At 44.9% G+C, this 1,060,395-nt stretch overlaps 1 protein-coding gene across 1 annotated transcript; it reads right to left on the bottom strand.

Annotated features, from left to right (window-relative positions):
- Positions 1 to 139,451: 139,451 nt before the first annotated feature.
- On the bottom strand, positions 139,452 to 752,478 carry CACNB4 (calcium voltage-gated channel auxiliary subunit beta 4). Its single transcript, XM_069225181.1, has 13 exons — positions 752,149 to 752,478; positions 560,904 to 561,023; positions 505,602 to 505,724; positions 443,107 to 443,237; positions 377,379 to 377,455; positions 312,320 to 312,339; positions 312,147 to 312,227; positions 298,171 to 298,229; positions 289,860 to 289,969; positions 286,888 to 287,039; positions 218,827 to 218,922; positions 199,041 to 199,226; positions 139,452 to 140,145 (listed from the first exon to the last, which is right to left on the bottom strand). The coding sequence occupies exons 1-13, from the start codon at positions 752,191 to 752,193 to the stop codon at positions 139,885 to 139,887; spliced, it is 1,461 nt and encodes a 486-aa protein (XP_069081282.1). The 5' UTR covers positions 752,194 to 752,478; the 3' UTR covers positions 139,452 to 139,884.
- Between the last annotated feature and the right edge of the window lie 307,917 nt (positions 752,479 to 1,060,395).

Here is a 1,060,395-nt window from a genome sequence, read left to right as displayed (position 1 = left end):
AACTTTTACGCTACCGAAATCAGGATAAGGCTTTACAAAAAGCCGCTACCGTGGCCCTTGATACAAGGCGGTCCAAAGGACCTAGAAAGTCAGTAGTTGTAATGAGCATCAAAAAGGTGAAAGAGCGTAGTTTAAACAATACATATATTAAAGCGAAATGCTTAACAATACTGCACATAGAAAACGACAATAATTAGTTATTTGCTTAACGTGCATTTGAATTATGACTATGATAGACTGAACTAATGACAATAAAGAGTAAACTTGTTTGTGATATGATTAATCAAGCTTATATTAGTATTTACCATATTGCATTGAAAATCTTATAGGCCTTAAGTTAGCGTGAGCTAAAGATTTAGCCGTGTAACTCTCATATTAAAGCATATTTTCTGTTTTTCCAGTGTGCTGACTCGCAAAGGGCCATGACCCAGCATTTTTTCTTTTCTTTGTTTCATGTAACAATAATGGTTTTCTTCCCATCCGCATAGTAGCTGTTTTGCAATGGACTTTATACAGTTTGCAACAAAAGTAAAAGTATTCAAGGACATTTGACCATGGAAAAGAGAACTTTTGACCTGAGAAACGTGCCAAGGCGATGACACCCTCCGGATGTGCCACCTCCGAAGACGTCAATTATGGAGACCAATCAAAGTGTTATAAATTATCGTGGGGTGACAATTTGGATTACCTAATGTATAATTTGATAGGTTGAAGATAGTGGGGTATACCAAATATCCAATAGAATTTTGGGGGAAGGTATTGTGAAAAAGGGATAAAAACTCATGACACAGGAGGGTCATTAGAACTAGGTAGGGAATGATATTGATTGCATCCAGAAACTCTGTCACTCTGTTTGGTGATTTGAGATTTAAACAAACATCCTCATCCATAGACTGCCCTTTACACTTTTCCTCCTTATGAGGGAAGTGTCCCCTGTCCCTTTAGTCAAAGTAGATTGACGGCGATCTAACTGATGTCCTGAAGACGAAGATTGATCCTGTATGCTGATTTATTCAGAGGAGGGTAATTATGACAATGCTATTGTAATTTGTCTGTTTGCTTTTCCTTTCTAGGTACCAACTGCTGTATTTTTTTGAATAGAGACCTTAGTTAGATGTTTTCTAAATTGGTGTTCAAAATTGTTTTGCATGAAGTCCAACATGCTGATGCTAATCAGTGGTTAGGCTAGGTGATCACCCTCACTGACACAAACAGACGAGACTGACATTATGCGATGCTGAACTGAGACGTATATGATATTCTATGTACTCTGATCTATGTTTATCTTATGTTGGTGCTTTTATGTTTGTGATCTTTGCATTATCAAAGTCTTATCACAGCTGCCATATCGTGACTTTGCTCTTTTGCTTCTTGGTTTTGAGATTGACACTTCTACTATTAGATTGTAATCAATAGGGAATAAAATTCACAAAATTCTAGTAAGGTGTGGTTATTCATGACTGAAAGGTCATGGTTGCGCCGACAGTTTAATCAATGTCTTTATCCAAAGTAAAGTATATTCTGGTGATAAATATTGATAACGTCATTGATATATTGCTTGACATATTGATCAGTTATCTCGTCCTGCGATGTCTGACCACTGGGTCAAAAGATTCATCGGCCTAAAACGAGTCCTAATGTGTATAAAATTGACATAAAGGGACGCGTTAACAGTTCTGGTAGCAGAGCGACGGTTTGGCCCTTGAGGGCCCCAGAACAGAGAATTATTGTTTAATTTGTTTTTCTGTGATAATGCAAATTGGAGGTATAATGGGTTTCTAAGTTCACCATGACTTTCCTGGGATCTCGGAGCCTGCCTAAATAAGTTGGGAATGTTCTTGGCGCCATAATGTATGTGGTTAGGGTTTTTGCGCTTGCTTAGCTTATGCCTTTTGCAGAAGATTGTGAAGATTGTGTGTATTTAGGCCAAACTAAGTGTTGTTTAGTAGGAGTGGGTGTACTCCGCAGTATGATAGTAGGGAAGTCGGCGTACTTCATGTGAGTGTAGCGCTTAATGCTCAAAAAAATTATCCACGTGGTTGGTTGTTGTGTACGGACCTGTCGAGGTCTAAGACTCCGGAGTATGAAGAAAATATGGTTTATGTTGTAATCTGTGCAGTTTAATAGGTCAATCGGGTGCGGTTGACAAGTCAAGTCTGAGTCATAATGCATGTATGAAAACCTTTGATGGAGATTTGGTGACTTCTAAAGTGCACTAGAATAAGCCACTGACAAGTCAAGAGTAGGATTTGTGGGTCGAATTCTGCTTGCGTATGCAGGAACTTATAAGGTGAAAGTAGCGGCCGAGGCTTCAAGTGAAATCTTTGTAAAGTTCTGAAGCAAATGTGTTACCCTTCCTGTAGTAAACCAGCAGATTTGTGTTGTCATTTAAGGTGCTCGCAATAATTGCATTAGTTTGTGTGAGATTGTATAGGTTCAGTGAGGAGCGGACGAGCCGCAAGACTTTGTCAGCTGCAGTGTGTGTGAGTGTGACGTCAGTGGTGCTGCGCTGAGATAGGTCAGTTGTCGAGAGGGGTCGCGCACGGATTGGCTGCCGTCCGTGAGAGGCAATAGGTTGAGAAAGGCGGATGAAGAATGTCCTGGGAACTAAGTCACTTCTGATTAAATACAAAACTAAGTGAATCACAAACATGAATTTCGTTAAAGCATTCAAGAGTGCTCTAAAGGGAGACGTATATATTGTTGCAACCGATGGGGAGCCCACACCACCTGAAGGTACTCCAGCTTATATAGTCATGGAAGAGAAAGGTGTTGCGCCTTGCTTGTGGATGAAACAATGGCGTAAATTAACAGAGAAAGAGGGATGTCTAGCGTTCCCAGAACATGGGACGTTTAATCCAAAGGTACTGGAAAATTTGAGGTGGATGTTAAGTACACAGAAACCACCAGCGAGACCAGCTCAGTATGAGGCTTTCGCAATTTGGGACTTGGTGGCTCTTAAACATATATAACACAAGTATACTGTTCCAAAAGTGTCTGCCTGCGCAAGTGTTTACGGGCGAGTGATGTCTTTAGGAGTACCCTCAAGCATCAATTTTGACGCTAGGCATCATCATCGGGCTAACTCCTCGCCGGACCGGCACTGCAATGTCCGACGGGCCACCACTCAGACGGTGGTGGCTCTTTAACCGAAGATGGTGTTACTGATCAAATAAAATCAGTAGAGTGTGATAATGTAAGGTGGAGAAAGGAGAGTAAGGGGTGTATTAAAAATGGCTCTGGACACCAAATGTCTTTAATACTGTATATAGGAGACAGGCCAAGATTAAAAATGAAACTAGGAGTCCACAGGGGAGTAATGTACCCTATACTCCTAACATAAAGTGAGGAAAGAAGGAGAAATACTCGATCCTAGCACTGGGAGGTTGACATGTTTCACGCCTGAACGGTCTAAAAAAGATCCAGTGGCGTTTCTTCAGGACCTTAAAAAACAACTTCTCCTTGAAAACAGATAACAATAAGTGCTGGAGGGTCACTTACAGTATATGGACTAAATAGTCACAGTCAGTCATCTATTGGGTCGCCCATCCCATTTCGAGATAAGGCATCATGAGGACGCTCAAACCTCCGACCAGAGAAGGAACCATTCTGTGCGGTCTCTGATCCGTTATGCACCTACCCTTGGGCGCGTCCTCGGGAACATAGACAAGAAAGGTTTCAGAGAAGACTGAGGAGGGCAGAAAAATCTTATGCAGAGGCTAGGTGGGATAATGAGAACAAAATGTGGAGTCGGGGAATTGTAGATGGTTTGAAATTGTTCCCAGCAATAGCACAGGGAGAAGAGACACAGGGAAAGAAAGCCTCTTGTAAAACAGATAGTGGGGGTCATTCCGACCCCGGCGGGCGGCGGGCGCCGCCCGCCAGAAGACCGCACCACGGTCAAATGACGCGCAGCGGTCATTCTGACTTTCCCGCTGGGCGGGCGGGCGACCGCCAAAAGGCCGCCCGCCCGCCCAGCGGGAAAGCCCCAGCAACGATGAAGCCGGCTCCGAATGGAGCCGGCGGAGTTGCTGGTGTGCGACGGGTGCAGTGGCACCCGTCGCGATTTTCAGTGTCTGCTAGGCAGACACTGAAAATCATTATGGGGCCCTGTTAGGGGGCCCCACGACACCCGTTCCCGCCATCCTGTTCCTGGCGGTAACCAGGATGGCGGGAAGGGGGTCGGAATCCCCATGGCGGTGCTGCGAGCAGTGCCGCCATGGAGGATTCTTTTGGGCAGGGGTAAACCGGCGGGAAACCGCCGGTTGCCCTTTTCTGACCGCGGCTTTTCTCGCTGCGGTCAGAATTGCCCATGAAGCACCGCCAGCCTGTTGGCGGTGCTTCCGCGGCACTCTGCCCTGGCGGTTTTCAACCGCCAGGGTCAGAATGACCGCCAAAGACTCGAACAAATCTAAAGAGAATAAAAGATCTTGGGAAGAGGAAGATGATTCAGACGACGAGGAATTTATGGACAGATTATTACATGATTGTCCGCCACCATATGCGGTGAGCGACAGTGCTCCAAGTACTAGCTTGGATCCTGGGAACCAGACGCAGGAAAAGGGAGTTACTGATACAGCACAGACTAGCGATACAGCTTTGATACAGAATGGTGTCAGTGTACCCACTGCACCAGACATACCGATACAGTTGCAGCCTCCACCGCAGATACAGAGAATCTACCTCGACGTCCCAGTGCTTGAGACAACTACAAATTTGATAGTGCCGCCAGACCCGATATACACAAAGCCAAAGTTAATACAGATTGAATCAACTCCGAAATTAATATCTCAACCACAACCACAGCTGATACCAGGGTACAACCCTGTAGCAGGTCCACCATTAGTACCTGTTCCGGGTACATTGGAACAGACCTATGGAGTTGCTGCTCCAAGAAGCTTGGGTCCGGGTCAGACACCTGCCGCCATATCGTTACCCATTACTGTCGGTCCACCAGTGCCATTGTATGCACAGGGTAAAACGGGTGTGTGTGATCAGGGAGTAATGACTCAGGAGGCAATAAGAGGAGGGTCTATGGGAACTCCACAGATAATGGCCCCCCGGAGAACAAGTAATTGAACAGCCTAGGCCCTTAATGGGCCTTAGTCCGGTAGGAGCACCCCTCAAAGCAATGCGCCAAGCAGGTTTGGGAGTTCTAACTCCGCAAACCATGAGTACGAATAACTCACATTCCCCAATGATGCATGCAGGGAACATTTCACTGCAGGGTTTTACAGTTCAACAGTTAAATGAATGGTTAGAAAAAACCTATACTTCACAGAAGACTGCAGTGGTTACAGTCGAACCAGAGAAAGAAAAACAAGATGAATACCTGAACTTTGTACGACTAGGGGCGGAAGCTGCCGAGTTAGTAGAAGGGACAATGGGAGTAAATAGATGGGAGTCATACACAGAGGCAGAATTGAGATACTTATGCCCCAAGATTACTAAAGAAGTAGGTAAAGTGCATCAAAGATTATCAAACCTGGCAGACAAATACAATATCGATATCGGAAACACTAAACATTTGAAAAGAAGTTACAGATTAGATTTTGACTCAAAGGATTTTGAGCACATGAGATCTGCAGGAATGAAGGCACATTTGAGAGAACTGTTGCAAAGCGCACAAATTTGGGGTGCACTGGAGAAATAGGAAGGCAAAGAAAAGAGACAAGGGAAAAGGTGACAGCCCAGGGTCTAATCAAGCCAAGACCTCGCCTGATTTGGAATCGGTAAAAATATTACCTATGAGAGAGACAGCTGGTGGTGTCTTAGTTCATGTGCCTTGGACTGGAGGAGACATCCTATCCTTTACTAATGATTATCCCAGATTGAGAGAGAAACCGATCGAGTGGTATCAACAAACAGATAGGTTTGTGAAACTTGCAAAGTGTCTCTGGGAAGATTTGAACACCTTGTTTGAGATCATTGTTCCGCCTGATTTGTGGCTCGAGTGCAAGAGAGGGGTAGATTGGCCGACAAAGGAGCCGGCAAGAGATAAGGTGACCGGGGCACCTTCTGAAAGGTGATGAAGTATTATCATAAGGTGATTGAGTTTTTGAAACAAAAGGTGTCGCCGAAGGTGGCTGATTGGCAGAAAATCGACCGGACCTCTCAAGAGGTCAAATAGTCAATACATGCTTATTACGAGATTGTTAAAAGCGTTTAAGCATTACAGTGGTACTGAGACTATTGAACCAAAAGACATTAACCACCTTGTATTCAGATTCGTTGAAGGATTGAGACCAGAGGTTAGCCAAATGATTAAGAATCATTTAATTTGTTGGCAAGCTAAACCGATTGATGAGGTGTTGCAGTATGCAAAATACTGTAGTGATGAGATAGAGTTGAAGCAGAAAAAGTTGAAGGAAAATGTGATGGTGATGCAGATAAGGGCTGCACAGGCTGGAATACAGGGAAATGGAGTTCAACAGATGATACAGCAACAACCGCAAATGAATGGTGTGTTTCAGACACAGCCAAGAGGACGAGGCAGAGGGTTTGTAAACCGCGGTTCAGATTTGAATACAGTTGTAATTCAAAAGGACATTCAAGGGGCGAAAAAGATGTCACCATGTCACGCGTGCGGGGGCGTGGGACACTGGAAACGGGAGTGTGCGAATATGGTGCAGGATGGTGCAGTTCAGCAGAGCACTAATGTTGGTACATTACAAAATTCACAAGGTTCGAAAATGAGACATCAAAACCCAAATTTTCAGAACAATTTGGTACAAATGCAAGGGGTACAGCCCATGCAGCAGATGCAAATGCCGCGTTTTCAGTCAATACAAATGCAACCAGTGCAGCAGCAGATCCCTATGGTGCCTAGACAGCAAATGCAATTACCAATGGCTCCGATGGGACAGCAACAGGTGATGCTTCCTCAGCAGGTCACAGGCCAGGTAACGAATCAAAATAATACTGTGCAACAATTCCCATTACGAGGCGAAAATGGCATGAATGAGGAGTGGTCAGATGATAGCTCAGACAGTGAGGAGTGCAGGCTTGCAGCATCCTCAGAGGTGGATCAAAGAGGCCCATATGTAGAAGGAAAGGTAATGGGCTACAAGGTTTCCTTCCTGGTCGATACAGGAGCTACACGTTCCACAGTTAGAAGTGCAGAAGTTCCAAGATTGCCTCTCTCAGGGCGTACCATACGAGTGGTTGGAGTAGCGAATCAGTATCTGACTAACCTGATTACAGATCCAGTGCAAGTTGAGATTGGCAACTTCCACGGGCTACATAGATTTGTTGTCTGTGATTCAAGTCCGGTATCTCTACTGGGAAGGGACTTACTGTGCAAGACAAAATGCTCAATTAACTGTTCCAATGATGGAATTGAAGTACAGACAAATAGCGATGACGAGGGAGATGAAAGTCAATTTTTAGAGGAAGAAACAGGGACAAATGAAGACTACCCTCTGATTACTCTATTCCCACTGCATACCTTGATCGATCTGCCTGTCGAACTGCAAGGGACAGTAACAGAGAAAGTGTGGGACTTGACCGGGAAAGAAGTAGGACTAATAAAAGGGGTGGAACCAGTCAAAGTCCAGATAAAACCGAATGCAGTGTTCCCACAAGTGCCACAATGCCACATGACCCAAGATGTCCTTATCGAAGTGTCACAAATAATTGCAGACTTTCTCAGACAGGGAGTTCTGAAAGAAGTCTTGAGCAGTCCATGTAACTCTCCCATAATGGGTTTAAAGAAGCCCTGTGGAAAAGTTCAAAGTGTGCAAGACTTGAGAAAAATAAACAAAATTGTGATAAAATGTTGCCCTGTGGTACCCAATCCAGCAGTAATAATGTTCCAGGTCCCCTGTGATGCTGAATGGTTTACCATAGTAGACCTATCACAAGCCTTCTTTTCAATACCTCTTCATGAGGACAGCCAATTTTTGTTCAGTTTCAAATTTCTGGATAAGGTGTACAGTTGGTGCAGAATTCCTCAGGGGTTTTCTGAATCACCGTCCATCTTCAATCAGATATTGAATAAGGATTTGGAGCCACTAGTGCTGCCTTTCAATTCAACTCTTGTGCAGTACATTGATGACTTGCTAATCTCGTCCAAAACAAGGGACAGTTGCAAATACAACACCATTGCATTATTAAATCATCTGGGGAAAAATGGACACAAGGTGTCACCCAGAAAATTACAATATTGTCAGAAGATAGTGAAATACTTAGGACATTTGATTGAAAAAGGGTCCAGGAGAATATCAAAGGAAAGAATAACAGCTGTTTTGCAAATGACTCCCCCAACGACAAAAAGAGATGTCAGAATGTTTTTGGGAATGGTGGGCTACTGTCGCCAGTGGATACCCAACTTCTCAATCATTTTGAAGCCATTGATAAAACTGACAGGTAAAGAAATCAAGGATGAGCCATATACTATAAGCTTGTCAAAAGAAGAGCTTGAGTCATTTATGGAGTTAAGAGAATGTATGTGCAGGGCACCAGCACTAGGAATGCCAGACTACGAGAAACCTTTCCTGTTGTTTTGTAATGAACGTGATGCTTGTTCTTTGTCTGTCTTAACACAGGTCCACGGAGATGCAAATCGCCCTGTAGCATATTTTTCAGCTACCTTGGACCCTGTCGCAGCAGCCTTACCGGGTTGTTTGCGTGCAGTTTCAGCAGTTGGTCAGAGCCTTTTACAATGTGAAGGCATAGTCATGGGATACCCTCTAACAGTAATGGTTCCACATTCAGTTAAAATTCTGTTAACTCGAACTAAGACTCAGCACATGACAAATGCACGTCTTACTAGGTATGAGACGATCATACTGGGGTCACCAAATGTCACCCTTAAGAGATGCACTGTACTGAACCCGGCAACTTTACTTCCTAATGAAAATACTGAAATCAAAGATGGGGAAGAATTTGAACATGATTGTGTTGAGGTGACTGATCTGTGTACCAAACCTCGTCCAGACATACAGGGCACCCAGTTAAAAGAAAATGATTGCATTATGTTTGTCAATGGGTCCTGTCTAAGAGATTCTGCAGGAACACTGAGAGCTGGCTATGTGGTATGTACCATAGCTGGTATTGTTGAAGCCTCCTGGCTTGGAAAAGTGTTTTCTGCGCAAGTGGCAGAATTGATTGCTCTTACAAAGGCATGCCACGCAGCTGTGAATTTGAAAGTCACTATCTATACTGACAGCAGATATGGATTCGGAATTGTACATCATTTTGGCCAACTTTGGTCACACAGAGGTTTTATGACCTCATCTGGTTCTCCTGTGAAAAATGGTGAACAAATAAAGGATTTGTTACATGCAATTCAGTTACCTCTTGAAATTGCCGTGGTGAAATGCAGTGCTCACTTTAGATCGCAAGACTTTGTGTCCATGGGAAACAGCTATGCAGATCAAGTCGCAAGATTTTGCCCATTGAACTGTATATCGTTCAAGGAGCAATGGGAATTGTTACCACAAACTGAAAATGACACATGTTTAAACTTAGCATTACGGGTAGTTAACACATTAGACAAACTAAAAACATTACAAAGCCGTGCAAGCAAGGAAGAAAAACGCTCTTGGCAAAGAATGCAATATGTACAGAGAGCTGATGATTTATGGGTTTCAGAGGAAGGGAAATTAGTCTTGCCAAACAGTCTTCTGTCACAATTTACCAGGCTCTATCATGGGCAGGCTCACCTGGGAAGAGATGCCATGATCAGGTCATTCAAAATTGATTGGTTTAATCCAAAATTCAGACATGCCGCAGAAATTACCTGCCACAGGTGCATCATCTGTCAACAGATGAATGCCGGAAAAGGAACCATGGTAATTTTGAGCCACATTGGGAGAGCTGGAGGTCCGTTCCACAAAATGCAAATGGACTTCATTGAAATGCCTGTTTGTGGAGGACTGAAGTACGTGTTGGTGGTTGTGTGTGTTTTCAGTCGCTGGATTGAGGCATATCCCACACGTAGAAATGACAGCCTTACAGTCGCAAAACTACTACTTAGGGAACTGATACCAAGATTCGGGTTTCCGGTTTCTATAGAATCGGGTAGGGGTAGACACTTCGACAATGAGGTGATTAAACTCCTGTGTGCCGCACTTAACATTGAACAAAAGCTGCATTGTAGCTATCGCCCCGAAGCATCAGGACTAGTAGAGCAAATGAACGGTACTTTGAAATCGAGATTGGCAAAAATGTGCGCAGCAACTAACATGAAGTGGCCAGATGCCTTGCCTCTAGTGCTGATGTCAATGAGAAACACCCCAGACAAGAAAACGGGACTATCCCCCCATGAAATCCTCATGGGCAGAGCTATGAGATTACCAGCAGTACCTGCAAATACACTAGTGAATATTACAGATGATATGGTATTGGATTACTGCAAAGGTTTGGCTGATGTGATTCGCTCTTTCTCTCACCAGGTGGAAGCTAACATGTTGCCACCGATCGGCGATCCAGGCCACTCTCTACAAGCCGGTGACTCGGTGGTTGTCAAGAAGCACGTGAGAAAATTGTGTCTAGAACCACATTCGAAAGGACCATATCAAGTAATATTGACGACTACTACTGCTGTAAAGTGTGCCGGGGTTCCCAACTGGATACATGCCAGTCATACAAAAAGCATAACGTGTCCTGTTGAAGAGGAACTTGAAGTTTCCGGCACAATAACTTTAGAAAGAGAAGTCTCAGGGCCAGAGAACAGTCAAGAAGAAACTGAGACTACCGGAGAGCCCACTGAGAACAGACTTGTCCCTCAAACAGTCAATGAGTTCGAGAGAGGTGACAGAGTGCCTATCTCAGAAGAGGCGGCAGGAGAACTAAGTCAAGGAGAGGTTCTCCCAGAAGTAGACGGATACGGGTTAGAGCTCGAACCCGGCACAGAACCGGAAGAAGAAGAAGAAGGAGAAATTGTAGAGAGGAAACAGAACGTATCAGAGTCTCCTGAACCAGCTGCAGGTCCGTCAAGAGAAAACACCATATCACAAGAGGAGGGTGCTGTCCAGCGTCCTGAAGGAACACATCGAGAAAAGACACAGAGGCGACAATTGGCTAGATAAGCCACCCTTCAAGATAAGAGACGTATCAAATGACACAATAATAGAAGAGAACGATACTTCTCGAGTGGATGATCTGAGTGAAGGAGAACAACAGGGTGAGCGAAGGTTAAAAAGAAAAAGAATCGCGAACAGAAGATATACAGGTCCTGAATGGGCGTATGCTACAACTTCTGAATGGCAACAAGAATTCCTAGCATTTTGCTTTGATCGAGAAGTACCAGGCCAATACTACAGTACCTGAACGAATCTGGGAAAAGCTTGGTTAAATTCTGAAAATTTTGAAAACTGAAAAGAGACATTATAACCTACTGGAAGTGACACGAAAAACTGGATTGACTTTAAATCTGATTACGACAAGCTGCTAACCTGATTTTACAAAAGAGGTCCTGGAGTGAGTGAAGACGCTGTGATACGCAGAAGAAAAAAAAAAAAGAGAGAAAAGGAGTTTTATCCTCAAGTTGATTGTTGATCTGCTATTCTGATTCTATACAAACATGGCTTACAATAGAAATAGTAGCAAGGGAAGTAAGGTGTGTGGTTGGTTAGGTCTGATAATAGGTGTTGTGTGTGCAGTGATAATTGTGGGAGTGATTGTGGGAATGCCATGGATAGAGAAAGAAACTATTAACGCTACTTCAAAACCTGAAACTACCACACTAACACCGTGGGAGAGATTTGAGCAAGATGCAAGACACATGCATGAGGGAACTAATGCAAAAGGGGAACTTTCTACTAATGTTTTTTATCGCTTACTAAATGAGTATGTGGAAACTATGGATGCGAAAGATTGTTATGTATGTACTGAAATTCCTTCGTCTGTGCAGGAGGGAGTTACATATCATAGCCTCCCTCTTACTTATGGAATTAGTTGCAGCTTGCTACTAACAAGATTCTATAATCAAGAGCATGTGCAATATTTTTATTCAAATTTGGATGTTGTGTTTTCCTTTGTGCCTGTGATTGAATTTCTAAATAAATTAGCGAAAGAACATGATATAAAAATAGTTAGAGGATTCTTTGAGCCAACGCTTACATTTGGAACTGCTTATGCACACCGCAATAATTTGACTTGCTTACTGTTGCGTGTAGAGAAAAGCTTTTTAGATCACACAGATGATAGATGCAAAGCATTGAAAGAAAGATTAGAAAAAGGATTAGAGAAACGTACATACGCAAATGATTATGCTTACACTGCAATCAAGACACAAGGCAAACTAGCTATAGATGCATTACACGTAGGTAGACTTTGTATATATAGGCCAAAATCTGAGCAGGACAATTTGTTTGTAGGAACGAGTGAGTGAAGGCACGTGTTTTTGTTTCAGAGTAAATGGACCTTTATGCTGAATGGACAAGATCCAGCGATCCCTGGGATCTATTACATCTGTGGGCTAAATGCTTATTACCGTCTCCCTAAGGGATGGTATGGGACATGTTATTTGGGGATAGTATTCCCAAAGATTTACCAAATTGATGACTTAAAACAAATACCTAAGACGTCTGAATTACAACATCCCAGACAAAAACGAGAATCAGTGGCAGCTGTCATTGGTGATATATTTGGAGCAATAATCCCATCAGTAGGGGTTATCTTGAATTCTATGAAAATTCAAAAGTTGTCTACTATAGTGGATAACACGTTGACAAACTTTACAGGGGCTATACTCCTGATGGATACTGAACTTGCTGCAGAAAGAGCTATGACTCTTCAAAATTGGCTTGCTTTAGACATTCTTTTAGCTAAGAGTGGAGGTGTCTGCAAGATGCTCAATGAGTGTCATTGTTGTTCATTCATTCCAGATAACAGTAAAAAGATTAGAAGTATGCTTAATAACCTGACAAGAGATAGTACAGATTTGAAGGATTTGAAAGAACTTGGTGTTTGGGAGAAATTTGGACAGGGAATTGCCCGAGTTGGGAGCTGGTTTACAAACATTTGGAATGGGGTACTTGCAAAAATGTTGATGGGTTTATTAATTGTTCTGGTTTGTCTATTAGGATTATGGGGGGGCATGCAAAATTAATGACAAAATAAAGAGAAATTGGACTAAAAGAGCCAGGAGAAACTAAGAAAGTGAAAGAGAGAAAATGTTCAACGAAATATGGGAAAGCTCACATAAAGGGCAAGATGTTGAAATGCGCATTATGCGCTAGGTGAAAAATTTTAAATGAAAGGTCAAAGGGAAAGGTTTGTGTGATGACGAGGAGGGACTGAGAGAGCGTAGTTTAAACAATACATATATTAAAGCGAAATGCTTAACAATACTGCACTAAGAAAACAACAATAATTAGTTATTTGCTTAACGTGCATTTGAATTATGACTATGATAGACTGAACTAATGACAATAAAGAGTAAACTTGTTTGTGATATGATTAATCAAGCTTATATTAGTATTTACGATATTGCATTGAAAATCTTATAGGCCTTAAGTTAGCGTGAGCTAAAAATTTAGCCGTGTAACTCTCATATTAAAGCATATTTTCTATTTTTCCATTGCGCTGACTCGCAAAGGGCCATGACCCAGCATTTGTTCTTTTCTTCGTTTCATGTAACAATGGTTTTCTTCCCATCCGCATATTAGCTGTTTTGCAATGGACTTAATACAGTTTGCAACAAAAGTAAAAGTATTCAAGGACATTCGACCATGGAAAAGAGAACTTTTGACCTGAGAAACGTGCCAAGGCGATGACACCCTCCGGATGTGCCACCTCCGAAGACGTCAATTATGGAGACCAATCAAAGTGTTATAAATTATCGTGGGATGACAATTTGGATTACCTAATGTATAATTTGATAGGTTGAAGATAGTGGGGTATACCAAATATCCAATAGAAGTTTGGGGGAAGGTATTGCGAAAAAGGCATAAAAACTCATGACAAAGGAGGGTCATTAGAACTAGGTAGGGAATGATATTGATTGCATCCAGAAACTCTGTCACTCTGTTTGGTGATTTGAGACTTAAACAAACATCCTCATCCATAGACTTCCCTTTACACTTTTCCTCCTTATGAGGGAAGTGTCCCCTGTCCCTTTAGACGAAGTAGATTGACAGCGATCTAACTGATGTCCTGAAGACAAAGACTGATCCTGTATGCTGACTTATTCCGAGGAGGGTAATTATGACAATGCTATTGTAATTTGTCTGTTTGCTTTTCCTTTCTAGGTACCAACTGCTGTATTTTTTTTAATAGAGACCTTAGTTAGATGTTTTCTAAATTGGTGTTCAAAATTGTTTTGCATGAAGTCCAACATGCTGATGCTAATCAGTGGTTAGGCTAGGTGATCACCCTGACTGACACAAACAGACGAGACTGACATTATGTTATGCTGAACTGAAACGTATATGATATTCTATGTACTCTGATCTATGTTTATCTTATGTTGGTGCTTTTATGTTTGTGATCTTTGCATTATCAAAGTTTTATCACAGCTGCCATATCGTGACTTTGCTCTTTTGCTTCTTGGTTTTGAGATTGACACTTCTACTATTAGATTGTAATCAATAGGGAATAAAATTGACAAAATTCTAATAAGGTGTGGTTATTCATGACTGAAAGGTCATGGTTGTGCCAACAGTTTATTCAATGTCTTTATCCAAAGTAAAGTATATTGTGGTGATAAATATTGATAACGTCATTGATATATTGCTTGACATATTGATCAGTTATCTCGTCCTGCGGTGTCTCACCACTTGGTCAAAAGATTCATCGGCCTAAAACGAGTCCTAATGTGTATAAAATTGACATAAAGGGACACGTTAACAAAGGCATACATGCTGCAGCGTCCCCCCAGCCCTGCAGCATGCAAATGAACACACCACCCAAAGAGCTCTATAACAGAAGCCTTTATTCCTCAGCACATGATCACACACTGCACTCTGATTAGGTCATAAGTGTTAATAAACACACCCAAAACCTCCCAGCAAGTTACTTAATTTCTCTGTGAAGTCCCCCAGACCTTCAAGGGTTCTAGTGCATATAGTCTCCCAAGTCAAAAAGGAAGATCATTCTAGAGTCATGGGATGACTTCAGCTGGGCTATTCCCAGTGCTTAATTTGTGCTTGTTGATTCCGGTGCTGAGCACCAGCACTTATTTGTGAGGGCCAGGGCTTATTCTTATGCTAGATCAATAAACGGAGGGATGGGGAGGAATTATGGTCCAGTGTATAGCCTCCCAATAGATATGCTAATAAAGATAATACACTGTTCCAGCTAGAAAAAGAAAGGATACTCAAGAGGGGTCCTAATTTTTAGGAGCAAAAAACCTCACACACCCAAAAGGGTGTCATGCTTCATCATCGGAGTTGCTCCTCGTCAGACCGGCGCTGCAATGTTTGACGGGCACCACCCCAAATGGGGGGGCTCTTTACCGGAGATCTTATCAGTGATGATGCCACAACCCTAAATGTGAGTGTAAAGGAAGGAGATCAAAGGTAGGGGTTTAAAATTGACTCTCTAAACCTAAAGTGAATAATATTTTTATTAGTCCAAACAGGGGTCAGAGGCCAAGATTAAAAATAGTCACAAGAGTGAAACAGAGGTAATGGTCAATCATTCTATAACGAAAAAGAAAAGAGGGTGGGGAACTTCCAAGCCATCCCTCATAAGGGTCAACATGTTTCGCGTCTCTTGTGGCCCATATGGGTCCAGTGACGCTTCTTCAGGACCAGTTGACTATATGTATCTCCTATTCATAAAAAACGTGGATAACTACACCCTGAAATTGTCAGAACAAACGTATCCAATCACTTACACTAGTATGGGAAGGATCTATTATTCCTAACTGTCGCCCGTCCCCATTAGGGAGCGCGCTACATGGGACCACTCGGACCAGTAGTCAGGCGCAAAACTACTTTGTTGTTGGTGCTCCTGAAAGCGGGTAACCTACCCAGGTCCTTGTCTCCCGAATGAATTATGCCTCAAGCATTTGCTGCGAGCAAAAGACACATATGTGAAAGACGGAAGAAGGAAAAACTAAAAAGCGTCACAAAGGGAGAAAGAAAGTTGCAGGATGAGCTGAAGGTGCAGGGGTGGCTGTAAATGGATTGAAGCGGCCTGAGATGGCTTCAGAATTACACTGCCTTGGTATTAGGTGCTGGCAAATTTAATTACAGCAGCCTCGTGTTTAATAGAAGGCTTTGAGCATCGGGACCTCTTAATTTACAAATTAAGCACTGGCTATTCCTGTAAGTCATCCCAAGCCATCCTGAAGTATGTGTATAGGGTGAAATCTTTAAATGAGATGATTCCAAAGTCATCACAAAAACTACTCCAGGATGGTGTCCTGATTACTTCAATTGAAAATGTGTGATGATCTCGTACTACTCCAGAAATACTAATTGACAACTTCAATTATTCCAGGATGACAATGTCACCATTACTGTGGATAACTACTGGATGTTTTCCTGACATCTTCAGAATGATTGTGGATTACTCCAGTATGATTTTATGACAACTTCAGAATGAGTGTGGAAGTGGATTACTCCAGTATGATTTTATGACAACTTCAGAATGAGTGTGGATTACTCCAGTATGATTTTATGACAACTTCAGAATGAGTGTGGATTACTCAAGGATGATTTCAGGGCAATATCAGGATTACTATGGATCACTCATGGATGATTTCTTAACATCTTCAGAATGAGTGTGGATTACACCAGAATTATTTTACAACAGTTTCATAATGAGTGTGAATTACTTTTAGAGGGGTTCATGACTACTGCAGGATGAACGGAGGTTACAGTTAATATACACAAGGAGAGTGGGGAAAACACACTATGGTACATCCCCTAATCAACGCATAACAACCAAGATTACCCAGTGGAATTATTTAGAAATACTCCCTATCCATAGTAACCAAGAGTATCTACTGGGTGGGTACTCTAGGTTGTTATGAATGGGGAGTAATTCTGAATGATTCCATAAAATGTTTTGGATGCTTGTGGATCACTCCTAAATGTTTAAATAGTGACTTAGGGTTGGATAATTTCTTTTAGAATCTGTGACGCAAGTACATTCTCAGAATGACATTTCTCCAATCCAGAATTCATCAAGTCTAATTTAAAAACACAAATTTGAAATTAAATACTTGGGAGAAACACAACGTCCCTGTAAAAAAGAAAACTGTTTGGGTTTAAAACTTGTTTCTTCTTTAAACAAGGTGGAGAGTGATATGAAAATGAATTTGTGAGGAAAGTAGTTGTTAGCAAGTTCGCCAAAATGCATTTCATGGCATCCTTGATAACATTACCCCATACTCACTGTGTATTGTCTTCATTTGAGCTAAACAACATTACTCTAAGTTTTGATATGGTGGCCTGTGGCAATATACTGAACAATGTATTGGCTGAAAATAAAATTAATCTGAAATGACTTGACACTGTTAGCTTTTATTTAGCCAAAGCCTCAAAGAGACATGGGTCACTGTACAAGATAACATTAAAAGTAAGCAAAAAGAATATTAAAAAGTCAACAAAACAAGCAACTTTGTTGTGTGCTTCCAGAGTCTGAGTATTTTGTCCTCTTTTGAAATTGCAGATCATTAATTCAAGATTCCTTCTCGTAGGTCAGTTGTTGAGAGGTAGCCAGCTTGCACGGAGATGTCATCACATTCTAAAAAGAGAACAAAAGCATACGTTAGTGTACTTTCTTCAACCAAGTTACTTTAGGTTTTCTTTTAGACTGGCTGCTTTCCTAAATCACTGGATCCACCTCCAGCATAAAGGGTGCCTTAAGAGATGTTTTTAATCCTCCTTTGTTTATGGTGCTTGTTTCAAAGGTGCACATGTGAAATTCGGACATTGTTCAGATGGAAGGTGAAGAATGAAAGTGTCCCTTTCTGGACTGTAGGAGCAAAGAGGCAAGTTAGATTCAGAATATCAGTCCCAGAGTTTTAATATAACATAATGATAGAAAATCCTATTTTTTTTTCCTCAACAGACGAGGGAATCTGAATCTGTGGTTTCAATCTCTGCCATACATTGACACCATAGTTTGACAGCATAGTGTCTTTACACATTGCCCCTCTAATATACAGGATAAATTACAGATGTACAAAGGTTGAAAGCAGCAAGTGCCCTCAAGATGGATATTGGAGGGAGCTCTATTGAACTATACTTGCAGCATGTCTATCTGAAAAGAAAAAAAATGAGTTAAGAGATTTCCATAGCGACCAGTACAGGTCTGTAGGAAAGTACCCTCTTTTTGGCATGGTTACCCCCCCTTTTTGCCTGCTGTCAGAATGTTTTGCCTGTGTGCACTGGGATTCTGCTAACTAGGACCCCAGTGATTGTGTTCTCTCCCTTTAAATTTGGTTGCTTGGGCCATAAGCATCTCACATTAGGCACACTGGTGCCCCCTTATAAGTGAAAACACACAAAAAGGAGTACGGGTTTCTTCTATTGCGACGAGGGGCAGACCTCTAGTGCACCAGTTGTGCCCCAGGTTCCTCGTGGTCCTCTAATGGAGGAGGGGTATCAGTGTGAGGTGGGACAGCAGTGGGTCTGGAGAACAGGGGGGAATTTCCTTTACGGACTAGGTGGTCTCACACACTATATAGTGTCATGCTTCATCATATGACCACCTAGCCCCACCCAGGTAGGACAGTGCCACCTGGGCGGACTCAACCTCACTGTTAAAAGAACAGGAGGGAGTGCGTAAATCAATTCTAGGTCTGGAAAGATCGGGATCCAGCTAATCTAGGGAATAAAAACACCTAAACAGATACCTGTGTGAGTATTTTAATAGTAGGGTCTGTTTGTGTGATTAAAAACGAAGATTGGGACACCTCTGTGAGAGCAAGGACTCACAGGGTCACCTATCTAAAGAGTGAAAGCCGACATGTTTCTACCATCAGTAGTGAGCTTTGGAAGGTCTCGGGGCATTCATCAGGGCAAAGGATCCCTAAGACTCACGCTAGGAGTATAAGAAAACACTGTCCGGTAGTTAACAGTTTAAGAAAAGGAAACAAAAGAGGGGGGCCTACCTTACCAAGGAACTACCTGGAGGGGGCACTATCCCTAGAGGCTAATGGCCGCTGGTATCCAAGAGAGGGAGTGTCCCCTAATAGTCAGACATGCATCAAAGAGGGCGCTCGCTGTGCGCATATACCGTCCTCTCCCTGGACCCCTTATAAGTCCCTAGTATATGGAACCTACGGCATTGGGGCACTAGGGGTTCCCCATTGGCTGCAGCATGTATTATGCCACCTATGCGAGCCCATTTAAAATGTGTCTACAGGCCTGTCATTGCAGCCTGCGTGAAAAGGTGCATGCACCCTTTCACTTTAGGTCACTACACCAGGTCGCTATAAGTCACCCCTATGGTAGGCCCTGCTAGCCCAGAAGGCAAGGTGCAGGTACCTGTGTGGGAGGGCACCCCTGCCTGAGCAGAGGTGCCCCCACAATCTCCAGCTTCTTTTTCCTGGACTTCGTGAATGTGGGGACGGCATTTTACGCGTGTACTTGACACAGGTCAAGCTACATAATGGTAACTCTGAACCTGGGCATGTTTGGCATCAAACATGTCGGAATCATACCCCAATACTGTTGCCAGTATTGGTTGTATGATTCCATGCACTCTGGGGGCTCCTTAGAGAACCCCCAGCATTGCTCCTAACAGTTTGCATGGTTCTTGCAGGCAGCCCGCACTGCTGCCATCCTACAGACAGGTTTCTGCCCTCCTGTTGCTTGACCACCTCAAGCCCAGGAAGACAGAACAAAGGTTTTCCTTTGGGAGAGGGAGGCAACACCCTCTCCCTATGGAAATAGTTGTTACATGGCTTGGGAGGAGTAGCCTCCCCAAGCCACTGGTATGCTTTGAAGGGCACATTTGGTGCCCTCCTTGCAGAAAACCAGTCCACCCCAGTTCAGGGACCTAAACCCTCTGCTCTGGTGCAAAACTGGACAATGGAAAGGGGAGTAACCACTATCCTGTCCATCACCACCCCATGTGTAGTGCCCAGAGCTTTTCCAGGTGACCACTTGATTATGCCATCTTGAATCCAAGGTGGACAGAGGCCTCTGGGCGCATCTGAGTGGCAAGGTCAGGCAGGTGACATCACAGCCCCCTCCTGATAGGTGGTCACCCTGCTAGGTGACCAATCGCCCTTCCTGGGCTATTTAGGGACTCCCTCCCGGGTGGGTCCTTAGATTTGACATGCAAGACTCCAGTAGGACTCCTCTCCATTGTTTACTTCAACTTCTGGCCACCGGAACTGCAACTGGACTCCACAGGAACATACAATCTGCAGCTACAGCGACGACTCTGCTCTGCAACATCGTTTCTCTGGCTCCAACTGCAACATTTTCCTGGCTGTGCATCCTCTGAGGGCGACTAGTCTTCAATCTGCACAAGAAGCAAGAAGGAATCTCCCTTGGAGTGAAGAAGTCATTCCCCTGCATCCGCAGACACCAACTGCAACGACGACCGGCTGTGTGGGTCTCCTCTCATCCTGAGGTGCATGGATCTGGCATCACGGGTGGAGGTCTGGAGTGGTCCCCTTGGTCCTCTCTGCCAGCTGTCCAGCTTTGGAGACAGTAGGCCCTTGCCTCTCCATACAGGACAGTACCTCTGTGCACCTCGTCTCTTGCAGCTACCAACGCTTGTTGGCATCTCCTCCGAGGGATCTTCAGGCTCTGTGTAGCCCCAGCACTCTTCCCTGCAATGCACCGCCCTCTGCGTGCTTCTCCAACGACGTGGGACTCCTTTCCGAGTGTGCTGCGTAGGCCTCACTGCAACTCTTGTTGCTTGTGGGTCATCTGTGGGGGCTGCCTCCTCTTCTTCAGACTCTCCTGGTCGCTGAGGGTCACCTGGGACTCCCTTCTGTGGGTTGGGTCCTCCTGGATCTTTCTGGTTCCAAGGCAGCTCCACTTTTCTTCATTCATGACATTTGCCTTTGACAGGGCTTGCTGGTGCTTTTTCAAAACCACAGACCGACTGCAGTTCTTCATCCAGCGTGGGACGTAGACTGCATCACTCAGGAGCTCTTCAGCTGCCCCAGTGCTGCATTGCTGACCATCTTCGCCTCATCGTCGACCAGATCCTGCATCCACTTACGGGTGGGTAGTGGCTCCTGCCACGACTGGACACTCCAATGTGAACTGAACTTGGTCCCCTTCTTTTCCACGGCTTCCTCTTCCAGGATCCACCTGTGGTTTCTTGCAGTCTTGTCTGGGTCTTGCAATATCCTTCTCTGAAGTCCTTTTGTTGGGTTGGGGAAAAAAACTGTTATTTACCTCTTTTCTTCTGGTCGCTGGGGGGCACTCTGGTAATTACCTTTGGGATTTCCTAGTTCCTCCAGCTCCCCTCGACCAATTCCACCTCCTTAGGTGGGACCCAACTTTCGCATCCCACTTTTTTAGTATATGGTTTGGTCACGCAGGCCTTCAATATCGCCTAATGCTTTTCATTGTTTTCTATTGCTTTGTATGGCAATTTCGGATTGCTACTGTACATATAATAGTGTGTTTACTTACCTCCTATTGTAGTATTTCCTATTAAGTATTTGTGTCACTAAAATAAAGTACTTTTATTTCTATAACACTGTGTGGTTCTTTCATGTGTGTAAGTGTTGTGTGACTATAAGTGGTATTGCATAAGCTTTGCATGTCTCCTAGATAAGCCTTGGCTGCTCATCCACAGCTACCTCTAGAGAGCCTAACTTCCTAGACACTGACTACACTTCACTAATAGGGGATACCTGGTAGAAGGTGATAATACCATAGGTACTTACCACACACCAGGCCAGCTTCCTACATTGACGACCTACAAGCAAGTGTTTAGACCACCGCTGAATGTCCAAAGTAGAGCTGGAAGCACTGTGTGCTCTCCGTGCTGTCACCAAGACTTCTAGTTTAAGTCCTGTATGGCTTGCCTATTTGGGTAGAAGTGACTCTAGGAGTGGAAAGGCAATACAAATCATTAAAAGAACCATCCTGCAATAATATGACCTGCTAGGAGACTACTTAAGCCTAAAGGTTTTATCACTCAAGATAAATGTTTAATGTCCATTACGTTTTTACATAATTTACAGCTTTGACCTCAATGTTAGTTATCAGAAGGGTAATTAAGTTAACTTAAATATCTTACCAAATGAAGAATCCATTTTCAGTTGATCCTTGTCCAATACTCACCTCAGCACACAATCATTTGAAAATTAATAGGGCCCAATAAAACCTTCACCAGCTGCAGCATCTCAACCTGAGGATAACAATAGGAAGCATTATTATACATGACATCATATCTACATGCTTTGAAAAAAAGGTCTCATTTCTAGATGGCTATTTGACATTTATAAGCACCAAGTCTAATAGTGAAAAACACTGGTGAGTTAGTGCCAGAAATTCACAGTGGCCATGTCAAAAACTCCAATATGAATTTCTTTTTGCAGGGAATTTAGAATGTTTGTCAAAGCACCTTGCTGTCTGCATATGCAAAGATTGGGTATCATGCAATGGATGCCTAGTTGCCAAGGAATATTGCTGTTATTTGAGGGTCAGCATGTCAGCAATGTGGGCAATAGTCACTTACACTTCCCACTCATGCAATCACAGAACATCAAATGTTTTTCTAACATACCCTCTACTGCTGCCAGACGCCAAATGGTGCTCCAGGCTGCTATGCTTCTCCCTCACATAGACAGCTGCAGCTCCCCAGTCAATACTCCTGGGAGAAGTGGACGGGAGTACTTTGGGCAGACTGCAGCAGGAGCCAACTGGGAGTGATTGACACTGCCTAGGGGAGGGTTTCAAACAGAAAAGCATGGGAAGCAGCAAGCACAAGAGAGCATGAGCAGGTGGCCATCGGTGTGCCTGGGCAGCTGGATGTTGCAAAGGTGAGAGTCCTTGTTATGTGAAAAATGTAAGTGTGGATACAAAAGCATGAGTGACTCCACTCCTGTGTAAATGTTTGCCAACATTTTCTGATAGGAACATCGGGAAGAATGAAGTAAATAAGAATGCTAGCAGCTGAGGGATGGTATGAATCAACATCCACAAATATTTTATGGATTCATCCATTTAAACTCAATACTTGGTATCAGAACTTTCTACGTAGACACTTCTACTCTCTCTACCCTTCCAACCCTACCACCTTCAAACGTTAGCAGAAGAAAAGACAGGGTTAAAGACTAAGTAGTGTTTGAGAGATTGAGGCTGCCAGGGAGTCTGGATGGTTCTGTCAGGTTTCCTTGGCCTTGATTATTTATTTAGTTGTGCCTCTTTATATTATCCAAGCTTAGGGTAAGACCAAAGACAGAGCTGATGGCAGAGGATATAGTTGGAGGAGGGATAGGAACTGGGAGAGAGAAGAACAGTGAAAATAGTGGGTCAGATGGATGTTTCTTTTGGGATGTAGCATTGGAATGAGAGAAGCTTGGCCAGGGTTTTTGTGGATGGGCCCAAGCTTTTCAGCTACGCCCTTCTTCCAAGATGTATTTGGAGCTGTTTTTGAGAGAAATGTGAGGAAGCCCTTTCAGGTAGGGGCTGAGAAGCTGGATCCCCTGGTGAGTGGCTCTTGATGGTTGCACCTCCCCATGTACAAACATGAACTGTGTCTAGAGAACAAAAGTATGTGAAGCAAAATTTTACTACCACTTATGCGGAAGTTGAACAACAGCACATACCTCATGAATCAAAGTCTTGTGAGATACAGGCAGACAAGGGGACAGGTTTGTGGAGAAAATATCCCCTGCAAGGTATTTTCTACTTGAACCAGTCCCATACAGAACAGATTTGCCCACACTTTAGCACTGTGAAATTCACATTATTTTGTATAACTTGAAATTTGCTAATTCCCCAAGTATTATGAAAATGTTGGTAAAGCCTAGGCATATGTTTGTTGTAGTGCTGGGAGAAGTTCTAATAGGGAAGCTAGGTCACTATCATCTGGTTTGAGGATGAAGAGGGTGCTGGGGACTCCGGCTTTGTAGCACTGAATGGAATACAGATGTAAGGATCGTTTCGGACCGTTAGTGGGTCTCGCTGCAGAGAACCCAATCTAAATATACACTGTAGCCATTCTCAGTTGGGGCACTTTTCTTTTCAATCCTCTGCCATTGCCAGCATTTTCCTTGGATTACCTTGATGTGGAATCTGTGGATTTTTTTAATGCTAATTGCCATAGCAGCTGGATCAAAATGCTCTCCATTCCAGTATTGCATACAGATTTAATGTCAAATAGTACTAGAAACTCTATCAATCTGAACACATTAGGTTAATGTGCCTGCTGCAAATAGCCTTCTGAACATTCAAATTAGGGTTTGTACTCTGTCATATTTAATTCAGGCTTTCACCTACCCATTCTAGATGAAATTTGGAACCTTTATATTTAATAATTCTTGCATAGTGAGTGAAAGAGCTTACAGTATATTTTGGAGAAAAAAATGCCAAGAATTATGGTGGGCAGAAAAAACATGGTAACTGTCCATATAGCTACAAATATTTTTAGACAGTTTCACATAGAGCAAACTCGACCAGAAAGAACTGGAGTGGTTTACATGAGCACCAGTTACAATACACAAGGTCACATTCATTTCTATTTTAGGCATGGGCAGATTATGTGATTTGCCCAGAATCACAGGATGCTGAGCCAGCAACAGGACTCCAACCTGGTTCAGGTTTGAGTCGGCAGCTCTGACCAGAACTCCACATAATTCACTCCCCATTCACCATTAAAATACCTCCCCTGAAGCACACCAAAAAATGAAGTAGAGAAATGCATTTTAAAAAAACAAAGTAAAACTAGAAAAAACGATCATTTATAAACAATTTTAGTTCTCCGATGCATTTTTACTAAGTCAGCTATTTAATATCCAAGCCCACAAAGACACTGCAAATAAACTGAGCAACAAAAATCACACAATCGTGATGAACATAAACCTTTAACAGGACATTTCAGAAAGCCGAGATAGCTTTTGCTTCAAAACACACAAACAAACATTGTTTCTTATTAGGCACATTTGACTGGTTTGATACGAACCTGCAAACTGCAAGAAAGTAATGCCCCGGTCCATACCTGCTACCTGTTGCCAGCATTCCAATGACTAGCTGCTGAATAAATCTGTCTATATGGGAAGGGAAGTCTTGAAGCTGGTATAAGTAACCACAGAGACTGGGGAAAACACCATAATCCCCTTTTTCGTGGACATAAACAGCTTCCTCGCCATCGGTTTTTCCAAACTGCACAGTTGAGTGACGTAGCTTCTGGCAACACCATAAGTGCTTGGAGACCTACAAAGCATTTAGGGCCTCATTCTGACCCTGGCGGACGGCGGAGGCCGTCCGCCAGGGTACCGCCGCTGAATGACCGCACCGCGGTCAAAAGACCGCGGCGGCCATTCAGACATTTCCTCTGGGCCGGCGGGCGCTCTCCAAAGGAGCGCCCGCCGGCCCAGAGGAAATGCCCCTGCAACGAGGACGCCGGCTCAGAATTGAGCCGGCGTAGTTGCAGGGGTGCGACGGGTGCAGTTGCACCCGTCGCGTATTTCAGTGTCTGCTTAGCAGACACTGAAATACTTTTCGGGGCCCTCTTACGGGGGCCCCTGCTGTGCCCATGCCGTGGGCATGGGCACGGCAGGGGCCCCCAGGGGCCCCGCGGCACCCCCTACCGCCATCCTGTTCCTGGCAGGCGAACCGCCAGGAACAGGATGGCGGTAGGGGGTGTCAGAATCCCCCATGGCGGCGCAGCAAGCTGCGCCGCCATGGGGGATTCTAAGGGCAGCGGTAAACCGGCGGGAGACCGCCGGTTTGCCTCTTCTGACCGCGGCCGAACCGCCGCGGTCAGAATGCCCTGCGGGGCACCGCCGGCCTGTCGGCGGTGCTCCCGCCGACCCTGGCCCCGGCGGTCTTAGACTGACCCCCTTAGTTTCTTCAAGTTGTATGGAGTGCAAACTCTGTTCGAGGGCATGATTGGAGTGGTTTACATGAGCCCCAGAATTACTTTACACAAGGTCCAATTTTATGTTTGTAGTTAAAGAGCAGGGGACAGTGATTTGCTCAGAACCACAGTATGTTGAGCTGACACCGGGCCTCTGCCCGTTTACAATACCCTCTCTTTTTACAGCTCAGCTTGAATAGAAGTTAATTGTTTAGGGCGTTCCCAAATGCACTGCTTCGATCTATTCATGCAGCACAGTGGACGTTAAAGAGCTGTGAGAGGCTGAGGAGACCTTAAGCCAGAGGCCAGCAGTGCTTACTTTCTTCTGGACTTTATCACAGCATTTGGGGTGGGGAGGAGTTTGGGTTAAAAATAATATAGTACATCTAAATGAAGCTTTAGTTTACAGAATTTACCTCCAGCAATACACAGTGCCACAATGTTAATTCTATATTAAGGGGGTCATTTCAGCCTCGGCGGTCTTTTCACAAGACCGCTGAGGGACCGCAGTGCAGAAGACCGCCAGTGGTGGCAGTTTTCCGCTCGGCGTATTATGACTGCTGGCAGCCCTCTGTCCTTTTCCGGATGGAGAGCCGCCAGCAGCCATACTGGCCGGCAGCGGGGAAGTGGAGGTTGCTCCACCTCCACCGCCGCGGCAACAGAACACCGACCACCGGGTCACGTTCCGTGAATCGGCGTGGCGGTGTTCTGTTGACGGTGTGCTGGCGGCAGAGCAGCCCCCATGGATCCTGTCCCCTCCCGGAAGATCAACAAACAAGGTAAGTTGATCGTCCGTTAGGGGAGGTGATGGGGGGTGTAGTGTGATGTGTGGGTGCATGGGGGTGTGCATGTGAGTATGTAGAGGGGGTGTGTGAGTGCGTGTATGCATGCAGGGGTGTAGTGTGAATGAAAATGTGTGCGTGTCTGTCTGTATGTATCTATGTATGGATGTGTGCGTGTATGTCTGAATGAGGATGTGCGTGTATGACTGTGTGTGTGTGTCTGTTGACATGTCTGTTTGTGTGTGTGCGGGAATGTGTGTTGGTGGTGTCTGCATGCGTGTCGGGTGTGTGTCTGTGTTGTGATGTCAGGGGTAGGGGTGGGGAGGGGGGGTCCTGCCACCTTTGGGGATAGCAGGGGGGTGGGGGGTGTTGGAGACGGACTCAGGGGAGGGGGTGGGGGGTGGCGGAGACCCCTATCAGTGCCAGGGAAGGAATTTCCTGGCACTGATAGTGCTTACCGCCATGGATTCCATGGCGGTTCCAAACCCCATGAACTCCATGGCGGTAAGCCGAGTCATGATACTGCCGGCGGTCTTGTGACGGCCGCCGGGCTGGAGACACAAGTCTCCAGCCCAGCGGTCGTCTCCGCCATGGCGGTCTGATCGGAGAAGTGGCGGATGACCATGGCGGTAACCGCCATGGGCATAATTCCAAATTTTTTACGCCAGACTGTTGGTGGTAAAACCGCCAATTCTCCGTCAACCGCCAGGGTCGTAATGACCCTCTAAGTGTGAAAAAATGGTGTGAGCATTATCTTTTTTCGTTTTATGCTTACACAATGCAAATAATGGCCATTACAAATCCATGTGCATTTCTTGCCTACTCTGCTTCACCGAAACACAGTTAAAACATTAGCCAGTCCTTTTTTTATAATTTGCTGGCTGGACCTATGGTTTAATATTTGCCACTTGAAAACCAAGACTACATGTCCTACAGTACAACCACATCAGACAGTGAGCTATTAATGTGTGGCATCGCATTAGTTCTTTCTTTGGCTATAAGCTATTTCTGAAAGGGCAGAGTTTGTGAAATTCATGTCTTTCCTATCTTTAACTGGTACCAATGACAGTAAGTCTGTTTTGGCTTACTTAATTGGCCACAAGCAGGTTGCACTTTAAACCATTTGACAGGCTTCAGGCACCTGCTGCATCAATGTTTGTGCCCAGTAATAATCAAGGCATTTTAACACTAGCAACACAACTCCTAGGGTTAATGAGCTTGCTGGGGAGAGCTGGATTTTGTCTAGTTTCAGTTTTGATTCTTCAAAATGTAGCATGGAACTACAAAGATGAAGCATGCAGAAGACACATTTGTATTTTATGTGGCTAGTTCTGTTCAGTGGGTTACTGCTTTTGTCACAGAAATACTTTTGTTACTTGCAGATCAAAAACTGCAATACTTCTAATATAGCACAATGAGCTATAAACTGGCACCAAAAAGCAGCATGAAAACATAGAAAACTAGGGGCTCGTTAGCTCTGCCATAACTTCATTGTTTTATGTTAAGGCAGCGCTAGAGTGGCATTTTCCCCATGCCATATTTACAAAGTGGCGCAATGCATGCATTTCTCTACTTTGTAAACCCTTGCGCCAGACATAATGTATGCAAGGGGGGCGTTCCCCCACTAGAGGGCCCAAAAAAATGGCACAAGGAAATCTAAGAGATTTCCTTGCACCATTGATTTAGGCACGTTTAATGCCTGCTCAGAGCAGGTGTTAAAAGGGGGCTTCCCTTATTTATAATGGGCCCCTATGTACTCTGCTGGAGTAGCTCCAAAATTTTGGCGCTACTCCTGCAGAGTACATCAATAGCGTAAAAACAAATGGCGCTGTTGCCCCCGAGCCTGCACCATGGTGCGCTGTATGTTACATGCAGTGCACACATGGATGTGGTAGGGGGTGCTAAGGGGTGCAAGGAAAGTGGCGCTTCACTAGGTGTGGCATCACTTTTCTTAAATTTGCCAATAGTTTTTTCTTCAATCTTTTGTTATTCCAAGGTTACTAAGAAGGGTTTCTTCAGGTAGTAGTAAAGTCTTAGTAGTAAATTAGCCCCAAACACTGTGTTAAGTTTTAAGTTCTGACTTTCTATTTTTCCAGACATAGTACTCTTAACATATAGGGGCTCATTCCGAGTCCGGCGGGTGGCGGGCGCCGCCGGGCGGAAACCGCCTAAAGACCGCATCGCAGTCAAATGACCGCGGGGGTCATTTTGACTTTCCCGCTGGGCCGGCGGGCGATCTCCAGAAGATCGCCCGCCGGCCCAGCGGGAAAGCCCCTGCAACGAGGAAGCCGGCTCCGAATGGAGCCGGCGGAGTTGCAGGGGTACGACGGGTGCAATAGCACCCGTCGCGATTTTCACTGTCTGCATAGCAGACAGTGAAAATCATGGTGGGGCCCTGTTAGGGGGCCCCTGCACTGCCCATGCCAGTGGCATGGGCAGTGCAGGGGCCCCCAGGAGCCCCACGACACCCGTTCCCACCATTCTGTTCCTGGCGGGTTTTACCGCCAGGAACAGGCTGGCGGTAAGGGGGTCGGAATCCCCATGGCGGCGCTGCAAGCAGCGCCGCCATGGAGGATTCCCTGGGCCAGGGGAAAACCGGCGGGAAACCGCCGGTTCCCCTTTTCTGACCGCGGCGTTAAAGCCCTGGAAGCACCGCCAGCCTGTTGGCGGTGCTTCCGTTGCCCTCCACCCTGGCGGTTTCAAACCGCCAGGGTCGGAATGAGGGCCATAATGCCTACCAGTATGGATGGTGTGTGACTCCTACACTTTGAAACCGTCATACAGCTGCATCTGTCATTTTAAAGTATATACATATCTCTTACATAAAAGTGTTGAACTAAATCAAAAACCTGCTTCCAAATTATATGTTTTCTTAAGCACTTGTGAAGGTATAATCTGAATGCTCTCGTTTTCCTCTGTTCCATTGGTATCTAGGTGTTAGGCTCTAGAAAGACCCCAACCAAGATGAGACTTCAGCAAAAAAAGAGGGCTGATGGCATTTTAGGTGAGGGCTTTGTGTGGCGCCTAGCCTGATTTGCTTTATTAATATTGAATGTTGAGCATATTAAGATTTTAATTGTTTATTTTAACAATTATAATAAATAAGAATGATTTATAAGTAGCAAAAGCCAGCAAAAATACTAACCTCTGACTTAATTTACACGTTATCTGATGTATATCAGATTCTGATCAATAGATATTACATGAAGTAATTGAGCAATAATCAGCAAATGCTCCAAAAACACTAAAACGGTTACATTTTAAAACAAAACTGAAAAAAATGGCAAACTTGCTCTTGAAATAATCAGTAAATCATCCACAAACATTAGTAAACACTTTCATCTTTTTGAATGCAAACGATCCTTGTGAAGTAATCAGATACCAGTTTTGAAATCATCCTCAAATCATCAAGAGCAAACTCATCTCCTGAAGTCATCAGACACTAATTTTCAAGTCCTCCTCAATTCACCAGGAACAACCTCCTCTAGAGGAATCATCAGGTACTCATTTTCATGTCATTCTCAAATCATTGGGCACACGTTTCTAAGCTTTGCTGGTGACTTCAAGAGCTTGATGATGTCTGATGATGTAAAAATGACTTCTAATGTAGTTGGATGATCATCCAATGACTCTGGGATGGCTTCTAAAGTAATCCTGTTTGATCTGGGCTCACAACACTACATCTCCCCCTTTGTTAAATAAAAAAAGTATAAACAACAGTTAAATTATATTTCTTCAATAAGTTGTCAAGGCACTCACACTAGCCGGCCAGATCGAGTAGAATGAGGTAGTTGGGATGCACTCTGGTTGTGCACCAATGGCACAGGTTCTGATGCTGAACTGTTAGGCGGGATTGTCTCATTCATAATTGCAGAGCTGCCGAACATCAAGATTGGTGCTTAAAGTGTGAAGAGTCACATGTGATGGACTTTGCAGGACATCCTTTGCACATCACCACCCTCAGACAGTCAACAGCAGGGTGCAAATCGAGGGTATATGCATTTAGACAGCGTCTATCCACTATAGTCACAGGGTAGATGCCATCTACCCTGCCAACAGTTTTGTCCCCACAGAAATATGCAAAACATGTCCTAGTATAATTTTCAGACACCGGGACACATTCAGCAGCGCCTGCACATTGTGTGCTTTTTGTTGCGAGCAGCAACATGCCGGCGGAGGAGGGACTTATCAGATTCCTGCTGGTCCCATAGCAAAGGTGGAAGTTAAGGGGCCATCAGGCCTCCTTTTGTTGAAGTATGCTGGCTTGGAGCTATCAGGAGCCTCACATTTAAATGGGATGGAGGGGAAACAAAGGCACACAGCTTATCTCTTCACAGGTAACTAGAGGAAAGACATGCTTTTGACTTTGTTTAGTTCAGTCCCTGTAAGAATATCAGATATATTGGTCTGTACTAGTATTTACACAAATAACAGTTTTAATACCACTATTTTGTTTATTTCTTTTATAGCACCATAGCATTACTCATCCCAATGCAGGGTGTCAAAGCACTTTACATCACACATACATATTATACATTGACACTAAATATATATGTCAATCAATGTACAGCATGTGTTACATAAGAAAGTGAGGATTACAAGGTATAGGGGCCACGTCCTTCATGGCTCACTGTGCTATATTTGAAGGATTACAATTTATGAACTGCAAGTAACAAAAGGATCTTTGTGTTAAAAGCATTGACCCGCTTACCCAGTTCTATAAAATAAAAATCTGTTCTTCATGTGTTACATAATGTGCTATGCAGGAGTGTACGAGGATGGTTGTTATAGAGACCAGACTGCGCGGGTTTTCCTTATTTTAGAAGGTTTGATTTATTTGGTTGAATGGGTTCTATATAGAAACCAGTCTTATATGAAAGTTTTAGGTCTGATAGGTTGTTGCGTCTTCTCCTTCTGGATGACAGCTCGCGTCCGCTTCCTCTTCTCTCTCTCTCAGGACCTCGCGGGAAGCGTGTGGAAAAAGAAGAATATAGCACTGGTAAGTGTAGGGTTGGGGTTTCGTTGTTTTTCTTCCCTCTCTTTCCTTCACTAAGTATCTTTCTCCTGTCTTTTCCTCTTTATTCCCTTATTCTTCCCTGGTTCTCTTTTGGGTCTGTTCTGTTCCTGTCCTTGTTGTCTTTTCCTTCCTTTCTTATGGTTTTCCAGTTTTTCCCATTGGGTCTGTTCTCTGGGTTCACATATACATATATACCTCTCTTCGCTGTTTTTCTCCTTCTCGCTCTCCCGTCTGTCTTCTTTTCTTCCCAGTGATCCCCGTGTCGTGCCCCCCTTTTGTTTTCCCTTCCTCCCAGTGCTCCCCGTGCCGTTCCCTTTTGTTGTCCCTTTCCTGCCCTTTTCCGTACCTCCCGCCTCCCGCCCGGTTCCCCTTGTCCCGCACCCCGTACCTGGAGAGGCCACGCTTCTCCTGAAGCGTGGCGGCTCTTTCGTTCAGCTCCCCGGGGTCAGCGGCTGTCTTCCAGGGTTTCTGGCGGTTACGATTCCGGCGGCATTCCGTTCCTCAACGAGGCGGCGTCTTCTTTGGTTGTCTCGGCGTCTGTTGTGTCCACGAACTCCGGTGCCTCCCAGCTCCTATTCCCGGCGTCCTCTCCCGGAAGGGAAGGAAGCCGTCTTTTAAATCCCCTCAGCTTCCGCGGTGGTGTGAGGCATCCAATGCCAGCGCTGTGATCTTGGGCCAACTCCGGTGCAACCAAGGCAGAGTCAGCACAAGTCTGGGAAGAGTGTGGGTCGGAATGGAAAGACCCATCACAAGGAGACATATTAAACCTCTATGCTACTTTGATTCAAAACCGGGACTAGTAAAACACAGATCTCTCCAGAAAATATGTGAACCTTCAGAGTTATCTTACCATTACTATTATTATAATTCCCAGCGATTTAGATGACTCACAAAGATCTTTGCAGCAAGTACCTTAACCCCATAAGATATTTTAATTTTTAAAATGCAGACTTTGCAACCAGTTAAGCAGAAAAGATTTACTGCCACGTTTCTCCTTGTTGACAATTTCTTTTTGGCAAAGTTTAAAAAAATAAATGTAAAAGTTGAAGTCTAGATTTTCTGTCAGGGTTGTGTCACGTTTTTGGCACAACCCTGACGCAAAATCTAATTTGTTTAATAATGTAATGCACGCAAATGTACTTATGCTAGACCTTCTAAACATATGTGGAGGTCATAAAATCTGTTGTCACTTCTTGTGATGTTAGTTCCTTAGAGGTCACTGGTTGTGTTGCCTCTCCCTGTGAATTCTAGTACAATATCACACATCGTGATGTCACACTCCATGATGTCATGCACCATGATGTCACTTGCATACAGCTTTACTTGGTTAGTCCCCCCACTTCAGCTTTTAGGGCTTGTGCCCTGATCAACCGCAAATGGACTGTCTGTTTTCCGCTTTTCTTTCTGCTTGAACAGGACCCAGCCACCTTAATCGAAGACTGTTTCCTGAGCCCTTTGACACAGACGGCATATGTTTTCACTTTGCAGTTTTGAGAAGTGTCTGTTACACAAACATTGTCCGCATTTAAAGGTTGGTCTGCTGTCCACTGTGGCAGTTTATTTCCAATGGCTTTCTCAAACATCAAGGTGACAAGACTCTCACCAGTTATGGAGTAAGGAGTTGAACAATAAGCACAGAGGGCTTGACACAGGGCTTGGTTCAGCTCAACCCCCTCCATCGATGTTCATTGAATTACACATTTGAAGGTTCCCATGAGTCGTTCCACAATGCCATTGGCTTGGGGCCAAAGAGTGTAGTGTCCTACCCAGCCTGGTACCCACTGAATGACTAGGCCACACATGGAGCGGTTAATCACATGTCTTTATTGCTCTGTGTACACCTATGAACTCCAACATTCTAGACCAAGCTTTCATTACATTCTATTCTAGTGATTATGTCACATTGATACTGAGTCCTTGGGGAGCCAGAAAGGTTCTGTTTCAAATCATGCAAGACACTACACGAAAATGTAATTGTTTTTTTTAGAAAATCATTAGACATATCTAATTATCCACTCATAGAAACACTATACAACTATGCCTCTTCAATTAATCTTCTTTTTGCTTTGACCATTTGACCCAATCTGGTTACTGGAAGCTGTATACTGTCATTTTCAATGCCAGAAATTGCTAAACATGTTAAGGAATTAGCAACAGTCACTGAGTTTTCAGAATCAGTCTTTCTGTCACCATCATCGTCAGTGCACAACTTGAATAAACAACTTGTACGGATGGAGTTGTCTTAGAATCAATTTTTTTTCCTCTAATTACTTTAAAAAACAAATGTCAAACAGTTCTGAAGAAAACGTCTTTACTTTTTGTAATAGACTCCAACAAGATGTTGGCCTCATAGCACCTGCCGTTCTTTAAACAAAAGTATTGTGCCCTAACCTTGAATATTCTGTCTTTTCTTTTTATTTCAGGAACTGACGTCAGGAGGACACTGAGCGGGGGGGAAGATGGAATTCCAAGCAGAAGCTGCTCTCAGGACAAAATGCTGCAGTTGAACGAAGAATGCCATCTCAGAACCAAGGTAAGCCTTTACCTTAAATGCAGGGAACCAGTACAAACAGACGAGCAGCTTGATGAACTCTGTAGTGAGCTGATGGGAGAATGAGAACATGGGCCTCCAGGAGAGCCGGAGGAGAGAGAAGAACTCTCTCTTGAATGTGTAAAACCAAGAAATGAGTGGTGGTTTCAACATGCTATTTATAGTCCTGTCCCTTTTCAGAAAGACATATGTTTGCATTGCTCAACGGTGCCTGCAGACACATGGATAATTACTGGCACAGAACAGTTAATTAAATTAATGGTCCACAGGCCCAAATATAATGGCATGCACGAGGATAATTACAGAAACACCTGGCATAAAACAACTGTTAGTACACACCTAGTAAAACACAAGGCTAACAGTGCTTTTTACAAATACAAGGCTAACAATTCTCTTCAAGACTTGTGTATTTATTAACATCATGCATAGAAAGACATAAGAGCTGGCCCTGTGGTTTATAGACTAGCAGCAAAGGAACTGGGAAATAACACTTGACCTAAGGTGTATGAGCCAGAGGAAGGGCGAAATGGCTTATGATATGGTATTCATATGAACATATGATGCATGCAATTGTGCAGGAATTTGTGGTCATGACATATCTCATTATGAGGTCTATTGAGGTAACTTGGTTGTCATTGCTCTCCCTAATGTCAAAATTGCAGGACTTTCATCTGTGGTCGAGTAGGGTGTCGAACGATAAGCTTGTAAAGTCAAATTTAATACTGTTTTTAAACTGAGCTTCTTAAGAGTTTCATGCTGTATTGCTTTCTTTCGTGTACTCTTAAAATGCTCAACAAGTCAATTGGCCTGTGGACATGTGGGTGTGATCTTTTGATGCTTTATGTTCAGATGCACCAGAAGGTCTCCAAATTCTTTACTGTTGAAGGGTGGACCATTGCCAGACTTTACACTGGCTATTATGCCCCATGTTGCAAAGATGCTATCAAGGTTTGCCATTTCTCGCTCATGTGTGGCAGATGATTGATCTTCAACCAAAAGAATACATGAATATTCATCTACAATCACCACTAAATGATGACTATTATCAAGTGGACCAAAGAAATCTATGGCTATTCTCCCCAAGGCATGTGTAGGGAATTCTGACATGTTTAGGATAGGTTGAGTAACTTTGGATGACAGGCAATTGTATATGTGACAGGCTTTGAGCTCCTTTTCAACTCTTTCATCTAAGTATGGAAACCAAACTAGGTCTTGAAGAGCTCTCTTTGTAGCAACAATACCACAATGTCCTTTGTGAGCCACTTCGATCACCTTTTGTTGTAGACTCTCCGGAATCAGGATCCATGCAGTATAACTCCTTCCTGAGTTACGAACAATTCATCCTTAACAAATTTATATTTTTGATATTCACCATCATTGCTGAGAGGTAGAATGTTTTATTTCACGAATGATGTGTGATTATGTGTTTTAACTTCAGCAGGTCACTGTATTGACTCGTGGCTGTGACAATCTGGGTAATGACACAGCAGCTGGTGAACTGGACTTGACAATGAAATTGATGCAGGCCTCGGTTATCTTGGATGGAGTGCCATGACCTTGGATAGGGACTCTTGAAAAGTAGTCAGCAGAATTTTGATCATTTCCAGGTTGATGCCCAATAGTGTAATCATACTCTTGTAGTTATGGTCCCCATCATTCAATTTGAGGAAGAATCTTGACTTTTGTATTGCTGAAGATGGAAGCAAAGCTTGATGATCAGTCATCAGCATAAAAGGCTTTCCTTACAGGAATACATGGAAATGTTCACAAGTCCATACTACAGCAAACATTCCTTCACAGACTGTGAGTAAGCACATTCTGTTTGAGGCAAACTTCTACTAGCATAGGCCACAATATGTTGTCTAGCATTTGGGTGTCCCATATGCTGTGCAAGTGTAGCACCTTACACGACTGAGCTAGCATCGACCACAATCGCTTTATGGAGCTCTGGATTGAAGTACATAATATCCGTAGGATTTCGGATGGCTTGTTTGATTCTCTTGAAACTTTTTTTCACGTTCATGTGGCCATTTAAAGGAAAGCATTTTTTTTGTTAACTCTCTCAATGGAGTACTAACAGTGGCAAAGTCTTTTGTGTATCTTGAATAATAACTTGCCATTCCAAGAAAAGTGGATCAATGAAATCTTCATGTGGGGGTTCAGCATTTGCTCAACATTTTGTGGGGATTCAGCATATGTCAAAGCTTGTACCTTTGCAGGATCAGGTGTCATGCCCCTATCAGAAAAGCTATGGTGAAAGAATTTCAGTTTTGTCTTGTTGAACCTACACTTGTCTGCATTCAAAGTAAAACCTGCATCACTGAATAATTGGCATGCATGTGTGAGGGCTCTATTGTGCTCCTTCTGTGTAGTTCAAAAACGAATATGTCATCACTGTAGTTAAATGCATTCACAACAGGTTGTATGATGCATTGTATGATATCTTGGAAATGCTCTGCAGCCGATGACACACCAAAGTTAAGTCTCTTGTATCTAAGCACACCAGCATGTGTAGAAATGTTTGTGATATATCTGCAGCTTTCTTCAAGTTTTATCTTATGATAATCTTTATTCAAATTAAGCTGAGAAAAGACCTGGGCACCATTCAAGTTGCGTTATCATGTCTGCAATGTGCCGTCCTGGATAGCGTTCTTGTTCAGTTGCTTTGTTCACTTGGTGCACATCAGCGCATATGTGCACAGCTCCTTCATGGTCCTTTTTAGGCACTACTACTACTATGGAAGAAACCCATGGTGTTGGACCAGCAAGTAATGATTCAAGTTCTTTTTCAACAGCTTCTTGTAAATGAAAAGCAACTCATCTATGTTTCTGAGCAACAGGATGGACATCCTCATTGATATGCAGTTTTACTTTCATAGTCTAACTTTCTTAAACAATGAAACAATTAAGGTAATTGATTTACTATTTAATGAGGAGCATTTATGTTGTAACCCACCGAAATCAGTTGCTTGTCAGCAGCTGTGTTGAAACTAAGCAAGCAGGCACTTGGTGCTGTTCTTTGAAGTAAATGGATCGGTGCTTGTACTTTTGTTTCTTATGTTTTACAGTCGCTACAAATGAACACTTATTCTTCATGGGCATCACTGTGGCCCAAGTGTACACTTTAGTCTTTGTCGGCGCAAGCCACGGTAACGAAAACAGTTCATTGTTCTTTTCTTCAGGAATTATATTTATCAATGCACTGCTATTGATAATTAAAGGTAATGAACATCCATTTATTTTCAAAGTAATGTTAGGACAGTGTTTGTATGATTTTGCTGCTTTGCCATGTCGACTTTTTTTTCACTGATATTTTTCTTCTTGTGTGATCAGTCCGACATGTGAACGTTCTTCTGAGGGAAGCATTTTCATGGCACAATCACTTTCTTCACTTTAACTTAATATTGAGAAGGAAGAACTGGTTGATGATGATTTAGCATCTATATGCCTCAACTGCTGTTGCCACTTGGCCTTCTGGGTGCACATCTAATGTTGCTTTAGGAACGTTTGCCTGGTGGGCGTGCATAGAACGTTGCTTCTGGAACGTTCTGGTGGCTATTTTTTCTTTGCGCTGTGATGCCCTTACTTTTTCCTTCAATCTGCACATCATCACAAAGTAGTCTCTTTATCACAGCCTTTGCATATCTGACCAATGGCGGGACACTTTCCTTTGTGGGAAAAAATGCGAATCCGCATCTGAAACACAACTTTTTGCGTGCAGACATCACTTTGTGTCCTTCAGTATTTTGTTTTGAATTACTTTTCACACTCATGACCGACTCACTCTGGGTATCTCTGGCCTCCATGTCAGCAGCTGGTCTTTCAGCATGGTCCTCAGCTCAGGCAGCCATCAACACTCGCTCCAGACTTAGAGTTTCTCTCAGCGTTCTTCGTCTGAATAAATTGGGCAAGCATCCATCGATCACTCTAAGCCGCATGGCTTCTTCATCATTAAATTAATTGAGCTTACAGTGTTTGATTTGTGTGTTGAGTTTTTACACAAATTCATTGATTGTTTCACCAACTCTTCGATGTTCTTGACTGAAAACATATCATTCATAATCAACGTTATTTGGTAATCTTCCTGTTATCTGTCTCTTCAAGTGGATCAATTAAATCTTCAATAGTCTTTATCCAGGCAGTCCATCCATCACCAATATTTTTCATTTTTGGCGGTGGTGGTGGTTCTAGGAAAGCAGCAGCATTTTAGACCAGTGCGGAACTTACTGATGTTGAGAGTAGCGTGCTCCCAGACACTGTAGAATGATCATTTTTGTGCAAGCCTTTTTTCACAGTCTTTTGATGTATAAGACCCATGATCATCTTTAATGTTAGTTGGACTGGTACCCTCTTCTTAGCTGCCATCTTTTAAATTTCACAAATCCAATGGTTGCTTTCAACTCTTTGCTCTCAAAAGAAATCTAAAGTCGTTCTGAGCACCACTCAGCAGCTCGATGAGCAACTGCTTCGGGTATGGACAGCTCTGTAAGCACAACCAAGAGCAATTCTTCTTGAGCCACTTCGTTAGCTAAGCTTTGTAAACCTGTTTGAATCCACCTTCAATCAATTAATCAGAATTAATAAAGCATGTCAAATCACCCGTGAGGGTCTCAAGGTGCTGGAGTTGCTAGCTGCTTCGCTGTGCTTTGTACATTCAATCAGACTTGTCTTGAGTCCTCGGGCGATACAGTGTTCCTGAGGTGCAGTGGAAGGTTGTTCCAGGCTTTGGCCACCAGGTGAGAGAAGGAGCATCCTCTGTTGTTGGATCAGTGGATCTGGGTGTGGTGTGTGCGAAGACAAGGGAGGCGGATCGCAGGTGTCTGGTCAGTTGGTTGAAGGTCATTCGTTTGTTGAAGTATGCTGGTCCTTTGTTGTGGAGGCCTTTATATGTGTGGGTCAGCATCTTGAACTGTCATCTCTTCTGGATCGGAAGCCAGTGTAGCTTCTAGAGGTGCGGGGTGATGTGAGTCCGTCTGCAGAGGTCAAGTATGAGCCTTGATGCTGAATTTTGTATGTTCTGTTGTCTCTTCAGGAGGCATGCAGTGATTCCTATGTAAAGAGTGGTTTCTGTAGTCCATCCTGCTGGTGGCAAGGGTTTCAGTGGCAGTCCTTTTGGTGTTGATTGGGAGCCACCTGGAGCATGCATAGGGTGTGGATTCAGGCAGACAAGACTGCTTTTACCTGCATATATGACTGCGCTGCCTGCATAGATAACTTGCTGTCCAAGATAATGCTGAGGTTGTGGTCTGTTGGGGTGTGGGAAAGGCGGTGTTCAGCAGGCCACCAAGTGTCGTTCCATGGTGAGGTGTTGTTCTCAAACATGAAGACTTCTATCTTGTCCATGTTGAGCTTGAGACAATTGTCCTTCATACAGTTGATGACGTTCATCTTAAATTTGTGGAAGGTGGTTCTGGTGGTGGAGGGGTCTTCTGACAGCGAGAGTATGAGCTGAGTGTTGCTACATTAGGAGATGATGTTGAGTCCGTGAGTCCTGACGGTGTTGATTATGTACGTGTTGAAAAAGGTGGGGCTGAGGGTCAATCCTTGTGGGACTCTGTAGATGATCTTTTTGTGTTCCGAGATGAATGGTGGGAGACAGATTCTCTGGGTTCTTCCGGTGAGGTATGAGGCTATCCATTTGAGGGCGTCTCCCTGGATTCCGATTTGGTGTAGTGTGTTTGTCTAGACAGGTCCTGGAGGATGAGGGCTGCTGTTCTGCCGTGGTCTGGGAGGGCCCTGATGTTGTCGGTGGCTGCAATCAGGATTTTCTTGGTGCTGTGGTCGGTTCGGGATAAAGAGGGGTCCAGGAGGTTGTAGTGTTCCAAGTGTTTGGTGATTTGCTGGTTGATTGCCTTTTCAAGAACCGTCACCGGAAATGGGAGCAGGGATATGGGCCGGTAGTTTTTCAGATCTGCTGGGTCAGCAGATGGTTTCGTTGTGAGGGGCCTCACTTCAGGATGTTTCCAGTCCTCAAAGACAGAGGCCGTGGTGATTGAGGTGATCAGGACTTTCTTGGGCTCATCACCAATCGTCTTGCTACCGAGATTGAAGATGTGTTCGGGACATGAGTCTGTGGGGGCTCCCAAGTGTACGAAATTCATGATGGAGATTGTGGCTTGAGTTGTGAGAGGGTCCCAACAGGTGCGCAGGTGTTCGGGTTTTGTGTTCGTGGGTGTGGGTAGGCTGATGCTATTGGGAGGGGGAAGAGGTTGGGGTTTGAAGTTCTCGTAAATGGCTGATATCTTGTTGTGGAAGAAGTCTGCCAGGATGTCACTCTGATCTTGATGTCGGGTGATGTCGTATCCGGTGACTGTGGGGTTGGAGAACTCCTTCATGATGGTGAAGAGCTCCTTGTTGTGGTTTGTGCTGACTTCTATGCGGTTGGCTAGAGCATTCTTTGTTGTTTCTCTCAGGAGCGGGTGGTACTGGTTGAGTGCTGTTTTGAAAGTGGTATGGTCTTCTGTCTGTTCACAAGTACGCTGCTTCCTTTCTAGTTGCTGGCAGTTGCGTTTGGAGTATTTCAGCTCCCTGGCTCTTCTGGCTGGTAGTTTGGGTTTGGCTTGCTTGGCATTGGTGATTGTGGCGGCACATTCTGTGATCCACTGGGAGAAGTTCTTCACAGTATGTTCTGGATCAGGTGATGTGTCTGGGAGGTGGGTGTTGAGTGCGTTGTTCCTCTGGTCTTCTGATACCTTTTTCATGTTTCTGTGTGTGGAGCTGGGGGGCGTGGTGCAGGTGTCGGTAGATCCTGAGATGGTCAAGTGGACACTGTAGTGAGCTGTGAGACGTGGCTGTACTTGACTCAGGAAGTAAAAATGAGGTAGAGCATGTGTTCTGTGATGTGGGTTGGGTCGGTGACGAGTTGTTGGAGAACAATGTTGCTCAGGCTTTCCAGGAGGTCGGTTGAGTTGGTGTCATCAGGGTTGTTGAGTTAGAAGTTAAGATCTCCTAGAAAGATTAGTGCTCAGAGTTGACGGCAATCAGGGTGATGAGGTCAGGGATGGCGTTGTAGAAGCTTGGGCGTGGTCCTGGTGATCTGTATGCAAGGGTGTCTCTGATTGTGTTTTTTCCATCTGTGTGAAGTTCGAAATTGAATTGCTTCATTATCAGGGTTGGATCGTCTTGGGAGGTTTTGCAGCGAATGGTGTCCTTGTAAATGATGGCAATTTCACCTCCATGTTTGGTGATTTGGTCCTGGCATGTTATCTTGCAGCCTTCTGATGTGGCTATGTCTGACGTGGAGGCGGGATTCAGCCAGCTCTGTGTGAGGAAGATGACATCCAGGGTGATGGATGAGATCATGTCCCAAATCTCTGTGGTGTGTTTCCTGAGTGATTGTGCGTTGAGTAGAATGCACTAGAGTTGTGCCGTGGCGGTCTCAGCTGGCGTGAAGGGCACAGTTGTGTTTGTGGTGTCTCTGGCATTGTTGGGTGCTTCAGTGTTGCAGGTGAAGGTGGCAATGCTGGCCGGAGATGGTCTTCTGGTGGTGCGTGGAGATGTGCTGCAGCAATTGTCGATGCGCCCAGGGTCCGTGGCTTGGAGGTCTGCGGCGGTGTAGCTGCACGAGGTGGAAGAACCAGGGTTGCTGGTGTTGGGTACAGTTCAGGCGCTGACAGGTGCAGATGGACTTGCCTTTGGTGCACCAGCAGCACGGCAGCACTGTGGGCGCCGTTAAGTAGGTCCTGGGAGGAGGAAGGGGCGCTGGCAGGCGGTCAGCGGGGCTAGGCAGGAGGTGGGAAAACGAGCAGCAGGTGGGAGCTGCAAATGAGGAAAAAACAAGGAAAAGTAGTAAAAGCGGGGGAAAACAAGGAGCAAACAGTGAAAAACAGGGGGAAAAACTGAAGAAAGCGCTCATAAAATGGGGGACAAGGAAGAAGAAAGCAGTAAAAATTGAGGGAAAAGTAGGAGAAAGCACTCAGAAAACGGGGGAAAGGAAGGAGAATGCGGTAAAAATTAGGAAAAAGCAGAAGAAAGCACTCAGAAATGTGGGAAAGGAAGGCGCAAGAAGTAAAAAATGAGGGAAAAGCAGGAGAAAGCACTCAGAAAATGTGGAAAAGGAAGGAAAAGCAGTGAAAAATTAGGAAGCAGGAGAAAGCACTCAGAAAACAGGGGAAGGAAGGAGAAAGCACTCAAAAATGAGGTAAAAGCAGAAGAAAGCACTCCGAAAATGGAGAGGAAGGAGAGCGATGCAGCAGCACAGGGGAACTGGACCTGGGACCAGTGTTAAGACTCCATACAATGTATAACTTTATTCTGTGTGGCAGCGCAGTACCTCTTTGTAGGATCTTGGTCATAGTTTCTTGCTGCGTAGACTTTTCTGTGAAGCTCTCTTTCCATTTACACGCTTCACACCAGCTGGAGTTGCGCTTTGACTCCACACATAGCAACTCTGCACTTCGATGAAGGCCCTTGTGGCACCGACGAGCAGTTTGCTTTGACCATGGCAAACTCTCTAGGAGAGCACTTTCTTCTTCGCATTACTTATCCCCCTTTCATCACCAGTTATAGCATCCTTCCCAGTCTGGTGCTGACTGAATGACTAAGCCACACACAGAGCTGATAATCGCAAATCTTTATTCTTCTTTGTGTATCTGTGAACCCCAGCATTCTAAACCAAGCTTTCATTAGATTCACTTCTACTGATTGCGTCACACTGATACTGAGGCCTCGGGGAGCCAGAAAGGTTACATTCTAAGTCATGCAAGACACTTCACAGAGGTGTACTTTTTTGATGCTTGACATTTAGTTTGACTAGAAACTCCTTGAATTCTACCAAAGGGAAGAGTGATTACTCATCAATGATTCCCTTGAGATGATGTCTGTTTCCTAAGGGCCCAAAGAAATCAAATGCAACTCTTTCTCATACCTGTGCAGGAAGGTGAGACATTGTCAATGAATGCTGCGTCACTTTAACGTAGTGGTCTTCAAACTTTGTAATGCTGCACCACCTGTGAAAAAAAAATAATTAGGCCCCTTCCAGAATTTTTCACTAAATATTCTATTAAATTTGCAATGTTGAAATATGTTTAGACTTATTTAAACATTGCAGTTAAGTTCCATTTCCTTTAAAAATGCAATTAAACACACAATTGCCAAACATACTTTCTGGTAAGCAGTCCTTACTAACGTGAAAAAGTATCCACAGTGTGAGTATTAGAAATGGGGGTGAAGGTTTTGAAGAATATTTGGAGTCCCTTCACTTTTGACTTCTCCCAGCTATGATATATATGACAAAAGATGTTAGTGGTGGCCCATTGCAGAACGGTTTGCTGAAGATAATTTTTTTCTCCTTAAAACAAGGGGGTCTTATCAGCAAAAGCTTCTTTTGGCCAGAGCCTGGTGTGTCCCCCTCCAGATTACTTGAGGCCTCCCTAGGTGGGGGCCCAACCCCCCCAGTTTGAAGACCCTCTTTAAGGAAAAGGCAGTTGAAACGATGGCGCTTTTTTAGTTCCTTCTCAACTCAATTTTGTTTTTAATGGTTTTACATGTGTATTTTTCACCAATTTTTAGCATATTACATTCTGTGTGTCTTTACATATCAACTCTTTTGTCTTTAAACTGTCTCGTTCAGTATGTCATATATGGTGGACTACGTGCATTATCGCGTTGGCGTTTTCAAGTTTTTATGTCTCATCGAACATTATTCTTAACTACCAACTATTGACCATTAATCAGACATCTTGGTGTTGAGGATACATTTTCTATCGCTGCATTCTTGACTGTTATCAATTATTATACATTATTGATGTATGTGAGAGAAAATTTCTGGGGGGTGGGAGCGTTTCGTCGATTTTAGTATGTATTTAGTGATTATTATCTTATGGGTATCATTGGGAATGCTCCTCATCGTGTTCATCTTTATCCAACGATGTGAATTTTTCAACTAATTCATCACATTCCTGAGCTATTGGGTATTTCCTCTGTCCTGCATTTTCTTCTCTTCTAAGGGCAACGCCTTTTGCTTTACCCCATTCTATTACTTACGCCCTCCATTGGCTCACCGTGGGTGCTGTCATGGCTTTCCATCTCCTAGTCAGTAGGCTTTTAGCCAATAGGAGTGCTAGGTTTATCCATCTAGGGGGAACTTTCTTTTTTTGGAGACGCAGGAGCATTCCCAGTATACATGTCTCCATTTTACAGTATAAAGTCTTCCCTGCTAGTGTATTTAGGGAGTTCGTTATATTTTCCCAGTATTCAGAGATGGCATGGCAGTTCCAGAGGATGTGTGTGAGTCCCACTTCCTCCTCTCTGCATCTAGGGCACGTTGAGGGCAGTTCTGGGTATAAGATATGTAGTCTGTGTGGAGTAAAATATGCTCTGTGGAGTATAGCATATTGAATGAATTTAAATCTTGTATTGTAGGATATTTGGCTTGGGTAGTTTAGTATGTTAGTCCACTCCTCTTCTGATATCTCTCTTCCTACATCTGTTTCCCATTAGATTTTTAATTCCATCAGAGGTTTAGATAGGTGAGGTTTCAGTCCTTTATACAGCCATTTGACCATATGTGTCCCTTGGCCATTGGTATATATGGAGTGTACCAGTGCGTGTGTAGGTGGTTCTGTGTTATTCGGGGCCCGGTATTTAGTGACGTAATGTATAATACTAGCATGTAGGAGGAAAAGTGAGGTTGATAGGTTGTGTTCATGGATGTAGTCAGTGTGTGTTAGTAAACGATGGTCTTTAAACAAAGCACCTGTGAACTCTACGCCTTCCTGTGCCCATTTTTGTAGTTGTGCAGGGGTTAGATTACCTATGGTTACTGGTAATCCCAACAGTGGGATATTGGGAGAATAGGGGATCGTGCCAGAGGTGTATCGAAGTGCCAGTTGCCAATATTGAAGTGCTATTTTCAACAAGAGAGGGGTGTGTCCTTGAATCAGGGTTCCGGGGCATAACAAGGAGTGCAGATTACCCCTGTCTAGCATCTGTTGATTGTAGTTTATTTCTTGTAGGTTTCGGCCGCTAAGCCAGCACGCCAGCCATTGGAGTTGCCCAGCTATGCAGTAAGCCTTAAAGTCTGGTGCGTTCATCCCTCCCTGTTCTACCGGCAACTGTAATTTGGCCAGGCCTATTCTGCGTCGTCCTTTCCCCCTTAGTTCCTCTCCTTAGTTCCAGCAACATAGAGTTGAGTAGTTTAAAATATGATTCTGGAACTTTCACTGGTAGGTTGGTGAAGTAGTATAGTAGGTGGGGTAGTGCCACCATTTTGGCTAGTGCCAACCTTCCCGCAATTGATATTGGCAACGTAATCCAGAATTGGATCTGTGTTTTAAGTGAGGAGAGGGCTCTTTTCAGGAGGTCTTCTGGAGTGCGATATATTTGAATCCCAAGATATCAGAAAGTGTCCGTTGCAACTTGTAGTTGGTGATCTCCAAATGGTAACGTGCTGTCTCTATGTGGCTCATAGAATGAGAAAGCTATGGATTTGTTATAGTTTATTGCCAGTCCAGACAGGGGCATTAATTCTTCAAATATATAGGCTGCTTTGTTAGGGTTTTGGTTCAGATCTTTAATATATAATATAATATTGTCTGCGTATAATGAAACTACGTGTTGTGCATGATCTATTTCAATGCCCCATGTTTCGCCCTCTTGTCTTAATAACTGTGCCAGTGGTTCTATGGCTAAGACAAATAGTAAGGGGGATAAAGGGCAGCGCCTTGTGCCTCTATGTACCGAATAAGTGTCTGATATATTTTGTCCTGTACGTGCTCTGGCTGTTGGTGCTGCACATAGTAGGTTGACCCATTTAATATAGTCCGGTGGAACCTGAAACTTCTTTAGTACCTTTATCATGTATTCCCAGCTAAGTGAGTCGAAGGCCTGGCGGAGGTCTAACGAGAGGCATCCTGCGTATGGGAGCTTCCCCCTTGCCGCATCCATTACCTGGTATAATCTACGCACATTCAAGGAGGTGTTCCTGGTTGGTACAAAACCGCACTGGTCCGTGTGTATAAGATTGGCTATGTGTGGTAGGAGCCTTTGTGCTAGGATTTTTGCTAGGATTTTATATTCCATGTTTTGTAAGGATAGTGGGCTATACGATGACATATCCGTTGCGTCTTTACCCGGTTTCAGTAGGGACGTCACTAGTGCTTGCCCCGTTGTGTCTGGTAGTCTTCCTATCTCTAAGGATGCTTGATATAATCGCTCTAAGTGTGGGGTGAGCTGTGTGTTGAATAGTGAGTAAAATTCTGCTGGTAGACCGTCTGTACCTGGCGTTTTATTGTGTGCCATATTTTTTATAGTTTCCTTGATCTCTCCTTGTGTAATTTGAGCTCCTACTATCTGCCCGTCCTCTGTGTTAAGTGTTGGAAGTTTCATCCTAGCCAGGAAAGAGTCAATTTTTCCCTCTTCTACTGGGGGCGGGCGGAGTATAAAGCCATGTAATAATCTTTAAAGGCCGTATTAATGTCCAATTGGGTAGTTATATCACCATGTTGTATTATCCTGATATGTAGTATGGGAGTGGGGGCTATTTCTTCTCTTATTAGTCGTGCTAGGAGTGGTCCTGCCCTATCACCTTCTCTGTGCATTCTTTCCTTATATCTAATATGATCGAATTTTCAGAGTTTTTCTACCAGGCGGGCGTTTTCAGATCTGAGACCCTGCAGTGCTGTAGTGTTGGTGAGGTTAATGATCGATTCTTTCTCAAGGATACCCAGCTTTTCTTCTGCCTGTGTCAGTTCACTCACCAGAGTTTTTCGTACTCCCGTCACTGCTCCTATTATAACCCCTTGTATAACCACCTTGAATGCTTCCCATTCTATTAGTGGGGAGGAAGCTGTGTCTGTATTGTTATGGAAAAAGGTCTTGATTGTCTGCGCTAGTTCCTCTCGTAGGGCAGTGTCTTCTAACATTATGGGAGTAAACGCCATGTTGAATAGGTGTGGATGTTCGTCCCCATTTCATTGTCACTTCTAAAGGGTTATGGTCTGATAGTGTCTTCGCAAGGTAAGTGGTATTGATCATGTGCGTCTGCAGTGCCTCAGTGCAGACAATCCGATCCAATCTCATGTGTACTTTGTGAGGGTGGGAATAGAGGGAATATTCCTTCATGTTCATGTTTCTTGCCCGCCCTACATCTGCTAGGGACCATCCCTGTAGCCATCTCTTTAGTGCATCTGCTTGTCTCCGTGCATTTGTTCCTGACATTGGACGGGTGTTCCAGTCCATGATAACATCTAACACCGCATTAAAGTCTCCCCCAATTACCCAGGGTATATGTGCCCAGAGTGTTAGCACTCTGGATAGGCGTTCTAGAAAGGAGTCTTGGCCAGTATTTGGTGCGTATATGCTGCCCAGCACCACTGGTTTCCCATCTAAGTTACCCTTCATTAAAACAAATCTACCTTCCACATCAATCTTAGTATCTACCACTTCTAAGGGCACACCAGCTCTTATCCACACAGCTGTTCCTCGTGCAAATGCCGAGTATGAGGTGTGGAAGATCTGGCCTCGCCATTTTTTACGAAGTTTTACCGCTTCATGTGCAGTAAGATGAGTTTCTTGTAAATAAACAATATGTGCTTTGCGGCGATTTAATTGTGCAAGGATTCTGTGTCTTTTTTGGATAGCTCCCATCCCCCTCACATTCCAAGTGACAATATTATATTCACGTTGTGTATGCATATTTGAGTTTGGTTCTGTACATTCGCATTCGCTTATGGCCCCATGTTAGTCTATAGTTTCTGCAGGGTAGTGTATCTGGCGGAGATGTCTGTCTTAATAGCAAATAAACATACTTATGCTCTAATAGAAATACCAGGCAAAGCCTAAACTTGCTTTGCCAAACAATTACGTAATACATAACTTAGGTGCTACAACGAAGCAGCCAATTCGTGCTGGAAGGGGCCTACGCAATGGGGCGTGGATCAAGAATATGTCCCACTGCCAGCTGGTTTGTTAGTGATAATGTGAGAGAAAAAAATTAAACGTGTGTCAAGGAGCTCTACCAACCGGGCCCGCCACAATTATTATAGGGGGGGCGGCAGGGGGGTCAACCAGAAAACATAATAGATATTTCTGAATTTTATTATGGGGTTACATCTGCTAAAAGTCTCTAGCTAGTTGTGGAGTAATGTCTGGGAATAGAGCCATGCTCCCCTCTGAGTCTGATGCCGCTATGCTATCTATTGAAGAAGCAGTTCTGCAGGGAGAGGAGTTCATCTCCCGCAGGGAGCCAGCAGTTTGTAATGCCTTGTTTTGTCCCTCCAGGGCTTGACGCAGTGTTGAGCCTGTTCTTTTCCGCGACGTTTGGGCTTTATTCCATTTGTCTCTACGACGTTGCAGAGGTTGTCCTGCGTGGTGGCCGTTGTTCTGTTCCACCGCCCGTGAGTATGGGAATTTTTCGTCGAGCCAGGTACTCACCAGGTCAGGCGAGTCAAAGAAGTGCGTTTTTTGGTTATGTGTGATGCGGAGTTTTGCTGGGAATAGTAGTGCATATTTTATCTCCATTTTGCATAGTCTTTGTTTTATTATTTGAAAGGATGCTCTGCGTTTCTGGACTGCCAGGGTATAGTCTGAATACAGTGAGATCCTGGCATTGTCTATTATAATGGGATCTAATTCTCTTGCAACCTGTAAGGCGACGTCTCTATCTCTATAGTTCAATATTCATGCTATTACAGGTCTTGCTGGGGCTCTGGTATGGGTTTTCTGCCAGGGATACGGTGTGCTCTCTCCACCACAAAGTGAATCGACAGTTTGTCTTTGGCTATGGATTGTAGCCATGTCTCAATGTATTGTGTGGGGTTGTTTCCTTCTTTGCCTTCGGGGAGCCTAATTATGTGTATTTTATTGCGCCGAGAACGCCCCTCTGCGTCTTCAATCCTTTCCTGCAGGGCTTCCATCTGTTGCTGGAGCTTCACAATGGCATTTTTATTGTCGTGTGTTGGGAGGATATCTGCCACTGTTGATTTTGTTTGTTTTAACCTGTCTGAGAGTTTTGCTTGGTCATCTTTCATTATATTCATGTCCGTTGTGATCATATCTAATCTGTTCTCTACGGCTTGTCGAGAGTCTCTAATTTCTTTTAGTAAGGTGTCCAGCTTATCCATATTCTCTTTCACCTGGGGCATTGGATTCTGACTCCGGGGAGTTGGGGTCACACCGTCCTCCATTGTTTTGCCCTTGGCGCGGCCCATTACCGAACTTCCCTGTAATGTTCTTTTGTCTTACACCTCAGGTCGGATTTTCATACGTTCATTCCTGGCAAGCTCTCGGGTCTTATTGTTTTTATAGCATTTGATCTGGTTGCCAGGATCTTATTTCCTCTTCGCAGAGTATAATAAGGGGGAGGTCTTGGGAATGGCTTCACGCTTTATTTCTTTCGTGTGTACTGTAGTAGCACTTGTTCCTACTCAATCTAGTTTTTCACCCTTCCCCTCGCGCCACCACTGACCGTCTCAGCGGTCGTCTGTATTCTCCGACTGGGGAGTTTCCCTGTGTCCGGTCCTCCGCCTAGTGGAGCGCTGTTGTCATGCCCCCGAATGTAACCGCAACAAGGCCCAGGTTCTAGCTCAGCTCAAAGCAGTTTCTCAGCGCCAGACCGTCTTCTCTCAGTTCTGCGGTTGTAAATGCTGCAGGGCTTTCGGTGTGGTGTGCAATGTTGTCGGGGCTTTCAAGGGCAGGGGGGGAGGGCCGCCGGCGGTCCGATCGACAAGCAGGTCTGTTATTCGGTTGATTTTCCGCCCTCGGCCTCTCCCACTCACCGCTTCTCTGCCATGTCAGTCCATGTGTCTCGTCCCTAGGCCTATTCCGTTCACCGCATCCGTAAGTGCTGTGGGCCCTCTCGTGCGCTGCAGTCCGGTTCCCAGCGCAATCACGGGCAGGGAAGGGTCCCGGGCCGCAGGGTCGGGTCCTATTGTTTTTATAGCATTTAATCAGGTTGTCAGAATCTTAATTCCACTTCGCAGAGTATAGCAGGGGGGAGGGGGAGGTCTTGGGAACGGTTTTGTGAGTTATTTATTTCGCGTGCACTGTAGTAACATTTGTTATCACGCAATCTAGTTCTTCACCCCTCCCTTTGCGCCATCTCCGACCGTCTCAGTGGTCACCTGTACTCTCCAACTGTTGGATGTTGTCGCCATGCTCCTCAAATGAAACCGCAGCAAGGCCCAGGTTCCAACCCAGACCAAAGCGCCTCCTCAGCACTAGAGCATTTTCTCTTAGTTCTGCAGTTGTAAATGGCGCGGGCCTTTCGGTGTGATGTGCACGGTTGCCAGAGTTTTCAAGGGTGGGGGGAGGAAGGACGCCGGCGGTCAGATTGACAAGCAGGTCTGTTATTCGGTTGGTTTTCCGCCCTCGGCCGCATCCTCGCCCCCCCTCACTCACCGCTTCTCTGCCATGTCAGTCCACGTGCCTCGCCCCCAGGCCTTTTCCGTTCTTCGCATCCATAGGTGTTGCGGGACTCCTTGCGTGCCGCCGCCCAGCTCCCAATGTGACCGCGGGCAGGGAGGGCCCGAGCCGCTGGGTCGGCACCCTGGCCGCGCCAGACCGGTCCGGCCCCAGATCGCACCCCCAGTCACCACCACTCAGCGCCTCTCGGCCGCAGCTGGTCCCGTCATCGCACGGCTTAGCTCGTCTTGTACAGGCCCATTCAGCTTTCTTCTTATTTGTTCGTGTTCCGACCTCTTTGGGGGCCCTGGATTGCACCTTCTGACTCTCGACGCCTCCTCCGAAGCAGCGTTTGGGCTCTGGTCGCCCCCCGCCCCCGATATGTGTCGGAATGCAGTTTTACGGCGGGCCCGGTCGGGAGCTCCTTCCTTCTCAACTCACTTGTCTAGGTGTGGGTACCAAACGTGGGGGGTCATTACAACATTGGCGTTAAAAGGCGCTTACCGCCGTGCAGAAGACCGCCAATACACCGCCGCGGCTGCGGAATTCCGCCACAGTTATTATGACACACATCTCGGAATCCGCCGAAAATCAGACACCCCCAGAAGTCCGCCACACCAAAGGTCAGTGTTAAACTGGCGAAAACAAAACCTCCACCTCCACACCAACAGAAACACACCCATGCTATTACGACCCACGAATCCACGTGGTGTTCTTTCAACCGCGGTATTCCATTGGCGGTACACACCGCTGCGCTCAAAATACACACACATCTCCAAAACACTGCCACATTGGACAATTCCAAATACACACACCTGATACACATACACACACCACTCCCACACACCCAACGCAATATAAAACACCCACCCACATCACCCACAAACACCTACGACCCAAAATTAGTCACGAAGGCCAGAGAGACAGCACAGATTAGACAATCCCACCACACAGAGGCACACAATACCATCACCCACACAACATCCACGCACAAAACACCACACACCACTACACATCACCACACTCATCAACAAATACACCACCCCACACATCACCCACACCACCCCATGTTACGGCAAAGACACCCCAGGTTTTCTGAGGAGGAGCTCAGGGTCATGGTGGAGGAAATCCTAAAGGGTAGAGCCACAGCTATTTGGCTCACAGGTGCAGCACACATCCATAGCCAGGAAGATGGAGCTATGGCGCAGAATAGTGGACAGGGTCAACGCTGTGGGACACCATCCAAGCAATCGGGAGGACATCAGGAAGAGGTGGAACGACCTACAGGGGAAGGTGCGTTCAGCGGTCTCCAGGCACAGCATCGCGGTTCAGCGGACTGGCGGCGGACCCCCACCTCCTCCCCCACAACTAACAACATGGGAGGAGCAAGTCTTGACCATCATGCATCCAGAGGGCCTCGGAGGAGTCGGTGGACGAATGGACACTGGTAAGTCAATTCTTAACTTTCATATCCCCCACCCTACCTGCATGCTATCACACACCCCCACCCTCACCCCCTCCCCTATCACTCCAGCTCCTCACTAATGTACTAATAACACAAACCACCCATCCCAACACCAAGCCCTGCATGACACAACTAAGCATGGACACCCATCACTAAAGCATGCTCACTGCACATACCCAAAACACCCCCCCTAACCATCATCACCCAACCCCCACACAGGAATGCTTGCACTGGGGTACACGGTGAGCCACCAATTGCACACCATGACACACACACATGCAATAATCATGCCCTTATGCCCCTGCAGGATCACGAAGGACCGTCACCACCCCGGAGGGTCCAGACAACTCCACTCCACCCACAGAAGACCTCGGGACAGTCGGTTCCCCTTGCACAGGCACAGCCCAACACTGACCTTCCACCCTCTGGTAACACCAGCACAGCATCCACCCAGCGGGCCCAAATCTCTGTACCCAGGACAGGTCAATCAGTGGTGTGTCCACCACTACAGGGTACCCAGGGTAACCCACCACCCCAACAACAACAGGGACCTGGGGGCAGTGGTAGTGGGCACACGGTCCAGGGGACGGAGGCCCAGGAACACAGGGGAACTGGGAGGGCTGCTGTGCGACAGGGGGCGGACAGGCCAAGGGAACCCACTCTCCACGAGCATACCACCGCTCCCAGGAGACGATGGCGACGGTCCTTGTCAAGTTTCAGGAGACCCAGCACCTGCAGGAGGACCAGTATTTGGGGTTCAGGGAGGAGTTCAGGACCATCAGCTCTGCCTTGGGCACCATCGTAGGGGGGCTGAAGGACATACAGCAGACCTTCAGTGGCACCGTGGCACTCCAAGGGGCCCCTGACACTAGCCCGGACGATGAAATGCCCACCACCTCCGCCGGCTCTAGTGGACAGGACGCCCCACCACAGGACCACCACACCAGCACCCCACCCCCTGCAGACGGACAAGCACCACGCAAGCGGGCCCTGAGATCCAGGAACAGGACAGAGCAAGATGGCAAGACCCCCGCCAGGAAATGAGACCACCCTGATTGTCCTCCCACTGTCCCACTTTGTTACCCTGTCCATACTTAAACTGCCCCAGCTCCACTTCCTATGCCCATATGGGCAGTGCACCTGTGAGACTAATAGACTGGACTCTGCCATGGACATTCCTCCACCATCACCCCTCACCATTTTACCACCCCCCCTCCAATATTTAGCACTTCAATAAACACCCTTGAACCACAAAACAATCTGGAGTCAGTCTGTGATTTTGAAATTGTGTATTAGCTATGACAGTGTCAAAATGCGTTTCTACTTGTACAGGCAACATACCTATGTCACACATCACAAGTCCTTGAAGGATGCATGCAGATGACACACGTTGGTAACCACACCTGTGAAACCGTAATGGAAAGGAACAACTCAATTACCAAATAATGCTATGAAATTACACACAGGATAGAGGAAGACGTGTGACAGTGAATGTAATGGTAAAAAAGAAAATGTTCTCACCTGTGTGTCACTGGAAATATTGCTGTATGACTGACTCTCTGTTGTCGTTGTCTTCTTCCCCAGCTTCCTCCTCATCACCGTCCACAGGCTCCACAGCTGGCACAACACCGTCATCTGGACCATCCTCCTGCAGAAAAGGCACCTGGCGTCGCAATGCAAGATTGTGAAGCATCGAGCAGGCGATGATGATCTGGGACACCTTCTTCGGTGAGTAGAATAGGGAACCACCTGTCATGTGGAGGCACCTGAACCTGGCCTTGAGGAGGCCGAAGGTGCTTTCGATCACCCGCCTAGTCCGCCCATGGGCCTCATTGTACCGTTCCTCTGCCCTGGTCCTGGGATTCCTCACTGGGGTCAATAGCCACGACAGGTTGGGGTAACCAGAGTCCCCTAATAGCCACACACGGTGCCTCTGGAGTTGACCTATCATGTCAGGGATGCTGCTATTCCGCAGGATGTAGGCATCATGCACTGAGCCAGGGAACATAGCATTAACCTGGGAGATGTACTGGTCTGCCAAACATACCATCTGTACATTCATCGAATGATAACTCTTCCTGTTCCTGTACACCTGTTCACTCCTGTGGGGGGGGGGGACCAGAGCTACATGGGTCCCATCAATAGCACCTATGATGTTTGGTATATGTCCAAGGGCATAGAAGTCACCTTTCACTGTAGCCAAATCTTCCGCCTCAGGGAAAATGATGTATCTCCTTACGTGTTTCAGCAGGGCAGACAATACTCTGGATAGCACGTTGGAAAACATAGGCTGGGACATCCCTGATGTCATGGCCACTGTCGTCTGAAAAGAGCCACTTGCAAGGAAATGGAGCACTGACAGCACCTGCACGTCAGGGGGGATTCCAGTGGGATGGCGGATCGGTGACATCAGGTCTGGCTCCAACTGGGTACATAGTTCCTGGATTGTGGCACGGTCAAACCGGTAGGTGACGATTAAATGTCGCTCCTCCATTGTCAACAGGTCCACCAGCGGTCGGTACACCGGAGGATTCCGCCATCTTCTCAAATGTCCCAGCTGACGGCGCCTAGGAAGGACAACAGCGACGACCGAGTCCATTTTTTTCAAGGTATGTACCCACAGCTACACAGAACAGGACACCAAACACAAAACCCTTCCTGTATGTGGGTTGAGTGTAGGCCTAGCTATGGGTGACGCAGAAGTAAATGAAGCCATGTGGGCCCCTGAAATGGCGGCTGCCTGACCTCTACACTAGGACAATGGGATTGTGGGGTAACTGCGTTGCCGTTGCACACCGTTGCAGTAGGCATCGTAGACCGCGGCGCAATGCTGCATTGGTTAACATCGGACCCTATGGGTCCCAGGAGCCACTGAACAAGTGCGCCGGTGGTGATGATACGCACCGCCGCGGACGTCACCGCCGCAGACGTCACTGCCATTTTCTATCTGTTCAATCACTAGATACCTGATCTTTGACAGGAGAGGACCTACACTGCAAGTTCTGCTGTGACCTCGGTCTAGAAGCGACGATGACTGCTGCGTCTGGGGAAAGGGCCTCTGCCTTCATTGCTCAGGAGTTGGAGAAACTAGTAGACAGGGTCCTCCCCCAGTACACGCTACTCTACGGTCCTCCAGACCAACAGGTAAGTACACAGGGAGCACGTTGTATGGGCTAGGCCTGGGTGGAGAGGGCTGTTTGTAAGAGGGAAGGGGGCAGAGTTCAGGGAACATGAATGCATGTGCCACATGGCAAGGGTAGGGAGGGGGGACACTTACATCGACGGTGCAGTTGGTAATGACTTCTCTTCTTCCCTTGTGCATGTCATGTAGGTCAGCGCCCACCGGAAGAAGGACATTTGGCGTGCCATCGCCAAGGAAGTCCGGACCCTGGGGGCCCACCAGAGACGGGGCACCCACTGCCGGAAAAGATGGGAGGACATTCGCCGCTGCAGCAAGAAGACGGCGGAGGCTCAGCTGGGGATGGCCTCCCAACGTGGGAGGGGTGCCCGTCGCACCATGACCCCCCTGATGTTCCGGATCCTGGCGGTGGCCTACCCTGAGTTGGATGGGCGCTTGAGGGCATCACAGCAGACACAAGGGGGTGAGTACAACCTCATTCTGCGGACTTCGCACGCAGTGGAGGGGTGTGGGTGGGGGAGGAGGCCTGTGGGTGTACCTAGGCCAGGCAGAAATACGTAGATTAGGCCCCTCAGTAATGCAGGCCATGTGGCACTCTACCCCACTGCAGTAGAGTGCCAAGTACAGGTATAGATGCCCCTGTGGCATTCATGTGTACAGATGTCCACCATAGCCATGTAGGCCAGATCCCAGAAATTGCATCTGCAGATGCCAGGAGCACGGCGTAGTGCAGGGTGCAGCTGTGTCTGTATTGTCTGCCAACGGTAGCGGTATGCCATGTACTCAACCTGTCTTTCTTCTGTCTCCCCCCCCCCCCCCTTTTTGTGCTTTCCCTGTTCTTTTGTGCATCAGCATCATCAGGCAGAGGTACAGTGGCACCGGAGCACGAGGGAGCTGCATCCCACATGGCCATGGAGGGCCACACCACGGACTCAGAATGCACCAGTGGGACAGAGGGCGAGGGGAGCTTCACGTCAGCCACCGGATCACCAACCAGCGACACGGAGTCGTCCGCCGATGGGAGCTCCCTTGTGGTGGCGGCACCATCTGTGCGCCCCACTTCTACAGGTACAGCCGCCACCTCCCCTACCAGCACCGCCCTCCCAGCAGCCCCTCAGCGTTCGCCCCGTGCCCGCTCACCCAGGAGGGTGGGCATCACCTTCGCCCCAGGCACCTCAGGCCCTGCCCCAGTCACCCCTGCTGCCCTCAGTGAGGAGGCCATTGACCTCCTCAGGTCACTCACTGTTGGGCAGTCTACCATTGTGAATGCCATCCAGGGTGTAGAAAGAGAGTTGCAACACGGTAATGCATTCCTGGAGGGCATTCATTCTGGTCAGGCTGCCCTTCAGCGAACCATGCAATCTCTGGCCTCAGCACTGATGGCAGCCATTGTCCCTGTGTCTAGCCTCCCCCCTCCAACCTCCTCCACCCAGACCCAATCCCCTGTACCCCAGCCCATCCCAAGCACACCTACAGACGAGCATGCACACACGTCAACACACAAGGGAAGCTCTGGCAAACTAAGGGGGTCATTCTAAGTCTGGCGGGCGGCGGAGGCCACCCGCCAGACTTTCCCCCTCCAAAATACCGCTCCGCGGTCGCAAGACCGCTGAGGGTATTTTGGCTTTTGCACTGGGCTGGCGGGCGACAGCCAAAAGGCAGCCTGCCAGCCCAGTGCAAAAACCCTTCCCGCGAGGGCGCCGGCTCAGAATTGAGCCGGCGGAGTGGGAAGGTGCGACGGGTGCAGTTGCACCCGTCGCGAATTTCACTGTCTGCAATGCAGACAGTGAAATTCAAAGTGGGGCCCGCTTACGGGGGCCCCTGCATGGGCACTGCAGGGGCCCCAAGGGGCCCCACGACACCCCATACCGCCATCCTGTTCCTGGCGGGCGAACCGCCAGGAACAGGATGGCGGTATGGGGTGTCTGAATCCCCATGGCGGCGCAGCGAGCTGCGCCGCCATGGAGGATTCAGAAGGGCAGCGGAAAACCGGCGGGAGACTGCCGGTTTTCCTCTTCTGACCGCGGCTGAACCGCCGCGGTCAGAATGCCCTGCGGGGCACCGCCAGCCTGTTGGCGGTGCTCCCGCCGACCCTGGCCCCGGCGGTCTAGTACCGCCGGGGTCAGAATCACCCCCATAGGCACCACACAACCACACAGGCACACACACAAGCATCACACACATGCAGCCACACCAACACCCACTGCCTCCACTGTGTCCCCCTCCTCGTCGTCTGCCTCCTCCCTCCCAGTGTCGTCTACACTCTCACCTGCATGCACTACATCTACAGGCACCAGTATCGCACCAGAACACCCAGCACCACAACCCGCTCACCTGCACTCACCACCTCCACTCCCATTTACATGTCCCCTGTGTCCTCTCCCAGTGTGTCTGTGACGGCCCCACCCAAAGTACCCAAACGTGGGCACCCACGCACCCAACATCAATCCACCTCACGACAGCCTCCAGTACCTGCACCTGCACCCAAAACACCTAAAGTGACACGTCCTACAACCACCTCCTCTTCCTCCACTCCCAGACCCCCTCCAACTACCCATCCCAGTGTTCGTCAGAAACTGTCCCTCTGCAAAGTTGACCTTTTTGCCCCCACCCCCCTCCAATTCATCAGTCCCGTCGTAGCGCCTCAGCCAAAAAGCCTCCAGTACCAGTGGTGCCTGTTCAAGGTGTGTGGAGTGCACCAGGAGGGCCCAAGTATCGTCAGTGGTCAGGAGACCACCGCCACCACCGGAGTCAGTGCCCAGGAGGGCCCAAGTATCGTCACTGGTCAGGCGACCACCGCCACCGGAGTCAGTGCCCAGGAGGGCCCAAGTATCGTCACTGGTCAGGAGACCACCGCCACCGCCGGAGTCAGTGCCAAGGAGGGCCCCGGCTGCCACAGCCCCGCTGGGAAATGAGGGAACGTCATGCCACACACCAATGCCCAGTCCAGAGAACGTCATGCCACACACCAATGCCCAGTCCAGAGAACGTCATGCCACACACCAATGCCCAGTCCAGAACCGCCATGGCAAAGCACCGCTGAATAGGGCATGCACCGGGAAAGAATGAAAAGGCCGCCACATCACGCATCGTTATCCCATGTGCAGCTGGGACAGTGACGGGACAGGAACTGTCACAGGGAGACTAATCCAGTCTGGGCACCAGTCCCCCTCCAGAACCAATGGAGGCTGTTATCTACTTGCGAAACTGTGGCTTTGCACTCCCCAGGATGGTCCAGTGGGCAACCCACCCACTGTAGAGACTTGAGAAACTGTGGCTTTGCACTCCCCAGGATGGTCCAGTGGGCCAGCCACCCACTGTAGAGACTTGTGAGACTGTGGCTTTGCACTCCCCAGGAGAAAGCAGTGGGCAAGCCACCCACTGTAGAGACTTGTGAGACTGTGGCTTTGCACTCCCCAGGATGGTACAGTGGGCAAGCCACCCACTGTAGTGACTTGTGAGACTGTGGCTTTGCACTCCCCAGGATAAAGCAGTGGGCAAGCCACCCACTATAGAGACTTGTGAGACTGTGGCTTTGCACTCCCCAGGATGGTACAGTGGGTAAGCCACCCACTGTAGTGACTTGTGAGACTGTGGCTTTGCACTCCCCAGGATAAAGCACAGGGCAAGCCACCCACCTTAGAGACTTGTGAGACTGTGGCTTTGCACTCCCCAGGATACATCAATGGGCATGGAGCCCCGTCGTGGATCTGGCTTTGCACTCATCCGGCTGAGGTGCCCCCCCTTCCCTCCCCCCTGAGGTGCCTGTTGTATTTCTATCTGATGCCCCGGCAGTGTTCTCTCCGTTTGTGGACAGGTATCTTTTGTGGGCCTCGCCCATGCATTTTTGGACTAGTGGTGCACGGACATTGATATGTGCATATCTGCACTACTTCTCGTAATGTATATACTTTTGACTGATTTTATAATATATCTGTATATTTTTGAGACATGTATATTGATACATTACAATGTTTGAACTGATTTCGTTTTGTCTTTGCATTCTTCCGGGGGGGTTGTGGGTTGTTACTGAGATTTTTGTGAATGCATTGGTGTGTGTGTGTTGTAATATGCGAGGGTGGGGGTGGGGGTGTTGCGTGTGTGTCCCCCTAACTTTTGCCTCCCCTATGTCGTAGGTGCAGTACTCACCGTTGTCTTTGCCGGCGCCGGCGTTGCTCTTCGTAGATGAGTAGGAATACAAGGGCCGGTAGGATTTGTAATTACGGATCCATGGAGTCCTCCTTCCTCGTGGGATGTGTTCAGGTGAGCGTTTTCCCATTGCAGAAACTGTTTCCGCCATGTTTTTATCCACGGTGAATCCGCCCCGGAAAAGGTGGCGGATTAGCAAGTTGTGATACTATGGGCGGTACATTGTCTTTCGCCTGTCTGTTGGCTGTGACCGCCGCGCTGCTTGTCTGTGCCGCCGTGGCGGGCGGTGTGTTAAAGTGGCTGTCTTTGTTGGCGGTTTCCGCCAGGGTCATATTTTCCTTTTTTTGTCCGCCGGCCTGTTGGCGGTATTACCGCACCTTTAACACCATCCGCCAGAGTTGTAATGACCACCTTGGTCTCTTAGGGCTCTGGTGGTGGCTACAATGCCACAATTTCCTTAATGGGCTGTACACATCACCTTCCTTTGTCACAGTCAGTCCATACCGGACATTTTTTAATTTTTGAAATTCAACATTGTCAGCAAAAGGGTATGACTGAGTTGAAATGATGTCTTTGAGGATAACCATCTTCTTATCGGCATTACTAGCAGCAACAATCTTTTCAATGGATTGGGCTGCTAGTGTGCTGGCCCTCACTATGAAATTAATGTACTCCTCAGTCATTTTGGATGATGAACTGTGTCTATGTAGTTGTATTCATGAAAAGTAATCAGCAGGGTTCTGATCTTTACCCAGCCCGGCTTGCACAGTCATACTTTTGCAGTCGCAACCCCCATCTCTCAATGTGAGAGGGCATCTTGGCTTTCAGGTTTCCAAAAATAGTGAGCAGCGCTTTTGGTCTGTAATGATAGTGAAATGTTTTCCCTATAGAAACACATGAAAATGTTCACAGTCGCACACTACAGACGGACTCTCCTTCTCTGGGTGAGAATAAGCACGTTCTGTGCCAGACTGGCTTTGTCTGGCCTAGGGCACAATGTGCTTCTGAGCTTTTGGATGACCATTATGTTGAGCAAGGATTGCCCCCCACATCACTGGCCTCGCATCCACTGTGATCTGAATATGTAACTTGGGGTCAAAATAGATCATCTTCGTTGCATTTTCAATTGCATGCTTTATTCTTTTGAAGCTTTGATCACATTCACCAAACCACTGGAAAGAGTCATTTCGCTTAGTCTAGTCTCTAAATGGGGCACTCACTGTAGCAAAGTCATACATGTATCTTGAGCAATAACTGACCGTGCCTAACAAGGATCGCAGCATGGTGACATCTTGTGTTGGCAAGTAGCTGACAGTGCATGCACTTTATCTAGGTTATTCCCCCATCAGAGAATATGTGCCCAAAGACTTTAAATTTGGTCTTGAATGACTCTTGACTTCACAACAGCTTAGAAGCAGCCTACGCGTATACCTTCATGTTTGACGGATTGAGATATAGCACAGGAGACAGGCTATTGAACGTCTCCACTGACATGATGTTAATCGATGCACCACTGTCTATGATAAAGGTTATGGGGCAACCTTTGACTTTTATTGTCATCTTGGGCAGTGTCCAAATGAATTTGGTTGTTTTACATGATGGTTTGCCTTTATCTTTTGTTCTTACTTGCAAGCAGACAAACCTATATGTGCCTGTTGTTCCTTGGTCGACACCATCATTGCACATCCATCTTCTTCACTGGCGCCTTATAATGATGTTGAAGAACCTTTGTAGGATGAGCTTGATGACAATCAACTTTGTCTGGTTTCTACATGTTGTAACTGATGTTACTTTTTGGCCTTGTGGGTGTGGTGAGAATGTTTCTGGAACCTCCTGGTGTCCATTTTCCGTTCTCCCTGTGGCATATTTAGTTTCTCTTACACTTTGCAAACTGTTATGAAGTGGTTGTCTTTCCCGCAACCTTTGCACGTCTGTCCTATGGCTGGACATTTACCTTCATGGGGAAATGAAAACCCACATTGGGAACACAACATTTTATTCTTTGAAGATGTCCACTTATGTACATCTACCTTGTACGTATGCATGCTTTTCATGATCAACGCTGATTCAGTTTTCGCTGTTCCAGCTTCCATATCAGCAGCTTTTCGGTCTGCACTTTCATCGACTCTTGCAGCCAATGGTACGTTTTTTAAGCTGTGCATCTCTCTTAACAAGCACCTTCTGAAGGAGTTTGAAAGACAGCCATCAATGACTAAGGCGTGTAACTCTTCATCACTGAATTCACTAAACTTACAGTGTTTAATAAGCACACCAAGTCTTTGAACAAACTTATCCATCATTTCACCAGCTTGCAATCTTGCTTGATTGAGAGTGTACCTTTCATAATTGACATTTGACATCAGATTGAACTTGGTACTCAATGCTACTTTGATCTGACAATACAATATTGTATCCGTCTGCTGGAGTTTTTTCAGTAGTTCTTTTACTCCATCACTGACAAGGTTCTTTAAATACTTAATGATTTTCATATCATCTACATCTTCAAGGTCACCTATGAAGTCACAGAACGTCTCGATCCATATGAAAATCTAGCACCAATATTCTGCTTCTTGATGGTGTTGAATGTCGGTGGTGGTTTCAGAAACACAGTTGCATCGTACTTTGCACTCTTTTCTGCTACAGTTGAGAGCATGTACTGTTCAGATGGCTGACGCTGTTCGCCTAGACCTGTATTTCTGCAAGCACTGGCCGTGCGCTCACACTTGTGTCATCATACCTGATCTGAGGTTGTAGATCATTGTTTTTGTTCTCGACTGTGGGTAATGGTTCAGTTTCTTGCACAACTTTGTTGCATTTCGCTTTTGCATCGTACCTGGTTGTCATTGCCTTTAGCATTTTGCTTTGTATCAATGATGGCTCTGTGTTATAATGTTTCTCAGTATCTCTTCTTTCTGCATTGCCAAAGGATTCTGGTGGACTTTTCAAATGCTCTCCTTCAAGGGCCTTTGACTTCTATGAGGGACGTTTGTGGGCTGGAGCGGGGCTTCAAGTCTACACACACCAACTGCTTCACAGCAATTTGAGTGTATATGGCACGCATGAGCAGTTTGCTGTATTTTTGCACACTTTCAGGGAGAGCAGTCTTGTTTTTATGGGGCATGTATTCCTTACTCGTCGTCAGTTGCAGCGTCCTCCCCAATCCAGAAGCATGCAAGTGAGCACACCACACATGAAGCTCTAGAACAGACGTCTTTAATCCTCAGCATACGATAAGATACTGCACTTTGATTACGTCATAACCTTTAATAACCACACCTTAACACCTCCAAGCAAGTTACATAATTTCTCTGGTGAATCCACCCAGAACACCAGGGCTCCTAGCGCACATAGTCTCACAACACTACACTTGCCAACATTTTAGAAGAGTATAGTGGGAGATTTTAAAAATATAATCAGGAGAATTTATTTCCCCCATTTACTGCTATTGCAGGAGAGGCAATTTCAGACAGGAGCCAGACAAAATGAAGCCAATTTTGGCCCCAGAAATCGTGAGTGTCCCTCCTGAATCAGGTCTATTGGCATGTATGGAAAGGTGCCATTTCCAATTATGGTGGCCAAATCTCCATTATCTTTTCCTGGGACACTTTGCACTTGTGGAGATGCTTTGCAGGCCTAGAGATATCAGAAGTCGTTTGTTAAGACGCAGGGATACTTATACCTTCGGTTGTAATCATTAAATAACCCATGCCTCTGGTCGTATGGATCTTTATTTGTCGACAAGGAGAATTTATAAGAAGCAATCACCTACATGAAATCTTCATAAACAAACAAATCCATTTAAGGCTTGATAATAGTTAATAAAGGTAATTTGTGTGAGTTAAAGGGTTTTATTAAAAATTCAATAACTTTTGATTGTTTATTCAGTAATTATCAATATTTTGGTCATCATCATTACAAAATCAAATAATCTATTAGTCGGTAATTCAAAACAAAGTAAAATACCAAATTAGTAAATATTACAAATAAAATAGCGATAATACCCCAAGGGTGTTCCATAAAGGAATTTCTCTAATCTAAACTAATCATCAGAATGGCAATTTCTTAATTAAGCTAAGGTAAAAGTGTCAGTTGAGGACACTGCAATCTATCTTTCATTGTTTTATTTGTAAATATTCACCTCTTGTCACCTTGCATAAGCACTTTCTTCAACACTATTTCACATTATGGAGCAACCATTGTATTTTGAAATTACTGTACATAGTACGGAATATAAATACATGTAATGTTTTTGCATTTATACATGGCTCTGGTGTTATTCTTTTCTTTTTGCCATTAGATAGGGTATGAGTAATTGGTTTGCTCTTTGAGAAATTGGTTCCATTTGTGCAAATATATTATCTGTTTGTTTCGTTGGGACCACTTTGTTGTCTGTACCCAGTAGTTACAAGTCAATCACTTAGAGCAGAAGCTCATTTGCCTAATGTTCTTCACACATTAGTTGCCTCTACAGTTTCTAATTCGGGTTTTGGGTCAGAAATGTTCTTTGCATATTCTTCTTTCATCTTACTCTCATCGGGAATATACAAACAACAGTGTTGAGCCTTTATCATCTTATAGACTCTGCCTTTTTCTGGCAGCAATATGTCTAAAGCTAATCAATTTTGTAAGACCACTGAACTAATAGCTACTAATTCTGTGTTAACTGGTTATGAAGCACCAGATGTATTAGTGGATAACTTATCTACCACTGTAGAGAGCTTTCTGATTTTCTCGTCACTTAGATCTATTCCTAGTGGGGGAATAATTGCCCCAAAAATATCTCCCATTAATTGTGTCCCATCTGTGATACTGAATCTATGTCTGGGAGAAGGAGTCATTGTTAGAGCATCTATGCTATTAACATGATACGTTTTAGGGTATTAGGGTATAATAAAGCTAAGTAACACCCTCCCAATCAGCAGGTAACTGGAAAAATGCATCTTGCCAACAAATGAAATATACTTCAGGAATAACTGCTCCGCCCCTGTTGATATTTGAACAGGCCCTCCAAGAACCAAAAATGTGTGGTCCCAGCTAGTTACCACAGTGTGTATTTTTCAAAACTGATTTCTCCTTTTACAGACACATAGACTTCCTTTCAGTTGGCTACCTAATTTTAATTTTGGATATATCAGTTTCTTTTTATATTTGTATTCCTTCTTCTTCCAAACATTCTTCAACACATCTTTTTTTTTATTAGCCTCGTGACACATATGAATTCCCCTTTCCTCTAATGCTAGGATAAATTTATTTTCTGATAGCCTCATTAAACATGTCAGATTTTTGTTCATATGCTTTAACCGAGTCTATCTTTGTAGGGAATCTAAAGAAATACCAAGCTACTTCCATATCTTTAGCTTGTGGATGAGGGTTCATTCTTTTCTGAAGGAGAACTTTGGAAAGTATCATGTCATGATTAGAAAAATAATATTCAAAGCTTTCCTATCATTAAACAAATAAAGCAATATACTATGTGTAACTGCATATGAAAATGGAATTTGATGGTATGTTACATCCTCACCAGCTGAAGAAGTTAAGTGTGCACAAAAATAGCAGTCTTTAGCACCTAAAGCTTGTATGTATTCCCAAACTAATCTAGAATAAACATTTGATGTGAAATATCTTTTGAAGCATCTGTGAATGAAGCTTTTAATTTTCTTTCATCTAATGCATGTGTTGTTGATATAGGTGCAGGTGTAGACCTAAGAGTTTCTGTCTCTAGGATAAAACTCATACCAACTAAAAGAACTACAAGCACTAACATAACAACTATTTGTGTAACAGCTATTACTATTCCATGCTTAACCCTGGTAGGGAAGCACATTTGTTCACAGTCAGACCTTTAGTAGAATGTTGAAGCAGGCAGATTTGATATTCGTCGTTGACTTCTAATTGTGCAACTTGAGCAAAACCTTCAATGGTTAATTTGCAGTTCATTTATTCAGGTTAAATACAATAGTCAGGGCTACTGGAATTATGCAATGGTGCAGCAATGGTGATTTTCGTATAATGGTAGATTTACCTATTCTGCCATCCATCACCTGCTACATAATTTGCAGATTTTAACAAAAAAAAAAATTCTAGCTCAAACGGTTCAAAAGTTACTATAAACACAGGGATACTTGTTGCCATGCAGTGGAAGGCCCTTTGTAAAGGCTGAAAGGTCACCTTTCTGTAGATTATTGCTATATGTAGCTGTCAAATTGGTATTAATGAAGTGCAACTAATGCCCAGGCAGCGTTAACAAGTTTTAAAGTCACAGAATAATAAAGTAATAATATCACAAAATATGCCACATAATGCTGCATAATTTACCTTTTCTTGCTGCATAATTTACTTAACCCTACCACCTAACTTGGCCCTTTCCTGCCGTATAGTTCCATTGGCCCTAACAATAGTCTTCGTGAGGCATCCCTAGCCCAACCCAATCTTCTTCTAAGTATGTTAACCCTCCTTCTCTACTGCAACCTTCGGCCTAGGGAATTCTTCTTAATTATTTTTGTTTGTTTTCATTAGAAAATGATTGTTATGTTTGTTTATCACAGTCTTTATAGTTCAATGTAGGTACAGTTCATTATTTTAAAATCAGATATCACTGAACTGAATCAACTAGGTATCAGTTGTCAAGTCTTGCTTACGTATTGTCTCAAGGGTTTGAATCAAATGCTGTTTTACTGTGGCATGCCACAGAGGTTCTATTGGTTCCGATCTCAGTTCATAGAGATCTTGGTCCATTGCATATTTTGCATTCTCTGTGTAGTAGGTCCACTCGGTGCTGAATACCTACAGCAAGGTACTCTCTCTCTTTTGGATATTCTTGGTGTTTGATGATCTTTTTCTGTTTCACTTATATCACTAGATTCAATTTCTTCAATGATGGTTTGTGGTATTCTTTCAACCAACACACTAGATTTTAATTGTCTCCTACTACTTGACCATCCTCCTCTCAGTTGTAGTCTTTCCTTCCTCACACTTGTTCCTTCCTCAGGATCATCCAGTGGTTCTGGTGGCAACCTAATTGATTCCCTACTTTCAGTCCTCAAGCCTTCATCTTCAGGGGATACTTCCACATCACTTTGTGAAATTTCAGGGACTTGGACAGGCGAGGAAGTCTGTTGAATGTCACTCCCCTCTGGTCCTTCAGGATGTATGGAAACAAGAGGTCTCAGACTTGGCTCAAAGTTACTACTTCATCTAGCAGACATTTCACTATCTGGGTGTGAGATTCATGTTCCCAAGTGGGTATCCAGCGCATTTCACAGCAGTGTTAGTGATCAGAATCACCTGGAAGGGTCTTTTCCACCTTGGCTCCAGGCAGGACTTTCTAACATGTTTTTTAACAAGGACTCAGCTGCCGGAGTGAAGGCCATGACACTGCTCCTGACTTGGAGTGGTAGTGACAGCTCTAACCTGGTGAGAAACCGACTGCACCACATCAGCTAACCCCTTGCAGTGGTTGAGAATCATGACATCTATGATATTTACTAGTTAATTTGCAGGCACAGCAGTAAGTTGCATAGCACGTCTCATGAGTACTTATGTGGCGATAATCCTGTTCTTCTGTTGTGGTGCTTCAGAGACTCATCAATACTAAACACAAAGCATCTGACCATTTCAAAGAAGTGGGTACACAGACTTTGGCCAAACGTGATTTCAACTTCCTTTTAAGCTGCTCAACTATACCAAGAGCTTCCGGACGGCAGCTACAATACAGTCTCCGTTCCACTTGAAGAGACACACACAGTATTTTAAGGACCTCGTTGTTAAAGTGGGTCCCTTGGTCTCACTCCAGAGAAACCGGAAATCCAGACCTTGGTATGAGTTCTTGTGACAGCAGTTTGGCTACAGTGAGACTGTAATTTCTCCATATTGGGTAGGTTTCCACCCACCAGGAGAAAATGCACACTATAAACAGGATGTATCTCAGCCCCATACAAGCAAGCATTTTGATAAAATCCAACTGCATCTAGTTAAAGGGTCCTCCAGATTTTCTTATGTGGCTCAATGTTACAGGGGTTCTCTTCCCTATATTCATCTGCTTATATGTTACAAATCCATGGCAAAGTTCTTCAGCTATAATGCTGAATTGAGAATTAGACCAGTTCTGCCTGAATAATCCCACCGTTGCATACCTTCCAATGTGTGCAGGGCCATGAAAATGTCTAGTCATGGGAAATAGCAGACTATCTGGTAACCCAGGACTTCCATCAGCTGAAATCCAAGTGACATTTGCATTTTAAACACAACCTGCTTTGATCCGGTATTGCTGTTTTTTCTCTCAAACTTCTTCCTGTAATTTCTTGATTTCCTCCCATGTACCAGCTGTTGATAACAACAATGAAAAGGTGGTTTCCTCATCAGAAATATTTGTATATTCCTTGTTAAATGTGCATGCCACAGTTGCTCAATATTGAGCAACTTCGTTGGCATATCTTTTTCCAATAGTCATATAATCATTTCCACTCCTGTGGACTGTGTGTTTAACTACTGCAATTTTTTGTGGCAGTTCTAATGCTTCCAAAAATCTCATGAAATAGTCCCCATTCCGGATTGGGAATCCGTATGAAGTCATGAATCCCCTGTGTGTCCACAACTCAACTGTCTAGAATCATGGACCATACCAAAACCAAACTATCTGTAAATATATTCACTCGAAATTGTGCTAAAAGATAGGAGGCTCATGTAAGGGTGATCAATTCCGCTGCATTCGCAGAGGTAACACCCCAAAGCCAGGAGGTTTCCACCACTACTTGAACTGTACAAACAGCATAAGCTGCTCTCAAAGTCACCTTAGTGTCTCTCAAACATGAGCTGTCTACATAGATTACATAGTCAAGCTCATGAAAGAGTTAATTCTTAATGTCGGGTCTTGGCTTGGTGCATGGATCCATAACATTGAGACAGTCATGCTCGGCCTCTTCCCCATCAATTTCATTTTCATGCAATGGTAACAATGTAGTGAGATTGGGAGTTTGACATCTTTTTAACACACCATTCTGTACAGCAAGAATCAATTGTTCATATTTTGTATGCCTGCTGTTTGTCAAATATTGGGTCTTGGTACGAATGACCAAAATCTCAACAGAATGAGACACCACCACTGTAAGAGGATGTCCCATAACTAAGCCTTTGCTTCTCCCAATACTGACACAAACCACTGCAACTGCTGTCAGGGAGCCGGCAGTCCGGTGGCAAAAGGTTGAAGAGTAGTTGAAAAATATGCCACAGGTCTTTGAGAGTTTCCTTGCAATTGAGGAAGCACTGAGAGAGCACAGCCCTCCCTCTGACTGTAAAACAATATTAACATTTTACTGTAATCAAGCATACCTATTGCTGGGGCATGACAGAGACTTTCATTCAGCTCTTGGAAAATGTTTAAGCAGTCTTTGTCCCAGGGAAGTGGATGAGGAACATCCTTGTGCATTAGCCTCAGTAAATGATTGGCCACTAGGGAAAGGTTGGATATCCACTGCCTACAGTAGCCAACCATTCTCAAAATCATTCTGGCCTCTGTGTATTTTGGCTCATTTCAAAATTGCTGTGATTCTCTCTTGTGATGCATTTCTCATTCCCTTTTCACAGAGACTTCTGCAATATAGGACCTCTTTGTGACAGCATTGCAAAATGCTCGGGAACACTTTGGCCCTTATTATGACATCGGCGGTAAGTGCCGCTTAGTGCCATGCTGGCTGTCGTGAACATACTGCGGCGGTATACCGCTACGCGTATTATGACACACACATAGAAGTCCGCCACTATACAGACACACACACAAGTCCGCCAGCCCAAAGGGCAGTGATAAAATGGCAGTTCCAAAACCCACACCGTTACACCAACAGAAATACGCCCACAGCATTATGACACACGAATCACCGCGGCAGACATTCAACCGCCGTAAACCATTGGCGGTATAGACCGCCGCACTCAAAATACACACACACTAAAAATACAACACCACATTGGACAATTCAAACTACACACAACTGACACACGTACACACACCTCAGCCACACACCCACACCACTATAGAACACACATACACACTACCCACAACCTTTTATGGAAAAAAAAGGACAACTGAGAGAGAGACAAGCCAGGAGCACCCACTGAATCAGAGCCACAGCACACCATCACCCATACACCATCCACGCACCTCACAGCACACACCCCAACACATCACCCCACACACCCTCACACACACCACTCACACTACACCCATGGCACCACAAAGACACCCCAGGTTCTCAGAGGAGGAGCTTAGGGTCATGGTGGAGGAAATCATCCACGTAGAGCCACAGCTATTCGAACCACAGGTGCAGCAGACGTCCATTACTAGAAAGATGGAGCTATGGCAGAGAGCCATGGACAGGGTCAACGCCGTGGGACAGCACCCCAGAACAAGGGATGACATCAGGAAGAGGTGGAACGACCTACGGAGGAAGGTGCGTTTCGTGGTTGCAAGACACCAGATAGCTGTACAGAGGACTGGCGGTGGACCCCCACCTCCTCCCTCACAACTAACAACATGGGAGGAGCAAGTCTTGGCGATCATGCATCCTGAGGGCCTGGCAGGAGTAGCAGGAGGACTGGACTCTGGTAAGTCAAATCTTTACTACTTTATCCCCCCTATCTGCATTCTATCACAAACCCCTACCCGCACCATCATCCCTATCACTCCACCACCTCACATATACCCCACCAATGCAACCCACTCATCCCAATACCAAGCCCTGCAAGCCACTCCAATGCATGGACCCCCATCACAGACCTGCATGGACACCCATCACCACAGCATGCACACTAGTGACAATCACTTAGCCAACCAAATCACAAATCACACAAGCCAAAGCTGCCTTGCTAATAACAATCATAGAGGGAAATACCCATGCACAAGATGGCGCACGCAGAAACAATAACTCTGCATTTACATCTCCACAGGACCCCCACACAACGTCACTGGAGAGGAGGTGCCAGCCACATCCAGTCCCCCCAGAAGAGGCCCACAGTGATGACAGCAGCTCTGCAAGCCTGGATCAGGATCACCAGCCTGGCCCATCAGGGACCTCTGGACAGTCGGTGACCCAGACACATTCCCAAAACACCACAGAGCCTCCCCCCTCAGGAAACACCAGCACAGCACCCACCCAGCGGGCCAATCCCTCTGTCCCCAGGACACGTCAATCAGCAGTGTGTCCACCACTACAGGGACCCCAGGCAACTCCACAAACACATGACGATCATGGACCTGGGGTCAGTGGCAGTGGGCACACAGTTCAGGGGACAGAGGCACAGGACAACAGGGAAGCTGGAAGGACTGCTGTGCGACAGGGGCAGGACATGCCCAGGGAACTAACTCTCCACAATGCACTTTCAGGGATCCTTGGAGCATACCACCATTCCCAGGAGACCATGGGCCAGATACTGGCCAAGTTGCAGGAGACCCAGCGGCTGCAGGAGGGACAGTACCTAGGGATCAGGGAGGACCTGAGAGACATCCACACCACCGTGGCCACCGATGCAGGGGTGCTGGCAGACAAGGCCAACACCATGAGGGAGGCAGTGGCACACCAACGGGCACTAGCCACACCGAATAACAGCCCTCCACGTCTGCCGACACTAGTGGACAGGAGACCCTGCCACAGGAACATCAGCCTACCAGCACCCCTCCCCCTGCAGAAGGAGAACCGCCACGCAAAAGGTCCCTGCGATCCAGTCAGAAGCCAGAGAACATTGCCAAGACCCCGCCAGGAAATAAGACTCCCCTGAATGTCACCCTTGTGTCCCACTCTGTCACCCTGTCCACCTTGAACTGACATTGCTCCACTTCCTATGCCCCCTTGGACAATGCATCTGTGATACCAATAGAGTGGACTCTATCCTGGACATTTGTCCACCATCGACACAGCCCATTGCAATACCACCTACACTTATTATCACAGAAATAAACACCCTTGGAACTAATACAAGTATTGAGTCTGTCAATTGTTTGAAATATGTATTAGTTTAACAAGCTGTAAACATTGCAGTTCAAATGTACAATTATATTTACATAGGTATCACCTGTAGTGAGCAGCAGTAAAACACCAGGAGCCAGAGTGGGCCACAGATATCTGAAAATAGAGATGCCAAGGGGTACAGTAAGTGGCCATAGACATAGGGAAATCATGCTGCCATGTACAATGTCCAACACAAAACTGCAATGGAAGGTGAAGTTACAGTGTCTTACTTGTGTGTCACTGGAAGTACTGTTGAATTATAGTAGTTCTGTTGTCCACATCCTCTTCCTCTTCCTCCTCTTCGTTACTGTCCACAGGCTCCACCACTGCCACACGACCATCTCTAGGCTCATCCTCCTGCAGAAAAGGCACCGGCGTCTCAAGGCCAGGTTGACCAACATGCAGCATGCAACGATGATCTTGCACACCTTCTTGGGTGAGTAGTAAAGGGATCCACCTGTCAGATGGAGGCACCGGAACCTGGCCTTCAGGAGGCCTAAGGTTTTCTCAATTATCCTTCTGGTTCGCCCATGTGCCTCATTGTAATGTTTCTCTGCCCTTGTCCTGGCATTCCTCACTGGGGTCAGTAGCCACGAGAGGTTGGGGTAACCAGAGTCACCTGCAAATATCGAGGGACAACTGTTAGACACACATCAACCCTATGGGACAACCCCATACCCAGACACCAACATATACTCCCACTGTGTCTGTGACCCCTCCTCCCAAAGTACACAAACGCAGGCACTCAGACACCCAACAGCCATCCACCTCACAACAGCATCCAGCCCATGCACTTGCACCCAAACACAGCAAACAGCACCTCCTACAACCACTCCCTCTTCCTCCACTCCCAAACCTTCACCATCTTCCCTCCCCAGTGTCCCTAAGAAGCTTTTCCTCGCCACCATTCACCTATTCCCTGACCCTCCCCCCCGTCCTTCACTTCCGAACAGGGTGGCCAGAACCCAGCCTAGCACCTCAGCCGCCCAGTCCACGGCCACTGTAGTTTCTGTAGCTACTGCAGGTGTGAGAGGCTCCAAGGAGGCACCCGTCAGACCAGCCAGTGTGCCTGCACCCCTTGCCAAGAGCAAGAAGAGGCCGCCACCTAGCAAGGGCAAGAAGGGGACACCAGCCAGCAAGGAGAAGGAGGCACCACTAGCCAGCAAGGGGAAGGAGGCACTACCAGCCAGCAAGGGTAGGAATGGAACACCAGCTGGCAGAAGCGAGGAGACACCACCATCTGCCAAGGGAAGGGAGGGGCACACAACACCATCCATGGCACTGCAGCAGTCCGAGGCTGCAGGGGAAGGGCATGAGCCTCCTCCACCACTGACAGCACCACCACCTGCACCGCGGCCAGCACCGCCACCTGCACCACCAACAGCACCACTGCCAGCAGCAGCAGCCCCAGTGGGCAGCCGTCCGAGGCTGCCGGGGAAGGGCTGGAGCCTCCCCCCACCACTGACAGCACCGCCACCTGCACCACGGCCAGCACTGCCACCTGACCCGCCGCTAGCACCACCACCTACGCCGCCAGCAGCACCACTGCCAGCAGCAGCAGCCCCAGTGGTTGTCGAGACGGGCCACTCACCTGAAAAGCAGGATGTCAGCATGGGCAATAGTATGCCCCCGACCTAGTGGAACACCTCTCGGCATTTCCTGGTGGACACAGAAACCCCATCAGGTGTCCCAAAAGGAAAGGGGGAGTGGGAGAGAAAGAGACAAAACACTGCCATGTCTTGCCGGTCCAGCCAGGCACCCTGTATCTTCGGGGGCAGGTCATTGTTGACAGAGTGATAGTAGAGTTAGGGCACTCAACCTCCTTGAAACTGAATCTCTGTTTCTGATATGGGCACAGGAGTGGTAGAAGAACACTGGGATGCTCAAGCACTTTTCTTGGATAATAATAACTGTTGGCACAATTACTAACACTGCATTACCAAAAACCCAAACTGAGTACCATAACAATAAACACTGCGACACTAGAGCTGGCTTCACAGAGGTTCACTGTTGCACACTACAATTAGAACTGTGGTTGCACTTATCATGCACAAAAAAGACAAACAAGGGCATTAAGTATATCACATATAACTTTCCTACATGCATAGGGTTAAACTAAAAGGAACAAAAACAATCCAAGAAATACAAATGTCTACTCTGGGTTTAAACAGTTAGGGTGGCACGGTTTGGTTTGGTTTCACTGTGTGTGTGAAAAACCCTTCAAAAGCAAATTCCTCTAACCTGAAGCTCAGGCATGAATGACACAATTTAAATCCAAGAGTTATTCTATTAGAGAAAGAAAAGTCACGTAAATGCTCTTTTAAAAAAGCACTGTCACTTTTTCTAGTACTTGAGCTCAAGCAGATTTCCTGAAGCACATTTAGGCAAGTAACTACAATAATAATGTAGAATGTTCAGAAGTGCATTTGTCTCTTCAAGATAAGCACTCTGACAAAATACGAGGTCTGAAATACACCAGCTGTTCTAGGAAAGCGCGGTGCTCGAAGAACAAACTCCCTGGAGAATACTTGTCACCTAGCTGCAGTCTTTTCCGGAGTGCTGGAGGAATGCCTGGTGTCAGCTGGTACAGGAACGAAGAAAATAATTGCCTCAAAAGTGAATACGAGGATGACAGCAGGGGCTGGACTGCCAAATCAGATGCTGAGATCAGGCAGCAAAACAAAGCCAAGCAGGGAGGCATGGTTCACTCTGCTATTTATAGACAATCAGGAAAGCAGTTGAGTTTCGACATGTGGATGGGTCACCACACCCAATTTGAAGCACATGTCTACACCACACCCAATTAGAAGCACATGTCTCCAGCTGCTCATATTAGCAAACAAGCATTGGTAAAACAAGCATTGATAAAACCATTTGTGTAACACAGCACATTGGCCCTCATTACAACCTAGTTGGTAAATGCCGCCTATCGCCGTTCTGACAGCCGCCAGCATACCGTGACCGCAGCGGTATACTGCTACGGGTATAATGGCCCACACTGAGAAATCTGCCACTATACAGAAACCCACACAAGTCCGCTAGACCAAAGGTCAGTGATAAACTTGCGGTACCAAAACCCACACCGTTACGCCAATAGAAATACACCCACAATATCAGGACCCATGAATCATCGCAGCAGTCTTTCAACCGCGGCAGTCTTTCAACCACGGTAAACCATTGGCGGTACACACCGCCACGCTCAAAATACACACACACTAACAAAACTACACCACATTGGACAATTCAAACTACACAAACCTGACACACATACACACACCACACCCACACCCCCACACCACTATAAAACACACACCCACATTACCCACAACCCTTTCAATGAAAAAAAAAAGATTGCAAACACGGAGAGAGACAAGCCAGGAGCACCCACTCAATCTGAGCCACAAAACACCATCACCCATATACCATCCACGCACCTCACAGCACACACCACAACACATCACCCCACATATCTTCACACATACCACTCACACCACATCCATGGTACCCTAAAGACACCCCAGGTTTTCAGAGGAGGAGCTAAGGGTCATGGTGGAGGAAATCATCCGGGTAGAGCCACAGCTATTCGGATCACAGGGACAGCACCCCAGAACAAGGGATGACATCAGAAAGAGGTGGAACGACCTATGGGGGAAGGTGTGTTCCGTGGTTGCAAGATACCAGGTAGCCGTACAGAGGACTTGCGGTGTACCCCCACCTCCTTCCCCACAACTAACAACATGGGTGGAGCAAGTCTTGGCAATAATGCATTCTGAGGGCCTCACAAGAGAAGCAGGAGGACTGGAATCTGGTAAGTCAAATCTTTACTACTATATCCCCCACCCTACCTGCATGCCATCACAAACTACTCCCCCTACCCTCACACCCATCACTCCACCACCTCATATATACCCCACTATCACAACCCACCCATCCCAATACCAAGTCCTGCATGCAACACCAATGCATGGACACCCATCACTAAAGCATGCCCATTAGAGAGAATCACCTAGCCCACAAAATCACCATACACACAAGGCAAAGCTGACAGGGCAATCACAACCATACAGGGAAACACACCCATGCACAAGTTGGCACACGCAGATACAATACCACTGCATTTTCATCCCCACAGGACCCCCACTCAACGTCACCGGAGAGGAGGTGCCACCAACATCCATTCCCCCCACAGAAGAGGCCCACAGTGATGTCAGCAGCTCTGCATGCCTGGATCACGATGACCAACCTGGCCCATCAGGGAACTCTGGACAGTCGGTTACCCTGCCACAGACCCATACCACCACAGACCCTTCCCCCTCAGGAAACACCAGCATAGCACCTACCTAGTGGGCCTATACCACTGTCCCCAGGACATGTCAATCAGCAGTGTGTCCACCACTACAGGGACCCCAGGCAACCCCACAAACCCAAGAAAATCAGGGACCTGGTTCAGTGGCAGTGGGCACACTGTTCAGGGGACATAGGCACAGGACAACAGGGAAGCTGGGAGGACTGCTGTGTGACAGGTGGAGGACAGGCCCACGGAACCCACTCTCCATGAGACACTTGGAGGGATCCTGGGAGCATACCAACATTCCCAGCAGACCTTGGGCCAGATACTGGCCAAGTTGCAGGAGACCCAGCGGCTGCAGGAGGGATAGTACCTGGGGATCAGGGAGGACCTTAAACACATCCACACCATCCTGGTCACCATTGCAGGGGTGCTGGCAGACATGGCCAACACCATGAGGGAGGCAGTGGAACAACAACAGGCCCCTGACACTAGCCACAGCGATGAACAGCCCTCCACCTCCGCCGGCGCTAGTGGACAGGAGGCCCCGCCTCAGAAACAACAGGCCTCCAGCACCCCAACCCCTGCAGAAGGAGAACCACCCTGCAAACGGTCCCTGCGATCCAGGCAGAAACCCTGTCCTTGTGTTCATTAGCATCATCTGGCGGAGGAGCAAAGGCACCGGCAACGGAGGGAGCTGCATCCCACATGGGCCTGGAGGCCAAATCCAGCAAGGGTGAGGACACCAGTGGGATGGAGAGCATGGGAAGCACCACGACGGAGACAGGAGGGGACACTACAGACAGTGACCCCTGCTCCCTAGCAGTGGCAGACACCTCTGTGCCCACCCCAACAACAGGTACAGCCGCCACCCCGCCTACCAGCACCGCCCTCCCAGCAACCCCTCAGCATGTTTCCCGTGCCCGCTCACCCAGGAGGGTGGGCATCTCCTTCGCCCCAGGCACCTCAGGCCCTGCCTCAGTCAGCCCTGCTGCCCTCAGTGAGGAGGCTATTGGCCTCCTGAGATCCCTCACTGTTAGGCAGTCAACCATTGTGAATGCTATCCAGGGTGTCGAGAGGCATTTGCAACAAACAAATGCATACCCGGAGGGCATTCACTCTGGCGTAGCGGTCCAACAGAGAGCATTTCAGGCTCTGGCCTCTGCACTGATGCCAGCCATTGTCCCTGTCTCTAGCCTCCCCCCTCCAACTTCCTTTACCAAGTCCCAATCCCCTCAACTCCAGCCTATCCCAAGCACACCTTCAGACCAGCATTCACCCAAATCAACACACAGAAGTGGGCAGGCAAACACAAGCACCACACTTCTTCTCACAGGCACTCACACAAGCACCACCCCCATGCAGACACATAAACATCCACTGCTCCACTGTGTCCCCCTCCTCCTCCTCGTCCACCTCCCTCCCAGTAGCGTCTCCACTCACGCCTGCATGCACTACATCCTCATCCACTACCTCCATCACCAGCACGCCCCTCACTACACACCCCTCACTGGCAGTCACCACCCCCACTTCCATGCACACATCCCCTGTGTCCTCTCCCAGTGTGTCTGTGACCCCTCCTCCCAAATTACACAAACGCAAGCACACACCCACCCAACAGACATCTACCTCACAACAGCATTCAGTTCATGCACCTGCACCCAAATACAGCTGACTGACACCTCCTACAACCACTCCCTCTTCCTCCACTCCCAAACCTTCACCCTCTTCCTGCCCCAATGTCCCTACAGAGCTCTTCCTGGCAAACATTGACCTCTTTCCTACCCCCCCAGTCCTTCCCCTCGGGCCAGGGTGTCCAAAACCCAGCCCAGAACCTCAGCCACCAAGTCAACGTCCGCTGTGGTTATTGCAGCTGTCAGAGGCTCAAAGGGGGCACCCGTCAGACCAGCCAGTGTGCCACCAACCCCTGCCAAGGCAAAGACCATTCCGCCACCTGGCAAGGTGACGAAGGGGACAGCATTCAGCAAGGGGAAGGAGCCACAACCACCCAGCAAGGCCACCTCAAAGATTCCAGCTTCCAGACCAAAGGTGACACCAGCATCTGCCAAGGGCAGGAAGGGGCACAAAGCACCAGCCAAGGCACTTCAGCTGTCCGAGCCTGCAGGTGAAGGCCTGGTGGCTACCAGCACAACCGCCAGCACCGCCACCTGCACCGCGGCCAGCACCGCCACCTGCACTGCCGCAAGCACTGCCACCTGCACTGCCACCTGCACCACCGCAAGCACCACTACTGTCAGCAGCAGCAGCCCCAGTGGGCAGCCGTCTGAGGCTGCAGGAGAAGGGCTGGAGCCTCCCCCCACCACTGGCAGCATCGGGACCTGCACCGCAGGCAGCACCGCCACCTGCTCCGCCGCAAGCACCGCCATCTGCACCGCTGACAGTAGCACTACTGCCAGCAGCAGCAGCCCCAGAGGGCAGCCGTCCGAGGCTGCAGGAGAAGGGCTGGAGCCTTCCCCCCACCACTGGCAGCACCCCCACCAGCACTGGCACTACCACCCCTGTGCAGCTGTAGCCGCCAGCGGATGGACTGTAGCCCTGCCTCCATGGACTATCATGCATTCTGGTTACCGCAAGTCCTATGGCTCTGACACACAGGTGAGGGACTGTGACCTGGCACCCCCCAAGTGCTGCATCACTGGGCACAAAGCCCCCTCCTGAACCAGTGAGGAAAGGCCTCCACTCACCCTATCATTGGCAGGATTGAGCAAACTGGGCACAAAGCCCCCTCCAGAACCAGTGGAGAAAGGCATCCACTCAACCTATCCTTGGCAGGATGACGCAGACTGGGCACAAAGCTCAAGGATGACGCAGACTGGGCACAAAGCTCCCTCCAGAACCAGTGGAGAAAGGCATCCTTTCACCCTATCCTTGGCAGGATGAAGCTCACTGGGCACAAAGCCCCCTCCAGAACCAGTGGGGAAGCCACCCACTTGAGAGACTTTAGAGACTGTGGCTTTGCACTCCCCAGGACCAAGCAGTAGGCAAAGCACCCACTTGAGAGACTTGAGAGACTGTGGCTTTGCACTCCCCAGGACCAAGCAGTGGGCAAACCACCCACTTGAGAGACTTGAGAGACTGTGGCTTTGCACTCCCCAGGACCAAGCAGTGGGCAACCCACCCACTTGAGGGACTTGAGAGACTGTGGCTTTGCACTCCCCAGGACCAAGCAGTGGGCAACCCACCCACTTGAGAGACTTGAGAGACTGTGGCTTTGCACTCCCCAGGACCAAGCAGTGGGCAAACCACCGATTTGAGAGACTTGAGAAACTGTGGCCTTGCACTCCCCAGGACATTGCTGTGGGCATGGAGCCCCCTCAAGGAGCAGTGGCATTGCCCCATCTTCCGGCTGATGTGCCCCTCCTTCCCTGTCCCCCTGAGGTGCCTGTGTGTTTTCGACCTGATGCCCCTGCAGTGTTCTCTCCGCATTGAGGCAGGAGTCAAGTGTGGGCTTGGCCGATATGTTTTGGCCCAGTGGGCCACAGACATTTTGAGTGGACATTGTCCCGACTTTGGTACATATTGTATATTTTTTAAATACTGTATTTGAAATCTTCACGTATTTCTGACTATTTCTAATATAACACTAATTTGACTCAATTCATTTTGTCCTTGCGTTATTCCAGAGGATTACAGGGTGCATATATAATGTTGTTGCATGTGTTTGTGTGTATGGTGTTGGGGGTGAGGGTGGGAGTGGGGGTGTTGCGTGTTGCGTGTGTCACTCTCTTTTTCCTCCCCCTCCCCTATGTGCTAGGTGCAGTACTCACCGTGGTCGTAGCCGCCGCCGTTGATACTCCAGGTATATGAGAAGGTACACCAGCATGGGGAGGACCTGCAGCTCGGGCTCCATGGCGTCCTGGTTCTTCCTTGAGTGTCGAGAGGTGAGTGGTTTCCCTTCTGTGTACTGTTTCCGCCATGCTTTTGATGGCATTGGTACCGCCCCAGAAAAGCTGGCGAATGGGCGGGTTGTAATGGGGTGGACGGTACATTGTCTTCCGCCTGGCTGTTTGCGGTTCCCACTGCGGTGTTTGTTGCTACCGCCGTGGCAGTCAGTGTGCTAGCGTGGCTCTATGTGTTGGTGGTTTCCGCCGTGGTCCTGATTCCATTTTTGTTACCGCCGGCCTATTGGCGGTATTACCGCCGCTTTAACACCGACCCCCAGGGTTGTAATGAGGGCCATTATGTTTACTTAGAAACATGAAGGTTTAACCAAGAACAGAAATATGATTTAACCCTAATCCCTGAGGATGATGACAGATAACGCAGGAGGCACCCTGGGGATTCCTGACAGTCCTCTCCACCAAGGACCCTCTCAAAGGGCGGGGCTTGGAAGGGTGCAGGAGATGGAATTTTTAGTAAGACGTGGAGCATGAACTGTGGATGCGGGTTCCCGGGAATTGTCCTCTGGCCAATAGCCTTTCCAAGCCAATAAATAGTGTAGAACATCACGGACGTGCCTGGAGTCAAGAATTTTGGCCACATCAAATTCCCATTTTACGGAGGAGGTGGTGGGGCATCGCGGGTATCAGTGGAATAGGGACGGAGTAAAGACACATGGAACACGGGGTGTACCTTGAAATCATCTGCCAATGACAGTTCTACTACCACAGGATTGATGATTCAGGCAATAGGAAAGGGGCCTAGAAATCGGGGTTTAATTTTCTGGATCTTGCAAGATGGAGATTTTTTTATGAGAGCCACACCTGATCTCCTATCTGATAAGAAGAAGCAGGTCTCCTTCTTTTGTCTGCTTGTTTTTTTACTTGGTAGAGTTTTAAATGGTGCTGTACTTGTTTTTGAATTTCCTGTAACTCTTTATGGTGTTTCTGTACCGATGGGACTCTTGTGGATGTTTGGGACCCAGTTTTAGGTAGCATTCTTGGGTGCAGACCAAACAAACAGTAAAATGGGGATACTCCTGTAGCCATATGGACAATGCTGTTATATACAAATTCAACAAGAGGTAAAGCCTTACCCCACTCAGTAGACCATGTGTCAATGTAACATCTCAGGATTTGTTCCAGTGATTGGTTGGCACGTTCCGTCTACCCATCCGTTTGTGGAATATATGCAGAGGACGTCCATACCGACAGAGGAACAGAAGCTACACCAAAACTATGCTATAAATTGGGGAGCCGCGATCGGAAACAATTGTGGTGGGCAACCCATGAAGCCGTACAATGTGTTGGACAAACAAATCAGAGAGCTTGGAAGCCGTAGGGAGGCATTTTAATGGAACAAAATGAGCCATTTTAGTTAGGTAATCTACAACCACCCATATGACAGTGTGTCCATTGGAAACATGGAGATCAAAAATAAAATCCATACTTATGGTATGCCATGGGGCCACCGGAATTGGCATGGGAAGTGACAATCCTGTGGCTGGAGTATGTGGGGTTTTAGCCCGAACAAAGGTAGAACAAGTCTGGATGTAGCTTCTGACATGTTGCACAAGTGTGGGCCACCAAAACCATCTTTGACAGAGATCTAACATCTTTTTCTCACCCGGGTGACCTGCGAGGACAGAATCATGTCCCCAATGTAACACTGTGGGGGTGATTCCGACCCTGGCGGTCATGGACCGCCAGGGCCGGGGTTGGAGGAAGCACCGCCAACAGGCTGGCGGTGCTTCCGTGGGCATTCTGCGTGGGTTTCCCGCTGCCCCAGGGAATCCTCCATGGCGGCGCTGCTTGCAGCACCGCCATGGGGATTCCGACCCCCTTACCGCCATCCTGTTCCTGGTGGTTTTCACCGCCAGGAACAGGATGGCGGTAATGGGTGTCATGGGGCCCCCTAACAGGGCCCCACATTGATTTTCAGTGTCTGCCTAGCAGACACTGAAAATTGCGACGGGTGTAACTGCACCCGTCGCACACCAGCAGCTCCGCCGGCTCCATTCGGAGCCGGCTTCCTCGTTGCTGGTGCTTTCCCACTGGGCGGGCGGCCTTTTGGCGGTCGCCCGCCCGCCCAGCGGGAAAGTCAGAATTACCGCGGCGGTCATTTGACCGCGCAGCGGTATTCTGGCGGGGGAACTTTGGCGGGCGGCCTCTGCCACCCGCCGAAGTTAGAATGACCCCCCCGTATCCTGTAATTCTTTGGTAGGGACGTACAACTGATCAGCATCGTATCGTAAACCCTCTTTTTCATACACATTAGTTGGATAGGGAACCTTGTGTTGGGCTACCCGTATTTTCTCAAGGAACTCTCGGGACGTGCTCACAGCCACAATTTTTCTGGGGATATAATGCTTCTGACCTGTTCTAGCGCAACATCAGAGGAGAAACCCATCCTAGACAACGTGTCTGCCTTTTGTTGAGTAGTACCGGGCCTATAGGTGATTACGAAGTCAAACCCGTTAAAGAATAGAAGCCAGTATAATTGACAAGGTGTCAGGGGCTTGGTCGCTTGTAAAAACTGTAAATTATGATGATCTGTGTAAATAGTTACGGTGTGTCTAGCTCCTAGTAGGTGGTGACGTCATTTCTGGAAGGCAAGCTTAATGGCCAGAAGTTCCCGCTCCGCCACCGTAGCAATTTCTTTGAGAAGTAAGCTACTGGATGGAAATGTCCAGACTCAGGATCTCGCTGGGACAAGACACCACCCACTGCCATTTGGGAAGCGTCTGCTTCCATGAAAAATGGCTGAGCCGGGTCGGGATGATGGAGAATGGGTGCTTCAGTGAATATGTTTTTAAGATGTTGGAAGGCTTTCTCAGCTTCTGCATCCCAGAGGAACTTAACCTCCTTTCGTAAGAGACGAGTTATGGGAGATACCACAGTAGAAAAGTGGGGTATAAATCTCCGATAAAAATTTGCGAAGCCCAAAAACCTTTGACTTCCTTGATGGATCTTGGGGCTACCCAATTCAGGATGGCCTGTACCTTGGACCTATCCATGGAAATTCCATTGGGAGTGATCATATATCCCAGGAATTCCATAGCTTTAGCATGAAAAACAATTTTTTCCAGCTTAGCGAAGAGATGATGCTCACAAAGCCGTTGTAAAACCACTCTTACATGCCCTGTATGTTCCTCAGTGGAAGACGAATAGATCAAAATGTCATCTATGTATACCACTACACAGATTTCCAGAAACTCCTGCAGCGCTTCATTGATAAAAAATTGAAATGCTGCAGGAGCGTTACACAACCCGAAGGGCATCACTGTGTACACAAAGAGTGACTCGGATCAAGTGGTAGGCGCCCCGGAGGTCAAGTTTAGTATAAATGGTCGACTGACGTACCTGATCTAAAACTACCGGATCAACAGAAGTGGATACCGATTTTTTATGGTCACTTTGTTCACTGTGCGATAATCTCTACAGGTGCGCAGCTCACGATTCTTCTTGGGCACGAAGAAAAAAGACGACGATACTGGTGACGTTGAATGATGAATGAAACCCTTAGCCAATAGATCATCCAGGTAGTCTTGCAGGTATCGATTCTCAGGCTCAGAAAGAGCATACACCCTACTACATGGTAGCATTGCCCCTGGAATCAAGTCTATACGACAACTGTATGACCTATGTTGCGGCAGCTGGGTGGCCTTCTGTTCACTAAAGACATCATGGAAGTCTTTATACGGTGCAGGAATGGCCAGTGTGTCGTCCGGCTTGATAGCCGTACTATGTGTGGACCCACAATGCAAGGGTGTCACTAGTAATGGTTTGTCTTGGTAACAGGAGTGCCAGCTATGTTTAGAGTCTAATGTCACTGTCATTGCTTCCCAGTCAATTTTGGGATTGTGTAACTGAAGCCAGGGTATTCCCAAAATGGCTCCAAATACTGGGGTATCTATGAGGTCAAACTGAATTTGTTCTGTATGGTTGTTTGCACAAAGCATGGACAAGGGTTTTGTTTGATAAACGATAAGCCCGGTGGAGAATTCTGACTGGTTCAGGGACGTCTTTTCTGGCAGTCGTAATATTTAGGGTTTTAGCCAAACCCAAGTCTAAAACGTTTCTGGAAGCCCTAGAGTCAAGCAATATGGGAATTACCTTACGGACCTTAGGGGACAACACTAATGTCACAATAAGAGTTAGATGTCAAGGTACTAGACTGGTGGTATTAGCCAGAAGATGTAAGACCATATTGAAAGGAGCGCTTAATAAAATGGTTGCAGAAGTTATCGAGCCAGTTAGTTTACCGCCTGGTCAGGAAGAGAGAATTCAGGCCATGTTACCGCTCCGATGGCTTCCTTTGGAGCAGTAGGCTTGTTAGGACATTACCAAGCAAAATGCCCTTCCTTACCGCAGTATAAACACAGTTTCAATTTTTTCCTACGTGATTTCTCTTCCTTAGATAGTGGGCCCACACACTACCAAATTTGCAGGGGCTCAAGTGTATCATGAGTGGGAATGGTGGACTCCTTTTTCTCAGTTTTGAGCACCACTAAGCGTGTGTCACCCCAGAATTTTTCTCCTTTACGTTCACCCAAGCAGTGATCCAATCGTACCACCAAGTCAATGAACTCGGGACACTCCATAGGAGGTTCCACAATTTGGGATAGAACATCCTTGAGATCGCCCCGAAGGCCACGATAGAAGAGGGAGGTCATCTTCTCCTCAAGCCACTCAGTCTCTGCCACCAACCAATTGAAAGAGGTGATATAGGACAGTAGATCCTTGATTCCCTGGTGCAAATTCAGCAACTCATTGTCACTGGCTTGCACGAAGAGGCGTTTGGCAAACAGTTTCCGCAAGGCTTTCTTGAACCAATTGAAATCATACAGTATAGGGTAATTGCGCTCCACCAGCGGAATAGACCAATTAGCTGCATTGCCTCCCAAATAAGAGATAATAAAAGCTACCTTTGTAGCATCGTTGGGGAATGCTGCTGCCCGACACAAAAACTGTAGCTGGCACTGGTTAAGAAAAATGTTGAACTTGGCACCATCTCCAAAAAAACTTTCTGGAGGAGCTAGGGGCACAGGGGTTGGTGTTGTGACCATTACCTGCATGAGTTGTGTGGTGGAAGTCGTTGGGCCTGAATTGGGTCTAGGAACATGATTAGACAGGTCAAACCGAGGGGCCTGTAGTACTGGAGATCTTTGTTTTATTTTGACTCCTCCCCAGGGGGTGTCTTGTGGTTTATACCTCTGTAGTTTAGTGTGCAACTCCAGGTTCTCTTGCTTTAAGGAAAGAACTTTCTTCTGTAATCCCGCTAGGGCCCTGGGTAAATCTAATAAAGATGGAGAATCCTGATCAGTTGGTAAAGCCTGTGCTAAACCTTTGAAAATACCCATTGAGGAATCCATCATCCAGACAGCTCTGTTTGATGTGGCCTGCTTTATGTCGAGACAGGGCCACTATCCTGAAAAGCAAGATGTCTGCAGGGGCGATGGTATGCCCCGACCTCCTGGAACACCTCTCAGCACTTCCTGGTGGACACAGAAACCCCGGCAGGTGACCAAAAAGGAAAGTGGGAGCAGAAGAGAAAGAGAGAAAACACTGCCACGTCCAGCCAGGCACCCTGTATTTTCGGGGGGGCAGGTTGTTGTTGACAGAGTGATAGTAGAGTTAGTGCACTCAACTTCCTTGAAACTGAATCTCTCTTTCTGATATGGGCACGGGAGCGGTAGAAGAACACCAGGATGCTCCAGCACTTTTCTTGGATAATAATAACTGTTGGCACAATTACTAACACTGCATTACCAAAACCCCAAACTGAGTACCATAACAATAAGTACTGCAACACTAGGGCTGGCTTCACAGAGATTCACTGTTGCACATTACAATTAGAACTGTGGTTGCACTTATCATGAACAAGAAATACACACAAAAGCATTAATAATTTCACGTATAACTTTCCTGCATGCATAGGGTTAAACTAAAAGTAACCAAAACAATCCAAGAAATACAAATGTCCAATCTGGGTATAAACAGCTAGGGTGGCACAGTTTTGTTTGGTTTCACTGTGTGTGTGAAAAACCCTTCAAAAGCAAATTCCTCAAACCTGAAGCACAGGCATGAATGACACAATTTAAATCCAAGAGTTATGCTATTTGAGATAGAAAAGTCACGTAAATTCTCTTTTAACATTGCACTGTCACTTTTTGTAGTAGGTGAGCTCAAGCAGATTTCCTGAAGCATATTTAGGCAGGTAACTACAGTAATAATGTAGAATGTTCAGAAATGCATTTGTCTCTTCAAGATAAGCACTCTGCCAAAATACGAGGTCTGAAATACTCCAGCTATTCTAGGAAAGAGCAGTGCTCAAAGAACAACTTCCTGGAGAATACTTGTCACTTAGCTGCAGTCTTTTCCGGAGTGCTGGAGGAATGCCTGGTGTCAGCTGGTACAGGAACGAAGAAAAGAATTGCCTCAAAAGTCCTGAATACGAGAATGACAGCAGGGGCAGCAAAGCAGGGAGGCATGCTTCACTCTGCTATTTATAGTCAATCAGGAAAGCAGTTGAGTTTCCACATGTGGATGAGTCACCACACCCAATTAGAAGGACATGTCTACACCACACCCAATTAGAAGCACATGTCTACAGCTGCTCACATTAGCAAACAAGCATTGGTAAAACAAGCATTGATAAAACCAATAACAGAGATATGATTTAACCCTAATCCCTGGGGATGCTGACAGATAACGCAGGAGGCACCTTGGGGATTCCTGACAATGGGCAGCCGTCCGAGGCTTCACAGGGAGGCCTGGAGCCTTCCACCTCTACTGACAGCACCACCACGTGCACTGCAACTGACATCCACTGAGCAGCCGTCACCGCCGTGTGCTGTGTGTAGTCGTGACTACATGGGCTGCAGTGCATCCTGGCCCCTACAACACCTGTAGGTGTGACACCCAGGTTAGAGACTGTGACCTTGCACCATCCAGGATGAAGCACACTGGGCACAAGTCCCTCTCCAGAACCAGTAGAGAAGCCATCCACTCCAGAGACTGTGGCTTTGCACTCCCCAGGACCATGAAGTGTGCAAACCACCCACTAGAGAGACTGTGGCCTTGCACTTCCCAGGACCAAGCAGTGGGCAAACCACCCACTAGAGAGACTGTGGCCTTACACTCCCCAGGACATCGGAGAGGGCATGTGGCCCCCTCCAGGAGCAGTGGCATTGTACCATCTTCCATCTGAGGTGCCCACCCATTCCCCGTCCTTCTGAGGTGCCTGTGTGTTTTCGACCTGATACCCCTGCAGTGTTCTCTCCGTATTGAGGCAGGAGTCAAGTGTGGCCTTGGCCTATGTTTTTATGGCCCTGTGGGCCACGGACATTTTGGAGTGGGCATTGTCCCTCCTTTTGTATATATTGTACATACTGTTTATTGATATAAGGATGTATTTATCTTAAATTGTACTTTTACACTAATTTTACTCCATTCCTTTTGTCCTTGTGTTATTCCTGAGGGTTACAGGGTGTATATGTAATGTTGTTGCATCTGTTTGTGTGTATGGTGTTGGGGTTGAGGGTGGGGGTGGGGTGGTGCGTGTTGCGTTTGTGTATTACTCTCTTTTTCCTTCCCCCTCCCTTGTGTGCTAGGTGCAATACTCACCATAGTCGTCTTCGCCGGTGTTCGTGTTCCTGGTGTATGAGGAGGTACACCAGCTTTGGAAAAATGTGCAGTTCCGGCTCCATGGTGTCGTGGTTCTTCCTTGAGTGTCGAGAGGTGAGTCGTTTCCCTTCAGTGTACTGTCTCTGCCGTGCTTTTGATGGCGTTGGTAATCATGCTCTAACTCTTTAGCTTCTTTAGTGTCTGTATTGATATTTAACCAATCAAAATCCCTTGCTGGAACTTTTTCCTTCAGAAAGACAATCACTTAATCGTACTTTGTCATTACAATAGGTGAGAATGCAAGGGTATGCACATCATTTAGAAGGTCTGCACGTGGCCATTGCACAGCTATCTTACATTCAGCCCTTAAATCACTTGGTACCACAGTCCCGAAGAAAGTGTTCAAATCTAGCTACAGAACTATTGACATTTTCATAAACCTGTCAATTTGTGATCCCACTGGGCAGGATTATCTCTCAATTTTGGAAAGTTGTTTTCAAATGTTGCAAGATCACCTCTGCTCCATGGTAGATAAACATTCCATCCACTTTGTATCTCCCGCTTAGGGAAAGTTAGAGCCCCATCTACATCTGGGACCCTGGTGGTGGCTTACCATTTATCTTTGTATTATCTAATTGTTTCTTTTTCTTTCCTTGTTTCTTTGCCCTCTTGCTGTCTAATCTGTCAAAATTGCGCTCTGTTTCTGAATGTACTTCACCAATTCAGCAATGTGCAATCTCATTCCTGAGGATCCCCTAGTCACAATTGCTTCATCATCTTACTGTATCCTAAATTTTTCTGTAACGGAATACTCTTGGTGAGGTCTACCTCATAATTATCTGCAGATTCTGTCAAATTATTGTGTGTGACAGATGCTCGTCTTGTGATTGCCTTATTCTGGTATATCAGCTCATTCTCCTGATACTGATCCAAATGTGAAATATACAAACATCCCCAAATAATCTCTTTCTTGACTAGTAGATGGTCTCTCTGTATTTCTTGTTCCTTTAGTTTTAGTGGTTTCCTCTAACCATGGGGGAAACATATCTTCACAAATTGTCCTGTGTCTCTGTGCAATAAGTGTTGTAAAACCAATTCTTCTCCCCTCTTTCAATGATTGAACATTCTGTAATGGAGTTCAGGCAACAATTTGTGAGTTTTGATATGTAGGGACAAACCCTGTTGTGATTACTTCTCCTACACCTCTGGAACAACAGGATTTGGAGCAATATTAATTGGTGCAAGTGCAACAGGAATAGCTAATGTCTGAGATGACATAACCTGTGACACTGGTGCAGGAACAGTTGCAATAGAATCTGTAATACCTGGAACACTTACTGCACTGGCTGATTCAGGAGGTGCAGCTGTACTCAAGAGTGTTGGAAATGTTCCCCCAATCTGAACTATATTTGGGTCAACAGTGGCTGTAGCAACTGTACTACTAGTGGTTGTAACACTTTCCTAACCTGATGTTAGAGCTGCATATTGTGGTGGATGTGAGGACAACAAAGCATCTAATATCTCATCCCTCCGAATAACTATCAGTATTAGTGTTCCTTGTGGTCTCATCATCTTAATTTCCCTTGTTTCTATTCTTTTTAGGCTTTTCGGTCATTATTGATTGGTACATTCTAGCTCCCACAACTACACATTTCCTCCACTTCTGTTGTTCTTTGTCCCATTTAGCATCAGCATAATTACGCACTACTCTATTTGCTGTATTCCGGTACATTTCCTTCTCTATGGTATGAGCTGCTTTTTCCCATACATTTAATGCTTCATACTGTGTGGGTCTAGGAGGCAGATTCATCTCATACAGTTTTCTCCTAAAATTTTAAATCTTTAAATCAAAAGTACTATATTTTGGAAACCTTAATGCTCCTTCCCCCACACTTTCATCCATTTGTGAAGGCACTTCCTCCCCTCATAAACCACCTTTTCCACCAGCATGCACCAGTCCATATTAGTTTTCCAGTCTTTAGGTTGTGGTGGTGTCTCAGCCCCAACCAGAGCCGAACAATATTGCAGTTCACCACCATCAGTCCTAGGGTGACCCGAGTACGATCCATGCAGCTCAAATCAGACACATCCCCATATATAAAGTAGACACCACTTAAAATCAAGTTCCATATTCGGTCTACACACACCATTAATGCAACTAATCACTGCAGTACAGGGCAGCTTCACAAGATGTGGAGGAAGGAGCCTATCTGGCCACAGCATCTACAACACTGATTGTAAACTACTGTGCCCATTTTAACCAACATGGTGTACAAAACATAGGCCCTGTGCAGGATTTTTATCTGCACTAACCGGAATCTGGAGCGTATAGCCACTTCTCAAGGGGAAGCTTCTGCTTCCTGCCATTTATCATCATCTTATTTTTTGGTAGGTGAGTGAAATCACTCTGCGGGGCATGTAAGTGTCAAGGAGTATATCCTCCAGGGGGGAAGCCTCTGGAAGCACTTCACCCATTGGGAGTGCAGTCAGCAATGCATGTCGGATTTGTAAGTAGCAGTGATATTCAGATGGCGCCAGCTGATATTCTGTTTTTAAGTTTTGGAAAGAGGGAACTCCCTCCTGTTCCCAAAGATCTCCCACTTTAGACAGGCCTATTAAATCCCACTTAGCGAAACCCGGCTGCGCACCACTAGTTCCAGAGATGATAGTGTCCCAGAGAATGGTAGCCTGGGTGATCTTACCAGTCCATCCCATTGCTTTGAGTGTTGTGTGCCACGTTTTCAGTGTCACAGCTGTAGGGCCTTGGAAGACTGTAGGGCTCGCTGATATCCCCCGGGGTGCATGTCTCGTTTATCCATTTGGTAAGCTGGTTCAGTTGGTGGGAGGCACATTCAGTAGTAGACCACTGTTAGTTGGTGGCCCAGTAGTATTTCCGGATGTCTGGAAGGGCGATGCCTCCATCATACCAGGATTGTGTCAATTTTGGGTAGGCAGTGTGGGGCAAAGCCCCCTTCCAAAGCAGCAATCTCACCTCATGTTCTATTTCTGTGAAATAGGAGTCTGGGACCAAGTAAAGGGTACTGTGTAATGCATACAGGAAGTAAGGGAAAGTCGTACTTTTAAAGAGAACTGCTCAGCAGTGAGAGAGGCAATGCCCTCCAATGCTGGACATCCTGTTTAAGACATGTGAGCGGTGGAGCGAGGTTGCGAACATAGAACTGATTGGAATCAGCCGTGACATAGATCGCCAAATATATGAAACCCTGTCAAACCACCCTGGCCTCACAATTCAGAGGTAGCCATGGCACCTCTCATAGAGAATGAATATTAAATATTTGTTCCAAATGATAGTGTAGTCAGAATAGGTACTGAATTGGGTGAGTATGTGCATGTCCCTGTCTAGGTTTAATGTTGGATCAGATATGTACAGCAAAATGTCATCCGCGTAAAGGGAAATTCTATCCTCCCAGTCCTCTGTCCACCTAATTCTGCAAAACAAGGGATCCTGTTGGATTCAAGCATCCAGTGGTTCTAGATTGAGAGCAAATAATAAAGGGGGGAGTGGACAACCCTGACGGGTGCCATGCCGGAGGTGAAATATGTGGAACAGACCTCTGTTAAGTGCAATTTGGGACAATGGTTCAGTACATAGGAGCTTAACCCAGCTCAGAAAGTGCGGGCCAAATCCCAGCTTGTGTAGCACCTCAAAAACACATGGCCATTCCACAGTATCTAAGGCCATCCTAGCGTCTAAAGAGAGCACTAAGGCATCCTCCTGCAGGGACCCAACCTGTCAGGAACCCATGGAGGTGTCATAAATTACAAGCCATGCTTCTTCTTGGCATTAAGCCGGATTGATCGGGGTCGATGAGGGTCATGATTATCTGCAATAGACAAGTAGCCAGAAATTTAGCTAAAATTTTGACCTCCGGATTTAATAATGAGATAGCCCTATATGAAGCACAATCATCCTCTGGTCGGCCGGCCTTATGTGTGACAACTATACTAGCTAATCGTTGATCTTCTGGAAGTACACCCGATTCATGACTTTCCTCATACATTTTAAGCAGATAAGGGGCGATTTTGAGTGTCGTAAGTTTGTAAAGTTCGATGGGGATCCCACTGGGGCCTGTCACGTTCTCAGAGTTTAAATCCTTATTGCCTTAACTATTTCCTCCCCCGACAAGTAAGCCTCAAGGTTTTCTCTGTCATCACTGGACAGTCTGGGGAGTCTTATTTCAGCCAGTAATTCCCGCGGGTCGGCTGCTGTAGCAGTGGTGACTGATGAATACAAGCAGGTGTAATAGTTAGAAAAAACTGTCGCTTGTCTACTTCGCACCCGCTCACCAGTGTCGGTCTGTACCTCTATTACCCAGCAGTTCAAACTTTTGCAGGCTAGGAGTTTTCCGGCTCTGTCTTCAACCTTGTAGAGGTGGTGTAGTGTTGCGTGATGGCTGATCTTAGCGGCATTGAGGGCTATGTCTCCATATTCCCTTTGTTTTAGGCTTAATTATGCTGGGTGTCTCCATCTGACTGGTCAACAAGCTTGTCCTCTAGGGTTTTTATTTTGTGCTACAATGTTGCTAGTCATGCCCTCTTGTCTTTTATATGGTCCTCAATCAGTGAGAGGCCTTGCCCCCCTTTTTATTGTTTTATATGCTTCCTAGAGGGTAGTCCCTGAGTCCACTGATCCCCCTTTTCCCTCTAAGTGGCGCTCTGTGGTTACACTTATATTCTCTTTTATTTGGGGTATCCTGAGCTACCAAGGATTTAGCATTATGCTGCGTCTGGGCGACTGACCCAGGAGACCATAAACTGCCCACACTGGTGAGTGGTCTGAAATTCCTCTGGCTAAGTGACAAGTTTCAGTGAAGTGGGAGGTAAAGTGTGCGAGTCTGAAGACATGATCAATATGGGAGAGACTCCCATGTGCCCCGTAGTGGAACGTAAATTGTTTTGTTAGTGGGCTATGGTAACGCCAGATATCCAACAGTCCCAGGGCTGACAAACAGTCTGCTAGTGTGTGCTGGGAGGTCCCTGTGGGTCTCAGGGGTAGATGACCCATTTGGTCATCTAGTGCTAAATTAAAGTCCCCCCTCCCATCAATAATATGCCTTCCGCTCAGTTCTGGGAATGTACAGTCATGGAGCTGTGGAGAAACATAAACTGACATTATGTTGTCTGGTCTGTCTCCCCACAATCCAGCTATCGTGTAGAACCATTGTGCGTTTGTATTTATCCCAAAGCCCATTAACATTCCAGGAGAGCGTTTTGATAGACATGTCTGTCAGCATTTGGCCATTTGTATCTCTGGATCTGTTGTGGGCTATCTAGATAACCCATCTTGGACAGATTATGGCTACTGGGGGTGAGTGTCTCACTTGGGTGTAGGTGTCAACATCAGGGCAGTGCAAGCTCCACGGGCGACAAAAATGCAAAAACCCAACAGTTTCAAGCTAACAAAATTTATGCATTGTGATGATATGACGTTGTTTAACCTTTTGCATTGCAGAGTTTAACCTTAAAGACTTATGTTCAGCATGCATATAAATACTGTTCACATGCTGCTGTAGGTTTCCAGACTGTGTAAGGGTCTGGTCCCCTTCCATGGCCTTCTAGAAGCTTTCCCTGCAGCATGCCTGGGTGTGGTTTGTGGGCTGGGCCAAGACTCTAAATAAGGGAGCCAGCCCAGCTCCTCGTGCTCACTATTCAGAGGTCCCGGAGCAGAGCAGCAGCAACTTTCTGAGCTCCTGTTCCAGTGGCCTACTTTGATCTCCCAGGCCTCTGCCCCTCATTTACATTGGTGATCCTTAATCAGGGCGGTAAGACGGAGGTTGGGCTGGGCCCCCGACCCCGTTATCGAGGACGCTCGAGTTCTTGGGCCTAATTCTTGCATGATTAACTATTTTAACTCTTGCGCGTGTGAATGTGCGATTGGGCGTTTCGTGGCATTTGCTTGCTGATATTCAAATCGGCAAGACGCGCTATTCATGTTCTTGTGATTTAACCCTTGATATTCATTGTGCGCTACCATTCCTTGACAGTTACATGGTGGCATTCGAATCGGCAAGACGCACAATTCATGTTCTTGTGATTTAACCCTTGATATTCATTGTGCGCTACCATTCCTTGACAGTTACATTGTGGCATTCGAATCGGCAAGACGTGCGATTCATGTTCTTGTGATTTAACCCATGATGTTCATTGTGCGCTACCATTCCTTGGCAGTTACATGGTGGCATTCGAATCGGCAAGACGCGCGATTCATGTTCTTGTGATTTAACCCTTGATGTTCATTGTGCGCTACCATTCCTTGATAGTTTCATGGTGGCATTCGAATCGGCAAGACGCGCGATTCATGTTCTTGTGATTTAACCCTTGATATTCATTGTGGGCTACCATTCCTTGACAGTTACATGGTGGCATTCGAATCGGCAAGACGCGTGATTCATGTTCTTGTGATTTAACCCTTGATATTCATGGTGCGCCACCAATCCTGGGCAGTTACATGGTGCCATTCGAATCGGCAAGACGCGCAATTCTTTCCTCATGCTTAATTCATGTTATTTATTGGGTGCTACCATTCCTTGGCAGTTACATGGTAGCATTCGAATTGGCAAGACACGCAATTCTTTCATCGTGCTTAATTCATGTTATTCATTGTGCGCTTCCATTCTAAAGCATTTACTTGGAAGTTTTTGAGTTGACAAGTCGCGTGATTTATTCCTCGAATCTACGTTGTGTTATTCATTGTGCACAATCATTCTATGGTGTTTACTATCTATGTGAAAATCTGCAAAGTGCACAAATTCATTTTCCGACAATTTGAGAAAACAACAAGGCCAGAGTTCTAGATGTAATGTGGTGTGTTCCTAATATGTTTTCTCAAAAATGATTCATATGATGGTTTAGAAATTATTCAGGTTATTTTCTGATTCTCATGCAAAAGAAAGTACTTGAATTTGAAAGTTTCATTTAACCATTTCTTGATTCCCTCACAGGTATCCAGTCATCTTGAAGCCTAGTCATGTTAAGTCTATGTTTAGGTTGTTCATGTTTTCAGAATGACGATGCTTAGAGTCATTACCTAGTACTGATTTCTTGTGATGTAATTTTTATACTGTGCGTTTTAACTTTTGCTTCCTACAGGTCTCCTTCCCAGCTGTTCCCTTCCTAATCCCCTTTTCCCCACTTGGACTCTCTTAGGCTCTGTGACAAATCTAATAAGAGTATTGGAGCTGTCTTGTGGTGGAAGTGTTGGGAACGTGCACAGACCCCGGGGATCTGGTGACTCTGACAGTAGGTAAGTGATCATTTGCAGTGTGTTGTTGCATTGCTGACAATTTAGGTATAGTGCAAACACAACAATAAGAACCCCTCCCTGCTTTGCTGCATGGCAAACATAGAACTGACCACCCCCGACTCTGTAGAGTGCTTGTGACCCCAACACATTACATCAACAATAGGTGGCTATTACCAACATCCAGCCTGCATCCACCTGTTGATCCTCAAAGAATCGTGAAATATTACTGCGATTGCGTTTTGGTTACTGTCCCCTCTTCATATCTGAGTCATTTACACTGCGTTCGGAGAAGGATTGGGCCTTCCTTGCAGTTGTAGCATAGTGCAGCCTCATGTAGACACAGGGTAGCATCCCGGCAAGGGGTGATGCTCCTCAAGCCTCCATCCACCAGAGCCCTTGTTGTGTCATCTCAGGATCTCGACTTTGGTGAAGTGGAATGCTGTCTTGTCAAAGCTTCCAGTTTCTTTGGTGCTTCAGACTGGTCCACCTCTCACCATTTCCATCCCACTCAGGTCCTTGATCTAGGGCCACCCAATAGCCTCCAGCTATCTAGCCACACCCAAGCATCTTCAGCCCTTTCAAAGGACTAGGTCTTTCCCTCCTTTACGACCCTCAGCTTTGCTAGGAAAGACATTGAGTATTTCATTTCTCGCTCCCTCAAAGCTCTCTTGATTATTATGAAACTAGTTGTACCTTCAACGTAAAATCTGGGAAGAAGGCTATGACTGAGTTTTCAAAGGTGAGTGTTGGAGCAGTGCGCACCATCTGTTAAATGACATCTCGGTCACAGTAGTTGAAAATTCGAGCTATAATGGGTGGAGGGGCCCTTCCGGCCATTGGCTGAAGTTTTTTAAGGATGAATAGGTCGACCATTGGACCCTCAAATCTCTCCGGGACCCCTATAATCCGCAAGATATTGTGTCTGGATCGGCCCTCAAAGTCTTCCATCTAGTCCTCGAGCACCCATGTGGCTGCCCTCAATTCAGGGTTGCGTTTTCAGTCTGGAGGGTGGTGACAGTACCCTTAACATCTGTCTATTGGTCTCCCATGTTGCAGAGATCACGTTTGATCAATGTGACTTCAGTGGATACAGAGTCGATTTTGCTTTCTACAGATGTGCGCACTCCTGTGAACGCTGTCATAATGTCTAGAAGTGTGAAGGATCCCTCTTCCGCAGAGGGCTGTGTTGTGGGTGGCGGCAGTGTGCTGTCTCACGCGTTGTCAGTGGTCTTTTTGGGTCACGCACATTTTTCCAGCTTAGTTTGGTGGGTGGGGTGGGCTCTGTTGCCACCCATCATCATTGCCTATGTTAATGGCCATTCGGAGCACTGGTGCGCAGTGTTCAGTATTAGTAGCCATGAGGGACGATCTCCAGTACTCCCCTCCGCCCACCTCTGGAGAACGTAAAAACCACTCTGCGGCGTATCGAATGTCCTAGTAAGCTCTGATTTTTTCCACCTACAACCAACCTCTGCTTCAGCGGCAGGTCCATGTGTTCACTTTCACAATTGGCCCATGCACACACCTCTGTCTTTTCTGATTGATTGTCAGCCCACTGGTCTCTGGCATAAGCAGTCGTGGCCCTACCACATATGAGAAAGGCCTGATCACCAGCAGCCACAGCGGGGCCCCCACTGCAACTGTGAAAGGGTCCCTCAGGAGCCCAGTGGTTCTATTCGTGCTGTGTTCCTTGTTACGAGCTGCTCAACAGCAGTGGCGGTGCCGAGTGCTGCAACCCACATTGATAGTGTAGTGATTTATCATCAAGGACGCACTGATTCTCTGGGGTCACCCCAACAGGCTTGTCTTAATGGTGTGAGGTGGTGGGTCTTAGATTTTGCCTCTTATGAAATGGAGTCGGGCTCCCTCAGTTAATTTCCCTCACTACCACAGTAACCCCCACACTTGGCCCACTCCAATTAATGTAATTCCCCATATACGTTTATGAACAAATTCACAACAGCCGAGTGTGTTTGTATTACATTGTGGGAATACTGGGCCGCAGTTTTATTACATACATAGACTCTTGCGACACAACCTTTGACCTCATAACGCACATTGCTCAGTCATAAATCAAAAATGACAAGGCCATAAATTAATACAATGTCATAAATCATTCTGAGTGCCACACATTGCGTAAGTTATGATTGTAAACCGTAATTTGGAGGCAGGTCATAAATCACTGTTGATAGGTCATACATAAATCATTTCTCCAGGATCATAACTTTGCTGCATGACATCTCTGCTATAAATCAATCAAGTCCTTGTCATTTGCTTGTCATGATTCTGACACCTATTGTTATTGAGGCCATCCTCCATGCTGCTTTATGGGGTCATCCATTTTTTGTTGGTTCTTTACTCTGACCGTGAAGAGGGTAGCCTCTTAGTGCTGTTAGGCTCAACTTGCTACCTTGTCTGTCCATTTTGTGCCCTGCCAACTGGCGGGTCTGGGCCGCGAGTGCCGTGCTCCGCTTACTCCCCCATCGGCCTCCTTACCCTGCCGTAAGGCATCCCCAGGTAAGTAGCCTTTCTACGGCCCACCGCCCACCGGTGTGCCTCCTTTACCAACCGACGTGCCCCTTTTACCGCCGTCCGCTGGCCCTCTCAGCCCTGCGATAATGCTGCTGTTCCGGTGTGGGTGCGTGGGTCTTGCAATCCTGCGTGCTGTCCCTCGTGGCCCACAAAGTAATTTCTGCTGGGGCAGCAGAATCTTTTTAGTCCACCCTCCAAGCTGAGGGCGGGGCGGTGTCTCCCCATTGGAGGGTTTGTATGTTTCCTTGCCCTTGCTGGGTCCCCATTGGCCCTATGTCCTTGGGGGCTCCTCCCTCTCCCTTGAGGGGGATGCCGGATGTCTTTTGTTAGTTTGCCGCTGAGGCAGCTTGCTTGGAATTGTAATTTCCGGGTCCCTGGTGGCGGTTAATGCTACGGCCTCTGATGCCCCCTGCGGGGGTGTCCTCTGCTAATCAGCGTGAGATGGATGTGCCACCTCCTCCCACCACATGGGGCCTGCCACAGTCCTGCCCCTTGGGGACCTTTCAGTTCTGCCCACCCCAGATTCCGGGTGCAGTTGTGTTGGCATGCACTCGCCTTACTTGTTTCTTGTGCCACATTGTAAATGGTTCTCCGCTCTCCCGCAAGTGGCCGGGCCTTCACGTCACACTCCTGCTGGGGCTCGGCGGTTCGTCGAGCCTCCGCGGCACATGTGTGGCATTCACTGGCTGGGTCTGCTCTTTCTGATGGTATCACAATGTAAGCAGGACACTCCCCAGCCTTGTTGACAGGTCGCACAGCGTTCGTTTCTCATGCCCCTGAAACAACTGCACTCACTCGAGGCTGCGGCTGTTCCGCACTGCACATGCCCCCCCAACTTTCTCATCCCTGGGGTCTCGTAGGGTCTTTGTCGGCAGATTTTACGACTCCCCAGGTGTTGCTGCCTTTTTTAAGATGGCTCAACCACACCGGGGATCGGATTATGTTGCGGATGTTTGAGGATCGGCATGGTTGGTCGCAGGAGCCACCTGAGGCAATGGTCATCTTTTCCGGTGGTTGTCCACGCCCTCTCAAAACACTTATATTTTTAATTTTGAATGAATACACCAAGCCTATTTGGTGGGCCCAATCAGTGGCCTTGGTCTGGCACTTCTCACAGGACTACCAGATAATGACAAAGGTGAGTTATACTTCTCTAGGCCATTTTCTAATACAATGCTCATTTAATGTAGAACCCATGACTTACACGCATACATGCTCAAATATAAACAGTCAAAAATACTTTGAGTGAGACTTTCTATGTTGAAATTCTCTTGAAACTAAGATTAAGGTATCTGTCCCTCACATAGGCCCTCATTACGACTCTGGCGGGCGGCGGAGGCCGCCCGCCAGAATTCCGCCCTCCGTAATACCGCTCCGCGGTCAGAAGACCGCGGAGGGTATTATGAGTTTTTCCCTGGGCTGGCGGGCGGTCTCCAAAAGACCGCCCGCCAGCCCAGGGAAAAACTCCCTTCCCACGAGGATGCCGGCTCATAATAGAGCCGGCGGAGTGGGAAGGTGCGACGGGTGCATTTGCACCCGTCGCGTATTTCACTGTCTGCCAAGCAGACAGTGAAATACTTGTAGGGGCCCTCTTACGGGGGCCCCTGCAGTGCCCATGCCATTGGCATGGGCACTGCAGGGGCCCCCAGGGGCCCCGCGACTCCCCCTCCCGCCATCCGGTTCCCGGCGGGAGAACCGCCAGGAACTGGATGGCGGGAGGGGGAGTCGGAATCCCCAAGCCGGCGCAGCAAGCTGCGCCGGCTTGGAGGATTCCTGGGGGCAGCGGGAAACTGGCGGGAAACCGGCGGGAGACCGCCGGTTTCCCTTTACTGACCGCGGCTAAGCCGCCGCGGTCAGAATGCCCCGCGGGGCACCGCCGGCCTGTCGGCGGTGCTCCCGCGTGCCGCGGCCCTGGCGGTTCTATACCGCCAGGGTCGTAATGAGGGCCATAGTCTGTTACTCACCTTTTTTTTATTTTTTTATTTTTTTATTGTTTTATTCAGTTAAGCACAAACCAAAGAAACATACATTAATTCAGCAGAGCTCCCGACGAGTGGATAAGGATATGTGAGAGTCTTTACACATCATATAACTACAGTGGTATCCCATGTCTCAAATATGACTCCGCCGGTGTCTCTCACCATCTGCCAATGTCCAGGGGTCCGTTCCAAAAACAGGAAATCAAAGAAAAAAGCCCTCCATATCGGAGGAATACAACATTCCGCCATCCCGTAGAAGGGAAACGACAGAAACACCCATTTATATTAATCAACCACCATCGAACAGGGAGAACTGCAACAAGGTGCCAATTGCAAAAAACCTCTTAGAACAGGCAGGTGGAGGACACAGCCACATCACGCAGGGCTATCGCACATCAAGGTAACTCGCATGTCTCGGGGGGGGATTGAAACGCTCAGGTAGGGGACGTCAGTCACACAGCGCTCACAGTCTGCATAGCCAGGTATTCATTTAAAGGGCTCCAAATATCTTTGGGACGAGATCTCTCTGGCATGAGTTCCCAGAATACTAACAGCTGGTCATGGCAAAAAGCCGCATCTCGTAGCCAGTCCGATCTGCGCGGAGCTCTCCCTCTGCCCCAACACATCGCTACTCTTCGCTTGGCCAGCAGCATGAGCAGGCCTACTAAACGTCTATGCGGGCTCTGCACCTCGTCCATATATCCCAACAGCGCTAACTTAGGAGAGAGGGGTATTTCCTCCCCTATCATTTCAACAATCGCCCATCGTACCTCCTCCCAAAACTTATATACTTCCACACACTCCCATGCCAGATGTAAGAAGCCCGCGTCCGGAGCACCGCAGCGGGCGCAGCGTGTGTCCGCTAGCAGTCCCATGGAGTGTAGCTTCCTAGGCGTATAATATATTCGGTGCAGAAACTTGAAGTGCAGCAAGCGCAGTCTATAATTCGGGGACAATGTCCTCATATGAGCACAACAGCTGCGCCACATCGCTTCCGGGATAGGCTCCCCCATATCTCTCTCTCATGCAGCCCGAGCGGGCATCTCGAAGCCACCGTCCTGCTCCTGCACAGCATTATACAATTTGGTTATCAGCCTGGAGGGGAATCTCGCGCTACAGAGTGCCTCCAAAGCCCGAAACTCAGAGGGAGCGTCCGGCTCTTCAAAGAACCGATCCCGCAGCAAAGCACGGACGCGGAGAGCACAAAAGTGCTGCAACGTAGTGCCATTACAGTTCGAGAGTGCGTCAGGAACATCCAACAGCCGGCCATCCACCACCCAGTCTCCCAGCACCAGCAAGTCAGCGTCTCGTAGAAACCCGCGCACCCCTCCATCCCGAAACATCTGACCATCCGCCACCGCCATAACAGGCAGCGATGGCGCAAAGGGAGCCGACACCCCAGCCCGCCGCATCAGCTCTTTCCATGCTCCCGCAGTGCAGGAGACCGAGTCTATATCTCTAGAACGGGGGAGAACCCGCCCGCCGAGCGCACATACCAGGCCGTCAGGCCAGACAGAATCACTCTCCGGTGCAAGGTGTGGCATATAACGGATCGGATTCAACCAATAATACGCGAAATGTGCTTGAGCACTATGATAATATAACTCCAGGTCTGGGGCTGCCAATCCGCCTCGCTCAAATGGCAGCGTCAGTTTCTCCCAAGCGATGCGGGGTTGACGCCCCGCCCACGCCAGCCGCACTAACGCGGATCTCAGGCGCCGGAAATAAGCTTTGGTAAGTGGCAGGGGGAGATTCACGAATAAATACAAAAATTTAGGGAGTACCACCATCTTAGCAATAGCAATGCGTCCAGTCAGCGAGAGGGGCAGGGCTCTCCAGGCCTCCACCTTACCCTCTAGCCATGTCATCGCTGTCCCGTAGTTAGCAAGCCGAAGCGTTTCCGCGTCGCGGCATAGATGTATGCCTAAATAGCGCACTGGCCCATCTGCCCAGACCAAAGGGTATCGCGAGTCGAATCTCTCTACACTAGGGGTTAGTGGCAGGATCATTGATTTTGACCAATTAATAGTGACCCCAGAAAAGTTCCCAAAGTGAACAATTTCATCTAATAAGATATCTAGATTTTGCCCGGGATTGCGCACATATATCGCGATATCATCTGCATATAAAGATATCAAGACAGGGCGTTGCCGGAATTGTAGGCCGCTATTGCTGTATTTCTGTCGCAGTCCTGCCGCCAGTGGCTCCATAGCAGGCGCGAAAAGAAGCGGAGACAGCGGGCAACCCTGTCGTGTACCCCGCGAGACCAGGAATGGGGCTGAAATACCCCCGTTAAGGCGCAACCTGGCAGTAGGCAGAGTGTACAGCAGCCTGATCCAATTCACAAAACGTGCGCTGAGGCCCACTCGGTTCAGAAGCGCAAACATATATTCCCAGGCCAGAGAATCAAAGGCCTTAGCCGCATCGAGAAACACTGCAGCCACATCATCGTCTGTCTCTAGTGATCCCAGCACCGCAAAGAAGGTGCGCAGATTGTGGCTCGTGGATCTCCCGGGAATAAAGCCAGATTGATCTGGAAGCACCATTCTAGAGAGTAGTGGCTGTAGTCGGGTCGCTATCATTTTTGCAAGAATCTTATTATCAATGTTTATCATGGAGAGTGGGCGATACGAATCGCATCGCGTCGGGTCTTTCCCAGGCTTCAAGATAGCTATTATTAAAGCCTCCCGGAGGGAGGTCGGGAGGGAGCCCGTCACCAGGGACTCTTCATACACCTCCAGCAAATAGGGGGCAAGGATGTCCCAATATTCTTTATAAAAGGCAGGGGTTAAACCATCAGTGCCAGGGGACTTATCCCCAGGTAGGCTTTGGATCGCTGCCACCACCTCCTCTACTGTGAACGGCGTATCCAAATACATCCTATGTGCCTCTTCAAACCATACTAACGCAATGTTCTCAAAGTACTCCTTCATATCTGCTTCCCTAAGACCCTCCGGAGGCGCATATAGCTGCAAGTAAAATTTAGTAAATACCTGCATCACGCCTCCCGTTCCAGTTACCCTGCCGCCCTCGGTGTCTATCACCTCAGTAACGTAATTGCTGGCCCAGGGGCTGCGCAATAACCCCGCAAGTGTCCTCCCGGCTCTCTCACCTTCGCCATACCTACGAGCCCGCGCATATCTCCCAAGAAAGCAAGCCTCTCTAAGAGAGGCCTCTTCATACAGTGACACCTCTTGTCTGATTTCGGCAAGCACCTCGTTTGACCATGTCGCCTCAAGTCGCCGCTCCAGGTCCTCAAGCCTCCTTTCAATATCAGCCATCTCCCGTCTTAAAGCCTTCACTATCCCATGCTGCTTTGCCATACACACCCCACGAATCACCACTTTAAATGCTTCCCATACCGTGCCAGGGGAGTCCACCGACCCTCGGTTCTCCTAAAAAAATAACCTAGTAGCCTCTCGTACCTCCGCTCGGAAGGTGTCGTCCCGGAGAGCACCGCTGGGCAGCCGCCACATCACCATCGGTTGTATCTCACTAGGCATCGCCAGGTCTAATAGCACCGGTGAGTGGTCTGACAGCGTACGGGGGAGATGGTTAATTGCTCTAGTCCAGGCCTCCAAGTCTCTAGTACCCAGCTATCGATCAATACGGGACCAGCTGCTATGGAAGTAATTCAGGCAGGTGCCCTCCCGCACTCCTGTGTGTCTCTGCCTCCACAAATCTACCAGTGCGCCACTATCCATTACTGCTGCCAATGATCTTGCTGCAGAAACGTGTTGCATCCTGGCCACACTCTCCCGGTCCAGCCACGCATCTAACACAACATTAAAATCACCACCCCAGATCACAGCCCCAGCTCCCAGCGACTCTATTTGGCGCCATACCTCCAAGAAAAATTCTGGGTCGTCCACATTTGGCCCATATACTGCCACTAGCCAGCAAGCCCTGTCTAATAACACTCCGCTCAGTATTACATATCTACCATTGGGGTCAGTAATAATTTCGCGCGTACGCCACTGCAGCCCCTTACGGATGATGATTGCAACCCCACGAGCGTAGCTAGAGTATGCCGAATGGTGAGCCTCACCAACCCAGCCAGCCTTCAGCCTACCAACTGTAGATGCCATCAAATGGGTTTCTTGGAGCATACAAATATCAATGCCATGACGTTTAACATAAGCCATCACCAGCCGGGTTTTTCGATTATCATTAAGTCCCCGCGCATTCCATGTCAAGCATCTCACAGTAGAAGAAAAGTCATCCCCCATCTAGAACCTCAATCATGCAGCTCCGCACATGGACACAGCCCTCCACCTGCCAAAAACTAAACAGAAAAGGAACCAGGATCATTTCCCAATTCGCCCCATCCTCCCGCCACCCACCCAGGCCCCCCAACGGACCCTAGTAGTGTCCCATCCAACCATCCCTAAAGTCCAAACTGTAGGCATGTAACAGAAAAAAATCGGAATCATCCGTGGGGGCAGAGGCCTGCCATACAACTCTCCACCCAGAAGGTCTAGGGGAGAGGGGCCACGGGCAAGCATCAGCTATACATCAGGGGCAGATCGCGGAGCGGGCCCACACGCCCCCACAGTTCCAAAAGCAACGAAGTTCCAAACCTAACATTTAATCATTGTCACTGAGTGGGGAGTCTTCGGGGCTCACCTCCCCGGGCGCCCCAGTCCCCCGCTGCCTAGGCAATCGTCTTATAAACTTATTCGCCTGCTTTGGATCCGAGAAATATAGCACTTTGCCTTCATGTCGCACCCTCAATTTAGCTGGGTATAACAGGGCAAATCCGATTCCAGCCTGGCTGAGCAAACGCTTTATCGGCAAGAAAGCCCGCCTCTGAGCTTGTACACCTGGGGTATAATCGGGAAAGAAGTTAATTTCAGAGTTCTTATACATTAGAGGGCTTTTCTCCCTAGCTAGCCGGAGCACAGTATCTCGGTCCCTGTAATTCAATAGTCGTGCAATGATTGGGTGCGGAGGAGTGCCAGGCGGAGGTCGAGGGCCCAAGGATCGATGTGCCCTCTCAATCACCAACAGCCGAGAGAGCTCTCCAGCGAACAGCTCTTGTAGCATGTTCTCGACGAAGTCTTCCATGCGACCCATATCTGTTGCCTCCGGCAGCCCCACGATGCGAATGTTATTGCGTCGGGACCGGGCCTCCAGGTCCTCATTTTTGTTTCTTATCACCTCCAGGAGACGCTCCATCTGCGCAATCTGTTCTCTATCGCCACTGCGAGCATCCTCTATCTCAGATGTGCGAGTCTCCAGAGTTTCAAACCTAGCATCGTGATCATCCACCCGGGCTCTAATGCGGTCAAGCCGCTCCGTTACATGATCCAGCTTAGCGTTTATCCCCGCCAAGCTGGATTTGAGTTCCATGAACATGGCTCTCACAGACATCTCTGGGGACCCCTCCTCGGCGTCTGCATCTCCGGACCGGGAGGCGGAAGTGGCGCCACGTTTTTCTCCTCCAGAGAAGGAGAGTTTAGCCTGTCGCTTGTCTGCCTTGCCCATCTTGCAGTATTACCCCTGTAGTGGAACTAGCCCGGTCCAAGTGTACCTAACCAAGACTGCAAGTCTCTGTCGCTGGAAAAAAACACCTGGCCAGCTGTTTCGTTTACCTCACCAAGCTACCAGGCGGCCTCCTGGCGCACCCAGCGATCTCCTCCTCTCCCAAGTCAATCCATTTCTATATGTGGGTTCCATTAGCTCCACCGGCATCAGGGGGGCTCGACACAGCACAGGGGAGATGGGGGGAGGGTGGGTCAGCCGGCCACCAGATTACAAATCCAGGATGGTTAAGCTCCACGGGCCGGAGGGGGCCTCAGGAGCACAGCGCTGTGCCAGCCAGGGCCTCCGACCCCCGCCCCAGTCCCAATCCGCCCCTTACCTGGTTCTGTGCTACCAGCGCAGTGCAGGATTTCAGATGCGGTCCGCAGGGCGTCAGAAAAGTTTGTGTGCAGGCAGCCTGGGCAATATCCGAGGTCTCCAGCCGAGTCCCTCAGCAGGTCCAGAATTCAGGCCTACGCTCCATCCAGTCTCGGCGCTCTCAGCGCGCGCTCGGTATGCGCTTATTATCGACCGGGGCCCCGAGCTCTCCCGCCGGGGGCCCGGGAATCAGGATGCTCTGAGGGAGGCTCCGTCCGAGGGGCGGGAGCGATCCGCGAGGTCGGGCCCCCAGCCGCAGCGCGCACCAGGAGCCGATCATCAAGAAAAAAAAGGGGGAGGGGGGAGCCGCGGTCCGACACGACCGCCGATCAGGCTCCCCCGAAGTCCCTTGTACTCCCGTCCTCTCACCCCTCGGTCGGGGGGAGCTGCCACAGCCCCCACTCTCCCCGCGCACACCGCGGGAGCCGGCGCGCGCGGAGAACAGCCGGCGCCAGGCCTCTTGGCGTTCCTCCACCTCCCGGGCCCCGGCAGAAGCCAAACCCGGCTCAAACAGCGCCGTCAGAGTCCTCGGGGGGAAGCTCCAGGGGTCCGCTCCCTCTCCGCCACACTTAGGATGGATTATATCGGATAAATTGCCCGGCCCCGGCAGAGCCTCACAGAGTGACGGCCATCTTGCCCGGTGGCCAAGCCACGCCCCCCTGTTACTCACCTTGGTGTTCTGCAGCATTCTGGCCAGCTAAGCACAGTGCACGTGTAACAATAAACAATTGTACCATTTACGTTGCTGATCTACTTAGGGCAGTGACCTGACAGTGATAGAGGTGCTTGTGTTGAAATAAAATGTAGCATAAATGCACAATTCAGCCAATAAAAAGGACAAGGAGGTTAAAAATAGTCCTGGCCCTGCTGATATGTTCCCTTCAGCTTACACTGCTAGGTGCCTCTTCAATTCTGCCACACAACAAGGCAAGTGCTCAACATGCTTAACAATAGCTAAATCACCACTCCAAGAAGGTGCATCTTTGAACCACTATTCTTTACTTGTCTTGCATCACAAAATAAATTGATCTCTGATCATTTCTTCCAATATTGCCCCAAATGTATATGGGGCTGCCAGTTTTCTGAGAGCAGTGATGTATCCTCCACCGATGTTTCTTGTCCCTGAACACATTTGCTAAAATCATGCTGACCTGTTTGGTACTTATACTACATAGATAATGTGCAACTGTTTTGTAGGCATGGTGATATTTATTTAAACCATTTGCTTTAATTAGATGTGAGTCAGGGAGATTTTCCAATACCTCCTGCCTCTTTGCCCCAAGACTATCAATAGAGCCAATTACCTTTCCACCCACAAGTTAGCACCACATAATTTTAGAAACATTTTTGCATTGGCCTATTTAATGCAGGTTCAATAGAGTGAGAGAGAAGACATGGGAGGAATAATGTTCTGAATTTCTGCTTCCAGATCTTCTTGCTCCATTTGCAGAAAGAAAAAGAATAAGTTCAGCAGCAGTCTAAAATTTGGGACTGATACTGCATGGGAAAAGAACAGTGCTGCAGGCACTGCACAAAAGCACTCTTCATTTCAGTTTGAAAGAGTGGTATAATTAGTCTTTGCAAATCACAACAAAATGTCAAACTGTATGACAGGCAACTATTTAAAAAACAAATTTGTTTGCAGTAAAACGTTTAGTATATAGGAGGATTCCTTTGATGCCACACCATGTATATCAGAAAACAAATGAAGAGATCACCTGTCAATGTTTGTAAATATAAGTCAGTGCTTTGGAAATATATAGTCATTACCTGGGCAGATGGTCTGTTTGCTGTAATGGCACAACAAAACACTAAAGTGCTCAACATCCACTCCAACACAGATAATAACATGTAATAGCAGCCTTCAAAACAGTAACTGAGGTTGTGTTGAGGTCCAGATGTTCCACCAACATCAACAGCTCGTCACCAGTGTAAAATGGTAATGCCATATAACACATGGTAAGTAGGAAGCCTTTTGTATTAGAACTCACCACCCAACCCTCACGGAGTAACTGACAATCATGGAAATATCAGTAGTGAACTCACTGAGGTTCCAAATGAAGAACCAAAACTGTTCATGGTGTTTACCTGATGTTCAAAGTGGGTGGCCAGTGTGTCCACCAGCATTGTAAAGATGTAAAGTGATCTTGGGATCAGTAATGTAAAAAATATTTCATACGTCTACTCCCTCACAAAATGAAGCAGTATAGAACTAATGGCAGTGCCGTTTGTGAGCTTCATTGCCTTCCGATAATTATGAAGTCTTGCCTGCATCAGCTTTCACTTCAGGGCGTTGGTCACCAGTGAGAAAAGGGAACAAAACAGCAAGCACACATTTGCCAATGGAGCACAGAAGATCCCAGATTTTTTAGAGACTCTGTGGCCAAAAGCAGCTTCAGTACCTGCAAACATGACCAAACAGTAGAGCAGTTGTACAAGGCATGGCAGAACTGGCACCTTAGCGGACTCTCACCCCTTTAAAATGCATTAACAGAACCTCCCTCTCTATGCAAGTAGCATATGTTTGTAACACTCTCCTAGCAGAGATACGACACATTCAAAGCTACCTGTATTTGAGGAAGGCAGTGAAGACGTGATTATTCCCAAAATGATGGAGGTTCACCCAGCCACCAAATAGAACGATTTACCATTACTAAGAGGAATGTTCAACCCAGCATCACACCAACCAGAAACTGGAACTAGTTGGCCCAAGGGCTGCAGCCAGTGCCACCCCTCACTCTCCTGCACTCCACTCCACACATCCTATCTGTATATAGTAACACAGTATAAGCAAGCACTGTTATTCACACGCAACAGGTGAACACCCATCTCCATCCATTACACTAGCAACGTTATAAGACTAACCATTCTATCACTCCTTTCGCTTCAGTATCCACCAAGGCACAGTGCCAAATCTACAATAGGAGCTCAACTCTGGTCATAGCACACAACATCAAAAAAACTTCCTCCATAGGCCACACCAGAGACCCGTACTCTTCCATCTAAGTATTACCACGGAGTAGCACGCTAACATTCTGAAAATACTCTGAGGCATCTCATAAAGAATAGGACACACTATGTAATAGCAAGTATGATACCATACAATACAGCGTCAATGCTAGATGTGAGGTGGGGACTACTCTGATCATGGACAAAGGGCAGGTGTCAGGGAATGCAGTAAAGAGTGGTCAAGGAATGATCTGACACTCATACCCTGTCTGTGGTTTACTGAACATGCACAGTAGTTTCTTTTAATGAATTACAGAGCCATAGCTGGTGCTACAAGTACTTGTAGTTCTCATCATTGAGTTGAGTGCTACTCTCTATAAGGACACCGTGCTACACCCAATCACTTGACATACATGGCATTTGGATCAAATAAAGTTATCCATTAACTAAACACTGTCCCTTTTGTGATTTTATTTCACTGGGGGAAATATCTATCCTAGTTTTATCCAAAACAACTGTGTGAAATTGATAGAAGGTCAGGATAATGCAAGGTCAACAAGCAAAAGGATAAGATCCAAGCTATGAAATAGTTTGCATATTACAGCTTCCCTGTGTCTGGCACAGGTGGATTAGAGAGGAGCACACTACCCTAGGGAGTTGCAGTTGGAGTTGCAGTAAGTGCAGTGAAAAGATACTACTTATTATCTCAGAACTACAGTACTTCTTGTCTTGCTCATTCTAATTCCTTTCTGTGGTGGAGGCAGATCCAGCTGAGTTCTATTGCAAATGTGTCCTTGTGAGGCTCCTGCATTGCCATATCTTCCAGGGCAGGGAGGCGTGATACTCAGGAAACCTCCCTGTGAACTGGGGGAGAATGGTGTAGCTTGTGATTGAGCCAGGCAGCATAGCCTCAGGGGAGGTCTAAGAGCATGCCCCTACAGGCATGCCAGGCGACAAATGGGGTGCCTGCTTGAGGAGCAGGCAAATAATAAGGAGGGTGTGATGGAGAAACCATTAGGACTGAAATCAGGAGTGGCAAGGACTCTTTAAAGAAAGCATAGGGAGAATCTGCAGGAGTTGGTTGCTGAAGCTGACTCCAGAGAAGCCTATTAGTGAGTGGGCCTGTGTCACGAAGCAGATGGAGAAAGAGGACTCAGATGGAATACTGTGGTACAGGGTGTGTTGCCCGCACACCTCACTGAGTGGCTGCCTGCACACTAACCTCTTGGGGCATGGGGTTACATAGAGCTTCCTACGGAGTATAAACTGACCCTTGAATGGAAATGGCCCCCAAAGAGCACAAGATGATGCCAGACAAAGAAATTTTGTAGCTACAGGACACTATATAAGTCATAGACAGGAAGCAGAGAAGATGGGGAAACAGCAGAGACTCAAGAGATTGATGGTGCACGTACTGAGTCCTCATTTTAGTGGCACTACGAGATCTTCAACCAATAACAGCAGGTATTATAAGCAAGGTGGCATCAGTTGATACCACATTGACATCCATGCAGAAAAGGTTAACAAAACCCATGGAGGCGGTGCAGGGAGTGATGGCATGTGTCTCCCGGGTGGCAATGTCTTCCCAAGAGTTGGAGTTGGCCAAAGAACCCCAGAATAGCTTTAAACACTGTGAGATTCCTGTACTACTATGTATGTAAGTATACCTGTAATGTCTAGAAGACAAAATAAGGGCTGCACATGTCTGTGTGCCGAGAGTTCTTGGAAGCGTCTACACGGAGAAGGCCCTTGTGGCTTCAGTTCCAAGATTGTTGACAAGCTGCTGACAGAGGTGCTCTCCTTACAGGTGATGGTTCATAAGGTGTTTAGACTTGCAACTACGGGCTCAAAGGGGTCTTGGAAGTTTGAGGGACTATAATTGCAGAACTTGACAGTCCGACAAAGAAAGAGACAGCGAGTGAGACCTAATGCAAGGTCAACAAAAAAGGGGTGACATGCCAATCTGGGAACAAAAATCCTGAGCTTCCTGGCCCTCAGTGTTCACTGAATCAGCTACTTTCAGAAAGCAATTAATCCATCGGAAAATCAGAGACTCTAACTGGCACCCTGTGAAGTTAAAGGTCTTCCACAAGGCCTCTCACTATGTTTTTATGAAGGTTGAGGCCGCTGAGGCCTTCCTTACAGACAGACGGTAGTGAGCAAGCAGAGCCTCCTGGGCGTTGGCTTCAAATTTTGCAACTCTGAATTTAGTGTTCATCTCCATTTCCATAGTTTAGCTAGGCCCGATGTAAACACTCCCCTGTAGGTCACTGGGGGGAATTAATTTTTCCCTATGAAGGTACTGATGTAGCGTAGCTCTTATAATCAAAATTAACATGAAATGTTTATGAACTAATGCATAATAATGCTGCATAGAAAATATTTTAATGTGTTTTACTAAACGTGAGACTGAAATGTGTCCACGAGGAGTGGCCACCAATATATACAGGGACTAATTAAATTGACTAAAAATGAGTTATTAATGCATTAATGTATGCTTTTGAATTAGTATTAAGAGCTATATGTTAAGACTTTGCTAATTCATTCATTAGGCCTTAGCATGAGTCGGGCCTAGCTGCCAGGTTTCATATTAAATGTGTTTTTCTAACGTGCAGTGTGCTGACTTGCTCAAGGACATGTAATCGTATTTTTCCAGAAGCTAGAATATGAGTGTAACTGTAGTAGACCCGTTCTCATGAAATTCGACTTGCTCAAAGAAACATTCTTGCTGTAAGCAACAGTGTAGACTCGTTACAGGTACAAGGTCGGCTAAAACCAGTATAGACAATGGACCTACTGACTGGGGATGCGAGAGGACCACGAGAAGATGAAATCATACTGGACATTCTACCCGTTGGAGACGTCAATCACTAGAACCAATAAACTACTTGAGAACTGTTATGAGGTGACAATTTGGATGGTACCACTGGAAACTCATTGGATGGAGTTAGTGGGGTGCCAACCCTACCCAATTAGGAATTAGTGGACTGTAGTAGGACTGTGGCCTAGAGACTTTGCTGTTTGGTTCTTCAAACCATCCTCACCCTTATCTTGCCCGTTCTATACTTCTCCTTATGAGGGAAGTGTCCCTACTTACCCCGTCTTGCTGAACTTTGCTGTGTTTCCTGGCTGATGGCAAATCAACTTATGTCCTGAGGACAAAGACTGACTCTGTATGCTGACCCATTATGGAGGGTAATTATATAATGATGACATTGTAATTTTCTGCTTGCCTTTCCTTTCTAGGTACCAACTCCTTCTTTTGACAGAGACCACAGATAGATGTTTTCCAAATTTGTGTTGCTAAATTGTTTTGCATGAAGCCCAACATGCCAATGCTAATTCGAGATTAGTTAAGGGGTTCACTAAAACAGACGCAAATAGACAAATGACTGAATCCATGCTTTGTTGAATAATGCGCTAATGATACTCTGCTAAGGGTAACCTATGTTGACGTTGTGTTATGTTCTAATGTTCGTGATTTTTGCCTTGATGAAATCTTATTCGAGTTGCTGATGTGTCTCATGGTTTTGAGATTAATAAATTTACTAGTAGAATTGTAATCAACAGGGAATAAACTTCATAAAAATTGCACTAAGCTAGTGTGGTTATTCATGACTGAAAGGTCATGGTGGTTTCCGAGTTTTATTAATGTTATTAATTAATCTAATTGATTTGTTATGGTGACTATTGATTACGTTATTGACTTATTGATTGACATGTTGATCAGTTATCTCGTCTTAAGGTGTCTTCAATCAGGGTCAAAAGATTCATCGGCCTAAAACGAGTCCCAGAGTGAGTAAATGACCTAGTAAGGGACGTGTTAGCAGTACTTAGCGACATACTTTTAGTCCAATAGGTTAAGTACTCAGGCCCATATTTATACTAAAAAACGGTGCAAACTTGCAAAATCCAATTGTATTTTGCAAGTTTGCACCGTTTTTGCGTCAAAAAGCGGTGCAAATGCGTCGCTAAAAAAATATAAATATGGGCCTCAGTGCTGTACATTGTTGGCAAACAGGGTATCATAATCAGGTTCCGTCAGTAGATGGTTGATATCCCTTTATTTATTTGTTGAAGTCCCTTTGCTGGTCATCTTGGTTGTAAGCAGAACAACTGAGTTGGAACACACAATACAATATTTAATCCTAAATCCTTTCAATAGATGGAGGTTGTTCTTTTCATACATAATGTGGACAGTGGCTGTCTTCCCAAAGCTGCTTTTATGCCCAGCACAAGCAGGCTCAGGATACAAAATGTAGTAAGTCTGTTGCAATTTGTGTCCATTGAATTGCTTTGTTCTCATCTTTAAAACCTTTATAGAGTGAATCTGGGTTTATAAAATGTATCCACCCCCTTGTGCTTCCTTATTATGCTTTCATTGGGAAGCATTTAGTAAGATAGATGAGGTCTCCCATGGGGGTGCACTGACGATTAAGCCTGGGGCTTCCAGTGTTCCACCTGTTTCCTTCCTTTGCTTAAACACCTCAAAATAGCGTGTGTCCTTTGATTCTCGTGATTCACAGTGAGGTATGCAGTAACCCAGCTGAGCATGCATCTTCATTGTATAAGTGCTGTATGCCCATTTGCATGGCTTTAAGACCCTATTTCTACCATCCATACCACTGGCTGCTTGTCAGGGAGTCTTAGGGGATAGACAGCTCTGTTAGCAGCTGCTGTGTGGCTTCCTGAGCCTTGGTATCTGTTCTTTCTGTCTCTCCTACCCACTGCTAGTTTGCGTGAACCATCCCATTTGACATAGATGCAGTACGTTCCCCATCTCAGTAATTCCATTTGCCATTACACCAAATGGCCAGGTGCCTGGCACTGCGGGCAAGCAGGTACCAATCTCTGGTGTAACACACTGATTCACCTCTCCCACATCCATTAGTGTAATGCTGTTTCCAACGTCTACCTTGCACATGGGGTCTCCCCCCAGTGACTGCACTTGTAACTCCCACTTAGAAAAGGGTTGCCACCTCTTCCACTTTCACTTCCTTCAGCTCAAGATCCAATATTAGGTTCAATTTGAAGTAGTTACTATACTCGGGACATAAAATCAGCTATGAGGAAACTAAACAAACATTTGAAGGGTAAAATATCCTATTGAATGACACGGGCTCTGAAAACATCCACCTTACCACGATGGCAGATATAAAAGATTGCTTCTTATGAAAGATACATTTTTCGTCTCTCTCAATTTACAGTTCCCCAGACATGGCCTCAGATCGGTATCTGCTATCTTGAATCGGATGTTAGTGAATGTAATTTTCTAGTCTCTAAAATAAACATTTAAAAGAATTAGCATCATCCAACACTCCCTGTACATATTACAGCTCTGCTTCCCAAATCAATTTTTCGGGCTCAGGAACCATAATATTCCTAATTTAAAGCCCTCGAAAATGAAGCTATCAGGAGGCTGGAGTATTTCCCCCTGATTTGCACGGTTTGGAGCCCACACTCTTGAACTTTGGTGAGTCCTCCCTCGCTCCTCCTATTACGTAAGCCTGATTTCTTTGTAGATTCCTTGTAGAGGGACTGACTGCCCAGAACAGTGATGCACCCTCTTGGGTCAGCAACTGGGTGACATGGCAACAGTCCTAAAAGGATACTAGAAGAGTGGATCTGCATAAAAACAGTGAGATCCCCTGGTGCAGTCTCTCGCAGGATGGCATACATGTACTGACTGCAGTCGAGAGCAGTGGGTTTGGTTTTGTCTGATGTTGGAAAACAGACGACGTTGCTTTGTTGAATATTACAGGGGCTGAAGGCGTATGTAACTGGGTCTTGCTAGTCCTTGCTAGCTGAATTCCTAGGTCTAGGAATTTTACCTCAACAGAAAAACACGCTGGCCCATCCTCCCTAACATCACCGATCTAGGCACAAAATATGGGTCGGATTTTCTATCTTAAGACAATAGTGATTCTGCATTAGACTCAGGAGACTCACGTAGAGCCTAAAGCTGTGTAAAGAAAGAGTTTATATGTGATTCGCTAGGAACAATATAGCCTTCTGCTTTAAAAGAAAGGTTCATAGGATTTCGACAAGTCCATCCATAAAAAGTGCATCGCGGTGCAAAATCTACAAGCATTTTCTAAACTAGCAACAGACATGAAGTTTTGCAAGAGGTGATGAAATGAACAACCTCCAGGTTGGGAGAGTAAAAATTGTGCCTCACTATCACTTTACCCAATGACGATGCACTCAACAGAGGAAATCATTCTTAGGTGTATGGAAAATCTTGCAAGAAAAATGTATTCTACGTTCTTTCCAGCCAAAGTAAGATGTGAGATGACATTATGCCTTTTAGTGTGGGCTGTGGTTGGTTGGCTAGGATATATACATATTGATTTATGATCGAGGTGTGTGATTGATTGTATCATCCTGTTCAAAAGACAAATCCTGTTTATTTACCATGTTCCTAAGTGCCACAGAAAAGAAGGGAAAGCAGATAAAGAGGACAATTTCTCCTGGGCTTTGGGTTGTTAGGGGCCTAGCACTTTCTTGGACTGTGTTGAAACCAGGCAGTGCCTGCTGTACCTACAGAAATGCACCTGATATGGATGGAAGTGTCATGTTAGGTAATGCTGAGTTCAGTTCTACTTGATTTACGTCAACAGTTGTCCGCACAAAGAGACAGTGACGAATATGTAAATTATAAGTTTGTGTCTGAGAGTGGTGGCAGGGATTTCTGCATTTCAAACATCACAAAACACACCTCCCTGGTGAAGATGGACTCATAGGAGAGTGAGCATGACTTGTGTGAAAGTTGTCACATGGAAAAAGTGCAGAATGAATATCACTGTTAAGAGGTAGCAAAGTAGGTGATTTATGTAGATGAAACACAGGCTGCTGAAAGATCCAATTACTAATTGAAGAACTGATGAATGAAAAGCCTTTTCCATTTGACTTGTCCTTCTATTTGGATATAGTATGTAGAATTAAATGTAAATATATTCATTTCACGTATTACCTGGCATTGATTGAATGATAATATGATCTCTGCCTCGCCTTTCTCCTCATCTTGTCCCTTATGAATATTTAAATTTAACAAAAATGAAAGTAAGTTTGCATTGTTCGCTGAATGAAATATGGGTACTAATGGGTAATATATCACTAAGTTGATTACGTGTATTCAAATTGTATATAGAGAGATCAGAAATGTATGGCTCAAATCCATTTGATGCATTTAAGAAAATATAATTATTTTTGTATGATAAGATTATCGTTTTTTTAATTGTGGGTAATTAATTTATTGTAGTTTTGAAGAAGGTATAGGTTGGAATGGAATACGTTGGCTGGGCTGAAGTATTGTTTTTTAAACCAAGAACAATAAAGGATCATGGTTATTACTGAATGGTGGTAGTTGTGTATTATGGATCATGAATGATAAAAAATGGACTAAGAAAGTGGTACTTACTCCTACAACAATAGTATACAAAAGACTTTGAGGAATCTTGAAGCTATTTGTGGGGCGCCTCTCTCTTTGGGATAATAATGGTCATGTTTTGCTTTGCATCACATGAAGAAGAGTTGTAGGCATGTAATCTTAGAGATGAGAGCATAAATTAGGATAATACACACAGTTAGTGGGAATGTGGTGAATTTATCCATAGCTGTCTTTATAAATCAACATATATAATATATATCTATCTGTATCCAGATATATGTATGAGGTCCACAAAGGTTCCGTCCTGTTCTTTTACAGGTACATTAGGAGAACATATAAACCCAGGCTGAGGAGGGTATATAATTGTAACCCAGTCTTTAGAGTTTAAACTAAATGTGCAAATAATAGTTAAAGTTTGTCTTCAATCACACTCGACTTCAGAATACTTCTCTGTAATCCAAAATGCACATAGTACAATCCTTTAGGAAGAGGTAGGGCTTAACAAGTGAAATCCCTCATCCCTGCAGTGAGGTCCTGGCTTTAGCAACATTGCAGCATGATTGTGTTGTAAATACACTGTGCACTATGAGGAAGTTATATTTGAACATCAAAGATGGGCTCATAGTTGTTATAGCCTCACCCGCTGCTGAGACCAATAAGCCCACTGCTTGTACAGAGATTAAAGTGGTGTTTCTATTTATTGCATTATATTTATCAGTCCCTTCCTGTTCTACAGCTATGTCAGCTTCGCAAACTCCACAAACAATTGTCTATGATGTACACCCAAGAGAACCACTGAAGGTTCCAAAAGAGAGTCTAGTCGGGTATTTACAACTCTCTTTCCCCTTCTCTGCATTCCTCTTACGGACAGGAAGGACTTTTTCCTGTCAGCACAAAGACACCCAGATGGCAGGATTTTTTGGTACATCCAAGAACTCAGAACCTGATAGTTTGCTGGGCCACCAAATGGAACAATCTGAAAACCCCATTCAGGAAATGGCAAGTGCCATTACTAAAATTACAAGGAATTGGAAACCAATAGACAGGAACTTGAATTTCTACTCACTCATATCAACCAAATTACGCCAAGTTCCTCATCGTCCATGCATGCCTCTTTGCATAGATCAAATTCGCCTCTTAGAGCTAGCACAGGTTCCAAAAGTAATGTGTTGGTGGAAATGCAAGTAAGGAAGCTCTCACAAGGGCCACACCATTAATTTTGAACCAAGGTCAGATAGTTAAGCAGTTAGGGTCAGTTCTTGACTGAATTTACAGCAATCTTTGGAAAATGAAATTTCAGCCTACTGGCCCAAATGTGTCTACTCAGCTCAAGAAAGGTAATCAATACCTAGTGAGCTGCATTAGTCAATATCAACAATTAGTGGTAGAATCTGGGTGAGTAGATGACTCTGATGTTGCAACCTTTTATCATGGGAGGATTTAAAATATGCCCTATTATTTTGGTTGGTTGATCTACAACATCCACTGCATTAATAGGTATAACTTTACAGGTAAGCACCCATATGAGGTACAGATTGGCTGAGAAGGAAAATATCAAAGAAGAAGGTGGGTCACCAAGATAGTAGACACTACTGAGACTGCTAGTTTACAAGATGAACCAATGCAAATTCTATTTTGCGGTGGAGAAGAATATTCTTACAGCCAAAGAAAGATTCTAGGAGGCAAAAGTGGCATACCAGCTCCTTAGTGGGAATTCACAGTTGTATTTAGTACACGAAGAGCATATTTGTTACCCCCTCACCGGTAGTATGACTGCAGAGAATGCATAACTCTGCACAGCAGAAGCTATCCCCCTCATCATCAAGATAGATGAGATTCTATGTCAATAGCTCAATGAAAATTTACAGAACAGAGTTATTTGTCACTCGAAAACCCCAGCCGCAGCAACCATAGTCTTCATTGGTAAAGCAAATGGTGCATTCTGCCTATGCATTGATTACTGGGCATTGAACACTATCACAGACAGAAATAAATAACCCTTACTTCTTATATCTGTATTTCTGGATAACTTAAAGAATGCAAAGATTTGCAAGAAGCTAGCTCTATAAGAAACTTATAACTTAGTCAGAATACATGAAGATGATAAATGGAACATGGCATTTAATACTCACTAAGGCCACATTTAATACTCATAAAAGGAGGAGGGGTGACCAAATAACCTGTTGTGTGCTTGGGCATCAATATATACTACAGTAAAAGGCCAACAAGGGGATGATGTACACCAGAATTTACACAGTGATTTATATATCATTTGTATGCCTAGGAAAATGACATGTGGAATTATTCTGCGGATTAATCCATTGGATTCCTCTGGCAGAAGTAGTTTACAGTAACTCTGGATTCATCTTTGGACAATCTTTTTTTATTGTTCATGTGGGTACCATCCAGATTTATTACTCTCACTTACTACTGCATTTCCTATCCCTTTAGCCACAACTCTGTTACAGAGCCTACACACTACTGACAAAGCAGCCTATGAAAACCTCCAGCAAGCAAAGCCAGCTTACTTGTGCTTCACACATAACACTGCCGACCAGCTCTTGGGTATGATGGGTTAAGGATCTGGCTTTTTAGTGGCGTACTAGTATTTGCCAATTCTTGGATGCCATACAAAATCACACCTACATTTTTAAGGCCTTTTTCTGTTCCAAAAAGGTGGTTATCTCAGCAGTACAATTGTCCTTGCCTCTCTATTGGCAGATTCATCTGTTTTCCTACATCCCAGAGTTAGAATCTGCAGTAACAGATACCACTAGTCTGTCTCCATTCATTATGGCCAATGGAACACCTCAATATGGAGTGAAAGAGGTTACTGACTCATCCATCCACAGAGGTCAATTGCAGTATTTGGTGTCTTTGAAGGGGCTTGACATATCAAAAATGTCTTCCTTTCTGGTTAAAAGGTTTTACAGGCACATTTACTGAAACACTTTCCTAACCGCAGCTCCCAAGGGTGCATTTATGGAGAAGGGCACTCTCAGGAACAGCACTCAACCTACTCTGTGGGGGATGAAGTAGATGAGTCAGTGGAAACCTAGATGATTCAGAACACTAGGCTAATAAGTGCATAGTCCTCCACTACTCACTTCCATGGATGGAGGTCAGTTTCACATCTTTGGTGGCAGAGTCCTACATAAGTTGTAACAGGACTTTTGCATCTTGCCTGGCAAACAGATGTTACTTGCGTTGGCCCTTCACTTATGCATGGCTTCCACCCACACTTCGTAACCTCATCTTTGTTGTTTACCTCATATTTAGTTCCTTCATTGTTCCCAGTATTTTGGCTCTTATTAGTCCATTGTTCTGTGGTACTGTTCTTTTTTCCCCCTTGTTTACTCTTCATAGCTGGACCAATTTGTTGTCAGCACTATCCTACGGTGGTCAGCACAGGATGTGCCTTACCTCCAAGCAAAATGTGTCGGTCCTACCTTCACTTCTGACTTGACGGATTGGGGAGAAAAGGAGTGAAAACTCACATTTTGTCCCCATTCCACTGCTGTTTCCAGATGGACATGGCTGGACAGCACCCTCCATCGCTGCTGCCACTGGACCACAGATAAAGCACAACCCCGTCACTGTACACAAAGGTAGGGAACCCGCATTAGCTGTATACGTTTGGGGGAGGTCACTACACATGAGCTCGGGACCACTGAAGACATATGCATGTCACAGTAATTTTTACAATTACTATGACGGGCATATGTCAGGGATACAAGTGGGTCAGGCATTGATAGGAACATACTGGTACTCAACATATATTGCACACATACAAACTGTCATTTTGGTGTCAGTATTCATTTCCAAATGAATGTTGGCACCACAATGACGGGGCAGTCACACCTGTCAACTGTGTCCATGTGTGCAAAGTGCAAGGGGACCGGTACCTGTCATACTGTGTTTCGAGATGTGTGTGCATGATTCAGTATGTGTTTGTGTGTGTGCGATGTGATCGGTTGGCTGAAGTGGTGGGAGCTGGAGTGGGTGATGTGGATGTGAGTGTATGTGTGCCACTTGCATATTGCATTGGTGTTGTAGATGTTGTGTTGTGTGTTCTGTTGCTGCATGGAACATTCAAGTGAGTGTTTTGTTTGGTGGTCGTTGTCATGATTTATGTAGTTGTGATGTTGAGTGAGTGTGTATGAGTTTGTAGTTGTGTAGGATGTTGTGGTTGTGTCGTGTGTGGGTGCAGTGTCAATAGTGGGTGTACTGTCATGGATGTAAGTCAAAGTGTGTTTGCGACATGTACGTGTTGTGTAGTGGTGGAATGACAATGGATAATGGTGTGTATCTGTTGTGCTGTATTGTGTGTGATGCAGGCTGACACATATGACTAAGGCACAGTGTGTGTGCATGTGTGTGTGACTTACCTCTATTCCATAGCCATTGTCCAATGTCCATTGGGTCACACAATGTCCTCCCTCCATCAGCAAACCTCCGCAAGTACACCACCTGCAGGACTGTAACACTCTAAATATGCAGGTGGAACACCGTTGACTTGACAGTCTTCTCGGGTCTGCCACAGCAGCAGTTTGACAGTAACACCACCAAGATTGAAATCAAGTCCACAGTCACTTCCCTCAAAGTAAATCATATCAGCTTTAACTCTTTCTATGACATGTTATTGGCAACAAAAATATTGTGATTGCAAATATCCCAAAAATATTGAGGGCACAAATATTTACTTCATACATACTTGCTATGTAAAGTACAAAAATATTGATTACAAAAACATAGTGGGCCAAAAAATCATCATTAACACAGTAAGTATATCTAGTTTAAAATAGTTAACCTGAGATTAACTTTAAAATATTATATTAACTTAAAAATATTACATTTAAACAATATATACACATATAATATTTAAAACATTTAAATACATTTTATGACTTAAACAATAAACTAAAAATATGTACTCTAAATTAGATGTAAAAAATAATAAACATTGTGGAAATACCTAAAATTATTAAATAAACATGAATAATAAATAACAAAAATTCTACTAATATAGAATACTTAAAAAATATGCTAAGATGCATAGTAAAATAAGCATATACAATCAAATTATTAAAATAACATAATAAGTTAACAAAACTAATATAAAAAAATGAAAGCATTATACCCAATCTATTCTTTTTTATATAAAATATCTGTTTCCATTTATGTGTTTATGCTTATTATAGACACCCTATCATCACAGCTAAGCTATAATACTAAAATGGCTTCATTTTTACACCCATTGACCTATAACCTCTTTGCAGATAAGGAGCTTATATACTTTGTATCTCCTGTAACCTTCCTTCTCATCTTTGACTTTCATGTGTCTTTCATGCCTTGTACCACTAAGAAGTATTAGCACCATTATATTTTCTCAGCATCTATTCTGAGCCTGCCAGAGGCTATAGCTTACCTCTAATTTCTAACCACTTATTCCTTAGGTGCACTTTCCTTTGTAAAAACAAGTTCAAGACAATCAAAAAAACGTGTTTTGTCTGTGTGCTGTCAGGAAATGTGCAATGTCTTGTATTGAACTACTCCCTAAAATACTCTGGTTGCTGGCCATGAGCCCCACTGACCGGCTACCTGATGCACTTTTACTGCAACCCATAGGTTAACTCCCACATTTGCTGCATAAGAACTGAAGACCATGTCAATCACATGCTTTCATCTCTAGGCAATTTAAGTCCCCATATCACTTACATTGAAAATGTTGCTTCATCTTTTTTGCCAATTCATCTTTTCAATCAAATTTCTTCTTGAGCATTGTGAAATGATATTGCTTCATACGATGCTCTTATAAGACCCATTTTGGGTCGCCTGACCCTTCTTCAGGGGTATTTGTGGAACACACCGTAGTGTCTTACTTCAAGAAAAGTAAAACTTTCTGTTCACGGAAGCTTGTCTGCCTCAGGGGCAATGGCAATGCTTTGGGTTTTATAAGTGCATCTGTGCTGAGCTAGAAGTTGTTGTAGCAGGTGCGGTGATGTCTTTGAGCATACCTGTGGAGCAGATCCCTTGTTGAGTGCTGCTAATGTTGCATTTTGGGTGTGGGGTGCCTGATTCTTTGTCTTAGGTGTCCAGTGGCACCTGGAGAGCCAAAGCACAGTTGGGGGGGTCTGGCCCTGTTTTTTGCCACTTACCTGGCCTCCTACATATCCTGCAGGAGGTATCTGGAGCCCACCCCCTTAGACAGTCATTAATATGTTAAAAACAAGCAGCCTACTTGGATGACAGAATGGAAGATGCAGAGGAAAGACCCCGCAGTAATAATCTTAGATTTGTGGGATTCCTGGAGAAAGCAGCGGGCCAATCTGCTGAACTGTCCCTCGAAGATTGGATTACAACAGTCCTCATGCCAAAGAGATGCCAAGTTTTTTCCGATTGAATGAGTGCACAGGGCCTTGGCTCCCCTTCACGGCCTGAGGCTCCACCCAGAGCAATCACTGCTCATCTGTTCAACTTCCATGCCAGAGACGCTATCCTGAAAACCACTTGCATCTAGGCCACTTGCTGGTCAATGGCCACCCTATCTTAATCCTCCCAGACTACACGTACAGGGTTCAGGAGCATAGGTGAACTTTTTTTGTCCGTGAAGAGACAGCTTTGGGACCTCAACATGAAATATAGTCTTATGTTACCATCAAAGGTCAGGGTCCAGAATGAAGGAAAACCCCTCTTCCTTGTTTACAGTAGGGTCAGCGAGTGAGTGGCTGGAATCAATGGGACATCACTCCCCACAGGACTTGTCCCAGACTGGCTCGTCTCAACGACCATCACAGGATCAGTTGGTGCGTCCTATGTGCCGCCGACGGCACTGGAAGAGCCTCGAGAATGGCAAGAGGCCAGGGAAGATAGTTGTCTGCTCCATTGGTACCCTGCAAGACACGGAGGTGGTACTTGACTCGTTGGATGATTCTGAGGAGGGCCAGACGTCATGGGACCCGGAGGTGACAGACTTGACCCCGATCTGAGACTTTTAGGCAACTTCCCCCCATGGGGGGGGGCGGTTTCCTGCGACAGTAACACTGTTGCACCTGATGGCCCATGTTGCACTATATAGGGTCGCTGCTGAGAGTCACCTAAGTTCAATTTGCTTTTTTGATTTGAAACTACAAATGTGTTACATTGTCTGCCATTTACTCTATAGAAATGTTTATGTTATTTACAATTGCTACTCTTTTTTAAACTTGATTCTTTTCAGGTTGACAGGAGCACCTCCTCTTTTTAAGAGGCTTGAGTGTTTTGACCTTGCACCCTTTCTGCAGTACTACCCTCTAGCGAAGCAGTGGTTCAAGGTGGGAGGCAGGGAAGGAATTGTTGTTTTTATCTTGTTTTTCTATTGACAACCTAGGGGTGGTAAGGGGCAGCATATGATGACTCTCCTCTTGCCTATGTTTAGAGGGGCTGGAGGTGGTGACAATGCCCAGGGGGAGGGGAGAGTTGCAGGACTGTTTTGATGTTCAGGTTCAAATTTAAAAGGCGATGTTTAGTCTGCTCTTGTACAACTTGTCCCTGGGAATGGTAGTCTTCCACACCAGATGCCCTGGATATGACCCTGTGAATGTGTGGTGTTGGGAGAGAAGTGGGCATGCCATTTTTATGGTATGGCTGAAACAGTGACAAAATTGTTGACATGGAAAGTTGGAGAACCTGCCCACTTTGAAAAAACGCAGACGCATCTTTACTTACTTGAAACGATACAAGATCTCCAAAGGATTTCTCCAGGACACCCATGTTTATGTGGGGTGATGCATTCCTAGTCTGCGAAGGAGATGCCGAGGACATGTATACACTACCTCCTACTCGGGTTATGCCGTGGGGGTGCTCATTTGGGTGGTCCCAGGAGTTCCATTCGGCTATAAGACTTTGTGCCTGACCCTGAGGGACATTATGTTATTTTGCTTGGGACCCGGGATGGTTGAGAGATCTGTTTTATTAATGTATACGCCCCAAATATTGATTCTCTAGAATTCTTCCCTGAGGTCCGGTGAGCGGCATCTCCCTGTTTGAGTGTCGCCATAGTACTTGCTTGTGATTGCATTCACACTTTGAGTAGGGATCTGGACCGGGAGCCCCTGAGGGAGAACACTAATCCCTGGCCCCTTCGAGATGTGCTGTGTGAACTCAATTTATGCAATGTTTGGCGGGAACACCATCCAACACAGCAACTGTTCTCCTATTTTACCCCTGCGTCTGGCACATTTAGACACTTGGACTACTGCGTTCTCTCACCTGAGGAGACAACTCTGGTTTTGGACACTGTATACCTGGCCTGATAACTCTTGGACCATTCCTTGGTCTTGGTCTGTGTTGGGGATGGGCCCAGCCAGCCGGCAATCCCTCTTTGGTGTCTGCAAGGTGAGGCACTCACTGATCCCCCTTTTGTGACAACAGTTGCTGACGCCCTGACAAATTAATTTACAGACAACTGGGGACTGATGAGTAGTAGAGCCACATATTGGGAGGTGATGAAGGTAATCTTGAGGTGGGTATGTATTGAGACGTCCTATGGGGTATGCCGACAGTTGGAGCGTGATATCGGGCATCAGGAAAAACAACTTGAGAAAACTGGCGTGCAGTTATGACAGAACTGCTGGACGCTTGGTGTCGGCTTGAGAAGCATATATATAAGGCGTATAAACTGTGGTTCCATATGGAAGGAGACAAGATGAGGGTGATGCTGGCCCAATTCATCCGGAGGGAGTCGCCAGTATCTCCCATCCTAACCATGTGCACTAGGACGGGGTGGGTGGTTCGCACACAGAGGGCAATCAATGGAGTGTTTAGTGATCATCACAGGGAGGCTTACATCGAGCGGCTGTGCCCCTCGCCTGATGACCTGTCAGATTTTCTTGACTGACATGTTGCTTCCATCACTTGCATCGGGGCCATAGATGGCCCGCTTATAAGAGAAGGGATCATTGCTTCCATCAGACGTTTTAGAACTACAAAAATGCAAGACAGTGATGGCCTGTGGAATTCTACCAGAGGTTTGCAGCTGTGATGGCTGCTCGATTCCTGAAGGTATATTAGGTGGGCCGAAGCTTGGTGGTTCTACCAGCCTCCATGCCTAGGTGGTGGTGATTTCAAATCGGGGAAGGGATCCGTAGCTTCCCTCCGCATATCAACCAATAGGCCTTTTAAATATTGACATGAAAATTCTTAGTGGGGTGCTTGCAGCACGCCTGCTCCCTCATTTGCACCCCTTAATACACCAAGATCAATCGGGTTTTATTCTGAAACGCAACACCCTTCACAATTTGAGATGCTTGGCTCATGTTTATTATACCTTGAAGCTTGTGGCTGATGAGTATGCTCTAACATTTCTGGACATAGAATAGGCATTTGACTCTCTCAATTGGTTATATTTATGGGGTGTTCTTTGGAAGATGGGCCTCAACCTCAGATTTATTAGCTGGGTTTGTCTCCTTTATTCTGAACCACACACCAGGATTCGCCCAGGTGGAGTGGTGTCAGAGCCCTTTTCCCTTGATTAGGAGCACCCGAGATGGATGCCCTCACTCACCACTTCTGTTTTTCATTATCATGGAGCTTCTAGCGGAGACTTTGCACTGGGCAATGGGCACTTGGAGGATGTAAATGGGAGACGCTAATCATGTGGTCTCCCTTTAAGCGATGATGCTTTGGTGTATTTGCGGCAACCAGTTTATTCAGTACCCATTTTACTTAATGTTATGCAGGTTTTTGGTGATGTATCTAGTTTGCAAATAAACCTGAACAAATACAAACTTTTCCTACTGGAGGCACTGGTGGGGGTTCCTGCAAATGAGCAGCTGGAGGTGGGCATTCCTTGGTTGTTGACTAATATCTGTTACGAAGAGCTCCATCTGATGCATACAGCCTCTACATACCTGGCATGCAACGAGGACAGATTGGTGGATGGCCTCCGAGCTTCTATCAGATTTTTAGAAGGAACTACCCCGTCCCTTTTAGGCAGGATAGCCATTGTAAAAATGATTGTCCTGCCACGATGTCTATACATTCCACAGGGCACCTTAGACACTATTTCCAAACACTACTTTTGCATTCTTGATGGCTTGATTGGGACCCCCTGCGGGGTAATGGATGTAAATGTATGAAGCTTGTCACACTGAGGAGGCCGTGGGGACATAGGCGACTTTAGGTTCCGCATCTGGAGTTATATTATATGGCAGCCAAACTACAACATGCCATCCACTGGCTGGACCTAGATGATAAGTGGGAGAAGAGTCTTCTGGCACATGTGAGGGAAGGCCCGTTGCCAGTTCTCCTCATGGTGGGTTCAAGGGTGCCTTCCTCCTTTTCATATGTTATTCAGCAAGTGGTGGGGTGTGGGAGGGGGCAGTCCGCAGAGTTCTTCGGTGGGCGCCATATGCCCCAGATATGCCTTTGTGGGTGCTACAGCTCTTTTTGTACATTGCCAGCTCCATATCAGTGAGGAAATGGAGAGACAGAGATTTTGAGCTTATTGGTGACCTTTATCCTGGTGGGTGTTTCATTACGAGGGAGGAGGCTGTGGAGTCCTTCTCTCTAGGCTTGGGTCAATTCCTCCAATATATCAAAATCTTTACCACAGCACGGGAGGTGTGGCTGTCCTTCCCTGATGAGCCGCCTCGGTTTTGTATGTTGACCGTGCTGCTAGATATGGCCCGGGGACGTTGGTTGGCTTCCCACCTATATAGGGCTCTTAGGGATGATTTATCGCTGATTACGCTACCTGTTCAGGCCAGATGGGAGACCAAGATTGGGGAACCCCTGTCAGCCAAAACCTGCTTGAAAATTTATGATCGGGGTTAAGACAATCAGCTTTAATATACGGTTTAAACTTATACATTATAATTTTTATACATCAGACATACATCACCCCCCAGACGTTGCACGGTATATACTATTCTTGCTCAGCAAGCTGCCCGCAGTGCGAAGCCCCAGCGGCCGACTTCTTCCACATGGTTGGTATTGTCAGTCTCTGTCATCCTACTGGCAAAGGTGGTTTCAAACCTCAATAGAGCCACAGGGTGGGATGTGCCAATGGAGGTCCATCAGATATTACTACGCTTGCTCCCCTCCCCTTCGAAGATGGAACTGAACAGGAAATGTATTTTTCTTGTGCTGGTACTGGCAAAAAGATGCATAGCGATAGCTGGGCTTGGTCTGACTGCCCCCACATATATGGCATGGTTAAAAGATATTTCTGAGCGCGCAGTTGTGGAAGAGGTGAGGATGAGGCATGTCTGCCCTCAAGAGTTGGATGCGGCTGGAGCTGAGACTTTGTAATGGATTGCTTGTGCTCTGGGCGGTGGTGGGATGGGACTGGGTGATCCCTGGAGAGCGGGCTGGTCTGGCATGGGCTATAAATACCTAGGTGGGGGGCACTTTCTGCTGCATGTTCTGCAGGGATTTAGTGCGAGAGCAGGTGGGGGTGGTGGGGGTATGTTATTATGTTTATATTGGACGTAGGATACCATGACAATGCGGTTTCTTCTAGCATACTTAACTGCTAGCACTGCTTGTATACCAACCAAAGTTTGCGTGCATGACGATGTTGGGTCAATTTGGGCCTCAGTTTGCCATGGATGACAACATGACATTATGCTGACCATGAGATTTTCTTTTCTCACTGCAATTTTCTAACGTGATAGCTCTATAAACCAATAAAGCTTGTTTTGAAAAAAAAAGTTAATTAAAAAAAATTGATATGCAAGCTACAGTAGCCATATGCTTTACGACAACCCCCAACATCACTAAATCCCTAGGCACAGCCCCAGGTATCAAGAATCAAACCTAAAGGCTAACAAATAACCCGAAATAACCTAAAGGCAAACAAATAACCTGAAATAACCAGGTATAATAAAAAATGCCTAGACACAGCTGCCGCCTTAACAACAACGCTCACGACTGCAAGGAACTCTTCTGCATCGTGAAGGAACTCTCCAACCCCAACGCCAACGTCAACAACGTCTCTCCATCCCAGAAACTCTGCGACGATCTCTCCACCTTCTTCTACCAGAAAATCGCAGCCATCCACGACAGCTTCAACACCTCACCTCCTCCAGACCCCACCCCCAACAACTCCTCCCACGCCATCCGCATCACCACCTGGACCCAAGTAGACGACGCCGACACCCTAAAGACCATGAACTCCATCCACTCAGGATCTCCCTCTGACCCCTGCCCACATCACGTTTTCAACAAAGCCGACGTCACCATCGCCCCCAAACTCCGTAAGATCATCAACCTTTCCTTCAACACCGCTACCTTCCCGGACTGCTGGAAGCATGCAGAAATCCAACCCCTCCTCAAGAAACCTAAGGCTGACCTCAACGATCTCAAAAACTTCCGACCGATCTCCCTTCTCCTTTTCCCAGCGAAAGTCATCGAGAAGATCGTCAACGCACAGCTCGCCCACTACCTAGAAGACAACTCCATCCTAGACCCCTCCCAATCTGGTTTCAGACGAAACCACAGCACAGAGACTGCACTCCTCGCCGCCACAGATGACATCAGACAACAAATGGATAACGGCGAAACCTCAGCCCTCATCCTCCTAGACCTCTCCGCTGCCTTCGACACGGTCTGCCACCGCACCCTACTAAATCGCCTCCACGAAGCCGGTATCCAAGACAAAGCCCTCAACTGGATCTTCTCTTTTCTCTCTGGCAGAACCCAGAGAGTCCGACTCTCACCCTTCCGCAATGAAGCCACCAACCTCATCTGCGGGTCCGCCATGGCTCCTCACTAAGCCCAACGCTGTTCAACGTCTACATGGCCCCCCTCGCACAACTGGCCCGCCAGCACAACCTCAGCATCCTCTCCTACGCCGACGACACCCAGCTCGTCCTCTCCCTCACCAAAGATCCTCTCACCGCCAAAGCCAACCTCCACGAGGGACTGAAATCCATCGCCGAGTGGATGAGCAACAGCCGCCTGAAACTTAACTCCGACAAGACGGAAGTCCTCATCCTCGGGCGCACCCCCTCGGCCTGGAACGACTCTTGGTGGCCCATCGCCCTGGGCCCCCCTCCCACCCCAGCCAGCCACGCACGAAACCTCGGATTCATCCTCGACTCCGCTCTCACCATGTCCAAACAGGTCAACGCAGTCGCCTCTTCCTGTTTTAACACCCTCCGCATGCTCCGCAGGATCTTCAAGTGGATTCCAACAGGAACCAGAAAGACGGTGACCCAAGCCCTTGTCAGTAGCAGACTCGACTATGGCAACGCACTCTACACTGGCATCCCAACAAAAGACATCAAATGACTCCAACGCATCCAGAACGCATCCGCCAGCCTGATCCTCGACATACCCCGCCGATGTCACATCTCCCCCCACCTGAAGGACCTCCACTGGCTCCCCGTGGACAAGAGGATCACCTTTAAACTCCTCACCCACACACACAAGGCACTACATGACACCGGACCCACCTACCTGAACACCAGACTCAACTTCTACGTTCCCTCACGCCAACTACGCTCTGCCAACCTTGCCCTCGCCATCGTCCCCCGAATCCAGCGCAAGACCTCTGGCGGCAAATCCTTCTCCTACCTCGCCGCCAAGACCTGGAACTCACTCCCGACCTCACTACGCCAGACCCAGGACCTCCTCACCTTCAGGAGACTCCTCAAGACATGGCTCTTCGAACGATAGCATCTACCCCCTACCCCTCCCCCCCCTAGCACCTTGAAACCCTAACGGGTACATAGCACGCTTTATAAATTTAATGATTGATTGATTGATTGATTGCATGTGTCTATCCACAGCTCTGAGTGTGCACGCATTACTTCAAATGACCATTCACAGCCCTACATATCCTGTCAGTTCTTCAACCAACAATCATTTATAGCTTATGCAGCAGTTGCCATGTTTCCATCACAGACCAGGCAGTGGTGCAAGCACTCATAATAGGCCCTAGGCAAGGCCTAGTCTATTGGGCACAGCACACATTTTTTTAAAACCTTGAATTCCTCCACTTCCATTTCACAAATCACAGGGATAAAAACATGCACAAACAGACGTATGCTTGTGATGCACAGGGCAAGCCTTGCAGAGGCGAGCAATAATCATGTTCAGTTCAAAATGAGCCACAAATGAATTTGAGGAAACCTTCAATTCCTATGTCCTTGATGGCACTCAGTGCGGAGATTTCTCAATCCTCATGTATGTTTTCTTTTGCCCTACAAAAGGGTCAATATATGCTGGATGAAAAAGTCTAGGCAGGTATCTGGAGGGAGTGTTGTGGAGGCGAATACAGGCTTACAAGCCTGGGATTTAGAGAGAGTGGTTCCATGAGCTACTGAACAATTGATTTTGAGTCAATTTGAAGCAAGCTTCGCCAAGCCCTTACACAGTAAATAATGAATAAATAATTTGTTGTAATCTCTCTGCAAGACTGGTCTTTCCAGTGCTTGAAGGCTTTCCCCAGGCTAAATCAGCATAGTTTTGCAACCATTTTCATGAAATAGATTTGTCATTCGTATGTGGCATGCAGTTCTAGTCTAGTTCTCTAATGTTCCTTTTCCATGTTGTGCTTACTTACACTCCAGTGGCAGAATTACAGCTTGTATTGTGTCTGACGCACTAAGATCCTTTTGAGTGTTGCTGAGAGTGATGGATGGTAAGGATCAGCAGTGTGAATTGTTTGTGGTGCTCACTGGAATGAGAAAAGCCTCCTTGGTTTGATGCCGAGCTACTGGTGCAACGTAATATCTTGTTTGACACAAATGGTTTATTCTTAGACATACAATTTTGTCTGGCAGACTCGAAGAAGATGGTTGAGAGCTTTACCTTTCGGCTTCTTATCCATAGCGATGGTGTTCAGGCTATAGAGTCTCTAACCATAGGTCCTCATCCTCCTATAATCTGTCAAATAATACCACGTTCATCCTGCTTTCTTACTGGCTGGGCTCTTTTCATGTCTTGTGTAGGCTCACCAGCATCCCGATAAACCAAGCCAACAACCTATGCAACAAGTTTCTTTTTCTTGGCTTCATGCTCTCATAACGTTTTGCCTATTAGAGCTTCCATGTGATTTGTGGGGATCATCTGCCAATCTTTGAGAGAAAAATGAGGGATGTTCTTTTGTGTCCTCATTACTCCAGTTCACCATCACTAGGCTGGTGGTGGTCTAATACAACAGCGAGTTACATAAAGGTCCTTCCATTTAGTGCTTCTGCAATATATGCTGACAATCACTTCTTGTAGAGGTATATGCTGCCAGGTTTGTGAGACCATGTCATCCTCACAAGACGTACAGACGGACACAAAGCAGGGAACTTTTACTATGTGTGGCCATTTTCCAGCTCCCCGCGTATGGCCTCTTGGTAACTCTTCAACATATATTTGCAGGCTATGACTAAAGTTGACCAGAACTGGATAAGCCAAAAGCTTTGGCAAGCTGCTGGGATGCTTAATATGATTCTCATCAGCTCAAAGAAAATACACTATTGGTGTGAACTACTGCAAGTTGGAAACTGTTTAAAACACACGAAAGAAGGAAACATTGATAAGGCATAAAGGAAGTAAAGAAATAAATCATTGACAAAGTACAGTATTGGACCACTGTCCCTGGCGCCAAAGTGGACTTCTTTTTAGGCAGATGTTCACACAGAAATGTCATCAATCAAAGTAAGAGAGCCGAGGAATAAAGTGGGCTGACCGATTGCACATTTTGATGGGTGAAAGCAAAATGTGCATGACAGTTTAGAAGACCCATGGATACTGAGTCAAAAAACCTGTATTTATGTTTTTGCTAGTCATAGTTGTTGCTAGAGAAGCTACAGAGGGTTTTGTTTTCCCACTTGTTTCCAACCACCACATTCAGTCCTCTTTCATCCACTGCCACACCACAAGACCACTCATTGGCTCTCCTGATGATTGCCACTTTACGTATCAATGACTACACAAGACCCACGTCAATGTATGATGGCTGTAAATACCGCCAGAATTAAACACACGCTTGGAAATGTTTCCTTTTATTGTAGAAAACAAAAATATTTTAATGCAGTTTGTTTTCACATCTAAAGTCCATAAAACAAATTCATAGAAATCAGGATACTGTTTGCATGCAGTCTGCATTTTCTCTTTTTTAAACGTTTCTGTTCACAAAAATAACAACACATTTTATTTTCCTTCAAAGCCACTAAAGCAGAGGGAGAGCAAAACATGCAACACTGTACACATTTGCATAGTATTTGTTACCCAACATGCCTTGTAGAATGCTACACATATCTATAGAGTAAAAAAAAGGAAAGTGATAAATTAGCAAAAAACAAAATACAAATGTGTACTATTTTGGTTCAGTAAAGGCAGTGCTTTCCCACCTTTTCATCTGTGGCTTGGTCATTGACTATCTGTTGAAACAACAAGGGCCATAAATTGTCAATTTGAATGATTTGTTTTCTCGCATTAGCTTGCAGCATGTATTTTAGTGTGTTATAATATGAAACTTTTGTATTAATAAACATTTTATCACTCCATCTTACCTTTTATAGTCTCTAAATATTAAGACACAGTTTACAAACCATTTACCTTTAAGAGCTCTAGCATATTTTTGAAACGGAACTTCAGTGGCCTGGCAGACTTTGGGCAATACAACATTTCACATTCTGCAGAAGTCCATGCCATAATGTTACACAGGAGCACTAGCGAGCAGCTCGCCTACATTCAAAAATCCTTTTATGGACAACATTTGACTAACTACAATATATTATCAATGCTTTTCTATACTAGACAATCATGAAATAGGCGTAGTGCTGCATGGAAAAACCACAACGAGGCACAATTTGCAATATTTTGAAATGGTTTGTGTGAAAAAGCAGATACAAAGTCAACCAAATGAACAACACATTCATCTATCCGAAAAATCAGTGACAATCTAATAGTTGACTAACCTTGTGCTGTTCAAAATGTGCTTTTTCCCCCATGAGCCATATTTTCTCAGTGCCAAAATATAAATCTTATCTTTAGTGCTATACAATATAACCTCTACCTACAATATTTATTATCTGAATGCTAAGACAGGCTACAAGTTATCAAGGGTATGGGTTATTGACAAATGCGTGCCTTTGTAAACAACGCCTGAAAACATTTCTCAAAAGGCAATAACAGGCAGGCTGTATCAAAAACACTTTAAAACGAATGAATGAACACTTTACACTTTTAATGCCAGCACCGAAAGAACAAGCCTCCAACAAGAAAACCCAAGGAAAAGAATAATGCATTCAAATGCAGCTTGCACCACAGGCTGTGCCCCCCCCCCCCCCCCCCCAAAGAGAAAAAAAATATATTGATTTACGTTTTGATGTTAATCACTAAGGCTTTACCTGAATTTTTATGTTTTACTACCTGCCTTCACCCCCTAAAAACTTTTATTAAACTATAATTAAGCTGTTTGATTTAATAATTGTATCAGCAAGAGCAAATCTTTCGAGTCAGAAAATATGGGCGCTTCTCCATGGTGCGTGATGTTGTTTTGCATCTCACCTCACCTTAGGTGACTGCGGAGATTATTTATCAAATGCACTTTAGGGCATTAACGTGAAACTATGTCTGAGTTTTTAAATTGTGTAAGACTTGCAAATCCGGAGACAACGCCGATCTGAAACCAAGGAGAGTATTTCCATTAAGGCTACATGAAAACCTTTTTGCTGAAATTAATTTGCGAACTGACAACAAAACAGACCGACATGAAATGTAATCTGCACGTCATGGCAACTTCCCTGTGGAGTAGACACCGATTCGTAAAGAAGCTGCAAACATTCCTCCAACATTTCGATAGATCAAGGCTCACAGCTAACTTCCAATGTACAAAGGAATGGCCATGACCATTAGCTTTTGGCCTTGTTGTCCCTAGCTTGAGGATGACGAGCACTGACGAGCAAGTAACCAAGATGATTTGGAAACATATCTCATTTGTAAACACAGCTAATGTTAGAGTCAGTAAAAAACATAGGCCCATATTTATACTTTTTTAGTGCCACATCTGCGTAATTTTTTTTACGCAAAAGCGGTGCAAACTTACAAAATACAATTGTATTTTGGAAGTTTGCGCCGCTTTTGCGACAAAAAGTTGGCGTAAATGCGGCACTAAAAAAGTATAAATATGGGCCATAGTTTCACATAGCTCAAGGAGCATGGCAAGTAAACAAAAGAGATTTGACAGATGCACCCATAATCACAGCAACTACGTTGACATGTATTTTGTGCCATCCACCACAGATACGCATATCAAGTGGAGATACTGAGCCAAAATGTATAGGTCTTTTGAATTGTATGTCCTCCTAGCCAATGCATTTACTAGCCGGTCTCAGGAATACCAAACCTTTGAACGTACAGTGAACGGCTTGTGTATAGCAGTGCTAAGCCCAATCATAACACTTGCTAAAGATTTTAAAAGGTACATTATTGCACTGCATCTGCAAGGCATGAAGGGCTGCTTTAGCCTCACCATCTAATTTGACGCTCATCAGCACTAGAACAGCAATAGGCTCCACCCAGGATGGCTGTCTTTTGACATGCTACTTTTATATAGTAGCCTTAACGTGAAGAGAGGTCTGTATGTGCAATTGGTAAAAGCAATTGTATTTTTCTGGAAGGACGTGTAAGCTGTGCGTGTGTCCCAGGCATATTTTATGTAGCACAGGATGTGGGCTGGATACCTTGCATGGGCACAAGATTCTCACTGTACTTGAAACTCTTTCTTGGTAATTTCATACCCTAAGCCCGAAAAATCAAATGTGATGATGGCTACCCCAGTTAAGCATATGGGTTGTCTAAAGTATATGTGTTGTGACACTGATCTGCATGTTGGTAATAATACTGATTGTACTTTTTGTCTTAATGATAATTCTGTTGTCAGCATGTGCATATTGTTGGTGTCTCATTGTTTCAACCATACATTTGTGGGAAAGTCCTATCAGAACCTTCATCTTCTATTATGATCAAGGAAATTTCATTTGTTTTGCAGCATTCACTGTCCTCCATGTCGCCTCAATCCTGTGTGCATGCATGTATGGACTGCGTGAATGGTGTACTGCAACTGATTCTTAAGATGTCTGCCATGGTGCCCTCAATCCTGTGACATTCAGATGGCCCCTTTCAGGCCCTTTTTGGTTGCCTTTGTGTGTGTTTGCTCTGTGTATAGGGGAAGAAGCAGTCACAGCATTGTGCTTGCACCCATTTTCAGCTGTGCCTGTAAGGTTTGCAGTGTTCATATTGTTAATGAGAGTGCGCTGGTGAGAGGTTCTCCTCAAGGTAGCCACCTTCAGTTTCTGCTGGGTATGGTGATTTGACAAGTGTTACACTGCATTCCTCTTGCTGAGTCACTTATTGTTTCCCATTTGCTTTGGTAGCGTGGATCTTGCCATCTACGTTAGTGGGGACAACATAAAGACTGACGTTAGCTTAATTAAATAATTGAAAAACTGACACTACTTTTGATTTATACAATTAGAATCATACTGTTTCAAGATGAAACTTTGACAGTGGCCTTATACTATGCTATGGGTCTGTGGCATGCAAGCATGGGGCATTTATGCACAACAGGCACCCATTGTCTTCAAGAGAAATACCATCACTAAATTACATTTTAGAGATTTGACATAAGATAAGAACACGCTTTTGGAAGACAGAAAGATAATCCCAAACAAAGGAAAAGAAAACGAAATGAGCCTTGATACCTATTTAGAGGGAAACTGATAATTTTAAATTCATGTCTACAGAACTTAAAGGAAAGGAGATGTTCCTAATGACAAGCATGGATACATAATATGAGGTTTGCTCCATATTGGCCACCAAAATATTAAAATGCAGACTCACACAATCTGCCAATTACAATTCTAAGGTAAATTAATTACCAAAGGTATAAGAAACAGAAACAGACCAAATGGAGAAATGGCAACGCTTGAAACACAAAATGGGGGATTCAGGACCAGGAAATACCATACCAAAACAACCCATGGATCCAGAAGCAAAAACCACTCTGGTAAGGGAAGAGTAGAGACAGTTCCCATGCAAGCATCGGGAGTTGTACTCCCAGTACAAAACACACCAAAGAAGCAAGGAGAATTTAAATGTATGATGCACAGCAAGAATCCTGTGATATCAAGCAATTTGATGGTGGCACAGAAAGAGCAGACCATTGTACTGGGAGCCACATATTTTGCAAGTAGCACTTTGAAAGGGCGCTGAGAATCAAAAGAATGGATTTAAGAGAACTTCCACAGCAAAGGATATATCTTTTTATGTACAAGATGTGCTAAAAGGTTGAGTGTGTTCCAGGCTGGGACATAAAAAGCTGTGTCCCAAGAATTTCACTTAATAATAGGCATGACTCAATTTTGTCAAAATGCTCGTATAACAATAATGATAATAATGTCTTTTAGAAGCTGTTCAGTGTGTTTAAGAAGTATCTATGTATGTATGTATGTGGTATTTGCATAGTGTGGAACTAGCCGAAAGGCAGTAAGTGGTAAGATAACGGATGAAGATTAGCCAGTTGGGGATGACAGCAGTGGCCAGCTGCAAAGCAATGTATCAGTTATGCACTGCTGAATAACACCCTTTAACAATACTCTCAACATCTCTCCAGTGGCACAAATGTTTAATAGGCTGTAGATCAAATCGTTTGGCAATTCTCTGCAGCCTAGAACTTTTAAGACTTTATTGTCCAATGCACCTCTTAAAAAATCTAAAGAACATTCAACAAAGACAAAATAAATTGTCATTGGACATAAGTACACAAGACCAGATCAGCTTATATTTCAATTGCATCACCACGTCTCATTGTGGGATTGAAATATGTGCTTTTCAAGGGCACTGTAAAGTTAGAATGTACTGAGTAGTTTTGAATTTAATTTCAAGACCTGCAAACATAACCCTGATTTAGAATATAAAACTCTAAAAAAAGCATAAGAACAAAGTTACCACGGTTTTGTGATTGTCACAGCCCATATTATTCTTAATCAAAAGACTTTCTCGTCTTGAAGCAGATAAAGCTTCCAAAGACCCACATCACTTAATATACATCTCTAAATAGCGTTCTAATATCTGAATTCCAGCAACACTAATCTAATGACTCATAAATGCCCAGTAAAATGTTGATACTTTAAAATAATGGATATTACTTAAACCTTTTGTCTGAATATGTTGACTTCATAATTTTACATCAAATCATTGTGATAAAGAATTACAATTGTAATGGCTAACACTGTACACTTAAAGAGACCTATGGTATGAAAATGATTCATGGGCATCCCGTTGCTGGCTTTGCCCCGAGTAATGCAAAAGTTATAAACAATCATGCATCTGTGCTAAGTAAAATAAAGAATTAACTAAAAGTGTGAAGAAAAGTTATGTATGATAACCACTGATCCCAATAAAATTCATTTGCATCAGTGTTTGAAATATTCAGTTTTGGGTTGTTAAAGAGATAAACATTGAACTTCTTGCAAAAAATCCCTAAGTATTATCTCTGAAAATAGTATAAAGGCAAACTAAAAAAACATGCAAAAATAAAGAAAACATTTTAATGTTTTCTGCAATAAAATACACACATACATGTGATTCAACAGTTAGCCCCTTGTAAAATGGTGTAGAAGAACACTAAACAACATTGTCATTGGCACAGAATGCAATTTGTGCACTTCTTACAGAATAAAACGTATGGTCTAAAATTGTTCTCTTTTCTAGCATGGCATGGAAGACTTAAAAACAAGGCTTCAAAGGGCTACAATAGAAATCACATTTTTGCATTTCAAATGATAAAGCAGCAATGTTATTTTCTAGAAATATATACATACTTTTTTTGCAGCCATAAAAGATTTAGGGCCAAATGTAGGAAAGCTTTTTCCCATAGACACAGAATGGGTAAAATCCTTTGGTACATCTGGCCCTTAGTTTCCAAGCATTTAAGAATGACCCAATCGCTAATTCTGCTACAGAAGTAGAAATGAAGGGCAAAAACCTCTCTATTCTATTTTTATACTGTACTTTGTAGTGCATCCTTTGCAATCAATAATTAATGTACGCAAAAGAACCCTTGAAAGGGAACATGAAATGCTTCACTCAGTGCTTTCTTTCTCATGCAAATATGTGGCCTGTACATATCATTAACCCTGGTAAAACTACCATAGAGTGTAGAACTGTGCTATCGCATACATAAAGGTACTGTCAGGCTTAGCCATTTACCACTTAACTAATGTTCAGGCTTGGGCAAACACTGTAATTGACATGGTATGCTCTCTATTTGTCATTTGTTGAAAAGTGTCTCCTTTTAAATAAATAGTGAAATAGAAGGCTTATTTGGGTGTTGACAGACAGAATTGCTAGTGCTGCACCCATTTTCTGGAAACACACACTGAAAAAGATTTGGCTATCTTACAATAATACAATACTGGCTACTGTCACCATCAAGAAACTAAGCAGGCAGACTTGAACATATCTCTCCATATACCTACTTTGTAATGTGGGCTATGAAAACTTTAGGGCCTGATTTAATTCTTAGCGGACGGGTTACTCCGTCACAACAGTGACTGAGTTCCCGCTTACCAAAATATAAATCCCATTATATCCTATGGGATTTATATTTTGGCTGACGGGAAATCCGTCACCATTTGGACAGAGTAACCTATTCTCCAATATCTAAATCAGGCCCTTACTTATGATAGGAAACATGGTTTAATATCACATGCTTTAAAGGCAGACAGGTCAGTAGGCTTTTGAGAAAAAACACAAGCATATATTCACATCATTTTCAGAAAATGCAGTGTTTGATGTAAATACAACAGTAGCTGATTTTTGTAATGCATATTTTATGTTGGAATACTGAAGAAAAATTCTATAAATAATCATGCTCATTTTGATTCTCTGATTGTATGCACCCAGGGGCTATGCAACGGTTAGGGATTCTTTAATTGGCCCAGTGTAACACTTCCTGAATAACATACGGTATCAAACAACTAAATAATGAATCTAAAAAAAGTTTTTAAAAAAGTCAAGTTTAAGTAATGCAGATGATTGTTTTTTAATATGGTCGTTTGTGTGATATTTTGTGAATCTTTCGACAAGTTCACTCATATGATAGCTGCAGTTTCAAAACCCATATAACTGTGGTGTAGTGGCTTCCTTGCTGGGCCTGTCTTTCAGCCAACCCACGGACAGCTTTGTGAATTATATTAATGGTAACTATATTTGTGCACAATCAACTAAGTCAACTTTGTGTCATTTCACTAGAACATTTTTTACACATGCTAATCATGAAATCCTGAATGCAACTACAGGATATCCTCTGTGAGGTAAAATGAAAGTAAAGCCACTCAATTATGCAGGCAGCACGTTATAGAAAAAATAAAAACAAGTGCAACGTAGATCTAAAGGTGCGAGAAAAAACTTCACATTCTCATTGTCTTATATCACCCTACTGTCTAAGTGTTTCCCCTTACAGTGCACGGAAAGGTGTGCGGCAGATGGTCTTGTTGTCCACTGCAAAGGTATGCATTCTGCATGCTTCAAATATGCAGGAACAGAGGAGGAATGCTGCTCTCTAGATACAGCTGTCACTTACCAAGAGACCTACAACTGGCCAATTTGAATTAAGCTTTAATTACAGGATGCATTGTGCGTTCTGAAAATTAAAGTATGATGTTGTTTGAAACCTGTGTGGCAAACGGTCAGGACGCAGCTTTAATCCCAAATTCCGAGTGCCACATTTGTAGCTCCAGATGTAGTATCTTATATCGAGTCCACAATGTCAAAGACAACAAAAATGTTTGCCAGTCCCATCAGATGCGTCCAGCAACCGTGCCCAGTGTGGTGAACTAGGAAAATTAAAACAATTTCATTCGCCACCTCATCTTTATCACATACATGATTAACTTTCCTATTTACTCAGAGAACACCCGATTCCTTCTGACTGCAACAGAGGTCCATGTCGACACGGGTGACAATTAAAAGCATATTGGCAAATGCGCAAACATAATGTGCTTTACTATGACCGTCATACCAGAACATTTTTACTTCAGTGACAGAGTACTGTGTAACTGTGTCATCCCTTTCACAATATTTGGCACCATCCACGTCCCACATTTGGTAAGTTTGAAAAAAACATTCCAGAACTAGTATTGTACAGTGAAACCTACATATCTTTAACTTAAATTTAGCTTTTCAGCAAATATCAAATACTTATCTTTTTATTAAATTTGTTGGTTTATATCAATATTATAATTGTATTTATTCTTCGTAATTCTATTGTTATATTTTTTCAAGTGATTGCAACATGCTCGAGTAGACTTTCCAGTCAATTAACCCAAATTCCAACAGGAATTGGCTTATAAATTGGTTCCAACTGGAACTGTTTATTTGGAATTTCCAGCACTGGAAATTGTATTTTTACTGTATCTTTGCCTTGATACGTACCTTAAATTACATATTTAATCCTCTAATATATAATGAAGGAAACAAGCTCCTGGGGTGATGAAAATGCTGCACTACAAGAACTATAGACTGGGCAAAATGAATTTTCACCTAAATATATGTGGGAATGAAATAAATTTCTTTCCATGTTTTGCATCAAGCATTGGTGTGTGAGCACAGTACAACTGTGGTACACTTGGCAAAATAACGTGATGTGTTCATCTTAGCTATGTTTTGGCAATTTGTTTAGTGATGAATGCTATCTTCCTTGGATTCCTAAAATCAAAGCCTGTGTCTGGAGTCATGGCTGTAGCCGCCAGGCGATCCCCGGTTCCTATGAGGTTTGTAAGTGTCCTGGTAGGAGTCAGAGTACTCTTCTTCCACCAGAGGGTAATGATCTCGGCTGTGCTGGGAACTGGAAGACAAGCGATTCCTGCTCTTCCGAGCTCTTTCGTTGTGATAGTTTTCATCAGCTGTCATCAGGCTTCTTCTTTCAATTGGCGAGTTCTCCGTTGAGTGGTTACTGTGCCTCATGCGTTGACTCTGTACAGATCAAAACGATAGATTAGTTCTAGGTATTTGACTTTCATCACATACAAGGATTAATTCCTAGCTCTTTGAACGTTTGCATCCTTTCTTTTAATTTAAAGAAAATAAGCTTTCAATAAAAGCAAAGGACTACCTGTTTGTCATCATCTTAAAGCACCAGAGTATATAAAGAACAGCATTTTTACTGAGAGTCTAGTAGTTTATCACCATGGAAAAGCAGAGCTGCAGTAATTTACTATTACTTAAAATCAGGGATGGAGGAGTTTCCTGTAACCAAACTACAGGCCAACAGTACTGGAAATACTCTATAGTCTGCCATGCACTTCATTTACACCAAGCAGTGTAGCGGAGCGAGGCATTGCTATCGTTCAGACAATGCTGCATATAAGGGAGACTCACCACTGCATCTTAGAGATCCTAGAGAGACCAATCAGTGGCCACAGAAACTCCACCGAAAGATACACCAGATAAACAGAGCTCTACTTCTGAGCAGTGTCCACCCTTCCACAGCTGGCACCCTGATATCAATTTTGCATGAGATGCCAGGGGTGGGAGGCAATAGGCATCATATGTAGAGGGTATGTCATAAAAATTATGCCTGCATTCACAGCAGTTGTGATGGGCATTGTATTCCACTGGCAGGAGCCACCATCGATCAGTGCCAGGCAATGTGTAATGTTATTTATGTATAACACACACGTGATGCCCAGCTGCTGGGCAGTACAGATGGCCCATGTCTGCACTGAAGGCCTGGAAGACTACCTTAAAATTGAATTATAGCACTAACCATTTACGATACTGTGAAATCAACTCTTCAGGTTAGCACTATGCTGGCAAGCTGCCGTCACTCTTGGTACCAGGTCAACATTTTATTAGGATGGAGTCTGAACTCCATCCCTGGCCTCTGAGATGACCAGACGGGATATGTGATGCTATGTGCAATCACTTGATGGATTTGGGTTCTAGTGAATCTAATCTGCCAATAAAACTCCTTACGGCCACATAACATTCCATGGGATGTTGATTTACCACCCCATACCACTACTTGACAAAAACATTTACAACATATTTCTCTCTGACAGACTACATCTCCAAATACCAACCACTGAGTTAACAAGTTCTGTCATATTATAGCAGGGCAGATGTTTCTTTGTCATTAAAGCTGACACGTCACTGTTTAGGGATTCTCATTTTACACCCTTAAAAACTTTGGCCTCCTCTTACCAATATGAATGAAACTCAGAAGAAAATTGCATTTAGAATGTAACCTTCAGTGTCACAAATTTGGGGCATATTATCCAAAGGGATTAAATGTTATATGAGTAGTCCATTTTCATAACTTTTCCAAATAACACAAAGATCACCTTAGCAGGGGCGGCTGCTTCACAATGGTGAAGCAGCGTCACCCTCCTAGCTAAGCCAGCAGGTGAAAAATAGAACAATAGATTACTATTGTTTTATTTTTCAGCTGCTGGCTCAGCCAGCAGCATGTGCAGGGAGGGGCAGGCGCACTTAAGTGCGCAAGTGCGTTTGACCTGCCATCTAATGCCACCTAATGCCTGGGTGGCACAGCCCGGTTGGAGAAACTGCACAGACTCCCATGCAGTGCCTGAGTGGCAGACCAAGATGCTCAGACCAATCCCAGTGCTGCTCTCATTCTAGGTTTAGCACGAGAGCAGCAACAGGATTGCATGGGGAGCCTGTGCTGGTGTCCCAGGAACTGCTGGGACACCAACACCATTGAGAGGGAACAGGAGAGAGGCAGCTGGATGTGGTTTACACAGCTGGGTTAGAGAAACTGTACAGACTCCCATGCAGTGTCTGAGTGGCAGACCAAGATGCTCAGACCAATCCTGGTGCTGCTCTCATGCTAGGTTTAGCATGACAGCAGTGACAGGATTGCATGGGGAGCCTGTGCTGGTGTCCCAAGGACTGCTGGGACACCAACACCATTGCGAGGGAACAGGGGAGAGGCAGCCGACGTCGAGGAGGTACTTAAAAAAAAATATATATTTTATTTCACCTCCACCCACTCCCGCCCCTCTCCTTGAGATTTGCGATGGCTGCCGCTGCACCCTAGGAAAGTTCTGTTACAAAAAACAAAACAAAAATTTAAAGTTTGTTTGCCTGCACAGTTTTGAACTATTGATCTATTAAGCAAAAAACGTGACCAGTGGACTTAAACCAGTGTTGCATATGGTTGTAAATAGTGGCGACACAGAAATTCAGGAACGAATGAAATTGAATATTCATGCATATGCGCTGAAAGGTGGTGTATTTTTAAAACAACACAAATGTTTGCAAACGTCACTAGCTCGAAACACTCTAAACAGTAGCACCAGGGGACAAAGCCCACACACACCCTGGCATACCCCACTCTCACACCTATGACAGACAAAGCAGGTCACCAGTTAAACTGGTTACAAACATCAACCATAGTCGAATGTTACCATACATCAAACAAGCCACACCACCAAATTTGGGATGGATGAAGCACACGTCACAAGCTACAAATTAAGATGTAGTCAAAAATCAAACATACGCCAGCCACAACAAACAAAAAGCATCAACAAATTTGGTGTGGGTTAAGCTTGTTTCCTGGCAGGTCCAACATCCACGTCTACCACATCCATTTGCAGATCACATGTTCTTTCATGTTCTGAAGTCAGACATACTTCTACATGTGTGAAACCCAAATGAAACAGACAGCAGGTCAAGGCGTATTTTAAAAACCAAAAAAAAAGCTGAGTTTTGGGAACTGCGATCTAAACAAATCATGTAATATCATGTTTCCACATAGAGTGCCTGATTCACAAAGATAACTTACACTTTTGAGTACATTTACATCATGGAGTAAGTTTATTACTTTCATTATTCATAAATACTGAGTGTAAACTTCCTACAAAAATGTAAATTACATGTCACCACAATCAGAGTGCCGCAATTGGCTTACTCTTATGTAAGTCCCCCCTAAATCCCACCCTGACAGTTTCATAACCACTCTTACTCCTCCCTTATCCGTTTTCCCACCCACATTTACTACTAAAATGTATACTTAAGTATAGGGGGACTTCGCAGTGATGGTGGCGAACTCCACACATATACGTTGAGGTAATGTGGAGGCATAAAATTTTGTACACGGTTTGTGAATTGTACGTTTTGTAAGTCAAGTTCATATTGCCACCCCTGCGAAAGAGACAATTAAATGTAGCAACATTCTCTCTGAAGCCTGGTACCTAAAGCCGCCATCTTCCGTATGTGAGTGCAGAAAATATATTTTAATCTTCCAAAACTGCATCTCATTTAGAGCTAATGTATTTTAAAATATACTTTAAACACACTTCAAACCGTTTCAAATATGTTTATTGCCTTCACTGACTTGTTGTAAAAAATAAAACAATGGAAAGGGAATCTTGAGTTTTCAGCAGGTTATCTGCAAATGGTATGTCACTGCTTGTCTGTAAAATTAAGTGCACAACCAGAGGCTTTTCTGAAGTATCTCTTAGTACAAATTAATATTCTAAAATTCTATCTTCATCTGGTGCGTAGGCCCAGTCCCCCACCCATTTACTTCGACTAGTTCTCCGTCCAGTCTAGGCCCCTTCGGACCTGGCCTTGTGCCTCGAGGCTCCCGCCTCGCTCTCTCTGCATCCCCCTCTCCAGTCGCGGCCGGTAATTTTAAGAGGGGGGAAGGGCGGTGGTAGGCTACGCATGGACACAGACAGCTCACTCACACCCATTCATTCACACAGGCACACACACCCATTCACAACACTCAACAACAAATACACATACATTCATACACACACGCCCAGACCAAACATAAAAAATAAATTAAACTCACCTCAGCAGCTCCAACAAGGAAGCCTCAAAGATCCTGGGAGGGTTGGGACTGTTGACTCCCTCACTGGCTAATCTAAGGTCAGCCAATGAGGGAAGGCAGCAGTCCCAACTCGTCACAGAGTGGGATGGGGTCAGTGAGACTGCTGACCCCACCCCACTCTGTGACGAGGTATCACTGATTGATACTCTGCCCTGGGCGCTCCAGGGCTTAAAACTGAAGCACCCAGGTCCGAAGCAGTAGGTGGCGTTCCCCTTTGTCATAAGAGGAAGGGCCTCGGGGCTCCTTTGCTAGGCAGAAGAGGTCACACCCACAGGGTTATGACTTCTTCAGTCCAATAAAGTTCAGCTCAAGCAGCCAGGAGCCTGCCCATTTAGCGCATGTCCAACTCCTGGCTGCCTCCCGTGAACCAGAAGAGTCTATGTCAGACTGACTTTTGTTCAGCCTGACATACTCTTCACGTCAGGAAAAAGGTAGGGAAGACGTGGCCCCTGAGCCCGTAAGGACGGGCTGCCGCTGCACCTCTCTCTCGCCCTCTCTGCCACATTCTCTCTCATTCTTGTTTTCTGCTCCCTTCCACTTTTGAGGCCTGTTAGTGTCTCTCTATTTTGCACCTTTTTGTGTTTTTCTGCTCTCTTTCACCTCTTACCACCATGTTGGGCCCTTCTCTCTTGGTGCCTTTTCTCTCTTTTGCGTCCCTTTTGTGCTTCTGCTCACTTTTACTACTTTTTTCCACTTTGCGCCCCTCTCTTTTTGGTGTCATTCTCACTTTCTGACCTGTTGCCATTTCTGTGCAGCCTTTTCTTTGTGTGTTTTGCTCTTTTGTGCTTCCTTTCTTTTTGTGCTGTTTTTCCAGTTCTTTCATCCGGTTCTGGAGCTTCAGTCCCCCTTCCCTCTCCTGTGCTTTTTTCCCCCTTTCAACCTCCCCTTGCTCCTTAACTGCTCCTCCAGCGTCACCTTCCCGCCTCATCTTCCTGCTTCTTCTAGCCCCACCTACAGCCCCTGGGGCACCTCCCCTCTTAGGACTTACTTAATGGCAGCCGCTGCGCAACCGTGTAGTAGGCACACTAAAGACAAGCCTGTCTATGCCTGGATCGTGCCCAGAACTAGGAAACCGGGTCCAATCAGCCCCCACCACTAATCTGCAGCAATCTTTCAATCCAGCTCGTCAAGCCTCTCGCTGCCTGCAGCGTCACACCCCACACCTCAGTATCACCTGCATCCACTCCACTTCACCTTCAGCAGCATACCTTCACACGCCACCTCCCCCTCCCCATGTACCAACACCTTCACCACTCACTTGGGCAAACATCTTACAACACACCATACCAGCACCTCAACAACCACTCACATGTATGCTTCTCAAAACCTGCTTGTTCAGCAGGCATGCCAACGAAATCTCGGATCTCCTCAGCAACAGCACAATGAACCTCCTGTTCCTCACGGAAACCTGACTCAATTCTGTGTCAGCTCCTGAAATCTCCATGGCCATCCCAGCAGGCTACAAGATAGCACAATAAGACTGCCTTCACAAACCAGGAGGAGAACTCACAGTCATCTACAAGGACACCATCAAAAGCACCACATCCACAGACACTAACACCCCATTCATGGAACACATGCACTTCTGCCTACAAACAGCTTCACCATGAAAGGAACACTTGTATATATCGACCACCTGGATCACGAACCAGTTTTAGCAAACTCATTACAGGCTTCATTGTACAATTCACTATATTTTCCGAAGACTTTATACAACTCTGCAACTTCAATTTCCATGTTGAGAAGTCTACAGACACCTGCTCCACTGACTTCCATGAACAACATTGGACTCACACAGCTTGACACAGACCCTACACACGCTGCAGGACAAACCTTTGTTCCAATCTTTGCCACCAACAATATCACGTACTGTGCTGACTCATCACTCCCATGGACCGACCACTCCATCATACGCTTTCAAATCACCATGCTGCTAGTCAACGTATCCACCAGCATCAAACTACCCAGCTGGAGGTGGAACAAAATATCAGAGGCTGACTGGCTTAAACCCTCAAAACGGACCAGCCCAACACCACCAAAAACCTAGGCAAGGACCTCACCATTTTCAACAAATGGATCAAGAACTGTGCAGACTCACTTCCGCCTATCAAAAACAACTGACAAAGAAGAACCAACAAACAAGCCAGCTGGTATACAGATGACTTCCAGGAATCCAAATGCTACTGCAAACAGCTAGAAAGAATATGGAGATTCAACCACGATGCTGACGCAAGAACCACCTAAAAGACTGCACTCCAGTGCTACCACTAACTCCTGAGACACATTAAAAGAAGGACACTATCCAAATGTATAAAGGCAAGCTGCAAGGAGATCTTCTTGATCGTCAAAGAATTTATCAACCCAAGGCTGCAGTCAACACCATAACACCATCATAGGAACCTCTGCGACAAATTATCGAACTTTTTCCACAGCAAAACTGGAAAAACCTACGAAAAAGTTCAAACAACAATCTGACCTTGAAGATCTCATTGCCAACCTGACCACTTCCAATCAAGACAAACACTTGACTATATAGAAAGCAATCAGCAAAGAAGACACCACTGAAATCATGAAAACATTTCACTCATGGGCCCCAGTGGACCCATGCTTCCACTACATCATCAACATGGGAGGACCACTGATCAGCAATATCTTCACCCCCATCTTCAATGCCTCCATCAAATCTGTCACCTTCCCAGATGACTGGAAACATGTAGCAGTCAACACTTTCCTAAAGAAATCTTCGGCTGAGCCGATCAAGCTGAGCAACTTTTGATCCATCTCTCTCCTCCTAATTACCACCCACAGGGAATGAGAAGGTCATTGTTGCAAATTGAGCCTCTGGTTGGCAGAGGTATGCACTCTGTCCAAGTAGGGACCACAGTCATAGGCATGGTAAATTATACTACCTAAATTAATCTGCGCTCACCATCTGGTAGCTTGACACAGAGTGGGCTGGCTTAACTTAAGAAGCAATGTGTAAAGTATTTGTCAATACACTTAAAATACAGTAACACAATGAAGACACCACAAAAAGACTCTGCACCAGTTTATAACAAAAGAGAACATTTATCTAAGTAAAACTTGACCACAACAACAAAAATCCAATTAGTAGAAGTCAAAATATGAATGTTTAAAGATTAAGGGGGTCATTCCAACATTGGCAGGCGGCTACCGCAGCCCGCCAAGCTGTAAACGCCGTGCGGCCGCCAATGCGGCCGCACTCCCGCGGCGCCCATTTGGACATCCCCGCTGGTCTGGCGGGCGGAAACCAAGTTTCCGCCCGCCGGCCCAGCGGGGTTGTGGGCCGCAACATGGGAGCTGGCTCCAAATGGAGCCGGTGGTGTTGCGGCCGTGCGACGGGTGCAGTTGCACCCGTCGCGCTTTTCACTGTCGGCATAGCAGACAGTGAAAAGCCGCATGGGGCCCTGTCAGGGGGCCCCTGCACTGCCCATGCCAGTGGCATTGGCAGTGCAGGGGCCCCACGACTCCCCGTACTGCCAGCCTTTTCCTGGCGGTTCAGACCGGCAGAAAAAGGCTGGTGGTTGGGGACTCGTAATCCCCTGGGCAGCGCTGCTAGCAGCGCTGCCCTGGCGGATTACAACCGCCGGGGCCATTGTGGTGGAAAACTGCTGGCCCCGGCGGTGTGACCGCGGTGCTACCGCAGCGGTCGTAATATGCCAGGAAGCACCGCCAGCCTGTTGGCAGTGCTTCCGTCGAAACAGCCCTGGCGGTCTTGGACTGCCAGGGTTGTAATGACCCCCTAAATGTGAAATAGTGCTTAGAAGTCACTAGTGGTCAGAGGTTACTTGAGGTAACGAGGGACCAATGCAAATCCAAAGTTCAGACCAACTGCGATGAAGGTTAGGCCGGCTACAAAACCCGCACAGGGTCTGCTGAAACAGTACCTTTGATGGAGTAAAGCGTTAAGGACATGATGAGTCTGTATTTTCCATGCAGTCGGATCACTGCGTCATTGTAGGCTCCGGTGAAGTAAATGAGATTTGGTGTTGTTGAGCCACACAGAGTGTCATCGTCGAGACACGGAGGCTGTGAATCTGCTGTGGTTGAGCAGCCTCGGCATCAAAGGAGCAATGCAGCTAAATTTTACACACACTTGAGGCAATGTGTCGGTTATTGCAGGAATCAGCTACAGGAACCACTTCTGAGGCCCAGGACTGGAGAGGGGGACCTCAGGCAAGAGTAGGACTCACAGATGGCAGAGTCCAGCAGCACCAGGAGAGTTGCAAGCAGTCTTTGATGTCCCTGAGACTGCAGAAGAACAGGGGCAAGCCAGCAAGCCCTTGGAGGCACTCTGGGTCAGCAAGATGGATCCAGCCCTGTCCTCAGCAGAGCAGAAATCAGCAGGCAGCAAGGCAGCTCAACAATACAGAGAAGGAGTTCCTTGGAACAGTCAGTCCAGGGAGAGTTTCAATCCTTACAGCACAGCAGTCTTTACTCCAGCAGAGTTCTTCCATAGGCCAGTAGTGATCTGATTTCAAGGGGTGGGCAGAGACCCAGTACGTATACCCAAAAGTGCCTTTGATGTGGGGATGACTTCAGAGTATTCCTCCGAAGTGCCCAGGGCCCCCTTTCACTCCAGTCTTGGCTCCAGATTAACAGTTAGGGGTAATCCGCCCTTTGTGTGGGGCTCAGGCCACTACCCTTTGAAGTGTAAGTGTGAGCCCTTTCCACCCTCTCTGCCCAGGAAGATCTATCAGTATGCAGATGAATGCAGATGCAGTTAAGTGTCCTGTGTTGTACGTTTCTGGAGGGAATGCACAAATGTAGCCGTCACCCAGTCCAGACCAGACCAGACATGCATTGGAGATAGGTTGTCAGGCACACAGAGCAGTGAGAGCAGACATATGCCCACTTTCTAAAAGTGGCATTTCTAAAATAGTAATAATAAATCTGACTTTACCAGTAAAGGGGATTTGTCATTACCATACTAATGATATGAAACTTGATGCAGCAAATCCTTTCTGATCAGTAATTATAACTTACAAGTAAATTTAGGAATTCCCCATGCTGGCCTATGAGAGGAACAGGCCTCACAGTAGTGACAAACAACTTTGGGAATTTGTTTATCACCAGGACATGAAAAACCTAAAAGTACATGTCCTGCCTTTTACTTACATGGCACCCTGCCATCTGGGCTACTTAGAGCCTATCTTAGGGGTGACTTATATGTAGGAAAAGGGGAGTTTAAGGTTTGGCAAGAGGTTTTAAATGCCAAGTCAAAGTGGCAGTGAAACTGCACACACAGGCTCTGCAGTGGCAGGCCTGAGACATGTTTAAGGACTACTGAAGTGGGTGGCACAATCAGCGCTGCAGGCCCGATAGTAGCATTTAATTTACAGGCCGTGGGTATAGGGTATACAACTTTACAAGGGATTTATAAGTGTATTAACTATGCCAATTGTGGATACACCAATGTTACCATGTTTAGGGGAGAAGCACATGCACTTTAGCACTGGTTCCTGAGAGTCCCAAGGCTAGAAAAACGATACAGTGAAAAAATGGGAGATGAAAGACAAAAAGTCTGGGGTAAGACCACCCTAAGGAGGCCAGGTCTAACAGTCAACAACAAACAACTCACCAACAACCTCGAACTCCATGACTTACTAGATCACTCCCAAATGGGTTTTCAAAGAAAGTTACATGACACAGCTCGCCAACATCTTCAGATCACATGACATTTCCAACATATACTACGCTGATGTCACCCAACTCATCCAATCTCTGACAGACAAGTCCACTACCACCAGAACCAACTTCTCTGACTACATAATAAGTGTAGCAGTCTGGGTGAAAGGAAACTACCTGAAACTCAACTCCTGCAAGATAGACATGCTGATTTTCTGGAACAAGAATTCTCCCTAAGACTCCACCTGGTGGGCATCAGAGCTCAGTCCGAGACCCACACCAACCAACCATGCATGAAACTTGAGAATCATTCTAGATGACATGCATAACATGACAGCACAGAACAATGTGGTCAGTTGCTCCTGCTTCCAAATGCTCAGAAAGATTTTCAAGTGGCTACCCCGGAACACCAGAGGCACCATCATGCAAGTCTTCATCACACGAAGACTAGTATACGGCAACAAACTCTACTGGGATCTCCAACCATCTCCTCCACCGACTCTAGATCACCCAGAATGCCACAGTGAGACTCATCCTTGACCTCCTATGCAGATGCACATTGCACTGTATCTCAGGGTGCTCCACTGGCTCCCCACACATAAACTCTATCAATTCAAACTCCTCACACATGCATACAAGGCACTGCTCAACATCAGACCAACATTCCGTACCAACCGCCTTCATTTCCACAAACCCACCAGAGACAACAGACCTGTGCTCTGTCTCAAACCCCACCCCACCCCTCTCCACTCCAACACGGATCCACAAAAGCTGAACAGGAGGTCTAGAATTTTTCTATTTCACACCCAAGACCAGGAACAATCTCCTTTTACACATCAGAGTCTCATCTCAGTTCTTGAATTCTGCAAGAACGTGAAGGCCCAGCTCTTCGACTAATTCCTCGGTGATGACACCCATCACCCTCAGTCCTATACCTACACACCCTGTCCCAGCACCTCGATACCCTCCTTGGTGGTTAGCAGCATTAAACAAATCAACATAACATAACATAAGAAAGGTAATGTAAAAAATCAAAAAGGCATTACAAAGGAATACATGAATTTAGTATCCATTTCTGGTGAAAATGAAAGCGCCACTGACAGCAAGGTATTAAAAATGGGAAACGTGACATAGGTATTTTTCTTCCCATCCATACATTTTTTCAAATAAAACATTACAGATGCCGTTTGCCCTTGGATTCCTTGTAATTACTCAAAATGTAAATTCATTATTTGCACCCACCTGCTACAACACCACATAACAGTGTAATCCACCTTAATTTAAAAAAGATACGTTGTAATCTATCTGAGGTTCTCTGGTTGTCGACAATCACTTTTATACACAAAGGGGAGTAGCGTTTTTTAATCTACATGTGATAATAAGGGATGATAAATTACAGGTGTCTTTTTAAACTACACCTTCAAGTTTCATACCTGCAACCCAAGCTGTCATCACTATTGCATTAATAAACTATAATGAATTACGTGAGGGTAAATTAAACTGTACAGAGCCCAGGGATTATATTCATTCCGCTGATGATATGTTGAGCTTCAGAAGAACAGACTACTCACAAGAAACCCGAAAAGAAACAGAGCAAGTTGATGCTTAAGACATGCATGAACTTGTAACATCAGAGAATATAATACAAGAGAGCATAAACAAGATAGAGAAGAAATACACTATCTAACAAGGGTTTCTCGACAACGTAATTAAACTAGCATTTGTTGTCTGTTCTTATTTTGAAACAATAGGTTTAATCTATTGTTAAAATAAAATATCTTTCTTCAAAGGTGAAATTTTAAAGAAGAAAGTTACCAGTATTATTAGTAAACCATGTACTTTATAGGCTTCGTGGCTACCTGAAAAACTATTATTTTGTTGTGGTGACTGTTTTGTGCTTTAAAAAATTTAAAGAAGTATGTGGAAATAATGAAAGAAAAATCACAACTAGAACATTCGTCAACTGTAAGACCTCCTACATGGTGTATACACTACAATGTCCCTGTGGCTTATTTGAGGTTAACTGTACTAACAGGCAACTAAAAATTAGAATTACATATTGGTACAATAAGAAGGAATTAAATAAAATACCCTTATTACACTATGAAGAATATGTTTCCTCTTTACTTAAACTGCTAGGCATTTGTTCCCAAACATCAATGTGAGAGGTGGGAATTGGAACTGAAGTTATGCAAATTAGAATCTACAATTAAGATACATGTGGTGACAATATGACCCAAATATTTAAATCTGCATAAAGGCTTGTCATACTTTCTGAAATAACTATGCTCGGTTTAATCTGTAGAAAGACCAAATATGATAATTAACTTGTTTTAGTGGAAGAATATGCTAAAAGAACATAAATGTTGAATGCATTCCACACTGAATCTTGCAGAATGAAATTGTGCTCTTTACCTAGGTATTAGTACAATTTATTTTATTCATTTAGGATTAGTTCCCATTGTGTAATATGCTGTTTGTGGCTTTAATATGGACATAAGCTTGTGATAAATAATTGTGTTAATGATAAGGTAGCTTATAGAGCAGTCGAATACCTGTAGGTGTTTTGGCGCTAGCTCTGCTGTACCGGTGGAGAGAGGCCTCACAGTATGTTAAACAGACAGGTTTTCAGGGCTTTCCGAAAGCCCAAAAGGCCAGGCTTGGCTTTTATATCGAGAGGCAGGGAATTCCAAGCTTAAGTGGCCCCAATCGAAAAGCTCCTTCCTCCCTAAGAAGTTCTGTTGAATCTGGGGATGACAACATTTTTGGACATCACTGACCATAAGGTCCTTGCTGGAATATACCAGTTGAAACAGGTCTTCAGAAAATGAGGGCCCAAACCATGCAGCGCTTAGTAGGTGATGCATAAGGTTCTGAAGGTGATTGTCTGTCTGGGACCCAGTGTAGTTCCCTTATGGCCTTTTAAGCCGAATTAAATTTGAAAATGTTCTGCAGTAATCGTGCTGCTGCATTCTGTATCGTTTGTAAGTTGTTTAGTCACTGCTGTTGCATATTTAAGTAAAAGCTGTTACAGTAGTCTAATTCCACAAGAACAAGAGAAGTGACAACCATTTTCTGTAGGTCAGATGGGATGTAGGGAAGAATTTTTTAAATAATTTTTAAGGAGTGAAAGGCAGACGAGATGACCGAATTAACATGGTCAGAAAATGTCAGTTTGTCAATTAGAACTCTCAGATTCCATGCTTCCTTGACCGGGATAAGGACCTAATTTTTGTGGCCACCAAGACGGGGCCCAAAAGGAAGTCTGATTATGAAATAACAGAACCTCTGTCTTCCCGTAATTTAATTTCAGACGGTTATTGTTCATCCATCCACTGACAGCCAACATGCAGTCATGAAACCTGAACCCGTTGCTATTATTGCTGCCAGGGAGATGACAATTTGAGTGTTGTCATCCTTCCACCCCCTCTACCTGGAGTGACTCCTGGTGGTCCTCAGCCCTCAGAACCTGCCCATTCCACACCCACTGACCATGCATGCAACCTCAGCATCATCCTCGACTCCTACATTTCAAGAACTGCCAAATCAATGCCATTTCATCCTCCTGTTTCCACACGCTCCTACTGCTCTGAAAGATTTTCAAATGGATCCCCATTGAGTCCAGGAGAACAGTTATCTAGGCACTCGTCAGCAGCAAGCTAGACTACGGCAACGCACTCTATGCTGGCACCACCCATAAACTCCAAAAGAAAATCTAGAGAATCCAGACGCCTCAGCCAGACTGACTAATCATGGACACCCCCCACTGTAGCCACATCACCACTCACCTGAGAGACCTTCACTGGCTCCTGATCAACAAAATAATCACCTTCAAGCTCCTCATGCAGGCCTACAAGGCCCTCCATGGCATCAGGCCCGGGTACCTCAACTGCCGCCCATCAGACACCTCCGCTCCGCCGAACTGGCCCTGGTCACCACTCCAAGGATCCGCAAGAACTCAACCAGAGGTTGATCCTTTTCTTACCTCGCTGCACAGACCTGGAACGCTCTTCCACTACATCTCAGGCAAATACCCTCAATGCCTCAATTCAAGAAGAACCTCAAGACCTAGCTATTTGACTGAACTGCAACTGCCCTCTCCTAGCGCCCTGAGACCCTGATGGGTAATTAGCCACATTATACAAGAACATTGATTGACTGATTGATTGGTCTGCGTAGGATGTAAGAGAAAAGCCAAAGGACCTTATTAGATCAGCAAAGGGGGGGACATAAACAATAAACAAGATCAGTCTGAGCGAGGACCCTTGAAGGACCCCGCATGGAAAGGAAAAGGAATGAGATGCAAATTCACCTAAAGCTACTGATTGTTCATGACCAAGGAGGAAGGAGCTTAGCAAATCCAGCACTGTTCCATTAATTCAAAACTGAGAGAGATGCTCCATCAGCAGCCAATGATTAACCGTATTGAACGCTGCTGATAGGTCAGGTTCCTCCTTGGTCAAGTGAAAGTCGTATTTCCTCACATAGCTTTGATAAGTGCTGTCTCTGTACTATGTCTGGATCTGAATCCAAACTGTGTTGGATCCAGAAGAAGAATGTGTTAGAAGTATTTGGCTAATTGTTTATCCACAATATTTTCCACTGTTTTAGCAGGCATGTGTAATCTTGAAAAAGGCGGGTAACTATTGGGATCCAAGTCATTGAGGTTGGGTTTTTTATTAGAGGGAGTAGCAAGGCCCCTTCCCCTGGGTAGGGAAGTAGCCAACCTTGAACATGTGTTTAAAGATTTCAGTAAGCTTGGATGCAATTGTGTCTGTGACATTCTGACCGCGGCGGTCGCCGCCCGCCAAGCGGTTCCCGCCGGAAGACCGCGGCGGCCATTCCGGCTTTCCCGCTGGGCCGGCGGGCGACCGCCAGAAGACCGCCGGCCGGCCCAGCGGGACAGCCCCTTCAACAATGAAGCCGGCTCGGAATGGAGCCGGCGGAGTTGAAGGGGTGCGACGGGTGCAGTGGCACCCGTCGCGATTTTCACTGTCTGCACAGCAGACAGTGAAAATCTTTGTGGGGCCCTGTTAGGGGGCCCCTGCACTGCCCATGCCAGTGGCATGGGCAGTGCAGGGGCCCCCAGGGGCCCCACGGCACCCGTTCCCGCCATCCTGGTTCTGGCGGTGGACACCGCCAGAAACAGGCTGGCGGGTAGGTGTTCGGAATCCCCATGGCGGTGCTGCAAGCAGCACCGCCATGGCGGATTCCCTGGGCCAGCGGGAAACCGGCGGGAAACCGCCGGCTCCCCTTTTCTGACCGCGGCTTTACTGCCGCGGTCAGAATCGCCCAGGAAGCACCGCCAGCCTGTTGGCGGTGCTTCCGCCGCCCTCCGCCATGGCGGTCATGGACCACCAAGGTCAGAATGACCCCCTAAGTTATCAACTCTGGGGGGGCACGGATTGTTTGGGGATCCAGACTTAGTGGACTTGAGAAGTCACCTACCTCTTCTTTTGAGGGAGGAATAAGGTTTGACAAGGAGTTCTTCTTAGAACAGATGAGCAGAGTCCGTCTCTCCTTTAGGTGGAGGGAGAATGCTGGTGGAGAACCTGTTATAAACTTCTTCCACTTTGCGTTGAAACAAATCTGCTAAGGTGTTGCAGACGTCTTGGGTCTTACCTGCCATTTTATTAGTTGGGAGAGCTGTCAATTTAACTACTGCTTGAAATAATTATTTAGTGGAGTTGTTTGCAGATTCGATCTTTTGTGTCAAAAAGGAGGCTTTTAATTTAAAAATCATAATTTTGTACTACGCCAGACATTCCTTGTATTTTATTTTCTCTACGTCATTGTAGTCTTCCCTCCAAATTCTTTCCTGCCTCCTGCAGTTTTGTTTAAGCTTTCTAAGATCCTCTGAGTACCAGGGCTCTGAAAGTTTGCCTCTCTGGGGTTTAACTACCCTCGCTGGTGCCAGCGTGTTGACAGCAGCATTCAGCCAGTTGGAATAGTTCGAGATGAATTTATCAATATCATTGGAGCACTTTGGGAGGGATTCCTTGAGAGCTAATCTAAATAAGTTGGGTTGAATTTTATGCAATGTACGAGTGAAAAGTGTGGGGTTTGAATCTCTACTCATTTAGTCTGGTTGTTTGCAGGTGACCTCGAATAAAACAGTCTTAGAGACAGACCAAGTTAGCGGTAAAATCCTTATATTGGTTAGGGAGTTGTTATTAGTGAAGATCCAATCCAGGATATGTCCGGCTTGATGAGCGGACTCAGTAACTCTCTGTGAGCAAGCGCTGCGGTATTCGATATCTGTATAAGGTGAAAATTAAAGTGCCCTAGTACTGTATAATCATTGGAGTGAATATTTGCCTCCAACAGTTTGCTGATATTCTGGTTGAGCGTCATTCTCTGGCTAGGAGGGCGATATAATAAGAGTTCTTTAACCCCTTCTGTGCCACGGACGTAGTGGTTACGTCCTGCGGCACAGTGCTGCTGTGCCGAGGACGTAACCACTACGTCCTCGGCACACAGCCCAGAGGGAGCGCTCTCGCTCCCTCTGTGTGCTTCCCCCCACCCCCCCAAAGTCAGGGATGGAAGGGGAAGCCCTTCCCCTTCCACCCCCGACCCCCCCACCCCCCCATAATGACGTCAGCGCGCGATCGCGCGCTGACTTCATTATGGGGATATCGCCGCACAGGAGGCCATTTGCTTCCTGTGCGGCGTGGAGTGAAGAGGTGAATTCCTCTTCCCGGTGGGTGGGGGGTTTGGTCTAAAGAGGCACCGGGGGAAAGGAAAGGAAAGGCTTTTCCTTTCCCCCGGTGTCTCTTTGAGCATTCCTGCTGCCCGATCGCATTGCGATCGGGCAGCAGGAATGCCCACTAGACACCAGGGATTTCTTTTTTTGTTTACTTTCTTGTTTCTTGTTGGCGGGGAGCGGCCCCTTGGGCAAGGGTCGCTCCCCTTTGGGGGCAGATTGGCTACTTTTTAGCCAGATCTGCCCCCAATGGGGGCAGAAAACACTAGATCACCAGGGATATATATTTTTATGTGCATTTATGTGTGGGGGGGTGCCCCCTTGGGCAAGGGGCGCCCCCCCCAAGGGGGCAGAGAACTGTTGGCCTTTTCTGCCCCCCTTGGGGGCAGATCGGCCTATTTTTTTTAGGTCCATCTGCCCCCAAGGGGGGCAGAAGCCACTTAGGCACCAGGGATTGTGTGTGTAGTTGATGGGGGGGCGCCCCCTTGGGCAAGTGTCGCTCCCCTTTGGGGGGCATGTCTTTTAGGGCCATTTCTGCCCCCCTTGAGGGCAGATTGGCTACTTTTTAGCCAGATCTGCCCCCAAGGGGGGCAGAAAACACTAGATCACCAGGGTTTTTTATTTTTATGTGTATTTATGTGGGGGGGGTGCCCCCTTGGGCAAGGGGCGCCCCCCCCCCAAGGGGGCAGAGAACTGTTGGCCTTTTCTGCCCCCCTTGGGTGCAAATCGGCCTATTTTTTTTAGGTCCATCTGCCCCCAAGGGGGGCAGAAGCCACTTAGGCACCAGGGATTGTGTGTGTAGTGGATGGAGGGGCATCCCCTTGGGCAAGGGTCGCTCCCCTTTGGGGGGCATGTCTTTTAGGGCCATTTCTGCCCCCCTTGAGGGCAGATCAGCCTATTATTTTTAGGCTGATCTGCCCCAAGGGGGGCAGAAACCACTAGAACGCCAGGGATTTTTTTTTATGTGTTTATTTTTGTTGGGGGGCGTCCCTTTGGGCACGGGGCGCCCCCCCAAGGGGGGCATTGACCTGTTGGCCCTTTCTGCCCCCCCTGGGGGCAGATGGGCCTATTTTTGTAGGCCCACCTGCCCCCAAGGGGGGCTGAAGCCACTTAGACACCAGGGATAGTGTGTGTGTGTGTTAGTGGATGGGGGGGGCCTTGGGCAAGGGTCGCCCCCCACTTTGGGGGCACATGTACCCAGGCCATTTCTGCACCCCTTGGAGACAGATCAGCCTATTATTTTTAGGCTGGTCTGCCCCCAAGGGGGGCAGAAACCACTAGAACGCCAGTTTTTTTAAAAAATTTGTTTATTTTTGTGGGGGGGCATTGACCTGTTGGCCATTTCTACACCCCCTGGGGGCAGATGGGCCTATTTTGTTAGGCCCACCTGCCCCCAAGGGGGGCAGAAGCCACTTAGACACCAGGGATAGTGTGTGTGTGTTAGTGGATGGGGGGGCCTTGGGCAAGGGTCGCCCCCCACTTTGGGGGCACATGTACCCAGGCCATTTCTGCACCCCTTGGAGACAGATCAGTCTATTATTTTTAGGCTGGTCTGCCCCCAACGGCAGAAACCACTAGAACGCCAGGGATTTTATTTTTTTTGTTTATTTTTGTGGGGGGGCGTCCCCTTGGTCACGGGGTGCCCGCCCAAGGGGGGCATTGACCTGTGGGCCATTTCTACACCCCCTGGGGGCAGATGGGCCTATTTTCTTAGGCCCACCTGCCCCCAAGGGGGGCAGAAGCCACTTAGACACCAGGGATAGTGTGTGTGTGTGTGTGTGTGTTAGTGGATGGGGGGGGGCCTTGGGCAAGGGACGCCCCCCACTTTGGGGGCACATGTACCCAGGCCATTTCTGCACCCCTTGGAGACAGATCAGCCTATTATTTTTAGGCTGGTCTGCCCCCAAGGGGGGCAGAAACCACTAGAACGCCAGGGATTTTTTTTTATTTGTTTATTTTTGTGGGGGGGCGTCCCCTTGGTCACGGGGTGCCCCCCCAAGGGGGGCATTGACCTGTTGGCCATTTCTACACCCCCTGGGGGCAGATGGGCCTATTTTCTTAGGCCCACCTGCCCCCAAGGGGGGCAGAAGCCACTTAGGCACCAGGGATAGTGTTGTGTGTGTTTTTTTGTTTTTTTGTTTGTTTGAGGGCTGTCCCCTTTGGCAAGGGTCGCTCTCCATGGGGACACACTACTAAAGGTATTTTCTGGCTTCCTTGGGGCAGACAGGCCTATTTTTTTAGTAGGCCCATCTGCCCCTATGGCAGAATCCACTTAGGCACCAATTTCTAAATGTTTGATGGTGGGGTGTTTGTCAACTGAAGAAGTCTTTGCATTTGTGATAAAAAATGTTTTCCTCCTTTTTTGTTCTAGTTCAAAGCTTTTGCTTTATTTGCTGTGGCTCCTTGCGGTTTTGGCGGTGGTTGACCTGCAGTTTGCACAGTTGCATGTTTTAGGTAAGTAAAAACAATTTACTCCAAAGGAGTATTGTTGCCATGCATGAATGACATGTTTGTAGGGGGTGTACTAAATGCAGGATTGTGTGTGAAATTGTCCTTAGGTTTGTGCACAATGATATTTGTTTTGTCTTATTTCTAATTTGCCTTTCTTTCTTTATTTTTAGTGGGATATCATTGGTGATTGCTGTGTAGTTGCTGGTGAATCAAGCTTTTTCAGGCAAGTGAGCGGTATAGTTTTTGAGTTTATAACTCTTACTAACAAAGCTACACTTTGTTACTTGTCTTACACAGTGCTGGTTGTTGGTGGTGAATTTGTCCAGTTAATTTTAGCAGGAGAGATCATGGCTAGCCGCAGGATGACCGCTCAGCAGGTGGTTGGTATGGTTTTTGAGTCACAGTCTGATCATGACTATGAGACGGACTCTGCATCTGAGGCAGAGGAGGAAGTCAGAGATTCTGGCAGTGATGTTTCTGTTGGAGGGGAATCTTCTGATGATGAAGCCACACTCAGTGCAGATGAAGGGCCTGTTTTAGAGGAGGACATTGATGTGCCAATAGTGCAGCAACCTGGGGCCGAAAGGTTTTCCGTTATAAGACCTGATGTCTGGGTTGCCCCAAACATGGAGCAGCCAGAGTTGCCTGCCTTTACTGGTCTCCCGGGGTGTAACGCCAATACAGAGTACTTTATGCCTATCAATTTCTTTGAGTTATTCATGGATGATATGTTTTTGGAAGAGATTGTTGAGCAGACTAATTTGTATGCGGAGCAGCATTTGAGGGACAACGCTGCTAGACTTAGGCCACACTCTAGAGCTGCCCAGTGGATTCCCACAAATTTGGAGGAGTTAAAAAAGTTTTTGGGTTTGACTTTTTTGATGGGGTTGATAAGGAAGCCGTCACTGGCTTCTTATTGGTCTACTAGTCCCTTGATGGCAACAGCTATATTTCCAGCGACCATGAGTCGTAATCGTATTTGCTTCTTCTTAGGATGCTGCATTTTGTTGACAATGCATTAGCCTTGCCACGAGATCACCCAGATTCTGACCGTCTTTTTAAGATTAGGCCTGTCCTTGATCATTTTGTAGATCGGTTTTCGGAGGTCTATGTTCCAGGCAAAGAGTTAAGTGTGGACGAGTCTTTGGTCCTCTTCAAGGGTCGTTTGGTTTTTAGGCAGTACATTCCTAGCAAAAGGGCACGATATGGAATTAAATTGTATATGCTGTCTGAAAGTAGGACAGGATATGTGTATAGTTTCCGTGTGTACACTGGTAGGGATTCCAATATTGACCCCCCTGGTTGTCCTCCCACTTTTGGAGTTACTGAGAAAATTGTGTGGGATCTTGGTAGACGACTGTTCAATAAAGGTCACCATTTGTATGTAGATAACTTCTACACTGGTGTGCAATTGATCAAGGAATTGTTTAGAGTGGACACAGTTGCTTGTGGCACAATCCGTTCTAACCGGAAAGGCTATCCAAGGGAGCTTGTCTGTAAAAAACTTGAGAGAGGACAGTGCTGTGCCTTGCGGAACGAGGAGCTGCTAGCTTTGAAATTTTCAGACAAGAGGGATGTCTACATGCTAAGTACCATCCATGATGAGAGTACTTCCCCTGTGACTGTTTGGGGCCAGGTTGCTGAAGTGCGCAAACCTGTGTGCATTTTAGATTATAATAAGCACATGGGAGGTGTAGATAGAGTTGACCAGAGGTTGGAACCTTATACTGCTATTCGTAAGTCTTATGTTTGGTATAAGAAGTTAGCACTTCACCTCTTCCACTTAGCAACCTTCAATGCTTTTATTGTGTTTAGGGATAGGTCTCCAGAGTCAAAGATGACATTTGTGAAATTTCAGGAGTCAGTCATAGAGAGCCTTATTGTAGTGGAACAGGCCAGAGTTCCTAGAGAAGCAGTGGTGGAGGATGTGGCTAGATTGAAAGATCGCCACTTTGCTGAGCACATTCCTCCCACACCCAAAAAAGACTTTCCAGCTAAGAAATGTAGAGTGTGTTTTCGAAGAGGTATCCGGAGGGAGACTTGAATGTACTGCCCAGATTGTCCTTCAAAGCCTGGGCTGTGTGTCGGTGCTTGTTTTAAGAATTACCACACCCAGAAGAATTTCTGGGAACAACCATGAGTGTAAACTCATGTCTGTTTTGTATTTTCTTGTGTTTAGTTTCATGGTTAGCATTTCTGTCATGTTCTTAGTTAGAGCTTTTGTGTTTGTAGTTTTGTAATTCTTTCTACTTAGTTAGGGGTTCCTCTGTTAAAAAAAAAAAAAAAAAATGATGCCATTGTGTGTGGAGTGGGGCTTGGCTGAGAGTGTACATATTGACTTGCTGTTGGCTACTGCAACACACTGCCAGCCAAACACCAGTCCACACACTCCCATCAGCTGGTGTGATTGTTGTATCAGGCATGTGGGCGTATGTAAGTGATGGGCCCTTGAGTGGCGCTGTCTGTCGATGTGAGTGTTGTAATGTGCTGGGCCCGTGGCTGGCGGTGTGAATGGCCTTGTGTGTGTCATGTATGAAAGTTGTGTGAATGGACTGTAAAGCGGTTGGTGCCTTGTCGCGGCTTTTCAGCTCACGAGCTGTGAGTCATTGGTTCAGTTTTTTGCCTTTCAGTTACTAACAGTGCATTTCATTTTTGTGAAAGCTCTTGTTAGTAAAATTTGATCTACTGAACCATCACTCACCTTCGTGCCAAATCCAACCAGTATGTGTGGTAAAAATGACAAAACCTGCTCCGCTGTAATCAGGCCTCGCAGCACACCTGTGACACGCTAGGTGCCTCAGGTGGGACCCCGATGATTAAGCATGCCACCAACTTGGCTGGTGGGTGAGGGGTCTTTTTCACATAACCTAAGTGTGTTTCTTTTCAAAATTTTAGTGTTTGGCACATCACGGACGTATGTGGGCACATCAAAATGATATATTACAAAACTACCTGTGTTTGGGGGGGAGAGGGCACCTATGTTTTTGGTCCTGTGTGCGGCCTTCATCTAGGGAAACCTACCAAACCCAGACATTTTTTTAAACTAGACACCCCAAGGAGTCCAGGGAGGTGTGGCTTGCGTGGATCCCCCAACATTTTCTTACCCAGAGTCCTCTGTAAACCTCAAAATGTGCTTAAAAAAGCATATTTTCCTTACTTTTCTTCGTAGGATCACCACTCCAGCACAAAATTCCTACTCCCCAGTGTTCCCCTCAGTCTCCCAAGTAAAATGACACCTCACTTATTTGGGTCCCCAAAGCAGAGTCAGTCTAAAGATGTATAAAAGAATATGTCCTTATAAACTTGCTGTGCTATCCCCTCTATCTCTACAAGTTTTGGGCCTTATTCTGTTGCAGGCACCTGGCCCACCCACACAAGTGAGGTATCATTTTTATCGGGAGACTTGGGGGAACGCTGGGTGGAAGGAAATTTGTGGCTCCACTCAGATTCCAGAACTTTCTGTCACCGAAATGTGTGGAAAATATGTTTTTTTTAGACAGAATTTGAGGTTTGCAAAGGATTCTGGGTAACAGAACCTGGTCAGAGCCCCGCAAGTCACCCCATCTTGGATTCCCCTAGGTCTCTAGTTTTCAAAAATGCACAGGTTTGGTAGGTTTCCCTAGGTGCCGGCTGAGCTAGAGGCCAAAACCTACAGGTAGGCACTGTTTTCAATGAAAAAATGTGATGTGTCCACGTTGCGTTTTGGGGTGTCTCCTGTTGCGGGCGCTAGGCCTACCCACACAAGTGAGGTATCATTTTTATCGGGAGACGTGGAGGAACGCTGGGTGGAAGGAAATTTGTGGCTCCACTCAGATTCTAGAACTTTCTGTCACCGAAATGTGTGGAAAATGCGTTTTTTAGACAGAATTTGAGGTTTGCAATGGATTCTGGGTAACAGAACCTGGTCCGAGCCACACAAGTCACCCCATCTTGGATTCCCCTAGGTCTCTAGTTTTCAGAAATGCACAGGTTTGGTAGGTTTCCCCAGGTGGCGGCTGAGCTACAGGCCGAAATCTACAGGTAGGCACTTTGCAAAAAACACCTCTGTTTTCCTTCAAAAATTTGGCTGTGTCTACGTTGCGCTTTGGGGCGTTTCCTGTCGCGGGCGGTAGGCCTACCCACACAAGTGAGGTATCATTTTTATCGGGAGACGTGGGGGAACGCTGGGTGGAAGGAAATTCGTGGCTCCTCTCAGATTCCAGAACTTTCTGCCACAGAAATGTGAGGAACATGTGTTTTTTTAGCCAAATTTTGAGGTTTGCACAGGATTCTGGGTAACAGAACCTGGTCCGAGCCACACAAGTCACCCCATCTTGGATTCCCCTAGGTCTCTAGTTTTCAGAAATGCACAGGTTTGGTAGGTTTCCCTAGGTGGCGGCTGAGCTACAAGCCAAAATCTACAGGTAGGCACTTTGAAAAAAACACCTCTGTTTTCCTTCACAAATTTGGATGTGTCCACGTTGCGCTTTGGGGCGTTTTCTGTCGCGGGCGCTAGGCCTACCCACACAAGTGAGGTATCATTTTTATCGGGAGACGTGGGGGAACGCTGGGTGGAAGGAAATTCGTGGCTCCTCTCAGATTCCAGAACTTTCTGCCACAGAAATGTTAGGAACATGTGTTTTTTTAGCCAAATTTTGAGGTTTGCAAAGGATTCTGGGTAACAGAACCTGGTCCGAGCCACACAAGTCACCCCATCTTGGATTCCCCTAGGTCTCTAGTTTTCAGAAATGCACAGGTTTGGTAGGTTTCCCTAGGTGGCGGCTGAGCTACAAGCCAAAATCTACAGGTAGGCACTTTGCAAAACACACCTCTGTTTTCCTTCACAAATTTGGATGTGTCCACGTTGCGCTTTGGGGCGTTTCCTGTCGCGGCGCTAGGCCTACCCACACAAGTGAGGTATCATTTTTATCGGGAGACGTGGGGGAACGCTGGGTGGAAGGAAATTCGTGGCTCCTCTCAGATTCCAGAACTTTCTGCCACAGAAATGTGAGGAACATGTGTTTTTTTAGCCAAATTTTGAGGTTTGCAATGGATTCTGGGTAACAGAACCTGGTCCGAGCCACACAAGTCACCCCATCTTGGATTCCCCTACGTCTCTAGTTTTCAGAAATGCACAGGTTTGGTAGGTTTCCCTAGGTGGCGGCTGACTACAGGCCAAAATCTACAGGTAGGCACTTTGCAAAAAACACCTCTGTTTTCCTTCACAAATTTGGATGTGTCCACGTTGCGCTTTGGGGCGTTTCCTGTCGCGGGCTCTAGGCCTACCCACACAAGTGAGGTATCATTTTTATCGGGAGACGTGGGGGAACGCTGGGTGGAAGGAAATTCGTGGCTCCTCTCAGATTCCAGAACTTTCTGCCACAGAAATGTGAGGAACATGTGTTTTTTTAGCCAAATTTTGAGGTTTGCAAAGGATTCTGGGTTACAGAACCTGGTCCGAGCCACACAAGTCACCCCATCTTGGATTCCCCTAGGTCTCTAGTTTTCAGAAATGCACAGGTTTGGTAGGTTTCCCTAGGTGGCGGCTGAGCTACAAGCCAAAATCTACAGGTAGGCACTTTGCAAAAAACACCTCTGTTTTCCTTCAAAAATTTGGCTGTGTCTACGTTGCGCTTTGGGGCGTTTCCTGTCGCGGGCGCTAGGCCTACCCACACAAGTGAGGTATCATTTTTATCGGGAGACGTGGGGGAACGCTGGGTGGAAGGAAATTCGTGGCTCCTCTCAGATTCCAGAACTTTCTGCCGCAGAAATGTGAGGAACATGTTTTTTTTAGCCAAATTTTGAGGTTTGCAAAGGATTCTGGGTAACAGAACCTGGTCCGAGCCACACAAGTCACCCCATCTTGGATTCCCCTAGGTCTCTAGTTTTCAGAAATGCACAGGTTTGGTAGGTTACCCTAGGTGGCGGCTGAGCTACAAGCCAAAATCTACAGGTAGGCACTTTGCAAAAAACACCTCTGTTTTCCTTCAAAAATTTGGCTGTGTCTACGTTGCGCTTTGGGGCGTTTCCTGTCGCGGGCGCTAGGCCTACCCACACAAGTGAGGTATCATTTTTATCGGGAGACGTGGGGGAACGCTGGGTGGAAGGAAATTCGTGGCTCCTCTCAGATTCCAGAACTTTCTGCCACAGAAATGTGAGGAACATGTGTTTTTTTAGCCAAATTTTGAGGTTTGCAAAGGATTCTGGGTTACAGAACCTGGTCCGAGCCACACAAGTCACCCCATCTTGGATTCCCCTAGGTCTCTAGTTTTCAGAAATGCACAGGTTTGGTAGGTTTCCCTAGGTGGCGGCTGAGCTACAAGCCAAAATCTACAGGTAGGCACTTTGCAAAAAACACCTCTGTTTTCCTTCAAAAATTTGGCTGTGTCTACGTTGCGCTTTGGGGCGTTTCCTGTCGCGGGCGCTAGGCCTACCCACACAAGTGAGGTATCATTTTTATCGGGAGACGTGGGGGAACGCTGGGTGGAAGGAAATTCGTGGCTCCTCTCAGATTCCAGAACTTTCTGCCACAGAAATGTGAGGAACATGTTTTTTTTAGCCAAATTTTGAGGTTTGCAAAGGATTCTGGGTAACAGAACCTGGTCCGAGCCACACAAGTCACCCCATCTTGGATTCCCCTAGGTCTCTAGTTTTCAGAAATGCACAGATTTGGTAGGTTACCCTAGGTGGCGGCTGAGCTACAAGCCAAAATCTACAGGTAGGCACTTTGCAAAAAACACCTCTGTTTTCCTTCAAAAATGTTGGCTGTGTCTACGTTGCGCTTTGGGGCGTTTCCTGTCGCGGGCGCTAGGCCTACCCACACAAGTGAGGTATCATTTTTATCGGGAGACGTGGGGGAACGCTGGGTGGAAGGAAATTCGTGGCTCCTCTCAGATTCCAGAACTTTCTGCCACAGAAATGTGAGGAACATGTGTTTTTTTAGCCAAATTTTGAGGTTTGCACAGGATTCTGGGTAACAGAACCTGGTCCGAGCCACACAAGTCACCCCATCTTGGATTCCCCTAGGTCTCTAGTTTTCAGAAATGCACAGGTTTGGTAGGTTTCCCTAGGTGGCGGCTGAGCTACAAGCCAAAATCTACAGGTAGGCACTTTGAAAAAAACACCTCTGTTTTCCTTCACAAATTTGGATGTGTCCACGTTGCGCTTTGGGGCGTTTTCTGTCGCGGGCGCTAGGCCTACCCACACAAGTGAGGTATCATTTTTATCGGGAGACGTGGGGGAACGCTGGGTGGAAGGAAATTCGTGGCTCCTCTCAGATTCCAGAACTTTCTGCCACAGAAATGTTAGGAACATGTGTTTTTTTAGCCAAATTTTGAGGTTTGCAAAGGATTCTGGGTAACAGAACCTGGTCCGAGCCACACAAGTCACCCCATCATGGATTCCCCTAGGTCTCTAGTTTTCAGAAATGCACAGGTTTGGTAGGTTTCCCTAGGTGGCGGCTGAGCTACAAGCCAAAATCTACAGGTAGGCACTTTGCAAAAAACACCTCTGTTTTCCTTCAAAAATTTGGCTGTGTCTACGTTGCGCTTTGGGGCGTTTCCTGTCGCGGGCGCTAGGCCTACCCACACAAGTGAGGTATCATTTTTATCGGGAGACGTGGGGGAACGCTGGGTGGAAGGAAATTCGTGGCTCCTCTCAGATTCCAGAACTTTCTGCCACAGAAATGTGAGGAACATGTTTTTTTTAGCCAAATTTTGAGGTTTGCAAAGGATTCTGGGTAACAGAACCTGGTCCAAGCCACACAAGTCACCCCATCTTGGATTCCCCTAGGTCTCTAGTTTTCAGAAATGCACAGGTTTGGTAGGTTACCCTAGGTGGCGGCTGAGCTACAAGCCAAAATCTACAGGTAGGCACTTTGCAAAAAACACCTCTGTTTTCCTTCAAAAATTTGGCTGTGTCTACGTTGCGCTTTGGGGCGTTTCCTGTCGCGGGCGCTAGGCCTACCCACACAAGTGAGGTATAATTTTTATCGGGAGACGTGGGGGAACGCTGGGTGGAAGGAAATTCGTGGCTCCTCTCAGATTCCAGAACTTTCTGCCACAGAAATGTGAGGAACATGTGTTTTTTTAGCCAAATTTTGAGGTTTGCAAAGGATTCTGGGTTACAGAACCTGGTCCGAGCCACACAAGTCACCCCATCTTGGATTCCCCTAGGTCTCTAGTTTTCAGAAATGCACAGGTTTGGTAGGTTTCCCTAGGTGGCGGCTGAGCTACAAGCCAAAATCTACAGGTAGGCACTTTGCAAAAAACACCTCTGTTTTCCTTCAAAAATTTGGCTGTGTCTATGTTGCGCTTTGGGGCGTTTCCTGTCGCGGGCGCTAGGCCTACCCACACAAGTGAGGTATCATTTTTATCGGGAGACGTGGGGGAACGCTGGGTGGAAGGAAATTCGTGGCTCCTCTCAGATTCCAGAACTTTCTGCCACAGAAATGTGAGGAACATGTGTTTTTTTAGCCAAATTTTGAGGTTTGCAAAGGATTCTGGGTTACAGAACCTGGTCCGAGCCACACAAGTCACCCCATCTTGGATTCCCCTAGGTCTCTAGTTTTCAGAAATGCACAGGTTTGGTAGGTTTCCCTAGGTGGCGGCTGAGCTACAAGCCAAAATCTACAGGTAGGCACTTTGCAAAAAACACCTCTGTTTTCCTTCAAAAATTTGGCTGTGTCTACGTTGCGCTTTGGGGCGTTTCCTGTCGCGGGCGCTAGGCCTACCCACACAAGTGAGGTATCATTTTTATCGGGAGACGTGGGGGAACGCTGGGTGGAAGGAAATTCGTGGCTCCTCTCAGATTCCAGAACTTTCTGCCACAGAAATGTGAGGAACATGTGTTTTTTTAGCCAAATTTTGAGGTTTGCAAAGGATTCTGGGTTACAGAACCTGGTCCGAGCCACACAAGTCACCCCATCTTGGATTCCCCTAGGTCTCTAGTTTTCAGAAATGCACAGGTTTGGTAGGTTTCCCTAGGTGGCGGCTGAGCTACAAGCCAAAATCTACAGGTAGGCACTTTGCAAAAAACACCTCTGTTTTCCTTCAAAAATTTGGCTGTGTCTACGTTGCGCTTTGGGGCGTTTCCTGTCGCGGGCGCTAGGCCTACCCACACAAGTGAGGTATCATTTTTATCGGGAGACGTGGGGGAACGCTGGGTGGAAGGAAATTCGTGGCTCCTCTCAGATTCCAGAACTTTCTGCCACAGAAATGTGAGGAACATGTGTTTTTTTAGCCAAATTTTGAGGTTTGCAAAGGATTCTGGGTTACAGAACCTGGTCCGAGCCACACAAGTCACCCCATCTTGGATTCCCCTAGGTCTCTAGTTTTCAGAAATGCACAGGTTTGGTAGGTTTCCCTAGGTGGCGGCTGAGCTACAAGCCAAAATCTACAGGTAGGCACTTTGCAAAAAACACCTCTGTTTTCCTTCAAAAATTTGGCTGTGTCTACGTTGCGCTTTGGGGCGTTTCCTGTCGCGGGCGCTAGGCCTACCCACACAAGTGAGGTATCATTTTTATCGGGAGACGTGGGGGAACGCTGGGTGGAAGGAAATTCGTGGCTCCTCTCAGATTCCAGAACTTTCTGCCACAGAAATGTGAGGAACATGTGTTTTTTTAGCCAAATTTTGAGGTTTGCAAAGGATTCTGGGTTACAGAACCTGGTCCGAGCCACACAAGTCACCCCATCTTGGATTCCCCTAGGTCTCTAGTTTTCAGAAATGCACAGGTTTGGTAGGTTTCCCTAGGTGGCGGCTGAGCTACAAGCCAAAATCTACAGGTAGGCACTTTGCAAAAAACACCTCTGTTTTCCTTCAAAAATTTGGCTGTGTCTACGTTGCGCTTTGGGGCGTTTCCTGTCGCGGGCGCTAGGCCTACCCACACAAGTGAGGTATCATTTTTATCGGGAGACGTGGGGGAACGCTGGGTGGAAGGAAATTCGTGGCTCCTCTCAGATTCCAGAACTTTCTGCCACAGAAATGTGAGGAACATGTGTTTTTTTAGCCAAATTTTGAGGTTTGCAAAGGATTCTGGGTTACAGAACCTGGTCCGAGCCACACAAGTCACCCCATCTTGGATTCCCCTAGGTCTCTAGTTTTCAGAAATGCACAGGTTTGGTAGGTTTCCCTAGGTGGCGGCTGAGCTACAAGCCAAAATCTACAGGTAGGCACTTTGCAAAAAACACCTCTGTTTTCCTTCAAAAATTTGGCTGTGTCTACGTTGCGCTTTGGGGCGTTTCCTGTCGCGGGCGCTAGGCCTACCCACACAAGTGAGGTATCATTTTTATCGGGAGACGTGGGGGAACGCTGGGTGGAAGGAAATTCGTGGCTCCTCTCAGATTCCAGAACTTTCTGCCACAGAAATGTGAGGAACATGTGTTTTTTTAGCCAAATTTTGAGGTTTGCAAAGGATTCTGGGTTACAGAACCTGGTCCGAGCCACACAAGTCACCCCATCTTGGATTCCCCTAGGTCTCTAGTTTTCAGAAATGCACAGGTTTGGTAGGTTTCCCTAGGTGGCGGCTGAGCTACAAGCCAAAATCTACAGGTAGGCACTTTGCAAAAAACACCTCTGTTTTCCTTCAAAAATTTGGCTGTGTCTACGTTGCGCTTTGGGGCGTTTCCTGTCGCGGGCGCTAGGCCTACCCACACAAGTGAGGTATCATTTTTATCGGGAGACGTGGGGGAACGCTGGGTGGAAGGAAATTCGTGGCTCCTCTCAGATTCCAGAACTTTCTGCCACAGAAATGTGAGGAACATGTGTTTTTTTAGCCAAATTTTGAGGTTTGCAAAGTATTCTGGGTAACAGAACCTGGTCCGAGCCACACAAGTCACCCCATCTTGGATTCCCCTACGTCTCTAGTTTTCAGAAATGCACAGGTTTGGTAGGTTTCCCTAGGTGGCGGCTGAGCTACAAGCCAAAATCTACAGGTAGGCACTTTGCAAAAAACACCTCTGTTTTCCTTCACAAATTTGGATGTGTCCACGTTGCGCTTTGGGGTGTTTTCTGTCGCTGGCGCTAAGCCTACCCACACAAGTGAGGTATCATTTTTATCGGGAGACGTGGGGGAACGCTGGGTGGAAGGAAATTTGTGGCTCCTCTCAGATTCCAGAACTTTCTGCCACAGAAATGTTAGGAACATGTGTTTTTTTAGCCAAATTTTGAGGTTTGCAAAGGATTCTGGGTAACAGAACCTGGTCCGAGCCACACAAGTCACCCCATCTTGGATTCCCCTAGGTCTCTAGTTTTCAGAAATGCACAGGTTTGGTAGGTTTCCCTAGGTGGCGGCTGAGCTACAAGCCAAAATCTACAGGTAGGCACTTTGCAAAACACACCTCTGTTTTCCTTCACAAATTTGGATGTGTCCACGTTGCGCTTTGGGGCGTTTCCTGTCGCGGGCGCTAGGCCTACCCACACAAGTGAGGTATCATTTTTATCGGGAGACGTGGGGGAACGCTGGGTGGAAGGAAATTCGTGGCTCCTCTCAGATTCCAGAATTTTCTGCCACAGAAATGTGAGGAACATGTGTTTTTTTAGCCAAATTTTGAGGTTTGCAATGGATTCTGGGTAACAGAACCTGGTCCGAGCCACACAAGTCACCCCATCTTGGATTCCCCTACGTCTCTAGTTTTCAGAAATGCACAGGTTTGGTAGGTTTCCCTAGGTGGCGGCTGACTACAGGCCAAAATCTACAGGTAGGCACTTTGCAAAAAACACCTCTGTTTTCCTTCAAAAATTTGGCTGTGCCTATGTTGCGCTTTGGGGCGTTTCCTGTCGCGGGCGCTAGGCCTACCCACACAAGTGAGGTATCATTTTTATCGGGAGACGTGGGGGAACGCTGGGTGGAAGGAAATTCGTGGCTCCTCTCAGATTCCAGAACTTTCTGCCACAGAAATGTGAGGAACATGTTTTTTTTAGCCAAATTTTGAGGTTTGCAAAGGATTCTGGGTAACAGAACCTGGTCCGAGCCACACAAGTCACCCCATCTTGGATTCCCCTAGGTCTCTAGTTTTCAGAAATGCACAGATTTGGTAGGTTACCCTAGGTGGCGGCTGAGCTACAAGCCAAAATCTACAGGTAGGCACTTTGCAAAAAACACCTCTGTTTTCCTTCAAAAATTTTGGCTGTGTCTACGTTGCGCTTTGGGGCGTTTCCTGTCGCGGGCGCTAGGCCTACCCACACAAGTGAGGTATCATTTTTATCGGGAGACGTGGGGGAACGCTGGGTGGAAGGAAATTCGTGGCTCCTCTCAGATTCCAGAACTTTCTGCCACAGAAATGTGAGGAACATGTGTTTTTTTAGCCAAATTTTGAGGTTTGCACAGGATTCTGGGTAACAGAACCTGGTCCGAGCCACACAAGTCACCCCATCTTGGATTCCCCTAGGTCTCTAGTTTTCAGAAATGCACAGGTTTGGTAGGTTTCCCTAGGTGGCGGCTGAGCTACAAGCCAAAATCTACAGGTAGGCACTTTGAAAAAAACACCTCTGTTTTCCTTCACAAATTTGGATGTGTCCACGTTGCGCTTTGGGGCGTTTCCTGTCGCGGGCGCTAGGCCTACCCACACAAGTGAGGTATCATTTTTATCGGGAGACGTGGGGGAACGCTGGGTGGAAGGAAATTCGTGGCTCCTCTCAGATTCCAGAACTTTCTGCCACAGAAATGTTAGGAACATGTGTTTTTTTAGCCAAATTTTGAGTTTTGCAAAGGATTCTGGGTAACAGAACCTGGTCCGAGCCACACAAGTCACCCCATCATGGATTCCCCTAGGTCTCTAGTTTTCAGAAATGCACAGGTTTGGTAGGTTTCCCTAGGTGGCGGCTGAGCTACAAGCCAAAATCTACAGGTAGGCACTTTGCAAAAAACACCTCTGTTTTCCTTCAAAAATTTGGCTGTGTCTACGTTGCGCTTTGGGGCGTTTCCTGTCGCGGGCGCTAGGCCTACCCACACAAGTGAGGTATCATTTTTATCGGGAGACGTGGGGGAACGCTGGGTGGAAGGAAATTCGTGGCTCCTCTCAGATTCCAGAACTTTCTGCCACAGAAATGTGAGGAACATGTTTTTTTTAGCCAAATTTTGAGGTTTGCAAAGGATTCTGGGTAACAGAACCTGGTCCGAGCCACACAAGTCACCCCATCTTGGATTCCCCTAGGTCTCTAGTTTTCAGAAATGCACAGGTTTGGTAGGTTACCCTAGGTGGCGGCTGAGCTACAAGCCAAAATCTACAGGTAGGAACTTTGCAAAAAACACCTCTGTTTTCCTTCAAAAATTTGGCTGTGTCTACGTTGCGCTTTGGGGCGTTTCCTGTCGCGGGCGCTAGGCCTACCCACACAAGTGAGGTATCATTTTTATCGGGAGACGTGGGGGAACGCTGGGTGGAAGGAAATTCGTGGCTCCTCTCAGATTCCAGAACTTTCTGCCACAGAAATGTGAGGAACATGTGTTTTTTTAGCCAAATTTTGAGGTTTGCAAAGGATTCTGGGTTACAGAACCTGGTCCGAGCCACACAAGTCACCCCATCTTGGATTCCCCTAGGTATCTAGTTTTCAGAAATGCACAGGTTTGGTAGGTTTCCCTAGGTGGCGGCTGAGCTACAAGCCAAAATCTACAGGTAGGCACTTTGCAAAAAACACCTCTGTTTTCCTTCAAAAATTTGGCTGTGTCTATGTTGCGCTTTGGGGCGTTTCCTGTCGCGGGCGCTAGGCCTACCCACACAAGTGAGGTATCATTTTTATCGGGAGACGTGGGGGAACGCTGGGTGGAAGGAAATTTGTGGCTCCTCTCAGATTCCAAAACTTTCTGCCACAGAAATGTGAGGAACATGTGTTTTTTTAGCCAAATTTTGAGGTTTGCAATGGATTCTGGGTAACAGAACCTGGTCCGAGCCACACAAGTCACCCCATCTTGGATTCCCCTAGGTCTCTAGTTTTCAGAATGCACAGGTTTGGTAGGTTTCCCTACGTGGCGGCTGAGCTACAGGCCAAAATCTACAGGTAGGCACTTTGCAAAAAACATCTCTGTTTTCCTTCAAAAATTTGGCTGTGTCTACGTTGCGCTTTGGGGCGTTTCCTGTCGCGGGCGCTAGGCCTACCCACACAAGTGAGGTATCATTTTTATCAGGAGACGTGGGGGAACGCTGGGTGGAAGGAAATTCGTGGCTCCTCTCAGATTCCAGAACTTTCTGCCACAGAAATGTGAGGAACATGTGTTTTTTTAGCCAAATTTTGAGGTTTGCAAAGGATTCTGGGTTACAGAACCTGGTCCGAGCCACACAAGTCACCCCATCTTGGATTCCCCTAGGTCTCTAGTTTTCAGAAATGCACAGGTTTGGTAGGTTTCCCTAGGTGGCGGCTGAGCTACAAGCCAAAATCTACAGGTAGGCACTTTGCAAAAAACACCTCTGTTTTCCTTCAAAAATTTGGCTGTGTCTACGTTGCGCTTTGGGGCGTTTCCTGTCGCGGGCGCTAGGCCTACCCACACAAGTGAGGTATCATTTTTATCGGGAGACGTGGGGGAACGCTGGGTGGAAGGAAATTCGTGGCTCCTCTCAGATTCCAGAACTTTCTGCCACAGAAATGTGAGGAACATGTGTTTTTTTAGCCAAATTTTGAGGTTTGCAAAGTATTCTGGGTAACAGAACCTGGTCCGAGCCACACAAGTCACCCCATCTTGGATTCCCCTACGTCTCTAGTTTTCAGAAATGCACAGGTTTGGTAGGTTTCCCTAGGTGGCGGCTGAGCTACAAGCCAAAATCTACAGGTAGGCACTTTGCAAAAAACACCTCTGTTTTCCTTCACAAATTTGGATGTGTCCACGTTGCGCTTTGGGGTGTTTTCTGTCGCTGGCGCTAAGCCTACCCACACAAGTGAGGTATCATTTTTATCGGGAGACGTGGGGGAACGCTGGGTGGAAGGAAATTTGTGGCTCCTCTCAGATTCCAGAACTTTCTGCCACAGAAATGTTAGGAACATGTGTTTTTTTAGCCAAATTTTGAGGTTTGCAAAGGATTCTGGGTAACAGAACCTGGTCCGAGCCACACAAGTCACCCCATCTTGGATTCCCCTAGGTCTCTAGTTTTCAGAAATGCACAGGTTTGGTAGGTTTCCCTAGGTGGCGGCTGAGCTACAAGCCAAAATCTACAGGTAGGCACTTTGCAAAACACACCTCTGTTTTCCTTCACAAATTTGGATGTGTCCACGTTGCGCTTTGGGGCGTTTCCTGTCGCGGGCGCTAGGCCTACCCACACAAGGGAGGTATCATTTTTATCGGGAGACGTGGGGGAACGCTGGGTGGAAGGAAATTCGTGGCTCCTCTCAGATTCCAGAACTTCTGCCACAGAAATGTGAGGAACATGTGTTTTTTTAGCCAAATTTTGAGGTTTGCAATGGATTCTGGGTAACAGAACCTGGTCCGAGCCACACAAGTCACCCCATCTTGGATTCCCCTACGTCTCTAGTTTTCAGAAATGCACAGGTTTGGTAGGTTTCCCTAGGTGGCGGCTGACTACAGGCCAAAATCTACAGGTAGGCACTTTGCAAAAAACACCTCTGTTTTCCTTCAAAAATTTGGCTGTGCCTATGTTGCGCTTTGGGGCGTTTCCTGTCGCGGGCGCTAGGCCTACCCACACAAGTGAGGTATCATTTTTATCGGGAGACGTGGGGGAACGCTGGGTGGAAGGAAATTCGTGGCTCCTCTCAGATTTCAGAACTTTCTGCCACAGAAATGTGAGGAACATGTGTTTTTTTAGCCAAATTTTGAGTTTTGCAAAGGATTCTGGGTAACAGAACCTGGTCCGAGCCACACAAGTCACCCCATCTTGGATTCCCCTAGGTCTCTAGTTTTCAGAAATGCACAGGTTTGGTAGGTTTCCCTAGGTGGCGGCTGAGCTACAAGCCAAAATCTACAGGTAGGCACTTTGCAAAAAACACCTCTGTTTTCCTTCACAAATTTGGATGTGTCCACGTTGCGCTTTGGGGCGTTTCCTGTCGCGGGCTCTAGGTCTACCCACACAAGTGAGGTATCATTTTTATCGGGAGACGTGGGGGAACGCTGGGTGGAAGGAAATTCGTGGCTCCTCTCAGATTCCAGAACTTTCTGCCACAGAAATGTGAGGAACATGTGTTTTTTTAGCCAAATTTTGAGGTTTGCAAAGGATTCTGGGTTACAGAACCTGGCCCGAGCCACACAAGTCACCCCATCTTGGATTCCCCTAGGTCTCTAGTTTTCAGAAATGCACAGGTTTGGTAGGTTTCCCTAGGTGGCGGCTGAGCTACAAGCCAAAATCTACAGGTAGGCACTTTGCAAAAAACACCTCTGTTTTCCTTAAAAAATTTGGCTGTGTCTACGTTGCGCTTTGGGGCGTTTCCTGTCGCGGGCGCTAGGCCTACCCACACAAGTGAGGTATCATTTTTATCGGGAGACGTGGGGGAACGCTGGGTGGAAGGAAATTCGTGGCTCCTCTCAGATTCCAGGACTTTCTGCCACAGAAATGTGAGGAACATGTTTTTTTTAGCCAAATTTTGAGGTTTGCAAAGGATTCTGGGTAACAGAACCTGGTCCGAGCCACACAAGTCACCCCATCTTGGATTCCCCTAGGTCTCTAGTTTTCAGAAATGCACAGGTTTGGTAGGTTACCCTAGGTGGCGGCTGAGCTACAAGCCAAAATCTACAGGTAGGCACTTTGCAAAAAACACCTCTGTTTTCCTTCAAAAATTTGGCTGTGTCTACGTTGCGCTTTGGGGCGTTTCCTGTCACGGGCGCTAGGCCTACCCACACAAGTGAGGTATCATTTTTATCGGGAGACGTGGGGGAACGCTGGGTGGAAGGAAATTCGTGGCTCCTCACAGATTCCAGAACTTTCTGCCACAGAAATGTGAGGAACATGTTTTTTTTAGCCAAATTTTGAGTTTTGCAAAGGATTCTGGGTAACAGAACCTGGTCCGAGCCACACAAGTCACCCCATCTTGGATTCCCCTAGGTCTCTAGTTTTCAGAAATGCACAGGTTTGGTAGGTTACCCTAGGTGGCGGCTGAGCTACAAGCCAAAATCTACAGGTAGGCACTTTGCAAAAAACACCTCTGTTTTCCTTCAAAAATTTGGCTGTGTCTACGTTGCGCTTTGGGGCGTTTCCTGTCGCGGGCGCTAGGCCTACCCACACAAGTGAGGTATCATTTTTATCGGGAGACGTGGGGGACCGCTGGGTGGAAGGAAATTCGTGGCTCCTCTCAGATTCCAGAACTTTCTGCCACAGAAATGTGAGGAACATGTGTTTTTTTAGCCAAATTTTGAGGTTTGCAAAGGATTCTGGGTTACAGAACCTGGCCCGAGCCACACAAGTCACCCCATCTTGGATTCCCCTAGGTCTCTAGTTGTCAGAAATGCACAGGTTTGGTAGGTTTCCCTAGGTGGCGGCTGAGCTACAAGCCAAAATCTACAGGTAGGCACTTTGCAAAAAACACCTCTGTTTTCCTTCAAAAATTTGGCTGTGTCTACGTTGCGCTTTGGGGCGTTTCCTGTCGCGGGCGCTAGGCCTACCCACACAAGTGAGGTATCATTTTTATCGGGAGACGTGGGGGAACGCTGGGTGGAAGGAAATTCGTGGCTCCTCTCAGATTCCAGAACTTTCTGCCACAGAAATGTGAGGAACATGTTTTTTTTAGCCAAATTTTGAGGTTTGCAAAGGATTCTGGGTAACAGAACCTGGTCCGAGCCACACAAGTCACCCCATCTTGGATTCCCCTAGGTCTCTAGTTTTCAGAAATGCACAGGTTTGGTAGGTTACCCTAGGTGGCGGCTGAGCTACAAGCCAAAATCTACAGGTAGGCACTTTGCAAAAAACACCTCTGTTTTCCTTCAAAAATTTGGCTGTGTCTACGTTGCGCTTTGGGGCGTTTCCTGTCGCGGGCGCTAGGCCTACCCACACAAGTGAGGTATCATTTTTATCGGGAGACGTGGGGGAACGCTGGGTGGAAGGAAATTCGTGGCTCCTCTCAGATTCTAGAACTTTCTGCCACAGAAATGTGAGGAACATGTGTTTTTTTAGCCAAATTTTGAGGTTTGCAAAGGATTCTGGGTTACAGAACCTGGTCCGAGCCACACAAGTCACCCCATCTTGGATTCCCCTAGGTCTCTAGTTTTCAGAAATGCACAGGTTTGGTAGGTTTCCCTAGGTGGCGGCTGAGCTACAAGCCAAAATCTACAGGTAGGCACTTTGCAAAAAACACCTCTGTTTTCCTTCAAAAATTTGGCTGTGTCTACGTTGCGCTTTGGGGCGTTTCCTGTCGCGGGCGCTAGGCCTACCCACACAAGTGAGGTATCATTTTTATCGGGAGACGTGGGGGAACGCTGGGTGGAAGGAAATTCGTGGCTCCTCTCAGATTCCAGAACTTTCTGCCACAGAAATGTGAGGAACATGTTTTTTTTAGCCAAATTTTGAGGTTTGCAAAGGATTCTGGGTAACAGAACCTGGTCCGAGCCACACAAGTCACCCCATCTTGGATTCCCCTAGGTCTCTAGTTTTCAGAAATGAACAGGTTTGGTAGGTTTCCCTAGGTGGCGGCTGAGCTACAAGCCAAAATCTACGGGTAGGCACTTTGCAAAAAACACCTCTGTTTTCCTTCAAAAATTTGGCTGTGTCTACGTTGCGCTTTGGGGCGTTTCCTGTCGCGGGCGCTAGGCCTACCCACACAAGTGAGGTATCATTTTTATCGGGAGACGTGGGGGAACGCTGGGTGGAAGGAAATTCGTGGCTCCTCTCAGATTCCAGAACTTTCTGCCACAGAAATGTGAGGAACATGTGTTTTTTTAGCCAAATTTTGAGGTTTGCAATGGATTCTGGGTAAAAGAACCTGGTCCGAGCCACACAAGTCACCCCATCTTGGATTCCCCTACGTCTCTAGTTTTCAGAAATGCACAGGTTTGGTAGGTTTCCCTAGGTGGCGGCTGACTACAGGCCAAAATCTACAGGTAGGCACTTTGCAAAAAACACCTCTGTTTTCCTTCACAAATTTGGATGTGTCCACGTTGCGCTTTGGGGCGTTTCCTGTCGCGGGCTCTAGGCCTACCCACACAAGTGAGGTATCATTTTTATCGGGAGACGTGGGGGAACGCTGGGTGGAAGGAAATTCGTTGCTCCTCTCAGATTCCAGAACTTTCTGCCACAGAAATGTGAGGAACATGTGTTTTTTTAGCCAAATTTTGAGGTTTGCAAAGGATTCTGGGTTACAGAACCTGGCCCGAGCCACACAAGTCACCCCATCTTGGATTCCCCTAGGTCTCTAGTTTTCAGAAATGCACAGGTTTGGTAGGTTTCCCTAGGTGGCGGCTGAGCTACAAGCCAAAATCTACAGGTAGGCACTTTGCAAAAAACACCTCTGTTTTCCTTAAAAAATTTGGCTGTGTCTACGTTGCGCTTTGGGGCGTTTCCTGTCGCGGGCGCTAGGCCTACCCACACAAGTGAGGTATCATTTTTATCGGGAGACGTGGGGGAACGCTGGGTGGAAGGAAATTCGTGGCTCCTCTCAGATTCCAGAACTTTCTGCCACAGAAATGTGAGGAACATGTTTTTTTTAGCCAAATTTTGAGGTTTGCAAAGGATTCTGGGTAACAGAACCTGGTCCGAGCCACACAAGTCACCCCATCTTGGATTCCCCTAGGTCTCTAGTTTTCAGAAATGCACAGGTTTGGTAGGTTACCCTAGGTGGCGGCTGAGCTACAAGCCAAAATCTACAGGTAGGCACTTTGCAAAAAACACCTCTGTTTTCCTTCAAAAATTTGGCTGTGTCTACGTTGCGCTTTGGGGCGTTTCCTGTCGCGGGCGCTAGGCCTACCCACACAAGTGAGGTATCATTTTTATCGGGAGACGTGGGGGAACGCTGGGTGGAAGGAAATTCGTGGCTCCTCACAGATTCCAGAACTTTCTGCCACAGAAATGTGAGGAACATGTTTTTTTTAGCCAAATTTTGAGTTTTGCAAAGGATTCTGGGTAACAGAACCTGGTCCGAGCCACACAAGTCACCCCATCTTGGATTCCCCTAGGTCTCTAGTTTTCAGAAATGCACAGGTTTGGTAGGTTACCCTAGGTGGCGGCTGAGCTACAAGCCAAAATCTACAGGTAGGCACTTTGCAAAAAACACCTCTGTTTTCCTTCAAAAATTTGGCTGTGTCTACGTTGCGCTTTGGGGCGTTTCCTGTCGCGGGCGCTAGGCCTACCCACACAAGTGAGGTATCATTTTTATCGGGAGACGTGGGGGAACGCTGGGTGGAAGGAAATTCGTGGCTCCTCTCAGATTCCAGAACTTTCTGCCACAGAAATGTGAGGAACATGTGTTTTTTTAGCCAAATTTTGAGGTTTGCAAAGGATTCTGGGTTACAGAACCTGGCCCGAGCCACACAAGTCACCCCATCTTGGATTCCCCTAGGTCTCTAGTTGTCAGAAATGCACAGGTTTGGTAGGTTTCCCTAGGTGGCGGCTGAGCTACAAGCCAAAATCTACAGGTAGGCACTTTGCAAAAAACACCTCTGTTTTCCTTCAAAAATTTGGCTGTGTCTACGTTGCGCTTTGGGGCGTTTCCTGTCGCGGGCGCTAGGCCTACCCACACAAGTGAGGTATCATTTTTATCGGGAGACGTGGGGGAACGCTGGGTGGAAGGAAATTCGTGGCTCCTCTCAGATTCCAGAACTTTCTGCCACAGAAATGTGAGGAACATGTTTTTTTTAGCCAAATTTTGAGGTTTGCAAAGGATTCTGGGTAACAGAACCTGGTCCGAGCCACACAAGTCACCCCATCTTGGATTCCCCTAGGTCTCTAGTTTTCAGAAATGAACAGGTTTGGTAGGTTTCCCTAGGTGGCGGCTGAGCTACAAGCCAAAATCTACGGGTAGGCACTTTGCAAAAAACACCTCTGTTTTCCTTCAAAAATTTGGCTGTGTCTACGTTGCGCTTTGGGGCGTTTCCTGTCGCGGGCGCTAGGCCTACCCACACAAGTGAGGTATCATTTTTATCGGGAGACGTGGGGGAACGCTGGGTGGAAGGAAATTCGTGGCTCCTCTCAGATTCCAGAACTTTCTGCCACAGAAATGTGAGGAACATGTGTTTTTTTAGCCAAATTTTGAGGTTTGCACAGGATTCTGGGTAACAGAACCTGGTCCGAGCCACACAAGTCACCCAATCTTGGATTCCCCTAGGTCTCTAGTTTTCAGAAATGCACAGGTTTGGTAGGTTTCCCTAGGTGGCGGCTGAGCTACAAGCCAAAATCTACAGGTAGGCACTTTGCAAAAAACACCTCTGTTTTCCTTCACAAATTTGGATGTGTCCACGTTGCGCTTTGGGGCGTTTTCTGTTGCGGGCGCTAGGCCTACCCACACAAGTGAGGTATCATTTTTATCGGGAGACGTGGGGGAACGCTGGGTGGAAGGAAATTCGTGGCTCCTCTCAGATTCTAGAACTTTCTGCCACAGAAATGTTAGGAACATGTGTTTTTTTAGCCAAATTTTGAGGTTTGCAAAGGATTCTGGGTAACAGAACCTGGTCCGAGCCACACAAGTCACCCCATCTTGGATTCCCCTAGGTCTCTAGTTTACAGAAATGAACAGGTTTGGTAGGTTTCCCTAGGTGGCGGCTGAGCTACAAGCCAAAATCTACAGGTAGGCACTTTGCAAAAAACACCTCTGTTTTCCTTCAAAAATTTGGCTGTGTCTACGTTGCGCTTTGGGGCGTTTCCTGTCGCGGGCGCTAGGCCTACCCACACAAGTGAGGTATCATTTTTATCGGGAGACGTGGGGGAACGCTGGGTGGAAGGAAATTCGTGGCTCCTCACAGATTCCAGAACTTTCTGCCACAGAAATGTGAGGAACATGTTTTTTTTAGCCAAATTTTGAGTTTTGCAAAGGATTCTGGGTAACAGAACCTGGTCCGAGCCACACAAGTCACCCCATCTTGGATTCCCCTAGGTCTCTAGTTTTCAGAAATGCACAGGTTTGGTAGGTTACCCTAGGTGGCGGCTGAGCTACAAGCCAAAATCTACAGGTAGGCACTTTGCAAAAAACACCTCTGTTTTCCTTCAAAAATTTGGCTGTGTCTACGTTGCGCTTTGGGGCGTTTCCTGTCGCGGGCGCTAGGCCTACCCACACAAGTGAGGTATCATTTTTATCGGGAGACGTGGGGGAACGCTGGGTGGAAGGAAATTCGTGGCTCCTCTCAGATTCCAGAACTTTCTGCCACAGAAATGTGAGGAACATGTGTTTTTTTAGCCAAATTTTGAGGTTTGCAAAGGATTCTGGGTTACAGAACCTGGTCCGAGCCACACAAGTCACCCCATCTTGGATTCCCCTAGGTCTCTAGTTTTCAGAAATGCACAGGTTTGGTAGGTTTCCCTAGGTGGCGGCTGAGCTACAAGCCAAAATCTACAGGTAGGCACTTTGCAAAAAACACCTCTGTTTTCCTTCAAAAATTTGGCTGTGTCTACGTTGCGCTTTGGGGCGTTTCCTGTCGCGGGCGCTAGGCCTACCCACACAAGTGAGGTATCATTTTTATCGGGAGACGTGGGGGAACGCTGGGTGGAAGGAAATTCGTGGCTCCTCTCAGATTCCAGAACTTTCTGCCACAGAAATGTGAGGAACATGTTTTTTTTAGCCAAATTTTGAGGTTTGCAAAGGATTCTGGGTAACAGAACCTGGTCCGAGCCACACAAGTCACCCCATCTTGGATTCCCCTAGGTCTCTAGTTTTCAGAAATGCACAGGTTTGGTAGGTTACCCTAGGTGGCGGCTGAGCAACAAGCCAAAATCTACAGGTAGGCACTTTGCAAAAAACACCTCTGTTTTCCTTCAAAAATTTGGCTGTGTCTACGTTGCGCTTTGGGGCGTTTCCTGTCGCGGGCGCTAGGCCTACCCACACAAGTGAGGTATCATTTTTATCGGGAGACGTGGGGGAACGCTGGGTGGAAGGAAATTCGTGGCTCCTCTCAGATTCCAGAACTTTCTGCCACAGAAATATGAGGAACATGTGTTTTTTTAGCCAAATTTTGAGGTTTGCAAAGGATTCTGGGTTACAGAACCTGGTCCGAGCCACACAAGTCACCCCATCTTGGATTCCCCTAGGTCTCTAGTTTTCAGAAATGCACAGGTTTGGTAGGTTTCTCTAGGTGGCGGCTGAGCTACAAGCCAAAATCTACAGGTAGGCACTTTGCAAAAAACACCTCTGTTTTCCTTCAAAAATGTGGCTGTGTCTACGTTGCGCTTTGGGGCGTTTCCTGTCGCGGGCGCTAGGCCTACCCACACAAGTGAGGTATCATTTTTATCGGGAGACGTGGGGGAACGCTGGGTGGAAGGAAATTCGTGGCTCCTCTCAGATTCCAGAACTTTCTGCCACAGAAATGTGAGGAACATGTTTTTTTTAGCCAAATTTTGAGGTTTGCAAAGGATTCTGGGTAACAGAACCTGGTCCGAGCCACACATGTCACCCCATCTTGGATTCCCCTAGGTCTCTAGTTTTCAGAAATGCACAGATTTGGTAGGTTACCCTAGGTGGCGGCTGAGCTACAAGCCAAAATCTACAGGTAGGCACTTTGCAAAAAACACCTCTGTTTTCCTTCAAAAATGTGGCTGTGTCTACGTTGCGCTTTGGGGCGTTTCCTGTCGCGGGCGCTAGGCCTACCCACACAAGTGAGGTATCATTTTTATCGGGAGACGTGGGGGAACGCTGGGTGGAAGGAAATTCGTGGCTCCTCTCAGATTCCAGAACTTTCTGCCACAGAAATGTGAGGAACATGTGTTTTTTTAGCCAAATTTTGAGGTTTGCACAGGATTCTGGGTAACAGAACCTGGTCCGAGCCACACAAGTCACCCCATCTTGGATTCCCCTAGGTCTCTAGTTTTCAGAAATGCACAGGTTTGGTAGGTTTCCCTAGGTGGCGGCTGAGCTACAAGCCAAAATCTACAGGTAGGCACTTTGCAAAAAACACCTCTGTTTTCCTTCACAAATTTGGATGTGTCCATGTTGCGCTTTGGGGCGTTTTCTGTCGCGGGCGCTAGGCCTACCCACACAAGTGAGGTATCATTTTTATCGGGAGACGTGGGGGAACGCTGGGTGGAAGGAAATTCGTGGCTCCTCTCAGATTCCAGAACTTTCTGCCACAGAAATGTTAGGAACGTGTTTTTTTAGCCAAATTTTGAGGTTTGCAAAGGATTCTGGGTAACAGAACCTGGTCCGAGCCACACAAGTCACCCCATCTTGGATTCCCCTAGGTCTCTAGTTTTCAGAAATGCACAGGTTTGGTAGGTTTCCCTAGGTGGCGGCTGAGCTACAAGCCAAAATCTACAGGTAGGCACTTTGCAAAAAACACCTCTGTTTTCCTTCAAAAATTTGGCTGTGTCTACGTTGCGCTTTGGGGCGTTTCCTGTCGCGGGCGCTAGGCCTACCCACACAAGTGAGGTATCATTTTTATCGGGAGACGTGGGGGAACGCTGGGTTGAAGGAAATTCGTGGCTCCTCTCAGATTCCAGAACTTTCTGCCACAGAAATGTGAGGAACATGTGTTTTTTTAGCCAAATTTTGAGGTTTGCAAAGGATTCTGGGTTACAGAACCTGGCCCGAGCCACACAAGTCACCCCATCTTGGATTCCCCTAGGTCTCTAGTTTTCAGAAATGCACAGGTTTGGTAGGTTTCCCTAGGTGGCGGCTGAGCTACAAGCCAAAATCTACAGGTAGGCACTTTGCAAAAAACAGCTCTGTTTTCTGTGATGTGTCCACGTTGTGTTTTGGGGCATATCCTGTCGCGGGCGCTAGGCCTACCCACACAAGTGAGGTATCATTTTTATCGGGAGACTTGGGGGAACATAGAATAGCAAAACAAGTGTTATTGCCCCTTGTCTTTCTCTACATTTTTTCCTTCCAAATGTAAAACAGTGTGTAAAAAAGACATCTGTTTGAGAAATGCCCTGTAATTCACATGCTAGTATGGGCACCCCGGAATTCAGAGATGTGAAAATAACCACTGCTTCTCAACACCTTATCTTGTGCCCATTTTGGAAATACAAAGGTTTTCTTGATAGCTATTTTTTACTCTTTATATTTCAGCAAATGAATTGCTGTATACCCGGCATAGATTGAAAACCCACTGCAGGGTGCAGGTCATTTATTGGCTCTGGGGACCTAGAGTTCTTTATGAACCTATAAGCCCTATATATCCCCGCAACCAGAAGAGTCCAGCAGACGTAACGGTATATTGCTTTCGAAAATCTGATATTGCTGGAAAAAGTTACAGAGTAAAACGTAGAGAAAAATTGATGTTTTTTTCACCTCAATTTCAATATTTTTCTTTTTCAGTTGTTATTTTCTGTAGGAAACCCTTGTAGGATCTACACAAATTACCCCTTGCTGAATTCAGATTTTTGTCTACTTTTCAAAAATGTTGCGGTTTCTGGGATCCAGCGTTGGTTTCATGCCCATTTCTGTCACTGACTGGAAGGAGGCTGAAAGCACAAAAAATCCTAAAAATGGGGTATGTCCCAGTAAAATGCCAAAATTGTGATGAAAAATTGGGTTTTCTGATTCAAGTCTGCCTGTTCCTGAATGCTGGGAAGCTGGTGATTTTATCACCGCAAACCCTTTGTTGATGCCCTTTTCAGGGAAAAAACCACAAGCCTTCTTCTGCAGCCCATTTTTCAATTTTTTTTAAAAAAAAACGAAATTTTCACTGTTTTTTGGCTAATTTCTTGGCCTCCTTCTGGGGAACCCACAAAGTCTGGGTACCTCTAGAATCCCTAGGATGTTGGAAAAAAAGGACGCAAATTTGGCGTGGGTAGCTTATGTGAACAAAAAGTTATGAGGGCCTAAGCGCAAACTGCTCCAAATAGCCAAAAAAAGGCTCGGCACAGGAGGGGGAAAAGGCCTGGCAGCGAAGGGGTTAAAATACTGTGTTTTAGACAGTTAAATGGAAAAGGCAGCATCTTCACCCAATTATGATTGCACTAGATCAAAAATAGCTGGAAGTACATCCTTATAAATAACAGCAAGTCAATCTCCCCGCTTAATAAGTCTGTCTAGTCTACAGATGGTATATCCCTCAGGTATAGCATTTACAAATCCAGGCCCGATGTAAGATCTGCCCATGTTTCTGTTATAAACACCAGCGTAGGTTTATCAATTATCATAAATTTATTATATTGAGTATGTATTAAAGGACTTACAATACAGATCTTCTTAATAGATTAATTTTCTCCTTGACCATCTGCTATCAGAATATTTGAGGCACTAAAGGAAATTTAGTCCTAACCCTTAACATTAACTATCTTAAACAGCTGTGCTCAGTTTGAAATTTGTAGTAAGGATTTTTATCGGTGCTTGCATAATCACTTAAGTATTCACCTTGACGAAGCCTATGGGTGCAGGTGAAACACTAGTGGACTATTGACGTTTGCCAAAATGAATGATTTTTAAAGATCTTTGCCCTTCTTGCCCTTTGTGGATGGAAAGATGAAAAATAAAATATGGTTGTAACTTTGCACATCTGGACTGCCAGCTTAATCACTTTTTTAAACACTGGATTCCTCACTGATATAAAGAAATACATAACACATCGACAGCTGTAACTTTCTAGTTTCTGACATACGAGAATGTGACCCCATGAAAAAACTATTAACGTGGGTCTGACTGTTTAAAAAAGAAACCTAAATATGTTCGGAAATCTGAATACCACTTATTCATCCAGAATGGAATCGTAACACGGATTAGTGTGCAGCTGCAGAAATAGTGATATACACATGGAGAGGTTGTCCAAAGAAGTTTGATAATGTATTGGTTGCCTGGATAAAAACCATGGACTAGGAGCTGGATGAAGTTGATATTCTAGCTACAATATTTCTATAGCACACTATTTCTGTGCTCAGTTGTCTGACATAAAACTACCATAGAGTATCACTTCAGGTTGGGACAGCTCCAAATGATCACAGTGTAGTGGCGAGACAACTTCTGCACAAGACCAAGATTCCCATTTGTTGAAAGCTCTCACTGGCTCTCTGTTGTTAGAAGAACTTTAAAAATACTCTGCATAATCACATAATGCAATAGACAGAAAGGGATTGATAGTTCTGCAAATTAAGATCCACAAATACTGCCAGAAAAGAATACTGCAGTCTAAACTGGCCCTCTAATTAACCATACTAACTTACAAGAAAGAAAATACAATTTACAGCATCGCCTTCTTTGTCTAAGCTGCTAAACTATGGATCTTAGGGCCAGATGTAGGAAGAAAACATTTTGCGAGTTGCAAATTGCGAGTACTAGCGACTCGCAATTTGCACCTCGCAAAATGTTATGCAGAAAGGTGTCTCAGACACCTTCTGCGACTCGCTATGGGGTCGCAAAGAGCCACCTCATGAATATTCATGAGGTGGGTCGCAGTTTGCGACCCCATAGCGAGTCTAGGCACTCACGGGGATGGTGGCCTGCTGGAGACAGCAGACCACCATGTCCGTGACTGCTTTTCAATAAAGCAGTTTTTTTTTTCTCTTTGCAGCCTGTTTTCCTTAAAGGAAAACGAGCTGCAAAAAGAAAAATTACCGAAACCTTTTAGTTTCGTTTTTTTTAAGAGTAGGCAGTGGTCCATAGGACCACTGCCTGCTCTGAAAAAATTATTTTTTTTGCATTCACAAAGGGGAAGGGGTCCCATGGGGACCCCTTCCCGTTTGCAAATGAGTTACCATCCACTTCAAGTGGATGGGAACTGCGAGTTGATTTGCGACCGCTTTCGCGGTCACAAATCAACTCTACATCGCGATGCGGTCGCAAATAGGAAGAGAAAACCCCTTCCTATTTGCGAGTCGGAATCACATTTTGCGAGTCGGTACCGATTCGCAAAATGTGATTCTGCATCGCGTAAGGGCTTTTGCGCCTCACAAACAGTGTTTTTTGCCGTTTGCGAGGCGCAAAAGCCTTCCTACATCTGGCCCTTACTTCCAGCAATAAGAGTAACTTATAAACACCTAGAGGTCCATAAGATGGTGAAGGTCTGTCTATTTCCTACCTGACTCCACAAAACAGTTGAGACCAGTATCACTCAATTACTCACCAGCATTTTAGGAATCATGGAACCACGTTGAGCATATTCAAAATATTAAACCTCCACAACGAAGACCAAAAAATATTGTTACAGCACTGCACTGACAGGACAGGAGACTCCTTAACCCCATTCTCTATGACAACTGAAATAACGTCCATGAACCAACGATAAGCACAGGTGAATACCAAAATGGCAGTCCGTCATGCGTCAGAAAGTAAAGCTGTTTGATACCAATAAAATAAATGAAAGCCATCCAAAAAATTACAAAATCATTATTACACAACCTTTTACAGCCTTCGTATCAATGTTAACCTGAAAGAATGCTCATGAACTATAAAATAAACACTTGTGTATTTTCCTCCCTAAATCATGACAGGCATAGTAAGCACAATGTAAACATGTATTCCATACTATAGTCAAAGTACTGTCATACTCTGGACTATAGGGAAAATTGTTAGAACATACTATAACAACTCATGAGCATAACAATAGGCTGAGCAGCCACACCATGTCAGATGCATTCATAAACAACGCCCAAAAAGAATTGCAGAATTCCATCAAATTTTAGTGTCATTCCAGATACGTAATTAAGATACTTAATAAAGCAATTATAGAATTTCTAACCTACTCGTCAACATACTCACTCAGCCTCTCATACACATCTCCTTTGCACTTTTCAATGGTGATGACTAAGTTAGGCTATCCTACACAGGACACCCATTCTCTCCGTTGTATCCCAAATTATCTGGAACAGAGTTGGTAACTCTCTTAGCTCCAGAACTGTGTTGCAATAGTTAGCATTGCTCCTATGCGGTGGACACTGTTGTCGGAGCATCAGTTATCTGTGCGCTGTTCAGGTCTGGCACTGTTCCCCAGCTGAAGGGGTGCCTAGCGATGGCATCTCTGGTAGACTATCTACTTGGTCATTGACTTGGTCCCTCCATAGTTGGTTGAATGTAAGATTTTTTTCTGCAAGGCTGTCACATAGTAGTGATGCTAATGAAGTGGGAACATGCAGGGGTGCTAATGGGGTCTGCAGTCCTATTTTCCTGAACCCATGGTAATTCCAGTTCCCAAAGAGATAGGTGAAGCCTGCAGTGGCCTAGAGGGCACCAGGTTCAAAATCCATGCCTAAAATGGGAAATAACATCCTGCCAGTGGACCAAAGTTTGGTTCTCCCCTTCTCAGTTAATTGTTATCCAATAAACCTAAATGGCATTTAATTATCTTTAAAAAACTTTTTTTTAAACTAGCTGATTAGAGCAATGCTTTGCCTGCTAATAGGAAAGGTAAGTAGTCTTGCTACAGTCAATGTTATCAGCTTCATCACTCACTACTCTTCACTCTCTCTTGCGGACATCCTTCCTTTTTTTTACTATATGCAACCTGGTTTGCTGTGCACAAGCATCCAAGCCCAAATTAAGATCTCCATCTGAGTCAAGCCTACTTATTGCTTATCGACTAGTTATATGGAGGAAACTCCTTATACATCCAGTTGGCCCTTTTGCTCTGCTTACTTTAAATTTACTAAAGCCCCAAAACACCCCTTGTATTCATTTTCGTTTCTGATCATATCGCATACTTGACTCTCATAACTGAATCACACTCCCACTAGATCTCAGAAAAACCCTATCTTGTAGCATTCAAGACTGGTATGAAGACCCATCTCATTTAGCAGTAGACCACTGAACACATTTGAAACCAAAACAATCTCCCTCTTCCATCCAATCTATTTAGTTTTTTTTTATTGTTGTAATCACTTGCCACAGGGAGAAGAGTGATTTTGGAGCTTTATCACTGTGTGGGAAGTCTTCTTACTCTCCCCGTGGCACTGCTGATCCCATTGCTCATAACACAAGTCCCATGATTAATTTCCTTGTGTGCCTCAGATTCCAGCTAAGACATACTGTCCTTCCTTAAGGTTACACAGGCAAAACGCAGCAAGTGTAAACAAGGTTGCACCCAGCCACAGTCAAATGAAGCCCAGACCAAAAGCAAAGTCATCTGTGCCTTTCCAAGCCAAGGCTTCCTGCCTATGGGCTCACATCACTGCTATGCAAAGATCATACGTTCTGTGAAAAACAATATAGTTCTTCTGAAGCAAAAACATTCAAAGTTTCTTTCTAGCTTTCAAACGTGGGAACCTATGAGCTGCTAGATGGCCTGATTGGAGCTTTGGATGTCACACAGGGAGTTCCACCACTCATTTCTAGCAATACCACTACCTACTGGTGCTGTTGAGTAAAAAAATAATCATATTATTTTGAATATTAATGATGATTTGGCCATTGAGCAGAATGTTTGTGTGTGTCCAGTCAGAATTACATTATTAGAGAAATGTATTAAGGCAGTGAACTTTATCCTAGAGGAACTTCAGATATTGAAAGAGTGGCTAAAGTCAGGGATGTGGAATGCCCAGGATATGATGTCTGGGGTCAAGGGCAACAAGGTTTCATGTTTATTTTGTCCTTGGGAACAAGCAAGCCCCCTGCAGCACAAACCCTTTGGCTGCTTTACAGAGAAGGGAACTGTCTGCAGTTGAGGTAATATGTGTGCCCATATGTTAATGCTGTTCAAACTTGTATTTATGGTTCATTAACAAAAAGCCTTCATTATTAGGGTGAGCACTGTAAATAAATGTTTTAAGGTCAAATTGCACTACTGACAGTGGTGCCAGTAAAAGAGAGAAAAAAAAAGTGTGCACACGTTTGAAAAGTGTAACAATATGAAGCTAAGTATAATGCTCCCAGAATGTTCTCTGATTTGATGCAAATGTTTGCAGAAGCTTGTAAGCAACAGTGATGATTCTTTGCTTTCAAAATAAAATGTTCAGGAAAAAAATGGAAAAAGAACATTTCGCTACTACGAAATTTTAGGTGCTATTTTTTCGAAGCATCATTTAGTAAAATAGAATGATGCATGCTGGTATTTCCCAAAAAATATTCCTAATGGAAAATCAATGTAACTATTTTCAACAAGATTATGGGATGCATTAAAATAAACAAGCACTGGCAAAGCCAACCGATCCAACATTTTTTGTGATTTTTTGGTTTTTGTCAATGCATGTCTTGTTTTGACATGGCTTTTGTAACACTTTAGTGTTGTGGGAGTTACCAGGCACTCACCATTGTAACAAAAACTGTCAAAAAGAAAAAAAGGTTTTGGTCTCAAAAAGCACACATTGCCATCAGTGGCATATCAAGGGCCTCGCAGCCTCCTTCCAGGGGGCCCTGACAGCACACCACCTGCCCTGAGTGAGTCTGGAGGGCCCCCCCTCCGTGTTCTTTGTAGGGAAACTCCCTCCAGTTTCGTTACGCCACTGATTGCCACAGTAGTTCCTGCCACTGAACAAAATTCATTCTGTGTCAATATGCTCCTTGTGGAAGAGCAGAATGCGATCACTCACAGTAAAGCCAGCCGATAGAGGGAGAAACAGAAGTTTAATAAAACCAAAATCTCTTTGTTAACGCCAGACCTAATTAGGACCAAATTGTTAACGAAAGTCACAAAAATGCACCATTGGTAGATGTCTTTGAATTAGTGCCTTCCATGAATTCACAAGAACTTACAGACGTAGACCAGGAAATGGTACTCCTAGAAAATATTTGTAAACTGTATTTAGCACAAGCAAATAGGCATGTGTAGATTTTCTCATGTGAAAATCTATTGAGCGTTTACAAGTTCCCTCTTACCCTCCAACTACTTTTTTCTCAACCCTGGAAGAACCTCTACTCCTGCCATTGTCAGGAGTACATTTCCAACCTATCTCATTATGGGAAACGATTAGAGAAGAGCTGGTGAAAATCCTTAAAACACTCATGTTAGTAGGTTTGCAGACTTAAAGGCATTCCAGCCCTGGAACTATTGTTTACTGTTTCCTCCAACCCCAGTATGTAGATCTGTGGAAAGGTGGCAAAATAAGGAAATTGCTATAGTAGGGATTGAAATTGTAAATATTCAAGTCCTACTATAGAAGTAGCCTGGCATAATCAGAGAGGCTACTATTAGAGTTCTTACATAATGAGATTGCTGCCATAATTTAGTGCCACACTACATGGCACCAAATGGACAAGTAATTTTTTTACTGGACAAGTAAATTTAGGAAGCAACCTGTTCCATGGACAAGTAGATATTTTGTTAGATTTCACACTCCTGAACGTGTTAACCAATGGGAGCACAAATCAAACATTGTATCTCTTGTGCTCGAATTCCGAGTACTGGAGAGTGTAGACCCTTTAAATTTTGAAACCAGAGACAAGAATGGTCTGTGAGATAGGAGAGTAAGGAATAGAAACAGACTGTCCCATTCTAATAATTTTAGCAATGTAATTAACTGCTTCAACCTAAGTTTTCAGGATATATTGTTGAGGATGTTACTTATTCTAGTGTGGTCACTAAAATTGTAAATACTAGAGTCAAAAAGCATCGGGCCAAATTTAGTTTTGCACTCAAAGGGTCTCTAAACCTGTATCCACTAGGTCTCTCCCAACATTGGGGAGGTTTAAGTTTTAGAAATTAGGGTGGGTGGAAAAAGTACAGCAGGGGATGAATCCTCAAGAAGCAGAGGAGAACAACTGAAATTTGGTAAAACAAAGAAAGAATGAATGGAATCTAACTGTGGTGGGGCAGTTGACTATGACTTATCTTTAGGCTCAGAAAGTGATGATTGACACTTTGATACTTCAGTAACAATGACAGCATTAGAAAGGGGAGCGTCTGTAAAGACTGCGAGACAAATAAATGCCATTTGAATGATTAACAATTATTATCCTGAAATATAGTGGGCTTCATATGCAAAATGGAGGACATTGTGGGATGTGGAATCTACTTGATATTTTTTACTTCCAGAAGACCTAGGGGGGTCATTTTGACCCTGGCGGTACGTGACCGCCAGGGCTAAAATGACAGAAGCACCGCCAACAGGCTGGCGGGGCTTCCTGGCCTATTACAACCGCGGCGGAAGCGCCGCGGTCGCACATCCGGGGCCGGCGGTATTCCGCCACATTTGCCCCGGCGGTGATAATCCGCCTGGGCAGCGCTGCCCAGGGGATTACGAGTCCCCTTTCCGCCAGCCTTTTCCTGGCTGTTTGAACCGCCAGGAAAAGGCTGGCAGAAAGGGGAGTCGCTGGGCCCCTGGGGGCCCCCGCACTGCCCATGACACGGGCATGGGCAATGCAGGGCCCCCCTGACAGGGCCCAATGGAGCTTTTCACTGTCTGCATAGCAGACAGCGAAAAGCGCGACGGGTGCAACTGCACCCATCGCACAGCCGCAACACCGCCAGCTCCATTTGAAGCTGGCTCCTGTGTTGCGGCCGCCGGCCCAGCGGGGATCTCCAAATGGCCGCGGCGGGGGTGCGGCCGCACGGCGGTCAGATCTTGGCGGGCGGCTACAGCCACCCGCCAAGGTCATAATGAGGGCCCTAGTCTATATTCAAATGACAAACCCACATTATGTATAATTTGAAAAAATATCTAGTAAACAATCTATTCATAGGATGAAGGGTGCTATCTCTTATTAGTAAAAGCAGAAATAAGTAATAACTGTACTCTGTACTTGATTAATTGTAAGCCTGGACGGAGTTTGTGGAATTCTGCTACACAGAACTCTGCGAAGTGCCGAAAAACTCCACTGTGCTACGTGGAGTTCCGCGAGCGATGGAGTTTGGATTAGGTGTGCTGTTCACGCTGATTTTCAGCGCCAGGAGTTTCTCCTGAGCTGTAAAATCAGGGTGAACGGCATCACACGGAGCGCCAGAGGGCACTAAGTTCTTTCTGCCACTCGAGCAGATTTTCTACTCAAGCGGCAGCTTCCTCAATGCGAGTGACAGCTTCGTCATCACAAGCGGTTGTGGCCTACAGCTCGCAATCAGAAATCTCGCTCGCCAACTTAGTTATTTCTCCCGCTGGTGTTCGCCAACTTAATGTTGGGGAGCATGAGAAAAAGCTCTGCGCAGAGTGAGGAAAACTCTGCAAACTCCACAGGCGGAGTGGAATTCTTCACCCACCCCTAATTTATTTCAATTACCTCAGTTAGAATACCTCACCCCCACACAAAAGAACCTATCAATAAATGGGGCATACAATAATAATCAGAGGGGATTTTAATGCCAAATGAAGGTCTTTATAACTGGATAACTGGGTTATCAGGAAATCATTTGGGAGGATGAGGCATGACTAATACAGGGTGCTAAAACTAATAACCACAAAACAGATGTTATGAATAACTCCTGAGCATTAATGAAGGTTGTTAAATGAGCAGTCAGCCCAAGGTAAGGAAAGGGGTTAAAAGATCTTTTGCCAGTCAACTGGAGATGACCAAAGGGTATGGGCCGATTTATAATTTGGCAGACAAGGGTCTATCACTCGGGGTGATGAAGTAATTTGCTCCTCTGTCACCTTGAGTTCACCTCTGCCTACAATATTAGAATATGACTGCCAAGCTGGCAGTTATTTCTTAAAGTATTGTCAGGAACTTCTGTCATGGCAGTTACAGTCAATGCTTTTTATATATATATGTATTTTTTTTAATGTATTGTTCATGCTGCACATAACAACAAAAGAAAACAAAAGAAAGTAAAGCCATTGCCACACTACAAAACTGAGGAAAGGTACAATTAGGAATTTCGTGCACCCCAGAAGTACAAATGAGTACAATATGTCACAGCCCAATGTGATTTTCACTGGGTTATTCAGCGTAGTGAGCAAATACGCAGTAAAAGGGGACCAAATATCTTTGGGCTGCGATGTTGCCAGACACATCTCAGGATATAGGTCCAATTGTTCCTTGCAATAAGTCGTATCCTTGTGGGTCCCAGACGTTTGCTACAGCACTTCACAACTCTCCTCTTGGCCAGTAGAAGTGCCACTGTAGTGAGTCTGCGCATTGTGGGTTACAAGTCTTTCACCAGTCCTAGAAGACAGATATGCGGCTGACAGGGCACAAGCTCCAATACCATAGCCGAGAAAGCCTCGGCGGTAGGGTGTGCAGAGGGTTTCGTAAGGAGGGGGTTGATCTCGCCGTGTTTCCAGTCATCAGGGAAGGCGGCTGCAGCTAGTGAGCAGTTGATGGTGAGGCGGAGCATGGGGGCAATGGTGTCTGAGGCTCTGTTGAAAATGTGGTGGCATGGGTCCGTGGGGGCCCCGGAGTGTATGGCTCTCATTGTTCACAGTGTATCTTCGGTGGTAAGGGGGGTCCAGGTGGTGATTGTTGGTTTGTTGGTGTCAGGTAGAGGGGGTTCTGTGCGTAGGTTTTCCTTGCTGAAACTGTCGTAGATGGTCTTGATTTTGTGATGAAAGTAGGTGTTGAGTTTGTTACAGAGGTCCTGTGAGGGTGGGATGTACGTTGTTTCACTGTTGGGTTGGGCGAACTCCTTGATGATACTGAAGAGTTCCTTGCTATTGTGTGTGTGTGAGGAGATTCTATTTTGTATAGTTTTTTTTGGTGTTTCTGATGAGTTTGTGGTGTTTGGTGGTGGCGGCTCTGAAGTTGCTATGGGCTTCTGTGGATTTGGTGTTTCTCCAGAATTTTTCAAGTGCGTCTAGATTCCCAGAGTTTAGGGGTGAACCAGCTGGCTTTCTTTGCATGGGTGCTGTTGTTCTTTTGAGGGGTCTATGGTGTTGGCACAGTCGGCGATCCATTTGTGGAAAGTACATTCTGCAGTGTTTGGGTTGTCATTGTGTGCGATGGTGGGGGCGGCAATGGCAAAGGCGGCGGTGAGCTGATCGTCTGTTATTCATGTCCAGTTTCTATGAGATGGTTGGTGTTGGGGTCGGATGACGGTGGGTGTGTTGAAGGTGAAATGGATGCATCGGTGGTCTGTCCATGGGAGTTCTGTGGTGTGACTGAAGGTAGCAGAGGTTCCTGTGGTGAAGATGGGATCGAGGGTGTGTCCTGCTGAGTGTGTTGGCTCCATCACGATCTGTCAGAGTCCTATGTTGTGGAGGTTGTCTAGGAGGGATGCAGTGTTGGGGTCTTGTAGATTTTCGAGGTGGAAGTTGAGGTCTTCCAGTAGGGTGTAGTTGGTGGCTGTGATGGCTTGTGCGGAGATGCAGTCCGTGATGGAGTCAGCAAAGGGTGTACGTGGTCCGGGAGGGCGGTAGATGAGTGTTCCCCTGATGGTGGATGTCGGGCTGGTGTGCAGCTTGAAGTGGAGGTGTGCCATTAGGTTTGTGGATTCTTCTGAGTTTTCGGAGTGTGTGTTCAGGCGGAGGTTGGACTTGTGGACGATGGCGATTCCACCATCCCCAGGGGTATGGATTTCATCAGTCTTTGGGTGTCCTCTTTGGTGATGGGGGTCCAGGAGTTCAGTATCTGGTGAGGTGCTAGGTCCGTTGTGGTGAGCGGTGCTGGCGGGTTTTGGTTCCTGAAGCCTTTATAGATGTCCTGGATTTTACGGTGAATGAAAGTGGTGATGTCATTGCAGAGATCTTGGGAGTTTCTGACATGGACGGATGTCATCCTAGTCAGCAGAATTTCTGCTAGGAGAGTGACTAAACTTGTTTGCCTTCCTCTTCTATTTTGTATAGGTTGTTTTTAAGCTCCACATTGATCATCATTGTGTGCTTCCACACTGGGTTTTACTACTTTCAGATTCTGCCCAGGGTTTGTGTGAGAACCTCTCCTCTTAAAGAGGCAGGGAGTGTCTGATGGTGAATTAAAGAGGCATGAGCCTGAATTAAGTCTAAGCAGTCTTGGTATTCAAATTTCATTCATTTAAAAAAAAAAAAATATGCGGGTACCGTGTCACGCCCTTAGTACCGACACTCAAGCTTCAATCTCCATGGTACTGCAGTACCATGCAAGCTTCTCTGAAGGCGACTTGCATTGTATCAGGCTATCAAGGTTAACAAGCTTGAAAGGAGGCACTAAAAATGTTATTTTTATTTTTTGGTCCCTTAAGCCCCCCGCCACCCTTCACAAGTGCTGTGTGTTCAGATTGTGACTGTACATCATATAACATGTTTTGTTCTAAACAAATTCAGGTTACTGGGTCAGATTGCCTGATCCCTGTAATGGTGGCCGCTAATCGGATTGCTCAGTACCACAGATATACCTAACTGTTATCCCCTTCATGACCGCCCCAAACACCTTTCCAATCTGAAATGTTTGGGAAACAGTGAACAGATTTACACTAAATAACAAAAAGCACACTTTCTGAGAAAATTTCTAACGTCTGCCAAATTTGCTGTAATTGGGTTAAGCTATTTATTCCATATCAGAGAGAAAAATGTCCTATGGCAATTAATATGGGAAATCTACACTTTGGGACACCACTTTTTTCTTGGCTTGTCCACCAGTTTACAGTACCACAATATAGATCTGTGAAAGAAGACTATCCTCTACTAATGCAAGATGTCTATTCAAATGTATCAGTTGTTCACATTTATAAATATATGATTCATTAATGCAATGTTCGGAGGAGCCCTATAAGCAAATGTAGTGAGCTGTGAGTACAGCTTGCACCAATGGAAGAAGTTCTAGTATAACATTTTGTACACGTTTGCAAAATTCAAAACAGTCTAAGGCTATGTATGATGCTCCCTGAATGCATGCAAATACAAACAAAAGTAAGAAAGCAAGATTTCTGATTGTTCGTTTTTAAAATAAAATATGAAAAAACTATTTGCAACTTTAATTCCATCTCTTGAACTATCGCTTCCCACCTACTTCCAGCCTCTGCTTGTAGGTTTGGGGAAAGGCTGCCAAATCAGGACCTTGCTAGAATCGAATACCCATAAAATATGAACCCTAAAATAATCAGAGATTCTACTATCTGAGGTCTGATATAATGAGAACACTGCCATAATTTATCACCTCACTACTTGGCACCAAAAGGCACAAGTGTATTTTTTACAAGACAAGTAGCTTTCTGAAGCATATCGTTCCTTGGACAAGCAGACAGATTGCACAATTTCACACCCCTGTTGGTCACCACTTTATGGATCACCCCAAGCCTTTCCAGGAAGGAGGTGAGGTGGGTGAACGTTTCGCTTTTCAAAAATGTCAGCAGATTTTTTAAACAACGCCAAAGTTATTACAAAAACAAAAAAGACTCTTCCTTTGGAAAGTTTTACCTAAGTATAGCCACTGTCTTCCATTCATTCAATGCAACTGTGACAGAGTATCCTCACCTCCAAGAATGTGGTCTGCCGGCCACATTTAAATGTGGGTGGAATTTTTGATTAATCGTGGTGGAGACTACTCTGTCTCCACTGTGATTAACCCCCTATAATGGCCCTGAGGAGCAAGGGCCGTTGGAAAAATGACTACATCTCTTCCTACCTAATTTGAATGGACGGACGTAGTCATTTTTTACTGTTCCTTACCACCAGGTAAAACCTGGCTCTAAAGAACAGTAAAAAAATAATGTTGCCCCATCATGGGAGAACCCCACTATTGTGAGGGGAGCATTATTTTCTTTCTTTACAAGGAGAAAATCTTGTTTCTTGATTTTCTTTTCGAAAAGAAGAAAAGGTTACTGTTTGTTACAGGGCTCTGCCCTTCCTATGCAGCTCGTAACAAACAGACCAGAACAACCATTGAAACCACAACTATATTTGACCCTATTCTAACAGAACCATATTAGTAAAAACATGTGGCCAAAGAAATTTCCAATGCAATCAAGAATAAATTTGTTTCAGACCTTTAACATGCATTTTAAACAAATATAGTTAACATATGAGAGAGTAAAGAAAAGAAAGCTTTTGGGGATTCCTGTTCCTCTGAAACAGAGAGCAGCACAGACAAGACATCCAATTATAAAATCTGACTTCTGCCTACATAAGGAAAAGAAGGAGAAGCTTCTTTTAGAGAATCAGGGCTCCCAGCGTATGGTCATTTAGGGGTTCATTCTGCAAGAGAAGTCGGCTCTAGTTCACAATTACAAATCACTTATTTTTATCATAAAAGTGGCCTACCAGAGATTGTCACGTGCAGAAGAGTGGTTTCTGAGACTTCAGGAGTGAGGGGTGTTGCTTGGGTGGCAAGAGCTATAAACCTTAAACTGTGCTCTCCCAACATTCATACAGGTAACCCTGCGGCTAATGATGAGCCCATTCAGGTAGCTGAGGCACATCCAGAAGCCAAGGGGTGTCACTAAGGGTTTAATTAAAGACTTGAGCTCATGTAAACTGGGTGCAAGATCACAATGTACAATACCCTTGTAGATTAGACCATGCATGCCAGAATTTGTTTGGGTGGGATTAAATCCTATGTCGTGTCAATCTTTGGATCACAATAAGTGTTAATCACTATCAATAGTTTATGAAGAGCACTGTGAGTATAAACCCAGGTCATAGATTGGGAGAACAACAATAACACTAAAACCTATCTGAGCAGGTAAATATCATAGGCATTTCATGAAGTGGCCATTCAGAGTGCTGGATGGGTCAATATATGCACCTGTGTGGTGTGGGAATCAACAGAGATATGAGAAGCAGTAGGGAAAAGGCTGCAACACAATACAGCTAGGATGCGCTGTTAGTCTGCCAGATGTAGCCAGAATGTCATCACAAAAAAATCAGGGATGAGACACTATTATGTCATGAACAACTGGAATGTTATCAAAAACGTCCACTATTATTTCAAAGGTAGCCAAAATCCTGCTACAAATATCCACATTGTGCCATTGATGGGTCACCATATTACAGGGATACCCATAAGGCCATCAGGAATGCCTGCAATATGAAAAGGATGGGTCATTATTATGCCTGAAATAGCTAGAATGGCAAGTATTGGCTACTCTTATGCCAAGGATAACTCGAATAACATCAACATAATGGCAAGGCTGGGCTATTATTCTGCTATGAATAACCTGTCTATTGCCAGGCATCCCCTCAATGTGGTATGTTTGACTATCGTTAGGCCCTGAATAGGTTCAGTTCAGTGGTGACCACTATTACGCCATAGACAACTAAAATGGCATCAAGAATGCTCACAGGATGTCACTTATGAGTACTATAAAGCCATGTGCAAGGCAGTTAATACCTAACATGAAGGCCTTAGGTGAAGCCCTCCGATTTAGAAACAAGTCCGTAAGTGGTGGCAGGAAATAGATGCTCTGTCCATCACACCCTTATAGACTAACCAAGTGCTCAGTATACTCTGGTGGTTTAACACCTATGTACATAAACACAATAGGAACTGACAAGGCAAATCAAATCATACCTGTAATCCAGAGATTGCAGTGGGGTATGGTGAAAGTGCAGTAGAGCCCAAATTTCTTCCGAGAAGAGGAGTCATTGGTGTGCTGCTTGTAGTATGGGTTGCACGCCAGTAGGCCTCAAGGTATTCTGCCAAGTGTTCACAGGCATCCTCCAACTGATTTTCATCCAAAATAACATCAAACATTTCCTGTTAGCGAGAAAGGCCATTACACCTTGTTAGAAACTGATTGAAGAAAAAATATTAATGAATGACATTTACAGCAAATTTACAGAATTAGATATTTGACAAAATCTAAAGGATGGCTTATTTGAAGCAATTGCATTAATCAATCCTACTAAATCTGAAAATGTTACCTGTTGACAATTATATCAGCCAATGGGACAATACCTTATTGCCTACCCTGCCAGAGAACTGTCCTGGTATGTAACTGTGGCTTCTGATTAGACATGGACCTTAACCTAGAGTGCCAGATTTCCAAGGGCTCCCAGTCTTATTTATATTAAATATATCTCCTAAAATAGTTTTTCTCTTCCTTAGTTTTGCTCATATATTCGAAATGGCTAATTGTTTTATTTAATTGTGCCTTGGCTACGTTAGCTATGCTTATCTCGAGTTACCTCTAAAAACAATCAATAAATTACAAAAGATCAAAAGCGCTAGGTCTATCAATGGCCTAAAAAACATGAACCAGTGGCTAGCCACCTTAAGCAACTTCATTACCTACCTACAACGAAGTATGTAATCTTTAAAACCGCACTACAAATAAAAGGGAGAGAAGAGAATGAATAGAGGGGGGCTCAACCTCTTCACAATTAAACATTATAAAAAATAGAGAGCCCTACTCTACTGTATGGACTGTGTGGGGTTCTTTATCAAGACAAGTAAGGCATTCAGAGCCAGAAATATCCAGAAGTGGTGGTACAAAAAGCCATAAAGAGAGCATGCAACAATGACAGGGATGCGCTCCTAGAGCACAATCCATAGAAAAAAACAGAGGAACGTCTGATCTGCAGCACAACTTTCAACATTGCATCAGACAAAGTCAGCAAAATCAACAAGAACAAGAACTGGGGCATCTCGAACAGTGGCTCCCTAAATTTGCCAAAACTAATGTTTTCACATAATAGGTGTAGGCGCCTATAATAGACTATAATAGACCATAATATACAATAATAGACTATAATAGACAATACCAGAAAGTAGACAGACACAAGGTGCACTCCCACATGTAGTAGGGCAGCATCTAGGTGGTAGATTCAATGTCTACCCCTTGACAAAGACCACAAAAATGATGGATTTGGGAAACTATACCATATGCGAGTTGAGACACTTTACCAACCGTAGTACCCCACGGGTAGTTAATACATGATTGCATGCCCTTGTCAACTCAGATATATTGGCATGACCACCCAGAAAATCAAAGTACAGTTCAGAGAACACCAGAGTAATCTCAGATGTGGGAGAAACACAACCAAGATGTCCACTCACATCATGGAGATGGGGCATAAAGGGATGGACAATCGGAGGCTGGCCCTAGGATACACAGAGGAGACTATGAACTGTGAATGAAGACTTCTGGAAAAGGAACAATGTTGGGTTTTCAAATTAAACACTCATGCGGTAGGCCTCAATGACAACATACCTTGGGGGCAATTTATACATTAAACTGTAAATAACACTGTATTTGCCTTATAGAACATCTCTTAATATGATCACCCAATTGCAGTAGTACAACCTCCCTTTTTTAAGGTTCTGACAAAATGTGCACTTATCATGACATCATGCACTTTTTATACATCACAGCATCATGAATATCTGATCTGGGCAGCATTGGTTAATTAATGAATTGGTTAATCAAAAGTTTGACCAATGAATCATCACAATCTTCAATTTCTCTATTTGCCTAGCAATACATAATATACAACAAGCAGCTGTTTAGCTGTATCGATGGGAACACATTCCAAAGGTGTTTCCATTCAAATCCACCATCTTTTCTGGGTATTCGGTCTAGTAGTCCTGTACCCAGCGTCCTGTGCAGAACGCCCCCTCACATGGTGTGCAGGAATCCAGCAGTGATTGTTTAAAAGCTCGGGGATCAAGCAAGTGCAGTAAGATGCATGCACAGATGATGGTATTTGCAGGTTAATGGACCAGGAGAGGACCTTAATATTATAAGCATGGCACAGCTGTGCCTACCCTGATTTTGCGAGTGCAATGGAAGATTCTATTGCTAAAAATGCTTGCCGTTATATGTGCGAACAGAGTGTGACTACAGGCTCACCTCACACCCGTGGACCTATGAAGCACTATTAAATGTTACTACATATATGTACTGTGCAGCATGGGTATGGTGTGATGTATGTGAAAGTCTGATCACCAGAGTAACTTGCTCTGCGATTTAGAAGTCTTCACTTATATATTGAACGTACTACCTACAGGACGATCCCACCATTATACCTAATCACTCGTGGGCTGGATAGGCATGGTGCTTAAAGCTAACGGCTAGTATCAACAACACAGTGCTTTTATTTCTACTCCTGACAAGGGGCACACATGAAATTTTCCAGTGTCCTGGGACTAATCAGGCTAAACATTTTCTTTATCATTTCACATACAATGTAATAACAACATCAAGTAGGTAAAACGTTTGTATGGTATGACACTGGAATGCACCATGCACATTTCATATGAGTGTATAAGGAATGGTCCAGGGAGTGAGATTTTCGGTCCTGACGAAAACCATGGGGAAGGGTGGGTGAAACATGCTGACCAGATCAGAGGAAGCAGTTAGGGCTGTAGTACTCCTAGGGACTTCCCAGTTTTTGTTCCCAATTTTTATTCATATTGACTGGAACATTTATCAAAATACCAGTAGCTACCAGCCATTATTCTTAACGCAAACAACACCATCCCTATTTCTATTTTCTTACAAATCTTTTGATATTACTCAGTACTCCCATGTAACTCATTGGTTGCAGCGCACCCGTTGCATGGTGGAACGGGAAAAAATGCGATGATGAAGCATGCCTCCAAGGTAATACAGTACAGTAGGGCCCTCTATTGTGTGCATAATCTTTAAAACCTCCTGCATCATGCAACTGTACCTTGTGCCCTCGCCCTGCACTGCTAGTTACCTCACATATTACTTCACCCATGACATCTTGTATGAGATCATTGACAGTATCGCTTTGACCTGGCATCATTGGTTTGGTTTCCCCTAACATTTTGCCCTCTGACCTCCTGTTTTTCTGAATAATTTTTGCTGGCTTTTATGATTCTGGGCATTTTACCACTGCTGACCAGTGCTAAAGTGCAGGTGCTCTGTACTCTAAATATGGTAACATTGGCTTCTCCACAACGGGGCATATTTAATTTACTTGTAAGACCCAAGTAAAGGGCACTATATGTACCCAGGGCCTGTAAATGCTACTAGTGGGTCTGCAGCTCTGACTGGGCCACCCACTATAGCAGCCTTTCAAACATGCATCAGGCCTGCCATGCAGAGCTCGTGTGGGCAGTTTTAAACTGCCATTTCGACCTGGCCAGTGCACCCACTTGCCAGGCCCAAACCTTCCTTTTTATTATGCATAAGTCAACCCTAATGTAGGCCCGGGTTAACTCCAAGGGCAGGGTGCACTGTATGTATAGAGTTGGACATATACTTTTAGTTTAACCTGTTCAGGTAGTGAAAAACTGGTAAATTTATTTTTCACTACAGCAAGGCCTATGTCTCCCAAAGGTTAACACTAGGGTTACCTTGAAGCATCATTTAAGTGTTACTTTCAATAGGGAAAAGATGGAAATATTGAGTTTGGTGTCTCTGAGCTCACAGTTTAAAATCACAATTTATGGTGAAGTCAGGTTTTAAATTGTAATTCTGAAAATGTCACTTTAAGAAAGTTGTCATTTTCTTACTCTAACCATTCTGTGCCTCTGTCTCTGAATACACATCTGAGGTTGAAGACAGCTGAGATTTGTGCATTCCCTCTTGGCAGTCACAAAAAGGGAGCTTCGGTGTGACATTTGCATCCTGATGGCCCATCACCAGGCTGATGGGTCTTCCAAGGTTAGATGGGTGGGAGGAGCTGACACTTACCCCTGAATAGGGCTTTGCTTCTCCTCACACAAAGGGCTTCATACCCCCTGTAGATTGTCTGGAGCCAGACACTCTACAGGGGGCAGGGAACTTGTGATCTTCAAAGGCGTCTTTGATGTCCCCCCAACTTCAAAGACAAATTTGGTATACATACTGGACCCTAAACCCCTCCAAATCAGAACTCTACTGGAACCAAGGACATTCGGACAAGAAGAAGGACTCCAGTGCTGCCAGGAGGAACTGTTGCTCTGCAACTGCATTGCTGTGTTGGCCTACTGTTTGCTGTGTGCTGTAGGAGGGACTGCCACTCTCCTACTTCCTTTGATGTGTTGGCCAGCTGCTTCTGGCCTGGAATGGGAGGTACTGGACCTGCTCTCTACATCCTTGAACCCAAGATTCTCCAAAGGCTTTTTGGCTTGGCCCCTGTTTTTGAGTCTCAGGAACATCAAAGACTGCCTGCAACTCTCCTGATGCTGCTGGACTCTGCCATCTGTTAGTCCTACCCTTGCCTGAGGTGCCCCTTCCACTACTGGGACTTAAAAATGGGTTATGCAGAAGATTTCTTCAAAAATCGATGCATTGCCTTGAATGCGTGAGAAAAATCGGCATAACTCCTTTAATGAGGACACAGAGGGTGTTCGACGACAGCGGATTCACAGCCTATGTGGCCCGACAACCACGCTCTGCGCAACTCAACTACACATCATATTCACTTCAGTGAAGTATGACGACACAGTGACCGACTGCGTGGATAATCTGCGTGGATAATCTGACCCTCGACATCCATGCTTTGCTCCATCAAAGGTACTGCTTCAGCAGACTCTGCCCTCCATCGCAGTTGGCCTGGTTTGGATTTGCACTTGTCCTTCACGACCTCAAGTAACCTTTTGACTGCTAGTGTCTTCTAAGCACTGTTTTCACATTTAGGGCCTCATTTTGAGTTTGACGGAGGGGTTACTTTGTCACAAACATGATGGATATCCCGTCCTCTGTATTACAAGTTCCACAGGCCATAATGGAATTGTAATACTGCCGACAGGATATCCGCCACATTTGTGACGGAGTAACTCCATCCACCAAACTCTAAATCAGGCCCTTAATCTTAAAAAATTCTTATCTCAACTTCTACTCATTGCATTTCTGTCATTTTGGTCTTGTTTTACTCTATTTTTCTAAACTGGTGTGGAGTCTTTTTTGTGGTGTCTTTCACTGTGTTACTGTACTTAAGTGTTACACAAATAGTTTACACATTTCCTGTTATGTTAAGACTGACTACTCTGTGCCAAGCTACCAGAGGGTAAGCACAGGTTAATTTAGGGTGTGTACCTGACTTACCCTTACTAGGATTATGGTCCCTACTTGGACAGGGTTCATACCTCTGCCACCTCAAGACCCAATTTCTAACAGTACCACTGCAACTTTTGGAATTAAATTATTGATAAGAAAATTTTGCATGGCGAGGGAGAAAGTTAGAGTTACCGCAGGGCACAAGTTATAATTACCAGAGTAAACTATAGTTGTTGCATTTTGGTGGTTTTGTATGTTTTGAACGTTTGTTTGTTTAAAATGTTACGTTGTCACTGAAATTCTCATCTAACTATAACATTACTTTAACCTTTGTTTTTTCAGTGAATCAAACATATATATATATATATATATACATATATATACATATATATATATATCACTGAAATTTGCCAGTTATAGTTACCTCAAGTAACTATAAGTCATGCCCTAGAGTAACCATAAGTCGTGCCCCTGCTATCCACAGTGTTGTCATCAATGACGTAATTTCTGATGTTGCAGTGAATGTACCAATCATGTCATAGAGCATGTCATGAGTGATGTAATATGGGAGGTAATTAGCAGGGCATGGCAACAGGCCTAGGGGGGCAGTGAATCCATACTCTGCCCCCTCTTTTTTTATACTTTTTTGTAGGACAGGGGACTGAGTCCCTAAGTTCTAAAATGCCTGCTGCCACATCTTTGTTCAAGGGATGACAGTATCCGGAGATCTGTCCGTTCCACAGAACCTCTGCGGTGTGAAATATACAAAGTTTTTTAACCTTTATTGTTAAAAAACTACTAAACGGATTTACACCAAATCACAAAAAGCACACTTTCTGGACTAAGATCTAGCTATTAGCCACATTTGGTGTAATTAAATTCAGCCATTATTGCAGTATTGCTGTTCAATTTGTCTATGCAAAAATAAATGGGAAGGATCTGAGTTGGATCGGCCTTTTTTTTAACTTTTCAAGAAGATTCGTCAAACGGTACCAAAGTTATTACCAAACCCAAAAATCCAGAGGAGAGAGAGAGAGAGAGAGATACATACGCTGAATTTCGAAAATGTGACGATAACATTTTTTTTTAACAGTTTTTCTTTTACCTTTTCCTTTATTACTATCATCTAGTCATTTATTCATCTTTCTTTTCTTTCCAAGACTTTCTAACTACTTAGCGATGCCTTCTCAGGCATCTTACATACTCAGAAGGACTCAGTTGTTAGTGTAGATTTGCAAATCAGATTCCCCTTCTTGGATCCTATTGACCTAGGCTTTTCTTTTACACCATATGGAATTAGATGTTTTTGTGTAATTGCTGTAAAAAAATTCTTTTTTCTGCATCTTTCTTTTTCTGTGCTTTATTTTTCAGAATCCCTCCACCTAAGGACCTAAGCAGGCCTTTCACTGATCCACTTTCTTTCATGTTGTTGCTTCCCGTTGTTGTTAAGGATATTGTGTCTTCACTGTATCTGATCGGATGCCCTCATTTCTAAATTTCATTTTGACCATGACATGCCCTGCACCTTAGTTGTTATATTTTCTATATAATTTGTTGTGCTTTATATGCTTCTTCACAAGCACGCTACTGCGGTGCTGGCAAAAGCTAACAACTCAACTTCTCAAGTGCTCAGTGTCTCAGGAGAGTTAGAACTGAAAGATTCTTGAACTATCTAACTATGAGGTTAGAGTAAAACAAACACTTTCTCAATTCACTGCCTCAGACCCAGGTACTTAGCAACAACAACAACAAAATAACTGAACCAAATTGATGATGAGTTGAGGTGATGAATAGGTACATCATTAGTTATGATAACCATCAGGTGTACCGAAGCCCTGCTATAATGCATTTACTGTTTTGTCAATCCTTGGTGTCTGCTTACAGGGTTTTACTTTGTGGCTTTTGCGGAGCAATGTTTACCACAGAGTATCCAAGAGCTCAAATTGCTCCCAGAGTTGCATTAAAACAGCAGACCTGAAGCTACGCTGATGTAACCTGGAACTGCTAATACACCAACTCTTCCCTTGACCATGAGACCCTCAGCCCACCCCAACACCTCTCATATCTCCCAAGTAGGGAATTGGGTTATTGGTTGAGGGTATATCAACCCTACTCAAGCAACAGCCACCATCCTTGCAAGGGGTAACCACAGAAGTCACTAAATTAACCTGTACTTAACCCTTTGATAGTTGCCACAAAACTGTCATGCTTAACTTAGAGGCAATGTGTGAGGTATTTAGGCAGCACACAAACAGTAATACAGTGAAAACACAATACAAGGGAAATCCCAAACCAACTTAGAAAAATAGTAAACATTGTAGTGAATAAAATGACAATAAAATGTATTAAACCCAGCCAGTAGAACCGGAGTTATGAATTTTTCAAGTGTTTAGTGCAAAATAGTATCTAAAAGATCAAAGCAACAGCCACAGGTATCTGAATTCCAATTAATTTGAGTCTAAACATACCATTTCTACCTGCTCCCAATCAAATGTTAGCACGTATTAATAGTAATATACCCAATGTTTTTCTGTGGAAGAGGTAGACCTTACAGAAGTAATAAACACATGTAAGTGTTTTTTCACTTCCAGGGCATGTAAAACTTAAAAACACATGTCCTAATTTTTTAATACAATTCACCCTGCCCTATGGGCCTTTAGGGCATCTCTTATGTGTGAAATATGAACTACAAAAGAAGGTTTAGGCCTGGGAAAAGGTTTCTTTTGAAGATTGATTTTGCTGGGCAAAAATGGCAGTTTAAAACTGCAATAGAGGCTGCAATGGCAGGCCTGAGACATATTTAAAAGCGCTAGTGGAGTAGGTGGCGCAGTGAATGCTGCATGCCCGCACTAGTTATGGGCCCTGGGTACCATGTAGTATCATATACTAGGGGCTTACAAGTAATTGAATGTGCCAATCAGGTGTAGGCCATTTCTACCATGTTTTAAGGAGCACAATCACTTTAGCACTGGTTAGTAGTGGTAAACTGCACAGACTCTTGATGCCATTAAAAACGAATTTTTGAAAACAGAAGGGGTGAAGGGAAAACGTTTGGCGGTGACCCTGCAGAGAGGGCCAAATCCAAAATCCCCCTTACTGCTCGACTACTCGTGCAGACTGGGAGACACCCCAAGAATCAGGTTCCTTTCGGCCCTTGACAGTAGGAGGGCCAAGGGCTGCAGACCCTGGCACAAGCACACCTGGTGCTTCAGTGGCTCGATGAAATTCCAAGGCCCTCGCAGTTCTCAGAACTCTTGGAGTCCTCTCCTCTAAGCTCACTCAGGTGCTCTGTTCTTCCAGATGGATCCAGTTGGAGGCTCACACAATATGAGATTCACTCTCTGGTTCTCCGTGGGGGGGTCTCAGGTGCCCAACATCATGCCAGATAGATTGCCTCACTCCATGGACAGCGCACAGACGACTGCGCTTCCTCTTTGCCTAACAATCGCTGACAGTCTGCTTTTTCTACCCTGCTGCCAATTTAACTTGCCTTTTCCTGCTGGTCCTACATGCAGGAGCAGTGAACGGTGGTAGGCGATAAATGGCAGCTGGCGGCAGCTGGGTGGCACGCCAAGCTCTTAGAGGTTTTGGAGCAGCTCACTCAGAGCGTTCCTCTGCAGCTCCGGCTCTCAGCCCCTTCTCCGCCACATCACATAGCATGTAGAACCCTACCAGCATGTTTGGGAATCAAATGTGTTTGTGAGTGTGTAGCTTCATATGAAATTCCATTTGAGATCTTGCCTACCAGACAGTCGGCATTCATTTCATTAATTACAAATCATTTTATTTTACAATGGAAAGTCATCAATACAACCTGCCAGAGGCCTTTTACTTACACACAATGCACAGTAAATGCATCACCCACTATAGCTGCATTATTAACATCCATTTGGGACTAAATGAAAGAAACACAAAAATGGTAGCTATGGATCATGATACCACTAACAGAGTGGAAAAACACAGACATGGATATTAGGAGACATACACTAAAAGCTAAAGGATCAGATCTGGGTCTTTGTTTAAGGTTATGTCATTCTTTAAAATAGAGGTGGAAAACCGAATTAAAAGGGGTAATGTAAAATAGCGGCTGGTTTGATTAACCCAATAGGGGTATTATAAAGGTGTGTTGATGAAGAGAAAAGGTGCAAGATAATGCTTTTTGGCACCAACACATTTTTATATGTCCTTTTTCATAAAATATGCATGCCAAGCATACCCCTCCTATCTCTTACCATTTCAAAGTGGTGATTTGATGTCACTTTAAGAGTAAGCAATGGTTTCTTTTGCTCATAAGGCATGTATAAAACTTAAGTCAGTTATGGTTGGTTATGCGAACCATAATTCACTTCCCACATGTACTGCTCATGACCTGACTCAATATCTCACTCGTTATCTCACTGAACGCATCACAAATTACATCAATAATGACATCACTGACGGCATCAATTATTCTCCAGCCCCAGTGTCGGTTCAGACTTCTTAGCACTGGTCACAATTGTCTCTGACACCTGCATCACTGGCTACATTGTTAAGGATGTCTACAGTGATGTAACCGATTATGTTAATGTAGGAGTATTCCTAAATGCATTATTGATACATATTTGCATCACATACCTATTCTAAGAAAATAGGGGAACTGTCCTATCCCATCAGCCACAGGCAAATAAATACATTTCGTTTGTCAGGGTTAGGTTGGAAGAGACAGCCAGCAGAACTGAATATCTTGTTAAAGTGCTTGTGTAAATGATGAGTAGGGTCTGAAACAAGAGAACTCACAGACCTACATTTAACACTTACACAGATAATTGCTTAAAAATGCATTAGCCAGAAAAAAGGCCTCACATACAGAATGCAGTACCATCTATGTAAAAGAAAGCCTAAGTGTTAGAAATGGGGTTTCTGGTTGGCTAGGGTATGCACCTCAGCCAGGCAGAACTTACCCACTCTAGTCAGGGCAAGGGAGTTACACGTCCAAGATAACCCCTGCTCACCCCCTTGGTAGCATGGCACGAGCAGTCAGGCTTAACCCGGAGGCAATGCGTAAAGCGTCTGCACAACACACACATACATGTGACGCAATATTCCCACCACCAAGGAAACACAACACTAGATTATATGAAAATATCCTGTATTGTACACAACGTAATTATCAGACCAACATCACATAACAGTACTATCCTGCTACCTTAGCAGTTGTCAGAACGTTACACATTAGTTACTCTGCAAACTAGCAGTAGTCACACATAACACACAGGTTACTCAGTATTCTGCAACATAAGCAGTAGTCAGGAAACACGTTATCACATTAGCACACTTGTCATAAGAATATCATAAAACGCCCATAGTAGGAACATTAGAAAACCTATGGCAAGTTAAGCAAACATATTAGCAAGTCATGCCCATAAAAGGAACATGTGCACACATATGTAAAAGCATCAAAATACAGGTAGGCAATACATCATAATTAATAAAGTCGGTAGCAAGAACTTCCATTATGGGGGTATTGGTCCATGTTAGACAGTACCTGTTTTGATGAAGCAGGCACCCTCCGTGCCTGCAGACAAAGAAGAAAGGGGCCCCCAGCGCTCCTCTGCGCAGTGAGGGGGCCTCCTCAAAGTCCTGGGGAAGAAGGGGGCGGCACGCACCCCCTCTGTACTGTTGACGGGCCCCTCCTGGGGCCCGCGATCAGTGGGGGCCCCCCCCGGGCCTCCACCGACCCTCCTGTGGGGGGCCAAAGTCACCCAGTGTTTAAAGAGGGAGGGGGGCGCCTCGCACCCCCTCCCGGTTTCCACACGGGCCCCTCCGGGGGTCCCGTTAACCTCTGGGGTCTCCCTGGGCCTCCGGGGCCCTTCCTCGAAGGGAGACCCCGAACTGAAGTATTGCTGGGCCCGCGAGGGGGCCAACCAGTGAGCCGGGGGCCAGGGCGGGCCTCCGGCGAGGCTGCCGCCCGGCCCGAGTCCACAGGGGAGTCCTCCGGGACTCCTCCACGCGAGGGAGAGGCGTCCTCCTCTCCCTCGTCGTCCCGATCCCGTCGCAGCCCAAGGTGGGGCCTGCTGGTGCCCCGGGGGCGCTCCTCGGAGCGATCCCTACCCCGGGGGCACCGCTAGGAGCAGGCTTGCTCCGGATTCCTTCAAGTTGGTCTTTCTCGTGCCCCGGGGGGCACAGAGTCGAGCGCGGTCCTCGCGCTTGGAAAGAAAACAAATAACCCGGCTGCAGCGGTGATCCTGGGCTCAAAATACAGCGCTTTTCACAGCGCTAAGGTAAAATCTGCAGCCTGGGCTGCGGCGGTGATTTTTCCTTTGGCAAAGGAAAAAGCGCTTTTCAAAGCGCTAGGGACCATCTAAAGCCCGGGCTGCGGCGGTGATTTCTTTTCATCACAGAAAAGCGCTTTCAAAGCGCGAGGGCACATCGGCAGCCCCAGCAACACCAAGAATGCCTTTTTTCTCTTCAAGCATCCTGGGCAAAGATGTAGAAGATCGTTGCAGGGGTCAGGGGCCACAGCACCCTGCCCCTGGGAACAATAATCAAGGAGACGGTACAGGACTGGTGGGTCCAGCTACAGGCCAGCACAAGGGGTGCAGTTGGTGGCAGTTCCTCCTAGTGACCAGGCAGGTCACAGGTCAGCACAGCAGCAGCAGTCCATGGCGGTTTCCTGGTGAGTCCATTCATCAGCGTTCTGTGTCCAGTTCCAAGTTCCAAGAATGTTCAAATTGTGGGGAAAATTCCCCTGTACTTATAGTCAGTTCTTACAGTGTTTTACAGTGGTAGGGAGAGGAGGTTCCAGCCAGTTACAACTGGTTCTGGGAGTGCCCCCTCTCTCCTTTCAGCACAGGCTCCAAACATCAGTGGGGGGTTAACGACCCTATTGTGTGAGGCCAGGGCACAGCCTTTACAAATGTAGGTGTGCCCCGCCTCTCCCTTCTCTCAGCCCAGGAAGACTATTCAGTATGTAGATGCACCTCAGTGACACCTCCACCCTCCCTGTGTACAGGCTGTCTGAAAAGTATGCACAAAGCCCCAACTGTCACTCTGCCCAGACGTGGATTGGAGTCAAGCTGCAAAACACCAGAATCATAAGCACAGATAAATGCGCACTTTCTAGAAGTGGCATTTCTGTGATAGTAATAAAAAATACACCCACACCAGTAAGCAGTATTTATTATCACCATCACAACCATACCAAACACGCCTACGCTAGCCCTCATAAATCAGACAATACCCCTACACATAAGGCAGGGCATTTCTAATGCAATCCTATGAGAAGGCAGCACTCACAGCAGTGAGACACCAAGTTAGGCTGTTTGTCACTACCAGGACAGGCCATGCAATATGGCACATGTCCTGCCTTTCTACATACATGGCACCCTGCCCACAGGGCGTACTTTAGGGGTGACTTACATGTAGTAAAAGGGGAGTTCTGGGCCTGGCAAGTAAATTTAGATGCCAGGTCCCTGTGGCAGAAAACTGCGCACACAGGCCCTGCGCTAGCAGGCCTGAGACAGGTTTGAAAGTCTACTTCAGTGGGTGGCGCAAGCAGCGCTGCAGGCCCACTAGTAGTATTTAATTTACAGGCCCTGGGTATAGAGATACCACTGTACAAGGGACTTATAGGTAAATTAAATATGCCAATCAGGTATAAGCCAATCATACCAACTTTAGATGGGAGAGCACCTGCACTTTAACACTGGTCAGCAGTGATAAAGTGCTCAGAGTCCTAGAGCCAACAGCGAAAGGTCAGAAAAACCAGGAGGAAGGAGGCAAAAAGACTAGGGATGACCATGCGTATGGCCAAAAGTCCAACACAACCCCCTACCAGCCAAAATCCAGGGGAGAACAATCAATACCTTGATGTACTTTCCTGATTGGGGCGATAGAACAAGGACCCAGGCCCACAACAGCAGGGGCATGTTCCAGTTCTACGCCTTCCTGACTCCACTGGGATCTCTCTGTCAATGCGTCCCAGGCAGCCTAGACCAACCCACGGGGATTCTCTAGCTGCCAATGGCCAGAACCAGGCCCCAGGCCATCTAGGAGCCTCTGGTCTCTGAAACCATAATGAGTGGGGGGCGGTAGCCCCAGGTGCAAAGCAACCTGTCTCCACTCCATTTCCGATCAGTTCAGGGGCTCTACCCTGCCACTGATCCACCAACCTAGGGTCCGCACCCATAGGTTCTACAGGGGCTAGAGGCGAGGCTCTCCTCCCTCTACCCCTCCTTCTAGGATCCCGCCCTCCTCTCCTAGGAGGGGTATCACCAGAATCCACACTTGCCAGGGTGCTGGGTACAGCAGCCCTGCACAACTTTCTCGCCAGCCCAGGATCACTACCTGGCGACTGACCACCCAACCTAGGGACGACACCCTTGAGTTGCACCGGGGTCCGGGGCGGGCTTCCCCCTCCCTGAACCCCACTTCCAGAGTCCTGCGTCTCCCCACCTCGGGAGAAGCCACCAGAAGTTTCACACAGGGGGGTGAGCACACTAACCGCCCCCCCAACCAGGTCAGAGTTTACCCCCTGAACCTGTCTATCTAGTCCAGGGACGACATCCTTAGACTGGACCATTGCCCAGCGAACCAGGACTTCCTTGGGAGCACACCTACCCCCTACCAGATCAGAGCTTACCCCCTGAATCTGGCAATCCAACCCAGAGTCACTACCCTGCGGTTGAACCACTGCCTGGCGCACCAGGACTTCCTGGGGAGCACACGTACTCCCCATCAGGTCAGAGTTTACCCCCTGAACCTGATCATCCAACCCAGAGTCACCACCCTGCGGTTGAATCATTGCCTGGCGCACCAGGACTTCCTGGGGGGCACACCTACCCCCCATCAGGGAAACACTTTCCCCAAGGGCCACACAAGAGTCTGGCTGGCGCAGGTCTCCTGACCTCTGCCCATCTGACAGAGTCTGGATTCCCCCCAGCCCAGAAATGGTCTCACCAAGGTCATTCCTGGGGGGCTCTGCACTCAGAGCTGACCCCTGACCCTCCAGGTTCTCCACTGGGGCCCGCAGCCCCCTCTCAACCCTATGCCTGGATTTCCGCCTCCTCCGCTGTAGAGCGAGACTACCAGACACCAGGACCGGCGGAACGCTATCACCAGCCACCCGCCTAAGTCCTAATGACAAAATGGGATCCTTCTGAACAGCTGGCCCTACGGCACAGGTTAGGCTCACCTCCTGGCGTTCACTCATGGAACCTTCAGGGGCCTGGGACGGTATCTTGGGCACCTTGGGCCTCAGCCCAGCCCCATTCCCTCTCTTCTGAGACTGGACATGGGGTGCCTTACCCGCCCCAATACACTGGGACCTACCTGGGACACAAGCCTTTCCCACCACACCTGGTTGGGAAACACCTAGACCACTCTCATTAGGAACACCCCCTAATGTCACACCAGACCCTCTGGTACGCAACCAGAAGTCTGCCTCCTTTGCAAGCTCCCTGGGGTCAGAGAGCTCACACACTGACAAGTGTTGGCGTAACTCTGAAAAACAACAACGAAACAGGTGCTCTCTGAGAATCAGATTAAACAGCCCTTCAAAATTGTTTACTGTGCTACCCTTCACCCATCCATCTAGTGCAATGCAGCAAGCCTCCACAAACTCCTCCCAAGACTGGTGGGACAGTTTCTTACCACCCCTAAACCTTTTTCTGTATTCCTCAGGGGAGAAACCATACTTCACAATCAGTGCGTTCTTCACAGCGGAGTACCCCTCCCTGTCACTCTCTTCTAGAGTCAGTAGGGCATCCCTCCCCTCCTCAGGAAAAAAACTCCCTAGGCCAGTTCCCCAATCCTTCTCAGGGATCCTGCGCTCTACCAGAGCCTTCTCATATTCCTTTAACCACTGACGTATGTCACCCCCCTCTTGGAACCTAGGTACCAGATCTATGGGTATGTGAGGAACCTCTTTGCTACAGCACTGTACATTGCTGCCACCACTGGACTCCACCTGCAGCGCTGGTGAGTCCAGAACCTTCAGACTGCGCTCTAGAGCGAGTCTTTCTCTGGCAAAGGCCCTCTCTGCCTCTGCCATTCTCTCCTGTACTAAGGCCTTCTCTACCTCAGCCCTTCTCTCCTCAACAGCTAGGCGCGCTAACTGCAACTTCAGGTCCCTCTCTTCCCGCCTATCTCTTAGCTCATCAGGCGTCAAGGAATGAGAGGTAGCCCTGCTTCTTACACTGGACCCAGCAAGGGACTCCCTATCACTGGGGCCTTCCCTGTCAACTGGCGTCCCCAACCGGTCATTCTCACCCTCCTGATCAGTCTCTCTACCACTCTCTAGGGATGAGGTCTGGGAGCCCTCCCATTGGGAACCCTCGCTACACTCAGGATCCTCTGGGTACCCCCTACGCACACTCCCTCCCTGGGTAAATGTCACAAACCTTTCAAAGAAATTCAGAGATCTCCTGAGGTCCCCTTCTACAGGCAGCCCTCTCTCTCTACAGAACCCCTCTAATTCCCCCTGCGTGTAAAACGGCAGGTCCTCTAAATCAAAGGTAAGCCCCATCTTGAAAAGGTACAAATAACTCAACTGTGACAATCACAATACCCAAGCGTGAGAACTGAAAACAGGAAAAATGACCAAAGAGAGAAAGTTAAGAGAAGCCAAACATGTGATGGTCTAAACGCAATCCTTGTAGTGAAATAATGAGTCACAATGGTATTGTGCAAGCACAAGTCCTATCCTCACCGCTGACTTCCAATGTTAGAAATGGGGTTTCTGGTTGGCTAGGGTATGCACCTCAGCCAGGCAGAACTTACCCACTCTAGTCAGGGCAAGGGAGTTACACGTCCAAGATAACCCCTGCTCACCCCCTTGGTAGCATGGCACGAGCAGTCAGGCTTAACCCGGAGGCAATGCGTAAAGCGTCTGCACAACACACACATACATGTGACGCAATATTCCCACCACCAAGGAAACACAACACTAGATTATATGAAAATATCCTGTATTGTACACAACGTAATTATCAGACCAACATCACATAACAGTACTATCCTGCTACCTTAGCAGTTGTCAGAACGTTACACATTAGTTACTCTGCAAACTAGCAGTAGTCACACATAACACACAGGTTACTCAGTATTCTGCAACATAAGCAGTAGTCAGGAAACACGTTATCACATTAGCACACTTGTCATAAGAATATCATAAAACGCCCATAGTAGGAACATTAGAAAACCTATGGCAAGTTAAGCAAACATATTAGCAAGTCATGCCCATAAAAGGAACATGTGCACACATATGTAAAAGCATCAAAATACAGGTAGGCAATACATCATAATTAATAAAGTCGGTAGCAAGAACTTCCATTATGGGGGTATTGGTCCATGTTAGACAGTACCTGTTTTGATGAAGCAGGCACCCTCCGTGCCTGCAGACAAAGAAGAAAGGGGCCCCCAGCGCTCCTCTGCGCAGTGAGGGGGCCTCCTCAAAGTCCTGGGGAAGAAGGGGGCGGCACGCACCCCCTCTGTACTGTTGACGGGCCCCTCCTGGGGCCCGCGATCAGTGGGGGCCCCCCCCGGGCCTCCACCGACCCTCCTGTGGGGGGCCAAAGTCACCCAGTGTTTAAAGAGGGAGGGGGGCGCCTCGCACCCCCTCCCGGTTTCCACACGGGCCCCTCCGGGGGTCCCGTTAACCTCTGGGGTCTCCCTGGGCCTCCGGGGCCCTTCCTCGAAGGGAGACCCCGAACTGAAGTATTGCTGGGCCCGCGAGGGGGCCAACCAGTGAGCCGGGGGCCAGGGCGGGCCTCCGGCGAGGCTGCCGCCCGGCCCGAGTCCACAGGGGAGTCCTCCGGGACTCCTCCACGCGAGGGAGAGGCGTCCTCCTCTCCCTCGTCGTCCCGATCCCGTCGCAGCCCAAGGTGGGGCCTGCTGGTGCCCCGGGGGCGCTCCTCGGAGCGATCCCTACCCCGGGGGCACCGCTAGGAGCAGGCTTGCTCCGGATTCCTTCAAGTTGGTCTTTCTCGTGCCCCGGGGGGCACAGAGTCGAGCGCGGTCCTCGCGCTTGGAAAGAAAACAAATAACCCGGCTGCAGCGGTGATCCTGGGCTCAAAATACAGCGCTTTTCACAGCGCTAAGGTAAAATCTGCAGCCTGGGCTGCGGCGGTGATTTTTCCTTTGGCAAAGGAAAAAGCGCTTTTCAAAGCGCTAGGGACCATCTAAAGCCCGGGCTGCGGCGGTGATTTCTTTTCATCACAGAAAAGCGCTTTCAAAGCGCGAGGGCACATCGGCAGCCCCAGCAACACCAAGAATGCCTTTTTTCTCTTCAAGCATCCTGGGCAAAGATGTAGAAGATCGTTGCAGGGGTCAGGGGCCACAGCACCCTGCCCCTGGGAACAATAATCAAGGAGACGGTACAGGGCTGGTGGGTCCAGCTACAGGCCAGCACAAGGGGTGCAGTTGGTGGCAGTTCCTCCTAGTGACCAGGCAGGTCACAGGTCAGCACAGCAGCAGCAGTCCATGGCGGTTTCCTGGTGAGTCCATTCATCAGCGTTCTGTGTCCAGTTCCAAGTTCCAAGAATGTTCAAATTGTGGGGAAAATTCCCCTGTACTTATAGTCAGTTCTTACAGTGTTTTACAGTGGTAGGGAGAGGAGGTTCCAGCCAGTTACAACTGGTTCTGGGAGTGCCCCCTCTCTCCTTTCAGCACAGGCTCCAAACATCAGTGGGGGGTTAACGACCCTATTGTGTGAGGCCAGGGCACAGCCTTTACAAATGTAGGTGTGCCCCGCCTCTCCCTTCTCTCAGCCCAGGAAGACTATTCAGTATGTAGATGCACCTCAGTGACACCTCCACCCTCCCTGTGTACAGGCTGTCTGAAAAGTATGCACAAAGCCCCAACTGTCACTCTGCCCAGACGTGGATTGGAGTCAAGCTGCAAAACACCAGAATCATAAGCACAGATAAATGCGCACTTTCTAGAAGTGGCATTTCTGTGATAGTAATAAAAAATACACCCACACCAGTAAGCAGTATTTATTATCACCATCACAACCATACCAAACACGCCTACGCTAGCCCTCATAAATCAGACAATACCCCTACACATAAGGCAGGGCATTTCTAATGCAATCCTATGAGAAGGCAGCACTCACAGCAGTGAGACACCAAGTTAGGCTGTTTGTCACTACCAGGACAGGCCATGCAATATGGCACATGTCCTGCCTTTCTACATACATGGCACCCTGCCCACAGGGCGTACTTTAGGGGTGACTTACATGTAGTAAAAGGGGAGTTCTGGGCCTGGCAAGTAAATTTAGATGCCAGGTCCCTGTGGCAGAAAACTGCGCACACAGGCCCTGCGCTAGCAGGCCTGAGACAGGTTTGAAAGTCTACTTCAGTGGGTGGCGCAAGCAGCGCTGCAGGCCCACTAGTAGTATTTAATTTACAGGCCCTGGGTATAGAGATACCACTGTACAAGGGACTTATAGGTAAATTAAATATGCCAATCAGGTATAAGCCAATCATACCAACTTTAGATGGGAGAGCACCTGCACTTTAACACTGGTCAGCAGTGATAAAGTGCTCAGAGTCCTAGAGCCAACAGCGAAAGGTCAGAAAAACCAGGAGGAAGGAGGCAAAAAGACTAGGGATGACCATGCGTATGGCCAAAAGTCCAACACTAAGGAACAGGAGTGCATATTGAAATAGCCCAATAAGGGCAAGATGTTTCACATGCCTCTCTGGACACGCCTTTGGAGGTGGAATGTTTACAATGTGGTGTGAGGTGTTTTGTGATCCAAAACTTGTGAAGTCTAACAATGTAGTACTGAAACATATAAAAGGCTAAAGGGCATTGTAAGGCACTGTTATCTTACACCCTTTAAATAGAAGGTGTAAAAACAACGTATATCATGATGATGGCCTGTGTAGGTGTATTACCAGAATACCAACTTTTAAATATTGTCCAACATAAATATTGTATCATGGATTCTGACTACTACAATATTGTGAAGGCAAATGAAGGTGCCTGTAGATATACTCCGCCACGTCTGCAACCCTTGGCAGTATTTATCTTGAGGATACGTATAGTTATGAATAGTAAATCAATACTTAGCTACATATACTTTCCTTCATGACATTGTGGATGCCAATATTCTGAATACAATATTTTTGTAGAACAATAGTTTTCTTATCGATATTCTATCGTATCACGTCCCCAATGTCATTACAGAATTAAGCCATCTGGAACACAAGCTAGGTAAAGGTGGGCAATAACTGTGAGAAACAGTTATACTGAAAGCTGCCTTTCCCATTGGAAAGGGATTTCTACTTTGCAAAGCCATGGATTCTATTTTAACTGTTTATTTCTAATCATTTTTGTAAACAAAAAATTGTTACTAGCAATATAGACAAAGCAGGATGATCTTACAAGCACAGGAGATGTAAAATATCTTCCACTTACCGGTGGGCACTGTGCAAGTTTATCAGCAGCTACCAACTGAACATTTAAATGTTTACTTTGCGATTTTCCTCTTGACTTGATCAGCCGCTGTAGAACCTGATGGTGAAGCAAGGCTTTTAATTTTTCAATCCATTAATGATTTCTTTTCAAATTCAAAGACTAATTAAACTTTCAACGCACTGCTCGCAATCCTACATCAAAACAGCCTTGCAAACAGCACATAGTGAAATCAGAAGCAATGCTATGTCTTGCTTATTTTTGGGACCAAGAATTCACGGCATTCCACCATTTTGGCACTAGTAATCCAAGGAGGATTCTCCCCAACCGTAGGACGTCCCGTTCGCTCTATTTTGTGTAGAATATTAAATATTCCTGATACAACTGCAAGACCTTGCAATGTGTATTAGTATACCTACCTGGGTAGCACTTTGTGACATAACTTTATCCTAATCCTGATGGCCCACAGCCACTTTTGGTTACTTCTGTCACTCAGACGCATAAATGGAAGTCTTGAACAATGGAACTACATAAGAGGTGCCACTTGTAAAGTGTTTTAAAAGGGAGTGAACTTATATTCGAAGTGTAATTCACTCTGGAAACATTTTAGGACTTAACTTTTGTTAAATTATGAGATTATATTTGTATCTTAAAGTAGTACCAACTATAGGATATGGACGTCACCAGCTTTCCCACCATTTCGCTGTATTCTGTTTATCACGGATTGTGTGTCATAATATTTAAAACAGTGAACTAGGTATGAAAGCACATTCTGTGCTGTCTGTAGAACTAACTTCAACCTGCACAACAGATTCCAGCCTTGTGTATATATAGGCATCTAGCTTATCCAACAGATGTGGACCATAAGAATGAAAATGGAAATAATGTGCCCCTGGGGAAAAAGTAAAGCTGCTGGTGCATAATGATAAAGGAAGTTGCTGCCCGGATCCAAGTCGCTAGAAGGGATGAGTGTTCTGAAATCAGCGGCCTGACATTTTAGGTCTTTAGGGACTTGAAGTGACTGTGGGACCAGTGGGTAGTTGGACAAAGATCGACAGCACCTAAGTTGCTCAGTAACAGTGTGTCTACAAAAGGAAAGGCACTTGCATGTGGTATAGTCCATGGTCAAGGTCTGTTTATATCTGACTTTATCTTTGCTCAATTGTTATCCATTTTATTGTATTGCAATTTTGTCCATTCTCATGGGGTAACCGTGGTCTGTACTCCAAGCATTTGCCTGTTTAGAGATATGAATTACTTCTTCACAAGCATGAGATGTACCTTTGCATGGGGACACTTATTCCATTGCCATTGCTGTGGTGTTCCTCCCACCCACTGGCCAGTGCAGTCACAGAAAGCACTCTTCTTCTAAAAAGGTAGGTTTCTTCACCTCCAAAGGTAGGTTGGGTCCTCACAGTGAAAGACTGCATTGCCTTTCACTACTGCATTGTTTGCAGCTCATGCACTAAGTTAAAAAAATGTTTGGGCTGGCACTAGAGAGACCATGTTTTTTTTGCAATCTGGAGTGTAGTCCCAGTCTGCACCTGTGCGCAACAAATAAGAGTGCCCATGGCCACAGGATGAGAACAGGTGGCCAGTATAGACTAATGATTTCACATCACTGTAGAACATGACATGCATGACTACTGTATTATTTATTCTGTTGTGAAAGGCAGCAAGCTGAAACATACTGATGGGCATGGTTCGGACGTAGTATGAAATTACTCTCTGAAGCTCAAGTCTCCTTTAAATCTCTATGCAGAGTTGTATAGCTGGGGATTCAACTACCGAAAGCACTATTTTTTCTCAAAAAGTAGTCGCAGCTGATTCTTTGATTATCTCGTGTGTACTCTTATGACTGAATCAACTCATGCATTATTTATTATGATCAGATAGTAGCTATCCTTTCAATCACTCAATCAAAGTAACTTGTGTAAACATTTTTGGACAGCTACACTTACTTTTTAAGTTAGAAGTGAGTGAGTGATGAAAGAGTATACAAGCTCCCAAACAAGTAGCATGTCCCGCATGGAATTCTAATACTATTATTTCATTATTTCATCCCTGGGCGTCTTTTCATGAGTTCAGAGCAATATGTTAGTAAGCAATATAATGGAATGTTGAGTACTAAACATTGTATTTCCGATTTACTTGTTTTAAGGGTGCATGTAACAGATGGAAATCTTATAATCTACTCCAAGAGCCTGCAACTGACTGGCGTCCTCTCCTAATATGTCCTAATTAAGGGCGAAATTTCCATTACAACAGCATATTGTTATTGTGGAATACTACTGGTACCTCATAAACGATCCTGAACGGCTAAAATACATCATACGTTTCACATTATTTGCGGTGGTATACATAGTAATTTTCCATCCCAAATTTCTTTGAGCATGAGGAAAAGTAGCCAGAGAAAAGTGTTTGATGCTTGATGAAACTAGAGTATAGTGATACCTTTGCTCATCAAACTAGAAAGTGACAGTTGTCCCGCCCCCTCGGAAATGACGTCACATCCCTTACCTGGACTTCCGGTGCCCCTTAGAGCCCGCCCCGAAACTGACATAGGTCTAGGGGTGTCAAGTGGGTTGTAACATCATGGGGTCACTTGTTAGTCATGTGCCAGGGTCCTAGCCCCTGTGTTTAGGTCAATGGGCTGTGTAAAATGGGGGCACTGCTGGTGTGCATCCTGTTTCTGCACCTAAAAGTACAAGCCTGGACATGTCAGACAGTCAGGACCATGTGGCTGTTGGGGCACCTCCTCACAGGGCGGAGCATTGGAAATGTAAGGACAAACCTCCACACTTGGCTATTTCAAAAAGAGGGGCTGGGCAAATGTTGCTTTTGTTAGAGCCAGCCAGTCAATTTAGAAATGTAAACATAAAACAGATATATGCCCCAAGAGTTCCCAGGACATGCCTCAAAGGATGACAGGCATTGAAAACCTAAAACATATGTTTGCCCCCCAGGACTCCCCAGGATAGGGCTCAAAGGATGACAGGCATTGCAAACCTAAAACAGATGTATGCCCCCCAGGACTTTCCAAGACAGGACTCAAAGGATGACAGGCATTGCAAACCTAAAACAGATGCTTGCCCCCAGGACTCCCCAGGACAGGCGTCAAAGGGGCTCAGTAGAGGTCAAATTATAAACTGACCATGCAAAAAAAAGTTTCAAACAAAACAGTGGACCAGTAATGCAAACCTAAAACAGATGTATGCACTCCAGGACTTTCCAGGACAGGACTCAAAGGATGACAGGCATTGCAAACCTAAAACAGATGTATGCGACCAGGACTCCCCAGGATAGGGCTCAAAGGAAGACAGGCATTGCAAACCTAAAACAGATGTATGCCCCCATGACTCCCTAGGACAGGACTCAAAGGATGACAGGCATTGCAAACCTAAAACAGATGTATGCCCCCCAGGACTTTCCAAGACAGGACTCAAAGGATGACAGGCATTGCAAACCTAAAACAGATGTTTGCCCCCCAGGACTCCCAAGGACAGGCCTCAAAGGGGCTCAGTAGAGGTCAAATTATAAACTGGCCATGCCCACCTAATACAGATGTCTATTTCTAGCCCCCACCTACCGCAAAACCTAGGCATAACTATCACAATGAGGCTGGTATAAAAGCCCCCACATTCACAGACCTTCTTTTTCTGAACTACATATTTGAAGTTTGTGGAGAGCAGGTACCATCAGGACCTCAAGGCTGAAAACATGAAGGGCAGAGCACAGACTGGTAATGCTAACCCTCTTCTACTTAAGGTTTGTAACTATGGGGGTCATTCTAAGTTTGGCGGGCGGCGGTCGCCGCCCGCCAAACTTACGCCGCCAAATGACCGCTCTGCGGTCAAAAGACCGCGGGGGCCATTCAGACTTTCCCGCTGGGCCGGCGGGCGCCCGCCAAGAGAGCGCCGGCCGGCCCAGCGGGAAAGGCCCTGCAACACAGAAGCCGGCTCCGAATGGAGCCGGCGGTGTTGCAGGGGTGCGACGGGTGCAGACAGTGAAAATCATGCTGGGGCCCTGTTAGGGGGCCCCTGCACTGCCCATGCCAGTGGCATGGGCAGTGCAGGGGCCCCCAGGGGCCCCAGGACACCCATTCCCACCATCCTGTTTCTGGCGGTGAAAACTGCCAGAAACAGGCTGGCGGGAAGGGGGTCGGAATCCGCAGCGCCGCCATGGAGGATTCTCCCAGCCGGGGCTAATCCGGCGAGAAACCGCCGGACCCGGCTGGGCGACCGCGGCTTTACAGCCGCGGTCGGAATACCACATGAAGCACCGCCAGCCTGTTGGCGGTGCTGCCGTGGACAGCCACCCTGGCGGTCTATGACCGCCACGGTTGGAATGAGGGCCTATGTGTTGCATGTATAAGTTCTATTGTAGTTCAACCTAGACGTTTCCCCCAGCCTTTCAAACTATGCCCCATCATAGCGTAATGCCTTTGTTTTGCACAGAGTTATCACAGATATACGTTCATATTGTGTTAAAACCATTGTTTAATTTGTAGAGGTGTACAGTATTTTAAGAGTAAAAAACAAGAGGCTGGTCTAAATAGAAGGTCTAAACTTATAGTACGGTATACATGATAATTAACTGTTTTTTTTAATATTGTAATCCCACGATATGTAGTTTAGGCCCACACAATTGTATTACTCTTATGTTTTATAAAATAGGTTTATTAAACCCTGTATGTTTTTAAAAGGGTTTTAACAGGGCTGTCTTTAGGCCTGTGCGAGAGGTGTTGAGGCACTGGGTGATGCTGTGGATGGGTCGGCGCTGGGCACACTGGTTAGCTATGTTTAGCAATAACTTATGAAACCAACAATGTAAAAGCACATACTGAAATCTTCCAGGGGCGTCCAGCTTTCAGGAAGAATGTATAATGTTATGATACCACTTGTAATTAGTGTTTATGCTACAGAAAGAGAAGGGTGTCTAGAGGCATCTTTGACTTGTCATAAAGTAGCACAGAGGGTTAATAAGTAAGCTGCAAAGAACAGAACTATGGGGGTCATTCCGACCCTGGCGGTAAAAACCGCCAGGGCCGGGGACCGCGGATGCACCGCCAACAGGCTGGCGGTGCATCCTTGGGCATTCTGACCGCGGCGGTACAGCCGCGGTCAGAAACGGGAAACCGGCGGTGTCCCGCCGGTTTCCCGCCGCCCTAGGGAATCCTCCATGGCGGCGCTGCAGGCAGCGCCGCCATGGGGATTCCGACCCCCTTACCGCCAGCCTGGCTCTGGCGGTTTTGACCGCCAGAACCTGGCTGGCGGTAACGGGTGTCGTGGGGCCCCTGGGGGCCCCTGCAGTGCCCATGCCAATGGCATGGGCACTGCAGGGGCCCCCTAACAGGGCCCCACCAAGATTTTCAGTGTCTGCCAAGCAGACACTGAAAATAGCGACGGGTGCAACTGCACCCGTCGCACCCCTTCCACTCCGCCGGCTCCATTCGGAGCCGGCATCCTCATGGAAGGGGGTTTCCCGCTGGGCTGGCGGGCGGCATTCTGGCGGTCGCCCGCCAGCCCAGCGGGAAACTCAGAATTACTGCGGCGGTCTTTTGACCGCGCAGCGGTATTCTGACGGCGGGACTTTGGCGGGCGGCCTCCGCCGCCCGCCAAAGTCAGAATGACCCCCTATATGTACATATGATTACCTGCATGGATTAATAAAAGCAAGCCCTGACAAGTGCAGTAAAACATATGTAACGGCGGCCAGGGGTACAAAAGTATTATTAGGGTTGGGACCCCAACCCCAGCCCTATCTACACATCTGTAATGGCGGCCAGGGGACCTGGGCCGCACATGGTCCGGGTCCCCGGCATTCATGACAAAAGTATTGTTAGGGTCGGGACCCCAACCCCGGTCCTAACTGCACATCTGTAATGGTGGCCGGGGACCTGGGCCGCACACGATCCTGGTCCCCAGCCTCCATTACAAAAGTATTGTTAGGGTCAGGTGCCCAACACCGGCCTTAACGGCACATCTGTAATAGTGGCCAGGTACTCAGCCACTATCACAAAAGTATTGTTAGGGCTGGGACCCCAACCCCGGCCCTAATGGCGCATCTGTTATAGTGGCAGCGTGCGGCCCGGAGTCTCCAGCCTCATTACAAAAAGTGTTGTTAGGGCAGGAGCCGAGGTCCCGGCCCTAAATGTGCCTTTTGTGATAGAGGCCGGGGACCCGGACGTGTGCGGCATGGGTCCCCAGGCCACCATTACAAAGTGTTGTTAGGGCAGGGGCCCCAATCCCGGCCCTAACTCTGCATTTTATAATGGAGCCATGGGGACCCAAGCCGGTCCCCAGGCCTCCATTACAAAAAGCACAGTTAAGGCCATAGCTGGAGATCACGCCCCTAACAGGCCTGTATGTAAGGGCGGCCTGGGAACCGGACAGCGTGCAGCATGGGCCCGCGGCCACCCTTTACATAGAGGCCTGTCAGGGCTGGGACAAGGACTCGGGTCGAGCGTTGTCCAGGTCCCCGCCCTCCATTATATACGAATTGTTAGGGCCGTTCGGAGACTCCGACCGGCCCTAACATATAGTTTGTAATGGTGGACGGGGACCTCAACAGCGATCGGTCAGGTCCCTTCCCACACCTCACCCCCCAGCTATAACACACACACACAGAGCCCCACAGCTTACCCTATAGTTGGGGTCCAAATATATAATTTAATCCCTTGTAGGGGCTGGCATGAGTTTTTTTTTAAATTGTACCCCCTGGAGTGGGGTTAAACACTAGACAGCCATGGTGGGGGCCCCACAATGGGGCCCCTTTACATACCTTTGTGAGGGCAAATGGGGTACCTCAGACGTGTGGGCCTTAGTGATATCCATGGGCTTGAGGAGACCAGCAGGAACTCCATGTGTGTGGAGGAGCAAGGGCTGTGCCTCAGCTGTCCCCTCTCTCCTCCTTCCTAGCAAGGCAGGCCCACAGCCCTGCCTCCTTATGGCAGAGAGCAACATGGGCTGGATCCTAGGATCAGGGAGCAATGCCATTGTCTGTGTGTGTGTGTGTGTGTGTGTGTGTGTGTGTGTGTGTATATCTATATATATATATATATATATATATATATACACATTTAGCTTATTGCTTCAAATTGTAATGTGTTGTGTGTTATATTATTTATAATTTAATACAAGGACTGTAAATGATATAGTAATGTTTGTAAAAATTGCTGTGAACGTTCTGGAACCATTCAAATAAGGTCATATTGAGAGTTTCCTAGATCTTATGTTATGCATCAGCGCCCTGTGCGGCTTTTTTTAATAACCAGCTAGGGTGTTTGAGAAATCTGAACAATTGTTTTTTTTCTGTATTGCACAGCTCTTTGTTCTGGCTTGTAATACTTTCAGACTGTTTGGAACAGCGTAAGCAGTGAAAATTTACATTGTTAACCTTTGGTGGAGACCCCTCTAGCGCATCTCTTTTTGCAGTTGTTTTCTACATTTCAAACTGAAAGAAAAAGACAAACTATTAGTTAAAAGTATGATAAGTCTGATTGACACAAATCATGGCTCCAAGGTTGTTGGCCCTCCGGATCAAATAATTAACCCAAAATGGCATTCCCTTTCAATGATTGTCAATTGCAGGCTTTGTGGCTCTAAAACTGAGTCATTCGACCATCTATTATGGTGCTGTCCGGCACTGCTGAATGCACAACCCACTTTGTTAAAACCGCTTATTTTTAAGCCATGGAATAAGAACTTGCAATGAGGCCAGGAATCTTGTTTTTACCATGATGGAGTCCGTTGACCTGGCCATTTTTGGAAAGTACATCAACCAACTACAAAATCAACTTAAAAAATGCAATAAGTTTGGCTTATTGCCCCAGAAAATTTGAGTGGGGAAGCATCCTTTATTTCCAGAACTTTTGCATGTCATAAATTGGTCGATAATGCAGCCTTTACTTTTTCTGTCTTTTTGCTGTGTTTTTTTCTTACCTTTAGCACATGATAGGACCGCCTCACTTTTATACATTTTTGCATGCTACTAGAAATACTTGTCTGAGAACACTTAGCCCACTGCAGAATTGTGGCTACACCTGAAATTAATCAAATTCCACTCTTGTTGATTATACTCTGTTTGGGCAGAGGAGCATCATCCCCCTGCCAGCAGCAGAAGCTGAAAACCTTTCACAAGGCTGGGACAATAAACCATGTTTATTGTCCCTTCCTTGTGAAAGGGCCGGGCCATGGGGTGAGAAACAGTGAGGGGAGTGCACTGGGCACTCCCCTCACTACGCATGTATTTTTGCCTGGCCGTCGCAGGCTAGCCAAACATACATGCGCAGAAGGCTGTCTCCAGACTTGCAACACAGTTGCCGGGCTGAAGAGAGCCTGCACAGGCTCCCAGTCTGCCTGGGAGCATCCTGGCTGGGTGCTCCCAGCCAATCCTGACGCTGCTCTGAGCCTGTGCCTACTTGCAGGATGGAAGAGGATCGGTGCGGCAAGAAGCGGCACAGACGTATGTTTTTATTTTTATTTTTTAATTAAAATGTCTTTACCCCCCTCCCCCCTGCATGTGCCGCCCCGCCACCCTGTAACCCCGGCGAGCCACTGCTGGTTAAAAGATTCTTAAGCTCTTGTGTCATCTGAGTAAATGTTTGGCAGCACAGGAATTCTATAGAGACATACTCAGATAGTACGGTCTTCTTCAATGTGCGCTATTTCAGTTAAGATATTTTATTGGGGTTCTAGAAATAATTATTTTATTTGATCTGTTTATTTTATTCTCAACCTGAACACTACCCTTTGTAGCCGAACTTAAAGGATGGGCCCATTGGGGAGTTTATTCATATAAAGAAATGCAAAATGTAGTTTTATTACTTAATCATGTAGGAAGAGGCGTCATCAGTGGAGTTGCTGCTATCAAATGTTTTTGAGCACTTAAGTATCTTTCAATGGGTATGCATGAGATGACGAGTGATGACGCCATGTACTGCTATACAAATTACTTTGTCTATTTATGAAAACTTCCTGGGCAGCTTAATTTGTGGAATAATACATCCACTGCGACTTTTTTTGCCAGTATGGCGGATAAAGAAGTTTCATAAAAATAAAGCTGAAAATGCAAAGTTCATTTGCAGACCAGAATGTAGAAAAAGATGCTTACTGTAATCAAATGAAAATGACAAATATTGGCAACCAGTCACAAGGGCTGTGGGAGTTCAGACTACTTGGCGCAGCAGTGCTATTATGCTTCAGCCTGGAAGGTGCATAAATAATCTCTTTTTTTGTATGTTGAAGTGATGGTTCTCGATTTAGTATGATCATTTTTTTGGTATTATTTTCTTCTCTTGCTATGGGAAGGTACCAACCAATTTTAAATGTTTAAGTGATGGTTCTCGACTTAATATGATCATTTTGTTGGTATTATTTTCTTCTCTTGCTTTGGGAAGGTACCAACCAATTTTAAGAAGCCCTCCTGCCAGCTGCCATAAAACTTGATATATAACATCACGGAATGTTTAAACAATGCAAGTTGTAAATTACAGTGCTATAATATGGTGAAGGGCTTTAATGCACAGTTTTCTCAAGTATTCCGTGGCAACTGAATTATAGTGCTGACAATCTACATTTTGATCCTATTAACTTGTTCTTTATTTATCAATTTCTCCATTTGGAACATTCTAAAACTATAATATATGCAACTGGAAGACAAGTTGGTGCAAAGGAACATGGATTCAGCTAAATAAGAAGGTGAGAGAAAGGAATGAAATGGGTTTGCTGGAACGTTGGGAGACCCTTAAGACTAGTTTATTTTCCTTGGCATATTGACAGAGACCATTTATTTTGGGACCACGTAGGCAAGGCATTTTCTATCAACGGAGTTATTGATGATTTTAGGTACTAACAAAGTGTCCTAGTTTAAAATGGTGAAAGGTTCTCGGTAGGGTGGGCTTTAAAATCTTGGAGCAGAGATAAGTTGCCGCTTTGCGATGAATGAACTTGGGGATAGGAATTAAAAGTTTGACGTTAATTCTAGCAGCATCTGGGAGCCAAAGGAGGTCTATCACTTTGGGGTTTAAGTAGCCTTGTTTGAACGTTCGAAAGACGATAGCTGAATGCCTGCTAGACTTCTTTAAGTTATATTTGTTTTAAAGCACCAATGGAGGACTTCTTTGCATCGTTAATACATGCATCATCTCTGCAGGAGAGATTGGTCTACAGGTCCAGATGGTTTACTAATCTGGATGTGTACTATAGTTTTAAATATACTCTTGGATAATGATTGGAGTCCCAATCAACTAGTGCCCTTCTTAGCCAATAAACACAGTACGGAATCTTGAAATTCGCCTTTTCTCCACAAAGGCACAAGGTAGAGGCTATATACAGTATATATATTCTGCTTCTACAAACCTTTAAGAAAATCTTACCATTCCTTATTGAAGCTACTATTTCTTGCCGACTATGGCAATCCCTTTAACCTGGGCTTGTGCATGTATTTTATTTGTACAGGCTCCAAGTCATTCAAAATGTCACTGTCCATTTTTATTTGGGTCAAGAAGTCTCAAAGTATTTCTAGTTAACTTACCACCCTACACTGCCCCCATCACATAGAGAATTCACTTGATAGCCCTATTCCTAGTTGATTTTTAGACATTATTTATGAGATTCTTAAATTATAAGAAATGAAACTCCAAACTCTAGACGGAATAGCAGTCAGCACCGTGGCTTCACTGGCACCAAGACCAATTCCAGTAAAAAAAACATAATTTGCATTCACATAGCACAAGGCAGGCAAGCTTAGTTTCCTAACATATTGTCCCCATAGGACGACAGATCAGAAGTTTGTTAAACAACTGCGCGCTCTTCATTCATCACTCTTTCCTCCAGAAACCTAATGAAACCCAACAAATCTTGAATAAAAATACTGGGTACCTGCTGCCCTAGCATACTTTTGTTTTCGGCAGAGATACACCAATCCCTGTTCATGGCTCATACCTTTCGCATCTAGTGTGACCACACTTGCTCACTGCGGACAGGTGGGCTGGGCTGCTACTTCTTTCCAGAAGGAAGATCACCTTACACGGGAACATACAGTGTGAATAATGTGTACCACCATAGCCTCTGTTACGCAGATTGCTTTTCTTGTAGTCCAAGTACCTTATTCTACTTTCAATGGGGGCAGATTTCAGTGCCTGACAGGTGTCCTTGGTATGTACATCTGGTGCATGTCTGTGAGTCAAACAGTGAAAGAATCCAATTTCAACTTGAACGTACTTCATGACAGTTATTCTAAGTTCCTCCATTCTCCCGAGCCCAATAACTTGTTTATTTTAGAAATGGCAATATTGGCCCATTAATCCAAGCCCATCACTTTTTTAACTGTGTCAATCATTCACTAAACCATAACGGAGTAAACTTGGTCAATTTATCTCTTGTCTCAGTATATGTCACTATGCATAGGGATTTTCTCCAGTGTTTAATTTGAGCTTGTGGTTCCTGGTGGTGCTCAGTGGCACTTAATTTTAAGGACTGGCACTTTTATCTTATGAGACATATTTACCGAGAGCAAGCAAGGGAAAAACAGGGAAAGAAAAAGAAAGGAGGAAGAGAAAGGTGGAAAAAAAGTCACAAAAGGAGAAAGAAGGAACCTACAAGAGAGAGATAAAGGGGCAGGGTGTGTCTGGTAGTGGATTAAACAGACATGAGGTGGAGTAAAGACTAAGCAACCTTGGCATTCGGTGGACCAACATTTAAGCACACCGGACACAGGCTTCTGTGAAGAGCTTTAGGCGTCAGCACTCATTCTTTGACAAATTAAGCACTAATTTATCCTATTATAGAGAGCTCCCAGATACCCCATCTTCCCCATGGCGTGCTGGTCTACTCTCCCAGATGGTCCCTGCTGTTGAACACCCAGTCGTTCACTGGTACCATTTGTGAAGATCAGTAGTAAATGCAAATATTTATTTAACAAATGAAACGTGTTTTAATTCTATATTTTACTTTGTTGCTTTTGACAAAGACAGCACTTCATTAAATATTTCATAAAATAAATGTATTACACTAGATACTAAGAAAAAACATATGCAGATTTTATGCAATACATATCCTCTTAAGCCACCATATATTAATATTACCAATACTATGAAAGAATGCCATTAAACAGTTCTATCATCTCAGAAGTTCCAGAAACTGGTGAAAAAGTGCAATTAGCTCATTCACTGGCCGGTTGCGCACTCATCTCCAATCTAACTGCTACGCAGTTTGCTAATAAAAACGGTAATTGTGTCTGGAGAATAGCCAGCGATTATGGTAGGTAATAATATGAAGACATAAGTCTCTTACTATGCCTTATGTTTCAAGTAAGTAGACAATTATTCTACTGCCAGCCTAATCACTTCAGTTTCAATAACGCTGAGGAAAGAAGGGCTTGCAGAGCAAATGATATGTGACACCGGGCAGAACAATGCCTCATTTAGAGAATTGTGCAAAGTAGCTTTAGCAAACAGCCTCATGTGTGGAGCTGCAATTTAAAGAATGTTTACGATAAACATGTGTACATGGAGAACAGCGGAATGGATGACTATGGAGGATAGAATGGGAGGGTCTCTTACTTCTTATGTGCACGGACTAAGACACAAGGTTAGCAACCAGATCATCCAAGGTGTCCTCTACTAGCCGAGCAAACCTGTTGATCAAATCCTCAGTATGCAAAATACTGTAGTGATATACTGAAGGCCAAGTGAAAGCATCTAAAGGAGAAGTACATGACAGCCCAAACACAGTTAGCACAGAGTAGGGGGAGAAAGGGACTTAAAGCTCTGCTACAAGGGCCCAAAGTAGACCACAGCTATAGGATGGCAAAGCATGACGTTTTCCTGACATATGGTGGAAATGTCCCGGGAATGGGAAGAAGTCAGTAACCAGCATAAGTGCCTTAAAGAAGGTTATGCCTTGTCACATTTGCAACAAAGTAGGACATTGGAAGTGGGAGTGCCATTAAAATCCAGATTGAATCATTACAGACACTCAAGCCTTGAGTCTTTTGGGGGAGAGCTTCCCCCAAAACCTAGACCCCCTATGTCAGCCTGAAGATCCCAATGTCCAGCATGGTGCTGAATTCCTCCAACTCCATGCACATGCAGGGAGGGATTCTACATTCCCAAATGAGCTATAGGGTACCCTAAAACCAGATGATGTCCTAAAATGGCCCAGTCCCCATGACGTTTGAAACTTTCATAGGTTTCAATCAGACCAATGACGGTGCCTGAGGGAGGAGGAGGAGTCTGTGCTTGGTGCAGACTTGGAAGTGGATGAGAAGGGTCGGTATGTGGATGGAGAAGTCAACGGACATCATATATTTTTCCTAATAGACACAGAAGCCACTCATTCAATGGTTAGAACAGTAGAGGTGCCCAACCTACCTATCTCTGGGAAAAAAGTCCAAGTTGTAGCTATCACAAATCAACAGCGTACCAATCAAGCCATCACTGGAATTACCCTTGTATTTGACAGCATGATAAAAAAAAGGCATTGTAAAGGAAGTTATTAAGAGTCCAGGTAACTCACCAATCATGGCTTTACAAAAGGCAAACAAGAAGTGGAGGATAGTACGAGACCTCCGGAAAATGATCCATTCCATGCTAACCCGTGGTACCGAACCCTGCCGTAGTTTTGTTCTAAATACCCCTGAAGCTCAGTGGTTCACAGTCATAGACCTCTGCCAAGACCTTTTCTCGATTCCCTTATATGAAGAGAGCGAGTCCCTTTCCGCATTCTGGGGTATACTGAGAGTCCATCCTATTTCAATCAGATACTCAAAAAGAATCTAGAAAATCTACAGCTACCGTGTAGTTCAACCCTAATACAATATATCGATGACCTCTTGATTGCATTGATGACCATGGAAACTTGCAAGCCCAATACAAATGCTCTGCTCAACAATTTGGCTGAGAATGGGCATAAGATCTTTCCAGACAGATTCCAATACTGCCAAAAGGAAGACATGTATCTGCGACAGCAGATAGTAAAGCGAGTGAGATGAGCGTCTCATGAAACATTTCCCAGAATGAAGTTTCCAACCACTCAGAGGGAAGTGTAAACGTACCAGGACATGGTTGGATACTGCTGACAATGTATCAAAACTTTTCTTTTATGGCAAAGGCCCTCATTCCTAGATTTAACAGAATTGTGGCGGGAACCGCCAGAAGACCGTACCGCGGTCAAAAGACCGCAGCGGTCATTCTGAGTTTCCCGCTGGGCTGGCGGGCGACCGCCAGAAGGCCGCCCGCCCGCCCAGCGGGAAACCCCCTTCCACGAGGATGCCGGCTCCGAGTCGAAGGGGTGTGACGGGTGCAGTTGCACCCGTCGCGATTTTCAGTGTCTGCCACACAGACACTGAAAATCTATGTGGGGCCCTGTTAGGGGGCCCCTGCAGTGCCCATGCCAGTGGCATGGGCACTGCAGGGGCCCCCAGGGGCCCCACGACACCCGTTCCCACCAGCCAGGTTCTGGCGGTGAAAACCGCCAGAACCAGGCTGGCGGGAAGGGGGTCGGAATCCCCATGGCGGCGCTGCTTGCAGCGCCGCCGTGGAGGATTCCCTGGGGCAGCGGGAAGCCGGCGGGAAACCGCCGGCTTCCCTTTTCTGACCGCGGCTTTACCGCCGCGGTCAGAATGCCCCCGGAAGCACCGCCAGCCTGTTGGCGGTGCTTCCTCCGTCACCTACCCTGGCGGTCATAGACCGCAAGGGTAGGAATGACCCCCAAAGTCTTTACTGAGGCTGACACACACTGATGTCAATGACTCCATACCAAGGGATAATGGAAGCATGGAAGTCAACATCCACTAACACCTTGAGCTGCCCCAGCTTTGAAGAGTCTGAGGCTTCTGAAGAAGAGGACCAGTTTGAGGATCAACAGTCTCCATCAGGTGAGCGTCATCTGGGAAAAAAGCCAGAGGAAGGCACTGTCATTCCAGCAACCACTGCAATACCAATCACTGGATTAATCATTGGATTAAGGACAGGGAAAACTCATGGAAAGCTGAAACCGCAACCCAAGTAGCAAGAACCAGATGGTAGTGTGGAACAAAGAAGTTCCACCTCAGACAGAAAATCAGCCTCATCAGAAACAGAAATCTCAATGACTTCTAAGAATGGAGACTCAACTGAAGAAGGCTGGCTAAGGACTACCACTACCCAAAAAATACTTTTGACAGTGTCAGGAATAAGGCCAGGCGTGGTCCAGGTCTCGCCCAAAATTCCGCTGCGCAACTCTGCGGCACTTTATGCGTACCACTGGTCATCCCCACTTGTTCCAAGAATGGCCATCAACGTCGTCTGCCCTGTGGTAAAGCTTGCAAAGCTGCATGTTCAGGGCATTGGTGGACAAGATGCACTTATCAGTGCTATCCTTTGAAGGGACTACATTTCCCATGCTTTTAGAGGCAGCAGCCATCTTCGGGTGTGGCAGGCCTATAAAGACCAGCCACACCTAAGCACGTTGCTCACTAGTTTGAAGACTTTGATGCAGCCACACCTCCTGGAGGTTTCTCTGGAAAAGTCCAGAGTTTCTGAATGGCAGAGTATCGTCTAACCAGAGCCCATGGTGCATCCAAAGACGAGAAGGTCGTACTCATAGCGGTAAGGCCTTTCTGAATCCAAGTTTTGAGGATATCTTGGAATACTTCCAAGAGGTAATGCGCTTTGTGCGCACGTGATTCATGGTTTTTCCGTTCATAGATGGAAAGCGCTCTTTTGGCTCAGTGAATTCAAAGCGTATCAGTTCACAGAGATAACGCGCTTAGTGCACATGTAATTCATGGTGTTTCCATTCACAGATGTAAAGTGCTCTTTTGGCTCAGTGATTCAAAGCGTTTCAGTTCACAGAGATAACGCGCATAGTGCACAAGTAATTCATGGTGTCTCCGTTCACCGATGTAAAGCGCTCTTTTGGCTCAGTGATTCAAAGCATTTCAGTTCACAGATAAAATGCGCTTAGTACACATGTAATTCATGGTGTTTCCATTCACAGATGTAAAGCGATCTTTCCGCTCAGTGATTCAAAGCGTTTCAGTTCACAGAGATAACGCACATAGTGCACAAGTAATTCATGGTGTCTCCGTTCACAGATGTAAAGCGCTCTTTTGGCTCAGTGATTCAAAGCGTTTCAGTTCACAGAGATAATGCGCTTAGTACACATGTAATTCATGGTGTTTCCATTCACAGATGTAAAGCGCTCTATTCGCTCAGTGATTCAAGGCGTTTCAGTTCACAGAGATAACGCGCTTAGTGCACATGTAATTCATGGTGCTTCTGTTCACAGGTGTAAAGCGCTTTTTTGGCTCAGTGATTCAAAGCGTTTCAGTTCACAGAGATAACGCGCTTAGTGCACATGTAAATCATGGTGCTTTCCGTTCACAGATGTAAAACGCTCTTTTGACTCAGTGATTCAAAGCGTTTCAGTTCACAGAGAAAACGTGTTATGTGCACAAGTAATTCAAGGTGTTTCAGTTCCCAGATATAAAGCGCTTCCTGGTTTTATTAAGTAAGGCGCTTTAGGTGTTGATTAGTAAAACCTTTTTGTCAGTTATTATTATGAATGTGAAAGTATTTTGGAGATAAAACTAATCAAAGTTTTCATTGATCTTTGAATAACTTAAGATATGAAAAAACATTTAAGTCTTTGAGATTTTCTAAGTCATGATCAAATGTTTATGATGTGAATACATAAATGTTACAGGATTGATATTATGTTTAAAATCATAGTTCAACGTTCTTGCCATCTCTTGAATCTGAGGTCGTGTTTTCACAAGGGGCTTCACCCCCATTTTAGAAGAGGTCTCCACCTGATATCTCGGAGACACATTTAGTCAAGAGTCTATAAAAGATTTACGTTTTTCTGTGAATGAGTAAATGCATATTGTTCTGACCTTTCCTTTTCAGATCTCTCTCCCTGCTGTTCCCTTCCCTAAATTCCATTCCCCCGACTGGCTTCACCATAACTCTGTGCTATAATAGCTTTCTGATGGCGACGCCGGGAGGTGGACCTTTTGTTCAGCAATGTGCAGATCCCGAGGAAAGGACCCTGTGACAGACAGCTAAGAAAGGACCAGAGACGATAAAGGAAGCCAGTGAGTTAGAAGAGCAGAATGAACAACCTGAGATCGTGAAGGAAAGTCTAGACAGACTTTACCAAATGAGCAAAAAAAGAGACAGGAAGGTCAACTGTAAGTATTCAGGCCCATATTGGCAGTACATTGTGAAGATCAACTTACTGACATTGACAAACCTCCCTGAGACAAAGACAACCTACACCAAGGTTACATTCTCAACAAACGTTGAAAGGATGGTCAGAGAACGAGGGTTAGGGTAAAGGTGAGAGGGCGGTGGCTCATTTAGGCCTCTAGTTGACGCAGAATACAAATCATTGTAGCTTTCAAAATAGGCTAGTGATGGTAGTCTAGTGCCCAGAGGACTTACCATCATCATCTGAGAGTGTCAGATTTCCTTGATCAGATTCAAGCTAACATGGCGCAGCTGCACTGGAAAATTTAACTTGTTATTTTGGTAGTTGCCATTTCTGTTTCTATAGTTGGATGGCTGTTGGGCATTTATCTGTTGGGACAGGATATCCCTCATGCTCTGACAAAATATACCCTTATGTCTGTAGTCAATACACCCACACACGAGAACAAGATTTCACACATCCCACAGCATTAAAGTGTATATAGTTAAAATGTGTATTATCAGATTTTAACTGAATATGTGAAAGATACATAAGTAGAAAATTGCTATGCATTCTAGCCATGGAAGTTGAAGGAGCCACATATTTTCATTTACCTCTGTCCTACTCCTTCTCCTGCTTTTTTTTCCAGAATCTCTTTTACCAAATAGATTCGATTAAATTGTTATATTCCAATTTTGATAACCTGATAGAAGATGTTCCAATTGTAACTGGTGCAAATCTATATGTGTAGGCTACTAAACATGTTTATTGATTTTTTGAAGGGTTTAAGTTGAGGGATCAGCATGAGTATATGATGAAATTCTTTACCCCTGTAACTTACATGAATGCTACTAACTAAAGCATGCACAATGTAACACATTAAAATTAGTAAACATGAAAGGGTATTAGTGGACAAACCAAATGAGAAGATAAGAACAAAGGAAGAGAAGGGGAGGGAAAGACAGGTGTAGAACATGTTATTGGGAGGGGTAAGGAGACTTTCAGGGAACTATCCGCAAAACTGAGCATTAATGTCACCAAGTAGGAATCTATGTTTAATACGACACCCACAGAGAAATGAGACTGTCGAGAACCCTGGATGGAGCAAATGTAAGCATAGTTACGTAGTCAGGGGAAAAAACTGTTTCAAATTTAGAGGTAAGTATAATAGGTATCCATTACATGTGTGCTATGTCAGCTTACTTCTAGTTGCCACATAATTGGATAGGTAGCTGCTATGTCACCCTAGTTTTCTCTAGGATCTATCATACTAACAAGTTAGATATTCCCCTTCAGTGATACATAATATGAAGCAAGCATAGTTTTAAGCAGATTCTTAGCAACATATTTGGAGCACGCATACCGTCTACAGGAATGGCCTCAAACAACAGAAAGATTAGAAAGCTGTCCACACTAATAGATCGCCTTGCTACTAACACAGCAGGAGAGTTAACCGTAATAAATAAAGAACTGCTTGTGATGAGAGATCTATTTATGCAAATTGCTTTGCATTGGATTTACTCCTTGCAAAGGAAGGCGGAGTTTGCAAAGTCATTCATGCTTGGTAATACTGTGCTGATATTCCACGCAGTGATAAGCAGCTTAACATCTACATCATTGACATCACAAACATGATGCATGAACTGACTGATCTGGAAGAGTCAGAGTCAGGTGCCTGGGAAGGGTTATATTCTATATTTGGATCAATTGGGCGAAGCTTTGCAAAAAATAGGGGAGTGGCTTGGCATTGTGGGGGTGGGATTTTGAAATTGCTTTTAACACCTCTCTTGGTTATACTAATCGGAATTACATATATGCTTATTTTCTTCAAATTTCATAAAGAAATAGTATGGACTCTGGTTATAAGAAACCGTCAGTAACAATAGGCACAAAAAGAAAGAGACTTGACCTGAAGGTTGGAGAGATGTAAAGTGATCTATATGACACCTTCAAGGACTTGAGAGAACGCAAAGAGAAGAATCCAAAGCTAATGAATGACATGTTGTTAATAAAGAGATAAAGTGATGATTTAGAAATCATCGGGTGTGGGAGCTGCTTCCTTTTCTTTATTATGAATGTATTATAAACTGAGCTTAATCTCGTGCCGCGATGTTATAATACACCGTGTGACTACTACTGTTATTCCCTGTTCTAAATAAAGACTTGCAAGCTTTACACTAACAAATGGAGAGAGTGTTCTCAGGGATCTTTCTGTGTTGTACCAAACCAAGGGCATCCCAACTGTCTCAGGCTATTGTTGTACAATGTATCAACTATTATGCTTGATTAAACTTTAAAAACAACTAAAATCCAATGTAATCCTACTATGAGAGAATCTCTGAATGCATTCTGTAGTAACATTTTTCCTCTTGCTTGTTCCTTATTGGTGTATATCCTGAGAAACATGCAGTGTTTAGAGTGTATAAATGTCTTTGTCTAGAGTCCTATAAAAGAAGATATTTTCTCGAAATCCAGGAACCCTTATTTCCCAACCTTAGTAGGCACATCTAGGACAGTTTGCATATAGATCTTCACTGAGTTCCTTGTACTTATGATTTGTGAGCTTTACTGCTAAATGTACGGATGGCATCTTTCATATATATTTAATATAGTTTGCCTATTAACCCCTTATATGAAATTTCAAACTTTAACCGCTGTCTGCCATTCCTATGAGAATGCCTCAGTACTAATTCTTTGATTGTACTGTCAAATGTATTATTGATGAGTCCAATCTGGCAGCATCAAAGTCCATTTCTGGACTACTCCACTCCAGGTCTTTGCCATTGGTGCATTTTGGGATGATTATTTGAGACAAATTTGTGCGCTGACATATGTCTCTCTCCACTGGAAGGGGGCTCCCAACACCTCTGTGCTGACTGGCCACACCACCTGCACACCAACTTTCCTCCCCTCCCGGCCATGAAAAAAACTGTGGAGCAAATACTTGATTCTTATGTGGTGAATGACTGGTGGGTGGCTGCAGGAGACGGATGTTGCTTTCTGATTGGCTGTACACCTGTGCCTTATAATTGGTGTCTGGAAGATATCGGGCGTTGGGTGACTTGCTCATTCCTTTACAAGTTTTAAATAAAGACCCACCTGCCTTTCTGCTGCAGCCAGCTGATGGCAAAGATTGATAGACCTCCTACTCCCACTCTTAACTTTATCAAGCTGTGCTTGTTACCTTAGTCACCTGCACATTCTGCTCTCAGATCTGCAGCCATTTATGTTTGCATTGGAATCCAGTATATAAATGAACTCTTCAACAACCTCTTCACCTGCACTGCAAAGTAATATCAACAGCATATGGGCGCTACACAAATACAAAGTAGCATAACATAAAATAATATAACTTTAAGAAATGTCTCTTTTTGTAAGGTCATAACCACAATTTTGGACTGATGATGCTGGTTTTTCAACTCTGAGAGTGCACTGAGGCCTGTTACGCAGACCTCAGAGCCCTGACCCTTAAACATGTATGTTTAATTGGTCTATACCCAAGTGGCAAACGTTAACTTCTAATTCCCTAGCATTTGGTACCAGGGGTACCCAGGGCTTTCCCTCAGGGACTGCCACACCTGTTGTGCCACCCAGAGTGGGGAAAACATGCCTCCCAGCTTGCCACTGCAGACTGGTACACCAGTTTAAAGCTGTTAACTCGACTTTGCCATTTCAAGCAGTGACAAAGCCCAAAGTCCCATTTTAATGTGTGTAAGTCACCCGCACAGCAGGCCTGTTGAGTCCTGCGGAAGGGTGCAGAATATTTAAAACTAGAACATGTATTTAACATGTTCTGACAATAAAAACACACAACTGTTGTTTTTACTATACAAGAGACTAGTAGCCCCATTGGTGAGTACAGAATCACACGCTGACAGCTCAGTTGTGCTATGTTCAGAATGGGACATCTAAAGTTGGTATCAACCAACTTGTTACATTAAGCCCCACTGTAAGGAAATGCCTACTTGGCATGGTTACCCCCTGACTTTTTGCCTTTGCTGATGCTATGATTTGAAATGAAAGTGTGCTGAGGCCTGCTAACCAGGCCCCAGCACCAGTGTTCTTTCCCTAACCTGTACTTTTGTTTTCACAATTGGCACATCCTGGCATCCAGGTAAGTCCCTTGTAACTGGTACCCCTGGTACCAAGGGCCCTGATGCCAGGGAAGGTCTCTAAGGGCTGCAGCATATCTTATGCCACCCTGGGGACCCCTCACTCAGCACAGACACACTGCTTGCCAGCTTGTGTGTGCTGGTGAGGACAAAACGAGTAAGTCGACATGGCACTCCCCTCAGGGTGCCATGCCAACCTCACACTGCCTATGCAGTATAGATAAGTCACCCCTCTAGCAGGCCTTACAGCCCTAAGGCAGGGTGCACTATACCATGGGTGAGGGCACCAGTGCATGAGCACTGTGCCCCTACAGTGTCTAAGCAAAACCTTAGACATTGTAAGTGCAGGGTAGCCATAAGAGTATATGGTCTGGGAGTCTGTCAAACACGGACTCCACAGCACCATAATGGCTACACTGAAAACTGGGAAGTTTGGTATCAAACTTCTCAGCACAATAAATGCACACTGATGCCAGTGTACACTTTATTGTAAAATACACCCCAGAGGGCACCTTAGAGGTGCCCCCTGAATCCTTAACCAACTACCCGTGTAGGCTGACTGGTTTTAGCAGCCTGCCACACTCGAGACATGTTGCTGGCCACATGGGGAGAGTGCCTTTGTCATTCTGTGGCTAGTAACAAAGCCTGCACTGGGTGGAGATGCTATCACCTCCCCCAGGCAGGAGCTGTAACACCTGGCGGTGAGCCTCAAAGGCTCACCCCCTTTGTTCCAGCACCACAGGGCACTCCAGCTAGTGGAGTTGCCCGCCCCCTCCGGCCACGGCCCCACTTTTGGCGGCAAGGCCGGAGGAAATAATAAGAATAACAAGGAGGAGTCACTGGCCAGTCAGGACAGCCCCTAAGGTGTCCTGAGCTGAGGTGACTATAACTTTTAGAAATCCTCCATCTTGCAGATGGAGGATTCCCCCAATAGGGATAGGAATGTGACCCCCTCCCCTTGGGAGGAGGCACAAAGAGGGTGTACCCACCCTCAGGGCTAGTAGCCATTGGCTACTAACCCCCCAGACCTAAACACGCCCTTAGTTTTAGTATTTAAGGGCTCCCCAGAACCTAGGAACTCAGATTCCTGCAACCTAAGAAGAGAGGACTGCTGAGCTGAAAAACCCTGCAGAGAAGACGGAGACACCAACTGCTTTGGCCCCAGCTCTACCGGCCTGTCTCCCCCCTTCGGAAGAAAACTGCTCCAGCGACGCTTTCCCCAGGACCAGCGACCTCTGAATCCTCAGAGGACTGCCCTGCTCTAAAAGGACAAAGAAACTCCCGAGAACAGCGGCCCTGTTCAACAAAGACTGCAACTTTGTTTCCAGAGGAGCAACTTTAAAGACCCCTGCAATTCCCGCCAGAAGCATGAGACTTGCAACACTGCACCCGGCGACCCCGACTCGACGGGTGAAGAAACAACGCTACAGGGAGGACCCCCAGGCGACTCCAAGACTGTGAGTAACCAAAGTTGTCCCCCCTGAGCCCCCACAGCGACGCCTGCAGAGGGAATCCCGAGGCTCCCCCTGACCGCGACTGTCTGATTCCCAGATCCCGACGCCTGGAAAAGACCCTGCACCCGCAGCCCCCAGGACCTGAAGGATCGGAACTCCAGTGCAGGAGTGACCCCCAGGAGGCCCTCTCCCTTGCCCAGGTGGTGGCTACCCCGAGGAGCCCCCCCCCCTTGCCTGCCTGCACCGCTGAAGAGACCCCTTGGTCTCCCATTGATTCCTATTACAAACCCGACGCTTGTTTGCACACTGCACCCGGCCGCCCCCGCGCTGCTGAGGGTGTACTTTCTGTGTGGACTTGTGTCCCCCCCGGTGCCCTACAAAACCCCACTGGTCTGCCCTCCAAAGACGTGGGTACTTACCTGCTGGCAGACTGGAACCGGGGCACCCCCTTCTCCATTGAAGCCTATGTGTTTTGGGCACCACTTTGAACTCTGCACCTGACTGGCCCTGAGCTGCTGGTGTGGTAACTTTGGGGTTGCTCTGAACCCCCAACGGTGGGCTACCTTGGACCCCAATTTGAACCCCGTAGGTGGTTTACTTACGTGCAAGAACTAACAATAACTTACCTCCCCTAGGAACTGTGAAAATTGCACTGTGTCCACTTTTAAAATAGCTATATGTGTTTTATGTAAAAAGTATATATGCTATTGTGATTATTCAAAGTTCCTAAAGTACTTACCTGCAATACCTTTCAAATGAGATATTACATGTATAATATGAACCTGTGGTTCTTAAAATAAACTAAGAAAATATATTTTTCTATACAAAAACCTATTGGCCTGGAATTGTCTCTGAGTGTGTGTTCCTCATTTATTGCCTGTGTGTATGTACAACAAATGCTTAACACTACTCCTTTGATAAGCCCACTGCTCGACCACACTACCACAAAATAGAGCATTAGTATTATCTCTTTTTGCCACTATCTTACCTCTAAGGGGAACCCTTGGACTCTGTGCATACTATTCCTTACTTTGAAATAGTGCATACAGAGCCAACTTCCTACACCCACTTAATGCCCAAATTGAAATTAATGTAACTTGTAGCCATTTGCAACTTTTAGAAAGTTACCACTCTGTTGCCCAAGTTTTACAGTGGCTATTTTCTGGTGCTGGTTGTGAGACAGCCTTCTGCCTGCCTGGGGAGACTTCCTAACAGTTCTCAGTAAATGCAACAATAGAGGCCTGCTGCAGGAAGAGGTGTTACCTCCTCCTGGAAGGAAGCCACATGTGGTGTTGGCCCCAAAGGCGGGCTTCAAACAGGAAGCCACCATTGTAGAGCAAATGGTAAACACACTTGAGAGGGGCTGTTCTTTGTATGGGTAGGCAGATTTGTGTTGGGGACAGAGAGGGGGAAACACTAGGCAAATTGTATTTTCCATGGTCGTGTAGCCCCCAGGAAGGCACACTGCTAGGACAGGCTATGTACTCCACACACCCGGAGAGAGGTTCAGCCAGTTTGAGAGTCTGCAGAGTAAAGCATTGTGAGATAGCTAGATGTCACACTTCACAGGAAGTTGTCATCAGGTGGGAGGGATCCAGGTAGCCCATTGGCTAGTGACCACAACCTCCCCTAAGGGCACTTTTAGAGAATAAAAGGGGCACGTCTGGCATCTAGAACTCAGACCTTGCTTGGCCTGGAGATGAAAAACTATTCTGCTGACCCTGGAACTGGCAGAGAAGAGGCAGCATTGAAGTTGGACTGCACCTGCTGCTCCTTTGGCTATCAAAGGAAAGGACTGTTCTATGTCAGGCTGATGGACAAGTAGCCCACTGAGCCCAACTAGAAGCAGAAACTCCAAGAGTCATATTGCTGTGTATGAAAGTGCCCTTGTTGGCATGGTTGCCCCCCACTTTTTGCCTGATATTAATGCCAACTTTGATTGAGAGTGTGCTGGGATCCTGCTAACCAGGCCCCAGGACCAGTGTTCTTTCCCAAAATCTGTACCTTTGGTTACACAATTGGTACAACCCTGGAACCCAGATAAGTCCCTTGTAAAAGGTACCCATGATACCAAGGGCCCTGTCACCAGGGAAGGTCGTCAAGGGCTGCAGCATGTATTATGCCACCCTGGGGGACCCCTCACCAAGCATATACACACTGCCTTTGCAGCTTGTGTGTGCTGGTGGGGAGAAAAAGGCAAAGTCGACATGGCACCCCTATCAGGGTGCCATGCCCACAAACCACTGCCTGTGCCATAAGTAAGTCACCCCTCTAGCAGGCCTTACAGCCCTAAGACAGGGTTCACTATACCACAGGTGAGGGCATACCTGCATGAGCAATATGCCCCTACAGTGTCTAAGTCCATTCTTAGACATTGTATGTGCAGTGTAGTCATATTGAGTATATGGTCTGGGAGTTTGTCATTAAGAACTCCACAGCTCTATAATGGCTTCACTGAATACTGGGAAGTTTAGTATCAAACTTCTCAGCACAATATACTCACACTGATGCCAGTGTGGGATGTATTGAACAATGCACCCAGAGGGCACCTTAGAGATGCCCCCTGTATTTTACCCAATCCTTTAGTGCAGGACTGACCAGTGTACCAGCCTGCCACTAAGAGACGAGTGACAGCCTTTGTGCTCTCGGTGGCCAGAAACAAAGCCTGCACTGGGTGGAGGTACTTCACACCTGCACCCTGCAGGAACTGTAACACTGGGCAGTGAGCCTCAAAAGCTCAGGCCTCTTGTTACAGTGCCCCAGGGCACACAAGCTAGTGGAGTTGCCCACCCCCAGACAAAGCCCCACTTTGGGTGGCAAGTCTGGCAGCAAAATTAGGGAAAGCAGGAAGGAGTGACCACCCCAGCTAAGACCGCCCCTAATGTGTCCAGAGCTGAGGTGACCCCACTCCTGGCAGAATCCTCCATCTTCGTTTGGAGGTCAGGGACCAATAGGGTTAGGTTTGTTTCCCCCTTCCCAAAGGGAGTGGACACAAGAAGGGTGTAGCCACCCTCAGGGTCAGTACCTGTTAGCTACTGCACTCGGACCCCTGTAACGCCCCTAAATCCAGGATTTAAGAACTCCCCTGAACCCAAGTCATCAGATTCCTGGCGACCTCACAAGGAGAAAGAAGAAACAAGAAGGACTGCTAAGCTGAAGCCCCAGAAGAGAAGAGGGAAGACGAAAACTGATTTGGCCCCAGATTCAAAGAACCTGCAAAAGAACGCAAAGTATCCTGTGGGTCCAGTGACCTCTGCCAAGCCTCCAGAGGACTGCCTGCATCACAGAGGACCAATAACTCCTAGAGACAGTGGCCGTGTCCAAGAAGAAACTACACCTAAAGCCTCCCCGGATCTGCAAGTCCAGACCGCTCTGCACACGACGCCCACGACCTGTGTGCAGGTGGCCCAACTGGCTAGAGAGGATCCCCAAGTGATTCTGAGCAAGTGCCCACTCTGGGTTGACCTCTTCTGTCCCCCACGACAACACCTGCAATGTGAATCCAGAGGACCCCCCTGACTGCGAAAGCCCCGGACGAAGATGGGTACACTGCACCCACAGCCCCCAGGCCTTGGAGAACCCGACCTCCAGTGTAGCAACATTCAGCAGGTAGCCCTCTTACTTGTCGAGCCTGTGGTTTTCCAGAACTGACCCCTTGGGCCCAGCCTGCATCATCTAAGTGACCCCCGGGGTCCCCTCATAGGAAAGCATTGGGAGCTCAGAGCTCTGTTTGCACCCTGCACCCGGCCGCCCCTGGCCGCCAAGGGTGTGAATTTGGTGCCTACTTGTGGCCCCCCGACTTCTCCTCTAAACCCCCCAGGTCTGCCCTCCGAAGACGAGGGTACTTACCTGCTAGCAGATCTGAAACCGAGTGCCCCCAGTCTCCATAGGAGTACATGTTAAACTTGCCTCATGTTTGACATCTGCACCCGGCTGGCCCTGTGTTGCTGGTGGTGGGTGTTTGGGGTTAACTTGAACCCCAACCAGTTGGCTTCCTAACCCCCGGAGACTGGAACTGTAAGTGTTGTACTTACTTGCAAAACATACTAACTTTTCTCCCCCCAGGAACCGTTTTGAAAAATGCAGTCAACTTTTAAAACAGATTATTGTCACTTATTCAAAAACTGTACAACTTACCAATTCCAAAGAAAGCGGTATTGATATATAAAAGTGAAATACCTATTTATTTATGTACTTACCTGCAACTTGAATCTTGTGGTTCTAGAAATAAATTAACAAAAGATATTTCTGCAATATAAAAACAATTGGTCTGGAGTTAAGTCATTGAGTGTGTGCTTCTTCTATTGTCTGTGTGTGTACACACCCTCTGATAAGCCTAACTGCTCGACCACACTACCACAAAAGAGAGCATTAGCATTATCTACTTTAGCCTCTGTTAAGCCTCTGGGGAACCCCTGGACTCTGTGCACACTATGGCCCTCATTACAACCCTGGCGGTAAATCCCGCTTACCGCCATGCAGAAGACCACCAACATACCGCTGCGCCCGTGGAATTCAGCTACAGGTATTATGACCCACAGCCCGGAATCCACCACAATACAGACACCCACACAAGTCTGCCACACCAAAGGTCAGCGATAAACTGGCGATACCAAAACCTACACGTCACACTAACAAGAATACGCCCACACTATCACGGCCCACGAATCAATGCGGCGGTCTTTCAACCGCGGTATACCACTGGCGGTACTCAAAATACACACACATATGCAAAATACAACCACATTGGACAATTCGAAATACACACACCTGATACACCTGATACACATACACACACCACACCCACACACCCAATCCAATATAAAAAATGCACCAACATTACCCGCAAACCCTTACTACCAGAAATTTGAAAGCAGGCCAGAGAGAGACACTACCTAAAACAACACCAGCATCCACAGACACACACCACCATCACTTACACAACATCCACGCACCTCACACAACACACACCAACACATCCCCTCACACATCACAACACACACCAACTCACACATCACCCACACCACATCATGGCACCTCAACGACACCCAAGGTTCTCTGAGGAGGAGCTAAGGTTCATGGTGGAGGATATCTTCCGGGTAGAGCCACAGCTATTCAGATCACAGGTGCAGCAGACATCCATTGCAAGGAAGATGGAGCTATGGCACAGAATCGTCGACAGGGTCAACGCAGTGGGACAGCACCCAAGAACTAGGGATGACATCAGGAAGAGGTGGAACGACCTACGGGGGAAGGTGTGTTCCGTGTCTCCAGACACCAGATTGCTGTACAGAGGACTGGCGGTGGACCCCCACCTCCTCCCCCACAACTAACAACATGGGAGGAGCAAGTCTTGGCAATACTGCATCCTGAGGGCCTCGCAGGAGTAGCAGGAGGACTGGACTCTGGTAAGGTAAATCTTTACTACCTTATCCCCCCACCCCACCTGCATGCCATCACGTACTCCCACCCTTACCCTCACACCCATCACCCCAACAACCCACAGATCCCCACCAACACAACCCACACATCCCAAAACCAAGCCCTGCATGTAACACCAATGCATGGACACCCATCACCCAAGCATGGCCAGTACAGAGACTCACTCATGCCCCAAAATCACCAATCACACAAGGACCAAGCCAATAATGCAAGCACTGGAGTAGAGGGTCACTCACCTATTGCACACGATGGCACGCACAGACACAATAATTATGCATTTACACCCCAACAGGACCCCTACCCAACGTCACTGGACAGGAGGTGCCAGACATATCCAGTCCCCCCACAGAAGAGGCCCACAGTGATGACAGCAGCGCTGTACGCCTGGATCAAGATGATCAGACCGGCCCATCAGGGACCTCGGGACAGTCGGTTCCCCTGCCACTGGCACAAGCCACCACAGAGCCTCCCCCCTCAGGAAACACCACCACAGCACCCACCCAGCGGGCCCATCCCTCTGTCCCCAGGACACGTAAATCAGCAGTGTGTCCACCACTACAGGGAACCCAGGCAACCCCACTAACACAGGACGATCAGGGACCTGGGGGCAGTGGGCACACAGTTCAGTGGACAGAGGCACAGGATAACAGGGAAGCTGGGAGGAGTGCTGTGCGACAGGGGGAGGACAGCCCCAGGGAACCCACTCTCCACGAGGCACTCTCCAACATCATGGGAGCTTACCATCATTCCCAGGATACGATGGCAACAGTACTGGCCAAGTTTCAGGAGACCCAGTGGCTGCAGGAGGAACACTAGCTTGGGATCAGGGAGGACTTGAAGTCCATTAACACCACCCTGGTCACCATTGCAGGGGTGCTGGCAGACCTTCTCAACACCAGGAGCGACACAGTGGCACAACAAGGGGCCCCTGACACTAGCCTGGACTATGAACAGCCCTCCACCTCCGCCGGCGATAGTGGCACCGCCACAGGAACAACAGGACACCAGCACCCCACCCCCTGCAGATGGAGAACCACCCCGCAAACGGTCCCTGAGATCCAGGAACAAGACAGAGAACATTGCCAAGACCCCTGCCAGGAAATTAGATCCCCTGAATGTCACCCTTCTGTCCCACTATGTCACCCTGTCCATCCTTAAACTGCCATTGATCCACTTCCTATGCCCCTTTGGACAATGCACCTGTGAAACAAATAGACTGGACTCTGCCATGGACATTCCTCCACCATCACCCCAGCCCATTTTACAACCCCCTCCACTTATTAGCACAGGAATAACCACACTTCAATCACAAAACAATCTGGAGTCAGTCTGTGCTTTCACAAATGTGTAATTGCAATAACTATGGAATATAGCAATGTCAATGCACTTGTTCACATACCAATGTAACACAGCTGTAGGCCAGCAGTAAACATAGCTGAGGGCACAAAGTGGGACCCTGATCTGTGAAATGGAAAGTCAAAGTGACAAGTCAGGTTCCATACACTAAATAAAAATGACAGACTTATGCTAGCTCAAACAATAGTACGAGATGTGGGAAGCAGTGACATCTTCTTACCTGTGTCTCACTGGAAGTATTGCATGATGATGTTGTTTCGGTTGTCGATATCCTCTTCTTCTGTCTCCTCTTCTTCACTGTCCACAGGCTCCACAGCTGCCTCAAGACCACCATCTGGCCCATCCTCCTGCAGAAAAGGCACCTGCCGTCGCAAAGCCAGGTTGTGCAGCATACAGCAGGCCACGATTATCTGGCACACCTTCTTTGGTGAGTAGTACAGGGAGCCACCTGTCAGATGGAGGCACCGGAATCTGGCCTTCAGGAGTCCGAAGGTGCATTCGATCACCCTCCTAGTTCGTCCATGTGCCTCATTGTAGCATTCCTCTGCCCTTGTCCTGGGATTCCTCACTCGGCTCAGTAGCCATAACAGGTTGGGGTAACCAGAATCACCTGCAAATGTCAAAGGACAACTGTTAGACACACACTAACCCTTAGGGACAGCCCCATACCCAGACACCTATGTCAACTGTATTGGGACCTTGGCCTCACCTATTAGCCACACACGGTGCCTCGGGATTTGCCCCATCACATAAGGGATGCTGCTATTCCTCAAAATGTAAGCGTCATGCACAGAGCCAGGATACTTGGCATTGACATGGGAGATGTACTGGTCTGCCAAACACACCATCTGCACATTCATTGAATGGTAGCTCTTCCGGTTTCTATACACCTGTTCATTCCTGCAGGGGGGGTACAAATGCCACATGTGTACCATCAATGGCACCAATGATGTTGGGGATATGTCCCAGGGCATAGAAGTCACCTTTCACTGTGGGCAAATCCTCCACCTGAGGGAACACGATGTAGCTGCGCATGTGTTTAAGCAGGGCAGACAACACTCTGGACAACAGGTTAGAGAACATTGGCTGGGACATCCCAGATGCCATGGCCACTGTTGTTTGAAAAGACCCACTGGCCAGGAAATGGAGTACAGACAGGACCTGCACTAGAGGGGGGATTCCTCTGGGATGGCGGATAGATGAAATCAGGTCTGGCTCAAACTGGGCACACAGTTCCTGGACTGTTGCACGATCAAGTCTGTATGTGACTAGGATGTGTCTCTCTTCCATTGTCGACTGGTCCACCAGGGGTCTGTACACCAGAGGATGCCGCCATCTCATCACCTGCCCCAGCGGACGTGCCCTATCGAGGAGAACAGCGAGCAGAAAGTCATCCAACACTGAGGTATCACAATGTGTTATTTGCAGAAACGCTTAGAATCCGTAATGTGCCAGTATCTGTCTATATTCCCGGCCTAGATAGGTGTGACGCAGTTTTTTTCCATCCCATGTGGCCTCCTGAAATGGCGGCTGCCTGACCTGTAAGGTGGAACAAGGGGATATGAGGTAACTGCGCTGGCGTTGTACACCGTCGCGGTGGGCGGTCGAAGACCCCAGCACAAATCTGCATTGGTTAACATTGGGCCCTATTGGTCCTAGGAGCCAATGACGATGTACGCCGCCGGTGACGGTACACACCGCCGCAGACGTGACCACCATTTTCTGTCTGTTCACTCACTTGATACCTGACCTTCAACAGGAGAGGACCTACATTGCAAGTGCTGCTGTGACCTGTGTCTGGAAGCAACAATGGCTCATGTGTCTGGGGAAAGGGCCCCTTCCTTCACTTCGGGGGAGTTGGAGAAACTAGTGGATGGGGTCCTCCCCCAGTACACACAACTGTGCGGTCCTCCAGACAAACAGGTGAGTACACTGTGAGCATGCTGCATGGGCAATGCCTGTTTTGAGTGGTGTGGATGGAAGGTACATGGGGGGGCTGAGGCCTGCATGTGCAGATGGGGAGTGTATGTGCGTCAGGGCATGGGTGGGAACAGGGGGGCAATGAGTATGACGGTCCGGATGGGTAATTCATTTCCTTTCCCCCTGTACCATTCCTCTAGGTCAGCACCCACCAGAAGAAGGGTATTTGGCATGCCATCGCCAAGGACGTCTGGACCCTGGGGGTCTACCACAGATGGAGCACCCACTGCCGTAAAAGATGGGAGGACCTGCGCTACTGGAGCAAGAAGACGGCGGAGGCCCAGTTGGGGATGGCCTCCCAACGTGCGGGGGTGCCTGTCGCACCATGACCCCCCTGATGTTCCAGACCCTGGCGGTGGCCTCTCCGGAGTTGGATGGGCGCTTGAGGGCATCACAGTAGCCACAAGGGGGGGAGTACACTCTCATTCAGCAGACTCAGCGCGCATTACGAGGTGTCTGGGTGGGGGAGGTGGGCAGTGGGTTCCCCTAGGCCAGGGCGAACTTGGTAGGCAAGGTCCCTTGTGAGGCAGGCCATGTGGCACCCCAAACCCACCAGTAGTAAGTGCCATCTACACCTAGTCAGGCTCCTGTGACTTCCAGGTGTGCAGCAATTGGTCTTAGGCCTCGTACCCCATGGTCAGCTGAAATTTCTAGGAACTGTCAGTGCATGGCGTAGTGCAGAGGGCTGCTCCCTGTGTGTTGTGTCCGCCAACGGTAGTGGTGTTGCATGCACTGAACATGTCTTTCTTCTGTCTTCCCCCCCTTTTTGTGGTCTCCCTGTTCTTCTGTGCAATAGCATCATCAGGCGGAGGAGCATTGGCACCGGAGCAGGAGGGAGCTGCAACCCACTTGGCCCTGGAAGGCGAAGCAACAGAGTCTGAAGCCACCAGTGGGACGGAGGGCGAGGGGAGCTCCACGGCGGGGACAGGAGCAGACAGCAGTGACAGCGACTCCTCCTCTGATGGGAGCTCCCTGGCGGTGGCGGGCACCTCTGTGCCCACCGCATCAACAGGTACAGCCGCCACCCCCCTACCAGCACCGCCCTCCCAGCAGCCCCTCATCGTGTGTCCCGTGCCCGCTCACCCAGGAGGTTGGGCATCTCCTTTGCCCCAGGCACCTCAGGCCCTGCCCCAGTCAGCCCTGCTGCCCTCAGTGAGGAGGCTATTGACCTCCTGAGATCCCTCACTGTTGGGCAATCTACCATTGTGAATGCCTTCAGGGTGTCGAGAGGCATTTGCAACAAACAAATGCATACCTGGAGGGCACTCATTCTGGGCAGGCAGCCCAACAGAGAGCATTTCAGGCTCTGGCCTCAGGACTGATGGCAGCCATTGCCCCTGTGTCCAGCCTCCCCCCTCCAACTTCCTCCACCCAGACCCAATCCCCTGTACCTCAGCCTATCCCAAGCACACCATCAGACCAGCAAGCACACTCATCAACACACAAGAGTGGACATGGCAAAGATAAGCACCACACATCCCACTGGCACTCACACAAGCACCATACCCATGCAGACATCTACTGCCTCCACTGTGTCCCCCCCTCCACGTCCTCCTCCTCCCTCCCTGTCTCATCTCCACTCACACCTGCATGCACTACATCCTCAGCCACTACCTCCATCACCAGCACGCCCATCACCACACACCGCTCACGTGCACTCACCACCCCCACTACCATTCACACATCCCGTGCCCTCTCCCAGTGTGTCAGTGAGCCCTCCTCCCAAAGTACACAAACGCAGGCACACACCCACCCAACAGCCATTCACCTCACAACAGCCTCCAGCCCATGCACCTTCACATTCAGCAGACGTACACCTCCTACAACCACTACGTCTACCTCCACTCCCAAACCCCTTCCATCTTCCCATCCCAGTGTGTCTAAAAAACTCTTCCTGGCTAACATTGACCTTTTCCCTACACCTCCCCCCCGTCCTTCCCCTAGGGCCAGGCTTTCCAGGTCCCAGCCCAGCACCTCAGCCACCACATCCCCAGGCACAGTGGTGCCAGCAACTGCGGGGTCATTGAGTGCGCGACCCATCAGGGCTGCCAGTGTGCCATGTAGCAAGGGCAAGGACATTCCACCACCTGCCAAGGTGAAAAAGGTGCCCACATCCTGGAGGGAGAAGCTGAAACTACCAGCCACCAAGGGCTCAGCAAAAACCAAAGGGAATAGTGGCAAGACAACTGCGGTACCATCAAAGCTGGGGAAGGCCCAAAAGCAGAAAAGCAGGTCAGGAGAGGGCATGGTGGCACCGACTGAGGGACCAGTGTCACACTTTCTGTCCACGACCACGCCAACCTGTATGGCGGCAAACACCGCTAGCTGCCCCGCCACCACAACCGCCACATGCACCGCCCCCGACACATCTACAGCCTCAGCGACAGTCCCCAGCCTCTTCCCCAGTGGGCAGCCGTCCGAGGCTGCAGGAGACGTCCTGCTTTGTCCCTCAGCAGGTGCTGACCCATGCACCACTGTCAGCACCGCTGCCAGCACCGCCGCCCGCACCGCCGCCACAGACACCGCTGCAAGCACCGCCGCCACAGACACCGCCGCAAGCACCGCCACCTGCACCGCCCCGGCACGTCCACAGCCTCAGTGACAGTCCCCAGCCTCTTCCCCAGTGGGCAGCCATCCGTGGCTGCAGGAGACGTCCTGCTGTGTCCCTCAGCAGGTGCTGACCCACGCACCGCCGGCAGCACCGCCACCACAGACACCGCCGCAAGCAATGCAACTGGCCAGCAGCATCCTCCGACACAGGCATCACCGCTGACATGGCTACCATCCCCAGGGGTCAGTCGTCTGAGGCTGGAGGAGAGTGCCTGGACTCTGGGCAGCTTCCATGAGGCATGACATCCATCACTGTTCGCACCTGCAGGTGGAAGGCGCAGCCGCAGCAGTGTGGGGTATGTCGCTGCCTCCATGGCCTATCATGCTACCTGAACCTCGCCAATCTCGTGGCACGCACACTCAGGTGAGGGAATTGTACCGGCCACACTGCACGTGGAGCACTCTGGGCACCATGCCCCCTCCAGAACCAGTGAAGAGTTACATCCACTACCTCAGTCCTTGGCAGGATGAAGCACTCTGGGCACCATGCCCCCTCCAGAACCAGTGGAGAATGACATCCACTACCTCAGTCCTTGGCAGGATGAAGCACTCTAGGCACCAGGCCCCATCCAGAACCAGTGGAGAATGACACCCACTACCTCAGTCCTTGGCAGGATGAAGCACTCTGGGCACCAGGCCCCCTCCAGAACCAGTGGAGACTGTTATCCACTTGAGAGACTGTGGCTTTGCACTCCCCAGGATAAAGCAGTGGGCAAACCACCCACTGGAGAGACTTGGGAGACTGTGGCTTTGCATTCCCCAGGTTAAAGCAGTGGGCAAACCACCCACTGGAGAGACTTGAGAGACTGTGGCTTTGCACTCCCCAGGATACAGCAATGGGCATGGAGCCCCCTAATGCAGCAGTGGCGTCGTGCGTTCATCAGGCTGAGGTGCCCCTCCTCCCCCTGAGGTGCCTGTGTATTTTCGATCTGATGCCCCAGCAGTGTTCTCTCCGTTTCGAGTCAGGTATCATGTGTGGGCTTCGCCCATGCATTTTGGGCCCAGTGGTCCACGGACAGTGATTAGTACACTATCCGGACCTGTGTAGTTGGTGTACATATTTGTATATACTGAATTTGGAGTTTTGACTAATGGATTTTTCATGATTACAATCGTTAAAATCATTTCCTTTTGTCCTTGCGTTCTTCCAGGGGGTGGGGGAGGGTGTATATGTAATGTTGCTGCATGTATTTGTGTGTATGTTGTTGTGGGTGAGGGTGGGGTGTTGCATGTTGCGTGTGTGTGTCACTCTCTTTCCTCCCCCATCCCCTGTGTTGTAGGTCCAGTACTCACCGTGGTCGCCGCCGCCGCCATTCGTACTCCTGGTAGAAGAGGAGGTAAACCAACATGGGTAACACCTGAAGTTCGGGCTCCATGGCGTCCTGGTTCCTCGTTGGGTGTCGAGAGGTGAGTGTTTTCCCTTCTGTGTACTGTTTCCGCCGTGCTTTTGATAGCGTTGGTTCCACCCCGGAAAAGGTGGCGGATAGGCCTCTTGTAATACAGTGGGCGGTACTTTGTCTTCCGCCTGTCTGTTGGCGGTGTCCGCCGCGCTTTTTGTTTCTACCGCCGTGGTGGTCGGAGTGTTAAAGTGGCTGTCTATGTTGCCGGTTTCAGCCACGGTCATAATCCCATTTTTTTCCGCCGGCCTGTTTGCGGTATTTCCGCCGCTTTAACACCGACCGCCAGGGTTGTAATGAGGGCCTATATGTCATTTTGATATAGTATGTACAGAGCCAGCTTCCTACAGGCTGATTTCCTGTTTGCAACAAAGGGCCACAAAAGCTGAAGAAGCCCGTCTGGTCGAGCTGGTATCCCAGATAACCAGATCATCGCTCCTTGCCACAGTGCAGCCCCGGAGGCCGAGACCTGATGCTCAAAACTTGCACAGAGTCTGCTGGGCCTGGGGAGTCATTGGAGTACATTTTGGTCACCCAGAAGAGAGGGTTATTGCCCAAAACAAACTCTGGGTTTGTTGTGTTGGGTCACCAAGCAAACTAGTGGCAACTGGACTTTTGCTGGACCAATGAGGACTTCAAGAGACATCGACTCTTGTGGCCAAAGTTGCCCCATCAGGACTGTGGACCGAGGAGTGGTCCCAGGAAGATCCCCGTTGACAGCACAGCTTCTTCCGCATCCTTGATCATCTTCAGCATCCTGTATCCCTTGCATCAGGACAACCACTCAATAGCAGTCAGTGACAAGGGACCCTGACACTAGAACTGGAGTGAAGACTGCTTTTCTTGATGAGATTACTGTTTCTTTGGACCTTGCTGGCCCCTTGACTGACTCCCTGCCAGAGTTGGTTGCCCAAAGTAATTCTAAGCATTTTGCGTTCCACTTTGACCAAAGTTTCTCTTGAAAATGTTTGTAGGTTTAAAATTCGATTAATTTGTCAATGCTTGTTCGCAGTTCAGTGAAAAGTTGTGATTTACTGTTTTTTTAAAAACTATGGGCCTCATTACGACCCTGGTGGCCGGTGGTAAGCTGGCGGTAACACCGCCAACAGGCTGGCGGTGTTACTCCAGCTATTATGACTGTGGCGCAATAGCCACGGCCATACCGCCGGCCCCTCCACTATACCGCCAGGCTTTTGCCTGCTGGTCATAATCCAAGCACCGCTGCCCTGGGTATTATGAGTCCCCGATCGACAGCCTGACCACGGCGGTAAACACCGCCATGGAAAGGCTGGCGGTAAGGGGGACTTGGGGTGCCCCTGGGGGCCCCTGCACTGCCCATGCACCTGGCATGGGCAGTGCAGGGGCCCCCAGGCATGGCCCCGTCGTGCATTTCACTGCCTGAATTTCGGGCAGTGAAATGGGCGACGAGTGCTACTGCACATCAGCATTGCCGCCAGCTCTATTACGAGCCGGCAGCAATGTTGATGTGACTTTTCTGCTGGGCCAGCGGACAGTAACACTGTTACCGTCCGCTGGCCCAGCGGAAAAGTCATAATAGGGAGCTAGAAATACTGCCGGCACTAGCGGTATTCTGTCTCCCGCAGCCTCGGCGGTCTTTTTGAAAGACCGCCAAGGTTGTAATGAGGGCCTATATCTCCAGAACCCTCTGGTGGATCTTTTTTGTGTTGGTGTCCAAAAATTCATAAAAGTACAGTCTATATTCATAAATTGGTGTCAGATTTCTTGAGAGTCAGGTTTCTTTCTCCTTCATTTGTTTTGGTGCCATTTTAATATGCTATACTTGGTCTATTGTTGGCGCCCAACTGTTCAAAGCCACAGCTACCCAGGATTGAGCTAAGCTTTGACAAACAAAACTTGACTGGTCTTCAACGGGGCGGTAGTGTATTACCATATAATACACACTATTTACTCACTACAACAAACTGGGAAAATACTGCAACAGGAAATTGCCTTTGACACTGACACTATCATCTTTGGACCCCTCGCCTGAGACAAGAAAAGCTTCTCTCACGGAGCACCCTATTGACAGCAGTAAGAAGTAACTTCACTCCTTTAAAATTGCTTTATGAGTTAGGTAAGGGAGAACGAGCAGTCACAGTGCTCCTCCAAAGCACAATTTTAGTTCTGGCCTCATAAAGCCCCACTTTAGAATACCTCTACAGGTGATTTCTATACCCAAACAGACAACAAAAAGTACTTCAGGCTTCCCAGTATCCCATACCACTGAGTTAGCTGAGAAAGTAGCTAAATATTAGGCAACATCTAAATATATTCTATCAAAGCAGAAACACAAACATTTGATCCAGACCTAAGGTCTCAGTTCTTTGTCCATGTAAAAAGAAAGCAAACAACGCAGAGAATAAAATAAGAGAAGCCTAGACTAAACCAACCAAGAGCTGGAGAGTTTTGAAAATTGGGTTGCTGGTTGAGGGGGTGAACCCCTACTCAAATAGCAACCACAATCTATGCCAGGGTGAAACATAAGCAAACTCCAAATTAACCTGTGCTTAACCCTCTGACAGCTTGGTACAAAGCAGTCAGGCTTAACTTAGAGGCAATGTGTAAAGTACTTATGCAGCACTTCAACCAGTAATAAAGTGAAAACACAACACAAGAAAAATCCCATGCAAAGTTAGAAAAATAGAGTGAAATGTAAACAATTATTTGACACCAAAATAACACAAATTCAACCAGTAGATTCGGAGAATTGCAATTTCAAAGATTTAGGTAAAACCAGTGCCCTAGAAGCACAAAGCACCAGCTGTAGTCCTCTAGTCGTGCCGCACCAGGACAAAGTCATAAGTTCAGGCATTCCATGATGGAGCACAGACCAGCTACAGTGAACAAGAGTACCTTATATTCTGGATGTGGATCAAGGATGCGTCATGCAGCAGAGACGATGTGAGGTCCTTGCATGAAGATGCATCATGCAGCAAGGATTCTGAGGGAGCTGCAGTGACGATGGAAAGTCAGTGAGTGGGGGCAGGTCTTGCAGCGGCGCTTCCGAGGAGCTGTAGTGGCGATGCAAGTCTCTATGCGTCACATAGTGGTGGTTCAGAGAGCTGCCATGGGGAATCCTGCATCTTGGGTGCGATGTGCAGCAGCCCGATGTACAGTCTGGTGAGGCGATTTGTTGTCCTACGTCATTTCTACTGGCACTACAGATAAGCTGTCAGAACACCTTCAGACCCCCTTGCAAGGGGCCAGGACTGGGGTGGTCCTTCTTGGGGGACAGGAATCATGATTGGCAGAGTCCAGGTACTAGATTCAAGGTTGTTGGAGCCTTTCTGTCCGTAAGATTCTGATCAGGAGGCCAGCAACTAGCCCTTGGAATCACTCTGGTGGACTTGGATTCAAGATGCAGGTCCAATTCTTCACTCAGGCAGCAGGGCAGCAGAGTAACAGTCCTTCTTGTAGAGCAGCAAAGCAGTTCTTCTTAGTCTTCCACAGGCCCTGAGGTGTACTGAACAACTGGGTCTGACGGTCCAATATTAGCTTCGAAGTAAGAGAATGTTCTTGAGATTTCCACCCCCCAGAGGCGTTTCCAATTTCCTGCCTCTCTGCCCTGGCTCCAGCTTGTCTAGTATCATAGGATACAAGGGTCAAATCCAATACTAGCTTTGAAGTAGGAGAATGTTCTTGAGATTTCCAGCTCCCAGAGCCGTTTGCAATTTCCTGCCTCCCTACCCTGGCTCCAGCTTGTCTGGGGTCATAGGATACAAGGGTCAAATCCTTTGTGGAGTGCTCAAACACAGCCTTTGTGATGTGTAAGTGTGTTGGATGGCAGTTTTGCCATCTGACGAAGTCAGAGATGGCCCATCCTGCTAACAACTATTTCCCCTTTGTCTCACTGTCTGGGAGCAATACACAAAGACCAACTGCCAACTACACCAAGCCACATGATCCAGGATACAGGCTTCAGCCACTTTCTACAAGTGGCATTTTCAGAACTGTGACTTAACATCCAACTTTACCATTAAAGGGCTTTAAATTACACTTTCTTAGGCATCAAACTCGATATTCCTATCTCCTCCCAGTTGAAAGTTATCACCTATTAAATGTAATAAGTTCACCCAATGCTATGCTTTGGGAGAGGCAGGCCTTGTTGTAGTTAAAAATGAATTTGAAAGCTTTTTACTACCAGGACATGTAAAAGTTAAAAGTATATGTCCATCATTCTAAACACATTGCATCCTACTCTATGATCTAATTAGGGCCTATACTAGCAGTGATTTTTATGGACTAAAAGGAAGGTCTAAGCCTGGCAAAAGGTTTATTTTGCCAGGTCAAAGTGGCAGTTTAAAACTGCACACACAAGTTCCAATGGCAGGCCCTGAGACATGTTTAAAGGGTGGCACAATCACTGCTGCAGCCTCCCACCCCTAAGTAGCATTCAATTTGCATGCTCTGGATACATGCAGTACCACTTTACTAGGGATTTTCAACTAAACTAAAAGTGACAATTGAATGTAAGCCAATGTTCCCATGTTTAAATGAGAGCACACAGACTTTAGCACTGGTTAGCAGTGTAAACTTCACAAAGTCCTAAGGCCATCAAAAACGAGATCACCCCACAAAATGGAGGAGTCAGGCAGAAAGTTTGGGGGAAGACCACCCTAAGGCTGACAGGTCTAACAAAGTGTTTAACCAGACACAGTCTACAGACAAGGCATGCCCCCACAACATTTTAGTTCCCAGATGCCCAGCTACACCTTCGGTACCAATAATTTACACAAGTTATGAGCTCTTTAATGTTCTATAACTGAAAAACACCTAAAACAGGAACTGTGTATCAGACATGGTGCAACTGCATTCAGACGAGTCCCTTTTGTGCCTGACATGAGGAGTGGATGCTCAGCCGCCTAGGATAATTTGCCCCACTTCACTGTAGTAAGTATAAAAAGATGTCCTTCTGGGTGTTCAGAAGAGCAAACAATTCAGAATGCATACATTGTTGGGTATGATTCTACAGACCTATCCTACAGGGATATACATGCAATATATGTAAAGAATACAAAAAATAGCAACAAAGGCAGACTAAGTAAAATGCAATGAAACCCACAATAGCAAAGTCAACAAGATAGTATTTAAAAAGCATAAAAATAAAGGTGCTACATCACCAATGTCTTTGAGTCTCCTATCCTGATCGCAATCCTATTGAGATTAGTTGTTGTCCTCTCTGTTGAGACGTTGACTCCCTCTTTATGGGAATGCCCTTAATTCTATCCAACATAGGCTTTTTTCAATTTCTATTGCCATATCACTGTTCACAAACTAAAACAGATGTATGTAAGATTCTGTTCCAGCCAATAGTTTCTTACTTGTTTTATTATTGTACCAATACTTTTATCGTGTAAGGGTCAAAGGCATAGCGCCACCACTTCACTAGAAGCCTGAATTAGATTTCAGTGGATGGATTTCTGTCACAATGATGACGGATATCAAATCAAATCATTAACATTTATAAAGCGCGCTACTCACCCGTGCGGGTCTCAATGCGCTAGGGGAAAGGGGGGGTTACTGCTGCTCGAATAGCCAGGTTTTTAGGAGTCTCCGGAAAGCAGAGTGGTCCTGGGTGGTCCTGAGGCTGGTGGGGAGGGAGTTCCAGGTCTTGGCCGCCAGGAAGGAGAAAGATCTCCCACCCACCGTGGAGCGGCGGATGCGAGGGACGGCAGCGAGTGCGAGACCAGAGGAACGGAGGAGGCGGGTGGGGACGTAGAAGCTGAGGCGTCGGTTGAGGTATTCCGGTTCCTTGTTGTGGAGGGCTTTGTGTGCGTGTGTGAGAAGTCGAAAGGTGATCCTTTTGCTGACTGGGAGCCAATGCAGGTGTCTCAGGTGTGCGGAGATGTGGCTGTTGCAGGGTACGTCGAGGATGAGGCGTGCCGATGCGTTTTGAATGCGTTGCAGGCGATTTTGGAGTTTGGCTGTGGTCCCGGCGTAGAGGGTGTTGCCGTAGTCCAGGTGGCTCGTGACGAGGGCGCGGGTCACGGTTTTTCTAGTGTCGGCGGGGATCCAGCGGAAGATCTTGCGGAGCATGCGGAGGGTGAGGAAGCAGGCGGAGGACACGGCGTTGACTTGCTTGGTCATGGTGAGAAGAGGGTCCAAGATGAAGCCGAGGTTGCGGGCGTGGTCTGTGGGGGTCGGTGCGGGGCCGTGGGCCACCAGGAGTCGTCCCAGGCGGACGGGGTGTTGCCGAGGATGAGGACTTCCGTTTTTTCAGAGTTCAGCTTTAGGCGGCTGAGCGTCATCCAATCTGCGACATCCTTCATACCCTCTTGTAGGTTGGTCTTGGCGCTGGCGGGGTCCTTGGTGAGGGAGAGTATAAGTTGGGTGTCGTCGGCGTAGGAGGTGATGATGATGTCGTGCTTGTGAACGATGTTGGCGAGGGGGCTCATGTAGACATTGAAGAGTGTCGGGCTGAGCGATGAGCCTTGAGGTACGCCGCAGATGATCTCGGTGGGTTCTGAGCGAAACGGAGGGAGGTAAACTCTTTGGGAACGGTTTGAGAGGAAGGAGGCGATCCAGTCCAGGGCCTGGCCTTGGATCCCGGTGGAGCGGAGGCGGGTGATTAGGGTGCGGTGACAGACGGTGTCGAAGGCAGCCGAGAGGTCGAGGAGAATGAGGGCGACTGTTTCACCACTGTCCATCAGGGTTCTGATGTCGTCAGTGACTGAGATGAGGGCGGTTTCCGTGCTGTGGTTGGTTCGGAATCCGGTTTGTGAAGGGTCGAGCAGGTTGTTGTTTTCCAGGAAGGTGGTCAGCTGTTTGTTGACGGTCTTCTCTATTACCTTGGCTGGGAAAGGCAGAAGAGAGATGGGGCGGAAGTTTTTCAGGTCGCTCGGGTCAGCCGTAGGTTTCTTTAGTAGGGCGTTGACTTCGGCGTGTTTCCAGCATTCGGGGAAGGTAGCAGAAGAAAAAGAAGAGTTGATGACGGTCTGGAGGTGCGGGGCGATGATGTCGTCGGCTTTGTTAAAGATGAAGTGAGGGCAGGGGTCCGAAGGGGCGCCGGAGTGGATAGAGTTCATGATGGATTTGGTTTCTTCAGTGTTGATGTGGGTCCAGTTGTTGAGGGTAATGGCCGGGGGTGCCGGTTCGGTGGTGTTATGTTGGGTCTGGTGTCCGAAGCTGTTGTGGAGGTCGCTGATCTTGCGTTGGAAGAAAGTGGCGAGGGATTCGCACAAATCCTGTGAGGGCGTGACGGCTGGCGTTGGCGTTGGCGTTGGGGTTGGAGAACTCCTTGACGATGCTGAAGAGTTCTTTGCTATTGTGGCTGTTTTTGTCCAGTCTGTCGGTGAAAAAGGTCTTTTTAGCAGCGCGGATCAGGCGGTGGTGTTCGCGGGTAGCGTTCTTGAGGGCGGTCATGTTGTCAGCGGTGTGGTCCTTGCGCCAGGCCTTCTCGAGGGCGCGACAAGTTTTCTTTGATTCTTTGAGGGTGTCAGAGAACCAGAGAGGTTTTTTGGTGTTGGTCTGTCGATGCGTGCGTTTGAGGGGAGCAAGGTTGTCTGCGCAGTTGGAGATCCAGTTTGTGAGGCTGAGGGCTGCGTTGTTGGGGTCGGTGGTGAGGGTGGGTTGGTTGGCGGCGAGTGCTGAGAAGAGTTGCTCTTCGGGGATCTTGTTCCACTGTCGACGAGGGATGGGTTGAGTGCGGAGGTGGCGGGTCTTGCGTCGGAATGTGAAGTGGACACAGCTGTGGTCGGTCCAGTGTAGAGCGGAGGTGTGGCTGAAGAAGACGTGTTTGCTGGCGGAGAAGATAGGGTCAAGCGTGTGTCCGGCGATGTGGGTGGCGGTGTTCACCAGTTGTTTGAGGCAGTGGTTGGCGAGGTTGTCGAGCAGGGTGGCGGTGTTGGGGTCGTTGTTTTGTTCCAGATGGAAGTTGAGGTCGCCTAGGAGGATGTAGTCCGGTGAGGCGAGGGTGTGCGGGGAGATGAAGTCGGCGATGGCGTCGCTGAAGGGGGCGCGGGGTCCGGGAGGACGGTAGACGAGGGATCCTCTGAGGGTGGTCCTCGGGTCGGTGCGAATCTGAAAATGCAGGTGTTCAGCGGCGAGGGGGGTGTCTTCGGTGGAGGTGGTGACGCTGATGGAGTCTTTGAAGACGATGGCGATACCTCCTCCTACTTGGTTGGTGCGGTCTTTTCTGGAGATCTTGTAGCCTTCGGGGATGGCGGTGGCGATGTCTGGAGCAGAGGAGGCGTTCATCCAGGTCTCCGTGATGAAGGCGACGTCTGATGCTGTGGAGTCCAGGAGGTCCCAGAGTTCAACGGCGTGCTTGTGGACGGATCGAGCGTTGACCAGGATGCACTTGAGGTGGTTGATGGCGCGTGGGCTTGTGGTCATGGTAGTTGCGTGGTGGAAGATGCATTTGCAGGAGTTGCAGGCGAAGGGTCCATGGGTGCGTTTGGGGTGAGCTTGGAAGCAGGTGTTGGAGCGTCCTGGGTTGAGGGCGAGGAGGATCGTGGGGTCGTAGCGGATCAGCGGGGTTTGGGAGAGCTGGGGACCAGGGGTCGTGGCGCTGGGCGCGGGCCAGGCGCAGACGGGCGCAGACGGGCTTGCCTCTGGCGCGCCTCCGGCGCGCCAGCGGCGCGGTCGCGCAGCGGCCGCCATATGAGGTAGGAGGGGGGGGAGGGGTCAGCTGGGGGTGAATGGGAGCTGGGGGGCGGGGGCGAGCAGGAGGTCGCGGTGGGAAAGCGCGAGGGGGGGGGACAGGTAGAGTGAGAAGAGCTGGGGGAGGGGGGTTTAAGGGTGGAGGGGGGAGAGTGTTAGGAGGTTTGGGAGATTAGGAAGAGAGATAGGAGTTGGGTTTTGAAGATAGGGGAGGGGGGGTTGTAGAGGTGGGTGAGGGTGAGAGGTAGAGTGAGAGGATAGGAAGAATAGGTAATAGAGGGGGTGGCGGGAAGGGGGGAGAGATAGAGAAATAGATAGAGAAAATGGATAGATAGAGAAATCGATAGATAGAGAAATAGATAGATAGAAAGATAGGTGGATAGGAGGAGGTGGGGAGTGAGGGAGTTAGATAGTGAGATAGAGAGATAGAGAGATAGAGAGATAGGTGGATAGGAGGAGAGAGGGAGGTAGATAGCGAATGGGTTAGATAGGGGTGATAGAGAGGGGGAGGCGAGTGAGGGAGGGGGATGAGGCAGGAGGGCAGGCGCGGGGAGAAGAAGACGGAGGGGGCAGAGGAGCCGAAGACAGAAGATAGAAGACAGAAGAACAGAAAACAGAAGAACAGAAGACCGGAAGAGCAGAAGAACAGAAGAACAGAAGACCGGAAGAACAGAAGAACAGAAGAACCGAAGAACAGGAGTCCAGAAGAACTCAGAAGAGCGGAAGTTCACAGAAGAGCAGAAGATCACAGATGAAGATACGAAGAACAGAAGGCAGAAGACAGGCAGAAGACCTCAGAAGAAGATGAAGAAGAAGAGAGGCGACAGGAGAGGCAGAGAAGCACACAGAAGAAGAGAGAAGACGGGGAGAAGAAGAGTACAGAAGAAGATTACAGGCGAGGAGCGAGGAGGAAGAACAGAGAAGAAGAAAAGAAGAAAAGAAGCAGGAGCAGGAGAGAGGGTGAGTAGCGCGGGGCAGGGCGAGGCGTTGGGAGGTGGGGGGTACTTACTGTGAGGTGGGTCTCAGGAACTCAGGAACCTGGAGGAGCTGGAGGAGCTGCAGCGGCAGGGGGAGCGACCTACCCTTGGGTCAAGGGTCGCTACCACTGTCGCGCAGCGGCCGCCATATGAGGTAGGAGGGGGGGGAGGGGTCAGCCCCAGCTGGGGGCGAATGGGAGCTGGGGGCGGCGGGGGCGAGCAGGAGGTCGCGGCGGGAAAGCGCGAGGGAGGGGGGGACAGGTAGAGTGAGAAGAGCTAGGGGAGGGGGATTTAAGGGTGGAGGGGGGAGAGTGTTAGGAGGTTTGGGAGATTAGGAAGAGAGATAGGAGTTGAGATATCCCACCTGACGAAATCTAAATCAGGCCCAATGTTCTGTATTGCATGTTCAATAAGGTGGGTAATGGTGATTAATGTTACTTTATTGTATTTTTCTGTAGTACGTTTGTATGAAGTTAAAATATTAATTTAATCTCAAATTAAATTGTAAAGTGGGAGGAACAGCGCAATACAATCTAAAAAATTATTATCAAGTTAAGATGTGTAATTGGTGATGTAGGTATGTTAATTCTTTGCTCAGTAATTTCATTTGAAAAAAGTGCCTCTAAATCGAAGGGAAGTGTATCTCTGTCTCCATAGATGCCAGCTTTTTGACATTATTAAATTATTTCTCCACAGCGTCTTTCCTGCTTATGGGAGTACCCCCCCCCCAAAGAAGTAGGAAAGGGCTGCAACTTTCTTAGTGTAAGAAAATGCAAACTCAACTGCTTGCTTCAAATTTCTTTCTGTGGGCTAGTGATCAACAGCCTGTTTGTGATTAGACTAAGCCCCAAGGTCTTAACCCTACACACGGGTCTTCGAACTGGGGGGCGGACCCCCCTAGGGGGGCCTCAAGTGATCCAGGGGGGCGGGGATGGGGGCTGGGTGCCAGGCTCTGACTAAAAGCATTATAGAGATAACAGGGCTTTGTTTTAAGCAGAAACGTGTTATGGGATTTTTATAGGTGACAGTACTTAATTGCAATGTTTAAATAGGTCTAGACATATCATTGCCAGCTTAAAAAAATTATTGTGAAAGATTCTGAGGTGGGGCCCAATGATTTTTATTTTTCAACTGGGGGGGCGGGGATTAAAGAGTTTGGAGACGACTGCCCTACATTCACCTTCATCTTCCTTCTCATTTTGCAGTTTCCAGCCAGCTCCTCCACTAGATTCCTCATGGCCCATTCCCAGGTCTGACCATGTGAGTAAACAAGAGCTTTAAACAATGGACAGGATGAAGTGCAGCAGGGGACATAAGCTAGTACTTAAAGCTGGTGCCCCAGAGTTCCACCATCTATCAATCAGGCCAAGGAGGAGCCCCCGTCACCTAATAAGAGAATGCAGAGTACAAAGATGAAAGCTCACACGGGGAGAGAAAGAAAGAAAGCGCGTGCCACAAACGGCACTGACCAGCAGTCGCCTCTGTACTGACTACTGTCCTCAACTGTTTAGCATGGACTGACTGCGATGTACAAGCAAGCGTCAGCTCCTAGTACCCAGTGTCAAAACAATCTGTCTCTAAAATTAGAGTTCTTTAACTTTCTAATGACCAGCACTGCCAAGAAAAACAGGTGGGGAAAAATGTGGCAGGGAGAGCGATCACAAATTTAGCACTGAAGCAAAGGGACTGGAAGCAGGAGTGCTTAAAGTGATGCAGCAGCCCCACAAAAAGCAACAAAGATGCCTTTAAATTATGTTTTTTTGCCATGCATTCAAAGACAGGAGTGAAATGTCAGGCTATGTGTCCTGACAAATAGCCGCTTATTCTTTTAACATGAAGATTGAGGTTTAATCTTCTTTCTTCCACTGCAATTTGAGAGTTTTATTTAAACTGACTGATGAGGCAATCTTGCTAGGGTGCAGGGAGTGTGAAAGAAAAGGCTATCGGATGTGAGTTTTTTTAACATACAACAACATGTAAAAACATGTAAAAGAACTTCATAAATATTGCAAACTATATCAGCAGTTAATAAAGCACGTTTTTGTAATTCTGACGTTTGAGGGAAACAAAGACTCTAAAAGGATCACAGCAAGTCAAGGCACTTTATTTGGTGATTTGGAAATAATACATTGTTTGCGCACTGTATAATTGTATTAGTAAAACCACGTCAGTGTGATTTTTTTGGCCATTTCAAAGAGCAACATACTTTCTGTAAATAACAGTGTGCTACCACACCATGTTTTAGTATTATATTTGTAACAGTGTACTCCAAAATGTGCCACTGGCTACAGACCACACATTTATCACTCTCCTGCTGAATGGGTGTGGCTCACTGGTTGAACTTGTTCGGTTTTTCCATGTCCTATGACTTCAGTGATTTAACAATGATGACAGCACTTCCACTATGAAAATTGTTCCAGCACCACTGACCTCAAGACCATGTCACCTGTGCCAGATGCTTTCTTCATTGGATGTTTGCATGTTATAGGATGAAATTTAAGGTCCTCATAAGATAAGGCATTTTACTGGCAGTCATCAGAGTACCTAAAAAGTAGCATCTTCTCATATCTTTGAGGACACTATGCGCACATCAGAAGCCACCTATGGTCCCACACAACTTCAAATAGGCTAAGGCAGAAGGCAGGGCCTTCCCGACACATGTCAATTACCTATGGAACAGCCTGCTAAAACATATATAATTAGTCAACTTTGTCCGTTTTGGGAGTCTCTCAAGACATACATGGTGCAATAATTGCGAGAGGCCAAACTCTGTTTTAATCCCACACGTAATGGAGGACCTTCCGTGAAATCCTGGTGTGCCTGGCGTCTTGATCTGCTGTTGCTGGGCAGTGATTGAGCATGCAGTACGTGAAATGTGTTTTGTAATGAGGACGTCTTAAATGCTATCTTTGTCCACGAGATGGCAGTTGGGGCATTTCTTTCACAGATGTGCAGTTTAATTTTGATTGACAGGAATGAAAGTTTTTGAAAGGAAAGGGTTGTGTGGCACGTTATTGTATGGCACTGTCACTCACCCAGGATATCACTGTCAGTGTTTCGGCTGATCTCTGTGTTTGGTCACTGACAGGCTTCTCGCGGAAAGAGGATGACTGGCACTTTTGTCATGCCTACAGCATTTAGACAGAAGCTGGTACAAAGCGAAGCTCCACGGGACACATGCAATGGACTGACGTCAACTGGCTAAATACTCCCCTCATTGTATAAAATAGAGAGACCTTCTACCTCACTTTGAGGTGTACAAGAAACATCCATCTGCACTATGTGTACACAGGCAGGGTAATGCCCCGTCAGATGTGCGCTGCATCCTTGGAGAGGCTCTCCCTTCAGCAGAAGAATGTTCTGTGCAAAGCCAAGAACCCCACACCTCAGGAGCATGGTCAGTAAAAGAAAAATAGGGTTATCCTTTTATATTCTATCTGCTTTTTGAGTGCTTTATAAATCACCCCATGCTGCCATGCGATAGCAAGAGGGCTGTATGAAAACAAATCATACAATTCTAGTCAAGGTGTGTTTTTCCATAGCTACCACCTGAGTGTTTAGTGAACAGAATTTACAGTATATCGACATTTAAGTAAGACCAATCCCTGTTACAGTTGCTGGAGCCAAATGGAGCGACCACTGACCCTCGGGTAGGTCGCTCCCCTGCTCACGCAGCGCCTCCAGTCCCTGACTGCCTTCCTCCTGTGAGTGTGCTCCTCCCTTCTTGCCCGTGTACCCCGAGTGCTTGTTTTGACTGAAATTCCCTTTTCTCTCCGTGTATCCCGTGCGTGTGCCCCCAAGTGACTGAAATTCCCTTCTCTCTCTGTGTATCCCGTGCGTGTGCCCCCGAGTGCCGTGCGCCGTCCTCCCCTCCCAGCCCCTCTTTTTCAGTAGTTTTAGTAGGCTCTTGTTCCCTTTTCGCCGTCTTGCCGCTTTTTCCCGCCGCTCCTACCGCGCTTTTCTGCCGTTTCTTGCCGCTCTTTTTTGCCGCTTCCAGCTCCCCTGCCCGCCCACCTCCCGCCTCCCAGCTGACCCCGCCTCCCCACCTACCCCTTAAATGGCGGCCGCTGCGAGGCAGAGGTAGCGACCACTGACCCTCGGGTAGGTCGCTCCCCTGCTCACGCAGCGCCTCCAGTCCCTGACTGCCTTCCTCCTGTGAGTGTGCTCCTCCCTTCTTGCCCGTGTACCCCGAGTGCTTGTGCTTGTGCTGACTGAAATTCCCTTTTCTCTCCGTGTATCCCGTGCGTGTGCCCCCAAGTGACTGAAATTCCCTTCTCTCTCCGTGTATCCCGTGCGTGTGCCCCCGAGTGCCGTGCGCCGTCCTCCCCTCCCAGCCCCTCTTTTTCAGTAGTTTTAGTAGGCTCTTGTTCCCTTTTCGCCGTCTTGCCGCTTTTTCCCGCCGCTCCTACCGCGATTTTCCGCCGTTTTTTGCCGCTCTTTTTTGCCGCTTCCAGCTCCCCTGCCCGCCCACCTCCCGCCTCCCAGCTGACCCCGCCTCCCCACCTACCCCTTAAATGGCGGCCGCTGCGAGGCAGAGGTAGCGACCACTGACCCTCGGGTAGGTCGCTCCCCTGCTCACGCAGCGCCTCCAGTCCCTGACTGCCTTCCTCCTGTGAGTGTGCTCCTCCCTTCTTGCCCGTGTACCCCGAGTGCTTGTGCTTGTGCTGACTGAAATTCCCTTTTCTCTCCGTGTATCCCGTGCGTGTGCCCCCAAGTGACTGAAATTCCCTTCTCTCTCCGTGTATCCCGTGTGTGTGCCCCCGAGTGCCGTGCGCCGTCCTCCCCTCCCAGCCCCTCTTTTTCAGTAGTTTTAGTAGGCTCTTGTTCCCTTTTCGCCGTCTTGCCGCTTTTTCCCGCCGCTCCTACCGCGCTTTTCCGCTGTTTTTTGCCGCTCTTTTTTGCCACTTCCAGCTCCCCTGCCCGCCCACCTCCCGCCTCCCAGCTGACCCCGCCTCCCCACCTACCCCTTAAATGGCGGCCGCTGCGAGGCAGAGGTAGCGACCACTGACCCTCGGGTAGGTCGCTCCCCTGCTCACGCAGCGCCTCCAGTCCCTGACTGCCTTCCTCCTGTGAGTGTGCTCCTCCCTTCTTGCCCGTGTACCCCGAGTGCTTGTGCTGACTGAAATTCCCTTTTCTCTCCGTGTATCCCGTGCGTGTGCCCCCAAGTGACTGAAATTCCCTTCTCTCTCCGTGTATCCCGTGCGTGTGCCCCCGAGTGCCGTGCGCCGTCCTCCCCTCCCAGCCCCTCTTTTTCAGTAGTTTTAGTAGGCTCTTGTTCCCTTTTCGCCGTCTTGCCGCTTTTTCCCGCCGCTCCTACCGCGCTTTTCCGCCGTTTCTTGCCGCTCTTTTTTGCCGCTTCCAGCTCCCCTGCCCGCCCACCTCCCGCCTCCCAGCTGACCCCGCCTCCCCACCTACCCCTTAAATGGCGGCCGCTGCGAGGCAGAGGTAGCGACCACTGACCCTCGGGTAGGTCGCTCCCCTGCTCACGCAGCGCCTCCAGTCCCTGACTGCCTTCCTCCTGTGAGTGTGCTCCTCCCTTCTTGCCCGTGTACCCCGAGTGCTTGTGCTTGTGCTGACTGAAATTCCCTTTTCTCTCCGTGTATCCCGTGCGTGTGCCCCCAAGTGACTGAAATTCCCTTCTCTCTCCGTGTATCCCGTGCGTGTGCCCCCGAGTGCCGTGCGCCGTCCTCCCCTCCCAGCCCCTCTTTTTCAGTAGTTTTAGTAGGCTCTTTTTCCCTTTTCGCCGTCTTGCCGCTTTTTCCCGCCGCTCCTACTGCGCTTTTCCGCCGTTTTTTGCCGCTCTTTTTTGCCGCTTCCAGCTCCCCTGCCCGCCCACCTCCCGCCTCCCAGCTGACCCCGCCTCCCCACCTACCCCTTAAATGGCGGCCGCTGCGAGGCCGCGCAGCGGACGTGCCGCTGGCGCGCCAAAGGCGTGCCTAAGGCAAGCCCGTCTGCGCCTGTCCGCGCCTGGACCGCGCCCAGCGCCCGAACCCCCGGCCCCCGCGCCCCCCGCCTGACCTATGACTCCACCACCCTCGCCAACCTCAACTCCGGCCGCGCGCCGGGCTGCTACCGCGCCACCCCCAAACGAACCCACGGACCCTTCACCTGCAGCAACTGCCGCTTCACCTGCCTACGGACCCACAACGCCACCACCAAGAACGACGCCCCCGGAAACAACCTCAAATGCATCCTGGTCAACACCCGCTCCGTCCACAGGCACGCCATCGAACTGTGGAACTTTATCAACTCAACGAACCCAGACATCGCCTTCCTCACCGAGACCTGGATGAACCCCTCCTCGGCACCCGACATCGCCATAGCCATCCCCGACGGCTACAAAATCATCCGGAGAGACCGCCTCAACCGCACCGGAGGAGGCATCGCCATTGCACACAAAAGCTCCATCAGCATCTCGACCCACACTGACAACTCACTTCCCGACGCAGAACACCTCCACTTTGCGATCCACATCGACCCCAAGACTACCCTAAGAGGCACCCTCATGTACAGACCACCAGGACCCCGCACCAAGTTCAGCGAAGACATCGCAGACTTCGTCAACCCCCACGCACTCTCATCCACCGACTACATCCTCCTAGGAGACCTCAACTTTCACCTGGAGAACCACACCGACAACAACACCACCGCCGTTCTAGACAACCTCGCCAACCTGGGACTAAAACAACTGGTCAACACCCCCACCCACTACGCCGGACACACGCTCGACCCCATCTTCTCCTCAAGCAAACACATCACCTTCAGCCACACCACCGAACTCACATGGTCGGACCACAGCTGCGTCCACTTCAACTTCAAGAAAACCACCGTGCATCACCACACCCGGCAACCACCAAAAAGACACTGGAACCGAATCACCACAGAACAACTCGCAGCAACGCTCTCCCTGAACCAACCCACCAGCACCAGCAACCCCAACGAGGCCGCCAACAACCTCACAAACTGGATCTCCGACTGCGCCAACCTCCTGGCCCCTCTGAAGACCCAAACCAACACCAACAACCACAAGAAAAACTCCTGGTTCACCACCGAACTCAAAAACTCCAAGAAAGAATGCCGCCTCCGCGAGAAGACATGGCGCCTCAACCCGACAGAGGAAAACCTGACAGCTCTCAAGGACACCACCCGCCAACACCACCAACGCCTCCGCACCGCACGAAAATCAGCCTACCAGAACAGACTTGACAACAACGCCCACAATAGCAAGGAACTATTTGGCATCGTCAAAGAGCTCTCCAACCCGGACGCAGAAACCAACCCCATCCCTCCCTCACAGGACCTCTGCGACTCCCTCGCGACCTTCTTCCACCGTAAGATTGCCGACATCTACAACAGCTTCACGACCACCAACATGAACCCGCCCACGGAAGCCGCTAACGACATCTCCACCATCCTCGCCTGGAACCCTACCACCACCGAGGAAACCACCCGCATCATGAACTCGATCCACTCGGGATCACCCTCCGACCCCTGTCCTCACCACATTTACAACAAGGCCGACAACATCATCGCACCCCACCTCCGAGACGTCATCAACGCCTCCCTCACCACTGCTACCTTCCCTGAAAGCTGGAAACACGCAGAACTCAACGCCCTCTTAAAGAAACCTACAGCAGACCCCACCGAACTCAAAAACTTCCGGCCTATCTCCCTCCTACCGTTCCCCGCCAAAGTGATTGAGAAATCGTCAACGCTCAACTCACCGCCGCCCTGGAATCCTCCGACTCCCTCGACTCCACTCAGTTCGGATTCAGGGCCAACCACAGCACCGAAACCGCCCTCATCGCAGCCACGGACGACATCCGAGCCCTGACCGACAAGGGTGAAACCGTGGCCCTCATTCTCCTGGATCTCTCTGCAGCCTTCGACACGGTCTGCCACCGCACCCTGATAGACCGCCTCGACAGCGCCGGCATCAGAGGCAAGGCCCTGGAATGGGTCATCTCCTTCCTCTCCGGAAGGACCCAGAGTGTCCGCCTCCCCCCCTTCAGATCCGCAGCCACAGAGATCATCTGCGGCGTACCCCAAGGATCCTCCCTCAGCCCCACCCTATTCAACGTCTACATGACCCCCCTGGCAAACATCGCACGCAAACACGGACTCGACATCATATCCTATGCCGACGACACCCAGCTCATCTTATCCCTCACCAACAACCCCACATCAGCAAGGACCAGACTACACGACGGCATGAAGGAAGTAGCGACCTGGATGACAGACAGCCGACTGAAACTGAACACAGATAAAACGGAGGTCCTCATCCTCGGCCCTACCCCCTCCGCATGGGACGACTCCTGGTGGCCCCCCGCCCTAGGCAGCACTCCCCAACCGACCAACCACGCACGCAACCTCGGCTTCATCCTGGACTCCTCCCTCTCGATGACCAGACAGGTCAACTCGGTGACCTCAGCGTGCTTCAACACCCTCCGCATGCTCCGCAAGATCTTCCGCTGGATCCCCATCGACACCAGGAAGACCGTCACCCACGCCCTCGTCACCAGCCGCCTGGACTACGGGAACACTCTGTACGCCGGCATCACCACCAAGCTGCAGAGGAAACTTCAACGGATCCAGAACGCCGCAGCACGACTCATCCTGGACATACCTCGCCACCACCACATCTCCGGACACCTGAGAAAACTCCACTGGCTCCCGGTCAACAAGAGGATCACCTTCAGACTCCTCACCCACGCACACAAGGCCCTCTACAACCTCGGACCCAAACTCATCAACTCCCGCGTCTCCTTCTACAATCCTCCGCGCACTCTGCGCTCCACCGGTCAGGCCTTGGCAGCCGTTCCCCGCATCCGCAAAACCACCGCCGGAGGAAAATCCTTCTCTTTTCTGGCAGCGAAGACCTGGAACTCCCTGCCCAGTCACCTTCGCGCCATACCCGAACACCTCCCCTTCAGAAGGCAGCTCAAGACCTGGCTCTTCGAGCACTGACCCCCTCCCCCCCAGCGCCTTGAGACCCTTATGGGTGAGTAGTGCGCTTTATAAATGTGATTGATTGATTGACTAAGGTGCTGAAGAAAGGAGTGGTGTAAGCTGAATTCTAGTTCTCCACTGGTAGAAAGAAAAGGTGCTGGGAGCCTACTACACCCAGCATGAATTTCAGAAGAAGTTCACACGTCACAGCAGATATGGCAAAGTACAAACAGGCCATGTGTCTCTCAAGCTGCAGCCCGAAACACTAGAGTGTGCTTAGAATACAGAGCTGTATATGGACATTGTTAGATCTGGCATCTCTGGTATGCTTGGCGTGGTCTCCTCCAATGTTCTTTGCCTTCTGACCTCCTGTTTCCTAACTTTGATTTTGCTGGCTTTAGGCATCTGTAGACATTACCACTGCTGACCAGTGCTAAAGTGCATGTGCTCTTTCCCCCTAAAACAAGATTCCATTGGCTTATCCACAATTGGCCTATTTAATTTACTTATAAGTCCCTAGTAAAGTGCATTAGATATGCCCGGGGCCTGTAAATTAAAAGCTACTGGTGGGCCTGCAGAACATGACTCAGGCCTGCCCCTGCAGAACCTGTATGTGTAGCCTTAAACTGTCATGACTGCAAATTAACCCTCTTGCCAGGCTCAACCCTTCCTTTTTAATACATGTAGGTCACCCCTAAGGTAGGCCTCTAGACATCCCTAAGGGAAGGTGCACTGTATTCTGACCCTACCAAATCAGTACACTTTTGGACCTAAGGACATTACTGTTGAAGGGACTGTCATTCTTCTGGACTCTGCTGGACTTTGCTGGGCTCCAGTTCCACTGTGCCTGCCCTGCTGCCTGCTGCCCTCCTTGCCTGGGAGTGAGAAGGAATGGTCTGCATCTTTACATCCCCAGAACCAAATAAACTCCAAGGACTTGCTGGCTTGCCTCCTGTTCTGAAGTCTCAGGGACATCATCCCTGCTACAGCTTGTGGATTCTGCCAAATGTGAGTCCTGCCCGGCCAAGTGGGGCCAATCCAGTCCTGAATCTTGGAAGTGAGTTCTGAAGCTGTTTCTACAAAATCCATGCATCGCTGTCACTTCACAGATCAGAAACAGCACATCTCCCCTGACACATCGCCGCTGTTCTGCCATTTTAAATTGTGATTCCAGTGGCATCAAACTTGGATCTTAAGCACTCACTTTATGGGAAATGGAAATACTAAATCCTTCTAGTTAATGAGCCATCTTTAAGGAATACTGTTCTTGCACAAACATTGTTTGCTAGAGCCCAACTCCATTTCCCAACATTGTCATTTTGGCTGCAGAGTTTCAACAGCAGTGATCAGGATGAATGCTGACTCGATGCACCATTTTTAAAACCTCAATGAGTGTGAGGACAGTGATCATAATTGGTCTTGGTGATGTTAAGACACTTTTACAAGAAACTCATAAACACAGACAAAATGGAGGGAAAAACTTCACTGCAGTAAGAAATACTCATTACATTGTTGGGACCTACATCCTATGATGAGATTAATGTATTACAGCATCTTGGGCCCTTATTACAAGTTTGTCAGAATCTGGTGGGGTAATTACTACCTAGGTATCTCTTAATGTCACACAAGACATTTAGGGCCTCTTTAAAATTTGGCTAAAAAGATGTTCTGCTTTAAAGTGTTTGAGTGGGGGCATTGGTAAGAGGGCCGAGTAAGACATGCCTCGCGGCCCCCTTCGGCCTTACCACCTCTAAAGCTACCATCAGAGCTTCATCAGATCAGTTACACAGCCTGCCCCTGCCAGTGCCCGCAGGTGTCGGCATGCCTCCTGTGACATCCCGGCGGGCCCCCAGGCTGCGGCCTGATCTGCCTCAGGCTCCGCCAGCCTCCAACATGGAGGGTGTGGCTGCCTGAGGCCGTGGGAGGGCCTGCACAGCTTCACACCGGTCAGTGGGACCGCTCTCTATCCAGGCTCCCACCCACTTCACTTCCTGCTCGACTCAATGGGGGCCCCAGATGGCCCAGTCTCATTGCAGGGGCCTATTGAGATGGAGCTGGCCCCCCTCCCAGAGACTTCCAGGTGCTTCGACCTGCGTGCCCACCACCAGCGGCCCGCAGACCTGGAGGCGGAGGAGATGCAGGACTGCTGCACAATCAAGAGGGGGGTCGAGGGCTTCTCACGCGTCCCCCCTCTACCTGGCTGAGGCTACGATCTGCTTGGCCCAGCCGCCGGAGTGCCCATGCTGGGTGTTGGCCTAGTTCCCACGTGTGGCGATGCAGGCCCTGGGTGAGAGGGGTGTTGTGACCCGGCGCTGTGAACGTGCAGCCATCTGACGATGCCTGTCGGTGATCCGGGGCCCCCTGAACTGCCTTACTTGGCAGCAACGCGCAGTGAGTACGGCCCTAAGGGCCACCATCCACAGCACCAACCCCAGCAATGAGCAGTCCTCAGAGCGCACGCGCTACATGCCTGGGGGCCCTGTGGATCTTGAATGAGGGGGTCTGTGGAGGCATTGAGGGTCCCCCCATCTTTCTTCTCTTCGTGCCATGCGGGGGAGAAGGTGGCCCCCTGCTGGACTTTGGAGGTCTCTGGCTGGCGTGGTAGGAGACCTTCCCCCTTGGTTTGCGGCCAGGGAGCCCCCGGTGCGGTTCCCCCTTTGGGCCATGGGCCCCAGCGACAACAAAAGCAGCCTCCACAGTGACTTGGTACATCTAGAGCATTATAGGCGAATTTACAGCCATGCTCCGGATATTGACCCTAGGTCTATTAAGGAATTCTTGGGGAAATTGGATATTCCTAGTCTTACAGAAGAAGACAGCGATGCTCTAATACAGCCATTTACAAATTTAGAACTCCTTGAGGTTGTCAAGAACCTCCCTACGGGGAAGGCTTGTGGACCTGATGGCTTTCCGGCTGAATTTTAGAAAGCTTTCATTAGAGCATTCATTGACTATTTTTTTGTCTTGAATTAATGGCCTACTTAGGGGCGAACAGATTCCCAATTCTTATCACTCAGGGAATGTGGTTAGTTTTCCCAAAAAGAATAAGGACAGGGAAGATCCTAATGCATATCGTCCAATCTCTTTGGTAAATACAGATTATAAAATTATTACAAAACTTTTGGCTAATAGGCTCAACGAGGCGTCAATAAACTGGTGCATCCCGATCAAAACGGGTTCATAGCTGGTTGGCAACTTGCAACTAATACGCAGTTTTTGGCTGAGGCTCTTGACTATTTCGCCTCTAATAACATTTCTACCATCATTCTTTTATTAGATGCGGAAAAAACATTTGATTTGGGTGTATGGGATACACTCTTTGCAGTGTTGTCTAGCTATAAGGTGCCCTCTCAGGTCCCTGCATTAATTCAAAGGTTGTACTCAAACTCTGAAGCTAATGTTATTATTAATTCCGCGTGTGTTGGTCAACTTCAAGTACAACAGGGGACTCGGCAGGGTTGCCCTTTATCCCCTATACTTTTTGCTCTCTTCAATGAGCCCTTAGCCATTAAAATCAGACAAAATAATCAGATTCAACCCTGTTTAAAGTCAATGGGGAAGATTAAACTCTTTGCTGATGATATCATTATGTTTTTAAATGAAGAGCGTACTTCCCAGGAAGCGGCTTTTAATGTGTTTGCCAAATTTGAGCAAATGGGTGGCTACAAGATTAATATGAGTAAGACCGATATTATTCTGTGTGGCACTTCTTCTATTAAACTGCTCCCCGAATTAAGACATTGTGTGAATGCTAGGCCAAAGAGATACCTTGGGATTAACTTTTTAGCCGATGTAGGAGACCTGTATGACCTTAATTACGTCCCGTTGCTCTCGAATACTCAGACTTTGCTTGCTCGATGGGGATCTCTCCCCCTTTCTATATTAGGTCGAATTGCATTGATCAAAATGTCAGTTTTACCAATATTTAACTTTCTGTTCTTGGCCATCCTGTGTGTTTTAACACAATTTGTTTTAAAAAAAATTGGAGTCTATGTTTCGCCCATTTCTTGGCAAAATCAGAAGGCTCGAGCCGCATTAATCATATTATATGCGGATAAAGAAAAGGGGGGGTTAGCTTTGCCCAATTTTAAAGATTATTACTTTGCCTTTTTTGCACATTATCTCACTAGTTTTAAAGCAGATCAATCTGTAGGTTGTGTATTCTCTAATGACTTTCGTGAATTAATATGTAGGGAGCACGATATTCGGAATCCAGCACTTTTGGTGAAATCCCCCCAAAAAGTTCACTATAAGATTCTTAAATGGCCCTTTAAGAGAAAATCTGATTTTTAAAAAAAATATTCAATCCCATATTTGCATTTCGACACCCCTCTTACACAGTTCACGTTACACTCTGGCGCTCAGCTCAATGCAGACTTAGGGAGTGATTCTGACCCCGGCGGTTCCTTACCGCCGGGGCCAGGGTCGGCGGGAGCACCGCCAACAGGCTGGCGGTGCCCCGCAGGGCATTCTGACCGCGGCGGTTCAGCCGCGGTCAGAAGAGGAAAACCGGCGGTCTCCCGCCGGTTTTCCGCTGCCCTGGGAATCCCCCATGGCGGCGCAGCTTGCTGCGCCGCCATGGGGGATTCTGACAGCCCATACCGCCATCCTGTTGCTGGCGGTTCTCCCGCCGGGAACAGGATGGCGGTATGGGTTGTCGTGGGGCCCCTGGGGGCCACTGCAGTGCCCTGCAGTGCCCATGCCATGCCAATGGCATGGGCACTGCAGGGGCCCCCGTAAGAGGGCCCCACTTTGTATTTCAGTGTCTGCATTGCAGACACTGAAATACGCGACGGGTGCCACCGCACCCGTCGCACCTTCCCACTCCGCCGGCTCAATTCTGAGCCGGCGTCCTAGTGGGAAGGGTTTTTGCACTGGGCTGGCGGGCGGCCTTTTGGCGGTCGCCCGCCAGCCCAGTGCAAAAGCCAAAATACCCTCAGCGGTCTTGTGACCGCGGAGCGGTATTTTGGAGGGGGGAAGTCTGGTGGGCGGCCTCCACCACCCGCCAGACTTAGAATTACCCCCTTAGTAAGGAGATGGGAGCTTGCAGGATTTAGTAAAATCGGGGATTTTCGCATCAATGACAACTGGGAAACTCCCTTAAATATCCAGATGGTTGTCAAAAATGATTTTATTTTGGTGGGATCCTATAATACTATGCTACACAGTCTAAGGGATTTGGATATCAATTTAATCCCTAATGCTCAGGCGTTAGTTTCCGAATCGGTGGATCCTCCTGGGAAAAGGCGTGCGGGGGCGTGGAGAAGGCTTATTGCTAGACAGGGATAAGGTCGATCTTGGGGCAAAGGCACAAAGAAAATGTGCTTGTCAGGAGGACCTCGACCTTTCAAGCGAGTGCTGGGAGAGAATTAATCATTTAAATATTTCAGTACTCAGAGCTGCGAACTGGCATCGAATGATATTTTTTAGTAAATGGCTATTTTATTGAACCCCGCAAGCCTTATCCTGTGTGGTGCCCAGCTGCCCTGATCTCTGTTTTCGATGTAAGGCAGTAGGTGTGGCAGGTTGGATACATGTGATTGGGACATGTCGATGTATACAGGAATACTGGGATGGAATATTCAAGATGCAAACAATTATGGCTCAGGTTATTATAACTCCCAGTATTCGGTTGATGTGCTTGGGTTTCGACCCCGAGGCAAGGCTCCCTTCTTGGTGGGAGAAACTCATTTTTATCGCCACTGTGGTTGCCAGATCTTTCGTGTTAAGAAACTGCTGATCTGTGTTATCTCCCACCCCTCGAGAATGGCTGAGCAAAATGATGCGAAGTCCGAAATCAGGAAATAAGACATGCTAGCAGAATAGGGAGTGGTAAAATGTTCTCCCTGATCCGGGGCAAATTCTTGTTAGATAATTATGGGTAAATCTGCTGTTGGTTAAATCACCCATTGAATGAACTCGCGTAGCTTCTCAGTCTCATTGTATCTGTCTAGAGCTTTCTTTCTGGGAATCATTGGGGAAGTTATGTAAGACAAGTTTGGAATTGAAATGTTTTCTTTTTTTTTTTTTGGTGGATCCTGATAAAATATTCAATAAAAAGATAAATAAAAATAAAATAAAAAAAGGCTTGGTACATCGACTTGGCGCCACAATTGTCTGGGTGATCTCCCATACTGGGTCCAGTAGACCAAGCGGTGCCCGAGGCCAAGACCAGGGCCCGTGGGACTTTGCCCTTCCCATCCTCCTAGGACCGGGTCACCAGCATGCCTCACTAAGCACCGGCTGCTTCACCTCGCGTGTGCTTTGCCTTGAACAGACACCCTGCCCTCTTCAGTTCTATACCATGGTGGCCGCCAGGGCAAAAAAAGACCGCTCACTCAAGGACATGCTCACATAGCCAAAGGGGCCCCCAGAAGATGGTAAGCCCCGTCTAGAAGCTCCTCTCATCTTTGGCTGATGAGGGCTAGAAGGGACCAGTGACTAGATCCGTCATGAATGTGCTCTTCACATCACTCCACGATGACATACAGGCGGTCAAGGAAGATCTTTCGGCGGATCTGCGGGAGGTACAACGGAACCTGGAAGAAATTGGCGGCAGAGTTTCTACCATGGAAGACCGCAAGGCCGAACGCGAAGGGGAGGTGGAGTGGTTACACCAGGAGATCTTGCGGTTGCAAGACCAACACATTGAATTTCAGGCCCATGTCGAGGATCTAGAGAACCACTCACAGTGGAACAATATAAGAATCAAAGATGTCCCTTCGCATACTGAGGGATCGGATCGCAAGGAATACATAAGAGCCCTGTTTCGCCATATCTTGGGGGCCTCAGAGGACACAGACATCCAACTGGACCGTCTAAACTGGGTGGGCACCCACAAGGTGAAAAAACTCCCCCTGCCGACATTCTGAGGTGTGTGCACAACTTTCAAATGAAGGAAGCCATTCTTCGCAAGGCCAGAAAAGCCCACTCAATCCAGTTCAGGGGCCACTCCCCCGTGCTATATCAGGACCTAGCAGCTATAACCCTCCAAAAATGTTGTGAGTTTCGCCCCATAATAACTTGCCTCTGGCAGGCTGGAATCTCTTACTCCTGGGGCCACCCCTTTAAAATGATCTTTCAGCACAATGACAAGCTAGTCCAACTCAGGTCCCTTGCCGAGGCCTTCAACCTTCTGGACATAGCCGACACAGATTTGACGGATGGCCTGGAGGGGCCCCAGGCCAGCAAAAAGCACAAGTCAACACGCTGGCGCAGGGTTGGAGGGGGCCCCGCCGGCGTCAAACCAGATCACGCCACAGTGGCTAGAGAACGGCAATCAGTCTTCCAAACCTTGGCTGCGGAAGCTGAGTGATCGAGGGGCCTACACCACAGGCGCTCAGACCTCTCGCTCTCCTCCCGGTGCGGGCCATGAGGCACTGAGCAGGCGGGGGCAGGGGGCCCACCCCATATGCAATGGACATGCCCCCTGGCCTGGGCTCTGGCTGCCCCACCACCTTTCTCCTAGTGGCTCAACTACACTACACGACTACCATTGATGATGAACTCTTTCATTGTGTTTCCTTTGGTTTTCTGTTGCTTGTTTTTCATTGTTTTCAGGGTTTCATTCCTCCATCTTACATAGGGACACCATCACTGCTTGAGGCAGGTGGGGGAGGGTCTGCGAGCATGGTAGGAGGCCTCTGCTCACCTCCCCTCGGGTTAGCTCTGCACTGCAACTCTCCCACCCCTCTTGAGATATGCCCGTGGTCCTTAAAATAATAAGCCTAAACACTAGAGGCCTTAACAACCCAGTAAAGAGACAGGCAGTCCTATCCGTACTAAAACGCTCAGGCAGCGACATCTACCTCCGACAAGGTACCCACCTTCTAGCTAGGGATCCCCCACTCATGCGTTCCTCCTGGTTCCCTAGAAAGCTGTGATCCCCAGGCCCTTCCAAGAAAGGGAGGGTGGCCATCCTATTTTCCTCCTGGTTTAGGGGCAACATAGTTTCCAAAATCACTGAGATAAAAGGTTGGCTCTTGGCCTACCGTCCTCGACTAGAGACCTTCCATTTCACAATAGCATGTATCTACACTCCCAATGAGCGACAAGAGCCCTTTATTCAGGATGCACTGTCACCCCTCCTCTGGACACCTGATGCCACAATCCTACTAGGCAGTGACCTTAACCTGGTGATGGATAACGCTTTGCACCACTTGGTCGAGCCCTCTGACCAACTAGGGCCTTTTTGGTGCAGGGATTGCGCTGGCTCGCAGATTGCGGCCTCACTGTCATCTGGTGTGAGTAACATCCCACTAAAAAGGACTATACACACTACTCTGCGGCACACAAGACATACGCTCACATCAACTACTTCTCAGCAATGCCCGCCTTCTGACAATTTGTTACCGGTCCCACTATCAAATCCTGATCACCCTCGGACCATGTTCCTCTAATCCTTACCCTACACCTAAACCATACACATTCTGCCCCTTCCCAATGGGGACTCAGAGACTCACTGCTCCAACACCCTACGACTGTGACTGCTATACGGAAGACCATTAAGGACTTTTTGATAACAAACAATACAGAACAGGTGGCCCTGTCATCCCTGTGGGAGACCCTGAAGCTGGTCGTCAGAGGGGAATGAATTGCCCTCTCAGCCTCTGAGAATCAGGCAGAACTTGAAAGTGAGGTATCAAACTAGAAGGGATTCTTAAGCGCACTCGGGCATGTGGAGAGAGCTTGACTGCACTTGGACTCTCCTTAAACGACTGGACCTAGATAGAACAGTGTTCGCCCTACTCCACCTAAAGCATAGCTACTACTTGGGGGCCAACTGCTGCGGTAAATTTTTGTCCCACACGTTGTGTTCCAGGATTTTGTCCAGGACAATTCGATCCATCCGCCCGTCTCCTGATACGGAAGTTCACTCAGATTCACAAACAGCCAATGCTTTCCACCACTTCTACAAATCCCTCTATTCTGAAGACCCAGGTGGCCTGGCAACTCCCTGTCCTACTTATCCTCACACCCTCCAACGGCACTCCCCTCACAATGTGCGGATTCCCTAAAATCTCCCATCCGCCCCAAAGAGGTGATTTCTGCAATCACCCGCCTTAAGTCACTAAAGTGCCCAGGCCCTGACAGGTTCTCTCCTGTATTTTACAAGACAATCTGTCATGAATTAGCCCCGGTTTTAAAACGCCTCTTTAACTCTTTTGTAACCTCTCGGACCCTCACGGATTACATGCTTAAAGCCTCCATTTCAATCATTCCCATGCCAGGGAAGGATCCCACGCTCTGTGGGTCCTACAGGCCCATATCTCTCCTTAACGTTGCCACCAAAATATTTACTGGTATCCTGACCCACGCCTCAATCCACTTATGCTGGGGCTGATTTCTCCCGATCAGGTAGGATTCATACCATCACGTTATTACAGAGACAGCACTAGACGCCTTTACTACTTGATGGATAAAATTGCCTGATCTCAGAAAGAAGCTCTCCTCCTCTCCATAGAAGCGGAGAAGGCCTTTGATAGGGTCTGTTAGCCGTACCTGCATCGGACCTTGGAGCTCTGCCGCTTCGGCCCACGGTTCTGAGGTTGGGTCTCCAGCATCTACAGCTCCCTGTGGGCCATGGTGAGAGTTAATGGGCTATCTTCCCTGCCATTCCCTATCATGTGGGGGACAAGGCAGGGATGCCCCTTATTCCCTCTACTCTATGCCCTACTTATGGAGCCACTGGCCCAACGCATCCAAGTGCACCCTAACATCACAGGAATCCCATTCAGGGGAGAACAACATCTAATTAGCCTAGATGCTGACAATGTGATCCTGGCTCTCTCGGATCCCTGACTTCCCTCCCTGGCTTGGTCTCCGAGCTCCAAACGTTTAAAGTCAATATGCAAAAATCTCCTGTGAACCTCTCCTGCTTTGCCTAAACCGAAGCGGCCATTCAGACCGATTTCTGTTTGAATGGGCCACTTCAAACATATTCTGCCTACGGATCCAATTGGCCAGCTCAATTCCCAAAACAATCTCTCTTAACTATAGTGTTCATGCTAAGCAAGTCCGATCGGATATTTCCTTGTGGGAACACCAGGGACTCTTTTTGTTCAGCAGAATTACAGCCATCAAGATGACCACCTTGCCACGCATCTTCTACCTTTTCAAATCCCTACCACTGACCCTGCCTAAAAATGTCAAATGGGCCATGCAGGCTGATATCGACCACCTCATGGAGTGGTGGGGGGGGCGGCGCCTTCATCAGCATCTTATCCACTGCCCCACACAAGAGGGGGGACTTGCAGTTCCCTCCCTCCTGCGATACTACCAGGCGTTGCAACTCTGGTTCCTGGTGAAATGAAGCAGGCCCCTTACAGAGACACATTGGTATTTCATGGACTAGGCAGAGGCCTAGCTCCTACATCTGGAAGCTGTGGCTTCCCAAAAGACACAGAGCTTGGGGACTCTATTCCCTCCCTGGTGACAAACGCTATCCTCAGAGTGTGGGACGTGTTAGCGGAGACAGCAGGCCTAACAACCTTCCCCTCCCCAATTACACTGATCCTGGGCAATCCAGAGTTTATTCCCCGGCTGGACCCTACCCGCTTTTGGCAATGGTGAGAGAGTGGCTACAAGTGGATTGGTTGCCTGTTTGACTCCCAGGGGATAATCCCCTGTGACCAGCTAAGGGAGGACTACGGATTAGCGGAAAAAGACAGGATGCAATACCTTCAGGTTTGCCATTGGCTGCTCCATCATTCCATTAGACCTCACAGTGAAAGGGCCCTGACGCCCTTCAAAAAATGGCTTATTTAGAAAATGTCGAAAGGCCACCTGACTTCCGAGCTATACACTCTCCTCTCAACCATAAAGACCCCACTTGCATGCCAGGGCACAGAGCACAGCACTCGGGCTCTAATGCTTTTAGCAAGGAGACAGCATACAAGATAATATCATATTGGTACTTAACCCCTGCCCGGCTTGGGGCCTGGAACTCCCACTGTTTCAAAGAGTGCTGGTGGGGATGCAGGGATACAGGTACCCTCCTTTACTTCTTATAGCACTGTCCCAAACTTTCCCGGCTTTGGTCCCAGGCAACTGGACGACATCGACAAGGCCTTCGCTACCTCCATCCCACGGTTCCCGGCATACACGATTCTAGGTCTGCCTAACACCCTGACATTTCCCCTGCAATCCCGCCGAGATAAACTAATGGCATTAGCCCTAGGAGCAGCACATCAGGTGATAACCCCCCTCTGGGGCACTGACAGATCACCCCAACACAACGCCTGATTGCACAAACTGTGGCATATACCAGGCATGGAACGCTTGTCCCTCGCTCTGGCTCAGAGACTAGTAGACTAAGCTACAGACTGGGGCCCAATCATCGGCATCTTGTCTTCCGGGTTCAACAAACTGACATGCCCATCTTACCTTAAACTTCTGCCACTACTACCTACATCAAACCAGCGACCACCACGCTCACCCATGCATCTCACCTGAGCATCCCTCTTCCTACAGGGCCCTTAACCCACCAGGTAGCCTGACTGCTTTAGCTTGCATAAGTTTATAGGAAAAATGCAATCACCCCATTGCAACGTTGATGGCCCCAGGGTTGTAGGTGAACAGCTGTGTCTATTCTTCACTCTGGCTGCTTTTCTGAAGCCACTGGCCCACTGGGTTGTAGGCGAACAGCTGTGTACTTTCTTGATTGGATGCGGATTTAATAAACAGAATTGACCCATAAAGTGGTTGAGTGAATATGTAGTTTCCCCACCTCATTTTTAGTACCTTAACCCATGCTCAGGTATTTACCACAGTACCTCTTATTCTGAAGGGGGGGTATGACATGCAGGATTGGTTTATAACACACCTAATTCTGCATGTTTTTCCTTTTTCCTAGCATTTTCCCTCAATAAACATCATCAATAAATCTATTAAGGCAAAATTGCAATGACAATGGCCACACAACTCATAATTCTGATCCCTGTGCTAAAGTGTTTGCACAGGGATTGGAAGTTAGCTATTAACTTGAAATGTTTCTACTTGTCAGGACCAATAATATGCCAATATTCTTCAGCCTCAGATCACATTCAAAACTATTTTAAGGTAGGTATTTGAAACTAACGAGAATCACATCTTATGCCACATCACATAATTATTGGACGTCAACTCCCAATGGAAGGGCATTAAAAAATGACTAAGTTCAAAGGAAACTTTGTTCTTTGGGATCAATTGCTGGTCTTAGCTGGCTAGGATCTGTTTTGGCCTTGGTGACCATCACAGCCCTTGTCCATCCTCTCTTGTTTTTGACCCAAAGACCCTTAGGGCCTCATTTAAGGTTTGGCTACCCAATGTTCTACCATAAAATGATGGAGTTTTTCCACCTCATTTTAAGTTGTGGCAACCATTGGGTCCCCAACATTGGAGTCAAGCTGGTTATACCATCAGAAACACTTCACATGGCAATCCAATTGTTACATGGCCACCAGCTCACAGTGTGTACTAAATACACCCCATTTAGGGAATGTGTTCACCTCTGACTTCTATGCTGTGGTCCTTGAGACATGTTGAAACTTGGTAGGGAAAACAAACAATGTCTCCAACGCTCAGGAAGAAAATTCTCTGACTTTCAGGACCAATGTTCTTTCTTTTTTTAAATGAACTCCTGCTTTGGGAGTTTTGTTTCACCAAAAACAAAAATAAATGCCTAGTGGGTAAAATAGTCATGGTCCACGCTCACATTCATTTGTGCCTTCAGTAAATCCGCTGCATCAGCAAATGTGTTGAAAGTGCAGATGTTCCCTGCAGCAGGAAAGTATCTCCAACTATGGTAGATGATGCTCTGTCTGCAAAGCAGAGATCAGAGTCTCTGCTAACAAGGCAGGTCACCCACCAAATATTAAATGAGGCTGTAAGTAATTTTCAAGGCATTCTGCTACCACCAACAAAATTTAACAAATAACTTCAGTGACATTTAACACTAATGGGCTAATACTTAATTCCTGCTGCATTACTGCACTAAAACTAGACTAGCATCTATTGAATTATTATTATTATCATTAAAATACTGATTGTCTCGAAAAGGGTGCAGTGAGTGAACACAATCACATGTTGTTATAGAAATGTTACATGAAAGGGGCTGTTTGAGTGCAAGGGATTTTACTACGCTTGCATTGTTGTCAAGCCAAGGACCCCAAACTTCCTTTGTTTTGAAAACTGAGAGGATAGGGATCTCCTAGCAGGTGGCATAAACATATTTATGTCTTGTTTGCTTGACTCCATCTGTTCCATACTAGGACTGGAGGAAGTCGGAGGGATGCTGGGCTAAGAGAAGATTTGAGATGGACATAATACATTAAAAGCGAATATTAAATCAACCCTTTTACACATGCAAGAGCTCACAACTGAGATCTAGAAGAGCGATCTTGGTGCAATAATGTTAAAATAATTGGATGTAATACATAAACTTTCATAGAAAAGATGGAAGATTGTGCAGGAGCTTTGCAGGGAACACTAATGCACATCATTACTTTTTACTTTTCTGAGTTAAGCCTGTGCTTGTTCAGTAAACCAAAAGTTCCTTTTTCACAATAACTGATGCTGTTTTGGAATTTGACAGAAAGTGTGAAGATATTTTAGCCTGACTTCATTTCTTGACGGGGTGAAGGTGGACTAGGTCAAGATTTAAATCTGAGATTTCCACCACAGGACTGGGTGCCCCACACTTTTGGGAATCAGGTTTCTCATACAATAATGTTTAAATGTGCACCTTATCAATAAAAATGGAGAAGTAAGATATTTAAATAACGTTCTTTCAGAAGTTTGTTAGGATAGTGGGCTAAATGTAGTTGCTTTCTGGGTTGCTACATTTTTGCTACTTGTTTTCCCATGTTTTCTACAGACTCTTCTTGTTTTTAATCTACAGTGTGTATTATAAAAAAAAAACCTAGGAAGCAAGACTCAAAAGCCAAAACCGTATTCTAAAGTTTGATTGACACTTTGGTAACATTCAGAGAGTAAAGTGTTGTGAGTACCTTTGGAGATGAGACTTTTACATGCACAATAATTGGTGCTAACGATGTCTTAATGAGTTGTGCAGGATGGTTGATTGTGTCCGCATCGAGAACAACCAGTTGTAACGATCGCGCCAACTCAAAGATTCTCTCAATCTCACTCTGGACTTCGGCTAAAAAAGAAAGCAAAAAAAAGGGTTTATAGTTGCCTGGGTAATGGAAGCAAATATCAAACATCTGAATTATACCTTTAAAATTAATATTAATTAAATCAATTATGTCCATACGGAACAAAATCGGTATAAAAAAAAAGGAACATTGCAATGACTCTGAATTTTACTCGTGGATCCGACTTTTCACATGTAGCAAAACCTCTTTCTACCTTTGGCCAAAAGCTTTGCAGTGTGAAGCCTAAGGGTAAGTGGTGTGGCAATCTGCATACATAAAAAAATCTATTTGGTATTGGCCATTTAATATGCCTTCATTACGGAAGAACCTGACAGTTTTTTTATCTATAAACTACACACTACACTAAGTCAAGGCATCATTTTGTTGTACAACTACTTTGTGATATTCAGGGACAGAGGACGAAATACATAACTAATTTTTCAGGAATACTTTTTGTATATTTAGCAAGATCTGATGTCATGAAGCCAAGAGATTAAAATGTGCTTGCTTTTTCTCTTACTATACAATAATAATAATAGTAACATAGGGCAGATGCACTAAGGCATTTAGCTGTTGCAAACCATGCAATACGCTAAATTAGAGAGGTTGAGACAACTAAATGTATTTTTATTCTGTACTAAATCCATTTTGCAAGTCAGTAAATGGCTACAGAATTGCAAAATGGGTTTAAAAAACCCACAAGAAATCACAATTTGGAAGGGGCGTGTTTAGGGCGTCCCTTCCAAAGTGTGATCCGCATTGCAATGTATCAATGACCTATGATCGCAATGCCGTTTAGAAATCATTGAAAAGTTACTGACTCCAAAAAGGTGGTGGTAACCCATTCGCAAAGGGCAAGGGGTTCCTTTGGGTCCCCTTCCCTTTTGTCAAACTTAAAAAAGTGTTTTGAGGAGTAGGGTGTGGTCTGGGCGACCCCTGCAACTCTCAAACAACCTTTTAAAAATAAATCAAACTTTTTTCTTGAATCGCAGCGCTGTTTCTTTTAAGGAAAACAGCTGCATTTATTTAAAAAAGCTACTTTATTTAAATGCCATCACCTACGTGGTGGTCTACTGACCTAGAAGACTACATCCCTGAAATGGCATCCAATCAGATTAAGTTGCAATTTGTGATTTAACTCATTAATATTTATGAGGTAGGTCGGATTGTGACCCACTTTGAATGATGATTTCCAAAACTGACCTAACAGTACACAGGCTGGTTCTCAAAATGTCACTGGATTGGCAAAAGTGCTGGCGTGCAATTTGGAACCACTTTTTGTGAACTCAATGTTAGGACATCAGGCCCTGGCTTTTTCTTACAGTAGTCTACTTACATATTTTCAACCCCATTAAAGTGTAATGGTGGACCCTTATGGAAACGAATGGGCATGTATGGATCTGACTCACCTTCAGTCCTCATCAATTGCAAACAACATCAACACAAACATAGGACTTAGACTCAAGAGCAAGAAAAATCTGTATAGTGCCTAGGCCTGAGTGCACAATATAACAAAAGCCATTGTAGCTCCATGCTAAAGACATTGCATATCCTCCTTTCAATATCCTGTTTATCAGTATCCCCTGGAGCAGAATTCTTACACTCAAACACTGTCGCCAGCAGCCACCATCAAAGTTAACTGACGATGACTCACCTTCATGGGACCAACACAAGCCTGACTAAAAGAAATATTCTTTATCACTCATTAAGTCCAAAGTCCATTTGTGCTATAAGTCTGTCCTCTCTTCTTCTATCCAGTCTGGCCCATTGAACATGAGCTAATAAATACTTCAACCATCCATTTATATTAGTAGATGTCTAGATTAAACTTTTGTTTTAAGAATCTCACCAGGGATTCCACTTGTGAGATATAGTCTATACTATTTGGGTTGATACTGCTTTAATATGTTTCTGGTATTGCCTAGTATTAAAAATACATTATTTTGCATTGAATTTCCATGAATCCCCTCATTTCTGCTAATCTACAAAATGATGAGTGGGAAGTGCCTAAAATGAACTTGAATCCTCATCACCCGAAAACAACTGTGTCTACATGTGGTGTGAATATGGTCCACTCCATTGAATCTTATACTGTCTAAAGGTCAGTAAAATCCTCATATTATCCTGAAGTAGATCTTGTAAAAAGCATATTTTGGTTTAGTAGCCATTTCAAATACTCTTTTAAACAGCCACAGCTAGCCGAAAATGTGGCTGGTCATGATGTTTTCAAGTATGGCAAGTATGCCATTGTAGCATATGTTTCTTCATATTGGCCCTTACCAAGCGAGAAATTTTCATTCAAAATCTCTTTAAAAAAAGCAGCTCCTACCACAAATCTGACCCCGGGTATTTTGCTACAAAATGATATAACATGTCCCCAATTATGCTTCTGGAATAAACATCAATATTTCCTTATTATTGTCTCCAGCCTTTTGAGTCATATAAATTGACTCCCTTCTTGGTTGTGTTCCTTATCTTTTTCTGAAACTCCATACCTGTGGAGTTCACTCCACTGGTTCTTCAATTTAATAGGTTCTAAGCTACAGAACTCAAAAGAAGCATTCAATTACAAGTTGAGGTGCAACTAATTATCTCTCAAATAAATGGATGCATGCAGAATCTGGTTCATTGAGTGCACGATACTGAGAGGAAACAGTGTTCTGTGCTCCTGTGTGATAACAGTAAGTAAAACCTAACTACAGAGTTATTCGAGTAAAGAGAAATGCAGACTGCTCCTCAATTACAATTCAACATAATTTTAGAATTGCCATCAGTATAAACTATAAATGTGCCTTTCATTTAACAAAGGAATTTTTAAATCTTACCCAAACTTGATCTGGTGTTTGAGCGTTCAATTATTGCTCTCTTGCTTGGGTTATTGAGTACCGACCTCTTGGCAAGAGAAATGTCAGCTGTCACTCTAGTTATTGATATCCTGAAAATAAGAACAGAACCAATAAGAGTGAGTTGCAGTATCAGCATACCTTTATTGCAAAACAAGGATAAAATAATGAAAGGCACTGCTAGTAGTCTATTCTAGATAAATGGACATAATTGCTTATGTATTTCTTCCAAAGGGAAAACTTACATTTTGGAACACATGGGTACACCATAGAAGACAATGAAGGGATTCTGGTTATATATATCTATGAAAACACAGACCCAAAATTCAAATCTTCTGAGGGGCTTCACTTGCTGCAGAAGGCATGGTTTGCTTATGGTATCAAGTAATTTTGGCCAATGGTGAATCTCCACACTTCTCCTTCCATGGATATACACCAAGAGAATACACAAGCACAAGTAGGATACACCTCTTAATGAAGGAAAGAAAACATGCTTAAGGGGCATTAATCTTAAATATTGATATAGCCTTTGAGTAGGCTAGGACAATCACGTCCCAGGCGGACAGTTCATTAACCATACTAAACTGTTATATGCCCTAAGTCTCAGTTTCAAATTGGTGCACACCTCAAATAATACTTAAGCACCCCCACAATCCTCCCTTGTTACTTCATTCTTGGTTATAAAACTGTCGTCTGTTCCTCGTAGCTTCCCAAGTATAGTCCTGGAGCCATGGGATTAATCGACTTACTAAGACAGTGGCTATATACTACTATGTAGGAATTTGGGATGGAAAGAACTTTGTGAGTAACACATTTGCTTTAGGCGGCTCCAGTTCCATGTGATTCGAGGCATCCAGCACTCTCTTCCTGTTAAATAGTTTTAGCTGGACCATTTCCAAAGATGCTCCCACTTTTAGACACAACAGAGTGCCATCATTTTATTTACATACCCTAACTGATTATATGTTGTGAATCAGGACTCTCAGGTGTTTTATTTAAAGACTGAAGAGTTAGAGGAATGAGGTTCTGATCCTTGGACAAGGCTATATTGAATCATAATTTGGCAGATTGTGACTCCTCAATTTTGGCTAGTGAGTGGATAGCCAGAAAGACAATAACCAATCGAGTGGTATTTACCCAAAGCCTATGCCATTGTTCCAGTCACTGATGAGAGCCCCTGGTCGATAATTCATTCTGGTCGAATCACCAGCCATGGATTTTCAGGTGCAAAGTCCAGCAGTAAGAAGGAAATACATTTTTCACTGCTTTCACAGAGGAGTTATAGTTGTGAATAGAGGAAGTATTTGCAAACAATTGCCAAATTGGGGGATTTTTTGTTCAGCTGGGGATTGACGGGACTATCATAAGCCTGCATGATTATTTTGTCCCAGAATGGCTAGTGGCATTGAAGGAGGCATTGTGGTGGTGGCTCTAATTGGATCTGTTCAGTGATTGGCTGGTCTGTAAGGGGAAAGATTTTAGACATGATAAACCATGTAGCTGAGCTGTATTATTGTGTAGTAAAACAGATTACAGTAGTCACAGAGGAGCTGATTACATTCACAGCTGCTCTGTGTATGTCGTCGTAGAAGATGTCAGGGTCACAGCTCCAGGTGGGGGATGTGGGGAAAAGAGTTGTGCATTTTTCTAATTCACTTAGTTGCTTGTTGTCTTGCGTGGCTTCATGTAATTGGTATTTCTGGTAGTCCATTTTGATAGAAATGGCATAGTTTTCAAACATTGTATCCACCTTTTCTACAGAATTTAAAGTACGTTTCATTTTAGTGCATCAGCGTGTTTCTTAAGCAATGTCCCTCCTTCTGTGTTAGAGCTGTTAAGTCCGACTGAGACATGCATTTGGTCTTTTTTTCAGGAAATTTGGGGTACATTACAGAACTGGTACCAAGCCCACAGAGAACCATATACATTGGTGCCAATAAGCTTGATGGTTCTGTTTTGGAAGATGTCACTGTGTGAATATGTTTGCTGTCTCTAATACAGATTGTACATTTATTATATTACTCAGTACTTAAATCACTCTTGTCCACATCACACATAGATGTGCATTTATAGAATAAAATTTGAATTAGCTTTTGAATGTGTACCAAAAGCATATATAAGTGACGGTAACAGTTTAAGGACATATGCAAACGAAAGGGCATATAGTTGCTGGGTGCATAGGATCATTTATGAAAAATTGACGATCTCTGCTATGGTCTGAAAAAAAATGATGTCGCTGTTGTTACAAATGAGCCAATTTCAGTTTGGAACATGGCAGGGCATTACTTAAAAATGCAAGTTTCCTTCAGTTATGCTATGTAGAGCTTGAGGTGTTCCTCCATGAGGGGTTTCAGGGAAACTACTTCAATCGTGTGATCACCCTGAGGATATTTGTTGGACGAAAGTAATCCTGTCCAATCGTTCTAACAGCTGTAGTCTACATACGTCTGTGTATTTGAAGGGATACCTCAAAGTATTGTGATGTCGTAGGAAGGCAAGCAATGGTACTAATGTTGCTATGTAATGATGTGCAAAGCGAAGAACAGTTTTTAACTTTCTTGGTTTATTGTATAGTTAATGTTAACAACTGTGCACTCACTGTGCTGATGCATTGATATAGTTTGTATTATATAATTGAATAAAACTATATGATTGCACAAATATGTGCTCATTCTGTGCGCTTTCCTGTTAGAATAATTGTAATATTTCTAATCAGAAGTGAGGAATATCTACCTCGGTCACATCGCACTACTTTTTACGACTTTAAAAATACTGCTTTAATTGCCTGCTAATTGACTTCAGACATTTCTTGGTTTCAGCGTGTTTATTTATGTACCACTGACAAGACGGGTGTTAATTGCTTAAAACACTGTGACAAATTCTGCCCTTGTCCTACCCTCCTCTGAAGCCTGCTTATTATTCAGTGCTCTACATACAGAATTTATCTTTACAAATGTGCATGATCATCTTCGCAGTGATTCTGCCATCGTCCGATATCTCATCATCATCATCTACTAAACCTGTCTGGATCATATTAGAGCCACATAGATATAATACTTTTAAGAAGTTGTGGCCAGGTCTGAACTGTATTTGTAAAAGCAGGTTGCTATTGATCATGTCCTTATAATTGTTGAGTATCTCATTTATGGATCATTTAACGTCAATAATGTCTTTACATTTCCACATTCCGATTTCACGTTTGGATTGGAATAACTGTTTATTCGAGCATATGTTTTATTCTATTCTTAATGTTATAGTTATTCCTTTATTGTTTTGTTGTTTCACTACGTTGATTTGGTGAAGTAACTGTTTTCCTAGGGTGTATTCCTTCATTTTGATTGTTTAAAGAAAGGTGGCCTTCTGCCCACTAGATTTCCTGTACTTGCACTGACTGATCATTCTGCTGTTCCCAGGCCATGGCTCCTGAAAGCTTGTCTCAATGGCCCACTCTGGAATGCATTCTGTTTGGTGGAAGACTAAAGCAAGTCTGCACATCACAAGGACAAATCGGATAGACACCCAGCAGCTAGGGGGATACCATACATTCAACGGGCGGCAAAAATAAAGATCCCAAGCCCAAGAGGCTTAGCAGAGCATTGGCGAACACTCAACTGGTATAAACTAAGCTCCGAAGAAGGAAAAGAAACGTGAATGAAGGTAAATAGTGCCTTGGAAAAATGAGATCACCAAATTCTCATTTACCATATGACCCCTTCGATCGAGGGAAGAAAACCCAAGCACCTGACCTGCTAGAAGATTCAGTTTGAAGACAATTTGAGGCTACTCAGAAAGAAGAAACCTTGAAATCCTCAGGGAGCAGTCTAGTCCACAAGAATGTGGGAAATAAGAAACACACAAGATGTTCATCCAAACACAAGGAACCCGGACAGGCGGTCATAGATTTACTTCATTGAGCACAATACATGTGCCCAGAAGAAGAGTGGTAGGTCTTGAGCCAAAACATACATCTTTTGCATGCCCAGTTTGCTTGAGAAAAACAAGAATACAGTACAGTAAAAAAGTGGAGGAGAAAAACGTAGATTTCCCCATTTGAAAACAAAAGAGGCTTAAAAAACGATTTTTTACAGAATTAATGTCCTACTGCTGACCATGCCGAAGACTGTAATGTTGCAGTAGTGTTTAAAGTGTATGACACACAGAATTAACAATAATTAATGAATAGTTATTAATGAATGCCAAATATTTAACATCACTATCACCTCTAATATAAAATGGGATAAACATTGCTAAAATTATTTGGTGGTCTTTTCAATATAGAGGCAAAACCAGATTAATGTTTATCGATACCATCGTTCTAATATGCAAGCTAGCAATTCATACGTTGTACCAGCATACAAAACTTTTTTATATTTCAGAACCAATTCCATTTCCAGATTACAGTAGGCAAATTTTATGAATTATGAGCAAAGAAAATGCCTGTGGATAACTAAATAGGTTCAGACTGTGCTCATGTTCCATTGCTCAACCCAACTTTCATCGTGAACCAAAAGACATGAAGGGTGACATATTTACACCACTTACGAATACACCTATTTTATTACTAGATCAGTCTCCCTCTGGATATTTTCAGTGGCGAGTCTTCTCGAGGGGGACTCGGAAAAGGACGGAGGGCTGCCAGCAGTCACAATTCACCGAGCGGAAAACCGCTTGCACTGGCGGTCTTCAGCACGACGGTCCCTCGGCGGTCTTGCAAAAAGACCGCCGAGGTTGTAATGACCACCTTTGTATCCCTTCCCCATATATGAAGCAATCTCTGCCCTTGATTAAGCGAACAACCTCTTGTATACTTTTAAGTATATTTCTTCTGTGGGCTTCCAGCTATTTCATTTGTTAGTTTCAGTGTCATTTAAAAATCCTTGCTTGCTAGTTGTCAGTCATACCTCTTTGTCCTTCCTTCTTCTGTGTGGGAGCAGGGACCACCTACTGCAATATTACGTTTTGTCCAGTTTATCTCGACTTTTTTAACTTTGTTTCCTGCTCCTGTCCAGAAAAGCTTCCTTTTTCATTTGTAGAGCATTCTTGCTCTGAGCTTAGCTGTAAACAAGGTTATAAATCAGGGTGTTATCTTGGTCACATTTGGTCTTTGTGGACTCTCTACATCCTCTCTCAGCTGCCTGGCTCCCACCCTTCCTTGGCCCAGTGCCAGGAACCCAACACACGCTGTCTACCAGAGCACCTCAGTTCTTGCAGTCAGTACACTCTGCTGCTCCAGTACTGGGACCTCAGACACAGCTCCATCAGTGCACCTCCATTCACACACTCCAAGCCCTCAGCCATGCCAGTGCCAGGAACTCCACACACACTGTCTGCCAGAGCCCCTCAATTCTTACAGTTAGTACACTCTGGTGTTCCCGTACTGGGACCTTGAGTGCAGCTACATCAGTGCACCTTAGTTCTACCCCGGCGAGGTCACTTCCTTTCCTATACTGGGACCCCACTCACATACGGTTCCATTACAGCAGCTCAGTTCTAATATTCAGTCCCACTGCCAAGCCAATATGGGACCCAAAAGAGCAAGACACCGCTCATCCATTTGACCTCAAGTCTAACATTCAGCACCACCGTTAAGGCTCACACACACCCTTCAGGACTACTCACTTCTGTGGTTCAGAGGCAATGCCACTCTCATGCTGGGCATCACTCACAGCTTCACCAGGGCACCTCCAGACTAACACTCGGCAACACTGGCACGCCAATACTAGGTTCCACACATAGCTCCATTAACATACCTCACTTCTGACCTTTATGTGTCTGTTACTATTCCAGTACTGCAGCCCTCATACAACTCTGTCAGTGGACCTAAACCCTAACCTGCAGCGTCCCATTATTCCAATACCAGGAATTACACAGCGCTCCGTTTCGCATTCTTCACCCGCTGCCTTTCTGTTATTCCAATACTGGCCCAGGACAGAGCTCTGTCTGTACCCCCAGTCCTGATCTGAAACACCCCAATATTGCTGTATTGGGGTTCACATACAACTCTGCTAATGCAACTCCTGCTGTTCTGCGGTGCCCCCTGCTGTTCCACACTCTGACTTCTGTTTGAGGACGCCAATTAAATCTAGGGAGCCAATTAAATCTATTCTTAGCTGCCATCTTTATTTGGGAGGGTCTGTTTCACCTATCTCACTCCGTTATTTCCTTTACTCTTTTACTCTCAATGTTTTCTTCCTCTCCCACGTTTCTCTTTCCATCTCTTAAAATCCACGTGTTAACAGTTTCACTCTTTTAACTGTTTATTTCTACTCCTCTTCTTTTTTTAATATCCCTCTTCCTCTTGCTACCTCCTCTTTCCAACTTGTAAAAACTAGGTTATTTCTTTCCTTGTTTCGTTTCTCTAGTTTTTCTTCATCAGGCGTTCATACTTTCACTATTTCTATCTCTTCCCTTCATTCTTTCTTTGTCTTTTTATGTGGTAATTCCTTTGACTCAGTATGCATCCTTTCACTTTTTTTAGATTTTTCTTCCTTCCTTTCTCTGGTGTTTTTCTTATCTTTATCTGTCAATTCACGTTTTACTACAAATACCTCTTTTTCCAACCTGTATGTGGAAGCCATAACTCACTTGTCAGGATCTAAGGTGTCAATGTGGTTTTCCCATCCTTGTCTGTTGCAAATGTGTCAGTACGTACATGCCCTGGTTCTCTTGTTACTTGGTTCTCTCACCATCTCTCTTTTTTGCTCTAATGTTAATTTCTCTCTTTCTTTTCACACTTCAATGTGTTTTCCTCTTTATCTTTCGTTTGCTAGCTTCCTTCCTTTTTTCTTTTGTCTCACACGTGTGCTCTATTTCTTCTTAGTTGTGTTTTGATTTCCTAGTTCTTTTTTCCATTCTTGTTTTTATTTCTCTGAGACCCCTTCTCTTTCTTCCTGTTGTCTGTTGTATTCCTTTCACGTCTCTTTTTCTGCCCCATCCGCTTTCTCTACTGAGGCCTAGTTATCAATGGAGCAACAGGTGCAGTGGCACCAGGGCCCAGACACCTACGGACCTCACTCAACTCTAGCTACTGCTGTATTTTCCTACCCAAATTCCAGTCAGCCATTTCCTTTCTTACTCCAGGGCCCATGACACCGTTACTATGCCACTTGTCCTCTCCATCTTTATTCTCCACTCCCTCTTTCATTTCACCCGCCAATCCATCCCAAATGATAATGTTATGGTGTTTTGAGCATTACACTCTAATGTCAAACGTTTACTTCTGATAAAGGTTTATATAAGTGTATATATTTTAAGATAGAGAAAGAAGGTAAATGGAAGTGCTTTAGTTAAATGTTGGGCCACTGGAATTACATGGCAGGAAAAGATGAAATTATGAGGCAGGGTTGACCAATTTATGTTTGCCAGTCCAGTTATGAATTTACAATGCCAAGAGCTCCAACTCAAAAAAATGCGATACCTATTTCATTGCAAATGCTCGTTTAAATTTTTAACACTTGCACCCTATATGGTGAAACCACCTTACTTTTTCGTTACTGGAGTAACGCACAGTAATATCAAAGCACTGTGTAGAACTGGACTGGGACAAAAGGAAAAAGCACAGAAGTTAAAGAGAACAGGAGGCTTCAATAAAAAAAATGAACGAAAATGTCTTGAAAGAGATACAAAATGTTGATTGGACTATCTTTTAAAATCTACAAATATCTGCCTTTAAACATTTCTCTTATAAACAGTGGCGTAATGAATCCCCACCCCCTGCAAAGTACCTGGAGGGGACCCCCTCCCCCCTGGATCCAGTCAAGGGCCTGCTGCCCATGCAGTACTCTGTGCTGAGGGGGGCCTCTGGAGCTCACCCCTCACTACCCCGCACCGAGGGGGCCTTTTTTATGCCATTGCCTACAAAAGGTACAATAGAATGAGTGTGTGTGTGTGTGTCCGCCTCTGTGTTTAAATATACATAAATGCATTGTCTAAATGCAAACTAAAACTCCACACCCTTTGCCAGCGAGATTTCCGATAGGTAAAACCTGGAGGAAATCTTGCAGGCAATATCATGCATCCCAAATTTGCACACGCCAGAACAGGGAATAGTAATTTGCTATTAGTGTGTTTCCCTATTCGGAGGCAGATACATTAGAATGACATGCACACTGTCTATTTGTAAATAAAAGCCCCTACCGGTTTTTACCAGGTGCCCAGCTTGCACTGAGGATGTGCTTGCATCTCTGCAATGTTGGAAAATCCTGTTCTCGGAAGTCATGCACCACTTTCTAGATCTCAACAGACACCAACAACCCTCCAACCCGCCACAAATGCAAATGACCACGTTTCTCACCTCCCATCAAACCTGTGCTTCAGGAAGTCAAAAAGGGCTTTCTGCATCATGTCTGTCACCTTCCCAGAAGTGAGGTAGATCGAAAGGAAGAAAACAGATGAAGAGAGAGAAGTTACAGGTAAGAAAAGAAGCAAAGGCCAGACGATATACATCGCTCATCACTTGCCATCATGTGGACAGGGTTCATTAGAATGCAGTGCCATGTCGGCTAGTTTGTGCGTTGCCATTTTTGGCTACAGCATTTTAATTGCATTTGGAAAAACTCAATCAACACCCTACGAGAAATTCTTTGCATGTTTTCTCATTCACACTTTGAGGTGCTCCAGCCTCTGGCGGTCCCGCTGAAATGTGAGGCACGCGCAGAACCTCACATCTCGCTGGAGCATCACAGACCCTACCTTTACCCACTAACCAGGCAGGTTAACCATTTCATAGCTCAGTTCATAAATCATGCATTCACTGTGCAAACCTGTAGGTTTACTTCAGTTTAATTTCACCTCCAACGCTGTGAACCCCTGGTTATAGGACACGCACCAATACCTGTGCAAGTCCAAGGATCACACACCATTCACTTCCCAGCCCTTAAAAGTTTCAGCAAGACAAGGTTGCAGCCCTAGCCTAATTTACACACAGTTATTACAAACTGACACATTGAAACTTCACAACCTTTGATGTATATGTACTTCTTCGGCATTCCAATAGAGCATCAAATTTGAATGGTCAAATAGCATTGTCTTTCTAGCAAGCCTTAGTCTTTTGTTGCCAAAATGCTCCACCACATCTTGGTTCAAGAGAAAAGGAGTTCTACAGAAGTAACAGTACCTTTTATTGGGCAAACGTAAATCACACACAGATGTTACCAATACACAAGGGCTTTTGAGTCCTTTAGAGTCCTTCGTGAGATAGTACAAAGGCACTAAGTTTACTTGGCTATATAGATTTTTTTAAACATCTGTAAAATATTTGTGTTCGCCCAATACTGACTTTTTCTCGATGTAGTGGTGGTAAAAAATGTCAGTGTACTAGCTGACATCACATCTACTTTAAGTTAGTTAGTGGAAGTATAATTAAAATAATCACTTGCACAAACAAATACAGATTACAGATACTTTGCACAAGACAAAGGCCCTTATTACGACCTTGACCGAGGAGTTTCCTCCATCACAAATGTGACGTCCGCCATATTACGAACTCCATTGAATATAATCATGGATGTCATTTAGGGGTCACTGGGGGTCACAGTTGTCACAGTTGGGACCCCTGGCACTGCCTTTGCGACCCCTTGCTTCAGAGGTGGTAAATTCAGTGTCAGGCAGCTCCTCCATTCGTCAACGTCAGTTGGAACTCCACTCTCTTTGTTTTCTGTCAATTTTTATTATACTAATTGCAAATAATAAAATATTATAACATATTATTCACTGTTAGTGTAATAAAAATGGTGTACAATTAGCTGGAGTAATCCATTCCATGGCAGCTGGGTTAAGTAAAAATGCTTTTAAATGTATGGTGTGTGTGCTTGAGAGTGAGAGTGTGTTTTTTTAGAGTCTGTGTTTAAGTGTGCGTTTTTATGTATGTGTAGTAAGTATGTGTGTGTGATTGAAAGTGGAGGCCAAAGGGCGCGTGATGTTGTAGGAAAGTACCATCTTGCCTGGCATGTTACCCCCATTTTTTACTTGTGTGTCAGTTTGTTTTTGCCTGTCTCACTGGAATCCTGCTAGTCAGGACCCCAGTGCTCATAGTTGTGGCCTGAATGTGTTCCCTGTGTGATGCCTAACTGTGTCAATGAGGCTCTGCTAATCAGAACCTCAGTGCTTATGCTCTCTCTGCCTTTAAAATTGTCACTGCCGCCTAGTGACCATTTTTACCAATTCTGATTGGCACACTGGAACACCCTTATAATTCCCTAATATATGGTACCTAGGTACCCAGGGTATTGGGGTTCCAGGAGATCCCTATAGGCTGCAGCATTTCTTTTGCCACCTATAGGGAGCTCAGACAATTCTTACACAGGACTGCCACTGCAGCCTGAGTGAAATAACTTCCACGTTATTTCACAGCCCTTTTACACTGCACTTAAGTAACTTGTAAGTTACCTATATGTCTAACCCTCACCTAGTTAAGGTTAGGTGCAAAGTTACTAAGTGTGAGGGCATCCTGGCACTAGCTAAGGTGCCCCCACATAGTTCAGGGCAATTTCCAGGGACTTTGTGAGTGTGGGGACACCATTACATGCATGCACTACATATAGGTCAATACCTATATGTAGCTTCACAATGGTAACTCCGAATATGGCCATGTAACATGTCTAAGATCATGGAATTGTCCCCCCATGCCAAATCTGGTATTGGGGTCCCAATCCCATGCATACCCGGGGCTCCAGCATGGACCCCGGGTACTGCCAAACCAGCTCTCTGGGGTTTTCACTGCAGCTACCGCTGCTGCCAACCCACAGACAGGCTTCTGCCCTCCTTGGGTCTGGGCAGCCCAGTTCCAGGAAGGCAGAACAAAGGATTTCCTCTGAGAGAGGGTGTCACACCCTATCCCTTTGGAAATAGGTGTTAAGGGCCTGAGAGGAGTAGCCTCTCCTGGCCTCTGGAAGTGCTTTGAAGGGCATAGATGGTGCCCTCCTTGCATAAACCAGTCTACACCAGTTGAGAGATCCCCCAGCCCCTGCTCTGGTGCGAAACTGGACAAAGGAAAGGGGAGTGACCACTCCCCTGCCCATCACCACCCCAGGGGTGGTGCCCAGAGCTCCTCCAGTGTGTCCCAGACCTCTGAAATCTTGAATGCAGAGGTGTGAGGGCACAATGGAGGCCTCTGAGTGGCCAGTGCCAGCAGGTGACGTCAGAGACCCCTCCTGAAAGGTGCTTACCTGACTAGGTGGCCAATCCTCCTCTGAGGAATATTTAGGGTCTCTCCTGTGGGCTTCTCTTCAGATAATAAATGGAAGAGCTTTCCAGAGTTCCTCTGCATCTCCCTCTTTGACTTCTGCCAAGGATCGACTGCTGACTGCTCCAGGACACCTGCACAACTGCAACAAAGTAGCAAGAAGACTACCAGTGACATTGTAGCCCCTAATCCTGCCGGCTTTCTCAACTGTTTCCTGGTGGTGCCCTGCACTGGAAGCCAAGAAGAAATCTCCTGTGGGTCGACGGAATCTTCCCCCCTACTAATGCAGGCACCAAACTTCTGCTTGACCGGTCCTCCGGGTCCCCTCTCATCATGACGAGCATAGTCCCTGGAACACAGGAGTGGATCCAAGTGACCCCGACAGTCCAGTGGTCCATCTGTCCAAATTTGGTGGAGGTAAGTCCTTGCCTCCCCACGCCAGACAGTAATCCTGTGTACTGGGTGAACTGCAGCTGCTAGGGCTTCTGTGCACTTTTGCAAGGAATCCTTCGTGCACAGCACAGCCCAGGTCCCCAGCACTCCATCCTGCATTGTTCAACTCGCTGAGTTGACCACCGACTTCGTGGGACCCTCCTTTGTAGTGTTGAGATGACTGCTGTGCTCAGTTTTCTTGAACCTGTGTTCAAGTACTTCTGCGGGTGCTGCCTGCTTCTGCGTGGGCTCGCTGTGTTGCTGAGCGCCCCCTATGTCTCCTCTTCCAAGAGGCGACCTCTTGGTCCTTCCTGGGCCCGGGCAGCACCCATTTTCTTCAACCGCGACCTTTGCAGCTAGCAAGGCTTGTTTGCAGTATTTCTACATGGAAACAACTCTGCATCCTCCAGCACACCATGGGACATCTTCTGTGCAAAGGAGAAGTTCCTGGCATCTTCCGTTGTTGCAGAATCTTCAGCTTCTTCCACCCAGAGACAGCCATTTTGCACCTTCATCTGGGGTTTAGGGGGCTCCTGTCCCCCCCCGGACACTTTCATGACTCTTGGACTTGGTCCCCTTCCTTTGCAGGTCCTCAGGTCCAGGAGTCCGTCTTCAGTGCTTTGCAGTCAGTTGTGGTCTTTGCAGAATCTCCTACCACGACTTTAGTGTGTTTCTGGGGAAGTAGGGTCACTTTACTCCTACTTTTCAGGGTGTTGGGGTGGGGTATCTTGGACACCCTCAGTGTTTTCTAACACTCCCAGCGACCCTCTACACACTACACTAGGCCTGGGGTCCCTAAGTGGTTCGCTTTCCACTTTCTTAGTATATGGTTTGTGTTGCCCCTAGGCCTATTGCATCCTATTGTATTCTACAGTGTTTGCACTACTTTTCTATCTGTTTACTTACCTGATTTTGGTTTGTGTGTATATTTTGTGTATTTTTCTTACCTCCTAATAGAGTATATCCTCTGAGATATTTTTGGCACATTGTCACTAAAATAAAGTACCTTTATTTTTAGTAACTCTGAGTATTGTGATTCCTATGACATAGTGCTATATGATATAAGTGGTATAGTGGGAGCTTTGCATGTCTCCTAGTTCAGCCTAAGCTGCTCTGCTATAGCTACCCCTATCAGCCTAACCTGCTAGAACACTACAAATCTACTAATAAGGAATAACTGGACCTGGCACAAGGTGTAAGTACCATCAGGTACCCACTATAAGCCAGGCCAGCCTCCTACAGATGCCACTGATGCTACCCCTGGCATTTTGGTGAATTGATGTCCATGAATATAATGGGATCATAATGCGGCGGATGGGATATCCGCCACATTTGTGATGGAGGAAACTCCTCCAACAAGATCTTAATAATGCCCAAAGTGTTGTGTCCTCCAGGATTATGTGAACCTGTTACGAGATCACCACCAGGGTTTATGGCAAAGGTGGCAAGGGGGAATGTTACAGAGGAATAGAATAGGAAACAGACTCCTTGGGAGTCATTACCTATCTATCCTCTTCTTCACTCACAGAACTCTCAGAATTCAACTAGGCAGACTGTCAGGCCCCAAAATAATTCTAAGTATAGCTCTGCCAGACAGAATCAGGTGGGCTAAAATGGTGTTGTGTTCTGCCCATCTAGAACTCTTCTCCAACTGGTGGAACATCATGAAATGCATAGTAGTCTCTGTAGGCAGATTTAAAAGCCAGCTACAGTATGCCAATATATCATGTACCTCTTCCAACACTGCTGTTGCTCAACATTCAAGTCACTACTGCCTACAGGACTGAACTGTGACTGAAAACCAAAAACATCCTGACTTGGCCTTTATGAAATGGTGACAGAGCTGGTTGGCCAAGGTTGCCTCTGTGGCATCAGCACTTGGGCTCATCATTTCTTAGGCCTTCTGTTGAAATCTAATAACTAGCTGAAATCCTTGTCCTTCTCATGTTTTTTCAAACATTCTTCTGACCCCTCAACGTCCAGCTTCAACCTGCAACACCACATATAGCTACAAATTACAAGAGTGAGCCTCCTCTGGGCAGAACCCCGTTGATTAGCTTAAAGCAAGTCATCAAAGTTTCAGGGTAGAGGACACTTACATTGTTGTGTTATTAGCCCATTTACACAATTGATAAAGCTCTTTGAGAGCAGTGTTCAAGAGCTAGACATGATTCCCTATGAACTCCTCTTTTTTATTATTATCTGTTTTGCATAGTGTAACTCATTCAAAAGAAGAAGCGGAAGTAAGTTTCTTCAACTGTGCATATGCCTCCTTCGATGAAGAGCAGAGTGTTTGGGATTGCTACTTCGTGCTTTTGCTTGAGTCATTATCTTAAAGGGACCCACCAAACTTTTTCCCAATAAGAAATATGACTTAGACAAACTCTCGAAGAACAGCTGAACAAGTCAGAAACAGCGAGCAGAGATTGCAATCGCAAAAAAACAAGGGCTTCTTCACTCTGTGCAGAACAATCAAGTTATAGCCCCTGAGACAGCCTAATCCGTATTCCTTGAACTAGCACTGAGCTGCAGTGCTTCCTTGTTTCCTTGGTTTCAGAGGTAGCACTATTTTAGTGCATCTTTGTTTCATAAACTTCAACTATTTAAGTAATTCCATTTTATCAGTCCCCGTTCCTGGCTTTTTTTGCCACTTTCTTATTCCCACTTTCCAGTGTGCTAACTTCTTATCCATGCTGTCTTAGGTTCCAGTTTCCATACAAAGTTTATTACTTACTTTCTGCTGTTTTCCCCTTGTTTTCTATTCTTTCTTGTTAAGCGTTCCTCCCAGTGCTTAATTTGTGCTTGTTGTTTCAGGTGCTGAGCACTGGCACTTATTTTTGAGGGTCAGGGCTTATTTATCTGCCTCAAGCATTTGCTGCAAGCAAAAGACACATATGGGACAGACGGAGGAAGGGAAAAACAAAAAAGCGTCACAAAGGGAGAATGTAGAAAGCTGCAAGAGTGAGCTGAAAGGGCAGGGAGTGGCTTTATATGGATTAAAGAGGGCCCAGAAGGCTTCAGGATTACGCCGCCTCAGTATTCTGTGCTCACACATTTAATTGCAGCAGCCGCATGTTTAAGAGGAGGGCTTTGGGCACCTTTTTATATACAAATTAAGCACTGGTTCCTCCTCTCCAACTCCTTGTATATAATGGCTGTGTATTTGCCGTCAGCATCTGTACTAGCAACCATGAGTGAGGAACTTAACGTTAATGTGCTTTACCCCACATTCCCTGTTAATCAGTTTAAATGTATATCTTGCACATCCTGGATCTTAATTATTCTGAATGTTAAACTGCCCTGAATGCTTGATCCTTTTGAGCTTTGACTACTTGTTCACTTGTGAAGAGCTTCCTCTCTAGATATTCTACTTAGTCTGCCTGTATGACCACGGAGAGCTCTGTTTCCAATATTCTCTTCACTTAGTCTACCACGCCACCAGTCTTTGCCAGAACCCCTTGACAAGTACAGAAGTCAGAATGCTTGTCTCATGAGGACTATTAATGGTAAAGTGAAAGAGTGATATTTAGAAATTGCCAGCTCAAGATGTGACGACCCTGGTATATGAGGAAGGATTCTAATTGCTGGAACCAAACTGGAGATATTAAGTTAAGCACATGAGGGCTGATGGGTCACAAGAGTCATTAATGTGATTGCCTAACCCACCAACAATAAGATGAGCTAATCAAATGGAAGAAGGAGAATTTTGTCATTAGACACAGTAGAGACGGAGGCATGTTGGAACATGAAAAGCAGTACAAGATGGCTCCGGGAAAGAGACAGCAACAAACAGCTAAACTGTCTGGCATGAAAAGACATTCATGAATACATTTGTAATACAGAATACAACAAACTGATTCAAAAGGATTTCATTGATATTTCCACAATCTGCAATTATTGTGCATTTAGTTTTTGCCGTATCTCTTGGTTAATCACTTTTTTGAGCTGTTACCTCATTCACTAGCAGACTATTCATTTCCCATCCTGGACAATTTTAGATTTATTTGTTTATTTGTTAATTATTGGTCTTCCCTTTGCTACCATATCAAAAAATGCCTATATTGATAAATTTTTGCCTATATGGTCTTACCTATACAGTATCTCTTAAATCATTTAATGCTTTTGCAACACTGTTGGAAATTGGGTTACTGATGAAACCCTACTCAAGCAGCAACCACAACTCTTGTCAGGGTGAAACATAAGGAACCCCAAATTAACCTGTGCTTAACCCTCTAGTAGCTTGCACAAAGCAGAGTGGCTTAACTTAGAGGCAATGTAAAGTAATTATGCAACACTTCAAAAAGTAATAAAATTAAAATACAATACAATAAAAATCCCTCACCAAATTAAAAAATAGAGTAAAATTTAATAAATTATTCGAGACCAAAACAACAAAAATTCAATCAGTGGAACCAGAGATATGTGATTTTAAAGATGTAAGTGAAAACAGTGCCTAGAAGCACAAAGTGACAGCAGTGGTTATCTGATCGAGCAGGATGCAGACAAAATCAAAGGTTCTGGCTGACTGCAATGGAGAACAGGCAACATACAGGGACCAAGTTAGGCCCACTGAACAGAGTACCATAATCCTGTGTTGCGAGTTGTTGTAAGATCTTGAGTCAAGGATGTGTTGCGCAGAGGCACTTCCTAGTAGCTGTGATGCAGAGTCCTGTGTCATTGTTGAGAATGTTGTTGACGAGGGGCTTGCGATGCGAAATCCTTTGTCTAGTAGATATTGCACTGCGCAGTTCCGAAGAAGGTGTGGGGCTGTGATGCAAAGTCCTGCATCGCTGTGGAGGATGCCATTGACAAGGGTCTTGCGATTCAAAGGCCTGCGTCGAGGATGCATTGCGCAGCTGCATTTGCGTGGAGGCTGTGGCGGTTCCGAAGTGGAGCTCTTAGGAAACAGAGTTTTTTCTGCCCACAGGCCCACAGCAAGGTTGGCAGAGCACCTTCAAACCCAACTTAAAAGGTCTAGGACTTGGGTGGCACCCCTTGGGAGTAGGACTCACAGCAGACAGCGTCCAGGTGCTGGGTTCAATGTGGAATGTGGGGGCTAGGGCTGTTCTGTCCCTGAGGCTCTGATCAGGAGGCCAGTTAACTAGCCCTTGGAGTCTCTCTGGTGGTTCTATGTTCAAGATGCAGGTCCAGTACATTCACTCAGGCACCAGTGCAGCAGGACAACAGAGTAGCAGTCCTTCTAGCCCAGTAGCACAGCAGTCCTTCTGAGTCTTCCACGGGTCCAGAGGTCTCCTGAAGAGTTTGGTCTAAGGATCTAAAATTTATGCCTTGTGTCCACTCTGAAGTAGGAAAAAATTCCACCCTCAGAAATGTTTGGAATTTCCTGCCTCCCTGCCGTGGCCCCAGCTTGTCTGGGGTCACAAAACACTTGTGTTGTACTCTTTGTTAGTATGGCCAGGCAGAGCATTTGTGATGGATAAGTGTGGTAGGTGACATCTCCACCGTCTCATCAAGTCAGAGTTTGCCCATCCTGCCAACACCTAGTTCCCCTTTGTCTCATTGTTTGGGAGCAATACACAAAGACCAAGTGCCAGCTACACCTAGTCATGTGACCCAGGATACAGGCTTCAGGCACTTTGTACAAATGGCATTTTTAGAACTGTGACTTCACATCCAACTTTACCATTAAAGAGGGCTTTACATTACAGTTCATTAGACACCAAACTCAAAATTCCGACCTTCTCCCAACTGAAAGTTATCATTTATTAAATTCAATAAGTTAACCCGATATTATCTTATGGGAGAGGCTGGCCTTGCAGTAGTGAAACAAGAGTTTTTTATGACCAGGACATGTAAAAGAACATGTCCAAACTTTTAAATACACTGCACCCTGCCTTATGAGCTGTTTAGGGAATACAGTAGGGGCGAGTCTGTATTAAAAAGGAAGGTTTAGCCCCGGCAAAAGGTTTATTCTTCCAGGTTGAAATGTCAATGTAAACTACACACACACAGGCTGCAATGGCAGGTCTGAGGCATGTTTAAAAGGCTACTTAAGTGGGTGGCACAATAAATGCCGCAGGCCCACTAGTAGCATTTCATTTACAGGCCATATATATATGTAGTACTATTGTACTAGGGCCTACAAGTAAATTAAACATTCCAATTGGATGTAAGCCAATTTTACCTGTTTAGAGGAGAGAGCACACACATTAGCACTTGGTAGTGGTAAAGTGTACAGAGTCCTAAAGACAATGAAAACGAGATCAACAAAAATGGAGGTGTAAGGCAAAACGTTTGGGGGAATACTACCCTAAATTCACAGGTCTAACAGACACACAGCTATTTTAGTTATTTTCGACAATGATACCTTGGTGGGCATTGGTGTTATATATAAGAGTTCCCTTGACCACCCAAGGTATAAGGGCTGCTCCTGTGGTTATTTTGTTACAGGATTTCTGCTGTCACCTTCAAGCATTAGTTTGCAAAAAAGCTTCGGAAAACTGTAAACGTTTATATTTGAGAATATTCAGCATCATTGTGCTGCCTAACATAAGAAGCAATAAGGCTTAAAGAAGAGTATTCTTTTTATTCTCCTTTTTCATCTCACTGTTATTATTGTTATAATTTACATCATTTATACCCAGAGAGGTTTGCTTGTAGATGCGTTCTCATCTTTTAAAAGGTTTGTCAGGGCAGCATGGCTGCTGACTCCTAGAAAAGATTGTTTTCAGTTCAAAGTGACAGTTTCAGGCACGTTGCATACTATAGGAACCTTACAATTCCTCCTTATAATGAAGGAGGTAGTTGCTGTCTGAAGCATAACAAGACGATTTTGCAAGGATAATGTGAATTAATTCCACAGTTTTGCAGCAAATACTTAAAAGGCGTGACCACTGAAAGAAGATGTGTTGTATTATTAATTTTGCTGGAAAAACTGCAGCTCCATTTTGTTTTGTCCACAGATTGATTTCACCTGTTGTAAGCAGGCGGAGCCTCCAGGTGAAATGTTGGGTTAAAACAAGAGGGACACAGCATGGTAAATCCAATTTCCACATGTTATTCTCCAAAACTTGTAATGTATGTTACTTATACCCAGAGGCACCGTCAACCCTATATCGTCAGATACACAGGGGGTGGGGTTCTTGATGGGCCTCTTCTGTCTGCAACTTGGCAGAAAAAGGCTTATAACGTGAAAGGGTGGGAGGGTGAGTGAGTGGATGGATGGATGGATTTACAGTGGTGAATTCATGGGTGACTGAACAGGTGGATGGATAGATACATGAATGAATGAGTAAAAGGGTGGATGTAAGGATGGTTGAGTGAAATGGAGGAAAGATGGATAGAAGGATGGTTGAGTGAAGGGGTGAATGGATGGATGAATAAGTGAAAGGATGGATGGATGGAGGATGAGAGGAAGGATGGATGGACTTCTTCTATGACAAGATCTCTAGGCATCTACAAAAGCTTCATGCCCCAACTCAATGCCACCAATATCCTCAACCTCACCGCTCCCATAGAGGCCAACCCCAGCCACCTGCTCACCACCTGGAACCTGCTCACCACTCAAAGCATCACCAACATCATGAACTCCGTCCCCTCAGGAGTATCAACAGACCCCTGCCCCCATCACATCTTAAACCTTGGGAGCAAGTCGATCAGTAAAGAACTGACCACTATCCGCAACGCATCCTTCACCATTGATATAGCACCTTCTTCCTCACCAGGAGAACCCAGAGAATTAATCTCCCCCCTCCACCTCCGAATGCAAGAGCATTATCTGCAGCATCCTCCAAGGCTTATCCATCAGCCCTACCTTGTTCAACAGTTATATGACCACCCTGGCCAAAATTATCAGACTCCATGGACTCAATATAATTTCCTAAGTCGACGACACCCAGCTCATCCTCTCGCTATCAGAGGAGCCCTCTGTCATGAGAGCCAACTTCCACAGCTGAATGACGAACATCGCTGGATGAAAGACAACTGCCTGAAACTCAACACATATAAAACGGAAGTACTGATCTTTGGAAACAACATCTCACCCTGGAATGACTTGTGGTGGTCCTCAGAACTAGGTCCCTGACACACACAGTCAGACTGCGGCGCAACCTCAGCATCATCTGGGTCAACAAGCTCACCATGAAAAACCAGCTCAACACAGTATCCTCGGACTGCTTCCTCACCCTCCGCATGCTCCACAGGACCCTCAAATGCCTCCTGATCAACACTAGATGCACCATCACTCAAGCCCTAGTCATCAGCCAGCTGGACTACGCCAACCTTGCATCTCCTTAAGAGACTACAGAACACACAAAACTCTGCGGCCAGACTCATCCTCGACCTCCCTAAGCAGACACACATCAGCCCCCACCTCAGAAAGCTCCATTGGCTCCCCATTCACAAGATATGCCACTTCAAGATGCTGATCCACCCCTACAAAGCCCTGCAAAACCAAGGACCAGCATACATCAACCACCACTTGAACTTTCACTAACCTTCCAGACACCTGCACTCTGCCTCCTTTCTCCTCGCTCACACCCCTTGCATATTTCGTAGCCAAAGCAGAGGTGGCTCCTTCTCCTACCTCGCAGCTAGTGCCTGGAACGACCTCCCTCTCCATCTCCGGACCTCTACCTCCCTGCTGGAATTCAGGAAAGAACTGAAGACCTGGCTGTACGACTGAGCCTCCAAAGAAGATTCTCAGCGCCTGGGCACCCTCATGGCTGATTAGTTGCGTTTTACAAGTCCAGCTCATTGATTGACTCAGTGAGGGAAAGGATTGATGGATGAGTGAAAGGGTAAATGTTGGATCGATAAGTAGATGGATTGATTGATGGATGGATTGAAAGGCTAGATGAATGGAACGAGTGAAAGGATGGAAGGATGAGTGAAAGGATGGATGGATGGGTGAGTTAAAGGGTGGATGGATGGATGGGTGAGTAAAAGGATGGATACAAGGATGCATGGCAGAAAGAATGGATGGATGAGTGAAAGGGAGGATAGCATGGTGGCTGGATGAAAGGTGGACGGATAGATGAGGGAACGGATGAATGGATGTATGAATGAGTGAAAGGGTTGATAGAAGGATGAGAGTTTGGGTGGTGGAAGGATGTGTGAAAGGGTGAATGAATGAATGAAAGGATGGATGTAAGGATGGATGATTGAAAGGGAGGATGGATGCATGGAAGGATGAATGGATGTGTGAAAGCGTGGATGGATGGAGGATGAGAGAAAGGATGTAAGGGTGAGTGAAACGGTGAGTGAGTGAAAGGATGGATGGATGAGTGAAAGGGTAAATGGATCAATGAGTTGATGGATGGATGGATGGATGGAAGGACAGATGAATGGACGGAGTGAAAGAGTGAATGGATGGTTGTAAGAATAGATGAGTGAAAGAAAGGATAGATGAGTGAAAGGGAGGGTAGTTGGGTGGCTAGATAAAAGGATGGACGATGGATGAGTGAAAGGGTGAATGGATGGAGGGATGAGGGTGGACGATGGATGAGTGAAAGGGTAACTGGATAGATGAATGAGTGGATGGATGGGTCAAAGGCTAGCTAGATAAGTGAAAGGCTGAATGGTTGAGTGAAAGGCTGGATGGATGAGTGAAAAGAATGATGGAGGGAGTGAAAGGGTGGATGGACGGATAAGTGAAAGGTTGAACGGTGAGCGAAAGGATGGATTATTGAAACAATGGATGGATAAATGGCTGGATGAATGGATGGATGAAAGGTGGATGGATAAGAAAGGGTGGATGATGAGTGAAAGGATGGATGGATAGATATGTTTGATGGATAGGTTTGAAGATGGCTGCATAGGCTTGGATACAGATGGGGGGCGGATAGATGGACGGACTGAGTGGTGACAGACTGAATGTTGGGTAAAAGACTGAAAAGGTGACTGAATGTACAGTTGAAATGGTGGATATCAGCGGGTAGATCGAAGGATGAAAGGACAAATAGATTCTTAGATAGAAAGGGACAAGCAGTCTCTTCTAGGGAGGGTTGCGGTGACTTTCTTCACTTGCCTGGTGCATAAGAGCTTTGGTTCGCAGTAGGGAGTATTTTTATTTCCTGGCTACTCCCTTGCTTATCCTTCTTGGAATTAATGGGATCCTGCGTAATGGTAGTTCTGGTAGTGGAAAATAATGGGGATTATTCGGAGACGTTTGTAATGGGAGGCTGCAAGGCCAAAACAGTGCATCAAGCAGAGTACTGTGCACTAAAACCAGTAGCAGAGACTTTTCCAACATGTTATGTCCCATTACACAGGTAAGAACGCGTAATTGGGTGGAAAAACTGATGTGATGCCATGCTCTAACAATTTCCCTAAGCGGCTTTTGCACGGCACATAAAATGAGGCCGCGAAATAGCAATGCTACCAAATATTTACATACATCCATTAAAGTTTGAAGACGTGAGTCAATTTGATATTATTTTTAATGGGAAAAATATATTGTCATGTATATTAAAAATGAAGTCAGGTATGAGCATGAGAATTGAAAACATGCATACACTAGAGCCAGTAAACAGGTAGCATGCACCAACATATTTCTGTTTGTAAAGCGGAAATAAAACAGTGTGCCCCAGGGGTCTGGCTGTATTTGCACTTAGCACTGAATGGTTTCCTTCCTGGCCTAGACTTGAATGATTTTTTCACACTGAGATGCTAAAGCCAATAAGTATGCTTCATACCTCATAGCCTTTAAGTGATGGACCAACCAGTACCACAGGCCGCATGGACGGCACAACATCATAGGGAGGAACGTGTTCCGCCTGAAAGAAGAAAGGACAACAGTGCCAAAATTAGGATAAAACATCGGCAAAATGCCAACAGTTACAGAAAGATACCTGAAGGTGGAACTCACCACTTTTTGCTTCTGTTTAGCTAAAAATGGAAACAAGAAAAACAACTTGTAAGAATCAGTTTTCAAGAAGTGGAAACAAATCTCCTGAAGAAAAATGCTGATTCTATTTTAAGGATATCCATTAACACATTTCCTAACAAGAATGTATTTTGTAATATCTTTTAATTTTTCAAAGCCATTTTTTATGCATCTTACCTGTGACTGTAGTCCTTTCACATAAATATACCAGACTTAGTATCACTGAATACAGACCACTCTGTTTCTTATTTATGATATATTTATGTTTCTTACTGGAACGTATGTATACAGCTCTCAGTGCATACCAAGGAGCCCTGAGTTGATTTTCCCTCCAATGGTTTGCAATCTCATGCTAGATGTTGACTTCTTCTTCTGGATGGTAGTTCTATTAAGGAGAGTCAACCACAGAAACGGTTTTAGCCACAATAGAGGCTGGAATTGTGTGTCTTAGGTATGAACTGGTTTGAAGCTATAATGCACACAATAACAGATTAACTGCCACAAGGCATAATCTGCAACTCTGATAATGCTACAGAGGTCCACGATTTGAAGTTCTTCCATGCCAGTGGAGTAGAGCAATTTAGACTCCATCCTTCACGCATCAAAATTGTGCAATCATAGACTTGTATTTGAAATTATACTCGCTGTGTGCCTTAATCTTTTTAACGTGTGTGAAGCCTTTAAAGGTAATAATGAAATGTAATAATTGAAGAGGTTAGAAATGTATACACGAGTGCACTTATATTTGGATAAACATGTAATACTGATGTTTTATTCACGTTTGCATCTATTTTGGAAGTTATACGTGTATGCATAATCATGTATTCGAATACAGGTTAAATGCTAAATTGACTTAGCTTAATTGTAGGCCTCATCCTGAAATGCCTTTAGCTATGCCAGTGTTCTTTCTTGCTTTGCAGGAGCATTATCATGACATTCGTTAGTTAGAGAAAGCAGTATTGTTTGTATTACTGTTGATAGTGAGGCCTGAAGAGAAGAACATGGCAAGGAGTGTGGAGACTAAGGGCCTCATTATGACCCTGGCGGGCGGCGGATGCCGCCCGCCAGGATCCCGCCCTCCAAATTACCACGCCGCGGTCAAAAGACCGCGGCGGGTATTACGAGTTTTCCCCTGGGCTGGCGGGCGGTTCCAGTTAAACCGCCCGCCAGCCCAGGGGAAAACGACCTTCCCACGAGGATGCCGGCTCGTAATCGAGCCGGCGGAGTGGGAAGGTGCGACGGGTGCTACTGCACCCGTCGCGTATTTCACTGTCTGCAAGGCAGACAGTAAAATACATTTTGGGGCCCTCTTACGGGGGCCCCTGCCGTGCCCATGCCATTGGCATGGGCACGGCAGGGGCCCCCAGGGGCCCCGCGACCCCCCTACCGCCATCCTGTTCATGGCGGCTTTCCCGCCATGAACTGGATGGCGGTAGGGGGGTCAGAATCCTCATGGCTGCGGAGCGCGCTCCGCAGCCATGGAGGATTCCAATGAGCAGCGGAAAGTCAGCGGGAGACCGCTGACTTTCCGCTTCTGACCGCGGCTGAACCGCCGCGGTCAGAATGCTCATTGGAGCACCGCCAGCCTGTCGGCGGTGCTCCCGTGGTCGGTGGCCCTGGCGGCCACCGGCCGCCAGGGTCAGAATGACCCTCTAAATGGTGTGAAAAAGCCTCCCGTTCATCATGTACCATGGAAAGAGGATGTTCAAGGTTGCAGTTCCTGTTTCAGTTTCGATGCGATGGGAAACCTAAGGGATGTTGAAAATGCTCATCGTGAATAATACCTGATTGGTTCCTGATGGTGTGGGAAAAGATACGAACGTTGGGGAAACTCCAGCTGTTTTAACTGGTGATCGCATAGTTAGTAGTTAGGCAGATTCTTTTTAGACTTTGTCGGGTGCAGACCTCTCTGCTTCTCTTTATGTTTGCAAGTGTGAAGCTTCATGCTAAACACTTAAAGCCTGATTTAGATCTTGGTGGACGGGTTTCGCTGTCACAACGGTGATGGATATCCTGTCTGCCGAATTGTAAATCCCGTGGGGATTTATATTTAGGTGGACAGGATATCTGTCACTGTTGTGATAAGTAACTCGTCCGCCGAGATCTAAATCAAGCCCAAATATCTTTTCCCAACAACATTCACAGGAGTCTTTGTTATGCTGAGATCTTCTAACTCCCTAGTTAGAGCTCTGATAGATGTTCTTATAGTTACCATATGTTTGAGAGAGAGAAAGGGAGTTTCTTTATGGAACGACTGTTCCTTATACTTAATTTTAGTATTGCTGTCGCTGTTACTATTCTGTACCTTATTTTGTTATGGCTGAACCTATTTAGATATTTCAGCTTGCAAGCTGTACTGCTGTATCTTTTAAACTTATTCCTGCCATGTCTATACAAAGGATTGATTAATAATCTGAAATAAATCCCTTAATCACAGTTATCGATTCCTGGCCCTTAATAATGTGGAGTCACATTGGCTTTACAAGTCAGAAATGTACTGTTAATGCTTACTCTCTTACAGTGCTTCGCAACAACCAGCAAAGGTCCATATGAACAAGGGGAAAAAATCTTTGATGACTGTATTATACTACACCTCTCACCAGGAAGGTACTGTAGGATACGGAGTGACATGAAGTTAAAGGGAAGATGAGCACAGAGTTTAGGTGAACAGGAAATATTCATCCACAAGGTCTACAAGAAGTATTCCTTTGGAACTCTGGACTGGGCCCATCTTCTGGAGTCCTGTGACGAGGCAGAAGGAGGTGTACTCGTCTAATGCTGGTTGCCAGTGAGTGAGCAGATCTGGAATCAGTGAACTAACAAGGGAGGTGAAACATGGTGCTATTGGCGTATATTTTAACAGCAGATCACCACCCTCTTGACTGTTGAGTGATTTAAGATGCTGTCTGATATATGGCTGCTTGGGCACTGGCTGAGTTCTCGAGCAAAGAACTCTGAAAGTTGAGATGGCCTCCGCAATGAGATCAAGCACACAGTAAACTGGAATGCCCTACTTTGTCCTCTTCTCAGTGGATGGGCTTGTAGAGAAGATGGCACAGATGAAAGATCACAGGATCTGCTTTCTATGTGACCAGCGGGACACAGAGTGTCTGACATCCACGTGATGACCTATTGTGGTCATATGGCATGGAGTGCACAGTTGGTAAATGATTGGAGGAAAGTATACTGCAGTAATGCCCCTAAAAGTAGTAAAGGGCAAAAACAAGAGAAACTACATCCTATTGTTTTGGACCCTTGCCATCCACAAGATCAGATGGGGGAATAAAACTCCGAAGGACTATCTGGAGCAGCGGTGAGTAGTGGGTCCCACAAAGGGACCTCTAGGATCCTGGGGGCCCTGTGTGAGCTCCATAGTACATCAAAATACATTGTCAAAAAAAGTCACATTGATTGAGGATACCCGAATGGCACTGGATAAGTGGAAGAACACAGTAGGATTGATACTTCAAGGTTTATCAGCAACAGTGTGGAAACTAGAAGTTTCTAGACTGGCAAATAAAACACATCGAAGCTGACAGTAACTTCAGAGACTGTGTAGTAAACTCAACGATCTCCCAGAAATCCAAATAGAATCTGCAATCTGGCAAACTGTTGAGGGTCACACAGCTGGTATAAAATATGGCATTTCAATATAATATGCAGAGTTTTTTATATATAGATTTTTTTATCAAAACATACTTATACGGGCCCCTATCCACAAGGCTTATCACTGTTATGGGGCATGCTCAGAAAAGGAGTGGCTTCTGAGGGCGTCATCCAGAAAAAGAGAGGCAAAAATGGCTACTTCAAAAATCCTGATATTTACAGATTAAAGCAGTTCCACTCACCAAAACGGGGGTGATTTCAACAGATCAAAGAAAAGGGCCACACTTTGAAAACAAACCACATCATAAAACCTGTCAAATTTAAAGTTGCCCATGAGGGCCAAACCCATGTCTTTATTCAAGTCGAGTCTGGGGTGCATTCCTAAATAGCATCCGTGACAGGCCTCGAAAAATCTACTCGCTATTAAGTCATATTTTATCAGTTTAAGCTATTTTTAGGACCTAGTTATCTTTTCTGGTGAGTTGACAAAGAACATGTGTTCTGTTCAGTCAGAAAGTGAAGGAGAAATAAAGTTGTCTTCACATCTTTTTTTATTGACACATTTGTTCTGTCAGAGAAGGAGGTCCAAAGTCAGTTAGTCCTCTTACAATTACGTTTCCCTCTCTGACTGCAGAGTTCCAGGATTTTGTAAAGTGAACTGTCTAACCTGCTGTACAAAGAGTGTAAATTAAAGGCTGTAGGGTGTCAGATTTTTCCTAACACATTTTGATAGCTAATAAGTCAACTGTGCAAACATTTGAAACTATATTTCAGTAGTTGCGAAAGCTAATTTTTGTACCTCTGAGTGGTGAAAAAATATTTTAATGGAATGCAAACAAATCAGAATACTCTAATTGGTGATTTGTAAATGATTAATATTTTTTCTGAAACCCAATTGTCATAGATTATTGTTAATGCACTATATAGTTTTATCATTGTAGCTGCAAGTTAGTGGGAAGGTTTTTGGCCTTTTCTTGGAAATTTACTGTCTGTAAATGACAGTGCGCTATCACAACATGTCTTAGTAATATATTTATGAAAAGTGAGTGTTTAAATTAAAACTGAGAAACACTTCTGCCCCTGCCCTGGTGGCAATGCTATTAGTAAACTAAGAGACAAGTCAGTGATCATGTGTAGCCTATGTTTGGGCTCGATTCTTAGGGCCTCATTTATGAGGAAGTCACGCAGTGCAGCGCAGCAAGTCACCTTGCTGGACTCCACTGCATGACAGGAAAAAAGCAGGAATGCACTGTATTTAAGGCAATACAGCGCATTCCTGTCCTTTCTCATGTGCTGGAGCACAATGGGCTCCCTAGCGCCAACCCAGGCACCTTTAAACGATGGTGCAAGGGTGCCTGCAATGCACGCAGGATTGTTTTTATGCAGGAAGAGACACTTTCCTGCACAAAACAATACTCTGAGTCATATTACACTTTCTATGTGTGCTGCAAAATGCAGCACACATAGAAAGAGGAAGAAACAAAGAGAAATAGAGATGTTTCTTCTTGTTACGCCTCCCCTGGGAAGGTGTAAGATTTTGGCACATCCTCAGGTTTACAAGTTTTTGTTCATCTGGGAATGTGTCAAAGTCCATGAGAGATGCATAGGAACACCCATGCAACAACCATGGAACATCTTAGGGCAGAGTAATGCAACACAGTGATTTGAGCTGCATTGCATTACTCCAGATTTTTGGAGCCACTCAGAACCAAACAAAGTGACTTTGCATGGCTTCAAAGATCTGTCTTAAGGTTTACGTCACTCTTGCACCATGTTGCGTGATGCATGAGCGATGGAAATAGCCTCATAAATAGGTCCCACATTATACATGGAGCAAATGTTAAGTCTATTTAATCAAACAAAAGAGGTTTTTTTGTACAGCAGAAATGCTGAACTCACATATTTGGAGGTGCACTCATACATGAGAATTAATTAATAGGGAGGGAGATCTAAGATTTCTATGTTGGTATAAAATGTAAGATTGATATATCTTACTAGGAGAGTTTATTCTCGAGTTGTATTACATATTAGTAAAAAATACTGAAAGGTAAAACTTCAGACCTGGTCTCGTCCAAGTATGCTGACAGATAGATGGTTTTCCGTTGAACCAATGTGATATGTATTTGAAGTGCAAACCTAAAAAAGTGGTGTCCAGGGGGGACGGGGTTCTTTAACTATAAGGGAACGCAAACATAGGCACACAAAAAAGGGCACATTTAGAGACAACTATAAGAGTTACCATGTTACAACACAAGTGAAGATGGTGAATCTTCTAACAATAAATGTGAAGGATCAAATTACCACAGCAAAAGGCAAAGATCTCAGCAATATTTCAATAGAATTAAGGCTGACATTGTTATGTTACAGAAGACGCATCTCCTACTGACCGATCAACACAGATTGAGATACAAACACTACTCTGCACAGATCTAGGCTGTGAGGATTTGCATGTACTACAGTATATGACATAACTGTGAGGGCTTATCATGAAGTACACTCATAAATACTGGTCTTGGGTCAAGTCAGGTACGTTAACTTCACCTTAAGCTCAACCCTGGGTAGCTGTGACTGTGAGCAGTAATGCTTAGAGAAGAAACAATGTGCAAAGCATTTAACAGCACCAAACAACGAAATAAGAAAGCAATGACACACAGTAGAAAGGAGACACCAATTGATAAAAATAATTATATTTTTATGAATTTCTAGAGAACTTGATGTACACAATCCACTGGAGGGTTCCAGAGATACAGACTGTTAAAGATGTTATTACGTTTAACCCCTTCGCTGCCAGGCCTTTTTCCCCCTCCTGTGCCAGGCCTTTTTTTGGCTATTTGGGGCAGTTCGCGCTTAGGCCCTCATAACTATTTGTCCACATAAGCCAGCCAAGCCGAATTTGCGTCCTTTTTTTCCAACATCCTAAGGATTCTAGAGGTACCCAGACTTTGTGGGTTCCCCTGAAGGAGGCCAAGAAATTAGCCAAAATACCGTGAAAATTTCGTTTTTAAAAAAATAAAATGGGAAAAAGTGGCTGCAGAAGAAGGCTTGTGGTATTTTCCCTGAAAATGGCATCAACAAAGGGTTTGCGATGCTAAAATCACCAGCTTCCCAGCTTTCAGGAACAGGCAGACTTGAATCAGAAAACCCAATTTTTCAACACAAATTTGGCATTTTACTGGGACATACTCCATTTTTACAATTTTTAGTGCTTTCAGCCTCCTTCCAGTCAGTGACAGAAATGGGCGTGAAACCAATGCTGGATCCCAGAAACCTAAACATTTCTGAAAATGGACAAAATTCTGAATTCAGCAAGGGGTCATTTGTGTAGATCCTACGAGGGTTTCCTACAGAAAATAACAACTGAAAAAGAAAAATATTGAAATTGAGGTGAAAAAAAAGCAAATTTTCTCTACGTTTTACTCTGTAACTTTTTCCTGCAATGTCAGATTTTCGAAAGCAATATACCGTTACGTCTGCTGGACTCCTCTGGTTAGGGGGATATATAGGGCTTGTAGGTTCATCAAGAACCCGAGGTATCCAGAGCCAATACATGAGCTGCCCCCTGCAGTGCGTTTTCATTCTATTATGGGTATACAGCAATTCATTTGCTGAAATATAAAGAGGGAAAAGTAGCTATCAAGAAAACCTTTGTATTTCCAAAATGGGCACAAGATAAGGTGTTGAGGAGCAGTGGTTATTTGCACATCTCTGAATTCCGGGCTGACCATACTAGCATGTGAATTACAGGGCATTTCTCAAAAAGATGTCTTTTTTACACACTCTCTTATATTTGGAAGGAAAAAATGTAGAGAAAGACAGGGGGCAATAACACTTGTTTTGCTATTCTATGTTCCCCCACGTCTCCCGATAAAAATGATACCTCACTTGTGTGGGTAGGACTAGCGCCCGTGACAGGAAACGCCCCAAAACGCAACGTGGACACATCACATTTATTGAAAGAAAACAGAGGTATTTTTTGCAAAGTGCCTACCTGTAGATTTTGGCCTCTAGCTCAGCCGGCACCTAGGAAAACCTACCAAACCTGTGCATTTTTGAAAACTAGAGACATAGGGGAATCCAATATGGGGTGACTTGTAGGGCTCTGACCAGGTTCTGTTACCCAGAATCCTTTGCAAACCTCAAAATTTGGCTAAAAAAACACATTTTCCTCACATTTTGGTGACAGAAAGTTCTGGAATCAGAGAGGAGCCACAAATTTCCTTCCACCCAGCGTTCCCCCAAGTCTCCCGATAAAAATGGTACCTCACTTGTGTGGGTAGGCCTAGCGCCCACAAAAGGAAATGGCCCAAAACACAACGTGGACACATCACATTTTTTCATAGAAAACAGTGCCTACCTGTGGATTTTGGCCTCTAGCTCAGCCGGCACCTGGGGAAACCTAGCAAACCAGCGCATTTTTGATAACTAGAAACCCAGGGGAATCCAAGATGGGGTGACTTTTGGGGCTCTGACCAGGTTCTGTTACCCAGAATCCTTTGCAAACATCAAAATGTGGCCAAAAAAACACTTTTTCCTCACATTTTGGTGACAGAAAGTTCTGGAATCAGAGAGGAGCCACAAATTTCCTTCCACCCAGCGTTCCCCCAAGTCTCCCGATAAACTTGATACCTCACTTGTGTGGGTAGGCCTAGCGCCCGCGACAGAAAATGCCCCAAAACGCAACGTGGACACATCACATTTTTTTAAAGAAAACAGAGGTGTTTTTTGCAAAGTGCCTCCCTGTAGATTTTGGCCTCTAGCTCAGCCGGCACCTAGGGAAACCTACCAAACCTGTGCATTTTTGAAAACTAGAGACCTAGGGGAATACAAGACGGGGTGACTTGTGGGGCTCTGACCAGGTTCTGTTACCCAGAATCCTTTGCAAACCTCAAAATTTGGCTAAAAAACACATTTTCCTCACATTTTGGTGACAGAAAGTTCTGGAATCAGAGAGGAGCCACAAATTTCCTTCCACCCAGCCTTCCCCCAAGTCTCCCGATAAAAATGGTACCTCACTTGTGTGGGTAGGCCTAGCGTCCACGAAAGGAAATGGACCAAAACACAACGTGGACACATCACATTTTTTCAAAGAAAACAGTGCCTACCTGTGGATTTTGGCCTCTAGCTCAGCCGGCACCTGGGGAAACCTAGCAAACCAGCGCATTTTTGATAACTAGAGACCTAGGGGAATCCAAGATGGGGTGACTTGTGGGGCTCTGACCAGGTTCTGTTACCCAGAATCCTTTGCAAACCTCAAAAGTTGGCTAAAAAAACACATTTTCCTCACATTTTGGTGACAGAAAGTTCTGGAATCAGAGAGGAACCACAAATTTCCATCCACCCAGCGTTCCCCCAAGTCTCCCGATAAAATTGATACCTCACTTGTGTGGGTAGGCCTAGCGCCCGCGACAGGAAATGCCCCAAAACGCAACGTGGACACATCACATTTTTTTAAAGAAAACAGAGGTGTTTTTTGCAAAGTGCCTACCTGTAGATTTTGGCCTCTAGCTCAGCCGGCACCTAGGGAAACCTACCAAACCTGTGCATTTTTTAAAACTAGAGACCTAGGGCAATCCAAGATGGGGTGACTTGTGGCCTCTGACCAGGTTCTGTTACCCAGAATCCTTTGCAAACCTCAAAATTTGGCAAAAAAAACACATTTTCCTCACATTTTAGTGACAGAAAGTTCTGGAATCAGAGAGGAGCCACAAATTTCCTTCCACCCAGCGTTCCCCCAAGTCTCCCGATATAAATGGTACCTCACTTGTATGGGTAGGCCTAGCGCCCACGAAAGGAAATGGCCCAAAACACAACGTGGACACATCACATTTTTTCATAGAAAACAGTGCCTACCTGTGGATTTTGGCCTCTAGCTCAGCCGGCCCCAGGGGGGGCAGAAATGGCCTAAAATAAATTTGACCCCCCCCCCCGGGAGCGGCCCTTGCCTACGGGATCACTCCCCCGCGTGACATTGGCGCCAAAAATCCCTGGGGCCTAGTGGTTTTTGCCCCCTTGGGGGCAGATTGACCTAAAATCGGCCAATCTGCCCCCAAGGGGGGCAGAAATGGTCTAAATACAATTTGCACCCCGGGGGAGCGACCCTTGCCCAATGGGTCACTCCCCATCTCTAAAAAAACAAACAAACAAAAAAAAAACCACAAAAAAAAAATTTGCCCTGGTGCCTAGAGGTTTCTGCCCCCCCTGGGGGCAGATCGGCCTAATAACAATAGGCCGATCTGCCCCCAGGGGGGGCAGAAATGGCCTAAAATAAATTTGCTCCCCCGCCCCACCAACTCCCCCCCCGGGAGCGACCCTTGCCTACGGGGTCACTCCCCCTGCATGACATTGGCGCCAAAAAAAAAATCCCCGGTGCCTAGTGGTTTCTGCCCCCTTGGGGGCAGATTGACCTAAAATCGGCCAATCTGCCCCCAAGGGAGGCAGAAATGGTCTAAATACAATTTGCCCCTCCAGGGGAGCGACCCTTGTCCAAGGGGTCGCTCCACATCTGTAAAAAAAAACAAAAAAAAACCCCGGTGCCAAGTGGTTTCTCCCCCCCTTGGGGGCAGATCGGCCTAATCAAAATAGGCTGATCTACCCCCAGGGGGGCAGAAATGGCCTAAAATAATCCCCCCCCCCTCAGGGGAGCGACCCTTGCCTAAGGGGTCACTCCCCTTGCGTGAAATTCACGAAAACAAAAAAAAACTCCCTGGTGTCTAGTGGTTTCTGCCCCCCTTGGGGGCAGATTGGCCTCATCAAAATAGGCCAATCTGCCCCCAAGGGGGGCAGAAATGGCCTAAATATAATTTGCCCCCTAGGGGAGCGACCCTTGCCTAAGGGGTCGCTCCCCACCTAAAAAAAACAAAAAAACAAAAATGGTCCCTGGTGCCTAGAGGTTTCTGCCCCCAGGAGGGGCAGAAAAGGCCTTCCTAAAAAATGCCCCCCATTGGGAGCGACCCTTGCCCAAGGGGTCGCTCCCTTATGCCAGTTTAAAAAAAAAAAAAAATCCCTGGCGTCTAGTGGGCGTTTCAAAAGCCGGATTGCAAGCAATCCGGCTTTTGAAACGCTGGGAGAGACTTCAAAGGGAAGGAAATACATTTCCTACCCTTTGAAGCATCTCCGGGCCTCCACCACGTGATCGAAAGAGAAATGCTAAGCATTTCTCTTTCGATCGTGCTGGAAGCTGAGCTTCCAGCGCGATGGGGATGGCCTGTGACAAATCAGCGCGCGCTCGCGCGCTGATGTCACAAGGGGGTGTGTGGGGGTCGGGGGTGGAAGGGGAAGGGCTTCCCCTTCCATCCCTGCCTTGGGGGGGTGGGTGGGGAGCACAGGGGGGGAGCGCTAGCGCTCCCCCCAGTTCCTGTGCCTTGGACGAGGTCATCTCGTCCAAGGCACACACCCAACAGGTTAAATGAAAACAAGCATTTGCCAACAAAAACTTTGGAAAATGTTGAAACAGTTCGTTCGACTACTCCGGCCAGGGTTGGACAACCAATTCCAGTAGGACAGAGGTTTAGGGGGCCAGAGTGAACACTTTTGACAATTACCTGGCCACCAGAGCATTTTTTAATCAAAATCCAAAATTTGCAGGACAACCACCATAGACAGCAATGGAGTGGTACTGATCCTGAGGGATGCAGGCAAAAGGTGCTCAAAGGATACACCAGTTGTGGTGTGGTTCACAGGGGTGTCTTTGTGGGTGTTCTTTGTTCCATGTGTGAAGTGGGGCAAACCTGGTCAGAGAGATCAGGGTTCTTCGAAGTCTTCTACATTGCAATAGTAGATCAGCCGATGCTGGGCTACTGGTCCGTCTGCACCACAGTTGGAGTGCAATCCTTAGGTGGGGCTAGTGTGCCTTGGGTGCAACAAACCTGGACTTTTATTGCACTTCAGGGTCAGGCAGACTTGGGTGCAACTTTTGGCCATCCTGTGGGAGGAGGTGACACCTCTCTCTGCGACAACTGCCTTTGTTCCTGTACTGGGGAGTCATTCACATGTCTCACCAGGCAGTCAGAAACCTGTCTGTGTGCCAGATCCGTTGTGAGGCTAGCTGGATACAGAGTGGCAACTTTCTAAAAGTTGCTTACCTTTGATTAAATTAGATCGGGCATCAGCTCGGGCTTAATGCCACGATTAATTTGATACCTTACATGATCCAGTTTGGTAGTCCCATTCAGGTGTTAGCTGGGTTAGAATGTCAACTGGGTACACTGTGATCGCCAATGAGGCTACTAACTTTATCTGCAGCAAAATTCAATTTGGAAGTTCTGCTGCTAAGACATATCAATAATATATATGTCTTCCCACCATAGGGCTCTATAGGCCTTCCTTAGTGGAGACTTACATATAGTGTTAAGGATGACTTTGCCATTGGAGTGAATAGAAAAGTCAAGCTAGCAGTGAAAACACTGTCCTTCCAGTCTGCAGTGGAAGGCCAGGGTCATTTTGTACCTTCTCACACACAGGGTGGCACAAACAGTGCTGGAGCCCTGAATGGACACTCTGCCTTACATGCCCTTGGTACTCTGGGTACCATATACCAGGGATTTATTAGTAAGACCGTCCTTGACAATAGGGTATATCCAATTCGACATGCAATTTATAGGGTCAGAACACTGGGACTGAAGTCTGCTTAGCAGGCCTCAGTGCACTCTCAGAGTCGAAAAAAGCAGCACCGTCAGTCTAAAATGAGGGGGTGAACATGCAAAAAGAGGCATTCACAGGCATCCCACTAGAACAGCAGGTTTGGCAACGCTAATCAGACGGACATTGAGGACCTAACTACTAACAGCTAGATGGGACAAGGTTGGTAGATACACAATACTTCAACTAGACTGTAATGAAACAATCATGACCTTACTCAACATATGTGCGACAAACTAGAATGCAGATTCCGACTTGTGATTCCCGTTACAAGAGGTGAGCCATTTGCTGACGGAAGATGTAGTGATGAATTTTAATCTGATACGGGATAAAGTTCTAAATCGCTCCAACACTCATGGCCAGGTGCATACAGAGGCCAACAAGAGAATTAAACTTCCAACTGAAGAAATGGAACTAGTGGATGTATGACACCACCTCCAAGGGAGGCGAATAGTCTTTCTTACTTCTCAGCAACACATAGAACCTATACTAGAATTGACTACCTCATAGTGGCTGTTATAATGCTGGGGAGAATAGACACATTAGAGAGTGGGGACACTGACCTCTCTTATCATACCCGTGTTCTGTTGTAATTGGAGCCGGTGCCCCGTAGGCAACACCAAAAACACTGGAGAATCAAGGAATATCTCCTGAGAAATCCTCTCAATATACAAGAGATGAGGAAGAAGACTGATTGCTGTAATGATGCTTCTGCCATCAATGACACATCCCCTGTGACTGAATGGGATGACTGAAGGCATTCCTATGAGACACACTGATTGCGCTGAAAGCATGAAATTGCCAAGAGTGACTTTTGGAGAATGATAAAATAATGAGACAGCATAGACTGTTGGAGAATCTTAATAAAAAACAAACTAAGGCTGGTAGAACACACAAGATAAACACACCAAGGGGGCAGCTCACGGTTATGTCTACCAATAGAGCAAAAAAGGAGCTTGTTGAGAACCCAGAAAGAATTCTATTCAACAGGTAAAAAAACTAGGAGGCCCGTAGCCCTTCAATTAAAAGCCAGTCAATAGGCCATATATAGCCAAACTCAAGGACTTTACTGGGGCCACAATAAAAGACGAGGAAGGGTAAATAGCAGAATTCTGGCGATTCTTTCAGGAGCCCTACACTAAATGCCAAGAAGATTAGGAGGACTGGCAAAACTGCTTGCAGAAATACAATCTCCATACTCTAATACAAGAACATAAGGAATACCCAGATAGATCCATTGAATGGGAGGAAGTAATTGCAGCAATTAAAATAATGAAAACTCTTAAAGGGTGAAAGTTGGTGAGGCCAGCTGTTTGTACGGCAGCTTTTTATTAGAAACTGAGGGCAAGTTTGGCCCAGAACTTGACAAAACTTTTCAGTTCCATTGGGGAAACAGGGAGAGTCACCTCTTCAATGTGTGATGCTAATGTGGTGTTGATACTCAAACCTAGTGTAAACCACATGGACTGTGCAACATATCGCAGATCTCCCTGTTAAATCTTAATGCCAAGATATTTATAAAGGCCCAAACAAACAGGCTTGACAAGTCTATGCCTGGGTTAATCGATGCAGACCTATCCAACTTTATCAGAGGGCAGCAAATCCACAATATCTGTAGTGTAGCACATCCTGTAGAGAAGGTCACCAAGAAGAAGATAGTGACTTTCTGCTCACTTTAGATGCAGAAAAGGTGTTTGACTGCATCAGTTGGTGCTTTCTAGAACAGGCATTGGTTAGATTCCGTTATGGAGAGTAATTGCAAGATGAATATTAGCAAAATAAAATGCCCCTGCAGCAAACGTTCAGGTCAATGGCAATAGTTCAAGCACAGTTAGGTTTAAAAGGAGGACTAGACAAGGGTGCCTTTTGTCAACCGTTTTGTGCGCTCTAATGATAGAACCACTGGCTGGGATGTTATGAGCAGGCATGGTTGTTCATGGGATTGACCTTGCAAAAGAAACCAACAAATGATATCTCTTTGCAGATGACATTTTACTCATCTTCCTAACCTAAGGAGTCACTTATGGATAATGCTACACAGCTGACCCAATTTTGTCAGAAATCTAGAGATTTCTGGTCAATCTGTCAGAGACACTAGTTGAGTTCAGGACAAGTCAAGGTAAAGAGGTTGCCTGCTCAATGCAGGAAAAGGCAGTGAATAGGGAACTGGAAGTTTGCCGGGGAAACCATGAAGATATCACAGGTACAACAAGGAAGGTAAAAGGCATGAAAACAACATGGGATTCATCACCATGCACATTGTGCAGTGGTGGGTGTACTGTCTCCTGAGTCCTCTGCATCTCCCTGACTGACGTTCACGTATACAGATCCTCACAGAGTTGTTTATTCTGTCACAACTGGTGAATGATTTTCCCTGTGCTGGGAAGTCTGTTGGTTTGTGGGAGATCATCCTGCAGTAGCCACAGTTTTTCTGTCAGGGGAGAGAAAGAGGGCAGGCTTTGCATTATTTGTTCAGCCGGTGGTCAGTCTATCACCTCCTGAACATTTCAACCATCTCCATATTGGTAATGCATAGTTGCTCTTTGGCAGGTACAAGGGCCTGGTGCAGAGGGCAGACCTATGGGCATTGGAGAGGAGAACGAGCTTCACTACATCCTGTTTGGTAGGGTGACATGAGCAGTCCCCTGAGGGATGTAATACCGACACAGGAGCCAGACTAGCCAGACTCACTAACTGTGTGGCGTCGGCATGTGATGCAAACATGCAACAGCCTCCACGCCATTAGCATACAGCAAAATGCCCTCAAATGGATCACACCTTTCTACCCGGACGAATGGAGAGCATCAACTGCCTCCCTTCTCATCCACACCTGTGGCAAACCCCAGGGATCCTTCCTCAGCCCCACCCTGTTCAACATCTACATGACCCCCCTTCGTGGATATCGTCAGATCCCACAGCCTCACCACAATATCCTACACTGACAACACCCAACTCATCCTCTCCCTCACTGAAGACTCAACCAACGCTAAAATCTACTTTTGTAGGGCCTTGAGAGATGTAACCAAATGGATGAGAGATGGCTGCCCCAACCTTAACGCCAAAAAAACAGAAGTACTGATCTTTGGTAACAACTCCTCAACCTGAGACCAGAGCTGGTGGTCAGCAGAACTCGGACCCACGCCCATCCCAACACACCAGCCATGCAACATCGGCATAATCCTTGACAGCCAATTGACAATGAAACACCAATTCAACACAGTTGCCTCCTCATGCTTCTACAATCTCTGCATGCTCCAGATGGATCCCCATTGACTCCAGAAAAACCATCACACAGGCCCTCGTCTCCAGCCACCTTGACAACTGCAACCACCATCCACCAAGATACATGACAGGCTCCTTCCTCTCATCTGTTTTTCCAACCGCCCTCTCCCAGAATCTCATCGCTCCTCACCTTCTAATCTCTGACATCATCAGTCAGAAATCTAAGCCACAACACATCTCTCTCCTTCCAACAACTAACAAAAATCACATTAACTTAACTTCTTATACAAATGAAATTTTAAAAACAAGATAAAATGAAGGAAAAGAAAGAAAAAAACACAACAACAATATATAGCAAGATAAACTGAATAACAGTAAAAATAACATAGATTATATATAATTAGAATTAATACAATTCTAAAGATTATTAAAACAGTTTGTTTATATATAAATAGAATTAATACAATTCTAAAGATTATTAAAACAGTTAGTAGTGAATACGCAATTATGCTTAGTAGTGAATACACAATTATGCATTATACTACTACCACAAATCCCTTAATGTACGAAATTCCCCAAATGTCTAGGAAGTATCTTCTTTCTTATGCTCCTCCTAATCTTCCCACAAGGATCAGGCTCACAAACAGTTTGTTCATTGCACGTGTTCGCTCAAGTCGATCCTTTATCTACACATTTAGCTAAGCGTGACATACTCCACACATCACTTCCTTCTAGAATACAACATTCTTTTTGACCTGTACAATTTTCTTTGGTGCCATAAATTTGGATTTACCCTTTTGTGTCCACATAGGTTTCTATATTTATATACCAAATCACCTACATGCCAAATTTTTTGGTGTGCACTATGGCTGTCATCAAATACCTTTTTATACTTGGCTTGGTTCGCAATTATTTTATAACCGATGAGCCCCACATTCTCTGGTGACTCCCCACACTTTCCACCAGGCAACAACCATAGTGGATTTAATTTAGAACCTGCCATTCTACCTCTTAAGATTCCAAAAGGAGACATACCAGTCACAGTATTTGGAGCATTTCTATGAGCCCACAATTTTTCTCTGAGAAACGTTTTCAAAGGTAGTCTATTAACACGAGGAGTCTGTACACTAGCTCTTACTAACTGATCCATCTTTTCAACCAGACCATTAGACTAGGGAGAATATAGTGCAGTGCGAAAATGAGAAATGGCTAAATTGTTAAGGAAGTTCTTCATCTTTAATGAAGTGAACTGTACACCATTATCAGTGGTTATCACCTTAGGAATATCCTCACATGCAAAAACATCGGTTAGAAACTATATAACAACCTTGGTGGTGATTGAACTCACACAACTGGAAGTGACCCACTTAGAAGTATAATCAACCAAACCAATGACAAATCTTTCATTAAAAGGTAAAGCCTCAAACGGTCCAATCAGATCCAGTCCCAGTTTGTGCCAATGTTCATCTGGAATGGAGACAGGAGATAGTGGAGCAGTCCTCACACTTTGGGACTTATCATTACTTGCACATTGTATGCAATTGTTTACAAGTGCTTCAACCTGTCTATTTAAACCAGGCCACCAGTAATGTTCTCTGACACTTGCCTTAGTCAAGTATCTACCTAAGTGTCCCTCATGAGCCGAGTTGATTAACTTTTCATATAATCGTGCTGGTGGAACTAGTCTATCACACCTATACAAATTGCCTTCCACACTACTTAACTCATCTTTGACATTCCAAAATGCCTTAGCACCTTCAGAACAACCACTTAAACTGGGCCAACCTTCCACCACATAATCAGAGACCAACTTACGAACAGCGTCCTTCTCACTCTCTGAATGCCCTTCTTCTTTATCAATAGCTGATCCTTTAACCCACAATATCGGAACTTGATCGTCTGAAATGTGATTCGCCAAAGGCAATCTAGAAAGAAAACCAGCTGTAACATTTTCCTTCCCAGGCAAATAATCAACATGAAAATTAGATCCCATCAAGTTTTCTACCAAGCGTTTGATACACAGAGTTAGGTTTTCAATACCTCAGCAAGCAAACATCTGAACCAAATGCCTGTGATCACTTCTATGTGCAAATGGTAAACCCCATAGATAGTACCTGAAATGATTTTTAGCCCAATTGCATGCCAGGGCCTCAAGCTCTATTACAGAATAACGTTCTTCTGACTCCTTAAGTGAACGAGACGTAAAAGCTACTTTCTTCACCATCCACAATCTGAGAGAGAACTGCACCAAGACCCTTCAGGCTCGCATCAGTGGGCAAGGTTTTCCTTTTGGTATCAAAGGGACCCAAGGTGGGCATTTCTCCAATCCTGGTTTTTACAAAATGAAAGGCTTCTTCACATTCTGAAGACAACATAAAGTTCATACTCTTCTTTAACATAACCCTTAAAGGTTGCACCACACTCGCAAAATTCTTAATGAATTTCGAATAATGTTCAGCAAGTCCTAGGAATGATCGTACTTGATCTTTGTCTGAAGGTGTAGGCATAGATATAATTGATTTGGCTAGTGCTAGTTTAGGTTTAATGCCATCATCCGAGATAGTGTAACCCAGGTAAGAAATTGTTCCAACTCTGAATGTACACTTTTCTTTCTTCAAAGTTAACCCCTTTTCCTTTAACATCAACACTGCTCTTAGAGCTGTGTCATGTTTATCTTCACCCTCACCATGGACCCACATATCATCTTGAAAAAACAGAACCAAATCCATCACTCTTTGGAAACATACAGCAGCCGAACCTAGTCTAAATGGCATCCTAAAAATACTGAATGCTCCCAAAGTTGTGACAAAGGATGTAAGGTGTCTTGAGTTTTCATGGAGTAAAATTTGATAATATGCTGCTGACAAATCCATCACACTAAATACCATGCCTTTTGATAGCATTGTCAGAGTTTCATTAATATTAGGTAGTAGTTGGCGATCCACCCATATACACTGGTTGAGATCCCTCAAATCCACACACATTCTTATTTTAGATCTATTATCCTTGGGAACTAAAACAATAGGAGCTAACCATTCCAAGGCTTCAATTTCTTCTATAACTCCCAAACTCAATAACCTATTAAGTTCATCTTGCAGTGGATTCAACATCAAATGTGGTACCTTCCTTACTTTATGTACTACTGGTTTAGCAATAGATTTTAAAATAATCCTATGTTTAAAATCAACCAGTAACCCAAGTTTATCACTGAACACTTCAGGACATTCATTCACAATATCAGTATCATTCCCTACATGTGATACAGAGAGGACTTGCTCAGGTGAGATTGGATTGAGAATGATACCTAAATCCCTTTGGTGTCTCCAACCCAACAAATTGTCTACTCGTTTAGCCACATAAATCTTTCCTACTGTTTCTCACCCTTTACATTTTATTGTCATAAGAGAGTAACCAAATAAGTCAATCTTCTGTCCACCATAACCTATGGGGTCAATGTCAGGTAGAGATAATTCAATTTTGTCATCTCCAAAGTTTGTCTCCCAGTTCTTACCACCAATCAAAGTGAAAGGAGATCCCGAGTCTGCAAGAACAGGAACAATTTTACCGTCCACCTCAATGTCACATTTCGGCATTACAAGTTTGGTACCATCATCTCCAGAGGTACGTTGGTCACCAGGGCAGTTCACATTCAATATCATCTGTTGACTCATCGATGTTTCATCCAACATGTTTATTGTATGACTCTTGCAAACCTTCGCTAAATGTCCTTTCTTCCCACAGTTCCTGCAAATAACATTCCTAGCAAAACACTTTGGGTTATTTGCTAAATGCCCAGGACTACCACAATTGTAACATCTAATTTTGGAGTCTTTGGGCAAATCATTACCCACTCTTATGCGACTTGCTATTTTTTGTACAATATCTCCCTCTTGTATATTTTTTTGAGCTAAAACTCTAGCCACCGTGGAGTTGGATGTAGATTCTACTACTGGTGCAGAAAAGGCATGCCAATTTGAAACAGTGTCCTTTATTTCCTTAGCCCAAAAGGTAGCATGCTCCAGACTTTCGACAATGGTAATAGCTTCGCGTAAACAAGGATTTTTCACTAATAACTTTTCTTGCACCATCGGATTGTTAGTACACCGCACAAGTTGATCTCTGATGAGAGAGTCAGTTAAGTCTGCAAATTCGCAAGTTTGCGCCAATATTTTAAGAGATGCAATATAGTTTCCAACTCTTTCATCTTTGGCTTGTGTTCTCATGAAAAAATTGTGTCTTTCCATGAAAATATTTATTTGAGTTCCAAAATGTTTTTTAAGCATCATAACTGACATTTCATACGCATCTCTGGGCTCACCGTCAGCAGTGCCAATAGTAAGTAGGTCAAGACTGTCATAAATATTCCTTTCTTCAATGCCCAAATTATGTAAAAGAATTCCTTGTTTTCTCGCAAGTGAAAATTTTTCCCCACCAATGCCAATCAAATAAGACTCAAACAGATTGATCAATTTTATCAAGGTAATACAGGTTCACCTCGTTCAAAAATTGTGGTGGTTGAGATAAATTGAGAGGAGCCACTTGAGACATATTGAAATAGTTAGTAAAACAATACACTAAAATAAAAAGTTAAAATAATACATTTCCACCATCAATTAATCTAAAAAAATAGACAAATATGTTAAAAATACTGTAGTCACTAAAAGTAATGAAATGACTTAACCTACTGATTACTTCCAGTGTTCCAATGCTTGTAAAGCTGAAAGTAAGAGCAGCATTCTAGCATCATGTATCAATCCTTATAGTAAACCGGAAATGGCCATTCCTAAGTTAATACAGCAGGACACAAAGTAGCACTCTAGCTTCTTGCAAGGATTCAAGGATACTAGGAAGTAGTCACACCAGCTGACGTGTGAGGTGCCACGCCGACAGCAGAAGCTCTGGTGCTCGCACCGGCCTCAGAGTTCAGATGTTGTAGCTCAAGCCAACGCGCTCGACCAACGCGCAAGATTAATACTAGAGATGACGCGCTCTGTTGAATGCACGTGCGCTTGTCCTCGACAGCAAGTCATTAATAAAAAAAAATATATATATATTTTAGCCCAATTCACATCTTGTGCCGAACAGCAATATCTGTGAACACAGCGCTCTCTCTTTGAAGCTGCGCCTCACCGGATTGATGGTAGAAGTCCTCATAAGCACAACAACCGGCAGCAGTCAACTGCACACTGAGGTTCACTGGGCTGGTAGATGCTTCAGTCCCTCGTCATCACTTGTTAAAGTGAGTCCATCCTTGTTTAGTACAGCAAAAAGGTCTTTATTGGTAATAGCATCCACCAAGATAAATGACAGGCTCCTTCCTCTCTCTTGCTTTTCCAAACCCCCTCCCCTAGAATCTCATTCCTCCTCACCTTCTAATCTCTGACATAATTCGTCAGAGATTCAAGCCACAACACACTGACCGTAATCCATCTAAGGTTTACGACAGCAGAGCCAGTTGAGGATCTGTTAAATTAAACAATGACACTTCACCCACATGTAAATAGGGGAACAAACTTTACGTTAGTTAGGACATCTGATTCTATTTTGTGCGTGTTCCACATCCACTAAACTCTAAATGACTGCCTAAGTTCATCATCATAACATATATATTCTTATAAAAGAGATATATCATAGTCTAGGTTAAAAAGAAATTATTGAAATTAACAAAAATACAGATGTTTATGCTTTCAGAGGCATGCCACTATAATTAAAACTGTTTTCCACATTTTGAAACAATAACAGGATCACGGGCACACTGCAGGGATCACTGCAATTTTTGTTGTTTTCCTGGCATGTGCGTCTTACTCCCTTCTCTGCAGCCCCCCAAAAAATGATGGTTTTGGGCATCTTCCACTTTTATTACTCCATGTACACCTACTTTAAGTAGATATAAGTTGGTAAGTGCTATTACAATTGCAAAATGCATTGTAAATATGTAGAATACCCAGAATGTAAAAGGTTTGTGGTGATTTGTTATATTTACAACTCCAGTTTCTTTATGCGCCCCTGGAAATGAAGATTTCTGCACCTCTAGTTTGCACTTAAAACTATAGAAAATAATGCACACTTAATGGATGCTCCACAGGTGCAACTTGCCAGACCTTGAACCTACAATATTTTGAATGAGAAGCATCAATGTGATTCTATTTGGAATGGCAGATGTTGGCGCTCCATACAAGGCATGCCTGGTCATTCGTTTCTGGAGCTCAATACCCAGTCAAGTGTCTTCCATTTGCTACAGATTTGACATCTGGGAGAAAATGCCCCTTTTTGCATGGTCACCCCTGTTTTTTACTGAATTGTAATCATATTTTTTAGACTCCGCATCCAGTGGCATTGCTGTCCAGTGCCCAGTGTATGTGCTCTGACCCATAAAACATGTTGGTTGTGGTGTTGTAAGTACAAACCACGCCAATGGCATGAAAAGTTAAATGTCAGTTGAGGACTGCAGCATGTATTGTATCCACTAGAGTGAAAAGGAACACATGCTTTAGCTTTGCCATGGAAGCCTGATTGCTGGAGTGTAAAGGATGCAGTGCAACCTGTTTAAATGCCCCTTTTGACAGGTAAAAACCTTACTTTTAAATATTAGTCACCCCGGTGTAGGTTTTGCAGCCCACAGGGTAAGTTGCATGGTATGTAAAAGTGTGACATGTAGAAAATTTATGTTAACATGTCTTTATGTTGACAAGGTCCAAAAGGCTATCTTCACCCAGGCAGGCAAAGCTGTCCTATGTAGAATATCAGAGTACAGAATAACATACTCATATTGTATCTCTGGGAATGGGACAAGCTAGTTAAATAATTAAACAACTGTCTTTTAATAGTTATTACAAATTCATTTCAATAATGAAGTCAGAGTTTTAATACATATTAAGGAAAAGCAACTTTTAAAAAGTTACCTTGCTCCTGCCTGAAGTACCCGGAGGCTGATTTGAATTAACTCTCCAGATTCCCCCACCCTGAGCTCTGCCCAGCAAGTAGTGTGAATGAAGTGTGAAATTCCTCCCAGGAGCACACAATAAGCTGTCCTGAATGGACAGAGATGACTCCTCTCAGCTAAACAGATTATGCAGAGTGTGGGCTGTGGGCAATCTGTTGACACCACAGTGTCTAATCCTGTTTGACAGATTGGTCTGAAGCATGTCTAAAAGTTGTGTGCCCTTCAATGGGAGCAAACAGGATGCCAAGACATTCTTGGGTATCACCTGTTGGGTTGCTGAAGGGCCCTGCTTTTGTTTTACCAGACTTCTATCTGTAGGTTTATTGTGGACACAGTACCTGTTTTTAAACTAGAGTTTAGTCCTAGACATGGGAGCACACTAGGAATACCACAGTATACTTCCCACTCACACATATCCCCAGCCTTCAGAGCCCAAGTTTAAAGTGACAGAAGACTTTCATCATCTTGGATGTGCTCTGGCACATTGTATTTTGGGTCTGTTTGTGGTAAAGCAAACAGGAACTGCTGGTAAGACACACAGGCCAGGAACTGGAAATGATTACTCCAATGAGCAGCGAGGAACTAAAAGTGTCTTATGGTGTTCCCCACCTACAGGCTAGTGAACCCTGCAGAGTTGGACCGTTACCCAACCTTCCTGAGAACACTAATAGACTTGGAAAGGATACCAGGAGGGCTGAACCTGCTGCACTTGCCATCTGTCATCTGTGAGAAGGACCTGAGGATGTTGTAAGTCACCAACTTGAAATCTGAGGACAGCAACATCTCCATTCATCATGAGGCTGATCCCCTGCGTAACTCCAGAAAAATAAGACATTTCTATGAAAATCTCAACCAACCAGTGGCAACTGGACCGGACTGGACTTTGTTGTTTCCCTCTGCCTAACACCTTGACAGTCTCAAGGAGTTTCCCTTGAGGTCCTGGGGGACATGGAAGTGTATTCCTATGGTTGTTTTGGGACCAAAGGAAGTCTGCAAACATTTACAAAACTGTTTGCTCCAAGGGGACAGGCGGCGAAAAGCATTCGACCAACAGTTCTGAAGAGTTAGTCCTCAGAAAAACAACAAAGCCCTTTATCAAATTATGACTTAGAAACTTTTTCAAATGTCCCTAATTCCAGGCCCTAGGGAGCAAGTGTATTCGAGGTACCTGACCAGGGGTCACCTACATTTCGGTCTAAGGTAACCAGAGACCACAATTGGTGCTTCTTGCAGCTATTTTCTTTTAAAATGTTAAAACAATTCATATCCATAGTTCCCCTAATTTGATTTTTGTTGTTTTGATTTAATTTTGTTCATTCATTATTGTGTTGTGTTTTCAACTTTTGATTATTTCTCTAAGTTAAGCCTGTCTACTCTGCGCTATACTAGCCAAGGGTTGATCTTAGGTTCAAATTACTGAAACCTTTAACTGTACCCTACAGGTTAGTGACAATAAAACTAGTGGGAAACCACCAACCACACTAAATAATATTTCACTTTCTTACAACAATCATATTCATCTTTGATGAGGGTGCGTAAGAGACAAAGAATGCTGGGTTTGTACCTTCTTTGGCATCCATTAAAAGTGGCCCAAATTAGGGAGGTCATTTTGACCCTGGCGGTACATGACCGCCAGGACTAAAATGACGGAAGCACCGCCAACAGGCTGGCGGTGCTTCCTGGCTCATTACGACCGCGGCGCTTACCGCCGGGGCCGGCGGTATTCCACCACATTTGCCCCGGCGGTGATAATCCGCCTGGGCAGCGCTGCCCAGGGCATTACGAGTCCCCGACCGCCAGCCTTTTGCTGGCGCAGCACCATTTGGAGCCGGCTCCTGTGTTGCGGGCCACATCCCCGCCGGCCCAGCGGGGATGTCAAAATGGGCACCGCGTGAGTGCGGCCGCATTGGCGGCTGCACAGCGGTTACAACTTGCCGGGCGACATTTGCCACCCGCCAATGTTGTAATGAGGCCCTAGGTGTTTTTTTAATCTGGTATATACCTCCTAATCAGCGTTTTCACTCAGAAATAGGGCATCAGTGCAAGGAATTTGTTGCCCTCCAAACCAAATTCCCATAAGTTTCTCTAAACACCTGGCAGTTTCTCCAGAAATGTTAACAGATATGACCAGGGGAAATTTGTATGGGTGTGCTAATTACTGCACCCAGTAATTACCCCACATGGAGAATACTACACAGCTTAGTATTCCAATCTCTGCACAAACAGGAGTTTAGTCAAACAATGTATTTGCATTGTTTTTTAACAGTATCTAACAGATTTCTAATGGAACCCAATTATCCAGTATTTTGAAATGGCAATTAGTAGTCTTTTGGCACTGACTTAGACCAATCAGAAAGTGCCAACAAGTGCCATGGTAAGTAGAGATGGTCCAAATTCCCTAATCACATGTTTTAACAGTTTAGGGTACTATTAACTGTTGGAAAAGTTAGAATAAATGTTATTTCGTTGTATTCTGGTCACCCTGTAGGCATTGCTGGTCAGAGGTTAATAGATTTAGGGGGTCATTACAACTTTGGCGGGCGGCTATTGCCGCCCGCCAAGCTGTAACCGCCTGGCGGCCGCCAATGCAACCACACTCCCGCGGTGCCCATTTGGACATCCCCGCTAGGCCGGCGGGCGGAAACCAAGTTTCTGCCCGCCGGCCCAGCGGGGATGTGGGCCGCAACATGGGAGCCGGCTCCAAATGGAGGCGGCGGTGTTGCGGCTGTGCGACGGGTGCAGTTGCACCCGTCGCGCTTTTCACTGTCTGCATAGCAGACAGTGAAAAGCAGCATGGGGCCTTGTCAGGGGGCCCCTGCACTGCCCATGCCAGTGGCATGGGCACTGCAGGAGCCCCCAGGGGCCCCACGACTCCCCATACCGCCAGCCTTTTCCTGGCGGTTCATACTGCCAGAAAAAGGCTGGCGGTCGGGGACTCGTAATCCCCTGCAGCGCTGCCCAGGCGGATTATCATCGCCGGGGCAAATCTGGCGGAATACCACCAGCTCCGGCGGTGCGACCGCAGTGCTTCTGCCACGGTCGTAATAGGCCAGAAAGCACCGCCAGCCTGTTGGCGGTGCTTCCGTCATTTTAGCCCTGGCGGTCTCGTACGGCCAGGGTCAAAATGACCCCCTAAGTGTATTTCTGTGGTTGCTCGGACATTCTTCGGCCCTTTCATTTTGTATCAATCCTAACCTCCCGTTAGGGTGTTGTACTACTTTATTGCAGTCAAAATATCCACCTACACATATATCGTGACCACAATATGTAAAGAAATAGCATACTCGGGATAAGTAATTACATATCTCAATTGGAGTTAAAACAAAATATCATAAAACATACCTTAGACTGACAGTTACTCTAACCAAATGTGTAAACGTAACCAGTGCAAGTGTCTAACAGTGTATTACATTTAAACATGAACAAAAAGGTACAAACATGGTTCTAATCAATGTTAGTTTTCTCTATATACAGTCATAATACATTGAAAGATTTGTCCAATCATGACCTACGAAGTTATCAGTCTCGGAGAGGGTCTACAGATAAGATTATTAATCAGCTGGCTAGAGAAACATCATAGGATTGTTAAAAAGGAAAAAGGGACTAGAAAAAGTTCTGCATGTACTGAATGAAATAGGTCGAAAAAGTTGATGATAACCTGCTGAAAGTAAGCTTTAAGAGGTTTATGGTATTCTGTGCAAGATATCAGGGATTTTATTTGAAAAAAGGGTTATGATGAATGGGTTTACATCTTGCTTTAGATGTGAGAAGGGTTTTCAAGATAATTTATGTGCTCATGCAACTAAGCCCCATAGAATTCAAAACAGGATAGGAACTAAAGAAGGGACTGTTGAGTGAGTCTGAACAGGCCTTATTATTGTCCTCATTATTAATCTTATTATTATTAACATTATATTCACCCACTTGTTTGACACAGTGCTTCATGTGTGCCTTCTGAAGTTTCTACGTGAAGTAAGTGACTAAGGTGTTACTCTTGCCCAAATAATTTATCTAACTGAGCCAAACTCTAAGATTTGAAGGCTGAGATAGACTTCTCTGGAAATGAAAGAAGCATAACAGAAAATGGAAGCATTTCCTTGATTTGAAAAATGTTCCTCTTCTGTCTTGGTGTGCTAAGAACTCAGATACTAATTGGATCTTTGTTGAGTGGACAACACGTGTGCTTAATGTAACATTTTATACAAGTTATATTTAGGTGATTTTGCCAACTGGCTGGGCATGGTCCGCTGCACATGGATTAAGGTACTCCGTAGCAGGCTCTCGGATGCCCGTTCCTATTCTCCATCATCCTGAAACTTAAGAGGTCCGCAGAATGCCCCTCCTGGAGTAGATAAAGCTCCAGAACACACTGCAACTGAAGACTGAGACCACTGATAATGGGAGGCCTGGTGGCAATCTGAAGAAGTCTATAGGGCGAGGTCTGAGCTCCAGACCCAAGAGGATGGCTACCAAGTTCCTAATGGGGCACTGAATGCCTGAGGGTTGCTCTCTGGGTGGGACTCCTCTTGACTTCCCGGTGGTACCCCAGGGGATAGGTCCAGAAGAATAAAAAAATTGGGGCCTTGTACCCTGGCCTCTGGAGTCTTTAGTCCTGTCCGGTGCAGTCTGACTACCAAGAGGCAGGAGCTGCTTCACAGGAGGCCAGGAAGGTGGACCAGTGGGGTACCCGACAGACCATCCCAGAAGACGTGATTAGAACAGGTGGTCTTGGGCACTACTCGAGAACTCCAAGCTGGGAGCATGCTGGGGCCTGTACAGATATAGCCTGTGGCCCAGCAGGGGAGGGGGGGCTCACAAGGTGGTGGGTGGACTTAGAACCACCCTCCCCCTTTTTTCTGCACAAATTGGCTTTCACTAGCCACTGGTGTACTGGACAGCGTGGCGGGAGCTGAAGATGGAATCAAAGGAATACGGAATGCTATGTCAGCTGTGTTAAGCACTAGCATAAAAATGCCGTTGACTAGGGCCTGGTACCCAATCATCATTCTCTTGTGCAAACAAAAGTCACAGCCCCACCTAGGAATGGACCTGGGTCTCCTGCTTGTACTTACAACATCGCACCCTCCTGCCAAAACTTAATTTCTGAGTAAAAGCATGGCAAGGATACTGCCCTGCAAAGGCAGGCTGGATTATAACTGAAAACGGGCAGGAGCAGGTTGGTTCCAGAACAGATTATGGTACCATTCTGCATGCCCTGCATAGGCCACTGCTGCGGAGGGGCACCAACAAGATTCCCAATAACTAATGAAAGCACAAATGTTAGATCCTGTTGGAAGGTGGGTCATTAGTTGTGTGGCCTGCACAAGTAATGAGTCTGCACACAACCGCCACTAGGAACCAAACACCCCATTGTATTGCTTGACTCTCGTAGGGTAGCGTTGCAGAGCAGTCCAAGGCTTACTCAAGGGAGGTGGTGTGGGCTAGTAATCCCCATTCACGAGCAAACAAGCATGACTCTCAATAAATGATAGTCCAGTCTGTGCTTTTCTTTTGATAAAGTAAAAGTACATTTATTACTCACACACACACTACTCAATACTGTGCAACAATCTACAAATATACACAAAGTGATGGACTCACTCTGGGAGGAAATTGATTAATCTCTCATGTCTCCTCCAAGGGAGGATATAATCCAACAACCCACAAGGCAAAACAATCCCTGGGGTCCCCCTGCAACATTTGAACATTTGACAGTAATGTGGAATGAACACACCTACATCTGCAATTGAGTACATCTATCTTTCCAAGAGATGGCTGTCAGTCTCATTACTCAAATTAGCATCAACAGGGAACCTATAGGACCATATACAAGCAATTTAACCATTAGAATAACTTTTAGATTACTTTTGGATTACTTTTAAATGACTTAGTTGACCATCAAATAACAGTTGAATACATTGGGTAATACCAGCCTACATCTCTAGTAGGCACAATCCCACAAGCCTGAACAAAAGTCCACATAAGCCTGTGCTGTAACAAATGGTAGAACCGTTGGGGGGGTTATCATTCCTTTGTCCCACCCTACCTAGGGTGGGGACACAAACTGCGTTGGGGGGAGGCTGCGCTGCTCCTGCAGCTCCCCCTGTCCATGGGCATAGGTTTGGTGGTGGCCCCTTCTCCCTGGGAGCACCACAATCTGGTTTAGGGAACTAAACCCCTGCTCATGCCCCGCAAAGCATGCTGGGGCAGCCACAAATGAGATGAGAGGCTCTCCCGCTGCGCTGGCGAGAGCCGCCGTGTCGGAAAAACTGAGGCTTCTTCCAGGGGGGTGCCCACCCGGACACCCCCACATGAGGTAAGTGCTCCCTCGTTGGAGGGTGGCACAGGGAGCCCACCCCTGGCCGCCCCCGCCAGGTCCCCGCATGGCCAGCACCTCCGTGTGCTGCCGTGGGAGCCGGCCTTCTCTGTGCTGTCTGAAGGGCAGACGTGTGCAGGCTTGCGGCCGGATGGACCGCTTGGGGGAGTGCAACAGCACTCCCCCCTTCCTCCACGACAGCTGTGGGGCCCAGGGATGGGGTCCGGGGCCCATCCACGACGTCGCGCTCCCCCGACACCATCTTCCCTGTTGGGGCCCCGGGATGGGGTCCAGGGCCCCAGTGGTGAGCTTCTTCTGCAGCCGGCCCCTCCACCGCCGGCTGCCATCTTGCGGGGGAGCACGACGGTGCCCCCCCCAAATCCTCCTTTTTCCTGGGGCCCTGGGATGGGGTCTGGGGCCCCTCTTCACAATTTTCACGGGGAGTGCGATGGCGCTCCCCGACTTTTCTTTGACCGCAAGGGGCCCCAGGATGGGGTCCGGGGTCCCTACCCACCGCGGCAGGGGGGGGGGGCAAAAGCACCCCCCCCATCAAATACAAACAGGCCAGGCATCACCAGGACCCGGGATGGGGTAGGGGACCCATTCCTCTTCTGGAGGGGGAGTGCGACGGCACTCCGCTCGCTCCTCTTCCTACAGGGGCAGCCCCCGGGCCCTGGCCCACCCAGGGGCACAGTCTGGAGCAGCGGCGGAGCCCCACGTGCTTCGTCGCTGCTTCTCAAAAGGTCAAAGGTCACAATCCTTCTTCTTTGGATATTTCAGGCCCCCAAGGGCCGATTTTCATCATTCCGGTGTTGTTCGCTCCTGGTGGCAAGCCTTTACCACCAGGGGCACTCTCCTTAGGCCTCCTGGCCTCGAAGGGTCCCAGATCATAAGGAGCCAGTCCCACTGACTCCCTGCGTCCGCCTTTCCTCTGGGTGCCCTCTTTTCCTTCTGGGCAGCATGCTCTCCTTGCGCTAGCCCAGTCCTTCCCCCAACTAGTCCTCTGGGGGGGTAAGGGGGCCAGCTTGCCTGGCCCTGGCATTCGCGTCGCTGGCCTGGAGTCCTTCAGGGGCAGATTCCTTGCCCCAGGGGCAGTCAGGGGGTTCTTACTTTCAGTTGTCCATGACGCCTATCTGCAGTCCCAGTGTCCAGCGGTGAAACACAGCCAAGAGAGAGAGCTCTGGGGCGGAAGTGTCCTGCAGGTCTGCACCTCTGGCCTATCCAGATGTGCCACATCACTTCCTTGCCCCCCTCCCCTCCTTCTTGCACAGTCTTCTAGGATAGCTCAAAATGGCATCCTCCAGGAGTTAGTTGCCACATGTGCTCTGAAAGTCTCAGCCCCTCCTCACTGACATTCCTCGAAGGGCCTCTCCAGCCTGCTCCTGGCACGGAATGACAGCTGGCTGATTGATGCCAGCCCCTGCTCAAGCAACTGGACAGAGCAGTAAATGGCCCTAATCCTGAGCTGAGTCATAGAAAGACGACATCCGTGGATGAGCCATAAGTTGTACAACTATGCTCTTGTAACCTACTGCATCATTCTTTGCTTACAGGTTACAGTTTACTTTGGTGTGACTCTGGTCTCGGTGGACCCCAGAGAAATGGAGTTGCACCCTAGGCCCTCCTTTCCCATTGACATTTAATGGAGTATCCCCACAATGCAAATAACTTAAGCACACTGACCTTGGCATTTAACTGAGTGTCCCTACTGTGAAAAGACAGTAAGCACACTGACTCTCCCTCACATGTGTACACCCCTCTCATGAGACCTACACCAGGTCACCACCCACTCTGCATAGTTCCTCCTGCACCAGGCTTACCTAAGTGCAGTTCTTGGGCTGCGCACACCAGGAATCCTCACCCTACAGCCCTCACATGGGTGCACACATGATCACATGTAACCCGCCCGGGGCCTACTACCCTTGCTGCGTCACAGCAGCCTTTCCTTAGCACGGCCGCCCCGGCGGTAAACACGCGCAGTCCATTTTACCATGTATTTACTGTGCGTGAGTCCCCTCATAGGAGGCTCTCTCACAGTAAAAAGTCAAAAGCCAGGTGGTCAAAAAGTGAAAAATCAGGGCAGACCTGATGGTCAGAACCGTCCTCTAACAGATCCGAATCTTAAACTGGATAAAATACTGGAGGCCATCGCAACTACTAGAGAAACTTTGGGGACCAAGCTTGACAAGGTAGCTATAGATGTGGATATCCTCCAGAATGACAAAAATAGCTTGCAGACAAAGTGAAGTCGAACCAAGATGCTCTGGGTGAGTCACGTCCTTCTATTGATACATTGCAACAACAAAAAAAAGGGTCGACCTCCTGAAACACGGCTGCAACAGGGGAAATAGCATCTTTGTGGTAGGACTGCCGGACAATGTTAGGAACCCACATGGTGGTTTACCTGACAGGCTTGCTGCAAACAGAAATAGCCCCCTCATGGGATGTCCTAGTTTTTTGCCCTGGAAAGGCCTCACACTGTCCTTGAGAGACATCTACCACCAGGGGTGTTGCTGAGGCCAACAACAATTGCCCACCTACTTCATTATTGAGGCAGGGACTGTATTCTGCAATAAGCTACATACACTGAAAAGGCAGATTGACAACAACCCTGTTTCAATATTTTCTGATTAGACTGTAGCAGTCCAACACAAAAGAGCTTTGTTCTTGAAGGTTAAGAGAGGTCTTTGGGTGCAGGTTTAAAGTAAATGTTTTTATTTCTGGACAAACTGAAGGTAATGCTGAACGGGCAGTCGTTATTTTTTGACATGCTCACTTATGCCAGGAGATTAGTTGGAGAGGCACATGGAGGGACACTCCAGCACCCCTTGGCAGTGACAACCTCCACCAACGAGGTGACCCAACATAAATGGAGTCAAACAGCCCACCAGAAGGCAGGCTAAAGAGCTGCTCTAGCAGAAGTTGCAACTACTTTTAAAATGGCCTTGGGCAGGACCTATGTGGAAACACAAGAGACTAATCCCACAGAAGCTTAGTCTCAGACACTTTGTTAGAAGTTGCACACTTGACACCCAAACTGACCCGTAAAGATGATCTCTGAGGCACCTATGCCTAGAGCTTGACTGGTGAATCTACGGTGATAACTTGATAATGTGTGTAAATTATTATGGGGATAATTATAAGCATGCCCTCACAGAACCAGAGCAAGAAGCTCAAAGGTGGGGTGCTGATAATTGTTTTATCAGACCAAGGGAGATGGGCCAAAGGGGGTGCATGACATAAGAGCGAATGCACCCTCCATGGTCTCCCTAAGTCGCATAGAACTTGGGAGAAATTCATTGGATGGTAGGCTGTTGTCATTCTGTACTGAGAAAAGGGAATTGGGATACATTTTACTGTGATGGCTCAGGTGTACTGCTTAAGGTGTAAACAAACTATTTTTATTCCAAGGATCATGGGACTCATATGGTGCCCACCTAGGTTCCTCATGGGATGGGGCACCCCTGGAGATGGGTGGCTGTCTCCTTCTCTGTGTAGCTTAGAGTCATGATGAATCGTCTGAATAACTATACATTCCTCAATTGTATGATAGGTATGGGATCCATAAGTAAAATATTCAAAATAATGGCAAACGGGAAACGTAAAGGAGTACGTTATTTTGCCAAGGGATGCACCTCACAAACCGGAAGGGGGTCAAATGAAAGAGACAATGGAGGGTACTTGAAATGTAAAGGGGTACATGTTGTATTTCTCCAAGAGATGCACCTCACAGACTTCATGGACTGAGAGAGGGCCAAATTAAAGAAACAATGGGGAAGGCTCATCAATATCACAGGCTTCTCATCTTATTCCAGGGTCGTTTTAATCTGGATGAGACCTGGAGTGGTTTTCGATACTACTGTTGTTCAGATTGATAAAGAGGGTAGATATGTGGTGCTGCGGGGAAGGATGGGTGGTGTTGAGCTAACCCTTGGCAGAATGCATACTCCTAACAATGAAGAGACTTAATTTATGATGGCAATGACCCTGATCCTGCCTTGGGGGATATACACTTCAATCGTTATGGGTGGCGATTTTAGCTGTGTCTCGGATGTTAATCTGAATCGCTCCATCCCCCCATTGGAGGACGCCCCCAGTCAGCAATTTGTGAAGTAGTCTGGACAACACTGGGGCCTCCCAGACATATGGAGGCTTAGGAAAGGTTTAGTTGGAAGGTACTCCTTTTATTCCACTGCCCATGATCTGCGTGCTATGGCCCATATTTATACTTTTTGACGCTAAACTGCGCTAACGCAGTTTAGCGTCAAAAAGTTTTGCGCCGTCTAACGCCATTCTGAAGCGCCATGCGGGCGCCGTATTTATGGAATGGCGTTAGACGGCGCAATCAGACCGGCGCTGCCTGGTTTGCGTGGGAAGAAACCACGTAGACCAGACAGCGCCGGCGTAGGGGGAAAATGGCGCATGGGCGTCTTAAAATGGGGCAAGTCAGGTTACGTCGAAAAAATCGTCTTAACCCGACTTGCGCCATTTTTTAACGACGCCCATCCCCCATCAACATGACTCCTATCATTGGAAAGATAGGAGTCATGCCCCCTTGCCCAATGGCCATGCCCAGGGGACTTCTGTCCCCTGGGCATGGTCATTGGGCATAGTGGCATGTAGGGGGGCACAAATAAGGCCCCCCTATGCCACCAAAATAAAATATAAAAAATAAAAAATAAAACTTACCTGAACTTACCTGAATGTCCCTGGGGTGGGTCCCTCCATCCTTGGGGGTCCTCCTGGGGTGGGCAAGGGTGGCAGGGGGGGTCCCTGGGGGCATGGGAGGGCACCTGTGGGCTCATTTTGAGCCCACAGGCCCCTTAACGCCTGCCCTGAGCAGGCGTTAAAAAGTGGCGCAAATGCGCCGTTTTTAGCCACGCCAACTCCCGGGCGTCTCTTTTGCCCGGGAGTATAAATACCACGTAAAGTCCTGGGAGTCATTTTTTAGACGGGAACGCCTCCCTTGCATATCATTAACGCAAGGAAGGGGTTCACGCTAAAAAATGACGCACATTCCGGGAACTTTGGCGCTATTCGCCTCTAACGCCATAGTATAAATATGGCGTTAGTTGGCGTTAGTTTTGCGTCGAAATTGCGTCAGAAAAAACGACGCAATTTCGGCGCAAACGGAGTATAAATATGGCCCTATATTTGATAGAATGATTTGCTCAAACAGACTCAGCAAGGAAATCATAAGCATGGAATATCTTGGATACTTGTTATCACTTCTTAATCCCCTTATGACAGTACTGTGCTGTGGGCAACACCATCCCAACCTATAAATTTCAGGGTGCATTTCCTGATGATCCAGCACTTAGAGATTTCGTAGCTGACACGATCAGACAATATTTCTAATAAAATCACTAGAATGGAAAGCCTTTAAGGTCACAGTGCGGGCCATTTCATGAGTCAATCAATAGGGGTTAGGAAGGCACTGAAAGGAGAACTATCTGTAATGAATAGAGCTATTCATAAGTTGAAAGTGGAATTTGTAGTAACCTCTTTAAGAAAAGCCAAGCCCTTAGAAGTGAAAGAAAAGTATGCCACCACCCTAGAATGACCACACATGCAGAGGGCGGAAGGGCTAGTAGATTAATAACTAGGTCTATACACACTGAAGACTGGGGAACCCCCATAACACAGATTTGGAACCCCACTGGAGCACTGGTCCAACAAGAAATTAATGAAGTGTTTCTCCAACACTACACAGAACTTGTACAGTAGTCAAACACTGGCCCTTAGCTACAACACTGATACTTACCTTGACAGAGCAAATCTAAAGTGCGCATCCGAGGAAATTAGAGAGAATCTAGGAAGGCCCATAACAGAAAAGAAAATAAAGTCAGTCCTTGAGGACATGGTGAGGGCCACAGTGCCAGTAATTGATAGCTTACCAGCTGAATTCTGCCAAACATATGCCAATTTATGTTCCCCTCATCTTAGAGTACCTTGGCGGCATCTACCAGACAAGCTCAGATAGTGCCTATTCTGAAAAGTCAAAGAACCTCCTATAGATCATTGTCCATGTTAAACCTGATCTATAAAAGCAGTACAAGCCTGGCAAGAATCCTATAACCCCATCTTCAGGAATTAGTTCAGGATGCCCAGAACTGTTTCGTCCCCAGCAGCAACAAGCCCATTAATAACACAACAGAAACTACATAGACACATTATTAGAGACCATAGTTCTTTTGATAGACCAAGATAAAGCATTCAACTCACTGAAGCTATCTGCAGGCTTTAACATGTCACATGAATATATCCAAGGGGTGAGACAGATATATCTCGCTCGTATACGCAAATTCCCTGGTGGGAACGGCCCGAGTAACATTTTGCTAATATCATGAGCATCCGGAGGAGTTGCATCCCGCTGAGTGAGGACTTGCACCCTCATTATCTGCTGACAGTGTTGTTTATTACCTTCAGGATGCTAATTCTGGGACAGATGTGAGTATACAGCATTTGGAGGGGCTTGGGAGGACGTTGGTTCTTAAAACTAACTGAGCAAAAACTTATGCATTCCTGGTGTCCCCAACTGTGACACAGCAACCAGGTGTGGTGGCTCGTTTGAGGATATGTTGGGAGCCTCATGTGCTCCAATACCTTGGAATTAAGATCTACCACTGTGAGAACGACAATAAAAAGGGAAACCTGAACGGTTCCCTTAGGTTGTTGAGGGGTGACATGAATTTGGGCGCACACTTACACTACCAAAAATGGACAGGACATTTTTGTCCAAAATTGTATTATTACCAAGAATAATGTATTCCTTTGCTAACTGCCAGATTTGGATCCTGAAGATGCGTTGAGGGTCAACATGGAATTTGAGCACACACTTAAACTGCCAAAAATGACCAGGACAGCATTGTCCAAAATGGTAATATTAGCAAGGATATTGTACTTTGGTAACCCCCAAATTTGGATATCACATAGGTGGTTCAAAGCACTGAAAATGTTAAACAGGGAATTAATCTGGGATGGGGCAGGCTCAGAGTATCCTTAAGCATATTGTAGCTCCCACCCAGGGAAGGGGGCACCTTATTATGCACTATACTTTCTAGCAGCATAACTGCAGTAGATGGTTCAATGGCTCAGCAGGCTGAGCTGGAAACAATAGGGGTGGTAGGTAGGACACAACAAGAGAAGGGACTTGTTGCGATGCCAGCTACATGTTTAAAGGGCCTGGAGAGGAAAATGAAGCTCCTTCAGACTAACGAGTTGGGAGGGGGAAGATGTTAAAAAAAGTCTGCCAACCCAGACATACGCCCAGATCATACCATTGATTGGACTCCCAACTATTGGGGCAGTGGGGTGTACTGCCGGCAGGATGAGAAAAAGCACAGAGGTGGGCTACTTACCTTGGGCGAATGCTATGAGAGTAATTAAGGTTCTGGCAACCTTAATTGCGCAAAAAAGGCTGCCGGAGACTCAGCTTTGGACATATGGAGTGATAGTGCAATTAATGGGAAGGTTTATGGAACCACAAGCACATTGGGGTTGCAGTTGTCCACATGTTTAGGAATGGACACAAGTATATTTCCTGGATTTTTAAAAGTCCCCTGCCAATGACTACATTTAGCCTGACAAGTCTAAAAACAAACTGGGAAAGCCAGCATTCTCCCATCCTGCCACTGTGTGTCACTCACGAAGGCCTTTTGCCTTTACATCACTATGTAAAGTGATGGACATTATGCACATCTTTACTCAGCAAATTGTGTTTCTCTTCACTTTCCATTCCAGGTTTCTGTCACATATCCCCAATGCACTATGGTCTTTGTAACCCCTCTGTCATCGTACACTTTCTAGAAAACGTCCTGCTGTTGGTTCTCTCTTCCCTAGCTTGTTTCCTGTACCCCATAATTATTTTAAGTCAGATATCTGTATTCTGGACTTCCCTATCTCTCTCTCTTGACTTTGATCCGCACTCTACTCCATCCTTTCCTCTTTCTTGTGTTGTGCTTCCTGGCTTCGCTGGACTTCCCCTTTCCAAGTCCAATTTCAGCCTTCCAATCATTGGTGGTTCCCTGATTCATTACATCTGTGTTATTGCTTGCACTTGGCTCTCTCTCTGTACCTGTGCTCTTCCTCTGAGCTTCCAACCGTTTCAGTCCTGTGACCTCAGAGTGGCTTGGTTGCTGAGTCTCCTCATGCTCTGTTAAGTCCATGCTTCCGCGTCTCTCAGTTTCTGTGTTGGATATTGTTCTTGATCTTGTCTGCACTTTCCTGATCTGTCCATTTTCAAGTAACTTTTTGCCTTATGTTCTGTTCGTTTTAATATGAACCTGACCATGATTCCAGTGCTGCTTTCCTCTAAACCTAGTTCTTGTTTCAGTGTTCCTTCCTCTGTTTGCCTATGTCTTTGTGTCTGTATTACAATCCTGATTTTCATTGTTTTGAAGGGTACATTTAGATTGCAAGACGTGTGTCTTTGGCACTGAGAATTACCCAGTGATCTTTCTCCATAGGAGTTACTGGGTGTCTCCTGAACTCTGTGAGATTACTTTTCTCCTTGATTTCTTGCAAGGTCTTTTGGCCTCACAGAGAGATCACTATCCAAGGTGCATACAAACTATCCATTGTGATAGTTTGTCTATATCTGCCTACTTGGCATCCCATAAACTGAATACCATTGCAGGGACTGATGACAAGAAGTGTCCTAGATGTGAGTTAGTGAATTTAGGCTTTCTTCACATGTCTTGGAGCTGTCCCACTATAGGTCTTATCTGGTTAGGGGTCACAACGTCTATGGAAAGACACCCAACAGCCTCTGAAGGGTGTTTACTGGGACTCTTATCTCCGACCAAAAGTCAAAAAGTCACTAATATATTATTACTGTTATTACTATGTCTTGCACTGTTACTGGCTGAGCAAGTCACTGCAATGCTCACCTGAAAGCCCGTCACATAGAAGACGGAAAAATGCGGTGGTGAAATGTGTGAGGGCTAGGAGTGCAGTACTGCTTGGAAAGGAGAGACGTGAAGTGCTAGGCGGCCCTTAATGGAGGAAATACTAAAGTCGTTTGAAGAATCCAATGAATGAGCCTCCTGGAGGTTAGGGGTCAAGTTTAGCTTCAAATGAAGGTGGGCCCCATGTAAACACTGAAAAGCGAACTTATCCCATTATGAGTACTTAGCGGAGCCAGCCGACTGAGGTAGGGAATTAAAGTGAATTGAGAATAGCAGGTAGGTCAACCCTAAGCTGTATCAGCATCCAGGGTTGTTGAAATTGTTGTTTGGAAGTTATGGGTAATGCTGGCTATTCACATGAGAACAAGCAAAATCGGCATCTACTAATATAGCTGGGGCAACAATGTATATTGGATATCCAAATTTGATCGAACTCATATATGGTTTACAGCAATATTGATGCTACATTGGCTAAATGTATTAGAAGACTTAGTAACAGCCTAGTAAAATATTTAAAAAGGAGACTTTGCCAGTTTACAGTTACTGTAGTCACCTAAAGCAACACAAAATAGTAAAATGTCATTTCATCTATTTTTTTATTGCATTTGCCATGGATCGTAAAGTTTCGTCCATCAAACTGGAATGATATACTGAGAAAGTCATTCTACTTAAAAAGTGACTGGTAATTTAAAAACTGGATATAGTTGATTTGGATTTGCATTGCTATCTGTACTTATATTTAGCCTAAGAAGAGGAATTGGGGATTGCCAGTAAATTGGATGCTGTTTTGTTTTATTGAGCACTGGAGTTTTTTATTTGAAATTAATTCTCATATAACGCCCTGATCCAAAAACAGAGGTTGAAAAAAATAAAGCCTTCCTGGGTAATAAGGCAAATCAATTATATTTGTCAATTAAAGTTTAAACTAAGGACTGTGATTTATACACAATGGTGGCCAGAGAAAGAGTCCTTTCCTACACAACTAGAACTCATTAATGGTGTCTTCTAGGATTGCTGAACACCACTGAAAGTTGTTCGACTACCACACGTTGTATTTATTTAGTTTTGTTTTTCTGCAGATGGCAAAGCACTTTATAGTGATAAACTTGTACAATACTGGCATATAAAACTTCAGGGTAGGGGCAGAGAACATTTATGATAGAAGTAGAAATATGATGATCGTAGTATAGTCAAGTGAAGACACATTGGAGATGGACAAGTGTATATATAGGCAAGTGGTAAGGCATCTGTGGGCCTGGATTGATCATAAGGTAATCAGGATAAGAATGGTAGACAATTCAAGTCATGGGAAAAGGGAGGGGGGCAGAAGGATGAAAAGGAGACCTTGGGATAGGCTGATCCAGGTGGAGGGACGAGGGAGATTCGATGAGGGGAATGTAGAGGTGAAACAAGATGGGGCAAAAAGTATGGCTGAAGGTGGAGAGGTTGGACAGTGAAGAGAATTTGGTGATGTTAACATGTTTTATTGGAAGGTGCTCTTTTAGACTTTTTGACAGCAGGAAAGGCTGGTATCTGTCTAATGTTGAGGAATGCCACTGTGAATTCTTGGAGCACTGGAAGAAGGAAGCATCACGACCACCTGTCTTTCAAACAAAAGCTCATGATGTATTGCAATAAGCTCTTGCTAGGTGTACACTATTAAAAAACAATATAGGGAAATTACAATTCACTCTTATTGTGGGCATGGCCCGGATGGACAAGTAAGTGTCCCCACATTCTTTAACTTCCCTCCTTCAAGGATCCTTAAAACGTTTCTGACGAAAGCAAATATTCATCATTCCTATGAATTTCTGAGTGGCGAAACAATTCTCAAAATTACAAAGCACAGGCATTTTGTTTGTTTCTCTGGAGTGACTTAAGAAATTAAGAAACGGCCTCAAGAGGAGGGTTGGAGTTGCAAGGTCAAACTAGCACAAAACTGGAGCTTGAGAGAAAACTGGATGGCAGAGCAAGCTGGAGCACACAGTAAGATTCAACACGCAGTTAGCAGGAACTACACTTTCAAAAGATAAAGTAAAATACGCATTGTATTAAAGAGAAACCCTGATTTCTCTGACCCCTTGACCCATCCCAATTCCACCAAGGGGTACCTTACTCATGAGACAGACCTGGAGCCAGAAAGTTACCAGAGAATAATGGGCGATCCACTGTCACACTGCTACCACCAACTCCAGTTTGGGTGACGGGTGGATAGTTAATGTTGTACAGTAAGGAAGAGATTCTTCTTGGGGATTCATATGACTTGAATGGTTCCCATAAGCCTCATATCATCTGTGGGTAGTGTTGGGCGGGAGATTATTCCCTACACATCTGCACAGCACTGTGACCTTTGTGACACTGAAACCCAGGATCTACTCTGGTGGACAACATTACTCATGGCTCTGATTAAACAAGAGATGAAGTGAGGAAATACTTGATTCAAATGAAAATGCTGTGCCTTTGTTTTTTTCTGATAGTTCTTGATTAAAATGAAAATAACACAAACTTGTAGTTGGATTTGTCCACAAAAAAACATTACCTACACTCACAATTTTAAATGTGGATTGTGATCATGCTAAATTAACCTGGCTTCTACAAAACCTATCCTGTGGTATGATATACCTATGAAAGTTTGACAGACATTTATGGTGCGCCCCTGTGAACGTTCTGAGGTTGAAAAATGCCATCAGTGCCTCAGTTTGTGACAGAGAATCCATGTCTAGAGTTACGGCCCAATTAATTATTTCTGCTGTTTCCAGGTAAACGTATTGATACCTTTGAATATGGTTTCCTAATGTATGCATCAACTGTTCCTGGAATCTTAAAAGTCAGTTTTGTGATTACTACCTCCAACTGCCATAAAATATAATTTGGGGGTGTGGGGAAGGGAACATTCCCTGTGTTGCACCTCACAGATAGGGATTTAAGTAGTAGTACGTTTGAGATTACCCAGCAATTTACAAGGCACATCGACCGATGTAGGAAACTATCCAATCACCAGCCACAGCCATTTACCCTAGTCCATGTCCCAGGATGATCTCAAAATATGAAATGTGTCTCTGCCTGTTTTTTAGCTTCAAGCAGTGAAGAGGGAGATCATGTGTGCTCATCTCTCACTTGTAGATTAACAACAAAGTAAACAGGGGAACATTTCAGCTATCATGCTACCCTAGTCAAGCTAACTCCTGGGCAGGAAAAGTCTAGAAATCACTATTAAATCTTAGGTTCACTCTTCACCTAACAGAATGACTGACAGGCAGGCAGACACACACACACACCAATATACCACTGTTGGCGTGTGGTTACTCACAGTTTTGACAGCCTTCCAGACTCATTCCCTGCCATGGATTGTGATTGAGCGGACACCGCCATGACACCACCAGAAATTCATTGGGCGGAGGACAACAAAACAGGTGTGGCACGATCTGTGGGTAATGCGGTACAACTGGGTGCCCCTTCCTTTTGCGCAGGTGCAGTACTGACGCTGGGATTGCTCAGCTTCGTGCGTAGACACATTCGAATCCGTTTTGTAGAGGTAGGCACCTGTGTGTCTGTAAAGAGCATGGGCCTTTGGCTGGGTTGCTCCAAATAACAATTGCCTACTAGCCTACTGCTGCCTCTCAATAAGTGGCAAACCAAAGAATCACACCTCAACCAACAATTTGTAAATGGTCCAAACCTTTATTTTATTCCACTTTCACAACTAAATATTCATGTTCCATCTTGAAAATATAATTGCATTGATTTAAGTCTACAATCCTGGATAGGATTTTCTCGTAAGACCGCATCAGCATTCTCTATGAGTCGAAACTCCTTTACTGTGGCACACAGCTTTGTTTTCACCAGTGTGAAATGAAAATTCAACATTCGCAGTGGCGCTAGGAAGCATACAAACAAAATCATCCTTGAGTGTATCTATCTGTGTAAAGGGTGAAAGTGAAAAAATTACAGTTTGTGAGAAAACGGAGGATACGGAGCGAGAGGGGTATAGGAAAAATAAGACAGTAAGAGAGAGGTTATCTTTTAGCGAATGGCAAGTAAATGGGTTTGTGATGGAAATAGAATTTGATAGAGAGAAGCTAATGTGCGCGAATGTGTGTGTTTGTGTGTGTGTGAAAGACGAGCATTTCATTGAGAGGTAAGGTGAGGGTGTGTGAGTGACAATGAGATCGTAACCAAAGTTAGTGAAAAGTGGATCTTGGAGAGAAAGGTGTGAGAAGAAAGTGAGATGAGAAGATATGTGAAAGGAAGTTGTGATAAAGGAGTATATAATAAACAATAGTGCGATTACTGTCAAGAAGTGCAGTCTATGTGTGCTGGGCAGGAGGAATGTGAGGACAGACAGAACAGTGTGTCAACTGATGGACAGAAATGGATCTCCGAATGGAAAGTGTGAGAAGTGAGCGAGAGGTAACTAAGATAGAGAAAGAAAGGTGGAGGGGTGGAAAGGGAACGTGTGAGGAACATGTGTTCAGGATGATGCGAGAGGATGTATGATAACAAAGAGTTCCAGGGAGTAGCTGTGAGAAAACAATATGGTATGAGATAGAGAAGACAGCAAGGGCATTTTGGGGTAGAGAATACTAGATAAGTGGGTGGTACGGGAATAGGGATTTTAAACAAAGGTGGCAAAAATATTGTTTTGGCCCTAGGTGGCACAGAAAAAGATAGAAGTAGACAGAAGAAAGCAAGAGACCTGGTAGGTGAGAGATAGAGGGCGTGAGAGACTGGGAACGTGAGAGCAGTGCTACAGAAGGTCTGTATAGTAGTTTAAATTAGGATAGGAGAGGTCTAACTGAAGGGCCCGTGGAAGTTGATAGTAAGAGAAAAGGATGAAATGACAAAGAAAGGCGAAACAAGAAGAAAATAAGAAGAAACTGAGATGAGAGAAAAAAGTAAGTTGAGGAGAAGGGGGAAGAGAGGGCAGGAAAGACAGAAAGAGAAACGGGAGGAAGAGAATGAAAGGATGGAGGCAGAGATTGAGACTGGAAAGAGAGAGTGAATGGGAGAGAAAAGAGGAATATGTAATAGAGGGAGGAAAGTAGAAACAGAAGGGGCAATGGATGGGGAGAAAAAAGAGCTGCATGTATGCATTTTTTTAAATCTTTTTGTGATTTTGTCACATGATCGTACTGGGAACATGCCTCCCTCTCCATTCCCTTTCACAAGACAAGCAGGGAAGGTCTCTATTATTACTGAATAGGCCCAGTTTTTTAGACTTACTGTTCATTAACAAACATTCATGTGAACAGAATGCAAACCTGCAGGAAATGGTCACAGGAGTTCCAGTGAGGACAGCAGGTGTCCGAGTGACAGTAGCACAACCTTCAGGGTTCAACATAGAATATTAACCAGTGAGAGTGGTGCCAGAACGTGCATATTCACCCATGCAGCCACCTATGCATTTCCGTCAGAGTTATGCATCAACTCCATAGATCCGTCTGTGACCGACATGTAACTCTTGCCTTAACTAAATGTTCTGTGAGTGATGAAAGTTTGTGCTAGTCTGTTCTGCTGAATCTGTTCTGCAGGGAACCGAATATTACACTTGCTGGCTTCCGTAAGGGCGCTTGCTCTGCTAGTCATGCTGCAGCTGTCCAGTGTGGCAGCCATATTTGCATGTGTCCAGTGATGGAGAAAGGTTGGCCTGAAGCTGCCTTAGCAGTACGTGTTCGCTAAAAGAGGGAATCTTGTTTCATTTCTGCCCAAGGTGCAATGATTTTACGAAGAAGTGGTATTTCCACTGCTGGTTCCCTATCTTATGAAAAAACAGAGAACATACTTAGTGCACTTGTGTATCATGGCCTATGAACCAAGGACTGTTTCAAAATATTTGATGTGAGATATCGATGAGGACGCCTGCTAATATCAGGGCACTATCCGAGTGTTGAAACATGGCGACGGGAAAGAGATAGAGTCCACTGCTCGACCCCTCTTTGTTTAATCTTGACCCAGGTGAGTTTCGTCCTGCTATCACCTGTCTTTTACCTATTCTTTGTGATAGGTAGGGTTGTGCTGCTGCTGCTTATGTTGTACCTTTGGTTTGCTGTGAAGGTCAGTATATAACAATCAACTATACAAAAGACAAAACGATTCACATTAACAATCCTTGTTTTAATGCCTGATGTGAAGAAGAGAGGAGCTCTCACAAAATATGTATGCAGAGTTTACTTTTGGCTTTCTGTGTCAAGCAGGCAGATTTGGAAATGGACTTTACAACTTCGTTAAATTTTAAAACTTACCTGACATGCCGCTCAAGTGCTCAATTTGTCCAAAATAAGTGTCGATGCTCATTTTTTACATGGAGCTGTCTCTTACTCAATCAGATGATGCACAGAACATGACAAATTGTTGCACTCGCCGCCTTCACTGTCTAGTTTCTCAGCTCCACTAATTAAAAAATATATTTGTGTAATCACAGCAGAGACAACAGCCTGAGCAAAGCTGACACACTACACGGTGAAGGTGATGAATGCAAACATTCATTACACTCTTTGCACTGCCTAATTGAATTTTAGGGTCTATACTATGAACCCCAGTCAGCAGAAATAAGTGCCAGCGGTGTCCACCATCAATCACCAGCAGAAATCAACCAGTGAATGGCACAACGTATTTAAAATACATTCGGCCAATTCTAATATTTTAGCCAGAAACACTTAGCAAAGTGTGGTTTAAAATCCACAATGGCAGTGTTAAATGCAAAACTACAAGCCCTACAGTGCATCATAATGTTTCCTGAAAAGCCGGAAATGGCAGACTGAATTTTAATTCATTGTGTCACTTGGCAGACCTGGGAAATCCAAAATAAAAATGTAGTTCTTAACTTTGTGCGCTTCGTACTTGTGACAATCAACAGGCACACTGTCCACTCAATGTAGATGCGCACATCATAATGCTAACCGGCTAACATTAACACCCATTAGAACAAAAAACTGGCATGCTAAGAAGACGTTATTTACCACAACAATTCATGTGACCAGCAGGAAAACCTGTCTGAAGAGACACTGAAAAAAAAACAGCATGCCGGCACCCCTTTTCCTAAGCCCATCCTCGGCTTTAGCGGTTGGCGTGATTTATGTGGAGTGCCTCCCTTGAAGAGGTGTAGCACGTGCTGCCCCGCGAGGGCCCACAGTGATGACATTTACCCAGAATCCATGGGGGCTGAGCCTGGAAGGTGTCCCAGAGCACCTCAGCCCCGATGCGCCTAACACCAGTAGCTGCTTTCCGCATATTTACTTCAGGAAACCAATTAAGTCTGGTACCCAGTCTGCAGAACAAGTGCTGAAGCAGCGTTTTAAAACACCCTCGCCAGCAAGATTACGCCTCGGGTCTGCTTTTTAAGAAAGTGCCTTTGACTCAGCATAACATTGAAAACATTTCCTTGTATCGCTTCCTAACGCTATAATAAGTAATGTGATTATTGGCATTGCAATGTACATAATTTAAGTGTTTAAGTGGTAAACAGCAACATTTACAAAAGCTTTCAGAAAAAGGTCTCTAGAGCTCATTGAACTCATTCCTCACTTTTTGTTTGTTTAACCTATTTCCATTTTGAATTATGTTAGTTCTGTCGATTCTAGTTCCAGCATTACCACACTGTTATTAAATAAATGGAATACTTATTTTATAACTAAGGCTCAAGCGTTCTGTTTTTACTGATATGCACACGTTAAACCAGACAAAAAACAATCTGTTTTCCTGTCTATTTATTTTTCAAATCGAATAAGTACAGAGACTAGGGGCCACATAAAATAAAAGTATTTTTTAGTCCAAACGCTACAATTCGTAAAATCCCTTAAGCGATCTACAAAACCTATTTTCCGATTCCTAAAATGGGTTTTGGGACCCATTCTGAATTACAGTTTGGAAGAGGCATGAAAGGCGTTCCTTACAAACTGAGATTGTTTTGTGTATGTTGTGTTTCAATGGTTTGCAGTCACAATTCCGGTTGAAAACCATTGAAAAGTTACAGACTCCTCAAAGGAGGCAGTAACTGTCTTGCAAAGGCGGAAGAATCTCCTTTGGACCCCTTATCCTTTGGGAATCGCAGTGGCAGCCTCTGAGGGAGTAGTCAGTGATTGGAGAGTCCAAAACGGGATTTTGTTTTAAGCAAACTGTCTTACTTAAAAACAAAACAGTGATGCCTTAAAAAAAAAAAATCCGTTTTGGAATTACATCTCAGGGATGGCGGTGCACAGTCCCTCGAAGGCCACCGTCCCTGTGACTGCAGCCAGTCACAGGGGATGAATATTAATTAGGCAGGTCGTTCTGTGACCCCATGCCAATAGTGAATTTGCGAACCAACCTATTAATAAATAGGTCAGTTCACAAAATCTAATTCCATTCGCAAAAAGTCGGTGGGTAATTTGCAACCATACTTTGCAGATGGAATTTTAGTAGAAACCAGGAACACGATTTCCTAATGAAGCTAATTAGCCAGATGTGCACCTGTGCTGCTATTACAATCCACAACGCTTATGCCTTCAGATGAGTCTACAGCTTAATGTTTATGCCAGTTTAGCAAACTGAAAACATTTAGATATCGAAGTCTCTGTGTATATTTATTGGTTAAATAAACGTGAGAACAGATTAGCTGCAAGTCAATTTCTTAAGCAACAAAATATGTAGATACTAATAGAAAGAGAACAAATAAATATGGTCAAATACAGACAGAAATGCCAAAAAGCATAAATATCATAAAATCGTGACTCTGTTGTAATGCTTTGTCTCCCACACTTCACCTAGTTTTCCTGAAATCCCCTGTGATACTCTCATTGGGAACCTTATAGGAGTGCCTCCACTTTTTGACAAGACCAATCGACTTTCTAATTAATTTCATTAATCAATTACTCCATTACTCCTATGGATCCCTGTAAGCTATCCACCAAGAAACCATGTTAATCCATCTCATTTTATCTCAGTATACAAAGCAAACCATATATTATTCATCATTCCTCCCCTGATTTACCATATAAGATTGTGGAGATCCTAATGGAGTTCCCTCCATTAAATCTTCTACTTCTGCTTCTGAGTGTGAGTGATGTGGTGAAGGAGGTGGAGGAAAGGGAGCTAGAGGTGGAGGTATTGGACTGGTGGTGATGTCCTTTTCCTTTTTCTTCTGAGAAGGTGGCTGTATATCAACAACCTCCGTAAATTAAGTCTGAGGTTTAGAGTGAGATAGTTTTGCAACAATCTAGCCAGCATTTGGTTGAATATGGATAGTCTTTTGTTTCAGATCGACCTACTCCACCATAATTTGTAAAATGGGCCCCGGTGCCAAAACATTTATTTTCAATCCGAATGGTGAAACCTTCGATGTGGAAGAGGGCTTGAGTTTTGGTGCCAAATGGTTGATGCCGATGTTGTCTGGACTGAAGGCAGCTTAGGTTGGGTCCATGCCGAAACCGTCTAAGACAGTTTGTGGGCAGAGTCTTTAGGTTTATCCTTCGGTGCCAAGCTGGAAGGTGGGGCATCTTTGGCAACTGTTCAGTGCCGACCGTGGCCTAATGGAAGTGATAGCCCAGTAGCCTTTTTTTGGTTGAAGCTGCATGTTTCTTTGCGGTCATAATATGGGCCTTTGTACTCACTGCGTGCTGCGCCAATGGTACCTCTTGTGTCTGTACGGTTGTTTTAGTCTCAGACTCAGATCCAGAATTTGAAATGGATAAGCCCTCCTCTTATGCAACGTAAGCCTCCTGAAACTCTTCCTGCGGCTCGATGTCCTGGAGAACGAAGATATCTGGTGTCTCCTAGAGTTCTTTTCGCTGCATTTCTTTTTGATGCACCAGACGATCCCTCAGCGTTTTCTTTGATCAAAACGATCTACAGGCCTCACAGTTCTCCTAGTTTTGATCAGATAATAAACAAAGGTTACACACCAAGTGCAAGTCTGCATGGGGATATTTGGAAAGGACACCTGGGACAAAAACGAAAAGTTGTCAGTTCCATCTGCAGCACATTTGTTTTTGGAAAAGTAGGAAAAAGAAAAGTGGCCCAACCGGTAAGGCCCAAAGGCCAGAAGCGAAGTCCATCGAACAGAGGAAGTGTGGTTTGCATCCCAAGTTTGCAGTATAATGAATTAAAAAGTGAGCAAAAACAATACAGATGAGTATGGGATTTTAGGATGGTCCGAAGGGAGCCCAAAATGGTCTTGAACCAGACCCCAGAAGAACACGTCCGAACCTGATGGTGAAAACAAAACAATCTAACAATGGAGTCGATGCCCATGCCCAGTATTACCGAGAGGAGGGATCACTTTACCTCGTGACTCCGACGACTTCTTAGAACAAAAACAACTTGAACACACCCGGACCCAACATTAGGTGGCAGAAGTATGCAGAGCATGTGTATCTACAGCCACAAATGTCATCAAACACTTCTTTTCATACTGCATTACCTAAGTCTGTAAATGTCAGCTGTGCTTAAATAAAGGCTCTATAGCAGTGATACTTAAAGAATGGCCCGGGAGCCCTCATCACCCTCACATGTGGCCCCCGTATTAACAGCAGCAGTGGGCTGCTGTTTACCTCAGAGAGCAGTAACGTTTAGAAAGATGTTGAATAAACGTGGAAGCTTTTATTTACAAGCTAACTGGAGTAAAGGAAAAGAAGCAAATAAAGTATGCTGCACCATTTAACCACCCAAAAAGCCCCACTCCTGTCCTGCTAGCATCAATGCGGCCCTTGGGTTCACCACAGACCGTAATTTGTGGCCCCATGGAAAATGTTTGTGAGTATCTATGCTCTAAAGGAACTCTATGGGCCCATATTCAAATGTACTTACGAAGATTATTCCAATGCTTTCCATGAACTATGTTGTGTCTTTAAAACATCCCTTGTGAATGTTCTTATAGTGATGTCATGGTAGAGCCTTGCCCTGCGTAGATTCCACTCTCATCAGTTGGATCTGTGCTGGCAGGAGGAACAGTCACGTTCAAGGCAGGCAGTAAATTAAAGCTCTTTCCTGTCATCTGAATTGTTTTGACGCCCTTAGCTACAATTTAGCAACAAAGGTGCCAGCACCCTGCCTGCCTTGTGTTTTTCAAACCCATCTGCATGCAGTGTTAAACGGCGACCTCGCTTCAAGGGAACCGGGACCAGCTGTCTCCGGTTACTGGTACCGTTAGCTGCAACGCCAGCCTAGTATTAACATGAGCCAAGGACCAGGACTGCTACCAATCTTTAATATAGTTCCTTAAACAGCGCGGTTCACCTTACTCAGCACTCACCTTGGCCATTTAAAGGCTCCTTATTACAGTAAGAGCGAGCTACTGTAGCACTAACTGCTGCCACCGCGTCTATTGTTCTGGGCCATGAGCTGCATTTACTGTTCAGTGCCACAAGCAGTGGACTTAAAGCATCTCCAAGATTTGCAGTGGCCGTAGCACGAGCTGCTGTCACCGCATCGATCGTTCTGTGCCATGAGTGGTGGACTTTAAGCATCTCCAACACAACACGCTTGTGAACTGTTCTTTTTCACTATGCCCACGAAGCACTGGTGCAGTGATTTTTCAGAGTGCAAACGACATTCCTGAAATTTTTAGAATACGCAGAAAACAGTGGTACTTACCCAGGCTGCTTGTCTGCCCCTCACTTGATTTCCTTCGGTTTGTTTCTTATTTCCACATTTGTTTAGAGGGTGGAGCATATTAAAGGAAATCATAACCTTGGCTCCTTATTGGCTGATGTTCTCTTGTTAAAGGAAAAATCCTTGTACCTTCTTTCTACATTAATTAACACAACTCTTATACACGGCCTGCAATTCAATAGTATTACCACAATTATTTTTATCTGACCAGGGCCCACCTCCAATCACTTGGGAACACTGGATAGAGATTTTTGAAAATTATTTAATAGCCCTGGATGGTCAAAATTGTAGACCTGAAAGGAAAAAAATCATTAATCTTGAGCGCTTTGGGGAAGGAAGGGAAGCACATTTTCAAATGTTTGCCCACGGTTCCTGATGCTAAAAATCATCCTATACAAGATCCTTATAAGGAAGCAAAATTACACTTGAAGCATAGATTCGCAAAAGAGACAAACATCGCCATGACAAGATTTTGCTTAGTTTTATAATCACACACAATGTCCAGAGGAATGCACTGAAGGCTTTCTATAGAGATTAATAGAGTTATCTATGTGCCAGTTTGGGCAAATGGCTGACAAACTAATACAAGATCAATTCATTGTGCAATGTCGTAGGGAAAAAATCAGGAAAGATTATGGGCAGCGAAACCCCCTTCTTTGAAGGATGCTGTACAGATTGCCAAAGTTGGGGCAGAATCTGAATATTGTATGCATGAAATGAGAAAGAGAGAAATAGAAGATGGAGGGGCTGGGGTGTCCATAATTAGCAAGGATGAAGGAGAGTAAGAGATGGGGGGTGTTTTGAATAACTATGACAAAAGTTCAATGAAATTTCAAAAGGAGAATGCTACCAAAAAAATCTATAGAAAAAATGTGTTCTAGATGTAGTAGTAATTCCCATTTAGGGGATCCTAAATCCTGTTTTGCTCTCAAAAAAGGTTGCGTAAAGTGTGGATGTAAAGGACATTATGCAAGGTTATGCAAAAGTAATATCAAACCAAGAGTTGCAGTAACAGATATAGCAGTTTTTTCTGCAAATACTACTGAGGATCACATTTAAGTGTGAGGAAGGACAATGTTGATGAAGTGGGCAAGAACTCTTGCCTGGTAGCCAAATTTTATATTATGGATGGAGAAAGGTCGATCTAACGGTAGATTCTGGTTTCATGTTTGCCATCATTCCGAAAATATTATGCTTTGAGATATGGCCTGAGATTATACTTTCTTCAAAAGATATCAATCTGGTGGGTCATCAGGGTGAAACTATTGACACTTCGGGATATTTCTGTGCACCCATACAATTCAAGTCAAGAGAGGTGCTGGGAAAAGTTTACATGGCTGAAGATTGTCTACTGACATTAGGGTGGGTTCGCCAATATGACCTATAAATAATAATAAATCCCAGAGCGCTCAACCAGATTATCGTGGAGGAGGAAGTAGGCATTGTAGTATATTAGAGGTACAGGGGCACAAAGGCATTTGTGACTACAGGTAGTAGTACTGTTAGAGTACTTATTTACCTATTCTTACAATAATTTGTGAATCAACCCTGCAACTGCTAACTTGCTATTAGTAAAAGTGCAAAGGGGTCCAGTCTTTTCTATTTGTACTAATTGTATGTGAACATTCCCTAAACATTCCAAATGTCTTTGTATTTGATATATTTTGCGGTAAATTAACAAATGAATTATGGGTATGTAAAAGAGTACTACAGGAGCATTATTTTATAGTCTCCAAAATGCCTTTTTAAATAGGCCCAATACAGATACAGTATGCTTCACAAGCTTGGCAGGAAAAGGGACTTTAGAGATTGGGTGGTAATTCTTTAGAATTGCAGGATAGGTGGAAGCATTTTAATGTGTTGTGACCACAACCTGAAAGATGGTGGTGCAGAACCTGAGGTGGGAGGAAGCTAAATGAGGTGCTGTCACTGCTAGAGAGAAGGCACAGGTAGAGCAGGAGTTCCTGTTCCTGGATAACAGATGTGCATATTCCAAGTTAGGGTTGACACAGTGAAGCTAGGGGGAGGATGTTTCTGAAGTGGTCACATTGGAGGCATTGGACAAGGATTACAGAAGTATCAGAGTGTCACCGGACATGTCATGGCACAATGTGCTACCCTGCCTACAAAGAAGGTAGAAATCACAAAGGGTGACAGCGGCTTGGATTAATTATGCTCATGAGGCTCATGTAAGTAAGGGATAAGCAATTACAATATCCTTTTATTCTGAAGAACATTAAACATTTTTTACTGGCATCCACGCACAATCCACCCCTGTTGGCATTTATCTATTTACAACATAATGTGCTTAATTCATAGATCCAAGAAAAAGATTGCAGGGATCCATGATTCCACTATCCAAAAAACCCCTATCGAACCCTTCGTGGGTCCTGTTAGTCCACAATTTCACAATCTTCATAACGCCATAAGCATTTTTTCAAGGAACCAGTCACCAGGGGTTGAGGCATTTTATCTTTCCTCTTGGCAGCAGTAGCTGGCATGAAGTAAGTGCACCAAACATGCAGCAAATGCACCAGGAAAAAAATCTGATGGGATTGATTCCAACTTAATCTAAACTTAAGCCTTGGGACATCCCTGTTGTTGCTTGGTGAGATGCATTTGCCATTATCATGCAATGCAAGCAAAATTATGACAATCCTTCAGACATCTTTCAGTGCATTAAAGAAGCTGTACATAAAATGGCTCAAAGCCCTCACCTAGTTCTCACAACTTTGACACTTTTCCTTAACTTCCAGGAACCACCGCTATTGCTTGGGTGGTGTCTCTAACCAAACCATAATTAATATAATGTCCAACAGCCATTTGCTACACTCAAGACACAATGCTTTTCTGGCTTGACTGCCTCACTTATTTTTATTCATTTTGTCCCCTTTTTCCTACCAGCTTTTAGAACCATCTTTGGCACTATGTGTAAGCAAATGAGCACTGCGTTGGGCAGGAGTTTGGGGGGATGCACTGCTCACCATAACTGGTGCTTTTTAGTAGTTACTAGGATTTGCACTGTATCATAACATTTCTACCTAGGCCACTGTGGTTCATCTGCGTGCTCTCACGTATCCTGCCTGTGTGAAACAGCTTACATTTTACTCAACTCCCTTTACTATTGGCCGCAGAACGAAATGTACCTTTTGCCCCTCATGAAGAGTGCCTGTCAGGCTGAGAAAAGGTCAGCTTGACAGACAATCTTCATTTTCAGCTCAGGCAGCCAGGAGTGAGACATGCACGACTTGCGCAGACTCCTGGCTGCCTGAGCTGAACTTTGCTGGGCTGAAGAGGTCACAGTTCCTATGGACGTGGCCTCCTCGGCTCAGCAAAGGTGCCTCGAGGCCCTCTCAGTCGGCAGCAGTAAAGTGGACAGAGTTCTTCAACTGGCAAAAATACAATGTCCACAAAAGGTGAAAAAAACGGTGCAACCATGTTGATAATGTGGATTTCCTGCAGCTAACATTCTGTATTAAAGTATGGCACACTCGAACGCCATCTTCTTGGAATAAAAGCTGGAAAACTGAAAGCATTTCCTACAGAGTATACTGCAGTAAATGTACAAAATGAGCAGTTTCTTTTTCTCACAGAAATTATGGTTAAAACTCTAGAAAGCTAAAATGAGGACACATTTTTTGAAATTCTCAAATATCTTCTTGATCAATGTCAGAAAAAAGTTAGGAATGCTAAGTGAAACATGTACTTCCAACACCAGCAGCAGTCTATCAGTTAATTCCCCATTGTTCTACTGCACCTTGACCACAGTGTTCTAAGGAACAAAAAGAGTGCTAACATTCAGTATTTATGACAACATTGTGGCACATTTAAACGACATCTTGATGGAATCAAAGTTGTGAAACTGAAAGCATCTTCTTTAAAAATTAACAAATTTAGGAGGATAATTTTGTCATGGAAATTATGTTTAGTGTTCGAGAAAGCTAAAATCAGTACACATTTTCTCTGAGTTCTAAACTATTCTCTTCATCCAAGTCAATAAAACATTCTGGCATGCAAAGTGTGACCTATACTTCCAGCACCAGCTGCAGTTTGTCAATTAACTTTCTAGTGATCAACTGCAGCTTCATCACAGCATTCTAAAGAGAACTAGAATGTTTACAATTAGTATTCAGGACAAACATAGGCAGTCCTGCATGCAATTTTGTTGGAATAGGAGCTGTTGAGTTTAAAGCCTTTCCTGAGGAGCAGGCTGAAGTAAATGAGCATTGAGATGTTAATACAGGTAAGAAACCACAAAGATACAACTGTGAGGAGAAGTATGTCATTTTAGTAATTTGAGAACTAATGTATTTTTAAAGGGGCTAAAAATAGTTAAAAAGGGAGATGTCTGTATAAATACAGCATTCACTTTCTACATCTGTTTACTTACCTTACCCATCTTCTCAGTTGCTTAACAGCTCCCTAATTTCAAAACTGTAAAAAAGTTGGTAACACTGGTTGGGCATACACAGTAGGATGTATGGTAAAAGGCTATGCCCAGCAAGGGATGGCTACTTGCTGAGGATTGGGTCCAGGACCTGGCATTGAGGCTAGGCCCTGTGGCCAACTCCTACTGCACAGCACGGTTGTGTGCCAGCAGAGGGTTGGGCACAGGTCCTGGCAGTAAGGCCAAGCCATGTAGCCAACCCCCTCTGCACACGACGTAAGGCAGGAGGTTGGGGGCTTTCATAAAGTAGGGAACTGGGCCACTTGGCCACTTTAGAATATAATAGAAAAAAAACTGAAATTCACTGAAAAATCAAAAGCTAAAGTAATGTTATAGTTAGGTGTTGAAGTGAGGCAAGAATCAATGACAAAAAAACACTGAAAAAACAGTTATAGTTTAGTCAGTTAACTATAACTTGCACCCCCACACCCATGTTTTGGGGGGATTTTTAATGTTAGTTCTTGTCTTACTTCAACATATAACTATAACCTGAGAACAACCACTTATGCATCTCTTGATGAAGAAATTCAGAAGCCACCTACCTGAACATCACCCACTTATAACTAATCTGTAACACCCTTACAGCTTGCTGCATCACCAACTCAAAAGACCTAGACACATACCACTGAACAAAAACTGATCCAAAACCTTAACTGGGAGACAGTGCTTTATCCAGCTTTGGTAACCAGCATTTCCCTGTCTGTACTTTCTCTGGGCTCATAGTTGAAGAATTTCAGACTTTATAAACACATGTAGCAAATCTGACGAGCATGAATATTACGTTGGCAATAATTTTATAGTGCCTCTGCAACCATCAATGACCTCCTCACAGCCTAAAACAAACCATTCCTGAAGTAACAAGGGCTACATCCAACAGAACTGGCTAACTTCAGACCTATAACAAGGATTGTTTCATGAGTAAACTGAAGGAGTAATCTTCAAGCAACCATCTGAATTCTTAAATTGAAAACGTATCCTATCAGATGCTGAGTATGGCTTCTGCACCAGGTCGAGCACTGAATCATCTCTGATCTACATCTGCAATAACGTTAAGATTGCAGGCAGTGGGTTGCTTGCTGCTTTACTCCTCAACCTTCCAGCTGCCTTTGACACAGTCCACCATTCCACTCTACTACCCAGGCTCAAGGATCTTTGAATTCAAGGTTATGCCTAAGACTAGATATCTTTGTTCCTCTCTGTGTAGTTTCACCTCATTTTCCCGTCTACAATTTGAACCGTATCCTTTGAACATCACAGAAGGATACTTCATAGCCTAACTACCTCACACCTGTTCTTCAAAGCTTACCTTAACCTGCTCACAGACATCATTATGAGATCCACTCGCTCTTTCTACAACTAAGTTGGCAAGATTTGGGTTCTGCACCTGAATCACCTTTAAGGCATGCTGCATCATAGGCATGCTTCATCACCCCAATGGGCAATCAGTGGCATAACCCAGCTCTTCCTGTAACCAAAACTCAAAACCTACCAACAAAGGTGGGGCTTAAAGTCAAAGACAGAATATTTCAATGACATCTCAACATATCAAAAATGTTTCCTGGCTGGTGCTGCTTTCTCATTACAGACAACAAACTTCGGGAACACCTGCCCCAAGGTCTGAACCCACACCACATCTTCAACCTCTGAACTGAACCTCTTCGCTGTATTATTGGGGTAGGTTTGAAAGCATCCATCTTACTTGCCACATCTTCTGCCAGCATGCATGCCTGGCTGCAGCATCAAGTATAGAGTCAGGTTTGGAGCCCCTCAGAGAACAATTGCAACATCCTCTACTCTTCCCCATAAGACACACCTCGGCCATGCCCATTCATGCAAACCCCAATACTCGCTGGCACCTCTCCTGTAACCCTTCACACCTACCAGCAGCATCACATTTACAATGACACGTTTGGAGTATCTCTCAGAACCTGCCATATCTCACCTACTCTTCCCATATAGGCAGCACTGCATCCATGGTCTATACAAACCATTCATACAAACCCAGACACATACATTGATGCCACCTGCTATCCAATGGGCAAATCTATTGATCCTGCACTTTCCTAAGCATCAAATGAGCAGCTTGGGTCACTGCAATGGAAGGTTTACCACTTCACTGAACAGACCTGCCTACATATATGGTGCACCATGTGTCAAACAATATTGGGTATGCTCAACAGGTCCTCTGATAAAGAGCTGATATGACATGGGGGAGATAAGGTGAGCTGGAAACTCTCGCAAAGTGAGCTTCCAGCTTGTGTTTGAAGGCTGGACACAGCTGATTTCAAGGGGGTGGGAGAGGGGTTTGCAATGTCCCAAGGACATCAGTGGCAATGACAGTGTAATCTTTATTTGGGTTTTTTGGGAAAAAGGGTACGGGAGACATAAGCACTCAGCACAAAGCCCTGCCTCTCTCCATGGCCCCACCAGCTCAGTCCTCATGCGAGTAAAGGGATGAAGGCCCCCCGTCAGACTCTTTCCTCATTAAGCCCCATCCTCACATAGTGAGATTTATCTCAAAGTTATTAAACCTTGATTAAGGCTCAATGAGTATAAACCACTCCCCTGTAAGTCTAAAAGATGGCAAGATGAACTAAGGTGCCTGAAAACAGACAGTAGGTAATAGAGACAGCTTATTTTTCCTCTTTTGTGTTGTTAGCTCTTCATAAGACTTCAATTTAATTTCATAGTCCCACTCCTTGTCTAACCTTGACACATGCATGTATAACCCTGTAGCAAGGGTCTGTGAATTTGTTTTTTTAATAATTATTTGAATTGGTATTTTCATCAAGCAAAAATCAGTGCCCAACCAGGCAGTTGAATAAAATAGTTACATCGGAAGGGAGCATATTTCTATTCATTTTCACAAAGGCACAGTTTAGTACATTTAGGACATGATCATTAGACCGGCGACAGGGGGAGCTGTGCGCTAGGTTGACTTCTATTTTGTGGCGTTGAAACTGTTTCATGTGAATGCCCCTCCCTCTTGTTGCCCTCTTTAGGGTGGTAATGTTTCCTCCAGAGGCCCCATATCCTGTGAAACTTCCTCGGGCACCCTCTAGCCTTATAGGTCACTTTTTCAACCATCATGTATAAGTCCATTCCTGTTTTCCATTCCCAAATAGCTGGCATCTCTATGGCTCCCCAGTATTTGGCAACATCTCTTTTGGCCACTACTAGCCCTAGATTACTAAATAGGAGCTTAGGCCGTGGAATGTCAATGTCAGTTCGTATTCCCAGTAAGATATATTTAGGGTCAACCGGAATCACTTTGCCCACTACTGCCCCAGGCTCTCCCAAGACTGTTAATAAGTATATGGGGACAATCCCAGAGTGTATGTAAGAACTATCCCATGTCTGACCCACACCCTAAGCAGTGGGGGGATGCTGCCGTCCCAAACTTTTGTAGGCTTGCCCTGTCATAACACACATTGTGCAGAATTTTTAATTAAATCAGTGTTGGTCTGGATTTTATGGCCACTTCCCGCGGGTGCCTCAAGGCTGCCTCCCAATCTGTGTTGTCCATTTCTCCCAGGTCTCTCTTCCATCTCTTCCGCAGTTTTGTTAGTGTGTCGGGCATATTATTGTTGATAGTTTAATCTGTCCACGAGATTGCTTTCTCTTCGATCTGCCCCTGAAGCAATCTGCCTTCAAGTGGGGCATAGTCCGGAAGTTCTGTAAGGTCTAGCTTCTTTCCCTACCAGGCATGTTGTAGTTGCATGTATTAAAGTGGTGAGAGGGATAGCTGACAGTCCCTCTGCAGGGAGTCAAATGTTTTAAGGTATCCCTCCTCTATCGGATCTCCCAGTTTGGAGATACCTATCATGTCCCAAACCCTGAAGCCCTGTAGCTTTCCAAATTCCTTGAGGTATGTTCCCTCCCATATGGGCATTTCATGTGTGAGTTTCGCATTCCAACCCATACGTTTCCCAAGGGCTGTTCAGGCCTATATTGTCAGTTGTGTCACTGTCAGTAATGTCTTTATCCCTTTCCCAACATATAGAAATTGGAGATACAATTCATGCTGGAATCACTATTAAATATGTGGGATGATCTCCTGGCACATGTCCCCAGTTGTTTATCACTATCAAGTGTGATGCCCAGTGGTATGCCTGAATATCCAGGAGGGTTATCCTAAGTTTTTGCTGGAGTGTTTGCAATGCCACTCTCTGGTGTCCCCATTCCACTATAGTTTGAGGCCCTCCCCCTCAATTTTGGTGAAGATTTATTTTGGGAGATTAACATATGTGTTTTGAAGGACAGGCTGTAGCTTTGGCAGGGGGGGCATCTTAAACATGGTAGCCCTAACTATTAGTGTTAGTGGGAGGTTTCTCCACCTCTCTGTGTCTTCTTGAAATGCCACCAGGGATTTGCTGATGTGTCGGTTGAAGCTACACTCACTGTCCTGAGTCACATATATTCCCATATATTTAAACTTCTTCTTAACTGTTCGCAAGTGGCCCAGGAGGTCTAGCGGTTGATGCTTCACTCCCTGTCCTCAGTCACATATATTCCCAGATATTTAAACCTCTTAACTGTTTGCAAGTGTCCCAGGAGATTTAGCTGTGTCAGATTTCCCCCTTCCAGGTAAAGTCTGGATTTGTCCCAATTTAATGCATAACCTGAGTGAATTTCCTATCTATTGAAGAATCCGAACATTTCGTGCAGTGTTGCATGGGGTCATGTGATGTAAAGCAGAATAACCCCGGGTGTTGTCGAACCATACAGGCCAGGGGTTCCAATATAAAGGCAAACGATAATGGTGAGTGGGGGCAGCCCTGTATTATTCCTCTTTGAATTGGAAATTCCGCTGATATTTCCCCATTGACCCGGACTGCTACCACTGGGCAGTTATATAGTAGCACTGCCCAGGCCAAGAATTTGGGTCCAAATCCGAATTTTCTCAGGACCAGTGTCATAAAGGGCCAGTGGACAGCATCAAATGGCTTTTACGCATCTAAGGACAGCAGCACATGGGGGTCCTCCCACCCTCTTATGGTATCTAACCAGTTGTGAAGCCTGCGGAGGTTAAGCCTAGTTGACCTCTTGGCCATAAAGCCTGACTGGTCCTTATGGATCAGGGGGGTTATGACTCCTATTAATCTCGTAGCAAGTATTCTGGCAAGTAACTTGGGCTCGACATCGAGGAGGGAGATCGGATGGTATGAGTTACATTCCTTAGCGGGTTTTCCTGTAAAACCCGTCTTTGGGATTACTACTATTGTGGCCCCATGGAGAATTGGAAGGAGAGTTCCCTCATCTCTGGCTTCTATAAACATTTTCAGTAGGTAGGGGCCCAGGACATCAGCAATTTTCTTACAAAGTCCATTAGGGCCTTGCGTTTTTGCCAGGATTAAGTTCACTGATACATTCCTTATTTCTGCTAGAGTTATTTCTTCCTCAAGGGAATCATGGTCTACTGGGGTCAGGGTGGGGACTTGCACTCCCGCCACATATTCCTTTATCTGGGTTGCCTATTTTAGTGGATGCATTTTATAAAACTCCCTATAGTACTGTGCAAACTCTTCAACTGTATCCTCGTCTGTATCATAGCTCTCGTTGTGTGCGCCCTGCATACTATGTACCCAGTGCATCACCATCTCTCTTTTTCCCAACCATGTGAATAGTCTTCCGGCCTTGTCGCTAGCTTCATGCAGCTGGTGTTGTGTGGCTAATGCTTGGGACTTCGCATTGTGCTCTAGTGAGCGGTATTCCTGATGAAGGATTTATATTCTGTGTAGAGTGTGTAAGTCTAAATTGTGCCCCGGTTGTTGCTCTATGTCTACTAGTTGCTTTTCTAGGGATTCCATGTCACATGTCTCCCTTTTCGTGTTATGTGCTATGACATTTTCAGCCCGGTCTCTCAGGACTGTTTTGTAGGCTTCCCAAAGTACGATGGCTGATGACACTGAGTCTTTCTTTTCACTTAAATATAGTTCAGTTTCTACTGTAAGTTTGTGGGAGTCTCTCTCTTCCCTCCGTTCCCAAGTATTGAATCTTCAACCTGAGACCTTCCCGCAGGTGTAGTCCCCACTGTAAGCCAGAGGGGTGAATGGTCATATGGGTTCCTGGCCAACTTGTCTGCTTTGTCTATCCCTCCCACTTGCCCCACTAAGGAGAAGATGTAGTCCAGTCTTGAGAACACCCTGTGTGAGCCCAAGAAGTAAGCAGCTTACAGGATGATGTTGGGACCATTAGTCTGTTAAGCCCATCATGTTCACAAAACCTGCCAGTGTGGTCTCTCTCAAAGGTGTCTGGAAGAGGCCGGAATGGTCCAGTTCTGGGTTCAGTATATCATTAAAATCACCCCATATTAGATGGAGGCAGGAGGTGGAGTCTAACAATATCTTGGCTACTCTATTTAGAGTTCGTATTTGCAGAGTCTGGGGAGCATATATACTTGCTAATGTAACATCTTTCCTTCCCCACATCTCTTGGATGGCCACATAAGTGCCGTTTGGGTCTACCCATGACTTTTCGATCTTGAACGGGGGGTTTTCCTGATCAAACTGGCAACTCCTTGGGATCCTTTTGTGTACCCAGCATGTGCCAATAGTATGGAGGCCCCTCTACCTAAGAATCTGTATTGGGAGCCCTTCAAAGGCATCTCCTGGAGCAAGACCAAATCTAGTTTGTGTCTTTTTATATATGTGGCTACCAGTCCCTGTTTGGCTTTATAGCCCAGTCCGTTTACATTGTCATGATGGAACAATAACAATTATCAGGTGGTTCAACTCCCCGCATCTTCCACTTGCATCTTTGTCTGATTGTTGATGTATGGTTCTTGATGACTATACCCTGTGTGGATCCAAATCCATTCCATGTGTTCTTGTCCAATCATTTCCCCAACTTTTGTAAGAACCAGTTTCCTGAACTTCTCCCTCTCTACCACCTGTGGTCCTCTGTGAGTGATTTCCTTCCAAAACATAACAGTAACTACTCAACAGAAGAATCAGAGAGGTCAGTAGCCCCCACATACAAAATATTATTACCTTTTAACTCAATAGTATCCAATTAAAGCATACTGTCTGGTAGCCGGCAGCCCTGATTTTCCCGTTAAGGTAGTTTGCTCTAACTCAGTGAGTCTATCTCCACTGGGCATGGGGTCACTCAATGTTGTACCCTTAAGCTGTTGTTGTTCCAATGGGGTGTATCGTCTCTGCCAGGTCAGAAGTCTGGTCTCCTAGAGGGAGAGTTTCAGGACCAACTGGTTCTCTTTCCAGTTGGGCTATGGCTTTCACTAAAGGGTGAGGAGAGTTTGAGTCCATCTCTTGGTTCTCCCCAGATGGCCTATGTTTTGGAGTCTCTTTGTCGTTCATCATCTTGTACGTTTTTATGGCCATTTTTCGAACTCCCTCGGAACCCGAGGATAAGGTGATTTGCCTTGTTAATTTCACCTACCACCCTGATGTCATCTCCCTGCTCCTCTGTGTGGACTGGCCTCTCCTCTTGAGTCATTGCTTGTCCTTTGCTGTGAGTATCATTGTTGTTATTGGAAGTTCAGGAAGTACACTATTACTGGTCTTAGGGGAGCTCTGGGTTTATTTCACACTGCTCAGTATGGCTGCATGATTACGAAGCAGGAGAGGAATTTCTCTTGGAGAAGAATTTGCCGCAGCCATCCTTCCGGGAATGATTGCATGTTCTGGCCCTCCACTCCATCCGGAAATCCAACAACTCTGAGGTTATTCCTCTGGGCTTAGTTTTTGTAATCATCCAGTCTCCACATCACATCTTTATTAATGGTGCAAGTTTTGGTTACCTTTTTACGTAGAGTCTGCACCGTGTCTTAAAGTTCAGATATCCTAGTTTCAGGAGAGGATACTCTTTCCGCCAAGTTTCTGAGATCTTGTTGAAGGAGGAAGACCTTGGATATGACCTCACCCACCTTTTCCTCCAGGATTTCACAGGATGACTGAATGGCTTACTGGAAAAATGCACTGTCTAGGACTGCTGGTGCGGTGGGTTCTGTGGCCTCTTTTGTAGGGGAATTTAGCACTTTTGTGTACTAGTCTAGTTTCCCTTGGTGGGAAGTCCTGGCTTCCTTCTCGCACATCATGTTTCCCGCTACAATTTGCTTCTTCACTACTGCAGTATGATGTGATCAAGGAGTAGTACCACCTGTGCGTCACAGTGTTGAACCGGGCCCCAGCACCCAGCCACTCTCTGGGTTTTCACCCTCCTCAACAGGTGAGCCAAGTTATCGCCTGCGGTTATTATGTTGGGCCTGTATTTGTCAAATGTGGGTGGCCCAGCCTCCATTTTAGGCAACTAGCACCACTGAATGTGTGCTATTTCACCAAGTCCTTGTGAGCACCTTTGCTGATTCAGTGTCTTTCGTTTGCCATCATGTAAGTAAGGTCTGGATGGTGGCGCGCCTGGATCTCGTCCCCATCTTGTCAAGGCAATAAGCGTAGGGCCCAGTGCTTAGATTGTGTCCTCCCAAGCTCCTCTTCTGAGGGCATCGATTGATTGCTGTGGTGTCTTATGCAAGATAGGTCAGGTGTTTCTGAGGTTGGGTTTCTCCTTATGCCACAGCCCTAGGTCTGTTACATTCTCTGACTTGTGCCTTACAATGACCCCTAGCAAGAGGGGTAAGGAACCCCCGGGCCCCACAAGGGATCTCCTATATATATCCCAGTGCCTCAGGCGGGTGGTCAGTATCTCAATTGCCCAGTTTATCCGAGGATATCGCCTTCGTCACCTTCCTCTCCTCTTTCTTCCCATCTGTGCTGAAGGGAGGGGCCCCGGGCATTCCAGGTATCAGGGCACTCTTCTCCCGGCGCGATATTGCCAGTGACTCTTATTTCCCACCAACTGTGTTCACAGGATCGCCATGCCGCCTCACCAGTGCCATGGAGTCACTCCGCTTGCCCCCATCCAGATCACCAATGTTGGAGTTCATTGCCACCTCTTTGTGGAGGTGGCCTCGGTTGTCAGAGACAATATCCCTTCACGTGTTAGTCTGTCTGCTAATGTGGCCCGGGCCCATTTTCCTGTCCACTTCTTCCTTCTGCTCCTTACTGAAGGGGGTAGAAGGGTCAGCACCTGCCGGGCCTTTCTTATGGTGCTTGCTCCCATGTGTAGGCCTCTGGGGGGAGGCGCAGCTCAAGCAGGCCCCTCTCGTCATAGCGTCTCGTCCATCTCTACTCCGTGTGCCTGCAGAAGTGAGGGACTCAACCAGAGCCCTCGGTCTCCAATCCCAAGGAGTCGGGAGGATAACAGATAGCAGGCAGACTCTGCTCCAACCTCTGTGGCTCCATCGCGGGCACGGCCTCCTTCTCCCCGGGGTGATGTCACTGGCAAACCTAGGCTCTTGCCTGCTGGTTTTGATGGGGATCTGCTGCTGCATGTTTATTCCCCCAACTTGTTGCTTGGAGGTGGGATCTTCTGCCTGGAGATGTGGTCGCCTTCTTCCAGACTGGGAAATCGGGCTGGCAGGTCTCTAGGCCATGGCGGCATCTGTCTCCCAACTAGGGCACACCAGGCCTGCTCCGCTGTGTTCATGGCTGCTCCTGAGTTTCTGGTCTTGGCCGCACTATCTCTGAAATTGTGGGCCTTTAGGATGTGTTGTTGGCTGTTAAGGTGTTATTCCCATGGGGTTAATGAGGATGATGCAGGATTTTGTAGGGGCCGTATTGCGGAGATTTTTCAATGAGTGTCCATTTTTGTTGCCACCTTGGCCCCGCCTATGGGTCGGTGAATTCTTGTACCTTAAGGAAGGTTTGAGAAGTTGGGCGTAAAAAAAGTGTACACAATGTTATCATCCTGAAAATGATCATCTAATTGAAGACATCATTCTTTCTGGCAAATGATGGTATAGTAGAGCCAACAAGCATTGGCTCTGAAATATACGAATCTAACAGCTATACAAATTACTTCTATTCTGAACCAAACATCCTTGTAGCTTCTAAACAAGTGAATGACAAATGAAAGGGCGGCTCTTAAATGGGTGAAGATTGAATTCACATGTACATTTCAAGAGAGCTGCCTTTTACAGCACTGGACAGCACTGTCAACATAGCCCAGCATAACAAAACGCTGAGCCCACCAAATAGTTTTTGCTTTGCCTTGCGCTTTCAAAAACCTAGATTCAGGGATTGAATGGATAGTGTTTTTTTTTGTGTATTTAAAAAAGGTTTCCCAGCAGTAAAAGAAGTGGGAGGGAAAATAAGTACATTTTAATATGTTGTTACTGTCCCACTTTTATTATGAAGGGATTTTATCTCTTTGACTGTAGGTTGCTAGAATAAAACAGAAAAGACCTTTGCAGATAGCCCATTTGGTTTGTAGTGCATAGCAGATTTAAATCATCTGAATATTAGTAATTTTAGTGTGGGGTTTAAAGCACGTGTGTTTGCAAAACTGGCTGTTGCCATAATTGTCAATTTTATTTTTTAAACCCCCAACGTCACAATTTTTTAAAGTATAAAAAACACAGTAGGTGAAAAAACCCACAAAGGTAGGGTTTAAGAAAGAGAGAGAAAAAACAGTACAGCTTACCTTTCGTGTGCAAGATCTCTGGGAAAAGGATTTTTTTTTCCTCTGAACCTTCTCCTGGATTTGACGTTTTATGGTTTAGGGAAGGTATACAGAGGTTTAAAGTTTGCCAACTTTGCAAAACTTTACCAGGAAAACTACCTGAGCACAGCATCACAACAAAATCTAGGGGCATTTTTGCAAGAAAGTGGTGCATCTACTCTGATGTGCCGCTTTTCTTGTGTCGCCCTGAGCCCCCTGCCGTCACCATGGTAGCAATGTATTTACAATACAGCGCACCAAGGCAAAAGTTAGCCCAATAGTGTCATACTTTATGATGCTATAGTGATGCTAAGCTGTATTAGAGCCATAAATTATGACATTAGTCCAGCAAAGCAGAGGTTATTATGCCCTGAGCAGGCGTTAAAAATGGCATAAAAAATGGTGTAGTGAAATCTTGTACATTTCACTGCGCCATTTTATTTTGGGCCTCCCTACATGGGAACGCTCCCCCTTGCATATATTATACCTAGCACAGGTATAATGTGGCGCAATGGTTTACAAAGTGGTGCAATACATGCATTTCTCCAATTTGTAAATATGGCTCACGGTGGGGACCTTCTTAAAGCCTACTTAGCGTAAAAAAAGATGCTAGGGCCCTGCAAGGCGCTTGTAAATACACCCCTTAGACTATCAGTAACTAAGTCATCATCACAAGCCTAGAGCTAGAATGAATGCTAGAGCCACAAAAATGTATGTTAGGCAAACAGTGACAAACATGGCTCAACGTCCCCCTCCATTCGGTCCTAATAATGCGATTCCTAAACTATTGCTCTGCTCTGTCTGTGATATTAAGCCATTAGAAGACAACAATAAAAAACAGGAACAGGACTCACCAGCAGATGGGGGAGTTGCTCGAAACGTACCAGATACCATCTCTCCTAAACTTGAAGAAGAATTTCCACTTGGTTTCCTATATTTCAAGCAAAGGACAATAATACAGATGTTTTGTCACCATAGCCACATCAAAAGGTTAACATACAATCTAACAAACATGGTAATGGGCTGAGAAGCAATTCATAACTATACAAGACACGACTGTAAAGCAGGAAATGAATTCAAGAGAGGTTTCACAAAAGCATATAGATGATTTTTATCATCTGCAGCCACTTCTTGCTGCACTAAAAAAACAGAAATTCACAGAAAAAACTAAAGGCTACATGGAGGTTACAGTTAGGAATTAGCATTTAAAAACCCTCAGAAATTCACTGAAAAAAACAAATGCTACAGGGACGCTATAGTTAGATTTTGAATTTACATGAGGAAAACTATAGAAATTCAGCTGTAAGAGTTATTTCAAGGCACCATGGGCCAGATGTATCATCTAACCCTTTAGCGATTCAGTAATAGCGATTTTTAAGAAATCGCTATTTCAGAGTCGCAAAATGGTATGTATCATATTTGCGCTTTGGTAATATCAATTTCTTAAAAATCGCAAATGCTATTACCGAATCGCAAATTGCGATACAGACCCTATTCGCACCTATGGCCCATATTTGCGAATTTTTTACATTTCCCAAATTGCTAATTCCTAACTGGAATTCACAATTTAGGAAATGCAAAACCCCAGGGTGCTGGGGGCCTAAGGCCCCCTCTGCTGCACCCCAAAAAAATGTTTCAGGACATGTAAGGCGCACACATGCCAAAGGGGCATATGTGCGTTACATGCCATTTTTAAAAATGCATTTTTAATGCATTTTTTAAATTTGCACATGGTTACCATCAAGTTTTAATTGGTGGTAATTGCAATTCCTTAATGCCCAATTTGCATTAAGGAAAAGCTTGATACATGTGCTTAAGAAATCGCAAATAAGGGTTCCTTATTTGCGATTTCTTATAAGGAGAATCGCAATTTGCGATTCTCTAAACGGGCTCGCAATTTTAAGGAATCGCTATTTTAGCGATTCCTTAAAATTGCTTTGCCAATGACTTTCATACATACTGAAAGGCACTTTTGCATTCGCAAACGGGCATTTGCAGCGTTTGCGAATGCAAAAAGGCTTGATACATCCGGCCCCATAACTCATATCCTAAGGTAGCTATAACTCACGCCTTTGCAATGCACAGCAAATTACCCACATATTACATCATTGATGATATCTTCTATGGCATCATTGATATTTCACTGCAACATTTGTAATAAAATTATTGATTAGAAAACTGTGTTCAGAAAGATCTCTTTTTGTGATTTGCTGTAAATCCATTCAGTAGTTTTTGAGATATTAAAGCAAAAATAAATTTGTATAACTAGGGACGCAGATCCACTGCGGACCCGACAGATCGCATGCTGAGATTTGATTGGCTCCCAACACTTCAACCAGGACTCAGCCTAGTCCCATGATAAAAGTCAAAGAACGAAGAGAAGGTGTTACGACTCTGTCGTCCCATTTCTAGGGGGCGCTGTAAGGGGACTCTCTGTAGCCTGGAAATCACCTCGAACCCTTATCTAGAGTCCCTTGCTGACTCCTGTTTGTTTCTCTTTTCTCCATGGTACACTTGTGTAGTACTACATTTGCTTCCTGAGACTGCAAATCCCATAATGCACAGCCTGGTAGTCAGGAAAGCCCGGATTCTGCTTCCCATTGTTTTCTATGGGAGAAGTCCAGTTGCTCCTTTTTACTGGATCCTCTCCTCCAGGACTTGCAAGTGTCTGAAACTACACACACCTGAGACCTCTCCTGTGCAGCCCAACTTGGAACTGCTTATAAGCAGCCAGTTCCTCAAGATCCCCGTCATGCATTGGAGTTCGATTCCTTTGTGTTACAGACCCCTTGTCGGATGGTGTTCCAGTTTTGTTCCTGTGCTGTTCCAGCTTGATCCTGTTTCCTGTTTCTCTGTCCTGCTCCTGATTGTTCCAGCCAGAGTCTGCCCCCTATCTCTTAGCCTTGTACCTGTTTGTTTCTTCCAGACTCTGCTCCCTGTTTCTCTGCCCTGCTCCTGCCTTGTTTCAGGCCTGAACCTGCTCTCTGTTTCGCAGTCCTGTTTACTACTCATTCCTACTCCTTGTATTCCAGTCCTGTCCTTGCCTGTTCCAGCCAGAGCCTGCTCTCAGTTTCCCAGTCCTATCTCTGTTTGTTCCAGCCAGAAGTTTGCACCCTGTTTTCAAGTCCTAGTCCTGCCTTTACCTCAGCCTGAGCCTGTTCCCAGTTCTTGCCTCTGCCTCTTTGTTTGTTCCCTTCTGTTTCTGTTTCTTCTTGATTCTTTGTGTCTGGTAAGTGTTCTATCAGTCTTCACCAGTGTATAAGTGTCCTCCTTTGTACTGGGGTTGGCTCCTGGTTTCCAGGAGGCAATTCCAGCCTCCATCCTTGTCTAGTGTTATACGTTGTCTTTCGTGCCTAACAGTGACAGTGTGCTATTGCTGTTTTCTCATGAATCGCCACTGTGTTTCCAGCTGGACCCACAAGAGCGTGTCCTGTGTATGTAAGTACTATCCTTGTTTGTGCTCTAGGGTCCAGAGACAGAATCACTTCTGCTGCCTCCTTTCTATGGGGCTGGCAGGGTGACTATCTGTAAGAGCAAACTGCACAGAGGCATTGAGATTCCCTGTCACTGTGGGAGGTTCTGCGCCTTACTCTGTGTACAACCCCAGCGTGTTTGTCCACTAGTAATCCGTTTCCTATTTGTTCACACAAGGGTTGCTCTGCTTTTACTTTCCTGTTTCCTGTGTCTGTCCATAGCTGTCCTTTCCGTGTATGCCTTTAGCTGCTCTTCTGCCCCAGTACACTACCTCTTTAGGATATTCGGTGGCCTCAAGGGGTGTCCCAACCAGAGTCCTGATCAGACCCACCTGAATCCGTGACAGAAGGAGGCATGGTAGGAATACCCTGAACCCCTAGGCCTGGGGGCGGGGTCCCACAGGGGCCACACTGGAAACACAAATCATTTTTTTTTTATTTTGCAGAGAAAATTGCGAAGGATCCGTAAATATCAGAAAATGTAAAAAAAAGTGCGGTCTCCAGCACTTGTTTAACTTCAACCCCTGGGTGCGTAAGTTCCTGGGGGCAAATGAAATATTTATATTAAGGAGGGATGCACACGGCCCTCTCCCCAGGCCATTTAAGGCCTCCGGGACTGCCACCTCCCTGGGGCAATTTCTATGTTTACAAGGCGAGGTGGGACGCACAGACCACCCCTTCTGGGCCCTTTTTAGCCCCAGAGACCACCACCTTCCTGGTGCCAGGCAGATTTTTACGAGGGGGGGGACCGTGTGGCCCCCCTCCAGGGCCATTTTCAGCCTTGGGGAACAGCACCTTCCCAGGGCCATGGCAAGGTTTCACCGCTCCCCTACAGGGCTGTTTTATGCCCCTGGTACCACCATCTGCCCAGGTCCAGCCTGTTCATAAAAACAAAGGAGGGGAGTCATGTGGCCTCCTCCTAAAGCCATTAAAGACCCTTGGTCCGGATACGAATGTCCTGAGGTCCCCACCCCTGGGACACAGATATTTGCTTTTGACAGCTCCCGCAAAGCAAGAGGAAACAGTAAGGGCCTGATTTAGATCTTGGCTGTGTTACTGCCAAACCATTGCAGCAGCAGACCCAAGAAGACCTTCAAGTTGACTGTGTTCAGCCTGACCTATTTAGATGTTACAGTCCTGCAGGTGGTGTACTGGAGACAGTTTGCTGATGGAGGGAGGACGTTGCGGGACCCAATGGGCATGGGACAATGGCAGTGGCTGTGGGATACAGGTAAGTCTCACACACACACACACACACACACACACTGTACTTTTGCCAAATGTGTCCCCCTGCATCGCACATGACACTGTACACCAAATACACACTATTCTCCATTGCCATGCCATCACAACACAACATATACATGCCCCAAACACACATTGTCATACATCCATAAGACACCACACACTAGTGATGCTGCACCCACACACCACACAACCACAACCAACACAACTACACATTCACGTAATATCACAACTACACACATCACAACAATGACGTCACACAACACTCACCTGAATGTTGCACAGAGCAACATAACACACAACACAACATGCACAACAACAGCAATGCCATATGCAAGAGGCACACATACTGACCCAACCACAGCACCCAGTCTAGCTCCCTCCAGCTCGACCAGCCAATCGCATCACACACATACATACACGTACTGACTTACACACCCAACTCGAAGCACAACATAACAGGGACAGGTTCCCTTGCAATGTGCACACATGGACACAGCTAACAGGTGTGATTGTACCATTATTGTAATGCCAGCATTCATTTGCCAAATTAATACTGACACCAAAATGACATTTGTATACATGTGCGATATGTGTTGTGACCAATGTGGCCCCATCTGTGTCTGACCCACTTGTGTCCCCGACATATGCACGTCACAATAATCTAAAAACATTACTCTGACATGTATATGTCTGCAGCGGTCCGGAGCTCATGTGCAGTAACCCCCCCAACTTACACAGCCAACCCGGGATCCCTATCTTTGTTTCCAGCATCAGGGGAGTTGTGTTTTCTCCCTGGCGAGTGGCAGGCGCGACTTAGGGTGTTACCCAGTCACGTGCAGCGGGAAACTGAAGTGGGCTTAGGAAAAAAGATGAGTTTTCACCCTTTTCCCCTTATCCGTGAAGTCAGAAATGGAGTTCGGACCTCCACATTTTGCTTGGTGGTACGGCACATCCAAATCTGCATGGTGGTAAATGGAGATGGAGTTCTGACACCAACCACTCTTTCGTATGGTGCAGTGGCGGTGGGTAGAATGCATGGCGGAGTTGGCGGGACTCGGTGGGTTATCGTTTATGGGACTGCCAACATCTAAAACCAGTAGGCGGATTGCTAAGCTGATGAATGTGGTTTCTGTCAAAAAAAGTATGGCAGACCCATCACCTCCAACCTTTAAATCAGGCCCCTGCTCCTGCACACTGGGAGTGGCCCTTTCATTTGCTTCCCTGGCTGCTTTCAAGCAGGCAGGAAAACAGATGAAAAAGCTGCTCCCACACACAGAGAACAGTATTTTTTGCTGCTCCCTGTGTGCAGGAGCAGTGCCAGCTCCAGCAGGAGGTGGGGAGCTGAAGAGTCCGTGGGGTACTTAGACTCCCCTTTTAGTAATTCTGTTGGCCCAGGGGGAAGGTGTCCTCGGGGCCGTTATTGGCCCACGGAGGGGGCTGCATGCCCCCTCCTGGGTTGCCAGTATATGGGGAGGTGGGACACAGAGGGGTGGGGAATGGGTGTCTGCAAGGGTTGGCTGCAGTGCTTGGTCGTGGGCTGGGCCCTGCAGTCGACCCACCACCGCACATGGCTAAAGGCTTGTGCATAGCGCGCGGTTGGATGCCTCCGGCCAACCCCTGCTGTGCACAGCCAAAGGCTGTGCATGGTGTAAGCGCCTATGGGGGGTTGGCTGCAGGGCCCAGCCACAGGCCAGGCCCTGCGGTCAAGCTCCACGCGCATGTCTGAAGGCCAACCCCTGCTGAGACGAGGGTTGGATTAACATGAGGTAATTAAATATTACTTAATGTTAAAAAACCCTAGGAAATAGAATTAAAAGAAACCCTTTGAAATTCACTAAAAAGCCGAAGGTTACAAGGATGCTATAGTTAGGTTCAGATTTAAAACTCACATATCTATAGAAATTCAACAATTATAGTTATATTTATCTCAAGGAACTATAACTTGTGCCCTAAGGCCTAAGGTAACTTTAACTCGTGCCCTTGCCATGCACTTCTACTCACCCCACATATTACACTAGTAATGATATTTTCTATGACATAATTAATCATATAACTGCAACATTAGCGATGCGAAAAATGTGCAGAGAGGAAGGATTATATTTGGATTCATGAATTTCACGGCTTTGTGTGTATCACCTTCATCCTTCTACGTACAGCCTTGTCCTCTCCTTGACCAGACAAGCAGACACTTCCGTGCAAGTTTCTAAGTCACACTCTCTTTTTCTTTTCATATTTGTCTTTGCCCTGATTGACTTTCTCTAATCTTTCTTTTCAAGTGAAACATCAAGCTCCATTCCCCTAGAAAGCATCACTCTAAAACTCTAGTTGTTTCTTTCTGTCCACAGCAAATACTAGTCCATTCCAATACATTAGGAAATATTATCTGACTTTAAAGCTGTTTCAGGCTATAAAAACTATTTAGATAAATCAGAGTTAATGCTGCTCAATTATTCTAAAGATGTTTTCCCAGATGACTTCACTTGAAATGGTGCCTGACCTTGATTGAGCATGTAAGCATGCCAATTCCACAGCCCTGCTTTATGATCTGAATTATGCTTGCCAGCGTTGTCAGCTGCTATATTTAGATGCAGCATTATATCTCTGGTTCTTTACTTTCCTCTTGTTCTCTCTCTCTTGCCCTCTATCTTTTCTTCTCTCTTTCTCCTTGTCCTTAAGGGATTGAATTTAAAATTGTGAAGAGGTTTTTTTCTGGACCTGTGCAGGTACACTCAGTTCTCATGAATATTTGATGTTTACATCCTGCGGGTCTAATCCTTTGTATGTATCGCCTCTTTACATGCAGCCTTTTGGTTTGGTGTCAAGGCCCTTATCGGGATTCCAGGGAAACATCCTAAATATGCGGTAATGATATTACTTCTAGGTGCAATTCATTTCGTTTGAAAAGTCTAAGACTCTGATTACAAGTTCCGGGCAAAATTTGAAACAGTACACAATCAGAAGTCGGTACCAGGATGAGAAGTATGGGCCTGATTCACAAACTGCACTTTTGAGAAAGGTTACAATTTTGAGTAAGCTTACTACTTTTCACAAGCTGTACTTTTGTAGTAATTTACACTTTTGCAGTAACTTACACTTTAGTAGTAAGCCCAGTACTACACCTTATTTTCTATTGGAGTGTGTTGCAGAACCAGTGGTTGGCCATGTGTAGTGCTAGACCTAACACAAACATTTAAATTACTATCCTTATTACATAACATGAAGAAGAAAGAAACACAACAACTAAAATGCCTACTTTTTAACACACTATCCATAAACAAAGATTGCTTTAACATGTTTGATTTAATATCAGAAACAACACCAGACCTCACCTTCATTAGAGAAACATGGCTCAGCGAATATTCTGGACCCACATGCTGTGAAGCCTCCTAATTTTCATATCATTAATAAAAATTGTATTGTTAAAATTGGAGGAGGCCTAGCTGTCATCCATAAAAACACTACAAATAACAAACACTGAAAATCTCACCATGGATGGCTGTGAATCCCTGATGACAGGATGTCACCCTACTTCAACTATTAACTATTCCTTTCTCTTAACATAGAGACTATCTAACAGAAATACAAACTTTAAAGATAGCCTACTTGATAAAGTAACCAAGACCCATCTGGACCACCCAAAAAGAAGAATCTAACAAAAACCACAGTTATCACATCCAACCTTTAAGGCTTCAACCTACAGCAAATCATTTCTGGCCAAGCTCACTGCCCAGGACACGCTCTAGATGTCATATCTGAACCCTGAGGGCAGGCAACAGTTACTCCCCCGTAACGGAGAGTGACCACATCATTACCTTCAAGATCCACAAACATATCAATAAGAATACCTTGAAGACAACCAAGACCAACAACAACCAGCACTCATACGGGCAATGGAAAAAACTAGACATCCAACACTCTCAACCTTAAAAAAAAACATGCAGCCAGAAGACATACACACCTTCTACAAGTGGATCGCAGCTGCACTGGGAAAACAGATAGCAACAAATTGCACATCTAGAGTTGAACTAAAAAAGAACACAACATGGGTTAATGCAACTTCCAAAAAATGAAAACACCGCTCAACATACTATAACGCAAATGGAGAAAATCAGGAGCTGAAACAGACAAACTCATGCTACAGCATCATAGCAGAGCCTATAAAAGAGCCATTAAAAGCACGAAAAACACCAATGCTCCATGTGCATAACTGAAACAGATTGCTCTTCCAAATTACACCTTAACATTCTAAGAGAATTCACGATCCTGATTGCCTAAACACAAAACACAACAATCACAAGACTTCTGTGACAAAATCTCTAATGAGGTGATCTAAAATGTTATAAAGATTGAAAACTACCTGCGGAACACAGACAACACCACAACAATGTGTGATCTAACCATCAAAGATTTAATTGATATTATCATTGCAGCCAGACTATCAGGATCACCACCAGACCCAGCACCACCAACAATCTTTAAAGGTATTCCTCGCTCAGCCTATGCAGGAGCGGTTGCCAGTTCCTACTCAACAAGTCCATGGAACAAAGTTTATATCCACCTGAGCTCAAAATCTCCTACATCAGACCTCTCCTCAAAAAGAAAAACCTCGTCCCATCTGATCTAGCAATTTACAGTCCCATATCAAATGAACCATAAGTACGAAAGCGTTTTGACAGAGCAGTGTTTACTCAACTGTCCAATTTTATTGAACATTATACCTTACTGTCAGCCCACCAGTCCGTTTCAGACCAGGAAGAGGTACAGAGTCAGCTATTATATCCATATGGGATGATCTAAAATTCACTGTTGAAAAAAAAGGAAGAGCTGCCTTATTACTTCCGGAGCTATCAGGTGCATTTAACACTGTCCACCACAACCAAATGCAAAGACTTTGCAATATCAGAATCTGAAAAAATGCTACAGAATGTATTTCTTCTTATGCCACAGACAGACCAAGTGTAGTCTACCTACCCCATTTCACATCATCTTCTCACACACAGCACTGTGGCGTTCCCTCTAACATTCAACATATGCCTAACTCTAACCCCTGTACTATATTTAACTAAATCTTCCAACCTCACCTGTTACAACTATGCATATGACACACAAATCATTTAAAAACTAGATAACCTAACACACCTCTACAATTCAAAACTTGATGACTGCTTTTGAGCCATAAACACATGGATGACGAACAGTCATTGAAAGCTCAACACCGCAAAGACAGAGATTATGACATACAGTCAATAGCAAAACTACCAGCCTTCTTATCATATAAGGAACTCAAAGCCCCTCACACAACATCAAGAGAACTTAGAAACCTCGGAATAAGCATGGATTCAGACTCATGCTTGATATGTCATGCTAACAATGTCACAAAAAATGCCTTCTACCCAATGAAAACACTACGTCACATCTTCCCATGCCTTCCTTATCATCATAAACTGTAAGCCATCCTCATGTTCGTAATCACCAAGCTTGTCCACAGCAACAGCCTATACTTTGTGTTGGAAAATGGGTTATTGGTAAGGGCAGGTAAGTACCTACACTTAGCAATAGGCCACTAACCTCCACTTAGGTCCAGCCAGGTCTCAGTAAATTAAACCCAGCACAACCCTTGGTAGCTTGGCAACGAGCGACAGGGGCTTAACTTAGGAGACAGAGTGTAAAGCATTCAAATATCACAAAACAGTAATTAAATAAAACACAGGAAACAGTTTAAAAATCCAAAATCTATTTATAAAGATAGATTGTATTTTTATCTTTAAAATGACACAATAACTAATAAAATCGGATAAGGGGAACCGGAGATATGAATTTTTAAAGAATTATTGTTTTCTAGCACCTAGAAACAAAAAGCGCCAATCTGGTCATCTGGTCGCACCTCTACCGGGGCAAAGTCAAAGTTTAAGGATGACCGCGATGGAGCCTGGCTCAGCTACAGCCCGCGGGAGGTCTTGGTCAAAAGTTTACCTTTGGACTTAGTCGTTTTTCTGAAGATTTTCTTCAGCGGGACGAACCTGCCAGTCCAATCCGACCTCCTGGAACTCTTCCTCGGATATGCGTCGCGGGAGCCCTCGGTGGAGATTTTTACCTTCGGACATAGTAATTTTTTCGAGGTGAAAATCCTTCGACCTAGGCAAACCTGGATCTTGATAAGACAACCTTGGAGCCCTCCTTGGATACACTGGCTGGGAGGTCCCGGTCAACTTCCTATGTTCGGACTTAGTCACTTGTTTGGAGATTTTCTTCACCGGGACGAACCTGCAAGTCAGGCAGGGTCACGGTTGAGTTGCCTCGGTGGGTCGGTCCTTCTATGGAGCTTTTTTCCAAAAGTTCTCCAAACTTCTCCAAACTTCTGGATCTTCTTCCAGATGTTCTTTTAAGGTTCTTTTGGGGTCCACAGTTCACCCCAAGGTTCCAGAAGCTCTGAGATGCTCCTTGGGGGGTGTGGACTACAACTCCCAGGATGCACCTGGTGCAAACTTCTTTTTGGCTACTGGGCAGTGGCCAGCTGGTTGGTTTCTTCAGGAGTTGGTGCAGGGGACTCTGGTTAGCAATTTTTCACCTGTAGCAAACAGGGAGTCCCTCCTTGAACCAGTTGAAGCCAGGCAAAGTCCTTCTTGTGGTGAAGCCCAAGAGCGCAGCTGGTGCAGTCCTTCAGAGTGCAGGATCCAGGTGTAGGCCAGGGGTCCAGCAGGGCAGTCCTTCTTCTTCTGTAGTTCTTCCTGGTAGGGATCTGGTAGGGAACTGAGGTGTGGGTGCAGGTCTGCCAGTTGTATCCTTGCTCCTGGGTGAAAAACAGGGGGGTCCTGGTTCTCCAATCAGGGTCAGGGTCCTTCCCCCTTGTGATGACCACTTCCTGGGAAGTGTGGCAAAAATCAATCCCAGGGAGAAACATTGCTCCAAAATCCAACATGGCTGAAAGTGATTTTTGGAGGTTACATCTGGCTGAGCCCACCCACTGGTGTGGCTAAAAATCCTAAACACACCCCTCTCCTGCCCTCTCCTAATCTAATCAAGGGGGGCACCTAATTGTCTGGGTTTGCAGGATGTGGGGATGTTGCTGGGTTGCTCCAAATGTCCTTCTCTGCCTTTGAAGACCAGTTTGGCAGCCCTCCCCCTTCCTGCCTCACCATCTGCTGAGGGGAGATCTCCTCTCACAGGCACATCTCTTTGTGTGAAGCCAGGCCCCTTCACACCTCATCAAGGCAGCCTGGCCAGGCTGCCAGAGGCTGGCCAATCAGTGCACAACAGCAAAAACACTGCAGGGCGGAAGTTGGCAAGTTTTCAGGTAAAGTTTAAAACTTTTTACCTGAACAAGTTATATTAAATCCAACAACTGGAAGTTGTGGGAGTTATTATAACAATTAATTTGATACCAAACTCTTAGTATCTGTAACTTAAGGGGACTTTTAAAATTAATATAAAGTCTCCCCATTCTAGCCTATGGAGGCCATTCACTACAATGAGGGAAAAACTAATTTGGCTGTTTTACCTCACTATTTGTATAAGGTCCCTGCTTATAGTTACCTGGCACCCAGCCCTAGGGGCACATAGGGCACACCTTAGGGGTGACTTATATGTAAAAATAAGGTAGTTTAAGACTTTGGAACTACTTTTAATTCCAAAGTCGAATTTGCATGTAACTTTAATTTAAAAGCAGCCAGCAAGACAGGCCTGCATTTAAAATGACACTGGGCACCTCAGCAGTGCACCTATGGGGGCACTACCTATGCTGGGGTCCCTAAACCTCCATGCCCTACCATATACTAGGGACTTATAGGTAGGTTAACTTTGCCAATTATAATTAGCCTAATTTGCATATCCACTTTACACAGAGCACTGGCCCTGGGACTGGTAAGCAGTACCCAGGGCACAGCCAAGAGTCAGTGACCACCAGTATCTGTCCAAAACGTTTGGGGGTGACCAGGGCAAAAAGGAGGACTTTCCTACAATTTGGAACACTTGCATTCATTTTATGCAAAATACAATCCATTCAACATGCTGCAGCATGGCTTCTACTCCAACTTCACCAAAAAAAGAACGCATGACCACAGTCCTGCAGTCACTCCACTGGCTACCTATAGCTGTAAGGGCAATGATTAATGCACTCTTAATTGTCCACAGAGCTTCCCAAAGAAAAGGACCTACAAGTTAAAATCAACCAATACAAAACAAACCGAACAATGCACCACTTATCATTGTGCAACCTTACTATTAGAAACCCGTAAGGGGCCCTGCTTTCTCAGTACGAGCTGCCAAGCTCTGGAACTCGCTACCAGCCAGCATTAGAAGCACCCAAGAGCATATATACTTCCAAAGACAGTTAAAAATGTGGCTGTTTCTAAGATAAATGCACCACCTACAGCAAGGCAACATAACCCAAAACATTATTGCACCATCAAGGGCAATCCTCAGCTTACAACCCACAAACTGTAGAAACTCAACCAGCAAACTGCTTTCATTATGCAGGTAAGCAGAAAAAGAACTGACCTATGGGTCGTCGTGACTTTATACAGTTATTTAATTCCACATATACCCGTTATCACCCACAATAATACTAAAACTACAATATGCAGAGTTCACCAACAAATTGTAACTTATACCTGGTACAATCACATAATAAATATCTGCTATGAGGGTTGTCCATCACTAGCACTGTACAGCCAAAAAAACACAACCATCACCAAATAAACAGGCATGGCATAACTGAAGAGATCTGTCACACATTACTGTATGGTTTTGGGGGACTTTACTATAGTCCATTTACTGCAGGACCCAAATATCTATACAATCTAACTGCTTCTTTACATCTCACATAGACACTCAGACATGGGATGATAATAAAAATGTCCAACCTCAAGGGTCTCTCAACTTCTCTCTTCCGCCAGCCATGCAAGCTTTGGACCACAACTATTAATGAAATCTCCGATTGGACAACCCAGTGCAGTAATCAGCTAAGCAGACTATATCATATGAAATATCATAAAGGAACCTGTAGAGGTCTTCAAAGCTAACAGGATATTGAAACCATAAACCAGCTCATCTACCACTTACACTTCATCATCCAACATACTGCTAAGCGTGTTCCATAACACATGTGTTCCATAACATAATGACAGCACATCAATGGTCATCACGCACAACATCGAAACACTTCCCACAATGGATCAGAACAAATAAAACATCCTTCCAACTATGCACCCAACATGGTGTAAAATGCTACTCATGTAGGCAAGCGCTTTAGCACCTCATGTAGGGGTAGTTAGCAGTATATAAATGCTACAACACAATACAATGCAATACAGAAGTTTAAGTAACTACAAAAGTGCAGTTTGGGAATTCCGTAAAGGCAGTACATTTAGTCAATTGTGTTAACTTACTTAAAAGTGTAAGTTACCTTTGTGAGTCAGGCCCCCAAAGTTGTGTGTTAATTATCATCCCCTGGCAGTTTTCCCCTGAGACATTCTGTCTGGTCAAACCTCCCCAACTTTATCAGTGGAGAAGATCCTGAAAAGATTAAAGCATGTGGAAATTGGTATTCTTAAAGCCGTTCTGCATGGCTACCTTGAGATCAGCAGAATAGGAGGGGGTAGACATTCTTGTCGTGGTATTCCTCCAAAACATTTGTCTTCATTCTGTTTTGCTGAATTTGTTTTTGTGGCATTTAAGACTGTGTGCACATTACCACTGATAAATAGAGCTAAATGGCTTGTGCTCTTTCCTTCATGGTAAAATTGGCTTACACTTAAATAGCACATTTAATTTACTTGTAAGTCTCTAGGAAAAGGTACTACATGTACCTAGGGCCTGTAAGTTTTATGCCAAAAGTGGGCCTGCAGAACTTTTTTTCTACCCACTATGTAGCCTTTTAAAACATATCTCAGGCCTGCCACTGAAGCCGCGAGTGCAGTTTTAAACTGCTATTTCAACCTGGAAAAATAAACCTTTCGGCAGACCTCAACCTTCTTATTAAAAAATATGTCATCCCTCAGGTAGGACCTAAAGGCTCATAGGGCAGGATGCATTGTATTTAAAAAGTAGGGGAGATGTATTTAAATTTTACGCCGTGGCAGTGAAAAACTCCTTAAGTTGTTTTACACTGCTGGTCTAAGTGAGGTATATCTCTCACATTGACTAACACTATGTTAACTTATTACATTCAAAAAGTGATAACTTTAGGGTGGGCGCAGGTAGGAATATACAGTTTACACCCAAATGAATTGTAATTTAAAATCCTATGTAATGGTGAAGTCGGATTTTAAGTCACAATTCTGAAAATGCCACTTTTAGAAAGTTGCCAATTTCTTGTCCTTATCATTTGTGCCTTCTACTAGCGTCCTGGGTGACATGACTGTGAATGGCTCAGCTGTTAACAGTCTGTGTATTTCTTCCAGACAGTGAAGCAAAGGGGGCTTAGGTGTGGACAGGATGTACCATCCTGGCAAGATTACTGGGAGGATCTGGACTCAGTCCCCCACCACACACATGCACAAAGGCATCAGACACAAGGACTGCCCTGTCTCCCTGTCTCTTGTCACTCTATACTCCTTGGAGCCTTCGCGGGGAAAGGTAAGAAATTTCCAGAACCAGATTTAGTCGTAGTACAGAGAATCACCCCCCCCAACTTCAAAGAACAGCACCAGTGCTGACATTCAGCTTGCATTGGGTTTTGTGAAACCTCACACCATGTAACAATCCTGGTACCCAATTTTCTCTGCCAGTTGTAGCCATAGTTATACTAATGACCAGTACCTGGCTGGCTTGCATACTATCAGAACATAAAGCTCATTAAAGGCCCTTTGTGCCTGTTGGCTTACACTCCATCTTCAACTGAGGTTTAGACCCCTGCAAGCCACACCTCAATATCTAAAACCCTTTCTTCCACTCAATGACATGGCACCACTGACCCAGTCTTACAAACATGTTAGAATCACAAGATATTGAACATTTAAATTGCTGTCCAACCCCAAACCTAAACCAGCTCAGAAGCAAGGCTTCCGTGGTGTATAGCTTTTTAAGCTAACACTGTGGAACGTGATTTTAGTGTGATGGAATCATATGTTTTATACTATTTCTAAGGCTCAACCACTATTTTAAGAGGGATCTTTTTTAGTAGGAGAAAGGTCATGACAGTGGTTGGCATAATACACCAAACAGCCGAGTGCTTGAGACTGATTAGGGAGAAAAAGAGTATACATTGACTGTAACATGTCGGCCCAGTGATGACAACTGTGCTTGATTTGTGACATTTTGTTCCTTCGATTATATGAATTTTCTAGTTTGATTTTTACTGTACATAAATTCTTATTTTTAAGGCATTATTAAAATGTTGCTTTTTTTGATAAAGTAACTCTATTTTTCTTTATTGTTACTGCGATAACCATGCTGTGTATAATTTAGTTTCAATGGTTACATCACTTCTTTGAGCTAGGCCTTGACAGCTCAACCAAGTGTTATTGACTGAATGTCAAGGAGGTCTGGAATACCAACTTTCACTTGAAAACGGAGTACCTACTGTCCTTGTTTGTAGAGAACACTTGCTGTCTCCTGTTTCAGATTACTGAGTGGTCACTGCATCTTCAAGGATCAGGAAAAAGACTATGACCAAATTACCAAAGGAATAGTAAGTCGAGGGGAACCTCCAAGTCCTTTGATGACACTTTATTAACAGGTGAACAGAATGGCACTCCCTTTGCTCCACTAACCTAAAAACTGGGGACGAATTACTAGAGGAGCACCATTTGAGGGAAGGGCTCCTGGGCAAAGAGAGCAGCAATTTTTGTGAAAGGCTCGGGAAAGAATAGCACCAAATCGCAATCTTTCAGTGCAACACTTCGAAGCACAAGATTTTATGTTGCTTCTCTTTAAAATTGTAAACCAGTCCGTTTTCTTTTGCACTTTTGTGTTTTTAGTTTCAGGTGCTGGAATATTAATAGTTTTTGGTGCATCTGTCAAGAAATACGCCTGAATTCACTTTCCCCACTCTTTGACCACCTATCGAAAGAATGAAGTGTCCTTCTGGTCCTGACAAACAGAAGCAGTTTTTTCAAAGCATATGGAGGGTTGTGCAATGCCCCCCTGCAAGGTTCGCTAGTCAGTTGAAGCTAATAGCTCGTTACGGTGTCAGCAGACTGGAATACTCACTTGAGATAGCACAAACGTTTCAGAGCCTGTATTGAAGGACCCACCTACTGCGGTCAGAAATTCGATTGGGGTCAGGGCACCGGCAATACCCATGGAGAAAGCTGGAGACAAAGTATCTTCTGGAGTGGCCAGGGGTCCAACTAGAAATATTTCTGGAACCAGTTTTATTGGATGGTTTACGATTCTGAAGTTGGGCTGAAGTCCTCTAGCTATCTCTGTGAATCCTTAGGCCAGGCAGTGACAGTGAGTTTATCCATAAGCCCTCTTGTCTCAACCAGAGTGTCCCCACAAAGGCTCAACTCCTGCACAATGTCAGAAAGGTAGTGATGAAGCAGGCCCACAACCCGCAATAGTGACAGTTGACGACTCTTCCCCAGGCCCCAATGGTTCTGTGCAGCAGCTGATAATGAAGATGAAGGATACATGAGTAGGTAGCTGAGGATGCCCTTGTGTCCTGAGCAAGCATAATAAAACAAGGGTGCCTACAGATTCTCTCAGTCATCTGTGCTTTGGACTAGTGGAAGGCAATCTTTCTGAAACATGCAGTCTTTTATTTTCTCCCCAGACAGGCAGGGCTTTTTTGGACAGAGTGGTCATAGTTATGTGTCACTCAGGTTCTTAATCCAGACTAAATCCTAACGAGCAGGGTTCTACATCTCAGGCTGAGAAGATATCACAGAACAACACAAAAGAAATAGAGGTATTTAGATGGGACAACTGTATCTTTTTATTTGTGGAACATCAAAGATCCAATGACAGACGGGCCTTCAGTGTCCGAGGTAAACTTGGTATAGTCATGGGTCACAGTCTCATGTTAAAAAATTGAATGGCTTGATCTGGGTGGCTCAAAATGCGTTAGTCAGCAATACTACCGCTGTTTACTTGTGCGACCAAGCATAATTCTTAGATTTCAATGAAAGTTCAAATACTTGGGTATAAAAAACAGAAGGCCTAGAGTCATTATGCAGCTAATTACTCACCACTGCTGCAGTCCCAAAAGGAAGACCTAACAGATGGTGGATGTTGGTCTTAACCTTGAATGGCAAAACAGACACCATCAAAATGAATTTATTTTCAAAGTCTTTTGTACCTGTTCCAGCATCTACCCTTATGAAGAACAACAGTAGTTATCTGGAGAACAGCATATGGAATTTAGTATGCCTCGTTCGCAACTTGGGTTAGTGCATACTGTTCTTTGTGAAGATAAGGCTGAAGGAGGGATGGCCTCACTGTATTGTGAAATGAGCCAGTTTTTCCACATGGTAAAAAGCTTAAATAAGATGGGGATAGCGCCTGGTGACTGCCAAAACCATATGGCACATTTTCCTAGAAACACAGTAGTGCTCCTTCAGGATAAGGTGCCTGGCTCTGCAGAGGGGAATGGCCTACCCTCATGACTGCAAACCTAAACTCAACTGAGAGACTGATAGGTCAATATAAATTATGATCTGATGCAAGACTGATTGCCCCTCTTACGTGTAAAACTAATTTTTTACCATGCCTAGAGGTAAGCTTGGTGCATTATTGGAGAGCTGATTGACTAACTTATTTTTCAAAAGTCATGGAAAATGGGTGAAATACAAAACTTTTATGACACAGAAGAGAATACTACCTAACACACACAGATGTTTACAAATGCCCTGAAATTGAACATTATCCTCCAACCTTGGGTGAATGCGGGAATGCCACCTTGGAGGGAGGGACTGCTCTGCACACTCTGTTGGATCATACATTCACAAGTCTTATTACTTTAAAACTGATCACAAGTCACTACACAAAGTGCTCTATGTGGTGACAGAATACTGCATAGACTTTACAAATAACTTAATAAAAATATAACAGATTGATACACAAGATAACAGAAACAATATATCACAAGTGGGAGAGATATCTCACACATTTCTGACAAGGTCGAATGGAAACTGCTGTTCAAGATGTATGCTATGTCTCCTTTATGGAGAAAATTTCAGTGGAAATGTCTCATTAGATATTTTATGGTTCCAACTTAAACCAAACAGTGGGATAAAGGACATGTTATTGATGGAGAGGTTATGAGCAGTACCCACTTAGATAACAAATAATTTGGATGTGCCTCTCTATCAAGAACCCAGTTATCAAACCCTGCAGTGACTATCTCCACTATGGAACATATAAGATTCTACCTGTAGCTCTTCCTGAAGACCCATTCTCAGTGTAGTTTAGAATGTGAGAAGCAGGTAACCTTAATCAGAAAAGGGGAGAACATGGCGGGCTACGGAGGTCACGTAGCGCGCTAGGGCGCTTCCTGTTCCGGTTCCTGGGGGCGTGGCAGGTCGCGGTGGCCGAGCGGGCTGCGGGCTGCGGCTGCAAGCACACGGATGTGTGCGCCGCAATTAGTGAGACCCGAGGCAGTCTGGAGGACAGCGGGGGCTGTCTGGTGGCACCGGGCCGCGCTGGAGCTGTGCCGGACCCGTAAAAGTGTGGCGCGAATTCCCCTTCGGGGGAATAGCGGCATCTGCAGAACGGGCAGAGCAGCAACCGAGAAGTTGCGGCTGGGAGAGCAACCCAAAGAAAATCCAGAGAAGGGAGCCAGGAAGAAAACAGTGAGGCAGCGTGGGGGGGGGCGTCTTCCCTGCTCCCCCGCTTCCCTTAACAAGAGTGGAGGGGACGGTCCAGTCGCCCCAGGACAATTTGGTTGCGATTATAGAGGAGAAGGGGGACAAGGGAGGATCAGCAAAAAAAAAAATCCTGAGACCTAAATCTGGGGAAGGAGGTAGGAGTGCGGGGAGGAAAGCGGGAGAGAGCAAGCTTAAGGGTAGAGATAAGTTGACGCCCTCTCTAAGGTCTTTTTTTAAAGTGAGACCTGAGGTAGTTACACTTACCCCTGGGCAGGTTAGAGTTGCAATGGAGGTTACCACCAGGCAGGTGGAAAACGGTAGGGGTGAGGGCAGGGAGGGGACGAGGTCCCCCCCGCCACGGCCAGGAGAAGAACAGACGGCCCCAGTACTAGTTCAGACTCCAAACGATAACCCTTCAGAGGTTCAAGACTTCGCACCTAAGTTGGCAGTGCTGGAGCCCCCTCAAGCTGCCTCGGTGATCTCCCCTTTACTGAGTTCCTCATTGGAGGCGTTAATCTTGTCCATTTCTGAGGATGTAAAAAAGGGCTTTGCGAACTCAGAAGTAAATCAAGGGGAGATAAGAGAGGTTTGTGCTAATTTAGAAAAAAAAATTGATGGCGTAATGGAAAGAACGCAGGCCCTGGAAGAAGCGATGGGGGGTATGAAGGAGGAGCTGGTACAGCATAAGGGCGAGATCGATACATTGAAAAGGAGCGAACAGGCTCTAAAAAACAGGGTGGAGCAGATGGAAAACTATTCAAGAAGAAATAATCTAAAACTGCTGAAAGTGCCGGGAGGTGCGGAAGGGAGTGATCTTAAAGCCTTTGTAGTATCACTAATCAAATCAGCGGTGGATCTGGAGGAGACCGAGGATGAAATCGGGAAGGATATTCAGAGAATCCATCGAGACCCCTTTAAGCTACGAACAAACAGTAGTAGACCTCGGAAAATTTTGATAAACTTTTTGTTGTACCAGATGAAGGAAAAGATTTTATCTAGAGCATTGAAACAGAAGTCCTTAAGAGTGAAGGATATTGTGTTTGAGATTAGATCTGACCTATCCAGGGTGACTATGGATAGGCAGTGGGAACTGGGGAAACGGTTGGAGATTTTCAAATCTTTGGGGGTCTCAGTCCAGCTGAAATTTCCAGCCTTCCTTAGGGTCATGTATAACAACAAAATGTATAACATCAGAGACATTAGTGAAGCGGATGAATTATTGGTTATGGTCAGAAATGGGCAGTCTACTGAATAAGGCTGCGTGTAATGTGCAATGATGAAATTCTCCCAGGAACCTGGGGGCGCTCTAAAATTTGGATCATTATGGTCCTTAGTTGGGGGGGGTTCTCCACGGGTGGGGTTGGGGGGAAGGGTGCGGGGAGGGGGGGGGAGCTTTAGGGTTGGGTAGCGGGAGTTGGAAGAAAGTAAAAAGTAGTGCCTCGTTCAGCCCAGCTATCTGTTACCTAAGATCGATAGATGGTTAGCAGGGAGGGAAGCCAGAGGGTGCAGAATATACCATTACAAATTCGTTCATGGAATGTCAATGGCTTAAGGGTGCAAGGAAGAAGGGAACGAATATTACAGTATCTGCACGATTCTACGGCACAAATTTTAGTTTTGCAGGAAACGCATCTCACAAAGGTGGAGTGTACTAACATAATACAAAAACTAAGATGGGTTCGAACATTTGCATGTACAGAACACAACTATCATAATAAAGGGGTGGCAATTTTAGTTAAACATGCACAGCAGGGGGGTGTGGCAATCCTGGAGTCTAGATCAGATTTAGCAGGGCGATGGGTGATAGCTAAAATACAATTTGGGGGTCGGAATCTGGTCTTAGCAGGCTACTATGGGCCCAACTGCGACGATATATAACCCTTAAAGCAGCTTTTTTCTCAGCTTCTGGAATTTTCGGACCCGGTGATTTTGATGGGTGACTTCAATGTGGTATTAGACAATGAGTTGGATAGGCATAACTGTAAATCACGAGGTACACCTAAGTCGCAACAGTATTTAAGGAGAATGATGAAGGAATTTGGTTTGTGCGATATTTGGTGGCAAAGGGCAGGGAATAGCAGGGACTTTTCTTTTTTTAATAAGAAATATAGACATGCGTCGCGAATTGATTATTTTCTATTAGATATGCGTTTGAGAGAGGAGGTGAAGAATATTGCGTATCTGCCCTCGCATTTATCAGATCATTCTGCGGTGGTGTTAAATATGTGCTTTCGTCAGACAAGTTGTAGTGACCGGTGGACGATTGATCGGACATTGTTATTAGATCAGGAGGTGTTGCTAAAGCTGCGTAAGGAAGCCAAATTCTTTTTTAGTGTAAACTTGGGCTCCGCTCCTTTATCTGTAGTATGGGACACGTTTAAAGCAGTCATCCGTGGGGAGTTAAGGAGCTGTTCCATCCAGAAACATAAACGGCAGAAAGAAGAGATTTATGCGCTGGAGCAGGAAATGCAAAAATATAAAGTTAAAATAATTGAAGCAGAGGAGACCGAGGCTTTGAGGGCCAGCTGGGATGGGTTGAGAAGCCAGTTGGAAAAGATACTACAGGGAAGAATTCAAAGCAAATGGGAAGCAAGCAAACTGGCCCATTTCGAATGCGGGGAAGTTGTTAGCCTGGAAAGGAAAAGCTGATTGTGTTAGGAACTACATCAAGGAGGTTGAAGTGGAGCATTCAGGTGAAAAAAGAACAGATGAGGCGGCAATAGAATTGACCTTTAGAATTTTTTTTTCACAACTGTATTCGGAAAGGCTAGAGGTGGATGAAGGTATGGTAACGGATTGGATGGGGGCGGATAGATTTTTAGGTTTATCGTTGCAGGAGAAGGAAGCATTGAACGCCCCAATAACGGCTGAGGAAATTAGAAGAGTCCTGACTAGTAGTAAGTCGGGAACGGCGCCAGGCCCGGATGGTATTCCAGTGGAAGTTTATAAGGAATTAGGGGACTCAGTTATCACAGTATTGACGGAATTGTTTGGAGGGATCCTGGAATTTGGCAATGATATTCCTCTTTCATGGAATGAAGCAGTGATCTCCTTAATTTTGAAACCGGATAAAAATCCAGTGAAGTGTGCCTCATACAGGCCTATATCATTGCTGAACAGCGATTATAAACTGCTAGCTAAGCTTCTAGCGGATAGGCTGAGTAGGATAGCGAATAATCTAGTGCACCCCGATCAAAAAGGCTTTTCTAAAGGCAGATATTTGCATGAATTAACTTTCGAACTGTTCGGGGCAATAGATATGGCCACAACGTTTGGGTCGCCTTTGGCAGTTATTATTTTAGACGCAATGAAGGCTTTCGACCAAGTTAATTGGAATTTTTTGAAATTGGTTTTGAGGCGGGCAAATTTAGGCTCCAAGTTTTGTGGGGTAATCGACCGGATTTATACATCCCCTTGTGCTAAGATTTTGGTGAACGGTAAACTTACGGGCCCTATTACTATTTCAAGAGGTACGAGGCAGGGCTGCCCCCTGTCGCCGGTATTGTTCAATCTGTATATTGAAATTTCTTTATATGCAGACGATCTCCTAATATATGCTAATAACCTGCCCCTTGCCTTTAACACACTCAAAGATCTGGCTGAACAATTTGGAAGGATATCAGGGTACCGGATTAATGTGGGGAAAACAGAAACTATGCAGTGGAATATGGAAGTAGGGTCAATAACAAATAAGCAGGAAATACGGTACCTGAGTATCTTAGTGACCCAAAATTTGAAGGACTTAGCGGAAAGGAATGCTCGAAAGTTATTAGCAGAATGTAAAATTATGCTACAAAAATGGGCATGTCTCCCTTTGACGATTCTTGGGAGGATAAATCTAATTAAGATGTTTATTCTGCCCAAATGGAACTTTGTGTTTTCAGCTATACCCTTGGCAATGCACAAGGGACACCTAGATAAAATGCAACAAGCGATAAGTAGTTTCATCTGGAACTCAAAGAGGCCGAGGATATCATGGAAAAAGCTACGCAGAAGGAGGGAAAAAGGAGGACTGGCTCTCCCTGATTTGACATATTATGCGTGGGCTTTCTTGTTTTAAAACTCAAGGATGCTGTTTATATCCCCAGACGGTTCAGCAGTGGGCAGAATGTACAAGGCTATGGTGTTGTCTGAAAAAGGGGGCTTACCGTCTTTTCTATTTAAATTTGGTGACCCTAAATTCTTCAAAAAAGTTAAACTAAAAGTGCTGCAAGGAATGGCAAGGAGTTGGTACCAGTTGAGGCGGCGGTTAGGTGTACATTATTATAGCTATCAGGCCCCTATCTGGGATTCCCCGGGCACCCCAGAATGCTGTCAGGATATCCTCGCATTACCACTTAAAAGGGCAGGTGTGGAAAGGTGGGGGGAGATTGCGCGAGATGGTACTTTATGCCTTTGGGATGAATTGGTAAGAATAACGGACGGTTCTCTGTCCAGGTTCAAATATTTACAGATAAGACAGTGGGAAAAAGAAACTAAGGGGGGATTGGGAGTGGTAAATGCCCTGGAGGACTCTTTTTTTAGACCTGGCGCTCTCGGCTTCGGGGAAGAGGGTGGCGGTTTGGTACTGGGAAATATTAGAAACTTTGGATGAGAACTTTGACCTACCAAGCAAGCTATGGGGCAAGGTGATGTTAGGCGACAAGATTGGGTTATGGTGGAAGAAGTCGTATACGACATTGTATGAAGTAGTGAAGCCGGCCCCATTAAGGAAAAACCATCTTTATACTCTACATAGAGCATACATATCTCCGGCAAAACTGTCCAAATTTAAGAAGGGGGAGGTGATCAAGTGTCCGAAATGTGGCGGGCTAGGAGCAACGGATATACACATGTTCTGGGACTGCCCCGCTATCCGGTTGTTCTGGGAGGAGGTTTTTAGGGCATTATCATCTATGTTAGGCTGGAAAATTAATGTATCACTCCCATTAATTATATTTGGGCAGCTCCAGGATGAGGGGATATGGAAAAGGGTGAGCAAAACTAATCGTTCATTTGTGTTCTATGTAATTGTGCTGGGACGGAATGAAATCTGCAAAAAATGGTTGAAGGAGCACTCTCCGAGCTATACAGACTGGTTGAATGCTGCTCTCCGTGCGGCAAATATGGACCTAAATGTGCAGGGCTCAAAGAAAAGCGTAGAAATGTGGTCACCATTATTAAATTGGCAGGGAATAGCCTAAATCTGCTCCCCTGCTAAGTTTACTGCTGGGTATCTATGTGAAACTGTCCCAATGATCTTTTCTTTGCCTCAGTCCAATGATTAAGCACCGTTCGACGCCTCAGCAGGTCTGTTTAGGCAGACCGGGAGTTACAAAGGTGCACCCCCTGACTTGAGTCTCTCTTCTTAGTCAAGAGGGCGAAAAGGTTACAGGAACGAAGAGGTGTCTCAGTAAGCGGGGCTGAATGAGGACAAAAAACAAAAAGAAAAAAAAAACCTTAATCAGAAAAGAGAGGTATCTGCTACATATCCCACAGGCGGTGGAAAATAAATGCTTTAACTTTCTCTAGAAGTTATGAAGCACCCCTATGTTCTAATGTCGGAGGGACATAGTTAGGTTGCTGACATAAATTAAAAAATTGACACACAGGGTACCACTCAGGTAACCTTTTGTAGGAAGTTGGCTCTGTATGTGCTATTTCAAAGTAAGGAATAGCATGCACAGAGTCCAAGGGCTCCCCTTAGAGGTAAGATAGTGGCAAAAAGAGATAATACTAATGCTCTATTTTGTGGTAGTGTGGTCGAGCAGTAGGCTTATCAAAGGAGTAGTGTTAAGCATTTGTTGTACATACACACAGGCAATAAATGAGGAACACACACTCAGAGACAAATCCAGCCAATAGGTTTTGTTATAGAAAAATATCTTTTCTTAGCTTATTTTAAGAACCACAGGTTCAAATTCTACATGTAATATCTCATTTGAAAGGTATTGCAGGTAAGTACTTTTGGAACTTTGAATAATTACAGTAGCATATATACTTTTCACATAAAACACAAATAGCTGTTTTAAAAGTGGACACTGCAATTTTCACAGTTCCTGGGGGAGGTAAGTTATTGTTAGTTTTAGCAGGTAAGTAAATCACTTACAAGTCTCAGGTTTGGGTCCAAGGTATCCCACCGTTGGGGGTTCAGAGCAACCCCAAAGTTACCACACCAGCAGCTCAGGGCCGGTCAGGTGCAGAGGTCAAAGAGGTGCCCAAAACACATAGGCTTCAATGGAGAGAAGGGGGTGCCCCGGTTCCGGTCTGCCAGCAGGTAAGTACCCGCGTCTTCGGAGGGCAGACCAGGGGGGTTTTGTAGGGCACCGGGGGGGACACAAGTCAGCACAAAAAGTACACCCTCAGCAGCGTGGGGGCGGCCGGGTGCAGTGTGCAAACATGCGTCGGGTTTTCAATGGTTTTCAATGAGAGACCAAGGGGTCTCTTCAGCGGTGCAGGCAGGCAAGGGGGGGGGGGGTCCTCGGGGTAGCCACCACCTGGGCACGGGAGAGGGCCTCCTGGGGGTCACTCCTGCACAGAAGTTCCGTTCCTTCAGGTGCTGGGGGCTGCGGGTGCAGGGTCTTTTCCAGCCGTCGGGACTTTAGGTTCAGGCAGTCGCGGTCAGGGGGAGCCTCGGGATTCCCTCTGCAGGCGTCGCTGTGGGGGCTCAGGGGGGACAACTTTGGTTACTCACGGACTCGGAGTCGCCGGAGGGTCCTCCCTGAGGTGTTGGTTCTCCACCAGTCGAGTCGGGGTCGCCGGGTGCAGTGTTGCAAGTCTCACGCTTCTTGCGGGGAGTTGCAGGGGTCTTTAAATCTGCTCCTCTGTAACAAAGTTGCAGTTCTTTTGGAGCAGTGCTGCTGTCCTCGGGAGTTTCTTGTCTTTCTTGAAGCAGGGCAGTCCTCAGAGGATTCAGAGGTCGCTGGTCCCTCGGAAAGCGTCGCTGGAGCAGGTTTCTTTGGAAGGCAGGAGACAGGCCTGTAAGTCTGGGGCCAAAGCAGTTGGTGTCTTCTGTTCTTCTTCTGCAGGGATTTTTCAGCTCAGCAGTCCTCTTCTTCTTGTAGTTTCAGGAATCTAAATTCTTAGGTTCAGGGAAGCCCTTAAATACTAAATTTAAGGGCGTGTTTAGGTCTGGGGGGTTAGTAGCCAAAGGCTACTAGCCCTGAGGGTGGGTACACCCTCTTTGTGCCTCCTCCCAAGGGGAGAGGGTCACATTCCTATCCCTATTGGGGGAATCCTCCTTCTACAAGATGGAGGATTTCTGAAAGTCAGAGTCACCTCAGCTCAGGACACCTTAGGGGCTGTCCTGACTGGCCAGTGACTCCTCCTTGTTTTTCTCATTATCTCTCCTGGACTTGCCGCCAAAAGTGGGGGCTGTGTCCAGGGGGCGGGCATCTCCACAAGCTGGAGTGCCCTGGGGCATTGTAACATGAAGCTTGAGCCTTTGAAGCTCACTGCTAGGTGTTACAGTTCCTGCAGGGGGGAGGTGTGAAGCACCTCCACCCAGAGCAGGCTTTGTTTGTGTCCTCAGAGGGCACAAAGGCTCTCACCGCATGAGGTCTCTCAGCAGCAGGCTGGCACAGACCAGTCAGTCCTGCACTGAACAATTGGGTAAAATACAGGGGGCATCTCTAAGATGCACTCTGTGCGCATTTTTTAATAAATCCAACACTGGCATCAGTGTGGGTTTATTATTCTGAGAAGTTTGATACTAAACTTCCCAGTATTCAGTGTAGCCATTATGGAGCTGTGGAGTTCGTTTTTGACAGACTCCCAGACCATATACTCTTATGGCTACCCTGCACTTACAATGTCTAAGGTTTTGCTTAGACACTGTAGGGGCATAGTGCTCATGCACATATGCCCTCACCTGTGGTATAGTGCACCCTGCCTTAGGGCTGTAAGGCCTGCTAGAGGGGTGACTTACCTATGCCACAGGCAGTGTGAGGTTGGCATGGCACCCTGAGGGGAGTGCCATGTCGACTTAGTCATTTTCTCCCCACCAGCACACACAAGCTGGCAAGCAGTGTGTCTGTGCTGAGTGAGGGGTCCCTAGGGTGGCATAAGACATGCTGCAGCCCTTAGAGACCTTCCCTGGCATCAGGGCCCTTGGTACCAGGGGTACCAGTTACAAGGGACTTACCTGGGTGCCAGGGTTGTTCCAATTGTGGAGACAATGGTACATTTTAGGTGAAAGAACACTGGTGCTGGGGCCTGGTTAGCAGGGTCCCAGCACACTTCTCAGTCAAGTCAGCATCAGTATCAGGCAAAAAGTGGGGGGTAACTGCAACAGGGAGCCATTTCTTTACACAAGCCCCCCCAGCCCACAGGCCAGGAGACTCAGCCAAAGTTGGGAGAGTCTTCCTAGTCTGTCAGGCGAGGAAGAGTAGAGGAAATAGGCTGGTTTGTTGCAGGGCCTACTCTGCCTTACATCCTCCTGTCCAGGTCATTCCCTCTGGGGAACTGACCCACTTCCACAGTGATAGGACCTAGTCTGAATTGCCTCTTGTCTGTGTCTTTAATGTCTCCACCCATTCTCTCTATTTTGGGGTTAGAGGTATCCACCTCTGCTAATCTTATCTTAGCCAGGGTCACCCCTAGCTTACCCAAAGAGGTTACCCAGAGCTGGAGTAACCCCACCATGACCAACAGGGTCAGGGGGCCTAACTTGCTATTTGGCATGGGGTCTGACCACCATGCCAAGGATAGTGCAGCCATAAAGGCTCACTCCCAGCAGAGGCCACTGACAGCTGTCAGTGCCCAGAACCACACCTTTAGCTCTTCACCTACAAGGGAAGGGGCTAAGTTACAGGCTTCTTTGGTTTCAGGGTGCCTGTCTGCTGTATTAGAGTGGGGGGTTACCACATCTTGTAGTAAACACCCTTCTTCCACTCTTTCTTCTGTTAGCTGAGGAGCCACCCACTCAGGCTTAACAGTTGCCTGACTAGCCAGGACTTCTTGTGGGTCAGGTTGGACTTTATCAGAGCCACTTTTGGAGTTCTCCCCTACTGGAGCAGAATCTCCTTGGCTTGCTGGAACCTTGGCTAAAGGTTGTCCAACCTTCCTACACTGTTTCCTTTTCTTTTTCTTCTGGGGCCTGCTTGCAGTTACTGCAGGGGCAGGACCTCCAGAATCCTTGGGAGAGGACTAGCACTGGACCAGTTCCTCTCTTGGGCTCTGACTAACCTCTGGGTAGTCATTTCCAAGGAGACAATCAAGGGGGAGGTCTGTACTGACTACCATCCTTCTCCAGCTAAAAGTCCCACCCACTTCTATGGGCACAAAAGCCACAGGCCTATCAGTGACCCTGTCTGGGCTAACTCTTACTCTGGCAGTCTCACCTGGGATGTACTGGTTTGAGAACACCAGCCTGTCATGCACAATAGTGTGACTGGCACAAGTGTCTCTCAGGGCAGTGGCTGGGATTCCATTCACCAGTAGGTGGTGGAAGTGTCTACTTCCCTCTGGAATCTCCAACTCACCTGTTGGGCCCTTTTTCCAGTTGAAGGCTATGAAGACCTCCTCATCTGAGGAGTCATCCCCAATGGCTACACTGGTCACCCCTGGGATTTTGCTAGGGGGTTTGTTTTGGGGACAAGAAGTGTCCTTGGTGTGGTGCCCTGTCTGTCTACAGTTATGGCACCATGCCTTAGTGGCATCCCAGTTCTTACCCTGGTACCCACCTTTGTTTTGGGTTGTGTCTCGGGGCCCACCCAGCTGGTCTGGTTTTTGGGGGCCTACAGAGGAATCTTTCTCTTTGTTTCTAGTATCACCCACTTTCTCCTGAGGAGGTTTTGTAACCCCTTTCTTTTGGTCACCCCCAGTGGAAGTTTTGGTTACCCTAGTCTTGACCCAGTAGTCTGCCTTCTTTCCCAATTCTTAGGGAGAAATTGGACCTAGGTCTACCAGATACTGATGCAACTTTTCATTGAAGCAGTTACTTAAAATGTGTTCTTTCATAAACAAATTATAAAGCCCAACATAGTCATGCACTTCATTTCCAGTTACCCAACCATCCAGTGTTTTCACTGAGTAGTCTACAAAATCAACCCAGGTCGGGCTCGAGGATTTTTGAGCCCCCCTGAACCTAATCCTGTACTCCTCAGTGGAGAATCCAAAGCCCTCAATCAGGGTACCCTTCATGAGGTCATAGGATTCTGCATCTTTTCCAGAGAGTGTGAGGAGTCTATCCCTACACTTTCCAGTGAACATTTCCCAAAGGAGAGCACCCCAGTGAGATTTGTTCACTTTTCTGGTTACACAAGCCCTCTCAAAAGCTGTGAACCATTTGGTGATGTCATCACCATCTTCATATTTAGTTACAATCCCTTTAGGGATTTTCAACATGTCAGGAGAATCTCTGACCCTAGTTATGTTGCTGCCACCATTGATGGGTCCTAGGCCCATCTCTTTTCTTTCCCTTTCTATGGTTAGGATCTGTCTTTCCAGAGCCAATCTCTTGGCCATCCTGGCTAACTGGATGTCCTCTTCACTGGAGTTATCCTCAGTGATTTCAGAGATGTTGGTCTCTCCTGTGAGGGAAACAGCATCTCTGACTATTATGTTTGGAGTCAGGGCTTGAGCAGCCCTGTTCTCCCTAAGTAGGACTGGAGGGGGGGAATTGCCCTCCAAGTTACTATCTTCATCCTCTGTGTTGCCATCCTCAGAGGGGTTGGCTCTTTCAAACTCTGCCAAAAGCTCCTGGAGCTGTAGTTTGGAAGGTCTGGTGCCCATTGTTATTTTCTTTATTTTACAGAGTGACCTTAGCTCCCTCATCTTAAGATGGAGGTAAGGGGTGGTGTCGAGTTCCACCACATTCATCTCTGTACTAGACATTCTGCTTCTAAAAGTTGGAATACTTTTTAAGAATCTAAAACTAGTTCTAGGTTCTAATTCAAACTTTCACAAAACTTTTAAACTCTAAAAGAAATGCTAACAGGGACTAACACAAGGCCCTAGCAGGACTTTTAAAAATTTCGAAAAATAGCTCAAATTGCAAAAATCAATTTCTAATGACAATTTTTTGAATTTGTCGTGTGATCAGGTATTGGCTGAGTAGTCCAGCAAATGCTAAGTCTTGTACCCCACCGCTGATCCACCAATGTAGGAAGTTGGCTCTGTATGTGCTATTTCAAAGTAAGGAATAGCATGCACAGAGTCCAAGGGTTCCCCTTAGAGGTAAGATAGTGGCAAAAAGAGATAATACTAATGCTCTATTTTGTGGTAGTGTGGTCGAGCAGTAGGCTTATCAAAGGAGTAGTGTTAAGCATTTGTTGTACATACACACAGGCAATAAATGAGGAACACACACTCAGAGACAAATCCAGCCAATAGGTTTTGTTATAGAAAAATATATTTTCTTAGTTTATTTTAAGAACCACAGGTTCAAATTCTACATGTAATATCTCATTTGAAAGGTATTGCAGGTAAGTACTTTTGGAACTTTGAATAATTACAGTAGCATATATACTTTTCACATAAAACACAAATAGCTGTTTTAAAAGTGGACACAGTGCAATTTTCACAGTTCCTGGGGGAGGTAAGTTATTGTTAGTTTTAGCAGGTAAGTAAATCACTTACAAGTCTCAGGTTTGGGTCCAAGGTAGCCCACCGTTGGGGGTTCAGAGCAACCCCAAAGTTACCACAGCAGCAGCTCAGGGCCGGTCAGGTGCAGAGGTCAAAGAGGTGCCCAAAACACATAGGCTTCAATGGAGAGAAGGGGGTGCCCCGGTTCCGGTCTGCCAGCAGGTAAGTACCCGCGTCTTCGGAGGGCAGACCAGGGGGTTTTGTAGGGCACCGGGGGGGACACAAGTCAGCACAAAAAGTACACCCTCAGCAGCGTGGGGGCGGCCGGGTGCAGTGTGCAAACACGCGTCGGGTTTTCAATGGTTTTCAATGAGAGACCAAGGGGTCTCTTCAGCGGTGCAGGCAGGCAAGGGGGGGGGGGGGTCCTCGGGGTAGCCACCACCTGGGCACGGGAGAGGGCCTCCTGGGGGTCACTCCTGCACAGAAGTTCCGTTCCTTCAGGTGCTGGGGGCTGCGGGTGCAGGGTCTTTTCCAGCCGTCTGGACTTTAGGTTCAGGCAGTCGCGGTCAGGGGGATCCTCGGGATTCCCTCTGCAGGCGTCGCTGTGGGGGGTCAGGGGGGACAACTTTGGTTACTCACGGACTCGGAGTCGCCGGAGGGTCCTCCCTGAGGTGTTGGTTCTCCACCAGTCGAGTCGGGGTCGCCGGGTGCAGTGTTGCAAGTCTCACGCTTCTTGCGGGGAGTTGCAGGGGTCTTTAAATCTGCTCCTCTGTAACAAAGTTGCAGTTCTTTTGGAGCAGTGCCACTGTCCTCGGGAGTTTCTTGTCTTTCTTGAAGCAGGGCAGTCCTCAGAGGATTCAGAGGTCGCTGGTCCCTTGGAAAGCGTCGCTGGAGCAGGTTTCTTTGGAAGGCAGGAGACAGGCCGGTAAGTCTGGGCCCAAAGCAGTTGGTGTCTTCTGTTCTTCTTCTGCAGGGATTTTTCAGCTCAGCAGTCCTCTTCTTCTTGTAGTTTCAGGAATCTAAATTCTTAGGTTCAGGGAAGCCCTTAAATACTAAATTTAAGGGCGTGTTTAGGTCTGGGGGGTTAGTAGCCAATGGCTACTAGCCCTGAGGGTGGGTACACCCTGTTTGTGCCTCCTCCCAAGGGGAGAGGGTCACATTCCTATCCCTATTGGGGGAATCCTCCTTCTACAAGATGGAGGATTTCTGAAAGTCAGAGTCACCTCAGCTCAGGACACCTTAGGGGCTGTCCTGACTGGCCAGTGAGTCCTCCTTGTTTTTCTCATTATCTCTCCTGGACTTGCCGCCAAAAGTGGGGGCTGTGTCCAGGGGGCGGGCATCTCCACAAGCTGGAGTGCCCTGGGGCATTGTAACACGAAGCTTGAGCCTTTGAAGCTCACTGCTAGGTGTTACAGTTCCTGCAGGGGGGAGGTGTGAAGCACCTCCACCCAGAGCAGGCTTTGTTTGTGTCCTCAGAAGGCACAAAGGCTCTCACCGCGCATGAGGTCAGAAACTCGTCTCTCAGCAGCAGGCTGGCACAGACCAGTCAGTCCTGCACTGAACAATTGGGTAAAATACAGGGGGCATCTCTAAGATGCACTCTGTGTGCATTTTTTAATAAATCCAACACTGGCATCAGTGTGGGTTTATTATTCTGAGAAGTTTGATACTAAACTTCCCAGTATTCAGTGTAGCCATTATGGAGCTGTGGAGTTCGTTTTTGACAGACTCCCAGACCATATACTCTTATGGCTACCCTGCACTTACAATGTCTAAGGTTTTGCTTAGACACTGTAGGGGCATAGTGCTCATGCACATATGCCCTCACCTGTGGTATAGTGCACCCTGCCTTAGGGCTGTAAGGCCTGCTAGAGGGGTGACTTACCTATGCCACAGGCAGTGTGAGGTTGGCATGGCACCCTGAGGGGAGTGCCATGTCGACTTAGTCATTTTCTCCCCACCAGCACACACAAGCTGGCAAGCAGTGTGTCTGTGCTGAGTGAGGGGTCCCTAGGGTGGCATAAGACATGCTGCAGCCCTTAGAGACCTTCCCTGGCATCAGGGCCCTTGGTACCAGGGGTACCAGTTACAAGGGACTTACCTGGGTGCCAGGGTTGTTCCAATTGTGGAGACAATGGTACATTTTAGGTGAAAGAACACTGGTGCTGGGGCCTGGTTAGCAGGGTCCAAGCACACTTCTCAGTCAAGTCAGCATCAGTATCAGGCAAAAAGTGGGGGGTAACTACAACAGGGAGCCATTTCTTTATACCTTTGTTTATAGCACTTTGGGGATTAGATGATGATCTTCACCAGCAAACACAAATAGGGTTCTGGATGCAACTAAGAGACATGAATAGCGCAAACAATTGTGTGCAAATGTGTGCCAGAAATAAGGAAAAGAACCTAACACTGGTGCCCAAGATGACATGGACAATCAAAGGAAGAACTCACAATTTTTGGTTGAATTTTGTCATAATCAGACATGCTCATCAGTGACATCTGGGCTTACATTCTCCTACATTGCACCCAAGACATAGAACAACCTCCCCCAAAACATCAGAACCTCCTCCTCACTTCTTGAATTCCACTGCTCTTCGTATAACCACATGGGGGACCACACACCTACACAACTGCCCAAGCACCATGATACCCTCTTGGGTGATTAGTGCACTATACAAATCCACATTACAAAGCTGAGAACCTGTAATAACAAGTTGGTAAGGTCAAAACAAATGAAGGATTGGGAGTAATCTGCCCTCCCCCTGGAGTATCATTGTGTGAAAGCCATGCAGATCCAACCTCCTATGTGTTCTCACCCATGATGAGCAGATAGTTCTCCTTAATTTTCTTGTTTCCATCCCTACAGATGTTTACTCTAAAGAAATAATTGTGCCAATGTGACTACAATTAACGAGAAAAAAATAATCAGTTGAAATTGTGAATATGATAAAGAGAAATGATTAAGAGAAGTGAAATGTTTCTGAGATGTTTCTCGTCATTTTAATATATTAACACCAAGGGCCTAATTACGAGTTTGGTGGTCCACAGGACTGCAAAACTCATGGTGGGGGTTGGATCACCGCAATACTTGCAGTCTGACCACCGGGTTACGATCCTGGCAGTCAGACGGCCAGGGGACCGCTGTCTCCGCCAGGATCATGGAACCCAAAGGGTTAGCAGAGATCAAAGTCGCTATCAGCCACAGCAGTGTTGAGTTCGGCACCGCTGTGCTGATCATGACTTTGCTTTCTGCCAGACTTTTCATGGCAGGATTCCTGCCATGAAAAGGCTGGCAGAAAGCCAGTGCTGGGGACCACGGGGGGGCCCTGCAGTGCCCACGAACATGTCAGAATGCGAGAATGGTATTGCAGACAGTGCACATTCCAAGGGTGCTGTGTGTGACAGTATTGGCCTCGGCTCCCTAAGGGAGACAGCAACATTACCTGTGGGAGATGCCTTCTCGAAGGTGCAGAATTTCAACATCCTGCCATGCATTATAGAAAAACTGGCACTCAGTCCACCCTTTGGGAAGTGACATAATTGGCAAACCTAAATCAGTGGAAAGCGAGTGCACTAGGCATTTTTAAGCAAAGGAAAAATCAAAAGGTACACACACATTTTGCTTCTTTGGCGCTTCTGCTGACGATCACCACTTTGACACTTAATTGGAGCTCAACAACCTCACCGCCGGAGGAGGTGTGATGGAGGGCTCTACATAAATGGGGGGTGGCGGAAGAGGAGGCACTTTGAGATGAGGACCTACGCAGCCTCCATTAGCGCCCTATCTCCGGTCTCTGGGCAACAATACTTCTCAATTTTCACCGAAAACACAAGATGACACCATGCAACCCAGCTTAACGGTGCCACACACTACAACTCCATTGTCCTACTCTCTGCCAATATTCCCTGAGTCCCCCTATCTCTCCTGGTCCCTGCCCACCGACCCAACAGGGTAGCCACCCAACAATGTTCCCATATCCACACTGACATCACAATCATGTATTGACTTGCTCACCATTACCACACATGGACCCAGACACAACGCACACCACTTTCCCTTGTTAACCCCGGCAGGTCCACTATCCTGGTTCTCCTCAGCCCTTTAATTCAACCCGGTGACCAATATGCCCTCTGATCGCCACCGTTACAGGACCTCATTGCAGGCCCTGCAATAGATCTTCCACAATTTGAATGTATAGGTTTAAATGATACAAGCTCCGGTATAATTCAAGATCCACAAACTGTAACTTAAGCCAATGTCAACCATATCAAAATGTTTGCTATGCAATTTGTACCCCTTTTAATCAATACAAAAAAAAATTTTTTAAAGCTGTCTGCACCTTTTGAATGTGGGGTCCCCTCCAATTCTGAATGTCACTGGGACTGTATTGTCTGCTCGGATCACTGCACACTGTCCTCTATCCTGGGCTGAGCTGGTCTGGCACAGGGGAAAGGTAAATTTGGCCCCAAAGAACTGGCCAGATTCTAAAGGGATGCAGATAACGGGCAGGAAGAATGGAAGGGGCTGGTTACACTCAGGCTGAGGCAAAGAGGCCACTTCAAAGGGTAAAGAAACAAGGGCCCCTACCCTTACAGATATCTTTCTAGCAGCAAGACGAAACGAAATGCAAGCAGGCAGGCTCCAGGGTGCAGCACGGACCCTGGCAGCCATTTTACACAACCAGCCATCATTTTGAAGGTCACACATGTAGAGTGTAATAGACTGCACCATGCACTGAGCCAGACACACTTACATGTCTTCCACCCACCTGTAATTGTACACACACTCACTCAACATGCATGATGAAGACATGATATATGTAAAGAGCCCTGCTTTGGGACGACAGGATTGTTTTTTGCAAGGAAAAATCCTTCAGAAGAGCACAGGTAAAAAGTCTTCTTACTATAGTTATACTGCCACCATGTACAGTCGCTAATCGCACAGGTACAGAGAGTGAGGCGGATACTTTAGGTGCCCCCTTGTGTGCTTACATAATTGGCAAGACCACTTTGAAAAAAAAACGATAGGCTCCCACTGAAAAAGAAGTCACAGGGCACGTCGCCACTTTTCTACAGAGGCATGCAGAGGATTAACCATCCTGACAGTGGAATTTATAAACGTCACTGTTTTTGGTGTGGTTGATATGACCTCTCCGGAGCCACTTGGAGCAGCAATCAACAGGGTTTGAAAGCTGAAAACGTATACACCCACAAGCATTTGTAATATGTTGCTAGGACTCGCATCGGTGAATCAGGAAGCTGATTAACCAATTAATGAAAAATAAGTGGCGCTTGACACACCTCATGTACTGGTAAGGGTAGAGGTTGTTTCCTCTCTGGGAATTATGAACCTGCTAAAAAAACGAAATGTGAGACCAGCCAACAGACACACTTGCCCATGAAGGTCCACTATTCATGACAATAATCTGCGGTGGCCACACCATCTGAACATAATGGGCCCTTGACTCAAGTGGATCTTGAAGAAGTAATTCTATCCAGTGCTTGAGCATAAAGGCAAACTTGCATGATGAATCACTCCTACATATTTTCAGCAGTCATACTGGCAGGTATGCCTCAAACACCAGAACTGTCCACCAAGCCCAAGAGATGAACACTTCCATGCTCCTCCCTCACCTATCATCTTTGAAGAGGAAACAACATCCCTCTACTACTGGTTTTTTAAATGTGCTAATGTACTGAGTGAGCCTCTCTTGGAAGGTAACCCTAGCTTGCTGACTTCCTTTGTTTATGTATTTATTTATTTTATTTAGAGTCCATCATGATCATCAAGTAATATACCAAACAGTACATAACATAACGAAATACTTTAATAGTGGCAGAATGAATATAAATGAAAATAAAAGATAGATCAGGGGCAACATATCAGAAAGAAAATCAAGCAGAAGGTATATACACTATCATAAATTACGTAGCAGCTTTTCAGTGTGCGCCAGGCCCAGCCTTATTTAAACAGCATTAAACGACATAAGAGATGCTAATCTTGGCGTCATCTGCCTTACGTTCACTATTTTTGCAAATGCCACCAACACAATGATAAACTCATATCTGAATATTACCCCAGCAATCGAATTTGAAGTTTACTCTTAATCCCAATTGAGACTGGCCCAGATTTTCCTGAACCGTTTCACTGCCTTAGGATCTCTATCTAGCCTTAGCGATAACTTGCTCAAATATATATATTTGGCAGATGATTGCCCACCACTCAGGGGTAGAAAAGATATCCACGACTGAACTATTGTAGGAAAGTACCATCTTGCCTGGCATGTTACCCCCATTTTTCACTGTATATATGTTGTTTTAGTTGTATGTGTCACTGGGACCCTGGTAACCCAGGGCCCCAGTGCTCATAAGTGTGCCTGAATGTGTTACCTGTGTAGTGACTAACTGTCTCACTGAGGCTCTGCTAATCAGAACCTCAGTGGTTATGCTCTCTCATTTCTTTCCAAATTGTCACTGACAGGCTAGTGACCATTTTTACCAATTTACATTGGCTTACTGGAACACCCTTATAATTCCCCAGTATATGGTACTGAGGTACCCAGGGTATTGGGGTTCCAGGAGATCCCTATGGGCTGCAGCATTTCTTTTACCACCCATAGGGAGCTCTGACAATTCTTACACAGGCCTGCCACTGCAGCCTGAGTGAAATAACGTCCACGTTATTTCACAGCCATTTTACACTGCACTTAAGTAACTTATAAGTCACCTATATGTCTAACCTTTACCTGGTAAAGGTTAGGTGCAAAGTTACTTAGTGTGAGGGCACCCTGGCACTAGCCAAGGTGCCCCCACATTGTTCAGAGCCAATTCACTGAACTTTGTGAGTGCGGGGACACCATTACACGCGTGCACTACATATAGGTCACTACCTATATGTAGCTTCACCATGGTAACTCCGAATATGGCCATGTAACATGTCTATGATCATGGAATTGCCCCCTCTATGCCATCCTGGCATTGTTGGTACAATTCCATGATCCCAGTGGTCTGTAGCACAGACCCTGGTACTGCCAGACTGCCCTTCCTGGGGTTTCTCTGCAGCTGCTGCTGCTGCCAACCCCTCAGACAGGCAGCTGCCCTCCTGGGGTCCAGCCAGGCCTGGCCCAGGATGGCAGAACAAAGAACTTCCTCTGAGAGAGGGTGTGACACCCTCTCCCTTTGGAAAATGGTGTGAAGGCAGGGGAGGAGTAGCCTCCCCCAGCCTCTGGAAATGCTTTGTTGGGCACAGATGTGCCCAATTCTGCATAAGCCAGTCTACACCGGTTCAGGGACCCCTTAGCCCCTGCTCTGGCGCGAAACTGGACAAAGGAAAGGGGAGTGACCACTCCCCTGACCTGCACCTCCCCTGGGAGGTGTCCAGAGCTCCTCCAGTGTGCTCCAGACCTCTGCCATCTTGGAAACAGAGGTGCTGCTGGCACACTGGACTGCTCTGAGTGGCCAGTGCCACCAGGTGACGTCAGAGACTCCTTGTGATAGGCTCCTTCAGGTGTTAGTAGCCTTTCCTCTCTCCTAGGTAGCCAAACCCTCTTTTCTGGCTATTTAGGGTCTCTGTCTCTGGGGAAACTTTAGATAACGAATGCATGAGCTCAGCCGAGTTCCTCTGCATCTCTCTCTTCACCTTCTGATAAGGAATCGACCGCTGACCGCGCTGGAAGCCTGCAAACCTGCAACATAGTAGCAAAGACGACTACTGCAACTCTGTAACGCTGATCCTGCCGCCTTCTCGACTGTTTCCCTGCTTGTGCATGCTGTGGGGGTAGTCTGCCTCCTCTCTGCACCAGAAGCTCCGAAGAAATCTCCCGTGGGTCGACGGAATCTTCCCCCTGCAACCGCAGGCACCAAAAAGCTGCATTACCGGTCCCTTGGGTCTCCTCTCAGCACGACGAGCGAGGTCCCTTGAATCCAGCGACACCGTCCAAGTGACCCCCACAGTCCAGTGACTCTTCAGCCCAAGTTTGGTGGATGTAAGTCCTTGCCTCACCTCGCTGGGCTGCATTGCTGGGAACCGCGACTTTGCAAGCTACTCCGGCCCCTGTGCACTTCCGGCGGAAATCCTTCGTGCACAGCCAAGCCTGGGTCCACGACACTCTAACCTGCATTGCACGACTTTCTAAGTTGGTCTCCGGCGACGTGGGACTCCTTTGTGCAACTTCGGCGAGCACCGTTTCACGCATCCTCGTAGTGCCTGTTTCTGGCACTTCTCCGGGTGCTACCTGCTTCAGTGAGGGCTCTTTGTCTTGCTCGACGTCCCCTCTCTCTGCAGGTCCAATTTGCGACCTCCTGGTCCCTCCTGGGCCCCAGCAGCGTCCAAAAACGCCAAACGCACGATTTGCGTGTAGCAAGGCTTGTTGGCGTCCATCCGGCGGGAAAACACTTCTGCACGACTCTCCAAGGCGTGGGGGATCCATCCTCCAAAGGGGAAGTCTCTAGCCCTTGTCGTTCCTGCAGTATTCACAGTTCTTCAGCCTAGTAAGAGCTTCTTTGCACCAACCGCTGGCATTTCTTGGGCATCTGCCCATCTCCGAGCTGCTTGTGACTTTTGGACTTGGTCCCCTTGTTCCACAGGTACCCTCAGTCAGGAATCCATCGTTGTTGCATTGCTGATTTGTGTTTTCCTTGCATTTTCCCTCTAACATGACTATTTTGTCCTTAGGGGAACTTTAGTGCACTTTGCACTCACTTTTCAGGGTCTTGGGGAGGGTTATTTTTCTAACTCTCACTATTTTCTAATAGTCCCAGCGACCCTCTACAAGGTCACATAGGTTTGGGGTCCATTTGTGGTTCGCATTCCACTTTTGGAGTATATGGTATGTGTTGCCCCTATCCCTATGTTTCCCCATTGCATCCTATTGTAACTATACATTGTTTGCACTGTTTTCTAAGACTATACTGCATATTTTTGCCATTGTGTATATATATCTTGTGTATATTTCCTATCCTCTCAGTGAGTGTACACTCTAAGATACTTTGGCATATTGTCATAAAAATAAAGTACCTTTATTTTTAGTATAACTGTGTATTGTGTTTTCTTATGATATTGTGCATATGACACTAAGTGGTACTGTAGTAGCTTCACACGTCTCCTAGTTCAGCCTAAGCTGCTCTGCTAAGCTACCATTATCTATCAGCCTAAGCTGCTAGACACCCTATACACTAATAAGGGATAACTGGGCCTGGTGCAAGGTGCAAGTACCCCTTGGTACTCACTACAAGCCAGTCCAGCCTCCTACATTGGTTGTGCAGCGGTGGGATAAGTGCTTTGAGACTACTTACCACTCTTGTCATTGTACTTTTCATAAGAGAAAAATATACAAAACAAGGTCAGTGTATATACACATAGCCAAAAAGTTTTGCATTTCCTCTTTTCACTCTTTTCTAAGTGCTGAAAAGTACTTCTAAACTTTCAAAAAGTTCTTAAAAGTTTAAAAAGTTTTTTCTGTCTTTCCAAAAAGTTCTGAAAACTTTTTTTCTCTTTTTCTATCACTTTAACTCTCTCTGAAAATGTCTGGTACAGGAAAAATTGTTGAACTGTCCAAACTTGCATATGATCACCTTAGCTGGAAAGGAGCAAGGAGTCTCTGCATAGAGAGAGGTTTGAGTGTAGGGAAGAATCCTTCTTTAGAACTGTTAATTAATATGCTTAGAGTACAGGATAAGGCCATAAGTGCCCAATCTGTAGAAAAAGTAGCTAATGGTTCTCAATCTGATCCAGGGACTCCCCCAGGAAAAGGTTCAGGAAAGAAACTTCTCAGCCTGCCCATTACTAGACAGTCTAGCATAGTTGGTACAGAGGTTGAATCACATCATACTGATGATGTGCTCTCACATTATGCTGGTAGCCAAGCTGTTAGGGTGCCCTCTGTAAGGGACAGGTCTCCTTCTGTTCATTCCCATCATACCTCTGTATCTAGAAATGTCCCTCCCACCCACCCTGATGACAGATTGTTAGAAAGGGAGCTCAATAGATTGAGAGTGGAGCAAACCAGACTGAAGCTCAAGAAGCAACAGCTGGATTTGGATAGACAGTCTTTAGAAATAGAGAGGGAAAGACAGAAGATGGGTTTAGATACCCATGGTGGCAGCAGCAGTATTCCCCATAGTCATCCTGCAAAAGAGCATGATTCCAGGAATCTGCACAAGATAGTTCCCCCTTATAAGGAGGGGGAGGACATTAACAAGTGGTTTGCTGCACTTGAGAGGGCCTGTGCTGTACAGGATGTCCCTCAAAAGCAGTGGGCTGCTATCCTATGGCTATCATTTAGTGGAAAAGGTAGGGATAGGCTCCTTACAGTGAAAGAAAATGATGCCAATAATTTCCAAGTTCTTAAGAATGCACTCCTGGATGGTTATGGCTTAACCACTGAACAGTACAGGATAAAGTTCAGAGATACCAAAAAGGAGTCTTCACAAGACTGGGTTGATTTCATTGACCAGGCAGTGAAGGCCTTGGAGGGGTGGTTACATGGCAGTAAAGTTACTGATTATGACAGCCTGTATAACTTGATCCTGAGAGAGCATATTCTTAATAATTGTGTGTCTGATTTGTTGCACCAGTACTTGGTGGACTCTGATCTGACCTCTCCCCAAGAATTGGGAAAGAAGGCAGACAAATGGGTCAGAACAAGAGTGAACAGAAAAGTTCATACAGGGGGTGACAAAGATGGCAACAAAAAGAAGGATGGTAAGTCTTCTGACAAGGGTGGGGACAAATCTAAAAATGAGTCTTCATCAGGCCCACAAAAACACTCTGGTGGGGGTGGTGGGTCCAAATCCTCCTTTAATCAGAACAAGGAAAAGAAACCATGGTGCTATTTATGTAAAATAAAAGGCCATTGGACAACAGATCCCAGTTGTCCAAAGAAAGGCACCACAGCTCCTACCACTACAACCCCTACTGCTACACCTAGTGTCCCTACTAATAGCAGTGGTGGTGGGAGCAAACCTACTAATAGCCAATCCAAGGGAGTAGCTGGGCTCACTTTTGGTAATTTAGTTGGGGTTGGTCTGATTAGGGAGACCACAGAGGCTACTTTAGTCTCTGAAGGGGCTATTGATTTAGCCACTTTGGTTGCTTGCCCCCATAACTTGGAGAAGTACAAGCAACTAACCCTAATAAATGGTGTTGAGGTCCAGGCCTACAGGGACACAGGTGCCAGTGTCACAATGGTGATTGAGAAACTGGTGCACCCTGAACAACACATACTTGGACACCAGTACCAAGTAACCGATGCTCACAACATAACACAAAGCCACCCCATGGCTGTTGTAAATCTCAACTGGGGGGGGGTATCTGGTCCAAAGAAAGTTGTGGTAGCTTCAGATTTACCTGTAGACTGTCTATTAGGGAACGATTTGGAGACATCAGCTTGGTCAGATGTGGAGTTGGAGGCCCATGCAGCAATGCTGGGCATCCCAGGGCATATTTTTGCTTTGACAAGGGCTCAGGCCAAAAAGCAAAAAGGACAGGGAAGCTTGGATCCTGGAACAATGGACCAAGTGCTCCCTAAAGCTAGGGCTAGTAGAAGCAAACCACTTCCTACTATCCCTCCCTCTACAGTGGATTCTACTTCTGAGGAAGAAGAATTCCCTCCCTGTGCAGAACCTACACCAGAGGAGCTGGAAGCAGACACTGCTGAGCTTTTGGGTGAAGGGGGGCCTGCCAGAGAGGAGCTGAGTGTGGCACAGCAAACCTGTCCCACATTAGAGGGTCTCAGACAGCAAGCTGTCAAACAGGCTAAGGGGGATGTCAGTGACTCTCACAGAGTTTACTGGGAGGACAACCTCTTGTACACTGAGCATAGGGATCCTAAACCTGGAGCTGCCAGGAGATTAGTGATTCCTCAGGAGTACAGAAAGTTCCTCCTAACACTGGCACATGACATTCCCTTAGCTGGGCACCTGGGTCAAATGAAAACTTGGGACAGATTGGTACCATTGTTTCATTGGCCTAGGATGTCTGAGGACACAAAGGAATTTTGTAAGTCCTGTGAAACCTGTCAAGCCAGTGGCAAGACAGGTGGCACTCCAAAGGCACCCCTTATCCCACTGCCTGTGGTTGGGGTTCCCTTTGAAAGGGTAGGGGTTGACATAGTTGGCCCCCTTGACCCTCCTACTGCTTCAGGCAATAGGTTTATCTTAGTGGTAGTGGACCATGCCACAAGATATCCTGAAGCAATTCCTTTAAGGACCACTACAGCTCCTGCAGTGGCAAAGGCCCTCCTGGGAATATTTTCCAGGGTGGGCTTCCCAAAGGAAGTAGTATCAGACAGAGGAAGCAATTTCATGTCTGCATACTTAAAGGCCATGTGGAAGGAGTGTGGTGTAACTTACAAGTTCACAACACCCTATCATCCACAAACAAATGGACTGGTGGAGAGATTTAGTAAAACTCTCAAAGGCATGATTATGGGACTCCCTGAAAAACTCCGCAGGAGATGGGATATCCTTCTACCATGCCTCCTTTTTGCCTACAGGGAGGTACCCCAGAAAGGAGTGGGCTTCAGCCCCTTTGAACTTCTTTTTGGACACCCTGTTAGGGGTCCACTCACACTTGTAAAGGAGGGTTGGGAACAACCTTTAAAAGCTCCTAAGCAGGATATTGTGGACTATGTACTTGGCCTCAGATCAAGGATGGCTGAGTACATGAAAAAGGCCAGTAAAAACCTTCAGGCCAGCCAAGAGCTCCAGAAGCAATGGCATGATCAGAAGGCTGTTTTGGTTCAGTACCAACCAGGGCAGAAAGTGTGGGTCTTGGAGCCTGTGGCCCCAAGAGCACTCCAAGATAAATGGAGTGGACCCCACACAATTGTTGAAAAGAAGGGTGAAGTCACCTACTTGGTTGACTTAGGCACTGCCAGGAGTCCCCTTAGGGTGCTCCATGTCAACCGCCTGAAACCCTACTATGACAGGGCTGATCTCACCCTGCTCATGGCAACAGATGAGGGACAGGAAGAAGACAGTGATCCTCTACCTGATCTCTTCTCTTCCACAGAACAAGATGCTCTTGTGGAAGGTGTAGTTTTGGCTGATTGTCTTACTGCTGAGCAGAAAGATAATTGCATAAATCTCCTAGGACAATTTTCAGAACTCTTCTCCATTGTGCCAGGCACCACTTCTTGGTGTGAGCACACTATAGATACTGGAGACAGTTTACCTGTCAAAAGTAAGATCTATAGGCAGCCTGACCATGTCAGGGACTGCATAAAGCAAGAAGTTCAGAAGATGTTGGAACTAGGAGTGGTTGAGCACTCTGACAGTCCATGGGCTTCTCCTGTGGTACTGGTACCAAAACCCAATTCTAAAGATGGAAAGAAGGAAATGAGGTTTTGTGTCGACTATAGAGGTCTCAACTTGGTAACCAAAACTGATGCTCACCCTATACCCAGGGCAGATGAGCTCATAGATACACTGGCATCTGCCAAGTATCTAAGCACTTTTGATTTGACTGCAGGGTATTGGCAGATCAAATTGTCAGAAGATGCTAAATCTAAGACTGCATTTTCTACCATTGGAGGACATTACCAGTTTACTGTAATGCCTTTTGGTCTGAAAAATGCACCTGCCACTTTTCAGAGGTTGGTGAACACAGTCCTGCAAGGGCTGGAAGCTTTCAGTGCAGCATATTTGGATGATATAGCTGTCTTTAGCTCCAGCTGGGATGATCACCTGGTCCACCTTTGGAAAGTTTTGGAGGCCCTGCAAAAGGCAGGCCTCACTATCAAGGCTTCAAAGTGCCAGATAGGGCAGGGTAAGGTGGTTTATCTGGGACACCTTGTTGGTGGGGAACAGATTGCACCACTTCAGGGGAAAATCCAAACTATTATTGATTGGGTTCCCCCTACCACTCAGACTCAGGTGAGAGCCTTCCTAGGCCTCACTGGGTATTACAGGAGGTTCATTAAGAACTATGGCTCCATTGCAGCCCCTCTTAATGACCTCACATCCAAGAAAATGCCTAAAAAGGTATTATGGACAGCAAACTGTCAGAAAGCTTTTGAGGAGCTGAAGCAGGCCATGTGCTCTGCACCTGTCCTGAAAAGCCCTTGTTACTCTAAAAAATTCTATGTCCAAACTGATGCATCTGAATTAGGAGTAGGGGCAGTCCTATCACAACTTAATTCTGAGGGCCAGGATCAACCTGTTGCTTTTATTAGTAGAAGGTTGACCCCTAGAGAAAAGCGTTGGTCTGCCATAGAGAGGGAGGCCTTTGCTGTGGTCTGGGCTCTGAAGAAGTTGAGGCCATACCTGTTTGGCACTCACTTCATTGTTCAGACAGACCACAAACCTCTACTTTGGCTAAAACAAATGAAAGGTGAAAATCCTAAATTGTTGAGGTGGTCCATATCCCTACAGGGAATGGACTATACAGTGGAACATAGACCTGGGAGTAGCCACTCCAATGCAGATGGACTCTCCAGATATTTCCACTTAGACAATGAAGACTCATCAGGTAATGGCTAGTCTTATTGTCCTTCGTTTGGGGGGGGGTTGTGTAGGAAAGTACCATCTTGCCTGGCATGTTACCCCCATTTTTCACTGTATATATGTTGTTTTAGTTGTATGTGTCACTGGGACCCTGGTAACCCAGGGCCCCAGTGCTCATAAGTGTGCCTGAATGTGTTACCTGTGTAGTGACTAACTGTCTCACTGAGGCTCTGCTAATCAGAACCTCAGTGGTTATGCTCTCTCATTTCTTTCCAAATTGTCACTGACAGGCTAGTGACCATTTTTACCAATTTACATTGGCTTACTGGAACACCCTTATAATTCCCCAGTATATGGTACTGAGGTACCCAGGGTATTGGGGTTCCAGGAGATCCCTATGGGCTGCAGCATTTCTTTTGCCACCCATAGGGAGCTCTGACAATTCTTACACAGGCCTGCCACTGCAGCCTGAGTGAAATAACGTCCACGTTATTTCACAGCCATTTTACACTGCACTTAAGTAACTTATAAGTCACCTATATGTCTAACCTTTACCTGGTAAAGGTTAGGTGCAAAGTTACTTAGTGTGAGGGCACCCTGGCACTAGCCAAGGTGCCCCCACATTGTTCAGAGCCAATTCACTGAACTTTGTGAGTGCGGGGACACCATTACACGCGTGCACTACATATAGGTCACTACCTTTATGTAGCTTCACCATGGTAACTCCGAATATGGCCATGTAACATGTCTATGATCATGGAATTGCCCCCTCTATGCCATCCTGGCATTGTTGGTACAATTCCATGATCCCAGTGGTCTGTAGCACAGACCCTGGTACTGCCAGACTGCCCTTCCTGGGGTTTCTCTGCAGCTGCTGCTGCTGCCAACCCCTCAGACAGGCAGCTGCCCTCCTGGGGTCCAGCCAGGCCTGGCCCAGGATGGCAGAACAAAGAACTTCCTCTGAGAGAGGGTGTGACACCCTCTCCCTTTGGAAAATGGTGTGAAGGCAGGGGAGGAGTAGCCTCCCCCAGCCTCTGGAAATGCTTTGTTGGGCACAGATGTGCCCAATTCTGCATAAGCCAGTCTACACCGGTTCAGGGACCCCTTAGCCCCTGCTCTGGCGCGAAACTGGACAAAGGAAAGGGGAGTGACCACTCCCCTGACCTGCACCTCCCCTGGGAGGTGTCCAGAGCTCCTCCAGTGTGCTCCAGACCTCTGCCATCTTGGAAACAGAGGTGCTGCTGGCACACTGGACTGCTCTGAGTGGCCAGTGCCACCAGGTGACGTCAGAGACTCCTTGTGATAGGCTCCTTCAGGTGTTAGTAGCCTTTCCTCTCTCCTAGGTAGCCAAACCCTCTTTTCTGGCTATTTAGGGTCTCTGTCTCTGGGGAAACTTTAGATAACGAATGCATGAGCTCAGCCGAGTTCCTCTGCATCTCTCTCTTCACCTTCTGATAAGGAATCGACCGCTGACCGCGCTGGAAGCCTGCAAACCTGCAACATAGTAGCAAAGACGACTACTGCAACTCTGTAACGCTGATCCTGCCGCCTTCTCGACTGTTTCCCTGCTTGTGCACGCTGTGGGGGTAGTCTGCCTCCTCTCTGCACCAGAAGCTCCGAAGAAATCTCCCGTGGGTCGACGGAATCTTCCCCCTGCAACCGCAGGCACCAAAAAGCTGCATTACCGGTCCCTTGGGTCTCCTCTCAGCACGACGAGCGAGGTCCCTCGAATCCAGCGACACCGTCCAAGTGACCCCCACAGTCCAGTGACTCTTCAGCCCAAGTTTGGTGGAGGTAAGTCCTTGCCTCACCTCGCTGGGCTGCATTGCTGGGAACCGCGACTTTGCAAGCTACTCCGGCCCCTGTGCACTTCCGGCGGAAATCCTTCGTGCACAGCCAAGCCTGGGTCCACGGCACTCTAACCTGCATTGCACGACTTTCTAAGTTGGTCTCCGGCGACGTGGGACTCCTTTGTGCAACTTCGGCGAGCACCGTTTCACGCATCCTCGTAGTGCCTGTTTCTGGCACTTCTCCGGGTGCTACCTGCTTCAGTGAGGGCTCTTTGTCTTGCTCGACGTCCCCTCTCTCTGCAGGTCCAATTTGCGACCTCCTGGTCCCTCCTGGGCCCCAGCAGCGTCCAAAAACGCCAAACGCACGATTTGCGTGTAGCAAGGCTTGTTGGCGTCCATCCGGCGGGAAAACACTTCTGCACGACTCTCCAAGGCGTGGGGGATCCATCCTCCAAAGGGGAAGTCTCTAGCCCTTGTCGTTCCTGCAGTATTCACAGTTCTTCAGCCTAGTAAGAGCTTCTTTGCACCAACCGCTGGCATTTCTTGGGCATCTGCCCATCTCCGAGCTGCTTGTGACTTTTGGACTTGGTCCCCTTGTTCCACAGGTACCCTCAGTCAGGAATCCATCATTGTTGCATTGCTGATTTGTGTTTTCCTTGCATTTTCCCTCTAACGCGACTATTTTGTCCTTAGGGGAACTTTAGTGCACTTTGCACTCACTTTTCAGGGTCTTGGGGAGGGTTATTTTTCTAACTCTCACTATTTTCTAATAGTCCCAGCGACCCTCTACAAGGTCACATAGGTTTGGGGTCCATTCGTGGTTCGCATTCCACTTTTGGAGTATATGGTTTGTGTTGCCCCTATCCCTATGTTTCCCCATTGCATCCTATTGTAACTATACATTGTTTGCACTGTTTTCTAAGACTATACTGCATATTTTTGCCATTGTGTATATATATCTTGTGTATATTTCCTATCCTCTCAGTGAGTGTACACTCTAAGATACTTTGGCATATTGTCATAAAAATAAAGTACCTTTATTTTTAGTATAACTGTGTATTGTGTTTTCTTATGATATTGTGCATATGACACTAAGTGGTACTGTAGTAGCTTCACACGTCTCCTAGTTCAGCCTAAGCTGCTCTGCTAAGCTACCATTATCTATCAGCCTAAGCTGCTAGACACCCTATACACTAATAAGGGATAACTGGGCCTGGTGCAAGGTGCAAGTACCCCTTGGTACTCACTACAAGCCAGTCCAGCCTCCTACAACTATGCATAGCTGGGCCGAGACAATAATAACATCAGAGAGCTAAAGCTATCTTTATGCATACTTTTATAACCCAGCATGATCTCCCTCGTAGATAGCTCAAGGTCACAGACTTAGCGATCTATTACAAAGTGAAAAACACCTGCCCAGAATCCACATAGTACAGTGCAAACATGCATACTATATACTCTGCACGACAGCCAGACTTCGGGTATTGAGTCTTAGTTGAATTGTAGTTTGTAGTCCATTTAGAGATCCATATAGTAAAGCATACCTATAGTCTTGAACTGCTGTAGTTTAAGGCTTACAGGGCAGACAGATTTTTCAACAATTTCTAAAGCACCCTGAATTTCTTCTGCGAGAATCTAAGTGGCAAGCGCTCTCTTCCGCTTGGAGGCAAGCAGCAGACTATCACCTTTACTATATATGTTAAATCTCTGGTTGAAGCCTTACCAGGTGCCCTATACAAGTAAGACAGAATGCCTGATTCATCAAGATTAATTATCTCCTTGCATCTATACATGAGATAATCATGCAGCTGTAAGTATTTAAAAAAAATGGCGGGGAAGCTTGTAAAGCGCCTGTGAACAAGCAAATGAGCAAAACCCATCACTATCATTCAGCTGTCCAAAAGTCAGCACCCCAGCCTACCCAGGCTTTACCCATCGAGTCGAGGAATATCTGAGGCAGTGCTGGGCTTCCCCAGAGTGGTGTACACGCATGCAGAGTAGCCAATGAGTACTTAGCACAAATCCATCGCCATATGCTAACAATGTGCCTAATGACTTTGAATCACACCCGTTTGAAATAATTAGGATTATTGAGGCTATGAAGACGAAACCTAATGTCGGCCCCTAACGCCAATTGATAGCCCAGAACAGATTGTTCTGGCTCCCGCCCAGTAAGCGAGTTATGTATACGTCCTGCGAAGGCTGCCCAGAAATATCATTTAAAGTTGGGTAGCTGGAGCCCCCCTGTTTGTATGGTAGGTTCAAATTCCAAATAACCTGCCTTATTCGCCTACACCCCCACATGAAACTGCCTATAACGCCCTCAAGACATCTAAAAAATAATCCAAAACTTGAATTGGGATAGCTTAAAATAAGTACAAAATTGTTGGGAGGATATTCATTTTAATGATGTTACAGTGACCTATTATGCTAATAGGAAGCAGGTTCCAAAGGCGTAATTGCTAATAGCAGTGACAGTGTGCAATAGGGCTCTTAGTTCAGTTTAAAGATATTATCGACCCAACTGCTCATCCTGACTCCCAAACAAGTAGAGCTTGAGCACCCCACCCCGGAGTTGCATCCACTGGCTTAAAAGGGTGAGCAGAGGATCCATTTTGGCCAGGTTCAGTTTGTAGCCGAAGAATGTGCCAAACCTATTAGCTTCATCTGTTACACGCCAGCGGATCTACTGAGGAAACAGCAACATTGTCAGCATAGGAGGCGATTTTAAGCTAGCAGCTATTAGATCTTACTGGCAGCGTCCCTTGATTTAACAGGAGGGACATCAAGTAAAGCTCAATATACAAGGCAAACAGGAGTGGAGAGAGCGGTCACCCCGGATGAGTGCCCCTAACATACTATTACATATTTTCAGCAGTCATATTGGCAGGTATGCCTCAAACACCAGAACTGTCCACCAAACCCAAGTGATAACTTCCATGCCCCTACCTCACTTATCATCTCTGAAGAGGAAACAACATCCTTCTACTACAGTTTTTAAAAAGTGCTAATGTACTGTGTGGGCCTCTGTTGGAAGGTGACCCTGCCTTGCTGACTTACAATGACCAAAGGAAATCTATATAATTAGTGCATCTGAAGTACCTAGTTTCAGACTATTTAAAACCCATTTGGACCAGAGTAAAAATAAGTGACAGAATATCTTGTAAGGTATGACCTTACCCATATTTGGGAGTCTATATACCATCTTAGCCCACATTCTACGAACTGAAAGTGATTTGGAATGATTCACTATCCATTATAGCCAGAAGCAAAGGAGAAGTCATAAAGATGGGCTTTGTCTCAGGATCAGGTCTTCCTTCTGTCACTTGCTCAGGTCACGTTTCACCACCCTCCACTTCTTTTCCCTCAACTATCCACTTCTGCCCCCTTTACCGTGCAATAAAGCAAATTCTGCAGTACCCCAGAGAAAGGCAGGAGGTTGGCTGCAGGTTTTTGAGTGCGTGTTTGTCTACAGGCAGCAGCGCCGGTATGTTGTAAATTGGCCAAAACTGAACTGTTGTAGTTGGAAATCATTCCACTGCAAGCCTGCTTTCTACCGTTTCCTCTCCTCATTTGTTTACCTCCCATAAAACCCTAGAAAAGCTAGTTGCTAACACTGGTCAGCAGGTTCAAATGACCTATGGTCACCTGACAACTCCTCCCTGCAACCATTACCCCAGGCCTCCTTGCAGGCAGGACCTCAGGAGTCCACACCCATGTATCTAGTGAAAGATCAAATGAGCTAAGAACAACCTGATTGCCTCAGGGGGTATCATATCCGCCACTCAATCCCCAGAGCATAGGATCAACACTCGCTACATGAATCGCTATTCAGAAGCTCTGGAGCTGGTGTACACTATAAAGGGATGTTTGTTCTCGTGTGGTAGGAAGAAATGTCTCCCTTGCTGGTTACTTCACCTTTTCTGCATATAGTGTCAATTGTATGCAAGACCAATATTAGAGGGGACATGGACCAGTGTGACACTCATGGTAGCACGAACATCAGCCCAATCATCAATAGACGGGAGCAGGCAAACATAGGGTATTATATAGAACATGGCTAGGTTTTGGTAGATGTCCTGCATCCTGCCAACTTCGAAAAAGGCAAATTATTTTTTCACCAGGGCACACTAGCATGTGAAAACAGATGCATTGGGATAGTAAGATGCATATACCAGTTCAGATAATACCAAGGCTGAAACAGTGAGGACTGTGACATGGGGGTACAGCAGTAAATATATGTGGGCCGCAAACACACCCAAAACTGGTACATGAGATTTACACACACCGGGCTGGGAAGAACATCTGTCCTAGGACAAAGACACCATGAAAGAAAACTGCTTCAAAGACTAAAAGACTAATGTTAAAAATTAAAACATCACTGAAATGTCACATAATATGATGAATGTAAAGTATCAACATACTTGATCAAACAAAACCCTCACATTGTCTCATTCGACCCTTTCTCTCTTGTGTTCTCCTTCACCTGCTGCTCCTCTCTATACCTGCCTTTGTCTGCATCTGGCTCCTCATTTCTCCTGAGCTCCTTTCTGAATACCTCTCCTGCACATGCTGTCCTGCTGCCTAAAGCCTGTACTTCACTGGCTACCATTTCTTCCACACTAAACTACCCCTTTTCTCCCTTTTGTAACACCTTCGCTCATGGGCTTCTATTGTCACATTTTGCTCTTGCCCTTCTTTGCCTTCATGCTCTTTTCTCTTTTTACCTCTTCCTTATTCACCTTACATGCCACCATTTCTACTCTCCCCTCCCTTCTTCTAAACATATTAAGACAAGTTAGCTTGCATCAGGACTACATGACAGGATGTTTAGCAGATGACATAAGAAATAAATGAACATTGAGCTACAAGACCATGGTCTTAAGGAGATGAGTTCAAAGGGACAATAGGGCAAGGGTAGGTGGCCAGGCACAAGCAAGGGGCAAAGACTAAAACATTCACTTGGGAACAGGGTAAAATAACTCAAGGGAAGATAGAGTTTTGTCACATACACACTTAGGACCATATTTATGGTCTGGTTTGTGCCGCTTTTGCACCACGATACGTGGTGCAAAAGCGATGCAAACATTCAGTGAGATTCATGAAGCCATGCAAGGTCACCTTGCGTGGCGCTGCGTGTCTTCATATATTTTGAGCAATGTAATGCAGTGCATTCTGCAGCACACATAGAAAAAGGAAAGAACATCTCAGGACTGTTTTTGTGCAGAAAGGTGGCCCTTCCTGCACAAAAACAACCCTGCACGCAACGCAGGCACACTTGCACCATGGTACAAGGGTGCCTGAGTGGGCGCTAGGCTATCTAAAGTTAGTCAGCACAGGAGAAAGGACAGGAATGTGTGGTAGCCTTTTAAATACTGTGCATTCCTGCCCTTTCCCTGAGAAGCAAGGCTTGCTGCGCTGTCCTGCACCACAAAGCCTATAAATATGGGCTTAGTTTCCCTTGAATACTCTCAAACTAGTTAGGAATCCGACTGCACAGGACTTAACTTCAACCCACAATGAACTGATCATGTGCATCCACACACAAACACCTAGTGAAGATGGGTTCAAGACTGCCTTTGGAGGACTTTCATTGGGCCTACCCATAATCTTACAGTTCACTTTCACAAAGGTTTGCAGAAGCTTGTAAGATGCACTTTTTTCCTCTAGAGCATCTTAACAGCTGTCTACTACCAACAGACTCCAATGAAGATCATAAGACCCTTCTGACACTTCAAGCACACCCCATGAGGCAAAACCACAATACACACATATCAATCTGTCAAGTGACTACCACCTCCGATATCAGACAAAGGAATTAGTGAACAAGGTGTGGTACAAAATCAATGCAGCCGTCTGTATCATCCAACCTGTACTACGTACACAAATCTTTCAGACTACCAAACTGAATTCTGACCAGGAAGAGGCACTGAATAGTCACTCATAGCAATCTGGAATGATCTTAAAAACACACTTGACCGCAATGGAGTTGCTGCACTACTTCTCTTGGACCTCTCGGCTGCCTTTGATACGGTTAACCATGACACCCTAATTCAAAGACTCCACGAAGCAGGCATAGAAGGGACTGCTCTCAACTGGATTACATCCTACCTTCAAAACAGAACTAATATTATCTATTCTCCCCCCTTCTCGTACAAACCGTACCTCACAAAAGCAGGGGTCCCTCAAGGATCAATCATCTCACCTTTGCTTTTCAACATCTACATGATATTATTACGAGAACTGATCAATGATTTTCAACTCACATGCTACAACTATGCAGCTGACACACAAATACTACTTAAACTGGAATGCCCCAAAGACATTAAAAACTCACAAATCTTCAATTACCTCAGAGCCATTGATCAGTGGATGACTTGGAGCCACCTCAAACTAAATGCCTCCATAACGGAAATACTCATATGAGGTGACTGGAAAAATTATGACTCACTGCGCCTGGCCTAATGATCTCGGTCCACCTCCTCAATTATCCGAGGAAGTTAAAAACCTTGGAATTACCATAGACTCCAAGTTAAGAATGAATGCCCAAATGGACAAATTAGCACGAACAAGCTTTATCACCTTGAAGACTCAGCGACGCATCTTCCCCCACCTCGGATTTCCACACAAGATGCAGGCTACTATCTCTCTTGTACTATCCAAACTGGATCATGCCAATGGCCTCTACCATGGACCACCTCTATCTATTATGAAAAAACTATAATGTATTCAGAACTTCACTGCCAGCCTACTATTATATGTAAAGCCACAAGCCCATATCTCCCCTGCCTTGAGAGCACTACACTGGTTACCTGTTACCAGAAGATCCACCTTCAAGCTGTTTTGTATCACCCACAAAGCTATACATGGAACAGGACCACTTTTTATCAGAAACAAAATAACCAAATACATTCAACAAAGAAACCTCCACTCAAGATTGGCACCCCGCCTTAGAACACCACCATACAAGAAAAAGACTATAGGGGTACGTCCTTCTCCGTTCAAGCACCCAAACTATGGAATTAATTACCACTAAATATAAGATCCATGGATAACTATCTTGTTTTCAGAAGAGTTGGCTCTTTCCTTCATAACCACTATATTCTAAAAGCAATGGACTGCATATGCCTGTGTTGATAAATATTATTTAATCTGATTATGTGCATATTCTAGAAATGTATATTTCTTTAGGAAATATGTATTGCTACAATGTCATAACAATAAATTACACACACACTCTTTAAACCTGTTTAACAAATGTATATTTACTCACGTTTAAATATGTATATGTATATGAATGTATATATATATGTGTATATATATGTGTGTATATGTGTATGTGTGTGTATATGTGTGTGTGTGTGTGTGTGTACATATATATGTGTATATTATTCTATGCTTAACATGTTCATAGGTCATTGCATAGCTCCTAGATAAGTTGGTATATTAGATAGCTATGAATCCCTGCTCTCGTTTTTATATCACACTGATCAAATGTTTTATTATCACAAGCATTTCACTATTCAAAAATTGAGGAAAGAAATAAATGTTAGAAAAGTACACTTATTAACTTTAATTATTACAAATCTTGAAAGTCTGTGTTCATACAATACTACTTTTCTTCTCATATTATTATACCCATTATTATATTCCTTGAACATATATTCCCTTACTATGTATTTACATATCTATTTATTTATTACTCTAGTCCTACTATGCTAGAGAAAAATTAAATAAAAATAAATAAAATAAAATCTATAAATAAAATTCAAAGTATAAATGAGTAAATTAAAGTTAAAAACATAATTAATAAATAAAGATAAAAATAATGATGAAAAAAGTATATATATATATATATACATATATATATATATATATGTATATAAAAATAAAATTATAAAGAAATAAAAATAATATAAATTTACTCTCTCGTAAGATTTACTTTGTCCACCCATCACCATATGTCATGTCTCTATCAATCTATCCTCCAGTCCCACTCTGACTCATCTCAAATCCATTCTACTACTTTTATCTCCTAAATAACCCTGCCTAACCTCCTCCTCCACATGTAGCTCACCCAAACCTCACTTTACTACCATGATCTCCCAAACAACCATACTAAAGTTTCCCTCATTTATCTCACCTTTGATTCATCCAAAACCCCCCCTGCTACTATGATCTCCCTAACCCTTTCCACGGACTCTTCCATCCTCCATCTCTCCTTTACTCATCCCAAGCCTCATCCTATTACTATAAACTTCCAATTACCACTTCTGGATTCTTCCCTCATCTATCCCTCCATTCCTCTAGTCAATCCAACCAACAAACTCACATATCCTCTGCTCAAATTAACTCATAATAATACTAAAACTGTACTCATATTTCTCTATACTAATCCACCACTAATTTCTCTTGGGTTCTGGAGTAGCGTGCTACTTGCCGAAAAGCGTTTCAACGCCTCGTCAGGGGTAGTAAGTGCTATATAAATACTATTACAATACAATTACAATACAATATGGCGTCCACCTAACTCACTTCAACAGAACTCACAACACCCCTCAGAACATTCATAAGTTGACCACCTTTCAAAGTAAAAATTCACCTTTGTTCTGACACACATCCCCAGAGCAGGAAGTTCCTATCATAAGTGATCTATCAGCATCTCCGAAGTTTGCTCAGTAACCTGAATCCCCCACAATAAACTTTGATGTCCTCTTTTTAATGTCCCCTCACCAGTCCAGCGCTCAGACAAATCATCAGGACAGAGCGCAACCATGACTGAGTGTCCTTAAATGAGACATAACTTCTCCTACTTTTCCCCCACCACACATTTCCTAAATAATGTCCCCACAGTTCATTCGATTAAAGAAGTGGTTATTTCTGACTTTGCTAGTTATGCATCAACATCAAAGGTATCTGGTCCCATTCAAAATGCATGGCCACAGCATTGCAACATACATTTCTACCCTTCGACCATGCACACACATTTTGCTATCTTAAACCATGTGCCCAGAGGGCCTCTTAACAATAATATGCAGACCCTTTAAATCCTATACTCTCATTAAAGAAACACAGCTCAAACCAGAGGTCTTCAGTAACGGAAAGGTTGCCATAGAATCCCACCCAACCACCAAATTCTAAGCATTCTCCTTAGGTAGCCTAGGCCGCTTAACATCTTCTCCATCACACATAAAAGACCCGAGCCTTAAATACGTCTCCATTTCCCTGGCCACCACCATATCCCAGACAGACAATTCAATGCATTAACTCTTCTTTGATAAGCCCCATTCCCTCTAAATATCCCCACACACCATAAAATAGCTGAGGTCGGCGTTAAATACCTTGATTCGACGTTAAAAAAAAGTGCAGGGGCAAAATGGACACTTTGGTATGCACATATGATGACGGTGGTCTGCGGGTACAGGAACGGAGGCCTACTACCTAGCGACACAGTTTGTGTCAGGTTGCTGGTGAAGAAAGCAGCATTGATAAATAATTGTCGGCTGGGCTTTTGTCAGTAGACACATTTATGACACATTTCTTCACAAAAACTATGATCCCCTCGGACAAGTCTCATTTGGTAAAAGATACAATCCTTCTGTACAAGAAATACTGTTTAATGTGGGAAAGACCGATGCCTTATACGGAGGGCTTGCCGATGTGACTTGTCTGAATTTGCATGCTTGAGTCAAAGATCATACATGTATGAATTGAGATGAGTGGGAATGTGTGTCGCATGTGGACATATGGGACACGTGCTCTGAGCTCACGAGATACAGCCATGGAAACGTTTTACCTAGACTTAGGTCAGTTTATATAGCATTGTGCTATTTACAGAACTGTCAAACAAATACGGGGTAGTGTGCAGTATTCCCTGCAAGTGTCAGCTGCACTAGGAGTTTGGTAACAGCAGACCAGGAATGTGGCATTACTCCTATGCTTTATGTCGCAATAAGAGATAATATGAGTGAGCGACGCTGAGGCCAAGTGCCCTATCCGTGGGATGGAATTCACAGACAGTGAGCGGCAGGGAGCGCTCACACTCATATGGGAAATAGTTTGTAATCCTAGATTAGGCTTCCTCCAATTCAATTTTATACGCAAGGACATACATGTACCGCCAGTGCTCCATAAAACGTATTCCACAAGAGCTGAATCCTGTCCTAAATGCGGAGAACTAGCAGTTTCAAATTTTCATGCTGTAGTGTGTTATCCGAAGATAGCAGACTACAGGCTGGACAGAAACGCACAACACACACAAATCAAGAGGTATCTGCCCCCTACACACATGCCTCTTTGGTATACATGCTTAAACCCAAAAAATAAAGTCAAGAAAAGATTTGTTCAGTTTACACAGCTATCGGCAAGGAGATGGACTGCAATCAATTTATTGAGTTTAAGAGTACACACGCTGGAGAGCTGGACTAAAGATGTTGCTGAATGGACCCTGGGGAAAGGAATCAAAATGAAACTCATCAAAACGGATACGAAGCTGCAGGACTAGCTAAATGTCTGGAGACCACTGGCTAAGGGCTTGGTCTACCCCCTGACACAATTTCCTCTGTGACCCTGACATAAGACCATGCTGGCTGATTCAAGTGTTTAATGTCCCTACAATGAGGTGTATAAGATGATGGAGCGCTCCTGTCAAGCTATGAGTCTGTGTATGTATTTTAATGTGCTGTACAGTAAGACTGATGACCTACTAGAAATGCATAAATAATGTATCTAGTTGTTAAACTAGAAAAGTCAATTAAATATATTAAAAAATGTATATATCCACACCCACCACACCACAATTCATACTCAAAACCAAATGGTTCTCACACAACTTTACTTCTCTCCTAAAAGCGAACTAAAAAGGCTCTGAACCCTCCCTCACTGGTGACTTGTACATGAACAACAAAGTAACCCAAGCAAAATAGCTCAGTTGTCCGATTTCGAATGATATACCATCCTAGTCATGTCACACATTCAACATGTGAAAACCCACTTGACCATTAAACAGACTTTCAGGTGCATAAACAAAAAATTATCATCATGCGTTTGAGTAAGAAAATTCATACACCGTACATACTGATTAAAGAATAATAATTAAGACCATCAAAAATAGAAGAAAACTACAAAATTATCTTTAACTTTCATATAGCCACATTCACTGCACCTTTCAACACAGTGCAAGCAGAACTCCTTCTTTCGGTTAGAAAGTGTAACTGATGTTTTCACTGTGAACTCAAAATCTCAACACCTCCAACTCCTGTATCAAAATACTCCTCCAAAGCGAAAGTCACTGCAAAGCGAAAACCCACCTGATACCATCATAGACTCGCAAGACTATAGGGACCTCTTGAGCATGCCGACAACCCTCATAGTCAATATGCCTACTCCCACAGAATTTTAGGAACTTAAAAATCCCCCAACTTCAAGAAATTCAGTTCAATTCGAAGAACCATAAATATATATCAACCAATATTATGGCTCCTGTCGCCTACCAATCCTAAAGAATTGTTTTGCTGCACATTTTCAGTCATTTATGAATGCACATCACATCATATTGTATTATCAATTCAGATTATATCTCAGGCACAGAAGGGAAGCAATCTTATTCCTGGTGTGGGATCAAAATCCAGCAATGGTAGAGGATAGGAGAATGTACAAGCAGGTCATCCTAGACTTGCAATTAGATATGGATTTTGTCACTCATTACACGCAAATCAAACAAATTCAGGCAACGTATTGGCTGAATGACTGCTTGCTGCAATGGTTCAGATATTCCCTCAGTGACCAACTGCAGCATGTGAAAGTGGATCACTTCCTCTTAGGACGAGACTAACCGTAACATTTGCCAGCAATTCATTTGGTCCAGCCGAACTACTAAACAAGGCCTCTCCTTCAGTTACTTGACTGGAAGCACACATTACCTCAAAACGTACACTTCTTAAGGTCAACTCAATACCTTATCCAAGATACAGCAAATTCTAGATTAATTGATGGGAGAATTAACCTTGAATTAAACAAATCAAAGACAGATGTGCTCCACATAGGCCTGCATCACTGACTGAAAATACATCCATACAATCGAGGCCAGGTGTCCCCAACCAGTGGGTCGTAAGCTACCAGTTGCTCCCAGATACCTTCAGAGTTGCTCACAGCCTTGAGTTTACTTTTAATTAAGAACAGGGTCACATTTTTCATTTAAAGTTAAGGGGTGGCTGTGTTTATTTTAATTTATTATCATCAGGTAGCAGGGCCTGATAATGAGATGAGCAGTGCTCGGTTAGATTTATGACAAATGCTCAGGCTAGTAAACAGAGGTGAAGACCTTAAGCACTGAGGTAGTTAACTCTTAAATTAAAGTCCTTCTCAACTCAATATTGAAGGGTGAGATTATGTTTCTGAATGCTGCCATTTGGAAATAATTCAAATGAAAAATTACCTAATGATTAATCTAACTATTCATTTTATTTTATTTTATTTCAAAGTGTCACATTTACAAACAAAAGGTGTCTTGCTACCAGTGGCCAGTAGACACTGTGCCATATGTGTAACTTAAAAAAAAAGTCATTTTTCTTAGATGAGAGAAATATGAAGTGCAGAAAAACATTAAATATTTTATACATTTGCAGAATATGTTTCTGCACATTGAATTTCTCCCAAATAAAAAAGGATGTATGTTTGTGTTATACATGTAACTGTGCCACATATAGTGAAGGGTATGTCCTGTGCCACAAGTTCATACAACACAGGCTCTCAGTCGCCGATACACATATAACCCATTGATATGCGCACATGTTCACACATCCCCAAAGACCATGCTCTCACTGATACACATGGTAGTCCTGTCATAATGCCCCTAATCGAAGTATTTTGCTCAAACCATAGTATCTGGCTCCACGGGCATTAGGCTTAAAGTCAATGGAGCTGGGCCTGGGGGTGTCAAGTAACAATGCACAAGTTGTTTAGCCTTCAGTCTAAACACTGACAAGAAGGAGCTCTCACTATAGGTAAGGTTGGAGACCCCTGATCTAAGCACTCTCCTATACTGTAGAGACAATCTATCATGTAAGCAAAATGAGCAGCACTTTCTACTTTCATGTAGATCACCCTTAGCATTAGCTCATAAAAGAACAGAGCAACTTAAAGTTCTTGTAGCTTATGCAATTTAAACAAATGTTTCCCTACTCTGAATACAATAGCAGTCTGTACCCTAGTTAATACTATAATGACATACTAAATTACTAGCAAGGCAGGTTTAAAGGTACCACACTTACAACCTACGGAATGCACAAAAGCAGTGGGACATTTCTTCAGTGAACCCCAAAAATATGGGAACCCATCGCTTCTCTTTTGTGGAGCACATTCTCACTTAGACAATAAATACATGCAATGGGCTTTTTCACCTTTACATAATTCAGCCACTTCACCCTAAACAGACCACTGCAATACTCCATCAATTACCTTGGTTTGTATTTAGGTTACTTATATAATATCAACCTAGGGCAGGTGTGCTTATCACAGAGGCAAAGGGAACATATATACCAAGCAACACCATAGGATAGTACAATAAGATATAACAAACGCAATTTGTTAGGGCAGCATCCGTGGTTCTTTTATGATCTCTCACTTGCTGGATATTATGGATGGCAGGATCATGTCTTTTTTTTTTTTTTTTTTAAGTACTATTTTTATTGAAGTTTGCTCAGCATACCATAAATGCAGTAGCCGATGCAATAGTACTGTTTATACTCGAAGCAACAAGTAGAACAATAGGAACATATGAGTGGCAGTCATTGCGTGCACAGACATCTCGTAAGACTTGTCTTGAGCTAACTAGTAAGTATGGAGAGATGAGGGTGGGGTGCATTGTTTGTGAACAATGTAAAGTCATTGGAGGAGTGTTGTGAATGGCGTAAAGGAGTAAGCCTTCCCTATATGCAATTTGTTAGGACTCAGTAACACACAATTCTTATCACAGAGTTTACAGATGGGGGAGCACCTTTAATAATACTGTTCTGTCCCTGGACCCAAGAAAAGTTCTGAAGGACAGAAGCAATGACAGGAAAGCCAGTCCAAGCAAGTGGTAGAGTGTGTAACACAATTACATACAAAAGAAAAAAAGTAAACACGTTCTTTGACTAGTTTACTGTAGAACGAGACCGAGCTGAGCATTAGCTGTGATAAACTCAGAAGCTAGTTTAGACTTTCATACTGTCACACTCTAAATACTTGTAACCTGATGACTTGGCTTTGCCTGTGGCCTACAGTGGGTTAACTATGTTATGAACAACGAGAATGACTATGAGTCCTGTAAAATGAAGTCCATTCTAAGCAGAAAAGGGACAGGTGGGAAGGCCAAGACATTGCTAGGCCTGGGCGGAGTTAACGGAGTTCCATGCTGCTGAATTCAGCATAGCTGATTAAAAACTCTGTGAATTCCGTGGATGCTGAGTTCCGTGACCCACAGAATCCTGAATGTGCCCGATCTCGGAAGCGTTAAGCAGGGACAGACCTGGTTAGCCAGGTCCGACCCTGCTTAGCGCTTCAGAGATCAGGCACATTCAGGAGAGGGCAGTAGGCAGTGAAAGCTGCTGTTTTAGGCCTCTTGTGCACTGGCCTAACCAGTGTGCACTGCATATGGGGCAGGCCAGTGCACAAGAGGCCTGAAACTGCAGCTTTTTTTCCGCTGGCTATGGCCATGACCTGCATTCAGGCCAGAGCTGTAGGCAGCAAAAGCTGCCAGGCCTCTGGTGCACAGGCCTGCCAGCACAGGACAGGCTAGAGTACCAGAGGTCTGAAACTGCAGCTTTCACTGCTTATGGCCCTGGCCTGAATTCAGACCAGGACTGTAGGCTGCGAAAGCTGCAGTTTCAGTCCTTGTTTGTGCACCAGTATGCACAAACAAGGAAAAAAAGGAAAGAGACAAGGACTTACCTGGGTCCTCTAGGTGTCCTCGTTGTCCTCCGCAGCCGCCTGGCTCTTTGCCTCCCTCTGCCCCCTTCTCCCAGGCTTCGGGCATAGGGAGGCCTGGCCCTGGATCCACCGCCGGTGCACACTGCAGCCCAGTTATGTGCTACACAGCGCAGACTGTCTGCACTCGTGCTGTGTAGCTCATAACTGGGCTGCAGTGTGCACCCGGTGAGCTCTGCTCCGCTCACGGGCCTAGTGGAGTTTTTGGGCGAACTCCACGCTCCCAGCGGAGTGCCAAAACCTCTGTTAGCTCCACCAGCAGAGCAGAGCTTCCCTCCCACCCCTAGAAATTGCCACTTGCACTGCAGTGTTTTTATAAACATAACAATTATATCTCATAGGAAACTGTTGCTATAATACGCTAGTTCGACATTAGAACTAAGGTAGGTTTAAACCAAAACAAGGAGAGACAATTTAAGGATTTAGCTATAAGTGAAAACTAACCATTAGAGTACCTAAACAGAGACCTGTGCACTTTGAACATAGACCTGTGCAACACTATAATAAGCAAAGTGAAGTTTTCAAACTTACAAAAGAGTATAAGAGGTTTCTGTGTTATGAAGACTGAAGTAATGATATGGGAGGAAAAAGATTGTGGGACAAAATATTGATAATAAATGTACATAGGTGGTAAAAAAAGATTTGCTATTATATCTGATTGCCTCGAACCAGCTACAAAGTCAGCAAGGCTTGGAAAATACAAGGGAACTGTTTGAGCACATAGATAGTCTCTTGAATGCCACCACAGTGGGAATAATTCAGTGATTGACCAAATTAAGGTGCATATTTATGAAAAATGGCGCTGCGCCCAGTGCAGCGCCACTTTTCTGACACCCCTTAGCGCCCCCTAGCGCCCCCATGTGTGGTGCTGAAAAAAAAGACAGGAAGAAATCTCTTAGGGGCATATTTAAGAAAAGTGGCGCTGCACACAGAGCAGCACCACTTTTCTTGCGCCCCTTAGTGGCACCCTAACACCACCATGTTTGCGCCGTATTTAAAATACGGCACACCATGGCAGTAGCTAGGGGACTAGCGACAGAATTTCTGACCCCAGCCCAGAGCTTTGCAGGATTAGCCTAATTTTTTTTAACACTAATCCTGCAAAGCTCATTGAGGCCCACTGTAATCAATGGCGTGCCTCCTTTTAACGCATTCTCTGAGAAGGCGTTATAAGTGGCGAAAAAAATTATGTGTAGGAATCTGTTAGATTTCTTTGCACCATTCTTTCGGCCCCCCTAATGGGGGAATGCCCCCTTTGCATACATTATGCCTGGCACAGGCATAATGGAGCACAAAGGGTTACCAAGTGGCACAATGCATGCATTGCGCCACTTTGTAAATATGGAGCGGGAATTTTGGCCTTTTTAGGCCACAGTAGCATAAAAAAAACTTATGCTAATATGACGAAAGGAGGTGCTAGGGGCTCTTAAATATGCACCATTTTTGTCAGCCCCCCTGTTAGGGGAACGCCCCCTTTGCATACATTTTGCCGGGTGCAAGCATAATGTAGCACAACGGGTTACAAAGTGGCACAATGCATGCATTGCACCACTTTGAAAATATGGCACAGCATTTTTGCCACATTAGAGTAAACAAAAATTATGCTAATGTGCCGTTAGAATTGTGCTAGGCCCTCTCAAATCTGGGCCTAAATTTCCACACCAGTCAAGCAGAGGAAAATGAGGCACCTCTCCTCTTGTGGCCCCAGATGTAGGAGGTGCCCTTAGCCAATGGAAGGAGATATGATCAGGGAAAGGAAGGAAAATGGAAGTGAAATCTCTATCCAAGGCATGGTGAGTACTGTAATAAGGAAAAAAGACTCACTATCAGTAATTAAAGGGGCATTCTACTGACGTTGTTTAGATCTACCACATTTATTATGGGCTAAGAGTTCCTGTGACTCTGATTAAAAATGAACGTTTGATCAGCTACCTGTCGAGACCAACAATTTTAAAGCACATTTTAGGAGACTGAAGAAAAACATTCCCATTTACAGGGAACAAATGTAAAACTCTTGAAACTTTATTATGTCCTATATCCCATTAGAAGGAATCTATGGGCCGAATTCACAGGTAACCTACACTTTTCAGTAAGGTTACTACTTTTTGGCTATTCATTAAATCGAGTGTAAATGTATTCCAAAAGTATAACTTACATAGCTTCACCAAACTCAAAGGCCTGGGGGGCTATACGCTTTTGAGTAATTTACTCTTTTGAGTAAGGTTACTACTTTTTGGCTATTCACAAAAGTGGTAAACTTACTCAGAAGTGTAAACTTTTTAAAAGCGTATGGCCCTCAGGTAATTCAATTTAGTGGAGGCATGTGAGCTCCGGTTTTAGACTAATTTTATTTTTAATTTTGTAAATAGCCAAAAAGTAGTAAACCGACTCAGAAGTGTAAATTACTCAAAAGTGTAAGTTAGCTTTGTGAATCAGGCCATTAGTCTTGAATTATGTCCTCACACTTTATAACATCCCTGACAATCATTCCTACACTAGGAGTCCCATTAGAAATGTATAGAGAAAGCTGGAAACAAAGTAAAGAGCTAGTGACAAATCGTTGTTGTCCCTGCACTAAAATGGTTGTATGTGTTTTGTTAAAAGCCTTGGGGACAGTAAAGTATCTATACATGCCCCTTATGTTACTATTTTGTAAGTGGTCATAACTGTTCATAAAAGATGTCATTCATCATTCCACATATAATTTCGTTAGATGTATTTTGTTTAGATGGGACTTTAGGCTGCTTGTCACTGTAATATGTTCATTTCTGAATTTAGAGGGTGGAGAAATGGGTCTGCAAAGACTTACACCTTAATAGTTCCTATTTATCTGACAAATTTTAGACACTTTTATTGATGGTTGAGCTAAAGAGAAAGGAAGGTATGTCACAGAATGACGTGGTAATTAAGCTTGTAGGAAGTTGTTTCCCGGACACTGAAAAGATTGGTACTGTTTCAGTAGCACATTAACATTGTTGTCACCACTTTGATATGTTTTGCCACATACACAGGGGTGTAGCTTCGGGGGAGGGGGATTTGGGATGTTACATCCCCCTAACAAATGTATTTTCTTATAAATAGTTGGGTACAGGTGCTTTCATTTGGGTATTATGAGTCATGTTGGATTTCAGCAGGTATTTTTACATACACAGTGGCGGCTCCCCCGTGAGCAGCAGCAGCTGCAAAACTTTAACTACAAAAAGATAATAAACTGTGTTTATTATCCCTTTGCTGTTAAAGGGGCGAGGCCAATGGGGATGTTTGGTCGGCCACCTCGGGCCAGACAAACACACATGCGCACTGTGCTCTCTCCAGTCCGGCACTGTGTTGCGGGGTTGAAGAGAGCAGGGCCAAGCTCCCAATCTGCCTGGGAGCACCCGGGCTGAGTGCTCCAGCCAATCCTAATGCTGCTCTGAGCAGCGTCAGGATTGGCCACAGGGCAGGCTAGGAGCCTGTGCCTGCAGTGACCAGAAAAGAGGAGTGGTGCTGGGGAGCATGTAAGTTTACATTTTTTATTTTAGTTTTTAATTTAATGTTTTTGTTCCTTCAATGTGCGTGCCACACGACCCTGCCCCTTTAAGGTGCAGCGAGCCGCAACTGTACATACATACAGACAAAAAACACACACACACTCTCTGTGTGAAAGTTCTCAAAAATATTGGTTATTTTTACAGTATATTGTGTTTTCTCTCTTAGTGCTCCTACCAAACCTCATTCCTCTTGCCTTTCCCCCTACCCTTTAGGTCCTTCTCATGAACTCTGCTTGTCATATAATGTATTTAAACATTATATGTCAGGCTGGTTGTTGGAAAATCTGAAGCTCACCCCCCACCCCCAATCTTACTGACCAAGCTAAGCCCCTGCACATACACATTAACCCCTTCATCAAGCATGTGACGCCAATTGTTGCTGTAGTCCTACAGTTATGAGTGCCATCTGACAAATGGTCTTCCAGACCCTATGGAGTCCTGTGACCCAATCAAAGAAGATCACATAAGGACAACACAGGCTTTATATCCTTGTCAGCGTATAGACTCATTGGTTCAGCCAAATTTCAAGTCAGAAAAATAGTTCAATTTAATAAGTTAACTCAAAAATGTATTATTTCAGGTTCACCTGCACAACATCAAGACATCCAAGGACTCTTTTTGATGCTATGTTTGATGTGTTAAGAACTCCCATCGTCTTTTATTCTGACACACCTTACTGGGTTGATTTCTAAGTGATGGGAGTTTAACATGTGTAGCTGTGATGGCCTTTCTCTAAAGGAAGCCGTCAAAATGCAGGAAATTGTGCACAGGAGACAGAAATGTTTACCTTTACCCATAACATTGATGTTTGCGAGTTAAGAACGCAGATTTTACAAGAAATCCCTGAAGTTAGGACAGTAAATAACTTTATTCTTACCCTCCGTGGAATCGTCCTCTCTTCTGCTCCTGCTGAATGCGGATATTCTCCAGTCGGAGGGGACTTGGAATGAAACCGATCTCACAGCCTTCTTTAACCAGCCTTCCTATCCACCAGTCATTGCTGTATTTCTGTAATAAGGGTGAACAGAAACCGAGCCATCAGGGTGCCGAAAGGTCTACACACATCTGTTTTATTTTTAGATTCACAACAGTCTTGTAACTTCAGTATCATAGACAACAACTAAGCTCAACGTTACCTTATAACAGCGAATATATTTAAAGGTAATTCTTCCAATGCTCCATGCCATACACAGTACCCTCGCAACGGTATGTATGTTTGGGTGGTCCAGCCACAAAGCCTTCCAACAACTGGTGATGATGGGGCAACGCAAGTCCTATCCATTTATTCTCTATCATCTAGGGTTGTGCATCTTCAGGCAGCCACAACCTGAGGGGTGCGTGGGGTGTCATATACCTTATCCTAGTTTGGGTAAGCGGTGCCGTCTGGCAGCAACAATGATTTAGAGATAGCAGCATGCTTAGTTGCCACCATGGAGCAGCACTACTCAGAGGTAAAAGATGTAGAAGGGGATCTTGGGCTCCCCCTGAAGGTGTACCAAGGTGGTTGGGTTTTCCATGGGTCAGAAAGGGTAACAGAGGTCAGCAACCCAGCCCAGTCTAGTCGCATTTGAGTTTATAACGGTCTGGTACTGTAGTAAGATGATCTGGCTCTATCGGAACTCTCTTGTCTATATATAATGAGTATAATCATTTTAAATGCCAGTGAAAATCTGGAAAAAAACATCTTGAAGGCAAAACATGTAAAACTCCACCTGGCAGGATCAGCGCTGGGAAGTAAAAATCTGACCCTCCTTGAGGGCAGTGATACAGCAGCAAGAATTAAAAGAAACTGAATGGACAGGAGGAATGTTTGTTATGCAGATTTCTTCTTTATACCTGGTCCCTAGAATACCCATATGACATTCCTTCTCTACTGTCAGAGATCCCAGTCCAGCATGGCTGAGAGGGGTGCGGAGCCTGCTGGCTACCCAACTGCAAGCTCAAGATAAGTGCACAGTAGCCCCCCTCCAACTAGTGAGTCATGGGGAAGAGAGGAGATGGCAATATAGAAGGCCCTGTTGTGAGGGCCACCATACTGAGGTTGAATTTACAAAGGAAGCCCCTCTCCGGGAAGGGAGGAGACTATACGAAGGATACCACCTTTTTGGAGGCACCGGAATGAATAACAGTTCTACTATAACCCCACTGAGGGAGCACAGTGTGATAAAGGCACCAACACGAGCAGCCCCGTATGATGGCAGATGTACTTAGTAATCAGTGCACTAAGGAGGCCACTATACTGCAAAGGCCATGTCCAGAAAAGGGACACTACTGGGTAACTGTTCTGTACTGAGAGTACAATACATTGAGAATCTCACATCCTCGGGACATTTTGCGGAGAGGTCACTCTTCTTTATGGGGCCCTGTGAAGTGCAGAAGGGGTATGACACCAAAAGAGCACTTACACTGATGAACAGACTCCTGATGGGAAGGCAGGTGTCTACATTCAACATCAGTTATTAGGCTGAAAAGATAGCAATGAGTCACACAGGATGAGAACAAACGATTCTCTTGCCTGGGGATCATGTAGTGTTGGTGTCAAGAGGAGTTCATGATTTGACTGAGTTATCATGGGGTTGTTCAGAAACAATGTGAACAATCTTTAAAATATTCACTTTTTGCTAAGTGCCTTTGACAAAAGGCTTTTTTTTTAAATGGATAGTGTTCCATGCGAAAAAGTGTACTTGGGTAAACAATAATACCCTCACTGGTCCCCTATTGAAAGGGAAGGTGCGCTAGAAAATGGCACAAAGACCTGGTCCGACATATTGTACAAGTGCGGTTAAATTTGTGTTCACATTTTACACATATAAGATGCTCACATAAAGTGTTGCTCTCTTGCATACAAAGGGTAGTGTGCTGTTCAAAATTGGAAAAACAGTGAATCTGACAGCAACCAAAACCTAATTTTTGCATGAAGACAAGGCTGCAGAGGTATTCTCAAGCTGTAATGTGCAAAAGGCAGTGCAAACATGGTTAATATACATTGGATCCTTTTATAATGGCTCCTTGAAGAAGCAGATGTCTAAAAATACCTCTTCATATCCCTTATAATGAACAATCAGGACAGACATGGTGCCAAGCAGTACACTAGTTTTTAGGTTTGTGAAAGTCATGGCATGCAACTTGTATTATATACATATATGCTCTAAGGAACTTAGGGGCATATTTATGAGCCCCTAGCGCCTTTTTGCGCCACATTAGCGTCATTTATTTGCTGCTAATGTGGCTCAACGAGGCCAAAAACACGGAGCCTTATTTACAAAGTGGCGCAATGCATGCATAATGTATGCAGTGGGGCATTCCCCTGTTAGGTGGGCTAAAAAATGGCGCAAGGAAAACTAAGAGATTTCTTTGAGTCATTTTTTACGGCACTTTTAATGCCTGCTCAAAGCAGGCGTTAAAAGGAGGCTTTGGTTGGTTACAATGGGCATATGGGTGCTATGCAGGATTAAAGCACTGTGTGCAGCGCTACTATTCTAAAATATGCCCCTTAGTTTCAGCCTCCTTCAGCCACAGTATTCTTTAACTCAGGAACGTTCAGCCAGTGGTTTGGGAAGGTTGTCATTTATATCCTGGATCAGCCCACTGGAGTATTTTAGTCTCATCTTCTCTCTATTTTCTGTTTGAATGTATCCTTTTTCTTGTATTAGAATGTACAAGGGACATACAAGGGACATACAGTTAATTCTTTATCTCATCCATGCACTGTATACACAATCATTTTTTGTGGTTTAACTTCAGACAGCTTTAGCTATCTGCTGCAGACATCATGGTAACTAACACTTAAAAATACTTAGAGTGGGCCTTATGTCTGACTTCTTTTCTTTTTGTAGTAACCACTCCTGATACAAAGCCTTTCTTACCTCTTTTCATGTTTATTCGTTCACTGACGCATTTAGGTTTCACACTGCTTTTAACTGGTTGTTTTATTCTACCACTGCTGACATCAGGTAACTATTATTCTTTTTGCTTGTTCAGTTTTAGTGTTCAGTGGAAGTACATGTTCTGCTCCTCCATTTCACTCTCTTTCTCATCTTCCTTATCCTTAGCCTCACCAGTCATACTTCTATTTCCTTCACACATCCTACATATCACTCTCCCCACATTCCTCCCTCCACCCCCACTGAGCACTGCTTGTACTCAGTGCCTCCTTCTGATTTCTCTTCTTCCCAAATTCCTTCTTCCCCCTTCATCCTCTCTATTCCTCATCTCCTGTGAGTCCCTTCCTACACATTCTATTGCTATTAGCTTTCCCAACACTCGTAAAATTTAGTTGCAAGCACTGCTAAAACCAACAGCAGTGAGCAACAGTCCTGGGGCTACATGAACGAAGGCAATTTGCATTTCTTAACAGTGCGATTCACTAATTCTGGTCATTAGGAAATGCAACATGCCATTTTGGTATGTATGGAAGGCATTTGCAGTGGTGCAAAATGTGATATATATTTAATAGAAATCACATTTTGGAAATCGCTAAATAGAAATTACCACATAGGGATTTCCAAATAGCGAATCGCTAACACTATATTCAAAGGATTTCCTAATTGCGAATAGTCACAAAATGGCCTTTCAGAAAATGCAATTACCATCAATATAGATCTGATGGTAGCCAGGTGCAAACTAAAAAAAATCTCCCAAAATGCATCTGGCTCATTCAGAATGGCTGAGGATGGGGATTTTGTCCAGGTGGCAGAGATTGAGGCAGAGACATGAGAGGATATTTAGGGTGAGGATCACCCTTTTTGAAAAGACTGCGGAGGAGATAGATGAGAAGTGTAGACTCAGTGGTGAGGTAATTTTGGAATTATTTGCTGAGTCAGAACCTCAGCTACAGACCCCAACAGCCAGAAGCAATGCAATCCCATCATATGTGCAGGTATAGTGTTGTCTGCACCTTTTGGTTTCAGGCAGTCACGAGCAGTGGCAGCAGGAGTGTCACTAAGTGCGTCTTCTAGGTTTTGTCACAGGTTTCTGGATATCATGGTTAGCAAAGTAAACTAATACATATGTTTACCAAATATGCCCCAATATTTGCAACAGACCAAACTAATGTTTTACAGAGTAGCGCAGTTTTCCAATGCAATTGGCTGTTTTGATGGTAGACATATTGCCATATGCCCCCGTGTGAAAACAAATTCATATATAGAAATATGAAAAGCACCCATTTGCATAATGTGCAGGTAGTGTGCTATGCCTCATGCATCATAACTAACCTTGTATGCAGATTTCCAGGAAGCACGGATGATTTCTTCAAGTTCCGCCCAGTTAGGCGATGGCTTATTACTAGGTATAAGAATTGCTGGCTCAATGCATACAATGGCCGGAACTGTTTGGGTAATGTGAGCTAATGGTTTATCTTTCTCATAGTGGATTTTCCCTGCATCCTTGGATACTGACACCATATTTGACTCCAAGAACCAGAAGTGAAAGGCAGCACAACAGGGCTCATAAGATAATGCAGTCCATCAAGGAACTGACCTTTGGCACACTTGAAGTACAGGTTCAGCTGCCTCCATAAAACAGACGAAGCACTACTTTACAGATCTGAGACCATCTTATTTGGATGGGCAGAGTTAGAGGTCTGTTTTCACTGCCCCTCACCACCAGCAAAACACTAGCAGTTAGGGGTAGTGAAAATTGCTAAATTCTCCCCTCACCATGGGAGCAGACTCCTGTGGTGATGGTAGCATTTTATTTTTTTATTTTCAAACAGAAATCTGAATTTTCTGTTTGAAAATAATAAAGAAAACAGTTTGCTGGAGGGCTCCATCATGTTGATGGAGCCATGTACAAAACTGTAAACAGCTGCGACAGCGGTTCATGGCAATATTTTAGAAATGACTGCTGGCTTGGCAGTCATATCCAAATTTGCTGGGTGGAATAGTCTCAACCTGGCAGACATCAAGTCCTCTTCAGGCCAACAGAGATTACTTTGTCCACAACAATAAATTGTCCCCTTGGACTAGTCATGCATTGGGGCTTCAAGCACAAGCTATTTATCAGCAAGCTATTGAATGCATGCTCGGGATGGATCGCAAATACTAACAGGGATTAACCAATGAGAGGAAGTGGATTGGGTGGTTCCACAGTAACTGCCAGCAACTACAGCTTGAAATTTGGCCGACTGGGAACAGCTCCAATGTAAATCCTACCATAATGCTTGGTAAGACAATCCATGCCCCATGCTTTGCCCAGGTTCTCCACGTTATAGTGACACAGTTTGTCAACCACTGAATGTCTGTCAATATATCTCTGGCATGGTCCCGGAAATGCTTTACCCATATTAGATAGGCACTACGATTTACCACATCAAAAATCTTAAGTTGTCAAATACGATCACCTTTTTTCAACATTACACATGCTCAGCCACCAGTATTCATAATACCATGTGTATAACAGTAGTCAAACCAGGGCTATGGAGAAGACCTTTATCACACTACCTAATGTAAGCTGATGAGCAATACATGCATTTCTCTTTCCAACTGAATAGAAATAGGGCTGTGTTAGACAAAATGCTCTTCTGATTACATCCCAGGTATTAGATGGGTGGATATATGTGCAGGGATACCATGTCACTGGCAATAACATTTCCTGGCCAGTATCCTTGCAAATAAATCCATCTATTATGGATATTTTTCCCCAGAATGGGGAATAACATGTGCGCCCAGCATAACTGGGTCCAAATCCAGATGCAATGTTCCTATTTTGAGGACAAATCCGCTTTAATTTAATAACATAGTGGTAAATTGGAGTGGGGGTAAGGCAGTGACAGTTGAAAGAAAAGCAGAGGCTGTGTGCTATTAGAAGGACACATTCCATGCTCTTCTATGCCATTGAGGGGTGTCGGTTGGAGGAAGGCATGGCTTCATTTGCAACCCAAACCTGAAGTAAAATGATTTTTCTTAATTTGTGATTCCCTTTTGTGAATTCCTAATTGCGATTACTAATCTGTAGACATCGCTTTTGGAGGAATACACTCCTACGTAAATTCAATTTGCAATTCCCTAATAGCGATTTCTACAAATTTGTTATCTGGAAATCGCTAAACCAAACTTTTGTACATATGAACGCTATTTTCAATGCTTTTAAGATGGCAATCTAAATGCAACCTGGAAGCCATCTTGGATAGGAAATATATTCAGCCATCTGGGTATATTATTTTCTTTACTTCCATGAAGGCTGCCACAATGCATTCACAAGTAACATGGTGGTCATCCCACAAATATACAAAATAACAATCCGAGATCCCCACCCTCTACTAATGTATTTGCAAGTGCTTTCACTACAATTCTACAAGTGGAGGAAAAACAAAAACCAGCAGCAAATAATTATTGGTAAAGCATGATCAATCGGGTTTGCCAATGAGAAACAGAAAACAGAAAGGGACAGCTTCAAATCAGAAAATCATTCTGGGATGTGCCAACAAGCATAATATGACAGCAGTAGGGAACCTTCAAGAGTGAAAAGTTGACTGAGAGGAATCCAGTCTACCCACAACATAGACCAAATGGGAGAAATCTTTGAGAGCATTAGTTTTTCCACTGGCTCCCTAATGCTATTTGATGGAACTCTTCTCTTTGTGCTACCAATCCTTTGTTTTCCCTCTGCCTATGGAGCACCCTATAGCCTCTGCACTGTTTCCGTTTTGTCACTATTTTATTTTTAGATATAGTCATGACATGCAGTCTTGCCATTTTGAACATGTTTAAATGCTCTGTTGCTCCAAAAACAAAGTAGGACAATGATATAATACTGAAAGTAAATTTGCTGCATTGAAATCAGTTAAGTCTTCTTATACGCAGGTATAGTGTTGAGTGAATTTACTTTGTCCAGCAAATGTGTCTTGTTTTTGGGAAGTGTACCAATTTCTCTACCTGCTTCCCAGGTCTCCACTAGATCCACTCACTCAATATTCATCTGTGCTTATCATTCATCAAGCATGTAGAATTTTTGGTTTCACCTATTCTTTTTGCATCAGTCAAAGACCAAAGAGAGCATTTGAAATCTAATGTTCATCAATGGGAAGAGAGAAAACGTGCCAAAATACAAATGTGCCCAAGCCGAAACAAGTTTTAAAATAGGAAAGGGGATTTTGGGTAAGCCTGTGCTGAGTCTCTAGCAGAGGTTAGGTTCCTTGGAGAATCTGACCTTCTGACTTAATATAAGTTTAAGATCAAGCCGATTCCAGAATACTGAGCCAGGAAATACTGGTCATGAAGCCTATGTTGAGTCTTGATTCAATTTGTTCTAAGTCATGATAAATCCAAAGGGCAGATTAATAAAGGCTTCAGAAGGTGTCGGTTGCGGCCACAATTTGATGGATCATCCTCAGCTTTAAGTTGAGACTTCCTTGCATTGGTTCTTCTGGCACAAAGTTGTTGAAGCCCTGAAGGGTCTAGCTAGGTGAATCACAATGCAATGTCTATGATGTAGCTGTCAAGCATAGATGCACCAGGACAAACGGATGGCAACCTAAGCGCAAACGTGGACAAAACCTCAAACCAACAAACAGGCTCACAGAGAAAGCAGTTTGAAGCAAGTGTGATAAATACATTTGAACCTGTAAGATGTTGTAGTAGGTCAAAAGCTCTGAAAGGTGTAAATAAAGTTTTACTAAATGCCTCTTCGTGTGTAGAGCTTCAAGACTTGTCTCAGTCAGCCCAGTCCTCTTTGAAATGTTAATCTCTGAACAGCAATCTTCCATGGTTCCAAGGTTGTGTTAGATCTTGAGCACTGAAGTATTGCAAGATCATTAGCAGACATGTGAGTGCCAGCAGAACAATCTCCAAATATTCTTTAAGACCTAGTCAGAGGGCTGATTCTTTCTCAGTCCCTGGTAGAAAATTATCGACCAGAGATTGAAAGCAAGGGACTGAAGTATAAATAACTTTTCCTCCAGTTTTTTGCAGGATTATTTCTTAGCACAGGGGACAGGGATGTTTTTTTAGTTTCAGTCATGATCTGAAGTTCAAAGGATGGGTTTTACTTAAATCTGTGTCAGGATCTTACAAAGGAGAGGAAGCATTTAGGGGATGACATTGAGCTTATTGCACAGTCATACAACTTGTTGTTGGCCTTCACACTCGGTGCATATCAAGGTGTCCTCACAGCCTATAACATGCTGACATTTCTGAAGGTGTATGCAAAATATGTCAAACTTGGAGTTGGTAAGACACAGAAAGAAAATAACTATGTGTGAGGAAAGGGACATGGCTTAACCATCTAAAAAAAGCTTTCCAATATGGTAGTGTATCTAGGGATCATTGTGTAAAGATGAAGCTGATGCTTTGTCTGTTATGTCACTTTCGGAGCTCATCACCAAATACCAACTGTTTTTGTTCCTGAGTTTTGCTCATTCTGCCAGTATTCTTTAGACCTTCTACTGGATGTCTTGGCTCAGCATTGTTCTCTGTGCCCTGATGTCAGGGTAAGTTTGGGGGCTTTCTAATGTTTACTTCTGCATTAATCTTCAATCAAGAGCCACATACTTGCCAAGGATTTTCTTTTGCCCTTGTGGCCTTCACATTTACTAATGAGTGCAGGGTGCCACCCTGGCTAATAGGAGTTGTCCTTTCCACGGGCAATCAAGAAAGAAACTTGACAGACCTTCACTGTGTCCAATCTTTGGCTGCTTTTTTTAAGAATGTATAATTTGTGAGTGTCCCCTGTCCACTTTCAAAGCATTTCCATACACTAATCTCCAACCTTCACTACCATGGGAGGTGTTTCCTAATCTGGGAGAGTGTCTTGTGGTAGTAAATCTCCCAGTGGGCTTTGTACCGCAAGACACCTGACATGCCGAATATCCATTAATGAAGGGAGCATTCTCTACTCCCTTCAAATTCAACATTCAACACACTATCAACCAGCTAACCCTAGTATACTTGAAACGCTTCCTGTGAGAATGTCCCAGATTGTTAAGGAGCCAAAACGCCTACAGTAAACCTACAGGTGAAAAGAGCTCAGTGACACCACAGCTATTCAGTGGTAAGGTGCTGCATACAATTTATTTTGGGCACTCAGCCCTACAGATGAGCTCCACTAAATAATAGGTGTAAAAGGGATGCTTCCACACCCAAGAGGTGATTGCTGTATTATTTACACTTGCTGAAAAAGGAGCACTCTATTGCATTATTCTATATAAGATGTTAATGGCTAAGGTAGTAACCTATCTTCTTCACAGTCCCAATAAGTTACACAGAAGCAAGTGAACAAAGCAACCTGCATGCATGGCAGCTTACAATGTGGTAGTCCTTGATTTTATGAAAGATCACAGTGTCAGCCTTGTGCCCAACATGGAGCTGGGCATACCCACAGTAGCAGGGGTTGCACTGGAGTAAAAAGACTGATCTTTATAAAAGCCAACGTAATACTAAAGCTCGTTCCACAAGCCAAAATAGAGGTAAAAAGTACAAGAAAATACAAAATAAACTAAACCAGGAGATGAAGCACACTGGGGAAATAGACATATTTACCGTCCATAGATACCATCATTTATTGTTAGTAAATACATAGGTGCCCTTTCAATCAATTAATAATATTGTTTATTTTGTATAGAATGCATGACCGTTAGAACTTAGGGTAGGAAACACACAGTAGAAAAGAGCCAGTGGGCCTGGTTGCATTTCCCTTACCATTACACCCACATATGCAGGGGATGGAGTTGGAGAGTTTCAAGAGTGGGACAGTGGAAACTCAGAAAGAATAACGAAACCTCTAAAAAGGATACTGACATTTGGATTGACAGAGGTATCAGGATTACTTAACCATTCAGCCCAGTAGAAAGGTGCCTAGCAATGATTTGGTAAATTGTATGCTTTGTTGCTTAGTCTTTCACTTGCCTCCCATTACCCTACCTTTTTATTTCCTTCTTGTTCTTGAACTAGAGAATAAATGCCGCTGAGAATGTGTTTGTTATTCCTGATGTTGCATCAGGCTTCATCCTTAATGCTCTTTAGTGTCCTGGGTTACTCTGCCATTTCTCATTTGGTGCATGAGTTACTTCCTCCGGACCTTAGTTAGTTATGCCAGTCCTTCTTTCACAAAGGACATACCACTCACCTGTATCTGCCCAAAACCTTATGTTTATTTTCCTTCCCTGCACCACCGGAAACTCTGAAGACTCTTAGGGCCTGATTTAGATATTGGCAGAGGGGTTACTCCGTCACAACAGTGACAGATATCCCATCCGCTGGAATCTAAATCCCATAGGATATAATGGGATTTAGGTTTCAGCTGATGGGATATCCGAAACCGTTGTGACGTCTGTCTGCAATATCTAAATCAGACCTTAAGTCTGAATACCCCGGGTTCCCTCCCAGTGCTACCCCAGACTTCAAAGACCATGTGTTCAAACTAAATCTCACTCACAACAAGTCCCGGTATCTAATTCCCTCCCTCCTTTTAACGTCATGACCCATTAATGGTCTTAATTTTTGACCTCTTATCAGAGAGCTGTAATAAGATTCCTTCATTCTCGAGCGCACAGACACAGACCTGTTATGTGCTCCAATATGGCAAGAGTAGAAAGCTGCTTCTACTGAGTTGGACCTCATTAAGTTTCCTTGACTACTCTCTTGCAGGCAGGGAAACACAAAATTCACAAAATAGTTTTTGCCTGGTAGGAGCAAAAGAAAACTGCTCCCACGGAGTGGTGTACAATGTCGGCACTTGCCACAGCCCCCAACAAGCAAAATTCTGTAGGGTACCACGTAGCACTCCAGTATTTATAATTATTTTTAAAAAATGGCCGGCTCTTGCACTTGAAGGGAGCCGGCGGAGCCACCAAAGCACTTGGGCTTCCCTGGCACCTTAATATAGTAAAGCAATGTTGTGGGGTGCCCCATGTGGTCACCAGGAGACACCCAAAAAATAAAGAACAAAACAAATAGATTATTTAATAATAAATGAGCTGCAGGAGATGCTAATTTTTTATTCATTGCTCCTTGCAAGAAGTGCCTCATATTGCCCTGCAAGGTCTTTTTATGGGAGAGCACAAAGTGCTCCGTCCCTTCTTTAATCTCTCTTTGGGGTTCAAACCACACCCATGCCACGTCAGTCACTTACATTGGTTTGTGGGCTTGCCTTTTAAAATCCGCTTGCTTTCATTTGTTAAAGGCATGCATACGTAATGCCATTTCCAGTGTTTAGCCCACCTACACAGCACCGGTAAAGTACCAAAAACATACAAGGCTTGATGTTTGCAGCCTGGAGTCCGGACTACTTTATCTGTTTATTTTCCACGCAGCGCGATCGCGCTGCATTTTACATAGCGCGATCGCGCTGTGTTTCTTTTTGCTTTACAACGCTAATAGCTCTAACTCGAACAAATGCGAGACCCGTTGCATTGAAAATGCTTGTTAAATGTATTTTCTGGAACCTGGTGGTGTCCTAGAAGGGGCAGGGGCACAACAAGGATTAGGCAATAGGTGTGTTTTAAAAAAGTTAATATGCTGCCCCCTTCATAAAGCCACTAGGCCCACTTTTTATATTTTAGTGCTCTGACCTTTTGACAGAGAAATAGGTCTGCCTTAATTAAAGTAACACCCATTATGTTGCAACATTACACAGTCAGCTGTGGGTGCCCCCGGGGTTTAGACGCCAGCTCCTGCACCAAATCCCTCACCAACAAGGGAGTGTTTGGATGGAGGGCCCGGTTGCGGACCAGGCACTGTGACAAACCCACACCAAGCACAGCCAAACACCTTGCACAGCATGTGGTTGGCTCCCTACAGGAAGTTGGACACAGGACCTGCTGCTAACCCCACGCCGAGCACGGCTAAAGTTGTGGATGTTGTTGCCCTTACGTCTGGTAATAAAATATTACTTTAGGTTGAAAAGCACTACATATTCACTGAAAAACCAATGGTTAAAGTAATGTTACAGTTAGGTGTGGCAATTATATCTATCTTTTCAATTGAAAAAAAAAACTTGAAGATTCACTGAAAAAACAAAAGATAAAGTGACAATATAGTTAGGTGAAACTGTCAGTTAAAACATACCATTTTCAACCAACAAAATCAGTGAAATTCACCTGTTATAGTTATCTCAAGTTAGCTATAACTTGTGCCTTATAGTAACTGTAACTCGCACGCTCACCATGCACTGCTAATTAACTCACATAATACCTCACCCATTACATGTTCTGCTTCATCAATGATAACATCACTGCAACATCTGAAATCACATCATTGATGACAACACTGTACATGGTAAGAGCCCGAGTTATTGTTACTTTAGGAAACAAGTTATAGTTGCTTGAGATGACTACAAATGACAAATTACAGTGTTTTAACTGACGTTTTCACGTAACTGTAACGTCCGCTTAAATGTTATATATAGATATGTAGAGAGAGTGGAAGAGAGAATGCATAAAAGCATCTTACTTAAATAATCATTAAAAAAAAAAATGCAGTTAAACTAATCATTTACTGTAGTCATCATTTTTATGGCTTTAATCAAAAACCAACCTACAACATAGAATGCCTGAGGATAAAACGCGTATCTACAACTTTAAAAATTCTTATGTTTTATCAGTGTCACAAGATATGTGAATTGTGAAGACCTGTAAAAATGAGAAAAAACATAAAATGCATCATATTTTGAATTGTACCGTTGCCCAGTTAGCATAGTCTACATTATACAGAAAAAGTACATCGCTAAGCAACATACATTGGCTTTTCCGCATCGTGAACCTCGATGTTTTTACCCGGATATTATCTTTCTTCACTATATTCCAGGATGTTCCATACACGTCGTTTCACCCTAAGTCAGAACATACATCTTAAATATATTTTTATATGTTAACATTTATGAACGGCTACTCAAGCAATCCAATATTGCTTTGCGGTTCAGTTGAGTCGGATTAGACAACACTGATGTCCATAAAAATAAACGGTGCCATAGTGATTTCACCTTCTAAGCAGCTTATACCCAATTCCTCGTTACATGAAAAATGAAAAGCACTTTGACATGTAACAACCGTCTACAGAATCTACTTTCCTCCACTTGTAAACATCATCTCTATAATTCCAGACTTCTACACTATAGGGTACTCAGGAAGCACATTTACTTTTTTAAATGATCAACATATGGTCCAAATGTTTACTTCCCGATCTTGAAGTAATGCTGAAAACTGTCTCCATTAATTGCATAGATCTAACACTTCTTGCGCGTAACACATAAACCCATGTTTACTAGTATTAGAATATATGCCCAAGTATAAAAAGGGTTGAACTTTTGCCAGTTTCTGATTTTTAGATGATAAACTACTAGACTTTAGGTCCAAAGTTAAAATAAGTGTTTAGAGAAAAGGGTGTCAAGTGAAAACTATCCATGAACATCACATAGGTATCTGTCCTGTTCTTAAGCTATACTACCCAATTTTGGGTATCATAGCCCTGCCCTCTCAAATGAGACTCCAACTGATTAGTATGCAAAGTAAAGACGAGAGGGGCCAGTACATACCCTGGCGAATCTGTCTATCTTAAGCAGTAGCTTTCACTGCACTCTCTACCAGGCCAATATCTGACTCAGGATAAGCGATTATGATTCAAGTGACAACAATTCAGTTTTAGCAGGTTGTAAGCCAATGGAATCTAAAATGGGTCAAACTGTGGCCCTATTTAGACAGAAACAAGCCGAGATTAAAGATCCACAAAGTACAACCGTGCATTTGCTAGCTACAATACAAATTAAGACATTGTTAAATTGGTCCTTCCCCTCCTTTAAAGCCATATTCAGTTTCAGCTATAAACTGTTTTTGGGCCCAAACATTTATTTTATTCATCAAAATTACCAGCCACCTTAACAGTGGCAGTCATTCTCGCCATGTACCCAGGTACGCCAATCTTATTCCAGTAAGTCACTATGCACACAGGCAGTCACATTATATCCCAGTCAGTGCTGTCATGTGCCCAGAAATCTCCAATGCATGTTCATCAATACCATGATGTGCTCACGCATCCCTCAACGTTTGCCATTCATTGCACTACACCCCTAGTTATACCAATCAAATGCCAGACAGTGCCATCACGTATCCAGGTATCTCTCATAGAATGAGGTGACCGGTCAATGCCACCATATGCCCTAGTATCCATACTATGTTATGATTGACATGGGAGTCACCCATACATTATTGAATGCTACCATATGCCAGAAAATCCAGTCCAGTGCCAATTAATTCCACTCTGTACCATGTGTCACCAATCATATGGCCTGCTTGCTATCATATGCCCACATATTGTCCATCACAAGGATGGTCAATGAAATGATGTGCCATATTGTTGGGATCTAGTTTCCATAGAAGAAGCCTATATCTTTGGCATTGTTTGACAAATCTTCATAAAATGTTCCAAAACATGCACCCTCTGGGGTCTTGTTGTGCATGGAAAGCTTCGGGATGATTCATCAAACGGGGACCAAGAAAAAGAGAGGGGGGTAAAGAAAAGTGTGTTTCTCATGTTAATTCCCATGGACTCTTTAGGCACGCCTGCAACCCGAACCCCTGGACGGAATTACACCAAATGTGGCAGAAAGGTCTTTTGGTCTGGAGATCAAGCTTTCTGTTATTTGGTGTAAATCCGTTCAATAGTTTTTTAGATATTAAAGGAAATCCAAATTTGTATATCTGTGTGGAGCCTAAGCACAGATTTCATGGTGAGATATGATTGGCTGTCAGCGCTTCGACCAGAACATGCTGGCAGCTTTCTTGGGACCAGTATACATGACAGCACCCACTGAAATGCATTGTAGTGAAGGGCAGGTTTTGTGAGTCACAAAAGAACGTATAAAGGGTGATAACAAATTTTAGTTACAATATAAATCATTTGTTGATGGTACATATTCATTTTAGGAGAGTGGTGTGTTCTAAGGTACTTTTACTCTGCTAGGCTTTCATGAATCATGTATGAGCGAAAACTGTTTTCTCATGATTTTCCTATAGAGGTTATGGAATGTGCTCCAGAAGCTACAATGAGAGCATATTTTCTGTAGTTTCAAGCAATCTTTCTCAGCCATATGAGGATGAAGTCTGACATTCTCAGTAAAACATGAACTTCTAAAAGGAACATTCTGTCAGTTGATTGCCTTATGTACTATTGCAGCCTCCCAGAGTGTACTGAAGAACATCTAGAGTGCCAACAGTCATACTAATGACAAAGGTGTGACACACTTGAAGTCATCTTGATTGAATCAAACTGTTAAAACTTAGAACATCTAATTTATAGAAATTATGGTCAGTGCCCCAGAAATAAAAATTAGGACATGTTTTAAAACATTAAAAGATTCTGACATACATATTGAAACATGCACTTTCAACACCAGCAGCAGATTGCCACTTAACTCCGTGGTGATCAGAGGCTTTACTACAATGTTCTAGTGAACAACTAGAGAGCGAACATTCTGAATGTATGCCAAAAGTGTGGCATCTCTGAACTCCATCTTGATGGAATTAAAGTAAAAAACTGAAAGCATTTTCTGCTGAGGATACTGCAGTAAATGAGGTGATTAGGGAGCTTCTTAACAAATGTCTCCCAAGATGGCCACCAGACCAAAAAAGAGCCCAAATGTTGCATAATTATCACCCAAATGTAGCTCAAGCATAGCCCAATGACAGAAGTGTGAAGTATTGCCAGACTGGGCTATTTCCCACACAAATGGGTGCTATTTTTCACATTTGGGGGGAAAAAAACTAAATTGTCGAGCACCTGTTTTTTGGCCTTTTTTTTGCTCTTTGTGTGGATTTTTTGAGGGTGAGGCGGCGCCCAGTTATTAAAACTATATTAAATTGCTGCGTCAGCAGCGTGCACTCACTCATACATTAATCTGGATGGGCTTGAGTCCAGTTCCACATTGTTCTCTGAGCAAAAGAGCAAAGGAAACTCTGCATGTGCCACTGTTCAGGATCCCACCCCCACCGTTAGACTTCCCAAACAGTGCAGGTGGGTGGGATTGTTCTTCCAGCCATGTCTGCCATGCTCACTTTTACAAGACCAACAGATTTCTACTTGGCTCCTGACTGACCCAGACGGTGAGAATGGCCGGTGTCTCAGACAAAAAAAAAGAGGAAAGGTTAAAGCAACTGAGTCAATTTGGTTTCTTGTGGGCCATTATTGTTACCTGCTTTGCACATTTACAAATGGAACATTTATTTATCCAGGCCAAGTTAATTTTCATTATCCTATTGTGTCCTGTTTTCTGTCGGTTCATACTCCCTAGGGGACTCCTTATCTCTCGATCACTTAACTAGCTTTACCCTGGTTGCCACTCTCACGGCCCTCCTCCCATTCACAGAATGCCAAGGCACTCCCTCTCCCCACTGCATTAATGTTCTGCCTTCCTTTGTGTTGAGTGAGGAATTTACAAACACAGCTGCATAATCAGAGGCGGGGGGGCTAGTGACATTTTAAGCTGCTCGACCAAATTTGTTTACCTAAGCAAATATTTGAATTGAAAGATGCGGTTAATTAGAGGTGGGCAAGCCAACAAATTAACAGCAGAGGCAATGGTCCATGCACGAGCAGAGGCCTGTGAATGTTTGCCTCGTATGTGACAAACATCACAGAAGATATGATAAAGCCTCTTCAAAATTCAAACGTTTTTTTTCTTAGCATGTGGAAGCTTTGACCTTAATAAGTTCTAGCACCACACTGATAGGTTAGATTTGTTATTGCTAACCTTAATAATAGGAGCACATTAAAACTTTATGTATTTATCTTGCAGTTTGATAATTCTTTCTAGAAAATTACTTGAAAAAACACTAGATATGATTTTGCTGCCGCTTGAGTAGATTTTCTATTCAAGTGACAGCCTTCTGACTGCAAATGCCTATGTTAGCAAAATCTCACCAGATGTCGTCTTAGCGACCGATAATCACACTAGGGGTCGACAAATATGACTTGCCAACTTACTGTTCTGGAACCACGCAGGAGTAAAAAAGTCCTCAATCCGGTGATTGATGAAACTTGGATGGAACTCAATGTTATAAGAGTAACACAGAGTTGTGAAAATTCAGACACAACCATCTGTTGCTTGCAAGGGCTGGGAGCTTTAGTCATGGGTTCACTGCAACACGAGGGCAGTGGCAAATGTCCAGTTTTACTACCGGAGTGGGGGTCATAGTGAAGTACTTAGGAGACAAGTCTCAAAACCGGTCACGGTAAGTGACTGTCTCTTTTCTGGCCTTTTCAGTACATTTTAACTCAAAGGATGTGGGTCTTATGTCTCACTGCAACAACCCCTGCAGCAGGATACTTCTAGTCTTTGAAGTTTCCACACTGTTGCTTCACATTTACATACACTTGTTTGTTTGTTTTTTTGCACACAGACTGCTTATCGAATTGCCTCAATGTTTATTTTTACCATTGTCAAATACTGTCATTGTAATTTTTTTTTTTTTTTTGGTGAATGTTTAAGCAAATAGATAGAATGTAATCCTTGCCAAAAAAGTTGTGTAGAAATGACTTTAACACACAGGTTATTTCTAAATATGCATATAACTGTGTGTTGTTAATTTTGGAAGATGCATTCAGGATTATGTTCTGGAGCCACACTGCTCAAATACACAGAGGTTTCAGTTCTTAGACTTCATTAAGGTGGACCTTCTCCTCTTGTAGAGTTCAATTCATGAATGCAAGGTTCAGATTTGCATCTGTTGTGACTGAAGTGCAAAATAGGTTACAGTGGGGGCTGGTCTTGAAAATGAGTAGTTATTAGTAGAAAAAGTGCAAGTTTACCCAAATAATTTCCTCCTACAATATGTATATTGAATATAATTTAGAATTATCTCTTTAAAAAATCTGAAGGCTATTTTTGCATAAATTGAGAGTTGCGACTTTGGGCTGGTTTTCGGGCTGATACTGGTCTGCATTGGGCTGAATTTGAGCATGTACTTGGACAGCGTTGGGCTTGGGATGGGCCTCAAAATCTGGAAAACTGGAATTGTGTAAAACACTTAGGCCCTTACTATGACATTGGCGGTAAGTACCTCTTACCGCCATGCTGACTGACGCCCACAACTTTATGACCCACGAATCGCCACAGCGGACATTCAATGGCAGTAAACCATTGGCGGTACATACTGCGGTGCTCAAAATACACACACTCAAACAAAAGAACACCACATTGGTCAATTCAAACTACACACGCCTGACACCCATTCACACACCACACCCACACCACTATAAAACACACACATTACCCACAACCCTTTACCAATACAAACAACTGCCACAAGAGAGATAGCAAGACCACAGACAAGACCACAGCCACACACAACCATCACCTATACACCATCCATGCACCTTACATCACTCACCCCAAAACATCATCCTACACACCCCACCCACACCACTCACACTATACCCATGGCACCACAACGACACCCCAGGTTCTCAGAGTAGGAGCTAAGGGTCATGGTGGAGGAAATCATCCGGGTAGAGCCACAACTATTCAGATCACAGGGGCAGCAGACATCCATTGCAAGGAAGATGGAGCTATGGCAGGGAATCTTGGACAGGGTCAATGCTGTTGAACAGCACCCCAGAACAAGGGATGACATCAGGAAGAGGTGGAACGACCTACGGGGGAAGGTGCGTTCCACAGCAGCAAGACACCAACTAGCTGTGCAGAGGACTGGCGGTGGACCCCCACCTCTTCCCCCACAACTAACAACATGGGAAGAGCAAGTCTTAGAAGTCATGCATCCTGAGGGCCTGGCCGGAGTAGGAGGAGGACTGGACTTTGGTAAGTCAAATCTCTATTACTATCAACCCCCCCTACCTGCATGCCATCACATACCCCTACCCTTACCCTCACTCCCACCTCCCACACACCCCACCGATCCCAATACTAAGCCCTGCATGCAACACCAATGCATGGACACTCATCATAGACCTGCATGGACACCTATCACTAAAGCATACACACTAGAGGGAAACAGCTAGCCCACCAAATAACAACTCACACAAGGCAAAGCTGCCAGGGCAAAAACAACCTTAGAGGGCAACACACCCATGCACAAGATGTCACATGCAGAAACAATAACACTGCATTTACATCCCCATAGGTCCCCCAGCCAAAGTCAACGGAGAGGAGTTACCAGCAACATCCAGCTCCCCCCGGAAGAGGCCCACAGTGATGACAGCAGCTCTGGACGCCTGGATCTGGATGATCAACCTGGTCCATCAGGGATCTCCGGACAGTCAGTTACCCAGGCACAGTCACACACCACTACAGAGCCTCCCCACTCAGGAAACACCAGCCCAGTACCACCCAGCGGGCCCATACCTCTGTCCCCAGGACACGTCAATCAGCAGTGTGTTCATCACTACAGGGACCCCAGGCCACCCCACAAACACAGGATGATCAGGGACCTGGGGTCAGTGGCAGTGAGCACACAGTTCAGGGGACAGAGGCACAGGACAACAGGGAAGCTGGAAGGACTGCTGTTCAGGCCCAGGGAACCGACTCTCCAGGAGGCACTCACCAAGATCCTGGGAGCATACCACTATTCCCAGGAGACAATGGGCCAGATACTGGACAAAATGCAGGAAACCAGCGGCTGCAGGAGGGACAGTACCTGGGGATCAGGGAGGACTTGAAGGACATAAACACCACCCTGGCCACCATTGTAGGGGTGCTGGCAGACATGACCAGCACTATGAGGCAGTGTCACACCACCGGGCCCCTAACACTAGCCAAAATGATGAACAGCCCTCCACCTCCGATGCTGCTAGTGGACAGGAGGCCCCGCCACAGGACCAACAGGCCACCGGCACCCCTCCCCCTGCAGAAGGAGAACCACCTCGCAAACGTTCCCTGCGATCCAGGCAGAAGCCAGAGACTATTGCCAAGACTCCCGCCAGGAAATAAGACTCTCCTGAATGTCACCCTTGTGTCTCACTCTGTCACCCTGTCCACCTTGAACTGCCATTGCTCCCCTTCCTATGCCCCCTTGGACAATGCACCTGTGATCCATATAGACTGGACTCTACCCTGGACATTCCTCCACCATCAATCCAGCCCATTGCACATCCACCTCTACTTATTAGCACTTAAATGAACACCCTTTAAAAAAAATACAACTATGTCAAATGATTTAACTATGTATTCGTACTGAAATATGACTGTACAGTAATGTATACATAGGAATGACCTGTAGTTGGCTGCAGTCAACACACCAGGAGTGTTAGTGGGGCACAAATATCTGCAAAGAGAGATGCCAAAGGGTACATTGAGTGGAAAAATCAGCCTGCCAGTGACAATGTCAAACACAAAACTGTCACTTAAAAGTGAAGTTGCACTGTCTTACCTGTGTGTCATTGGAAGTATTGACAAATTATTGCACTTCTGTTGACCTCATTCTCTGCCTCCTCATCTTCACTGTCCACAGGGTCAACTGCTGCCATACGCCTATCTCCAGCCCATCCTCCTGCAGAAAAGGCACCTGGCGACGTAAGGCAAGGTTGTGCAACATACAGCATGCCACGATGATCTCGCAGACCTTCTTGGGTGAGTTGCACAGGGAACCACCTGTGAGATGGAGGCAATGAAACCTAGCGTTCAGGAGGCCGAATGTCCTCTCTATAATTCTTCTTGTTTGCCCATGTGCCTCAGTGTGACGTTCCTCTGCCCTTGTCCTGGGATTCCTCACAGGGGTCAGTAGCCATGAGAGGTTGGGGTAACCAGAGTCACCTGCAAATATCGAGGGACACCTGTTAGACACACACTAACCCTTAGGGCCCATACCCATGCACCAACATCCACTGGCTGGGAACCAGGGCTCACCTATTAGCCACACCCGGTGCCTCTGGAGTTGAGCCGTCCCATATGTGATGCTGCTATTCCTCAGGTAAAGGTATCATGCACAGACCCAAGATACTTTGACATGGGAGATGTACTGGTCCTCCAGGCACACTATCTGCACATTCATTGAGTAAAAGCTCTTTCGATTTCTGAACACTTGTTCATTTCTCCGGGGAGAGGGGAGGACAAATGCAATATGTGTACCATCTATTGCCCCAATAATGTTGGGGATATGTACCATTGCATAGAAATCAGCTTTCGCTGTGGCCAAATCCTCCACCTGGGGGAAAACGATATAGCTGTGCATGTGTTTAATCAGGGCAGACAACACTCTGGTCAGCACTATTGAGAACATTGACTGTGACATTCCTACTGCCAAGTCCACTGTCACTTGGAAGGAGCCAGTTGCCAGGAAATGGAGCACTGATAGGACTTGCACAAGAGGGGGAATCCTGGTGGGGTGACGGATAGCAGATATCAGGTCAGGCTCCAATTGGGCACACAGCTCTGTGATTGTGGCCCTGTCCAGTCTATAGGTGAGGATAATGTGCCTTTCCTCCATTGTTGCCAAGTCCACCAGGGGTCTGTACACGGGGGATATCCCCATCGCCTATTCATCCGCAGCAGTTGCAATATATGGGGCAAAACGGTGAGCAGCTGGTCAGTATCTCATATTTCCAAACACTACACTTCATTGCATTTTGTGATTGTAACAGTATATTGTTGGATAGGTCCAAATGGTGCTTATGTGTACTATGACACAGTTAGGTGCCATGGCCTGCCCCCCCTGAAATGGCATCTGCCTATCGTGTATGGAGGGACATGTGGAAATGAGGTAATTCCGCTGATGTTGTGTGCCGTTGTGGTAGGCAGTCGAGAACCGCCGTGCAACTCCTCATTGGTTATCATTGGGCCCTATGGGTTACAGTGGCCAATGGTGATGTACGCCGGCTTTGACGGTATGCACCGCGGCGGATGTGGCTGCCATTTTCTATCTGTTCACTCACTTGCTACCTGACCTTCAACAGAAGAGGACCTACACTGCATGTGCTGCTGTGACCTGTGTCTGGAATCGACCATGTCTTGTATCACTGGTGAAAGGGCCCCTGCCTTCGCCACGGCGGATTTAGAGAGACTGGTGGATGGGGTCCTACCCCAATACGGAATGCTGTATGGGTCTCCAGACCAACAGGTGAGCACACTGTGAGCACAATGCATGGGGCATGAATGCATGGAGTGCTGTATGTGAAGGCCTCGTATGGGAGGGGGGTGGTGGAAGGGGCCTGGGCAGCGTGCTGCATGTATGTGTGGCCATGTCTGTGCGTAAGGGGATGTGAAAGGCTATGGTGGGCCATGAGTGTAACAGGCAGGACGGTCGGACTAATATCTTTCCTTGTGTCCATTTCCATGCAGGTCAGCGGCCAACAGAAAAAGGGTATATGGTGTGCCATCGCCAAGAACGTGCGGACCCTGAGGGTCTACAGCAGGCAGAGCACCTACTGTCGGAAACAGTGGGAGGACCTGAGACACTGGGCATGGAAGACGGCGGAGGCTCAGCTGCGGATGGCCTCCTAAAGAGGAAGGGGTGCCCGTCGAACCCTGGCCCACTTACTGGTGGTGGCCTATCCGGAGCTGGATGGGCGCTTGGGGGCATCACAGCAGCCACAAGGGGGTGAGTACTGTGCCCCAAAATTCTACTTGCGTGTGGTGGGGTGGTATCCGGGTGGGAAAAGTGGGCCTGTGGGTGCCTCTAGGCCAGGCCGGGCAATACAGGGTAGGTCCCATTTTGGGCAGGGTCTGATGTTAACTTCCTCCAACCAAGCTAGTAGGCATCCACTACTGGGCAGGGGTCTGTGGGTCTCAGGTATGCTGCGATTGGTCTTAGATGTCCATGTATATAGACTGGTGACTAGCATTGTGACTGGTAGTGCACTGCCTAGTGTGTAGGACTGTTCCCTGTGTGTGTGTGTCGTGTATGCCAACGGTGGTGTAGTTGGTTTTTACTGACCAAGTTTACCCTTTGTCTCTTCCCCCCTTTTTGTTTTGTCACCCTGTCCTTATGTGCATTAGCATCATCTGGCGGAGGAGCAAAGGCACCGGCGACAGAGGGAGCTGCATCCCACAGGGCTCAGGAGGCCGAATCCACCGACGGTGAGAGCACCAGTGGGAAAGAGGGCGAGGGGAGCACCACAGCAGAGACTGGAGTGGACAGTTCAGTCAGTGATACCCCCTTCGAAGGAAGCTCCCTGGTAGTTGCGGACACCTCTGTGCCCACCCCAACTACAGGTATGGCCGCCACCCCCGTACAAGCACCGCCCACCCAGCAGCCCCTCAGTGAGTTTCCTGTGCCCGTTCACCCAGGAGGGCGGGCATCTTCTTTTCCCCAGGCACCTCAGGCCCTGCCCCAGTTAGCCCTACTGCCCTGAGTGAGGAGGCTATTGACCTCCTGTGATCCATCTCTGTTGGGCAGTCAACTATTGTGAATGCCATCCAGGGTCTGGCAGCCCAAATGCAACAGACCAATGCATTCCTGGGGGGCATTCACACTGGCATGGTGGCCCAACAGAGATCAATCGAGGCTCTGGCCTCCTCTCTGATGGCAGCCATTGTCCCTGTTTCTAGCCTCTCCCCTACAACTTCCTCTACCCAGTCCCATTCCGCTCAACCCCAACCTATCCCACGCACACAGGCAGACCAGCATGCACACAAGACAACTCACAGAAGTGGTTCAGGCAAACACAAGCACCACACATCATCCCACAGGCACTCACACAAACACCATCCAGATGCAGACACACCAACATCCACTGCCTCCACTGTGTCCCCCTCCTCCTCCTCGTCCACCTCCCTCCCAGTTGCGTTTACACTCACACCTGCATGCACTTCATCCTCATCCACTCCCATCATCACGCCTATCACAACACGCCCCTCACTGGCAGTCACCACCCACACATCCATGCAAACGTCCCCTGTGTCCTCTTCCACTGTGTCTGTGCCCCCTCCTCCCAAAGTACACAAACGCAAGAACTTAGGCACCTAACAGCCATCCACCTCACAATGGCATTTAGCCCATGCACCTGCACCCAAAATCAGCAGACAACTCCTACAACCACTTCCTCTTCATCCACTCCCAAACCTTCACCCTCTTCTCACCCAAATGTCCCTAAGAAGCTTTTCCTCTCCACCTTTGACCTCTTCCCTACCACTCCCCCCTGTCCTTCACATCGGGCCAGGGTGGTCAGAACCCAGCCGAGCACCTCAGCCACCCAGTCCAAGGCCACAGTAGTATCGACAGCTACTCCAGGTGGGAGAGGATACCAGGCACCAGACAGCCACACTGAAAGGGTACCTGCACCAGGTGCTGCAAGGAAGGCTAAGGAGGCATCCCCAGTTGCGCCAAGGAAGGGCAAGGAGGCACCCCCAGCTACTTCACGGAAGGGCAAGGAGGCAATACCAGCTGCTACAGGGAAGGGCAAGGAGTCACCCCCAGCTGCTGAAGGAAGCAGGCAGGAAGGACAGGAGGCCTGGTGCTGGGACTCATTCAATCATGTTGGTTCAGCCGCCTGAGGCTGCAGGGGAAGGGCTGGAGTCTCCCCCACCACTGCCAGCACCGCCCAGCACCACTGCCAGCAGCAGCAGCCCAAATGGGCAGCTGTCTGAGGCTGCAGGGGAAGGGCTGGAGCCTCCTCCCACCACTGACAGCACTGCCACCAGCAACACTGCCACCATTGAGCAGCCGTCACCACCGGTGGACAGTGTGTAGTCCTGCCTCCATGGGCTGTTGTGCAGCCTGGCCTCTGCAAATCCTGTGGGTCTGATACCCAGGTGAGAGACTGTGACCTTGCACTCCCCAAGATCTGCATCACAGGGCACAATGCCCACTCCAGAACCAGTGGAGAAGCCATCCACTCACCCCATCCTCCACAGGATGAAGCTCACTGGGCACAATGTCCCCTCCAGAACCAGTGTAAGAAGCCATCCACTCACCCCATCCTCCACAGGATGAAGCTCACTGGGCACAATGCCCCCTCCAGAACCAGTGGAGAAGCCATCCACTCACCCTATCCTCCACAGTATGAAGCTCACTGGGCACAATGCCCCCTCCAGAACCAGTGGAAGAAGCCATCCACTAGAGAGACTGTGGTCTTGCACTCCCCAGGACCAAGGAGTGGGCACACCACCCACTTGAGAGACTGTGGCCTTGCACTCCCCAGGACCAAGCAGTGGACAAACCACCCACTAGGGAGACTGTGGCCTTGAACTCCCCAGGACCAAGCAGTGGGCAAACCACCCACTTAAGAGACTATGGCCTTGCACTCCCCAGGACAGCGCAAAGGGCATGTTGCCCCCTCCAGGACAAGTGGTGTTGTACCATCTTCCGGCTGAGGGGCCCTCCCCATTCCCTGTCCCCCTGAGGTGCCTGTGTATTTTCGACCTGATGCCCCTGCAGTGTTCTTTCCATGTTGTTGCAGGAGTGAGGTGGGGCCTTGGCCTACGTGTTGTGGCCCTGTGGCCCACGGACACTGAGGACTGGGTAGTGTCCCTAGATTTGTAAATATGTATATACGTTTGGATTTTGATGCATTTATTCATAGTATTTTATCATATTACACTCACTATCTTCAAATCATTTTGTCCTTGCATTATTCTTGAGGGGTACGGGGTAGATATGTTATGTTGCTGCTTCTGGTTGTGTGTATGGTGTTGGGGGTAGGGGGCCTGCACATGCAAACTGGAGGGCAGGGGTGAGAAGCAGCAAGCTAACTTTAGACAGAAGTCGGGATGGGCACTGGAAGCACAACACACATTTGAAGGCAACAAGAGACTATAATGGCATACACACAGACAACGGAGGAAAGTTTTGAGGGGTAGGGGCAGCAAGATGACCACACACCGCAGGTGGGAGGGGATGTGGCAGCACAGAAGACCATGCACAGCAATTGGGAGGGGTAGTGGCAGCACAACGGCCATGGTGGGCAAGAGAGACCAGGCAGGGGCATGCACAAAGGGCCAGGGAGGACAGAAGGGAGGGGTAGGGACTGGACACGGACAAGAGAGGGCAGGTAAAGGGGTTACACAACAGACCACACATGAAGGGCAGAAGGGAATGGCAGCAAATGGACGATGGAAGACAGGAGGGAACGGCTAGTGGCATGGAACTTGGACAGGCAGGGTAGACAGGGACCGAGGGCAGTCATCTGCATATGCTAGGCAGGTGGGAATGGCAGTGGCAGCTCAACATAATACTCTGAGTAGATAGGAGGAGCAGGTGCAGGTCTATGGAACATAATGGGCAAAAAGGAGGGAGCAGGGGTCATGCACACAGACATTGGAGGGTAAGGGAAGGTGGGTAAGGGCAGCAAGCTAAGCACAGAGGCTAAGCAGTAGGAAGGTGATGAGGCACAGAATTGGACAACGAAGGGCAAAAGGAGTGGGCAGGGACATCAATTGAAATGGCAGGCAGTAGCAGCACATCGGACAAGGTAGGGAAGGAGGGAGGGTGCTCAGACAACAGAGGTTAGGGGGTAGGTGGATGGGGTAGCAAGGTAACGGTTCAGGCAGGCAGGAAGGGCAATGACAGAGTTACAGTTACCTTAGAGCACAAGTTATAGTTACTTGAAATAACTTTATAAGAGATGAATTTCTATGGTTTTCTATGGTGTGTAAAATCTGAACCTAACTATAACGTTTCTGTAACATTTGTATTTTTAGTGAATATATATATATGTATATATATATGGGCATATGTGCCAGTAGGTAGTTATAGTTAGGACCATATTTCCATAGAAAAATCATTTTTGAACTTGCCTATATCTTTGGCACTATTTGACGAATCTTCACAAACTTTTCAAAACACAATGTGCTGGTGATTCTTATTGTGCGGAGAAAGTTTGGTGGTGATCTATCGAGCGAGGGACGAGAAAAAGGAGGATGATCAAAAAACATGTTTTTCCTATGTTAATTTCCGTAAGAGTTTGAACACGACTACAGCCCAAACCACTGGCTGGAATTACACCAAATTTGGCAGAAAGGTAGATTTCTGGACCCAAATTGTCCTTTTTGTTATTTGGTGTATATCCATTCATTAGTTGTTGAGATAATTCAGGAAATCATAAGTTTTATATCTGTGGCTGTGACAACTTTGTGAATAATAACAAGCTTTTGCAGAGATCTGATTGGCAGCACTTCAACCAGGAAGTGCTGGCAGTCAAAAGAGTTAAAAAAAGAAAAGGGGGCAGGGTAGGAACACCCTGGCACCTTAGCTCAGGTGCGGGGGTGGGCAGAGGGAGCCCGGCAGGGCAAAAAAGCACTTTAAAAAAATAATAATTTGCAGTGAATTCACGACGTTGGAAATTCACAGCATAAATTTTCAAAATACAAGTGCAACCTCCTGCGCTTATTTTGACTATAGACCTGGGTGGGTCGAGGGCATTTTCTGCAAAAAGGAGGGGAGCTCTTTGAGCCCCGGGGACCAACACCTCCCAGGGGCTTTATGAAATAAGTGTGCGGGGGCCACTTGTCCACCACGCCCTGGAGACCAACACCTCTAACTATAACTGGTGAATTTCTATGGTTTCGTACATTTAAAATGTGAGCATAACTATACCATCCCTTTAACCTTTGTTTTTTTAAGTAAATTTCTATGTTTTTTTTAATTCTATTTCCTAACTATAACGCCCCTGTAACCTTTGGATTATTCAGTGAATTTATATGGTTTTTGTTAACGTATAGTAATTTTTATTACTATACGTTAATAAACCACCGTTGTTGGCCACAGGGACCAACCCCCAATAAGCACCTAACCTTGCAACGTGCACGGCCTTTACCTGTGTGCAGGGGAAGTTGCCCGCAAGACCTGGTCTGCAGCCAGACTCTACGGCCAACACCCCCTTCCAATCCAATCCCATGCTGTGCACAACCCTTTGACCTTGCACAGCAGGAGTTGGCCGCAGCCTCCCTGGGTGTGAGAATAGGTGTGAGAGGGTATATCCGGGGGTGAGAGTGGCTGTCGGATTGTCTGTTTGGGTGTGAAAGTGTGTACATCAGTGTTTTAGTGGGTGCGTTAGTGTGTGCATGGGTCTGTGGGTGGGTGCATGAGGGTGTCAATGGGTCTGTGAGTGGGTGTGTGACAGTCTTAGCAGGTGTGTGAGTAGGTGCGTAGCTGTCTGAGTGGGCCTGTGAGTGGAGTGTGAGGGTCTTACTGGGGCTGTGAGTGAATGCATGAGGGTCTGAGTGGGTCAGGTGTGCGAGTAGGTGCGTAGTTGTCTGAGTGGGTCTGTGAGTGTGGTGTGAGGGTCTTACTGGGGTTGTGAGTGAATGCATGAGGGTCTGAGTGGGTCTGTGAGTGGGTGCGTGAGTGACAGAGTGGGTCTGTGAGTGGGTGTGTGAGTATCTGAGTGGGTCTGTGAGTGGGTGTGTAAGTGTCTGAGTGGGTGTGTGAGTGGGAGAAATTGACTGAAAGAGAGACAGAAAGAGAGAAAGTGAAAAGGAGAGAGACAGAGCTATTTTTAGGCTTTGATGTCTGATATACTTAGAATGAGATATTTGTGTACACTTTAAATAAAAAATGTATTTGGATTAAAAAAATATATAATATATATATATATTTTTTTTAAAGATGGAAATGAGTCCCAATACTCAGTATGAAGGTCTGCTATGGTTTTTTGGGGGTTTTTCTTTTAGCCCTTCATGGGCTATCTGGGACAGCGAGGAAGCCCTCAAGGGCTCCCCTGCAGTCCCTACTGATTTATTTATTTATTTATGTTTTAATATATATATTTTTGTTAATTAAAAAGCACTTTACGGGCTCTCTGGCAGCACGGGAGAAGCCTTAAGACTTCCCTAGCGGTGCCAGTGCTAAGCAGGGAGCTGCTTTATTAGCAGGGAGCTGCTTATTGACGAATTTCATCTCTATTCTCGCATGTGTGTCTGCGATGTGGGGGACAGAGAGGAAAGCTTTGGATTTTGATAGGTGGACCTGTTTACAGGTCCCACTGTCAAACCCGGAGTGTTTGCTTTGGTTTGGCTGCAGCTGCAGAGCTGCAGCCAATATAAGCAAACAGCTATGTCCCAGGGGTGGGCACCCCAGGACATAGCAGGAGACAGCCCAGGGCCATCAGAGGCTCCTTGAGGAGACCCGCACAGCCTCCCTCCAACGTTTGTATAGCCCCAGGGAGGTGGTGGTCGCCGGGGCTAATGGTGGTCCAAAACAGCCCACCTTCACATAATTAAGTATGTGCCCCGGAGGTGGTGATCTCCGGGGTGTCGGGAGGGGATGGGGCGCCCCTCCCACATACTGAATTACAGCCCCGGAGTGGTGGTGGTCCCCTGGATTGTGGGAGAGACATATCAAACAAATTATTTCCCCAGAGGTGGTGGTCTCCGGGCCACAGGGGGGTCTTGACGCCCCTCCACTCATAATTCAATGTAGGAAGCTGGAGGTCCCTGGGGCAGCGGGAAGGGTTCAAGAGACTCCCCCTGCATTTTTAACCGGCAGGGAGGGGAGAACGCTCCTTTGACATAGTGGAGGAGCTGCTGCTGACCCTGGGAGTTTTATTTACTTGTAATTCCTGAGGTTCTACTTCTCTTACCCCAGCAACCTCTGAGCAGCAAATAGGAGCGTTTTGAGTAGATACATGAGGGACAAGGGGTCAGTCCTGAGATGAAGTCAGTGATCAAATGCTGCATGATGTCCCTTCTGAAACACTTGGTGTTTTGATGAGTTAACATCATGAAAATACATATATATATATAAAACAAACCCCTAAACTATGCGGGTAAATTAAGAGCAATAACTACACATGTAATTGAATGGAAACAATATTATATATTTTTCATAGACCAGGATCCAACCTTATAGAAAGTGAACACAAGAGTCCTGCCAGGGAATTTAACTAAGGAATTACAGTGAAACGTTTTTATTGATTTAAAACTTTAAATGTCCTCGGGAGAGTATGCTGCAAAAATCCTAAAATATGATCAATAAAGATAGGATGGAATACTAACAAAAGCCACATATTCAGAAATAGGAACTGGGCAGATCCCAAACCCAGGAGTCAGCATATTATCAGTACCAATCCACAAAAAAGGCACTTATTGTGATCATAATACTTTTAATAGTTTTAAACTCATTAGCAGAATTAGCTTCATCTCGAAAATGTATGATGAAGGTTTATTGGGATTCCTACAAGAAAGGATAACAGGGGCAATATTGTGCCTTGGACATCTGCAGCACACTTAAAAAGGCAGGGAAAGCCACTTGCATACCAGGAAGAATGTTACTAATATTGTGTCCCAATTGTGTCTTTCATCTGTACTATTATTCCCAACTTTCTGTGCTAAAACACATCCAAGACTGTCCACTTTTCACAGGATGCTCCCTGGTCTGATCAACAGATAGGCTTTTACATCCTGCCTCTGCCACGCTCAAATAGTTGAGCAACAAACAGAAAGGACTTCTGGTTGCACTTGGCACCCATTTACTCTAAATACCACACAAGCACTGCAAATAATCATTCTGTGCAGGACCACTCCTATTCCTAGTAACCTGTGAAAAATTCCAATTCTATGCTTTTCCCTATCCCATCTCAATGTATTGTGTTTGGTCTTATGACCTCCTCACCAGAACCATTCAACTCACTAGCAGGGTTGGAGGGGCAAATATCCTTCCTGAAACATCCAAATCCTCAACAACTTCCCTATATCATGCTGAGTGTTTACATCTACACAATATAAACGTGTGCAATAGTGCCCAAAGTTTGCATAATTTCTGTCCTTTCATTCTGGATTTTTTCTCCACTCAGTTCAATAAAATATCCTCAAACCACAACCTCAAAATCTGGATTACTGATCTTTCTGCCCTCTGTGTTATACGTGCAACTGACAGGGTGCTGAATATTCTTCAATGAACAAGTTTCTGAACTTCATAACTCCAGTGCTTACAATAAGCAGGTGAAGTCCACGGACACTCATTTTTGGGGACCAGGAAGGTTTTTGTGGTCAAACATTGATCTAGCGCAAGACAGACAAAAGCGGACAATGGACAAAGAAGGAGGCAGAGTAAGTCAGGGAAACAGTGACAAGGCAGGGATGAAAACAAACCTGCGAAAGGAAGGTAAAGAGACAGGCAGAGTAGGGTGGTGTAAGAAAATGGCATGAGCTAGAACAGTGGTTCCCAACCTTTGATCCGGGGACCCCTCGGGGGTCCACAAAGCCTCCTCAGGGGGTCCGCGACTTCTTAGAAAATTAAATAATATTAACAGATTAGGTCCCCATATTTCAAATATTGACTCAGTGGGGGGTCCCCGGATTCCAATAATGGTTTAGTGGGGGTCCCCAGGATCCATTAATGATAAAGTGGGGGTCCACAGAAGTCAAAAGGTTGGGAACCACTGAGCTAGAACCAACAATTGAGAGGCTTGGGATTCCTCAACCCTGGAATTCGGAAATACCAGCGATGGCTCCTAGGAGAAACTACAGGTCTGTGAACGTACCTTCTTCTTCTTTTCGTTTTATGAATTAAGTACTGAATGAGCTGCACCGGGGTTGATAGAGGATACCTGGCAAGCACAACGTTATAAACAGTATTCAAACACTTAGCAGTGCAAAATAAAAAAAATACAAATTTTAATAAAATAGACCAGTGCAACGAGAGTAGGAGCTATTCCAGGCAGCAATAGCCAACAGGAGACAGGCACGGTCAGCAGTATCCAATAGGAGCAAGATATGGACGGGGCGAATAGTGAGACTGGTGAAAGAACTATCATTGCTTTATGGTAGGCAGATCTCAAAGTTTAGCTGCCCTGAAGCTTGTCATTAGGAAGCATTTCTCTCTGAATTCCTACCGCACACTCCTTTCCTTGGAAATGCATATTACTTTGGCCTTCCTGGACCGCAGTTCTCACAACCTGAGCACACAGTTACACAGCAAGGACACGGTGTTCCTCTCCTGCTGCTGCAATGAATGATGTCATCAGCTTAGCAACAGGTTCGTTTTTTTCAGGGGGACATGGGAGAAGCGATAAATATGTATTGTCATTATCAAGATGAAATCCATTCTTGCAGCAGTACGTGGAAAAGCAATCTTAAATATATGTCCATTACCTATTTAAATCTTGGACATTAAAAGGGGTGAGCCAGGGGGCAACCACTGCTAGCCATTGCTTGCCCTTTGCTTCCCCTGGTCTCAGTGGTCATGAAGGCAGTGACAGAAATAGAAAGCAAACAGGACTGTAGGTTTACAGTTGTGGTGATGTAATTTAGTAAAATGTATTTTTAAGGTCTGTGACTTTTACACTGAGCTACAGGGATTCGTTTTTTTTAATTTTTTTTAGCCCAGCTTATTCAAAGATGAAAACCATGGGGAGGTGGCTGTCCCCAGAGCAACAGGGGTGGTGGGGGCGGGGGGGGGGGGTGTTGCGGGCCCCGCTCACATATAAAAAACAAATTGAATGCTCCGGGGAGGTGGTGGTCCCCAGAGCTGGGGGAGGGGACAGAAGGCTCCCTCACACTAAATTTGTAATGCCCCCGGGGAGTCCATGCTTGTTTTTTAATTTCTTTGTTGCAAACTTGTGAATTTTGCCACGAATTTGCAGCAAAAAAATAATTTTAAAAATGCTTTATTGCTCTGAGTGGGGGGGGGGGTTTAAGTGCTAAAGGGTCAAGGTGTCTTTTCCCTGGCCCCTTTTATTTAATTTTTTTACTTTTTCACTGGGACTTGGCTGAAACCGAGTCCCAAGATGGCTGCCAACACTTCCTGATTGATGCATTGGCAGCCAATCAGAGCTGTGCATTTCCCTGCATGAGCGTGTCTTTGTTTGCGAATACTTCACGGCCAGAGATATACAAATTTGAATTTCCCTACATTTCTCTAAAACTACTGAATGGATTCACTCCAAATAAGCAAAATCGTAATCTGCGTACCAACAGCTAGCTTTCTGCCAAATTTGGTGTAATTCCGTCTAGTGGTTCGGCCTGTAGTCGTGTCTAAACAATCCTAGGGGAATTAAAATGGGAAGTACAATGGTATCTGAGCCCCTTTTTTTTCGCCCCCGACAGATCACCTCAAAACTTTTCATGCGGAACAAGAATCACTGTGACACTTTTTTTTGGAAAATGTCATTAAAATTCATCAAACGGTGCCAAAGATATAGGCAAGTCAAAAAAGGCTTTTCCTTTGGAAATATGTTCCTAACTATAACTACCTACTGATGATCACCACATATCTATCTATCTATCTATCTATCTATCTATCTATCTATCTATCTATCTATCTATCTATCTATCTATCTATCTATATAAATATATATATATATATATAAGCCCAAGGCATAGCAGCACTCGGATAATGAATAGATTTGGGGGGATGCATACAACAGAGTCTTCAGCAAAGGAAAAAACACAGGCGGTCATTCTTGGCGGAGGACCGCGGGAGCACCGCCGACAGGCCGGCGGTGCTCCAATGGGGATTCCGACCGCGGCGGTAAAGCCGCGGTCGGACCGGCACCACTGGCGGGCTCCCGCCAGTGTACCGCCGCCCCATTGAATCCTCCACGGCGGCGCAGCTTGCTGCACCGCCGCGGGGATTCCGACCCCCCCTACCGCCATCCAGATCCCGGCGGTCCGACCGCCGGGATCCGGATGGCGGTAGGGGGGGTCGCGGGGCCCCTGGGGGCCCCTGCAGTGCCCATGCCACTGGCATGGGCATTGCAGGGGCCCCCGTAAGAGGGCCCCTACATGTATTTCACTGTCTGCTGTGCAGACAGTGAAATACGCGACGGGTGCAACTGCACCCGTCGCACAGCTTCCACTCCGCCGGCTCGATTCCGAGCCGGCTTCATCGTGGAAGCCTCTTTCCCGCTGGGCTGGCGGGCGGTCTGAAGGCGACCGCCCGCCAGCCCAGCGGGAAAGTCAGAATTACCGCCGCGGTCTTTCGACCGCGGAACGGTAACCTGACGGCGGGACTTTGGCGGGCGGCCTCCGCCGCCCGCCAAGGTCAGAATGAGGGCCACAGTGTCTATGCCTGGTGCTACAGGATCCAGTACTTTGAAAAAACAGGGGGAGGGGAAGAAGAGAGCTTCCAAAGATTTGCAGAAAACATCTTTTGTTAGGACTCCAAAGCATTAACAAATCTGCTGAAACACTCTCAGATTGAGGTAATAATCATGGGAAGATAAGAAACTATGACTCAGATGGTCCACCTGAACATTGTTTATCCCTCAAAGGCATACTGCACTGATTGAACGTAAATTAACTCTGCTTAATAACATATTTAGCATTACTGATCCTATTCAAAACAGATGGTTCTAGTGCACCTTTGCTGCCACATTGCCCTTTCAAATAACTCCAGCTTTGCTCCATATCATGTCTGTAAATTTCTGAGGAGCTACTCAAACCACTCTTATTTCCCTCCAGTTGGAAGAATGAGTAAATTCCTTTCTAGATCAATGACTGAATCATTTTGCAATCCAATTTTGCACCCACCCCAGACTGCTGGCATCCGGTGTTATAATGAGTGGGTCCGATACAAGAAAGGTAAATCCTGTCCTTAATGTTAGTGGAATGATTCACTACTGGAGATGATCCTGAATGTTTAGAAAGATTGGAATAATTCTTATGGAATTCTGTGAGGGTGGAGAGCAGTGTGACACACCACTTGTCCCAAGGGTAACTGAGCACATGGAACTATGCATAGAGTTGCTGCCTGAAATAAAACAAAAAGGGAATGAACCCTCTTCCTAGTGACTATACAGACGAAGTAGTACACTATTAGGATGTTCTCTGACTATATCTCCCTGGACTTGAAGCCATCTGCAGACTGTAGCTTTGTCCTTTTCCTTGTCACAGCTGAACAAGGATTCTGGTTAGTCATGTTTATGAGAAAAACACTTTCCCGAATCTGTACTCAAACAAGCCAGAAGAGATCCAAACTCTGCATCACAAGGAGCTAGGGCATGGAGATATGGATAATGAACTTTCAATTGCAAAGTATTCTCATCACAATCTCGAAGATCTTTAAATTGTTTTTGAATTAAGAGGCCAGAATCCGTAGATTGTCCTGATATGGATTCATTTGTATTGTTCTGTTGTGGAAAAGGGTGACTACAAGGACAATGGACTTTTTGAAAACTCTGGAAACTGTTTTGAGTCTAAACGGAAGCAGCCTAGATTGTCAATGGCCTTGAATGTTTGAAAAGATTCTACAGTGGCAATATGGAGATATGTGTCTTGATAGTCTACCTTTGATAGAAAGCCTTGCTTTGATGGCAACAGAACTAGATGCTGAATGTTATTCATCATCAATGAGTAGCTTGAGGTGTATAACCACCCTGTACCCCCAGGCTATTTCTTTACTGGAAATGCCTTTGTCCACCATTCCAGACCACTCTTTTAAGGGGCAACAGGAAACTGCTTTTTTCAAGTCCATACATAGGATGCTGTCCTGTGAGGTTACCTTGTCCTCAAGGCCTTTGGGCGACAGGTTCTTGATGAAATTAGAATTTGGAGGGATCCTACACACATCTATCGCGTTATCTTTTGAAACAACTTCTACAACCTATCTGTCTGTGATCAGTGCTTTCCAATGAATTTGAAATAGTGTCTAATGTCCTACAACTGGGTCTGAGTGATTGGCCGTCTCAGCATAGTCAGTACTGATTCTTTTGATTACTCTTTTTCCCTGTACCATAACCAGAGACATAAATATTGTGAGTTTCTGGATTTAAAGGAGGATCTGTTAAAAACCTAGTTTTCTATCATGACTTCTTTTAAAGCATTTTTTTCTCTATCTCAAAAAACACTGACAAATATCAGAAAGACCGGATTTTCTCTTTAAAAGATTTATGGCTACTTTTATAAGAATTCATTTACAAGTAGTAAATCTGAAGTCACATTTGGGAACTGGCATTTGGTGCTAGGTTTTCGTGTGAAATGTGCCCTTGCACCTATTTTTAATGGAAGGATGCATCTTGTGCACCAAAAAGAGCAAAACACAAGCATTGTGAAGAGCAACCAGTCATGCTCTGTTGTTCCTGTGTGTTTGTGCGAAATTTGTAACATGAATGGAGCGTAATTATGCAATGTAGTGTAATAGTGTAATTTCAGGAATTTTGTGTAAAGCATGTAACGCAAAACTGCCAAAATTATGCAAGATTAAGATACTGTAACACACATTTCCTCCAGGCCTAATTTCTACACAACTCAAATGTGAAAGTCACTACACAGTAGTCAAGTATGAGGGAAGATGGCTCTAATTTAAACAAACTGAATGTAATAAGTACTGGACAATGTGATCTTTCTACAGGAAGCAAAGGCATCTTCCCAATGGTATAATTTTGTTTACCCAGAATCTGGCACATTGCCAAATATAATATTCACCATCGCAGATTTTGTAGAATGAAATTCCGCAGAATCATTAATAATGCTACTACTTAAGTATATTAAAAAAAATAATTGTGCCATACAATATGTCACATGATGTTCGCACCAGCAAGGATATTTTGAACAAAACACGGTTTGCAAGCCAGGAAATTAGAAAGTCAGGTTAGTTTTCTGAATACTGAAATATGGAGCCGTGAAACTGCATATTGATTACACTCATGTCAATTTAAAGCTTAGAATTTGAGGAGGGACAAGTCAAATTGCTGTCACATGCTAACTGTTTCACAACATTCATTTTTATGGTATATAGGGCCTCATTATGACCCTGGCGGTAGAGAACCGCCAGGGCCAACGGGGGCGGGAGCACCGCCGACAGGCCGGCGGTGCTCCCTTGGGCATTCTGACCGCGGCGCTTTGGCCGCGGTCAGAAAGGGAAAACCGGCGGTCTCCCGCCGGTTTTCCACTGCCCCTAAGAATCCTCCAAGGCGGCGCAGCTCGCTGCGCCGCCGAGGGGATTCTGACAATCCTTACCGCCATCCTGTTCCTGGCGGCTCGCCCGCCAGGATGGGGGTAAGGATTGTCGTGGGGCCCCTGGGGGCCCCTGCAGTGCCCATGCCAATGGCATGGGCACTGCAGGGGCCCCCGTAAGAGGGCCCCGCTAGTATTTCACTGTCTGCGTAGCAGACAGTGAAATACGCGACGGGTGCAGTAGCACCCGTCGCACCTTCCCACTCCGCCGGCTCGATTACGAGCCGGCATCCTCGTGGGAAGGGAGTTTTTCCCTGGGCTGGCGGGCGGTCTTTTGGAGACCGCCCGCCAGCCCAGGGAAAAACTCATAATACCCTCTGCGGTCTTCTGACCGCGGAGCGGTATTATGGAGGGCGGCATCCTGGCGGGCGGCCTCCGCCGCCCGCCAGGGTCGTAATGAGGCCCATAGTGTGGCGTCCTCCACAGCCTGGGTACCTGCCAATGACTACACCCCACACCAAGCTATAAATCACACATCTTTCTTACTGTGCATGTGCCTGTGAACTCTCTAAACCAAGCTTTTATTACATGCTATTCTAGCAATTACGTCACACTGATACCATGCTCGTTTGGTTGGACCCTGAAAGGTTCCCTCCTCAAGCATGCAAGCACACGCAGGCACACACACATGCACACACACAGACACACACACCTATATCTCTTCAATTAATCTTCTTGTGGCTTTTAATATACGATCCAAACTGGTTAATGGAAGCTGTCATCTTCAGTGTCAGAGATTGCGAAAGATGGTAACGAGTCAGCAGCAATCACTAACTTTTCAAGGTCAGTCCTTCTTTCCCCAGTTTTAATTGGAGACAGAGGAATCACAGGCCCAAAGTGAGAAGAATCTCTTGTAAAAGACTTTCCAGGGTGCTGGGCCGTCACCATGTGTCCCTGGAACATGTCACAACTTGAAGAGTTTCAGCATCTTAGGGAGCATCAGATTTTCATTTGCGCATCTGTTGGGCGGTCACCAAATCTTCATTTCCAAATGCATGTTTGCATGTTGCCTCTTGTCTGCATACGTTTTCATTTTCTGCTTGTTAACCAAGTCCCTTGTATGAACCATGTTTTAATTTTTGCCAAACTCTGTCTCAGAGAGCTCTCTTTGTGGCAACAATACCAAGATGTCCTTTGTGAGCTACTTCAATTAATTTCTGTTGCATACTCTCTGGAATGAGGAGTCTTGATCCTCGCAGTATGACTACCTTCCACAGTTATTGACAATTCATCTTTAACATTTTTGTATTTTTGGTATTCACCATCATTATTTAGTGGTCGAATGTGTTTGTTCCACGACTCGTGTAATTCTGCCTTTTAACTTCACAATGTCACTATCATGACTCGTGGCAGAGATAATCTAGGCTAACGATATAGCAGCTGGTGTACTTGACTTGACAATGAAATTCATGGAGGCCTTAGCCATTTTGGGTAGAGCGCCTTGACCGTCTAGTGGCATTTTCGAAAAGTATTCAGCATGATTCTGAACTTTTCATGGATGATGAACAATTGTAGAATTGTACTCCTGCAATCTTAATAACCATTGCCAATGCAAGGAGGATCTTGGCTTTTGGATTGCCAAAGATGATCAGCAAAGCTTGATGGTCAGTTAGCAGAGTAAAATAGCTTTCCATACAGGAACACATGGAAATGTTCACAAGGCCATACAAAACCCAAGCTTTCTTTCTCAGGTTGTAAGCATGTTCTGTATGTGACAAGCTTCTACTAACACAGGCCACAATATGCCATCAAGCATTTGGGCGTCCACTATGCTGCTCAAGGATAGCGGCTAAGCCGACCGGGCTAGCATCGACCACAACCTCTGTATCAAGCTTTGAATTGAAGAATGCCATTTCAGTAGCATTTTCAATGGCGAGTTAGATTATCTTGGAACTTCTCTCACATTCTTGTGACCACTGAAAAGAAGCATTTTTCTTCATCAACTCTAATGGAGCACTAACAGTGGCAAAGTCTTGTATGTATCCTGAGGAGTAGCTGGCCATGCCAAGCAAAGAATCCACTACTGAAACATCTTGTGGGGATCAGCATTTGACAACGCTTGTATTTTTGCTGGATTAGGTTTCCTACCCCATCAGAAAAGATATGGCCAAATAGCTCTAGTTTTATCTTGTTGAACTCACACTTGTCGGCATTCAGGGTCAAACCGGCATCACTGAGTAAACAACATACTTGTGTGAGAGATCTATCATGCTCCTTCTGTGTAGCTCCAAAAACCAATATGCCATCGCTATAACTGAATGCATTCATAACAGACTGTATAATATGTCAAATAGTGTCTCAGAAACGTTCTGCAGCTGATTACACACCAAAACTAAGGACCTGATTTAGATATTGGCAGACGAGTTACTCCATCACAACGGTGACGGATAGCCTGTCTGCTGAAATCTAAATCCCTCAAGATATAATGAGATTTAGATTTCGGAGGACTGGATATCCATCACCATTATGACAAACTAACTTGTCCGCCAATATCTAAATCAGGCTCTAAGTCTCTTGCATCTAAACAAACCAACATGTACAGAAAATATTGCAATGGACGTGCGACTTTCTTTAACTTCCAACTGATCATAACCTTTATTTTAATCAAGTCGAGAGAAAAACTTTGCACCATTCAATTCCATTATCATGTCAGCAATGTGTGAACCTAGATGTTGTTCTCGTTCAATAGCCTTGTTTGCCTGACGCATGTCAGCATACAACTCCTTCCTGGTCCTTTTGAGGCACTACTACTACGAGTGGGAGAAACCCATGGTGTTCGACCAGTGGAGCGCTCAATAATGTCATTTTTCAGCAACAATTCAAGTTCTTTTTCAACAGCTGCTTCAAAGCAATTCGCCTATGTCTTTGAGCAACAGGATGGACATCCTCAATAATATGCAGTTTTACGTTCATAGTCCTAAGCTTTCCTAAACCATGAAACAAGGAAGGGAATTGACTTACTATTTTATGATGAGCGTTCATATTGTAATTCACATAAATCAGTTCTATATCAGCAGCTGTATTGAGTAAACAGGCACTTGCAACTGTACCTTGAAGCACATGGATTGGCGTGTGTACCCTCATTTTATGTTTATGTTTTACTATCACTACAAATGAACCTTGACTCTTTATAAGCTATGATGCAATCCAAATACACACTTTAGTGTTTGACTGCATAAGCCACTCTAATGGAGACAGTGTATTGTATTTCTCTTCAGGCATTATGTTTATCGACGTACCACTGTTGATATTGTATGGTATCGCACAACCGTTTATTTTCAATGTAATTTTTGGACAGTGTTTGTATTATTTTGCTGTTTTGGTATGTCGACCTTTCTTTGACTGACATCTTTCTTCACAGGCAACCAGTCCAACAAGTGCACATTTCTCTGAGGTAAACATCACCATGGCACAATCACTTTCTTCACTTTCACTGGTTATTGAGGCGGATGAACTGTTTGATGATGATTTAGATGACAATCAACTTTGTTTATTATCAATTTGCCTCAACTGATGGCGCTGCTTGGCCTTGTGGGCGTGGGTTGAACATTGCTTCTGGAACGTTCTGGCAGCCATTTTGTCTTCGCGCCGTGATGCACTTACTTTTTTCTTTGCTTTGCACACCTTCCCCACAGCTTTTACATATCTGTCCAATGACGATTCACTTTCTTTCATGTGGAAACAAAAATCCACATCTAAACACAACTTCCTTTTTACGTGTAGGCATGACTTTGTGTCCTTCAGTCTTTTGCTTCTTATTACTTTTCACACTCCTGACCGACTCACACCTGTTACCTCCGGCCTCTATGTCAGCGTCTAGTCTCTCAGCATGTTCCTTAGCTCTGGCAGCCATCAGCACACTCGCTCCTGACTAAGAGTTTCTCTCAGCATTTGTTGTCTGAATGAATTGACAATCATCCATAAATAACTCTAAGATGCATAGCTTCTTCATCATTAAATTCATTGAAGTTACAGTGTTTGGTGAGTGCAGAGAGTCTTTCCACAAACTCATCAATAGTTTCACCAACTCTTTAATGTTCTTGACTGAAAACGTAACATAATCAATGTTTGGTACTGGAATGAACTTGAGATTCAAAAGCATTTTTATTCTGAAGGTATGTAACTTCATCAGTTTTCTGCATTTTCTTTATGACTTCTTTCACACCATCATCAGCAAGATTTTTGAGATACTTGATAATCTCTTTGTTATCAGTCTCTTAAGCACATTAATGAAATCTTCAAATTTCTCTAACCAAGCTGTCCATTTATCGCCAATAATTTGCTTTTTGGCAGTATCAAAATGTGGTGGTTTCACGAAGGCAGCAGCATTACAACTGTTAATGGGAGTGGCTGGCATTGAGGGTGGACTGTGGAGCTCTTTCAGATGCTGTTGGCTATCCCTGAGAATATGCATGATCACTTAAGCGTAGTGATGGATCAGCCTCTGGGTCATCCAGGACAGTCTTTGGATTTTTGACTTTCTTCTTGGCATCCATCGGAGCCTCGTCACTTGCGGAGACCTCTGGAGTTGATCTGAGCAGCCAACTAGCAGCTTTGGTGGTGTGCTACTTTAGGTATTGGACAGCTCAGCAAGCAGAACCCCAGTGCTTCTTCTTGGGTCTCCCCGCCAGGTGCTGAGGTCGTAAGGCTCCACTTACCAAGACTATGGTAAATGTAATAACAGTATCCTTACTTTTTGGCTTATTCTGTCAATTATCACTATTCACAATCTGATGTGGCAAATTATGATTGTCCTTGACTGCACTTTGTAAACCTGGTTGTATCCACCTTTAGCGTTAACACTATATGACTTTATTTAGGGTGGCAGCACTGTACCTTTAAGTAAGGTCTTGGTCATAGCTTCTTGACCAATGCTGCATAGACTTCTTAGTGAAGCTTTCTTTCCATTAAAATGCTTCACGCCGGCTGGTGTTGCACTTTGACTCCACATACTCCAATCGTCAACTTGGTACTTTGACAAAGGCACACGTGGCACATACGAGCAGTTTGTTTGTACCACCGCAAACTCACCAGGAGAGCACTTTCTTCATTGGGTTACTTATCCCCCATCTTGCCGCCAGCTGCAGTGTCCTTCCTGGCCTGGGCACCCACCAATGACTATGCCACACACAGAGCTGTAAATCACGTCTTTTTTCCTCTGTGTGTGCCTGTGGACTCCAACATTCTAAACCAAGCTTTCATTACGGTCTATTCTAGCTATTACATCACACTGATATGGTGTCTGTTTGGAGCCAGAAAGGTCCTATCCTTAAACATGAAGATATTACATGTAGGAAATTGGGTTTTTGGTTGTGGTGTGAGAACCCTTCTCAAGCAGAAACCACAATACCCCTCAGGATGAACCACAAAAGTAATTAAATTATCCAGCACCTAATCCCTTGGTAGCTTGGCATAAAAGCACTCAGGCTTAACTTTGAGGCAATGTGTCAAGTACTTATCAGCACTAAAACAGCAATAAAGTGGAAACACAACACAAGAGAAATCCCAAACTGATTTAATAAACTAGAGAAACTTGTAATAAATAATGTGACACCAGAATGGCAAAAATCCAATCAGTAGAACTGGAGTTATTAATTTTTAATGTTTTTAGTAAAACTTGTGCCTAAAAGATCAAAGTACCAACTGCATAGATCTAGTTGTGCGTGATGGGGCAAAGTTGAAAGTTATGGCTGACTGTGATGGAGCGCGGGTCGGATATACGGGGTGGATTGGGCCCGGTGTTCGCTTACCTTCAGACTTTTTGAAGAAAAATGCCTGAGAAGGTAAAGTTCAGCAAGGCAAGGCAACTGGCAGTGTCTGAGGAGGAGGTGTTGTCATCAAGGAGCGGCTGGGCAAAGTCACAGTGAAGATTTCTGCGTTTGCACTCAGTCTCTTTTTGGAAGTCAAAAATCTCCAACTGGACAGAGCTGCAGGCTGTAGCTGATGAGGGCCCCAGGAGGCTGGCTACTCTTCCAAAAAGGAAAGATGGACAGGATTTGCTGTTGCATAAAAGAATGTAGCAGAAGCTACTGTGAAGTCAGGAATACCAGCAATGCACCCTGGGTGGATCGACGTGCAGGTAGGGCCCTGTGTCCTGTCGGTTCTCAGATCACTTTTTGATGGAAATATTTGTAAGTGCAAAGATTTGGTTTTTGGCTGTTTGGGCACCTTTACCACCACTGCCAAGAGTCCAGGACTGGGTGGGAACCACTTGGAGGGTAGGACTACTTTCAGGCAGTGTCTATTTGTGGATTCAACGTCGTTGGGCCTTTTTATGTCCCTGTAGCCCAGAACAGGAGGCCAGCCAGCTAGCCCTTGGAGTCACTCTGGTAGTCCTGGGATCAAACAGCAAGGCAGGCCTCAAGCTACAGGGCAGTCCTCTGGAAGCAGTAGAGCAGTCTTCTGAAGTAGAAAGCAGGCCCCCAGTAGTACAGCAGTACTCTGAAGTACAAGGGAGTCCTTCTAGGGGTCATCCGCCGGTCCAGGAGTGAACTGAGTAGTCAGTCTGATGGTCCTATTTTTATACCTGTTGCCATCTTTAGGCAAGAGGAACTTCTAAAGTTTTCCCCTAACAAATGGATCTGGGATTTCCTTCCTACCGGCCCTTGCTTTAAGGAGTGCAGGGTGGCAAAGTGAAGTTATTTGTGAGTGTGCTGAGGCAGCACCTTTGAAATGTAAGTGGGACCGGAAATAGCTCCGTTCCATACACCCTTGCAAGATGGCCCATCCCGCAAACACCTAGCCCCCCACTTTGTCTCACTGTCTAGGAGAAATACTCAAAGGCCAACTGTCATGCTAATTACAGCCATGTGACCCAGGACACAGGCTGCAGGCATCCAATGGTTAGGACAAGAATATGCCAACTTTCTAAAAGTTGGTTTTCCAGAATTGTGACAACTTTGCTAGGGACGTAGAAGTAAAATAAATGTGCCAATTGTGTGTAAGCCAGTTTTACCAAGTTTAGCGGGGTGAGGAGAAGCACTTTAGCACTGGTTAATGGAGTGCACAGAGTCCTATGACCAACAAAAATTACTTTCAGCAAACAGTAGGGGAGAAAGCAAAACGTTTAGGGAAAGGCCACCCTAACTGCTGTCAGCTCTAACATGATGCTAGTTCATCCAGTGGGTAACACAAAAGGTTGGTCCCCCATGCACAATGTGACGAAGGCCCCCTGAACCTCCCATGTATCACAGACATTCATTGGCTGCATGGGGTCACCCTGAACAATTAGTAGCTAATTTTCAAACTCTGAAAACCTACTGAAAAGGAATTGCAAAAAAGGTGAAAAAAAACCAGAAGCCTTGAAAAAGCAAAGCAAAGAAACGGGTCGGTAGTGGTGTGTAACTACGGTGAAAGTGAATCTTGAATGATGGCGTCAATAAATTTAGCAAAACAAACAAGCATTTGCAATGCAATAAGTCTTGTATTTGCAAGAGTTAGAGCTATTGCAGTTGTTAATGACAATGTTTTATTTATGTATTTTGGTTTGTAGTATAGGGGATGTATGTGTGTGGGGATTTTTGGTTTGTATTTTAATTGCTACTTGTATAATGGTGCAGTGTGGAATTGTGTGGGATGGAGTGTATTTATGCATTGGAATTATGTGGTATAGTGAGTGTACATAGGTGAGAGCTGCATAGAATAGATAGAAAGGATGATAGAGTGGGATAGGTCGTTTATTTATGAACTGGTGCAAGCATCCCTCAGAGAGAAAGTACAATGCAAGCTTCCCTCACAGAGAAGGTACAATGCAAGCTTCCCTCAGAGGGAAGGTTTCATGCAAGCTTACCCTCACACAGATTGTACAATGCAAGCTTCCCTCACAGAGAAGGTACAATACAAGCTTCCCGTACACAGAAGTACAATGCAAGCTTCCCTCACAGAGAATGTACTACGGATGCTTCCCTCACACACAGCAGATACAGCACAGCAGTAGTGCAAGCTTCCCTCTCAGAGAATGCACAATGCAAGCTTCCCTTACAGAAAGAACAGATACAGTGCAGGTTGCAGTGCATGCTTCCCTCACACACAGCATATACAAATAAAAAAAGGTTGCTCAGATGTCAAAATAAGAAGGGTAGACATCATTCACAGATTTGCCAACCCACCTTTTGCTTTTCACATGATTGCTAATCTCTTCATACAGATGAAAAGCTGATATCATATAGTGAACAAAGGCTGAGCTGGAAACCCATCCACAGAGTGGGGGTTCTCCACTCCTTTGTGAAAGCGCTGCACACATACAATCCATTATGGCTTCTGATGCAGCCACCCATGCGCCTGGGGTATGCAAGGGTGCCTATGAAACATCTGTTTGTCTTTTAGGGCAGTGGGTAGGAGTAGGTGTTGAGACAGTGCCTGCAAAAACCCCACCCCATCTGTCTGCCCCCACCTGTATAAAGCTGCTTAGGCAGTGACTGACCGCAGCCATTCACCAGGGGATGCTCCTGCATGGCAGCTCACCCTCTCTCAAACAGTGGCATCTTTTTCAAAGTTGGCATGTCTGCATCCAGTTGAAATAATGGTAAAGAAGCTATGCTGTAGGGATGGGTCAAAATCAAGAATAGAAAGGAGGATCATAAATGAAATCGCACTGAACTGAAATAGACATGAATGCCACTCAATTATGAGCAAATAGCTGAGATGTATTGCAGTGTATACAGTAGATCTTCGACAGTAGACAGCTAAAACAGCAATATAAATAAATACAGCAAAGGGGCTGAATAAGCATGGAACTGTGCAGTGTCTTTTAAAGAGCAGGGTCCAAAGATAAAAAAAAAATGTGGGGAGGGGTCATTTTAGAAATAATAATAGTTATAACTTGTTTTTTGTATATCATTTCAGAATGTACGTATGCTGTTTTTCAGCCCAGTAAGTAAAAGATGGTAGGAGACATAAGACCCATTACACCCAAACCCACAGAGGGAAACATGAAGGTAGACACTTTTTAATGCTACTGCCTTTTCCATATCTTGGATTCTAGCAAAAGTGTGCCTCAATTTGATGTTGCTATATTTGCAGGTCTTGAATGTGCCTTTACGTCACACTTAATACCGACACTGAGTTGCCTGTGGCTGAAAGGGAAAGTTGGGGGGGGTGATCATCAGTATACGGAAGCTAGAGGAGGGTAGAAACAGCTAGCATTCTGCTGCAGGAGTGGTGTGACTTTCCCCTTCCTGTTCACAGAGCTTTTTATGAAGCCTCTGAAGGGAGAGGTTTGGGAGGGGCCAGGGTGTGGCCTGGGTGAACACAGCATGGATCCCGGGGACAGAAAGCAGCACACGTTGGCAGCTGGCTTATTGCAGGTAGCAGGGGCAGAAAGTTGGGGAGGGTTTACATAATGTTTTGATGCTCCAGTGGCTCCCTATGCCAGTCCCGGGCCTCTGACTCAAGCGCGGCAGTGCTCCCTTAATGACATCAGACTTCACATGGGCTACTTACTGACAGCAAAAAAAATGAAAACATGAAGCGCGCCATCAGTGAAGGCCACGCTGTGCTCATAAAAAACAAAAGCTTGTACAATTAGGACCGTGCAAGTATGTTTTTAGTAAACCAAAAGGTTTTAGTATGCACCAGACAAAGAATCATAAGGGAGAGGATGTGGCCTCATGGCCAGATGCCGACTTTGGAGCTAGGAACATGGTTCAAATCTTGGTGCTGGCTCAACATCCTGTGATTCTGGGCAAATTAATTAATCTCCCCTTGCTACCAGAAATAAAAGTGTCCTTGTATGATGTAACCGGTAATCATATAAAGCACTGTAATACCTATGTGTTGAGTAGGGGAGGAGCCAAAATGGCAGCCGAGACGGACGCTTAAGCAAGAGCTTCAACTCGGGCCCTCAAACAATATCCTGTAGGGCGCTCCCGGACTGGAGATTGGCGTCTATATGCATAAAAATGTGCCCCGTGGACTCGGCTGCTTCTAAGAACCGAGCGGCGCCGTGTGCGGCGCCGCAGTAACTAAGTTGGAGTGCAGGCCGTGAGGGAGCCGGCGGGCGAGACATCGTGGCTCCCCAACGACGACTCGCAGAACCGGAGAAGGTGCAGGAGCCCCCTTCCCCCTCTGCCTCGCCCTGGAGACCAAGGAGGGCCGAGCCCATATGCTGCCTGCCACCGGGCAGGGCGCCCCCGGCAGCCGAACTTCGCCCCGGGAGCGCATAGGAGCTTGCGCAGAGCTCTGGAGGAACGCGCTGTCCTGCAGGGACCCGGCAAACGGGAGTGGAGCGGGCGGTGCGGCTGGGCGGACGAGCCCGGCGCGGGCGTGTGAGAGCCGCGCAACATAAGTGAAGATACCTGCCTGGGCCCGGCGGGGTACTGCGGGGGATGAGAGGCAGCCATAAACTGACTCTTGAGGACTTCTCCCCCCCACGTCCAACGGGGGCAACAATAACAAGAACAAAACAACAATAACCACACAGGACTGGAGAGGGGCCCGAGAGGCTGGGTGAGACTGGGCCCCCTTTACCCCCTCACCGGTTCCATTTAATTCTGTGCCATCACTACCTGGGTCCCCCTCCCCCTGCTGGGGGTTAAGGGAACACGCACTTACAGGGAGCAGAGAGGGCCGGCCATAAGGCCCTGTGGCGGGCCGCTTAACATCTGGGGGCACCGCTGAACACGGGTGTGCTGGTGCCGGGCCCCGCCGCCAGCCTTTACACACAGGGAAGGGCAGCAAGCAGATCAGACTGCACCACGAGGAGAAACCCCACTTTGTGGAGCGTGAGCACAGCAACAGTGGAACTTACCTTCCAATCGGGGCACTGATACGCCGCTCCGCTCCCAGCGGGCCGACCAATGGTAACGCATCATGGCCGGGAGAACCAAATCCGCGAAAAATCAAGACCGACTCACACAAGGACAGGCATCAAGCGATCAACAGCTAGTACCAACTCTACAATCATTGGAAAGCACACTCCAAGCTCACTCTACACAATTTGAAAAAGTACTACAGGCGATTATGGACACTAAAACCTCCCTGGAAAACAGGATAGACACAGTATCACAAGATTTGAACCTACTCAGAGTGGACCATCACAATTTGGCAGAGAGAGTGAAATCAGCAGAAGAGGTACTAAATGAGTTGAACCCATCGGTCTCGGACAACCAAAAACAAATTCAACGGCTGGATGCAGAGGTGAAGATCTTATGGCGACGTGCTGAAGAAGCAGAAGGTAGATCTCGGCGAAACAATATACGCTTTTTAGGATTTCCCGAAAAACTAACAGAGCAGAACACAGAAATATTCTTAGAACAATGGTTGATCAAGGAGGTACTAAATGGGGCCCCATCGAAGTTCTTCTCTGTGGAAAGGGCACATAAAGTCCCAGATAGGCCCCTGGCCCCAGGACAACCACCTAGACCGCTGATAGCAAGATTCTTAAACTACAGAGACCGCAATTTAATACTACAGCAGTTCCATAGTAAAGGCCCATTTCGACATGAGGATTCAGTAGTTAATGCCTACCCAGACTTTACCCAGGAAGTACAGAGACAAAGCAACTCTTATGTAAAAATTAAACAACGCCTTTGCGAGCATAATATTAAATACGCCTTACTGTTCCCTGCCAAGTTGAGAATAATATCAGATGATCGCACCCATGTATTCACCTCCCCCGAGGATGCCTGGACGTGGCTGCACGCCAAAGGTCTTGCACGATCCCAAGCCGGAACGGACGAAGGAGAGGAATGGCTCATTTCTCCATCGCGGAAGCGCTCCAAGAAAAGAACCAAAGGTCAACCCACTGAAAAACAGGCAGCAGAAGAAAGGGCGAAAGCTTTGAAGGAAACTCCTTTACACACGCAAAACTCTTTCGAGGCACTCCGGGAGACCCCTACGGACAGCCTGGTGTCTGATTCAGCCAGCTTAGACTCCACGTTAACAGAAATACTAAAGCTCACCCCCAGATCCGCGGACGCACTGTAGACGCTGGACACCAGCTGTTTACCCCCTCGAAATGAGCGACAAATTCGAAGGGTGGCACAGACTGTCTGCACGCGCTCCCACACGGAGGAAGACGCAGTCACTGACCACAAGTATCTTTTGAACTACTTACCCCCCTTACCGAAAGCTTTATTTAAAGTCATTGATTATATGCTCAGATAGGGGTAAACAATCCGGGAGCGCCCAGATGTACAGGCAGACCACGTCTGCGGAAGGATGTGAGCCCCGTATGTGAGCCACATCTGGTTGCTAATATAGCTCCCCCACAGGTATTCACATGTATACAAGTTTTATTAAGTAGTAGCGAGTTGTGTAGTTTAACACGAGTTCATAGTTGGGTGTGGGGGTTAACTAGGGAGGGAGGTGGGGGGAGATAGATAAGTTGTGCTCAAAAGGTCAATCCGAAACACAGGGAACACTGCTAGTGCTAATGGTCTTGTTTACATCCCGGGTGGGGATGGGAGGGATTCGGGTGGGTAGTGATGACAGGGTTGCGCCTCAGGCAGGTGCTCTTCACAATGATATATGGTGCAAAACGTAACCCCTTTAATGCGTCAATATGAAATAATTACGTGGAATGTGAGGGGCCTGGGTGCACCAAGCAAAAGATCCCAGGTACATACACGGCTTAGACGCCAGAGCGCACACATTGCCGTTCTCCAAGAAACACACTGTTTGGAGCCAGACTTACGGGAGATACGTGAAAAATGAGGTGGACAGGTGGTAGGCACAACATACTCGGCTTTCGCCAGAGGAGTTTTGGTATGGATAGCAGGCGGTGTCCCCTTTGTCCAAACCTCACATAGAATAAACCAGGGTGCAGATATGTGGTAATAGAGGGCCAACTAGATGGGAAACAATTGTCAATAATCAGCGTCTACGCCCCCAACAGTGCGATAGTCAAATTTCTGGGCACACTCACTCCAGCATTATTAGTAAACCCCGCAGCCCCATCCCTTTGGGGTGGCGACTTTAACAGCATGCCGAATGCAGAATTAGACAGGTCAAAAATACCCCCGAAAGCAACACTAAACAGAACCGCCAGAAGCCCCTTACTAGCATGGGCGGACGACATGACAATATATGACTTATGGCGCGAAGCACCCGCAGCAGAGGGAATATTCATTCTATTCAATACCCCACAAAGTACACACAAGAATAGATATAATATGGGGGTCCTGGGATATATGCGAACAGATACATAAGTCAGAATACCTGGCCAAAACACTATCGGATCACTCACCACTTAGAATAACATTGAACTGGGGCAGAAGACGCTCGGAGATCCCCACCTGGCGAATGCAGGTGGAGGCTCTCCAGGATCAGGCGTTCACAGATGGACTAAATGCAACAGTGAGATAGTACTGGGAAATCAATAAAGGCTCCACCGGTTCCAGAGCGTTAGAATGGGAGGCTCATAAGGTTGTAGTAAGAGGGCACTGTATCTCAACCACTTGGGGAGTGAGGCGCACTTTACATGAGGAGGTCAATAAATTAGAAAAGGAACTGAGAGTAACGGAAATAGCAGTGGCACGAAATGAGACTCCCTACACAGTGCTAAAAGAGGCACGTACAAAATATAACGAAGTAGACTCTCGCCTCCATCAACATGACCACAAATAACACTTAATGCGCCTACACACAGAGGGTGATAGATCGGGCAGGCTGCTGGCGTGGCCCCTACGTGGAGACCGCAAGCAGTCCCCCATAGGGACCATACGGGGAGAGGCAGGCAAAATGGCCACCACACAAGAAGAGATAAACGGGGCATTTAGGGAATACTACACGAATCTCTACACCAAACGTACAACATGCACACCCCAACAACTTGACTCCTTTCTGGGGGACTCACCACTAGTGCAATTATCACAGGCAGACAGGCAGTTACTGGAGGCTCCCCTGAAAATGGAGGAAATTGATTTGGCAGTAGCACAGATGCCCAGGAATAAAGCCCCAGGAACAGATGGCCTTCCAATAGAATATTACTCCACTTATCTGTCACAGTTAAAGCCCCACTTGATGAAAGTCTTTGAGGAGGCATGGACCAGCAAGACGCTGCCTCTAACACAAAGAGAGGCAATGATAGTGGTCCTACCTAAACAAGGACGTGACCCCACAGACGTCAAATCCTAAAGGCCACTATTGCTCCTGAATTTAGATTGTAAAATACTAGGTAAAATCTTGGCTAACAGGTTAGCTCCTATTATACACACCTTGATACACGAGGACCAAAATGGATTCATCCCAAAACACAACACTTTTCTAAATATCCGTAGGCTGCTGGGTGTTATGGGAGATACTCCCCCGGAAGCACATGACGAGATTGTACTATAATTAGATATCGAGAAAGCATTCGATACATTAGGATGGGACTTCCTATTTGCCACCAGGCAGAGTATGGGAATCGGACCTAATTACATGCGTTGGGTACAGACACTGTATGCCAAGCCACAAGCCAGGGTGAAAACGGGAGGGGTTATATCCCAGAGTTTTCCGATTACTAGAGGCACTAGGCAGGGATGTCCCCTATCTCCCTTATTGTTTGCCATAGCAATGGAATCACTGGCTACCCGAATACGTGCTATAAAAGAAAGATGGGGAGTAACCAGAGACGGGCTATACCACATTATATCACTGTACGCAGATGATGCCCTAATATATGTACGGAAAGGAAATGAGACGATACCCTCAGTAATGTCACTCCTGACCGAATACGGGGAACTATCGGGTCTGGTGGTAAATTGGGCAAATCATGTGCATTCCCACTAACTAGATGGTTCACGGCAAGAAGAGAGAATGCCCCTGTAGGCCGCCTGAAATGGTGCTTCGATACGTTTAAATACTTGGGGGTCCATATATATCACAGAAATGAGGACCTTAGAGACGGGAACCTGGGGAGAGCACTAGCTTCTATGAAGGGGTCGCTGCAGTTTTGGACAAGGCTGCCGCTGTCGCCTCTGGGCAGAGTGGCGGTGGCAAACATGCTTTTACTTCCTCGATTGCTATATTACTTTGCGGCACTGCCACTCTGGGTCCCCAGGAGCTTCTTCCGTAACCTGAACACAATCTTACTGCAGCTTATATGCGGCGGGGGCAGAACGCGAGTCGCACTCATCACATTGCAGCGACCAATCAGTGCGGGCGGGCTGGGCGCTCCCAATTTCGAATTCTATTACGCTGCCGCACAGCTACAGTGGATACTAAACTGGATCCACAGACCAACACATGCGGAATCCGCATGGCTACTGGCTCATCTACATGGGGTACTCTTGCTCACATGGCTAACAAATAAAATACCGAGAGGTGCGCCTGGTAATCCACTAATTGCGGTAGCACACTCATGTTGGCAGAGGTACATACAAAAAGGTGATAAGATGCTCCCCTACTCGCCACTCCTCCCACTGGGACTGATACCGGGGTGGGCTGTCGTGGTGGGGTCACACTCACTCATGACATGGACGGACGCGGGTATAATATCGGTGGGGGGCTGTTTTGAAGAGGGGAAACTGATGTCATTTGAATCTATACAAGCCCTCACGGCAGTGAATCCCGGGCAATTTTTGGCCTACTACGCCATGTGTCACCTGATCAAAAAGATATGGTCGGCTGAAGAGCTGGAACCCTTGACTTCCCCCACATTACATCACATGCTGCAATATGATGATCAAACAAAGGTAGTGACAAATTTATATAAGACCCTGAATAAACCCCCCGAACTCAATTTGGAGAGCGTAAGAGATAGATGGAATGCAGTCCTGCCGGAGGCGGTACCAGTGGCGGAGTGGCCGAAAGCCCTCTATCACACCCAGGGGGTATTGAGAAATCCCAGGTTTTGCTATACACGATTTAACTACACACACCAAACATACCTATCCCCAGCCAGGATTAATCATATGTTTCCAAAATCGGCATCTACCTGCCCACAATGTGATGCCCCACTGGCACACTTCTACCATATGGTTTGGGAGTGCGCGCAGATACAAAGTGAGTGGAGAGGAGTTGTAGAAGAAGTCTCAGAAATGACGGGTCTTGCATTAGCAGTGGACCCTAAATCCTGTTTGTTAGGGCTGAGAACTAGAGAAAAGAAACACAGGCACCTACATAAGTTTGCAGACCTAGCATATCTGATGTACAAAAGGCTGATCGCTATGAACTGGAAAGCGCCCAAAGCGCCTGATCTGAAATCCTGGCATTCCCTAAGACTGCGTTGGACCCGCACAGAATCCCAGGTGCTGAGTAAATTGGCACGTGGGGGTCAACAACACACAGGGTGTGAAACCTGGGAAATTCTAGTAACCAGATTAGAAGCTAAAAATGATGAGAGGCCGCCATGAGCGGGACAATGATATAGCTTTGGAGCTAACCCAGTTAGAACTCAAGTAGATTCAACATAACTAATGGATGGACGAAATACACTGCCTGGCATGTGTGGGTACCTACTTCGGCACCTCACAAATTGCGACCACCCACAGCAAGCTTAGATCGCACAAGCAGAACACACATAACGAACACCACCACGTTACACCTGGTGAACAGACATCAGCTCAGTATCCCTCCCCCCACCATAAACAACAAAAACTATCAAGAAATAAGATAACCAGGTGCTCCAATGCGGGCCACCAGGTACTAAAATGCAAGATCCCTTAACCATGCACAGCGGATAACTACATATTGTATGTTAAAATATGACCTAAGTTATGTTTTTTTTCTTTCCTTTCTTTTCTCTTTCTTTTCTTTGCTTTTGTTCCGTGTGAATGTAAAAGTTACATCAGTTCTACTAAATCCTACCAATGTAACACATATGTAAACTGTACAGATCTGTTATTAAAATTCAATAAAAATATATTTTTTAAAACCTATGTGTTGAGTCCACGCTCCATATAAGTTCCCAAAAAAAAATGCTGCCATGAGCGCGAACAAACAAAAGCGTTCAACATGAAGTATGACTTGCATAAAATGGCTGCTTTTCTGACACACGAGCAGAGGTAAACTAATAAAAATAGTGCGCACAAAGGAATCTAAATTAAAAAAGAGTTAGCTCACATATAACAGGGCAGTCCTCATGGTAGGTACAGAAGTGCACAAGGAGGGAGTAGGAAGGATTTGCATCAATCAAAAGCAAACATTTAGGAAAGACAATCAAATGACCCAATTACAAAGATGGGTGGAACATAAAGCCTATTTTCTAAATACAACATGTCTCAAAGAGACAACTCAAGCACTGCCTAGGCGAGACCTAAAAAGGAGTTCATCCTGGGATTGTCCATCTGCTACTGCCTGAGAAGTGACAACCTGTGTGAGACAACTTCTCCTGCTCCGAGACCTTTGGATAGACTGTCAGGGCTATGAAAGTTCCCTTCTATGGATGGCGAGCCTTCAATCCTTGTCCCTTGCACCCAGGACCTGTATTTCTGGCGGAGAGCCAATGACGGAGGACCTCCAAAAGCATGTCCCATACCTGAGGCTATCCATTACTCCTCTGACATCTGCATGACAAAGAAACTTTAACCAAACCCAGCCCATCAATCTGATAATAACACATATGCGTCAAAATCTGTCTCCAAAGACTTTCAAAGGGAGAAAAGGTTCAAATTATGCACAACTTGTTTTAAAGTGCTGAAAGGCACTCAAGTTATAACTTTACCCCAAAAGCATCCAAGCCTGTATTTATGCAAAAAGACTGCTACACCTAAGCTCTGGCCTGCAGACAACTATTTTTAGGACTGGGGCATGTTGGGTTTTATTTAACATAGGCCTACTAGGGCAGGATATTTGGACTGCAGAATAATTCTAATTTTTCCTTGTTTGGGGTGACGAGAAAGCAGGTCTGGCATTAAAAAGGCTTTGTTACAGAGACCAGGCTGGCCAAGCTATGGAATTGAATGAATATACTCACGAGTTGAAAAAACAAGGTTAGAAATATCCAACTGCCCCATTCCTAGAAATAATAGAATACTTCTGCAAAATGAAGATCTGGGATGCTTTTAAATGCATGTTTAGTCTGCATGTATTGAAATAACTTTCACGATTCTAAAATACGGAATATTCATGTGCCGAACCGCTGCAGTAAGGAAGCCAGCATATAGAAATCTTTGATTAATTTTGATTCAGTAAAATGCTGCTACAGTGCAATAGCACCATCAGTTATCTTTTGGTCTGCAGGGGTTGGCTCCTGGGGCGCTATCAGATGCAAATTGCCTGCCTCCTTTTAAGAGAGCGCCCAGGGGTTGGCTCCTGGGGCGCTATCAGATGAAACTTGCCTGCCTCCTTTTAAGAGAGCGCGCAGGGGTTGGCTCCCGGGGCGCTATCAGATGCAAATTGCCTGCCTCCTTTTAAGAGAGCGCGCAGGGGTTGGCTCCCGGGGCGCCATCAGAGGAAACTTGCCTGCCTCCTTTTAAGAGAGCGCGCTAACAGGACGGAAGTGAGACAGCCGTGGCTGCCTGGAACACAGGAGACACAAGAGTGTAACAAAATGTTGTCCAGTCATTTGTAACTTGTCACTTTATATAGTGGGCAGCAGTGTTGGCAAGAGTTGCTCAGGAAAGGGACGGGAGATGTGAGTTTTTAAAATGTAACTCCCGAACGTATTTTGGTTGAGCCCCCCACACCTGCCCCCCTATTCATTCTATATCCCACTCTCTTGCACACTCTTGCTGTATTTGTGTATCTGTCTGTCCATCAGTCTGCACACTCACACACACACACACATTCTGTATCTTCATCAAGCTCTGCACAAGCGCAAGTTATCTGTCTATATGCGCGTCCCTCTCTGCACCTCAGTGTGCACAGTCATTGTTTCGGCCTCTGTTAATACTATTCTAGCCAAAAGGAGGAAGCATTTGTAGCAAGTTTCTTTTGCTTCCCTTGCCAGAAGGCGATGCAAAAGATATTTTGGAAGCGCTGCCTGGGTTTGAGGCGTGATCAGGGACAGGTTTCAGGAATCGAACACAGTGGAACCCGTCAAAAGAACAGAGCTACTGATAAGGTGACTGCAAAGGCACGTGTCATGTTTCTTGTGTTAAAGTGCTGGTGCACATGACAGGCAGGCATTTACAGGCAGAGTGCAGACAATCCGTGTATGCACGCTATGCAGGCAGTCACTGCATTACTCAAACAAGCATTTGCAATGCAACGGGTCTCACGTTTGCTCGTGTTAGAGCTAATAGCGTTGTAAACTCCTAACCCGACTTTTCACTGGTAATGAAACCTATCGGCAAAAGTGCATTTATGTACTAACAAGAAAAAGTGCAATTAACTGTGTAACAAGCGCTCGACTTCTCCCAAGCGAGATCGCGCTGGGAAAATAGAGAAAAAGTAGTCCACGAGCCGGACAGAAAACAGCGAGCCTCACATGTTTTCTGTACTTGGTCGATGCGCTCGAGGAGGGCTATCCACGGAAAAGACATGACATATGCATGCCTTCCACTAATGGAATCAAGCAGATTCTAATAGGCAAGCCCACAAGCCAATAACAAACACTGACATGACGTGGACAGGGCTCCGAGCCCTTTTTAATTACTAAAGCGTCTCGCTTAGCGAAACGCATGCGCAAGCGCATGTGACACAGGCTCGACCCTAAAAAGGCAGATGTTCCACAGAGGTAGGCAGGCTGGCAAAGCAGCTTGAATAATCTAGAAAACGTAGGGTTTTCAAAAATAAAAAAATAGACGTGTGTTGGTATTGCAGACATTTACAGCAGATGTTGCAGGCAGGCTACCGAGGCAAACACTGAATGCAGACTATCCGCTTGTACACACTATAGGGATAATGTTTTTTTTTTGTGTGTGACATGTTTATATCTGCGTTTTTTGTTTAATCCATTACATTTGCACTTCTACAAGAGTATATTTATTATCTGTGGTGGCTGGGGAGCCCTGACCACTCAATCTCGTACAACAGCTCGGCCAAAGGTTCACTGTGCTTATCACTGAGCAACTGCCACAGGCCAGAGGTTAATAGCATAAGGGCCAGAGCTGCTGGCTTTGGAGCTAGGGAACGCAGGTTTGAATCTCTGCGTCGGCTCAACATCCTGTGATTCCGTGCAAGTCACTGCTAACCAAAATAAAAGTGTATTTCTGTACTGTAACCAGTAATCATACACAGCATGTAATACCTTTGTGCGGAGTTTGCGCTCTGTAAAAGTACCCAAAAAAATATACCGCCATGAGCAAAACAAACAAAAGCACTGAGTTTGTGAAGCACAGGAGCAGTCTCAAACCAAAAACAAGCATTTGCAATGAGTCTCGCATTTGCTTGAGTTAGAGCTATTAGCATTGTAAATTTCTAACTGGACTTTTCTTACCACTTAAATTTAAAAGTAAAAGTAAAACAGTTGACATAAGCAAGCCGATTCAAAGCGCCATGGCTGCCATGAGCATGAGCGCGAAGGAGAGACACAAAAAGAAAAAGAAGTTCGCTTGCAGTCAAACATATCAGCAATCGTGCAATTATCCACGTACCAGGGGCAGTATGCAAGGCTGTAACAAAACTGCCCCAAGGAGGGACAAACATAAAGCATTTACCAGTGATAATGGAGGATGTTTTAAAAGCAGGCCCATGAACGAGTGTAAGTTATGGGCGTGCGGTAATTTGAAGGAAAAAAATGCTGCTGTAAATGCACATTTAGCAAGCGTGAGCAACTGATGTTCATGTTCTGTTGAATTTAGCGCTTTTTCTTTGCGCAGAATGCATTCTTGCATCCATTTTGGATGTGAGAGGGTATTTTGCCCTAAGGAAATAACTCTAAATGCAGAATCACTCCTTTTGCGCAATTCTACTAATATCTTGCCTACCGTTATGTTATGTTGATGAGTAGAAGTGCACTTCACCTGGCTGCTGTGATTAACACAGGACACAATTGTTGTTATTATTATTTTGTTTTGTTGGTCACTGAAGTTAGAGTGGTCACCTCTTTCTGCTCTTGACTGACAATGTTGTGTACTCTGTGCATCTTTCACGTATTTCTTGCCAGGTGCCGGCTGGGTGTGCACACCTCATATGCAGCAGCTTCACTGCTCCGCGAACGCCCATGGGAATTACTGAAATCTATACTTTGCAACACTTTTTTCTAATTTGAACCCTTTTGCACATTTTGTAGAGCCTATCTTATACTGTTCTGATGCAAGTTTAAAATAATGAGACACATATTCCCAATGCTTTCTGTCACAGACTGGGACCTAAACATTTTCAAGTAATTATTTTCCACTGCACCAACCAGAGTCAGTGGTTCTTTGGGTATAGACACAGACCTGGGCAGTGCATTAACTAATGAATAGTTCATAATGTACAATAGTGCATTTCCCACTGATTAACAACTTGCATTTATTTTTCAGTTAAGCAGTGTATTATTTTCTATGTACTGAAAGTTGTAGACTGAAAAAAGCTACAGAATAATTCGATTTTTTTGTCATGCCTTTAACGCCTCCCCTACACTCACTCACCAAACGCACTTTGTAGAGAGAGAGCAGGACCTTCAAACTATGAAATGCTCTTAATGAATGGGCGTGATCCTGTATTACTGGCAGGGTCACTTGAATTATGTGATTGTGCGGCTGCGGTGATTTTCGCATAATTATAGATTTGCCATATTTGCCACATAATCCATCATGAGCCGCATAATCTGCAGATTTTTCACACAAAAATGTGTTTTTAGTTCAAACTGTTCAAAAGTTACTAAAAACGCAGCGACACGTGTTGCCGCGCAGTTAAAGGTCGTTTGTGAAGCTGGACTTGTCACCTTGTTGTTTCTTTTTGCTGTATGTGGGTACCAAAATGGCACTAATCAGGTGCAATCAATGTCCAGACAGTGTTACAAAGTTTAAAAATTATGAAATAATGAAGTAACACTATTACAAAATGAGCCGTATTATGTTTATAATTTGCGTTTTGTTGCTGCATAATTTACTCAACCCTGCCACAGCACCTGGCAGACTCATCTGTCTGTCATGTGGAAAGAACCAAGGCAGAAAAACACCATTACTAGAACTTCAAAACAGGAATCTCTTCTCGGCAGGTTTGATTTTAGCACCATTTTTGCAAGACCCACATCTTAGTTTTGAAAACACTAAGCAAAAATAGATAATTTCTCAAAATAGGGTCTGGTTTACGTATAAACAAATGTTATAAAGAGCTCTAAAGCATATATCTTTTATAAGTAATTTGAAATGTAGTAATCCCTGATGCAGAAAATAGGGTGGATTTATCAAAAACACGAAAGTGTGGTGTGTCATAAAACCACACACAACTTTCCTTTTTTCTAAAAAAAAAAATCTTGCGGGCCATAAGAATTCTTTCAACCTGTCTCCAAATGCAGAATGGTGACTTTAACCAAACGCAAAATGTAATTCGACGTGGACTAATTAAATTCAATTTTTTAACCTGCTCATAAATATGATTTCACCTTATTAGATTTCTTTCCTTCTTGCCTAGCTGAACAATATTCAGTGGTGGCTTCTGATACCAGTAAGTTCATTATGAGGTGGAGTTAGCGGGGTAGCTCGGCTGGTTGAAGGAGTCTGAGCTTTCATTATTGCAGAGGGTGTGCATATTAATGACAACACAAGTGATATCTACTGTACCTCAGGAGCATACGACAGAGTAAAGATACCAGCAGCACTGACTAATAAACTCTGTATGGTAATGAGGCGAAAGAACCATAAAAAATGGAGTGATAAAGTATATTGATACCAACAAAAGAGACCGTCCTCCCTTTATCGAACAAAAAAGCAAACTAGAGAAAGGTTAACAGAGAGACAGATTGCCATTATGCTGGTCACCCAACTAGGTCCCGGAGAGTAGAGCCACGCGAGGAAGCAGTAAACAAATAAAAAAATTAAAAAATCAGCATAAAGGCAAACTGTCACCCGTAGGAGCCCGGGTCACCATGACTAAGGATGGATGCCGCCTGGTTGAGGGCAGGAAGACACCGCAGCGCCATTTGCACGTCTGCAAAGCAGAGTATGCATTCCAGCTGGCAGACAACACCCGACGCCTGAGGAGAAGGCGAATTTGCTACACATGAGGAAGTGGAGCTTGCACAACACACGACAAAAATAAAAAAAAGTCAGTTAACCTCTCTTGTAGTGACATTCCTCTCAACTTTTGCTTATTTTCCAAGAATTTTTCAGTATTTTCCCTAGACAGAAATATTTGCACCGAGGTGACGGTATCATTCATGCCCCCAGGAGCATTGTGCAGTATCCACATCTGCTACTGATGTCCGAATGAAAAAAACAGGGATATAGGAGAATCCTATCACGTTATAAATGAGTCATGAAAATGACACTAATCTCCCTGCTAATAATTATATGTCTGGCACGAGGCGAGCTCACTGAAAACATTTAGCATATTTTGTAATCAATAACATTGTTCACTTTTTTTTCCTCTGCAAGACTGGACTCTCAAACCAGCCTAGGAATGCGACATCGAGGGTAAAGCCCATTTTTAAACATTGATGCTTTCAAAATAAGAGCTTTCAATGTTTGCATAGTTGCACCTGGAGCATTTATACTCGCAAAATAAATAATTCTACCTCACGGTAGACGATTTGGATATGGTCACATTGTCGGTCGGTCTCGTCCCATTCCTGATGGGCGTCCACAGGCACCATGTGAATATGAAATATCTCTCTAAAAAAACATAGCTTCGGCTGTGTCTCTAAGCAGCTGAACTCATGTCCATTTTCAGTTAGCAAACGGGGATATTGGCAGAAGAGGCAGGAAAACACACTTCTTTGAAGAAGATCCTCGAACACAACCCGATCTCTTGTTTTCTTCAATTGTGCAAAATAGTGTTTGTTTTTTTTCAACATGCAAATGTTGGTCTTGCCTTTTGCTTCAAGAGAACGTCTTTATTTTCTTAAAATGGGATCCAACATACTTTATCCAGGGACTCAACAGAACACCTGGCGACGTGACGTAAATGCAAAAACCACAAAGATATTTATCCACTGGGAAGGAAGCGACTAAAGTCTACTTGGTTGAATTTACACTCAATCGTACTGTTTGTGTTACTAATCAGAGGTAGTACAACCTTTTAAAGTCCGGACATTTAATAAAACAAGTTAATTGTCATCTTCTAACAACAGCGCTCACGAGCAACAAAAATGTTTTTAATACGAAATACATTGTGTGGGCAGCGCTGGCCTCGCAGCCCCAGATTGTGGTGAGAAAGGCACGTTAAACATTAAATGGGACGATTTTAAAGGGGATGGCAGGGCGATGCAGTGCGGCACAAGAATACTCATGACAACAACAAGCAAGCGAGATCGCGCTGTGAAAATAGAGAAAAAGTAGTCCACAAGCCGGACTGAAAACAGCGAGCCTCACATGTTTTCTATACTTGGTTGATGCGCTCAAGGAGGGCAATCCACCGGAAAAGGCATGACGTATGCATGCCTTCCACTAATGAAATCAAGCAGATTCTAACAGGCAAGCCCACGATCCAATGAAAGACACTGACGTGATGTGGAAAGGGCTCCGAGCCCTTTTTAATTCCTAAAGCGTCTCGCTTAGCGAAACGCATGCGCTTGACTCAGGCTCGACCCTAACAAGTAATGCTTCCTCGGTGTCTGCACTGGATCACAGGCAGGCACACTCCAATAAATGGTGGGAGCCAGACAGCTAATAGAGAGGGGTGAAGAGAGTCCAGAAAGTCCAAATGTGACCAAGATAACAGCCTGATTTATATCCTTGTTTACAGCTAAGCTAAACTCGGAGCTACAATGCTCTGCAAATAAAAAGGACAGCTTGCCTGGACAGGAGCAGGAAACAGAAGCAAAAGTAAGTCCCCTTACACCACATAAACAGGACAAAATGTAATTTTACAGTAGTTGGTCCCTACTCCCACACATAAGAAGGAGAGACAAAAAGGCATGACTGACCAGTAGCAAGCAAGGATTTTTAAAAGTCACTTAAACTAACCAATGAAATAGCTTTAAGCCCAAAGTAAGTACACTAAAAGTATATAGGAGGTCAAACGCGTACGCTCAACCTAAAAAGGAACAGTCTTAATGAGTACAAACCCAACTTTGCAGAATTGTGTTTTATATGCAAGTTATAAGTGTTTGTAAAAAAAAGGTGGATTTAAAATGGCATGCGCTAAAAAAAAACATTTCTGTCATCAGAAACAATATTAACAAATTTCCCAAGCAAAGCTAGCTGTGTCACAAAACACAATCTTGATGCTGCTGTACTCTGTACCCACATTTTTTATAGAATTTTTCTTTGTCAGATTCCCCAGCGCACATTTTTTCCACAGGACTGCACTGCAAAAATAAATTTTTCTGCTTTAATTTACAGCAGGCTCTCCTGTCCCTGTTGTTGAGGCAATTGTACAAGATTTACCTTGCAAAATAGTCTCTGAAGCAGAAATGCTGACAGCGCAAGAATGTAAGAAAATAATTGGAAGGAATGCGCTGCATTGTTTAATGCAACCTGACAACAGCTAAGCTCTGCTTGGCAAGATAGGGTTGGGAAACGATTGTAGTTCTGAGGAGTGACAAAGATCGAGCAACAGAGACTTTTTAATAGCACAGGCCGCGTCCTCTCGGTGTTAACCAATGATAAGGATGAATACATCTGGCTGGCACCGCTAATGAAATGAATGCCCTCCCGGCTGGCAGCTGGTCAGCTTTGCTTTTAGCCTTAGTAGACTCTGGTCTGATCGTGAAGGTATCCGTGTTTGGCAGCTGTTAGGAACATCACATCCGGTATTTACCTCTTTAATGTGCAAAAAGTCCTTGGCATCAAACGAGATGGCAGTGCTGGGTACAGGAACATCTTCGTCCAGAGCCCCGCAGTAACTCACATTGGTCTTCACGGCGAAGGCTACAGGTTTAGACTGGGGACAGAAACGGAGATAATAAGATACAGTAAGTTCATTTTTACTGATTTTATGCAAATCTAGAACAACATCCCAACTTCACATGAATGTTTATTTGTGAAGGAGAAAAAGGGAGGGGTAGATGATCTGACAATTATAATACCGAACATGTATTTCAGTGTTCCTAATTGAATAGTCTGAGTTGACAATGATCATTTAGTGACCAGAAAACACACAGTCTTCTTTACACAGTTCTGGTCCATGGAAAAGGTTAGAAGAAGACTCCCTGTGAAGGAAGCCATTACACTGACTAAGGGAACACATCAACACAAAGGCACCGAATACACCGATACTGGGATACCCTGACACCGAGACAGGGAGCACACTGACACTGAGTCAAGGAGGACAGTGACAGTGAGACAGGGAAAAGAAACAGGAGGCACACTGACACTGAGAAAGGGAGAACACAGACACAGAGAATATACTGACACCGAGACAGGGAGCACACAGACACTGAGACAAGGAGGACAGTGACAGTGAGACAAGGAAAAGAAACAGGAGGCACACTGACACTGAGACAGGGAGAACACAGTCACAGGGAATACACTAACACTGAGACAGGGAAAACACAGTCACAGGGAATACACTGACACTGAGACAGGGAAACAAAGACACAGGGAATACACTGCCACTGAGACAGGGAAACACAGACACAGGGAGCACACTGACACTGAGTCAAGGAGGACAGTGACAGTGAGACAGGGAAAAGAAACAGGAGGCACACTGACACTGAGACAGGGAGAAAACAGACACAGGGAATACACTGACACTGAGGCAGGGAAAACACAGTCACAGGGAATACACTGACACTGATACAGGGAAACACAGACACAGGGAATACACTGCCACTGAGACAGGGAAAACACAGTCACAGGGAATACACTGCCACTGAGACAGGGAAACACAGACACAGGGAATACACTGCCACTGAGACAGGGAAACAAAGACACAGGGAATACACTGCCACTGAGACAGGGAAAACACAGTCACAGGGAATACACTGCCACTGAGACAGGGAAAACACAGTCACAGGGAATACACTGACACTGAGACAGGGAAACACAGACACAGGGAATACACTGACACTGAGACAGGGAAACAAAGACACAGGGAATACACTGCCACTGAGACAGGGAAACACAGACACAGGGAGCACACTGACACTGAGTCAAGGAGGACAGTGACAGTGAGACAGGGAAAAGAAACAGGAGGCACACTGACACTGAGACAGGGAGAAAACAGACACAGGGAATACACTGACACTGAGGCAGGGAAAACACAGTCACAGGGAATACACTGACACTGATACAGGGAAACACAGACACAGGGAATACACTGCCACTGAGACAGGGAAAACACAGTCACAGGGAATACACTGCCACTGAGACAGGGAAACACAGACACAGGGAATACACTGCCACTGAGACAGGGAAACAAAGACACAGGGAATACACTGCCACTGAGACAGGGAAAACACAGTCACAGGGAATACACTGCCACTGAGACAGGGAAAACACAGTCACAGGGAATACACTGACACTGAGACAGGGAAACACAGACACAGGGAATACACTGACACTGAGACAGGGAAACAAAGACACAGGGAATACACTGCCACTGAGACAGGGAGAACACAGGCACGTGAAATACACTGACACTGAGACATGAAAACACAGTCACAGGGAATACACTGCCACTGAGACAGGGAAACACAGACACAGGGAATACACTGCCACTGAGACAGGGAAAACACAGTCACAGGGAATACACTGCCACTGAGACAGGGAGCACACTGACACTGAGTCAAGGAGGACAGTGACAGTGAGACAGGGAAAAGAAACAGGAGGCACACTGACACTGAGAAAGGGAGAACACAGACACAGAGAATATACTGACACCGAGACAGGGAGCACACAGACACTGAGACAAGGAGGACAGTGACAGTGAGACAAGGAAAAGAAACAGGAGGCACACTGACACTGAGACAGGGAGAACACAGTCACAGGGAATACACTAACACTGAGACAGGGAAAACACAGTCACAGGGAATACACTGACACTGAGACAGGGAAACAAAGACACAGGGAATACACTGCCACTGAGACAGGGAAACACAGACACAGGGAGCACACTGACACTGAGTCAAGGAGGACAGTGACAGTGAGACAGGGAAAAGAAACAGGAGGCACACTGACACTGAGACAGGGAGAAAACAGACACAGGGAATACACTGACACTGAGGCAGGGAAAACACAGTCACAGGGAATACACTGACACTGATACAGGGAAACACAGACACAGGGAATACACTGCCACTGAGACAGGGAAAACACAGTCACAGGGAATACACTGCCACTGAGACAGGGAAACACAGACACAGGGAATACACTGCCACTGAGACAGGGAAACAAAGACACAGGGAATACACTGCCACTGAGACAGGGAAAACACAGTCACAGGGAATACACTGCCACTGAGACAGGGAAAACACAGTCACAGGGAATACACTGACACTGAGACAGGGAAACACAGTCACAGGGAATACACTGACACTGAGACAGGGAAACAAAGACACAGGGAATACACTGCCACTGAGACAGGGAAACACAGACACAGGGAGCACACTGACACTGAGTCAAGGAGGACAGTGACAGTGAGACAGGGAAAAGAAACAGGAGGCACACTGACACTGAGACAGGGAGAAAACAGACACAGGGAATACACTGACACTGAGGCAGGGAAAACACAGTCACAGGGAATACACTGACACTGATACAGGGAAACACAGACACAGGGAATACACTGCCACTGAGACAGGGAAAACACAGTCACAGGGAATACACTGCCACTGAGACAGGGAAACACAGACACAGGGAATACACTGCCACTGAGACAGGGAAACAAAGACACAGGGAATACACTGCCACTGAGACAGGGAAAACACAGTCACAGGGAATACACTGCCACTGAGACAGGGAAAACACAGTCACAGGGAATACACTGACACTGAGACAGGGAAACACAGACACAGGGAATACACTGACACTGAGACAGGGAAACAAAGACACAGGGAATACACTGCCACTGAGACAGGGAGAACACAGGCACGTGAAATACACTGACACTGAGACATGAAAACACAGTCACAGGGAATACACTGCCACTGAGACAGGGAAACACAGACACAGGGAATACACTGCCACTGAGACAGGGAAAACACAGTCACAGGGAATACACTGCCACTGAGACAGGGAAACACAGACACAGGGAATACACTGCCACTGAGACAGGGAAACAAAGACACAGGGAATACACTGCCACTGAGACAGGGAAAACACAGTCACAGGGAATACACTGCCACTGAGACAGGGAAAACACAGTCACAGGGAATACACTGACACTGAGACAGGGAAACAAAGACACAGGGAATACACTGACACTGAGACAGGGAAACACAGACACAGGGAATACACTGACACTGAGACAAGGAGGACAGTAACAGTGAGACAGGGAAAAGAAACAGGAGGCACACTGACATTGAGACAGGGAAAACACAGACACAGGGAATACACTGACACCCAGACAGGGAAACACAGTCACAGGGGATACACTGACACCCAGAGAGGGAAACACAGACACAGGGAATACACTGACACTGAGACATGGAAACACAGACACAGGGAATATACTGCCACTGAGACAGGGAAACACAGACACAGGGAATACACTGCCACTGAGACAGTGAAACACAGACACAGGGAATACACTGCCACTGAGACTGGGAAACACAGACACAGGGAGCACACTGACACTGAGACAAGGAGGACAGTAAGAGTGAGACAGGGAAAAGAAACAGGAGGCACACTGACATTGAGACAGGGAAAACACAGACACAGGAAATACACTGACACCCAGACAGGAAAACACAGACACAGGGGATACACTGACACCCAGACAGGGAAACACAGACACAGGGAATACACTGACACCCAGACAGGGAAACACAGACACAGGGGATACACTGACACCCAGACAGGGAAATACAGACACAGGGAATACACTGACACCCAGACAGGGAGCACACTGCCACTGAGACAGGGGAAACACAGACACAGGGAATACACTGACACTGAGACATGGAAACACACTGGGACATGGACACACTGACACAGGGACATGGAAACACACTGGGACATGGACACACTGACACCGAGGCAGGGAAAACACAGACACAGGTAATACATTGCCGCTGAGACAGGGAGCACACTGCCGCGGAGACAGGGCAAACAGACACAGGGAATACACTGAGACATGGAAACACAGACACAGGGAATACACTGACACTGAGACATGGAAAAACAGGGAAAACACAGTCACAGGGAATACACTGACACTGAGACAGGGAAACAAAGACACAGGGAATACACTGCCACTGAGACAGGGAAACACAGACACAGGGAGCACACTGACACTGAGTCAAGGAGGACAGTGACAGTGAGACAGGGAAAAGAAACAGGAGGCACACTGACACTGAGACAGGGAGAAAACAGACACAGGGAATACACTGACACTGAGGCAGGGAAAACACAGTCACAGGGAATACACTGACACTGATACAGGGAAACACAGACACAGGGAATACACTGCCACTGAGACAGGGAAAACACAGTCACAGGGAATACACTGCCACTGAGACAGGGAAACACAGACACAGGGAATACACTGCCACTGAGACAGGGAAACAAAGACACAGGGAATACACTGCCACTGAGACAGGGAAAACACAGTCACAGGGAATACACTGCCACTGAGACAGGGAAAACACAGTCACAGGGAATACACTGACACTGAGACAGGGAAACACAGACACAGGGAATACACTGACACTGAGACAGGGAAACAAAGACACAGGGAATACACTGCCACTGAGACAGGGAGAACACAGGCACGTGAAATACACTGACACTGAGACATGAAAACACAGTCACAGGGAATACACTGCCACTGAGACAGGGAAACACAGACACAGGGAATACACTGCCACTGAGACAGGGAAAACACAGTCACAGGGAATACACTGCCACTGAGACAGGGAAACACAGACACAGGGAATACACTGCCACTGAGACAGGGAAACAAAGACACAGGGAATACACTGCCACTGAGACAGGGAAAACACAGTCACAGGGAATACACTGCCACTGAGACAGGGAAAACACAGTCACAGGGAATACACTGACACTGAGACAGGGAAACAAAGACACAGGGAATACACTGACACTGAGACAGGGAAACACAGACACAGGGAATACACTGACACTGAGACAAGGAGGACAGTAACAGTGAGACAGGGAAAAGAAACAGGAGGCACACTGACATTGAGACAGGGAAAACACAGACACAGGGAATACACTGACACCCAGACAGGGAAACACAGTCACAGGGGATACACTGACACCCAGAGAGGGAAACACAGACACAGGGAATACACTGACACTGAGGCAGGGAAAACACAGTCACAGGGAATACACTGACACTGATACAGGGAAACACAGACACAGGGAATACACTGCCACTGAGACAGGGAAAACACAGTCACAGGGAATACACTGCCACTGAGACAGGGAAACACAGACACAGGGAATACACTGCCACTGAGACAGGGAAACAAAGACACAGGGAATACACTGCCACTGAGACAGGGAAAACACAGTCACAGGGAATACACTGCCACTGAGACAGGGAAAACACAGTCACAGGGAATACACTGACACTGAGACAGGGAAACACAGACACAGGGAATACACTGACACTGAGACAGGGAAACAAAGACACAGGGAATACACTGCCACTGAGACAGGGAGAACACAGGCACGTGAAATACACTGACACTGAGACATGAAAACACAGTCACAGGGAATACACTGCCACTGAGACAGGGAAACACAGACACAGGGAATACACTGCCACTGAGACAGGGAAAACACAGTCACAGGGAATACACTGCCACTGAGACAGGGAAACACAGACACAGGGAATACACTGCCACTGAGACAGGGAAACAAAGACACAGGGAATACACTGCCACTGAGACAGGGAAAACACAGTCACAGGGAATACACTGCCACTGAGACAGGGAAAACACAGTCACAGGGAATACACTGACACTGAGACAGGGAAACAAAGACACAGGGAATACACTGACACTGAGACAGGGAAACACAGACACAGGGAATACACTGACACTGAGACAAGGAGGACAGTAACAGTGAGACAGGGAAAAGAAACAGGAGGCACACTGACATTGAGACAGGGAAAACACAGACACAGGGAATACACTGACACCCAGACAGGGAAACACAGTCACAGGGGATACACTGACACCCAGAGAGGGAAACACAGACACAGGGAATACACTGACACTGAGACATGGAAACACAGACACAGGGAATATACTGCCACTGAGACAGGGAAACACAGACACAGGGAATACACTGCCACTGAGACAGTGAAACACAGACACAGGGAATACACTGCCACTGAGACTGGGAAACACAGACACAGGGAGCACACTGACACTGAGACAAGGAGGACAGTAAGAGTGAGACAGGGAAAAGAAACAGGAGGCACACTGACATTGAGACAGGGAAAACACAGACACAGGAAATACACTGACACCCAGACAGGAAAACACAGACACAGGGGATACACTGACACCCAGACAGGGAAACACAGACACAGGGAATACACTGACACCCAGACAGGGAAACACAGACACAGGGGATACACTGACACCCAGACAGGGAAATACAGACACAGGGAATACACTGACACCCAGACAGGGAGCACACTGCCACTGAGACAGGGGAAACACAGACACAGGGAATACACTGACACTGAGACATGGAAACACACTGGGACATGGACACACTGACACAGGGACATGGAAACACACTGGGACATGGACACACTGACACCGAGGCAGGGAAAACACAGACACAGGTAATACATTGCCGCTGAGACAGGGAGCACACTGCCGCGGAGACAGGGCAAACAGACACAGGGAATACACTGAGACATGGAAACACAGACACAGGGAATACACTGACACTGAGACATGGAAAAACAGACACAGGAAATACACTGAGACAGGGCAAACACAGACACAGGGAATACACTGACACTGAGTCAATTTAAAACATGAGACAGGGAGATCACTGACACTGACCCAGTGAGGACAGCTTGCACTGAAACAGCAAATACACAGCCATTACACTGAGCCATTGAAAACAACAACACAAAGGTACATAATACTCCAATACTGGGGCAGCAAATACACTGACATAGAGGCACACTGATACTGAGACAGGGAGGTCAGTGACACTGAGACAGGGAAAACAAACAAGGAGCACAATGAGATAAGGAAGACAGTGGCTCTGAGACAGGGAAAACAAACAGGGAGCACACTGATTCCTGAAGAACAGTGACAATGAGACACAGAATACAGTGACACAGGAAATTGAAATACACTGACACTGAGACAGGGAGCACACTGTCACTGAGAAAGGGAAAACACTGACAAAGGGAATACACTGACACAGAGACAGGGCGAACACAGACACAGAGAATACACTGAGACATGGAAACACAGACACAGGGAATACACTGACACTGAGACAGGGAGCACACTGCCACTGAGACAGAGAAAACACAGACACAGGGAATACACTGACACTGAGACATGGAAACACAGCCACAGGGAATACACTGACACTGAGACAGGGCGAACATAGACACAGGAAATACACTGACACCGAGACAGGGAAACACAGACACAGGGAATACACTGACGAGACAGGGAAACACAGACAAAGGGAAAACACTGACACTGAGACAGGGAAAACACGACACAGGGAAATCACTGACACTGAGACAGTGAGGACAGTTCACACTGAAACAGCAAATACACAGCCATTACACTGAGACACTGAACATAACAACACAAAGGCACAGAATACACCAATACTGGAACAGCAAATACACTGACATAGAGGCAGGGAGCACGCTGATACTGAGACAGGGAGGCCAGTGAAACTGAGACAGGGAAAACAAACAAGGAGCACAATGAGATAAAGAAGACAGTGGCTCTGAGATAGGGAAAACAAACAGGAAGCACACTGATTCCTGAAGAACAGTGACAATGAGACACAGAATACAGTGACACAGGAAATTGAAATACACTGACACTGAGACAGGGAGCACACTGTCACTGAGAAAGGGAAAACACTGACAAAGGGAATACACTTACACTGAGAAAGGGAATTGAATGAGATAGGAGATACACTGACACTGAGATGGACTAAGAGACAGAAAATACACTGACACTGAGTTGGGGAGTACAGTTGCACTGAGACAAGGAATACACTGAGGCAGAGAATACAGATGCTGACAATGGAAATGCACTGACTTGGGACAGTGAATACACTGCACTGAGATGAGAATAAAGTGACAAAGAGAGGGAACACCTAGGGTGGCTCCTCCCTAAGGGCGGAGGAGCATCGCCCCCCCACCAGCAGCGACAGCTGCAAACCTTTTCCACCAAAACGATAATAAACTTTGTTTATTATCACTTTTGGTGTAAAAGGGATGGGGCCACGGCGGTGACGAGCAATGAGAGGGCCATACTCCCTCTCACTGCGCATGTATGTTTGGCCGCCTGTCTTGAGCCCAGCCCAGCCAATCCTGATGCTGAGCAGTGTCAGGATTGGCGCAGGGCAGGCTGGGAGCCTGTGCCTTCAGGCAGAGGAGCAGCGCGGTTCAGAAGGCGGCAGCACAGGCACGTTTTTAAATTTTGAAAATGTAATTCTCCAATCCCCCCCTCCCCTGCTTGCCACCCCGCCCTTCACCGTCATGCGAGCCGCGACTGGGGAACACACCAACACAGAAAAAGAAGACTCATCAGCACTGAGACTAGGAATACAGTGATACTGAGGCAGAGAATACACTGCACTGGGAGAGGGCATAAATGGAGAAAGGGAATACAAAAGAGCAGAGAAGACAGTGACACTGAGAAAGGGAATATAGTGACAGAGGCACGGTAAACAATGACACTAAGACAGTGTATACAATGGCACAGAAGATACTAAGACTGGGAGTACAGTCAAAATTACGGGATGCAATGAGAAAGGAATATAGTGACGTAGAATACAGTGAGACTGGGAATACAATGCCAGTAACAGAATACACAGACTGAGAATACAGTGATACAGGATAAACTGAGACGTGGAATACAGTGGCACTTACAGAATACACAGAGACTGGGAATACAATGATGCAGAATACAATGAAACTGGGAATACAGTGGCACTTACAGGATACACTGAGTCTGGGGATATATTGGTACTGTGACAGAGAACAAACTGACGCCGAGACGAGGAATACACCACTATAGGGAATACGGCGACACAGCCAGAGAACACACTGGGTCAGGAAATACACACGATACAGGGAATATAGATAGGGAATAAAGTAGCTCTTAGACAGGAGTTACACTGATACTAAGAGAAGGAATACCCCAGCACTGAGGCAAGGAATACAATGAGACATGGAATTCAGACACTGAAAAAAGAAGAACATTTGTACTGTGACAAGGAACTAACTGACAATGAGACAGAAGGACACTGATAAGGACACACACGCACTGAGGACAGTGACACTTCGACTGGAAAACAAGAGAAGAACAGTGGCACACATTTCTAAAGAGGGAGAGGCATACACAAGGTGAGGGAATACACTGATACTTGGACAGGGAAACAGGTAACCTGGGGCAGGGTATATATACTGTCAGGAACACAGGCGATACAATGTACTGGGACAAAGAACACACTGCTGCTGGTCAGAGAAACCTGTACACTGAAATGTCGCCAATACACCATGGTCCTGAAACAAACAAGCACATCACACTTATGTGGCCAGGGACAGCAGGGCTTGGAAACTGAAACACATTGGCACCGGGATAAAGCACGCCAATTTGCATGCTGTAAATAAAACACAAGAACCACACCGGTTTGATGCAACGCTTCAAGGCACACAGCCTCCACTAATGGGAAAACTCACAACTAGGAGACCAGAGCCCATAAACAAAGAGATCCAACAGTGACAAGAGGACTTGTAAATGGAAAATGCTGCACTTGACAAAACAATGCGCACCATAACATAACAAGAATCACCAATAAGGATTCCAGAATGGTCCTTGTGTTGATAATGTCTGGTCATACTGACTTATTTCACGATTCCTCAAATGGAGGTAAAACGAGGCACTTGTAGAAGCTAGCATTTTAACTTATGTTTCTGGTTCATTTATAAATTGATTCTAGAAAGAACTCAATTCTCGATCCACAGTAAATGTGCAAAACCTTCTACAGTGTGCTCAGATTTAGCCAGATTTGCTCATTAAAAAATGAAAGTGGGAGTTCACCAGCAAATCCATGCAAACTGTGGCTCCATGAGGACTTACCTGTCCAATGAACAAAGCACAGGAGTGCGCAGTAATCAGACGTGTAAAGGCAGATTTTGTCTATTTTGTCTCCACTGCGGCCTGTGTAGTAATGCTCATCTGTGTTCCCCTATGAAATGACGGGGTGTACCATTTCCATTCTCACCATTGAAAAGCACTTACACCAGATTTTCACAAGTGTAAATGTGAGTGCCCTGCCCAGGTGGTAAACAGCTTTGGAACATTTTGCGAATATCCACAAACCTACTAGTTTGAGGTGTTCACCACATATTCCACTATCTTTTGGCTTTGATCATGGTAGAGGCTATTCCTCTCTGAAAATATTGTTCTACGTGACATTTAGTCTAAAACTTCCGTTTAATTTGATATTTTTTGCATTATTTGTAAAGAATGAGGGAGTCTGTGTGCAAGTGTAGCAGACCTTATGTATGCGATGCAGTGAAATTCTGAAGCTCAGTGGTTCCTAACCTGTGTCCCGGGGACCTCTAAGGGTCGGCAATGCCTCCTCAGGGGGTCTGCGACTGCTTAGAGAATGCAATAATATTAACAGATTATTGAAGTGTATATAAATAAGGTGGCTAAATGTACAATTGAACATTTTAAACGTACTGTAAGTGTCAAGGAATTTGAAATTGGAGGCTAAAAATTTAATTGGGATCCTCAGACTGATTTGAGGGAGCAGTACTGGTGCATCAAACAGAATACAGTGTTATAGTATGGACGATGTGTGGCTTAAATAGAATTTAGAAAAGCTTCAGCCTTGAAATTCGTAGTTTTTTATTTTTGTTTATTTGCAAATTAAATACATTTTGTTATCATTTGTGCATGTGTTTGATGAATGCTTGCTTGTATATTTTTTATGTATTGTTTTGCAGGTCAAATCATCGACAGTGTTTAGGCCGGGGTCCACGGCTTCCAGTAATGACTCAGTGGGGGGGTCCTCGGATTCCAATAATGATTCATTTGGGTCCCCCGGTTCCAGTAATGATAAAGTGGGGGTCCAAAGAAGTCAAAAGGTTAAGAACCACTGATTTGTACGTCTTCAATGGGCCCCGTTAGTTACTGGCAAGCTGTTGTTGAGCAACCTACATATTTGAGCTGACAGCTCCCACCTGGACCCCTCCCTCCTTGAGTAAAGGCCTGGTTATTCTGGGGATAGTGTGGCAGAGGGTTCTACTAAGCACAGAGTAAACCTGAAATAATCTGTGTTTTACAGAATATCCAGAAAAGGAACTCCTCAGAGTAAGGGTGTCTCTATGGAGACAGACTGCACATAAGGAGCATTCTGGGATGGAAGGTCTTTTATAGCCCCTCCTACTTAATGGGAGGGGCTTACGGACTCATAGATTTTCTTTCTTCTTTAATATAAACAGCAGCTTGTCAGCGGGTTACCTATCTCAAACGTATTGAATTGCCTCATTGTTTTAGTAAGGAATTTATGGGGAAGTAAATATGGAGGCAGGGGTCCTAAGGTGGACTTTGAAAGTAGCTTGGGACAAGGGTTAGGTACAGAAAACGTGTGGTTCAAACAATTGAAAGGCTTTTTAAGGACACTAAACGTTACACCTTGCAGCTACCACAACATACTCCTCTATTAAAAAAACAAGTGGTCCACAACCGTCTCCCTAAGATGTCAGATGTATATAAAAAGGAAGAAAATGTGTTTGTCAGTTGTTTAATGGACTAGAATTGCATCCTTTTGCTAGGTCTTTAGATATGTCACTTAAGACAATATCTATAACCACAGTCTTGCAGATTAATTTATAATCTGCTAGAGCACATGATCTAGTACATAGAAAACACAACTACAGGTTAGATTCACAAAAGAATTCAGGAGTGTGGGAAGTAGAACTATTGGAGTACCATTATACATAGTCTTACATGCCTTTGGGAAGTTGCCCCAAAACAGCTGAAATGGGAAACATTTGAATGTTCGGGGATAGAATATTCATGCACAATTACTGCAAATAGAAAGGTCTGGTCTGTTTTTGAACTTTTACTTATTGGGAGTTGGCCGTTTCAGGCTGATTTGTGTAAGACTACATTGATGTAGTTGAAATCTTAGTGCTGTCCCTTGTGTCACAAAAGGCTTCTGTATTTGACAGTGTATGCATTATGTTAATCAAAGTACTATTGATTTGAATGAAGACGCTGCACTGATACGTCATTTTAAATGTGCATTTGTTTATACTGCAGAGTTCGACATAGGTGGCATTTACATTAAATCAAATGTTAGAAGGACTAAACTGATGTGATGTAATTTAGACTCTAGACTAATAGAATGTATTGAAACAATATTGAATTTCTAATGATTAATGATTTAAATATGTATACAAAAATAGAGAAATGTAGTTCTACATTATATTGACTGAAATGTATTGACAGAGTTACTTTGCTTAAATTATTGAAATCTAAAGGCTAATGAGGAATTATTAATGTAGAAATTATAGTTTGCACAAGAAAATGTGTTTTATTTTATGTGTTAGTGTGCTGTATTAATTCACTTGCGTTAGCCTAAGTGAGTTCTGTTAGACTGAATTTCATGACTGTCAAGAAACTGCTGATTCATTTCTTAACATTAACCTTTTTTTCAGACTTTGTTTGGTAAGAGACCCCTATTCTTTTAGACATAAAGAGAAGTACAACAATGTCCTTGAATGTAGAACATCCTGAAATGTGGACTGATATGATATACAAATGTTTCAAACTTGTGGGGAGCTGCATGGATGGATGATGTTCCCAGGACGGACCTGGGCAGAATTACCGATGTCGCAGTTTGGAATCATGTGATTGTGTTCTATTGGAAGATGCCCCTTCAACATAAAGTGGACGGCCAACTTTGGCAAATCAGAATGTGGTGTGAACTTTGATATGTTGATGGCCAGTTGGACTTTGGGCAGAACTTCAGATTCTCCAGACCCCTGCAGATGATGAACCATGCATGCTGAGCCCCATGGAGTTGTATCATCCTCTCTGCTTTGCGCATTAGGATGCCTTATTGAGATTTTGAGATTTTTTCTTCCAATACCCTGCAGAAAACTCTTGATGGAGCTTCTGACATGGTGATGCTTTCCCTTTTTACCTACCTTTTGCCTACCTAAGTTAGTAGATTACTGCCTGAGTTTCTAAATTCATTTTGCCCTAATTGTTCTTTTTGTTTTTTGCCCGCATGCGTTTCTCCCCACACGTCTTCCCCTGATTTGGCCAATTGTAGCATTTTCCTGTGACCAGCCAAAAGTATAACTCTAATTGATTTCCATTGACTGATGCTTGCTAACCCTCAACAACGTTTGATTTCTGTATTAGATATTCCTGTTAGAGTTGTGCATTCTTCTTCTTGAATGCTTCGTTTTATTAATGTTAGTTTCCCTGAACATATTTTGTTGCTTTGGGCAGTCTGGTAATTCTGTACCTATATAACCTGATTTTGCGGATTGTCTACATGACTTTGAGCTTGTGTTTGTAATAAATCCCTTAACTTTATTTTTGACTGGAGTTTTCCTTCCATAGCCACATGGTGTGAACTTAATTGGCTTGTAAGTTTGTTAGTGATTCTACCACACCCTATGCTGGGTCCAAAGATCCGTTGACCTCGAATGGGCGTTGACTCCTGTGAAGGATGAAAATGCTCCAGCAATGTAAAAGAGAAATCCTGTAGTACTACTACATATACACATAAATACTTTTGTGAATATGCTCCTATATATGTGAAGAGTTTTTGTTTGGACTTCTTCTTAGGTCTATTTCTGCTCATGATCACAGGTATTTCTTTATTGGGTGCAAAGTCTCGACTAAATGGCAGGTTTATGACTGTAGCAGAGAGAAAAAAATACTTTTAGGCTCACTATATTTTTCACCAAATGCCAACATGTTGTTCTTCTTCTCAGATGTTATGTAGTTCATGTTGAGAATGCTTAGGTCTTTTTCACAGGGACACAGCAAATTGAACAGCTTTTTCAGCAAAAAAACAATATTAGAAAAGGGTGGCACAACAATTAGCCCTACACACATGTTTCACATGGTTGAATTCTAACAAACAGGTATGCCTGACATGTTTGAATTCCCACTAATAGGTATGTCTGGATTGTGTTTAATGTACATTTCTCCAGAAAGAAAGTCACAGAGAGAAAGGGAGAGGTTTTTTCTCTGGGATGCAGGCTTCTCGGTTGTTATATCGCAACAGTTTGTGAAATGATGTAATGTAGCGATGTGTGCGTTTTCCTTTGACCCTTTAGGTTTGGTCCTGAATTGACTGAGTTCATAGATCTTGATTGAATGATTTGATCTGTTTCTGTAACCTCTACAGATGGATGAAGGAGTCATTGATAGACCCCCCCTACTAGAGGAAAAGCCAGAGGAAGAAGATGCTGGTAAGGAGAATCTTTCACTGGAGAAAAGCCGGAGAAAGGAAGATCAGCCATAGAAGGCAAAGTGACTTACAGCAGAAGAGGAAGCAGCAATGTAGAAGAACACTGCTGGTGGGTGTCTGACTAAGGATGCAGCACGACGAGCCTAGTGCTACAGAAGCATAATAAGGGCAGTGAGGATAATCCCTGTACAAGTTCACAAATGTACAACAGGACTTTGAATGAGAATGCACTGAGAACACAAGCATAACACAGAGGCATTATGGCAAGCAGTTACACTACTGTTAAAAGATAATTCCTTGGGGATTAGGGATGGCCATGGTCCTACTGGCTTATAGGGCAACCAGACAGTGTCCAATAGCTGGTCTGACAAGCTGTATTTTTGGCTGTTTGTGGGCCTGTTTTATGGTCTGCTGGGCTAGTCTTTATTGTTAATTTCCCTGATATTAAAACAAACATTATTTGCTGCAATTCTTACATACAGTCTTTCATGCCTTGCAAAACACTTACACAGCATGTCATTACAAGCTCGAAACTGGTATAATTTGCAAACATGGGCCACTTTTAAGTATCAAATTCACTAATGGGGGGCCAGTTTTAGTTCGGTGCCAGGGCCTAGTTTCTATCCGGGTCCAACACTGGGGATGTCTGGGAATGCAAGTTTAATGCAACAACCCTTCAAGTGTAACCTGCATTCAACATGTATTAGATTGAAAACTAAAGGAGAGCAGGGGAAAAGGGCTCTAATGACTAGGGCTAGATTTAAAGGTATAGGAAGAAGCCTGGGGTGCTTTGAAGTCAAACAGACGGAGTTATCTTATAAATAAGTAACCATGATACACGACAAGCAGAGATAACAATGTGTTGATTTGCCTGACATGCCTTTTATGCTGTAGACTGAGAATATAAGATGAAGTTCTAGGGAAAAAACAAAGGTCCCAACTTTAAGAGACAGATCAAACTACTCAACTGTTACCAACTACTTCAGTAAAAAGAAACAGAATTACTGCCAGACAGATGAAAACCTATGTGTACAGGAAGAGTGATTGGATGACGGTTTTCCCAGTGTTATTCTTAACTGAACCTGAGCTAATAGCTTGGGCTTTACAAAAAGAATATGAAGAAAACTGCATAGCAATAGTGGGTGAAACCTAGGTGGGGTTCTTCTATTCAGACGCCAATCTCTTCCATGCTGGAAACCCTCGGGAAGTGGTTACCCAAATGCTGGAGGTGGGAAACAGTGGGAGGATATTTTCCAACCTGAAGATAACTTAAAGAAATCAGATCCATGCATTATGGGTTCCCAGAGCTCACACTGGTTTGGGAGGGCCCAGTTGCAGGATAAATCAGGCTGTTAAGAAAAAGCCAAAAAAGTGGTCTGATTTACATCTCCCGGTGTCCTGAAAGCAAAGATGAATGATAGTTATAAAATGGAAACAGGACAGGGCACAAGTGTGCAACTGCTTGTAAAGAGAAGACCTGAACTAAGCAGCAGCAAAGGAAGAAGTCAAATCAGTAGGCTGATCCATGGAATCAGATCAACCATTTTGCTTTTTTTTTATAGTCTCTCCTTTATACTCATCTAATGATATGTCCCTTGGATAGGTGTCTTGGTTATGTAGTGTATTTAGTACATTGTCTGATATAAAATTGTGAGAACAGATAAGATGACCTAGTAACATGGGAATCTCGGATATGTGTATGTGTTGAGAGAGGAAGAGTTTTTCTTTATATTATGTGCATTCAAGATCAAAAAAAGAGTCAAAATGTATTCCAATCCCTCCTTCTGACAGCAATGAAGCCATTAGCACTATTTCTGACAATACAGTAGCTCTTGGAAAAAAATAAGATTTGCAGATGTTAACTTTCAAAATATTTTGTATAATTTCAGCACAGGTTGAAACAAGATTTTCTGATTATTGCCAAAGGTTTGCACTGAGAAAGTGCTACAGAAAAAAGTCCTGAAGAAGGATGCAGAAGAGTTGTTCTGTTTAGCTGAAACACAACATCAAAGTTTGTAAATATTGTAATCTAGCAACCACAGTCATATTTGATGGACGGAATGCTGAACATTGTCAAACACTCACCCCCAGTCATAGATCTGGGTTTAATCCATTGTTCTTTTGCTCACCATGCCACCCCAGTTTGGACCCAGCCATATGCAAATCAGTCTTGACGCTGTTCCTCATGGGAACAGTCCAGACCGAACTGCCAAGCCAGGTCCTCACTGGACCGGAAACAAGCATCCTGGGACCTGTTTCGGGGTTTCACCCCTCATCAACCAGGCTAGTTTGAATCCAGTGGCATAAGAAGCACGGGACCCACGTCTGGGCATACCCTTCCCACTTAGGGCGACAAAGCAAAAACAACAAGTGATGGACGGAATGCTGAACATTGTCAAACACTCACCCCCAGTCATAGATCTGGGTTTAAACCATTGTTCTTTTGCTCACCATGCCACCCCTGTTCCTCATGGGAACAGTCCAGACCGAACTGCCAAGCCAGGTCCTCACTGGACCGGAAACAAGCATCCTGGGACCTGTTTCGGGGTTTCACCCCTCATCAGCCAGGCTAGCTTGAATCCAGTGGCATGGGAAGCACGGGACCCACGTCTGGGCATAACCTTCCCACTTAGGGCAACAAAGCAAAAACAACAAGTGATGGACAGAATGCTGAACATTGTCAAACACTCACCCCCAGTCATAGATCTGGGTTTAATCCATCGTTCTTTTGCTCACCATGCCTCCCCAGTTTGGACCCAGCCGTATGCAAATCAGTCTTGACGCTGTTCCTCATGGGAACAGTCCAGACCAAACTGCCAAGCCAGCTCCTCACTGGACCGGAAACAAGCATCCTGGGACCTGTTTCGGGGTTTCACCCCTCATCAGCCAGGCTAGATTGAATCCAGTGGCATGGGAAGCACGGGACCCACGTCTGGGCATACCCTTCCCACTTAGGGCGACAAAGCAAAAACAACAAGTGATGGACGGAATGCTGAACATTGTTAAACACTCACCCCCAGTCATAGATCTGGGTTTAATCCATCGTTCTTTTGCTCATCATGCCACCCCAGTTTGGACCGAGCCATATGCAAATCAGTCTTGACGCTGTTCCTCATGGGAACAGTCCACACCGAACTGCCAAGCCAGGTCCTCACTGGACCGGAAACAAGCATCCTGGGAACAGTTTCGGGGTTTCACCCCTCATCAGCCAGGCTAGCTTGAATCCAGTGGCATGAGAAGCACGGGACCAACGTCTGGGCATACCCTTCCCACTTAGGGCGACAAAGCAAAAACAACAAATGATTTGCAAGACTGATTTGCATATGGCTGGGTCCAAACTGGAATGGCATGGGCAGCAAAAAAACGATGGATTTAGGCCCAGATCACTGTACTGGGGGTGAATGTTTGACAATGTTCAGCATTCCGTCCATCAATTGTTGTTTTTGCTTTGTCGCCCTAAGTGGGAAGGGTATACCCAGACGTGGGTCCCGTGCTTCCCATGCCACTGGATTCAAGCTAGCCTGGTTGAGGAGGGGTGAAACCCCGAAACCAGTCCCAGGATGCTTGTTTCCAGTCTAGGGAAGACCTGGCCTAGTAGTTCGGGCTGGACTGTTCCCATGGGGAACAGGGTCAAGACTGATTTGCATATGGCTGGGTCCAAACTGGAATGGCATGGGCAGCAAAAAAACGATGGATTTAGGCCCAGATCACTGTACTGGGGGTGAATGTTTGACAATGTTCAGCATTCCGTCCATCACTTGAGGTTTTTGCTTTGTCGCTCTAAGTGGGAAGGGTAGGGTATACCCAGACGTGGGTCCCGTGCTTCCCATGCCACTGGATTCAAGCTAGCCTGGCTGAGGAGAGGTGAAACCCCGAAACCGGTCCCAGGATGCTTGTTTCCAGTCCAGGGAAGACCTGGCCTAGCAGTTCGGGCTGGACTGTTCCCATGGGGAACAGGGTTAAGACTTATTTGCATATGGCTGGGTCCAAACTGGAATGGCATGGGCAGCAAAAAAACGATGGATTTAGGCCCAGATCACTGTACTGGGGGTGAATGTTTGACAATGTTCAGCATTCGGTCCATCACTTGTTGTTTTCGCTTTGTCGCCCTAAGTGGGAAGGGTATACCCAGGCGTGGGTCCCGTGCTTCCCATGCCACTGGATTCAAGCTAGCCTGGCTGAGGAGGGGTGAAACCCCGAAACCGGTCCCAAGATGCTTGTTTCCAGTCCAGGGAAGACCTGGCCTAGCAGTTCGGGCTGGACTGTTCCCATGGGGAACAGGGTCAAGACTGATTTGCATATGGCTGGGTCCAAACTGGAATGGCATGGGCAGCAAACAAAACGATGGATTTAGGCCCAGATCACTGTACTGGGGGTGAATGTTTGACAATGTTCAGCATTCCGTCCATCAATTGTTGTTTTTGCTTTGTCGCCCTAAGTGGGAAGGGTATACCCAGACATGGGTCCCGTGCTTCCCATGTGACTGGATTCAAGCTAGCCTGGCTGAGGAGGGGTGAAACCCCGAAACCGGTCCCATGATGCTTGTTTCCAGTCCAGGGAAGACCTGGCCTAGCAGTTTGGGCTGGACTGTTCCCATGGGGAACAGGGTCAAGACTTATTTGCATATGGCTGGGTCCAAACTGGAATGGCATGGGCAGCAAAAAAACGATGGATTTAGGCCCAGATCACTGTACTGGGGGTGAATGTTTGACAATGTTCAGCATTCCGTCCATCACTTGTTGTTTTTGCTTTGTCGCCCTAAGTGGGAAGGGTATACCCAGACGTGGGTCCCGTGCTTCCCATGCCACTGGATTCAAGCTAGCCTGGCTGAGGAGGGATGAAACCGGTCCCAGGATGCTTGTTTCCAGTCCAGGGAAGACCTGGCCTAGCAGTTCGGGCTGGACTGTTCCCTTGGGGAACAGGGTCAAGACTGATTTGCATATGGCTGGGTCCAAACTGGAATGGCATGGGCAGCAAAAAAATGATGGATTTAGGCCCATATCACTGTACTGGGGTGAATGTTTGACAATGTTCAGCATTCCGTCCATCACTTGTTGTTTTTGCTTTGTCGCCCTAAGTGGGAAGGGTATACCCAGACGTGGGTCCCGTGCTTCCCATGCCACTGGATTTAAGCTAGCCTGGCTGAGGAGGGGTGAAACCCCGAAACCGGTCCCAGGATGCTTGTTTCCAGTCCAGGGAAGACCTGGCCTAGCAGTTCGGGCTGGACTGTTCCCATGGGGAACAAGGTCAAGACTGATTTGCATATGGCTGGGTCCAAACTGGAATGGCATGGGCAGCAAAAAAACGATGGATTTAGGCCCAGATCACTGTACTGGGGGTGAATGTTTGACAATGTTCAGCATTCCGTCCATCACTTGTTGTTTTTATATTATTGACTACTACAATGTCAAGCTTGATTGTCAAATAGGTCACGGATTCAATATATATCTTGTGTATAACAAAGTCTTATGTAAAGGCCCATGATTTGAGCTTACGTTTTCATGTACTAGAGAACTCATTTCAACTAGATTTACTTGAGAATTAATTTATTCACAGATATTGACAGTTTACACCTTTCTAAATAAATGGTTCATGTTATATCACAAGACTCTGCCTTTTATGTCTTTTCACACTGCTATTTAAGACACAGAGGGGCATATTTATACTCTCTTTGCGCCGGAATTGCGTCATTTTTTTTTACGCAAATCCGACGCAAAGCTAACTCCATATTTATACTTTGACGTTAGACCCGTCTAGCGCCAAAGATCTTGGAGTTTGCGTCATTTTTTAGCGTGGACACCTACCTTGCGTTAATGGCATGCAAGGTAGGCGTTCCCGTCTAAAAAATTACTCCAAGGCATGTGCGCCTTATTTAAACTCCCATGCAAAAATAACGCACGGGAGTGGGCGGGTCAAAAAAAATTACATCCAGCCGCTTTAGCGTCATTTTTTAACGCCTGGTCAGGGCAGGCGTTAGGGACCTGTGGGCTCGGGAGGAGACAAGAGGTGCCCTCCCATGCCCCCAGGGACACCCCCTGCCACCCTTGCCCACCCCAGGAGGACGCCCAAGGATGGAGGGACCCATCCCAGGGCACTTAAGGTAAGTTCAGGTAAGTAATTTTTTTAAAAAAAAATTGTGGCATGGGGGGCCTGATTTGTGCCCCCCTACATGCCACTATGCCCAATGACCATGTCCAGGGGACATAAGTCCCCTGGGCATGGCCATTGGGCAAGGGGGCATGACTCCTGTCTGTTCTAAGACAGGAGTCATTTCAATGGGGGTTGGGAGTCAAAAAAAATGGCGCAAATCGGGTTGAGGCCAATATTTTGCCTCAGCCCTGACTTGCCCCATTTTTTGACGCCCAAGCTCCATTTTCCCCTACGCCGGCCCTGCCTGGTGTGGGTCATTTTTTTTTACGCACACCAGTCAGCTGCGCCGGCTAACATCATTCCATAAATAAGGCGCCCGCATGGCGCTTTGGAATGGCGTTAGCCGGCGTTAACTTTTTTGACGCACAACTGCGTTGGCGCAGTTGTGCGTCAAAAAGTATAAATATGGCCCAGAAGATTTAGACTGGGGTCAATTAGATGGCATCTTTGCTTTCCACTGGGTCAGTTCGATACAGTAGGAATTTGCAGCTGTCTCTGGGATGGATCCTCACCTCATACACTGTTACACTTTATTATTTTTTTTACGCATTATCAACAGTTTTCACATAATTTCCTTATTCTAATGTTGTGGTGATTAAAATTCAAGTAGGGTTAACTGCCTTACTCTTCTTACAAATGCTCAACTCGCCTAAGGTAGGACAGACACAAAGCTTCTTTTTAAAGCAGGCTGTAAGATTTAGGAAAATTCTACGTAACAGGTGTATGATTTAATAGTACATTCGAATTCAATCATTCAGTGATGCATTAAATTAGTTTGAATTAGAGGCCTTTCGACTTTTTATCCTGTATTTATTCTCTTTTCAATATGAATTTCAAAGTTTTTTATATTTTAGAGAAACATTATTCCTGTATTCTGTATAAATGCAACATTTAAGACTTTTAAATTGATTGTTGTGTATATTCATGAATTATCAAATAAAAAGTTATTATGATAATGAAGAAGAAAACACACAAGTTTATTTGTATTATTATAATTTTCATAAAGCAGTCTAGAAGAGTTCAATTCATATTTTGAAGAGGGCAAATTTGTGTTGCACACTAAAGCAGAACAGACTTAGGAGTACAACAAAATGAACAGCAACAAATGTGAACATTTTTTACTAGAGTAAACAGACCTACAAAATTCATCAACCAGCCATGTCAACTTCTGCCTAGTATTCGGCTAAGTAATAGCCACTAGACATAAAAGCACAAGGTTCACACATGTATACTTTATCCCTATTGGTTAAAATCATCCAGGTACCTAAAACCAAAATTCCAAAATAACTTCATACATCTATTTACAATGAACATGCTAGTAATATTCAAAAACATTTCCTTATTTTGAGGGGTATTGAATAAAATTAATTACCACCTGGCAACACATTTTACAAGCTAGGTGTTGTAAAACCAACAACATGTGACTTCTTAATTTAAAAAAAATGCAACAATGGCAATAGATAAAATTTCCTAGGATATTAATGAAATTTACAAAAGAGGATGAACTTAAATGTGCTCTGATGAGACTGATTATCACATGGACATACAGTAAGAATTTCAAACCAATTACCATAATATGGGAAGAATGTAACCAAAATGCCCACAATATTCAGTCTAAAATGCTTTAAGTAAAATTTATGCTGAGGATCTGATATCATGGAAAGATAAGGTTCTGGACCTTCCACTATCAGTGAATCTATATGGCATTGCACTATTTTTTTGCTTATTACAATCCTTAGTCTTGCATCATCAAGATAGGTCATCATAAGCAGTCTTATTTTAATTTGGTCGGGAAACAAAAAGCAAACCCACTCATTGTGACATATAAAAGTGGAATTGCCCTGAAGGGCCACCAGTATTCTACTCAGAAATTTAGGTTCTCAATCTTCCGGTATGGATCTGCCCCATTCATAGCCCTATACACCCCTCCATAGATGGCTTAAGACAAACACTTACTCTTATATTGTATCAGTTTTTCCTTACTTCACTTACAATCCAACTTCTATGCAAATATGAAAATAGCCTCCAAGGATCTTAGAAACTGACCCCAGCCAAGTGAATATTGAAAAGGGATGCCTAAATACGTGAAGGTCTTGACAAACCCCACAACAGAACTATCTATAGATTGATTTTTTGTGAAATGTTTTGGCCTCAAATCAGAGCAAATGTTTTTATTAAATCAATATTGAGATCTAGATTTCTCATAATGAAGAGTAAAACTGTTTAAAAGACCCTGTGACCCATCTGCAGTTCTAGCTAACTCAACTGAATCATCACTACGGGCTGAAGTACAGGCAGTGGACATTTACCCACCAGAGGAACATCCTTCCCCCATCTAACTGAATAATCCACCAATCCATTGAAATAAAGCATAAAGAGAATTAGGGCCAAGATACAACCCTGATGAACCCCTCGGGCAGATTTAATTGACTTAGTGCATTCCCCTTTGGGTCAAAACTGACCCTTTCTGTAACATCCCTGTGCATATTCTTCAACAGGGTTGTTAGAAATGGGGTCTTTGGTTGACAGTCACGTTACCCCATGTTCAAGCAAGGACCCTCACTCTAGTCAGGGTAAAAGAGAATCACCCTCAGCTAACCCTTGCCTACCCCCTTGGTAGCTTGGCAAAGCAGTATGCTTAACTTCAGAGTGCTAGGTGTAAACTATTTGTACCAACACACAGTAACTTAATGAAAACACTACAAAATGACACAACACAGGTTTAGAAAAATAGGAAATATTTATCTAAACAAAACGAGACCAAAACGACAAAAGTCCGACATACACAAGTCAAGTTATGTATTTTTATAGATTAAACTAAAAAATAGCGCTTAGAAACACAAAATGCTTCGATGAGGGGTTAACATGGCATCGTGACGGAGTCGTTCCCAACAATCCGACAACAGCGGTGCCGGCCACAGAGTAACGCGGACCCCCAGATACAGTACCTTTGGTGAAGAGTGAAAACAAGCCGATGCGCGAAGTCGGGGATCACGGTGTTTGTGCGAAACGTTGAATCCACGTACTTCGAGCGGCGTCGGTCACGACGTGGTGCGGTGACTTCCACAGAATCACGGACTTTGGCGGGACTGCAGCGGTGTCGGGCCTGCGAAGGTCGTCATGTTCCAGCGAAGATCACGGAGTCGTTGCAGGCAGCGTCACCGGATTCAGCGCGGTGTCATTCCGGAGTTGCCCGAAGTCTATTTCCTTGAATTTTCACCAGCTTTTCCTTTCAAGGGCCCAGGGACTGGATAGGGCACCACTTGTCAGGGTAGAAGTCTCAGCAGAGAGTCCAGGAGCTGGTAAGGGAAGTCCTTGATGGCCCTGAGACTTCAGAACAGGGGGCAAGCTCAGTCCAAGCCCTTGGAGAGTCCTTCTCAAGTAGGAATATACCACAAAGTCCAGTCTTTGTCCCCTTGCACAGGCAGAAGCAGTAACTGCAGGATAGCTCCACAAAGCACAGTCACAGGCAGGCCAGCACTTCTCCTCAGCTCTTCAGCTCTTCTCCAGGCAGAGGTTCCTCTTGATTTCCAGAAGTGATCTAAAGTCTGTAGTTTTGGGTGCCCTTCTTATACCCAATTTCTACTTTGAAGTAGGCCTACTTCAAAGCAAAGTCTCTTGTGAATGTGAAATCCTGCCTTGCCCAGGCCAGGCCCCAGACACTCACAAGGGGGTTGGAGACTGCATTGTGTGAGGGCAGGCACAGCCCTTTCAGGTGTGAGTGACCACTCCTCCCCTCCCTCCTAGCACAGATGGCTCATCAGAATATGCAGGCTACACCCCAGCTCCCTTTGTGTCACTGTCTAGTGTGAGGTGCAACCAGCCCAACTGTCAAACTGACCCAGACAGGGAATCCACAAACAGGCAGAGTCACAGAAATGGTATAAGCAAGAAAATGATCACTTTTGTGGCACTTTCAAACCCACAACCTTAAAATCAACTTTATTAAAAGATGTATTTTTAAATTGTGAGCTCAGAGACCCCAAACTCCACATGTCCATCCGCTCCCAAAGGAAATCTACACTTTAATCAGATTTAAAGGTAGCCCCCATGTTAACCTATGAGAGGGACAGGCCTTGCAACAGTGAAAAATGAATTTAGCAATATTTCACTGGCAGGACATGTAAACCACATTACTATATGTCCTACCTTAACCATACACTGCACCTTGCCCTTGGGGCTACCTAGGACTGACCTTAGGGGTGTCTGACATGTAAGAAAAGGGAAGGTTTAGGCCTGGCAAGTGGGTACACTTGCCAAGTCGAATTTACAGTTAAAACTGCACACACGGACACTGCAATGGCAGATCTGAGACATGATTACAGACCTACTGAAGTGGGTGGCACAACCAGTGCTGCAGGCCCACTAGTAGCATTTGATCTACAGGCCTTGACACCTCTAGTGCACTTTATTAGAGACTTACTAGTAAATCAAATAAGCCAATCATGGATAAACCAATCAACAGTACAACTTACACAGAGAGCATATGCACTTCAGCACTGGTTAGCAGTGGTAAAGTGCTCAGAGTTCAATAACCAACAGCAACAGGTCAGAAAAAGTAGGAGGCAGGAGGCAAAAAGATTGGGGATGACCCTGCATAGGCAAAAAAGTCCAACAGAGGTAATCAATGAAGTTTGTGCGAAGAGTCTCTTTCTCTTGGAAGGCAGATTTGTGTTTTTAATATGAGAGAAAAATAGACCCCCTGCCAGAGGAAGTCCTACTGCATCAATTGAAATGAGAAGGGCTACAATAATTGAATAGCCATCAGTATAGCAGCATGTTTGCAGATCTCACAAAATCTGGGCATTATAGAGGTCTCAGCTGCATCAATACCCCTAACCCGACTAAGGCGGTCATTATGAACATGGCAGGAAAGACCGCCAACCACTGTGTCGGCGGTGAACAGAATCCCGCTGTTGGTGGCAAATGGAAACCCGCCATATAATGATTGAAAAACCCAGCCCTGCCAAAAATTCATAATGATGCACAAATCACCTCAGCGGACAGTGGAAGCCGGATGACCATTGGCGGCTCTGACCGCCATGGGCGGGAAGCGGCCACAACAGCAACAAGTGCACACATTGGTTAGGCGTATCACCCACACACCTGACACACATCCAGAACCCCATAAAACACCCCCAGACACACCCCACAATCCCTTGCAACAAAACCAGGACCAGAAGACGAGGCACCAGAGCCAGACAGCGAACGCCAGCATACAGGACACGCATATCGACCTACACAGGAGCACCCATACCCCTTCCCTAGTTCCAACGCCATCCACCACACTCACCATGTCCCCCCCAAAAATCCACGGTTCACTGAAAGGGAGCTAAGGACCATGGTGGACGAGATCCTGAAGGTGGAGCCACAAATATTTGGGTCCGAGGTGCAGCACACACCCATTTCGTGGAAATTGGAGCTGTGGTAGACCATTGTGAACAGGGTGAATGCAGTGGGACACCATCCACGCACCAGGAACAACATCCAGAAGAGATGGAACGACCTGCGGGGGAAGGTCAGGGCCATGGCATCTAGGCACCACATTGCAGTGCAGAAGACTGGGGGAGGACCGCCACCAACACCACCCGACTACACCGACTGGGAGGAGAAGGTACTCGCCATCCTGCACCCAGAGGGACTCACTGGACTCACTGGAGGAATGGACTCAGGTAAGTCATCTATAATTACCCCATATACAACACATCTGCAATGCATGCACCACCCCACCCCACCCACACCCACCTCGACTTACACCCCACCCAGCCATTACCCACCACATCCACCACCCTCCATCACCTACAACCCACTAACAGGCCCACATCACTTCCCCTGTGCACAGCCACCCCGCCTGCACGTACCCACAATGGAATAATACCCCCCACCACAATGCACCCCCACCACTGCCACTAAATGCAATGTCCACCTCACAAAGGCACCCTGGAAAGCCACTGAAAGTAACACCAGCCCAAAATAGCCCAGTTCTGTACATCTCAAACCTTCAGGCATATGTAACAGACATGTCTATGTCCCCCAACAAGCACCACCACCCATGCAACCCTAATGGAGGGGACAAGGAGTGCCACAGCACTCCAGGGAGACAGAGGCACATCACAAGACCATGGCGAAGGATCCCTGGACACTGATGAGCAGGCAGGACCCTCACACAGTCCTGGATTCTCACCATGCAGCAGCCCCACCCAGGAAACCACTGTCACCCCTAACACCCAGTCAAGACCAGCAGGCCAGGTGAGGTGTACCCACACCAGTGTACCCAGGGCACAGACTGGTGGAACACAGCTACAGAGGCCACAGTCTCCCACTCCCAACATGCAGGAAGGCGAGGGCCCCGGTACAAGTGACACGTCAAGACCTGCGCAGGGGACACAGGCACAGGGGGCTTGGGCAAGTTCAAGTGTCCCCGTGGGTCATGGGGTAGGGCACTGGATTGATGCAGCAGCCCAGGACGTTATAGCAGAAGTATTGGGGGCCTACCAACATACCCAAGACAGGTTGGCACAGATTGTGTCCACCATGGAGGATGCAGCTGGAACAACACAAACAGGCCATGGAGCAGTGGAAAGAGCACAATGCCACAATGGCCACCATTGCTGGAGCACTGCTGCTGTTGGTAAACAAACAGTTTGACACCCACACCGGACAAGAGACCCCCACAACAGCCCTGGACAACCAGCAACAGATGACCCAAGCAACAGACACAGCACAGGAAATACCCTCCCAGGAATCACAAGGACCAACCATGCCAACCCAAGAACCTCCACAGCAGGCGCCCAAATGTATTTTTAGGCCAAGATATGGCACTGGAAACCCAGCTAAGAACAAGACCCCCTCCAACAATTGACACTGCTACTAATGCAAAGCAACCATCCCACCCATTCACCAACAACACTTAGCTGAGGGCAAATTGAAGTACTATTATACAAAATGGACCCATCTAAGACATCCAACGGGGCTGCCACCAAGTAGGTTTTGAGGACACCCAACCCTTACGACTCCCATTACTGTATGCAGCACAAATCACTCTATTCTACCAATAAAACACATTTCATACCTGTAACATTGTCCGCTGTCTTCGATGTTGAACAAAGTGGAGTATGGATGCAACTGGCAGAGAACAACTTTATTGTCAATTTGTGCTTGATGGTGGTACTGTATGTTTTAAATTAGGCAAGGAGGGAATGCATACATTGTCTGTCAGTACCATGCAGAAGTGGTCCATGTATCGCCTATCATGACCAATCCCCCCTATATGACAGAGCACACTGACAGTATCAGTCATTAACCCCAATGACAGGCTTAAGTCCCACACAGTTATTGGAAGTAGAGTTGTATCAGTTGGTTCCTGGAATTGACATCTTCTCCTTCCTCATCCTCACCATCACTCTCCTCACTTCTCTGTGGTAGCTGATCAGGACCTATAGCACCCTCCACCTCCAAAAGGGGGATAGAATGTCTCACTGCCACGTTGTGCAGCATGCAGCAGGCCACCACTATTCTACACACCTTATCAGGCCCATAGGCCAGGGAACCCCCAGAGATATGTAGACACCGGAATCTAGCCTACAGGAGACATATGGTACGCTCTATCACCCTCCTAGTATGTCCATGGGCCTCATTGTATTTCCTCTCTGCATCCGTCCTGGGATTTCTTACTGGTGTCAGGAGCACACGCACGTTTGGATATCCAGAATCACCTAGAAAATGGTTCAATACAAAGTCGTCATTGTAATGTCCCTTAGTCAGACAGGCTGGTTTTCTGCAATGTGTCAGTTAGTGACAGGCAAACTTACCTATGATCCACCCTCTGTCCTCTTGTAGTTGTTCCATCTTCTGTGGCACACTACTCTTCCTCAACACAAATGAATCATGGACTGAACCCAGAAACATGACATTCACATGGGAAATGTACTGGTCTGCAGTACACACCAATTGGATGTTCATGGAGTGAAAGTTCTTCCTGTTTCTGTACACCTGTTCACTCACTCTTGGGGGGATGATGGGTATGTGTGTGCCATCGATGGCACCTATGACATGGGGATTGTTTGCATAGGCATAGAAGTCAGACTTGATGGCTGGGAGGTCAGCACTTTGGGGGAATCGCACATAGGATTGCAGATGTACAAATGCATTCAGAAATCTTGTCAGTACATGGCTGAACATTGGCTGTGAGAAACCAGCACCCATGCTCACTGTCACTTGAAAAGAGCCTGTGGCCAGGAAATGGAGTGCGGAGAGCACCTGCATCTCAGTTGGAATGGCATGCTGATTACCATTTCCGGGAGTTAGTGCAGGATCCAGTAATGCACATGGGTCCTGAATAGTTGCACGTGTGAGCCTGTAAGTGATATGGAATGGATTGAGGCCTAGGTGCTTCATGTGGCTAGTAGGCCCTGCATTGTGAGCAGTAGGAATTCCAAGATGTGTAGGTGATGGCAAAATGTCTGCCCACTGTAGATCTGCCCCTTCGTTGTGGAAGTGACCTAATACCGCTAGCGGTTGACGTCACAGCATACAGCGGTGTTGACCGCTGTTCGCACCCTCATTGGCTAACATGGATGCCAATGGGGAATCCTGGCGTATCATGATTGCCGGTGATGGTGCATACCGCCGCGGAACGTACATGGGTTCGTCATCGTTTGATCACTTGACTCCCTGATCTCCTGCGGACAGGTACTCCACTCTGTGTACTGCTGTGGCCTGCCTCTGGCTATGGATGTTCCACATGGTGCAGGGGAAAGGGCACCGGCCTTCACCCAGGAAGAACTGGAGAAGCTAGTGGAAGGGAGGCAAACTCTATGGACGGCCAGAGGTACAGGCGAGTCTGAGTTTGGGGGGCACTGTGTGAGTAATGGATGGTGTGGATTGCACCTATGTGTGTTCCTCTGAGCCTGGATAGGCCATGGTGCATGGAATGCTGCGTGCCACTGTCCGATGGGGGTCCTCCGGCGGTGGCGGACCCTAATGCACATACCACTAAGGTGAGATCCTCCGCCACCACCCTTACCATCACCGCCCTCCCTTCTGCTCCCTACCGAGTTGCCCATGCCCGCCCACCCAGAAAGGTGGCCGTCTCCTTCGCCCAGGCACCTCCTCCCTTGCCCCAGTCAGCCCTGCTGCCCTCACAGAGGAGGCTATTGACCTCCTGAGAAGCATCTCTGTAGGGCAGACAACCATCGTCAATGCCATCCAGGGTCTGGCATCAGAGGGGCAGCAGACCAATGCCTATCTGGATGGCATTCACGGTGCTGTGTCTGCCCTACAGAGATCTTTTCAGGCTCTGGCCTCCTCTCAGACGGCAGCCAGTTTCCCTTCCCATTCCGTCCCCCCTGCAACCTCCTCTACCCCTTCCAGCACCCCACTCCCTTCACCTGTCCAAAGCACACAATCAGACCCGCTTACAGGTACATCAACACACAAGAAGCACACTTCAAAACACAAGCACCACACCTCCCACCACAAGCATTCACACAGCAAACAGAAACCTGCACACACAACAACGTCCCATTCCCCCAGTGTGTCCACCTCTTCTGCCTCCCTGTCTGTCCCCTCTACATCCACACCCTCATGCACTGCACCGTCACTCACTGTTACTGCTCCTCTTCCTGCACTCACCACAATAGCAGACAGCCATACATGCACCCCATACACCACACCTGCACTCACCACCACTACTATAGTTGACACATGCAGCACACTCACCAGACTTGCAGACACCCACCCAACATACATCCACACTAGCTGTCTGTCTTCTCCCACTGTGTCCACCCCCCACCTCCCAAAACACACAAACGCACCAAGACATCCACCACACCACAGCATACTGAGCAGTCACCTGCACCCACTACACGCACACCTACACCCCATACATCAACTCCCTCTGACTCCACTCCCACGCCCTCATCCATGCCCATCCCAATTGCCACCAAAAAACTTTGCCTCTCCCGTGCTGACCTCTTCCAACCCACTGGCCCACCCTGTCTTGTCACCAAACGTGCCTACCTCCTTGCCCTTTCCGCTCCTTCCACATCACAGCCCACCCTGGTCCAGCCTTCCCATTCCCGTGCACCTTTCCCGGTGAAGAAGAAGGCCCGGTTAGAGCCTACGCTATCCAGCTCCACCCGAGCCACCCCCTTCAAAGGAGAAGCCCAACCCCCCTCCAACCTCCACAAGAAAGTCAAAGTCCCACCCCGTCGAAAATCCCCACCCCCCTGCCCCTCTTCCGTGAGATGCCTGGATCCCCATATGGTGCCCCCTTCTGTGGAGTACCCAGCACTTGTGGGAGTCAGGTGTGGCCATTAGTGGCCCAGGACAATGTACATTTTATGGACTGGCCATTGGCCATGTTAGCAGTTTGACTCAGTGAGCTAATAATTAAAGTTTATGTCTGGCCTGTGTTTGGGCTGCACAAAGTTACACCCAGGAGTTTGTTTTATATTTTTATGGGTGTGGGGCTATTGTATGTACTATGGTCAAGTTGCAGTGGCCTTTGGTCTGGTACGCACCTCTTGGTGTGGGGTGTCTGACTTGTGCTGCTGGGAAGGGTTGGGGGGGCGTTGCAGTGTGGGTGGGGTGGGTGGGTATGTAACTGTGCCCTTTCCCCTCTTGTGTCGTAGGTTGCGGTACTTACCATCGTCGTCTTCGTTGGCGGTCTCGGTTGTGTAGGTATATGGCAAGGAGCAGGGCTGGAATGATCAGCAGCTCTCTGTCCATGGCTGCCGCTGCACGTTCTGTGGAACTCCGGTGAGTGTTTCCTTATATTTGGTTCATTACCGCCTGGCTTTGTATGGCGGTGGTTCCCGCCCCGGAACTGGCTGCGGAATGGTGGTTCATAATTTGATGGGTGGGTTGGGCCTTTCCGACGGCCTGTGGGCGGACTCTGTCGTCGTCGGCAGGACTCCTTTCCTGGCGGTAGGTGGTTCGTGGGATGCGTGTGTTTTGTTTGGATCATTATTTGGCGGTCCAGACTGCTGTTCTGTTGGCGGTTTCTACCGCCACCGTCTGCGTAGCGGAACGGACATCCATGTTCATAAAGAGGGCCTAAATCACAACTTGAAAATCAACGTCACGGTTAAAGTTTCAGTAGAGGACCCCAAATTAATAGAAAATGCATACTCCCAAAACGTAACCAAAAAAGGTAGTCTGCGGAATGGGCCGATAGCAGGTTTGAATGTCCCACACTTCAGTGAAGGAGAAGGAAGACAGTTTAGCGACTAATTTAATGCACATGCTGGTGGTGAAAGGGAAGTGGAAGCAGGCCCACACGCTAAACATAAATCACATCTGTATTTTAGAATGAAAAGCCAGCACCGATTAAAAAAAAGTATGGGGCAGAATTAATGAGAGTGGTACTGCACCCAGTGCGGCGCCACTTTCCTTGCGCCCCTTAGAGCCCCCTAACACCACCATGTGTGCACTGCATTTCAAATACAGTGCACCGTGGCGCAGGGTAGGGGGCAATAGCGTCAGAATTGTTGATGCTATAGATGTACTGTTCAGGGTTAGCGCCAAACTTTTGACGCAAACCCTGAATAGTACACAGAGGCCCATTATAAAAAATGGTGTGACACTTTTTAACACCTGCTCTGAGCAAGCGTTAAAAATGCCAAAAATAAATGATGCAAAGAAATCTTTTAGATTTCTTTGCAACATTTTTTCGCCCCCCCAACGGGGGAATGTCCACCCATGCAAACATTATGCCTGGCACAGGCATAATGTGGCGCAAGGGGTTAAAAAGTGCTGCAATGAATGTATTGCGCCACTTTGTAAATCTGGCGTGGTGTTTTTTTACCATAATATCGCCACATTAGCATGAAAAAAATAACACTAATGTGGAAATATTATGGCGCAAATGGGCTCTTAATTCTGCCCCTATATTCTTTTCACGGGACATTTGTGGGCAACATACAGGGTTTTTTTCTGGCGCCAATTAATGAAAGGCAGCAAAAAGAAGAACGTTGATTTTGTAGCTTGTTAGCCCACCTTCTTATCCCTGCGTTTTCCATATTGATGATGTTTCACTCTAGGTAGATAATGGAGGCTGCAAGCTTTGGGTCATTTTTGCCCTTGTTCGCGTTGACATCAAAGATGCTCTGGGTTAAGACGGACTGAAAGTGGTCTCATGCAGCACAAAGACACCTTAGGAACAGCATGTCTTTAGTGCCTTTAATAAATTATACATACTGAACCGTACGCCTTACAAAAGAAGAAAGAGCCCCTTGAGTGTTGGTTTTACTAGACCCGCCCACTGATTCGGATGAGCTTTGAGAACAGAAAAGAGGATCTGAAAAATGACTGCAGAGGCTTGGCCTCACTACCACCTCATTAGTGGGACTGAAGCTTAACAATGAGCCTGGGGTCTTGACAGATCTTGATAAACGAGGTATAAATATTGGAAATAGGGCTACCAGATGTGAACGCAGTCGCCTATTTTGCAGAATTGTCATATTGTCCTATGCCAATATTGCTTTCGTCTCTGGAATTATTCCCAAATTTCCTTTTGGGGTGAAGGAAGTGTTACTGGCCTGTTTTCGAGATCATAGTTCTTTTTATATGTATCATAAGCAATGGCATAGCATTTTACCCTATATCTCAGATTCTCCTTGGAAGTAAGCCTCAAAAGAAGGATTCTAAGTGAAAATAACGTCACTAAACAGGGCACGGATAAGCCTTATTGAGCACGTCATAGTTTCAGTGTAATTCTGTAGCAAGTAACATGGCTCAGTGAGCTGAACAGTAGAGGCTGACATTTGTCATGACCCTCTAGCCACAAGATGAAATCTCAGGAAGGGGAAACTGGCTGACCCTATCCTTCTGAGGCCGGTAACTTCAGAAATTGCTATTAACAGCCAGGCAAAAACAATGAATTGTTAATGATTTGTGTGTAGTCAGAAACTTCCATAACAGCTGTTAGAAATTGGGTTATTGACTGACTGGGGTATAAGCCTTGGTCAAGCAGCAGCCACATTCCTAGTCAGGGACCCAAATTAACGTGTGATTATCCTCTGCAGTCAGGAGTAACTTAGAGACAATCTGTAAAGTATTTTTTAACACTTCAAACAACAAAACAGTGAAAACACCAACACCAAAAGATTTCACAGAAGGTTAGAAAAATAGATCTGAATTTCATAAATAAAACAAGCCCAAAATGATGAAAATCCAATAAGTAGAACTGGATTGAATTTCAAAGATTTAAGTAAAAATAGCACCAAAATGTACAAAGTGCTATTTGAGATATCTAGTCGCTCTGGACCAGGACAAAGTCAAGACTGCAGGGGACCACGGTGGAGCATGGGCTGGCTTCAGGGACTCAGGTCCGCTGAAAAAAGTGCCTTGAATCCTGGTTGTGGAGCGCTGTGTGAATCTGCATTGGGGATGAGTTGCGCAGCTGAGGTAATGCGTTCCGAGATATAGCGAGGCTGCGGTGCAAAGTCTTGTTCGATCAGCATTGAGGCAAAGAGTCAGTTCCAATGAGCTGTGAAGCTGTGATGCTGAGTTTCGGTGTCGCCGTCAAGACTGCAGTTGATGGGAGATGCAAGGAGCTTGTACTGGGAACAGCATTGCCCAGTAACGGTTCCGAAGGCAATGCGTCAAGCCCAAGATGCGAGATGTAGCAGAAAGTGAGTCTTTTGCGACAGGTCCAGTCCATGCAAATGTGCAGGTACTGCTCAGGGGTGCGCCACTGAGCAGAGGATGAGTTGGTTGGGCTGAGAAAATAACTAAAGCCCACTTCCAATTGTGCAGGACTGGTGTGGCACCACTTGGTAGGGTAGACTCACATATGGCAGAGTGCAGGTGCAGTTGCAAGGTGGTTGGAAGCCTCTTATTTCCCAATGACTTCAAATCAGGAAGCCAGCCAGCAAGCCGTTGAAGTAATTCAAGTGATGCAGGTCCAGTCCTTCTCACCCAGGCTAGGGAACAGAAAGCTGCAGGGCGGCACATCAAGACTGGAGTCCAGCAAAGCAGCAGTCCAGAATAGTGGCATTCCTTCAGCAGCACAGCAGTCCTTCTTCCTGGCAGAGTATGGTGTCTGAGGTCTTGTTCTTATGCCCAGTGGTGCCTCTGAAGTGGGGGAGACTTCGAAGACAGGCCTTTAAAATGCAGAGGTCTTGCCCTAGGTCCAGACTCTCTACAGTGGGGTATGCAGCCCTTTGTGTGGAGACAGGACACAGCCTATTCAGGTATAAGTGAGGCTAGGTCCATCTCCTCCCTCCCATCCTCCCAGATTGGACCATCAAGTCACAGCTAAGCTCCCATTGTGCGTGGCTATCTAGGGGAATACACAAAGCCCAGCAGTCCCCATGCCAGACATGTGATCAGAGAAATGCAGCAGACACTGAGGCCCAGATTTACAAGAATCTGGTGCATCAGTATTGATGTGACATATTTATTGCGCCCACCACCTAATAACACCATGAGTGTGCTGTATTTACAATATGGCACACCATGGTGCACGTTAGGCCAATAACGCCAAAACTTTTTATGCTATTGTGGCGCCTTGCTCCACTAGTTTAAAAAATGCTGCAGCTAGTGCAGCTATTGCATGGAGTCCCATTGATTTTAATGGGTGCGTCCTTTTAACGCCTGCTTTGAGCAGGGGTTAAAAATGTTGCAAAAATGGGCAATGAAATCTTGTAGATTTCATTGCACCATTTTTGTTGCCCTCCTAATGCTGGAATGCTCTCCTTGCATACATTATGCCCAACGCAGACATAATGTGGCGCAAGGGGTTGCAAAGTGGCACAATGCATGCATTGCGCCACTTTGTAAATATGGCATGGTGATTTTTGCCTTGTTGAGACAGATTAGCCTAACAAAGTGACACTAATGTGGCACAATTAGGCACTAGGGATTTTTAAATCTGGCCCCAAATGTCTAAAGTAAGAAAATGCTAACTTTCTAGAAGTGCCATTTTCTTAGAATTGCAATTTAAAATCCAACAGTATTGGATTTAAAACTGATTCCAGAGTCACCAAACTTGAAAAGTCGATCTCTTCACAATTTGGGATTACACTTAAAAAAGTTAATAAAATAATCCCAATGTTATCCTATGGGAAGAGATAGGCTTTGCAGTAGTGAAAAACGAATTTGAGAGTTTTTCATTACCAGGACAAGCAAAACATAAAAGTACATGTCTTGCATTTTACATGCATTGCACTCGGGGTTATCCAGGGCCTTCCTTGAGGGTGACATATTTAAGAGAAGGGTTGGGCCTGGCAAAATGGTTATTTAGCCAGGCTAACATAGCACTGTAAAACTGCCACGCACAGGCTCTGCAATGGCAGGCCTGAGAAATGGTTAAAGATCGACTTAAGTGAGTGGCACAATCAGTGCTGCAGGTCCACTAGTAGCATTTAATTATGCCAATTGTGGATAAGCCATATTACCATGTTCAGGGGAGAGGGCACAAGTGCTTTATCATTAGTTAGTAGTGGTAAAGTGCACTGAGTCATAATGCTAGCAAAGAGATGTTAGAAAAGTGAAGTAGGTAGGCAAAACATTGGGGGGGAAGACCACTCCAAGGTTGCCCAGGCTAACAAGAGCAAAAAGATGACGTTGAATATGCAGGTTAGGTTCACGTTTCAGTTGTCGTGTTAAAATTTTTTAGCTTCAAAGAGCTTGTATAAAAATATAAATACATGCAGAAAGCTATAACGTGTCTTTTGCAAGAATGAAGGACAGAAGGCATGAAATCCAATTTATAGCGCTTCCCTTACACTATATTATACAGTAAGTGTATACCAAATCATGGTTGAAAATAATCTGCCTGATGCTGGAATCTTAAACTGTACCCGAGTCAGGGACTGGTTGTCTCAACCTTTTACTACGAGTTCAGCTAGATCACTTACAAAGTTGGAGAAATGGATAAAGGGAAAGGCCCTCTGTGCGGTGAATCTAAGGACATTGTAACGATTTGATTCAGAGTAAATTCATTCATTGATTTACAGAAAACGGCCTATTTAACTGCTTCAGTGAGATTTGTGAAGTTCCACATAGAGCGCTAGGAAGCTCTCTCAATAGGCCCCAAAAGACAGCAATGTATATTGCCTGGAAGAAAGTCAGTCAGATACTGATGCTATTCTGGCATTGCTCTGAAGTGAGGATCCATCTGATCAATGCTGGTGGGAGGTGGGGTATACTCCAGCTCACATAATCTGAAGATGTTTGGAGTTACTGAACTACTGGGATGAAGTGCTGATGCCAATGATAGATAAAATATGATGTTCTATTGCTTAGTCTAAATCATCTTGCTGAAAACTGCAGTAGGCAGTAAGTTTCTACTATTTTCCAGGACTAGTAAATAAACTGTAAGAGCTATTTTATCAGCAAAATATGCAACAGCATCATTCTGAGGGAAGGCTCAACCCTAACTACAGGCACATGGTTGTAGACAATATAAAACGTTATCACTGTTGATAAAGGTGACTCTAGTTATAGAAAGTATCTGTCTAGATTTTGAAAGGGACTAGCCCAATGCTCGGTTTCCTGGCCCCATAATTTAGAGTAACGACCTGCCCCCATCTTCAAGGGCATGATAATCATTCTGCCATAACTAAATCAACTGTACCGGAACCCACCAAGATTACCTGAAGAATCAGTTATAGAAGTCACCAGGTCTTGGCAGCTCAATGAGTTTGTGAGGAATTGTGGCTTTCTTTCCATTTTAAGGGAAGAATAATGTCAAAAAGAAATGACAACAGGTTCTGACATGGGGTGGTGACAGGAGAAGGATAAATAAGGCTGAAGGGTGGCAAAGGGAGAGGAGAGGGCTTTGGGTCTTTTTACCTTGCTTACTCAGCCCTAGTGGTTTATAGGTGATTGTGGTAATTAAAAATTAATAAAAGTATTTAAAGATATGGCAAATGCTTTGAGAAATTAAAAATATTAGCTACAGGAGGTGGGCTTGGCAAGGCTCATGATGGCTACTAGACCGTCATCGTGGGTTACTAAGTCTGAATGCTGGAGAGTTGGAGTTCTGGATGAAAGTGTGGCATGTGCACACTGTACCTTCCCTGTCTGAGGCCGCCAGATACATCTAGAACCACAATCAGCTGCAGGTTAGAGCCTCAACAATCCTGAGGGGTGGGGTGTGCAGATGGACACTCTCCTTGACTGACTGATGGTCACATCTTTGACCTGAATCAGTGACTACGGACAGTTTGAGGGATAAGTAACAGTGTGGTAAATGAAAACTGAAGACACACTTCCCTACTCAGGGTGTGATTTGACCTTCTTACTCCTGGAGGTATGCTTACATGGCTTGGAAGGTCCTGCCAGTGAACACTGAAGGGATATCTAGTGGCATATGTGCTCTAAGTCCTGACATACTTTGTGCTCAATTACAATGCAGATGGACTCAGTGGCAGCCGCCACACATCTCAAATGGGGGTGTGTTGGATTAGGGGAAATAATAATAAAACAAATGTTATTGTCTTGCCACTGATGCTGGCAGCCACCTTGCTCCCTTTCTCTCCTGCGCCTGATGGTGTCCCAGCAGTCTCAGGAACACCAGCACAGGCTCCCCACACAATCCTATACCTTACATGAGAGCAGCATCAGGATTGGTCTGAGCAGTTTGGTCTGCCGCTCATGCGCATGGGAGTCTGTGCTGTTTCTCCAACCCGGCTGTGCAACACAGTTGGGTTGGAGAAACCTAAGTGTGCATGTCAGTTTGGCCGGCCTAAGACGGCTAGCGAAACTGATATGCACACTTTTATGTGCACCCCACTCCTCCTTCTTCACCTCCCATGGCCTGCCCCGCCCCTCCCTGCACACGCTGGCTCAGCCAGCAGCTGAAAAATATAACAATAATAAAATATTATTTTATTTCCCAGCTGCTGCCTCTAAGCCAGTGGGGCGACTCTCCTACGCTATTGTGGAGGAGTCACCTCTGGATGAACTCTTCAAAGCCACAAAATGTTGGAAAAAGCCTGCATGATGTGCAGGAGTCATTAAGCATACCAAAAATCATTCTCACCTGAGGGAAATGGCCATTTACTTATATACTGTTGCACATGCTACTCTATTTGTATCTCTCACCTTAAATAAACCTTACCATGTGTCCAAGCACCTGCAGCTGCAGACATATGCCCACTATTTGCTGTGTGCCACTCAAAGTGCCATGCATTCTGATGCACTTTATGAAACCGCTGTTTTTTTATACCACTCCAAATTCATACACCAAAGTCCTGCTTTGCATTTCCTTTGATTTGAGGCAGCTATCTATTAGTGTTTAGTTACCTGTCCACGCCATTTGTGTAGACCCCCTTCTTTTCACGGGTGAAGTAACTAGGAGGCAGAAATCACACAGACAATTTATTGTCATGCCTCCCAAACTAAGAAGTTGGTACATCAAATATCACCTATTGTAGCCAGTCTTTGTGTTGCTTACCATGGAAGATAGGCATAAACAGTTGATTGACCCTAATGATCTAGAACGATTGGTGGATTTGTCAGAAGCTTCTATCTCGGACACATCACCCAGCAGCTATGGCACGGCGACGGCAGGAAAGAATCTGACTTATGACCCCACCCATCTGAATGCACTTAGACCCAACTACAAGCTCAGAGCAAACACTTGGCATGAGTCACCAAATGCTGGACGGAGACAAGCTACTTGATGAATCTCAAGACAGGAGCAGAGGTTGTGAAAATCCAAGGTCGCTTCTGAAGGCATAATTTTAGTAGAACGAATGTGAATGCTTTAAAATCTGACTGCCAGTTTTATAGAACTCCTTAGTACATATCCTTTTGTGGGCGACTTCAACCAAAACTGAATACCACTTGCATGCCATACGGCGGGCATGGGGGATATAACAGGTATATCCGTGATGAGGAAACAAACTACTTTGTATGTCGGGTCTACTCAGATAATTTGATATGTGGGTCGCCGACACAAGCACTTTTGGGACCAGAAGTAGTGTGAGGCTTTTTGTATGTTGTATAATGGGACTGGATTATGTACAAAATTGTTGTGGTGTTGTTGAATGAGTAGGTCATGGTCATGTATCTTTTATTTAGTGGGGCAAGCATCTGAGGGGAATAGATATGTGAAGCAACTTTGCCCTTGTCCATTTTATATTTGTATTCTCCTTGCTCATTACAAAGTAGTATAGGCTATTTTTGGGGCTAACAGAGAACCCCACCCCTTTTTTAGTTGATCATGGGCTGGGTTTGGCAACCTTTTAAGGGTTCTCATCTGCTTTGTTGAGCGGGGTATAGAAAGGACCAGTTCAGATGTCTTATATGTTCACAATTTGGTGGAGATTGCACTGGGAAGGTACTTACCCCTAGTGAAGGGATTATCAATACCTGATGGGAAGAGGGTTAGCAGAGCAGTCTCACTCTACCTCATAGACACAGGGGCAGTGAATGCTGCTAGCTTCACACAAAATACCCTAACTAATGACTGGTTCTGACATGCCATCTTAGAGTACACAACATACTCAGGTCTGGGGCCTTCATATTCTCTTCCTTATCATTAACAGCCTGTTCCACTAGGTTAAGAGGAAGAAAACTCAATACTTTCTGGCATCTAAGAAGGCAAACATAGCATTGCTGCATGAGACACATGCCATTGAACAAGTCACATACACTTAAGACAGACTGGATGGGCAATGTTATGCACGCTTGTGATACAGACAGCCTGACTGGCAACTGAGCTGGGACAACAGCATATAAGACGGGAGGTGTGGTGTTTCTGATTCAGAAATCTCTTCAACCCCAGGTAATCAAGTTATGAAATGATCCTCATGGACCAAGTTTATGGTAAAATAAAGATACTAGACACATCACCAACCATGGGATCGATATGTGCCCCACATGGCTCTAAGACTAACTTTCTTTCCACTCTATCTAGCACTCTGATGGAATTTGATAGAACTAGACTGGTGACTAGTGGATACTAGAGCATGACAATATGCTCTATACTTGACAGAGCAGGAAGCCCAGACACAGCCCATGGACAAGACAGTATTATCCTGAGGGGTGTGATGTCCGAACATGCCCTACAGGAACATAGCAACTACTCCATCCAGAGGAAGCAACCACTCATTTATTTCCTGCATGCAAAGCACATGTATAGAGTCAATTACTTTTTGACTTCTAGCTAAGTTCTTCCATGCATCACTGGATGTGACAAAACTTCTCATAATTTCCCAATACAATTCAACTACGCTTTGGGGCTGATGTCAGGGTTGGACTGACCTGTAGAGGAATCAGGCAGTTCCTGGTGAGCGGGTCTAACAGGTTGATGTGTGGGCAGGTTCTTTGGCTGTTTGTGGGCCTGTTTTATATTCTGGTAAGATTGTACCTATCACTGTTTGTTCCCCTGATATTACCACAAACCTTGCCCTCATTAAGCACAAATGCATGTAGTCTACCGTACCTTGCAAAATATTTGTACATGTCTTTACAAGCTCAAAACTGCTGCAATTTCAAAACACGGGTCACCTTTTGTTTGAGGCCACTTTTATTTTGGTGCCTAGGTCTATTTTCTGTCCCAGTCCAACCCTAGCTGTATGGAGGATAAATGTTTTTAGATACAAATTCACTGAAGAAAAGCAACCTGCAAGCCTACCTATCTGACTTTCTGAATCATAAAGAAGGGTCATTGCAGTCAGACCAGAGGTTCTGGGCAGTTTGGAAGCCGTGCCTCTTGTGGCAGGATGCTTGAGTCTGCATTGAGGAAAAGAAGGGACTCAAACAAGATAATTAACATTAAAAGATAGTTTAGAGACCTAATTACTGAATATAGCAGATGTCCTTCATAACATAAGTTGAGTGAGAAAATGGCAGCCGAGTATGAGCTCAACAATTATTCCACCTTAAACACAAAGTGCACTCTATCCAGATTGATTTAAATATAATATGAGCATGAGAAATAATGTTGAGACTGCTGGTCATACCGGTGATCCTTACTGACAGTGACATTTTGCAGACCTGCCTTGTAGACCTATCTAGCAAATTTGAAAGGTTCTTCAAACACGTCTTCAACCGAAAGAAGCACCAACTACAACGCTGAAGAATACTTTCTCTTACATGCTGCTATGCTGATTCTAAAGTCAGATCTTTGAGATAAACGTGATGAGGAAATAATAGGGGAATAAATACATCCGCCCCCAAAGCTATGCAGGCATGTAAAGCCATAGGAGAAAGATGACTCCCCACTGAATTTTGCAAATGTAACAAATTGAGGGTGTCATGATTGCTCTGCAAAGAATTGAGGGATGACACAGCACTTAGATCCCTACACCCTGAATTTAAAAGGATCATCATTTCACTTATCACAAATCCTGGGAAAGACCATTTGATGTGTTCCAGCTAGGGGCCAATATCTCTTCTCGACACAGACTTTAAAATCCTTACCAATGTACTGGCTAACAGACAAGGAAGAGTGATCCCACTTTTGATACACCACAAGCAAGTAGGTTTGTACCAGGCAGCTCCTCAGAAGATAACACGAGACTCTCCTTGCGCTTCAGTGACAAGGGTGGAAGACTTCATCTTCAATAGAAAGTGAGGAACGATCTGGGTGAAAATGTGGTAGTTTCTTTGGATAAAGAAAAGGTGTTTGACTGAGCTAAGTGAAAAAAAACTCTCCCGTAAACACAGGAAAGCAGGCTTGAATGGGTGTTTGTCGACATGATTGGTTGGCTCTATTCTTATTAAGCAGGATGAATCAACAGTGGGGACTTATATCTGAACCATGTTATGTTATGTTATGAAATATTGATTTGTATAGCGCACTAATTACCCAAGAGAGTATCCAGGTGCTTGGGCTGGTGTGTAGGTTTGTGATCTCCAAGATAAGAAGAGCCAAGTCTTCAGCTTCTTGTGGAACTCAAGAATTGAGGAGTAGGCTCTGATGTGTAGAAGGAGGTCATTCAATATCTTGGGTGCGATGTAGGAGAATGAGCGACCTCCAGTTTTGCCTTTGAAGACGGGGAGTTTGTGCAAGTGAGAGTCAGGCAGAGCGTAGGTGTCTGGTGGGTTGGTGAAAGTGTATGAGACTGTTAAGGTATTTTGGTCCAGTGTTGTGCAGAGCTTTGTATCAAAGCTTATGGGTTTCAGCAATACAGATCGCCATTTTATTTTCTTGGCATGATGCATGAGCAGGTTGTTTGCCACTCTTTCAGAGGTTTTTTTTTATAGTGTCCTGCACTGGCATAATTTAATTAAGTTTGAGTCTCGTTTTTAGCCTTTTTATGTAACATGTTTCATGATGGCATGCATATGCTATAAACCTCCACTGATATATGGATATTAGTCAATTTTATGATGTGTCTTATTATTGTTGTTCTTTTATGATTATTGCTTAATAATTGAATGTAGAAGACAATGATGATGATGAAGCAAGAGGTGCACACTGCGTTGACCCATCATATTGAGCTTATCATCTAGGATGATCCCTAGATTTCTTGAGTGTTCTGTGGGTGTGGGTCCTAGCTCTGACAGCCAACAGGGGGAATCCCAAGGGGAGATCTTGTTGCAGAAGACCAGTACTTCCGTCTTGTTGAATCTGAGCAGCAGGCAGTTGGTTCACATCCTCTCTGCCGCCATGGTCATGCAGCGGGTGAAGTTGGTTCTGGCGGTGGTTGTTTTGTCCATCAGGGAGAGGATTAGTTGTGTGTCATCTGCGTAGGAGATGTCTTGTGATTGGATGATATTGGCGAGCGGTGTCATGTATATGTTGAAAAGGCTGGGGCTAAGGAACGAATCATGTGGGACTCCGCATATCAATTTTTTGGTCTCTGGTGTGAAGGTTGCCAGCAAGACCCTTTGGGTTATTCCTGTGAGAAAGAAACAGATCCATTTGAGAGTGGACTTTTGAAAGCGGATCCTTATATGATAATCTCATAAAGTCTTCTGATAAGGGTGTTGTGAGAGATAGTGTAGAAGGCTGCAGAGAGTTTGAGCAGGATAAGGGCCGCTGCTTCTCCTTAACCCAGGATGATTTGAATGTCCTTGGTGGTCGCTATTAGTGTTGTTTCAGTACTGTGATTCTTTCTGAAATGGCAACAGACAGGGTGCTCTCTCTACCCTCTGCTTGTCCTGTTGGCCTGGAAATCCATGGAAGAGGCCATGCACCAGAAAGAAACTATCCAAAGTATTGGCACCTCCAATGGCCAACAGCAAATCTTTCTGTATGCCGATGATGCTCTACTCACTCATGCCAGGCAAGTCACTGATACAATAATTAATGTACTTGGTCTCCCAGTTTTAACTTCTCGGAGTACAGAATCAACTGGACCCAAGTGAATTTGTGTCTATGACTCATGCTGTAAAAACAGTCAGCAGTCACAGCTTTCGTTAGGTCCCTGGCAAGCAAAACTATCTGGGTATACTAGTGAGTTAAGAGCTGAAGAGCATGGTTCATGACAATCTAGGACAGCTAGACAAAAGGTGTCCTTTGATTTTGAAAGATGGTCGCAATTACAACTTTCCTTGTGGGAAAAAAGAGAAAGTAGTAAAGATGAACATAGCTCCATGACTGAATTATGTCACTGGCATGTTGCAGCCAAAAGTGCCCAATAATACCATGAAGGCCCTCATTACCATTAAAGGGCTTCAATACTGCATGCTACCATCAAGGAGAAAGGCCTTCAGCTACCGTAAGTGTCCTCATCCTATCTTGGTCACTGTTTGGCTTGCCTTGCGAAGATGCTCCCCTACTACTGACACTAACGCACTTGGGTGCCCCTGGAAAGAGGGACTGTTGAGTCACCCAAATGCATCAGTTATTTAGTAAAGCTACCCCAGTGCTGCAGTAGAGGACATTAACCCTTCACAGCATTGGCCTGGAACACCCTCCATAAAAAAATGGGAATTAACTGCTTCCTGCATGCTGTAGCATCCGTATTGAGGAACACGAAAATACACATTGGACACAGCACACTCAGTAGGTGGGCACTACATCCAGCCCGAGGTTCTTTTGTGTCTGAAGTACCCTTCCCCACATGTGGTACTACATGAGGGTTTGGACCCAGTTAAGTGGAGTAGCCTTAGGTATATAGGGGAATATTAGCAGTCCTCAAAACCTCTCTCAAGGGCACTGAAGGCCAAATGAGAGTGCCAACGTGGACTGGAGATTGAGGACAAGGATTGTTAAACCCTCGTGGACATCCATAATATATGACTGCGAGTATCACACCTTAAATTCAGTTACTTTAAAATCATACATGGCTGGCACTGGTGACACAGTAAACTGCATTCTGTCAGACTTAGCCCATTGTAGTACTGTAGACATCAATATCATGCACATTCTGTGGGCCTGCCCCAACTTCTCTCATTACTGGTCCTACATCTGGGACACTTTGAAAGAAGTGTGTGGGCAAGCGTTTGAGGGGCTTTGCATCATAGCTCTTCACTATCTCTGGAATGACAAATTATTAGAGGAGATGGTTTTCAACCTTGCTGGCCGATGTAAGGTTTACATCTTGCGGATGCTGATATCACCCTCTGTGCTGAAGCTCACAGACTGGTTTAGCGACATGAATATCATGGTAAGAGATAGGAGACTGATTTATTGTCTAGATGACCAGGCTCTCGTATTTGAAGACCTGTCGACATTTCCTACATACAGACACAGAATGATCTAGGAACCCTTGCTTAATGATGGCCCTTCAGCTTTGGACTTCGAAATCTGATCATGTCTCCAACAACTGCTGGTACATGTTACTGTACAGTTTAGTTTTGTTCCGTTTGTTTTAGAGATAACCTTGTGAATATATGTGAATATCAGATGTCATAATGTAAGTCTTTATCCTGCATTTCTTCACCTTGTGAGCAATACAGTGCACTGGCCCTCACAATGCAACGTAAAACCATGCAGGGCTTTACAACACATGCCTTTGCCCCTCGCTTTGAAGTCTGATATAAATATTTTTAGTTTTTATTACCCTGTAAGCATCTGTTCATGGCATGTAGTGCTGTAGATTCACAGGAGTGGTGCAAGTTGTTTTCTTTGAAGATTGTGCATAGGCATCAACTCCTTTCTTAATTTTGTTTCACACAGACGGGTGAGAAATGAGTGGAAGGTATGTGTAGGAAAATAGATGTTCATGCTAAAAAAATAATATATATATATATATATATATATATATATATATATATATATATATATATATATAACTGTAACACCCATTGGTATCTGGGGGAGGGAGGGTGCATATCAATCTACAGCACTACATGCCACAAACAGATGTTTACAGGGTAACATCCGCCATTCAATGGCTTCTGTTGCTGTAGATACACAAGCTCTGCAAGGACCGTAAAGTAGTCCCTCCTTAAAAGTGGTGGCTAGCCTGAGGGAGTTGCAGTAGTTTGAAAAAGGGTACGTAGCACTGCCTGGCCTGCACTGGCTTGTTGGTGTGCTAACCATCCACACAGTAGTATTTAGTGAAGGTGTGTGGTGTTGTCCATGTACCTGCTTTACAAATGTCACCTAAGGGTATGTTTCTAAGAAAGGCTATAGTAGCTCCCTTTTTACGAGTGGCATGTGTTCTGGGAAAAACAGGTAAAGATCTTTTCACCTTAGTGTAACAAGTTTGAATAAATTTGACCATCCAGCTGGCTATGACTGATTTGGATCCTGAGTTACCTTTATGAGGTAGTGAAAAAGCAACAAAGAATTGTTTAGGTTTCCTAAACTCTTTAGTTGTGGCTATGTAGTACATTTAGGGTGTGAAGAACCCTTTCCTCAAAGAATCTGGCTGTGGGAAGAAAACTGGTAGCTCAATAGATTGATTGAGGTGAAACTGGGAAACCACCTAAGGTAAAAATTGTGGATTAGTTCTTAGAACCACTTTGGCTCCATGAATTTGAAATAAGGGTTATTCTTAGATTAGTGCCTGGAGCTCACTAACATGTGTGAGTGGAGTGATGGTGACTAACAAAGCCACTTTCCATGAAAGTGAGCATGAGTGAGAGGGCTCAAATAGAGGTCCCATAACTCTAGTGGGTTCCACAAGGGGGGTAGGTTCACCTGAGGTGGAATGGCTAGTTTGAGTCCTTCCACGAAAGCCTTAATACCTAGAATTTTGAATAATGACAGATGTTGTCTATCTTGTAGATATACAGCTATTGCTGCAAGAAGCAAGTGAAAGGAAGTGTAAGAGAGATTGGCTTTCTGCAACTGAAGCAGATATCAAATGTTTTTTTGAACCGAGGCTTTTATTGGATCAATGTATTTGAGTTGACAATTTTGCACATATCAAGCACTAGTGGTTGGTCTGCGTGCTTCCTTGAGAATGTCCATACATTCTGCAGGCAAACAAAGGTAGCCAAACTCTATGATCTCAGAGCTAGGTTGCAAGGTTGAGTGACTTAAGGTTTGGGTGTCGGATGTGTACGTGATTCTGTGTGACAAGGTGTGGCCTGCTGGGGAGCTACTTGTATGGAACTACTGAGAGATCCAGGAGAGTGATGGACCAAGGCTGACATGTCCATGTGGCAGCCACAAGGATCATGGTGAGGGATGTTTGTCTGAGTTTCCGAACCAGAAAAGGAATGAGCGGAAAAGATGGAAAAGCGTAGTCAAATCCCTGACCAACTCATCCATAGAACGTGCCCTTGGATAGTGGGTGTGAGTACTTGGAGGCAAAGCTTGGGCATTTGTATTTTCTGCTGTGGTGAAAAAGTCTCTGTGAGGAGCCCCCCCTACTTTTTGAAGTACGACTGGAGGACCTGTGGGTGTAGTTCTCACTTGTGAACTTGTGGTTGCATCCTGCTGGGCAGGTGTGCAAAGTCGTTGTCTGTTTCGGGAGATATCCCACAACATGTGAATGTGATGGTGAAGAGCCCACTTACATATAATATGAGACAGGTGTGACAGTTGTGAAGACCATGTCCCCCCCGTTTGCGTAAGTAATACATGTCTGTCATAGTGTCCAGACTGGACAACCTAGTGAGACAGGTGAGGCAGGAAAGCTTTCAGTGCTAGGAAAACCTCCTGAACCTCTAGGTGGTTGATGAGTAGGGACTGGTGTTTGCCGTCCCGTAGACCTTGAATTGCCAATCATTGGAAGTGAGCACCCCAAACCATCCATGATGAGTTTGTGGTTAGTGTGATGTGAAGAACAGGGTATAGAAAAGGATGGCCCTTCAAAAGGTTGTTGGTTAGTCCACCATTACAGACATGGCTGGCTTTAGCTCTGGTGGTGCCCAGATGTAGCAATTATTTTTGGCACACCCCCTCCACCCACCCCGATGTCATAATCCTCAGATTCCCTCACTACCACCTGGCAATAGTATACCTCATCTCTCTATAGCCCCTCTCTCACATGTGTTTCACTTGTTTTAAAGCACCTACCGAAGGCTAGCTTTACTAATCCACTCAGCTAACAACATAGAATACAGTTATGAACTTTGCAGCAGGCATAATAACACTCCGCTCTACTTTATGGTCAGTCAAAGCTGCCACTAGACAAAACTCCAATCTCCCTCTGTAGCACGAACATTAATCACAAGAGTTATCTTGAGATTTTTATTGCTGCTTGAAAGCTAGATACACAAGGGACTCTGCATCAAGTCCTTTTAAAAGTTACTGCTAAACACTGCACCCCACCCTGAGGTTGGTGCCCCCTTGTAGGTGAGCACCCACTATAGCCATGCCAGTGACACTGCCCTAAAGCCAGCACTGATTGCAAAGAACGGTGAGTTTGTCAGCCTAACAACACTTGATCATCCAGGTGACACTGTGACTGAGATCATTGGCAAGATAGGCACTGCTGTAGTGGACACATGTGCAGTCTTGCATGAGGAACTATGGAAATGCAGGAAGCCATCATCCCTAACAGATGCATAATGTTCCTTACTGTGCAGGAATGGATTTCCTGGAACTGAGACAGAAGTGTCTTAAAATTCTGAATGCGAGCTGGACTAGGGTATGCTGACCCTAACTGTGTGTTCAAAATTGCTCCCAAGTAATGTTGAACTTATAGTGGTTGGAGATGGAATTTGAGAATGTTGAAAGTGAACCCCAGTTTGTGAAGTAGCTCCACTGTCATCCGAGGGTGTTGTTGACACTGTTGCAATGTACTGACTTTGATGAGCTAGTCATCCAGGTAAGGAAAGACGTGGATGCTTTGTCTGTGCAAGTGTGCTGCTAGAACTGCTAAGCATTTTGTGAAGCCAGAAGAAGAGGTAGTCATCCTGAAAGGAATGACTTTGAACTAATAATGTTTGACTGCAATAACAAATTGTAAGTATTTTCAGTATGCAGGGTGAATTGGTATGTGAAGGTAGGCACTCTTTTGATCTAGAGCTGCCATAAAGTCACCTTGCTGTAGAAGTTAAATGACATCCTGGAGAGTGACCATGTGGAAGTGTGCTGATAGCCATTATTTATTTAGAGGTCGAAGAACCAATAATGGTCTGAGGGACCCGTCCTTTTTGGGAACCAGGAAGTATAAGGAATATACTCCTAAAGCTTGGTGTTGCAGAGGAACGTGCTCTATAGCCCCTTTGGGAAGAATGGCTTGGACCTCTTGCTTGAGAAGCGATAAGTGTTTCTGCGATAACATGAGAGTGTTAGGGGGAATGTTGGGAGGTGTGGTAATGAGCTTTGGACAATAGCCACGTTGGATAATGGAAAGGGTTCACTGGTCCTTGCAGATGGTGTCCCAGATGATGTGAAAGTGTTGGAGTCTTTCCATGACAGGTTTTGGATGGTAAGGGGGAAGGCGTAAGTAGTCACTGTTTGGCAGTGGAGGAAGATCCGTGTGTGACAGTACTCTTTCCTCTCCCTTTGTTATTTGACCCCCTGTAGAAGCCTCTCAAATACACTCTACTATAAGAGGACTGAGGCTGTGTCCTCTGTGACCCGAAAGCCTATGTTGTGGAGGATTTGTATGTTCCCTGTACCCTTGGTGACGAGAGACATCTTTCTGTGTGGGAGTTTGTAAGGCACCCATGGCCTTGGCGATGTTGGTGTTCTTTTTCATCTTGTCAAGTGTTATAACCACCTGCGGTCCAAACGGGTGCTACTTGTCACAGGGCATGTTTAAAACTGCCTTTTGGACCTCTGGCTTGAAGACGGAACACTGAAGCCACGCATGCCTTCTCAAGAGGATACTGGTGTTGATCCCCCTGGCTGCTGTGTCTGCTGCATCAAGGGCACACAGGATAGCAGTGTTCGTAATAATTTAGCCCTCAGAGATAATTTGTTGTCCCCTTTTACAGCGCTCTTCTTTCTCCATCTTATCCCAATGTGTCCGATCAAATCATGCCAAAAGGGCTTAAAAATTGGCAATGCACCAATGATTTGCTGCCTGCGCCGCCACCCTCTTTCCTGCAGCATCAATTCATTTACTCTCCCTCTCTGGGGGAGGACAGTCCCCGATGGCTTGACCTTTAGCTAGTTTACAGGCAGTGGTGGCCACTATAGAATCAGGTGGTACTCATGCCCTGATGTGAAGTGGCTTTTAAGGGGCTGTCTTATACCTTTTATCCACCCTTGGTGTGATTACTCAAGAGCATACAGGTTCCTTAAATATGTCCTCTGCATGTCTGAGCATACCAGGGAGCATGGTAAGAAATTGTGTGTCCCTATGTTTGGAAGAGAGAGTATCGAGCAAGAAATCCTGCTCCTTGGGCTCTTTGTGAAGCTCTTGTGGCAGAATGCTGCTGCCCTAAAAACTACCTGTTGGTAGAAGGTAGTGTCCTCTGGAGAGGAGAGGCAAGCAGGGTAAAAATCTGGGTCATTTGGTGTAGCGGGATCAGGGTCATAAGCATATCACGGATCTGTATCATCAAGAGGACCCCCTAAACCCCCAGTGTAAGACTGTGGTGACACCTGAAGGATGATGGTCAGAGTGTTGAAACTTTTCAAACACTCACCCCCAGTCACAGATCTGGGTTTAATCCATCGTTCTTTTGCTCACCATGCTACCCCAGTTTAGACCCAGCCATATACAAATCAGTCTTCACCCTGTTCCCCATGGGAACAGTCCAGCCCGAACTACCAGGCCAGGGTCCTCCCTGGACTGGAAACAAGCATCCTGGGACCAGTTTCAGGGTATCACCCTTCATCAGCCAGGCTAGCTTGAATCGAGTAGCACAGTGAGCATGGGTTGCACGTCTGGGCATATCCTTCCCACTTAGGGCAACTTTAGCATCACAAAAGGATGAAGGATGGAGTGCTGAAACTTTTGAAACACTCACCCCCAGTCACAGATCTTGGTTTAATCCATTGTTCTTTTGCTTACCATGCCATCCCAGTTTAGGCCCAGCCATATGCAAATCAGTCTTGACCCTGTCCAGCCCAAACTGCCAGGCCAGGTCCTTCCTGCACCAGAAAAAAGCATCCTGGCACCGGTTTCAAGGTATCACCTTTCGTCAGCCAGGCTAGCTTGAAATCAATGGTACAGTGAGCACGGGGCCCAGGTCTGGGCATACCCTTCCGACTTAGGGAAACTTTAGCAACACAAAAGGATGATGGTCGGTGTTCTAAAACTTAAAGGATGATGGTCGGTGTTCTAAAACTTTTCAAACACTCACCCCCAGTCTCAGATCTAGGTTTAATCCATCATTCTTTTGCTCACCATGCCACCCCAGTTTAGACCCAGCCATATGCATATCAGTCTTGACCCACTTTTCATGGGAACAGTCCACCTTGAACTATCAGGCCAGGCCCTACCCAGATCTGTGACTAGGGGTGAGTGTTTGAAAAGTTTCAGCACTCCGTGTGGGAGAGCCGGAGCAACGGTGCTCATGTGCTGGTCAGACGAAAGTTATTGGATGGAAAAGGCTTCCTCCTCCTGCGCTGTTGGTTCCTCCTAAGTGAGTTCTTCCCCGAAGAGGTCCAGGGTGTCGTCCGATGTCCTTTGAGCCATTTTCAATTGACAAGCCCTACGGTCTCGAAGGGTCTTTTTGGATCTAAATCACTTACAGGCATCGCAGTCTGCCTCACAGTGGTCTGTAGAGAGGCAAAGATTGCACACGAGGTGTTGGTCAATGTGCGGAAACTTAGTATGGCACCGAGGATAGAAGTGGAATGGAGCTTGTTCTCTGGTTTATATGCAATACAATTTATTTTCATATAATAGTGCGTGAAGTTTCTTTAGTGGTGTATTTATTATGTCAGTGGAGTGTGTGTGTTATGCAAACGCTTAGCACATTGCCTCTGAGATAAGCCTGACTGGTCTGGCCAAGCTACCAAGCGGGTGATCAGGTGTAATTTTTGGTGTGTAGCTCCCTTACTCTGACTAGAGTGGTGGGCTCTGCCTGCCTTAGGTGTCTACCTTGAACCAGAAACCCCATTTCTAACAGGAACCAGAGCCCAAAGTCTACATGTTCTGCTCTCAAGACTTTCTATTGCAATTTTATACTGTTAAGTAGTTGTAGCTGTAGCAGCATTCACATTAGTAGGAGCAGTGCAACTACTCGTAACTTTGTGGATGATTCTGAAAAAATGTTAGTCATGCCATGCATAAGTACGTCAGTGCAAGGTTGTCATACCCCATTATTGCTTAAATTATGCTTAAATTATGCATGGCATAAATTACAAAGTAGCATTATATTAATGAGCATGGTTTAGATATGCCATTTTATTAATCATATATGTGCACAGACTATGCATCACACAGTTTAAATTTGTGTGTAGTTAGGACATTAGCACAAATATATAATTTATATAATGCCTCACGGAAAATGTTTCCCTCGAAATGCCTTTTCTTCCTACACACAACCAGTGAAATTAGGGAAAAGTGGTGGACTTTCCTGCAACAATCGCTGTTAGTGTGATGTGCAGATCAGTGTGGGAATGCATTACTAAATACTTGTGAAGACCCATAATGCTGAGAGAGTGTGAGAGAAGAGATACTTATGCTCATGCGCTGGTGTGGCTGTGTGCGTTTGTTGAACTCAACTTCGATGCATTTCCCTGGTCACTCACCCCCCCCCCTCCCGCCCCGGTAATCTACACACTACATACAAAAGGTAATTACAAGTACATCATTTGTGCTTACTTTGCATAACTTGTCTACACAGATTATAACGTATGTGTAAATTTAACAGTTTGCAATTTAGGATTGGTCAGTAAATTCCACTTGTTGAAATAACACTTTTTTTTTTTTTAGATATGCCATCTAGGCCTGGAAATCCTTTGTGCCCATTTCACAAAAGCCTTTATAAGTACTGGAAGTAACACTACAGGCATACTCTTTTACATATTCTTACACCCCTTTATGACTCGGCCCCGAAACTCTCTATTAGTAAAAGCGCATCCTTTCTATTTTTTACTTGTGGTAAATGAATATGAACTGATTAGTCTCATTTTATACCCATTTTTAGATGTTGTGAGGGCAATTTAAAAATGCTTTGAAAAGTACTCCAAATTCTTTTGCGAATAGGCCTCAATATCTTTATTCTTTATTTGAAACGAGTGGAAATTGAAATGGGTTCAGGTAATGACCAGTTAGGAGCGACAGAACAGGTGTAAGAAAAACACGTAATGGCCATCCTGAAAATTCAAATTTTATTGATGGGTTTGAGCAGGGCTGGGAATTGGTCCCTAAGAATGGTCTGGGCATGAAATATGTGGAGATCAAAGAAAGATCAAAAAACTTTGAGCATGAGGATGAGTAAACAAAAGAAGTTTTGTTATTGTGCTAAGGTACCCGGTTCTGTTGTCATGAACGATTTACTAGCAAAACTGAATGCCTTTCATGGGAATCCATCGCTGGTGTAGGCGGGTCAGAACCAGATTTTTAAGATGATTTCTGAGCACACAAATGATTGTTAATTGTTAATTAGGTTGGTGATCAGGGACGTAGCTTCGGGGGTGTGTTTGGGGTGTTACACCCCACCCCCCCCAATAAATGTACTTTCTGATTAATAATTGGGTACAATTGCTTTCAGTCAGGCATTGTGAGATGTCAGTCTCATTGATTTCAGAAGGAATTTTTACATACATACAGACAAAAAAGCACACACTTGCATTCTGTCTTTTGAAAGTCCTCAAAAATGTATTTTTTTTTACAGAATATTGTATTTCGGCTCTCACTACTCCTACCAAACCACATTCCTCTCCCTTTTCAGCCCCTAAGGCCCCTCATAGACCTGCCTGTCCTACAATGTATTTAAACATTATGGCCCTCATTACGACCTTGGCGACCGCCGGGCGGCCGGCAATGCAGCCGCACTCCTGCCGCAGCCATCAGGAGATCCCAGCTGGGCCTACGGGCGGAAACCCAGCGGGGATCTCGGCTGCAACACAGGAGCCGGCTCCAAATGGAGCCGGCGGTGTTGCGGCCGTGCGACCGGTGCAGTTGCACCTGTCGCGCTTTTCACTGTCTGCATAGCAGACAGTGAAAAGCTGCACGGGCCCGTGTCAGGGGGCCACTGCACTGCCCATGCCAGTGGCCCCAGGGGCCCCGCAACTCCCCATACCGCCAGCCTTTTCCTGGTGGTTCAAACCGCCAGGAAAAGGCTGGCGGTAGGGGGACTCGTAATCCCCTGGGCAGCGCTGCTAAATCGCCGGGACCAACGTGGCGGTAAACCGCCGGTCCTGGCGGTGCGACCGCGGCTCTTTCGCCGCAGTCGTAATACTAGGGATTTCACCGCCAGCCTGCTGGTGGTGAAATCCGCCACAACAACCCTGGCATTCCAAGACCGCCAGGGTTGTAATGAGGGCCTATATGCCAGCCTGATTGTCAGAAAATCTGAAGCTCACCCGACTTAATACCTGCACCACTCCCGACCCCCAACTTACTGTCCAAGCTATACCCCTGTTGTGATATGCGTATTTATCCCATGCAGGCATCTAGAGAATCTGTAAGGGACCCAGTCCTCAATGGTCAGTACTGGGCACCCCTGTTTAAAGGACACCTTACATACTGCTGTAAGTAAATCGAAAATTTCAACAAGTGAGGGATTCCCAGGCAAGGGAGACATTTATGAGCATATTTAGTTCCTCAGTGTGAATTATCTTCTTTTACTAAGAGGAATAAACATCAGAAAATTTAAGATTTGATAATCATACGTTTTAGATTCATCAATGTCTTTGTTTCATTTGAACTCTGGACTATGGTTACATGACTGAACAAGTGGTAAGCGATGTAACTCTTTCATGATCACAACCTACCTTCGCCCTTTCAAGTTGTACAGCTGCTTGTTGCTCTTTCTCCTGGCGAATTGCTTCCCTGTCCTCTTCCAGAGAGGCATCGGAATCTGATGGTCTGCTTGTGTAGGAATCTGCTGAGCCCTGCAGAGGAATATGTTTGGAAAATGTGATTTATGCATTCCATGCGTTTAATGTTACTTAATTTCTTTTATACATAGTGACGCAATTTCAAAGCAGTTTCTAAGTGACTGTAGCCAAATATCAAAACGGTACACAAGTGACACATTACGATACTGAAAAATACACTTAGCTAAATTACCGCAAACCTGAGGAAGAAGAACATAAACTATGGCCCTGATTTATACTTTTTGGTGCAAAACTGCACTAACGCAGTTTTGCACCAAAAATGTTAGCACCGGCTTGCATCCTTTCTGTGCACCAGCCGGGCACCATATTCATGGAATAGTGCTAGCTGGTGCAAAGGGTAGGCTAGCACCAAAAAAATAACATTAGTTGGTGTGGCTGGCGGTATGGAAGAAGGGGTTTTGCACCAAAAAATGACATTAGGCAGGTTAGAGTAAAAAAAAAAAATTGACTTTAACCTGCCTAGAGCCATTTTCTGACCCAAAACCATCCATACCACATGACTCCTGTCTCAGAAATGACAGGCGTCATGTTCACCACCCCAGTGGCCAGCGCAGGGGACCAGGGTCCCCTGGGCATGGCCATTGCACCCAGTGACATGTAGGGTGGCCCATTTCACGGCCCCCAATGGCACTTAAAAAAAAAAACACTTACCTGTACTTGCCTATACTTACTTGGGATGGGGTCCCCATCCTCCGCTGTCCCTCTGGTGTGGCTGTGGGTGTCCCTGGGGCATGGGGAGGGCACCTGTGGGCTTATTCCATGGAGTTTCACCATGGAAATATGCCCACAGGTCCCCTAACGCCTGCCCTGACCCAGGTGTTAAAAAATGGTGCAAAGCAAGCTTTGCACCATTTGTTGACCCTTCCTCCCTACCGTGCGTGATTTTAGCACGGGGATAAATATGGCGCTAAGGCCATAGAGTCATTTTTTGCACTGGAACGCCTACTTTGCATCTCATCGATGCAAAGTAGGTTTTCACATCCCAAAAAAGACTTTAACTCCATAAATTTGGCGCTAGACGGGTCTAGCGCCAAAGTATAAATATGGAGTTCGTTTTACACCGAATTTGAGTAAAACAAATGACGCCAATTCGGCACAAAACAAGTATAAATATGGCCCTGACAGTTTATGATGTGAAAAAGAATCTAAACCTTTGCTCCTCCTACGACGTAAAATGAAAAGAAATATTTTGGAAAGTTTTGATTGGTTTTATGAACTGTGTAATTAACCATGTTCCGAAATGGAAAATAGAAAGAAATTAAAAAATAATGAAGAAACGAAAAAACAGAAAATGGTCAGTAGGAGAAAAGGGGATGAGCGAGAAAGACCATGGGAGAGAAAAGGGAGACCAAATGTTTCATATTTTTGGGGGGGTATTTAGAAAGTAGGAACCTAGCCCCACAGTACAACTGAGCACTGTAATTGGTATATAGCCAATATGTGAGGACATAGAGAAAAACTGTCACAAATGTCTTTGTTGGTGATTGGTAGGAAAATACTTTCCGGTGCTGGGTACACACTACTCCTGCTCCGCATACCCCTCTGGTGCTAGTCACTAAACATACACCGAAAGATCAGTCAGTGAGCAATTTTCTTGATACTTAAAAAAACTATCCACGTTCTAGTTTAAAATTCAAAAAACGCTTTTGGAAGAAATAGAGTAGTTTGCTCATGATGTCTTTCTTGAAAGCCAGTGTTACAAGCACTGGCTCTACCAGCCAATACATTTCATGGCCTTGTAGCTACTTGCACAGGGCTTAAATAGAATGAGTATAACTTTCTGTAGTGGATCGTCACTAGAATCATTAACTTTACAATCTGTGATTACTTTTTGCTCTGTCTTAACGATAAATTTAATATTTTTAACGTTAGTCAGGAAAAGGAGACATATCTTAATTATATGGCTATTCTTCAAAAGTTCAAAGATATGGCCAGTGGCGTAGTTATCATTGGTGCCACAGGTGCAGTGGCACCCGGCCCCGGAGTCCAGAGGGGCCATTTTCCTCGGTTTCATCAGGGCCCATGACATCTTTGCTACAATACTGGATATGGTTCCATTCTCAGTTTAAACAAGCATTAGCCATAGCAAAACCACCCAAAGGCAAGCCGTGCCCAATTTGTATGGGTTACGAATAGCGGACCAAAAGTTCTGTATTTGCATTTCGAGAATTTAAAAGGAGTCATCCAGGTAGGCTCTGAGACATACTTTGACAAAATTCAGCAGATGGCTTCCATAAAGGGATAGCCTGGTTTTTGCAAGTCTTCTGGTCTGGTTAGCAGAGTGTAAACTCATCCAACTTTCAAATCAAGGCCTAGATTTATGTAGAAGTAATGCAACGCAGTGCAGCAAATAGGACTGCTGCATTGCATTGAATGAAGGGAAGAGCGCAGAACAGTGCTATATCTATTAAAATGTGATGCTGTTGTGCTCTCTCCCTTCATTTGTGCACTTCTGGTTGCCATGTGCCAATGCAGATACCCACATGCCATAGTGAAAGGGTGTCTGTGTTTCGAAAACCATAGGTTTTGTACTGGAAAAGGTCCCTTCCAGTACAAAACCGTTGCTTTAAGATGTGTCCCCACTTTGTATGTGTGCTGTACAATGCAACACATGTAAAGTGAGAAAAACGAGAAGAGATGAAAACATTTTCCCTCATTATACCTGCCTTAACGAGGTGCAGGATGATTTTGGTTTAATTCTTTGTAGCTAGAGAAACCCATGGGTAGTTGCATGGGAACTCCCATGAGTATTATCTCGCTTTGCCAAATCATACCCGGACAGAGGACCGGCTCCTCCATGAGAGCGGAGGAGTGTCACCCCGCTAAACAAAATGACCCAGAGCAGCTGAATAATAAAATGGTAAGAAAGTTTATTTAATGCCATTTTTTTTCCAGCAACTCATCCTGAACCGAGTGTCAGGACGGGGTGGGGAAATTGCTGCTGAGTGGAAGCAAGGAGCTGTACACTTATGTTTAAAGTGCGCATATCCCTTTGGTCGGCTGTCTTGCCACAGCCAGCCAGACATGCACATTTTAAACTTCTGTAACCTAGCTGTCTTAGACAGCTGGGTTAGGGAAAGCACAGGCCTCCAGTGTCCTTGTTTGACAGCATTAGAGCAGCGCCAGGATTGGGTAGTGCAGTTTCCAGGGACCGAGCTTTAAGGAGAGAAGACACCTGAGGGAGGAGGACATTGTGTGGCAAGTCAGAAAGGTATGGGGCATTTTTTTATGATTTTAATATCACCTGTCTTTTGCCCACCCCACCACTCTAAATACATGCCAACTGCCAATGCCCAGATGCAGTTTTACTCCAAGAAACTCATTTTACTGAGCCAGAAACTCTCAAACTCAAGTGTGGCTGGGTAGGCTATGTATTTATATCCCCTACTGCGAATAAAGAGAATGGTAATATCATTTTGTGTAAAAAAAAGAACGTAAATCTTGTTGTACTTTCACAAGACAAAGATGATAAGGACAGATGGATTATTCTGAAATTCTTAATCATAACATTCCTGTAATGGTTTTCATCACGTATGCCCCAATACAACCTGATTATCTTCTTTGGCCTGAAGTCTCTCAAAAATTCATGGAGTATAATGATACCTACTTAATGTAGGTGGCAATTGTGACCAAGTTATGGACCCGTTCTTAGACAGACAATCATCGGTCCACTTCTCCCAACATAAAACGTACAAGGAATTCCATTCTGTTATTTCCAATAGTTCCCTTATTGACTTGTGGAGGTTCTCCAATTCCCACCCCTGTGACTACACTTTTCATTCTGCCACACATGGTAACCTTACAAGTTTGGGCAATATTTTTGTTTCTAAGTGTTTGGCACAACATATAGTACAATCCTTCCTTAGTCCCATAGTGCTTTCAGATCACACCATGGTGATTACAGATTTGAATTTGGTTCCCTCTCAACCTCAATCTCATAATTCGAGATTTCACAACTCATTGTTAATGGATACACAATTTACTGTATCCTTTACCTCATTTACTACTGAATTTTTCTTAATTAATGATTCTTCCAACACCCCTCCTCCTTTGGTTTGGGATTCATTTAAAGCAGCTGCTCGTGGCATTATCATAGACTGTGTATCCAAGGAAAAAGAAAATTCCGAACAGAATGTTTTCTGCCAACCACAGAGTCAAAACGTGATAAGCCAGCAATTAAACCATTCAAGTACAGTCGCTGGACTATTCCACAAATCGAACTACACTGTAAATATTTGATGTCCTTCAAATGAACGATGCAAACAAGCAATAGATCTGGCTTTAATTCTCCAACACAGGCATTCACAAATGGTGTTTCGATGCTTTGCTTTCCACATGTGTAAATTTACCTTTGTGAATACAGCACTATGAGTTTAATTTTTATTGTAAATATTACTCAAGTATATCTTCCATACACTCATGTTGAGACAAAACGAATTTCTGTGTTTGCAATGGCAAAATGTATTTTGAAGTGGATTGCAGCTTCTAGAAGTAACTGGTTATTGCAGAAGCAAAATTACCTTTATAAAGAGGTGCATAGCTAATCCTCAACATCCTGTGATGCTCTTAGATTATAGTAGGTGTAATTTACTAATGTATGGCATTCACCAAAATACAACAATGTAGACATTGGTGTCCTACCCTGCCTAACTTGATTTGATATTTTTAACTGACGAGAGTCCAGCTCAGCCTTGCATCCATTCATTTATTCAGATCTGAAACAAATCTTTGTTAGAGCAAATATTTCCGTAGTCCTAGTTAGATCTATAAAGTCCTCCAGGTGAGGATCCCAAATCTGTACAATTCCTGAAAGTCATGCTTGTTTTCACGCCAAGGGGGTCATTATGTACTTGGCTGTTCAGACCGCTATGCCGTAGGCGTTGGAAAAGACTGCCACCGGCATGGCGGTCTGAACTGCCATATTACGAACACAGGGAGGGACGCCTGTGGCGGCCCTCCGCCACCGCCAGGCTACCACCGACAGGCAGCCTGACAATGGCGGAATACATTATCCGACACCCTCTGGATAATGTACCCTGTTTCTTGCTGCCTTTCCCTGGTGGGTTCCCCCGCCAAAGGAAGGCCGGCAAAAGGGGTGCTCCGGGGCCCCTCTGGGGGCCCCATCGCGCAGGTCACTGCCCGATTTACAGGCTCCTGCACCCGCCGCACTGAGGCATGGAGCTGTCGGCAACGTCCCGGCCCTGCATTCTGCTGGGCCAGCGGGCAGAAACAATGTTTCCACCCGCCGGCCCAGCAGAATGTCCTTTATGCGGCCCGTGGGGTCTCAAAGGGGCTAGAGGTCTATAGAAAGACCGCCAGCATGAACACGGCAGTGTTTACCGCCGTGTTCATAATGACCCCCTACGGCACTAGTAGCTAAAGTGCAGGTGTGTTGCTCAGTATCGTAATACTTTGTAAAATGACGATGAGTGACTTGACTATGCAGATCCTTTCTATAGTTCCACTGCCAAAAAATGAGCAGGTTCACAAACTCTCCTTGGATACACGCCTAAAATAAGTGGTCAATTCAGTATTGCCTTCAACCTATGTTAATATGCTCTAATTGTTCAGATCTACTCAGCAACAAACAAGATTATTACCTTGTTTGGTAGAACAAGAAAACAAGTAGAGAAGGATTTCTTTTCTGTAGATATCTTTAAACTCACCTCAGATATCTAAGCCAAATGTCATCTCGCCAAAACTAGCAAATTGAAATTTATTTTACAGATTATTTTGACACAGTGAAAAAAGTGAAAAAATATATTGTTGTCATTTGGAAGGTTAGGTAGGGCAGGTGTGAGGCAAGGGTTAAAGTGAGACGTTGGGAGGAGCATGTACAAAAGGTTGTGTGCATGACAGAGCCAGACTTAAATCAGTAGTAAAGCTGAAAGTAGCAGGGCATGAGGGCTATGCATTTACTAAGTAAGTAGCACATTACTGCCTCTCCCTCATGTAAATTATTGGTGATTAAAATGTAGGGCATACAAAAATTGGTTTGCCAGTTTCAGTTCATTTTTTGTAAGCTAATTTTTCATGAAAAAATAATTTAACAGAAAAGCAAAAAAAAACATATTTTTTAGTGACAATACGCTTAGGTTAATTCATTTTAATCAGTTAGTACAAAATGAGGTAATCTGCTAAAATCCCATCAATTACATCCACATAGGAGAATAGAAAAACATGGTGGCTGAGACGTTTGCTTTGAGGACCTTGGCTCCTTTCAGAAAAAAGACCATATATAAAAGTGTGATGAAATAAAGGAAAATTAAACGGAATAAAACTCAGATTTAGTAGCAGATCAAGGAACATTTCTGAATACTAGAACAGATGAAGAATCTAAACAGAGTGTATCTGTGGCTGACGGGCACTGCCAGGGTTGTGGCTCGACAGGCAGCTAATGTGTCCAGAGAAAGCCAACAAGCAGCACACAAAGAAGACTGATGGGGGAACGGAAGCATCACGTCATTACAAGGCTTGCTTCTGTCCCGGCTTTCGACAAACATACTGCAGACTGAGGTTCTGTCAGAGTGGCGGAAAGGGGATGTGTTCAGCAAGTAACAGAGGAAGTAGCAGGAGGAGTGCGCTCAATTTTTAGCCTGTCAACTTCAAAGGGGGAATTATAGTGATGAATCCTGATGTGAAGGACCATTCACTATTATAGATAAAACCCTCATTGGCAAGTAACTGAGGACTAGAGGCATTGCAGAAAACTGAGAGAAAGATTAGGTATATAAAATATATGAATAAGGGGTTCTGGAAAGAGCATATGTGCCTAAAACAACACTGGGGGTGTGGGAGGCTACTAGAGAGTAGCTTTAGTCATAAACAACTAAAGTCTAATAACTTTTACTTTGTCGGTTGAGTAAAATAGAAGAAATAGGAGGATGTATGCAAAAAAAAGATGGAAATCTACTAATTAATCTTAGATAATTCTTCTTAGGAGGCTAGGCCAAGTGGGTGAAAAAATGTCCCACAACCGTGCTTTAAAAGTAACCACAAGACCAGGTGTGGCAACTAAATTAAATGTGTAAAGCAAGGAAGAAGAGCAACCAACACATGAGCTGCAGAAAATAAATGTGAAGCTGCTAGGTGGGAGAGTCGCTAGAAATAGGAGAATAGCTTAGAAGAAGAGGTCCTCGGAAACTGTACCATTTAGTGCTTTCTCAAGGTTCAGATTCACAGACCATAAATGCCACCACAAAATGTCAAGGTGCACAAAGTCAAGATAAATACCCTTCAACTGTGTGAAAAAGAATAAAGAATTAAACAAGAGGCCATGAGTAAAAACATTAGAGGTGGATTCTTCTTTATGGAAACAGAAGTCTTTTTGAAGATGATTGTGGTAATGTTAATTTGATAACCCCCCAACACACAGCACACCAATTTAGATGCCCAAACACCCATTAAGACCCACCATACAAAACCCAAACTATCACTACATTGATGCCTCATGAGATTACCGCCAACAACCACACTATCTAAAAACAAGAGAAGAATTGCCAATGCCCTTACTTCCAAGAAAACCTATGGACAGCAGAAAAATATTCTTCTCTTTTCATTGAATACTCATTAAAATAGCCACAGAATGTTATTATGCTAAGACCATCAATGGAGCCACAAATAGAAGCAAAGTGCTTAGTTAGCCCTTCAAGCAGTGCATTAAAACCCACACAGGATCCTCCAATAGAATACTCCATTGTCAAGTGAAATGTGATCCACCTGTTCTTCACAAAGCAAAGCCAATTTTGTTAATTGACAAACTTTCTGATATGTGCAACTGTAATCTGGCCATTATGTCCTTAACCTAACTCTAAGATTACCTCTAACACCCAATTTAACTTAATAATATTTATTTTAATAATTCTTTGTAATTTTCTTAGTTTATCCTTCATGAAAATTAAAATAAGTTATTATCCATAAGTCAATCCTAATACTTAAATACTTACCCTTCTTACTTAAGACCAATAACATTTATCAACTTAACTGTACTAACTATGCCCAAAATCAATTAATTTTAAATTAAATTAATTGGTTATGTTTCGCCTAATACTAACATTAACCCTAAATAAATTTACCCCTAACAGCATCCTTCACCCATAATTACAAAATAAGTAATATTTACATTCTGAATTAATTCATTCTGCTAACCCTAACAAATTTTATTTTACTTTATCTTTCAAATTGAATTTAAGAGTTATTCTTAATCTAACATTAACATAAAATAAGTAACAATAAAATAAAATAAGTATGTACCCTTATACTAACTTTAATATTCCCTGGACCCTTGCCTTTAATTAATTTAAGTTCAATTAAATGATTTTCCTTAACTGAACCCTAATGTTTACCCGAACTGTAGCCCTGACGTTAATCTAAATGAAAGAATTCTAACACATCACTAATGCTAATAATTAAATCAAATTAATGTTAAATTAAATAATTATCCTCACTCTAGCACCATTCCTCGATTCCGTTTCTAAGGTACCCAATTTAATTGTCCATATCAATCCTGATTAAATAATGAAAACAACTAGTAATAAGTATTGGAAACTTTATTTTCCGTATACAAAAGGTCTTTCTCAGCCTTATCCAGAGTATGGTGCTAAATGTACAATTTGATCATAGACCAGATAATGCAGTGCTCAATGTGTGAAGATATTTACAAAACACATATAACAAGACACTGTACTACAATTGTTTTCATTACTGAATCATGGTTTATATAGACAATTGAATTGGGTACTGCAGAAACACACAACGTTTCCCTGTGAAATGAGCCCCAAGGGACATATGTTGCCCCAGAATATTAGTGACCAAGGAGTGTAATGGGATAGATGCAAGCAGGATTTGTGAAAATCTCCACAGAATAGACGGCAGAAGACAAGTGGGGCTCCAAAGTCATTCATAGGAAGCAACTGGCTGGATAGTATAAAAAGTTGTGACACACTGATTACCTCAGCTGGACTCAATGTATACTCAAGTAGTGAGTTGATGTGGAAGGGGGTGAAGAAAAACGAACAAGAAGTAAGAAACCACCATAGTGAATTAGGAAAAATGTGAAAATAGCTTATCCAACATGGAAGGATCCCAAAGTAAATCCCGACATGGATCCAGAGAAAGAATAGAATATCCCAATCAGATAAAAAGATTTTGCACACAATCATAATTGCTAAGCTTAAGCACAGGCATCAATAAAACAAAAAATAAAGTAACAAGAAACCAAATTCATGAGCCTGCAGGAAAAATGCTGCCTCTACAGAGAATAATGAACACCGGCGATGGATAAAAGCAGTGCACAAACAGGAAGAGTGAGGAGCTGAAATCGCTTGGATGGACAATTTGTGGCCAAACTATTGTGCTTAGGATGTGTTGAGAAAACAAATCTACCCAGAGAGCACGCCAATTGCTCCAAAACCACCCGACAACTCAGAAACACCAAAGGACTTCAAAAAGTGCATGCAAGGACTGAAGATCCTCAGGCGCTCTAGAAAAACACCCCAAGTCAGTCTGAACATTTGGTGAGAGTTAGGTTTTAAAGAAAATCACTTCACACCTAAAATGTTTTACTTTGATGTGTGTGACACAAACATATGTAACTCCGAAAAATCATTCACATTCACTCAATGTGGCAAACAAAGGGGCACAGTACAGAGGCGTTATGGAAGTCAGCTTCAGAACATTTCAGGCGACCAATGATATTCTTTATCAACAAACATAGTAATATGCTAAGTTGCATTTTATCAGGCCCCACTAAAGCTACTTTTTGGCAAATCATCCTAACTCAATCCTATAATAGGAGTGGGACTTGGCTCTGGCTTACAGAAATATTTAGAAGAAAGCAGGGGTGCCACTTAACTTAGTATTATCATAATTTGCCTGTTGTTTAGACCTATGCTCTTTCCGAATTCCAAAAAAGTAGTTTTTTCATTGTTGGTGGCACATACATTTGAGAGTTGCAAAAGACCAGTCTTAGCACTCTATCCCAAAAATGTATTTTTTCTAGCTCAGAACCAATCTCTTCCTTGCAGTGTTCAGTGCCGCGCCCTGGAGTAGCAATTGTTTGTGGGCTTCATATATGAGGTGGGCTTCATATATGAGGTCTTCCCAGTTCTAGCTGCTGTGAGTATCCACTGTTTGCCTCATATGTCAGTGACGCAGAATATCACTCTTGGTTCAGTACCATCACCGAAGGGCTTTTGAAAATATCTGCATCTTTCCTCTCCACTCTTGTAGCCCAGCACCTTTGTTTGGTTCTGCAACACAGTCTTAGCTCAGATGTCTCCCCTCACGGGAAAAGCTAAATTTGCTTTGGTTATTGTTTTTTGTTAGGATAATCCTTTTGTTGCACTTCGAAAGTCTGCCCACTGCCCTCTGGTGTGGAGATTTGCAATGTGATGCAGTATTGCGAGAACGGGATCCCAGTCTGTGACATTGTGCATGCAAGGGATTTCTCTCTCATTTCAGATTAGCCTAGGCTTCCTTGCAGTTGAAACATGTCCACCACAGCACCCTTCACGCCCCCCTACTTACGTCAATGCCATATTACCTTTTATGATGGCAGCAATGGTCTCTGGAGAATCATTTATTGAGGGTACATGGTTGCAATATGGTGGACCACTCATTAGTCTGTCTTGTACATTTGCCCTTCAATGCCTTGTTCTGTTCAAGAAGTTGGAAAATCTGAAGAATAACTTGCTTCTATTGTCTTCTTGCATTTTGATCAAGGACCAAGGCACCTTCCCAACTTCTTTGAAGTGAGTGTTCGGTATGCTGCACTTCACCTGCTCGATCTGCATCATGCAGAGTTCTCAAGTTACTGACCAAACTGAGCCCAGTCGAATGTATCACAGAATGGGAGGCACTGTCATCTGAGTGTGGGAGGGTCAGGAAGCCCACGGCTTAGGGCTAAGGATGTCACATAGTGTGGCTTGTATGTGTGATGTGACAGTGGCAACTTTTTTTCTGAAAGTTCTTGATTAATGAAGGGCATTGTCATGATGCCAGCAGAAAGATCCATCCCCTTAAAATGACTGCCTTGTTCAGCACCCACAGACACCTGCACAAAGTATGCACTGAATACTGGCTCCTCAATTTAAAGATTGACTATATGGTATTATAACAGTTACCTGGAGAAAGAGAAAGTATAACAATATGTGAAAACTCTATGAAAACCTGTTAGCACCTCGACATTTGGGTTTAGATTAGAAATGCTCACATTGATGTCACTTGAGGAAGGCTGTCAAGCTGTTTGAAGCCGCCAGTCTGCCTTTCACTGCAAGCAGGAATCCAGCCTATATTATAAAGGGGTTCACCAATCCACCTGCCGGTGAGTGCAGTGACTACACCTTCCTGCTCAGAGATGCCTTGGGGGACCTAGGACCACTGTGACCCACCCTCAAAAACGCCCTGAAGGGGGGACACTGGCAGTGTTGCCACCACTATTTGCCACACAGTACATGCACCTCCTGACAGCCTCTTTCCCTCTACACCCATGCCTGTAGTACAGGAGGATACAAAAAAGTGATGGGTGGAATGCTTGAATTAATATCAGCCACTGGCAATTTCTCTGGGACACATCCCTGTCCATCATTATTTTTCACATCATGCCACCTCAGCTGGGACCCAGTCATATGGAAATCAGTCTTGACCAATAGAAAAAGCTCAGCCTGAACTGCCAGGCTAGGTCATCCTTGAACCAGAACATAAGCTACCCAAGACCAGTTTTGCCCTCAGTGGGGCTGGTCAGTCAGGTGTAGCTTTGTTCCAGTGGCACAGTGAGCAAAGGACCCAGATTTGGGCTTACCCGTTGCACTTAGAGCTTCACACTGAATTATACGAAATAGTGATAGTGCAATACTTGAAATAATCTCAGCCACTTATAATTATTCAGGCTGCATCCCAGTCCATCGTTATTTTGCAAACCATGCCTCCTAAGTTGGGATCCAGCCTTGTGCAAATCAGTCTTGACCCTGCTCCAATAGGAGCGGTCCAGCCCAAATTGCCAAGCCAGGTCCTCCCTGTACCGGAACCCAAGCTCCCCAAGACCGGTTTATGGTCTGTAGTGTGGCATGGACACACAGGCAAAACGTTTCCTCTTTCTCATGAGGACACACCCCTGCGCACATATGGGACCTCATCCTCAGGAACGAGTCAGCAAAAAACATGCCCCTGCACAGTCTGTATTATAGAATGGGCTGTGCAAGCATCTGCAGCACTTCCAATAATACTAATGTGCCCCATGGACACTTTTTGTAATTTAGTGTACAGTGTGCTCGTTTCAGATCCCACAAGGAGTATACAGTACTGTCAGAGGACACATAAGAAAATTGGTGTGCTATAGAACGATGTTTTCTCACAGTCACACAACTTAATTGAGAGAATAAGTGTAATATTGTAGTGACAACAAAATACTTTGACATTTAGTTTCAGTGTAGCATCTATTCACACATCTGCCTTGAAAAGGCTCATTGACCCCACCCCCTCCCCCAGTGGAACATGTTCTGGCATATTCAGACTAAAGGTCAACTGATAATCAAACATCTGTAAATAAAGATGTGGTGGAAAGTACACTAATGAGACATATCACTTTCAATGAATAAAGATGTGTTGAAAATGGACAGAAGAGTATAACAGGTAGTTGTAAAGCAACTGTGACAACTCATGGCTAACCAGTAGAGATGTTTGTTGCAACAGAGGTGATTAGGTGACTATGAGTATGTCTTGATAATAAATCAAGTAAATGCAGACCAAAAGGTATAAAATGTTTTTCTTTTACTTGAACTACACAAGATATGAATTGCTTAGTGTAAGAAACATATTAACTCATACAGACAGGATAGGCACAAATCCTGTATTTACTCATTTGAGAAGCGATGATCTCTACAGTTTCATCTTGCAACTCATTTTCACCTTCTGCATTGCTCTTGTCTGAGAGTTTGTGCCTCTGCACAAACTCTGAACCATAAGCTCCAGCATTGTTTTCTTAACAGATACTATCCATTGAAACACACTCAACAAAAAAGTGACAAATTACAATGGTTGACTTTCTGACTGGGCACCCAGGTCTATTTATGATTTGTACTGTGTAGCAAATCCATCTTTTCTGCATGGTCATGCACATTTGATGCCTTTTTCTAGACTTATTTTGCTGACATTGTGCCTCTCTGCACTTTGCGATGGCTCCACAGTAGTAAAGTGCCTGTGCTTCCACTCTAAAATGTGTACTGTACTTTGGAACTCCCTGTTTGGCCATTTTAACTTCCAAATAATTCTACTGTTAATAACGGCTAAAGTGTATCTCGCAGCAAAATAAAAACTAAAAGCTATTTCACTCTGTAGGCCTGGCTAGACTTTTCCCTAATTGTACTAGGTAGGAATTCAAATCTTTATTTTATACCTCTGCTTAGTAAAGGGCTAGAAAAATGCTTCAAAGTTATTTCCTGTTTAGTTTTTAAAATCTGATTTAATAGTCAAATCAGATTTTTGAGAATTTAAGCATAAAAGTAACTTTGTAAAAATTTGAAGTAGATTCAAAACCAGTTATGCCACTAAACACACCTGCTGAGCTGGAAAACACTTCCTTCGCTGGGAGAGTTAAGAACCCTGGTTCAGAGAGCAATCACTTGCCTCTGCGAGCAAGACAGGCCAATGGATATTAACTACTGACCAGTTAGCAGGGATTAGATATCCTGAAGTGGACAGGAACAGTTGGCAGAACAAAACATTGTTTTACCACTACCTATGTTTACTTGGAAATACCAGGAAGGAGGTTGTCGTATTCATTCTGAAGATCCTCCTAGTTAGTCAAGTTCTGGATGTAGCAGGATGGAAAAATAGTCTAGACCCTGTCAAGTAGGTTAGTGGCCACAAAGCTGAGGACAGTTCAGCATGGTAGCAACTGAGCCCTGTCATGTTGAAAAAGTGGGATCATAGGTAAGATTACAGCAAAGCAGAGAGGACATGCTGCAAATGGAGGAGGGGAGCTGCGAGAAAATAGCTAGGCTAGAATGGTAGACTTTTTCCAATCACTTGCTGGTGCACAGGATAAATCTGGCACATCATCCTCCATCTCATGGGAATGTTTCTGGATCTGGGAAAACACCATCTGACGAAAAATCCTGATTCTGGCTCTTGACTCCTGCTGGAAGAAGATGTCTCACAGTGACACTCAAAGCCCTGTGAATTCTGCTGGCACCCAGGAACTGGAACTGCTCTCCATGGGTCACATGGTGGCCTCCTGTTTACCTGCTTTAGGGAAAAAAAAAGCAGAAGGACTCCTGAATTCAAGAAGGTCCAGCTGACTACAGAGGACTAGACCCTGCAGGAGACCTGGCTGGAGAGAGACCTGGGCATCACACCCAACCTCTGCTCCACCACAGAAAGTCTAAAATTTTACCTACTTCCCAGACAACTGTCAATTGATATTTTTCGATGAGCTTGTTTGCCCTAAAACTTTACAATTTCATATTTCTGGCTCCCATTAACTTATTTTTATGATCTTGGTACCTTTTTGCTCCTTACATTTTTCCTTATTTCCCTAAACTAGTTTGGTAATTTTATTGAGTGGTGTTCTTTATTTTGAACTTGTTGATACTCCTTGAACTTCGCACATTCTCCTCTGGGGATCGCCTTCTGCTTGTGCAACAGCTACCAGGGTTTGAACATAGAGCATCTCAGAACTGTGTTCTGACCTAAATAGAGTGGGTTTATTATCAGGGATGCTCCTCTCACAAATCAATAACCCCTTTAATGGTCGGTATAGCCTACTACAGCAGGCAATTAAGCTATACGAAATCTTTTCCAGTCTCCCACTGAAGCCAGCCAAATGGTTTCTTACAGTGTGCACCTGCTCTTGGTAACTTGCTTTTACTGTCATAATCATGACCATTCCTGCCATATTGTGGACAAACAAAACAGAGAAAGGAAGGAATCTTTCAGAATAAAGACAAACTGACCGTCTTTCTTAAGTACAACTAATAATCACAAAAGTTCAGTTCAACAGTGTCTCATATATACACCACTATCCTATGGGTGGTTCTAGACAATGATGATTATAGGATGATAGATCCTTACGCACCTATTGTGGCATGCTTCATCACTGATCCTCAATATACAGCAATGGAAACATCCTGAGTGAAGATGAGTTGTAATGTATTTTGAAAGCATTGTACAGTGAGTGATCTTGTGAAGGATAACATGTAAAGGAGAAAACCTTGAACGATTTCAAATTGCCCAAGGGTAGGCCACCCATTGTGTAGGCTTCCAATGTACAATGGCACCTTAACTTGGCATCACACTGGTCCTGACAAATTGGTAGTCATTCTTGACATATTGTGCATATCTATTGAACAATCATAATGGCTGCCCTGGCGGTGTAGTGATAATTCTTCCCATACTGGCTGTATCCAATGCACAATGGTGCACAATCCTCACATGATATTTACCTTGGCAGTATGGTGGTAAATCTTGACATATTATGGCCATTCATTGGACATCAGTGGTAATTCTTGTTGTACTGCAAACAACCATCATCCCTCATGTGCTGTAACGATGGACCCTGCATAATGTTGGTAATAATTGACTTCGTGGGCATGCATGGCACAAAGGTGTACACCTTGGATAATGAGTGGCAATCCCTTGCCTATTATAGGCAAGGTCAAGCTGGCCCAGAAGCATTTAACTGGTGCAAGTGAACATATGTAACGTGCACACCAGTGTGCAGGCTTAGCCAACCCATCCTCCACAACCTTAAACAGACACGTTTTTGCCAAAGAGAGGGTTGGGCAGCGTGAATCTCACTGCATGTATGAATGCTTGCTTAATCGTGTCATCTCCGTTTCGGTTTCTTTACAAACAATGCCATTCAGTTTTGTAGCTTAAACAATTAGATATTGATTTATTTATGGAGAGAGTGAATCAAAGCCAAAGGAAAAAAAAAAAAAGTATGCTTTGACGTCATTATCAGAGAGCACTGCTCAGAAAGTTTGCTTTGCTAGCAAGAAGTCAGGAGTATTTCAGATTGGGAGTAGAGCATATGTAAAATGAATTAGAACGTAGGTTTGGTAAGGTTTATCCTAACATTGAAATCCCCATTTTCTTCATTTTAAAACTTTTTTTGTTTCATGTACCAGCTATTTCACACTCAGAAACTGTGGGAAACGTTCTCCAGAGAGGAAAAATACTCTATCAATAAGCTTTGCATGTCTTCATTGTTTATTAGAGAGCAAGCGAAACACATGAAAGTCAACACAAATTAAACTGTGTCAATGTAAATAAAACCAGCAACTTAAAAAAACACATTGATCAAGTACTATGAAGCTGTTTATCAACTGAATTTAAAAATGAAATGTGTACGAGTGAATGTTTGAGTATATGCTCTAGATGTATATGTTTTTTAATTAGCCATTTATTTGTTTGGTCGAGCTTGACATCACAGCTGCCAGAAAGAAATATTGTTACCAATTCTTGAAACATATATCTAGAATGGACTTTTGAGTATTACCAACTCAACTGATGGTGTTGGTTATTTTGGATATCCTCCCACCATCCAGGAAGTGCTTTCCTTAGAATATAAGAGGGAATATTTTGTATCTGAAAAGTACACTCTATAAACATACAGTTTGTCATATTCAGTTCTTCATCTCCTTTATGCAATATATGCAGAACGCAATCCTGGCTCTTCCCCTCCCAGCACAGTCAAATCCATGAAGCAAGACCTATATGTGATAAAGAACTACTGTGCATGCAAGGAATGGAAACTGTACATACTTAAAGCACATTAAAGCTATACCTATTGCCTTTGTAAATGCTTGTTCGTAAAATGTATGTGAAATAATAGGTCCAGACCGGCCAACTCACACTGTGCCACTGTGTGATACACTATGTAGACTCCTATCACACGGTCACCAGCTGAGGAGCTGAAATCACATAGTGGCAGGTAAAACAAGCTAAAAAAAAACACTGTAAATAGCAGATTTCCAGTTCGTGTTCCGAGGCTTTGGACTGCTGGTGTCCATTAAGGGGCGTGAAAACAACCCAGGACAGCAAAACTGGGCTGAAAAAGTTTTTTTGTTTTTTTTAGGAGGAGGAACCTGGGAGTGAACTGGGTGCAAATGTGCCTCTCAAATACTTCTTGGCAGGAAGCCCTGTCCCCTCTTTGGCGTTGCCCCCTCATCACACTGTGAGTTTTTCACTCAAATTGGCAGGTCTGTAGGTCCTATAGACTGCTATGCTGAAGTCTGCGCAAAGTATAGATGTGATGTAATGGGACAGCTCAAGCAGGCTTCTGCAAGTAGCATAACATACCACATTAAAGAACAGATAGGTACTTTGCCAATTTTAGAAGTGGGAGGGAATTAGCATATCTGTTCTGCGAGATCATCATATACACTGAAGATTCCCTGTAATTGACACTTGTCAAACAACATATATTGGTATATTCTAAACAAAGTCATGTTTTAACCACCAGGTCCTGTTAGTGATGTAAAGTAGCAAAAATCATTGTATAAGAAATCATTGTATTTAATTAAGGATTGACCTGGAGGAAAATGCAAAACCCTCTCATTATAGGAGGAACTGCTATAAAGGAGAATCCTATAATGGAATTTCTTCTGCCACAGGAACAGTATGGTGGTGGAAATTCCACCTGTAAATTGTACTCCAGACATAAGCCTCAGTTCACAAAAGTAAGTGTGAAAATACTGCTGGAGATGTACTCCTCCCAATGAACAGATGTTTAAGGTAATTTCCTATTCACCAACATTTCCAGTAGTACACATGGAAAGCTATGCCAGGTGCAGGGTTCTAGACATACTACTGTGAATGTCATATGGCAAGTACTGCAGGGTCCACTATGAGGACTTCTACAATGCAGAGAACTCTGTACATTTGGACTGGCGACCCCTGGGCAAATGCATATTTTTTCTCTGCTTGGAAATCTTTTACCCCCTCCCCAAAGTGGAGAAGGCCCTTTGGTGGGGGTGATTGATCCTCTTTCCTATTCTGGAAGGGGGGTTAAGCACCTCTAGACCTGAGTAAATATCTGACCACCTGCAGGGTCTAAAGCAGTAGAATCGAAATTGTGGATCCCCACAAATGTCTATATTTATGCATGCTCCCAAACCTCAAAGGAAAACAAAGCATCCTCTGAGTGGAATGTGCTTGTGGCAGAGTAATCTGAAGTGGTAAATGCATTTACACCTACCAGAAATTCCTTTGTTAATTGGTCCTATACTTAAATTTACAAATTAATACCTTGGTGAATAGAGCCCAAAGCATTTACTTTAGAAATCAGAGGATGTCCTGCTATAATTCCACTCCAAATCAGACCATTCTTTAACTGTTGGCTGGCAAAGACACTTAGTTAGTCACGTCAATTTTGTTCCTATTTAGAGATCTTTGAATTGTGAAAGAAATTAGCATTATTGATGGTGTTGGTTCATTGTGTGATGGTGTATTTTATAGCGTTGCATCCCTAGGCTCTCTATTTCTAGACTTAAGGCGTGATCAAGAGATTGCTGGATGCGATTATCCATCACAAACATGGCAGATGTCCTGTCCTCCGTATTCCAAATACATTATAGCCTATGGCACTTGTAATATGGTGGATGGGACATCCAACACATGTTATCAAGTATCCCCCTCCCCAAAACTATAAATAAGGCCCATAGTTAGATTTCACTCCAGACCAAATTGTTCAATTCAAGGCTTGAGGATTGTATTGCGCATTGCTTGAGGTGGCTAATAACACACATCCATCTCAGGCAGTAGCCAATAATCTATCTTGTTTTTTAAAACACTAAAGCACAAAACACAAGAACAATTACTAAGGACTCTCCTCAGTGAGCTGTAGGTAGGTTTTGGCCATAATCGTTTGACCATATTGTTAAAGTTTCAGTTCTGCATGATCTTGTGGTGACTTCTGATGTTGAATGTATTACTGCCTTATTGTTACTTGCTCTTTCTGCTGCTTTGTATGGACAACAACATCCTGAATGAGATCAGACGTTCTTGGACAGTGCTTGGTTTCATTCTCCTGTTTCAGAGGGGTGTAAGGCAGTGTTTCTCCTACTATTTATAGCTCCAGACAAAGACCTTTGTTTAAATCGTTTTAGTCATTAGCTTGACATACATGAAATTGTGAAACTAAATATTGTTTAAAGCATATTAGTTTTGTTAAGTTTTTCTAGACCTATGCGATTTTAGCCATGCTAAATGTTCTGTGTATAACATTTTAAGCATAATTGCCCTTAAACATAATCATCTAAAATTAATATTGGTCTCACTCGACAAAGAAAATGACCATTCACTGACACGAGAGTGCATCCAATTGAAGCGGAGTACATTAAATTGTTTTGTTTCCAGATAGGTGTAGTGAAATATTTTATGGTATAGGCTTGTAATTTAAACTTTGTTGACTCCTAAGCTTCTACCCGCACTGCACTTCATTTTCTATATGCTAAACACCTGAGGCCACATTAAGCACAGTGCCCCGAGGACACAATGGACATGTGCGCCGGTTTTTGCACACCGAGGGCACTGTAGTATTACAGAAGGGGCTGCAGAGGCTTGTGCACCCCTACTGTAATACAGCAAGTGCACATACAGCACAAGTGCTATCTTAAGAGGGTGTTCTCTCATTTGCATGTGGGCATGACCCCACACAAATGAAGGAAAACGTTGCCCCTGCACCCACACCACACAAGCACAGAGGCAAAGAGATCATTAGGAGTCCCAGTGACAGTACACCACAGAAAGGTGGCACACAGCCAGAGTGACCTCTGAGGAAAGCCCTCTGGGCCCGTGTTAGGTAGCAGGCCCGTATAATGCACTGCCCCTTTTTGCGTGACAGTTGCATTGGGGCAAACAGGGACAGGGTGCCCTATCACAAATAATGCTGTGCCGGCAGGGCGGCTGTGATCTACTGCTGCCCTTAGTGCAGCGCAGCAGTGAAATGCGGAGCAGCTGTTTGAATCAGTCGCTCCATCATTCTCCTTGCAGGCAGCACCAGTCTGCACTTTAAAAAGATGATAGAGAGCATCCTGCAGGCACGTGCAATGAGCGGCTGCACCCCCTCTGCGGAGGGCATCTCAGGGGTCCATGCGACCTCCTTTCCACCCTTTCAGGGGTCGCGCTCAGACCGCACACTGTCTGCATGCAACCTTTTTGTGATGCACAGTCATTGCCTCTGCGTCTGCATCCATTGTAGGATGCAGGTGCGGAGCCAAAGTGTTTCCCTCAATAGCCCCCCTGAAGATAATGTCGGTATTCTATGAGTACCAGCGCTATCTGTATTTAGGAGAAGGCGCACAAGCAGCTTCTTCGATAATACTGCAGGGCCCAGGAGAAGCAGCAAATAGCTGTGCATGCCCATTGTGCCCCAGAGCACTGTTTATACGGCCCCTGGAGGGAGGAAAGGGGGACCCATGGGTCCCTCCCCTGACATTCCCTGCAGGTGGATGCAATTACTCACTGTACCCACCTTCATGGGAATCTGTTTCCCCCCTTTAAGTGCATGCATGTGCTGCCTGCACAGTGAAAGATGGAGTGACTGAAGCAGCCTCTCCATCTTTCACCAATGGACTGCCCACAGGGCCACGAGTTAACATCTGCCCTGGGGGCAGCACATTGTCAGAAATAGCACAGTGTCGAGGGTTGCACCTGGTGGCGAATCTGAAGGTGCAATGCCCCGCAAACAGGAACAGTGTGCCTTCTTTGTAATAGGGGCCCCGTTGCTAAAGACTGAAGAGCCCCTGTCCTTGACTGTTGGGACTAGAGATTCCAGTCTTACAGGTAGAGAAAGGCATAATTCCATGATGTCAGTACATTGCAGGCAAAGTGACTTTCGGTGCAGAGGTGAGAGGGACACTCACAGTGTCTATGAAGAGGAGAAGGAAGACACTGGTTGTTGGCACAGATGAGAAAGAGTTAATGTATGAACAAGGTAGGCGGAAACATAGCAAGCTTGTTAATATTCGAGAAAGTGAGCATTAGAGAATACAAGATCTAGTGAGAGAGACAGAATGACAGGCGGGCAGGGATTATTTATAGGAACAAACAGGGAAATATATTTCTCTTATCTTGGCAGGTTCTGTAGGGTGATCATACTATGAACTACGTTACATGCATTGTTACCATATAATTACTCATCTTTTTATTTAGCACTGATGCTTGGAGTTTTGAATAAAAATCATTAATGGTTTAAATTGGCTAATCTTGCTTTTTTGAAAGGAAGTGAGGACATTCTCCTCCGATGTCTAACGCGTTCAACCAACAGTAAAGCATCATTTCATGGCTGACAGTGGCCAGATTCACTGGGAGGTCCAGGCATGGTCCCACATGGTCCTCGTCTTGGATGGAAGTCATTGTCTTCCACAGTTGATCATTGTTTGTGTATTGTTGCATTGTCTGTTGGTCATGATATAGGGTGGGACCACTGGGTCTGCATTTGGTTCTTCATCAGAGCCATCTCTTTTAGCTTTTGGGGTTGTGGCGCATAGGCAGAGTGATCGGTCCTGATCCGCCGCTTTTCTTGCATCGCTCCTGTCCCACCTAACAACACCATGGTTGCGCCGTATTTATAACATGGTGCACAATGGTGATCGTTAGGACAATAGCGTCAAAACTTTTGATGATATTGTGGCGCTTTGCTGCACTAGTGTCAAAAATGTTGACGCTAGTGCAGCAAAGCACAGGGAGGCCCACTGATTAAAATGGGTGCGTCATTTTAAAGCCTGCTCTGAGCAGGTGCTAAAAATGATTGAAAAAATGGTGCAGTGAAATGTTGTAAATTTCACTGCGCCATTTTTTCAAGCTTCCCTGTGTTGGAAAGCCCTCCCCCCTTTGCATACATTATGCCTGGTGCAGGCATCATGCAGAGTAAGGGTTTCCAAAGTGGTGCAATGCAAGCATTGCACCACTTTGTAAATATAGAGCGGGAGAAAGGCCTCCTTAACACCGACTTAGTGTAAAAAAAAATACTCTAAAACGGCACAAGGTGGCACTCGGGCTTATAAATACGCCCTCTAGTCTTTACCTAGTTTTTCCCTTTGTTTGCCCCCAGGATTATTCAACACAATATCCCCACTTAATCCACCTAATTTACTTTGAGAGTATCTCAGGTAGACTGTCAAAGAGGGTGAAAGGACTGTGTGAAACTGGGAGGCAATAACTAACTTGTTCTGCTGTGAGTATTTGGGTGTATCATACACCAGAAGCACAGAAGTTGCATAATTAATCATAGCCAGGCATAAATGAACCTCCCTGTGCTTATTAATTCCTCCACTGCTCAGGCCTCACATTTCACCTCCAAGCTCCCAGCTGTACGAAAGCAAACATCCTATAATAACCATACAGTAAGGAGTCCCAAGGCAGCCCTCACTCCACTGTATTCTAAGGGGAAGTCCAAGATACAGCACTGCAGGGACACTTCTTAACATCTCCCCAAGAAAGTGGGCAAGAAAAAGGGTAACATGATTTCCCTCACTGACAGGGGAGCCACACCTGCATTTACCTGGCTCTGGGGGATGAGAGGTAGTGGATGACAGCAAATGCCAGGGCAGTTCGACAGGGTACAAGAACCCTTATGTGGGCACAGAAGCACAGCACCAGCATTATGCAGCTTTGTAAATGATGCAAATCACACTGAACAATCCAGTGGACTGCCAGAGACATACATGCCAGGAATGTACATCCGTTTTGTGGTCATATCCTCAGGTAGGTGTCAATGTCATATTCTTTGAGCTAAGAGAGTGCTTAATTTGTGCCGGTATTTTCTGGTGCCCAGAACCAGCATTTATTTCTAAAGAATGGCACATATTTTTCAGAGTCGCCACATGGTGATGCTATGTATTTATAATTTTAGAAGAGCACATCAACGGAAAATGTATATATTTAAATGATCTAAAATGTCACACTTGTTTGAGTGTGATCAGCAGTAAGTAATGCTGGAGCTGGCATTCGACAGTAGAAACAGTAGCTGTCGGTGGCGACAACAGCAGTGGACTTCTGTGAAGTACCTTGGGCCCTGGCACTTATTATTTACAAACTAAGCTCTGGCGTCTGATTTTGCTATTTAAGGGTTAGAGACTAAGAACTCTGCCAGCTGCTTTGGTTGATAGACAGTTCACTGTATAGCAGACTGCTGAGGACTGTGATAGGTAATCTAATCTTGACTGTTGTGGATGTTTGTGATATGTTTTAGTAGTGTGTTTTGTCAGGTATTTGATACTTTGTGTGCTCGCAATGACGACATTCTTGATTATTACTATGATAACTGAGGCACCTACCCCTAAGTGAAGATGAGTACTAAACGCAGCTGTCCGAGAGTAGTTTATGTGCATCTAACTCGTTTGTGATTGTTGTTTTGTGGAGGGATTTGTTGCCACCTGCCGTGTAGAATCCATTGCTGGTTGATGATAAGCGCTTACGTTTTCCACTTGCTTATGTGGTTTTTCTAAGAGATAATCCAGCCAGAGGGCAGTAAAGTGCCAATGTGTGTATGATAAAACCAAACACGGTAATCCAGACATGAGCAGAACCTTTGTGATGTTTTACAGGCAGGGTCACTGTCTCACCTGCACATTTACATCAAAAGACAGGCGCTAACACGTGAAACAGCTACCAAAGTTGGTGACATGGCCAAAGCCACATTTGTAAGGTGATGGTTTCGCCTACTGTCCTTCGGCTGAAAGAGGCAATTTTGATCAGGTGTCCATGCCCCAATCCACCCTCAGACTCCCAAAGGCAGGCTCTTTCCAGTCACATAAGCTCTGGTCGGGGTCCTGGTTAAAGCTCTAAGCAGAATGGCATGAGGGTGAGAAACAAAACTGTTGGTAGGTTACTGCCAGGATGGAACCATACTCATCAGACTCCCCATATTACCCTACAGTCCTCATCCCTCCATGCACGGTTGATACCTATTTTAAGTGCCAGGTAGACCTGCTCTATCATGTGTAAATAAGCAGGTATTTACCTGCGCCTCCAAAATATCCTCATATACACGTTCATGCTCATTTTTAGTACAGATTAACATTTTCGGGCACAAAAACGGATGCACTTCAACAGAGAACAAGGTTTATGCTACTTGGACAAAAGCACAAAATAGAAACGGTGGAATTATAATTTAATCAATCTTATGCTAGCGGTTATCTATGACCTTTTCCACTGCTTGCATGTGTTCAGTGCCAGGGCCCTGGTCCACTGCACCCGGCACCACCCACAGTTCCTACCACAACTTTGGATGGGCAGTGTCAGCATTAGCTTTCTAACCCCCCCACACTCTTACAAGAGTGGCAGTTTGGACTAGTCCAGGTCAGGTCTATCAGCATGGATGGCCTGGACAATTCTATCATAGTTTTGAAAGAATATTGGTATGCCAATGTGCTCTGCTAAAACAATACTGTAGAAACTACCACTGTGTGGTAGACTCTGATTATTAAGTGCAGGTGTTCAGAAGTAGGTGCAGGAGCCGAGCACCGCCAAACACTGCCACAAATTAAAATCACTGGTTCTGGCAATTACTCTACAGCAGCAACTGAACAATGACGTTAATCCCCTATCACCCCACTTCCTGACTCTTTTTCTCACCCACTGGAAAAGGCTTTGATCCAAGCAATAGTAACCAATTAGTCCTGCTAAACATGGCATTTTCTAGCCCAAACAACATCTTAAAGCACGATCGACCCACAAAGTCAGTTGATCCACCGAACTGCAGGTTCCCATTTATTTATTTATATGGGCCTGGGCAGAGGGCTAGCGTGCTGATATCTAACTTCTCCAGTACATAAAAAGTACATACAAAAACGAAATTACAGCAGCAAGATAATATCGGCATTGCCGAGCTAACAAAACTTGTAAGAACAGTTAAGTCATAACAAGAGCAATTCCGAGGGGAGGAGGAGGGGGTTGGGCATTGGGCGGAGCGAAGTGGGGCAGATGTTCTGTGTGTGTCACTCAAATAATGCGAAGATAAAACATACCTGCAGAGCACACATACACCATTATAGCTTACATGATAAACACCTTGAGTAAGTCAAAAACAATTTCAAATCTGACCTAATCTTATAGCGACATGTACAGTGCCTCTTTGTTTCCTCTGATGGACTGCTGAGTCTGAGGTAAGGTCAGAGGCTCCAGCCGTGTGATGAATGACTCCATCACCTGTCGCCAACTAAGAAACACCACCACCAAGCAGAATTACTGAAGGAAGGGGCTTAAAACACTGCAGTGGAAAGGAAAATAGAGCACCAAATCCTCCCTCCTGGAAGCACAGACTGATTTCCTGACTAACCTGTGCCACTCTGACACAACAGCATGGAAATGGCTGACTCTGTACCTTTCAAAGGAATCCTGCAAGGAAATCTACTGTGTTCCTTATGGGACAGTCAACTCACAGACCAAATTCTATAATTTGTAGGTCTGAGTATAGACATCCTTTTCTCTCTCTGCCAGTGTAATTCATCTGCAATCGCTTCAGTGCTCCACATAGGAGTAGTAAGCGCTATTTAAATACTGCAGTACAATATAATAAAATGAATGGGATTCTTTGCAAATGCAAACGTGAAGGGTTGCAAGGTGTTCCGGTGTTCTCCTCAGTATTCATTCTAGACCTGCAAGTGTGATGGCTGACGTTGAGCACCTCGGGACAGGCCAGAAAAGCACGCCTTTCCACCCACACTGTTGCAGGCAGGCGACATGTAGAGTGCAGAGCTGGACTGAGACATCTAGTCAGTGGGAAGCATGGACAATGTGGACCACAGGTAGATCATTTCATTTAAACTGATGTTTCATCCATCATTTTAACTTAACCTTGGAAGTAACCCAATTCAACCTTGGACTAGTAACTTCAGTCTAAATCCTGAGACCAGTATGGTGCGCCCACATACCAGCCTCAATCACTACAACATATGATACATAGGTGCCTACTGCTTGACAAACATCTTGACCCTTCCCTAGGCCCTTAACAAACCTTCTATGGACATGGTGTGGAAAGGTGAAATAAGTGAGTTAGAATGTAGGGTCTGCCCTACAGAGGCAGGTCATGTCTTCCGAATTGCGATGCCGGCAAGGTATTCTCTTGTGCTTTCTGGTGCCAAATCATGTCCTAGCCAGCAGGAGGATCTCCCTGGCCCACATCAGAAGAGGCAACATTGCGTGCGCCAGTCCTTGCAAACTATTAGGGATGGGGTAGTGTGGCTCCATGGGTACGAGGCAGGACTCCAATGCGGGGCAGAGCACCCGCTGGCTTGAACAAGTCAGGGCAAAGGCCATGTGCCAGTGCCTTGGCACCAACACCATGCCTAACACAGTCAACTGGCGCCAACATTAGTGCTGGCACCAACCCACTCCTGGTGCCAGGGAGTGGCTCAGGTATAGGCCCAGGAAACAGAAATACCTATATGGACCAGTATCTGTGACTAGCTGAATGCCTGCCACTAATGCAGCCACTCACACCAACATTGAGACTTGGGACTAGGCACTAACACCATCCTGTGCATAGAAACTGCTTCAGCCACAGAAACCAATTCTAGAAAATGAGCCTAACTCTCGATTTTTAGGGCATCAGCCTTTAGGCCTTGAGTACAAGCCATCACATTACGAACATCAGGCCTGCAAGACTGACCACCAGTCCGTGAGTAGAAGAATTGAAACATCACAGGAGCAGCCTTGGCGCAGTAAAAGTCTTTTGTCACATGATTATCCCGCCAGCCTAATTACAGCCCGTAACACTCTCATTATGCCAAGGGCCAAACGGTAAAGAATTGCATGTAAAGAACCTTGACACAGAGAGTAAGGTCTAGGGGCGAGAAATGGCTCCCTGATACAATTAACAGTTCATATCTCCTTGAGCAGACCTAGAATTGTAATGTAGCACTACTGCAACCATCTTGAGCAGTCTTTGCAACCATCTTGGCAGTGTTTCATCTTGCTGCATACTTGCATTATTTCCTCTTTTTATGCATCCTAGCTTTCATCCATCAACTCATCCATCCACCCTCACATGCTCAAGATCTCTTAGGACTGGGTGTACCCTGGAACTGTTTCATCTGCAGCTCCACACCTCTAAAAAAAATTCTTTGCCTGCCGAGTTCTTGGCATTTGTTTACATCTTGTTCTTTCCCTGATTTTTCCAAAGTCGTTTTCTGAAAGTTTTTTTTTCTTTTTCAAGTTTTCTTTAACTTTTCTTTGAAAAATTTGCTTTTCCATTTCAAAATTTTTAAATGTAACGGGTGCTTACATTTGAACATACTTTCATTTTTTATAGTTTTGCTTGTTAATCGGATATGTACAGTACTCCGGTACCATTTTGCCGATAGTCTTCCACTTTAAAAGTAGCTGAAATGAACAACACCCAAATGAACCAGCAAACACATTCAATAGTTTAAAGGGCAGACCTGCTGGCTATGTCAATGCTTTTTTGAGTGAAGCACCTTTTTCATAGACCTGGGCAGAGTTCGCGGAGTTCTGCTATGCAGAAGTCAGCAAAGTGCTGAAAAACTCCCCCATGCGGAGTTCTACGTGCGGCGAAGTTTGGGTAAATCGCAGTGTTTGTGTTGATTTTCAGCGCCAGGGGTTTCTCCCGCGCTGTAAAATCAGTGCAAACGGCATCATGGGGAGCGTCAGAGGGCGCTAACTACTTTTTACCGTCTGAGGTGATTTTCTGCCCGAGTGGCAGCTTCCTCAACGTGGGCAGTCGCAATCTGCTGCGACCACCCACATTTAGAAATGTCGCTCACACTCGCCAACATATCGATTTCTCTTGCTCACATTGGCAAGCAGCATGAGAAAACAAACTCCACTCTATGTCACTTCGCAGTGTTTTTTGGAACTATGCGCAGAGCACAGAGTGAGTAAAACTCGGTGAACTCCGCGGGTGGACCAGAATTTTTTGCCCACCCCTACTTTTTCATCACCATCAATGCAATTGGTAAAATGTCCTGGGCATTCATGCCAGCTGACAACAGATACAGGCATCTCCCTCCTGATTAAGGCCAGGGTCTGACTGGCCTATATGGCAATCAGGCAGGACCTGATGGACTTGGTCTGACAGGTGAGTGTGCGGGACGTTTTTTTGGCTGTTTGTGTCTGATGGGCCGTTTTTCTACTGTTCATTTCCCGAATATTGAAACAAACATTGTGTGCAACAAGCTCAATTCCACGCCCCCTTCCATACTCTGCAAAACAGTTATACAGAGTGTCTTTACAAATTCATAACAGCCCCAATTTGCAAACACGGGAACACTTTGTAGGTGTCTACTTCTCTAATGGGTGGAGGGGCCCTTTTATTTTCGTGCCCCAGCCGGACACTGATGAAGATACATCCCTCATGGGTGATTGACAGTGGCTGGCAGGTAGCTCCAGTTTGTACGAGCCCTGGGAGTTAGAGCAGACCGCGGCCTTTGCTCTATATTCGGCTTAATAGCACCTTTAATTATTAATCAGGGCAATTCCCGCTGCAGCTGCAAGAACAGCTAGCAATCCCAGTGACTATTATTGACCCAAAACACACACTCTTTCAGGCGAAAACAGGTTATCCACACAAGCATGCTGTGTTTGTACCCTTCCTGAACTCAGAAAGAATCCTGTTTCTAATACACTTATATTTCCACTTCCCTCACAGTTTAACAGCAATATGATTATTTTGAGACCCTTAGTGATGAGGCGGGCAAGAAAGAGAGACAGACAAGTTTGTACCGGGGTTCCACTTTAAACTAACGAAAACATCTCTTCAAAGCACATAAAACGTCAATGATTCTTGGCTCTCGCGTTTCAAGTTAATCCTCTTTCCCTCAACGCATTGGAACAGGTGCACATAGCAACATTTTAAGCCTGGCCTCTTGGATGAGAGATACGGGGACCTTAGGCGAGCACTTTTAGGATTCAAGACTAAGCGCAATAGCTATTGCGCTCTGGGCCTTCACCATAAATTGTACCTCGCACACCAGAGTCTTAACCAGTGGCCATTGCTTAATTTGAGCCAGTGGCTGCTGATGGGAGCCACAGGCACTTATTTTTGGGAATCAGCACTTATTTTTTCCACATCAGATATTTACCGATAGAGAGAGAAAAAACACACACAATGGAAAGACAGATGAAGAGAAAGGCGGGAAAATGTCACGAAGGGAGAAAGGAGGAACCTGCAAGAGTGAGATAATGGGGGAGGGAATATCTGGCCGTGGATTAAAGAGACAGCTTTGGCAATTAGCACACTGGCATTTAATTCCACCGGAAACGGGCTTCTGAGCAGAGCTTTGGGCACCAGGACTAATTTATTTACAAATTAAGCACTGCCAGTAGATCATTATCCGGGAATATGGTTACCAAAGGAGGCGATGTCTCATCGATACAGCTTTAACTCTCCTAGATTTTCTTTCAACAAACCAAAGTTTTCAGGTGTGTTAGTCTAATTGATTCGATTCACCTTCAGGAGCAGCTCGCGTGACTGGGGCTATGCGGGGCGGGTGGCACAGTAAAAAAAATAATTAAAAAATAATAATTATAAAGAACTTACCTGCTTTGCTTTTGCGCAACGTTCCTCTCCTGTCGCTGCTGCAGGCCCAGGCTCCCAGCCTGCTCAGAGCAGCGTCAGGGTGGGTGGGAGCGCCCAGCCAGGGCACTCCCAGGCAGACTGGGAGCCTGTGCAGGCTCTCTTGCTGGGCTGGAGACAGCCCTGTGCGCATGTGTGCTTAGCCTGCCCGAAACAGTCGGCCAAACACACATGCGCTCTGAGGGGAGTGCACAGTGCACTCCCCTCAGCTTGTCACCCCCAAAGCCCCACCCCTTTTACATGGCAAGGATAATAAACAGGGTTTATTATCCTTGCCATGTAAAAGGATTTGCAACGGTTGCTGCTGGTAGGGGGGGGCGACACTCTTCCACCCATACGGAGGAGCCGTGCCTGCTGACCTGACCCAAATCTACTAATCCCAGAATTCAGTGATTTATTGAACAAGAACCAATGACACGAAGTGAAGGGTCAAGCTGACATGGAGTCATCTGGTCGGCTGTAAATCAGAATACCAAGCACAAAAATATTGTACTACTGAAGTGTTGTAGCCTAAATATCTTTATAGTAATTATTCATATGAAAGTATAGATTTACTATTCTTCCCTCCACATCTAAGTACCTTGAAGATATAAATATTGTCATGCTACATATATTTGGAGTTGAGTACAGTAAATTTAGACTTTAACTACATATAATGACTTTCACTATTATGTAATCTGGCTGCCATAATTTGATAGCACATATTTAATCCATGACATTCCGGCAGTCTACCATCTGGTAATACTTCCGAGGAGCCATCTAGCGACTACTGCTACTGACTAATATGCTTCACTAGTCCCAATTCTCTCGCTCCCTGTCTGTCTGTCTGCTGATGCACACACTGTGCCTCCACCACTCATGCACCCATCCTCCACCAAGAATACTCTGGTGTTTCTTTCGCCATCTGATTCTCTACTAAAGCGTGTTGCACAAGCCTTTCTAACAATTCACAAGTAACAGAATAAAACGTGCCATGAATATCAATGTATATAAACGTTCTCACAGTTATTCACTTGACAGATAGCAGCCAAGGGAGAACTGCTCATACGGAGGTAGATGCACGTTGTACGGGGATCATTTTGGGTCAAATGCGTCTACGACCACCAACCACACTGGATCCTGCCACCTACATTTATTTGTACATCGACTTTTCGCTGCAAAGCAGTGGTTCTTCGAGGTAATATAGAGGCCTATCTTTTTACTTTAAATGTTTACGTGTATGTGCGGGTATAGGTGTATTTATAGATACATTTACAGATAAATATATATACACACACCCATTCTCAGTTTTAAACATGTTAACCATTTATGTATACACACACATACACACACATTTATGCACACACATGTGCACTCTTTACAACTGACCTCCCACCAGTTTTATTTGTGGCCTACCCCGTGGCCCCCTTTAAAAATCACTTCTTGAGATGGCACTGTACCTCTCTACCACCACACCCACCCACCATCACCTTTTCCAATTGCCTTGAGTGTCTCCCCTGTCCTATCTGTCCCTGTATGGAACTCTGACTAATCGTCGTGTGCCTACTGGTCGTCACTTGCTCAATCGCTTTTTGTTTCTCTCCATCACATTCACCACTTCTGCCTCTCTTTCATTTCCCTCAACAATCATTTGCTCTCTCCCTAATCTCTCGAGCTCTTACCCCTGTACTTTAGACCAGTGGTTCCCAACCTTCTGACTTCTGTGGACGCCCACTTTATCATTACTAGAACTCAGGGCTCCCCCGGATTCATTTTTGGAATCTGGGGAGCCCTCACCACTGAGTCATTACTGAAAGCTGGGGACCTAATCTGTTAATAATATTTAATTTTCTAAGCAGTCACAGACCCCCTGAGGAGGCTTCGTGGACCCCGAGGTCCCCGGACCACAGGTTGGGAACCACTGTTTTAGACTCTAGAAACATACACGTTAGCCATGTTTGCCACCTACGTCCATCCTGAGAAACGTCAGTTTTGAGTGAAAATTGAAAGCGCCCCCAAACCCCACCCAGAATTATGTCTGCTTATGTGTTGCTTCCGAAGCTAAATCTTGTCATAAATACAGAAACAAAAACATGGTGTCAATCATGAGCGTCACGACAGAACATCCACTGTGAGTCCTACAAAAGCATCTTCTTAACCTGTGTCATCACCTTTTACCTCACTCAGCTTCCTTACAGAATTAGAGTGAACACGTCACATTGAACTAATCTACATTAACGTTTCATTCGCCATTGGTCAGCACATTTCAAAGGAGGCCCAGATGCCGCTGCAGTATGTTTTCTACTCTGTATTTACTTGCACAACCCTTTATTGTGCCATTGCCAGACATCAATAAAAATTTATCTCCGCATTCATCACTAAATTATTTACAAATAGGCTAAAAGCAGCGGATTCAATATTAGACCATGCGAATCTCTACAACAAGCTGCATACCTCCTGGAAGCTGATCTCCGAGTCCTGAAGCCTGCTTTTTATCCGAAGTTTAAGAATCTGAACATCGTAAAGTGGTAAAGTGGTATCCATATCAAAAGGGGCATTACTCTGTATGGGAAGATTTGATACAAGTTGTCAAATCTCTGCCTAAGGGACAACCACGCTGGAATTCAGTACAGGGAAAGAGTCAAACGGTGACAAGATGTAGACGAATCCCAAAACTACGCAAACCCAACCAATCTAGCATAAGGGTATGGGAGTCAGGAGGGTATAGCTTCGTATTTGTAATTAAGGCGGGATTCACTGTTTTCTGAAAACTATTTCCGAATCAACAAACCTGCAAGCTTCCATCAAAGAACAACAATCTGGGGTGGGGGTTATATTACAAATCGTAATACTGACAAACAGGGACTGTGTGAAGATTTTCAGCTCACCATAGAAAATGGCGTTTGACCCTTCAGTGTCCCCCTCAAACTGCCAATTTTCCAGGTCTTATTTGTAAGCTGGTGCTACCACTGGGCAGTGCCCGAGGACTGCTGTTTTACCTTCTCATACGGAAGCACTGTGGCTGAGAGAGATAAGAGTCGGAGTTTGGGCCCTCTCAGAAAGCCTGCAGCACATTCCCTGAATCGTTCCAGAATAGTGTGAAGACTGGGTCTACAGCAATGCAAGACTAATGCCGTGATTACGAGTATGAGGGAAAATTCTAATCCCCGTGTACAATCCATGTTTGTACAGGGAAGGGAATTTCGAGCCCTATGGAATTATCCGCATAAGATAACTTCTGAGTATATAAATATCGCAATCGTGCAATTTTCGCCAGTTCAGTTTAGACCTGTCATACATTTTTGCTGCAATCATATCCTCAGGCAAGTGGCAGCCTGCATGAGTGCGTGCACAGAACCTGCACTGCAAACTACTTTATCTTTTAAATAGTTCACAGAAAAAATATGACGTTTAAACTAATAGATAAGTAGTCTTCCAAGGTTGTTGTCCCATTCAAACTTACACTAGCTCGCTCCAGTAACTGTTAGTTTGAATATATCAATACATTCATTTGACTGCTCCTAAAGACGGCCAGGAATCTGAACACTTTTTTGGGGATTTGGGTGTACTATATGATATGGCTGTGGGGCCTTATTGTGTAGTACACTCACAAATACCATCTCGGGTCCAGTGAGGCTTGTTTACTTAAACTCCTGCACAACCCTGGGTAGCTGTGGCTGCGAGCAGTTTGGCAAAGGAACTATGTACACCAATTTATAAAAATATATTCTATTTTTATGAATTTTTAGCAACCTTGATGGACAAAATCTACTGGAGATACATATTTTATAAAATATTATTACCTTTAAATGGAAATGCGAACAAGCATCGGTCAACAAAAACTTTGGAAACTTTTGAAGTTTGAAGCAGTTAGTTCAGCTACAGGGTTGGACAACCATTCAAGCAGGGTCTAGGGGGTCAGAGTGTACACTTTGGACAGTTATCTGGCCACCAGAGAGTTGTCAAAACAAGATTCCCTTGGATTTGTTCCATTGGCTGCCCGGCGACTGGTAGCAGCAAAATGTCTGCTGTGGCTACCAACTTGTTGGTTTGAGCTACTTCAGCTCCTGTATCCCTGGAGCTAGTTCCAGAAGATCAGATGACTGATCCTTGGAGTCACTGCTGTAGGTTGGGGCAGGAAATCAACTCTTCCCTGGGCCTGGACCACAGGCATAGTCCAAACTTTTCTAGTCCAAAGTGCAGCAGGGGCAGTCTTTACAACAGTGCAACCTCCCATTGTGTGGGTTCAAGGGTAGTTGGGCAGTCCTCCTTCAGTCCTCTCTCCAATCCCAGCATGATCTGAGGGTCAGAGTACCAGGGGTGCCCTGTTTAGCCCAGTAAAAGTGCCCATGAGGAGCTTGCTAGCCCACCCTACTGATGTGGCTACCAGAGGGCTGAGCACCCATGGTAGAACTGGGTTGGGGTGAGTTTTCCCTCCATTACCCTATCTCTATTTTGTCTGCAAGAACAAAAGGCATCCTGCTCAGGGGTGCTGGCACTATTTCTCTCACCTTTGAAGCTTGCCTTTTGGGATAACACCCTGAGTGGCCATCCTCTGAGAGGAGGTAACACCTTGCTTAATGGCAACTGCCTTTGTTCCTGGGCTGGGGAATTGTTTACACGTCTCCTCAGGCAGTCAGAAAGCTGTCTGTGTGCCTGGGCTTTTGTAAGGTCACTGGACTAACTGGAGTACAGGGTTTCAAAGCTCCTAAAGTTGCTAAACTTTAACTGTGGTGTTGAATTTAACTTGGGCATCACGTCGGGTTTAATGCCACTATTAATTTGATACCTTACGTGACCAGGTTAGGTAGTCCCATTCAGGAGTTAGCTGGTTTGGGGTACCAACCAGTAACCATGTGTTAGCCAATGGTGCTACTAACTTCATCCTCACCAAAATGACAAATTAGAAATGTGCTATTAAGACATATTAAAAATATATGCCCTACTCTACAAAGGGCTCTATAGGCCTTCCTTAGGGGAGACATATTTACATTGTTAAGGAATAGGGTGGTTTTGCCATTGGTGTGAATGGCAAAGTCGAACTGGCAGTGCAAAAACTGTCCTTCCAGTCTGCAGTGGCCGGCTGGGGCCGTTTTGTACTCTGCCACACAGAGGGTGTCCCTGAGTGGACACTCTGCCTTAAATACCCCGGGTACCATATACTAGGGACTTATAAATAAGTTGGTAATTGCCTATGGGGTGTATCCAATTCAGTATGTAATTTGTGTAGGGTCAGAACACTGACACTGAAGTCTAGTTAGCAGGCATCAGTGCACTCTCAGAGTCTAAACACCAGCAGCATCAGTCCAACAATGTGCAGGTAAACATGTGGGCAGAAGTAAAACCTCTTCCAGGATTGAGAAAAAGTGGTTGGAGGGAATGCAAACCTGTAAACGCTAAACAGGTTTTCGCATGAGCAAATCTACACATGCGCATTTGCTCGTGATAAAATGCAGTTCACAAATATTTTCTAGGAGTACAATATCCTAGCCTGCATCTGTAAATTCTTGAGAATTCATGAAAGTCGTAAATCTGCTTTAATGCAAGAACATATACCATGGGTGTACTTTTGTGATTTTCTTTAAGAATTTGGCACCTAATTGGTTATCCAAGACCTTTTGTTTTTATATAAATTCTATCTCTCTTATTTTTTAACTGGCTTCACTCTGAGTGACAGCATTCTTATCTTTCCCAATGAGCATATTGGCACATAAAGTCATTTTACTCAGTTCCAGGAACTACTGTGGCAATGTGTGCTTTTCAAGACCAAAAATATTTTTGCTTTTTGCCAATGTTTGTTAAGATAGTGAGGGCCTGGCAACTCCCACAATAATGGTGTTTTACAAAAACCATGTCAAAAATAGACACACATTGACAAAACAAAATTGCTGACCGCCAATGTCAGACCTATTGGCTTTGCCAAGGCTTGTTCATTTTCATGTTTCTAATAATCTTGTTGAAACTGGTTACACTATTTTTTCCATTAAGAATATTTTTTGTAAATACTAACATGCATCATAACATTTTATTAAATGATGTTTCAAAGCAATTTTATCTAGAATTTCATAGTAGTTTAGCATAATGTTTTTTTCCTAGGTGCATTTTTACTTAGCATTTAATTTTGAAACCAAAGAATAACTCTTGTTTTCAAGCTCATGCAACTATTTGTATCTATCCAGAGATCATTCTGGGAGCATTATATGTAGCCTTTAGTTGTTAAAGTCTGCAAACGTGTCCACACATTTTTTTGCTCGAACCACTGACAGCAGAGCAGTCCGAGCTACGAACATTTTCTTAAGAGTGCTCACCCTAATAATAAAGGCTTTGCATTAATGAACTATAAATAAAAGTTCAAAAAGCATTAACATATGGACACAAATTCTACCGTAACTGCAGACAATGCCAAATAGTTAGTGCTGCAGGGGGTTGGGGCTACTTGTCCTAAGGACAAAATAAACATGAATACTTGTTGTCCTTGATCCCAAACACTATGTCCTGGGGCATCGGGCTATAGGAATTCCACATCCCTGACACTGCTTGTTGATTTTTATTGCTGGCACCTTATTGAGGCAAACAATGCAAATTTTTACAGATACACGTTTAAGCATACTTCTTGTAAGGTCAGATTGTGATGTAGTGTCCCAGTGTAGTGTAGGAGGCTGGCCTGGCTTATAGTGGGTACCTTGTGGTACTTACACCTTGTGCCAGGTCCAGTTATCCCTTATTAGTAGAATAGAGGTGTTTCTAGCAGCTTAGGCTGATAGAGGTAGCTATGGCAAAGCAGCATAGGCTGAACTAGGAGACATGCAAAGCTTCTACTATACCACTTGTATCATATAGCACAATATCATAAGAAAACACAATACTCAGAGTTACTAAAAATAAAGGTACTTTATTTTAGTGACAATATGCCAAAAGTATCTCAGAGGATACCCTCACTAAGGAGGTAAGTAATATACACAAATTATATGTACACAAACCCAAATCAGGTAAGTAACAGTAAGAAAAGTAGTGCAAACAATGTAGAATCACAATAGGATGCAATAGGTAGACATAGGCCGAGGGGCAACATAAACCATATACTCCAAAAATGGAATGTGAATCACAAATGGACCTCAGGCCTATGGGAGATTGTAGAGGGTCGCTTGGACTGTGAGACAACAGTAAGGGTGTCCAAAATACCCCAGCCCAAGACCCTGAAAAGTAGGAGTAAGGTTACCCCACTACCCCAGAAAAACAGTATAGTCGTGAGAGGGGATTCTGCAAGAACCACAACTGCTACCAAAGCACTGAAGATGGAATCCTGGACCTGAGGACCTGTAAAGGAAGGGGACCAAGTCCAAGAGTCACACAAGTGTCCGGGGGGGGGCAGGAGCCCACTAAACCCTGATGAAGGTGCAAAAGGGCTGCCTCTGGGTGGAAGAAGCCAAAGATTCTGCAACAACGGAAGGTGCCAGGAACTTCCCCTTTGGTGAGAAGATGTCCCACAGCACGTTGGAGGATGCAGAAGTGTTTCCACACAGAAATACCGCAAACAAGGCTTGCTAGCTGCAAGAGTCGCAGTTGAGGATTTTGGGTGCTGCTGGGGCCCAGGAAGGACCAGGATATTGCCCCTTGGAGGAGGAGACAGAGGGTGCTCTCAGAAACTCAGAGAGCCCCCACAGAAGCAGGCAACACCTGCAGAAGTACCGGAACAGGCACTTAGAAGATCTGAGGACAGTGGTTGACTCAGAGTCACACAGGAGGGTCTCATGATGTCGGAGTCCAACTCAGCGAGTTGGGCAATGCAGGACTGAGTGCTGGGGACCCAGGCTAGGCTGTGCACAAAGGAAGTCCTGGAAAAGTGCACAGAAGCCGGAGCAGCTGCAAATCATGCAGTACACAGGTTTGCTATCTGGCGTGTGGAGGCAAGGACTTACCTCCACCAAATTTGGACAGAAGGGCCACTGGACTGTGGGAGACACTTGGACCCAGCTCCTGTGTTCCAGGGACCATGCTCATCAGGATGAGAAGGGACCCAGAGGACTGGTGATGCAGAAGATTGGTGCCTGCGTTGGCAGGGGGAAGATTCCGTCGACCCACGGGAGATTTCTTCTTGGCTTCCAGTGCAGGGTAAAGGCAGACAGCCCTCAGAGCATGCACCACCAGGAAACAGTCGAGAAAGCCAGCAGAATGAGGCGCTACAATGTTGCTGGTAGTCATCTTGCTACTTTGTTGTGGTTTTGCAGGCGTCCTGGAGCAGTCAGCAGTCGATCCTTGGCAGAAGTCAAACAGGGAAGTGTAGAGGAACTCTGGTGAGCTCTTGCATTCGTTATCTGAGAAATAGCCCAGAGGAGAGACCCTAAATAGCCAAAAAAGGAGGTTTGGCTACTGAGAAAGGAGGCTTGGCTACTGAAAGAGGTAAGCACCTATCAGGAGGGGTCTCTGACGTCACCTGCTGGCACTGGCCCCCCATAGTTGTCCATTGTGCCCCAACACCTCTGAATCTAAGATGGCAGAAGTCTGGGACACACTGGAGGAGCTCTGGGCACCTCCCCTGGGAGGTGCTGGTCAGGGGAGTGGTCACTCCCCTTTCCTTTGTCCAGTTTTGCACCAGAGCAGGGCTGGGGGATCCCTGAACCAGTGTAGACTGGCTTATGCAGAGATGGGCACATCTGTGCCCATCAAAGCATTTCCAGAGGATGGGGGAGGCTATTCCTCCCCAGCCCTTCACACCTATTTCCAAAGGGAGAGGGTGTAACACCCTCTCTCAGAGGAAATCCTTTGCTCTGCCTTCCTGGGACCAGGCTGCCCAGGCCCCAGGGAGGCAGAAACCTGCCTGAGGGGTTGGCAGCAGCAGCAGCTGCAGTGGAGACCCCGGAAAGGCAATTTGGCAGTACCCGGGTTCTGTGCTAGAGACCCGGGGATGCATGGAATTGTCCCCCCAATACCAGGATGGTATTGGGGGTATAATTCCATGATCCTAGACATTTTACATGGCCATGTTCAGAGTTACCATTGTGACGCTACATATAGGTATTGACCTATATGTAGTGCAGGTGTGTAATGGTGTCCCGCACTCACAAAGTCCCGGGAATTTGCCCTGAACAATGTGGGGGCACCTTGGCTAGTGCCAGGGTGCCCACACACTAAGTAACTTGGCACCTAACCTTCACCAAGTGAAGGTTAGACATATAGGTGACTTATAAGTTACTTATGTGCAGTGAAAATGCACTCAGGCTGTAGTGGCAGTCCTGTGTAAGAATTGTCTGAGCTCCCTATGGGTGGCAAAAAAAATGCTGCAGCCCATAGGGATCTCCTGGAACCCCAATACCCTGGGTACCTAGGTACCATATACAAGGGAATTATAAGGGTGTTCCAATGTGCCAATGAGAATTGGTCAAATTAGTCACTAGCCTGCAGTGACAATTTTAAAGCAGAGAGAGAGCATAAACACTGGGGTTCTGGTTAGCAGAGCCTCAGTGATACAGTTAGGCACCACAGAGGGAACACATACAGGGCATACATTATGAGCACTGGGGTCCTGCCTGGCAGGATCCCAGTGACACATAGGCAAAAACAAACATACATACAGTGAAAATGGGGGTACCATGCCAGGTAAGATGGTACTTTCCTACATGTAGCACTTCATTAGACAAGCCACAATTCACACAACAAAGTCAAAATGACTCGATCTAAACATTTCAAATATGCCAACCCAGCAACCTCACTGAAATGTGAAAGCTCATTTTATAACATTAGATAAGGTGGTTTTGCTCAAAGGAACACATTAACACCAAAATGTGCCAACCCGATCTAGACCAGGCCAGGTCAAACATCAGAATTATATCTCATGAGATCTATACAGACTGCCCACAGATGACACTTGATGTCACCCCCACCCTTTTAATAAGATTTCTTGTAAATCAGGGGTCTCTTTAAGAGGTCATAGGGTCCTCTCATAGGACTACCTCTAGATACACTCAGGTCCAGGTTTTCAAAACTGTGAGAGAATGCGGCACAGCACCCAAAGTTGCTGTGTTGCACGACAGGGAGAGAGCAGGGAAGCGCTACAACTAGAGAAATATGGCACTATCCTGCCCTCTCCTTAGGGCTGGCACACAATCATGCTGCTAAGCACCACTCATAACTAAGGGTGGAGATCAGTCAGTGTGCCCCCAAGGCCCCCTTCTGAAAAGAGGAATGAGGTTTTCATAGACCCTCAGACATCCCTCTGCATGCGGGGGAGTAACTGTTTGCACCTATTTGCAGGGAGATCTCTCTTCCCCCTCCGAAGTGCAAACCAGGAGCTGCCTGCATTGAGAAAGACAGAGAGGCTGCTTCATACAGCCTCTCCACTTTCCACTAATACTCTTCCCTGATGTCAGCCATACATTTGTGCTTTCCATGTAATAGGACGCCCCTCTTTAAAGGTGTGCCGCAGTGCAAACAGAGACCTTGTGCCCCAAGTATAATACAGCCCCAGGAGTGAATCAAGTATCTCCGCCTTTGAACTTGAACAGCTTAAAGGGCATTCGCCAACGCTGTTAGCTGGGGCCTGCCACGACAGGCCACGTTTTAATAAAGGTACTTTGCGAGTAAAGTATCCAGCAAGAAAGGTCAAAAGATAAGCAATTCATTAACCAGCCACAGGGATTGTATGCTCTGCCAAGGCCTCAGAGCAGCTGCTAGGCTCAAGGCTTCTCAGGAACACCTCCAGGGGAAGGATTTGCACACATTACAATTTCTGAAGTGCATTTAGGTAGACTAAGGCCCTGTTTTCGAGTTGGTCAGAGAAATAAGTGCTATTTATCGCACCTAATAAATTATGGTACAGTAGGGTACGTTATTTATTGGGTGCGATAAATAGAGGTTTAGGGGAATGACATGCAGCTTTTGGTACTTAACGTCAAAATCTGCATGGTACAGTAAATACTGTACACTTTTTGCATGCTAGATTCCAGCAGGCTTGATCTGCAAAATGTAAAAAAGGATGAAGTATTAGCCTTTGGGAATTAACGGGATCAGTAAATAACACCCAACTCAGAATTCCAACCTCTGCACAAACTGGGGTTTGTGCTGGGGTTGCAAAAAACACCCATCTATGAATGAAGCTTTTAGAGTTCTTGAGGGCGCAGATCTGTTGCTATGCTGTATAGGGCTTTCTTACTTTTAAAGTCATTTCCTAGTAAGATAGCTACATTCCAGCGTCAATGACAGGAAGTCCTCTTTTAAGTTCTGCCTCACTAGGTTCTAGGTCAACTTTCTGAAACATCACTGTTTGTATGTACTTATTTCTTCCCGAAACCAGTGTGTATATATATCTGTGTATTGCATTGGGCAAGGCCCCCTATATATATATATATATATATATATATATATATATATATATATCAGTGTATATATCTTTATATAAAGATAAACACGTTTTCTATTCATGAGGGGTGAGTTTAGTTTAAGTTCACTTTACTTCGACTGCCCTTATTATTATGGCCCCCCCCTTTCTGGGAGATATTGTGCTATATGATGCAGTAGGTTTCCTGGCATTCAGTGTCGTAGTGGGGAGGAGGCCCAAAAGACTTAGGGCCTCATTACAACATTGGCGGGCGGCTACTGCCGCCCGCCAAGCTGTAACCGCCGGGCGGCCGCCAATGCAGCCGCACTCCCGCAGTGCCCATTTGGTCATCCCCGCTGGGCCGGCGGGGATGTGGACCGTAACATGGGAGCCGGCTCCAAATGGAGCCGGCGGTGTTGCGGCCGTGAGACGGGTGCAGTTACACCAGTCGTGCTTTTCACAGTCTGCTGTGCAGACAGTGAATAGCCGCATGGGGCCCTGTCATGGGGCCCCTGCACTGCCCATGCCAGTGGCCCCCAGAGGCCCCACGACTCCCCGTACCGCCAGCCTTTTCCTGGCGGTGCAAACCGCCAGAAACAGGCTGGCGGTAGGGGAGTCATAATCCCCAGGGCAGCGCTGCCCTGGCGGATTATCACCGCCGGGGCTACGATAGCGGTATACCGCCGGCCCCAGCGGTGCGACCGCGGCGCTTCTGCCGCGGTCGTAATACGCCTGGAAGCACAGCCAGCCTGTTGGCGGTGCTTCCTTCGTTTTAGCCCTGACGGTCCCGTACCGCCAGGGTCAAAATGACCCCCTTAGAAATAGTGAGCATCACAAAGGTACTAAGATTTGCGTGTCAGGATTCAGATTCAGAAAGAGCCACCTGGAGTGGTGTTTGCCGATTTTGGGGATTCCTGCATTTTGGTCTGATAACTGTTAGTGAGGGACAGGTAACTGCTATCCAGAGGTATATACAGACAACAGACCCAGGGCGCCTGGGGTCTCGATAAACTATTTACACATGCATAGAGGGATGCCTACCTCATCACACTTTCTGTCCAGAATTCTACCCCTTTAAAGCAACCTATCTACAAATGCAATTAATAAGACATTAAATGGGACGCATAAATGGCACCTAATGGGAACAGGTTTGTTTCTCGTTTTGCAACCTTAGATGTACATGTTCATTGTGCATTACCGAAGTCAATACAAACCCCCCATTACTCTTAAAAAAATATATGTAAATGCAAATGTTTTGCAGCTGTAGAATTACATGAGTGATGTACTGTACTTAATGGCCTAGTTTTACAAAACTTTGAGGCGTAGAGTATTAGCTATCAAAATCCGAACATTGTGGTCAGGTGTATATACTGCTCCAACCAATGGGCTTCTCTAGTAATATCTCAAAGGTCGTTGAAAGAATTCAGAATAGAGCCACAGCATCCAAAGTGCACAATGAACTTGCTTGATGCTTCAATTCCAACAATCTGCCCTCAATCTGCCCCTGCCGAACTAACTCAGGTTGAGCATGCCAACATCAGCTTTGTACCACTGTCCAAGTCCACCGTTCCATCTGCTTTGGTATGACAATACACATGTGTATTGTCCGGTAATCAGACACAGTAGCCCGTAAAAGACCCCAAACCTTACAGACTTGGGGAAGGTGGAGAACACACTAGAGGAAAATACAGATCTGCACAGTAAGAGCCAATGCTTCCAGGGTCAGGCAGATCAGCTGCACAGCACCAGCACAGTTGGACCATCACAAGAAGTGGAGACAGAGACAGTATAAAGACCTCACAAGTGCAGAAACACTATCTGGCAACAGCACTTGTTATAACTACTTTGAATACGCTTCAGTTAGTCCTGGACCTATTCATTCCCGTGCCTTTGTTGTTTTCCCTTCTCAGTTCCCTAGCCGTTGTTGTCATGTGAGTTGACAATATCCTATGCCTGTTAGTTTTCACTCCCTAATCCTGAATTCCCTCAGTCCCAGTGTTTCAGTAGAGTCATATCTTCCTTTGGCTCTTCAGTAGGACGCCTGTGGGCTAGTTAAAGTCTGCCTGCATGTCCAGATCCTATTCTTGTGACAGCTCTATTCATAACCCTTTAGTGTGTAGCCCCTTCACTCATTTGTGCTCTCTGTCCCCTAGATGGAGAACTGTAGATCAGGGCCGGCTTTATCGCTGGTGGCGACCTGTGCGACATTGTTTTTTGGTGCCCCCCACCCTTTGACCACCTCCTCGGATTCACTCATTACCACCTGGCAAATGTGCCCCTCATCTCCCTATAGCCCCCCCTTTCACATACATTCAATTGTTTTGAAAGCACTTGTAAAGGCCGGCTTTACTAATCCACTCAGTTATCCACATAAAATATAGTTCTGTTCTTTACAGCAGGCATATTAACCCTCTACGTTAATTTATGGTGAGTTAATGCTTCCCTGTACTCCCATCTCTCCCTAGCAGGAACTTTAGTCACAAGAGTTATCTTGACATTTTAATTGTTTCCTGAAGGCTGGTGGCACAAGAAACTTTTCAACAGGTGCTTTTAAATGTATGTTTCGTAAGTCATAGCTAAGCATAGCGCCCCCCTGAGGTTGGCACCCTCCAATCCAGGTTAGCATCTGGTGCGGCCACACCGCTCGTACCGCCTTAAACTTAAAGCCGGCCCTGCTGCAGATCCCTTGAACCCTGGTGAAAGAGGCTGTGCCACAATCATTGTGTCTGGGATTATCAACAACTTTCCTGAAGGAGCATGACGGGTGGCTTCTCCGCTAGGGTGGTGGAGTGTCAAAACTTTTATAGTAAAGACATAATAAACTGCATTTATTATGTTTTTACTTATAAAAGTAGGCAGGGCCACGGGTGTGATGGGGAGGGAGGGAAAGTGCGCAGCACTCCCCCTCAGTGCGCATGTATGTTTGGCCGGCCATCTCGGGATGGCCAAACATACATGCGCAGTAGGCTTTCTTCAGCCTGGCAACACAGTTGCTGGGCTGGAGAGAGCAAGCACAGGCTCCCAGTCTGCCTGAGAGCACCCTGACTGGGTGCTCCCAGCCAATCCGAACGCTACTTTAAGTGTCAGCATCAGGATTGTCCGCAGGGCTGGCTTGGAGCCTGTGCCTGCAACGACGGAGGAGAGCAGAGCGGATGGGGCAACACGACATGGGAAAAAGGTAAGTTTTCTTTTTATCATTATTATTTTTTATTTTTTTTGGTTGCCCCCACCCACCCAGTCACACGTTGCCCCTCCCCTTTACCCTCCAACAAGACGCACCTGTGAGCATGTCTCTTTCTTCCTCTCATTAGCTCCTTTTCCCCTTATACTTGGATACTCTTTATGGACCTTGAGATAACCACAGACAATGAGCAGATCTGCAGGCAGAGAAGGCTTGAAATTGACATTCTCAACACTAATAGTGCCCTGTTTGTAACATATATTTAGTAATGCTAACATGGAGTCATCGTAACATACAAGAGTACCAGTGGGCGTAAACATAAGCCCCTGTAGCCCCCGCAGTGCGGGGGCCTGAGTTTGGGGAGCCCCCTCAGCAAAAGTGGTAAGTAGTGGGCCGCTGGGTAGGGCCCCTCCGTGTAATTTGCAGGGGGTGCCCCCCTAATGTTTTGTTACGCCACTGAAGAATACTTGCACGAACACACTGTTCTGGCCAATTATGACTGACATTTCAGACTGGTTGAAGCACACTATCTTCCCCAGTTGTGAGGTTTTAAAATGTTAGTTTCATGTTAACTTTCCAGATACATAACAAATCTGACACTGACAGTCCACCAAGCATGGATTTAGTCTGGAAGCAAACGCATATGCCCTTCTTAATTCACCTTACCCAAAAGTGTTTACCCGCTTTCATTTTAATGAGACTAGACGGTGAGGGAGGGGTGATTTGTGAATCAATAATGTTTGCACACTTTGCTAATATGAAACCCTAAAGCGCTACGCTCATGATCTGAAGGACAGAAGCAGAAAATTCACTTTTAATTAGAAGGAAAGGCTTAGCAGGGGCTATAATTAGCATGATGATTATATCCTCAACATGACTCATTCCGAGGTGCTAAAAAAATACATAACAAGCATTGCCAAATTCAATCGGTATGGAGCTGGCTGCTAGTCTTTTGACTTTGTTAGTGCTTGTTTTGTTATAGTTTTATAAAGACTTTGATATTGATGGAGCTGCTGGTCTCTAGCCAATGTATCTAAAAACATTAGTTTAAAACCCAAAAATATTTTTGGGTCTCAAAAAGTATACATTGCCCTGTTGGCCTTTGGCACTGAAGGGAAGTACTTTATGTGCGGATGTGCTTTGTGAAAGAACAGAACAGCCTCCCTCACACACTATGCATGTATAGTCACCAGTGTGTAGTTATAGTTAGGACCTAATTACCATAGGAAGAGGGTTCTTTTGTGTGGCAATACCTTTGGCACCGTTTGATGAATCTTCACAAAACCTTACAATAAAAGTTTCATCTACCTCAGTAACTTCTTGGAAAGTTTAGGTGTGGTCTATCAAGTGGTGGCCAAGAAAAAATGAACGTCCCAAAATGGAATTTTCCTGTGCAATTTTCCATAGGAAAATTGAAAAGTGATACTGCGTAAATGGCTGAATAGACTTACACTAATTTTGGCAGAAAGAGAGATCTTAATGCAGATAGAGTGCTTTTTTGTGATTTAATGTAAATCCATTCAGGAGTTTTTGAGAAAAGATTTCAAATATTTGATTATCTGGACGGCAGAGTTCACATGAAGCTTGCTAAAGTCCTGTACATGCAACTTGGGGTTAAAACAATTTATATATATATTTTGGGTTCCCGGAAGTCCCACAGAAGCACAGGGGCTGTGCTGTCTCCCACAAGAATCTTTCAAGATCGGATTTTTTTTTAAATAGGGTCAAAGCCAGAGTATCTGCGTGGTGTTGCTGCAAACAGGTGGGTGACTCTGCAGCTACCCCATGTCAAAAGCTATGCCCCACCGGGGTGGTAACTCGGTGAGTTGGGCACAAGGCCCAGCCAAAGACCATTCGCGACAAGGGGTGGGCATTTGCAGGGGGCTGGGCGCAGTGCCCAGCCAACCCCACACCACACACAGCCAAAGTTATATCTTTGTTACCCCTCACAACATTGTAATTGCAAACCTAGCCGTATTTCTTCTCACTTGTGTTTGCAAATTATGGTTCCATGTTAACTGTGATACAAACCAAGTGCCTTGGGCTGGTCCAAAACTGGATTAAGAAGGTAAAGTTTAATGTTACTTCAAAGAATGCTTTTCGTGTTCACTTGTTTTTTTTATATTTCATTTGCATGGGTTTAATTTCTTGACTATTATTAAAAGTAAGCTGGGACCCGCGCATAGGTGTGTGTCTTCTTCACTAACCGATTTGCTGGGTTGTTTCCCAATAAAGATATTATCCCTTCTTAGTCTTAAAAATAATGTGAGTCAGAATATCGGAATGAAAATCACCCTGTATAAGTGAAGAAGAAAATCCAATGTGCACTGTTCTGTCTAGTCTTCTTGCAAGGTTAGCCTCACTATTACTGCAGTGGTTTCTTATGACCTCAACTTTGGCGCAGCTTATGTTGAATTCCTACTAAGCTTCTCGTGATGTCAGTGCAAAGAGTCTACTTTTCTATTTAATTTCTACAGGAAGGAAGAAAACGTATTTTTGTCTGCCCTGTTTGCTCAGCAGAAAAGAAAGCCATATATTTGTCTTGTGAAACATGGATGCTTGCAGAACATTTGAATTCCTAATCCTAGGGATAAAAAAATCCTTTGCTATGTATGGCTTCCATTGCAAGACATACGAGCGAATACCCAGATCCAAATCCATTTATTAAGTACCACGACGTAACAGTGGGAAACCAAAAAGTTTCCCCCGCTTTTGTTACATCATGAGTGGAAGCGCTCACTTCCCTGTGTGTCCCCGCTTCACCTGAGTCTGTTGAGACCTGAGCACAGCGCTGTAATGGTTGTTTGGCGGTCTCACCTGCCTTCTTCTCCTACACAGACCCGAGGGAAGCGGAAAAGGACTGGTAGCACTGTGCACTGACTGTCACAACTATTAGCACAGGTCTCTGAGACCCAGGCTGACATGGGAAAACAAGTCGATTGGTGCAGTGCCAGTTATAGACCTCAGCTTTGGCCGTGAAGGGAAGGCACAGAAGATGGCAGAGGTGTGTAGCAGGAGGTTGGGTATTTTTTTTTTCCAGCTTGTTCAGGGGATGGTGAATATAGAAGGTGGAGGGGATGGGTAGCAGGAAGCCCGTTTTTTTAAATATCTGGGAGGGCATGGTAAATGTACAAGGTGACAGCTGTGGAGGCAAAGTATTTATTTTTATCTTTGGAAGAGGTAAGGAAGGTCATGTTCTGTACAGCTCAGCATAGCTACTGAAAGCAGGGGAAGATGATTTGGGGGGGGCAATCATAGCATAAAATGATAGATGTTTAAGAAGTGAGAAGTAAATAACGGGGTGGTTTCATTTTAAGGGTCTGAGTGACATAATTGACATCTCAAGCTTTCCTTTCATTGTCTAATTGATGCTACTCAGAAACACTATGGCCCTCATTACAAACTCGGTGGGAAAACCCATCGAGTTTGGCGCTAACGGTCAACAGAAGACCGCCAGCGCGCACAACCCCCCGCCAGCCACATAAATAACATCAGGTGAGCTGGAGGGCAGAAACAGTGTTTCTGCCAGCCGGCCCAGCTGGATGCAGGGCCTGAACATTGACGCTGGCTCCAAATGGAACCGGCGGCAATGTAGCAGTGCGGCAGGTGCAGAAGCACCAATCGCACATTTCACTGCCTTTAAATCGGGCAGTGAAATGCACGACGGAGCTGTGCATGGGGGCCCCTGCACTGCCCATGCCATGTGCATGGGCAGTGCAGGGGCCCCCAGGGGGGCCTGAGTCACCCATTCCGCCAGCCTTTCGGCTGGTGGAACCAGACTCATTATCCGGCGTGAAGCCCTGCTTGCAGCGCTGCCCTGTCGGATATGACACGCCGCCAACTGCCAGGATGCCTGGCTGTTGGCGGCGTTTCAAAAGCGGCGGTTCTGCCACATTCTTTACATGGCGGTCTGGACCGCCATGCCGGTGGCGGTAATTACCACCGCAGCCAGTATGGCGGCCCAGACCGCCATGTCCATAATGAGGGCCTAAGTGTTAGAAATCGGGTCTCCAATTGGCAGAGGTATACACCGTGTCCAAGTAGGGACCACAATCCTAGTCATGGTAAGTCAATTACACAACATAAATCAGCCTTTACTCACCCTCTGGGAGCTTGGCACAGAGCACGCAGCTTAGCTTAGAAGGCAATGTGCAAACAGTAAATACAGTGATAACACCACAAGACTCTACACAGGTTTATATAAAAATTAGAGATTTTTTATCTAAATGAATCATGACCAAAACGATAAAACATCCAATAGACATTCACGTTTAAAGAGTATCAAATAAGCGCACTGTATTAGGAGCTCGTATTAGAGCCTTAATGGTAGTTCAGGGAAGTTTGTGTGTCTCTCTGCAATGAATGCAGCAAATACTCATTGGGGTCGTTCGAGACTGACCCAAGGGTTGGATAGACGTCACAATGGTGATTGGCTCTCAGTTGCAGGGAGTGCAGCGGAAGCCCTTAGACCGTTCAGGTCTGCAGCTGTCAGGCAAGGTGCCGCAGTGGCAGTCGGTTGGAGATAGGCAGTATCACAGTGACTGGAACTGTGACAGAGAGTGGGGGTGGTGGTCTGAGCCGAGAAAGGCAAGTACAGGCAGCGCGTCTTGATTACCTGATCAGCACATGTGGCAACCTGAAGGAGAGCCGCAGTGGAGTCTGTGTGAGGGAGCCAGCCAGCCAACTGGTGGGGCTGTGTCAAAGTTCAGGTACAGGCGGGGCAGCAAGCAGGATTGAAAGCCACTCCAAGGTTTCGGCACAGTGGCGGCTGGCTGCAATTAAGCCGCTTGTAGGTTTACGCACAGCAGTGGCAGGCTGCAACAAGGCTGTTTGTAAGTTTTGATGCAACAGATGGGAAGTCATGATGTATCCACTCTGAGGTTTCTGTAAATTGGGCAGTAAGTCAAGATGGAGCCACACTGGGTTCTTTGATGTCCCGAAGACCCTCAGTCGAAATGGGGGCAAGCCAGCAAGCCTTTGGAGACTTTCTGGAAGAGACGGGTGGTCCTTGGATGCAGGGCAGAGATCAGGAGGCAGTAGGGTAGCACAACAGGGCAGAGCAGCAACACAGTCAAGTCTGGCAGAGTGGCGATCCTGGCACACAGCAGTCTTTACTCCAGCAAAGTTTCCTTGAGTCCAGAAGTGTACAGATGTGAGTGGGTCACCGGTCCATTATTTCTACTAGAAAGTGCCTTTGATGTGGGTGATGACGGCAAATAATTTCTGTGAAGTGCACAGGTCCCCATTTCAGATCAGCTCCGGCTCCAGACTACCAGAAGAAGGTAGTCAGTTCCTTTGTGTGCCCTCTAGTCATTACCCTTTGAGGTGTAAGTGTGAGTCCCGACTTGGGTTTCATTTACAAGAAATAATTCAATACCCACAAGCAGAATAAAAATGTGAATGACACAAGAACAGACCATTGGATAAAGAAGGGTGGCTGAAAGGCCCAATAAGTAAGCATGTTATATATATCATTTTAGTAAAATCAAAAAGTATTAGTTAATGCCAGACCTAAAACGCTAATGGGGAGCTTCTCCTTCCTTTTATTCAGTGGCCGTCACCGCACATCAAGGGGCATGGGCTGTATGTGTGTGGGGGGCAGGGAGGAGAGGGGGGTGATAACAGAATTGGGGGAAAGACAAATAATAAAAAAAAAAACTTTCCATTCTGTTGCCGTCACCTGCTGCCGCATGCCTCCTCGCTCCTCTACACACCTGGTGTCCCAGCAGTCCCTGGGACACCAGCACAGGCTCCCTCATGCAAACCTGGTGCTGCTCTCATGCTATGACTAGCATGAGAGCAGCATCAGGATTGGTCTGAGCGGCTTGGTCTGCAGCTCAGACAGTGCACTGGGGTCTGTGCAGTTTCTCCAACCCGGCTGTGCAACACAGCCGGGTTGGAGAAACCTAAGTGCGCATGTCAGTTTGGCCAGCCTAAGATGGCCAGCCAAACTGACATGCACACTTAGTGCACTCCACTCCTACTCCTCCATCCCCTTTTCCATGGCTCAACCCCACCCCTCCCTGCACATGCTGGCTGAGCCAGCAGCTGAAAAATAAAAGGATAATGAAATATATAGTATTACTTTTCAGCTACTGGCTCTTAGCCAGTGGAGCGATGCTCCTCTGCCGTTGCAGTGGGCCCACCCCTGCTTTTACTGCTTTAAAGTATTTCACCAAAGGAGGAAAGGCAAATGAATACCAAGAAACCAACACACTATGCAAGTACGTAGCCATTATACTTCAAATCCTCTGTTGTGAAATTTGAAAATGGTACAATTTGGAACATTGCTTATATAATGACATTTAAAAGGGAGCTTTTGGCTTCTTCTAAATGGGTTTTTAGTACATATTTTATAAACAGTTGCAACTGCCAAGTAAGGTTTGTGGTTTTAGAGTAGGCAGAGAAACGTGGAGACATGATAGGGCTGGCGGTACTTCTCTGCCATGAATCCACTTAATTTGTTGCTTCATTTTGCGTTCAGTGATCAAAACAACTTCCCATTATTAAAAGCAGCAGCATGATATCAGGGCCATGTTCCAAGCAAACAGGAAAGATGTCAAAGGATAGATCTGTAGCTAGTGTACTCATAGAGCACCTATGGATGGCGTCTAGCTAACAGCCAGACTTACTTCACTTTTTTGTATACCTAAAGCAGGGTCGGACTGGCCTATAGAGGGAGTGCCCAATGGGATAGTCTGACAGGTCAGTGTGTAGGCAGTTTTTTTTGTTGCAGTTTGTAGCAGTTTGTGGGCCTATTTATGGCCAAGTTGTTGATTTTCCACCAACTATCACAAATCCTGCCTGAAGCAAACACAAATGCATGTGATCCACATAAAAATACCCATAAAGCGCATCTTTACAAGTACAAAATTTAAATGATTTTGCACATTTGAGACACTTATTTTTAGCTCGCTGGTTCGCCAATGGGGAGCACTTTTATTTTGTTGCCAGGCCCTAATTTTTGTCCCGTCCGACACTGCCGTACAGAACCCTATAACAGGTTAGGCGTGAACAGTGTCCCCCTTCTGAGGTGCATGCAGGTCGATACACCAACATCCAAAAATAACCCATCCACTACATCGACCTAACCACAACATCGTTTAAGAGAATATATTTGGGGGGCACATATACTATTACTTCACACAACACGGTGCAGCAAGACAACTTGCTGTGCTGCACTGCGTGAAAGAGAGACTGCAGAAATGCACCACGTTTACAATGAAATGGACCATTTATGCTCTTTTCTTCACCAGGTTTGTGCTGCCTAGTGCCAACGCGGGCACCAATGCACCATAGTGCAAGGATGCCTGTGTTATGGGCAGGACTGTTTTTGTGCAGGAAAGTATCTATATTTCTCCTCGTTGCTAGCTATTTCCATGTATGGTGCATTCTGCAAGAGAAGGTATCCTTTCCTGCACAAAACAAGGCTTAGCATCATATCCCTCTTTCTGTTAGTGATGCAGAATGCAGCTCACATTGAAAGAGGTAATAACTAGGAGAAAAAGATAATTCTACTTGTTAGTCCTCTGTCGGGTAGACGCACCATTTTGGCGATAACCCAGGTTTACAAATCTCTATAAATATAAATTTGCAAGGAAATACATGGGTGTCCAGTGCTATCTCCGCTTATGGGGTGGGTATAGGCGAATGGTCTCTGTTTTGAATGGAGTGCTTATAGAAGAGGCGCACTCAAAACCTTCCATGGCTCTGGTCAGAACCAAATGGCAAACTATCCTCAGAAGGAAATATGTCCTGGCAGACTGGGCAGACCTACTCAGATCTTGTGATCAAGTTCTCTGAGACTCCCACCTTAAATTCTTATAGTTCAAAGTGCTACTTGACTGGTCCCTGAAGTAATTATGTTGGGTGGGTCTTCTGCCCCACAGCTGCTGTTGGAGGTGCCTGGCAGCTGACTGCGACCTGTTCCATGTCTTGTGTAGCTGTCATACAATACACTCTTATTGGACCGAGGTGTGGGGTTGCCTTCAGCAGATCTATCCCCAGGTTATCCACCCCTCAGCCTACCTTGCCCTTCTCAATGATATTGAAGATTCTCCTGAAATTGACTCCCACTTTCACCAGTGGGTGGTTACTGTGCTAGCAATAGCCAAGATATGTATTCTCTGCCACTGGCTTCTACCCACACTGACGGAGTGTGTTATAGAACCTCGAAGTGTGGCACTTCATGACCAACTCACAGACAAACGTAATGACAAATTGAAAGTCTTTTGGACGGTATGGAGTGCTTTGATAGAGATAGTTGGGGATGAAGCTTAATATTGCATCTGTGGCGCACCCTACCCTACCCCCTCGTTCCTCCCACACCCCTACACCTTCAAACCCATGAGCACAGCTCCCCCTGGGACTTCTTGCCACTACCACCACCCAGATAGTGTTTCCTCCCCTCCACTATATCACATGGATAGTGCCTTGTCATGGTGTTGTCCCCAGCACTATTACTGGTCTCTGCAACCCCCAACATCGGCTTGTCACCATGGCAACTTCTTCTTCTTCTCCTCCTGGTTGTCCTGTCCCGTAGTGCACTCCACCCCTGGAGACAGTGGGTTTTGACTCTTTTCACTTCCTTCTCCTTGTCAGCTCTCCCCCTCACTCCGTATTCCCTCTTTCACCTCCTCTTCCTTGTTGTATTGGTTATTGTTGAATATTCCTTTGTGACTGATATAGTTAACTATCACTTCATCTTCCCAGAGCTCGGGTTCCCACGTCGTTGCCATGCCTCCAACGGAACTGTTATCCACCACAAAGAAACCCTGCTAACGGCTTCCCTCAATATTCCACCGCCTCTACTGGGCTTGCTACTTTAGCCTACTTGATTTGAGGGGCGTGACCCTGCTCTTTTTAATTTGCTCTGCCATCCCTTGCTATTGGTAGTATTTGTTTTCCTTTTTTCTCATTGGTGTTTTACATTGTATTTTCTTTGGAAAAGAAAAAGAAATGCTCGAACAGATGCATGCTAACACCCATTCTCCACCCATATGACACATACCTGACTCAAATGCAAGGCTGTGCTATGCATTGCCTGCATGCCTTGCATTACTTTGTATTTACTAAGCCACACACAGTCAAGTAAAGTGGCCTAGTAAATCCCAAAAATGATTTTGTGTCATAAAAGTCACGCAGCCGTCATGCAAAATCATAGTTAATCTGAACCTTACACTTTTAGCTCCACATCCACTTACCTGGACTTACCCTGAAATATAGTGTTGGGCTAGAGAGTGTGATATTATGGGCATACAACATAACACAGAAGCTTGGATTTGGAACTGGTACTAGGGGAAGTGCAGCTATATGGAGACATAATTATGTTGCCGGTAAAGGGGAGTGATAGTTTAGAAAGCGCATGGATGCTCATGGGGGCGGTATCGCAGAGGTGGAAACACACTGAGTTTGATCATGGAGTGCTGCTATTGGAAGTGCAGGTGTATTCAGTCAGACTGGCATTGAGGGAAAGTACTGAATAAATGGTAGATGGATGCTGGCACTGAGATACTGAAACTAAGGTAGTCAGAGGGCTTCACTGAGGGCGGAGTTCGGGTGTATATAGAAGTAGAAAATGGGGAACTGGCATTTGTGAAGATAAGGGATTAAGAGTCTATTCTACCCTTCTTCTCTCCTTCCTTCCTCCTTTTCGCTCTCTCTCTCTCACAGCTTCTTTCACTCCCTCCTCATCTGTCCCATCCCCTTATCTTTTCTAGGTCTCATCTCTGCCTCCCTATGTTCCCATTTAATAACTGTCCTCTTCCAACCCCTCTCGTTCCTTTTTTACCTCCTTGCTTGGCTCCCTCCAAATGTGCTCTCCATCTCTATCTCTTCCACACACTCCAACCACCCCGCTATTTCAGCCAGTTCAAGTTGTGCCTTGTTGGGTATATGTATTTCATCCATTCAGACAGTTTGCTGATGGTATGTGCTGATTTGCACGGGAAGGTTGTTGAACCTAAATGAGGCGTTCTTATCTTCGATTAAACCACTGGGTGAAGGCTGCAGTAACCAGGTTAACTCATAACGAATGCGCTGACTAGGGCCTTGGCTATATGGAAAAGAAAACAGGTGTCAAATCTTGCGTACGTTTAGCAACTGCTAGGCATCCACCACTCATATGGTAGACTAGTGTTTTTAGACACTTGTTGAATTAAAAAGGATTATGGAGGGAGGTGAAAGCATGAGATTATTTAAAGAAAAGTATAGGATGAAATGGAAAACAGGGTGATGCAGAGTAGGGAAAGTACAGAGTTTCAGTTATGGATGAGTTCACTACAAGAGAAAGGAAAGCCATCCAGTGGTTGGCTGTAATTCAGCATTTTGAGGTCCAAAACCGGAAACAAGGACAAAAAGATGAAAATGAGAAGAGGAATTGGGTGTTGCCGGCACAAGGGCAACAGAAGAAGCCATGTGAGGACATATAGTCAACTAAAGAGGTGGTCTGATGCAATAGGAGAGGACCTAGGCTGAGCCATGCATACAATAACAGGTAGTAAGGGTTGTAGGATTGTGCAAGGAGCACCAGGAGTCTGTGAAAGACCAGTTATAGAGAGGAAAGAGAGGACTGATCAAAGAATGATCGGTGACGCCAAAGATTGACCTGTGTTGTGAAAATGGAGGTGATTTGGTGGTGTCCAAATCTGGCAAGCATTGCAATAAAATGACAGCAGATGATTAGCAACTGCAATGTGCAGAGGTCATGAAAGTCAACACGGGTAAATCAGTTCCCAGGATGTGATGCACTCAAAACTCAAGTGGAAGTCATTAGGTAGGCTCTGTATACACACTGTGGAAGTGGGTTCAAGACAAGGCGTACAACTGATTTTGAGAAAGGTGTAGTTGAGAGACAGGGCAATAGCTATGGAAGGGATCAGCAGCAGGCTCAATGAGAATTGGTACAACAGTTGTTCTAGAGCAGTGTTGAAAGACCCATGAGGGCAGTGTGAGTGGAAGGCTGTATGGAAAGTGCTATGCATGAATAGATTCAAGTATGGACAACACATGATGGGGTTCTGCTTGTGTGATCAGAGTGGACAATACTTACAGTCATGAGTATCAGGGGACATTAGAAGGCATAACACAATGTGGTGATGGGAAAATGGAAGCCAATCTTAGACTCTATATTCATGGAACGGAAGAGGAAAAAGGGCACTGCACTGAAAAGTGCAGCAAAATATTCACTGCCTCTGTGCAAGTGTATGACATAAACCTTTACCTACCTAGCGTTTGTTTCATAGTGTCTTCATGTCTGTCAGAAAAGGCTACAGCTCATTGTGCATTGGTATGTGGGATAGTGTTCAATGTGCCAGCCAGTCTGTGCGACAGTTTCCATTATAAAGGTATGGGAGTGTCCATTGTGCATGTGTGACAGAGTCCAACCTGTATGTGTGATAGTGTCCAGCCTGCAGGTGTGCCAGTGTCCAGCCTGAAGCTCTGACAGTATCCAGCCTGCATGTGTAAGTGCCCACCCTGCAGGTGTGATAGTGTACAGCATGCAGGTTAGATAGTGTACAGCCTCCATGCATGACAGTATCTAATCTGCAGGTGTGATAGTGTCAAGTTTCAGATGTAATATGTCCAGCCTGCATGTGTGACAGCATCCAGCTTGCAGGTGTGACAATGTCCAGCTTGTATGTGTGACAGTGTCAAGCCTGCATGTGTGATAATATCCAGCCTTCATATGTTTAGCCCAGTGGTCAAAGTGGGTGGAATAAGAGGGGCACGATGTGGCCCTACTTTGTAAATTTATAAAGAAATGTTCCCCTACTTTTTATGTAAAGACACCCGTCCCGGGACAGTAAACTCTGATTGTGGTAACGCTTCAGCTTTAGTTTTATTTAGGGAGTCTCCTGTGCTGTGAGACTGAGAAAGGGGCAGGCAGTTTAACAACACACAGGCCTTCTTGCCAGGGTGCCTCCTTGCCTGAAAGAAATGCTGATGCGCACAACTGGTTAATCTGCAGATTGTAAAGGAGGCTTGGGAGCAGGTACTGGTTTAATTGATCGAAACACATGAAGCTTTGTGATCACAAAGATGTATTCTTTTTGACTGGTACTGCAAGGGAGTTACCAACAGAGCAGTGCAGTGTGTGCTTTTCAGGGCAGTAAGATAAAAAAGAAATCATTATCTACAATTTGGGTATTACTAAAACCTATATTTTGGAAGCACCATTTTATCTGAAACCTTTTTGCACATTTGGCAGCAACCTGTTTTACACCATGTGTAATGCAAGATTAACAAAATGACTTACACGTTCTCAGTGCTTTCTCTCACAGGATGGCCCTCGTAGCACTAACGATACACAAGCCACAATTCTCCTTTGCACCAACCAAGATTTTATTCTGTGGCTGTCTGGTTACACGAAGTCCTCTGCAGTGCATTAACTAATAGATGTTTCACAATACACAATAGAGCGCTTACCACTCATTACCTTAACTTTTTGTTTTTTTCAGTTAATCCGTGAGTTATTATAAATGTAGCTACCTGAAGGAGAAGGTTTTTTTTCTTGCCACACCTCTGGCCCCACCCCCACACTCATTGACCCCGCCCCCTTTGCATGCAGCATCACAGTTCATATACTGTTTTTTAATGCACTTCGACCACTGGGTAGTCTGCAGATGTGACAGTGTCCAACATGCAGGTTTTATAGTGTCCAGCCTGCATGTGTGACAGTTTCTAGTCTACAGACGTGACAGTTTTCACCTTCAGATGCAATTGAGTTCAGCCTGCATGTATGACAGTGTCCAGGCAGCATGGGGGCAGTTTCTAGCCTGTATGTATGACAGTGTCCATCCTGCGTGTTTGACAGTGCCAGCTGCATGCGTGACAGTGTTCAGCCTGCAGGTGTGATGCTAACATATATATTGTTAGGAGATGGGGTGGCTTTGCCATTAAAATCAAATTGGCAGTTTGACAGTGCCTTTCCCGTCTGCAGTGGCAGGCTGGAGCTATGTTTCATTTTGTCTCACACAGGTTGGCACAACCAGTGCTGCAGCCCTGTGGGGACACTCTTCCTTACAAGCCCTGGAAACCCTAGGTAGCATTTAATAAGGACTTATAAGTAAGTCAGTACTTGCCAATTGGGCACCCCTAATTCAAAATACCTTTTGTAATAGGACTGAACTTTGTCACAGAGGGCTGGACAGCAGGCCTCAGTGCACTCTCGGAGTAGAAAAACCAGCAGCTAGTAATCCTAATGTGGGCATAAAGGTGGGAGAAACCTGCACAAATACCTGCTTCCTTACACATCTATAGACATCCCTCTGCAATAAAACATAATTCCCTCACATAATTGACACAGAGAACTTGGCAGGGCTGGCTTTGGACCACCACCCACTGAAAATTACTCTCAAATGGAGTAAGACTTGAGCAAGGATACCGATTTGGAGGCTTCATTTGGAAGCACTGCATGAAACGCCTTTCCAAGACTCCTTAGGTACATGAATAACACAATATTATAGCAAGAATGAAGGCTCGATTTCCACAAGGGTGACGGAATGAGAGGCATTTAAAGTGGTCTTATGGGGCCACTGAAACGCAGCTTGGAGGACGAAACAAACCCTGCTTAAAGACATCCTAGACAACAAACAAGACATGAGAGGAGCAAAACTACCACACCAACACAACCTGTCACACAGTTCTGTGCATTCCATCAGAAACATTCAAAAGTTTACTGATAGGTTTAGGAAATTTGATTATCATGAATATGTGACTTGACAACACAGGAAGGGAACAGAGGAGGGAGGATGCTAGCATTGTTTCTTAAAACTGACTCAGCATGTATCCCCACAGTTAAGATGGTTAACTCACAAGAGGATATAAAGCAAGCTTTCTTTAGTTATTATTGTGCCCTGTACGCGGACGCAGATCAGCATTCTGAGTATTTCCCAGAGATATCTGTACCCAGATAAACCTTCTAGAATGTAGTGAACTGGAATTGCAAATAGCAAGGCTCAAAACATCAGCCATAGACGGCCCTCATTGAATTTTACTCTATGAGGATCCGATTTACCTCCGAAATACCCGTGAGCCTCTTTAAAGACTCATACAGTACTAGAAGGCTTCAAGACCCTATCAGGACTCCAAATTAATTGGACTAAATCTTGCTTGTTCGCTTTGGGGATGGTACCAACGACAGCAGACTTGTGGCTTTGCAGACCAGGCTAGATTGGAGCTTTGACGTGCTTAAATTCTTAGAAGTGCACATGTATCACATCACCACAGACATTAATTATGGCAAATCCAGCAGAGCCCTCACACTGATCGCGAATCCCTGCAATTTTGGACCTTCATCTCGCTTTCGCCAATAGATCATAAATCAAATTGTTGATATTTCCCACGGTTGCTATATTTATTCAAAGCACTGCTGATATTCCTTCCCTGGTCCTTCTTTCAGGCTTTTCAAAGTCTCTCTAGGGCCTAATATGGGACAGAGATGGAGAAAGAGTTTCAATACACAAACTACAACTACCACTTCTTGAAGGTGATTTGAGTGCCCCTGGCTACAAACTAAATTTTGAGGCGGCACAACTACAGTTGCAGGCACGCTGGTTGGGTGAATGCCCCTGCGCCGAGAGATAGGTGAAGAGAGTCCTTGGGAATGATGCTACACTAACCTGGATGCTGAATCCTCCAAGACAGTACACAACCAAACTGAACTGATGATTGTATCAAAATTATGTTGGCACAATTAAATTCATACATGCGGCTGACCCCCTCCGTACGCCCCAGAGTTATTGTTCTGGGATCTCCCAGAATTACAGAACGTTACACTAAAGCACTGCACAGTCCTGGAGTGAAATCGGGATGACACTAATTGGGGACCTATACACCGAGGGACAGCTGCACACATTTAAAGACATGAGAGACAACTATGACTACGGGCTGGGCATTTTCTAACATATAAGACAGTACAACAAGTTGTGCGTGCGAGATGAGGAAAGGGTCACTTGGAACCAATAACACTGACATCTTTACAAGGACTACTCTCCCATGGCACCGGCAGGAAAGCAGTCACTGTATTTTGTAACTTACTCAAAACACAACAAAACACTGTTAACATATGTACCAAAGATGGGCAAAAATGACAGGGAAGGTTAGAAAAATATCTCGAAGTTCCACGATTCCAGCTCACACAATCCAATATTTATATTGGACCTATCTTACCCTGAAATGCATACATTGCATGTTCGCAGGAGCATCCTCAGAGTGCCCCTGAAGCTGCCAAATCGATGCAGGTTTTTAGGTCGAGCGTGCAAGCGCTTTGACGTAAGCGCTCTGATGTGTTGTAATCTATCTGTGGGCTTTAACCACGCCCTCCGCACGCCCATCACTATCACTCATTCACGGGATTGCCTTTCAAGTATCCTTTGTTATCATTGGTAAATGCTTTACGTTTGCCCCTCATTGGGGAAGTTTGCATGTCTGCCTATACGTTTGACTGAGAGCAAACTGCTTTTTCCTTTTGTGTCTCTCCTTCGCACTCATGGTGGCCATTGCCCTTTGAATCGGCTTGGTTATGTCAACTGTTTTACTTTTCATTTTCAATTTATGTGGCAAAAAGATGTCCAGTTAGGAATTTACAACGCTAATAGCTCTAACTCTAGCAAAAGCAAGACCCAATGCTAACCAGAAAAGCAGAAGAAACTGTGAATACATTGACTAGACAAAAGAGTGAAAGGGGTACAATTAGATTAATATGGGATGAGTATGCTGCAGGAGTAGAAGCGAACAACACTAGACTACCCTAGATTGCAGGAATGATACTATGCCACACTATGTACAATATCAAATCAGAGGTTAACCCTGAATAGGGTCAGGGTAAGTAGGAGATTTTATGTACATGAGTAGTCGTCAAATATGCTACTTACTAAATTGTGTAAGCCGAAAATGGTAGACACTACTGGGTATGTTAGTTTTCTAGCACCCGAAAATTGTGGTGGTGAACCTTCTGGGAGTACTCACCCCTCCTCTTTTTATCTGCTTCACTATGTATTTTACAATTATAACTGGCAGCATGACATTATTACTGTAATTGTAAACCATGCAGATTTTGTTTAGAAGCGGACACACGCTTGCAAAGTTACCCTTTTATTAAACCAATAAAGAAATTCGAGCAAAAAATATGAGAAATGCATTATTAAACTGTAGTAGGCATTTAGAATATGGAATATTTTATAGGTATACTTAGTTCTGCCTTTCCTACCAAAACTAAGTTGCAGAATCTCCATGAGTTATATATTGTGATCGCTGGACTTCACTATGGACCAAAATTTCAAGAAGCTAGCCACATCATTAAACTCACAGAAACTGCATCATTCCAACTATTGCTAAGCAAAAACATTTAAACCACTTATCCCTCCAGCACACATAAGAAAATCAGTTCAGGCATTCGTCCTCTCTCACCTTGAGTCTTCTCTCACCTTGTCTCAGGACTACAGAACATTTTTCTGGCTCCCCACAAAGCCACTGCTCAAGAGTCAACTTGACTCTTCAAAGGTGCAAAAAATAAATGGGATCACATTACTCCAATTTTGAAGGAACATCACTGGCTCACTCTCAAAGTCAGAATTTACTTTACGACTGCCAGCATATGCCAACAAGTGCTGTCTCTGCTACCTGAAAACCAAGCTGTCAACATGAGGTGAGAGAAACACTAAAGTCAAATTCAGCCTCATGCTGGAGATTAAAAAAAAACAAAAAGAAAAAGGGTCTGATTTCAGTCGTTTGGGGGGTGGGGGGGGGGGGGGGTGGGAGGAGGGTGTGTGTGTGATAAAAAATATAAAAACAATTACAAAAAAATACTTACCTCCTCCAAAGCGTGCCGCTTCGCTCCTCTGTCTCCTCTCTGCAGGTTCAGGCTCCCAGCCTGCCCTGCAGCCAATCCTGATGCTGCTCAAAGCAGCGTCAGGATTGCCTGAGAGTGCCAGCTAGGGCATTCCCAGGCAGACTGGGAGCCTGTGCAGGCTCTCTCCAGCCTGGAAACTGTGTTGCTGGGCTAGAGCACGTGTGTTTGGCCGGTCCGAGACAGCCGGCCAAACACACATTCACTCTGAGGGAAGTGCTCCGTGCACTCCCCTCAAGTGCTCGTCACCCCCAATGCCCCACCCCTTTTCAAGAAAACAATAATAAACAGAGTTTATTATTGTTTTCTTGAAAAGGGTTTGCAGCTGCCGCTGTTTGGGTGTGTGGGGCAGGGGGTGACGCTCCTTCGCCCTAATGGAGGAGCCGCCCCTTCTGATTTAGAATTTGGCAGGCGGAATAAATGTAGTCAGGGTTGCAGAGGACTTTACGTCTGCCACCCTGATTTGACTGCGTCAGTCAAATTTATAGTTTACCTAAGACTCTGTGGTGAAATTTACGAACCGCTGTCACAGTGGTTCATACAAGGCCATTCAAAAGTTTGGTTTGCATCCATCACTGGTGATGTTCGCATACACCAAACTTTTAAAAGTTTTTACTTTTCCAAATGCAAACTCCTAAAGTGGAAAAGTAAACACGAATGAGCCCAAGATGATGGGAGTTTTCTCCTATTGTGTGGGAGGAATTTATTTTTAATTTTGCTCTCCCTCCTGGCGGTGGTGGATAGTAAAAAAAAAACAAAAAAAGCCACCTGATTGCTCACTCTAAATAGGGCCGACGGTTGGATGGCTTACCTCTGACGGCCCGCACTCCCTCAGGCCATTGGGGGAAAGTTTACGACAGTGGAATAAATTTTACTCCTTTAGTTTAAGCCTTGCAGTCCACCCAACTCAAAACTGGGATGGCAGACGGAGAGTTTGGAGGAAAGTGTACTCGGCTGCCTTTGCAAAGAAGTACACTGTTTGCCAAACTCTAATTAGGACCCAAAGATGCTGAAGCTGTTATTCTCATGCCAAGCTCCAAGAATATGGAATAAACTACCAGAGCCCCTAAGACAATCTGTTGATATTTCAAAAGGACATCAAATACCACATTTTCAGATTCCATTTAGCAATGTAAGACCTTACAACACACATATACAGTATTACTGTATTAGAACACGGTCGCTAATTACTGTATTGTATGGTTAATTTCAAAATGCTCCACTGCCCATGTGCTTATGTCGCGCCATATACAAACCTTCAATAAATTAATAAATGTGCTGTTTTGTTGATTATAATGTCCACGATCTTGAATTTGAGGCAATGTAATGTAAGCCTAATTTTCACTCGCCAGACTGTGACAGCACAGTGCTCCTTAGTTCACTAATACATCCCCAGTGTCTCTTTTTGGGGGACTGAAGCCTCTGAAATACACTGCACATTACAGAGTTACTTTGTTTAACCAAGCCTGATCCTACATCCCTTGAAGTTATGAGGATTTATTGCCTTAACACTCTTCTTTGTATTTTCCTTAACTTTCCTGTGTGTATTTTTCCCAAAACGTACACTCAAAATGTCCAAGAGTTCTATTTTCTTCACTATGGCCATTTGTCTACCAATTTGCCAAGTGTCTTTTGAAGTGGGAAATCAATAGGCGCTAAAGTGGAAAGGCAGCTAGAAAGTTTATACGGTAATAGAGGCAGATGCTCTGCATGGGCATCCCTTGGTGAAGACTGACTAGGAGAAACAATAGCTCACTCAACCCATCTACTTCATTTGCCAGGTCCTTACTCTCACTGATCTCCCTAGGGTATAGAATAGAGGCATTTATGTTAACAACACGTAAATCACCAACATGCACAAAGTCACGCCATTAAGTCAACAGTGATGAACGAATTAGGTAGCATAATGGTTTTTGTTAGGTTTAGTGTAGGGTTTAGAGTTAGTATTGGGTATAAGACTAGGGTAATGGAGAGGGTTGTGGTTACCACTATGGTTAGCTTTAAGTTAACTGAGAGACTAAGGAATACGCTTAGCGTTGGAGTAGAAAACTGGAAAGAGTGAAACTAAGGGTTAGGGTAAGTGGTACTTGAGTGTAAGGGGCAGGGTTAAGGTATGTTTTATTTATTTTAGTTTTTCGATAACACAGACCACATGAAGTTTATGCTAAGGCTCATTATAATCAGTAGGTAAAAGATCACCCAAATATCGACACATAAAATTTATGTAGTGAAATATTAACGTACATGTTGGGGGTGATTTCTGTGATTTGTCAAAAAGAGCCACCTTAAAAGAAGGATATGAATACATTATCAATATATATAAATATATATATATATATATATTAGATTAGATTATTAACATACTAACTCTTACGTAGAGATCAGTGTTGGTGCTGCCAGAGTAGAATGTCTCATTTGAGAGAACAGATTATTTTCTCTAGGAACACAAAAGGATGATGGGTGGGGTGCTGAAACTTTTTAAACACTAACCATAGTCACAGATCTAGGTTACATCCATTGTTCCTTTGCTCACCATGCCATCCCAGTTTGGAGCCAGCTATATGCAAATCAGCCTTGAGCCTGCTCTCCATGGGAACAGTCCAACCCATACTGCCAGGCCAGGTCCTCCCTGGACTGTAAACAAGCATCCTGGGGCTGGTTTCAGGGTATCACCCCATATCAGCCAGAGTAGCTTGATTCCAGTGGCACAGTGATCAAGAGTCCTCCCCGACAGCCCTGGGGACCACCACCTCCCGGAGCCTTTTTCAGAAATGTATGTAGGGGGTCTGCCACCTCCCTGGGGGTGATATAACATGATGAGGGGGGTCAGTTGCGGACTTCCCGGCTCGGGGACCACCATCTTCAGGGGGCTAAGTTAAGCATAGGGCGGGGGCTGCAAAGCCTCCCCTATGGAGCCAATAATGCCTCTAGGGACTGCCACCTCCAGGTCCATCTACTGCTACGTCCCGGGGGTGCACACCCAAGGGACATAACTGTTTGGTCTGACTTGGTGGGAGCTTTGACAGAGATGCAGGCAGGGAAAGAGATGAAACTGTTACTCTTGCACACGTGGAGCAGCATGTTTAGCAGCTCCCTGTGTGCAAAAGCAGTGCCAGCTCCCCCAGGAGGCAGTGAGCAGGCTGGGACCACGGGGCCTTGAGGCTCCCCCACGGTCCCATTGCACACTGGGTGGCCTGGGGCACAGGATCCCCCTCCTCCATTTACTTATGGCCAGGGGATGGGGTCCCTGGGACCAAAATCGGCCCAGCAAGCGGGGCTCCATGCCCCCCTCTCCTATTAAATGAAGGCTGGGCCCTGGGGATTGGGGTCCCCAGGGCCAAAATCAGCCCGGGAAGGGGGGCTGCGCGGTCCCCCTTAGCCAAGAGTCCATTGGCTTTTAAATTGCTACAAGTATACAAATGTGCAAAACACCTGAGAACTCTGCCCGCTTGACCCCACAGTGTCCACCTTAGTGGTATGCAAAGGACTTCCTGCCTTTTGCCAGGATGATGGACAGCCTATCAAAGTCCCCCAGTGCCTTTCCCTGCCGATTTAGGTGGGTATTCTTGATGCCGAGGAACATGAGGACTTCTCCACAAAACAAAGAAGAACTTACATCAGCTAGATAAGAGGAAAGACCCTGGTTTGGTGTAGATTTATGTCTTTGTAGACTTGTTGCCCTCTCTCTTTTGCAGGATTCATGTTATCAAAGAATTCTGGTGAAAGACGCACAGGGAGCAATCACACTGGTAAACGCACACAAGGTCGTGTGGAGACATTTCCTCACGGTCCATTATGCAGTTGTAGTGCAGAATGCACACTGGACATTTACCCAACGAGGTAACACTTACTTAAAAACCAGTAGAAAGTACGTCAGTTGGGTAGACATTTTGTGCAAAACTGTGGACTCTTGTTGGATAAATGGGCACGTGCGGTTTCTTTGTGGCCAAGCCACTCACACAGCTACTGACGCACTCATGGAGACACTCACAGACCCACTCAGGCTCATGCACCCACTCACAGACCCACTCAGAAACTCATGCACTCACTCACAGACACACTCAGAGACTCATGCACTCACTCACAGACCCACTCAGATACTCATGCAATCACTCACAGATGTACTCAGAGACTCAGGCACTTACTCACAGACCCACTCAGAAACTCATGCACTCACTCACAGATGCACTCAGAGACTCGTACCCACTCACAGACCTACTAGACACTCAAGCACCCACTCACAGACCCACTTAGACACTGACGCACCTACTCACAGACCTACTCAGACACTCAAGCACCCACTCACAGACCCACTTAGACATTGACGCACCCACTCACAGACCCACTCAGAGACTCAAGCACTCACTCACAAACCCCGAGACTCACACACTCACTCACAGACCCACTCACACACTCACTCGCAGACCGATTCAGACATTCACGCACCCACTCACAGACCCATGAACACTCACACACCCACTCACAGAGACACTCTCACACCCACTCTTCACACCCAGAGACTCCCTCTCACACCTACTCTCACACCCAGACAGAAACTTTCACACCCATTCTCACACCCAGAGACACCCTCTCACACTTATTCTCACACCCAGAGAGAAAGGCCCTTCAGCCAACCCCCTTAATGTACGTCAGAAGGCCATGCGCTGTGCTGGTTGGATTAAAGTATAGTATTTAAAATTACTTTATGTTTAAAAAAAATCAAAAATTCACCGAAAAAAACCCAAATGTTACAGGGATGTTTTAATTAGGAAAAAGTATTTTACAAAACCATATAAATTCACTTAAAAAAACAACAGTTACAGGGATGTTATAGCCCATGTAACCTTTGGTTTATTCAGTGAATTTCTATGTTTTTTCAGCATGCACACATGTAAATATAACCAGCGCCACACACGGCCAGCGGGGGTTGGCCGCAGGGCCTGGCCTATGGCCAGGCGGCCAAGCTTCCTGCATGCACTCAAACGGAAGCTATGCATGGCCTTTGGAGTTTTAGAGAAAAAACTGTGACAGAGGCCAACATCTCCCTTCGAGAGGTAACCGAGGTCAGTAGGGAACAAGAGGAGCCCATCGCATTCAGTCCTCCGGAAATAGCTAAAATAATAGAAAAATCACGCCGAGACAGTGCGCCTGGACCCAATGGCCTTCTTCAGGCCCCATTTAAAGCGCAGGCAGCAAAATGGGCGACCTTTTTTGCCATATTGTTCAATTATATTTTAACAACAGGTTTTGCTCCAGTTAGTTGGAAGGGTTCGATAATTCACCCTATTTACAAGGGAGGGAAGGCCTCCCTACCTTCCAACTACTGCTTAATTGCCTTTCTAGACGTAGACCTGAAATATTTCTCAAGAGGCAACCTGCAGCATTTAGAACAGTGGGCCATGGATAAGGGGAGGCTCCCGATTAACCAAACAGGTTTTACAAAAAAGCAGGGTACGCTGACAAACCTTATGGTGTTAAGACTGGTAATAAATAGGGCAAGGGCCACAGGGACACCCCTTTAAATGTGCTTTGTGGATTTTAAGGCTGCATTTGATTGCGTCCCTAGAGAGAAATTATGGTTAAAACTACAGAAGTGGGGGCTGCCGATGAATTTATTAAATGCTATCATCATGCTCTACTCTGACACTTGGGTTAAAATCAAACCGGGCGACGGCTTGTTTTTATCTAGGCCCATCAAAACCACTGTTGGCCTGAAACAGGGTTGTGTATTAGCACTGCTTCTCTTTAATCTGTATATATCAGACCTATCCCCAGCATTGGACGAACTGTCAGCCCACCCACCAAGCTTAGGGGCCCGTCAAGTGTCCAACCTACTCTACGTAGATGACCTGCTGTTGCTTAGCAATACCAGGGTAGGCTTACAGAAACTCTTGAACTGCCTAGGAGGTTATGCACTAGCCAACGACTTAGAAATTAACTATGGGAAGTCTAAAATAATCCCCCTTAACCGTATACTGATCCCATGCCGTAAGTGGCTGTTAAATGGGCAGTACATTGAGGAGGTAGCGGTGCACACATATTTAGGGGTCAGGTTCGACTCCAGGGGCACATTCTCAGAGCACAAAGAAGCAAAAATAGAGAAGGCACAAGTTCTAAACCGGGCTTTTGGCACCTTGGCAAAATCCACCCTGGGGCGGCCCCTAAAACCAATGACCATAATCATGCGAGCAAAAATATTGCCAACCCTTGTATATGGGACGGAAATAATGAGGGGGGCGGAGGTAGCCACACTGTATGAGTTATTAGTGAAATCCTATAAGCAAGTCTTCCAGTTACCTAGATCGGCATCTCCGGCCCAGATCAGACTGGAGTTTTCCCTAACAAAGCAATCATTGGCAAGGTTAGCAGCTTTTGCGAACAGCTGCTATAAACCCTCTGGGAATCTGAATACCAGACTAATCCAGTTCCTGAGAATCTTTACAGCCCTGGCGGTCCCCGTAAATCCAGTTTAGTAAAAGTCAATTATATATATATATGTAACAAAACAACCAGTCATAAATCACAAAATCAGACACAGTGCACACAAACTACTGGTGCTAGTGGTAGGAGGTAGATCAATCCTTGCCAAATTATAATTCCAAGGAAAGAAGCATTGCACTCCGTTTCTCCTGAAAAATCACAGTATTTAATCCATGCCAACAAACACCAACGCGTTTCAACTCTAAAGAGTCTTGTTCACAGCTGGTGAGTCCCTTTTCAGTATTCATTAAATAGTACTACCTCAGTGAGCCAATAATGAGGCATTCTGGGACATGTAGTGTGACAAATTTAAAATACAACCAATGGAGAATCAAGAATGGCACTTAAATGCCATAATAAATCAAACCAAATAGATGAAACCAAATATCATTCCAATAATACAATCTTTTGCACTATACAATCATACTATACAAAATTGCAATGTATCTTCAGATCAAAGAAAAATAGTTTACATCATCCATCAAACAATGTTTTATTGTTATCTGTTTACCTTTAGCATCATTGACATATTTGACATTTTCTCCAATCTCACATGCTTTGCAATTGAGGCACTTGACAAATCTTTTCTTTTGTGTCCCTAGCCATGCGGTGGATTGTTTGTCGACAAAATGACTTCTAACCAGTTTATCTTTAAGTGAGGGAGCCTTCCTGAATGTAATCAGTGGTCTAGGTCCTATCATCTTTGAAAAGAATATGCCAGTTTCTCCGAAAGATTTGTTTAATGTCATTACTTTCTCTTTTATACAGTTCTCCTTTACCAACTCTACCCAGGACCAAATTGCTGTACTACCCGTCTAGTTCTTACTGAGGACACCTTACATACAATCCAATAGGGGGATCAATGTGCTCTCTACCTCCTCATTAGTATTCTCTTTCCTTTTATATGTTCTTGCTAAGAGACTGATACGCCCACTACCTGCCATCAACCAAACCTACCCCCAACACATGTGATTAGAAGGACTCATTATATTACTCCAAAGTGCCCCCACCGCGTGAAAAGCACCTCTAACTCATACATACTTCTACTCTCTGAAGATAACATACACCACAAAACAAACTGATACATATTAAAATTTTAAAAAACAGAGCCTTATATTCGGGTCAAAGCACCTGCACTCTAGCTTGATCTCGGTCCTTTTACAAATGTACATTCAATTTCCTCTTTCTTAATTGGGCAACTCGATTTCCACCTCTAGGGTTTACACTGATTTGTTCCATTCCATAAAATGACAATTCTGTGCTTGGTGACAATAGAACATTACCTAATAGTATGAGTATTTCATAATGCAGATGATTGAAGTGGATATCGCAAATGATTAATGAATGCATGACTTATAACACAAAGTAACAGGGTAGAAATGCATTGTACTAAATGAAGATGTTGTGAATTTGATAAACAGGATATATCTGAACAGAATTAAATGTAAATAGATATGTTTATATATAATGTATTACAACCATGGAATATGTTGGTAAAATTAATCGTTTTTTCTAAAATTCATGATATCCACTTTAGATCTCGGGACATTCCAAGATGGCGCCCACTAACATGTATGCATAGATAGGACTGACTAAACTAGTCCCTTTTCACTGTTTGGTATACCATAGAGTTGATTTATGCTCTTTTTGCAACACAGTGATTGTGTGAACAAGGCCGCCGCTCAGCCAAAATGCGTCATGGAAGGTGATTACATTCTTGTGATCTGCTTTAATGCCTTAGTGAGGGTTTTATGGAGGTTTGGGACTATAAAAAAAAATATATATATATAATTGACACCTCCTGCTCCGTAAGGGGCCACAGACCCTGCAGGGCGGCCTGGGTTACTGGGGCGAAGCATCCCACAGAAAATATCTCCAAAAAAACGAAAAGCCCAGGCACCAGTCCATGTTAAAATCCAAGCATTTAATAGCATTTCTGAGCAGCAAGACAAAAAATCCTGACGCGTTTCGGCAACAGCATGCCTTGTTCACGGGTAAGTATGAGCAGGTGTGAGTGAGCCAGTGCTTTTTAAATACACAGGGGCACATTCTCAGAGCACAAAGAAGCAAAAATAGAGAAGGCACAAGTTCTAAACCAGGCTTTTGGCACCTTGGCAAAATCCACCCTGGGGCGGCCCCTAAAACCAATGACCATAATCATGCGAGCAAAAATATTGCCAACCCTTGTATATGGGACGGAAATAATGAGGGGGGCGGAGGTAGCCACACTGTATGAGTTATTAGTGAAATCCTATAAGCAAGTCTTCCAGTTACCTAGATCGGCATCTCCGGCCCAGATCAGACTGGAGTTTTCCCTAACAAAGCAATCATTGGCAGGGTTAGCAGCTTTTGCGAACAGCTGCTATAAACCCTCTGGGAATCTGAATACCAGACTAATCCAGTTCCTGAGAATCTTTACAGCCCTGGCGGTCCCCGTAAATCCAGTTTAGTAAAAGTCAATTATATATATATATGTAACAAAACAACCAGTCATAAATCACAAAATCAGACACAGTGCACACAAACTACTGGTGCTAGTGGTAGGAGGTAGATCAATCCTTGCCAAATTATAATTCCAAGGAAAGAAGCATTGCACTCCGTTTCTCCTGAAAAATCACAGTATTTAATCCATGCCAACAAACACCAACGCGTTTCAACTCTAAAGAGTCTTGTTCACAGCTGGTGAGTCCCTTTTCAGTATTCATTAAATAGTACTACCTCAGTGAGCCAATAATGAGGCATTCTGGGACATGTAGTGTGACAAATTTAAAATACAACCAATGGAGAATCAAGAATGGCACTTAAATGCCATAATAAATCAAACCAAATAGATGAAACCAAATATCATTCCAATAATACAATCTTTTGCACTATACAATCATACTATACAAAATTGCAATGTATCTTCAGATCAAAGAAAAATAGTTTACATCATCCATCAAACAATGTTTTATTGTTATCTGTTTACCTTTAGCATCATTGACATATTTGACATTTTCTCCAATCTCACATGCTTTGCAATTGAGGCACTTGACAAATCTTTTCTTTTGTGTCCCTAGCCATGCGGTGGATTGTTTGTCGACAAAATGACTTCTAACCAGTTTATCTTTAAGTGAGGGAGCCTTCCTGAATGTAATCAGTGGTCTAGGTCCTATCATCTTTGAAAAGAATATGCCAGTTTCTCCGAAAGATTTGTTTAATGTCATTACTTTCTCTTTTATACAGTTCTCCTTTACCAACTCTACCCAGGACCAAATTGCTGTACTACCCGTCTAGTTCTTACTGAGGACACCTTACATACAATCCAATAGGGGGATCAATGTGCTCTCTACCTCCTCATTAGTATTCTCTTTCCTTTTATATGTTCTTGCTAAGAGACTGATACGCCCACTACCTGCCATCAACCAAACCTACCCCCAACACATGTGATTAGAAGGACTCATTATATTACTCCAAAGTGCCCCCACCGCGTGAAAAGCACCTCTAACTCATACATACTTCTACTCTCTGAAGATAACATACACCACAAAACAAACTGATACATATTAAAATTTTAAAAAACAGAGCCTTATATTCGGGTCAAAGCACCTGCACTCTAGCTTGATCTCGGTCCTTTTACAAATGTACATTCAATTTCCTCTTTCTTAATTGGGCAACTCGATTTCCACCTCTAGGGTTTACACTGATTTGTTCCATTCCATAAAATGACAATTCTGTGCTTGGTGACAATAGAACATTACCTAATAGTATGAGTATTTCATAATGCAGATGATTGAAGTGGATATCGCAAATGATTAATGAATGCATGACTTATAACACAAAGTAACAGGGTAGAAATGCATTGTACTAAATGAAGATGTTGTGAATTTGATAAACAGGATATATCTGAACAGAATTAAATGTAAATAGATATGTTTATATATAATGTATTACAACCATGGAATATGTTGGTAAAATTAATCGTTTTTTCTAAAATTCATGATATCCACTTTAGATCTCGGGACATTCCAAGATGGCGCCCACTAACATGTATGCATAGATAGGACTGACTAAACTAGTCCCTTTTCACTGTTTGGTATACCATAGAGTTGATTTATGCTCTTTTTGCAACACAGTGATTGTGTGAACAAGGCCGCCGCTCAGCCAAAATGCGTCATGGAAGGTGATTACATTCTTGTGATCTGCTTTAATGCCTTAGTGAGGGTTTTATGGAGGTTTGGGACTATAAAAAAAAATATATATATATAATTGACACCTCCTGCTCCGTAAGGGGCCACAGACCCTGCAGGGCGGCCTGGGTTACTGGGGCGAAGCATCCCACAGAAAATATCTCCAAAAAAACGAAAAGCCCAGGCACCAGTCCATGTTAAAATCCAAGCATTTAATAGCATTTCTGAGCAGCAAGACAAAAAATCCTGACGCGTTTCGGCAACAGCATGCCTTGTTCACGGGTAAGTATGAGCAGGTGTGAGTGAGCCAGTGCTTTTTAAATACACAGGGGCACATTCTCAGAGCACAAAGAAGCAAAAATAGAGAAGGCACAAGTTCTAAACCAGGCTTTTGGCACCTTGGCAAAATCCACCCTGGGGCGGCCCCTAAAACCAATGACCATAATCATGCGAGCAAAAATATTGCCAACCCTTGTATATGGGACGGAAATAATGAGGGGGGCGGAGGTAGCCACACTGTATGAGTTATTAGTGAAATCCTATAAGCAAGTCTTCCAGTTACCTAGATCGGCATCTCCGGCCCAGATCAGACTGGAGTTTTCCCTAACAAAGCAATCATTGGCAGGGTTAGCAGCTTTTGCGAACAGCTGCTATAAACCCTCTGGGAATCTGAATACCAGACTAATCCAGTTCCTGAGAATCTTTACAGCCCTGGCGGTCCCCGTAAATCCAGTTTAGTAAAAGTCAATTATATATATATATGTAACAAAACAACCAGTCATAAATCACAAAATCAGACACAGTGCACACAAACTACTGGTGCTAGTGGTAGGAGGTAGATCAATCCTTGCCAAATTATAATTCCAAGGAAAGAAGCATTGCACTCCGTTTCTCCTGAAAAATCACAGTATTTAATCCATGCCAACAAACACCAACGCGTTTCAACTCTAAAGAGTCTTGTTCACAGCTGGTGAGTCCCTTTTCAGTATTCATTAAATAGTACTACCTCAGTGAGCCAATAATGAGGCATTCTGGGACATGTAGTGTGACAAATTTAAAATACAACCAATGGAGAATCAAGAATGGCACTTAAATGCCATAATAAATCAAACCAAATAGATGAAACCAAATATCATTCCAATAATACAATCTTTTGCACTATACAATCATACTATACAAAATTGCAATGTATCTTCAGATCAAAGAAAAATAGTTTACATCATCCATCAAACAATGTTTTATTGTTATCTGTTTACCTTTAGCATCATTGACATATTTGACATTTTCTCCAATCTCACATGCTTTGCAATTGAGGCACTTGACAAATCTTTTCTTTTGTGTCCCTAGCCATGCGGTGGATTGTTTGTCGACAAAATGACTTCTAACCAGTTTATCTTTAAGTGAGGGAGCCTTCCTGAATGTAATCAGTGGTCTAGGTCCTATCATCTTTGAAAAGAATATGCCAGTTTCTCCGAAAGATTTGTTTAATGTCATTACTTTCTCTTTTATACAGTTCTCCTTTACCAACTCTACCCAGGACCAAATTGCTGTACTACCCGTCTAGTTCTTACTGAGGACACCTTACATACAATCCAATAGGGGGATCAATGTGCTCTCTACCTCCTCATTAGTATTCTCTTTCCTTTTATATGTTCTTGCTAAGAGACTGATACGCCCACTACCTGCCATCAACCAAACCTACCCCCAACACATGTGATTAGAAGGACTCATTATATTACTCCAAAGTGCCCCCACCGCGTGAAAAGCACCTCTAACTCATACATACTTCTACTCTCTGAAGATAACATACACCACAAAACAAACTGATACATATTAAAATTTTAAAAAACAGAGCCTTATATTCGGGTCAAAGCACCTGCACTCTAGCTTGATCTCGGTCCTTTTACAAATGTACATTCAATTTCCTCTTTCTTAATTGGGCAACTCGATTTCCACCTCTAGGGTTTACACTGATTTGTTCCATTCCATAAAATGACAATTCTGTGCTTGGTGACAATAGAACATTACCTAATAGTATGAGTATTTCATAATGCAGATGATTGAAGTGGATATCGCAAATGATTAATGAATGCATGACTTATAACACAAAGTAACATGGTAGAAATGCATTGTACTAAATGAAGATGTTGTGAATTTGATAAACAGGATATATCTGAACAGAATTAAATGTAAATAGATATGTTTATATATAATGTATTACAACCATGGAATATGTTGGTAAAATTAATCGTTTTTTTCTAAAATTCATGATATCCACTTTAGATCTCGGGACATTCCAAGATGGCGCCCACTAACATGTATGCATAGATAGGACTGACTAAACTAGTCCCTTTTCACTGTTTGGTATACCATAGAGTTGATTTATGCTCTTTTTGCAACACAGTGATTGTGTGAACAAGGCCGCCGCTCAGCCAAAATGCGTCATGGAAGGTGATTACATTCTTGTGATCTGCTTTAATGCCTTAGTGAGGGTTTTATGGAGGTTTGGGACTATAAAAAAATATATATATATATAATTGACACCTCCTGCTCCGTAAGGGGCCACAGACCCTGCAGGGCAGCCTGGGTTACTGGGGCGAAGCATCCCACAGAAAATATCTCCAAAAAAACGAAAAGCCCAGGCACCAGTCCATGTTAAAATCCAAGCATTTAATAGCATTTCTGAGCAGCAAGACAAAAAATCCTGACGCGTTTCGGCAACAGCATGCCTTGTTCACGGGTAAGTATGAGCAGGTGTGAGTGAGCCAGTGCTTTTTAAATACACAGTCATGTGACTTCAATAACCAAACTCCAACTCCCATAATGCACAGTTCCATATAAATAACTTCCTGAACTGGAGCGCTTAATTTCCATATAGCTGCAATAGCGTCACAGGCACTTCAGTTCACCATATAAATGTTCTTGTGTGCATTAGGTATCCATTACTTGATAGTCCACTTGCTTTTACAGTTGCTGCCCAGCATGATAACAGCTATACAAGGAATACATGAAAAGTAAGAGGAGAGGCACACTGTCTCCCTCCTATCCCTTGCTCACCTCCATCACAATATATTTCTCGGATAAATGCCTTGTTTGCATGAAGGAGTGTGGGTCGGGCCCCTTCCATAAAACTATCATTGACACCTCCTGCTCCGTAAGGGGCCACAGACCCTGCAGGGCGGCCTGGGTTACTGGGGCGAAGCATCCCACAGAAAATATCTCCAAAAAAACGAAAAGCCCAGGCACTAGTCCATGTTACAATCCAAGCATTTAATAGCATTTCTGAGCAGCAAGACAAAAAATCCTGACGCGTTTCGGCAACAGCATGCCTTGTTCACAGGTAAGTATGAGCAGGTGCAATGCCACATGGCCACATGGCCTTGCCCCTGATTGCAGTTTCAATGCCACATGGCCACATGGCCTGGCCCCTGATTGACAGCTTTCTGAAAGGAGTGGAAATGACCATGGAAGAAATGGTACCCCCTGTAATTAGAAGGCCCAATAGTCAGAAGAAACCAGGTCACCCTTGGTTTACAAAAGACCTCAAACTCCTTCAAAGAAAGTATCGACAGCAGGAAAGACGGTGGAAACTTAATCCAGTACCTGAGGAAAGGGTGGCCCTTAAGTCCACTCTAAAGGCTTACAAAGCAGCACAATTTATGGCCAAATCTAAATTTTATACTACCAAAGTAAAGGAGGCTATTAATGCCCCCAGGGAACGTTTTAAGACTATTAAGGCCGTAACTGTGCCCATGAAGCCGGCTGGTCTAGAAAACTCTCAGGGTTTCTGTGACAACGTTGCTTTTCATTTTGAAAATAAGATATTGCAAATACATAGCAACTTTGATACCCAGATCATTCCTGAAGTATTACCCCCCACGATAACAGAGAGTGCTACAGCAGATGGCCAGTCACTAATGTCATATTTTCAACCCCCTTCCATGGATACTATTAAAAAGAAGATTCTTGAAATTAAATCGGGCTCCCCTCTGGATCCGTGTCCTCCTTCCATTTTTCACTTGGTTCCGGATTTAATGGCACGGATGTTGGTCCCCATTTACCAAGAGGTAGCTATGTCTGGGGAGTACCCATCTATCTGGAAAGAAACTATAGTAGTACCCCTCAAGAAAAAACCAGAGGGGGATAATCAAGACATTAGTAATTTGCAGCCAATAGCCCGTCCCCCGTTTTTGGCAAAGATTCTAGAAAAAATTTTGAACTCTGAATTGATCGAGTTTTTAACAAAAGCGGATGCTCTTGATATCTCCCAATACGGGTTCAGAAAAGGGCATAGTACTGAAACTGCCCTAATCTCATCCTCTGATACTATTCGAAAGATGGTTGATGAAGGCAAGGGGGCCGTTTTGGTTCTTTTAGATTTATCCGCTGCCTTCAACACTATCTCTCCCACACTATTAATGTCCCGTTTGCATCATGTGGGTTTGAGGGACAAGGCACTTAAACTTTTGAAGTCTTTTCTTACAAATAGATGGACCACAGTTAGCTGTGGTGATTTCAAATCTAGACCTTATCTTCTGCCATTTGGGATTCCGCAGGGATCTTCCCTCAGCCCCACATTGTTTAATGTGTATGTAGCGCCTTTGGCTAGTCTAATTCGTACTTTTGGTCTCATTCCATCTTCCTATGCTGATGACTCCCAGCTTATTATTCCTATTAATCAGCCATGGGACGAGGTTGTAGATCGGTTTAGTAATTGTATGGTGGAAGTGAGTAAATGGATGAAGACCAATTGGCTAAAAATGAATGCCACCAAAACTGAAGTTTTATGTTTTGGACCTGGAAAGAATTTATGGAACTCACGGTGGTGGCCCTCTGAATGTGCTAACTGCCCTGTGCCCACTAATGTTACTAGAAACCTAGGCATCTTGTTCGACGAACATCTGTCTTTTAAAAAACAGATTAATCATGTGGTAAACAACAGTTTATGGTCAATTACAATGCTCAGAAAAATCTTCCCCTATCTGTTACATGAATGGAGAGTATCTGCTATCCTGGCATTGGTAATGTCCAAGATAGACTACTGTAATGCACTGTTCCTTAATCTGGATAAGGGGCTGATAAAAATACTCCAATTAGTTCAGAATTCCACTGTCAGAGCGGTTCTTAATCTCCCACGATGTATATCAGTTAGAGAGAGTCTCAGGAAATTACATTGGTTACCAGAGGCGCAGCGTATCCAGTTTAAGTCGCTCTGTCTTACTTTTAAGGCAGTTCATGGAATAGGACCAGGATACCTGACTTCCAGACTCCTCCTGCATGTACCTAAAAGAAGCTTGAGGTCTTCCCAAGCTCACTCGATTCATGTCCCTCGCACACATAAAGCCAAATGGGGAGACAAAGCTTTTACAGTAGCTGCAGCCAGAGGATGGAACTCTCTCCCACAGAATATTAGGCAAGAATCAGGTTATATGAAATTTAGGAAAATGGTGAAAACTTGGCTCTTTCCTCGTTAATTTCTTGGTACATCAAGATCAGGGCCTTTGATTCAGTTTGTTTCAGTTTCTTCTATTGGATGTCTTTCTATCTTCATTATTTCTGTTATTTTTCTTATCCTCTGTCTATTTTTTACTACGTGCTTTCTTCCCAGCGCTTCAATGCTCTTTGAGTAGGAACGCGCTTTATAAATCTCGAATTACATTACATCGACTTGGCATTTAAAAGTACTTGCAAGCCCTAAATCCTCCCTTTTCCACATATATCTCACCCCTAACGTAGGCCCTAGGTAACCAATAGGACAGGATGCTATGTAGTTAAAAGACAGGACATGTACATGTGTGGTTTATATGTCCTGGTAGTGGAAAATCCCTACATTGGTTTTCCACTACTGTGAGGCCTGTGCTCCTTCCATAGGATAACATAAGGGCTACCCTCATATACTGCTTGAGTGGTAGGTTCTGGTCAGAAAGGGGTAACCAGGTCTTATTTAGTATGGCCAGAATGGTAATACAAAATCCTGCTTACTGGTGAGGTTGGATTTTATATTACTATTCTAGAAATATCACTTTTAGAAAGTAAGCATTTCTCCTCACTTAAAATCCATCTGTGCCCTCTCCAATCCATGTCTGGGCTGGGCTGGTTGATAGCTCCCTGGTGCATTGACAAACACAGGATACTCAGTCACACCTGCACTCATCTGCATACTCAATGGATCTTCCTGGGCTGGAAGGGTGGAGGGCCTGACAATTACATTTCAAAGGCTAGTGGCCTGCTCTCACACAATGGACTACCTAACCCCCTACTGGGATCCTGGCAGACAGACCTGTACTGAAAGGGGACCTTGTGCACTTCAAAACCGCTCTTTGAAGTCTCCCCCACTTCAAAGGCATTTTGGGTATATAAACTGGGTCCCTGACCTCACCAAATCAGACACTTCTGAACCTGAACCTGCAACCTGTGAAGAGGAACTGCCTGGCTGCCCAAAGGACTCATCTGGACTGCTTTGCTGTGAAGGACTGCTGCCCTGCAGTTGCCCTGCTGCCCTCTGATTTTGCTGAGAAGTGCTCTCCAAGGGGCAGGATTGAGCTTGCCTCCTGTTTTCTGAAGTGTCAGGGCCAAAAAGACTTCATCTCTTCAAGGAAACTCCTTGTGAGTCCGAAAATCGATGCACAGCCTGCCGGAAACGACGCGCAGCCTGTCATGCAACAAGAAAATTGCTGCACAGCCGAACAGGCATGACGCAGCAGACTTCCAGAGTGAAGATTGATGCAGCGCCTGCGTTGTGACCAGAAATTCGATGGACAGCCCGACCAGGTCGACGCACAGCCAAGCCAGAACGACACAGCGCAACTTCCGGAGTGAAGAATCGATGCAGTGCCTGCTGTGTGACAGAACTTTTGATGCGTTGCCTACCGGATCGATGCAACGCCTGTGACTTTGTCCCGCACGCCCAGGATTTCGTTGCATTGTCTCTGGGCATCAAAAGATCCCCGCATCGCTGTGAGGAACCAAGACTGTGTGCTGGAAATCGTCGCAAAGCCCCTTGCAGCGTGGAAAGAAATGACGCATTGTCTGTGCCGCGTCGGAAAATCTGACGCACACCTTATTTTTCCACTCATCTCCTCCTCTGCAGTCTCGTGGTAATTTTTACACAAACCAGGTACTTTGTGCAATCAAGAGACAACTTGATTTCTAAGATTTAAGACTCTTTTTAATATTGCAACTTGTGCTTATTGAATATCTATTGTTTTGACCTTCATTTAACCACATAAGTATCATATATTTTTCTAAACCTGTGTGGTGTATTTCGGTTGTATTTTCACTGTTTTACTGTATGATTTATTGCACAAATACTTTACACATTGCCTTCTAAGTTAAGCCTGACTGCTCTGTGCCAAGCTACCGGAGGGTGGGCACAGGATATTTTGGATTGTGTGTGACTTACCCTGACTAGGATTGTGGTCCCTATTTGGATAAAGGTGAATACCTCTGCCAACTAGAGACCCCATTTCTAACATTGGTGATCAGCGGTGAGGATAGGATTTGTTTTTGTGCAGTGACATCCAATGGCTACGTGTTCACTACCTACCCACAGTGAAAGGTCAATTAGATTTTTTCTCTTTTTGCTGCAATTTTTTCTTCTTGACATTTTAATCTAATCCTATACAACATGTCGCTACCTTGGTCTCAAGGAGGAGCCGGAGAGTTTGACCTTGCCAAGCTGGAGACATACACTGTCAGCCAGCTGAAAGGGTTGTGCAAGGGGATGACAGTACCTACCTGGGGTGCCTCCACGAAGGAGGAATACCAAAAGGCACTGAGGGTCTCGGCAGAAGTCCGTTCACAAGAGGATGTGGAGGTGGAGGTGGAGGGCTCAGAGGATGGCGCCTCAGAGGATTCGCCAATAGCTGTGAGAGGAGACATCCCTGGATTTGTGCCCCCTGCTAAACCAGGGAGCTGTGTCTCAAGCCACGGCCTGACCACAGAGGAACAGAGGGAGGAGATAGAGTTCCAAATGCAATTGTCCAGATTAAAATTGGAGGAAAAAGAGCAGAGAGAGAGGCAGAGGAGAGGAGAGCTGAGGCTGCAGCTGAGCAAGCCTTGGCTGGAAATAAACTACTTCTGGCTCATGATCTGAGTTTAAAGGAGCTGGACCTCAAGTCTAGGCAGTCTGACTCCAGCAGTGATGGTGGCAGCATACGTACAGGACCTGCTGGAGACAAAAAGGTCTGTATTTCCAAAGATGTGGTGCCAGGTTATGTGGTGGGAGATGACATTGACAAATGGTTTGATCCCTGTCAAGCTGCAGTAAGGGTCCATGGTGTTTCTGAAGATCAATGGGGGGCGGGTTTGTGGAAACATGTACCAATAATTGGGAGGGACACAGTTCTCACATTAGAACCAGAGGACTGTAACACATACCCGCTCAGTTTGGACTGACTCCTGAAAAGTATAACCAGAAATTCAGTGACAGTACCAAACTCTCCACACAAACTTGGGTAGACTTTTTTGACTTTTCTAGTAAGGCACTGAATGGATGGGTGCGGGGTAGTAAAGTAAATAATTATGTGAGGTTGTATAATTTGATTCTGAGAGAGCATATGCTCAGTATTTTCTTTACAGAGTTGCACCAGCACCTGATTGACATTAATCTGACTGATCCCAGGAAGCTTGGTGAGGAGGCTGACCTCTGGGTTAGCACCAGAGTGTCCAAAAAGGTATCTGGGGGGTGGACCCACAAATGTGGTTAGGGTTCCCACCAGAAGAAAGAGGGGGGGGGAAAAACTTAAAAATAAGGAGTTCTCAAAAGGCCCTCAAAATAATTCCTAAAGGGATAGTGGTACCCGGTCCCAACCTGATTCTGCAAAGAAACCAGGGTTCTTTGACCGTAAGAAAGGGAGGTTCATACCCCAACCCATAGAGTGCACTAGGTATGGTCACTTTAAGGGTGACTCCAAGTGTCCCAAGAGGGCACAGCTCCCCAGTAGAGGGCAGATACCTGGGTCGGCTAGTGTAGCACTCGGGGAGGAATTAGCCCCAGTTAGCTTTGGGGAACAGATAGTGGTGATTCTAGTGTCCATGGGAGATGAGGAAATGGTGCCAAAAGCCCACATGACTGCTAATACTTCCAAGTATAGGCAGTGGGTCACCATTAATGGGCAAAAGGTTGAGGCTCTGCGTGACACAGGAGCCAGCATGACTACTGTCAGGGGTCAGCTAGAGTCAGCAGAGTAGGTCATCCCCAATACATTCCACCAGGTCATAGTCACTGACAATCGTGAGAGCCACCTACCGGTAGCTCTGGTTCCGTTTGAGTGGGAGGGTGTCTCTGGTACTCTGAAAGTAGCAGTGTGTCTTGCCGTACCTGTAGATTGTCTGTTAGGCAACAACCTTGAGCATACTACCTGGAAGGAGGTAGAGCTAAGGTCTCACCTGGAGATGTTAGCTTTGCCTGAGTGGGTCTGCATAACCTCAAGGTCCATGGCTGCCCGGGAAGGGAGTTAAGGGTGTCTGGAGTCTGGAACAATGGGCCCAGACACTTCCAAGGAGAGGGGCAAGTGGCGCAGGAAACCAGTCCCAGAAATTCCCACTGTGGTTGACGGGGTCCGTAAGGAGGAAGCCCCTGAGCCAACTGGGCAGGGTATTGCTGCCCTGGGCAACCTACCCGAGCTTGCTGGGTGGCAAGTTGAGGGTGGGCCAACCAGGGAGGAATTCTGCGAAACGCAGAAGGAATGCCCCACTCTTAAGGGTCTGAGGCAACAGGCCCCAACCCAAGCAGCAGGTGAAGCTTCTGGTGATCGCCATATCCAATGGGAGAGTGATCTCCTCTACAGTGATCCTAAGGTGCCAGAGGCAGAGGCAGCACATGTGCTGGTGGTCCCCCAGTGCTACCGGGCTTTCCGACTGGGTCTGGCTCACGACATTCCCCTGGTGGGACATTTGGGGCAAGACAAGACCTTCACCAGGCTTGTCACCCACTTTTATTGGCCCCCAAAGCGGGTGGCCTCAGATGCATTCTTTAGGTCCTGCCCAACCGGCCAGGCTAGTGGGAAGACAGGGAAAAGGCTCAAGCCCCCCCTGATCCCGCTCCCCGTCATTGGCACCCCCTTTGAAAGGGTGGGCATCAACGTCATTGATCCCCGGAACGCCAATACTGCCTTAGGCAACAAGTTTATCCTGGTTTTGGTGGACCATGCCTCCCATTACCCTGAGGCAATCCCTCTGACGACAATGACTGCACCAGTGGTGACCAGAGCTCTGATGGGGATATTTACCCGTGTGGGATTCCCAAAGGATATTGTGTCTGACAGAGGCACAAACTTCATGTCTGCATACATGAAGTCTATGTGGGATGTGTGGGGGGTGACCTACTGGTTCACCAACCCTTACCACCCTCAAACCAATGGTCTTGTGGAGAGATTCAACAAGACCTTGAAAGGCATGATCACAGGCTACCCTGAGGCCATGAGGAGTAAGTGGGATGTCCTCTTGCCATGCCTTCTATTTGCTTACAGGGAGGTGCCCCAGAAAGGGGTGGGGTTCAGCCCCTTTGAACTTCCCTATGGGTACCCTATCATTGGACCCCTAAGCATAGTAAAAGAGGGGTGGGAGAAAGCTCCCAGGAAACGCACCCAGGGTGTAGTCAGTTACATGCTGGCCCTTTGCAACCACATGTAGTGCTTCTGGAAGAAGGCCAAGAGCAACCTCGAGGCCAGACAAGAGGTTATGAAACAATGGTATTACCAGAAGGCCACCCTGGCAGAGTTTCAACCTGGTGACAAAGTTTGAGTGATGGAGTCAGTAGAGCCTAGGGCCCTTCAGGACCACTGGACTGGCCTATTTGAAATCAAGGAGCGTAAGGGGAAGGCCACTTACTTAGTGGACCTCACTGCTCCTAGAAACCCTCTAAGGGTGCTCTATCAGAACCGACTGAAGCCTCATTTTGAGAGGTCAGCTTGCACCTGGTGACAGGTGAGGGTATGGAAGAGGAGAGTGAACCTCTCCCTGACCTTCTCTCTGCCAAGGAAGGTGATGGGTCAATGGAGGGTGTCAAGTTCCCTGACTCCCTGACCCTGGATCAGAGAGGGGACTGCTACCAGTCACTGGACCAGTACTCCTCCCTGTTTTCCCTCACCCCTGGTTTCACACAATTGTGTGTCCATGACATTGACACAGGAGACAGTCCCCCTGTAAGGAACAAAATGTACAGGTTGTTAGATAGGGTGAAGGCCAGCCTAAAGGAGGAAGTTGCCAAGGTGCTGGCTCTTAGGGTGGCTGAGAAGTCCAGTAGTCCCTGGGCCAGCCCTGTGGTGCTGGTTCCCAAGGCTGCCACTCCCAGTGCCAAGCCAGAACCTAGGTTCTTCGTGGACTACCAGGGTCTCAACTCTGTTATGAAGACAGATGCTCACCCCGTCCCTTGAGCTGATGAACTCGTAGACAGGCTAGGCACTTCCAAATTCCTCAGTACCTTTGATCTCACATCAGGGTACTGGCAGATCGCCTTGACTGAGGGGGCTAAAAAGAGATCTGCGTTTTCCAACCCTGAAGGACATTACCAGTTCCAAGTGATGCTCTTTGGGTTGAACAATGCTCACGCTACCTTCCGACGGTTGGTTAACGGGGTCCTAGCAGGGAAGGATACGTTCTGTGCAGCCTACCTAGACACTGCCGTCAACAGTTCCAGCTGGGAGGAGCACCTGCTCCACCTCAAGGAGGTGCTTCAGGCCCTGCAACAGGCAGGCCTGACCATCAAGGTCAGTAAGATGCAGATTGGGCAGGGTTCTGTGGTGTACTTGGGACACCTAGTAGGTGGTGGCAAAGTGCAGCCCCTCCAGGCCAAGATTGAGACAATCAAGGCCTGACAACCAACTAGAACCCAAACTGAGGTGAGGGCCTTCCTGGGTCTCACCAGGTATTACTGCAGATTTGTTAAGCGCTATGGCACCATGGTGGCCCCCTTAACAGAACTCACATCTAAGAAACAACCTAGGTTGGTGAATCGGACAGAGGCTTGTCAGAAAGCCTTTGACTCTCTGAAGGAAGCCATGTGCACGGCACCTCTGCTCAGGGCCCCTGACTACTCCAAGGAGTTCATCGTGCAGACAGAGGCTTCAGAGCATGGCGCAGGGGAGGTTCTAGCACTTCAGAGCATGGAGCAGGGGAGGTTCTAGCACAGCTGAATGAGCAGGGCCTACACCAACCAGTAGTCTTTATTAGCAAAAGACTATTACCATGGGAACAGAGGTGGAGATTACCACAGGAACAGATGTGGAGTGCCATAGAAAGAGAAGCATTTGCTGTGGTTTGGGCACTGAAGAAGCTGAGACCCCATCTGTTTGGGCTCACTTCTGGGTTCAGACAGACCACAGGCCCCTCAGATGGCTCATGCAGATGAGAGGTGAAAATCCTAAACACTTGAGGTGGTCCCTACAGGGGATGGACTTTACGGTGGAGTATCGCCTGGGGACTGAACACGCCAATGCTGATGGTCTCTCCAGATACTCCCGCCTTAGCAATGAGAGCTCCTAAGGGGTTGGGTAGCTCTCCCCACTTTCAGCTGGGGTGGACACATGCTACCCCTGACAGCCTTAGGGTGGGCATCCCACAACTTTTTGCCTATCTCCCTCTACTTTTCTGACACTGTTTTTGCTGGTTTTAGGACTCTGCACACTTTACCACTGCTTACCAGTGCTAAAGTGCATATGCTCTCTCCCTTAAACATGGTAACATTGGTTCATACCCATTTGGAATATTTGATCTACTGCAAGTCCCTAGTAAAGTTCACTACAGGTGCCCAGGGCTTGCTACTAGTGGGCCTGCAGCACTGGTTGTGCCACCCACATAAGTAGCCCCTTAACTATATCTCAAGCCTGCCATTGCAAGGCCTGTGTGTGCAGTTACACTGCCACTTCAACTTGGCATTCAAAGGTACTTGCCAAGCCCTAAACTCCCCTTTTATCACATATACCTCACCCCTAAAGTAGGCCCTAGGCAACCCATAGGGCAGGGTGCTATGTAGTTAAAAGGCAGGACATGTACATGTGTGGTTTATATGTCCTGTTAGTGGAAAATCCCTTAACTGGTTTTCCACTACTGTGAGGCCTGCTCTATTCATAGGATAACATTAGGGCTACCCTCATATACTGTTTGAGTGGTAGGTTCTGGTCAGAAGGGGTAACCAGGTTATATTTAGTATGGCCAGAATGGTAATGCAAAATCCTGCTTATTGGTGAGGTTGAATTTTATATTACTATTTTAGAAATGCCACTTTTAGAAAGTAAGCATTTCTCTGCACTTAAAATCCATCTGTGCCTTACAGCCTGTCTCCAATCTATGTCTGGGCTGGGCTGGTTGACAGTTCCCATGTGCATTTCACCCAGACAAACACAACACAGGATGCTCAGTCACACCTGCACTCATATGCATACTGAATGGGTCTTCCTTGGAGGGTTTGGTTTGAGCTTGCCTCCTATTTTCTGAAGTCTCAGGGCCAAAAAGACTTCATCTCATCAAGGAAATTCCTTGTGCGCCAAAACTTGACGCACAGCCTGCTGGAAATGACGCACAGCCTGTCCTGCAACGAGAAAATCACTGCACAGCTGAACCGGAACGACGCAGTCCGACTTCCGGAGTTGAGTATCGACGCAGCGGCTGTTGTGCACACAGCCCTTACAGAGCGACACAACACCTGTGATTTCGTCCCGCACGCCCAGGATTTCCTCGCATTGTCCCTAGGCGTCAAAAGATCCCTGCATCGCAGTAAGGAAATATGACTGTATGCGGGAAATCGACGCAAAAAGAAACAACGCATCGTCTGTGCCGCATCGTAAAATCTGACACACACCTTATTTTTCCACACATCTCCTACTCTGCGGTTTCCGTGCGTGGTAGTTTTGACGCAAACCAGGTACTTTATTCAAACAAGAGACAACTGTTGATTTCTAAGATTTAAGACGCTTTTTAATATTGCAAAAGTGATATCTCAACTTGTGCTTATTGAATCTCTATCATTTTTTCCTTAATTTAACCAGATATATATCATATATTTTTCTAAACCTGTGTGGTGTATTTCTGTGGTGTTTTCACTGTGTTACTGTATGATTTATTGCACATATACTTTACACATTTACTTCTAAGTTAAGCCTGACTGTTCAGTGCCAAGCTACCAGAGGGTGGGCACAGGATAATTCGGATTGTGTGTGACTTACCCTGACTAGGATTGTGGTCCCTATTTGGACAAAGGTGAATACCTCTGGCAACTATATTATATATATATATATATATATATATATATATATATATATATATATATATATATTCATACAGTGTCTGCCTGGGTGTGAGACCGACTACGTGAATGTCTCTGTGGGTGTGACAATGAGTGTCAGAGGCTGTGTCTGGGTGTGACAGAGGGTATAAGAGTGTCTGTCTTGGGGTGAGAGTGGGTGTGTGAGTGTGTGCCTGGGTGTGAGAATTGGTGTGACAGTGTCTATCTGGCTGTGAGAGTAGGTTTGAGAGTGTTTGTCTGGGTGTGCAAGTTAGTGTTAGTCTGTTGGTCTGGGTGTTTGAGTGGGTGTATGAATATATATATTTTTGTCGTTTCACAAAATTTGTGGATCCACCTGCAGATTTACAATGGGGGCTGCGCTGAGTCCCGCGGTTAAATTAGCAAATTTTGCAAAATGTCCCAAACAAATATTTTCATGTGCTTTATCAACACAATTCATGGTTTAACCCTACTAATATCCCCTCATGGGGTCAGGGACTCTCAACCTAGACCCCTTCATCCACATTGCAGCCAACATTTGAGCATCTGGAACTGTTTCCCCAATTATAGAAAATGGAGGCTTCAAACTCTCTGCGGGCAGCCAATCAAATTCTTCCCATGGCCCACGAATCCACGGATTGACCTTTAGTGGATCCACGTCCCTAGATATCTATATTTTCCTCTTTATTATGAATATCTCTAAAACTGCAAATCAGAAAAAGCACAATCTGCACAAGATCTAGCTTCCTGCCAAATTTGGTACAATTCCACTCAGCAGTTTGGGCTATAGGCACCTAAAGACCATATCGGAAAAATGAATGGGGAAAACGCGTTTTGGGCCCCCCTTTTTCCTTCGTCCCCGCTTGATGGATCAAACTTTCAAGACAGAAGCTGAAACAACTGTTCTATTAGTTTTTGAAAATGTCATGATAATTTGTCAAGCCGCGATAAAATTATTGTTAAAAAAAAACGCTCTTCCTATGGAAACTAGGTCCTAACTATAACTACCTACTCGGGACCGCCAGTAGGTAATATAAATAAATATATCTACACACACACACACACACACACATCCACATAATTACGAATCAATTTAAATTTAAATTCGATACAACTGCTAATCTGAAGCAACGGTTCCAAAGTATGGTATGGAAAAATTACAGATCCAAAATAAAAAGCACACATCACATTTACTCCCACAGTATGAGTTCACTATTAATGTAATAAAAAACGGATAATACCATATTATTCACTATTAGTGTAAGAAAAGACTGATTGAAAACAAGGAAGGGGAGCCCCAAGCAGCTCCCATAAGAACAAGCTGCCCCTATGTTTCTGGCACTGATTTTGCCACCTCTGAGGCCAGAGGTCGCAAAGACAGTGCTGGGGTAGCAAGGGGCAAGCTGGGGGGTCACAGGTGCGACCCCTGGGAACCCTAAATGACGACCATGGATATTACAGCTCCGCACAACTCATACTGTGGGAGTAAATGTGATGTGTGATCTTTATTTTGGATCTCTAATTTTTCCATATTCCAGCTAACTGTACTCCAATTTTTATTACTATAATAGTGAATAATATTGTATTATTCACTATTTGTGTAATAAAAAATGGAGTCATTTAGCTGGAATTTGACCATCCTAGGCAGCTGAAGTAAGTAAAAAATACAGAGAGTGTGTGTGTGTGAGCGATGGTGTGTGTAAGCATGTGTGTGTGTGTGTGTGTGTGTGATCGCAAGTTAAGATGAAATGCTGTGTGATGTCACTACCGCTACCACTGGCATTTTGGTGAATTGACGTCAATGGTAATATCAATTGCAATATGTAAAGTTAGGGTCAGTATAAATACTGCATATCCTGGCACAACTCGTAGAAAGAGCGTCACTATGTTCATGCTCCTGAAATATTCAGTTTGTTATCCACAAATCCTTGGCCCTTTCTCACATTCATCTCCATCATCACTCAGGTAGGCAACGCCTTGGCAGCGGTCCTCTGTTTGATAACATTTCTAAAAACAGCCTTATCTCCTTTCTTTCGTGCCAAGCCTGCTTGCTACTTCAGCGGCACACTTGATTTAATGACAGAATTCCTTTCCTCAATCTCCTTTGAGCCTAAAATAGTCTGCTGTATTGTGATCGGGAAAATTCAGACTTCCTTCAGCTCTGTTTTTGAACCGCTGGTCTTTTTTGTGCTTTGACTGTTCACATGAGCATTGCTCGTGGGCAGTTTGCGGCCCGGGATGTCTTTAGAATTATTCACACTAAAAAGGGATTGGAATGCTGTCAATGCATGCTGATAGTTCTATCAATGGTGATTATGAAACACAGAATAGCAGGGAAAGTTAAACAAATCAAGTGAGTTCTCTTTATACGCTACACATTATTTCTGCAGGTGTGGGAGGCTCAAACAAGCTTCACTGTACACAGCGCTGCCATGTTGTTTTAGCCAGCCGCCAGGTTAACTTCGAAACAAAAACAAACAACTATCCAACAGTGTTTTTTTAATGGATGGCTGCCAGAATTAGACCCGAAGTAGAGTCTTGCACAGTCCCTTTGAAAATTATTTGGTTGATGAATATTATTTGGAGCATTCAACATTGACGCTCCCAGTATATTTCCTTTGTTGTTGCAGGGTTTTCCTACAAGATGGCTTTGTTGTAACAGCAGGTTATGTTGGGCAAAAATGGGGGACAAATAGACCACTGAATCCCAACGTAGTGTGTGTGAAAAAGGCAGCTTTATTTGAAACATATGTGCATCACAGAGAAATACCCTGGCCTGTGGCCTTACAAAACTAAAGACCTCACTATACATAATCTGCCTCCTACTTGTTACCCCCACCCTTAAAACCCACCCTCAAAACACAGTGTACATCATAACCAATGCATTCCAGCATTTGCATAGAAAATGAGTTAACGTAGAGAATTTATGCACTCATTTGAAATTGCGCCTACTTGAGTGGCCGTCAATGTTCACGAAGTGTACTTATTAATGGCTTATTAATGTAAAATGTTGAGCTCATGTTTGAATTAATGTAGTAGTATGTCCTATTTTTATGTATTTTGTGTTAGATTTATTAATCGTAGGCTTTAATTTAGCGCAGTCTTGGGCCTAGTTGCACGGCCTCATGTCAAGCTGCATTTCATAGGCGACTTATGAAATGGCTGCTTAGAGAATTAAATTGTAATTTTCCACTGTACTGACCAAATGCTCTGAGCTGATATTCTTTCTCATGAGAACTGCTTGCTAGAATATGCTGTACTAGCTAGGGATGCAATTTATAACATAGTTTGTGTAAGGGTGACCTTCCCAGGAGCAGACAATGGATGCACTGACTGGAGTATAAGCTGATGCAGTATTGATACCTGATAAGCCCAATGACGGGAACAGGAGAAGAGGAGCCAATCATCGACATGTGAACCAAGTACTAGTAAATTCTTAGATTTGGGGTTCTACTTTCATTGGACTAAATGCAAACATGCGATTCTTTGATCAAGAACAATGTGGGAAATAGTTTTAGGAAATCTAACTTAGCCAGACCGCACAAGAGAAGATACGCCATTAGCTCTATTCTTTTGAACTGTCTAGGAAGGCCATTCTCCCCATTCTTCTTGAGTGTTCAGTTATTATTCTTTTCTGAACTGCATGAAGAGACTTTGCTTTTCCTGAACTTTAATGCTGAATTCCGATGCCTTGCTGACCGAACTGATGTCCAGTTGACAAAGACTGTCACAGCTTGCTGAAGCATAATGAGGCAAGGTATAAGACGATGTTACTGATTGTTATGTCTATTTGATTTTGTCCCTAGGTACCAATCGCTAATTTTGATAGAGCCATAGTTAGATGTTTTTCCACATTTGTGTTGACTAAATTGTTTTGCATGAAGTCAAAACATGCTATTCTAATCTGAAGTTTTTTTTTTTAACTCTGTTTTTATTGATTTTATAAAAGAGAACCAACAAAAACAACATCACAGATATCGTCTCTGAGGATAGCATACATACAAAGTTAAAAAATGTGCATTGACAGCAGCCAAATCTATAATTGTTCCCCTAAGCCTCCCCTTCTGGATAATATCCTTATGTAACCAATCCATGTGTACACAATAAGTACCAAAGTTTCAACATAGCTACAGTTGATTGTCACCAGTGTATCTAACATGTACAATCCATTATTCAATCCTCAGCGTCTGTGCTCCATTGAGAGCTTAAATCCTCTGTGACCGTAAAAAACGTTCCAATAAACTTCCCCATGCAAGCAAGTTGATTAGGGCTCCCTCCTCCCTTCGTGTTATCTGCATATGTTGTTCCTCTGCAGCTCCCCATTCCAACATATCTTGTATCCAGTAATGAGTGGATGGGCTCCTGGCGCTCATCCAGCTTATGGCCACCCTGTACTTAGCCAGTACTAGAGCTAGTTGTGTTAGTCTGTATGGAATTTTCCTTCCCTGTGGTTTCCGCACCACACCTAAGAGCCATGTCAGCGGCGATGCCTCGAGTCCCAAACCGGTGACTTTTTCAACCTTCCCAACCACCTCCCGTCAAAACTGCTGTATCTCCCTGCAGGACCAAGCCAAACTGGCCCGCTAGTTGGGTCTATTTTGTTGAGATGATCAGGTGTAATATATGTACGATGTACAAAATTTAAATGTAGAATCTTAAACCTATTATTGCATGAGTGTGCGCACTAGCGACAGAGCTGTAGCCCAATCAGTGTCCTCCATTGGATCACCTAGTTCCCCCTCCCAAGCCCTCCGCGCGACACAGACTACACCTGATTGATCCCCCCGGAGAGCTCTATAAAACAGGGTAATTAAATAATTCTCATCACCCTAATTTATCAGCCCGTTCAGCACCTTCGAGGGCAGTAAGGCACCCGGGAAATCACACCAGATCTCCTGCATCACACTCTCCATCTTGGCATACTGCAAGAACTGACCCAGTCCCAAATCAAATGAGTTTTGAGCTCCCTGAAAGGATATAAACTCCCCATTGGGATATAAGTCCCCCGCTACATGACAATCTCCCGCTCTCCAGCTTTCTAGAGACATGATGTTATCCATATTCTGAAAGGGAGCCAAGTTACATATCTTCAGTTCCCTAACAAAGGGAGCACGACAAATCACTTTCTTAACAGCCTTCTCCCAGATCCAGGCAGTATTTCTAACCAGATATGGGACAGCTGTTTCCGACCGACCACCCTTCATCAGTATGTGTGCTAATGCATCTTTGCCCATCATTCCTTTAAATAGTCGCTTCTCCCCATTATCCGACTCTGTCATCCACTTAGCAGCATGTTGTAAGTGTGCTGCATAGTAATAGTGCCTAATATTAGGGATAGCCAATCCTCCTTCTTCCAGCTCCCTCTGCAGTGCGGACAGCGCCACTCTACTATGACGCCCGGCCCACACCAATGAGATCAGTAAACTGTCCAAACAATTAAAGAGCCGAACGGTTAACGGAAATAAAGAATTCTGTACCAAGTGCAGACATCGTGACAAAAAACACCATCTTGGCTATAGCCGCTCTTCCCATTACCGAAAGAGGCAGCCTATTCCAAAACGAAACCCGAGCACTCAAGGCCAGTCACAACTTTTTCTACTTTATGTATCTCATGTGTCGCCGCGGTATGGGTAACCCTGATACCTAGGTATCTGAAAATCTCTACCTCCGACCGGAGCCCCACTACTGGTAAGTCCTCCAGAGGTGCAACACAGAGCAGCCCTAGAGGGAACAGGAGCGACTTATTCCTATTCACCTTGAGACCAGATACAGCCCCAAATTCTTCCAATAACAATAACAGAGGAGGTACCGAAATGCTCGGCTCTCGAAGATATATCAAAGTATTATCTGTGTATAACAAGATGATGTGGGTGGTCTGTCCCACTTGAATGCCCCAGGGGGCCAATTCCTCACACATCCATACTGCCAGCGGCTCCACCGCTAAGGCAAAAAGAAGCGGTGAAAGGGGACACCCTTGTCTAGTTCCCCTGCCAACTACCCAGGATTGTGATAGATTCCCTACCACCCAAACACGCACTGAGGGTGCAGTATAAAGCAAGTGAACCCATGCACAGAACTGGGGGCGAAACCCCATTCCCCACAGTAACGCCAGAACATAGCCCTACTCCATCATATCGAAGGCCTTTTCTAGGTCCAATGATGCTAGCATCAATTTATCCTCCGCACCCGTGGTTTCATGCAAGACATGCACCAAACGACGCAGGCTATAAGTCGTACTATGGCCAGGTATAAAACCGCATTGGTCTTCATGCACAGACCCCGGACAACTCCACATAACGAAGTAGCCAATATATTACACAGGATCTTCACATCGCTATTCAACATGGTAAGCGGCCGATAGGAGGAGGGGTCACTCGGAACCCCACCAGGTTTGAGCATTAGACAAACAATGCCCTGGTGCAAGGACTCCGGCAGAACACCTCACACTTGGGCCTCCTCAAACACTGCCAATAATCTCTCTCGCATAAGTGGGCAGAATGTCTGATAAAGCTCAATCGGGAACCCATCCCCACCCGGTCACTTGGATTTTCACTTGGAACGCTTCCACTGCCTCACTAACTTCCTCTACAGTTATCTCAGCCTCCAAACTTTTCATACTCTCATGGTCCACCTGTGGGAGCCACCTCTGCTGTAGGAACTCCCCCAAATACTCTTTCGGCACCGATGCACTAGAGTGTGACACTGTCTGCAAGTTTTCCACCAATACTTTAAAGATTTCCCTGCGATTAATAACATGCACACTGGCAGCATTCCTAATACGCAGAATGGGGGAGATTCCATTTCACGCTTTAGGATCCATGCCAGTAATTTACCGGATTTGTCCCCATCCCTATGTAACTGCTGTCTCAGTGTTACCTTATCCAGTGTCTCCCAGCATCTACTGACCTCCCTGTACAATCAGAGCTGCTCTCTTTCTGCCTCCCTTGTTAGTAGGGTCTGGTGCTGTATAGCTGCTAGTTTACCCTCCCATTCTTGAAGATCCTGTACCATTTGTCTTCGCACCCCACATGTGGTGCCTATTCACACCCCGCTCAGAACAGCCTTCATGGCCTCCCACTCCATCCCTCTGGTGGCGGTAGTACCCCAATTCAGGGCTATGTAATCTTTAATGGCAACTGCCATTTTTTCACGACAGGCAGCATCTGTCAAAAATTCCCTGGGCAAGCACCAACTACGTGTCACCTCACCCTCCAAACCCCACTGTAGCTACATCAATACTGGTGCATGATCAGATAGAAACCTCCCCAAATGTTTGATGTCCAACACCTGTGAACAGTTCAGGCCACCCAGGGGAAATCGGTCCAGTCTGCTATACGTATTGTGTGTCTTGGAGTGACAGGTATATTCCCTACTCTTCAGGTGCAGTTCCCTCCACCCGTCCCATAATCCTAAACTTTGCATAATCGCTGTGAGGGATCTCGCCATTAACGGTTTAGTACCCTGTTTAGATGGGTGACGATCTTTCTCACCATCCAATATACAGCTGTAGTCTCCGTCCCATACAATAGGAGACCCTATCCCAGCCCCCAACACATCAGGTATGTTATCATAATAGTAAAGAAGATCTGTGTTTGGTGCATAAGTGTTGAGTATAGTAAAGGGCGCCCCATCTAAGAGTCCCTGTAGGAGTATATAGCTCCCCTCTACATCAGCTTCGCTCTAGACATTTGTAAGTGGAACCCCTGGCGCAACCCATATTGCTACTCCTCTTGCATAAGAGGAAAAGGATGTGGGGAACACTTTGCCCGCCATTTCTTAGCAAGCTTCTGCAACTCCTCCTCCAACATTTGCATTTCCTGTAAACAGGCTATTTGAATCTTATGTCGCCGCAGGAAAGAATGCACTCTAAAGCACGTTGTGTAGATTTTCAGCCCCCTGACGTTCCATGTCAGTATATTAATCTGTTGACCCATATTAATGCTCTATATAGTCTGTCCATCTTCAACTGCCTCCCCACACCCCACCCCTCCCCTGCAGAAGAAAGGCAAATTGAGTACTTATTCCATATCTCACATACCACAATGCACTGTTGTTGTAACCATCAAACCCATGCAAACATGCACTAACTAAGTAATCCCAAATCCCCATTCCCACCCTGGATAAACAGTAAAACAAATACATCAAAGCGTACTGTAGATCCATATGTGTAAATGCTGCCAGGACAACAGCCTAAACCCCAACACCCCAAGTACAAGAATCTATCACTACAGCAGAGGTATCCACCCCCCACCCTGTATGCAAAATACATCGTGCCTGTGTGCCTAATCAATCATGTTTCAATAAGAACATTTCCCCCACCTTAAAATGTTGAGTCAAGGGGCACCCTTTCGTTGCCAGATCCAATATAGGCCTGGTACTCCTTGCTATTCAGCAATGAACACCCAACATAAGAACATGCCCCAAAGAGGCAAGCATTACAACACTATCCACTCGAGTAAAATAAAGTCAACTGTCAACAGAAGTCCTTTCCACTCCCAGTTCAGGTGCCACAATCAGTCCGTGAGACAAACTAGGGGACACCACCGCCATTGTACCATCCTGTTTAATTTCAATTCTGCCATCATCGCTGGTTCCCCGCCCTGCGGTTCTCCACCTGGTTCTCCCTGCGTTTCCTCCAGTCTGAGCTATCCACACCAGAGACACAACCAGCCACCAAGCCAGCCCTTCCAGATTTACCCGGTGCAACTTTGTCCCACATCTCCGGCCATCCCCAGCCATCTCCAGACCTCCTCGGGGTGTTAAAAAAAATGGGATTTGCCTCCTGAGAGCACCTTTAAGCGCATCGGGTACAGCAACATATATCGAATGTTCATTGCACAGAGCTTGGCTTTCACCTCCAGAAACCCCTTCCAAGAGGACTGTACCTTGTTTGTATAATCTGGATAAGTGGAAATTTAGCAATTTTAAAAAACAGCTTTGTCGGTTTCACGAGCAGCCCGTAGGATGCAGTCTTGATCCTTATATTTCAGAAGACATGCAATGATTGCCCTCGGAGGGTCGCCAGGGCGAGGATGCGCAACCAGGGCCCTATGAGCACGCTCCACCACAAACACATTAGAGAGTCCAACAGGGTGTAGTACATCTCTAATCCAGCGCTCCACAAAGACCTCCACAGTAGAACCCTCTGCGCATTCCGGAAGCCCAAGAAGGCGCATATTATTGCATTGGGACCTACCCTCTACATCTTCCAGTCTTGCCTCCATCACCCCAACTTTAGAAGTGGCCTGAGCCATCTGCTTTCGTAAGGCGCCAACCTCCGTCTGCAACTCCAAAATGGACCTATCCGCAACTTTGACCTTATCCAAAACCTTCCGGAGGTCCGCTCAGAGAAGATTCACCTCCACAACCACTGTCTCTATCTTCCTTTCAAGGGCCACCCTCGATCCTTGAATTGCTGCCCGAAGTTCAGCTTGCGACGGTTCCTCCATAGCAGCTGGCATGCCCAAATCACCTCTGAACCCATCCTTCTGCATCCTGCACTGCGACAACGGAGCAGGGGTAGTGTACTGCTCTATAGTGTTCCCCTGTGAGGCAGCCATCTGCCTGTGCTGCCTCAAATCAACTTCCACCAAAGGTAAGTGGTACAATAACATGTACCCTCACCGTATCCGATCTACAGTTGCAGGATTAAAGTTCCCTGGGACTATGTCACCTTTCAGTCAATCCAGATAAGTCTTGTGGCCCAACAAAATTACCAACTATGGGCCACTATTATGTTCATTGATCTGGCCAATCGTCCCCCACATGAGGTGCTATTACCGTATTAGATATGGTCTGTGCCATGGCGCCAGTACACCTTCATACAATGGTGCTGCACCTGCTCTTCAGAATTTGCACTGCTGACATCCAAACATGCTCTTGCCACCTCTCCAATTGGTAATCCCTGGTCTCTCTTCCTCAGGCCAGCAACTCATCCCGTCGGGTCGCTCCACCTGGGCCCCCGCTCTACACCATCTGTCAGCATTGCCCCCATGGTCTACAACCCAGGCCAACCGCCCGGGAAAGGGCACAAGGGTAGGCCCACTTCCACCCAGGCTCTGCAGGTCCCCTCCTCCGTCCCGCAACCGCATCAGACCCAACAGCATGGGTCATGCAGGTCTGGGCTGCCGCAGATCCACACTGCTCCTGCAGCGGCCAGCCCAGGTGTGAACCCGAAGCCTGGACAGGGTAGGAAGCCCACCGAGCCTGACCTAGCGGAGGTCCCCCCTTCTCTTCAGCTGGGCCACTCTCCACGCAGCCCGAGCCTGGACTCACTTGCCGCTGGGATCAAGGATCCCCCAACACCCAGAATGGGGGTTGTTTTTGCCCCAGGGGTCAGGGCGCTCCCTCCTACTGGGGGAGGTTGCGGGTGCTCAGAGTCGCAGGCACTCCAGCATTCCTGCAGGATCAGGCCAGGATGGTGGAGAGCTTCTTAGAAGTGCGTCCCGCCAGCCATCTTGCTTGGCCATGCCCCCCTAATCTGAAGTTTAGTTAGGGTACTCACTGATGGGGCAGGCTACATGTAATAACAGTTGATGTCTTTTCTTCGCTGAATTCTAAATGTGTGCCATTCCCTTTGCACAGTTATTCTAGCTAATAATGTGTACAGTAAGCTTAGAATGTATAGTGGTCCAAGTTTTGATTACATTGCGATTTGTTGGGCAGCCAGTATTGTTTCTATATGCTTACCATTTAATTTTGAGACTAGTTATGTGACATTTGCATTGTTAATATAGGGAAATAAACATTCTAACATTAAGGTGTGGTTATTAATGGCCGAGAGGTCATGGTGTATGGAAATTACTAGTGATTATTGATGTGCTTGATTGTATTGGTACGGGGTTATATGGTGGGAACTACTCGAAGCGCAGTCAAAAGGTCCATCGACCTACAACACGTCCCCTAATAAATTAACTTAATAAGGTTTGATGCGGTAACAGCTACAATAGGCCTCCTGTGAGGTAACAACGTTCTGCTCTGCTTCATTTGTGAATTTTCTGATCCCCTCCTTTCAAGTCTTCTCTTCCTCTGTCAGAACCCCCAATAACATTCTGTGGAGCCCTGTGACGTGTGGGCCATCCGCCCCCTGCAGCACCTGCGTCAGCGACACCTACAACAAATGACCAAGCACTGTACACCTGTCTCCAACAAACGACCTGGGGTGGCAGCCCCAAAATGTTGGCTGTATAACAGTTGGGCTACATCCTTTAACGGATGTACTACCGGATGTACCCCAAAGGTAGCACAGTCATCTAGACTGTGCCACCTCATACCCAAATGCCACCGGGTAACAGACCTCACTCCGGTTGACTCCCACAAGCCCCCCCCTGTCCTGCTTCTATGGTGCATGAAACCCTAGTACCCCACATTAATAAAGGTGGATCAAAAGAGTGTGTGTGGGGGGTGAAGCCCCAATACATGCTAAAATGGCAAAATTGTTATAACCTAGTAGGGAGGCAGTGCTCACTTGTGAAAAAAGTGCAAGGGCCTAATGTCCCAATCCTGGTGCTGACAAATACCTGGGATTGCTGAATACCAGGGTTGCCTAATCTTGTTTCCAACTTATGGCTTTTTCATTCACCACCAGAAACTTCCTATTGCCTTACCTCGGTCTTGCAGGTTCTTTCTTATCCCTGACTTTTTCTTTTACCATTGTTATTCTATCATTCTCTTTTTCCTACTTTCACCTTTTTCTGCTTTTCTCTTTCCTCCTCTGTGTCAAATTCTGACGATCGAAAATAGGACCCGGTCCCCAAAATTGAATGCCAATGACCACCACCTGCAAATACCTTCATAAATTAAGCACTACAGGTCCAGTAACTCTAGATCATTAAAACAGCACAAAAACACCTGAACTGCTGTACATGGATAAACCCAGCAAGTTACCAATGTTTGTATTGGCTGAAACCCTAAAAGTTCAAGAGTCAAAATGTAAAAGCATGATGAGACTCCAAAGTCATTGGAAAACAAAATTCACAGTAACAGTCCCGTAATCAAACTAAAAACAAAGGGGCAGATTTAAGAAAGGTTGCGCTGCGCCCAGTGAAGCAACACTTTCCTTGCGCCCTTTAGCGCCGCACTACCGCCATCATGTGTGCACCATATTTGGAATACAGCGCACCATGGCACAGGGTAGGTGGCAATAGCATCAAATTTTTTGATGCTATTGATGTACTGTTCAGGGTTAGAGGCAACATTTTGGAGCTAAACCTGAACAGTACATACAGGCCTATTGTAACCAATGGTGTGCCCCCTTTCAATGCCTGCTCTGAGCATGCGTTAAAAATTCCAAAATAAATTACGCTAAGAAATCTTTGAGCTTTCCTTGCAACATTTTTCTCCTCCCCTTGGCGCCGGCATAATGTAGTGCAAGGGGTTATAAAGTGGTGCAATGCATGCATTACGACACTTTGTAAATTGGGTGTGGGATTTTTGCCATAATATCGCCACATTAGATCAAACAAATGACGCCAATGTGTCGATATTATGGCGCAAGGGGCTCTTAAATTTGCCCCAAAGTGTGAGCAGTCCTGCAGGAGAATATGATCAGGTAACGCTCGGAAGTCAAGAGGAAATGATAATCTATGGCACACAGAGGAAGCTGCAAGTAGACGATTGCTGCTTGCTCTCCCACTACAGGAACTGCAAATATGCATTAGCCATCCAAGTGGTGTGCAGAAGAAAATGTTACTGGAATGATGTCAGTCATGTTACCTTTGTAAACCACAATAGGAGACATGAACAAACTATCTGCTAACCTCAACCAAATCAGCACCAAATTCTTCTGCCTGTCTTACTGAGGTCTGCACACTTCTCTTGGGCAAGACAGCATAAAAATCATAGCCCAGACCATCTTACATTTCAAAAGGCCACATTAAAAGGTAAGGTATGTGTTGGACCTGGCTTTTTGACAGGGACATCCCCAAACTTTTTGCCTCCTTCCTCCTATTTTTTCTGACCTGTTGTTGTTGGCTTTTGACCTCTGGGCACTTTACCACTGCTAACCAGTGCTAAAGTGCATATGCTCTCTGGGTAAATTGTACTACTGATTGGTTTATCCATGATTGACTATTTAATTTACTGGTAAGTCCCTGGTAGAGTGCACTACATGTGCCTAGGGCAGGTAGATTAAATGCTACTAGTGGGCCTGCAGCACTGGTTGTGCCACTCACCTCAGTAGCCCCTTAACCCTGTCTCAGGCCTGCCATTGCAAGGCCTGTGTGTGCAGTTTCACTGCCACTTCGACTTGGCATTTAAAAGTACTTGCCAAGCCTAGAACTCCCCTTTTACTACATATAAGTCATCCCTAATGTGTGCCCTAGGTAACCCCTAGAGCAGGGTGCTGTGTAGGTAAAAGGCAGGACATGTACCTGTGTAGTTATATGTCCTGGTAGTGTGAAACTCCTAAATTCGTTTTTACACTACTGTGAGGCCTGCTCCTTTCATAGGCTAACATTGGGGCTGCCCTCATACACTGTTGAAGTGGCAGCTGCTGATCTGAAAGGAGCAGGAAGGTCATATTTAGTATGGCCAGAATGGTAATACAAAATCCTGCTGACTGGTGAAGTCGGATTTAATATTACTATTCTAGAAATGCCACTTTTAGAAAGTGAGCATTTCTTTGCACTAAAATCTTGTTGTGCCCTTCAATCCACGTCTGGCTAGGTTTAGTTGACAGCTCCTTGTGCATTCACTCAGACACACCCCAAACACAGGGTACTCAGCCTCACTTGCATACATCTGCATTTTGAATGGGTCTTCCTGGGCTGGGAGGGTGGAGGGCCTGCCCTCACACAAAGGACTGCCACACCCCCTACTGGGACTCTGGCAGACAGGATTGAGCTGAAAGGGAACTTGGTGCATTTCTTAGAGACTCTTTGAAGTCACCCCCACTTCAAAGGCACAACTTAGTATAAAACAGGGCCTCTGCCCTACCTCATCAGACACTTGCTGGAGAAGAAACCTGAACCAGAAACTACATCCTGCCAAGAAGAACTGCCTGGCTGCTCAAAGGACTCACCTGTCTGCTTTCTACAAAGGACTGCTGCCTTGCTGTTGCCCTGCTGCCTTGCTGAACTCTTGTCTGGCTGTGAAAGTGCTCTCCAAGGGCTTGGATAGAGCTTGCCTCCTGTTCCCTGAAGTCTCAGGACCAAAAAGACTTCCCTCTTCCTCTTGGACGCTCCGTGCGCCGAACTTTTCGACGCACAGCTTGTTCCGCGGCAAGAAAAACGCCGCACACCGACGCTGATCAACGCGACGCCTTCGGGACGACCGAAACTTTGACGCACGGCCTCGCAAGGACAACGCCGCCCGACTTCCCGGGAGAAATCGACGCGACGCCTGCCGTGAGATCAAAACTTTGACGCACGGCCTCGCAAGGACAACGCCGCCCGACTCCGCAGGAGAAATCGACGCGACGCCTGCCGTGAGATCAAAACTTTGACGCACGGCCTCGCAAGGACAACGCCGCCCGACTCCGCAGGAGAAATCGACGCGACGCCTGCCGTGAGATCAAACATTGACGCACGGCCTCGCAAGGACAATGCCGCCCGACTCCGCAGGAGAAATCGACGCGACGCCTGCCGTGAGATCGAAACTTCGACGCGCAGCCCCGAAGAACGACGCGCAGCCGGAAAACAAGCAGGAGAATCCACGCACAGACCCGGGACATCTGGTAATCGCCGCGACCCACAGAAAGAGACTGTCCGCGCGCCAGAAAACGACGCCCGACTTCCCCGCGTGGAAAATAACGACGCAAGTCCGTGTGTGCTGGGGAGAAATCGACGCACACACCCTTTTTCCACGCACCTCTTCCTTTGTGGCCCTCTGAGGAGATTTTCCACCAGAAACCAGGTACTTTGTGTTTGAAAGAGACTCTGTTTACTTTCTAAAGACTTAAGACACTTTGCGGGTCATTCCGACCCTGGCGGTCGGTGGCCGCCAGGGCCACCGACCACGGGAGCACCGCCAACAGGCTGGTGGTGCTCCTACGAGCATTCTGACCGCGGCGGTTTAGCCGCGGTCAGACACGGAAAGCCAGCGGTCTCCCGCTGACTTTCCGCCGCTCGTAGGAATCCTCCATGGCTGCGGAGCGCGCTCCGCAGCCATGGAGGATTCCGACTCCCCCTCCCGCCATCCAGTTCCTGGCGGTTCTCCCGCCGGGAACCGGATGGCGGGAGGGGGAGTCACGGGGCCCCCGTAAGAGGGCCCCTAAAAGTATTTCAGTGTCTGCAAAGCAGACACTGAAATACGCGACGGGTGCAACTGCACCCGTCGCACCTTCCCACTCCGCCGGCTCTATTACGAGCCGGCGTCATCGTGGGAAGGGAGTTTTCCCCTGGGCTGGCGGGCGGTCTTGCGAAGACCGCCCGCCAGCCCAGGGGAAAACTCGGAATACCCTCCGCGGTCTTTCGACCGCGGAGCGGTATTTCGGAGGGAGGAAGTCTGGCGGGCGGCCTCCGCCGCCCGTCAGACTCAGAATTAGGGCCTTTATATCACTTTTCAGTGATATCTTTACAAATTCATATTGCAACTTTGATCGTTTTGACTTGAAGATACCCAGATAAATATTATATATTTTTCTAAATACTGTGTGGTGTATTTTTGTGGTGTTATGCTATGGTGTTGTATGATTTATTGCACAAATGCTTTACACATTGCCTTCTAGGTTAAGCCTGACTGCTCGTGCCAAGCTACCGGAGGGTGAGCACAGGCTGATTTTGGATTGTGTGTGACTTACCCTGACTAGAGTGAGGGTTCTTGCTTGGACAGAGGGCAACCTAACTGCCAACCAAAAACCCCATTTCTAACATTGGTGATCAGCGGTGAGGATAGGACTTGTGTTTGTGCAGTGACATACAGTAGCTAAGTATTTCACTACCTAACCACAGTTGAAGGTCAACTTGATTTTTCATCTTTTTTTGGCTCTTGGTTCTCTGATGTCCTCCTGGATATACTATTGATATTTTGGACTTTGGATTTTGGTTTTTGCTGATAAGATCTTATCAAAATGGGATTGTGTACCTACTCATTCTTTGTTCGTACGGACCACCTCACTAAGGCTGACCTAAGGAAGCTTTGCAGAAAATGGGGCCTTCCTGTAGCAAGGAGATCTACTAAGGCGGAGATGCTCCATCACTACATAGTCTGGGGGGAGGAAAGATGGGCAGAGAGAGAGGCAGCAAGAAACCAAATGACTAAGTACCCCTCAGATGAGGAGGAGGACTACTCACATGAGGAGGAAGACTGCTCACATGAGGAGGAAGACTACTCAGATGAGGAAAGAGAACCAGTGGGAGATGAATGGCTCCTAGCTCTAGAGCGGTGTCTAGAAGAGCTAGATGAGCAGCTTGAAAGGGCTGAGGCAGCAAGTCTCTTAGCCCTGGAAGAAGAAAAGATGGCAGCTCAAGAGCTGAGCTGTAAAGAGCTGAAACTGGAGGCCGGAAGGGCTGAGTCCAGTTCAGATGGTGGCAGCAAAAATCTTGCATCCAGTACTGCTGAAGAAGGGCACAAGCCCAGAGATGTGGTGCCCAACTTGAAGAAGGGAGTTGACACACCCCAGGCGGTTCAAGGGTATGAGGTAGTTCCCGTTATGCACAGGGTCCCTGAGAAGGATTGGGGAACTGGCACAGGGAGTCATATTCCTACTGGGGAGAGGGACACTTTACTGACTCTAGCAGAGAGTGACAGAGAAAAGGGTTCCCCCCTGGTGGACGTCCTGGATATAGAGTGTAGAGACATCCCAGAAGAGTTTGGGTTGAGTGTCAGGGACAGACAGATACTGTCTCACCAGTCTCAGGAGGGCGAAGTAGAGTGCTTTTCCAAGGTTGAGTTACTGGGTGGTTGGGTGAAGGGTACTGTGGTTCATACGTGTGAAGGGCAGAGTGATGTAATTGCTGGAGAGCATATGTCTGGTCCTTATTTTCCAGAGCTACGCCAACACCAGGTGGAGTGTGAGTTCTCTGACCCCAGGGAATTTACAATGGAGGCAGACTTCTGGGTGAGTACCAGAGAGTCTGAAGAGGCATTTGGGGGTGCTCCTGAAGGGAGTGGTCTAGGTGGTTCCCAACCGAGTGTGGTGGGAGAGGATTGTAGTGTCCCAGGTAGGTCCCAGGTCCTAGAGGGTTCCATGAGGGAACACCAAGAGGGAAGCCTAGCCTGTACCGTAGGGCCACCTTTTGAGGGAAGCCCCGCAGTGTCAGAAGAACTTGGGGGGGTGACTGTAGCCAGCATCCCAACAGTTCTGGTGTCTGGCAGTACCCCTCCTAGTGAGGGGGTGCAGAAGTCCAGACATAGGGTTGAGAGGGGGTTGCAGACCCCAGTGGAGGACCTTGAGAGTCAGGGGACAGCTGTGAGAGCAGAGCCCCCCAGGAATGACCCAGGTGAAACCGTTTCTGGTTTGGGGGAAACCCGGACTCTGCCGGATGGGCAGAGGTCGGGAGACCTGCGCCAACCAGACTCTTGTGTGGCCCTTGGGGATGGTGTGTCCCTTGTGGGGGGTGAGAGTGCCCCCCAGGAAGTCCTGGCATGCCAGGCAAAGATTCAACCTCAGGGTGGTGACTCTGGGTTGGATACCCAGGTTCAGAGGTTAAACTCTGACCTGGTGGGAGGTAGATGTGCCTCCAAAGAAGTCCTGCTGAGCCAGGCAATTGTCCAACCTCAGGGTGTTGACTCTGGATTGGATGACCAGGTTCAGAGGTTAAACTCTGACCTGGTGGGGGTAGGTGTGCCCCCCAGAAAGTCCTGGCGTGCCAGGCAATTGCCCAACCTCAGGGTGGTGACCCTGGGTTGGGGAACCAGGCTCAGAGGTTAAACTCTGACCTGGTGGGAGGTGGGTGTGCCTCCCTGGAAGTCCTGGCCTGCCAGGCAATGGTTCAACCTCAGGGTGGTGACTCTGGGTTGGCTAACCAGGTTCAGGGGATAAGCTCTGACCTGTTGGGGGGTAGGCGTGCCCCCCAGAAAGTCCTGGTGTACCAGGCAGTGGTCCAACCTCAGAGTGCTGACTCTGGGTTGGATAACCGGGTTCAGAGGTTAAACTCTGACCTGGTGGGGGGTAGGTGTGCCCCCCAGAAAGTCCTGGCGTGCCAGGCAATTGTTCAACCTCAGAGTGCTGACTCTGGGTTGGATAACCGGGTTCAGAGGTTAAACTCTGACCTGGTGGGGGGTAGGTGTGCCCCCCAGAAAGTCCTGGCGTGCCAGGCAATTGTTCAACCTCAGGGTGGTGACTCTGGGTTGGATACCCAGGTTCCGAGGTTAAACTCTGACCTGGTGGGAGGTAGGTGTGCCTCCCAAGAAGCCCTGCTGTGCCAGGCAATTGTCCAACCTCAGGGTGTTGACTCTGGGTTGGATGACCAGGTTCAGAGGTTAAACTCTGACCTGGTGGGGGGTAGGTGTGCCCCCCAGAAAGTCCTGGCGTGCCAGGCAATTGCCCAACCTCAGGGTGGTGACCCTGGGTTGGGGAACCAGGCTCAGAGGTTAAACTCTGACCTGGTGGGAGGTAGGTGTGCCTCCCAGAAAGTCCTGGTGCACCAGGCAATTGTTCAACTTCAGGGTGGTGACTCTGAGTTGAATGGCCCAGTTCAGAGGTTAAACTCTGACCTGGTGGAGGGTCAGTGTGCCCTCCAGGAAGTCCTGGTGTGCCAGGCAATTGTTCAACTTCAGGGTGATGACTCTGAGTTGAATGGCCAAGTTCAGAGGTTAAACTCTGACCTGGTGGAGGGTCAGTGTGCCCTCCAGGAAGTCCTGGCGTGCCAGGCAATTGTTCAACTTCAGGGTGGTGACTCTGAGTTGAATGGTCAGGTGCAGAGGTTAAACTCTGACCTGGTGGAGGGTCAGTGTGCCCTCCAGGAAGTCCTGGCGTGCCAGGCAATTGTTCAACTTCAGGGTGGTGACTCTGAGTTGAATGGGCAGGTGCAGGGGTTAAACTCTGACCTGGTGGGGGGTAGGTGTGCCTCCCAGGAAGTCCTGGTTTGCCAGGCAGTGATCCAGTCTGAGGGTACAGACCCTGGGCTGGAAGACCAGGTTCAGGGTGTCCCCCCGGACCTGGAGGGAGGGGCTACTGATAACAGTGCCCCTACCATGTTGTCTTCCGAGGAGGCCACTCCTAGTTGGAGGGTGCTGGACCCCAGAAGGGAGGGCAGGGGGAGGGAAGCCTCACCCCGGGCCCCAGTCCAACCTGAAGGTACAGGCCCCAGGTTGGAGGGCCAGTTGCAGGTTAACAGCCCTGCACTGGTGGAGGAATGGTACAGGGTGACTTCTGTAAGCACCCTGACCATGTTGGACTCTGGGGGTACCGCTCCAGGAGGGAGGGTACAAAGCCCCAGAGGGGAGGACCAGGTTCAGGCTGTCATCCCTGACCTGGTGGAAGGGAGAGTGGTTAAAGGGTGCCCAGCACCTGGGGCTACCGCCCCCACTCTCCACAGCCACAGTGGTTGGAGAGCTTTGAGAGGCCTGGGGCCTGGCTCTCATCCCTGGCAGCTGTCAGTAATCACTGTGGCTTGCTGTCCGGGTGGACAGAGTTATCCCTGGGGAGGGGACAAGTGTCACACCCCAGGGGTAGAGTGGGCAACACCACTGTGTTGGTCATGGTGGTACTATCCTGCTCCTGGGATACATCTGTGAGCAAAGTAAGGTTAGGTGCTGCACAGATGGGATCCGCAGGTAAGGAGAAAGGTTCCCCATGGGTTGGCTTAGTGGGCCCTGAGAGTATGGACAGAGTGATCCAATTGGAGTCAGGAAGGCGAAGAACTGGAGCATGCCCCTGCTGTTGTGGGCCTGGGTCCTTGTTCTGTCGCCTCAAACAGGGAAGTACATCAGGATAGTGATTGTTCTCCCCTGGCTTTAGGCTGGTAGGGGGTCATGTTGGACCTGGCTTTTTGACAGGGACATCCCCAAACTTTTTGCCTCCTTCCTCCTATTTTTTCTGACCCCTTTGTTGTTGGCTTTTGACCTCTGGGCACTTTACCACTGCTAACCAGTGCTAAAGTGCATATGCTCTCTGGGTAAATTGTACTACTGATTGGTTTATCCATGATTGACTATTTAATTTACTGGTAAGTCCCTGGTAGAGTGCACTACATGTGCCTAGGGCAGGTAGATTAAATGCTACTAGTGGGCCTGCAGCACTGGTTGTGCCACCCACCTCAGTATCCCCTTAACCCTGTCTCAGGCCTGCCATTGCAAGGCCTGTGTGTGCAGTTTCACTGCCACTTCGACTTGGCATTTAAAAGTACTTGCCAAGCCTAGAACTCCCCTTTTACTACATATAAGTCATCCCTAATGTGTGCCCTAGGTAACCCCTAGAGCAGGGTGCTGTGTAGGTAAAAGGCAGGACATGTACCTGTGTAGTTATATGTCCTGGTAGTGTGAAACTCCTAAATTCGTTTTTACACTACTGTGAGGCCTGCTCCTTTCATAGGCTAACATTGGGGCTGCCCTCATACACTGTTGAAGTGGCAGCTGCTGATCTGAAAGGAGCAGGAAGGTCATATTTAGTATGGCCAGAATGGTAATACAAAATCCTGCTGACTGGTGAAGTCGGATTTAATATTACTATTCTAGAAATGCCACTTTTAGAAAGTGAGCATTTCTTTGCACTAAAATCTTGTTGTGCCCTTCAATCCACGTCTGGCTAGGTTTAGTTGACAGCTCCTTGTGCATTCACTCAGACACACCCCAAACACAGGGTACTCAGCCTCACTTGCATACATCTGCATTTTGAATGGGTCTTCCTGGGCTGGGAGGGTGGAGGGCCTGCCCTCACACAAAGGACTGCCACACCCCCTTACTGGGACTCTGGCAGACAGGATTGAGCTGAAAGGGAACTTGGTGCATTTCTTAGAGACTCTTTGAAGTCACCCCCACTTCAAAGGCACAACTTAGTATAAAACAGGGCCTCTGCCCTACCTCATCAGACACTTGCTGGAGAAGAAACCTGAACCAGAAACTACATCCTGCCAAGAAGAACTGCCTGGCTGCTCAAAGGACTCACCTGTCTGCTTTCTACAAAGGACTGCTGCCTTGCTGTTGCCCTGCTGCCTTGCTGAACTCTTGTCTGGCTGTGAAAGTGCTCTCCAAGGGCTTGGATAGAGATTGCCTCCTGTTCCCTGAAGTCTCAGGACCAAAAAGACTTCCCTCTTCCTCTTGGACGCTCTGTGCGCCGAACTTTTCGACGCACAGCTTGTTCCGCGGCAAGAAAAACGCCGCACACCGACGCTGATCAACGCGACGCCTTCGGGACGACCGAAACTTTGACGCACGGCCTCGCAAGGACAACGCCGCCCGACTTCCCGGGAGAAATCAACGCGACGCCTGCCGTGAGATCAAAACTTTTACGCACGGCCTCGCAAGGACAACGCCGCCCGACTCCGCAGAAGAAATCGACGCGACGCCTGCCATGAGATCAAAACTTTGACGCACGGCCTCGCAAGGACAACGCCGCCCGACTCCGCAGGAGAAATCGACGCGACGCCTGCCGTGAGATCAAAACTTTGACACACGGCCTCGCAAGGACAACGCCGTCCGACTCCACAGGAGAAATCGACGCAACACCTGCTGTGAGATCGAAACTTCGACGCGCAGCCCCGCAGAACGACGCGCAGCCGGAAAACAAGCAGGAGAATCCACGCACAGACCCGGGACATCTGGTAATCCCCGCGACCCACAGAAAGAGACTGTCCGCGCGCCAGAAAACGACGCCCGACTTCCCCGCGTGGAAAATAACGACGCAAGTCCGTGTGTGCTGGGGAGAAATCGATGCACACACCCTTTTTCCACGCACCTCTTCCTTTGTGGCCCTCTGAGGAGATTTTCCACCAGAAACCAGGTACTTTGTGTTTGAAAGAGACTCTGTTTACTTTCTAAAGACTTAAGACACTTTATATCACTTTTCAGTGATATCTTTACAAATTCATATTGCAACTTTGATCGTTTTGACTTGAAGATACCCAGATAAATATTATATATTTTTCTAAATACTGTGTGGTGTATTTTTGTGGTGTTATGCTATGGTGTTGTTTGATTTATTGCACAAATGCTTTACACATTGCCTTCTAGGTTAAGCCTGACTGCTCGTGCCAAGCTACCGGAGGGTGAGCACAGGCTGATTTTGGATTGTGTGTGACTTACCCTGACTAGAGTGAGGGTTCTTGCTTGGACAGAGGGCAACCTAACTGCCAACCAAAAACCCCATTTCTAACAGTATGTAAGTCATAACATTAACCATTACATAACCAAGAAAAACCCTTCACTAATACATAAAAATGTCCTATCATCCCACCAACCTGGTCCCTGGTACCCAAACACTGCCAAACAGCCAATTCACATACACAAACAACAAGCATGCGCCTTTAAACCAACTCCCTGTCCTTTTCAAACTTCCTTTTGTCCTCCCCACCTCCCCAACTCTATGACCATGTCCATCTTTTCTTCCTATAACACATGCAAATCATTTAACATCTACTTTACCCTCAACCCCCAGGTGGATTTGCCAGTGTTTGGACAGAAAACTGAGTTCTAAATATCGGGAGGGGTAAATACCAGAAAAAAAATATCGAGATGCAAAAATAACATTATGCTCAAATATTGTTGTCAAGACTATTGTCTTTCAGGCAAATAATAGTGTTTTTTAAAATTATTTTCAATATTGTTTTCAGTAATATAGTTCTAAAAATATTGTTTTAAAATTATTTTAATGTATTTTAGTTCATATAATAATTGTATGTGTTATCAGTGTTTATATAATTATTCATTTTCTTAAATATACTATGCATTTTTAAGTGATTTAGATTGTATTTATTAATAGCATATAGCTTATAGTGTCATAGTGGTTTGTCGGATTTGTAGGGGAATAGGGTTCGAAAATAATTAAGTAATAGTTATTAATTCATTCATAATGTTTAATTAATTATGTGATTGATATTATATGTAAATTATGTAATACTGATTTATTTTAGTTATATTTTAGGTGTTGGTCGCTAGGTCTGTAGGAGGTATACGGTGGAATGTTAATTGAGTAATAATTAACAATTCATTATTAAATGATACATAATTATGTAATTGATCATTAATATGTAAATTTGTAATACTTATATTTTTTTTATATTTTAGGTGTGGGTTGCTAGGTTTGTAGGGGTATAGTGTGGGAGTTAATGACGTAATAATAATCAATTATTAATTACTAATTAATTAATTAATTGATAAAATTACGTAAATTGTTTACTTTTTTATTTCTACTATACATTATATAAATATTTTCCATGTCAATAATATTTATATTAAGAGTTTCTTTTTTTTAAATGAATAGGGTGATTCATATGAGTGATATGTTTAAAGTGAAGTTCTTTCTTTAATGTTGTTTAGAGTGGGGTAGGAATAATACATTTAACCCCTCTGAAGTCCAACGCTCTTCCTATTATTGCACTGTTTGGAGTGGGAGTAGTAAATCTAACCCTTCCAGAGTGCAACAATTTCCCTACTGTTGTGATGTTATGAGCGTGAATCGTAAATTTAACCTCTCTGAAATCTGACACTTTCCCTAACTTTTATGCTGACTGAAGTAGGAATAGTAAATTTTACCCCTCCAATGTTTAACACTTTCCCTATTGTTGCTTAATAGAGTGGGAATAATAAATGTCCAACACTTTCCCTACTGATGCGCAGACTGAAGTAGGAATAGTAACCCTTCAAAGTCCTATATTTTCCCTACTGTTGCACTGAGTGGAGTAGGAATAGTAAATGTAACCCTCCAAAGTCTAACATTTTCCCTATTGCTGCGCTGTTTTTGAGTGGAAATAGTAAATTTCATCCCTCTAAAGTCCTATATTTTCCCTACTGTTGCATAAACAGGAGTAGGAATAGTATATCTAATATTCCAAGACTCCAATAGTTTTCCTAATATTGGCTAAATATATTATTATTTATTATTTTTTAATTACATAATATTTGTTTATATAATTATTTTCTTTTAATTTCCATAAGATGTTTTGTAGATGTGCTTTGTTGGTTTTTAATGTTTTAAAAAATTATATTTTATTTATTTGATAAGTTATTTAACATTTTTTAATTGAATTGTTAAAATGTATTATGTTTTATTTAATGTGTATATATATATATATGTATATATACATATATATATATATATATACATTTATATATATATATATATATATATGTATATTTGCTTTTTATAGTACTAAATTTAAAAATTAAATACAAAATAAGTGTATTATAAGGTAAAATATATATTTCTAATAATTGTGTTACATTACATTACATAAGCAAAAAAGGAAGCAAGGAACTCTGGGTAGTTACCAAGTTTAGGTGGAGAGCATCTCCTATTTAGAGCAGTCTACACCACCATGTATAATTTGCATAATGTATTCCTATGTTTGTTTATATAAGTATATATTGTTTAGAGGATTAGTGCAAATTATTTAATTTCCATTATATTAATGTTATACATTTTAATGTTATACATTTTAATGTTATACATTATAATATTTAAGATTTACTTCTTTTAAACTATAGATATATAATAAAAAACACATTTTAGTATGTTTTGGGGCGATATTAGTGTTAACCGATATTTTATTTCCAATGTATTTGTACTCACCATTCTATGTATAGGGGTACAATATTTTGGTAAACAATATTTTTGACACAATGTTTGTGTCAAACAATATTGTTTACCTCAATGTTGTGCCAATGATCTGTATTTGCTTGCTTAGTACTGATCTACCTCTTGCCAAATACTGAATCATCTATTTCCCCCCTGGAATCAGAAAAATCCTAACTAGGTATTTTTCAATTCTCAAAACACTCACAAGGCAATGGAAGAAGTGCAGAAGTGCTTGCAATGGTCTCAACAAGTGGTTCTTAACCCGTGGTCCAGGGACCCATGGGGGTCCGCACAGCCTATTCAGGGGGTTTGCAACTGCTTAGAAAATTAAATAATGTTAGCAAATTAATAAAGTATATATATCAAAATCAAGAAGCAAAATATAACATTGAGCATCTTAAAACATTTAAAAATTAAGTATTCTCAGATTGAATTGTGGGAGCAATGCCAATGCAAGTGCATCACAGAGAATATAGTATGGATGGTGAGTGGCCCCAATTCAATTTAGAAATGATCCATCTTTCCTATTGAAATGGCATTTTTCATTTTTTTTATATATTTGCTAGTGAATTAACTAATAGTTTTTTTAATTTTTATGAATTCTTGTTCCTGTATTTTTTTGTAGATTATTTTGTAGTTCAAATTATCGAGAATGCCTGGGCTGGGGTCCTCGGCATCTAGTAATGACCCAGTTGGGGCCCATGAAATCCAATAATGAATCAGTGGGGTTCCCCAAATGTTTAGGTGGCGGGGAGGGGTCCGCACAAGTCTTAATGTAAATACCACTCGTCTCAACCACTGCCCCTTGCTCTGAGATACCATACCAACCCATTAATTTTTGTCCACTGTGCCCTCTAGACAGTGCCGCGCATTATGCAAATCAGTACTGGTCTAGTTCATCATGAGACCAGTCCACCTAACTTCTAGAAAGGGCCTCTTCCACAAGAGAACATAAGCAACCCCAGACCGGTCTTGGTCTTACAAGGCATTGTCAGTGTGTTATAGCCTGGATCCAGAGGCTCAGCAAGCAAGTGGCCAATCTGTGGGCATACCCATGGTCACTTGAGAAAATACACTAAACAGAAGGCGTTGGGGCAAATGGTTGTATGCCACTGGCACTCGTTCGAGGCAGCATTCCACCTTTTGTTTTTCACCCACTGTGCCACTCTAGACAGAGGCTCAAGTTGTGCAAATCAGTACTACCACCCCAGCCCTAAACCATTAATACCACTAACAGCGTAGCCTAACTTCAAAATTGTAAAACTACCAATAGTTAAAAAATGTGTAATCCTCCTGGCTGATAACATAGTGCTGAAAATGCCATGTCCTGCTTCTACAATGTCCTCACATCTCTATTTTCAGCTTCCCACAAGCTTTCTCAATGACAGATGGCTTGTGAGCCCCCCTCTACACTCTGTACTAGCTCAGTTCACACAGTAGAAGTGTCCGTCCCATAATCTTTTGTTCTGCTGAAAGTTTTCCTTCAAAGACTTCATTGATACCATATCAGACAGCAACACAAGGTATTTTTCTCTGCCAGAGAACAATCCAGCCAACATTGGCAAGAGCTGATACCATGGCATTCCACTTCCACCGAGGCATAGCATAGTTGCAAACATTAATCTCCAGCGATCATCCAAAGTCTTGTATCTACTTTCTTCTCAGCCCGCTGCACTAGTGGACGAACATTAATCCAGATGTAGTTTCTCTATGCTAATAGCCCGTACCCACAACCTACAAATAAAATACACAACAAACGAAAGACCATCAGATAAAGAAATTCAGATGACTATGCCTTATTGCTGCCATAGAAAACCCTCATCTCTCTGCTTCTGTGACTTACAAAATCTTAAAGGAAAGGACCAAAATGTTCAGCCAGCAAACCCAGCATCCTCAAGTCTTTCCTCAAGCTGACATTTTGCCCACTCCCTAACCCACTTCATGCCAGAAAACTGTCCTGAAAAGCACCCTGGACCAGCAAAACCTTTAGACAAATCCACCTTGACCTCATAGATTGATTTTGGACTGCCTCAAAATAATCCTATTTTATGGGGGACATACTCAGCCTCATTGTCTTCTCCTCCATTTGTTTTATTCATATCCTGAAACTCTACACCAAGTGGAAATATTTCCTCCACTCATATTGTCATATAAGATCTTTTTGACTTTATGAGGTGTACTGTTTTGTCTTAAAATTTTACACTGTAAATTGTCTAATGAAACTTGAACATTATTAGACACAGTCCATGTTCCCACAATACAAATACAATTTTCTTTGTTTCTTCATCAATCACAATATTTGAAATGTCTGGTGTTTAGTGTTCTTTCTGCCCTCTGGGGGCTAATCATGAGAGAATAGAGCTTTTTTTGCTTAGACATTGGTGCTCAATACAACAAGGAGAAGGAAGTTGAAAAAGGCAAAATGTGTGCATCAAGGGGTAGAGAACATAGACATTAATAATTTAGTACTCATCTGGGAGGTATTATAAAATGATGTTTAAACATTGGCAATCCATGCCTTCCTGCAAATTGTTTTTCCGTTGCTGAACCACCTAAAGGTTTGCCTGTGCCATCATTTGAGATTAGCCCCCAACCTATGGCTGACTGGTCACTCATTGTTTACTGAGGGGATATTTGCTCTCAATCATGGGACCCCTGTGTCAGATTGCTATCCGCATGCCTAGCCATTGATTACAAGCTAGTTATACCACTTCAGGTTCATAACATTCTATTCTTGGGTCTTGTCTAATGTATGGAACTCCAAATCAGGATATAGGTCCCCATTATGAGTTTGGCAGGCGGCCGAGGCCGCCCGCCAAACTCATCCTGCCATCAGGCCGCCTGTGAGGCCTCAACACCTCTCGCCTACTAACAGTTCACTGCAAGGCCTTAACATTGATGCCGGTTTGTAATCAAGCCGGCGTCAATGTGGTGGTGTGGCGGGTGAGACAGCACCCATTGTGCTTTCCACTGCCCGTAATTTGGGCTGTGGAAAGCACAATGGGGCTGTCCATGAGGGCCCCTGCACTGCTCATGCCAAGTGCATGGGCAATGCAGGGATCCCCATGGGGTCCCCGGCACCCCTTTTCCGCCAGCCTTTGCATGGCGGGGCTACCGCCATGCAAAGGCAGACGGAAAGGGGACTCGTAATCCCCAGGGCACAGCTGCAAGCAGCACTGCCTTGGTGGATTACAACTGCCAAGACCGCCAGGCTCTCCCCTGGTGGCAACCTTGCATTGCTGGCAGTCCGACCGTGGCGCTTTCGTCACGGTCATAGTGTTGTGACCGGACCACCACTTTAGCGGCGGTCCAACCATGACAGTGACCCTGGTGGTCTGGTGACCGCCAGGATCATAATTAGGGCCATAGTAATCCTACTGTCACTTGGCCCAGAAGATACATATGGAATTAACTGTACACTTTCTGTTATTGTAGGCATCAATAAAATCCTCAGTTGCAAGGCTAGTGATCGGAATTTATAAATCCTTTATACATGATCTATGCATTTTTGTGATATACAGACAACCTTGATTTAGACAAACTTTCATAAGATGTCCTGATGAACTGCATGAGACCCAAAAAGGCTGGTCTTAATAGTGGGACATGCCAACACCCATTGACATTGAGGGCATAAAAGAAATGTGAATTAGTTTTAATCTTGTGGAAGGGGGACATAATGAATTTTCACTTGCACGCAATTTTGGGTTTGGGGTTTATTAATATAGTTATATAGAGTGAGGCTAGTGAATACATCAAGATGTAAATAGGGATGACAAAGATAGTCTACGAGCAATAAGAAATAACGAGACAACCTTGATGGATTAGACTGCCACCTACTGACACTTTTGGAACTAGCGACTAGCCAGATATATATCACAACTTCAAAAGCAGGTAGCTTCTCGCTGAGGAGTAGGCCCAGTGATGTGCATGCCACTAACTTGTCGGTGAGGGGTTGACGTCCTTTAAATACATGCTTTCAGATGCTTTTAGCCATGTCATTCTCTGTACTTAGAGAGGGTTATTTGGGAAGTTGCAGTGAACGAGACTTGCTGTCCTCAGTTGCTGAGGAGAGATACTCTCCATTTGCCCTACCCATATGCAGCAATCATAATATAATCAATTCCACCTACATGACCACCTCACAGAACATGCCTTGCCATATGTGTAACAGATATGCAGATAGGCAGTACTGTGGATGATCGGGAGAAATAGTGGTGGAAACTCAGAATAGATAACCAAAAATACTCAGTAGCTAATAGGGAAGGGTGTGACCCAAAAGCATCATAATTTTTGTTTGGAGAAATGCAGCAACCAGCCGAGCAACCATTTGATGCCGAAAATAAAATTCTCCATACAGTGTGAGAAAGAGACAATCAACCCTACTAGTTACTGATCTGATTCTACACATAAATTGACCGACTACTTCTGTTGAGCTGTTAGTCCTCTTCAATGTACACCCATGCAACCAAGGAAAGGAAGGTAACATGGACCATGCTACAGCATTTTGTGCACATAATTTGGCACAACAGTGTGCAATTTCAAGAGGACGGATTAAATTGTGGTGGTGATTAAAATTGTTTTTCAGAGACTGCAACAGGTACATATTTCACCCCTAAAATAACTATAAAATGTAAAAAAAAATCAAAACCAAGCCTCCTGTGTACAGAGGTGATGTGCCTTTTGAGAATCTGGTTTAAGGAAGAAGAGTTTAAAAAAACAAAAAAAGCACAATTTTTTTTTTTACCTAAAAGACATTTTCTGTAGAGATTCGTTTTATTTCCAAAATACTTTACCTTATAAAAGAATTTATAGATAGGTTTTAATCACATAATTCTTCAAATGTAGATACTTACAGTCCACGATAAAAGCATTTAATATGCATAATGTTATCTGAGAAGATTTGAAAGTAACATTATTTTTTACACCATGCATAACTAATGTTCCAAGATTAGTGACAAAAGTATGGCAGTCACTTGATTTTATGTCCTTTGATTTGCTGACTCGTTCAGCAATCTCTATGTCAGGCTGCTGTATTCAACAAGCATAGATCTGTCTTAAGAAGGCTAGTCCAGCAAATGCAATAGGCAGTCACTGTCCATATTTTGAAGGGCCATTAAACAAATACGGATTTTAACCATGGACTGTAATTGTCTGACATGTTCTACAGCTTTGAATCGCAATCCAAGTCTGGCGGACTGGCCTGGCAAATGTGAACTCAGCAGTTTGTGGCTGTGGGGAAAAAAGATCAGAGGGGGAAGACAACTTTATGTTAAGGGTTTCCTATCACAGTTTAGAAAGTCAGATATGATATTGTTTGCGAAAGAACCCTGCTTCGATGTATAACAGTGATCTTACATAGAAGGCTATGTGGAAATATGTATAGGTAGAACATACCTACAAAAATACTTCATCCACTATATTCTCTACCTCTACATCCTCATGGTAAGCGTAGATGCACTGTTCTTAACTCCACATCTGGTTACTGAGGCTCACTCTGTGGTGTAGTGCTTAGTCGATGTAGTGGATGCAATATTTTATCATGTAATGTATACAACATATATACTGAAGGTATATCATATGTGACATCTTCCACAGGTTTCCGCCTGGTATCCCTATTTGTCAAGAAAACTGCAACATTGTTAGAATCTTTAACGAACCAAGAACGCAGTAAACCCTTGTTCAAGAGAGTACGCCAGCACACACTTCATGTTATGCATTTATACTTGGCCCATAAATAAGTATTGTGATGGCTAAATTATGGTACCATTCATCTCTCCAACTACTAAACACATGAATTATTTTAAACGTTTGCACAAAAAATGAAAACTTTACTGAAAATTCAATCTATCATTTTAGATTCTTTACTTTTCAGATCTGTCCCTCGTTTTAATGGCTTACTTTCATAGAAATGAATTGCATTTCATTCAAGTTCCATTCAAATCAAGGGGACAAAGAAACTGAGCCCCTAATTATGACTGCCAGGGTCACGGTCGGAATGCCACCAAAGCGGCGTTCCGGTCGCAACATTATGACCGTGGCAAAAGCACCACGATCGGACCTCCAGCACTGCCAAGTTACCACGAGGCAACAGTTTGGCTGTCTTGGTGGTTGTGATCCACCTGAGCAGCACCGCTTGCAGCGGTGCCCTGGGGATTATGAGTCCCCTTTCTGCCAGCCTTTGCATGGCAGTAGCCCCACCATGCAAATGCTGGTGGAAAGAGGGTGCCGGGGGCCCGTGCACTGCTAATGCACTTGGCATGGGCAGTGCAGGGGCCCACATGGACAGCCCCATCGTGCTTTCCACTGCCGATTTACGGGCATCCGCTGCACCGCCACATTGACACCGGCTTGATTACGAGCCTGGTCAATGTTAAAGCCCTGCAGTGAACTCTTAGTATGGTGGGCGGTGTTCAGGCTGCACAGGTGGCCTGATGGTGTGACGAGTTTAGCGGGCGGCCTCCGCCGCCCACCAAACTGATAATGGGTGCCTGAACCTCGTTTTAACATTCTTGTGTTCAACTGATTGGTCCTAGGGATGACACTCAATCGCATCTTGTTGTCTGGTTCTTAATTCATTTGTAAAAACAGTAGTAAAGGGGTTTAGAAGTCCCCAACTAACAGCCAGTTTGTACATTTATTGCAACTTGCAGATTTGTCACTGATATCACTACATATAAAGGGTCTTAATTTGTGTTTGTTGCAGTGGTTACAATTGCGTGGGTACGACGCCAACAGCACTCAAAACCGGGCTGAAAGCATTTTAGTGATGATCCATTGTTTCACATTTCAAGTTTTATTTGTAGACGCCTTTTACAAAAGATATTCTTTGTCCAGAATCATGCAACAGACATTAACTGCAAATAGTAAATTCAATGCAGGAAGCATTAAGGGGCATATTTATACTCCGTTTGCGTGGAATTTGCGTCGTTTTTTTGATGCAAATTCGACGCAAAACTAACTCCATATTTATACTTTGGCGTTAGACGCGTCTAGCGCCAAAGTTCATGGAGTTAGCGTCATTTTTTTGCGTGAAGACCTTCCTTGCGTTAATGATATGCAAGGTAGGCGTTCCCGTCTTAAAAAATGACTGCGATGCATATGCGTCGTATTTATACTCCAGGGCAAAAATGACGCCCGGGAGTGGGCGGGTCTAAAAAACCCGCATTTGCGCCGGATTTTAGCGCCTGGGTCAGGGCAGGCGTTAAGGGACCTGTGGGCTCAGAATGAGCCCAGAGGTGCCCTCCCCTGCCCCCAGGGACACCCCCTGCCACCCTTGCCCACCCCAGGAGGACACCCAAGGATGGAGGGACCCACCCCAGGGACATTAAGGTAAGTCCAGGTAAGTATTTTTTTTTTGTGGCATAGGGGGGCCTGATTTGTGCCCCCCTACATGCCACTATGCCCAATTACCATGCCCAGGGGACAGAAGTCCCCTGGGCATGGCCATTGGGCAAGGGGGCATGACTCCTGTCTTTGCTAAGACAGGAGTCATTTCAATGGGGGATGGGCGTCGTTAAAAAATGGCGCAATTCGGGTTGTGGCGATTTTTTTGCCTCAGCCTGACTTGCACCATTTGTGGACGCCCATACGCCATTTTCCCCCTACGCCGGCGCTGCCTGGTGTACGTCGTTTTTTTTAACGCACACCAGACAGCGCCGGCGGCTAACGCCGGCTAACGTCATTGAATAAATACGGCGCCCGCATGGCGCTTCAGAATGGCGTCAGCCAGCGCTAATTTTTTTTACGCAAAACTGCGTTCGCGCAGTTTTGCGGCAAAAAGTATAAATATGGGCCTTGGGATTAGGTAAGGAAAGGATGGTGCATGGGAAAGGGTAAGGCTAACAGCGTTCCAATAGAGCACAGGTGTGGTCTCTTTTTCCATGATTCCATGTTTGGCTCGGTCCTAACTGGGGTGGCATGGTGAGCAAAAGAACGATGGACTAAACCCAGATCTGTGACTGGGGGTGAGTGTCTGCATTGTTCAGCACTCTGTCCATAATCCTTTTGTGTTGCTAAAGTTGCCCTAAGTGGGAAGGGTATGCCCAGACGTGGGTCCTGTGCTCACTGTGCCACTGGATTCAAGCTAGCCTGGCTGATGAAGGGTGATACCCTGAAACCGGTCCCAGGATGCTTGTTTCCGGTCCAGGGAGGACCTGGCCTGGCAGTTCGGGCTGGACTGTTCCCATGAAGAACAGGGTCAAGACTGATTTGCATATGGCTGGGCCCAAACTGGGGTAGCATGGTGAGCAAAAGAACGATGGATTTAACCCAGATCTGTGACTGGGGGTGAGTGTTTGCAGTGTTCAGCACTCTGTCCATCATCCTTTTGTGTTGCTAAAGTGGCCCTAAGTGGGAAGGGTATGCCCAGATGTGGGTCCCGTGCTCACTGTGCCACTGGATTCAAGCTAGCCTGGCTGATGAAGGGTGATACCCTGAAACCGGGCCCAGGATGCTTGTTTCCGGTCCAGGGAGGACCTGGCCTGGCAGTTCGGGCTGGACTGTTCCCATGAAGAACAGGGTCAAGACTGATTTTCATATGGCCGGGTCCAAACTGGGGTAGCATGGTGAGCAAAAGAACGATGGATTAAACCCAGATCTGTGACTGGGGGTGAGTGTTTGCAGTGTTCAGCACTCTGTCCATCATCCTTTTGTGTTGCTAAAGTGGCCCTAAGTGGGAAGGGTATGCCCAGATGTGGGTCCCGTGTTCACTGTGCCACTGGATTCAAGGTAGCCTGGCTGATGAAGGGTGATACCCTGAAACCGGGCCCAGGATGCTTGTTTCCGGTCCAGGGAGGACCTGGCCTGGCAGTTCGGGCTGGACTGTTCCCATGAAGAACAGGGTCAAGACTGATTTTCATATGGCCGGGTCCAAACTGGGGTAGCATGGTGAGCAAAAGAACGATGGATTAAACCCAGATCTGTGACTGGGGGTGAGTGTTTGCAGTGTTCAGCACTCTGTCCATCATCTTTTTGTGTTGCTAAAGTTGCCCTAAGTGGGAAGGGTATGGCCAGACGTGGGTCCCGTGCTCAATGTGCCACTGGATTCAAGCCAGCCTGGCTGATGAAGGGTGATACCCTGAAACTGATCCCAAGATGCTTGTTTCTGGTCCAGGGAGGACCTGGCCTGGCAGTTCGGGCTGGACTGTTCCCATGAAGAACAGGGTCAAGACTGATTTGCATATGGCTTGGCCCAAACTGGGGTAGCATGGTGAGCAAAAGAACGATGGATTAAACCCAGATGACGTGGGTGCCGTGCTCACTGTGCCACTGGATTCAAGCTAGCTTGGCTGATGAAGGGTGATATCCTGAAACAGGTCCCAGGATGCTTGTTTCCGGTCCAGGGAGGACCTGGCCTGGCAGTTCGGGCTGGACTGTCCACATGAAGAACAGGGTCAAGATTGATTTGCATATGGCTGGGTCCAAACTGGGGTGGCATGGTGAGCAAAAGAACGATGGATTAAACCAAGATCTGTGACTGGGGGTGAGTGTTTGCATTGTTTAGCACTCCGTCCATCATCCTTTTGTGTTGCTCTTTTTCCATGAGGCCATTGCCCTAAATGTAATCCCTGTTCACAGCATCTAACAATTTAACAACAGAGGGACAGATGCTATCAGGCCAAATTAGTGAGAACCCAACACTAACATTTGAGGTTGCAGATTGCTCATGGGTTAAGCAAAAGAGAGTGGAAGGCACAATAATTGCCAGTAGTTCAGGATTCTGGTAAGCAAGACACAGAACGGAAATACTTGGGTCACTAAGCAATAACTAAAAATCTAAGTTTAGAGAATGGCATAGAAACCCACACTCAGGCACTGATTCCCCAAAGCTGGATCATCACAAATTAGGTAAACAAATGGAGTATGAGAGGGAAAATACCAGGATCACCCTCAGTTATGGATACAAAAAACAAAAACTCCTGGAATAAAGATAAACCACCTTTATTGACAAAAATGAAATTTTCAGTGTCCTCAATCTATTTAAGGAGAAATGGTAGTATATTATAACATTCTCATTCCACAACTCCTAAGGCTGTCAAAGAGGCTTGCAAATATTCCAAACAAGCTAAAACTGCTGCAAGCAACAGAGTGAGTATAAACTGTAAGAAGACACCTCATTGTATGATCAATGGGGTCCGACATCAAGTTAGGAACAACACACAGGCTGTTCAGCATTGGTGTGTCCTAGGTCAAAGCAAGAAGTGGGTTAGGGGTGCTAGCATCAATGAAATACCCTACACTCAAATATAGCTCATAAGCACACTCGCCATGCTCTGCTAATTACCCAACATATTACATCAGTCATGACATCTTCTATAACAATATTGATAATATCACTGCAACATGTGCAATACAATTATTTATGATCAAACTGTGCATGGAGGAGGCGCAAGTTGTAGCTACCTTAAGACACAAGTTATAGGGCCAGATGTAGGAAGGTTCCCTTTTGCAAGTTGCAAATTGCGAGTCCCAGCGACTCGCAATTTGCAACTCGCAAAAGGAAATGCAGAAAGGTGTCTCAGACACCTTCTGCGACTCGCTATGGGGTCGCAAAGACCCACCTCATAAATATTTATGAGGTGGGTCGCAGTTTGCGACCCCATAGCGAGTCTAGGTACTCACGGGGATGGTGGCCTGCTGGAGACAGCAGATCACCATGTCCGTGACTGCTTTTAAATAAAGCAGTTATTTTTTTTCTCTTTGCAGCCTGTTTTCCTTAAAGGAAAACGAGCTGCAAATAGAAAAAATACCGAAATCTTTTTGTTTCGGTTTTTTTCAGAGCAGGCAGTGGTCCATATGACCACTGCCTGCTCTGAAAAAATATTTTTGTGAGCATTCACAAAGGGGAAGGGGTCCCATGGGGACCCCTTCCCTTTTGCGAATGAGTTACCATCCACTTCAAGTGGATGGTAACTGCGAGTTGATTAGCGACCGCTTTCGCGGTCACAAATCAACTCTACATCGTGATGCGGTCGCAAATAGGAAGGGAACACCCCTTCCTATTTGCGAGTCGGAATCACATTTTGCGAGTCGGTACCGACTCTCAAAATGTTTTCTGCATCGCGTGAGGCCTTTTGCGCCTCGCAAATGGCGTTTTTCGCCATTTGCGAGGCGCAAAAGGCTACCTACATCTGGCCCATAGTTACTTGAGGTAACTCTAACTATAACTGCTGAATTTCTATGATTTTGTGTGCGTAAAACCTCTCCCTAACCTACATGGTACCATTCCACAAATATTTGCAATTTTTTTTAAAAAAAAGTCTCATCCACCTCAGCTCCTTCCTGAAAAGTTTTGAAGTGATCCATCATGTGAGGGCCTCGAAAAAGGGAGAGTCCTAAAAGGTATTTTCCCATGCAATTTTCCATAGGAAAATTAGATACATCTACAGCCAAAATGACTGAACAGAATTACACCAAATTTGGCAGAAAGCTAGATCTTGATCCAGAATGTGTGCATTTTGTGATTTGATGTAAATACATTGATTAGTTTTGGAGAAATTAAAATTCAAATGCATGTATATATAGCAATGCAATCCACGGCCTAGGATCCACCGATTCTCCTCCGTTGTGATTGGTTGTTTGCGATTAACTACAGTGAAACCATGTATCTATGAGATCAACTGCATTCTAAGAACTTGTGGACTCAGCCCCTGAGTCCTACAAAATAAAATTGAATAACATAAGGGGCATGGTAGGGTTACCTGTATGCCGCAGGCTTTGTGGGTGGGAGGGGAGGGGAGGGTAGAGGGTCCCAGAGGAACACCCCCAACCCTGAACTCGAAATAAATATATCTTTTGTGATTCTATGGATCCACAGATCAAAAGTGAGGCCCAGCACAGTCCCCTGGACGATCATGTGTGGTGGTGTTTGGGCACCCAACCCCACGAAGGGCAGTTGCAGACATCTTACATTACACTATAAAAAGCTGTAGAAAGTCACTGAAAAACACACAAAGGTTAAAGTGACATGCTAGTTAGAAATTGTAATACAATAAAAACTATAACTCATGCTCTTGGTATGCACTGCTTGTTCCCTTGCATATTACATAACTCATGACATGTTCAACGACTGCATTGATAGCATCTATTATGATATCTGAAATTACATCATTGATAGCAATACTGAACAGCGCAAGTTATAGTTACTTTATGCCACGAGTTATAGTTACTTTAGATAACTAAAACAGCTGAATTTAAGTGGTTTTGTTAGTTTAAAACGTTGTTTTGACTAACATTTTCACCTAACTATAACATCCCTTTAGCCTTTGTTTTTTTCAGTGAACATATACAAAGACAATCCCCTTTTATTACACTTTGGGAATTTTCTCAAACTCTTGAGAGCTTGCAATGTCATTGAGCTATGAGATTAAAAAAAGATTGTGAACATTTACATTTAAAGTCCTGAGATCAGGTAGCTGATTTATGATTACATCTAGAAAGTTGGGCATGGTACACGGGACAGGTTCACTATGACAGACCAGCTATGGAGTGGTGAACCTTAAGGTAGATTATATTAAACAGTTGCAAAACAAATAGCACGCAATAACCAGATCCCAAAATTATTCATTCTCACTCCAAATGTTAATTGCACTTATAGTTGTCCCTGAAATTGTGCAGTCAGGTCTGTGATTTTTTGTTTTTTGGCTAAGAAATGTGGTACATAAATGAGATTTGTGACAGCCCCTTTCACTTTCATCAGATGGGTTTGTTCTTAGAACATATGGCATTTTTGCAGCTTTTATTCTTTCAGATTTTTTTTACTACCTCCTGTTTACCGTAACACACTGTGGCACAAATTAGCAATAATTATAATAATACAATATAGAATTACTTCCCCCTACTGAACACGAGTGCTTTATAGAATGCCACTAGAAACCAAAGTACTCTTTGACAGCTTGATTATGTTCATAAAGGGTTAGTGTAATTTTATATAATGAAGGTAGTCATTTCCAGTGTGAATATCTTTATTTTTTCAAAATACCTGCCAGGCAAACCTTTTCTTTTCACTTCTCTCTAGCCTAGTTTTACATCTAGGCTTAATTAACAATGTGAAGTCTGCTCTGCCCTTCCCATGTCCGGCCCTTAAATGTGATTTTTTTCCTATTTGCAGTCACAACATAAAGAGCTGTCTTTAGCTCCTATTGCAGGTTCTCTACCCTTCCAATTAAGTTCTTCCAAATAATAAAAATAAAAGCAAGCATTGGAAATGCCAAATAGGCCTGACTTTAAAAGAATATTGTATGGTATTACATGTAAATATTATGGAAATAGATATGCATTTGTGTGGAAGCAAATAACTGTAGAATAAAGTGGTTGTAGGTTTAAAGGTCAGGTGACAGTTGCTCTGTCAAGCCAGATCTACAAAAATCCACATAGGTTAATAACTGCCCTCCTCCCATCTGTGCAGCTGCTAGAGAAAAACAACATAAATGACCTAGCTATCTGAAACACTTTAATAGCATTCCATTGTCATGCTGTGTGTATGTCCCTCAAAGTTCAAGCTTAGACAGCTGGATAAATAAACAAAATGATTACAGGTGTGTGGAGAGCAAGCACGTTTCTGTGGAAGCAAACAGTTTATGTCCAATCAAAACATGTACTCCTAGCTCTCAACATGTGAGTGGAGCCAAAACCCCTGTCATTTCAATAGTGTGGGTTTGAATCCCACCGCTGCCACCAATCTTAGAAATGGGGTCTTTGGTTGGCAGTCAGGTTACCCCTCACTCTAGTCAGGGTAAGTCACACACAATCCAAATTATTCTGTGCCCACCCTCTGGTAGCCTGGCACTGAGAGGCAGGCTTAACTTAGAAGGCAATGTGTAAAGGATTTGTGCAAAACAATCATAGCAATAACACAGTAGAACACCACAAAAATACACCACACAGTGTTTAGAAAAATATATAATATTTATCTGAGTAAATGCAGGTCATAACGATTACGATGCAATAAGTATATGTTGAAAATACCACTGTAGAAATGGTATGAAGTGTCTTTAGTCTTTTAAAAGCAATAAATGTCTCTTGCAAGCACAAAGTACCTGGTTTGCTTTCAAAATCTCCGCAAGAAACCGCAGAGGAGGAGATGCATGGAAAACAGGGAGGTGTGCGTCAATTTCTCGGCCCACACACTGTGATGCGTCGTTCATTATTCACGCGGGGAAGGCTTTGCATCGATTTACGGCGCTCGTTCTTGGATCTTCTTCGAGTTGCGGGGTTTTCAGACGCCTCGGAGACGAAGCGTTGAATTCCGGCGATGACAGGAGGAAGTCACAGTGGCTGCGTCGATCCGGTGGGCGTTGCGTGCAAATTTCTACAGCACAGCAGGAACTGCGTACATTCCTCTCTGGAAGTCGGGCTGCGTCGTTCCAGCTTGGCTGTGCGTTGATCCAGTGGCCCGTGCGTCGAATTTCCAGTCGCTGCGCTGGCGCTGCATCGATCTTCTCGTTCCGAAGTCGGGCTGCTTCGTTCCGGTTCGGCGTGCGGTGAATTTTTCACCACAATGCAGGCTGTGCGTCGTTTCTGGCAGGCTGTACGCCGATTTCTGCCACACAGGGAGTTCTTATTGCAGGAGTGAAGTCTTTTTGGTCTTGAGACATCAGGGAACAGGAGGCAAGCTCTATCCAAGCCCTTGGAGAGCACTTCTCACCACAGCCAGTGAGAAGCAAGGCAGCAGGGCAACAGCAAGGCAGCAGTCCTTCACAGAAAGCAGTCAGATGAGTCCTTTGGGCATCCAGGCAGTTCTTCTTGGCAGGTTGCAGGTTCTAGTTCAGGTTCTCTTCTCCAGGAAGTGTCTGAGTTGGTAGTGGCAGAGGCCCTGTTTAAATACCCAAATGTGTCTTTGAAGTGGGGGAGACTTCAAAGAGTGGCTTAGAAGTGCACAAGGTCCCTTTTCAGTTCAGTCCTGTCTGCCACAGTCCCAGTAACGGGTGTGGCAGTCCTTTGTGTGAGGACAGGCTACTGTCCTTTGACATCTAAGTGTCAGGCCCTCCACCCTCCCAGCCCAGGAAGACCCATTCAAAATGCAGATGTATGCAAGAGAGGCTGAGCATCCAGTGTATGGGGTTTGTCTGAGTGAATGCACAAAGGAGCTATCAACTGAACCTAGCCTGACGTGGAGTGAAAAGCACAGAAGGATTTAAGTCCAGAGAAATGCTCACTTTCTAAAAGTGGCATTTCTAAAATAGTAATATTAAATCCAACTTCACCAGTCAGCAGGATTTTGTAATACCATTCTGGCCATACTAAATATGACTTCCCTACTCCTTTCAGATCAGCAGCTACCACTCAAACAGTATATGAGGGTACCCCTAATGTTAGCCTATGAAGGGAACAGGCCTCACATCAGTGTAAAAACGAATTTGGGAGTTTTACACTACCAGGACATGTAAACTACACAGGTACATGTCCTACCTTTGCTCTACACAGCACCCTTCCCTCTGGGGTACCTAGGGCCTACCTTAGGAGTGACGTATGTGTAGAAAAAGGGGAGTTATAGGTTTGGCAAGTACTTTTAAATGCCAAGTCAAATTGGCAGTGAAACTGCACACACAGGTCTTGCAATGGCAGACCTGAGACGTGGTTAAGGGGCTACTTAATTGGGTGGCACAATCAGTGCTGCAGGCCCACTGGTACCATTTAATCTACAGGCCCTGGGCACATATAGTGAACTTTACAAGGGACTTATAAGTAAATTAAATAATCCATTTGGGTAAGATCCAATGTTAGCATGTTTAAAGGGAGAGAGCATATGCACTTTAGCACTGGTTAGCAGTGGTAAAGTGTGCAGAGTCTTAAAATCAGCAACAACGGTATCCAAATAGTGGAGGGAGGCAGGCAAAAAGTTAGGGGTGACCACCCTAAGGGCTGTCAGGTCTAACACTAAGTTTAAAAGAAATATCTACCAAGCGGAATTTTAGAAAGGCATCTACTTCAAAACAGTTGTAAAAAATTAATGCTCGAATGGGCCACTTCTAGATTTAATTTTCCTGTTGAATTATTTCCAATTATGCCATGAATTTTCTCCGAAATAAACCACTGGAAATCTTTCTCTCCTCCAAGAGGTACCAACCGCCATGTGTCACAAAATCATCCTGAAAAAGTCCTTGTGCCACCAGGAAGTACCTTGTAATCTAAAATAAATAGTTTCAATGATTAGCATTCAGTACTAATCATTGCAGAAAGTTCACTATGACCTAGTATGCATCAAATGACCTCAAAGTTATTAAATCAATCCGACTTTAAAAATTTCCCTCATAACAGAACGTGACTCACCCGCCATAATTCAAAGTCGTGCTTATGCTTGAACTGCCCTTATTTCAGTATGAAATGACCACCATATCAGCAACTTCATGTCTCCCAAATAATCAATAAATTGATCTCATGCTACAAATTAAATATAGAAACACATAAAATGTCAATTTTTAATGGCAACATATTGCACCATAAGTTACGAAACTGCACTGCGAGTCGCAAAATGTAACTACAACCTTATCAAGAAGGCTATTAGGCTGTCCATACATAAACCACAAAGTTCCCCTAGGAAGCATGAAACTGTCACAAACAAATCCACATAAATTAGTCTACGGTCCCCCAGAGACATAAAACGCCCTAGGAACCATCAGTTATTATCAGTTATTGCACTTTACATTATAAAGTTTTTCTTACATGAAACATACATTGCACATTTTACCCATGGAATCGTTCTCAGTCAGCCCACTTAGGCCATATCTTCAGCTCTGAGAATGTAGCGCCTATGTCACCATCTTCAAGGGGCTATATTTACTCCAGTCTCTTATCTGACAAGTGCAGGGAAGCCTGGCCAGTGTTTTCAGCTGCTTGACATCTCTTGTAATACAAAAGGAGTAGAAGAAAGCCCTGCCCGTCGAGGTGTAGTCTGAAGGAGGCGTTCATTGGCCAAGGGTATGGGCTTTAACAAAGAGAGCAGAAAGAAGAGTGAACAACGGAGACAATGGCCGAAGAGCCTGATAGGCCTCCAGTTTCCAAGCATGCTTCCAGGGTTTGCTCTGCCAATGCTATTACGGGGAACAGATAGAGACCCTCTGCAGGAAATATATATTATTCAGAAAGAGAGGTACAAGATTACTTTTGCAAAGCAAAGAAATAACTGGTGCACCTTTAATCAGAAATTCCCTACTGGGAGAGTCGCTATGAATAGAGCTCTGAAGTCACTCATTCCTCCAGAAAGAGAAGCAGCACTTGGGCCAACTGTTGTCACATGACAGTTCATCATGCTCTGCCACTCACTACGATTTTACCGAACCCGCATGGTGAAGAATGACGTGGCACCTACTTCCACATCCTACTGCCACTTCCTAGTTACACATGCCCTAACGGGAGCATCAACCATTGAGTCACACAATAGACGAAGCCGGGCAGGTGAGAACAACACACAAGAGATGAACAAGGGAAAATTCCTACATCCCACGAAAAGGCTATTTGGCTCTTGTACCCCTGTCCATATGTTGGCAACAAATATGTTGTCGTTTACATAGGCAAATATCTCCAAGATGTTTGGGAATCTTTGACTCACCTGTAGGAAAATACAGAGGATGTACGTGAGTCTCAGTGGAACAAGAAATTAGGTAGTTTCATTCCATTACATGCAACAATCATCATGAAACATTGTGGGGAAAACACCGGGGCACAGATTTAGAAACACTTTGTAGCGGGTTTCGGTTACTTTTTTAACTCAAACTAGACACAAAGTGATGTGATGGGATTTACAATCCAGCACAATTCGCATCTTCGGTGGATTGTAATCAAAAGTAATGCAAAATTGAGCAGTGCTCTGACCTTGCATTAGTTTGCATCAAAGGGGATGTTCCATGGGGGGAGTATGGGCATTCCCATGGAGCACCCATGGGTTTGATGCACATCCCTATCTACAAAGAATTGTAGACAGGGACTTGCTCAAAATCCGGCATTCTACGGAACACATCCAAAGTAGTAAATGCCTTAAAGCATAGTTTTTCCACTGTAAGGGACTCTTCCCTTTACAAAAGCGTTGCCTACCACGAAACAGACACCCTTACACTATGGCACATGACAGCCATACATGCACCAACGTAGGGAGCGAGAAGAACAGCACAACACCTTAGTAGATATGGTGTTTTTCTACTCTCATTCACACAACGCAGCACAGCAACTTTACTTGCTGGACAGCATTGGGCTCAGATTATTACACACACACACATGCAAAATAAGTCAACTAGAATCAGAAAAAGTGAAAAGAATCCAAACGTTTACCTTTCCTCCCACCTACATCCAAACAAAGTGATGGTGAAAGGAGAGTCACCTCATAGTGTGTCAGTAGTAGCAGAAAGTTATGGCTCCAAGATGGCAGCAGAGAGGAGAGGAGACTAACAGGAAGAGATGGGCAATAGTCCCGGTAGGAAAGGTACCTGAACAAATGTGAGTGTATTAACTGAAAACTCATGTATGGAAGACAAGTAAGATGGTAAATGCTGACTAAGGATTGACCTGAGTGATGGGGTAGCATTCTAACCAGACAGTGGGTTAGAGGTATGACAAGGTCCGGCTGGTGAGAAGTGTTAAGTAAGGATGACTCTGAACTCTTATCCAAAAACCCCAGGACACCGACATATATGTGGTGCCTTAATGAATGGTGTAGAACTGGGGCAAATAATGATCTAGTCTCACTGTGAGAAAGCACATCCTTAACCCAAGCAAATGCTTGGAATGGTAATCATAACTGGACCATAAAGGAGCCTGTGCAATAAGAGAAACTATAGGCTAAAGTGCTGTGAGACACTCATAGAAGACAATGAGTAAGAAGAAAAACACAAAGGAGTTCTAATTTAAGTATGGAGAAAAAGTCATGAAACCTTGTGAGGCAAACTGCGGAAATATTAAATCAGAACCGGGAAAGGACATCCATGATTTAGCTGTATACAAAGCATGCACATACATGCGCACACACACACACACATACACACACATACTAGTAGGTACTCGTCCACATAAAAAGAAGCAGAGAGAATCTCTGAAAGCCTTAAAGTGCAAGAAAACCAGACCACTGCAAGTGGTCCATGACACAGTCAAAATGACTGTTCATCTTCAGAATGATATGTAGACTACCATCTTAGCTATAGGAGTGATCTGCTAAAGGTCTGTCAAGCTTTTTCATATAATGGACCAGACTTTAACATCAGTGCTCCAAAGGCCCTTCAGGATTAGGGTAAGAGACCTTCTTTATCCCTTTACACGTATTTCTCACATTGATATTGCATGACTTTGTGTTTGCTGTGTCACTTCCTTGTGTGCTGTGGATTGCTGTGTATCACTGATACGTAATATGTGCTATCAATTTTGTCTCTTTTAGGCCTCCATAGGGTAGCTTCCCACAGGTAGGCCCTCTATTTCTACAACATTTGAACTTCTCCTATTGGAGTAGCCTCTTGTTATTGCTTCTGTAGTGCATGACACTGAGGGATCCCAGGCCCTGAAGAATTCCCCCAGACCTCCTTTGTCTCTTTGCAGTGGGCAGAAACATGTTGGCCAGTAACTACTAGATAGGTGACCCTGTGAGTCTTTATTCTCATATAGGTGTCCCATCTTCTGTTCTTAAGCTCACCAGCGGTCACCACGAATAAAATAATACTATTACACAGGTGACTGACTAGGTGTTTTTATATTTTCCCTAGCATAGCTAGATCCCATATGTTTCCAGATAATTTGAATTTCTGCACTCCCTCCTGTTCTTTTAACAGTGAGGTTGAGTCCCCCCAGGTGGCACTGTCCTACCTGGGTGGGGCTAGGTGGTCATATGATGAAGCAAGACACTATATAGTGAGTGAGACCACCTAGTCCGTAAAGGAAATTCCCCTCATCACAAAGCTTTAAGCAGCACTCAATACGTTATTCATAGCATGAGACTGCAGAGCCCTAGGTAAATCTGTTACCAGCGGTTCCGTCTAACAAATAAACCCCATACTTCTTGTGTTTGTGGTCCATATTTATTTAAACACAATTTAACTGAAGCTAGAGAAATGGACGGTTATTCTGATGAAATTTAAATTTCCCATATTCCTTTTGCACAAGAAGAGACATCAACATTGCCCCATCAAAATCATCTTTAAACTTAAAAGAAGACAAACAAGAGGACTTCATTTCCCATCATCCACTGGCACAAGAAGTGACATCATTGCATTTTCTTATCCATCTGCATTGGAAGTGACATCACAGCATTTCCCATCATCCAGGCACACATGAAATGACATCACGTCCTGCCTTCTCCTTACTTCAATCAACTCTTTGGGATGACCCACTGCCCAGGCATCACAGAAAATTGTGGACACGAACAGGGGCAATTGCCTGTCGGGACTGTGAAGCCTACAAGGTAGGATGATAAATCATGTGCATCACTCAGCGCACCGTACTGCCAATCCACACGATCACACCCAGATGTAGCCAGATATAACCCAGACACTCACATAGCATTCGCAGAACACATAGATACAAACTCATACACATCCCACTAACTACAAACCCCCTCAAACAACATAATATACATTCTGACTCATGCTCATTAATGCTCACTTTGCGGTACTCCACACAACAGAAATCAGGGACCTCATCACCTATCACAAGCTTGATGCCCACATCACAGTAACATGGTTCACCCCCACATCTTCACATATTCTAGATATGCTTCTTCTATTGTGTGGACCGCACACATAAGAAAGGGTGGAGGCCTTGCTGTCATTCATAAGTCCTCTTGACCCTGTATCCTAGGTAAGCAAGCAACACTCAACTCCATGGAGTGGCTGATAAGACATGAAATTTCCCTCTCACTGTAAATCAGACTTCCAAATCCAACCTCCTTTACAGGCCTCCTGGGCAGAACAAATGCTTCTTTAATTAATTCTCTAATCTCCTCACCACCTCATCCATCCGCCATGGCTATACCACTCTCTTGGGTGACTTCAAACTCACAGAACAATGCAAGCTCAAAAAAACAACAGGCATCATCTGCAGTCCCATCAATACACTCATTGTGTTGCAGCATGTCACACAACCAACACACTCCAAAGGCCACATCTTGAGTCTTGTCTTCTCAACATGACCATCAGTGCAATACAAACCACCCATGGACTTGACTGACCACTCTGCCATTCCTATCTCACTGCTCAGCGTACGACCAACAAAATAAGATCGATATAAAAGAGAATACCAAACCTTGAGCTCGTTCAAAGGCTTCTTCTCAGACAACCTAATGCATGAAGTCATCTCTCATCTCATCAACTCCACATCTGCTGCCACCACCCTTCTAAACAACTTCAACAATTTCTTGGAAAACTATGTGACAGTCCTTGCGCCAATTACAACTCATAAGGGCAAGCCTAAGCCTTCAGCGTCCTAGTATTCTAACAACCTTGCTGACAACAAACATCCATTCACAGACCGGAAAGGAAATGGAATCAAAACAGAAGTCCTGATGACCTCTAGATTCCTGAAGCCCCTTTGGCACAACACATAGATAGCTCACCACATCAGTCAAAACAAAGTACTATGCCATCACCATCAGTGACGCCACCAACAGGAGCAGAATGCTTTTCTAGACAATAAAGCAATGCATCAACTCCCTGCCAGATTCACCTATTCTTCACTCCACAAAAAGTGCAATGTTATCAACCTCTTCTTCAGTAAAAAATACAGAAGATCCAACAGCACATTGACAATACCAAGCCTGCTTCATCTCTCAAACCCAGCTTTTTCTCAAATAATTCATGAATGGTCAAATTTTAAAGACCTATCCCTCCCAGATCTGGCTGACATATTAAGCTCCCTCCAAGCCACTCCTTATGGAGATGATGTCTTACCATTGTCCTTCATCAAAGCTATCTCTGGGATGTTCCCGTACTCCTACTTAACATTTTCAAAACCTCCCTCACTTAAGGCATCTTTCAAGAAGTTCTCAACACTGACCAGATCTTCTCACCCTTAAAAAAAGATACTCTAGACCCTGATGACCCCGCCAACTACTGGCCTGTCACTCACCTAACAGTCATCAGCAAGATCATTGAAAAAACAGTCTATGTTCTACTCCAAGATCATATCAATGCTATCCATCTCCTGCACAACTACCAGTCTGGCTGCAGATCATGCTGCAATATGGAGACTGCCAACTTACACATTGTATATGATGCCTTGACCACAGATAAAGATGACACCTGCCTCCTCATATTGCTGGGCCTCTCAGCCCCCTGTGACACAGTCGACCATTCCACCCTCATATGCACTCTCGAGTTGTAAATAGGATTCACTTGCAATGTTGTCCACTGATTCTCCTCCCATCTTTCCTCCTGACACCAATCTGTTCACATGGGCACCTCTAGGTCACCAAAGATCCCTATCACATGTGGAGTCCCTCAGGGCTCCTTACTGTTACATCTCAGCTTCAACATCTACGTGAAACCACTTGATGCTCTACTCACAGATAACAGCATTAAGACTCACCAATACACTGATGATACACAACTCTACTTTAAATTCTCCTCTGCTTTAGGCACCAAGCATCTCAGACACAATCAGATGAGGATGCCCAGTGCCTACCTGACCCTCAACCCAACCAAGACAGAATTCCTGCTATTTGCCAAGAACAACAAACAAGATACAGTGCAAACCTGGCTCAGGTTGAAAGCTACAAATGCCAAATCTCTCGGATTCAACCTAGACACCAAACTCTTCCTCAAGATATATTGAATTTGAGATAAATGTTAGGTTCCGACAAGTTTAATCAAGAATCATAAGTGATGATCGTAACTAAGGAGAATTTATCATTGTATTGTGAACATTATAAAATGATTTTAGGAAAATGAGTTAAGAGCACTCTCAAATTTGCGCTTTCAAATTTTTTTTTTGCACTGCTTGGTTAATTTAAACATTAAAACCATAAAGTCACAAATTAACTAATGTGATTTGTTATCTGAATAAGCATCTTACCAGCATCAAGTCTAACTATTCGGCTTCTCATTCGTGAATAAAACATTATTTTGCCAGAGCAGTAGATCTGAATACATTCAAAGGTGTTTGAAAAAGGTTGTCGATTTACTTCCTGACTCGAGAGAACCTGAAAATGTACAGCTGCACTCCCTAATGGAGAAAACAAGTTGACTGTGGAACACGTTACCAACTCCTTCAAATATTTTATTTCAAGTGTGTCTATGTGGCTTATTCTGCCATGGCTTGATTGGAGCCTCTATACAGAGATTCAGTATGTACGTTTAAGTAAACAACTTGGGTTCTGGACAGGAGAAACTGTGATTTACAAAGAGCCAGTGAAAAGATGTAAGAATTCATTTAGGTAGTCATTCTGATGGCTAGATCAAGCTGGTTTGGTAGTAAGTGCGTGGATGTAGTTACATTTGTCTATTATGAGAGTGTGCACTCCAGTAAGTTGTGAGCTGTGAGTCATCAGCTGTAGAACAGTACAGAACAGAAATGTTATTGATGAATGATTAATTGAAATCATTACATCTCAGCGCACATGTAAGATAAAAAAAGAACGTTTAAAAGTATTGTTTCAAACAGGACAATTTATACATTCATTACTCAAACCATAATAAAATAAAATTGCAACATAATAAATGCAAACTCCATAAACCCATAATTTCTAATACTCACAGAGGAATCCACTATAGGCCTTTCGCCTATATTGCAAACCATGTGGGACCTCGAGCATCAATAGGGGCAAAGGTGCATCATGCTCAAATGTTCCAACAAACCCCACCAAAATCTTTACCATTGTACCAGTCTAGTTCATTTTCTTCTCGCCATCTGAGTCCTCTTTGTTTTTACCCTTAATTTATTCTGGACTAGCAATGCCGACCCGACTGGGCCACTGATATAACCAAACTCTTAGAATTGTCCCTCATTTCACAATGATCATCTCTACATGACAGTTTATACATTACGTTAATCAAAGGAGTAATAGTTTGCTCGTAAAGTGATGTACTGAGAAGCCATTTTTAGTGTGCATTTGTTTAGACTAGGACTTCAACATAGGTGGTTTTAACACTAAATTAAATGTGTAAAGGATTAAACTGATACTATGATGAAATTTAGACTCTAGACTATTAGGGGGTGATTCTAACCCCGGCGGTCTTAGACCGCCGGGGCCAGGGTCGGCGGGAGCACCGCCGACAGACCGGCGGTGCCCCGCAGGGCATTCTGACCGCAGCGCTTTGGCCGCGGTCAGTGCAGGAAAACCGGCGGTCTCCCACCGGTTTTCCGCTGCCCCTTGGAATCCTCCAAGGCGGCGCAGCTTGCTGCGCCGCCGAGGGGATTCCGACCCCCCCTACCGCCATCCAGTTCCCGGCGGTCCGCCCGCCGGGAACCGGATGGCGGTAGGGGGGGTCGCGGGGCCCCTGGGGGCCCCTGCAGTGCCCATGCCACTGGCATGGGCACTGCAGGGGCCCCCGTAAGAGGGCCCCTAAATGTATTTCACTGTCTGCTGCGCAGACAGTGAAATACGCGACGGGTGCAACTGCACCCGTCGCACAGCTTCCACTCCGCCGGCTCGATTCCGAGCCGGCTTCATCGTGGAAGCCTCTTTCCCGCTGGGCTGGCGGGCGGCCTGAAGGCGGCCGCCCGCCAGCCCAGCGGGAATGTCAGAATTACCGCTGCGGTCTTTCGACCGTGGAACGGTAACCTGACGGCGGGACTTTGGCGGGCGGCCTCCGCCGCCCGCCAAGGTCAGGATGAGGGCCTTAGTCTGTATTGAAACAAAATTGAATTTCTAATCTTTAATGATTTCAACATGCGTGCAATAAAGAGAAAATGCAGTTCTGCGCTATACTAATAGAAATGTATTGACAAGGTTATTGTGTTTAAAGTTATTGAAATCTAAATGCTGATGAAGAATTATTAATAAAGAATTAACAATTCGCGTATTAAAATGTGTTCTATTTGAGGAATAAATGTGCTGTATTAGTTGACTTGCTTTAGCCTGAGAGAGGCCTACTATGCCCTAGTTCCATGATCGTGCAGAAAATGCAAAGTCATTTCCTTAACATGAACTTTCTTTCAGACTTTGTTCCCATGAGAAGACTAGCTTTGGTAATATATCCCTATTGTTTCATACATGTAAAGTTATACAGTTTGACCTTCAATGTGGAACATTCTGGATTGTGGACTAACAATTAAGACATTTGTTTCAATCTTGCATGAAGCTACATGGATAGATGCTATTCTCATGGCAGACCTGGGAAGGAATGCAAATGTTACAGCTTTGAGTCGTATGATCGATTTCTATTGGATGATGCCCTGTCAACATCAAATGAACTGTTACCCTGACTAATCAGATTGCTGCATGAACTTTAAAATATCGATGACCAGTTGGACTTTAATCAAAGGAAAAATGTTCAAATTCCTGTACCCGGAATGCTATGCCTCTTGAAGAGGTACCTTCACCTCTGGCCCCATCCCTTTGAAATGCTTTCCTCAGACTTAGAAATGTTCTCCCTAGCCCAAAGAGAAAGACTCTTTTATTTACTTTTAGCCCACCTTGTTTAGTGAGCTTCTGACTTGCTGATGCTTCCCTCCATTATTTACTTTTAGCCCACCTTACTTAGTGACCTGATGTCCAAGATTAGTTTTTGCTAATTATTTTTGTCCCTTTTCGTTCTTTCTGCCCACATGTGGTCTGCCCACACATGTTTTTCATTGACTGGATAAATTGTAGGGTTTCCCTGGGCCCAGCCAAATTGAACTTTGATGATTTGAACTGACTACATGCTAGTCAAATCTGAGCAATGCTTGTTTTCTGTTCATCACATTCTTTTTTTTGTTTTGTGTTATCTTTATTGAATGCCTTGTTCTTTTAATGTTAGTTCATCTTAACCTAATCCATCGCCTTGGTCAGCCCCTGGTGATACTGTATCTTTATAATTTTGTCTTGAGAATTGTCTACAAGACTTTAAGTTCAAGATTGTAATAAAACCCCTTTAATTTTATTTCTGACTGGAGTGGTTCCTTGTATGGCCACATCGGCCCTACTGTGTAAAGAAATTGTTTGGAATAAAAAATTATGTTACTGGTTCTACCACATCCTATGCAGGGTCCAAAGAACCATTGACCTTGATGAGCATTGATTCCTGAGGATTCCTGTGGAGGATAAAAATGCTCCAGCAGATCCATATGGATAGAAAGTGCTTTGTGCTTTGTTTAATGAGCAAACTCGCTTCAGTTACCTTTAAAGCCATTAGTGAACATTTTGGATTGTGGTTGCTTCTTTCATAAACTTTAACAAACGGCCTGTTAGCTGGCTAGATTCACCTAAGATGCAGGTTAATGCAGCTGCCCTGCAAGTCCTCATGTTTAGGATTTGAAACATTGGGTGAAGCCATTGGCACCTCAGGGTTTTTAAGCCTTCACATATACAGATCATGTGCATAAGTGACTCCTCTGCTAGATCACACCATCTTCTTGCTTTTTTATTTTCATCCTTCTTGAGGCCAAACCAAAAGCACCTTAGTAGGATAAGGCCAAAGCGCAATCTCATGAGTGAATATATTTGATGGTTAGAAAGAGGCAGGCACAAGAATTCTGCCAGTGCTCTTGGGGTGCAATGGTCTACTGCCCAACTACCATGCAATTTGTCTCTTAGTTCCAGGAGATTCTGCTCCGCTGAAATTGTCCTTGCAGAATTTATTCGCTGTTTTCCTGTACTTTTATGCAGCACATTATTGAGTATTATGTGCTCCACACAGAGCACACCAATTGAGGTAGCCAGGGAGGAGCCCCACACTGTGCTTTGCTCCTCAAATTTCTCCCCAAGGAGTTATTTCATGGTACCACTTCGTGTTGTTTTCAGTTTCTGGCAGTATGAAACAAATTTCGTCCTCTGGACCAGGTGGTAAGATCTTCTTTTAAGAGGGCCGCAGGAAAGCCATTTGGTCGGGGTGCACCTGTTGCTCTCATTGACCTCAGTGCCTTTCCCACCTGTATTTCGTTCAGCCATAATTTATCACTTCGATGCCAGTAGTCCTGGAGCGTCTGCAAGGCGGGTGATTTGTGACTTATTTTGTTGCCCATTGATTGTGTCTGGACAAGGGACTTGGGTCTCATTTTGATGCCCAGCAGTGGTTACGGCAGATTGGTCTAGGTGTCATGCCGCCAGATTCCCATGTGTATTTGACTTCCCACTTGGCAGATTGGAGTAGTTTGCCTCGATGAGGTGAGGTACAATTGCTTTATCTGGGCAGACATGTCACTGCCTCTAGGCTTGTTGGACTGTGCAAGAGATGTTGCAGCCTCTAGAAATGTTGAGCAGTACAAGCTTGATTACCATGCCCCACAATTTCCTAAGTGCTTATTCTTGAGAGCTGCTTGGAGTTTCACCCAGTTCAGCTCTTCAGCAATACATTTATCGGTATATTATGTTTCCTGTGAGCACGCCTCAGTGTTTTGACATTTTCTTTCATGCTCTTCATATCTGAGTAATTTTTACTGAGGCGGCAGAGGGTTTTATTTAGTTCTTTTCTTAGGTTCCATTCTTTTTATCAGTAGTGTGCACCAAACTAAAATAATCAGAGTCTGGACCTTCTCCAGGGTCATCTCCCAAGTTGTTTTGCAGAGATTCGACCAACTTGATCCAACTTTTTATTGCTTCCTTTTCCTACTTGTGTTCATTGACTCACTCCTCACACCCAGGTCTTGATTCATTTTGTTTATTTCAGTCTGTTCTATCCTCCAAGGTATTTATGTTGGCGTAGCAATGTATTCTTGCTTACCAATGCAGTTAATCGTATGGTACCTTTTCATGATCATAGTCATCTTACATGAGATTGCTGCATGGTCACTGGAGATTTTCAGATTTACCTAAAAGTATCTATTTTGTGGAAGTGCTCTATTAATGACTATAGGTAATGCAGAGTAGCTAGTCCGGAGGGGGAAATGTGTATATATGCTGCTGGACTATCTGTTTTTACTCTGCCATTCAGACAATGCATCCTTAAAGCCTCTAGGCTCTCTGAATTTCTCCTTCTTCTGATCCAGGGAAATCACTTGCGGAATAATGCAGTATGCATCCTCTCTATCTCTCCACTCCTCCTGGTTGCTATTCCAAAGAAGATTTGAGTTCAAATCCCCTCCAACCAGTACTCACGCCTTTGGAAATCCTAACCTTAGGTCTTCTAAAAGTTCCATCAAAGTTCCTGCTGACTCCTGCTTCCATGCAGTTAAATTAAAAGATGCAAATAAATATTTTGGATGATAATGATTGAGTCACTTTACTGGTGTGGTTTTTGACCAATTCAATTTTTATAAAAAAATATGTCTCATTTACCGGCCCAAATAGAAGAGGCATTGGCAACCAGTTCTTTTTTCACTTGAATCGACACCTTACTACTTGTCATCCTCCACGCTGGGATGGCAGGGGTTCCGGAGATAATATAGTTAGGGTGAGGCTCCATATCAATGCACCACGTTTCCTGATTATATCACTCTGTTAATTCAGCCAACTCTCTTAATTTGTCCTCATGATCTGAGATCCCCCTCACGTCCCAAAAACAAATTTTAATCACCAGGATCATTAATCCTGCAACGTTTTGCTACTGTTCAGAACAATGGTTTAAATTCTCGCTAACCACTCCCTATTAGACGTTCAAGAAATGTCCTTCTCCAGACCTCAGGCGTGTGTGCCCTTCCTCCCAGTTTGAAGAGTGTTTCTTTCCAACCATGGCCTTTTTGAACCATTTGCATATTCTCTAACATGTACAGAACTGTGCATTCCATGGGACACATCTTCCTGTGCCCCCAAAGCGTTCCTCGGTACAGAGCAAGTTTTAACACTATGGTCTTCACCCTAGAAGATTTTACCTGTGGCGGCTCCGGTGAGGGGATTGAGTATTGTGGAGTATCTATCAAGAAGATTGAAGGACACATTAATACCCCATTTAGATAGTTGCCTCTTTTTGTCTATGAAGCAGTGGGCAATGCTCTCCTCCTTAAAGCTAATCTCGGTGTGTTTGTTTGTTTCCATGTACCCTTAAAGGCCACATACTCAATATCCGTTGATGCCAGTTCTTGCAAACCCAGAAGTTGTGAGGCCAATCTTGAAATGTTCTGCCTGCTCGATATGTCCCATTTTCCTCGTAAGACATACTCTAGTTGTAACATAATGCTTTTAATGCGTTTACATGGTTCCTTTATTGAACTAGAGCTATTATTCTTGAATGGGGCTTTAAGGGACTCATTAGTTTGTGCTTTGTGCTTTGGTTAAAGAGCCGTGTGTTCAAACAGTGACTTTTCTCTTAATGAGCCAGTGTCTTGTACTTTGATTGTGGTTGTGCACTTTGACTTAACCTCTTTCTTTTCTGTCAATATACAGATTATCATTACATAGGGCTCATTGTTTGAAGACTGGGAAGGGTTTGAGATCCTGGGTGATGGAGTCTAAACTATGGGCACATTTTTTTAACAATTTCTTTTTTTTAAGACGCTTTTTAACTTTTCCTGGAGAGTACACACCATTTATTCATTGCATTTTCTTTCTCATTTACCTTTAAGGTACTTTCTGATTGGTTATCTTTTTTCTCCTCTGGTGCTGATTTTCTTGCCTTTATTAAGGGGGCGCAGTGAGTTCTTTGATTGCCAAACGCCTCATGCAGGACTTTATTACATGGGCAATTGCTTGCCAATATTTTCCATTGCTGGTAAGTTGGATTTGCCAGGGCCGAGCAATTTGTTATCTCAGTCACTGGACCTTCTGCATTGGTGTCCTTACTCCCATTTCTCCTCATAGAGTTTATGGTGAACACGTCCTTCTTACCCTGTACGAGGACTGAATTGACATCCGTTAGCATAGCTAATTTATCTATTGAATCACATTGGCAACATACTGCTTTGTCCTTGGCAAAATATTGTGCCCACATTATTAGCTGAATTAATCGCTCCGATTTGACATCAATTGCCATTGTGAAGATAGCTAAGGTTTGTAGTACATTAATTGGCGTATCCAATTTATCTGCCTGTAACCCGCTGGCCGTGGTGTTGGCTAATAATGTTTTAATTAGGGCCTTAATCCCTCTGACTTCGCTGAGGCTTGGCAGCAAAGACCCAGGGGATTCAAGTTAATGATTTGTCAGCTTCACCTCATTTGCTCCACCTGATAAGGTCCACTGCTGGTCATTTTCTGTCACCACAGTTGCAAACATACGATCTTCCTTACCTTCCTCCCCAGTGACTACTGCTGTCTGAGAAGATTCATCAACTGACCTAGCCTTTGAGTTGGCTTTGCCTGGGCTATGGAAAGCGTATATCTGCAATGGAGGGGTGCAGAACTGATTATGATCTGAGGAAAGAGACACAGACCAGGGGCTGCAGGGCTCCTCCTTTCTTCCTGAAAGGCTACCCCTGGCTTGAGTTTCATCATATTTCCCCCCTGTTGGACCTGGCCCTTTTTGCAGGGTTATCCCCAAACTATTTGCCTTCTTACTCCTATGTTTTCAGATCTGTTTATTTGTCTTTAGGGCTCTGAGCACTTTACCACTGCTGACCAGTGCAAGTGCTCCCTGTCTAAACTGCAATGGTGATTGGTTTATCCACGATTGGCATATTTGATTTACTAGTTATTCCCTAGTGAGGTGCACTATTTGTGCCCAGGGCCTGTAAATCAAATGCTACAAATGGGCCTGCAGCACTGATTGTGCCACCGACATAAGTAGCCCTCTAAACATGTCTCAGACTAGCCACTTCAGTGTCTGCATATGCAGCCTTAAACTGCCATTTTGACTTGGCAAACACACCCACTTGCCAGGACCAAACCTTCAGTAGTAACATGTAAGTCACCACTAAAGTATGCTTCAGGCGGCCCCGGGGCAGGGTGCAGTATATTTAAAAGTTAGGGCATGTACTGGTGTGTTTTACATGTCTTGGTGAAACGCTGCTAAATTTGTGTTTCACTATTTCAAGGCCTATCTCTCCCATAGGGTAACATGGGATTGTCATGAAATAACTTTTAAGTGTAATGTCCCATTGGAAGCAGAGAGAAATACGGAGTTTGGGGTCTCTGAACTCACAATTTAAAAATATTTTTTTTGGGTGAAGTTGGTTTTTGAATTGTAAGTTTGAAAATGCCACTTTTAGAAAGTAAAAGATTTCTTGCCTCTCCCTGTCTGCTGAATACACGTCTGGTTAAGGTGACAGATGGGCTGTTTGTGCATTCACTCCAGACAGTCACACAAAGGGAGCTGAGGTGTGCCCTGCAATTCATGATGGCCCATCACCAGGTTTATGGGTCTTCCTGAGCTAGAGTGGTGGGAGGAGATGACACTTATACCTGGTTAGGGCTGTGCCTCTCCTCACACAAAGCAGTCTTCAACCCCCTGTAGTGTGTCTGGGGCCAGGGCAGGGAAAGGCAGGGTTTTGTGCACTACAAAGAATTCTCTTTGAAGTTTGCCTCCATTAAGGACTGAAATGGGCTATGCCCATTACTGGACCCAGTACTGGACCTCTGACACCACATAGTTAGAATCCTTCTGGACTGTGGAAATTCTGCCAGGAATAAGAGCTGAATGTTGTATGAGGGACTGCCACCATGCCTGTTGCTTAGTTGTGCTGGCCTGCTGCTTCTGTCATGGGAGTGAAAGGACTGGACTTGGCTTTCTACATCCTGCTTCCAAAGGTTCTCCAAGGGCTTAGGCTGAGCTTGCCTCCTGTTAAGAAGTCTCAGGGACACCAAGGCCCATATTTATACTTTTTGACGCAAAACTGCGCTAATGCAGTTTTGCGCCAAAAAAATTAGCGCCGGCTAACGCCATTCTGAAGCGCCATGCGGGCGCAGTATTTATTCAATGACGTTAGCCGGCGTTAGCCGCCGGCGCTGTCTGGTGTGCGTTAAAAAAAAACGACGTACACCAGGCAGTGCCGGCGTAGGGGGAAAATGGCGTATGGGCGTCCACAAATGGTGCAAGTCAGGCTGAGGCAAAAAAATCGCCACAACCCGATTTACGCCATTTTTTAACGACGCCCATCCCCCATTGAAATGACTCCTGTCTTAGCAAAGACAGGAGTCATGCCCCCTTGCCCAATGGCCATTCCCAGGGGACTTCTGTCCCATGGGCATGGTCATTGGGCATAGTGGCATGTAGGGGGGCACAAATCAGGCCCCCCTATGCCACAAAAAAAAATATAAAAAAATACTTACCTGGACTTACCTTAATGTCCCTGGGGTGGGTCCCTCCATCCTTGGGTGTCCTCCTGGGGTGGGCAAGGGTGGCAGGGGGTGTCCCTGGGGGCAGGGGAGGGCACCTCTGGGCTCATTCTGAGCCCACAGGTCCCTTAACGCCTGCCCTGACCCAGGCGCTAAAATCCGGCGCAAATGCGGGTTTTTTAGACCCGCCCACTCCCGGGCGTCATTTTTGCCCGGGAGTATAAATACGACGCGTATGCATCGCAGTCATTTTTTAAGACGGGAACGCCTACCTTGCATATCATTAACGCAAGGAAGGTGTTCACGCAAAAAAATTACGCTAACTCCATGAACTTTGGCGCTAGACGCGTCTAACGCCAAAGTATAAATATGGAGTTAGTTTTGCGTCGATTTTGCGTCGAAAAATACGACGCAAATTTGGCGCAAACGGAGTATAAATATGCCCCCAAATACTTAATCTGTTAGTGCCTGGGCTCTTCTGCTGAGAGTCCTAACTTGCCAAGTGGAGCCATCTCCAGTCCCTGGGCCCTTGGAAGTGCTTGCTGGTGATCCGAAGGAGAAAATCAATGCACCGTGCCAGAAGAATCAACGCAGTGCCTATCGACAGTGTTTGTCTCGTGGCTGATGAATCAATGCAGCGCCAGCCCCATGGCGGGAGAATCGACGCAGCACCTGTCTCTCGGCTGCAGAATCAACGCAGCACCTGTTTGACTGTGATCCCATCAACACAGCGCTTCTGGATTTTCCACACATTGTCCCTGGGCACCAAGTATTCATTGACACTGCACCGCAGAAAGGAACTGGGGCTGTATGTCCAGAAATCAATGCATCACCTTTCCTGTCAGGCAAGAACTGACATATCACCTCCCCTACCAATAAGGAACCAGCGCATCGTCACACCTGCAAGGAAAGAATTGACGCATCACCTCCCCTGCGCAGTAAGGAACCGAGGCCTAGCTTTGCTCTTCCAGCACCTCACCTCCCCTGTGGCCCGCACCATCTTTGTTTTTGACAAATCCCAGGTATTTTGTGCTAAAGAGATACATACATAGATTCCTATTGATTAATACCTTCTTACACTTTTAAAAAGTGATATCTTGACTTGTGTATTTTGGATTTTTCATTTTGGTCTTGTTTTATTCATATACATATTGGCTATTGTTCTAAACTGGTGTGGAGTCCTTTTGTAGTGCTTTCACTGCGTGTGTGTGTGTGTGTGTGTGTGTGTGTGTGTGTGTGCAAATACTTTACACATTGCCTCTGAGATAAGCCTGACTGCTGGAGCCAGGCTACCAAGGGGGTGAGTAGGGGTTATCTTAGTTGTGTGGCTCCCTTGCTCTTACTGGAGTGAGGGTCCCTACTTGGATAGTGTGCAGACCACTGCCAACGAGAGACACCATTTCTAACACCCCCATTTATTTTCATTATTCACAGTTACTTTTTCATTCCCCCCCCACCATTTCATTTCCTAGACGGTCATCTCCCAGCAGCAAACACTTATTGACTGCTGCAGATGGAATATTTGGTCAAACTCACCCTGATGGATAATGTCAAGGCACCCTTCACTCATTGATCTCATTCTGTGACCCTCTATCCACCTGGCTGATTGAACACTGTTCATTGCCCTTGTCACATTCATCTTTTGATCCATGGTGATACACAAATCTCTTATTGAGAGTGCCCCTTTCCTGTTTTACTTGGAGTTTGATAAGAACCTCTTGCCACTGACAGGTTTTGATAAAATAGGCCAGGTATGATAGAGATTCTTGCTTATTCTCCAAGTGACACACCTGCAAGGCAGGTGCCTGTCTTTTTCCCCTCCAAGGGTGGGACACTTGCTTGTCCATCACACTGGCTCTGTGAAGTAATGTTGCAAGTTCTCATTGAGGCCCTTTTCAAATATAGCTTCATATGTTGGAATCACCAACCTTCAACTTCAGAACTCAAATGAACTGTTGCACTATTACGCGGTGACACAGTTAGGCTAGAAGCATGTCGCTTTACTTGGTAGTGGCAGTGATTTAGAGATAGTCCACAGAGGAGGTGGGGGGGTATACCATGAAAAACATAAGCCATACAGCACCTAGTACGGCTGCCTCTGCATCTCCAGGGCTCAACCACTAGGGCAGCACTCTAACACTGCCACCACTTTTTGTCGCTTTGTCACTTTTGTCACTCACTGAGATCTTACCCTCCTGCTGTTACTGTTTACTCTTTTTTCCACACCTGCAGCCTTTGCTGGACTCCAGGCAGCAGCAGAAGAGCAGGAAGCATAGGGCTGCAGGGGGCAGGATGCAGAGGGTTAGAATGCAGGGGGACAGGCATGCTACAGGCGGCTTGCAGGAGTGTGCGGAGGGATTTGAATGTATTGGGGGACCTGCATCTGTTGTAAACCAGTAGGAACAGTCCCATTATGAATTTGTGTTCTTTGGACTCTTCACATTTGAACTTGGCTATTATACACAATTTGAGCAACACCACCAATCTGTCCCAAATTATTTACATTACTGTACGGACACTCCTGCTTACAATCCCCGAAACGACCGCAAGCATGACATGGGAGCAGTTTCTTCCTTGAGTGAACATCAATCACAATACCACTCTGATGCATGCGAACACCACAGCCTCTATCTCTGAACTGAGGCACATTGTTAACCTGCTATTGCACACCTTGCACACTAGTATCCACCATCACTTGCAGACTCTGTGTTCCTGTCTGGACATATTTAATTTGCATCAACATCACTTCCTCCTTTAACTTTTTCTGCTTCAATTCAATATCATCACCACAGTACCTGGCGTACTGCAGCACTTCATCAAACGGTTTATTCTGCCAGCAAATCAAATGATTCTGAATCATGATTCTAATTTCAGGTTTCAATCTTTGCACGAATCTAAACACAAAATTACTCATGTCTTTCGGCTCAATAGCTTCTGACCCACTGTGCTGTTTGAAATCCTGCAACAATCTCTCATAATAAGAATGAATTAACTCCTTCATTTCTTGTGCTGTCCTGTCAATCCTTTGCCAATCAACATCTTTTGGGGAAACTTTGTTCTTCAGAAACTCAGTCACTTTATAATATCATTTCATCACCTCTTCAGACAGCGCACCTGTTATTGGATCCCTCAGCGGTTCATGAGCTGGCCAATCCACACTCCGCTTGCACACAACTCACAAATTAACTAGAACCACAAAGTCAAATTATATACTCAAGTCTTCCCATAGGCATTTTGAAAGTTTCGCAACCCTATCTGTTTGCTTGTACCATTCTACAGGGTTCTCCCTCAATCTTGGGTAATCGTTGGTAAATGACAATATGTCATTTCTACTCCGTGGGACATGTACATACCCTCCACCTGTATCTCTCCCATTGGCAGCCTCTTTACACTCTCATCTCCTTGATTTGCTTCAGCTGAAAGAAAATTCTGCTTTGCTTTCATCTGATCTCTTCTTTGCTCAACTACCTTCATATTTATCTAATGCTCCTCATGTCCGAATGTTTAAAATCAATTCTTGAATGTGCATTCTCATGCCAAGTGATCTCTTGTTTGCAATGTCTTTGGAATTAAATTCTAATCTGTAATTCCTTCTTAAGGGCTTTGATATCCCTAAATCCACATCATATTTCTCAGCCAAGTCTTCTAATTTCTCATAAGTCAGTCCTCTACAGTTTGTGACATCTTTGCGCACTGTAAGTTTCCACTCTTTTCAGCACAAGTGCTCCTTCAATTAATTCATTTATTTATAAATTTAATCTGGATACATCCACTGTCCAGTCTCTCTCTGGGGTCTCTTCTGTTGTAGTACTGTTATTTACTCTCCTATTGCTCCTCTCTGACTCAAATCATCTAACCACTCATTTAACTGTTGTGCTGAAAATCTTTGCAAACTGATATTGTTTCCCTGTGTCATGTTCTGTGGGGTACTGCATGGTACTCTCATAATCTGTTCTTGTGAGTAAGCTGGAACAGACGTAGCTAACCTTTCAATTTCAGAATTAGTTGAATACACTGATCTCTGGGATCGCACTGTGAAACTCCTGCAGACACGGGATTTAGGGTCTGTAGGTTTCTTCCAGTATGACCTGTATCATACAGTGGGACAACTAGACCTATGGTTATGGGAACTACCAATGCTTTGGGTACTGTTAGATTTGTCTGATTTTGCAGAATCATCATCCCTGCACTTTGACCTGTTAGTAGTGTACTGAAAGTCTGTCCTGATTGATCTAGGGCAATATTTGGGGTTGTCGGTACTGGAGAATACATAGGAATTGTCTGTCTCTGATTCAAATTTTGTGTGGGTGCTGTCATATTAGGTGTAGACTCCATCTGAATAATTTTCGTACCTGACATTACCTGATTCACAATTGGGTGTGTACTAACAGCAGGAACTGGTGGATAAATTGCAGGCAACTGCATCACTGAACTGCCAGGTGTACTTGGGGCTACCTGAATTTGACTCAGTGAAACTGGATCTGTTGGCACACTTGGGGCTACATTCAAAATGGCTCTCTCAACTGCATGATATGGCGGTGACAATTAATTAAAAACTGATTTATAAACTTGTCTTCTGAGTCACTGTCATGTGTAGCCGTCTTTTTATTCACATCTGCTGTCTGCTCTGTCTTTTATGTCTGCTTCTTTTTTGTTTTAGATTATGCACTCCCATCCCCTTCTTCTGTAATAGCTGGAAATATTCTCACCCCAACTATTGTCTCCATTCTTCACATTTTCTGTTCCTCAACCCTTCTAGCTTCTGCTGTTTTCTCTACTCTTCTCATTCTATTCTGACATTTTTCTGTTCCGTTCTGTCTTGCAACAAGCTCCAAAACAGCAAGAGCTTCAAAATGTGCGGGTCTTGGAGGAGGCATTAATTCAAATTAAAAGTTCTGTAACATGGAAAAGTCAATGAGCCCTCTATCTCGGTAATCATATACCCCTGTTTAACTTAAATGCATCCTGAAACTCCTTTTGCCTCTGCTACTTCATATGCTGGGGTTCCTTCAATTGCTGTCTGTTCACCCTCCTTAACTGGAATAAACACATCTCCTCTCAGTAAACTTCCTAAAGCTGCGAAAAATTTCGTTTTTTGCACTGAATTTCAATCAATAATATGAAGTTCAACAAAACCAGCAAATAAAATCAATCCCACAATTCTTTTTGCGATTTGCTCTCAGCCAATGACAATGCAGTACTGTCCACCAATACGTGTGCGGCTTTTCACAAACTGACCTCTCTCAGCATGGGACAACTGACGTCACACTCACTTCACGCAGCAGCTTCAAGTCGCTTCACAACTGTCTCTGACACAACTCATTCATACACTAAATGCAAAATATTGCAAGCACTAGAAAAACCAAAAACCTGTCTGCTTACTACGGGTAGGAACTCAAACACTTTGAAAGCTGCACGGCTTACAGATCTGATTGCGGCTTTCACAATCATACAAGTAAGACTTGACCAGCAAATCTCAACCTGGTTGATACAGATCCTCCATGTGCACTCAGAATTCACCTAATACCAACCAACAACTCACAATCACTCAAGGAAAACTACTGGTATTGTCAGTGGCACCTCAAGACCAATACCTCATTGCAGACAATAAGTTAACCAAGTATCTCCGTACACCTGTGTGTTACTCCAGAATCTTAGGCCACGACAGACCCATCAACAACAACAACAATCACTGTGGGCATTTTTTTTAGCACAAAGTGCCACAATCACTTCGAATATGATGACTCAACAAACACCTCACAACATTACATATCACCACAATTTATAGCATTAAGCACCGCAAGCACAAATCCCTACTTACACATCCACTTTGCACTTGTAACACAATGCTGAAATTTCAACAACCTCTCAAACTAACCATAGAACTACCAAACTACCAAATTTGTCACCCTTAGCTCTCATAAAATATATGGTTCCCCTCCTCATGGGACTAAACCATTACTGTACTATCAGATTTGCCACTACTCTTAACATTTCACAATTTCTGCTTCCCCTCCTTATGGGACAAAACTGTCACTCTGCTACCAGATTTGTTAACACTTTTTCCTCATCCTTTGCAGGATATGAGAAACACTTACTTCCATTCCTAAGGTCGATGGGATCTTTTGATCCAGTGAAGAGTGTGGTAACCATACACAATCAGCTCAATTCTAAACAACAAATGTAAACACCATGAACCATGTGGCCACAGAAGAATACTCTAATCAAAATAACAGTTCCAAAGCTTTATTTATAACCACAATGCCAAAGTCATGTAAAGAGTGCGCAGAATCAAGTTATAAAGCTAAATAGTCACCAAAGGCTGACCAAATCTATGAATTAAGTTTAATCTACTCCAAATCAACACCATTAGACATTCAAGGCGAATAATGCATATTAATAGAGCAATCACTTGTGCAACAGAAACTCATTTCAATTCGGTCTGTAAAGACATTAGTCAAATCAAATGCCCAGATTCAGAATTCAGGGATTGGGACATAGGTTCTCTCTGCTACTAACCAAATTAGGACAAGCATGTGTGGGCACGGGCAACACATGCAGACAAAAGTCAAAAAGAAAAGACAAGAATAATTTAGAAAAGCATCTATCTCGGGCTAAGTAAACTAGGAAAAAATTAAGACAGGTGTCAGCATGCTAATTTCTACTCAGAAAGCAGGTCAGGGGAAAATAAATTTGCATTAGAATATACCTCTCCTAGGTTCAGCATTCAATTCAGTTTTGGCAGCAAAGCATGTAGATCATCAGCTAAGTCCATTACAAACACCATCAGGGGGAAAGTGCAGAACAGAAGCTGTACGTGAAAATCAGGAACATCAAAAGGGGCAAGTTAACACAACAAGATTCAAAAGGGGACTGCCTCAAACTTAGAAAGTCATTCCCTAATTGGAAATACTCAAAACAGTTCTATTGGGCAGGTCGATGATTCCACATTATGCAAAAGGGGCAATATCCAATCAGTCCCTTGTCAGAAATCAAGTTTGCAACATCACAGTAGTTTCACAAGTTTGGTCTGGTGTCACCTTCTGTTTCCGTGTGACTCCAATAAATTTAACAATTTGCACATCACTTGTTACAATCCACGTTCCTTCCTACGGCACAAGACGATTTTCTCCTCTCTCATGAGAATAAGTCTTTAACACAATAATATTACTCTCCTTTAAGTCATCATGTTCTAATGCTGAAACATCCAAGGACACTGCAATGTAAAACTTGCACATAATACAATAGGGCTCTCTATTAATCATGTGAAACAACCTAGTGGAAAGAAATGACTCAACATTTTACGTGACTGTAATATACAAACTTCAGGCCTAGTTAATCTAACACAACAAATATAATGCATTAATAAAACACCCATAATATGCAAACATATGAATTCAATATTAATACTATATCACTATAATATGAAAAAGCATTTAATTTATAATTGCAATCTTTGTTAAACCATCATATTAAGTATGACAGAAACGTGCATTTATTTGTCTGCACACATGTAACTCTACACTAATAAATCATTAAACATTATAAATCAAACACATTTCTGCTAATAATAATTCATTCTAATGAATAAAATAAATTTCAGCATTGCTTTAAATCATGTTAGCACATTGTCAGTTCTGGTAGGCACAATTTCCACCATAAAATATAAAGGTGTACACTTTTAAAATATGTGTTTGCTCTAGGTTAGGCTTTTAAACATGAATATAAATGATAACAAATGCTGACGTCTGGTGCACTAAAAAGTATTTCTATAACGTACGCTCCAACAGGAGAAGATTGCCCAAGAGCTGCACTGGGGGACTGGCCGCTGCTCCTGATACCCCCCACAGACAGCTGGTTACATCTCACCTCTCTCGTCAATAGACCGCAGATTTCTCCTCTGCTGCCACTCCACACCATGGCTGCCTGGACTCCAGGTACCCCCTGTGCCCCCTTGCTCTCTTTGCCTCTCTTCACATTACCAGTCAAGCCCAGCACCTCCATCAGCAATGATGCACACTGGAGCTAGGCAGGTGGAAGCCCAGCCTGTCGACATCTGAGTCTTTTTAAGGCATGGGCAAAGTGGACTCTGGCCCAGGGGCCCCAGCCTTTCAGGGGGCGCCATGATAGAACCAGCTCTGTTCTGCAGTGTCTTGCCCTAATTTCCTTGAATAAGTCTTAAACAGATTGTTTTAAATTCTGTTTTCCTGTTATTTTATTTAAATGCAGATGATGCATGAGAGTGTATTGGACATTTTGTAAATAAACGTTGTTTCAAGCAACATCCATAAAAAATTATTAGGAGTAAACAAATTTTGAATTTGGACAAGTGTGACTGTGCACTCTCGGTGACCTGGTCAAAGAGGGCAGATAGGGCCCATAAATTCAAAGCGGTTCTATAATAGAGTTCCTCAAAATATTTTTGGCCCCGGGCCCCAAAATCCTTAAGATGTTCCTGGTCGGCATGTCTGAGGTATGCAGGAGAGAGACACGGAGAATGAAGCGCCTTGGAGAATGCGAAGCAGAGAGTCCCGAACCGTGGGTGCTGCAGAGAGACAATGAGGGCTGTTGTAAATGCCCTGCAGCGATGTACTGACACGAAGGGTGGCAACTACTGCAAAGAAAAATCATTGTCAGCGGCTTCCCACTGCCCACCGCTCCACTCTGTTCAGCACAGTTGCTCTTCTTGAAGTATTGGTGGTTTGACACCGTGCGTCGCGCAGTGCTGCGCTATTCAGAAAGTATTTCCCCCTTACTTCCTAAGGCCTCAGGAATTACCAGAAGGAATGCCAGTTGTAGAGAACAAAACAGGCAGCAGGACTTCAGACTAGCACACATGGGACACTGGCAACCACTGATAGAAATTAACCACCTGAGGCTGGTCATGGAGGATGGTCATGTGCCAGTCTTTTTTACATGTTCCCTTAGTTTGCACGTTTGGATGTAAGTAGAGGATGCATTTCCTCTGATCTGTAAGGCATACTATCATCACCAGACGTCTCCTGGTGTGAGTGCAGACTGTATGTCTGTGTCACATATGATTCACTCTGTGTGTAATGACACCTGCTCCTCTGAATAGGATATACGATGGATATCTGTGTGGCCTTTCGGCTCCCTCAATGTATGAAGCTGTCTGAGTGATATTGGATGGTGTTTCTCGACATAACTGGACTATCCGTTTTAGGGATATTGGACAGTGTATCTTGACATACCTGGACTATCCATTTTATATGTATGAAAAGAAGAGTGAGAAGGCAGTCCTTTTTCTGCACTGACAAATGTGAGTCGGAGTATGAATAAACTATGTGAGCCGTCAGTTCTAACAGAAACCTGAATGGAGTTGCTCAAAGAGAACTTAACTGTAGGAGCTCTCTATAGTCAGAACCTCTGTGTGCAGGACTGTGACACAAAGTGTGTGCCTATTTTTGTCTGATAGATGAGAAGTGCAGTGTTTGCGGAATATGAGATTTGGGAGCTCAGTTTGTTTGCCCTTCCTGTGAGAAGGTTGAATTGGAAAATCTGTGTTGTTGTTCCTAAAATCCCCTTCCCAGAAACTCTCATGGTAATCATTATTTTCCCAAACCTGAGTAATCCTTTTAGGTTTATGTATGTATGCTTTGTTATTGTTATACAGCACAAACCTGGATGGGGCACCACGAAGCAATGTAAATCAGGTGAAGTGAAAAACATGATTTTAGAACATGTATTAAGTGTGTGTGTGTGTGGGCGGGAGCAGCAGTGGAGGTTTCTACAGTGAGTGGGCCCACATGTGCTGTGGGGAATGGTAGATTCCCTTTCAGTGACTGAGGATTTGCTGTTTGAAAAGATGTGTCTGTATCTCTTCCCTGAAATTCAAACATAATGAGAAAATCCTGAAGTATAAAATGGTGTTGATCAAGATTCTGGGTACACAGTTGGAGAAGGTTTAGTGGTTGCAGAGAAGGTGCATAATATTCTGTGACTGACTGGACGGTTGTAGCTTTTATGCTGACCAACTAGCCATGTTTGCAGTGCTTTTGTACCTCTTATAGAGGTGCTTGGCTTGCTTCACCATTCTATGGTCAGACTGTATTCCATTCAGGTTGTCCAGGTCTTTTTAAGGGTACATGTGTTTACCTATTTTAAGATCTAAGAGTTTATAATACAAGTCAGTTACTCAGGAGACGGGTAACTAAATCTTGTACAAAGCTGAGAACAGTAATATTTGCTTCCCTACTTGGTTTGGTACAGAAGGCAGTATGTAAAATAGGATGGTAACAGGAATTACATAAAAACTCTCATCTAAAGGCAACTGTCTCTTTGGATGGCCATAGAGGGGCAAGACAACCAATGGAAAGAGTCTCTTCATATACTACCCTCAAATGAGTCATGCATTATGTTGACAAAAGGTGGATGCTCAGTCATGTGTCTTATGGTGGTCAGTCTGACACAGTTTTTGGTGGCATCAACAGTGAGAAAGCCCCAATGCAACAATGTGTGGTCTTTCTTAGAACTGTTTGCAGGCATCTATGAGATGCTGCTAGAAATCTCTGCACACTTCGGGACACATGTACTGTGGTTAGTGGTAATGTACAATCACTTTGGGGTACATTGCCAGACTCCAGGTTTGTTAAAGGAAATTCCACCATGTCACAGGGGAAGGTAGGAAGTGCTGCCAGGCACCTTTCTCTGAGGATATCTCCTTTCCCTGTCAGGGCAGGAAAAGCTGCCTTGGGAGTATTTCCCCATAACGCCATGGTGCCTTTTTCTAAATAGGGCAAGCCCTGTCTATGTGGGAGAGATATTTTCTTCCCTAGATCAGCAGATTGAATCTCCACAAGGTAATGTTAAAATGAGCCCCACAATGTGTATTTCACTAAATGCCACATCACTGCATGAAATGCTGCCTCTGAAGAATTCTTTAAATATTCAGGTGTGTTCACTTCCTGGATCTCCATACCAGGCTCTGCCAAATGATTTAATAAGGATTTACACATGACTAGATCCTGTCATGTGCACTGCCCGAGTTGCAAGAGCACATCCAGTGCACTGCCTTGGAGATCAGTTGACCCATCCTCCGTTGACGAAGCAATGATTGCCCACTTTGGAGCAAGGGGTACCCCACATTTAATAGGAAGGGTAGTTAGCACTGCCAACATTCTTGGTTACATAATTAAAGTATCAGTAATGCTGACACATGAAATGTACAACATCTAGATAGGACGTTCCTAAAAAATATTCCACCCTAATCTCTGGTCACAATCCCATGTTTTATTTTCCATCCCTAAATATATATCAAATTTTTGAGTAGTGGCAGCAGAACTTTGAAACCAGCTTCCAATTTCACACCAGATGGAGTCTTCTTTAATGTGACTTTACAAAAAATGGAGGGCCTCATTACGAGACAGACCGCTGCAGTCCTGGCAGTCCAACTGCCTATTTATGATCCTGGCAGTCAGACCATCGGGATCCCGACGGGTTGGCAGTGGTCACAGTAGTGGTCAGCCACGAGGGTGCCAAGTTCAGCACAGCTGTGCTGATCACAACTTTCCTTTCCGCCAACCTTTCCATGGCGGGGTCCCTTCCATGAAAAGGCTGGCAGAAAGGCAGAGTTGGGGGCCATAGAGGGGTCCCTGCACTGCCCATAACCATGTTCTGGCCAGTGCAGGGCCCCCCCTGTCAGCACACTCGGAATGTGCACTCTCTGCTCTGTAAGACACAGCACATTCTGAGGGTCCTGTGTGAGATGGCTTTGGCCTTGGCTCCCGAAAGGAGCAGAGGCTAATGTCGCTGCACTGTTTCCATCGGGCTGACCGATGGAAACGTTGTAATACAACGTTTCTGCTGGTCAGCCCGGTGGAAACATTGTAATGTGACAGTGGTGAGTCCGTTGCCTTGGCAGCCGCCTCACCACCACTGTATTGGAGTTGTGGCGGTTCAACCGCCCAACTCGTAATCAGGCCCTAAGAACTTGGCTAAAGGATCAGTAATTGATTTTTGTTCTTCTGGATGTTGTCAACACATGCCTCATTGGTGTGCATTTAGATCTGTTTGTTAATGAAAGGAGACTCCCAGAGATTGTATGCTGCCCTTTATAAATATCTAAATAATGAAGATGATGATAATACTAATACTACTACTAATAATAATAATAATTCCCAGGCTTTTCTACAGTGTTATTTAGGCATTGCATAATATAGACGCATATATTTTTCATCTAAAATGGTGGCTTAAAACCATTTGCAATTTTGAATTATATTATTTTCCACTAATGTCATCCATTTATTTTACAGCTTTAAATATTGCAATGATTAACACCTCACCTCGTTATCTGCACAACTTACACTAGGCATATTCGGTTTTGAAACAGAATCTTGGATACTTTTTATCAACTGCATTTCCAGCTGTTTTGAATGCCAGAGGTATTTTACTTTGTCAATGTCAAGCAAATTTGTATGGCTTGTAATTGACACTCTTCTGACACTGGAATGGGCATGCTGCCTATTTCAGGCCAACTTAAATTTGCATATTTATACCATATTCATGGGTGGTCTTGACTCTACATGTAACACGCATGCGTGCATACACACAAACACAAATAGTATTTCTGTTTTCTTTCATGGATCTTGCACAACTCCCACATTTGGCTTTTCCCTTTTTAGGCGTTAGTTAAGACCTATTGAATTTACTATAATTATAGATAATGTACTTACTTACAGAGGCTTTCATCCAGCCTTCTTTAACCATTGGTCTGTTGCTATGTCATTCACAGTTTTCTTCCACCCAGTACAGCATACAGCAAGGGGCAATGGGTCAGCCCACTTCAGCCACTGGCTAACTTCATTGTGAGTGACAGTATTCTGCTCTTTTCCAAAGTGCATTTGAGCCCAGAAAGTAGTTTTCTTCAGTGCCATTGACAACTATAGCAATGTGATTTTTTTTTAGATCAAAAAATAATTTTACTTTTAGCCAATGTTTTCTTTTTTGGTCTAGCGATGGCCAAGACTGTTTTATTGTACTAAAATGATATGTGATATATACTTATAGGAGCTTTAAGTTAGTCGTTTATTGTGCCATTCACATTTTTCTTCCACCCACTACAGCATAAAGCATAGGGCCGCCTACTTCAGCCATTGGCTAGCTTCACTCTGAGTGACAACGTTCTGCCCTTTCCCAAGGAACATATTCACAGTTAAAATAGTATACATAAGCTCCAGGAACTACAATGGCAATGTGTGCCTTTTGAAACCAAAAACATATTTTTGCTATAAGACATTGTTTTAAATTGCTGAGTGCTTGGCAACTTTCCCAACAAATAGGTTTTGGGAAAAAAATGACAAAACAAGCAATGACAAAGCCAAAAGGCTGGAGGTCAATACCCAACCTATCTGCTTTGCCAATGCCTATTTTATATTGTCACGTTCCCAGCAGCTCCCCAACAATAAATGCCAAAGCCAAAAAAGCATTGACAAAGCCAAAAGGCTGTCAGCTGTCAGCTAAAGCCAAAGCTATTGGCTTTTCAGTTGTTGGTATGTTTCAATCAGGCAAATGATTTGTGACTAGTTAACAAAGAGTATATATAACATATTTACACTGTTGAATATTACTAAAAATGTCATCCATTAGAACCCACTATGAATGCACCACATCATCACCTAGTTAATACAGGACATCACTTTATTTGTTGTTGTAGGGAGTGATATGGCATAAATCACAGTATAAGTGATCAGCATACAGAATGCGTCCAGGATTTTTATTGAAGAACCATTATTTGGATAATTATAGCTGTAAATATGACTTCTCCTCGCACTAGACCATTTCTAAGAGGAATGTGTGTCAGGTTGAACACAATGTACTCTCCAAAGCTATTAGTCAGTATAAATAGGCTAAACTTTAAACCAGTCCTTATCAGGAGCTCTGACCAATCAGTGGGTGTGAAACTTACATGACTTGCTGCATCAGAAAAATCGAGCAGAGGACAGCGATTTAAGGGAATGCAAGGGAAAACATTCCCTACAGACCTGATAAACGAGTCAATTTGGCATGCGATTAGGGCAGGTATTTTGTGGATTGCCCTCCCACTTTTTGATTTCAACATGCGTAGATATATTTTTATATGGGAATTCACTAAATGTTCTCGATGGTGGCCATCAAATCTAACTTAAGGGTCTGCCAAAAATTGACATCGAGTTATACTCTCTGTATTACTGCAAACAGTAAGTGAGTCTGTGGGTGACTCACCCATGGATGTCCTACAAAAAAGTTCATTTCTAGGTAATCACTGCCCTGCATTATCACTCTCTCTTCACTCGACGCTCGCTCGTTAATTGTCGACGCAGTTGGTGTTTCATATAGTTATTTCATAGTAAGTGAGAAGCTGTGCTCCTTAAAGGACACTTACAGTTGATTATGTAGAAGCAAACCAAAATGCAAACTTGTGGCACAGCAGTCTCTCTGCACTAACCACGGAATCTTCTGTTTCTCTAGCTCCAAGTTTCTTGACAGGATATTCCAGGGACACATTGCTCCACTTTTCCTCCGTTCTTCGCGGGGTAATCTGAACGCGTTTCCAACGTTCTCATAAGGAGGCAGACATTTCTGCGTTCAAGCAGTTAAATGCTGAAATGCTCGGCATAGACCACAAACCTATCTCGTCATTTAGAACTTACACAAAAAATCATAAAACATGGCTGTTTTGTAAACAGATGCATATCCTACAAGCTCTAAATTCAGGTACGTCCTTCTGTCCTGAGTAGATAAGGTTCTGTAGAGACAGAGGGCCATTTTGATACATATTTCAGCTTCTATAAATACAGTTTTAGACAAAAATGAGCAAGGGGTAGGCCACCTAACATTCTCTTTTACATATGCATCAAAGCGGTCGATGCAGGTGTGTGGAATTCCCATGGCCCGATGCCAAGGACATATTTTGGGGTCAAAGACAAGAAGAGTTTACATTTTTTATATTTTATCTTCTTTGTTCAATGGACAAGTAGACCAAATCCCATGCAGCACAAACCCTTTGGCTGACAGTTGATAGTACCCCAGCATAGCTAGTTGAAAGAGAACAGTCTATCAGTAAGGCACAATAGGTATGCAAATATAAAAGTTGTTCAAACTTCTATAAATGATGCATTAATGCAAAACCCTTTATTAAAAGCAGTGAGCTGTGCTCAGCTTGCATTACTGAAAGGCGTTCCAGTATGAAAATGTGAACCAATGTTCACAAAAGCTAACAATTTAGTGCTATCTATAATGTTCCCAGGTTGCTCGCTGATTATATGCAAATACATTCAGTAGCTTGAAAGCAAGGTTGGTGATTATTTGCTTTCAAAATATAATCTACACAAAAAAATCGCACTTTAAAAATAACATTTTGCTAAACTATTGTGCAACTGTAAATACAATTCATGTGAGGCATAATTTATTAAAACATGTTTCATGCATGCCAATATTAAAAAAGAAAGATTAATAATGGTGGAGAATCACCGTAAAGCCATTATGAGCAACATAAAGGGCAACGTGAAAACAAACTTAGGCACTAAGGGCCTGATACATGAAAAATTAGCGCCGTCCTTATGCCATTTATTGACGCAAAAGCGGTGCAAACTTACAAAATATAATTATTTTTTGTAAGTTTGCACCGCTTTTGCGTCAAAAAATGACGTCAGGGCGGTGCTAACTTTTCATAAATCAGGCCCTAATTCTTAAAGAAAATCACATAACTGTAACACCGCAGGTATTCGTTTGTGTGTTGGTGCCGCTTAATGACTTTCAATAATTCATAAGAATTTAGAAAAGCAGGCCCGCAGACTGTACTCCTAGCAAATGTCTGTGAGATCTTTTTCACATTAGCCAGTATACACCCATATATTTACTCATGCAAATTTCTGCTGAGCAATTGCAGATCCATTTTTCCTACAGCCCTTTTCATCCCCACCAAGAACATATTTACTTCTACCTTTGTCAAGAGAGAATTTCCAATTATTTTCCAATGTGGTAGCAGACTGGAAACTACCCTTAAACAAGTAAGTGTCTGGGTATGCACATACAAACAGGGAGTGCATTTCAACCCACGAGCTAATTTTTCAAGCCTACTTCCAGACCGTGTATATAGTTGTGTGGAAAAGTGGCAAAACCACAACCTTGTTTAAATGAAGAGCCTGATAAAATATGAGACCTAGCATTGTCAGCAAGGCTTTTACCAGAGCGTTGATATAATTAGGATGCTGCTATAATCTGTTGACGCACCGAAAGGGACAAGTGGATTTTGTACAGGACAAATACACTTCTGAAGCATTTCATCCCTTTGACAAATATATATTTTATAAAATTTCACACCTTTATGATGTATGTAATTTTCCCTGGTACCACAAATCCCACCGCCTCAAAACAGATTTTAACTAAGTAATTAAATTATACAGCAGATCAGCACTGTTTTGCTTTAGAAAAGGAATTTATTTCATCACATAACCAGAAAAGTGCCTCAATGTAACCATAAAATTGGCTTTGTTCTGGTACCTCATATTTTGGACAACAACTCCTTTACAAAATAGTTGCCTCTATTTTTCAACACAACATTTTTCTCAAAACAAAGCAAATTTAAAGGCGGTCTTGATTGTGATTCATAAACACAGGGATGCCACAGTGGCTCGGACAATTCCAGAAACAGATATCAAAGTAGGAGGAGAAGCCATCAAGATCAAAAACATATGTCCAACGTCAGCCACAAATTAAACCCTCACTTTATCACACTGCCCTGAAGGGTTTAGAAAAAGCAACCTGAACAGGCTTCACAGTACCATGCATTGTCACATGAAATCCATAAGAACAAAAGTGCCTAATCCACACATTTTCCCATGTATGTCAGAACCAACTCCACCTTCAACCACAACATTTCAGAAGGCACGAAAGGACATAAAAACCTTCAATTTCCAAAGGGAAACATTACTTATATTGAAAGGCCTTATGAATAGGGCAAACACTGGTCTACACGACTCACCATCTTTCCTACAGCAGGCCCTGTAAACTGTGGATACATGCCATACAACACATCACTTCAGCACATGGAGACTGCAGGAGGCTACAGATAATCAGTACAATCTTGAATGCATGTAATGCATCACAGCATCATAGACCAGTGGTTCCCAATCTTTTGACTTCTGTAGACCCCCACTTTATCATTACCGGATCCCAGGGACCCCCAACAAATCATTATTGGAATCTGGAGACCCCTCCACTTAGTCAATACTGAGAGCTGGGAACCTAATCAGTTAATAATATTTCATTTTCTAAGCATTCGAGGACTCCTGAGGATGCTTTGCAGACCCCCAGGGGTCCCCAGACCACAGTTTGGGAACCACTGTCATTGACTACTTGCAAGTACTGCTGTTGAAGAAGGGTTTGTGGGGCAGGTGACCATGAAGGTCTGCTCCTGGGGCTTTTTGGGGAGGTGGTATAGTCCTGAGACTGCATTGGTTAGGGGACTGAGGAGATGGAAGTAGGAGGGTTGCAAAGGTGAAGGTCAATGAAATAGGGCTGTCTTTTGGTGAGTACAACACTGTTACAGTTCCATTGTTCTGCCTCTTAGGGATGCTGTACGTGAACCATATGCAGCCTCGAAATCATCACTGAAACTCATCCAAAGTCCCTCCCTGACTCCTGCCTGCTTCCCATTTCGAACTTGTATGCAACTGAAAACCTACATTTGTTTCCATGGACGTCATGTTCCATGATGCACTGCCTAGTATTCAATAAGGCCTGGAATCTGCTGTCCATTGTCTTCTATGGGAGTAGTCCTGCTGTTCCTCAGTACTAAATTATCACACCTGTGGCCAGTCTTGTGCAGACCAGCCATGTAACTCCCCCCCTGGTCTTGCTTCTGCCTGGAACTGCTTGTAAGCTGCCATTTGCTGAAGCTTCTTATTTGTTCATTGAAGTTTATTCCTCTGTGTACTGCACCGCTTGTTGGCTTGTTTATTTCCTGCCTTGCTTCAGCCAGCGACTGTCCTGTTCCTGTGCAGCCTGCAACAGATTTTCACAGCCCTGCTTGCTTTTGATTAATCCATTGTCTTGTTTTTTTCTACACTTCGTGCAGCCCTTGAGCTGCCACCTCTGTAATTGTTCCTAAATTGTTCCTTTTGTTCCTGCTATTATTTTCCCTTTACTTATTCCTTTTGCTTCTACCATAGATCCTGTAATTTCTCCTCAGTGACTTAGATTTAGATCCTAGTTTGTTCCCATCTTCTGTGATTTTTATGCAGTCTTTAGTTCTCTTGAAGTTCAAGGATCATGCTTGTTACATTTCCTAGAATCCTTGTGTTTGGCTTGCCTGTTCTCCATTAGTTCCTTTCTAGCACTTCCTCTGTAGTTTAATCTTGGGTTACTGTGTGTGGTAAGTGAATTATTTAGTCCTCACCTGTGTATAAGTGCATAACTTTGTATAGGGGTGGGCTCCTGGTTTCCATGAGGCAATTCCTGCCCCATCCTTTGTCTTGTGATATATGTAGTTTTAAGTGCCTTATCTGTGAGTGTGCCATTTCTATTTTTCGGATGGATTGCCACTGTTTCTCCCGCTGAACCCATAAGCATGTGTATTGTGTTTGTAAGTGCAATTCTTGTTTGTGCCCTTGGATCTAGAGACAGAACCACTTCTGCTGCCTCCTTTCTATGGGACTTGCAGGGTGATTGTCTGTAAGAGTAATCTGCACACAGACAGTGACATTCCCTGTTGCTGTGGAAAGATCTGAGCCTTACCTGTGTACAGTCTTAGTGGTAACCCAGGGTGTTCCTTCATTATTGGTCCGTTCTCTATTTGTTCAGGCTAAGATTGCTCCACCTTCTCTATCCTGTTCCTTTGCTTTACTCTGTAGCTTTCCTGGCATATGCCTTTATCTGCTCCTCTGCTACAATGCTGTACATCCGTAGGGAGATATTACTTGACTTTGAGGGGTGCTCAGCCCGCATATCCAGACATCAGCTACCACAGGTACAGTTGGGAAATTTTCTGTGGTGAGCCAAGAATAGGAAAGTGCAAACAGTAAGGGTGAATTTCAGGTCAGATGGCTAGCAACAAAGTACAGGAGTGTTGGAGAATCAGCTAGCAATAAGGGATGCACGCTGATCACAGGGGTGGTGGAGCAGGCTTGGGTGCCAAGGCACTCTGCAGAGGTGTTACAGTCGCAGTTTTGGCTTGTTCGCTGCCAAAGGCAAAATCTAAAAAATGCCAAGCTGGTTGGTGATAGAAAAGAAGTAATGGTAGGGGCAGTATGGAGAGGTCACTGACACCCTTCAAAATCAGATGTTGTCTGGTGGTCAGTGGTGCAAGTGATGCTGGATGGAGCCGGATGGGCCAAAATGTTTATGGAATTGGGCTCATTTGGGCTTGTGGTTTCTATTTTGGCATCTGAGTAGACCAAGGGGTAGGGGGAAAGCAGAGGAGTATGGCAGTTCTGCACCACATGAGTAGAGGGTGATAGAGCGTTCCAGCCTAATAAATTACCTGTATTTGGACGCTCTTGGGCCGATGAATCTTTTGACCAAGTGGGGCTCTCTTCACCCGAGAGTAATCAATCAAAATCAACAATCAATAATCAATAACGAACATAAGCAATACCCTGATCAACATAACACTTCACAATTAATCCAGAAAACATTTCGGCGAAACCATGACCTTTCGGTCATGAATAACCACACCAGTTTATTCAAAGTTAATGCATTTATTTCCCTATATTAACAAAGCTAGCACGATGTAAATGTGTCTCAACACCAAATGATATATGTAAATGAACATTAATAGCTGTCCATAACGGCGAAAAAGATGCAATCTATGCAGCATTTGAATAACAATGCATTTGATAATAGCAACACAAACCACTAAAACTATAATCTGTAATGGGCTAATTGCATACATTTGTCAGCATAACAAGGTCTCAAATTGCATCGTGCATCAAATGAATCCTCATCTAACCTCAAATTAGCATCTGCATGTGGGACTTCATGCAAAAACAATTTAGTAACATTAATTTGGAAAACTCCTAACTAGGGCTCTTATCAAAAATCAGCAGTTGGTTACCTAAAAAGAAAACACAATGCAATTGTACAATTTCCTTTCATATTTACCAAATTCAATCAGCATTCAAGGAAGTCTTCGTCTCACAGGTACCAGTTTCGATCAGCATGGGACGGGGCAAAGGGGCAGGGTGGACGGGGCAATTGCCTCACAGCGGCAAGATAAAACTACTACTTCATGCAAAGGGACAAATCAAAGTTAAAGTCTCTAGGGCGAGAGTTACTTAAAGTCTCTTTCTCTCGATTAGAGAAAGCATCAATGTCTCATTCAAAATGGCGTCGCAGCAAGATGGGCCATAATGTCTGCAATGTCCTGCAAAATGGCGGGTAAGGGGTGATGTTCTTCTATTTCCTCTCGTGCACCAGGTTTAAATAGACAACAGTTCAAATCCAGTAGGGTCTTCCATTGGAGGGTTCATAGGTTGGCTTCAAATTGTCCAATCAAAAACAACAGTTCACAAGCTTCTACTTAGGCATACATTATCCTTGGAGTCGGGAACGTAAGTTGCAACATATTTTACCAATTAACTCACTTTCAGAGCGTCCATTGTCTGCACCTGCAGATTGACCTTGGAGCAAAGAAGAAGATGCCAGCCTGGCACGAAACCTTAAAGATAAGCATGTGAACCGATCTCACTGGAAAAGTACAGCTTCAAGCAAGAATACACGTTTATTAGCACATTGGAAAAATACGAGCATCTAAACCGTGAGACAAGGCAGCTAGGCCAAAGCCTCCACTAAAGTTATGCTAAGCTAAAACATTTCTAACAAGCAAATCATAGCAGACGTTTACGGTTATGTCAGACTAGTACAATTCTAATACATCAAGTTATATAAAGCACGCTTATAAATGTTGGCAAACTACTCTGAGGGCACATTTGTCCCCGTACAATCTTTACTAGTTCGGTCAAAGTCACACTTGATTATTGCAGCACTACGTTTATGCGCTAATAAATGTAAAACCTTCATTTCTGCGTCATCAAGGGTACGGTGCTGAGTGGTGGCCTGCAGGTGGCCCAAATGGGAAGGGCAAGCTTGGCCCATGAGCAGCTACTGAGTATGTGTGCATTATGCCGGCGTGGGGGCCGTCAGCAGACCAGGAAGGGGTAGGGGTGCATGTGTTGCTTCAAAAAAGTGGAGGCACAAGTTAATATGGAATGCAAGGGTGGGGAGATAAAGGGCTTTTGGATGGAAAGAACAGACAGTGGACAGTGATGAGAGAAGTGAAGGAGAACGTAAAGGGTGTGGGGAGACGTGCTTGAATTGCCAGATGGATGTGAAAAGACAGGTCAATGCAGATGACAAAGGGAGCTGGAAGCAGCAGCCAGCAGCCTTATTTTGGCTCCTTTTCCCTCAGACATAACAATGGGTATGTTCAGAAATGGCTGGTCTGGTGTCCTACTTGATGAAGATGTAGCAGAGGTGCAAGTGGTTTGGTCATATAAGTTTGAGAAGACAGTGCCGGACTATGACGGTGGGGAAGACAAGCTGGGGAAGAGAAATGGTGGCGATGGTGCAAGAAGGACAGGAGAGGAGTAAGAATGGCGCTCATGGTCTCACAATTTGAGAGGCAAGAGAAAGTCAAGCTGACTAACAAGTTGGGTGAGATTTATGTGTTACAGATAAAGAAATAGGTGCCATCTGATGTAATGAAAGCTGCAGGGGTAGAGAAGGACTCAGGAAAAAAGGCTTTGGTACATGCCTCGGCCATAAGGCCAGGTAAGAAGGGTGAAACAACCAATGTAGCAGATGTGATGATAAGAGTCATGGGCAAGGGCAATGAGGGTTTTAGTCAAGTTACATGTGGTGCAGCAACAGAAAGGTAGATATGTGTCACATAAAGGGGTGGGGCTGGTCCGAAAAGTGGATGGTACAGCGCAGGAGGAGAACAAGGATAATTTAGGCAAAGAGGATAAAGAGGATCTGAAAAAGAAGAGTAAAGTGATAAATCATAAGAAATTATAGTACACAGGTATTACAAAACTGGGCAAGATTAAAGGAAGATCTGGAGGTGGTGTGGGGAAAGTTGGATATGGATTTATGGCTTTAATGGGTGGCCCCAACTAGGCCAGCACCCGCAATCTACATAGCTAGTGGGATCCCTGTAGAGTATTGTCCCTTTCAGGGATAGCCCAGACTCGGAGGGGTGGGCAGAGCAGGTAGAGGGCAGTCAGGACAGGCTGGTGCTTATTGGACCTGCAATAAAGGGTTCTGCAGAAGAAATCATTGCAGATTTAAGATGGTTGCTCCAAATGTGGAAGTAAGCACCTGCTTAATAAGTGCGGGAACCAATCTGGGTTGAAGGCAAAATCAGGGATGGCAGTCACACACACATTGAGGGGGGTAGAGGGAACCAGGGCCGGGTGGGGAAGACTGACTGTTTACAGTTTTGGTTGCAATTTTACAAGGGTCCAAGATGTAGTAGATGGGTGGAGAACTAGCATCAGAGGAAGAGCAGCCAGTGATTGTTCAGAGGAAGGTAATGAAGGAGATAAGTGAAGGCCGTGTGGAAGGTTTGTTTGTATCAAGACCTTTGGAGAGGAGGATTCTCTTACCTATAGGGTTGGTCCTGAAGAAAGAAAGGGGTGAGTTTAGCTTGATGCAGCACTTTTCTTGGCTCTGGGGAAAGTCCATCAACAATTGCATATCAAGAGAGTTAAGTTCTGTTCACTACTCATCAGTGGATGTGGCTATCGAGCTGCTTTGGAAGGCAAGGGCGGGGGCATACAATGGAAAGAGTGCCATCAAGGATAAATTTAGGCAGCTGCCGATGCACCCAGAAGATTTTAAATGTTGGGCAGGCAATCTGGGGGTTGTTTGTGGATAAGACTTTAATGTTGGGTGCTTCTATTTCATGTGCATTGTCTGATAAAATGGAGTTCTTTCCTGCATTGATTGTTCACCTTCGTAACAGCAGCCGGTTTCATTACACACTGTGTGGCTGATTGCTATTCTGTGAGGTCCACTGACCCAGCGACTGCCAGCAAATGTTGCCAAATTTCCAAGAGTTAATGGTGGATGTGGGATCTACAATGACACCAGAAAACACAGGGTGGAAGCAACCTCTGTTTTGACATTTCTGGGCATTGAAACTAACTCAGTAAGGGTGCAGCAGTGAGCAGTAGTTTTGGCCAATTGTAAGAAGGGAAGTGGTGCAGTGTAGGTTGCCCAAGACCTGGAAGAAAGAGGAATGCAGTATTGCATTTTTGGACTTTTACTGTTTGTGGTGGCACTGGTATTGTGGGGAACATTCATTAAGAACACACTTATGTTGACAATAATGCAGTTGTAAATAGTGTTAATAGACAACATACTAGAGATCACAAACGGTACAGCTGTTGAAGGAGTTTGTGATGGGTTATTGCATTACAAAATGACCTTTAAGACGAGGCATGTCCCTGAGTTGACAATGACATTGCAGATTAGTGGTTGTTCACAGTGCTGCAGATTCCATGAGCTTGCTCCAGCTTCAGATTGGCTGAAGTCCTGAGCGCCCCATGAACTCTGGTAACTAGGAGGAGATGACTAATTTGGTTGATCAAGCAATCTTTCTTTGGCTGATTCTACAAGAAAAGCTTATTCAGGAGCATAGGTGGAGTTTATGAATTTGGGCTCAAGGAGGAGAGGTCTGAATGACAATGAAGGTGGGAAAATATGAGATGATGTGGTTAACTTCAATATGATCATGACAGAGAAAGGTGTGATACCTGTTACTGCAGCAGGCAAGCTAAAGGGATAGCATACTACGATAGGTTACTGTGGGGATATAAGCCAGCATCTGAGGGAAGTAGGTAGAAAGATTGTGAAAAGATAAAGATGAGCAGGAGTAAAGGGTGACCATCAAAGGATAAAGAAGACTATAACTTTAGTGTTATTGGATCAAGATGTGGCTGTTTGGATGTGCGGTCACTCTTTTGTGAAACGTGCATCATGACACCCAGAACTGAGAAGATCTAGAAAGCAACTGGGGTTTGACAAAACAAGAATACAAGTAAAATGGTCGGGAATGGTGGGTAGGGGATAAGCTACGGTGAATATCTGCCTACATTGGTGAGGATTGTCCATACATGGGGTTGCCTGGATGCATTACTGATTAAACTAGAAGACAGCAATAATGTTCAGGTGAAGAGTTTGACTTTGATTTAAAAAAATTGTAATATGACCTGAGGGAGTTAAAAAGATTGTTGTTGCGTACAGCACTAATGTGGACAGAACAGACACCTAGAAGGGAATGCAAGGAGGCTAGAGGCGGTGGACAATGCTACACAGAAGATAAATAGGGAGACAAGAGAATTCTTTTTGGAGTAAGGGATAGGTAAGTGTGTGCACACAGATATTAGATTTAAAGAGCACAAATGTTTCCACAATGGGGTGCTTTTGTCTGAGGTGTGTTGAGTCACAGGGGGGATGTTGTGCTCCCGAAGCACTGCAATTGTAAAGCATTCTGCACATGTCAAATCACCACACTTACACCACGTGCAACAACTATATCACTCAGAATGTTTTTAAGTGGTGGATAAAAGAGGATTACCTTATCACTAGCACTGACTACGTCTGAACCATGTGCTGGAGACTGGTCGTTACACTTTTAGTAAGACTTGAATCTCTTCTTCCACAATGATGGACTGAAAAAGGGCTTTCTTGGAGATATATCTTCTTCCATAACAGGTGCACAATTTTCACCTCTGCCTATCCTTGTTTTCAAAATTATTTGAGGGACCAGGAATTTAGACGACAGCTGATTTAGACCATTAGGCATATATCATTTTGGTCGAATGACAACAGTAAATTGGCTAAATTAAATGTACTTTAAGAAATATGTACTAGTCTTAAAAGTAGGGAGGTGTTATGGTATTAAAGTAAGTGAACATTCTAAAGATTCTAAAGTAAGAAGGCCTTCCTTAATTTGGAAGAAAATATTTCTTTTATCTTTAATCTAAAAAGGGTAATACTAGCAACTGAGCCATGCAGGAAGGATGCTTATGTCACAACATGTTAGATTTTCTTCATTAATCCCTGCATCTGACGTATTTAAACACACAAGACAAAATGAAACAGGTGTCTTGATACCCTGTGTGACCCATTTTCGAACTTCAGACCTCATAACAATATTTGCTTTCCAAAGAAAAATTCACCATCGCCACTCAAATTCTCATTCATCAAGCCTAGACAACTGACACTATCTCCATGTAGGTAGAGGAGGCAAAATGACAGTGCCTGCAATTTCTAAAAGAAGCTGAAGTAAGGCCTTTCTCCCGAGTAAGGTAGTTTCCACACAGCGTCTTAACCTGGCAGCTATTTTACAGGCTCCACTTTAAATTATGTTTCAATTATACCTTGTGCACAAGATATCCTACACAAAGAAACCCTCTAACCCTACTAAGAGTTTGGGCAGACTCCTCCATCAACCCTGCAAACAGTTTATTTGAGAAGCATTTATTCAGCTGCTCCTTCTCAAGCCTAGACCCAGGCACTTGGAGTGTTCTTTCAGCTCTTACCTGAACACTCTTCAGTTTCTGAAACTGTTACGGATCCACATGTTCTCAGTCTCCCTTGTACCACGAACAGCTCAGACTTACCAGCATATAAAACAAGCATTTTCAATGCAACAAGTCTCACATTTGCTCGAGTTAGAGCTATTAGCGTTGTAAACTCCTAACCGGACTTTTCTTGCCACACAAATTAAAAGAAAAAAAACGCAGCGCGATCGGGCTGCGTGGAAAATAAACAGATAAAGTAGGAAAACATGCAGAAAACACCAAGCTTCGTATGTTTTTAGTAGTTTACTGGTGCTGTGTAGGTGGGCTAAACACTGGAAAAGGCATGACATATGCATGCCTTTCACCAATGAAAGCAAGTGGATTTTAAAAGGCAAGCCCACAAACCAATGAAAGTGACTGAAGTGACATGGGCGTAGTTGGAAGCCCAAAGAGAGATTACAGCATGGGACGGAGTGCTTTGCACGCGCCCATAAAAAGGAGACTACTGCACTGCCACCACTACTGTGCTGGGTTATGAATATGAACTGTGGTAATCATGTCATGGGTTCCCACCTAAATGTGACATGCTGTGACCCTTAATGGAGTATACTGATATATACAGAAATATAAATGTAGAAAGGCCTACTTGACTTTGCTAGGCTGCAACGTTAATGCATGTATACAGGATGGCTCAATTTATGTATTGTTTTATTTTTGCCTGCTGGTATTACAACTATTGGTGTTACTATGCAGTAAAGCAAGGAAGGCTCAGAGTATTTTGAAAGAGGTGAATGGCATTGTGTGAACATTGGTGCTCTTGAATGCTGAGGATGTTTCTCTGTTTGTCCCTATATCCATGACCATGCAGGTGGTAGAACTGGGGCTGTGATAGGACTCAGGCAGGATACAGTGGTTTAAAGTACCCCTCAGTTTCCCGAGCCATCCCGTTCCCAAACACCCACGTTATACAGCACTTTATCTTGGGAGCCCCAGGAGTATTCTAGTAAGAGTTGTCTTAGTCTGAAGGTCCATTGTAATCCAAATGTATTTCAGCTTCTGACTATTGCAGCAACCCTTGTGGAGATGGTAGTAGGGCTCTGGATAGGTTTCATCTTGCAGGAAATACCCCTCCCATGCCATACACTCTCTGATCATCCTTGTGTAGGTAAGGGGCACCAACTTAAAATGAAATGTGCTCGTAATCCTAAGGTTCTAATGCAGTCAGATTCTGCAACACATCACTCTACTCTGCAATTATCACCAAACAAGACTGCCTTGGCCTGCAGCAGCACAAGAACCCAGGACCTGTACACAGCATCTTAATCTAGGCCCTTCAGCTATTTGATTCAAGTAGTACAGCTCCACAACAATCACATTCCTTTTTAGTTTGAGTAGAAACATTCTTATCAGCAGCTTATGTTTTTTCAACGGTCATTTTTTAATAATGGGTGAGAAAAAATCCTCGACCCCTTGCGTAGGAGGCCAAAAAGCGTGAGGGGCACTTACTTACGTGCCACCCACTCCGTTCCTCCAATCACTCCTCGAGAGGCGTGCAGTTCCTTTCGGAAACAGCCTTTGATTCTTTTAAGTAGTCGATCCAAACCCTTGTGCAGCTGTATCCCATTAACAGAACAGGCTCTTCACTTCCCACGTACCTTAGGAATGTCTATTTCTCGATTTCAAAAAGCCGCTACATGTGCTTTACAGCATCTTTAACTGCATATAGCGCTTCTCAGTAATCATCATCACGCCTAATAAGATTCACACACAAACACACCTGTTCCTTTTTCCTAGACTCTCATTGGCAAGCTTAGTCACAAATAATCTCCATTTTACCTTTCTGTTTAAAAGTTCGGTTATGATTCATACAGGAATAGTACATGTATTTCCATAAAAATGGTTGTATGTGCCAAAGTATTCCAAGATGATATTTCCAGTAGTCCAGTGTAGCTTAGCGACAAAACTTAATGCAAGGGATATATTTCAGGAATTACCTAATGCAGGCTCGTAACATGTGCAGTCACGTTGCCTGTACTGAAATCTGCATGTGTGATTCAAATCACTGTGCAACATTGACCATCATTCTCCCCTACTCCCTCCAATAAGCAAGCTGAGTCTCACAGCTACAATAAACAGCAGAATGTAGCCCCTCCCCTTAATGCACAGTGGTGCCAATGCAAACTTTAAAGTGTACATGCACTCATAAATTAACAACCCCTCATATCCAGAATAAATACTCAACACAAACTACACTAGAGAGCAAAGGAGTAAGTAGATGCTCTCACAAATTCTGCAAGTTACACGCACCAAGGAAGGATATGAGGAAATACTTTTTGCATGTTGGTGAAATAGTACAAGACGAAAAAGTCAAAATCTCACAAGAAAGTGTTTACATCTGTAACTTTAGTTGTTTCTGTTCTGTAAAAATGCAATTATTAGCCCAGGCTAATAGGGCAAAGTGCAAATGCTCTTTTAGTTGCACCAAAAATGTCCAGAAAAGCCTGGCTTCTCTTCCCAATGTCTACTTCTTACAGAAGTGAAACCATAATTAATTCTTCTTGCTCTTGTTTCTATGGCTTTATCTGTTATGATGGGTTGCCCCTCAAACAACCACTCCTGCCAGGTAAAAGATGCAACACATGTTTCCGCTTTAAAAAAAAAATTGTTCAGTTTCCAAACACACATCCATACTGAAATACACAATTTACACTGTAAGATACAAATCATGTAATCTTTGCTGATTTCCTCTAGAGCACGGTGGTCCATACGCAGCACATAAGCCCTGTAACAGTTAGGGTTGCTTATTTCACTGTAAAACAAATGTATCTCCTGTACTCATTTCAAAAACTCAATTAACAAACTTGTTAGAAAATACAAATCATTCCATAAAAGTAAAGCTATCCGACATTAAAGCCAAACCTTTAAAGAAATAGAATAAGGTTAAGGATGTCAACCGCATGAAACCATATTTCAAATCAAAATTGTTAATATCGTCTTTACAATAAAAATAATACTAGGATTTATTAAAATTCGAAAATGTTGACTTTAATTTGCCAACTCCTTGAATGAAACCTAAGTAAGTCAACTTGAACAATTTATCTAAAATGTATCCATCCAGACTCTGAACCCCTTTAATTCTACAAACATATACATACTTTGTTGGATTCGACCCTCTCTGCAGGGTCATTCCCAATCCTTTTTGTCTTCACCCTGCTATTTTCTGAACATGTTTCTTGGCTTTCAGGACTCTACACACTTTACCACTGATAAACAGTACTAAAGTGCTTGTGCTGTCTCCCTTAAACATGGTAAAATTGGCTTACACCCAACTGGCACATTTAATTTACTTGTAATCCCCTATTAAAGTGGCACTTCATGTACAGAGGGGCTGTAAATGACATGCTACTACTGGGCCTGCAGGGCTCATTGTGCCGCTCACGAGGAGCTCTTTAAACATATCTCAAGCCTGCCATTAATGGTTTGGGTGTGCAGTTTTAAACTGCAATTTCAACCTGGTAAGATCAACCTTTTTCTAGGCCCAAATCTGCCTTTTTAAGACATATGTCACCCTTAGGGTATGCCCTAAACAGCCCACAGGGCAGGGTGTGGTGTATTTAAAAAATTGGACCTGTTCTTTTAACTTTTACATGACCTGATAGTGAAAAACTCCTTAATTCATTTTTCATTACTGCAGGATCAACCTCTCCCATAGCAATCATTAGGTTAGCTTATTACATTTATTGAGTGATCATTTTGAATTGGTAACAGGTACGAATATCAAGTTTGGTCTCTAAAGAATTCTGATCCAAACCATCTCTAATGGTAAAGTTGGATTTTAAGTCACAATTCTGAAATGCCACTTTTAGAAAGTGGGCATTTTGTTGTCTCAACCTTTTGGTGTCTGCTACGTGTATCCAGGGTCACATGACTAGGAGGAGCTAGCAGTTGGTCTTTGTGTACTGCTCCCAGGCAACTGCACATCACAACAGCACCCCGGCAAGTTGGGACTAAGCAGGGAGGCAGGAAATTCCAGACACTTATGTAGAGGGAGGGCTCTAGAAGCTTCTCCCACTTCAAAGCAGGCACCTGGTAAAAATAATGGACCCTCAGACCCAACCCTTCGGATCACTTCTGGACCTGTGGACTCTGCCAGGAAGAACTGCACAGCTGTGAAGTCTGCCCTACTGACATTCTTGCTAACCAAGGATTGCTTAGCTGCCAAGGCTAGCTGTTGCTGCTCCAGGACTCTTCAGTTGCCTTGCTGAATCCAGCCTGCCTTTGTTAACCCAGAACTGTCCAAAGTCGGTTGGCTGGCCCCTGTTCAAGCCAAAAGGGACATAACACGTTTGTCTGACATCGACACATCGAAACACAGCGCAACACAGCCTGCCATCAACTCTGGTCCAGTGTGACACAGCTTGTCCTTGACAAATCACAGCGCAAGTCCTCGTAAGCACCGGCACCTTCTTTGTGTCGACACAGCCCAACACTGGCACCAGCCTTGTGCGACGCATCTCGTTCCTTGCGACAACACACAGCAGTGCAAGACTCAACAAGCCCCACCAGCTTCATCGACGCTGCTGCATTGAGGCTCCTCAACTGTCTGCGCATCTTGAAGCAGGGAATTTGTATCTTTTCGCCCAGGCCAGAAGGTACTTTGTAAGCAGACTGAATTTGTGACTTAGACCCAGTCTACCAGGACCAGAAAACTGCAGTTGGCACTTCTTGCTTCTTAGCACTTGATTTTTACGAAACATTTACAACTGCATAACCCCAGTTCTACCAAATTGGATGGTTTTCGTTTTGTTGTCAAATAATTTATTACATTATCCATTTATTTATTTTTCAAAATTGGAGTGGTATTTTTTGTGTTGTGTTTTCACTTTATTACTGTTTGAAGTGCTGCTCTCAATGCTTTGCATATTGCCTCAAAGTTAAGCCTGACTGCTTTGCGCCAAGCTACCAGAGGGTTGCGCATAGGTTAATTTGGGATTTGCTTGAATTTACCCCTGACAAGAATTGTGGTTGCTGCTTGCTTAGGGTTTCACCCTTCTCAACCAGCAATGCAACTTCCTACATACTTCGAAACAGATAAGGAGGACTTACCCAATTTAATAAGCAACCCCTTAAGTATGTAGAAAGGAATTTGAGCATTAGTTTGCCATATTGGCTTTCTTATTATCAGTGGAAGGTTGCATCTCTACTCAAGAAAATCAGACAATAACAATAATTTCTAGAAAGTGGGTGGTTCAACGTTGATTAATTTCTTCTGGACTAATTAGTCTTGTGTGACATAATTGATTAACATATTTTAAATCTTTTGCCTATAGCGTCAGGGCTGAATGCATACATCCATATTTAAAGGAATAGCACAGCCAATGATATATGTAGCAAGTAAACAAACCTTTTAAAGTGATTATCAGTTTAGGGCATTGCCAAAAAATGTGAGGCAAGTCTTTGCTACCCCTTCAGTTTATCAACCATAGAACATTTTGACTTGTACGCAAAGTCATTGAATTACTTTACATAGGATTATTTCTGAGAGTAAGGGAATATTCTTTCCTATGCACCAAGATTTCTTAGACCAATTCTAAATGGATACACTAGATCACATTCCTACTTGTTCTTAATTTTATCCCACCTCGCTTTGTTACTGAAGAAATGAACTAGCTAGAAGTGGTGCAATTAAATTGGCAACAAGACATCAGTGTTCAAACTATTGTGTTATTTTTTTGTTGAACATTAAATTTGATATTACTGACAGATCTGATTTTCAGGAACTTTAGAACACATTTTTACTTTAAATAAGGACATTTTATGAGACATTGAATGCCCATACTTCCTTGTTTTTCAATAACAAACCTAAAGCATGTTGAGTATGTTGAAGAATGGGGTGTACCTTGATAACCATTTCAGAAAGAGTAAATGGACAGTGCCAATGCATTATCCTTTGATGTGTACACAACATCTCAAATAGACCACAGCGCCAGAGAAGGCAGGGAACAGCAGGGTTTTGAAAACCAGTATGGAAAGGAGAGTGTCAAACTTAGGCTTCTTCTATGATTTCCAGCAAAATGCCAAGACTTTCTGAATAGGTGTGTGAACAAGCTTTAGTCAAATCCCTTCCCAAGAAGATGTATTGGCCATATATCATTGATTTGAGATTCCCAATCCAAGATGGAGTTTGATTATTTTTCCTGTGTTGGCACTTCCTATTTCATCATATATAACAAGATGGTCAGGAAAGGAAGATGTTTCACTTCCCTTGCTACTACTTTTGGTCCAAGGTTTCTGCTTTCAACAGATTAATTGCTTTAAGCAGATCGATCTTTTGGATTTCATGGCTTTATCCCCGTCGCAGGGACCCTCTTAAGGAAGTTCTTGCACCTTTCACTTATACTGTCCTGTATAGGGTGGTACTGTGGCTATTGGCAGGCATCACACTTTCCTTTGGCAATCAAGAAGATGACTTAATAGACTGGCTCAGTGGCCAATCTATAATAATATAATGAAATGTAATATAACATAACATAACATAGTATAATAGTTTTGTGTCTAAGGGATTAGCAATAATAGAGACTTTATATACTGGCTTTGTCAGAAACATCCTTATTGAGACTTTTCTCAAAATTTACCACAAATTTTACACACACACACAAATTGCCTGGCAATTTGGAAACTTAAAGTACATTAAAAGAGTGTTGTGAGCATCTTTACATTTTTAATGTTCATTAAGCAAGTGTCCCTTTAAGTTTAATCATGCAATTCCTGAAACAAAATAGATTCCTATCTCCAACCAGCAATTGCCAAAGAGGAGAGGCCCTGACAAAGATGCTTAAAGAGGAGCTGGCCAGAAGAATAACTGTATAATACCAGAACTTGTTGGCCTGCCGAACCTAAGGTATACCTGTGTGGTATAAGACAGCAAAGTGTTGGGTCTGTGTAAAGATACCACTATGCTGTCTTAGGCCTAACCACGTTTGTTGTGTCTCCTGTCTGTATCTTGTGATGTTTTGCCCCTGCTGAGTGATAACCCTGCTTTCCAATGCCTGAACCTCTACATTTTGTGTAGCTTGAGGGACAGCCATGATACACAAAGCACGTCATACTACATATCTGTGTAACTTGAAGGATAGCTCTTAGGACTGACACATAAGCCTTTAAGGTTTAGAATAGCTGAGCTATACGTTCTGATATGAAGAATCTGTGTAACTTCAGGGTAGTGTTCCTGTTTAAAGCCAATTCCTGCAAGATTTGTGTAATATAACTGATGGTTGTGCTAAACATTCTTTGCCACATGAGTGAATACAGTCTGTATGTTAAGCATTTACCTCAACAAAAAAATACAAAATGCGTTTTTTATTTATTTCCCAGCCCAATCCATTATTGTAAGTGTAGTAAGTGATGTAATTTACAGGTATGCATAATCAAACGAAATCCCCCAAAAATGGGACATATGGAAATGAGGTGCACTGAAAAAAATAAAACATTAAAGGACAGACTCTGTATGTACTTTTTGGGATCATAACTTCTTGTTTTCTTTCGTGAATCTTATTTACAACATGTATCACTTGTATGGTGGCCTTAAAAAACGTATTTTAAAAAGTAAATAGGTTAGGTTCCACAAATCACCACAGGTGCAGTTATTTGAATGACTGTAACTGATTCAACTATTATTTTAATAATCCAGAACATGATTCGATTTGAGCACTCCATCAAGGTGCTGGTTGCGTCATCTATGTTGTAGTCTCCATCACTATTCTAAATGACCAGAGTTTGAATGATTCCCCTAAAGTACTTTGAAGCAATATACCATATTCCTGCTTTATCCCTGCTCTATATTGGTTAACACATGGAATCTGAAAGCTGTGCTTTTAGCGTAAATAGGTGCATATAGGTGCAGACAAATAAAAACTTGAGTTTAAAAACATATGTTTGAGAACATGTTGTTTCTACCTCAGTCAGAAACATTTAAAAAACAATAGCAAATTATTGCAAGCGAATGAAAATTGCTAGCACCGCATGACAAATTGCTAAATATCGGGGCAAAGGTCATGCAGATAGCACGTGTATCACCTTCAAACACTCCTGGCTTGCTCAAAACCCCTTTGCATTGTGGGACATGTAATTTGCTCATCTCATTGAACTATGGGTTTCAAACTACCAGGATAAAAAGTAATTCTAGATTTATTATTGGTTTTCCGGTTTACAAGGTTTTGCTTTTCACATTACAAAAGCAAGTCTGTAAGTCCCAAGGTGTGAAGACATAATTAGTACTAGATGACCTACAAAGTCCCTGGCTTGCTAGTCAAACACTTAAAATAAAGAACACAGCATGCAAAACACACATGTTTAACTGCCTCTCAATAAAACAAAGCAGCATTGTGTGGATAAATGCACCCTAAAACACCAGCTAAAATGTGTACCCCTGTGCATTAGACAGTACACAAATTCTCTCTTTCTCTGACCAAGAATTAACAAAGGAAGCCTTCACTCCTTCAAGCCAGCAGACAAAGCAAGCATAGGCACCTGTTGGCTTTGCCAATGGATTTGGATATGCTGTACACCTAACGCTTTGTCTGCTACAGAATAATGTGTGTGCCTTTTTTTCTAGTTATTTACCGATCCAAGATGGATCAGTACATTTTTAAAAAGTAGCACAAAAGAGCTTCTATTTGTCTACATTTTAAAATGTAGTGAAGGGGGGGCACGCTCCAAGTAAGTATACAATAGGTCTTCTGCGAGCAGAAAGCTGTGCTGTCTGGTAGGCTCGACATAATGAAAAAAACAACACAAATCCATAATGGGACAATGCCCTCCAAGCCTAGCATGATGAGAGTCTAAAAACTGTGAAAAGGTCCCTTTGTTGAGAGACAAAACAGGGTAAGTTTACAACACAAAGCGGGGTCATATTTCCACACAAGCTATTTACACTTTACACTTGCTAATGCATATCACTCCTATGACACCACTATGCCTTTTACAAATCAGCCCTCCCCTGTTCCTCTCTCAAAGTCTTTCTTCCATAATTTTCCAACTTCGCGAGTCCTTTCAACGTTATCTTTTAGACCTCCTACTGCAATTGTCAGCTTGCCAGACTTTTTATGTCCCCTTCACCTACCACTCTTTTGTTTCTTATGAACATAGTTGAACATCTAGGAGCCTGTCTGGAATAGGGGTGAAGCTCCCAAATCCCTCCGCTTCACCTGACCTTAAAACTTATAAACTTGAAGTTAATTCAATTGTGATTGTGCTTTTGCAGTTGATTTTCCACCTGGCCGACCTTCGTTAATTTTGTCTTTTTTTATGAAGCACAGCTGCCCAAGGGCATCATGGCGATAGAGCTGTCACCTCACACAGCTCATGATAGGAAAAGGAAACACAACGACGATATCATATTTTCAGGACCAGTGGGTTTTTAGATTTTCTGGAATTTTCTGGATTTAAAGGAGAGGGAGCACATTCATTTTACAGGTCAGCGCTCTTAAGGAGATGCAAGATGTCAAGGCAACATCTTACAAAACACATAAACCAACATATAAATACATCAAGAGCCAGAAATGCAGTCTGCTGGTTATCAGTAAATAATCTCTGAGTTGGCTACCATCAGAAATTAACATTCGGTCACTAAAGTTTACACAACAATCTGTCATTCTAGAGTTAGAATAACCTAGTTAGGTCTAGGTTGCAGGCAGCTTTAGCAGTATTAAAACAGACATACTGTTTCCAATACATAGCATATACTTAGAGTGGGATTTGGGTCAGCTCCTTTCTCATACCTGTGTGGTTTTATTCCTTATCTCAATTGTCTGCTTCTGATTTGATGGCTTTCCTCCCTAATCTACTGTTTCTCTCACTGTGGAGTATTCGTGTTCTGGTTGGATGAATCGTATTCTACCACATACTTCAGAAGACTCTTTTGATTTGATTTTACATGTACCACTTCTTGAGAGTCCATGTGTTTCCTAGCAATTCCCATGTGCTTCCTAGCAATTCTTTATTCAATCCTCCCTGACAGCCTATCTCTTTTCACCCCCTCACTTCCCAATACTGCTCATCTGAAGCCTTCTTGGAATGGGTTTTCTTAAACAAAAAAAACATTTCAAGACTGCTGGCTATGCATGTGCATGAGTCTTACCACCTGCACTAGAACAAAAAAGGAAAATTAAATTGGTAAATCCAATGACTCAGCCTTTTAGCAGGGGCAGCTCCTCCATTAGGGCAGAGGAGCGTCACTCCCTCTCTAGCAGCAGAAGCTACAACCCTTTCAACATGAAGGGATAATAAACTAGGTTTATTATCCACGTTATCCGTACGTGGTGAAAGGGGCGGGGTGTTGGGGATGACAGCCACGGAGGGGAGTGCACAGAGCACTCCCCTCAGAGCGCATGTGTGTTTGGCCGGCCATCTCGGGCAGGCCAAACACACATGCGCAGTAGGCTCTCTCCAGACTGGCAACACAATTGCCGGGTTGGAGAGACACTGCACAGGCTCCCAGTCTGCCTGGGAGCGCCCTGGCTGGGTGCTCCCAGCCAATCCTGATGCTGCTCTGAGCAGCGTCAGGATTGGCCGCAGGGCAGGCTGGGAGCCAGTGCCTGCAGCTGGAGCAACAAGGGACAGAGGAGTGGCGGCAACGGAGGAAGTAAGTTTTGTTTTTGTTATTTTGTTTAATTTTATTATTAACGGTCACCCCCTTCCCTGCGTGCCACACCCGCCCCACTCGCCCCACCCGCCCCACCCCTTTAAATAGGAGCGAGCTGCGATTGGCTTTTAGAGGAGAGATTTATTGGCTTTGCCAATGCTTTTTTGTATTTGTTACTCAGACTGAGCTCATTATATTGATACATTAATGCACATGTATTATCGGACACTCACGAAGAGAAGCAATAACATTCTCACGATGAGCTGGTAATTACTAGATAATAACAGCAAACTAGGTATCAGTATTCACAATGAGCTAGACATCTGATTTCCACATGAAATTAGTTTTCATTCAATCAGATACTGATAATTAACTGGACGCCTAACTGAACTTGAGTTACATTCACTGTGGTTGTGCTAACTCGCACAGCTGCAACGAAAACCTAAATGTCTTAAGTGTATAGGCGAAACTGATATTTTACTATTTTGAGCAAGCTTCACTGAATGCTGGCATCTTGATGACAACATGATAACCAATGCTGAAAATAAGATCTGCACTGTGCATAACCAAATGATTTCGATATAGTGCACACTAAACATGTAAATACATTTTCAAAAACACTTCACACACAAACACACATGCATGCAAACACAATTAACCATTACTTATTGTTAAAAATTGGGTTTCTGGTTGGTTAGGGTATGCACCTAATCCAGGCAGAACCCATTACTCTAGTAAGGGCAAGTAAGTTACACACCAAAGATAACCTGTGCTCACCCACTGGCAGCTTGGCAAAGAGCAGTCAGGCTTATTCCCAGAGGTCATGTGTAAAGCGTTTTCCCAACACACTCACACCAGTGACACAATAAATGCACCACAAAAGAGACTCCGTGCCACGTTATAAAACAAAATGTAGTCTATATTGTGCAGACAACATAGACCAAAACGACAATCTTCACAAGCGCTGAGCATACTATGCAGATCCTTAATTACTACTCGTCACCTTGGTTATAAAAGAGCCAAAATGTCATACATCAGGGCATAAATCGCAGCAGGTAGGTTAAAGTAGAAGCATGTGCATCACCAGCTACCATAGGTTCTGTGCCTGTTATGCGAATCCTGAGATGCTATTCACCATCTTGACAATGCCAGGCAAACACGATCTGCATCCTGTGATCTAGAACAACTGGGGTCCAGAAGCACATCAGGACAACACCTAAATCGCCATCTGGCCCCATAAATACCATAAAACATAATTATTGTGCATGTCATCCAATTACTGTAATGCCACTCGCTATCTTAACCCTCAGTGAGCCCCCAAAATTGGATACATGAGCCCTATTATGCCTATTAGGTACATACTGAGGAGGTACTTGTCATCCTGGATATTAGGCAAAGCAACTGACATGCTAATAAAGAGAAAATGCAACAGAAAAGCATGTGTACATTAGGAGGCAAGCACAGTGTGAGTAAGGATACAGTAACCACGAGATCTGCATTGTACAAATCCCTTGCGTGTTTTTTTGTAGGCAGACGCCTACCTCATTGCCCAGGACTATGGGATCCAGTGCTCCTAGCGGCTGTTGCTGCCCACTGCATTTTCAGCATGCCATCCAGCGCACTTAAGGCCGATAGCTTCTCCACTGCGCAGGACACCTACCTCATTGCCCAGGACTACGCTCTCCAGTGCTCCTAGCGGTTGGTGCTGCTGACTGCATTTTCAGTGCGCGATCCAGCACACTTAGGGCTCACCACTTCCCCGCTGCATGGGATGCTCACCTGATTGCCCAGTATTACGGGTTTCAGTGCTTCTAGCAGCTGGTGCCACCCACTGCATTTTCAGCATGCCATCCAGCACACTCAAGGCCCACAATTTCCCCGATGTGCGGGACGCCTATCTCATTGCCAAGGACTACGGGCTCCAGTACTCCTAGTGGCTGGTGCCGCCCACAGCATTTTCAGCACACCATCCAGCGCACTTAAGGCTCACAACTTCACTGCTGCGCAGGACGCCTACCTCATTACCCAGGACTATGGGCTCCAGTCCTCCTAGCAGCTGATGCCGCCCACCGCCTTTTCAGCACACCACCCAGCGCACTTAAGGCCCCCAACTTCCCCGTTGCTTGGGACATGCGTAGGCCATGCCTGGGCAAAGCCCGGGAACGCCCTTCATCCATCTTAGCCAGGAAGATGCTGGGCAGGTCACCCTTCTTGGTTTCGTTCATTCTGCTTCCTTGACTGTCTACTTGTAATTTATTGCTGACTTTGGCATGCTGCTATAGGTAAGGTGTGGGGCATTTCAGTCCATTTAGCAACTAAAGTATTCCGGCTTTTATTGTACTACAGTGCATGTTGCTGACAAAATTTTTAGTGTAATGATCGGCAAGAGAAAGGCTCCCACTAATAGCGGGAGTAAGAAAAAGTCACCAGATAAATCATGTACTAGTCTGATGAACTATATATAATACAGGGGACATGGGGGCATAAGAAAAACAAATCTTGACTGTGGCAGAAACTCTACCAGCCTGCCTGGGAGGTATGACGATTGCACTGTCGCAGGTCGGTGAGTCTGAACGATTAAACTCCACTATAGGTCAAATGCTAAACCCAGCAAAATTAGATGTTAGTGGGTGTGTTCAGAATGTCTGATAGTATATATGTGACTCTGACTTATAACCACTCTTAAAGCGCCCCAGGAATCCAACTACTAGTGTACAAACTAGAAATACAGAGGCAAAGAAAGATTAGTTGGCGCCTGACACTTAAAGGTCTATAACCAATCTTGCACGTCAATCCAGAGATGTATAGAGTAGCCACCAATCCATGTGTTAATTTGGCCCCTGGTTAGGAAAAATTTCTAATTATGCTGGTGCAATTGTTGGATTCCTTTGTAACGACCACAATGAATTCTTTATCCACTAGGTTAGATCAAGCTGAACGCTTTTTTGTCACTTGTTTGGAGCTATTAAAGGTAGGACACCCCTTGACTGCTATTAAGAATCCTCCTGAGGCACCCGGGGCAGAAGCCCCTCTAGAGAGAGTACATATAATGACCTGGAGGGATACTGCTGCTGTTGCATCATCACTAAAGGACCCTTCCAATGACCAGCCTATGAATCGATGTATAAATAAAGCAATGGGTACAGCTCTGCCCCTTCAAAGGACAAATAGGAGGAAAAATAATGATGACTCTAGTCACCCAGTTCTCCCCAATGCTCCATTTATGATCCTTAGGCCTGACAATTAGCCAGCTATTCCTGATTTCCTTGACCTTCCCCCAGGGGCAACTCCCTATGTGGCTGTTTTAGCTAATGTTCCAATTTGGCCATCTACTGAACATGAGTCATGAGATTCATTGAGAAATAAGTCCCTACATTGGGTAGTCAAAAAAGTAGGCCCTATTTACTGACATTAAGATGTTTAGGAGATTTAAATGGGTTGGACGTGGCCGTAAAACTCTGCCAGATGACGGTACCCTGACGTCTTACGTAATCGCATTACATTGCTACCTTTGGGTTTCTTCTATCACCCCTCAAGAATGCAGGAGTCTTCAGGAACAAGGGGAAATTCAAATTTCGGGCCGTTGTCGGGCCCATTTATGCTGTTCCAACCACAAATAGATTTAACAGTCTGACAACATTTGATGGAGTAGACTGACCAATACCAAGCCTGGTACTAGGCTTTCCGGGCAATAGCAGTGTTGATTCAAGCCCCCTTAATGAAAATACTCCCTTATCTAATGAGGATTCTCAGCTGAGAAGTAAGCAGCCAGTTACCTTGTCTAGTTGTATTTCACCCTTACCTGTACATAATGCAACTGTGTTTCATGAGCTATATTCACCTGGGACGACCTAGGTATTATTTTCAAATGTGGCAGGGTTAAGGAAAAAAATGGTGGCACCTTAATGGGTCGAATTTATAAGTGCCTTTTATATTCTGTGCCTCCAGGAGACTTGGACAGTGGAACCATTACATCTTAAATGGTATAGAACATACCATACTCCAGCAACACCATTCAGCTAAGGGAGACCTAGGGGGGGTTTATGTACTTATGTTTCAAATTATATGCAGCTCCTTGATACGAGTATTGTGGTGATGGAGTGTTTTTAAATTATTACGATCAAACTACCATCATACAGTCTTCTAGTAGTTGTAAACTTCTACAACCATGTAGGCATGGCTGAAATATCTGGTGTCCAGAGGCAACTAGCAACGATCTTGAGATCTTTTTTTAGTGGAGCTCAAGGGACTTGATTATACACTGGGGAGGGGCTTTTATTTCAAACTTGCGCCTAAATCATTTAGATAAGATATGTGGCTTAGCTAATTTTGATAACATTGATTTATCACATTTCATGCACTCCAGATTTGGTGATAATTTAAATGATTTATTCAAGTATGACCTGGGCTTTTGTAACAAATTACGTTGCCCAATAGTTCCTTGTAACTGTACTTTCAATGGGAGCGGCGCCAATACTGTTATAGATTATGTGTTATTCTCATTTCGATATTCTGATAAGGTAAAGAAATTTGTTATGAACAACAATGCTATGAGTGACCATTTTCCACAGAGTGTAACTTTTACTCTTAGTGATGCTAATAGCTTGAAGATGAACTACAATCCTCATCTAGTGGACAATATTGACATTGTTGTTACAAATGGTTGTGCCTTGCGGTGGTCACATATCAACCTCACCAAGTTCTTTGAGCAACTTGTTGTTACACATAGGGATGCATTTGGAACCTGTCTAGATGAGACAGCTGATCATGCTAAAATTACTTGAAGCTTTTAAGTTAGTCAAGGAATGTGTCAAAAATGGTTTAACTGTGACAAGGAAACATTCAGTACATAAAAGACTTGGATGGTTTGACTCAGTATGCTCAAAGGCCCATAAGAATGTAAAAATGTCTCTGCAAAAAAGTGCCCAGATTTAGGCTAGACGTCCAGTCTCTTAGGAGGAAGTTTAAGAAAGCCCTGAATCAGAGAAAAAGAGGCCTGAGCGACACAGCCTGGGAGACCTTATATGAAGTCAGTCTTACTAATGACAATAGGGCTTTTTAGCGAGCGATTAATACCCCCTTTCTGAGATCCGTTGATAGCCCCAGGTTGGAGATTGCTATTAATGAAACTGAGTGGGATGCTCATTTTTCTGACATCTATAAAAAAAACCTAGGGAGGAACTGAGTTATTCCGATGCCGATACATCTTCTGTGACACCATCTTGCAGTCCCATTAACATTTTATTTACAGTGGAGGTCACCACCGCATTAATAGCTAGTAAATTGGGAAAAGCGCCAGGCCCAGACACCATCCCTGTTAACCTCTATAAAGCCAATATCCCATTGTGGGCACCTCCGGTGACATCAGTCTTTTCTGCCTGTTGCAGCGTAGGTTTTTTATCCACCTGGTCAGAGTCCCTAATTGTACCAATCTATAAGAAAGGGAACTGACTTAATCCTGCCTGCTACCATCAGATATCATTACTGGACTCACTGGTTAAAGTAGCAGGGCATGTCATGCTGAACACATTAGAAGAATGGGTTGTATCTAAGGGAATTCTATTGGACCTCCATAATGGCTTCTGAGCCAGGTTTAGGGACGACTGAGAAGGGACTTGACCTGTCATTACTTATAGGGAAGTATACCCAGGTTAAACTCGGTAGTTTATTCTTAGCTTTCATTGATTTGGCATCAGCCTTTGATTGTGTGGAGCATGACAAATTATGGACTGATATGAATGACATCGGAGTGGATTCATCAATAGTTTAGTTCCTTAGGCAACTGCATGCAGGTAGGATGGCCAGGTTGGGTCATGGGATCAAGGGAGAATGTACTTGTTTGTTCAGCAGAGAGAGAGGAGTTAGACAGGGCTGCGTGCTAGCACCATTTTTATTTACTATTTATATTAATAGCTCAGGGAGCCATTTGACAGATCGTTGTAGTGACCTTTCCCAAGTTGGGCATCACCTTCTCTGGGCTGACAACGCCATGTTCATGGCCTGTATACCCGTAAGATTGCAACGCTTGCTGAAAACCTTTGCGATTTTTTTTACAAAGCCTAGGTTTTTCTATTAACAAAGGAAAACGTTTGTTATGAAGTGTAGAAAAAGGTCAGTGAAACCGAGCAAACTGTCCTTAACTGTGAGATAATTAAGGACTGTTTAATGTTAGATGCCGCCTTCCAGCTCTCATTGCTGAAATATGCGAGAAATGTTATGGGCAATCTGGGGCTCCCAGATTTTTTTTGATCAACCGGATACCTTAAAGAACATCAGCAGAAAGGTGTTAAAAACAGATAACTCGGCTTTGTGTGAGGACCGTAGGTTGTCTAATGGAGTGATGAAGCCAGTGTACTCAGATACCAAATGACTCTGCTCATATATGATTTGCAGCCATATTTAAAACTGTATACAATCCTCAACACAGATTTATTTCAACCCGTCTTAGGTTCGATATATTCCGTTGTCTAACTAGTTTTCCGGTGATCAATAACTGGTCAATAAATTTAGTCAATTACCCCTGTGATAAATTGTCATTACAGAGTACTGTGCACATTTTTTTATTTTTAAGTATTACGGTGAATTAAGAAAGCACTGGATCCTGCCATTATTGAGGTTCTATGGCTTTAGGCAATGCCGACCTGCATATTTGTTTTTGCAGACTGTACCAATTGTGTACCTTTGTTACAGTATGTCGAGGTTTCTGCGGGCAGTGATCAAATGTAGAAAATCTTTGACCAACTAATAATTCACCTTTTAATGAAACAACCACATTTTTAGCGATGATGTAAATAATGTTTTTATTTTAACGTATGCATTATGATTGTTTTGTTTTTATGTTTTTTTTTATACAAGAAATCAAATAAAGCTTTTCGACTTTTGACTTTAGTAACCAGAGCACCTGCCCTTATATCACTTAGGTTGCAGCAATTCTTCCAGATCTAGAGGAAATCAATCCCTTTGCACCGCCATTCCACTCACACCATGGACAGTCAATGGTTGTAGGTCCCAGCTTGGGAGGTGATCTTGCATTCCTCCCGGGGCCCTCCTCCGAGGTTTACACCATCCTATGGTCCAAGTGAAATGTCATCCACAGTGCAAGCGTTCGGAGCCCTTCCAGAGCTTTGCGGACCGCTACTTTCATGCGGCTAGGAGGTAAGCTTGCAGCCGTAGTCATGCCCAGGGAGTCCTCATGCTCCTGAGCAGTTTTGCTAACAGCTTACCTTTTGTCTGACTTGGGACAACGGGGTCCTGGCCTGCCGTCGGGAAGGGGGCTTCAGTTGGCAATTTCGGCCACATAGCCATCAAGGAATCCCCGCCCCAGCTCCTACAAGCTCAAGGAGTCTTCATTGCTTGGCGGCTGAGAAGGCACATACATGCCTGGTCGGTAGTGTGAGCGCAGACCCAGCAACCATGCGCACACAGTCATAAGGTAGAGTCCAACCACCCCAACATGGTTTGCAAACCTGATTGCTTTTAGACAGAAGAACAAGACAGCCCAGTACACACAGCAGCTCCCATCTACACTCCCTGAGGCCTCTGCATAAGGAATCTCAGTGTGGGGGAGAAGGAGCCTGCGACTCTCTGACAAGGCTGCAACCCTCACAGGCAATTCCGGATCCCCACGCAGCCGTAAGTTACTGAACTCACCATGCGCTGTGAAGAAATAATGCGTTACCCTGATACCAAGAGATTCAGGTGGCCAAATAGCCCTCAGGAGGGATCTTTTTAGGGTCACTGAGATTCCGTAATGAATAGGTAGGGCAAACTAGCAAGTCTATTGAGAGCACTGGGCCCAGGATAGGGTGCTACAGACAGGCAGGCCAGCACACAACAGAGGTAATGGTTCCAGAGGTGGTTCCTACTGACAGTACCCCAGTGCCTTGGGGGGCCACAGTCAGGGAGCAGCTGACAGCAGGGCAACAGGGAGGAAAAACAATCCAGGGCCTACCTTAGGGGTGACCTAGGTTTATTTAAAAGGGAGCCTATGCCTTGGCAAGTAGTTTGACTTGTCAAGTCAATGTGGCAGTAAACTGCGTACGCAGGCACTGCAGTGGCAGCACTGCAGGTCCACTAGTTGCATTTAATTTATAGGCCCTGGGTACATGGTATGCCAATTTACAAGGGACTTATGGGCAAATTAAATATCCCAAAAAGGTGTAAGCAAATTATACCAAGTTTTAGTGGAGAGAGCACATGCACTTTAGCACTGATTTGCAGTAGTAAAGTGCCTAGAGTCCAAAGCCAACAAAAAGAGGGTTGGAAATATAGGAGGAAAAAGGCAAAAAGTTAGGGGATAACCCTGCAGAAAAAGGCCATTTCCAACACGTATGTCATCTTTACACTTCCAAAGTCCCTGTTTTCAGGAATGCACTTCGCTCTGCTGAGTGTCCTTTGCAGGACAAGAAAAGGCACAAGCCATATGCATGGAACAGTGGAACAGACATGAGGCAAGCTGAGGCAACCCAATGATATCCAGGGCCATTGGAATCATGTGATCCACTGAAGTTGCCTCATAATTTTGGATCTGCTGCACGTGCCACAAAATCCACCAACATTTGCAGATACCACAAAAAAATTGTTTATGGCTCAAATAAGCCAAACTTACTTTTAAAAAATGATTAACTTGTGACCATTCAGTTGCTGATTGCAGTATTCAGGTGTTAAGCTGATACTAAAGGTGAGCAACTTTGCCCAGATAGCAATAAGTGGTGCGGAAATGATGAAATAACAAAACAATACTGTCAACTATTGTGCGCATTATACCACACAACTGGCCTTTTGTTGCCACATAATTTTGTCAATTCTGAAAATTATGGCCTGATTTAGATATTTGCGGGCAGGTTACTCCATCACTATGATGAAGGATATCTCGTCCACCAAAACCTAAATCCCATTACATCCACAATATTTATGCCAGATGGTATTTTTGTTATCAATATTCTGAAATACAATCCAGATGCAAATACTGATCTGGGAGTCAAGAAATATATCAACTTTGTTACCTTTCGAAGCAAAAAATACCCACATTGAGTTTGATGTAAGCATGAGATTTGGTTCATACACTCCAACTGAAAAATGCATGGATATCTGAGCAGAATAAAAAGCGGTCTCTCCCACCCGTTTTAAAAACCTATCTGAACAGATATGTTGATGAAAGGTGAATGGTAGAACGAAGAGGTAGAGGAAGTAATACAATATCATTGAGGCTCCCAATTTTCCATTTTTACTGTTCTGTATTTATTTTCAAATTACAGAAAAAAAATGAAGAAAGGTCTTCGTTTCACAGACAACCGATGCTGTCAATCATTATCATCAGACCAATAGTTATGTAGTGCTGTGTTAAAACAAGGACACTATTTCTTAATGAGATAACGTTTGGACTACCATACTAATATTTTCAGATTAGTGAGTTTTTATTGTATTATAAACATGGCTGCTAAAGTCAGACAGGTATCTGGGCACAAGTGTACATTTATGAGTAAAATGTATGTGTAAATACACAATTGCATTTCCATTCAGCACAAAATAAAAGATACAATAGCAAAAGAAAAGGAAAAAATGAATTTGCATAAATGCAGATGGAAAGATAAAAAATTATACCACAAGCTATGAGTCCTAATTATTATTCTTTATAAAACTGTATGAAATAAGACAATACGTAACACGAAGTCCCTATTACAACATTTACTCCCAGAATATTTCAAGTTATTTGAGATTTATTTCAAAATGGATTATAGCAGGCCTGTCCATCTCTACCATTCGAAAGACACTCCTCAAACTGATAAAAAATTCGGCAAATTTCAGCCCACAGTCTTTTACACTGTTGAAAGACAAAAGTGAACAGAAACTTAGTAATTCTATCGTAAGTACTATTCTGTGTACTAAATTCACATAATTTGACTCACCTCACGCTTGTCTGTGTGTTCAAAAAATCTTTCATAGATTTTTCGAAACTTCTAAGGCATTACAGGATCTTCCAACAGGAGTCGTTAAGAGAAGCATTTAAAAACACAGACTACAAAGATATATTTTGCAAAACAAAAAAGTACTCCGAAACACAGACCAACAAAATCTTGACCTCACATAATTAACTCCATACACCAATGTCCACCTGCACCTTCCGCCCACCCTGAATCTGATAGGTCTGGACGAAAAATATGTGGGAAATGAGATTGCATTTAAGAATTACCTACATGTTGAACATTTTGCAAGAAGATATTAATGTAACGTGGAAATTGTACTGCAGGAAGTCTCAATGACTCAATCGTCATGCTTGAAAATTACAAAACTGAGATACATTCAGAAAGCGTGTAATCAGTGCCTCCTCTTTAAATACACCGAGCCCATTCTTTAAAAAGTATTGAATACTTCGACGAATGCCCTCAGGAGTGCCATAACATATGGGTTTCTTGGTGTCCAATTTACTATGAAGATTAATAAACTATTTCCCAATTACGGATTGTGTTTCAAAATACAAACTGTCGAACAGGATATTCTATAAAACAATTGAAAAAATCCGACTGACACACAACGGGTGGAAACCAGGTCGAAGTGTACACGGCCGTAGACCCACATAAAGTGGCTGGTGCAAACACCTGGCATGTCACTAATGGCCTAACATGACCAGTCAAGCAGCATCCAGCAGCTGGGATGGACCGGTTCTTCCCTACTGGGGCTGCGGTTGTTAAGCAGTTCTCGAGAGACTCAATCCACCTACCTTATTTGGAACGGCCCACATCCACTTCCCCCCTCAAACCCTCTTGAACGAGCCTCCCTCCCCCACCCCCCCAAAAAAGTATAAATGCAGTGCCCCGACCTCAAAAACACGGGCCTTGATGGCAGAGCCTTGAATCCCAACCCGGGGATCTCAAACCGACAGCGTTACAATATCTCTCCCCCACCCCCCTCCCAACACCTCCCAAAGCTTACTCCCTCCCCCCTCCCCCCCCCCCCCCCCCCCCCAACAATGCATCTCCCTCCCTTCCTTTATCACCGACTAAAGAAACGAGGGGGCTGACTGGAATTCTTCACTTAAAATGCCACATGAACATTCATGCAGATGCCAGCGAATGTGCTGTCACCGGAACAAGCATCCTTTTATTCCATTCGCATCTGGATTTCCTTACACTGCATCTACCGCTTGGTGCAGGTCCACCCCTATACCCACGTGAGCTCCATTTATATAACCTCACACGTAAAACGCAGAGTGGCCACAGTGTGCCAACCGCACGAGGTCCTATGTCAAGAATGAAAGTTGGTGCCTGTTGTGCGCACGATGCCCAGACCCCAATCCGAGGTGTCACAGCACCTGCGCCCACCGCGATAGGTTCACATCTGTACTGGCACACGAATAAGCAGATGTGCTGCACTGCAATCTCCTTTATTTAAGAGCGGTGTAAATGGCGGTACCTCAGGCTCCCTGGCATTTGGTAGGAATGAGCCGGCCTGCAGTGAACACACCTCGGCTGTTCGGGTGGCATCACCTCCGTGTCATGTAAACAGCCGAATAAAGGGGACGGGTGGCACCAGCTCTCACCACATCTCTGCTGAATGTCCCAAGTCCTGCTTCCAGCGCACTGAGTGCACTACTGAGGCGGGCTGAAAGATTCCTCCGGCCAATTTCACGAGCACTGCAATACACTGTTGCCCCTGAGGTGCATACTGTTACACCCAGGAAATGAAGTGTGCAGACTTCTCATGGGCCGTTGTATGCGCTTTACTCGACATTCTCGAATGCAGTATTAAATCATGTTCAAAAACGTGATCTACTGAGGGTGAATACCTGATTCTGCCCCAGGCTTGCAGTTAGCTACTCGACACAGCATTATTCACAGTATATAATTCTAGCACACAGCAGTATGCATGCAAGGGTTTATTTGTCATTTTAGAACACAGAACTATGCATAGGTTTATATATCGTTTTAGCACACAGCACTATGCATGCATGGTTGTATAAATAATTGTAGCACACAGCACTCAGCGCCATGCATGGGTTTATAATTCGTTTTAGCATAGAGCCCTATGTATACATGGGTTTTTTGTGTACCATATCCCGCGTGTGTTAACAAAATGTGATTGTGAATACAGGCATACTGGCTTTGCTGAATATTAAATGCAGGTCAGCTATCAGCTATAAACTACTTGTTCGATGAGCGTGTAGCTCACGAGAATGGAAGTGCATGTATTCTGCAGACGATAGCGGTGCACGCGACGATCTTTCATGTAAAACCCACACTGCATTTTATTTCGGGCGAGATATTATGCTATTGGCTGATTGGAGCAGGTGCCTGAACTGCATTCCTCATGAGGCAGCCACGTTAAACAATGCTCCCTCTTTTAGCCCCGCTTACCCCCGCACACAAGATTCATAGAAAATATAAACTCAGAAATTGCTTACCGCCTCCGAATCTTCAAATCCATGCATGTACAAATTGTCGTACATGGAGGTTTAACAACCCAAAGCACGGCACAATGCAAAAAACAAAAACAAAAAAAAATCAGGTTATCTGCAAAACCAGAGGCAGGGGACAGGAGGTGGGGAAGGCCTTCCCGAGTAGCTCAGCCTGCCTTGTCAATTTTCAGCGGAATCCCCAGCCGAGGCAGCGTTCATTCACATTATAGGGAGGGAAGGTTACCCCAAGAGGCAGTCCAGAACTGGCATTTTATCTGCTTTGCAAACACCGAGCACGACAGCAGAAGCAAAGCCTTCCCCGAGCAGGCGTCGATGACAGAGGCAGAGGGGCGCGCGCTGATTGGCTGGGCCCGCCTGCTCCAGTCAGCTGGAAGTGCATTCTTCTTCATAGTGGTCGGGGAGCAGCGGCTTTGCACGGAGTCCACACCGGCGAGGGGGTCGCTCTCCTGGGCCCTCGGGCCCTCCCGCCCTCACTACACAAGCTGGGATTCATTTGAATAGATATTCTATGGATGTGGTCTACTTTATTGCAAACTTTCTATTCAAATAAATAACACAACAAATAAATAACACAACAAATAAATATAGGGGCTTCTGCCACAAATGCTGGACTATCAAAAGCGATGTCCTAACCCCCCGGCCCCCAAATATACACGTTAAAGTTTTTGGACGCTTTTATGTTTATAGATTTCTGTAGTGCCACCTGCTGCCACAGGGCGCTTCAGAATCCTTTTTTTAAATCAAGCCTATAGGCTGGCAGCACACGCTTCAAGTGAGTGGCTTCCATGTCTGCATAAGGCTCCAAGCCCAGACCTGGGAGCACAATCACCTGAAAGCAGTGACAATTTGAAACTCCTCAGGAGAAAAATCCTACAACAAATGGGTCCTTAGACAATAAGAGTTCCCTAACCTCCTGACTGAAAAGATGTCGGTCGGAAAGAAAGCATCACTTCATTCAGACATTTGCCATAAGTCATCAATAGACTCAAAGGGTTGAAATTACACACTCTTAGTAGCCAAGAGTAAAGCCCCTCCAGCAGCCATGCCTTCAAGAGATAGTGCAACTCCCTTCCTACCAGAGCACAACTCCCAGAAGGAAGCCCAGAAGGACTTCTGAATAACTTTCTTCCCAACCACCAGGGGCCAGATGTAGCAAAGGGTTTTACCCATTTTGTGTCTATGGGAAAATGTGTTCGTACAAATGGCCCCAGATCCTGAAAGTAGGGCCTCTTTTCTCTAAACTAAAACAGTTCTCCATGAACTGGTTTTCAGCAATGAAACGAGAAGTGGGTTTCAGTGGTGGCTGGTGAAGTTAGAGAGTGGTAGGGCTGGGCTTACGGGGATAGGGACTAGGAAGTGAGCTGTTTATGGTTCACCTTAGGGGGCAAAGCATTTTTGGGAGCTCTCACTGTACTCGACAGCACCAGGTAATTGAACACTGATTTGGCTCTCTTGTCATTTAAATCGATAACGTGTATGTTGCACATATGCCTCACCAACGTCCTCATTAATTTGATCTGCTAACATTTCACCAAATACTATTTGAAAGCTGCACCAGGCTGCCACACCTTTGGGGTGACCCTACACTTATACTTGTCTTGACCATGCAATATTCTGTCCCTCGTGCTATCCCTCGCCTCGACACACATAAAAGTGACGGTGAAAGTCTTGGTGTTTTTATCATCTCGAGGTGCTTTTCAGCTCCAACATTCTGATTCGCACACACTTTGCACTACATAAAAACTGCACAAAAAAAGTAAAATCAAAGCCTTAACTTAAAGAAAGGCAAATACATATCTGGTTACTGGTTGAGTTGTACGAAGAGAGACCAGAAACCCTGGGTAAACCGCGGCTTCCTTGGTTAAATTGCATGATCTTAGGCAAATATTTTATTTCACCAAAACTCAATTTCCCTCGGTATTGCATATGAAAGGACTTTCGAATATGACTTCAGAATACAAACTGTACAAAATGCTATTGTGATAGATTTAAGAGACTAATGTTGCTGTATAATAATCTGAGAAAAGTAGAGTTTGCACTACAACTGTCCTACCTCGTAGTTCACTAATGGTTTATGTTAAAAACTATCACTTTCCATAAGTACTTCTCAGTGCAGCTGTCACGGCACCCAGATCCTGGAGGGTGGCTGCACTATCAGTCTTGTGGAAAGCTGACTGCCAATGAAGCAGCTCTCAAGCTGACCAGAAGTATGCGGTGCCTGGCACACTGTGCAGTTTATCCTCCTGCTTACTGATAGGATAGCTCACTGAGTTAAAGACCATGCCCTTCGTCATAGCGCCCACGATTGTCATGTTTGAAATATAGAATACTAGTTAGGGCATTATTATTCACCGTTTTGAGGAGGAAAAACACTTGAGATTATTTAAGGCCCCTGGCCTGTTGCTTGGACAAAAGAGCATGTGATCTCTTTTGCTGCAATTACGATTTAGGCTCCAGACACAACCGGGTCAATTTTTTTAAAAGAGAAACAAAGTGTTTTCTAAATAGCAATGTAGCAATCATTTGGAACACATAGGGATGTGTTCCCCTCCAAAAATGAAGATGCGATTGATTTTCAAGGCCTTATTATTGATAGCCACGGCAATGCCCATACCTTCCAAAAGGCTCTCACTTCAAAAGATTACCTTTTGTTTTTTTGCAGTTTTTTATGACGCCAACTCGACTCAAAGGTTTTCAAGTGCTTTACATGACACAAGACATTCAATCGGAGGTACCTAGTGATCAAACGATTTGCTTGGAATTGCTTATTATTACTTATATAGACCGGGCCCAGGCAGCTGCTAAGTGTGTTTTTTCGTACCTCACATAATCGATGCTGTGGGGGCACCACTGGAGGGAAGCTCCTTCACCTTAGTGAATGCACACATGCACCACCTTACCTCCACTCCACAGCACGAGTCTGCTGGTAGGCAATGAAAGTCCAGAGCTTAATGACGTCAATCATTCACAATAGTATGGGAAGCAGGCACCTAAGTCTGCACAGTGCGTTTTCAAAAGTGGTGATGAGAAACTGACACTCTACATCTCGGCTTCCAGTCTGGCTGCACCCTCTACCTGACCCTTTCTCAACTTGTCACAAGGTGGGACACAGCCCCCTGTGACAATCTGGGAAAGTGTGGTATGACTATGCTCTCAACATCCTGACTGACATGAAGCCTCTGTGCTACAGGGCTTCTTCTGTTACACCCAGGCTTAATTTATGGTCGAGCACGCAATTGCCTTGACCTGTTGTAACTATTGTGGGCTTTTAACCATACCCATCTCACACCCATTACTTTCATTCATTCCTGGGCTTGCCTTTCAAAAATCACTTGATGTCCTGTCCCAGGTGTTAAAAAATGGGGCAAAGCAAGCTTTGCCCCATATTTTTTTACCCCTTCTCCCTCCTGTGCACCATTTTTGCACGGGAGTCTAAATATGGCGTTAAAGCCATAGAGTCATTTTTTGCACGGGAACGCCTACCTTGCATCTCATTAAGGCAAGGTAGGGTTCCATGTCCAGAAAATGGCTTTTACTCCATAAATTTGGCGCTAGACGGGTCTAGCACCAAAGTATAAATATGGAGTTAGTTTTGCATCGAATTAGAGTAAAAAAGAAAATGATGCTAATTCGGTTCAAAGAGAGTATAAATATGCCCCTCAGAGTTAAGTATTCACTGGACAAAATCAACTTTATTTCTCCTCCCTGATTGGTCACATCCTTCATATCTACCCTTTTCTTTCCAAATAAATAAACCAGAATCCAGATATTTGAGGACTTAAATTAGAAAAGATAAGATGTGTTAGAAGGTACTGAAAACACTCTTCTGTTTAGGTATGACGCAATACACTGATGAAACCCCCAATGCCCCCCATGGGGATGTGCCACTAAACAAAATGATCATGTGCCCAAAACATCGAGAAATACTTCAGCACAGTCCTGCATTCCTTGGGAATTATTCCCGAAATCAGACAGCATACTTCAACTCTGTCATGTGTTGGGGGCTCACCGAAGATGTCCTTGGTGACATTATGTGGAGGTGCCTATGGTGATGGTTTAACAAACAACAAAGTCACAGAAGGAGTGCTTGGCCTGGCAGCTTGGGACGGACTATATCCCCATAATGAGCCTGAACGGCTAAGATTGGTTTGTTTATGGTTGTACTCTATCTAGAGTGGCGCAATGGGGAAATAATGATTGAGTGAAGTGCATCTCTACAGTAGGTGTTTATTGCTATGGTGTATAGAACTACCGAATAGGTGTAAGTAATCCCGGGAGCCACAGCGCACAACAGTGAATGGCCTGGTGTTTTGTGTTTTCTTTTTGGCATGAAACATTTTATTGGAGTATAACGAACAGAAAATACAGTTGTCTCTATTCCATGATACAGCCTATGTGGCTGAACACACATTAGTATATTATTGTCAAAAACATGTTGGACAACAGTACAGCCTTCAGTTTGGTGTTTTTACCTCAATCTGAAGTATTGCACCAAGCTTAAAAATATGTATTGGGTGACCCACCAAAATAGGGTTAAGGGTTCGGGTTAGTTTTCCAGAACCTCCAAAGTCAGTGATTCAAGCAAGGAAAGGGGCTATTACCAGCAAAGGACGGGGCAAGATTCTTACTTTGGAGACTCCTTACAGGTTAATAATACTTTGCCACAATGTACACCAAAAAGGAAATATTTACAAAGTGGAACACAATCAGCATTTCCAAACTTGGTGATTTCTGGGGCTTAAATGGTATGAAATCTTTACATCAACTGTGTGATGATTTCATACTCACAGACACCGATGTCTTTTGGGCATGCCGTGAAATATTATGTTGACTGTTATAGCAATACCGAGCAGTACTCCTTCCAGAACACAGAGCCTCATTATGAGTTTGGCAGTCGGACTACCGTATTCCGAGTCATACAGGCAGGACCGCCAACCAGAAAATGCAGACCGGCAGCGTCACAGAGGCCTGAAAATAGGTGCCGACAGCACCGCAACCAACCTCCGACTGTATTACAAGCACACAGTCGAAATGGTGGACCCCCAAGGCGGTCAGCAAATGGTGGTTCGAACCACGGCAGTCCGTGATCACTAGAGTAAAACACAATTACACATTGGATGAATTTGAAAACATCACGGCTGACACACATTGCCACACTGGACAAACCTGCAAAGGTCACTATAAAACGCACCCCTTCACACACCAGAATCCTTTGCATTTACACTGCAACGCACAGAAGCCAGAGCAAATTATTTTACACACAATACAGATACTAGGCACCTCTTATTTTTTTCACCATCCCATACAACACACTGCACACACATTTGTTCAGTCATACTCTTTGGCATTTCCCCTCTTTAGTGAGTCACTGTCACCCATTTCTTTTTTGTTTTCCACAGTGGCACGTTAAAAAAAATCACAGTTTCTCTTTCTCAGAAGATGAGTTCACAGACATGTTGGATGAAATCATAAGAGTAGAGCCACAATTGTTTGAAGCACAAGTCCACCTCACTTCTCCCAGTAGGAAAATGGAAATGTGGGACAGGATCATCAACAGAGTCAATGCTGTAGGCACCACCCTGCGTGTAAGGGAGGACATTAGGAAGAGGTGGAAGGACCTCAGGGTCAAGGTCCATTCCCTGGTCTCTGGGCACCAGCTGCAGGCCAAGAAGACTGGCGGTGGCCCTTCCAGTATCCCATTACATCTCTTTCCTTGGGAGGAGAGGGTCTTGGCCATCCTGCATCCTGAGGGCTTGCTAGGAAAACCTGGGGGAGTGGAGTCTGGTAAATCACAACACTAAAAATGTCATCAAAATGCCATGTAATGCACGCTCACAGCTCACCTTTTGCCACTTTTACTGTCACTGCACTCAGCAGCCCTGTGTCCACCAGTCCAAAGACCTCTATTTGGCAAATCACATTTGAAGTGTACTCACTTCGGGGGATGAAATTTGTATAGTGTGTGTAGTACAGGGACTGACATGACTGCAACTCACAGCAAGCCCTGTTCTATACTCCAAACACCAGACCAGTGGCCACTTCTCCAAATACCCCTGTTTGGTACCTATCAATTTAAGGGTACACACCTGGGGAGATAACATTTGTCAAGTGTGTATACTACAGGCACTGACATGACTACATCTCCCAGCAGGCACTATTCCTGTAACTAAAAAAAACACTAGAACAGTGATCACATGCTATAATACATCTGTTAGCGAACTCGCAATTGAAGTAGCTTCACCTGGGGGGAGAACATTGGTCAAGTTTGTGAACTACAGAGAGTGACTTGACTGCAGCTCACAGGAGGCATTGTCTCACAACTCCAAACACCAGAACAGTGGTCACTTGTCTATTGACCACTGTCTGCCAACTCACAATTTAAGTTCACTCTGCTGGCAGGATACCATTTGTCAAATGTGGAAAGTTGAGGGAGTGACGTGACTGCTTAGGGCAGGAAGGCCATGTGTCTGTAAAACCAACCACCAGCCCATTGTTCCCTTGTCCAAATACCATTGTATGGAAACCCTCAATTAAAGTGTACCCACCTGAAAGGACAACATTTGTATAGTGTGTGTATTACAGGGAATTACATGGACTGTAACTCCAAGGAGGCTCTGTTATTGTCACTCCAACAACCAGTCCAGTGTCATCTTCTTCAAAGGCTTCTGTTTGGTAACTCACACATGAAGTGTACTCACCTGGGGAGATAATATTTGTATAGTGTGTTTAGTACAGGGACTGACATGCCTGCAACTCCCAGCAGACCCTTCATCTGTAACTCCAAACACCAGCACAGTGTACTCTTGTCCAAGGACCCATGTGACTTAACTCTCAATTGAAGTGTTCTGACCTGGGAGGACAACATTTGTATAGTGTGTATATTACATAGAGTTACGTGACTTTAACTGCCACGAGGCTCTGTTATTGTCACTCCAACCACCAGGCAAGTGTCTTCTTCTCCAAAGATTCCTGTTTTGTAACTCACACCTGAAGTGTACTTACCTGGGGTGATAATATTTGTATATTTTGTATACTAGAGAGAGTGACAAGACTGCAACTCCCAGCAGGCCCTATATCTGCAACTCCAAACACCAGTAAAGCATACTGTTGTCCAAGGACCCCTGTTACCTACCTCTCAATTGAAGCATTCTCACCTGGGAGGACAACATTTGTATAGTGTGTGTATTACAGGGAGTTACATGACTGTAACTCCTAGGAGGCTCTGTTATTGTCACTCCAACCAGCAGTCCAGTGTCCTCTTCTCCAAAGACTCCCGTTTGGTAACTCACACATGATGTGTACTCACCTAGGAGGATAATATTTGTATAGTGTGTGTAGTACATGGACTGACATGACTCCAACTCCCAGCAGGTACTGTTTCTCTAACTTCAAACACCAGCACAGTGCTCACTTGCCCATCTACCACTGTTTTTCAACTCACAGATGAAGTACACGCACCTGGAGGGGGGGGGCATTGGAAAAGTGTGTGAACTAGATGGAATAACCTGACTGCAACTCACAGGAGGCACTGTTTCAGCAACTCAAAACACCTTAACAGCGTTAATTTGTCAAAAGATGCCTGTTTGGCAATAATCAATGTAAGTTTACTCAGCTGGGAGAATAACATTTGTATAGTGTGTATAGTAGAGGGACTGACATGACTGCTAAGGCCAGGAGGGTCTGTCACTGTTACTTCACTCACCAGCCATCAGTGCTGTTCTACAAATTCTCCTGTTTGGTAACTCACACATGACGTGCACTCACCTGGGGGTTAACATTTGTATAGAGTGTGTAGTACAGGGACTGACATGACTGCTAAAGCCAGGAGGCCCTGTTTCTGTCACTCCAAACACCAGCCCAGAGTTCTCTTGTCCAAAGACCCCTGTTTGGCAACTCACTCCCAAATGAAATCTACTCACCTGGAGTGATACCATTTGTTAGGCATTGGGCGTAGTAGGAGTGACCTGACTGCAACTCCCAGCAGGCCCTGTTTCTGTCACTCTAAACACCAGCCCAGAGTTCTCTTGTCCAAAGACCCCTGTTTGGCAACTCACTCCCAAATGAAATCTACTCACCTGGAGTGATACCATTTGTTAAGCATTGGGCGTAGTAGGAGTGACCTGACTGCAACTCCCAGCAGGCACTGTTTATGTAACTCCAAACACCAGCTTAGTGTTCTCTTCTCCAAACCCTCCTGCTAAAGCTAGGAGGCATTGTTTCACTGACTCAAAACACCAGTCCAGTGTTCAGTTCTCAAAATACCCTTCCCTCTAAACTCACAAGTGGTGTGTACTCACCTGGGGGGATGACATTTATCAAGTTTATGAAGTAGAGGGAGTGACATGACTGGTAATGCCAGGAGACTCTGTCATCAACTCCAAACACAAGTCCAATGTTCTCATGCCCAAATACCCCTGTGTCTTAACTCTCAAATGAAGTTTACTAATTTGGGAGGATACCATTTTTCAAGTTTGGTTAGTATGGAGAGAGACATGACTGCAACTCCCAGGAGGCAATGTTCCAGTGACTCCAAACACCAAAACAGTGGCCACTTCCCCAAATTACACTTGCCTGCTAACACTCAATTGACGTTTACTGACGTGGGAGGGACCAAGATACAGATCATACTCAACTCAGAGGTGTGTCTGGCCACATAGCTCCATATTGACCAGCTAACCCAAGATGAAACTATTGAGGACAGGAAGGACAGCCTACCCATTATGTAAAACAATTATCCCAAAGGCCTCAAGGTGCATTGCCAGAATGGTATTGGCAGCAGACACATTCACACTGCACTAGGCACATGATACATGATGACCCAGTCACACATACAACATAGTCCTGGGTCTGCCTGCTTAACAATCCACTAGGCCTCAAAATGGCAAAAGACATATCTTGCCAGGCCACTGTTTTGCTTGCACTGGTCGCAAGATGGCATTCTCAGGCCATCCTCCCAATGGGTAATGATATGCACATTTTAGCAGCTGCTTGACTTAGATGGAATTGGCATGCTCCACAAATGTCGTGTCAATACAACCAATAACATGGTTACTTTCCACAATAAGATTAACTGCAACATAACTTTGTACAAGGTCTATGCTTAATGTAACACTAAATTGTTGGAGGTAGATGTAACAATACAACCAGTAACATTGTATCATTCACATCAACAGGTCAAGCTGCAATTGGGCACACAGAGGCCACAGAAGAGACTGCTACTTCCCCTTGGATGAAGCCCTCAGTGAAGAAGACACTCCTGAACGTCTGGACGTCTAGGATGGTTCAGGCCCATCTGGGCAACCTGGTCAGACACCAACCGTGAGTCTCACTGTGGCCACATCAACACCTCCCGAACTCCGGGAAATAAAGTAGCTGCAGAGGGACCTGCACAGGGAAATGTGTGAACAGTAGGAGGCTCACAATATCAACATGGCCTCCCTAACAGAGGTGATGAGGGGCATTAACACCACCATGAGTAGGGCTCTACAACACCACTTTACCTCTTCCTTTGGAGCATCAACACCAGGCCCTTCTTCATCAGTACCAGCCACTTAAAGGGAGGCCCTGCCAGAGGAACAAGCCCTAGACACCCCTGCCTCTGTAGCAGCAGACCCTCCCCACCATGCAAGCGGGGCGTCCCACGAAGAATCCAGGAGGTGCGGACGGCAAGACACCCACCACTGCTAGAAAGTGACCTCTTCCTAAAGGAACTTCTTTGTGTGACACACATTCACTCTGTTGACTGATCCTGAACTACCCAATAGTTCAAATGGGAGGAGTACTCTGGACTTTGGAGTCCCAATGGTCAGGCATTTACTCCAATGTTTTCATTCACCATGACTGACACCTTCAGTTGTACTGCATCAGGACTGTAATAAATTCATCCATCACAAACTCATTGTCTGCTTGCCTAATTTCAATATTTTGCTATGTAGAGATGTAAGACCAGGTGAACCATATGATGAAGACATAACTTACTTGTGCATGGAAGGATTTGTTCAAGGTACACCATGTCCTGCTCAGGATTACAAACAATATACACAAACACATACGTACAAGTGTCTGGTCATACCAAACATTTAATTCTAGGATACAGCACAAAAGCTGTCCATATGTCTGGACCTTTGTAACATAAGAATGTGTGACTCATACTGAGTCAACGTACATATTCCAGGGTACAGCCCCCTAGACCACGGAAGAGGGAGATTTGTCAGCCATTGTCTTGTAGAATAGGCAAACATTGAAGTGGAGGATGTCACCAGCTTGAGCCCTATCACATACCAAACCAAAGTAATCCAACATCACATACTCCAAGATACAGATAGATGACAGTACAACAGCCCATGATCACAGGCCCATCATAATCCAATGACCATGCATCTGGTGGTATGACACAGACACATGTCAGTGTTGTGGCATAGGCATTGTGGCCTGCAATGATGAAACACATCTATAGCTATATACAGGTCATACAAGAATAGTGTTTAGCCAATGTGAATGGTGATGACTTGCTTGCAGTCAATGGCTATTTAGTTCATGCCCACATGATGACACACATGATGCAATCAGCCCAACACAGCACACAAAACAAGTCCAATCTGCACTTCTTATCTTCCGCCCAAACACTGTGCAAGCTGCCTTGGCACTGGTCTCATAAACCCCAAACCCGTGACTTACATTACCTGGAACAATCCATGTCCACTTTGCATGTCAGAACAGAATCAGATACCTGCCAATGTCACAACTCTGAAATGCCCGCATGAGGATGTCATCATGATGGTGCCTGTACAAAGACAAAACAAGAAGGATAGGCTTGACAATATTCCTATTACACAAATCACATAGAAAGCAACTGGAAATGTAATTACATTGCAAGGAAACTGACACAAACAAAGCAACATCATCGAGGTGGGGATATGTCAAAGGCTAACTATTCAAGCAGCCTTTGGCTGAATATTGCAGAATATCAGCCTTCTAGTTGTTGCTAAAACACTCAACTCCACACATTCTCACAACTACAGTTTATTGTACAGTCATACTCATGACATCAAATGACATACTTTCACCCATGAAAAGTAGCTCTTGATGAGATCTTCCAGCAAGTCAGCGCCTTCCTCTTCATCACTGTCATCCTCACTTGGCATTTCAGGATTCTCAGCCGGGGGCACTGCAGGCTCCCCCTTCTCTGGGATGTATTGGATATTCCTTTGCAGGGTGATTTTATGTAGCATGCAGCATGCCACAGTGATCTGACACACTTTTCCGGTTGAGTAGAGGAGGGCTCCACTAGTCCAGTCAGGACACCTAAGTCTGGCCTTCAGGGCCAAAAAGCCTGCTTCACTACCTGCCTTGTTCTTCCATGGGCCTCATTGAAGCAGTCTTCCCCCTGGCGTAGTTGGATTCCTTAGTGACATCAACAACTAAGGAAGGTTCAGATATGCGGAGTCTCCTGTCAAGTAATGGGACATATGTGCAACAATTAGTTACTCACTTCATGATTGTAGAACCAGACGTTGCACACACAGAAACAGGACAGATGTGACTTACCAACCAGCCAGGCCCTCTCTGGGTACAGTTGTGACATCAGCTGGGTTATGGTGCTGTTCTGCATTATGAAGGAATAATGGACTGAACCCGGATAACAGGCACAGACATGTGAAATGTAGAGATCAGCCAAACAGACAACTTGCACATTGATGGAACGGAAGTTCTTTCTGTTGCGACATACTCGTTCATTAGCCTGAGGTCGGGATCAAGCCAACATGTGTGCCATCAATGGACCCTATCACATGTGGTATGCATGCAAAACCATAAAAGTCAGCCTTAACATGGGCTAAATCCTCAGGTTGGGAAAACCAGATATAGCTATCCAGGTGTTTCAACATTGCTGAGAGGACATTATTCAACACCAGACTGAACATATGTAGGGACATACCAGCAGATAGGGCCACTGTATGTTGGAAGAACCCTGTGACTAGGAATTGCAGTACTGACGTGACTTGTACAGTGAGTGGTATGCTGGTTGGATAACTAATAGCTGGCATCAGATCTGACTCCAACATAAGTGCACTATTGTTTACCTATCCAAGCAATATTATGTTATTGTGTGGTGTTGCTCCATGGTCTAAAGGTCTGGCAGTGGACGGTAAACAGGAGGTTGTCGCATACTCCCTCTCCCTGGTTACCCATGTATAACAAGACATGATTTGTAACATTAGTCAGTGTGCCCACAGCAACATACATAATGCATGTCAATGATATCATGTGACAAGGCATTTCTGAATGGATAGACATGGCAACCAGTACACATCACAGCTGCAAACTACACAAGTGTCACAAGTGCCGAGAAGTAAGCTCTCGCCTGCACGCACGTCCCACGCGGCACGAGAATAGCATCCTTTTAAACCCTGGTGACCGAGGAACCTGGGGGACGAAGTCCCACCCCGGTCTGGGAGTGACGAGAAGTAAGCTCTCGCCCGCACGCGTATAAGTATGTCATTGTAAGGGGTGCCAGACATTAGTGGTGATTACCCTGGGGCTTGCTGATTCATTGTGTTGCGGATTGTGGGGACATCTCTTGCTGACTTATTGCACATGATGTGTACAGAGTCCATTTGTATGTGTGGCCTATCTGAACAACATTAGTACTACCTCTGTGACTCCACTGTGACAAATATTACTTGGTGAAGTGTGCATTGTGGACCTGCTTCCAGTGTGACAAGTGTATTTCCATGTCACCTTCTCCAGGCTATCGTACTTTTGTCAGCAATATGGCAGGATTTTGGAGCATCATTTCTTATTGTTGGATCATTTTGTATGTGAAAACAGATGTATGTGTGGCCTTGTTTGGGATCTGTGGGAATGGACTTGGCATTGTCCTATTATTGTCTGACAACAGGTAACTGAGATCTGCTCCATGGGTCAAAGCTGTGAGGGTGATGAGGTCCCGTATTAGTTCCATAGTTACTATGATTGCACAACTTCGTCCACGCAATTGTATCTGTCTGAGATCCTGATTTTTCTGTGGGCAACTGTTGACTGGTCAGATGGCATGCATGCATATGGTATAGCACATGTATGGGCCACGTAGGATGAGTTTGCTGCTGGGGCCTACTTAACATCATGGTAATGTTTGCTAATCAGAGCTGTTGTTCAAGTGTGATCATGGACATGTGATGAGCCTATTTCTCTTTGTATATTGCAGCATCAGCCCAGGGAACCTAAGGAGACAGGGCACAGCCGAGTGGGGGGGCATCTGGCCACGGGACCTCGGTCAAGACACCACGAACACAGAGGGACCCAGTTGCCAGGAGGGTGAGGGGAATGCCCGGGGGGAGACCAGAACATCCTCTTCATCATTGGAATCTTCCTCTGGTGGAGACTCCCTAGTAGTGACAGACCCTTTGGGTACCATCTTTGTATGCCCAGTGCTTAATTTGTGCTTGTTGTTTCCAGTGCGGAGCACTGGCACATATTTTTTAGGGCCGGCACTTATTTTTCTACCTTAAGAATTTACTGCAAGCAAAAGACACATACGGAAAAGAGGGATGAATAGAAAAGCAAAAAGGTGTCACAATGAGAGAAAGCAGAAAGCTGCAAGAGTGAGCTGAGGGGGCAGGGAGTTGCTTTAAATGGATTGAAGAGGCCGGAGATGGCTTCAGGATTACGCTGCCTCAGTATTCCATGTTTGCACATTTAATTGCAGCAGCCGTGTGTTTAAGAGGAGGGCTTTGGGCACCGGCACATTTTTATTTACAAATTAAGCACTGTGTCCGCCACCCCCGTTCTATCACCACTCTCCCTGTTGCTGCCCACCCAGTTGGCCATACCTCATCACCCAAGAGGGTGGACATCTCCTTTGCCGCAGGCACCTCCGCAACAGCCCCTGCTACTCCTGCTGCCCTCAGTGAGGAGGCTACTGACCTCCTGAGAAGTATCTCTGTTGGTCAGACAGCCATTGTGAATGTCATCCAGGGATTGGTAACCCAACTCCAGCAGACTAATGCATTCCCGGAAGGCATTCAATGTGCAATTTCTGGCCTACATAGATCTTTTCAGACTCTTGCCTCCACACTGACGGCAGCCAGTCACACCCACACCTTCTGTCCCTCCTCCACCTCCCTCTTCTCAATCCAAATCCCCCATTTCCCTACCTACCTCAAGCACACAGACAGATCTGCATGCACCCACCTCAACACACAAGAGCAGCACACACAGAAACAAGCACCACAAGACACACTGGTATGCAAGCAAACAACAGACACCCACAGACACAACATCAGTCACCACTTCCTCAGACACCCCCACCCCCTCCCACCGGAAAACACATGACATCAAGCATACCCACATGTGCGATCACAACAGTCAGAGACACACCCACCACACTCAGCGTACACGCAGAGACCAGCCCAACAGACACACAGACATCCACCACAACCACCATACGCACAGACACCACCCAAACAGACACTCAGACATCCACCACTCCATTCCCCGGCACCTCCCAGCCCCCCAAGACACACAAACGCCCACACTCATCCGTGCAAAAGACACCACCGAAACACAAGCATATCTCCCACACGCCGACACCCATGACATCCACACCACCACAGCAGACACCCACTCCCTCAACCTCCAAATCACCCCCCTTCTGCTGACCATGCCTGTGTACCTACGAAAGTTTTTTGTTTGGCCTTGACGGATCCCCTGTTCCCTCCCCCTCTTCCCAAACGCAAGAGGCCCTGACCCACCTCCCAACCCTTCCTTCCACCTCCAAGTCCTCCCCTGGCACACCTGCCCCCATGGAAGCACCCAGACCCCTCCCCTACAGAAGAAGCCCACCCCTCCCAAATCCGACCTCACCCCTACACCCCAAAGATGATCCCTAGGTGCCTGCCTGTCTATTTGATGCCCCTTCCTGTGGAGGTTCCCTGGCAGTTAGGAGTCAAGTGCCGGCACAGTGATGTGCCTATGCAGGACCACATGGACTGGCCAATGGCCTTGGACTTTAAAAACGTTACATTTAATAAACCCAAACAGTTGTGTTTTTTGGGTATACATCTGACCTGCAATTCCTTTTCTACCTTTATGTTGTTCCTGAGTGACTTGTGTTGTCTGCCTACAGTTGTGTGTGTTTCAGCCTGCCTGCTGACCCATTTGCTGTTGTTTGCAGTATCTGACTTTGTGGGCAGTGCTGGTGTCCCCCAAGACAAGGGTTTATGTTGGCAGTATGGATATGTGGGTGTAAATGCAATGGTGGTGTCATGGCATTGTGTAATGTTTGGTATGGTAAGTATTTCATCTTGTGTTGTCGAATGTGAGCATGTATGGTGTTAGACTTGTCCCCCTGATATGGATTATGGATTCAGCTAATATGTGGCAGCTTGAGTTTTGTTTGTGCAGACATGGAGTGTGTTCAATTGTGCTAGCTTCATTTGCATTTTCCTGTGCATATGTCCATTTAGCTGTGTCTACCTTGCAGTTACTTCATGTAGAGGTATGTTCCATGCAGTTGGAGTTGTATGTGCTTTGTTGACTTGCACTTCCACATTGTGCAGGTAGGCATGTCATTTGGCTCCAGTATTGTTTGTCCCTGAGATACATGTAGGACCAGTTCCTGTGCAAATGTTGTTTAAGGGATATGTGTCCCAGGGCAGCCTCCTTTCCTGAGTGTTCCTGATGTCCCCATCCCCATTGTGCAGGTATTGTTTGCATAGTGAGCTTTGTATATTTGTCTCTCTGTGTATTGTGCACCCCATTGTCCTTCCACTCTGTTGCAATGCAGGTGATGTGAGTGTCCATTGCAGGGCTGTTTACTGGCAGTGGTGTTTGTGTTCCATGCAACATCCATATATATGTGTGTTGAATGTGACTACAGTCCATGGCATTTGAGGAATGTGAGTGTGTGAGTGGTATTTGTAGATGTGATGTTGATGTGTTGTTGGTGTTGTGTGAGCCAATGTTGTATACACTTCACTGTCCCTGTGCCTAAGATGGGCAGAAGTGTGTTTTTGTGTATTGCTGTTTGAGTGACCTGCCCAAAGGGGAGGTATTCTGACTTGAATGTGTCCTTTTCCGTGTCTGATTCGGGCGTGGGCCACAATGACAAGTGTACTTGGTGCCAGTAGCATGAGCTCCATATGATGTGGCTGACGGTGCGACGGTCTATTCTTCAGCTTAATGGCACAGGTAGGTTTGTGTACTTATGATCAGTAGTGCCCTCTTGAGTGGATGCTGGGCTTTATCGATGATCATCAGTTGTAGCAGGACATGTGTGAAGGGCTCCATGGCAGCACCTCGCGTGTAAGGCGGCCTGCAGGTGATTGTCTCCCTTTATACTCCCTGTTTCCGCCTGCTGAGATGTAGTGATTGGACCGCCACGGTCACTTTGGCAGTGTGCAACTTTATGATGTGTCCGGCGGCAACACAGGCTCTGCCGGCCTGTTTGTGCCACCTTATGAATGCGGAAGTCTGTGCTGCCCAGTGGTGCCGGCTGGACCATGGCGGTCATTGCTCGACAGGCCCGCATGACTCATAATACGGCTGCCCAACCGCCAACACCGCCATAGCAGTCCCAGGACCACCAAACTCGTAATGAGGCCCATAGTATTTTACGCGAATCACTCACAGAAAAGGCAGTGTGAACGAGTTAAAAGACACTTGGTAATAAACGTCCTGACACATGTCCACCTAGGAGCTAGAAGAAAATGTGACCTGTGCCCACTCAGCATCATAGACTGGCTTTCAGCACAACTCTACCACCAGGACATAGCAACACGTTCCAGATGTAGATTGATACAATTGAAAATCTTTCTTCGAGTCTACTTCACATGTATCAGCTATGTGCATTGGGAATGGCGTTTCATTATCTGTGCTTGAGGAGCTGTAAGCACAAGGGGAACTTTCTTCATTCCATTTGGCATTGATCAGATGTCCAGGTGTTCTGGGGCACAGTATGTGATAAATTGTCTACGGCTATTGTAATCTTCATGGACTTATCAATTAAAGTCACTTAGTATCTGGGATGACTGAGCCTTCCAAATATAACTACTGTGTGACATACCGCTGGCTGTAGCATGGCAAGACATTGATGAACTGTGGGGCATTTAGGTATTTCTAGGACTTCATGGGTGATGCTTGTATGTGGACTGGATTATGGCAGCAGAGAGAGTTATATAAACCGGCAGGAATGTCTGTGAACAGGCACCTTTTCTTAATTCACTAGTTCTTAGTTGTGCCAGAAACAATGTTGAATCCTGTTCTGATAGGATGCTGTCCACCCACATAACTACCTGACACAAACGACATAACTGAACATGTACTCTATGCAGATTTTTCTTTGATATAGATAAAATATACAACCTACATTTCACCTTATTTGAAACTTTGACCTCCACTTAATCCTTCCCCAACTACCTCACAGGAAGCTAAACAGCCAGAAAAGGGTGATATTAGTATGTCTCCTTCTGCAGGTCTGTGGCACTTGTCTTGCACACCGCCAGCTTTTTCACGTCTTTCATCGCAATAGTTTGTACTCTCTTCCACACACTCTGGGCCAGATTTAAGAGAAAATTACTGTGCACGTGGCTGCAAAGCAGGGATGCACCGTATTTACTAGAATATAGGGCACCTCTGTGTTTCCTCCTGTGCCGGTGCTAAATATACTGCCGTGCGCCAATGCAGCTTCCCTTCCACCATAGTGCAAGGATGGCTGGGTTGAGGGGAGATTGTTTTTGTGCAGGAAGGAATACCTTCCTGCACAAAAACAATCTTAAATGGCGATTTGCTCTTTCTGTGTGTGCTAGAGAACACAGCACACACAATAAAAGCAAAAAATGAGGAGAATATTTCTCCTTGTTGCGCCATGCTAACGGCTAACGCCACCCCTGAGGTGGCGTTAGACTTTGGCACTGCCTCAGGTTTACAAAAACTAATAAATCAAGGGCAGCATCAAAATGCAATCACTTTTGCTGTGGCACATCCCCAGCAACACTCATTGCACGCCCCTTCCACACAAAGTGCTGCGTGTGAAGGGCCCGTATTTACAAAGTGGTGTTAAGCCACAGAAAGTGGCTTAACGCCACCTTGTAAACATGGTGCAGTGCATAGAGCCACCGAAGCGTCACTAAAAGTTACGCTCTGGTGGCACTAGGGGCTCTTAAATATGCCCTGATGTACGTGAAACTGTTCCACAAACTACAAGGGTCTTTTGCTAATTAGCTTTCATCAGAATACCTGACTGCCCATCCAGTTTAAGAAAGGGTAAAGAAGCTACTCTTGTGGGCTGCAGCTGCACAAATGTACCTGCAGAATCTTCCCTCTTGCCTTTGCCAGCACTAATCCTACTTGTGCAATCTGCACATCCGGTGTTTCCATGTCAGGTGTTTTCTGTGCCATGTATTGGAACATGTAGGGTCTCAACGTGGCATTCTTGACACCCACTTGGCATACCAGGGAAGTCCACAGTACATCATCTTCCTCGTAATAGTTCAGCCGTCGGGCACCAAACAAAATAGAATGTTGCGAATGGATGGGAAATAATTTATCTTTTACAGAAGGAGATAGCCAGGACTAACTTTTTTGAGTTTTATTGTTTAGACTTGGTCAACAGTGAAAGCCTGTCAACGAAGAGGGAACTTTTCATTTACTAAAGGGTGTGATGAGAAACACAGAAGAAAATAAATATATTTCTTACAGTTCTAAAATGTGAAAAACTACACTACGTTTGAGAAAAAGGTTACTGTGTAACAGCAGCACAAACAGATCACAATCATTTTACCTAATAATTATTTATTTGAAAGGGTTATACATTAACCGGGAGTTTTATGTGTCTGTTTAAAATAGCAAAGGGCATGTACAATTATTTACATGCATAACATTCATCGTATTTTTAGATTTGTTTTCTCCATATTAACTCTGATGGAAAATGCTTATATAACATGGGCTGGAGTCAAACCTGGCTGATCCTTTCACTATTAAACAGTGTGCACAAATTGGTGCATATGACCATTTGCTGTATTTGGGGATCACTGCAAGCTTTAAATAGTCTAGTCGCTTGGGCGTTGTGACTCGCGACTTGTAGTATAGCTTATTTATACTGCCAGTAAACCTGTATATAGGTTCAAAAATGTATTTGCTATGAAAAGCTGTACTGTACAAATGAACTTGGCTGACAGCAAAGTAGCAGGCTCAGGAAATATGTTTAAATAACATAGCTACAAATACTAGCTTAACGGTTCTCTATTTTTAAAATATTTATTTCGGGGGTGGAGATAGTGGTCTACTTTAAAAAAAAAGGAATAAAATGAGTGGAACGTTACAATATGGACTTCAACTTTCTAGTATGTGCATTCAGTGATGTAATCAGACAAGAGAACTTGTCAGTTTTTTCCAGAATTTTTTGCAATGTTCTGCCTTGTGTTTATTTCCTTTAATTGGGATAGAACACACACGCAAAAGCATATTTTAATTCATACAGGACAACATTCTGATTTAATAATTTTCAAAATTGATCATTATAAAAATCTATAATTTCTCCCCACGTACTTCAAAAACATTTTCCGCCTTCTGTGATGTTGTTCAACTCATTAAAGCTCAAAAACATCACATATATTCCACAATATGTTAATTTGTAAAGGAAAATTACTAATTCGTGATGTGTAATACACAACCTAGCAATTGTTTTTACGTTAGAAATAAATGGGGCCAACTCCTGAAGTATAGTTTCACCAAATTCCGGCATAGTAGCTCTAGTATGAACTATAAAATAAAGCTGCTTAGGTATAAATACTGAGTTTGCTACTCCTGCCCAAAAATCTACCAATTTAGCCCCAGCGGCTGCTCCTCCGCTAAGGCAGAGGAACGTTGCCCCATTGCTTTCAGGAAAAGGAAAAAGGAAAAATAAAATGATAATAGTGCGATGTTATTATCATTTTTATTTTTCATCTGCAGCCAGGTGATGGTGGGGCTGGGCTACAGGAGGAGTGGTAGGTGCACCATAATTGTGCATGTCTGTTTGGCCAGCCAAACAGACATGCGCACTTGGCATTTCTCCCTCCGACTGTATTGCACAACCGGGATGAGAAAGTGCACAGGGTCCCACTCCCCGTGTGAGGCGCTGAACCAGGACACTCACACCAATCAAAACACCTCTGTCATGCTGGTGACAGCAGCGTTGTGATTGGTTTAGGGGAGTGTGGGAGCCTGTGTGCTGCCCGGAAGAGGATAAAGCTGCTCAGAACGAGGACCAGTCTCCTGACAGAGCAGGTAAGTGTTCTTTTTCTTTTTTTTTTCTATCCTCCTCCCCGCCCCGCCACACCCGTTCAGTGGCAGCCGCCACTGTTTAGAACAGACAACGACCATACGTAAGATTATTAACCTCTACAAATCTACACCTAGGGTAATCTGAATTAATTCTACATTTCCATCGGTACAGCTTTTACTGGGTATAATATAACATATTCAAGACCTTTAATTGTTGCAAGAGTAAATTGATAGCACAGAAAGCATTATTCCCTATAGTTATACCGTTACACTGATAATGTTATTCCAAGCTTTTGCGACCAATTAGTGTCTCAATACTGCATAGTGTGCACAAGTTTATTTAAAACTCCATATATATATATATATATATATATATATATATATATATTGCGGATTCTACAACCGTCTCTTTTGTACTGTTATATTCTACAAGTTCTCTAGTAACAATTTGCTCATTATGTTGCACTTGGTGCCGTAGTGTTTGTGCTTCATAGCTCTATAATTCTGTCAATTAAATGGCATTAATTTTACAGACTTCTGAAAGATGGAAGGCGTAGGGACTTATTTACAAGGCCGTTGCGCCACTGTTGCATCATTTTTCTTTGTCGCAGCAGAAGCACTAAGTAGTGCTTTACTCTGCTCCATATTTATAAACTGTTGCATTGGGCCATTAGGTCTGTTTTGAAGCCTTGTGTCACACTATACCAGTGCCAGGTATAATGTATTCAAGTTAGGCATTCCTGGGCAAAAAGTCACGCAAAACTGACGCAGTGAAATTTACATCATTTCTCTGCGTCATTCTGCGACTTAACTGCATCAAAATTTAACGCCTGCTCACAGCAGAGCGCTGTACAAGGCATAGTAATAACATAAGTAGAGTACACTTATGGAAAAACAATTCCAGAGCACTATACACACATGCATGTCCCTAGCAAACGTTCTAATTTGCTTATATTTCAGTGTTCATGAGTAATTTACAAAGTGAGGGACAGCCGTGTATGTGTATGATGTCTCATAGAATGGTAGGTTGACATTACAAACAACCCCTTTCCTTCTTCGTCACAGCTCTTTTGAACAGTGTGGATCTACCGTCAAGCGATTGGCACCTCAGCTGTCTATTGTTACCAGAGTTATTTAATACACCTGTTAAAAAAATATCTCACCCCAGAGTATTGAATTGACCAGGTGTGGTAAATACCTCGGCACATTTCAGTCATTTACAATCAGGAACCTTCAATTGTGTTTGAGCTGGCTCGTAGATATTTCCTAAGGTTCAAACGAATCATTAAAGGAACCCACTAATACATACATCAACAATACAAAACAGAATTAACATTCTAGTTGTATTTACCTTGTTAGCAGTACTACATTTATTTGTTCACTTATCCTCTAATTGTCTTAATTTATTTCAACAATTATTCGCAATAAAAATATCTTTAAAGGGTTCGGACTGACACCAGTCCATTAGTTCACCACCCCTTGCTGAGAACAAGCACTGTCATTGGCAGCGGGGAGCTACAAAATTTTAAGTTGTCCACAGCGTGTGCTGCGTGAGGAGAGGTGTCACTGCGTTGTGACGCAGACGCGGAAATACCGGGTGCCAAAGGGACCACTTCAGCTATTACTTAAAGAACGCTTGGGAGCCTACACAATCCGTTGCGTGCGACATTCAGTGATAACAAAGGGATGCGACAATAGCCTTACATTAATATTCATACCTTCACTATACTTTAAAGAGGCGTTCTTATCGTCAGTTCGCATTTATACGGGGAAACTGCTAGGTATATTCAGAGGAATCGCGTATACTGTTCAGCAGCGCAGGCAGCCCCCCTGAGACTTCGCAGCGCTTCTTAATCATGCACGCAGTCCCACGTCCTTGAGAATGAGTCAGTGCATTCGTGACAATCTTAAACAAAGTGTGTGGCTGACATCACGCGCCAGAGTAACACCGCTGGGGCGGGCTGCTAAATCACTCAACCCTCGAAGTACTGCTCTTGAATTTGTTCATCCCCCAGTTAAACAGAGCTAACAGTATGTGCGTCATACAGAACTGCAGCTATAAGACTAACGCAAAACGAATCTAAGAGCTCATTTGTAGTATGGAAGGTGGTTTCCCAGGTCAGGGTATGCTCTGGCTTTTGCGCATATGGCATAAGACATTTAGAAATACTTGCCTCACTATTGGGCAGTGCTGGAATTGTAGAAAAGTTACTCTGGGAACTCATAAATTGGTGGTCAAAGTGTGGCAGATGATAGGTTGGTGGAGTCATGAGGGGCAGAGCATGAAAACAAATTATGGCTGTCAAGTTATACATTTGTTTTTCTGCTACAACGAAATTGGCAACAAGAACACATGTGACAGTAAGGCCCTGATTTATACTTTTTTTGCGTCGCATTACCGTCATTTTTTGGCGCAAAAACGGTGCAAACTTACAAAATACAATTGTATTTTATCAGTTTGCGTGCTTTTGCGTCAATAAATGACGGTAATGTGGCGCAAAAAAAGTATAAATCGGGGCCTAAATGTGTACTATATTAATTGGTTTTTAAGAGGTTGCATTTTACAATATCTTATGGGGATATCACACCTGCAGCAAAGATCATTGTGTAACCAGCAATTTTGAAGGGATTATTATAGCTGTAAGTTAACTAGTGGTTAACAGAGTTCTGGAAAAGTTCTGTGCTTTGTCCAGTCACAGTTTTGACTCCTAAAGTAGAGCAGGGGGTTAATGTGTGTCCAAATCATGTAACATGCAGATCGCAGCACAGATTGGTATTTTATTTAGAGAAGTAAGTGGGCTACTGCTTTTGACACTGAAATCATTTTGTTACTTTCAGTCCATAAGTTGCAAGCCTTCCTATATGGGTTCCATAGTCATCTATTTATTGGCACCAAGGAACTGCATGCAAACTGTAAGTCATGGTTTAGAAACTTTTTTGTTATTTTTCTCAATCTGATGTTATTCTAAGAATGCAAAGACGGGCTCCTTTGGGAAATAATAAAGACTTGTTAGTACAGACAACCACAATCACTGCCTGTTAGACCTGTTAGCCTTAGAGTGGCCTTCCCTCCAACTTTTGTCTACTTCCTCTACTTTCCTGACCTAGTTTTTTCTGGCTTTGGGACTCTGTGCACTTTACCTCTGCTAACCAGTGCTAAAGTGCCTGTGCACTCTCCTTCTAAACTTGGTAATATTGGTTTATCCCAGTTGGCACATTTCATTTACTTATAAGTCCCTAGTAAAGTGCACTACATGTGCCCATAACCTGTAAATGAAATGCTACTAGTGGGCATGCAGCACTGACTGTATCACCCACTTAAGCAGCCCTTTCTCTATGTCTCGGGCATGCCATAGCAGGGCCTGTGTGTGCAGTTTTACACTGCCATTTCGACCTAGCAAAGTAACCCTTTTGTCAGACCCAAACCTTCCATTTTTATACATATAAGTTACTCCTAACGTAGGCCCGGACAACCCAGAAGACAAGGTGCAATGTATATAAAAGTCATGATGTACTTTTAAGTTTTTTATGTCCTGGAAGTGAAAACCTCTCATAGTCATTTTTCACTACAGCAAGGCCTATTTCTTCCATGGGATAATATTGGGATTACCTAATTATTTAAGAAGTGTAATTCTCAATCTTAAAGAGATAAAAAAAATTATTTTGGTGTCTCAAATCACAATTCAAAATCACACCTTAGGGTGAAGTCAGATTTTAAATTGTAGTTCTGAAAATGCCACTTTTGGAAAGCTGAATTTTTTTGATTTAGCAATTTGGTGTCTGCTGCCTCTCTGTGGTCCCTTGTGTGGGTGGGTGACACCTAGGCATTGTGTATTCCCCCTAGACAGACACATACAGCAGGAGCCTGTGTGTGATTTGATGGGCCACCTGAGCTGTATGGGAGGGAGGATCTGCAAGCAGCCTCACACTTACACCTGAATAGGCTGTGTCCCGTCCCCACGCAAAGGGCTGCATAACCCCTTGAAGGACCTCTGTGCACTTCAAAGGTCTGTCTTTAAAGTCTCCCCGCACTTCAAAGGCAAAACTGGGTATAAGTACTGGACCTCTGCAACCACCAAGACAGTACACTTCTGGACCTGTGGATAATCTGCCAGAAAGAAGGACTGCTGTGCTGCCCCCAGGGCTGCCACTCAGCTGGACTGCTACTCTGATGGACTCCCGCTTTGCTGTGCTGAACTGCTACCTGCTGCCCTCTTTCCTAGGAGTGAGAAGGAGTGGACCTGCATCTCTCCAACCCAGAACTCAGAATGACTCCAAGAGTCAGCTGACTGGTGTCCTGATTGAAGTCTCAGGGACATAAAAGACTCCCAACCCACTTACACAAACACCTGGACTCTGCCATCTGTCAGTCTACCCTGCCAAATGGTGCCACCCCAGTCCTGGACACTTGGATATGGGCTTATGGCTTTTGCTGCAGTTAAAACAACGCATCGCCAGCACTTAGTGGATCGGAACCGGTGCATCCCCCCTGTTGCAACAATTGGAACCGGCGCATTTTCCCCCTTGCAAGGATTGGAGTTGAAGCATCATCTTCCAGTGTGGCTCGACCTCGGTGCATCGTATTCTGAATCGCCACATCTCAGACCCGATGCATCGTCGCTGTTGTGTGGAGAAAATCAACACATCTTCACTAGTGCGTGGGAAGTCTCGATCCATCGCCGCTACTGTAGGGATCGACACTGACACATCGTTTCAACCTGCTCCCCGCATCTTCGATGTAAGGTATTATCATTCAGCGGGCCACACTGGCTCCCTGTAGCCAGCCTGCACTCCATCACAGTCGGCCTGAACGTTTCACTTTTTTCTGGTCTGCCATGATGTTCATGATATCCCTGGTTGGCTCTTCATGTTTTTAAGCGCTATTTTACAATTTATTTTCAAAAAAAGAATATCTCAAGTTCTAATTATTGTATTTTGTTGTTTTGTCATTGTTTTATTTATTAAATTACGTTTTATTTTTATAACCAGATGCAGTATCATTTTGTGTGGTGATTTCACTGTTTTACTGTTTGAAGTGTTGCACAAACACTTTACACAGTGTATCTTAATTTAAGCCTGACTTTTCTGTGCCAAGTTACCAGACAGTGAGCATGGGTTACTTTCGGATATGTTTGTAACTGACTAGGATTGTGGTTCCTGCTCGATCAGGGTGCACACCCCTGTCAACAACAAATCCAGTTTTTAACGATGCATCAGGTTATATATCCCAACTTTGTGTTTCTCCCTTAAAGGAGCTTATTTATGAAAGATGTGCACTATCCTTGTGCCATGCAACTGGATGCAAGAGCGACACAACTTTTGAGTTAGTTTGTCAAGCCAGGGAAGGCCACCTTGCATGGCTTTGTCTGGCTTGATAAATAACGCAATGCAGCGCAAATCACTGCACTGCGTTATTTTGCCCAGGAAAGGCATTCCATGAGTGGAGCTTGGGTATTCTAATGCATCCACTCATGGATTTTGTTGCATTTCTAGATTTACCATTACTGGTAGACATGGAAATGTGACAAAGACCTACGCCTCCTCAACTGAGGGGTAATGAGGATAAATATCTTTAGTTCTACTCATTACTTCCTCTTTCTATGTGTGCTGCACACACAAAAAATAAGAAAATGCCTCTCAGGATTGTTTTTGTGTGGAAAGGTGACCCTTCCTATGACACTTAATCTAATCAAAAGGAGGGCTGATGGCCTTTTAAATCAGTCCTTTGTTTTGGTTCCAGATGTTAGAGTCAGAAAGGCCTCTATACGCATGCATGTTGCTGTTCCAAACGGAATGCAGACAAGATGCGGGCACTGCTGAATTGTATCCCGGTGCTGGAAAATAACAACAGCAGGACAAATACAGCAAGTTTCCCTGGGTCAGCCAGATCCCAGATCAGTCCCAGAAATAGCTGCCGGCACCAGGATCTGGGAGGATCCCCCTGCTTTCCAGCACTGCTGGTAGGGATCTCTCTAATGAAAGTTCAGCCACTGCTACGGTGTGAGAAAAGGCCTCTTTTTGACATGGTTAGCCCCCACTTTTTGCCTGAAGTTTGATGTAACCTAGAAGTTCTTGTGCCTAGGGCCCCTGCTAACCAGGATCCGTAGGCCAGAGCTCTTTCCCTAAAACTGTTATGATGCATTGGCACAATTGGATACCCCCTTTAACTACCACTATACGTCCCTAGTCAATAGGTACATAGGTACCCAGGGCAAGGGCACGGCATGATGGTGCCACCTTCTAGGGCCATGCATCCATATGCTCCCAGCACTGCCATTGCAGGCTGAGAGTCCTGGTGCAAACCTAAAACACAAACTCAACATGGTACATTGCCTGTGTGTCCTGTTCACCATACACTGCATTTACAATGGGTAAGACACCCTGTGGCGGGTCTTACAGCCCTAATGCAGGGTGCTCCATATTATATGTGAGGGCATAGCTGCAAGAGCAATATGCCCCCACTGTGTCCTTGCAAAACCTAGGACATAGTGAGTGAGCAGAGCAGCCATTTTAATACACGTGCTGGACACTGGTCAACACTAGTTTCCCAGCTACAAACCCTGAACCCTGGGTTGTTTGATATAAAAAAAACCTCAGAATGATAAAGCCAAACTGGTACCAGTATTGGATTAATCCCTACATAGATTCAGGGGTCACCTTAGAGGTGCCCCCCGCAAAAGCTAACTACCCTGGCATGTTTGCTGACTGGTTCTATCCAGGCTGCCACCTTCAGACACCCAATATACAAACTTTGGGGGAGAGCCCTGACTCTGGTTTGTAAAACAATGGCCTTCATGGGTGGAGGAGCTAACACCCCCTCCCTCAGGAATGTGCACTGCCCTGGTGGTGAGCTTCAAAGGTCTTACCGCCTTTGAAACTCGACCTCCCAGGCCTGCTGCTAGCAACAGATGGTCAGCCTCTTTTGGCAGGAGTAAAGGCAGGAAACCACACAAAGGGTCGGAGGAGTGGCCCCACCTGGCATGCACCATGCCTAAGGTGTTGCATGTGAGGTGGTCACTCCATTTCATTTTCCTCCATCTTTGATGGAAGGAAAATAGCCAATCAGGATTAGGAAAGTGCCCCTTCCCACAGGAAGTGGTCACTATAGTGGGTGTAGCCACCCAAAGGTAAGTGTCCCATTGGACACTAACAGGCATCCCATAAAACACCCACTAAATTCAGTATTTAGTGGGTATCCCTAGACCAAGAAATCAGATACAAAGGACACAAAGAAGACCAGCACAAAGAAGATCCAAGGCAAGAGAACTGCCTGGATCTGCTGCACAAAGAAAAAGGTGCCAAATCCTGCCTGCTGCACTCAGGACCCGACAATCGCAGCTGTGGAGCTGCTGGACAACTGGACTGAATTAAAAAAAAACAGAGGACATCCAGGATTCACCAATCACCCAAGAACTCCCTCCAGAGTGGAGGTATGACTCTACCACAACAAAGATACCAGCAACCCAGTGAGGGTTACTTCGCTGACTGGCCGCTAACTCCCGAACCGGAGGTTGCAGCTGGACCCAACAACACACTGATGACCACAAGGACAAACCCTGCAAGTGTGCCATGTGTGGTGGCACTGCACCCTCCAGTGGCCAAACTGTACTAATACCCTGGGGTACTGGTCAGCAGACGTTGGACACCAGAAACACTAGCCCCTTCCCACAGGAAGTGGTCACTATAGTGGGTGTAGCCACCCAAAGGTAAGTGTCCCATTGGACACTAACAGATACCCCATAAAACACCCACTAAATTCAGTATTTAGTGGGTATCCCTAGACCAAGAAATCAGATACAAATGACACAAAGAAGACCAGCACAAAGAAGATCCAAGGCAAGAGAACTGTGGATCTGCTGCACAAAGTAAAAGGTTCCAAATCCTGCCTGCTGCACTTAGGACCCGACAATCGCAGCTGTGGAGCTGCTGGACAACTGGACTGAACTCAAAAACCCAGAGGACCTCCAGGATTCACCAACCACCAAAGAACTCCCTCCAGAGTGGAGGTACGACTCTACTACAACAAAGATACCAGCAACCCAGTGATGGTTACTTCGCTGACTGGCTGCTAACTCCCGAACCGGAGGTTGCAGCTGGACCCAACAACACACTGATGACCACAAGGACAAACCCTGCAAGTGTGCGATGCGTGGTGGCACTGCACCCTCCAGTGGCCAAACCGTACTAATACCCTGGGGTACTGGTCAGCAGATGTTGGACACCAGGGAAAACCAGCCTGTCCCGGGCTGAAAAGGACCAGGAGGAAGCCCCAGTCGAGAAACTTCAAGAACTCCCTGGGCCTCCTGCCATAGTACCCCTGTTGTCCTACAAGCGACCCTTAAAGAGACTTACCTCCAGATCCAAAGGGCATCTTTGCGCACAGCTCCTGGATGACCAATTCGCTCTGCACCCGGCCGCCCTGTGACCTGCAACGAAGAACCTGCTGTGCCCTAAGGGTCCCACACCCCTTGCAACCTCAACACTCCAAGGGGACCCCAAGGAACCACCTCTAAACTTACCTGTACAGTGCCTTTCCAAGTGGTCCCTCACAGTGGCCCTGCACCAGCTCTAGAGACTTTCCATCGCTGCTCCAGGCGGAACTGGGAGCCACCCAAACTTCTCGAGCTGGCACAGTGTGCCCATCGACAACTTTGACCATCCTGCAAAAGGAGAAATTGGTAACTCAACTGTACAATTTTGTATGCATTTTTAAAGGTGATTTTCCATTGATTCCTATGGTGCGTAATTACGCACAAAAAAACATTTTTATTGAACATCAAAAATAGATATCTCCAAAAGTACTTAACCAATTTGGCTAATCTTGGTTTTACAAATTATATACAAATCTGAATTATTTTTTATAAATTGGTCTAGAGTTATTCCTTCAAATGTGTGAGTTGCATGATTGATACTGTGAGTACAACAAATGCTTTGCACTTCTCCAAGATTGGCCTAGCTGCTCGACCAAGCTACCATAAAAAATAGAGCATTAGGTGATCTAGTTTTTACTTCTGTAAACCAATGTGTGGTTGCCTGGACCCCCCTGCACAGTGTGCCTAGCTCTGCACACTACACAGAGGACTAGCCTCCTACATACAGTGGACACACTTGGAGATAATCTGAAAAATGAAAGGAACGACAGCCCTTGTGTGTAGGGACTTCACTACCTGCACAAGGGACCATTTATTGATTTCCTTGCCTTGCATGGGGAACCTGGGCAAAGAAAATGAATGATGGTTGTTCTACTCTAAACAGGGTCCAGCAACGGTCACTGTAGCCTGATGTCCCATTATATCAGGGCTTTCTACAGAGGAAAAACATATTTTCCTCACCTTTAAATGGAAACCATGAAGTTGGAGGATGGGGCTTTACTGTGAAATGCCCTACACCTTCTAGCCTCTAACTGACTCTCCTGAATCTTTATGCACACTTCGAACAGCTTAAAATTTAAAACCTCCCTTGACCTGGCTACACCACTGCTACAATGTATACTGGACGCAGCATCCGAACCTACCTAACCATACCTAATTCAAAGTGTTATGTCTTGCTTAACCCATTAATGTGCTACTTGTTTACTGTTACATATTGTTCAGTGTATGCAATCTGTGCTCTATAAGGCACACTAAGGCTTCATGGTGAAGGAGCACAATAACCAATAAAATAGAGCGGTACAAACAAGGTAGGTTTTCAAGAAGTCATGTATGAGTAATATAATTTCAATGACTCTGTTCACCATAGTGAAAGAAAAGAAGTCACAGGTCGTTCACTTGGAAGCCTTGAAGGTCAAAAGGGTCATGATAATGTATACCATCGAAGGCAATCTACACAAGGGAGCAAGCACAGTCCCATGTAATGATGCTTCTTTAGCAGAGGAAGGATTAGGATGCATGGCCATGACTAACAGTTGCATATACTGTGCTTGTAAGTGATCGCCTCTCGCATTCTGAATTTCAACTGCCATTCTTTGATTCATTTGCCCTTTGTATTGATAATCCAACAAAACTGACTTCTGGAGATTATGATGGGTAGCAGGATATCTGCCAGAACTGCAAAGAGCACTTATGTTAGGTTGCCCACAGTGCACGTCGGGCATAAATATGGAGCCAGAAAGTGAAACAAAAGAGCCAGTCAATGACAATGGCTCAAGGTAGTGATTAAGAATCTTGGTGGACTATGTTAAAATTCTCCCACAGCTCTTTTTTACTTTTTTATTATTGCTACTCTATTATTTAGGTTTACAAAAGAAAATAAAGATGAAAGATATGTAAAACACACAAAAATTAATATGTATGTTTCACATCAGCTGAATCGTAAAACATACCACTATACCTGGATTTCAATGAAAACAGTTAAGTAGAATCTGTTCTTAACAATAAATCAGCATTCATAAATGCAGAAACTACAGAGCAATGAGCTCTACAGCTGGTGGCTTTTTGGGCAACCATTGAGTAGAACAGAGAACCTGGTAGAGTTGACGAGCGAGTTCTCAGAGACACAGGGGGTACACAGGGACTGGGCCAGCCTGGAGAACCAAAAGCAGCCCTGGTAAAAACTTTCAACCTAGCTCCACTGCTCTCATTTCCTTGTGAAATCCTTCTCTTTCTATCCATCCATTTTGTTTCTCTCTCTCCCTCCCTGCCTCCCTCCCGAAGTCACCCTGTGCCTGCTACAACTAACCTTGGGGAGCTGGAGACAGTGTATGAGGTACCAGGAGCAGTTCCCTTCCCTAAAACCACCCTCTCGGGGTGAGCCCTGGCCTATAGTCATGGCCGTGGTGCCGCCGTTCGGGTGGTAAGCCGCAGCTACGGCTGGACTCTGACCCAGTGGCGTGGCCCAACCCCCAGGAGCGCACTAAGAAAGGGCTGGTGGCCCAGACTGCGTGGGCCTGATGGTGGTCTTTCGGCCATGACCCCGGGGAGCTGGAGGTGTGGTGGAGGCCCCCCCGGCCAAAAGCATCAGCGGTGAAGCAGTGAGTGGCCCCTTCCCCAAGCAGGAGAGCGACATCTGTGGGTGGTGGGCCCTCCCAGCCCGAGGTGACCAAGTGACTACCAGCGGGCAGCCAGCAGTTGTGGAGCAGCGATCCTGGTGCAGCGAGGCGCAGTGGCGGCGGCAGTGGGCCATTTAGATAGGCACACGTTTGCCCAGGCGAAGAGGTGGAGGAGAGGCTTTGGGCCTCCGTGATTGAAATGCAGTGAGGGCCATGAGGCCTGGTGGGCCCTCCCTGAAATGAAGACCCTCAGCCAGAGGGCAAGGTGAGCGGCAGGTGTTCGAAAGGGAGCGTGAGGTGGTGAGGTCTCCCCCGAATCTCCCGTCTCGGCAGTGCGGTGCCGCTTGAGGGTCGGCGAGGGGATTCGGCGCAGAGTGGGCACTGCGCCAGAACAGGCGTTGGGGCACCCCGACCTGGCGAGACAACATGGTGAAGGACAGGGCTGGTAAACAGCCTCCGGCATCCCAGCGGTGCATTGATCAGTTCACCACGCAGGTGGCCCCCAGGGAGTGAGGAATCCGGAATTGGGGGGCTCCACTGCGGAGGGGGTGAGCGTGATCCTCCAGGTCATCCAGTCCTCACAGCTGGCAGTTGAGACGAAGATTGGTCAAGTGCGTGAGGACGTGGGTCTTTTGTGGGAGGATCTGCGCCAGCAGTGGGCCGCTTAACAGAGGTCGAGGATCGGGTCTCTCAGGTGGAGGACAACTTCGCAGAACTCAGAACTAAAGTTGAACAGCTGATGACCCGCACGGGTGAGTTGCACTGCCGAGCCGAAGATGCAGAGAACCGCTCCAGGCGCAGTAACCTACGCTTCATTGGCTTCCTGGAGGGAGTGGAGGCGATTGAGTTTTTGGAGAGCTGGATCAGATCCTGGGTACCGGAGCGGCATCTCTCCCCCTGCTTTGCGATTGAGAGGGGCCACAGGGCGGTTGCTCCCCGACTTCTGCCTGGGGGGCCCAGGAGGCCAATGATCGCCCAATTCCTGAACTTCAAGGACCGTGACATCATCCTTAGAGAAGCTAGAGCATGTCCGGATCTCCGTTGGGATAACCACAGGATCTTAGTATTCCCAGACTACTCCCGGGAGGTGCAGACCAAGGGCCGCTCCTACGAAGGAGTTAAGCAAAAGCTCAGGGCAATGCAGTTAACTTATATGCTCCTCTTCCCCGCCCGTCTTAAAGTCCTAATGGATGAGAAGTCCTTCTTCTTTGACTCGCCTGAGGCGGCGTGGGAATGGCTGACTGAGGATATTCAGCTGGCCCAGAGGGGTCCCCCAGGGCAGGGGGGCTCCGTGGGCCCAAGCCAAAGTGAGCCCCCGGGTGCACGAGGGGGGCGTAGATGTACCCATTCCTGCCATAGGAAACAAAGTGGTCCGTGCATCCCGCCGGTGGGGGGCTCGCAGACAGGGTCCACCTGTTCTGCCGGGGGGGGGGGCCCTCAGGCACCACAGAGGAGAAGAGGCCTGCACAGGTCGTGGACAAAGATCGCCTCAGCCAAACTCCCTCGCTCTCCTGAAGGGCATTAAGTTCAGGCTTCCTGCACTTGGTGACACCCGGGGATGAGTTATTCCTGACTGACACTAGGTGCAGGTGGAGGAGAAGTGGCTATATTGCAAATTTCCTACTAAATAGAGGGGTCCACCACTCCACACCAATGACAGACTATCTGTGTTCTTTGTTTTGGTTGGGTTCCTGGGCTACAGATGCTTCAGGGGTGGAAGTATGGGGAGTGGGGTTGTTGGGGGGGTGGGGAGACACTAACTTCACAGCAGTTCTGTGTTTCACTGTGGTTGTGTTGTGGTTCTTTTATTCTTTCTTCCTTTCAGTGGTCACATCCGGGCTCAATGGCTGACACGCTACATATGTCCTTACTAGTTTCCTTCACGTGCAATATCCCCTGACGCAGGTGCTTTCATGGAATGCTAATGGGCTCCTAGATAAAATTAAGTGGTCTGCAGTCTTTAGTGCCCTCTGCAGATGCGCCCCCTCCGTGGTCCTTCTCCCGGAGCCTCACTTACTTGGCATTCATTGCCCCATGCTCGTGCAGGGAGGTTACGACAGAGTCTACCACGCAGGTTTCTCTAGAGGCTCCAGTGGGGTGGCTGCTCTGCTACATCGATCTCTGCCCGTTGTGATAACCACTACCCAGTCGGATCCACAGGAGCCTTACGTGGTGGTGTCCAGCACGCTCGGGGGGCAGCCAATCAATATCCTGAGCGCTTATGCTCCCCCTGGTGCATATGAGCACTTTTTGCTTGCTCTCTGGGATGTGTTGTCGGGGCTCCCTCTGGGCCTGACCTTGCTGGGCGGGGACTTCAACTCCGTCATGAATCACGCGCTAGATATCTCCGGTCTTCCGTCTGTGAGTCATTCCTACCGGGCATCTGGTCTGGGCCGAGATTCTTGATCTCTGTGATGTGTGGCGTTTGTGGCACCCTCGAACCCAGCAGTATACTCACACGTCAGTGGGGCACCACACTTATGCTCAAATCGATCTCCTTTTTATGCCGGCGCTAGATGTCTCCAGGGCTACAGGGGCAGAGATATTACCACATGTCGTTTCGGATCATTGCTAATCCACCTGGGTGACACGGACCCCACTCGATGCCCGGTGTGGCGGCTGAATGCTTGGTGTCTGCAGGACAGGGAATTTACCCAGCCCGCGAGGGACCAGTTCACTGAATATTTTGACCACAATCTGGGGTCTGTGCAGTCGCCTTGTACGCTTTGGGCTGCCTGCAAGGCCACCCTCAGGGGGCAGGCTAAGCATCTCCTGCGCATGTGTGAGCGTGCACGTAATCTAGGTGTCGGAGCTCAAGGCAGTAAGACTTGAACGTCGGCTCACTGTCTCCGCGCACGCCTCCATAACAATGCAGTTAACCCTAGTTAGAGAGGAGATTGGACACTCTGTTCTTGAAACAGCAAAATATGTGTGGAGGGCTTCAGTGGCCCGTGTGTACGGCTGGGGGGACAAGAATGGAAAGAGCCTGCACTGGCTAGCATCCCAGCCGTTGGCTAATAGGGTTATCCACCAGGTGGTTGATGAGTCTGGGTTCCTCTCCAAGACACTATGTAAAATCGCGCAGATCTTTGCCACTTATTACGCAAGACACTACAAGGAGCGGCCCAGACCACAGGTGGAGAGGGACGCCCCCCCCTTGTTGGGGGAGGTATCTCTTTCTAGACTCTCGTTGATGGAGAGGCAGAACCTCGGTGAGCCGGTGGGTCTCGAGGAGGTCCGGGATGTCGACTTGGTGCTGGCTGCAGGTAAGACTCCGGGCTTGGACGGTTTCCCAGCAGAACTGTACAGCAAGTGTAGTGACATCCTAGCCCCCCAGCTGTTCGCTATGTTTGAGGAGGCAGAAAGGACGGGTGGCTTTCCCCCGGGTCTAGACCAAGACACCATTGTGGTGATTCCTAAGACTAACCCCCCATGTCGACAATGCTCTGCTTTTTTGCTTCTCAACTCGGAGGTTAAGATACTATCCACGATCCTCCAGGCTGAAGAGGGTATTGCCCACGCTGATACAACCCAGATCAATGCAGCTTTATGCCGGCGAGAAGCAGCAGGCACTGCATTAGGCGCTTACATGTGGCGTTGGCGAACTGGGCCTTTTAACCCATCCTTTGGCACTCCTTCTGCTAGATTTTGAAAAGGCCTTTGACACAGTGGACTGGACTTACTTAGACCAAGTACTGTTGCGCACTGGGTTTGGTCCTAAATTTCGTGGCCTTGTGAAACTCCTTTACTCTAACCCTACAGCGCTGGTGCAGGTAAACGGGGTGGTGTCGGACCCATTCCCATTCGCCGGGGGACCCGTCAGGGGTATCCTCTGTCCCTGCTCCTCTTCGCGCTAGCGATGGAACCGCTGGCGAAGCTTATAAAGGAGGACCCCCTTATTGAAGGTTGGTCTTGGCCCACTGAGCTAGAGGACCGGGTGGCGCTCTATACGGATGACATGCTCTTATTCTTGGCTAACCCAGCTCGCAGTGGGCCCCAGGCATTGCAGATCTTACAACTGTTTTCAGAGGCCTCTGGCTTGACGCTCAATCCCTGCTTGTGCCATTGCACCCCGCTAGGGACTGCTTCTACTGGCAACAGGTCATCCCTATCAGACGTAACAGCTTCCGGTACCTGGGAGTAACAGTGGTTCTGCTGCACGAGCTGGCCTGGGCACTTAACGTTGTACCAATTACTGGCAAAGTCAAAGACGACCTCCAGAGATGGCAGATCCTGCCCCTCAATATACTGGGCAGAATAGCTCTTTACAAAATGATGGTATTGCCCCGGTTCCTCTATCTGCTTCAGAACTACCCCTACCCCGTGCCTAGGTGGTGGTTTAGGGAGGTGGATGCCGCAGCCCGACAGTTTTTATGGCGTGGCACCCCACCTCGGTTGGCTCTCTACACCTGTCAAAGAGACGTGTATGAAGGAGGTTTGGGGATGTCCAATATTTGCTTCCATTATCTAGTAGTGCATCTACTGGTGATAAATGACTGGATGGGGTGGGGTGGGGTTGGTCTGACCCTGCGTACCAGCTAGAACTCCTGACTATGGGCTTTTCTGGTTTGCTTGGGGTGCTATATGGTAACCCCACATGCCGTGCACAGTCCCAGGGGTGACTAGGGTGGTGCTGATGGGTTGGAGGGAGGCGCAGAAGGTGTCAGGTTGGTGGCGCTGTGTCACCCAGCAGACTCTGCTGTGGTGGGCGTGTGGTTGGGGGAGGTCTCTGCCTTGGAGGGGTTTCAAAAATGGGACCTCATAGGCATCTCACAGCTAGGGGATGTCTGGAGGGGTTGCATATGCAGACTTTCAGAGAGCTTCAACAGAAATATTCACTCAACAAGACACAGTTCCACAAATACCTGCAGCTCCTAAATGCGTTGCTGGCGCATGTCCAGACCGGCGCGGTCCTCCCTGAGTACAGTCTCATGGAAGCTAAGGTGCTGATGGGTGGCCTGGGCGGGGGGGGATCGCTCATCTACCGCTCCTTGGTCACTAACTCAAATCCAACGTTGGATAAGCTCTGGCAGCGGTGGGGGGGTGGTTGGGCCCCGTGGAGGAGGAGGACTGGAGGGATGCGCTGATGGCTCCTACAACCTTGACTATGACCACCTGTCTCCACGTAGTGCAGGCATATACTACCGGCACACAGCATATCTTTTGCCTGCTAGGTTATATAAGGTGGGCCTCCAGCCCCACGCAGACTGTCCTCGCTGAGCTGGCCCTGACTTTTACCACATGGTGTGGGCCACCCACACATCGCTTCCTATTGGCGAGCGGTGGTGACTGAAATTTCTACGGTCCTGCAGGTGGAGGTGGAGATAGCCCAATTGACGCTTCTACTGGGGGTCATGGATGGAGTGGGGTCCAGTAGAGCTGATCCGACCTTTTTGGGGGTTGCCTGTCTGGTAGCCAAAAAAGACATTGTGGCCGGCAGGAAAGCAGAGGCGGCGCTGGCGCTTACGAGTGGTGCAGCGGAGTAGACTGGTGTGCCCAGTGAGAAAAACTTGTGCACGAAGCACGAGGGTGCCCAGCCAAGTACGAGAGAGTGTGGGGGAAGTGGACGGCTGCCTGGGGAGGAGATTTGGGAGTTGGGTCATAGGTGTCTTGCTATGGGGTGCCCTGCTACAGATTTTTCTGACCTATGTCAATCATGTACCTAAGTCGTTTGTGCAGCACTCTTCGGTGCTTAGTCTTGTGGGGGGGGGGTGACCTATTCGTGGTATGTCTTTTTGCTAAACCAATAAAGTCGTTTAGAAAAAAAAAAAAAACGCCCTCTCAGGGCTGAAGCCGCTGGGAAAGTGCCCAGTGGAATAAAATGCCTGTCCAACCCTGCACAGGGACCATTCAGAAGCGGAGGTGGCGAGATGTCAGAGAGCACCTGGATTCCCTTTAAGGATTGACTGCTATGTCTGGCTTCCACTACTACCTCCACCCGCCATCTGTAGATGCTTGTCATTATACTCTGAGAGATGTCTCATCCCTTCTCGATGCAGCACTTTTAAATATTTTGGCAAAATGACTTTTGTACACACCAAACTCCAACATTTTATCAGAATGAAGATATTAAGAGTGTTTGGACGTGTTGATGAAAAAGTAGAAACCTTGTCAAAAAGTACAGGAACCATAATTATATCAAAATGCTCCTACCATGACACAAAAAAGTAGGTTGGTGTGGAGGTTGCAAAATTGTGGCACTTTTAAGTGGAATAGGCACTGGAAGTAGGAGTACAGGAGTGCTGCACCATCCCCTAGATAACAATGCTGGAATTCCGAAAGTGAATTGGCAATAAAGCTGCTTTAATATGTAGTTTTGATCTTGTCACATTTGCTGTGCGTTCCTTTATGAAAGAGGTTAAATGTCAGTCTGTGTCTTCTAACAAATTTCTTCTTATTCTTTTAACACCAAGATTGGTGGTTACCTTACTTCTCTGAATACAAAGGGGGACTATTTTGTAAAGTGAACATTATGCTGGTGAAAGAGGAAGAGATGTAGGATGTAGTTTTCCAACACACAACAAAATTTAAATACCTATGAATGAACAGTACAAATATTTCAATAAACATTAGAAGTTAGGAAGGCACAAATAAAGGGCTTATTTTGTAACCCTGAACGGTGATGGAAACAAAGATTTAAATAAGATCAAAAAGTAAATCAAGATTCTTGGTGATAACAGCGCGACTACTATAGCCACGCATTACTTACCCCTAACCATAACCGTTGACTGCTACCACAGGAGATCTGCAAATCAACCTCCACCTTTTCCTAACTTCTACCCCATATTATTTTCACCATTTGTAGACTGTACTAAGGCAGAGCAGCAACTGTTAGTGAGACATTTCAGGACAGCAGTGCAATCATTTGCAATGTTTTGTCATATAACCCTGTATAGTTGCTGCTCGAAACTGGGCTGAACAATGATATCCTGCTGTTGATGAATCTTGACTTGGTGTTAAATCTACTAAAACTCAATAAAAATAGCTTCCTAAAAAAGACACTTGATGATCAGCAGCGGCTCCTCCGCTATGGCAGAGAAGAGTCGCCCAACCGCGAGCTGCAGAATGTGCAATCCTTTAACAACAAAACAATAATAAACTGTGTTTATTATCGATTCGTTAACCCGCTGGATGCTGTGGGTGAGCTGGTCTCGTCCTGGCACACGGTTCCCGTGTGCCTGGGACAAGACCAGCTCGTCCTGCACCCAGCCACAGGAGGAGCGCTAGCGCTCCCCGTGGGCCTACCTCCCACACCCCCCAGTCGGGGATGGAAGGGGAATCGCTTCCCCTTCCACTCCGACCCCCCCGGCAATCTGATGACGTCAGTGCACTCACAGCACACCAACGTCATCAAATGCTGCAGAGGACACGCTGGAAGCCATTTGCTTCCAGCGCCTCGAAAAGAGAGGACGTCTACAGGTGAGTCCTTCTCTTTTGGGAGGTTTGGGGGGGGGAACAGATACAGGGGGAAAGGAAAGAGTTTTTCCTTTCCCCCTGTGCCTGTTTTCAATGGATTCCTGCTCCACGATCGCGGGCATCGTCATGCGCAATCATGGAGCAGGAATCCACCACTAGGCACCAGGGATTTCAAGTTTGTTTATTTTGGGGAGCGACCCCTTAGGCAAGGGTCACTCCCCTGGGGGCAATAAAAAATCCATGTTTCGGCCCCCCTGGGGGCAGATTGGCCATTTTTTCAGCCAATCTGCCCCCGGGGGGTCAAAGCCCACTAGGAACCAGGGATTATGTTTTTTTTCACGTTTTCGGGCAGCGACCCCTCATTTATTCTTTTTTATATATGTTTCGCCCCCCCTAGGGTTAGATCGGCCATGTTTTTGGCTGATCTCGCCCCCAGGAGGTTCTAAACCCACTAGGCCCCAGGGATTGTGTGTTGTGTGTGTGTGTTTTGTGTCTTGGGGGCACCCCTTGGCAAGCGTCGCCCCAGCCAAAGGGGGGAAATTAGTGTTGACCATTTCTGCCCCCCTTGGGGGCATATTGGCCTATTTCTTTTAGGCCTATCTGCCCCCAAGGAGGGCAGAAGCCACCAGTACACCAGGGATGTTTTTTTGGTTTTTTTTGTTCTTTTGTGCTAGGTGGCACCCCCTTTGGTAAGGGTCGCCCCTCCAAAGGGGGCACAGAGCTGTTGGCTATTTCTGCCCCCCTTGGGATAAGATCGGCCTATTTTGTTTAGGCCCATCTGCCCCCGAGAGGGGCAGAATCCACTTAGGCACCAGGGATCTTGTATGTGTGTGTGTTTTGTGTGGGGGGCGGCCCCTTTGTCAAGGGTTGCCTTCCAAAAGGGGCACATTACTGATGGCCATTTCTGCCCCCCTTGGAGGCAGATCGACCTTTTTTTTTAGGGCCATTTGCCCCCAAGACGTCAGGGATTTTGTTTCTCCCTTTTTTTCTGTGCTGGGGCACCCTCTTTCACCCCCTTTGACAAGGGTCGCACTCCAAAGGGGGCACGGAGCTGTTGGCCATTTCTGCCCCCTTGGGGGCAGATCGGCTAATTCTTTCTAGGCCCATCTGCCCCCAACGGGGGGCAGAATCCACTTAGGCACCAGGGATCTTGTGTGTGTGTGTTTTGTGTGGGGGGGTGGCCCCTTTGGCAAGGGTCGGCCCCCAAAGGGGGCACATTACTGATGGACATTTCTGCCTCCCTTGGGGGCAGATCGGCCTAACCCCCAAGATGTCAGGGATTTTGTTTTGTTCCCCTTTTTTTTGTGCTGGGTTCGTCCCCATTCACACCCTTTGGCAAGGGTTGCCCCCCGAAGGTGGCACAGAGCTGTTGGCCATTTCTTGGGGGAAGATCGGCCTTTTTTTTTTAGGCCCATCTGCCCCCAAGGGGGGCGGAATCCACGTAGGCACCAAGGAAAATTTATACGTCTTTGGTGGCAGGGTGTTTTTCAACTGGCGAAGTATTTGTATTTGTGATCATAACAGTTTATTTCTTCTTTTTGTTCTAGTTCAAAGCTTTTGCTTCCTTTTGCTGTGGATCTTTGCGGTTTTGGCAGTAGTTGTCCTGCGGTTTGCATAGTTGCATGTTTTAGGTAAGTAAAAGCAATTTACTCCAAAGGAGTATTGTTGACATGCATAAATGACATGTTTGTAGGTGGTGTACTAAATGCAGGATTGTGTGTTAAATTGTCGTTAGATTTGTGCACAATGATATTCTAGCCTGGGTTTCCCATTAGAAGACCTGACACCTGGATTGCCCCAAACATGGAGCAGCCACAGTTACCTGCATTTACTGGTCTCCCAGGGTGTAGAGTCGGAAAACCTTTTGCCTGTCAATTTCTTTCGCTTGTTTATGGACAATGTATTTTTTGGAAGAGACTGCTGAGCAGACTAATTTGTATGCAGAGCAATATTTGAGGGACAAAGCTGCCAGACTTAGGCCTCAGTCTAGAGCTACTCAGTGGGTTCCCACAAATCTGGAAGAGATGAAAAACTTTTTAGGTTTGACTTTTTTGATGGGGATGATAAGGAAACCATCACTGGCTTCTTATTGGTCTACTAGTCCCTTGATGGCAACGGCTATATTTCCTGCAACTATGACTCGTAATTGCTATTTGCTTCTTCTTCAGATGCTGCATTTTGGAGACAATGCTTTAGCCTTGCCACGAGATCCCCCTGATTGTGACCGTCTTTTTAATATTAGTCCTGTCCTTGATCATTTTGTAGATCAGTTTTCAGAGGTGTATGTTCCAGGCAAAGAGATAAGTGTGGATGAGTCTTTGGTTCTGTTCAAGGGGCGTTTGGTTTTTAAGCAGCACATTCCTAGCAAGAGGGCACTATATGGAATTAAATTGTTCATGCTGTCAGAAAGTAGTACAGGATACTTATATAATTTCTGGGTCTACACTGGTAGGGATTCCAGTGTTGACCCCCCCTGGCTGTCTGCCCACTTTTGGAGTTAGCGAGAAAATTGTGTGGGACCTTGGTAGACGACTGTTTAACAACTATTTAACTGTTTAACAAATTTGTACGTAGATGATTTCTACACTGGAGTGCAGTTGTTTAAGGAGTTGTTTAGAGTGGACACTGTTGCTTGTGGCACAATTCGTTCTAACCAGAAAGGCTATCCAAGGGAGCTTGTCTGTAAAAAACTTGAAAGGGGACAGTGCAGTGCCTTGCGGAATAATGAGCTGCTAGCTCTAAAATTTGCAGACAGGAGGGATGTGTACATGCTATCTACCATCCATGATGAGAGTACTTCCCCTGTGACTGTTTGGGGTCAGGTTGCTGAAGTGCACACACCTAAGTGCATTTTGGACTACAATAAGTACCTAGGTGGTGTTGATAGAGTAGATCAGAGGTTGGAACCTTACACCGCTCTTTGTAAGTCTTAAGTGTGATATAAAAAGTTGGCCATACATTTATTTCATTTGGCAACTTTTAATGCTTTTATTATGTTCAAGGATTGTTCACCTGAGTCAAGGATGAAATTTGTTAAATTTCAGGAGTCAGTGATAGAGAGCTTTATTGTGGTGGAACAGGAAAGAGTTCCTAGAGTAGCAGTGGTGGAGGATGTGGCAAGATTGAAAGATCGCCACTTTCCAGATCACATTCCTCCCACTCCTAAAAAAGACTTGCCCACCAAGAAATGTACAGTATGTGCCCGAAGAGGTATGCGGAGGGCGAGCCGAATGTACTGCCCCGATTCCCCTTCAAAGCCTGGGCTGTGTGTGGCCGGCTGTTTCAGGAGTTAACACACCCAAAACTTTTGGGGGGAAATACCGTGGATGTAAACTGCCTGTTTTATATTTTCAGAGATTCAGTTTCACATTTCTGTCATGTTTTCAGTTAGAGCTTTTGCGTTTGTAGTTTTGTACTTATTTTATAATTAGTTAGTGGTTCTATGTTGTTTATAAACAAAAAAAAATGTGTGTGTGGAGTGGTGCTTGGCTGGCGGTGTGCATGGGGTGGTGCTTGGCTGGCAGTGTGCGTGGGGTGGCACTTGGCTGGCTGTGTGCATGGGGTGGAACTTGGCTGGTGGTGTGTGTGGGGTGGCGCTTGGCTGGCAGTGTGCGTGGGGTGGTGCTTGGCTGGCGGTGTGGCGCTTGGCTGGCAGTGTGTGTGGGGTGGCGCTTGGCTGGTGGTGTGTGTGGGGTGGCGCTGGGCTGGTGGTGTGAGGAGTGGACCTATGTTTTTGGTCCCGGGTGCGGTATCTAGGGAAACCTACCAAACCCAGATATTTTCTAAAAAGAGTCCAGGGAGGTGTGGCTTGCGTGGATCCCCCAACATTTTCTTACCAAGACTCCTCTGCAAACCTCAAAATTTGCTTAAAAAAGCATATTTTCCTCACTTTTGTTTGAGGGATTACCGCTCCGGCACAAATGTCCTACTCCCCAGCGTTCCCCTCAGTCTCCACAGTAAAATGATACCTCACTTGTGCGGCTCCCCAAAGCGGAGTCAGCCTAAAGATGTATAAAAGGAAAATATGTGCTTATCAACTCGCTGTTCTCTCTCCTCAATCTCTACAGGTTTTTGGTCTTTTTCTGTTGCAGGCACCTGGACCCCAGCACAATTCTGGGTAACAGAACCTGGTGAGAGCCCCACAAGTCACCCCATCTTAGATTCCCCTAGGTGTCTAGTGTTCAGAAAATGCACGGGTTTGGTAGGTTTCCCTAGGTGACGGCTGAGCTAGAGACCAAAATCCACAGCTAGGCACTTTGCAAAATCAGCTCTGTTTTCTTTGGGAAAATGTGATGTGTCCACATTGTGTTTTGGGGCCTTTCCTATCGTGGGCAGTAGGGCTACCCGCACAAGTGAGGTACCATTTTTAACGGGGGACTTGGGGGAATGCTGGGTGTAAGGACATTTGTGGCTCCTCTCAGATTCCAGAACATTCTGTCACCGAAATGTGAGGAAAAAGTGTTTTTTGGGCCAAATTCTGAGGTTTGCAAAGGATTCTGGGTAACAGAACCTGTTGAGAGCCCCACAAGCACCCCATCTTGGATTCCCCTAGGTATCTAGTTTTTAAAAATGCACAGGTTTGGTACTTTTCCTTAGGTGCCGGCTGAGCTAGAGGCCGAAATCCACAGCTAGGCACTTTGTGAAAAACAGCTCTGTTTTCTTTGGGAAAATGTGTTGTGTCCATGTTGTGTTTTGGGGCATTTCCTGTCGCAGGCACTAGGCCAACCCATGCAAGTGAGGTACAATTTTTACCAGGAGACTTGGGGGGAACACTGTGGGGAAAGGACATTTGTGGCTCCTCTCAGATTCCGGAACTTTCTGTCACTGAAATGTGAGGAAAAAGTGTTTTTTGGGCCAAAGTTTGAGGTTTGCACAGGATTCTGGGTAACAGAACCTGTTAGAGCCGCACAAGACACCCCATCTTGGATTCCCCTAGGTGTCTACTTTTCAAAAATGCACAGGTTTGGTAGGTTTCCCTAGATGCCGGCTGAGCTAGAGGCCAAAATCCACAGCTAGACACTTTGCAAAAAACAGCTCTGTTTTCTTTGGGAAAATGTGATGTGTCCACATTGTGTTTTGGGGCCTTTCCTGTCGTCGGCAGTAGGGCTACCCGGACAAGTGAGGTACCATTTTTATCGGGAGACTTGGGGGAATGCTGGGTGTAAGGAAATTTGTGGCTCCTCTCGGATTCCAGTACTTTCTGTCACCGAAATGTGAGGAAAAAGTGTTTTTTAGCCAGATTTTGAGGTTTGCAAAGGATTCTGGGTAACAGAACCTGGTGAGAGCCCCACAAGTCACCCCATCTTGGATTCCCCTATTTGTGTAATATTCAGAAATGCACAGGTTTGGTCCGTTTCCTTAGGTGCCGGCTGAGCTAGAGGCCGAAATCCACAGCTAGGCACTTTGCGAAAAACAGCTCTGTTTTCTTTGGGAAAATGTGATGTGTCCATGTTGTGTTTTGGGGCATTTCCTGTCGCTGGCACAAGGCTAACCCACACAAGTGAGGGACCATTTTTATCAGGAGACTTGGGGGGAACGCTGGGTGGAATGACATTTGTGGCTCCTCTCAGACTCCAGAACTTTCTTTCACCGAAATGTGAGGAAAAAGTGTTTTTTGGGCCAAATTTTGAGGTTTGCAAAGGATTCTGGGTAACAGAACCTGTTGAGAGCCCCACAAGTCACCCCATCTTGGATTCCCCCAGGTATCTAGTTTTAAAAAATGCACAGGTTTGGTATGTTTCCTTAGGTGCCGGGTGCGCTAAAGGCCGAAATCCACAGCTAGGCACTTTGCGAAAAACAGCTCTGTTTTCTTTGGGAAAATGTGATGTGTCCACGTTGTGTTTTAGGGCATTTCCTGTCGCGGGCACTAGGCCAACCCACACACGTGAGGTACCATTTTTATCGGGAGACTTGGGGGGAACGCTGGGTGGAAGGACATTTGTGGCTACTCTCAGATTCCAGAACTTTCTGTCACCGAAATGTGAGGAAAAAGTGTTTTTTGGGTCACATTTTGAGGTTTGAAAAGGATTCTGAGTAACAGAACCTGTTGAGAGCCCCACAAGACACCCCATCTTGGATTCCCCTAGGTGTCTAGTTTTAAAAAATGCACAGGTTTGGTACTTTTCCTTAGGTGCCGGCTGAGCTAGAGGCCGAAATCCACAGCTAGGCACTTTGTGAAAAACAGCTCTGTTTTCTTTGGGAAAATGTGTTGTGTCCATGTTGTGTTTTGGGGCATTTCCTGTCGCAGGCACTAGGCCAACCCATGCAAGTGAGGTACAATTTTTACCAGGAGACTTGGGGGGAACACTGTGGGGAAAGGACATTTGTGGCTCCTCTCAGATTCCGGAACTTTCTGTCACTGAAATGTGAGGAAAAAGTGTTTTTTGGGCCAAAGTTTGAGGTTTGCACAGGATTCTGGGTAACAGAACCTGTTAGAGCCGCACAAGACACCCCATCTTGGATTCCCCTAGGTGTCTACTTTTCAAAAATGCACAGGTTTGGTAGGTTTCCCTAGATGCCGGCTGAGCTAGAGGCCAAAATCCACAGCTAGACACTTTGCAAAAAACAGCTCTGTTTTCTTTGGGAAAATGTGATGTGTCCACATTGTGTTTTGGGGCCTTTCCTGTCGTCGGCAGTAGGGCTACCCGGACAAGTGAGGTACCATTTTTATCGGGAGACTTGGGGGAATGCTGGGTGTAAGGAAATTTGTGGCTCCTCTCGGATTCCAGTACTTTCTGTCACCGAAATGTGAGGAAAAAGTGTTTTTTAGCCAGATTTTGAGGTTTGCAAAGGATTCTGGGTAACAGAACCTGGTGAGAGCCCCACAAGTCACCCCATCTTGGATTCCCCTATTTGTGTAATATTCAGAAATGCACAGGTTTGGTCCGTTTCCTTAGGTGCCGGCTGAGCTAGAGGCCGAAATCCACAGCTAGGCACTTTGCGAAAAACAGCTCTGTTTTCTTTGGGAAAATGTGATGTGTCCATGTTGTGTTTTGGGGCATTTCCTGTCGCTGGCACAAGGCTAACCCACACAAGTGAGGGACCATTTTTATCAGGAGACTTGGGGGGAACGCTGGGTGGAATGACATTTGTGGCTCCTCTCAGACTCCAGAACTTTCTTTCACCGAAATGTGAGGAAAAAGTGTTTTTTGGGCCAAATTTTGAGGTTTGCAAAGGATTCTGGGTAACAGAACCTGTTGAGAGCCCCACAAGTCACCCCATCTTGGATTCCCCCAGGTATCTAGTTTTAAAAAATGCACAGGTTTGGTATGTTTCCTTAGGTGCCGGGTGCGCTAAAGGCCGAAATCCACAGCTAGGCACTTTGCGAAAAACAGCTCTGTTTTCTTTGGGAAAATGTGATGTGTCCACGTTGTGTTTTAGGGCATTTCCTGTCGCGGGCACTAGGCCAACCCACACACGTGAGGTACCATTTTTATCGGGAGACTTGGGGGGAACGCTGGGTGGAAGGACATTTGTGGCTACTCTCAGATTCCAGAACTTTCTGTCACCGAAATGTGAGGAAAAAGTGTTTTTTGGGTCACATTTTGAGGTTTGAAAAGGATTCTGAGTAACAGAACCTGTTGAGAGCCCCACAAGACACCCCATCTTGGATTCCCCTAGGTGTCTAGTTTTAAAAAATGCACAGGTTTGGTAGGTTTCCCTAGGTGACGGCTGAGCTAGAGACCAAAATCCACAGCTAGGCACTTTGCAAAATCAGCTCTGTTTTCTTTGGGAAAATGTGATGTGTCCACATTGTGTTTTGGGGCCTTTCCTATCGTGGGCAGTAGGGCTACCCGCACAAGTGAGGTACCATTTTTAACGGGGGACTTGGGGGAATGCTGGGTGTAAGGACATTTGTGGCTCCTCTCAGATTCCAGAACATTCTGTCACCGAAATGTGAGGAAAAAGTGTTTTTTGGGCCAAATTCTGAGGTTTGCAAAGGATTCTGGGTAACAGAACCTGTTGAGAGCCCCACAAGCACCCCATCTTGGATTCCCCTAGGTATCTAGTTTTTAAAAATGCACAGGTTTGGTACTTTTCCTTAGGTGCCGGCTGAGCTAGAGGCCGAAATCCACAGCTAGGCACTTTGTGAAAAACAGCTCTGTTTTCTTTGGGAAAATGTGTTGTGTCCATGTTGTGTTTTGGGGCATTTCCTGTCGCAGGCACTAGGCCAACCCATGCAAGTGAGGTACAATTTTTACCAGGAGACTTGGGGGGAACACTGTGGGGAAAGGACATTTGTGGCTCCTCTCAGATTCCGGAACTTTCTGTCACTGAAATGTGAGGAAAAAGTGTTTTTTGGGCCAAAGTTTGAGGTTTGCACAGGATTCTGGGTAACAGAACCTGTTAGAGCCGCACAAGACACCCCATCTTGGATTCCCCTAGGTGTCTACTTTTCAAAAATGCACAGGTTTGGTAGGTTTCCCTAGATGCCGGCTGAGCTAGAGGCCAAAATCCACAGCTAGACACTTTGCAAAAAACAGCTCTGTTTTCTTTGGGAAAATGTGATGTGTCCACATTGTGTTTTGGGGCCTTTCCTGTCGTCGGCAGTAGGGCTACCCGGACAAGTGAGGTACCATTTTTATCGGGAGACTTGGGGGAATGCTGGGTGTAAGGAAATTTGTGGCTCCTCTCGGATTCCAGTACTTTCTGTCACCGAAATGTGAGGAAAAAGTGTTTTTTAGCCAGATTTTGAGGTTTGCAAAGGATTCTGGGTAACAGAACCTGGTGAGAGCCCCACAAGTCACCCCATCTTGGATTCCCCTATTTGTGTAATATTCAGAAATGCACAGGTTTGGTCCGTTTCCTTAGGTGCCGGCTGAGCTAGAGGCCGAAATCCACAGCTAGGCACTTTGCGAAAAACAGCTCTGTTTTCTTTGGGAAAATGTGATGTGTCCATGTTGTGTTTTGGGGCATTTCCTGTCGCTGGCACAAGGCTAACCCACACAAGTGAGGGACCATTTTTATCAGGAGACTTGGGGGGAACGCTGGGTGGAATGACATTTGTGGCTCCTCTCAGACTCCAGAACTTTCTTTCACCGAAATGTGAGGAAAAAGTGTTTTTTGGGCCAAATTTTGAGGTTTGCAAAGGATTCTGGGTAACAGAACCTGTTGAGAGCCCCACAAGTCACCCCATCTTGGATTCCCCCAGGTATCTAGTTTTAAAAAATGCACAGGTTTGGTATGTTTCCTTAGGTGCCGGGTGCGCTAAGGGCCGAAATCCACAGCTAGGCACTTTGCGAAAAACAGCTCTGTTTTCTTTGGGAAAATGTGATGTGTCCACGTTGTGTTTTGGGGCATTTCCTGTCGCGGGCACTAGGCCAACCCACACACGTGAGGTACCATTTTTATCGGGAGACTTGGGGGGAACGCTGGGTGGAAGGACATTTGTGGCTACTCTCAGATTCCAGAACTTTCTGTCACCGAAATGTGAGGAAAAAGTGTTTTTTGGGTCACATTTTGAGGTTTGAAAAGGATTCTGAGTAACAGAACCTGTTGAGAGCCCCACAAGACACCCCATCTTGGATTCCCCTAGGTGTCTAGTTTTAAAAAATGCACAGGTTTGGTAGGTTTCCATAGGTGCCGGCTGAGCTAGAGGCCAAAATCCACAGCGAGGCACTTTGCAAAAAACAGCTCGTTTTCTTTAGGAAAATGTGAAATGTCCACGTTGTGCTTTGGGGCATCTCCTGTCACGGGCACTAGTCCTACCCACACAAGTGAGGTACCATTTGTATCAGGAGACTTGGGGGAATGCTGCGTGGAAGGAAATTTGTGGCTCCTCTCAGATTCCAGAACTTTCTGTCACCAAAATGTGAGGAAAAAGTGTTTTTTTAGCCAGATTTTGAGCTTTGCAAAGGATTCTGGGTAACAGAACCTGATGAAAGCCTCACAAGTAACACCATCTTGGATTCCCCTAGGTGTCTACTTCTCAAAAATGCACAGGTTTGGTAGGTTTCCCTAGGTGCCGGCTGAGCTAGTGGTCAAAATCCCAGTGACGGCCAACAGCTTTAGGAGGGAGGGGAGAGGGCGGGGCACACACACACACACACACTCATTCTTTCACACACAGACACGCACGCACGCATGCACCAAACATTCAATTTAAAACATCACACACATACACACACACACACACACTTACCTTCAGCCTCCAGGTCCAACGAGGGTTTGGACTGCTGCCTTCCCTCATTGGCTGACCTGGGGTCAGCCAATGAGGGAAGGCAGCAGTCCCAGCCTCGTCACAGAGTGGGATGGGGTCAGTGAGACTGCTGACCCCACCCCACTCTGTGACGGTGTCACTGATTGACACTCGCCCTGGGCGCTTCAGGGCTTAAACCTGAAACGCCCAGGGCGAGTGTCAATGGGTGACGCTTTCCTCGTCACACAGGGGAGGGCCTCGAGGCACCTTTGCTGGGCTGAGGAGGTCACGCCCATAGGAGCTGTGACCTCCTCAGCCCAGCAAAGTTCAGCTCAGGCAGCAAGGAGTCTGCGCAAATCGCGCATGTCTGCTCCTGGCTGCCTGGCCTGAACATGAAGAGTGTCTGTCAGGGTGACCTTTGTTCAGCCTGACAGACACTCTTCATGGGGGCAAAACGTGAGGGGTGTGGCCCCTCTGCCCTAAAGGACAGGCCACCACTGCAAAATCCACAGGTATGCACTTTGCAAAAAACAGCTCTGTTTTCCTTGGGAAAATGTGATATATCCACAGTGCATTTTGGGGCATTTTATGTCGTTGGTACTAGGCCTACCCACACAAGTGAGGTACCATTTTTATCGAGAGACTTTGGGGAACGCTGGGTGGAAGGAAATTTGTGGCTCCTCTTAGATTCCAGAACTTGCTGTCAACATTTGTCTAATAAAAGTATTTTTTTGGCCAAATGGTGAGGTTTGTAAAGGATTCTGGGTAGCAGAACCCGGTGAGAGCCCCACAAGCCCCCCATCTTGGATTCCCCTAGGTATCTAGTTTAAAAAAATGCACAGGTTTGGTAGGTTTCCCTAGGTGTCGGCTGAGCTAGAGGCCAAAACCCTAAGCTAGGCACTTTGCAAAAAACAGCTCTGTTTTCATTGGGAAAATGTGATGTGTCCACGTTGTGTTTTGGGGCATTTCCTGTTGCGGGCACTAGGCCTACCCACACAAGTGAGGTACTATTAGTATCAGGAAACTTGGTGGAACGCCGGGTGGAAGGAAATTTGTGGCTCCTCTCAGATTCCAGAACTTTTTGTCAACAAAATGAGAGGAAAACATTTTTTTTGGGGCCAAATTTTGAGGTTTGCAAAGGATTCTGGGTAACAGAACCTGGTGAGAGCCCAACAAGCCCCCATCTTGGATTCCCCTAGGTATCTAGTTTAAAAAAATGCACAGGTTTGTTAGGTTTCCCTAGGTGTCGGCTGATCTAGAGGCCAAAACCCTAAGCTAGGCACTTTGCAAAAACAGCTCTGTTTTCATTGGGAAAATGTGATGTGTCCACTTTGTGTTTTGGGGCATTTCCTGTTGCGGGCACTAGGCCTACCCACACAAGTGAGGTACTATTAGTATCAGGAAACTTGGTGGAACGCCGGGTGGAAGGAAATTTGTGGCTCCTCTCAGATTCCAGAACTTTCTGTCACCAAAATGAGAGGAAAAAAGTGTTTTTTTGGCCAAATTTTGAGGTTTGCAAAGGATTCTGGGTAACAGAACCTGGTGAGAGCCCCACAAGTCACCTCATCTTGGATTCTCCTAGGTGTCTACTTTTAAAAAATGCACAGGTTTGGTAGGTTTCCCTAGGTGCCGGCTGAGCTAGGGGCCAAAATCCACAGCAAGACACTTTGCAAAAACAGCTCTTTTTTCTTTGGAAATATGTGATTTGTCCACATTATGTATTGGGGCATTTCCTGTCACGGGTGCCAGGCCTACCCACACAAGTGAGGTACCATTTTTATCGGAAAACTTGGGGGAACGCTGGGGGGAAGGACATTTGTGGCTCCTCTCAGATTCCAGAACTTTCAGTCACTGAAACGTGAGGAAAAGGTGTTTTTTGGCCAAATAGAGGTTTGCTAAGGATTCTTGGTAACAGAACCCGGGGAGAGCCCCACAAGTCACCCCATCTTGGATTCTCCTAGGTGTCTGCTTTCCAAAAATGAGCAGGTTTGGGAGGTTTCCCTAGGTGCCGGCTGAGCTTGAGGCCAAAATCTACAGCTAGGCACTTTGCAAAAAACAGATTTCAATGTAAAAATGTGATGTGTCCATGTTGCGTTTCCTGACGCACGCATTAGGGCTACCCACGCAAGGGAGGTACCATTTTTATTGGAAGACTTGGGGGGATACAGAATAGCAAAACAAGTGTTGTTGCCCTTGTCTTTCTCTACATTTATTCCTTCCAAATGTAACGCAGTGTGTAAAAAAGACGTCTATTTGAGAAATGCCCTGTAATTCACAGGCTAGTATGGGCACCCCGGATTCAGAGTTGTGCAGATAGACACTGCTTCTTAACACCTTATCTTGTGCCCATTTTGGAAATACAAAAGTTTTCTTGATACCTATTTTTCATTCTTTATATTTCAGCAAATGAATTGCTCTATACACGGTGTAGAATGAAAAATCATTGCAAGGTGCAGCTCATTTATTGGCTCTGGGTACCTTGGGATCTTGATGAACCTACAAGCCCTATATATCCCTGCAACCAGAAGTGTCCAGCAGACGTAACGTTATATTGCTTTAAAAAATCTGACATCGCAGTAAAAAAGTTACAGGGTAAAACATGGAGAAAAATGGCTGTTGTTTTCACCTCAATTTCAATATTTTTTTATTTCAGCTGGTATTTTCTGTAGGAAACCATTGTATGATCTACACAAATGACCCCTTGATGAATTTAGAATTCCGTCTACTTTTCAGAAATGTTTAGCTTTCCAGGATCCAAAATTGGTTTCACGCCCATTTCTGTCACTAACTGGAAGGAGGCTAAAAGCACAAAAAATAGTAAAAATGGGGTATGTCCCGGTAAAATGCCAAAGTTGTGTTGAAATATTGGGTTTTCTGATTCAAGTCTGCCTGTTCCTGAAAGCTGGGAAGATGGTGATTTTGGCACTGCAAACACTTTGTTGATGCCATTTTCAGGAAAAAAATCACAAGCCTTCATCTGCAGCCTTTTCGCTGTATTTTGGCTAATTACTTGGTTTCCTTCAGGGGAACCCACAAACTCTGGGTACCTCTAGAATCCCTAGGATGTTGGAAAAAAAGGACGTAAATTTGACGTGGGTAGCTTATGTAGACAAAACGTTATGAGGGCCTAAGCACGAACTGCCCTAAATAGCCAAAAAAAGGCCTGCCACCTGAGGGGGAAAAGGCCTGGCAGCAAAGGGGTTAAAGGGGCAGGGCCCTGGGGGTTGACAGGGACGAGGGGGAGTGCACTGTGCACTCTCCTCAGTGTGCATTTGTGTTTAGTTGGCCATCTCGGGCCGGCCAAACACACATGCGCACTGTGCTCTCTCCAACCCGGCACTGTTTTGCTTGCCTGGAGAGGCTCCCATTCTGCCTGGGAGTGCCCTGGCTGGGACTCCAGCAAGTCCTAAAGCTGCTTTGAGCAGCATCAGGATTGGCTGCAAGGCATGCTCAGAGCCTGTGCCTCCAGCGACCAGGACAGAGGAGTGGCATGGCGGCAGAGCAGGTATGTTTTTTTTATTTAGCTAAATGTTTTTGACCCTCCACCGCGTGTCTCCCCGCCGCTTTACCGCTCAGCGAGCTGGGACTGTTTATGATGCAGAAATGGCAGATATTCGCTGAAACCATATTTACACACATTTCATTTGTATGCTTTGAAGTTTTTTCTGTAAACCTGTATGTCTGTGCACAGTTAATGTGCTGAATGTAAATCACAGTGCACTACTACACCATGCTTCAGTAATATATTTACAACATTGTGCTCCAAAATGCAGCAAGCACCTCTGGTTACATGCTACACCCTTATCACCTTCTTAGCAAATGAGTGTAGCTCATCTGCTACACTTTTCCTTTTTTGTGAAGTTTGGATTTTTCACAATCCCTATGAGTTCAATGATGTAATATTTATGGCAGCACCACTACTATGAAAATTGTCCTAGCACCACTGCTCAGTGGCTGACACCAAGGCGTAATGCAACACAGGTAATAGCCACCTGCATTCCCCTTGAATGCGTGGCGCAGTGGTCGGGTGACATTGTTACAGCAGGGGCGCAGACCACGGCAGGGATTTCATTTGAGAGGCAGCTAGAGCAGATGTGAATTCACTGGGCAGTTCATAGCATGAGAAAAAGGATCACTTGGTTCCTGTAGCAGTTGCACCAAAATGAGTTATCAGCCTTTGTGAGGGTGCTAGAAAACAAAGCTATGAAATATCCACTAAAGGAGAATCGATGCAGTCAACTGATCACCATGGATGTGCATGGCAATTGTAGTGGAGCCATTGCTTGACCACTCTTTTGGAGGTGAAGTACAGACATTCAGGCAAATGAGGTGAGGTTTTCCTTGTGCAATTGCAGAATGTAATTGTAGTCCAGGCCACCCACATGGTAATAAGATTAGACTGCCTTGAGGTTAGAAGCCTACTGGACCGTGGAGACCAGGAAGACACAGAATGCACACACATACACAGTAGTTCCAACTTGCCTTCCAACTGACAATACAGAGATTATCAAGGAGTTCTGCAAGCATCGTAAAGTGCTCACATTTTAGCACACTTTGGCCCACCTCTCTAGAACATTTAGATTGAACAGCATGGGAATAATGACATAGGACAATAAAGTGCCTGTTGAGATGTGGGTTACGCTGAGATAGGTTCTGTGCTGCTTCAGCCCACAACTTGCCTGCTCCAAACTTTGTACCCCAAACCTTGCCCCATATTTCATATCTCCCAATATATTTTCTCATTCCCACAACTCCAGTATCCCTCGGAAACCGAGGCAACCCCTAGGAATCCACGCATCATCTCCAGACTTATGACCAATTGTCTATTTAGTATTCTCCCCTCTCTTTAGAATCCCCTTTGCCCTCTAATCCGAGGTTCTCACACTGTACATTACCCTGCCCGTTTCACCCAATACACCCATTTTATTATGCTGCCTCTTCATTTTCCAGGGCTCTAGAAAACCTATGGTACAATCATAACAAAACGCTCCCCTCTTTGAGGGAGCGAGAAGTCATCGAATGCTATAGAAAACTGAGCCCCTGGATTCCCACCCAATGACGGTGTCACCTTAGGACTCTTATTAAGTGCCATAGTCACAGCAATGACGCTCTCTGCTCTATACCTCCTCTAAAGCTTATTGTTCAAAGGAAGTGTGGTTATGTTAGTGCAGCATTTTAATGTCTTAGCTGTATTGCAATAACCATTGATTTTTGTTTTTGTTTTTTTTAATAATGTGCTATCCACAAATAACTGCTACAACCAAGGCATCACTTCCTGATGGCAGAATAGAGTAGCTGCACCTATTATGATACATTCACTAAATGTGTAGTCTGCCTTTTGCTCCAAGAAATATTAACTGCCATTAACTGCTCTTTTGGCAAAGACAGGAATTATATTTTTCAAATCAGGGCCAATCTCTGGCACTCACTTACAAGGTGGAAGTGAAGGCTCTCTTTGCTAGCAGCTATATAGAGCAACAAAACCACCTTGACAGGCTAAACAAAATGCCATATTTAAAATACAGTACAACTTTACTTGAGAAGGAATTACCAAAAAATCTAAGGGCCTGGTTAAGAGTTGCTTTTAAACCCCTGTTCACCCACAGGTTATAATTACGAGTTGTTAGGTGTTTAACACGTCCAATAATTATCAGATGCGTTAAGTAACTCAACCATCGCCAAAGTTCGGCAGGTCAAATCTGCCGAAATTTAATGGGGGAAACCATACGGTACTTACCATATCATACGGATGTTGGTGTGTTAAACACCAAAATAAGCATGTTATTCCCTATCAACTCGTAATAGGTGGTATTTACCGGACTAGATACATAACATACCCCATAGTATCGTTAGTTATCATGTGCGATAAATACCACCTATACTTGTAATCAGGCCCTAAGGATGTTTGTGAGTTACGGTAATTACCCGAATCGGTGCACCAACTTTAATTTCGGCCACCATTAAGCACACTAAAGCATGTAAAATCTGATGTGTAACTTTTAAGGGAGCAGTTTCACTTACTGGGCTAACGTGACAGCACACTAGCATGTACTCTGATTTAGGAAAAATAATGATACCATCTTTCCCTGTATCAGAGCCTGTATCACAGGGCTTCGCCTTTCAATAACAGTAAAGTGCAAACATCGCCGTGACCTGTTTTTCAACAGAAATAAACAGGATTCTGGTTGTGCCATGCACTGAAGTACTTTGAGATTCACCCATTAGCAGATGGATCTCACAAAATGGAAAGATACTGAAACACCCCGAATATTTTGAAATAATGCCCAGGGTGATTTTGATCAAATCTGCAAGGAAAATGATAGAAACAACAGATTCTAGGAGCAAATGGGGACACTTCTCAACAGGGCAGTGATCTGAAAAGCCACGTTTTAACAGCTGTACCCTTTAGATAAAGGTGTTACTTTCTTTTCTACACAACTGGATTTGTCTCAAACTATCCAGTAAAAGTAGACGTTGTAACATCAGTGTTGTAATGTTTGTGAATTTAGTACTTTGCATGCTACCTTTGCAATCAGTTTGATCTAATACTGGGGAAAGCATATACAAAGCTAGATCCCGTAGCAATAACTTACCTTGGGCCTTCCAACCCTAACTAGCATATTCATTGAGTAAAATACTTGAGTTTCTGTTCCAACATGGTGACCAATATCTTACTAAACCCACTTTTACTTCGAACTGGTTTAAAAGTTTGGTATGTCATCAAAGGGTAATACTGTAAAGAGGTCTGTGGAAGAGAGGAGTGATCCCAGTTTCCTGATAATTAACATCATATTCAAAATGAAAAAAACAATCACAAAATAGCTACAAATCAGACCGATGTCGAAGCCTCAAGAGCCCATCTATCCTAGTCAACCAAACAACTAAACTTTAAACAGGAACCAACATGATCTTCTGAGTACATTGAGGTAGCACAAATACCTGGCGCAATTGGATGGAAGCCGCAGCTGCCTGATTGAAGGACAGCTGTCTCAAGTTCAACTCTGACAAGACCGAGATCCTCATCCTAGGACCGTCCACATCAGCTTGGGATGACTCCTTGTCCACGCTTACAAGACCCTCCATGACCTAGGACCCGCCTACCTCAACCACAGAATCACCTTCTACTCCCCCACCAGACCACTCCGCTCAACAAGCACTAGCAACCATACCCTGCATACCGAAGACCTCAGCTGGTGGGAGATCCTTCGCCTACCTCGCGGCAAAGAGCTGGAAACCCTGCCCCTGCACCTCAGGCAGTCACCATCGCTACCCCAGTTCAGGAAGGAACTGAAAACATGACTCTTTGACTGAAGCTCAGACGACAAACCTACTTAGAGCCTTGAGATGCTTACGAGGTAGTAGTTGTGCTTTATAAACCCTAATTTGATTTGATTTGATTTGATCTGGAATTGACAACTATCTTTTGAATAGCCCTGTAAAAATGCCTTGGTAGTGTCCACCTGAACTTAAATTGGTGTTCTTCGTTAATGCACAACCATATGTCTTACTGGCAGTTAAACTGATGGCCTAATTGCCAGCGTTATAATCTCCTTTAGAATTTTCTGCATCACTTACATTGTCATTTGTGTAATACAATATAATCAATGACAATTGAGACCCTTTCTTTTCCACAGGCTCCCACATAATTCTCAACACAGATCAACACATATGCCATGAAAGGCAGTTCCAAAACATGGACAAAAGGACATGTGCAAGGATACCAGCTTAGTGTGCTTCTGTAGGAGGCCAGAGGTGGGCTTTGGTAGAAGTTGTTTACCGATTAGAGATATATGTGCTTATTAATAGTAGTCATTTGCAATTAAAATGTAAAAGTTGTGCTATCTAGAATTAGACTTTTCTGGCCTAAGCTAACCAGGCTTTAACTAGGCCTCAGCTCAATTTTGAAATAACATGGCTGCCATCTTATAATATTCATTGTGCATTTATACTTTCTTATTGACACCGCACACAGCAAGACGTGCACTGTTTATTTTGTAATGACATGTTATTTCTCAAAGAACTGCGGAGGAAGCCTTTAGATACTTTCAAAAGCTTTTATTGCTTACAAACATTTTTGCAATCATTCATGAGTATCTTCAGTGTTCATGTAAGTCCTTAGCTTAGAAAGGGGAATTTACTATTTATAAAGTGTGGTAGTAATAAGGGGGTGGAATTATTTGACATTTTATTATGTTGTAATGTCAATACATTTGCTCACACCATGCTGACAGTGGATTTCCTGTTGCTTTCTTTGGTGAACTTTACTATAGAAACCATTGAATTTGGAGATGATCCAGAACCTTTGGGTCTCTATTAGGGATACTGCCTGATTTTCTATCAATTTTTTGTACATTTTTATACAGTCTGTTTTTCAGATTTTGCTCATTGCCGTATCAATCTTCAACCCTAAAGAGCCTTTATTCCAATACCTTCTGACTGATTATTTGAACTTACATATATTTTTGCCTTCTGTACTTGCTTTTAATACTTTAATGAAGCTTTTTAGTTTTCTAAATGTTCTTTTTTTGGACTCCCTTTTTGAGTCAGTCATTATTATTGACTGTACTTTGAAATGCTGTTTTTTTACCTTATCACTAGAGAAACATTGCCTTATCTATTCTTGAAGGCAACACCTTCCTGACCGCACAACTGGTGCTAGAACTAACATGCAGATTTTCTAAGAGATAACACCCACACAAAAAAGAGTGCACTGTGATTATTTGATGGAAACCCTGCTTTTCACATGATATAGATGGAAGTGGCAACACATTTACATTATCTCTCTAGGTAGATCATGCACTTATATTTTCAATGCAAGGGCCTATACAAGACCTGGTTATGACTTTGCTAGGAGGTGCAACCTACCTTCCTCCAATCATCACTGATTGGTCTAACCATTTACTTATACTATCTCATGTTCCAGCAAAGCAATGGTCTCTTCTACATCACCCATACAAGGAAAAAATATGGAGCGACCTCTGAATAATATAAGAAAATTTATTGTGAAAAGCTATCGCCTCCCAAAAGCCAACAACCTATAGTTGAACTCCAAGGTGGACACCTTAATATCAGAACCCACACAACATTTGGGCTCATTAAAAGGACACACCAGAGAAAGTAAAATATACCATGTTCAAACCATTGGTTCACCCTGGTCAAAGGAGAGGTACCTGAAACCTAGAAAAGAAATACCAAATACACAAGCCCAAAAAATACAGCCCAAAGCTAAAGGAGGCTGGAAAAAATACAACAAAGAGTAACATCTACACTTCCTCACTTGAGAAATGTAACTAGTTCCTATCATTCTTGATAAGCATAGTCGCTACAAACCGAAACAATATAGCACCAAATCTTGCTTCTCATACAAACATCACACTCAAAACACACTAAAAACACAAGAAATCTGGAAAACTTTCTCTGAGGTTCTTAGAATTGTAATTGTAAAGCAACTCTGAGCAACAAACTACTTCAATGACACAATTCCTGCAAACATCATCAAATCCAACTTTCCCCTTCTAGCACCTTCATGGTGAGCTATAGTAAGTATGTCCTTCAATAACATAAGTTTTTTTTTAAATCAGTTAAAATAGCAGTCTTAAAAAGCAGCAACAGTGACTCTGGCATACATGCAATTGCAGGCTGGTTACTAACTTACCATGGCTATGCATGACAACAGGCAATGTTTAGCCTCGCAACTCACCAAATAATCAATCAGGAATCCAAGAAAGTTACAAGAAAAGTCCTGATAACATACAACATAATCCTGAAGAAGCTTGTTCCTCTAGACTTTTTGGCTGCTCTAGATATAGAGACAACTGCTTATGACTCAGGAAGCAAGATCAGGTCTGTAAACACTAATACTAAACTGATGGGCTTATTTACTATCTATTCACAGAGCCAAATGTAAAAATAGGCGAATACAAATCAGATGTAAAACCAGTGCTATGTGAAGTCCCACAAGGGTCTATTCCATTACCAACAGCTTTTTTCGGTTTGAACCAGTAGCCTCTGCCATGTTGCTTCATACCTTGCCATCAACATGCATCAATATGCAGATTGTGTCTAAATCCTTCTAACAATTCAGCAGTTTAGCTTTTTCTACTTACCACTAGTTTACCACTAGTGCCACTAGGTTATGATAGGGAAAGACCACTAATTCCGTACAGTGAAGCTGAGCTAAATAAAAATGTTAAATAAATAAATATCAATAAAAGGAACTATACCCAGCAGAACATTGAACAGATCTAATCAACTGACCTTCGTACATTTCTCATCCTTGTGCTCTTGAGCTTGCCAGGTTTAATTGCCACATCCATTGCACGGTGTTCCCTTGCCGATTCAGTGGAACTTATTGCAAAACTGTCATATGAGGATTGCTTTGGTAGAATGTAGCTATTCAATTGTTTAACATTGTACTTTTTAATAAAATTTTTATCCTGGATCTAATTGTATGAGTTCTCCTGACAGAAAATCCCACAAGAATTATAATTCAGGCCTCGATTGGTAAATCTTTTGAAAGAACATTATACATGTCAGTACAGATATGTATGTATATCACAATTAGTAGTCGCCTCTTAGGGTCCACCAGTTATGGACAGACCAGGAACATACTTTCAAAGCTACTGGCTAGGTCTCCCCAAATAAGGAGTGCATATGTGTATGTCTATACCAGGGTACCACAGACCATCTATGATATAAATAAGATATACAAGGACAAGGGAGTAGGTTGGATAAGGAGAAGGGAGAGCTTTCAAAGGAAACCAAAAAATAGAGAGGGAAAGGTAAAACCAAACATAGTGAAGGACAACCAAGGACATATGTTCCTAAGGGATGGTTTTGGGTTTGTTCTGGCACACCAAAGGTCCCCAATATGGATTTTTTTTAAATTGTTGAGGCAAACAATACAATACAAGGCGAAAAGACTTAGGCAGGCAAACATACGAGCTGATACCGCATACTCTATAGGCAATCAAATACATATCAGCTTAGCAGAGCAAGAGTAGGAGTGGCTGACACAGGAATAAAAAAAATACCATCCTTAGACAACAGTCAACTTTGGGGGCCGCTCACAGAGAAGAGTGTCCAACCGCCAAATACAAGATACTAATTGTTTAGCTCAGCAATGCCATTTCGAAAACACTTCCCTCATTCAGCAGTGACAGCGAGAGGGTAAGCCCTGAAAGGCTCCCAAAAGTCTCTGGGTCTAGCAGCACTGGGAGGGTGACGGAGTAAGATTCCGACCATTCTTCACACAGAGTCATGTCTTTGAGTCATTCCATAAAACTAGGGGATCTACAGTCACCCCACTCCATGGCAACCTTACATTTACTCAGCAGGATCTCGGTTAGGGTGATTCTGCGGAAGCCCCTAGGAATGTTTCTAACATGACCCAATAGTACTGGGTCACTGGAGAGTCAAAATTCATGATGAGTCATAGTCTCTACAGCAGTCATGACTTGTCCCCAGAATGTGGCAAACCGTGGGCACCTCCACACCAGATGTTAGGAAATCTGCCCCCACACACCACATATTTTACACCTAGTGTCCTCAGTGTGAGTATACTTAGCTAGTATCGGCAGGGTAAGGAAAGCCCTTTGTGGGAACCTGTAGTGTATTAATCTGTATCTACCATTGGGGGAGACTTCATTGGTTTGTTGGCAACAATATGTCCACATCTCATCAGTAACACCAATGCCCAGATTTATGGACCATTGTTCCTGTGACCTGGCAGGCTCCCTTTCCATCCTGGCCATGACAGTGGTGAAAAATCTGCCAGATTAACAGCAGGGTCTCCTATCATGAGCAGGTCATCATCTACATACATAGATAGCAAAGTGTACTTATATCCCACGGTGACTCCTTGACAACTATGAAACTTCCAGAGGATGCATGGTAGAGGTTTCACCACAAAAGCAAATAAAATAGGGGAAATGGGGCAGCCCTGTCGCATACAGCTGCTGATCTTGAATGCTGAGGATATCCCGCCATTCACCCGGACCTGTGGAGGAATGTTTTTAAATTAGTTTAAATCACTTTAACACGGCCCCACCTAATCTCATTCTTACCACCACTCCAAGTAGGGTTGGCCATTCCACAGTGTGAAATGCCTTTGCAGCGTCTAAAAAAAAACAGCTGCAACTTATAGGTCAGGGTCTAACTGATGCGTGATGGCAAACAGCGATCTAAGATTATCAGCAGTGGAGTTCCCAGAGATAAAGCCGGACTGATCCGGTCAAACCAGGTTGGGCATCGGGGTGATGGAGAAGAAACTTTAGTGCTGTCCCTCATGTCACAAGAAGTCATTTATATATGACAGTTTATACATTATGTTAACCAAAGAACTAATAGTTTGACTGCAGAAGGATTAAAAGAGAAGCCATTTTAAATGTGCATTTGTTTAGGCTAATGTTAGAAACTCTGGTGGTATCAAGGGTTAATTAAATGCTTGAAGAATTAACCTGATAATTAATTGTAATTATGGGGGTCATTATGACCCCGGTGGTGAGTGGAACAGTTGCAGGAGTACTGCCAACAGGCTGGGGGTATATACCACCGCATTATGAGAATGGCTGCTTGGCTGCAGCCAACCAGCCACTTCTCCTCTCATACCGCCATGACGTTATCAGCTGCCGGGCCGGGGATGTTAATGGTATAGTACTGCCGGCAGCATATGAACGTGCCTACCACAATGGTCTTCCAGCAGGGAACGGAAAGGGGTGCTGCTACCTCCAGCAGCGCCCCACCAGCAGAACACCGCCAGGCCGTATCACAGGTCATGATACGGCTGGTGGCGTTCAACTGGTGTGGTGGTGCTGGTGGTAGCAGCGCCAGCTTACCATCGTCTGCCAATATGATCACTGCTGGATTTCCACCCTTCTTGTGGCGGAAGTCCGGCAGTGATCATAAGATGGCAGATTTATGGTAGCCCTGGTGACTGTATTTTGGCGGTTGTCACCGCAGTGGTAGGTGCTTTTTACCACCATTGTCATAATGAGGGCCTTAGACTCTAGACTAATAGTATGTATTAAACCAATATGGAATGTCTAATGATTAATGTTTTAAATATGCGTGCAGAAATAGATAAATGCAGTTCCACATTATACTGATTGAAATGTATTAATAGAGTCATTTTGTTTAAAGTTATTGACATTTGAATGCTAATTAAGAATTATTAATGAATAATAACAGTTTGTGTATTAAAATGTGTTTTATTTGATGTATTAATGTGCTGTATTAACTCACACGCATTAGCCTAAGTGAGGACGGCTAGGCCCTGTATTTTGCGCAGAAAATGCTATGTCATTTTGTTAACATGAATTTTTGTTTAAGACTTTGTTCCCATGAGAAGATTAGTTTGGGTTATATACCACTATTGTTTTACACAGAAAGTTGTACAAATTTGACCTTGGATGTGGAACACCCCGGACTGTGGACTAGCAATTTAACATTTGTTTCGTTCTCATGTGGAACTATATGGATGGATGCTGTTCTCATGACAGACTTAGAAAGAAATGATAATGTTTCCACTCGGAGTTGTGTGATCAATTTCTATTGGATGATGCCCCTTCAACATAAAATGCTCTGTTGTCATGAACAAATCATATTTCCAAATGAACTCTGATATACAGATGAACAGTTTCAGACTTTGATCAGCTTTTGTTTTGATCAGAACCCTTGAAGATGAAGAACCCCGCGTGCTGAGCCCCTTGGAGAGGTATCTTCTGATCTGCCTTTGCCCTTTTGGGATGCCATGTTGAGATTTAGAGATGTTCTTCCTCACCCTTGCAGAAGATACTTGACTGAGCTTCTGACATGCTAACACTTTCCATTTTTACCTATCCTTTGCCCACCTTAGTTAGTACCCTGTTGCCCAAGATTAACTTTTTCCAAATTCTTTTTGTCCTTTTTGTCTTTTGCCTGGATGTGTTCCACACTGCACATGTTTTCCCCTTAATTTGGTTAATAGCAGGGTCTACCAGCTAAATTGAACTTTGATGATTTGAATTGCATTAGTGAGTATCAAAACTGAGCAAACTTTTATTTTCTGTATCTCAGATAATCTTGTTGGGGTTTTGCATTGTCCTTGTCGAATGCTTAGTTTTATTAATGCTAGTTGGTTTGACCTTATTTCATCGCCTTGGGCAACCCTTGGTGATTCTGTATCTTTATTACTTTGCCTTGCGAATTGTCTACATGACTTTGAGCTTACGTCTGTAATAAATCCTTTAACTTTATATCTGACGAGTTTTTCTTGTATGGCCACATTGGTCAAATTGCATAACTTGATGGTTTCTATTGAAATTGTGTTGTATAGTTCTACTACATCGTATGCAGGGTCCAAATATCCATTGACCTTGTTGAGCATTATTTCCTACTAATGATAAAAATTCTCCAGCAAGGGCAACAGCCAGTTCACCAGGATTTTGGCTAAAATGTAGCTTTCTATATTTATTAGGGGTAGTGGTTGGTATGGATTACACTGTTCTGGGAATTTTTCAGGCTAGAAGAAGTCCAGTAATCGCTTCCCACATGCACTGCAGAAGTTTACCTGTTTCATATGCCTCTTTGTATATCTCCAGGAGCAAAGGCGCATGCCCTTGGCGTATTCCTTATAAAATTCAGCAGGGAATCCATCACTGCCTGGTGCACTCCCATTTCTGAGCTGCCTGATCACAGACTTGAATTCGTCTATTGTTATCAGCTGATTTAATAATGTGCGTTCCTCAAGCCCCAGCCATGCCAGAGTAGTCCTGTCCAGGTATCTGTGAATATCAGTAGCATCCACTTGTAGCTGGGAATTGTATAATTCTTTATAGAAGGCAACAAATATGGCTATAATGTTATCAGGCTTGTGCACTTCGTGCTCCTCAGGTGTCTGTGAGTGATACGAGATGCAGCCTCATTAGGCTTAAGTAGGTAAACCAGTGTGTGCCCTGATCTGTCCCACCCTCCCCATACCATCGAGCTGTAACACATTTTCCCAAGAATGTCAGCACTTTGGCTGCCTCCTCTTTAAATTCCGTCAGTTTAGAATGCATGGGAGTTAAGAGTGATACATCCCGGGTGGATTCATATTGCAGTTTTAGAGTATGCAATTCACACTCTAGGCTATAGAGGTGGGCCCTAATCAGCTTTAGGATCCTGTTGCCCTTGGGTGTACACTCCATGTGGATTACTGCCTTAAGGGCTTCCTACAGGGCTGCCACTGAGTCAACCGAACAACTGTTAGTTCAGTATAGTTCCCAGTGGTCGGATCCATAAGATTTTTGGGTTGGAGACACCATATATATGTCTGCCTACCATCCACTGGGCAGATGAAGTATTAACACTACCTGGAAGTGGTCTGATAAGGTCCTAGGGAGATGAGCTATCCCTCATCCAGCCGGTTGCATCTGTTGATCCCATCCAAAAGTCAATGTGAGAGGAAGAGTTGTGCATCAATGATTGGAAAGAGTGTTTCTGTTGTGTTGGGTTTGTGTCCTCCAGAGATTGACTAGTAGTAGTATAAATCTTTATTTTGGCTAGTCATGGCCATAAAAGATCATCTCAAAAACAATTCAGTACAGTGTCAATAAAAAAAAACATTTGTGCAAAAATCACAATTAGTCCCTTAGTTAAAAAAAACTATAACCACACTAAGAAAATAAAAACAACGTACGTAAGACATGTTGAAAACCCAACCAATCCCCGAATAATACAGTCATTATACCAAAACATCAGCCTAACTGGATGCAATTCTGCATGCTGAAGCACAGCCAATTCCTAACCACCCAGGGCACATTCATTTAGATTTCCAGCAAATTAAGTGAGACATCACTACATAGTGCCCTTCTCCTAAATCAACTAGTTCAACGTGCTTCATGACCTCCATAAGCACCTTCCAAGCTCTAGTGTGTCACCTAGTGCCCCAGTCTGAACAATTCAAGTTCATGTTTAGAATGAGACTGAAGACATCCCCCCTCCATATGATTGTGATATGGTTAAACTATGCACTGTGTTTCAATATTGTATGAAAGAACTCAGGAATATCCATATTCATAATGCATTAATGATTATGGTATGCTTATAATTTACCAGACCTTGTAGGGTGAGAAACCTGACCTCAAGGTCAGTTGTGGTTTTGAAATGCTGAAAAGGGACTGACTTATGAATAAGTATTAGCACCCCTCTGGAATAAGCAGAGTATGAGGAAAAGTATCTATGGTTGCCCCATGTGGAAGCAAAGGTGTGCTCTTGGATAGGTAGCAGGTGGTGTCTATTTTTTAAAAATAAGATCCACCACATGTCTGTTCTGATAGCCTAGGACCTGCCTGCCCTTACTTGGATTATTAAGCTCTCTCACATTTCAGGTGACCATTGTTAATAAGCATTGGTCTGTGTCTTGGTGTCCAGTCATTGCATGCAAGCATCCATTGTAACTGCCAGATACATCCTACAAGACAATTGCATACCACAGAATATGCTAAATATACCTCTGCCTCTTTATGATCAACTATCAATTCAAACCCCTCCCCACCCACCCAGAACTGAAACTCACAGTGGCTTTGAGCTGAGGGCAGCCACAGCCACTTGTAATGGAACTGAGCATCAATTACTCAGCATGAGCACAGAACTAACAGCATAACACAGTCGGGGATCACCAATATTAACCTTAATGTGATAGGCAGCAAGCCCATGGGTATATGCCAGAGCACATTCATACATGTCAAATCTACAAAACAGGACATCTGAGTAAGAGAGATCGATAGTGGAGGCATGATGTGACACTTCGGAGGAAGCAGGCCCTATTCAATCTTGTCCAGGGGCGAACCAGAGACGGTCTTCCCTTCTAGGGAATCTGAAGCTTGTTATGACATATTGTGCTGCAGGCAAGAGAGAGCCTCCCCAGCTCTCACACACCTGTGATTTGCTCTTCCAGGTAATTTTGAGCTGCGCAGGGTAGAGCATGGCGTAGGGAATACCACATTCTGGTAGTTTCCTCTTGAGTGGGAGGAACATCTTCCATGCGTCTTGCACTGCCTGCGTGAAATCCAGGAAGAAAGAGAGGCACACTCTCTCATAGTGTCTTTCTTTGGTCTCCCTGGCTAACTGCAATAGCTGATCTTGATCCTTGTAGTTTAAAAATTGAGCAATGACAGGACACAGTGGTGCGCCAGGTAGTGGCCTGGGGGACAAGGATCGATGTGCTCACTCAACCACAAAGGACTTGGAGAAGCTGCTAGCCCCAAAGAGAGAGATCAACATTTTCTCAATGAAACCTTCAGTGTGACTCATATCGGTGGACTCTGAGATTTCAAGGATACGGACATTATTTCTCAGTGAGCGTGCTTCCAAGTCTTCATTTTAAGATGTATCTGGCACAGTTCTTCCTGAATCCCTTTCACCTGTTTAGAGTGCTGGACATGGTCATCCTTGAACTGGAGATCTGCTATTCAGTGGCTGTAATATGTGTATGCTGCTTGTCGAGACAATCCTTCATGTCATTCATTCTCTGCATCAGTGACTTAATTTTAACATAGACGGCTGTAAGGCTGGACTTCATGCTCAACAGTAGGGATCTTATGTCTGCCAGTGGAAGAGAGTCACCTTCTATAGTGTCTTCTCTGTCACAGCAGTGCATGTCTTCTCACTCTGAGTGCTTGGCACGTTTCTTAGATTCAAACACCAGGAGGGACTGCATGGTGTCAGTCCTGCCTATGATGATGAATGAATAAATGATCTCAGTCGTACATAGCACAACGGACACTCTCACAAGAGCATTCTGGTGCTTAAGCTAGAGATGACCATATTCCCTAAAAGGGCATATTTAGGTTCAGGAATAATATCTATGGATTAGATAACTGCTAGGCACAAGTTATCTGGTTCCTGAAAAAGCCCGGTTTTAGGGTCTTTCTGTAAACTTTTTCTCCGTTTTGCTAAACCTCAGCTGGCTGGGTAATAAATTCCAGGCTTTAGTTCCTAACACCATAATGGATCTACCTTTTCGAGAAGTAAGTTAGTACAAAGCGGACCTTAACAAATTGCCATCTTATGATCTCAACATTCTTAGGATGTGATTATGATTTTGGCGGTCTGTTGGCAAGACTGCCACGGCTGCAGCCGCCATAAGACCGCCATGTTGTGGTCATCCGATCACCATATTACTACTCACACCATGAAGACCACCAAAAAACAGCCACATTTTTTAAACTACCAGGACAATGGCGGACTGAAAAGAGGCAGTTTTACCACCAGCACAGCCAGCCCAACACAAATCCAGCCACCAAATTACGACCTGCAAATCAGCAGAACAGTTCTTCCATGGCGGAAAAACATCGGCGATGCACACCGCCATGGTCAGAAACCACCACTGACAGAACACAACACCACATTAGACAGTTTGAATACCCCACACCTGACACACATCCACACACCCAGCACACCTACACACACCACTATATAACACACACCCACACAACTCACAATCCCTTGCAACTAAAATGCTATACAGAGACACTGAGAGCAGGCACATACACAGAGAGAGCACTCTACCACTATAGGCACACACACATCGCTAAACAAACACATAATGAGCACACACATTCCACGTCAACCGTCCTTCCCTCACAACACACCACCCACACCCTATCAATCACCCAACACTGCACCCTTTCATACACAACACCCCCCACACCGTCAACACAATCAAAACAATGTCCCCACAAAAGCACCCATGATTCACCGACGATGAGTTGAGGGTCATGGTGGATTAAATTGTCAGGGTAGAGCCACAACTGTTTGGAGCACAGGTCCATCAAACATAATTTGCCAGGAAAATTGAGTTAAGGCAAAGAATAGTCAAAAGGTCAACTCAGTGGGCAGAAATCCACGCACAAGGGAGGACATCAGGAAGAGGTGGAATGACCAACGGGGGAAGGTGCGTTCCATGGCATCGAGACACCAGATAGCCATGCCGAAGACTGGTGGTGGGCCCCCACCTCCTCTCCCACAGTTCACACGCTGGGAGGAGAAGGTTTTGGATATACTGCATCCTGAGGGCCTGACTGGAATACCTGGGGGACTGGAGTCTGGAAAGTACCCACAATGCCAATGTTACACAATTGTCCTGTCCTGCATGCTTCCTCACCACCCAAATACCCCATAATTCACTGAATGTCCCACTACACCTACCTGCCAATCACCCAATTCCCCTGTCCTGCATGCCACCACCCCACACAGCCCTACTGCCCACACACCCCTTGGGAAGGGCATGAACACCACAGGCTAATCCTATCACTACGACTTCCACAATGACCCAACCCAGTAATGTGAAAACCTGCAATGTGCACATCACATCACATTTCATGCATGTATGACTATGGTACTACCTACACCAACTAGAATGTACGACTGAGGACTAGTACATGGCAATGGCAGCAATGCAATGGCACACCACAATGGCAAGCAAGGCAAAACACAGCTACAGCTCTGTAACAATTCTAGATGGACACTGATCCATATCCCAAAGCCTGTAATGGACTGACCATGGGTTGGAAAGTACAATGCCAGACTCCATGCACATGCACAAGATCCAGAGACAGGAGTATTACCCTTGCATTACCATATACTCTGTTCCCAATGGGCAATGTGCAATGTGCCTCCATATTGTGTAACAACTACCAAGACTGACTACTCACCAGGTTGTGGAGTCGAATAGTCATGTCAAGTATCAGATAGTAACAGAACCCATCAGCAGTGCCATATGTGCAAATCATTGATGACAGCACCCAACATGGAGCATGGCACTCCTGTCACAGACTTGTATGTACCACCGAGCTCTGCTGTGCAGCATCAGTCATTGACATTGCAGAAATCATGGTAAGCCATTGTCTGTATCTCACAAAGAGGAAAACACACTTTCTAAACTGTACTCTGTCTCATTCTATCCACAGGTAACCCTATCATTGCTACCATTGAGCGGATACCAGATACTGCCAGCCCTCCTCAGCATGAAGGCCCCAGTAAGGACAACAAGCCTGGATGTCTGGACAGTGAAAACCTACTTGGCCCATCTGGGACACCTGATCAGTCGATGACTCCCATCCTCACCCTGCCCACATCAATCCCCCCACCCCTGTTGCTCCGACATCACAGCCAAGCAAGTGCCCCAAACCTGTGTCCCAAGGACTGTTCAATCTATTGGGTGCGCCACAGTACAGGGACCTGAGTCAGACAATCACACCCCAGACACTAACAGTCCTGCTAACACTCAGAGTGGACACACCATGCCGGGGGCACAGGCACCTGGGGGCAGAAGGCGTGGGAAGGATGCTGTGGGTCAGAGGATGGGGTCCACTGAACCACCTCCCAAACCAAACGTCCCAGGACATGATGGGCCAGATCACCACTATCATGTTGGGGGAAAATCAGAGGCTGCAGAGGGAATACCACCATGAGGCCATGCAGCAGTTGCAGGCACACAATGCCACCATGGCCTCCATAGCAGGGATGCTGAGGGACATGACCAGCACCCTGAGTGATATAGCAAGCCACTATCAGGCCCTTTCCACTAGCAATGTTACATATTTCCCCTCTAAATCTGTGGCAGCTAGTGGAATGGAGGTCCTGCCAGGGGAGCCCAAGCCTCAGATAGCCCTTCCTCTGTAGCCGAAGAACCCCCCCCGCAAACGTGGACGTCCATCCAGACATCCTGCTGGAGAAGATGCCGAGACCGCACCCACTGCCAGGAAATGAACCTCTCCTGCTTTGTCACCCTTGTGTGCCACTGAGACACCCTGTTGACTGTTCTGAAACCTAACTCCATTTTCCCATGGTACAAGGACACTGGACCTGTGTGACAAAATGTTGTAGAAGCTACTCTGATCAATCAATCTACCATGACGCCACTTATCACCTGTTTGTTATGTTGTTCACATTTATTTCACTTGTCACAAAACTGATATGCACAATAAATCACTTATGGACACAGCAACTGTATATTTGTGTTTAATGATACAACAACAATTGCCCTTCTACCCAACTGTGGTCTGGTAATGCCCCTGTGATTTGAACTGGCAGTGTAATGGCCATCCGGTGTAGGCCCCCTCAGCAGGAAACACATGACATCTGTAATGTCACTGGGCAAATGTCAGAGAGTGAGTATGAAATCCACAATAACACCAGGCTATAGTCAGTTGAGCCATCTGCAACTAGAGCAAGACAGAGATCCATAAGCACATATACAGGTAATCAACTGCATGCCTATTGTAGTATGACTCCAATTCATGGTCACCCAGATTGGTCCTATACAGCACCATGCTCAGGCCCTTCTTTATATCCATTTAACAAACTATCTGTCATGCACACCTCTCAGAACTGTACTCACTCACTATTGACTACTGACAATGTATACCTCAAACCGTAGGTAGACACCCACAGATGAAATCCACATCCTGTGGATGGGATGAGATGGCAATAGGAGAATGCAGGAAATCTAGCTCTAAACTGGTCAGTCCATGAGAGAAGTGAATGTTGGAATCAGTTGCTACAAAACATGTTAGAGGTGAACCACTAATACTGTACACCTTACATTTTATCTGCTTCCACAACTCACACACAGGCATTGGTCATCATTACACCATCACATATGCTAGAAGTCATGAAGTGTAATGTCAGCTATCCACTTCTGATTGTGCACAGACAAGACCTGAAAAGCTCCACCTCACACACCTGTACGTCACTAGAAGTACTGATTGATGGCCTCAGTCCTACAGTCAGTTGCTCCTTCTTCACTGGCTCTTCATCACTTTCCATGTCACCATTTGCAGGCATGTGTACTGCTGCCTCATCCTCATCATTAGCAATGGTATCTGACACCTCAGGGCTAGATTGTGGAGCATGCAGCAGGCAATGATGATTTGGTAAACCTTGTGGGGGGAGTAGAGGAGGGCACCTCCAGATAGGTCCAGGCACCTGAATCTTCCCATCAGGAGGCCGAAAGTATGCTAGATTACACACATTGTCCTCCTGTGGGCCTCATTGAAATTAGGGTCTCTCCTGTGGGTTTCTTTTCAGATTCTACTTGCAAGTTTCCAGCAGGAATCCTCTGCAACTACTACTTTATCCTCTGACCTCGGATTGACCGCAGACTGCTCCAGGAACCACTGTAACAGCAACAAAGTATCCAGGAGGGCTACTTTTCCTCGGCAACTTCAGTTCTAGCCAGCAACTGCAACAGTTTCCACAGTGTGCATGCTCTGGGGCCTCCCTGTCTTCACCCTGCACCAGAAGGACCAAAGAAATCTCCTGTGGAGTGACAGAGTCACTCCCCTGCTCCTGCAGGCACCTTCTAAGTTGATGACCGGTTCTTTTAGACTTCTCTCCTGATGATGAGCCTACTCCTTGGAACACAGGTGGTAGACCCCTTCGACACAGACTGTCCTGAGGTCCTGCTGTCCCAATTTGGAGGTAGTAAGAGTTTGTCTTCCTTGAGTACTACAGTACCACTGTGCACCGCGTCTTCTTCACCTACTGAGGCCTCTGTGCACTAATTGAAAAATTCCTGTGTGCACAGCCTGGACAGGTCCCCAGCACTCTATCCTGCAACGCTCAACTCACTGAGTTGACCTACAGCGGTCGTAAGACCTTCCTTTGTAGTGCTGCACCACCCGCATTTTGCACCTCTTTGTCCCTGTGTCCTGGGACTCCCGTGGATGCTGTATGGTCGACTGAGGGCTCTCTGAAGTGCTGAGAGCCCCCTCTTCCTCCTCACGAAGAGTTGAGGCCCCCAGGTCCCTCCTGGGTCCAGACAGCGCCACTTTGACGCAAAACCTGACTTTGCCAGAAACAAGGCTTGTTGAACGAATCCAGCGCCAAAATACACCTGCATCCAGCATCTCTTCATGGGACATCCACTGCATCATGCAGGAAGCCGCTGACATCTTCCTTTGGTGCATTTCTGCAGTCTTCGTCCAACCGGTGACTCTTCTTTTGCACCCTCTTCTGGGTTGGCAGGGTCTCCTGTCCTTCCTGGAACTTCTTCCAACTTCTGGACTCGTCTCCTTCCTTTGCAGGTCTTCAGGTCCAGGAATCTACCATTTGTTGTTTGCAGTCTTGCTTGGTTCTTGCAATAACTCTAATCACGACTTGTAGTGTGTCCTAAGAAAACTTGCAGTACTTTACTCCTACTTTCCTGGGCTCTGGGGTGGGTTATTTTACTTACCTTTGCTGTATTCTTATTCTCCCAGCGATTCTCTACACACTACACTTGTCTAGGGGGAATGCATCATTCCCATTCCATTTTCTTAGTATATGATTTGTGTTGCCCCTAGACCTATTTTCTCCCTTTGTATTCTATAGCATTTCCTATTGCTTGCACTATCCTATATCTAATTACCTACCTTATTTTGATGTCTAGTGTATACCACTTACTTCCAGAAGGAGTATTGCCTCTAAGATATTTTTGGCCTTGTGTCACCCAAATAAACCACCTTTATTTTTGGTAACACTGAGTATTATCTTTACTTGTGTATAAGTACTGTGTAACTATAACTGGTATTGCAGGAGCTTGGCATGTCTCCTAGTTCAGCCTAAGCTGCTCTGCTATAGCTACCGCTATCAGTCTAAGCTGCTAGAACACTACTACATTCACTAACAAGGGATAGCTGGACCTGGTGTAAGGTTTAAGTACCCAAGGTACACACTACAAACCAGGCCAGCCTCCTACACCTGTGGCAAGGAAGTGTAGCACTGACAATACTTGAATGATGGGAGGTATGCAATAGGGATTGCAATTGCCTAGTATCAGAGCTGGCTCCAACTGTCTACATAGATCCATGATGTCTTGGCTCTTCAGACAGTAGCTCTGGATGACATGCTTGTCCTTCATGGTTGCCAGGTCTACCAGTGGACGATCCTCTGGTGCTTGGCTCATTTCCCTTATGGCAGGGTATCCATGTTGATATTTTGAGAGGAGAGGATGTACAATAAGCCATGCATTTGCACACATCAGCAGCACATGGTATAGTTGCAGAAACCTAGCATGTGTAGGGGATGCATAGCAGTGCTGACATAAACATTACAGAAGTTGAAGGAACCATGGCACATCCAAGCATTCCAAATGTTAGCCCTTTATTCTTCTTGGGTATTCATTGAAAACAGCAAACGTTATACCATTCCATATGCATGCAGCCGACACGTGTTTGGTCGTAACAACGACTTTTTCAAGGCTGTGAAACAATATCCAAAACATATCATAGTAAGCCAATAGTTCCAATGTCTAGTATGCGATCTTTACCATCACCAAAAAGGTATCCCTACCTTTGTGTTAGGTGAGTTAGCAGATAACCGATTGGTGCTTGCCTAGATTACTAGAAAAAGGAATAATAGGCATGCTGAATAGGTGTAGTCCATGGATAAGAATTTTATGGAGTGAATCGTATCACCCAGTGCAGAAGATTATAAAATGCATATCAGTGACCCTAGTGACGAGCAAACGAGAGGAAGAGAGAAGATATCTGTATAGAAGCAAGAAAAGAACCACCAAAGATTATACTAAAGAATCATACCTCATTAAAAACTGTAAGTTATTTGATCTGTGTCACTATATGGCCGTCTTGTAATATTCGAGGTAGAAGTTGCTTATCACATGTATGGATATATCAATCTATATTCAACGGTACACCTTGGTAGTGAATCAAGGTATTGTACCAGGACCATGATAAGTCCAACTGAAAAAGGAAAATAATCAAAAAAGCAGCTCAGTGCCATATACTAGTAAGATGAGTAATGAGAATGGTGACATCGTATACAGTAATGACCTAGAAGTGAGTGATATATCCTTCTATATCTAGAGACAAGATGTATGTATTCATACTGCAAAACACCCATATAATGATATGGTAGTAAGGACAAAGTAGACAGTTAGCACTATCAGGATTTAATCTTTAAATGGTCCATTGTGTTGTCACCACACAACTCTGACTATCAACGGTAATACCTATAAGAAAACACATAAACCGCATATTTGTAAATGTGGTAAAAAATGGAGGCAATGAGCTTAATGTGTATCCTCTTCTTTTGTATTGCTATCTGCAATTACAGTCAAATCGTAAAGATTCAAGAAGTTTGTAACTTCACATAATCGATAATACAACCGGTAAAATATTTTAGCGAGTCATATCTATTTAGAGAAACGCCAAGACGCATGTTAAAAACGCAGAGAAAGGGAGAAGAAAAAAAGGGCACAATGCTGTAACATTCTTTGCCGTATTGTATTTAGACATCTAGCACGTCTTAGAGACAAGTATAATGGTTAAGGTGGCAAAGAAATACAGTTGGCTTGGCAAACAATTTTTTTTGTTCAGCATTTGTTCAGCAGTGGAGAATATTGTTAAAGATTTGAGTAGTGCGGACATAGATTCCTACCAGTCGTATGTTCGATCTCGTTTCTTGTTTGAAGTGGTCGGAAACGCTCGTGCTGGTTTGGACCAGCATTAATAGTTTCACGAGCATTAGAAATGAAAAAAGGACAAGTAAATTACTGAGCATTAGAAATGAAAAAAGGACAAGTAAATTACCGATCTTGGTGGCGGCCATCTTAGAACGGGCAATAAGCACCATTAATAGATGGAACTCAATAGTAAAAGGTGTCTAAATATAACAATTACTAAAGGATGTGGAGTAGAAATTATGTAAGAATACGAACAGTGAGAGCGTGAAATCGTGGAAATGAAGAGAGACACTGAATTGTGACCCACATGCTTATGTGTTTGGGAATACAGGCCCTAGTCTAAGGGTGATTGTTGATGGCCAAAACGTAAACACAGGCATTGTTACAATGTTAATCATATACAGCATACTGTGTTTATCTATGCTATGGACATTCATTTAATCACAATGCATAGTATTACATTCCATTGTAAAACATCCTCTTTGAAAATATCATAACTTGACTCCACATATTGAATCTTTACGATTTGACTGTAATTGCAGATAGCAATACAAAAGAAGAGGATACACATTAAGCTCATTGCCTCCATTTTTTACCGCATTTACAAATATGCAGTTTATGTGTTTTCTTATAGGTATTACCGTTGATAGTCAGAGTTGTGTGGTGACAACACAATGGACCATTTAAAGATTAAATCCTGATAGTGCTAACTGTCTACTTTGTCCTTACTACCATATCATTAGATGGGTGTTTTACAGTATAAATACATGCATCTTGTCTCTAGATATAGAAGGATATATCACTCACTTCTAGGTCGTTACTGTATACGATGTCACCATTCTCATTACTCATCTTACTAGTATATGGCACTGAGCTGCTCTTTTTGATTATTTTCCTTTTTCAGTTGGACTTATCATGGTCCTGGTACAATACCTTGATTCACTACCAAGGTGTACCGTTGAATATAGATTGATATATCCATACATGTGATAAGCAACTTCTACCTCGAATATTACAAGACAGCCATATTGTGACACAGATCAAATAACTTACAGTTTTTAATGAGGTAAGATTCTTTAGTATAACCTTTGAAAAAGTTGTTGTTACGACGAAACACGTGTCGGCTGTATGCATATGGAATGGTATAACGTTTGCTGTTTTCAATGAATACCCAAGAAGAATAAAGGACTAACATTTGGAATGCTTGGATGCGCTGTGGTTCCTTCAACTTCATTCACTCATTGTGGACCTTCGGGATCACAATATACACACCTTGTGGCTGGGTGTGGAGCCACTCTGGCACTCCGTATATTATATATGCCGAACTGTCAATAATATGTACTTTTTTGGACTGTAATACCAGCAAAGAAGTACATTTTTCATTTGGAAGTGCGCACCATCTTAGTACACAGCCACTAGCTATCTTTATATATATAAACATTACAGAACATAGAAATGCACATCATACACCATCATTGCAGCACATTGGCTGAAATGTAATTTGGATAGGACATATGACACATATGTATGTGAAACTGTGGGGGTGACTGTACAGTCCTGCACTGATCACACATATGTAACTAAATCTACCTATAGTTATCTGACACCTATGTATCTCAGAGTAGCTACACCAAACTATCCACATATATATAGGCTCAACATGTCATATTCCAATGATTGTCCCATTATGTTGCACAACCATGAAGTCACAACATTGGGTGACAGATTTATAGATAATCAGGTGTCTGACGCACTTATTTAAGCACATGCATTGAGTACATGTGCCCAAAATGGCAGGCGCCTGACCTAGTGTTCTGGACAGTACGAAGTGACCTAAATCCGCAGCCAGAAGTTGTCATGGTGGTTGCAACCGCCATGCAACTTGTTATAGGTTAGCATTGCTGCCTATGGTAGACTGGGGCGAATGCCGATGACCGCCGGCAGTGACTGTCCTGTACATGGCGTCCGTGACCGCCATCTACTGCAGTCTTGCTCACTTGACTCCTGACACTGTTGCTAGCAAGACCTCCACTGCATGAGCTGCTGTGTACTGCGTCTGGGAGCTATCATGCCCCATCCTGCAGGGGATAGGGCCCCTACCTTTACACAGGAAAAGCTGGAGAAGGTCCTACCCCTGTACGGATAGGTATATTGGGCACCAGAGGAAAAGGTGAGTCCAATGCCCCAGCCATGGGTTGATTAGTGTTGTGTGTGACAGTGAGTCGCCATGTGAACTGTAGTTGGAGTAGATGCATGCATGTGACATACCGTACAGGCATGGGTGCTGAGAAGATGGGTATTTGTGCTCACTTGCTGTTACAGTTGCGTAGTGTCAACTCCTGTTCGTATGGGGCATGTGTACATGACATTTTCCTTTTGTCTGTGTCATCCATGCAGGTGAACGTTCATCAGAAGAAGGGGATCTGGCGTGCCATCGCCAAGCAAGTGCGGGCCCTGGGAGTCCACAGTCGGCGGAGCACCCATTGTCAGAAGCGTTGGGAGGACCTGAGACGCTGGGCCCGGAAGACCGCGCCTTGCTGGGGATGTCCACCAATGAGGGAGGGATGCCCGTCGGACCCTGACCCCCCTAATGGCCCACATTTTGGCTGAGGCCTAACCTGAGGTGGATGGGCATTTGAGGGCAACACAGCAGCCACAAGGGGGTAGGTACTGGCTGTTTCCTGGTACTTGGCTCTGGTTGTATGGTGTTTGCTGTCTCACTGTAGTGTCTGTGACAATGTAGTAGGTGACAAATGTTTGTAGACTAGTGGGAATCAGTTGGTACCACCTTGCCAGTGAATGAGATGTCGATCTGTAATCATGGTTTGCTATGTGTAATTGTGGACTCCTGTATCAAAACATCATTCTGACTGCATGTGGAGATGCTCAAATGTCAGTGCCACCTGTGTTGCCCCATCCTCTCATTCCTATGGATGTGAGCTGGTGTTTCACTGTGCCCATTGCTCAAATCTGGTCCATCCATCTGCATATGAGCGTTAGTGGCTCTAAGGTGTCTGACCACTCCCATCGGTGCTGATCACTTATTGTAGCAACTGGCTGAGTCACTTATTTGGTACAGGGTCCAAACATAACTAGTACTGGTACAGGTGTGTACTCCATGTGAGGCTGCCATTTCATTTATACCTCAGATATGTCCTGTGTAGGACAGTACATATCTGTGTTTGTTGTTGTACCCCCATTGTCTGTTCATCTCCATCCTATGGGGTATGTGAAGGGTACAATGAAAGAACATTCTAATTTGGGTGCCTGATTTGTGTATTTAGACCCATCATGCTTTTCCATGTGATTGACAAGTGGGCATTTCATCTCTGTCCCAATGGGTTGGTTCGAGAGGAGGTAAGTGCCTTGGCAGAGCTAGTCCTTTACAATAAGCCATATCAATGCTATGTGTGCCAATGACCTACCAATTCCTTATCAACCTTGGTAATATTCTGCCTAAATCATGTCTCAATGGCTACTTGGGGGAAAAACATATGAGGTAATACAACTTTGCTTCCCTTCGCTAGCTGTGGGCTGCTGGCCATGGGACACAGAGTGCTCAGACCAGCGACAGCAAGGGAACCAGTGGCCTGGAGGGTGTGGGGAGTGCCACGGGGGAGACCAGATCTTCTGCATCATCATCTTTGGAATCTTCCCCCAGTGGACACTCCCTGGTGGTGGTGGACCACCCTGCTTACTATCACCACCCTCCCTGTAGCTCCCCACCCAGTTGTCAATGCCGGCTCACCCAGGAGGGTGGGTGTCACCTTCGCCACAGGCACCTCTGCCCCCGCCCCAGTCATCCCTTCTGCCCTCAGTGAGGAGGTTATTGACCTCCTGAGGTCGATCTCTGTGGGTCAGTCGACCATCATGAATGCCATCCATGGACTTGCAGATCAAGTCCAACAGAGCAATGCGTCCTTTCAGGCTCTGGCCTCCACACTGATGGCAGCTAGTCACCCTTTGTCTTCTGTCCCCTCTCCATCATCCTCTTCCCAATTCCATACCCCTCTTACCCATCCCAGCCACAGCACACAAACCGACAAGCATGCACCCACCTCAACAACCAAGTGTCCTGCAGACAAACACAAGCACCACAAGACACACCACCAGCAAGTACAAAAACAACACCCACCTGCAGACATGCCAACCCCCACTACCTGCACAGACTACCCCACCACCTCCCACTTCACAGACACTACACCGGACACACATGCAGACACCACACCCACATTCATCAAAACAGCCACGATTCCTATCCTACCTAAAGTCAGCACAATAGCAGACCCGCAGACATCCAACCCGGTCACCACATCCGCAGACAACACAATGACAGACCTGCAGTCACCCCCCCAACAGACAGTCACTCATCTAGCATGGCAACTCCTAGCTCCTCTACTCCCCTTCCTCTCAAGACACATAAACATCCACACTCACTCACCCAACAGACACCAAACACGCACAAGCATTCCTCGCACATGCACCCAAAACATCCACCAAGACACCTCCTACAAGCATTCCATCTCACTCCACTCCCAACCCTTTTGTCATGACCATCCCTGTGTGTCTAAAAAGTTTTCCTCTCGGAGCTGTCCCTTCTCCCTACTCCTCTCCCACCCTGTGTGACAAGAAGTTGACCACTCCTAAGTGTTCCCAGCCCTCCCCTAAGCAACGTCCAAAGCACCCCCCAAGCCCAAAGACCCCCCCTCACAAACCTAAGCCCAATCCCCCTCTCCACTCCCCAATCCCTGAGGTGCCTGCCTGCCCCTACCACTGGAGGTAAATTAGCAGTCAGGAGTCAAATTGGGGCAGTCAGACATGGCATCTGTGCATGTTGTACTTTCTTATTTGGACTGGCCTAAAGGCTTTTATGTATTGTATATTGTTATTAATTAATCATAATACTTATTTAATACCACACATCTGGACCAACCAGTTGTTGGTTCCAGCGTTACATATTTGTCTTGCCTTCCATTCCTCATGGCTGTTATGGTCTTGCCTGTTTTCTTTTGTGTGTGTGTGTATTTTGTGTCTGTGGTGGTTGTGCTACCATTTGTGTCTAGGCTGCTTGTGTGGGTGTGTGCTTTGTATTTGTCCCGCAGTGATGTCTGGGTATGGTGTGTTGAGCATGTATAAATTAGGGACATTCATGTATGTTGATATTGTGTGTATTGGGTGTGTTGGCATTTGTTCTTTGGAGTGGGGTGTGCCCTTTTGTAGTTGTACTGTGGGTGTGTGTGTGTGTGGTGACTGGTATGTCAGAGCCGCTGTGTGGTGTGTTTGCGTGGTATGACATATGCCTTGTTGTATGGCTATGTGATTGTGTGTAATGGTACAATGGTGTTGTTATGTTGTGTTGTAGGTATATATTGTCAGTAGGGGGTGTGTGGAGTGTTGACTGTGCATATGAGATGTTACGGTTGATGTGTAGTTGTGTACTTTTTTAGTGTTGTTGTGTTTGATAGTGCCAGATCTGTGTGTCTGCAGATTGGTGTATGTTTTGGGAGTGTGTGTTGACCGTGGTGTGTGTACTGAGTGTGTGCGTGTGTGTATGTGGCTGTGTGTGTATGTATGTATCAGTGTAGGAGTACATGTATGTGTCGCCATCACCACCCATACCGGATGTGTATGTTGTGTGTGTGTTGCAACCTTGGCATGTTCTCACATTGACAGGGAAGCTTGTGTAATCATGGTTGCTGTTGTCGTTGCTGGTTCTGGGGTCGTTGGTTGAGCAGGAGCAGCAGGAAGACATCTAGTTCAGGTTCCATTGCGGCTCCAGATGGGAATGGCTTCTGACGGTGAGTGTCTCCATTTATACTGTTGGTTTCCGCCAGGGTTTCCGTGGTGATGCGACCGCTGCGGAAACCTTGGCGGTATGCAACTTTGTAATCTGTCCAGTGAAGCATGGTCTCCCCCAGCCTGAAGGTGCCTCCCACCATTTGTGGCAGCCTGATTGCACTGGTGGTGCAGGTGGTGAATTGGCTGTATTCAGTTGTGAAGACCGCCATGGTCATAATTTGGTGGTCTTCTCCGCAAGCCTGTTGGCGGTAGCGACCGCTAACATGGCGATCATGGAACCGCCAAAATCATAATGACCCCCTTAGTGTCTTATATCATTGGAACCGGGCAGAAATGTAATTGGGTCCTGTATTGTTAAATGCTCTGAACACGAATAACAAAATCTTGAACAATATTCTTTTGTGAATGGGAAGCCAATGCAGTTTGCCCAAAGGAGCTGAGGCCGAACTTCGCTTAGGGAGTTGCAACACCAATCTTGCAGCCACATTCTGCAACATCCGCAACTTATGTAAAAGTTGTTTGGAACACACTGCATAGAGGCTGTAACAGTATTCCTGTCTTGCAGTAATAACGGCAAAGGCAATAAATTTGGAGGGGCTTCGTTAAATTAAACATGTTCCTGCGCTGCTAAAGCTTGAGAATAAAAAGATACAGCTGATTCGAATTTCACACCAAGGGTCTTTGAAACTTCAACAGTGGCCGGTGGAGGGTGAACTGATTTTAAACACCAGTGGGCAGGGGAAAAAGAGTTAGATTTACCAAAAAGAACTTTTTCGGCTTTGTCCGTCTTGCATTTTCAATGATTTTCCTGCATGACCAAATGCAGGTCATGGGAAATAGAGAGGGGGAAGGGGAGGCTTGCCCTCTGTATTTTACTCATCAGCAATATTATTCTGGACTCCATAACCTTTAAACCACAGTCATCTGTACTCAATCATTTAGAATCTCCTGTGTTTCATATGAATGTGCCCTACCAAATTACTTTGTCTGTATTTCTTGTGGTGGGAAAGCACTTTTGAAGCTGGAGTTTCTTTTGCACAAGTCAATAAATGGTTATCTCCTAATTCTCTTGAACAGTGCCACCGTCGTTGATTTTAGAAAACTGCATTTGTGGTCACAAGGTCTTTGCTTCTCAAATGTTCTCACTTTTCCCCGGTATTTCTATTATAGGCTTTCCATTGCTTAAGTGCCGCTTACTTTGAACTCTTGTAAGAGGGGTCTCAACTCTCATTTGCTTCTCAATTTTGGTAGAATTGTCTAGAAAGAAGAAACAGTGAAGTCCACAGTATAGATCTTTGAACTCTTTAGCTGTCACAGTTAACATAACAGTGGGTCTAGCTTTGGCGTTGACAATTTTGGTGATTTCATTCACGAACACCTCCTCCTAGCTCTCAAAACATCTTTGAGTAGAATTTACAGCTTCTCAGACTGTCATTTTCCTATTCATTCAAATTGGGACATCCCTCATCTCCAGAAATTCCCAGTATTCACAGATGTTGTGCTTTCACCACATTTCCCAATAGTTCTATTTGCTAATGATATTCTGATGTCTCTGGCTTGCTGACATTTCCTCTAGAGGTCTGAAATATCTGTTTATGTCTCCATCTGTTGCCAGAGTATACTTGGGAGGTTTTCTCCAAATGGGAAATTGTGCCACCCAGAGTTGCTACTAACTTGAGTAATGCATTAAATTTAGGAATTAGGGCATATGTGTTTTTGTTTATCTTCTGATATGTGTACCTCTTGCCATTGTCAATTGGATTGTAGTTACACAGGAGTAAGAACAAGATTCTCCTTTTACATTTCACCACTTGGATGCATGCCTTTCTTTTAAGAGGGAAGAAGAAAGACTGGCCACTCTCATTCTGCCCCTGACATTCTCAAGTATATTGTATTTACCCTGGGGTACAAACAAGACACTCCTTTTCCATTTCACCTCTTGGGTGATTGCCTCTGTTTTTCAGGGTGAGGAAGAAAAACCTGGCACCCTCATTCTGGCTCCTGTTTTAGGAATTAGGCATCTGTGAATTTGTCTCTTACGGTGGCCTACTTTGCCAGATTATATGGCCGACATCTTTTGAAGAATTCTGTCCTGAAATGGTGGCAATGCTATCCTACTTTAAGGCTTTTGGGAATCGAGGAACAGAAAACCCAGCCACATGATGTCTGACAGAACATCGGAACCAACAATATCGAGATACAGAAATGTTGTGTCAAAAATATTGATTTATAAAATATAATTTCTTTATACTAACAATGGTAAGTACAAAAATATCAAAAAAATATTATTTCACAATAATATCCTTAGAAACATACAAAAATATAGTTTTTTTTAAATGTACTTATAGTTTAAAATAGTACATTTTAAATATGTTAACATATAACATTATTATGATATATATTAAATAATTTTAAATAATATTTAATCCTATCTATATAAATATATACTCCTATAAACACACACACATATATATGTGTGAATGTTTATATATACATATATATATATATAATAATAATGTAACACTATTATTAAAACTATACATTTTACTTTATATTACATTTTTTTATTTTAAATTTACTACTATGAAAAGCATAATTTTTATTTATATATATGTTTATTAATAAGTGGGATTCAATTTAATATGGAGGGGTTCCATTTAATATTCCCACTCCAGGCTATAAAACAGTAATGAAAACTTTGGACTTCCAAGGGGTTAGATTTACTATGCCCACTCCAGTCTGTGCAACTGTAGGGAAAGAGTTGGACTTCAAAGGGGTCACATTTACTATTCCTACTCCAGTCTCTGCAACAGTAGGGTAAACATTGGACATCGGAGGGTCAGATTTACTATTCCCGCTCCAGTCTATGCAACAGTAGGGAAAGCACTGAACTTCAGAGGGATAAATATATTTTTTTCCCACTCCAGTCTGTGCAACAATGGGAAAAGTGTTGGACTTTGGAGGGGTTAAATTTACTATTCCCACTTCAGTCTGTGCAAGAGTAGGGAAAGTGTTCGATTTTAGAGGGATTACATTTACTATTCCCACTCCAGTCTGTGCAAGAGTAGGGAAAACAATTGGACTTTGGAGAAGTTAAATTTAAAATTCCCACTCCAGTCTGTTGCAACAGTAGGGAAATTACTTCACTCCAAACACATAATATACTAGAATAACCCTAAGAACTTCCAACAAAGTTAAAACTCTAAATATGAACATCAATTAACCAAAAAAGTGTGTATATATATATATTGCATATATATATATATATATATATATATATATATATATATATATATATATGAATAAAACAATGAACTAATTTACATGGTTATTACACAACTTACTCAATTTAAAACAAAATGTTATATATTTACTATTTAACTAACTTCCCACTCTATACCTTCACAAACCTAGCAGCCCAAACCTAAAAAACAACTAAAATAAATAAGTATAAAAGAATTCACCTAATAGTCAATACAATATTTATTAATAAGTTAACAATTAATTGTTAATTATTATCTAAAATAACTTACCACCCGAAGCCCCTACAAACACAGTAGCCCGCACCTAATATATAACAATATAATTATTACACAATCAATAATCGATTCAATAATTAATTGGTAATTACTACTTGATTTACTTCCCACCCTATACCCTTGCAAGACCAACAGTCCACACCTAATATATAACTTAAATATTATAATTATTACACAATTTTCATAAAAAATAATCAATTAAATATATATTAATAAATAAGTACTTAATTGTCAATTATTTATTACTTATTAACATTCCTCCCAATATCCCTTCAAACCCAATAGCCTGCACCTAATATATAACCTAAACAAATATAGTTATTACACAATTTACTTAATTTACTTAAATAATAATCAATTATATAATGATAAAGGAATACTTAGATGTTCATTAATTATTACTTAATTAACCTTTCGCCCTGTACAAATCCAGCAGTCTGCACTGACTATATAACTTAAAAAATATAATTCATACACAATTCACATGATTAATAATAAGTTCAATAATTAATAATACCTTCATAATTAATTATACCTAATTTACTTCCCACTCAATAGCCCTACAAAGCTAGCAACCCGATACAACACTATAAATTACTATTAGAAATTACATTAAAAATTAAAAATCAGTTACTATTACAAACTATATTTAAAAATAGTATTAACAGTTATACAAACAATAACACATAAAATTAATATAAAATCTAAAGCATAAAGACAATATTGTTCTCATTCATATAGTTGTAAAAAATATTAACAGCAATGATTTTTATAAAAATTATATTACTTACCTAAATAATCGATATTCTTGACATTGATATTTCTGGATTACAATATTTCTATATCACAATATTTTTTTCAGATATTTCTGTAACTCAATATTTAAAACTCGATATTTTGTTAAAACATCACTACCCTCACACACAAAAGGCACACAAGAAGTCTGTGTTACCTAGAGCAATCATCAGATGACTTTCGTTGAGGATTAAGAAGTCAATATGGAAGCGAAAGGACCTGCTCAGGATAGATCAGGTAGCTTAGACCCTTGCAGGACTGGTGAAATGAAGTGCAAGTCAAAGATAATCTACATTCACTAACAATCTTTATCAATACTTTATCAGTTTAGTTTCAAAATAAATGTGAACTCATTATTATGTTGTTTGTTTCGTCATTAATTTGGGGAACTTCGCCACCACCGTTTTTATGATAATGTATTTTGCGCCCTTACATGTCCGGTCATAATCGCTCAGCATGCTGTCACCAATGTTGTAGATGGAGGAAAAAAGCATGTGAATCTCTGGTTTGGCAAAGGCTGACCCATTTAATTCTTATAGGCAACCGTCAGACAAAGGAAGGCTGCTATTAGATGAGATAAAATGCAGTTAATCCAATAAACACTGGGTTATATTGTGTTGCCCCTCCAGAAATCCTTTGGAATAGGAGTTTTGGATGATAGTGACATTAAGAAACATGTGAAGGAGTTGATTTGTGGTGCACTATGAGGGGCTAAACTGGCCAAAATTCAATTACCTCATAAGTGACATATATCGTTTTATATTTTTTGCAGTTATCACACAGGAAAGAGATTGGTTTATATATGAAAAATATTGGATGTGCTTTTCTGTGCACTGCTCTGGTTACCACAAGTAGTATAGGTTTGCACACATTATGCTGGTTGGTATACAGAAACACTGGTTTGAGTAATCTACGTATTGGTTAGCATGTGGGTAAGCTAATGGTACACTGATCAAGCAAACTGGTTCGCATGACAAAGCATACAGTTTAAGGTGTGCAGTGTATGTTCCCAGTATACCAGTTTATATCAACTGCACACTTCTGTGTCTGCTTGGTTCTGTGGTGTATACTCAGTAAATACTTGTCAATGTATAATGCAGTGGGTTGCATGAACACTATACTGGTTTGTAGGCAACCTTTCTTTGTTTGCCTTCATTTTTATACTGGTTGAAACATATGGCTCATATACATAATATATTAGTTAATTCCTATAATATTCTGGTTTCTGCGTGTAATATATTGGGGAAAATGTTCAATCATTGGTTTTAAAATGTTATATTCTGAATTGCATGTGTGATGTGCTGGTTCTCCTACTTGTTTGCTTATTTACCATATTATCTGCATGTTTAAAATACTGGTTGGCATGGATTATTTCATGGTTCACGTGAAAAACACCTTGGCTTGTAAGCACAGTACAAGTGTTTGTAGAAACAATGTACTATTTTCTAAACATTACATTATAATTGGTATGCACAAAATAAATAACCAGTTTTTTGGTATGGACTCTGCATACAATTTTTTAATTCGTCAATCACAATGGTTAATGAATACCAAACACCTTGCTTTGCATGGGTTCTACATTGAATCCTGTGCTTTGTGAATTGGTTTGCTTCCATTCTACTGTGGTTTGACTCAAAAGAGTTGAGGCGACTAAGACAGTGACATGGGTCACAAGTACACTGGAGACTCAGTTGTTTCAAGTTCTGGGAGAAGTCACTTCTGAGAAGCACTTGCTATTAGCCCCCAGAGGTAAAAACTTTGGCACTGTTGCTTCTGTTGTCTGTTCACAATTGGTTATGCTTTTAAAGTAATATTTTACATTATAAACTGATTTGGATTTTCCATTTGAAGTTTTAACATATTGTAAAATAGCACTGAAATGTAATGGTTTTAAAGCAGTCTTAAATAGCTGTTGTAACCGGGGACAGTGGGAATAATACTCTACTGTTACCGCCTCCCCTGACATGATTCATACACATGATCGCTATCGCTGGGCCCTTACACAAAGAACAGCTAACATCCCCAGAACCAGGAATAAACACAGAACCAATAGCAGACCTGGAAGATAGTTTATTTCCAGCTGCAAATCAGATCCTGTCTCCAAGAGAGATTAAAATTTTTTGAAATAGTGGGTTCCGACATTTAACTTTACAGAACCATTTCCCAACTATATTGGTTACAGTGGGAGGATTTACACACGGCACTGAAGAGGTACTCAAAAAATATTACACTTTTCCTAAGTCCTCCTGAAAGCCTCATCCAGAGATTACAATTGACACAAAATAAGGCAGCCAGATTAATCTACAGTCAACCAAGGAAGTGCAACATCACCCAGTGATGAGGAAATTACACTGGCTACTGGTAAAACAGTGAACTGCTTTTGAGACTGGATGCATTATTTTTTAATCTCTCTGTGGTAACCATCCTGAGTTTATCTCTTCCTGTATTGAAAAGCACATATCCACCTGTACCTCCTCGTAGATCCGTAAGGTCTACTTGCCTGAATCTTCTTACCATTCCCTCTTTTAAGAAGAGACTTGATGGTTCCAGAATTTCGGTACTAGCCCCCTGGCCTCACAAACTCCCTTCCACTTGACATCAGGATGACGTCTTGCTACTCTAGATTCAGACAGCTCTTGAAACATGGCTCTTCATACAAGCATGTTCCTGTTACTTAGAGCCAATAAACCAGTTGGTGTATGTGCACTTTATAAATACTTTTAACATAACACGCCAGGTTCAGTCACAGTTCCCAGAGGCAGTAAATCATGCGTGTGCCTTTAAGAAAATTGTGTAGAGTGCCCTCAACACACTGTCAGGGCTTGATGGGTTACAGTCTCTCAACCCATCCAGCTCTAAAAGTAACTCACTATCTTCTAATCCATGAGAGGATTCTGCAGTGTTTTATGTGGTCAGATTAGATCTGCTAAAAACTGTTTCAGAGGGACACAGGCACACACGAGCATTGACATGACCCTAAGTCTAGGGCACAAGGTCCTACGATTTTCTGTGATGAAGAATGATGCTTCATGGCTCTAAAACTGTATTACTGATTGCATTTTTCAGTTTCAGTCAACAGGGTCAAGTATGCACGTTTTACACAAGACTGTATTTTCTTAAAGTCTCTTTTCAACACTTAATTAGTTTCATTTAAATATCAAATGATAACTGTTGATGCAAAATTTGAAGGATGAATCATTTACCAATCAGAATATATAATAAACTCAAATTAAAAATGTACCTTTAAATACACTCATGTTTCATCACATCACATGTGTGAAAGGACATTTTATATCACGATCAGTATGCACAAGCCGTAATTACTCATGTTCATTTGTGAATTATCAAACAAAATTACAAAGAAACCAAAAAAGAGGACAAATACTTGAATCTGCTAAGCCTCTGATTATGCACAGATATCCCACTCTTTTGTGGAAGACATTTTATCTGTGACTGCAATGTTATTCTGGTGCTACGGGTGCCTCTGCTTACGATTATGTTGCTGGAAAGTTGGCCCGTGCTTCAAGGGCAAAGGGAGAATTTCATGATTGTACCACTCCAGTGTCTGGCATCTCTCTTTTTTTCAGGGTTCTCTAAACTCTTTATTTTGCCTGCTTTTTTCCCTTTGCTGTTGCCTGGCCCCTTACTGCCTCCGAATTCGCTAATAGTCCCTTGGTGCCGGTATCCTCTAACCCAGAGGGTCACAAGACCCAAGTCTCATTCATTACCTCCCTCCTCCTCCTACCAAATGACACTTCTACCCTACTTGACCTGCCATCCCAGGGGGTTCAGAATAGGTGTGGGGATGATGAGAGTGTCTTCCTGTGGCATCTTTCATTTTTCTGCCTGGAAAGGGTATTGGACCAGAAAAACTGCCCTTTCCACCACTTTCCTGACCTTTAAGTGAACCCCTATTCACCTCTTCTAATCTTCTGAAATATATTCAACATTATATCCACAGGATGACCAACTGATTCTGATGACCTTCAATTTCCTTACCACAAGGTGGCTGAAGAATACTCTAAAAATCAAAGATGAATGGATCCAAAATATGGTGTATTACTACATGGCAAGGATAATGGGGGTCATTCTGACCCTGGCGGTCCATGACCGCCATGGCGGAGGGCGGCGGAAGCACCGCCAACAGGCTGGCGGTGCTTCCTGGGCGATTCTGACCGCGGCGGTAAAGCCGCGGTCAGAAAAGGGGAGCCGGCGGTTTCCCGCCGATTTCCCGCTGGCCCAGGGTATCCGCCATGGGGATTCCGACCGCCTTCCCGCCAGCCTGTTTCTGGCGGTGTCCACCGCCAGAACCAGGATGGCGGGAACGGGTGGCGTGGGGCCCCTGGGGGCCCCTGCACCGCCCATGCCACTGGCATGGGCAGTGCAGGGGCCCCCTAACAGGGCCCCACAAAGATTTTCACTGTCTGCTTTGCAGACAGTGAAAATCGCGACGGGTGCCACTGCACCCGTCGCACCCCTGCAACTCCGCCGGCTCCATTCCGAGCCGGCTTCATTGTTGAAGGGGCTTTCCCGCTGGGCCGGCCGGCGGTCATCTGGCGGTCGCCTGCCGGCCCCGCGGGAAAGCCAGAATGGCCGCCGCGGTCTTTGACCGCGGAGCGGTCTTTCGGCGGGAACCGCTTGGCGGGCGGTGACCGCCGACCGCCGCGGTCAGAATGACCGCCAATGTATTTAGTAATAAATACAAATAAAAAAAATAATAATATATATATATATATATTACCTATTGGCGGTCGCCACTAAGTAGTTATAGTTAGGACCTAGTTTCCATAGACAAAGCAACCACCACCCCCCGGGGCAAATATTTTGAAAAAGAAAGGGGGTGCCTATGGGATCCCCAATTCCCCAAGCCCCGGGAAGCAGCATCCCCCGGGGCTATGTCCTCATTTGAGGGGCCACCCTTTTGGAGCCACAGATGGCCCTGGGGACCTCCACCTTCCAGGGCTGGCTCTGCTCTGTCCTAGGGTGCCCACCCCAGGACATAGCTGTTTGCTGTGGCTTGGCTGCAGCTCCGTAAAGCAGGTCCCGCAGTCAAAAACAGAGCTTTCATCTCTAGATGAAATGCTTCAGCAAGTATAGAGCTGCTGTCAAAGCAGCTCCGTGCTTGCTGATGCAATGGCACTGCGAGGAAAGTCTTAAGGCTTCCCCAGCAGTGCCAGGTAGTGCGTAAGGGCTTTTATTAAAAAATACATATATTTTTTTTTAAAAGGTAAATAAATAGGGACAGTGGGGGACCCCTTGAGGGCTCCCTTGTTGTCCCGGAAACCCAAAAAGGGATTTTAAAAAACAGGGGTTCGAGTAGTTGTTTTTAAATAATAAATACATGTTTTATTTTAAATTTAACAGATTCATTCTAAGTGTATGAGATATTGAAGCCTAAAAAAACTCTATCTCTCTCTCACTTTCTTTCTCTCTTTCAATCAATTTCTCCCACTCACACACCCAACCAGACACTTAAGCACCCACTCATAGACACACTCAGACACTCACGCACCCACTCACAGACCCAGTCAGACACTCACGCACCCACTCACAAACCCACTGACACCTTCATGCACCCACTCATAGGCCCGCGTACACACACTCGCACCCACTGAAACACTGATGTATGCACTCTCACACCCAGACAATCTGAGAGCCACTCTCATGCTCAGATACACCCTCTCACACCTATTCTCACACCCAGAGAAGCCTTGGGCAACTCCCACTGTGCAAGGCCAAAGGGCTGTGCACAGAGTAGGCTCGGGTGGTTAGTGTTGTTGGCTACAGGCCAGGTCTTGAGGGAAACCTCCCCTGCGCATGGGTGAAGGAAGTGCATGGAGCAAGGTTGGGTGCTCATAGCTGGTTGGCCCCAGGGCCTGGCCGGAGACCAAGCCCTGTAACCAACTGCTGCAGCACACGACCAAAGGCTGTGCGCAGAAGTGGTTGGATTACCGTATAGTAACTAAAATTACTATATGTTAAAAAAAACAGAGATTTACTGAAAAAAACAAAGGTTACAGGGACTTTATAGTTAGGAAATAGGATTTTAAAAAGCAGAGAAATTCACTTAAAAAAACAAAGATTAAAGGGACGTTATAATTAGGCTCACACTTTAAACATACCAAACCATAGAAATTCACAAGTATATAGTTAGCGTTATCTTGTGCTCTATGGTAACTATAACTCCCGCCCTCGCCATACACTGCTAATTACCCCACAAATTACAGCACTCATTACATCTTTGATAACACCCTTGATAATATCAATGTAATATTTGCAGAAAACCTTTTGACGAAAAAACTGTGCATAGCAGGGGCACGAGTTATAGTTACTTGAGATAATTCCAACTATAGCTGGTGAATTTCTATGGTTTGGTACTCTGCTCAAGCAAAAGCAAAGAATCCATGCCAGATTGTACCACGAAAGTCACTGAAACAACATGTGCTTAACCCTGTGGTATCTAGGTACAAACGCACTCAGGCTTAACTTAGAGACAATATGTAAAGCATGTATGCAGCACGCAAACAGTAATAAAGTGAAAACACAATAGAAGCAAAATCCAACCCCATTTTAATAAATCATTTGATGCCAAAACAACAGAAATCCAATCTGTAGAACCAGAGTTATGCATTTTAAAACTTTAAAGCAAGATCTAGCACCTAAAAGATCAAAGCACCAACTGCGGATATCTAGTCGCGCAAGACCGGGTCAAAGTAAAAAAATACGGAAAGCTGCAATGGAGCATGAGTCGCATACAAAAAGGGGATTGGGCCCAGTTGGTGTTTACCTTCAGACTTAGAAGAAATGTCATCAAAAAGTTGTGTGAGAAGGTAATGTTCAGTGTGGCAAGGCTGCAGGTGGTGTCAGAGGAGGAGGGGTAGTCGTCGGGGAGTCACTGGATGAATCTGCAGTGAAAATGTCCACGTTTGGAATTAGTTTCTTTTTTGGGAAGTCGAAAACCTCAAGCAGGACAAAACTGGAGGTGGTGGCTGATGAGAGTTCCCCAGGGCTGGATACCCCTTTGCTGAAGGACTGCTGAACAGGATTTCCTGCTGCAAGGAAGAATGTAACAGTAGCTGCCACAAAGTCAGGCTGACTGGTGATACACCTTAGGTGGATAGACAAGCAGGTTGGTCCCGCTCTCCTCTTAGAACTGTTTTTAGCCAAACATTTTCTAGGTCCCAAGTTTTGGATTTTGGCTATCAGTGCACCTGTAACACCACCACCAAGTGCCAAGGGCTGGAGGGGCACCACTTGTGGAAGGGAGGGGTTAGGACTCACTCAGGCTGGGTGTAAGTGCAGGTTCAAGACAGTTGGAGCTTTTCCTCTCACTGGGGCTCTGATCAGGAGGCCAGCCAACTAGTCCTTGGACTCATTCTAGTACTCCTGGGTTCCAAAGAGTAACAGGACTCAAACAGCTTGCCAGGCCTCCGAAAGTTCAAGGCAGGCTTCAGACAGAAAAGCAGTCCTTCCATGTGCAGCAAAGCAGTCTTCTGAAGTACACAGCAGGCCACAGAAGCAGAAAGTCCTCTGAGAGTCTTTCTGCAGGCCTAGAACGTGAACTGTAAAGTGGGTCTGAGGGTCCTATTTTTATACATTGGGCCTTCTTTGAAGTAGAAAACTTTCTAGAGACTTCCCTTTGAGGTGCTTGAAGTTTCATGACTCCCCTGCCCTGCCTCCTGGCTGTCTGCATGATCAATGCAGGGGTGACAAATCCTTTGTGTGAAGGTAGAGCACAGCCTATTCAGTTGCAAGTGGGGATGTTCCCAGCTCTATGCCCCTAACACCCATCCTGCATGTGCTGGCCCACCCAGGCACACCTAATCCTTCTACTGTGTGGCTGTCTTGGAGGAATAAATGTAGACCAACTGCCAAATACACACAGTTTTGACCCAGGAACAAGCTACAGGCACCAAATGGCTAGGAGAGGAAAATGTCAACTTTCTAAAAGTGGTATTTTCAAAGTTTTTACTTAAAAGTCATCTTTACCATTAAAGAAGATTTTAATTACATTTTCTCAGACACCGCACATGAAATATTACTGGCTCCTAATCAAATGTTATCACTTATTAAATGTAATAAGGCAACGCAATGTGCATCCTATGGGAGAGGTAGGTCTCACAATAAGGAAAAATTAATTTAACTACCAGGACATGTAAAATGTAAAAGTATATGTCTAACCTTTTAAATAAAATACATACTGCCTTATAGGCTATCTAGAGCCTACCTTAGAGTTGGCTTTATTTGTAATAAAATGGAAGACCGGGTACATGTTATAAGGAGGGTGGTACAATAAGTGCTGCAGGCCCAATAGAAGCATTTAACTTACAGACCCTGCCTATATGGTATACCACTTTACTAGTGACTTACAAGTCAATTATATATACCAATCAGGTATAAGTCAATTTTGACATGTTTGAGGGAATGAGCACAAATACTTTAGCAAGTGGTGAGCAGTGGTAAAGTGCACAGATTTCTAATGCCGGCGAAAACAAATCAGAAAAATAGGAAGGTAAAGGCAAAATATTTGGAGGAAGACCACCCTAAGGTTGACAGGTCTAACAGTAACAATATTTTGGGGAGGTATGTACCCATCTTTTTATCGATTTATGTAGAGAAAATCTGTTGCTGATTAAATAACAAATAAGATCTAAAAACTATTTTAAAAGAATATTTCTCAAAGGGCATGGATCAAAACTTTGAGGTTATATAGTCTAGATGCCCAGTTCACAGTTACATATTGTCTATATTATTATTTCTAGGAACTTACATAAAATAATATTCACAAATAGACGTTATTTCAATTTTGGTCCACACACTCAGGTATTTCATAGTTTGAATTTGTAACTATAAGGCAGTGTTTTCGTAGATCAAAGTTTTAAAACGACACTTGTAGCAAACATTAATTTTCTTTCACCATTTCAAAGATTTGCAATTGTTTTTTTCATTTTGAATGAAGAGGATGATTCTGCTCTTTTGTATTTGGGAAGTGTTCAAGGCTAGGGATTTTGTATTACCTTGCCTCTAGGTAGAAATGGAAAGCTGAAAAGGAATCTTAACAGAGATTGAAAAATATTAAAACCTTTGAACATCAGAACTTCCACACCAAATCTAAAGCATCCTTAGGTGAACTTCCTAAAGCAACAATATAATTTGACAACTAATCCACTAAAAGCAAATGTCGCTATCTTCTTAAGGGCATTGCTTGATATTATGGTGAACAAAGTAAATCAGGGAGATTATTAGCTACATTTTTAAAAGTTAAAAAAGAGAAATCTACTGTTAAATCTATTATTGCAGATACTGGCATAGTATTGTTTTGAGAGTCTGATATTTCTGATTGTTTTACCAGATCTACAAGGAACGTTACTCGCCTGATGCTGCTTCAGAGAGTAAAGACTTACAGCGTGATTTAGATGTTGGCGGTAAAGGTCCAACCATCGAAAAACCGTTGGATTTTCCATCCACCACCTTGCATTCCACCAGCTGTTGGCAGGACCCTAGGTGAAAGACCACCGAGTCTCGATGACTCCGCCAATCAATCAATCAATCAAGGATTTATAGAGCACACTAATCACCTGTTAGGGTCTCAAGGTGCTGGTGGGGGGGAGCTACTGGTCGTAGTGCCATGTCTTGAGGCGTTTCCTGAATGTCAAGAGGTCTTGGGTCTGGCAAAGGTGAAGCCGTAGGGAGATCCAGGTCTTGGCGGCTAGGTGAGAGAAGGATCTTCCTCTGGGGGTGGTGCAGCGGATGCGGGGGACGGAGGTGAAGGCGAGGCTGGCGGAGCAAAGATTGCAGGTGGGGGTGTGGAAGGTGAGTCTGTCGTTGAGGTAGGCTGGGCCTGTGTCGTGGAGGGCCTTGTGTGCGTGGATGAGGAGTTTGAAGATGATCCTCTTTGATACTGGTAGCCAGTGAAGGTCTATGAGGTGGAGGAAATGTGGTCGCAGTGTGGGACGTCCAGAATTAGGTGGGCGGATGCGTTCTGGATTCTTTGCAGCTTTGTTAGGAGTTTGGTTGTTATTCCTGCATATAGGGCATTTCCGTAGTCCAATCGGCTGCTGACCAGGGCGTGGGTGACAGTTTTCCTGGTTTCGACGGGAATCCACAAGAAGATTTTGCAGAGCATGCGGAGAGTGTTGTAGCAGGAAGAGGAGATGGCATTGACCTGCTGAGTCATGCTGAGTGTGGAGTCCAAGATGAAGCCCAGGTTGCGTGCGTGGGTGGTGGGTGAGGGCACAGCTCCTAGGGAGGTGGGCCACCAGGAGTCATTCCAAGCTGACGGGTTGGTGCTAAAGATGAGGATTTCTGTCATGTCTGTGTTTAACTTGAGGTGGCTTGATTCCATCCAGCTGGTGATGGCGTGAAGTCCATTGTGGAGGTTGTTCTTTGCAGTTGTAGGGTCTTTCATGAGGGAGAGGATGAGCTGAGTGTCGTCTGCGTAGGAAACTATGTTGAAGTGGTGGGTTTGTGCGATGTTGGCGAGGGGGCCATGTAAACGTTGAAGAGCGTGGGGCTGAGTGAAGATCCTTGAGGGATGCCACAGATGATTCTGGAGGCTTCTGACAGGAACGGTGGGAGGCGGACTCTCTGGGTTCTGCCTGAGAGAAATGACGAGATCCAGTTGAGTGCTGTGTCGCAGATTCCAGCGTTGTGGAGGCGTGTGCGGAGAGTGTGATGACATACCGTGTCGAAAGCTGCGGAGAGGTCCAGGAGGATGAGTGCTGCTGTTTCTCCTTCGTCAAGCATGGTCCTAATGTCGTCTGTGGCAGCAATGAGTGCAGTCTCAGTGCTGTGGTTTCTGCGGACACCGGATTGGGAGGTGTCGAGTACCTTGTTGCCTTCCAGGAACCGGGATAGTTGGCTGTTTACGATTTTTTCGATAACCTTGGCTGGGAAGGGGACGAGGGAGATCGGCCGGTAGTTCTTGGGGTCGTCTGGGTCTGCCTTTGGTTTCTTCAGCAGGGCGTTGATTTCTGCGTGCTTCCATCTTTCTGGGAAGGTGGCTGACTCGAAGGAGCTGTTGATGGTTTTTCAGAGGTGGGGTGCAATGATGATGTTTGCCTTATTAAAGATATGGTGTGGGCAGGGGTCCGATGGTGACCTGGAGTGGATGGAGACCATGGTGGTGGCGGTGTCCTCTATGTTGACGGGGGTCCAGGTGTGGAGGAGGTGGGTGTTGCTAGGAGCGTTGGGTTCTTGGGTGTTTGTAGTCAGCTGGTGGGTCAGGGGTTTGAAGCTACTGTGGATTTCTTATATCTTTCGACGGAAGTGGGTTGCCAGTGAGTTGCAGAACTCCTGTCATGGCTGGGGTTCGTTGGAGCAGGTCCTCGGAGTGGAGAGCTCATTGATGATGCAGAAGAGCTCTTTACTGTTGTGAGCATTGGCATCAATGCGGTTTTTGAAGTGGGTCCTTTTGGTGGTGCGGATCAGTTGGTGATGTTTGCGTAGGGCATCCTTGAAAGCGATGTGGTTGGAGTTGGTAGGGTCAAGGTGCCAGGTTTTTTCCATTCTGCGACATAGCCGTTTGGATTCCTGTAGTTCTGGGGTGAACCAGCTAGCCTTGATTCTGTGGGAGGTGTATTGGGGTTGTTTGAGCGGTGTGAGGGTGTTGGCGCAATTTTCTATCCAGCGATGCAGGTTGGTGGTGGCTGTGTTGGGGTCTGGAGTCCCAGGGGGTGGGGCCCGGGCGAGAGTGGAGATCAGTTGATCCGTTGATATTTTGCTCCAGTTGCGTCGGGGGGGTTGTGTGCGGTGGTGGTGAGTGACTGGTTTCTGGTAGGTGAAGTGGATGCAGCGGTGGTCTGTCCAGCTGAGTTCAGTGGTGTGGCTGAAAGTGACGTGGTTGCTGGCTGAGAAGATGGGGTCGAGTGTGTGGCCTGCGGAGTGGGTGGGTGAAGTGACGCTTTGCTTGAGGCCGAAGTTGGCGAGGTTGTCGATTAGGTTGGTGGTGTTGATATTGTTGTTATTTTCTAGGTGGAAGTTTAGGTCACCGAGGAGGATGTAGTCTGTTGAGGCGAGGGCTTGGGAGCTGATGGCGTCGGCGATGTCGCAGAACTGCGGTCTGGGGCAAGGGGGTCTGTAGACCAGTGTTCCTCCGAGTGTGTTGTTGGCGTTGATGTGGATTTTGAAGTGGAGGTGCTCGGCGGAGTTGATGGTGTCATGGGAGTTGGTGGAAACTCTTATGGTGTTTTTGTGGACTTTGGCGATTCCTCCTCCTGGTCTGTTGATTCGTGGTCTTCTAGTGATCTTTTAGTTTTCTGGTATGGCTATGGCTATGTCTGGTTCCGAGGCTGAATTCATCCAGGTTTCGGTGAGGAATGCGACGTCGGGCGAGTATGTGGTCAGGAGGTCCCAGAGTTCAATTGCATGTTTGTGGACGGAGCGGGTGTTAAGTAGGATGCATCTTAGGCGGTTGTCTGTTTTGATTTGGAGTTTGGAGGTTAGGTTGCAGGTGAAATTGCAGGCTTTGCAGGAGAAGGGTCCTTTGGTGTGCGTCGGTGTGGACTGGAAGCAGATGGAGGAGCTTCCTGGATTAAGGGCGTGGAGTTCGTTGGCAGTGTAAAGGTGTTCTGTGGCGTGAGAGGTATGTTGGCCAGGGGGTCTGACGCTGGGCGCGGTCTTGGCGCGGACCGGCGCAGGCGGGCTTGCCTTTGTCGCGCCAGCGGCGCGGCCGGCATAAGAGGGGAGGTGGGAGGGAGTGGCAGCTGGGAAGAGGGAGGGAAACCTCCATTGGGAGTGCGGGGACCGGGGGCAGCAGGAGTCAGGAGCGGGAAGAGCTCTGAGGAGGAGGGAGGGGGGCGGGGCCATGGGGAAGCAGTGGCGCGAACCTTCCGGGAGAGGAGAAGCCAAGAAGTGCAAACAAAGCCCAAAACAATGGCAGCACTTACCGTAGCAGTGGTGAGGAGGAAGCGACCTGCCTGCAAGGATGCAGGGTCAGAAGTCACTCTGAGGTCGCCAAGACTTTTGACGGCGGCATCAGGATAGGGGCTGACAGCGGGACTCCAGTCACCTTTACCGCCGCACAGATTTGGATGTTCCTTACACCTAAGTCAGCTGTGGCATTCCGACCTCCATGTCTGAGTTGGCAGATTGGGGGGGAGACCTGTCCAAATTTCACCTTTTCCCACATTTCCAACTAGGTTTTCAACTGGACCCTGTAGGAAAGTACCATCTTGCCTGGCATGTTACTCCCATATTTAACTGTATATATGTTGTTTTAGTCTATGTGTCACTGGGACCCTGCCAGGCAGGGCCCCAGTGCTCATAACTATGTGCCCTGTATGTGTTCCCTGTGTGATGCCTAACTGTCTCACTGAGGCTCTGCTAACCAGAACCTCAGTGGTTATGCTCTCTCTGCTTTCCAAATTTGTCACTAACAGGCTAGTGACTAAATTTACCAATTCACATTGGCATACTGGTACACCCATATAATTCCCTAGTATATGGTACTGAGGTACCCAGGGTATTGGGGTTCCAGGAGATCCCTATGGGCTGCAGCATTTCTTTTGCCACCCATAGGGAGCTCTGACAATTCTTACACAGGCCTGCCAGTGCAGCCTGAGTGAAATAACGTCCACGTTATTTCACAGGCATTTACCACTGCACTTAAGTAACTTATAAGTCACCTATATGTCTAACCTTCACCTGGTGAAGGTTGGGTGAAAAGTTACTTAGTGTTTGGGTACCCTGGCACTAGCCAAGGTGCCCCCACATCGTTCAGGGCAAATTCCCCAGACTTTGTGAGTGCGGGGACTCCATTACACGTGTGCACTGTACATAGGTCACTACCTATGTACAGCGTCACAATGGTAACTCCGAACATGGCCATGTAACATGTCTAATATCATGGAATTGTCACCCCAATGCCATTCTGGCATTGGGGTGACAATTCCATGATCCCCAGGGTCTCTAGCACAGAACCCGGGTACTGCCAAACTGCCTTTCCGGGGTCTCCACTGCAGCTGCTGCTGCTGCCAACCCCTCAGACAGGTTTCTGCCCTCCTGGGGTCCAGGCAGCCCTGGCCCAGGAAGGCAGAACAAAGGACTTCCTCTGAGAGAGGGTGTAACACCCTCTCCCTTTGGAAATAGGTGTGAAGGCTGGGGAGGAGTAGCCTCCCCCAGCCTCTGGAAATGCTTTGATGGGCACAGATGGTGCCCATCTCTGCATAAGCCAGTCTACACCGGGTCAGGGATCCCCCAGCCCTGCTCTGGTGCGAAACTAGACAAAGGAAAGGGGAGTGACCACTCCCCTGACCTGCACCTCCCATGGGAGGTGCCCAGAGCTCCTCCAGTGTGTCCCAGACCTCTGCCATCTTGGAAACAGAGGTGTCTGTGGCACACTGGACTGCTCTGAGTGGCCAGTGCCAGCAGGTGACGTCAGAGGCTCCTTTTGATAGGCTCTTACCTCTCTTGGTAGTCAATCCTCCTTCCTAGGTAGCCAAACCTCCTTTTCTGGCTATTTAGGGTCTCTGCTTTGGGGATCTCACCAGATAACAAATGCAAGAGCTCATCGGAGTCCTTCTGCATCTCCCTCTTCACCTTCTGCCAAAGGATCGACCGCTGACTGCTCAGGACGCCTGCAAAACTGCAACAAAGTAGCAAGACGACTACTAGCACCTTTGTATCGCTTCATCCTGCTGGCTTTCTCAACTGTTTCCAGGTGGTGCATGCTCTGGGGGTAGTCTGCCTCCTCTGTGCACCAAGAGCTCTGAAGAAATCTCCTGTGGGTCGACGGAATCTTCCCCCTGCAACCGCAGGCAACAAAAGACTGCATCACGGGTCCTCTGGGTCCCCTCCCAGCACGACGAGCGTGGTCCCTGGAACTCAGCAACTCTGTCCAAGTAACTCCCACAGTCTAGTGACTCTTCAGTCCAAGTTTGGTGGAGGTAAGTTGTTGCCTCCCCACACTAGACTACATTGCTGGGTACCGCGTGATTTGCAGCTGCTCCGGCTCCTTTGCACTCTTCCAGGATTTCCTTTGTGCACAGCCAAGCCTGGGTCCCCGACACTCTAACCTGCAGTGCACAACCTTCTGAGTTGTCCTCCGGCGTCGTGGGACTCCCTTTTGTGACTTCGGGTCGACTCTGGTTCACTTTTCTTCTAAGTGCCTGCTCAGGTACTTCTGCGGGTGCTGTCTGCTTCTGTGAGGGCTCCCTGACTTGCTGGGCACCCCCTCTGTCTCCTCATCCAAGTGGTGGCATCCTGGTCCCTCCTGGACGACAGCAGCATCCAAAAACCCTAACCGCGACCCTTGCAGCTAGCAAGGCTTGTTTGCGGTCTTTCTGTGTGGGAACACCTCTGCAAGCTTCTTCACGATGTGGGACATCCATCTTCCAAAGGGGAAGTTCCTAGTCCTCTTCGTTCTTGCAGAACACCAAGCTTCTTCCAACAGGTGGCAGCTTCCTTGCATCCTCAGCTGGCATTTCTTGGGCTCCTGCCCACTCTCGACACTGTCGTGACTCTTGGACTTGGTCCCCTTGTCTTACAGGTACTCAGGTCTGGAAATCCACTGTTGTTGCATTGCTGGTGTTTGTTCTTCCTACAGAATCCCCCTATCACGACTTATGTGCTCTCTGTGGGTAGTAGGTGCACTATATACCTACCTTTCAGGGTCTTGGGGTGGGCTATTTTTCTAACCCTCACTGTTTTCTTACAGTCCCAGCGACCCTCTACAAGCTCACATAGGTTTGGGGTCCATTCGTGGTTCGCATTCCACTTTTGGAGTATATGGTTTGTGTTGCCCCTATACCTATGTGCTCTTATTGCAATCTACTGTAACTTTACACTGCTTGCATTACTTCCTTTTGCTATTATCTGCATAATTTTGGTTTGTGTACATATATCTTGTGTATATTTCTCATCCTCATACTGAGGGTACTCACTGAGATACTCTTGGCATATTGTCATAAAAATAAAGTACCTTTATTTTTAGTATATCTGTGTATTGTGTTTTCTTATGATATTGTGCATATGACACCAGTGGTATAGTAGGAGCTTTACATGTCTCCTAGTTCAGCCTAAGCTGCTTTGCCATAGCTACCTTCTATCAGCTTAAGCTGCTAGAAACACCTCTTCTACACTAATAAGGGATAACTGGACCTGGCACAAGGTGTAAGTACCTCTGGTACCCACTACAAGCCAGGCCAGCCTCCTACATTGGTTGTGCAGCGGTGGGATAAGTACTTGTAACTACTTACCACTTTGTCATTGTGTACTTTTCATAAGAGAATAATATACAAAACACGTTCAGTGTATGTACACCTAACCAAAAAGTTTTGCTTTCCTCCTCTTAAACTTTTTACTAAGTGCTGAAAAGTACTCTAAAACTTCTAAAAGTTTCCAAAAAGTTAGAAAAAGTATTTTTTTTTCTCAGTTCTTTAAAAAGTTCTGAAACTTTGTCTTTCTTCTCATTGTCTCTAAACCTTCTTCTATCATGTCTGATGTAGAGTCTGCTCTTAAAATGGTCAATACACCTATGATAATTTGAATTACAAGAGCCTAAGGAGTCTCTGCTTAGATAGAGGTTTAGTGATAGGAAAGAACCCCACAAAAGAGTTTCTATATAACATGCTGATTGTGAATGATGAGTACCAAGCAGGCACTTCAAATGACAAGTTAATGGATGGCTCCCATTCTGACTCAGGGAATCACCTTGAGGGAGGTGAGGAGGGTTCTGTTCCAAATCTGCCCCTTAGCAGACCACCTAGCAATGCTGGTAGTAATAGGAGCCCCCATCATAGTAGGGATGTTTTTATTCCTGGAGGCCAGGTTGTTAGAGTCCAGTCAGTTAGGGACAGATCTCCCTCTGTTGTTTCCAATTTATCTTCTGTGTCCAAGCATTCCCAACCCCCCCACCCTGAAGACAACATGTTAGAAAGGGAACTCAAAAAGTTGAGAGTGGAAGAGACCAGACTGAAGCTTAAACAGCAACAGCTGGCTCTAGACAGAGAATCCCTAGACCTGGAGAAGGAGAGACAGGGATTGGGGTTTGGACCCCATGGTGGCAGCAATAGCAGTATTCCTGATAGTAATCCTGTTAGAGAGCATGATTCAAGGAATCTGCACAAGATAGTTCCCCCTTTCAGGGAGGGAGGTGACATCAACAAGTGGTTTGCTGCACTTGAGAGGGCCTTTGTGGTACAGGGGGTCCCTCAAAGGCAGTGGGCTGCTATATTCTGGCTATCTTTCAATGGAAAGGGTAGGGATAGTCTCCTTACTGTTAGAGAAAGTGATGCTAACAATTTTGCAGTTTTGAAGGATGCACTCTTGGATGGATTTGGCTTAACCACTGAACAATACAGGATTAAGTTCAGAGACACCAGAAAAGAGTCCTCACAAGACTGGATAGACTTTGTTGACTGCTCAGTGAAGGCCTTGGAAGGGGGTTACATGGCAGTAAAGTTTCTGACTATGAAAGCCTGTATAATCTTATTCTGAGAGAGCATATTCTGAATAACTGTGTGTCTGACTTGTTACACCAATATCTAGTGGACTCAGATCTGACCTCTCCCCAAGAATTGGGAAAGAAGGCAGACAAATGGGTCAGATCAAGAGTGAACAGAAAAGTTCATACAGGGGGTGACAAGGATGGCAAGAGGAAGGATGGTAAGTCTTCTGACCAGGGTGGGGACAAAAGTAAAACTGAGTCTTCATCAGGCCCACAAAAATCCTCTGGTGGGGGTGGTGGGTCCAAATCCTCTTCAAATCAAGTTAAAAAGCCTTGGTGTTATTTGTGTAAAGTCAAAGGCCATTGGACAACTGATGCCAGTTGTCCAAAGAAAAACACCAAACCTCCCACTACCACAACCCCTACTGCAAATTCTAGTGCCCCTAGTAATAGCAGTGGTGGTGGGAGCAAACCTACTAATAGCCAATCCAAGGGAGTAGCTGGGCTCACTTTTGGTAATTTAGTTGGGGTTGGTCTTGTTAGGGAGACCACAGAGGCTGTGTTAGTATCTGAAGGTGCCATTGATTTGGCCACCTTGGTTGCATGTCCCCTTAATATGGATAAGTACAAGCAACTCCCCCTAATAAATGGTGTTGAGGTTCAGGCCTACAGGAACACAGGTGCCAGTGTTACCATGGTAATAGAGAAACTGGTACACCATGAACAACACCTACTTGGTCACCAGTACCAAGTGACAGACGCTCATAACAACACTCTTAGCCACCCCATAGCTGTTGTGAATCACAACTGGGGGGGGTTACTGGTCCAAAGAAAGTTGTGGTTGCTTCAGATTTACCTGTAGACTGTCTACTAGGAAATGATTTAGAGACATCAGCTTGGGCAGAAGTGGAGTTGGAGGCTCATGCAGCAATGCTGGGCATTCCTGGGCATATTTTTGCTTTGACAAGGGCTCAGGCCAAAAAGCAAAAAGGACAGGGTAACTTGGATCTTGGAACAATGGACCAAGTGCTCCCTAAAGCTAGGGGTTGCAAGGGTAAATCCCTACCCACCATACCTCCCTCTACAGATGATTCTCCTTCTGAGGAATAAGAATTTCCTCCCTGTGCAGAACCTTCACCAGATGAGCTGGCATCTGGGTGGAGGGGGGCCTGCCAGGGAAGAGCTGAGTGTGGCACAGCAATCCTGTCCCACATTAGAGGGTCTCAGACAGCAAGCTGTCAAGCAGCAAAATGGGGATGTCAGTGACTCACATAGAGTTTACTGGGAGGACGACCTCTTGTACACAGAGGCAAGGGACCCAAAACCTGGAGCAGCCAGGAGATTGGTCCTTCCCCTGCAGTACAGAGAGTTCCTCCTAACTCTGGCACATGGCATTCTTTTGGCTGGGCATTTGGGCCAGATCAAAACATGGGAAAGGCTTGTCCCCCTGTTTCACTGGCCTAGGATATCAGAGGACACAAAAGATTTTTGTAAGTCTTGTGTGACCTGCCAAGCCAGTGGCAAGACTGGTGGCACACCAAAGGCTCCCCTTATTCCACTACCTGTGGTTGGGGTCCCCTTTGAAAGGGTAGGGGTTGACATAGTTGGCCCCCTTGACCCTCCTACTGCTTCAGGCAATAGGTTTATCTTGGTGGTTGTGGACCATGCCACAAAATATCCTGAAGTAATTCCTCTAAGGACCACTACAGCACTTGCAGTGGCAAAAGCCCTCCTGGGAATCTTTTCCAGGGTGGGTTTCCCAAAAGAGGTTGTATCAGACAGGGGTAGCAACTTTATGTCTCCATACTTGAAAGCTATGTGGAAGGAATGTGGTGTAACATACAAATTCACCACTCCTTATCATCCACAGACTAATGGACTGGTAGAGAGGTTTAATAAAACTCTCAAAGGAATGATAATGGGACTCCCTGAAAAACTCAGGAGGAGATGGGATGTCCTGTTACCTTGCCTCCTTTTTGCTTACAGGGAGGTACCCCAGAAAGGAGAGGGCTTCAGCCCCTTTGAACTCCTCTTTGGACACCCTGTAAGAGGTCCACTAACACTTGTGAAGGAGGGTTGGGAACAACCTTTAAAAGCTCCCAAACACAACATAGTGGACTATGTACTTGGCCTAAGATCCATAATGGCTGAGCACATGAAAAAGGCCAGTAAAAACCTCCAGGCAAGCCAAGAGCTCCAGAAGCAATGGCATGGCCAGAAGGCTGTTCTGATCCAGTACCAACCAGGACAGAAGGTGTGGGTATTGGAGCCTGTGGCCCCAATAGCACTCCAGGACAAATGGAGTGGACCCCATCTAATCGTTAAGAAAAAAGGTGAGGTTACCTATCTGGTAGACCTGGGCACTACCAGGAGTCCCCCTTAGGGTGATTCATGTCAACCGCCTAAAACCCTACTATGGCAGGGTTGATCTCACCCTGCTCATGGCAACAGATGAAGGACAGGAAGAAGAGAGTGACCCTCTCCCTGATCTCTTCTCCTCCACTGAAGAGAATGCTTTAGTGGAGGGAGTAGTTTTAGCAGATTGTCTGACTGCAGAACAGAAAGACAACTGCATAAATCTCCTTGGACAGTTTTCTGAACTCTTTTCAACTGTGCCTGGCACCACATCTTGGTGTGAACACACAATTGATACTGGAGACAGCATGCCTGTCAAAAGTAAAATCTATAGGCAGCCTGACCATGTCAGGGACTGCACGAAACAAGAGGTTCAGAAAATGCTTGATCTAGGAGTGGATGAACCTTCTGAAAGCCCATGGGCGAGTCCTGTGGTGCTTGTACCAAAGCCTCACTCAAAAGATGGAAAAGGGGAGATGAGGGTTTGTGTTGATTACAGAGGTCTCAACCAGCTAACAAAAACTGATGCTCACCCTCTACCCAGGGCAGATGAGCTCATAGATACACTGGCATATGCCAAGTATCTAAGCACCTTTGATTTGACTGCAGGATATTGGCAGATCAAATTGGCTGAGGATGCTAAACCTAAAACTGCATTTTCAACTATAGGAGGGCACTACCAAATTACAGTGATGCCCTTTGGTTTGAAAAATGCACCTGCCACTTTTCAGAGTTTGGTGAACACAGTCCTGCAAGGGTTGGAGGCTTTTAGTGCAGCATATCTTGATGATATAGCTGTCTTTAGCTCCACCTGGGATGAGCACCTGGTCCACCTTTGGAAAGTTTTGGAGGCCCTGCAAAAGGCAGGCCTCACTATCAAGGCCTCAAAGTGCCAGATAGGGCAGGGACAGGTGGTTTATCTGGGACACCTGGTAGGTGGAGAACAGATTGCACCACTTCAGGGCAAAATCCAGACAATCATGGATTGGGTTCCCCCTACAACTCAGACCCAGGTGAGAGCCTTCCTAGGCCTCACTGGGTATTACAGGAGATTCATTAAAAACTATGGCTCCATAGCAGCCCCTCTTAATGATATCACAAGTTAAAAGATGCCTAAAAAGGTATTGTGGACAGCTAGCTGTCAGAAAGCTTTTGAGGAGCTCAAACAGGCCATGTGCACTGCACCTGTCCTAAAAAGCCCATGTTACTCCAATAAATTAATTGTTCAAACTGATGCATCTGAATTAGGGGTAGAGGTAGGGGTAGGGGTAGGGGCAGTCTTATCACAACTGAATTCTGAGGGCCAGGATCAACCAGTTGCTTTTATCAGCAGATGGTTGACCCCTAGAGAAAAGCGTTGGTCTGCCATAGAGAGGAAGGCCTTTGCTGTGGTCTGGGCACTGAAGAAGTTGAGGCCATACCTGTTTGGCACTTACTTTATTGTTCAGACAGACCACAAACCTCTACTTTGGCTAAAACAAATGAAAGGTGAAAACCCTAAATTGTTGAGGTGGTCCATATCTCTACAGGGAATGGACTATACAGTGGAACATAGACCTGGGAGTACCCACTCCACTGCAGATGGACTCTCCAGATATTTCCACTTAGACAATGAAGACTCATCAGGTCATGGCTAGTCTTAATGTCCTTCGTTTGGGGGGGGGGGTTGTGTAGGAAAGTACCATCTTGCCTGGCATGTTCCCCCCATATTTCACTGTATATATGTTGTTTTAGTCTATGTGTCACTGGGACCCTGCCAGGCAGGGCCCCAGTGCTCATAACTATGTGCCCTGTATGTGTTCCCTGTGTGATGCCTAACTGTCTCACTGAGGCTCTGCTAACCAGAACCTCAGTGGTTATGCTCTCTCTGCTTTCCAAATTTGTCACTAACAGGCTAGTGACTAAATTTACCAATTCACATTGGCATACTGGTACACCCATATAATTCCCTAGTATATGGTACTGAGGTACCCAGGTTATTGGGGTTCCAGGAGATCCCTATGGGCTGCAGCATTTCTTTTGCCACCCATAGGGAGCTCTGACAATTCTTACACAGGCCTTCCAGTGCAGCCTGAGTGAAATAACATCCACGTTATTTCACAGCCATTTACCACTGCACTTAAGTAACTTATAAGTCACCTATATGTCTAACCTTCACCTGGTGAAGGTTGGGTGCAAAGTTACTTAGTGTGTGGGTACCCTGGCACTAGCCAAGGTGCCCCCACATCGTTCAGGGCAAATTCCCCGGACTTTTTGAGTGCGGGGACACCATTACAGGCGTGCACTGTACATAGGTCACTACCTATGTACAGCGTCACAATAATAACTCTGAACATGGCCATGTAACATGTCTAAGATCATGGAATTGTCACCCCAATGCCATTCTGGCATTGGAGGGAGAATTCCATGATCCCCCGGGTCTCTAGCACAGAACCCGGGTACTGCCAAACTGCCTTTCCGGGGTCTCCACTGCAGCTGCTGCTGCTGCCAACCCCTCGGGCAGGTTTCTGCCCTCCTGGGGTCCAGGCAGCCCTGGCCCAGGAAGGCAGAACAAAGGACTTCCTCTGAGAGAGGGTGTAACACCCTCTCCCTTTGGAAATAGGTGTGAAGGCTGGGGAGGAGTAGCCTCCCCCAGCCTCTGGAAATGCTTTGATGGGCATAGATGGTGCCCATCTCTGCATAAGCCAGTCTACACCGGTTCAGGGATCCCCCAGCCCTGCTCTGGTGCGAAACTGGTAGCCAAACCTCCTTTTCTGGCTATTTAGGGTCTCTGCTTTGGGGATCTCACCAGATAACGAATGCAAGAGCTCATCAGAGTTCCTCTGCATCTCCCTCTTCACCTTCCGCCAAAGGATCAACCGCTGACTGCTCAGGACGCCTGCAAAACCGCATCAAAGTAGCAAGACGACTACTAGCAACCTTGTATCGCTTCATCCTGCCAGCTTTCTTCACTGTTTCCCGGTGGTGCATGCTCTGGGGGTAGTCTGCCTCCTCTCTGCACCAGGAGCTCTGAAGAAATCTCTCGTGGGTCGACGGAATCTTCCCCCTGCAACTGCAGGCAACAAAAGACTGCATCACCGGTCCTCTGGGTCCCCTCTCAGCACAACGAGCGTGGTCCCTGGAACTCAGCAACTCTGTCCAAGTGACTCCCACAGCCCAGTGACTCTTCAGTCCAAGTTTGGTGGAGGTAAGTCCTTGCCTCCCCACGCTAGACTACATTGCTGGGTACCACGTGATTTGCAGCTGCTCCGGCTCCTGTGCACTCTCCCAGAATTTCCTTCATGCAGAGCCAAGCCTGGGTCCCCGACACTCTAACCTGTGCACAACCTTCTGAGTTGTCCTACGGCGTCGTGGGACTCCCTTTTGTGACTTCGGGTGGACTCCGGTTCACTTTTCTTCTAAGTGCCCGTTCAGGTACTTCTACGTGTGCTGCCTGCTTCTGTGAGGGCTCCCTGATTTGCTGGGCACTACCTCTGTCTCCTCATCCAAGTGGCGGCATCCTGGTCCCTCCTGGGCCACAGCAGCATCCAAAAACCCTAACCGCGACCCTTGCAGCTAGCAAGGCTTGTTTGCGGTCTTTCTGTGTGGGAACACCTCTGCAAGCTTCTTCACGATGTGGGACATCCATCCTCCAAATGGGAAGTTCCTAGTCCTCTTCGTTCTTGCAGAACACCAAGCTTCTTCCAACAGGTGGCAGCTTCCTTGCATCCTCAGCTGGCATTTCTTGGGCTCCTGCCCACTCTCGACACTGTCACGACTCTTGGACTTGGTCCCCTTGTCTTACAGGTACTCAGGTCTGGAAATCCACTGTTGTTGCATTGCTGGTGTTTGTTCTTCCTACAGAATCCCCCTATCACGACTTCTGTGCTCTCTGGGGGTAGTAGGTGCACTTTACACCTACCTTTCAGGTTCTTGGGGTGGGCTATTTTTCTAACCTCACTGTTTTCTTACAGTCCCAGCGATCCTCTATAAGCTCACATAGGTTTGGGGTCCATTCGTGGTTCGCATTCCACTTTTGGAGTGTATGGTTTGTGTTGCCCCTATACCTATGTGCTCCTATTGCAATCTACTGTAACTTTACACTGCTTGCATTACTTCCTTTTGCTATTATCTGCATAATTTTGGTTTGTGTACATATATCTTGTGTATATTTCTCATCCTCATACTGAGGGTACTCACTGAGATACTTTTGGCATATTGTCATTAAAATAAAGTACCTTTATTTTTAGTATATCTGTGTATTGTGTTTTCTTATGATATTGTGCATATGACACCAGTGGTATAGTAGGAGCTTTACATGTCTCCTAGTTCAGCCTAAGCTGCTTTGCCATAGCTACCTTCTGTCAGCCTAAGCTGCTAGAAACACCTCTTCTACACTAATAAGGGATAATTGGACCTGGCACAAGGTGTAAGTACCTCTGGTACCCACTACAAGCCAGGCCAGCCTCCTACAGACCCGACCGGACAAAACCTTTTGTTGCTGCTGCTACAGGAACACACAAAAAACTCAACACTCACCCCAACCCCGTTGCCAGACCTCAAGATAGGGAACTCGCATTGGCTGTTTACATTGGGTGGGCATCGCATATGGGCACAGGACCACTGCAATCATATATATGTCACTGTAATTTTTTCAATTTCTGTGACATGCATATGTCTGGGACACACTTGTGTGGGACATGGATGTGGACAAACTTGTACATGACACATATCAGACACATACACAACTGTCATTGTGGTGTCAGTATTCATTGCCAAATAAATGGTGGCACCAAAATGATGGTACTTTCATAGCTGTTGACTATGTCCATGTGTGAACGTTGCAAGGGGGACGTGTACCTGTAATGTTGTGCTACAAGCTGTGTTTGTGAGTCAGTATGTGTATGTGTGTGTGTAATGCGATTGGCTGGTTGAGGTGGAGTCAGCTGGAGTGGGTGATGTAGTTCTCTGTGTATTTGGGTTTCATGTTGTGTATGATTGGTTGTGTGTTGTGTTGCTGTGTGTCACATTCAGGTGAGTGTTCTTGTCATTGGCATGATGTGTGTAGTTACATTTGTGAGTGAGTGTGTTTGTGTTGATTGTTGTAAGTGTGTTGTGTGTGGGTGTAGTATCCATAATGTGTGTATGCTGTGTCATGGATGTATGGCAATTTGTGATTTCGGAATGTTCGTATTATGTTGTGGTGGAATGGTAATGGATGATGAAGTGAATGTGACGTGTTGTGCAGTGTGTAGTGCAGGGGTTCACATATAGCTAAGGTACAGTGTATATGTGTGACTTACCTTAATTCCATGCCCATTGCCATTATCCAATGTCCATTTGGTCCATCAACGGTCTCCCTCCATCAGCAATCAATCGCCAGTACTCCGCCTACAGGACTGTAACATCTAAATTGGCTCGGCGGGAACCTGGTAGCCTGATGTCTAGGAAAAGCACTAAGTCATGACAGTCTTCGGCTCAGACGTAATACATCTAACTACAGCAGCTGTAACACTGTCGACTTGATGGTCTTTTCATGTCCGCTGCCACTCTGGATTGGCAGTAACACTACCAAGATCTAAATCTGGCTCTTATATTTTTTTTGTTTTGCCAATATTAAGCTTCATGGATCAGATAAACTAGACATGCCATTTTTATATGTATATATTTCATTTAAAGAGATTTCTCTGTGGTGGTAGCACACCACCTAATAGTATCAGCAAGGAAAAGCGCTAAACCACTCACTGTACAACAATGGTATGCATGTTTACTTATAATTTAAAGAAAACTCTTTACCACTGTAAGGGAAGGGGGCTAGGAGGCCAGGGAGGAGGATCTGGTCACCAATGCTAGACTGGAGAGGAGAAAATCCCGGCCTCAATGATTGGTTAGCTGTAAGCCCAGATGGTATGGAGGATTAGCAGGTGTATGTACTGGTCCACATGGTCAGTTCTTATGATTGTGGCCAACAAGAAGCCGCATATGATATCATCCAGGTCTGAAAGTGGAACTATGTGATTGGCGGGAGCCTGGAACTTTATCATTATTAAATCGGCAACTTAGGGCCTCATTACGAGGCTGGCGATCCAAGGACAGCCAGCTTTGCTGTGATGGTCAGACCACCGCAAACTGTGGCAGTCCAACCGCCACATGACAACCATGGCAGGCGGACCTGCCAGGGGACCGCCGTACCCACCAGCAACATGGTTCCTGATGGGGTGATGGCGGTCGCAGTGGTAACCAGCAAGGGCAGCACTGAACTCAATGCCATCTGGCTGATTAAAACTCAGCTTTTTGCCAGCCTTTTCATGGCGGGAACCCCGCCATGGAAAGGAGGGCAGAAAGCCAGTGCGGGGGAGTGCAGGGGGGCCCCTGCACTGCTAATGCCCAAGACAAATCCCTTAAAGTAGCTGAGGCCAAAATTGTAGCACTGTTCCCGCCGGGCAACCCAGCATGAACGCGTACTACAATGTTCCTGCCTGTCAGCCCAGCAGGAACATTGTAATACGCTCAAGGGAAGCCACCACTATTGCAGTGGTGTTCCCCCCACGGTTTTGGCGGTCTGCTTTTAGGACCGCTAAAGTCATAATGAGGCCCTTAGTAATGATGGATACATTTTACTAAGTTATTAATTACTGATGCTGCTGGTCACTTAAATGTCCCGATAACCTTTGTTGTTTGATAATGAACTGTCTGGAATGGCTTACTATAATGGTGAGATGGATTTTCTTATATATTTTTGCCATTGCCCCTTTTTTGTGAAATAAAAAAAAAAAAAAAAAAAAAGAGATTTCCAACTACTGGTCTGGTTAAAAAGGGTACATTTCCATGTCTTCTCTACAGAGATTTATTTATATTTCTCCAAGACCTTGATCTTTATATTATTCAAATCGCATCAATATTTTTTATCATGATATTAAATCAGGCAGTGCTTTCTTGCAAGCCATAATATTTGTAATACCATAAAAAAAAGATAGCGACTCCTAGCGACCCTCATAATATAAAAATCATTTTATGTCAAGAATGGCAAGTAGTACTCAAATAGTGTTAACATTTAAGTGATTGCTTTCAATACGTTAGGTATTGCTCCACATGAAATTATAAGATTATTGTAAGCACAAGTCTTTTTTTTAATATTAATGGATCATTGTATTTTTTTTACATTTCTTTTCAAGACTCTGCTATGAAGAAAGGGGATTTATTGTGTCAATAGTGATTGCTCTATGGTGTATTACTACCAATTAGAAGGATACTCCCAAATAATCTTATTTTGCTTAGGAGAATACTATTTGTTATAATTATAGTTGAAATACAGTACAAATCTCTTTCGCTTGTAAAAAACATCGATTATGATCCAGTTTGACTACATACTTATCAAACAGTATTAACGGTAGTGGTTCTTATGTTTCTCATGGTAGTGGTTCTTATGTTTCACAGAATGTTATTAAGTCAAAACAACACCACAAATTGGTATTTTTCATTTTATTTTTTTTATTTTTTTATGGGATTAGTTACATCTAAATAATCAGTCTTTGTAATTTATCTATAGGTCCATGTTTAATGGAAGACATAGAGGTTTTTCATCATATTGTATACTTTACAATTTGTTCAAACTGAAGAACACGTTTTCCCTTACCCTTCACCCCCCTGTTCTTCCTTTATCATTTTTAACAGTCAACATAGCTATTTAAATAGTCATTTTACTATTTAGATTGTGGAACATTCAGGTTTTGTTTTCCCTGATTTATTGAAATAGTTTATTCTGTTATCAGTCCTTACTATTTCTACTACACTGTTGAATTGTCATAACTCTCCAATAAGAATCAATATTTAAAACGTATAATCAGTTCTAAAAACACCTTTTACACTAAAAAACAAGTTCAATAGAAAGTGAAAATAATGACTTGTTTAAGGTGAGAAACACTGAAAAGCATACTAAATTATACTGACCGAAGTGTCTGCATTTAATATAGATAAATCATAAACTCTGTGATGTAACCAGCATATTAATTGCCAAAAATTACTAGACTTGTAATTTGAAGGTGTGAATCTCAATCACCCCTCATTATAGCTCTAATAATATCATTATCCATCACAGACTGAATGGGCTTAACATCCAGTGTAAAAACCTGATACACACTATAAATTCTAGAGGAGAGCAATAGTTATAATATGTTAAATAAACTGATGTTTAATTATATGTGAGCCACCTTGTATTCTATATTTGCATTATAATGCAAGACAAAACACTTCATTTGAATGATCTGTAAAATAAAAATTGTTGCAGACATGATTTAGAAAATTAGCCTAGGAACTAATAGAATCCCTACTCAAAGATAAGATAATAGATTATGGGCCTGATTACAACTTTGGAGGAGGTGTTAATCCGTCCCAAAAGTGATGGTAAAGTGACGGATATACCACCAGCCGTATTACGAGTTCCATAGGATATAATGGACTCGTAATACGGCTGATGGTATGTCCGTCACTTTACCGTCACTTTTGGGACGGATTAACACCTCCTCCAAAGTTGTAATCAGGCCCTATGTGTCTCTTATCTCTAAATGAGCTTGGACTCAAATTACTTTGAGTGGAGAGCAAAGTTATCCATATCAAAGGATTTCTTACTTTACATAAACCTCTAAATCTTAGTTATGCACAGTGACTGTCATGTATTTCTTGGAACATTGCAACACAACAATACCACTGGATATAATGCTTTACTTATTTCTCTAACATGTGTGAATACTCTAGGCCATGACTGTCTTATTGTGCTATAGCCACAAGAGTACATCAAAGGAAATGCCACATACTAATATGAAGGAAGTGATCTAGAACTCACACAAGCGGTATTACGAATAAAGTGATCTGGAACTACATACATTTCAGTACCCTCCTTGGAAGGAATTTGCTTGTGTTTCTTAATATTTGAGTGGCAAATATGACTCTTAATGCAGCTGTAGGACCTAGTAGTTTTAGCTAGTATCCATATCTGGTCATAAGATTTGTTTTTATTTTATTCATTTAATTTCATAAGATATGAATTAGAGAATGAATGAATGAGTGAGTCATTTCTAGAGCACACAGCTGTCTAACAGACATCCAGGCACTATATATGCTGTACAGGAGGACATAAAACAGGGCAACCATCTTTTCAGTTGTGTGTTAAAGATCTAATCATTAGTGGACACACAAATTTTAAGAGGAAGTGTGTTCCAAAGCTGAAGGTCCCAGAAGGGGAAAGACTGCCACCCCAGATCAGCCTGCTGTACCTTCGGGGTGACCAGTAGTAACTGACTAGAAGATCTGAGAAATCTTGTGGGATGCTATACTCAAATTCTATCACTCAGATAAAGTGGACCTACGTTATGAAAAACTATCTTCCCTAGTGCTGCCCATATTAATATGCCTCTAGCATATGCTGAGTATGCAGCACCCACATGATGTCCCTTCAGCCTTTTCTGGGTCTTACATTTACATTCCAGGTTAGGGATTTATAAATTGAGAACTAAGCATGTGGCATCATCTATCCTCACACTCATTTTTAGAGTTCCATTTGAATTGATCCACTTGATATGAATTGACCCAGGACAGCAATATTTGAGATTCACACCATATTGTAATGTTCACCAACGCCATTACTGAGATTGCAGTTTGCATATCACTCCAACAATTAACACTTAATTGTGTAATTTTTACTGGAAAGTTGCCCATATTGGTCAGTATTTTCAATACGGGGGATGCTTGGTGTGTGAGCATGGCTCTCAAATGTGACCCCCTCCGCACTTCCCCTCCCCCCGGCCCCTACCTTACCACATATATTATTACATTACTAACCATTATTTTACACTGGGGTTGCATGTTGTGACCACCGGTGTCCCTCTTGTGTATCTTCATTCTCATCCACAGTTGATCATTTGCCTTCTCCAGATCTGTCTTTCACAGAGATTCTACGTTTTGAGTGGTCTCCTGCATCCTCTCCATTTGAGAATCAAGATGACATATCTCCCTCTGTACTGGACCCTTACTTAGTTTGAGTTTCATCATGTTCCTAAAGGGGTCTTGCCTAATTCCAGTACACTCAAATTGAAATCCTAGTCCATGAGTGTGGCCCTCTCCTGTCTATTTCTTCCCATGTGGCATTTCTCGTTGAGTTCTACGTTATGGCCAGCTGTTTTGCTGGATCAGTTTGAGTGTCATATAGCCATGTAGGAGTACTCTCTTTTATGGATGCTGCACTACTCTGGTGGGGGTTCCTAAATTGGACCTTTGCATGTAATGGCTCACCACAATCCAGATGGTGCAATGACACTTTGGACTAAACAGGCTGACAGCCATAGAGCTTTTGATTTGTACGTCTCACTCTGTTTGTTGCTTTGCCGCACCCTGTTACATTTCAGAGGGCTAATAAAGTTTTCAATTAATGCTCTCTTGCATTTAAGTGGTAGTAGAGGAAGAGTAAATTTTAGACGTGGTTGGGTGAAATTGAGTCACCTTCATTCCTGAAGACATTTTCCAAAACAATATACCTTTCAGATCAAAGAAGCCATCCTACAAATGTTGTCACAAATGTTCTCAAAATCCATACTGACATCATCAAACAATTAACATACTGGAATGCCTATTGCAGGTGACTAGTAGCAGTGAAAGACTGGTAAAAGAGATCTTTCGCTTTCTACAATGGATGGCCACCTTTAAGGAACTTCCTCTATGTAATGGAGGAACACTCTCCTATACCCTGATCAAGATCCTTATCTACTTTCAATAAGTCCCAAAGCTTTTGATAATCTTCTTGTTCTTCTCTGCCTGATTGCAAAATAACAGTATGTCATATATCCTTAGCTCGTCACATCCCCGTTTTTTCTTTAATGCTTGCAGTAATATCCTGCTGAGAATGCCATGTATATGAAATACCACAGAGGTAAAATTAGTGCTGATGTCCATCATTGGACTTGTGCCCCAAGGACGGTGTTCTGGGTCACAGTCTTAGATCAAGGAAATTGGTGTGCAGCTCCATTTTTATTGTTAACAAATGTTTGCTAGGTAGAGAATCCTGTTACTAATTCTCATTTATGTGAGCCCTTGATGGAAGGCCTATTGACAGAAACTGCCTGATACCTAAGGACTGTTTTTTCTTCCAGCAGCCTTCTTTGTACCTGTCTTAGAGGGTGCTGATTCTCAAAATAAGACTGCTCTCACATCGCTATTGAAATCCTTTGCATCATGCGTGTGTTGCTAGAGACTGCCATTGCAGAAAAAAACATTTAGCATCATCCAACCTGTATTTAATTTGGGATCCATAGGAAAATTGGTCATAGTTTGGAAAAATGGGAGTCATTCCTAGTAATAGGTCCCAAAAATCCTGTTAAGTCCAACACACAAGTTCAATAAATAAGCCTGGGATCAATGTATCACAGCTATAGCACTGAGCAAACAGGCTTAAACATTTTACAAAGTATTCGGCAGTAACAAAACAATTAAAAAATCAAACACAATACAATAAAAATTTCACAACCAATTTCTAAAAATGGAGAAAAAAGTAATAAAACAGTTGCACCAAAATGACTAAAATCCAATACGAGCAACCAGAGATAAGCATTTTTCAAGTTTTAAGGTTAAAAAAAGGGCTAAGAAAAAGTGAAGTCACTGTTTGCAGTTCACCAGGACCTAGGTGCGATTTAAGGCCAACCACAATGGAACTGAGGCTGGATAACCCAAGTGGATTGTCCCAGTCAATGATTTTACCTTCTATCTGAGTCTCTGAATGGAGGTCAAAATCCTCCTGTGGGGCAAGGCTCCTGGCTGTATCCAGCAAAGACCGCTAGAAGCTGAGCTGTGGGTGAAGTGCCACTTTTGTGGAATTGAATAACTAGTGGTTGAGGGTGAGTCCCGGACACTACCTAATCAATGAGAAAAAAGTTCCTGACGTCAACCATCCCACTTCTGCAGTACATCCTGTTTGCCATACTGTAAACTATCCCACAGTGCACTATCCTAAGAAAAATCCAGCATGTCAGCAGCCTTCTGTCCTTGGAGGCTGCTGGTGTGCCAGCTAGAGTGTGTTTAGGGAAATGAGCAGTCCCCTCATCCTCAACAAAACCATACTGGTTCTGGCTTTATCCAGTTTGCACCCCCACTGCACTGGCACCAAGCAGGCTAAAGATAGCCAAGGGAACTGAGGCCGCTCTTTCCCACGTCTCCCTTTATACTTAACGATGAATGGGCAGGACTCATTCCGCTCCCTTCTAAGTCAATGAAGTTCCTGAACTCTGCCCAGCTGTTCTTCCTGAGCAGATAAGAATCACATACCGCTCACCCAGGTCTTCCTGCCAAAAGGCCTGAGCTATTGTTTTTGCTCTGGGAGCAGATGTCCACACATCATTAAGGAGAAGCACTGACTGGGCTAGATCTGGAAGGCTAATGCTAATTTAGCCTGCTGGAGTTTCAGGCAAACACTAACTTTTCTAACTTGATCTTTCCTAAATCCCAAGTATTTTTTAGAAAATCTGGCTTCACCTGTGCATTGGACTTTTAATAAATATTAAAAATAGTGGTGGAATAATTCTGGTACTTTGTTCCAAACCAAAGATAGCAGAACTATGATTTTATCCTAGAAAATGCCTCATAGGACAGTTACAACCCTTCTACAATAAAAATAGCTTTTGGGGGGCAGTCACTGCTGCATGTACTTAAATACTAGGAACCCTAACTTGTGTTCCACAGGGCCTAGAGGTGACTAATTTAATATTTAAAGGTATGGTTCTTTCCTGTTACAATGGGCTATTTTGACAGGTTCTCCTGAGGGTTTAAAAATTGCAGCAGTCGACTACATAAGTAGGCTAAAGTTATATTTTCTCTGTCAGCCTAGTGGAATACACATGCTGCACTTCACAGGTGACATTTAACTTTTCCATGCACATTGGTGTAATTTGCTACACCATATAATATGGACTACTAGAAAGTTAAATATGGCAACTAGGAGTGAACCAATTCTATTGTGTTTTAGGGGTCAGATTACATACACTGTGGCCTGGACAGCAGTGTCCCAGTGTGCAGAGATTAAACATCAGCAGCATTAGTCCACAAATAATGGCTGTGGCCAGAGAAAAAGGGGTACTTTCTCAGATCCTACTAGCATAACATTAAAAACCCACAAGAAACCCTCTATACCATTGCCAAATCAGAGCTATAACAAGTCTATACTGTGCTAAGGCAGGGATGCATACACCTTGTATGGCAGCACATACTGCCCTGAGGCAGGGATGCATACACCTTGATGGCAGGGGGTGTTTAAGGGAATGCATAAAGTGGAAAATTGTGTTGAACATCTAGGTTACATAGGGAAACCATTACCGATATTTACCTTGAATGTTAACTCTCCTCTGTCCTCCACACAGGTTATAAATACATCTTGCTTTAGCACAGGCTTTTCCGAAGCATAGCTTGTGAGCTACTGGTAGCACCCGAGCTACCTGTAAGTAGCTCTCCTGAGTGCAGCCCAGTAAACTAGATTTGAAACTTTTCCTTTGCTGAATTACTATATATACATAAAAACTGAAAGGTGTGCATTCAAGATGAAAATATGTGTTTTTAAGAACTCTTAAGACTGCTTTGGAGAAGAATGATTGATTTTTCAAGATACATTTAAAGTTGATATTTGAGTGATATATCATGCAGCGCTGTGAAGACGTAGAAATATTATTAACTTGGTGCAAGGGCCATAGCAATTATGGCTGTATATATTACCTATATCGATGCATTCCACATTGACAAAGTGTTTTTTCATTACTTCTGGCAATTGTGCCTAATGGATGCACTGAGGTGCTCAGTGCTGGTAATCGTGCAAATGGTGGCAACTAATGTAAACTTGCCTGTTGTGGTCACAATATTAGTAGCTCATGATGAATTTCTCTGAACACAAGTTGCTCTTATTCTTGTAAAGGTTGGAGACCCGTGCTTTAGCATATTCTTGGTTCAGAGTGTGTTTATTGTTGAGCATATTGGTTCAGTGCTTAATTTGTAAATACAAACGTGCTGGTGCCCAAAGCTCTACTCTGAAACATGCAGTTGCTTCAATTAAATGTGTGAGCATGGAATACTGCGCCAGTTTAATCATAAAGCCATCTAAAGTCTTTTTAATCCATTTGCAACCACTCCCTGCTCCTTCAGCTCACTCTTGCAGCTTTCTTTCTTTCTGATCCTTTTTCGTTTTTCTCTTACTCAGTCTTTCCCATATGTGTCTTTTGTTTGCAGTAAATGCATGACACAGAAAAATAAGTGCCGTCCCTCAAAAATAAGTGCTGGTGCTCTGTACCGGAAACCACTGGCTGAAATTAAGTACTGTATTGGCTATGTCGTCTGATGCCCAGGTATGCTTGTTTCTCAGCTGCATACGCTCCATCACATCCTGTAGCCATTGTGTTCAGTCCACCCACCTCAGAGATATTACTCTTGTTACAAATGGGGTCTTTGGTTGGCAGTCAGGTTATCCCCTGTCCAAGCAAGGACCTTCACTCTAGTCAGGCTAAAGGAGAATCACCCTCAGATAAACCCTGCTCACTCCCTTGGTAGCTTGGCACGGCAGGCAGGCTTAACTTCAGAAGCAAGGTGTAAAGCATTGGTACCAACACACACAGTAACCCAGTGAATGCACCACAAAATGACACAACACAGGTTCAGAAAAATAGGTCATATTTATCTAAACGCAAGTAGACTAAAACGCTAAAAATCCGACATACACAAATCATGTTATGAATTTAAAAAGAAAAAGAGTCTTAAATCCTTTAGAAAACCGTGAGAGCTCTGTTATTGCACAAAAGTACCTGGGTAGTGTCAAAATAAAGCTGCACGGGTGAGCATGCGTCAAAAAAGGCCAGCGATGTGTCAGTTTCTCTCTCGCAAGTGAGACCGCGCGTTGTTCCTCCTCCGGTCGGGTCTGTGTGCATCGTTTCTTCTCTCCTGCACGACAGCGATATGTCGATCCGGACGTCCAGCGATGTTGCGTTGAAATCCGGTCGCACAGTGCCAAGAAACCTTGCTGCGTGGGGGCTTTCGTCGTTAACGCAGCTGCTGCAGGTGTTGTGTGTCGTTTCTCCAGCAGCGTTGTGTCAATCTCCCAGCCGCAATGCAGGTGGAGCGTCGATAACAGCCGCGAGTTTCCCGAATGGCGGTCTTTGCGTGGATTTCTGTCCTTTTCCACCACCTGCACCTCTCAATGGTCTCAGACACACACGAGGGGGTTGCAGACTCCATTGTGTGAGGGTATGAACAGCCCTTTCTGGTGTTAGTGACGACTCCTCCCCTCCCCTAAGCCCAGACGGCCCATAAGGATATGCAGGCTACACCCCAGCTCCCTTTGTGTCACTGTCTAGAGGAGAGGTGCAAACAGCCCAACTGTCAAACTGACCTGGACACGGAATCCACAAACAAGCAGGGTCATGGAACGGTTTAAGCAAGAAAATGCCTACTTTCTACGTATAAGTGGCATTTTCAAACACACAATCTAAAAACCAACTTCCCTAAAAGATGTATTTTTAAATTATGAGTTCAGAGACCCCAAACTCCATATGTCTATCTGCTCCCAAAGGGAATCTGTGCTAAAATAATATTTAAAGGCAGCCCCCATGTTAACCTATGAGAGAGATAGGCCTTGCAACAGTGAAAAACGATTTTGGCAGTATTTCACCATCAGGACATGTAAAACACATAAGTACATGTCCCACCTTTAAGGTACACTGCACCCTGCCCATGGGGCTACCTATGGCCTACCTTAGGGGTGTCTTGCATGTTTAAAAAGGGTAGGTTTAGGCCTGGCAAGTAGGTACACTTGCTGAGTTGGATAGGCAATTTAAAACAGCACTCACAGACACTGCAGTGGCAGGTCTGCGCCATGTTTGCAGGGCTACCAATGTGGGTAGGACAACCAGTGCTGCAGGCCCACTAGTAGCATTTGATTTACAGGCCCTGGGCACCTCGAGTGCACTTTACTAGGGACTTACTAGTAAATCAAATATGCAAGTCATGGATAAGCCAATGTACACATATAATTTATACAGGGAACACTTACACTTTAGCACTGGTCAGCAGTGGTAAAGTGTCCAGAGCAAACAAAACAGCAAAAAACAGAGTCCAGCACCCTGAAGCAACCTGGGAAGTACAGGCAAAAAGTTAGGGGAGATCATGCCAATGATGCCAAGTCTAACAACTCTTTACTGCACTTACAATTGTTCTCACTCTATAGGGAGGGGAAAAGTGGAAAGCGTGGCCTTTTATTTTGGGCTGTGCTACAGCTCACTGTATTTGAAGACTACCTATTGATGTTCACAATTTACTATTTAAGATCCCGATTGAGTCCTGCACAGATTTCTCTAGGGCACACCATATACTCCTGCAGAAATGAGGTTGCTGATTTTGTCATCACCCCATGAAGTCAGTAAGGGTTATTATGCAACAATAAATACTAACAAAGTAACCTGCTGCATGTGGATGTGGTCCGGTCTGTTATCAGGGATGTGCTTGCTGCAGACCTGACATCCTGTGTGTGGGAGAGAGGTAGTGGAACCAAGGCCAGTTACCAGAACGTTACCACAGCTGACTGGATGAAGATAAATGTATCTTTGGTGTTTTGCATTTGGTACTGGTGTTCGGGGAGAGGAATGGATCAGAATATGTGCAGTAAACACTAACGTGCTTTTGACTATGGGTGTACACTACAAAAAGTCATTTATAGCCCTAAAATCAGAGCGAGACTTGAATAATGCGGGAATCTACTTTATCCTAAAACGTGTATGAAATGTTGAAGTAAAGCCGTGGCCAATTGTTTACTGCAAACATTTGTATCCCGCTATACGTCACACTGACGAATAGCAGTCTTAATTTTCCCACATGCCTATTCTTTTAGAAGTGCGTAAGCGCGTGTGTGCGTGCAATGATTTAGAGAGGTACACCGAAAATTAGAAGCCATTACGTGTTGTCAAATATGCAGGCGTTTTTTTCTGTGACTTGGGCAATTGCACCAGTTCTCGAGAATCGGCGATTTCAGACAGGCGAGTGAAGCCACGCTGATAAAAAAAATCTATCTCTGCTTTAAAAATGTACTTAAATATAGGTCATCTTGCTAACCTGGGAATTCGGTCTGACAGCTCCTCTCGCCCTGCGTGGTTCACCAATTGTGTAATTTCACACGGTGCGCCAGTGGCGACGTTTCCTGTAAAACAGAGGCCCTAAAACGCATGGTATTTGTTGCGCAAAAGTACACGAGACGACACTAAGCATGTTATAAACCCAGCATTTTACGCACTGCAGAATTTCTTGGAACGTACAAAGGGATTATTAAATACTAGAACGTGTGATTAAAGATGGATGACAACAAAGCGTCAAAGCAACGCTTAGAGAAAGCCGTCTGTTTGCACGATATTATTAAACGGTAAAAAGTTGAATTTGAAAGTAGCTTTTCTTGTCTATTTGGAATGCATCGAATACTAGTTACCATGGTAATGAGTAAAATCCTAGAGTGAACTTTGTGTCATCACAATGAATGTATTCTTTTGCACAAACAGCTCAACTACATTCCCTACTTACAATTTTAAGGCACACTATGCTAGCTCTTACGTACTCTGGCCCAGGCATGAGCCAGCCATTCATTTCTGAGTTATGGTAGCCTATAGAAGTAGCTTTTTTTCTTGAAAAAATCTGCAGTGAATGGAATTGTTCTCAAGTAAAATCACGCATGAGTCATAGCGATTCCATCCTGAAGGGAAGCACAATGAGAGGTGAGTTTTCTTTCTCGCGCCATTGTTCAGCAACAACAGGGGAGAAGCAAATGTACGGTCTCGGAATTACCAGTTCCTGAAAATGAAAATGTATCCTCGAAATAAAAACAGCAGCGAGGGTTGTGAAGTGCTCAGCCCCTGGAACGGCTATTCCATTGACTGCGTGCCGATGAGCCCACTTACTACCATTTAACTCAGCGTTATGTTTTCATGGCTCCCTCCTAGAGGTAGGTGCACCTAACAGCATGGCCCTTATTTAACCGCCGCCAGACCTGCAACAAACAGTCATATATACATTTCTGTTAGGCAACGGTTTGCCGAATGAATCACCTGCCATGTACACGTGGCAGCATCCTTCTACCAAAGTAATCAGAAGAGGGTCGCACTCACATTTGGACAGCTCAGAAGAGACATTTGAATCCCAAAAATAGCCAGGACCAGTCTCTGCAACTGATAGATTTCATTTATTTAAATTCAGATTATTTTATAGGTGTTTTGTTTTTAATTTTCTTGTTGATTTTAAACAAAAAGTGGTTGATACTCACACATTAAACATTCAAGCACATACATATACCCGCCCTTTTCCTCCCCGGCCCCCTTTCTGCCCTGAATAGCATGTTACCCAATTTGGCCTCCCCTGGTACCTCTACTTGCACTACCCATCTTGGCTCCTGTAGGTGGGCGATGATACAATGGCCTGGTCTCTCAACCCGAAGGGTCGTCAGAGCTGTCCACTGGTCATTAGTAAGCCCTCTATTGTCCTCAAACTTTATCAAATTTCCTGTGGGAGCTGCAACTTTTATAGACCATTCTTTCCTCCTCCATTCATCTATTTATAACCTCCAGCCACATAGCTCTTGATGGAATGCCGTCCCCCAACCCCCCAAAAGAAAGCCACATCTCTTTTAGCTACAATAAAGCCCAGCACCCAAAACAGTAGTTGCTTTCTAGGGAAATCAACCTTATTTGGCATGTCCAAAATAATCAGTTTGGGGCGGTGGGGGGACAAGGAGGCTTAAATTGCATAGTCCACCACAGCCTCCAGCTCTGTTACTATTGTCTCCCAATACCCACACATCTGACAGCTCCAAATAGTGTGAAGAAAAGTGCTCTTCTCCTCTCCACACCTAGGCCATGTGGGTCTTTCTGCCTTCCCCATGTTATAGAGCCAGGACCTGTTACAATATAACCAGTGGAGGAGCCTGGCTCTAATGACAGCTTCAGTGGGGTGTATTAGTGCTGCCTCCCAGTCCACATCTTCCAGATGTCCCACATCAGCTTCCCATTTTACCCCAGTGAACGCCAGATAGTCTGGTGTATTGTTTAGCACGGTATGGTACAGCTGGGATACTGCCTTGACCGCAAGGACCCAGGTCTCCAGTAGCTGTGGTCCAGTAGGTCAGTTTCCAGGACCTTATTAACTTTATTGGTATTTAAAACAAAGAATACTTGCTGTAAAAAACGTCTTACAGTATTAAAGATAATATTTATTTTTCACTGGTTGAATTGCCTAGAATTTGTTTCGCTTTTGATAGCATTTAGACTGTGCTAAGTAATTGTGCTCTTAAAACAACTTAGCACTTTTTTTTTACATATGTTTATTTGATTTCATCATAACACATGAACAATACTTTACATTATACAAAAAATAAAATCTTAGTCACAGCCCTACGCCCATCAGAAGCACACAAAATTAACAGAAAAATGGCTTTGGTACAACTAACCTTCACCCTTCAACCTAATGCAACTCTGCTAGCCAGAAGCCTTTTTAGTTAAATTGGTACCGAAACTTAAATCGCTTTAGGTAACTGATAAGGATTCAAGAATTGCATGAGCTTCATGCATAGAGGACCATGATCAGTAACAATGCTGTTGCCAAATCTTTGTAATAGCAATCAAGGGTAGGGTTTGTTCAACAGCTGCAATCTGGGAAATACTTTTCAACACTGGAACATTGGTGGGGGAAAACAATTTTTGTGAACACCAGTTTGAGGAATTGATAAGATCTCATTGGCTTTGACCATGTCAAGAGAGTGCACGTACAAAACGTGCAAATATACTGCTGTGGTGGCTGAGAATTACTAGTACTCTACAGCTGCATGGTTTGGCTCTTTCACCAGAAAGTTTATTGACAGGAACCAAAGTGTAACACTTTCTGCCCATAGGAGTTTCATCAGTTGTCAAGGCTGTGTGTATGTATGTATGTATATGTTATTTCTAGATCCCAAACCTAGCAAAAGGCAGCCAACTGTTGTATATGTTAACGACTTGCTGTCATGATAGATGCCCACTTAGCTGTGTAGTATTCCAAAACAGCACTGACCTGTCCATCAGGCCAGTTTATCCAGGAAGATCTAACTAAGCTTAAAGTTTGGGAAGACATACAAGGCAACAGGTGAGGACCAGGGGCATAGCTTGGTAAGTAAAATTGGGGGGGTGGAGTTTCAGACTTACCAAGAGCCATGCTGGTTAAAATACATTATATGAGAAGCAGAGTGGATATTAAATGGTACTTACAACTCAATGTTTTGTAAATTAACCGTTTTTAAGACCTTTAAAACAGAGACGGGTGTGTGTTTGTGTGTGTGTCCATGCGTGTCTGTGTGTTTTTATCTGCATGTGTATGTAAAAATCCCAAGGGCAATCTGACAGAGACCTCACCATACCCAACTTAAGCAGTTGCACCCAACTATGTACTACAGAACACATTTCTTAGGGGTTGTAACACCCGACCCCCCCCCCCGGAGCTATGCCCCAGGTCAGGAGTACAGGAGCATTCAATTTAGGGCTAAATTAGCTGCTCAAATCTATATGATCTTTTAGAAGCATACTCTTCTCACTATGCACTGTCATCAATGGCTGGCGCATGCTTTGTGGTATCCATTTCTAGCTCTTCTACAACTTGCTCCCAGTAGCCTTTATGCTCCCTGTTACCTAAGGCACTTAACACAAGTTTCTAGTTCCCTAAAAGGACTATGCCCCTTTATGTTTAATCAGGTTGTCAGTGTCTCTCAATGCCTTCTAATGAAGTATCTTCCATCCTGGGCAGACAAGTTGTCATTATATTTAATGACATGCATCTGCATCTTGGCTAGCCCACGCTTGTCCCAGAGCTCATTATGAAAGCACAATGGATTTTGTTTCAGGGGAACCCAATGAGACTCTTCACTTGCCAAAAAAGAAGAGGCTTGTTCCTTAATAAAACCAAGGAGTTTGGGCACTCTAATGTGTGAAGCAATGTGAAAAGACCACAACATGTTAAGGCATTCGATCACGCCGTTTTTTCAAATACAAGGGTATAAAATCCACTGCACGTATCAGGTTAAGCAAAATTGTTTGTAATTTATATATAATGACTCAAACCAGCAATATTAATGAATGAATGAATGAATGAATGAAAAGAACTTCTAAAGATTTTAGACTAGTGGGATGCTGTTCCAAAGCCTGTAGTTCAGATGGCACAGTGTGCCAAAGTTTGGTCGTAAGATGAGAGAAATGCCTGCCCACCCATTGACTAAGCTTGACTCTAGGAACCACATCTAGCCTTTTCATAGCAGATATCAGAAGCCTTTTGGGAGTGTACCAGCAAAATCTATGCCTGCTAAATTCTGATCCTCTGTTATAAAGGGACATCTGAGCAAGACAAAGAGTCTTAAACATGCACCTCTTTCAGACAAAAAAACAGTGACAATGAAATAATTCCTTGGCAATTTGCTGATGTTTAGGGATATTAAGTATAATACGTGCAGACGTCTTTTGGCCTATCTGCTATCTATTTAAGTGTTGTTGGTTAATCCCTAAATAGAAGGAATTGTAGTAGTCTACACAGAAGAAAATCAAAGCCACTATCACTGTCTTACATGAGCTCAGGGGAAAAAAAGGAAACATTTTCTTAAGCATCCTAAGAATATTAAAGGAAGAAGATGACACCTGTTTTAAGAACATCATCGAAAACTACACCTAAAGTATTATAAGATTAAGCATGAGTGTACAAACCTCCAAAGTCAGATGGCCACCATAGATTTGACCAGATGGGAAATTAACAACTACAAAGAAGAACGTGTGCTTTATCTGCATTTAACATGAGGTAATTATTTTTCATCCATTTTCCAACTTCCCGCATACAGTTGTAGAAGTTACTAGCGGTAGATTGGGTGTCATTGCTGATAGTGACAATAATTTGAGTGTCATCTGCATATGACAGAACGAAAAATCCAAATGACCTGATCAAGCATGCCAGAGGGGAGACATACAAATTAAAAAGAGCAGGACTTGATGAGGATCGTTGTGGAACCTCACAAGGTATAGAAAATGCTTCGAGACAAATTGGTTACAGGCCATTATTTGTGTCCTATCCAACAGGAATCTTCATAGCAGCTGAAGGGCTCCATTCTTAATTTCCAATGATTCCAGCCTTGTCCCAATCACAGAGTGACAGATGGTATCAAACGCTACCATGAGATATAATAAAATCAGAACTGCAGACCCTCCACTGTCCACTATACAACTAATATCATCGACCACCGATACCAATGCTGACTCCATGCCCTCACCACTTCTGAAACCGAATTGGGACAGACCTAGTAGGGCTTGCCTCTCAATAGCCAATGTAAACCATACAGAGAAGGGTCTTTTCAATAATTTTCACACGTAGAGGTAGCAAAGAGATAGGGTGGTAGTTTTTAAACTCTCTATTGTAGGCCTGAGTTTTTTTTTAATAAGAGGGACGATTATTGCCACCTTGCAAGTTCGAGGAAAGATGCCTGTGTCAATGGTCTAATGACAAATAATCACAAGGTGCTTGCATACTATTTTAGGTGAAAGATGCAGAATGTAAGAGGGCAGCGGTCTGTAGTAAATTCAGATTTAGATGTCAAGATATAGTTTTCCACTTGTTCCATGAGGTGGGAGAAGATCAGTAGCACAACAGGATTCAGATTTGGAAGTGGAGTTAAAGAAAGTCACAAGGAATGTCAGAAGCAGGAGGAACTTTGAGATATATGGTGCTGATTTGTTTGTTTTTATTTCAAGGCCTTATGAGGTGCTAACACAGTTTTAGATGCTGCACGGACCATAGGACTGACATTGACTAACCTGGTCTGACCATATCAGAGGCAGAATATCCTGTGTGTACAAGGCTGGATTATTCTAAAAAATAGTATCAAGAGTGTGGCCTGCATAATATATTGGGGCACTAACAATTTGTTTGAAACCAAGGCCACCATTATATCCATGACCATACTGTGTCTTTATTTTTATTAAGTTCCAAATGAAAACTGAAATCACCCAGAATTGCAAAATTGGATTTCTCAACAAAAGGTTCCAACAGAGAGCCCAAGCATGATTCAAATTCAAGTCTGGGACCCGGCAGGCTATACATGACCATTCCAGAAAAGGTAAAGGAAGCATTGGACTCTAGACCAAAAGTAAAACCTTCACAGAACTTAGAAATCAGAGGTGAGATGTTACAGTGGTAGCCACCTCTAAAAACTATGGCTAGCCCACTGCCTCGTTTCTTAGCTCGATCTAACAGATTAGCAGAGAAGAATGAGTTACATAATGATTTGATGAAAAGTTGTCCTTTCCTTGTATTCAGGCAAGTTGTACCAAATAAATCAGATTGGTGAATATTGTGTTGCTACAATCGTGCAAAGATAAAGAACATAAACCGATTCAAGCTAAACATTAAAATCGATGAGCTAATTCTTTTAACTGTAGAAGCCACATTTCATAGTGTTTTTATGGTTAACTGACACAAACCCTCCTTTCTAGTAGCAGGAGGCTGAACAATTCTCTAAGAAAACAGTCCTAATGCTTGACCTGTGTTAGGAAGGAGCTACGCCTTTGTGTTCACATATTTACATTTCTTTTCGACTGAGGAAAGTTAGGTTTGGTGGGTTCTGTAATGGGAGTTTCCTACTGCTCCACATTTCTGTGTCTTTTGTAGTTCATGCCCTGTTGACACCAATACAGAATGTGGTTTGTGTGGTGATTAGGGCCCAAATGTATAAGGATTATATCAGCGAAAAAGTGGTCTCAAATTTGCACCAACGTTTTGTGAATGCAATGTTATTTTGTACAAAGAAGCCAGTTCACTAAATACCAAATTGTTGGCGGTATCAGAACGACCTGCAAAAGTAATGTTTATCAGGCTTTTCACAATTTGCGACTCCCTGCGCTTGGCTACTATCACAGGGTTGGTAACCTGCAAGGGTCAACAGATCACCATCTGTGATTGTGTTCATATAAAGAAATTCTTTATTTTAATGCTGCCAGTTTTATTGAAAATAAAGATATTGCGTTTAAAAAAAACAAAAAAACTTTTCTTTAAAAGTTCCACTGAGGTTTCACAGTGGTCATGTGGCCTCTGCCTTTTTTCCCTGAAAGTTTTTCAACATTCACAAAAGGGAAAGGGTTTAAACTGGACCCATTCCCTTTGCACATCAGTTATCAACCAAAGCATGGAATCCGTAACTGATCAGTGGCTTGGGACCAGAATTACTGTTGCAAACTACTGATACATCAGGCTACGAATCACAATTTGAATGGGACAACCACAACATGACCCTATGACCCTTTCAAAAAGCGATTATCCATTTGTAAACCCAGATACTGTTTCCGTGACCCACATTAGGTAAATGTGTTTAGTAACTGCAAAAATGATTTTTAATGGCGCTGATTTAGTGAATCGGAGCGTTTGCAACAGTTAAAAATTGTTGTATATCAGGCCCTAACTTTTTAGATCATTCTGCCTCAGGTGGAGAAGCAGTGTTTTGCATAGTCTCAATATCAGTAATTTATATAGCATGAAAGCTACATACTTTCCTCTTGTTAGCTTTACAAATGGATTGAGCACAGAGTGGCAAATAAGATAACCTTTTATCTTTTTTAGCCATGGTTACTTTGAGCTTTATGAACGTGTGAATCATTTTTAAGTTAGAATAAACCTCAAAGTTGAACAAAAAAAGGGGGTGTGAACTACCAAAAATCTAGGCTGATGCTTGTTATTTCAGATGATTTCCAGGTAATGGGAAATCAGTCTACAGCGAGGGAGGCTTTCAGAAACCATAGAAAACCTTGTTTGATAAGAAAGTCCAACTGATATTTATAACAATTAAGTATTTTATCCATATAATTATCCAACACAAAGGGGCATATTTACAAGAAAGTGGTGCATCAGCTCTGATGCACCACTTTTCTTGTATTGCCCTGCGCACTATGGTAGCGCTGTATTTACTATACAGCGCACCATGGCGCACATTAGCACAATAGTGTCATCATTTATGATGCTATTTTGGTGCTTTGCTATATTAGCACTAAAATTATGGAGCTAGTCAAGCAAAGCACAGAGAGGCCCATAGGTTATTATGAGAGTGTCATCTGTCATCTGAGCAGGCTTTAAAAATGACGGAAAAAATGGTGCAGTGAAATCTTGTAAATTTCACTGCGCCATTTTTTCGGGACTTCCTGCGTGTGAACTCCCCCTTTGCATACACTATACCTGGTGCAGGTACATTAAGGGGCTGCAAAGTGGCGCGCCATTTTATAAATATGGTGTGCGGTGGGGGCCTCCTAAACGCATCCCTAGTGTAAAAAAATGACTCTAGGACAGCGCAAGGGGCTTGTAAATATACCCCAGAGTTCATTCGGTGCTATCATAGTTGTATTTTTATTATATTCAATCAATCAATCAATAAATTTCTAAAGCGCGCTACGTACCCGGTAGGGTTTCAAGGCGCTGAGGGGGGGGATACTGCTATTGGTCGAAGAGCCAGGTCTTGAGGAGTCTCCTGAAGGTGAGGAGGTCCTGGGTCTGGCGCAGGGAGGTCGGGAGGGAGTTCCAGGTCTTGGCGGCGAGGGAGGAGAAGGATCTGCCACCGGAGGTCTTGCGTTGGAATCGGGGAACGATGGCGAGGGAGAGGTTGGCAGAGCGGAGTTGGCGGGATGGGACGTAGAAGTTGAGCCTGTTGTTCAGGTAGGCGGGTCCGGCGTTGTGTAGTGCTTTGTGCGCATGGGTGAGGAGTTTAAAGGTGATCCTCTTGTCCACGGGGAGCCAGTGGAGGTCCTTCAGGTGGTGGGAGATGTGGCATCGGCGAGGTACGTCGAGGATCAAGCGGGCGGAGGCGTTCTGGATGCGTTGGAGTCGTTGGATGTCTTTTGCTGGGATGCCTGTGTAGAGTGCGTTGCCGTAGTCAAGTCTGCTACTGACGAAGGCCTGGGTCACTGTTTTTCTGGTTTCCGTCGGGATCCATTTGTAGATTCTGCGGAGCATGCGGAGGGTGTTGAAGCAGGAGGAGGAGACTGCGTTGACCTGTTTGGACATGGTGAGGGCGGAGTCGAGGATGAAGCCGAGGTTGCGTGCGTGGTTGGCTGGAGTAGGGGGGGTCCCAGCACGGTGGGCCACCAGGAGTCGTCCCAGGCCGAGGGGTTGCGTCCGAGGATGAGGACTTCAGTCTTGTCGGAGTTTAATTTCAGGCGGCTGTTTCTCATCCACTCGGCGATGGATTTTAATCCCTCATGGAGGTTGGCTTTGGCGGTGAGTGGGTCATTGGTGAGGGAGAGGATGAGCTGGGTGTCGTCGGCGTAGGAGAGAATGCTGAGGTTGTGCTGACGGGCCAGTTGTGCGAGGGGTGCCATGTAGACGTTGAACAGCGTCAGGCTTAGCGAGGAGCCTTGGGGGACGCCGCAGATGAGGTTGGTGGCTTCGGAGCGGAAGGGTGAGAGTCGGACTCTCTGGGCTCTGCCGGAGAGGAATGAGGAGATCCAGTTGAGGGCTTTGTCTTGTATTCCGGCTTCGTGGAGACGTGTTAGTAGGGTGCGGTGGCAGACCGTATCGAAGGCAGCGGAGAGGTCCAGGAGGATGAGGGCTGCAGTTTCGCCGTTGTCCATTTGCTGTCTGATGTCATCTGTGGCAGCGAGGAGCGCGGTCTCGGTGCTGTGATTGCGTCTGAAGCCGGATTGGGAGGGGTCTAGGATGGTGTTGTCCTCGAGGTAGTGGGTGAGCTGGGCGTTGATGATCTTCTCGATGACCTTCGCTGGGAAGGGGAGGAGGGAGATCGGGCAGAAGTTTTTGAGGTCGTTGAGGTCAGCCTTGGGTTTCTTGAGGAGGGCTTGGATATCGGCGTGCTTCCAGCTGTGTGGGAAAGTCGCAGTATCGAAGGATAGGTTGATGATCTTTCGAAGTTGGGGGGCGATGGTGGAGTCGGCTTTGTTGTAGACGTGGTGTGGGCAGGAGTCTGAGGGGGATCCTGAGTGGATGGAGTTCATGGTCTTTCGAGTTTCGGCGTCATCTACGTGGGTCCACGTGGTGAGGCGGATGGCGTAGGAGGAGTTGTCGGGGGTGGGGTCTGGCAAAGGTGTGGTGTTGAGGCTGTCGTGGATGGCGGCGATTTTCTGGTAAAAGAAGGTGGAAAGTGCGTCGCAGAGTTTCTGGGATGGTGGGACGTCGTTGACGTTGGCGCTGGGGTTGGAGAGCTCCTTCACGATGCAGAAGAGCTCCTTGCTGTTGTGTGCGTTGTTGTTTAGGCGCTCTGTGAAGTGGGAGCGTTTGGCGAGTCGGATAAGTTGGTGGTGCTTGCGGGTGGCTTCCTTGTGGGTTGCCAGGCTGACGGGTGTGTGCTCGAGAAGCCATTTTTTCTTAAGTTTCTGGCAGGTGCGTTTGGAGGTGATGAGTTCGTCTGTGAACCAGGCTGCTTTTTTCTTTTCTTGGTTGACGGTGGGCCTCTTGAGTGGTGCGAGGGTGTTGCCGTAGTTGAGGATCCACTGTTGGAGGTTGATGGCGGCGGAGTTCGGGTCGGTGGGGTTGGTCGGCGGGTTCTTGGCGAGGGTGCTGGGTAGTTGCTCCTCAGTGACTTTGCCCCAGCGGCGGTGCGGCGGTAGTGGGGTGCAGTGGTGTTCGGTGTGTTTCTTGAATGTGAAGTGGACGCAGTGGTGGTCGGTCCAGTGGAGTTCGGTGGTGTGGCTGAAGGCGATGTGGTTGCTTGCAGTGAAGAGAGGGTCTAGCGTGTGGCCGGCGATGTGGGTGGGTGTGTTGACCAGTTGTCTGAGTCCGAGGTTGGAGAGGTTGGTGGCCAGTGCTGCAGTGTTGGCGTTGTTGTTGTTCTCCAGGTGGAAGTTGAGGTCCCCAAGGAGGATGTAGTCCATAGAGGCGAGGGCGTGGGTGCTTGCGAGGTCGGAAATGGTGTCACTGAAGGGGGCTCTTGGTCCTGGAGGTTGGTATATGAGAGTTCCTCTGAGGGTAGTGTTGGGGTCCGTGTGGATCTGGAAGTGAAGGTGTTCAGCTGTCTTGAGGGTGTCGTCCGTGTGGGTGTGGATCTTGAGGGTGGATTTGTGGACGATGGCTATTCCTCCACCGATCCCGTTGGTGCGATCTCTTCTGGTGATCTTGTAGCCATCCGGGATGGCGATGTCTGGGGCCGAGGAGTCGTTCCACCAGGTTTCGGTCAGGAAGGCTACGTCTGGGGTGGTGGTGTCGAGCAGGTCCCAGAGCTCGATGGCGTGTTTTCGTGCGGAGCGTGTGTTGAGGAGGATGCAGTGGAGGTGGTTGGTGTTGGTTGTTGCAGGCTTCCTTGTTCTGTTGCAGGTGAAGTTGCAGGTGCGGCAGGAGAAGGGTCCTTTGGTGTGCTTCGGAGTGGCCTGGAAGCAGGCTGTGGAGGAGCCAGGGTTAAGGGCGAGGAGTTCGCTGGCCGAGTAGCGAAGGCTGGTGGTGCGGGGGGCATGTGGACTAGGGGGGGTGGCGCTGGGCGCGGTCCAGGCGCGGGCGGGCGCAGACGGGTGCAGACGGGCGCAGACGGGCTTGTCTCTGGCACACCTCCGGCGCGCCAGCGGCGCGGACGCGCAGCACCAGCCATTAAGGAGGGAGGGGGAGGGAGAAGCAGCTGGGAGGCGGGAGGTGGGAGGGAGCGGCGAATGGGGGTGCGAGGGGGGCGGGGCCGCAGGGAGGCAGCGGCAGGGGAAGCGGAAAGGGGGAGCGCCTAAGGGGCGAAAACCAGGTTAAAGAAGGCACAAAAATGACAAAATAAGGCACAAGTCAAAAACAGTCACAATTACGGTAAATGGCACAAAATACAATCGGAATACAGCAATCAGAAGGGGCACAAATGGGGGCAAGAACGCAAGGAGGCAAGGTGCTGAAAAGTAGAAAAACACTTACAGATACGGCGAAAAAGCAGCAGAGAGCATACGGGTCTAGCGAAGCTTACCAGAGCCCACTAGACACCAGGGATGAGGCGCAGGAGGATGCTTGCGGGTGGAGGAGGGCCTCGAACACGCTAGCAGCAGCGTGGGCGAGGGTCAGGGGCACGAGACAGCAAGGTGGTGCTGCGGACGTGGGGGGCGAGCTCTAGACCAAAAACAGGTCAGAGGTCGCTCACCCTCGACGCGCAGCGCCAGCCATTAAGAAGGGAGGGGGGAGGGAGGAGCAGCTGGGAGGCGGGATGTGGGAGGGAGCGGCGAATGGGGGTGTGTGGGGGGCGGGGCCACAGGGAGGCAGCGGCAGGGGAAGCGGCAAGGGGGAGCGCCTAAGGGACGAAAACCAGGTTAAAGAAGGCACAAAAATGACAAAATAAGGCACAAGTCAAAAACAGTCACAATTACGGTAAATGGCACAAAATACAATCGGAATACAGCAATCAGAAGGGGCACAAATGGAGGCAAGAGCGCAAGGAGGCAAGGCGCTGAAAAGTAGAAAAACACTTACAGATACGGCGAAAAAGCGGCAGACAGCACACGGGTCTAGCGAAGCTTACCAGAGCCCACTAGACACCAGGGATGAGGCGCAGGAGGATGCCTGCGGGTGGAGGAGGGCCTGGAACACGCTAGCAGCAGCGTGGGCGGGGGTCAGGGGCACGAGACAGCAAGGTGGTGCTGCGGACGTGGGGGGCGAGCTCTAGACAAAAAACAGGTCAGAGGTCGCTCACCCTCGACGCGCAGCGCCAGCCATTAAGAAGGGAGGGGGGAGGGAGGAGCAGCTGGGAGGTGGGAGGGAGTGGTGAATGGGGGCGCGAGGGGGGCGGGGCCGCAGGGAGGCAGCGGCAGGGGAAGAGGCAAGGGGGAGCGCCTAAGGGGAGTAAACCAGGTTAAAGAAGGCACAAAAATGAGAAAATAAGGCACAAGTCAAAAACAGTCACAATTACGGTAAATGGCACAAAATACAATCGGAATACAGCAATCAGAAGGGGCACAAATGGGGGCAAGAGCGCAAGGAGGCAAGCCGCTGAAAAGTAGAAAAACACTTACAGATACGGCGAAAAAGCGGCAGAGAGCACACGGGTCTAGCGAAGCTTACCAGAGCCCACTAGACACCAGGGATGAGGCGCAGGAGGATGCCTGCGGGTGGAGGAGGGCCTCAAACACGCTAGCAGCAGCGTGGGCGGGGGTCAGGGGCACGAGACAGCAAGGTGGTGCTGCGGACGTGGGGGGCGAGCTCTAGACCAAAAACAGGTCAGAGGTCGCTCACCCTCGACGCGCAGCGCCAGCCATTAAGAAGGGAGGGGGGAGGGAGGAGCAGCTGGGAGGCGGGAGGGAGCGGCGAATGGGGGCGCGAGGGGGGCGGGCCGCAGGGAGGCAGCGGCAGGGGAAGCGGCAGGGGGGAGCGCCTAAGGGGCGAAAACCAGGTTAAAGAAGGCACAAAAATGACAAAATAAGGCACATTCAAGGCAGGAGCATAGGTAGCATTTGATATAGGGGCTTATTAACTTGCGAAAATAATACTTTAAGTACTAATTCTTCCTCCACAATGTAAGTCAGGCATATTTAAATATTTTGACTGTAACAGTCTTCTGAAACAACTACAAACAGTTAAACACCAAATAAAAAATGTAACCCACTAATTTTGGAAAACTAAAAGGAGGGCAGGGAAAGAAAAGAGAACATGAAGACAGTATGTCAATGGAGGATGGGTGATATGTACATTTCAAGCCATAATACTGTAAATATTAAGGAGGGAATCTGTCCAATATCAGACAGAAGATACGCTTTTGTATATTGGCGTGAAGCTGGTTCGAAGTCTGCCGATGAGCGTGAAATGAGGTGTACATTTGAAAAGAATGAAACTAAATACAAGGTAAAGCAACAAAGTTTAGGTATAACGTCGAGAAAATCAAACTAGGAAAAAAGGTGGGCTTTAATCCAGAGAAAGAGTGTTTTTGGTCCTATGATGAGTTTAAGCATGTGGGGCTTTAGTTACAGGTTTCTACTCCTCTTAAATATTATGCAGATTACTGATTGAGGTGTTAAGCTTTGCTCTGCTGTTATTAGCATATTCCTTTTCATTTACATGCCATAAACAAAATTGTCCTTTGATATGCATGGGATGAAATAGCATAAGAAATGTATGTCCTTCTTTATACCTCTAAACTATATGCATGCCTTTGGATAGGATGTACAATTGACTCCAGGTTTTCCAATTACTAATCAAAATGGGTATGCAGAATCTTAAATTTCCAAGTCGTGACACTGTTGTTCTTCTAGTATCACGGAGCAAACTGTGAAACATCTCAGGTATTTTGGTTTGTTTCATCATGTGTTTGACTGGGTACTGATAAATTAATGAGGCCCAGACTGAATCATAGCAGTAAGTATGTGACGGTGTGTGTTAAATTTCAAGATTTCCAGAACTCCATTTCACTTTCTAAGCACCATGCTGAGTGCTTCTGTGTGTGCATCTCTCCCCTTATGTGGTCATCACAGCTTTCATATTGAAAAAGAGTGGGGATCACTCGGAGCTTGTAAACTTCAAGCTAACTCAGGGACTTCCCAGGAAAGTAAGAACCTTATTTGGAATTTTGTAGATGGGGTACTCCACCACAAACGTTGCAGATGTCCTGTTTGACATATTACAAGTGCATTAAAGCCTATGGTACCTCTCAGTGAATTGCGTTCTGACACTAGAAATACAATAATTCTAACCTTTTATTAACAAAGAGCATAATGAAAAAGTAGATCTAATTCTTTTGAGTTATGAAGACATTAGTTGAGTTAACAGTGCAGGTATAACACTTAGACCTCATTAACACATCTCCAACCATTAGCCAAATAAAGGGCTACTGAATGGGTAAAACGCCCTTTTTCAGCTAGCAAGATTGCATATAAAGCGCTGAGATAAACAAAAATGGCAATTAATGTAAGCTAAGTATGTTGACTGTTCTTCATACACCTTCATGTATCTTCCCATTTACCTTCCCCTCTATTAGAAATTACACACAAGGGAGGTACTAGAAAATAAGACTTCACCTGAAGCGTAGCCTTCCTCTGAAAGGACATCTTCCCTACCTATGAAGGGTTACTCTCAGCTAAGAATCATTCCTAGCTGTAAAAAAAAAATCTTCCTTAAACCTCATGTTCCCTTCCTCTACCTGATATCTCTGGCAATTTAAGTAGAATGACACCTTGATTGCACCTTTATGCTCAATGTATTCATGAGTTTATGTTTCTTCCTTTCTGGTCACTCAGAGAATTCTACCACAGTGGTGTTGAGCCATAGTCCTTTGATGAGTGTCTCTAACTTTGACAAACATGCATAATAATGCATTAATATATCCTATTAATCAAGTTATGAGTCACTGACCTTTGACCAGTGAATGACATCAGAATAGTTCAAAAAGTGAATATTTGACCAGTTACAACTAAATACTGTAAAAGGTTATATGACCCAGTAAGGTCAGTAGAAATCATGTATGAAGTACAGAGAAAAACACCCATTCACCTGCTTCTCTTTTCACTATCTACCTCAGTTCTTGGCATCCCTTCTCTGCTTCTTTGAAACATGCTTGTTATAACTAATATTATGATAATCTGACATTGTTAGCCCAGCCAAGATGGTGGATGCTATTTAGAAGAGCTCTCACCATAGCTCAGACTATTCTCTATACTCCTACCTGCCCAGCAGCCACAGACTTTCTAAAAAGGAGGAGACCTCATCTTTTGTTACACCTGAAATGATTTTTGATCCTGGATGTCGTGTATTCACAGCACATGTACCCTCTGTTGCACATGGCCTACATATTGGTGTGAGCAGCAGACTAGGAAAAAGATAGCTAACTGAAGCCTATGTGGGGCAGGTGGAGAGCTGAGGAGGAGACCACGGGCTGGCCCTGCAACAACACTGTCGACAGAGGGAAAGACACACGTGAAGGGGAAATGTGACAGTGGTGGAGCAGGCTGCCAATCACGTGGCGGCATTTGAGATGACAGTGGTTGCTGGTGAGGAACAGCCCCTTTGAGAGGCTTGGGTTCGTCCCAGCTCCATGCAGACTTCCCCCTCCCCCCACTTCTCATGTGCCTACCACATCACAACTAATTTTGCTAAGGAGGCAGGAAGTGGAGCTGGAAGCATAGGCCATTTCTGCATGGTCACAGGGCTAAAAAACAGCAGGAAGGCTCCACAGGTATCATATAACTAGAAGAGGATCACCATAATAAAGACTAACTTGAGAAATCGGATGCTGATCTGAAACAAGGTATGGTTGCTGAAAATTAAGAGCTCCACAGGATTCCTCACTGGGACCCACAGTGGTAATTATCATCTGTAATGGAACAGGCACAGGGACAGAGGATGACACCAGGTTTAATATATGAGTGCCCCAAAAAGACACAAAGTACATGGGAAGGGATTCCTAAAACACAAAGTAACCAATCTCTTGGGTTACTTTCAGAATGAACCCAACTTATGGACTGATGAAACTAACAGGATCTCTTAGAACACTGCCTGCATCCTCTGGGATATGGCACAGGAGTACTGGAAGTCATTTGGATAACAGTGGGGAACAATCAATAGCTGAAGAAGCAAGGAATCATCTTGGGATAAGCCTCAAGAGCCACCATGGGTAAAGGAAAACGTAGACAGAACCCTCATAAAAGTGCTTAATTTGTAAAAAAAAGAGTGCCAATGCCCTGAGCTCTGATCAGAAGCCTTCTGCAGGAGCAATTAAACATTGGTGCGCCAACTATCAAAGCTGCCTTGCCTTAAATCCACCTCAAGCCTCTTTAATCCACTACTAGACATCACCCTGCCCCTTTGTCTCACTCTTGCAGGTTTCTGATTTCTTCCTTTGTGATGGTTTTGCCATCTTTCACTTCTTGCATCTTTCCGATCCGTGTTTTTTTCACCTCTCTTGCTAATGGTAAATGACTGATGAAAGAAAATAAGTGCTGGTCCCCAAAAATAAGAGCTGATGGTCCCCATCAGCACCCACAGGCTCCAAGTAGGCACTACGTCCTATGAGGAAAATCGACAAGCACACAGGACAAGATACAGCAAATGCCATAACAAAGCGAATAGCAGAAGACCAGAGTGATCCAGCTGGTGAGAAACTGTCACCTTCCTTCTCCACAAAAGTAATCCTGCCAGCATTACAGGCATCCCGCCAACCAAAGGTTACTAAGGGGAGGTAGGCATGGATGTAACTTTGATTATCCTCAGGAATGTAGTAGATAGGAGGATGGAGATTGAAAGCTGCATTTGTGACCTGGAGGAGAAGGTCCAACAGGTACAAACAACGATGACCAGCTTAGCCACCACAGAACAAAGCCTGGAAATAGATACAGTGAGTTGTAATTATCTGTTGTTTGTGGGATTCCCAGAGAGAAACTGAAGGAAACAAATAAACATTGTCCAGCCCTGTAAACCAGCTGCAGTTTCCCAGTGAAGGTCCTATCATCATGCTTTGTTGTGGAATGGGCCCTTTGAGCTCTCTGCAAGAAGATCCAAGGCCATTACACCCTGCTGACTTCTCTCATTCCAAAGATAATGAACTATAAGGACAGAGATGAGATTGTGTGGCTGCACGAGGAAAAGACACTGTGACCTATGGCAACCACTCTAAAGTGATATTCACAATCTATACCACACAGTGCCAGATTCAGAGAAAAACCTTTGAATGAAGTGAAACTGTGAGCAACGAACCTCAAACTAAAAGAACTTTTCGAGGATGAATCAAATTTCTTCAAAACACCTGAGGAAGCCTGGAACTAAATCAAAGAAAGACATCACATAAGAATGTTGATCCCAGACATGCCACCTGATAAAAGTTGAGTCTATACCTTATTAGCAATGCACCGAAATCTGGAACTCCCTAAGGAGCATACGGAAGGATAAGTGACTTCCTGATTAGTCAGGGCCCTCAGGACCCTATCAGGGAAACAAAGCCATACAATATAAAGGATGGGAGTGGTATGATGTGAAAAAATAAGGGTGAAATTAATAGTAGAATGGGAGCCAGAGGCTACATGTACAGTCAGAACTTGAAACAGTGACACTAATTGGTTGAAGTGAGGTGTAGGTGAGTGATAGTGCTCACTGGCCATAGAAGACAGTAGAGTCCTGTAGGTGAGTAAGTAGACAGGGTTTATTATTTTATTGTTTGGGGGTTGTCGGGATCCAGTAGAACTGGAAGCTCAAAACAAACCTTAGGATCATGTGAAACTTTTTTGACAGATGCTTCATGTTTAGAAGTATAGCATTGTGGCACGTGGGGAGGTTCCTTACATGGTTTTGTTAGTATCGAGGTTGGCAGCACCCTACAATGACCACAATGGCACCCATAGCACCCCGCAGATAGCGTGTGGTTGTGGGAAATAAATAATAGAAAGCTTTCAGGAAAATGGGCAACCTACAATTAAGTTTCTATCATGAAATATGAATGGACTTCTTAGTAAAATGAAAAGCAAGACAGTCCTCAAAGCAATTTAGAAAAATGTTCTATTGCCGCAGGAACCCCATTTGCTAGGGTTCGGTTGTGATTTTCTGGGTTGACCTCAGTGTTCCACACTGGATTTGCCCACAAATGGAGAAGGGTGGTCATCCTATTTAGAAATCAGCTATCCTTCCAAATAGAGTGTGACAGGAATAATTAGATATGTTACCCTATGGATTGAGTGAGGTGTAGGGGCAGTAGCACTCAAACACATAGCTATACACCTCCTTCTTTGTGGCACAAAAACATATGAGTATATGCCATGTGCCTGCAGGATAAACCAAACAATTGGTTGGTGATGCCAAAGACATGGCCCATATGTTGGCAAATTACTGTTAAAATGTTTATGGTCCAGGACAGCCTGACCATTCTAACTTGATACAAGATTTTGTAGTTGGTCTCCCTATAGTCACCATTTCAAGAGAGGAAAACGGAAAACTTGAGGGACCTATCACAGTCTAAGAGTTCTCAGAAGTAATAAATCAATTGTAATCTTGGAAAACATTGGTCCCAAATTGCTTAGCAGAATAATTATTTAAATGCTATGTAGGCCAAATGGCCACAAGTTTATTGGAGATGTTCACCACTTCCCTAGAACAGACCATCGGATAACTGTGGCTGATTAACTAATTAATGTTGAATCAAAAATATCAGCTAATGTATTGGCCAACAAGCTGACTGCTGTAATTCATGCACTTGTCTGCCTGCCACAACATTTGGAGAGTGTTTAATGCATTTGCCGTAGCCCATAAACTTGATGAGTCCAAGGAACTCCTCAAAGTTGACTTTGAGAATACCTTCAACTGCAAACTGGGAATACTTATTAACAGTCTTAGACTGGATGAAACTGGGCCCACGTTTATCTAATGGGTGATGCTGCTCTATTACAGAACAGGATCCAGGGTAAAAAGTAATGGGGTGCATCCCACATCATTAATTTTTGGCCGCTGCACTAAGCAAAGTTTTCTCCTGTCATTGCACCTCTTCGTGCTGGCCATTGCGCATGATGGGAAGCATCAGATGGGCCCAGATCATTTCAGCCTTCAGGTGAGGCTATGGACTGGAACAAAGAATGTCATTATCTGCTCATGCCCTCTTGATATAATACCCTAGTGACCTGGTTAACGCTGGCCTTAACCTAAGGAGCATTTTGACACAGTTTGGGGAGATCAAGGTCAAGTGGGGCAATGCGAATGTCTTCCTGAGACAGAGACTAGCACAGATGCTGAAATTTGCTGAAAACTCAGGTCTACCAATAGTGGAGCATGGCCTACATTACCTCGGGATCTGGATATCAAAAACAAACTCAGACAATGACAGAGAATATTATTCCACTACCTGATATGCAGTATTGAATCCCTTTTCCCCTGTCTTCAATGAGCTGTGTGTCACAAATATAAATGGAGACAGACCCTTAGCTCCTACATATAATGCAAAACTTTCCTTAGAAGCTGCATTTGCAGCTTTTCTGGTAGCTGAACTCTCTACCCTAAATGTTTATTTGGGACAATAAAAGACCTAGAGTCTCCTTAACCAAATGCTGCAACTCACATTCAATGACGGTCTAGCTATGGCAGACATACTCTTGTTTTACTGGGCCTCCCACTTTATTGTTCTAAATGACTGGCTGTTTCGGCCTTGGTCCAACCCTGCATACGGTAGTGAGCTGTGGTCACTAGGTGAAAGAGTCCTGCTTCTTTATCTCTATAGGGGCAGGCAACTGATGGGATCCATCTGACAGTAAAGACAGTACTGGTGACCTAAAGAGATGCTTTACGTATGATGGGAGGTGAATACTGGTAGCAGCAACCTTATTATGGGTGGGGGCCACTCTTTCACATGATACCATGCTGGCAGGATTTGAGGGATGGGATGCATTAGGATTTGTTTTTAATGGGATGTGGCTGAAGGTAACTGCATGAGGTTGTCTGCAGGCATACAAGCAGAACTTGAGCTCCTCCATTCCCATTGATTTCATTGTTTACATCGGCATGTTGCATTTCAGTCACACCACAGCACCCATGCCAGATGTCAACACAGCAGAAGCCAAACTCACTCTAGAACAAATGCAAGACAAGCATATCAATAGTGTATACAAATTCTTGGTAATGCACACCATGGCACATTTCCAGCCTTGTAGAGGCTTGGGGTATGGACATCGGCTCACTGGAAGAGAGAGATTGAAAGGCAGCATTAATAACCTCTACAAAAACAGCTAATTCTGCAACATATAGACTCATACGTAGTTTCATTATGTACAATACATTTATTTCACCAGACAACAACTTTGGTAATTTCAAAGGGACCCATCTATAATTTTCTGAACATGCCAAACAGACGTGAGCAACCCTGTACACATGATATGGAGGTGTACCATCATTCAGAGACAGGGTAGCACTGACACTCTCTGAAGTTATAGAAACAACGATATCACTGACACTGCAAATACCACTGCTGTGTATTCTAGGTGGCTCAAGTATTGGCAGTTTTCAAAGGGCTGCAAGGTTTCCCAGGCAAGGGAGTAGTCAGCAAATTAAAATACATCCCCACTTTGATTCCTACCTCGAATGCCATCGGGTGAGGGAAGTGAGTAAATCTTACCTACACCATATGAGGCCACTTCATCCCACCTTCTGTCCATCTATTTCTACATCCTTTAAGCTTTTCATGCATCCATCCATCTTTTCATGCTTCCATCTGTCTTTCCTTTACCGTTCTGTCCATCCAATATTTCAGCATTACCCTTCCACCCATCCTTCAATTTGTCAACTCACACTTCCATTGATGAATCCTTTTCCCAACTATACAACCGTTTTTCATCCATCCATAATTTCACTCTCCTTTTATCAATTCATCGATCCATCCAAACTTCCATTAGTCCATCCACGTATTCAACCAGCCTTTCATCATTCCAGCAATTCTTTCTTTCACTAACCCATTCAATGTTGTTTTACATTTCACTCAGTCTATTCACCCTTTCATCCACTCTATCATGCTTATGGCCCTTCCTTGTCACTGCTTCTTTTTTCTTTTCATATGTTCTTCATTTCACTCTTCCTTCCAGCCACCTCTCTCACACTCTTAGTAGCATAGCCAGTGTAATGTGGGCCCTAGTGCAAGGAAGGACCTGTTTGCCCGTCTGCTATTTGAAAGCTAAAATACAGTAAGAAACAGGGTTCAGTGCCCAGATTAGGCCTCTGGGACCTGGTGCCACTAAACCTGCTGCACCAATTGAAGCTACACCCCTGCACACTCTTTACTTCCTTTTCTCTCATTGTCTCACCCTTTGGGTTTCTTGTACTGTGGCTGGCGTCTCATCCCGGACCTCGGTTATGGTTTTCCTGGTATTTGTTGTTTTTAGAGTATTTTTCTGCTGAGCTTCAGAAAGAACAAGATCATAAATAATAGGCGTCAACACCGCCCCGCTTAAGCTGTGGAAGCGGGGTGGTTGATGACACCACCGTTCCGTGGTTCATTCATGACTAGGTGCTACAGTCCAGGTTTTTTCTTTGACTTCAGTGACTTGTATATTTGTTTAATTCATTATAAAAAAAATAGCACTGCAAGTCCCAAAATACAAAGACAAAATCCTGGACTGGAGCAGTTCATCACACAAGGACCTGGGAAAGCTGGCACTATGGTGTCAACGTTTGGCTCTGGGGTTGGGCGTAGCGTTATTGCACAGGTCGCACCAAGCCATTTAGGATGGAAATCAAGTTGGGACTCGTATAGGGTCATGGAGAAGCTACTCCAAGAAGGTTGGGAGGCCCACACAAATAAACAAAAAATTGTTTGGGGGGGGCATGGTAGGACTACAGGGTGGTAGATGACTAAGAAGTTTCCAGCCCAATATTACTAAAGGCAAGAGAAGGAAAATTGATGTTTTTAGAAGTAACCCAGCTCAGAGCCATGGTAGTGATAAATACAGGTGTGCACTTATTATACAGAATGCAACTGTTCGAGATGCTCTCTCTTTGTTGAACAAAACAATTTAATAATTCTATGGGTCTATTCATAATGGTATTTGGAGCACGTAGAGTATTGCTCCTGTCGTACTGTTTTACGTATTCTTACATGATCCTGTGAGTGGCTTCAAAACGTCTTGAACGAGAAACATCTTCAATAGTCCAGAAATAGTGATATGCACGAATTACACATAGAAAGGACTGTTTCCACTCTTCACTTCTGCTAATAGGGTGTTGGACGTTTTGGGCCTGATTAACATAAGCACACATGCAAAATAATACTCCCGTAGTACTAATGCACCTACTGATAAATCCCAGTATCTTTAATGTGAACCTATTATGCGAAGAGTAGGCTTCGGCCACTTCCCGAAGTCACAATATATCTACTGCAGCCTGATCTTCCACTGTGTAGGAGCTGAGCAGTAGAGCCATGCAATAGTTAAGATGGTGGGAGCTTCACCTTAAGGACTGAGCCTGTATATCTACTATTTATATGGACCTGCCTGCTGACACTTTGACGTCTCCTCTACTTTTCACTGATTAATTTTAGGTCAGGCCTAGAAACAGCTTTATCTGTTTTACAAGCCTCATGGTTTCGAAAGAAATTGTAGAAAAAATACCTATATGAATGTATGCACCAGGGGATTTCGGCCAGCCCTCTGGTAAGTTCAAGTGCCATTCGCAATTTTTTTTCTCACTCCACCCTACAACATGGCTTCACTCGTTAACTCTATTCACCGTAAGTGGCAGCATTTTGGTGTTGCACATGTGCACATTCGCCTAAAAAGAAGTGCAGTTCGGTGTCAGGGTTGGGAGGCCAATCTCGTAGTTCATTTTGCTTACATTATATATATATTTTAAATTTATTTTTCCAATGGATCGTGTTTTACTTCCTTTTGGAAACACGTGCACGCCACATACAGATGGAGGTCCTTATTACTTTTCTTCATTTTCAGTTTTAATGATGATTGCATATGCTTACAAAAAAGGCCAGGCCAATTGGCTTTGCCAAAGCTTATTTAATTCCTGTATTATTCTGAACTGTTTGTAATGTCTTTAAGAATATTTATGAGCGTAAGTTATGAAAATTGTTAGAAAGTAGTTGCTAATGCACGAACATTCCGATAACTTCACCGGTGATTACAGCTCCTTTGGACAAAGCTAATCTTCTAAAACTCAAAATCAACTTTTAAACAGAAGAGCTGTAGTGTTGTTTGCTTCCCGAGGCAAACAGCAAAAAATGATCAATCCTGCCTGTAAAAAGAGTGAACGTGGTGTTCTATTGTTGATTTAATTTGCTTCGACAGAAGTACAGTCATACTCAGTTCAATCACAGTTTACTTGTTAGTAACGATGTGTTTCACCCACACAGGGTGGCTTAATGACAAGCTCTTTGTAACGAGGATATCAAAAGTATGTCCCTGCATTAGTTACACCACCACCGCACTCTCGTCAAGAAGACAATGATTACAATTTCCCACACCTTAACACCACTCTGCCAAAACTAACAAAATGTCTAAACTTTCACAAGATGTGAACATACAGCACTGAACCTATACCTAAACCCAAAGCAGCACATCAAACTAGATCTAACAAAACTTCAACCTTGTTCAACCAACATAACGCCTCAGTCATGTATTCTGTGGCTTCACAATACTAAACAGAAACAGCTCACATTGCTCAAACAGTTCAACTCACCGACACACAATAACTGCTAAATCGCCACCAAACAATTACTGTAGCACCAAAGGCCATTCGGATGGAAACCCATCTCTTTTTTATGCACTGAAACAAGTAGGAGGCATCCACATCTACAACACAACGCAAATAACCTGAAAACACTGAACCTGTAGCTTAGCACCCAGTGATGCCACTGCAATAGAACACAAAACATGCAATGAAACCATACTCTCACCAAACACCAACACTGCATGCTAGGAGCACAATACACAAACATAATCCTTTAACACTCTACATAATCTGAAAGGCACGAGACCAAGCACTGACACTGAACCTTAAATAATGCAGCACATTCAATAGACCCCACTTGATGAACTAACCAACAGTCCAATATAACAAATACTGCACCAAAACCCATACAAAGGGTATCTCTTTTCATCATTAGTGAGCACACAAAAGACACAGTAGATATGCAGTGTTCAATCGTGATCACAACAATGCTCCTCAATGACATTAGGTGGGTCCCATTTTATGCAATTCAACTAAAAACCCTGGAACCACCTATTTTATTAGACACTATCTACACCTAACCGGATGCCCAGGGACAGGGTTCAGTCTTGTCACAAATTACATTTATCCAGGTCTTTGGACCAACGGGAAATCTGGCAGCTGATTATGAGGTGTCTATCCATCAATTTCCTTGTGATATTAAATTATATATATGTGTGTTGCCTCAGACTGGTCTTGACCACGTTCCGGATGGTCTCTCAGTGTGTGATGTCTGGAGAGCAATAGCTCCTTCAAGTAAAAGGAAATGCCTTATTTTTTTTCTATTCGCAAAACCAGTCTCCTGATCAAAATCTGACTCCCTGGTCTTTCCAGAAATGTGAAAACTGAAAGTGATGAGCCTGCTTGATCGCTATTGTCTACCATACAGATCAGTTTAATATTCCACAGCCAGGCTTAGTTCAGGCACCACAAAGTTTGAGTATACTATGGGTACATTCAAATCATTACGCTATCTGCCCATCTATCTTTACATCCATTTTAAGTTGGGCTGCCTCCTACAAAACATTGATATATCACAATGAAGCATCTAAGTTTCCCATGTTTGCCTACCACTCCAGTAAGTTTGTAGCCTATCTGACATCTTCCATGTTAAGAAATGTATATTTCCAGCCAGGCATTCTCCATTGCAGGTCTAGTTTTTGGTCTCTGCCTACCCTTTAGGCATGATCTACTGAAATGAGTTGAATACATTTAGGGCCTGATTTAGATCTTGGTGGTAACAGTTCCTGCTGTTGTGTTTTCTACTGAAAACCCACCCACCCCTGTGATGGTCCGCCTGCTGTATTTAGATGTTGGTGAACCGACAGATGAAAACCCACATTTGTACTGCCATCTCCACCAAGAAACACCACCTGCGCCGACGAGGGATAGGGAAAAGTGGCTGTTGGCGGGAACCCAGCCACCCTTCTCATCGTGCAGATTTGGATGTGCCTTACCATTGAGCGAAAAATGGCCGTCCGACTTCCACTTTTGAGTTGGTGAATTGGAAAGGAGGGGGAGGGGTGAAAACCCACCTTTTCCCTAATTATACCTCAGTTTTTGACTGGACACAACTGGACAACACATGCCATCGCTGAAACCGACTCACGGAGAAAGAATGACACACTCCATATGTTGGGGAGACAATTGTGTCTTACATGGCAGGGGACATGCTTGCACAACACGCATATTGAACACATAAACTCATGTCATTGTTTTATTTTTAAATATGTTTATTGAATTTTCAGTTTAGATCCGCTTCCGACATTTAACATTTACAATATCAGGATTTGGTTGATCTGTTATAAAACTAACATACAAAGCAAACAGTAAAACTTAACTTAGGTCTTGTTATTATACTCAGGAAGTGTTTATCTGCTGTGTCTGGATAATAAGTCTAGCAATGTGGCGTTAGTGGCCTTGTGTTCCCCAGCTTGGTAATGCTCTTTCCCAATAGTATGTGATTATTTACGTTGGTGGGGGATGCCCGGTCTAGTGTCAATTTGTGGCATGTGGCACCACGGAGCTTATTGTTCCTGGACTAGTTGTTAACCCCACGCTTGTTAGTCGCTGTGGGTTGCAGCAGGTTGAGGTGGTGGGTGTGGGAGCGTTCTCTAATTTTATAGTTCATCCCGTCCAACTTGCTTGGTGATATTGGAGTTGGATAGGTATAAGTCTGACTATCACGGGTCCAACATCTAATCAGTTTCATGGCGGTCTCTCATCATTCTTGACCTCTAGCCTGCGTATTAAAGTTTCCCAGACTTCACTTCCTGTGTGTTGTTGGCCCTCCCTTGCTAGTTTTCACAGTACCAGTGACTCTGCACGAGCCCACCGCAGTGTCATGTTGTGCCAGGTTTTCAGATCTGGAGCTATGGCCACTTTCCAATTCATAGCTATCAGTCTTTTGTACATCACATATGCTAGGTCTGTGAGCTTATGTAGATGCTTGCGTTTCTTTTCTCTCTGTCTCAGGCCCAACAGGCAGGATTTAGGGTCCACTGTGAGCACCAGCCCCGTCAGTTCTGATACCCTCTCTACCACTCCACTCCACTCCCTGTTCACCTGGACGCATTCCCAAACCATGTGATAGAAATGTGCCAGTGGGGCTTTACATCTAGGGCAGGTTGGGTCCAAGCTGGGGAGCATGCGTTTGATCCTGGCTGGTGAGAGGTACGTTTGGTGTGTGTAGTTGAATTGCGTATAGCGGAATCTGGGGTTTCTCGATACCCCCGTGTATGGCGTAAAACATTCGGCCAATCCTCTTTTGGTATTGGGTTTGGGAGAACTGCGTTCCACCTTCCCTGTACATTCTCCAGGTTGGGTTCGGGATATTTATTCAGGGTTTTATATAGATTCGACACAATCTTTGTTTGATTGTCATATTGCAGCATGTGGTGCAGTGCAGAAGAGATCGTTGGTTCTTGGTTTCCAGCTGACCATGTCTTCTTAATTGAGTAACATATAGCATAGTATGTTATAAATTGCCCGGGATTTACTGCTGTGAGGGCTTGTACAGATTCAAAAGACATCATTGTTCCTTCCTCAAATCAGTCTCCTGCTGTCACTATGCCCGCCTCTGTCCAGGCCGTTAGCGAGTGCTTTCTAGCCCCGTTGGCCCATCCCGGGACTAGTCCCAGTGGAATGAGCGGCGAGTAGGGGAGCGCGCTGTGGCCATTTTGAATATATCTCTTCCAGCATGCATGTGCCACTAGCATTAGCGGTTTATCAGATGCCCCTTTCAGAGTTTTGGTTGCCAACCATGTGACCAGGGGTTCTCCACGTAGACTCGACAATACCCAGGCAGACTCCGCCTGTGTGGGTCTATGTATCCAATTCAGTATCCACTGTAATTGTAGTAGTAGAGTTCAAAATTGGGGGCTCCCAGGCCACCTGCATTTACTGGGCGCTGCAATGTAGTGAGTGTGACGCGCGCTCTGCCCCCTCCCCATATGAGCTGCAGCAGGATTCCGTTCAAGTCCCGGAAGAAACTCCTAGGGATCGAGAGTGGCAGTGCCGCAAAGTAATATAGCAGCCGGGGCAGTATCAGCATGTTTGCTATTGCCACTCTGCCCAGTGGCGACAGTGGTAGTTTACTCCAGAATCGCAGCGACCCCTTCATGGAAGCCAATGCTCTACCCAGATTTCCATCTCTAAGATCTTCAGTTCTATGATATATTTGAACCCCCAGGTATTTGAACGAGTCAAAGCACCATTTCAGGTGTCCAGCCGGGGCAGTTTCTTTTCTCAGCGGGGCCAGATGGTTAATGGGAACACAAACGATTTTTCCCAGTTCACCACCAGCCCCGATATCTCTCCGTATTCGGTCAAGAGTGAGATTGCTAAGGGTATCATCTTGCTTCCCTTTCGCACGTATATTAGGGCGTCGTCTGCATATAATGATATTATGTGGTGTAGCCCGTTCCTGATTATACCCCAACTGTCTTCCATAGTCCGTAGGCGGGTCGCTAATGGTTCCATTGCTATTGCGAACAATAAGGGGGAGAGGGGGCATCCCTGCCTGGTGCCTCTAGCAATTGGGAAGCTATCAGATATAACTCCTCCCGTTTTCACCCGAGCTTGTGGGTTGGTGTATAATGTCTGTACCCATTGTATGTAATTAGGGCCAATTCCCATTTTCCGCATGGTGGCGAATAAGAAGCCCCACCCTAGTGTGTCGAATGCTTTCTCAATATCTAGCGAGAGCTCCATTTCCTCATAGGCATCCGGCGGTGTGCCCCCAGTACACTCAGCAGTCTGCAGATATTTAAAAAGGTGTTGCGTTTGGGGATGAAACCATTTTGGTCGTCGTGTATCAGAGTGTGTATAACGGAAGCTAACCTGTTAGCCAATATTTTACCTAGGATTTTGCAATCAAGGTTCAGGAGTGAGAGTGGTCTATAGGATTTGACATCTGTAGGGTCACGTCCCTGCTTAGAAAGGACCACTATCATAGCCTCTCTCTGCGTGGGGGGCAATGCCTTGTGGTTCCATGGCTCCTCAAATACTTTCAACAGGTGGGGCTTTAAGTGTTTTGAATACTTCACGTAGTATTCTATAGGGAGGCTGTCTATTCCTGGCACTTTATTCCTGGGCATCTGTGCTAGTGCTACGTCCAATTCCTCTGCGCACAGAGGGGCCTCCAGTTTCTCTCCGTCTGCCTGAGATAATTGCGCCAATTGGGATCCTGCAAGAAAGGATTCAAGTGTTTTGAATACTTTGCGTAGTATTCTATAGGGAGGCTGTCTATTCCTGGCGCTTTATTCCTGGGCATCTGTGCTAGTGCTACGTCCAATTCCTCTGCGCACAGAGGGGCCTCCAGTTTCTCTCCATCTGCCTGAGATAATTGCGCCAATTGGGATCCTGCAAGCAAGGTTGTGCAGACCGAACGTTTGGTATAGAGGTTCGTATAGTATTCCCTAAACGCCCCATTTATCTCTTCTTGCATGGTGGCCATCTTACCGTCGTCTAGTTTTGTAGCCCCTATTGGAGACTGCTGTCGGTTCTCCAGAAGGAGCCATGCCAGCAGCCTGCCCGATCGGTCCCCATCAATGCCCTCTGACTACCGCCTTGTGTGCTTCCCACTCTGCCTCTCTTGTGTCTGTGGAGTCTTTATTGATTTCCCAGTACTGACTCAGTGCTGTGTCCAGTCCATCTGCAAATGCCTGATCCTGGAGTGCTTCCACCTGTAATCGCCATGTAGGGATCACCGAGCGTCTCCTCCCCCAGTTTAATGTCAATCTAAGTGGTGAATGATCCGATAGTGTCTTGGCCAGGTATTCTGTCCCATTAGTCAGTGCGCATATGTCCGCAGTACCCCATATTATATCTATTCTAGTGTGCACTTTATGGGGTATTGAGTAGAATGAGTATTCCCTCTGTTGGGGATGTTGCATGCGCCATAAGTCGTGGAGTCTCATATCTCCTGCCCATGTCAGCAAGGGGCACTAAGCATTTCTATTTGCTAATCCTTTCGTGGGGGAGTTTGATCTGTCTAACACTGCATTTGGTAAGCTATTGAAATCGCCCCCCCATATGGCCGGGGCTGCAGGGTTTACTAGTAGTGCCGGGATGAGTGTGCCCAAGAATCCCGCCAACGCGTTGTTGGGGGCATATATCCCTATAATCGATAAGTGTCTCCCATCTAATTGCCCCTCTATTACTACATATCTGCCCCCTTGATCTATCTTATGCGAAGTTTGGGCAAATGGGACACCACCTGCTATTCATATCAATACTCCTCTAGCAAAGGCTGAGTAGGTTGTGCCCGTTCTGCCTGCCCCATTTCCCGCGCCTCTCCTGTAACTCAGGCTCCAGTAGGTGTGTTTCTTGTAGCATAGCGATGTGTACTCTCTGGCGTCTGAGACGTGCGTACACCTGCGCTCTTTTGCCTGGTGTGCCCATGCCTCTCACGTTCCACGTGACTATTTCATATTGGTGTATATTTAGATTTGCGTGTTGGGTCATGTAATGTTGTATGGTGTACCTATATGGAACCTGCTCCGGGTTGCAATGCCAATCCGGGCCCCCACCCACCTCGCCGGGTATGCGTTTAAGACTGATGACCGCAGCAGTGTTCTCTGTGCTCTGAATTGACCTATTAAATACAACTTAACTATCCCCTCCCTCCCCTGCTCTATCTATTTCCCTCACGCAACTACTAACACGTAGTAAACTACACAACACACTACTTCTTAATGAGACCTGTATCCATGCAAATACCTGTGGGGGAACCATTTTGATTACCAGATGTGGCTCTTATACGGGGCTCACATCCTTCCTCAGACATAGTCTGCGTGTGTATATATGTGTATGGGCGCTCCCGAAGTGTTAGCCCCCCCCCAATCCGCACGCACAAAAATGTTAGACAATGTTCACAGTAAGGAGGAATTAATTGTTGAAAAGATACTCGTGGGTAGCCACAATGACTAGCAGAACGACTCCTGCAGCGGCCACCCCTGCCTCCTGTCCGCTTGTCACACTGTTCGGGCAGGGGGGGGCAATCTAGCTATTTAAGTTCACAGTTCATCTCCAGATCTGGGGGTAAAGTTCGGACCCCTGAGTGCTTCTGTAATCGTGGAGTCCGAGCTAGCCGAGCCCGCCGCGGGGGCCACCCGGAGTGCCTCAAAAGAGTTCTGTGTGAGCAGCGGGGTTTCTTTCAGCACTTTTGCCCTTTCCTCTGCTGCCTGTCTCTCCGTGGGTTGACCCTTGGGGCGTCTCCTGGTACGCTTTCTCAATGAAGAGGTTAGCCATTCCTCTACTTCGTTCGTTCCCTCCAGAGTTTGTGCTAGGCCTTTGGCGTGCAACCAGGTCCAGGCATCTTCAGGGGAGGTGAGTATGTGAGTGCGTTCTTCTGATATTACTCTCAATTTGGCAGGGAAGAGGAGAGCATACTTAATGTTGTGCTCACAAAGGCGTTGTTTAATTTTTACATAGGAGTTACGTTGCTTCTGTACCTCCTGTGTGTAGTCTGGGTAAGCATGGACCACTGAGCCTTCGTGTCGGAATGGGCCTTTGCTGCGAAATTGCTGCAATATCAGGTTGCGGTCCCTGTAGTTTAAGAATCTCGCTATCAGTGGTCTAGGTGGCTGACCCGGCGACGGCGGCCTCCCTGGGACTCTATGCGCCTTTTCCACAGAGAAGAGCTTCGATGGGGACCCACTCAGCACTTATTTGATTAGCCATTGCTCTATGAATATTTCCTAGCTCTGTTCTGGTAAACTCCCAGGAAACCCTAAGAAGCGAACATTATTGCGCCGGGATCTGCTTTCTGCTTCTTCGGCGCGTCACCATAGGATCTTCACCTCAGCATCCAGACGCTGAATTTGTTTCTGGTTATCCGAGACTATAGGATTTGTCGCGTTTAGTACATCTTCCGTCGATTTCACTCTCTCTGCCAAATTGCGGTGGTCCACTCTAAGTAAATTCAGATCTTGCAATACTGTGTCTATTCTGAGTTCTAACAAGGATTTAGTGTCCATAATTGCCTGTAGAACTTTTTCAAATTGTTTAGAGTGGGCTTGGAGTGTGCTCTCCAGTGACTGTAAGGTTGGGATTAGCCGTTGGTACCACAGTGCCGGGCCAGGCGCATTACGTTCTTGGTTTTTGGCGGATTTGGACTTCCCGGCCCTGTTTGTGTCTATTGGGTGGCTCTCGCAATATGGGGCAGCGTTGTTTTGTGCTACTTGAACAACCGAGTGCCCTGATAACACTGGTACTCCCTGCAGTGTGTGGTACCCCGCTGTAGCCCCGTCGGGCTTGCCTGTGGCTTCTCCCGGTCGAGCCGGTCTGTGGCACGCAGGTCGGGATCAGTTGGGCAGGGAGCCCTGCTGTTAGTAGTTGAATGCTCCGGGACAGGAGTGTGTGTGGCTGCTCCCACGGTGTGACAAACCAGCGATAGTCAATTGGGGTTCCGGGCAGCTCGGGTGACCCCCTGTAGTCCGCCACAGACATCGCTCCTGCGCGTGTCCGTGGCCTCTTGCAGAGACAGAGTAGGGAGGCTGGAAAAGGAGGCGGGAGAGGGGAGAAGCCGTGGGGAGAGGGGAGAAGCAGTACTAGTATGCGGTCCCCCCTCTATGAGGCCCCCCTCCGTCACAGCCCCCCACCTCCTACCTCCGCACTTCAACCGCCGGGGCGCGCAGATCAACGCCGTCTCCGCCAGGTCGGACTTCCGTGGTGCAGCAGCACCGCAGCCTCCTTCGCCCTGTGGTGCCCAACCGACGCCGGCTCCTCCGGCTCTCCGCTCTGTCCCACGCAGCTCCTCAGCGGCACGGCTGACTCCGGTGCTCGGATGCAGCGTTTGGGGCTCCAATTTCCCCTCCGGGAGCGCCCTACAGGATAATTGCCGTGGGCCCGAGTCGAAGCTCACAGATTAGGCGTCCGACATGGCCGCCATCTTGGCTCCTCCAAACTCATGTCATTGTGGTGTCAACATTCATTGTCAAATGAATGCTGGCATCACAGTGACAGTACACTCGCACTGGACAACGCTGTCCCTGTGTGCGCATTGCAAGGGGACCTGTACTGGTAGGTTTGTGCTATCTTTTGTGTATGTGAGTTGTTGTGTGTGTGTGTGGATTGGCTGGTTGAGGTGGAGGGGTGATATGGTTGTGTCTGTGTGTCACTTGCATGTGAGATCAATGTAGTTGTGTAAGTTATGTTGTTATGTGACACATTAAGATGAGTGTTGTAGTTGTGTGGTGGACGTTGTCATCGTATGTGTAGTTGTGCTTGTGTGTGAGCCTGTTTGTGTAGATGAGTGTGTAGTTGTGTTGGTTGTTGTGGTTGTGTCATGTGTGGGTGCACTGTCAATGGTGTGTGTCATGGGTGTATGTCAATGTGTGCTTTCGGCATGTACGGAATGTGTTGTGTTGGAATGCAAATGGATGATGGTGTTAATGTGGTGTGCTGTGTAGTGTGTAGTGCAGGGGGACACATAAGGCTAAGGTACTTTGTGTGTGGGTCACTTCCCTCTATTCCATAGCCCCTGCCATTGTAAAAAAAGTCTATTGGGTCCCGCCGCTGTCTCCCTACGTCAGCAATCCTTCGGCAGTCCACTGCTTGCAGAGCTGTAACTTCTAAATATGGCAGGCAGAACACCGTCAACTTGATGATGTTCTTGGGTCTGCTGCTGAGGCGGCTTGACGGTAACACCGCCAAGATCTAAATCAGGCCCTTAGTTGGGTAAGCAGTTGTCTTACCTTAGCTGCCACTTTATCACTTTTAAAAAACTGGCCAATTTAATTGGTTTTGTTTATTTAAAATAGTACATTTTAACTGACAATTTGTATATTCACTAAGGAAAAACAAAGGTTAAAGAGACATTATAGTTAGTGGTCTTTTGAGGTTTACATTTTCACCTAACTATAACGTCACTTTAACATTTTATTATTTGTTTTTTTATTGAATATATATATATATATATATATATATATATATATATATATATATATATATATATATACACACACATACACTCACTGAAAACAAACAAAGGTTATAGTGAAGTTGAAGTGATGTTATAGTTAGGTGGAAGTTTAGGTGAGAACTTAACATTTAATCTAAAAAAAAATTAAATTGACCAGTTATAGTTATCTCTAGAAATGATAACTCGTGTCCTAGAGTAACTATACTCATTCCCTGCTACGCACATGTTTGTCACCAATGTTATCATTTTAAATGTTTCAGTGATGTTATCAATGATGTTATAGAACATGTGATGAATGATGCAATGTGTGAGATAATTAACTGGGCATGGCAAGGGCACGGTGAGTGCAGTGCCTGACTGTGGAATATTAAACAGATATGTTTCGTAGAGAATAGCGATCAAGCAGGCACATCACCTTCAGTGGTAATACCATTTCAGGAAAGACTAGGGAGTCAGATTTTGATCAGGAGATTGGTCTTGCCAATAGAAAAAAAGAAAGCATTTTATTTTACTTGAAGGACCTGTTGCCCTCCAGTCAAGAGAGGTTCAGGAATTGAAATGGAAATACTTGAGCTTTAGAGAGATAAAATTTACTTTCCTGGGAGGAAAAGGGGCCTTGTAAAGTGGGGGAGCTGGGCAATTGCCAACTTTGCCCATGCCTTTAAATGCCTCTGGGTGAGTGACAGAGAGGAGTGAGCTCTGTCACAAACTTTGCTAAGATCTCCATGAAATGAAAGTCAAACTCATGGACTGTACCATTAGACAGGCACTTATATAAGTGTAACTTTGACATAAACTCAAAAGACAGTAAAACTGAAAGATCAATGACATCAGGCACGAAGGTTCTACACGAAACAAATGCGTTACCAATCTATTCACATAGCAGATTCATCCAACATGGTTTGCTCTTTTTTCTTGTACAAGCTAATTCCTTTATTTGTCCTCTAATTCAGTTTTTCATACCTTTTCTCGCCTATTCCCTCTGTAGTTTGTGTTATGCTTTGCCTCTTGACAGGTTGTTTCCATAGGTGTTAGTGGTGACAGAAGATGTAGCAATTGATGTAGAGGTGGTTTAAGGTTTAGCATTTATATGTCAGAGAAGACAGTAGAGGAGAGTGTCAATGGTGTGAGTTGGTCTTGAGTTAGCAGGATCAGACTGGGGACAGAAAATAGGCCTGGACACCAAAACAAAAGTGGCCCCATTACTGAATTGGAAAGCTAAAAAAGGGACCCATGTTTGCAAATTGGGGCAGGTTTAAACTTGAAAAGGCATGCTGTATAAGTGGTTTGCAAAGCACAGGAGGCTGTGTGGATTTGTGCTTGTGCAGGCAATGTTTGTTTTAATATCAGGGAAATCAGCAGAAAAATTGAACAAGCAGACCATAAAACAGTCCCACAAACAGCCAAAAACAGCTCACACACTGACTTGTCACACCAGTCCATCAGGCAATGCCTGATTGCCCTAGAGGCCAGTCGGCCCTGTGGGTTAAGAGGCTGTGTAGCGTATGTGTCAATGTACGTTCTAGGTGGTGATGGGATAACATATGTGGTGATTTTAGGCATAAGTGTTGTAGGTACTGCTGTAGGGTGTTCCATGTCGAGGGTTTAGGGAGTGATGCGAGTCATGGTGTAGGGTGAGGATGTAGGTGATGATTTCAGATATTGGTGGCAGTATGGGTGCAAGTGGATGTATAGAGGTTATATTGTAGATGTTGCAGGATTTAGATGTTGAAGGTGATAGGCTATATCTGGTGATGATTGGTCTAGGCGGTGGTGTAGGTAGTGTACAGGTTGTATTTGAGGGTGAGGGATGTGTAGGGCCATTCATTTTTAAGGAAGAAATCACAAATCACAAATGAACAAAAGAACTGGAGGGCAAAAACAAAAACTAGGCAAGGGCAGTGATGTTGGATATAGTTAAACAAATGCAAATATCTCCTCCTTTAAATGAACAGTTGAAGAGCATTAAAAATAATTTTGTAACTGTGATCCAAAGTCCGGTGGTGATGGGCTCAATGAGTATAGGGCCAGGGCCCAACACATGGCTAAAAATAACAAAATATTCCGTAAAATAGTTATTGGTCCTTCATCTTCAGCTAAATACATATAAAATATGATGTACACAACTTAAATGAAAAATAAATGCAAGTTAAAGTGATCAGTGAAAAATGCACTCATGTTATGAAAGCTCATTTGAATACTACGATCGCTTTGAGTGTCTGTGGGTGCAAATAGACAGTCACAGAACTGAATCCTGGTAGGTAGAGTGGGGAAAAGTGATGTATATTTATTGTTCTACTGGGTCTCACCCTGTCGCTGAAAGCACTATGAATATTAAAGTCATTATTTTAGGAATGTTTTACACATCATAAGGTAGGCTGCCACTGAATGTGCAAAACTATTTAGGGCTTGATTTAGAGTTTGACAGAAAGGGTACTCTGCCACAAGTGTGATGGTGTACCATCTCTGTTAAACCCTCAGTCCATCTGCCTGATTTACAGGCAGGTGGACCTTCAGTATCTCAACGATAGCACCTACTCCGGCTCTGTCACTGAGATAGTGCTTTGACAGCCTAAAGAAGTTCAAGCCATCAGATATTTGGTGATTGAAATGCCTGAACAATTTAGAGGGGGCGGTGGTTTTCACTGTCCTTCCCTGTTGGTTGAAACTTGGCAGTAAAGGACAGAGAAAACATTTAATTGACCCCCACTTCAATTCGTTCTTGAATTTTAAAATACAAATTCCCACTTTAGGATGTTGTTTTGAATAATCAAAAACATATTAACGGTTTGAAGAAAGCTCATCAATGCAAGAGCATCATGTGTCAAACGTTTAACATATTGACGGGAAATACCGTGATGGCTGTTCCTGCCAATTACAAGAGATATCTGCAGGGCTGGCGGACACCTCTAAATGCATAGGGTGGATACTTCGTCAAGGTGAGGGACTACTTTACTGCGCCGCCTTGATGGAGTACAAATCATAGTCTGCTCTTAAATCAGGCCCTTGGTGTTTGAGATAAAGAAGTGCTCTCTCTCTCTCTCTCTCTCTCTCTATATATATATATATATATAAATATATATGTATATATATATATATATGTGTGTGTGTGTGTGTGTTTTTCCTAGTTCAGAATATTTTAGGGAATTTTATATGATGAGAAACTATACAAAAAATAGCACTGAAAAAGGTATACATTAAAATAGCAAAATATTAATAATATGATAGAAGCAGCTATATATTGAACATTGCTATGTATTACTATAAATAAAACTTAGAAAGAAAAACTTCAATATATATAGTGACTACAAAAGAGCTACTATGTTGCCATTTCAAATCTTTTAAATCTGAGCTAGTTGTAAAACAGATTATGAAAACATAGTTGCTATATAATCAATTGGTTTCCAAAGTAAGTGATAATTTGATGAATTAGGAATAACACCCAAAAGAGTTAAATTTGCTCCACATCTAGTAAAAAGTATCCATGACTACCATGAATGGATTGATAATGCCGAAGCACCTTTCCGGTTAGTAGTAATTAATTTTAAAGCAGCAGATACAAGAAAGTCTAGTAGTTTGTTCCTTAAATCAGACATTTTTGTTGAAACATTTCAGAAGAAAGACTATCTGAAATTTTAAATACCTTTGTAATAATGTCCCAACCTGCTTTCCAAAACCTAGTAATGATATTGCCTTCATATAACATATGTCGAAGAGAACCAGAAGTGAGATTGCAATGCCAACATTTTGGGGAGTTTAAAAGCTTTGCACGAAACAACCATAAATGAGTCCATAAAAAATTAAATAGTATAAATGAGGTAGGGCCTGATTTAGAGTTTGGCGGATGGGGGTACTCTCTCACAAACGTGATGGATATTCCATCCACCATATTACGATACCTTTATATCCTATGGGACTCATTACAGGTAAGACAGATATCCGTTAGGTTTGTGGCGGAGTAACCCATCCACCAAACTCCAAATCAGGCCCTTAGTTTGGTACAAAGAAACAGGATGTCAGGCAGAAATATTACACAACCATATTTTCTTCCCTATATCTTGAGGCTGAGAGATGTAAAGCTTTCTATTCCAAAACTTCAAAAGAGAGTTAAGATTATCTCCTGCAACATTGTTAATTTTTTTTATGTAATATTGAAACAGCACATGGAGATGCAGCTGCTGTTTGAATATAATTTTTAGACCAGAGGTGTCACTTTGGAGTAAGTTATTAGAAAATAAATCAAGAATAGAATTACACAAAAGTTCATATTTGGAACTCTACTAAGGAGGTAAATGAAATTGTTGTTGCAATTCATAAAAGGATCAAAATGAATTATTATAATATATGTATTTTAAGTATCTAATACAGCCTTCATCAAAGATTGCTAAACCTTTGCTGTGTGATTAATGGGGTATACCTTAGTGACATATTGGAGGTAAGTGAAATTGGGGTTAGAAAAAGAGAGTCTATGTCATGCAAAATTATTTTAGTGGACTTAAGAATGGTTGATGGTTTGAGGAAGATATTAAAGTTGGACATGGTTAACAGTGCTGATAAAGGGAAGGGTGATGCCAATCTCTGTTCTATAAGAATCCATGAAGGTGATTTATTGGAGTCTGTATGACTGAATCAGAAAGACCCTTGTTTTAAAATAAACACTTTATGATATTTAATGAAATCAGATAAACCAAAACCAACATTAATCTTAGCAACTTTTTATTTTTATATAACTGATATAAGGGGTTTTGTTATTCCAAATAAAATTAGATATGAGTTTATCTATAGTTTTATAGAACTTAAGAGAAAGCTGAGTAGGAATCATAAAAAATAAGTAAACAAATTTAGGAGCAATAACCATTTTTATAGTATAAATTTCCCCCCACCAAGATAAATGCAACAAGGACCACAGAAGAAATGTATCTTTAACATGTTTAATGATGGCATCACCATTCAATGTGATTGATTGTTTAATAGAGGGAGAAAATAGAAGACCAAGATATTTAAGTTTTGATTTTTGCCATGTAATATCTTTGTTATGGAACATATCAGGGGTGCATTTAATATTTAGAGAAAAAAATCTGTTTTATTAGTGCTTAAAGTGTAGCCTGAGGCCTGAGACTATGTTTGAATTAGATTCTACATAGGAGGAATTGAAGACTGATTCAGGTTTACTAATATATAGCAACACAGCATCAGAATATGCTGAAGTTTTAATAGCAAAATAAGAGTATCCATGGAAGTAGGGTTGTTATATAAGTTGAGTAGTAATCCAAAAATTAATTAACAATATCTTGTGTGTATTCGCATTGGAGGACCATCCCACCTTCCGCCTAGAGTGATTACAATGGGATGGGAAATCATGTAGGCAATACCTATATGAGGGGAGTGGGACTGGACATCTTTTGCCAGCCACACAGGTGGCCTTGAAGGTTTGGATAAGAGCTACTAAGTTGATGGGGTGGCACAGACGTCCCACTAAGGAGACCCCACTTTGGGAGGGGGGCTGGCTGCAGGAAATTAGGAAACCAAAAGCTTTCTAATGCTGGGACCGGATTGGTATTTCAAAAGTCGGGGACGTGATGGAGGAGGGGGATATTATGTCCTTTGCGTCCCTCTGAACTGAGTATGCGCTGAGCAACACATAGCTCTATCATTACACATGCTTGAGACATGCATGGAGAGCAGAGGGTCTCCCGGGAGAGGGAATTCCTGAATGTGCCCTTCTAGAAGGCAGACTATTAATGGGCTGTCTAGACGCTAAAGTGACATCCCTAACATATAAGACTATTAATAACAATACGCCAAATACACTGATAAACTTGCGTAGTAGGTGGGAGGCAGAGCTGGGGACACTGAGACATAGACTGGGAGGCGGCACTGATGTTCCCCAGAGAGGTGGCGATTAGGTCATGACTTAGGCTGATTCAGTTTTAAAAGTTTCATAGGGTATACTATGAAAGACAACGACTACATGTGATGGGAAGAGCGAAACATCCGAACTGCATTAGATGCTGTAGTAATATTGGATCTTTCTTCCACGTTTTGTGGGAATGCTCCAAGATCAAGGAGTTTTGGAGTAAGGTGGTGGGAGAGATGGAGGGAGTACTGTCGGTACAGATTCCCTTGGACCCCAAATATACTTTATTGGGAATACCTAACGATATTGACCTGCCCGGCGAAAGCTCACATTGTGTGGACTGGGACTGATGGTAGCCAAAAAGGGACATAGCCCGCCTTTGGGGCTCAGAGACATGCCCCTCTGTGGATGTGTGGAGGAGAGGGATGGACGGGGTCATGATGGGGGAAAAGTGACGTACACAAATAGAGGAAGCACGTGGAAGTTCAAAAGGATATGGGGGCGTGGATGATGTATTATTCCTTGGAGATGTAGCTTCTTGCCGAATATGGACTCCTAGGGTGATGAGAGGGACACATCATAGTACATTGCTAAAGGAGAGACCTCTGGGAAGGATGAGAACACTGGTAAAACTGAACTCAGGGACTGCTCAACATGCTGATGGGTTCTGTGTCGGGGTTTGGGTGGCGAGGGAGGGTGGGGGATGTTTGACAAATGTCTTTAGTTTAGGTGCTTTGCAAAGAGATTGCTATGTAATGTCTAATTGGCTATTCTATGCTTTGGTTGAAACTCAAATAAAAACATTTATTAAAAAAAACAATATCTTGTGTGTGACTGCAGCTTTCCCATTAGAACCATGAATTAGATTAATTTAATTTTTGTCACATTTTATACGAAGATAATTTGCTAAAAGCCTACCCGATTTATTAACACTGAAACAGAATTTAGCTTTGTTATTAGAAATCTGAATGCCAGCTCTATTACTTAAGAGGGAGTTTAATTCGTAACACATGTTTTGTAGCTGTAATTTATAAGAAATATAATCGGAAGAGATATAAAGGTGTTCATATTGGTTGTCTAATTCTTTTAGTTTAGAATTAAACTGAAACAATTAATTGACTTGGGGCCCACTGAAGGGCACAAGGTGCAATGGCCATGCCCAGTGCTGGCCTTTGAGTTGATGGGCATGACCCCTGTCTTCCCTAAGACAGGAGTCATGTTTGTGGTGGTTGTGAGCCAGGAAATGGCACTAGTATGGTTAGAGGCATTTGTTTTGCCTCTAACCAGGCCAGCATCATTTTCTGAACCACAACCATCTCCTTCACTACTGCCACCATCACCCGGCTAGCGTCTTAGAAGAAGAGCTTAGTGCTGGCTTGCGTCATTCAATAAATATGGTGCCCGGCTGGCATTGTTGAATGAGACCAGCGGACGCTAAACTTTTTGCTGCAAAACTGCGTTAGCGCAGTTTTGCAGCAAAAAGCATAAATATGGGCCTATGTGCCTTATCAATTTCAAACGTTTATGTGAATTTTAAGTAAAGAAGATCAGGGAGTAATTATTCCAGATAATGTCTACAGTTATTGCCTTCAACATCTTCTGTCAAGTTAAAAATGCGCAAGTTATACTGCTGATTGCGGTTTTCTAAATCCAGTAATAGTTTACTCATCGGAAATAGCTTTGCCATGATGGGTAACATAATGTCAATTTTTGATTTAGTGCCTTGAATTTTTATTGTGTTATCATAAACTTTCATAAACAGACTTACCATATCTTTACGAATATTTTTTATTTCTGTTGCAATGTTATCTGTATTTGCACGTACAGCTTGCAATTCTTTCAATAAAGTGGATAGTGAAGGCTCATTAGTATCCACTATGTTTTACTTGACTGGGGGAGGGGAAGTAGTTTTGTTTGCGTTTCTTAGTCATGACATGCACACTCTTTCGTTCCATATAAAGAAATGACTGAATATTAGGCAGTAAACTAAGATAAAATCACAGTAAAAAGAGCAAAAGAAAGTCACCTTATGCAACTAGGAGGTGCAGCAGCTAAAACTAGCCGTGGGAGTGTTCTAGGCCTCAGCCTCTCCCTTTCCTTGCAGTAACTCCACCCCCTGACAGGAAACTTCAGTGGCAGTCTGAGGGAGAGACCAGTGAGGAGCTTCAGGGGATACATGCAGATGTAAAACACAGGCAAACCTCCAGGCACAGGCACTCTTCAGAAGCTCAGACAATTATGTACCACAACAAAATTATTGCCTATTTCTTCGTACAAAGTCGTCAATGAGGCAGAAATTTGGGGAGAGCTACCGGGAAGCGGCCATTTTGCTTTGTGCGCTTGTGCGACTAAAATATATAAATTTGTTAGTAATAAGCAATCAGACTGTACCTAGTGCAAACATTTTTTTATCAGTTTCCATTAAAAAGACACACTCCAGAACTCAGCTGGTAACCCCTTTACATTACTTCTCAAAAAGAATACTTCTTTCACAGTGCAGGAGGCCCCATCCCTTCCTTTTCCGTTAGAGGCACCTCAAAGCCAGCAATAACTGTTCAAGAATGGTTGGTTTTGTAACAAAAATTAAAGAAACTAATTTTGTAAAATGAAAAAATATTGGCAATGTCATTCTCAATAGATCAAACCCACTTCAACCAGTGCTTAAAATACAACAGAGTGCTGAGGAAAATATAGATGTTGAAGCAATGTCAAGACTTTGGCATACGTTTATTGGGAACCTACATTATTTGTTGCATATATTTTCTTAATATCGAATTTTGTCTATTTCTGAAAGATTGTTAAAGCTCCAAGAATACCAGAAAGAAGCTTTTGGTTTTGCTGTTTGTTAAGCATATATTTCTAGTGGGATCCATGTGTTCTGCTTACACTAATATGAAGTATAGCATACATCAGAACAATGAGCACATCCTTGGCAAATAAGCAACAAATATGTACCTTGATTTAGCTTCCTCTCCTAGGACTTCCTATTGAAATACCAATGCAATAAGTTGCCTCTAGTTATGCTAAAGTGTCACTATGGCAAAAAAGGAACCTCTCATCCACATACAAGACATCTACCTCAGTACTGTTCATGTGTCTGTATGATGCTGACAGTGTAAGGCTCACTTGTTTGTAACCAGAGGCTTTGGTTGGATTTTAGCATGGATCTCTTTGTGTTCTGAGATCTGGACATGAGGACAAGGATAAGCATCTAAGGGGAAAGGAGCACTGCAGCAGTAGGCCACCTAACGTACACTGTGGCTCCCAATCACAAGTTCTTGTCTTGTAACTCCATCCAAAGAACCAAGGCTCAAAATGTGGCCACCATATTATATTAAATTGATTATGAAGTGGGGAAAGGCCCTAAAGTCCCTCTCAGCCGGTGTAAAGCCATGCAATGATGTTTGCACACTGCAAGCTGCATACATCTGAAATTGCTTCTATAAAGCCAACTGTGGCCGGACCTGTATGGGGTAGACAGTTGCCTCATATCTGTCTTTATGTTGCAATGTTCTAGGGGCCAGCAACATTTTCTGAAGAAGGTATAAAATGCAAGACTCTACATAGTTGCACACCTTACTGCAACATTAACTTGTGACATAAGGGATTGCACTGAGTACAGGCAATCCTAGAATATCTGACATAACAGACTAGGAAAGAATCATTAATCTATATTGATTTTGGTTGCTAAAGAAAATAATTTGTAAGTAATATATTTCCAATTTTTTTTAGCTGATAAATGTACACTCACACTTCACTGTCTGTAGGGTTTTAGTGCACATGGTAGCCATACACAATATAGCAATACACTCAGCTGATAACATTACATTTACAGTAATAGCATAGCTAGAGATCTGCAACTATTTAAGCTTTCTATCTTTTTGTATGAAATCCTATACCATTATTAAACATCCCGTTTTAAATAAAATGTACAAATATTAATCTGGCTATCATGAATTACTCCAAGGAGAGACACTTAATGGAAGATATCAATTAGGTGTTAATCATTTTTTTTACAAATAAAGCCAGGAAAAGTTACAGTACAATTTCAGGAATGTTAAGCAAGGGGCGCTCCTTTGAGAATGCTATCCTAAGGAAGTGTTTTTAAAGGATTGTCTTTAAAAAAATCTAACAAAAATTAAAAGGTTCCTGCCAGCCTTCATGACAAACTTGCTAAAACTAACCTTAATTTTACCTTATATGATGGCAGACTCCTCTTGTCCCAAAAAAAGTGCAGCTTTGAAATTTTAAATTGCAAGGTATGTGTACACAACACCTTCAACATCAGAAGGTAAATACTTCTGTTTAACTCGGTATTCATACTTAGCTTCCCACACAATGGCACACGTGTGCATATCACTAGTATTTGTAGACAATTTGTTTTTGTAGCACAAAATGTAAGCATGTCAATAGGACAAGCAAGAGATCAAGGACCTTTCAGAGATGTGTTCAGATGTAGACAAGATCCACACCTCAGAACATTATTGGCCATTGAATGTGGATTTCCTAATAAGTGCACTTTTAAAAATAATATAGACTTTGTAAAACCACTTGCAGAGTTTACTTGCACCAGGAGCCTTGATCATGTTTGGACTAAGCTTTTATCTTTTGATGGGGTCTAATGAGAGTGAAACATGAATTAAAGCATTTATAAAATTGGAATGAGAAGAGCATGCACCAAAGAGTTTGGAAATATGTTTTTAGAAAACAATACAGTATTGTTAGCAGTGGAAAAAGGGAGAAGAAGAAGAAAAACAGAATGAAAATGACTAATTGAGTTATTATTTTTAATTCAGCCCATGCGAGCTATGGTACAAGTTGCATATCAATTGAGTCAAAAATTCAATGACAATTGTTTGCAAGTACAGAAAATCCAACATGACAGGCTGAAATTTCAAAGTTATTAGAAATACCTACTGTGGAATTTACGGATGCCATTAAGCTGACTAAAAGAAAATAATCACCTTATGTCTGTTGTGGGAAGTATACTGTCTCTGAAGGCTATTCTATTTTACAAAATGGATCAAAATCTCTAGATATTTTCAGTCTCCCTGGTTAGGTTAATTTATTCCTGTTTGGGATAAACCATTGGTAATCTAAAATACATTGGTGTATGTGTTTTCTCCGTAAATATATAAAAATGATACATTTGATACTGAGACTGAAGGATGTGCTAACAGGGTTCTCTAAATATTTGAAACTGCTTGCAAATAAGAGAGTATGTGGATGACTGACAGGATTGATTTGTCTAATTTAAATAAGAATTATTATTAAAAAGGATATGAACTTCACAGATTTTAGCAGCTCTTGTTTTGATTTTTGATAGAACAACGACTGAATCACACCCAAATAATGAGAATGGTAGTCCTTCCATGCAGCAATGAACTTGACTTTCCGAAATTAGTGTGCATCCTGTTAGTGCGTCTGACCTTATTTGGTTATTTGTCATTAATTTATAAGGGGATGCGTTAGTGGTTCGGTGGACCTTTTGACTGCACTTAGAGTAGTTTCCACTATAAACTTAATTCTGGTACAAATCAATAATAATATCAATCAATGACATCAATAATCTTAGGAATCAGTCATTTCCACGCACCATGACCCCTTGGCCATGAATAACCATACCTTTATGTAAAAGTTAGAATGTTTATTTCTCTATATTAACAATGCTAATATCACATAACTTAGTCTCAAAATCAAATGATAAGCATGCAGAAACAATACAGGTTGACCGCATCTTCTAAAGAATCTCAATTTAATCAAAGCTTGGATCACTACGCATTCTAAGGTTACAGTACAAATCAACAGCAAGAATAACTGTGCAAAAGAAGTGGCATATATTTAGATTCAGCAAAGAAAAGACATCAACTGTTGTTAATATCTAGCAGGCATCAATCAGTGAATATCCTAACTAACCTTCTGATTAAAATAGCATGTTTGGACTTAATGCAAAACAATTTAGTCAACACAAATCTGGAAACATCTAACTATGGCTCTGTCAAAATTAGCGGTTGGTACCTAAGGACAAAAGCAAATAGACATAGCAATTAGTAACATTGTCTTATACCTTGCCTCAGTTTGGTTCAGCAAGCTGCAACTGTCTTTGTCAACTGGACATCTGTTCGGTCAGCAAAGCATTGGAATTCAGCATGAAAGTTCAAAATAGGAAATCTCTCTTCTTGCAGTTCAGAAAGAATAATAACTATCCTTTCAGGACGGTTAGGAAAGTACGGGGAGAATGGCCTTTTTTCTCTCGGTGCAGTTTGGCTAAATTAGATTCCCTAACACTACTTCCCACGTTGCTATTGGTCAAAGAATCGTATGTTTACGTTTAGTCCAATAAAAGTAGAACCTCAAATCTAAGAATTTACTAAACCATTGTTCACATGTCGATGATTGGCTCCTCTTCTCCTGTTCCCGTTGTTGGGCTCGTCAGGTAACAAATTTGTATCAGCTCATACCTCAGTCACTGCATTCATTGTCCTGGGAACGTTGCCTTTACACACACTAAATTATACCAAGCATCCTTAGCTAGTACAACATTTTCTAACAAGAAGTTCTCATGGGAAAGAATTCTAGCTACTAACACTCGGTCAATGCAATGGAAAATCACAATTTAATTCTCTAAGAAGCCATTTTATAATTCATCTAAGCAATGCAACTTGACATGAGGCCATGCAACTAGGCCAAAGACCTTGCTAAATTAAGGCCTATTATTAATAAAGCAAATAGATAATACATAACCATTAATATGACATACTACTACATTAATCCAAACATAAGCTCAACATTTTACATCAATAAGCTGTTAATAAGTACACTTCGTGACTATTGGTGGTCACTCAAGCAGGCAAATTTTCAAACTCTTGTATTAATTATCTACGTTAACTCATTTTCTATGCAGATTCTACACTCAGAATATATTAATTTTCATTAGTAAAATTTCAGCATTAACAATCCTGCCTGTCTATTTATTGCTGTCCTGAGTAAGCCATGGGAAAGGCCAATCTAATCCAATGCAATCATTTGTGCCATAAAGTGCAAAAATTGCTTCTAAATTGTTTTAAGTTATTTTCAATTGCACAAAGCTGTGAGTTGGAGCTCCGGGGGGAGCTCTGGCCCTAGACAATGGACCTAAGCTCACCAGCTTCCAACCTTTACAGGCAAACAGAATTAAAGAACTGTTGAGCGGGGTTAAGTCAGGGTCTCCTAACGACCCTTGCCCTCCTAAGATACTTAAGCTAGTACCAGACCTGGTTTCGGCTGCGCTAGAACTGGTTTACCATGACATCTTGAAGGAGGGGTGCTTTCCTCCCTCCTGGAAGGAGTCCATTGTGATTCCGCTTATAAAGAAACCGGGCGCCGCACTAAATGATTTGAAAAATCTTTGCCCCTTTTCTTTACTCTCCACCACGGCCAAAATCTTGGAGAAACATCTAAATATTGAACTGGCTGGCTTTTTACAGGCCAGTGGCTGCCTCGACCTTTACCAACACGGGTTCCATAAAGCACATAGCACGGAATCCACTCTTGTCTCGACAACTGACATTATTCTGAGACGAGTGAATCAGGGGGAGGGCGCCATTCTTGTTCTGCTGGGTCTTTCAGCAGCGTTTGATACCATCTCCCCATAATTGATGATCAAACGCCTCTACCAAGCAGGAGTTAGAGAGAAGGCCCTAGACATCCTAGAATCCTTTTTGTTGGATAGATCCATCACAGTAAGATGTGGCGACTACAAGGATACCCCGTTTCAACTACCCTGCGGGGTCTCACAAGGGTCTTCTCTCAGCCCTACGCTGTTTAATCTCTATGGTGCCCCGTTGGCCAGACTGGTCCGCTTCTTCTGTTTTCAAGTGGTCTCCTATGCTGATGATACTCAGCTGATCATCCCTGTCAAAAGGAATTGGGAGGAAGTGGCACACAGATTCCACAATTGCATGAGTGAGATCAACAAGTGGATGAGCCACAAGTGGGTTAAAATGAACAGAGAAAAGACTGAAATTATTTTCTTTGGCTTAGACAGTGACTTATGGAGCCCTTGTTGGTGGCCGCAGTCCTGTAATGAGCGTCCAGGATCAAGGTCAATGGCCAGAAACCTCAGAATCTAATTTGATAATACTCTATCTTTTGAGCAACACGTGACCCACACTGTTAAAATTTGTTACTTAGTCATCTCTAAACTAGACTACTGTAATGAACTGATGTTAAATATCAGCAAGGGTTCCCTTTATAGATTACAGCTGATTCAGAATGCCGCAGCTCGCCTTGTTTTGGATCTCCCATGCTCAGCATCTGCCAGTAGCAGCTTGAGGCTGCTGCACTGGTTATCGGTGAAAAAGCGCATAATTTTTAAGACACTTTGCCTCACACACAAGGCTCTTCACTTGGAAGGCTGTAATTACCTTTGTTCTTCTTTGCAGCAGAATGTGCCTTGCCGTTCGCTCAGATGTTCTACTCTCAATTTAATTTCTGTGCCCCGCTGTCAAACAGCCAGATGTGGGGACAGAGGCTTTTTGGTGGTGGCTGTGAAACTTTGAAACACTCTTCTGCTGTCCATTAGGAAGGAAGACACACACTTTCCTTTTCGGAAGCGGTTAAAAACTTGGCTCTTTTCTAATTAGGTAGGGCTTATTTTGCCTGTCCAATTGATCTTTGGGTCGCTCTGGGGAACCTCCTGCTTCACTCACTCCTCAGCGCTTTGATACTACGGCCGGAATGCGCTCTATAAATACAACTACAAAATACAAATATACAAAGTGAACTGTCAGTTTGGTATTTTTTTCTTGAAAACGCTCACTGTCCTCTGTTCATATTGATGTTAAACCTGAGCATATGTAGATGAGCCTGCTCTATACTGTGGCCATAAAATCTGGGTTTCATTGCCTATTTGAAACAGACCATCAAAATGAATTTGCATTTTTCACATGGTTGCAAAAATGCACTAAACAGCCATAAACAATGGAATTCCAGATATATCAAGGATGGACGTAGAGACTGGACGTTTACCTTCTTGAAGTAAATGCTACCCATTCCAGAAGCCAAACTAACTGTCACAACAGGATCATTAGTCTCAAAAGGTTACCACCTAAAATTTAATATCGAATTACGTCATGAGGGAAACACCTCAAAGTCATAAGGCACGTTCATGGATGCAAGTTATATGACAGGACCAGTTCCTATGATAGAAATTACATGCTTCTAACTATTGATCTGAAATTGGAGTCTATATGCTTACAAACGCTTGACTGAATGTAACATTTGTGTATTACTTGACAAAACCAGATTGAGGGCTTTGTAATAGAGATTATTGTTCATGTTTATTTTGGTGACGTAACTAACATTTTAATTTGATGAAAGAAAATACACTTTAAAAACACAAATCCTGAGCTATAATTGCACAACCGAATCACACAGAACTGAAGCTTGAGTATGCATCAGATGGCCAAAATGAATACCTTGTTTTCGAGAAAACAAATGAGCAGCAGGTTTTTTATGCTTTACCAAAAATGTGTGATTTATTAAAAAATAAATAAATCAAACAGATAAAGATGTGATGGCAGTGTGACAAAACTTTCAAGTTCTACCAAACTAAAGGGTAATGGGACTAGCATCTTGTTTGCATGATCTAAGCGTGCTGCTGTAACAGTAGAGCCTGTGCTAGGGTATCACAGGAAGTTGCCACAATAAGGGGCGTGTTAGCGTATCACAGGAAGTTGACATATTAAGGGTGGCAGTACATGGTGCATGATGCTGGGCTGCTGCTGGTGTATGTTGGGTTCTTGTGAAAATCTCATGATTTCAATCAACACGTTTGATGCAATTTTATTACAGACTTTGATCATGTATATGTTATATTACATTACATATAGTTGTTACTATGCCTCTGCAGTGAACAGTAAATGCAGGTGTTTACAGTTCCAATGTACCTTGCCTTTGAACTGTGTTACGTCAGAATTTGCTGTGCATTTTTCTCTCGTGAGCAGGAGTAGACAACAGGAACAAGCAGACATTTTGAGAATCATCTTGCATCCCATTCCGAGATACACAGTGTGTTAGGTCACATTTATGCGAAGGGGCACCTCATATTGTAAAATGGTGGCAAGTGGAATTTCCATGGGAAGATAGTTTTGCCAACCACCGCTCCTTTTCATTTGCTAGGTTGGAAATCTCAAGCCCTAGTCACCACTGAAAGCGATGAGACAATATGAGGAGGAGGTTAACAATGGGTGTCTTCTCAATCCAACCAAAACTAATTAAATAATGATAGTCTTATATTGTTAGGTGGACCTTTCTTTGATTGACCAACTGTGTTCTGTCTAGTACCCCGTGCCAAACTGTTAAACCTCCAGATACACAGTGGTGGACTATAATACGGAACAGTACCAGGCAATACTACTGTTTTACCTGTATTTTATTGAGTTTCAAGTCAAGGTTCACTCATTGATACATGGCTTGTATTAGTGATACAGATTTACATTGAATCAACCAATCAGTAGGAAAAAAGACTAATATTCAAGGCAAAACATCCTACATCTTCCCCTACCGCTCCTCCCAAATAATGTGCAGGGCCAAAAAATGGAAAATGTACGTCTTAAACAAAATATTAAAAGATCAGACTGTCCCCCTAGAGCACCAATGTCAAGGTTAGTCCACTGTGTTGCAGTACTCAGATAAGTATTGCTTATACATCACAAAAAAAGGTATAGTGCTTGGAGCAGAGGTATCATATCTATGGTTGGATATCCTACCAACATTTAATCTACCAAGGTTTTCTAGTTAGCATCAAACTTCAAACTCTCTCTATCTCCTCACATTGGCCACAAACTTTTTCGTAGTTCAGATATTGTAAATTCTTACATACATAATAAAATAAAGAGGGCCCCTTTTTCTGCCACCACATAGATACCATACGTTTTAATGCCCTCAGACATTATAATATCAGGGTACAGACCATCTTTTGTTAAGCCATATACATCCGGGGCACAGCCCAAAGCGGTCTCTCTCTATCTCAAAATGTTTTCCATATGAGGCCTAATTTTATCTGCTTTGTGTTTGGTCCAGGCAATTAATATCCTCACCTGTGTGCTTGATAGATGACTAGAAAGTTTGAAACCACCAGTCCCCTCCTTAATTAATCATGGGGATTAAATCTTCGCCAAAATCAGGGAATTAAAGTAAGCGAGATCTAACCTGACTATTAGCATCTAAAAAATATATAGGACCCATAGTAAAATATTCATTTTGACTGCATCAATTTTGACCATCTAGAACGTAAAAAGAGAAGACCATCTCCTCAAATCCATGTATACTTGTCTGAGCAACAAGGGGTAGTTCACTCTGCGTAGGTCATCTACTGAGGAATGTTTCCTCACCCCTAAATACATAATGGCATTTATTGCCCACTGAAAAGGGTGCTGCCCTCTCAGGAGGTTGGCACATTACACAGGGAGAGTGATGTTAAGAATTTCAGGCTGCCTTAGGTTTATTTTATATTCAGCAATGCTCATAAAAATGATTAGCTGTTCAGTCAAAGTTAGCATGGATTTACATGGGTCTCCAAGAGTTAATAATACATTATCTGTAAAATGAGACAATTTGTTTCTCTGCCCCAAATCGTATGTCAACAATATCCCTTTAATGGCACATGTGACATATAAGGGATTCAGTACTAATGGTGAATACAATTAGGGATAAAGGGCAGCTGTCCTTGATGTCTCCTCCCAAGCGCAATATTCTATGAGACTACAATAGTTGTCCATGATCATTTTATGAAATGAAGGTGTGAAGCCAAAACCGCTTAAAGTCTGATCTAAGAAGGATCAGTGCTCTAGTTAGAAGTCTTTCTTGATGTCCAGCGATACCAAGATTGCTTGGTGATTGTTTCCTCGCTTTTTAAACCAAGTGGACCACCCTCCTAATGACATGGGTCTCCCTATCTCTGACAAAGCCAAAGTGGGTGGATTACCTAGTCCTAGAATCACATATTCCAGCCTAATAACCAAGATTTTCAAGTAAGCCTTCAGAGCAGTGTTCAACAGGGCAAACAATCTATACAAGGAGTATTGTAGGGATCCTTGCCAGGCTTCAGTATCACAGTTAATTCTACTTCGCTCATGTAGGATGAGACTATCCCTGTCAAAAAATAGATTAAATGGACAGGTACTTTAGGTATAAGTAGTGAATCAAATTTAAGGCCCCAGAGCCATAAAAATGTTGAGGCTTTCTATGCCTATAGTTATCTATTCTCCAAATATCCAGGGTATCCAAAACCTCAGCCTGGGAGTATGTAAGCTGCAGAATGACGGCCTAGGTTATGCCCAAAACCTGATCCCAGATTTACAAAGGTCTTGCATTGCTCTTGCATCACACAAAGTTATGCATGGTGATGCATGCCCTTTAGTGGGATTTCCTGAGCCATGCAAAGTCACTTTCCAGTGCTCTGCGTGGGTTAGATATCCAGAGTAATGTCATGTAACGGAAATCGCTGCCCTGTGTTAGTTACTCTGCGTTGGGAAGGCATTTCATGGGCGAAGTATGGGTGTTCCCATGCATTCACCTTTGGATTTTGATGCACTCCTGGATTTACTAAGGTTAACAAACCTGGGATTGCATAAAAATGGTATAAGGTGTAACTAGGAGAGATATATGTATTTCTCCTCATTATTTCCTCTTCTTGCGTGTGCTGCATTGTGCAGCACACGTAGAAAGAGGAAAATGGCTCAAAGGATTATTTTTACATAGGAAGGTGTTCCTTCCTGCACAAAAACAATCCTCCCTGTAACACAGGCACCCTTGCACCATATCACAAGGGTGCCTGTTTAGTGCTAGGCAGCACTCATTGTGCCAGAGAAATCAGACAGCAGGAATTAATCATATCTTAGTAGATATAGTGCACTTCTGTTCTCTTATAACATACATCAAACACCAGGGTCTATTACCCAAAAAGAACGTGAACATGGGGGAAGAAAGGAAGTGACCTCATTATGATGAAGTATTCCATTTTAAAGAATGATTTCCTCACCCACCAACGGTGGCATGCTTTATCATTAGGAATCTCCTTGCCCTGTGACAGCTGTTCATTGAGCGGGCCACACCCCCTGGAATGTGGGGGAAACTCTTGTGGATGTTTTTGAGATAAGGAGAATGCCCTAAAGTGAAATAGGTGGTGGAGAACTGAGCAGAGCATGCAGTAAGTGATCTGGTGGTGCAAAAAAGAGGAAATATTAAAATTGGCTACAGGGTAAACGTATATCTTTATTCGTGCATCCCTGAGTCAGAATTAAAAACAAATGCTCTGTAGGACTGAGTAAATTCTGCTTCTCTGTATAAGCAGAAAAAGTCAACATGTGTCTGCCATGTTGACCCTCAACAGAGGCGTTGTGGCATTCGTCAGGACCATAAAGAGAAAAGCTTCTGATTAAGGGATTGGGCTCAAAATAAAAATAATAAAAAAAGATACCAAACTGCCCAGTGGTCTACTGTCAATTCCAGCAAGGGATGGATCCATTGTCAGTCATCCTAGAGGAGGGAACAGATCACAGAGAGGTTACATGACTAAGGCAACTCAATTTAGTGCCTCCCGACGAAATGCCCTAGCCATGTAACCTCTCTGTGATCTATTCCTTCCTTTAGGTGTACTACAGTGCAGTGATTTTGAACATCATAATGAGGTCACTCCCTTTCCCCCCAAGCTTATCCTTTTTGGTTAACAGACCCAGGTGTTTGATGTGTGTTATGTGATTATGATATGGGGTGGTTTAATATAGAATTTCTGTTCTCTCTCTGTCATGCAGCGCAGCACAGCAAGTTGTCGTGCTGCATTGCGTTGCTTGCAGTGTGATGAATCTGCCTCTTGTCCTGTAAGCACATGAAACCCAGCTGTGTAAGATTATAATAATATTTCAGTGACTCACAACACTGCTTTGAAAGCTGTCTGTCACCTGCCTCCAATGTGTTGCTATACTATATGGTGGAAACCTGCTGTTGCTTTTCCCCCATCTAAAACAGGTGACTGAGCTTTCAGGGTTTATATATATGCATTTGGGTGTAAGGTATGGTCAATGTATCTCAGTTGCAAGCGTTTAACCTAGTCATTCCCAAGAACCCTAGCTGTGTATTGTAATGTACCAGCCCAATCGTATCTGGAGAGGACTTTCCAACTTCACTTGCAAAGCCCCTGGGTCTCCTGGCCTCTTATTATTATTATACCAGGTTTATAAAGCCATGGCTACTCAATAAGGATTTCCCAGGACTATGTTACAGTATGGTAAGGTACCACAAGTCAAGCCATCGATACACAAAGAATCAGAACAGCAAGATTTTTACCAGTTTGCAGAAGACTGAAAGAGAGAGCGACAAGGTCTCAGAAAAAAGGTAAGGAGATCCACAGCTTACCTTTCATTGCTTGGTACAACTGCATGACTAGTTTGATAATAAAGAATGGAGTATTGTGTGAGTTGGCGCTGTCTTGGTCCAAAGTTAGTTGTGCTCATCATAGCTGAATGTGTCAGGAATCTAGCCATGTAGTTTTGCATCTGCAGACGGATTTGCAATAATATGACACATTCTCCTGACCAATTTGACCTGTCTGATTTTAGTCAGGCACCTCAACATTTAGATAGGCATGCCAGTAGCACCTCAGACTCATATGCAGTCTTCGTAATTATCTTCTTGAGGCATCTCATCCAACAATATTTTGCCATAGCAACAGTTTGGGCATACAGTCTTCTGGACTGTTAGTTGAAATTTAGTTGCAGAGTCTGATCAACCCAGTGCTCCATGTGTGAACAGAGTTTCTATGGAGCCTGCAGGTGTCAACCAGTCCGCCAAGCAATGTAATAAGGCAACTAGATAAAAGGCAAAATTACACATAATTACACAAAATGTCCATATGTTTTATTTTTTGCTGCAAATGGCTGCATAAATATGCAATGTGGTATCATGGTGTTATTTTGGGTATTTCATTTAACAAGTGAAACAGGTAATTCCTACAATTACGTAAATTATGCGGTGTAATTTAAATTTTGCCAAGGCTTAGCTATTTGCTGGACTGAGTGGAAAGATAAGGGAGGGTATGAGGGAAATCAAACAGGTCTAAGGTGAGTCCAACTTGGGGAGGGGAGGTGATCTTCCAATTTCTCTGTGAGGAGGGTGAATTGACAGCGAAGTCTAATATGTGGTGGGACCAAAGCATTTTCATAGGGGCCCCTCTATGGTGCTGACAAATGATAAAGGCTGTCTGTCTAATTATTATTCCTTATCTGGCCTCACTCTCACCCCAAACCTCACTTCCTGTGCCTTAGTTCCTTCTTGTAGGTTCTTTTTCATCCCTGCATTCTCATTGTCATTATTGCCTACCTTTCTTTTCTTCTTTCTTTCTCCTTTTTCTACCTTTCTCTCTTTTGTATGGGCTGGTTTAAAGCCTGATTATGATGATGAAAAATAAGGCTTGGGCCCCAAAACTGAGTGTTGGTGGCCATCACTTGTGCACACTGGCAACTGAGGGGAGGCAACTTTCGGAGCACGTTCCCCAGGTGTTAGAGACAATTGGTGTGTTCCAGGAATGCAATGGTTAAGGGGTTGTTGAGGGGTGTATTTAGGGCCAGTAAAATGGACTAAGGTGCTGCGCTGTCAAGCCAAAGGGTTTCTTTTGCTGTGGCTGTCAGCACGTTGGTCACCTCAGTCAGAGGGGAGAAATTTGTTGATAGGCCTGAGGTGCTCAAAAGGTAGGTGGCTGTGGTGTGGTCTGGTAAGGGTTCAGAGGCACAAATTACATAGTTTTCTGTTAGTGGCAATAAGGTCCTGGGGGAAAAAGGAAAGAAAGTTATAGAGACTCTGTTATCCTTCCACACTGCGGGCAGGAGGACTCATTAGCCCAAGGAGTTCTCAAAAAGGTGTGAGTGCTGAAGTGGACCAGGTTCCTGGGTTGGCTGAGAGGGCTGTGGCTGCTGTATAGGTATGCTCACCCGCTCAGCCTAGTTAAGAAGTGTGAGATAGTCAGTGGTTCTGGGAGCGGAGCTCTTGAGTACTGTTGCTTGGCTAAGAGGGCCCATTACATGGTGAGAGCAGGTAGTGGTTTGGGTGGGAGTTTAGTATGGGCTCAGCTGGAGGCTGGTTATTGGGCAGGAGAGTCTGCCAGCGGACAGTTGTCATTTGTGGTAAATGGCAGCAGGCAGAGTAGTCAGGGTGACACATCAGTTTGCCCATTGTCAAAGAGGGTAGAGATGCAGGCGATTCAGTGTAGGGTGCCAGCCACCAGGTGACACAAACATACATGCCAGTAGACATGATTCAGGGGGGAGAACTCCCGATTTTGTAAACCAAAATGGCTTTATTTTGACTATCCCCCTCCTGAGATTGCCTCCACTTCAATGGAAGCCAATTGAAGAAGTACATTCTCCTGATTATTTTTTTTAAGTCTCCCAATTTCCTCTTCTAAAATGTTGGCATCTATGCACAAAGTTAGTGGCCTTGGAAGCAGGATCTAAAGCTGGGGCTGCCTCATCTTAAAAAAAATATCTCTAAGATATAAAGGTAGCGCAAGCAGACATATTGGTGCCCAAAAGTAGAACCCTGGGAGGAAGGAAGAAGCTATATTGTAAAGGAGAATGCAGTGTTCTGTTAGCATTGCCAGGTGGCAATGAATGTGCAGTATCTGGAAGATGTGGGGTTAAGGTGGAAGGGGTAAGTGATTAGCTGAGACACAGAATTGTAAAAAAAAAAGTGAGGAAGAAGCTGCCATGTCTAGTGTTGAGTTGATATTGGGTAGGTGACTAGGTTGCCCATTTTTATAACGAAGGTCAAGCGTGCGAATGCCCTTACTGGTAATTGTGGAGATATGGGTATGGCACTGAGGGCTAGAGGACAGAGGCGAAGAGCAGGAATTTGTAGCTCATTTTGGACCTGCAAATCTAAAAGTAGCGGGCGTCTGGTAGTTGAAGTCCCTGGTGAAGCATGGTTGTGGGGGATGATTTTTCAAAGGACACTATCATGACACTGGAGGATGATTGAATAACTGGGAAAGGGTTTACAAGGTACGCAGAGGACTAGAAGATGGGCTTGGGTAGACAGAAATGTAAGGATAGAGAGTAGGTCTAGTACAGCCCAGGTTGATCGGATGGGTACAGCCTCTGGCAATTACAAGTAGAGGAAGGAAGCATCAAGAGGCATCACATATAGCAGTAGCTCTTGGAACCTGAGCGGTAGAGAGTATGGTCCTGGGCATCCAACTTAACTGAGCTGATAGTCCAAGATTCTGCAAATCCCAACTCATCCTTTCCCTCACCAATGACTCCACAACCACATGGCCCAACTTTGACGCATGACAAGCGTCACCGACTGGATGAAGAACAACTGTCTGAAGCTGAACATGAACAACACAGAAGTGCTGATCTGCGCAGAAGAACAGCATACCCCTGGATTGACTCCTGGTGGTCCCCAGACCTGGGACCGGCACCCATACCCACTGACTACTCCAGAAACCTCAGAATTGTCATAGATAACAAGTACTCCAGAAAGCACAGATCAACACAGTCTCCTCTGCCTGCTTCCTTACTCTGTGCATGCTATGGAAGATCTTCAACTGGCTACCTCTGCACACAAGACACACCGTGACAGGTCCATCACCAGCTGTCTGGACTACAGCAATGCTCTGTACATAAGAATCACCATAGACCTCCTACAGAGATTGCAAACCATACAGAACGCCACAGCCAGACTCGTCCTCACCTCACCTGATGAACCCACATCACATCCCACCTTATGCAACACCACTGGCTCCCCTTTCAGAGGGATATGCCAAATAAAGCTTTTAACTCACGCACACAAGGCACTACACAACCAAGGACCCACCTACATCAACCACCACCTGAACTTCAACAAACCATCAATAGTTCTTCACTCCGCCTCCCGATCACTTGCACACGTGCCCTGCATCCACAAAAAGAGAAGTGGAGGATTCTCCTTCTCCTATTTTGCAGCTAAGAACTGGAACAGTCCCTGGATGCAGCTCTGGACCATCACCTCTCTTCTGGAATTCTGAAGGGCCCTCAAGACCTGACTGTTTGATTAAGCCTTCTGGGACCTGCAAGCACCTGCACAACCTACCAGGTGATTAGCAGTGCTATATAAATCATAACTTGATTGATTGAAAAGTGGGTTTGTCAAATGCATCCCTCCCATATAGTCAGCTCACCAAGGTTATACTTCTTTTTCTGATGATGTCTTGTGGATGAAGAGAGGCCAAATGTGTGTGACTGGGACAAGAGTTCTGAAAGTAACACACTGCTGTGTTATGAGGATATGCACAAAGGTGAAGATGAAGGGGTTAGATTGTGTTATATTCTTAGTAATGCACCTGATTATAGAGACAAAGGCAAAAAGTGGTGGTGGGAGGAGAATTTGGTTGGATGGAAAGGGAGATAGGGTGCTAACAGAAAGAAGCAGTCTAGTGTTTTGCAGGTTTCCAAAGAAAGAAGCCCATTGCAAATTAGTGACATTTGAGGGTGTTCAAAAGGGCAATTGCTGCTGAAAAAACTGTCTCTGAAAAAGAACCTGTTTTGAGACCAGGCAGTATTTATTTATTAGATGTGTGTGTGCGTACTAACAAGTGGTCCATGGAAGAAGGCGATAAGAAACATGATGTGGCTGTGAAGGTCAAAGATGAAGAAGAATGCAGTGGGAGGGTTGGTAAACGTGAGAAGGATGCAGAGACCTTTGACAAGCCTAGGAAGTTGGGGTTTACAAAGCCTCTAGGGGTGCACTGGATGGCAGTAATTGAAGAAAGGACATAGGTGAATATATTGAAGTTTTCTAGCTTTAATATGTGAAAGTGAGGGCAAAGGAGAGGTCTAAGAAGGAAGAGTTTGAGTTTTTCAGAGCCTAAGAAAAATGGTTATGATTGGGAATTGGACTGAAGCCTTTTTAGTAGAAGTTAGTATGTGGTATTAATTAAAAATATTGCTGTTATTTGAAAGCTAGAGATTATATTGGTGGGGTGACCTGGGTCCAATACAATGAAAAGTTCCAAATCAGGCTAGTGGAAGATGCTGAGGAAAAATTGAGGAAGCTTGAAAAAGACTTAGATTGGCACATTGGATGGTGCCAATCTATCAATACTTTGTAGGCCGATATGAAATATGAGGATGTGGTTGTCCAGATGCCTTAGAGATTCATCTTGGTAGGGGGTTGTACTGCTACGATGAAGAAGGACATTAGAGAGTTGAAACATTTGTAGTCAGGTACAATATGTTTTCAAGGGAGTTAATTCCATGGATAGTGTAATGTGGGGTGAGGAAGCCTGCAGTCATTGATAAAGCTAACTGTAAGCTTTTAGTGGATTAGGCATAACATAATATGTGTATTTATAAAGCGCATGTTCACCCAGAAGGGTATCTTGGTGTTGAAAAACAGATGTTTATTGTTACTCAACTCAAAGGGACTCAGCCTTTCAACCTCAGAAGGAACGAAAGACAGGGGACTGCCCGGATTTGAATCTGTGACCATGAGGTTGAGCACAAGCCCCCAACACTGGTCGCACTAGTCCACCAAGTCACCAGACCCAGCATGGAGAGCTTTTATGAAAAAAATAATTTCATTCTATGATGTAACTTTATCTTTTAGAGCTGAAGGAGAGACTGTCCATTTTGTTGGAAATTTTGTTTGGTGCAACGCTGTTGGGACCTATCTAGCTTCCAAGGGGGTGGAGCAGAACACTCCTTAGAAATGTTTTTTTAGAAATAGTAGGTTTTTGATGCTCACTAAGCTGGATGGATGGTTGAACTTGCTACTGGTTGGGCAGACCAGCTGATAGAAAGTGGGATTGAGGACTGGGTTATTTGAGTTGAAAGGGATCAGAGTTAAAAGAACAGAGGTTATTAAATATGCTAGGAGCAGGGAGCTGGGACAAGTAGGAGTAATGTGAGGTAGTTGTTGAGATGGAGATAAGAGGTTCAAGGTGAGTAAAAGTTGATGGGATATTTAAGAGTGGTGGCTTCAGTTAGGAATATTGTCTGTTTAGTGTGGTGATATGTAGTCTGTAAGGCTTCAAGACAGGGTTTTGTTTAATTGTGAGGCACACCTGTTTCCTTTCTACATAACAATGGTGTGTTTCTTATTTTTGCCCCATCTCCCCGATAATCATTTTGGACAGCCAGCATTTAGCGTCCATGCATGTGCACGCCAAGTGTCACGCATCCCGCGTTAGAATAACGCACTTCCGGTCATTTTCCCCTCATTACCGCAATGCCTGAGATTGCCACACGTTCTTAAGTGCGGTGAATCCTTCTTCTGCTTTCTCACTTTGCAAGGTGAACCACGGTTATCAAAGGCCACATAGTGGCGCTGGTGTAAAACGGGAGGTATAGGATTCTCGCTATATTATTACGATAGTGATACGGTTCCCTTGTCTTCCTCGCTTGATTTTGCTTGCAAGAAAGTGTCACTCATAGTCATTGAAATGTGACTCATGATTACACAGAAATTTTAAAAATGTCTCAGGTAGCAATATGGAATCTTGGCAGCTATGAGCACTCCTTTTCTTATTGCTGCTATATATGCCTCGAAAAGGTTTATAGTCCTGACACCACCCTCACCCCCCATCCACCTGCGTGCATCTTACAAATACATAGTTTAATGTTCTTTTAATAGATAGAATATCGTCACTTCTTAATGCTGATACATATACAAAATGTTCTCTTCATTGTACCACTCTTAAAAGTAAACCTGCGATATTTTAATGGCTGGACAAGTTCTTATGCTTAGAAAATTGACTGCACAAAATAACTACTATAAATACAGACGCATGTAAGCAGGATGATACAAAGGAAAATCGCGTTTAGCTCTACACCCTTGTTGTAATTTGCCTTAGTGGTATCATTAAGGAATGCCAAATAAAAACACATGATCTTCATTAAGTATTCACTTCAGTGTGAAAACCGAGGGAGAGAAGGTTTGCTAAATTTCAGTTAACAATTATTTAACAATTAAAGTAAAAATGCGACACCGTGTGGAAATTTCTGGAATAACAATAAAGGTTCAGCATTCAGCACGTAGAGCACCTAGCAGCACGGACAGCGCGGACGCCTTATGTGCTGCTGGGATATTCGTGTTTATTCAGTGCTTTAAATGGGCCGGTACTGTCCGGTACTGAGTACCGGGACTTTTTTATTTTGAGAGAGATAGTACCGGCACATCTCAAGAAAAACTTATTACTTTCAATTGAGAGTACCGGCACTTCTTAGAAACAAGCAGTTACTCTGATACATAGTACCGGCACTTTCATTTTTCCATTTCAAGCACTGTGTTTATTAACTACGTAGACGATCCTGTCGGGTGATCCAGTGGGACAAAGGGTCATCAATAAAACGTGGATATGCTGTAATTCCATTGAGTGCTAATTCAGTTTCAGGGGAAACTCCACCTGGTGTAAAGTGGAGAGCTGCCGACTTTGGAACTAGGGAACCAGTTTATAGCCACGGCGTTTGCCGTGGGCAAAACACCTATAACCGTGTGTAGGAATACACGTATAGAAAATGTAACATGGTGGATGACAACATTGTGGGGGTCATTCTTACTTTGGCGGGCGGCCCCGTCAGAACACCGCACCGCGGTCGAAAGACCGCTGCGGTGATTCTGAGATTTGCCCTGGGCTGGCGGGCGGCCGCCAAAAGGCCGCCCGCCAGCCCAGGGCAAATCAACCTTCCCACGAGGACGCCGGCTCAGAATTGAGCCGGTGTAGTGGGAAGGTGCGACGGGTGCCGTGGCACCCGTCGCATATTTCAGTGTCTGCATAGCAGACACTGAAATACTTTGCGGGGCCCTCTTACGGGGGCCCCTGCAGTGCCCATGCCATTGGCATGGGCACTGCAGGGGCCCCCAGGGGCCCGCGGCACCCCCTACCGCCATCCTGTTCATGGCGGGTTTCCCGCCATGAACAGGATGGCGGTAGGGGGTGTCTGAATCCCCATGGCGGCGGAGCGTGCTCCGCCGCCATGGAGGATTCAGAAGGGCAGCGGTAAACCGGCGGGTGACCGCCGGTTTACCCTTTCTGACCGCGGCTGAGCCGCCGCGGTCAGAATGCCCTTCGGAGCACCGCCGGTCTGTCGGCGGTGCTCCCGTGGCCGGTGACCCTGGCGGTCACCGGCCGCCAGGGTCAGAATCAGGCCCTGTATGTTTTCCTGACTAGCTATCATAACTGAGTCATAAGCAATTTTTTACATACTCTGTGCAGACCTCTAAAAATCCGTAGAGATCAGAAAAAAACAATATTGGAACTATGAAATTGATTTGAATAACAGCAGTTCCCACTTATGGGGGTGTTCTAAATACCACTTTTCAACAAGTTTGCAATTCTTCATTAATTATACAATGACTTTGTTTGCCCTGCATTTATCACTTCTGATTTTATTGTTAACGTTTTTTAAATCAATATGGTAAGAAAATCAATAATGGACCATGAAACACTACCAATGCAATTTCATATTATTCAATTTGGTACCTTCATCAGTCACAATGCCTTTGTAGTGAGCTAAAGAAAACCATTCAACCCCAAAGAAAAGTAAGAATGATTAATTGTTCATATTTTTTCACAAATTTCTATCAAAAGAACTAAGGGCCTTGTTACGAGTTTGGCAGTCTGTGCATCGCTATGGCGGCAGTCTGACTGCTATCGGCCTGGCGGTCGGACCAATGTATTACGAGTCATGCAGGCCTATGTAGCAAAGACTGCTTCAGTCCCACCGGCACTGCCACGCAGCACAGATCGCCGCAGTCACACGGCAGTACAAACAGACCAGCAGAGAGTGTTTCCTTTGGACACGTTATGAGGTTGCACACCGCCAATGTGACCGCGGTGGTCCAACCATCATGTCTCAACAGGCAGAAACAGAATATAAAGAGAGCAACTCACCTGTAGGCAGCTTAGCACTTCTGGTGCCGCCATGGAGCCCATCACACAGGTCCTGCCACTGCTGCTGATCATCGAAGGAGCCCAAAATCAATGCTGCCGCGGACACAACCGACCGTAAGTACACACACCTATCTGCCACATGATATGGGGTCACACTACGGGCACCAAGTACACATGATTGTGTACACAGCCAGAGTCATTCACAAAGAAGGACACATTCACAGCCACAAAACGCCCCTTTAAGCAGGTCACTTAAAGTTGTGCAATCGCAGTAACCATTGAACAAATTGGAGACCACATCACCTTCAATGTTTTGCCTCATGGAGCATACCTCACTTACCTGTTGGCATACAATAGTAGTCCAATGCCAACTTCATTCCCACATATCCCACACTAGGTCATGCAGACACACATTTGTCACATACATAATAACACAACAATAAGAAATGATGCTGCGAGAACATGCCATGTTGCTGACAACAGCACAGTCGTCTGGAGAAGGTGACATGGAAATACTCATGTCACACTAAAAACATATCAACAACGCATACTTCACCAAGAAAAATTTGCCCCAATCGAGTCATGGAGGTAGAACTAATGTTGCTCAGATATGTCACACATTTGACATGGAAATGTACACTGTACACATAGGGCCTGATTCTAACTTTGGAGGACGGTGTTAAACCGTCCCAAAAGTGGCGGATATACCACCTACCGTATTACGAGTCCATTATATCCTATGGAACTCGTAATACGGTAGGTGGTATATCCGCCACTTTTGGGACGGTTTAACACCGTCCTCCAAAGTTAGAATCAGGCCCATAATGTGCAAATGTCAGGGAGATATGTCCATAAAATCCACAACACAATGAATCAGCTAGTCCCAGGGAAATCACCACTAAGATTTGGCACCCCTGACAATGACATACCGTGTTCGCATCAGTAGATGCCATTAGTCCTTTGGATTCTGCAGAGGCCCAGAGGTTTGAAAGTACTTGTAGAAGGCCCTCTACATGTTGCCCAGTGGGAAGCTGCATCACTGTCTCCATTTTGGTCATGCAAACCCAGATATCTGTGAATGAATGGTTGTACCCAACCACATGTGATTCCAACATAACTGCAAGTCACTCCATGATTCCTGCCAACAGTCAGGTTCCAAACCTTAATGATTACACATGTGCAGTGCACTTTGCTACATAATGCCACATCAATGGCATGGAAATGCATGTTGTGGCTGCAATATCTAGTCAGACATGTGTTGTCTGTCATTGCTACTGCAGTTGTACATGCCAAATGACATGCTATGACATTGGAGGCTATGTGTCAGCCAATAATGAATGGTGACACACTCCTGTATGTGGCACCACGTGAAATGTAGCCCCGTGGTAAATGTCCTATTCCAAACACAGGTTAACATGCACATATATGTGAGGGGATACAGAAAGTATCCCATCAACACAGACCTTGCATGAAACAGCATCTTACAAATGTTTTCCAAAAGAGAAAGGGACACATGCTGATATGTAGGCACAAGGAATGCTGGCACCAGTGATGGCACATAAATCATGTCAATGGACATTCCCCACTCACCAAAGGAAAGTATTGATTGATCTGTAGCTGCATCCCAAAAAATGTATGCTCTATCACATGTATGATGGCCATCTCACAGTACAGACAGTAGTGAGGCATCAGCACCCATCAGACGCTGAAGACAAGTAGCCTCTGGGTGATAGATGCCAATGTACTAATTTCAACTGACACATGGCTGAGGACAGCGATCCATTGTTACCTTTTGGCCTGTAACACTGAGGAGTAGTGGTCTGTTGCAAGGAATTTACAACAACAAACAGTAGTTGATTGCTCAGTGTACACAGTCATATGTTGTCCCTGGAGAGCAAAATGTTTGTGGATTGTACACAGTTGTGTCATAGGTCATGACATGTCTACACAAACAATCACTCATCTTCTGTGTTACACATGGCTCATCCCTAATCATCAAGGGGAGCTGTCAGAACCTAACACATTCACTTGGCAATGTGACAGGCAGGAATATGCCCTGTACTCACCCCCTTGTGGTTACTGTGCTGTCCTCAAACGCCCATCAAGGTCTGGGTGGGCCACTGCCAGAATGCAGTCTATTAGGGTGGTCATGGTCCAACCTGCACCCTGTTCATGTTGGGAGGACAGCCCCAGATAGACCTCTATGATCTTCTGGACTTAGCATCTTAGGCCTACCAACCTCTTCCGACAGTGGGTGCTCTGCCGGCTGTAGACCTCTAGGGTCCTCACCTTCCAGGCAATGGCTCTCCATAATTCCTTCTTCTGATGAGACAAATCAAGAGATTACAATCACTCGTTTTTACCCAAATGGTTGAGTCACCTACATGTCAGAAAAACGAAGGTAGAACTTTTCAATTTGTTAACACTCCACAAGTGTGAAACACACAAACCAATAAGTACAGGGACATGACTACAGACATATATATTTACATCTGCAGATTAACCCACTACCCTGCTCAGGTCCTGCATTAACTAAGCAAGCTTACTGACATCAGGTAGCCCATGCGCCAGCAGCATGTACGGTGATGAGTGCCACAATGAAACACTAAACACCAGTGTGGCTTCTGAAGGGTAAATTACTTATGTCTGAATGGACCAATACATTCACCCTCTGTGAGATTGACTCACTGCATACAATCCCACAGGCAACTAACATAGCACAGTCTTCACCATTACACTTGAGTGACAATGAAGGGGCTGACACGGTGGGTCCAGAAAGGGTCTTCCTTGTCTATGTGTAGAGATATGGCCTAACAAATGCAGACTCATGCCACTTCAGGGGGTGAGTTCTGTGGTATGTACCTGTGCCAAAGAACCCTCATTTGGACATATGTGCCTATCCTACAGAGATGGCACCCAAAATACAAAGGTATGCATTGTACAATTTCTGCTATGTGACCAAGCTACTAAGTCACACATGTGGCCTCCAAAGAATCAACACACTGTACTGTGGGACTGTCATTTGTGCAGTAAGCCAGTACAGGACAAATATGACCTATTTGAAGGTGACAACAGAGCTGTGGGAGTAAGGGACATGTCATGAGTCAAAGACACACATTGAGAATGATGCAAAACGCACATATGGACTAGTTTAATGATTTACCTCCATACCTGTTCCTAATCTAGTCAATAGAGTGAGGCATTCAGGACAAGTTTTGCCACTGGAGCATCATATTGTCCACATGCCAGGATCTGCTGGTGTACAGGGAGTGGCAAAGTGCCACAGTTGCATAGCCACAGTGACTCTCCCACAGCCTCGACTCGGTCCCATACTGGGAGATACATTTGTCAGGTCCTGGTCTCTGCAGGCGGTGCATACAGAACCTACATGACACTCCATTTCCATCATTTCCATGCATGGCAGTACATCATATGGCCACTAGCAATTTGGCATGTGCGTGTGTGGCAACCTGAAGGGCAGAGTAAGTCAGGATATGGATTCCAGACAACATTTTGGCAAGGCCAGATTTGGGCTGAAAGACTTGTGATACTATACAAATTGCTGACAAGATTTTCAAATGACTCATACAAGATATATGCACAGCTCATGCTGTTATGCACATACATGTTGTCGAACATTTACAACAATCATGAAGAAAGAGATGTCACTGGATGGCAGTAAAGTCTCCTTACCTAGTTATGGCCATCCAACACAAGCAGGATCTAGGACCCCAAAAATCTCACACAACACGATGTGACTGAACTTAACATATGGTACTGTCCACCACTACCTGCACATTGTACATCCCATTGATGTCACACAGACTGCAACAACATGCACGCAAGAAGTCTAACTGGCACAATGTAGCTTGTGAGGAGGGAAAGGATGGTGAAGTACAGAGAAAATTGGGCACATGAGGTACCTACCTGCTCCCCTGGTGAGCCATAGAGCTGCTCCTACAGGGATAGGACCTTGTTGACAAGCATCTCCAGCTCTTCTGGAGAGAAGGCAGGGATCCTATCACCTACTGGATGTGGCACGATTGCTCCCAGAGATGGCACACTGCAGCTCAGGCTGTAAAGGTGTTGCTGACAGCAGTGTCAGGAGTCAAGTGAGTGAATGTGCACAGCATGGCGGTCACGTCTGCCACATATGGGTTTGTCAATGCCGGCGGACACAGCCATTGGGCTGCGACTGCCACTGGCAACTTTAGCCTAAGTCTGCGTCCACCATGGTTGCAACTGCCTCCTGCCATGACGACTTCCACCGGAGGTCCTGGGTGGTTCCTAATGTCCAGTGGAGTAGGTCAGGCAGCTGCCATTTTGGCAGCCTGAAATGCTGTATTGGGATTTCTAAGCTGCATCACACCTACAATAACTGTTTTGTTGTATCACAGACATTGTTATCATGTCTTGTCATGTAGGCCCTTCTACTTTATCACCATCGTAGTATATTGCAGCACACAGATGGCATTTTACAGAAGTGCATGGTCCACCACTACTGATGGTAATTTTGGCATCGAAATATACATTCACCTTTCCAGGGCCAATTGTGTTGCATGTCTATGAGTTTTGTCTAAATCCATGTTTTGGACATGTGTTGAAAACCATGGGGGTCACATGTGACATTGTATAGTTGGCAGCTGTGATATGCACTGAGTGTCATGTCTATCCAGTCAGAAATGCTTTGTCACATGATATCATTGGCGTGCTTCATGTGTGTTGCTGCGGACACAATGACTAATATCACAACTCATGTCTTCTCACATACAGGTACCCTGGGAGAGGGAGGATGCGACAGCCTCCTGTTTACCGTTCACTGCCAGACCTTCAGACCGTAGAAAAACACCATATCATCATGTACTACTGCCTGGATAGCCAAACAGTAGTAGACTTATGCCGTCAGTTGGAGCCAGTCACATCTGTCTTGATTTTCTGCAAGCAATGTCACGTGCTACAATCATGAAGTGAGTGACTCATTGTTGCACTTCTGTCCCATTCCTTGACAGGAGACTCAGCATATCCAAACCGTCCTTGGTTATTGGCACCACTGTATAATCCAACTACGCCAAGCAAAGTCAGCTTCAATGAGGCCCATGGAAGAACACTGAGGCCAGTGGAGCAGGCTTTTGGGCTCCTGAAGGCCAGATTTCGCTGTTTTGACCAGACTGGTGGAGCCTCCTCTCCTCACCCGGTAATTTGTCAAATCACTGTGGCATGCTGCATGTTCAGCAACATCGCCCTGCGGAGAAATATCCTGTACATCCCAGAGGAGGGGGAGCCTGCAGTCTCATCAACAGCTACTTTTCATAAGTGTAAGTATGTCAGGTGATGTCATGACTGTACAATGAGCAGCAGTTGTGAGAATGTGTGGAGTTGAGTGTTTTGGAAACAGCTACGGAGCTGATACTTTGCAATATTCAGCCAATATCTGCTTGATAAGATAGCTTTTGACACATCCCCACCTTGATGATGTTACTTTGTTTGTGTCAGTTTCCTTGCAATGTACTTTGTTTTCCAGTTGCTTGCTATATGACTTGTGCAATAGGTAAGGTTTCAAGCCCATACTCCTTGTTTTGTTCTTTATACGGGTACCTTCACCATGGGCATTTCAGATTTGTGAGATTGGCAAATATCGGATGCTGTTCTTACATATAAAGTGGTCATGGATTGTTCCAGGTAATTTATGTTGCAGAGTTTTGATGTATGAGACCTGTACCAAGAGAGTTTGCACAGTGTTTGTGTTGAGGTACAGAAGTGTATATTGGACTTTTTTTGTGTCTTGTGGTGGGCCTGATGCATCATGTATGTCATCATATGGTCATAAGATATGTAGTCCTAGCTTTTGACCAAGTCATTTTACCTTCACATTGGCTAAACACTGTTTTTTGTTCTGACCTGTATAGAGCTGTAGATGTGTTTCATCACTGCAGGCCACAGTGCCTGTGCCACAACACTGGCACATGTTTGTGTCATACCACAAGATGCATGAGCATTGGATTATGATGGGCCTGTGATCAGGGACTGTTGTACTGCCATCTGTCTGCATCTTGGATAATGTGACGTTGGATTACTTTGGTGTTGTATGTGATAAGGCTCAAGCTGGTGACATCAACCACTTTAATGTTTGCCTAGTCTAATATCTGACATATATTATGTGCTGCACACTGGAATTACATGTTTGGTTTGACCTGACACTTGCACTAATGTGTTTGTGTGGAAAGGTTGTAATCCTGATGTGGACACTGTGTAACTGTAGCATACCCCTCCTTACACAAGTAGCTTGTATCTTCATCATATGGTTCACATGATCTCACATCTCAGCATAGCAAAAAGTTGAAAATTAAGCAAGCAGACAATGAGCTTGTGATGGGTGAATTTATGACAATGCTAATGCAGAAAATACATTTGGGACACGAAGGAATAAAAAAGTAAGGTTAAGGGGTCATTCATGGTGAATGAAATCATTGGAGTAGATGCCACACCATTGGTAATCCTAAATCCAGAGTACTCTCCCATTGGAAATGGTAGGTGGTTCAGGATCTGTCAAAAGAGTGAATGTGTGGCACACAAGGGAGGTCCTTTAGGGACAGGTCACTTGCTGGCAGTGGTGGGTGTCTTGCCATCCACACCTCCTGGATTCTTTGCTGGACGTCCCTGCTTGCGTGGGGGTGTGGTCTTCTGATACAGATACAGGGGTGTCTGTGGCTGGTTCTTCCTCTGGCAGGGCCTCCCTTCCTGTGGCTGGCACCGATGTAGATGTGCCTGGTGTTGATGAGCTAAAGGAAGGGGTAGACTTTTGTTGAAAAGCCACACTCAGGGTGGTGTGAATGTCCCTCAGCACCTCTGTTAGGGAGGCCATGTTCGTATTGTGGGCCTCCATCTGTTCTAGATTGTCTCTGTGCATGTCCCTCTGTAGCTGCTTGACTTAGCGGAGTTCGATCAAGACCTTGCCCATCACACTTTGGGAGTTCTTATAAACCCCAAGATGTGGCTGTTGGAGTCCTGACTAGGAGCAGCCCCAGCGGCGTCACCCTACTGGCCCACTGGATCCCTCGCACGCACCCTACCCCCACAGGCCTGTGCCCTTGCCACAGGGTGCCTTCTCTATGAAAAGTGAGTACATTATAAAGAGGGAGAGAGCACAGCAAAGCACACATTTCCATGGACAACCACAAAAAAAAAATCTGAACCTTTCATGTGTGCCATGATAGGATAAAATCCATCAAAGGAGAACGCTGTGAGACTGAAATACTCCTGGATGTGACAAACCCAAGAACAGGGAGGGAAGCCATTGAATCAAGAACTGACTACTGACATAAGCAAAGCCATCCAACCATCAGTTAGGGTCCGACGCTAAACGTGCTCAAACTATGCATTATGTAGGAGAATCAATAAGTCTACCTACACATTAGCCCGGACCTAAAAAGGATCAGAAGATATTCTTCAATTCCATACAACCCCATAACTTCCCATGTATGTCAGGATGGTTATACTTTTGAAGGTTTCACCACATGTTCTTGTTGTAACTAGATCCGGATGACTGTGGATCTGGAAACGTTAAATTATAAATATCAGGAGAACCCCCCACTTCAATAACGTCTCCAGTAATAACTCTCTTAAAGTGGTCCCGATGTCAATAAATGCACAATCGTTCCTCATTTCCTCTGTCTTCTGTAATTATCCCCAACTCTCTCTATCTTCATGTCTACTTTTCAGAATATGGGCCTCATTACAACCCTGGTGGTCAACATCCGCCAGGGTTGAAGTGGCGATTGTACCACCAACAGGCTGGCGTTACAAATCGCCATATTTTGACAGCAGCAGTAGTGCTGCGGTCAAACCACCGGGACTGGCGGATTACCGCCATAGTTGTCCAGGTGGTCAGAATCCGCCAGGGCAGCGCTGCTTGCAGCTCTGCCCTGGGGATTTTGACTCCCCTTCCCGGCAGCCTGTCCATGGTGGTAGACACCGCCATGGAAAGGCTGGCGGTAAGGGAAGTTGTGGGGCCCCTGCACTGCCCATGCACTTGGCATGGGCAGTGCATGGGCACCCAGGCACAGCTCTGTCGCGATTTTCACTGTCTGCATAGCAGACAGTGAAAAGCACGATGGGTGCTGCTGCACCCGCCACACCGCCATATTGCCGCTGGCTCCATTAGGAGCCGGCTGCAATGTTACGGCCGACATACCCGCTGGGCCAGAGGGCAGAAACTCTGTTTCCGCCCGCCAGCCCAGCGGGGATGTCTAAATGCCGCCGGCGGGTTTCTGGCCACATGGGCGTCCGACTGGTGGTTAAGCCTTGGCGGTCGGCCTCGTCCGACCGCCAAGGTTGTAATGAGGGCTTATGTCTTCTTCTCACTTACCGTCACCCTGTCTTCACTTGTAAATTACTACCTCCTTGCTTCCTCTTTTACCTGTCACTCTTCTGGCGATGGTTTTTAGGTTAATTGTGATCTCTAGCTACTATTTCACTTTTTTTCTGCTACTTACTGCAACATTTCACTCTAGTCCATTTTAACCACCACATTTGGTACTTTCAGAGCTTTCCAAATTATGCCATATTGAGTTTCTTCAGTATCAACAATCATTATATGTCCTCCAGTCTTGACAAGGTTTTGGTTCAGTTTATCATGTTTCACGTTGTTCAGTGTAAGAGAGATTTTTTCACTTGTTGTTCACCATGTTAGCACCATCTTGGTCAAGCTGTGCCACATAAATATTATAAACAACTAAATTAATGCGTGGGACTTGCTCCTACTTGCAGAGCCATACGGTTGTACAAGACAGAAGAACCTTCCTTAAAGTCAATCTTAGAAGTAGGAGCCTTTTTTTTCATTTGCCCATTTCTGTAATTCTTAGAAAATATATTGACAAATAATTTCCCTTCACGCTGCTCAAATAAAGCAATTAGGCAGATATACATTGGATATTGCAAATATAATTCCCAAATATGGCCACTAAATTATTACCTCTCCACCAAGGGAGCAAACATAAGAATGTATTTCCTTAAAGAGCAACGTGAGAATCCTCGTCTATGGCTCGGGTAAATACTTCATTGCAAAAACTGCAAATATGTCTGTGCCTGGGATGTAGGATGGCTTTGGTTGTTTGCCTTCACGCTGACACCAGCGCAGGATTAGTAGGCGCTACTTCTGAAAATATGTAGTAACACTTTCTGCGCCAATGGCAGTGTAAATGCTGGTAATGTATGTGTAACTGTTTTCATAAAATGTACTCAACTGGTGCTCTGTTCTGAGGTCACTTGGCATAAGGGGGTAGAGCCAGCTTTAGCATTGGTGGTGCCCAGTGCGACAAACTTTTTTGCCCCCCATGACCTCCTTTTCAGATTCCCTTACTACCACCTGACAAAAGTGCCCCTCATCTCTCCATAGCTCCTCTCTCAGATACATTTCATTTATTTCAAAGCGCTGGTAAAGGCTGTCTTTACTGATCCACTCATCTACCCACATAAAATCCTGATCTGTTCTTTGCAGCAGGAATGTTAACCCTCTGTGCTACTTTATGATGAGTCAAAACTGTCTCTAGACAAAACTCTGATCTCTCGCTCCAGCAGGAACTTTAGGCGCAGTTATCTTGACACTTCTATTGCTGCCTGAAAGCTTGTCACACAAGGAAATCTGCAGCAAGTGCTTTTAAATTCTAAATTATTGCTCAACACGGCCCCCCCAGGTCAGTGCCCACTGCAGCTGCATGTGTCCTCCACCCTAAGCCAGCCCTGGAAGTGGGTAACAATCAAGTTCTTTACCACTCAACTTAAAATTAATACATTCCCAAATACTTAAATACTAGATTCTGAAAGTGGATATAAGGATACTTGCATCACACTAGTGTAAACATTAAAGCCTATTAGGAGTCAAGCCAAAATTGTGATAGTTCTGATTTTATCACATGTGCATACGAGATATTTCGAGCTGGTGGTAACTCACTGTGCTGAATGTTAAAATGAGGTAACAGCGTATACACACACACACACACACAAACTAATATAAAACATGTTTGTACAGGTTATTCTCCATTAATCATCACAGAGTTAATTATTGTGTGCAAAACCAAATCCAGCACTAATGTTATTTATGGGACAATGTTTTTGCGCCTGTTTCTAGCGTAAGGGGGTGTAAATGACCTTATAGGCAATTTAGAACTGAGTAATTTAGTATTGTGTACACTATATCAAAAGGGAGTTGAGTTACTTCTAAGTATCCTTTATAGAATTATAGTGTAAATATGTGTCTGTAGAACGGGGTGGGGGGGTCCAAAGATCACACCGATGTAATTAAGGTAAACTTAAAGCTTTAAAATGAAGCACGCGGGACTGCAGGTATAACGTTCTCATTAGCTAGAGGATGTGTCCTTGATTCTTGTTTCCATAAGGTATCCTGCCAAATAAAGCACATGTGCCATTGCTTCAATCCGAGCGTATATTTTTTGGATTTCTTGGAGCGTTGCAAATCCAGAGATTATCTTTGTGAATACTTTTTCGAAGCACTCCTGCTTTTCGGGATGTGTTTTAAAGGGATTTGTCTTTATTCTGGAATCTAGGCCCGTAAAGGGTTTGCAATTTGAATCAATCACACACGATCTCCTGGTGAAAGTTTCGACTTTGTAGGTAATTTCTATAAATCATTCCTCCTTCTGAGCATGACTGAAAAAGACTACCAAAGAAAAGGAATCTTTCCGTCTTTTGCCTTTCAGGTAATTTATAACAAAGTGATCTGATGAGTCAGCAATCCCCCATTAGAGAGTAGGGTGTCAGTGGCGATGAATGGGTGCCGTGGCCCTTAACACAAGCAAGGAAATTGCCCCATGTCTTTGTTCGGTATTAAAATTCAGCAGCTGATAGGGTATGGGGGGCACCTCACACTCCTGGGCCCTGGTGCCACTGCACCTGCTACACTATTGATTGCTCTGCCCATGTATGGGTGGCTCTTCGTCAGGCAAACTGAGAATGACAACAAATTAGAGGACACTGATACATTCACTTGTGGCCTTCATGAGGCAGCACTTGCATCACGTGCTGCACCATTTCAAGATGCCGGCGCACTCTTAGTGGTTTCATAGTGTCTCTGTTACACTCATTGTTCTGAACAGTGCATTTTAGCATGCTGATTTTCTGTGTTAATGTTAGTCCATTAGCAGTGAAATGTAACTATTTGCATTCGAAAGGCTATGTCTGCCTCCTTACCCACTAGGATGTGTAACCCTCCAGACAAAAGGCAGAAAATCAGGAACACAGTTTTAATTTGCGTTTCACTACTTTGTCCAAAGCACTATGACATATCAAAAATTCCTTATTTTTAAGCATATTCCATTGTGGGGCTTGCATTTGTGCCTTAACACTATCATTTATGGGTTCAACATACCAGAATCCAAAGTAATATTGGCTAAATGCCAGAGTAGGCTGATGGTGTTATACATGTCACACTTGTCAGGTATGGTTTAAAAAATAAAAATTATGTAGTATATTTCAAATTCTGCTTTTTTCACGCATGAGTCTAAAAGTAAACTCTGCTGACGTCATTCATGTCATGCATTAAATTGACAATTAGCAATATGAAATGATTTGTCTTTTGTGCAGTGGAAAGTTTTAAACTGAGCTTCACATTACAACAAAGATACAACATGGACAGTAGCATTCAGCTTTCCCTAACACAAAGAATACTAAAGGACTAGTGGCTGTAGCAGGAGGAATATCCCACTCATCTCTCAGTCATACAGGACAGGTACAACACAAGTGGCTAATACACCACAGAGACAGTGAGAGGAGTTAAAATACATTTGTACACTCTCCGTATAAACAGAAAAAAAACACAAGAAACACAATACACAATACCCCTGGAAGAAAAAGGCACACCTCTAGTAGAATTACTGCTATTAGAATAAAGAATAAATTATACATTCATGTACTCTTTTAGGATGATGAAATCCACCTACCAAGTGGCATGGTTCATTAGCGGGTTCCACAACTAGCACTATAAATATTATAGAATAGAGAGTACTACTGGCCACTAGTTGTAAAGTCGTCTAGTGATTAGTTCCCTAGTTTTGGAAAGGTTATGTCCCTAACATCAATATTTATGTTCTACTTTAATAAACTCTTTCCCTATATTACATTTTTTTGTGGGTGAGCTAAAAATGTTTTAGGGTGTTTTCCTGACACAGTATTAGAAACAGAGGCTAGATCAACAGATTCTGCTTCTCTTTTCTGTCAGCGTATTTTAGCTCTCAAATAGTGCCCTTGTGGATAGGAACTTTCTTGACACTACAGACACCTGATATCAATTATTGTGGAAAAGTCACCATTCATAGAGCATGATATACAAGTGTATTCTATATATCATTTTTTCTTCATCAGCAGCGAAGATACATTCAGTCAGCAGTGGAAACACCCCCTATTTACAGAACAAGTACATCTTCTGCAGAAATAGTGTAAAGTTTCCTCCTACAGAGGACAAATATAGGCAAGGAGGCAGCAGTGCGAGTTTTGCTTCCTCGCAGAATTGGTGCAGGGTGGTCGTAACAAAGCAAGTTTCCCACTCTCACTGAATGCAGCAAGTGGAGTTTTCCATCGCCCTAAGAAAAGATTCGGCAGCGCAGATTAGTGCAAGCGTTCGTTGCTCACAGATCAAGTACAGTAAAGGCATGAGTGACACGCTGGTTGGCAACAGATCTCTGGAGCGGGTGCTTAACTAAGTAGGAACCTATAGGTGGATGAGCGAGTGAACTGCGAATTCTGACACCATTCTCACTTAAGTTTTATTTCACATCGACATCCTAAAAGTCCCAACTTTTTATATATTGGGATGTAGCTGATAAATTGAAGGCCAGAGCTGTTTGGAGCAACCCAGCTGCAGCCTACGGAGCTAAGCTCAATACAGGCACAGAGGTGGCAACCTTTTCAAAAATCATTTGAATGTGCGTGCACTAGGTCTGTGCATTCCCAGCCTCACTGCTGCACCTGTTCAAAGTACTGAGGGCTGCCAGTGGAGACATGGTCTGTTCTACGGTGCCAGTTGCTGGCAGCTAGTCCTGGGCTGCCTCCTTTGGAAGGGTAAAAAACAATACAAATGTAATCAGTGGCGTAACGAAACTGGACCACCCACCCCACACCGGACTCATTCAGGCCAGGTGCTGTGCGGAGGCTGCCCCTTAGAGCTCGCCCCTCGCATCGCCGGGGCTTGGAGGGCCTTTGATACGCCCCTGAATGTAATATGATTCTACATTAGACTCATGCACAATATTGTGCTTTCACTTATAGGCAACTGTACCTGTTCTACTACAAAACCGAGGTTATGTCGGTGTGAAAGCGGAGACCAGCGCCTCTCAAAAGCTCTGGAAAAAGATACAGCAGCTGCCGTTGAACTAACCTCCCCATATTACATTTCAACCAGCAAATAAGCAGCACTAAAAAAAGGAGACAAATTATTGTAATTACATCAATACATAGAGTATTTTAAATGTTTAAAATAAATGAATAAATGAGACTTGTTTCTTCATGACATTGAATTCTCACTTATAGTATCACTATTCGCTGATGGTTCGGCTACATTTTCTTTCCCTTTTATTTGAAGTATTCTCATATCATAAAGCTGTTTCTCAAAGAGCCACTAGAGGTCAGTGTTTTCAAATCTAAGATACAGTGGTTTGTTTTTACAGCCAGAGAACCGTGGTCCATGGGTTGGGTGTAGGGTTCAGAGGCTTTAAATGTGTTGACAGGTCAGTGATTTGGCAAATACAACCGATATTAAAGCTTTGGAGCCTCGCTGGTGGTTCATGAGTCAAGTTTCCTGAACTGTCTACTACTTGCATTTATAGGGTGCATTTTACACCTGACGAGTCAATAGACGACTAACACACTACACCGTGGGTGAGTGCTTGGTGGGAGGAGTGTTGAATTGTACTGTGGACTGAAGTGCTGTTGTTTTAGGTTGCTGCTTCAAGGCCTGTGATGGTGAGAGATATAATCACTTTCCTGCCCTATTAGATAAAGATGAGCAGCTGGCAGCATGCCCTGGATACAGGCCGCTATGGCAGATACTCCATATATTCTCCCTGAGTTAGTGCATTAAATGGGCCGGTACTCACCGGAACTGAGTACCGGCACCCTTTAATTTTCTCCATCGAGTACCGGCACTTTTCCTCGAACAAGGAGCGTACAAGTACTAGTGAGGCCCTGGAACTGACACGGCACCCTCCGTTCAGCTATCACCTCGTACCTCGGCAGCACCTTCAACACAATCACGGTGTAAGCCTGGGCTGAGTTGCACAAGACAACAGCTGCTCTTGTTGCCAGTTCATGCATGTGCTGCTCGGGAAGTCATCAGAGCAGGGGTGTGGCTGCAGGGAGTTTAGTGTATCCTTTGATCTTACAAGCAGGCGCCGAGAGGGGGCTGTAAAACCTAATGGACGAGGGCGTGGGAGGCATTATTCACGGTAATACAGTGCTGCAATGACTCTCTGTAGCAGAAATCGCTATATGTAAACTGCTGCAATTAGACTTTTTAACACATTTTCGCGAGTACGTGTTCCAAGACAAGATGTTGAGCACTATGCAAAAGTCAAATACTTGATATTGTGGATCTACAAGTCAAAAACAAGCATTTTTTTTCCAGTAAAAAAACACTTTTGCCTGTGGAGGTATTTTTAATATGCCATGGACAGAACAAAAGAAAGTTTGCGCTTGCTTTCACCATCGCTAAACATCACTCCACAACTGAATTACCTATTTGCTTGTGTAAATAATATGGGATTTCCTTACCAAACTCGCTGATCCCTATTGTATGGACCTTGAACAGAAGAGAAGTCCAATGAAAAATGTGATATGCTCTTTCAACAGAGATGTTTGCAGCCTGTGCTAAACTATCTGGGCTTACACGTCACAAGGAAGTACAAGGCTGTATTTGTAACAAAAGTCAATAAATGTAATGCATTACTAGTTATGTGTGTGTAATTCACACTCATGGTTGCAATTTATTGCACACTGTGAGTGTCCGCCAAAAGCAGGGCACTTTACATCTATTTTGCACCCCCAGGTGGTCATTGGTACAAGTTATTTTGGTACAAGCACAGAAAACATACTCAATTTGCAATAAGCCCCACTTCCTGACCGGGTCTTCATGCCAGTAGTCATATTTTGAAGGAGAAAGACACTCTTACCATTTGTAACGTGATGTGAATGCATGTTCCTTTTCTTTTTAATATTTATGTAATCGATAATTGAAAATGCAATAATTCCTGTAGTAAGAATATGAGGCATGTAATGTAAATTATTATAAAAAATTAACACACATGGGATCACCGAAAATACTGCAGAGTAATGTCAACAAAATATTATAAAGCAATTTGAATAATCCAACTGAGACGTTTATTCGTTATTCATCACGTGTGTTGTCACAGATCACGGTGTGTATCTTAATTGCATAGAGCATAGCCAAAAAACCCCATTAGATCCCTTTATTCTTTCTGATATCACGTGTGCAGCATGTTTACTCCGCCCACCAGTGCTTTTCAAATACATAAAATGGATTTTGAAAGGCTGAGCCACCAGCAGCAATTTCGCTAGTGTCTCTGTTTCAACATTTCTCATCCAGTGGCAGCGAGAGAGAGAGAATTTGCTTCTTTCTGAAGTTTAACGAAGTATGTCCCTTGGAAAGCACTCTGGTTTCCAGGTTTGACAGAAATACCCACTGGTGCAGAGAATGAAAAGAGTGCCAGAGAATTGATCGCTTTTTTTTTTTTTTTTTGCAACTGAGCATTCACTAATCTTGAGAAATTCTTAAGCAATTTAAAGGCACCATAAGTAGTAATAAAGTGGATAACTCTGGTGGGTAAAGCATTTGCTAGAAATATCTGTGTTCATTCTAATTAAAGGTCCAACTCACCATAAAATTGCACAGAGGGGTAATGTGCATGCTGGAACACACAGCATGCAACATGTAGATCACATATTTGTTTTTTTTACGTAGATAGCTCAGTTGGCTACTGTTTTTGTTGCATAGATCCCTGTGCTACTTGTAGGTCACAAGTTAATATCCTTGTAACATAGCTTAGTGAGTTATGACCCTGCATCAAGGACCTGATTCCAAACAAAAAGGCATATATTTAGAACCTTACTGTGTTTTACTCAATCTTTTCATATTTTAAGGTTGCTAAAAAAAGGTTACTTCGTGTAGTGATAAATCCTTATTAGTAAGTGATGTATATATGGGTTTTAGCATAAAAAACGAATGAACAAATACATCTGATATTCCAAAAATGCAATGCAGATTTCTTGCATGCAAAGCTTGGAAAGGTCAAAAACATAGCCCGCCCCTTTGTTCTGCCTTTACCACTGCCCTTATGCCTGCCCCCAAACTTCACCCTCAGTCCATCCCTCCTTTTGAGGAGTACCTGCACTTATTTCTTTCCATTTAAAGCACTGCCCTGAGTGATCGGGAGGCAGTCACTGTATACAGCCAGGCATCGTAAAAGGCCCGCGTTCATCCAGGGCAAAGACGAATAACCTACAGGCTTGCACTGGAGAAATCCTCCCTAGTAATGGTCTACACAGGAGTGGTAGGAAGAGTGATTCTTGGGAATGCACAAGTTACAAAACGCTGCATCAATGTTACATAAGGTCCATCTAAGCAACAGTAGAGTAGACCATGCTGTGCACTAGTTTCAGGCAGCCAGTATCAACGTCTTGTAGGATCAAACAAGTAGCGACAGAGGAGATGCCCGAGGGAGTGACGTGGTTACAGACTACAAGTAGCTCCAGAGGGTCAATGGCATCTTTAGACATGGTTGTTAGGTGGGGGGCACACAAAGGGACATCGATAAAATTGGCGGGACCACCAACAACGGTCAATCATGAAGAAAACACACACACTAATCTACTCTCTTCTGGAGTCTCTTTGTTGAATATTTATGCTCTTTTCCTCCTGATATCATTCTGAAACTCTTAATCTGCCTATCTCACACCTCATCCTATTCAGCACTCACTTTTCATTCTCTCCTGCATGTACTTCCTTGCATCTCCATCCCTTCACCAACCCCCAAAAGCAAATCCAACCACTCACCTATACACCCTCATTTCCTTAAACTTGTGCCTTATTTTGACATCTGTATACCTCCTTTGCACATTTTCGCACTTATTATAATAATTACAACTGGCACCTCTAACCACTGCTCTGTGCGCTCAGCAGAGAGGCCAAGGATTAATTGAGCATGCATTCAGAACCCCTTTACAACCCACTGACAGGCTCTGTGAGACATTTGGACTGTGATTGGCCTGAACATCACAGCTCTCAATCATGTCACACCCACAAATTAAACTTGCACAGCTACATAGGAGTGACTTTTCATACTATGCAATATATATGGGTATTGTGTGGCTTTAAAAAACTACAGAAACACATCGTACTGGAAAATGTAAATACTCTTAGGGGATGCAAGAGTAAGTGAAACATGAAATGTAAACAGGAACAACATCCGTATTCCCAGGGTGAGAGGGAAGTGTCTGTTTTTGCTGCTTGCAGCTGTTGCTGGTGGTGGGGCACGAACTAGGACATTTACAGGTCAGGCACAAACCTCTCCCGGCCCCCAGCATCCCCACCTCGCTCCAATGACGCTACTGCAGAGAGTCAAACGAGGAGTTACAGGACAGATACGCAGGAGCGTATACCATATATGGTCAGCCACCATAAATGATGTAAAAGCTGTCCAACAGATACGCAGGAGCATGTACCATATACGGTCAGCCACCATAAATGATGTAAAATCTGTCCAGGAGTGTCGATGAGCAACTTGTAGGCAGTGAGAGTACCAGTATGTAGGCAGGCAATCATTACAGCCACCATGGCCCCAAAGTCACAGTCGGGCATGAATGCTCACAAACAAAGAATCAAGATAAATGAGGCAAGCGAATGTGTCAGGTCACAAATCAAGGAGAGTGTGGCCTAAAGTATAGCTTGTACATTAAAAATTCACACATCTGGAATCCATCATAAGCAATGGAGGCTGGACCCAAGGAATGCCACAGGTGTCTCATAGGGTCTTTGGTGTCACCAAAATACTATGCTTGACACAAGGATTAGGAGATGTGCCTGAGTAAAGGATCAATGGCTTTCACTTAAAGTGGTGAATTTGCAACCTTAGGAGATGCACAATAATCTCAGTAGAGGGTCAATAGTGTACCGCATGGAATCAGTGAACGTAAAAAAAAAGGAATGTGAAGACACATTGGTAAAGTGCCTAATCTGTGCCATCCAAGGCATTGAAGTCGTAATCCAAGGAATATGATGTACACCTCAGAGAAGACAGCAATGAAGGTGTTTATGAAGGGCACTGACAGGCACCTTAGTAGAGGTTCAATGGTAGTCAACCAGAAGACGTGGGTGCACAGCCCACAGACATCTCAGTAACTATGCCATTCACAGAGAGCACTATGATTTTGTTTACAATAGATGTTCCTGCACGAAAACCTTATGTTCAATGAGGCAAACTCAGCTAGGGAGATGTTTCAGCATTCACTCAGTTTTGCACAGTTTACTGTCATAGTCATAAAGTGCAATTGTACTATAACTTGCAACGTTAGCAAAACCACTCTTTTTCTACAGGGGCAAAAGAATACTGTCCTCCATGAATATGGCACAATAGTTGATTGAATTACCTCGACAAAAAAGGGCATAAATGTTTTGCCCATATATCATACTTTGACGTGGCTGCCTTGAAATCTTTGCACTCTGACTGTTCCCCGTGGGTATTCAAAACCACGTGGATCAGTTTGGTGTTTTCTGTGAGAAGAGAGGGCTTGAGATGAACCTACAAAAAATCAAGTACATGGTTTTTAATCCCAGCCATACGACCTGCCCAAATCCGTCCCTGAACGGGACTCTTCTTGAGAGTGTCGCACCTTTGAATACCTCGGCCTCACTCTGATGGAGAATTTTGACTGGTCTGCTCAGATCCACAAGAGCAAGTTGAAGCTTGAACATTATGCAGGGGGTGTTTTGAGAGGTTTAGGGTGTTCTAACTTTCGACCAGAATCTCCGGTCATCCAAATTTTTAACCTGCAAGCATTAGGCGGGTCTCTGTATGGGGGAGTACGTTGGGGACATGAGAAGGTCACAGCCCTACCAGTACCCCACTCCTGCCATTACGGCTGGACTTAGGCCAAAGGTCCATTGCCCATAACGCAGTCCTCAGACCTTTGCTATTTTGAAGATGGCTATGGGCCTCAGTGGACTTAGTTATATATTGGGCGGGATTGCAGGAGCTTCTTCGGCAGCCTGGGGCCTCGAGAATCCAATGACTAGTGCATATTAAGACCTTCCTGATAAAGATAGGGTGTGAACACCTGTGGACTAACCCAGGCGCTAAGGCTGGCATGTCAAAGGCTGCACTTAAGGAGATTTACTAGGGGTATATAGATGGAGAACTGAGTAGAAACAGGAGTTTGGGTACTAGCCTTCTTGGAATTCAAAGACAACTTCTGTATGGAAGAATATATGGACTCCATTGAACCCCTATTGGCAAAAACCTTGTACACCACATTTTGCCTCAGGATCCTACCACTGTGCACTTTAACTACTAACTGGAGGCTTCATGACAGCGATCCAAACCTGACCTGCCCCTTTGGTTCCCAGGTCAAAGAATGCATTAATCACATATTTTTCTGTCAGTGCTAGTCAAACAATAGAAAGAAGTGAATACTTCCGCTTTGTCGGAGTAAGCGGATTAGGGGCTTTAGGGCTGTTTCTAGAATCCTAAGATCAAACGTAACACCCTTGATCATGTTTGCTCTGTCTTGATTTTTAATGGGTGTGAGGAGAATCAGACAGGGCTGCGTTGGGCCCTGAGAACTGCACTGCACCATTTATTGTTGTTGGCAATGCGTTCCGCGTAAAAGTTTAGCCGCTACGCTCTAATTTATTGCACCCCCTAATGATGCGCTTCTGGAACCCAGAAGTACAAGTCAATACCTCCAGCCGCACTGTGAAATTTCATAGTAATGTTTTTTATCTAGTTTGTTATATAAGAAATGTTTACCAATCGTCTTTCACATGGTTTTAAGGATTTTACCAATTTTATTGTTTCAGAGTTTCATGTGGATTGTATCTGTGTGTGTTTTTGTGGCAGCATTTGCCAAATAAAGAATAGGTTGTCATGGTTTTTGCAATCGTAGCCATAGCTATTGTCATTTTGCAGTAGTTTTTTTCTTTTTTTTAACATAGACCTCTGTTGCTTACTTTCTATAAAAGTTACCTTGTTGCAACAAGTGCTCTTACAAGGGGCGTTGCTGGTGCTTATCACATGAATCATTAATTTGCAGTTGCTAATTATGTTCAGTTATATTCCATTGTGGCTCAGGTTTGCAGTTCTTGCAGCTTTTAACAACCACAGAGCAGAATTCTCTTCAGTCCGCCACACAAAGGGCTGTAATTACTTTTCCCCATCCGTTATTGATAAATACATTTTTTGTTCTTCTGATTGAAGCCCTTTATGTCGGTTAAATGTGTGTGTGGTCTGCTAGGCTGCTTTACTACAGATTTGAAAGCCCGCCCACAATCATTACACCAGTGTGTTTTGTACGTAGTATGTACTGAGCTCACTTAGCTTTTAGACTGACTTTTTCTTCCAGAAAAACATAATATAAATCTAGAACTACTTTCGATCCAAGCAGCTCTTCTCCTAGGAGTTGGACTGTCCTCTTACTCCCCTTTTAATTTCGAATTAACCGATTCCTCCAGTAAATCTCCCTAGTTCCACAGTCCATTTGATTCTGCCATTGTTTCTAATTTCAGCTGCTTGTCCGACAACGAATTACGTTTCTGTTCACTGTGAAAGAGAGTTTATTATTGCTATGTGAAGATCAGTACTCAGTTCACAAATGAATTTCTTAGCAATTTGTAGGCTCTCGATTAGAAAAGTCAGTACAACAAATCGGTGTATCTTTACTAAATCTTCAAGTTTACCTTCTCAACAGAATGAAATTGAAGACTTTTATGATCTGTAGACCCCTCCTCTAGTTCCTTTGCTTGGGGTGCACTCCAAAAGGCATATTCCAGTGCTCGTCTACATCCTCAGTTAATAAATCTTCTTAACTGGCAACAAATTACCTCTAAAATATCCTGTTATAAAAAATCTATCACTTGGCTAAATAAGACAATTCCCCTTAACTTTCTCCCAAAACTTAATTTGTCATAGAGCTTGAACGGCAGAAAAGTGTGGGGACGTATACATACTACAAGAAGACTCTCATTTTTGCCATTTATCGCAATCTTATCCCAATACACATTAGAAGGTCCCAACATTAAACAATCTTTATTACTTAGTTTAGTAGGTTTTTTGAACATTATGGTGCTAACTCTGCTTTCGTTCTATCAAAGGCTTTTATTCCTGGACTCTTAAAGTACATGTAACTATTTATCTTAATGGTAGATTCAAACCACAGCTCAGATTTACAGTTTGTGCTCGGTTTGCATCCTAAGAGTGATACAAACCTGGCCAAAATGTTTTTGGGAATTTCCTTTCTTTTTTAAATTAGTTTGTGCTGGAAAGCTACCTCAAAGCAATGCAAAGGTTTGTGTTACTCTGCGTCAAGGGATGATCCATGGATGGTACATGGGCGTTCCCATGTAACCACCCATGGTGTTTAATGCAAAACCCAATCTACTAACAGTAGTGCAAAGGGTTATGCGCCTACAAATAACACCAGTATGAAGTAGGCATTACATAGAGGAATGCTATGGAAACATTTCAGTTAGTTTAAGCATAGTATTGTATACTATAACGACACCCTTGCAGTACAAGCCTATGTTAGACATGACACATACACCTTTGCATTATGGTACAAAGGTGTGTGTGTGGGGCGCGTGCACCAGTGCTCAGGAGAGAGCAGGATAGTGTCTTATCTTAGTAGATATGGCACTTTCCTGCTCTCTCCTTCCTTAAACACTTCACTGAAGTATGAACCCTCATGTTAAGGGAATATGCTAGAGGTTGTGTTCCCTCAGTCACACAAACAGAGGATCATCCAGACCTATAGAGTGGCATGCCTCATAATGGGGTTCTCCCACCTAGCACGGGAGAAACAACCTCAAAGACTTCCCTTAACCTCCTCTGTCTGCCATCAAGCCCTCTTAGGCCGTGATTAAACTAAGGTGGGAATTCCTGATTTTGTTTTCTGAGACCAAGTGTAGCACTACAGGACTTCACTAAAAACACTACAAATGTGCTAGGGTGAACTATGAATAATTTATTTTTGCCCCAATATCACATGCATAAAAACATGAGAATCATTAACGTGATTCTTTGTATTCCATCACCCTACTTGTTTCTGCACTCAGTACCCCAAATGTTCAGGTGCATTCGCCATGTATGCTACCCAAGGTACTGTGTGCCAATAGAAATAAAGTCACATAAACGTGCAGTTCAATGGAACAATATACATCAGACTTGTGTAAAGTAACTGCGCTTCTCCAAATATACCGAGGTTTGAGGCATATGCCAACTAATGCTGTATAGTTTAGACTGCAAGAGGGCAACACATTGACCGGATACTATTGTCTATATGTAGGACAAATACACATGGAAATCTCATTGTACCGTTGTATTGTGCCTTATCACATCATGGATTGTTGATTGGTGAGAATGTTTGCTACTGTTGCTTATGTTTACGATTTTCAATTGACATCTTTTTCCACATGCTCTTATTGTCTTTTGGGTGATTCTGCTCACTAAGAAAGCAATCAAATTGTGTGTTGCAAGGACAATGGCACGTTGACTTTTAAAGAAACTAAAGTAAGGTAATGTAAGTTTTCGCTCTTCGCTAGCTATGATGTTGAAAACGTCACTGATGCACTTCACTCCTGATTGTCCAGGAGTTTTTTCCAAAAGTGCAATTTCATTAACTTACTTTGTCCAATGACACAATGGTCATACACATAATTGTAACAGCATTTATTTTAAGACATGCCAGTGTTTTGCTTGCTTAGCGAGAGACATACAAAGTACTTCTTCACCCTATTAACACCCGCCTTTTAAGAAAATGTTCTTGCAGTAGCAAATGTGGCCAGTGAGTTCTTTTGCATATACCTTTCTTTTCATTTACCTCCAGTGTTTTGATCATGATTTTGATCCTGTTATTTTTGTATCATTGTTGCTGTTCAACAGTATCACTTAAGCAACTTTACTGAGACTGTGGAGGGAAGTTGTTTTTGGCACCCATTTGCTGCTTACCCACTATTTTATATGAACGCCCATATATAAGAAAGGGACCTAAATAGCATCACATGTGTGTCTGTTATGTCACAAAATGGCTTATTCATGAAGCTGCTAAAACGGTATGTGCGGGCTGGACATGAATGCTCTTTACCAGGCATATATATTTGTGTTTAAAAAGAAAAAAAATAAAGTGACGCGATTTATGAGTTTTAGGGTTTTCAAAATATATAATCAAATAAAAATGGACAATGGCATTATAGGGAATTATTCTATGAAGATACAAAATCAAATTAATGGCACCAAATAAAGTGTGGTTTGATGTCAACATGCACAAACGCTCACCCTCACATGTAATCCCATGTTCCAGTGTATGATTTTTGACTTTTATTCTAGTAAATATAAATAAGACTAATCCCAACATTAACATGATTCCAGTTCTGTGATTCACATTCTTGGTAGTCAGCTGATGGCCTATGACTGTTGAGGATTGCTCCACGAGGACAAAGCTCTAAATTCTGATTGTAGTCTGATATTTCCTGATAGCGGAATGATGTTGTCAGACGTTATGTCTCCTTAATGTAGTCCTTCTATTGTACTCCTGATCTGCCACATTTACAATATTTAAGATTTGGGGCATAGGGGAGAAGCACAGACCTTATTTGTGTGAAAAAGGCCACTTTTATTGAAACAGGTGCGCATCACATAAGAATAAACCCTGGGCCTCAGCCTTACAAAACTAAACCTCACTATACAAATATGTTACCTACATTAAACTGCTCCCTATCCCTACAAGGTACCCCCCTCACAACTTAAATCTGCCAAGCTCTACCCTCTACTTGGCTAAACTTCCTCACTTGAGGCCTTTAACCTCCAATACAATTTCACTGCAACTATTATCCTGCAACTAATTTAACCTGTTAATGACATTTAAACTTCCTGCCTCGTCCAAGCGTGTGCTTGCCTACCTGTTCCCTGTATGCCTGGATTGCCTCTGTCAACAAGAATAAACTTGGCTAACCTATGCCAACCACCATCCAGCAAAAAGAACACTGGCCCTTCTTTTTCTGCCCCACCTCACCAGGCCACCACCGACACTCAATGCTTTCTAGCGCATGTTGAGAACCATCGCTACTATCTCATAAATCTGTAGCACATAAAGCCCGGTACCACAAAAACAGACGTACCCCATCCATGCGAAAAAAACTCCACTGCATCTTAGTACAAATCCTTGTGTTCCACTTTATCTATCCCTTCCTGCCTGCAAAATGTCCTCATCTCCCTCTTGACTTTTCTCCTCATCCTTTCAATGGGTGCCGGCTTCAATGCCACCTGTCAGACTCTCCTTTGAATAAACTCTGACACACATAATGTGGCAACCTGACTACTTCCTCTGAATTTCTATTAAATCATCCTTCATGCATCGCAAGAGCGCTACTCCTTTTAGAAGCACCATGTCATTCTTACCTAAATGGATAAGCAATATATCAGGACATTGCCCCCTAATCATCATCCCGTTCAAGCACTGCAGAAGCTCTTTCCATCTCATACCCCTTTTCCCATGCCAGCGAACATATAACTTTGCCGGGTCAAAGCCCAAGTTGGAGCCAAATGTTCTCCCCTATGCCTGTTTCTCCACCCAATTTACAAAGGAGTCGCCCACAATCCACAATGATAAACCAGCTGACTCCGGGCCTGGAACTGAACCTGAAAGCTACAAAACTAGTAAGAATTCACAAAATTAACCAATTTCCACCCCGCACATAGCACTGGAAATAATCTGAACTCCACCTACCTAGGCTCATAATCCCTACTCCACCTTCTCCTACCTGCTTCTGTTGTCAAACCTATATGGAAAGAATGTATGCCATATCCCATTGAGTCAACTCCCATGTGTGCCAAAGTCTTGTAGAACACAGCTAAAATCTAAAACGCCATCGCCAGTTTTCCATCCCTGTGTCGAAAAACCCTGTCCTTCCTCACCGGACCTGACTTCCTCAATAGAGTAGCCCAACTTACCAGGCAAAATTGTGCTAGTGGATAGTGGAGGAGCAATATTGCCCTGCCCTCTCTGATCTGTTTTAGACTTGTGAAGCCATACTTGCAGCCTTGCCTCACAAAGGCACTCCTCCTCCCACACTAACTCTCTTGCCACCCTACCCTTCGATGCTAGGACACTCGAAATCCTACAAAAAACACCCAAGTCATCAAAATCAAAAATCAAAACCTTTTTATTGTCCCCTGTGCACACAACAGGCAAACTCCGAATCACTTTACAGAATAAGTCCCACATCAATTGCTTTCTCTTTGGTCATCTTGGCCCCCGCTCTCTAGACCATCCTTATAGGATTCCAGCCCCTTATTCACCAGCTGTAGGAGCATAGCCCCAAAGGCACTTATCCATAAATGTGATGCCTGCTAGTTTACCTGCAGTTGTAACTCTGGACTGCCTTTTCTCATTAAGGACAATATAAATTGTACTACATCCTCCTAAGCTCCCAACCCTCCCCCACCACTGTGCCCCACTATACAAGAACTCAGCCCAGGCCTGATTACAAGCCTGTGTTATTGATATGGCAAGTGCTGCTACCACCAGCCGAAGCACCCCATGTCTTCCATTGCCCTAGCCTCAATTTCAATCCCAAGAAAGAACAGTACTGTACTGGGTCCAACTGTCTTCTCTGGTGCCAGCGGGACCCCAAAATCCCCTATAAGCTCCTGATAATTAAGTAACATTTGCTGGCAGTTGTTTGTACCCCGCCGTCCAACAAAAAATAAATCATCAAGGTAATGAGTCACCTGTGTGTAACCTATGTGTTGTGTAAAAACCCATCGTAGGAATGTGCTGAAACGCTAATACAATGCACATGAAATACAGCACCCCATTGTAAGTGCCTTATCCACATACCATTGTCCCTCAAATGGAACACCTAACAACTGGAAGTCATCAGGATGCACTGGCAGCAAGTGGAAAGATGACTTTATATCACTCTAGGCCATAGTGCCTCTTTACCCATTTCCTGAACAATGGCCAATACCACATTAACCAAGGAATATGTTACAGAAGCCTGCTCCTCTGGGATAAAGTCATTAATCGATGTGCCCTCCTGCCACAAGTGGTGTTGCATGAGCCTGAACTGCCCTTTCTCTTTTTTCGACACCACCCTAATAAGTGACACCATCACGTCCGTCATTGGCCAGTCGTAAAAAGGCCCAGCCATCCGCCCCTTCCTAATCTCTTTCATTAATTTATCTCATACCACATGCTTCAGGGGAGCTACTGATTTTAGATTGCTCACCCACCTACACTTAGCCCCATGTATCCCAAACAAAAACCCCAGGTGACTCCTCCTCCAAAAGTATGGTGTTGTCTGTCTTTTTTATTCTGTCAACCAGAATTTAAGTCTATCCAGTCTAATGGAAGTATGAGCTCTTTCCCACAACCCTCTGTCCACCTTGTCCCTCCCTGAATCCTGTAGACTGTCCCTGTTGTTGATGGACATTGGTGCTTCTGCGGCTAAACCCACTGTCCCGGTGCTATACTAGACTGCCCTGCTGACCTGTAACAATCAACAAGGGTGTGTCGGCAGGCACATTTGGAACATTCGTGCCGGAACGTACAGTATTCCCTGGTGCATGCTCCTTTATTAAAGTCCCAGAACACCCCTATCTGTCCTGTTTGCCCTTTTCTGGGTACACGTATCTCTCCCTCAGTGGGGTGCCTTGAAAGGGTTGATACACAATAGGAGGCCTACTGGCTGTGAATATTGTCTTGCCAAACTTGACGGGCCCATGGTATGGTGCCACAGATTGGAATCTACCTCTTCCCACTGTACTGCGGGATCCACTGCCATGCGAGCCTGAAACTCATCATCATGCTGAGCCCAGGCATAACCCCCATAGTTAATCTGGGACGCCCGTAGGATGCCATGTACTTAAAGAGGGCCACACACCTCTCAGGGTGCTTTTCTAAGTAAACACTGGTGTAAATAAGGACGTCTGCCGTCCAATTCTCAATTGTCAAAGGTACTTTAGGGCACTTAGCCAGCTCATATTCCTCCTCCTTTCACCCTTCCTTTGTTCGCAGTTCCCTATGTAACAGTTTTCAACATCTCTACATATTCCCCATTCCAGATTTTCTCTCTAGTTGCTTGCATAAGGTGCACCCCAATGGTTTCAAAACCCCCATATATGTTAGCTTTTTAACTTTCAATTCTTTGTTCTCCAAGGCTTCCTTGCACTCCTCCATCTTACTCCAGCCTGCCACCCCCCACACACCAATCACTTCAGCGACGAACACTTATCCATATTGATCCCCTCCATTCTCCCTGCGGTTCACCCACATCTGATTTTGTGTCCATTGGTCCCAGGGTACTTACATATGTCCCCTCCAGAGTAGGATCGTCTGTGCTTACTCCCACGTCAGTCACATAACATCCCTTCTCTAACTGCGGTGTTCCTTCCTGCAACTCCATCACATACACAGCAATCAATACCATTGCCACTATTTTGGGGCCCTTTGGGTGAGCTTTACCTGGAGCCCGCCTCCTCATCAACTGTACATCAACTTGTCAACTGGCCAACTGGTTTAATCTGTCCAGCACAGCCTGTTCACCAGCGTGCTGCTACCCTGAACTCGCCTTCTGTAAAACACTAACAACACTCTGATGAGTTGACCACACCCCCTTGGCTGCCCTCTCCCTAATGCCACCAACTTCTCTCATCCCCATGCAGAACCTCATCCTCCACCAATTCAACCTCTTCCAGGTCTCCTTTCCCATAACGCAAAACTGTCTCCTTACCAATGTAGGCATATTCAACCCCTGTAGCATTTACTGCAAGCCACTGTGGTATTACCAATTGGCCAAGATCAACACTTCTCTCTTTGCCTTGTTGGGGGGGCCGGACCATGCCCTCCTGACCACTCCTCTGATGGATAACTTTGCCATCTGTGGTGCCACGTGCTGTGAGTAGTACTGTACCCTCCAGTCGGTTGCACCACCAAGCCCGTACTGAGCCTTCTTCGGGCAGTGATCTTGATGTCCCCCAGTGCTGTCCAGCTGGCCATACCTTCTTTTCTTCCCAGGGTCATGGAGGCATACCGGGCCCCCTGAGTCAGCTGAGCATCTATACCATGCACTCTGTGAAAGAAAAGAAGGGTCCAGTGTGCTGGCAACTAACTCACGCCGTACCATGCGTAAGCCCCCCTCTGACACCTCTTCTTGCCAGCCCTCTCACTACCCGCCCACGTCTGCGATGGCTTGCCCCGAGACGATACTGGGGCCAGTGTTGCAAGATAAGAGCTAGCCTCCTAGTGGCCTGCCCTGGCGTACACCGTCTGTGGCTGCTCTCTTACCCCCCTTGACCAATACCTTCCTCACAATCTGCGCACCTCCCCCTGCCTCCTCACTCTTCTTGTCGCTCAATTTAAGTCTGACAACCAAAATGGGTGCTTTTACAGCTCCTGGCACGGCTGTAACCCCCAACACCTTCTTCGCCAGATGATCCCTCGCCCCCGCCGGTACCCTCTCCAGTAAACCCTCCCTCCCCAGATATCCCACATCCATGGAGGTGCCCCACTCAACCCATCTCCACCTCCCTCTGTGAGCCCTTGCTGCCAGTAGCTGCCCTGTTGCTTCTTTGCTCCTCAACTCAAACCCTCCTCAGTAACCACCCTAAATTGATCAATTTTTGCCATGCTTTTTACCTCCCAACTATAAGCTGCCGCCTCCAGAACCCTTTCCGCCTCCCATCTCCAACTTGCTGCCCTCTTCCGCTCCTCTATGGCCCCACAGCTCCTGCTTGCCCCCCCTTCCCCTCCTTTTTTTGCTGCTGCCCTCACATTGTGTGTGGCCCCACCCTCTCTCCTCCCTTCCACATAAACCATCTGATCACCCAGGCCAACATGATTCAGCTCAGCACCCTCTGCTCCACTCCAGCCAGCATTCCTCCCAGCTTGCTTTTCCCCTCCCTGCTGCTCTTCTTTGCCTTGTCGGCCAGGATCCTCATCAATCGGCCCAGAAACTTCCCCAGCCCCCATGGCAACCTAAAATGGCCAAATATATATACCTCAAAGCCAATATAGCCCAAAACCAGGACAATAAAGCGAAGCAGTCACTGGACTGCTCTGTTCCCCAAATTAGCCCTGGGGAAGACCTCCTGGTGGTAGGCTGCCCCCCAAGGCCCCATTCTGATGCTGATAACTGATCTTTGAATCAGATGTCAGCTTACCAATATCTTGCACCCTGATTATCGATAGGGGCCTACAACTGTTTAACACACATATTATCTTACTATTGAAAGCATTGTCTCTAATAGTGAGTTTTCACTTCTGTACATATATGTCCAATATTACATTGAAGACGGGAATACCTAGGTGATCAATGAATGCAGTCCATAAATCATGGATAGATGAATTTTGGAAGACTATTACGTTTAACTTTGATAATCGCTGTGATGTAAATTTCTGCTAAATTCAATTCCAGATTTGTTAAGCTTTGGTTTCTCTTTTGTCTCTTTAACTAATTAAATGTGTATCATCCCCACTAAGGCAGCTTGATATTTGCATGAATGGAAAATTAAAGGTTCTATTTCAAGAGGTTGTCACCAAGTTCACACTTCTTACAAAATAAAGAGCTTTCACTGCCATGATCATTAATTTAGGGCAATTTTGATGCCTACCATCATAAAACTTTGCATTTGAAAAGATTTATGTAACAGAAAAATTGACATTTGCTGCAAATCTCTTTTAAAAGCTGTTCAGAGTTGCATCTGATGTGCCAGTTGCTACGGTTACTGCCTGCTTTTCATGGAGAAAATTGCACAAAACGTGCTCACGTCCTAAAGACAAAAGCAGATGCTGTCTTTAAGCAGGGTTCTCAACTCGCCCACATTTCACATTTTCTCATGCTCAAATGAATGGAATATTATCTTAGCTATTGCTATTAGCTTTTTTTTCTTTCAGTATTCCTGCCCCAAGAGAAGTGCATAACTAAAGAATATTCCAGTAAGTTATTAATATTCTTTCCTACCAGACAATTAATGATGTACGTCCTTTAGAAATTTGAAGGCAAGGGAGAGGTCACCCTGGTGAATAAACGGATAAACTTTGATTACCCATGGATGTCCATGCGTAAACCGAGGACAACTATGGTTTATCCATGAAGAGACACCCGTGGTCTTCTCTCTTGTGCTCTACATGGTAATCCTTCAGTGGTATGATTCTAAAAGAGCAGGAATAAATTGAGTAATTTGAGCATGTTTAACTTCTCATTGTCTTTTACAAACGGCCATCAAAATCACCTGCTGGCTAATTCTATCAAGTCAAATTGTTACTGTGAGATCGATCTGTCCACCTCAGACAAGTGTACCAATACTATGTCCAATATCTAACTTTTAGAGTGTACAAGTGTAGGATAGGAGGTGTGGCCTAGTGGTTAAAGCATCTGATTTTAATGGGTTGTGTTAGACCTGACATCCTTGGTGTGGTTTCCCCTAACTTTTTGCCTTTTGACCTCCTGTTTTTCTGACTTCATTTTTGCTGCCTTTAGGTTCCTGTGCAATTTACCAGTGCTAACCAGTGCTAAAGTGCATGTGCTCTCTACTCTAAACATGGAGATGTTGGCTTCTCTGTGAATAGCATATTTAGTTTACTTGTACGTCCCTAGCAAAGCGCACTATGTGTGCCCAGGGCCTGTGATTTAAATGCTACAGGTGGGCCTGCTGCACTAATTGTGCCACCCACTGCAGTAGCCCTTTAAACATGTCTCAGGCCTGGCACTGCAGAACCTGAAAGTGCAGTTTTAAACTGCCATTTTGACCTGGCAAGTGTACCCAGTTGCCATGCCCAAACCTTCCTGTTTGTTAAATAAATATACCCATACAAGCCACCCCTAAGGTAGGCCCTGGTTAGCTCTAAGGGCAGGGTGCAGTGTATTTAAAAAGTTAGTCATGTACTTTTAAGTGTAATGTGTCCTGGTAGTGAAAAACTATTAAATTAATTTTTCACTGCTACATGGCCTATCGCTCCTCTAGGTTAACATTGTGATTACTTTGGAGCAACCATTAAGTGTAACTTCCATTTGGGAAAAGATTGAAATTTGGACTTTGGTGTCTTTGGACTCTCAATGTAAAATCACAACTCATGATGACCCTGAGAAGAAAAGAAGCCAAATTGCTTTTTGTAGAAAGTTGCCATTTTCTTACTTTAACAATTCTGTGCTCTGCCTATCTCTGAATACACATCTGGGGTGGGTGAAAGCTGGGCTTTGTGCATTCCCTCTAGACAGTCACAAACAAAGGGAGCTGGGGTGTGACATTTCCATCCTGATGGCCAATCACCAGGCTGATGGGTCTTCCTGGGTTAGATGTGCGCCCCCTCCCCATCACAAAGGGTTGCATAACTCCCTGTAGAGTGTCTGGAGGCAGGGAAGGGAGGGCAGGGACCTTCTGCACTTCAAAGGCCTCTCTTTGAAGTCTCACCCATTTCAAAAGCTCAAGTGTGTATAAGTACTACACCCCAAACTCCACCAAGTCAGTACACTTCTGGATCGAAGGACATTCTGCTAGGAAGAAGGACTGCTGTGTTGCCAGGAGGGACTTCCACTCTGGTCAACTGCATTGCTGTGTCTGCCTGCTGGCTTTTGCCTGCTACTGAGAAGGAAAGGTCTTTGCTCTTTATATCCTCTACAGAACCAAGTGACCCCAAGGGCTTGCTGGCTTGCCCCCTGTTGCTACAGTCTCACAGACATCAAAGACTGCCTGCAACTCTATTCCTGCTGCTGGACTCTGCCAACTGCAAAGCCTACCCTTGCATTAGGTTCCAATTCAGCCCTGGGCCTTAAGAAGTGGGTTTTGCAGCTGGTTCTCTGCAAGAATCGAATCCTCCAAGCCGTTGTGTCACCCGAACCGACACAGTGCTCTCCGACGCCGACACACTGCATATTAGACGATGACGCGGGACAAGACCGCAAGGTTTAACGCGATGCAGGGCTGACCAAAGGTCATAGCTGCGTGGCTCAATGATGACGCATCACATACATTCCAATGGAGTTCGATGCCAGCGAGGGGCCTGACTGCGAGACTTGACACTGATACATCTACCCGACTGCGTGGATCAAAACAATGCATCGATTTCACATCGCTCCTCGACATCAACGCTTACTCCATCCAAGGTACTTTTTCAGCGCGCTCTGTGTGAGTCCTCTAGGTGGCCTTCCCTCCATCACAGTCGGCCTGAACTTTGGATTTGCCCTGGTCTAGTGTGATCTGAAGTAACCTTTCAGCGCTATTGACTTTAAAGCAGAGCATTGCAGTTTATTCTTTAGAAAATCATATTGTGTGTTCTACTTGTTGGATTATTGACGTGTTGGTCTTGTTTTACTCAGATAAATATTCGCTATGTTTAAAAACTGGTGTGGAGTCCTTTTGTAGTGTTTTCACTATGTTACTATCATTAAGTGTTGCACACAATCTTCACACATTGCCTTTTAAGTTAAGCCTGATTACCCTGTGCCCAGCTACTAGAGGGTGAGCACCGGTTAATTTAGGGTGTGTATCGGATTTACCCTGACTAGGATTGTGGTTCCTATTTGTACAGGGTGCATGCTTCTGCCCACTAGAGACCCATTTTCTAACAGGTTGTACTTCTGGATATTGACCCCCAGAATATCGACCTACAAGAATATCATAGGCAGAATTTCGAGGGACAAAATGTCCAAAAATAAGAGCATATAAGGAAGCATAGATTTACTATTTCTAATAGAGCAAGGAAAAAAAGCTGCCAAAAAGGTATTCCCTTCTGGTTAGTGGATTCTTCTTGCTGACATATCCTCAGCTTTTGGTTCTGGTGAAGGTCATACTGAGATTTGGAGGCTCTTAGGCCGCTTTCCATCTGTAAGGGAAAAACACAAGCATTCATTGAACAAAAATCACAAAGCTCCTCTGCTTCCTTGGCTACACTAGGTTATCAACTCTATTAGCCCTGAGCTGACTAGTATTTCCTTATTCCAAATACAAATGAAGATTTTGGCTGCAGGTAGCGGAACAGAACGTAATTGTAAGAAGAAGCATTGCAAGTGGTAATCATCCCCTCCTACCAGAGACAAAAGAGTCACAAAAATCCATCATGTGCATAGGATATGCCATTAGCTAGGGCCAAGATGTACAGAGTGTGGCCTTAGGCAAAGCCCTGTGCCCAGATCAACTCCTCTCACCATCTGCTCGGCAAAGCCAGAGGGTACAATCAATGTCTTTTAGATTTAAGAAGGGCCCAGCACCCATTCCCCTGATACTGACTGGGCATAGTATTTGACCACTTCTGCACCCAGTAGTGCTTGCCTACACGCAATATTAGCCATCTGTTGTCAACAGACCTATTGTACCCAACACCTTAATATATAGAGTGGGTTCCGGATCAGCACACTTCAAACTCTTGGCTTTTTGTGTTCTTCCTTTGCCAGCTATTTCTTTTAAACATTGTCAATTACATCTTAGGTCCGCCCCCAGTGGATTGTCTCTCTCATCTCTTCCTTTCTGCTCTTTGTGTATTCTTGCCAATGCCAATTGTTTTGAGGATTTTTATTTGTGACTGTTAGGTAAGCACAGCTGGTTTGTGAGACACCATTTTTCTTATCATCTTGTTAATCAAGAGTCAGCTCTCGACCTCTGGCTTATTGTAATTGTTTTTTAGTATGAGAGTATTTAAAACTTTAGCAGCATCCCCTGGTTGCAGAGCTGGTGCTGAGGTGTACTTCACCCTGCCCCCCATTTTGGAGGATATTTAAAAACCACTGGCTAATTTACACCAGTTCAAAAACTGCTCACAGAAGGCAGTGTCTACTGTGATAATGCCAAATTAGGTGGTGTCACAATAAAGAGTTATTTGTGTTAACATTTGGTAAGATTCCCCCGTGGGAATTTGAATTGGAAGCACAAGTTTTGAAACCACTTTCTTTACGATTTCAGGCATATAATAGTTTTGGACGACTTGTGCAGATTGGTCAAATGATGTCTATTAACAATAAAAGAAAAATGCATGTCCAAGGAATGCCAAGGATGACATGCCATGGACTTCCAACTATACCTAAAGAGGCACATTTGCTCATTATTCTTAAAAGTGTGTGAGTGAGCCAAGTACAACAATCAATGCCAAAACCAACAGGTCTCTGCTGTAAAAGGCTGAGCTGTTATTTTTGCCAATATTTTTTTTTTCTATGGCATGTGTTCCTGCGTCAAGATACATGAGAATGCAGGACTGGCAACCTTATAATCGGTTTACTATTAAAGAAAGCCCACTCCAGGGTGGCTAATGATGAACACAGATGCTTTGTGACACATGCATATGTGTGACTATGTGTGCGTTGTGATGTACACATGCACATCTGTGATGATGCAGGTGGTCATTTTTGAATAAAGGATCAGGTCTGCTGGGTGGCCATGTTAGAACAGTAAATGAAAATATTAAAATATTTTTTTAAAGTGTAAACAAAAAAGTGTAAAAAAAATGGCACTGGAGGAATAGAGAATACAAATATAGCATGCCAAAGGTTCAGTGATGTAAAAGAGCCAGGAACTATATGAACTCACATGGAGTGCTTAATATAAAATAAAAAAGTATACATCAGAAGAATACACCTCTCCCAATCAGTGCACTGCGAGACCTAAATGCTCCTGGGCGGGCAAACAGAAGAAAAGGGAGGAAAGCCATCAAATCAGAAGCAGACAATTGAGAGAGAAACTGTTTTGGATCAGCCCTTTGCTCATGACTGGTTTTACTATCCAAGTATATGTTATGTAGGATGGCCTAAAGAGAGCTACTCTTGTTGGTAGCTGAGACCTAAAATAGGAGTAAACAGATCAATGCAAGGATATTTAAATATCAGTAAAAGGTTGTATCTCCTTCAGTGTGCATTCATTTCCACATACACGCTGATTTAGTGGCTGTAGGACAATACATATCAAGTTCCTGTAACAATCTGGCAGTTTAAACAGGAATATCCCTGGCATGGTGCATGGTTGAGTTTCTCTGCCCCAAAGTGCCTGCATGCATGTATATGATATCCTAGCATATGAATGTTGGCCTAGCCTCACACTAATCTAGTGAGTGTGGAGAGTCATCAGCATGTCCCTTGACATGAGTGAGGTACTGGACCAGTTCTGTGATCTCAGGGGGTGCACAAATTGTACCCTCATTATAGAAACAGTGAACTACCTTCCCAGTCATGGGTTAAGTACGTAGGGTGGTGAGGGCAGCATATTGTGTTTTGTGAATCCATACTTGTGGTTTGATCTTTTAATGTGTATCACTGGAATTGAGGACTACTTGCCAACTCATGTAAAATTTCACTTCCATGCACTTACCCTGATCCTGGTGCCCCCAGCCTAGCCTTTTACACAGGATGAAGTTGAGGTTGCTTTCTCAGACAGTGGAACGCTATTGCTGACATTCCTGAAGCTGGAGGGAGGATACCTAAACACTGAAATTAGGAGAGAGGAGGCAAGGCTCTATTAGAAATTCGATTTGTCCTTTTGTTGAGATGAGCTGCTGATTAGTCTTCCTGGATCAGTTGCCATTTGATAGATGGTGAGGTTGAAGGGTGGCACTGCAATCTCTGTTGTTCAATGTGAATGAGACCAATCAGGGGACTCAAGCCTTTTATCTTTCCTCTAATCATTCTGCATTGTTGCGGATGACAACCAAGCGCAGACTCTTCCACCTCTTTGTGCTTCCGCTGTGGGTGCTCCACAAGACCATTCTACAAAAAAGCTGTGTCTGGAAAGCAGCCTGAAAAGAACACTTGAAAGGAGACTGACTACAAACTGGTTCTGAAGGTGCTGACAGTGGATCCACATCTCAGTTCTGCTTTGACTATATGACTATTGACCCGCTTGTTCTTTTAATTCTGGGTTCTATTTGACTAAGGAAGGAAAAGCTCTGCAGGGTACTCAGTGGACTGCTGTGCAATCAGCGCTATTGTCTGTCTAAGAGCCTACTTCCCAGAGGTGAAGGGACATCTCCAGATGACTACCCCTTGATGTAAGAGCAGATTACCAGTCCTGACTACCTAGATGCCAGCCTGCCTACTGAGAGAAGGGAGAAGCCTGCCAACCCTGCAGAAGATTTGACTTTCTAGAAGGAGTGCAGAGCAGCAGGACCCTGGTGCAGTGAATAGACAGGAGTGCAGGAATACAGAGATTGATCTGTGCATCCTGGTGTGGATAGGCTGCAGACTTCTAGTCAGAATTGTGATGAAGTGGTGCAGCTTGACCGGTGCGCTTTGAGCTGTCAGCTGCCGTGTTATCTGATACACTGTATCAAGAGACTGACTGCAGTGTTACATGTGTCACAATGCAAACAAGTACCCAACAACAGCACCATGATGTGAGCCGTGGTCACACACTCAGCTGGTGAGGCCCACCCGTCACCCTACCTAATAGGGTCGGAATGAAATTGAGTGGGTCAGAATGAATGGTAATGTGTGAATCAGTGAGGCTGTTTGAGAATGACTGTGAATGTGTGATACTGGGTGAGTCTGAATTAGTCTGAGTGAATATGCCTGAGTTACAATGAGCAAGAATGAGTAGGAATGAGATTGAGGGAATCCGAATGAGTGGGACTCAGTGAATCAGTGAGAATGAGTGAGTTGGACTCAGAGAGACTAAGCAAAAATGACTGAGACTAAGTGAGTCAGAATAAGAATCAGTGAGACCTATTGAGTGAGAGTGAGTGAAAATGAGTGAGACTGCGTGAAACTGAGTGATACTGAGTGGGCAAGACTAAGTGGGTCGGACTCAAACCTCTTTAACAGTCACAATGTTTAAGAGTTTTAAGTTCAAAACACAACACTTAACTCTCTAGGTGACAGAAAATTAATCACTACCTTTTCTGTTAGGTCGAAATACATTAAGCCAAAACATTACTGCTTGGAATGAGTACAAAGTTTGAAAGATCTGGTTAAAACCTGAGGGTTTCACATTAGAGAGGGTTATTGCTGTTTACCAGGTAAAAAGCAGCCTTCAGCTCCTACAAGGCAACATAGAATTGGTTTATCTTTAAACAAGTAGATTTCTATATTATGACCTAAAAATTTAAGCTCTGGTCTATGGTACTAGTACACTAGATAGAAAATCAGAATCTGCCACCAATACCCTGATAAAAGCAAAACCACTATACACTGTGGCGGCAAGAGGGTGATTCCCCACTAGTTGACACATAGCATATTACTATACTTTTTGTGCATATGGAATATGCTCATCCACTAATCCTGATTGAGGACTTTAAGTTGGATGCTGCACAATAGCATTTGGTAGCCTTCTCCAGTACCCTGGCCCCTGTCTAGGTCTGCTGGAACATGTGCTGGTCCTGGGAGGTTTCTCAGATTCACTGTTCCTAATCCAACAACAACCTACTTCATATGTTTGCCAACAAAACTAGTGAGATTGAGCACGCTATTTCTCGGCCCCACTGCACTTCGCATATTGGAGCTCAAAATAAAAGTTTCACATTTTGCTTGATTTGTTAGGTACTTTGATTAACTCTAGTGTATCACAAGTTCCGGGGGGTTGCGTAGCCTTCCTTTTCGCTCTGCTCATTGGATTCCCATTTATCTGCATGTTATTGATCTTTCTTTTTTCTTAATGCTCTTTTTATACAAGTGCTAATCCCAGGGGATATGGATTACATCTACCAATAGGCATTTCATAAATCACTATCTTTCCACAATCTTCATTCAACCGGGGTCTAGGAACATATAAATATATATGAATATAAATATAAATTCCTTTTACCAATTTATTTGGCACTCAGATAGTGTTTTAAGTGTTTTTACATACTTAGCAAGACTAAAATGTGGCATAGGTTCGTGTTTTGAAACAATACTGGCAAAATATTCAATAACCTCAACCGTTAAATGCAGCTACAATTCCTCTAGGCACAAACAATCTCACTTCTGAGCACCTAATTGCACTTTCAGCCATGTTTTGAAGAGATAATCAAACAGATAATCTTTGACGGTCAAAAGGCATAAATAGAGCCATCCTGTACACAACAGTCAATTGAAATTTGCAGCTAGGTCAGTGGAATGAATGCAAAATGAGACTGACAATGAATTCAAAATGAGCCTCGTTTTCATTTCGGCCTACAAGTACAATATACGAGGAGATCTCCCACAGAGTAATAGAAATCTGTTATAGGTGATTTACACCTTAAATATCTTCCATTGCAATGTATTGCACATTCGAAGAATCCTGCAACCTGGCATATTATGGTTCGGGAAGAGATAGGCATGGCAAAGTCTTCATATTGGGGTTTCTTGAGATCACTGGATTTGATGACTCCTTTGATTCAATATACGAAGAAGGGAAAAATTGGTGGATTCTATCCTGATTTCACATGGGTGGGTTTATACAGTACATAAAGGGAACCTAATACCATTTCCTGAGGTAAATTTGAACAGTAGGACAAATTACGTAAATTTGTTGAAAAATGTATTAAAGACGCTGGGAAGGAGGCAGCAACCCAAACTATCAAACGACCAGATGGGTGTCTGCTATTTAGTGCCCCAAAATTGTAGTATGCTGTGTATAGCATACCCATGCTGCCAGCAAACAAGCAAGGATGGCCAAGTTTCTTGAAGGTAAATTATTGTGACTCCCACCATCAATTTATTTCACTCAGGCTCCTCATTTTAGCGCTCAAAACAGCCTTGTCCCAATTTATAAATGAAAGGTGACTTTCCAAATGATGATCTTTTTGGTTTCTATTTCATTTTGTGCAGGTGTTGGTTGACATCATTTTAGTTATATGCTCCTCATTAACATTGATAGGTCATTGTGTAAAAACAATGCTGCAGTCACAGAAATCTTCAGGGCTTCACACAGGACACATCTTAATGTGAATAGACCATCATTAAAACAATGACCCAATATTTAATTCCTTTTCAATCTTAGGTTTTCTAATAAGGCATCTTTTAGTGACCACAAAAGCCGTACTTAAGCCTTATTTTGTGTGGGCTGATCTTTGTGCCATGTGATATCATGAGCTTTGTCATCCAGGGGGTCCATATATACATTTACACACTATGTTCTCTTATTCCACCTCTACCTTTGTGAAGCATTAAAAACAAACTTTTGCTTGCTAATACGAGACATTAACTGATATAGGTGGTGTGGAGGAGAATATGAAGGGTGACCATGCAATAAAACAGACTGAAGAATTGCTGTGAGGGTGCCACTATCTTAAAGGTCATAATGTTCCGAAGAAAGATGAGGGAAAATTGCTCCAGATATGTAGATCCTTACAACCAGTCACCTGGGCCTCCATTTTGATTTTGGTGAAGTGGTATTTGCGTATGGAATTTAACTCCAATCACTCATGAGTGGGCCGTTGTTCCCACTCTCAAATTTTTATTGGGTGCGAGAAAATGACCCTACTTGTACTTGCTGGAGTATATAGCCTGTAAATTTCTTTGGTAACAGACTACATTGGAGCACATGGCTGTTTTCCTGCCCACGCCCAACTTTCAGCCATTGCACAAGGGGAGCATGTTATGCACCCCTTCCCAGACTACAGTCTTCCTTGCTCTGCTTCACCTCACCTGCCCTGCAGCAGCCCGCACACTCATTTTTATAATCTGCTCAGAGAAGGTAGTGCATGTGAGGAACAATTCTCATGGAAAAGCAAATCCCATGGGGAATTCAACCTGGTAAATCTGGGTCTGCATGGTATCCCTCATTTCAGGGAGTTAAACTTGTAATTACATGATACTTATGGGGTGTTTCTACAAGGTACCATTTTTTATGCTTGGAGATTTACCACCCCACCAATACGGTGCAACACGTAATGTGGGTCCAAATTTTGAATTCAGTGGAAAATCTGATATAGATTGTTTAAATTAAGTGATGAGGATTATCATCAGCAGGTATTTGAATGTGAGTTTTGATTCCCTGTATACTCCGAAATATGATTGGTTAGTTTGTTTGCAAACTCCTGTGCTGCCAGGGGAGGCTCCCTTGCCAAAGTCCAGGCATACATTACTTAAAACCCATGGGGCTCTTCATCAAACTTCAAGAAATATACTTTGAAATTGTTTTTTGGTATAACATGTCCATAATTGTATTCAGTAGAATTTCACGTTGTGTGCTTCATGTACAGGAGTCCAATTAGTAAGTAATAATTTATTGTACAGATAACAAAATCCAATACAAATAAACAAGACAAAAGAAAAAAGACAAACAATCAAAAACAAATACCCTCAGGAACTGAGTTCACTAAAAGCACACCATAAATTGCGCATGCTACATGTTAAAAAACATTATGAAACAATACAGTACAATACCAGCCACCTGACCTGTCGCCCCAAATAAACACAAGCTAGTACACATGGGCACAGCCCTAAAGTGCATGGTGCATAAAGTAATAATTTCACTACACATCATCAAATACCGATAGAGTTCCTCGTCCTAACCAATAACTGGCAAAATGGCAAGAGCATGGAAAAATTCCAACTAAGCATGTTCATTGCCCACAGTGCCATTAAATTTAGATTGTGCAAATTTAATAAAAAGTTTGGTCAGTAACACATTTAACATTGGATTGCTGGGTCCAGAGACTGAATAATAGCCTGTCGGCAGGAGCGGATGCTTAATTCATTCCATTTGCTCCGGAGCAAAAGTCTACGCTCCTTTAATAAAGCTGTACACAGGCAGACCACATGGTCAATGGTTTCCTCTGCATTGCTACAGCCTCTTCATATCACACTGTCCCCAGGGGATAGCTACCATTGAGGCAAGTGTTTTTTTTAAAAACAATCACCCATCCTTAGGGCCAAAAAGGGCTTTTTCAACCAAAACCCATATGAACAGGAGAAGAAACTGGAGGACACACCTGGTTTAAAAGAGCCAATTACTGCCTAGGCATGCTTCCGATGGGCAAGAAGAGAACAGTCTGAGTGATAAGAGTACAATTGAATAAGTCTTTTAATCTTCTGATTTAAACAAGGAGTAAGGGGGATTGCTTTCCTAAAGAGCACCGGCATCCAATCGCCGTTTACAATCAACCAAAAATTGGGAATAAGTGCACTTCGATTTCAGCTCACTAATTTCTTGCCACAGGACTGCCTCCAGATGGCCAACTGAGGTCTGACGCAGTTTATGACACAACTTCAAGAAAGCACCAGCATCAACTGCTACCAAATCCGGAAGCCCAAACTCCAACCGTACCTGTGCCAGTGAAGCCAGGTGCGGAACATGAAAAACTCTTTTATAGATTTTATGAACAACCTATTTGGTAGGCAGGAGCCTTTGCCCAGCAGAATTTCCAATTCTCCAGAATTATTAATGTTCAGATTTAAATAATCTAAAGGAATAAGAATCGAAATCCACAATTGTCACTCCCTTGTACCTTCCAAATCCATTTTGGGTGATGTGACTCTTCATCGGTGGATCTGTGGATCAAAACATGATTTATCAATGAAGACCTAGTTCCCTTAACAGAACACGGCCAGTTCACCTCTGGTGTGGAATTATATTGATAATAGAGGACCTCCACCTTGAATAACGAATGTGCGTTGGCTACACCCCGTGCTATGTGTCACACATGCTGCGTCTGTATGATTAAACAGGTGATGTGTGCAATTGTCAAAATGAGATAGTGACGGCATATGCAGGATGAACAGATAAAAATATGTGCCGAAAAAATGACTCTCGTGCTAAAATGTGAAAAGAGCACCGTTCAAAGAGTGAGGTTAATCAAGCAAAACAGAATTAACAGGTGAACCAACTGTGTAAAGAAAGATTGTCCTTGTTGTTACCTGGCCAACACTAAGTGCGCTCCTTAGTGCGCACCTCAAAACAAAGTATCGCGCACATGCTAATGACAAAAGTAAAAACTCTGCCTGCCTAGGTGGCTTACAGCACTTACTTAAGTGAAGGTATTGTGGCTTGAGTCGTGAATGTAGGATGGCAGCGGTGTCACTCATCCCCTGCTGTTTGGAGTAACTTCAAGTGCATGTACACTTAGCGTGTTATGTAGTGACCCCCGAAGTGTTTCCCTGACCTTCAGCGCATCTGTTGGCTTAACCAATCGGAAACCCCCATGTAACTAAAGGTAAATTAACATCTTCTTGGGCCAAGAGTTAAAGATACTACAACTACCAGAACACTTCCGAGAGTGATTCTTTTGAAAGAAATGTGTGACTGAAAAAAAAGTTTGTCGAAAAAACCAACGTAAACCCCAAGAGATCCATTGAGAATATGTGTCCAAAAAACCAATAATGCATACTATGAGCAGTTATGTCAGATGTATAGCAAGAAAAGAATACAAATAAAATAAGCTCCCGGAGTGTCTATAACAACAGGAAACATAATAATTCTAAGTTGTCGTTCATTCCATTTGATTGCAGAGAATCCAATTTTTCATTAGGAAAAAACTCAATCTGAGAGAGACTTTTTTGATTGACTTTGTCAGGACTAATGGTAACCTCAACAAGTATTTGAAATTTTACTTGTTAGATATAATGACCAGCCTCAAACCAATGCATGGCTACACTGGATGTTTTGATTTTATTCCGGATGTTGTTTTTATCCTCAGTGATGCAGATTTTTACTTCAATTTTAGGTTTTCCCACATATAGTTTGCTACACGGACTTTTCAGAGGCACGCACAACATTTTTACTATTGCAGGAGGCTGAGTGATGGAATGACCTTTCAGGGGGTGCAAAAATGCATTGCGTGTTTTTGCATTATTACAATGTACACAGTTCAACCATTTCTGTGTTCCTTTAAACATGTCCTGCGGGCTGGGTTTCTCATGGGACAGGATTTCTTTGATGTTTCTCGACCTGCTGTGAGCATAGAGTGGTTTCTCAGTGAACAGGCTGCTGAAATCTGGTTCCTTTTTCAGGATTTCCCATCTTTTATTAATGATACCATTGGGTCTTAAGTAAAGTGCGTCTGGGTGCTGGCAAGGGGACCTTCCTTGGCAACACAGGAATTTGCACGTTGACGCTACAGGTGGATGGGAGGCTTTTCACCTAACCAGGCAGCACGCATATGCAAAGATTGATAACGTTCTAAGATACAGTCAGAGTGCAATACCGGAACACTGCAATTGGTTACTTTGTTTTATTATTCCATTTTTTTTTAACAAGGCACAATTAAATTACATTTCACAGTGCTTTTTTTAAAATCAATTACAATGATCACCTAACGTGAGGTATATTTTATTGCATTCCAAACTAATTTATTTTCTGTAGTCGTGGTTAAACAATATTCTTCTCACAAACGTTGCAAGACAGTTATTCTAGATAATTGATACTTATGAAAAGGGGGTATCATATTTCAAAGTTTATCATTTACACTTGCTTATGTGGGGATCTATACAATGGTTCAGGCAAATTAAGGTGTCTACAAAATTAAATCATTTAATACTTTACGTATTAAAACTTCCCATCCATGCTTCTACCCTGTTGGCACAGAGATGGTCCACAGAAAACACCAATATTTAGATCCAAACCCAAATAATTAGAGCTAGTGCAATAATAGCAGAAAGAAATACCGTAGTATCCATTGGATCTTCAGAAGTGAGATAATGAAACGGATGACAGCAGAGATTTGGCATTGCAAGGGCTGAGGTTTGGTAACTATTGCATCAGATTGGTACATTTTGTTGATATTTCAGGATGGTCTCTGAGATAACATCCAGGGTCATGCTTGGGATTGTAGCAACAGCAATGGGGATTCAGGAAGTTCATGAAAAAAACATGATCACAGTGTTGTTTACCTGCATAGGAGCGTATAAATGCTGCAAGACCCTTACAGAGGACCATGTCAAATGTGGATGTAGATAGAGCACAACTCAAAATCAGGTCCTCAGTCCCACTGGAATCCTTATGAGTCATGAGGTACAAACCTCTGCATTTTCAACACTGAATATGGCCTTTCAGTGAAAAGGCTACCTGAAGGCATGCTGCATCCTACTCTGCTAAATTTTCACACCACTCATGCTAATGATGTTTAAATACCTAATACCAATACTAAAAACAATTACATCTTCATCTCTCATCATCTTGCTCCTTGGGGTGCTTATTTCTAATTGCTTTGATACTTCAAGGCAGGCCGAGTTCTAAAGGTAGTGGCCTTGCCCTCATACAAAAAAAGACATGTTCACCTGAAAATATCTCAAGTTTCATCAGTCAACATAAGTAATGTCACATCTTTGCTACTTCTGTGACTTAAAACAATACACAATTCGTCTCACTTTTGCAAAAGTTAAGATCTTGGATACAATACTTGGGCCAATCGATGCAATCAGACCCGACAATATTATTTATTGAGGAATACCTTCTGAGGTAGACCACAATCTGTGCAGTATTTTGGGAAGAACATGAACAAATATCTCTTGCCATGTTCTTTAAAGTTGTCTTGTCTTTTGCATAACATGAGCTGAACAACAACTTATATAACAGTGAGACCTTCAGCATCAAAGTCATGATCCCTTTTTTGACTAAACTAGTCAAGACAAAATCCTAAGCTCTATAGTACACCCATAAATAATGCATAACAAGTTAAACTAGAGAAATCCTGCAGTCCAGCAATTCCCTGAATCTCCAGCAGCACTCTGTAAAACCTTCATCTGAGACAGTGCAATTCTTTTTAAAGAAATGTGTTAATTGCATGATCAAAAAACAAAAGTATCTTTCTGACCATCCCAACTTGATCATCAGTTTAACTTATAAATATGCTCTCAGTTCTTCTTGTGCTACTATCAAATGATCACCCTATCATCAGAAACAAAATCAAATTTACTTTTTCAAATGAAATTGCATCCTATCATCTAACAATGAATTATGCCATCGTAGAGTAAGATACTTTCCCACATCACTCTAAATTCCAGTCAAAGCACACTATGCTAACATTTTTTAATTGTTTTACCTTCACAACTTACATTTATACTCCGGTGATATGGAAAAACTGTAACCGTTTAGCTACGAATACACACCTTGAAATGTTACTAATATTACACTAGATCTAGATACAGCATGGGAACAGCAACTCCACAGGGTTTGAATGGTACCTTATACATTCTTTCAGAAGTTTTTGACAGTCACTCATGACTTTGTTTTTACAATTCTATTTACTTGTCTGAACTTTAATGAACAGGATCCTGAACTGATTTTTATCAATATCCAAAAAATCAAAAAGAAACGAAATTTCAAGAGGACTTTAACTTCTTTGTCTAGCCTGAACCTCAAATCTTTCTGCCTAGTGGACGGTGGATCTCAGTTCAAAAACCATTGACAGTAACATCATTCACCCAAATGTTGTGGAAATGTAGCTGTTCCTTAGAGTAAGGAACTCTTCAGAAAGTTAAATGACTAGCCTCTTTGCCTGACTGGATTGACTTATTTGTATGTGAACTACATCAAGATATAGAATTTCTCCTCTTCTCGACAATAGACAACTCTACTCTAATACGACTTGCTAAGGTCCACCAGAATGTATTTGACACTGGTTCTACAACTTGAATCTTAGTGAACATCTAACACATTAATGTCATATTACAAAGAAATCACAACTGCCTACTGCCAAGTTTACCAGCTAAAACCTGAAACAGATTATCTATGATGAAAATTGAATTACAGCTTTTCAAAGCTTTCCACAAACCTTGGCAATAGGATTGCCATCCTAGCAAGTGTTCTTCTAGCTTCATTTGTTCTCAACATATGCTTAATGTTTTCACACACCTCTAAATCCAACAAGCTGAGGGTCATTGAAACAAACTTTGCCTGGGTAAAACCAGAAAACTTCCATGCCCCACAGTTACAGAGAGTTGAAAATAAGAAGTAATAGAAAGTAAATTTGTCTCACAGTATGTTAATCTCTACCATCAAGTATTAGGCAAAGTTCATCATCACCATCAATGGGCTCACAGCTGCATAAAACTGTCCAGTTAATTCGTTTTGAGCCCTTTTAAAATGTTATTACCCATTCAGTCTTTTACTAAAAGCACTCACAGCCATTTTTCTGAACCACAAAATCATAAGCGGAAATCTTGGTGATGCTATACCAAGAAGTCTCTCAAATGCATCACCAGCTCCCTTTCTGACAAATCTAGTTACTCTGCTTCCAACCTTGAACTCCTGGGGCTCCAAACCCCAATAATGCTATAATGAAGGAGTGCCAACATGACATGCAAATAAACGTTGTAATGAAGCGATTTGACATGCATGGACTTAAAAAAGTTTCATTATTCACACCATTTTTAACTTATCCCTAAAAGGGATGACAGCAGTACCCTAGTGAATAATATGAGTAAACCACTACTTACAAACAAAAGTGAAAAGTAAACAGAGTTTTGGGGGAGGAGAAGAACATTACCAAACATGAATGAGTGAAGGAATGCATAAATAGGGACACTTATAGATGGTACACACCAACCAAAGGTTTTCTGGTGCCAGTTATTTGAATGTAGTGGAGTAGATGGTTTTATATGGCTGCTTTAAATCTGGTACACATGGATGCTTTTTTATCTGAAGGAGAAAGTGAGTGCCAAAATGAAACCTTCAATAGGGAAGGCTCACTCACCTTTAGTTTTGTTTGACTGGGGACAGATAACAAAAGATGGTCCCGGCTTCCTAGACTATGGGCTGGGGTGTGATGATAGTTACAAACCTCAAGAGCTACTGTATCCATTCATGGTGACAGACCTTCTACATCCAGAAAGCTATCTTGAAACATGTATGATGTTTCACCAGAAACCAATGGAGGACACACCTGTGCAGTGTTATCTTAAGAAATTAAGCATTTTTAGGGCCCTATATTTTGGGTCCTCCTGTTCGTAACAACTTTGAATTGTATTACACACTTTTATACTATTTGTAGCCTGCATGCTGCCAAACAAATGTTTGTAAACAGATTTCACACAAATACAGTTGTAATATGTCTTTTCGAGGACCCCAAAAATCGTTAAGCTGACACTGGGCAAAGAGAGACAGAGGTAGAGTGAGTCAGAGAGAAGAGAGGTTCAGATGTAGAAATAGACAGATGTGAGCTAGAAAGAGATAAAGTTTAATTTCCCAGAGGGACCTAGGAAGGTGGGGACCCTGGACAATTGTTCACTTTCCCCATGCCTTAAAATGTCTCTGCAACTATGTGTAAAACATGACCTCTGTGGTCTAGTTGGAAAACGGCTCTAACCACAGCATTTTCACTTCTCTAGAGTCTGTAATTGGCAATGGCAGCGAGGCTCAGATAAAAGCCATTTTAGCAGTCATGGCTTATTGTGTTTTGAAGGGGTGGGGCGACGCGGGGGGAAGAGGGAACAAAAACATCAAATTCGGGGAAAAAATAAATAAAAACTTACATCTGCTCCACCGCTCCTCCATCTCCCAGCCAGCCCTGTGGCCAATCCTGACGCTGCTCAGAGCAGGGTTAGGATTGGCTAGGAGCACCCAGCCAGGGCACTTCCAGGCAGACTGGGAGCCTGTGCCTGTTCTCTCCAGCCCAGCAGCACAGTGCCTGGCTGGAGAGAGCACAGTGTGCATGTGTGTTTGGTCAGCCCAAGACGGTGGGCCAAACACATATGCGCACTGAGGGGAGTGCACAGTGCACCCCCCTCATCCTAGTCATCCCACACGGCCTACCCCTTTCACAATGAAAGGATAATAAACATAGTTTATTATCCTTTTGCTATAAAAGGTTTGCAGCTTCTGTTGCTCGCAGGGGGCGGGTGATGCATTTTAGTAGTCAATCCTAGAGGTAATTAGGTCTCTGACTACAAGGGTTTTGTGTCTAGGGGACAGCAAGAGCAGGGCAGGCTTTAGAAAAGCTAATTCGAAGAGGCAGATGCCTACAGCATTCCCAGCTTAGATGTGGAATTTTTAGATTGTGATTTGAAGGTGAAGCAAAGATTTTTTTTTGCCACGGTACCTAAAGGAGGAATGGGTCTGAGTAATGGTGACAGTTTGATGGGGCTCAGATGACCTTTTTTTTCCTTCAATGGATGAACCAAGTTTTTCTATTATTTAACTGTGGCTGGCTCAAGTGCATCCATTTATCACCCAGTGGTCTTTGGAGTCTGTAAATTTGGAACTATTAAGAATTTGGGCATAGACATGCAGACAGGCTAACAATTTAAACAGAGATCCTTATTTAGAGTCTATATGGCACAACACAAATGTGGACAACTATAGGACTCTCAGCATTTAGAAAATTTGTTTTTTCCCCTCAAATATGATATACCATAATCTTATGATGCCCATAGATGGTTGAGTGCCCGCAAGCCGGGCCCTCTGGACAACCCCATGGTATGCAAGCCAAGAGGGTGTTTGCGAAAGAGGCTGGCCAACCTAAAGGCTAAGTGTGGCGGGCGTTGGCTGCCAGCTGGATGTTGAGTGCAGAGCTGAGCCAGGCCAAAGGCTGAGAGGGGTATGACTGGGCACCAAAAGGGGGTTGGCTGCAGGTCCTTGCTCCAGGCCAGACCCTGTGCCCAACCTCACATGGTCCACGGGGGTGCTTGCTGGGGGGTTGGGTGCAGGGTCTAGCGAGAAATCAGGTCCTGCAGTCAACTCTCTTGTGCGTAAGGCCCAAAGCTGTGATTAGCAAGGGAGTTGGGTGCATATGGTTAGAAAAATAACACATTAGCAAAGATTAGTGTGACATTATAGTTAGGTATGGTAATGAAATCAGATTTCACATTAAATACCCTAAACATTCATGGAGCACACAATGGTTAAATTGATGTTATATTTGGGTAAGATAATAGGATATTAGCCTACGTTAAGAAAACCTTACAAATTCACTGAAAAACAAAGGTGAATGTAGCGTTATAGTTAGATGTTGAAATAATACAAAAATTAACATTTAAACAACAATAAAATACTAAAATTCACCAGTCACAATTTACTGATATAACCATGCACTGCTTATGACCTCACATATTACATCACTTATGACATGTTAAATGATATCATTGATGATGCCACTGATGACATCTTTGACTCTAATGACCCAGCTGTTACAAATAACCCCTGGATGGTCATGCACCTTTTCTTGTATATGTACCTATCAATCTCTCACTACTTCTGCACCATGTGATCACTGCCTGAGTACTATACTTATGATTCAGTTATTAGAATTTTCTGTATGAAAATAAGCTGTCTGTAGTACTGTCTATCCTGGGTTAGTTAGCCATTCATTTGTTTTGTATTTTCATGTTCACAATTTATTATGCTTAACAGGGTGTGACTGTGCATCCCCACATCTGAAACAAATGCTGTTGTAATTAATGAGTCTACAGTAAACCACTGTTCTGTTATATTCTCCTTGCCCAAGTTAGCAAATTGGTCTTACCCATGTTTACCTTTGTACCCAATGGAAATACCCAACACTGGCCCCCCTAAGGGCTTAGGTCATGTACATCCATCTGTAGACAATCAGCAGGTGGACAGAATATGCATGTATAGGGTGTACTGGGAGAATGGGCTTTCCGTACAATCAGCACACAGAACCATCTAAACAGAATTGAATTGCATGTTGGTGGCTCTTCCTTACCTCATGAGAAGATTCTAACATTGAGCGGTGATAAACCACTGTGAGCCATCCAAGTCAACTCAAAACTAGAAAGCAGGTACTCAACACTTTTTGTTTGCCAAATAATTATGAATAAAAAAATTAGAATGTACACTAGCTACCTGGAAGTAGAGGAGGGCTTCCTAGGACCTATTTAGCTGCATTTCACCAGTGGAGGTGTCCTGCCAAAGGGTCCTCCCAGCAGCAGTGACAAATTATACATTCTGGTTGATTACGATTATGACAAAAGATATCCAAAAGCCATATATTAGGACCAACACAGTGGCAGAGGCCCTGAAATTGAGGTTCTCTAGGGCTGAATTCTCTGACCAAGTGCCCAATCCTTTATCAGTGCCACACTCTGTCTGTGGAACATCTTTGGCAAGAAACACCATTTCAGCATTAAATTCTATTTTTACAATGGGCTCCATATGGGTGTCAGCAGCACCCCCAAGAGCATGTTGCTGGCATTCAGTGAGAAGCATGGAAGCAGCAAGTGTCTTCCATACCTGATCTTTACAAATAGGGAGGTGTCACATGTCAAATCTTCCAAGAAGGGTGTCTTACTGATGATGCCTATGTGGCAGAACAAGAATAAAATCAATTAAACTGGTTCCCACTGGGTACACACAAATGTAAGTAACATCAGCTGTGGTGATTAGTTAAGAAAACCCTACAGGCCACATCAGAAGCCAGGTAAACAAGATATTCTGATACAAGTGTTCCAAGGATGAAAAATAAAGGAGACCTAACACAGTTGTGCTGAGTAGGTCCTCTTTTCTCCAAGAGGAGAAGGGTGACCAGGTTCCAGACCTAGATAGCTCTAGGAAATACTCCTCTTTCATCTCCATGAATTTCCTAAAGGAGCTCCCCACGATTCGGAGTAGCAGGCTTTACAGTGCTCCACACATTCAAGAGTACCTCTCTAGCAAGATTGGGTTACCAAAGGAAATAGAGCATGATGCAGACATCGGTCATGTAGAGCCAATCAATCCCTTCAGGGTTTCATCAGCAGAGCAGAAAAAGAAATAATCGAAGACTGAGGAGATTATACCTAAGGGGCTTTTCACCAAGTCCAACACTGGCCGGGCAAACCCGATAGCCCTGCTTTTTAAGTCAGATGTGGTTAAGAGGTTCTGTACATACAAGACTGACACACCCACCAAAGTAATACATATCTTATACCCAGGGTAGAAGGGAAGATAGAAGTTGAAGCTTTTCCAGTCTATCTCCCCATCTTCCTAATGTGGTTTACAAAGGGCTATGGCAACTGGAGATCAAAGACCAAATATAGGGTAACTTACTTGTCTCCTGGCCTTCGTAAAATACAGGGCCTTTTGAGAAGTTTGTACTTACTGGGAAGGTTCCATTTAATATAGCATATTTTGATGGGATTGCCAATGTTATTCAGAGCATAAAGTCCGACCATGAGAACATCATAGGCATATTTGACAGAATATGGGCTGCAGAGCTGACTGGGAAGGCAGGGAAGAAATACAAGTTTGCTCTAGAAGAGGTGAACTAAAGTGGACATATGTTGTATCCATGCAAGGATAGGTGGAAGCCACCTTAGTTTCTGGGGCTCTGCACCTACTAGCTATAAGGAAGATTTATCCCAAATTTCAGCTCAATCCAAGATCCTTTAATGGGTTTGCTGACGATGATGATGCCCAGAGAAGTAGAGTCAACCCTGCATGTCAGGAGAGCTTTGAGGTTCTGGCTTGTTCAGATCTGTGGAATCCCCTTGCCATGCAGAATGATGCTTCAGTTGCAGATATTAGGGCAATCATCAGTCAGAAGGCTAATGGGAGAACCTGAATTATGCACCCCTATAGAAAACTGTTATCCAGAGACCCTGAATACACTAATGCTACTTTTCTTGGAAAGCCTTAATTGTCCTGACCTGACAGAATTAAATGAGGAACAAAAATGGGAAATTCCTTGGCAGTATAAAGGCAACAGTTACTTGCCTATCTTTAGTGTTGATTGGGCTATTGGGTGCAGCTGGGAAGAGGTCAGGTGCTCCGGCTCCTAGACTCTTAACAATTAGAAGTGTGACAGAAGGATCATGGTAGACTCTGAATTGGATGCACTGCCCATATTATTTCTGAAAGCCTCAGACCCATCTTTCAATCTGAAAGGCCAATCTCCTCTGCACTTTATTTTCATTGAGATGCTAAGGGTTATTTCTCTTAGCATGTTTGGAATTCTGCTTGTTTCAGCATTTGATTGGGGAAAAGGAGTAGCCTATCATATATCTCAGGGTTTATCTGTAAAAGCACTGTTTCACCCACGGGGTCTTCTGTCTGATGCTTGAAACATGTATTTTTCCACTTTGTGTGTGATAAATAGATCATGTACTGTAGTATCCAAGCTTGTTCATTTTCCAAAATTGCCCCTTTCCAGAGTTATGAAGCTGTCCAATTATTTTTAAACAAATTCTGGCTAAATCTGCCCTTGTGAATAATCAGTGGAGCTTCCTGTTGGTAACACTTCACATACGCGGTCCATTTAGTAAAGGTGCCTGTTCATCATGGTCATCCCAGATTTTCTGCCTTTTTCTACACCCTATTGTTGCTGGTTTTAGGACTCTGTGCACTGTGACAATGCTAATCAGTATCAAGGTGCACATTCACTGTCCCTAAAATGATATTGGTAAATTTCTTTTACCCAAATGTTTTTTTAACTTTCCTGTAAGACCACTATAAACAGCACAGGAAATGCACCAAAGTGCATGGCATTTAAATGTCATATGTGGCCTTCAGTATGTATTTACACCACCTACACATATAACAAAAATATATGGCTGACAAGAGCATTACTGTGCACTGGCTGGTCTGCAGTTTAATGTAACACATGGCACAGAAAAGTGACTATATCTTGCAGGAAGACTTATTTTTTAATTTTTTAATAAGTAACTTCTAAAGTGTACCTTGTAAATCCACAAGGCAGGGTGCCTAATATTTAAACATGTGGCAAACAATATATTTAAGAGTGTGCACTCACAATGATTGAATATATAAAAGTGATTTCAATGTGAAGGTCAGCTACATTTTCCATAGGAGGCCTAGAGCTGATTTTAATATTTTATTTTCCCTCCCCACTTGGGGAAATGCTAGCAAAGTCCTGAAAAATTATTTCTTACTTAATTTTCAAAATTCGAACCAATGGTGAGCTTAGATTTTTAATTACTAGAGTGGAAAAGTAACTTTGGTCAAATGTACTTTAGGCTGCTTGAGCCAGAACTGGCTTAAGCCATTCCTGCCACTCATCACACCTCCAGAGCTGGAATACACATCCTTGGCTGTGAGAGTTAACAGCCCTGCTTCAGATGACAATGGCCTGCTTCTGCACCTAGGGAGAGTAGATGAGAGCAGCCTAAGCACTGTATTGTTTTTACTTTGAGCTGCCCAGGGTCCTGTCTACTTTATCAAGATTCTCTTAGATTGTCAGGCTCAAGTCCAAGTTTGGATCCTGTCAGGGGGACAAGATGAGAGCTCATCAAAATAAAGGAGCTGAAGATTGGCCTGTCTGGAAGCAGAAGAGTTCTTCCGTATTGAAATAGAAGCAACTAGGCAGTGCTGCAAACAAAGCTATGGGGACTGTAAGAAAATAGTGAGGATTGGGTGGCAGAATTTTTCTAGTTACTGGATAGTGTACACTATAGATCTGGAACTTCAACCACCACCTACTGAGAACATTCCTGACTTAGAAAGATACTACCCAAAGAAGGTGGACATGCTGGAAGAAATAGGACTCCTGATTCCTGTTGGAATAATGACTCCCTTATATATTTAAGGACTTCTGATCCTTGCTGGCACCCAAGGACTGAAACTGCTCTCCGAGGGGCCAGTGGTTAGCTTCCTGTTTGTGAACAACAGAGACACAAAAGACAGATGCATGTCTGACTCTTAGAGGGCTTGGTTGACTACAGAGGACTCGACCCTGCAGGAGAATTGGCTGGAAAGAGAACTGATACAGGGAAGCCTGCCCTGAGGTGTTAAGGGCTGCAGAATTTACAAGAAGGAACTTTACTATCAGTTGGAGAAACGTAGGATTCCAGAGGACCCATGTTAGAAATGGGGTATCTAGTTGGCAGAGGTATACAACCTTGTCCCTACAACCTTGGCCAAGTAGAGACCGCAATCCTAGTCCCACCCTCTGCTAGCTTGGCACTGAGCAGTCAGGCTTAACCTAGAAGGCAACGTGTAAAGTATTTGTGAAATAAACCATACAATAACACAGTGAAAACACAACAAAAATATACCACACAGGTTTAGAAAAATATAAGATATTTATCTGATTAAATTAAGGTTAAAATGATAAAGATTTGATAAGCACAAGTTGAAATATCACTTTTGCAATGTTAAGCAGAGTCTTATGTCTTTAAAAATCAACAATTGTCTCTTGTGTGCATAGGGTACCTGGTTTGCGTCAAAATTACAAGCACTGAGACCACAGAGGAGGAGGTGCCTGGAAAAAGGAAGGTGTGCGTCAGATTTCCTGATGCGGGACAGATGGTTTCTTCCCACGCTGCAAGGGCTTTGCGTCGATTTCCAGTGCGCAGTCTTGGATCCTCACTGCGATGCGGAGTTCTTTTGACGCCCAGGGACAATGCGTGGAAATCATGGGCGTGCGGAACAAAGTCACAGGTGCTGCGTCAATCAGGTGGGAGATGCGTCAGAGTTTCTGTCTCACGGCAGGCACTACCTCGATCCTTCCCTCAGGAAGTTGCGCTGTGCCATTCAAGCTCGGCTGTGCGTCGATCCGGTATGGCTGTGCGTTGAAGTTACAGTCGCAATGCAGGCGCTGCATCGATCTCCATTCAGGAAGTTGGGCTGCGCCATTCTGGTTCAGTGATGCGGCTATTTTCTCATCACAGGGAAGGCTGTGCATAGTTTATGGCATGCTGTGCGTCGATTTGCAGTGCACAAGGAGTTTCCTTGCAGAGAGGAAGTCTTTTTGGCCCTGAGACTTCAGAAACAGGAGGCAAGCTCAATCCAAGCCCTTGGAGAGCACTTCTCAGTAAAGCCAGAGGCCAACAAGGCAGCAGGGCAAAAGCAAGGCAGCAGTCCTTCACAGCACATTAGTCCAGGTAAGTCCTTTGGGCAGCCAGGGAGCTCCTCTTGCCAGGTTGCAGGATCTGGTCCAGAAGTGTCTGATCTGGTGGGGTCAGTGACCCAATTTTTATACCCAAAAATGTATTTGAAGTGGCGGAGACTTCAAAGAGTGGTTTGAAGTGCATAAGGTCCCCTTTCAGTACAGGTCTATCTGCCAGGGTACCAGTAAGGGGGTTGGCAGTCCATTGTGTGAGGCCAGCCCAGGAAGACCCATTCAGTATGCAGATGAGTGTAAGTGTGACTGATTATCCTGTGTTTGTGGTTGTCTTAGTGAAATGCACAAGGGAGTTGTGACATGGATTTGAGACAGGCTGTAAGGCATAGATGGATTTTAAGTGCAGAGAAATGCTCACTTTCTAAAAGTGGCATTTCTAAATTAGTAATATAAATTCCAACCTCACCAATAAGCAGGATTTTCTATTACCATTCTGGCAATGCTAAACATGACCTATTTACCCCTTTTTTTATCAGAATCTACCACTCAAACAATATAGGAGGGTAGCCCTAATGTTAGCCTGTGAAAGGAGCAGGCCTCACAGTAGCGGAAAACACATTTCAGAGTTTTTTTACTATCAGGACATATAAAACACATAGGCATATATCCTGCTTTTTACCTACATAGCACTCTGCTCTATGGGTTACCTAGGGCCTACCTTAGGGGTGACATATGTAGAAAAAGGGGAGTTTAAGGCTTGGCAAGTACTTTTCAATGCCAAGTAGAAGTGGCAGTGAAACTGCACACACAGGCCCTGCAATGACAGGCCTGAGACATGGTTAAGGGGCTACTTATGTGGGTGGCACAGTCAGTACTACAGGCCCACTAGTAACATTTAAGTTACAGGCTCTGGGCATATGCAGTGCACTTTACAAGGTACTTGCAAGTAAATTAAATATGCCAATTGGGAATGAATCAGTGTTACCATGTTTAAGGGAGAGAGCATATGCACTTTAGCACTGATTAGCAGTGGCAAAGTGTGCAGTCTTAAAACCAGCAAAACCAATGTCAGAAAAGTGGAGGGAGGCAGGCAGGCAAAAAGTTGGGGGATGACCACTCTAAGGCTGTCAGGTCTAACAACTGGGATAAGGTGCTGAAGCTTGCACAGAAAGGTTACACCAAAGGCAAAAAAAGAAATCCAGATATGTCACACTCAAAGCTTTTTGCTGTGCCACAAAACAGATTGAGCAGGATTTACGAGTAACATTATCTGACCTTGTACAGCACCCTCAGGTTCCAGCCTTGCACTACAAGAATGTTGCCACGTCCAAAAAGTGACTGAGTCCTTGTACCAGGGTGAGATGTCAAATCTGTCCACCAATGAAGCACCCTGGGTGGCTGTAAAATCTGACTCTGTCTTGCTTGGAACTTTTGGTACCAAAGTCAGTGGCTTCAGCAGGAGCTCGAAAAAAGTACATATCTGACCACTAGAGACCATCACCAGCAACAGCCTCGAACCTTGTTCCACTGAAAGATATTGACTTCTGTTTCAAAGACTACGTCAGAGATGACCCACTTATTGTGTCCTACATCCACTCCACTGCGGTTAGCCTGAAATTGCACCTGGGTCCCCTCAACCGCAAACTGATAATTTTGCAATGTGGATTTACTTGTTCTAGGCATTTTTTCCCTAATACTTTAAAAATCAATATCTCTGTGGCTTCGTAACCTATGGTATTTTTCTTAGTGCATTTTTACTCATTACAATTTGATCTATTTTTGTAACCTGGATTGAGAATTTTATTGTGCCCTTCACTTTGAAAGTGTTGGTACTGCTTTAACGTAACATGTGCTTCTCTATTCTTTGTGCCATAGTTATCCAAGCTAGAGCAGTGATTCTCTTAGGACTGTGATTTTGACCTAACCAGATTGGTTTAATAAATTGACAGGGTCCACCCCCTCTCAAATTATTAACCCAGTTTCTGACAGGTCACCTATGCCAATTGACGGGAGGTTGAAGATTATCATATTCAGGACCAGTGCGTAACCTTGCATGGTAGTAACAATGACTATCTGAGCCCAGTTATAGGAATGTGTAAGCTAATAACCTATTTAGAAAACTGAACCTGACTCAGGGAACAATTTCTCTTCAAGGACGCTTCTCCCATTCGGGGGCTTCCATTCAGCCCAAGGCCAATGTATATCTGGGAGGTATGGGAGATACAAGGACACCTCTTCACATTCTGTGGAAGAGGCTTCATTTTGCTTGATGTCACTGTCCAAGTAGACATTTCTTGCTGGCCATTCATATGTACGTTGTAGGCAGTGAAAACTTTTATTTGACTAACAAAGTCCAAAGATGCAAGAGGAGTGGAATAGTCACATACCATCTTTGCAATTTTTGCCAGCCAAGCAGAAAGGAATCACTGCCTGCCACATATTTTTTTCTTATACTGATGTGATGACAAACAACTGGCTAGTCTGTCAGATGACTGAGAACTGGGGCTGCGCTTAATATGTTTGCCTTTTCTACAGAAAATGTGGTAGATAAAACAGTGCTTCAGTGGTTAAAAACCTGAAGGAGTTGTGGCAGTAGAGGAGTGAGGCACAGTAACGGGCGTTGAGAAAAAAAAAAACATTGCTGCCGGACATCTTTTCCTGGGTTTGGAAGAGAAAGCAGCATGGTTAAGAAGGCATGAGATGACAGCAGAGCTCTCGGGTTATCCATTAACAGCCATGTGATGTTCATCAAGTCCTCACTTCTTATCAAACACCACTTTGCACTTTGGAGCTTACCGTTCTGGAGTCCACAAACAAGCCCTGACTACTTGGGATCACCTGGTATTCATCTTTTCTGTGACTGGCATAGCTCCAGCCTCACCTTAAGAAATGGAGACACTTCTTCTAATGTTGTTCCCTCATTTGCCCATTGTTTCACAGAAGGATTTTCACATAGGAGCATACTGTTGTGAAGTGTAGAAATCCAGTTCCATAAAAGGGGGTGTTTTGATTGCTCTTGTTGGATTTGAGAACATGCAGAGGAACAGGAGAGGAACCCAGAGAAATCCAGAAATTCATAGTAGAGTGTGGCGTTTTTTGAGCAATGCCGTTTTGCTCTTGCAAGAGTGCAAGAGATGGATGGATAATAAGGTGGGGCCGAAATAGGCACAGTATGAAGGTAGCATACAGGTACCCTCTTCACACAAGGATCCTAAATTATGACCTTCTTAAAAGGATTACAACAATAATAAATTACTTCTTGCCTGCGATACTTATGGCTTTATGTAGACGTGGAAATGAAAGTTCGTGAGAACTAGCCATAGCCTTGTAATTCTTGAGTTTTCTATCCAAGAGATGTCACTAATAAATTTCTGATTTGTGAAACAGATTTGTTTTTAATATTCCATGCTGGAATCACAAGAGAGGTGATGAAACTGACTTTTCTCACCCCCAGAGTCAGAACTTCAGTGTTAATGCTATTTTCAGCAACCTCTTTGCGCATCCTATGCAACCACCCCATAATCTTTCTTTAGTTTTTTCGAAGGAGATAACTGCCTTTGAATTTTTGGCAAACACCAGGGTTTACTATTTGTAGTACCTTTCACGTCAACCATGCCTCCCTTGAAAGAAGGACATGTGAGAAACATAGGCCCTTATTTATACTGCGTTAGTGCAGGTTTGCGTCAAAAAGTATACCGCCAGCTAGCGCCATTCCTGGATGCCAGCCAGCCATAATATTTAAGCTATGACGCTAGCCGGCGGTAAGGCCCATTAGTGTCAAAATTATTGACGCTAACCAGCTGAGGGAGGAGTAGGAGAAACTAGAGGTTGTGCATGAAAGAATGGAGCTAGTCAGGTTTGAGTAAAAAAATAATTACTCTAACCTGATTAGCATCATTATTTCCACGCACAACCCCTATGGACATGACTCCTGTCATGACTTAAGTCCCCTTGGCATGGCCATTGGGCATAGTGCCATGTAGGGGGGCCCAAGTTAGGTCCCCCATGGCACTTTGCAAAAAAAAACAAAATACTTACTTGGAATTACCTGGGAAGGGTCCCCCATTTAGGTGTCCTCTGGCTGTGGGGGCTGGTGAGTGGGGGTGTCCCTGGGGGCAGGGAAGGGCACCTGTGGGCTGTTTCCATGGTATCTGACCATGGAAAAGGGCCCACTGGTCTCCTACCGCCTGCCCTGGTCCAGGCGTTAAATAATGGTGCATAGCAGGCTTAGCACCATTATTTAAGGCCCTCCTCCTTCCGTGTGTGATTTTTGCATGGGAGGGTAAATGAGGCACTGGGGCCTTTGAGTCATTTTTTGCCCGGGAATGCCTACCTTGCATCTTATTGACGCAAAGTAGTTTTCCACAGGCAAAAAATGACTTTAACTCCAATATTTTGGTGCTAGACATGTCTAGCGTCAAAATATAAATATGGAGTTAAGTTTGTGATGGATTTGCATAACAAAAATGATGCAAATCCAGCGCAGAGTATAAATATGCCCCATAGTGCACAAAAATGCTTACAATATACTACTCAGTTTTCTCACACATACCGTCAAATAAAAAGGAAGCACCTGTGTTCATGAAACCATGGTATGCACAGCATAGTGTTTGCCATAGCTTCAAATGTGATTGACTTCTTCAAAGACCCCAGAAAATTGGAAAAGTTCCCTGTAATATTTTAAGGGATGGGTCAAGTGATTGTTAAAGGAAGTTTGAAAATCACAAAAAATCTAAAGATTATTTCAATTATTAAAACCACGAAAATGAATGCATCCAGACCAATACTTGAGCAGTAACACAATTATAAAGTATAGCTCACGGATCCAGTTAAAAAGAAATGATAAAGTGTTTGAAATATCTAAATTGCGTGATATGATTACAGTTCTTGAAGGCGAGCTATAAAACAAAGCTCTCTTTGGTTGTGTATAAATAATGCATAAGACCGCCATTATTAAGCCATTAAAACCAATACAAAACATAAAAATTCTGCAGACTGCATAGTAAAGGAGGAGATCCCTCGAATGTGTTCATTAATGTACTAGGACCCTGTCTGCTATATGCATATATTGAATAAGTCTAGAAACCGCAAACAGAACAAAATGATTTGTGGACCTGTTCAAATCCCATACTGAATAAAAATGTTACGTAGGCGGAGTCTACGCTCGGCAATTAAACTTGGACAGGTACCAATGATTCTGAAGGGTAACAAACACAGACGACAAGTTTGAAGGGCAGCTTGTCCACCCAGCTAGGCAGGAAATCAAGGGAAAAGAGAAGACCCAAACAAAGCTGTAGTAGTCTAATTTTGTAATAAACTTTGGAAGGTTAGCCAAATAGCCTAGCACTTGGTACCTTCTATACGAGTTTATTACAAGCCATGCATGACTTATTTTAGTAAGATTATGTATGTTTGTCTGATGAGAAGGGAATGTCTTTTATCGCTTTAGTTAAGTTTCTTGAACAGAAAGTGTGATAGGCGATGCTTCCATAGACACTCAACTCCTTCCAGTTGCAGACTGGCATTCAAGGCATTTGTCCAGGCATTATTCATTTTTGGTTGGGCAAGATTAATTTCCCTCCAAATGAATGACTTCAGTGTTGTATCTTTTGCTGTTCTAAGTGAGTGCGCATATTTTTAAAAAGCTGATTTCTGTGCCAGTTGTTGTTCCATTAGTTATAATTCAAGCCTGTTCTGTGCTGGGGATGGTTTTTGGGGCAGGTTGGGTAAAAGCACAGTAGGTTTTACTTTGAACGTTGTTTTAAAAGGTGCAGATTTATCCAGGAAACCCTCGGAGCCCTATGCAATGATGGGAATAAGCTTGGCTTTAATTACTTTGAAAATTGGCATAAGTGAATGATTTTTAGTCATTTCAAAAGAAATTGAAAAGCAGAGAGTAGTGAATGTATTTTTGTTTTAAGAGTATTAAGATGTTGGAGATGCCCTCCTCGGCCATCTAGCAAAACCCTCGGTATTTTTTATTTTTTTGGCTTCATTCCATTTCCTTAGGTCCCACTCTCTCTCCTTTGTTTTTTCTTCCCGAAGATAACTGCATTTGTTTTTTCACAATTACTGTCATTCCACTTACTTTGTAGCAGTTGTTGAGAGTATCTATTAATATCTGAAGGGCAAATCTAGTTTGATTTAGAAGTACCACCTCATCAGTATATTACAACAATGTAACGGCTGACCTCATTTTTGCTGAAGGATGCATTCAAGTAAAGACTTAAGTCTGCAATTTAAAGACTGAATAGCTTTGGTGTTAAGGTGCAACCTTGTTAAAGGCATGGTTGAGTGGTATTTTCTCAGAGATCCTCTGGTTATCTCCTAGCTTGACTTGAACCAACGTATCCGAATATAAGAGTTAAATAGTGCGTAGGAGTCGGTTTACATAATCAAAGACCAATTAAATCAATAAAACAAGTGTAAAGTAACTGGCCTTTGTTGATTGTTTTTCAACCATCATTGATAGGGTGACCAAGTTGTCTATAATACTGGGTAGTGCTTTAAAGCCAATTTAGTTGAATAAACATCATCCAATAGGAAAGAGGCAAAATATTTAAGGGCAGATTTAAGAAAAGTGGTGCACCCAGTGAAGCACCACCCTCCCCTGCGCCCCTTAGCACCCCCTTACTGCCACCATGTGTGAGCCACAGCACAACATGACGCAGTCTAGATGGCAATAGCCTCATTATTTTTCATGCTATTGATGTACTGTTAAGGGTTAGCACCAAAATGTTGGCGCTAACCCTCAACAGTACATAGGGGTCCATTGTAACCAGTGGTCTGCCCCCTTTAACACCTGCTTTAAGCAGGTGTTTAAAATTCCCAATAAATGGCGCAAAGCAAACTTTTATATTTCTTTGTGCCATTCTTTCAGCCCCACTAATGGGGGAGCGCTCCCCCTCGCTTACATTATGCCTGGCTCAGGCGTAATGTGGGTCGAGGGGTTACAAAGTGGCACAATGCACGCATTGCGCCACTTTGTAAATATGGCGCCGTGTTTTTGCCATAAAATTGCCACATTAGCGTAAAAAAAATTACGCTCGTGTGGCGCTATATGGGGCAGGGGGCTCTTAAATCTGCTCCTTAGATTCCACAGCTGACAGAGCTATCAGTCCGTAACTGCCAGGAGAGACCATAGTCCTTTTTTTACAAATAGGCTGAATATTAAAGTCGCACCATGAGGGCAGGATTGTGTTCTAAGCTAAACAGAATTCAGACAGGCCCTTGAACCTCCGTGCCCAAAAGTCCCCATCCTCCTTATAAATAGCTGTTGGGAGGACATTAGGCCCTGGAAGCTGTCATTTCTACTTTTCATAATGAACTTCTTGATTCACTCAGCACTGTATTGTAGGGTTTGGAGTAGCCTCCTTTCTGGGCGCTTAGTGGTTCTGGTTGACTCAGCCACATAAAGCAAGGTAATGTGATCTTGATTAACCCATGATTATTAAAAGGAACAATTTCCTGAAGATCTAGTGGGGGTGATCAGTGCATTTCCAATCGTATTCAACTAGAGCCCACTCACCGTGGTCCACATGGCTGTACATATTTCCATAGGACTGCAGTAGTCAATACATTTCGAAAAGTGGGTCAGAAAACAGACTGATGAAAAGGTATGTTAACCTTTGAAAAATGCACTTGTATTTCACAGCAGTTAGCTTGCACAACTCATTTCTAAATATCAGGGGAAGAAAACATATCACATGATAATATCCTTTCATTCTGCTGACTCAGATTAACAGTATTGTGTCGCGTGATCACGAGGCACTGAAAAGAAGAAATTATAGCCGTCTACCTGTTGCACACATATCTCAGTTCTTTCCGCTGTTAATATTTCTTTTTTTTTTTTTTTACTGTGGTCTCCCTTGAAATAAACTCAACCGGTTGCCATGGTGACTAAAAGCAGGTCAGCACATCTACTGTACTGGGAAATACATTTTGCGAGTTAGCATATTATTAGAGCACTTCAAGCAAAGTCTTCGTCGCACGGAGCGAAAGGCAACCTGATATGTAATTTTCAAAATCCATGACTGAATGTTTTCCCGACCATTTGCATCAATCACTGTTTTACTGTCCAAATAGTCCACGGGCGTGTAAATACACACGGGAAGTCATACTTCGCAGGCAGAACACACCCGTCGCACCGGGTGGTAGGCCGCGGTGTCACAGAGTGTCTCTATGGTCCACCCAACTCCTCCTGTGGCTAGAGTGTCAAACACTGACTCATTCCCGCCATCTGCTAAGCGGCACACCATTTTCCTTAGACAGCTGCACGTCATATTTACCAAGATCATTCAGCTACAGTGGCTGCTTCTACTGAGCTAGAAGAAAAGGGAGAGAGGTACTGCTCTATTCATTCCCTGACAGAGCAGCAGGATTTCTTAGTTCTCAACTAATTATTGGTTTTGCGCTATTGTGGAAAGTATGGATGTGTTAATTCTTTTTCCTTGAGAGGCCCTATTGTTTCATATGCATATGCTGTACTTGTGTGGAAAGCGTAAAGCGTTTGGCATAATTTCAAAGGAACAGCTGTCGAGACTGTTTTTTAATGCCTTCCTAGAGGTATGTTCTTGGCTGCTTTCTGTTGAAGAATGTTGGGCATCCTCTCTGATTTGATGACTACAGTCTCCATACTTACGACATCCCAGGGCGCTAGCATTGCACCTTGTCATCTTTTTTAAGCATGTACTCGAGAATGCTCAATTCACCTTTTCCACAGTGCAGGTGGAGTACAGAAAAAAGCCCATCAAGGGCCTTGCAGTACCACCATCCATATCATCGTTCGCCTTCTTTCTGTGGGACCAGAGTATTAGATATAAATAGTGCAGCAAGTGGAGTGGCTGTTTTTAACTACCAAATTAGGGGTTTGGGTAAAAATGATGTTGCTTACCTTAGGGGTCATTTCACCCTTGCTACCCCACTCTATGGGAAAATGATTTTTAACTCTTCTTTTAAATTACAAAGATCAAGGACAATGATGTAGTGAAGCAGAGCTCTGGTGCCATTTCAGATAAACTTTTGCAGGCACGCCATACATTGTGCACGCCACAAAAGCACCCTTGACGCCTTGTTAATGTCACTGACCAGGTTTTTTTGTATTTTTCCTTTCTAAATATAAAGCTTTTTACTGGCAGGTGCCCTATTTCCAGCACTGTCTGCCAAGAAAACAGTGCTAAATTTGTACTAGTGATTGCAGGTGGCGGGTTCCGACATTCATTTCTGGGAACCAGGATATATTTCTCATCAACACAATTTGACCCTGAGTAAGAGGGAAAAAGGCTGAAAAGGGAGAAAGAACGAGAGGCAGGAAAATGGTGCCTAAAGGTAAAAATCAGATGAGTGGAAACCTGCAAAAGTGAGACAGGAAGTATAGGATGGTGGAAGGAAGACACCAGGTATAATCATAAATAGGCACTTGATAATTGTGACCCCGGCATTTGGCAGTGCATCCGCATTGATTGTATTTTTTGACAATGAAGCACTATATGACACGTAGTGTAGGGACCAAAGCACGGTCTATCGCACGCATTTTTCAATTGTGTTACCATAATTCATTAATTGTCATCTACCTGCTAAAAACTTGTGCACTGAAGCCAGGTTTAGACAAAGGTGCTGCATCTACTGACATCCCTAAATGTGCAGACAATGCTTGTGCAGCCTCTGTGTTAGGGTTTCTTGATTTTTTTTTGTTTACCTCGCAATGCTGAACAATCAACAGCATATAGGATGGGTCATAACTGTTATTATTCCCCAGGACGTGGTAATGCATTCTACTCCTGCACCAGTCCTGCCAACTTGTAAACTTATTTCACTGTGTGAGGAGATGAGTAGGGCCTTGGAGGTGGCAAGAGCTCATGCCAAGTGCTAACAGGCCCTTTTTTCTTCACCAAGCCCACCAACTCTCCCCCCCCCCAAAAAAAAACCCAAAGGGTTTCAGAGGTTGTTGCGGATGTCCTGGGGTGTTTTCACACCTGTTAACGGACATTGGCTGCTTACAGCCTCTAAAGTATAGCTGGAAATCCACTCTCTGCAGTGGTTCCCGGCTCATCTTTGCTGCCACCATGTGATTTTGGCTCTTCACCGGGACACTGTGTGAAAGTAGTCAACATTGTGTGACACGCGGCACCTTGTGAGTTGGTAGGTCTGCTGCATCACTTTTGTGCTGTACTTTGCCTATTACTGCAACATACGCACATGCCCGGTGGAAAGTGCGTGTAAGCAGTCGGCCATAGCATGAGGATATTCACCGGACTGCTGTGCAATTTTGGTGAGTGGTGCAGAGATGACTGTAATACCTCACTTTTCTTGGAAATCATATGCCACTGGGATTAATACTGCACTTAAATGGTTCACACTGGCATCCAATCCAGTGATCCCACCTGCAACCAAGTTAAGTATGGTTGTTGTTCCTCACACTTTGTATTTTTCTAAATGGAGTCACCAAAATCACAAACATTCAAGCTAACAATAAGTTGTTGCAAATAAAATGCAAAGTTTGCAGAGGATAAATTAAGATATTTATGGATGCGGTAAACTGTAAGCTAGAACTATCTAGACCTGTTGTATACCTCTGTCAATCAGGAATGAAATTTAAGAAAACATCCTCCAGAGGTAAATGCTGAGGCCAGTTGCAAGAAAGATATACATACATTTTAAAGAAGTGAGGGCCAAATATACAACAGTTAGTGTTTGCGACTTCCAATTTGTGTTTTTTAGTGACTCACAAATTGCGAGTTACAAACACTGATTTATAACAGTGTCTGGGACACTGGTGGTGATTCCCATGTGGGTTGCAAGGGACATACCTCGTTGATACTCATGAGGTAGGTCACAATTTCCGAACCCATTGGGAATGGCCAGCACTCACAGAGATGGTGGCTTGCTGGTATCAGCAGACCACCATGTCTGTGACCGCTTTTTAGGTCGCGCCTAGGCAGTGCATGTGCTATCTCTTCGAGTCATGCTGTTATCTACTCTGCGGGCTTCCAGCACCCCTACCATTTTCCATTCATTATTTTCAGTGTCCTTCTGAACACCTGGCTTTTCATTGGTGCATTAGCTGCATTTGTCCCTCCTTTTGGTGTTTAGTTCCCTCCCAGGGCTATTGGCCCTATTACTTGTGCTCCTCCCCTTCTGTCTATTTGGGTTAGTTTTGGTGCACTATTTTTTAATTCTGCTCACGGTGGCATGGAAAGGCTCTCCTAACAGGCCGGTAAATCTTGTCATGGTGCCACTTTCATGTGTCACCATCATGCGCCTTGTGTTTGATCAGCACGGTGCCCCGCAGATGCTCCCGATTGCCATAGAACTCAACGCTGTGGAGACCGGGTGATTTTGTTTTGTCTTTGTGCATTCCTTCACTCCGATTGAGCGTGCACTTTATAGTGCACAAGCAGGGACCGAATAGAGTGCTTCTGTATCAGCACACACTGTCCCCCCGGGGCACAAGCAGGCATCCACTCCAGTGTGCCTTTGTTGTTGGGAAAACCCATGTGATTGAATATGAGGGGCCCACTGCAACCCAATTACAGACGTATTTTACAATTAAAGTCCATGGTGGTGTGCAAGGGTTTATTTTACTTGCCTGCTTTAAGGTCCATGATGTCAATGCTACCCTTAGTGTCACTTCTAGTATCCTTTCAAACATAACCTCCATGACTACTAATGCATCATGGAGTGGATTTTTGCCAAGGGACTTGCTTTGTGCTCTCCCAAAGGTAGTTACCATCATGCACATACTTGTACCTTGACAACCCTTGTTTATGCCCTATATGATACAACATCGCAGAGCTTGGCGCTGCCCAATGGCAGCAGAAGTTCACATTCCCAGGCCTCCTGCCCCACCCCTTTCTTATCATTCCTGTGTCTTGGGAAAATGTGCAGGACAGTGTAGCAGGTGTCCCACTTACAGCAAGACAAAAGGATGAACAATTACAAATCTTGAGGTACATTCTGAATCACATGTATCAATATCTGCCTCGAAGGATTTGTTTTCTGGTTTAGCATCTTTTAAAGGTTAAATCGGCTCATCAAGTAAGTGTACTGAGGGATCAATTTAGATTTGTAAACATTGATAACACAAACCAGAATAGCAATGACTTGTTTGTAAATACAGTATTTCGAGTTTGATGAATCCTTTACTTGTTTTGTAGCCTAATGTTAAGTGTAAAGTGTGAGGAATTAAGTATTGCACAGGGCTGGCTCCACGGCTTTGCGGGGGCGCCGCGTTAGCAAGTATAATATGATTTTAAAAGCACCTGCTGCCCTGTTTAACACCTTCAGCTATTTTCCGACAAAAATAAAAATGTCAAGATAAGTCTGTAATTTATGTTCTTTTTGGAGAGAGATGGAGTTCTGTCTAGTGGAAGTTTTGACTCATCGTAAGGTAAGGCAGAGGGTTACAATGTAATATCTGCTGCAAAGAACGTACCATGGACATCACAAAGTGCATAAAATGTAAATAGGTCAGAATGTTACTGCATTTGTTAGAAAGGTCCTTTTGTTACTTGCAGTTTATAAGTTAAAATCCTAATTTAGAACAGTAAGTTGTTAACTGTCATTAAGGCAATGCATACTAACTATGAGAGCGCTATGATTCTTTTCCCGTCTTTCATTATCCTAAAAAGGGTTCATTTGGGTAGAAATAAATACTTATTATTAAAGAGAACCTCCAACCATGGCGTTACATTTGAAATTGTGAGTTTGTGCTTCCCCAGAAAAAGCGCATAAACTATACAGCCTACTAGTAAGGATGACCTGTGACTCCTACACCTTGTAGTCGTCAGTCTTATGTAACATTTCTTCTACACTGACGTAGGATTGATTGCCTCTGTGCTCTGACACCCTACCCTACATTGGTATGAATGATGCTATAAAATTAATTAAATGTATCTGAGAAAGATTGGTTATGGAGACTTGAGTGGCTCTGTTAAAAAGTGTTAATGAGGGTATCTATGGCGAAGGACGTTTTTGGGGGGCGTTGTTCATGGTATTGCAGGAATCTATAGGCTCCTAAGAGATACATACGAAAGGGGCATGGGCATCATATTTACATCTTGCTTACCTTTGGTATCTGGAACTGCCCTTGTTACCCCTGTCTCAGTGGCCATAAATTCACTTTTAAGAATACAGTTAACATTACTTTAAGAGCCTTCTTCACTTTCTGGGTTGTCAGCTCCTTTCTATAGCCAAACACGAACATATAGCAGGCTGTTTTGTAAAGGAGTGGTGGCAAAAGGGGTGGAACAATAAGTAATCTCTGTGATGTTATCAGCGGTGAACTTTCATCTCTAACGTGCACTTTAATGCTCAATTAATTATAAATTGTGCCCGATGGTAACTCTGACTCACTCCTTTGCCCGATGGGCTGTTTGTAAATGGTAAAATATCTCATACATATACCCCTAAGTGCTTTTACTGAGGTGCAGAGTAAGGGATAAAGACTTAGCCCCAAATGTATACTTTTTGATGCAAAAACTGCGCTAGCGTCAAAATATAAATATGGAATTAAGTTTGCAACGTTTTAGGGTAAAAAAAAAAGCTACAACGGCACAAACAGCGCAAACAGACCATAAATATGGGCCTTAGGGGCAAACTTATCAAGGTTTTGCGTCATCCTTGTGCCACGCAAGGAGGTGCAAGGGCGACACAAAACCTAAGTGAGATTTATCGAGCCGCGCAAGGCTCCAAACTCTATTTTTAAGATGATAAACCAGTAGATAAACATACATTGTCATTTACTTATTTTCGGTTTAGCTCCACTACCCTTCTTGTTTCCATAAAGGCTTACTTGTATTTCCAGTTATATGAGAATTTACTTCTCTGCGCTGAATCTCTGTCATCACTGTGGTAAGATATACTTACAAGGGTACATACAAATTTCCAATTATCAGAGTCAGAAGAGAGAAGTAAATTTGCTAAAACCTATGTTGTGCAGTTGTTATGCTATATCGTATGAAATATCCAACAGATTAGTGGTTAGTGTAAGCAATGCATCTGCAGGTACATTAACCACAATTGTGGCAACACAGAAGCTTTTCATCTGTACAGATAATGGCCATGCGTTAGCTAATGTATGAGTTATGAACACGTATTTTCAAGAGCTACACACCCTAAGGGAACAATTTGTCGATAGGAAATCTCCTGCATCCTGAGTGGCAGGCCTGGAGAACATGACATTTTTTTCAGCTGGTCATCGAGTATTCCAACACCATACGTATTGGTTTTCAAGGAGTTCAGGGTTCTCACGGGTTCTAAACAGGATTTAGGGCAGGCAGCCATTATTTTCATAAATAAGCCTGAGAGAAATTCTGTTCTTGACTGCTGTCTTTGGGGACAGATATCGCCAATACATCAAGTGAAACATAAAACAAATATGCATTTTCAGCATCTGCACACCACAAGTAGTTTGTTAGTAGGTCACAGGCTTCCATGACCCTGAGTAACTGTCTAGTAAACAACACAGAAAGTAATTAGAAAGGTTTCACCTTTTTACAAACAAACAATGGCAGTTCTCATGAGTCTCCCTTATCAAGAGCATGGTTGTGGCAAAAGCCAAATAATATAGATGTTTGTACCCCTAGGGTTTCTGAGTGTAGGGATTCGAAATATTGAGGGTCAGCAGACTGCATACAGAAGTCAATAGGAAATTCTGGATTGGGGATCCTTTTCTTTAACTGTGGTTATCCCCTAGTATTTGGGGTTATATATCAACAAAACCTTTCAACCATATGGAGGAAAGTGACACCTTTGGCATCGGAGTTGTAGTTGAGTTGAATACATTATTGCAAGAGAGAAAGTGATGTGTACTAACAGAAAATGACAACATAAATGTGGGACATCTATACACTCACATACCTGAATTTAGGGACACTAAATATGATCATGTGTGGGACTAATGAGCTATTTAATTCTGTGTTCAAGCTCAGTTATTTTACGAATCTGATCACATTTTAGAGACACAAAGTTAGCAATCTCAGCATGGAAATAAACTACATGCCTGCTAATACGCAGTATAAAAAACAAATGCCACACGCTCAATCTTTCATTATTACTGATCAAAACATGGCTCTGTTCACTAGACAGTGGCAAACAATTTACCCTACACTGGGCAGCTGTTCCATCACCTGGAGGAGTTAACTATGGACCCTGGAAGAGAGATGGTCGGAAAGATTCCCACTCCGGGCGAATAGCAATTTGGCTGAAGAAGGGAGAAAGAATCTGATATTTGTTGTCAGTTTCGCCACTTTCGACCACCTCAAAATTAGTTTGAGGGTATCCTGGTCACATTAGATGTTGTAGATGCTATTTTCAAATCACTTCTCCACCAGCCTCTCCATTAGCCCCATTCTAGTTCTGGGCCAGAGCAAACAAAAGAGGACAGCGGGTGGTCAAGCATGCATTAGAAATGAGCACTTGATGAATAAGATATGGGCTTTAGTAATTTTTTCACCAGACATGCAATAATGTCTGGCGCTTGTTATTCGAGGTTATTCTCATATCCAGTCTAATAAACGAACATCTACCCAATACAAAAAACTGGCTTTCAACTGCGTCTCTGCACAATTCAGTTTCTCAAAGACAAAAATACTCAAGACATTTTGGGGTAAAAGACCTAGACAAGGATTGTTAGTTTGCCAGTTTCCAGAATACAAACAAAAGTAATTTGTAACTAAAGAAAAAAGTAGTAAATGTTGACAAGTGTTTTATGAAGTAAATGGCTGAAACGAACATTAAGCAAAATTAAAAGCGGTTATGTAGTTCTCATTTTACTGCTCCTAATGTCAACTTATTTTTATGTCCTTAAACCAGGTTTAATGTGTAATGGGATTTGTACCATTCATGGTGAACATTTTCTATTATATACATTCCCTTTTGGACTTTGATTCATCCCCTACCGTTTTGAGACAATGTCAATCATATTGTCATCAGTTTACAGGAGTAAATTAGTCTCCACTTCTTCCTATTGGCTGCACAAGGCACTATCTTTCATCTGACAGCTACACTGTGTTATCACATATTAAATAGTTAATTTCATCCATACATTGTATAGCAAAACATTTTATTGCTTTACATTGATGCAAGAGTGTTTTATTTTTTGCTTTTGTCAGTGCTGAAACGAGCACATCCAAACTACTGGTTTTGCCAATGTTTGGTACATATGCAACACAGCGCAAGTGGGTATCTTTTAATGCAGTGTTGTGCACATTAGGGTGTACTGTCTGAGTGCTAGTTTTAACTGCCCAATTCTGTGATGTACATTAGTATGCAAGTGTTGCAGTACAGTTGATATGGCATTGCTTTGCAAAACCACATGGCTTTGGTGCCATGTTGTGAGCATGGTGTTAAGGGGGGCCTGTGAAGCCTGTGCAGTGTATGACCATTTGTAGTGAAATTTGTAATGTCATACCTAGACCATGTAGCGTCAGGACCTAAGACCCTAGTTGAGGAAGGAAGCATTGGTGAGGCGTAGCCAGGGAAAGAGAAAGGGAGGGTCAGTGGGGAGTAAGAGGAAGCAGGTTAGGGAGCGGAAGAAGAGAGATGTGCTCTCCAATATAAAAAAAAAAGAAGCATTGACCTGCACCATTGTGTCGTACTTACTTCATGTGCTACGAAACTACAACTGGTGATGAAGTTGGGTCCAGAACTCACTCGCGCTGCCTCGACAACCGCATGGGTAAATCATCAAAGAGTTTCCAGCAGAATCAATGAGGGCTTATCAGGTGGCGTGGAAGGTGCTCAACAAAAAGTTCCTCCACAAGAAAAACATAGACTATGAACAATAAACCTTCAACCTGGCATCACAAGAGAAAGATGAGTCCATCAGGAAGTTCATCACATGCCTCAAACAAGTGATGCAATATTGTGCTTTCAACACACTCACAACAGAAGATGCCCTCCATCTACACGTCATAGAAGGATGTCAATCTGAGTCACTTCATCTTCTAAATTAAAAATACTCCCTGGACACAATAAAAGAAATGGCCAGAGTCAATGATCAAGAGAAAGAACACACAAAGAAGATGGAGACAGTTAAAACATACAAAACGGGAACAAGCGTTCTAGCTTCAGGCTTGTTGCAACGAAAGATGACAGTCTGATTGATGGCATACACCTAGATCAATGGATCGCCATCGTAGTCCAAAGCATAATGATAAAAGGAAAGACCACAAAATGGAATCCTATTGCTGTGGACAAGAGTACCCGCATGTGGGACCATGCCATGGGCCAAGAATGTCGGTACTGTGGGAAAAAAATTCACTACAAGAGGGTGTGTAAGGCATCACAATGAGACATATTAAAAAAATCAAGAGTGTCCAGGCCTCGCCATCACACAAAAGCAGTATGAGACTGGAGAGAATTCTCCAACAGCTCTTTTTTCTCAAGTGTAAGGTTGCAAACTACCTACAAATCCCAGCATTCTGTTTCCATGAATCAAGATCCCTCACACCAATATCTCAGGACAGCGATGAATATGTCTGCATGGTTGCTGATCATGATACGTTAAAGAAAAAACCGCAACAGCATATACAAATAGAGGAACATTTGGCTAAATTAGTGCGATGCAGTGGGGTGTCTCTCAACTATATCTGTGTCATGGAATACAACAAGATGAACCCAGAACCCAAGCTACAAAAGGCCATGGTGTAAGTGTACACATGTCCAAGGAGCCACTGCCAAGACTAGAACAGTTAAAAAAAACCCTCACATACAAAAAGAGAACCATAGAGGCACAAGTTCATGTAACTGATGGACCCGAACCAGCAGACTGCTTACTGAGTCTGCCCACTGTGGAGCGACTACAATTAGTGGAGATCCTGTATAGAGTGGATAAACTGGACAAAGTTAGAAAATTCCCTAAGCTATCTGCGAGACTGGCAAAATGGCTATTTTCAAATCCGACTGCACATCAGTGAGCAAGTGAAACCTGTAGCTCAACACAACAGGAAAGTACTGTTTCATTTACGGAACGAGGTGGAGGATGAACTACAAGATCTAAACAGGGCTGACATCATTGAAAGGTCACCTGGGCCAACTCCCTGGGTTTCCCCAGAAGGAAAAGTACACCTATGCATAGACATGAGAGCACTGAACGTTGCCATTGAATGGGGAAGACACCCGGGACCCAAAATCAGTGACATGATCATGTTGTTGAATGGGGCCAAGGTCTTCTCCAAGTTGCACGTCAATAAAGGATATCATCAGCTTGAATTACATAAAAGCTAACAATACGTTACTACTTTCACAACACATCAAGGACTATTCAGATATAAGCTCCTTAGCCTTGTGGTTTCCTCAGCAGCTGAGATTTTCCAAGAAGCTATAAGACAAATCATTTCCCCATCCCAAACACTCTCAACTACTTTGATGACATTTTCATGTTTGGAGCCACCGCCGAGGAACATGACAAAGCCCTTGTTCATGTGCATCATGCACTTTTAGAAGCCAACTTAACCCACAACGAACACAAGTGTGAATTCCACAAGTCCATGCTGAAATTCAATGGACACATCTTTTCGGGAGAAGGGATGAGGTCCGACCCGAGAAAGTCAAAGCTCTAAAAGACACCCCTCGTCTAAGAGATATCAGCAACGTCCAGTCTTTCTTAGGGATGGCCAGCTACTGTTCTTGTTACATCAAAGATTATGCCACCCTAGGTTACCCTCTCTGAGAGCTAGCTAAGCAAAGACAGTCATTTAATTAGTCCTCGATGTTTGATTGAGTCTTTAATGGTATCAAAACAACTGTGGGGTGTACAATTAACTTGGCTAACCTCAAACCCACGCTGGAGGACAGAACTCAATGTGGACACCAGTCCGGTAGGTCTCTGTGCCATACTAGCCCAGTACAAGGAAAATGATCAATGACACATTTTAGCATACGTCAGCCACAGCCTGAATGACACCGAAAAGGTATACTCGCAGTCAGAGAAAGAGAGTCCGACAGTTGTCTGGGCCTGTGAGCACTTTCACATTTTTATCTATGGAAAATACTTCACCATTGTCACAGTGCATCAAGCCCTAATAACCATATTCATAAACCTTTGAGTAAAGATGCTGTCCTGGATTGAGCACTGGTGGATCTGACTTCAGGAATACACCTACACCATCGTCCACAAACCCAGAAAGACAGAAAACACTGCCAACTGCATGTAGAGACACCCCAGGGTGTCCTCAAGAACAAAAGCCTCACTGATGGAAGAATATTTTCATGTCGTCATTGACCAGGCAAGACCACCTGCAGTTCCACTTTAAGCCATCATTGAAGCCACCTCAGAAAATGCCACCCTTCAGGACGTGGTGCACCGCCTCCAGATGGACACGTGGAGGCACCTGGAAGGAGACAGGCCCATCCAAGGAGTAGACACCAAAGAACTAGCCTCCTTCCGGCACATCCAAGAAGAGCTGATGATTGCAGACAGCATATTGTTAATGAGGGACAAGAGAATTGTCATACCAAAAAATATGCCAAGGGGTAGTGAAGGGCATAGGGGCATCATGGCCATGAAGCAGGCCTTGTGAGAGCCGGTTTGGTTCCCCACTCTAGACTTAAGGGTCAAAACCACTCTAAAGGAGTGCCCACAATGCTGAATCATCAGGGGAGAATAACTGCCACCATCCCTACAAATGTCGGAACCTCCAGAAGAGGTATGGTGCCACATGGCAGTTGATTTCTTTGGTCCATTGCAATCAGGAAAATACATACTTGTTATAATGGATGAATACTCATGATTTCCAATAGCTCAACAAGTGTCATCTACCAAAGCAGCTGTCACCATCCCCTTCTTTGATGAAGTATTTGCAGCATGGGGTATTCCTAAAGTTGTCAAAACTGACAACGACCCTCCCTTCAATGGACATGAGCACTGAATTTGCCACTCATCTCAACTTCAGACATCAGAAAATAATGCGCGTGTGGCCTCAAGCCAATGGGATGGTAGAACAGTTCATGTTCACCTTGAAGTAAACCATAGAAACTGCTGAACTAATTAGACTAGATGTTCAGATGGCCCTCAATGAAGTACTGTAAGCTTATCAGACCACTCCCCACAGCACTACGGAAAAATGTCCCGCTATGATCATGTTGGGCCGAGTGGTGCACACAAGTATCCCCACCTGGGAGAATCCGGCTGGTCCCTCCTGTGAAGCCCAAAACAAAGAAGAGATGGGGTAGCAGGACAGAAACAAAAAAATCAAAAATGAAGGAATATACAGACACCTGCCGGAAATCAAAAACATTGACTGTCCAAGATGGTGACTAGGTCCTAGTTAGGCAAGAACTGAGGAAAAGGACAGACAGCAATTATCATGGGCATCCGTTACAAGTGACAAATCTAAAAGGAAATATGATCTCCGCCGCCTCTGATAATAAAAGGATAACCAGAAACATCTCTCACTTCTAAAAGTGCACTTCAGGAGTCAATAAGCCTGACACTCTCCCAAATGGAGATGCTCCTGGGACAAACAGGAGCAAGCTAGAAAGCATAAACGTGAATCTACATTTTCACCAGGGGTGCCCACAGAACTAAGGGGGTCATTCTGACCCCGGCGGTCTAAGACCGCCGGGGCCAGGGTCGGCGGGAGCACCGCCGACAGGCCGGCGGTGCCCCGCAGGGCATTCTGACCGCGGCGGTAAAGCCGCGGTCGGACCGGCAACACTGGCGGTCTCCCGCCAGTGTACCGCCGCCCTTTGGAATCCTCCAAGGCGGCGCAGCTAGCTGCGCCGCCGAGGGGATTCCGACCCCCCCTACCGCCATCCAGTTCCCGGCGGTCCACCCGCCGGGAACCGGATGGCAGTAGGGGGGGTCGCGGGGCCCCTGGGGGCCCCTGCAGTGCCCATGCCACTGGCATGTGCACTGCAGGGGCCCCCGTAAGAGGGCCCCTACAAGTATTTCACTGTCTGCTTGGCAGACAGTGAAATACGCGACGGGTGCAACAGCACCCGTCGCACCTTCCCACTCCGCCGGCTCGATTACGAGCCGGCATCCTCGTGGGAAGGGAGTTTTTCCCTGGGCTGGCGGGCGGTCTTTTGGCGACCGCCCGCCAGCCCAGGGAAAAACTTAGAATACCCTCCGCGGTCTACTGACCGCGGTGCGGTATTTCCGAGGGGGGAACTCTGCCGGGCGGCCTCCGCCGCCCGCCAGAGTTAGAATGACCCCCTAAGTCTGCTGCGCAAATCACAGGGAACACTTCGAAAACCTGCCGACTAACTGAAGAAATTTGAAGACTCACGTTAATGAAGAACAACTTTTTGTAAGTCGGTGTGGGAGGAGATGTAATGTCGTAACTAGACCAAGTAGCGTCAGGACACTTGGACCTGGCTGAGGAAGGAAGCAGTGGTGAGGTCGAGCAAGAGAACCGGAAAGGGAGGGTCAATGGGGAAATAGAGGGAAGCAAGTTAGAGAGCGAACATAGAGAGATGTGCTCTCTAGTGTTAGAAATAAAGAAGGTTTGACCTGCACCATTAAGTCGTGCTTACTTCATGCACCATTATGACCCAAAAAGATTGGTATACTGGTGTGTGCAGATGAAATAATGTCTTACTGCCAAGCACTTAGGGGCAGCATTATTTTGTAGGAGGGATTTTGAAAGCTTTGTGATTTTAAGAACAAGCAACGGAGCAGAAGTGTGGGTCGTATTAATCCAGTACCGCTGTAAAACTTTAGCTCCTTGCAGCTGCAGGTTTTTTCTGGCCTATGTATTTTTGTCAGGTGTCTTGTATCTGTAAAGTTTATTTGTTAAAAATCACAATAGTAGTATATTGCAAAAATCCTCAAGATATAGAATTGATTGTAAAAGTTATGAGAGTTGTGGAAATGCTAGGAGCCAATTCAGTGATTTTCTAGCACACTGCTGACGAAATAGCATTCTAGATATCCCTTTGTAGTAATCCCAAAGTCATTCTAAGCAAAACACAAATCTTATTTTTGGCAAGAGAAAATTCAAATTTCATTGACGTATACATAATGCACGGCTTGATGTAGGACACACTTTACAATATCTGAGGACGCTCTTTAATAATAAACTTAGTTGAAAACCCTTATCAAATCAAAGGAAAAAATCATAAAGCGTAGTTACCTTTTTCTTTAGTAAATTCCACCTTAATTATGAGGGCTATACACTGCCTTTTTTTTTTTTAGAAAAGCCTATTTAGCTATAGTCACACCACTCTTAAGTTACAGATACCCAATTTGGTTTCCAGCTTTCAATTTTCCAATCGATTCGAAAGAGGGCTCAAAGTAGCAGATGTTTTGGGAGTTGAGAAATCTAGAAATCTACACTTTAGGAACTGATCAGAATGGAATTTGGCTCGATGTCTACATGGGACATTATCCTGAAGGCTGCCACCAATTGGTATTATACATCTATCTCCTAGAATGTTTATCATAGTGCAAATATAAGTATAACTAATGGGAGCCGATTTTTGATGATCTTTGTTTAGTCATACTAGCTTGTGGCTTTCCATAGGGCCCAAAACTATTGATCCAACCGTGTCTGCTGTAACCTTCAGAAGAAAGCAGAAATAGACTACTGCAAAATCCTCTTAATGTGCTAATCTATGTTCACTTCACTTGATAAATAAGCATCCTGGGACCAGTTTTGGGGTTTTACCCCTCATCAGCCAATCTTGTCACTCATGGTGCACATACCAACACCATAAAATAAAATGATGGATGGATGTTAGTGTTGCTAAAGTCACCCTAAATAGCCAGGGAGACTCACTGTCAGTACAAAGAGCAACTCCTTCTGTAGCCTCACATAGGTGGTTATTGTGGATGGTCGCAGTTGCCATGAAGAGCAGGTCCCGCTGGAACTTCGCATTGGCGGTTGGCGTAGGCGATTGATTCTTAGCACAAAGAGAGCACTTCACGTTTGTGAGGAGTGCAAACCTCTGTATCATCACTTTTCTTCAGGAGTACACTCTGATGTCTGCCAAGGTCCGAAGAACTGAGGGTATCTCTTGGAGATCAGAACTCACTCCATCAGAGGCCATCATCACAGCTCAGACAAGTACAATTGATGCTGGTCAACTGTGCAGTTGCAGGGAGACCTCTGGAAGCTTCTTGTGTCCCTGTAGCTCAAACAGGTCAGCCAACTAGCCATTAGATTCACTTCTGGAGAGTCCGGGTTCAAAGCAAGCACGTCCAGTCTTCCTTCTTTGGGCTGCAGGGCAGTTCATCTGAATCTTGCACAGGTCCTGGAGTGTTCCGATGATAAGTTCTGAAGATAATACTTTTATAACTGTTGCCAGTACTTGAGTGGGGGAACTCCCTGGCGTACCCCTAAAACAGGTTCTGGTCAGTTCTTTCCCATCCCCTAGATTTGGCTTCAAATTATATAGGTTGTTAAAGGCAAGGGGAGGTCTTGTTTCAGATTCCTTTGTGTGTGCTGCAGGTAGGGTTAAATCATGGCAGGGCACAACTTTTCCCCAGTCAGGAAGACCCTCTCTCTCCACACCTAGACCTCGTTTGTCTCTATGTTTGGAAGCAATGCACAAAACCCCACAAGGAGAACCATTCACAATCATTCGACCCTGGACACATGCAGAAAGGCATATTTGGTTCAGGGCAGAGAAATGCCAACTTTCTAAAAGTAGCATTTTCAAAATAATTACCTAAATCTGACTTTGCCATTTATGGGGTTTTTAAATTACACCCTATTTGTGACAAATAAGCATTTCTCTATCTGTTCCCAAACTGAAGTTATCATAGTAACCCAGTTAGTTTATGGAAGAGATAGCCTTACAACAGTAAACTGACTATAGGAGTGTAAAACTGACACACACATGTTCAACCTACGATGCACCCTACCCTATGAGCCTTTAGGGCCTATCTGAAGGGCGGTTATAACATTAAAAAAGGAAGATTTTTGCCTGGTAAATTTTTTCTTATTGCCAGAACGAAATGGCAGTTTACAACTACACTATAGACTGCAGTGGCTGGTCTCGGACATGTTTTAAAGGGTTACTTTAGTGGGTGGCTCATTGAGTGCTGCAATTGTAGCATTTATTTAACAGGCCCTCCGTACATATAATACCTTTCACTAGGGACTTGTAAGTAAACTAAATGTACCAATCAGGTGTAGGCCAATTATAGCATTGTTAGAAATGGGGTCTCTAGTTGGTAGTCAGTTTACACCCTGTCCAAGTAGGGACTCTCACTCTAGCCAGGGTAAGTGAGATACACAGTTAAGACAACCCCTGCTCACCCCCTTGGTAGCTTGGCACAAGCAGTCAGGCTTAGCTCAGAGGCAATGTGTAAAGTATTTGTACAAACACACACAGTAACACAGTGAAAACACCACAAAAGGACTCCACGCCAGTTTAGAAAAATATCTGAATCAAACAAGACGAAAACAACAAAAAATCCAACATACACAAGTAAAGATATCAAATTTTAAAGTAAAAAAAAGCCTCATTCCATTAGAATCAATGGATGCGTTGTTTTAGCACAAAGTACCTGGCATGCATCAAGCCGCAGGGGCGAGGATGCATCAGAAAATCAAGCGATGTGTTGATTCCTTACTGGCAAGTGAGGCTGTGCATTGATGCCTTCCCCGTCGGGTAAGCGATACATCAATTCTTTCCTCACAGGGAAGGGATGCGTCAATTTCCAGACAACCAGCTTTGGGTAAGCGATACATCAATTCTTTCCTCACAGGGAAGGGATGCGTCGATTTCCAGACAACCAGCTTTGAGTCCGTGCAGTGATGTTGACGTTTTGACGCCCAGGGACGATACGTGGAAAATCCAGACACACAGCAAAGACAAAGTCTCGCTGAGCTGGCAATGTGTCAATTTTATAGTCTCAAGATGATTCCTGCATTGATTTTTCTGCTGCTCGGCTCCAGTGCGTGGATTGTCACTCAGGTTTTGCCAGCTTCTTCTTCCAAGGGCCCAGGGACTATATGATGCACCACTTGGCATGTCAGAGGTCTCAGCAAGAGAGCCTGGTGCTGGCAGGTGAAGTCTTTGATGTTTCTGAGACTTCTTAACAGGAGTCAAGCTCAGTCCATGCCCTTGGAGAAGCTTCAGAAGAAGAATACACAGCAAAGACCAGTCTTTGTCCTCTCTAATGCGGAAGCAGCAGCTGCGGGCCATCCTAGCATAGCACACATAGCAAAGGGACAGTACTCCTCCTAACAGCTCTTCAGCTCTTCTCCTTGGCAGAGGTTCCTCTTGATCCAGAAGTGTTCTAAAGTTGTGGGGTCAGCAGTCTAATACTTATAGTCATGTCTGTCTTTGAAGTAGGCAAACTTCAAAGGAAAGTCTTGGTAGTGCACAAGATCCAGCCTCGCCCTTGCCCTGCCCCAGCCACACTCTAGGGGGTTGGATACTGTTTTGTGTGAGGTCAGGCACAGCCCTTTCAAGTGCAGGTGTCAGCACCTCCCTCCCTCTCTAGCCCAGGAAGACCCATCAGAATATGCAGGGCTTTAGCTCCCTTTGTGTCACTGTCTAGAGTGAATTCACAAACAGCCCAACTTTCAGGCTGACTCAGACATGGATTCAGCAGCCAAGCAGAGGCACGGAATGATTAAGCAAGAAAATGCCCACTTTCTAAAAGTGGCATTTTCAAACAGACAATCTAAAAAACAACTTTACCAAAAGATGTAGTTTTAAATAGGGAGTTCAGAGACCCCAAACTCTAAATCTCCATCCGCTCCCAATGAGAAACTGCACTTAAAATATATTTAAAAGCAATCCCTGTGTTAACCTATGGGGGTGGATAGGCCTTGCAATAGTGAAAAACGTACTTGGCAGTATTTCACTACCAGGGCATGTAAACACACCAGTAAATACACTGCACACTGCCTATGGGGCTACCTACGGACTAGCTTAGCAGTGCCTTACATATACTAAAAGGAAAGGTTTGGGCCTAGCCAGTGGGTGCACTTGCCAGGTCGACATGGCAGTATAAAACTGCACACACAGACACTGCAATGGCAGGTCTGAGACATGTTTACAGTGCTACTCATGTGACAGACACTATCAGTGCTTCAGGCCAACTGGTAGCATCTGATTTATAGGCCCTGGGCACACATGATGCACTATACTAGGGACTTACTAGTAAATCAAATATACCAATCATAGATAACCAATCATAATCACAATTTACACACGGAGCACTTGCACTTTAGCACTGGTCAGGAGTGGTAAAGCGCTCAGAGTACCAAAAAACACTAAAAACAAAATCTAGCACACAGTCAAAATTACAGGAAGCAGAGGCAAAAAGACAGGGGAAACCACACCAAGGATGCCAGATATAACAAGCATGTTTTAAGGAGAGAGCACATGCACTTTAGCAAAGCAAGGCAGAGTGCACGGGGTCCCAAAATCCAACAAAAACGGGCTCAGCAAAGGAAGACAGAGGAAGGCAAAAATTTGGAGTGACCCTACACGGAGGGCCAGGCCTAACAAGATTCTTACAAGCCAGGAGTATAGTGTGTTCTCATAAATATAATCAGTGTGGCAGTGGTATGACTGGCATCCACATCTCTACATGACCAGTGAGATAGAACCCCGCCCTGTGAAGCAGGCAAGGAACAACTGAAATCAGATGAAAAGCATCATCACTAGATGGGGCAGACACCCTGCTGCAGTATTGTGATGAATCCACATGCTTCACAAGGATCTGAGATCAGATTTATCGCCCCTTAGGATAAACATACATTTTGTTTGCAGTTTTATTTAGCACAAACTATGCCTGAGGCCATTAGAGGGCTTTACATGACCACCAGATTACCTTACACAAGGGTGCATTCATTTTTTTTAACTTATTTTTTTATGCCCTGGGGAGACTAAAGGATTTACCTGGAATCACAGGGTGTTGACTCAAACCTGGTTCCCAAGTTCCACATTTGGAAGTTCTGGCCTTTGCATCCCGACCATGCACCACTGAGACAGATGAGTTTCCATCTTCGACAGATAGTCAATGTCCTATGAACCACTTATGTATGAGCCAGAGCATGTTAAGTGGTAGTGCTGCACCATTCCATGTTATGTCCAACAAGTCTAAGGAAAAAACACATGAGAGGGTGGCAAAGGGAAGGAAAATATTGTGTGTTGGAATACAGAAGCAGCGTCACTCTCTAATCTACTTGTTTGGATGACTAGTTTAAAACATGAAAACACCCAACTGCTACTGAACGTATTTTGCTTAAAAATGAACTTCAGTTTTTTTATATAGAGAAATAATCTCATCCGAGAATGTATGAATCTGCATTTAGTACTTGCTGTTTATTCAATGGTGGGATATTGATGGAGAATGACAATCAGAGAACATCAGTCACCAACCTCCAGTGCGAGTGAGGTTTAAAAGCAACTTGTCATTTAAACCACAGGATATTTCACCACAGGGCACAGTCCGACATATCTTGCTTTTTCCACAAGCAGATCTCGAGATTCTCAAAAACTGTCCAGGAAGCAAAGCATAATGATTTTTTTTTGATTTGTCAATATTTTGTGAGCAATCTGCCAATACCCAAAGCAATAATGTATGAGCAGAACGGCTCATGAAAAACAAAAACATGCATTTATGTTTGCTTTCGGAAAAAGTTTTGGTTAGCCATCAGTCAAAATTACACTTTGAAGATATTTCTGTACTGCCATGATTGCTGTTTATGACATGGAGGGTACACTTTCAGCTGTTATTAGTTATAGGTTTGCTTTGGTCCTTGACATCTACATTTAGTAGCACGATATTTGTATCATTGCCATTGACCCTGGAAACAGGTGCTTCACCTGAACGCTATGGACCAGATTTACTAATCTTTTATGCAAAGCAGCAATGGAAGTTGCAGTGGCGGTTTCTTTATAAGGGTGGAGGAGCTTTGCGCCCCCAGCTGCGAGCGCAGAAAGCATGAAAAATAAAATATTAATAAAAATAAAAATAATCTTAATTCCATTTTGTTTTTTACTCTGCCAGCCTGAGCTGAGTGTGAGGGTGGGGCGGGATCAATAGGCCATTGCTGCTGATTGGCAGCAAGGAGGAATGGCCACTTCAGTTTGAAGTGAGCCAATTGGTTTGGCCAGCTGTCTTTCGATGGCCAGCCCAATACGCGCACTTCACACCTCTCCAACCCGAGATTTCTTGGATTGCTGGGTAAAGAGTGCAGGCACGTGCCTGCACTTCCTGTAGGAGCACTTGGCCAGCCCCCTCCAACCAATTGTTGAACTTCTTTCATGCAGCTGAACATTATTAACAGTACGAGAGCAGGGTCTGGATTGGTTAAGGGAGTTGTTTGTGGGACCTCACACTCAGAGCCATGGACTGAAGAACATCAAGGACATGCTGTAGGCTGCTAATGGGTACATAAACATTTAATTTTTCTTTACAGACCATCAACTTACAATAAATTATGTGCCATGTCTAGTAAGATATGGTGCACTTCTGCTCCCTCATTGTGCTGGTGCACTTGTGGCAGCCTAGCTTCAGTGCAGGCACCCTTGCACCATGATGCAAGGATACCTGTGCTAAGGTCAGGATTGTTTTTCTGTAGGAAGGGAAACATTCCTACACAAAAACATTCCTTATAGGCATATTCTTCTTCATGTGTGTTCTGCAGAATGTAACACATATATAAAGATGAAGAAACAAGGAGAAATAAAATTACCATTTTGACGCAAACCAAGGTTCACTGACCTTGGGAAATCTGGGTTTGCATCAAAACACATAGGCGGATGGAGGGGAAAGCCCATGCTCCACCCCTGTAACGTTCTCTGACACAAGATAGCGCAAACCTTTTTAGGGGAAATGTGAGCTTTGTAAATCCCGACTAACATTTTGCTTCATGGCTGTGCCAAAAAAGTGAAGTTAAATGTTAATACAGCTGGCCTTTGCAGATATCCAAATACAGATGGCACCTGTGCTGCTGGCAGCCATTTTCACAAGAACTTTTCATATCCTGTCAGTTACCCTTTTCTAGTTTGCCGGATGTTCCATTTCAGGAAGGTTGAACTCAGATGCGTTCTTCACACATCTCGAAGCATCACCGAGAAAGAATAATCAATGCAAGTCTCACATGATTAGTCACTTCACAGTTTTATAAAAGCAATGTGACAATGGCAAGCCGGTGCAATCTCTGGCATCAGTTACACTTTTTAGATTGTGTGCTTTGAGAGGTCTGCAATAACGGACACATATTTTTCCTCTGTGACATCTTGATGATAACACACCAACTCTTAAAACGTGGCTTCTGCTAAATTTAACTACCACAATCTAAAATATACCAGTGCCTAGCAAGATAAGCAAGAGTGGAATTAGGACCACATCAGGTATCCATCCTCACTGCTCAAGCACTTATCAAGTCAAAGATATATAACTTTGCTGGAATGTCACATTACTCGTATTATTGTCAAATTATGCTAGTATGAATAACAGCAAACTTGCTAATATAAAGGTTGTGATGGGAATTATTGCACCTTTGCAGCGTGAGCTACTAAGAATACACTCCCTTCAGAGGTGCATTTTATCATTTGTCTATCCTTTACAGACCAACCATCATAGCATAGACAAGTCAATGCAACTCCAGTCCTAAAGGAGAAGTCCAACTTAATCTCATCTGCAACACCAGTCCTTCCTGTCTGAAACATCAAGCCACCCGGGACATACTTCAAAGCTTGTGCTTTGTCAAAAGGCTCTATCTTGAGTCCATAGGCACAGAGAAACCAGAGACCCTCATGCCTGGAAAGAACCCAACACTCAGACCCTGACTCCCAAGTTCCCCAAACCTTCCAAAACTCCAGGTAAAAGCATTTAAAGGTACATCATGAGTCACTAATTCAGTAGGAGGGTCCATTGCTGTCCACCGGGACACATTATTTTAAAAAAGCGAAATCTCCTGGTGAACACTGGGAGAAAACACCAGGAAATCAGTGTGGAAACACAAATGACCTTGTTATAATCCAAGAACTTGTAATCAGGCTTAATCATACCCCTTCTCTCCCCTTAGTTGCTAATCCCTGTAGTACCAGTAATTTCAGGCGAGCGACATCAGGGGTGGATTACAGGCCTTTTTGCCAGTCTAGTCGCCACCCCTTAGTGAGACAAAGTCCAGGGCCCTCATTAAAAAAATAATTTTACAGTCCATAAGGCTCCAATTCATAAAATTAGAGCCTTTTCAACCGCAAAATAGCTTTTTTTAAATTCACTAAACCCAATTTGAGATTCAGTAAGATGTTACAGAATCTTACCAATACATTGGGTTTGGGGAAGACAACAAATTGGTATTTGGAAAGGTGTGCTAAGGCCGTCCCTTCCTAATACTGATTCCTTTAGGGATGTATTAATGTTTCGCGAAATAATATTTTACCACCCCCTCAAAAGAGGAGTTAAGCCATTCGCAAACTGAAGGGATCTCCAGGGTGATTTGTTTATGTTCACAAAAACATTTTTTATAGGTCAGCCGTGGTCCATGAGACCACTGCCTGCTCAAATAAAAGGTTGTGGCATTTTTCTTTAAGGATAAGGGCCTGCAATGATAGTGGTTCTTCCTAAGCAAGGGCGCGATCCCACAGACGTTAAATCCTATAGACCACTCTCACTCCTAAATCTCGATTGTAAAATCCTAGGCAAAATATTGGCTAACAGGTTAGCTCCCATTATACACACTTTGATACACGACGACCAAAATGGATTAATCCCAAAACGTAATACCTTTTTAAACATCCGCAGATTGTTGAGTGTAATGGGAGGCACGCCCCCCCGGATGTATATGATGAAATGGTACTTTCGCTAGATATTGAGAAAGCATTCGATACACTAGGGTGGGACTTTTTATTTGCCACTATGCGGAAAATGGGAATCGGCCCTAATTATATACAGTGGGTGCAGACATTGTACGCCAACCCACAAGCTCGGGTGAAAACAGGAGGGGTCATATCCGATAGCTTCCCGATCGCCAGAGGCACCAGGCAGGGATGCCTCCCTTGTTGTTCGCTATAGCGATGGAACCACTAGCGACTCGAATACAGGCCATGGAAGATAGTTGGGGAATAATCAGGAATGGGCTACACCACGTGATATCATTATATGCAGACGACGCCCTAATATACGTGCGGAAAGGAAGCAAGATGATACCCTTAGCAATCTCACTCTTGACCGAATACGGGGAGATATCGGGCTTGGTGGTAAATTGGGAAAAATCGTGTGTGTTCCCCCTAACCATATGGTCCCCGTCGAGAAAAGAAAAGGCCCCAGCAGGACACCTGAAATGGTGTTTTGACACGTTCAAATATTTGGTGGTCCACATATATCATAGAACTGAAGACCTTAGAGATGGAACCTGGGGAGAGCACTGGCTTCTATGAAGGGGTTGCTGCGATTCTGGAGTAAACTGCCACTGTCACCTCTGGGCAGAGTGGCGGTAGCAAACATGCTGTTATTGCCCCGGCTGTTATATTACTTCGCGGCACTGCCACTCTCGGACCCCAAGAGCTTCTTTCGTGATTTGAACGCAATCCTGTTGCAGCTTATATGGGGAGGGGGCAGAGCGCGCGACGCACTCATCACACTGCAGTGCCCAGTAAGTGCGGGTGGCCTGGTCGCCCCCAACTTCGAACTCTATTACGCTGCCGCACAGTTACAGTGGATACTGAATTGGATACATAGACCCACACAGGCGGAATCCGCTTGGGTGCTGGCGCGACTACCTCTGATCAAATGGCTAACAAATAAAACACCGAAAGGTGCGTCTGACAATCCGTTAATGCTAGTGGCACATTCATGTTGGAAGAGATATATTCAAAACGGTCACAGAGTGCTCCCCTATTCGCCGCTCATCCCACTGGGACTGATTCCTGGATGGACCAACGCGGCTAAGACGCACTCGCTAACAGCCTGGGCAGAGGCGGGCATATTGTCAGCAGGAGACTGCTTTGAAGAGCGGAAACTGATGTCATTTGAATCCATACAAGCCCTCACAGCAGTGAATCCCGGGCAATTTATAGCATACTATGCCATATGTCACTTAATTAAGAAGGCATGGGAGGCTGGAGACCAAGAACCAGTGATCTCCCCTACACTGCATCACATGCTGCAATATGACAATCAAATAAAAGTAGTGTCGAACTTATATAAAACCCTGAATAAACTCCCCAAACCTAACCTGGAGAACATAAGGGAAAGATGGAATACAGTTCTGCCAAACCCGATACCGCAAGAGGACTGGCCGAAAGTTGTACACCACACACGGGGTATCGAGAAATCCCAGATTTCGCTACACACAATTCAACTACACACACCAAACGTACCTTTCACCAGCTAGGATTAAACACATTTTCCCCGGTTCGGACCCAACCTGCCCTAGATGTAACGCCCCACTGGCACAATTCTATCATATGGTCTGGGAATGTGCTCAGGTGAACAGGGAGTGGAGTGGAGTGGTAGAAGAGGTTTCAGAGTTGACGGGTCTGGTGCTCGCAGTTGATCCTAAATACTGCCTGTCAGGGCTGAGAGCGAGAGAAAAGAAATATAGGCACCTACATAAGTTTGCAGACCTAGCATAAGTGATGTACAAAAGATTGCTAGCTATGAATTGGAAAGCGTCCATAGCACCAGATTTGAAAACCTGGCACAACCTGACATTGCGATGGGCCCGCACAGAATCTCTGGTACTACGAAAATTAGCAAGGGAGGGCCAACATCACACAGGATGTGAAGCCTGGGAAACTTTAGTAAACAGATTAGAGGCCAAGAACGATGAGAGACCGCCATGAACTCGACTAAGTGACAGCTCTGAGACAAGTAGGCTCACACCCGATCACCTCTAACATAACCAAGCAAGCCGGGCGAGATATATCAGAAGGGTCGAGAGATGAGTTAACAATTAGAATATGAACAATAAGTACTACTGCATCATATGCCACAAATAGACATTAGACCGGAATCCCCCACCACCACATACAAAACATGCACTAGCAGGGAAGAGCATAACCAAGCTGTTGATTGCATGGCAACTAACACCACACTGCAAGACCTAGCACCCAGACACAGCAGACAAATACTTTCTGAGTATTATAATAATACCTAAGTTACGTTTTTATTGTTTGTTTGAATATATATTTTATATCAGATCAACCAAATCCTGCCAATGTAAATGCAAAATTATGGAAAGCAGATTTGTATTGAAAATTCAATAAAAATGTTAAAAAAAAAAAATAGGATAAGGGCCTCCATTGTTGCTTTATTTAACCCCTTGCGTGCTGAGGATGGAACGTTTGCATCCACAGCTGATGTGGGCATGTGCTGAGGACGGAACCATTCCATCCTAGCATCCACCCATGAGGGAAGCACTGGCGCTCCTCCTGTGGGTCGCCCATTTCCACCCCTGCCAACAGAGATGGCAGCGGAAGCGCTTCTGCTGCCACCCTACTCACCACTGTCGGGGATGATGTTGGGATGTGCACAGCTTGCCAAAGTCATGCAGCTGCCAGCGCTGAAAGCCATTTTTGCTTCCAGCATGGTGGAGAGAGGCACGGAAAGTCCAAGGGGAGGATTCATTTTTCAAAACAGAGACAGAGGGAAAGTAAGGAGTTGTTCCTTTCCCCCTGTGCCTGTTTTGAACAGATTCCCTGTAATCACGGAGCAGAAATCAATCCACTAGATCACCTGGGATTTTCTTTTAGTGTACGCGTTTTTTAGCATTAAAACTTCAAGCAACAAAGAAGTGGCTAAATGTTTCACCGTTCTTAAATAGTTAAAAAAGATTGTCTGGCTTATTCCTCAATCAGTTCAGAGCACTGTTATCCAAGCTTTAGAAATTGCAAGATAAGATTATGGAGATCTACTCTATTTGGGTGCAGATAAGGTAACCTTTTGCCGTCTCCAGCTAGCTCAGTATGCTGCTGCTAGGGTGCTCTTTCATCTTCCCAAGTCAGCCCCAGTCTCCCACCTGCTGAAGGCACTAAACTGGCTTATGATTTCTAAACACATTGAGTTTATAGCTCTTTGTTATATGTTTGCTGCTGCTAGGGTGCTCTTTCATCTTTCTAAGTCAGACCCAGTCTCCCACCTGCTGAAGGAACTACACTGGCTTAGGATTTCTAAACAAGTTGAGTTTATAGCTCTTTGTTGCATGTTTACGGTTAAACAGGGAATTGGACCACGGTATATTCAGGAGCTGGTGAAGCCTTATCGTCCCACTCGCTCTGTCAGGTTATCTCATCAGTCTGTATTTGCAGTACCAAAATTTCATCTTGCACATAGGAAAGGACTCTTGGGCCCCAAACTCGGGAATTCTTTGCCAGAAGCTCTAAGGACCTGTAATTCCATACAGTCCTTTAATGAAGGTCTAAAGACCTGGCTTTTGTAATGCTTCCTGACCTTGTAAGCTGCGGATCTGTACACCCTATCTCTGCCCTCCTGCCCTGGGAAACCCTTTTGGGTAGCTGAGCGCATTATGAAACTCAAAATAATAACAATAATGTAGGGGCGAGACCCCTTGGGCAAGAATCGCTCCCCGGGGGCAATGTATCTTCATGTTTCAGCCCCCCATGGGAATAATTCGGCTGTTTTTTTGGCCGATCTGCACCCCCCGAAGGGGTCGAAACCACTAGGCCATCAGGGATATGTAATTTTAGGATAAAGTAAGGAAGCAACCCCTTAGGCAAGGGCCGCTCCCTAGGGGCAATACTTCTTCCATGTTTCATCTCCCCCTGGGGGTATATCAGCTATGTATTGGGCTGATGTGACACCCCCACGCCCCCCCAGGGATGGGGGGGGGTCAAAACCCCTAGGCCACCAGGGATCTTTTATTTTAGGAAAATGAAAGAGGGGACAACCCTTTAGGCAAGGATTGCTCCCTGGGGGCAATGTTTCCTCTGAGTTTCGCCCCCCCCCCACCTTGGAGTAGATTGGCTGTTTTTTTTTAGCCAATCTGCCCCCAGGGGAGGGTTGAAACCACTAGGCCACCAGGGGTTTTTAATTTTTAGAAAAGTAAGGGTGCAACTGTAAGGCAAGAGTCACTCCCCGTGGGCAAGATTTCTTCTGTCTTTCGCCCCCCCCCCGGCTAGATTGGCTGTATCTTCAGCCTGTCTGCCCCATAGGCAGGTTGAAACCAACTAGGTCACCAGGGACTTCTTTTGATACATTTGTGAGGAGTGACTCCTTGGGCAAGCCCACTGGACATCAGGTTTTTGTTTTTTTAATATGTCGGGGTGGCTCTATGGGGCCCTTTAGTGGTGAAATGAATTGGTATACTTTTGGCCATTCCCACCCACCAGGCACATTAGCAATATGTTTAGGACTATCTGCCCGATGGGGGGCAGAAAGACACTAGACACCAGGGAAATTTCGGTCTGTGTGTACTAGCATTTGGCTGACTGTGTGTGTACTGGCATTTAAGTGGTGATGGATAGCATTTTATCATGTTAACGGTTTTATTTCTTGTAAGCATTTGCAAATATGAAGTTTTATTTCTCCCTTTTATTCTAGTGCAAAGATTTTGATTTCCTGCAACTCCTGCTTGCTGTTGACCTGTACTTTGTGTAGTTGCGTGTGTTTGGTAGGAAAACAGTTTTGTACTGTTTACTCTAAATGAGTTTCATTTCCCTGCAGGAAAATGTTTTTTGTACATGGTGTAATAATAGCAGCATGTTTAACCTCTGTTTTATTTTGTGTGAAATTCTCCTTGCATTTGTGCACAATGTCTATTGTGTTGTCTTGTAAGCATTTATTTTAGTTTTTCCTTTCTAGTGGGAAATCGTTGGTGCTTGCTGTGTCTTTGCAAATCAGCTACTGGTGATTCTAGCTGTCTCTCACGAGTGAGTGGTATTGTTTTTGAGTAATTAGGTCTTTGTGATAAAGCCACGCTTGGTTTGTTACTTATTTTACACTGTTGGTTATTATTGACTTATTTGTCAAGTTGCTTTTATTAGTAAGGATTATGGCTAGCCACAGGACTACTGTTCAGCAGTTTGTTAGTATGCTTTTTGAATCTTCCTCTGACCATGATCAAGAGGCTGACTCTGCATCTGAGAGGAAGAAGTGCAAGATTGTGGCAGTGAATTTCCCATCTGAGAGGAATCATCTGATCATGAAGCCACTCTCAATGCGGAGGAAGTGACTGCTTTAGAGGCGGACACTGATGTGCTGATAGTGAAGCAAGAGACATCTGGATTGCAGCCAATGGCTGCAAGGCTTCCCATTGGAAGAGCTGAACTCTGGGTTGCCCCAGACATGGTGCAGCTGGCACTGCCTGTCTTTCATGGTGTCAAATGGTGTGCACTGAAAAATGTTTGCCTATAAAAAAAATTCAGTTGCTTATGGACGATGTATTTTTAGATAAGATTGTTGAGCAGACTAATTTGCATGCTGAACAGTATTTGAGGGACAACAGCCAGTGGACTCCCATGAATCTGGATGAGTTAAAGAAGTTCTAGGGTTTAACTTTTTTGATGGGCTTGATAAGGAAGCTGTCGCTGTCTTCATATTGGTCTACTAGTCCCTTGATGGCAATGGCTACATTTCCTGCACCCATGAGTTGTGATCAGTGTTTGCTTCTGCTTTGGATGCTGCATTTTGCTGATAATGCTTTTTCTTTGCCACAAGATCACCCTGATTGTGACCATCTTTTTAAGATTTGGCCTGTCCTTGATCACTTTGTAGATCGGTTTTCAGAGATCTATTTTCCAGGGAAAGAAATAGGTGTGGATGAATCTTTGGTCCTATTCAAGGGCCGTTTGCTTTCTAGGCAGTACATTCCTAGCAAAAGGGCACGTCACAGAATTAAGATGTATATGCTGTCTGAGAGTAGGACTGGAAATGTATGTAATTTCAGGGTGTACACTGGTAGGGATTCCAGTATTGAACCCCCTGGTTGCCCGTCCACTTTTGGAGTTGGTGAGAAAATTGTGTGTGAATTTGGTAGAAGACTTTTTAACAAAGGCCAGCATATATACATAGATAACCTTTACACTGGTGTGCAGTTGTTCAGGGAATTGGTCAAAGTGGACCCTGTTGCTTGTGGCACAATCCTCTCTAACTGTAAAGGTTACCCAAAAGAGCTTGTTTGTAAAAAGAACTTGAGAGGGGACAGTGCAGTGCCTTGTGTAGTGATTAACTTCTAGCTGTGAAATTTGCAGACAGGAGAGATGTCTACATGCTGACTACCATCCATAGATGGAAGCAAATACAGTGGCTCCACCTCAACCCCCTGCAAGATGCAAGTAAATGTCTTTGGATACAATTTTTTCTTCTGGTCAGATGACTCTACTATTTTGCTCTAAGTCATAAATCTGAGGGGGTCACAAGGGGTCGCAGCTGCGACCTCTGGCTTTCTCCTTGCATCCTTTGGTACTGCCTTTGCGACCCCCAGCCTCAATGGTAGCAAATCAGTGCCAACAAGACAGTGGCAGGTCTCACTTCTTGGCTTCTCTCCTCTACCCTTTTTTCTGCCCATATTTGTTAAACTAATAGAGATAGTGTAATAACAAATAAAGAGCACCAGGAGCTGGAATGAGACCTTCAGTGGCAGATGTTGTAGGTAAAAGATATTTTTTAAAGTGTGTTTGTGCGTGCATGTAGGTGAGTGTTTGTTTGTGAGCATTTGTCTGTATGAGTATGTGCGCCTGAGTGAAAGTGAGTGAAGGTCAGTGACAAGTAGTGAGTGAGAATGAGGGAGCTTGAGTGTCACCGAATATGAATGAGCCAGTGAGTGACAATGTGTGAGACTAGGAATGACTGCATGTGAGTGAGTGTTTGAGTGAGAATGAATACAAATGCAAGTGAGGGAGTGTGAGTGAGAATGTGTGAATCAGAGTGAGTGAAAATAAGAGTAACTGCACGAGTGAGAAAGTGTAAGAGTTAGAGTGAATAGGAATGAGTGAGTTTGAATGAAGGAGACGAGTGAGAGCGTGTGAGATTAAGTAACATGAGAGAGTGAGTGCAAGTGACTATGAGTAAGTATAATTAAACAGAATGAGTGAGTGCAAGTGAGCCACAAATAGTGAGTGAGAATGAATAAGTGTAAGGAAGTGAAAATGAATGAGGGAGTGTGATTGAGAATGAGTGTGAATGAATGTAAGTGAGTGCATTGAGAATGTGGTCTTATGCTTGCAAGTCTGCTTTTGCCCTGGCACACTGAAGGTAATTTTTGGTTTATAAAGGCACCCATGGAAAAATACTGGTGCTGGCATACTGGAGGCAATTGTTAGCAATGACAAATACTGACATGCTGGAAGTAAGTCTTGACAAAATGGGCACCCATTGTAATTCTTCGCAGATGAGAGACCCATGAAAAAATTATGGCACTGGCATACTTGAGGACATTTGTGGCATGGGGCACACATGGCAAAATGCTGGCCCTGGCTCATTGGGGTATTTCTTGTTCTATTGGAGGAAAACCATGGCATTTGGGAGGTTGGCAACCATGACAACATACTGTTCCTGCCTTACTAGAGGTAATTTGAAATAGGGGTAACCCAAGCAATAAGAGGCATGAATTGCAAAATGCTATTACTGGGATATTGTAGCTAATTTCTGACATAAGGGCATACTTATGGCATATGAGGGGCACTCATGACAAAAGGCTGTCCCTAACACAATTGAGGTGATTTTTAACATTTGGGGGTGCTAACGCGTTTTCCTCACCCTTCTCAGGACTCAGAAATGCCTCTTCTCCCACAGGTTGATGGATCCTTTTCCACAGTGAAGAGTGTGATAACTATCAATAATCAATTCAAACCCAAACAACCATTTAAACACCACGACCCATGTGTCCATGGAAGAAAACTCCAATCAATGAAAAGTTAAAAAACTTTATTTTATAACCACAAAGCAAAAGTCACATAAATCATGCGCAGAATCAATTTATAAAGATAAATGAACACCATATGCTGGCCAAATCTACGAAACGAGTTTAATCTACTCAACATCAACAAAATTAAGCACTCAAGAAGAACATGGGGGTGACGAGCAGTGAGGGGCAGTGCTCAGCACTACCCCTCAGAGCACATGTGTGTTTGGCTGAGCGTTTCGGCAGTGGTAGGGTCTTTTGACAGCGAGAGGATGAGCTGGGTGTTGTCTGCATAGGAGATGTTAGACGGTGGTTTCTGATGATATTGCCTTGGTTGGTCATGGAGGTGTTGAAGAGCATGGGGCTGAGGAATGATTCTTGGGGAATGCCACTGATGATGTCCATGGGCTTGGAGGTGAAAGGAGGGAGGAGGACTCTCTGGGTTCTGCGGGAGTGGAAGGATGCAATCCATTTCAGGGCATTGTCATGAATGGCGATTTGGTGGAGCCTCTTGAGTAGGGTGTGGTGGGAGACAGTGTCAAAGGCTGCTGAGAGGTCGACGAGGATCAGGGCAGCTGAGTCTTCTTGGTCTAGGAGGCTTCTGATGTCGTCTGTGGTGGTGATCAGGATAGTTTCAGTGCTGTGGATGGAGTGGACTCAGTATTGGATTGCATCCAGAAGCTTTTTCTCTTCTAGGTATGCTGTGAGTTTTTGGTTGATGGCTTTCTCAAGTACTTTGGCTGAGAAGGGAAGCAGGGAGATTGGGTGGTAATTTTTGAATTTATTGGGGTCGGCTGAGGGTTTCTTGAGGAGAGCTTTTACTCTGGCGTGTTTCCAATCATCCTGGTAGGTGGCTGAGGTGATGGACATGTTGGAGGATGTTGGTGAGTTTGTTGCTGACGGTGCTGTTGCCGAGGTTGAACATGTGGTGTGGACAGGTGTCTGTGGGGGATCCTGAGTGGATGGAGCGCATAATGTTGGAGGTGTTTTGAGTGGTGAGTTTGCTCCAACTGGTGATTCTGCTACTGGTGGGGGCATCCCTGGGTCTAGACCATTGAAGGTGTCAGTGGCGGAGGGTTGGGCGTGAAGTATCTGTAGATGGTGGATATTTTAGCATGGAAGTAGTCAGGAAGGGAGTCACACAGGTCTTGGGGGGGGTGAAGTTTTCTGTTGATGAAGGGTTGGAGAACTCCTTGATGATGATGAAGAGATCTTTGCTGTGAATGGACCTGGCTTGGATGTGGGTGGCTAGGGCATGCCTTCTGGTGTCTCTCAGGAGTTTGTTGGATTGGCTGTGTGAGTTCTCGAAACAGGTTTGGTCAGTGGGATCCTTGATGGTACACCATGTCCTTTCCAGCTGTTTGCTGTTGTGTTTAGCAGTTACGAGTTCAAGGGATACCAGCTGGTTTGTTTGGAGGGTTTGTTGGGTTTAAAGGGTTGCTAAGAGCAACTTTTTTGGTGCTGTCAGAGTAACATGGTAGTGAAGTTTTTGATGGCTTGTTTAATGTTCGCAGCGACGTTAAGGGTGGAGGGGTTAAGGGTGGTGGTCCACTGGCAGTCTTATACTTTGCTCCAGCTGTGATGAGAGGTGCTTATCGATCTAGTGGTAAGACTGGGTGCCGTTGTGTAGATGAAGCATATGATAGTGTGGTCTGGCCAGGTGAGCTCGGTGGTGTGGCTGAATTTGACTCTGTTGCTGGCTGTGTAGATAGGGACTAGCATTTGTTCTGCAATGTGTGCTGGGTCGGTGACTCTCTGCTTTAGGTCTAGGATGTTTACGCTATCTAGAAGGTTGGTGGTGTTGGCGTAGTTGGGGTTGTCGAGGTGGAAATTGAGGTCCCAAAGGAAAATGTCACTAAACAAATACAAGAGCAACCCAGAATGTCCACATGAACCTGGGTATAATTATCACAAAACACATATCCACATAAAATTCATTTTCAATCAAAATTTAAATATTATAGCAGAAAAATCTTGCTACTGATTAACTAATACACATTTTTTTAATGAAGACGAAAATCATCTGTTTAGAATCTTTAAAAAAAAGCTCCACTGAATCCAGTACCAACACATGTGAAAAACGTGTTTTTAATGTTTTGGAAGCTGCATCAGCCTATAATGGTGAATCATTTTTATAATCATACTTTAGAAAAATAAACAAGGCGTGATAGTTGAAAAAAGTGATCCCCAAGTGAGAAAAGAGACATCACACCATTTTATTAAGTTATAAAGTATTCTTGTCAGTACATTGATTGATAATTCAAAACATAATCGAAGAGGCCTTGTCTGATTAACGTGTCAACGGTGTTTTGAACCTCATGCTGGATTCTAGGGTCTCATCGGGACAAAAATGACCGGGGGGAATGGTGAAAGGTTGGAATTATTAAAGCTGCAGCTGGATGTCCAATATTGGTATCACTATCTGACCCAGAATTTGTACCCAGACTTCAGAATTAAGAAAATACAGCATTCCCCATTGTGGGAAGATGCTGCCAGTCTGCCCAGATCTCATATTGAGGTGACAAAAGCACCATTCTGGGTCAGACAGTGATACCAATAAAGGATCCAGGTGGTACCTGTAAGACAAAGGGCAGCACCAACGTAAGGGAATGCAGCTTCGGAAATGTACTATTATGGATGGGGATAGTAGCTATATAGAACACCAGTATGTGGAGATGTAGGAGGCAAAAGGTACTCATAGGATGCTGCTGCATGCAACGGCCCAATAAATGGAGTAAAAAGAAAATTATTAAAATCAATAAAAAGTCCCAAGTTACATACTAATCTAAAGATAACAGCATCGCTGCACTATGCCGTACCGAGCGGCTGAAGGCCTACAATGAGGCTAGAGGCTGGTGGATGCAGCAAACAACATTGTGTAAACCCGATCAAAGTTCTGCCAAAATTAGAGCAAGAAGAGCTCTTCTGTCATCCGTTAATAAGGACAAGTGGCCACACCTGAATGAGGCTGGAAAAAAAGGGGCGAGGCTTAGAGGCCGTACAGGAGTAGTGGCCTTCTTAGCTATGCGTGATAACCCAGGCAATCTATCTTGAACGGGGAATACACACTGAATGAGCCATATTATAAAATGGAAAAATAGAAACAATATATGTATATATTTAGGCAGAAAATATTCGAAAGTAAGGAAAGGAAATGTTTCTAATAACAAGATGAGGAGAAACTCAAACCCCCACTGGATAGTGTACACTAATCAAGTCTGGTTGTAGGTTAAGCCACCAGAGATTTCTGCCAAGAGTACATGCTTTAACGGTGGTATGAGAACCGGGCAAAACAAAGCAGTTTTCAAAGGGATTTGCATGTGGACAGTAATACAGGAAAATGTGTATATATATCAAGGCAAATAATAAATGAAAAAGGAAAGGAAATTGTTACTGAGAACAAGATGAGAGAGGACTCGGAACCCCACTGAACACTGAGTTGCGATCGAGTTCAGAGAAATGTTGGGCCACCGGGTATTTCTGCCAAAGTTATGTGCTTTCAGGATGGAATGAGAAAAGGACTGAACAGAGCAGTTGTCATAGCGATTGGCATGTCAACAGTAATACGTGAGTAAGTGCAACACACTCAACATTGCCTACCAAACTGAATATTCATGATTAAAAACATCATTCCTATACATACAATGGACTAATGCTTAATCAAAAGTACTTAATAACCAGTATAGAAGATGTTTGAGAATCAATACTGACTCATTAGTGCTCACATTGCACACAAACAAAATACAAAAGCATTTGGAGGGAGATGATTATTCCTGAGTACAAATCTAAATCTCAGTACTGTGAACAAATGATGGAAAAAATCAGGAAACCAGGCAGAAAAAAACACCATGACTACATATTTGAAGCCCAAGTCACAATGTACACTAAGCTCATTAGAGAAAAGGGGTGACAAGGCACAAACTTTTTCAGAAAATCAGCTCATGAGGGCAATGATGTTTAACCATTCCTCCATGGTGGTTAGTTCATTCCTTACAGAGTCACACTTGTCGATCCATTTGCGGTAATGACTTTTCTACAACATGCCACCTAAGATCTTCAGATGTATGTCGCTGTTGGAGAAAATGTTGTACCATAGGGGCCGTCTCTATACGGCATCTGATGTACCCCTATGTTGGCCAATCCTAGCCCTGACTTGTTGAGTTGTCTGGTCAATGATTATCAGATTACATGGACACTAAATAGAATAAATTACATTATTTGTAGCACAATTAGTATGATGTTGTAAAGCGATCTGGATGTTGCCATGTACAGAAGCTTCAGTGTTTGAAGTATACTAACATGAGACAGATTTGCCACACTTATAGTAGCCCTTAATAATACCGGATGGTCTGTTTTGGCAACACTTGGGTTAGTGCGCACTCGGGGGTCTCTAATGTTTTTACCTTTCTTAAGTGATAAAAAGAGGGTGTTCAGGGAAGGGGGCCATAGTAGTAAGAGTAGACCAGCGTTTCTGAATGATTTTAGCAATCTTATAACTCTTTGGACAGTAGGTAGTGACACACACAATTTTATCCATTGGTAGTTTTTCCCTGGTCTGTAAAATCTCTTCTCTGGGGTTAAACCATTCCCTTTTCATAGAGTTCCTATGAAGACGTTTGGGGGTAGCCCCTTTCTTACAATTTGGCACTCAATATTGCCCCTTCTATGAAATAATCTTCTTTGAGGGAGACGTTTCTCAACAGCCCAAGAAACTGACCAAACGGTAAGCCATCTTTTAGGGCCTGAGTGTGAAAGCTATTATATTGTAACAATGTGTTACCCTCAGTAGGCTTGCGATACAAGGTCACAGTAAGATGGTTGTCATTGTTTTTAATTAAAGGTCCAAAAAGGGCAGGCTGTGGCAGTCAGTGTTGTATGTGAATTTCAAGTGGAGCTGGTAGGTATTTATGGGAACATTATGAGTAGATCTTCTGAGCCTTTCCAGATCGCAAACATGTCATCAATATACCATTTCCAGCATTGAATGTTGCTGAGAAAAGGATTAAGATCAGTATTAATGAAGTCCTGTTCATACTGGTCAATATAAAGGTTTGCCCAGTTGGGAGCAAATATTGCTTCAATGGATGTCCCTGAGCATTGTTGTTAAAAATATTGTCCAACAAGAAAGTAATTCTTAGAAAGGGCAATTGCCAAATGTTCTATTATAAACCAAGTAGGAACAAGTCAAGGGGCAGAATGGTTGTCCAAAATATTTCTAATGACCTCAATAATCTCCTTCTGGGGGATATTGGTGTAGAGCAACTCAGTATCAAGAGTCAGCAGGAGTTCATGCAGGGGACCAGAATCCATGCTTCCATGAGGTTAATCATACATGTACTGTCTCATACATATGTATCAAGAAGGGGGACATAGTCTGTGATAAAAATGTTGATGTATTCGCCCAAGGGCTCAAAGGATAGATTCACAACCAGACAAAAAGGGCCTGCTTGGGGGATTGGTCATGCTTTTATGTATTTTGGGCAATGTGTATAATGCAGGAGTTCAATGAGATTTCTTGTTCAAAAATTCAAATCATTGCTTGGTGAGGCAGCCTTCTTCAAGGCCACAGGAAGTGACCTTCAATATCATCTGCTTGATCTCTGGTAAAGGGTTTGCAATCAACTTTTTGTAATGCTTTGGGTTATTGAGTTGCTGCATTGTGTCTGTCTCATATGCTCACCTATCGTGTATGACAGTGCCCCTTCTGACTTAATTAAAATGGAGCTATCTGCTTTGAGTGTATTCAAAGATTGGCTCTCTGGCCCTGTGATGTTGTATGGTGTGAAAGACCTGGTAAATCTAAGGGTGTTAACCTCTTCCAGCACCACCTTTTCAAATGCTAAAATCTCTGTTGGCATCATGGCATTGGGAGGTATAAATATGGAGGTAGGATTAAGTTGTGATGCTGATCCGGAAAGTGGAGAGTCCCTCTCCTGGAAAACATATCTCAACCTTACCTTTCTAAAAAAACAATGCAATTCAGATATCAATTTGAAAAAGTTTGTACATTCAGTTATAACAAAGGCTAGACCCTTACTCAACAAGATTTCTTCTTTTTTTATTATATGACTAGATACATTGAATATTGGAATAGGCTGTGCTGTGGAAATAGAGCTAGATTGGGAGAAAGTCACAACAGAGTTGGTATTGGTGAGATCAGTGCCCCTGTCAGATAATGATTCATTCATTGGCAATCCTGACCCCACTTGTAGTAACGTCTCCAAGTCTGTGTGCCTGAGAACGGGTTCCATGACCTCTCTCAATTCTCTCTGTTGCCCTTCCCATTTGAGGATTCCTTAAAAAAGGTTGGGAAGTTTGATTGCTGGAGCTATTGCTAGTGCCTTTCCCTGGGTCTTCGGAACTGTCAGAACCTGCTGGTGATTCTGAAAAGGTAATCAGCATTTGATTCTTGTACCTACCCCAAGTGATATTTCTATAGAGTGGTTCTTTCTGAGTGCAGTAATCATCTAACACATAAGGGTAAGCCTTTTCTTTACTGATTTTTTTATATCTTTCTGGACTTTGCTTTCTTATTTAGTTCTATGGTGTTGAACTCAAGAATGGTCTTATTCAGTTTCTCTAGGGCTATCTTAGCTTCCTCTAAACTGTGACCACCCAGTAATTCTTTCAATTATTCTGCCATCTCTTTAAGTTCCTCTCTACTGTGTTGTAGTGCAGCCTCTATGCCTAACACCATTTAGCGTCTCCAGCAAGTAGTAGCAATGTGGCTAAAGTCCCCCTTAAACTTTTTATCTTCTCAGAAAATTCCTGGGATGTTATGGACTTGCAAGCCCAATGGGATAATGCCTGCTGTTAGGTACTCAATGAGCATTCAAGCATGAAGCCTGGTCCATATGTGCTTCTGTTTTGCCTTTTCAGGTCTCTCTAATAGTACCTGCCTAGGGATTGGTATTAGTGAGGATGTGCTCTTCCTTTCAAAAGGAGGACACCAAACTAATGGACTTATTGACCCAATCTATGGTAGAATTATGTTTTTTTTCAACCACAGAAGAACCTAATATCAACCCGTATTGAGGGGCTCTTATGATAATAAACCTTAATGATTCTAGATGAAAGTCATGACATTTAGCATCAATTTCCTCAGTAGGAAACTTTATGTGACCGGAAGCCAAATCCCTCCCGTTCTCTGCTACAACGATTTCAGGCATATCCTTTTCCAACAGTGTCAATTGCATGTCTAGTGCAACTTTCTCATCCATGAAGATCCCTGTTGCCCCTGATTCCACCATAGCTTTTACATTTCACCATCCTTTATGTGTCTTTATGTGTCTTTATGTGGCCTTACACAACAAAGGGATATCAGCGGAGCCCAAAGAGTCCCCTTCTTTCACCCATGAGCTAATTTGTTTTCAGATCTCTTCTCAGTATAGGCAGCTGGCTCCTTGGATAGCCCAGTTGTAACCTTGGGTTTCATTAAGCAATCCTATACAAAATGTCCTTTCTCCCGCAGTAGAGACAAAACCCATTTCTCTGTCTAAGGAACATTGCTTGGTAAACCAAACACATCCAGTCACAGCATTAACTCTAAGCACATCATTGCCACTGCTGCAGAAAAAGACATAACCCTACCCAAACAATGTTGTGAATTTCAAGATGTGTTTTGTGAAAAACAGCAGACATCTTACCCCTACGTCGGCCATATGATTGCCAGAGTGATTGGATTTCTGGAGCTGCGGTGCCATATGGGAGGATCTATGCACTTATGGAGCCTGAGAATATGTATTTAAGACAGTACATAAACATATACCTAGCCAATGGGTTTATCCGCCCATCCAAGTCATCAACAGCTTCACCATTGTTTTTTAATCCCAAAAGCGAATTGTGAGCTAAGAACTTGCATTGACTTTAGAGCCCTCAACATCACAACATCACAATAAAAAAAAAATATTTTCTTTACCGTTAATACTGGTACTTCTTGATTAAGTGACCAAAGCTGCAATCTATACTAAACTAGATTTGAAAGGGGCTTACCATTTGGTAAGGATGAGAAGTGGGGATGAGTGGAAGATGGCCTTTTGCTCCCTTTATGATCTTTTTGAGTACACCGTGATGCCTTTTGAATTGTGCAATGCACCAGCCGCATTCCAAATATTTTTAAATGGCGTGTTGAAAGAGAACTTCTATGTGTTTGCTGTGGTATATATCGATGATATTTTGATTTACTCATCCAGTATAGCCATTCATAGTCAACATGTGTGCGTGGTGCTACAAACCCTCCAAACAAATGACTTGTATTGCAAGCTCAGCAAATGTGAGTTTCACGTTACTAGGGTGGAGTTTCTAGGGGTCATGTTGTCATGTACGGGCCAAGAAATGGCTGAAAAAAAGATACAGGCTTTGAAGTATTGGCTATGGCCTGCTAAAGTCAGAGGCATTCAGTGCTTTCTTGGCTTTGCTAAATTGTAAAAAAGATTTATAAATCAATTCTCCAAGATGGAAGCACCCATAAACATATTGTTATGAAAAAAACACTCCCTTGTTATAGTCAGTGGAGGCAGAACAGTCCTTTGGGCAGTTGAAACAGACTTTCACCTCCGCTCCTATACTGACACATCCAGATCCAGAAAAAACATACATAGTAGAAGCAGATGCGCCCGAAGTAGCAATTGAAGCCATTCTCTTACAATGACATGCGCAATTAGGACACATGCATCTTGTTGTGTACATGTCTCAGAAGCTGAATGACATGGAACCTCATTACACGATAGCTGGCTATTAAAGATATTAAAGATGCCTTCAGTGAGTGGCATCACTACCTAATTGGCTCAGAACATACAATCATGGTGTATTTGACTCATCACAACTTACAATTTATGAAATCAGCAAGGATATTGTCAGTCACCCAGACAACTCCGGTGGATGTTGTTTTTTGCTGAATTCATTGTGTTTACTTATGGACCCAGAATTGAAAACCATAAGGCAGATGCTCTTACAAGACAAGATTGAGCCCACCACCCTGCTAACAGTTGGAATAGTGCTGAGATCTCTCATGGAAGAGGCCACTGAACTCCTGAGAGGGTTCACAGTGTTCTGCCCGTCAGTACATTTTCTGAATGTAACAGGACATCCCCTCCGCAAGGAACATAGACAGGGGCCAGGTTTTGTAGGAAACTTTGCATGAAACAAGCATATAAGTCACGAAGCATGAACAGTGATGGCTGATTCCCATGAGTTTTCTTCTGCCCCATTCAGGCCAGGGCCGTAAGCAGTGAAAGCTTCCATTTCAGTCCTTGTTTGTGCACCAGTGTGCACAAACAACAACAAAAGAAAGAGACAAGGAAATACCTGGGTCTTCTAGGAGGTCCTCCTCTCCCCGTCGGTCGACAGTGATAAATCTTTAACAGCTGCCTCCCTGTGGCCTCTTCTCTGGTGCATGCTGCAGCCCAGTTAAGGGATATACAGCGCAAGCACAGAATGTCTGTGCTTGCGCCGTGCAGCCGTTAACGGGGCTGCATCACGCAGTGGTGGAGCTCCGCTCCGCTGGCGGTGCTTTCTGAGTTTTTGTATAACTCACCACACTCCAAGTGGAGCACAAGTTAAAAAAACCTCAGTTAGCTTTGACAGCAGAGCGGATCTCACCACACACCCCTACAATAATGGCTCCAAATTCACAAGTTACCACATAAAATCTCAATGCTGATATATACTTTTCCACTGACTCTTGTGCATGCTGGCTATGTTTAAAAAACCTATGCCTTTCCAGCATATCAATTGGTTCATCAGAGTAATGTTTGTTTCACCTTTTTAAACAGCTTCGTCACATTGATCCCCATTACGTTCACCTGCCTGAGCTTGAGAACTACTATTGGTGGTAAGTTATCAAAAGCATGTTGAGTCGCATGACCTAACCTGCCAAATAATAATTCCAACTTGCGAGCAGGTGAGTAACCTGTAGCATCTATCGCCACTAAATAATTTTCAAATAATCTGAACCACTGTTTCCATTTCAACAATGGTTTAACAGGGTTTCTGGAGAAAAGGAGGTGGTTGTACAAACTGATGAACATTTGAGGCCATGACTGTCAATACTGAAGGAAAATGGCAAAATGGATATACTAAATGAAACAATGGTGAATTATATCATGCAGAGTACACAGAATTGTGATGAATACCTGTTCCAGCGCAACACCGAAATAAATCAATTTTCTTCATATCATTTATTAAGTGTTTAAAATTCTGTACGCATGAACTCAAAGTGTACTGTGTTCCCCAAGATGGTCAACAATGTGTGACATGGCACGTTTCAACGCACTAGAGCACATGGAGATTGACGCAACTTGATGCTTAGAGCTGAGCCTGCTGTTTGTCTGCTGCAGGTGCCGAACTCTGCTCACACAGAGCTTGATGCAGTACCTCAGACTGGCTGCACGAGTCAAGCCCATACCAGAGGCTGTGCATGCCGAACTCAGCACACGTGGAACTTGCCGCAGCTACTCTGATGGACTACATTTGCAAAGCTTGAGTTTCAAGCTGCACATATGTATACAATCACATGAAGTGATGCATGCATGCTGCGCGCCACAGTACCTTAAGATCAAAATGTGAGGCTCACTTCCAAATGGACCTGCATGCCAGAAGCAGCGTACACGATGCACCAGCTTTCTGGCTGGATGCAGATTTTCTCTGATGAACTGTCCCTCTTCTCCACACGGTCCACATCGGAATTCCGGCACGTGTCTGTGGGCAATGTTCCAATTTCCCTCGTCACCAATATGTGGGAATAGACCAGGGACAACTTGTTGATGATGGTAAGATTTATTCCAATAATGAGTTCCCACGACCCCCAATACATCCAGCTGATGCGAGAGTCTCACAAAAACTGAACTACCAGTCATTGACCAAACCTCGACTTTTCATTCTAAAAGTTCTTAACAGAGAATGGATGATCTCATGGCTACTCGTAGCTACACGTTCAAATAACAATATAATAAGCTTAAATGAAAACAATAACATACCCATTACAAAACCTGACTCCCAGTGAGGTGGTGAAGCAAGAATGAATGTCACCTAAGTGAAAGATGAAAGGTAAATGTCTGATACTTGCTAGGATGAAACTGGCAGATTTCACATCATTTCCCTCAATTAATATGAGAGCCACTGAGGATTTTCCAGGCCTGCTGTCTGAGTTAATTACTGTATCTCCTTCACCAAGGCATGGATGAACGGGGAGGTAAGGGCTCTCTGAAGAATGGTATGTGCTATGCTCCAGTCCTACAAGCTCCAGATTACTCCAGGCAGTTTATTGCCCAAACAGATGTCTCAGAACTGGGGATAGGAGCGGTCCTTGCCCAGAAACATGATGAAGGACATGACCAGCCTGTTGCTTTTATAAGGAGAAGACTACTCCCTAGGGAAGAAAAATGGAGTGCCATAGAGAGTGAAGCCTTTGTTGTGGTTTGGGCCCTGAAAAAGCTGAGGCCATACCTGTTTGGCTCTCACTTCGTAGTTCAGACTGACCACAGGCCTCTCGGATGGCTACAACAAATGAAGGGTGAAAACCCCAAACTGCCTAGGTGGTTCATCTCCCTACAGGAAATGGATTTTCAAGTGGAACATAGACCTGGGACAGCCCATGCCAATGGAAATGGCCTTTCTAGGTCTTCCACTTAGATGATGAAGACTCAATAGTCTTTTGTTTTTGGGGTGGGGGAGGCCTCTTTTGTTATGCTTAGCCCCCACTTTATGCCTGTTACTTGATGTAGTCTAAAAGTTGTTAGTGCCCAGTGCCCCTGCTAACCAGGTTCTCTGGGCCAGATCTCTTTCCCTAAAACTGTTGTGATGCATTCGCACAGTTGGCAACACATTTAGCTGCCACTATAAGCCCCTAGAAAATGGTACTTACATACCCAGGGCATGACATAGTAAGGGTAGGGCCCTAAGGGCAGCAGCACAGATTGTGCTACCTTCTAGGGCCATGCATCCAGAAGCACCCAGCACTGCCATTGTAGACTGAGTGTTCTGATGCCATCCTAAAAGACAAATTCAACATGGCACACAGCCTGTGTGCCCTGTCCATTACACACTGCATGCACTGTAGGTAAGTCACCCCTCTGACAGGTCTTCCAGCCTACAGGCAGGGTACACTATATTGTATGTGTGGGCATAGATGCATGGGCAATATGCCCCTATTGTGTCCTTGCCAAACCTGTGACATAGTAAGTGAACAGCTATTTTAATACAAGTGCTGGTCACTGGTCATTATGAGTTTCATAGTTACATGATGGCTACTCTGAATGTTGGGTTGTTTGGTACCAAACAACTCAGAATGATAAACCCAAACTGGTGAAAGTACTGGATTTATTACAAAATGTACACAGAGGTCACCTTAGAGGTGCCTCAGCAAAAGCTAACTACCCTGGCATGGTTGCTGGCTGGTCACAACCAGCCTGCCACCACAAGATAAGATTCTGGAACCCTGGGGTGAGATATCCTGCTCTCTGAGTCCCCGCATAAAGCCCTTCCTGGGTGGAGGTGCAAACACCCTCTCCCTCAATAATGTGCACTGCCCTGCTAGTGAGCTTCAAAGGGCTTACCACCCTTGAAACTCAACCCCAAGCCTGCTGGTAGCAGCAGATGGCCACCCCCAGTGCAAACCCCCACATTTGGTGGGAGCAACTGTGGAAAAACCACACAAAGTACAGGCAGAGTGGTCAGCCCCAGCTTGCACCACCCTAAGGTGCCGCATGTGAGGCAACCCCTTGATTTAATTTTACTCCATGTTGCATGGAAGGAAAATAGACAATCAGGTGTAGGGAAGTGACCTCTGACCACTGGAAGTGGTCACTTAGTGGGTGTAGCCACCTAAAGATAGATGACCCATTGGTCGCTAATAGGTAATCCCCTAAACACCTACTAAGTACAGTATTCAGTAGGCATCCTTAGACCAAAAAATCAGATTAAAAGGACAAGGGAAGACCAGCAACAAAGAAGACCCAAGGCTAGAGAACTGAAGTCCTGCTGCACCAAGAAAAGGCACTAAACCCTGCTTGCTGCACCCAGGACTCGACAGTCGCCGCTTTTGGGTTGCTTGGACATTGGATGGACTCTACTCACCCCCAGAGGACCTCCACTCTTTGAAAATCACCAGAGATCTCACTCCAGAGTGAAGATATCACTCTCCTGCAACCCAAGACCAAAGAACCAGTGAAGGGCACCTTCATGCACAGCTCCTGGCTCACCAGTGAAGGCCAATTCACTGACTGGCTGCTGAACAAGAAACCAGACACCGCAGCCAGACCAAACTCCACCCGATGGACCATGAGGACAAACCCTGCAAGTGTGCCAACTTGGTGGCACTGTGCCCTCCAGTGGCTAAACAATACAATAGCCCTAGGTACTGGTCACCTCATATCGGACACCAAGCAAGACAGTCCACTCCAGACTGAGAAGGACCAGGAGGAAGCCCCACTTGAGGGACTTCAGAAACCGCCAGGACCTCCCACCAAAGTGCCCCTGCTGACCTGCAAGCGACCCTCAAAAAGACCAACCTCCTGGTTTCAAGGGCACCTTCACGCACAGCTCCTGGCTCACCCACCAGCCCTGTGCCCTGCACTGAAGATCCAGCTGTGCCCTAAGGGTCCCTCACCCCTTCTGGCCTCGACACTCCAAGGCGACCCACCAGACTTACCTTTAAGTCCACCTGTGCAGTGCTTTTCTAAGTGGTTCCCTGCGGAGGCTTAGCACCAGTTCCAATGACTTTCTGCAGCTGCTCCTGCCAAAACTGGAAGCCGCCTGAACTTCCCCAGTTGGTCCGTAGTGCCCACTGATGACCTAGACATACCTGAAATATTTTTGTAAATTGGTCTCCAGTTATTCTTTTGAGTGTGTAGTCGCATTTATTGATACTGTGAATACAACAAATGCTTTGCACTTATCCAAGATTAGCCTAACTGCTCGACCAAGCTACCATAAAAATTAGAGCATTAGGTGGTCCAGTTTTTAACTCTGTAAACCGATGTTGTGTGATTGCCCTGAATTATAGAGAGCCAGCCTCCTATAGACGTAGACCTTGGAAAGCAAATGTTTTTGCACAGAAGTATTGGTTGATTGTTATGGTATGAACCCCATTTTCTTCATAAATCTTGTTATGCTTGAAAACAACAAAAGATTGTGGTACATTATCAATGCACACTATGATAACCTGTCATCATTGATTCCTTCCAGTCACCAATTCCAAGTACCTTGAACTAGTAGCACAATAAACTATGTGGCAATTACAAGTACCTGAACAGCTTTCTGAACAGTAATAGCCTGTGTGACCAAGAAATATGCAGATGTCTAGAGAAAGCCAATGCAATGTGGGAGATGAGAGAATAGCTAAGTACTAAGATTTGGTGGGTTCCAAGGGCTTCTGAGAAGATCCCTTATGGTAAATGGTAAAACCCTAAACTTTTTAACAGGATAAAGTAAACAAGCAAAGTTCTAATACAACCAAGCTATGAACATTGTATACCTCAAAAGCATTGGCTCCAAAAATGACTTCAACTAAAATTTGCTGCAGATTCATCAACTTACCCAACATCTCAATTAGTGCCCCAAGCTCTTCCACTTCCGCTCTTCTACTTGCAGTGCTTAACTTGTAAAATAATACGTGTTGGGGGCCATAGTTTTCCTCAGAAGCTCACTGTCAGCATTATCGAAGGTCAGGGAGCCGAATACCAAGTCTGCATAGTCTTGATTCCACCTCATGTATCTTTCATCAGCAACTACACACATTCTGACTCTTTATCCCACTCTTTCAGGTTTCTGCTTTCTCTCTTTGTCATGGTTTTTTCATCTTTTTCGTATTTCTTTTTCCCTACTGTGTGTTTTTCAATCTCTTGCTCTGGGTGAAAACCTAATGAGTTGGATCGCTATGTTACTTTGCTGTAGGCAGGACGTTTCTGTGATCTTGTACCTATCTGTCTGAACTGTTGGTAGTTGGCAAGGTATGATGTCTACCATTGTATGGCTGTGCCAAAGAAGCACATGTGTTTTCCCGGGATGTAAATCAGGGAGGGCTTGATGGTTGAGAAGATGGCAAAGAGGTTGAGCATGATTAGAAGGGACATTGTTGACTATGTGACGAGTAGCTGTCTCCATGTGGGAGAGTGGTTTGAAGCCAAATTTGTTGTCCTGTAGACGATTGTTCATGATTTTCTCCTGTAGTTGGGTAGCAACTGCTATGAAGAGTAGGTGGGTGGTAGAGGCTGAAATGCTTGAAGGGATCCTGAGAATATTCCAAAACTGAGTGAGTGAGGGTTTGCCTATTTTGAGGGGGCATGGGGTGACAGGATTCATTCTAAAAGATTCCACAACGGATGATGGTGGGATGTTGTTTTTATATGAAGTGGTTTTGAGTAAGTTTGGGATGTTGATGAGTGTAGTGAGCAATAGGATTTTGAAGGCTATCTTATGGGGGTGGAGCGATGTTGAATATGAGGTAGTGTAGCTGTTTTTGGTACCCAGGTGAGATCTAATCTATTGGTGAAGAATTGACTGTTATTGTTGCACTTGTCCACTGACTGACGGATGGAGGGGTCTGGGAGTGATGCCTTCAGAGCTTGATTTACTTAAACATGCTTTGTTTTATTATTCACTTTGATGATGCTAGTTCTATAGCAGATGCCTTTGATTGAGCTTATTAGGTCTTTGATCCGTTTCTTATGTCACCTTTGTTGTCAGCGTACTTGGGTGAAGATGCTGACGGTTTGAGGTTTGATGATCGAGTTTACAATGGGATACTTGCTATTTCCATGGAACATCTCTTTGAAAGGGTTCTTCCAAAATGGAGAGACAGCTGTGTAGTGCTCAGTCAGGGTTTCCCAGGCAATCCATGTGCTACTCTGGCACCAGGTATCCTGTATAGTGGATTAAACCTGAGAGCTGTCTTTTGCTGGATTTTGTGTTTTTAAGAGATATTGTATTATGCAGGTACAAGTTAATGGGTTAGACCATATTTAGTGCACATTTTGAAAGTGTGTATTTTTTACCAATGGATAGTAATACATAATGTCTCTCATTATGTAAGAATTGTTACTAGCCGTAAATTAAACGTCAGCAAGATTGATGCCCTGCAATATTACTGATCAATGGTATCAAAATTAAATATTTACGACTCATAGTCTTACGTTTGTGGCAGAAGTAAGTACAATCTGCGGTAATAACCACAGCACAGTCAGACAAAGACAGTGTATACATACATCCATGCATTTAGTAGCTAAGCAAATCGCCTCAAAGAGATACTTTTAAAACCCAGCAGTAAAAATATAGGTAGCAAAGGGGTCAGAATTGGCAGAACACTGCTGCACCATTATCAGAACGTGTGACCATATATGTATATCTCAGTTTTTATACAAATGTGGACTATTTGAGATTTTACTAATTATAAAATCAGATGAGAATTAATCATATTTTTGGCAGTCAATTGTATAATTTCAGATAGTATTCTGCCTTGTAACGAAGACTGCCATTTGTAATGCATCCACATCCAGCAGTATTGTCACTTATTGCTGGCAGGAGTTTTATTCCTGACAGTGGCTCATCAAAGATAATTTCACTGTCAGGTTATAATTTCCTCTTATGTAGTGGATTACATTTGTTTCCTGTTGGTATTCAGCCATTACTACCGTACCCTTTTTACTATTTGCTCCATAATATGGGTCAATAGTTTGTTAAGAGGTGGCTCGCAATAACTAGGTTAACCATTTCTCAAAGACAATGTAAACAAAAAACACACACTTAGCATCACTATATCCTTCAATATGTTGTCCAAAAACCCAAAGCACAAATATGGCCAGAGGACCCTTATTTTGGGTAACTAGGGGTAACCTTGGTTACCACAATATTGATTCTTGTTGCCCATGTGGACTGCTATACAAGCTACGTGGTTTAACAATCTGACTACAGATCTTTCAAGTGTCCCTTTTAAGTTTGCCTCTTTTTATTGATGGATACGGTGCCAATTACCATACATTGCTTATCATTTCACAGTGTCAAATAATCAATAAACATTATTCAGAAAATTTAAAAACAGGTTGTTGTGGATGGTCAAAGGGTCGTGTTAGTACCAGCACTACCGCCTTCATTGATGCAAACCGCCAGAGAGAAAAAGCAAAAAAAGATAAGCAAGGTTGCCGTCAAACAATTCACTCAAAGATGGAATAAAGGCAAGGTCTTTCCTGAAAGCCATGTTGCTATACCTTCAGGCCACGGTCATTCTAGGTCAGCTTCATCGACTCTAGGGGGGTCAGTTAAAGTTAGAAAACAGAATGATCAAATGTGACATCTGACCTGAAAAAACACACCACTTTAGCAGGCTCCTTCAAGGAGAAAGACAACCTTAGAGTATGAATTCATTTCCTAGTCGATGTTAATACTTAATTAATAAGGCCATAGTTATTAATAGCAAGGACACGTTTAAAATAGATAGACGTGGAAACAATTCAAAGTACGTTATAGTCCCTAGTGAACAGCAGTAGAGCAACAAAAACATTATTTTCCGGATCAAAGAAACAAATGTTCTGACAAAAGCGTTTTGGTAATGTTAGGGGACAATCTTTAGCAGGGGGCATACAGAGAATCCCTCTCACCCAAATATATTCAAATAATTGATGGAGTGCCAGGCTGTTATTATCACATTTTATCATTCAAGTCTATTAAACAAGAAATAAAGGATACACCTTCTCTCCAGTTGTGTTTCTAGGAAGGGAGACAAGACACATTTTCATGACTTCTGCGTCATACTTCCTGGTCTGTACTAACATCCCATAATGATCAATGCCTATAACTAAGAAGCAGGCACAGTCACGTTCTCAAACTAAGGCCCCCATTACAAAATTGGTGGTAAATGCCACCTACCGCCGTGCTGACAGCCACCAACATACCATGACCCCGGCGGTATACCGCTACGGGTATTATGACCCAGACAGAGAAATCCAACACTATACAGACACCCACACAAGTCCGCCAGACCAAAGGTCAGTGATAAAATGGCGGTACTAAAACCCACACCGTTACACCAACAGAAATACACCCACAGTATCAGGACCCAGGAATCACCGTGTCGGTCTTTCAACTGCGGTAAACCATTGGCGGTACACACCACTGCGCTCAAAATACACACACACTTACAAAACTACACCACATTGGACAGTTCAAACTACACATGCACACATCACACCCACGCCACTATAAAACACCCCCCCACATTACCCACAACCCTTTCAATGAAAAAAAAGATTGCTAACAGAGAGAGAGACAACCCAGGAGCGCCCACTCAATCTGAGCCACAGAACACCATCACACATACACCATCCATGCACCTCGCAGCACACACAACACATCACCCCACACATCCTCACACATACCACTCACACCACATCCATGGCACCCCAAAGACACCCCAGGTTTTCAGAGGAGGAGCTAAGGGTCATGGTGGAGGAAATCATCTGGGTAGAGCCACAGCTGTTCGGATCACAGATGCAGCAGACGTCCATTGCAAGGAAGATGGAGCTATGGCGGAGGATCGTGGACAGGGTCAACACTGTGGGACAGCACCCCAGAACAAGGGATAACATCAGGAAGAGGTGGAAGGTGCGTTCCGTGGTTGCAAGACACCAGGTAGCCGTAAAGAGGACTGGCGGTGGACCCCCACCTCCTCTCCCACAACTAACAACATGGGAGGAGCATGGGAGGAGCAAGTCTTGGCAATCATGCATCCTGAGGGCCTCGCAGGAGTAGCAGGAGGACTGGACTCTGGTAAGTCAAGTCTTTAGTACTATATCCCCCACCCTACCTGCATGCCATCATTAACTCCTACCCCTACCCTCACCCCCATCACTCCACCACCTCACATGTACCCCACTATCATAACCCACCCATCCCAATACCAAGTCCTGCATGCAACACCAATGCATGGACACCCATCACAGACCTGCATGGACACCCATCACTAAAGCATGCCCATTAGAGAGAATCACCTAGCCCACAAAATCACCATGCACACAAGGCAAAGCTGACAGGGCTATCACAACCATACAGGGAAACACACCCATGCACAAGATGGCACACACACATACCATAACACTGCATTTACATCCCCACAGGACCCCCACTCAACGTCACCAGAGAGGAGGTACCAACAACATCCAGTCCCCCACAGAAGAGGCCCACAGTGATGACAGCAGCTCTGCACACCTGGATCACGATGACCAACCTGGCCCATCCGGGACCACTGGACAGTCGGTTACCCTGCCACAGTCCCATACCACCACAGAGCCTCCCCCCTCGCCAAGGAGGTGCAGACCATGGGGGTCTTTGACAGGCGGAGCACCCACTGCTGCAAACGGTGGGAGGACCTGCGCCGCTGGGCAAGGAAGCCTGCAGAGGCCCAGCTGGGGCTGGCCTCCCAACGAGGAAGGGGTGCCCGTCGTACCCTGACCCCCCTGATGTTCCGCATCCTGGCATAGGCCTATTCGGAGTTGGATGGGCGCTTGAAGGCATCACAGCAGCCCCAAGGGGGTGAGTACAGATTCAGATTCCTAACTTTGCGCGTGTTAAGGTTTACCTGGGTGGGGGATGTGGTCTGTGGGTGCCCCTAGGCCACGGCGAACTGGCAGGGTAGGTCCCTTGTTGGGCAGGCTCTGAAGCACTCCAACCCCAATAGTGTTAGTGGGCATCTACTACTGGGCAGGGTCCTGTGGGTTTCAGGTGTGCAGCTCATGGCGTTAGGCATTGTACCCCATGGGCTTGTGTCTACCTGTGGAGTGGCGGATAGCTGAAATCAGGTCTGGCTCCAATTGGGCACACAGTTCTTGGATTGTGGCCGGATCAAGTTTGTAGGTAAGGATAATGTGTCTGTCCTCCATAGTCGCCAGGTCCACAAGGGGTCTGTACACGGGGGGATGTCTCCATCTCCTATTCATCCTCAGCGGTTGAACTCTAGAGTGGAAAACGGTGAGCAGAGGGTCATAAGCACACATAAGTTGCAATAACAATGCATTTCCTCCTTTACAGAAACAGTATGTGAATTCGAAAATCAGTTGATGTGCCAATGTCTGCTGTGACGCAGTTAGGTGCCATGGCCTGTGCCCCCCTGAAATGGCGGCTGCTGACCTCTGAGGAGAGACAAGTGGAAATTAGGTAATTCCGCTGATGTTGTGCGCCATTGCGGTCGGTGGTCGATGACCGTCGCGCAACTTCACATTGGTTATCATTGAGCCCTATGGAATCCAGGAGTCAATGGCACTGTACGCCAGCGGTGACGGTACGCACCGCCGTGGACGTGACCGCCATTTTCTAACTGTTCAATCACTTGCTACCTGACCTTCAACAGGAGAGGATCTAAACTGCAAGTGCTGCTGTGACTTGTGTCAGGAAGCAACAATAGATCAAGTGTCTGGGGAAAGGGCCCCCGTCTTCACTTCGGAGGAGATGGAGAGACTGGTGGATGGGGTCCTACCCCAGTATACTTCACTCTATGGTCCTCCAGACAAACAGGTGAGTACAAGGTGAACATGATGCGTGGGCCATGAATGTATGGAGTTCTGTGTGTGTATGCCTCGTGTAGTGGGGGGCTGAAGGGTCCTGGGTAGAATGCTGCATGTCTGGTGGTCAATGTCTGTGCGTAAGGGGATGGGAGGGATATTGTGGGACTTGAGTGTAACAGTCCGGACGGTATGACTAATCCCTTTTTTCTATGCAAACTTCCCTGCAGGTCAGCACCCATCAGAAAAAGGGTATTTGGCATGCCATCGCCAAGGAGGTGCGGACCATGGGGGCCTTTGACAGGCGGAGCACCCACTGCTGCAAACGGTGGGAGGACCTGCGCCGCTGGGCAAGGAAGCCTGCAGAGGCCCAGCTGGGGCTGGCCTCCCAACGAGGAAGGGGTGCCCGTCGTACCCTGACCCCCCTGATGTTCCGCATCCTGGCGTAGGCCTATTCGGAGTTGGATGGGCGTTTGAAGGCATCACAGCAGCCACAAGAGGGTGAGTACAGATTCAGATTCCTAACTTTGCGTGTGTTAAGGTTTACTTGGGTGGGGGATGTGGTCTGTGGGTGCCCCTAGGCCACGGCGAACTGGCAGGGCAGGTCCCTTGTTGGGAAGGCTCTGAAGCACTCCAACCCCAATAGTGTTAGTGGGCATCTACTACTGGGCAGGGTCCTGTGGGTTTCAGGTGTGCAGCTCATGGCGTTAGGCATTGTACCCCATGGGCTTGTGTCTAGCTGTGTAACTGGTAGGGCATGGCCTCGTGCATAGGGCAGCTCCCTGTGTGTTGTGTACGCCAACGGTAGTGGTGTTGCTGGCATTGACCAAGTGTATCCTCTGTCTCTCCCCCCTCTTTTTGTTTTGTCACCCTGTCCTTGTGTGCATTAGCATCATCTGGCGGAGGAGCAGAGGCACCAGCGATGGAGGGAGCTGTGTCCCAATGGGCCTGGAGACCGAATCCACCAACGGTGAGGACACGAGTGGGACGGAGGGCGAGGGGAGCACCACTACAGAGACAGGAGGGGACACTACAGACAGCGACTCCTCCTCCGATGGAAGCTCCCTGGTGGTGGCGGACACCTCTGTGCCCACCCCAACAACAGGTACAGCCACCACCCCTCCTACCAGCACCGCCTTCCCAGCAGCCCCTCAGTGTGTTTCCTGTGCCCGTTCACCCAGGAGGGTGGGTATCTCCTTCACCCCTGGCACCTCAGGCCCTACCCCAGTCAGCCCTGCTGCCATGAGTGAGGAGGATATTGACCTCCTGAGATCCCTCACTGTGGAGCAGTCAACCATTCTGAATGCCATCCAGGGTGTCGAGAGGCAACTGCAACAAACAAATGCATACCTGGAGGGCATTTACTCTGGTGTGGTGGCCCAACAGAGAGCATTTCAGGCTCTGGCCTCCGCACTGTTTGTTCCTGTCTCCAGCCTCCTCCCTCCAACTTCCTCTACCCAGTTCCAATCCCTTCAACCCCAACCTATCCCAAGCACACCTTCAGACCAGCATTGACCCAAATCAACACACAGAAGTGGCTCAGGCAAACACAGGCATGCCATCGCCAAGGAGGTGCGGACCATGGGGGCCTTTGACAGGCGGAGCACCCACTGCTGCAAACGGTGGGAGGACCTGCGCCGCTGGGCAAGGAAGCCTGCAGAGGCCCAGCTGGGGCTGGCCTCCCAACGAGGAAGGGGTGCCCGTCGTACCCTGACCCCCCTGATGTTCCGCATCCTGGCGTAGGCCTATTCGGAGTTGGATGGGCGTTTGAAGGCATCACAGCAGCCACAAGGGGGTGAGTACAGATTCAGATTCCTAACTTTGCGTGTGTTAAGGTTTACTTGGGCCTCCGCACTGTTTGTTCCTGTCTCCAGCCTCCTCCCTCCAACTTCCTCTACCCAGTTCCAATCCCTTCAACCCCAACCTATCCCAAGCACACCTTCAGACCAGCATTGACCCAAATCAACACACAGAAGTGGCTCAGGCAAACACAGGCACCACACATCATCCCACAGGCACTCACACAAGCACCATCCAGAAGCAGACACTCCAACATCCACTGCCTCCACTGTTTCCCCTCCTCCTCGTCCACCTCCCTCCCAGTAGCATCTGCACTCACACCTGCATGCACTACATCCTCATCCACTGCCTCCATCACCAGCACGCCTATCACTACATGCCCCTCACTGGCAGTCACCACCCTGACATCCATGCACATGTCCCCTGTGTCCTCTCCCACTGTGTCTGTGACCCCCTCCTCCCAAAGTACATAAACGCAAACACACACACACCCAACAACCATCCACCTCACAACAGCATCCAGCTCATGCACCTACACCCAAACACAGCAGACTGATACCTCCTACAAACACTCCCTCTTCCTCCACTCACAAACCTTCACTCTCTTCCCACCCCAGTGTCCCTAGCCCAACACCTCAGCCACCAAGTCCACATCCGCTCTAAGGAGGCACCCGTCAGGCCAGTGTGCCACCAACACCTGCCAAGGACAAGAAGGTTCCACCACCAGGAAAGGGCAAAAAGGAGAGAGCATCCAGCAAGGAGAAGGTGGCACAACCAGCCAGCAAGGCCAAGGCAAAGACTCCAGCTGTCAGAAGCAAGGAGGCACCACCATCTGTCAAGGACAGGAAGGGGCACTGAACACCAGGCAGGGCACTTCAGCCGTCCGAGGCTGCAGGGAAAGGGCTGGAGCGTCCCCCCACCACTGGCAGCACCGCCACCTGCAATGGCACTGCAACCACTGTACAGTCGTCTCCATTGGCGGATGGACTGTAGTCATGCATCCATGGTGTGTCATGCATCCTGCCCACAGAAAATTGTGTGGATCTGACACCCAGGTGAGTGACTGTGACCTTGCACACCCCATGTGCTGCATCACTGGGCACACAGCCCCCTCCAGAACCAGTGGAAGAAGGCATCCACTCACCCTTTCCTTGGCAGGATCAAGCACACTGGGCACACAGCCCCCTCCAGAACCAGTGGAAGAATGCATCCACTCACCCTATCCTCGGCAGGATGAAGAACACTGTGCACCAGGCCCCCTCCAGAACCAGCACACACTAGAGAGACTGTGGCTTTGCACTCCCCAGGACCAAGTAGTGGGCAAACCACCCACTTGAGAGACTGTGGCTTTGCACTCCCCAGGACCAAGCAGTTGGGCAAACTACCCACTTGAGAGACTATGCCTTTATACTCCCCAGGACCAAACAGTGGGCAAACACCCACTTGAGAGACTGTGGCCTTACACTCCCCAGGACCAAGCAGTGGGTAAACCACCCACTTGAGAGATTGTGGCTTTGCACTCCCCAGGACCAAGCAGCGGGCAAACCACCCACTAGAGAGACTGTGGCATTGCACTCCCCAGGACCAAGCAGTGGGCAAACCACCCACTAGAGATACTGTGGCTTTGCACTCCCCAGGACATTGCTGTGGGCATGGAGCCCCCTCCAGGAGCAGTGGCGTTGTCCCATCTTCCGGCTGAGATGCCCCCCCTTCCCCGTCCCCCTGAGGTGCCTGTGTGTTTTCGACCTGATGCCCCTGCAGTGTTCTCTCCGTATTGAGGCAGGAGTCAAGTGTGGGCTTGGCCTATGTGTTTTGGCCCAGTGGGCCAAGGAAATTTTGAGTGGACATTGTCCCGCCTTTTGTTCATATTGTATATTTAGTGAATTCTGCTTTTGAATTATTAACGTATTTCTAACTATTTCTAATTAAACACTCATTTGACTCAATTACTTTTGTCCTTGCGTTATTCCAGAGGGTTACGGGGTGTATATGTAATGTTGTTGCATGTGTTTATGTGTATGGTGTTGGGGGTGAGGGTGGGTTTGGGGGTGTTGCGTGTGTTTGTCACTCTCTTTTTCCTCCCCCCCTCCCCTATGTGCTAGGTGCAGTACTCACCGTGGTCGACGTCGCCACCGCTGCTACTCCTGGTATATGAGAAGAAACACCAGCATGGGGAAGCCCTGCAGCTTGGGCGCTCCATGGCGTTCCTGGTTCTTCCTTGAGTGTCGAGAGGTGAGTGGTTTCCCTTCAAAGTACTGTTTCTGCCGTGCTTTTGATAGTGTTGGTACCGTCCCAGAAAAGCTGGCGGATGGGCGGGTTGTAATGGGGTGGGCAGTGCATTGTCTTCCACTTGGCTGTTGGCGGTTACCGCTGCGGTGCTTGTTGCTACCGCCATGGGCGTCGGAGTGTTAAAGTGGCTGTATCTGTTGGCGGTTTCCACTGTGGCCATGATTCCATTTTTGTTACCGCCTACCTTTTGGCGGTATTACCGCCACTTTAACACCGACCGCCAGGGTTGTAATGAGGGCCTAAATGTCAAGTCACAGATTGATGGCCTGTATCTAGAGGAATGCTACAAGTTGTTGACATAATCATTGTGTGATGGCAAAGTTTGAGGTTAGGTTCCAAGTCTGAGGTCAGGTTTCAAGATGATGAAAACTAGAATTATAATGTGATTACACTCAAGAATAAAAAAATTGTACTATGATATACTTAGGAAGCAGCTCTCACAGTACAACCTCGCCGGCGAACTGGACATTACAATGTTACATCACTTCAGGGACTGCGTTTCACATTGTGGCATCATTCGAGTAATGTGAGTCCCTAGAGAAGATGAGGCTCCCTCGGTTCGATTTCATGGGGATTACAAATTAAGAAACAGTGAAAAGCAAACTTTGCACTTAACAGAAAATACCCAAAATAATGGAGCAAACAATTCACTAAAATCAGGATTTAAGACTATAGGTAGAAACAGTGAAAGGGAAGAACTTCATGAAAAGATATCGCTCAGATCTCCTTTTCAACCAGGCATTCTTTGGCATACAGAGATCTGATTTTTACTATCTGTTGCCTCTCTATTTGTAAGTGTGAACTTGTAAGCAAACTATTAGTGTCTCTGAAAGGGATGCAGCTTTCTTTGAAAGAAGAACCTCATTCCTAAGGATGTTGAACTGTTGCTTCTTAGTGAGTAGCCTTGTACCTATGGAGAAAGTAAGGTTGATCCTCTGTGAAACATCAAGACGATAACAAAAGAAACAATTTTGCAAATTGCCTGGGGTAAAATGATCCTGACACTAGTGAGTAGATTATTGCTTGAAAGCTGAAAACAAAATACTTGACAAATATAGAGGCTTCTATGACTGAACCGATGTCCCATATTGAAAGGGGACATTTAGGAAGCCGGGGCGGCTGGTAACATCAAAAAGGAGTTGGGCAAGCAAAATGCCCCACCACTCCCAAAAAAAGAAAATACAATGCCCACTCCCTCCAAAGGCCCTTAATAAAACACCCCCTGCCTCAAAAGCTCAAGATAAAATGTTTCCTCCCTCCAAAAACCCATAATAAAACAATCCCTCCCTCGAAAACCCCAGAATAAAAGTACCATGTTAAATTAAAATAAAAGGTACTTACCAACCGTACCACGTCCTCCTTGGTGTTCTGGAAACTGCAGTCTACTTTGGAGCTTCCCTGACCAATTCAGATACTTCTCTCATGCTGTTAAGCAGCATGAGATAAGTGCCTGGATTGGATGGAGAGGGCTGGATGGACACTCCTTAAGGCCGTAGAGGCCTGAGCTTTCTCTCCAACCCAGCTGTCGTAAGACAGCTGATAGGAGCACTTCAAAGTGTGCATGCCACTTTGGCTGGCAAAAACCAGCTGACCAAAGTGACATATGCACTTTGTAGCAGCCAGCGAGCGAGCCAGCCAGCCACTGTTTGGGTCCTCAGCTGCCAAATGGCAGCAGAGGACACACCCCATGTCTTTTGCCTAGGGGACACTGTCTGCAGTGCGCACATCATGGTAAAAAATTTAAAGCAATGAAATCATTTCATTGCCGTTTTATGTTTTTCATCTGTGGCTTGCAGTGATGTTAGGGGGGGGAACGCTGCCCCGCTCTAACAGGGGAAACCACCGCTGTTATTAAGCTTAGCTCAGACTTTAGCATGACCCCTTTACAAGATAAACTTTGGAAACTTTTGTGATTAGAAACTGAGGGGCAGATTTACAAAAAAATTTCACATCAGCACTGGGCAGAAAAAAATGCCTTTGCAATGCCACATTAGCATAAAAAAATTACACTAGTGTGGCGCAAGGAGGCACTAGGTGCTTGTAAATATATCCCTAAGCATGCAGAGAGCATACTGTTCCTATCCTGACTTGACACCAAGGTGGTTGTATGTCATCTGATAGGATTTATTACTTCCCATACCATTATGTCAGATACTAAATTTTGTATATCATGTTGCTCGGACCAAATGATATGTGATCAATTAGTTAAGACTACATTAGTTTGGTGTGTTATATATATATATACATTTATTTTTCACTGTGGCGATTGCCACTGTGTAGTTATACATAAGTCAGAAAATCCATAGGAAGTGCATAACTTTGGTGCCATTTGCTGAACCTTCATGAAGATTTGAAGAAAAAATGTTATCCTTGAATCGAGGCTGACTGGCTGGCCACAACCTGAAGGAAAATGTTGTGGATGCCATTACAGGACATGGAGCCTCATGTCCTAAAGTAATTTTTTCGAAAACCTATAATGGGGCACAGTAGAGTTATTCTGACCCCCTGGTCTTTGTGGGCAGGGAACCCTCCAGGCACAAAATTTAAGAAAAATTGTCATGCTGCTCATGGAGTACTCTCTGAGACTTTCACAGCTCTTGCTGGAGTCCTATGGGACCCAACACGGTCCTACCTGTGGTCCTACAGGAGCCAATGTGGGCCCCTGTGCTTCCGATGGAGCCCCACAGGACCCAAAAATAATAATTAAAAAAGGAAAATGAGAGGTGGCAGTTGGCCATCCGTGGGTTTGGGTGTACTGCCTGATTTTATGACACTCCAGGAAAAGCATCACAATACATACTGGTGAAGAGAAAATGACTGAAAACCTATGTTCAAATAGGGAAACATTTTTTTAGCTGTATGAATAAGTTCTATTTTACCCCTCCCACTATGAAATTAATTGTATTAAATATAAAATTATTTGCCCATGTCACGTCAGTCACTTACATTGATTGGTTCGTGGGCTTGCCTTTTAAAATCTGCTTGTTTTCATTTGTGAAAGGCATGCATACGTCATGCCTTTTCCGGTGTTTAGCCCACCTACACAGCATCAGTAAACTACTAGAAACATACGAGGCTCGATGTTTTGAGCCTGGGGTCCGAACTACTTCAACTGTTTATTTTCCACGCAATACCATTGCGCTGCAGTTTACATAACGCGATTGCGCTGAGTTTTTTTTTCTTTACACCGCTAATAGCTATAACTCGAACAAATGAGAGCCCCGTTGCATTGAAAATGCTTGTTTTTATTTACAGTTATCCTCCACAGCCACCCATGAATCCCAAAAACACTTCTCATCCCTGAGTCCTAAAAATTACTTACTAATTGTAAACAACACCCATCCCTGAAGCCTAAAACTCCTTACTACTCATGTGCATTAGCCACCTCAACCCATAAAACCCCTTTAAAACTGTACCTATCCCTGAACCCTAAAAAGTCGCTACTACCCCATGCACTAACTATCCCTGAATACTAAAGAAAAACCTACTTCCTAAACATTCTTTAGTATTCCATAACACTACCCATCCCTGAACTGTAAAAACTCTTCACTGTCCCTATACACTACCCACTCCTTAACCTTAAATATCTCTTACTACCCCTACACACTACCCATAACAGAACCCTAAATGTCCATTACTACCCTAAAACACTACCCATCCCTGAACCCTAAAGACCCCTAACCACACTATACACTAGCCACCCCTTGAACCATAAAAATCTATTACTACCCATTTACACTACCTATATGTGAAATCTAACAGCTGCTTACTTCCCCTATGAACCCTACCCATAACCGAAGATTAAAAACTCCAAACCACCTCTAAAAACTTCCCTATAAAATTTAAATTATAAAACCATATACTTATTTATTAATATGCATATTATTATAAGTTAACTAAATATCATATGTATGTACTTTATTTATATTAGTATAATTTCTCACTCTCTCCTTCCACTCTATCACTCTAACCCTGAAAGGGCTTTGTTTTGACATATATTGGGTGCTCCCTTGTGTCTGGAGAAAGCTAAACTCCTCTGTAGAGCTCTAATGAGAGCATAACACATGTCAGGGGTTGCTTTTACTCATTCCAGGTGGCTTGGATGGTATTTTACCATTCCACAGCTATAATATTATGCCTGGAGTGGTAAATGGTTTTGTTTGTCATTTTATAGCTCGGCGAGGATGACACTATGTCAATACTATGCTTAAAGATTTTGCTGTACAAATGGAAAAAGACTTTAGACCAGATTTATGGTGGCCGAGCACCATTCCAATGCCACATTAGTGTCATTTTGTTTACGCTAATGTGGCATTGGAAGGGCAAAAACGCCACACCATATTCACACAGTGGCCCACTTTGTAACTCCTTGCGCCACATTATGACTGCGCCAGACATAATATATGCAAGGGGGGCATTCCAGCGCTAGGGTGGGCCATAAAAATGGTGCAAAGGAATCTATGAGATTCCTTTGCGCCACTTTTATTAGGATTTTTTAATGCCTGCTTGAAGTAGGCATTAAAAAGTGCCTCCCACTGTGTTCCAAAGGCCTTTGCAGGATTAGCATAAACATTTTTGACGCTAGTCCTGCAAAGCGCTGGACTAGCATAAAAAATTATGATGCTAATCCCCCTGACTACCGCCATGGTGCACTGTATTTTAAATACGGCGCACACATGGTGGCATTAGGGGGGCGCTAAAGGGCTCAAGAAAAGTGGTTCTGCACTAAGTGTAGCGCCACTTTTCATAAATCTGGGCCTTTGTCCGTATTTAGTTCACTGTGCTGATCCTATGCTTAAACACTTTGCTAGACAAACAGGCATTTGAGGTGAGCAAATCTAGAGTTTCGCTGGGGTTGCAGGGTGCTCCTTACTGCAGCTGCTCCCCACCTAAACTTGGAGCTACCCAGAGTTCTCTGTTTTTTTTGTGCATAATTTATACGCCACTCTAACCCTGAAAGGGCTTTGATTTGGCTTATGCTGGGTGCTCCCATGTGTCTGGACAAAGCTAAGCCTCTCTGAAGATCCAGGCACAGTTTTCTCATCAATAGTTTTAGTGCAAATGTTACAGTAACATTATCACAGACGTTATCAAAGATGTCATGAATGCTGTAATTTGTGATGTAATTAGCAGTGCATGGCAAGGGCGCAAGTTATAGTTACCTTAGGGCATGAGCTTTAATTACTTGAAATAACTATGAATATAATAATGTGTGAATTTCTATGTATGTTTAAATATGTATGTTTGAAAAGTGAGCCTAACTATAACGTCCCTGTAACCATTTTTTTAATTGAATTTCAATGTTTTTTAAATTCTTTTTCCTGACTATAATGTCCCTGTAACCATTGTTTTTTTCAGTGAATTTCTATGGTTTTTCTAACATAACTAATTTTCATTATTATACGTTAATCCAACCATCACTGCGCACGGCCTTTGGCCATGTGCATCAGTGGTTGGCCCCAGGGCCTGGCATGCAGCTAGGTCCAGCAGCCAACGCCTACAACAACCCAACCCTATGCTGCGCACAGCCAGGGGTCAGCCCCAGGGCCTGACCTTCAGCCAGTCCCTGTAGCCAAAACCCCTAACCACCCAACCCCAGGCTGCACACAGCCTTTGGCCATGTACAGCGGTAATTAGCTGCAGGTCTGCATGCCCCCCTCCCCGGCCAATTTTGGCCCCAGAGACCACAATCCATAGGGCCTGGAATTCTAATATTGCTTTTTTGGGGGGAGAGTGCCATGCGGGCCCCCCTCCCAGGCCTGTCTAAGCCCCAGGGACCCCATCCCCCGGGGTGTGGCCTAAATATTTATGTTTTTTTGGAGAGGGGGACCGCGGGCCCCCTCTCGGCTCCAGGGACCCCAACCCCCATGGCCAGGTCTGAACATTTAATTTTCTTCTCCCGAGGCCGATCTTGGCCACGGGGACCCAATCCCCAGGGGCCCAGCCTAAATATTAAATTTTTCGGGAGGAGGGGGCCACGCCCCCCAAGGTCAATGTCGGCCCCGGGGACTACACCCCCTGGGGCCTGGCCTAATTATGCAAATTTGTTTTGGAAAGTGAGGGCCACGTGAACCCCTCCCAGGCTTATGTTGACCCCAGAGACCCCATTCCTTGGAGTCCGGCCTAAGTATGTAAATTTTTGGGGGGGAGGGAGGGTGCGTGGGCCCTCTCCCCACGGTCGATCTCAGACCCAGGGACCCCATCCCTGAAGGCCCCGTCGGATCCAACCGGCTCCCCACTGCCTCTGGGAGCCGGCATTGCTGTCACAGAGGGGAAGCTGCTAAAGCAGCTATCTCTCTGTGAGAGCAATGTTTCCTCTGTTTCCCTGTCTGACTCTTGCGGACAGGGAAACAGAAAAAACCTTTGCTCTCAGTGAGGAAGAGCTGTTTAACAGCTCTCCCTCACTCCCAGCGAAGTGTTTGCTGTGACTTGCTGGGAGCTGTCAAAACACCTGCAAAGTCACAGCAAACAGCGATGTACCGGGGTGGGCACCCCGTGACATGGCAGGAGCTGGCCCTGGGGAGAGGTGGTCCCCAGGGCCCTCAATGGTACCTCAAGGGGGGCCGTGCAGACCCCTCCAGCATCAATAGCCCCAGGGAGGTGGTGGTCCCCCTACCTGTTTTAAAATTTGTGCCCCAAGGAGT

The sequence above is a fragment of the Pleurodeles waltl genome, chromosome 3_1 (genome assembly GCF_031143425.1).
Source record: "Pleurodeles waltl isolate 20211129_DDA chromosome 3_1, aPleWal1.hap1.20221129, whole genome shotgun sequence".
Classification (NCBI taxonomy): domain Eukaryota; kingdom Metazoa; phylum Chordata; class Amphibia; order Caudata; family Salamandridae; genus Pleurodeles; species Pleurodeles waltl.
Note: the sequence above shows the minus strand (reverse complement) of the source record. Positions and strands in the feature narration are given on the sequence as shown.

Coding starts and splice junctions, on each gene's coding strand:
- CACNB4 (XM_069225181.1), bottom strand. CDS start 752,193: ATGTACGACAATTTGTACATGCATGGATTTGAAGATTCGGAGGCG. Junction 443,238..505,601: donor ACTTTTTGCACATTAAAGAG/GTAAATACCGGA, acceptor CCCTTATTACAG/AAATACAGCAATGACTGGTG. Junction 312,228..312,319: donor CTAAACAGAAGCAAAAAGTG/GTGAGTTCCACC, acceptor TTCTTCTTTCAG/GCGGAACACGTTCCTCCCTA.